Below are 989,767 nucleotides of genomic sequence, written 5' to 3' on the forward strand. Positions count from 1 at the left end.
TCTGCCTTAGTTTCCCTTTGAAATTAGAGATGAATTCTTCATTTAAATTAAAACAACATTTTAAAGTAAATCTTGACATATCAAGCCTACTACAAGTGGTGGACTATTCTCATTGATATTTTGCGCTCCTAGGTTCAGTTCTTCTCCACTGGTGACCATTAATTGTCATTAATTAATTGTGTTTCAGCTCAAATGCTGCCTGAGAAATGTCCTTTCAAGCCTTGATCAAACTTTCATGGCTTATGTATCTGAAATTATTTTCCCAGGTGAGCAAGTATTTTCACAGTTGTCTCAGCTGTAGGTCTTACATTGCACTAGAACAGTGGTGAATCTCTGAAAACTTGGGATCAGGCGTCTGAGAATGAGCAGTTCAATATTCAGTGCTTTATGGGCTGAACACAACAGCTGGTCACTGAGTGAACCTTTTAGATGAAAGTGTTTCAGGAAAGTCTTGTGTTGTGATGGGAGAACTGTCCAGTCTGTCCTGTGATGCTTGTCCTGCCAATGCCTTTTGTCCTATCTTTAGTCTTTTGGGAGTCTGATCAGTGATTCTTGATGATTGCTTCAGGATCCAGTTCAAAACAACTGCATGTCCCCTCAGTCTGTCCCAAAGCAATGGAGTGCAAAATGCATACCATTTTTCAGACCCATTTTCCACTCTGCCTGACTGTCACACACACAGCCCATGTAACTGGAGAACCTAGTTTTGCACTGAGTCGAAGATACGGTCTGCTCCCTACCTGATTCTTCTGCAGTCCCTTCATCTCTTTTTGTCTTTTTTTTTTTTTTCCTAACAATTATTTTAATTTTCCCCTCTTAAGCACTGTGGAGTAAAAACCAGACAAATCTTTAGAGCCATGAAAGGCAAGGGAAATCAGTTAAGAAGGCTGATGATGATTTTGATATTTGGGGATGTTCAGAAAGGAGGGGGGAGGAGCTAATTTTACTTTCCACACTAAATACTACACCAGATCATTGAAAAAGAACTCAGCTTTGTATTAGTGTATAGATTTGCCATTAAATCGTTAAGAGGATCGTTAGACTGATTCAAATTCAGTGTTGGATTTTCCAGATGGGCTTTCTTGATATTAGTGGCGCTTGTCTATTCAGAGGGAATTGCAGGAAGCGTCCAACAACTGTCAGAGTAGCTGCTGCTGAAACCTCTGCTTGGCTCAACTTAGAATTTATTGTCATTTAGTGAAAATATCGGTGAGAACATAACCTTTTGTAATGTTTAATGTTTTATTGGCTATAAAGGATAAAATATAGAGTAAAGGGAAGTAAAATAGTATTTTGTTAGGTCAGGAGCTAGATTTATGCTTCTACTTACTGATAGAATAATCAGTGGGTCATAAAGATCAGACCGCCTGCCTCCTATCTCTTCCTTTTTTATGTGTGTATTCAACAATCCTTTCTTTGTGATAGTTAGACCCATGGGAGCTTACCAAAACACCAGGCCCCTTTTGTCCAAGGGTATTAAATTAGCTGTTTAGATCAAGAAGAATGTAGCGGATGCTTCTGTTTCAGACATTAAGCAGTTGGGATAGGACTAAATAGACTAGGATGCTTGACATGTGCAAATGGATCACTTGCTCACAAGGGACACTCAGCTGTGTTGTGAGCTAATTCAGCACACAAAAACTAGCATTAAATAAATTCTGCATTAACATTTGGTGGGAAGTAATAAGCAAATAGATCTCAACTCTTCAGATTAAAAAAGAGTGACAATGTGTATCTCACCATGTTTCACAATATATCTAGTGCGCTCTTACTCAAATAGATTAAGAGTGGAAATACCATGTTGGGAGGCTCCTCTGAAAAATGGAAATTGATATTGTAGTTGAAATTGATATTGTAGTCATCTTGTTAGATAATCCAGATGCTGTTGATGAAATTGATAAGTTCTCACAACTGGTCTCAGAGGAAATGAAGACTGCATGTCACCATCAGAGAATTCCCCTTGGTGAAGCAGGGCACTGTGGGAGAGGACTGAGGGCAGCATCTGTCATGGTGTGATTGCCCAGTAGAGGTACAGAGAATTTTATACACTCCAGAAATTGCAGGGGTGGCTTTTGGCTTGTTTGTTTTCATAAGTAACAGACTGAGGTGGACTTGGAGCTATGAGTTATTGTAAGAACTTTGGTAACTCCATCGGTGACTTTTGGAAGGAGCTGCTCAGGACAGCTTTTGTTGCATTAAGACTTCGTTTCCAATTGTACTGCTAAAGCAACTTTCTCAGAAGGTAGAATTCATCCCAAAGACTTATTCCAGGTAGCTTAATTTGGTAAATCCTGCAAGAAAATGCCTAGTGTAGACAGTGCTTGGTATGAGTGCTATAAATCTTGTTTTATTAATTACATGAACTTCTCATAAACCATGAACTTGCTTTTCCTCTTGAAACAGGAGGTTCAGTTTTGCCTCTGGTCACTTTCCCCTTTTCCCCTGCATCCTTTCTCTACTTATCCCCCTTAGTGGGTAAAACAAACATTTTTTTTTATTATTTTTTCCACCCACTGCAAAACCTTGTTGTACAAGAAATCGCAATCTGAAATTCAAAACATGAAGTAAGAAAACCTGGAACATGCATGTCATTCTTACAATATGTGTATATGGTGATCTGTTCTTACATTTCTAGGAATGCAGAAAGAGATTTTTGATTCAAGTTTTATACTCTGGCTTACCTGCACTGAAATAATCTCTTCAAGAAAAAACAGCAGAAACCTTAGACTAACGGGACAATACTGGCTATGCACATTTCACTAAATCCTTTATCCTCTGAAGGAAAGTCTGAGTTCTCAGCCACTAATGTGAACAGTGACACAAATTCAGAATTACGCTTGATCTGGGCTGTGAAATGTGCCTGTTTTTCAGGGCTTTCCTTTAAAAATCAAGGAATGTCCTGCTCACAACACTGACAGTATGGGGAAAATACATGAAAAACAGTACTTTACATTTCTATTCCAGCAGTTATCCCAAGAGATCCCAGAGAGCTTCAATAACTACAGTGGAACCTGCTTTTAATGAAGAGGAGTGACAGACCTCAATTGTTTCAGCACATTTCCTTGATTTTTTTCCCCTTACAATGATTCATTTTTCTGTCTCTAATGGCTGGGTGGGGGGAAGATAGCTGTATTTGAGGAGTTTTATGTCTTTGCAAATCTGCTGGTATCCCAGGAGACAGAAATAAAGAAGTTTTGGTCTGTAGCTTAGGGATAGTAGCACACAAGAAACATTCTCGCTTTGGCTGTGCTGTTCTGAAAGGACTTTCTCTGCAAAAAAAAATCCTTGCTTCTGCAGGAGTGATATGACCTGCTACTGCTCTTAGAATGAGGTTTATTTGCTCCTGTTGTAGTGAATTGTGCATGCGGACATACACTGCTGAAATTCAATCATCAGCTTAGTGGAACAAAGCACCCTATGCATCATGGTGAAAGGGGTAAAATGAGGTTCTCTTTATGCAGGTGGTTTGATGGGGCAGGCAACTTAAATGGCCATCTCTCCCTGTCACTACTTACCACCTGTCCATTTGCTTCTAAGGAAAATAAAATGAAATTTCTCTCTAATAGTCTTCTTATGTTAGGTCAGTTACGGGTATGCAGCACTAGCTCGTTAGCTTCTGGAGCATCTTGACTAATCTACTTACAGACTGAACTGTTTAAATGAGAACTTGGGTCACAGGAGAGGAAAGAGATCTTACAGCTGAACCACACAAGGGCTGCTCTATTTGGCTCTCAACAGTTCCAGTTCCTGCTGAGGAGCCCAAGATCTTTTTTAAAGCCCAGTTCCACTAATGAAATATGACGCTTTTATTAAATATGTAAAACCGCCCAATTGTCAAGTACATACAACATACAGACAAGACAGCTGAGCAATACTACTTGGCTGCAGGCAGGGATTTGCAAAATCTGAAGGAAAAAAAAAAATCCCGCAAGGAATGACGACAGTCTGCATTGCAGTACACCAACTCCTGCAAAAGTGCACTGTACTTTTCATCTTCCTTCATTGTACCTTACATGAAAGGATCATCTGGAGGGGCAGCTGTTGGCCTCACACCAATTCTAAATAATGGATGGTACCAGCTTTTGTATTCTTCTTTTGTGGAGCCAGTTTGTGTGTCATTTTACGGGCTCCTAGAGCCCAAGGAAATATGATTTGGAGCCAATTCTGGTTCCATGGCTCTGGTTTGCCTAGCTCAGGAAAACACCCAGGCTGTTTCAGATAGGCCATCTGGCTCTCTTGAATGGGTTTATTAGTAACAGGGGAGGTGGGTCTATTAGCTTGGGACAGGAACTCAGAAACAGATGCTTTGTTTATGTGTAAAATATGGCTTCGAGCCAAATCGCTAATCATGATTGCCTCTGAAGTGGTTCTAATCATCTGTATGAGACTGTATCAGCTCTTGTGTTGTTTATACAAGCTGGTAGTTTAGAGGTGTTGTGTACCAGATATTTGTAGTCATAATTTCTCCAAACAGGTTAAGGCAAACATTAAGAGAATCAGCATATTAATGTGCTCTGTTTCAAATTAGAATTATAAACACACTTTCCTCATTGGAGGCCTAATCTGCTAGGAAGAAGCCAGATGTTTACTGATGGCACCATTATTTAGAAGGACCTATCAAACTAAAACAAATTATTGTTGTTTAACTGGAGGAAAGCCTAGTTTTATATATCAACCTAGTAAAACAGCTCTGTGCTGATACCGACTGAAGTTATTTTTGTTTTTCAGGCATCAGGCCAAACATGAATTCCACCAGATTTGCAGGTTCCTCTTACTGGCTTTAAGAAAGCAAAGGGAAGCGTGCTTACATTTGAATAACCTGTATGAAATAAATGAATAGAAAAAAAACACAAGAATGAATGGCAGAAGGGTTTTGGCTTATTTTTACCACAAAATGATTCTTAGATTGAGCAACAAACTGAATTACCTTTTAAGATTTCAGTGAACATTAAAGTAAGATTAAAATACAGCTAGACATTTTTGTGAAAAATGGAACATTTGAACATATTCTGTGTAATTCTCTTCTTTATTTTTTATTTTTTTTTCCAGTTGTTCTAAAGTGTTTCTGAGGAGTGGAAATTATAACTGGCTAATGTATGTGAATGGTAAAAATCATGCTTTTATTTATTAATTCTTTGGAGTGTTTTGAAATGATATTTTGAGACAAGAATGTGACAATTGCAGCCAGAAACCCTACTGAGGGTTTCTTTCCCAAATGTCTGATTCTGTACCTGCTTTCCTAACAGAAATTTGTGATAAAGGCCACTATCTGAATCTGTCTCACGATCTTCAGGAAATCTGTCTTCAGTTAGTCTCGCAACAGAAAATATTCTCATTTTACACAGCTTTGCATCAAAGTAGCTTTGTTTACTTTCATTAGTCTTTCCTGTTTTGGTAAGCTGAAAAACTGACAATGTGCTTTAGTATTGTATGTAAGACCAGATTCTAAAAATTATTTAAAGACATGCTTATAATACCAAGCTTTTATATTATCATCAAGTTATGGTTTTTGCTGAAGAGGTTGAGCTTTAGAATATGCTTAAAACTTCAGCCAGAATGTTGCTGTGCCAAACACAAGCCTTTGCTCAATATGAGGAAAGAAAGTAATGTAACATATGGATTGTTTCATCATTCTAGTCATCTACAGATGAGCTGGAATATACAAGATAGGTACCACACTGGTATAATTTATATCATGCTGTGTGTTGATATGTAAATTGATACTTTTGGTGTATTTTGATGGACTTGCAGAACTAGCAAATGAAGATAACCTTTATTGGAACCTGTGGGCATGTTAGTGTGACTGAATTATCAATCTACAAAATGGGTTATTCATAATACTATGAAATACAGAATTAAAATTAGTTTACAGAATCAAAAGTAGTCAGGGAGTAGGTATTTCCTGAAGCAAACTGTGTGATAGAGATAATCCCAAACATTACTGTTATTTGTGTGTAGTAGAGAGTCAAACAGTGCCTTTGATTTCCAAAAAGAAAAAAACAGTAACCTGAAATCTGTGTTTTAACTGTAGATAGTAAAACAGTGTTGTAGCTTCTTAGGATTCTAGGTGACTTGGAGGAGAAAATAGTAAGTATGCAGTGAAATGAAATGTGGCACCATTTGGCTGTATCTGTTGACAGGAGAGTATTGTAGAACTGAGCACTCTCAGTTCTCCCACTGAAATCTTGTTAGAAGTTTGGACTTGCAGGAAAGCATGATAAGCTCTAAGCAAAGCAATATGAGCAATACTGCTCGTAATGCAGCCCTTTTGTGGCTAGCCACTGCAGCCCATGATCTGTGCAAAAATAACTCATGGTTCAAAAACACCTCTACCCACCCAGAGTGTAGAAGCTTAATTGGTAGAAATCCCTGCTGTACCTATCACTCTCCTATCTCTAATCTTACTGGGCACAGTTCTAAAAGCATAGAGACAAAATGAGAAGTTATTTAATTTCTCTTCTGTGCTTCAGAACTTCCTGAGTGTGCATAGGACCATAAAATAAATAGTAATTCATCTTTTAATTAGCCTGTTCCTCATTTTTGCAGCTACTTTCTTTGACAAGTGCATCATCAATTTCCCTTGATTTTCCAACTGAGGACAATGATACAACTCTATCAAAGTGAGGATCTTTTGCGTTCATGAAGAAGCTGCTTTAGTGTTCCTGGCATTGTCTAGACTGTGAGTGCTGTGATTTGTGTGAAAAGTTATTAATAGCAATGTGGAGTTCTTTATATGTTGGGTATATTAATGGCTGCACTGAGTTCTCCATGTGTTCAGTTCATAAGGAGTTCAATGACATTTATAGCTTCATAATGAAATGAGGGTGTAAACTATTCCTTTGATTAGCAATAGCATCAGGCAGAAAATAGTTGAAAAGTAAAAATATAACTGAGGTCTTTATTAAGACTATTTCAAAACTTTGCTTTCTTAATTAGCATGTCCTCTTTAATTAGATCTTTGGTTAGGTGGTATATCTTTTGTTCAAGAGTCAAGAGAGTATCAGGAAGTAACTGTGAGGCCAAATTCAATGGTCCTGCCCAGAGAAAAGCTCACACTGACCCATGTTCAATAGACACCACAGAATTTGTCCAAGAAGGAAGGAATTTTACCTTCATAGACTGGAAATGTCTAATTAAGAGCCCAAGTGGGTGTTCTTTGAAGTCAGTTGGGGCTACTCATGGAGAGAACAACCATTCAGCATAAGTAAAGGTGTCTGGCCCGCAAAAATTTTTAACATATGTCGTACTGTGTTAAAATAATATGAGAATTAAACACAGAACAAATGCAGTGTTTCAGTTAATGAGTCTATTATGCCTTATTTCCCTTGGAAACTTGTAATTATAATTAATTACCTCAAATCTGCTGCTAATCCATTTGAGCTTAGAAAAGACATGAATTTTAAAAAGTTAATTTTCTGCTGCTATGTTATTATATTTGAATATTGAAATATTCAACTGAGTGACTGAAAACAACTGAATGACTTTGTGCATATATCTTCAAACTCATGTCAAGCTCTCACTGTGCTACATTCAGTTGCTGTTGAGCAAAAAATTTGTTTAAAAAAAAAAGTAAAAATACATCAGGCAGTGAATAGGGAGACTTCATATTTGCATTGGCTTGAAAATAATACTCTAAGATGTATTTCCAAATTGCATTAAGCAGTGATGAAGTTCCTCCTTTTCTGTATACTAAAAGAGCATATGGAAGTGAAAATTGTACCATTTCACCAATTCTCAAACAAAATGTTTTTGACTGAACTTTAGAACCTCCAGTTGTCATGTCAGTTTCCAAAGAATAAAAGAATGTCCTGAGTTGGAAGGGACCCCTGAGGATCAAGTCCAATTCCTGGCTCCACACAAGTCAACCTGAAATTTAAACTTTATTTCTAAGAGTGTTGTCCAAGTGCTTCTTGAACACTGGCAGGCTTGGGGCCATGACCACTTCCCTGGGGAGCCTGTTCCAGTGCCTGACCCCTCAGTGTAGAACCCTTTCCTGATATCCAGTCTGAATTTTCCCCAACACATCTTTAAGCCATTTCTATCCAACTTCTTGCTTGCTGGTCTAGGTGAGACTATGTTTTTAAGAGTACTTGACAAGAAAGGAAATATTCTAGCAAGCAAATGATTATACTAAATCCAGGATGGGTGTAAATCTGTGTGACTACAGACCATTTACATTAGCTGAACAAATATCCTTATGGTATAACAACATGGACCAGTTATTTCACCTCCATTCATTCAGAATGCTAGTACTTAGTTTGGGAGCTCAGTAGTTTTAAAAAGTATCACAGAATTGAACAGTCCTAGCAATTACAAGCTGTACAGAAAGAAATCTATTTCATAATGAAATCACAGGGAAAATAATTAAGTGATGCTGGCCTGAGAGTTGTCATAAGACTTTACCCTGTCTAATGCATATGTGAGTGTAGCTCTAGCAACTTTTTCAAAAGGTTCTTTAATTGTTTAGCAGCTGTAATTCCATTTTTACAATGGCTGTGAAGAAGAAGAATTAGTATTTAGGAAGGTATGCCCTGTGACATAACTGGCTGCAGTTTTCAAAGAAGAGTTAAACTTAACAGCGCATTGTTTTCTTGAAGCTGCTAAGCCACTGTTTCCCTTAATTGCTGCAGGTTGGCCCTGTCCTGGAAGGTGAATAACTTCCTTGAAGGAGTGTCAGGAAAAGTTGCAAGAATGACACCATAGCAAACTGTGTCTAGTATTGCCTGTATGTAGTCTTTCAGGATCTGTGTTCTCCTGCAGCTATTCCTCCAGGTCCAGCACAGAAGATGTCCTGGAAAGGAAGCAATCCACTGATAAAGGTCTGGGCTGTATAATTGTTGTGGTTTAACCCGGCTGGCAGCTAAACACCACACAGCCGTTCGCTCACCCTCCCCCCTCCCTCTCTGGGATGGGGGAGAGAAACGGGAAAGTGAAGCCTGTGAGTTGAGATAAAGACAGTTTATTAAGACAGGAATATAATAATAACAATAATAATAATAGTGATAATGATAATAGTATTAATAATAATAATGTGTAAGAAACAAGTGATGCACAATGCAATTGCTCACCACCCGCTGACCAATGCCCAGCCTATCCCCGAGCAGCCGGCCCCCCCACCCCGGCCAGCCACCCCTATATACTGTTTAGCATGACGTCAGATGGTATGGAATCCCCCTTTGGCCAGTTTGGGTCAGCTGTCCTGGGTCTGTCCCCTCCCAGCTCCTGCTGCACCCCCAGCCTGCTCGCTGGCAGGACAGAGCGAGAAGCCGAAAAGTCCTTGGCCTGGTGTAAACACTGCTCTGCAACAATTAAAACATCAGCATGTTATCAGTGCTCTTCTCATCCTAATCCAAAACATAGCACCCTACCAGCTACTATGAGGAAAAATTAACTCTGTCCTAACTGGAACCAGGACAGATATCCACCCCTTATTCCATACCATTTATGTCATGCTCAGGTTACACTCTTTCCAATACCTTGTAATTAATCACCATTTTCATCTATGATACATATAGCAATCATGGTAGTGATGACATACAGTATTATATAATAGTTAACATACTACAATTCAACTCATGGGCTATTCTCACCCAGTATTAAATCCCCTTGAGGTACACACCGGACCTCCCCATTCTTTTTTGTTTTGATGGTTGTTTTGATGTTCTTCAGTAGCCCGATTCTTGGGCACATGAGCATCTACATGGCGTACCTTTACAACCAGGTTCTCTACCCGGGCAGCAATATCTTGCCACAATGCCGCAGCCCAGATGGGTTTGCCCCTGCGCTGCCAGTTGTTCTGCTTCCATTGCTGTAACCACCCCCACAGGGCATTTGCTACCATCCATGAATCAGTATAGAGATAGAGAACTGGCCACTTTTCTCGTTCAGCAATATCTAAAGCCAGCTGAATGGCTTTCACTTCTGCAAACTGACTCGATTCACCCTCTCCCTAAGCAGCTGCTGCAACTCGTCGTGTAGGACTCCATACAGCAGCTTTCCATCTCCGATGCTTTCCCACAATACGACAGGACCCGTCAGTGAACAAGGCATATTTCTTCTCATTTTCTGGTAGCTTGTTGTACAGTGGGGCTTCTTCAGCACGGACCACCTCCTCCTCTGATGATATCCCAAAGTATTTGCCTTCTGGCCAGTCCATAATCACTTCCAAGATTCCTGGGCGACTGGGGTTTCCTATTCGAGCCTGCTGAGTAATCAGTGCAACCCACTTGCTCCATGTAGCATCAGTTGCATGATGTGTAGAGGGGACCCTTCCTTTGAACATCCAGCCTAGTACCGGCAGTCGGGGTGCCAGGAGGAGCTGCGCTTCAGTACCGACCACTTCCGAAGCAGATCGAACTCCTTCATATGCTGCCAATATCTCCTTTTCAGTTGGAGTATAGCGGGCCTCAGATCCTCTGTATCCCCGACTCCAAAACCCCAGGGGTCGACCTCGAGTTTCCCCAGGTTCTTTCTGCCAGAGGCTCCAGGTGGGACCATTCTCCCCGGCTGCGGTGTAGAGCACATTCTTTACATCTGGTCCTGTTCGGACTGGCCCAAGGGCTACTGCATGAACTATTTCCTGCTTAATTTGTTCAAAGGCTTGTCGTTGCTCAGGGCCCCATTCAAAAGCATTCTTCTTACGGGTTACTTGGTAGAGCGGGTTTACAATCAGACTGTAATTTGGAATATGCATTCTCCAAAACCCCACGACACCTAGGAAAGTTTGTGTTTCTTTTTTGCTAGTTGGTGGAGACATAGCTGTTATTTTGTTGATCACATGCACTGGGATTTGATGACGTCCATCTTGCCATTTTATTCCTAAAAACTGGATCTCTTATGCAGGTCCTTTAACTTTATTTTGTTTTATGGCAAAACCGGCCTTCAGAAGGATTTGGACTATTTTCTTCCCTTTCTCAAAAACTTCTTCTGCAGTGTCACCCCACACAATGATGTCATCGATGTACTGCAGGTGTTCAGGAGCTTCCCCCTGCTCCAGCGCAGACTGGACCAGTCCATGGCAAATGGTAGGGCTATGTTTCCACCCCTGGGGCAGCCGATTCCAAGTATATTGGACTCCCCTTCAAGTGAAAGCAAACTGTGGCCTGCACTGTGCTGCTAGAGGGATGGAGAAAAATGCATTAGCGATATCAATTGTGGCATACCACTTGGCTGCCTTTGATTCCAGTTCATACTGGAGTTCTAGCATGTCCGGCACTGCAGCACTCAGTGGTGGCATGACTTCGTTCAGGCCACAATAGTCCACTGTTAGTCTCCACTCACCATTAGACTTTCGCACTGGCCATATGGGACTATTAAAAGGTGAATGAGTCTTGCTGATCACTCCTTGGCTCTCCAGTTGACGAATTAGCTTACGGATGGGAATCAGGGAGTCTCGGTTGGTGCGATATTGCCGCCGGTGCACAGTTGTGGTAGCGATCGGCACTTGCTGTTCTTCAGCCCTCAGCAACCCCACAACAGAAGGGTCCTCTGAGAGACCAGGCAAGGTAGACAACTGTTTAATGTCCTCTGTCTCTAAGGCAGCTATGCCAAAAGCCCAGCGGAACCCTTTTGGGTCCTTGAAATATCCTCTTCTAAGATAGTCTATGCCAAGGATGCACGGAGCATCTGGGCCAGTCACAATACGGTGCTTTCGCCACTCATTACCGGTTAGACTCACTTCAGCCTCCAATACAGTTAACTGCTGGGATCCCCCCGTCACACCATAAATACAGATGGGCTCTGGCCCTTTATAGCTTGATGGCATTAGAGTACATTGTGCACCGGTGTCTACTAAAGCCTTATACTTCTGTGCGTCTGACGTGCCAGGCCATCGAATCCACACAGTCCAATAAACTCGATTGTCCCTTTCCTCCCCCTGGCTGGAGGCAGGGCCCCTCTAGTCCTGGTCAGAATCTTCGTTTCTGTGTTTAAAGGACTGCCTGCTGGAAGTTGGAGCAGCAAACTTTTCAGAGAACCCCTTTTTCCCAATTGTTTTCTTTTGCAATTCACGTACCCGTGCCTCTAGGGTCGCAGTAGATTTTCTATCCCATTTTCTCATGTCCTCTCCATGGTCACGCAGGTAAAACCACAGGGTGGTGCGGGGTGTGTGCCCACCATATTGTCTTCCTTGCATAGATGAACGTTTACCCCTAATAGCTGAGACACTGGTTTGTACAGGTGGGGAGGAAAATAATCTCTCTTCAAGTTGGTGGATCTTTTCAGAAAGTTTCTCCAAAGTATTCTCTTTTAGCTGGTGGACACTGGTTCGTTCAGGTGAAGATAAATTCTCTTTAAGTTGGTGGACCTCTTCAGAAAGTTTCTCCAAAGTATTCTCTTTTAGCTGGTGGAACTCTTCAGAGAGTTTCTCCACAGCCGAGACACAGGCCTGTAGGGAAGAGGAGAGATTTCCTTCGTACTGCCGGAGTATTTTAGCCACTTCATTCACTGTGGGTTCCTCATCCTCTTTCCAGGTTAGTATTGCCAATGAGCTGGCATATGATGATGGTGCACTCCGTACAAACTTCTGCCACATGGGTCGTGTACACTGGACTTCATCTGGATCTGTGGATGTTTGTGCGTCGTCTAGGTCCTTATAAATTACTTCCCATATGGCTAATTCCCTCAGGTACTGAATTCCCTTCTCCATGGTGGTCCATTTGCCTGGTAGACATACAAGTTCTTCCTTGAAGGGATACCTTTCCTGCACAGCTGACAGGAGACGCCTCCAGAGGCTGCGAGATCGTGCTCCATCTCCAATTGCTTTGTCAATACGTGCGTCCCTAGCAAGGGATCCCAGCCGCCTGGCTTCCTTGCCCTCTAATTCCACACAATTGGCTCCAGTGTCCCAGCACCGGAGCAGCCAGGTGACAAGCTGCTCACCTATACAGCGACCAAAATCTTTTCGCACATCTCGTAGCTCACGCTGGTATAGGGTTCGGGTAGTTACTGTTGATTTTTCGACATCCTCATCTTCATCCTCCTGCACCTTTGATGGCCCAGCCTCGTCTTCTCTATGCCCAGACTTAGCAGAAGACTGTCTGCGTTCTAAACGACCTGAGCCTCTATACCATTTTTTCACCTTGTCTACAGGGGCAACTTGCACTGCTACAGCTCGTTTCTCTGACCCAGCCACAGGGTCTGCCACAGGGGTTGGAATACCCTCTGCGGGGTCAACTTGCACTGCTACAGCTCGTTTCTCTGACCCAGACACAGGGTCTGCCACAGGGGTTGGAATACCCTCTGCGGGGTCAACTTGCACTGCTACAGCTCGTTTCTCTGACCCAGACACAGGAGTGGAAGCAGCTGCAGGAGCTGGAGCTGCTGCAGGGGCTGGAGTGGCTGCGGGAGCTGGAGCTGGAGCGGCTGCAGGAGCTGGAACTGGAGCGGCTGCAGGGTCTGTCGCTAGGTTGCTAGTAGCATCAATTGCAGCTCGATAGGCACAAGCCAGACCCCAGCACGCTACAGTGATTTGTGTCACTTTGGAACTGCCAGAGTCATGACACCTTTTTTTTAAGCATTCTGCCAGCTTTTTAGGATTTTGCAGTTGTTCAGGGGTGAATGTCCAAAACACTGGAGGTGATCACTGCTCTAGAAACCTGCCCATATCCTCCCACACTCCCTGCCACTCGCAACTATCCCGCCTCAAGACAGATCTCCGGATGAGATTCCTAAGTAGTTGTTTAACCCTCAACAAAACCTGAAGCGCATTCAGGAGACATAACAACAAGAACATGCTGGTCTGAGTATCCCAAGGATATTCAACATCTCGGAGAACCACCGTAACTAGCTCGGGGGATAAGAGGGTGGTGTAGGAGAAAGGGAGAGTGAACAGGTAGGGAAACATGTCTTCCCCTGTCCCCTTCACAGATTGGCTCCCTAACGAAAAAAGGCAATAGGTGTAATTGCTAATAGTTTCCGAGATATGGTTTCCAAAGTATAGAGTCGACGTCAGTGCTGAATACAAATACCAGGTTAGAGTCGTGACCAGATATTTCATCATTTCATAAGCCATTGTTACACCGCACAGTACCATAACAATCTTAAACCAGGGCCCGGAAAGGATAAACAGTGCAACAGGGAGCACATACAGAAAGTAACGCGCTATAAAACTCAATTTGGAAAACAGGCACAGCAGACTGGAGATTAAGGCAATCAACATCATGACTAGCAACTATTAAGCAGGTCCAATACTTATACCAATTTTAGTTTAACACACTCAGGTCAAATCTGTCGATATCTCAACCCTTCGAGCCCCACACTGGGCGCCAAAAGGACTGTTGTGGTTTAACCCGGCCGGCAGCTAAACACCACACAGCCGTTCGCTCACCCTCCCCCCTCCCTCTCTGGGATGGGGGAGAGAAACGGGAAAGTGAAGCCGGTGAGTTGAGATAAAGACAGTTTATTAAGACAGGAATATAATAATAACAATAATAGTGATAATGATAATAGTATTAATAATAATAATGTGTAAGAAACAAGTGATGCACAATGCAATTGCTCACCACCCGCTGACCGATGCCCAGTCTATCCCCGAGCAGCCGCCCCCCACCCCGGCCAGCCACCCCTATATATTGTTTAGCATGACGTCAGATGGTATGGAATACCCCTTTGGCCAGTTTGGGTCAGCTGTCCTGGGTCTGTCCCCTCCCAGCTCCTGCTGCACCCCCAGCCTGCTCGCTGGCAGGACAGAGCGAGAAGCCGAAAAGTCCTTGGCCTGGTGTAAACACTGCTCTGCAACAATTAAAACATCAGCATGTTATCAGCGCTCTTCTCATCCTAATCCAAAACATAGCACCCTACCAGCTACTATGAGGAGAATTAACTCTGTCCTAACTGGAACCAGAACAATAATCAACTGCTTGGAAAGTTAACCATGGTGAATGAAGACAAAAACAGTGGCATCCAACTATTACACCTACAAACTCTAGTTTATTTTAATTCACAGCAAGGTCTGTGCTACCTACAACTGAGCCAAATTGCCTCTAAATACTGTTTTGTGACAGTGTACTTCCGTGACTGTGGCCTGTGGTGCGTAATTTTACCATCTGGCACTGTGATCTATTCTTTATCCTAAATAAATGCTAAATATTTGTGGAGCAAATGTTATAAACACAAATATATGCTCTTTGCTTCTATTTATTGCTGTAGAATAGCCTGATTTGAGTCTTGAGAGGTCTTGTCAAAGACTCACTGTTGAGTTTATATTCTCTGCTGTTTAAAAGCTAAAAAGTCATCATACTTATGAAATGGATGCAGTGAGAATAGAGCTTAGACAGTTCCCTCTTGACCTAGAAGATAGTTTGGAGTTATTTCATAGGTTTTAAAAACCAGTTATGATAATGATATGAGTCTTAGCTTTGCTGCTCTTGAATGCATTGTAGGATTGCAAAGTAGTGCCCTCATTAGGTTTTAATTTCTACCCTGACTTCCAGCTAGCTGCAGGAGCTGCCAGCTATGTACTGCATTTCTAGCAACTACTGTCCTGAAGACAGGAAATAGATTAGGGGAATCCAGTCCGGGTACCCAGGGAGAAATCTCACTTCATTCACACCAGCTGTGTGGAGCTTCTAAGACAGTACAGGCTGATTTTGGTACTGTATTAATCATTGGTCTGCCACATGGGAAATGTTATTATGGGAAGAAATGTGTTATTATATAGACAGGTGAGGAAAAGCTTGAGCTGGTCTAAGTTTCTGTGCTGTTCTGCTGCTGTTTCTTGTTGTCTCACACACATTCATCTGTCAGCCTTTAACTCTTTGTGGCAACAGGCAGAGGAAATGTCAGAGATGGTAGCTCTGTGGCCTTCACTTACTACTAGCCAGTGTCTCACATGGCAAAACTCTCATCTAATGTTGACATGAATATTTGTTACAGTACTTTATCTCTGAATATAGGAAACCATGGGAATAGTGTGCCAGACTGTGAATGCTTAGAACTTTTGTTTGCATGGATCTCCAAGTATTTGCTTGTGCTTTTCTCCAACTTCTTTCCCATGCAGATGGGAAATTTTGTGAGGCACATGGGGTTTTGTTTTATTTTGTCTTTTATTGTTTGTAATTATTTTTAATGCCCTCCTTCAGAACTCCGAACTACTTCAGAACAAGTCCAAAAGTAGCTCTCTATTAGGTTAAGAGCGGGATGATGGTGGGAGAGTAGGTTATACTGTAGGAGAAAAGATTAGCAGTTAATCAGCTGCTAATCCTTAGTAGTAAGTGAAAGTTCTTGATGTATACAGCATCTCCTCCATAACATAGTGCAGGTCATATACATACTCCCAGTAAAAGGTTAACTTTAACTTAAATATAGTTGTATTAATTGTGATTTTCCTCAAAGCACTTCTGCAAGTAATTTCTCTAATCACTATGTTGACATTATATGTTCAGTTAATTCCAGTATGATATTTGTAGGAAGACAAGTATTGTGGTTAGGGATTGACTGCACTGGAATCTCATCTCCCACCAGTGATGTTTCTCCAGTATTTCCAAATAGTAGATAGTGATGGTAGAGTTGATGTATTTTGTACCTCTCATAGTGGCTTTACATCTGTGCATTTGGATTTTATTTATTTATTTATTTTTCAATAAATAAACTGTAGTTAAGGTACAAGACTGCCAGGAAAGTAACCCACCCTGTTTTGCAGACTGACTACTCCAGCATTCTTGATTCCTGTGTGCAGAGACGTACTGTTGTATTAAGATATAGACAGAAACAGCATGGATGCCAATCTGAAGTTCTTGTGCCAAGTTGCTGTCCATGAAGTTTCTTTAATAAGGATATTTGGAAATTCCACTATGTATAAAATGTCTTTTTTCAAGGAAGAAATTCTTGAATGAGAGTTCTTACCCCTCCACAAACTTTTGTGATATTTTTTAGTAGTTACTTGGATCTTTTTCGGAGTTTCCTTATTTTGCTTTGCTCCCTGATGTGTTCTTGTGGAAAAATCAGACTCCAAATGCCTTCTCTGCCTCGGGTGGCCTTGGATATGCAAATCTGTCTTGAATAGCAGAGGAGTTGATAACTCTGGCCTACAGCTCTCACACAAAGGAGACAGATTTGTCTTCTTTACCCCCTGTTTGTCTCCTCAGGAACTCTGTTCTTGGTTGACAATATAAAGCAAAATGAAGAGAAAAACAAAAAGCCTGCTCTAAGCAAAAGCAAGAGAAAGGGGAGTAGGGAAAGAAAAAGCACTGCTTGTGTCTCGACCATATAAATTGCTTACTGCAATTTTTTGATATGTGTTTCTCTTACTGTTTTACTCTCATTAGTGAAAGTGAGGAGTAAAGTATTTGTCAGATTCTCCACGTTTCCCCATTGTCATTGGATTTGTCACAATATGTCACTGCAGAACAAATGTTTCAGAAGGGTCCTGAACAACTTTTACTGAAAAAGGTATGAAGTGTGTTATCTCCAGTATGCTAATATGCTAGAGAAAAGGGAAACACTATTGTGGACGTATCTGGAAGAAATGGAGACTATTGTAGACATATAGAAGAAAAACAAACCCATCTTGATTAGCAGATATGTTTAATCGATGGCAGCCTTTTCTTAGTCAATTAGTTTGCTATTTAAAGCTTTAAATGTTCAATTAGTGGGTTAATCCTTCTTGTAGGTTTTTACCCTTCATTAGCTGGCAATTGACGTATTTGTTTATCTTGATTTTCTTAAAGTATGTGGTTAAAAGAAATGGGTATTAATTTTTTGAATAGTAATCAAAGATCAAAGCTTTTCATAGTGAATTGCCAGAAAAGGTGCTATAATACATATTTCACAGCAATGCACCTAGTAAAAATTTCTAAGCTAGTTACTGACCAGCTATTCCACATCTTTTATGTATCCCTGGGTAAATGCAGTAGCTAGTAGAAACAGTACTACCACCAGCTGTAAATTACTACTATTTTTTTAACTGATCCATTTTATAGTATAAATGAGAACTGCAATACCATAATTAGGAAACTGAAACTGGAAAGGACTGTTGCTTGTGTAACGCAAAAACCTCTACAAAAGTTCAGCAGAGAGAATTTTTGATGTAGCAGGAGTGTTAACAGCTGCACTAAATTAGAAGCTGCCTATGGAATCCATAATAAAACAGACAGTGAGGCTTCAAACAGAATTTCCATGACTGAGTATGCCTACGTTCCAGAGCCATCTCTGTTTTTTGCTTTATAACCTTCATTCTTTCCAATTTCCTTTTTCTAAGTTTGTGTTTTAATAAACAATAATGCAATAAAAGGGTTCTCTGATGTTAATGATGTATATGCATTGCTCAACAACAAGGGCTTTTTAAAATTAATTAATAGCTTAGTATGAAAAATGAATTAATTGCTGCAGCAGGAGGCCAGTGAGTCTGTAGGAGTTTTAGACTTACCCAGAAAATTGATGATTTGTGAGCAGCAGAAATAGGAGTTTCATTATGCTGCCCTACATAGGTGCTTCAGATGTGATTCTAGGGAGCGTCCACTGGACAAAATGTACCTCATTTCATTCCAGTTGCTCTTTTGTATCTAAAAAGCAGTTCTCTGAGCTTAAAGAAAAAGTTCAGAGCGAAGTTTTTGTTTTGTTTGTGCGTTAGTTTGTTATTTCTTATTTGTATAGAGGCGTTTTCACCAGCGTCCTTCCACTCCATTTTCAGACTCTTTTTGTGCTTGTTTTGGTGTTCTTTGCTAGACTCCTGTCAACAATTTGTCAGAAGTCTTTGATCCTGGTCAGATGTGGCTTGAGTGTTATTTTTACGTCTGTAAAACGTATCCCTAGAGACTGCAATTTTCTTCACTGAACGTTGTTTCCCTTTCTCCTTAACTCACTGGTGTGTACCTTTTCAAGGCCTGAAAGTTCCTTGTTGATGCATATATAAGGATGTATACACAAATTCCTGTTTCCATCCAGAGTTACTTTTTCTGAAAGCCTCAACTCAGCTGCTATCAATTGCACAGCCAGTTTTTCCTTGCTGCCTCCTTCATAGTTTCAGGCTGTCCATAGGGTAGGACTGTACTAGGGCAGTTCTTCGGGAGAGGGAGTCTAATTCCCTACTCCTCCCCCCCCCTTTTTTTTTTAAGGCAATCTTTATATTAAATAGAATCAGACAAGACCAGGAACAGCAACAGAAGCACAGCCCTGCTACACATGGAAAGCTGTTGCCTAGGAGTCTGCCTGCTCTGGAGGATGGAATATGGTAGAGCGAGCCCTCCTCTGTGCTATAGAGTCAGGAGCAACACATCTGTGAAGGGTGTTGTGCTGTTATCAAACAAACGAGGCTTTAGGAAGGATTTCTTGAAAGGCTCAAAATTTCTTGAAAAATTCTTGAATCTTTTCAAGAAACATTTGCTATTCAAAGGTTTGGTGCTGTGACTTCAGGAATAGGGAAAACAGCATTGGTCAGAAAAATTGAGGCAAGTAGGAGCTGTAATTGTCTTCAACATGTATTTCAGTTAGATTTAATAGGATGTGTATTTTATGTTAGCTGAATGCTAATTTTTAGATAAACATTTATTGCTGTTTAACAACTTTGTAATAGATGTGAATATATAGCAGAGATGTGTTACATTTCTTTTATTTCTTAATAAATATATTTTAGATAATCAATGAGAACTTAATGTGCAATTACTGTCTTATTAAATCTAAATTGAATGTGTGGTTTAGAAAACAGAGAGCTGTGGCTCCAGCAGTCACATATGTCTGCCTGCTTTGCTGCAGATGCTATAAACCTGATTTTATCAACAGTGACGACATGAAATTCATGATTTTTAAAAAGCTGCCTCATTTCCCTGCTGAAGCTAGTTGTGAGTTTATTGTTCTGTCCTTAGCTACTAGTGAGGGTTTGATTAAGTTTTCTATGTAGTCAGCTGCAAAGAAGTGCTTTTGTCTTGGTAGAGAATGAAATTCAAGCTTGTGATGGTTAATGAGTGGTCTTGCAAAAGTGTCTGCTTTGCTGGAAAGTTGAAGGTAGGTAGTTGCTCCTGACAGCTGGGACAAACTGCTTTACAAGCAGAAAAGTTATATACTTTTTTTGTGGGGGAAGTTTTATTGTAAGATTCTTCCTTCCTTCCCTCTCTTCCCTGTTTCTTTAGGGCATAGTGTTTTTACAAGGGAGACTATGTACTAAAGAGAGAGATTGAACAGGATTTGTTTATGGAAATAATTCAGTGCCAAGTCATTATAATAGTGTTACTTATTTTAAGTCTCTTGTCCTATGAGATGCATCATTGAACATAGTGAATAAGGCCATAAGCCACAAATGAGTTTGTTTCACAAGTTCTAGAACTACCCGGAAAAGACAGACTGAAGATCCCATGAAGATTTCATAGAACAGGTGAACTTCCTCTGTGTGTCCTCAGTGAGCTGCAAACTCACCAATGTGAGTATGTATGTATAGACTGGCATATAGACATAATCCTGTCTGTATTCAAGCTTTAGATAGGGTTGAATCCAAACAGCTGGGGATAGATACAAAGCTACTACTGAAAAGCTGTTTTTGAATAGGAATGACTATCTATTCAAATACAAACCATCTGGGAAAGCAGCTGACAAATATTCAGCAAAGGTAGTTCCTGCTTTCATTGGGTAGTGTCTTATTAAGAAGTGCCTGAATAAAGACAGTGGAAAGTTGTAAAAAGGCAAGAGATCTCTAACTTCATTTAGTAAACAGAAGTTGGGGTTGTGAATTCTTCTAGGGAGAAGCAACCTAGAGTGAAGGGTCACTTCCAGGAAACAGTTTTTGTACAGGTTTATTTCTTACAGCTAAAAACTAGGGCAAGGATGTGGTGCCTACATCAACTATGAGTCTCCTAAAAAGCTCATTTGTAAACCAAAAACTCATGGTTGAGGTTTTGTGAGCTATGGAAAGAGCCCAAAGACTCAAGTCATGGGATCTGGGCTGCGAGTTCATACAGTGCTGCAGAAGACAGGAGATCTGCACTACAGCAGGGGGGCCCAGAACCTGAAAAGAGCGTTAGTGCCTTTTTCTCGGTCTCGGCTATAGAGACGGAAGATGGTGAGTAGACTCAGAGAGCAGCCAGCAAGTGACTAGTGGGATGTACTATTAAATTTGCAGATATAGCTGTTTAATCAGTGTGCAGTATAGTACAATGGCTAGAAAGGTAAGGTTGACCTGTCCTGAGATATATGACTTTTTTGGTTAATTACTTCTTTCTGTATTGTGCTTATCTTCTTGTTCTGTACCATCTCCCTATTAATTCTGGTTTCATAATTAGGTCATCACCTATTCTTATATGTTCAGATTAAAGCTCTCATGTAGTGTAGGATCATTCTTGACCTTTTAAATAACCTCTTTTAATAATTTGGCAGTGAATGAGTAAACAGTAATGAGTTTACCGTGCCTCTTTCTTTGCACTCAACTTCATTTGATACACTGAGGCTTAGTGAAGAAGGCCAATTATTTTTGAAGTCATACTAATTAGTAAAAAGGCCATGCCCCCATGGTTAGTGATCTGAATCAGGTATTATTCTCCATCTCCTTTGCCACTCCAAGAGGCACTGCTCTCTTGCTTAAACTGGGAGAAACGTATCATGAATTCTGAACTAAAGGCATCCCTGGTAGAAGCACATCACAATTGCTAGAACAGCAGTAGAGATGAATATGTCCCTTTATGTTGCCAAATGACCAAGGTGTATGGATAAATCTGAGTAGAGGTAACTCTTCTGGAGGGTGGTAATAGTGTAAACACATGCACATCGTGGAGTAATGACACAGCCATTTAGCTAGCTAGATGAAGGTCCATACCTCCTGCAGGAACTAGATGTGGCATACCCTTGTAATTCAAGAAAGACGTTGAAAAGATAGCACAACTGGGAACTTCTGAAATGGGGACATTTTGGTCCTTAAACAGAAATATTTTAATTTGGAATATGTACAGTTGAGATGTTTAACCAGTTTCTAAGCTCTGTCAACTTCTCAATGCTTAAGCTACTTCTGCAGCCACCTGTTGTTTAGATCAGGTTAGTACAGATGTGATAGAAAAAGGATCTCATTGAAAATTAACTGCTAGTTTTCATCTTCCACTGTGTGCAGGTGGAGTCAGCAGGGAGAATTTGAAAGGCTGAAATTAGACAGCTATAACATTTCAGAGGCATAAAGTTTTCACGTATGTTAGAGATGAAACCAATTTGTTTCTGACATACTTTCAAACAATGAATTGAATGAGCCAAATGTAAAAGGAAGTATCTGTTTGACTTTACTGCAAGGCTGACACGTATCTAGATAAGAGTATATGCCCTCTGTGGCTAAAACAACCACAGCAGTATCCTTCTTGTATGATTTACAATAAATCAAAGCAGCACAACACCGGTGTTAAGACAAAACTGATGAGTCTCAGAGACAGTGCTATGACCTCCTGTCATCTGGGATGGGATAACCTGGGCTATAAGAATAACAGAATACTTAGTCTAGGCTAAGGTAATGTGAAATTTTACCCATATTTTCTCCTTCCAGAAAAAGACACACAAGGGTGTATATGCTTATTGGTAAAATCAGTTGCAACAGGCCTGGCCTATCCTTTAATAGCATAAGGGAAAAGTGACTGCAGTCCCACTAAGAAGGTGGGTCCTTTTTGTGTAAGATTTTGGTTGCCTTGTATGCTGAACTAGCTATGCTAATTTGTCTCACTGCTTTTTTAAACAGTTGTCTTGTGCATGTGTGATTTAAAAAGAAATGCTTATAAAGGTAGTGGATTTGCTACTCTTAACAGTTGTTTTAAAATTTTATCAGTATATTTTTCTACTTCCTTGTTTCCATTTTGCTCACATTACAGATAGAGTTTTGAAAGCCTCTTGAAAATGTTATCCTGCTGATGTTAAAAAATAGTTTGTTCTCAACATCCATGGCTATTCTAGTTTATGAAAGTGAGGCAAAAATAAGTCCATTTTTCTTAAAGATGGAATCAAATATATGTCATTCCTTCTCATTATTTACAGGTCTGTTTTTCTTAGCAGCTGCAATAAGAGAGATGGGAGAAGTGTAGTCCACTGGCTTCACTTTCAAGGGATGCATTTTCTCAGACGTTGATGACTTGTGGCCCTGGTGCCGAGGTGTGTCTGTCAGCAGCTCTGACGTGTCCATGTTGGCAGCTTGTGACCTCTGAGCCCTGAAAGGATTCTATCATGGAAATAAATGTCAGTGAACTTCACAGACAGGATCCCATAGCAATTCCTCTGATCTAGAAAGTCCATCTTGATCAAACTCTACACTGGAAGATTCTGTGCTTTGGTATTACTGTCTCAAAGTGCCCCTGTAGCTTTTGAGAGAGACAGTATTTGTCATGATTGCTTCCTGCCTTAAGAAGCTTGCAGTGTGCAGTCAAACAGCTTCATGATTCTTGTTGAAATGTGGTAGCTTAGATTCCTGTAGCTCTTTTGACAGGACAGGGCTTTCAAAATGGGGGGCAAGACTGTCAGCCTCAAGAAAGGACCAGAACAGAGAAACTATGAGGAGGCTTATCTTTTTCCATCTAGCTAGCTGCTTGTACTTGTGTGGACTCCATCCTCTTGTCTTCTTTCCTACCCATGTGCTTGTATGGGGCAGGTGAACCCCTGTCCTTTTCAGCAATGAGTCATAATGTAAGCAGGGCAGAGCAGAGGGACAAAGAAGACCTTGTTCTCTTTTACTCCCCTGTGTGATTAAGAAAAATATGTGACAGTCTAGCCACAAGCCTCTATTGTTTGTTGAGTACTCAGAGATGCATAGAAGCTCTCCAGCAGGTAAATCCAGCTTGCGATCCTATTGTAAGCCCAGTTTCCTGTTTGTTTGAAGGCATTTCCCATATTTATGTACATTTTGAATACCAATAAAGACCCCAAAGTGAAACTGTAAGCCAGCATCATTAGCTGGGTCAATCTTATTCCTTGTTCTAGATTCCTCCTGAGTTGAAGTTCAATGAATTAGTAGTTATATTGCTCATGACTGCTTACCATTCCAGCTCCAAAATGTGATTTAAGTTTTGTGGTGTATCTTACACCTTGATGCAGCAGTCAAGAGATAAAACAGATGCTTCCTAGGCCATGCTGAAATGTAAATGAACAGGAATGTGTGTGGGGGATCTAAGTTCTTGCCTCTTTAAATTTTTATTATTTCCCATCCAAGCTTACTGTTTTTGTTTAATCTTGCCATTCCTTTTCTTCTTCATTGTGTGCTCTTGTTCTTAGGGATATGCAAACTTTATTAGTCAGCTCAGCTTTCAAGCTCTGTGCGTTTTTGTGTTTGAGAATTGGGAATCAGGTACTTTTACAGTTAGCCTACGGGGAGAGCTGGGCAGGAGGAGCCTTTATGAATAATCAGGGTTGACATCTCCAACGTTGTTCCTTCATTATAAATATTGTTAAAGGAGCTGTGACCACCATGGGCTCAAACAGAACAGAGCATGGAGTGGAAGAAAAAGACAGCCTTTGATATCTGCTCTCTACTAGTTATCACTCCATTGATGACACTGGCATTGACAGGTCTCTTAGATTTGGCTGCCTTTTTTCAGAAAGTTTTTTCTTCTATTAGCATAATTATTCTGTCTGTTGAAGGCTGAGCTCATTGTACGCACTGTAAAAGCTGAAAACACCAGTTAATATTAGTGCTTGTAAATTTTCTTAAATGCTGTATGCCTAATAGATGGGTAGAGTTTTCTGATTGCATCAACTGTTTTTTGCTGCCTTCCTTAACTGAATTTACTGAATGTCCCAAGCATTAATGAATCTCTGTCTCTCTCTCCCTGTAATCTAAATGATTGTTTTGCTCCCTTCCTGCAAGTTTACATTTTTGACTAATACAGAAGTATGCAACACTGTTTATTTAAATAGAACCTTGCTCTAAGCTTTTTCCTCTATCTTCCTAATTTAATTGTATAGGAAAATAGTTGCTCAAGCCTGGACTTCTTTGTTTCCTCTTTTAGAAAACTAAAATATATTTTTGCTGTCACAATCAAGCTCTCTACTGCATAAAATATTACTTAGAGGGAAAGGATTCTATTTAGTGGGATGATTAGTTCTCTAAAGGGTTAGCACTGTTTCATGGGACATGTAGTGTAAATTTTCTATTCATAAAATACTTTGAAGTTTTAAAAGATATAAAAGTTTTAAATAAAATCAAATTATATATTCAGAATGACCTTGCTTTTGGAATAGAATACAAAATGTTTGCTAGTATGAGCATGATAATTGCTTTTACAGGTTCCTTAGTTCTGGCACTTATGTTTTTCCTTCTTAAATCATTGACAGTTGGAATACTTGCTGTGGTATCCGCAGTGCTCTGGGCACTTGTGCAGAAGAGGGTTTTTTCCTACTCTACTCAGATCCTCCTCTGGCCTGGTGTCTTCCTGGTAAAATGTCTAAAAAATTATTTCTGTAGATGAACTGAGAATTTTCTTCAATGCTCAGCATTGCTGCCAGAGCATAAGCAGAGGAGATGATGAGAGAATGCTGAGAAGACACTGTGTTTTTCAACAGAGCTGAGGAAGAGGTGAGAAGAGATGCTGAGATAGCCTCAAGCTTGCTTTTTTTTTTTTTTTCTTTATCAGAACACTCTTCCAGATTGGAATATGAGTGTCTTGGGGGTTAGGTTGGAGAGGGAAAGTAAGTACGCTGCCTCCTTCCCAAATATGTTTTCAGTTGGACAATTACAGAGAAAATGGTGAAGAACTGTTCATAGTTTGCAATGTGTGTTTTCTACACTTCTTTGAGTCCATGGATTTGCCTCTAAATAGGCTCCGAAAGTAACCCAGAGAATCAAGTCTATAATGAGAAAACATGAATTCTGTTTATATTGGTATATATTTACATATTTAATTATGTTTATAATTTCTTACTATGAAAAAAGTTTGGGGATCTGTATATTAGAAAAGAATGAGACATGGACTTGTGTGTGCCTTCTATTTTAATTCAAGTGACTTTGCTTTACTTCCTGATTCAGTGATTTCTGCATAAGGGGAGAAACCTTGGGCCTTGTCGCGGTGGTGATGGGGTGCTGTGCACTGCTTGGGACAATATTTGCTGGTACCTTCCTGCAGAATTCTTTTTTTTTTTTTTTTTTCCTTCAGCCTTTCTATAACAATTCTGTTCAACTGGTAGATAAAACTGGACACAAGATCGAGCTTAAGGCATATTATAGAAAGTGTATGTTAGATATTACAGCAAGAGCTTATGTAACACTGATAATGTGTGGCAAAAGAATGGGGTGTATATGTAGGCTGGAAAATATTTAGAGTCGAATGGATAGGAATTTGTTATCATTAATTAGATTATTGTAATATGTAATTACCTCTTTCTGTGACCCAAGGAACAGATAAGGTGTCTCTGCAAACCTCTCCCATCCCAAAGAAAGATGAAATGGCAGAGCACCTTCATTGGAAATCAGCAATAAATGTGCTTACATTTCTTTAATCTTCAACTGTACTTTTGCATATGACTGAGAAGTTGCCACTCATTTGTAAACCAACACTCATATTTTCGTGTAAATGGGTACAGCTCCAGTGAAGTATTGCACCACGTTGATTCTTGTCAAATGTAGCTTGGGACCCTAAGCACTGCAACTGTCACTAATTGACACACGTTACAGTGTTCTAAGTGTCATTAAACAAGTTTGACCGCAGTAAGTGCAAAATCACTTATGTTTCTTTCATAAGATTTTTGGCACATACTGGAAAGTGTTTTCCCATTAAAGAAAACAGAACATCAGTTTGGGCTTTTTTTTTGCAAAATTTTGTTTTACAACATTCAGCACTGGCTTTTTATTGATGAAAACGTGAAAACAAGAGAGAACTTAATATGAAGCAAAACTGTAAGTTAAGCAAATTTACTAAATAAATCTGGGGAATCTGGCTATCTGTGTAAACCGGTAGAATATGTATACATATATAGATTTTCTCCCAGAATGGTGTGCGTGCAATTTCAGCAGTATTACTGACTGGTAATTACTGCTGGTTTTTGAAATACTGTCCAAAATTCAAACATCACACTTTCAAGTTCTTCATTTTCATTTTTCTTTAGCCTTTGCCCTGCCACAAGCAATCTGATCTTCAGTAACTGCACTGCTCTTTTATTTATTTTTATTCATGTTGGATTCTGTCCTGCAGATTCCTGCAAGAAGGATTTTTTTAAAAAACTACTTTGAGGCATCTAGTACGTTCTAAAAGAAATATAGCTGGTGGAAAGTATTAGATGTTTTCATTCTCTTTTTTTTTTTTTAATAATAGAATAGTGCTCTTGAATTGATCAGTAGCTCTGCTTTAATAATACTTTCAGGGAAGAGCTAGTATGCATTTGCTTTTAATATAAATGAATCATGTAAATACAATTATTTTACCAGATTATGGATAATTTTAATACCTTTTTTTTCTTTTAAGTGGGTAAAAATCAAAGTTGTGGTGGTGCATGCAGAGGAATAATGGGATATTTGCAAAAAGCTACATATTTGCTTTTCTTCAAGTAAATCACTGAAGGCCCCAGGACACAGTTAGGTGTGTTTAAAGCTTGCTACACGGTTTTACCTTTCTTTAGTTCCTGAGTTTTTGCTTGAAAACAGTCCAAACATGGATCATGAGCTTGAAGTAGCATTTTATCTGGTTATCTGATGAGTAGTCCTGAATATGACTATCGTCTTTTTTTTCTTGGTGCAGTTGGAGAGACATAAACCCACTACTGGCCTGGCAATTCATTTTGTATGAGCAAACAGTTTTAGAAGAGGGATCTTAGAGACTGTAGTACCTCTTGCATAAATATTTGTATCCTCTCTATCCTCAATTTTAAAGTTACAGACAAGCACCCCACTGAATTTTACAGTTATTTTTCATTTATGAGACTAAGGGGTTGAATAATTTCATAATTTTCCTATTGGATGAAGATAAATGAATGTAAATGTAGGAGGTTGGGTTTGCTAAACTGTAACAAATCATTTTGGAGTTTTAGGTTCTGTTTTATCTGGAGCAAGGGTACCTGCAAGATAAGATTCCTTGAAATTGTAGCATTTGAAGTGCTAGGTTGTCTTGGGCTCTTTACAGGGAAAGTCTCTGGTACAATTTCTGAGGGACTTAGGGGTTGGATTTTCACAGACGTTTGTTCGTTAATTAGTATATTTGCACCTGTGTTTCTTAGGCTAGTATATTGTTAAATGGATAAGAGGGAAATCCCTTCCTTCAAGACTTTTAAAAATATTATTCTTGCTTTATGAGCTGTGATTTCCAGCTTGCATTTTCTAACGTCAGTATATTATTCACTGTGCTAAGATTCTATAAAAACAGTTCCAAACATAGGCATTTTGCCTTACTGTCAGGTTTTCTTTCCTGGCTTGAAGTGTTTGTCTTATCCTCCTTTATAAAACAGGGAGCTGTGACTAAGGGACTAGTTATATCGTAGCTTGATAAACCTTTGTAAAGCAACGTGCTGTTGAGAGTAATGGCCTCCATTCATTATTAGCCCAGTTGATTTTCATTTACACTTGGCTCTAACAATTAGCTTGAGCAGGTGTGAAGGTGATGGAGGGCCAGGGACGCACAGAGGTCAGCCACTGCTCTGTGTGATAAATTAACCATTATTATCTGCAGTGAAAGTGGCTCTTTACGCTTGTCAGCAGCAAACAAAGGGACAACATATCTCACATAAAGTGGAATCAGGGCCACTACTGCAAATGTGATGTGTCTGTAATTTTGTCTGGCAAATCCTTTTGAAGTCACACCTGTGTGTTTCACTTCAACGATGTAAAATTATCCCATCTCAGAGGTGTATACACACGCATATATGTAAATGTATGGATATTGAGATGCAATGTTGTTGTAGATCACATTGTATATGAACGCATTCTAATCTGCATTAGAAATTAAGCAGAAAACTGTTAGTTTAGGATTTGAAACATGGATTTTCTCAGCAGCTTGTAATAAGGAAATGATTTGAGAAGACTGGATCTAAATTCCTGTGTTTCTGTGCGCTATTTAAAATAAAAAACACCCATAATTTGTCTATGTTACATTGTTTTTTCTCTGACACTTACCTATGTTTATCTTTCAAATGAATTATAATCTCTCCCAAATCTAAAAGATGCCCTTTTCTAAAACATGTGGGACTGGAGGTTGCTCATGTATGCTACTGATATGATCTTGATGGGATGCAAATGCAGCAGTGCTGCTTGATCTTGGACAACTGCATATGTAGCACTGCTGCTCTACTTTTGTGAACTATTTGGTCAGCTGAATTGCAAATGTTTTACTTTTCATAAATATGTTATGAAAGTTTTGCTGGCCTGGACCCTGTGTGGAACTGAAAGTATAAAAAGCAGAATGTGAACCCTTTCCTTCCCAGTAAAAGTAGTTGATACATTGGATTTGAATGCCTAAGTTGTCTGTGTTCACCCTGAAAGGAAAGGCCTTATAGGATGAATGCCGAACCTACATTTTCATTCTTTTGCTAGCAAAATAGCCCACCAATTCGCAATGTTTACAATGTGGCATTTCCCCACAGTCCGTAGTACAAATCAATAGGAAGAATACATGGTGGTGTTTATTTTGTGTGTTTTTGCTTTTTTGTTGTTACTTAAAGTTGTAGCCATGTAGTCCTATAATGGCCGTGATTTTCAAAGAAACTGAAACCTGTGTTACAGTGCTATCTTTGATTATCTGCGATGGGAACAGACGTTCCCTTCTTTAATGTGGAGGTCAAAAGAGTTTTACCACAGCACTCTTCTTAGTATTGATTGCTCATGGTATCTGCATTGTTAGCTCAAGTACCAGCCCATGAGCTTGATCACAGCGGGCCATACTGTTGTACTTTGAAACAGAATTTAATTTGCTATCAAGATTCTTTTGATTATGGCTAAAATGATGCTGGGATTTCTTGAAAAGCCATTATTTCCAAACATGGAATGTTTGCACAGCTCATTTGCACTATATAGTTATTTATCCAGATGCCGCTGACCTACCAGTCAAATGGCTGTTTGAACTGATCATCATCTTTGCTGCAAGAAGTTGAAGAATTAGTAACTAAACTTATGGAAACTTGAACTGAAATCAACAAAAGCATACAGGGAAGTGAGTAAGAAGTTCTGCCCTGAACTTTTCATTGTATTTCTTAGGCATGAACCTCTGAGGCTGCCTTTACTACCTGCTATCTGTGGCATGGAATCTGCAGAGATGGCTAGGTAAGGTAAGGCCTTTCAAAGGCAATGCTTTCTTCTGTGTTACGGTTTTAATACAAATATGATAATTTCTTTGCTTTCCCTGTGTGTATTTAGGGATGCCTTCATAACTTCCTTACAAACTGTCTATCTGCTGCCACGCAGAAGTTACATTGCTGAATGAAAGGTAATGCTCTCCCCTTAGGAAGACAAATGTTGTCTGTTTAGAGCTGCTTATCAGAGCATAAGTGAAAGGGGGAAAGGGAAATGGACATTCATTTGTTTTAGAAAAAAAGCTGTGTGTTTATAATATAATAGAAAGCAAAGTTCTTGCAAATAAATGGCAGCAGTTCTGTGTTGCGTAGTCTTGTTAGAAGTAAAGTATGTGTTTAATTGTTGGATTTGTCAAAAGGGAGGGTTGAACTCATGGGAATAAATATAATACACACGGGTTTAATTACCATGAATGGGTAGGCAAAAACAAAGTATGCAAAACAGCACATCTACTGTTCACATATGTCTGTATACATATGTAATTAGAGCTGTGCACAAAATACAGTTTTTCCTGCCACCCACACTTTGCCTTTTTTTATCAAAATAAATATTTTGAAAGGAAAGCATGCACAAACTCTACCATATATAGGTATTGCTTGTCACAGATGAGGGTAAAAAAATCTTTAAACTCAGAGCAAAGCAGCCTAATTTTACTCATTAGAAATACATGATACCTTAATTGGGAAGAGCAAAGAAAGGAATGCAAACATTTGCCTCATCTATATGGTAGAGAAATAAATGTACTTTAGACAAATATATCTCTTGAGTTCTGCTCAGTGGTTTATAGCACATCTTCAACACACACAGGGATCAGTGTGATACAAAGATACTTTCCATTGATTCATCCAAGACTGTGGATGAATCAATGACACAGTGGACAATAATTTTAGGCTTCTTCTCTTATAGAAGCTAGAAAATGGTATTTCCATCTGTAATGTGTCCCATAAAATGTGCTTTTTGTTTATTTGAGCAACTCATGAAGATTAAATAAAAGCATAATTTTTGTCTGAGATATAAATGAACAGGAATGATGCTGCACATTCAAGGAAATTAACAAACCTAGTTTGCAATTTCCTTAGAAATGGGAACAAAAATGTGATGTGGATGTTAGATGCATTCATTCTCTTGAGAGGATGTTCAGATAGCAAAAGGTCAATAAAAAACTTTTAAAATATACTTGTGTCTCTTTGATCTGTACTTATAAGAACCATTTTTTTCAGTTAACACACACAGGTTCATTGGATTAAAACAGCCTGCTAAGGCAGAAGATTTATCCTCTTCCCAATATCTTTGCACAGGGAAGCATTAGTTTAGGAAGTTTATGATTTGGAGAAGATATATAAGTTAGACTGGGCGTGATGCCAAACTTGGTCTGCTGCAGATTCATCACAAGCTGAGAATGTAAAGAAGATACAGATTGCTAACGCTCAGTGATGTGCAGACACCGAGAAGTTCATCTCAGGTGTGGGTTCCTGTAGCTTGAAGCCATTTTTAAGTCTCTGACTCTCTAGTCAGATGATCTTGTGATGTGGTGTTTTTTTGTTTGTTTAGTTTAGTTTAGGTTAGGTTTTGTTGTTGTTTGGAGCTTTTAATTGTGTGTTTTTTTTTTCTTCCTGCTGAAGATCATAAATGAAGAAAACAATTGGTAAGAAAAAGGATTGAGTCAGGTGGGTTTGTTTATTGCTTTTGTTTGCTCTAATTTGTCATTCTGATGTGAATTTTACTGAGTGGATTTTACTCAGTGTAAAACTTCAGAAGTTACTCTGCTTAACATGACAGGACAAATATTTGCTTCTAAAACAATTTCTGACAAGATCTGTAATATTTTTTCACTTGAAGAACACTATTTGCACTTAAAGCTGTATGTGTGAAGCATGGAATTGTACATGCTAACACAGTGTACTTTTTCTGGAGGAAGCAAACATATTGGTGGTGAGGTATATCACATCTCTCTTAATATTCAGAATATGACTTCAACTCTGGGTGCTTTTTAGCATGTTATCTCCAGTCAACTGAAAGAACAAATTTTTGATTGTGAGTCACCAAAAGCCTCACATGCTTGTTTGGAGTCAGTGAAACTCAAAACATAAGTCTAAATTTAGTATACATTCAAGTCTTCTGTTGAAACCCTGCCTAAAGACAGGGGTGCGTATACACAATAACAGTCACTAAAGCATCCCAAAATTTTGTCAAATGGTTCCCAGATTTGACTAACTGTTTTTTGTTTGTTTGTTTATAGTAGATGTGATACAAGATGACAAAAGTTTGAATTATTTTCTGTGAAGTTTATGTAGTGCATTGAAAGTGTTATTGTATGCAACTATTGCAAGCAACTATTGTATGCTATTGAGAAGTAGTATTTACTCAATTTAAAATATAAACAAATAAATAGGCATCCCCCATTTCCCAAACCTGTAATCAGCTAGTTATGTAATGCTGGTGTGAAATAATATTCTTAATGGCTGACATTTCAGAAAGTGGCACAAAAATGCATTATATGTTCTTTATACAGTGCTGTAGAATAAAAGTACAGAAATACTAATGTTGTAGATGAAAGCTGGTGCATGTTCTCCCCTAGAAAACAAAGAAAAATTCTACCTTGGTTTGGAACATAAACTTGAAGAGGAAATGCATATGCACTTGATGGTGTTAGTTATTCTAAAACCACCTGTTAAAGAAATTATATGGCATTTAAAGTACTCAAAAACTTTATTGTTCTGAAAAGAGAGAATTTCAATTTTTCTGAAATTATTAGATTTGATAATTCTCATGTGTGCTGAATTGATTTTTTGTTTATTTTTTGGCCTTTTTCCATTTTCATCTAAGTTTTGAGCTATTTAATCATGTCTCCTTTTCAGGAATGTATTAGGGCAAATGTGTAGTTTTATATACATGACAAGTATCAGCTGGTGATTACCTGCATCTTTCAAGTCAGCCACTTGCTGAAATTCTGTAGTGGATTGCACCATTGCACCAACATAGAAGAAATTCCTTGTCTGCCTTTTCTTCAGGTATGCAAATATTCTAGTTCAAGGCCTGGTACCTTAAAATTTCTAGCAATTGTTCTGAAAAATGCAAACTGCTTTTAAATTGCTTCAATGGTTTATGCACTCTCTAATTATATGTAGTTCATAATACGTTTATATTTATATACTGAAAACTGTTATATATGCTGTGTATATGAATTATGCATATGAACTAATGTTTTTAGACCAAATTTAGGTTGTAAAGCTGAGTCTCTGAAAGCTTATTTTTAAAGTGATTTTTTTTTCATTTTTCTCACTTAAGCAGAATTCCATTGCTGTAAAGTAATTGTATGAGTGAGTGCCCCTGTTTAAGTGAACAGTTTATGGTTACTATATTAAAGTGAACATTTCAACTTGGCTAACACAACCACTGAATAAACACATATTGATATTATAGAACAAAATAATATATTAGTGCATTGCTCATTTGTGCTCTGATAGTCACCCTGATACTATTAGTCATGCGGGGAGTGACAAACACAATTACACTCGAGTGCTAATAGAGTGGAAGGGCAAAACTGCCTGACCTCGGCATCCTGGGTCGATTTAAATGTTTGATGTCTCATTGAATTAGTATCACAGTGTGAAAGACAAAGCTCAAACTAATGGAAATGAGCCTGGACATGCAATACTGCTGATTGGGCTGACATAATTAGAATAATATTCTTCACACAGCTAATAACAAGCAGAAGAAATAAATAACCAAGAGATAACTTAATGACTGCATGCTAAAATGCTCCTTTGAATATGCTAAGGTTAGCATTTTCTATTTACTTATGGAGCACTGGGGGAATTTTTTTCTCTGTGTAATCATCAGCAGTGGTGATGAGCTCCATACTGGTTACAAAGACCATATGAAACTATGCAGGTTGACCTAAATTTTTGCCCCTCAGCATCATTATTTAACCCTTAGGGCATTCTTACAAATACCTGCCTCTCTAGAAGGCAATCAATCCCAATCCCTCACAAAAAAAAAAAAAAAGCTGACACATGACACAAGACAGATTCATAAATATACAGTCTTGCATATTATACTCATGCCCTTGAAGTCTAAGGAACAAAGTCATGGAAATGTAAGTAAACGTACAGGAAGTTTGAAGATTGTACATTTCTGTGGGCATGAAGTGAGATTTTCATAATCTGATACAGGACAGTTCTTACTGTATTCTTACAAAATACTTTTTACAGTAACTTATCTTACAAATTGATCTTTGGCAATTTCTTTTTCTCAGCATGAAGTGAGGTGATGCCAATACAGACCTGAAAAAGATGTAACTGAGACAGGAACATAAAAAAAAATACTTGGCATTACTCATCAGTTACATTTAGACCTTGTACTTCATTAGTTGTGCAACATAATGATATATGCACCAGAAATCCAATTGAACAGCACATTTGATTAGCTTTAGGTGGTCAAGTCTTTGCCATCAATGGGATGACTCATCTGTTCAACCATAAACATGTACTTTTAGGATTTAGTAGGAGACAGACCTTTGATTCTTAGCAGAATTTACTAAAATCAAAGCCAAAGTCATTTGCAGCCTAGATATCAAGGAGTATAAATCGGAGACTCCCCCCCAAAAAAAGTCATTCTATGTTTTGAGTTGAAGAAGAGCTTTTTTTTTTTTTCTTTCCTTGTTATAGAAGTTCATAGATTCTATTTCAAGATTTTCCTTCTTATGTGGATAATACCTTGGACTGAAAAATGAGAAAGCAACAGCTTCTTGGAGAGGCTGAGGATTCTTTTTTCCAGCTAACGTTAGTGATGTGTCCTTGGGAAGTATCAGAGAAAAAATTGTTATTAACTTTACTCTTTATGTGGTAACTGTCTTAAAATTTGCTGTGTGTTAAAATTTGTGATGTGTTTTGGGCCAAGTCTTCAGGAGAGCAGATCTTCATCAGGTTTTGTTCAAATCAGGAGATTTTGTAGTGCCTTTGAAAACTAGTCCAGGAAAATATCAAGTTTCTTAATGCAGGATCTGGAAGTGACCTTCACTGTAGTTCTGGAACTGTGACTTCATTCACAAGAGGATATCACTGTATCAAAAAATTGCTAATAAGATCTGATTCATTTATGTTGTGCTTGTTAGTGATAACTACATTTTTCCTGTCTTAAAACACCTAAAACAGCATACATGTTTTTTTTATGCCATGTTGGTCCATAAATTTATATAATGACAAACCTTCTATCATAAATGCACTAAAGTGCAAACCATGGTCTTAAAAGAGTAAGATGTTACATGTTGCAAACTTGCAGGTAGAGGATTCCCAACAGAGCATTTTAGCTTTGATCCGTGCAAGGCAGTGAAATGCTGTTCATCTCTTATATTCATAGACTAACCTACATCTGTTATTTCTTTTTAAATAATAATAAAAAGAAGGCCAAGCATTTTCAGCAAATCACATTATTTCACTTCATTAAGGGTTAAGGGTTTTATGGTAGTCTATTACCAGTTCAGACTGAGTTAGCACTGCTGAGCCAGCAGATGCCACAGTATCAAGGGCTGGTACAGAGGTGGATCTCTTGTGGGCTCTCAGTTCAATTGCCCTCAGTACAGTGGAATCTGTTCAAACGAAGGCTTAGTTTATATTGTAAACTGCTGTCATTAGTAAGCTCAGTTGGCATGCAGGTAGTATGAAATGTTTCTGGTTCTCAGAGGAAGGGACCTAAGTGGTGCCCTCCTCATCCAAAGAAACCCTGCCTATGAGTACGAGATCATTCACCTTTGTCTGCTCTTCATACCCTGTAGAAATGCCCGTGTAAATCTTGCACTTGCCTGCTCTGGGCCATTCCTGCATCTGTATGGTAGAAGTTCTTGCTCCCTTTAGTAACAAATTCAATCTCCCTACATAATGTGGAGAAGACAAAAACAATAAATATAATAAGCTGGTATAATAATTATTATAATTAATTTGTATTCTCTGTGATTATGCAGAGCCATTGCCTGTATGCCAGTAAGTGGGCTAATTCTCCTTTTACCTGGATCGTCCTCTTTTGTCTAGAATCCTAAACCAGTGGGATTAACTACAGAATAACAGGTTGTAGTTGGTTTATGAGGTTGTTTGAATTTAAAGGTGAGGGATTATTTTCTCTCTTATAAGTTCATTTGAATTTATGCTGCTGAGCTATGTAACTCCTCCATTTGATCCCTTTAAATAACCTCCCAGAGCTTCTGTGCAAAATGAGTGCTCTAAAATAGGAAATAGAGATACCAGTGGCTACTAAAACCAAAAGATGAACATACAATCTGACGAAAGATGCTATTGTTCTTGCAGGGAGCTTTCTTTAAGCAAATCCTTTGGCTTTTTCTCAGCCTAGATACTCATTTTTGGTAATTTAACTAGTCATTTTGAGGTTGGCATCTGAGGCTTGCAAGTATTTACTGCAGTAGAGCTGATAGTGTTAATGTTAACAATAGCTCGAGTGGTTCTGGTGGCAGGCACTAACAGAACAGGAATCCTCCCCACAAAATAAATAGAGTATTTTCAAAGCTGAACATACTGAGTAACTTGGAGCAGTTTCCCAATGATAAATGGTGGGGAATGCGCTGTCATTCACAGTTTTATGCGTTTCCTGTGTTTATCATATTGATGGTGTTAAGGTTTTGGTAATAGAAATATTTTCCCAACACATATAGGTAGTTCTGTTAACATGCATACAGTTCTTAGCTTGTAGAAGAATGTGTCCGCAAAGTTTCCAAATACAAATCTCGATACTATGGCTTGGCATAACTTGCACATCATTTGGCTTATTAGAACTGGCTATATATATGTGTGTGTGTATATATATATATATATATAAAATATGTAATACATATATTATATAATATATATATATAATTCTGTTTTTAATAGAACTGGGGAAAAAAATAAAAACAGCAGTGTTTGTTCTGCATTTTCTGCACCTCCTATGGTAGTTAATGTTCTGGTGAGGTCTGAATTATGAAATTCTCCTTATTATTTGGTTTTATCTTAGTGATATAGCAAAAGTTGAAAGACTTTTTCCTTTTAAAAATAAGTCTCAAGCAATGACAAGATATCAGCTGTTGTGAAGGTATCACACTAATGACTGATAGGTCAAATATTAACAGTTTCAGGCTGAACATTGTGTTTCATCAGTATCTGTCAAATCAGAATCGTGAATCCCAATTCTTCTGTATGCCCTTTTGCAATTAGTGCCTGTTGGTATTTCAGTCCCCAAACAGCATATTTAGGTATGTTCCCAAGCAGCTTTTCATACATATTTTATTAATATATTCTATTTTCTGTTTCCTTCATTCTCTTTACAGAAAAATACATATTGTTTGATTTAGTTTTGTCCCAAAAATACTGGAATAAAATATTGGAATATTGGGATAATATATTTCAATCTTGTCTAGGCCCTGCTTTTGTCATACATGATAGGCTGGTCTAGATGACCTCTGAGGTTCCTTCCAATTTGGGCTTTTCTGTAACTTCTGTAATTTTCATGAATATGAATGTAAAGAATAATTATGTGATTAGCTAAACCTTTCTTTAGAAAGGATTCCATTGTTATAACAAGTTCAGCTTAATTAGTTAAAAGTAAAACTCCTCTTTGGCACCCACTAGTTGGTCATATCCCATGCCCCGTATGCTCTTAAGGTCATTTTCGTCTGGTGGAAAAAAGATAGAAAATGTCACTGTTTATTTCTGTTCTAATCCTCAACCAGTCAGATTTCTCTGTGCTCTAATTTTCTAAAGCATTCTCATCCTGTGATCTTGAAGGATCCAAATCAAGGCCATTTAAGTAAACTGAAATCTTTTGATTAAATTTAAAGGCTTTTGAATTTGAACCAGAATGTTCTTAGTAAGCAAATGTGTATCAGTTGGTCAGTTATTAAGGAAAGAAAAAGAAAGTAAGGATGCTTTTCACTAATTTTTGTTGTTCATAGACAAGTTAACGCCTTGAACTTGGAGATCTTTCTTTTTTTCTTTTTTTTTTCCCCTCCAGTGGCTGCAGTCCTGGTGATAGCTTGTGACCGTTCCAGACTAGTAGTGTGTATTTTCAAAGCAATAATTCTCTAATGGAAGAAGATTGCTTCACTCACAGTACTATGCATCTATTTTGAAAAGCAAACGCAAATATTGTCAGGATGAGTATCACTGGTGTTAGTTACTATTAACACAAAAGCTGGCATTTGAAGTAGTGCACTCCAGGTATTTTTATATAAGCACTGTCCATTTTTCTGGACAGAACTGTAGGTAGCTTTTGCACCTCATTCAGAAAGGACAGGAACTTGAATAGTAATTTGAAATAAAGCCCCTTGTATGTTCATCTCTCCTGGTATAAACCCTCCACTAGCAAGGAATGCACTTGAAGTGGTATTCCAGTCATAGATGAACAAAAACAGCCTTCAGCAATCTGATCTAATAAGAAAGAAGAATACTTCCAGACCAAAAAATAAAATAATAATAATAATAAAAAATGTATTGAGCTAATGTAGAAATATGCATAGCTGCAGACTTGATTTACTTTCATGCCGTTTCACAATCTGATAATTTTTACAAAGATGTGCTTAAAATGTTGTTTCATGCAAAGTTCACTTTTTTCCTTGTTTAAAAAACACATTTTTAATTTGCAAGGCCATGTATTAATTTTGCTGAGAGCACCGTTTATTTCCCTTCCTTCGACTTTAACAGTCAGTTGTTGACAACTCTCAGGCGTGTCAAACTCTCACCACTAATAATTGCTTAAGGTTCCTTAAGTTCCATAAATGTTGGTTCCAGCTAAAAACCCCATGCTGTAGCCCTGTTTGAGGGAAGGAAAAAAAAAGGGGGGGGAGGGCGGGAAGGGGTGGGGAAAAAAAAGGGAAAAAACCTGAGAACTTCTTCTGATGAATTTTTGATTTTCCTTCTTAACAAAGAAATGTCTGTGATTCAAAGAAATAGCTTAAAGTAATATTATAAAATAGAATATGGAGTGCACTGTTCTGAATGACTCTTTGCTTTTAATGTAAGGCTGAAAAATTGTCAGTGCCTTTTTTGATTAGATGAGATTTTTTTTTTGTTCTTGATCTAAGAATTGAGGAGAAAAACATGCTACTTGCATTTGAATATGGTATGAGCTAGATGTAATGTGTTGAAGATAAAGCAATACCAGTACTGCCTCAAGGCGGCACCTGTATCTGTGGGTCAATGCCATTTCTCTTTAGATCGCTGCTGAGCCCCTCACTTGGCTGCTGCTTTATTAGGCCTAATTAGGCAGGCTGTCACTTTTATTGGTGATGGAAAAGGAAGATAAGTAGATTACTTGTGTCATCTATCTCTATCCGGACGTGTCTAAAAAGTCTAAAGTGATTGCTGTGGGCCACAAATATATTTCACAAGAGGGAGAAAAAGGAAAAAAAATCAGAAATGTATTAAACCCCTAGAAATGACTTACCTTTGGCACTACTGTGTGTAATTTCAAACCCACAGAGAAAAGAGTTACAGTACATACATAAAGTCCTTTTGTTCAGAGGGAGAAGGTTGTATGTAATGGTTTTTATGATATCAAAAAAAAAATCTGTTTTCTACTTAAAATTCTGTAAGTAGTTATATATATTTTTTAAAAGTTAATCCTAGTTATAATAAGAGAACAGCATCTGTGGCTGGTGAAGGAGTGGGGGTTATTTTGATGACAGGCTTGTTGACACGTTCCTCTGATAGGCTTACTCTTTGGATCATTGCTCAGGGCATCTCCAGTTTATGTAGCATGTGTATATTTTTAATGATTGTTTATAGGAATAATTAGTTATTTTTTAAATAACACAACATATCTTAAATTAGATTAATTATTGACCACTTTATCAACAGCAAATCAACATTGCAATTCTTTCATTTCTGAGATATCATCCACTTTGGAAGATGATATTCCCCAGAATGTTCCTCAGGAGAAAGAGCTTATTAGCTGTAGCATCGTGGTAGGAAAACAGAACTACCTCTGTATGGACTCTCTTAGGAACACGATATATGATCTTCATTTAGAGGTATTGCCAGGGTCGGATACTAATCTTTAGGAAACTTTAAGATCAAGGATAAATCCAAGTAGATTTTATATTTTAAAAAAATTCTGAAAGCTACCAAATCACAATCAGCCATGATAAAATGCTTTTAGAAATTTAGATCCTTTCTTTTAGATATGTGATCTTATTTCATCTATTGGTGCATGTGGTCATGTGGGATACAAATATTGATCATTCAAAATCTGATTGCAGCCACACTGCAAGTTAGTTGGGTGTCATCATAGGCACTTATCATGAATATTCCAAAGATATCTGGGTGATGGTTCTTAAAATCTAATGAGCTAGTGTCTTTGACTGTTAGCTAAAAGAATAAATTTATGGGTATCAGTAAAAACTACTTGTAGACTTAAAACTAAACTCAGTCATATCGCGAGGGCAAGAGTAGAAGCTTTTCCTGCTTTTTTTTTTTGTTTGTTTGGTTGGTTTTCCACTAGAGTTAGATGAAGGAGCATTAGTATCACTGTTTCGTAATAACAGCTGGCTGCCTTGCTAGGGCCCTCTGTAGCAGTCCTTACCCCCAGAAAACTTCTATTGGTTTGAGCAATATAATTTCAGAAGACCCTTTTTGTGTATAATGAATGCCGTGTAAGGTCTTTAAATGATAGATTCCAACTGGTATACCAATGGCATTTTAATTCAAGATTCTGCTTTCCATAGGCAGTCAGCCAGTCTGTTTGCTTGGAAGCTTCAAAACTTCTCATTCATTATTCAATTCAGGCTGTTTAGTGTTTATTTTCTTTGCCTTAAAGACCCTTCTTCACAGATGCTGCCTAATGGTATCCATACATATTGAGATAGCTGTAAGTACAGTCTCATGGAAATCCACCGTTAAGATAGACGGTTTCGTAGCTAGCTGTACCAGACTTTTTTGTGTAGGCAGGAGTTAGTGTTTTTTTTTGGTTGGTTGGTTTTTGTTGTTGTTGTTGTTTTTTGATTTGTTTTTTTTTTTTTTTTGAGGTGTATGTTGCTAGAAAAATATCAAACACAAAACAGAGAGGCAACTAGTGCCAGGAACTTTTAGATGAACTTGCTTCAGACCACCATTAAACTGAAGAAATTCAGAAAGTCAGTGCTGGTACAACATTCAGCTCCATATACAATCCTTGATTATTTGTATTAATTACGTTATCTGCTCAGAGTGGAAATCTTTCAAGCTCAAAACAGGAGGTGTCAAGGTCTCTAATTTATAAAGAAAATATTTTGGTGTCTGGTCAGAGTTTGTCTTCCAAAACTGAAAGGTTTGATCTACTCCATAATATGCCACAGTCAACCCTAGTGTATAAGAAAAGTGTGTCTAGTTATCTGGACAGTAGAATCTCCCTTTGGAAACTGAGTGCTGCTGTTGGTCAGGGGTCTGCGAGCAGTCTTGTAGGAAGTGATCTTGTCAAGATCTAGGTGTAGTTTTTGAGGACCCCAGTGAATTGTCTGAGAAACAAAACCTTATTACTTTAAAGCAATGCTGCAGTGTGGCTCCAGTTCATTTAATCATAATGGGTAGCTGTTTGTATCAACATTCTCCCTGATTAAACTGTAATAAGCACTGGAGCAGTCACTTCGCAGTGGGTTGCCAATAGCAGCAAAATCTATCGTTGCTGTTTGGCTGAACACTGATCCACAGGACATGACACTCCTTTCCTAAACTTTGGCTTGTGGTCTAATTCTTTTTTCTGGTTGTGGACATGTCTTCTGGTTTTAGACCTCAGCTTTAGTCATGAGGCAGGACTATTCATGCCTACTAACTTATAAGCAGACTTATGCAAGGACAGCAACAGAGTAGAGCTACTGATCGTAGCAGTTCATCACATGGACAACCATACCTCAGCCTGCCAAATGTAGCTGATAGCTAGAAGGTCACAGGTGGGCAGAACTGAGACCTAAACTCAGCAAAGCATGATAGTTATTCATTGTTGTCATTGTGTCTCCTACTAGGAAAGGGCAAAGGTCTGATCTGAGAGATGGTTGTCCCTGTTAGTTTCCAAGTTTCCCTTAGTAAGCTTTGAAAGAAACTGTATTTACGTAGATGTTTTTGCCACCAGGTTGTGTTCTGGGTATGTTCCTGTGCTGAAGTTTCTTGCTGATGTTCAGGGCTTTAATGTCACGGCAGACATAGTGTTCTGAGTGATAAAAATTGAGTTCCTAAAATAGTTCTGCATCTTTTTAATGGTTTTGAAATATTTTGAAAAACAGATTATCAACAGCAATGCAGTTTTGTGCTTTCAATATTAGTGTATCTGATTCAATGAATTCCTGGCAGCATCTGAAGTTTACTGGCTCTTGGCTCATCCAACTCAAACTACTCTTTTAAATGGGAAACTAGAACCCTTACTTGAAAGATACAGAAACACCATTCTTGCTTGGGGGTGTGGGGGGGGAACCTTTCCTTTTCTTCTTTTCCCCCCTTCTCCAGAAGTATGCAAACTCTCTACTCATCCATTCTCATGCAATGAGAATAACCTGTGAATAATTCAGATTGTTGTATTTCTAAGACTAGGAGCAAAGATGGCATCCTGATTTCAAAAACACCATCTCTGAGATTATCTCAGGAAAGCTACTGTTGCATGCCTTTTCAAGCTTTAAAAGCTCCCCAGGTTGAATAGTGCTTATTAAAGTAAGAATGTTTTCAAAATATACAGTTATAGTTAGATTTTTGGTGATATAAACAGACATGTAAAATTCTCCATGAGAAATATGGGAAGGTATTTCCTGGAAATACAAAATATATACTTCTATTAATGGTTGTCTTTTGGTTTGTTTTGTTTTTCAGCAGGTGCTCTTTCTCTGCATTGCATGACACTTGCTTGTTTCATGGATATATCAGAGTAAAAGCCTTTTGGAACATTTTTAGTTCCAATTTGCTTTCTCATCAGTTAGGGCTTGCATATTGATATGACCCCAGGGTTATATAATCACATGCTACTGCAGGGAAAGCATCAGTGTATACTGAGCAGTAGAAGAACCAATCAGTAATGTCCTGTACAGACTTTCCCCTTTTTCTGTGTCTGCAATGTTGCAGTTAATGCATGTGGGTTTTTTGCATTTCATGTGAGTTTATCTAAGCAAGACTGATCCTGTAATTATTGCAACCTTTTAAATTAATAAATGTAGCCCAGTTAGGCTCCTGTAGCTCAAAAGCACTGGACTAGCTAGCTGGATCCAGCTCACTTTTATGGGATATTCAAGATTAAAAGAGGTTCTTGATTTCAAAGGATGGCTCGCTCTTCTCTAATCATGTTTGTTCCTTCTCTGCAGGTATCAAACCAATTAGACACTGAGAAGTACAGTCTAAAAAGCTAGAGTTCAGTCCATGAAATTCTTACAGAGCTAGCTGAGATCAGTTTTAAAGATTCTTAAACATTTTTAATGAAAAGCATCACATTTTCCTATTACTGTATTTTTTACAAAGCCAAAGCCACACTCTCTACTAGCCACACTAGGCTTTGGCAGAACAGTTAGCTTCCATATTTGTTTCTGATGACTTCATATTTGTCTTTTGATATTAACGTGCATTTTCTCTTTTATTGCAATCTGGAGACAACTAAGGTGTGTTGGCAGTGTAGGGGTATTTGTGAGCAGTCAGGTGACAAAGCTGATTTTACCAAATAGCTGCAGCTGCATACCAGTTTTGTTGATGTGGCCTTTGCACACTGGCATTGATTGGGCAGGAGTAGTTAGGATTTTCCAGTATTTTGCATAGCACTTTCTTACACAGCATTTTAACACATGTTCAACTTTGCAAAACCATCTGGCAAAGTCTGGCACAGAATACGATGCATACATGGAGCCCCATTGTGGCAGCACCATGAAGGACACTGTCTAATCCTAGCTGCATGAATGTTTTTCCTTATTTCTATGTGATCTCATTAGCATTAGTTTTTTGCTTTTAGGATATAAAAGTGAATATTAAAGTGCACAAATACTATTGTTCTGTATTAATGACTTCTATATCCAATTAGTGAAGATCATTATTGCAATATGTTATAACTTGCATTGCACACAAGAGGCAATAAACAAGATTCCCAAGAAGCAGTTTTATAGTTTCTCTGTAGCATTCTTGGACTACAGGAAGTCCTTTGGTCTGCGTTTTGCCATACAGCAAACCTAGCTGAATGGCACTAGGCACAAGCATTTGTCACAGAGCGAAGATTTTTCTGAGTAAGAACAGAGCGCAGGAGGTACTGGTTTTCCATGCTACCTATCTAGGGTTCTTGTAGGATAAGAGTATTGCAGTTTTATGACTGAAATAATTCACATTTCATTGCAGGTGATATAACTTGTTTGTTAAGCAGATTTTAAAGAGATATTCTGAGTTGTAATGGCCATTTAGTAGCTGGCTATCAACAGTCTGAGCTCCCTGCCTGGGGACAGCATGCAAGGTTTATTAAATATTAAGAAGCTGTTCATTACTTTGTGGAACTATGACAACAGAACATCTGCATATTTAGGAAACAGTAAGTTAACATTCTTTAGACTAGCTGCTTCGGTTAGGGGAGAGGACTAATGTTTATCTGGCTAAAGATGCATAAATATGTGTTGTCTTCTTTGAAGTTTGCTCTTTGCTTTTGGTACTGGAGAATGTTGAAACATACATATGCTACTTAATTTAGAACACAAATGAAAGCACTGTCTCCTAGAGAAGGTAGAAAATTGGGCATGTCAGGTAAACACTATTTGTCATGTCTTTAAAAATCCCAATAATGTAAAAAAAAAAAAACAAATAAAAAATCCACAGGCATATATTCTTTAGAGGTTTATCTGTTGCCAGTAACTTGGAGAGGAGATATTTAGCCCTGCATACAACCTACAGATATAATCCAAATTTCATTGCAAAGCTCAAGGAAAAAGATTATGTGTTATGTAATGGACTGTACCTTGCTGACAAAAAGTCAGCAAACTTCTTGGAAAAACTTTCTTCACTTCAACCAGAGTTAAAAGCAAAGTGGTATAACTCTTGGTATATTGGCTGTTTAAATTACTGAAAGGCTCTCCATCACTGATGAAGCCAAGTACATACTGTGAGTTTTTGTGACCATTCTTGCTTATATGGGACGATCAGAGGAGTCAGGAGGAAAAAGAAAAAGAAAAAAAAAAAGAAAAAGAAAACCCAGCAACCTCTCTTTGGGCCTGATCTTGCCAACTGTGCTGAGTGAGCACAATCTTGTTTCCATGTGGAGCAGTTTGCAGCAGAAATCCCTTAGTGATTACTGTGGAGCAGAAGATCTTTTTAAGTGGATCCCTTGTGAAGTATAAAAGGACAGGCAGCAGAATTATTTAGCATTAGGCATGATTTTATCTTGAATGTACAGAGTTCCAAGGATCCCAAATGTATTACTACTCAGTGATATGCTATTAATGTTTTTAAAGAGTCGAGGGTAAGAAAACAAAACAAAAACAACAACCAAAAACCTCTTAGTCTCCTGCGGACTGTAAAGGTGTTTTGCCAGGCTTTAGCGTGTGGAACTAGCAGACCTATTTGTATGTTTTTCCCAGTTCAGCACTAAAAATACTGACAAAGAAAAAGAATATTAGCTGGCAATAAACTTCTAACAGCAACCAATGTCTGCAAATTATTCTGCATTGGTCCTTAGTGAGATACTGGGCCAGGTATTGTGCAAGAACAGGAGGTGAGGATGGACTGAGGTAGCCTTAAGTCATCTTTTTGTCTGGTATGCTAAGCCAGATCCTGAGTCTGTATGTATTTTTGTTTGTGTTACCGTTGCAGCAGATAAACAGGGCAGTGTGTAAAGCCTGAAGTGGGATGCACAGTGACTAACCAATTTAAACTGGAAGACCAGACCAGAATATATGTATGTGGAGAATAAGACCTTTTAGGAGACTATAGGAGTATTTTGTCACAGATGACACTACAGGTTGAAGAATGGTTTGCAAAACAGTGAATATCATCATCCAGAGTACCTTTGTTCTTGAATCACTAGAAAGCAGCAAACAGTATGATTTCGTCTGCTTTGTAATGATGTTCAAAAATGGCATTATGAAGACCCAAGATAGTGTTTTTTCAATGATATGATGCAGGACAGGAGGACCATTTTAAAATGAATTTCCTCTAACATGCCTAACCTCTCGATTAAAAGGCCAATTTCTGTTCAGCTCTCAGTTGCTATCAGTACTACCTACAGTTCTATTGATTAAATTAGAGGTTCCAGTTAAGCAAGGGTAATTTTATTAGCTTCAGTACCTACTCTTCTGGCTATTTAAACACTCTTCTCATTTGTATTGACTGTTCTTTTTATTTTTCAAAACTTGACTACTTTTTTTCTTTTACCTATGTCCCCTTACTCCTCCTGTAAGAACACCTTTTCTTTGTTCCTTTTCAGATCTCTCTCTGGCCTTCCATGTTCTGTTTGATTCCAACCCTTGTTTATGCAGCGTATACGAGAATGTTGCAGGTGAAGTTGACATGGCTGTAAGGTTTTATAATATGATATTTAAGTTGCTGTTTCTTTAACACTACTTTGTCAAAATCATAAATAAACAGGTAGAAAGCAAGGCATGCATCTTCCCTTTTTTATTTTAAAGAAAGGTCTCTAGGAATCCCTATTTTCTCAGTGTGAATAGTACTTGGCAATTTCTTGTCCATTTTGAGTTACTATCTTTTTTTTTTCTTTTTCTTCTTTCTCCCTTCCCCAGAAACTCTTCCCTTTGGTATTTAAGGAACAGGTGGAATTCAACACCAGTAAATCTTAGCATTTAAATTGAAAATCCATTCTGATTTAAACATGAGCAAACCTGCTTGGGAGGAAAAGAAAAACCCTCTATATGTCTCATTCATTAAAGTTTGTTCATGAGGTTCCTCTCTGTAGGAATAGGAGCTTTCTGCCAGTCCTGAAGAAGCCTGATTTTGAACTACGGTGAAATCTTTCCAAGAGATTACAGTGCAGTTTATTAATGACGTTCAATTACGACCCCCTCACTTGCAATTATTTGTATTATGGCAGAGCCTAGATGACTTGATTTGATTGATGAAGAGTAACTGAACTAGACACTTGACAAATACTGTATGAGAGAGCCTCTACTTGAAGAGACCACCATCTCTGGTTCACTTCCAGTAAATGGCAGCATCAGCAGTGGCTGCTGTTAGTCCTTCTGGTACAACTCTGTTTAACATGAAATTATACCTCCCTTACTGCAAACTAGTGTTACCAAAGCTCAGGTGGTGGTTTATAGAGAAATTTATGCTGTTTAACATTGTATGGCAAAGCCAGGAGCTGAAGTTGAGGTATCTGATGTGCATCTCACTGCTGTAACATGAGGACAGTTCATTTCATTACTTCCTTCTGGGTGATTATGCTGCTCTTTCATTACTATTCCTGTTCTTGTTTTTCACTTGAACTGGGACTATGAGCTTGTGTCTCTTGCTCAGCATGGTCATGCAGATGTCTGCTTCCAATGGATTTGCACCTGTGCTTTCTCTGTGGTCTTTCTGTTCTCCTGTTTCTCAGATCTGTTTGTTTTCTTCTCCTCCAGACATTTCTCTTCCCTCACTCTGCCAGTAACTTGAATTGTTCTTGTCCTGTGCATCTTCCTGGACGGCTCTTTGCAACCTTTCACTGACCTCTGTATTCAGCTTCATCTGACTACCAACCCCTCTTTGTCTCCCTGAGCTCCCTCACTCTTCATCTCTTTCTTCTGACTGCATACTTCTGTTTCCCTGGCTCTGTGGAGGATTAGAGCTCTCTGTGCCTTCCCTTCATCAGGGCACGGTGAGGACCAAGCCCAGAGCACAAAATAGGAGTGAGTGTGTATGAACTCACTGTTGTCTTACTAATTGGTTGCTTCACTGCCAGCACGTGAAGACCATGCACACAAAAATTTGAATGAGTATTGGCTCCACTAACAGATTTCCATGGTTTGTTAATGGGAAAATATAAGAGCTGCTCTTAGAGGGATTTGTGGCAACTCTGAATTCTTTGTATTTGGCACTTCCATCAACAGGTTGCAAGCCTTTTAAGTTAAGGAAAGAAGAAATAAGTCTACCCAATCAGCCAGAAAAAGCAAGGGAAGGCTATTTAACTTCTTTCACTTGCTGTATTTAATGAAGAAACTGGTATGTGTGTGTTGTAAGGGAATGGAATAGAAAAGGGGGCGGAAAACCTCTGTGGGGAGCTAGATTTCTCATGAAATCCTTGAAGATTAACTTGGGGGGGGGGGGGGGGGGGGGACCCTAGGAACTTTGCAAAAAGGAAGACCTACATTGGTGCAAACTGAGGCAAATGTCTGCTTTTCAAGTCTCCTTGAACTCAGTTTTTTCTCATCTGTGTGTGAACTGAAGTTTAGAGCATTTTCTTTTTTTCTGATCCTGCTTTCTACTAAGTTTGCAAGTCTCCAACTTCTCTCTGAGCCTTTGCAGTGTTCTTCTCTAGTGGGAACCATCCCTTGAGTTCCTCCCCCACAAACAGCTCTTTGGTCGATAAAGGAAGTGGTTTTATTTTGTTTTTGTTGCCACCATCCAAGATTGACAAATGGGTTTAGTCCCAGGCTCTTCCTTCAATTATTAATGAAAAATATTGTATTACCTGAGGCTAACCCAACGTTGCGTTCCATTTCCAAGCCTTTGGCAACCAGCAATCTCATTGCTGTCTGAAATGCAGAGAAAATGTTTTTCCTGCTCTTTTTTTCTCCTCTCCTTCTGTCTCCCCTCCCTTCATAAGAAATACTTTAATGTGTGAATTGCAGGATGACTCCAATGAGTTAGCTAATAAAGCATTGTCATAAATAAAAGTGAATGTGGCATGCAGCCTGATTGTCACTTGCTTAGGATTTAAAGTATCAGTTCCTGAACATTACAGAGATTTAGGCATGGGTTAATTAAACATTTACATACATGTGTAGAACAATATATTGTATGGTGCAATAATATGCACTTTAATCAGAGTCTGTGGGTGTTGTGTGTTTGCTTGTTCCATGTTAATTGGTATCGTGCTGGCTTCTAGCTTAGGTCTTTGACTAGATGGAACAGAATAGACATGGTGTTTTAAATATTTTAATTAGGACCAGCAGTTCCCGGCTCACTCATTTCTCATTGGATTGTTTTTCATGCATGAATAAATTAGCTAGCATGGAAGTACTTTGGAGAAAGTAGTTGCCCTCTAGCCATAAAATGAGTCCTGTTCATTAATACTTTAATGAAATTAGCTGTGAGCAAAATATCGTTCCTTTTAACTGTGTTCTAATTTCTTAATTTTAATTAGGCACATAATTGTAGTGTGCTGAAATTATCTTAATGTACAGCAAGGAAAGTTCTGTCACTGTGGGCCTGTGGCTGAAACTTGAGCGTACTTGCACCATATTCCAGCTTGCAATTTTTCTCTTCAACTTTTCCTAGCTCTACTCAAAATCTTTTCCTTAAATGGTGTTATTGCAACTTGGTGACAGGAACTGATCAATGCTTTTAAATACTTGGAAAATTAAGAGTCAGTGATGCTAAGTTTTGTTGTTGGCAGCATCCATTTGACAACCCCAATTTTAGGATGCAACATAACTGAGGACTGAGCATTTCTAGCAAATGCTGAAGACAGAATGCATTTGGTATTTTTTTTTCCCCTGAGATTTCCCATGTTTTGCTAGCTACGAGTTGCTACATTTACTTTATAATTTTACAAACTGAGATGCGAAGCAGTGAGGATGTGTGAAAACTTAGAAATTTAAGTTTTGGCAGCTATAGCATAAGTTGTCTTTAGTATGAAGTTTAACTAGTATAAATTAGTCTAGGTTGCTTTACACATGCAACTTGTTTCCACTTTCGCAGATACTGTTCTGCTGGATGCAGTTTCTTTGTTTACTGGAAAGACAAGTGTACTCTAGCAAAAGCGTTGCTTATTCTGTCTGACAGTTAGTTTGACACGGATATTCAGAGTGAATGGCCTTACCCTGGTAGAGAACTGTGGGTGGAAACACTGAAGCAGATCATCTTTTTAGGAGAGCTAAGCATCTTCAATCCACATTTATGTCAGTGGTGATGTAAGCATCAGCCTTTACCACTTTGCTCAAGACTGCAGAGAACTGGGCTTAGAAGTCAGAAATGAATCTTGAAAGTTTTAAAATACTGAAAAAGGGCGTGTGGATATTCAGCCATAGAGTTTTCACATCCACAACTATGTTACAAATTTACTATATTCTTAAGAGAATTTCAAACAGTATTAACTGAGCAGATAGGAAATGCAGGTCTTTACCCAAACCATTTTGAAATGAAGTAACAGTATACTGGCATCTTGAAATGAGTGGCTTTGTGTAGGGATTTCTTTCTCCTGTACAGAACTATACAAACCTATTCTGCAAAATTCTGCAGTTTAGTCTTTGAAATGTCTCTCCTGAACACCTGTAAGACCCATATTTCAAAATGCAGGTGAGCTCCAAATTAGCCTCCCTTCCCCCATGAAGGTGATGTGCAGTAGTGCTGCTTGCCATTTTACCAGAGTGACAGGGACCTTTGTCTTTGCTGAAATTGAATTTCTAATTGAGATCCTTTTTTGGTGGCATATTTCACTGCCTGCCATAATTGGCACCTGCTCTAAATAATATTGATATTTCTTATTTAAATAATATATTATGGCTAATTGTAATACTTCATTATGCCCACAGTTAAGTGAACTGAGGTTAGTTTACAATTAATACTAATACTAGTTGATGTGTAATTTGAATGTAATTTGCTGCTGTTAGCAGATTGCCAGTGGAAAGAAGAAAGCTAAGGGATTTCTTGTTTCCAGTGGCAATCTTGTTTTCCTAGATAAACAATTTTAAATAAAACGTGAGTTACATTCAGATAACTAATAAAGTAATTAGACTAAACATTCTGTTTTCATTTCTGATCAATCATTGTCATTCTTCTGTTGGTAAACACACACTCAAGCCATCCCTTTGGAGACCTAATTCCAATTATAATCTATTAAAGATTAGTAAAATTAATGCAGCGCATCTTTAGTTGTTTCATGTTAGGGAAGACACAGTGTAAGTTCAGAAAAATCAGGCTTCACATAAGGCAGTTTTTGGTATGATGCATTTGTATCAGTGTTTATCCTATATTTGATTACAGGTTGCTCTAATAGTGGTAACAGGGGCTCTAGGAAAAAAAAAAGCGGTCTAGAAGGGTGGTGTGAAACTCCAACTACAAATGAAAAATGCTACAGATAGTGATTATCCTGAAGAAAAAGGAAATCCCAAGGTATTCCCTTCTTGAAATAAAATCTGTTCACATATAAGTATTCAGTGGCTTCCAAACCACCTGTACCTTGAAAAAATATTTGCTACTGAGGCAAATGACCAAGGCAGATTGAGAATTGTTGTTTTGGTCTACTTCATTGGTCAAAATTCTTCTGGTCTTTGAGCATCAGAAAGGGTCCATAATATGTGTCTGAGCAGCAAATTCAAAGTGCATCATCATCATTCTTAGTTTGCTAACTTGAAACAATCATATTAGAAAAATGACTTATCTACACTTCTTACAGACTCCTCTGTATAAGACGTAAAGAAAAGCAAAATTTAAAATTGCTTCAGTCTTTTGATGGAGTCAAGACACCTTTGAAACAGAGCTGAACTCATGTTATGTAAACTCAGCAATGTCCACCAATCGAAAAACTTCATGGAGGTGGAATTGAGGGGGGGAACAGAATAAGTCCTAAAGGAATTTGAGTAATTAATGACATAAAAGGGTGGCTCAAATCCTTTTGCAACATTCAAGCACTCGTACAGATGTAATTGAGGTTCTTTGCTTGTTTCTGTGACAGTACAATTACAATGCATTTCGAATTAAGGTTTTAGAGATGAACACTGTATTCAGCTACCAGGAAGGGAATTTAGGCAGTTGGGAATTTAGGCAAGTGGGAATTAAATTACTTATTTCGGGAACAGTATAGGGAAGAATAAATACGTAAAAGAGGCACAAAGTTCCCTGCAACAATATGATATGCTGCCTGCATTACAAACATTCTTGTAGAACTATTAAAATGTGTGCTTCTGTGAGACCATTTCCCATGTCCATGGTCTGAATCAAAACCAGCCTAGGATGTAAGGAGGGAGAATGATGTTCAGTGTCCCTTAGAAACAGGACATGGGATGGAATTGGCACAACAGAACGTGCATGTGATCTTAGGATTTTTTTTCAAAACTGGTGTTCTCTCCCACTTTTTCAAAATAACAACTAGATGGGTAAGGTTTTGCTTCCCTGTTAGTTTACAGAGGACTTGTGTTTGGAGCAAGCAGAGTCTCTTAGTTACACTTGTTTTGAAGTTTGGTTGCTGATATCTGCTTAAACATGGAATCTAGACCTACAAAGGGTCCAAACTAAATAATAATAATAAATGAATAAATGATTTCCTTGAAAGTTTGCACTACAATGTTGCTATTTTTAGTGAACTTACCAACACGTAATTCTTGTCTATTTTTTTTGTTTGCTTGTTTGTTTTTGTTTTTAAAGAAAGCTACAGCTTTCTGAAAGGTCATCTGAGTAAATCACTACCCATTTTAAAATAATAAAAAAATAAAAAGTAATTACCTGGAATGAGGAGAAATGTTGGGCATTGCAAAAGCCCAACTTAATCAGGACTGGTTAAAAAAAAAAAAAGAAGAAGCCTCCCCCACCATTTTTATCTTAGTCTCATCAGTCAGAAGCTACCCGGGATGTATGTGTTTCTGTTTCTAGAGAACCAAAAGCTACTTTGAGAGTAACTTCCTTTACCAGGAATTTCATGGGATATTGATAAAACACATGGTTGCAGTGATTTGAAAAGAAAGGTAGACAAAACATTTTAACTATGAAAATCCTTTACTGTCTTATTTTTCTTTCATTCATGAGATTTGTTAGACAAAGAATTGGGAGATTCTGTGCCAAAATACTCCACCCCAACCTTGCCTATATGTATCTTTCTAAGTAATTGTATATCATAGGATCTAATTGTAACATTAGCATTAAAAATCCTTTTAGATCCCCTGTTGTTACTCCAAGAATTCCATTTTTAAGGCACCAATCACTCTCTTCAGATTGCGCCTGCCTTCGATTAGTGGTGCAACTGATTTCACTATAATTATGTTATCATTTAGATTAATCAGCATTTTGTGGTTTCAGTTGATTAGAAAATTACAAGTTGAACACTGTATTCCTAATAAAAATACAAACTAGATGGTAAGTAGAAGAATGCTGGAGAACAGTGGGTGTTTAAAAGTCTGTCTCTAATTTTTATGTCTGAGAATTCCTGCTTGCTTTGCCACTACTTAGAAAAATCCTTGATAATGGTACAAATATCAACGTGCCAGAAGCTAAAAATATATTACCTTTTTGAGAATGGATGCTCTTCATTTATACAGTTATGGAAAAATTCCCTTTACACCTGTTTTAGAAAACATGTTAAGAAATCCTAGCTCCACCAGTGAACCAGGAGCTTTGAAATTGTCTGTTCTCAACGTAGCTTTTTTTTTTTTTTTCGTGGCCAGCTGTCTACTCCTGATGACTAGTATTTCAGAAAGTACTGAATACCTTTTCAGTCTGCCAGTAATGGAATTCCTTAATAGTATCAGAGAAGTATGTTGCGGTGAGTCATGTGGCAGCGGATCAAAGATGTTAACAGCTCCTCACCATTCCTTCTTTGACGTTGGTGTATAAGATGCTCTACAGATGAGAAGTATTTAATGTATGTGGTGAGCATAATTAGGTAATCCTAAGGGTATGGTTCAAAATGGATCATACTGCCAATGGGGCTGTTCCATCTGTGGTCAAAGTGGTTATCTCCGTCTCCAAAAAAAGCTCTGTGGGATTTTTCTACTAATTTCTGCTTTCAGAATGCTTTCTGCAATCGTTCATGAAGAGTCACTATGTTTTCTGGAAAAAGAGGGTATCAGTCATACTTTTTTCTATGGCCTTCTCCTTTAGCTCCATCCAAGCACATAAATAGTCATGTGCTAGAATGCCAAAGTGCTGACTGTGGTAATTGACATCAACTGCTTGGAAAGGAAATGTAGCTTATAGATAACTTTCTGAGAACTTAACTTGGTTCAAGTAAATACAACTAGGATATAGTGCTCAGAACTTAATGAAATTTAATAAAACCTGAGAATATTTTTTCTGTTTTGTATTTTTGCCAGAATGCAAAAGATGGCAGTAGACATCAGGGAAAGGTATTTGACAATTTGCATCCCCAGATATAGCTTTCCTTTTAAATATCTTGAGTTTTAGATGGTGTTGCTTTTTTATGGGAAAAAACATTGTCTTCTTTAGTAGCTTTTCTATAGGTTAGTATTCTGTTGCAGAGTATAAATTACAAAAAATCAACACAGTTTGTGGTTCTGGAGGGAAGATGAATGTGAGTTTCTATTGGTCTTGAATGTCCAGCCTTATAAATTATTTGTAAAAGGGTAATGTCTTTGTTACTGCTTTCTGAGAGTTAAGTATGTTTCTCCTGTAATCGTAAACGTATTCAGTTGTGCTTGCAGAGCCCCAAAAAATAATAATTAAAAAAAAATACAACCCTGTTAGTAGTTTTTCCAGCAAATATTGTCAGACTTCAAAAGAGAGAGTGGCATGAATGTGCGACCACAATACCGCTGTATTAATAAAGTACTCATTAAATTTATGCAGATGGTATTTTTCCTGAGAAAGATATATGGATGTTTACCATTATGAATATGAAATTTTAATTGTGGATTTTGAAACTTCAGGAGGCATTCTGAGTGTGCAATTTATCTTATGACAAAATTTATCCTAATAGAGTTGTGTCAAGCTTTCAGAATGACAAAAACAGCAGGGCAGTCAGGCACACTGTCCCTGGAGAAAAAAAAAAAAAAAAAAACACTGTTTTGACATCTGTCTGAATACAGCATTTCCCCTGATTTTCCTCTGTCTGGTAGTAAAGATGCTTTGTTTGGAGCTATTAAGGGCATCAAGCTGCAAGCTGGTGACTGTATGGGGGCTCCAGATCCATGAAGAACATAAGCTGTGTGTTCTAAAAATAAGATATTATTATTATTACTATTAATTTAGAAGTGTAGAGATTCCTGATGTCTGAGATACCCTAAGGAGGCCTAATTTGAAGGGCTAATATTTTGCAGCTCAGTTTTCCCAAGTAAGGTGGGTACGTGCTCAGGTGTGAGTGTTGTGCTCATGCCCTAATGTCCCAGCTGGCAGAAGGAACAGTGGTGTAAGCCTCCTGAGGAAGATCCACACAGTCACCTTTTCTGCAGGGATGGTTGACTGTTGCCCCTCTGCTGTGAAAAGAGTGGGGTTTTGGCCACAAATGAACTGGTGTCTCCATGGGGATTTCGGTGTTGTTTGATCTGTCTCTTGGAGAGGTCTGTCTTGTGTCTTCCTGATCTGCCTTTCCAAAGTGACTTAAAAAAGAAAAAGTGACATGCTAACATGTCTTTTTTTATTTTATTTTTTTTTCCCCAAACAAACCAAAAACAAAGACCATATACCTTGATACCTTGTTTTCTCTGGACAAAATCTACTATGGTTCAAGAAAGAGAGAAACAGTTGTGAAGCAATGACTTGATGTAGAAGGGAAGATTGGGCTGATGAGAGAAAGAGTGGAAGGTTGTATTTTGGTGGAGGAATATATAGTTAAAATTAGAGGGAGATCTTGTCTGGAGAAAGACTTTTGGCGGGCAGGGAAAGACTGTTCAAAGTACAGAACATTACAAGGAGATGGAAACTCTGATTCCCAAGGTTCCTAGGGGTGCAGCTGTGTTCATAACAGGGCAATAAACAGGTATTTTTGAACACCTGAATAGAATTAATCCTATCTTTTGTAAAATTAGTGGATGCAAACGGCTAACTTCACTGCTTCAAAGCTCTAGTCAGAGGAAAACAGAAAAATTCCAGCTGTGTTAACTCGGTTGTGTACAGAATTTCATTTATCTTTCCTTTTATGCTTGATTGTTTACCTCTTTAAGATTGTCCCCGGTATTCTGGGGACTTGAGATTTAGATTCATTTTAGTTTGTTTTATATTTGATATAAATTTTAAACTTTCCATTACAACTTTTTAATCTGAGATATTTTGTCTACTTTTTTTTAAAAAAAAAAATCTTAATTTATGATTTTGGAAGAAAAGGGCAAAATGTAACTTTTTGAGTACCGGATGGAAGACATTTTGTCATTATGTCAAAGATCACCAGGTGGTGCTGTTACACGTAGGCTTCCGAATTATTTTTCGACTGTGCGAGCTGATGTTCAGTTACAGGAAGATGCTTCACGTTTTTAAATTTTTGCTATGAAATCCGTGAAACCGAGCAACAGAAGTCTGCACGGAGCCTTATTCTTGGAGTTGAGCTAATTTTTTAGCAGGGCTGCTCAGTGTGAACAGGCACTACTAATGAACACAAAAAAAAAATCTATCCATGCACCCACCTGTATTGTATAGATAAAACTATATAAAGAAAACGTGGGGTGTTGCAGCTCCTGTCCTAGCTTATCAAAATGCTACATGTGATTTTGTTGTTGTTGTTGTTCCCTAAATAGGGTTCTTAAAATTTTCCTCTGTTTTTACCAAGAGCTAGATGACTTAGTGTGTGTCACACTATTTTGGACTGAAATGGTTGAAGTGTTCCTGTGTATTTATTTTTTTGGAAAAGTTCCTAAGAGATCCATTTAGTTTCTGCACTCATAGGAGTAAGACCAGACATTTATTGAGAGTGGGGTTTTTTTTCCTGCTTTATGTGGCAGGTTTTTTTAAAATTTTTAATCAATTTATTGGAAGAGAGAGTAAATTAAGCCAAAATAAGTAACACACACCTGCTTAATAGGGTAGTTAACCATAAAGTCTGTAACTCAGTCTTTCCTAAGGAGCATAGAAAAAGTCAGCATTGGACATACTTAAACACAATATATAGTTTCTGTTGAATGAAGGTTGATAATATCCATGACTCAGGAGCTGACCTAGCTTCTCTGCACAAGTGACTGAGAAGAGCATGCAGTGCATGCTCATTTCTCCAGCTTTCTCATTGAAATTGCTGGCGGAAGCCTGGGGATTGCTATTTCACTGTCGCATCCTGCTCCCTTTTCCACATGCATGTCGTTAGCACATGAAGACCCACATTGTGCTTGGCCCTTCTGTGTAGGTGCTAAATAGAAGAATGGCACAGAGAGAGTCCTATCTTCTCTTCCATAGAAAGCTAGGCAGAAACTAGGTTCACACAGACTCTGAGAGCATTTTAGTTTAAAATTAAGATCTTTTTTCTATGAACAGCATTTTGTGGCAGATAATTCTCTTAATAAGAATCAATTACCTGTTTCTTTTTTTCTTTTCTTTGAGAATCCAGTTACATGGAACAAGTCTCAAGGGAAGTGTAAGATTATGTTTTTAAACCATTAATTTCTTCTGATTATCATACTGCTTTCCTCATGCTAATTGCAAAACCCTATGGGATCTCACTAACATGAGATACAGCTGGGAACAGACAACAAAATCAGAAGTCAGCAGAGGTGGTAATTTTAAAACCCGCTCCTAGGTTTGTGGTGTAGCACTTAGAAAAGACTAGTCCATCTCTCTTCCAGCTCAGTATTGTCCCCACAGCACGTTGTGAATGTGTTTCGTCTCCCATGTTTTATGCATTTCAGATGGAGTAGGGAGCTTCCATGCACTTCCCTAAAGAGATGGTTCCGTAAACTTGTGCAATTTATTGTGAGAGGCTTTGCTAATACCCTCCCTCCATTTCCTGATTACTTAGATGTAATTATCAGTAATGTAATTATAAATACTGCAAGGAATTTCTCTTTTCTTTGTGGTATTTACACCTTCTTTTAGATGCCTAACTATGTTTCTTTCCAACCTTTTTCAGCTATTACCTGCACTGATAGTGTATTCTTTAAATGGCTCAGTACTATTCAACAATTAATGAATCACAGTAACAAGTGAGTTGATTTGAATGAAAAGCTTACAGCTGGCCAAAATCTTGCCTCCAAAATTTTTTTATTTTTTTATTTTTAAAGTGCTCTGAAAATGGCTTGCTTTCCCCCAGATTATCAGTTTTTGGCTGTTCTTGGAGAATGGGAAATCCCCAGATTACTGAAAGGGCAATAATAAGTATACCTATGTACCTAGTATTGCTTCTTTTTTTTTTTTTTTAATATTTACAAGTGCTCATTGTTAGGTGTTAGAGATACTGTATTATGCAAGTAAAAATGCAAATTTAGAAGGACTGCAATTCACTTGCTGCTGTTAGGGTTGACACTCTGAATCTTCTTTGAAGATATGGATAGCGTTAGGTCCCTAACTTGGATGCTGTGCATCTCTCTTTTGTCTCTGCTCTCCTGCCCCTGTCTGTAATAGTATATGTGTTTGTTTATAGTACTAGCTTTTAAAGCTCTTTTTACTTTATTAATGGGAAACTTGCTCCATTCTTTTGTGGAGGTCACCATGTGATTATCTACCAAAAAGCAACTGAGAAAACAAGTTTCCCTACAACTTGGAGTGTTCTAAGTAAATTTGGTGTAAAGTGCTGCAGGCTTGATATAATGAAAGAGAGAGTATTCCTGCAGGATTTGTTTGTCAGGGAATGGAACTCAGTGTCTGTTGCCAAGAAGCTGTCATACTTGCCTTAATTATGATTAACAACATACACAAGTACCTGAAAAGGTTTTTTTTTTTTTTCATCACTGACTTTTGTAGAATGTCCATGTCATTGCTAAGTATTATTTCACTGGCATCTGCTATTGTAGTTTTCACGATAAGAGCTGGTCTCTGGTGCATCATCCTTCTATTCAGAAAAATTATTTGCAGTGCCTGCATCTATTGCCAGTTTCAAACATCTTTCTCAGCAGATTTCTTTTTCAGGTAGTACCAAATTGCATTTATTTGTGTAGCTCTGGGCAGTTGTATAGTCTAATCCTGCTCAAGAAATAAAAATTGCTTTGAACAGTGAAGAATAATGCAGTTGTTGTTCATGATCAAGGTATTTACCAGCTCTATTTAGCTACAGGCTCTCAGGCTGATCTTAGTAGTTCATAATCTGTACAGATGAACTGTTCAGAGTTGCAGTGAATCCATCAAGTTTTAATTGTACATTTTATTATTCTGCTTTTTCTCCAGCTTGTTTATTGTTGGAGGAATATCAATAATGTTTAATACATGTTATTAAAGAAAAAATGCAGTCATCTCCATATATTGTTTTCTTACATGGATGCTTCCATGCACTTGCATAGCAGGGTCGTGACTTTGTTGGATTATGTTCATAACAAAAATGACTGGATAGATGTTACAGGTTCTTACTTCACAGGTACTTTGGATTCTAGAAGTGACTGTATTTTCTAGGAGAAATCAGTGGAAATAAACAGAAATCAGTAGAAACAAGAGACATCATGTTCTAGGAGAAGCTATATATTGAGAAATAAGCCTGGAGTATCTAAACCCATGCAGTATTTGTACATATATTTTGTTGGTATCCAGACAATTTCTTCACTCATCTAATTTTCACTTTCTCCCTCTCATCATCTAATTGTGTTGTACAGGTAGAGTTAATGGTCATAGTCCTCCAAAGTCAACAGTGGAGAACTCTATTTCTTGTTAATTAGACATTTAAGCTCTAATTGGCAGCAGTTAAGACAATCAGTTAGTGAGCATATATAGCATTTACTCATGGGGAATTGCAAAGGCCATTGATCTATCTAATCAATGGTTTGTACACCAGGAGCAATTTACCTATTTACAGCTGAGTGGCTCTGATACCAAAGGACAACTGGTTTAGGTATTCACAGTTAGCTGGGAAGGTGCAAAAGGGCATGGCTTCTATTTGGGCATCTTGCTGGTCTACAGTGGGAAATACGTAGATGGGCATACGTGATTTATAGTGTATATCAAGCATTCTCAATGGAAATAGCTTTGTAAATTGATCTCAGTGCATGAGGAAAATTAAAGAGGTGTTTCACTGAGAGTGCCAAGCCAAGTCCTAGGAAACCTGTTAGCTAATACCTCTGTTTGCAGTGGAGTGAGTGGGAATGTTTAACAGAGAGATAAAAAGAGGGGACAGAACCTAGAGTAGGTTATTTTGGGAAAAATAAGATAGCGAGAGAGAAATTCTGCAAATCTTTTCTCTTTAGAATTACTGTGAATCTGTTCTTCCTTCAGTAGTCCTTACCATATTTCTGCCTTTTGCACTAAGGGGTTTGGAAGCTAGGCTTGCACACCATTTATCCGTCACTGTGAATTACCTGAGAGCTAGTACAATGTCTGTAGAATATTTTGCAATCTATTGACTTCTCCTGCATATACATTCTGTGTTAATAGCATTGTCAAATAGAAGTGCAATGGCATCTTGGCAGTGAGGCACAAGTGTAGGAAGGTATGTTGCATATATTCTTCCTGGTTGGTGCTTGGTGCCTGTGTTGTGGAATGGTTGAGCTGTTTTGACTGTCATCACTTTCCCTGTTGGTGTGCTACAGGTTTTTCTCATCTGAGTGATAATTCTAAGGCATTTTGCTCACTGAAAGTATAATTTGATTTCTAGTTGCTATGGGTTGGTATACCTAAAGATGAGTCTACTCAATGCACCTGATCATATCATTGCAGTGAGGCAGATGCAGCTGAGTGAGCTTCACTCTACAAACCACAGACAGCACCTGGCCTGCAGCTACAGTAGGGAGCCCAGTCCCTTGGGGATGCTACTGCCTGCACCTAAATGTAGACCAACCTGGCTCTGCTTCTCTCCCCTGAACCACTGACCCAGCCTCCTCGTGAGCAACTGGGGAGGAAATGAAACTCTTAGCTGCTCTGTGGATTCTCCAGTTTCTTCGGGGGCGTGGGTTGAGGGAAAGGCTGTGGATGTGGTCTACCTTGACTTCAGTAAGGCTTTTGACACCGTTTCCCACAGCATTCTCCTCGAGAAACTGGCTGCTCTTGGCTTGGACTGGCGTACGCTTCGTTGGGTTAGAAACTGGCTGGATGGCCGGGCCCAGAGAGTTGTGGTGAATGGAGTCAAATCCAGTTGGAGGCTGGTCACTAGTGGCGTCCCCCAGGGCTTAGTACTGGGGCCAGTCCCCTTCAGTATCTTTATCGATGATCTGGATGAGGGGATCGAGTGCATCCTCAGTAAGTTTGCAGACGACACCAAGCTAAGTGCGTGTGTCGATCTGCTCGAGGGAAGGAAGGCTCTGCAGGAGGATCTGGATAGGCTGGAGCGATGGGCTGAGGTCAACTGCATGAAGTTCAACAAGGCCAAGTGCCGGGTCCTGCACCTGGGGCGCAACAACCCCAAGCAGAGCTACAGGCTGGGAGATGAGTGGTTAGAAAGCTGCCTGGCCGAGAAGGACCTGGGAGTGTTGGTTGATAGTCAGCTGAATGTGAGCCAGCAGTGTGCTCAGGTGGCCAAGAAGGCCAACAGCATCCTGGCCTGTATAAGAAGCAGTGTGGCCAGCAGGGCTAGGGAAGTGATTGTCCCCCTGTACTCGGCTCTGGTGAGGCCGCACCTCGAGTACTGTGTTCAGTTTTGGGCCCCTCGCTACAAGAAGGACATTGAGGTGCTTGAGCAAGTCCAGAGAAGGGCAACGAAGCTGGTGAGGGGTCTGGAGAACAAGTCTTACGAGGAGCGGCTGAGGGAGCTGGGATTGTTCAGCCTGGAGGAGGCTCAGGGGCGACCTTATTACTCTCTACAGGTACCTGAAAGGAGGCTGTAGCGAGGTGGGGCTTGGTCTATTCTCCCACGTGCCTGGTGACAGGACGAGGGGGAATGAGCTAAAATTGTGCCAGGGGAGGTTTAGGTTGGATGTTAGGAAGAACTTCTTTACTGAAAGGGTTGTTAGGCACTGGAATGGGCTGCCCAGGGAAGTGGCTGAGTCACCACCCCTGGAGGTCTTTAAGAGACGTTTAGATGTAGAGCTTAGTGATATGGTTTAGTGGAGGACTTGCTAGTGTTAGGTCAGAGGTTGGACTGGATGATCTTGGAAGTCTCTTCCAACCTAGATGATTCTGTGATTCTTAGCATGCTTGGCAAGTGTATTTTGATTCCTTCATTGTAATCATGAATGCTTACTACTTCTGTATATATTTAAAGAAAAAAAAAAAGGATCCTCTGTGCTGAATTGGTTGTTAGTTTATTTCAGCAGTGTTGCTCTTACGTGCTTTGTTGCAAGTACCCATTGAAAAGCTCATTGAGTGCTTCAGGTAGTGGGCTTTGCAAGCTGAATGAGAATCCTGAACAGTGGGTGAAAATTGGAATGTAGAGTTACGGTGATTTTTTTAAAAACTAGTTCACACACAGTTAGTGCTAAACCAGCCCAATAGAGCTAGTTTATGTCAATTTAAGAGCTAACAATATAAAGTTTGTCAGGTAATGCTAGTTCAGATGGAATCTCTTGAAACTAGACTATTTAACTGCACATCAAACATAAGTTGCATAGCAGTGTAAAAATTCTATGAGATAAACCACAAATAGACTTGCTGGGGCATGTTTGCTCTCATACTAGCAGTGCTAGCACTGTTAAACTGGTAGGAAATCAATCAGTTGGTATGATTTAGATGAGGCCAGATCAGTGACATAAATCCCATTGATTTCAGCAGGAAAAGAGATGGCACGTGAGCAGGGCAGAGAAAAATGACTGCGTAATGCTGAACGTTTGCTTCAATCTATGTTATATTTGTTGTATTAGACTGTAAACATGCTTGTTTGAGTTTTGTGGCAACTGAAGTGCTACAAGTGAGCTTTCCATTAACCCACCTAGATTTGTGCTAAGAACAAACCAGAAAAATGAATACTACTCACAGGGAAAAAAGTGTGCCTCATCTTTGGCTAAAATTATATAGTAACCGAAGTCCTACAGCTTTTATATGTAACGTTTTCTTGCAGGCTTCTATCTGTTCATTTAACTGCTTAATTCAAAGTTCTTTTTTCTTTTCTTTTGTTTCGTCTCGATAATTACAATGCTAAGTATTAATTCTGCTGGTAAATCCCCAAAGTGCTAAAAAGCTACTAAAGATACATAATCTCTCAAAGACTCTGCAGTCAGCAAGTAAAAACTTAGAGAAGAGAGAATACAAGGGGATAAAACAATGTAACCAAGAACTATTTACTCTAGGTAACAAGTTCTTTGGTGAGTTTAGCACCTCTCTTTAGAAGAGTTTAGCACTTCTCTGTCAGTGTACACTTTATTTTGTTAGGATTTCTTTTTTGAGTTGTGTTTCACCCTTAGAATGATTGACAATTTGTGTTTAAAGTTGCAGGGACAAATTCTAAGCATTTGTGACAGCATGTTTGCTCTCTGCAGGGTGACTGTATTTCCACACAGTTTGCACCCATTTAACCGCACTGCCATACATGCTGTCCTTGGAAGCAGCATGGCTTATGTTGGTAGCCAGACCTGGGCATAGATGTCTGCAAAATCAGTTCTCAGAGGTGGTGGTTGTGGTTGCCAAGCAAGTCCTGGGATATGATGGTGTTTTCCTAATTGGAGGTGTCCAAATGACTGCAGCAGAGAATGTCCTGGAAAGGAATTTTTACATTTTTCAGCTGTGAACGTTTATGCTAGCTTTCCAACGGTTAAGCTCTGTTTTAGGGACTAGAGCTGCAAAACTCATTCGTTTTGTGTATTTAAAATTCAAGTAAAAGACACGATTTATCTTTTTCAAAGAAAAGCAAATTTTGCTGTGCATCTTTCATAATCTCAGTTGCTTGTATTAAGAAAGTAACAACACATACTGTAGAGAAAGTGTTTGTTGTACATACATGGCTGTTCTCACATCTGTCACCACAATCCCTTCCAGTAAGCCACCCATTTCTATTATCACCATCCTGAAAATGAGTCTGACAGTCCTGCACAATGTTCTGTCCAAGCTTTACTTTATACTACTGTTAGCATTTAACAGTAGCTTCTGTTCTGAAAGGTTCTGGTGATTTGAGATGTACTTGCTATGCTTAGACTTGGGAATCTGTTACTCTGCCCTGGAATGTGACACTGAATGGCAACAAGTGCAAGTAGTTCATCGTGTTCAGTGATAGGGAGCCATTTCTGTTTGTATATATAGACTATATTTTCTTTAATACCCACTCAAAACAATGTAATTTTTTTCTGTAATTTACCCATATTACTTTTGTAGTAGTTCTAAAGAATTAGGTTCCGACCCTGCAAAAGTTCACAAAGTTGCATAGTGTAGGCAAGTTATGGCTCTGCAAAGACCTGCATATATTTCACTATGTGAGTGTATGCACTTTTTTTTCGTATAGTGATCGCTGAAGTAGTTGTCTGAGCTTCAAGCCATTCAATTGCAAATAATTTCAGCCATGCTTCTTAAGTAGCAGCTCAAGTGACCTTACATGTTTTTTTGGTAAGACAGTAACATGCAGCTACCATTTTTGTCCAAGCTGTCTTTTTTGAAAGAAGACTGCTTGTGGACATATCATTGGCATTAGCCCCCATGTCCCTGACCCAAAGCCTTTTTTAAAGCTAATCTTGAGAGAAACCCATGCTACATTTAACTTGGGTATCTCTCCTGTGGGTCTCAAATCTAACCAGACGCGGCCGATCTGAATATTTTCTGCATGTTAAACAGACCATTGTAAGCCTTTTCCTCCAGGCTAGATTGTTATAAATGCTGTTTATGATCCTGCTATGACAACTGTGAAGGACATGGCAAAAAATTTATCACAGGATTATTCATCCACCATCAGAATACCTAATAAGATTCTAAATGACCCAAGATGATAATAAGATCTAGCTTGTAGCAATAAGGTATTAATAAACTGCTTTTTTCAATAAGGAATTGTCCTGGCATCATTACCCTGACATATTTGTTTTCCTTATATTTTGCTGGCAAAGTAGCTCTGGTGCTTTATACAGCAAATTTATAAAAATCCATGATGTATGAAAAATACACTACATATGAAGTGGAACCCATAGGTTAAAGTCAAGAGCATTCTGTTTGCCTATGCCATAAGAGAACTACACTCTTAAGTCATAGATTCTAATTTTTCCATGCTGTTTCTCTTTGTATTTAAAAATTATATGTAGAATAATACATGGCCTAGTGCTGAATACAAGGCCATAATTCAAATGAAAGGATTTTGTCAAAATCATAAACCCAGAAAGTACAACTCAAGTGATTAATGACTGATATTGGAACCCTGAAGTCATACGGAGCTGGAATTTCACCTGCAATCCATATTTGCGTTGTCTCAAACTAAAACTATTATCCTCCTGGGGAAAAAAAAGAAATTATGCAGTGGCACAAAAAGCTCTCATATCTGTTGCTGTGAAAACATGGATTAAAAAAATAAAAAAAATGTGCAAGTGGTCTGATCAGACAAATAGTTGAGGGTCTTCCTTGAAAATCTGACGTCTGTGGAACCTGTGGCTCTGTGCAGCTGGCCCTCTGCTCCCTGGTCCCTTGGAAGTGTCGTGCCTGGGGACTTGCACATTCATCACCCCCACTGGCCCCCCAGGAAAAGCTCTTAATGAGAAGAAAGGCCTGCACGATGTGGAGCCACTGAAGAGGTGGGAGTCCCCAGTCTAGAAAAGAATGGACTTGCAAAACCAGTGTTTGTACGTGAAACCTTCTGAACTGGTAATAATAAATAGCTCAGTTAGCCCTCAAATGCAGAGCTGTCACAGGTTTTTTTAAAGGTAAGTTTGCACTGGATTATCTCAGTTTCTTACAAGTTATTCCCCCCTGCATTTCTAGTAAGGGGAAGTATGAAACAGGTGAATCGACTTAATTCAGAGCTGTGACCCGATGCAGTGACAGGATTTTTAACTTCCCCACCAGTCTATGTGGGGTCCAAGGTAGTTTCCTTTGAAAAGCCAAAAATTGGTTTATATCATTTTTATTTAAATTTTATAAAAAGTTCTGTCAAGCTGGAGAGAGATGAGATTTAGTGCAGAGAGCCATGAAGTCTAAGGCACAGAGAGATCTAGACTATTTCAGGTTTTTGTTTTTCCTTATGTTGCTGGTTGGAGAAGTGGCTGGTTGCATTTACATTCAAATGACCTGATTGCTTTGAAGGGTTGGTCCATGATAAAGCAAGCCAGCATGGGACACAAGACTCTGGTCTCCGTTTCTTCTCCTTTACAAACTGCCTTGGTGAACATAGGAAGATTGCGCTGTCTTGCTTCTTCATCTGCAAGAAAAATAAACATTTTCCCTACCTTTTGGGAAGGTTGTGAGGTCAGCTACCAAGTACTATGGTAATGGAAGTGCTCAGGTATTACTGGGATGGAGGCCCCATGGAAGCCTAATGTATATAAGGCCCAGCAATCAATACTATATATTTCACTTTGCTTTCTGGTGCAGCAGGAATATCACTTACCCACCTATTTTCCAAGTGGAAAATGAAGGTAACGTGTTCCTGAGAACACTGTGGGTTCAAAGCAAATATGTGCTGAAGTGTGCAAATGAGAAATTAAAGCATGGGTCAGGACAGATAGTTGTAAATAAATAAATAAAATAAACGAAAGAGTGAGATCAAATACTCGATCATATTTCTTCATCTTCTAGCTAGCCTCTGACATTTCTTTAAGAAGTTATTCACTGAAACAGTTTGTTTCTGCTTTTTAACCCTCTTTATAAACAGGTCGTTAAAATAGATTGGGAAATAAGTGTACAAAAATACTGTGACCCGCTGTGGTTCATTTTCATCCAGTCTGATGGAATATGATTTGGCTCTATGTGGAGTTTTAATGATGGCACTAAAATAAATGCTCTTAGTGGTAGTCATATTTGCTACTGACGTTACTTTGCTGACATCAGTTATTTACTTCAACAGACTTACCAATACCTTTAAAACAACACATCTTTAGAATCTTCCCGTGATTTGTATAAACTTTAACACTGTAATATGCAGAGATTGGCACAATTCTAGAGTGGCACTTGGGGCAGTTCTGCTGAGCCATGGAAACAAGAAATATAAAACTCCCTTTGTTCTGACAACTCTTGTATGTCACCCCAACATAACCTCCTCCTCCTGCCAGCCTGCTCCTACCCCTTGCAGCCACTCATATGTCTACAAAAAATTTAAGGAGCAAGATAAGGGAGACAACAGACTGAAGAGCAGCTGTGTTAAGCTGTGTTAAGGGTTAAAATCAAGTATTATTGCCCATTAAGCAGAGCAAAGCTCTCATCACCCTGGGGACTGGCACTACTGTGAATTGCTTGAGAAAGTCTTTCTTTTTTTCTTTTTTTTTTTTTCTGGTATGGATGACTTCCTGGAAAAAGTGAGTAGTTATCATAGTGCAGTCTGGTAAAATACCTTCCTGGGTTTGGTGCCTGCTTATTGGATCATCCTTAACATGTTTTTGGAAAGGGGATGTTTTGTGAAAGCAAATTGTGAGCATGGCGGGTGATCCTCAGTTTTTAGGAAGTAGAAGTGTTTTTCTTTTTTAAATAGAAATGAGTGTTACAAGAAGGCTGCAGGGAGAGAAAAAGCAAATGCTACAGAAGAAAGTGATGAGTTGTGAGGAGTAAGTTTGGACCAGCACCTTGCAGTGGGCCCTCGGTAAGAAAGAGCATTGTGTCCAGGTGAATAACACAATTCATTTTTCCCTTTCCTTTATGGAGACATGAGCTGTAGAAGGAAAAAAGCTAAGGCCATTGGTATTGCAGTCTATCAGATGAACGCTTCTGTTCCACTTTGTGTTGTGTAGAGAGCTGAAGCATCTTTTCTAGTGCTACAGCTATAGGGCCCCACAGTTCCTCTGCACAACAGATCAGAGAAATGACCTTCAGGCAGGGCCAGGGGGCACGTGGCTATGGAGGTGATGAGCTCAGAGGTAAAAACCTAGTTAGAAATACTTGAAATGGAGATGTTGAGCCTTGATTGTGGAAGGGGCAGGTCTACAAGCACGTTCACCTATGCTGCTTCATGCAATAATCAGTTATGTGTAGCCTGAAGGTTTTACAGGATTGTGATAAACCACAATTTTATATGCTAGAACAGAGAAGTATTCCAGTTGCCAGAGCCTTTCATTATGGACTGTTTAGACTGGTTTTCTGCTACTGTGTCTGTAAGGGCTCTTCAAGAAATATCATGATCAATTTTCTCAGACACTGGGTGTCTTGCTCTTAATGATGCCATAGAAGAATAATAGGGAAAAAAAGGTTAAGAAAGAAGGTGTGTTGATTTTTCTCCTTTAAGTCCTCAAAATAAATTATGGAGAAATATTTATTGCTACAGTATTTGAAATCCACTGTATTGCTCCATCTGTCTGCTTTCTCTGTAGTGTCATATTTAGCTCAAGTAAGTCATAAGCACATAGAGGGCAAATAGTGGGTACAAATCTGACAGAAAGCTAATGAGCTCTCTTGTGATTATCAGTAAGGACTATGACTCATTAAATCTCATTTCCTGAGAAAGTCCACATAGGGAAAAGAAATTATCTGGAATAAAGGCCTGAAAACCTAATTCGAACAGATTTATAGGTGTTCATGTAGATGCTACATAATAATCAGTGAAAACAGAGAAACCTTTTAATGAGATCTTTTGAAATGGTTAATGTTTCGGTGGGGGGCTGCTTCACTTCCATTTCAAATGCAGACAAAATAGCTGCCCCTTTCTCCCAAACTTAACAGGCTGGAAAACTGTTTTGTTTATTTTAGATGTGTGACTACAGCTGATACAACAAATAAATGCTTGTGCACAATAGGATTTTCATTCAAAACTATGCTTAAAAATAAACCTAGCTTGTCTGGGTTTGTATAGGTTGGTTGCATTGATGCAGTGTTTTCTACTTGTGATTGATGTCTTTTTCATGGTATGTTTTTCATAGATTATCTAGAGAGGAATTGTCTCTTCCTAGTTGCAGTGAGAAAGGAAGACTTCTGATTTAAATGAGCTTTGGCTTGCCCTGTAATAAAACAGCACTGCAAAACCTTTTCCTTCTTTGCAATCTTGTCTTTGTAGAGATGAGTGGTGACAACCTCACGTTATGTTGTGTAATAACAGTATTTGAATGGCGACAGAGAAAGAGTTAGTGTGGTCTCACAGTGCAATGGAGGTCCATCTCTGCCTGATCTGAATGTAGTGATTGTCAGACAGCTGAGGAATGTGGGACAGTTCTTCACATTCGTAACTCTGAGTGTGAGCTGAGGACTTCAGCAACTGAGCTGGCTTGCCTTGGTAACCAAGCGCTTCTTGCTAAGGGGAAGCTGCTACATGCTCTCATTTCTGAACTGTTTAAAATATGGACATGTGTCTTGATTTGGGCCAAGTTAGAAGCACTGAGTTGTTTATTTCTGTTTTATAATTCCAGCTTGTTCCAGCATTTCCTTTGCACTCTGTTTGTGAGCTTACTCTTCTTTTCATTCACCACAAGGCCATGATAATAGCTGGTGACATTAATGAGGACTTAGGTGGGCATTGCAGGATGGTAGGAGTAAAGTAACGTACTGATACTTCCTCCTACTCTTCCTGCAAGTGAGGGATATGTGGGGTGGCTCACATGCAGCTTGGCAGTTGCTCTTGTCTTTTTGCGATCATCTAAATTTACTGAGGATTTCAGCTTGAAATGTCTCCATGGTAGGATGTAAAACAGCAGTTTGTCATCTATATTGTTTTTTCTTGGTGTTTGGGTTGTTTTCTTTTCTTCTTCTTCTTCTTTTTTTTTTGTAAGTATGGGGGGGTGGCTTTTTTTTTTCCCCTAAGTGTTTCTAAACCTTCTAGATCAGTGAGAAACTGTTAATAAATTGGAGAAAACTTTCCTGACTTTAAGCATATACTAGGTGAAGTGGGATGGGATCTTTGAAATATGTAGAACTTCATTAAACATAAAAGCATATTAAATACTTATGCATTCACCAAGACCCTCTAGATATGCTTTTGGTCAGGATATAAGAATATTTCAAAGGATCAGCTTTTGAATGAATACGACATGGCATCAAGGAAAAGAAGGACTGCAAAAACTGAATAGCTCTCAGACATCATAATTTGCAAAAGCAGTTCACTTCAGATAAATAACCTATGGTAGACCATATTTTGTGCTCTGTATGAAAAGAAATAATTTCTAAAAATTGGATTAGCATATATTAACTTTCTGTGGTACGATGGTGTCGTGATATGGTTGATCCTGCTGGCACTAAATTATCTTGGAACAGGAAGATGAAAGTAATATGACTACTAAAATAGCAAACAGGGATGTATTAGTTCAGTTTGATCTCACAAGCTTGGATAAGAAATGAGCCCAGGTTCAGCATCTGGGGAGGAAGAACATGGGTGTTTTTCTGAACACCTTAGAATTTCTTTCAGTGTTTTGATCTGAGCTTTTAGGTATATAAAGTTATTTACACAAATCCAATCTATTCTTCCTTGTATGAAAAGGAGGAGTGTTGATTAGAAGGAGTTATTGATGTTTCGAGGGGTTGGACTAGACAGTCTTTAAAGGTCCCATCCCACTCCAACCATTCTATGTTTTATCCAGGTAGAGTTTGAAGTACATGGGATAAAAATAAATGTAGGACATACTTGTCATGTGGACACATTAGCAACTGTATGTTTCCAGTAATGTTTGGCCCCAAAGCACTTAAGGATCTAAAGATTCTATGAACTTACTAGTTGTTGTGGTTTAACCCGGCCGGCAGCTAAACACCACACAGCCGTTTGCTCACCCTCCCACCTCCCTTTCTGGGATGGGTGAGAGAAACGGGAAAGTGAAGCCGGTGAGTTGAGATAAAGACAGTTTATTAAGACAGGAATATAATAATAACAATAATAGTGATAATGATAATAGTATTAATAATAATAATGTGTACGAAACAAGTGATGCACAATGCAATTGCTCACCACCCGCTGACCGATGCCCAGCCTATCCCCGAGCAGCCGGCCCCCCACCCCGGCCAGCCACCCCTATATACTGTTTAGCATGACGCCAGATGGTATGGAATCCCCCTTTGGCCAGTTTGGGTCAGCTGTCCTGGGTCTGTCCCCTCCCAGCTCCTGCTGCACCCCCAGCCTGCTCGCTGGCAGGACAGAGCGAGAAGCCGAAAAGTCCTTGGCCTGGTGTAAACACTGCTCTGCAACAATTAAAACATCAGCATGTTATCAGCGCTCTTCTCATCCTAATCCAAAACATAGCACCCTACCAGCTACTATGAGGAAAAATTAACTCTGTCCTAACTGGAACCAGGACACTAGTGAGTGAAAAACCGATCTCAGAACATCGACATCAAGGCAAATAAACTTCTCAGTGACAGTTGTTGCTTTCCTTTGATCCTACGTGTTTGTCCAGACTCATCAGCTACAGAAGAGCCAGCTGGGGCTGTGTGGGTGTCTCCCCTCTGTCCTGGCAGGGCCATGTTCCAGCAGCAGCCCCTCGCTCAGGGCTTGCCCTGCCTTTAGCTGGGGAGCATCAGCCTGAGGAGGGGCCCTGGAGAAAGTCTCTTTGATATGGGCAGCGTGCCATGCCTGAACGGCTGCACCCTGCCTCCTCTGAGTGTAAGGCTGTAAGGTCTGTCAGTGGGTTGGAGCAGGCCTCTTTTCTGCCATTTATTCTACACTCTTCAAGAAAAAATTCCAGAGAGTTTGGTGTTTCTTGAAGGTGTGTTTACAGGACCTTCACCCAAGCTGTTGCTCAGTTCCAAGTAGCATGTTACCTGTGGTGTTTGTTAGTCCTGAATTCAACAAAAGCTGAACTCGAAAAAGCATTTATTAATGTGACTATGTGAGGAAGAAGTTAGGGAGTTTATGTGGTGAGAATCAAGCTTTTCTGCTTAGGAAAGGAAGGACTTAGCAACACCTAAAGGGACAGGGAGTAAGTTTCCTTATCTAGTGCATCTGAAAGCTGGCAGCATTGTGTTGTATTTTCAAGTAAAAATAAGTGAAGGATGGAAAACTTAGAAAACAGTCTAGGGGTTTTTATTGTTGGGGTTTTTGCTTTTTACATTTGAGATTGAAGCTTGGTATCTGAACAAGACTAAAATAATAAAGCTATACAAAGAAATAACATTGCGTTGTTTGGGAAGTGCTGCAGTGCCACCACCGTACTGCTGCCTGAAGGGACAGACTCCGTAAAACTCTGGTGTCAGTGTTTATGGCAAAGGGTCTCTTCCCTAAACTGACCTTTAGTTTATTTCTGGTAAGTAAGTGTGTTAACATTCAGGCTGTTGTATTAATTTGTCACTTGCCCCAAATTTTATGGCAGTAGGTAAAAGTAAAATGAAACTATAATTGTTCTGTTACAGCCTTCCCCATCTGAAATTAATTACAAAGTCATTATAATGTCAACAAATTATATTTTTTGTAAAGAGAAAGCCACAATCATGGCTTTGATTTCATATATGCGGTGTAGAAATTGCCTGATCGTTCCTCTGTGTTAAAAGTACGTTCTGTAACTCAACTAGTGCAAAGGGCTGGGAGCAGAGTTTTCTATAAAACGCATTACTGGGTGTATTTCAGGTACACTGCTGCAGGTGAAGAGTGGGTGTGTGCTGAGCTGGATTAAGCTACTGTTATGAATCCACCCAGATGTTCTCTTCCCTTTAAATTAAATTCCTCTAAAATTTATGTCAAACAGTTAACAAATCCTTGTGTAAAGAATTTGTTGAAGGGGAACAATTGTAATTAATACAAGACTATAAAGTGGCTTTTCAAGGCAGTTTGTGACAAATTAAGCCCCTCCAAGTTTGTCCAGGCTGATGCAATACTTATGGAGGCAAAGAGAAGCTCTGTCTCTGGCTTTTGAGGGTGGAGAATGTGGTGGGAGGAGTTAGTGCCAGTAATGAGCACCAGAGGAAGAAAGAAGAGAAGCAGACAGGAGGGCAGAGCTGTAGAGGTGGGCTGAGGACTATATAGATGAAATCTCTGGGGCTTGAGACTCCATGTAAGTGCAGCTCAGTGGAAAATGAGAAAATTCCATTTTTACTTCTGTGAATGCAACTTTGGACAGGTATAGTCAATGCTGTATAGATCACTCTGGGATTGTGGCAAGGAGTGTGTTAAAAGAAGCAAACAAATTCTGTCTTTGTTTTTAAAAACCTATCCATATTTTAGTATCATCTCTTTTGAGCTGTGTAAGGAATTTCAATTTCTCTGTCTTACCGGTAATACAACAAAGTTCAAAGTAATACAGTAATTCAAAGTTCAAGTAATACAACAAAGTTCAAGAACCTTGAAGAAGATATTGGTAGTACTTGGAGGATGGAAGGGGAGCTATATAACCTAGTATCTACATAATCTAGTGTCAGCAAATAAAAGGTTCTTACGGGTCTGTTCTCTCTGGTGATCCTCTGAAGGCCTCTGCTGGCTTGTTTTGGAGTGCTTGGAAACCACAGTGGTGAGAGCTCTATTAATGCCTAGATGAACTGATTAGTTGTGTGACATGCAAAACTCCATTTAATGCACGTGTCAAACTGAGACTAGACCCCTTAAGGCTAATTCACTGCCTCATTAGAAGCCAGTGAAATTTCTTCAGCATCAAGTAATGTGTTTAGATGTGCTGGCTTTGGCAGGCTCTCTTAAGTCTGTGCAAAATGTAGCGTTTTAAGGCTTGCCTGACTTGTCAGCCATGTGGACGCATGGTATTGGTCAAAGGCTTGAAGAACATGTGATGAAGGCAAAGGAGCTTTGATATATTTATAATATTCCATCATAATCAATTCTTACACTATCTGCAATTTACATAGTCATAGATAAGCCTGAAAGCCATCAGATTAACATGTCAAAGGAACGTGCTGTATGTTTATTCCACCTAAGCCTAACTGGTTGTTCAGACTCTCCTGAAGGGATAAGTCAAGAGCAAATTAACCACATTAGATTACTCAATTTAGTACTTCAAAACTATTCTTAAGCTAAAAGTGGGACATCTTAGACATCATTTGGTCTGTCTGCCTGTCCTTCCTTCACCCTATCACTGTACAAGAGAGCTGGCTTTTTGGCAAAGTGATAATAAAATTAACTATGTCCAATTTTTTCAATCAAAGGCAAGAACTCTGCTTTGGGGCTCCATTTTCTAAGACTCTAATGAGGAGGGACAGGCAATTACTATTATTTATTTCACTAATTAGCTGGATAATCATTCATTGTGAAACTCTTCAGTGTTAGAAATATGTTCCTTGTACACTTTGCTTAACACAGCTTCCTTTTGATCAGACTGAACCATTGTGTGACATCTTTTATTAGCTGGGCAATAGGGGGGCACTTAAAAAAAAAAAAAAAGGCAGGATAATTTCTGAGCTGTGAAGATAATGCAACAAGAAGCAACAGTCCATAAAAACATCACCTTTCAGTCTCGGAAGACATAATGCTTTATGATAACCATAAAACATTTTAGTGCAAAATAAATTGCTGTCCTATTCAAATCCTTAAATGTACTACAGTGGATGTCACTGAAGACATACAGCTATTTTTTCCAATACTGAGATATATTTTATCATAATTTGTGGTGTAGGTGACAACCTTGTACACATGATTGCCTTTTCTTGCTTAGTTAGTTTGCCAAGGTCAGAGTCCTTTGGCCTTTTATGGATGTAGGACTATTAGAACATAAACAGGATAACCAAGTATCATCGAAAGAAAACTCGTTTCCTTGACTTGTTAGTTATATACCCTTTAAAGATTTCATAGTATTCTGAGTATGTACTTACTGAAAATGACCTCAATAAATGCTTTAGCAAATTCTTAGCACTTGTAAAACATGTAGGTGATTCTTCTTTTCTTTTTTTCTCTCTTTCTTCTAAATTTAATTCTTTTTTTTTTTTTTTTTTAGGTAACATCATATTTGTTTCAGAGCTCCTGTGAGGAGAATGACTAATGTCAATTGAAGGAAAATGCTGCAGTTACAATTCAGAAGTCTTGATCCACGTAAGTGCTTCAATTTCTCCATAGTTGAACTCTTTAGATGTCATTTCATGTTGTGTCATTGGTGAGCTCCTTGGGGCAGGCATTCTCAAGGATTTTGTGTAATTTGATGCAGAAAGCAAGCACGAGAACATTGGAGAAGAGGTTTTATTCTAAAGTGTTATGTTCCTTCTTCTGCTGATCATCATTAATCAGTGTAGGGCAGCATGAAAAGAATATAGGAAAATGCTAATAATAGTGACTTGGTGACGTTATTTAGGGTTCCTCCCTCCTCACAAATACAAGTGTTTTCCTTGGATGATTTAATTTTGATATACAATGTTAACTCTCATTGAATGGAACAATAAAATAATTTTTTTTAAAAGTGTTGATAAAGTCTATATGGAACCATAGAAATGTGGTGAGTTGCTGACATTTGTATAAATAATGTATGTGTGAAGGAAAATAAATTTTAAATGCATTTTAAATGTTTGCTTTTAAAACGCACTGAAATTTTTGAAATGGAAAATCAGCCACAATTAAACTTTACCACCTGTCTTGAGTTGTTGGGAGGAAACCGTATGTAAGCCTCAAAGGAAACCAGTGTTTCTTCAAGTGTAATTAAAAATTTAGCCTTGAGCATTCTTTTGTATGTTGATTGGTATTGATCCTGTATTTAAAAATGAAGAAATTTTCCACTTTGGTACTGAAGACCCTTTATTCCTTAGTCAGTGAGCAAAGGTTGCTAGCATTCAGTGTGTTGCCAAATATCCTTTAAAAGATGTATGGAAAATTGCCCAGCAGTTCACTTCAAATAAACTTTTCCCGATTTGAGATGCTCAGTGATCAGAAATCACTACTGATTTCGGGATTTAAAGGAACAATGTTTCTGTAGAGCTGTGCATTTGCATGATCCAGCTCCCGTGAAACTCATCTTCTTTCCCTTAAAAGGAGCTTATAAAAGGTTTTAAATTATTAACCATGTTACCAATATGTTAAAGGATTGTGCATTTGAAATCAGGGATGTTAGCCTATAACTGATGAATAAGAGGGTTATAAGAAACCTTTTACCCTGTTGGACTTGAAACCATTTATCGCAGCATCTGTAATGTATAGACCCCTTATTGAACTATTTAGAAATGTACAATTAATATAACGTGACTTTCTTGATGTCTTCATCATAGGTCTGATAACCTATATCGTGTAAGAAAACAGTTCCCCTGGGAGACAGGGAAATTGTGGCTTTAGTCTCTCATATTTAATGTTTTCCTGGTTGTTGCTCATTGGTTCCTGGCAGTTTATTTTAGATTTTACAAATAATAAAAGCAGCAGCAGTAGTAGTGTTTGGCTTTTGGATTCAACAGACATATACATTTTAATCTAAATGACAATATTTAGCAACAAAATTGCTTCATTTTAACTTCGCTGCATTTCTTAATCTGTGAGAACTATAATTTAAAAATAATGAATGCAACAGGGTGAATATATGGCTTCCATTAATTCTAAATACTGCTTATTTCCAGCACTTTTTAATTATTTGAATATACTTCTCAATATATTTAACTGGAGTGGAAAAATCATTCAAATCTCAGACCATTTACGATTACCAGCGTATCTGTAACTTTACATTCAAATTACTGAACTTCAGAGTAATATTTCATTCTGAGCATGTTTTTCCTGTGTGTTAGAAAACACTGAAATGGTCAATAAAAATGTTTTGGAAGATGCAGGTTTCATAAACCATGTTACCATAGAACACACATTATTAAATTACAAGTCCTGTGTGGAAGAGCCTACTTGAATCCCAAGACATTAAGTATTGTAACTGAGAATCTGTGCTGAGTCTTGCATCCTTCTACTGCATTAAAATGGCACTTTCTCTGAGTGGCAGCAGTCCACGGGCTGTGAGGATTTCTTCATAACCCACAACCATTGGCTTTCGTGTCTTCCTTGTGCGGCATATATGCAGGCACAGCAAGAACTATATGGCAAGGTACTCACGTTCTGTGAATTGTTGTTATCTGCTTTGTGGATCTGAAGTGAAATTGTCTTCTCATGGAATGTTGTGGGGTTTTTCTTTTCAGATTGCTAAGACTAAACACAGAGTTCCTTTCTTGTTTTCAACATAGCAACTGACAAAGTTTTATATTAGCATGGACTGGTGGCAGACATCAAATGCCTGTTTAAATCATAAGTCTTACAGATGCTGGACACAGAAACAGCATGTAGCAGAAAATATAATCTTTCTCACCTTTTCCTGGCAGTACCCATAACCTATTAATAAATAGCTGCATATGTCCCAAAGCTGTATTTTGTTCTGGTGGTGCTTTTTAGAGTGCAAGATCTGTATCCTGTGATAGGACTTTCCCTGCCTTTTGATGACCTGAAACTGGGTGTGAAGATTGACAACTAGAAAGAAAAAAAAAAAAAAAAAAAAAGGACAAATATATCAAGTTTCCTTTTTTTTGGTATTCATGTGCACGTATTTATGCCCAAATAGACCTGGTCCATTCATGAAGAATTAGTTCAAATATCACAGTGTTTTGGATAATTAGCATTTGTGCCAGGAACCAAAACTTCCGTTGCTGTTTTAAAAAAATATATAAAATCCCTAGGTGATTCTTTCTGTTTCTGGTCAGTAGCGGAGTTTGCAACAAGATTATGGGCTATCTGTTCTCTTTCATAAGACCAAAATTAATGAACTTAGAGGGTTCAGGGCAAACTGATACTGACTGGGGCAGGGCAGTACATATCCATATTCAGTTAGCTCACATTTTTTGCCTGCCACCATTGCAGTTAGTGAGAGAAAGTAAGCAAGCCCTGGGCCAACGTCTTTGTGCTTTCACCTGAGGAGGCAATGTGGTGTTTTTTCTTCTTTCTGTGCCATCTGAGTGAATTTGGTCAGCTTGGGAAGGGTTGGGGAAAGAGAAATTACCTTTTGAGATAGTTTCAAGAGCCTGTACCATATAACTGACAGCTCTTCACTGTTGAATTCCTTCACTGACTCCAAGGTTAGTTTTCTCATCTTTTTCTTCAAGGTGCTGTGCACTCTGCCTTCTTTTGCATTTGTAAACATACTCTGACTTCTCTCTCTTCATGTCTCTTAAGCTGCCACACCAACTCTTATCATCTTTATGCTGACTTATTTATATCTGTGATTTTTTTTTTTTTATCCTGTGTACCAAATCACTGAAGGCTCTCCAGTATAGGAATCCTCTTTTGCATGGATACTCAGAGCTAATCGCTCAGAAGAACTGTACTCTGAGAAGAGTGTCTGTTTGTGATGGAGCTTTCTCTAATTCCCAGTTATCTGGTATTTTATTTCACATCTATGTTGTCCTCAGGTTGCAACTCTATGATTCACCTCTATGAGAGTGCTATCTGTTGCTGACAGTAGTCAGTAAGGGGCTGAGGGATGACAGTGGGTCAAGTACTAAGATCTTTGCTCAGTTTCCATTCCATGTATTATGAATATTCCTAATTAAAAATTTTAAAAGGCAAATAAAGCACTAAGGAACTGGCACATGTACGTAAGAAGCACTTCACAGTAGGGACTGGCTCACCCAGAGAATATCTTACCAAAGTAACCTCTCAGAGAGAGAGAGTACTCACCAATCACCTTTTATCTCTTGTAGGCCTCAGTTTTTCATTTTGTGTTCCCCATGCTCCATTTACTGGCAACTGGTAAGAAGGATACTTGGTGTGACTCTCCTTTCTGAGAGACATCAAGACTTTCAAGTTCATAGGAAGTATGCAACAGTTCAAAGTGGCACATAGCCATGCTCAAAACGTTCAGCTTGTGTTCAGTTGAAACAGTCAGGATCCCAAATGATTTACCCAGGTTGTCTTAACTGCATACATAGCAATGACTCCAGCTGAAGATTATAAATGTAAAATAAAAGCACTGGCATTGTCAGGAGTTTACGTGGGTATAAGAATTTTTCATTTGTATGACAATTAAGGGTTAAAAAATAAGGGTTGCTAAAAATTTCAGGCCAGTTACAAAGATTTTGCCTTCTATGTCTTTGACATATTCTTGTCAATTTACAGGTAAACATGGGGTTACTTGCAGGATCAGGGCCACAAAGCTGAGGAACTCGACAAATAAGAAATGCAAATAACTGTAAATACAGCACCTTTACGTAATCATTTCCTTCTATCCCAACTGTTTCCAAAGAACAAAGTTTCAGGCAAAAATGCCGTGTGTCACGTTTCATCTCTGTTCACATATTTCTGACTGAATTACTACCTCCCGCTGCCCCTCCCCATGGGAGTTCATAGAAGTGCAGCAAGACCTTATTATCCTGTTCATGATAGGAGATTTTATTCTAGTACTATGCAGTCCATAGTAAATCCATCCACAGAATTAATTCTGGGGTTGTGAGAGAGGTATACAAGTAAAAGCTGTAATGATTTACAGTTTGAAGACACAGCTGATATGAAAATAAACATTGAATCAGTTTCTCCTATATGTCTTGTTTCCATTAGAATAATGACAGTAGGTGACATTTTTCACATTTTAATTGGTGTTTTGCTGATTTTATCAGAATTTCTGCTGATCAAAGCAAATTGGCTATTTATTTATTTTGCAGTGATGCTAACTATTCAGTGCAAGTTTAATGTACTGTAATGAATTTTAAATATCCTCCTAGTCATTGCAAGTATGTGAATCTAGACTCTCTTTCTCGTAAGAGTTTAAATAATTAATTGAGTAGCAGAAAAAGGTAACATTTAATATAATAACATTTTCTTTGAAATACGTCGGTGCATGTTTTATAGTACTATCTCAAATGAGTATAGGATAATGCTGTCCCATGCACCATATGCACATGGCTCACTTAACCCAGTCCTGACTGCATTGTTTTAGACTGATAGTAAAGACCTTAATTATTAGTTTATTTCAGTAGCTTGCTGAATGATAAGTTTTTATATTATTTATACTTCAGTGACTTTGGCTTAATTGGTTTCTTTTATGTTATTTATCCATACAGATATATCGCACAGGTTTTTTAAATATTAATGATGCATTTTATTTCACAGTATTGTTTCCTACCCATAATGGCATGCCATAAATCGACCTTATAAGTATGAAAGAACTAAGAAAGTTCAAAAAGAAAAAAATATTACAGCATAATTGAAATAGTTGGTTAACTCTATGATACAATTCTTCATGTATTTTCTGATTCAGGAAAGAACTCAAGCATGCATTTAAATGTTTAGGAGTAGGACTTATGGCCTGAATTAGAGCGTTAGCCTTTGAGGACATAATGCCAAGTTGTGACGAATTTGACATCAGTTTATTTTTAATGCACATGGTAGTGGGTACTGGTACGTTTTTAGACACTATATTGTAGTCTTTCATGCTTTGCTCTGAACTAGGATTGGTTCAAATATATTGGCAACTGCACATAAAATGTGAGATTAATGCCTGGGATTTAATGTAGTTTATTTCTAGACACTAGTAAAACACACATTCTTCTAATGGTGGTAAGAGTTGGTCCAGTTCTGGGCTCAAAATAGGCATATTCAGTTCCCAGAAAGCCAGTGGTTCTGAAGAGACTAGATGTAATTGTAGCTGCAATACATGCATACGTTCTTGTTCTAATATGATCATTATTTTTTTTCAATGCACTTTTTCAGTGAAACCTACAAAATGATCCTCAACAGATCATATGGAGTTAATTCTTTAAACTTGGGAGGGATTATGTTTTATGCAGGTACAAGGAATGTACTGTGGTAGCAGTCAATAGTGAGAAGCTGTTCTGCACTGTGATTACAAGAGAGGAAACAGTCTGAGGTATCTTTAAGAGAGAAGAGAGTTTAAGAGAGTTTGGGTGATTATAAAATGGGAGGAACAATAGGAGATATGTGTTGCTCAGAAAAGGTACGTTATCAAAAACTCTTCAAAACGCCATAAATGTTGTGTCTACATAACTTGATCAGATAATGTAGATCCTGCATGTATATACAAGAGAGGTTTTTTTAATGGCAATTTTTATCAATCTGTGTGTCCAAATGAGAGATTTTAATATGTCTCGAGAGCATCAAAATTTGAAATTGCCAAGTGCAAAGGTGTGTAACTTTGGTTTGGAGATGGGGTCTCCATCTTTGACCATCCTAAAGATCTTTAGGCAGGCATGGCTGGTCTTCAGAGGAGCCTGGAATTGGATCCATGGATATGTGGAGAGAGTCCAAGCACTGGCTGACAGCACATGGCAAGCTCCGCAGCAACTTGGGTGGTGTTTAGTCTGGTTCTGGTGAATGCTAAATTCCCTTTGACTTACTCAGCCATTTCACAAGCTGGCAACCCGTTACTTTTCAAATAACCTCCTGAGCTTGACTTGGACAGCCGTTTGGAAATCCCTGAGATGGTCTTGTTTCAGAAATCACCAAGTGTCCAATCTTTTGGAAGAAAAAAAGAGAAGAGCATGCAATCTGAATGGGTTTCTCATCTTTAGAGTAAACAGTCAACCTGAACACTGCTGAGAAGACAAGTGTTTTTCCTGCAGTTGCTGTGATGAAGTTAGGAAGACAGCAGAGCTTTTTCTGTTATAAAAGATAATGAACTGGAGAATAAGTGAAAGATATTTTCATTATTATTTATCTCCAGAATATGTTGTTTTACCTTTGCTGCTACAGCAAAATTGATATAATATACCCAAAATAACACTAATAGGAACCTTTCTTGAAGGCATTATACAAAAACACATTTAAAAATATGAAAGGAAGAAAGCTGATATATTCTGGCTTTATTTGTTGTTCTGTTGCTTCTTGTCCTTCATTTAACATGTGAAGAAGAGCTATAACTTGTTCAAGAAGCATGATTTTGTACCAAACATTTTCCCATACTTAGCAGTAGCTATGCTGGAATCTGTCTGGTCTGCTGGGGTTTGGTAGCTTGAGGAATTAATGAATATTCATTCCTTTTCCCTGGGTACAAAGTAAAATAACTAGTAATTAGTATAATATTTAATACTCCTATTCAAAATAAATAAATCTTTTGTGAAAAAAATGTAATTATTATAATGTAGCAACTTCTGTGTGTGTAACTGAAATTGGATGTGCTGTTTTGAAAATGCTTTTAAGCCCTCATTTACATGTTTCCAGATCAGTTAATTATTCCCCTTGTATGCATAAAACAGAACTCTGGATTGTACTTGCATATATTATTCATTTTGCTATCTATCTTCTAAGTTTAGCTGATTCTAATATTTTAATTTTACATTATTATTATACCAGTAATATTTGTCTTCTGATACAAAAGTTATTCTTGTCTGCAGTTAGTTTTATGCTCATTTTTAAATCAAATGGCTTACACAGTAGTAAGTGCTACTGTTATAACTTCAGGCTTGTATTTTGCGTATTGTACTAAATTAGTCACATCTTGTGTTTCTGCAAAGGCAGAGCTTCTCAGGTGGGGACCTTGGCTTTTGCGCTGGTAAGGTCATGAGCCTGAGAAGAACTCAAACGATAAAATGATGAAGGCAGGAGCCTTGGAACTGGTCACCAGGGTCAGAGCTTGGGAGTTGCTCTAATAAGGCCTTAGCCAAAGCTTGCTGAAAGCTGCAGAAGGATTTGTGGTCAATTTCAGCAAGACCTTTGATGTTTATCTCAACATCAGTTGCTGAATTTAGTATTTTTCTGGTACCCATTAGGTCATCGTTGACTCAGTCACTAGATCCAGTTCATTCTTCCTATCTTCGTAGACGTAAATGGGGAGATGTCTGACAGCAGTGAGCCCTGCTGCACTTGTGCTATTCCCTTCCCAGTCTCGTTGTTTACCACTAGCACCAGGGTCGCTCTGTCCTGCCTGTAGATTGCAGAGAGATGAAGTGGAATTGCAGAACTCTATTTATTAGCATTCGTGGGAGTTCGTGTGGGGTAGTCATATAAATAAATACCTTGGAAGTCGTTGTTACCTCTTACACACCATGTTAGCCAGTTTCTATCTCATTTTGTATCAGTGATACCCATTTCAGCCTGCTGGCAATAGCAGGGGAAACTGTTCTTGGGAGCAAAGTTGGTTGTTTACAGGGAACAGCTGGAGATGGAATATGAGCTGCATTGACACCCTGTGTACCCTGACTGTTGCCATTGTGGGTGCCTGTTGGTATGACAGGTGGAAGTGAAGACAGAAAACAAGGGAGCTTTCTCTCACCCATTTAATGAGCTTGAAAAGGTAATAAATGGAGTTAGTCTCTCACTAATTTTATCTTTTTCCTGGTTTATTTTATGTCTCTTCTGTATCAGAAAGAAACCTAGGCAAAACTTTGTACCCACTAAGGGTTTTGCTGACTGTATCATGTCATCTGTTCTTTTCCTTTGTTGTAGATTAGGTTTTTCAGTAACCTTTGGATAAGTGGTAGGGCTTTGGCTAGAGCTGTCAGTCATGGAGTATGAGGAAGGTAGTGCTCCTGCTGCCTAGATGCTCAAGGTTACGGGTACCAGAAAAGCAGACATGAAATGTATGCAGAGGATTCAGGAAGAACTGTATAATGCAAAGAGTAATAAATGCTAGCGAGGAGTAAAGAACCAAAATCAGATAAGGAACTGTTTTAAATGAAACTGAGATACCAGAGCGTTTTGTGGACACACACACAGAGGAAGGGTTTAAAGGATGCTGACTGAACTAAATAGACAGGGAAGAAATAGTTTTGTCACACCAGATGATCTCTTCCTGTTGTGTAAGCCATTATTCTTTTTTCTAAGCTACTTCTGAGAATACAGAAGGAGAATTGGTAGAACGGTGTGATTAGCAAGGTGTGGGTTTTTGATTTGTTTGGATCTGCGTACAGAAAGCAACATTAATACCCATGACCAAGTTTGCTAATTCGAACCCCGAATGCTGACTTTCCTTGCCTTTATGGTAGCTAGTACTAGCTTTATTTTTGTGACAGTGTTATGATAGTATTTATTTTTCCACAAGATCCTGGCCCAAAATATATAGTGCCTACATTTTAGTAGCTTATTTTCCTTATTCAGATATGACACATTTATTTAGTACGTGCTTTTAAAACTTTGCTTTGGAGAGCAAACGACTAATTCACCCTGGGGGCTATTCAGCTTTTCAAACATTAATGAAATTGCTTTTACCTTTATGAAGTGAATGAATAGGATTATTCCCATTATAGAGATTACCAGTTGAGGTACAGAGTGTTAAAAAGTAATCTTTAAGTTTGCATGAACAATTCAAAATGCAAAGGCCTTATTTTTTATCCTATTTAGCATTAAATATCATGTTTGTATTCAGACACAACTCCCGTTGATTTGGGGCACAAATGAAGATTTCAACAAATAAGATTTTGACGTCTCAGATGGTGAATTTGTAAATGAAGAATGTGCGATGAGAAAGGGTCTTGGCAAAGTCTGATTTTATTTGTTAAGGAACATGGTGGTTGGGAATAGAATCCAGTTTTCCAAAGCAAATTCAGATTCATGAATCAATCATCATTCACTTAATGTTTTCCAATAGCCTGTTTTCAATATTGTTTCCACTTCAGCAAGAAATTAAGTTGTAACTTCTATAGCTAGTCTAGTGAACAAGAATTCTGTCAAAAAAAATGTTTTTAAGGAAGAGAAATATAGATCATATAGTTAAAAAAAAAAAATCAAATGCACATGCATAGAGGAATTAATGAGTTCTGCATGGGCAGTCTTCATCCTAGTGCTTTACAGCCTCAGAAAGCTTTGTTTTGTAAGCCAGAAACATTTCACCAGCTCCTCTTTCTGTGTGTTGTGTCTTCCTGATAGATATGTCATGTCATCTCTGTTTTTTCTACTTCTATTTTCTAAAGGCATCCTAAGAAAATCAAAGTTCTTTAAGCCTATTTCACCCACGGTCAATCTGCAATCTACTTGTCACATTTATATCCCTCACACAGGCCTCTGCTGCGTGTTAACACAGTAACTGATGGCAATAGTAAGCTCTTTCTCTGCTGCAGGTGAGCGGGAGACACTTTTGCCGCATAAGCGTGAAGCAGAGGAGCGGTAATGTGTGAGGAATCTTTGGTTCCATGGGAGGCCCACAAAGTGGTGGGCACTCTAGAAATTTCTTTTGCCTGCTTCCTGTGAATCTCTGCCTCTTTTCTGACCTCTCCAATCTGTTCCTATCTCATATCACTGCTTCCTTAGCTCTTTTACCCTAGTTTCCTTCTCTTTGTCTATCCTAACCCAACATTTCCTCCTCAGCTTTCTCCTGCAAGGCAAATTCCACCCATGTACATACCAGTCAGGTGAGTTAACTGCACACTGGCAGCATGCTTACATTTACTCTAGTTCTCCTATGGAATTTTCTCTGATGTCGATCTTTGTCTTCCTTGTTTTCATGGTCAACAAAGCTGGCATTAATGCATCATCATGGAGTACTGAGATAGCACCCTTAGAAACAGGCTGTAGAGCCTCTCGGAGCTCTACACTCCTCTCAGATCTATTTGCTAGGCTTTGCCAAATGCTGGCAGATCTCCCCATATTTGTGCTTGGCTCTTGTTTTCAAGGCTGTCACAGCAACTGTCATGACTTTGTTTCTAGATGAAATAGTCAGTTGTAAAGAACAAGGAGCTAGCATGAAAGATGTGCCAGCCTGTTGTTTTTTATGTGCTGATCCTGAGTCCTGCCTGTATACAAGGAGCTACAGGCTGAGGGGCAAGCAGGGCTTATTCATAACAGTGCGTTTGAGAAGCCCTATTTCTTTCTTTTCAATAATAAGATGACAGAATGATGTTTCTCTGTGTGGATGGTTTGAAACTCTTTTAGTTGTATTGCACTGTAGATTTTGCTCCAGGTGCTGTGAACTTTTATGTCAGTAAGTTATAACTAAACTAAAGGTAATAACGCTTTTGATATTCTTTGAAAACTGAGGATTTTGGGATGCCATTGTTAGAACAAACCAGTCTCCTAGTCTTATTTAGGGTCTGTAAGTAGGTGTTTCTTGTTCATTTGTTTAGCTTTGTTTGGTTTTGACCTCTCCATTTAAAAAATCTGCATTAAAGTATATTAGTATAATACGTATAAAGATTAAAATAACTAACACAAGCTCTTGAGGCAGAAACTTGCCTTATCAGTTTGGTAAACCTTTGTGCATATTTATGATGATGCATACAGAATTATGGATGGTAATACCATAAATTGTTTCCTAATAAATTGCTGTGTGTTAGAAAGGTTGGAGAGAGGCACAACAAAGATGAAGAGGCTCAGAAGATGATGTTATAAAACCCTGCTACAAATCACTTAAGAAAGTGGAAAGTAAGAGAATTTACTGTGCTTCTCCTAGATAGGATGGAATTAATATTTAGGGATAAACAAGTTGTGACCTCCAGCATTTAAGTTCATCCTGTTGTCCTTCACCTTAAGTCTGTCCCTGCCCATGCTCTTTCACAGGTATTGTGGTAAATTAAAAAGGAGTGATTCAGCTTAGAGGTTCATTTCCTCTAAGAAGTGAATGGACACTTCATTGCTCAAGTCAGAGGTGGGTGCTAACATTTAAAAAATGTTAGCAGACAAAATGAGGCCCATTACAGACTCTTGTTTTTCACTCTCACTCTGTAAAGGGAAGGAAGCTAAAATCTAAATATGTGGGATAAGACGGTTTTGGAAAGGTTCTGTGTCTTCTCCAGCCTTTCAAGGGAAGATAGATATGAGGAAGAGTGTGGAAGCTCTGCAATGCAAACTGTCAAGCATTCCTTGGACATCCAGTATGTCAGAAGGCTCCTCTGTAAACAGGAACTACTTGCCATTTACACTGCAGGTCAAAAGACGGTTTTGGTGTATTTTACTGCTCCTGCTCACAATATAATTTTACTGTTTTGTCTGTTTCCTAATGAGACCAAGGGCACATGAGATACCTGACTTTGTTTTGAAGTAGCCAGCTCTTTGAAAAATCAGTTTGCAGTGAGTGCCTTCACATCTCCAGAGAATTTCAGTAGAACTAAAGCTGCACTTTAGTTGATGTGGTTAGGGTTGTATATTAAATTAGTTTGAAATTCATGTCCTATTGGAATGTGCAAGCTATTAGGTCATGTGCAAATGCTTGAAAATCAGTGAGCCATATTTTTCTGACTTGTGCTTTTATGCACCCAAACCTTTCCCACCAGGGAGTTGCCAAAACTGTCTGAGTTTGTTCCATAACAACAGTTCAGGTGCTCAACAATGTAGAGAACAAAAGCCTCTGGGAATCATTTTGCTGCTGGGCATGATTGCAAGCCTTTTTCTTCTCCTCCCAAACACCCCCTAGTCGAGTAACTGAGATGTGCTATTATTGATCTGCAGATGTACCACTGGGCTAGTCAGTTGTCATACAAAATGTGTCAAAATTTGCACATCAATTGCAGCAGTTACTTCAAAAATCATCCTTGTCTATGAAAATAAAACAGAAAATCACATGCCACTTAAACACCTCAGCAATAATTCTGTTGCTTCAGGCACTTGAGCTGTAATAACTGTTGGCATTTTCATTCCAAACCTATATTTTTTTAATGTTTTAAAAAGCACTGTCAATTCATACCATTTTGAAACAAGCAAAGAATGCATGAATGGGACAGAAAGCTGGCCATTAGGCCAGTCAGCTGACCATTGCTTGCCTTCTGCTTAGACTTGTCTTCTTGCTTCCTTTTACTGCTCTATTAAACTATTTCTGCAAGGTACAGTGTGGTTTTTTTAATCAGCTGCATACATGAAATGTGTTTTAGAAATGTGCCTTGGAATAAATATATTGTCTCCCATTACATGCCCAAATCCAAACCAAGACATGAATTTTTCATGTGATTTGAAGATGTAGCATTGATTTTTCTTTTATTGGCTTTGCTGATCGTCACTTTTCAGCTATGCAAGTCTCAGGCTGAACTCAATCTGCTATCCTTTCTTCTTTTAGTCTGGCCTTCTAAGGAAGCAAGGATTATTTGGTCTAATAATGTGTTTTTCTCTCCTTGTCTGACAATGTATTCATCTTTCCTTGCAAACTTTGAGTCCGTGTGTCAGTGACCGTCAGGTCTGAAGTGTTCCCAAAGATATTGAGGTCCTGTAAGCTTTCTGAAAACTTGTGTTTATATGAAGTAAGGAAACCCTAATACCACTTTCACTAAGAAATAGGCTGTGGAGTGTGCTCCAAACAGCATTAGACAGTAGTGAATCCAGAGGGATGCTCAGTTCTTGAGAGAGATTCATTCTTGGGCAAGTTTTGTTGGCTCTGCTGCTCACAGAACTGTTTGCTTCACTCTGCTCTTCGCATCTTCTGCCCTCAGCCATGTGCTGTGCCTCACTGAACAGCTGCAGTAACAGCATTCTGTTCATCTGTTTCTTCCCCACCCCCTTCTGCCCCCAAGTTGTCTTTGAATCTTTTCTTCCTCTACAAAAGAAACTAGCAAAGACTAGCCAGGTATGGCCTGCCCATTCACATTTCATGCTCTTGAACTTCTGCAATGAAGCACTTTAGTGATGGTTGGAGGAAGTAACAGGAAAACAGGAGGCCCAAATACTCAAAATGGCATGCACGGACCTAACTGTAAGAGTAAATTACCTGTGTGGAACTGTGGTCATTTCTTAAGAAGTTGTCCACTGAACAGTTTTCAAAATTTGGGTCTTTACCAAGCAATTCATATGGTAAATCTTTTTATGCTTTCACCTTAATATATTTAGCCAGTTTAATGTTTAAACAGTGCGAATCCTAGGTGAAAAAAAATCTCATCAGGTCATGCAAGTTTACAGTGTGTGCTTTCCGAATGCTCCAAGTGTCAGCAGGAATTCCCCTATGAGGGTTTGAATCAAGGGATCAGGGACTGACTGGAAAGGAGAGTACAGATTATTGCCATGTTGCTTCTCACAGAATACTTTCATACAGTAGTTTTGTGCCACAGTTCAATATCATCCTTTATTTGTCCAGTTTACTATGGTCAGTTTTTCTACTACCTTGAAAACGCGTTTTCTCTTTAGCTGTGGCTGTCCTGCTGTCTTGGCACTGAGAAATTCCCCTTTTAGTGCATCTGTGCCAAAACCCCAGCTGAATGTCCTGTATTAAAATACAGATATGAGAAGGAAAGACTCTTTTATCAACTGCAAAGAGATAAGACTTATGCTAGCATTAACTCTATTTATTAATAGACTTGCACTGCCTGGGAACACACATCCAGATTTTCTGCTAAAGCGTGTGTTAAATCTTAGTCATTTGTTTTTCTGAGTGACAGCTTTTACTGACTGATCCAAACTGCATTACAATAAAGTTCTCAATTTAGTAGTCATAGTCCTTTGTCTAGCAACTAACAGCAAAATGTTATGAAACTGTTTCTCGTGACTTGCTACAGTGCCATGTTCATACAGCTCTCTGTCTGAACTGGCTGTATATTTGAGAGAGAACTCAAATATCAAGATCCCATGCTGGTGAAGGATGAGTTTGTTATGGAAATGATGCAATTACAGTACTTGCTGGGGAGGGGGGTGATTGCTACTTTGTTCACAGAGTGCCCCAGGTTGGCTGATTAAACCACAAACGAAGTGCAGCATTGACAAGCCCATATTGCATGACACACTGTGAGAATCACAGAAGTGAATTGCTGTGGGTTAGTTGTGTGCCATTACCGACTTTATTAGGAGATTGGGTTCCAGTTGTGCCCTTCTCTGGCTTTGTTATCGACTGCACTCTAAATCTGAATTATCAGGCCCTGGTGTGCTTGTAAGAACTTGATCTTCTCAACATCTTTTTTCACTCTTTTGGTTGCTTGACTGACCTTGTTTTTATGTTAGTAGGGTTATTGATGGGAGTAGCCAATGAAATGGGTAGTGAACATGGGAAGCATTTTCAGAATGGATTATTAAACTCCTGCCAGAGCTTGCATCTATTATAATTATCGCAAAACTTTTATGTGGCCCCATAAACTTACATGGTGATTTATAAATGTAGGCTTAAATTTTGCTAATGCATAAGTGTGAGTTTTTTACTTGTAGAAAGGAAGTTACACCTCTGTTTACTATAAGCAGGGGTGCAATCCTTATGCCAAGGTATTCAGAAGGTACTCATTTAGACTGCTATCGCGGCACTGGGTATAAAACCCAAACATGATTAGTTACATTTCTGAATTCTTCATAAAGTTTGCTTGTGAAAACGGTAGTGGTCTAATTCTCTGAGGATCTGAATGCTTTGAATGCTTTTTAATACCAGTGGGAAAACAAGATAGTTGTCATCACGCACAGTGGAGTCTAAAGCAAAAAATACAGAACTGGGCTTTACAGAAATCTTCTTCCCAATTTTCTTAGCATATGATATTTAGGAACAATAGCAACAGGAGGTCTTTACCTTTCAGTGGCAGATAGTTGGATGCCACCAATCTCTACATTGTGTAAAATTCTTGCAGCTTTTGCAGCTTCTGGAGTTCAACTAGAAGAGTTCTTAGTAGCTCGATTTGATTACATTAGATTTTCTTAGACACAATTTGGCTAATTTAGATGTGATGTTCTCAACCTAAAGCCATGAGTTTCCTCTGTTTGCTCAAGGCCAGGCCTCTGCTGGAGGTGGAGGAGGCTGGGTGACCGGTTATCAGGTGCCTGAGCTGCCTGGGCCCAGCTGAAAGTCTTAACGCAGAGGGGGTAGGGGGCTGAGAGGGAGCGAAGGGGGATTACTGCCTCATTAGTTGCACTCCTCCCTCCTTGAAGCACACACGCTCCTGGTTTGGGCAAATGTAGGAATCACAATTGCAAAGTGTGTTACTGGGCACTGCTTGTTTGTGTATTAACAATTCAACAGAGTTCAGTGAAAATAATATTCTAAGAACCATTTTAGAGCCAATGTCCTGGCTGCACCCATCACCAAAAAGTGTCTCGGGTATGACGGTTTTTTATGTGCTTAAAACATTGACAAATCTGGATTAAATGTCCATGTATTCAGACATCAAAATGACAATCATATGTAAAATACTTTCCAAAAGAGTGAAAGCAGAGCAATACAAGAGGAGACCATTTTAGGTTATGGGTTTGAATAACGTGACCTGAACAAACTTCAGTTTTATCATAAGCACACTTTAAACTTCAGGGATAGGCATGAGCACATGTATATTTTCTAGATAAGGATAAATGTGAAATCATCATTAATACACTTGGTTTCACAGATTATTACAGTTTTAGGAACACAGTAAATTGTCTAGAACTGTTTTGACTATGCCATGCCAAAATAATTTGTGCCTTCTGAAAATGATATGATTTTACTCGTTATGTTTCTAAATCTTCTTGGAAAGATTGTATGTATTTATGAGGGGCTCCGCTTAAGTCATACAAAGGGAATTTTCAAGAAAATAGCTCCATAAATCTTAGGAAATGCAAAACTAACAGACATATGAAGGATTTGTATTTAGAAAAGGATCTCCCAGTGGGTTGCTCTCAGCAGAAAATGAAAAGGTCTTCTTTGCATTCAGTTGAACTATTAGTGCATTTTTTGCTGATATAAGCAGCCGTACAGGTATGGCCCCTGTCACAGTCCCAGATCTCAGTGCTGCAAATTAGCAAGGTTTTAACTTTGCTCCAAATATCATGCTAGCTCATTTTCATTATGGAAAAGGTGGGGGGGAGGAGAATGGGACAAAACACCTATTCGCAAAGCACATTATAATTGTTTAAGCAGGCCCCACAAGTCATGCATTTCAATTATTTGTTCAAAGCTGCCTGCAATTAAGAGTTGCAAACAAGGTTTTTGAATGCAAAGTCAGACAATTAAAATGTTTCATGAGTGCCTTAGAGAGAGAAGTTCTGAATTAGCACTTTGAATACACAAGACCTCCTGTTTTCTAATCTCCTTTCCCTTTTACTGTGAAAGAGAGAGGAGATGTATATTTTTCCCAGAATTTTTCTTTTCTTTAAGCTGGGCTGATCCTAGGGAAGATTAAATCATCCTAATCTTTGACTTGTACATTTGAATGTCTTCTGCTCCTTGAGGGATCATCCTTCTTGCTTCATAATGGTCCAGGTGCAAAAAAAAACTTCGTCCACGTCTGGCTTGTTCTCGAAGGGGGGTCGTAAATCACTTTAAGCATCTCTCCTCCCTCTTGTGCACTCTCCTTCTCCCCCCCCCCCCCCCCCCCCATCTTCTTCCTTCCCCTTTGAAGAGGCAGGACTATTTTAGCCGGTGATTTGTGGCACTCAGGCGCTCAGAGTGCAACCCCTGTGCTCAGTAAGCTAACAGACAAGATGTGGGAAGCAGTGATGCATTGGCTTGTTAATGGGAGTTCTGTGGATGTTGGTATTATAACTGTTGGTGGTGATCAGATCACAGCTGCTCCCAGGGGAAGGCCTAACTTTCTTCTCTTTAACCATACAAAACAGACTTAACTTCCCTACTCCTTTCAGGAGAGCAGTGCTACTCAGAGTTTTTTTGGGTGTGGGTAGTTTTAGGTTTGTTTGCTATGTTGGGGGATTTTTTGTTTGTTTATCTTGTTTGATTTTTTTTTCCTTTCTAATGCCATTTAAATACTGATTGTTTGCATTTAGAATTGGCAGTTTGTGATTTTTTAACGTTTATTTTTTCCTTTATTTGCTCAGAAGTCCACTGCTTGAGAGTATTGGACAGTTTTTTCCCCTTTACTTCTCTTAATTTTTGTCATAAACTCATTTTAATCTTAATCGTCTTGATGCAAAGCAGTGCAAGCTGCTGCATCCTATTAGATGCATTTTGTTTTGTGTAGGTAAAGTAGAGAACCTGTATCACTTTAATTTAAAAAGATCTGTGGAGTAAACTGCAAGAGAAAACATCACATTAACTCATGACTTCGTAAAATAAATAAATGAAACTGTGAAATGATACACTGATTTTATTGTCATTGAACTTTCTTGGGATTTACTGGTTTGCTTGAAGCCTTAATCCCCTTTTAAAAAAAAAAAAAAAAGTGTGTGTGTGGGTCATACCACATGTGTTACTGAAAGCAAAACACTTCACTAGTTAATGAAATAATCGATTTTTTGCTGCAAGGCCAGTGGTACTTTAAGGACCTTCTATCTCAGTGAGTAAACTAAGCTGTAGTTTGTGGAGTTTCTTTCTAAATGCAGCATGGTATGAGGGTCAGAGGCTGTGCTGACTTGTTTGGAGTCTTTCTGCTTGTGGGGTTGAGCATTCATGGATAGTTCTCAAAGGCAGGGATTAGTGAGCTGCAGCATGAGGACGCAAACTGTGTGCGCCTCGAGTCTGTCCCTCGGCAGCTCAGTTCATGTGGGCTGCGTGGTCTGCCCTCATGGGCCTCCGCGTACGACATGACCCTAAGTATGCTGCGGTTAGCCAAAGCACCTTCTGGCAGCCGGGTCAGGGTCTGAGAGGAGACGGGGTGGGACCTCAGTGGCAGGATAGATTATTATTCCATATCTCCCCATTGTGAGATTTCCTGCTCCTTGCTGTAAGGCTGCTGTGGTTGGCCTGTCCACCCTGCTCTGACAGCTGTGAGGTCCTAGGAGCTGTCAGTTGGTGACCGACACATCGCTTGTGAGCCTCCAAGCGCAATGTTTCTCCATAGGGTTTTAACCGTCTAAGCTTCATTCAAGCAAAATTTTGGGTGCTGTGAAATAAGTTTCTCCTGACTCTGAGAAATATAGGAATGGGATGTCACTTATATCTGAATGCCACTCAGGAAGGACTAAAGTATACTAATATAAATTTTGTATTTTTTCCAAAAATGTTGTGGAAATATATTTAAAGACCCTGATTTGCACATCAGCACTCTGTTTACGTATGTATGTCAGTTCAGAGTGAATTTCACAGATGTATGTTTATGAGGAGAAGTATCTATTGGTATTAAATGTCTTTAGTTTGCTTGTATAAACAGAACATTCTCATATCTTTAAAGTAGAACCTATATACATACAAGGTTTTACACTAGAGCACATTGTGAATTAAAAGGGACACATATGCATGCCCCATGCTGTGACACTTGACGCATGAAGAGTGTATATGTGTAAAACCTCCTAAAACACATTTGATAACATTACAGTAGGAGCAAGCTGGCTGTCCTCTAGGTATGACTATGCCTGTCCCCTGTTCCTCACCAACACCACTTAAAATGGTTATGGTGCAACAAGAGTTGCATTTTGAAGTACCAGCCTAGTAAAAATCAGTTTGGACACCTCCCTGGGCTGTTGGGAGGTCTGGCTGAGTCTTGGGATGTGTCTGTAAGTACAACAGCTCAATTCACAGTATTTCATGAAATCATTTGTGAGCTTTTCTTTATTTTTTCATTTTTGTAGATATATGTTACTTCTTTTCTTACCTTCATTTCAGCATTTTCCCAATAGTTTATCCTTTTCCAGAAATAGGTTCAAGACCTTTCAGTTAAAAGGCTACAGACATGGTAGCTCTGACCTAAGTTCATGTATGAAATCCTAGGCCAGATTCAAAATAATACAAAAGGAAGAAACAATTTTAAAAATTGTTATGTAGTTAGTAGACTATTGAGAATGCTGGTCTGAAAGGTAAGGGTCTGGAACAAGACTTGAGATTTGCAAGTCAGCTGGGGAGTGGGCTGAGCAGGGAAGAAAAGGAAGAGGACCGTGGAAGGCATTGGGACCAATGTTCTCATAAAAATTCAGGCTCTGTACTCTAAAATGCAATCCGATCATTTCTGGCAAGGGATGGTAGGAGACTGTGGGAGACAGGAAATTTACAGCACAAAATCTTGTTTCAATTTCATTCGCATTGAAACAGGTGGAACTTTTTATTGTTTTAACAATAATAGTATTGTGTTTAGCATTTAATTCCTGGTAATGAAAATCACTCTGAAGTGGACATGGTGTTTATAAATGGGTTGATAGGCTAAGATACAGAAATATATGCTCAGTAGTTTAGTATTATACTGAGAAAAATTATTTACTTTAATGGCTAAAATAGGTTTTAAGAAGTCTAGACTGCAGTTCTAGTGTGTGTGTGTGTATACACTACTATATAGTATATATACTATAGACACACTATATACACACACACACACACACACAGAGTCAGATAACTCTGATTTCTGTGGCATTACCGTCTGTGTTCTGTACTGCTGGAGTAGAAGCTGAGACTACACGTCGAGGCAGTTTATCACTGCAGTTATCAGTTGCAAAGATTATTCTGCTTCTTAGGGTTCAGTTATAGAGAAGGGGGGGGGAACAGTAAGGCAGAGCAGGGTTAAAATGGGTTGCCCAAGCAGAGTTGAGGCTGATATGGCAGTCATCTATGAGCCTTCCTTTGCTTCAGGTATCGGGGTGTCTGTCCTACTATGTCAGTTTTGGCTCGGGTATGGAGTTAGGCTATCAAGAAAGAGCAGTCTGAGGCATACAGTGAGACAGGGACTCAAAATGGTTTCTGAGGGAAGCTGGGGGATTTCTCACCTCATTATTCCTTATCCTGCGGATGTGGCTGTGTTCCTTACCTAGGTTTGTGTTTGGTTTCTTTTTTTTTTTTCCCATCTTTTCCTGCAGAGTTAAATAAACTGTTTCTACATTAATGAATCAGGGATGCTTGCTATCCAAAGATTAAGGGGCCAAGTCACTGTGTCTTGCTTAGTGTGGCTATCCAGCAAGTATTCAAATTTCTAGAATACTGCTGACAACAGCAGCTATTTCTTCCCACATGGTATGTATTTTAAGCACAGGTAGAAGTCGTGGAGGGAAACTGAGGTTAGCCATTATCTGTGATGCAGGCAATTGGTTATTGTTACTGGAATACTTGTACTCAACTTCGTTCACCGCTGTCCATCACTTTGTATTTTCTCTAATGCCAGAGATTTCTTGGGTCTCTTAAAGTACAATTGCTTTTTCTTTATTTAGTAAACTGTGAAATGGGAAATTTGTGACTGAGTTCTGAGAGAGAATGGCTGCAGACACAGCTGGCCGGTGATAAGCTGTGACCTAAAATACCAGGTCCTACCAACTTGCAGAGCACGCATTTTTCAGATATTCTTTTTGTTCAACAGCAATATCAAACATCAGAGTCATCATCGGTTGTAGCGAAGTTTGGTCCCTTAAAGATGGTGTGTTATCTTGGGATTGTCACCGTGGCAGGCAGGAGTTCCCCAGGAGGTGGCAAGGTGCCTCTCCATGAAGTCCAGCATTTTTTCTGGTGGGGTAGAGTACTGTAAGTTAAATGCTGGCAATCCTTACTGGAGTTTCAAGCAAATGAAATAGTATTTTCTTCTTTGGTGCATCAAAAGCAACTGTAGAAATTAAGAGAATTGGCAGAAAATTTAAATCCTGGCCTGCATATCAAGTTCCTAGCAAAATTTTCACTGGCCTCAAAGTTACTTGGATATTGTTTCTACTGTGACTCTGGTGCCAGGAAGAAAGTTTGTCCCTAAATGAAGACAGCATGAGCTGCTTCGACTGCCCAGGCCAAAGAAACATCTAGGGGACACCAGCTAATTTTGCCACTGATGTCTTAATAGCTTCAAATAAAATAACGAAGCCATAGCATGGACAATAATAGTGTGAAGGGCTGGTTTCCAGAGCAAGGAGCTTAGCAAATGCTACTTGTGCTGAACCTGCCATCCAGTATTTCAGTGAGAATCCATCAATAATCTTACCACATATAATATTTTTGCTAGGCATATTTGTCTGCCAGGGCTACAAATCTAGTGACCCTGAATTTCTCTCAGTGTGGAGAACTGAAGCAAGCACAGCTTCTCCAGTCCATCCCAGAGAGGACTGAAGTTCAGTCAGAAGGCAATTATGCATGAATCTGGAACGAAAAACATGGTTAGTTGATTGGCCATCCACAGGGGGGTATTTTCAGTTCTCTGCCTGCACCTCCCCATTTCCGCACTGGGTCTCTGTTCCTCTGCTAGAGAGCCTTATTGCTGCTGGACAGTAGGGCCAGAAAAAAGACGTTTGCTCTATACCCTCACACCTTGCCATGGCAATGCTGCGTTCACTTTTGATACAGTAATTACAAGTAATTCTGGTCAACAGCTGTGATCAGGTGCGGCTCTTATATCTTCATTACACTGTGCAAACATTAACTAAATAATCCAGACGGGACGGAAGGGTAGGTGGGAGTCTTAACTGTCAGCAAGGGAGTACTTCTTAGGCACTGCTCTCTGTCAACAGCTACTGCCCCGGCCCATGCTGTCTGGGTGGCTAATCAGGCAGAGTGCTGGTGTCCAGGAGAGTTAATCACCTGGGACAGCTGCCTTCTTTCCCTACCACCCCTTTGTTGCTCCAGTATAATGGAATTATTCGAGTACTATTTTCAGATGTATGGGACTGTGAATTTCCAGTGTGCCTAGAACGATTGTCTCAAAATTGGTAGGCTTTTGGCTGAAAGGCAGGCAGTATAAATCTGGCCTTATTTTTGTGCACAGCCCCTGCTCTCCTACCTTCAGCTAAGGGGTTCGGCCCGACTTAGCAACGTCAAAGCAAATGCATGTGCTACTTATGCAGTGCTGCAGAGCAGGTACCGCTGCGAGAGTCCCAAGGAGCTTTCCAGTTGTCCACATGCGTATGTCAGTTAAAGCCGGCTGCTCTGCGGGGCTTGCATTTTATTTTTCTTCAGGAAGCCAAGCACAGGCTGTTTGTTGCTTTGTTATTTCTTCTTGGTTTTTGCTTTACATATCATTGTGTTCATAGCAAAGCATCAGCTCCTTGGTGAGCATTGATAGGGTATTGAGAGAGCTTTCAAAGCTCTGTTAGTGCTGTGAGTTTTTGCACTTGAGTGAGTAAGGCTTCCTTCACATTGTAAAAGGGAAGTAGCACATTCAGTGGTGAACTTTGCAAATAGCAGGGCCAAATGCTGAGCAGCAGCTGCACCTTTAGGTGCCTTTGTCCTGTTAGCAGACCCAGAGGAGAAAACCATGAAAGTCTCACTTATCTGTTTATCTAGCTTGCAGCAGTCTGATGCCTTCTGCCACCTTTACTGATAATGGTCCCTTTGAAGTTGAGTGCAAGTGTGAATTTATGGTTTTGTAAAGACTGGATTCCAGAACAGGTCATAAATTACCTTGTTAGACAAAGGCTTCTGGGGAAACAATATTGCCTTACAATCCCTCACTGTGTCATTATCCTGATGCATTTCTAGCATGGCAAATAATTGACCACAATGATACGCTGGCCACTTCTCCAATCAAGCTTTAAAATTGTTTGCGTAAACTCTTCTAGCAGGAAGAGCATGTTATGTAGCTATAGTACGTTCTCATCATCGCTCTTAAAACGAATCTTGAAATAAGTGTAGGTGATTGTTTATGCCTAATATTCTGAAGCCAAAGACAATTAGGACCTTTATTTGCTTGAAACAACATTTGTTTAATTTACGATTCTTTCCTTTTAAAAAGAAAAGCGTTTAGAAATAAGATCCATTTCAGGTTTTCTCAGGAGGTGAGTAAAGAGCAAAATAATGCAGGAGAATGAGAGACTGTATGAGCTATGGATGAATGGGCCAGATCCTGATGATTACCTGCTTTATGGAGAGAAGTGGCCTGATCTGCTGCTCAGATAAGCTCTAAGCCAAGCTGTGTGGTATTATACAACCAAGAGGTCTATATTGGAAATTCATGGCTATCTTTGATACTCTGTTGTTTTCCTGGACTTGAGCAAAAAGTGAGTTTGCATTTGGCTGGACAGCAGGTATTTTTTTGTTCTTTTGTTTGTTTGCAAGAAGGAGGCATGCTTAAAATAGTTTATGGTATATGTTCGGTTGTCGTACTGAAGTTTCTGTAGCAACAAAGTTATTGCTTTCCTTTTGAAATGGTGGATTTTGTATTTTTTTTTTTTTTTTTAGGTTTTCTGGTTTTAGTGAGGGTGACAGGAAACCAGAAGCATAGTCATGATGTGCATGGGATTTGTAGCCTATCTGCCACAAAACAGTCTGGACTGTTAGCCAGGTTCCTCAGAAAGGCCTCATCCCAGTGATTTACCACAGGGGGACTCCTGGGAGACGCTGGGGGGGTTGCATTGGCCATACAGTAAGGAAGATGCTCTGTTGATTTTTAAAGTTGCTGGGTATATAGGCATTTTTGAAAGTCCATTAGTTGTATAACTAACTTTTTATCACCTAAATACCTTTAAAAAAATCTCACTCACGGCTTCTTTATTAAAGACTTCTACGGTTCCAAACCAGACACAGAGACCTCTGCCCTTTCGAATATTTGTATTTAATACTTGCTCTATCACTGTCCCTCATGATCTGAGCTCCCCAGGGCAGTTGTGGTTCAAAATTAAATTGTTAAATATCTTTAGATATACTTGTCTGTAACATAACACAAAGTGATTCTTCAAGAGAAAATGAAACTGCATTATTTCATAATCATGGTGTTTTTATTTCAGGTTATATTGCTTTAGTTTACATTCATGTATCTAACTCTGTAAACATTTATAGTTATATGTCTAAAGAAATCGATTCATTTATGTTTCCCTTTTAGTCCAAAATAGAGTCTGGGACCATCTTCCAGCTCAGGAGGGGTTTGGAGCTTTCTTTGTTTTCTGAAGTGTACAGTCTCACTCTGTCAAAGAGCTAAAGAGTAGGCATGGTGGAATCCTTTGCTTAGAAAGTGCTAGAGAAGATTTTGTATGAGGATTTTCGACTGCCTTGTAACTCTGTGTTGGTCTGTTTCTGCTCCGTTCCTGCTCTGTTCCCTCTCTCCCTCGAGTCCTCAGTGCTGGCAGGTTTCTCTTGTCATCTGTTACCGAAGTGGCAAAAAATTGGCTGGAAATTACTTCTAGTTCATCTGTGATAAAGCACAAACTCATTTTTATTATTCCATTTTCCTTCCCAGTTCTGTTGCTTTATGGACTAAGCCCACTGGAATGGTGACTGCACTGTGCTGAGGGCTGCTAGGCTCCATTTCTGGCTCCTGTCTCTGTGAGCTATTAATAAGTAAATAAAAAGAAATGTCTGTGCCTGTTCTTACTGAGGGTTGAAAAGGAACTGTAGTGTGAAAGGAAAAGCAAATAGACAAATAATGGAATAATAACTGCTACAGACATACCAGGACATCTGTGAAAACACTGTGTATATCTGTTCCAGTAAATTTCTATTGAATTATTCACTGGATAATAGGTGGCTGTCCGGCATAAAAAGCTTTTAAAGTCTTTCTGAGGCTTCAGAAATTGAACATTTCAGTTGACATTGAAATGCTCCTGTGTGCCAGCATTGTGTGATATCCCAGAACAAGATACGTCTTGATGTATGTGACACACACAGTAAGAAATTAGAAAATAAGAGATTAGATCAATTCCCTTTGACAGTTTGATTTCTGTCCAATCCATGCTTTTGTCAGATAATTAGCAGGTCAGGTACGGTACATTTGAGGTGCAAAGGCTCTTACAACCTGTAGACAGTTATTTTGTCATGGAAGGCAAAATACACTGTTAAAAGAATCTGCAGAAAGTTAGGTTGCTAGGACTTTGACACTTCTAAAGAGAGATCATAGAAAAGGTTTGAATTGGCTTTAAGGCAGGACCTAACAAATGGTTGTGCAGTTGTACAGTATGGGGGATGAAGTAGTAACCTTGTTATTTTATCTAAGAAAAGGCTTGCTATGCTGAAATAGCACCGGAGACTGTTATTAGAGCTATCAGAATAGGTGACACACGTGAAATGCAAAGATACTACTAAGCCACATACTGAAATCTTTGTTTCCTTCTGTGAAAGCTCAAAAGATCCTTAAATGCTGGAACTCTGGAATCATTTGCTATTAGTTTTTAACTTGGATGCACTTTCTTAATCCTAGCATTTAATTGTCTGATACCGAGGTTGTAATGAATGGTATGCAAAATGCAGATCACAAACTGAGTATTTGATGCATGCTGTAAGTTGGTTTATAATTCTCGAATCAGCAAGGCTTCTGTCTCTAGAGTCGCTCTCTAGTGTTAGATAAGAAGATGAAAACCATTGCTGACCAAGAGGTAGTTATGATACTGTCATCTAGAGGAATCTGCAGGGTCACTTTTCAGCTCTGCAGGACTTTCAGCATTTTATCCTCCTGTAATGTGAGAATTAGACTGTTAGGGATGTAAGCGGTTTTATTTTTCCTCATGTTCTTTCTGTTTTCAAAGGAAGGCCTAGGTTCACGAAGTAGACTGCCCTGTTAACACCATTAGTTAGAAGAACATAGTAGACACTGATTTGTATTATGATGGGAGGAGAAATGGTGCCATATTTTCAGTGAAAGACTTCTAGAAATAACCTCGGTCTTCTAGGATGACCTTAAATATAAAATGCAATTGTGCCAAATCTAGACTCAAATTTTGCAAATCATTATGATAGTAAAGTGTGACCTCTCCCTGTCCCTCTCCCTCTCCTTTTCCCTCTCCTCCTTTGAAAGAACAATGTGGTTTTGTTTGTTTGTTTTTCCCCAGTAAATACACATGGACTCTAGTAATTATCAGTCTGATTAAGGATTTTTAAATTTGACCTACTTTACAACCATTCACTACAATTTAAGCAAAACTGATGACTTTTGCCTCTACTCCGTGTGCTGCAAGTCCACAGAACTGTTTCACAAGCACAGACAGGGAAATTACTAGAAGAAAAGGAAAGAATAAAATTACCGAGACTGTATATGCCAAGCAAAGCAAGAGATTGTGAGGCTTCTTTAATTGGGAAACAGCATTGCTGATTAGTTAGAACAGAGGAGAACCAGATCTCTGAGCTAATATTGAGCTCAATTAAGTTCAAACCCTAGACAGACGTATCTAGAAAATGGCCCCAATAACTGTGACATACCTCAAGGGAAGGGAGGCAGGCTTAACTGATGGTCAGAAGGCACTTGAAAGGCTTCATCAAGAGAGCTTCAATGTTGTGTTAGTGTCAATGAATAGTTAAGGTTTTTACCCTAAAATTATTGTTCTTCAAATTTACTGTGTGCTAATGACAGGCTTAATTTTTTTCCTAAGTGCTGCTGCGTTGTTTGAGCTTGCAGATCACTGCAGGTATTAGGAAGGTAAAACTGAGGTCAAGTCAAGTGTTATTACTGTTTGACAATATTTTTGCTAGAAAGTTAGCGAACTTCTAGTATGCCATCCAGACTTTGTATGATAAATGTTAGTAATAATGAAACTGAACAACTGAAGCCATGCAGCCTTGTCAATTCACGCCAGATACATATCGTTTGGTTTATTACAGATACAGTCTTTGATCTTTCTTATGTTTGAAGACTTGATTAGGCCCATCTTGTTAAAGACATAGCACATGAAAGTTGGGAATTGGTTCCTTTAATAGCAAAACTCTAGAGAAAGAGTTCCTCAAATTAAAGAGTAGAAAATGCTTCCTAAGGGCTGTGCAAACCTTCCCACGTTCAGTATGAAATGTGTTTGCAGATGTTTCTGTGCCAGAATGGTCTGTCTTTGCTGTTTCTGAGTGGTGCTCAGAATTCTGGATTTGGCTTTGGAAGAGTTGCTTTCTGAGCCAACATAAACAGATCTCTCTGTGTACCGAAGCATAAGGTGATTGTGCATACTCTGCATGCTCGTACAGGGAAAGGATGCATGCAGGCTTATTAAACTAGGCCATGAGTCCAAATAGCTGCAGTGAAAAATATTGTTGTACATACTTGTCCCTTAAGTCTCTATTAGTGTGTGTGTGTGATTTGAATTCAGAACTTGTCAGTGCTCCGTCATGGTTATCTGCGTGAGCGAGAAAAATGGAGCTCCAGGTTTTTCACCTCTTTACGCGTAAGACACTGCAGGCTGGCAAACACAGCAGGAGTGTTAGGGCCAGGGATCCTCCTACCTGCATCCCTTGCGTGCGTGAGATTTTGTGGGTGAATGCTGAACACATTCAGATGTGGTATGATGCTGCTCCCAGCTATTTCATTTATTTAATGTTAACTGTATTTCCTTCTTTGGTCCAGGCTTTTCCAGTGTTAGACAGAAATGAATTTATACATGGAAAGGAAATAATGATTAGCCTGAAAATATCATTTCCATATCAAAACCCAGAAAGGCTTGATTACCACACTTGTGTGTTGTTACTCTTCCTGTTACTTGGTTATAGGGTCATACGAAAACTACATTCTGAAGAGAATGCAAGTTCTTTACCAGCTGCTGCTCCTATTCCTAAATCAGCAACTAAAATCTCACCTCCAGATTTCCTTTATGCTTTACGTTCCATAAGTAGAAAGGAAAAAAAATATTTTGTGCTCCCTACTCTGCCAAAAAAGTAGGCTCAAGATAATGGCCAACCTTGCCCAAAGCAGTCCTTACACGTCCTCTTGGATAAACATTTTCTAACCAGCTGCTAGAGAAATACAGTTTTAGAAAGGCTTTCGATGGAACTGAGAGCTTTCTTGCCTGATTGTCCTCAGAGTCTTATTTTGCTTCATTTCAGTGTTGTAGTAGTTGTTGCAGTGTTGTTGTAGTTGTGGCAGTGTTTAATTACCCTCATCCTCGCTAAGATGTTCTAAAATCTAAGTTGTTAATGTGTGCTGGACAGATCAATTTTACAAGCTTGACATAACCTTATGAAATGTTATTGGGCTACTGAAATAATTGGACTAATTTTTCAAAAGAAATAAAGTTCTGTAAAAGCTATGTAAAAACATTCTTTTAGGGAGTGAAATGACACTATGGGTTTTACACAGAAGGCATTGAAATGCTGCCATTATTATCAGCATAGATAACTATCCATAGATAGATAGAGCACCTGTGTTATGCTCCAAATATAAAAGTCAAGTCATTAATGACCCACATACATATTCTGGTGGAAGAGAGCAAGGGAATTCAGATGAACATGAGATGGCACATATTTCCTGCACAGCACTGTTTTTCTTTCCTAATAAAATACACAGAGGTAGTAACACGCATGAAGAAAAGATAATCAAGGAGAAGAAATAAAGTAAGAATATTAAAATTATATTCTAATACATTATTTTTTATATAATTTCATACACATTATTACATATGTACAGTATAGTGGCTGACCAGTAAAACTGTGTGAAGTATCCACTGAAAAAACTTAAAGTATTTAACCTTTGCTGGAGTTTTAAGTTTTCTTGGCGATGGAGGGAATCCTGTTCAAAATCTTGTGGTTATGAAAACTTAATTTGGACAGAGCAATTTGTCCATAGCAAAATACTCAGTATAAAACTTCAGTATACTCTCTTTTGTAAATTCAGTTAGTCTGCACCTTCCTTGGATCTCTGGGGATTTCATTTCAGCTTGCATTCCTTGGGTCAATGTGATTTGGGATGTTCAGTTGCTTGTAGGATTCTTTACTGATCATGTTGATTCTTCATGAAAGTCTCTCAGATGCTGTAGTTTTAAAGTTCATAAGGCAGTACTTTTCTCTGGCCATAGGAATGGGGAGATTAGTTTTCAATGTACTTTCAGAATGGATATTTGCAGCATTAGAACTCACTAACTGCATTGCATTTGAACTCCTGTGTTAGACAAGAATTGCTGTGTTGTAGGCTTTTATTTGTAGATTTGCATTGCAGATAATCTGTTTGCCAAGGACATTGATATGGTGGAAGATAACTCAGTATGTTCTACTGAGTAGCATTTTGCTATGGTAATTCTATGGTTGGTGGGGAATTTCTATCTTCCTTTTAGTGTCAGCAGCCAGGGATGTAGTAAAATGGAAAATCAAAGAAAAGCGTGCTTAATGTGAGCTGTGTTGGAGTAGATGTTTGCCCGTAGGAGCACAAATATTTCTTACTTTTCCAGTGTAGCCTGTTTTTATATTAAGAACACATTGTCTTCTTGCATCATTAGTTTTGCATCTATTTACAAATGTTAAAAATCTTTGTTTAAAAGAAAGTTTGTGACAGTGAATTTTAAATATCATGTAATTCTTTTCAATAAGCAACAATCTGAAAGCTCCTGAAGTAAGGCTCTGTAATAACTCCCTAATTACGATGGAGGGGTTGCCCTTCTGAGCACCCTCCAGCCTGCGTAGGACCAGATTCCAGAACCTGGCCAACTATTCCTTTGGGAAAGGCATGCAAAGTATTAGGTATGTAATTTCGTCAGTTTGGATTGCTAGCCTAGGGTTGTTTAAGAGCAGGTGCTAAGAATAGGTGCATCAGTTCAATGCTTTGTGATGAAGGTGATTTATGATGGGAGGTTTAAGGAGAAAAAGAAAATTATTGCAAGTCAGATGAACAAAAGGTGACTGTAATTAAGCATATATTAAGCATCAGCATTACAGACTCTTCAGCCTCTGACTTTTTGTTTGCTGTCCTTTCCTGATACTGTTCTGCTCTGGCTAGTTGTATTAAATTCATACAAAGGAGCATATTCTGTGTTCCTAGCTAGCTTTTTATAGTGATCAAGCTGGAATGACCTTTAAAAAGCCAGATAATATTTTATTTACCTTTTTTCTCCCATTTACAGCTAAATGTTAATGAAGGTAAGAGATTCAAATCCTTGCAAATAAAACATTTTAATTGACTTCAGTGTAACCATAACAGTAAATTGGCTACTTTATATGGAAAAGCTTTTCAGTATTGTTGAAACATACTTGTACAGTCCTTTCTTCTGTCCATAGACTCAGATATTAGTAGCAACCATTTCATTTGTTTCCAGTGACGGAGGGTTTGAGAATGTTTTGTGGATGGATTTCACCAGGACTGGTTGCTGTAATCTGGTGCTGCCCAAATGTTCCCCTGAGACACTTCCACTCAGGCAGTCGCTGATTAGTGTCCAACATGAACCTAATGGCAGTTACAGCGTCCAAGGCTTTCACTCGCTTTTCGAACTACCTGTTCATATATGGCAAACTTAAATCTTGTCTCTTGTCTAGAGATGTCAATAAGTTTGGCCTGGTATTTTAGCTAGTCTGAACTTAATTTCATCAGTGCTTTAAGGTCAAATTATCATTTTATTGCTGAATTCCTGGTCTGTGGAAGTAGTTGAAAACCCCTTTTTGACTTCCTAGGAAATGTCGTCCAAGCAGCTAGGGTGTCAAAGTTCCTGTTGCTCTGTGTGGGCTTGGGAAATCTCCTACAGCTGCGGTAAGCCATTTGGTTTGTATGTTAGGAGGATGGAGGGGGATGTGTGGAGGAGTTGAGTCTAATCTTGCCTACTAAACCAACCTGCTTGACTGCAGTGGTGCCAAGAAGCATTCTCTGCTCTGCAAGCTGTCTGCAGCCTTGACCGAGCTTGTTTAAAGTGCAGCGATCTGGGTGCTGGTGAGGCCTTGCATGTGTTACAGCATGGGGGCAGAGCTGCTGCCACAGCCAGAGCACCAGGCAGCCTTTCCAGGTGAACAATGAGACCCGCAGCTTAGCTTTTGCTCTTTGGGATCCTAAGGCTGTATCAGAGCTGGTGTGTTAGAAGGAACAAGCTGCTTGGAATGAACCTCTAGAGGTTTTTACATATGAATATTTCTCATTCTTTCTTCGTGTTCTGGTTTGGGGGGGTGATACTATATATGTTATTGCTGAGATCAACTTGGAATAATACAGTGCAGTCTCCCACTTAAAGCCTGCATGAATTGCTATCTCAGTATGCAACTACCTACACTTAGGTGTTCAGAGTAGCAACCTGCTGACCTCAAGAAAGGAAAGACCAAATAAATTTGTAACTCTGGACCAATTTGGAGCCATTTTAGTTTTGTTTTAACCAAAAGAAAAGCATCTGCTGGTAAAAGCAGAATCAAGTCCTTAGGTTGCTGTATAATATGAAATGAAGTATACTTTTGGGAGCTCAATAAGAGCTGATGTGCATCAGGGCTGCTGTCAGGACCATATGCTTCTTATCAAACAAACAAAAAAAAATACATAAAAGTTGGCTGAGTCTCTACTTTTGCATTAAACACGTTATCTTGTCTACCACTAGAAACAAGTTTGCTTTTTGTAAAAAATATCAGATATAGGATTTGGGCAGTGGCTGAAACTGATTGAATAGCAAGTAATATGTTTAGTGAATAAAATTCATCGTGTCCTTTTTTCTCAGAAGTTTTGAAAAAGTGTCCATTCAGACTTATTTCCTCTTACCTTAAAATGCCAAAACAGCAAAAACTACAGGAGAGGAAAATAATAGTTGAGCATGTTCAGATGTGGCTTAAAGAAATGAAGTATTTTGCCTAGAAAAAGTATATTTTTTAACTGAGTAATGTTTATTCCACATTGGGGTGATTAATTCAAAACATGAGAAACAATTTTTATCCAACATTTATAGCTTCACATGGCATCTCCATGGTATAATCCCCTCCTCTGCCAGTCGAGAAGTCCCTCTGTTCCTGCAGCTCAGGGAACATGTGATGAGAGTCCTACCCCTCCCAGCATTCCTCTGCAAATAAATCACCTGCCTTCTCTGCAGTATGTTTCACGGCTTAGTGCAGAATGAGTCCTTCCCTTCTATTGTTCAAGTTACTCTCTAACACAGCATCTAGAAAGATGGAAACGTGAAATTTAGAGTAAACACAATGTTTAAAATAACAGGATTCAGGAATGAGGCTGGAGCAGAGCCTGCCACTTCGTGCATTAGAAACTGTTATCAAGTAGATTGTATGTGTACACATGTGCACATGTATCTTTACATACTCTGGTCCAAGACTAAAAGAGTTGTCTGGTGAGACAACTCTTAGATGCAAACTTCCCAGCAGAAGGATGTTCTGGTCGAAAACGTGACAGTGATAAATAAGTAAGCGGATAATTTTTTTCTAAAATTGCATGGAATAATGTAGTTAACCAAGGAAAACTATTTTGTCCTAACTTATTTTGAGCTAAAGGTATAGGTAATTTATTCATAAATTATTGCTGTCCTGATGTAACTCATAGCAATCTCCTCTGGTAACTATGATTTACAACTTATTACTGTACAGGAATGGACATAAAGAGGTAGGATCCTATGTTGTCTCTCTGTCAGACAGTCCAAGGAGGCTTGGGGGCAGCAAAATCCAGCCTGGTGTTTCACACTGCTTACACAGCTCCAGGTAATACAAGAATTTTCCAGTCCCTTGGAAGAATTTACTTTGCTGCCAGCCTTTAAGACTTTTGCGTGTACTGGATGCAACTTTATCAGCTGAATCTGTGTTCAATCATATATACTCTTTCTGTGGAGAGTGCTCTACTTGCTATGTTGAGGTGACTGCTGGGAATGCCATGGAAGCTTAGCTATACATGTGCTTTCCTGTTTGCTCTTCAGAATTAATGTCGCAAAAATAACACAGCATATGGTGGGTGGTAGAAGTTGGTTGGTTGGTTAGTTAGGAAGTTTTTTGGAGGACACGAGCTGGATATTCTAATTTCAGCATTTGTACAGAGCTGCTCTGACCAGAATGAGGGGTTCCTTATGTAGAAGCCACATCTTTTTAAACTTATTTTCCAGGCAACATGATCATTCTTCAAGGATGAAAATAAGTCAGTTCTTCATTCAGGGGCTGAATTTTATTATTGTTGATAAGTTATTGGATCATTTTGAGGTTGATAATTAGATATTTGTATTAAAATAAAGAATGATCTATGAGTTTATTTTATTTAAAGGTCAGATCCAACCTATTAATTTAAATTCAGCTACAAGCTGATTGTTTAAGGAACTTCATTTTTACAGTCTTCAGAACTGTAATGTACCCAGCTATGCTTCTCAGAGATAGATTTCCAAAATCTTTACTGACTTGTATATCTTTGATTTAGAAATCTAGCAACTTACTTGGTTTAGGAGTTGATTTACCAAAATGATCCTAAACCTTATTATCCTTTTTTTTTTCCTATCCATTATTATGCAGCACTGCCTTCCAGTGGAAGGACTTATCCATATTTTCTTTAAAGAATGCTGAATCAGAATACTGAATCCTCTGGTTGTTACACCCTTTTCTCGTTTGACTTGCCTAATTAACTTGCAACCTCTTCAGGGCAGAGACCAGCTCTGATTTATGCCTTTTCATAAAATAAATATCCTATGCACCTACCTGCTAGGTGTTATCCAACTAAGAAGCATATAATCTTCAATAGCTTTTAGCAACAACGCCTAAAATGTTTCTATGTGAGCTCAACTTACCCCGTTGCATTCAGAGGAACTTTGTGCATATTTAGAGCTGGTATTGATTTGTGTGTACTGGGCTGAAGTCTGCAAAGGTGTCTGGGGAGTTTAGTCCCCTGAGCAGGTCACCATCCGACCACCTGGCACTCAGAAGCTCTGGTAACAATCTCATTCAACTGAACCTTGGCAGCATTTCAGAAGAAGGTTCTCTGTACAATGTTTTCATCCTCATGTAAAATCCTATCAAAATATTTTAACTGCAAATCTCTTTGTAGAAAAAAAAAAAAACTTTTGAAATTAATAAAAAATTGAAACTGCAGGGATTTACAAACTTGGCTAGGCTTGTTTGCTGCATGTGACTGAACTGTGGTTAATCCACTCAAAACCATTCTAGTCTCCAGAGACTCACGTTGCCTGTATATTGTGAGCAGCAACCAGAACAGTACAGAATTCACTAACATCTTGTAAGAAAATCACTTTACAAGTTTGGGAAATTTGTTTTGTAGAAAATAGCATTAATGATCCCGTGAGTGATGTGTTTGGTGAAAGCTTTGAGGTCTCTGTGGACCCTTTGAACGTGGCAGTAAGCTGAAATATCACTGACCACAATTCAGAAAAGCTTTGAGGATTCTAAGTTTTCTGCGTACTGCATGCAGCTATTAGAAAATAAAATTTGGCAAAAGATTGGATTTCTCAGGATTGTTCTGCAAATCAAACCAAAATCAGATTGAATCCTTAGAACAAAGGCAGATATATTTTGCATTTGAATATAAAACCTATCAAGTGGGTGGTGGGGAGAGAATGGGTAAATAAATACAAAACCTCTTAAGGGTTTCTTTCTGGGTTGGTTTCAAGAATGTCCCACAAAACAGGTTTTCATGGTTGTATGGGGCAATGTGATGCCATTCAACTTTCTTCCCTTTCTTTAGAATTTCTGAAGTAACTGTTGAAAACAGCTTCTGGGCTTTTACTAAAATAGTTTCCAGAGATGAGGAAAATGAGAGAATGCATATACAATCTTAGACAAACGATCTGCTCATATATTGAAGCCTGGATTGTAAAATGACTGCTGTGCCTTCCAATGAATGAATATTCAGTGCTTCCCTGCTGGGTTGGCTTTTCCTATTTGAACCAGCTACTGTTCTGCACTGTGATTCACTTGTTACCAAATTAAACTCTTTACACACATGGGAGATCCAACTTTATAAAGTCACATTTTTGAAGTGCTTTCTGGTCGGCCACTGTGCCTGTCACAATCTTCATAACGCACTGAATTAAGTTTAAAATATCATCCATGTGTGTTGTTTTCTCTTGGCTGTTCAGCAGCCCTTCTGTACATCACGCATTTTTCTGTTGACACTACGTATCGCTTAGCAACCCAGTGAAAGGCCCTATATGCATTGATTGCACACAATTGTCTTTATGGGGTGGAAGTGTTAAGTGAATAAACCCCCACGGGTGACCAGACGGTCATTCCTCTCATGTTGATAATCTGTTTACATCAAAATATTGTTTACTCAGCTCTCTGATCTTCAGGAATTTACATGAAGCTGAAAGAATACAGTTAACTCCCCACACCGACACACAAGTATGAGCTGTATTTGCGTTCTCAAAGATGGATAGATTAAGAAGAGGAGGATTGTTTTGTTTTTAACTTAGCTCTCCCAAATAAAGCATTAAAATGCATTTGACAGTTAACCACAGATGATAATGCAATCTTTATGCTGTGATTCTCATCATAATGGAGAAGTTACAAGGCTGTCACTACACCATAAAGAAAGAATCTTTCCTGCAGTCTTAGTGCTCTTTTCTGCTTTCCTCTTTGTAAGCAGAGTTACCAAATTACCTTCTGAGAAGTTTGATGGTTTATGCTTATTTTTGTGTACAGAGTGAATAGCTGAGCTTTTACTGCCCATTTTTCCTGACCATAAAGTAGTCCAGATAGACAAATTATTTTAAATTCTTCATTTTTTAGTTTAGTTTTGCTTATTATATTTTTGGTAATTACTGCTTAGGGAAAAAAAAAAAAAAGAGAGAGAAGAAAGATATTTTCTTTGGTTTTTGTTTTTTGAAAAGTAACTTTTTACACAAACAGAATTTTTGTGAGGGCTTTGGAAAGTCAGTAGAAGAGTTCAATAGCTTATATTGCCAAGAAAAAAAGAGAAAAAGAGAAGCAATTTTGAATATTTTTTGCCTATTTGGACAATTCTGAAAGATTTGGATGGAAAATCCTTCTCTTTGAAAAGAATCCAAAAGCACATACCCTGAAGGAGGTGAAGTAGCAGGAAAATTGCAATCTGTTACTGTGAATTTTTCCATTTTTTTTATTATTATTTGTAAAGGTCATATTGTAGCATCTGTCTCAATAAGTTAAATAAGTTTAGTTGTATTCAGGGAGCCAGTTATATTTGCATTTTCTGTCTTTTGTTTTCTAAGTAGTAAAATATTGCAGTCTAAATCTTTACATACTTCTTTCACGTAATATTTTAAAAGATTGCTTACCGGAGTAGCCTGGTAAGAACTTTAACAGGACTTTGGAAATCATTGACATACCATGGAGTAGCTATACTGGCAGCACAGCTTAAGTATTTTGAGCTTGTGAAATGGGAGCTGGGCCACACGCATGTACGTGTCTTATTACAATGTGTGTTTTCTGAAGTCAATTTAAATCAATCTTTGCAAAGTCTGAAGAATAAATGATCTGGATTTCTCATTATGTTCCCCATCTTGCTCCCATTGAAGTCTGTGCATCCAATCCTAGTCTACTGAAGAGAATAGTCCTATTGAATCAAATTGATCCTTGGTGAAGTCAATGGAGTTATGCCAGTGATTAATTTGGCTCATTAACTTCAATGAAATTTCTCAAGTGAGTAGGGCAGTTAGAATTTGACTTGATGATGAAATTCTTGTTGCCTTCCCTGAGAGTAAGGCTGAACCTGACAATGTGATCACTAACAGTGACTAAACAAAACGAGCAAGGATTTAGCCAAACTTACAGGTGTGTGACGACCTGGGAATATGTATAGCCTGGGTCGGTGGGCAGAGGAGGTGGCTACAGGCTGCTTCCCTCTTAATGGCTCTCAGATAAAGCTAGTTTTTATATGCTGCAAGATAAAGTTGATAAATCAGTTTTTAGCGGAATCATCTAAAAACTCTGTCTTTCTGAGCATTAACTATGAAGCTGATAGCTGTAGCCTAGTTCTACAACTAAATGAATGGCCGCTTCTATAAACATTTCACTGTTACAAGTTGGATTTTTCACAGCATTAACTTTAACAACATGGGTGTTTGCTGTGGAATAAAACTTTAAATTGATGTTTTGCTATTTTGCTAGTTAAAATGGGAGAAAATAAAATGAAACTAGAAGTATAATGGATTCTGTGGTAAAATTGTCATGTGATACATAGGGGCATATTGAGAATTAATTGGGAAAGCCAGAAGAAAATAACCAGTATGGTTTCTTAGGATATCTTTTCCATGTTGTTGGCATGTTGTGTTTTGTGTATTTATTGTTTTATTCATTCCGTAGTAGAAACAGGTACTCTTAAGTATCGTGTATGGGTTTCAAATATGTTTTCTTCTAAAATCTAATTTACACAAAATACCGAATTCACATCTCAAAAACTGTTGATCTCATGGGAATGAACTTGAAAATGCTAGGAACACCCTTGAAAACCTTTTTTTTCTTTGTCTTTTAAAAGCTAATTTGTATTTCTTTTTAATTGAAAAGAAGCCAGATTTAGTTCCTTGTTTTCACGTATTTAAAAGTTTGATAGCTCAAGCCAAACATTTCTAAGGCTTTCTTTGTAAAAAATTAATTAGTAAATGGCACTTTTCCTTCCCTTAAGATGCAGTTTTCAATATACTATAGGTGATGATGTTTGCCACATTTCTTTGTATTCTGTTGCCATTTAAAAAAAAAAAATCATTAAATATGAAAGGAGGTGGGGGCAGGTTGACAAAATTTAAGGACTCTGAACGGTGTGTAGTGAAGGTATGCATTAAGGAGCTGTAGTGAAGTTGCTGAACCTTTGTTTGGATTGTGCTGCCTTCTGCTTTATTGTAAACCTGCTCTAAACCTCTAATATCTTTGTTTGCCTCCGTATTTTTTCCATTCTGACAAAATTCTTGGCCTTCTAGATCTAATGATGTTGACATATTAAAATGGTAGGGAGAAGAGTGTGAACTGAGCCCCTCCTCTTAGCTAAATGTTATCTGCTTAGACTAATATTGCAATTGCCACCCACTGACATAATTTGTTTCACAGTCACAGCCTGGCAGCATGAATCAAATGTTGACATTCTAATTTCATGCACACATGGGTGTTTGGCTGAGCAGGCCTCAGCCTCTGAGCCATTCACGCCATACCTGTGTAAATCAGGGAGACAAGGCCTTTTCACAGCAGCCCAAGGGGAAGTTGCTACCTTCTCGCAAAGTGCAGGGGCTGGTGAAAGCTGTACAGCCCTTTTTTTCCCCAGGAGCTGATAACTTCTGCAAGTAACGGTACTGGCAGGCTTGACAGGGATGTTTACAGAAGAGTTGTGCTTAACATAAAATAAAACTAGTCAGTGTCTGTAATAGATTTTTTTCTCATAATTCCTGTGTGGAATAGATGGTTTCATTCTCAAAACTGTTTAAATGTTTTTAACTGTTTCTATACAATTGGCTTAAATGCAAAAGCTGTTATGGCTTTGTTCCTGGAGACCAAAGCATGTTAATGATTGTTTTTGAAGATGTTTCACTCAAGTGCTTCAGTTCTGACTCCAAGCAGCCACCACCTGGGCTAAAAACTCCAAGCAGCCACCACCTGGGCTAAAATAGCATTCAGCCTCACTGTGCACCTAATCCCTGAGCACTCTGGGCAGAGAGAAACTGCAGCCCGCATCTGACACCCACCTGCCAGAAACCAGCAGAGGTCATAAGGCTTAACTGCTCTTCTGCTTTGTCCTTCTGCTCTCATGAGCACTGTCCCTGGCAGCAGTGCAAGGCTTGTTCTGGAGAAGAAGGGAGGATGTGACCTGGCTGGTGTTCAGTCGCCTTTGCTCTGGGAAGGGAGAAAGGTACGGCTGGCACTGAGAGCTCAAGGTGAGCTGGGCAGGGGGCAGAGGCAGCTGCAGGATGTGGCAGGGACCGCTGCCTCCTGTGGCCTCTTGGTCTGTCGCAGCAGAAAGCCTGGCTTTCCAGGGTTCTCGCCAAAGTGGGCTGCCTCAGTTGGAGACTTCCCTAGCTGCCTGCTGTGCCAAGGAATGGCTGGCTTTCCCTGCAGCTCAGTCCGGAGAGACTTGCTTCCCGCTTTGGAAAGTATCAGGTACAATTCTGAGCCTTTCTTGGGATAATCATGGCAAAGTCAGCCTCAGAAATGTAGCTTTTCACTACAAATATAGTTAAAATCTTGGAAGCATCAAAACCATGGATTTTTCTGTCTCTGTTTTGTAGTTTTCTTCCATTTCCATGAAAAGAACAGTTTTTTGTGGTGAAGGAGGAGATTTATTTTGCTTTAGAGAATGTCTTTTGTTTTTCCTGAAAGGCACCCAAAAGTCATGGCAAAGCCAAAAGAATGGCTTTGAATAGTTATTCACAGATCTAGAGGCACTCCACAATGCTGCATCTCAGAAACGTTCCCAGAGCTTCGTGGTGGAGTCACCGAGAATGATGCCAAAGCAGTTGCAGTGGGGCTTGGTGGCACCTAATTACTGGACAGAGCAAACTGTCAAATAGCAAGAACACCTGTTTGCTGCTTTCCCACTTCTGTGTCTGTTTGGAAGCTCTGAAAGGTGTGGGTTGTTACTGAGTCCTGATGAGAATAACAGGTAGGCTGAGCCACGTGCCACTCCTCAGTTTCAGTTCAGAGCGGTCCACGACAGTCTGTGGCTGGGGTCCAGTGCTTCAGCTTCAGCATCCCTGGATCAGTGAAGGGTGCTTAGCTGTGGACCAGACAGGAGTGCCATGAACTGGGCTGTGTAAGGATAGCAACGTGTGTTTACAGGTCTCCTATCCTCTGGAAAGCTTCCAGACATTTTTCTTCAGCCTGTATATGTACAGCCTGCTGAAATGCTGTCCACACTGGCCTGGAAGGCGGGATCTAGCTGGCATATACAGTACTGCAGAAGTGGAAAGGGAACAGATTTTAATCAAGACGCTTGGCCAAGTCCTCGTGTCTGAGATGTGCCAGATCTTTAAAGCTCATTCAGAGTAAAAAGGAACTTGTTTTTTAGTCCAAAAATAATGACAGTCAGTAAATTGTGCAGAAGTGAATTTTTCTCCCTCAGAAGGATGGAGCGCTGAGTAAAGCCTACTGGTATCAGATGTGCTGCGTCAGGGACGTGCACAGATTTCAAACGAAGCTTAGTGTGCAGGGCCGTTCTGAGCACAGCTCCCGCTCAGCCAGCGGCCTTGCCAGAAGCCCTGGCTTTGCTTTCTCCATTGTTGTAGCTGTTCACAGGAGTGTTTTCCTTAGAATGATGAATGTTGTTTGCATGCCCAGAGCTCCTGTTTTGGTCCAGCCTCAGCTGGGGATTTTTCCCTTCCATCACTGGAAATTCAGTACAAGGCACCAAATACAGACCTTTTTTGGGGGGGAGGAGCAGCTTCCCCAAGTCACATTCCTATGGATCACATGGCTCAGTCTGAGATTTATCGATAACTGCATGATCTTAGTTGTGCTTGTTGGCAAAAAAGTCTTTGTATATAAAAAAAAAAAAGACTAAATATCCAAGACAAAATGTTATTTCTTTCTTAACATGCTTGCCAACCTATCCCCTTTCACTACAATGTAATCAGCATGCAGGGCATCTGAGAGTTTGTTTTTAAGTTTAGACAGTGATGCAGTTTCTGCACAGCTGGGGTTACCTGAACTGGGCTCAATTCCACGTTTTGTGTCACTGGGAAGTTAACAAGTCAGGAAGTAATATATGGGGTATTATCCAGCTTCTGCAGCACTTAAAGCACTGAGCAGAGCCTGTTCTGAATGAGCTTCAACAGTATGGCAATATTTAGTATCAGCAATTAGAAAAAAATCAGCATTTGACAGGAAGAGGGAACCAACTGGATGTGGCTGGTGCAGTGGGTCAGGCTGATGAATTATGATATTCTTTGACAGCTCACAGTCATTGTATTTCAGACTCTGGTCATACTGGAATGTTTTTGTGGCAACCTACAACTTCCCAACCTCCCCATAGTCGTGCATTTAGCATGGATGGAAAAATCAGGTTTATATTTATTGATACCTGTGTGTCAGCATTTATATTTCTCCCAAGAGGCTTTAATGGTTTGGTTTTTTTTGGACTCCCTGTGGGCTCTGAATCAGCCCTGTGGCTTCCCCCCAGGGCTTTCTTGTCCCAGATAAAGAAACAACCTATGGAAGGGACCCATTCCTCTTCCCCACGTCCCGGCACAGCCACAGGCAAGACTCCTGGAGTTCAGGTCTGCTGCTGGCAGGCTGCAATCCTGCCTAACCTTGCTTAGCTGGCCTTAGCGTCGCAGGAGATTTTGACAACATTTTACGACGTAAAAACTAATCAGGATTTATTTTGGTTTCTTTTTGTTTTCTTTCTCACTGTTTTGTTTCTTTGGTTGGTTTTGGCCATATGGTTAGGCCAGAAGAAGGCTGGAAGAGAGGAAGTTTTGGTTTGGATATTTTTGAATAATAAGAACCTGGCAGAGGAGCTGTGTGAGCATCTGACAGAGAAGAAGCCTTATCAGCTGGCAACGTGCTGGCTAGTTCCTGGTGCAGGCTGGTGTCTTACCAAACTACAACCAGAATCATGAAGAAGGAGGTTTAGCTACTGAACTTAAAAAGGAAAATTCTTTCAGAAAACCAAGCTGCAACCATTTCTGCATGTTTAAGTCAGGCAAACAGGGACTGAAGGGTTCAAATGCTATGCTGTGTAGTCGCGCTGCTGGGTGGGCACAAGCAGGCAGCTCCCCAGGCACTGCTGGGGTGAAGAAGCGTGCAGGGGTTGCAGTGCTGTGGGGCACATCATGTGCCTGAGTGTATGCCCTGGGAGCAGGGCTAGGGCCAGTGAAACCTGAGAGCTGATGGAAGCATCAGAAATCCCTTCAAAGATTTTTTTAATTTTTTTTTATTCCATTGGTCAAACATACGGTGTCTGGATTAGAGAATATTGTCAGTGGGCCAACCTCCTGAATCAGTTAGGACTTGAAGGACTTGGTAACTCATTTGGAGGGACTTACTGGTAAATTCTGTCTCGTTATTTCCATTGCAGTGTCAGTAGGTAGTGCGAGAGAGGCAGAAATGGTCTCTGTGAAACAGAGGAGGAGAAAAGCAGCAGGAAGCACTGAAAAGGAGCATTGAGAAAATAGTTAAAATACACACCTGAGAATAAAAAGATATGTCTATGCTATTTGTTCATCTTTCACAAAAGCCTATGTCACTGGGAGCTGCCTAAATGATACTGTTTTGCCTCAGTTTCTTTAGAATTCAGATAAGGTTATAATCACCTCCCTCAGCGGATTGCTGGGTGTCAAAGTGCTGCTGTCTGGAAAGGCTGTGCCACGACTGAAGTGAAAAATCAGTGCTATCCCTAAGGAAGGCTCTATGCAACTGTGGGCCTCCTATGTTTGTTAACCAAACCAGACCTTGTTTGCAGGAACATTGCACATGTTTACGAAGTGGTAAGCTGCTAAGGACAAGTTTACAGTGATGGAAAGTGATAAAAGCCCTTGGCAGGCTTGTTGGCTTGCCAGCATCAACACTGCTGTACCGTTTCTGGACTTCAGCTGAGTCATGTGCAGCCAGCCTGCATGTGTCTCGACTCATCCCCCAGAACCGCTGGCTCAGGCTCGGCGCTGTCAGGATCCTCTCCAGTGGCTATAGCCCAAATCCAGCAAGCTGACCATTTTCTAATGCTGATACATCTCTTAGAAAAAGGGACACACAGCATGACAAAGATACAGACAGAGATGTTATGAACATGAAGATGTCAGAAGGTTTGAAACAGTAATGTCTGGTATCAGGATGATGGGTGTGTTGTTTACAGTAGAGAAGGAGCAGGTGTGTGACAGAGGGGCATATTGGGCACTGTCCTGTGTGACAGCACGGTCGCACATTCTTTTAAGCACGGCCACCTTGAGCATCTGCTGGTTTATGAAAGGGGTTGTGTGTCCCAGATACCTGGGGGTGAACTCGCTACACCCTTTCTAATCCTTTATTCTTAAGTACGTAGGACTGCTGAAGACCTACCTGTGCATTAAGATAGGCTAAGTCATCAGTTCCTTTCCAAGTGGTGTGGAAGACAGAAAAAAAAAAAAAATCAGACAGAAATGCAATGCTTGTGTAGTTAGAGTATGCATGCAAATGTTTCTGGGAGTTGTTTCCCGAGGTTTGAGCAAATTTGCACACCTTTGATAGTGGCAATATATGTCCTTAAAGAACCAGGTTACTGTGACCCTCTGATCATGTCTTTCTCAACTTGACCTTTATTCTTCTTGTAAGGATAACTTGTAGCAGTCTCAAAAGCTTTTAAGAACTGTAGTGTGGCATCTTTTCCCCCTCCCTGCTCCCGCCAAATAAATCTGTATGTTTAAAGATAAAAAATCTTAAGGCAAAAAAATCCCTTTGTACCCTTTCTTTTATGTAGTTGCTTGTCTGGAGAATATATTTAATTTTTGTGTGCTTTCAATGTAGTACCTTTAAATTTAAGATGATGAACAAAAATTTGAAGCCATGGGTTAAAAAAACACACTAGTTCTGTATTCTATCCATTTGTCTTCCCTTTGTCCTTAATCTTGATTTGCCCTGTAGGTTAGTCTTATCATAAAGACAGTATGAATGACTGTCTCAGCGCCTTTCCTCATTAATGCTGCAGGAAATTGATGAGTAGATCTCTGGTACTGTGGATTTTTTTGGCAAGAATTATAGCCCCTATTTATTTTGGAGGGACCCATGTGGCTTTCTAAGTAAATATATGTAAAAATTTTCCCAAAAAATAAACAGTACAAGTAATTGCTTGATATATGAAGTTGACATTTTGGCTTTGTGGTTTGCTATGATATGTAAAAATCTAATTTCCTCTTTGGAAAGATGCTACTGCAAAATTGTAAGTAAATTAAAGTCAGTGGTTTATTCAGAAGGTGAGTAATAGACTCTGTTTTAATATATCAGTATTTATTCTGCAGCTTCTCAGGTCTGCCCAGACATGTGCCATGTAATGCTAAATGTATGCTTGACTGTGGTATTACCTTTGTTTGTGATTGGAATGGATAAAGATTGATGTAAATGTCTTGCATATTCACCCTGAATGGGATTCATAAACAACATTGCTGTGGGTTCAAAAGAGCAGACAGGAGTTTCGCTCTGAGCGTTGTGCTCACTCGGCCTGCCCACTGCTTTGGTGCTGCGCGCTCTGGTAGGTGTTCTGCGATTCTGATGTTCGGATGAAGTGTAATGCTCTAAGTGCAATGAAGCTGTAGCTGCTATTACATCTTTCTCTCAAAGGAATCTGGTGGGAAGTGCTGTATTTATAGTGGCTTCTATTTGCGCATCTTTTTTTAATTGAACTTCAAAATAGAGTTCAGGAAAGAAAAATATCTGGCTTAATACAGCCAGAAGCCTTTGACACACCAAGGTGCCCAGTGAAGTGACACTGATAAAGCTCTGGACACACGCCACGTTATTAGAAGTAATGGGAGTGAACTAGATGGCAGTGTTGTGGGGAGGAGGGATGGCTGATGCTGAAGGAAGCTGTGTGCTCTTTAAGGGCATAGAAACCTCCCAAAAAATGTTCTGGCAAGAAATAGGATAAGAATAGGGAAAGAGCTAGATTAATGGAATTATGCAGATTTTTCAGGAGTAAATGTAGCTGCCTATCTAGAAACAATTTAAAAAGCCTTAATAATAAAATTAACAAGGTCTGTCATGGTATTACATCTTAGAGTTTGTAATAAGGTTGAAAAAGCTTCAACAGTATAACTATGAAATCCATGATGATTAATTTATAGAGAACCTATTGCTCTGTTTTTGTTCTTCAGTTGAATAATTTTGTTGACTAGTTTAGTTGCTTTTCCAGAGTTTGGGACAGTCTGATCATTCGGCTTTGAGCCACACTCATACTGTAAACTCTGAATTTTAGGTATTACCATGTAATAGATTATCCAAATGTTTTTAATTTATTATTGTTATATGGAAATAAGAGATGATTTATTTAAATTTACCAGTAGTTTTAATAGCATTTTATGAAATTGTAGGAGATTGGAGCAGCTGTGGTTTGTACATTAGCTGAAGGGAAATGAATTTCTCTCTGTAATGCAGTGATCTTTTTGTATGTTTTGGTGGAGCAGGACTCCAGGTTAACAGCAGAAGACTAGATTCTGCTTTATAAAGCTTGCTTGCTCTCTGACTCTTTTCTTTGTTGAGAAAAGTTTTCAGAAATATGCTTGTTCAAATCCATTTAAGAATTTTTATATTTTGGAAAGAGAAATGTAGTTTAATTATTCTAAGATATTTGTGTCAGCTGTTCATTGCGTAGTATCAGAAATGTGAGTTGTGTTAAATGTTTGTAGTTGCTCTTACATGTTGGACACTTCTGATGCTTCTGTATCTTGCTTGAGTGGCAAAAGTTCATACAGATGAATCTATGCAAGCATGTGCACGTGACTGAAAATTATTTTCATCCATCATTTTTACTTCATTCAGATTTAGTCTGAGTTATCTGAATGCTTACGGAAAAGAGAAAAAAAGCTCAGAAACGTGTAGCACAAATAACACATTTGTTTTTAAATTTGCTGTCCTTGTATGGCTGGCATTCTTCTATTGCTGTGTATTCCAGAAGGCTCGGCCAAATCTTGATACCCGCAGAGTTCTACAGGCTGCCTTTTTGGCAGTTCTGGGAGTGAGCCTTAGCTGAGCAGTACCAGCTGAAGCTGGAGGATTCCCGTGTGAACGGAGCTTTCTTATCTAAAGGAAGGTAGATTTTTGTTGGCGCTAGTGAATTCATTTCAATCAACATAGATCCAATTTCCTTAAAAGCAAAATACAGCCTGTCTTTTGCCAGCTCTTTCAGTAAGATTGAATCCTGGCCTTCCATACTTCATCAATTAGTTCTACAGGATGAATCCTATTAATTCATCTCCTTCCTACTGTCAATGTGGTAGTGGGGGATGTTTAAGCCAACACCTAGATTGTCATTTAAAGCTGTGCAGTAGGTTCCCTAAATAATAGTTATCCCTTAGAGAAAGTTTGCTTATTGGTTATTCCACAAATAAATGCAATAGAAAGCAGCCAAGGGCTCTTCGGTGATGCATCTTGGTGCAGACTTCATCTGATTTATATGAAGTATAATCCATGTATTCCAGGGTGAAAATCCTGAAATTACTGCAGATAATACTTCAGAATGACTTTGTTCTGCAACTTAAAAAATAAAAAAAAAAAGGCATAAAAATCATACAGAGATAATTACATGGTCTCTTATATTTCAGATCTAAGAAGTCTCACAGGTCTGTTTAGGAAAGAAGTTGGCGTGGGCATAGGTCAGTGCACAAAGACCTGCCTTCACTTCCAGCTGCAGATTCCCTGTGTTACCTCAGACAAATGCCTTTAGTTTTTATGCTGTTGCTGGAACATGAAGTATTAACAGGCAGAAGAAATCAAATGTAAGTTCAAAGGAAAGATAAAAACCCATTCAGCATCCTGCATTAGGTCTAATCCAATTCCCATGCACTTCAAGGAGTTGCCCCACTCAGGCAACAGTGTAGAAATGACCAAATCAATCACAGCTATATTTTTTTAAAGACTGGAAGTATGAGGATCTCTTAGTGTAGGTGTGGACTAGGGGGAAATGTGAACAGGGCAGAGAGGGCTGAGGAAAATGACCTACCTGTGTAGCAGGCAGTGAGGTACGGAGTAAGGGAACCCCCCTTCCATCGAAGTGAGATTTGTCCTTCAGGCTGGCTGAATTGGCCGGGCTTTGACTATGATGTACATCTCTGATTTTTTTTGTGATGAATAGGCCACAGCCAACCCATTTGCCCTGCTGTTAGAAGAAAATTTTCAGGGAAGAAAAAGTAACACAACTCTTTTGAAAGCTTTGGACTTCAAACCTCTCAGAGCCCTACAGCTTTACTTTTGCTTCCTCTTGCTCCACAAGATTTTCCCACTCTCACCAACCCACTATGTATCTTAAAACTGAACTTGTCCTGCAACTCAATGCAGATGTGAACATGGCTCCTGTGCAGTAGCTCTCCCACCCCACTTCACATGTTAATAACTACCTGCCTGTGTTCTGCAGGTTTTCTTAAGTATTCTTAACTGGCTGTTGTCTGAAAGAAGATCTGGAGCAAAACAGACCTTAGGTTTGACCTGTCTCCTTGCTCTTACCAGAAGGCTTCAGGGAAGACTTCTAACACTGAAATTGTCAATTTCTCTGCGAGAGTAACAAATCCTTTCTAAGACATCTGACTCTGTCTGGTCTGCTTTATATCTCTGTCCCCAGATGCTGAGACCCTGTTAATACAAATCTGCCTAATATCCCTGTGCATTTTCACAGGATCTATAAGTCATAGGACTGGCTTTCACATACTCATATAAGAGCAGAACTTTGTCACAAGGATGCTTGGAGGCTTAGGGAGGTGTTTCTCATGAAAGAGCATAGTAGTGTAGCTGTGGTTTAATAATTTGTATATAAAGGAGATCGTTCCCTTTGCTTTGGAACAGATGCTCAGTGCTCAATGGGTTGTAACAAGGTTAGTAAAGTGTTCTGTAGTGATTGCAGCTCAAGGCACCATTGATCCTTTTATGGACACCCTCAGTAACGCTGGGATGATGGCATACATAGGCACACTGTGAACTGAATCCTACTGACAATCAAAATAAAATGTATTGTGTTTTGTTTTTCTTGGCCACTTCAGTTTCCTGGTTTGATTTGCAGTGAGGCAACTGAAGAGATCCAGAGAGAAAGGCAGGAGCTGGAAGAGAAGGTAGGAAGGGCAATAGGTCAGGGTGCCATGGAAGACAGTGACTTTGGATTACAAAGCCGTACCTTTGAGAGTTGTTGTTTTGGAGTTGTTTTGCTTGTTACCTGGTGAAAATGTTCAGGGAAACCTTCTTTCAAGTCAAATCCTTGCTGCAAACTGCACATACCTCATCATAGACTTCACGTTCTGGTAACTGATGAGGACGAGATATTTGCTTGCATCCTTCCTTAAGAAAAGAAGAAAAAAAAACAACTTTCATCTCACTGGGTAGGCAGCATTTTATGAAGAAAATTGAAGAAATTAATTAACTATAACAGAATTTCACCTCTTTAACCTTAGCTCTTGAGCAAACCTGAGCTAAATAAACATCTGACCATTCAATCTCTTCCACTTAAGGTTAACTTGAGTTTATTATTCAGGCTACTGCCCTTGTGTATTAGGCAAAGCATAAATTATGTATACTAATTACCTTGGATGGGGCACGACTTTAATGAATTCTTTTAATTAAACTGCAACACAGTGGTTTTGTAGAGGATGGTCTATATTTCATCCTTAAACTATGTAACCTTCATCTTTGTCTGGAGAGATCACACATTTGAGTTGGTTTAATTCATTTAAGTAGCATATACAAAGAACAACCTACCCTCGCTATCACTGGGAAATTTGAAAAATGTTTGCATTCTGTTGCACTGCTAAGAAATCAGCTTCCTCAATGAAAAGTTGGGAAATTGGCAGGAAGGCAAGAGTCAACATACAGGAAAAGAAAGGGAGTCATGAAGGAATCAAGTTAAAGAATGGTGTAATATAGGTAATTTTCAAAACAAACATAAGTACATCATTTCACGACATCCCTCTTACTCAGTGTTTTATGTTAGTGGTAAACCAGCAAAATTATTTGGGTCCCTAATATGTTCTTTGCCTTCTTAAAAATGATCAGGTCATAACAACTCAACATAAGAGTTATTCTATTACCTGAAAGGAATTTGTTCATGTTGACAGCACCAATAACTTGCTAGCAGGAACAGCAGCAGAAGCTAAGTGATTAATTTTATTCTGATTCTTAAAAGCAAAGCATCATAATTTGGCAGAGGTGATTGCCGAACCACTCTCTATCATCTTTGAAAGGTTCTGGAGAACAGGAGAGGTGCCTGAAGATTGGAGGATAGCTAATGTCACTCTGGTCTTCAAGAAGGGCAAGAAGGAGGATCCGGGAAACTACAGGCCAATCAGTCTCACCTCTGTCCCTGGAAAGGTGTTGGAACAGCTCGTTCTGGATGTCATCTCCAAGCAATTGGAAGAGAAGAATGTTATGAGGAGTAGTCAGCATGGATTTACCAAGGGGAAGTCGTGCTCGACCAGCCTCGTTGCCTTCTGTGATGATATCACCAGTTGGGTAGATGGGGGCAGATCAGTGGATGTCATCTACCTTGACTTTAGCAAGGCTTTCAATACTGTCTCCCATGACATCCTGATAGCAAAGCTGAGAAAGTGTGGGATGGAGGAGTGGACAGTTAGGTGGGTTGAGAACTGGCTGACTGGCCGAGCTCAGAGGGTGGTTATCGGTGGTGCAGAGTCCGGCTGGAGACCTGTGACTAGCGGCGTTCCCCAGGGGTCGGTGATGGGTCCGGTTTTGTTCAACATCTTCATCGACGACCTTGATGAGGGAATAGTGTCTGCCCTCAGCAAGTACGCCGATGACACAAAGCTGGGAGGAGTGGCTGACACGCCAGAAGGTTGTGCCGCCACTCAGCGAGACCTGGACCAGCTGGAGAGATGAGCAGGAATAAACCAAATGGGGTTTAATAAGAGCAAGTGTAGAGTCCTGCACCTGGGAAGGAACAACCGGATGTATCAGTACAGGCTGGGGGACGACCTGCTGGGGAGGAGCTCTGAGGAGAAGGACCTGGGGGTCCTGGTGGATGACAGGTTGACCATGAGCCGACAGTGTGCCCTTGTGGCCAAGAGGGCCAATGGGATCCTGGTGTGCATTAAAAGGAGTGTGGCCAGCAGGTCAAGGGAGGTGATCCTCCCCTTCTACTCCGCCCTGGTCAGGCCTCACCTGGCGTACTGTGTCCAGTTCTGGGCTCCCTGGTACAAAAAAGGCAGGGATCTCCTGGGAAGAGTCCAGCAGAGGGCCACAAAGATGATACAGGGCCTGGAGCATCTTCCCTATGAGGAAAGGCTGCGAGACCTGGGTCTGTTCAGCCTGGAGAAGAGAAGACTGAGAGGGGATCTTATCAGTGTGTATAAATACCTGAGGTGTGGGAGACAGAGGGATTTGGCCAACCTCTTCTCAGTGGTTTGTGGGGATAGGACAAGGGGCAATGGCCACAAGATAGAGCACAGGAAGTTCCGCACCAGCATGCGAAAGAACTTCTTCACGGTGAGGGTGACGGAGCAGTGGAACAGGCTGCCCAGGGAGGTTGTGGAGTCTCCCTCTCTGGAGATACTCAAGGCCTGTCTGGACGCCTACCTGGGCAGCCTGCTCTAAGGAGCCTGCTTTGGCAGGGGGGTTGGACCCGATGATCTTTTGAGGTCCCTTCCAACCCCTTCGATTCTGTGATTCTGTGATAATTGCCCTCTCTGTTATTTTATTCTTGGGCCCACATAGGAAATCCAGAAATTTAGGTGTCCTTTCTTCTTTGTCTTCTGCTGGAGTTAATTATTTTGTTCTTGTTATTTACCTGTTTTTGGCAATTTGGAAACTTTTGTGGCTTCCCAGGGTCCCAGGAATAAAAATGGTCAGTGGATATCCATCAGCTGACAGACAAGCTCAGTTAAAAAGAAGCATGGTGGCTGTTGATAGTCTATTTATGAAGGAGAGGAGCAAAGGTTGCCTGTCTTGACATCTGTTCTGTCCATCCAGGTCACCTGCTTCTAGGGTCCGCATAAAACATAATGGTAAGGTGTGTTCCTGGTCAGTCATGTAGACACATTTGTGCCCTCTGTCCCCATAGGTCTAATATGGGATTGTGTCATTTCCTTCAGGGTCTCACAGTTTGGTGATTTGTTGCTTACACACCAGCCAAGGTGTAAGTCCACGGAAGTAAATGGACATTTTCAATTTTAGGTTCACTGTTTGCAAATAGTTTCATCCCTCTCATGCTCGTCCTTTGCTCCCATAAGCACTCTTTATTCAGTATTGTATCTTCATTGTAGCTTCCTGTTGAAGGAACTTGTGCCACATAGAGCTATTCATGTAGTTACCTCCTAACAGAGCACACTCGTAGTGACACGTAGGGCAAGCTACCTGGTGAGAGGCCGCACAAGAAGGGAGTAAACACGTCCCTGTGCATTCAGCGCATCAAAACCATTTTTAAGTGCTTACATAATATTTAATTGGAGGTATGATATGAAGAGAAATGGTCCATATGCCAAATATGTGGTGTCATCTAACTAAATTTGTTGAAATATTTAGGGCTGGACTCTGTTCTTAGGACTTTTCTCTGAGGAATTCTGCTAGCAACAACTGAATTTAACATTTAGTAAGCAAAAGCAAAGTTTGTTCAGTCACTGGAAGGAGTTAAAATGCTTGTGCTTATAATATGTGATCAGTATCACTCTGTGTAGACAGAGCCAGATTTTAGAAAGTTGAAAAATATTTGCAGTTATGCAAATGTTGCATCTTTCTCTGACTCTTATTTGTGGAATTAATTTTAATATGTGCTTTCAAACAGATTTAATCTCATCTGCACTTTCTTGGGAAAAACCCTAAATCCGCAGTTTAGGGTTTGCTCTTAGTTGCAATGATTCCTGTGTGATTTCAGTCATTCCTTGATGCCATTTGCCATAGGCTTGTCTTCTTCATGGTGCCTGCAGGCTGTGCTCTTATATAACATATGTTTTGACAAACCATCTGGTTTTAATAGGTTTCCCAAGTGTCTGCTGTCTTACAACCTGTCTTTTTGGCAGCCACCAGTGCCCACAAACACGCTGTCTGGCTTTCTCCATGGGTCAGAGATTCTTATTTTGGCATGGAGTATTAACACGTGGTAAAGAATGAAGCAGTTTATGGAACCAGTGGGACATTATTGGTGTAGGGAAGGGATTGAGACTGAAGGAGTCAGCACAGTTCCTCTGAGTGCCCGTGTCTGACACACAGGTGAATGGAACGGACTCAGCGTGCCTTCTGACTAGGCACAGTGCCACACTAACATAAGGTTCTCGGCACAGTTAACCCAGAACCCCTATTCAGCATGTGTGTCAAGGGTATTTGAAGACAGCTTTGCTCCAAGGGACTAACCCAACTGCTCTGTTTCTTACACTCTGTTTCTTACACTTACACTCCGTTTCTTCCCTGCACATCTAATAGTCAGAGGAGTTGGTCATGACTCCTGCAGCTTTTTTAAGCCCCAGGAAAAAACAGTTAGCAGAATGAAGAAGATTGCAACCAAAATGTTTCCCATTCCTCAGGCTGTCGTGGAGAATCAGCTAAGAGGTTGTACTGCTGGGTGACAAAACAGGTACTAACCAAATCCAAAGATCAGAGTCTGTAAGCAGAAATAAACGAACAAACAAACAAAAAGATTTTTATATACTAAGTTTGTTATTGCTAATAAAAAACTAATTTCAGTGTTTTTTGCACATCTTCATCAGTTTAGATGGGAGAATAGTACCAGAGTAATTCTTCTCTCTGCTTTCTCCACCACAACATTATGAAACTTCCCTGCTCCTGGTACTCATGTGAGTTAGTGGAAAGCTAGCGTAGAAGTACAACATGTAGAAACAACCACGCCTCCCGTTTTAGCATATTGCAAAACCGTGTTGTAGTTTGGATCCTATGTACCTGACTGCATTTGGGCATATCATCTGGGTAAGAGAGGTGCGGGTGCATTTTTTCTTCTTAAAACTTCTGAATTTCTAAAACTCTACTTACTAGAAATCAGTTGCCCTGTCATTGACTTGCAATGATGCAGTAAGAAAATATATGTGAATCTGAGACCAATTGCCGTATCAAACAAGTGATTTCTTGTTCTTCCAGATCCACAGCAGAAAGGCAGTGCCTGTGTTAGCCTCAGTAGTTACTCCAGCTTCATTCAAGGAACACAGAAAATACCATAGCCGAAACTGATGCTTTGGCTTCTAGATTGATTATCTTTTACTTCTGTGAGGCTGGAGAGCAGCTCTTTGCAGTCTCTTAATGGGCTTTCCAGCTCTGGGAACAGTTGTGCTTAGTAATTTTAAAATAAGCCTCAAAAATCTAATTGGGAGTCAAAGGAGCTGTCTATTCATTTGGTTCTAAACTTCAGCTGTAAAAGTGTACTCTAGTTACAGCGGTAACTGGGAGATAGACAAAGCCTGTAGCAGAATAACTTTTTTGGAGAGAATCTGAGAACTGGAGGTAAGAATTACCTAGGAATTGAAAGCAGATGCTAAAACTTTAGAATTATCTTTGAAATTATGGTTGAAGCATTGCTTAATAGTTAGGTGTCTGTATAAAAATAATTCATTGTATTCTTTCAGTTAATATGAATTTGACAGCTTCAATCTACCAGGATGTATTGGTAGCAGCTTTATGTCTCTATTTTGAGACAATGAGCTCCCTGAAAAAAACTGGCACATTGGAAGCTTTAAAACACAGCTTGTCCAGGTGTCAGAGTCCCAAGGTGATGTATTATCTGCTGTGGAAAGCTTAGTCCCAGATTCCTACAGAAAATGTTTCTTTCTTGGTTGCTTTTTTGACAGTAATTCATCAGTAGCAAAATTCAAGATTAGTTTGGCTACCATCACTTCAAACTAGGCAGTTTGCTATGATCTTACCACTTGGGGTTCAGATTGTAAATCAAAGAGTTCCTCTTTTGGAAACTTTAGTCTCAAAGGATAAAAGAGTTATTTTAAGAATTCTCTATAAATGACCTTGTATGCATAAAAGTAAAGAGATTGTATACTCTATATGCTTGTAAATTGTTTCTCTCAACTTTGTCATCGGTACCAAACACAAACTAAAATCTGTAGCTTGCCTTCTAGCAAGTCTGGATCTTCAAAAACAGTTATCCCCAACCTTCTGAAATTGGCAAAATTATATATATGCATGATGGGCACCTGCAATCCCCCAAATAATTACACTTTTCCTTTTGCATCTCGTATTGATGCTGAAAATAAAATGTGACAGTGAAGTGGTTTCCTAATTACAGGACTGATTTAACAAAACGCTTACACACTTGTTCGAATGGGGACTAAATTATTCTCAAATTCATCTGGATTCTTTATTGAAAGGTCAAGAATTGCTATTGAAGGACACCACAAATGAGATAATGTAATGCTTTTGAATGTACTGCACCTCTTCTTGCATAAAAAGTAATACTTACAGGATAGGCTAAATCTGGTTATTCAGATATGATGAGCTGAGCAGAAGTTAGTAATCTATTATTAGGACAGTCCATTTTTCCCGTCTAGAGGTAGGTTAAAGGAGGACCTCAGCCAAGTTTATAGAGACAAAGGGTAGTGAATATCAACAGCTGAATAATTTGCAGGTAACTCCACTTGAGATTAATTTGGGATAAACAGAAGTAGTAGATGATAATAACCCCATCAATCACTTGGTGCTTCTCAAGCAATGCCATTAAATTCTTTTTGAAGACATATAACAACTTTTCCAGAGCCCCAGCTCCAAGTTAGGTAACCCCCCAAGGCAAGTTAGTTCATTCTTTTCTGATTACTACTGTAGAAGAGTGTCAAGAATACACAAAGTAGCTGTGAAATATCTTGGAAGAACTGAATTTAATTGCTAAATTTCAGTGATTATTGTTTTCTCACTCCAACCAAAAATAGGTTATGGAAAAGAAAAACCCACTGATGTTTTATTGAAATCTACAGAAAATGAATGTTTTAAAAAATGAAGTGCTCGACAACGGGGAGCATGTATACAGTCGGTGGTCTTAACAAAGACTGTAGTGCTCTGTGACGCTGTATGCTTTGTTCAGGTTGTACTAGCCTGCCGAATTTGTTAGCAGCTTTCCGAACAGAAAGGAGCATACGGAGCATGCCTGATTTTAAAAAAGTTAGGAGCCTGTAAGTTATTGCACATGTTCAAATGCCCATAGCAGCAAGGAGGTTGATTTCACTGGGGATCTGCAAAGGCACGGGGGTCACTTCATTTGGTATTACTTGAAGGTGCAGGGAATGCTTACTATTATAACTTAATGCTTACTTAATGCTCACTATAATTTTATTCAGGTTATAAATTCTACAATAATTTATTAGCAAAACAAAACACTAGAAGCTAAATTTTCTATCTCTGCATATAAATGAACAGGAAAACTCTGAATTGCATTGCAATACGTAAGTATTCATACAGATTCATTTCCTGAAATCCTTACTGTCTTGTGTAGGTTTTTGGCTATTCCAAGTCAGCTATCACAACAAAGCCAGTGTGTGTAATGACTGGTATGTGGATGCTAAATTACAATCATTTTAACCATGCACGTGTAGCTAGGGGGAATAACTTGAAAGTTTTATTGCTTTCATTCAGGCCTGTCCCACTGCAGGCAAAAGAGTGTTTATGGCAAGGTGGCTAAAAGCAGTGTGTGTGGCAACAATTTCCCATCTAACTTTGTTTTAGTTTGGCTGTTCTTCCTGGATAATACATTTCTTGTATTAAGTTTTCTTTCCATGCCTTTTTTTCCCTCAAAATATGATTTTTTTTGATTAAGTTATAATTAATACAATTAAAATTAAAAAAAAAATAAAATTTGCAGCAAAATATGGAGATCCTATAGGGGCATATGGAAACTAGGAGATATATTCTCCTTTCCTGCCTCACTTAAGGGATCCTTGTCTGGTTTTAACAACTTTGCAATCATTGTAGCTTGGACATTGAGAGCTGATGCATTTCCTTCTGTGAGGAAAAATGTGTGTGTGACTTGATAAATACAGATCTTGATTTGACTTGCTGTCCAAGTGAGAAGCCAGAGGTGATTGCTAGAGCTGCTGGAGGTTGGCATCCAGCGCCTGTTGGGGACCACTCAGAGCCAAGGAGCGTGAGGCGCGGGGGTCTGTGGGGTACTGAGTTCTCTGCTCGCAGAGCGGGAACTGCATGCAGCTGTGGGAAGCCCTATTATCCAAGCACGCTAGCTGTGGTGTGATTTTTATTTTTTTTTTAGTAAAATCCCAGACTTAAAAAGAGCTCCAAGTGCACAGAGCTTCTGCTGTAATCAGTTCAGTTTGAATAATGGAACTCAGGCCCCGTGGAGCTGAAAGCAGCATTGAGACACTAAACTTGGGGGGGGTGGGGGGCATGCAGTCAAGGAACGGGCAAACAGTATGACAAAAGTGGGTGGCTAATACACTGAGAGAGTTAACGTATTGAGAACCAGTAGGAACAGTGAGATGCTCAAAGTGAGCCGTGTACTCGAGTGTTTCGCTAGACCAAGGAGCAAAATCACTGGGCAGTACTGTTGCTGTTCGCCGTGATGTGACCTACACTAAAGAGATGTGAGCCTGACTAAGGGAGTTGCGCTTCAATAGGCCCACTGATGTGCTTGGAAAAAACAGGAGTTTGAAGGTTAGAATTGGGTGCGTAATTTTAATAAATTAATTGGTCTTACAGCTGCATATTAATTACCACATTCAGGTTTTTTTACTCTGTGTGTCAAGGTTTTTTCCACTTTGGAACGTAAAAACTTAGGTTGGAATGCACTTTGTTACTTTATTCTCTTTAAATCTTTATTCTTACTTGAAGTAAATAAACCAACACAGTAAAGAGAGCTGATAGCTACTCCATCTGTATTATGGCACACAATGATGGCTGGAAGTTAAAGGTTTGATATATAGATCTATTTTTTTATTGCCAGCCCCTGCCCCTGAAGAAAGTATTAAAATTTCCAGATGAGTAACCAAACAATAAATAGATGAGACAGTTGCTGTGAATATCTGATTTTTTGCATAATAATGAGATATTGCTGGATAATACACTTTGCAGTCCACAGTTTGTCTACATTATCATTTTGATTGGACAAATGCATAAGAAAGATATACAAGTAAAGCCACGCCAAGTCTTTTAGTTTAAATTGATTCAGTGTGAGAGTTCAGTTAAATTTCCAGGACATTTTAAAAACAAAACAAAATCCTGGAATATCCCTACATACATACACCCATGGGCATTCACTCACACACGATATATTGCCAATACCTGGTTCCGCAATTACTTAGGCACAGCAGAAACATCATCTGCAAACTGCAAGCTCTTTTTTATGCTGGTTAGGGTAGAATTAGGGTCATATTCAGTCAGTGTCACCTTCCTTGCCACGCAGAAAGCTCACAGAAACACATGCAAGGGAGTCTTTCACCTCCTAGCCAGGCCTTGTCACGTAGCAGGACAGGGCTACACAGCAGAGGAGGCTCCTGGGCTCAGGCACGAATGGGATCATGAGTGGGTGAGCTCTCACTGCAGTCATAGGGGAAAGGAACAGAAAGGACAGAAAGGTCTGTAAGTCTAAGCTTCAAAGTCAGTTTCTTCTGATATACAAGGATTCACTTCCCTTTGTTGATATGGTTTAATTCAAAGCCCTCTAAATCCTGCAGTTATGTCATCTTGCTCTTGCTTCTGCTATGTTCTTACATCTCTTTGTCCCAAGTCTTCCCACAGACAGTTTCTTCCGCTGTGTTTTGGGAGGGGGAGGGAATTGTGTTCCCTGGGCTCCTGGTAAATGCAATAGGAGTTCCTGTTGTGCAAATGAATTAAAAAAAAAAACAAAAGCATAGAGCCCAGTTGCAGACCTACTAAGCACTAGAAACTCAACTGGAAGCAACCAAATACAGCATCTGCTGCCTAAACTGAGGGAGCTGACTTATCACTGCTTTACTGTTTACAGAGCAAACTCATGTTAGTGAAAAATACTGCAGGATTTTCCATGAGTTTAAAATACCTATCAGCGTTTCCATCTTGACCAACAAAATAAGAAGTACTCTCATGATGCACAACCACCAGTGTTGTACTCAGAAGCCATTTAACCACAGAAAAATAAATGGGACCAGATTTTGGCCTAGTTATTCACCTACTGGTGGAAGGTCCCGCACTGAGAAGTGGCATCTGGGCTGTGTTCCGGTTCAGTTCTTCATAATCCATCAAGGCACAGCAGATAAGCAGGCATTTTGTGTTCTTCTTCCTCAGTAATGCAGGTCCAGGCCACATTTATGAAGCATAGAGTCAAATTCAAGCTTTAAAGTACAGACTGTTTTCATCTAGCAGCTGGCATTCCCTGCTCTGGTGAAATTACAGCTTACTGCATTTGACTTCAGAAACGAGATGCGTTTTGCTCGTACTGTGATGCTAGAATTATGTATCTGGCCAATTAATTACAGTTTGAAGATGAGAAGACAGATAATGAGTAGCATGATCTTGTGAAGTCATCAGGCCAAGTGTAGTGCAGGTGCGACATCTTACCAGAATTTGTTTCATTCACAAAATGATTTTTCTGTCCAAAACAACTGTCGTGCTTCCTTTGTCCGTGGATAATTAAATAAGCTTTCCGATTTATTCGTGTATTCTAATTTACATAGGGTACCAACCCCCCAAAAACCTCTGCTCACCCAGACAAAAGACATAAAATACACAGAAAGATAAATCTAAATGTCAGCCAAAGCACAGAAGGAACAATACTGGCTGCTGAGGGCACTGGTGCTGTAGCTTGGAGGCTAGCACTGGGTGGTCTCCTATAAGCTCTGGTGGTAGGGGCTGAGCCAAAGTAAATAGTTCGCTGAGTTTTCTCATATTCCCTTTTTCTGAGGTCATGCTATAGAACTATGGGTCTGAGGAGCTGAAGCTGTCTGTTCAGGGCTTTTATCTTCTCTTCAGTCCCAGCTTCTTGAGCTCAGCTTTCTGGGGTTCTACTGATCAGGCACTCAAACCGTGGATCAGGTACTCAAAGCAAGTCTGGCCTCTTACTGGACTTCTTTCAGACACTTGTCTTTGTGTAGGTCCTCTGTGGTAAACTAATCCCATCCAAAGCTGATCAGCTCTCTGTCATTATTCTATTCTGCAGGCTGCTTTCAACTGAGCTTCGCATATACTAGAGGTTATTTTCACAGTTTTAGATACTCCTGTGATTCCTCCTACTGTAGGATTTGAATTCATCGCAAGCATTTGTGCACTGATTTGCACAATATCACTCGGGGTTTAGGAAGTGGTGTCAGTTCCTTTAGAGGGAGCAGGCACAAAGGGCCTCCATATGTACTTTTGGCAGCAAAGAATGTGTAAGTCTTGTCTCAGGGTTACTGGCTGTAAAGATACTTAGATGCTGGAGCATGTGATGTAGGTGGTTGTGAAACCCTCTGCAAGTTTAGCAAAGAGGGTATACATATACAAACTCTTTGAAGACAGTTGAGGCCTATGTCATACAGTCTGGGTACAGGAAAATGGCTGTTTCATCTCCTTGGGTTCCAGCTGCCTTTTTCATAAGATCCTGTGGATGCTTTGAGAGTCAGTGAATGAGCTGGAAAATTAACCTCATTTTTCTAAGCTGTAGGCAAGCACACCAATGTTTGGACTATCCCGTCTCATAACCACAGGTGTCAGAAGTACAGGACCACAGGGCAGACTTAACCTTAACCATCCCACCAGCAAGGCTAGGGCAGGAGCTCCCGAGCTGCTGGTCCCACTCAGGCTCTGTGCCTACGCAGGGCACGCAGGGCTGTGTCCGCAGCTGGGGCAGAGCTCCAGCTGGTGACAGGGGCATTTGCGTGTGGACTGATTTATGGTTCTCAAGTGTGCTGTGTAGGAGCTCTTTTTTTCCCAGACAGGGCAATTCAGCTTCAAACATCTCTCTCTTATTTGTAAGCGGTTTAAACTTTACACTCAAGTTATCTTCTTCTCTTTCCCCAAGCTTGTAATTTATAGGGAAAAGCATCAAAAATAAGTACTAAACTTGTATACAAACCTTTAACAAACTAGCTGAACCTTCAGTCTCTACTTTTCTTTTATGGTATTTTGTTTTATTAATAAGGCTGGCTCTATATTCATGAGAAAATAAGAAAGCTGTTTCCGATGAAACAGACGAGTCTTCGTTAGACATCAAATATAACTAATATTTAATGTCATAAATATTAATGACTTACATGTCTTTAGATACTTTATAATCAATTCCAAACATTTTCGTTTTGATTCTCTTTTATTTATTATTTCATATTGAAGTAGTGAAAGGAATTTTTCCCCATTTGTCTGTGAAAAAAATCTATCAAGTTCTGGAGGCCTGATATCATCTTGTGAAATCTCTTTTCACACTGTTTGAAGTAAGATGTTGTTCAGTGTATTTTACATGGCTAAATCTGTACTCCCAAGCAAAATTAGCAATTAGCATCACATGACAGAAATGCGTATATGACAGCCGCCAGTTTGGCTGTCCCTTAGGACTGGTGCTGGGATTCCCTGATAGAGCAGAAGTGACTAGAACAGGCCAGACCGCGATGTCAGTGGGCACAGCACGCAGTGTAACCTGTCACTTGCCATCCGATGTCTTGGCCAGTTCTGTGCAGGTACTGAACAGTATTTGCTCCCTCCTAATATGAGTGGCCTCAGTAACTGTACATTAGTATTCGGTGTTCCTTAGAATCAGGAAATTCCTCTTTCTGAGCTGAATAGTTCCATACCTTCTCTTGACTGTATAGACTCATGTTTGGACCGCAAACTTTCAATGTCCTGTAAACAACTGATTAATGTTATCAGGTGAATGACTCTTGATGCAGACAGAGGGGTCTCCCAGAAATTAAATATCTGAACTTGTTTTTTTTAATAATGATTCAGATCCAAGTTAAAATACCTATCCACATACTGAGGAGGGGGTATTCTTTGTCTGTGGAGGGTTAAATATGGATAGGGAATGTGCCAATGGGAGGGAAACAATTATTCCTCCAAGAGTTACAAGTTGCTCCATGTATTTGTGCATGTTTGGTTCTAGCAGATTTCTTTCTTACATGTAACTAATGTTTTATACTAAGATTATAGAAAAAAAATCTACAAAACTGACATTGTGTTCTACCTTTGCCTTAGAGTCTTTATTCTTAATAATCCCAGTAATAACTTGCTGACTATTGCAGCAGTAAAATACGGTGACCGTATTGCAGTCTCCACTGGTGACATGTTTCAGTTCTTTTTCTAAGACATGTTTAGAAGAGATCAAACACAAACACGGTGTGATACTGATGCAGTTTCTATAACCCAATCCTTCCTGTTGCTCCTGTAGCGGGCTGCTGTGCTCTTTGTGGAGTACTCAGGCTTCTGATGACTAGGTGCAGTAACCCTACCTTCTTTCTGATAGAGATCCAGGTTGTCTTTGTGGTCTCCTACTAAAGCTTTTATTTCCCTGGCAGCGCTCCCTCTTTACGCCATTGGCCATTCCTGTCATTGAGGGATGCAGCAGATCAGTAAACAAAAGTAACCACAAAGCCCATGTCCCCCAGATAGCCAGTCTACTTTGGACAGCAATCAATGTGTTGCTCTGCCTAGATAGAAACATTTTTCAGTACTCAGTTTGACAGAGTGGAGGCAGCTCTGGGGCTAAAAGACTCTGCCCCGCAGTAATTTGCCTTCAAGTGAGCTGTAGTCAAAGAACAGGACAAGGCTAGGGTCTGCATTTGCCAATCCATTGACTTTGCAGAATTTGCCCTAAAACTGAACATGCAGTGGAAATATAAGGCCAGAGACAATGATGTGATATCCAGAAGGTTAGCTTTCTGTTAACCGAGTCGCCATTAGAAAAGTAATTCCTATAGAAGCTGTTCTTTTGTCACAAGATAAATCTTGAAAGGGTCAGTATGTATTCTGATGAAAGGATAAAAAATAGATCTAAGCCTGTGATGGGAAATGTAGGAAAACAGTATATTAAAAAATAATAATAATACCTTTAAAAAAAATCTGAATACTTTCAGAGTATAAAGGAAAGAAATCCCACATTTTTTCCAAGTGTGTGGAACATCATAGCTGTTGTAAATAGGCCAGTCCCAAAGAGATCACACATCTTCCAAATGGGAGGAGATTATTTGCTGCATCATTTTAGCATGTTTGATTTATCAGTAACTAATGGAAAGTTGACAGGGGCTTTGAACAAAGTAATTCCATGTGTCATAAGCTCAAGATTTGGCATCAAAAATGTTTTACTTATGCTATATTCACATGGTGAGAACGTAGCCAAGTTGTTAGTATTAATGAAATCCATCCTAATTCCTCTTTGTAAGATGCATTATTAATATGCTGTTATTAAACACAGAGTTTAAAGCAGTTAGGACAAAGTGTGGGACAAGAAGACAAAACGCATTTGAAAATTGCACCATTCAGAACAAGAACATAGAAGCTGAACAGAACTGCTTCATGTCAGGGATGAGACTGATAATACACGGTCGCTCAGGTTTTTTGATAATTTTGGGGGTAGAGAATATTGTTTAGGCGGTCCTAGTAACTAGCTGTTTTTTTGTTGTATTTACTAAGCTTGGAAGTTTTAATACTGGCTTGCTGATGAAGTGGGGCCTATGAGACCAAGTTTTCTGCCTGTGTTCTCAGTCACCCCACGCTATGCTGAACATTTTGGCCAGCTTCAGTGAAAATGAGAGCAGTAAAAGCCCTCTTTCTACTAACCGAGTGCCTTATTTCTTGTAATGTATTCTTAAATATTTTTTTTAAATGTTGCTTGGGTAGAAAAGTGAGGCTCAAACTAGTCCATTCTTGAGGGAAAGATGGTCTGAACTGAACCACTGTTCTTTTTGTCTGGCAGCAGTGAACCAGTCGGTCAGTGGGTGCATCTGCTGACAAGTCAGCAAGCAGCTCGTTACTTCACCTGCTCTTGTCTGGTAGGCTGTCATAGGGGAAATAGGAAGGGAGGGCTGTTAAAGCACGTATGATTTAGGGAACAAAGGACATTACCTGTAGGGAACCAGGTAAATTTATTCCGGTGCTTACACTACAATACGCTTTTCAATAATGTTCTGTGTTCAACATCCCCACTGAGATCAACAGGAGCTGTATTGTGGGCTGAAAAGATAACAGCATAAGGACAGTGATGTACAATCTTGAAAAGCTTCTGTGTCCAGAGAGAGCTCCCTGAATGTTGACACTAATGGCTTCTTACAGGACTTACAGAATGAAATCCTAGTACTGCTCCCACCAAGGTCATGGAGAGGGCTTAAGAGGACAGATTGAAGTCTTCATTGTGTCAGGCTCTGGACGCTGCAGTATTTGAGAAAACACTTCATGGCAATATTTTGGCAGATCTTTTTCCGCCTGTTGATTTTTTCCAGTGTTTTTGTGTGTTAATTACACAGTTTCAGCAACTAAATGATGAAATAGAAATATCCAAAAATAGTCTGAGTCATTTGTTCTACAGAGATGAATATGTTGCTTTGCATTGCCAATAGCTTGTTGACTTCCAGGGAATTAGATGGCACCTTATTGACTAGAGTTTTGAGTTGTCCATGGAAACTCAGAAATGTGATTTTATTTTGAAAAAAAAAAAAAAGTCACATTTTCATGCCCATTTGCTTGAGCCTAAAGTGCATGATGCTTTCTCTGCACATAGTAGATATTTGTATATATAATTTAGCAGCGTAGGAACTTTCTGTACAAACTTGTATTTGACAGTCTTGCTCTGTGCGAGTAAAATGAGAAGGCTTCCTCCTCCTTCCTCCTTCCCTCTCCTCCTTCCAGGTAGTAAGGCTTTTGCCATTGCTAGGCTGAGAGGTAAGAGGAATTCTGCCTCATGTCAGGGTATTCCAAGGGTCCAGGCTTATGGAAAGATGCTTGATGGTTTTCAGTTCCCAGCCTTCCTAAGAGGTGTTTCTAGAGCTAAAGTGGATGAATACTGACAGCTTCTGCATTGTACACTCAAAAGCTGAAGGAGAAGACAATGCTGAAAATAGTACTTAACTCTGTGCTGTTGACCTCCTACCCAACTGTGCCACATCCACATTCACAGAACCATAACCTCCCTGACTCACATTGAGAAATAAGGAAAGCATTGTTAATGACCCAGATTCATCCCATTCAGTTTCTTTGCGATGGCATTTGACCCCAAAACTATCCTTTTAAGCAGTATCTCTTTACTTAGAAAGAAAAAGAAAATCACCCAGAGCTTGATCATGGAGAAACAGTTTGGGTTTTTTGGTTGCTTTATTTATTAGGAATTAACAATGGAGAATGATCAGGAAAAAAGAAAAATTTTGAGGGACTTCCAGTATTATAAGTAAAAGAAAAAGTGACACTTAGATGTGTATGCTGCCCTTGCTGCAAAGGGAGGGCTAATGAATGGTCAGGAGTGCTAGATGTCTCATGTATTTTCTTCTTTTGTAATGTTCTGGGTGGCTGTGTGATCTGATGTCTGTCAGAGACTCTGTGGTCTGGCAAAGCTTTAGAATTCCATTGTGTTTTATAATTCATGCCTGTGACTGGCTGGGCAAAAAAGCATTGTTTCTGATACACAGCTCAGACATATCAACTGCAGGTAGAGAAAGCTGACCAGATTGAGACTTTGAGTGCTGTGGGCAGAACTGGGTTTATTTTTATTGTAGACAATGGAGTTTACTGTTAGTTGTCCCTCACTGAGTTCACGCAAAGAACGAAGTAGAGAATAAGGTGATTTCCAGAGTAGTCGCCCCTTGCATGATCCCAGCTGCTGGTGTGCCCCCTCTCCAGGCTGTGCAGACAGCTCTGGCTGTGTGGGCAGAGTAGGACTTTTGGCCCTCTTGTGCTCTGCCACTCTTTTCTGGACGTGCTGTCTGTCCTGTGGGGACATAACCAGTCAATTAGCTCCAATTTAGCCAAATCCTCACTGTGTCAACCGGGGCTGCAGGCATCCATGAGTGAGCACCTGCACCAGCACCAGGGCAGCAGCTGGAAAAATGTGGCTGTGTATATGTCCTCCATGGCAGCTAGGCCAGCGAGACTCACCCTACTGAAACAGATTGTACTGAGAAAATGTGCTTCCACTGGTATGACTTAACGGTGTAAGTTCCCCATGAGAACACAAACAGCTTTAACACCAGTGTAACTGCTTACTAGGGAGTTTGCCAGTATTGAAACCTTACAGAAAATGAACAAATCCTTCACCCCTTTACATCAAAATTAACAAACATTTCTACCAACATCTGCCACCAAGTCTTTTAGTGCTGATTTCAGAAGAAAGACCAAAGAAGAAGTAGCTCTCATGGTTCTATCACAAGTCTTACTGTGCCTGAAACTTAACAATCCTAGAGAAATGAATACTGGAGAATCTCAAATGTTTGTTTTGTTGTTTGAAAAGGAGGGAGGATGCACATTTGAGGTCTTACTGATATGTGCAAAAAACAGTTAACATGGTTTTAAAGCAGAATGAATTGATAAATTCATCAATCGCTCATAATTGAGAATACAGAGCTGAAGCACAGAAAAGATAGAATTTCTGAAAATTTTTTGGTTTTATCTCTATTTAGGGCTGTGATTTTAACATTCAGATTGCCTAGTCCACAGCCTGAAATTTACCCTGACAATCTTGAAAGGGGATTTTCAGCTGCCCTTCCTTCCTCCAAGCTCTCGAAAAACAGAGATGCACTTTGTGAAAAGAAGAGAGAAACATAGAACCCAGTATTCGCAGTTTGGTCCTTCCTTTGCCACTACTGTTGGTGTAGGCTCTAGATGTGGCTAAGAACAAAAAAGCATTTCTGGTTTATGGTCTGAAAGCACCAGACTAACATGGTAGGAAAAAAAGTGAGATAACATACATATTTTGTAGTTTGCTGTCTCCTGTAACCATGCAGCATTTTGGATCCTGTGTCTGTGCTCTGTGACCTACCCCACCCACTGGCTGATTGTGACCCCCAGCCAAGAGAAGGGAAGAGGGTTTGCTTACTTAGAAAACCTTCAGAATGTTCTGAGAACAGCTGAGTGTGAAATCCTTGCTCCATTTAAATCACTTGGAAGTTTCTGTTGACTTTAATGGAATTAAATTTTTACCCTGAATTCCACAGTTAATGTATAAAGTGTTCACAAGCATGGCTCAGGCAGCCGTGCTGTGACTAGGGGACAGAACGAGTGATCAGGTGAGAAAACTCAGCAGTGCAGGGCAAGCAACAAGGCATGAGCTCTTCCTCCCTATAGAGCTGTTTGTTACGAGAGCGGCATGTCTTCCCCTGAAATACGCTGTAGCTATCTTTTTGCAGGAGAAAGCCCTGGCACCTGTCTTGCAAATAATGAATGGTTGACAATGACTTGCTTGAAAACTGTCTTTGGCTAGCAGGGGAAGCACCTCAGTGGTGTGCAGCTTGTCCCCACGTACTTTCAGGAACATATCTGCTTCTCAGAGCCTCCAGATGCAGCTGATCCTTCTACATCTGTGAAAGGTGAGGAGGGAGGGAGGTGGTATCTCAATAAATAAGTGAACAGGACTGTTATCTGTCAGAGTGTCTCATTAGAATGGTCTCTATTAGAATCCGTTAGAACGTTCTCGTTGCCACTAACGAAACATAAATTTGGAGCCCATTTACATGTAATAGGGATCAATCTCCTCTTGATTCTCTTTCCTATCCTCCAGAGAAGTTCCTTAACCTAGAAATTAGAAGGGTTAATTATGAAATTATCTTCAGCCATGGCTCAAGTACATCAAGCACAAATCAAGAGGAAACACGAATTATTTGTGTTTGTGGGCTCCTTCAGCAGGTTCACACAGCCAAATCCCATCCTTGCGCTCGGTGTGAGCAGTCTGATAACCCCTGCCAGACACGAAGGGGAGCTGAGAGCAGGGGGTGATGTGAGTCATGTTCCTGCAGCCCAGCCTGCTGGGGGAGCGAGGCACTGCCCACCCCAGCAGCACCCAGCAAGACAACTCTGCAGAACACAAGCAGTAGTATCGCGTAACAGCCCCGGGGTGCTGCCTGCACCATTCAGCCCCTCAGCACTCTGCTGCCGGGAGCTTGCATTGTGAAGCTGAGGGATTGCAAGTGAGTTTCCACCAGGTCCACAAAGCCTACAGCAGGAGAGAAATACAGGAGGAGGTGGGAGAGGCTCAGTTGCAGACATTGCTCTGCTTGCTAGAAAAATGCAAATCAGTGCTGTGAAAAAACTGGACTTGTGATTGTCTGAAAAGATGGTTGCCATCTGCAGCTGGCAGTGGAGCATTGCTTTCCCTGTTCCCAGATGGGTGCTTCATCCACCTCGATATCCCGCAGCACACTGTAGGCATGCAGGGTCTGCAGGCTTTTCCATCCATCCTAGCATTGACCTAACATTTCCAGCACTTGTTTTTGGCCAGAGCTGGATGACGTGCTGCGCGCTGATGTTCAGGAATTTCTAAACAGAGGCGATGGTGCCTTTTTGGGTATTTCCGCCGAGTTTGTATTGTTTCACATTCGGTTGGAGATGTGGCAGCACTGCTGATGGTAGGAACAAAACTGTGCTGTAATGAATAGGCTAGGCTGTTAAGACATGGAGCTAACGGGTGGGCCTGCTTGGGGAGCAGTCCTGGGAGCAGGAGCTCCTGGATGTTGCGGCAGGCGCTAAGGCCAGTGGTGCTTCGGAGAGGCCGGGAAGGCAGCTTCACCACGGTCAGCCTGAGGCCCTTAGAGCCAGTGGGGGGGGCGAAGCCGCAGCCCCCCGAGGTGCTCTCGTTTCATCACCAGGAAAAATGCATCTAAGTTAATATTGACAAATAAGCCTGGTAAGTGGGGTGGTTTGCACTGGCTGTGCCATGCTAGCTGGGGGAGTGGGAAAGCAGAGGCTTCTCCTGTGCTGCAAGACGATTTGTGGCTGTACCCGTCTCTCTGCAGAGCTGCTCTAATTAATGCAAAATACTCCGGTTACTACTTAATAAACGCCGAGGCCCTTCTTGGCAGCACAAAACCAAGAGCCCTTGTTTGGCAGCACCTACCGAGGAGGCACGCCTTGGCATGCTCCGTGCCTGCAGCAGCAGCCGTGCGGCTCGGCCTCCGCCCGGCCCACAGCAGCGGGGCTGGGCTGTGCAGGGCTGTGCACAGCTGGCAGCAGGGGTAAGGTGCTCCACAGGCTGTTCTCTGCGGCCTCTCCGCGGGGAGCATGGCCATGCCTGGCATGGGGCTGCCACGCAGAGCCCTGCACCACGCTGCCCACGGAGGGGCTGCATGGGCTGCTGGCCGGTGTTCTCGCCTGTCCCCTTTCTAGCTCCTAAATAAAAACGTTATCTCCCGAACCGCACCGTGGCTCGGCGTGGTAAATCTGGAGCCTGCGGTTTTTGTTGTGTGGCATTGTATTCTTTGCAAACAAGGGTGCTGGTGCAGCCTGCGCTGTAGCGCAAATGGACCCAGAAAGAGAGAGGAAGATAAAATGAATTTAAATTCCAAAGGGGTTTCAGTGCTGGTTTCCTAGTCCCCGAGTCAGCAATGTGTTTGTGAAAATTCAGCCTTTTTGTCTCTTAGAAAAAAAGGGCTAAATCTACATCGGTGGCCCAGTCTAGGTTTGCTATTCTTTGCATTTTCTATTCAAGTGAATGAGAGTGAATGAAGTGGCCTGGGACCCTTTATTTGATCTACTCAATTGCATAAAGTGACAGAATTCTAATATATTTGTTTAATGCTCTTCAATGGGGCTTTCACTTTCTAGCTTGCAAATGAAGCCTCGATCTGCAAAGTTTTGTCCTTTTTTTTCTTTCCACCTTTTTTTTTCCTGGCAGAGAGACCATATTTCATAACTTGGGCCACAGTTTGAAGTGATTTCGAGAGGAGTTTTAGACTCGAAAAGTGGGAAATAAAGAAACAGATGTGAAGTTATTGTAAATTCTTATAGTGGGCTCTGGGGCTATTGTAAACCCACTGCAGGCGGTCCAAAGCCTCTCTTTTTCATGCTGTAATTGAAACATATTAATTAGATAATTTGTTGTTAGTTTAAAAGAAACAAATACAGCCCCTCCGCGGCTTCACAGCCTTTTTTTTTCTTTTTTTTTTCTTTTTTTTTTTGTTACTAAAAAGAAAACGAAAACAAAAAAAAAAAGCCCCCCAGAGTGACATTTATATTAAGCCGCAGCGCTGAGCCGCACGGAGGCTGCCGCGGCGCTTGGCGCTGCCCCTCCCGAGGAGCGCGGCCGGCTCCGGGCTCCCGGCTCCGGGCTCTTGGGTCCCGGGTCCCGGCGCGGGGCAGCCCCGGCCCGGGGCTCCCGGAGCGGCGGCGGGGCCGGCTGCTGGCCGCCTGCCAGCTGGGAGCCGCTCCTGCGGGTGGCGGCCTGTCGCACGTCGAGGAGAGGGGAGGGAAAAAAAAAAAAAAAGCAGGGGGGAGGAAAGGGGCTGCCCCGGCGAGGATGGGTGCGCAGCCCGTGCTCTGGCATGAAGCAGAAGCCCGAGTCGCTAAGCGCTACCCGCTGGGAGCGCTTACCTCGCGCGCCCGGGCTCAAGCGCATCCTCGGAAGGAAAACAGCCTTTGGGTAGTGCCTCTTTGCATCGGCCGCGCTTAGCTTATCGTGTCTCGTTGGCAAATAACACAAAAGAGAAATAAGTGCCTCCCCCCCCCTCCTACCCTAACCTGGTGCCGAGCTCGGCCGCGGCTGATCCCTCGCACCCCTTCGCCCCTTCCTTCCCTCCCCGCCGTTGTCTCTCGCTGCTCTGCTTCAGATCTGTGTTTATTGACATTGGACTTGAGCCATTGGGGAGATTTACCAAGTCGGAGCAGTAAATTCAGGCGACGCGCCGAGCTGCGCACTTGTTGGAAGCGAGCGGCCGGCGGGCGCGGAGGGGCGCGGAGCGGGGCGGGCGCTGTGCCCGCTGCAGCCGGGGCAGCAGCTCGGCAGGTCGGGCTCTCCGCCGCTGACTGGGTAGTCTAAAAAGACCCTGAAAGTGCAGCTTCTTCTTCTTTTTCTATTTTTTCTTCTTCTTCTTAGCTGAGGTCGGCTTTCGTCTTTGAGGATTTGTTCTGAGTGCTAGACCCTAAAAGAAAAAAAAAAAAAAAAGAGAAAAGGAGAGTCCTCGTCGTTTAAAAATGTAGGTCATCGCTTGTTTAGGAAAAGTTTGTCGAGTTATGTGTCCATTGATCTGGTGATAAGTTTTGAATGCTTTCTTTAGCTGATCGTGTTGATATAATCGTGGGTTGGACTTGATGAATGAGTTCAGTTGTCCCCCATCTGACAAGCTTTAGCAGCTTCATGCATTTTAATCAGCCCAATGATTCATGTATTTTCCACCTTTTTTCTGTGTGTGGGATCCGTTCTCTTTTCAAAAATGGTCGCGACTGGATTAATTACCCTCTACATTAAGCTTAAAACTTTCGCAAGTACCTCGCTGTAGGTACTCAGGAAACGGGGATGTCCCTTGTGCTGTTCATGGTCCAGAAATTCAGAGATCAGGCAGGGACAGATCTCTGTAAAATCGGGAACGTAGAATCAGTGAATCCCGTCGGCTCATTAGAATACAATGTCGGTCGCTTTCTAATAAGCGTTTAAGTATTCAGTTGTCCCGTAACCGTGTTCCTGGCCGCTCGTCCCGAGACACCTCTTTGCTAATTTCACTAGGCTGCATGTGGCGTTTTCAGCAATTGCAGAATCCTTGCAAAATCCCTACAAGAACTGCAGAACACCCCCGGAAGGTGCTCGGCATCCCGTTTTCAGTGTGCCTCGCTGGCCTTCCTGGTTAGAAGGGACCGTGCATTGGCTGACGGAAAAGCGGATAAATCCTAAGTGTTACGGTTGGCGACTTAGCGGGTTTTGTTTGTTTGCTCGCTTTTTGTTTTTCTTCTGAAAAAGCGTGATTAGTAGAGAGGGGGAATTACTAGCAGCAGCTGAAGCAAGGGCAATGCTTCGGGAAGTTAACGAGAAGAAAGCTGCAAGATTCCTCTTCTACTCGGAAAAGATTTTTATATATTTTTGTATAAGATTTTATATATGCCCTTCGTAAGAAACACCGCAACTGCTGAAATTCAGTGTTCTGCGCCTTAAAAACTAATTAATCTTTTAAAGATTTTTTCTCTTTTATGTTCACTCTGTGTTGTAGAAGTTCACTATTTTTTCTACTTTTTAGAGAAAAATTAACTGGAAGTATGCAGATACACATGAGCATAAATTAGTACATGTTTCTGTCTCAGTACAGGAGATGGACGCCTCGATGTGTGTGCATGAGCATATAGGTGTGTGTATAGACAGATACATGAAATACACAGAACATGTTTTGTGTAATGTCTGCGGGAAAGTGGCGGTAATGACGATTTTATCGAACATGTTCTGCTGTGTTACTAGCTGCATTTATAGTAACCTCCCGTGCAAATGCTCTTTAGATTATCTCAATATTGGAATAAGGTCGTTCCTTTTTTGTGAACTAATGCTTTACCTTTCTAGTGTAAACTCTTCAAAAAGACAAATAAGAAACTGTATCTGCATTTACATATTTTAATGAGAAAATATTATTTGGACGACTAGGTTCATAATTTAACGTAGACACTTTTCTTTACCTTTGTTTTAAAACACACATGCTGGGAACAAGAACGTCAATACTTAAAATGTCATGCTCATTCTGTACAGGAAGAAAAAAGTTAAAAAGAAATTTCTTTACAGTTTCAATAGACGCTAACGCTGCTTGTGGCTTTTTTCGTTTTTCTTTTCCTTAACTTAAGCAGTTCACGACAGAACAGTTCAGTTTCCAGCAAACTACCTAAAACTAGAAAGTATTTCAAACAAAAGTGCATTTTACACGTTTTATAATCATTCCTATTGACAAACATGTACAGCTTCCCTAGCCCCCTCTCTCCCACCTGCAAGGCTCCAGCAGAAGCAAGGGTTACCTCCGCAGTCCGTCCCTCGCCGTGCTGCTGCAGGGACTGCAGCAGCTTTCCTTAAGCTACGCGGGGTGGTGTGCTTGTGACAGGTTTATTTTTATTGGTATTGTTGGTTTGTAAGCTATGGAACGAACAGCTGCAGAATTAGCAAAGAAAGAACCCTCCAGCTCCCCCAACCTTCAAATGAATCAGAAGTTAACAGACAAATCACCTTCACCTTCTCTTCCACCTGCAAACTATGGCAAACACCCACGTTACAACAGGTACTGCGAAGGGGACCTCGTGTGACTTACAGTACAGATGCAAGCCCAGTATTTACATGGGAGCGGGCGCTTTGAACACCGCTGCCCCTTGCACGGCGCCTGCCCTGCACCGGCTGCGCTCCTGCTCCTCTGCGGGGCAGCCCCGCAGCCGGTCCCGCAGCCGCACAAGGGGCCCGAGCGCCTGCCGGGGTCGCGGGGTCCGCGGGTTTCCTACTCGGAGGCTGGAGAAGCGTCGCTGCTCTCGGGCAGGGGTCCGCAGCCGTGCCACGCCGGTCGTGGATTTTAGGATCGGTCCTGTCTAAGCCCCTGCCCGTCCGCAGACAAAGGAAGGGCAGGAGGCAGCGCCGGGCCAGGCTTGCCCAGCGTCCTGCCCGGCCAAGGTGCCCGCAGCCCCCTCGGGCCGCCGGCGGGCAGCTTCGCTTCGCTTTGCCTCCGGGGAGCCGAGGCCAAAGTTAGGGTAGGGCAGCGGCGCCGAAGCAGCCCACGTAGCCGCCGCCCTCGGCCTGCCGCAGGGAGGTTCCCGGCTTGCGAGGAAGGGAGGAGAGCGGAGCGGAGCGGAGCAGGGGAGAGGCGGCGAGAGGGGCGCGGGGAGAGGCGGGCGGCGCGGGTCAGTGCACGGCCACCGAGTGCAGGGCGGGCGCCGGGCTGGTCAGAGTCTCGCTGGGGGTGGCCGGGCTGCTCTGGCTGGTGGCCGTCTGCGAGGACGTGGGGCTGAGGGAGGGCGGCGAGTTCGAGAGGATGGTGGGGATGGGCGCGGGCAGGGCGGGCAGGGCCGGCACCGCGGCGGGGGTCGGCTTGATGGGGACGGGGATGGCCGGCAAAGTCTGCCCCCCGTGGCAGAGCGGCTTGATGGGCACGCCGTAGGCGCCGTACTCGCCGCTGGCCATGGAGATGGGGGTGGCGGTGTCGATCATGCCGGAGCCGTACATGTGGGGCCAGCCCGTGCCGATGGAGCTGCCCACCGTAGTCAACTGGTTGGGGAGCGGGTAGGCGGCCGGCATGGGCTGCATGGTGGAAAAGGCGAGCCCCCCGGGCATCTTGTACTCTCGGGCGATGATGTTCTCGATGGCGAAGGGGTGCTTGAAGCTGGACGGCTGCGACACGCCGAGGTTGTAGGTGGACATCTGGGGCAGGTGGGTGCCCGTGGCGGCCAGGGCGCTGAGCCGCAGCTTCGCCTGCTGCTGCAGGTACTGCGCCGCGTCGGCCGGCTTGCTGGGGGCCAGGTGGTCTGACTTGACCACCTTGAAGCGCTTGCGGCGCCGCAGGAAGCTGCCGTTCTCGAACATGTCCCCGCAGCTGGGGTGCAGCGCCCAGAAGCTGCCTTTGCCCGGCTGGTCGGGGCGGCGCGGGATCTTGATGAAGCAGTCGTTGAAGGAGAGGTTGTGGCGCAGGGAGTTCTGCCAGCGCTGCGTGTTCTCCCGGTAGTAGGGGAACCGGTCCATGATGAACTTGTAGATCTCGCTCAGGGGCAGCATCTTCTCCGGGGAGCTCTGGATCGCCATGGCGGTCAGGGAGATGTAGGAGTAGGGAGGCTTCTGGTCGCTGTACGTGTTTCTGCCCGGGCGAGGCATCTTCGCTAGGGGAGCCGCGGGGATCTGCGGAAGGGCAGCGACAGGGAGGGGGGCGGAGGGTGAGCGCGACGGGCTCGCACCGGCTCCCGGCCGGCCGTGGGGAAAGCGGGGCAGGGGCAGGGGCGCGGGGAAGGGGCCTCGTCCCTCCGGGGCGGAGCGGGGCCGCGCAGGGCCGGCGGGGGAACGGCGCCGTGCCCCGCTCCGCGCCCCGGGCCTCCCCGCCCGCCGGCTGGCCCTGGAGGTCGTTCTGCCGCCCGGCCTCAGCGACGAGAGGGGACCCACTCGCATCGCCTCCCCTCCCCTCCCCTCCCGCCCCGTCCCGCACCGCTCCGCGCCAGCCCCGCGTACGCGCACCTTAAAGTTGCTGGAAGTTGACAGTCCGCATCCGGGACGCGGCTGGGACGCGGGGCTCCTTCCCAGCCCGGTCCTCCGGCGCCTCTCTCGCCCCCTTCCCGGCCGCTCGGTCCCGCGGTAGCCCCGGGCAGGCAGCGAGCTGGCTCGGCGCGGCTGGGGGAATCCTCCGGCGCACCCCTCCCTGCTCCTCCGCGGACTGAATCAGCTGCTTTTACACCACCGGCAGCTGGGCTGGAGCGGAGGCTCCTTCGCTTCTCCGCAGCCGAGATGAGCTAAGTAGTTGCCTCCATGTCCTTCCTCTAACCATCTGATAGTTTTATGTGGTGACATGAGCAGAAAAGACCCCTGTAGAGGCGCTTCATTAATGTGCCACTTCTTTGCTATCATATGACAATCGCCTTGGGAGGAGGGGGAGGGCAGCGGGAGGAGGGGGCTGAGAGAAAGGCATAATCTGGTTTCATTTACACCTATTTACATGGACACCTTGGGCCAATAGGAATCATTTCCATTTGAAGACAAGGCGAGGGGTGAAAAGGCTCCGCCAGCGGAATTGCAGTGTGATGGTACCCAGTAACTGGGGTGGGGGTGAAGGTATGCACTAACCTTTCTGTGGACTTTGCAGGAAGCTTAGTCTGCAATTCACACTTACAAATGGAGCTACTGAGCAGTGGGATGTTTGACATGGAAATTGCTCGGCTGTGGTATTCTGTTTGTTCTGCATTGTTATCTGATTTGTGGCGTTGGCTAACTCGAGGCGAGCCTTTTTCCCCGTAAGGAGAGACTTGCTCTGTGCCAAACCCGGGCGCGCCCGGCCTCGCTCGCGAAGGCTTCTTGCGGGGAGAGAGCCGGGGGGGGCTCCTCGACGCCCGGCCTGGGAAGGCGCCTTCCTCCTCCCCCGGCACCGCCTTGCTCCAGCTCCGCGACCCCCTCGGGCCGAGACCGGGGGGGCTGGGGGCAGGCGCGGGGCCGCGGCCGGGGGCGTCCCGCGGGGCTGCTCGGGGACGGCCGGTGCGGGACGTGCGGGCGGCCTCGGCCCGGAGGTGCTCGGCGTGCCTCGGGCGGGGCGTGCAGCCACGTGTGTGCGTGTGCCCGTCTGTCTGGGTGCGTGTGTCCGTCTGTCTGTCTGTCTGGGTGTGTGCGTGTGCGAGCGGCAACGGCCGGGCTGCGGCTACCTCCGCCCCGCCGCCCTCCCGCCGGGCAGCGCGGCCCGATCCCAGACGAGCAGCTCCGCTGCCGGCCGCGCGGCCCGCGGGCAGGACCCGGCCCCAACGCGCCGGGCTGGCAGGGGAGGGCGGCTGGCACCCGAGCCAGGAGGGAAGGAGCGGCTCGGGGGCAGCAAGCCCCGGAGGGAAGGACCCTTTGTGGTGAGCGCACGTCCCCTCCAGCAACGGTATTTTCGGAGCCGGGCAGTAACTCACCAAAACGTAACTTAAACACGACGAATTTAGGAGATTAAACAATTTCATTAATATTGAAACGGCCGCTGAGGCTGAGCGCGCCCGCTTGAAATGCAAGCGCACGTTTTTCAATATTAACAGAAGCACTTGAAGAAAAGAATAATGTCACCTTCTTAATTCAGCAAAAATAAGGGCGGCGGGGGAGGGAGCGCCCGGCCGACTGCCTGCCCGAGCGGCTCCTCCGGCCGGGCCCGCGTTGGCTCGGAGCCGGGGGGGGCAGCCTCGTGGGAGGGCAGCCCCGGCCGGGGGGCGCCGGGCCCTCGGCGGCTGGAGCCGGACCCCTTGCGCCGCCCCCGGTGCCGTCTAATCCTCCTCGCGCCACGACGTCCTTTAGAGAGTAACGGGGCAAATAAGGGCGGCTCTGGGAAGGCGAGGAGCCGAGCCCGGCCCCGCGGCCCTCCGGCAGGAGCCCTGCAGCACGGCCCCCCCGCACAGAGCGGCCCGGGCGGCGCTGAGCCGGAGGGCGCTTGTCAGAGGGCAGCAAAGGCAGCGCTCTGCGGAGGGGACGGATTCCTCCCGGCGTCCCCTAGGACACCGGGCAGAAGGCTGCTGGCTTTGAAATAGAGCCCCCCAGACGTGGGTCTAACGGGCCCCGCCGACCCCCCCGTTCAGCCCCGGCGCTCCTGAGCGTCCCCGCTCCGCGCGTGTCGCCCAGCCCACGTTCGTCCTGTCAACGAGAGAGCTCAGGAGCAGCACGGGAGTCAATAAAAGTCCCGGGCTGACAAATTCTTTCCTCATTCTTTTTGCCGGAACCTTTTATTCTCGAAGAAAGGGGGGGGGGGACGGAACCACGCTGGCGCAACTGGGACCCCGCAAGCCGTAAAGTTAAAAAGAAGTGGACTTGTGTCGTCGTTCGGTGCTCCGAGTGCAGATGAGGGCTGCCTGGGAGCGGCCTGGGTCCTGCAGCAGTGTGCGGGGAGCCCCACGCCTCGGCCCCGTGCAGCACAGCCAGCGGCGCGGCCGGGCGGTGCGGGGCTGCGGCGAAGCCCTGTGCTCGGCGAGAGAGCCCCCGGCCGGGAGGGAGGAGGGGAGGGGGCAAGTACGAGTGCTAGCAAAATGAAGCCAAATCCATTGTGCGGCAAACCAAAACAAATAGCCGTTTTTCTGAAGCCTAATTCAAATAAGGAGCTCAGGGGAAGTGTTGGGAAAACTGTATAAAATACACATAAGTCAATTATATCAATGTGCGGACCCAATGGAAATGTATTTCGTGCAGCAGCCATTCAGCCCTTGCATGGAGCCCATCACGGACCACCTTTCTGCATGGAAGGTTCGCAATAGCCCCCTTTCCCACAAGCAAGACCACACACGTTTACAGATTTGGTAATAATTTATGCTAATTTTCCTCCATAAATCCACAATTCGCTTCAGTGGCAAGCGGGGCTGTTGAGAGAGGAAAAGGAGACAGAAAAGTGACAAATACAATATTGATTTTGAATCCTTGTGGCTGCAGGCAGGTGTGTTGCTTTGCAGAGGGGAGGAGTGCGAGAGGGGCTGCGGGGGGAAGCCAAGAAGTTTTCCGAGGATAAAAAGAAAAAAAAAAAAAGGAAAAAAATCCACTCTGTGTGAGAGAATAGCTCACACAACCTTGTTAATATTTACAAACCGGTTGGGAGAAAAGAGAAGGGAGGGGGGAAGTACCAGCTTCTTAGGGTTTCCTAGGCTGCGGAACACAATGCCAGGCTCTGAGCAAGCTTTCCGCGTTTTGGAAAGTCAACTGCGGGCTGCGGGCTGCGGCTGCATTTCGGCTAAGCCTCGCTTTTTTTCTCCCCTTTTTTTTGTAATAGATCTGCTTCTCACCGCTGCTCGGGGGCCGGGAGGGAGAAGGAAGCGGAGGGCTTTGGGTCCCCCGCCTTTCTGCGGGCTCTCCTGCCCGGCCAGGCGTCCGGAGCGCTGCGGCCGACGGAGGGAGCGCGGCGGGGCTTTGTCCCACCGCACATTCTTTACCAAATCCGCCACTTTGGCGTGAAACTACTTAGCGCCCTTTCAAAAGGATTTTGTTCCGTTCGCCTCGAGCGCTAAACAAACTCCCCCTGCCTGTCAGCGCTGAGCGGAGAGCGGCTCCCCGACCCCGTGTCCCGATCGCCACCGAGCTGCTGGCGACCGGCACCGCGCCGGTGCTGCTGCCCGGCCGCTGGGCTCCGACGGCACGGCACGGCACGGCACGGCACGGCACGGCCCGGCCCGGCCCGGCCCAGCCCTGCCTTCCCGCGGCTCCTGTTGCCGTGCCCACCCGCTGACGGTTCCGAGCAGCGGCTGCCCGAGCACCGTGGCCCCGCTGAGCTGCTGCCGGCGGGGGGTCGGAGGGCCGTCGGTGCCCCGGGACAGACGGGCTCGGGCGTCCCCGCCCGTTCAGTACCCGTGCTCGGGCCGCCTGGCCGGGGGCAGCCGGGCCCGGGGCAAGCGTGAACCCGGCGCGGGGGCTGCCAAAACTCAGAACCCCCGGCGGCTGCTGCGGGGCCGCGCTCCGGTCGCTCTCCTTTTGCCCGGGCGCACCCTGGCCCCGGGTCCCGTCCTTCGGCCGCCCTCAGCGCTCCCGTAGCCCCGGAGCAGGCCTCCGGGCCCGCTGCCGGGCCTGGCCCAGGGCACCCAGCCCCTGGCCGGAGCCGCTTGCCCGGGGAGTACTTCTACTTCTGCGCTCCGCCTGCCTCAGGGCAGATCCCCGGACGGGGAAGCGCAGCGCCGCAGCCCCCCCAGCCCGCCGGGACTTTTCCTGGGACGGCTCCGAGGGATGCGGGGCTCACGGGGGGGCCGACACCGCGAGTGCTTGAGCCCGGGCCTCTGCAGGGCCCCCGGAGCAGCTGTCTGCCCCTGCGGGGGTGCGCCCCTTCCCTTCCCTTCCCTTCCCTTCCCTTCCCTTCCCTTCCCTTCCCTTCCCTTCCCTTCCCTTCCCTTCCCTTCCCTTCCCTTCCCTTCCCTTCCCTTCCCTTCCCTTCCCTTCCCTTCCCTTCCCTTCCCTTCCCTTCCCTTCCCTTCCCTTCCCTTCCCTTCCCTTCCCTTCCCTTCCCTTCCCTTCCCTTCCCTTCCCTTCCCTTCCCGGAGGCACTGGAGTATTTCTCTACACGTTTTAGACTTGTTGGTTTGTTTGTTAATTTATTTGGAGAAGTATCAGGCGAGGCTTCGCAAACTTTTTCTTTTTAATCTTCTCTTTTAAATAAATGTCGCATTTCAAGCTGCCCTCTCTTCTCTTTTTCGCATTGTAGGAAATATTGAAAATGCCACCTTAGTATTGAAGGGATTAACTTGCTTTTCTCCCAGCCCCTAACTCTGGTGTAAAGGGAGCAGTAGATCAACTGTATAATGTGTGCACTGTTTGGTCATTTGTACAAGCAGAACAAAGGTTGAGCTAAGCCAAATTGCATTGCACTTGTGAACCGAGTCCCAATTTGAAGTATCTTTTACAGCAGGGGGAATGAGAACAATTTCGTGTATGTCTAAAAGGGAATAACAAAGCCACTTTCTAGAGCATCTCAAAGTGAAGTAGTGAGGCGTGACATTCCCAGGGTGAGGAGGGACAAAGGCAGGGTCAGAGGGATGAAAAAGGGAATCAAACAGCCACTTTCACATGTCTGCCCTCAACTGCTGCACCTCTCCATAATAGGAAACAACTGTTGTAAAAAGGGGGATTGCTCCCATTCATTCAAAATAGCAAATGATAGCTAAACAACATTGTCAAAACTGAATCAACTTCTGTGCAGTACCACCCAGAAAAAGGTATTGTGTTTTGGTTAATAGCTGGGTGGAGCAAACTTGATTTTCCTTTCTCTTTCCTTCTTTTTAGTTTTTCTATTTTTATTTTATTTTTTGTACGCGCCCTTCTCTCCAGAGCAGCCCGCTCCATCCCCTTATTCAGCTGCTCAGCCCCCGCCGCCCCGGCCCGCCGCCAGCAGCAGCAGGGGCGCAGCTCCCGCGCTCGCTGCGGGGCACGATCGGCCCCGGGCTGCGGTCCCGCGCCGCCGGGCTGAGCCCCCGTTAAATTACGGAGTTATTACTTGGCCAAACATTGGGAAATGGTTTTTATGACAACTGACGATGACTTTAAATCGCACAGCCACAAGAATAATGGCTCGCACGTTACGGTTATTTCCCCTCTTTAACGCCGAGGGCAATAACCGTTTGCAGAGCTCAGACCCACGCAAGCTTTAAGAGCAGCATTTCCCGGCGTCGTGTGAAGTCTACAACGAGCCGAGATTTCATTAGGGTCCGAGCCTGCACTGCCCGGCTGCTCCCCGCCGCCGGGGACGGGTTTGCAAAGCGCAGCCGCACGGCGCGGCTGAGAGCGCGGGGCTGCGGCCGGGCCCGGCTGGATGCGGGTAGGCTGCGGGTGGGCTACGGCTGCGGTGCGGTGCGGGTGCGATGCGGGTGCGGTGCGGCCCCCGCCCGGCCCCTCGCCGCCGGAGCGCCCCCGCCCCTCCCGCCCTGCCCACGCCACCGCCCCCGGCCGCCACCCACCGAGCTGCAGGGGGGGCAAGCGGGTCCGCCGCCAGGGGCCCCCTCCTTCCTTCCCTCTTCTTCCTCGCCTCCTCCTCCCCCCCCTCCTCCCCTACCTCCTCCTCCCCTACCTCCTCCTCCCACCCCCGCCGGCCCCGCTGCGGGGCAGCACCGCCCGCCGGGGCTCCCCGGCCCTTGGTCCCCTGCGGGCGGAGCTCGGGCTCCCAGCCGGCCGCAGCCCGGGCCCGACAGGGGAGAGCTCGGGGAGTGCGGGAGGGGAGGGGAAGGGAAGAAGGGGGCGTCGGCAGGGCCAGCCCGGCCGTCCCGCCGAGCACTTCCCGAGGCCCGCGGGCAGCCTCCCGCCTGCCTCCGCCGTGCAGCTACGGGAGGCGGCCCCTTCCCTTCCCTTCCCTTCCCTTCCCTTCCCTTCCCTTCCCTTCCCTTCCCTTCCCTTCCCTTCCCTTCCCTTCCCTTCCCTTCCCTTCCCTTCCCTTCCCTTCCCTTCCCTTCCCTTCCCTTCCCTTCCCTTCCCTTCCCTTCCCTTCCCTTCCCTTCCCTTCCCTTCCCTTCCCTTCCCTTCCCTTCCTCGAAGGGATCTTTGGGGCCGGGCTCAGCAAGGCTTCCCCGCAGCGATTTCTTCCCCCGTATTTCTTGCTGTGTCTTTCTTCCTGGGCGATACGGCATTTAATCAGCCACAGAGGAAAGAATTTGTACTTTTTCTTTTGGCGAGCAAAGGCTTTCCGTGGCAATGAAAGGCCAAAAGACCTCGCGAGTGGCGGGGCTCGGGGCCGGGGGAGCCGCCGCACAGGGGAGCGCCCCGGGTCCCGCGCCGTCGGCCGCCGCTCGGGCCGTGCCCGCTTGTCCCCCCCTGGTCCCCGGCTGTGCCCCGGCCCCCGGCTGTCCCCCCCCGGTCCCCGGCTGCCCCCCGACCCCCGGTTGTCCCTCCCAGCCCCCGGGGCTGGTGGCGGGGCGAGGCACTCGCGCCTTCCGCGCTGCCTCCCCGCTGGCTGCGGGCAATGTAGATTTTCTAAAGATCTAATGAATAAACAACCAGCAAGTGCTGGCGGTGGAATTTACATTGTTAATGCCTACATGTGTATAATAAATATGCATTTGTATCTCTTCGGATAAACTCTTTGGAGTTTCTAACCTGTGGTGCTTTTCACCAGCCGCCGTCTCCGGGAAGCCGCCTCTCCCCTCGCCCCCCCAGCCGGCGGGGCCGAGCGGGGCGCGGCGGGGGGGACACGGCGGTGGCCCCGGCCCCCCCAGGCCCAGGAGGCGGCAGGCGTAGGCCACGGCAGGCAGTGGCGGCGCAAGTCGCCGCACTGCGAGCAGCGGAACGGTTTGGATGTCCAGTGTTAGCTCTGGGTATTAGTGTGGAGGTGCGGAGAACGATCCGTTCCGAGAGCCGCCTTCAAAGGCACCGGAAAGGAAAAAGGCACCTGCAGGAAAAGTTTACGGACGCGGCTGCTCCCCCTGCATCCCGCCTGCCCGCCGCCCTCCTCCTCCGCTCCTCCTCTCCCCGCACGGCCCCGCACAGCGCCGCCCGCCCTCGCCCGGTGCCCGCCCGCTCCCCGCACAGCCCGGCCGGGCCCCGCGGGCCCCCCAGCGGCCCCCGCAGCCCTGAGCCGGGCGCTGCTGGGCCGGGGAGGACGCGGGGACGCGGGGGGGCGCCGGCATCTCGCAGCCCTGCCGGCTGCACCCGCGAGGGATAACGGTTTCCTTCTCGTTTTTTGCTGCAGACCAGGTGCCACTTCCTTACCCCGCTTGATGGCAAATGTCTCATCTTCAGAGGGCTGGAGCTGGCATACATTATTTTAATTAAGTCTATGGCGATTTACTTTCCTCTGAGATCCATTCCACGGTGCAATTAGGAACGTATTGGTGCTAGCACATATGAATATTCAGGAGAGTGTCAATTAATTAGCAGACAGAGGAATCTCATTATGGTGCTCAAAACCCTTTTAGTGCTAAGCAGAATTAAGGGGGCATTTGCCAATGTGCCGGATTAGTGAATATTTTACTGCGCGCTCATTTAACTTCATTATCATAGCACTTACACTACTCTCTGATTTTATTAATTAAATCGTTCATTAATTTATCCAGGAGAGGGATAAAAGTTTTATGACGCCACAGCGCTTGCGTAGGCGCCCTGAAAGGGCCGCTCGCCGCCGCTGCGCCCGCCCGGAGCCTCGCGGCACCTCGGCGGCCGTGGGCCGGGCACCGCCCATGCGGCCTCGGCCCCGGCCCGGTTCCTCCCGGCAGCGGGGGGGCCGGGGCCGTGCGATCGCCTCCAGGCCCCGCACGCGGTTCCCGAGGCGGAGCCTCTCCGGCCGAAGCCGAGCGCCGTGTCCCTTCGGTGGGACGTGCCGGGGGCTCTCGACACCCCCGGTCTCCGGTTAAGGGCTCGCCGTGATTTTCCCACGGAGCGTTGTGTCGCGAGCAGCTACTTAAAAAAAAAAATGTCCGTGGGATATTGTGCTTTGCGAAGAACAAACAAAAATTCCCTCGGAAATGTTTAGTATTAAATATTAATCGGATTTAAATTGAATAGCCGCATCCCGCGCCGGCTGCGGGTGCTCGGGAAGGTCCGCTCGGCCCCAGCCCCCCGGCGCCGGGAGCGCGCCTCTGCCCGCGGGGGCGAGCGGCGGGAGCGTGCTCGGGTCAGCGCCGCTCCGGCGCCGGGCGCCCGCAAAGGTTGGAAAGACAAATATTAAATTTGCCTTCACAAAGGGAGCCGCTAAATAGATCCGAAATTAATATGCATGTAAAATTAATTAGCTGCATTTCGTGACATCAAAATAAGTACCTGGGAAACAAGAACACCTTCTGGGCATTTGGAACCATATGCTAGAATTATAGCTAATTGACTAATTACATAAATTAGGCGTTAATTTCACGACACATCGAGTACAAAAGATATCTCAATTACTTAGGCGCGGGGCGGAAGGTTAAAGGGGAGGCAGCGGGGGCGGCTCCGGCCGAGGCCCGCCGCCACTGGGCACGGCCCCGCACGGCACGGCCCGAGGTGGAGCGCGCTCCGTCAGCCTTGAGCCCTGCCCGCTCCCTGCGGGGCCTGTTCAAGGCTTCAAGGGCTGGCTCCCTCGGCGGTACAGGGCATATTATGGGATACCTGTCAGCTTTCCCCCTGCGGCTTCCCTGGGCGGGCAGGCCCGGCTCCCGGCTGCCTCCGGAGCCCGTTCGGTGCCGAGCAGCGGGGCCCCGCGGAGCTGGGACGGCCCGGCCCGGCCCGGCCCGGCTCGGCTCCGGAGCGCCCCGGCCCCTCCGAGCAGGTGTCGGGCCGCCGGGAGCTGGCCGCGGCCGGCCGTGGGGGCAGCGGGGCTGCCGAGCTTCGGGTGGGAGGGTTCAAACAGCAAGGGAGCTCCGGGGGCTGGAGGAAGCCCAGGCCGCAGCCCGAGGAGCGGGAGGAGAGCTCCTGCTGGACCGGCAGCGTTTGGGGAGGGCCCGGCAGGTGGCTGCCGCTTGCACCGCAGCTGCGCCTCGCAAGGGACGAGAGCGCCGCCTGAGCCCGGCACCTTAGCCCTGGCAAGGCGGGTGCTGCGGGCCCGTGGCAGAGCTGGGGGGCTCCCCGGAGCCTGCACCCCCCTGCGGCTTCTGCCCGGGCAGCACCTGCCCTCCGCAGCCGTGAATGGGAGGAGACGTGCCGGGTGGCGGTCCTTCCCCTGTGACAAAGTGTGCGTTTTGATGTAGCGGGGCTGTGGCGTTGCCAGATGCTGAAGGTACTTGAGGGAGATGTTGACAAGTGGATAATTGTCAGCAGAACTAAAACAGACACTTTGTTTACAGTTGAGCGTGATTAATGGCGAGTAAATAAACCGGCTCCGTCCGGAACTCTCAGCAGCTCCCATTCAAAGGCAGGCGGCCCAGGCCGGGAAGGGGGGCAACGATCCCCGGACACCTCGGGGCAAGGACCCGGCACTGAGGGCACAGTGTGGGACTCCTGCCGCAAGGCTTCAGGGCCCATGGCTTCCTGCTTGCTCATTCTGCTGGTTTCTTTTTCCTTTCGTTTTGGCGCACGTGGATGGATCACAAAGAGTTGGGGATCACAAATGAATTTAAACGGAAAAGTCGGACAGCTGAATGCTGGAAACAGTCCGTGCAGTCAGGTAAAATTGGCGGGGAAAGCGATCTAAGTTACTTTATCAACAGTAAAATACAGAGGGATGTAGTAATCCTCCTTCCCCATTGTAATTTACCCTTGTTAATGTCTCTGTCATGCTTTGTAACAGCGGTGAGCAGCACAGAGTAGTGCTGACGGTCAGTTAACCCCAGGCACACCCTGCAGGGTTTTTTCCATCCCAGATAAGTTTCTGTTTGTGCCTGCTGTAGCAGGGTCTGTTTAGCCAGAGTTGGGCAGAAGGTGGCCTGGTTAGTGTCTGAGGCTGCTCGGGCTAGACAGATACCGCAGCTCGACCCGGGGGTGGGGGGGAAGCAGTGCTTACCTATCCTGAATTGCCCAAATGTGGTATTTGTGTGGATCTTCCTCCAACTGATGATTTCCCCTGTCTCTGGAGTGCTTTGATCCATTCTGAAGCCACTTCCTGCACATTATTCTTCCTTTAACGATGGAAGCCCTACTAAGAGACAGCTGTAGCAGCCTGCTTAGCCTCCCCCATGCATAGCACGCTTCTCAGCCAAGCTACCAGCCTGTTAATCTCTCCTCAGACTTTCTGCCCTGTCCTTGGGTAGTTCCTAGTTTAAGAATAGTGTGTCCATGAGTATGCCCCTTTCTAGTGGGCATTCAAATGACTGCAAGGGGACTGCAGCTGCTGACAGCCTGCTAATGAGACCCACGCTGGTGCTGGCACCACTGGATGAGCTTCCTTATTGGTGACTCCTGTGTGTTTCTTAGGGGGTTGGTATACTGCAGTATGCAGGTTTAGTATTATTATTTTTTTGGCTGGTTGGTTCTGTGCCAACTCTAATCTACTCTCATTGGCTTTGATGGAAAAGGGCATCTTGATAGCAGCTTGTGCCAGCTTCCAAGGAAGAACCTGTGTAAGAGTATCTTTCAGTCTCAGGCCCGCAGTTTGAAGACGTGATTCCTGGTGGCTGTTACAAGGGATCGTTGAAGAGCGGCTGGGTACTGCTCATCTCCCACTGCCATATCTGCTTCGAGAGAAGGAAAAGCTGGCAGGAATTTGTGGGAGGCTGCATGGTGATGTGCACTTATCTGTCTTTTCAACATCCAAGGAACGTTCAGTTACTATTTTGCACTCTGCGGGCCTGTCATGCCACCAGCCTCCCATGCAAGGACACCATTGGCATCAAGGGTGCTGCTGTTAGAGCATGTGCAGTGACTGAGGCAGCGACTTGTGTAGGTGTGTGGAGGGGGGAATAAGATACGGCATGCGCGGTGGGAGCAGGCACACCCTGGGTGTAGTGAGGCTCCATCAGCTGTGTGCGACAGGCCTGGTGTTTCTGGCTGCTCGCTGGCTGCTGGGCTCCTGTCTGAGTGGGACCCTGGGACTCAGAGCCATGCCTTGTGATATTTATTCTAATTGGTCAATAGCTTATCAATAGGATTACTAAATAACTTGCACTTGGATAGTTTATGCTATCACAGCCAACAGGACTGTTTCTGTTTACTTTGAAGCCTTCTGTGTCCTTAGTGTTCCTTCAGTTCCTTCCAAAACCTTTCCCCTTCGCTTTATCTGCAGTCGTGACTTTGCTGTGCCCATCCCTCATCTGGAACATGTCTCTTCCGCTGGAGCACATGCTTGTCTAAGCTGCAGCAGTTGTTGCTTGTCTTTGCAGCTCAGAAGTGCCCCAGGCCACTCGCCAAAGGCTGCAGCACTTCAAAGCAGATGCTGCAGGCTCATAGCAGCCAGAAAACAGGCGCTTGGGGTCCTCTAGGCCCCGAAGGTGGCTGCTGGCATGGATGTAAGAGGAAAAGCTCCTTTCAAGGAGCAGCTTTGGAGTTTCCTTCTGTAGGGCAGCACTGGGCACTTCAGGGACAAGGCAGCAAACCAGGAGCCTCCGTACAGGTTGTGAAGATCTTCCCAGAAGCTAGAGCAGCTGTGTGGGAAACTCCTGGGTGAGTCAAAGCACCAAGGAAGGAAAAAAAAAATCCCCTGACAGAGAGATAAGAGCATTGCCTGTTCTGCAGCTGGTAAATTTTCCAACCCCCTAGTTTATGCTGTCTTGTACTGCCCTCAGGTCTACTGGGTTACTTGTATAGATGGTGGTAGGTGTCAGCTCTCCAAGCAGACAGCCATGCTTAGGGAAATAGTGTTTTGCAAGCTTATGTCTCCTTTGTGGATGGAAAAGACTTCTGAGATAAAATCCCTTTGAAATCCTTGTGCCACACCCATGAGATCTACCACTTAAAAGGCTGAAAGACAGAAGGTTCTAATGCTGTCGATGTCAGTGGAACTGGTAGGTCTTACAAGTGGTAGTGATCTCCCTCATTAACAGAGGAATTGCATGGGACCTCTGAGTGAATATATGTTCAGATCTTTGTGACCCAGGGACAATAGCTGTGCTCCTCAGACCTACAGGCATGTCTGTCAAAAATTGTTGTATAAACTTCATCTTTGTAGTCTATAGCAGATCCCACGAAGTCTGAACATCTGTGTGAAACACTGCAGTAATGCCAAAAGGTCCAAGCGAAGCCTCACTGGAGTAGATGAGGTGATCTCGTGCCCCTCTACTTCTTAAAGCACTTTTCAGCTCCTGTGACTCAGCAGCTGTGCTGGATGGAACAGGCGGCCTCAACTGTCTGCTTCAGGCTGAGCCATGCCTGGCTTGTTTGCTGCCCTGTTGATGAAAAGCCCCAGAGAATGGAGGGCACACGGGTGTAGTATATCCTTTCCCTGTGCTGGTGGAAGGCAGTCCCCCTCTGGGCACAGGTCTCGAGGCAACCCGCCATTTGCTGCCTGGTTGTCTTCAGAGGCCTTGCGGTGGAGTCAGGATTGAAAGAATGAGCCGGGCTCACGAAGGTGAATGTGTTTGCAGCTGACAAATGGGGACACCTACTGATAACTATCTGCTGGGATTCACTGTAGGGAGCTGTGGAAGTACCTTTGCACATATAGACTGTGAGTGCTATATGCATGGTCTACTTTATATGCATATGGTCTCCAATTAAATAGGTATCCAGGTATTAAAATTGGTTTTAGTGGCATTTATCTTGCTGTGTAGTCTTTGTGGGAAGAGACTGTCTTATTATCTTTTAGATAATTCCTTCCACAAAAATGAATAGCCAGCTCTTTTAAGAGGCATCTGTACATGCAAATCCCGAGAGAGAGCAGTTTTCCTCCTGCACTCTGTGTATGTCAAGTTTGTAGGTATTTGCAAAGTAGAACTTTGTTTAACTTAGTTGTCATTAATGGTCAGAGATGCCGTGCCACTAGTACTTTGCAAGTCAATTATACATAAAACATTGTAACAGGATTATTAGAAAGTACTAAATGTTTGAGAATATATGTGATACAGGAAGAGGCACCAAATTGCTGTGTACTTAGCGTGTATAATGCAGCTTGCTCAATTTGTTCCTGGCTATTCATAGGAGAGTACATTTTCTCTTTTTAATTGCACAAGATGACAAGACCTTTTAATTAAGGTGGCATCTATAGTATTCATATACTGCAAAACCCACAAATGACTAAAACTTAATAGCGTCATAAAAACTATGGTTAGGGCTTTTACCAACACTGCCATCACAGCAAAAGGCTTTAAATCAGCAATGTCAGAAGTGAACATATGCCTGCACAGAGAGGAAGCAAAGCTACTGCCTCTGAGAGCAGCAACCAACTTCTTTCCTACAGAAATAGTCCATGTGGTTTTTGTGACTGTAGTAATGAAGCTGGCAAAGGGCTCTTCAGTCTCTCTCTCTGCAGGTGTTGCTGCCCTCCCTCGTCAAATTTCTGCAACTTCTGTGACATCCTGTGTTTCCAGTTATCAGGTGCTTTTGGGGAGAGAGGGTAAAACTACTCTTCATCTCTCCAAGTGTCCTGCAGGCTTCAGTGGGCCAGAAGGGCAGAGAATGGGAGCTTGGTGTGCAGACAGGGTGCAGAAGGAGGCAGGTGGTGCTGTATGCTGTAGGAACAGGGCAGGAAGCCTCAGTTTCTCTCTGCTTTGGCAGGGACTCACCCTCTCACCTGACATCAACCACCCCACCTGCTTTTGGGACCCCCTGATTGACGGGGGGTCACTGCTGTAGCCTATTAACAATTTGTAAGCACTGTCCTTTGGCAAGTATACACAGGCAGATTTTTTTTGTTTCTTCTCTTTCCCTTACAGTGACAGTGTTACATTTGTTTGGCTATATTTATGGTGCAGATGCTCCTTTACCACCCCCTGCTCTATAGGATGCTGTACCGCAGCAACTCTAGGAGGTGCGCTCTGCTAGTGATATGGGATGTGTGCCAGCGGAACGCTCCCAGCTTTTGCCTTGGCGACTGTGGTAAAAATGGGAATACTTCTTGGTGGTTTTGTGAGGGGTTAGTGGGTTTCTTTGTGTGTGTGTGTGTTTTTTTTGTTGGTTGGTTTTTGTTTTGTTTTAGGAATGTAAAGGAATATTATGCAGACGCTCTTAAACTGTACACATGGTCTTATTTTTAAGAAGAGCTTTTATATTTTTTTCATCACAGTCTATGGGAAAAGCACCTTCGTGTATATGTAACAGTTACTGCAGAAGGCTTTTGTAGGCATTTTTTTACTGTAGAATTAGATTTGTAGATTTAACAGTTTGTTTTTAATCATCATGTAATGATGCACGGAGTTCCTCAAGCACTGCTTGTTATCAATTAAAAAATCAACCAGACTGTATGTTTCAGCATTTCCCTTGGGAACAGTTCAGAAAGCGACACAATTTTTACCTTATCATTAAAAATACTGCATTGTTTACCAGATGAGTATTTAAATAATTTAAAGATGCTGTTCTAAAGAGAGACCTTGTTAGAGTGAAAAGTGCTTTTCCATGAGAACCTCTTACAAAAGAGAAAAGGAGCAAGTAAATAGGGAAAGAAGGGACCTTGGGATGTATTAACATTTAGCAGCACTAAAATGAATTTTGTTAATCATGTCTGGTTTGATATTAATGAATTATGCTAGTTGAGTGCATTTTCTCCGCTGTCAGATTTTGAGTACTGTGATTTTTCACTTGTGGGTGGGGAAGCAGTCCTTTGAGGATTGCGCTAGGCAAGGCTTTGAGGCCACTGGGTTTGTTCAGGAAGGCAGAACTCTTGAATCTTCAGTCCCCTTTACGTGGCTAGAGCAGTCCCAAGGGCCCTGAGTGGCAGGAGCCGACTAACTGAGTCAGCTGAAGGGGCTGCAGTCTTCCTGCTGGCATTGTCTAGCCCTGCATGTGTGGCCCAGGTTTCACGGCGCGTTAAAAGCCGCCTGTCCTCCTCTTCCAGCCTTTACCCCAGCTGCCCGTGTTCAGTTCCTGTTGCACAGAGAGCTGCGAGGGCTGGCTCAGGCATCAAGGAGGCTGGAGGGGGCCACCAGTGTGTGCTGACAGAATGTAACGTAGCCCTAAGTAGCCAAGGGACTGGAAGTAGAAAAAAGCCATTTAAAGCCATTTTCAGCAAGCCTTTTCTGGAGCCCAAAGGATCATCTGTTCATGAAGTGGAGTACAGAGGCTATTCAGTCTGGTGTTATAGCAATACTTGAGAATACAGACAAAATGTCTAGGTTACGATGAAGCCTGTGCATCAGTGCTCATCAAAGAATCTGCACTGTGCTCTGGGAACACAAGGTAGAGCTAGTCTGACACGTTTTGGGAAGGATCTCCAGGGCGTCTTACAGCTTGAACAGGTTCGGTTGTTTTGCAGACCCTGTGCATAAAGGTCTTTACCTTGGCACTTGTCAGGCTGTCACATGCAGGTCACCCCTCTTCACAGGAGCGGTTATCCAAACTGGACATTGCAAGAGAGGGATGGAAGTATGGAAACAGGTTTTCACAGAGTGACTGTTGGAGTCCTGAGTCATGAAAGCAACTTGACTTGTGCTTAATCAGTTCATCTGTTAAATGGCTTGCAAGAATGTGCTTAAATTTAATCCCAGAGATGAAAACATTTGGCAAGCCTTGTCTTAAATGGAGCTATGGTCTCAAATGGCCTTTGTGCGTTTGCAATTTGTTTAGGAGTTTCCCTTCTTTTGCGCTAAGGCAGGGAAAAAAAAAAAGTAAAATGAGAAACAGAAGTTTGGTGGTGATCTGAGGGCTGTGGCAAGACAAGATCTGTGAGCAGGGATTGTAACTTCATCGGACTACCTGGTGTGAAGGGACAAATCAGACAAGCTTACACCCACAAGAATTCCTCCATACACGGTGTGTCCTTTTAATGTGATATTTCTTTACTCAGTATGTTAACAAAGCTTGTTCTTGCCCAAGCGTTAGCGTTGATAGAAAATAATATTTTTCACGTTACAGGAACTTCAAAGAGTCTTTATACTGGTGAAGAGTCAGTTCCTCTCAAACTGTTCACTGTTCCAAAGAGTCTGAGAACAGGAGAAAATCGGTATTGCTTCCTCACTCAAGTTGATCCAAGTCAGGCTTGGTAGATGTTTGTTACCCTGTAGGATTCAGTGACTCTCCCTGTGTAGTTTGCGATTGGATTTTGTGCCTAGGTTTGCCTGGGTCAGGAAACAGTTTGGCTCTTGCTGCTTTCAGATGGCAGAGCAGCAGGCAGCGCAGCTGACTGTCGCGCCTCTTACTGAGAGGAGACTGGGGACAAGATGATTGCAGTCAGGACATGGATGCTTGGCTCTGGGACTCATTCCCTATCTGTCGTATGGAGCTTAGAGTTAACATCAGGGCATGTTTCAAGGCGTTACTTATGCTCAGGGACAGGTCTGACAGCAGCACTACATGCAGCACTCCTGTGGACTTCAAGGAGAGCCCCTCACAGAAGGCAAAGGTAGCACAGCCCTTCAAGTATGTGGCACGGACAGTGGCTTTGGGAAATGGGCACGTTTTGTGCTTTGGGTGTTGTTTGAATGAACATGCTGCCAGTCTAGCTGTGTTTGGGGCCCTGATGTTGCTGGGCAGATTTAATAGATACATGCATGTTGTTGAATATGGCACAGTGAACATGAACCTATGGGAATTTTATAAGCAAACTTAATGTATATAGTGACTGTGATAGGCATTTTTTTTACAGGCTGCAAAGAAGGGGGGGGGGGGGGAAAGCATGTAATGCCTATTAAAATTTTCCTGGGTTCCGTTATGCTTACTACAGATGTTACTGTTTTGAAACTTTCACTTAATAGAAAGAGAAGAAAGCTTGAAATGTCAGTGTTCAGTAATATCAGCATCTTTCTCAAGCTGTCACTTAGGTTTGCCAGCAAACAAATCTTTAAGTGTGAATATTTTTCATTGTGGGGTAGATTGTTTTGTTTGTGGTTCTGTTTCTTTTTTTTTTTTAAAGGAGGGTCGTAAGAGAGCAGAGATGGATCCAATAAAAATATTATTTCAGAATATTTCTTGTGGACTTCTGATGGAGTGAAGGGGGGTGAGCCGCTGTATAGGAAAAGTATGAAAATGAAAAGAAATCCAAAGTCTGATCTTGGGGTGGGGACTTGGTCTGTACTTCTGAAAGCAAGTAAACTCATGGTACACATGTTCAGCTCCAAGGGACAACAGCCTAGATGCTCCAGCTAGGCTACTCTTCTGCTCGGGTTAAAAGCTAATGATAAAGTGCCATGTTACACATGTACTCGTTTGCACTGCTTTGCTCTGGGAAAGCTTTCTGCAGTCCTGGAAGCGGGATTGCGTCCCTCCTCTGCCAGAATCCTGCCCGTAATGACTCTGCAGCACTGAAAAATGTCTCTTACATAACGGCTGTGAAATGCTGCTACAGAACTGTATCACAAAAACATCCTGGTGCTTTATTTTCAAAAGAGGGTCACCTTAAACTTGACAAACTTTCACAGCCTGAACAAGCAGGAGGACCATGTGGAGAAAAATGTCTCTGGGGATGTAGTTTCAGAGAGAAAGTTCACTTGAGGCATGAGTCTTGGGTAGTGTGATTTGATTCCATTTACTAATGCAAAATTTAACAACAGTAAAAACTCCTTCACTGTTTAATCTTCCACTAGAGAAAAAAAATCAAAATACTTTTTTCTTTCCCAGAATAGCTAGCTGGCAGAAAAGTTGAAAAATGTGAATCCCCTTCTTGATACCAAGTCACTTTGTTGACGAACAGTGCTCCCAGCAAAACTGGGAATGATACCAGACAAAGGATGCCTGGCATCATTATCTGCATTATATATCAATAGTTGTGCTTCCTTGCCTGTCAAGTGTATAACCTTGTGTGTCCTTAAAGTGTAAAAACAAAACACCTACCACCCTAAGGACACCTGGGATAGCACTTCTAAGGAGCCAAGAGAAATAAAAAGATTTTATTAAAATATTATGAATTATTGTTAACATATATTTACATATTTTAATTCATCCTAGGAAACATCTAAAAGAATCAAATATTATATACCTATAGTCATGAAGCCAGCCTTTAATTTCATTGTTTCTGTGCTACAATCCATTGGTACAGCACGGGAGTATTTGCATTCTTTATGTAATAACAAGCCAAGTTACATTTCCAAAGGAGAGGCAGCTGGGTAGGACACTTGTCTGTCTCTGTTAGGAAAAGAGAAGGTCTCTGGCAGGTCCATCTTGGAGTGAATACTTTAAAATGTTATGGTTGGTGGGCTGAGCAGACTGGGTCAGTGGTGGTACTCGAAGCTGATCAGTGTGCTACTGAGTCATGTTTGGGGCTTTGGTATTTCTGTTGTGAGCTTCTTTTTTGGGAAGTGCTTAACTTGGAATTGATTTTGTTAGGCTGAATGCCTTTATGATAAGAAAATTGAGGTTTCTTGGTGCTTCTCGTGTATAGGACTGGTATCTGCTGAAGGCCTTGTTTCTGAAATCTGTTGCTTTCTTAGTTTGAGCCAGATCTGCAGCACGTTTGTAATTAGCAGCTATCAATTCAATAAGGACTTCTGACAGTCGTTGTTTGTTTGCACGATCACTATTTGAAATAAAAACCCGCTAAGAGTCTGATTGCACTGATGGAAGTGGGAAGGAAAACAAGGCTGACAGTGTTAGCAATGCCACCTAGATAAACTAACGTATCACAGAGCCCACTGCTAGAAATGAAGTCTTGGAGAATCCTGAGATGCACCAGAAGCTATAAGAATTAGTGCCTCGTGTGTGCCCTGTACACTAGCAAGGGCTCTGGTAACATCTCCGTGTGTGGTCACAGGATAGTTTTACTCACAAGACCAACCAAGTAAACAAAGCCTTCTGCTCCAGACCCACTAAAAAAAGGCGGGGGGGGGGGGGGGGGGGGGAATGACACAACACATGACAGTTATGTTGCTGCCAAACAAATCTGCTTGGCGTACATTGAAAGGGCATTATGCTAGTGATGGGGAAACACACTGCGGAGTCCTGAAAATTATTTGTCAGGAAGCATAGCACTGCTGGGGTGACCAGATGCTTGTGAACCGCAGGTGTATTATTTCAACTTCTTGTGGTTTTAATCTTTGGGTTTGAAATTGAGGAACACCTGCATTTCCTGATCACATCTGTTGGCTGCTTTGCCATCTCTATTTTCCCCTCTGTCAGCAGTTGGCTACCAGATGAGCTTTAGATGAATAGCATTCACCTTACCTGATAGTTGTTTTATGATGCTGGTTAGATGAAATAGTTCCAGCAGATACTCTCAATAAGCAGGGTCCTGTACTCTCTGCAGTTCATTGAACCCATATGGATGAGAACAGCTGGAAAGATGGGTTTGCTACCTGAGGCCAATGTTTGTGTTGCCAACCGCGACTCCAGCTTGCTGACCCTTGTATAATTCATTGCAGTTGAGGAAATGTTGCTCACACTATTCCATTTTTTGATGAATGGCATTACTTAAAACTGATCGTCTTGTAAAGCAGTGGTGACTTCCCATGTCTGACAGATGTGAACAAAGAATACAGTCAATAAATATTGCCCTGTTCTAAAGGAAGATTCACTGCCTACAGTTGATGGGGAGAAATTTCATTGCAAACAGAAAACAGGTGGAGAAGAAGCTGGTTTAAAATTACAATGTAAAGGTTATGCTTATAGATGGACTTTGTGGGGATTCATGCATCAAGGGTCTCTGAATTGTTCAGGTGTAGTGCTGCAGGTGCAGATTTCAATCTAGCATTGTGGGACCATTACTGCATCGCTGACCCTCTTAGTGTAGCCAGGCAAATCCTCCCAGTGACCTTGCGGAGCCTATTTATGGAATTCTGCCAGAAGAGGAAGGATGCCTCAGGAAGGCCTGATTAGGATAATAATGTTTCTAACTTGGTGCTAATGCTTTTGGGAATGTTCTTCATTTCCTGAATGTTCCGACATTTCCTGCCAGCTTTTTCAGAACCGAGGTTGGGTGTTTGTCTATTTGTGTGAAGGACCATCTGACCTACTGACCACTTCCTCCAAGCTCCACGAGGGGTCCTTGGCAGACTGCTACAGGCATTGCAGGCAGCAGCCAAAAGTACCCAATGCCCTGCTCAGAGACAGAGGGATGATTAGGGCGAGATGAGTATATTCATAAAAAGACAAAAAGGCAGCTTCTTCGAAAGGTCAGGGATATCCTTGAGAAGCCATTAAGAGAAGGGAAAGAATTGAGAAGAGAAACAAAAAGGAATTTTAGCAAGTGTCCGTGAGAGACCCCAGTAGAAATTATCGTGGTCTGAGATGTGAGGATGGGAGGGGAGGTGGAGTCAAGTAGGTCTCTGCGAGGGTCGGAGACAGGCTTTGATGATGAATAAAGTGAAGAGAGTGATGGAAACACAGGATGAAAAGGGAGCTGGATTCCTCCAGTATATAAACACCTCTTTGTGCTGCAGGTGTCCTTTTGCTATTAAGGTATAAAAGTAAAAATAACATAATAGATCGTATTTCTATAAGAATATGCAGGGCACACAATGACTTGGTATTTGTCTACGTTGATTCTGCAGTAGGTTTGTAATTGTTTCAGCCTCCTGCTTCATTCCTTGTCACTCTGTGTGGCTATAAGGAAATTAGGTAATATGTCAATAGAATTACATGAGTATCAGACTGATCCCAAGTCCTTTTGAAGCTAAGAGGTATGGATTGGTATTTGTCTCCTGTTTTATAATGCACTGGTTGTGATAAGGATATTTCCCCGGGAATGTTTCATGTGATTAAACTGTAGCCTTTATTCAAGAGGCAACATTATTGTTATTCTCCGTGGTCTCCATTCAAAAAACATGTAAAATCCCTTCACTAAAAAGCTCATGAGAAGGTGCTTAGGGTTAAGTCCACAGAGTCAAGTAACAAGACAAATTGAAGTATCTTTTGGATGTGGCTGAAATGAGACCAACCTTTTTGGTTTGATTTGGTGCCATTATGACATGAAAAAATGTTAAGAAATGAATATACTTTGTTTTCATCCTCAGTAGCTGAAGCTTGCTACACTACTGAAATCAGTCCATGAAAGCATGTGCCATTACCTCACGCTTGAGTGATGTTCTTGCTCGTGACAGAAAGAAGATCAAGGCTTCTCACTACAGGCTGCAAGTGCTCCAGCAGTCTGGCCCTCTGCACAGTTCTGAGGACGTGCTGTTCCTCACGCCTGCCTTGGCCCCAGGTAGGCCAGCAGGGATGCTCCTGAAGTTGTAGATCAAATTTAAGCCCTGACAAAGTAGATATTTGTGGGTGCAGACAGTATGCTTGGTGTTAGGTTGAGAAAAGGCAACTCATTTGATTTTTGTTTTGCTTTGTTGTCACTGATGTTACATCTACTGAAATCAAAGTTTCAGAATTGAAATACAGTTGTGATTTCTGCAGTTCTCTTGTTCCTTTACATCACAGTGCATAGCCACAAGGTGCTAGGTTTTCTGTGCTTAACTTTGTAATTAAGTTGTTTTAAAGATTTTTTCAAGTATTTCCCAATTAAAAATATGAACAAATAAGCCAAAATAGAAAGTGAAATCATGTGAGACTAAGCGGATACTCATTTGGGTAGTAATAGTTCTCTTACATTTAGTATATAGATGTGCACACCTTGAATTTTCGGACTAGCAAAACAATGGTTGTCTTTGTCTTACATGTGAGCCAGACAGTAGAATAGAAAGAAGAGACACCTTTATAATTATTGCTGTCCCTGGATTTCACAATTGTTTGCAGCAAAGCAACATGGAGACTGAGGACTCATGATGTTAACTGCTTGCAGACACTGTGCAGAGGTGTCCTCCAAAGACTACAGGCCCTTGCGCTTGTGCTGGTATGCCTCTGGATTTTCCTGGATGTATTTTCTGCTTGCACATTTTCCCAAGGTGGCCTTTTGATTTGTCTGTGCTTTCTTGAGCTGACAGCCTACTTAAAATTATTGCACAATAAATCTGGAAACAGTCTGGAAACCTTGGTCTTTTCCCTGAGAGCATGAGATGAGCGTGGGGCTTAACAGAGCTTCACTTCCTTTGGTGTCTCCGCTAACAAGCTGAGATGCAGCAAACTATTCCTCCAGTGTGCTGCTGGGCCTGGAGATGAGGAAGGATGAAAGGAGACAGAAGAATTCAAAGATGGAAAGGAACAGTGTATGACAGTGGAAGAGGAGTGATGGATGCTTAGGGAGGCAAGGTGATGAAACCACGGTTTCTTTGGTTGCCTTCTTCCCTCTTTCCACAATAGGAGGATTCTACTGCCCTGTGTGCTACCTTGAGTAGAGGAGCAGTAGTTGCTACAAGTCAGTGCTGTATTGAGGGAATAGGGCATGCTGGTTTCTTTCCTCTTTTTGTGGCTCAGGGGTATATTTAGTGCAGTATCAGCCGCTGCAGTTCCTTTGGTGGTGATAAGAAGCCTGTGTTGGGAGCTTCAGGGGCTTGGGCAAGCTGACAGACTGCTTTTGCAGAAGCAAGTGAGAGGGGGGAAACTGTGGTACTGCACTTTATATCTCTGCCAAATCTGAATGGAATTGCAGGAGACAAAGAAAAGGCACTCCGCCACCTGGAGGGCTGCATATCAAACACCTGCATGAAGAGGTGTGGGAACTTCTAAAAGGAGAGGTCACAAGCATTCTTTAAAATTGAAAGTATTGGGCGACCTAGATAGGAAAGTCATTTTTCAGATCCTGTGGTAATTTTCATGTATGTGCATATGTGTGTGTACAGGTGTGTACATGTATCTGTCTGTACAAATATAATACTGTATCTGAAATAGAATTACATGGAGTGATTGGTGTTGCATCAAATAAATGTTGTACCCCTACACCATGGTTATTTAGGTGGAAACAGCAGCAGGAATGGATATAGGAACAAGACCAATATAATGCTTTTAAGATGACTCAAAAAATCTCGTATTTGTATCCTGCATTTTGCACTTCACTTCCTCCTTCTGTTTTTTTTTTTCATTTTGTCATGTCTCTGTTCGGATGCCAAAGTCCTGAGGGAGGGCTGCATTTTCTTGGCTGTGTGACATAGCGCACTTTTGAAAGTTAATGACTGCTATGAGAAATGAATATTCAGAGAAACAGCATCTTCATGGTTACAGGATCTATTACCAGCGATACCCATCATGAAGTGCAAGTCCTAGGACTCAGGATGTAGTCTCACAGGCATTGGAAATGAACGCACTGAGCCTGTGGGAAGGCCCTGATTCTGCAAGTAGTCAGTCATGGAAACAAAATGAGGGGAATCTTCAGGGATGCGCATCCATTTCTTGTCATGATCTTATGTGTACAGACTTCACACCTCAGTAGAGTCTTAGACCTTACCAATGTTTTACAAATCTCTTTGAGCTATTTCGTATAGTTAAGTCCATTTACAGTAATAGTTATCACCTGGAGACTGCTGTATTCGTATCATGTTTCCAGTGACTGTTCTTGGCGTCTGATATTGAAACGTTAAGTATAGACACTCTGAATTTATTAGACAGCAACAGATACAGACGTACTGGTTTATTTGCTGCAAAATGGATATCATTACCAAGTTCTCTGCAACAAAGCAGTATCTGGCAGTGCTGTTATCTAACACTAACTAAAATCAAGAATCTGTCAGTAATTGTAAGAAACAATTTTTTTGGGAAAATTTAAAATTATACTGGATACTTAGCATAGATCCTCTGCAGCTGTGCAATGGGATTTTACTACGTGAGTAAGTAATATACTTTTAATTCATTTGGAGTGCAATCTTTTTGTGTTGGCATATGATTTATCATTGTGCTGTTGATACTGATAGAATACCTTAGTGTTTAATGGCCATGGACCATAGAGTGTCATTTAAAATCATTCTTAGATCACTCTTCTATGGGCTTTTAGTTTTGTGGGTGAAGTTTAAAAACAGCAGAAATATAAACAGTCCCTACAGACAATTACTGGACCTTCTGTGACTCCTGGGCGCAATTTTAATGGAGGCAAGCAACTTCGCATGTCATGCATTGATAGTTTCTGGACTTGTTGATTACTTATTGAATTGGTTGAAAAGGCTATTTTTTTTTCCCTATAAGCTTTGCAATACTTGGATTATTTTGCTTGGACTTTTTTTTTTTTTTTCAGGAGAACAGTATTTCAGTTTTGTCCAATGTTGGGTTCAGGTACAATCCGTGAAATGGTAGAATAATATGGGAGTGGTAAGGATAATACCCCAGTGGTGCTGTGACTGTGACCACTACACATGCCATGCTTTGTTGGACTCTGCTATGCATTGTGTGGGAAAATCAAGTCTGACACAACATGCAAGAGATATAAAGAAGAATTGATGCATATTCCTTGTGAGTTAGAGGAGTTTTAATGTTTTTCCTACTGAACCTGACTGAAGAGATTCTATGCCCCTATACGTTTGTGAAAGATTGATGCTGCAGTAATGGTGTTGGGCTTTCATGGATTGGCTTTAAAGTTGCTATGATATATACAGACTCTTTAAGAGGTCTCAAATATGTACTCTGTAGGCCAACTTTTACACAGAAAACTCTCCTTTAACATCTTTTGTCAAGCGTTACAAGAGTATGTTCACTCCAGCTCAAACGTGGGTCACTGGAACTGACAGATGCTTTAAAGTACATGTTTATTAATCATCATGATTGTCCGTCAAGATCTAAGACAAGGTCTGTACTTTGAAATATCTTCATGTGTTTGACAGTGTTGCTGTTTGGGGTGTGCCTGCCATGCAAAGATCTGGCATGGCACTATGAACAGAAGAATATCTCTGAAGAAATGAGAGTTGACAAGACAAGAGGAGTCTGGGCTGAAAGTAAGACACAACTTTGCTGGCATTCAGAGAAATCCTTAAATAAGTCACACTGGTAGCTTTTCAGTTGAGAAGTAGAACTAGTAATTAAGGCTTTCCTGCACTTGAGAAATGATTCTCCGTGCAGAAGTTTTCAACAGTCAGAAATGTGGGTGCATTTCCTATAGACCAGATATTGTTCAAGTTTACTTGGCTGTGATTTCTCATCCTCCTCTGCCCTGCATCCGCTAGGAGACCAAAGCCCTGTTTTCCAAAAGCAGCTGTACGTCTCCGAAAGAGTGTGAATTCAGGCAATTCTGTTCACACTGTTAGTTGCATCAGGAGCTTTTGATTTCATGTGTTAATCTCCAGAGCAATGTACTGACTCATGGTAGTTTCTGTGCTAATCTCAGTGTATTTCTGTTTTTGACATCAAATCAGTATTCTCGATTTTTCTGTCTGATATTCTTGCAGTGAGAAACTGAAGGGATTTGAGGAATAAGCAGCTTCAACATATTTTTTTAAATATCAGTGAAAATCTCCTGGAGTATTTAGAGACTCTGAAGACATCAAAATGACACATCTTAAGGAAAGTACAATTAATCCCACAAGAGCAGAATTAGTTTTGGAATACTTTGAGTTTGGTTATTGGACATTTAAATGTAGCAAATGCTGTGCCTGTGTAGAGTGTACCCTGACATCCTTGGGCTTCTCAGGCTACTGGTTTTTGGTGCTAACTAATCAGTAAAGCCAGTATCACTGTTATTCCCCTCATTTAGCTGGTATTCAGTACTGGTGCTATACTATACAAGCATGATCATTGGATTAGATACAGTATCTCAAGCTTTCAGGTTTTAGTGGGTGAACCAAGCCTTCCACCATGGATATTTTTTAGTACCTGGGATTTAATGCTAATAAAATATCAATACTTCTGAGGTATGTATGCATTCATTTCCTCTTGATGGTTATTTGTAAATTTGTTATGTACATGAAATCTGACAAAGCTTTTTGATTTCTCTAAGAAGAAGCTTGTTCTTGGGAAGTGGACACTTAAGCAAAAGTTTTTTGTGAGAAAGCCATTTTCAAAACAAAAATAAAGCTACTGACAGAAATATCCAAACATCTTTTCAGGCACTGTTCACAGAGCAGTTTTTGCATTTTATGGACCACAGTTAAGGCTCACTGATGCTTTCCTTTCCTTTTCCTTTGAGTATCCCCAGACTGAAAAAAGAAAACAGTAGGTATCACGAGTGCATACCAGACTCAGGTGTTTTGTTGTTCCCATTTGGTATCTGTTTAACACATCTGTGTTTCAGAGAGACTGATTGAGATGGGCTGTTCTTCCCTAGGATTCAGCACGTGTCATGGCGTAAATCCTAGCCTTGGGTTGGGGTTCATGGGATGAGAGACCTGAAATGCACGGGAAGGGCCACTGTTAGCCTTCTCCTGTGAGACGTATGGGGGCTCAGCGCAGCCATTAGGAGTTAGGCAGGGGTGCCTCAAGGGCAGGGGTGCCTCAAGCAGTGGGGCCTTGAGGTCCGTCCTCAGCAGAACTCCCAAAGGGTCTCATTCGGAGACTTGCTTCCCTCCCGCAGTGAGCAGGCGCAGTGCGTGTGTTAGCACTGCGCATGGTGCCTCATCAGGGCAGGGCAGGAAGCAAAGCCAGACCAGAAGGTGTGCTGCACCTGCAGGGGGGTCCTCACCGGGGCTACAGAGCATTATCTGCCACTGCAAAAATAAGTTTAAAAAAAAAAAAAAATCCCTTGTTCCAACATGTCTACTGTTTCATGTGTTAAGTAGTCTGTACCCCAACGTAGATGGAGTGTACATGAAGATGAGTTCCCTGTCTCTGTCGATGTGTCATAAAAATGTATGAGTGGACACCTACACATGCATGCAAATGATTAATCTCATCATGGTTTAAAAAGCAGCTGATAGCTGAGAATAATCTAAGCAAGTAAGGTTAGGGGAAAGGTATTGATTTTATGTCACACGAATGTAGGTAGAACATCTAAGCATTAAATAATGTTCCCAGGGCACTTTTCAGCGTGACCAGCTGAAACAGAAGCGCACAACATATTTAATGATCTGTAGAACACAGCTTCCTTGAGGTCAATAATGTGTGCTTAACCTTTAGGCTTTCCATGTTGTCTGCTTGTCCAGTTGGTTTATGAAGTGTATGTTAACATGATTGGGGATTTAAGGCAGTGATAACTTGATCTCTCAAACATGCACTGCTGTTGCACGTAAACCTTGAACAAATCCATTGTGAATACTGCCTAGGCTTTGCCAGTACAGCCTGCAGTGACTGCTGTTCCTCATGTACAGCCAGGCTGCTCTGAATGCAAGTCAATTGTATGTATAATGTGAACAGTAAAATCTCGTTAATTCTAGTTTTACTTTATCTCCCTTAAAATGGATATTAAAATCAAAATAACCTGTTTAGGCCTTCAGCCTGATCTATTTACCTTAATGTATACCTAATTTGTCAGTGGACTTCTGTTGTCTTTGATGGCTCAAATAATGATTAATAAGTTTTAAAGAAAAAATCAGGAATGAAGACAGAACTTCACTTAGGAGCAAACAAACCCCTCATCCAAGAGACTAAAGATTTTTATGAAACTATCCACAATACATGTTGAAGTCTAAATTATATTTTTCATTGGCCATTGTAAGTAGCCTTTCTTGCACTATTTCTTGTGCTAGAGTTGAAATCAGACCTTTACTTGGCTTTGGTATACAGTTGGGGAATTTGTGTCCTGTTGCAAAGAATGACTGTCGCTCTGAGGCAGACTGAAGAAGTTTAATCTGATTTTATCCAGAAAGATTATGTTTGTCCTTGTGAAAGAGTCATGAATTGAGATACCTCAGTGCATCAGCAGTACCTGTGGAAATAAATTTAGGTTATGCCCTGACTTTTTGCCTGTTGCTGGCATTCTGTTGTGAATTCCTACTTGTCTTCAGAAGCTAAATATGTGAAGTACAATAGTCTAAAATGAAATTCTTCAAAGCTGATCTTATTTCAGGTTTTTCTTCAGAAGAGGAGACTCGTCGGACAAAATTGTCCTCCCTCTTGAAATTACAGGAGTTCAAGTGTGGTAGAATTTAGAGCTCGCATCCCCTATGGCACAACAGCAAGTAGGGGATGTCCTCCACACTCATCCTTCCCTTTCCTCCACAGTGCCACATGTGGGCTCTCTGCTTTGGGACTGAAGGCCCTAGATCAGCTCCAAAGTTTCGTAAGCAACATTTCAGCTGTTGGGCTGAGGTAACTAATTTTTCATGCTTCTGTTCTGTTACCAATGCAAGGTAAAACTTGTTTGCTTAAATATTAATTTATACTCCCATGACAGATCTTACATCGCTGTCACCATAGGCTAAGAACACAAACATGCAATTACCCAAGGTCTTTCAGCTGTACTAAACCCATGTAGTGCTGAAGCCTTTGCCTAAGAACTGTAACTTCTGAGTACTCCTCTTACAATCCTTCGAGTTCCTTCAGAACTTCATAGGAACTTATCCTCGGCCTTTAACTGTCTTGTTTGCAAATAGCGGAGGCAGAAGGAAATGGAGCCAGTTAGCTAGAGTAGGTGTGAGGGTGCTGTCTGTTTTTCTCAGTACAGAACTTTATGCACATGTATAAAAGCATACATACGTCTGGAATCTTTGTGTCAGTTTCCAGGTTGCTACTTCTAAAGTTAGCGTACTTCACTGTCACCCATCATCACAGACAGAGGAGTTATTCCTTCCATGCTTTGACACAAACATGCTACAAAACAAACAAAAAAAAAAAGCAAATAAACGATTACATCTGGAGTATAGCATCCTCTATTTATAAATCAGAGGCTTTAGAAAAGAAATGGACAAGCCTACAGTCCACTTTAAACTTGACTCAAGTTTTTCAATTTTGAGACCTCTCAGTTGGATGTGTGGAGTGTTCCTGTCCAGCAGCTCTGTTCCTACTGAGGGAAGACCTGGACAGAAGTGGGGAAAAATGTGTCAATATATCTGTCAATGTATCAATGTGTTCTGCCTCAGAGAAGCAGAAGGTGGATGTCTAATATGCTGGTCCTTTTTCAGCTGATGCAGGTTCTGAAGAAGAGCCCATCTAGCTAGTATAAATAAATGATGGTCTTGGGGTAACTTTATGTAACCTGAAGCTGAGTTGGACCACGGTTCTCTCTGTGACCCTATTTGTTCTCTCACTCGTTCTGAGCTGAGCAAAGCTTGCTGGAAGTTTAGCCATCTGAGTCTGGTGTCTTCTCAGTTTCAACTCTTTATTGCACCTGTTTGGAGGTGGCTGTCCATAGGCATTATATCATTTTATTTGTGCTATTGAAATCTGGTGAAATTACCATGTGGTAATGGCTGGCTGTATGAAGTGCCCTACAAACTCATAATGAGAGAGGCCTCTTGAAGAGTCAAAACCAGACAACAAACAGAACTTACAAAGTAGAGCAAAGGAAGAATGAGGTGGATGGAAGCATAGTATGAAATGAGTTGGTCACTTGACCAGCAAGAGAAATCAGAGCACGGACTGACAAATGTATTTCAGGAGAACAGCAGTTATTCCGGCATTCAGAAGGCAGTGTGGTTCTGAGCCTAACTTGTTAGACTGATAGTCCATCCCTTATGTGTGGCCTTTGCAGCTGGTCTATAGCATGATCTAGGCCATGTTCTGCACCTTTGCTCTCCTGCTTGTGCTGCAAGCAATGCAAGACACATAAAACTTTTAATGCTGTGCTAAGCTCTAGCCTATCCATCCTGCTCTGTATGTTGTGTTTATTGTGCTGCAGTAGCCAAACTGAATTTGCTGTGCTTAGCAGAGAATAAACATCATAATTCTGTAGATGCTTATTTCTCTGAAAAGCTTCAGGTCTTATTTACACAAGAGACAGAGTTGAAGTATAGAGCTGGTAGCCAGTAGACTGTGAGTTCTGTGTCCAGCTGCAACAGGGCTGCTATGGGGCAAAAGCTTCAAGCTCAGCAGAGCACTTGAGCATTGGCCTTCACTTAATAGTAATTTTGTATTTACAGCAAAGTGTCTTCTTTGCCCAACTCCAGATGGGGGTGGTGGGAAGCACGAAGAAAACTGCAAACAATATTAGTGAAAAGTAGTCTGGTATATAAAGGCTTTATGGAAGTGTTGTGATTTAGAAAAAAAGATCTTAGACTTTTCTATATCAGAACACTGCCTCTGTCTTATTTTCTGGACGGTTGGGATGGAAGTCAAATCCAAAGTCTTAGAGCATTTCAAAACACAAGCCAATATAGTATGGCTGATATTTTACCATTCAATTTCCTTTCTTTTTTCATTCTCTTCTTTATATTTTTATTCAAGCCAGCTATTATTTATGTTGAATAGTAGCTGACTATTAGATTTTCAAACAGAATTTGCCATGTGATTTGAGTGATTGATAACTTGTTAGAACTGAGAGTGTGATCCTGTGAAAACTTTTGCCTGGAGAAATGACTGTTTTCATGTGAGTAGTTCTATTGATTTACTCCTATATACAAGCGCTTGAAAGATGGAGCCATAAAGTTATATTGTATGGACATGATGCTGAGCCTTTCAGGGGAATTTCTCTGACAGAAGGAGACATCTTTCCCTCAGTGCCCTTTCCCCCTAGAAGTAATCTGTCACTGTATAATTAAATGAGAAAGTAAATAATGTTATTATTTCTGAGCATGGACACTGCACACAGTAACAAATCAGATTCAAAAAATAGCTGATGAGAGGATTTGTAGAGATCCTTGATGCAAAGTTTTAAGTACAGTACAACCATATACCTGCTCTAAATTGGCTACTGCTGTAATTAAAAGTATAAATGTTTCAAGCTGAATACATCCTATTAGTAAGATTTTAGGAAACAAAAATTTAATTTATTCACATTCGATATGGTCTGTAAATGCCACCATTATATGCCTTCCACTGGCCTTTGATTAGCTATGGATTAATAAAACTTTTATACCTTCTTTGTCAGCCTCATTTTGAACTCTGTTTTTGCATACTGTTACTATTAAATAAATGAATTAGTGTCCAGAAATGTGTCATGCATATTACCTAGCAGCAGGAAGCATAATACAGTGGTCAGCTCCCCAGGAGCATTATAAATCCTAACACGCTCAGTAACCTGCTCATGTGGACCTATTAAAAGCTTGATGATTTAGTGAAGCAGTATTTGTGCTTAACAATGGAATTTTAGTTAATTCAAAACAAAGTAAATCATCTCCAATTACAGTATTTGAATATTCACAGTAGCTATACAAGGATGTGTAATGTTGCTAGAAAAAAAAAAAGAGAGAAAAAAGGAAGAAAAGGCATTATAAAGGTTGGCTGGAGTTTAGCATTTGGAGTGGTTGGGGTACCTCAGCATTAAATGAACACCAGTTTTTGTAAAACATGTTTATTTGACATAGTTGCTTCACTAGGGAGATTAAGGAGCCAGAGCCTAGAGCAGGCAAACTATTTCCAGAGCCTGTGAAGACTTCTGTGGTCAGGAAGGCTCTTGCGGGTTGAGCAGCAGCAAAACCATAATAGTCACCAAGCCAAGGGATGACGAAGGTTTTGCTGCTCTGTGTGCAAATGGGGCATCAGTGATGTGCCATCAGTTTCATGGTGTTTGTGCTGCCCGGGCTGACCACGCACTCCACAGCAGGGCTCACAGGCTGCTGGAGGCAGGGAGCACCAGCATCTGCTGAGTTACCCTGGGGCTCTGCTGCAAGGCGATGAAGGATCGATGGGGAGGGCCAAGGTCCGTGAGCAGTCTTGCAACTTCTTTCATGGGTAACCGCTGTACTGTGTGTATATATTTGTGTGTCTTATGTGGAAGATCATCAGGTTGTCCCTTCCAAAACAAGCTAATGTTTTCCAAGTCTGTATACTATGTTTTCAGTCCAGGTTTTTAGAGCCATAACTATGCTTCAAAGCATTCATAAGCTTCAAGAAAGGTTTTTTAGTGCACCGTGCCCGGTGCCTTTGATTTTGCTAGGAGTTAGTGTCTCAATTGCTTTCCTTAAATTCCACTTCGGTGCTTATTTGCAATGATGAATTACTCTGTCTGCATGTCTGCAAGGTTAGTACCTGCAGCCTCATTCTATCCTGCAGGATTTGAGATACTTGAGTCAATTCTGAAAGCAGGACTCAGGCTTCTAAGATCCGTAGGGCGGTTTAAAGAAAAGCTGAGACACCCAGTGCAGGTCTCACCTCAGTGCAGTGAACACAGTGAAGCTGCTAATTGCAAATGTGTGTCAACTGCTTAAGTATCTGCAGTGATGTTTTAAAAATGCTGCTGGGTCCCAGTGTATAAACCATAATGCTGTTTGTTAAAGTTTTTATTGTGGATTAATCCCTTGATTCTAAACAGGTACAGAAACAGAGTAGTGCTGTATGCATTTTAGCTTCCTTTTGCTCAGGCAGTCACATTAAATGGTCAGATTCCAGTATTCTTGCAAGGGGGGTAAGGGAACTCACAAAGTGGAAATAGAGTCTGGGGGGTTATGGTTAATTATAATAATAATTGCTTAATTTTAGAGGAACTTAGCAAAATCACATGGAGGAGTAGGCAAAGTACTAACCTCCAAGTAGCTTTTATGTCTTCATTTATTCTTACTACTTTTTACAAATTTATTCTCTCAGAGTTTTCCTTCACAGTTGACATTTACTATATTCGCATACAGTTACATAAACCTGTTGCTGTTAACAGGGATTGCATTATTCCTACAAGTGTCTGTCAGACTTCAACAATTTGCAGGCCTTGATTCCATTAATAATCTTGAAATACCAGTTCTTGCTTCTTGTGGTTTATTGGTATCAGCAGAATGATCTCCAGCTGAAGGTCATGACAATCGTATGATATTACGTAGTTATTAAACAAATCCTGAGGGGAGAGATACAGGAATAAATTTATCATTAAAACTTGTATTTTTGCTCCAAACTGTAATACAAAGCCTTATACAATGTCCTCACAAGTGTTTCTTTGTTAATTTTGGCTGTTGTGTTACCCAGTGTAGCCACATGCTGTACATGGAATTAACAGTCTTACAGCCACAGAAATGGGTCAGTGAAAGATGAGACAATATATAAGGAATAAATCAGGACAATAAGGTATGACTATAGGAATGCTATAGACCTTAAAAGTCAGGTGATGTACACTTGTTAGAAATCTGTTTAAATGCCAAGGAAAAGTTCTGTGTTGGTTCCTGCTGTGTCCTCAGTGTGTCAAACACAAGGAGTGGCACCTGGTGCTCAGGTACCCCAGGGGATACCCCTGCAGAGGGCTGCTGCCTGCAGGTGCAAATAACGCCAGCATCTGTGAAAAGTGCTCTTAATTAGCAGTCATTCCAAAACATTTTGGGGCTTAGCAGACTTTGATATTACTTTCTCTTCACTATTCTTCTTCACATCTTTTTTTTTTTTTTTTTTTAATTTCTTATTTTTTCTAGACCCTGGAGTCATCCACTTAACCAGTATAGGGACTTAGAGCGGTTATCTGTTTAGTGATGGTGATTGGGAGGGGGAGGGGGGCATGGTCTTAATGTGTAACCACCTTTGTGATTACTACAGCTGAGGGGAGACTTCCAGGGTTTGTGTGGCGGCTGTGTCAGTGTGCTCTGAAGTCACTGCAGGAACAGGAGTTTGTGAGCTTCCTGGAGGAAGCCTCCATGAGAGCAACAGAAAGTGTGCGGTTTAGGAGTAAAAGAAACTAGGCTTATGAGGGAAGCTAGCTTTTACAAGGAAATGATTTCCATGGAGAGTCTTCTTAATGCGAGAACTTTGTGAGCCCTTGCTCAGAAGCAGAGGGTTAGTCACTTCCCTTTGGATTTAATGCGACTGAGACCAGCGTGCGCATCTGAGAGTAAGGCTCTGCCTGTGGCAGCATTACTGTGGTTTTAGTGGTCATACACAATTGTATGTGGCCAGGTTGTGCCTGAAGGGGCTTAAATTCTGGTGGCACTGCCTGAATGTATGTGAGGTAACTGTCTTTATGCTTTTATTCCTTTATATGCGTGGCCTATAATGCTGTATGTTTTCTGTAATTTGTTCTTGTCATATGCCTTGATCATATGCCACATGCTACATGGAGAGGGGTGAAAAAGAGCAACCCGTGTCTAAGAAGAAAAAAATCTTTGCCGTGACTTTAACAATAGTTACTTACTAAGTTTAGCTCTGATTTCCTGTGCAAGTGCACCCTTTTAAAATCCTATTATGTTTATGGATTAATTTCAAGCAGTTTTCAGAGCATTCATGAGTAGAGATGCATCGTGTGAGCTGCTGTGATTGTCTGTTAAAGTCAGGTAAGCTTTGAAGCTTCTCTGGAGTCATGTTTGCTCCCTCAAAACAGAAAATGATCTGGTCTAAAAGCTGTGTGAGAATTTGTAGTACACTTTGCAGGAATACATACAAATCTTCATTTTGGTGAAACTTTCCTCATATATGGTTGAAAGAAACAAAATAGGTTAACCGCAGCCAAACGCATTAAATCAAATATAGTAAGTGTGATCATTATCCATTTGTTGTTGTTTCAGAGTTATTCTTGATTGCCTAAGAGATCTTACAAATAAGGAAATGAATTATCCATCAGTCTCTAACAAAACATGAATTGGAGTAATATACATAAATACTGAATACTGAACATATTTCAGTCCCTTGTTTTCTTGTTCTCATGAGAACAAAGCTAATGGGTCTTCCTATTAAATAAAATTTAAATTAAATTTCAGGTTAGCTAAAATATGGCTGCTGTATACATTTTTTTGGGCCACAGTTCAATGATACAATAAGTGCTCTTTTAGGGCTTCTAATTCCAAGCAAAAACTCTGCTTCTACGTAATACCTATCGCTAATCCAACATCAACTCATTCTACTGGTTTGAATTTATTAAAAATATCAGTGATACACTTTGTACTAGCAACAGTTATTCTGGATCAAATATAATGCATCCACAGCATTCCAGGTTTATGCAGGTTCCTTGCATAAATAGTATAAAGTTAAGAGCATGACCCTGGCACAAACCTTTTCTTGTAGGCTCTGCTGTCTTCCACAGAAATGTGGTGATGAAGCCCCTCAGGACATGCAAATGCGGAGATCCATTCCTGGTGATCTTGGAGCTGGATTTCTGAAATTAAAGGGAGGCTGCCAGTCTCTCAACTTTCAGAAGCACTTTATTATGTGAGTGTAAACTAAAAACCCTTTTAAAGGTCTTAACAGTCATTGCTAATCAGCTGTACTGCCTGCAGAGATCTGTGGCGTCAAGACACCTGTGCAAGCTGGAGTTTTTGTCATTCAGCACATACATCTTTGTGCATCTGGGGCACTTTTCACTCCTCAGAAACGTGCTGTAACTTTTACATGAAATGGCTTCAGGATCACTGGAATTTTCCCAGTGTTCCTATTTTTATTTCAGGTCTGTTTCAAAGCCATACAAAACAAATGTACAAATTGTAATTTATTTGTAAAACTGGTTAATATGTTGCTTACATATACTGACAAAGCTGATCATTTGCATTTGGTTTAACTTACCATCTGCATTTCTAAGCCCATGTACAAGATGCGGTATGTTTTTTTAATCTCTGACTTGTGTTTAAGAAAAAACGGAGGCTTCCATTGCATTAAGGTGCACATGCTTGGTACTCTGCAAACTGGTTTTATTTAAGCTTGTTTTCACCTAGCTATATAAACATTTTATTTTATTTTATTTTATTTTATTTTATTTTATTTTATTTTATTTTATTTTATTTTTTTTTTTACTTCGTGGTACCTTATGTCTAGCTGTGTATGTCTTTGTGTATATGAATGAGCAATTTGTTCCCAATAGTATAAGAAACATCTGTGAAAAGGACATATTTCATTGACAGTGGCAATGTGCCAGAAGTATACCCCGACCACTGCTCGCAAGTATGTGTGCTTGTGCCTCAGCTCAGAGCCAGTGTGAAGGGAAATCTAGCCACAGTTTAATGCATATTCACAAGATATCCAACTCTCTCCAGTGCAATGTAATGAGTACCCAACGTGCAGTTTGTTTCATTGGTAAAGGAGCACTAGTGGAAACGCCAAACAAATGTGTCAGAATACTGTAATCTATTCCACAGGGCACTGTTCTTCAAGGGCTTGGTGGTTGGAGTTGAATAAATAATGTTTTTATCCAGCAAATGTTATTTATTCATGTGTGTGTCCTGCAGAGAGACCGAGGGACTGGGGCAGGGTGTGCTGTGGCTGGGGGGGGCCGCACACCTTGTGAGAGGAGGGAGCCGGGCTGCGGCACTAACCTGGGGTACCACTTCTGCCTTCGTACTGTAGCTGTGGTTTTGTTCATGTGCATAAATACATCTTCTGCAGAGGGGCAGGCTTAGCTTAGCCATTTGGATTGATAATTAGGACTGACAAAGAACAGATCAATGCAAATCAGAAGGACAAAAACATCTGGGACTGTTTAAGGAGAATACCCCAAATTCTCCTTGGTGGTAACTGCGCTGCAGGTACAAAACAGAATTCAGTTATTTTTGCAAATGCACAAGTTAACACATCAGAAGATATGAATAATACAGGTTTTAAAATGATACCAAAGAACTGGTGCAGATGTTGCCATTCCTTTTCCTTCCCAGTTTAGATGGTGCAAGCTTTCATAGTCGTTCAGCAGTGGAACACAGACTGAGCAGTGGTGGGGTGGCTACAGCAGAGGCAGGCACTGAGCCTGCAAGCAAGCTGCTGCCCTGCAGCTCTCTGGGCTGGCCTTGTCCACAGTATGTGCGAATGAGAAGGGCATGTTCTTCTAAAGCTTGAAAGGCTCAGACGAGTTGCTATTTTTTCCAGATTTATTTTGTTAGTTTGTTTTCCAAGTGGGTAATCAAAAAAAAAATAAATTCCATGAAGTACTTCAAACAAAATATTGGACAGGAAGTTGTAAGTATTTTGTGAAAGAGAAAATCAAACCAGAACGAACTGAAGCTTGATTTCACTTGTTGAAATATTTGAAAAACAATCTTTTATTGCTTCTCCTCCATTTCTTACAGTGAATGCAACTGAATAAACAATTGTTGAATTTATCATTTTTTCTTTCTTCTCTGAAATGTTAATACCTCTGCAGTGACGAAAAAGTCCTGCTATCAGGAAATAATTTTTCAGACAATGAAGGAAGTCTCGGAGTGTTTGAGTGTGGTGATTAAATAACTTCACTTTGAAATGGCTTTGCAGTATTGCAGCTGGAAAAAGAGGATGGGGGAAAACAGGAGAAAAATGGAGGACAAGTTGTATTCAAACTTCTGTATTCAGGGACAAGAGGAAGACAGACAGGAAACAGGGCAAAACTATTTAAAAAATAAAAGCAACATTATTTAAAGCCACTGAAATAGAACACATTACATTGAGAGTAATAGGAAACATTTTTGTACAGAGAAAAATAATCTGAGAACTTTCTGATGTTTTGTCAGTTGAATCATATTTTTCAGTAGAAAGGTGGTGGGTTTTTCCCCCTTCTTTGTGATGGTTTGATGCAATTTATTTATGAGATAGAAACAAACCTTATTTACATTCCCAGTTAGAACCACGATTCAGAAAATCTAAATGACCTGATCATGACTCAAAGGCAGCCCAGCAGAGCTGAGAACAGATCCCTTATTTACATCCCAGACTTGCGCTTTCACTAAATTTGCAGAAAAGTATTTTCCCTACAGTATCGGACACTTCTTATTATCTAAGCTCTTACTGTCTGTCTTGTTAATATGGTGGAACCCAGGCATTTCCTTTAGCTGAATGCTATTCATTGGAAGGTTGGTCTCAGTTTGCCAGTTTTTCTGGAACTGTAGGTATCTGCTAGCCTGCCTACCAGGCAGGCATTTGCATTGTTCTGAACAATGCTCTGCGTCTGCTGGCATAACTTTAAAGAGCTTACTGTGTACATAGTGAATCTGGGTATTGGTCATGAGATACCTAGCTTTTTTTTTTTTTTTTGGAGTATCACGTGTACTTCTGTGTTGACTAGAATCAATAACTGGTGGAGCCAGGAAAAAAAAAATGGGCTAGAATATTGCACCTTTTGATTCTAGTGCCATTCCAAATTTTGTTCAGCTTGTAATTTCAAGGCATTATTTCTGTTTACACATCATCTCTGTCTTGCATATTACTGCCAAGATTTCTAGCTTCACTTGCTTTTGTTCCTGTGCCTTGTAAAGCAATGTTAGTATAGGAGCTACCAGAGCTCTCCGTACCAGAGCTTTCCTTTGGTCTAGCTCATTAATAAATACCTGTTAGCCTCATTTGAAGCAAAAGCTAAATAATGTAGAAAGATATTTGCTCTTAATCTAGAGAAAGGAAAACCACTGTTCCAGTGTCAGTTTTCACAGTAGAAAAATCATTAATCAAGAATAAAACTGAGAGGCAATATCCTTAGTTATGTCACTAGTATAAAAAAAATAGCATTATCTATAAAAGTGTAAATTTGTGTCTTGCAGACTTAGAACCGCTGGATACTGCAACAAAATCATGTGTGTTGGTTTTATTATTAACTCTAGCTTTGAATTAGAATTCCCTATATTACAGCTTGGAGCTAAACTCTGTTTACAAAACAGTATTTACACTTGACTAATTTTGCAGATCAAACTAATTAAATCAATTAAACTGGTGATTAACCAAATGAAGGCTGATTGCAAAAATTAGTGGGTTTATTTTGGAGGACTGGAAGTAAGCTAATTACTGCAGTGATTACTTGAACCTGGAGTACTCTAAATGTGGTATAAATTGAAACCTCATAGTGAATTAGACTGGGAATTCATTACAGTTTAAAGCACTGTTAATACTATTCAGGCTGCTACTCCTGTGGGAAAATTTCATTCAGTATTTTGTATACTGATAAACAGTCATTTAGTCTTGTCCTTTCAAATAACAGCAAGCAATTTCACACAGTATTTTTTTCTTGTATCCTATCTTCTTATCTATCTTATCTTGATTCTATCTTGTCAGAAAAAGGTAGTTACTAAAACTGTCAATCAGGTTCCTGCACATGCATGATGGGAAATGTAGTCCAACTAAACCTTCCTCCATCATAACAGAAGCATTTGAATTTCAATGGTTACTACAGTGCTTTCTGCACTGACGTCTTACTCTGTGTTTGCTATCTCTGCTAGCATGGTGCACAGAAAAAAGGGAGGTTTGGTTATTTGCCTTGCATGCTGCTTAGCTGTTAGCATAGCACAGTGTGTTTTGTACCAATTCTTATGTGTTAGTTCGTGCTCATGCTTGGAAATGTGGTTCTGTCGACAGATTTTAGAAAAGGAAGCTGATGTGCTAGATTACTTGCTTATTTTGGTTGCTGATGCAAGCTATTCCATGTAGTGTCGATCCTAAGCTGTTTCATTCCTCCTTACACCACCAATTAACAACGGAATATAAATGCCTACTAAAAATGACCTATACTATTGACTTCCTTAAAGCATGTTGGCTTGTAAGGGAGTTAATGAGATTGCACAGAATTAAAACAGGAAAATCTCAGAGAGCTAGAATATGATGCAGTTTGTCACTATTTCCCTTTACGTGTATGAATATTGTAAACACTCCTTGCTTTTAGCTGGTTTTGTAGGATCGTTCGTTACACACCTCACTCAACAAGAGGGTCCATTTTGGCCCTCGTTGCTCTGATGAAGGCAGCCACTTGAGATTTACATTACATAACTGGCCTCTACTCTGCACGTTTTCACTCTATTTTTTTCAAACACATGAGCATAGCTCCCATTTGTTTAAAACTAAATTTCAGTGTACCAAAAATTCAGAACCTGGTTATTTCATGGTGCTATCAACAAAGCATATTTAACACTGACTAAAGGCATGAGATAGGCCTCTTGCAGCATCACTTTGCTGAAACAGTTTGTTGGTGGTAAGGAAACAGCCACATAAATATATGTATTTAATTATTTTAAAGCATACTGTTTACTTCTGTACTTGCTGATCTGGGACTTGCTTGTTTTATTTTTTCCATTGCTATGTGTATTTTATCTAGAAGATCTTCAGATCTACATGAAAAGAATGTAATGGTGGAGAGTAACACTGAATGCATTTTGCTGGGTAAAATAGATCAGATCATAACCACTGGGGAAAACAATCCAAAATAAGAGATTTGCTGAAGAGAAGGCAGAGGAGAAAGTGATGGGCAGCCGTGGGTAGGTGATGGGACAGGAGACCTGGTAGGCCCCCGCAGAGACTTGGCTGAGCTACTGGACTGAAGTCAGTAGCAGGATTCCAGCTGCTTCTTGGGCATTAGGAGGCCGATGTTGCTGTCTGCCAGAGGCAGCTTCTCCACATCAAGGCTGGATCTGGCTGTACACAGAGCGTGGTGCTGGGCACTTTCATACCACACCAGCGTGCGGTGAGAAAACACTCAAGGGAGACACAAGTCAGAGGTGTGGGAACAGCAATATACTTTGAACCAGTATGTATCCTTAGTTTAAAGAGAAAATTAAATTCTTTTGCAGCATATTCATTTCTTGAGCACGTTTCTATTCCCAATAGGAATCACCTTCTCCAAAAACATAGGTAGATTTTTAAGTCTGTATGTGAAAATCAAGTGCAAAACGTATGACGTCTGATTTTTTTTGTTGTTTTCATTATTATTTTTAGTGAATGTCTTCCCTTAACTGACTTTGCAAGATAGGGATTTTCTTTCTTATAAAGAGAGAGTTTTGTTAGGTTGTTTGTAGTGGAAATGAAAGATGTAGTTTAAATGATCTTATAGTGTCACAAACGCTTTATTTTTAGTACAGTGTTCAAACAAAACTGGCATTTCCTTGTACTTCCATGCTACAGTTTTCTCCCTTAAAAATGCAGATTATTAGCTGAATGCTTTAAAGTTCCTTATTTAAAGCTGATTAAAATAGAGCAAACTATATGGTAACTTGTTCTTACAAAATACATTAATACATGTCAATATCTGAATATATTGAAGTGACTTTGAAATTTCATTTTGTCTGATGCATTTTTCTTGAAAGTTAAACTCTGTAGAATAAATCTGAAGCAAGTTCACCAGACTTGAGTAGGTTCAACTGAAATTAGTTTGTTCCACGATGTCCATTTTCAACCATACTCCATTGCTTAATGTTACAGCAGAAACATAATATCATCCTGGCAGTTTCAAATGGTGGTTATTCATTTACATGGTGTTACCACCCAGAGTGCTCATCTAGATGGTGTATACGTGGGATTTCCACAAGAGCTTAGAAGACAAGTATCCAAAAAGACAGGAAGCTGAAGCAAAGCACTCATTAACCAATACAACAGAGGCCTACAGAATAGTTCCAGTAACCCTGCCTAGAGTAAAATTGGTTAAGAAAGAAGTGTGCACACTCTTAATAAATCCATCATGTAAAAATGCATTATTTTTCTCAAGGAGATAGCAATATTATTCAAAACGTGCTAAAGTGGGTAGGATATCCCAAGAGTAATTGTGAATTATTAGGTCATAGGGACCTCATTGCAAACTATTTGCAAAACTTAATTGGTGTAATAAATAAAATATACATGCAAATTAGACTACTTTCTGAATTAAAGGAATCTGTTATCCAGCATTGCAAAGATTCATTCTAATTTAATACTGGCTTTGTATACAGTTTGAGATAGCCATGCATTATGTTTATTCTGAAAAAAGCATCTGGTATTTAACTAAACCCCCACCAGCCAAGTAGTGGCATCTGGTAACTGTCAGTCTGTGGCACGGGATGCCACTGGCAGGGTGACACTGAATTCCAGCAAGTGCGTAATGGTACCATATTTAGTTTAGCGTGTAGCAGAAAGTGGTTAAGCAAGGTGACAAAATGAGCAGTCCTATTTGCTCTATTCTGCCTAAAATGCTAAACATATTAGTAGCTTTGAAAGATCTATTGCAAGCCTGGTTATTTGCTGATTTATTTGCTATTCATCTTAGAATTCTAGCAATGGAAGAGCACTAATGAGGGTAGCTGATTTCATTACCCTAGATATAAAATGAGGATTATGTAGTCATGTAAGACTTTGTATCCTAAAGCAAAATCTGGAAGAATCAAAGTGAAGAGTCTCTTAGAATAAATATAAATAGATAGATATGAAGCAATAGTTAACATTCTCTGTCTAGTGTTGTTGCTCGACTCAATAACACTGTCTCGTCATCAAGCTCAAATCAAGTATTACATCTGCTTTTTTAAAGCAGTTGATTGAATGAATACAAATGTCTTGCTGTTGTCACTTGGGATAGCACTTGATATATCCCATTTTCTAGACTCTAATTATTCCATTTGTAGACATGAATGCCATTTAGATGTAAGCTAATTCAGCATGGTAACTCAATTAGATTTGTACTGACTAGGATTTATGAAACATCAATGGATTCTTGGTGAGACCAATGGGACTCTGGTTATTTATCCCTAAGTCTTACTGATACTGCCTCTCAGGAGCTCAATTAAACATGCCAGTGATGAGAATGTTTTGTAACAGTAGTCTTTCACAATTAGACTAAGATTTTTTGTAAAGCATATCACATGTAAAGCAGGGCATCATGTATTATGCAATACAAAGTTCTCATCTGAGTAGCTCACGATGTTGAAGGGTAAAAGAAATTCCCATTATTACTCTGTTAGTGTAATTATAAAAAAAAAAAGATAATTCTGCTTTACAGATGTAAAAGTCAAACAATATTAGGAAAATGATATATTAGTATCTACATCTTGCAAGCTAAAACCAAGTTACTGTACTGATGTAGAACCCCTTGGAAACCAGGAGTTCCTTGTGTGAATTTAGAGGTCTCGTTGCACTTGTCCCTGGGATCTTTTGTGTCGTCCCCCCCCCCCCCCTTTTTTTTTTGGAAAATATGTAGCAGGAATACTCACCAGAATTACAGATTTTAAATAGTGGTGGGGGACTATGTGAATAAATCTGCATTTATTGTCATCAGGTGTTTCACCTTAACAGGTGGTGGAGGCTTGCCTCCACCTGATCTTAAATTTATAGAGTAACTAAAACATCCAGTCAAAATGGCTTGAATTTCCAGTGTTCTGTTGAAGCCTGACAACAAGCCTTCTATAGTTTAGTGAGATGCATGTTGCACTTAATTTGCTGAACTACTTTTATATTCAAACTCAAGCCTAACGAGATTTAAAAGTGCCCTTTTTACCCTTTGATATCACTGAAAATATAGGATGACTTTACAGTAACTCTGATTTATTTTTGTTCTTTTTAGTTCACCTCAAATATCTCTGTAACCTGTTTTTGAATGGCTCATTGTAGATGAGATTGAGTATTAGATATGGTACACAACCACTGGCGCTAGCCTGTGTCTGCTCTGTCTTCCCACCATTTGGGAAGATACGTCTTCAGTTTTTTTCTTGAGAAGGCAATGAAATCTCCTAGTTTTAGAAAAGCTAATGGAATCTGGTGTAAGCAACTTTCTAAGTAGGTCACTTGTAGTAATTCCATGCCTAAATTTGGATAATTAAGGTTTCCCCATATAGGGAAATTATAGCACAATTTGAACAACCGGTGAGGACTTTGGCATCACTGGAGATGGAGTAATAGGAAATGGTGGCTCTAAAATGCTGCAAAGTTATTTCTCCTTCCTAGTAATTTTTTAGCTATGAAGCAATATAAATAGTGGTTTTCAGACTACTTTGTGTCCATGTTAAATTTGAGTCTGTATATTCCTAAAAAATATATAAATAAATAAAGCTGTGAACAAGTCTTGAGTTGTGGTTCTTCCCCTGTGTCTTCTCATGCTTTTTATGTCACTATCAAAATTGAGAAGCTTTAGAAGGGAAGTGTATTAGGAGTCGCTCAGATTAAAATTGATTTCTTGTTCCAGGCACTCTTGTGCTCACTGACTTGGAGCCCTCGATTCCAGCCTGGCCAGACTGCTTTAACTGCCAATTGTTAGCAAAGTGCCTACTGCTGTTACTGGGAATTATTGACAGCTTGCAGGAGGGAGCACCAATATAGCTTAACTGACATGGCAGTTCCTGAAAAATGAAGATATAAAGAAGTTTTTTAACATGGAATTATTGCACGGAAAGATGGTATTTGGAGGGATTGATTGCTGAAGTTATTATAGCTGAGTGGCATTATTTGGGTGCTGATTTTCTGTGGTGTGCCACTGTCAGATTTATAATAATGTGATCATCCCATTCTGTCACTCCTCAATTTGTTTTTCTGACTACCGTTAACACCTCAGCTGTGCACCTCAGTGCTAGTAGGCATCTATATTTAATGATTTCTATGAAAGCTAGGCAGATTTGTGCATAAAAACAGCTGGTTAGAGGTTATTTTCCAAATTAAAAACCCCAGCCTGCTACTAAAATACTTTCGACCTATCATTCTTACTAAAACACTGTTTAAAAGAAATACAACAAAATAAGTATTCACTTGCCAAAGAGGTTGTTCAAGGATCGTATCTACTGGCTTGATTCTTGCTCTTGTTTTTCAGACAGGATCAGGCCATTGTCTTCCCAAGCTGGGAGGACTTGCCATGGCTCCACATCTAAGTATGAATTCATTATGCAATTAAAAAAGATTTTGGTTACAGTATTCTTTTTGTGCAAAATAAAGAATTACTGATCTCAGTATAAGGAAATAGAAAACTTCTGGTAAATATTCCATTTGTTGAAAAATATTTTTGTGTAAACTTAAATGTTTTCTCTAAACTTGTGTTCTTTTTAATGAAGGTATGCTTGGGGGAAAAGAGCTCTAATTACAAAAAAAAAAAAAAAGTCCAAATGGATTATTAAAATTTTCTCATCTGGGAATATTTCCTTTCATGCAAACAAAATATAAGCTGGAGAATGATGTGTTAGTTGAAACATTTTTTAGATGATTTAAGCAAATCATTTTGAGCAAAATGGTTTTCTAAAAACAATAATTTCATAAGAATATTTGAAAACAAATGTTTTGTTCCTATCAGGAATGAGTGTATACTTCAAAATTTGTACAGTAGTCCCAAACTAGAAATGGCAGTTTTCTCCTTTTTATTAGTTTGAATAATTGCAATTCTGAACTCCAAGTGTAGATTCTAAGTCTCACGTGGACCCAGCTGTATGTGTTGATGCATTTTGCAAACCAGTGCCAACAATTGAGTTTAGTTCACCTCTCACTGCTTTTGCCACAGTAGACCAAGTAAGAACTGAAGTACATGTTGTCAGGAACTGTGGCTCCTCGTTAATTGGCTCAGGGCAGTCAAATGGTGCGGAGATGTTATCTTATTCCCTGGGGGGTGGGGGGGGGGAAGCTGGTAACTCTCAGCTATACCATCTCATTCACCAAGTCTGTTGGCAAACTCAGCAAAGAGGCAGGACTCAAGGCTTGGAAATTTGAGCTATCGTGCGTAGTGCAAGACAGTGTTTAAAGATGCGTCTCTGCCTGTGCAGTAATGCAGAAAAGCAGAGGGAGCACCGAGCCATGGAGGCCTAGGCCTGAGCTTCAGGAGTGTGAGATCAGCGCTTCCTGGAATTTTACTCCTTTCTCTTCAACTCAATAAAAGATGCACTTTCTGAAGGGAAACTTTTTTCTTTCTCCAGTAAGAAAACAGGAGTAGAGAAATAGGCTCTCCTTGCTTCCTGTTCACAAGGAAAATTTCACTTCCTAGTCACTTCTTTCAATTCCAGTTCACATCCTTTTCACTTCCAGGTCTAACAGGGATGACCTGCACTCTTACTCTGCACCTGTAACTTGCTCTTCTTAAAGAGCATCATCCAAATGTTATAATTATTTTGAGTCTCAAAAACTTACCTTGAGTTTGAACTAAGTTATTTAGTCACACTGGTTCTTTTGTACATGTGATATACATGCATGTGCATAAAGCTGAATTCATTCCAGAATCAGGACTGGAAGAAACCCAGCAAACCCAACAGCTGGTTGTCTGGTCCGTCTTCTCTCCCAGATCAGGATCAGCTATCCAAAAGCGGTGGTTTGTTTGTTTATTTTTACAAAAGTGATTTTTGCCTATACCTTGATGATGAAGATGCCACAACCTATTCCAGTACTAATGCTAACACTTGAAAATAGTCTTTCCTACTGAAGTATGTTACTACTTTTTCCTCTTGCCATCATCACAGACGTTGAGAAAAGTTAATTTCCTTAGTAGCAGTCTTTATTTCTGTCCTATTGGAAACTTCTATAGAACAACCAGCCCCAGTTTCTTCAGTTTTCCCTTGTGGGGTTCACTTGCTGATGTTCTGTTCGCTCTGGTTGTCTTCCCCTGGACTTATCTCCATTTAGTCTGTATTTTATTTATCTGGCAAGATTACTTTGGATTCTGTTCTTGGTTTTGAGAATATTTGTAAGCCTTCCCACCTTGTAATAGTTTTATAGGCTTACCTTCTTCTACCCTTCAGGTCAGTAGTGAAAGTACAGATCCATACTAATGTGTGACAGAACCATATAGGAATTCAGTGTGACAACTTCCCAGTTTGACGGTGGAATACTAGTAATTGCTCTCTAGAGTGGTTTTCTACCCATTTTTGAGTTTACACTCTAAGGGATTTTTTTTTTCCTTTTCACTGATGAGATTGGCAAAGATTTTTTACATCATCTCTGAAGAGCAAAGTCAGGGCTTAAGACATCCACTGTCTTTTCTCTATCCACAAGACATGAAAATCCTGTTGCAGAACGATGCTGGATTTCTGAAATGGAAATCATCTCAAATTGCTATTAGCCATTACTATCTGTTATCATCTGGTGCTTGTATGTTGAAGTATTGCTTAAGCAGTAAGCCTGTGCTCGATGGTTTGTAATTCCCTGGCCCTTCCTTTTTAATACATGGACTGTATGTGCTCACCCCTTCCACTGTATCATAACTTCAAACTTCAGGGTAGTTTTTAATGTTCTGTTAACCTTTTTTAAATGATGTTTGCATTTGAAGATGAGCATACCAATAAAATTCAGCAGTTGTGCCAGCTGTCATGGAAGAATGGAACCTAGCGTTATGAAATGGGTATAGCCATATAGCCAAAAGATCTGTCAGGAAATTTTCCAAACTGAAAATAAACATTATGTGGGCAGTGTTAGAGATAATAAGAAGTCATGCACATGGAAACTAATGGTATGTTGTGGCAATGTAATTTTCAGAGCAAGCAAAGTGAAAACATGCATAAAATGGCAATACATCTGGGAGAAAACATAAGGTAATTTAACCTTTCAATAAGTTTGGTTTTAGTTTAATTCAATTGGTATTATTTAATACAGCTGGCATATGGCCAGGTTTTCCCAGACAAACCCCATTTTTCTTCTTGGAAGACTTGTGCTATTAGAATGGAATAGATGATCTTAGAGGTCTTTTCGAACCTGAATGACTCTGTGATTCTATGAATGTAAGGCATGTGAACATTCCATTCTGTTTTTTGGCATCTTATTAATCACCAAGGACAACAGGTTAGGTTCAGAGATGTCCTGGACAGGACATCCAGCAGGTATGCGTACGTCTGTTTTGTCAACTGCATCAGATCCACAATACAAGAGTTGCTCTATGCATGTCCTGTATACCATCTGCAGTGGAGGATTCACCATATCTTACTGATCATCTAAGTGGACAAGTAGGTCTGATGTGTTTTGCAAGACAGGGGTATCCAATTATCTGATTTTGCATGTATACTCACAGAAGATAAGCACTCATGCACCTGCCTGAAAATTTCCTGGGCAAAATGCTGGAGACCTAATATCTCCAGTCATATACTGCACTGTGGTAACTTGAGGGAAGAGTCCCACTTGGGTAGTCATCCATGGTCCCTGTAACAACCTCCTGTATTTCCAATGTTTATTTCCTTTTTTTTTTTTAATCTCCCCTTTTGAAATCCTGACTAGAACAAGGTCTGTGTAGCTGGTGGAAATGTGGTGAAGAATCAAAGCCTCTGTTCTGTTGCTACAGCTACCCTGTGTGTGCGTGTAACTGCTGGTGAGGTGCAGAGTAGCACAGCTGGAGCTGTGTTTGTCTGACAGCTAGCATCGAATCCTGGTTCAGCATCCACTGAACTTCAGCAAGATGTGTAACTATGGGACCTATCTCTTTGGTCCTTAAACTCATGCTTTGGCCCTTAAACCGAGAGCACTTCAGGTGCCGTCTGTCCTGTATCCCAGATACTGTACTCTAGGCAGCAACAGTAGAGCAATGAAGAAATCTTATAGAAGCAGGGAGGAGAGAAGAAAGAGAGAAGGTCTCACCTGCTGTATGCAATGACACCAAGTGATCTGAAATGTTTCTTCCGTTGGTCCCTGCAAGCCAGGCCCACCCTTGCATTGCAGCACTCCGGCAGTTTCAGGTGATTGTTGCTCCAATGAGGTGTTTCACGCCTGGAATTATTTCTTTGATGGAAGAAATGGAGAGCAGGCCCAGGAACAGATGGCTGATAACGACATCTTAATTCTAGAGAGAACGAAAGTGGTATTTCATTATGGAGTGGTATATTTAAATTGCCTTCAGGTGTTAGTTTAAGAGAGTAGAGAAAAAAGAAAAGTTAAAAAGATTTTTAAGATTTAGTAAAAGGGATGGAGTGGTACAAATCAGACCTAGTAATAATGCCCTACAAACCTGTCAGATTGTAGTAATGTGACAAGCGGTAGCTAAAGGGAATCATTGCCCCATGTATGGTGATGGACTTGTTTCACTTTGATGAAGCAACTGGTTTGAATTATTAGAAAAATGAACTGTTTGCCCTGGTTCAGAATTTCCAAATGCCCCTTCAGGATAAAAAGGACGTGTATTATGTCTTTTTTAATAATTTGAGAATCAATTTTATGCTATGCAAAATGCTCTCTCTTTAAAGCACTAACATAAATTTTAAAACAAATTTGTGGTGCAACTGACTTTAGTGACTAATAGGCTTCATTTAAATAATTTCTTTCCTCTTGCTAAACTTTCCTACAAATGCTGAGCTTCCTTTAATAAACATGCAATCCTAAAGGTTTATTATGACACTTCCAGTACGCAGAATTCTGGCTGATAAAAAATGTTGATATAAATTAGGATTAATCAAGCTAATTCCTCGGTGAATTTATGGTATTTATGTACAAGAGATTGGAAAACTATCATTTTGAAGACCTGTGTCATATACAAAGCCACAAATGGACATCTTTTGCACAAGCTGTCATTGCAATGCTATTAGTTTTGCTATGTATGTAATCTAAATTGTGTAAAAGATGAATAGGGATCTGTGCAGAAACACTTTCAATCTGTTTGTACGCATTTGAGGAAAAGCTCTCATAGATTTCTTAAAAACACACAAATTAATATTGCTTACTTTTCAGCAGGGGTAAATTAGGGTCTCGGAGACCTTCTTAGAATAGTCTGGAGTTAAATAATATTGCATGTTTTTCATTTTACCATGATGAATGCAAAGCTATTAAACAACCTTTTAAAGAGTTGGTGTAATTATCTGTAAACAGTAATGTTACAAAAAAAGGTCAAGTTGTCCTGCCATTAGAAGTTTATGGATATAAACTGGATTTATGTTCCCATAAAATGGGCACTGGCTAACTAGATTAATTTTACACAACTAAACCAACTGTAGTAATATTTAGAAACAATAAAATGATACCAATTAAAACAATTTTATTTTTTGTGTCATATTGATTAATGGTGCACTAAAATTAACCAAAGACCTTAAAATCAGAATGGTTGCAAGAAGGCATCCGCATCTCAGCATTATTATCAACAAGAAGAGCAGTTAAGGGAGATGGCCCTGCAATAGTATGAATATTTAATTAATAATTAGTCATGTAATTTCTCCTCAGGAATTATTATCCCTCAAACTGGTTTGTGAATTTAATTATTAGCAGCCTTTTTGTTTCCATGTCCCCTCATTACTGTCAGGATTGATGTAACATAAACTTCATTAAAAATTAAAGCAAGAGTCTTAATTACAAGGCTACCCTGACTGAAGTCAGAATTAGCCAAGTCAGTGATGTGCAAATGAGTGCATTATTTAAGAAACATGCTGGAAGTAGTTATGCTAATGTGGAAGGTTCACAGTAGCAGACCTTTTCACTTGCAGTTGCATATTCATTAAATGCACTATGCAAATTTAATGTAGCAGCCTTAGTAATGCGTTGTTAATTTATTCAGATTTATTGAGTACGACTTATAAAAAAAAAGTACAAATTTAATTACTCTATCTGCTAGAATGATATTAGGAGAAATAGTGGAGGTTTAAAATGTGTTGATCTGGATTACTGCAGTTTGATGGAGGATGTAGTATCAAAGGACACAATTTTGATAACTAGGCTTGAAAGAATATTTGATTTACTTATGGAATGATCTAAGAAATCACTAAAATTGCACATGCTACTTCCCAATAGGAAAGTTTAAAAAAAAAAAGTCTCAGTTGTATTAACTTAAGAGCGAAAGCAGTGCTGAGTCCACAGTCTAATGGATGTAATGATCCTACTGAGACCAGTAAAGGTTATGTATGGAGATCTATGGGAAGGAAACTGTCTTTGTGGAAAGTTCACTGGTTATTGCATGTTCCTTTGCAAAGCTGCTGATCATCAAGTTTAACAACAGGAATCCTGTCTCTTTGTAACATTATCAGCAAGCACAAGGCAATTTGCTAGATCTGGCTGATGTGGAGTTTAAAGTTCCGCTTTTCTTTTTACTTTATAGTTTCCAAACAAAACAACAAGAACACTGTAAATTTACTGTAGTGAAAGAATTCTTAACTGGTATGTTTTTCCCTATGAAGGCTATATGTATAGGGGAAAAACAATCCGATTGGATTGTGGTGTTGACTTTGAAACCTATTCAAAAAAATTTGGACCATTATGGAGAGGCTCGTGCCAGCAAGTCATGAGTCCTCGCTGTCATGAGGAATAGAAAACCTGAGCTGGAACAATTCATTTCTAAATGTCTTTGCTTCTCTCCTTTGTGACGGTTCCTGTTTTTTTGTTTCCCACCTCAGGTACATCTTCAGAAGACTAATTACTGCACATCTTGTGCTTATTCAGTCATCAGCTTCATTGCTAGGTATCCGTAAAAGTTTAGACAATATGTAGACATTTATAAGGGCAAAAGCCTGATCTGCTTAGCTGGACAATAAAAGCACAAAGGGACCCAGTTCTTCCTGATGGGGTTAATCCTTCCTCATTCTCTCCTGTGTAGGATCATATGTTTTACTCACTACTGGATTGTCTAAGCACCATCAGGCTGTACCTTAGGCTATGCAAGCTTGACACTTGCTAAGGGACTTTTATCACCTTGAAAATGTGTTTTCCAACATCCACTGCATGAGAACAGCAAACCGTCTGCATCTCATTTTAAACTTTAACAAGTTTTTCTAATCCCAGGTACCTAAGTCTTCAGGTTTTAGTCTGTGGTAGCACAGGTCCTTTTTCATTACCAGTCCTCTGGCAAAGCTAATTGGAGAGGTTCTTGCTTTCTTACTCTTGCCTCTTGTTTCTGCGATGTTGGTGAGGCTACCATCTCCCCCGTCCTCTGACCCACACTGAAGGAATGACCTAGACTGTTCGCTTTTCTTTTAAATCACTTAAAATTAACTGCTGTTTATGATGATTATGTTTCTTAAATTGTGTGGCCACAGCTTATAAGCAGTGGAATGGACAAAGAGTCCATAATTGGATGTGCATTCATGAATTTGTCTTATAAAAACAAGAAGCCAAACCAAAACAATTTCCCAAACCTTCCTCGTTCTCACACCTTCCCTGTGCTTTACTAGTTCTTACTGCTATAGGCATTACTGTAGAAAATGTCAGGGACCTTGTTTTTCTGAATGGGGGAGTTATTTTCAGCCAAACCTTCTCCTCATCCATCCACCTGACAAACTCTTATGCTGAGGCATCATAGCTGGCAGATCTAACGTTGAAACCACTGGATGAGGAAGACAAGGGGGTACTTGTTCTGGCACACTGCCACCTTCAGCGTGTGCCATAGTGTAGTCTAAGAGGACAGCATCCATGGGCACAAGGAATGGAAAGGAGAGGTTGGAGACAGAATCAGCAGGCTCCTTTCATCATGACTATACTATTGAACATGGAAGTGTGCACCTACAGCTTCTCTGTCTGTATCTTCAGTGCCTTTCATTGCTAAATAGTGAAACTGACTCTTTGTTCAGTTCTCAATCTGAGCTAGGATCCATCCCATTTTTGCCAGATGGTTTGAAGAATCTGCAGAAATCTGCCAGTCTCTTTCCCCCTGCCCTTCTTGTAAGCAACTGCATCTGTCAGGTATGAGTAGAAGGCCAACTGCCTCACCTATCTTTTTTTTTTTCTTCCCCATCTCTCCTTAAGGCAGAAAATCCTTTCTGGTAAACTCTTCTGCTCTAAAAAGTAACCGTCTTAAGATCGCCACACAAAAAGTACATAACAGAAGTATTTGCCTCCTCTTATGTCAGGCATCTCACTTTGAACATCAAGGAGTCTGTCTAGCATGCAGGTGGGTTCATCTTGTAGATCTTTGAATTGCTGTCTCTAGGGAAATCTGTTTTCCTATTTCTGTTAGCCTGGTTGGATATCTGAAGTTAGAAAAATTCAGGCCTCTCTACCCACACACATTTATATCCCATAATCTAAATTTGTTAATAAACTGGGCCACATCCTCACATGTTTATTTGCAGCTGTTTATACACAAACATGAACGTATAGCCAAGGTGTTCTTAAAATGTTCTGGGTACAATTACCCCCTTTGCCTAAAGGAGGATTGCTTGATATCCTATACATTACAGGAGTGTAGTTTGAAAGGCATACGTGGTGTTAGAAAGTCTTTAATAGTGTAGCCTCTTGAATGGTCTCTGAATGTGAGAAAAAGCAAGAGGTGTGGGTGTGCTGCAAGGCTCTTTCCTGCTCCTTACCAAGATTTCTATTTCACACATACTTCACTGGAAACAGCTCTCTATAAATTCACATTCATTCTTATTTCACTTGCATATCCAGTCGTAAGAGAAAAACTTCTGTTTAAAGCATAGGCTGGCTTATCTGACAGTTTGATCGGAGTGAAGTCTTAGGAAAACTGTGCCTTCGTCATGTGGGTGGTGAGATTAAATGATATGCAGTGTATGCTCAGAGTAGTTGAATGATTAGGCACTTACATCTGTTTAATTAAAGAATGAGCTTCAACCTCTGTTTAATTAAGGACTAGCTCATTTCAGTTGTGATAGCATGCTGGGAGTTTGTGATTCAAATCTAAGGATAGCAGAGAAAAAGGTTGGTCTCCTTTCTATCCTTAATAGCCAGTGGTACACAGCACAAAGATTTGGGTCCATGTGCAGAATAGGAAACCATACATGTTGGTGATGGGATGAAGACTAACAAATATCATTTATCAGCTAGCAGTATATGTATTCTAGCTTTACCCCTGGAAGGTCTTACTGCTTTAGCTTGGTCTTGTAAGTGCTTTACTGCTATTAATAAGCCTGAGCACCTTGCAGAAGCCAACCCCACTACCAAAAAAAAAAAAAAAGCTGTTTGTGTTTTAAGGAGAAAAGAAGGAGGTGCAGCACAGAGACTGGAGCTTAGATTTTGATAATCTTGCTGTATCCAATTTATCAGAAGTTATGAAAGAGTCTGGGATAGATCTGAGATTCCCATGCCCTGAGGTCGTATTCCAACTAGTGGGCTGTCCTTTCACTGTCTTCACTGTGAATTTGAGGCAAACTTTGTTGCAGAATGAAGCTCAAACCAACATTAATGGGAAAAAAAGTAGTAGATAAAGGGGGTGCTGTATCATGTTCTTTTCCTGCAACATTTAAAGGTAAATAAGAAGTTAGAAAGAAAAAACATGAGTTCTTATAAATCTGCTGAGGGGGGACTGTTGAAAAGCAATTGTCATGATCAGACTTACAGATCTATGTACCTAGTTCAGGCTGTCTGTGAATTCCGGCTACTTTGTGACACGTTACTTGGCTGTCCCTTAGGAAGAAGTACATAGGGAAGATTGGTGAGTAAACATGCCTGTTTCCACATTAAGAGATAGCATGAGCCCATGCTAAGGACTCATAGTGGAGTATTTAAGGAAACTGGATTAACTTTCAAACTGAAGTGTGGAGTTTGTTCATCGTATATTTATCCTGTATGTGTCTGAAGTCCCAATGTACCCACGAAATAATCATCCTCCACATGTGCAATATGAGTAAAGCCAGAATTACACCACACTTAGTACTTATTCTATCCTGTGACTAGTCAGATTGGAGAAACCCCTTAACAGATAAAGTAAGTCCCAGCCTGGATGCCTCAGGTTTCTAGGGGTTGTTGAGTCTCCAAGCTGAGACATGAGGCAGACAGATCATTAAAAGCCTGTGTATGCCTGTGGCACAGCAGCTGCAATATAGCTTACGCAAAGCCAGCCTGTTCCCTCTGCTGTCAAGTGTAATCTCATGGTGGTGCTTGTGTGCTTCTGGCCTGAAGACAAGGCAGAATTTGGGGGATGCTGGAGTGACACAGCCTTGTCACATACGTGACAACATTTAGGCTTACGGTAGCAACAGTCATAAGTTTAGATGCAACAATACTTCTGCTGTCCAGTTCTGAGTCCAGGTACCTTTGATGTCTGTATCAACTCTGAAACTTGTTCAGAAGGAAGTAGGTATGTAGTTTTTTTGAAAAAAATCTGATTATATATCACTTTCATTTTTCACAACTATTTGCTAGTATAATGAAATTAAAATTTGAAATAAACAATTAGTTTAAAAGTAGCTCATTTTTCACTAAAATAAGTTAGTATTTGAAAATATTTTCATAACAAACAATTTCATGCGTATAGACTTAATTTTGGTAGATACTATGCTTTCATTTGAAATTAATCTGACTGGCGTTTTCTGACTAGTTGTAAGGATTATGAATTTTGGAAGAGGTGATCTCATGCTTCACTGTGTGTGATGACTGTAACTAATACAATAAGATGAAATATTGCTCTATGAATAGGCTTCTTTTCCCATATCTACTGTTTGTTCAGTCTTCCTCAGTGTCTGTTGATGCATGGCATCAGCTCTTAGAGACAAGGCATGGGATTGTTGCTTTTTTGCAGGATGGTGCTTTCTGTATTTCTTGTATGTAGTAGCTAGTAAGAGAAGCAATTCAGTCAACACACACATGCATAACCTGCCAGACTAGATGCAGTTACAGCCATTTCTAGATCATCCCTATGGTTTTATAAAGACCATGTATGAAGAAAATCACAGTTGTTAGTTTGTGACAGGAGCACGTTCCTGCACTGTACTTTTTAAAAAGACAATTTGTCTTTAATTTGAGGAAAAAAAATGTAGTTTTATTGTTGAAGTTGTGTTTTAGTTTCTTCTCAGGACTTTAAATAGGCTAGGATACTCTGAACACTGGGCAAGCAGAGCAGCTGAAGCCATCCTTGGTGAAAGTATCATATCCCAGTGAATAATTTCTCTGCTATTATGGGTCTTATTCTTTTATTCATGAAATAAACTGGTTTAATCAAGTTTAGGCAGCCTCTCATCTTCCTGCCTCCCCAGTCCTCCACCTACCATATTAACTGGAGGACAAGTTTATGATCCCATTAGTTCTGCATATTAGTTCACTTAGGACAAATGTAAGCTTAAAAATGTCACTCAACTTTGACCTGTTATGAAAACATTTAACCCACCAAAGACTACTCAGGTGTTTCTGAGCCATTTGACAACTCCAGTGTCTGACTTCCTGTAAAAGCTAGATTAAAAAAAAAACAAACAAAAAAACAAAACCAACACGCAACTTTGAACAGATGCCTTTGTTCACCAGAATCACTGCAGATCCAGAACTGGGCTTCCAGAAGCATTTTCTTTGCTGTGCCAAGTCTTGCTCGCAGCTTGTTCAGACACACTTCTGTGCAAAAGAAAAATTGATTATAGCGGGCTGGCAATTGCATGAAGTGGGGGCACCTTCTTTCTTGATTGGCTTATGACCTGCTGATGCAAAGGAGACTGGTTCTTCTTGTTGTTCACTCCGTTGTGTCACACTGCATTGTGCTTTGTCGCACTGCATCTGCATTGTCAGTCCACACTTGAATCTTGTTGAGGTCGCCACCTGAATTCTTGCTGCAGGGAGTTTGAGGGTTTAACTGTATCATGTGTCAGTCTTGGTGATACCTCCCTGACTAATCAGAGATTAATCTCCTGATGCAGTTCCCAGCAGCTCTAACAGGCTGTGATGTTCTGGGATAATGCTGTAGCTCATACTTCCTGCTGCTTGAAGCAATTATTTTTCATGTAAGGTATGTTGGTCCTATATAGCGATTTTTACAGGTGTCTTTGTATCCCATGACAAAGATTTGAGGCCTGGCACTACTTTTTCTATGTTATTATTGTAATTCCAAGCTATATAAGCTATTCTGGGTGCCCCTTCTCTGTCAGGTATTTGGAATTTACAGTCTGTCTCCCTTGCCCTCTTTGTCAGACACGAAGGCTCTCTTGCCTTAACTGAAGATGATTTGCCATATGGTAAAATGGGTTTGCTCTCTATTAAATGTTTTTAATTGCGGTGTGTTTACAAAGAGCTCTGTAAATACTTACATATCTGATGCTGCTAGAAATTAGTTTTATACTAGGTTTTCCTGGGCCTATTCCAAATGGTGCTGTTCAGAGAAGTTAAATTACATTTGCTGCCATTCAGAGCTTAATGACGGCATGCCCAGCATGAGGCTGTATGGCATCGTGCTTCTCACGCGCCCATAAATAAGACTTCAAAAGGATTACTTCAAATGATATAGGTGAGTAAGCTCACAGTGAGGTCTGGCAGGAATGCCTGCTCTAGTAGCACTGGTGAAATTACTTGTATGATTTAAAGCCAGAGACTCAGCAAGTGTAATTAATCTTAAACTCTGTTGTTTGCACTAGAATTTTACATTGATTTTTTTTTTAGTTACCCCACATAAACAGAGTCTGATCCTGTCAACACTTTTTCAAAAGGCTCCTTACTGCTTTCCATGACAAGTTTAATTTGAAAGAGAATGTTCTTTGCTCTTGAAGAAGGCTGAAATACAAGCATCAGACTTGCGGAAATAAGTGTTTCTGTAAGAACCTCAGCCACTGTAATATGTGAAATTTCAGTGTAACTAGTGTGTAAAAGCCTACTACATACTTAAATATGTTACAGATGTGAGGTGTGTGTATGCTAAGTTGGCACAAAGCATTCCAGACAGGAACCGTGGCACAAAGCAGCCCTGTCCAGGCAGCTGTGGTAAAATTCAGAGAATTCTCAGCTGAGTGGAATAAGACATGGGCTAAATGTTTTGTTGGGCTACATCGTGCAATCATACAGTTATCAAAATATTTATTAATAATATATGAATCTTCTAAACACCTTCTTGAAATATTCTTGGAGGAAACGTGCAAAACAAGTTATCCAGGGCAAGTTAATCTCTAACAAACAATATTTTGAATGCTATGTGGGTACCAGATAAATGTTTAGAGGAAATGATTTTGGAAAGCATTTTTGGAATGTTTCTATGAGCATTCTGCTTTACATCTACTCTCATAATAAACAATGGCTCTGCGAAAGGGGAACTCTTGGTTGGATGCTTCTGATGCCATTAATAAGCATTGGGGAAAAATAAGTAGAAAATAACTGAGGCTAGGGACTCAGTTATAACTAAGATACCCCAGTCTCCACTGAAATTCAGGCTCTTGGGCAATGCTGTCCTTGGGTTTAGCTAGCCAGTGCTAGCCTTTCAGTCATCCCAAGCTTCCACATGAATATTTTCCTGACATTGCAGACATGAAAGATGTGGTGGGCCTGTTTCATGTTTCCTGAGGCCCGCTAGGTATCTTGCTAGTTGCTGCTCTGCTCTGTAACACCAGTGTGGGAAGGGCTATAAGCAGGTGTATAAAAGCTCTGCTGGAACAGGGTTCAACCTGCCTTGTTACACAGCTACGAGTATTGGTATGATGAAACAGGAAAAAGTGTGAGGAACATCCACTGTGCTTTTTGGAGCCATTTTGTGTTGCGTCTTTCACAGAAACAGAACTAAGGGCACTGAAGCTTCTGCAGACTGATTTTAACTATTTATTGGCAAATGGGGTGTGCTTTCCCCATCATCATCTTATTTTTCTTGGACATGACGCATATACATAGTATTTAATTTATTGAAATCTTTGTTTACGGTGTCCCTGTAGCTTGAACAGGTCATAGCAATGATGAATGGTTTAGGAATAAGGGTAAGCTTTAGGGTAAGATTTCATAGCTACCATATGTATTGGGTATAAGTGGCTTAGGTAGAGTAGGAAGGGCATGCAGGGGTACCTGTGTGGGAGGAGACTGAACTGCGACACCATGGCTACACAGCAGCACCTTACTGAGGAAATGCAAGAGGAAAAAGTTTAGAGAGAAGAATATTCAGAGCCAAATACTCTTCTGGTATAAGTTACTTTAGCTGCACTGGTTTTGGGAGAGCTGAGAAGACCTGTGCGATTTGAGGATGTGCATTTGTATCACCAGAGAATTTCTTCTCCTGGGCTTTCTGACTCTGAAACATTAGAGCTCTAATACACCTTGATTCTCCAGCCTCCTTTAAGTTTTAAATGTCTGTCTTTTGGGTATGGTCTTAATAGACTAGGGCTTTAGGACCAGCTTCTCTGAGAAGCCGGTACTGCTCAAGAAGGGCCCTTGACACCATTCTGACTTAATGCTAGACACATCTGCAGCTACTTGGACAAAATTGACATTGTCTAGAGAGCAAAGCAATCACCTAGTGTAGCATTACAGAGCATTTACACTTGAGCCATGTTACCAGGCAGTAGATCTTGACCTTTAGGAGTTCAGAGATTAGATTTCTTTGCTACAAGCGCTCAAGATATTGTTAGGCATTTGTTGCTATTCTAAGCAGATTTCAGGGGTTACCTTTGGGTTTAAATCATAGCATCAATCATTTTTGGAAGGTTGTTTTAAAGCTGAGATAGCTTCAGATAGAAAGTAGGATTACTTTTACATTTATTGTTAGTAGTTGGCGAGAAGCAAAAAAGGGGGGGGGGGGGCAGAGGAGGCAGAAGACTGCTGTAACTGAGTGGGTTTTTTTTTTGCCCTGTACAGTTATTTTACAGCATTTGGAGGGATAGAAATCATTTTCCATTCTATGAACTAAGGCACTTATTCCAGTGAGTTAATAAACTAAAAAAGACTTAAAAATAGGTCTGAAGAAAGGCATGATTTGAAACAAACACGTTTTAATTAAAAAATAAATAAATAAATAAAATTTTAATTTAAAAAAAAAAAAAAATTCAAATTCCTGCTGATCTATAAATAGACATAGTATTCATCATCTGTTAATACTGATAAATGCTCAAAAGTAACTTGTGTTTTATAGTTGTGTTCAAATCCAGCCCTTCAGAAAGAGAGGTCAGTAAGATGTCAAACTAGGCCAAAGAGCCTCTGCTACAGTTAGCAATCCCTCCTTTCCAGATGGAAAACCACTGATGATCAAATGCAGAGAGGCGCACGTAGCATCTAACTGGGAATCTCATCTACTTTTTCTCTGAGATAGATGAATCAACACTCTTTAAGATGTTACTTTCTTTTTCCTGCCTCTTTGTCCAAACCATTGGAGTAGGTCTCAGACCCATATTTCTGTCTTTTTACCTCAAGCTTATTCTTCCTAAATAGAGTTACAGCCATGAAAAAAGACTAGGTTTTCATCCAAAGTTTATATTCATATACACATGCACACAGATGTACATCTTGTAATTGCTAGCAAATGCGTGTTCCACATGGTGCTGCAGTTAGAATTTGGTAATTCTGGAATGCTTTCAGAAGAAAATCAGCAAAAGAGTAAGGGATTTTTGCTCCTTACCCAGGCCAGTGTTCCAGCATGGGAACACACTCTAACCCCTTGAGCATTGCATTAGAGAAGGGCTGGAGAGCACTTGGAGAATACAGAAAAGGAAACTTTTATTGAGAAAAGAGAAGAACGATTAAAGTGATTAACTACCATGAAGCTGTTCATTACGGAGTCCTTTAAAGTCTAAGTCTCTCAGCCCCTAGGGTTTTACTTTCTTGCCTTCTTTAATCCTGTGAAGTAAAAGAATAGGGATTTTCCTCTGAAGAAAGGAAGGGAAAGCTTGACAAGTGGGAGGAGCTCAGAAGGGGGTAAACCTTTGTTTTATTGCTATTTGAAATCTGTAATTGATATTATAAAACTTCATGATGAAATAAGCTCTTCCAGCCCTTCAGAGACCACAGCCTCCAAAGTTATTTTGCTAACATTTGCTCCTAGGCAAACCCCATAAATGTACAATACAACAATGTGCTAGAACTGCCTGGACGACCTTCAGCTGAGCAGTTCCACTCCCTGTGCAGGTGATCAGCACCATCCTCACAAGTCCTGGGTCTTATTGCTGGTCTCTTTACAGCAACCAATTCTGAAATAACGAGACACTGAAAGCAGCAGGTGGATATTTGACTAGCTTTCTAGAATTGTCTAAGTTTCTTTGAACACTTTTGGGATATCTTGCAAAGTATTAGAGTTTGGCCTTTAACGCTTGGTCCTGCAGCCTTTGAAACCCTGGCCAGTGAAAACACCTATTTGAGCGTATTTGGAGGTAATGACAAAACTCCTAGTGAGATCCGTAGGAGCAAAAAGGCATCTGTCTTGGGAGATGATGGCTAAGGTAGCTGAAAGCAACAGAGCTATTACCAGTTTATCTCTTCTTCTGTTTCTCATGTGAGTGAAGATGTCAGACCTGTATCTGAACTCCCTCTGGTCTTCATTTTGCACAGCTCTTCTGACTTACTATCCATGGTTCTGCATCACTATCTACTATGGTGTTGTGTGATTCCTCTGCTCTGACCATCTAAGCATGTCACAGACTATAGTGTGTTCGCAGTAAAGTAGTTAAGACAGTGCCATTTCTGTTTTTATGGATGAGAAGTTGTGTTACATTTTCTCTGGTTGGGTCCTCTCAGGTACTGGGACTCAGGTACGTAAATGTCTTTTGAGCTTCTAGGTTAAAATGGGAGTTATGTAGGAGCTCTGACACAGAGAAGAAAGAACAAAAAAGAACTAAAAATCAGGTTCCTCAAGTCATAAGCCAGCAGCCTAGTTTGCCTTTACATCCTAAGTGAAATCAGAAGTGAGGCCTTCAGACTGAGGTACGTGAAGTGCTGTTTTAAGTCAAAGCACCAAAGGGCTTTGGCATAAAGCCTTGTGAAATGTTGATATGCTTTGTTGTACTTAAATTCTGAAATGTTTGCTGCTTGTTTGAAACAGCATACATAGTATAGAAAACATGTCCTTTTGATTAAAATAAAATAAAAGGCAGGAAAGCATAATCTAATTATGACTGGCTATCTGAACCTCCATAGAAGTTTTTGGTTTGACTTGTTTCCCTCCTACTTCCTCCCCCAAGAAGACACACAGTTGTTCCTACTAGCAAAAGCATGGTGTGCAGTGGTTGCTATGGTAATTATTTCTTGTAATGAGTTAGAGTTATAAATGGCTAGGATTTAATGAAGAGTTCCCTCAGGAATATCTTGATCAGTACAGATTGCCTTCTTTGAGCTATGCATCCCTGTGAGAAACACCAGGGTGCCAGGCATTCATACACTGCAGCAGCAGCGGGATGGTTACGGTGTTTCATCACTTCTGAAATCTCCCACACTTTTTGCAAGCTAATTCTGTAGAAAACACAAGTAAATGATGCAGAGTTTACTAATGAATCAGGCTGGGAATCTGCACTGCTCTGTGTCCCTGTACTGAGGAAGGTACTCTTGTTGGCCGTGTCCAACACACAGTAGAAATTTGGAGTGGCAATAATGATTTTCAGGTTTACAGAAGCTGAAAGAATACTAATGGGTTCTGTTTAAAATAAAATGATCACCCTCTTTCATGTATATGACTGCTTTGTACCATTCTAAAGGGTCCATATACCTTTCAGAGGCAAATGATGTGTTAATGTGGGCAATGTGCAAACCTCAAACCAGATTTAAGACGTGTGCTTTTCATCAAAACTTTCTATCTTAGATCTTTGTAGAAACGCGGTAGAATGTTATTAAAGTAGTTATCTTTTACAGTTTGAGTCTCTAAAAATTCTTAATTTCATTTTGAGATTATGAAGGAAATAGATAACTTGGTTCAGTAGTCCATAAGGTATTCCAGAGACTTAAATGAATCACAGAACTGTAGGGGTTGGAAGGGACCTCCAGAGGTCATCAGGTCTAGCCCCTCTGCCAAAGCAGGTTCCCTAGAGCAGGCCGCCCAGGTAGGCGTCCAGACATGCCTTGGATATCTCCAGAGAAGGAGACTCCACAACCTCCCTGGGCAGCCTGTTCCAGTGCTCCGTCACCCTCACCGTGAAGGAGTTCTTTCGCATGTTGGTGCGGAACTTCCTGTGCTCCATCTTGTGGTCATTGCCCCTCGTCCTGTCCCCACAGACCATTGAAAAGAGGTTGGCCACATCCCTTTGTCTCCCGCACTTAAGGTATTTATAAACATTGATAAGATCCCCTCTCAGTCTTCTTTTCTCAAGGCTGAACAGACTCAGGTCTTTCAGCCTTTCCTCATAGGGGAGATGCTCCAGGCCCTGTATCATCTTTGTGGCCCTCTGCTGGACTCTTCCCAGGAGTTCCCTGTCTTTTTTGTGCTTGAAGGCTGTCAAACAGAGGTAATGCTGCTACCAGATGTGCTAGGAACCAGTATACACGTGATTGTTACAGTTAGCTCCTGTCAAGTGTACAAATCAAGGTTCGAGGACTGGTTCTCTTACAAGGCCACAAACAGTTTCTCCCTGCAGTTTGGCTATACAGCAAATGGTTTCATTTGTTTAGCAGTGGGGATGCAATGTGGTGTTTATTTTTGGAAAATGGCGGACATGAGAACTGAAAAAAATAATTTACGGAGTTTAATATATCAAATACAGATCTATCTTTCATACATGTTCTTTGGGGCAGTCTCTGAAAAGGTACCTTGTAAGGCCAAGATAGGTCCATATTGGTCTGAACAGATGCTTCTCTCTGAGCCTTCAGAGAGAAGGGTTCTAGGCTGATTCCTAGGGGGGTGACCTGGGTTGAATGACTCTCACTAGCTGCTGATTTCTGTGGACTTCCTGATCAGGAGCGGGGACCAGATGCAGCTGCATGTTGGGAGGTGGCATGAGGCAATGAATAACTTCAGCACAGGTTACAAAACTGCTCCAAACTTTGAGAGTTTTTTGGGGGGAACAATAGCGTGTGGGGGATGTTCAATGTGTTGTATGTTAATTTACCTGAAATAAAAATATCAGGGTTATAATTGATGCACTTTTGGTTACTCCACGTGCCAATTTAATACTTGAGCTGGCTAATTAGGAAAAGTTTTTTTTCTGAGATGTACAAAACCTCTTCAGAAGTGATTTATTTTATAGAGAGATTGTTTTAAAATTGACTTTCGTCTGAACAGAGACATTTACATTTCAAGTATTTAAAAGTGACTCTGTCAGAATCTCTCACATTCTTCGTCCATCTCGTTCAGCTAATCTCTGTGCTGTTCCCCTTTTACCAGACATAGCAAGGGTTCTTTTGTCAAGAGCATTGTTTTTCAGACTGTGCTAATGCATCTTTAATCATTTGTCTTCCTCTTTCTTATGCATTCGCTGTATAGTTCTGGGTGGAATTGCCTCTTCAGATTTTTTCTGTCTTGCAGTGGCACATTCAGACTCAAATTGTTGTGCTCAGTAGTGCTATTGTCACATTATAACAGGAAAGATGCTTCATCATGTGTCGTAAAATGAGCTGAAATCTTCAGTGAGGAGCTGAGGGATCATGCTTTAGAAAAATATTCATTTTTATGCACCAAGCCATTACACTGGAAGAGGAGACTTTCAAGCTGTCCGAGTATTTTCAATCTGTAATATCACTGTATTATGTTAACAAACTGTGGTTCATGAGGTTTTCAGTATTCTGGATTATAAATGTATAAAACTTAAAGATTTTTGTAAATGGCCAGTTTGGTTTTAGATTGTAAATTTGGTAGTCACTAACAGCAAACTTTGGTTTCAAAATATTAGTAAATTAGGTAATAGTATTTGTCTAATCTAATTAATACAGTCCAGTAAGACACTTCCTCTTTTACTGTTGCTATTTTATAATTACGGTCTTAGAACTGCCTACATGTTCAGGTAATTCTGTGAAAGGTGGCAAAGGCATACAGATCATGTCATTGTTAAACAACAGCTCAGTAATTATGGTTATTTATAGAAAGGTATTTAAGTGGAAGATGGTGATGAAAACCAATACATATTATCCAGGAACAGAAAGACCATATAGAGGCAGAAAAAGAAAGAAGGTATCACAGTTCAGCAAGCTAAAAGTTGGTTTAACGAAATTGTACAGTTTGAATGAAAAAGCTGCATTAAATTTGTGAAAATACTTAAGTCAATCTTACCATACTTGTTATGGGAAACAATTTTGAAATCATCACAATATATCTTCTGTGTCTCTGTGAGAACTTGTGTATGCAGGAAAGTATAAAATCTGCTGCTTAAATCATTTTTGTGGAGTTGTAAATGTATGGCTGCGACTTTGCTTTTTGATCAGTGAGATTATGGTGTTTGTGCTCCTTGTGGTCTAGTGCTCTGTGGCTGTTGGTGGTTTACAGTTGCCTGTAACTTGGGTTACTGGGATCAGTTTCCAAAAGAGAGGCCTTTTGGGGTGAGTGTGATTGACTTCTTGGAGTCTTGTGCTTTCATACTGTTTGTGTGGATTTTTTTTTCTTTATTTCTGTTTTTGTTTTTTGTGTTATAAAGTAGCAATGGCAACAAGAATTGCTGACACCATGCAGAAAAAGAGAAATAAGGGCTGTCACCTTCTTACTGCTGTTAGCAGTGCTAATAACACATTGGAAATCACCTGCCAGCTTATCTGCCAATTTAACTGTAATAAAGTAATAAGAAAATATGTTCTGATTAAGGGCAAGATTTTGAGAGTTTTTTATGAGCCAAAAAAATGGATTGAAAACAACATTTTTACCTGTTTGAAAATTCACCTAATTCCAAGAATGGCTCTTACATTGTCAGGAGAACTTTAAACTGCTGCTCTTCCTCACCAGTTCCTTACTGGATATCAGAGAGATCTTTGGTTCTCTTCTAAGTTGTTTTTTTTTTTTTTTTTTTTCTCCCCTCAAACTCTTCTCTCAACCCAGCGATTTTTGACTCCTCACCTGACAGAATGAGGCTACTTGGACTGTAGATCCTCCTGTTGCCTCGCTTGGGATTTTAGTTTGAGTTGTAGGCTTAAACCAATGGGAATGGAATCAACAATTTTAAGTCCTAAGCAGGAAGGTGAAAACTGTTCTTGTATTTAAACCTTGAGACTTTTCTAACTTGCCCACTTTGTTGAACTGCAGTTGAAATTTGCCAAGACTTTGCAATGAAAAGCTGAACCAAGAAGAGAGTTCTGGAAAGAAAAAGGAAGTTTTTCCTTAAGCTCTAAAGGTAACATCCTGAGGGGTATATTCAACCAATGTTAAAGGATGCAGAGTGCCTCTGAGAAGGAGCACTGTAGCTTGGAAAGGAACATGTAGTCACTAGACTAAGAAATGGAGAATGGCTGCTTTTTTGTTTTGGTTTGGCTTTGTTGTTAATATTTGTTTGGTTGTTGTTGTTAATATTCAGGCAATATTGATGCAGTATTTTCTGTGTATCTAAATCAACTGATTGCAAGTGGCATCTGATACCTGCAATCAGTTGATTTAGATACATAGAAAATGTATATAAAGGAGTGTAATATAAATGTAAAGTAGTGGGGTTGTGTGCCTGCGTATTATAGGTAATAACAAGGGACTGGGATTAGGACTTTTTTACATGCCATATAAGTTCTTCAATGGTAAAAGTAAATACCAGAGCTTGTAAATATTTTTCATGTTTCAACATGATCTCATATGATCAACAATGATCTCATATTCTTTTCTGCTACAATAATCATTTAGAAGCCAGTAAAGCAGTTCTGTGATGCCTCATAGTTTTGAATGTGTAGCACAAGGAACATTTTTTAGCAGGTAGACTATTACAGTCTTCATTTGAGATCAGGTAGTAACTGAGAATGAGCTTTTTGATTTGTCCCTTTACTTTTTTTTCTTATACAGAAAAATAATCCTAGGCAGAATTTCATATGTTTATTCAGCAAACTAAGGAAAAAGTGCTCGTGTATACAGACATGCAAAATTTTAATAGACAGAAGAATGCCTTCAGTTGTGCCATATGCTTTTTCCATATCTGGCTCATCAGTTGCTGATACTGTGCTTGACACCTTCTTTGTAATATATATGAAGCCATGACCATGCAATCACATAACTGATATAATATGAACTCAGACACCATATGTAATTGGTAACTGAAGAACATTAATTTGAAAACTGAGGTATTTCCATCTGAACTACAATGTTGAAGTGCTTCTGCACAGGACACCAACCTAACCTTTGATAGGTGAAAAAGACAAAAGAAACAATTTCTAGGGTGAGATACAGAGAAAAGGCAGACTTCCTGCTGAGAGACTGGATTCTAGAAAATCTTCCCAGCTGGTTAGAAAGAATTGAAATGAACAGGGAGTAGGGCACTGGAACAGAAAGCTTATGGTATTTGTAGTTGTGATATCAGAAAAGGAGAGAGAAGACTTCCTGGCGAGGAATGAATAGGCCTTTCCTTTGTACATGCCCTCATGCTTTTTCAGGGGACAGACGAGTAGAAAGAAGACCAGAATAAGGAGAATAAGTAAAGGAAGAGATCTAGGGTCGCAAGGAATACTCTTAGTGCTAGGAGGTTAGAGAGAATTGCCTGAGGAAAGGATCAGGTATTGATGCCAGTAGCTACAACTCACTCCAGTTTGCTCACTCAATATGTGAGGAACAAATGAGAAAGATTAGAAGCAGCGAGATGAATGTGTTTGGTATTATGGATTAAATAACTGGAGGATCAAATGGCAGTGAATCTATACAGTAGAAAGTAGGCAGGAAAAAATAGGAATTCTTATGGTGTTCTGAGAACCTGAGCTGGAAGAATGGGAAGGGCAAAGAGTTTTCTTTTTTTTTAAGCTTCTGTCTGGAAAACACATGTGGTGATATATGTATGATTAATTGCCTAAATGTACCAGAAAGCATCCCACCCTCATACACTTATCTTCCAAGTAAAACTAAGTGCTCTAGAGAATGTAGTACTGATGCTTGAGACCAGGAAATGTGCTGCTGAGCAGTGACTCTCAAAGGACCCTTTTTTCAGAAGAGAATTAGAGTCTACAGACTATTTGCTACTTTTCTCTTTCCCAGAGTGTACCCCTTCTGTATGAGACATGTCAGAAGAAATCTGTCAGCCAGCAAAGAATCCTCCTTGATAGCAAACTAGATCATAAATAATGCCCTCTACACAGCACAGAAAATTCACAAACTGAGGAGAAAAAAACAATACAGAATTATTAATTGCCTCTTTAAGAATATAAAACCACTCTGCTGCTTGGAGCAATGCAGCTCTTTAGGATCTTTATCTGCTAATGACCAGTGGATTCTGAGGGGCTAGGGTTGTCTTCCCAATTATTTAAGAACCTGAAGCAGTCTTTGAGTGACGATTATTAAAAAGGAAAATCAAAGCAATCTGCTATACTGTGCATTAAAATGATTGTTTTATGGTACCGTGTTTTTATGTAATTTAACATTTAGAAAACTAAAGACAGATTAAACTTAAAAAATCTGTTTTCTGCTATTTCCAAGGTTTTCTTTCGAAGTCAAGAATATTTTGGTTATTTTGAAAAAATCTTTAAGGAGATTTCTCTCAGAAGTGGGGAATATACTATTCCTTTATTTCTCTTTGGGCTATACAGATTTTAAGAAGCGTGGCCTCCTATGGAGAAAAAGCAGTGCTGAAGGACTGTGCTTCTGTTTGTACAGAAATTCAAGCTGAGCAGGACCACTGTTGTTCCTGCTCTTCCTCCATTGCATGCTAGCTGTGTGCTGATCGAATTGTAGCTGGTTGTCGAAAAGTTACCTTGCCTGGACTGTGGGATTTCTGCTCCGGTCCACCTGTACCCCAGGCAGTTAGCGCTGGGGGGTGGAAGGGGCTTGTGACCTTCAGCTGACAGGCTCATTTATACCCAGGCCTCAAGAAAAGACTGATGCACCTCCCTTAATTTCAATACCTCCAATAAAAGCAAAAGACTGCAGATTAGTTTGTATTGAGAGGAACCTTTAGAAGCAGGGTTGATTTCAGAGCTTGATCAAGTTTGCTCATGGCCTTGTCAAGTCTAGTGTTGAATATCTCTACAGCTGGAGATTCCACAGTCCCTCTCTGGCACAGATGGGAGCGAAAGAGAAGATTCCTTGTTTTGTGGCAATGATGTTGAGGGAAGAGAATCCTCTTCCACCGCAATTGGATGGATCGGTGATTTTTCCAACAGCACCAGTTAAATGTTTACTGATTGTTTTCCAACAGAATCTGTCAAATGGGGAAACTTGTGCTCTTTCTCTTATATAAGCAGTCACTTCAGAGTCTGGTTTCAGTATTGTATCCGCTAGAATTTAAAGATTTGGAAAAGCAAATCTTTCCCTAAAGATCGGTAGCAACCACCACCTCTCAGAAATGTGAGCAGCATTCCCCATAAATACTTCTGTGGCTAGACTGACCTTTAGTTGGGTGTGTGTATAACAACTCCCAATTCATCTGGACGGTTGCAAATTAGAAATTAGTAGCTGAGACAAGCACTCTCCACGCTAAAACATAGCTATATACTTTTGCCCTGGCTGAAGGCTGAGAAACATTTGCTTGGTATTTGCCTGGGTGGACAGAGGTAAAGCACTTAATGAAGACACAGCTTGTAGTAGAGAAGCAGTCTGAGCTCATCATCAGACCACGGAAACAACTTGGACTGGTTTTAGCATGCTGTCTCAAGAAGGGCCTAGAAAGGAATTTTTGTCTGAGAGAGTTTTGAAGATAGGAAGAAAGGCACTGTCTTGGGATCTTTGTGCTCATAAAACTGAACTTCCCACATTTTTGTGCCTTAGCAGAGTTGCACCAAAAAGCCTGAATCCATGGAGTGTTTACTGTCTGTTCATCACCAATAAGCATTCGTGATCTGCACCCACCAGTGATTTAGAAAGAGAAATGACAAAATAAAGCACGTTACTTAGACATCTGGCTCATATTTGTAGACATAAAGGTTATTCTGAAAGTTTGGGAATAGGGTACGTTTGGAAAATGTTGATCCAGAAAAATACCGAGCACTGAAATGTTGCTGAATGTAAACAGGTTGAAAGAAGTCAGCAACGTTCAACTGTAAAATGAATTGCCAAGGATTTGATTTTAACCATGTGGCCAGGCTGTTTCATTGTAATACAAATTGTAAATAGCATGGGATTTCATCTTTTTATCAAGCTGGAGAATGGGAGAACAGCAACTCCCCTGCTTTGTGAAACACCAGCTAGAATAAAAGTGGCCAGTGTTGCACCTGATGGAGCATTGGTAATCTCCCCACATCCAAACGAATAATTAGCTGAAATAATTACCAGCCTTGAGATGAATTCTCACACTTTTTTGCCTGTGACAGTACCAAGGATAACAGGTGTTGAGAGTGCCTTGAAGGGACAAAGATTAAAGATTATTTCATTATCTGGATTCCTTTAGGCAGAGAAGTCTTGCGTTTTATCCTGTCATGCACAGAAAGGTCTAAGCAGCATCTCGTTCTCCTCATGCTTTGGCAGTTTTGAAGCTAAGCTTTTGACAGAGAGTGAATATTGTTTAATCTGGGAGAATGGTCTGTCCTTGAGAATTCAATAATCTCTCTGTCGCTGCACAGGCTGATTCCTGCTCAGAGGCCCAAGGAAAACTGCAAGTAAGGATGCTGCAAGGATAATAAAAGGAAGACTTCTGCATGCTGAGATTTAGATTACTTAGAAAAGAAAGTATTTTATCAATTACTTTAATTGGAGACTGGCTGATGAAATATTGTGTATGTTTCAAGCTCATTGTTTCAATACTTGCAAACTAGCATGGTGAGGAATGCTAATAGGATTTCTTTCTGTTCTGCCATTTCCGTGTACATGTATCTAGGTAAGATTTGTTTTGGTGGTTATGCTCAGAGGCCAGACTGCATCAGGGCAAGCATCTATAGGGTGTGTGCACTAGGAAATATCACCTTTTACTTCTTCACTGGAAGGCTATGTCAGAAACTGTAAACTTTAGTATGAACTGTCCTCAGCTGGATATTCTGCTATTCCAAATACTCTGGAATTATTGTAATAATTTCCAAACTCTTTTCCATTTCACAGCAGTGACCTGCAGGAATAATGTGTCTCAACTCTGTACTGGAGTTTGCTATATTCTTATTACAGTCCGCAAGGCACACCTGCGTTATATTCATGACAGAATGGTGCAAGTTACTTTTGAATCCCAAGATGATGTGGTGGACAGTGAGGAAGAATGGGATGGATGGAATTGATGGAAACTGGCTATTGCAAAAGCTTGTGTTCATAAACATTTCTGCATTTGAGTTTGACTTTTTTCCTCTTCATATTTTCTCCCCTAACTCCATTATAATTTGAAGGAGATTTTTGCCCAGTTGGTGCATATTTGATTAATGATCCTTCTTTACACTTTCTTTACCAGTGTTACCACATAAAGAAATATCTTTCCTTTTGTTGTATTTCAGTTCTGAGAGCTGTCTGCTTTTTCTTTGAGACTTTATGAAAACCCTTATATGTTTGATTATACTTTTTTAAGCTAGCAGCCAGCCCCTTTCCTCCCTTTGACATTCACCTATGACTCCCTTTGTATTCAAGAACGGTTATGTGTGCCTGTCTACAGGCATGGAATAGCAGCAAATAGAAAAAGCAACACAGATTACAGGTGTAAAGTTGGATGAAGGACTTAATGTGTCTCAAAGAAAATCACCTCACTTATTTCTGCCTTTTGCCGAGGTGGCCACAGAGGCCCATGGCAAGTGAATACTGGTCAGACATTTGTGAGTAGGTCATGTTTGAAAAAGTTCAGGCTGGCTTTTCTTTTCCATGCAGAGCAGTTTTCTCAGTTCTAGTTATGCTTCTCTGCATTTCATGTAGTGATGTAGTATTGCTCGTATACTTGAGAAGATACTTTTTTTTCTCCCTATGGTTACTTAAGAAAACCCTTGGCTAATTAATTCAGGCCATAAATATTCATCATTAATTAATTTTTTCAGTATGGATATGTAGTACACTTGCTGAGAAAAGCTAGCTACAATTAAAGAAATAATAATAAAAGCAAAGGATAAAATGACTATGCAGAATCCCTGGATTTTGGCTGGATGTGACTTAAGTGCAAACAGATGCGATTCCAGTATCCACTGTTCTTCATTAGGTGGAAAGTACTAAGTATTTTCCATGCTCAAGGAACCAGGCTTTAATGAAAAATTTCTGATACTCGTGCAAAAAAATCGAAGACTTGCAAGACTTCAGCTGAAAAGATCAAAGTCTTGTTTGAATAAATGTTGTTGTATTTTGCCTTTTGGGGACTAAACCGATCTGTCTTTCCAGAGATGATTGCACCAGCTCTCATTGGACTCTCCCTATGTGTTCCTGGGTCATGCTTCTAGAGCATCAAGTGTCTCTCCTCTGAGTGTGCGGTCTGATGGCATTAATGTCATATTACAGAAAGAAAGGTCATGCTCTGCCATTGTTTTTTCCAAATGGTTTTAACAGTCCCAGTGACTTTGAATAAGCTGCTTGTTCAGGAGTTTGTAAAAATTAATTCTAAGTTTTAACTGCTGTTTATAGTCAGAGAATTACGCTGTCCTGAGCTAGGTCAACACAACAGGAAAAGAATAAACCTTTATAGCATACCTTTCCTGAATAGCTAGGAAAAGGGGGTAACCTGTGGGAACTATGCCAGTGCTTAAGGAAAGCACAGGGAAAGACACTATATTTAAAACAACCTATGGTAATGCCTCATTCTACTTGCTTACAGAGGCTCCTATGAGATAATGGAGATTGTTAATATGTATGTGGGGTTAACCTGGATATTATTGAAAGACTGTAATGCAGTTTGTAAGTCAAATGGTTTAATATTGCTGGAGAATTTAGAGATAATTCCTAAAAGGTACAAAAGATGTCCAACTCCCCAGAGGATCTGGGTACTTCAGGGTACTCTGCACAGTGCAGTTTTCATGTCTGCATGCCCTGAGGGAGAGTGGAAAGATTTGTCTGCTCTCATTGTAGAAGGTAGTTATATGTGAATCAGAAAGTCTCAAACCCTCTTGATGACCTTCCCAAAATTCTTTACTTAAGGAATGCACCCATAAAACAGATGGCTGTACTGAGGTCCAGAGCCAGACTCACAAGGGTGTCTATATAGGGAAGCAGAGTAATGGCATCATGGTGAAATCTATTTTTGTTGAGCGCTGAAGAACTTGAGACATTCCTGTTGGTTCCTGCATGGAACCCCACTTCTGCTTGCCAAGGCAATTCTCAGCAGACAGGATGTTCCCGGGAGCTAACTTGATGGGCTCTGTGCTGCATTTCAGGTCTAACACCTGCTTGGTAATTCATTTCAAAACCACACAATACAGATATCTTTTAAGAAGGAAGTTGAACATGCAAAGAATTAAGGTAGCGCATTGATGAGACTGAAGCTATTTTGAATAAGAACAAACACCCCTAGGCTTTCGGGATTTTAGTACAGAATTTTGAAAAAACATCAAAGGAGGAAAAAAAATAAATACTGGTTTTGCAGCTATTGATATTTCAAATTTCATTTAACAACAGCAATATCATTTGGATATTTCACACCCTGTGATTTCCTTAGCAAGATATGCATTTACTCTTCAATGTAGATACTTCTTACATTGAATTGCAGAAAATGTAGGAAAGTTGGTCTTGTTTCAGTTGCAGTAACTATAGTTCCAGAGCATTTGCCTTTACTGTGCCTGATATGTGAAACATATGAGCAAGGAACTCAAGACAATGCAATAATTAGCTGGTAAATTGACTTAGGATGTGAGTGCTTTATGCTTTTTGTGAAGTTTTTTTTTTCCTTGCTTCTACATTTCTTTGCAAGTACAATGTAACAAATGAAACTTTAGCCACCTGTGATTTATGTGTTTACCTTTTAAAAATATGCAGATTTTTATGGTAAATATGATCAACTATTTTTCATTCTCAACACTAATAAAAGATTTACGTGTCTACTAACAGAATCTGACGAGGTTAATAATTTAGGGTTGTTGACAGGTTTTCAATGAAGAAAGCATTTTCCTTAGGTAAGTGCCCTATTTGAGTCTTCGTGAGTTTATCTCTTGTCACTTCCTTCAATGTATGAATGCTTCCGCTGAAGGACATAGGTTGATTTTTTCACCATATTAGAAAATGCAGTACACAGACAGATGGTATTTTGTCTAATAGTGTGTGTAGAACATTAATATAACAGAATCACAAAGACGGGGTTTCATATGACTGCAATACATCTACAGAATTTACCAGCTCTGTAAGGAATCCATGTTGTTATTTTTAAGACTTGACTCAGATATTGTAGTTTCATTTGATGTCTAGTAGTTATGATGTCACACGTAGTATAAAGTCTTAACTATAAGGTTTCTGGATATGTGATTTGTGTATTTTTTAATGTTCTTCAAGGTGCCTTGAACTGCCTTTCAACTTTAAGATGGTTAATCCTAGGGGTTAGGGAATCAAAATGAGAAAGGGGAGAAGATGGAACCCATCAAGATTGCTGCTTCTCCATACCTCTGGGCCGAGCATTATTAGTTTGAGCTTGAGTAACAAGAAGAAAAGGAAGAAGAAAACCTGTCCACCCTGCTTTTAGTGTAGCTGGGTTAGTGCCCAGGAGAACTAAGCTCTCTGGAGGAAAGCTTGGTAGGTACTTCAGGAAATGGCTGTGGTTTGAACAGTTACTTTGACAAAGCAGATCTAATGGCATAGGGCATAGTCATGGCCACAGTATTCATGGTATGCTAAAACCAAGTCTGTAAAAAGTACATGCATGTATATATGCAGGCTGTCTGACGTAAACACACAAAATCTCTGAAGGCACAGGCAGGAAAGAGTAACCTTTTTAAAACCAGGAATTTTTCCTCCGTCAGTGTTGGACATCTTACTATAAAAATAAGATTGCCACAAATGAATAAAAGAAGATTTCAGCAATATCCTGAGGTCCCATGATGTCAGTGGAACATTTGTCTGTTTGTAAATTCTTCATTGACCTGGGACCAGTTAGAAAAAATCTTCAAGCTCAATAATGTTCCAGAAACAGAACAGTTTATAATTGTGTAGCTTATGCTGGAAGATAAGCATGATGGGAAATAAAACCAAAGATACTTTGGGAGAAATTAGGATACAACTGCCCTGTGACTTTCTTCTTACTCATTTCGATGGCTGCTGAATAGTATCAGGAACCACCACAGTCCTGTACATCTTCCATTTCCATGTATACTAGATTCATAGAAACAGAATCTAGATTGGCATCATTTTAGGACTTGCTGCTTTGTGTTACACTTATCATCTTTTCCATCATAGCTCATTTAGAGCTATGCAAGTAAAAAAAAAAAAAGTATAATCCACTCTTTCTTTTACCAACATGAAAGCTGTTATTTGTTGATGCCATTGCAGAACATATTATCAAAGCAAAAAAAAATTTGAGGGAGGGAGAGCTAACTGGCATTCTGAGACCAGAAACACAAGTTTCTGATTTTTTTTTTTCAGGGGGCAGTGGGATTCTAGTCACCCAAAACTTAGTATTTCATGGAAGAAATGGTTCTTCTTTCTCAGCAGATGAGGAAAGTAGCAGAAGAACTGAACTGACTACATAAGAATAGAGATGTTAAGAGGTGACTAGTATTTTCAAATTGCACAAGTCTTCTATTAAAATTCCCTTACTCAAGGTCCCATTTTCTTTCCTTATAAAGCCTCAAACACTTTATACCAAGCTCTTAAAATATGGGAACTAATTGTAAAGAAAAGTGTCTTTGTTCTGAAGTTCTTTCTAATATACATTACATTTTAAAGTAGGTAGCGAAGTTATTAACTAATGTTGTTTCTCTCACCTAGTCATTATATAGCTCTCAAAGCAGATGCAGGTAAACAGGTTGCCATTAGCAAGGGTTTTCATCCCAGTTTTCCAGAATAGATGACTAAGTTTGGTGTAGTTTCTCAAGGAACATAATTTTCCTTTGCGTGTTGCAGATGTTTAGTTTAAATAGGTATTAAGAGACGAAAGTTGCAAAATGCAACTGTTTAGTTTAATGTCTCCAGTATGGTCCTAGTTACAGTATCTTCTAGTCATCTGAAGATTATCTAGCCAAGGAGGGGTTCTGTCTGTATGCAAACTGAGCTGTGTCATGTATGGGTCGACTGGCTAAACAGACACCCTTAGTGAACCTATAGAAGAAAGCTGCTGGAGGGAGATTTGTCCTCTTCTCTCCTTTGTTAGGTGATCTGATTAGCAGTGGTAGATTTCAGACCTAAACCCTACACAAAATAAAACTGAGATGCTCAAAAATGAAAATTCCCGTCTCATAGGGACTTCTGGTTCTTGCACACCTGTCCCCCTCACTGGAGTGAAAAGACTAGGTACATGTTAGCAGTAGCATTAGTAGATTACAGAGCAAAGGCTGGCAGTTTTCTATTTGCAGTGGGGAAAACCACAATTCATTTCACTCTCCCAAGTAAAATTCCCTCAACTTACACAAAAATAATTAACATGTACATTTTAGTAAGTCCCTTTTTTTTTTTAAGAGATTGATTCTTTATCATTTTTTCTCTCTCCCTTGTACCACTGCATTCATTCTTCCTACACAAATCACTGTTTCTCCAGCATCTAGAACTATTGCTCAGCATCCCCAAAAATGGTGATGTTGCTGCGTAGTTCTATTAATGTTAAAATTTTAACTATCAACTATGATGTGTTTTGGAGAAGCAAACCACCAAAGATTTCCAGAACTCTATGGTGTAGTTTGTGAAATGCTTTAAGCAGTCAGTGCCACCAAGTAATTCAGCGTTAAAGGATGACAGCTTTTTAGACTTAAGCCCAGGATCTTGGGAGGCCCATTGTGATAATTATCCTGTATGAATACCCTGACCTGGTCAGTGTGCTTCTTTCGTCTCTGTTTTTACATACATTTTATAATACTATTATTTGTATTGTAATATAATACTATTATTTCATAATAAAGCACCTGCTTTTATTGTTGAAAGGGCCTATGGAAAAGCTAAACGGAGTTGGTGTAAATATTTTTAAATACAATAAAATCTAGGGATTAGTTAAAAGTTAAGTTGTGCAAAGCTTGGACATTTTAAAGAGAGGTATGATTCTTTTGATGAATAGGAAATGTGTTAAGAAATTCTGATTAATTATTAATCTATTGAAAAAGGAGCTAGAAATATTAATATTTTATACTGGAGATATTTTTATAAAATCATCTTGTAGTTGGTTAGTTAGCTGGTTAGAGTACAGCTTCAAACAATCTATAGAAACAAGCGAATCCTCCTTTATCTCAAATATAATTAGCCATTTAAATGTCTTGGGTCAATTTATTAACACTTTATTCATCGGGGTGTAACTTTTATTAGGCTTTATTGCTATCAGAAATTATATCCTACACAAATACAATAGAGATTTAAATGTTCTGTAGAATGAGCCAATGCTTCCTGACTTTATTGCATAGTATTGTAATGAACCTTGACCAGCTGTAGATTTGATAAGTGTAAAATATTACTGCTTGCTGCTAATTTTGTTCCTTTTTAATGACTGATAATCCATGTCGATTTAGTGTGATAGTCACAATCCAATACTGTTTTCCTGCTATAAATGTGATTGTAACAGGAGCTATTAAGTGTGTCTGCATAATAAAATTAGTCAGGGAAGCTCTGTATATTGTTTCCAGGTCTTTGGATTTTCATTATAGTAGTGGAACTTGTTAGACTGTAAAGCTTGATGGTTGCCAGCTCAGACAGGAGGCTCTTTGCTACTTCCCTGCCAAGCGAGGGGGTAATGATGCTGCACTAAGAAGTCTGTTTTCACTGTTCTGGAAAATTCTTCGTATATAAACATACGGTATAATTCTGGGGAGACTCTGGAAGGTGTCACAGGTGAAGAAAGGGAGGAAACTCATCTAGGCAACCAAGTATTGCAACTGCGTAAGTTTAGAGAGAAACTTGGCAGCTGAATGTCTGTGTTGGGAAAAGGCAGTCATAGCAGCTCTTGGTAATCCTGCAACACTGATGAGTCAAATGTTCACATTTGTCATGATGCCGAGGTGCATGCATTAAGGGATCCTAGGGAGGAAACCTAGGCAGCACTGTCTCTTTTCCTTTATTGCTCTGTCCAGCAGTGCACTGCACCTTTAGAAAATGAGCTGTTATGTCAGACAAATTCTAAGAAACTCTTCCTTATAGGCTTGCTTTTGGTCTCATTTGATCTTGCCTAATTTGGAGGCTTCTATTTCATTTTTCCTTGGCCTCTAGGTTTGAAGTGGAGATATTTTTTATAGGAATAAATGAAATTCCAACTGTGAGAATGATCAAAAAGCATTTTCTGTAACTTAAAAAAAAAAAAACTCCAGAAAATTACATTTTTTTTAGAGTGAATAGCTATGTGATCTCTCCCGATACCTTGGCAGAATAAGTAACTAAGACCTGTACTCACATCTGGGTAGTATCTCAAAAGAAACCATCCTGCACTAACACCTTAATGCCTGAAATCCTCTTAATTATCTTACTAAAAAGGTAACAGGGAATTCTGTCATTGTGATCAGTGTAGGCAAGATTTTGCCGACAGTAGTTTTGGCTGGCAAGCCACCGCTGCCTTGGTGTGATAGCTTTGCTATGTCCCCTTCAACTAACTGCCCAGGAAGGCCCAGCTGTACTGAGTGCTGGGGAAGGACAAGAGCTACTTTCACCGTAAAAGAACTCTTTTCACTGGTACTGTTGGCTGAAGACAGGCTTCTATTTAATTAGCAGTTCATAGGAGCAGTTTGTAACTTTTCACTGGCTGGCAAAACAGTTGTTCATAGCTCTTGATAAAAGGCAGGAATAAACCTAAGTCTTCACAGCCTTCTACATTATTTCCAAAATTACCTCCAACACTTGGAAAATCTCCTCCAGGAGGAAGTGGGGGGGGGGAAAAAAAGCAGAAAGCAAAATGACGTGTGCAAAGTTAACTCCTTTAGCCTAAGGTTTACTGTAGCATGTCCGTGGTTTGGTGGCTCTGTGATAGAAACTGTGGGGCCTTTCTGAGTTTCTGCATACAGGGACGTTTCTGCATTATTCAGTCCTGCTATAGTAGGGAGCACACAGATGTTCTCCTGTAACCCTGCAATGAATGCTTCCAATGCTTAGTGTGACATAACAAATGATACTGTAAAATTTTAGTAATGGCTTTTCCGTAGAGATCTTCAGGACACCAATTATGGCTGATACATACTCCTTTTGGAGGGCTTCCACAAGCATTTCTAGGAGTCAAAGCGCTATTTGCTGTGCTGGCTCAGTCTTCTACCCACCACTACTTGAATCATGCTCTGTGCAACAGTTTGGGGAAATGCTGGCTGCTACAGGGCTGTTTCTTGCTAGAGGACAAAATGCTGAGAGACTAGTTGATGTGCACTGTGTATCTGAAAACTGGCTGACATCAGTGGGAGGTGGAGAGGCTAGTCAGTGCACCTGCAAATTAGTGCTTCTGTGTGTAATTGGGGCTGTTTCATCAGTGTTCCTAGGGACTTTGTGGGGAAAAAATCCAGTAACTGGCTCCTTTATGCCTCTAGAGCAAAATATCTTTTGGGTGGGGAGAAGACGTTCCCTGGGCTCAAAGACATAAAGAAAGGGGACCTATTCACCAATTTATTATAAATCAAGTTATTTCAATAAGTTTCTAATGATCCATTCAATTTTTTGCTGGTTGAAGATGTCCCATATAGATTTAACTCTGCTCTTTTGCTCTAGCTCAGCAAGAACACTAATACAAAAGGCATTCCTTGCAAATAAACACTGCACAGATACAAAGAAATACTGTGCAAAACCTAAGCCACGCAATGAGCTTCAGAAAGATCAGATCCACAGATGTGCTGACTGAAGTTTAAGAGGCAACGTAACAGATGTACAAAGCTGTAGATCAGAGGGGATATAAAACAGTTAAACTTGCTTAAAGGCACAATGTGTCACAATCTAACGATTACATGCATCCTAAGCCCGACAGAAGAGGGAACATACGCTCAGCTATGTGCTCTTGGCTGTAGGCATGCCAGGAAGATTATAAAAATGCCATGCTGTGATATGTTGCCCTCCTGCCTGAAAGGCTACCATTAAGCTGCTTATTTACTGCACCTATTCAGGCAGCAGTGCGGTTCAGAGTGCTACCTGTCTTCTTGTTGGATAAATTAGTTGTGGATATCACAGGATTATTGCTGCCTATTGTTCAGTCTGGTGAAGGTGGGAAGAGATGAAAGACGCTGATCTGACCTTGTAATGTTTTGTGTAAAATAAGAGATGCTTTTTCTTCATAGTGCATGTCAGAGCTGATCTTGGTAGGACTGATTGTGTTTGTTAGTTTGGAGTTAAATTAAAAGGATAACGTAATAACAAAGGCAAAATCTTTATCATTCATATGCATATATAAATGAGATAAATATATGAATGAGATAAAATTTATACATATATATAACGGGAGAAAGATGCAGGGGGAAAATATATGGAGGTGTGGAGAAAAGTCCATGTTACTAGAGCTTTGTAGTCTTTTTCTGGCTTTGTAAATCTGCACTGCTTGAAATGAAATCTTCAGGAGTACACACAGGAAAACTTAGCCAACCCTTCAACTCTAAATGGTTTATTGTTTTTGTATAAATTGTTTTGTCCTCATATTTTATCATACATGTAGCTGTGAACTTTAAATTAGTGATAACAGAAATTGACAAGTATAGCATTAAAAAATAAACCATACAGCCCTACAGGCTTAATTATGAAGTGAGCAGGAAGATAGACACAGAAAATCCTGTTATAAAAATTTACCTCACATAATATAAATAAAAGATTGTCTTCCACTGATAGTCTATAGATCAAAAGGATAATATGACTACTCTGATATTTATTTTTCCTTTATTATGTGTATAAACTATACATTTCTCATTTGTTATGTCTTCTACGTACACACAGTTAGAGACAAATATATATATAAAATGAGGGCTACATGGATATATATGACTATCTGTAAGCACCTCTGTTTTCATGTCATCATTAGAGATGTTTTTTCATTGTCAAAATGTAAAAACAATATTTAAAGTATTCCAATAATATGGCAAGTTGAATGTAAATTGGATAAATAAAAACTAATTATTAATGTAAATTTAGTTTAGAAATTTTGATTCTGAAGATTAGGGATGTTTTAGATAATCACTAAATATCAGACCCTAATTATGGCAGTATATATTGCATCTAAAATATAATATAAATGCATTATATTTGGGGGGGTTCTTTTTCCAGGTGAACCTTTGCTATCTCGAACAATTTTAAATGGCTTTGGTGTAGCACATTAATGGCCAAAAGTTGAATTTTAATGTCAATAATCAGTAAGTATGATTTCCTTGATGGTTACACAAAAACAGGCCTGAAGTCTGCGTCAGTCCATTTGAAGTGAAGATCTGAAATGTTCTGAATTTCCAGCTAAACATTTTTTTTTTATTACTGGCAAAGAAAAGAAGAGGAAAGAGTCTAAGAGAAAGAGGTGCAACTCTCTCCTTCCTTCCTTGAGCTACTTATTTGATCATTTTTGAATGCCATTATAAAAACTGTCAGAATAGCAATCAATGTTCAGCCAGTAAAATTTTCACACATTAAAAGTAGCTATCTTGTGACAGGAAATCAGGCTTCAAGGACAAGATAAGAAATAATAGCACCTTTTTAATAAGGGCTTACTAAAAATAAACCTCAGTATTTTTCCTGGTTACATCTCAGAATACATGGTGCCCTCAGCGATGGGATCAACAGAAAAGTATCAGGCTGTAAAGCATAGGATTGTGCTAACGAGGTAATTCCCCATTTCCTTATTTGTTTGCTCATGATTTAAGACCATTCCATGCAAAACCTGCGCTGTGGCAGTCTCCCTGTTAACATCAGTTGGGATGATAGCTCAAGCTGAGCATTACTGATGTTGGCTTACAGCACTGAACCCTCTTGGAGTGGTATTTTAACTGGCAATTATTGTATTTGATTATGATCAATCATGAAGGAAACTGACTTGACTCCTGAAAGTCTATATCTCTTAATATCACTATTAGCCAAGCATTTCTTTCCTTGTTCCTTCCTCTCACTCCACCTCCACCACATGCATTTGCTGAATAAAGATAGTGCTTTGCAAAAATTAGAACTATTAGCACTAAGACATATTCCTTTAAATTGTATTTAGAATAGAAGACGTGATAAAAACATAATATTGTTTTAATTTATTTTCCATTATGTTTGGAGTAAAGAGTCTGCTATATTACAGCAGATCTCTGATTTGTATTTGTCTCTACAGTAATAAGATTCCCCAGCCAAGCTATTATTTCCCTAAAACAGGTGCTGTACACTTTATCTGCTTAGCATGGGCTGAAATGTTGATATACCTGTGAAGTCAGCTAATGCTACTATTTTAGCTGCTCCAGATAAAAGGCATCTAAGCAGCATACTTCTCTAATGCAGTTTGGAAATCTCTATGATCTCTTTATTTCATGACAAGGTGTCAAAGCCCAGGAGGTATCACCTGTGTTGCCAGTCCAAACAGTACATCTCTAGAATCCATAGGACTTGACTGCAGTAGCACAGATGTGTCTTGAGACACTATGGTTTATGTTAGCTTCTATTTGAAACTAAGAATTCAGGGAGGTCATCTGGCTTCAGTAAAAAGGAAAAAACTAATGAAGAATGAGCCATATGTACTCATGCTAACTCTGATGGAAGGACTGCTAAATCACTGCAGTTGCAATTAGTGGTAATCACTGGCAAATCTGCCTTAAATGTATAATTAATCCAAAGCATGTAAGTAGTCTGACTGATGTGAATGGAACTCTTAACACACTCATGTACTCACATGCACAAAATTAGTCAGGCACTTGGCTTCTCCAGGAGGGCTGCGTGGAAATGCAAACCTCTTCTAAGTCGCCATGGGCTCAAGAGAATCGTGCAGTTTAATTATTTTCAACCAGGGTTAAAGAGGGATGGAAATATCCTTTTGTGCCAGAGAAATTCGTCCAGATGTCATCTGTAATGGCAGGAACAGTCAGCTCAAGGGAGCAAGTGCAGGTGAGGTTTTGGTGCACGATGGTTACTTGGGAAGCCAAACTACTTTAAGATGTTAATGCAGGACCAGGGTAATCAATCTAGGATAAGGTTGAGATTGTTCATTCAAATTTAGAGAGGTGTTTCTGTTGGAAAGAGTTGAAGAGAAAATTAACTAGGTGATGTAAATGAGACATAGCAATCATTTGGGGAGACTTCGAGTACAGCGGTACTACTAGCTAAGATTTAAGTAGATTTCCCATTTTTCATGTGTACCAATCAGCTCCTGAAGCAGCAGCCAACTGCACATCCCCAGAACAGTGGGGTGGTGGAAACGGCAGCAGATGGGAAGGGTCTCAGAGCTGTATAGACTAGAACTAGATCCTGTGAAAAATTGAGAATAATAGGTGAGCAGTAGGGTTAAAAACAGCATGGCTAGAAGTTTGACACCGCTGAGTAACAAAGTTGCTTTAACCTAAACCTGCTAATGAGTTGCAAGAGCACATACAGGTGCCAACAATTTTCACTCATTTTAACTGACTGAGAAAACAACTTTCAGAAAGAAGAATGTAATTGTTAAGAACCTGGATGGGTGGGGGAGTATTGGTCAGAAAATTAAAATCTGATTAAGGAAATTGGAATTCAGAGTGGGTTTGGTGTGTGCTAATCCTACAAAAATGTGTGCCTCATTGTGCCAGCACTAACACAGCTAATTAAAACAGAAATGTATTGCATTGTCACTGTATTTGACAGGTAAACCTAGAGAATGTTTGTGTTAATTATATACTGTAATAGCCTTTATTTTCTATATCTCTTATATGATTTCTTCCATATCTTTTGTGATGTGAAAATATAACTACTTGCTGATCTCAGCAGTTATGGCTTCAAAAAGCATGTTATTCTGCTTAAACAGTCAGCTCTGATGAGGGACAAAACCACTGCAATTTAACGTACACTTGAAAAATAAGCAAAAAATGCTGTGATACTGAGCTGAATATTATTTACAGATTAAGATCCCTTTGGGAGAGAAGCTGTATGAGGCTTTGCTTCTTCATCTTCTTCATCCTTCTTCATCCTTCTTCAAAACATAGCAGATGATGTATAAACAGCGCTTTTTTTTCGTTTATCATCAGTGTATTTTCAGAGAATGATGAGTTCATGAGACCTCAACAAAGGACATTCAGGATACTTAAATTCTACAAAATCCTGGAGATAATTGCAGTTGTTTAAGATGGCTGTATTTTTAGACAGTTTGTGTTAACAATGACTTGGCATTCAGTCCTGGGCAATAAAGAATTTTTGATTCTTTGGAACTTTGATAAAGCAAATATTTTTGTTCAGAAATTTTGCAAAGCTTGTAAAGTTTCATGGTTCCTCCCACAATGCCCAACAGAAGGCAAATAGTGCAAGGGAGTGCTTGGGTAATCAACATCTTGTGCAGCTCTAGTCCAAATCCACAGAAGTGCAAAAAGATACCAGGAAAATATCTGACTTTCACAGCCTTTCTAGCACCTGAAAAAAGCACGGCTGCCAGAGTGTTACTGGGTTGGTGGCCTCTGGAAAAAGTCCATTAGGTTTGCAATCAAGACTGCAAAGAAATACATGGAAGTTGTGCTCCCAGGTGCTGCAGTGTACTGTATGTTCACTGATGTTGCCGTTCCAAGACAGCACAAGTCAGAAAACCAGTAGGACTTAGCTGCAGATTGGAGCATAGGCCATCAGGGAGTAGCAAAGGCTGCTCTGCGAGGGCAGATGAGCCAGCAGTCCAAGCGGGCAGCAGGGCAGGCAGGGGCCGTGTCCTCTCCTTACCTTCCAGGGACATAGACCCATGCTGCTGAGTGGGACTGGTGCCAGTAACCCCAGCCAGCCATGCTGCAGCGGTGGTGGGACTTTGGGCCAGCCACAGTGGCGGGATATGGTCAAGCCAGGAAGCCAAGCCAAGGAATTTTTTAGAAAATTGCATTCTCACCTGAACTAGATCTGCACTTGAACCCTTCTTGCATAGAGTGCTGAGTGTTTTGACCACCTCTGGGGGCCTGTGGAAGCTCAGCAAGTTTGGCTCTTGAGTAGCAATTGTAAGCCATTTGCAAACGGCATGGGGAGTGCTACTGAATGTACTGGAACAAATGCCTTTTGAATCCTGAATTGCGTGGCCAATGCAAAAGCAGCTAAAATGGTAGTATTGATGCTTGGTAGCCAGTGGGACATGTTAGAAATTGTTAGAGCATAAATGGAATCTGAGCTGTAAAAGTTTCTGCTTTCTTACCAGTCCAATGGGTGCCAATCCTGTAAAGGTGGCTCCTAGCTTTCTGCCTTAGCAGGAGGATGGCTTAGGCTTTCAGCATGTTTATCTCCTGCTACTGCTAAGACACCTCAGCTCCTGCCAAAATCATAATCTCTACAAAACCAAATGGCATCGAGCCAGAATCACTTGCAATTGTGTGTGGTCCTGATTTGCATAAGAACCTAGAAATTCTTCAACTAACGTGAAGAAGCTTAGTTTAAAAATATTTCTTAAAATCTTTTAAAATATAAGTCTTAAAAACAGTCTCATTTTAAGTAACTTTTCTGTTATAATCCAGTCAGTGCAAGTCTGATCTGCTAAGGTACTCTGAGAGCTTTGTCTTTGCGAACACTGCATAACTGGGCACGCAGTTACTCAGAGTAGTACCCTGCAATGTAACTGTCCAGAAAGAAAAATGGTGATATGAGGTCAGCTTGGATCCAGCCTTGTGACGCTTTGTCAATATTGTATTGGAAATTCAGTTACTATAATAAACAAGGACATTATGTAGCTGTGAGGAGTTAGAAAATAGATTGTTTATTATGTTATATGCCATCAATCAGTTTAGTGAGTAAACTTAAGCTCTGGATGATTGATGTAATTTCTCTCAGAAGCCTCAGTTGGCTCTCTTGCTTAGTATTTTAAATATGTTTTAGATAAAATTAACAGCAAAATATAACTATTGGATTTTTTTTTCCATAAAAGCATTCAGTAGAATACTGAAACACTTTTAAAATTCACATTGTTGTAATTCTAATTATAGTATTAAATTGACACTGATTAAAAAGATCAATATATAGACAAGTCAGTTCAGGAAAGCTGTATACAATGAATGTGTATAGATTTTGAATTTAACTCAGATTGGAGACGATTAGTATAATTTAAGATAACTACTTGGAGGTATTTGTCAACAATAACACTACAGATGAAGTTTAATTTATAAAGGATAGCTTTAGCTTGAAATATTCTCTTTGTGTTTACAGTCCATCTGCAAACACTATATTTTATTTTATTCTATTCAGCATTCTACAATACTGGACCAAGTCTTTTACATCTTTGGTATTTTCTTTGCTATGTAAATTCAATGTTTGGAAAGAGAAATGTGCTTTCTAGGACATCTCTATAATAAAAGGGATAATTTTATATAACTTATATAATTTTATAACAAGCATCCCCACTCTCCAATAATAATTCTTTCTGATCAGCTGTGTAACTTAAATATTTAAGATGAGAAATTTAACGTTCAAACTAGAAAGAAAACAGTACTGTCTTAGGACTTATAAAACGTCCTTTGAAAGTTCATTATGTTGAATGACCTTAGTTAAGTGACATCCTCCATTTAGACAACAGAACAATTGCATCATATATCAAGTGTATGCACTGAAAAACAGAATATTTTAAGACAGGACCAAGGATCAGATCAACACATCCGTGCAAGAAGAAAAAACAAGGCCTACAGGAGTGGAACAAATTTGAAGTCTTTCCTTTCCCTGTTTCTCCTGTAATCAGTCATGTTATATTTCTTACAGGCTAAGAGGTTTGATCCTAGCCATTGGCTAATTCAAGGTTTAGTGAAGTTGCTCAGGTGCCTATAACTGGAAAATAAAATTAAAAGGAAAAAAAAAAAAAAAGAAAAGCTGAGAAGCTGAAAACTGGTAAGCATTCAGAAGTTGTTCTTTAAAAGATTACTAAATAAATAGAAACTAAATACTCTGCCTCCAATTAAGCAATTTAGGGATAGAATATCCTGGCTTACTTTTATATGCTTGCATGCTACTGTCATTTCCAACAGATATGAGCACAGCTACCTCAGGTAGCTTTAAAAATGTGTCCAAATATTGAAGGAGTTCTTACCTTGTATAGGTAAGTACACAGGGAAACTTTATGGTGCCTTTTGGTATTCTGCATGTTGGACTGCAAAAGTCAGTTTGTAAAGAGTTTTTTAGACAAGTTAGTGTATCCAAAGCAAGCAAACCTCCACAAGTTAGAGCTTAGAGCTGGGCTTTTGTGCTTGTCTAGCAAACTGGGTGGAAACTAGAGCCTTATGTATTTCTATGTGGTGTAGCTGCCTGTTGCATACACCACATTCATCAGCTAGTCAGCATTATTCCCCTATCAGATCACTTCATTTTTAGCTCTAAGAATATGATAAAAAAAAAAAAAAAAAAAAAGAAAAAAACTTGACTATTTTTTTGCGTAATCTTCTGTAGCTTGTATTTTCTTTTAGGATTTGATGGAAGTTGGCCAAATGAGGTCTAAGAAATGGACTCACAAATACTGATGCTGCTCTTCTGAGTTTTAGCTGCAGGGGAATGAACTTAATAGAAAATTTGCTGTGAGGGTCAGGGAAACCTCTCCAAGTAAGCTCCTGTGGGTCAGGGCTCTGAATATCCAGTTATCTTTGGGGCTGGTACATTTGATTCATACCAGGCTTACAACCACTGGCCAGTGTAATCTTCCTCTTCATTTTAATTCCTTTGTGCTAAGTCATGACCTGTCCTTTAAAGTCTACCTAGCCTAATTCCTCTCTGTGGTTAGATAACAGGCATGCAGATTTATTTTATTTTTTATTTTATTTTATTTTATTTTTGGTGAAACTGTGTCTCTGAGCATAGGCAACAACTGTCTATTGTGTGTTTAGCTCTGTTCACAAGTGCTCTTCAAACTACTCAGCATGAATGCTGATATGAAAACTCCCTTCTGAGTGGAGAGGCAAGTGTTCCCATGCTCTAAAGCTGTGAATGTATCCCTAATTGGTATTCAATCTTAAAAAAAATGTCTTTCATTAAAAATATAATTTGACGAACTGGGTAATTGACTTGCATTTGATTAAGGCAGATTCTATTGGATTAACATGATTAATAGGTAAAATTATAATCAAACAGAAAGCAGTACAAAAGGTGACTTAAGTCATGGATCAGATTAAGACACTAAATATAAAAAAGACTGATACTGTAGGAATATATATTTCACAATTGGTATTGTGCTGTTCCTCTTGGACAGTGATGTAATTCAAATGAGTTTTGTGGTCAGAATCAAAGCTTGTTCTAAAGGACTTTGAAGCTGATGAGAGTTGTCTTGACAGAGAAGTGTGTTCTTGATAAAACTTTGTGTCTACAATGTAAATATTTGCTGCTCCTGTATCAATAGCAGCAAAATATTTTATTACAATTGGAAGAACTAGTTCCAAACTCCCAGAATAATAGCTTAATGGTCTTACAATGAGAAAAAGATACCCAAAGAACATCTGTCTTCTAAGACTTCCTGTAATGTAGCACTGGAATTCAGTGTAACATTTCATTGTACATATCTGTTGTGAAAACAACTTAAAATTTGGTGTGAAATTTGATATACCAATATAGGACAAAAAGGAGTCTCAGAAAAGCTTACCTAGATAAAAATCTCAGTATTAAAAAATAGAGTTTTCCTTCTAAAGAGAAGTAAAGATCATGGACAGCATCTTCATCTTAGGACAGCTGTAAAGAGGCAGGTACCACTGAAGTTACAGTGTTGAAAACTATTGTATGTAAGTGGTTTGTACTTTACTTTGAAACAGTGAGATTAATTAATTAATGTTTCTCTAGCACCTAAAGTACTCCTTCGTTTTAGTTAAAAATTCTCCTTCCTTGCCAACCCCAGCAAGTAAATTGGATTGGTTTCTTTTTAGGTGTGACAAGCTGATACAGTGGTCCACATGTGGTACACAGGAGTAATCATGAGCTGGGATGCATAATATGGTCCACTAGATGGCTTATCTAGGCAAATAGCTAAATGCTGATATTAGATTCTGATCTGAAGATTTAAAAAAAAAAAACACGTTTTCTGTTAGCATGTGTTGTTTTTCAAAAGTAGTACAGTGGAAATAACTGAAACTACAGTTAAATAACCTTCCTGGATAGGCAGCTTGTCACTTAATAATTAGATGAGATTAGTTAGTAATTAGGATAGCACTTTGTCAGCTAGTAAAGTTAGTGTATGTTGCATCCACTAAGGTCTTTGAAACAAAAAATTGATAACCAAATTGAAGATGCTGGTACAATGTATATAGTAAATTGTCACTGTGGAATGACAGACTATCAACTGTTTCAAACTTAATTTGCAGTAGAGATGTTTTCAGGGAGGTGTCTGTAAGATAAGAACTAGGTGAATTAATGACATTATCAAGCATTGATCTGAAGAAGATGTAAAACGTTAAGACACCTTCAGCATTATTTCATGATTCACTGAAATAGAATCTAAGAGTCTGTTAAAACAGACTAAGCACCTCAACATGTTCTATGTACCCTGGGAGAATGGGTAGTTTCAAATCTTTAAAACAGAGGAACATAGCTGGAATCTAAATGTTTATGGAATCTTTTTGGTGAGCTTCTATGTGTTCTAAATTGTGATTATTTCAGACTACTGAAATGGGGAATGATAATTGCTAAGCAATGTGAGAGAGCTGTCATTACAAGATAGCTTTTTATTGGTTGGCTCACAGTATCCCAAGTGGATAGACAAATTAGAATATGTTTGCTTCCTAAAGGATAAGTTCTTACACTTTAATTTCTCATGCTCTAATAAAAGGTCAAAAAGACCACCAAATAATTTCTTGATGTTTTTTTCTAGTAGATGCCAAATGACTTAGTACTGAAAAATGTCTGTATTTAACATCCTGCAGACTGTGCCACAAGGAAAGAAGTTATTGTACCAGTGACAAAACATACCAGAAAATCTGCAGTCGGTTAGAAGTGACCATTATAACTCTGCAGAGATGACTTGGTTAAACAGCACGGGTCCCACTGCAAGAGATAGCCTTCCCCCCAACTGTAGAACTTGAATATTCAATTCAAGTTCTGAGAAGATCAGGACTTGCTTATTTTTCTTAACTGAAGCCATTTAGTGACTGCTCTCTAATAGACTGGATTTATAAATTTGGGAAGATTGGAAAAGTGGCATTTCAGAAATAGCATGAATATTGCTCCGTTCCTTCAGTGCAACTTCTACTGACAACTGTGCCTACTTCAAGCATATTGAGATGTAGAGTTTAAAAGTTATACCAAGAGGAAAATAGTTACTATTGTTTGGGTCATTCTTGTTCAACTTTAAAAAGTTTGGCTCAGTCACATATTTAATAACTGGCTATTAAAAGAAAAAAAAAATCTTATTTCATTTCCAAGCTTACTTTTGAAACCTTCTCTTGAACTGATGTAGGTTCACAATATATTTATTTCAGTGACAAAGGTAATGGATTGTGTGGTCCCTCTGGTATGTCTGTGAATCGCTTTAGCACTGAAGACAGACTCTGTACTAGAATTATCAGTTCATAAAACTGAAGAAATTAATAAAATTCAGCAGGTCTATTATTTAGTCAGTTCACTTTTCTTTTCTGGAAACCCTGAATCTCAGTACGTGTTGTCTCTGTGAGGCAGTCTTCATTGACTAAGCAGAAGACTTGTCAAGACAAACACCAATTTAAAAGGTATGCACAAATCCAGCTTTAATGTAAAATGGAAGAAAACATAAGAAAGAAGGAAGAGTATCCTATGTTCAATGTCATTTAACTTAGGACAATTTACTTAACTCTAAACTGTTGATACGGAACCACTTCATTAACTTACTGCAGTAACAGTATTCTGTTTCCAGTGAACTTAGCAGTGATGGACTAGAAATCACTGTAAATGGATTTTCTATTTTATTCAAGAATCAAGTCATATTTAGATGGATAGATGAATTTGGAAAAATGTTGCTTCATCTTTATATCTAATTGAGATACCACCGTGGATTGTAAGGCTCTGGAGTATAATGATTTGTCAGCGCAGGACAGAGTGGACCAATTTAATAGTTGCTGGAGGGGTTAGGATTCCAACAGCCTTTGATCAAATCTTTTTTAGGTCAGTAACGTTTAGAGATTAGAAAAAAAAAATCAAGTAATTGGAGAGAAACCAGATGGTTTGTGGCTAATTTGGAAAAGTACAGATTATATTGTTGTGAAGCACCTTATTAAATAAAAAGGCCTTAAGATTTTATGAGGGATAGATTAATATTGATATCATGTTATTCACACAGTTTAGTGTGCAAACATCAGCCATCTTTTTATTTTTCTGCACATGCCCAGTGCTATCCCTAAAACCACTGTATGAGGAAATATTGTGATGAGTTAGCAGATGAAAGCATATGTACATTCTCTTTTATGTTTTCCACTGCTGAAGAAATATTTGCATGTGTATAAAACCTCAGTTCAAATATTAAAGTAGCCAAATTTATGCATATCATGGAAGTAACTTGGGTGAGTGAAGCATCATAAACATAAGCTGATCTTTCTGCATTCTGTACCGTTTATCATAGCATTTTACTTAAATTGCACGAGTTCCTACTCATTACACTTACACCTATTAAATCTATGTTCTTATTAAACTTTCTTTGTTGCTACATTCTGAGTACACACGTATGCACTAGATAAGAATTAAGCTGTGCGTTTACTTTAAGGAGATAAAGGTAAAATACTGCAGATCTAACTGGGTAAATATTATTCATGTTTATTACAGAAGTGCCCAGAGGCTATGAATGAAACTGCTGAACATTTCACAGATACTGCAAGGGGCAATTTCTGCCCCATGCAGTTTACAGCAAAAAATAAGCAAGACAGCCAAAAGGTAAGAGTGGATGGAGGCTGGGAAGTGACTTTGTAAGAAGTCGCTTTGTAAGAGAGGGGTGGAACACAGAGTAGTGGCACATCTGCTGCCTGAGACTTTAGATCATGCTATGTCACACAAGGAAGAGCTACACATCCCAGCACTTTATTGATGTGCCATACGATATGTTTAGAATATGTTTAATACATTAAAATGTACATTTAAAATATATTTTATATGTATGTGTATAATTACAGATATTTCAAGATGTCATGATTATTTGTTCCTAGCACACTGCAACTAGAATAGGGTTTTTATTGGCTCCTGTTAGTTTATTTAGTGTTCCTAATGTCTTAACCTCCTGTTAAGGGATGGAGAATTTTAAACTTTCCAGCGTCTTGCTGTCACTTGCTGGCATACTCGAGAATATTGTCTGAGATTTTTGGGGAATCCCTTCCATTTGGCAGAGATGTTTGGATACACTTGTTAGGAACTGAACGCTACAAAATAGACGGTCAGCTCTGGAGGGTATCCTTCAACGAGGGAATAGCTTAACGAAAGCACTGCCAAACAAGCAATGATTTGCTGAGAGGTTTTCAGAATAACATTCTTGACTTAGAGCCCATTATCTAACAGATGTGTATTGATTTAATAAGCCTCCCTACTGTTTCACAGTAAGCACTGAGTTATCTCGTCTTCAGTGCAGTATGTGGAGCAGGAAACTATTAATAAAAAGTCTGTAATTCCAGCAAAACATGTTGGTGTCCATATTTGCCAAGGACAGGTAAGGATTTCAAAGCTAGCTAAAGCTTCTTTTTTTTTTTTTTTTTTTGATTGGGATGCTGCTGGCAACTCCCTCAGCTATATATCCCTCAGATATACAAATTGCTATGCTTTTGCTCGACTATAGAATAACATTACAAACTATTTCATCTACTCCATTTTTTTCCCTGGTATGCCTCAAAATAATCTTACATAGTAACATCTTTTTGTGGCTGCAGAAGTAGGGAATTGACACCTTGCTACTGTCAAGCCTTTACTTCATTCTTGTTTCTTTCTCTAGGTGATGTATTTACTTAACTGTACAGGGCTCTGCACTTCCCTTATGTTATTTTTAATACCAAAGGCTTCATTTGCCATCTAACAAGGTTTAATAACTGTAATGTTCTGGTGAAAACCAAAGCATGAACTAGGAAGGCATATCCCTCTGCATTTGCAGAATAAACAACAGGACATAATGACATCAGTGTGTGAGCACAAAGTCTGTGTCTTTCCTAGGCTTTAGTTGTACTTTCTCTGACACCGAGACTGTCTGTAGGCTCTGCCTAGATAGACATAAAAACTCATATGCAGATAGATGATAGTAGAGCTCAATATAGTCAGTTCACAACCTGAGGCATCCAGTATTCCAGACCTGTAAGATGTGACAACTGCTTGCCTCTGCTCTGTCTCTGAAGGTGGTTTCCTCAGGAAGAAAGCAAAAACTCAGCCAGTTTCCCTGCCTTTCCCCTTTTATTTCTTACTATAGCAGGAGGCAATAACCAAGGGAGGGATTTGGCATGAAATCTGCTGCAAGAACATGCAAGTGTGGGAAGCAACAGAGAGCTCTGCTGCTGCAGATTTCTGTCAGGGTTAGCGAATACTGCTGTGTTGGAGTGCAGCTGTGAGGAGTGGAGCCGGCTGCCACAGAACTGGGCATGGTAAGTCATGGTCAGCACATAGAGCTTTCTCAACAGTTTTGAGTTGTACACAAAGTGAGTCATCTTCTGGCTACATGCACCCATGTTGAAAATGAAGGTTATTACAATAAGATGAGACCATATATAAAATGAGCATACCTATGATAATACTCAGATTTTAAAAGCCATATACATTATGAATTAAGCCGTGAGTTTACTGTGATATTTTGTGTATTTGTTCATTGCTATCAAGATGTTCAGATGAAAAAAGATCAGCTATGTGTTGAAAAGCAACTAATAATTTTACTGTGCAGTTTTGTGCTGCTAAGCTCCAAGTATTTTAGAAGAGTCTGCAAGTTTTGGAAAACTGATTGCTTCTCTCTCTTCAGCCTCTTGATGTTTCAATGTGAACGTCACAAAAAAGACCAACAAGTAACTTTTGAAAATCTTAGCTTTCAAATGTTAGTCTTATAGCTTAAAAAAAAACAACAAACAACCTAACAAAAAAAAGCTGTGTATCTCTGTAGTGCACATGTTGTAAAACTGCATAATCCCAACACAGAAAGCATCCTACACAATGCATCTTTGCATCTTTTTTAAGGTACGAAATGCTTGTGTGAGGAGTTCAGCAAGATTTCTGTATGCAGGACCTCTTCTTTCATGATCTACTACTACTTTGTGCAAAGTTTCAAGTAATTTGCTTTTCTGAATCAAGCTATAAAGCTTTTAACTATAAAATTGATCTCCCCATAAAGTACATGTTGTGTTCTAATACCGTAATTACCTAAGGCCTGATCTTCCAACCTTTGATGGCATAAGTAATCTTTATTCATCTGTCTAATCTTACTGATTGAATATAGGAGTCAAGTGACAAGCCTATCTGCTAGTGTAGCCTGATACTCAACTTTCCTAAATCGCAATTTGTTTTCACATGGATAAGTGATTTAAGTGAATGGTTAACACTGTTCTGTCTCTCTTCATTTAAGATTTGGAAGACAATTATAATTCAAAATGCTTCTCCTAGTTGAGACTCCTTAGGAAAAACATATACATAGCCTAGAGCGAGAAGTCCAACTTTGCTTTTAAATGCAAATATTTTAAAAAGTATAACACACAGTAGCATGAACTATCAATTATTCCTACTAGGCATATGTAAAACATCTTGTTTATCACAAAGAGACCAAATTAGGCTAAAAATGTAAAATAAAAATTTGTAATTGAAGTGTTGCCTGTTCTCCTTTGAAACTGCCCATTGTTCTTATCAGCAGTAGCCTTCAGGTTGCCTTGATGCATCTGAATGGATCTTTCAATAAGAAAAGTTAGCAACTGCCAGTAGTGGCCCTCTGTGGCATTTGTCATGCAATAACATCTGTCATGCAATGACTTTTTATTGAGAATGGTGTTAGAACAGTGTGCTGTTTATAAACACTAGCCTGTCAGATAAAAGTAAAGAAATTAGTTTCCCCTTACTTTCATTCTCTAAATGTCTTATTGGTAAGTACAGAATGACAATGGGAAACATTTCAAGAAAGGTAGAGTGGATTTCCTAGCTTACCTACAGACAGAAGCATATAGCCAAAAGTCCATGTAATTTTTTTAGGAAGTTGTAACTTCAGTGTTTGTTTTATTTTATTTTATTCCAGCTTCAATTGCATTAGGCTGAAGGCAGATCAACTACAAGTTTCAACAAATGTTGTTCTTAATTTTCAGTAAGCTATTAATTCAGCCTAAATCAAGTCAGACTCCACTGCTTACCTCCATGTCCCCAGAAAATTCTGTTCTGAGACAGTATATTCTCTGCCTCCACCCAGATATTTCACAGCTACAGCTGGACTAAGTCCTCAGGGTGATTTTGTTGCATTATTTTGCAGACATGATGGCTGTTTTACTAACACTTTTTCTCAAGGGAAAGTTGATAGTTTTGGACCAGGAAATAATTGTCTTAATCATACCCACTGTCTCTTCTTCAGGTTTCAAAAGTGTGTATTCACATGCCCAGGATTAATATGAATGTTAAGTATCTGTATGGCACAGTCCCGTGACTCATATGCTCTGAAAACATGCCCTGATCATCCAGTTATCTTTGGAAACTTTCAGTGAGGTTAACATTGCATCAGAGCAGCCCGTGTTGTTTGTTTTAATGTGTTGGTTTTTTTTTTTTTTTTTCTAATATGTCCTCTAAGTTCTTTTGTACCTTGAAGTCTTCAATCCCTGGCACTTAGTGGCATGTTCTGTTTTGTTCCTTTTTAACTTTAATCTTGATGGTGTGGAGTGACTTTCAAGTGCTCTGCAATCTTGGTCACCACTAGGGTTTTGTATATCACCCTAACCCCATTGATTTGCTTTGGTTGTTATTTCTAGAAGTCTGACGGTTACATTGTAACCTTGGAATTTACAGTGTTTCATAATTTAATGTATTTGATGTTGACTGGATTGATAGAGACTGTCGTTTAATACAAATTATGTCCAAGTACTATTATTTAAAGATCTATTGTCTATAATTTTTCATAATTTCATTTCTCTGTCCTCTTACTGATTGCTTCTATGCTTTTTACAGCTCTGAGGTTTTAGGTGTCAGAACACAAATTTCTTCCACAGTTTTTAGCAATATGGTTTGAAATGAGAGGAAGCCTACCTCTACATGAGGTTTGGTCTCAAAAAGTTAGAAAATCTTACTTTTTTAAACATGTGTTCCCCCTGCTATTACCTAGTTCTAATTTCTCTAACAGCATACAATTAGGTAGACTTGACTTAGCTGTAGAGACACTTTCATTTCAACTCATTAAGTGCATGAGAGCTCCAGTAGTGCTTACTTCTCTTAAAATAACAGGTCCTCTTCTAGGTGCTATCTTTATATATTTTGCTGTTAAAAGACTGGATGCTTTGTCATGGAACCACTCATTCCAAGACAGCAGAACATGTTGATTCTGTTGTTTTCTGACTGATACTGTTATATCTAAGCAAGACCATCAATGGTGTCATTGTGTGATAGACTGAAATTTTGAGATACACTGATGAAAATTCATGGAAATGAAGTAATTGGCAGTTTTTCCTTGTATTAGTTATTAATGTTAAATATTAAATATGGTTTATTTCACTTGTCTTCCAGCATTTTCAAGTTATGAGAGGTTTTAGTGTTGGCCACATATACTACCTTATAGTAGTTGTCACTGGACAGTATGGAACTTGGCTGTTCAGGTGTTATTTGGGAAATGAGTCATTTTTGGCATAAGCACAAAAGCTGAAGTACTTATTGGGAGAATCAGCAGTGATATAGGTAAGAGCTGATGCATCTTACAATGAAATTTATCCCTTCTCTCTTAAAGCGGTTTGCTTTTATCAGGTCAGAGTACTGATGTGACTGAAAATTCAAAATGCTGGCACTACACAATAGGAAGGCTTTCACTGCAGAAATGTGTTTCTTTTTTAAATGAAAATTGAGATGTTCTAGTATAGGCCAGATTTATGACTGGACTTGGAAAGAACTGTGGTCTTTCCTTGACATGGTACAGAGCTGCAGAAACAGTCCTACCAACATGTATTTTGTGTTAGACTCATATTGTGGTCCTTAAATTCACAGTTTTCCCTGTTTGGCTTGCTGACTCCCAAATCTTATCTTTCTGTATTCCATTTCAAAAAAAAAAAAGGGGGGGGGGGGGGAGGGGAGAGAGAAAGGAAGAATTAAAGCAAGTCCCATGCATTAAATATATACAGCTTAGGTTGTCAGACAGGAGTTGTTGTCTATAAAATAATAAAAAATAATAAAATAAAATTACCAGGGCACATTAGCTGTTCAATCAAAACAGTCACATTACCAGTTCAATCGAAAGGTTGATATTATAAATACCGCTTTTTTCTTTAAAGAAACATGCAAATTATTTTTTATTCAGGGATCCTCTATTTAAGTGCAGCAGTGATATGATTCAACTTGCTCCAAGTTTATCCCTGCTTAGTATTGGAGAAGTGGTGGGTAATGTATGTGGGTGCACCTTGCTGAATTGCCAGAGGTTTTAAGTACAAGCAATGCTTAAAATACAACATTGGAACAGTGTGATAGCAAACTGGCGTCTTTACTGGGTTGAATAATGGCCATTGCACCATAAACAGAGAAAATTCATGCTCTGACTTTTATGTAGCTTAACCATGTAATCACCGCAGCATAACACTGCTACAAAACAAAAATGTTACTTCTCTAGACATCCCATCTTTATTTCAGGCTGGTTCTTTAAATGACCAGAACTTCAAAAACCCTCTTGGACGAGAGGTTAAATGATGCCATGAGGAATACTGGCCAGCATATGGTCTTTCTAAAAACTCTCCTTTCTTTAGCTGTGAACCTGCTTGCTTTGTAGCTTTGTGTTCACATTTAGTGTCTGATTTAGCAGTTAGTCAAGTCCAACAGGAGAACTCGGACTATATCCTTTGTGTTACTCCTACTTCAAAAGGACATAAAATAGCCTTCATATCTCCATCTCTCTACCAAAATCTCTCCTACATTTTGTTTTGTTTGTTTGTGTGTGTGTGTTGGAAAGGAAGGAGTGTACCTGAAGCAGACGGTTGTTTCTTCTCTTTATATTGTTTGATGCGTGATGAGCTTGGCTATCAGATCTCATTGTGTTACTGAATATGGCTTCATTATCTACAAAAAGTGCTATCTACAAGGAAACAAATATGCCCTCTGCTGACTTCATCTGTGGCTAGAATTTTAAAAGCTGCTGTCAGAGAGTACCATGATGGTACCACGCTTGTTTGCAAATAAAGCAAATTAAAATAAACATCTTTTATCATAAGAAAGCAATTAGTGTTGATTCGCAGCTTCACTTGGTTTTTCTTTCCTGACCTTGACTATATCGTGATGGTTTTGTGCTTCCTCGGACAGCTTCTACTTGCATCTGCATCGATTAAACCTTGATCTCATTTATTATCTCAGGAAATGGTCTCAAGGTCACAGGGCTGGAAATTTAATTATGGTGGCAGTATATTAAGTGGCACATTTAAAGATGCTGAATCGCAGTAATTAATTTTTTGGATGGTGGTCTCTAGGGAACAGGTTTTCTCCACACTGGGTGTTTAGACATCCATCATGGCCATTCAGCTTGGCAGCTGTCTTTTAGCTTTAAACTGCATCATTATTCATCTTTTACGACTGACTTTAAAAACACTAGACAACTATATTCTTTTTTATTGTAATATATGTCAGATGCTTGTATTAAGCTATACTTCACCTTTGCTATAAAACATTAACAGAGGTTGCTAGTAGCTACCTGGGCTGGCCTCTAAATTGAGACAACAATTACCCTTCGCTGACATCTAGTGTCAAGGCATGAGATATAGCTGGAGTGCTGAATCCATTGGCCTGGAAATCTTGCACTTCCCCAGTGATTCAGGCTCACCCAAGAAGATGCAGCACTGGACATAATTAGTGGACACGAGGGATTAACTTGGCACTCAGTGTTGACTTTGTAGCAGCACTAGGTTATTGAATGAAATGCAGCTCTGCCAAGGTCTTAAAAATCTTGTAATGTTTAATGAAGGAATGGTCATTAAACTTGCTGGATCAAATATTAGGCAAGATGGAACTGGGAGGTATTTAATAAGGAGGTGTGAAAATATGAACTAAATCACATACACTCGTTTAAAAAGCTGGCAAAAGACCAGCCTCTTTCAAAATTTTCACTGCTGGTTTAAGGTAGATGCTATTGAACTAGGGAATGACAACATTAGGCAGGTTTTAGCTATCTATGTAACTTCACAGCAAGTTTTTCTACTATAGAATTATTTTTTTCTTAAATGAAACAATTTAAAATTCATACACTGATGAGATTGCAAATAAATGTTCTCCAGCAAGTTCTCATGGTGAGCAATATTCACACATTTAAGTGAGGTTTTTCATACCCTTTGTCAAGCTGAATCTTAAGGTCTCAGAGTGCCCTGTTCTACTCATATGTTATTAAAATTGGATAAATTGTGTGTATTATATGGCTGTACCTGTAGCCAGGCAAAGCAGAAGAAATCAGGGCTAGCTACACCTTCAAGAACAAAATAGTCAAAACGGTTAATTTTTTCCCTTGAGTTTTGTAAGAAACCCCTTTATTCAGAATTCATTGGATTTTGTGAAGAAAGAAGTATACCACAATATAAGAAACAAGACTGAAATGCAGCATTTGAGGGATGTTTATAGCAAATACAAAAAAAAAAAAAAGTAAAGAAGGTGTGTGGATATTTGGATTTTTTTTATCAAGTTTGTTTCCTTATTTCTTGTACCCCATTCTAAATACAAACAGATGGTTGTGTTGTTATTCTCCATGATATTGCTGGATTCAAAATTTAGTTAAACATATCTGCATGTAAATATTGACATCATTATGCATGTATTCAGAATGGAATGGGTAGTAGCCATATAGAAAGTTTAAATTTTGGAACATGAAGGGAAGAGAGAACATCAGTATAGCTTACATTACAACTGTCTGAAGAGTGACATATATAACAAATAATATATCAGTTAAGGTAAGTTTATTCTAAAGATTAGGTGAGCAGCTGTGCACAAGTAAGTAGAGGAACAGAAAAGAAAAATCATTAATGCTAATTTCAGAAGAGGCTAATGGTACCATACTAAGTATTCCTGATGAAATGCTTCTTCAGCTATAGTCATGATATACATTCTATCCATATTATCTCACTGTTGGATTAAGTCAGTGCCATTTTTGTTGAAACCAGGATAGCAAATATTCCTGCAATTCAGGTGGAAGGATGTACTGTATGGATGGAAAAAACAGGCTGTTTCATGTCTTTTTGTCAACAAGTTCAATCAAAAACCCTTATGGTTCATGTCTGGAGGCTATTTTATCTAAAATGCTACAGTAGAAGGGCAGCAGTGATAGAAAACGGTTGTACTTGACTTCCTTTTCGTGACAGACTTGCATATGCTTGGTCTTTCAGAATTTATTCTACTGAAAGTTTGAATTTATAAAACCAAGTATGAGAGGTTTGGATCCAAGTTCTACTTCATCAGCACCTTCAAATGATTTATCAGAGGATTTTTCCCCTTTTGAACATCTCTTACTAGCATTAAACACCCTGTCTTTCTTGTAATGACTTCTTCCAAATCTCATTTGAGCATAAATTTTCTAAAAACATTTCCAATTGTTATTCAGTGTGTTTGCTTCACTTTTTCCCTAGTTCTGAATGCCACAGTGTTAGTTTATATTTTTCACCTTTTCATATGTGGTGTGCAATAATTGGTTTTCTGCACATGAGAACTAGCTTTCAAAACTCACATGACTGATATCCTCATAACCATCCACCCTGAACTACTCTCAACTTTCCTAAATGAGATTTTATTGGAACTGATTATGATGAGATAAATGGGTGACTTCACTAATGTGTAATACACTTTTCAATTATAGAGTACGTATGATAATTTACATTTCTTGTTTGATAGCATGATATTTATGTGACATTCTGGATGAGATCTGCTCCTGTTCATATAATGGGCTTCTCCTAAATCCACTTTCAAATGCTTTCAACATCCTTTAATTTTTTTGGATAAACAAAGATGTTACAAATCCACCTTAATCTGTCCTTCAGTGGAATGAAACCTACCAGTGGATAAATTCTAGTCCTGGAATTTGTTGCCTAAGAAGCCAGATTATGTCATCAGCCTAACAGGTGCAAATAATGTGGATTGGAATAGGAAAAGTTAACAGGCTTATGATTTCTGTCTGAACAATCATTGAGTCAGATGATCATAGGATAACTCAGGCAGGAATGACCCTCTGGAGGTCTGTAGTATAGTCCTTTGATCAAAATAGGATCACTTGTGAGATCAGACCAGGTTACTCTGGGCTTTATCCAGATTTGTCTTGAAAACCTGTAAGGAATTACCTGAATCATCTTCTCCACTAAAGTAACTTCTTTTCTAGCCTGATTTTGACTCTATAAGTACTCCCAGGGAGTAGCCAAAAAGAAATCTCCTTCCAATTAAAATTATTGTATCCAGTTATGATCATGCAAACAACCAGTCAGGATTTATTGAACCTTCAGCCAGCTGCTTAACCAAGTTGAAATTATTGATAGCCCACGAGTAGTGATCAAGATGGATAGGCTAAATGAAGAGGTGGCTTTTCTTCTTCTCCCCCCACTCCTGTTGTTTTGTGGTTTTTGGTTTTGTTTTATTTTAAATAATAGAACCATTGAGCTGGTAAGAAGTCTTGAAATGCCATGTCAGCTCAGCTAGCATGGTCAAGGAGATCAGCTGTAGAATGGAAATAAAACTGTTAAGTTGCGGCTGCCCTCCAATCAGTCACGGGGGTAATGATGTTTGGCTTTAGTCAGGTTATATGTCAGTAAATATACATCTCTCAGACAGCCTTTAAGACAGCCTTAAGCTTATGCTTATTGTTTTATATAGATAGGGGTCGGATGCTGATATATGGTGGTCATAGGCCACTGGAATAAATTTAACAATGTTCAGCAGGTAAAGTTAATCTCAATAGAACAGAGTGTGACTGCAGTTTTGATAGAATATGCGTTCCATTGACAGCAATGGGGTATTTTTTCTCTTTCAAGTTAATCTAAGTTAAGATGATCTTTTTCCCCTGCCTTGATTCTAAATTTATCACTACCTGAAGTAACCAATTACTTCCAGTCTTTAATGTAGGGCCTTGGCAAGCTCAAAATTCAAAATTCCAGCTTATAACACCACCGATGAGCTGTATTCTTCTCACCTGCCCTGTTCACAGGAACATGAGTCAAATACAAAGGTAATGAGACCTTAGAATTTCAAATTCCTGCAAGTACTGGAAAACACAAATGTCATCTCTTTTACGTGTAGAGTGATTGTGTAAACTCTGTCTTAAGAGTTAAGGACTGAGACAAGACAAGACAACACCAATACAGACATTCTAGACTTACATAAATGAAAACATTACTTAAAAACCTTACTATAGACTTAGAAGAACATTACCATGTTTTTCTGATTATTTAAATTTCTCCTTGAGATTACTGTTAAATAATTTGTATCTGTTTGCAAGTACTGGGGTCATGCCTTCTATTACTATAGATTGACATTAGTTACTAAAATCCACTAAGTCCCTCTTGTGAGAGTTCAGCTGCACCACTCAAGTTTTTTTAATGACATACAATTAGGTGTTATAAAACGCAGAAGGTCCCATTATGCCAGCCTCTACTCTTACTAGTATCCATTATTACCATTCCACAGACTAAGAAAACATAGAAATACAGTCTATAGGCATATAATTACATGCCTGTTTGCATTTCATGTACCATCAATGCAATGAGACTAGAATTTGATAAAGCCATTTATGGTATTCCGTAAGTAAAACTTGCTTTTAGACTTAGTATGTAATTAGTGTTCGCTTTTAGGTTAGCAAAAATGTCTGTAAATGCAGGGTTAAACTAGAGCACCAGGCTGCCATATAGTATAGCAACAGCCATTAATCCAGATCTCCTTGGAACAGAATAACAAGACTGGTTTAGTTTACTAGGATTTATACAGAGCGATGACTTAATCCTAAAGTTTTATTTTGTGTTTTAATTGTCAAATATCCATTGAATTCATGGAGAATTTTCCTGGATAAAGTGCAAGACTGGAAAAACAACAGGTAACATCCAGGACTGCCAACAGAAATTGTTTACAAGAAGTTGAATGAATATGATGCTTTAAATGTTAAGCTTTGCTGGTGTTGTTTTGCTCTTTTAAGTTCTTGTAGTCTTTAGCACAGTAACTTCTTTGTAAGACTTTAGGCTACACACTCATGTGAAATAATTAAAGAATTCTGATTATTACCATATATATATGTGCTTATTTGATCAACAATAGAAAATAGCACAAAGAATGATTGCAAACTCCATCCTCAGCTGAATTCTACCCAAAGCATATAGCTTAGCCTTTAAACATGCAAGCCTGCTCAATAGACTGTATTTATACTAGCTATCCAGAGCTGATACAGGCTGTACTAAAAAATCACTAATAAACCCAGAACTGATAAAGTGCTTATCTATCTGATGTTCCCACTCTCTGCCCCCCATTATTAAGAGGCTTTTCAAAGGTAGACAACTACAGTATATGGACGATACCAATTTGTAAAACCAAGACTGAATTTGCTTCATATTTCAGGGCATGGATAATGTGCAAACAAATAAAACTTACCTGGACTACAGCCAATTTGTTTTTGACAAAATACGTTGCAGATTATTTAATGTATATTGTATAGCATTTTATATGTTTATATTTTCTATAGCATTCTATAGCTACCATTTTTGTTAAATGCTGATCCTGGTCCTAAATGAAAATGATCCTATCATCAATATAAACATAACAGACTTTACCTTTGAAACCCGCCAGGATAATTTTTATGGGACTTTTAAATGTTCGGGAAGTTTTTGGTGGTGGTGGTTGGTTGTTTTTTAAGTTAGATGGTATTAACTAGTCTGTTCACTACAAGACAATTTTTAATTTTATTTTCCAATAACTACTTTCCATTCAAAGATGGTCTGGGCTTGTATAGCACTTTTAAAACAGGTTTTCTAAGACTTCACGTGTAATGAATGACGCTTCATTAGCTTTTTTATGCAAATATCACGATGTGAAAAAAATCCTACCTGTTACCAGGAAACCCATAGTTAAACAGACTCCTATATATGTGAAAATTGAGTAAAAACTGAGAGTTTGTGTCTGTCTGAACTACAAATAGCATGAAATTTTTCGGATGCTATCCGTATGATCATCATATGTTAACTTTCACCTAGTAAGGCCCATTTCAGGAAAACACTTAGGCAGGTATTTGAAGCTATTGACTTCTGTAAGCATGTGATTAAGGGCTTTCCAGAAGAGCGACCCTAATTATCATTCTTATGACTTAAATAAGGTCGGCTATATCGGCACACCTTCTCAATGCAGGGAACAAAGATTCAGCTTCAAAATTAACATCTTAAAGGTTTGTATTTTCCTCATGTAATACATTAAGTTCCTTCTGTTTGAGAATGAGAAATATTTTAAACTATTTTTGAACAGTTTATCAGGGACATTTGGCTTTTTCCTCCTCTTTCCCCTCTGGCCAGGCTTAAAAAGTATTAAGTTATAGGTCTCTGAATTTTCTATTCAAGCATAAGGTTTACTACCAGCCAGTTCTGACTGTTCCTCTGTTTAATATTTGATCAGTGTGTGGAAAGGCTTTCGTCTGAAGGGAACATAAGATCAGTAATGACTTTTTGTCTTGCTGAAAGTTAGTTGTCTCCTAGCAGTGCTTTTAAGACTATGATACTGTTTCTGTGTTTTACACTGGTGTACATTGTATTCAGTCTTAAAAGCTTTAGATCCATGCAAGGCATTCTTAATGTCAATATTTCCTTATTTTTTTTTTATCCTTTCATAATTACCCTTATGTTATCACCCAGTATTATTAGTAGTCACTGTCAAAACTCACTTTTCAGATTTTTTAAAAAATTGCGTACCTATTTTTTCTGTTTTCTTATGAAAAATAATTATAACAATTTCAATGTGTAAAAAGTTCTTATTTAAGGCATGTCTCTATCTTAAAAAAAAAAATTTGCTACTTTATAATGAATTAATGGAAAGAATTAAAAAAAAAAATCCCTTCATGTGGCTATGCTTCTATATGAATTTTTTTACACTGATAAAGCTTATTCCTGTAAAGAAGTCTTTTTAAGACTTCAAAAGTACCTTTTAAAGTGATGTACCTTCACGTATGTCAAGATTTTTGCTAGCATGATAGCGTCAGAAAAAACAAGTCATATCCTTTTCTGTAATTACATTGGTGTGATTGATTGTTCAGTATTGATTATTATTTCTGTGCTGGTATAGATTCTTCTTTGCTACTTAATGATCTAAAGAAAATCACTGAAATAATTATTTGCATTGTGTCTTTAAGATTATTTTAAAGAAGAAAGCAAAACTTTTCCAGCTATTTTTCTTAAAGTAGATTCCATTCCAACACAAAAATGTTTTCAAGAGCTACTAACACAAGTAATAGTTCAGTGTTTCGTAATAGGCTGCCCAAGAAGTATGTTGATGTCCAGAAAATGCAAGGCAAGTAATCAAGTAGTAAATTTCTAAGTTTACATAAATGATCTGAGAGTACAGTTCAAGTCTATGCAAAAATGTTTAATTCAGCATTTTACTGAGGCTGATAAATGAAATCTTAGCAATATCTTTGTATGGGGTTTTTGGATTAAGCTTTATCTACTTGCACCATATCTTCACTGAACAGATTTTTAACCCTTACAAGTGAAAGTATTTTTTTCTTATTTTTCTTACTGGCACTTAAAAACCTGCCCTCTACAACTTATTCCGATTTCAAGAAAAAACATTAAAATATCAAGAAAAAAACAGGAAAAAAGTTCATTAATACATATCCAGAATTCAGACACCGTTTAAAATGTCAATGTTTTTTTTTTATGTTCACACAACAAAGGCAAGCTTGATCACAGGTTTGTAACAGAACATTTTAACTCTTTGTAGTATATATTTCTAAATACTTAGCAGAAAGCAATTTATTAACTAATTAACATAGAAGTTAAGCAAATTAGACCTGGATAGAGCCAGGACAGATATGCTAACTTTTTTTTTTTTTTTACCACCTCTCCATTTCAAGTGCAGTTAATTGACGTACAAAGTTATCTTAGGACTATGAAGATGGTAAGCTTTAGCATTAGAAGGAGGTATTTTACTGTACAAGTGTAATGGGACTGGTTTTAATATCAAATATTCACTGCAGTGAATACTCTTGCCCAGTTACTGCTGAAGAATACAGTACAGTAACTGATGATTCTTCTCACTGTCTTTGCAACACAAGAGACTACAAGTACAGCGTGTTTCAAAATGCAATTTATACTTTTACTTTTTATGCCTAGTGCCCTTATATTACAGGGTCCAGTGGTGATTGGCACATTCGGCTTTGAGAAAACACTATTTAAGACTTTAAAACTAAGATCTCATATAGTATTGAAAAACACATCTAGAGATAAAGTATGGTCTTTAATCACATGAGCATCAGTGTACAAGCAGGTGAGTTTTTGGAATGCAGTGGAATACTCATGAATAAAGGTTTCTGGAACTGACCTGTGTTTTTCTTGCACTTGGTTGCTGAAACACAGAGGTATTTTTATTAATTAAGATGAATTATTCTGTTATTTTCCACAGGCAGTTTCTGAAAGCAACTATAACGTTATTTTCTGAGATATTTGTCTTGCCTTATAGGTGGTGTTTCATCACTGTCAGAAGAGCTCCCTGTGTAGTTTCCAATGAAGCCTCACAAACATGCAAATCCCATTAGTAACTCCCCTACTGGAGGGGAAGTTGATTTAACTGGAAGTCGAGACAATTGTAAACCTCACTCCAAAATAATAATAATAAAAAAATCCACAACTCTTTTTTCTTTTTTTTTTTAATCAGCTCTGGACCTGAGTATGATTAGCAGGAAGATCTGTCTACAGCACTACAAGGAATAATTAAGCTGTAAATTTCATCTTTGTTTGCCAAATGGGAAACAATATTTTTTACCACGGGCTCCCCCTGCCCCAACTTTGTCTGTCTAGACAAACATAATTAAGTAATGGCTGATGGTTTGTTAGCATTTTATTACATGTGTTTGCAAGGGCATTAAGAATAATCATAAAATGAACAACAAATGTTATAGGTATTGAGATTTTCAGCAGTGGAAAACGTGACTTTTTCAAATCAGATGGGCTGGAAACATATTCCTACAAATTAACTGTTCCTCTATGCAGAACAGCAATTGAGATACTTCTGTCTTAGTTGATTTACATACACTAATTGCTAGTGCCAATTGCTAGTTCCTATTAAGCACTGAGTTCACCTGCTCAATAAAATTCATAAATTAATACTTTCAGATGGCAGGTATTGACAAATAGCAGGAAACAGTAAATTTGCAATGGATTATCCTTTCATTTAGGAACCTGTTTGTTGCTTTTGTATTCATACAAATCTAGCGAAGCAGTCAAAATTTGCGAGCTTTTGTATATTATGTAAATGTATGTCTATGTATATATTTATATAATGGTAGAAGTTGCATGCAGACAGGGATGGAAATATTTTATTTTTTTGCACTTCGACTAAGTCATGTGATCAAGATGTCTCTACTAAAGTGACTCATTTATCTGGCTGGGAAATAATTATGTTTATATTTTGCTGCTGAACCTTTAAAGCAGATTGAATTCTCCATATACAGGACCTACAGGAATAATCCATATTTATGGCTAATGCAGTTCAAAGGAAAATCTGAGCTGGCATTTGTAAAAATTCTTTGCAGCTGAATTTCCCCCCAAAAAAACATTTAACAGCTTAGTTCACTACCATATGGCTCATTTGTATCTTAATCAATGCACAGCTGACAACACAGAGGACAGTATTATAGGCACGATCTGCCTTGCCAGCCGGTGGCAAAGGGAAGCCACAGACTTCACAAGTGATGCTCAGCTATAGTACAATTGACGTAACCTGTACAGACTTCACAGCAAAATGCATATTCATAATATATTTGTAGATATATATACACACACTCATATATATATGTAAGTTCTGCAACACAGTAACTTATAGATGTTCTGACTCACCTTTTTTTTTTTTTCTCTTAGGTTTAGTAAAGACTTCAAGGCCAGAACTGACATCCCTGGAGTTCTGAGTACAGCTTCTAGTGTTATGTCCCCCTCATAGTATATGAAGAGGATGCTCAGAGATAAGAGGGTCTCCATGCTCTTGCTGGAGGTATGAATGTATAAAGTATGATGAAAAGAAGCATGCCGTGCAAGGGTGAAAAATACAGATGTTAGAAAATGTTTACGAAGAGAAGCATTATTTCTGTTATGCCAAGACACTTGCTCAACTGAAGAGGAACAAAATTGCCACTGCTGGAATTTCAAGTGAAACCTCAACGCTGTTTATTCTTAGAAGTTAGTGAATTTTAGGGTGTCACCTGTGACCAAATGGCCTGAATTCTGTTCCTCTTGTATTTATATTGACTTCACAAAGAAGAGACTGGAGCCCAAGAAGCCATAATTAAGTAGGAAAGAAGTATGAATGAGCCAACGAAGAAGACTCCGAATTTAGGATTTTACTGTAGAGTATTTCTGCACAGTTTTGAAGATAAAACTTGCCCTGCATGAAGTTTAAATACTGATAGTAATAACACAATCGCATGGATGTAATTAGTTATCTCTCTGCCTGGTGTGCATGTGGGTTTGTAACAAATGTTGTTACTTGTTTGGTACTGTGATACTTCTGATGTTAATTATTAGTAATTAGTAATAATTAGTAATTATTAGTAATTAGCACTTTACTACAGAAAGGAACAGAGAGGTGTGGATCCAGTATTAAGCTGGATTGCATTGATGCAAAGATTCAGAATTTCTTCCCTCTTTCATGGGAGAATAAAGTTTCCAAGGTTTTAAATGACTTCAACTTAATAGGTGAAGACATCGCTCAATACTGGATTGTCCTTTTGTGACACAAAATCACTTTTTTTGACGCTATCTTTACTGTTGTGTGAAATGTTTACAGTATGAGCAATGCAAATGTCAAAGAGAAATTCCACTTTGAGCCATTGAAGACAAGTTCATGGTTCTGGCTGAAAATAGGTGAGATTTGATTCTGTTAAAGGTTCATTTTGAATTTGTTAGAGCCCAACTATCTAAGCAAAAATTATAGTGACAAAATTTATAAAGGGCAAGAACTAAAATAAATGTTCATTAGTAGTATCTGTAATTTACGTATCTTTTTATTTCTGAATAAGTGTCTGAACTTATAAGTGTCTGAACTCCAGCAATTATAGCAGCTGATTCTCAGTACCTTTAATTAGATAGTTATGACTTGTGTTTTGTATCTCCAGTTCTGAAAGTACTTTGAGATGTATTTCTGGGGCTAGTGAAGATGAGCACTATTGTTCAGTATAAATTAGATACTCTATAGACCTAAAATTCAGGCTTTATGTGTCTTAGTGGCACATCTAAGCTTAGGACTGCTAAAATTAGTAGCCCCCTAAAACAAAACAAACAAACAAAAAAAAAACCTGTAGATGTGTCACATAAGGTACTATGGCTTAAGATCAGAAAATAATAAGAAGAATTAAGGTGCTTGTCTCTGATTTGCATAGACATTCAGATCATGTTTTCAATTTTTATCTTTTTGAAATTCACATGCAGTATAAAGGTTATAAATCATGCTTGTGAGCCAGAATATCTGCTTTCACTGTTAGAAGGCACGTTAACAGTATTAAAACTTATCTGAAACTTGAATGCTTTCCATGTTCATTTTTTTAAATAAGAACTGTAAATAACAGGCCATTTTGGAGTATAATAAATGATCCCTTACAAAGCCTAATAATAACTTAGTTTAGTTATAGCCCTTCTTCTAGCAATAGAAAGCTTACAAAAAATATTCCTACAGCATACACATAATTTTAGAGATCTGGAATAAGGTTTTGGAGCAAGTCCATTCATCTGTTTAGTGCAAGTATGACAATTACTAGGAATATCTTTAACCTAATTCTCATCTTAGGAAGCTCCCTTATCTTTTGGGGTTTCAGTTTGCCAATATGACTCTCTTTGCAGGTATTTCCCTTCAACTCAGACTACTGCTTATCCTCATTGATCAAATCTCATCAATCAGATACTAAAGATTTATAAAGTAGGTTTAAAAATAATAATTTAAAAATTAATGAAGTCTGCATGCCTCTGAATTTGGAGTCTCTGAAGAATCATATTTTCCAGATTTTATTGGAAACCTCAAGAGTAATATTTAAAGTTTTTTAAATTAATTAAAGCACCGACTCCTACTTAACCACACAGCTTTGGAAGTTGCAAATTAAAAAAGATAACAAGATCTGAGAGATAGCTGAGAGGCCAAAATAATGCAGCCATATTATGAGCACTAACGGTAACATTATAGTGTTCTTTACCTATGATCTGAGCACATACCCATTTTAAAGCAAAATAATGTTTAATTGTCTTGAGGAAAAAAAAAATAAAAATGAAGTCCCCTTCAGAGAAATATATGCACGTTTTTGCTTCTAATGATGTTCTCATTCTGCGTTCAGCCCAGGACATGGAAAGAAGTATAAAAAATACAACACACATTAATGTGCTGTTTATCATGAAAATAAGTAATTAGATGACCTTCAGTTTGAAACAAAACAACAAAAAAAATCTGTCTTGGAAAAAAACAGGTGCTCTTTTAGTATGTTTTGCCTGCTTGTTGGTCCTGTTCTTTGTGTAATTGTAATACTGTCCCATTGCCACAACACGTGAGCATGTTATATATAAACTACAGACATGCAAAAACTCTGAAGATAGAGTTGTGTCTGAGAAGAAAAATTAATAATGAAAATTACTTATTCTTAGTGGGCATTTTTTTTCCTTCTAATTTTATGATGCAGTCAGATTTGTTCTTGAAGAGAAAGGTACCACATTCTTGGCTCCCAGCTTCGTGTTACAGGCTAACCATCAATTGGCACAGCCCATATTGTCCTTTTTACACCACTATGTTTTTTTACACAGTCCAACTTTTCATGATAGTTGAAAAGATTAAAAGCTATTTAAGGAATAAATAGCAACAAAAGCTAGCCAACTCTAGTACTGCATAATGGAGTTTTAATGTATTCTTCCTGTCGGCATAGTGTATTTCTGTGATAATTTTATGTGACAGCATAATTAAACTGGAAAACAATTCCCATTTCCTATGTATTTTATCTATTTATCATCATTTATTTCTTTACTTTTTTACTCTGCTATAAATAGTATTGTAAGGAGAGTTAAATAAGTTAAACCAATGCAATTACTTTTACAGATTGAAATTAACTTCATATATCAATTTATACTAGCTTGCATACAGCACCTACTATTTGCCCTGTGCAAATAAATGCATTTGTTGCAGTATATTTATAGTGTCACTATGGTTTCCGTGTTTGCACTCCTTTTGAGTAATGTTCTGTATGTTAAAACTTGACATTTTAACAGTATTTTCAAACAATTTCATTCATTATCAAATAACCATTTATTACACTGTGGCAATTTCAAACCATTTACTGGACCCTCTAGACATTGCTGAACAATGATTTATCAGGGAATGTGCAAATTTTAATGCTTATCACAGCAAATACAAAAAGTAATATTAAATAGTGACTTGACAACAGCTCTAACTAAATTATCTTTTTTAATCTTGATGAGTCATTTTTAGTAATAGCTAGTTCAACAATTTGTAAATGTGCTGGAAATTGAGGGCACCATTATAGAAGATTCTTTCTCGTTTTATCAGTTATCTTGCATGCTTGGGGTATAAATTAAAGACTGTGGAACACATGAGAAACATCTCTTATTGCCTTTAATTTTCTTATGGTGCCTATGATGCCCCAACACTGTCATGCCTCAAGTGCATTTCACTTTTTATTTGAACATGTATCTAACAAACTTCACCTCTAGCCAAAGCTGTACTGAATTTTGCTTACCTAGAGAGAATAACAGAAATGCAAGTGATTTTCAGTTTTGTAATCAGGAAAATCTCTTTTCCAGTGTTCTAGCCAACAAATAGAACTGATTTAATTTCAGATGTGACCACTAAGCTGCAAAATGCTGTGCTTGTATTTCCATTCCTTATCTTCCCTATTTCTATCAAACTTGAGATCCACATTATGTCAGTTAGAGAACAAGACTGTTACCCACAAATGACAGTTAAGTTTCTGGAAGCACTGAGGTACAAACTTTACAAGACAGTATTTGAGGGAGGCCCCCCCCCCCCCCCTTCTCAGAGATCGTTGCAGGGCTTGCACATTCAGCTCAACATTAACTAAATTGAAAGGCTTAAATATTATAGAGCATATTCTTAGGAGTTTCAGTGACTTGGAAGTACTTCTTATTTCTGAGGTTCGTGTGTGGAGTATAGCTGATCACGTATTAGCAATAAATTCAAGTGATCCCTGAATCAATCATTTAGTATTGCTGATTTTGATTAAAGTAACATTAAGAAGCTCCAGATAAAGCCAAGGTCTCTCTGTACAAAACTAGCAGCTTAACATCCTTCTTGCTCAGAAGAACTTAAGAGTCTACACAGTTTACTAAATGAATAGGGGTAATAGGGATCCACACCTTTTATTGTGATCTTCCTTGGCCCAGGTCACGAAAAGAATAGTACCAGAAGTTACACACAGATCTTCTATATTTCAATCTTAATTTCAAAAGCATCCCAAAGGTTTTGATTCATTATCTCCTATTCAGGAGTAGTCATCAGGCCCACTTGTTCTGTTACACCTTCCAAGGTAGAGACAGCAAAAAAGAGCTTTTACTCATTAACCTAATAATCATTTAGTTTAAATTGCTACAGCTTTCAATTTGTGCTGGTAAGCCAGACTGTAAATTGAAGGAGAAAGCAAGCAGGCAACTTGTTTTTTTGCTGCCTGCATCAGAGCATGGCATCATTCTCTGCCAGAAAGATGCAGCTAGGCCTGCTAAGTTCAACAGCCAGTGGAGCAACAGCTGAGATGCATCATAAATTGGGGCCCTTGTACATGCAGAAAGGTAAATCCTGTTTGCTTGCTGATGGTTTCACTACCCCTGCTTTAAGGCCTTCTGTTCATTACTTTTACCCATGCATATATTCTGTGTTTAATCCTAGATTCTCAAAGTGTCTGTGTTTACTTGTGATGACAGCAGTGGTTTTTAGGAGTCTGGGGCTTGTTTGTTTGTTTGTTTTGTCATCAGCTCTAATAGTATTCTGTGATAATTTTCTTAAACTAGTAGGATGTGACCAAGCCCAAAGCATTTGTTATGTCATGGGTTTGAAAATTTCCTTTCATCGCTTTGGTACATTCAGAGAGTATATAAAGAAAGCTCATCCAGAATCAGTAAACAATGACTAAATAATTTTAATTTTATCCCAGCAAAAACACAATAGAACTGCTTACCTGTCTTCTCTAACGTCAGAGATCATTTTTAGAAGTTGTTCCTGTATCCCTGCATCACAGGAATAATTCACACGCTACTACCTAAAGTAAAACTGTCACTGAATTCAGGGAGGCCAGATCAGGCATACACAGAAGCTTTGGATTATACCAATCACTTAATTTTAAGAGATGCCATATGATGCGAGAATAAATTAACAATTATAGCCATGTCCATCCTTATCTGAAAAACAAACAAATGACCGATTATAGCCTAGCCATGTCCTTCCTTATTTAAAAAACAAACAAAAAGTTGCTTTAGAAAATGAAAATGTTTTAAGACCCAGTGCAGACAAGAATAAGCAAGACCAAGCATCCAAGAGAGTCAAGCTGAGTTCAACCACAGGTTGGAGCTGGAGGTCTATCCAGAGCCAGGTACCTTCAAAGTATTTTTTACACAGGTATGTCTGTAAGGAAACACAGAAATGAGTACAATATAAGTAACACTGCGTTTGTCTCCTTTTATTTTTAACCAGTCTAAATGATGAAGTCTGAAGTTACTGAGGTATGTCCAGGTCAGTTCTTGTTGATCCATAAGTGATCCTAAGGTGACTCCTCTTGTTACCCAAGCCCAATCTCTCCAGCCTGCCTGCTGGAAATTACCATTCCCTGATTTACATTGGTTGACCAAAACATTTGGCTACTTTTTCACCTCTCTCTATGAAATCAAAGTTTTAATATATAAATACATATATATATATATATTTGTATGTGGCAGATTTTGTATGTTATGACCTACAGAGGTTTATCAACAATCAGCTAGCAAGTGCCAGAGCTAATGCCTGAAATGGGGAAAAAAAAAAAGTGTGTGTAATATAGTTAAGGTTAACAACACACTGTCAGAAATCAGAAATGTAAAAAGAGACTTTGTTTTTCCCATAATCAAATATAGTATTTCTATGTGGCCAGAAGCCTGAGGTGGGGGTGGGGGGAGTCAGCAAGGTGAGCTTTTTACTCATTTGAGGAGATATTATACAAAACATTAAACCCAATGAGGATATCTGTCAAAATCTAAGATCTCTGCCATTATCTACCTTCCATTATGGATTAATTTGACACTAATTGCAAAAATGATATAATTTAGCTAATCTTCAAAAACTATCTGAACGTTAAAATTAATGGCTAGGATAACATCTAAGTATTCTGACTGAAAAAAAGCTTAGAGAGGAGGGGCCATGGGCTGAAAGAGAAAGCTTAGATGAGAATTACCTCAAAAAATCACATTTAATACATAAAGCAACAGGGAACTAAAAGTGAATTTCAAGAAAACATGGCAGGTACCAGTGGAGGACATTTCAAATAAATTGTGTACTGACAGAGATGAGTGGAAAAAACAAAGGACTTTAGGATTGTATTTTGTTAAATCTTAAAATAATAATAATAATAATAATAATAATTTTCCCCCAAGTTTTATCCAACTAGAGGGACCCAGAAAATCAAGTATTTGTTGACTGTGCATTGGACAATCTGGAGAATGTGATTTTGGAAGTTGCCAGCCTCTCCATGTGAGGTTTGTAGTGCAAAAGTGAAATTTGCACTGTCAAACTGATCATAGCTTTGTGATATTCTTCCAGGTCCCTATTTCTGATAAAGACACTGTAATGTGATAGACTCTCATCTATACCAGATGGTACAAGTCCCTGATGAATCATATGCCAGCTGCAGCCAGAACACAACACTCCAACTATGCTGCGTCTTTCCTCTCTCCGCGCACCCAGCACAGCAAGGCTATTTCAATACTCAGGCTTACGAGCACTCAAAGCAGCAGAAATGTGTCGGAGGCTCTGTATAGTTGTCCATAGTAGGCATAAGAAAAATGACAGCTTCCAGAGACACACACTTTGTGCTCTTCCTACTAGTTTCTTCAGGCGAAAAGAAAACACAAAGACAGGTTCCTTAGTCTATTGCCTGTGTTTGGTCCGAGAAGCTGGAAGGGCAATTTTCTCCATCACACAAATGGTCCATTGCTGTTTTCCCTTCTTGTTATTTTTGCATTAAATTTAAGGGTGCCATTTCAACATCAGCCCAGTGTCACCAGAGACTTGCTTTGCTCTGCAGTACAGTGGGACTCCTAAGTGCCCCACCACAGCACTAACGTCTGTGCTCATGTGCCTACATAATGTAATTAGCAATATGTACAGCTTGCAAGGGAGAATAAGGTTGATGCTAACACATGGTTAATTAAGATATTACAGTTAGCTATTTGCTAGGCTGGCTCAGGGGAGTGGTAATAGGAGATGGAGTCTGTCACTTTAAGTTCAGCAGTTTTTACCCCCAAATTCCCAGGCAGTGATCAGTAATTCCTCATTAACCCTGGCACAAAATGAATCTGACTCCACTCAGGCATGTGGATGACTTTTAAGCACGTCTGTCAACAAGGAGAGTCACTGTCTCTGACAATTAAATTTCAAAATGAAGACCCCCAATGCTGTGAGTGAATAGGAGAAGTTGATGCTTCCCTGGAGAATCATTTTAGCTTTTTCTTTTTTGTCGTGAGACTCAACAAGCTATCATGGTATCAGCAGATAAAGATTTCGATTCTGAAGACTACACGTTGAATGGTGCCGCTGAAAGACAAACAGCTAATACTACTACAATCATAAAAGCTGGAAAAAACATAATTAAAAAACAAAACAAAAACACCAACCACACCTTATTTATAATGAATCTGCAAGAGGACCCTAAATTCACAGTCCTACTTGCACTGCCAAGAATGTAAAGAATCATTGCTTCTTGACATCATTCTTTTGCTGAAGGGCAATAACCTCCTCTGTATGCATTGCCTTAATCATGTCAAGTTGTGTCCCATAAATTTGCATGTCTCCCAAGGAAGCACAGTGCATTGCCAGCAGCCTGATAGGCCAGATCAAAACAATTTCCTAATGTATGTTTACATCAGTTTTGGCTCCTGAGCTGCTCTTGTTCTAGTTGTTCCCCAAAACAGAGCCAATTCCCTCTCTTCAAACTCCGTTGCACAGGGCACAGGAGGTGGAATAGGCAGAACGTGCATGGATACATTGTCCTTGCCAAAAGTGGGCAATGTTTTCTAGATTAATGAACTGCAAATCAGACACACAAATGAAACCACATGCTAGATATAAACCCAGTCCTCTGAGATGTGCTTGCTGTCACAGTCGGAGAGGGAGAGGGAGAAGGAAGGTGGGGGAGTGGGGGTGGGGAGAGAGAGCACATGCATGTGTGTGATGGGGGTGTAATGAATGCCAGCTACCCTCTCAACTCTCTGGGATACACGGGGATGACAAACTCTCTGAGGAACAATTCCTTTGACAGTTTCGTTGAGGAAAGGAAACTTGTCATGCTGCCAAGAATAAAACTGCTTCTGGGCTTAGTTTTGAATTTTATAAAGTGAATAAGTGAAAAACGTATACACATTCACTTCAGACCCAAGTCATGAATAATTAAAAGAATATATAATTGTACCCAGTTTTCCCCTCAAGCTCAACCAGCGAAGATATCTTCTGTCCATGTAACAGGGTACTTCATATTTTTTTCAGAAACTGAAAGAAGTGATCTTAACCAAGTATCACTGAATTCACACCACATGCAAGTATGAATAACAGCCTGACCATCAGAAAAATGATCGAAAAACTCAACAGTTTTAAATGAAGGAAGTTGCAGATTTTTGATTATACATGTTTTCCTCATGTGGCTCATCCACATTCGATATTGGATTCTGACCATAATATTATAAAGATATACTATTAACATGGCTTTATGGCAGACTTCAGGTTGATACTGCAAAATGGCAAAGATCACTTTTTTTTTTACAAAGCACAACAATATAATGTATACCATGGCAAAAATCATTATGCACAAAATAAACTCAGAAAACAGAAGTTACCTGTATCTATTTGTAGCTTCTTTTTTTTTTTTTTTCTGAGACAGAAAGAAGTTCCAGTACAGATAAAGAAACGTAAGTTAACAGTAAACAGCCACATCTTTTCCTGCACTTATACTGGTGCACTGTAATTGTCAAGTGGTATTTATATGGAAAAGGCAGATCCAAGAGATCTCCTGCTTTTATTCTTCCACATTATTCCCATAGTTTATAGGTCCCTCAGTTTTCAACTGAAGTGAAACTTGGAATTAATAACTATTTTTCTTGAGGACACAGTAGTTAGCAAATATGGTATTAATAGTAATGTATTTGGTACTGTCCACCTGCAGACGCAGAAAGCTTATTTAAATGCTAATGAAGAATATCAGTAACTTCTGTGAACAACATAACCATTATCCTCTCCCACAGATGCAGATATTAAAATTCTCATGGCTAGTAAGTTGCATCTTGCTTTGTCTCACAGTGTTGTTACTATTTGTATCCAACAAACTGTGATGCTCTCTGATAAGAAAAATGTATTAAAAAAAATGAAACACAAACAGATAAACAGACTCTTCTGAGTGGAGGTAATAGCTGTATCCTTGAAATGGCAAAGGTCTGAGGTTTGGTTTGACTTATTAAAGGTGCACATTCTTTATGTTTTCGTACTTTCCTAGCTGAATTCCAAACCCAAGATCTTCACTTCAACCCGGTTTCTATCTTAACTGCTTATTAACAACAACATATTTGTTGAGAGACGGAAAAAGGCAAAATGAGAGGAAGGACATCCAGTGCTTGGAGACATGTGCAGTGCAATCCTGATTATGAGGGACGAGTCCACTACAGCATCGTGGTTTCTACCTGAAGTAGCTCTAGGAGGTTTGGGATAAAATTCACTGGACATAGAAGGACCATGATGAGGGTCACTTTCTGCTCAACAGTTTACTCCATGATATACAAAGAGGATGCAGCTACCAATCACATTTAGCTAGTTACATCAGCGTGACAACTGATTACAGTATTATACATGACTTAAAAAAGATGGTAATGATGCACCCTACAGGAATATCAAAGGAATCTCAAAATATTACACACTACCTAGTTCCCGTCCACATATCTGAAAGTTATTACTATATAATACATTGCTCTTGTCACAGTGTATCACAGGTGTCTAAGACAGGAGCCAAATTATGTGCATAGACTACAGAAGCACAGGTGAACTGCAGCTCAAAGCCCTTATTATCAAAAAAGGTCAAAAAAAAAAAAAAGTTGAAAAAGAATTTTTTTCATACTCTCTCTACAGGTAAAACAGCCAGGAGGAATTATATACAAATGCAGTCTATGTGTCCAGATCCATGCGAGAAGGATTTTCAAATGTATGTTTTTGAATTCCAACGTTTCTGAGCTGTTGCTTGAACCACCTGAAAGGGGGCATTTTTTTAACCTGTTTGTTTAATATTACTGAATATTTTTATAAAAAAAAAAATAATAGGAAAGGACCAGGAAAATGTGAAGATTTTTGTATTTTGTACCTTTTGATGGCTATTTTCTATTTAAAGATTAATTGTGAACTATTCCAGACCTGAAGCTGTGTAACAGCTGATTTTTCCCATGTACAAGACAAAATTCATGTGACAGAGCATTATTCTCACAAGCCTGTTCTCTTTGATAAAGCTTTCATGTAAGAATCTGCTTATATTTGCAATTGTCTGATGTTTAAAAATAGAATTATTCAACATCCCCTAGTAGTTGTCTCTGACCCCTTGTTTGCTTGTTTTCTAGGTTACGCCTGAACACCCGATAGATTTCCAGCTATACTGTGCCACCCCGTGTAAGAAATAAGAAATTGCACAACTCTGCTGACCATCATGACACAAGTTTGGAATTGTCCTGCAGACGATCACCCTCTGTGCAGTTTGAAGACAGTTTTGAGTTTATCAGCAATTGCATCACATTTAGAAAAGCACGCAGAGATCTAGTATGAAACATTTTTTCTTAAAACTTCATTTGCTGGAAGACTTTAAACCTTTTGACTTAATAAATAATAGCGGCCCTTTATATATTACTGGTCTGATGAAGGACTAGGAAGATTGTCACAGATACCCTTGATCTTCAGAGCTCAGTTAAACCCAGCTCAGGTTGGAATAATTCCAACTGTTCACAAACAGTCCGATTCAGCAGACTGAGATCTCAGTCTTAAATACATTGTCTTAAATACAAACTGTTCATGAAATGCCTGTGCTAGTAAAAACCAGGATGATATGGCCATGGGATATTCTAAAGTAGGTACACTAGTAATAATAAGTTTGCAGCCAGGAACAGACAGAAAAATGTAACATCCGTAAGCACTGAATAATGCTGCTTGGTCATCTTCTGTGGCAGTTACTTCCATAAATGCAAAAAAGGGACATAACAGAGGTGGAATAATAAAATATTGTTTACTTTTTGCTGGTTCCCATTACTGTTTTACTGGATTTCTCATACCAGTAGTTATATACTCCTTCTTTATATTTAAGCTAGCTCTTGCTTTATATTTATAACTATTAGCTGATAAGTTTATGTTACAATAATGCCTACATGCCTCTGGCTGTTTGCTGTGAATTATACTAAGTCCTTAAAAATATTCTAACCAATTTACTTTAATTGCTTTATTTCCTGTTATCCTTAGATTTTATCTTTGCTGGGGGGAAGGGAGGGTCCTCTGCTTTCTATTCTTCTTTAGAAATATTTTCCTTTCTCATCTTTTTCTTCATTTTTTGCATGCACCCTTATATCACATTTTTACTCTTCTCCACGTCGCATTTATTCAAAGTTCCTTCCGTACCCTACAATAAAACAAACACTGTTGCTATTGTTACTTCTTTCACCATTGGGCAAGGCATTAGCTGTGAGGGACAAACATTGAGTTAGCAGCCCTCTCTGACTGTAGCGATGTGTTAGTGGCAAGTCGCCAGTTGTGTGTGTAGCTGGATGATTGCGTAGGTGCTAGAAATGTGTGTATTCATGTTCTAGCAACTGTACAGTTGTAGAAATCAACTGGCGTTCATCCTGATTAAAACTAGGAAATTTCACCCTAAACTTCTTAAAGTCCGCTTGATACAAACGTTCTGCTTTCTTGCTGATGCGTCCCAAACACACACTCACCGGTGGGGTGAAACATCCTATTTTTCAGATTGCATTCTAAGGCAAAACCTTCCTTCCATCTCGACCTCCACCTTCTGGTGACATTGACCAAAAATACTCTCTATCGTTACCATTATTAGGTGAATGAAAATTACGAGTTTTGCCTAGCTCCCTGTGCTCCTGTTGTGTACACGCAGCGTCACACGATTCCACGGTTTCATGACGGACTGGATGTTGCGTGCCCCTGCAGCCGCGTTCAAGCAGCTGGCCGTACTTTCACGCGCTGCTGCGATTCGGGGGTTTTGCTCAACAGCCCTGCGCCTGGCTCTCCCCCCACGTCTGGGGGTGCCCACGGCGGCACGCGGTGCCCAGCACGCACGGCTCACTCCTCGCACTAATTTCTGTTCCGCTCCCCGCCTTGTGGCCCCGGACCGCACCCGCGCACAGCATCCCCGTGACCAGGCGGCTCCGGGGCCGGGCAGGCGGCGGCGCCACGAGTTACCTCGGCCCGCAGCCGGCAGGGGGCGGCCCCGGGCACCGGAGGGAAGGGGCAGACCGCGGCGGGGCCACCGCCCTCACAGGAGCCCTCCCTCCCAAGAGCCGCCCGCCTCAGCCGGCCCCGCCCCCTCCCGCGCGCCGCCAACGGCCGCCTGCCTGGCCCCGCCCTGCACCGCCCCGCCTCCCGAGCGCGCACGCGCCAAGTGCCGGAGGGCGGACTTGTTCTGTACGCATGTGCGGCAGTGGTCACGTGAGCCGGGCGCTGGGGGCGCTTCCGGGGCCGCGCGGGGCGGCGCGCAGCGCAGCGGGACCTCAGCGCGGCGGCCCCGGCCCGGCCCGGCCCGGCTCGGCCCAGCCCGCCAGGTGCGGCCGCGGGGCGGGAGGGCGGGAGTCTCCGGCTGAGCCGTGCCTGGGGGTCCGGGACCGGGACCGGGACTTTCCCTTCCCCTCCGGTCGATAGGGCCCGAGGGCAGCCGGAGCTGTGGGCGCGGCTCCCCGGAGCCGCCCGGTGCCGGGCCCCCTCGCCTCGGTCGGGTCGCGGGACGCGCTGTGCGGCGGTGGGTGGGCGGGCGGCGCGCTGCCTCCCTGCGGGGCCTGTGCACCCGGCGTGCCTGACACAGCCCTGCTCGCCCGGAAACGCGCCGCGGTGCCTCCCGAACCGCAGCTCGGTGCTGTGCTGGGTGCTTGCGGCGTGAGTCTGAAACTTTCCTGCTCAGCTGGCTCATTTCTGTGCCCTTGGGTGGTGCTGGTGGCAGGGAGTAAATGCAGATGAACTGCTGGCTTGCTGTCAGTGAAGGTCTTTGCATCCCCTCGTCACGCAAGCTTGCGAGTTATAAGGCTTGGATGTCTGTCTTTGCATCTGGGAAATGGGGCTTAGGTTTGTGGTGAGTATGGCTGCGTTCTGAAAGCCAGTGGGATTATGGAAATATGTAGAAATTACAGGGTTCTGCACAACCTGACTGCGTGCAAAAATATGTTACATACGTATCACCGTAGTTGTCTTGCAGAGTAAACTTTGTATTAATCCTACTTAAAATGCTATTGTGCTAACCAAGGAGTGGATATGGGTCTCAGTGTTGGATAAGTAGATGTGACTATATTAATGCTTATCTACTATTTGTATATTTTCCTGTGAATTCAAAGGTGAAGACTTTTTAAAAAAAAACAAACAAAAAAACTTGTAGAAGGTCTTAATCAAAAATGAATCTATGCATTCTGTTATTTCTCTTACTCTTAAGTACCAGGGACTGATCAGAGTGTCTGTTAACCTGCCACTGTCTGATTTGGTTTGCAGTTCAGTAGTCTTCTCGCCACTGTTACACCTGGTATTTACACCTACACTAGCTGAGCCACATCAGTGTTAGCGACAGTTCTGGGAGCTAAGTCCTCTTCCAGGGGAAAAGATGAGAACACAGCTTGGCTTCCGCTGTGAGCAGTAATACACCTCAATGGAAAATTACATAGGTTTAATCTGCTTGTCTGGCAATGAAAATCCTTTCGTTAGCTGTAGCAGAGGAGAAATGACTTTAGTGTTGTGTTCCCCTGTGGTAATGTTGTATGTTGTGGTCCCATGTGTAACATTGTAGCTTACCTGGTGAGATGCTTGCAAGTATAAAAGGCGTTGGTGATCACCGAAGTCCAGTGGCTTCAGGAAAGGAGCAGAGCCGCATGGCAATCCTGCCTCCAGATGTTCTTTGTTGAAGTTTCTGACCTTTAGATATCTCCCAATCTTCTGATTTCTTCCAGTTCTATAAGTTAAGTGGAGAGTAGTGAGCAATGGAGAGTAAAATGACAAGTTTGCTGTTGAGGAACTGTGGCATTGAATTAGCTGGGAAGGCTTCTAGGACCAGGCAGAAATTAACTCATTTTCTTCTACGTGACTAATGGAGACTTGCGTTATTAGCATTGCACTTCTCAAATTTAACCTTCAGATTAAAAATGAGAAGTCAGTACTACCACAGCAGCTATAGGAATACTGTTTTAAACTCTGCTTTACTTTGGATGAGCAGAAATAGAACTTTCCTGCTTTGTAAGCATTGATATTATGTTAAAAAGTAATTTAATAGCCAACTAGAAAGTCAGCACTTCTCTAACTTTCCTGAAACCGAAGACTACCTTTCCTCCTTAATTTCTTGTTCTTCTGGTTGACAAGTGCTTTTGTGGTCAAGTTTTTAAGCCAAAACTTCCAAACTAGCTACTTAGTCTGCCTGTTAAGTAGGACATGGAATTGAAATAGCTTAATCTTCTGCTTTTCTGATGTAGGGCTTGGAACTCAGCTGGTAAGTTGTTTGCAGTTATGCTATGCAGCATTCAGTGGATGATTGCTTTAAATCTACCTCTAAAGAATTCTCATTACCAGTTTCTTGTCACGTGGGAAGCATTTTCTAAAAGTATCTTAAAAATTGATGGTAGTCTAAGTAACTTCTAAACCTTGTGCCTTAGTATATCAAGCTTAACTCAATGTAATGAAATAGATGCAGGTAGGAATTGTTTCCGCACTGAAATGTGGTACATCTGAAATGAGTAGATATTACTTGGTGTTCAGCATGAATCAAAAGTGTAGTGATAAAACTTCAGGTCTTAGGGAAAAACTCTTTTTAAACTCCTGGAGGAACTGTATAGTCTGAATGCAGCGCAGGCAAGCTCCAAAGTAGCATCTTACAGCCACCAGCACAGTGACAGGGTTGGTTTCTTCTTTCTGTCAGTTTTCTTTTCCATCTGCCCTTTAAGAGTGAAGTAATCAGCTGAGACTTTATTTTAGGTTTAGAGTCTCATTTCAGTGAACTGTGTTAGCCTCAGACGGTCTATTCCATGCTGATTGTAACCACTGCATTCTCTTAATTTGACCGCATGGGATATCTTGTGAAACTTCTCGTACTTCATCTCAGTGTCCCAAAACAAATGTATGGAGAGCTACTTACCAATTCCATGTTCCTACTAATCAAAATATGATTTTATCTCCAAGCAAATACTTAAAATTCATTTTTGCAAACACTCAGCAGGTTAGTACTCAGGAGAAATTATTCAGAGAGTGTTGACATCTTAATGAAAGAGGACATATTTTGTGAGGAAAGTGGCATGACTCAAGCAGCAGGAAAGTCTTCCCAAAAGCGTATTATTCAAAAAGGACAAATAAAAAGAGGAAGAGCTGGGAGTACAGTTACTGAGAACAACTTCTTGGAGAGTATGTGTGAAGGCACATCCTGCCAGCAGCTGGGCTGCACAGGGGCTGAGCAACTCAAACAACGAAAGGTTTCTGGATAAGGAGAACTGGGTTACAACCTTCCAGATGTTGTATTCTGGTTTCCTGGGTGGGGGAAGGAAGGAAGCTTCAGTAAAATAAGATGATTTTTTGGCATTAGTGTTTTATTTGTCTCTGGTAATGTAATTAAAAAAAAAGTATTCTAAAATTTTATTAAGCAGCTTGTGTTAAGCATTGCAAGTCTTAAACTTAGTCTGTGGTTGTAATCAGGTCAGGAGAAGAGAAATTCAGATTTTGCATAATAAACAGTTCTACAGAAGAGTAGGTTCAACTTATTTCTTTTTACCTGTGTGAAAAATAAACTTTCTCTAGCTTAATTCACATAGTGATTGTATTCCAGCTTTGTACTTACTGGTGTCCTGTGTCGATTGCGCCTTTGCATTTAAAATTGCATTTGGTTTCTTGTTTTTGTTAGTGTTTTTCTTACCATTTTTCTTATTTTCTTATCATTGATAAGTTTACCTGTTCCTGTCAATCTTTAGAGCCAAGACAGCCACGATTTTCAACTGTATTGGACTTGTGTGTTAGCAGAATGGTTTATTTTGTTCCATTATTGGAGATTCCTTATTGCTGGTGATGGGTGAGCCTGAAAAAACACAGCTTGACTTGCACATCCCAGGGTGAGTTCTCTTATAAACAAAACACTATTTCAGGAAGTGTTTATCTTTCAAGTCTTTTTTTTTTTAAAAAAAGAACTTAATTGTATTTTAGATCTGACCATCTGATTTTTCTTAAAATATATATTGATTCAATGTCTCCCATAGAATCTAGAGTTGTCAGGTTTCTCACAGTTCGAAGTGAACTGGTGTAATTCCAAATGAAAGATGAGGTTGCTCGGGGGCTGGTTGTAACTTAAAGGTTGATTCTGCTTGAGCAGGATGATGGATTAGATGACCTTAAGAAAACCCTTCCAACCTAAATTATTATGATACTAGTCCATAAGCAGTTTTTTATTTAAAAAAAGCAAACTGTAAACTGTTCTCTTGTGGCTTTTTTCACATAATATCTCAACTTGGTGATTAAATGAAAATGTGTTGTAAATACTGGAGTTGCAATAGTACTGAACTATGTTACGTTCCTGCAGGTGTTCTTTAGCCCACTCTCCTGAAGACAAGAGGTTCTGGCTGATCAGGACTACCTATTAGTGATTTAAGTTGGCTGGAGAATGGAAGGTGTTGAGTTTAAGGAAGAATGGCAAGATGAAGATTTTCCAAGGTTTTTTAATTTAAGTTCAGATCAAATGCATAACATCCAAAATAAGCTGTCTCTATCTTCCTGATAAAAGAATACTCAGTCTTGCAGTGTTTTCCTCTAACGTAGTGGTCTTGTGAGTGTTTTGTGGTATTTTTTGTTTTGTCTGGCAAGGGATAGCTTTATGTTAATTTTTAGTACAAGAATTCCACTGTTGAACTTTCCAGTGTTACTGAAGTGAAAATGCAAGTTTGACTTTGTTTTTATTTTCATGTAGTAGCTTTTTGCAAATGTTGTTTGCTTATTGTCACCCTGAATATTTCACTAAGCAATGCTTCTGAGCAGAATTCCAACTTTTAAGAGTACTAGTGATGCTTAGATCTAAAAAGAAACCAAAAAATCTGACTTCTAAGACATCCTATGAGTACTACTTCTGTGATGTATGTAATGTCAGAGTTTCTCAAGCAAGAATACAGCAAGTTATCTTAAAGATGACACCCGTAGCAATCAGTATTTTGACACTGCTCATGTGAGCAGTTGGTAATTTGAATGATATAAAAGAGGTTTCTGCTGCTTTGGTGCTTAGTTTACTGCCAGTAAGTATATTTTAATTCAGTGCTATCCCACAGCGGGTTTTTAGCAGTGCATTGGCCTAGGTTTTTGGTGTTTAGCTGATTATAAAAAAAAAAAAGTATTAAAAAACTTTATTCTGTGTACTAGGCCCCTGCCAGAGGATGATCCTGTTGACTCAGATGTGTTGGCTGCAGCTGGAACAGAAGGTGAAGCTGGTAAGAATACTTCACTGCAGTAAAGCTTATGTCTTCCTATATAAATGGCTGTTTTGGAGCTCCATTTTATTTTTTGAGTGAGACTTGAAGGAACAGCATTCTAAATGACAGGTTTATCTGCGAACAGAGCTATCCAGGTAATATTGGACAAAAATGAATTACTGCACTCAGTTTGTGACTGACTTTAAAATCTTTGTTCATTATTTAGCTACTTTTCATCAGATAGGGCCTACCTGAGTCTTGCTCCAAATTTCAGGCCTTTGTGATCTCTTAATATTGTTGGCAGTCCGAAAAGTCAGAGGGGAAATAATCCCAATGCTCTTCTTATGTTCTTAAATTTTTTTGATCTTGTCTGTCTGCTTTAGCTTTGGCATTTCCAGTGCTGGATCAGGCTGTTTATTTTGTTTCCTGCTTTCAACTGCTGTCTAAATCAAGCAAGTATTTGCCTTGTCTAAAAGCATGCTGTGTGTTATTTAACTAACATTTTCTTTTAATCTTCTGCCCTTAGTGTTGTCTGTTGGCCTCACTTTTTTTCTCTTTGCACCTTGTATATTACTTATTTCAAATATGGTTATGATGTTACCAATACCTAAAAAAAAAAAAAGTGCTAGAACATGAATCTATTGCACTGTCTGCAGCACTTGGGATAATGTCTAGAGCAGCTTTGGTGGAGCTTTGATACAGCTGTCATAGGTAACAGTCACTTAAGTGGTGGCAGCACTTCAGATTTTTCTTCTGCTGGTAGTATGGCGGTCTTCCTCTGTGATTGTAGCGTGTATGCAGTTGGTTAAACTTAAGGTGTTAAGAACTTGAACTTAAGTCTCTGAAGCTTTGTTTTTCACCCTTTGTTTATTTTAATTCCTGTTCTAAATATATATTTTTGATGTGGTGGGCATTAATTTATTGTGCACTTTGGGGAAGCGCTGTGCTGTTCTGTCTTGTTAATTTACTTGTCTAAACTTGCTTGGCTTTGAAAATAATTGATTTGCTTTTTTCAAATGCAGAGGTTAATGGTTTCAAAGTGAGGAAGAAACTAGTGGCACCAGATATCAGTTTAACTTTAGATCGCAGTGAGGAATCTGTTTTGTCTGACTTGGATGAGAGTGGAGAGATTGATTTGGATGACTTAGATACTCCTTCAGAGAATAGCAATGAGTTTGAATGGGAAGGTAAGTGTTTTGTTGCTTTTATCTAGTGCCATAAAGTATTTATCTTTTTTTATGTACAGGTCTACGGTTCTTCAGATGGTAAATAACTGCCTCGGTTTTTACTCTTGTAATGGTAATGGGAGTGATTAGATTGGAAATGGGGACAAAGAATTTTTCAAGAGCAAATCAGAATATGACTAGTAAACAACAGACAAACATAATAACCGTAACTCCAAATAAACTTACATGACTATCATTGAACACTTTTTAAACTCAGTTATGGAGAATCCTGCTCTATTGTAATATGTTTTTAAGAACCAAATTGTGACAAAATATATACATGTTTTACGTTTATTATAGATCTATTTTAAATGGAGGTAAATGATTTAGAGGGATACAGATTATAGACTAGCTAATCCGAAATTTGTCAATTGCAAGCGTTTGTATTTAAAGAGGTCTGTTTTTAAAAATGACTAACACCTCTGAGCTCATTTTACTGTAATAAAAATGTGGGAAGGTCAGAAGCTTTTAGAGTTTGCATGCTTTCTGTATTGACTAGAAGTGGTAGAAAATTTATTTTGTGTCAGGGAATTTTGAAATGACTCTGAAGTTACTTTAGCTGTAGGCATGCTAGAGGTGTTAAGTGAATGATCTTAATTTTAAGGAATGAGTAGACCCTTCATCTGGTCTTTACAGGCAAAACCTGGTGACTCAAATTTTACTTGAGATAACTCTTGGGTAGGAGTTGAAGCACAACTGCAAAAACTACAAACTACACTAAACTAAAAACTACAAACCTGCAGTTTAACTATGTTTTGGGCCCTTCTATGTAAGCTAAGAACTACTGCTTTAGTCAAACAGTTGGAGTCTAACTTCTATAAACATTATGACTTAGTGTCTCTAAAATGATATGTAAACACGTAACATCAATTATTTTATGCTGTGAATACAATAAATTCCTGAGTAAACAGGAAGCTCTGTATTAAGAATGAAAAATGTTCTTCATTCCAAGGTAGCTTATAAATAGAGGAAAAAAAATATTAAAAATGCGTACTTTAAAGAACTAAGATGTTGCAGGAGAAGTTCTCAGACTGTGGGTTTACCTGTATAAAAGAATTTTCGTTTTAGTACATTAGTAGAGTTAGTACATTAGAAGAGTTGGTACTTAAGATTAAGTTTGCAGTGCTGCTAAGGAAATGTTCCAGATAATTGTGCTTTGTTTTTAAAAATGGCTGAAAAGGGTTTCTGTCTTTTCTTCCTTTAATGCTGCTGCCCTCATTTTCCTGGAAGGATAGTTTCAGTTAACAGCTTTGTCTTGGGAACAGACAACTAACTTGCAGTAGGTTTTTCTCGCTTTGGGTAAGGTCTATGCAACAAAGTCAAGAATCATAAGTTAATTGGAGCAAATTCTTTTCACAGATTGCTGTCAGCATAAATTTCATATATTGATTGCACACATATGAATTAGATTTAATTTCTAATATATCTGCCTGCATGTCTGCTTGCAAGATAGTGTCAATGTCTAAAATTACGCTTTTATGTAAATTTGTGATCTAGTAACCTGTATAATTATCACTGAGTTAACCACTTTGTCTATTGTGGTGTAATTCATTAAGGTTGGTGTTCTGAAAGCTGACAATTAAGCAGGCTTCCCATGTGACCAGAAGCTTGCCATTCAATTTTAAAGAAAAAAATGCTGTTTATGGAAAACAGAACTAACAGTGTTTTGATTAAATTTGATATCAGTGAGATCCTATTTTGTAATGACTGAAGGAACTATTATTTTTCAGCCAAACACATCAGCTGACTTAAAATAGATTAGATAGCAAAGTGGTTAACCTGTGTTGTTATTTACTGCCACTGTATGTGGTATTCATAATGGATTTTGAACGTGTTTTAACTTTGGCAGATGACCTTCCAAAACCGAAAACTACTGATGTAATTAGAAAAGGATCACTTACTGAATACACAGCAGCGGAGGAGAAAGATGATGGTCGACGCTGGCGTATGTTTAGGATTGGAGAACAGGACCATAGGGTGGACATGAAGGCAATTGAACCATACAAAAAAGTTATCAGTCACGGTGGTAAGGATTAGTGTTATGCTGAGGAGAACTGTTGAAACTGCTACTTTCGGCTGATTTGCAGTGGCATGGGAAGAACTTTGAGTGTAAAGACTCATGTGGTTATTCACTTGTAGTATTAAGTCATATGGTTGTTTTGAGGTATTTTTTTCCAAAATAAACTAAGGTTCCAAAATGTACCCGTGTTCAGATGAGGCTACTAACACAAGCATACATAATAACAGGCTAGCTGTTCATTATAGTGTTTTGTTTTTAAGAGTGTTGAAAGCATTATCTTTACGTCTACTAAGGAAAAGATCAATTTACTGATTCTTCAGACAGTCTATGCAGTTTAGGTAGGAAGAAAAGTTGGCTATCTGAAACATTATTAAACATGCTGAGTAAAAGTAGATGAACCTGAAAAAAATCACCTTGAGGTTTTCTGTAATTATAAGCAAGATCCTGTGCCCTTTTTAAAAATTCGTTGGAAACAAAAGTGCTGAGGTACTAAAAGGATTAATCCTGTTCTTACCCATGCCATCAAAGTCATTCCAAAGGATGTTAATCATTACGGTGATAGGTGCTTTATATATATAATGTGTCTATATAGAATGCGTGTTTGTAAAGCTCTTTAAGATAAATAATGAAAAAGCTTACTGTGTGTTCTTGACTTCTTTGAGTAAATGTGGTCAAGGTATAGTCACCTTAGTCACTACTGCTGCTTTTTTCTTTGTAGGTTATTATGGTGATGGGTTAAATGCCATTGTTGTGTTTGCTGTTTGCTTTATGCCTGAAAGCAGTCAGCCTAACTACAGATACCTAATGGACAATCTATTTAAGTAAGTCATATGCCTCTGAAGAGGATCTTACTTTCACATTGTAAAACTGGGTATTTTTAAGTTCTGTTATCTTTGAAGCTTTTTGTTTCATATGAGGGGAAGGTAACAAATAGTGAAGCAACTGTCTGCTTCCTGAGGAAGGAAAAAAAAATGTTGCTCAATGCTGACAACTTTTTTTTAATATTTGAGCAGTACTAGAAACTACTTTAAAATCCAAAAATCTTCATTTGAAGGTTTTCTTTCCTTGTGTTTACAGGTATGTAATTGGCACTTTAGAGCTACTAGTAGCGGAGAACTATATGATAGTTTATCTGAACGGTGCAACAACACGGAGAAAAATGCCAAGCTTAGGCTGGCTTAGGAAATGTTACCAGCAAATTGACAGGAGGTAAGAAGTTGTGGAATGTTTTGTCACAATATTCATGTTTAGTGATATATGTTTAGGAAAACATGCTGTTTAATGTGCTCTGGTACTTGCTGGTTAAGATTAATTGTTAAGCAAATTGTTTAGTGTATCAAAAAGCTCTTCCAAAACAGTGTGGAATAATAGTGCAGGCGTGCTTTTTTAGTGAAAGTAGTAATGTTAGAATGGTGAATACTGTTACTATCTAGAATTTAATTGAACATTCATAGACTACTGTAGTAAGATAAGGTGGGTTCCTTCTTAACCACTTCATTACGGACATGTAAAAAGATACCAAGAAACTTCTTTATAATGTTATTTCATTGTTTTCAAACTGATTTAACTTTCTGATTTCAGCTGTGCATTTCTCTGGTATTTTCTTCTGGTGGACAGTAATTTCTAATAATAGAAAGTCAATGCTAGATTTATGGATACAGTTTTAACTGCAAAAGCACCCTTTGTTTAAAAAACAAGAACTTTGTCATGCTACCTTTATTGTTCTAGTAATTATGTCTAATGTTTGAATTCTTCAGGTTAAGGAAAAATCTGAAATCATTAATCATAGTTCATCCTTCTTGGTTCATCAGAACACTTCTGGCCATCACAAAACCCTTCATTAGGTAATACTATGAATACTATGGAAGCTGTTTCTTAAAAGTTTAAATGTCAAACCGTTAAATACTTAGTGAACACTTTAAGTTGTAACTGTACCCTACGTTTGTTCTTCCACAGCTCAAAATTCAGCCAAAAAATTAGGTATGTCTTTACCCTGGCAGAGCTAGCTGAACTCATCCCCATGGAATACGTTGGCATCCCAGAATGCATAAAACAGTACGTTCTTTATTCAAACATGTTCTATGTTGACCATGTTTTGGAACTGGTATATAATATATTCAGTGGTTGGTTTGAACACAATACTCTGTATTTAATAAAATTTAACTTAAACCATTGCTATCTCTAGGAGCAATTGATGAGCTACATTTTTAATATGTAATAGCAGTTAGAATGCTAACGTATAGGGATTTTCGTATACAGTGTCCTATGTGATTACCAAATTATGGTGTGTGTTAGTCTTCTGGAGACAAGATCTCACTGCAGTTGTTCTACCCATTGTATGCTAAGTGGTCTTGAGTGAGAAATTCTGTATGTTAATGATGTTATGTATGGTATCTTCAGTGTTCATGATAAAATGCAGAACAGCTCAAGGAGTAAAATATCACTTGGGTTGGGATTTAATTTAAATGAAGAGCTGTGGTGGAAAAATGCTGAATCCCTACCCACGGTACTTCTAAAACTACTTTGGCAGGGAGGGGAAGGCAGCATCAATGTCCTTGGTCTTTTCTTTTCCTACTACTCTTCCTTCTTTCCAGATCTTTGCCATATAGTATCCATTTTAATGTCAGCACAACTGATATCAGGTATGATGATGACACATCAACAAAATTTGTGGATGCAGTAATAGAGAAATCGTCAAACTTAGATCCTGAAAGAGTTAGATAGCAATACTAATAATTCTATCAAATTATTGGAAGCTGTAACATGCAACCTATGGAGTATGTATCACAGTAAGGGATCATAAATGTGATGGAAACTGGGAACTCTATAAGGAAAGATGGTGTTAGTATCACTAGACAGAGTGGCACATAAATGTTGGAAAAAGGCACATAGATGTTGGGGAAAAAAATACTGCTGCTTGCTGGAGTAAACCATCAGCTTGTTTTTGGCTGTAGAATTTTTGTATCCCATAGAGCAGATGCAGTTTTTTTCTTGGGGAAGAAAGACATGACAAGGCCTTGTGCTACTTTTAGAATGTTGTATGGGATTTTTAAGGATGAGTTATGGAAATTCAGGCTGTCATTCCAAGTCGTGCAAGACTATTTTCTGTTCTAAGGAACTATTAAGTCTTAAGTCAGCCCAAGTTCAGCCTTTACAGGAGTTAATTCTTAGACTTCTCTGGTGAATGTCAGGCTTTAAACTGTTAGGAATACAGGCTTTCAATTTTAGTGATGGGTAAATACTGTATAGGAAGTTGTGTTGGGTTAATATGTTATGTCATGGTAATTAATTCTCAACTTAAAGATGTTGGAGGTACAAAATGTTTTCTTACTTCAAAACCTGGTATGTTTCCACAAACTATATTGATACTAATGCTAGTTTACAGCTTCTGTTGAATTTGGTCTCCATATCTTATATTTACTGAAATCAAACTTTTCCTCACCAAGGTATGAAGAAGAAAAGTTTAGAAAGAAACAAAAAAGGTATATTTGTATTTTGATTAGGGTTGCATCTAGATAAGATCACTTGCACTGCAACTAACTCCCAGTTGATTGGCTTGTGTAAAGGAATAAGCATTTGTAAATATAAACATGCACTAGTGACCTAATTTTTATGCATGGAAGTAATGTAACATCTGAAACCTCACCCTGGATGTTTTAAGTATATTTGTAGATAGTCTCTAGTATTAAATGAGATTCCTGGTTTAAGTGAGTATGTGGATTTTCAGCCACATCTTCAAGAGGAAAAAGCATGCTTCTGTACAAAGTGATTTAATCATTTTTGCTTTTTCTAACAAGTGATGTCTGAAGAGCTGTTTTCAGGTGCTAAGCTATAGTTAAACTAGTCAGCAGAGATGCAACTATGGAGCAAGTTCTAATGCTGTATTTTTGTTTGATATTCACTTTAGTTATTAACTTGCACAGATGCAATTTAATATTTTTAGTGCTGTTTGTATTTGCAGTGCCTACATTCCTTGCTAATAAGCACTGGGTTTTGATTTTAACTTTCAGTCTCCTGCTAACCATTCAAGTTACCCCAGCAGCTGTGATAATTTTTTTTGAATTGCTGTTACTTTTTTCAGTGTCTAACAAATGTACTACAAGTTTTTGCTATTAACTTTACCTTGACAACTCTTGCTGTGTATGTGCATAACTGTTGAGGGAGGCTTATTGTCAAAATTGGATAATAAACACAGGAATACTGATATTAAAAATAAAAGGAATTTAAATTCTGTGAAAGCTAGCACCTAAAGCTACTGAGCTAGGAATTACTCCAATTAAGTGATGATCTTGCAGTGTTGTAACCTTAAGTTCTAAGACGTTGATACATAAGAAACCCTTTCAGTACATATTCAGAACAAGAGTTTTGTTTTTTTCTCCAGTGTGCATCATTTGGCCCAATTGTATTGCAAGGCCCATTTACGTCAGGCTGTAAAACTGAAACATTCGAACAGTAATGTGTAAAAGTGTTTGTTATACTGGAAATTTTTAAATACACTATCAATATTGCCACTTCCAAAGTAAAAACTTACTTGTAGAGGCAAGATCACAGGCACTAAGTGGTTGTGAGTCGTTAATCAGGTTGAAAGCAACTGTAGGGAAAGGGAAGTGTGTTGAAGAACGGTTACTAAACTTGTTGAGGATGGCAGTAGAAATTCTTCAGCTATATATATATATTTGAGTCTCTTTGGAAGCTATAGTATGATGTTCTTCTGTGGATTTATTTTGTGAGCTATAAGGTCTATGCATAGCCTGTTCACATTAGCTTACAGGTTCATACACTTCCTATAATCAGTCTTACAAGTCACGTCAAAATGTTTTCCTTAAGATACTGCAATGAGGACAGGGTGAGTTGTAGCTTCATACTGTGGAGGTAAACACAGTACAACACTGCTCCAGATTTGTTGGATCTGTATCTACTAGGTACAGTTCTTAAAACTGTGGAAAATAGAATATTTGCTGCTCCTTTTTATGGGTTTGGATTAGAACCGTCATTGTTTTTAATGTTTTGGAGAAACTGGCTCGTTATAGTTTAAGGGACTAAACAGGTAGATTAGACAACGTGGTTGTTAGAAGACAAACTCATCCTGAGCCTCCTGTTTTGGAACTGCTGTTGATTCTAAAATTATTTCCATGCACAACTTCTTTTCCAGAAGATATGGTTAAAATTGTAGCTTTTTCTTACAATAAAGATGGAAAGTACATATCAGAGGAATGTGAACCATCCCTTGGTTTCTGCAAAGCTACTTTGTCTTTGTTTGCCAGTCCGAAGGCAGATATCAAAAAAAAAAAAAAAGCTTTAGTGGTATGATGGTGAATTTTTCTTGGAGTTTCCTGGAACTTTTCCATAAGAGTCTTAGAACTTAATAGAAGTGTTGCAGTTTAAGGAGCCACCTGGTTTTTTTGATTCAACTTATGCTCTTACTTTCTTGGCTTAATTGCTATAACATTAAAGACAATTTTGTGCTAATACTGCTGTGTATGAATTCATTAAAGTAGAAGTGCTTGATGATATTGTGTTACCTGTAAACTTGTATTCCTGCTTGCATTCATTAATAAGAGCACAAAACTTGCTTATTTTCCTTGCTGTGCAGTCAAATTTCACTTGCACCTTTCAAATGCTATCCTTATTTAAATGGTTTCTTAATTTTAATCCATTTCTAGGGGGAAGTAAATATTTTAAAGCCTTGTTGTGACTGCATTCAATAAAAATCTTAACATTTCAGTATTTATTTACTAAAACTTTTTCCATGTAAGAGCTTTCAGCATTTTATTGTTAAGATTAATAGTTTTGCTTAATATGAGCTAACAGACTCAATTTGTTCTTAAGATAGGTTTAATTTTATTGCTTTCTTTACTAAGCAGAGTTGACCAAGAGTTGAATGGAAAGCAAGAGCAGAAAAGTGAACAATAAGTTTTGGAGTCCAAACAAGACTGAAGAATACACAGATGGAACGATGCTTTTTTTCTTCATTTGCGATGTGTGTGTGTATATACTATGTAACTTGTTGCAAGAGGTGCTTAACTTCTTTGGACTAGCACACAATGGACTGTTCACTGCTGTATTGTTTTGTCTTGACTTTAGTAGTTACCTTTATGTAATCCTTTTATACTGCCAAATGTCAAAGAACCTTGTGTTTAGAGGATATTCTTGCAATTGTTTACTTAAATGATGCATGTTCTTCAGTAAAATATTTATGTATCTAAATGCTAAAGGAAAGATAATATATATTTTTATGACTTTGAGCAATATATTGTGTACCTGCTGAAGGAATTCACTTGCAGGTAGGCAAGGCCATAAATTACTTTTTTATTGTATAAAGTGCATGATCTGTTGCTGTAAATGGTCAAGTGCATTTCTTGGTTGTCATAGAAACCTTAATATTCAAACAAATTAACAGTCACAATGTAGTCTCTCATGTGTGCAGATCCTTATTTCTGTTCACATCTCATACAAGCAGTACCCATTTAGCTTGTTAGAGTGAGCTTGAGCTTTGTCTTAATCTACTTCTCAAAATACACATCTGGAGTTCTCTGAATTTGTTGGACAAAGGGTTTAAGCCTCTGCCACAATGGAAACTGAACTGTTTGAATAACTAATAGGATGCTGGACCTACTACTCAGACCTTTGTAAACTTAAGTTGCGAGTTTAGATTGCTTCAGTAAATCAAGGACAGTTCAGCTGCCGTGACAAAACGAGTTCATTCTAGTTCCTCTTCTTCCTGGATGAGTATCAGCTATCACCAATAGAAACTCTAGTTATTTTCAGTAGAGCTTGGGCATTGCTTAGATATCTTATATATCTTAGCCATAGTATCAGTTGTTTGCAGAGGTAGGGGGAGTCTTAGAATAACTGTCGTCCTTACAGAAGAAGTACCCCTTTCTAAAGCTCTTGGTTTGGCACCAGATACAGCACTAACTTCAGATATTAGCACTAACTTCACTTACAAAGGCAGCAATAAAAAGGGTTGCTGCTCCACCCATGCCCCACAATGGTATTACCACAATGGTATTAAAATCCTCTGTAAGAGGTATTGGATCCATAACTGAAGTTTATAGGCTTATCAGGGTAGCAATTATGCACTGGTTGGTAGGCTGTAAAAGTTTGTCATGTATCTGGTAGCTCTCTCCCTAGAAGGGCGGATACATGCAAATTAATCCATTCAGGAGCTGAGCAACTTAATACTGTAGCAAATATTAAATCTTTCTTCACTTCCGTTTTTAGTATGCTCGTAATTTTGTCTTAACAGCAAAAATACCTGTTCTTAATGTTAGTGTTATACAGTTTTCTTAGGAATAAAAGTGTTCAACTAGATTACTACCTGTCACTGATTTGTATCAGTCGAGAGCTAATTCCATGATCAAGATTTATTACTAATGACCACTTAATGTAGTATCTTTAATGATACACATAATAAACTGAGAGGAGATTCATGTCAGATGAGGACAAATTGCCTGTGTCTCTGAGAGTTTGCATGCAATTCAGAGACTTTCATCTCAAGATCTAGGCACTTTTGTTATGCTAGCTTCTGTGTGATGATTTCAAAGAGATTAATATATAGGATGTTCTTATTCAACAGGCAATGTTAATTTCAAGTTGCCTTACATCTGCTTTCAAAGGATCCAAATAGAACACTTGAACAATTTCTTTAGGGCTGTCTTATCTCCTGTTTCAATTTTGATATCGACCTAGTTTAAAGTTAGTAAATCGGACACTTCCGTAACCTGTTAATTTTAATACTAATACTTCTACAATGCAGTGCAAACCTGGAAATCTTCCTGATTTTTGCGGATTCAGTGTGGGTTCTAAGGTATATGTTAAGCATCCCAGTAATCTTGTTTCAAATTCTTCCTAGTTCTAAAAAAGTATCCTTCTCAGTAAAATCACATTCTTAGTGGGAGGATTGCCCTTCTGTGTGTCCTTTTCCTCCTTATGTATATAGTGCAGTATAAAGTGCCCTGCATAGGCTGTAATCTCAAATTATGGGATTATTAGCTTTGTTTTTCATGGTGGCTGGCTGGTTCAATGGTTTCATGTTGCAGTAGTTCTGTTTCTTTTGGAAATGTATGTATGCTCACCTAATAGTTTCTTTAGTATAAGTTTTTGTAAATGAATATACAACGCAATAGTTCTGTCCCTGAAAGATACACAGCATGAGAAATTTGTGTACTAAAGAGCGATGCCCCTCTGACCTTTTCCAGCTCATCATTTAATGGTGAGGGGGATGTTTACAAAAAGCAGAGGTCCCAAAGTTATCTTGAACACAAATTAACTTCTTGCAAAACTTAAGTTATTCTATATACTTCAAAAACTATAATATATTTTAATATTTAAAAACATTAAAGAGTCAGAATGTCATACTAATAAAGTTATTTCAGAACCTGAATCACTTTGTGGTAAGTTACAGTATTATAGGGAGTTCACCTTTGGCACTTCTTCCTAGAGGTAAAACTTGTGTTGCTAGAATACAGTTTGAGCTCTGTCAAGATAAGTTTGAGTCACTAATTCACCTTCAATTTGGAGATTTTAATGAGTTTGTGTGTGAGAATATATATATATTTATATGCTAATAAGTAATTTTTGGTATTATGGGGTGACACAAATGGAGTTGTTTAGCATAGCAGCCTCTGTATGCGCAGATGTGAGGTTGTATGTGCAACAGGAGAAACGTTCAGAAGTGGTAAAAGTATTTTGGAGAAAGTAATTAAAAATGGTGTGAATAGACTCTAGATTATCTGAATGTTCTTGATGGTTTTATGTAGTATGGCAAAGCCATGTTCTGTTAGAAAGTAATGAAGAGGGATGTATAAGGATTTAGTTCTGAAGCATATGGGAGTCTTTGAAGTTCTGGAATTTAAAATACACACTTTTTGGTTCCAAAAGCTTAGAACTAGTTAGAATAATCTGTAACCTTGTTCATAAATTTTTGCAGCTTAGTGTATTGTTCACTGAAAGTAAAGAACAGTACTTATTGCTGTGAGGAGCTGTGTAGTGAAAAACAGTAGTTAGATCCTAAATTGCACACAACTAGTATATAGCCTGGTATGTGTTAGCATGTTTTGGCAAGTCTCATACACTTAAATGCTGTACACATCATACACTTAAATGCTGCAATGATATATTAGAACCTTTCAATGGTAAATTTGCCAGACTTCAAAGTTAGATTAAACGGTGGTGGTGATGGAATCTTTTATGAAATTACCTCACTGTCTCATAAGGAGGAGAGGGCACCAGTGCCTAGTCATGTGTTACAGCCTCACTGTCATCCACTGAAAAGACTGTAGGATCTTAAAAAAATAAAAAAAAAATATACAGTGAATAGGTTGAATAGGACTGAATCTGTCATAGAGCATTAAGCTTCTTGCTGAAAGGTGTGTTTCTTTCAGTGTCCACCTTCTATGTATTCTACAGACTTGTACAGTATTTATGTAGAAAGATGGCTTATGCACAGCTCTTAGCACAAGCTGCTGTCTTTGGAGGTGACACTTACTTGAATCATTCCAGTCTCCCTCAGAAATTTCATATGAAGAACAGGGAGAGGGTGAATAGCTTGCATGCTTTTTTTTTTTTTTTTAAACTGCGGAAGTTTTGTAAGGGTTTGGGGAAGATTCTTACTCAGTCCTCATGGATGCTGGTCATTCTCTAGAGGATTTATTTCACAGCCTGGCTGTTGGAGGTATTTGAAGAAGTGTGCTTTAATGATGCTTTTCAAGGATACCTGATTTTAGTCAGTACCATTCTGAAAAATAAGGAATACTTATTTGTTGAAGGACAAATCTTGCAGGTTTCCTAACTTCAGAATTAAGTTGAACAATACTTTCTTCTGTCACCTGTTGTTCCCTGTATTGAGCTAACAGGAAAAAAGTGCGAGCCCCTGCTCAGGGCTAGCTGTTTTTTGACATGAAGGTTCAGAGTCACTGGTTCCAAAATGTGCTGATGGAAGATGGATGCCTAATTTCCCCATGGCTCTGTAGTTACTCTGTCATCTCCAGGCATTTTTTTTAGTGAAATAAAATGCCCTAGTGTAGGAGGGCACTCTACCAGTTGAATGGTAAATAGAAGGGCTGAAATGCTGTCTGTTAATAAACTCCAATCTGTATGCAACGGGAAAGTTGTGGTTTTTAACAAAATGAACCTGCAGCAGTCATGTGAAAACAGTTTATAAATAAAACAGTTTATGAACCATAGATGTTGTAAGTGGCTTAAATAACTGACCATATGTACTCTTTGAAGCTTTGATGGTATTTTCCTTTGCCCCTTGAATATAAAACCACCCAAGTACAGGGCTCTTCACCTACCTCTTAATGTATTATAACTCCCTTTTAAATTAACGTCTCTTTTCTGCTCCCATGGTGTCACGGAGTACTGCGATAAACACGTCTGAACGTGCTAGCTGCTAGCCCTCATTGCGAACGTTACGTGGGGAAACCTAAACGCAATAAATGCTTTTGAAAGAGGTCTGGATGTCTTCTCTCAGGGCTTGGGCCGCTACCAACCCGTAGGCCGTTGAACGCCCCCTTTCCCCTCCCCAAGCCCCTGGGGGCCGAGCTCCTCCCTCGGCCTTCCGCTTCCGGGCCGCGCCGCTCCTCGTCCGGCCGCTCGGGGCGGGTGAGGCCGGGGGGCACGGGGGGCGCGGGGGGCCCTGAGGGGTCCCACGGGGAGCCGAGCGCGGCCCTGGCGGCGCGGTGCCGGGCTCCCTCCCTCGTCGGTGGGTGCTCGGCGCCGTGCAGTGCAGTGAGGGCCGCGCTGTGTTTTCCAGGTCCGCTTCCTCTCGTTTTTTTGATGAGAGCGAGGACGCAGCAGGCGCCCGGAGCCGTGGCTGAGCAGGAGGGTGGCCGGCCCGCCGCAGTGAAGCATGGCGTACCAGCTGTACAGGAACACCACGCTGGGGAACAGCCTGCAGGAGAGCCTGGACGAGCTCATACAGGTGCGGGCGAGCCGGGCCGCGGGGGCTGCGCGCTGGGCTGGAGAGGGAGGGCTAGGGCAGCTCAGACGGCCCAGCGGTGGTGCTGTGGGTGCTCATGGGCCGTGTTGGAAAGCTTACCGGCCGAAGTCAGCCGCTGTTAGCGCTCTGTTCACGTGGGAAGGCTTCAGCTTAACGTTCCAGACAAAGGAAAGTGTGTGTTTTTAAAGCGGCATTTTTCCCTGTCGCTCCGCCCAGTAAATGGACAGCCAGATGAATCCAGAACACTGCCGTCGGTTTCCTGCTCTTATGCTTGTTTCCAATGATTGTTTCTCAGTCGAAATCTTTGTATAGCACAAATAATTCTCTTAGCACATTGCTTCCTCTCCCAAAGTTAAAACGGGAAAAATAAAATAAATACAAGAACATAATATTTCTGTAAAGCATTCTTCTAGAGAACTGCTTCGTGTAAACTTTGTAGTAATGTTTTTAACTTTTAGTGCATTTTTTGAGTTAACTTGTTTTTTTTAAACCACTTCAGTCGCAGCAGATCACTCCTCAGCTGGCCCTTCAGGTGCTACTTCAGTTTGATAAAGCTATCAATTCAGCACTGGCACAACGAGTCCGGAACAGAGTCAATTTCAGGGTAAGATAACTTCACATCAAAGTTCTGGTGAGCTACAGCAATTGCATGTTAATGCAGAATGTCGGTAAAAACTGTGCTGTAAGTGGAAACTTACGAAGGTTCTTTTTTACTCTGAGATATGACTACCTACACGCATGTTGTATGTGTGATCGTAAAGCTTATTCTCTTACTATTAAACCAGAAAATTTTTGGAGGAACGCAAAAATCAAAACCAGAGATTTGGTCAGATGAAAACAGAGGAAGGAGAAGAGGGAAATGCTTTGATGGGTAGCATTTGCCATCCTCGGTGTCTTGTAAATGGAGAGACTTTTGCTTTTCTCAGTTGTACCTTGCAGAAGTGAGATAAAGCCAGATTTTCATCTGCAGCTCTGATATGAAAAGAGTTGTAGATTTACCCTTATGCAAATCACTGAATGATTTTGCATCTATATTCTGTAAATATCACAGAAAAATAAGTTTTTCTTTTTTTTTCATCCACCCACCCTAATTAATGTCAGATAGCCAGCAAATTATGTCAATTTGATTGCAATTTTGAGAAAATACTGTTGTCCTAATACTTCTGCAGTCTATGCAGAATATAGTTAACAAAGTGTGCTTTTAGGATTTTAAATTATTTTTCCATATAGACATGTTAGAGATTTTTTTTTCCTTGTATACATAATGTGGTGTAGAAAAGTGTTAAGGATGCGTTAAGTAGAGAACTAAAAATTTTATGTGGAACTTAAGTTCCAAGAGAATCAATTTAAAATAGGGGAAGATGAAGGCCAGAAGGTGTGCATATCAACATATTCAGTAATTTATGAAATGTAGGGGGATACCCCTTTATGCCACATATCTATGTTTTGTCATTAATTTTTTATTCACACTGTTGCAGAATTTGCATGTTGTTATGATCACTGCTGTTACTGATTTTTTTTTTATATCCCATATTTTAAAAAATGTTTTCTAATACTGAAGTAAGTTATACAGATCCTTTATACACATTAGAAAAGGTACAAGCTGCCTTAGCATGCTTATGAAGCTTCCCTTTGCGTAGGTGTAACATCACAATGTGGTCTTGAAAACTTCGGCCACTGGAGGGCATTTAAACTACAGTTTTCTTCAATTGCTTGTTTGCTATGTTTGCATGTATTCATGTTGACAGTTGGCTTTATGGTTAACTGATTTATAGCTCTAGAAGGTATGTAGTTCTGTAAACAGTAAACATCATATTTTCGGTATGCTTCCTATAGAAAATGTCTCTTGTCTTTTTAAAGGGGTCTCTGAATACATACAGGTTCTGTGACAACGTGTGGACATTTGTACTGAATGATGTTGAGTTTAGGGAGGTCACTGAACTTGTGAAAGTGGATAAAGTGAAAATTGTAGCATGTGATGGAAAAAGTAAGTATGGACTGTGATATAATTAAGCTGAGACACAAGACTTGATCGTTTATAGAAAGATTTGACCAAATGCCCAATTAAGGCAAGACTGATTGCATTTTCAGACAAGAAGTAGGGCTCTTAACTCCATTTTACATATAATGAGAAATGAAACAAAAGCAAGCTGAATGCTTCTCTTATTGCCAAACACTGAAACAGGAATGTGTGAGACTGCTGGACATCTGTTGTTGAACTACTACCACTACAGCAATTACAAAGTCAAAAGTAATCTGGTTTGAATTCCTGTGTGGTGATTTCTGTAGTATTAACCTGTTTGTTAGAACAGCACCATATTTTATCTGAACCAGACTGCTTCATGAGTCTGTGCAAGCAATTGTCTGAGAAAACAGTTGAAGCGATTGGGTGCTGGATTTGATAGTAGGGGACCCAAGCACATGAAAAGCTTATGCTGGCAGTGCAGATCATACTATGTAACATGTATTGCTCAACAGGCCCACTGTATGTACACTGCTTATAGGAGTTTGTTCCATACCTGCTTGACAACATTACTTTTTGTCGATGTTGCTTGAAATTCTTTACTGGAAAAAAATCATTTAGTGACTTTTGTGGCAAGCTGCCTTATAACTTTTAACTATCAGTGTGGCAGAATGTCATTAATGATGTGTGAAGAGGTGCCAGTTTCACGGGGAGGAGCGAAGGGATGCTAAAAGGAAGATATGAGAATGGAAAGTTAAGCATATCCTAGACTTCTGACACAAGTTCCTCATGGCTTCTTGGATCCTGGCATGATTACATTGGTCGTGTCCAGTTGTAGTTCTAAACAGCTGACAGAATTTATTGTTTTCTCAACTTCTGGTATTAGGCAAGCATACAATCATACTCTGTTTATTTTTGTGTGCTCACTTTAGCTAGTAGAGGAAACCTTATTTTCAATTTGTTAATAATGTTCACACTCGCTGAAGGATGCAGATAAGGTGTAAAGAACTGGGTGATTTAAAGTTGCTATTACAATTTCAGCCATTTTTACACAAAGAGTTGACTTGCTAAAGAAACATTGTAGTAGACATTGACTTGTCTTTCCCTATACCCAAAGATAAGTATTCTTTTTGCTATAGCACTAAGAACAAGAAAGCAGTACTGGTAGTAATACCAGAAATGGCGTTGGTGTCAGTTGGTGCTTCTGACAAAAGTTCAGAACAGAGAATTGCTCTCAGTTGTTTTAATGAAGGTCGTATTGATTCTCACATTTAAAAATGCCTAAGACATATACAGTAGCACACACTCTATAGGAGCTTATGTTATAGGATGTGCTAAAAGTTTTCTCTTCAATAGATCATGTGACTTAGCAAGATGTGCTTGTGACTGCAGTAAAGTGTATATCACTGAGTTACAGCAAAGCTTCGTGGATTTTTGGTGCCATAATAGCAAATGATGTGTGTGCACAACCTTGAAGTTTTGCACTGGCCCTTTTCAGTGTTGCTAAACGAAGTGAAAGAGCACAAGCAGTTCATGCCTCACATTGATAACAGTGGAAGGAACTACTTAGGTACAGAATATGTTCTGTTCTAAAATGCTTGGGGGATGCTGTTGAGTTTGGGGAAGGTATTAGAGAAGGTATTAGGTACTGGTTCTTTTTAGCTTAACTCTATAGTGTGGGTATGTATAACTCACGCTTTCTTTTTTCATTTCCAGACACTGGTTCCAATACTGCCGAATGAATAGAACTGTGGTTTGCCTGCAATATTTTCTGTTAATATGCAGCACTTTCTGGAGAGAAGCATGGAAAGGGACTGTATTCATACTTGATTCTTGTGATGCAAATGTGAGTTAATCCATACTAAGAAAGCATCACAGAACAACAGTGGAAGAAATACCTGTAGCATTTCTTCAGTTCACCACATGGGGCATGAAGAACACGATGTTACTTTTTTAAAAAAAAAAATTACAACAGATACTGTTGCCTTTTTTTGTTCAAAATAATTTCTCTAATAAACTTTTATTTAAAAACTTGTGAATGAATGAGTGATCATTGGAAAACTTTGTGTAGGAACAGACAGTAATATGTTCTCCCAATATTGTCTGAATGTGTTTTGAGTAATGTTGCAAATGTAAAAGGCTTTCAGTTCCAGGGTTCTGATCTGAATATGGTTGCATTGAATAGGACCGCAAGAAATGGCTGTTTAAAAATAATGTTAGAGAACATCAACAAAAACTTAGCAGCTCATGCTGGTCATTATACTTGTCTGTTTGTTACTGCATCTTTCTATCCATAAATAGATAATAGCTATCTGCATATATCTTACATCTATCTATTATTAGATAGATAATAGGTATCTGTAAATATCATGGTACACTATGCTAATAATACACTAACCTGAATATTAAAATATTATTGCACAGCTCATGAGTCAAAGACTGTTAAGACTGCACTACGTTCTCAACAGATGTTAGTGCTGCTTATTTTCATGTTTATCTAATAGATTTTTATGTGGAATTCATTTAATTGAGCACCTGGCAATCAGGATCTCAACAAGAGTTGAGCTATGAAATTAGAGATTTCAAATGGATAACTGTGTTCTTTAGATTTAAATATACCACTAAGTAACTCTAATCAAGAGACCCTTAAAATAGTTACTGCACTATAAGTACGAATGTAACATACAGCTTCTATGTCTGACTTAACAGCATGTCCCAGTGTGGTTGTAGGAATGCTAGCTGTTTTGGCTGTGTAAATTCATTTATTTTTGACAGTAAACTACTTACAGATTATTAGAAACTGGGAATTATACAAAAAAAAAATTCATGGAGTAATTATTTTTTTTAAATCAGTCTAAATCTTTGTGCCAAAACTGAAGCATAATTTGTATGTTGAAATATTCTTCCATATGTTAGTGGTTGAGTCTGTTAATTAAACTAATAAAGTTTTAGTATTTCCTTTAACATTTTTCCAGTCTATTATAGATCTCTAAATCCTGTCTTCGGTCATCAAAGGATGTATGTTTGGGGGAGGGGGGCTGGGATAATGTCTGCCTCCCTCTTTTAACATGTTCTGAACATATTAAAACTGCCTAGTAGCTCACCTGCCTTATCATGGCATTAAGTGAAAACATTAAATTCTCTCTTATTATTTCTATTAGCAGAAATGAGAAGCAAACATTTGACTGAAAGCTGCCTTCCCTGACTCATTTTTCCGAGGTACAGCCAAAACAATCTAGGCTAGTTTTGAAACCGTTGCCTCTGTGGCAACCTCTGCCTTACCCCACTGTGACCTGGAAATGACATTTAGAAGGTGTTTAAAACATGAAATTTAGTGCTCTTGATCAAAAGTGCTGATCGTTGAGGGAAAACAAGGATCCTTCCATGCTCCAGACCTGGAGTCTCTTCTATAGGCAAGAGATTTTTCTTGTTAAGTGAGAAAAGACTTCACAGACTTACGTAGTAGACTGCTCCAAGTATTACATTTATGACTAATTTTTTGTCTTATAGCTCTGCTAAATGTCTTCTGTGAGCTGCAGATCGGTATGTAACTGATTTTGAAACCAAAAGAACAGACTATTGCTCTTATTTGAGCAGTACAGTATGTGCTGAGGTTATCATCTCAAAGGATGCAGAGGTATGGCTTTCTGTTTTTTTCTCCATCATACTCAATCTTCTAGGTTTAACTGGTTTGTTTGTTCGTTTGCTTGTCTTCCCCCCTCTAATAATCATCTAGAAAATGAATTTCATCCCTCTTGAATGTGTTTGCTGTTCCTACCTTCAACCCTGCAGTCTTCCTGTCTCTGGACAGAAACTTCTCAACCTCCAAGACTTGGTAGCCTCCCTCCTAGTACAAATAAATATACATCAGCTTTTGTTCCAATTAAGTCTGCATTAGCATACTTACTAGTCTTTTTTCCATTAAAAACAGATTTAATAGAGAAGCAGCATTACACTGATGTGATTTTTTTTGTATGGAATACATTTGTTTGCATTTCCTTCATACTACTCCGTCTGATTTCTCTTGCCTTTCAACACTTGAATACTGCTCTGTGAGCGCTCCCATGCTTAGTCCTACTTCAGCTGCTAGTTGAAAGGAAATATGTAACTGAGAAAGCAAATTGTGTAATGTGTATATATGCTATGAAAAATGGCAGACAAAAAAGGAGAAATAATTTTGATGGCAAAGATGTCTGCTACTTAGTAACTGTTGACATTCAAATCAATGTGAGCAGGACCAGAAATGATAAAGTTCAAAAATTCAAGACAATTTTACTGACTTTTTTAAAAACAGGAAACAAGAAGCAAGAGTTTCACAAGAGATCTAGACCTGGTTCTTTGGAGAAGGATACAATGATTTAGTATCCTCTGTAGTGATACATAACAGTAAGACTCTTAACAGTATACTCTACTTACCTGGTGGTTCCCATTCGCTTGAATACTGAGATCTGAATGTTGCCTTGCCTTTGAAAGCATGGAAGCATTTGAAAAGGAGATGGGCATTCTGAAATGAATTTAAATGCACTATACTTAAAGCACTCAAGTTTTTCTGTAGTGGAAAAATGTGCAAATGCTTAAGTGTGACTGATGTTCTTAATTAGCCTGGTGTTTGGCCTGAGTTAAGTGAGTGGCAAAAAACAACACGGATTAAAAATATGTTGTTACAGATGCTTCTGAACTGAGATTTTTCTTTTGCTAATAGTAATGTAGTTTTAAAAGAAACGTACAACAGACTTGAAAGATTTTGGAGGAACTGGAATGACTGGGGACAAGAATCTGTTTCTGGCACAGTGATAAAGAAGGGACTGTGCACTGCGAGAATCTGTGTTATCTGTGTGAAAAGATAGAAAGCATAGACAAATTGGGAGCAAGGGAACATTTTAGATGAAACAGCATACAAATGAGTGGAAACAAATGGACAAACAAGCATGTGCTTCTATAACCTAAGACACTCCTTTCATCTCTGCAGCTGGAAGTCCGAAGGCCCATTCGTACAGAACACCAGGAAAAGAGAAGTTACAGGCAAAAACTGAAGGAAGGAAAGGCAAACGTACCTTGATGTTTATAGTTTTGCTGCCTGGGCAGTTATCAGTGGTATTAGAAGTTTTCTTTGACATTTGGATTCTGTTTTAGTATCTCTGTGTAAAATTGTCTGATGACATAGGATAGTTCTGGTTACTGTAAATGCATCAAGCTGTTGTTCTGAAAACCACTTGTTTTCCACTCTCATGGTGGAATCCTTGTTTTCCAAGTATTCTGAATTTAGCTTGCAAAAATAGTTTGTTTTAAGCTCGACTACTTACTGTTCCTAAAATTAACTTGCATAATCCTCATATTTTTGCTTCATGACAGTGCACCGTTAGGCAATGCAGGTATCTGATGTTCTTGCATCTGCGGGACATTTCTGTGACATAGATCAAATCTGGATGCATACAGACTATGAATACTTCAGCTTTTTGTAATCAATCCTGTAGTTCACTCTTGCGGTCTGTTTTTCTTGAGAGCCAAAAGGCAATCTGCATATGCAGTGGAGAAGTATTTGGCACCCTTGTTCCTTGCATGGTTATGTTACAGTGCAAGAGCTCCCGCTGCCACTCTTTGATGTCTGTCTGTTCAGCGAATATACTTTTGAAAGCTGCAGATGTTAGTGTTGATTTTGTGTATATGAAGAAAGAACATGCATAAGGGTATACACCTCCCACCCCCCTTTTTGTAGGCTATCTAATTTTCTTGAACTCCCCAAGCAGCATAAGCTGTTTACCCTGTTAACTCTGCTATCTCTTTAGAAAACACTTGAGGCATACTGAAGCATAAATAATTATTGGAAATAACCTTTTTGATTTCCTCAATTGCTCCAGGAATGCCTTAAAGAGTACCTGCCTGTGGCATGAAGACTGCTGCCTGCTCACTGCAGAAGAGAAGTTTGCCTATGCCTCTGGAGGAGTTAATTCCTGCTAAACCTCACAGCTGCCAAGACAAGCTCTGACACTGGCTTGGCAGCACAGTTCTCAGCTCTAACCACATTTCTGGGATGGTGTTTGTCCAGGCCCCTGATCTACTGTTTCTGTGGAGGCTATTTCAGTTCACTGATGGAGAGTGGGACAAAGAGAAGGTAAAGGGTTTTGGTGCCAGTATTCTTCCTGCTTTTTATTACTGTACTCTCCTTCATACCTTTCTGGCCGTTTGCTGTTTCCTGTGTTTGAATTTCTGCTAATCCCTCCATGTTCATATGATTGACGTGCTTTGTGATCTCAGGAGATTGGTTGAACTTTTACCTTAAAGTATTAACTGAACATTTGTTGTACTAAGCTATCTTAATGTCCAGCAGAAGACAAACTATCTCACTCGCTACAGCATCAGTTTGCTTGCTGCTACGTGTTCAGTTCTTCCTATTGTTACGGATTTGTTTGCTTATTTGTTGTTTTTTTGTCAATTTATTTTATAAAGGTCACAGTGACTTCCACCTAGTGGAAAAAAAGCAAAAGATACCTTTGCATCTTGAACTTGAGCTGGAGTGGATGTTTTTATTTAGAAAGAAACTTAAGGAAAAAAAAAGTGAGAAAAAGGAAATAAATCCGTAAAAGTGGCTATGGGTCACTGCCTGTGTAAACACAGCTTCTATGAGGAAAAGGGATTATGTTAATTTCTAAAGTGCATAAAACCGGATGTTAGCTAAAGCAAGCTGTTTACTTAGTCAGGGATGTGAATATCTCACTTCAAATGTTATGAAAGACAAATCAAGGAAGAACAGCAAGTACAGAGCAGGAAAGATTTATGACAAATTTCCAGAAGACAAGTTTAGTCAGGGTCATTTTGTAATGTGACACAATGACTATTAGGTACAATGAAGTAGATAAGAGGTACTGGCAATACATGGATATTTGCTTTTGAGGATCCTCAGTGGCACAGGAAGTAGTATTTCAGTTAAAGTACTAGTGACTTGGTTTTGGTTTTCAGTGCTCTAAAAGTTCCTGGGGGAAATGTTCGGGGAAAAAAAAAAAAAGACAAGTAGGAGCGTGGTAAAGAACATGTTAACTTCAGTAAGACAGTACTGGGAAATCTGGACTTCAGCCTCAATGATTTAGAGGGAATCCTTCATTAGGAAAATAGCTTTGCTCAGAGACAAATTTACTGTATAAATTAAACATATTATGGTATAGTAATCAATGGCTGAATCAACTTTATTTATAACAGAAAATATTTTACCAATATTTTGTTTCTATAGGTCGTGTTTGCTTCTATTTTTTTCAGAATTTAATACCTGTTTTACTCTGAATTTATTTCCATTGACCCATTTCTTTATTATAGAATGCTTCAGAGAAGACCATATAAAATATGAAAGAAATGCAAAGCAAGAAGGAAGTAGACCCTCCTGAATATAGTTAAGAAGAGCTGTTTACGGACCTTCTGTTTAAATATATATTATGCCAGTTTCAGCTCACATTAGGTTGTTCTTGTAAAAAGAAAGTGAAAAAAAACTTGAATTAATACCAGGTGAGTATAAAAAGAATACATCTGTTACTAGACATCAGAATTACAGTTTCACCTTCCTCCTGTGAGTATCTTGAAAGGCAAATGGCAATTTGCAACGTACTTCCTCCTTAAACAACTGGTGGTTTATTTAAAAATCAGGTTGTTAACAACAGACTGTGGACAGAAGCACCGTAAGCAGATGTTTCATACTCTCACTAGACCAAGTTAACTCTACTATTTCTGATATGATTATATTTCTAATTTAGATAGCCAAGGATTTTATTGATTAAGTTCATATGGTGTTTAACCTATTTTTTAAAGACGGACCTGTATTCTGGTTATGCCAATACTACTTTGGGCTAGGGTTTGTCCTACTCTATTTCAAGTTTATTCTTTTTTCAGTTCTGCAACTAACCTTGCCAAGATGCATCATTTCTTTGTGCACCATCACTGATTTTCCAAGATGCTATTTATTTTATTTCTGAGATACTTCGAGATCTCTGGAATACATAGTTCTATATGGGCGTTGAGTGATATTTTTTATTGTCATTTGTAATGATAAGGAGACATATAAATAATTTTTCTTCCTGTATCACTGCTTTGACATATGACTGAACTCATAAATATGACATTTCTAATGTCTTTGGAAGAGGAAATGCTGTGAACATTCCTCTGTCAGAATCTTATTATCTTAGTTCACATTCTCAATTTGGGAGTAGCCTCATGTTCTTCCAGAAGAAATTAGGTCACTACTGAAAGGAGAAGGGTGAGTTGAAAATAAATTTGCACAAGATATGCCTTTGTTTTTGGAACCAAATTATCTGAGATAAATTGTGAGTAATCCAAAATTCTGAATGATGTTGGTGATGGTAAAATAGTATAATCATGTTGGAAAAGTAAATATTTTGTCAGAGACTCCATACAGCCCATGAGGTGTCAAATGAGAGTCCAGCTACTCACTGACTGTTTCCACCCGTTTCTGTCTAACTGACCAAACACACCGAAGACAGTCAACTGCCTCAAAACATTATGGTATAAGCCATATATAAAGGCTTGGGAGCAAAGCCTCGCAATAGAAATAGGAAAGAGTGAGTTAGAAATTCCTGAGAACCAACTTTTCAAACTAGACATGTTTAAATAAAAACCAAACTTTTTGGTGGGTTGGGCAGATGGACTGTATTTAAAGGCTAAATATACTTTAAAACCCTTTTGATGTAATTACCTTTCATTCATTTTTGTTACGCTGTAAGGCATTGCTTTTATGATGTAATAGGTGTATGTTTACAGCACAAAAATACTTTGTGTATGTGGTTTGACTAGCTCCCTGAGAAGAGGTAAAACTTTTGTATATATGCTGGTTCCACTGAGGCCTTCATATTTAATAGACAAGCTCTTTCAGCTGTGGACAAATGTTAAATTATCTGTTTCCAGTTCTAATCAGGAAGAGCATAGATTGTAATAACATTAAAAGAAAAGTTATTGTGACTCTGCCAAGAGTCTTACTGTGGAACTGATCTGAAGTGGCTTATTTTGTATTTTTCAGAGCTAGGTACTTGTTGCTCTCTTTCCATCTGAAATTTTTTTTTTGGTCAGGGCAGTCTCTGTCTATAGATAAAACATCTACTGTTATTTAGTCTGTACAAGCAATACTTCGTATTTCTGAGAGAAGAAAACCAAAGAAGTTATACATATTTACAGACTGACAGGGATAAAAATTACTATAACAAATCTGTAAGTAACCTGTGAGTATAAATCTTTCTTTGCAAAATACTTTGGAGATCCCTTCTTTGGGAATCTGTCACTGTTTCAGGCTGAGGTCCCTCCTACCCCAAGCACCCTTTCACTCTTTGTAGGTGCTCAGAAGGTTCTTGGAGAAATACATATAGTTTTTCTTAGAGACGTTTGTTTGATGGATGGGATTGGTTTTGATAAAATTCCTTAGAATAGACAAGTGAGCTGTCTTTTTTTGTTTTTTGTTTCTTCTCCATGACTATGGATGTATGTTTTCTATTTTCCAAGGGAAAAAGACAACGTACAGACCACCTTCACATAATTACAAACACATTGACCCCGCTGTGCCTGATTTAGTCTAGAAATGTGAATGTATCCCAATCCCACCAGTGAGCCAATGGGAATAGTTAACCACTTTGGGTAAATACATATTAATCTACAGTAAAAGAAAGAGCTCCAACTGTCAAAATCAAAATAGGCAGCTATGGCTTGGTTGCAGTCATGCAGTTCATGTTGGGAAACTTGAGTTTGTGCCCTGAGTTAGCATGGAAGTTCTGTTCTGAATGAATGTACTGCAAAGGTGAATATTTGTTATTTAATGCTGAATTGGCTGCTGAAACAATTTTAAGTTTTGTATGCTATTAACAGATTAGCATAAAGCTTAAATCTCTATTGCAGCTGATTTCTATTTACAGTACTTGGAAAAAGCTTCCTAGTGGAGCCAGGATTCTATAGGATTCTATTACTTTATTCAGTCTTTTTGGGTAAATAAATGCCCAATGATAGGTTAGGTATTTGTTTAATTGGCAGCTTGTCTTGCTGATAGTTGTTATTGTTGTTGTTGTTTTGCCTTTAACAATTGCTGTGAAATCAGTGTTGTTTTAAAAATCAGCATTTACAATGAAATTTGTTTTAGAATGTCCAGCAAAACTGCGGTGGCACACCTTCTCAAGTCAGTTATTTAATCTCATCCTATTTAAATCAATGTTTTAAAGAACTGCGTAGTTCATAATTGTAGCAAGCTGTGGAACTGCTTCAGATGTTCTTTGGATAATGGTTGTTCTCCACAGGAGACTTTGAATTTATAAAGGTAAGAGTGCTTACTGATAAGAAAATTACTAGGGAAAAGTTGTTGATTGTTTAAAGGCAACTGAATTAAATCCTCACCATCTTAGGTAGTGAAGCACTGTTGGCTCCACAGGAAGTAGCCGGCTTTAATGTGAGGTGGTTAAAGTACACATAGGTGAAATACAGTTCACAGATCTTTCAGCTTAAAGAAACTTTAGGAAAAAATGAATGTCAGATGTTTTGTTCATCTAAAAGGCCCAGCACACTACTGGATGTGGCAATTACATTACCGAGAACACTCCTTATAATATTTTCTTTTCTGGGGGGAGGGATAGAGAGGAAGATGTTAGAAAATGTAGGTTAGCACACAGTTAACTACTTAAGCATCCCTTCACGTGTATTACAGATGGAGAAGTGGGGTGCAGATGGATGAAATAATTTAATGGTCTGCCTGGGAGCAGTTAGTTCTCCGCAGGTGACTACAGCACACAGAATACCAAGAAGCCACCAATTTCGGTGTGTTTGATTTTATTGGCAAACCTTTTTTTACGGCCAGCAGCTATTGACACCAGTTAAACAACCATAAAGTGCCTGAAACAAAAGCAAACCGACGCTAAGCCGAGCAGCGCGGCAGGTGCTAGGTGCTTTACAAAAAAACAATCAATTGTATAGTTTCACCTGTGCTCGTACCAGGACGCGGAGTCACTCTGGCTTGCGACCTGGCCGTGCTTTTCTAAAACAAAAAGGAGCTCTGGCGTCGCTTTTGCGAACAGTCAGTAGATGGAGAATGGGAAAAACACCGGCCCCGCTTCTTTAGGGCGGCCGGGGGGGAGCCGCCGGGGATGCGCGCCCTGTCTGAGGAGATGCCCGCGGGCAGAGGAGGGAGAGAAGGGGGGGAGCTGCGCCCTCCCACCCCAGCACCCCCGTTTCCCCCACCGAGCCCGGTGCCCCCCCGGCCTCCGCTTACCCCGGGGCTCCGCCGTTTCTCCTCAGCGACCGCGGAAGGAGCCCCCAGTCCGTGAGGTGCCCTGCGGTTCCTCCCCCGCCGTCCCTCAGGCGCCGCCGCGGCGGGCTGTGCCCCGGCTCCCCTCAGAGCCCCGCGCCGAGCAGAGCCCTGTGGCGCAGGTGCTCCTCGAGGCACTGGATGGCGGCATCGTCCACCTGGGGGTCGAACTTGTTGGCCAAGAGGTGGTGCTGCCGGAGCATCCAGGACACGTCTCCGACCCCGTAGATGCAGACGGCGCGCTGGTACCGGCCGGTGCAGGGCGGGTAGGGCGCTCCCTTGCTGGTGTCGCCCTCCAGGTACTGCCATTTGACCAGGCGGGGCAGGGCGTTCATGTCCGAGAGCTCGAACTTGTCGTTGTGGGGCATGGCGCCCGGCACGCCAGGCACACGGGTGAGGGTAGCCCAGACGTGCTCGTCGGGGCTGTAGGTGTCCTTGGCCCATTCCAGAAACTGCAGCACTGTGGGGTCCTCGAAGATGTGCTGCACGAAGGCCCGCGTCACCGCAATGTACGCGCTGCCCGTGAACATGGGCGAGCTGAGCGGTGACGGCAGCTTCTCGGTGGATGTCTTGGAGATGGCATCCCCCACTTCGTGGTGGTACTTCCACCGCAGCTGCTTGTAGGACGATGGCTTCTCCGACTCCATGCTGTTCTGCCCCTGCAGCATCTGGAGGGCGCGGACCATCTCCGCATTGGTTTTGATGGGGAAGTCGGTGCCGCAGGTGTTGAGGACGTAGTGCCACGGCACGGGGCTCTGCAGCAGGTCCTGCATGCAGTTGAGGTCTGCCTGCAGGCGTGACCAGGAGGCATAGACCACGTTCTCCAGGCGGCTGGCCACAAAGACGTTGGGGAAGCAGGCGGCGATGGCCCTCACGGCCTCCTGGAAGGCAGCTGGGGACTTGCTGTCCATGTGGACACAGTAGACATTCTGTGGCACGTAGACAGACCGCAGGAGCCGCTCGAACATCTCGATTTTGTTGTGGATGACTATGGAGTAGGCAATGGGAAACTCGGCCTCCTCCTTGCTCAGTGGGAACTCAATGAAGCGCCGGGTCTCCTTGAAGCTGCTGCAGTCCTTCGTCATGTTAAGGTACGCTTCGGGTGTCAGGGGTGCCCTTTTGTTTCTAGTCTCCAGGTTGCTGAGGAGTGCCTGCTGGATCGCCTGCTCGTCCCCGCTGACAACCCCCGAGCAGTTGATCCTTCGGCTGGAGGGTAGCTCCAGAGCCTGGCGGAGGTGGTCACGGCAGCGGGGGTGGGCATCATGGCAGGGCCGGGTCACACTGCGCAGTGCCAGGGCAATGACCAGCAGCAGGGAGCCGAGCAGCAGCATGCAGCGCCGCCGTGCTGCTGGGGGCTTCCCCTCGCACAGCCGCATGCCCCCGCCACTCCAACACGTGTGGCTCAGGGGCAGCGCGCTGCACGGCCACAGCCACCAGCCTGTGCCTCACCTTGCCTCGCCTGGGCCGACCTCCTGCATGGACTTGCTGGAGGGTGCAGTTGTTCAGTCAGCGCCGCCTGTGCAGAGTAACCTGACAGCTTCGGTGCCAGGTTCCTGGGAAGGGTGAAACAGTGGCTGGGCGTTCTCAGCGTAACCACAGGTGAATAAAAGGAAGTCACCTCCCTCCTTGTTGCGTAGCTGTTTGGGTTTTATCAGTACAGGAGGTTCTTGTCTATCTTTTATGTCGGTATATAAAAAAAATATTTTATCTTACCCCTGTCCAGTGTACAAAGCAAGGAAAATCCCTCTAGAATGCAATCCTGTGCAACACACTTAAAAAAAAAAAAAAAAAAAAAAAAGACATTACTAGATGAGTTTGGATCTATACTGCTTTTCCAGCATTTACATCATACAAATTTACAGGTCAAGGGAGTGAGAGCAACAGCACTGTAGTCTGGAAGCCCAGCTGCAGCATGCTTTCTGCTGGTCTGGAGCATTTAGGACTTTAGTGAAGGATTCCACAGTGGAAGCAGAGGGTGAAGAAAGAGGGCCCAGTTTATAAATAATGGGCCACAAAGTGTGCACTTTAATGAAGGAGTGATAGAATATTGGTCGATTTGCATAGGTGAGCGGAGGAAGACAATTTTTCTAAAATACAAATAAAAGTTTGTCTTTATCTGTCTGTTTATTTAGGTCCAGATATGTCAAGAAATCAAACACAGAACTTGTAGCAGGACTGACAACCATTATGTAAGTGTAATTCTGCACAGGTTTTAGAAAACAGTAGGTATTACTTCCCCAATTTAAACACTGAGTCTATTGGTTGAATTACTTGTTTAGCTAATTCAGGAAGTACTCTTAGATGTCTGCAGTCCAGAAATTCTGGTAGGCATTATGAAATGCACTAATGTGATGCGTAAATTACTTGCCATATGTCAGTTTTCTTGTGCTAAGTACCAAAGTCGATGTCCTTGGGAGAAAAGGTGTGGGAAATGTAAACAAGACACACTATGGGCGAATTGCTTTCTCAGGGCACAGAAAAAGCCAGTCCCATTTTATATGTGTTCCTTGATCCTGCAATTTGATTCTAAGTTATCTTCAGCTTGCAGTAGAGAGTTAGTTCACCTGAACAAAGTACTTTCCAATAGGGCAATAATAATTCTCTCAGTGCAGCTTTTGCATTTCTATGCAGCTCTTCCAATTTAGGTCATCTCTGCTAGGCTGTATCCCTGCAGCCTTGTGTAGGAGAATGGCAAGTCCTTGTAGACTTGGGGTTTTCTTTATCTAAAGCAATGTTTTTCTATTGATTCTATATTCTGATTTCAGTGTGCGAACATCCTCTTTCATACGGCCACAGCTGGTGGACTAGGAAAACAAGAGCATATTGCAAAACACCATAAACAGTCTCTCCTGGTTTAATGTTCTAGCTGATCTATATGCATTGTACCTTTTAATGGCATAGTGTTGGGGTCAAAATCCTCCAATTCTTACTCCCATGGGAAATGCCGGAAAAGTGATGACTCCACATAAGAGTTCTTAAATGGGTTTTTGTAGTTAATTCCTGTAGTGCATTTTTTTTTTTTTTTTAATTATGGTCTTGCGATTCAGAAATGAGGTGCTGTTTTTTCAGAAATTTGGAAAGATTCTTCAATCACATTTTTACATGAAAACAGCCATCCCTTGTTAAAAGTCAACAACCGGTAAGTCTATTCTGAGGCTTGAAAAATGTGTTTTCAGTCTTCTTAGCTATAATCTTAAAGCCAATAGTGTCTTTGGTCTCCAAACAGTGTCAAAGGCTTAATAAATAAATAAATCCCAAAACTTAAAGAAACATGAAAAGTGAATTAAATAAAACTTAATTAACATCATGCTTTCTGCAAAGCTGCTTTTTTTTTTCCCATGGGAGAAATGGTAGCCTACACAAAATAATATTTTGTAGGTAAAGTCCAAGATATAAGAACTTGTTTTCATCCTAAATAGCTATTAAAACCTATTAATATTAATTTAATATTTAAAGTCTGTTGATACTTATGCTCTCAGGTTTAACTAGAACTTCTAAACTGTGGGCTAAACAAAATAAAAAAAATTAAACAAAGCTTTGGCTTTGTTTTGTGACGATGTACATCTCCTTCTGAGTACAAAAGTGACTGTTTAAAAGTGAGTGTAAAACAACTGTTGTATGATAAAGATACTATAATACAATAGTATAGTAAGAATACTATGCTATGGTACAAGTAATGTCTACAGGGTAACCTGCAGCCACATGATTATTTACATAAAGAGAACAATAGCCTGGAGATAGGAGGGTAGCTTACAGTGTAAGAAAATGATGATTTAACGGTATTGATATTCCATTAGATCTTTCACAGCACTATCTGTGAGAAGTTACATAACCTAAGATTCTTGTGGTATGCTTTTTGCAGAAATACACTGCAGGCCTGAAGTTGCTTGTACTTGAAATAGTGAAGGAATAGCATAGAAGGGAGTTGAAGTGTTTGGCAGTGGTATCTGTGGCTTAAAGGTCACTGTGTTGTCATAAAACAGTGGTATGTCTATTTATTTCCAGAATTCCTCTGCTGATATAAAAGAGCAAGGCTTTCTTCATAACGGTGAAGACTCTGAGATAAAAGAGTTCCGGTAAGTCTAGGTGCCACATCTGTGTAGTGCCTTCTAATACCTGCTTCCATTTTAATAACAAATATCAAGTCAGAAGTTAGTGCTTTTCTAACTTTCCTGTTATGGTGTACAAAAATCATCACAAGGTGACCTGTTACCTTTCTAATTATATAATTTTGAGGGTTTGGTACAGATAAGCGCATTGGAGCGTGAAGAAGAAATAAGTATTCTGCTTGCTTCTCCAAGGGAAGAAAAAAAAAATAAATTATGTGATTGTTTGCTGATTGTGCCACACCTGGTGAAGGACATGGTGGAATTTTAGATAGTGATGACAAGGCTCATTGTCACAATGGGTTCGCCTGCACACATCTTGTAAAAGGATATAGGGTTTTCCCTGGGAAAGCAGAATTAATGAAGAGAGAAACATGGAACTGGCTTGGAACTTGGAGGAATTAGCCTGAAGCGATGGCTACTAAAGTATATAATGAAAGAATTTTTATGCATGTAGATTAGCGTGAGCTGCTTTTATATGACTTTTAAGAAATATGTAGGAGAAGTAAATCCTGATAACATAATAAAGAGGTCATCTGAGGCCAAGAGTGTAAATACTATAAAAAAATCTTGTGTGTTACACTCCATTGCTTGTGTGCACTGAGAGTTTTGGTTTTAGCTTCTTGGTCACAAAAGGTATGAGTTTTTTGTTTTTTTTGTTTTTTTTTTAAGTTAGAATCTGTTCAGTCTGTAACAGACTAGGTTGCAGAGATTTTGAAGGACTCCACCTCTAAGCTGTAATGTCACTTTTAAACTATCTGGGCATTGTTGTCTTTATCATTCTGCTGGTTTAGTACTTTTTATCCTTTCAGTTTACAGGAGACAGCCTTGTTTGCTGCTGATTAATTCGGAGGTGTAGTGTGCATTGTGGTGTGGTTTCTCTGTGATGGATAACTGCGTCATAGGCATTACTAGTTCATGGGTAACTTCTGTGCTCTCCGGCACCTTTGTGTCAGTAGGAGGAATCTGATATTCACAGCACAATGACTCTCATCTAACCTCTGTGTCTGACAGGTGTGGTAGGGTTTTGTGTGTCAGCTAGATAGTGAAGAGCTAAATGGAAGGAAGTGCCTGCACAAAGTATAATTGTAAGCAGAAAGCAACACATCTTAAAAAGTAAGAGTTTAAAGTGTGTAAAATATCAATGAAAGGCACCACTAAACGATTGTTTCTGTATGTTCCAGTCCTTTGTCAAAGAAGCAGGAGATGTCATTTCCTTTTTTTTTAATCTTGCTTGAATCTGTCAAGCAAGGACAGAGGCTATCTGTAGAGGTGGTCCTTCTTCCGAAGTGCCATTTCTTTGCAGGGCCACACTTCTAGCCTGAAAGAAGTGGGCACCCAGCTGGTTTCCACATCATTTTACATTGTGCTCTGTCTTCCAGTGCAGCTTATCAAGTTGCTGTCCACTGAGACCGAGGGAAGTTTTGTGTGCGGGCCTCTCTGGCTGACTGCTACCCCCTCCCCGCCCCTTCCCCCCCCCCCCCCCCCTTTTTTTTTCGCCTCATCCTTGTGGTACTTTGAGTGGTGTCCTGCTCACTGATCCCTAGGCTCCTCTGGCTCTGAATTAACTAACTCAGGTGTTCAAAACTAACTTAGATACTTGCAGAAAAGTAGTTATGAGTAATTAAAGCTTTTTTTGAAATTATTTTGTCAGAATGTGTGTATTTAGCAGCTATGTACAATACTGAAGTTGTCGAAGTTAGAAAAATCAAAGATTCTTCTTTTCATATAATCCACAGAAATTAATCCATAGTCAGAACCAGTATTGTCCACAGAATGACCTACATTGCTGAGACAGATTCAGTACTTCCTTTTGGCTGGAAAAGTTGCTACCTCCTATGAAGAAAGTCTACAAATTCACTCAGTGTTGACAACCTGGACAATTTTATTCACTTTTGGTTTTCTTTTTCAGTCAGATCATTTGAGAAGGCTGCAGTGAGAATGCTCAGTGCTTCTGGCTGACTGGAGGTCTTTGAAAGCTAATAGTGGACAGGGCTACAGAACAAGTATTTGATTGGAGGACAAAAAGACCACCAAACTGTTTTTTGTGTAAGGCTGTCATTCCTTGGTTTTGATTGTTCTTGGCAGCAGAAGATGATCAGGGCCTTCATCCTGCAGAAATACCTGACTGGTATCTAAATAGGGATGGATGGACGGACTGTTAGAAGTTAAAAGTTTTTCTGGAGCTCAGAAGGATGAATTAGTCATTGCAAGTGAAAGTGCACCAAGGGATACCAGGAAGTTAGCTTTGTGCCCTTGAGTTGCAGCCTGGCTTCCAGCTGCACTCCCACTCCCCTTCCTCAAAAGGATGGAGGGAGAAAATAAGATGGAAAAGATTGTGGGTCGAGACAAAGATGAGGAGCTCTTACAACTTACAATTAGAGGCTGAACAAACTTGAAAATTCATTTAGCTTATTGCTATTTAAAATAGATTTGAATGTAGAGAAAAGACTAAAACACCTTCCCCCCACCCCACCCACTTTTTTCCAGGCTCAACTTCACTCCTCAGCTCAACTTCTGTCAGAGTTTAAGAAGCGTTTGGACTGTGCACTTAGTCACATGGGTCTGACTTCTTGGGTAGACCTGTGTGGTGCCAGGAGTTGGACGTGATGATCCTTGTGGGTCCCTTCCAACTTCGGATATTCTATGATTCACTCCTTCATTCACAAATCTATCTCCTTAGGGAGAGTGCTGGGTCTTTCTCCCCAGGCTGCAGCTTCATTCAGAGGATACCCATGGGCTCGGTGAGCAGTTCTCCGTGGGCTGCAGTGAAATGCCTGCTCTGCTGCCTGGAGCAACTCTCCTCCCTCCTTCACTGGCCTTGATGTCCACAGGATTGTTTCTCACACTTCACTCCAAGCCCCTATTCCTCTCTCACGCACTACTGAGCGGCTTTTTTTTTCTTCATTTTTTCCCCTCTTTTTTCCCTTTTTTCTTCACTTTTTTTTTTTCTTTCTTTTCCTCTTCACAGAGGCACCACTGTTTTCACTGACTGGCTCAGCTTTTTCTACCTGGCATGGGACAGCCCTGGGTATGTTACGTAGGCCCCATCTGCCTCCCTTCCAAAACATTGCCACCTAAAACCAATAGATTAACCTTTGTTTGTAAATTGATCCTCTTTTACTAATGGCTGGGAGGGAGCTAGGGAGAGGGCAGAGATCAGTGATAAAGGTATGACTTATATAAGGAAAAGGTTATGTATAATTTTTCTTGTTCTTGTCTTCCCCTTATTCCTCTTCCCACCCTCAGCTGACTATGTATTTGCAAAGAGAGGCTGATGGCTCTTGTTATCTTGGTGTCCAATGGTGTATTTCACAGCTGTAAGATGATTTATGACATAGGTAACTTGTCAAAGACAAGTAAGTATGTGATTATCCATACTGACACATAGCACACCACCTAAAACATAAAGATCAGTGTGCTGTTTCTCTCCAAGGTTGTATGGATTAATTATGTGACAAATGTCTACCTGCATGAGGCCTGAAAAATGGTTTTGCAGACCCACCTAAAAATACTTAAGGCTGGTTCTGATGTTGCAGTAACTTTAGTTAGGTAATGAAGTGCCACTAAACAAAATTAGTGATATTCCCACTGACTGAGCAAAATTGTTCCTAAATGTACTCTATGGGTAATTTGCTGTTAAGTTTTCCATGTGTTAAAATACAGTAGTCATTCTGTTGTGAAGTGCTGCATTCCACTTTCTTTGTGTGTTGGCCTAAGTGAATTTGTTTATTTGTGTCAACTAGAAATTGAAATTTCCTAAAAGGACTGTTCTTTTATTTAATCAATGCTTCCTTTGAACAATGCTAATAAGAAATTAGATTGCTATTTTATTGAGTGTTCAGACCTTTTTTTTTTCTACTCACTGCGCTGTTGTGATATTTTATCTACAAAATGATAGAATCATACTTCAATATTTAAAGTTTTAAAATGACTGACAAGCTTTTGGAAAACCTTATGATAACCTTCCCAGTGTGTGTGTTCAGAGGGCAAAAGTTTGGTGTTCTTTTTCTCTGGATTCTGGCACATCTTGCTTTTTTTCTGTGAGTGAGAGAAAAAGTGAACAAGGAAGTCCTATGGTATAAAAGTAAATCTAGTAAAGCTTATGTAAATATGTAAGTATTATATGCGTATGCTTTCCTATGTAGTAGACTTTAACATGATGACATTTGGATAGTCTTATGCAGGTTTTGCTTTTTGAAATTCAAACCTGTCATTACAGATCTTAGCTTGTGTTTTCTTTTTGTTTAATCTTGACTGAATTACGTGGTGCAGTCCTCTACTCTCTAACAAGCCCACCTGTATCTTCATTAGCTACTAATACTGTATCTGCAGTAGCATCATCTTTGGTTGTTTTGATGACTAATTAACAATTAAGTCAGTGTTTGAGGAAACTGTTAAAAATTATTTTTTTTTAGTTTTACTTCACTGAAGGTTTGTGACACGTAGCATGAATGCATATGCAATACTGACTCAACCACTACATGGATGTAAGTCATGAGCATGAAAAAGCAGCATAAACTAAGTGAAAATCAAAACGCAGCCATCTTCATAATATGCCTAGTGGTTTCTGTTTTGTAACTGAGCACTGCAGATGTTTATCACCTTACTGTTACAGGCTCCATGCTCCATTATTTTTGGACCTCTGTGAAAGTCTTACTGGAGGGGAAGAATTTTGGCTTTCATCCAAGGCAACATGGCTGGACTGTATGGAATAACAGTGAGTATGGCTTTGAAGTAAGATTAAGCAGGTAGTCATAATCAACATATAATCAGCAGAATTTTTCCTATTAGCTTAAGCTTTAACCAAAAACTGAACTGTCATGATAAGGTATAATCCTAAATCACATTGTGTATAATACAGCAAAATAGGGGGGTAAGTCATTACTCACCATATGCAGATTGCTGAAGAGACAGGAAAATAGCGGGAAGATGCTGATAAAAGTGTTTAAAAGTAAATCCTTTAAACAACTTTTAAAACCGACACTATTTCTTCTGACTGTGGTGTCTAACACTGGAAACTGGTCCTGTGGGGGGAAAAAAAGAACCTGTTTTTTTCCTGAAGGGTATAACACAAGGAAAACACAGTGATACTGGGAATAATAAGTACATTAGCTCATGCCTCATTGTTTTTAGAAAAGGATTGCTTCATACAGTGTAGGAAATATAAACAAAACAACAAACAAAACTCTCTTAGACAGAAGATAAAGGCATTCAGAGACATAGGAATAAAGAATCAAAAAGAAGGAAAATAATTTTGTACATTTCTCACAATGAAGAAATCATGACAACTAACCTATTGAAGAGACTATTTCTTAAAGGATAAAGAAGTTCCTGAAAAAGATGGAAGTGTTACTGAGAGAGTTTGTATCTTAACAAAAAATAATCATAGAATCATGGTAACGTTGTTCTTTGCTTTGTTGGCAGCTAAATATTACTTTGAACTTTTTCTGTGATAAAACTGCACGATGTCATAAACATCATGGTATCGATGTACAGAGTGAGGGTTAATACACGGATTGTGCCCAAAGTTTTTGTTAATGTAATACGTTTTCTTTATATCTATGTGGCTGTCCAGAAACACATCCGAATATGTTTAGAGCTACACTGGGAGTTTGTCCAGTTGTTGAATAGGGTCATGTGTCTTGGGCTTAGTTAGTTCAGTAAATTTTACTTGAATGTCTAGAATTGATGCGGAGCAGTTCTTACATTCGCACTCAGGAAATGCAGTATAAGTAAAGCTGCAAGAGAAATCTGCAAGGGAAAGGTGATTGTTACGCTAGGACTATTGTGGGCTATTCCCTTGCAACACAGGTTACTGCAGCGTGCTGTACTTAGACCGCTATTCTGCAAAGAGACACAGACATTTCATAGGAACTTGAGTGCCCCTGCCTCCTGCTACACTGGAACTGTGAACCATAAAATTGATATGTAGTGGGGGGAAAGCAATTGTAGGAGAGTGTTGTGCTACGTTTTCCTTATTTCAGGTGATCTATTTGCTTCCTGTAAAGCTCTTTTATCCCCACACCTTTAAAAAATTTCCTGTATATTTGGTGTACTTGTTTCCTCTCTGTTCAGTGGTGATAGTGTTAGAGACCAATACACAAAGCAGTACCAATAAATCTGAGCTAAGGTACATGAATCTAAGAACTCTTTTTAACTGAAGACAGGCGGTGGAGGGCAGAGGATGAATGGAGAAATTGGTTTGCATTTTACTTTAAACAGAGATAAATTCACTAGCTTAAGCCTGAACCTCTTAGTTCCAGCTTGCTCAGTCATTAATTAGTTAAAAAACGTGTGGTGTCCTGACTCTGCTTGTTGAAATAGTTCATGTATATGAGTGAGAGTTTCAGTGCTTAGGCGTTTCTGCTGGTTTTTGGATCATTTTAATATGTCTAGTGTGAGCAATGAATAGTATTTCCAGGTCATTTCACTCATCTGTTTCAAACAATTGTGCTGTTGTCATGATTAGCAATTAATCACTTTCTCTCTGGACTGCATCCTGGTCACTGAAAGTCCTACCGTAGAGCCAAGATCTTTAAGGTTTTGAAATAAAAATATTTATTCCAATAAATATCTGCAGCTCTAGTTATTAGTTAGCTTGCTGAAAAGTGAGATAAATAGTGTAAGATTTATTTTTCAGTAAAAAATTGATTCATATGAGTTAACTGAGCTAGCTGATTAACGTCTCTGTCACAAGTGAGATGAAACTTTGCAGGTTGTTTCAGAAAAGAGCTGCTAAAATAGACTTTAAAGCCATACTCCCCACGCCCTGCTTTTTTCCCCAAAATGATTCCTGAGGAATATATTAAAAACAAACAAACAAACAAAAAAAACTTTAGGTTTGAAAGAAGCATTTTGCAGTATGTAAGCACATAAAAGATGTGAATGTTTGGGACTCTTTATGACTAATCATACAGCAATTCTTGGGCAATGAAGGCTGAGTTCATCCAAGGTGTTGAGTTTGAATTTTTTTTTTTGGTGGTTAGTCCAAAAACAACAAAGAACCACCACCCTTTGCAAGGGTATGTTTTAGCAAACAGTAGATTACGTACTGAAAGAACATGTTCAGTAAGAGTACTAATGTTCCTTTATTTCAGGAAGGTTATGGTTCATGATCTAGTGACTGCTTGAAAATAGTGTAGCAAAAAGGGCAGCAGTGTTCTGCACTTAAAATGGTGAGATCCTTGCGCTGATGTGTAAATACTGACTGATGCTATGACTTGATGCCCTCTGCCATGCCACTGCAGAACAGAATTGCTAAAATATTGATATCCGTGTCCATGTGCAGCTGACACAGTATTAGCCACTGGAAAAGCTAGTGGACAAGAGGGAAGGGAGAATGTCTGTTGTCAGTACCCTTTTTTTTGATATGCTTCAGGTCCTGAAGGATGTCTCAACCACAAGCCCCTTTCCAGGAGATAAGAAGTAAATGCTTTCCATGACTAGAAGGAATGTCACAGGCGTGTATTAGAGATTCTGTTCTTGAGAGAGACATCCTCTGAAGGTAGGACTTCTTCACTAGAAAAATTTTTCCTCCTGTAGTGTTTAAAACCCGATGACCTTTCAGTAGAAGGAGCAATGAATTCCCATGGGGATGTGTGTGAGGATACAAGTCTAGCTGTCCCAGTCTCTTGGCTGTGACGTTAACAGGTGTTTAGAGGAGCATAATGCATGTATTGTGGTGGTTCTGTGGCATGCTCTCCTAGTTTTCAGTTCAGGGAGTTTCTGAGATGGAGATGGCATTCCTGTGTTTCCTGTGTAATCTCACAAGTTGTACTTTGCTTGAAACAATTTAGCTCTGAAAGTGCCAAACCCCCAAGGCACTAAACAGAGTCAGAAATCTATGGAGCTTTCTCAGTAAGTCTGAGCATGAGATTTTCGTAAGCAGAATTCCATTTTCCTTTCTTTCCTTCATACAGGGATCATTGTAAATTGGTTGTCCAAATGCTTAGGGATTACCTGAACATCATCAGTGTTCTGTATGCTACTGATTTTAAAACTGCAGATGTGCTCACAAGACTTTTAGGTGGAGTAACAAGTTGCAAATGTGTTTACAAAAAATACCTGCAAAGTGTGTTTTTCCTATTTTACAACTCTTCAGCTTTTTTTTTTTAAGTGCAAGAAATAGTGAAAAATCTTAAAATAGTGCAAATCTTTTAAAAAAAGTTTTCAGATGTTCCAAGAAGATACTCCTGAAGCATATCACACTTGTTTGCAACTTCTAGATATTTCTGAGTAATTCCAGCATTATTTGCTTTTCCTTTCAACATCAGGATCCACGGAAGATCGGTGGTGTGGGTGGATTTCTCTGCAACCCTCAACACCAAGTGGATGGGCTGAAGGCTGAGACTAACTTTGACAAAGACCGCTTTAAACTAGATGTTGCATTTCCTATTTTAGCTTTATCATCATGCGTTCTGTCTGGTAGCAGAGTTAGGGAATCTGGCAGATCAAGTACATACTGCAGGATCTACTGCTAATACATTTCCGCTCCTAACTCATATTTCTAATTAAACCGAAGTTAATTTATAGCTCAGGGAACTGGCTACCTTCCCTTAACTAGCCCTGTTTTTCAGCTGTAGGCAAAGAGTTCAACTGTAGCTGAAATTATTTTATTGTTTCTGGTAGATGGTTCAAATAATGAGCATGAGGCATTCTGCCAGTTGCTAATTCTGAACTTCAGTAAAATAATTTATTTTGTGTACATATAAATATACTTAACATAAAGGTAATAGGCCTCTTCAGAGCAGTGTCAGATGTAATAGTCAATAATATTACACTCTGTCATGGTGAAAAAGCTGTGTGTGTCTGATTAGTTTATATAAATGTAACCTAGTTATTTGCTACATTCCTTTGTAACCTGTAAAGGTTTTCCAATATGCTGTTGAATAGCATGAGCACAAAAGTATTATGAGAGAGAACTTGCAACTATAATCAACAAATCCTGTTCTGTCTCTCAATAAATATTTTATCTTAGACACTGCCTCGAACATAGAAGTACTGTACAGCGTATTGTCTGTTACCTTTTGGCACTGCCTGTGGATATCCTAGGTACTACTTTTTCTCTATACGTACACTCCCATCTCTCCAAATCTCTATCCTACTGAGACACAGGACTCTAGCTTGCTTTTAGTGCAGAGCAATTTCTGAGTTTAGGAGTTACATCTACTGAAAACAAAACGAAAACCAAGTTCTTAGTTTCAAGAGAAAAAAGAAGAAACTATCCCTAACTAAAATAATCACTAAGATCAGCACTGCTGGCTAGAGAGGAAGAACAACTTTGTGTCAAAACTCTTCCGAAATGCTGCGGATTCTGGGTGGATTATTTGCTTTGGGCAGCACCATTTTTGACACAAATACAACATTTGAAGCAAATTACAAAAGATATGACTATGGTTTTTTTTTTTTTTCAAATTTAAAAACTATTGTTGGCTGTAAACATGTGGGTCAGGTAAAAGGTGTATTTTCTCTTCTACAGATTTCTGATTCATTGTCTGAAATGAGTGAGCAGAAAAAGTTTTTTTTTTTTTTTTTGTCACTGTGCAGAATCATAAATTATTGCTGAACAAGTTTTTTTTGTTTTAAAATATGCGAATATCATGTTCTAGGGAAAGTGCCTGCTTGGCAATGATACAATAACTTGGTGGTCTCCCTTTTCAAACCCTCCAGCGTAAACATGATTTTGCCAGTATAACAGCTGTGTGATTAAATCAGCCCTGCTTATGGGACTTAAGGAGGTGGCATAATAGTTCTTTTCAGGATAAACTGCTTCTCGGTACAGGGGTTGGCCAGCAGCTATTTGATTTAGTGATACAGGCCATTCTTTATATAATAGTGGTGACATAGATCACTTGCTATGCTAGAAAAAGGCCTTGTAGTGTAGATGTGCCCTCAATTAATATTTATTTGCATTGTTTTCTGATCATCCTTAAATGAAAAGGAGATTCTTTTCTACTTCCAATGGAATAGTATGAATGAAAAGAGGCTGCAGCTATTTCTCAGCTTTATACAGTGAAATAATACAGTATCTGTATAGCTGCATTACTCCATTGTATAAATAATTTATGTTGTATACGAAAATGGAATTGGCTCTAACTGAATGATTCCATGCAAGATTTTGATAAATAGGATCTTCCCATTCGCTTAGAAATTAACCAGATGAACGGCTAGTTCAAACCAATTCCGAAGGAGTCACCCCAGATTTTGTTTATGATGGAATAACAACTAGATTCATTGACACTGTTTCCCATAAATGTTCTTTTGGTCAGATTGTATTGAAACCAAGACTTTTGATGGTAATATTATTCTGGTGTTAGCTTGGAATGCAGATATAATTCAACCTCAGGTCCCTGAGGTACATCTTCCTCCATGAATATTCAAGCTGCTTGATTACTGTTGGTCTTTCGTTCTATAGCATAGCAGCTGTATTTGTGTCTGCTATTGACGTTTTTATTAGACACTTCTGCTTAGTGCAGTGCAGAGGAAAGGGCACACTTGTGATCCCTTTTGGGCAGTTCAATTCCTGGTAAATCCTGTGTTACCTTTCTGAGGTGGCCAGTTCTGTATTCCTCTGTCAGTCTGGCAAAGAGTTCTAGGCTTTACTGAGTTTTAGAAGCAGAATAAATGTGTTCAGAGTAGTAAAAGGCTTAACAGGTAAATGCACCTTGTATATCCAGAGAATGTTCTTTTCTGTGGTGGAGGTCACAGGCCTGAATCTCTTGCATCCCATGTGAGCCCCCTGATGATACTTCGAGACATTTTTTAGCTTGGCTTAGGGGAGGCCCTGTCATCTCCTGGAGGAATTTGATCCCATAATGCATGCAGAGTGGTAAGGGTCTTAGTTGTCTTGGTTTTCAGGTCGTAGGTCAATGCATTAGGCACAGTCTCCTTTCTTTTGAAACCTGTTTTCTAACCTATTGTTCTTCCTCCCAGTTGAATGTACTCTAGGGGTTTTCTTATAGTTCCTGTAGCAGTTCCTGGTCTTTTTCATTCAAGTGTGTTACTCAACATCTTTTTCTAATGTTCATGCGGAGGGTAGCTATGGCTGGGTGGAGGCTTCTCCTCTGTGAAATGAAGGTGTGTGCTTTCTGTGTGTTATCTCAAATACCCGATTAATTAAATAGTCTGTTTGACGTCTACCAGCTGATAGAAAATTTACCTTGTCTACACAACTTATTTTCAATGTTACCTATCCAACACTTTCCTTTTTCATGTAGGCTTAAATCCACATTACTCATAACTTTGGTTATGATCTGTTTACTGATGATCATTAAAAAAAAAGTGTTTTGCAGTAAGATACACTTCAGGCTTCTGGTTCTGTTGGTTGTGAGCAAAATAAGCTCAGAACTTCCTCAGCTGTTCATTTAGCTCTGGGGAAGATTTGTTCTTTTATTTATCAGTTTACTTAATTTGTAATAAGTGGTTCCTGGAACTCTTGATAAATATTAAAACATAACAACAGAAATAAAAATCCAGCCATGTTTTACCACCAGGATAGGCATAACTAATGAATGAGAACTGTAGCTGCATAGTAATTATTGTGGTTTAACCCAGCAGGCAGCTAAGCACCACACAGCCATTGGTTCACTCCCTGCCCACCAGCAGGACAGGAGAGAGAATAGGGGGAACAACAAATAAAACTTGTGGGTTGAGATAAAGACAGTTTAATAGGAAAGAAAGGAAATAGAAGAGGAGGAAAAAAATGCACAAAGCAGGTGATGCACAACGTGATTGCTCACCGCCTGATGCCCAGCCTGTCCCTGAGCAGTGCCAACTCCCCCCGTTGTATTGCAGAGCAGGACACCGCATGGCATGGGCCATCCCTTTGGGCAGCCTGGGTCAGCTGTCCTGGGTCTGTCCCCCCCAGCTGCTGGGGCACCCCCAGGCCCCTCGCTGGCAGGGCAGCACCAGGAGCAGGAAAGGCCTTGGCTCTGTGCAAGCGCTGCTCAGCAACAGCTGGTGTGCTATCAGCATTGTTCTTATCCTGAATCCAAAACACAGCACCACACCAGCCCCTAGGAAGAAAATTAACTCTATCCCAGCCAAAACCAGGACTGTAATACATCTGTCCCACCAGGCTTTCATCAAAATACTTCAGGGGGATGAAATATGAGGCCATAAAAGAAGAGGTGGGCACACAGTAGAAGCATCTTATGAGTCTGATCTCTTGCAGTAGCAGGTAAAACACTTGTGGAAGTCGTCATAGTTCTTTCTAAAACTAAGCAAAATGAATCTTTTTAAGGTACTAGAGGCTGGGGAAAGTGAACGCCAAAGCTGTTATTTGCCTCTCAGAGCAATATACAATACACTAAAATACTTCACAGTTCAGGAATATGACATAACTTTTAAATATACTTGTCTTTCCAGCATCCATATGAGGTTGTAAGTACTAACAACTATAATTTTGCTTCCAGACAAGAAATGAGGTGCAGTGATGTTAAGAAACTTGCATTTGGGTTGCTGAGTTGGTCTGCCTAGCAGAAGAGGGAGCTGAATTTGGGTTTCAGAAGTCCACGACTGGTGTTTTGGACACCCTGATCTGCAGTGCCCAGTCACTTCCTCGTGTAGCTCTCAGTCATACAGAGCTGTAGCAAGTCAGAGAAATTTCATTGTTCCCTCCTGTGTAAAACAAATTATGATGTTGAAGGGAATGGTAGCTTTGACAATGCTATTTTGACAAATCCTAATTACAGGAGATAAGCTTGCTTTCCAGGTTTGTGTTGTCCTCCCGATGTCTCTGAGTGCACTTGATTGGAGGCAGGGAAGGGGAAGACTCAAGGGGAAGAAAGGGGCTCAGAGAGGTGATGTAGATTTACAAATTGCTGAAGTTGTTTCACCATCTAGTGGTGGCTTTAAAAAAAAACAGTCCAATCCTATAACAATATATTGGCAAATAATCTATTTAACTTTCTCTTTCAAACAAGTAGCTATCTTAAGGAGAATGTAAAAGCATTATCTTGCCCTTAAGGAAGACTGATGTTATATTCCTGCTTTGTATGCATTTACACCTCTCTTGCAGGTAACATAGCTCTTAGTTATATCTTCTCACACAGTGTGCTCATAGTTGCAGAGGAGTTAGCTTTTCAGGGAAAAAATAATAATTTTGTGCATGAAAAATAGTGCATGAAATAATGTTCCTTCGTAGGTCAAAAGGTGAAGCATTCTCTTTAGAAGTACGGCTTTTAAGAGAAGCTGGATTAACATTCTGAAGTGTAAGAATATTTGCTGGACAAAAAGAGTAGTGAAGTAATGTTGCATATTTCTTCCGTGTAAAATGGCTGATGTGTCTCCATCTGCTCAGGTGACATTCTAATGGACAGTCAGTTATGAGGAGTAAATGCGCTGTCTGGCTCCTGCTGCTCAAGGAATCAGCTTAGAAATAATGAGTTATTAATTAATTTAAACCAAACACAAAAATGATCCACCCTGATTTTTTTTTTTTTCAGCCTGTAGGGTGTGCTTTTTTCCCACTTGCAAATTTCAGATTCAAGGGGGTGGAAATCTTTTAATATTAATACTAAGACTCATAGGCATGATTCCAGCAGTAGAGACTTTAAGAAAAGCACTAAAAATAGTAAGATTCATGTTAAAATTGTGAGAGCAGGAAATGTTGCCCTTGAGAGGAGTGGGGAGGAATCTCAATTTGTATGCATTCATTAACTTGGCTTCTGTAGTTAGGCTTCTTCTTTTACGGTGCTGCTTCTTTCATTGCTGACGGAATTATAGAAACGATTCACAAACCAACTGCTAGCTGAATGTTAAGAGGCGATTTATAACCATAACAATAATTTGCTATTTACAATTTATTACTGCAGTTCTAATATGTAATTCAGATTATTAATACTTTCCTGGATGACTTTGTTTTTGCAGGTAGCTTGAAACTTTTTGCATGGTTATTTGTTTGGTAAAATGCTAATCTCTTAGTGGTAACAATCTGGAGCATGTTGGAAAGACATCTGCATGCTAGGCACTATGATGATACTGGAATTAATGATTGTGCTGCTTTGTTGCAATTCCTGCGGTTTAAGAGGATGGTAATAGGACTTCTGTGTAGAGAATATTGGGTTTGTATCTTGCAAGCAGGTTCTACTTACATGCAGCAAAGTGTACGTCTACTTGTTTTATAGAATTATAAAACCTTTGATCACTGCCAGGTGTTAGGCAAATGAAATGCCTTTAAAGCTCACTTTGAGGATAGCAGGACATGGGCATTCTCAAAAATCTACAAAACAACGTGAAAGAAGATTTGGAAATAAATTTGGTCAGCAACTTGTAGATTTGAGCATTTCTTCCACCTAAGGGATGTCAGCTGTGTAAGGCTGAGGACAGAGCCAAGTCCTTTTTACTTGAGAGGGAAACGTTTTGTTATGATACTTTCTCAGGTTAACAGCGTGTGTGAATCGATTGCACCTTATAAAGGAAATACCCTTGAAAAGGGGAAATGGCTGCTTCAAAGATTATGATACTTTGTATTGCAACAAGAACAGCGGATCTGCTTTGCCATTAGTGACAGATGTTCAGTAACCACAAAGAAATTTTTCAGACTGTAATGCATGGAAACTTCTGCTCCACATTTAAAAAACAAACAAACAAAAAAACAGGCTAGTCATAATAGCAATATGTATATATCTATATCTGCATTAAAATTTAAGTTTTTGAAGACTTTTTTTGGTGGTGTCTTCAGTGAGAGAAGATTCCTTAAAGTATACATTTATTGTTAAAGAAGAAGGCGTACTTACCTCAGTCCAATGTAATGCATGACCTTTCACGTTTGTATTTCACTGTATTATGGGAGGAAGATGGTTCACATCGATACTTCTGTGTTTGTTTGTTTTTTTATTATTAAGTTCATTAACTTGTCACAGTTTTTCTTTTATTCCCTCATTTTGTTCAAATATTTCAAGGAATTTAAGGCTTTTCCTGCAGGTGTGTTCTTGTGTTAATAAGCTGAGAAATTTGGAAGTAAGTAATAATCACAGGCCTTCCTTCACATCAGAATTAGTCTCATGGAAATCCTCTTTTGTGTGTTACTAAATTGACTGGTTATAGCTTTTATTTTCCTACATGCACAAGAGTGAGAAACAAGCAAGATTAAAATGGAATCTAACCAATCACTTTTTTAAACCTTAAAGTAACCCACAAGTGTAATAGCATAATTATTTTCAGAGTTCTTGAATTATGATTATTTCACCAGCTGATGGAATATTATCTATGGTTATATATTTGTTCCCTCTTTGTGTGAATTTAGAATTTGAAATGTTACTGGCCTGAGTGCTTAAGCAGATGAAAATTCTGTTGCTATTTGGAAAATTTCTAGCTGTTAGACTTTTAAAACAATCCCTGGTACCAGGACAATGCCTCTCTCTTAGTATAATCTCCATTTTTAGTGAAGTTCAGCTCCTAAGACAAGTAGTATGTATCATAAACATCTTTGTAGACCTATTTAAACTTATTTGGATGAATTAGAATGCTCCTACATCCTGTATAACTTTTAAAATTATTATTACTCCATACTAGCTTTTTAAAATAACATTAAAAAACATTAGCTGGCTAGTGGTATTCATGCTCCTGAAATAGCATGACAAGCTATTTTCTGTAGGGTCCCAGCTACCTAAATGATTTGGTGAAGTAACACAAATTGTGCATTCACTTTCACAGGGATTTCAAGGGAAAGGAACAAAGAAGTTAGGAGTGCAAATACTCCTAAAATTCAGCAAGAATTGGGTAGCAGGATGCAGTTTCTGTTTAGTTCTCAGGAATTGAACCAACCCTAACAGTAAAATTATGTTACTGAATGAATGGAGCAAACTAAGATTTAATATAGGTGTGGGTTTGCTTCAAGAAATGCCGAACAATAAATCTGGTTTTCTTGTCCTTTATTGCTGCCACTTTCAGAGTCAAATGTGTGTTTCACAGTTTTCCCTTCTCACATTTATTTGGATCAATGAGAAGAGAGCTGGGTTCATGTTACAACTCTAGACTTGCATGTTTGTAGGTGTAAGTCCCCAAATGGCAATAAAATATCAACAAGCATGAGAGTAAATTTTAGGTCCCACCATCTCTCAAAACTGTAACTCCGCATAATAATTGATTTAGCACTGTTAGTCCTGAAAGAATTACCAGAATTTCTAGGATTTTTTTTTTATTTTTTTAAAGACTAGCTATATGGGAGGCCTGTCTGCATGCTGGAGTTCATATGTCTATGTTCAAGTACCCCAAACCAGCCTGAGGCAGATGCAAATGTTTATGAAAATGTTTTTTCTCTGTTCAGGTTGAGTTCCAGTCTACTAAAACACATGACAAGATAAATGGGTCTGACCCTTAAATAACTTGATTTAAACACATTAATGAGAAAACACACCGGTATGGTTATCTTTATGCTTTCTTGAGCATCCTTAATCATGGCCACATTAAGTGTAATCATTGTGTTTGAGCAGGAAGCTCAAAAACCACAGTGTCAAGTATTCGAGTAGTAGATCTGAATTTCTGTTTTAATTCTGCTTAATGCAGCTTAAAATGAAGAAAGTGCCTATTCCCCTTCAGTTTCCACAGACTTCAGCATTCTAGGGAAGGATGTAGGAGAAAAGAAGAAACCAGATACATCCTTCTTAAATCTTACTACCCTGTGGCAAGCAGAGTGGTATTACTCAGAATTGTTCCTGTCTCTGTGTTCCTTTTGCTTAAACTCTTGAGAAACTAGATTTTTAAAGCTTGCTATCACAAAGCACAAATGTTGCTAGTGACAGCCAGTGTGGGCTTCTCCCACTTGTCCTGTGTGGTCTTAGGTATGTGAGAGAGGCAAAGCAGCAGGCTGTAATGAAAGTACAAAACTTCAGGTCCTCAACATGAAAGGAAAGTAGACTAAAATGAATTAAGATGTGAATCATCAAATTAGCATGCAGTATGGATGCATGGATGGAGCAGTCAGTATTAGTCAGTGGTAGGGTTTTCTGTAGGAAAACCTATGGTATTTTTAGCTATTGCTGTCCAATGTCTGTCAGAAAAGTTGGACTGAGCAAAATGAGATAAAATAACATTTTAGTAACTTCCTTTGGATGATGATCTCTCTTCCATCTATTTTTCTTCAAATGCAATTGTTCTAGCCAATTGTTTGTTGTTCTCTTGCAAAATGTGCTTAAGAAACTAGCCTGCTATCCAAATGCATGTCTATATTGGGTCACAGAGGTCCCCTCTTTTCCAAGGAAGGCAGATCGGATGTTTGTTTACTTCACCAAATGCTGTGCATGTGAAGTGGAGCACAAGGTCTTCTATTGAAATATCTGCAAACGTGGAGGTCTGAAGTAAGTCTGTTGGCTGGGAAGGGCGTTTGGTTCCTCAGATATAGCACATAGAGCACCTGGCAGGTCCTGAGCCAGCTCACATCGACACTGGCTGAAATCTTTTGGTTCTGAAAAAATGCAGGAATGAAAATCCTTCACTGGGAGAACACTCACAAGCCGTGTATGTTTTAAAATATTCCTGTTCAATAACAATAGCTCTTTTGTTTCTTACTTGCTAATAATAACTTCCCTCCTAGTGTTTTCAGTTGAACCATCCTTAGAGATGACACAGGAGTCTCCCCCACAGATGAATACACAGTTATTGGCTCGTTACAGAACAGCATGTCCCTGAAGCAGTCCTAACTGGCAGAACACTCTTCTACTTCTTACTCTGCTTCTTTCTGCTTCATGGAAGTCTTTCCTGGCAGATCCTGGCAGAGAGTTGCAGTTCTTATCACCCATGTTCAAAGTGCTGGTTGTTTCCCTCGGTGAGCATGAAACTTCCTAGACATCCCTGTATCCTGGACAAAGACAACCTGGGTAGCAGTCAGTCTATGTGAACTGCCTTCTCAGTTAAATAACTTCTCTTCCTTTCCTCAGCTGTAATGTTGTTGACTGCTTAACAAATACTGCTTTTGACTTGAGAGGTGTTTGCATGTGGTACTGTGAACACAGGGGTAGGTGTGAAGTGATGGTTCCCCTCCAGTTGTCTGTATGTGAATGGTTTTATTCCTAAACTTTTTTTCTCTTGCTGGGTAATGCCTTCTTTGTATTATCCTGTGCAAGATACCAGCAGCTTCAAAAACTGTTGGGAAACATATTTCAAGCTAGAATAATGTATATGCTGAGGGACTGCAGGCACATCACTGCACAGAAATGATTGAGTGGAGACTTAGAGCAATCTGTATTATTTCCTTTACTTTTTAACTCTTAAATAAATTTACAGGAAAGTAAATTAAAATGAGCCAAAGAATAATGCAAAGTGTTTTGGACAGAAAAAAAAAATCACGTGAGAAAACAGTGGATTAACAAAGTAAAATAAACTAGTAAGAACTAAAGTTCTTATGGCTAACTTCAGGTGGCTGAAGCTTAGACCAGTTAATAATGAAAGAAAGAATACAATTGGAGTAGAAGAAATAGGGATAGTCATGTCTTTCTAATGATCATATATATATATATATATATATCGTACTTATCACCTGCTTTAAAACTCACGCCTCACTTTGGTAAAGTAACTTCATGATTTGTTCTATTATCTCTGGTGTCAACACCAAGAGATGGCCAGCCTTGATGATACTGTGGAATAGGCTAAATGTGTTCTGAGTTGGTGTTTCTTCCTTTACTAAATTTTCAAGATCACTGATTCATATCAATATATATCCAAAGTATTGTTTTTTCAATTGCTATTGAGCTTCTGTACAACTCTAGAAATCATTATCCTTGGTTTTGCAGTAGGTTTACTGTATACTGTGTATGTAGATCAGCGAGGTTTATTTTCTCTTTGAATCTCCACTATAGTCAAAAAGAAAAAGACCTGCAGTGTACAAAAGCCTAATGTTTATTTTGATATGTTTCAGCAGTCTGCAGATTGCAGAGGCCTGCTGAAGTACATGTTTGGCTTACCACAGTTGGAATGTCTCATTAGGAAGTTGTTTAAAAATATATAGAAATACTGTAAATGCTGCAATAAGTTCATTATTAGGATCTGTTTCAGGTTGGCATAGTAATGAAAATATGTATTATTTTCATTAAATAATTAATTAAATAGAAGTAAAAAGTTTTAGACCTTCATAATTAACCACAGAGAACAAACTCCCTTCACAGCTTAACACTGCTTCTAGTTTATGGGGATGATGCAGAGAGAATGAAAGTGTTCTACAGGAAGCTCACAGGGGATCAGATAATTACTGCATCTGTTCTCTTCCCAAGTACGTCTGTAGTGATTTGGTGATGGTTCTATTTTGCTTGGTAATTTTGAGGTAGGTTATTTATTAATGGCAGGTTCAATCTTTCTCATTCAGAAAGGTAAACTCATGTTACGTAGAGAAGTGTAATGTGGATAGTTGGCAACAGATTGTTATAAAATGTTATTGCTTCCTAATGCTCTGCTTTCAATGAAAGCTTATAAAATGAATGAGATGGAGCTAGTGATGATGATCCCTGTGAGAGTAGAGGGTGGCTTTTGAGAAACAGTGCAGCTGGCATACCCAGGAGGTTGCATTTTTTGAGATGTTGAGCTGTAATAAGTAAATACTGTTTAATTGACACCTAAAAAGCCTCATATAATGAGTCAGAACTCATTCTGTGCAAGTGTGATTTCTCTCTCACTCTTAGTAACTGTTAGGGGAAAGAAGGCAACACTTGATAAAACATCACTGTAGTCTTTTGCTTTGAGATTTCAGATGAGTTACATAATACCCATGAAAACTGATAGTGAATTGTATGGTTTTGACCTTTATAATTGCCTTGTAAGTGTTCTACAGTCATTCCAATTTTCTCCTCAGTATCAGTAAATTGCAGGGGACTCAGGATAGCCTTTTAAGTTTTATTCATGTAGATAATGCATCTATACATAAACTACGCTTGTAATGTAGTTTTTGAGGAACTTCCCATGTGGTGATATTGCATTCCCCATCAGGATGGAGAAAGCTTGTAGCTGTATTTCTTTTCCCAAAGAATATGCTCTGTAAGCCCCTCTTCCTTTACAGGGTGTCCCCTTGGATGCCTGTCTCAAAGTACTCCTCCTTCAAGTACCTCCTGGTTTCGATTCTTTCTTGATCATGGTGTTCATGGCATCCTTGAAAGTGAGTGGGGTTTCCTTTGAAGGTCTTCATTGCCAGCTGGTTTCAAAGAAAACAACCTGGAGACCTGTTAGCAATATTCTATTCATTTACTTCTTTGCACCTTTTTGACAGGAGGCAAAGGGTAGAGGTAAAATCAAGCACTTGGAGCTCATTCTCAGCTAGACTGATTTCTAGCATCTTAAGCCAAGAAAAGCAAGGTGCAACATCTGACCCAACCAAGGCCAAAATGCTCTAAGTCAATGGTAAAGTTGGATGTGCAGAGTTTCCACTCTTATTGTTGGCTGGAGACCAAGATGGCATCAAGTCAGAACCCATGGCTATCATCAGGGAATGTTTTAGGTCAGGAGGGAAGGGAGGAGTATATAAGCCCTTTCCCCACCCCTGAATTTGCGTTATAAACTTCCGTAGGAATTACTCCCAAGGAAGACATCTCACTTCATGGTTTTGCTCAAGAAATGAAAAACGTGGCTATTGGCATGTGCTTCAATTGCCTTAAGGTCTCTGGTAACTCTAGCATAAAACAAAGCTATCATATGGTAACTTCAAAGTTAGACTTGCTTTCATTAGCAAACTGGACTAGAGACCCTCTTTCCAATGAAAAGTTTTCAGTTATTCTGTGATTTCTGGAACATTATTTGTGAAATGGCATGTGTAAAATGGACTAAGGATGACAGAAGAAGTTATCTGTATTTATGCCTGGACAGGTTTTAATTTTGGTGTCACAGAGAAGTGTAGCATTCAGCAAAGATGGCTGTTGTGAAACTGCTTTAGAAGGGCCAGTGATTATCAGAACCTTTGGGTCGCTTCTGGAAGATACGCCCACTTCTCCTTAAGAAAACTCAAATCAAAAACAGGAGTGAAAAAATAAATAAAGAGAGACTACTTTATTTAGCCATCAGTTTTTGCCTTACTGAATGGTCTGGACTTCACAGTGGAGGCCTGAGAAGTGTCTAGAAGGATCTTCTTTAACTTACCACAGGCTAAAAGCATATGGTCAAATACAGATTTGGCTACTACTGGCACACAGTTTTTAACCCATTCCAAAAAGAAATAGGAGGGCTGTACACATCTGCCTTTGATATTACAACATTCGTAAATGTAGAAGCAAATTAGCGTAGTTTTGAATGGTACTTTTTCCGTTCTTCTCTCTATGTATGTATTTATTTACAGTAAAGTACCATGTGAGAAATCTGGGTTCTGTAGTGTTGTCAGATACTGTATTGTGAAAGTACTGCTTATATTTAGGGCTAGTGTGGGAAAGGAGAAATGGATGGTTGAGTTTTGTTTTGTTTTAAAATAGATTTTTTTTTCCTCTAAAGACGCTTGCAATTTATTTTGCCACCTGTTCAGGCATTGTAGTTTAATTTTGAAGGGTGTGAACATAACACAGAACTTAGCAACAAAGCAACAGCTCACAGAATACATCTTAATGTGCCATACTCCATGCAAAGTTGATTTACTCTGTACACAGACTGCCTGGCAAAGCTGGTAGATCATTACAAGCTAGACTGAAATAATGTCAGATTTAGCTTCTCCATTTATCTTGGGAGATCCAGTTGAGATGGCTGGTTAAGCAGTTAAATTGTAAAGCCAAACTAACAAAAACCTTCACCTGGATCTCCCCACACACCCAGCCTGTGACCCATTGTATTAGAATATTGCGTAAAGTGTGTTTGATTTGTTTCTCCTGTGCCAGGTGTTTCATGCTCTTCAGGCTATGAACAATGTGCTAATAATTCTCAGAGGAGTACGGATAGCGATCCTAGAGCCAGAAAAGCCAACTTCAGGAAAAGCAAAGTACATGGTAAGTTAATTTCTTTCCATTCTTTTGTATGGTAACTTGTAGCAGAATGAAGATCTCAGAAAATAATTGTGTCCAAGTGGAGAGCTATGACCTGCATCTCCAGGTCTGTGTACATGACAGTGATATATTTGGAACACATGTGCAGCATTGTCACCATGAACCATTGTCACCATTGTTATACTTGGTTAGTGTTGTGTCATATGTGTTCTGGGTTCTTGTGATCTCGTCTTGTGAGAAACTTACTGTAAGGCGGTAGAATTTTAGGGTCTGGGATGGAACCTTTTAAACATCTGCAACTTACCTCTCATAGAATCACTCTAGAAATCTGGACGCGTGCATGTGGAAGAAGGAGTCTTACCCCAATAAAACTGGGACGCGTAACCTTAGCCCCACCAACCTGTACTGCACTCAGAACTGCAGCCACCTCCGACAGTGAGCATGCACTCAGTGCCATTCCATGTGGCAGAGCTAAGGTTGATGGTGTGCTTTGCCTGAAGTTAGCGGGATAGCCAGCAGATGGCTGTAACGGTAGGTAAGTGTTGGCACGTGAGGAAGGCAGGGCCAAGACAATACATTTGTAATGTGAAATGTTTAGCATTTGCTGGCATAATTCCTCCCTATTGAAAGTGGTGAAAATGAGTCTTGCTTTTGTATTTATTGTGGACTGAATTAAGTAATGGAGTGGGCAAACAAAGCTACTTTTGGCTTACTTCCAGAATAAGCAGAAGGTAAGGTTATGTGGACAATCACACTGCATGAAATAGATAACTGGGGACTGTGTGCACCACAGGTGATGACAGAGCAAGTTGGCTTAATCTTGTTTTATTTTGGATTATATAATTTCATGTGAAAATATAAAATGTCTGATGGTACCCAAACTCGTTTTGAGGACACTCAACTGCAGAATCCAGCATCATGGAGGATCAGTGTAGAGCTCTTGAGTACACAGACTTTTTTTTCTGCCTCTTTTCAGCTATTTATGTGATCTTTTATATAAAACTTTTAACTGAAGAAAACAATTTTGTTATTGAGAGAACTTTCTTCCTATGTTATGCACATATTGGAACACACTGTACTTTTTGCATTACCGTAATGCAATCCAGGAAAAGAGTGCTATCATTGCCCCTCCACAGATGTCTAAATGCTGTATCAAAACGTGGATTATAGTCCTGTTAAATGAATATATATGCAAAATGTACCATTCATGGTGAAATGATGGTCCATTCCTTTTGCATATCTTTTCCGTGTCTGTTCATTCATAATATTCACCAATAGTGTGTTCCTCAAGTTTAACAGAGGCAGTTCAAGCATTTGATGATCCAAATAGTATTGCCATTTTGGATGGGAAAAAGAGCTGTTGTGACTGACAGTGAAAATTAAATCTCATCTAGTCAATATCACCTCTTATCATTCTTTAGCAAAATTTCTATACTTTAGTAGGCAGTAGGAATCCAAAAGGATAACCAGGCAATTTTCATAGAAAAATCAAAGCTGGTATCGCTGTTCTCCCTAGTCAAGCTAGACAGAATTGAACCAGGGATTTTCTCCTCTTGTGACAAGATAAGACAAAGTTATTTAATGGGGGAAGTTGCATTAAAAATATATATTTTATAATCACTTTTTATTTTTTTATAGTTAATATAAAAGTCACTACTGCTTACGTGACACAAGACTGTAGTATTTTGTCACTGTTGAAGGCATATGAGTTAGTAACTCTCAGTCACTAGAGTTATCTGAGATCCACATAGGACAAGCTCCAGGTGTCCCCTCTTCCTCAGCTGTTCCTTGGATGGTTCTTTCAGAAGTACTTTCCTTTTTGTTGCTCCACTGACCCACTCATATTACATACAGTGTGTGGTATTGGGTTCTTCCCTGCCCCGCTTCTGCCATGTGACTGCAGTGCTTCTAAATGGTCACATTCTGCCCATGTTAAAGATCTGTCAGATGTGCCAGGAAGGCAGAATGCATGTGCGTGTCTTTTGGCATTCAGTCCTTCAGACATACCTATCTCAGAGCTTGCTTTAACTCTTTGCTACAAAATCTTATGGTGAGAAATCTCTGCAGGCGCCTGTTCCAGTGCCTCACCACTGTTAGAATAAAGAATTTCTTCCTTATATCTATTCTAAATCTACCCTCTTTCAGTTTAAAGCCATTACTCTGCTCATCCCTATGGCCCTCCTCTGGGCTTGTTCTACGAGGTCCATGTCCTTCTTATACGTGGGGGCCCCAGAGCTGAACACATTAAATACATAAATACATTTGCTCTACTAATCTGAAAGCAACTCAAATGTCAGCCAAAAGTATGGTCACAGTCAAAAAAGCAAAAAGCTTTTCCTTTAGGAATCCTGTTTATTTATAAATGAGGAACATTTACTGTGTCCCTCGGGTATAATGCTGATGATTCTGTTAAAATTATTTTTTTTAATTGGAAAATCATGTCCCCTCTGTCTGTCACTAACAACTTCCAGACCCTCTGTACATGCCGTAGTGATTTAGAAGTGAGATATTTTTTTGCTTCTCTTTTGCTTCTCTTTACAGCTCTCTAAGTAGAGAGCTATTGAGCATGTGCAACTGTCTTAGTAACACTGCCTGGTTATACATCTGGGCTCTTCACCAGTAGGGTATAGATTTGCAATATTCTGTAATGCCTAACCTCAATAATTTTGTTAAGCGTAGCTGTAGTAACATCCTAGTGAAGTGTCCTAAATTAGATATGCTGAGAGATATTCGAAGTCATCCTATTTCTCTCCAGTAAGTGGCAAAACCATTGCAGATTTTCTGTACATTTCAGTACAGAAGTTTCATGCCATAGTGATTCTGTTCTTTACTGTAAAATTAACTGCAAAACATCTGTAGAACAAATCTTCTTGCACACTGTGTTTAGAGGGAAAAAAAAAGTATTGCTAATTGTGTGGGTGGCATTTCTCAGTCTGCTTCAGAGTGCTAGGAACCATATTGTATTATTTTTAAAGCCTCTGAAGGCTGATAACAATCTGTCTGTAACTGTAAAATAATAATCTGATGTAATGACAGGAGAAATAAACTTCCTGGCTGTCTTGATAGAAAAATATGTGCTTGTAACAATTAATAAAAGCAGTTGGCTGGCAAGAAACAGTGCTAATTTCAGTGATGTCTAATAGTAAGAATAATCTTTAAAGCTGAATTAGCTAGGAAACAAGCAACCTCTTTAGGGTCCCAGTGTCACAGGTCAGCAGGAGGAGAGGTAAGCAGACTGACTTCCTTCCCTCTGCCCCACTGTTCTGGCCTGTCTTTCAGTGTATGCACTTCAAGCAGCATAGAATTTAGCAGGAACTCTTAATTTTAAGCACTATTAGCTACAATTACTCAAGAATGGATTTTTTTTTTTTAATGTGATTTCCTCTCTTTATAGTTTGCGTTAAATTTTCCAGGGTATTTATAACTCAAGTATGTCCTTTGTGCCTTTTCAACTGGCATCTCTTGTGTGGTTTTATTCGTTTTATTTATTAATTGTGAGTATGACTTTATTTAAGTTTTCACTTACATCTAGAGTTAGAGGATTTTCCAAAGTCTTTGAGGAAATCTTCTGTGGATTCTAGATGTTAAACTGTTGTGTCCACATGGAATAAACAAAAGAGATTTTTCATTAGAAACACTTCCAGGTTCTACAAAGCTATCACCAAAATGTCATTAGGAGCTATTGCTTGTGTAGCAAACTTTCAAGATGACTCTGAGTTTTTTCTTCTTAGGGATAACTTACTATATGTTCACTTACTTTACTAGACAAAGCTAGTTCCTTAAGAACTTCCTGTTGATCTATAAGCATAAGCATCTCCTTACGTTTGTATGCAAAATGGAACTCTGTTTTATCTGGCCATTCGTATCATATCTAGTCTCTGTAATGATCTGTCAGACTGATACTAGCTGTAATAAGAACACTAAAAGTTGGGATTACCATTTAGATTCGAGATGGATCATAATTAAGTTAGCTTTTTCTAAATGACATTTTTTAGAAGGAATCTAATTCATATTTCCATTGCATATAGTTTAAGTTGTGGTATGTAACTTGCCTTTAATATCTTTGCCCCCACTTCCATGTTTTCTGTAGTGGGAATGTAAAGGGAATGTTTCATTATATTGAAGACAAAAGACATATAAACAAACTTTATTTCTACTCTAAAGATGAGATATCTATCATAGACCAATAGATCCTTTTAGATTCCCCATTCCACAGTTTTTGTCATGTATATCTTGTTAGGTTCAGGACGACAGTGACCTCATAAGGAACTATCTGCAATCAGTGAGGTGTAGAAAGGTAGATAATCTGAAGGAATAAGTGTGGTGGATGAAGGAAACACAAGATTTGTTCAATGAGATGTACATACAGCAAATGTTGTGCAGGAAAGCTGTCATGTTAAGAATTCAAATGATTTTAATTTTTCAGTTCATTTAGTCCACTGAATTGCATGAATTCTGTGTTTCGGTCATTCTCTACAAAATATTTGGAAGTATGTTCTTTGGGACAGATTTATGTGATCAGATGTGAAATAGAACTGTGTGTTATTCTGCACATAGCACCAATATAGAGAAATTGGAGAAAATATTAGAAAAAATGATTGGGTATGTGGTGGAGTTTCATTAGAAAGTTTAACGTACAGCCTTTTATTCTGTAATCTATTGTTAGCTCTTCATACAATTACAGTGAAGATGAGAGGCTTGGGAGTTTGTTAGAGTTTGGTATATTATTTCTTTAGCTGCTAATTAAATTTAACTGCTTCAAGTTCTTGTGCCCTTCATAAACTTCTCAAGGATGGCTTGGACTGCAGATTGGCTTGTAGAATTTATCTGCTATTTAAATGTACTTGTCTCCTACAAGCTTTCTCTCATAGAACTTTGAAGATTAAACTGAGAGTACTTCTGAAGTTTGAAACTTTAGATATCTTTATAAAGTCATAGATGTCACATTATACTTCTATGAATCTATTCATCAAAGCATTTAAAAAACAAAAAACAAAAACAGCAAAGATTAAGGACAGCCACTGTATATGGAGTCTCACAGAAGATAATTTTCTGCTCATTGACTGTAAAGGAGAGAGGAATGATTAGAGTTTCATCTGCCAAAGTTGTTTATCCAGAATTCTTTTAAAAGGTCCAGAAGGATAAAAGTTTTGTGTTCTTATATTTTTGGGAATAAAACTGCAAGTTTATCTTCACTTTTCTGAGTTTTCTGTCCAGAACTCACATCATGCTCCTCCTGGAATCTATGTAACTTGTTGCAAGCTCAAAATGGAGAGAGTAAATAGAAGAATATCCCAAGTTGGAAGGGACCCACAAGGATCATCGAGTCCAACTCATTGTTGAACTGAAATTAAAGACGATAGTATACATTGTATATGGCTATCATATGTGTTGGTTTCTCATGATAAATACCTTTGTGCTGTAGGAAGGCAGTGAGAGATAGTAGCAGAGAAGAAAGAAGGACATGAGAAGGCTGAGAAATCCACCAAAAGGCTGGGGGTCTGGGTGAGACTTGATGGATTTATGCAGCTAATGTTTATAATGGATATAGGTAGTAAGTGACTGAAGCAGTGGTTGATCCCTTACTGACTTTTTTTTGTTTGTTTGTTTGTTTTATTTTTTAAACTCTGGACAGATTGCACTAACTCTGACAGAGATCTTTTTGTCTGTCAGTACCAGCAGCAAAATGTGTTAGAGGTCATGATAATGCACTTGAGTCTTTGTCCTTATTTCAACTGCCTGAAATGTTTATAGTAGATAATGGTATTGACATATGTACATTTAAATATGAAGCTTAAAGGTAAAACCTTCTTAAGAATCAGGAGCAGGACTGCACTTAAATTCCATGTTGTCTTTACACAGCCTGGTAATGAATTTCTTCTTGTTCAAATTATTTAACCTCTGTGTAATTGCTGCACTTATAAAATGGGAATTACAGGGCTCTGTGGGATACAGTCTGCATACATATGGTTGCTGTTACTTTTGCAGTACTGTGGGAAAGTGAAGTGCTGCACTATATAAAAGTCCTGCTGAGAAAAAGCAACCTGGAGACTCATTCAGCTTCATCCTACAAGGAGAAACAAGTATCTCTTCTTTTCTCTGAAACTCTCTGTATTTTGAGACCCGAAGATATGTAGGCAGGATGAAACTACTGTACCTTGAAGCAGAGAACAAAGCAAGGTAAGAAAACTACACAAAATGAGTGTTTTTTTTAGCACAGCATTTAAGTAACGTTGTATGGATATTGCTCTTCCACTGTGGCTTCCTGTGTTAGCCAGATTAAAGCTAATTTATGTGTGTCTGCATATGCTGAAGTCAAACTCTTAATGGTGACTTCAGTATACCTCAAACCCTATGAATGTGTTTTGTGACTGTCAGGCTCATACTGACAATTACTTTCTGCTTGCTATAAGAGAGTTATAACATCAAGAGAAGTGATTTTTTTTGTTGCTTTGGATGTTTACTTCTGTGCAAAGTTTTCATTTTTGTAGTACTTTGTTACCAACTTGAAAAAGTTATAATAATGCCAATCATACCTGACCATGTCTTTGTGTTTGGATTACGAAGTTCAGCATTCACAGATTTTGATTTCTGCTTAGATTCAACTAACCCAATCACAGTACTCTTGTTGTTATCTCTGTCTTGGATTAGCCAAGCACTCAATTTTAGTATATAACTAGAAAGTTCAATGCTCTTTCCGAGGTTATGTAGACTCAAATCAGCTTTATGTGTATATTTTAGTAGCATACATTTTGTAGATCTTTATTTGGGTTTGTCTTGTATGTGTCGTGGTCCGCCTGCCCAGGCATAACAGCTTAAACTGTTGGAATTCAAACCATGCTGTAGAATGCTTATTCAATTACTATTGCAGCATGCTTTCTTTTGACAATATTTTTATAAAAATCCGTATTATTAGTAATACAATTTCTTAGCTTGAAGCACAAATGTTACTATGCCCAGTTAGAATGCAAAAGGTTTCTTTGTTCTCTTCAAATCTGGTAAGTTTGCAAACTCCCTTCAATGCGTATATGTTTCATGGATAAGATGAACCCTTGGCCCACAGGTTTGTTTTCCCTCCCTACACAAAACAGAAGAAGGAAGTGAGGAGCCAGACTTCTTTCATGCTTTCTTACTTTTAACTGGAAAAAAATTATCAGTTTTAAGTGAGCAGAAGAATTGCCACCATACTTGCAGGGATGTTCTGCTTCTGTTTTTACCTACCTACAAAGACAAGGAGATACCTGCTTCCATCCTTAGAAGGCAGGAACACCTATGCCAGTATTTTGGTTTGGTAGTAGTCAAGAAATGAGCTTTATCTTGCCAGAATATTTTTAAGCTCAGAGTAATTTGCTTAGTTTATGATCAGTTCTGCCTTTGACCCAGAGCAATATAAGACAGGTGATGAGATACAATACAGTGGCAATGCTTTATGTGAACAGACAGGGAGAAGTCTGATCATTTTCACCATGACAGGAACCTGTCTACTTACACAGTCATGTTACGCTGACAGCCACTCAGCTGCCAGGATTAATGAATAGTGTAGAACACTTCAGTTGTGAAGATACTTTCTTTCCTTTTTTTTTTTTTTTTTTTGGTGGGGTAGGTTGTTTGTTGTTGTGTTTTTTTTTTTTTTCCAAACCCTGCATCCATGTGTGGTCACAGAAGTGATGCAATAGATAATAGATTTTGCAGGGAATGTCAGTCCTACACATGCTTGCCTTCTCTAAAAGCCTAGAAATTTAAGATCTCTGAATGACCTTGCTGAGTGGTTGGTCTTTGTGGACTACTGCATACCTACTCGCTCGTTCTGAGAGGAGGAAGATGTTCAGATGGGAGACCACAGTATTCATGGACTAAAGAATTTTGGTTCTTAAATCTGTTACGACAGCTGTTAGTGGAGATACTGCCATTTCTGCTGAGGTTGAACATTACGTCCCCAAAGTATGTGAACACTTCACCTAGATCCAGCCTCTCTGCATTTTCACACTTCATGTGGGACTTTGACTGTTACAAACATATTTGCATTCCCATAATGGTGATATAAATAAAATTTTGCTAGTGGCAAGGAAAGACAATGAGAAAACTTGAAGTCTCAATAGGAAAGCCTCTCCCTGCATCTCTTCAGGCACCCTTTCCTTTGCTGAAGTCAAGCAAATCCCTTCAGACTTTTGCTGTGATTATATCTGTCTTTGCCTGAAAGAAAGAATTGACTGCTTTTTCACAGCAGTTATCTCAATGAATCTCTGACTCCGTGTTACCAGTTGGCCAACTTAGAATCTTCAGATAAAACCCCACTTTGCTTCAGTATCTTTCTGTAACTGTCTTTTTGCCTCTGTTGTCCACATATTTCACACTTTTTCTTTGCTGCACTTAAAGAACGCTAGGCTTTACATTGGTGAAGAAACCAAGAAACTGTTCTGCTCAGGACTGTTTTGCTTTTGGAAGGAACTTGAGAGCACAGCAGAGAACTCTGCTCACCTAGAAATCCTCAATGATGAGTGTAAAGAATTCCTCTAAGGTGAATAGTGGAGGGAAGGGCAAATAATGGGAGTTTACTTAATGGAGGCCTGAAGTTGTATTGGAGAGAACTGTTATACTGTTTTTTTTTGTTTGTTTTGTTTTGTTGCCTGTCACGGGTTGTATGACAAAAGCTAGTATCTCACTGCATTTGCAGCAAAAGGTTAGATGTAAGACCAGCTGGGAAGTTTTCCTAACGTTTTCTTTTCTGACCTTCTCCTCAGCTACAAAAGGAAATGGTTTCAAAAGTAAGGGGGAATTTCTTTGGGGAGTTTTCAACAGTATTCTCAATTGATGTTGGGGTTCTAGTAGAGAATTAGAACATAAGTAACTCTTTTTATTCCCTAACCATCAAACCTCATTAGCTTATGACTGAAAATGCTTTCTTCACACACAGCACATCTGGGGAGGTACATCTGGTGACGTGTCAGCGCAAAACATTTGATGGTGTTTCATTTATATCTTGTGACTCCTTGAAGATTTAGTGCTGCTCTATCTGTCACTGATTTGTTCGACAACTCTAGGAGGCTAATCACGGTCGGGAATTCTTGGTGCTTCTAAACAAGGAGGCTTCTCTTGACAGTTGCGCACTGGTGATTTTTCCCTTCTATCCCACATGTTCTGCCCGAGTCCACGCTCTTGCAGGCTTCTGGTTTTCTTTGTGATGGGAAGTGGGAAAGGGCAGTGCTCGGGTGAGTCTAGTGACGGCCCTTAACCCGTTTCCTTTTCAACTCCGGTGGAAGAGTGGAAGTGCAAGACCGCTTTGGTGCGGGGCAGGTAGCTTTAGCAGAATGAGGTAGAATACACCTGCGGACACGGGAGGAGGAGGAACCAGGCTATCGGAGAAGTTACCGCAGGCTGAAGGTGCCATCCCTCGAGCAAACGCGCGAAGCATCGCGGCAGAAGGCACGGGAGAGCAGCCGCCGGGCCGAACGCAGCCTGTGTGCAGGCGGCCCCGGGGGGCAGGCGGCAGCCCGGGGCCCCTCCTTCCCCCTTCCCCGGGCCGGGGCGGGCGGCGCCGGCGGCCCAGTGCCGCGGCGAGGCCGCAACGCTGTGCTGGGGCGGGCCGGGGCGGGCCCTGCGGCCCGGCACTGCATGGGAGGAGGCGGCTCCGGCGGCCCGCCCCCCGCCTCCCTCCCGCCTCACTGCAGGCCGGCCGAGGGGCGGCCGCTCCGCCGGGCAGCGCGGGCGGGGGGACAGCGGTGACGGAAAGCAGCAGCTGGGGGACGGCAGCGGCTGGGAGATTCCCCCCCCCCCCCCCCTCCCGCCCCCGCCCCGGCCGGAGGAAGATGGAGCTGGGTTAGTGAGGGCTTGCGGGAGGAGCAGCGGCGGCAGGTAAGGGCTGCTTCTCCCTCCTCGTCCTCCTCGTCCTCCTCCTCCGCTCCCCGGTGCCGTGCAGCGGCAGGTGGCCCAGGTGTGCCCGGCCCGGCCCGCAGCGCTGCCCTTGCCCGCGGGCTGCCCTTGCCTCGCCCCGGCCGCAGGAGATCCCGCTGCGTGCCCTCGGCCGTGCCGCTAAGGGCAAAGCCGGGCGCTGGGGCCCCCTCCCCGTGCCGCTGGGGCGGGGAGGTGGGCAGGTTTGCCGCCCCTGCCCCCGCCCCGGCCCCCCCAGCTCGCTGCTCAGCTCCGGGAAGGGTTTCTGCATTGCAGGCTCTCGCCCCGGCTCCGCTTCTGCATTCGCGGCTTTATCTCAGCACAGGAGCCCGCGCCCTGGCCGGCTGGGCCGGTCCTGCTCGGGCAGGAGGCCGCTTTGGGCAGGTGGCATCGCCTCCTGTGCCTCCCCAGCCCTGTCAGGGCTTTTGGGGTATCGGCCTCCGGCAGGGAGGTGTTAGATGCACGAATGGTATGTGTTCTGCCTCTGGAAGGTACAGCTACGGAGGGGAAGCTGTCAGGATCTGGGCGAATAACGGTCATTCGGAGTTTGCGGGGTGTGACACGGTGCAGTGAGATAGAATGTGCATATAAAACATAATGCAGTAAGGCACACGACCTTACATAAGCTAAATTTTAAAAGCTGTCTACCCCTACGCTCACCCTGGAGGTTGTAGGAATATGCCTGTTCTAAGCTCTTTCTGGAGCTCGTTATTATCCATCTGAAATAACGGTGCAGAACCCCTCGTGAGCCAGTACTGAAGATAAAAGAATAAATTGTTGACTACTTCTGTTGTAGTTCTGTTACAGTAAGTTCCTCGCTGCTGGTTGCTACCATGCACACACCACAGTGCTCTTGGGTACACGGATGTACACAGATCCACGCTGCAAGAGGGAAATGATATCTTCTGTTGTCCCTGAAATGTACCTTTACATTGGCCGATGCTAATGGTGTTGTATTTTAACGAACTCTTGAGGTTTCTCTCCTCAGGCCTGGTCAGTGTTACAATGTCTAGCATGTAGAAACAAATTTATATGTGAACAGAAAGAAACCTTTCACACTTTTAGTTTGACCTTCACCATATCAGACAAATTCTTGAAACTGATGGTCAGGGCAAGTATTTTGCACTGGAATGGTTGAAAATATGCTGCTGGACACAACATACACAGCTCAAATCACACACAGGATGAAACAGTGTTTTAAACTCTGTATCCAAAGGAAACTAATGTCTGATAAATTTGGCCCACATTTTATTCTAACTCAGTCCTTACGGATGACATTGACTTTAGGAAAGGTTACTACGGCACAGATTTAAAGGAAATTATATTGAGCTTCTGGAATTGAAAGTACACTTGGTAGGAAAAATACTGTTTTGTTATTTATAATCTGTTGTTATAATGAGTGTGATAGCAGTTGAGGCTGGATCCGTCTCCATTTCCTGCTGTTGATGTGAATTGTCTAAATGGACTCCCTTCTCCTGTGGATGAAGGCCAGATTTTGTCCAGGTGTGTATGTGCTGCTCTCACAGGGGCATGCTGGAGTTTCCCCACTTGAGCGTGAAGTATAGCTGAATATCGATGCCTGCCTTGCTTTGGGATGCCTTCCGTTATATCCTATAACCCATATCCTTTTGATAAGGCTGTAACATCAGTTGTGGTGTGGAGTATAGCACCCAAATGAGAATGCACAGATTAGCAATGATGATATGACGTGGAATAGAAGTGGTTTTTTTGTGCATCTTATTCTTTTGTGACATTATATTTTTATGTTTCTAGTTTACAAGAAGCTCAGTCATTCTCAGGACAGCTTAATTCATGTATAAAATAATAAATATTTAGCGTTTGAGGCTGTTTAAGGATCACTTATAATAGACTAGTAACTTCATTTATATATATGTGTGTATGTGTATATATACTTAAAATATGATTAATCATAATGTAGTATCAATTTTTGAAAAAGGTAATTTTTTTTTGCAGATGGGATCTGGAAGACTTTGGTCTTGGTTTACCTGTATAAATTCAAATAAGGGTGAAAACGACTGATATTGTAGACTTCAAGTAAGCATGGAATGAGCAGGTGGGGAAGGTACTTAGTAAGCCTGTCTCTGCATCTTTTCTTGCCCCTGGCAGATGTCCTGTGTAGTCATGCTGGCAGATTCAGAAAAAGGCCAGGGACTGAAGAGTCTTCCAGTGGATGGGTCTCTAGGTCAGGATTTTTGCAGAGCTGTATGTGGGCAGGTGTATGAATGTTGACTCAGATCTTACCAATGCAACCATTGCGCTAATCATTGCCCTGCGTGTTACTTGCTAGAAAAAATAGAGAATCTATGTTTTATTTAGCCAAAAGACTATACGTAGACTATCAAATTATAGTTTAAAACTTTATGTTTTAAATCTAATAACTGTGATGTCTTCATGTTTAAGTGTCTTGTATGAGTCCTTTGACTTCATGTCTGTGTTTGGGAAAATAAATAATATTTTACTATATTTTAAATTCTGTTTTCATCATAGACACATAAGAATTTTAAAATAGGTATATCATTATTGCCTTAAGAGACACTAACTTCTGTAGCCTTTGGAGGAAGAAAACAGCTCTGGCAAGATAGTCCCGCATAGTTAAGTATTGCTGGAGAGGAAAGTTGGAGTTGGAAGAGGGAAAGGACTAACAGAATTTGCAGAATATTTATCACCAGGTAATCTAGACCTCAGATCTTACTGTATTCAATGAAGTCTCCTTCAGCTTAATATATTCTACATTCCCAAAACCATCATGAAATCTGAATTTTCTTTTGACTTGAATTTTATAAAATATCTTTGGACTCATATTAAGCAAAAAAATAAACAAAATTTTAATTAAGGAAGTGGTAAGCCCTTAAGATGTCAAGTGCAACTGCCGTTAAATTGAAGACTGAAAAAAATAGAAAAGGCTTTTTCTTGAATATTTTTTAGTCTACTAGTTCATTTATAGTTGCTATGTCCCCAGTATGCGCTGCACAGGCACACAAATGCATTCATGGACATTTGTACCAAAGCATAGAGGTAAATGGTATGCAGACCTTCTGAACAAATTAATCAGCGTTTCCCAATGGACAAAAATTTGAGATTAACCTGGCTGGCTAGGTGATCTGAAAATTCAGCAGTAGAGTCTTGTATGTAAGAGCAGAAGTTTACCCATTGAAGCGGGATATAAAGTTGCATGGATGTTCCACTGCGCGTTTTTGTATTTCTTTATCATTGGTTTGCTAAGACAGTGCGTGGCACAACTGAGGAAGCCAAGTGTCCCCAGTTAAGATGGCAGCACTGTTTGCAGTTCTTTGCTAGTAATTAAATTTTTATTATAAAGGCAGATTAATTAGTATGTGCGTGTAAGTGTACCAATACTTCACCATCAGATATTTTCTGTTTCATAGTTTCTTTTTATTTTGCTGTCCTTTCCCAAATACTGACTCAAGGGAATAAAACGGGAAAGTTGATGATCATGGAGAGGCTGGAGATACAGGAGATTTGAAGTACAGTTAGTTCTGTTTTCCATTGTTCTCAAAGCACGATTGAATGTGTAACGAGTATTTTTGATTAGGTAGTTTGAAGAGACAAAGCTAATTGTGATTAATTTCAAGTCTTTTTCTCAGTTTACTTCAGAGTTTTGCTCTTCCTTTATTTGAGGTCAATGCTGTCTATTTTAGGACGTGTTTATACCACTGATTTTTAGTCATAGTTCTGTGCTGTATTGTTTTGCTGCAAAACATTATTGACATTACTGTACTTACCTTATTAAATATCTCTTGAATGGACTCTTGGGAAAGCTTTAGGCTTGAAGTAGAGAGATTGTTGAATATTTAATTCAGTTTATAAACTTTGTAGACCCCGGTTTTATGTCTAAATAGTGTCAATTCAGTCTTTTCAATTGTTCTAAAAACAAGGTCTATTTTTGAAGTCAATGACATAATTTTTTGTTGGATATGCTTGTTAGCTTTAATTAAAGGGTTTATAAATTCATTTAATGTTTTGGAGTTTCTCAGCATTTTGAAATACATTTTAGTTTGAAAAAGAATCAGAAACCTCAGGACAAGAATATAACTTTAAGATAGTTTTAAAATTTCTTATATAAATTATAGAAGAAGTGGTGGGTTGTTATTTGTTTCATAAAGGACAATTTTATTTTCCAGCCTTAGCTGGCAGAATATTCAGTCTCCTTATGCGAATTCCTGTACATCTATGTGAATAATTGAAGTGCCAAATATCAACTCTGCACATGTCATTTAATTCTGGTGAAATTAGGAAAGGGTCACTTGGCTTTTTATCCTCAAACTATTTTTTTCTCCCTGTTTGGCCCAACCCTGTATTTTAGACAGCTTATTGTCCTGTTTAGTATTTATTATAGTTTAGTATTTAGTGCTGAGGTTTGCTTTCAACCTACATTGTCGAGTACAGCATTAAATGTTAATGTAAATTTGCTTTCCTTTAGCTTGTACTTCACAAGAGTCAAGTCTTTCTGCATTATATCTTGGTTTTAGAATTAGTTATTTTTAAATGTAATGTCTTTGGCTCAGACCTGTTAGATACAGTAAGCTTTCAGAACAAGATTACATATATGAACATAGCTTATTCTTGCTGCTTTACAGATTATGTACAAGGATGTCCATTCCTCTTTCTTAGTTTAAATTGTTTGACAGTTTGAAGGGGATTCCTAAAATCATTACTCACTGTTGTTGTCCTGTACTTGTAAGAAACTGTTGAAAAGTTGCATTAAAATGTTGAAGTGCAGCACTGATTATTTAAGGTAGAAAATGTAAGAATTCGGTTGGTGAAAGTATTTTTGAATGCTTCCTCTCCCCCCCCCCCCCCCAAATGATTATATCTGCCAAATACTAATTTTACTGAATATATCATTAATTAAATTTCACATCGTATGTTTAGAGTTTCATCAATTAGAACACTGAGTTATGCTCTTGGATCATGATTTCAATCTTGTATGCAGTGATTTGATACCATTTTAATACCATCTAACCTGTATGAAGAACAGCATATTTTTTTTTGTTTGTTTTTTAATGCAAGAGTAAAGTAGCTGTTTTTATCTGTCGGTATTTTGCATTTACTCAGTGCTCTGTGGTGAATTTTTTTTGCTTGCACATTCTCTTGGGATCTACTGAGTAATCATGTGTATTGACTAGTTAATCAAAGAAAGGACAAAGCCCATGTAGAAAGTGAGCTAGCTGAGAAAGAATTAATTTTGATTCTCATTTCTGTCACAATGGTTATACTTTCTAATTCTAAAAACAATATTGGAAGAGGAACACTGAGAACTTGTTCGTTATTAGATGCTTGAAATATCACATTTCTAATCCTGATGACTGCTGATGCCTTTAGTGACCTCTGTCATATGGAAATTCACTAAGTTGTTGCTGCTGCATATGGCCAGGAGATGCAATATATTTCTAAGCCATTGCTATGATGTTATCAGAAACATGTTCTAATGCCTTTGATTAAAATGGCTAGCTGCCATGGTGATAGTACCATAGAAACTGGTAAAATAATCATTGCCTATTAGGAAGTCTGAATGAAAAAAATCTCCATTTTTCTGCCTTTTATTTTTCAGCATCTTCACAGGAATTCTGCTGGTGTTTATATTCCCGATGAGCAAATTATTGAATGAATTCCTTTGCTCTGTGTTACATGGCAAACCAGGCTAAGGTTATTGTATTGGTCCTGTCTAAATATTGAATGCATGAGTGACTGACAATTCAGTCATTCCACCATCTCCTCCTAGTCTCAGGAACAAGGACATTGGAGTAGAAGCCTTTCTTGCAGTACTGATTTTTAAGTCACTGTACTCTCTTTTACTGTAATTACTTTCTAAAGAGTACAGTAAGTATCATTTTCTTCAAAAACACTCTTTCAGCAAAGAATGGTAGCGTTCTAAGTAGAGTAACGACAGAGCTTTAATTTGGGAACGTGACATTGTAAAGGGGTTTTTCTCTCTTGAACTATATAAAGCATGAACTGAATCTTATTTCAGGATGTCATAGGAAGCTACTCTGGAAGGCCCAGAACTTAGAAATTGCCTTTATTAGCATACATCAAGGCCCAAGACTACAGAAACTTTGTCTGTCTTTCAGAACTGCTTAACAAGGCAGGGAGGTTGCTGGTAAGTGCTAATTTTGAGTTGCCACTTGCCAAAAGATGCTGCTGTGTAAAATCTCAATCTTTCAGTGAGATAATTTCTAAAATGTAAGACATATCATTTGCTTTAAGTCACATACATGGTAAGAAAATTAGAGGTGAATGATTAGCCACTTCTTAATTATAGATGTAGTTTGGAAGCCTCATCCAGCTATCAATTAATAACATGTTTACTGTATGTTTATCTTTGTATTAAATACAAGAATGCTAAGTAAGAACATAGAGTGGACAATATCTTTATTTGACCATCTTTTTCCTTCTCTTTTGAGATCTATTACAACAAGAAACAATGTACCAGAAGCAGTCCCTGGCTTGGGTTGTTCTGTCTCTTGGTTGGAATGAGTCATTTCTCTCTTACCCGTGAGTGACTATATCAGGTGCTTATATGCTGTTGGAAGTTTCTAAGCAAGGACAGAAGGCAGTGATGCCAGATATATATCTAGAGAGACATTCTCATTAAGCTTCTGTGAAAACGCTTATATTGCCTTCAGAGTTTCTAAGGTACTGCCAAGGAGCTTCTGTCATGTGTTAAATAGTTTTCCCTGTCAGCACTGAGATCAGTTTAGAGGATACTTGATGGTGGTAAACTCAAGCTGATTAGTTAGATTCAGTCTGTAGTAAGTGGCAAGCTGTAGAAGGAAATGCAGGCTATCAAATCCTGCGCTTAGATACAGGTAAGACAGCACATGCGCTCTAATCAGAATAACATGCTTATGTGAGAGCAGAATCCAGACTGAAGTGTTGGAAGTAGATAGGTCAGGAATACTTACTGTCAGATTTACCACTGCTTACCAGAAACTTGGCTGTCTCTCACCTGAGAGTATTTAATAATCCAATAGTTTCTGTATTAGGTCTTGGAGCTGTTACATTGTCAATATGTGGGAAAAGGAGGGCATAAAGATGTATTAAATAACACTGTGGTAATAGGAGGAGAAGATTTTGCTGTAAAGAGAGCATTGATTTGGCAAACTGTAATTAAGCATAAAACAATGAAATCACCTCCCGTATCTCTCTAAATAACTCATTCCATCTTTGTCTCAGGAAAAGTACAGATGAATTAAAGGAAGGATAGAGTATACGGGAAAGGCAGATGTATGTAATTCCAACACGGTTAATGTCAGAGTATGCAACATGTAGGTAAAGTTAACATGTGGAAAAGATTCAGGCAAAATTGTGCACTCATCAGTTCTACAAGTACAGCTGAGTAAAGAACTGGACAGGGACTTCCCTTCAGCACAAATTAAGAGAAGTAATATATAACATAGTGGTCCTTCAGCAGAGGCCATGAGGATAATGTTAAATAAATGCGCGTGGATAAAGTATATGCAGTTTGATAAGTTGATGCTTTAAAAAAAAAAAAAAGACATTGAAAAGTTGCAAGCTTTTCATGAATCATGAGTACTGGGATGCCCAATCATTTACCAGCTGAGTCTTAATTTCACCGATTGTGAGGTTAACTAGAAAATGGGGAATTTAAATAAATAACAGCTGAGATGCTTTATCATTTCTGATTTTTCTCTATAAATGTTTCATTTTTGACTTTTCAATAATTTTAAAAAGCAAGACTTCAAACAAAATGATGGGAGATTACACCAATGCCAAGTCATTTAGAGGAAGCTCAATGTCTGAGTGACAGTGTGCCACAAGGATTCCAAGTCCTATGAGTTATTCTCACAGCCCCTTATGTAAAATTTTGATGTTCCTGGAGGGGGAAGGGGGAAGTCAGATATTCTGATACGTTGCTTTATATGATGTCTGTTTTGTATTGAAAGAGCAGTATGAATGAATGAATTTTTGGGCCATGTTTTTGTGGATGACTTTTACTGAATGAGGAACACTTGAAATGATAGGTCCTTTAGAAGCTGTGTGTTCCTGAGCAATTCACAGTTTGTTCCTCTGGGCTTCAGTATATGGATGCAATATGCTAGTACCTCAGCTATGCAAACTTCACGTCTCTGTTCATAATTGAAGTTCTCATGCATGCTTGTGCTATGCTAGAGTTTCTCTTTTCTGTTCATTGCTAAATATTTGGAGGCAGAGTTTGAAATAAGCTAGGAAAAGTTGTTTGGTCTTACATAAATAATATCCTCTTAATCTGGGAGGCTCCAGACATGCTTTACTGATTGTCTTTTTCTGTCTTGTTCTTCTATGTTTAATCATGTTTGCATCTCTGCCCTGAGATGCCAAACTGAGTATAAGGATTGAGGCAGGAAATACAAAGATAGATAGACATCAGTGCATAGGCATAAATGCTCAAAGCAGAATTTAGTCAGGATTAATAGAAGGATGCCTATTTTTGGCAAGAATAAGGAACAAGTTAAGGGCTGGGAAAAAAAGCATGTTCTATGAAATTTAAACTGTTCTTCCTTGTTTTTCAGTAAGGGAAGTTCTCTTGAAACCATGTGTAGAGGTCTGTAATACTTCCTGGGCAACGCAATTTACAGTTTTCTCATTCTGCATTGTTCAGGATTTCTTCTGACACATACATAAAAGCATGTGCAGAAGACAGAGTAACACCATAAAGCCTAGAGCCATGTTTGAAACAAGAAGCATTATTATGTTGTCTCTCTCTGGGCTACATCATCTTTGTAAAGGGAGATAGCCTTTTTCTATTGCTTAATCCATCCCCAAGTACTTTGCTCAGTTTCTTTAACCTTCCAAGGGAGAATATGTGTAATTGGCAAAGGAGGAGGGGTCAACCAGAGGCTAGTAGTGGTTTGGGAATTGCACCTCAGGACTTACGACTGGGAGAACTGACAATAGTTTTGCAACGGGGTCCAAGTCTGTTTGAACTTGCTTTGTCTGTGATTATAAACACATGGCACAAACTGTTCCTTACTCACTGCACATGGAGGAATCTTCTTTAAAGCAAGCTGTCCTTGTGTTTTCTGAAGGCAGTGAGTTACTGGCACGTGTGCCTTGCTGATATGATGTATTGCTTATCTGCAGGCCTGGTAGCCCTGTGACCGCAAAAAGATGATATGCTCATTTCAGCAGATAAGCAATATGTAGTCATACTGGGAAGCCTGATGAATGTGCATCCAGCTGAAGATTGCTAGCTTGGCTGCCCTCCCTCAGTGCTAGAGCAGATCAGGTGGTTGAGATAAGTTATTATGAGCACAATATGTTGGAACTAGTGAAGTCTAGACCTCAATTAACATGGAAATATAAATCATTGGCTTTTGCTACCAAGGGAATGAATCCTTGTGCCTGAGCATCTCAGTTGTAAGTATCTGTAGCTGATGAGATGATTGTATCTAGCTGATAATCTCTTCACTTTCTTTGATACAGAATTTGAGAACAAAGCCATTAGCATTTCCCTTTTTCTAGTTTTGTCTCTTAAACTATACTTTACATGCAAATGGGAGAAATGGTTCCTTCAGCTGTTAGCTTTCAGTCTGCATGTCTCTCACTTAATATACAATACTCTCCTATCCATTACAGACAGAGGGATATGTTCTTATGAGAGAAGATGTCTGTGAAGCCAGTTGGTTGTCATGAAATGTACATCTACAGACTCTGAAGGAAGAGAGGGAATACTCTTTGGATTTCATAATGAGATTTCCCTCCCTTAGAAGATGCTTTATTTCTGTGAGGAAAAGTTTTGAAGAGCGCACAATTTTATTTTGTGCACTGTATGTCATGGCCAGTGGGAATGACCCTATGGCTGTTTTTACGCCAATTATTTTTATGTAGAGGTTATATTAACATACAAAACAGCATGAAGATTCTGTTTACATATGTTCTGTGAGCTGTTTTCCTGTATAAATCTGAAATTTACTGGTGAAGGCGAAAAAGATTCTGTCTAAGACTTAAATAACTTGGGGTTGTAGCTGGTCACTGAGAGTCAAGCTGCCAGAGTCCTTGGGGACAGGTGAAAGAAAGGTCTGGAGCTTTAAAATAAGGAAACAAACAACCTGCCTCCCCCAGACCTTTTGTAGTATAATAATGTCAGAAAATAACCTTTCAGTTGTGGAGTGCTGAGTCTGGCAGAAGGTGACCTCAGAGGGAACAGTTGTGCCAGGAAAACACATTCTGAGCTGAAATGCTGAAGCAGCGAATGGCCAACAAGTGGATTTAGTTCACTACTGGTACCATTACTCTGTTTGCATCTAGCAGAAAAAAAAAAAAAAATCTTTTCCTGTCAGGAAGCTTCAGATTAAGTCCTGGATGTTTTAAGACACTTGCCATGAGTGATGTGTATAGAGAAAAGATCTATTTTGCACTGCTTGAAACAATGCTATGTCAGTGTACTCACTTTTAAAGTAGGACAAAATAGAATTGTGGTTTGCCTTATAGATGTGATTTACTGGGGTTGTGTTATCCCCAAACCATACCTTTGTTGGGTACGTCTATGGAACGTATATTTAGTGTGAGGAAAAAAATGAACAGTTTCTTTAGAAACTGTACCCTACCAGTACTGTACAGTATATTCCAGAGTCTTAGGAGGTTATTTTGCAGCTGGTTCAGTGTTGTACAGTAAAATCTGGAGATCTAGGAGAAAAATTCTCTAATAAGTGAAACTCTAATTTTGGTAGCTTGTGGTTATGTTATTTGTTTTTTATCATCGTACCATGAAAAATTTAATGTGGTGTTAATTATAATTGTATAAATTGAGATATTGAGCACCCTACACCATCTGTTCCATTTTCTCTTTAAATACAGCAGTGAGAATGAGGTTTGCTATGAAGGTAAAACACCAAAGCAGATCTTAACTTTCTATACAGATGTTTATGCAAAATATGACCTTTATGTGATCTTCCAGCTTAAGTTACAAAGCCAATGAAATGCAAAGCTGTATATATGGAACTGTGTACATGTATATAGGTATAAGGGGCTTCTTGCCTTTTTGATAGAAAGGAAAGAGGTTGTTGAAAAAGTAGCTGAAGATTTACAGGCATATGCTCTGAAAGAATGAGTTACTGATGAATAGCAAAAATACTTATTTGAAAACCTTTAGAAGATTTTAAACCTCGTACATTTTTTTTTAACATAGGGATGGTCTATTTGTTGGTCATGTGAACCCTCTCCTGTGATAGAAAAAATACTCATAAAACTTTTTTTTTGGCTCAGGCCATTTTCAAAACATTGTTTGAGGAAGCTTTTTGAAACCCCTTTTGCTAATCCTGCAGTAGTTTGCCAGAAATATATTGTGTTGTTGTTGTTGTTGTTTGATTGTTTTTTTTGTTGTTGTTGTTGTGTTCTGGCTGCACAGGAATTAAAAGCCTATCATCTGTTTAATAAAATAACTGGATGCAGAGAGCTGCTAATAAGATGCACTGTTCCTTCTGTGTTGCTTCTACATGTTCCGCGTTTGTTTGGCTGGAATGAAGTGATGTTATATATTTGTAGATCTAACAGCTCTTCTTTTCTTCAAGCGTTGCACTGTTAAATTGGGTCACTGCATATAATGCATGTTAAATAAGATGAAGGTTTCTTGTATTTACAGAAGTTAGTAGCAGGATTTCACAGTTTTATAGGAAACATATTATAGTTAATAATAAGCACATTTCTTTTAAATATATTACTCGTAGTTCACAAATGAATTCTTCATGAGTGTATCTTCCTACATATGCACATATCACAGGATTTGATAAAGTTGACCAAATGTAACAAAGACTGGAGCTTTAAGTGTACAGTGGTTCGTATATCTTTGATTAGTGTTTTTGCAGCAGAACATTTAAGTCTTGTGTGGCAATACTTGAAATGATTCTAGTGGTGTTTATTTTTGGGGTGGGGGGAGGGAGAAAGACTACAATGAATTATTTTTAATATCAGTAGTCCATGCAGAGAGAGAGATTTCAAAAACCACATAACTTCTTAGAATGGGATTTAGGCTTCAAGGTCATGTGAAGGGATTTCTAAAAGTTTTTTTTTCTCATTCTGATGATTAAACCACCATGTAAAATTGTAACTTCATTAATAGTTAAGCTGTGAAACCCCAATCCAAAAACTGGTCCTATACTTGAAAAAAAAGTGAATCTGAAGCTCAGCACTAGACCCTCGTCCTCTGTGTTCTTCCTTACTTTGTGAAAATAAGCAGTTTCCTAGCCCTTAGACATGTCTATTTAAAACCAAACTTGCAGTTTTATAGTCCTTCCTAAGCCATGGCAAATACATTTCATAATGTCATGTCTCTGAGGTGTTCCTTCTGCTTTTTTTTTTCCTGTACCAATAGCAATTGTATATGTGAGAAAAGTTTGTTGATTTTAGAGCATTTGAGCAAACACTGCTGTTAAGAAATACAATATTTTTGGAGACAGTTCATAAGTGCAAGGCAGTGCTTCTTGCCACCTGAGATGGTAACCTGAAGAGCAGGCAATTTTATCTTTTTTGTTTTTTTAAACTGGATTAGAATGAAACATGGTCATGATAAATTGAGCGTATAACGTAAAATAAACACTATGTGATTCAATAATAATTACTCTTCAATAAGAATGATCAAAATTTACGAATACTGGTCAGTTGGCTAGGTTCCTATTCTGAGAGGGCTAGTTGGTCATATGTGATTCTGTGGTGTTTCTGCTTTTAATTTTGTGCAGAAGAAAATCTAATGAAAGGAAACTACCATTCATGCTGTATTTTCGTCCATGGTTGACTAAGAGTCCTGTGTACTCAGAAATATTGAATGCCTTTCTTTTCCGTGTGCACGCTTTTATGGGTTTAAAATTTTGTTTTAGTAACACGTATCTTGCTTTGTACATTTGTTTCCAACTTCCCTTCTGTACTAAAGCAATGCCTTTTACAATTACTTATTTTCCTCAAAATCATTGCAGAACACATACTTGATTGGCAACCAATTACACTTCATTCTTGCTGCTGTGGATCTAAATACTGTAGAACAATTATCAATGTATGTTGGCTGATGAACACTATTCTTGCTTGTCACCACAGGGTTACATTTATTTGTGAATAACTATCAGGCATCAAACAAAAAAAAAATCTGAAATATTTGTTTCATACCTCTCAATATGAAATGAAGTTGCCCAAAGAATAATAAAATGTGTGTTAGTGTTCACAGGAGTAGCAGGAGTAGGGCTGAATGTTCTTAAAACATTTTTTTTTTAATTCCAGAATATAGCTTCTAGGTACTAATGGATAAATTCTTCAGAGACTTTGCATCTGTTATTGGCTGCAGTGGAGTTTTATTTTTTTGACGAATGGATGCTTAGGCTGTAAGTCCATAGCTGTAGAATTTGGTGGTGGAGATGCTGCTTAAAAACCCTCTAGGTCTAGTTGAACTATAACATCCTCTTTCAGCAATATACTTGATCCTGATTTGTAGATTCTTAATTCATTACTTAGATGAATATCATGGATGAATACAAAGTAGCAGCTTTGTACAGGTTGCATCTTTGTGGTTTAAAGAAGCTCTCTGTTTTATTCCCTTTTTTATGACTAAGTGAGGCTGAATGAATGGCACGTGTTTGAAACTTGGTCAAAAGAATTGTTTTTATATGATAGCTGTGCTCAGGACATCTCAACAGATAAGTATATGCAGGTTTTAGAATTTATGAAAAGCTGTAGCAGTAAAGAATTCGTACTCTATATGTAAACTTGATAATAGCATGAGAAATTTGTAAGTATCTGCGTGCTTATTTTGACAGATATATGTCATAAATTTATCATATGAAAGAAAGCTTCTGTTGGCTTCTTCTAACTAATGAGACCATAGGTAGCTTCAGAGGCCTGCACATCTGATTACAGAATGAAGGCCAGGATGAGGAAGCTGCTAATGCTAATTGTACAACTTGGCGTTTAAACTATTTTGTGTGTCTAGAATTACCTCCAGTGTTGAGTGTAGCAAGTATTTGGAAAAAAGCCATCTTTCTTAGCATCGTAAGATAAGACAGTTGTTAAATTTCATGCTTGGCTTCAGAGTTTATATGTAATCACTAAAGATGAGTATCTGCCTTAAATAAAGGAGTAGGTCATTAATCTTCTGAGAGTTGCTCATGCAATCTTTGCAAATACAAAGGCCTCGAGGATAACATAATTTAAATAGCATAGCCTGCTATCTCTTGCTGTGTCAGTATGTTGTTAATGAGAAAAGAGCATTAGCGTATTAATAAACATGCATGCTTCCAAGCTGAATTATCACCAATCTGTTTAAAAGAGTTGCCTTTCTCAGATCTTTACTGTTATTTGTTATATATTTGTTATATATATATATATATATACATACATATATTTGTTATATGTTAATTTACTTCTAAGATTTCGTGTATCTGAAAAGATGCAGTAACAGTGTCAGAAACTAAATTAATATGCCATGGGAGCTTTCCTAATGAAATTAATATGGCATTTATAACCTTTTTAGGGAGGCTTTTCACCAATTACAGCATAAAATGAACTCCCAAGAGACTAAGATGCTCTTTTTTGCCCAACCTTTTATACTTCTGCCTGCTTCCTTTCATGATACATAAAATGGGAATTATGAAATAAAATAATAATCTTTGATACCCTTCCATGGATTCATAACCTTTTTTTGTTGTTATGAACTTCGACTGTAGATTAGTGTTTCATTTTCAACGTGAGTTGACTGCATTTTTCCATGAGGTAGCAGCTAGCAGGATGAAATGATTTTTTTTTTCTTAAAGAATCTTTTTTGTTTTCTAGTAAAACATTTTTATGATTGTAACCTTAGTTATTTGAGACCTGCAGTTATAAAGGAAGTTCAATTGTATAGATGTTTTCTAGTTCTTTGAGGTGTGATTTCTTTTTTTTCTTCTTATGTTTTTATGTTGTAAATAGTGAATAAAGTGTGCTTAAACTTTGTAAATTGGCAGTACTCTTCGTAAGGTAGATTACAGCATGTGAAGGAGAACAAAAAAGAAATTAATACAGCTGTCACAGGTGAAACAGCAAAAAATGGCCTCTAGTGGAACTATATCCTGAGGTTTATTTAAGAACCAAGAAGGCTTGAGCTTTTACCATACTTGATTCATTTTGCATACTCACTGAGCCGCTCTGCTGCCAGCTCTATGTTCTTGACTTCTGTTCCCACCAGAGAGATCACTGCAGCTTCAGGAAGGGTAGAAAGTCATGTTGCTTTGTGTTCTGCAGCTCCTCGTATTTACCAGTCTTGGCATCATGGCCTGGGCGTCCCCTGGCACTCACTGACCTCCATGCATCTATGATATGATAGCCAGGATTTTCCCTTGCTTTCAGGGCCTCCTCTCCAGCCAGGATCTTCACCTTCTTCTCTCCTAGCAGCTCTCCCCTCCCCCCCACCCCCCTTTTTTTTTTTTCAGTTTCTACTTTTTACAAACACTTCTTTTTGGCATCCAAACTCCTATTTTTCCTAATCTGAATAGCGTGCAGAAACATAAGGTGTGATCAGTCTTTTAATTGCAGATTCTGACTCTGCGTTGATTGAAGGACTTGTAAAGTGCCAATTCTGTTTATTCCAGGTACTTTCAAAATTTACAGCCAACCTCTACGGATTGCAGCAAGTACCAGGCTTCTGGCTGAGAGTTCGAAAGTTCACTTTTGGACATTCAGCCACAGATGAAAGCACACACCCAGTTATCTGCTGCTGGCTAGCAATTGCAGTTTAAGCTATTCATTTGTCTATGACAACTAACGTACTTATGCTGAAAGCTGGTTTTGGTGTCATTAGGAAAACCTTTATTTACCTTGTACTCTCTGATCTTCAGTAACACAGATATCTATCTTCTTTGGCTTTCTTAAAGGAACTGAATTTATAAGATTACTCTATAGGGGAGGAATCTAAATATGTGATGGTGTTGAAATGGGAGGGACGGCGTTTGACTGCCAGTTTACATCTCGTGACAATTTCAGGGTTTACACTATCTGGAGGTCTTATATAATGTGAGAACTTTCACAAACTGCCATACTGCACACACACAAAAAATCATGCCTGTACAGCCCTTTAGTCAATAAGGGAGTCTTTTGTGTGATTATTTGTGTATTAACATACAGATGAAATTTTTAAAAGGAGGGTGGACTAATATTAGCAAGAAAACGTGTTTGTTTTCATTATGAATATTGATTTATTTTATTTTAAGCATTTTGTCTAACTTCTTGTTGATGACCATTTCTTTGGTGCTTTCTAGGTGGTTAATATGAGGGTGTCCCATTGCTGCACTGGGGAAGGGTCAACAGCTGGCTGTTGCTTCACGTCTGGAGCTAACTGACTACAGAAACAGAAGGCATTACTCTAACTGGGGGTTCAAGGTCCAAAAGCATTCGTCACACATCTCTCTGTTAGCACTCAAAGGCTTTTTTCTATCGTTAAAATGCTTGCATATTTGAAGTAAATATTAATGGACTTTATTAACTTAGCAGAAGCAAAACATTGCTTTCTCTGGTTATTATTTCTGCAGTTCAGGGTATGTAGAGGAGAAAAGATTTTGAATATGAGTAACAGCTTCAGAGATGAGGAAACTTCTTCATTTTCTCATGCCATAGGCTCTTCAAGGAGCAGATATTCATCTCTTGATCCTTCCTTGCACTGTTTGGCAGCTTTTGTTTCTTCTGATTTATTTGAATGAGTGATTTTGTCTACCTCTAGTGTTCCCAAGAGACAACAGTATGGAGTGTGGCTGTTTCTTCTGTTGGGTTAGCATCCTTTCTGCTTCTGACTATCAAATTTTATTGAGAACTTTTCAAGTAACTTCAAGAACCGTGCTGCTGGCTGAAACAAAAGCAATAGTCACATGTGTGCTTACCACAGTACTGATCAAAACCGCCTCCACCATCTGATCTGAAAGGAAATTCAGGAAGGTATGTCTCCTAGTATAGAATAGTATGCTCTATTTCTGTGGTAGGACCAAAAGATATGTCCTAATATCTTGTTATTTTTAATTTAATCAATTAGAGAAAAGGGGACAGGAACCCTTAGAGAAGTGGAATATCACCCTTTATGCAAAGATTAAACACTTATTCCAGACAATAAGCCTTTTCTTGTGGCAGAGGGGGATGTTGGCTACAAAATGGTTATACACTTCTAGGAGAGGAAAAAAAGAAACAAAACACATGCAAGTGTGTTTATATGTACAAGTGCCTACCTGCGTGAGTGTATGTACATAAAGAACAGGATAACTTGCTGCCCCTGTTGTAGTGTCAGGTTTTCCATAGGCCCTTGTTTGTCGTCCAGCTGTCTGTCCTGCCCCAAGCTGGCAGCAGGGAATGTGGCGATGCAGCGCATGGTGAGGGCCTTCTTGTGGCCCTGCTGACTTCCTGGCAGGGAAGATCGAGGAGGCGAGGTGGTGTTAGGGACTGATTGATGCAGGGCTTCTTAAGCCCTTCACCATGGGCTTGGATTTCATTTGGTTTTGTTCTGATATTATACCATCAGTGTTTCATTTCTGTTGTGGTTTGTTTGCACAGAAGCGTAACGTATGCATAGAACCGCTTGCAGTATTCTGGTGTCTGAGTGCAATAATCACCTTCTAGTTTCTCCCCAAAATCTCAAGCCATTTTTTATGTGGGATATTTTCAGTGTGGATTACTAGTCAGCCAAGCAACCAACAGACCATTTATTGTTCTAAATAAACATTTTCGTTACTATTAGCAAGATGCAACTTGAGCGGCTATTGTACGTAGCGAATCTTGGTTGTTGTGAAGCATCTAAATGCTAGGGTTTTCTATAAGTTCTTTGGTGCTAATGACATTTTGCCTAAGATTCACGTATGGTCTTAGAAATAAATAAAGTCAGCATCCAGCTGAAAGTGAGAGCTGTAACAAAACGTTTTATTGATTTGCTGTTCAATCATGGGAAATCTGAAAACTGTGGCATATTGTAATAGCTTGTCTAGACTACTTCCGTAAAATGAGAGAATATATTTGCAGTAGCTACTCACCAATAGTGAGATGAATGTGTTCAAGACTTTTTTTTTTTTTCGTAATTTAGAGCATTACAAAAATCCCTAATGAAAAGCAAGCCCTGTAATTTTACATTTTCAACAAAAGCTTCTTTCTGTCATTGTGGAAAGGCAAAGAAAGTAACTGCGGTGTAACTACACACCTTGTAAAACCTCTTGCTTTTTCTGTAAAGTGATGAGGAAGGGCCTCTGCATAATACAAACACAGGGTGCTGAGGTTGCTTTTATAGGAGAAGGGCTCTTGCTCTCGTTTTATTTTTCTGGGAGGGAAAGAAATTCCTTGAGAAGCAAGAAGGCGATGTTACAGAATGTTTGTTCATACAGAGGTGAAGTTTGCATTCTTTTAGATAGGAAAACATGCTGGTTAATAAGAAGACCATTAACAACAAGGAATGACAATTCAGATGACAGAACTCTCATTTTTGTTTATGTGTTCATTTGTTTTGTTTCATGGGATGAAAAAAACAAACCCTAACAGCTGCAAGAAGTGATTGAACTGCCACAGATAGTCGTTGTTTCTACAAGACAAAGAATGTCGTATACAAAACTGTGATGTTTCTTGTGGGGAAAGGGGAATTTGGGGTTCCTGATGAGTTGCTATGTGGTTACTGGCTTATCTAAGAGCTCTTATTATTAAAACATTTCCTTCCTCATAAAGAATATCTGTAAAATGATATTATTCTAATCACCTTCTTAACTGATACATCAGGTGCTGAAGTGTGAGCATGTAATGCTAACAGCCCATCTCTCCTCAGCTTGAGCTGAAGAGTCAGATGCTGTAGCCAGGATAAGTAGGAACTCCACAGCTTCTATAGGCAGGTAGGACAGAAGTGGGCCAGTGGATTGTGTTTGCAAGTGTGGAGCAAAATGGCAAAATGGCAATAGAAATGAAGTCCCCAAAAGATTTCTCACCTAATCATGGATGGCATCTATGTAATCTGTCTCTGAGGCTGTTGCATTCTCTCTGGCTAAAGGCAGGTTAAAGCGCTCTATTTTGTGGTTCTATTAAAGATTTTTCATAAGACTGACAGGAGGGTAAAAAAAAAAAAAATAGTGCTGCTTTATAATTGAATACTTTTCAACCATTTGGAAATGGATGTTTTGTAGATGTCCACATCCTATTAATCCATCTTTTATTGTCCAGCAGTGGCAATTCTACAACTTCCAATCATTCTCAACTGTCGTTTACTGAATGTTTGGAAGATTAACAGTGACTCAAAGTTCTACCTTATTCTTTACTTGATAGAGAACTTAAAGGGGGAGTGAAGGAATGGATAGGAGATATTTGTCAAATTAATTTTTTTGTTTGTTATAAAAACTGTAAGGGAAGAGCTGCTTAATGTGTTGATCAGTTCTGTTATTGCCCAAGATAAAGATTCAAACTTGAATAGCCTGAATAAACATGCCCAGTTATTTCTGAAAGAAAGTTTTTGATGGTAAGAATATTATGAACAAAGGGAGCTTTGTCTCTGAGGCCAAGTTTTCAACTTTGGGGAAAACTGATGAAGGTCAGGAAATGACTGTATGGTAAACCTGTGCCCTTAAAACTGGGACGTGAGTTCTATATGTAAACTACTAGTGATCTGCTTTTTTCATACAACGGAGTAACCATGCTGTATCTTAAATTAACTGGAAGATACAGAAGGTCGACCCCTTAGATAGTTGGTCCGTTTTAATTTTAGACACCTAAATTTAGACTTTGGACTCTCATTAGAGCATTCTGTTTGAAAGATTTGGACTGGAACCAAAGAGCTTTACTCTGTCCCTACTTACATTATTGTCATGTCTCTAAGCATACCACCCACTGAAATTAATAGCACTTCTCTCTGTGTTGAGGCCTTCTCTAAATGCTTTATTCATTTTTCACTACTTTTGCTTCAGAAAGTGCCTATGTTGCAGTCTCAGTAATTAAAACTAAAAACTGAATCAGATAAGGAAAGGAGAGATTTCCCTCTCTAATAATCAGAAATTTACAACTGGCTGCTGAAGGTGAAACTAATTGTGTTTGCCAGTTTTTTCAGTCATAGAATGGATTGTTAGATAAAGCTTATAGGGGAAGTGGGAAATGGAAAACGTGACTGTGATGTTTTAAGTATACCTGATAGTCCACTAGAATTCTTTCTTTTTAGTTCTGAGAAATTTTTTTAAAAAGTTTTATTATGATTATTTTAATTTGAAAAAGTTACTCTCCCAAATAAAATGTTCTTTCAAGTCAGAAAATCGTGAATACTTTGTGTGTCAAAATGAGTCATTCAGATGGTTTTGGAACTTGTTTATGAAATCTAAGTCATGACTGACATTTATTGTGTGATGACCATTGCCCAGCACTAGAAGTAAATTGGTCAATGTTCTGCAACAGGTTCTGAGGAGACACTACGTGAGGTCCATTAAAGTCACGGAACAACGAAGCTGTAAAACTGAACTGCTAAATCTCTTTCGATGAAGCAGTGTACTAGCTATGTATCAAGCTGGATGTTACTGAAGGGACTTTGAGGCAGAAGCCTGAGCAGTGTCTGACAGAAGTAATGTGTAAGGATTTTTGTATCAAAACTAACATGGCTGATGAAAACTAGAAATATAATATGTGTGTTACTGCTGATACAAAATTTTGAAATTACACAAGGAAGGGTTACTCATTGGCTTTGGTTTGCAGTTAACATAGATTCCCATAGTTGCTTGGATTATGAAGGAAAAGGTGCAGTATGTAGTAAATCTTTTAGATTTCATGATCAAGAAAACATCTTTGAATAAAAGGAGGAGTTACTGCATCTGTCCAGAGGAAGGAGACTGACAGACAGACGTGTGTGTTTTGGAAGGGAAAATAGTGTTTGATACACTGAATTTTACCTGTTAGGTCAGCACAATTGCATATTCAACCTGTTAATGCAATTCAGCATTGGAAATCAGATCCAGCATGTCCTGTGCTGGACAGTATTAAAATCAGATGAATGCAGCTTTATATGAAACCGGTAATCTTTAACTATCATAGACTGATGTCACTCACTACAGTCTACCAGCCAGATTTCTGGGTTGGGGTATATCACAGCCATATACTGAAATTCCGAAATACGTTAGGATGCAAATCTATGATATTGTTCCTCATACATGACAAAAATAGTGTTTGAAGTGGCACTGTATTCCTTTAATCACCATCTTTTATTCTCAGCAGCTCAGTGGAATTAAGCTTTGGACCAGACAGTGATGGCTAAAAACAATTTATATAAGCTTTGCATAAAGCAGCTATCATGAAGCGTTCTTTTATGTTTAATTTGGGAAGAGAGTAGAGTTATTTTCCAATACTGTGAAGAAAGCAACATACATTTCATGAACCATTTCTGTTTCACATTTCAATGCTATCCAAGAGTAAATGTCAGCAAAATCTGTCATCCCCCACCTCCCTGAAGCTATAAAAAAGCAGCTCAGGAGTCCCAGTTCTCTCAGAAATTTCTGTTACTAATACAGTCTTTTTTATTGTACATGTCAAAGACCATACAACAACTCTGCATAGTCATTAAGGCAAGAAATACAGAGATAAAAGTAAGAGAAGTTTCATCAGCCTTCTCCTGGGCAAAGGCCCCCAAAACGAAGCAGTAGTCTTGTATGGGAAATATGAAAGCTAAGTAAGAACGTGCCTATGGGCCTGTAGGCATGTTCTGATGAACACCAGTACTATGCGTTTCCCAAATCCTGAGAGAAGTAGCACAGTGAAAAACAAGATTAAAATTCATGAGGAATAAAAGCTTTTTTTCCCCCCAATCAGTGGTATAATTTTCATTTCTTCTGGAGTATGAGAAGCAGTAGAGTTGTTGACAGTTTCAGCTTGTGCTTTCACAAAATTTTTAGTTTATCATAATTCTGATTAATATTTTCTTTTTAACTGGCAGAAATAATTCACTTTTCTACCTTTAAGAAAGTCCGAAGGAGGCTGAACTGCATGGTTTGGATTTAGCCGTTTATTTAAGGAGTACGTACTTCGTCTGATTAGAAATACCACACATGGCTACAACTGCTAGGTGGCAGAGGGAATATCCTGTTTGTGTTGTAGTCCAGATAACAGAATAAATAGATTATGTAGCTAGCTGATTAGGACTAGATCAACTAAAGGTCACTATGTATGTTTGTTATTAATTTCATATTTTGGGCGGATACATCAAGACTAGACTTGAGTAGTTCATTTTTTTTCTTTTTCAGTAGGCCTGATTGTATAATCTAAAAGAATTTCAAATACTGAGAACGTTTAAGATTTTGAATTGCTTGTGTGTTTTTACTTTAGGAAGAACTGTTGAGTTCGAGGTGTCTTTCTGGAAAAATAGTCAACTTTGATATAGGAGATTGCACGTAATGGGGGATGAAATCTGGTAGTTCAGGCTCACAGTTGAAAATTCTGTAGGCTAGAGTGAGAATTGAATTCAATAGGTGTCTAAGTGGAAAAATCGCTTAAAGCAAATACAAAACAATGAACCCAACTAAGATATTTTGTATTGGAGCTTTCTGAAAGTTTGCCATACAACAACAATAGTAAAATGTATTCGTAGTAATGGGAGATGGATACTTCTAATCTGGACATGTAAATGTATGACAGAAAAGGAGATGGTAAATTATTCAGTCTCATAGGTTTTAAAAGTAAGTGCTTGCTTGCTATGTTATCTAGTTCATCTTTAAATGAATTTTGTTATTCAAATGAACAATATTGTAACATGACAGTTAAGGCTAGGATTTTGAGACTGAAAGTTCAGTAAATTCTGTGCGGTATCCGTACAGCAATCCATGTAGCTGGGTAGTTAAATCAAAAGACAGTATACAAGTCTGATAATTGTAAAGGATTTACTTTGCTAAAAAGACTGCTCATCTGTCAGATTTTTTTTTTCTTGGTAGATATATACGTTTTGCCTAGTGTTTGGGGGTGGTTTTGCTGTGGGTGTCTGAGAATATGTTTGTGATTGATGAGCTAGGATGTTTTTTTCTGATACTGAGGCAAATAACTATTGATGCAACGCTCTAGAAATTGCTGTTCCTGAAGAGAGAGGGGGAGAGATTCTGCTCCCACAGTGTGTTCCTGCTGACAGTAAGGTTTGCTTTTGGTCAGGATCTATTGTTGAAATAATGCATGCAGCTTTCCACTGCTGGATCTGCACTTGCAGTTGTCGCTCTCCAGAAGCTGAACTACAGCTGTGGTCAGCGGATGATGTACCTAATACAAAAGCAAAACTTCTGAGCTTTGGAAACTTAAAAATGCAATCCTTCAGTGGGGAAAGGAATTTAGCAGCTTACTGCCTAGTGAAATATGTTACAGCAGTAGCTATTAATTTGTTTTATTAAATCGATTTAGTAGCAGTTGTGTTGCAAGACGTTTTTCTATTTATTTCTCTTTCCAGGATTTGGGTGGAGGTTTTCCAGGATATAATAGTGTTATTTCTTATGTCATGTAACTTGGCACTTTCTTCTCCACTTTTCTGTTGTTTTCTATATCTTGGGAAGATTATCTGTCTCCTTTATAATTTGCTGGATTGACCAAAGGTTAAGAGGCTTTTAGGACTGTATGTAGGTAACTTGCTTTGCCAGCTTATCTTCCAGTAATATTTTACTCCTCTGACTGGCAATATAGTTCTCACTGGTTCTATATAAATTACTTGGTTCACCAAGGCAGCAACTTAATTTTTGTTTCTCTAGTTATTTTAGTGTTAATTTTAGAATTTTATTTTTTTTTAGTGTTCTCTTAGACCTTCAAGCTCAAAACATATTTTGGCAGCTAATCTCTCTAAATGAGGGGGGAAAAAAAAAAACCTTAGGACATGGCAAAGAAAATTGCTGTAGCACAGTGCAGTGCTTTGTGGAATATCAAAGTTAAACAGCTTTTTGATGTGTTTGCTTCCTGAGATTGAGTTAAAAGCGGCTTCTGTTGAGGGTTGAAATAACTAGTGATGTATATTTCCAAGGTTTTGAACAACAGATCAGTTTAGGTATTGGAATAGCTAGAAGTCTCCTTATTAATTCCCTTTCTACCATTGTATGTGTACATCTACACAGCCTTCTTGCTGTACAGGCCACTTATTCTTAGTGGGGAGAGGAACCTTATATTTGTGCAAGGTTTATCAGATGTAAAGACCTCACATTTTTCCTCACAATCATTAACATATTCATATTTGGGGAATATTTAGCACATGGTACAGTTCTCATTTAAAGGAAAATAATTTAAATTATGCCTTCTGTGTACTGTGATCATTAAATTTAACCTGTGTTTTAGGATTTCAGATTTTCCTCCAAGATCTTGACAGATCCTGAAAATCAGTGGGATAGCTAAAATGTTGAAATATGGCTTCCAGAAGTTACTTGAGGGTATAAAGACTTCCAGCATAATACCAGGTGCAGTGTTCTAGCTGCTGAAGAGCCACCAAAGCTGGCTGGTTGGGTGCATTTGGGTGATACTGAGCAGAGCTGAATTAGTTAGGCTGTGATAGGGACTCCTGGCTGGATGTATATACAGCACCAACTTTTTCAGTGAGTGAAATTCTCCTTGTGTACTTGTCATTTGTCAGTTTTTGTAAGCATAGTAATATGCCGAACCATGCTTTCTTACACCTTCTGTATGCCAAAGCCGTTCTTTGCAAGACCAGGTTTACAGCAATAGTGCAGTCATGCAAAGACGTTTGCTTCTGACAGCAAAGCACCTCTTCTGATGAGCTCTCAAATTGTTCAGAGAAGTAGCCAGGAGATGCTAGATTCTGTAGAAAGAATTGTTGGCTCTCTTCTCCTTTGCAGAAAATGGTGGACAAAATACCTAGGTTAATTTTGTGGGATGTGAGCATGCCTGCTATGATAGGACTACAGCAACAGCTGGAGCAAAACAGGGTTTTATTGTTGCATTTTGACTTCAGGGAGTGAAAACCATACTATGATCCATTTCATTCTTTGCTGCATGCCACACCAATGAACATATACATCCTTTTTGGCTTTAAAATCTATGAACTGCAGTCCACCATTGGGTTACCTGTTATACATGCCGTTCTAAATAAGGGTCTACTAGGGGCTTGGTAGAATCCATTTTGAGGACTGAACATCAAGATACTGGTTTTCATGAAGTTTTGTTGTTTGTTATTGCAATAGCATGATGAAAAATAGTTAATTTAGTTTCAAAGCATAATTGATAATGAAAATTGGTTTTACATTTCTATGTTGGTCTACTTTGAAAAACTGCTGCTTGCTGTCACCAAAATTTTATAACGAGCCTGTATTATGAAACACTGCAAATTCTTTGAAGAATGAAAAATGAAGACACTAGGCAGGTGCCTGCACAGCTAAAAATCAATGCAGACCAAACTAAGTTCACTCAGTTTTTTCCGTAGTTCTACCGGAATTCCTTTCGTAAATGCTTCCAGTTTTACTGAAAGTAAATCGTTATGAATACGTATCTCCCCTCCTAAAATAAGTGTGTTGTATTCTGCTTACCTCCACATTTAAGGAAGTGCTTTGTTACGAGATATGTAGAGGTAACTTCAACCACAGATGCAGAGCAGCCAGTTCATGATGTGCTGTTGCATGGATATAAGAACATGGAATAAAGCTTGTGAAGAGTTTGTCGTAGAAAATGACTAAAAGCCATTAGCTTAATGAACCTGCACAGCCAACTTAAAGAGCTAATTTTATTTTATGTCAGTGATTAGTATCATGGAACAGCCTTGACCCCCTTACAGAATCATGTTGAAGCACGTCTATAGTACTAACTTAAAATGTTTCTTCCTGAAATGAATGCCCTTCCTTGGCGAAGGCTGTCTGAGCTGTTTCAACTCTGTGTAGCCTTCAAAAGTAGGTGATGGCACCAGAAGGTGGTGAGGCTGTATGTCATAAAAGTTTCCTTCCTATCTTTACGTAATATTTTCTATGAGCATCTGCTTTAAAAATTAAAAATTAAAAAAATAATCTTTGTGTAATCAGCAAACTCATTCTCTTACAGACATGGGGTTTTGACTTACCAATGGATTATTATTTTTTAAAATTTCTTAAAAACAATCCACATTTTTTGTGCATTATGTGCTTTTAAATACTAGGTTCCTTTTTGCCAAGGGGAATATTTGAAGGGAGTGAGAAATTATAATTCTGACTGATGAAACTAATGCATATAGTATTAATTTTGTGCTTAAAGTTTGCCAGGTTCGTTCTTTGGTGGTTTTAAATAAATTCAAAGTGAAATTGTTTAAATAGTTCTAAATTGTGAATACACTGGGAAATATTTAGGCTTTATATCAAACTTGATACCTTGTTTTTGATAGCATATGCTGTATTGATAGAAGTTTATAATTTTGATCACTGGATGCTGATGCTCCAGACCCTTTACAAGCCGTTCAAGTATGAGGAATAATACTGCATAGTTGGACAGGTCCATATTTATAACTAAAATGTTTTCACATCTGCCTCAGGTTACCTGCTACGAACGAGAAAGGAATTATGCCTTCCTCTCACATGGATCAATTACTTCCTGATGAACCAAATGTCTTAAAATAAAAACCTGTTACCATGCCTGACAGTCCACAGGTTAAGTCAGGCCAAGTGAACATACAACTCCATTTAATGGTGTCTTCAGCTGTCAGTGTGTGAACTGCCATTGAACGCATCAGAAGGAAAAAGAAATGGGAGTGATTGTCAGGTGTGACTACCAGGGTCATCGTTCTGAGTGCCTAGATTTTCTGTACCATCAGCCATAATCCTGCTGGCTGCTTGCAGCCCAGGTATGACTGTAGCAGGCTGTAAAAGCTTATTTTGAAAATGTAATAGCATATCTTTTATTATTTATTTTTTAGAGCAGGTTTTCAGTGCTGTAGGAGCAGTGATCTACATGTGTGTGAGGTAAGAGAAGAAACAATGAGATTCTGTAATCTACTCTTACAAGACAAGCTTTCCAAAGCTCAAAATAATCTGTTTTATGCAAAAGAAGGATAAGAGGAGATATAATTAAAGTCTACAATTGTCAGAACAGAGAAAAAGGCTTCTGATAGTAGGAGTACATGGTTATGTCTAGCACAAGACTGTATTATGAGGCCTAAGACTTGGAAGTTGGAGCTAGATAAAGCAAACTGGAAGTGAGTTCCCCAGATTTCCAGTGGCAGGTCTACTTAGCTATCTGGAATCTGATGGGTTTTCCATCAGTGCAGATGGTCTTCCTAAAATTAATTACATAGCTCATCTGAAAGTCATAGACTTGTTGCAGAGATGAACTTCTTTGGCTTGAGTTATGCAGGAGCTGGGTGATTGTTTGCACTGTTGTCTTCTGACCTACTTCTATGATTGATTTAAATATTATTCTGAAATCTATAGGTGGATAAAATTGCAATTTCAATAATGATAGTGTAGTTAGGACAAATTTAACTGGCTGAAACTCTGTCTTTAAAATTGCCTAGTTTAATTTTTCCCCTTCAGTCTTACGAAATCGATGAAGAAGCCTCTATTAATAAATTTCCTTTTTGGAAACTTTGTAAATTTCTGAATGAATTGAAATAGAATGAAAACTTGTTTTTGCTTGTCCAAAAAAATAACAGAAATGACTCAGTTGTTGCAAGAAAAATACAGAAAAATAGGAGGAGGAAAAAAAAAGGAAGTCAGAGGAAGTTTTGCAGTGTCAATTTATACATGTTATGAATCATAAGGTACTGTCCTTCCAAGCAGTCCGTCTGAATAGAGACCTACAAGCACTGCAAGCCTATTACAGGACGAATGGCTTTTGTTCTGTGCATCTCAGGTTATTCTTGACCTTTTCCCTTTTTTCTTCATTTTGCTTAGCATGTTATAAATATGTTTGACTACCTATGTTTTTCCTCTTTCCTTTTTCAACATGGCCAGTTATGGCTGTAATTGAAAAAAGTCTAAAGAAGAAAAATACCTTTTTCCTTTATACGTTTATATACACATACACACATATATAAGGTATATGGGAATATACTGATATATATTTGCTTTGTATATGCATGCTTGTGTATATATATTCTTCGTAAGAGCTCATGGTCCTAGAATAATGATGTGGCTGATACTAAATTCTTGACATAAATCCGGATACCATGGAAAAATATCCAAGTTCCCTCTCATGCAACTGATCTATATCCATTACGTATTTTGCACCTTGCTACCATCTGTCTGCTGGCGTAGTGCATAGATACGATAATAGGGGAAAATTCCAGTATGCTAGGAAACGGCATACAGTAGATGACAGCTATTCTGATCCACAGAAACCTTCACATGCTGCTAGCGTCATTGCATCAGACTTGCTGAAAATCTTTTGACCCTTTTCTCACTTGATTTATACTAGCTTTTTAAATCTGTTGCAATAACTAAACATTGTTTTAAAGAGAACGTAAGTAATTTGGAGATTCTAGAAAACCTGGAAAGATAATTTGAGAAATTATCATAAAAATGTATAAATATGTTTTACTTATATATAAACTAGATAATTGGCATAACATAGATCTTTTAAAAAGAGTTCAAGGATTCGGCTGAGATGATCACTGAAAACTCTACTCCAGCAGGACTCTTCCATATGAAATTTGATATGCTTTCAAGCAGTCTGCACAACTTAACATTACCTGACTTCACTATCCATTTAGATGAAACTCCATTCTTTTTTTTGTTTGTTTTCACGTGGTACAGTAAGCCAACAGAAGGAAGGAAATGTAGGCTTGAGGTAAATTCCATTCTGATTTTTTTTGTTCTTTTCTGCTTAAATGTTCAGCATGGCTTGTTGCAATATATACATTTCTTTAACAGCAGCTTTATCTTAACAGCATAGTAATTAATCAGCAATTTTTACTAGACGACATGTCCAAGGCGGGTAGCACTGCAGTAGTTTCAGGTATGAGAGCTTACAGCCTCAGCTGGATCTGAAATGTGCGTGCAAGGTCAAGAGAAGCATTGCTCCAGGTAGTTCTGAGTCTGCAAGCTGTTCCACTTGGCTCCAATTATCTGTGCATTTGGAATAGTCCATGGGGGACAGGATTACAAATGGACTAAGTTCTGGCCTTTTCCAAGTACGAATATCTATGTTGTTAAGTATTTGCTATCTGGATTTGTTATCTTAAGAGCAAATGTCTTGATCCAGCTGCCAGACAGTTCTCTGCTGTTTCTTATTTGGAAATCATAAAAAAACTAGTTGTTAGGACAGCAAACTGAGAACTGTTTGTAAATGCTAAAGGTATATATGCTAGGGTGGATTGTCAGAGTCTTCACTTAGACAGCTTCTCAATTGAAAACCTGTAAGAACTTACTGAAATGTGAGCTTCAGTCCTGACTTTTTATTTTTAAAGTAAATAGTAACAGCTGAGCCTACTGAACCGTATTTATCTGTAATGAAGCCTGGGTGACCTCAGCAGGCTATGTCAAAGATGAATTTGGCCAACTGCACATTAATTTCTTTTAAAAAGTACTCTGATACGGAACACTAACTCACCAACTTATCTGGAACAGTGTATTCTGTTTCAAAGTAAATTGCTGATAATAAAATTATTACTTTATTGTTATTATTATTGTACTCTAATGCTTTGTATTCTGGTCTTTAAAAATATATTTGTTTTTTTGCAGCAAAAGTTCAAAACTGGGTACTTCTAAACTCCAAGTGTGTTGGAGTTCTGTTAGCCATATTCTGCTGGTTAGCAATATGTTAGTCTGATGCTCTTTACACCTGTCTTGTTGAGCTCTGAACCTGGTTTGTATACAGACCTAGGGTTTTAAAAATAATTCCAGCTACGTAACATCTAGAAAATAGTCATATGAAGGATAGAGATTTTCCAGTGGCTTTGATTTGGTATATTTTTGTAAGTTTGTTCTCTGTACGGCTAGCATTGGACTTGAATATAAGAATCTTTTTTTGATACTGAGAATTAAAAGCCCATAAAAGTATTTTCTTTCTGAAGACAGAATGCTTAATAATCCTTACGATGGGGAGAGCAGCGACATGAACATAGGAATACTGTCTCTACAGTGTCACAGGGTGTATGACCGCGTAACTGATTGACATCACCAGTCCTCTGCTTTATGTCTGCTCTTAAGCTGCTGCTTTTAGTGATGGACTCAAATGAAAAGCTTCACAACAAAATAAAGAGCATCGTTACATATTCATAGTCAAATATTCTGTGATTAATCTGCTTCGAATGCCACTTTTCAAAGGAAAGCATAAAAGGTAATGAGAACACTTGGAAAAGCCATGGCACTGGAAGTAAAAGCCTAGAGCATACTAATGCACTTCAGCAGGAATTGTGCTAAGCCTGATCTGGGCTTTAAGAAATTACTGCCTAGCAAAAATCTTGTTTCGGGTTAGATATTTAAAGTTTTGTTCTGCTTACCTGCAAACGTGCAGATATTCTAGGAAAGAACTGTTGGTAGTTTTGTAAAAATTCTCCTGAAACATCTCTTCAGTGTTGGTAAGATAGGACCCTTGCTCTGTTCAGGTTTATAACAGAGAGCTCGTGGCTTGGTGTCTTTGCTTGTCTAATATGATTCATTATATTTTTGCCCCCTATAAAAAGGTAATGGAATGGGATTTGTGTGTTCTTTTTGATGTCTCGGGTGTAACACAGAGTTAGTCTTCTTTTTACTGTGACATTAACAGTATTTGTAAAGCCCGTGTTAGACAGATGTATGCAAAACCCTAAAGCTCGTCTATACAAGACTTTTCTCATGAAAGATGGAGATTTTTTTTCTCCTTCTCCAGGAAGAAGTGACTTAATGTAAGAAATGTTCTTGTAAGATAGAGACAATCTGAACAAGGAGCTCATTCTTTCTGGGTACACGTTGGTTAATATCTGCTTCAGCAACAGAAAACATTTGTCTAGAGTGAGAATTTCCTAAGGGTCAGGTTATGTATTGACTGCCTGACATTTTCTGACGATGATACTACGCAGGATGAGTCTCTTTATTTTCTGTTCATTGGTAAGCACACAAAAGCTTTAAAGTTTCAAGTAAATTAAAACCCAATAAAAGCAACATTTAATTTATCGATTTTTGTCATATGTGCTCCAGAGATTTTAAAGTCCCTGCAGAGAGACCCTATTTCATTCTCCACGTGTACAAGTGTTTGTGTGTTCCTCTGACAAAAAAGCAGATGTTATACCTAAAAAAGGCTACTATGCTTTCTGTCCTGTTTCAGTGATTTGTTCTTCATGATACTGTGTTTTTTTGTTTTGTTTTGTTTTATTTTGTCTGCTGCTTGCGTGAAAGCTGGGCAAGCTGCTCTGGGTGCCCTGCTTGCGCAGGGGTTGGGCCAGAGGGACCCGGAGGTCCCTGCCAACCTCAGCCAGTCCATGATGCTGTAACTCTGTGAACATACTCGATTTTGAGCCCTTCCCCAAAGCCACCCTAAAGTTCTTTGTAAACAGCTCATAATCCATCAGTCTCCAACTGTTTTGCTTCCACTATGAATTTCAGACAAAGGATAAACAAAACAAAATCTTTAGCAAACTGAAATTCAGAAGGTTCGATGCTCATCTTTAAAGTTAATGCTTACTTACATTTTAGTTGCATCTTCTTAGTGTTTTTGAATCACTTTGGTCTGAATGACTGGTTCACCTGGTGGTAGTTACCCAGGTTTTGAGTGCAGCTGGCAAAAGGAGCAAAGCTGTATGGGATCAAGTTCAAGACCCTGGGCAGAGCGCGTTACCTTCCTCCATGCTGCCAGGGGAACATCTGGTAGATTCATCTGAACTGCTATGAAGAGCTGGGAAAGGTGTGACTTCATGTAAGAAATTCTTGCCTTTTGTCATCTCCACCTCTGTCATGGTATGCTTTGTCTTTAAATAATTGTGTGTGTTTGTGTGTATATACATAAAATCATTAATAATTTCTCAAGGTCTTGCAGGTTAAATAAAGCCATGAAAGTCAGTGGTGCCGGAAGGCTTTTGAAATGAAATTGAACGTAATTACGTTGCAATATATTTGATGGTTCATTGTAATTTTTTTTAAGTTGCATTTTTATTATATACTGCTTAATGCATGTGACATAAAACTAGAAGGAACTGCATGTCTTCTCTTGTAATTGGACTTCTTTTTGCCAGGGACTCTAAATCAGAGAAAAATCGTTAAGTTTAGGGAAAAATGGCGTGGGAGATAATATGGAATGACCTTAGAAAACTTAATTCTTAGTAGTTTCTGAAGCAATATGGTACCTTTTAAAAAAAAAAAAAAACTAATGAGAATTTTGCTTTTTAAATTAATGTATCTTATTTTCTTGTAGAAATTAATGAAACAAGGGCCATTTCTAGTAAAGAAGTTTCCCATGCCCTACCCTAAAATTATGGAACCTTTTTCCTCTTTTGGCGGAACAGTTGGGACTGAATGGAGCAAGTTTATGGATAAGTTGATTAAAATGTTACGTTTCTGCATTTTCAGATGCCTGTGAACTCTGCTAGTAAGAAGAATTTTAGTAAATAAATTCTGTTGTCTCTAACTGCATGGCTTACAGTAGGGTTAATGACAGTGATGTGTATCGAGTTTTATATTTTAAATTGGCAGCTTATCCCAAATGGAAAAAAAATAACCCAGCAATGTTAACAATATTAGGTAAAATACCTGTGCTATTTATAGATAAATACATGTGTAGGTATGTCTATATAAATATACAGACAATATAAAGGCATATAGGTAATATATAGATATAATACACATATTACATCTAGATCATAGACATATATATATGCATTTTAACATGTACATAACCTTTCTGTCCTTAAAAACACGTATGTCTATTTTTGAGATTTATAGTACGTTTTTGTTGATGCATTTGACTTGTAATTGATGTTTGTTCATTTATTTGCATGTTAGTTTGTTGGTGGCTCAAAAATGCTAGCAAATGTGGAGTGTGGGATTGTACAGTTTCTTATTAATGGAAGGGACAGCTGGCAAATATAAGTCATCCGTTTCAGGAATTTAAGTAGGTAAATCAGCTGTATAGAACCATATTTTTCTTACTGACTACATTTTAACAAAAATTTTATTTACCTAGCTGAAGAATAAGTGAGACAAAAACCAAAAGATATTTGCAATAATCTTATGTACATAACCATCTAGCATGACGTTTCATTTTTTCCGGTCTATGACAAGGTACTTTTAGTGTAGATTAGATGCTTTGTAACATCTTCCTTAAGCCTTGCAAAAGATCTAATTTGGTGAAGAAGGCAAAAAAAATCTAGAAATAGCAGAATCTAGCATACTACTATTTTCTCTTTATTAATTTATACCAGTAGTTACAGAATGAAGGGAAAAAATAGAGGGGTGTGGAGGGGGGTTCTTCAGTTAATAGCATGGCTTGTTTGGTGGATTTTTTTGATGGATATTGATACAACTAATGTACAGATATATGTTTGTGCTTAACAGCAGGGCAGATTTGAGAAACTTCCTACTAGGAAAACTTCTTACAACAAATACTGTGTGTATACTGGTGGGTCTCGGTAATAGATTAGATTTGTCAGTGAGGTTTATGGTATTTCCCGTGTGTAAATACATCTTTAATATTTTCTGTTGAAGTGTGTTTCTTTGTGATAAGGCTGTGGAAGAGCTCAATTTGTGGAAAAAATGTTTTTCCAATGACAGCAGAATATGAAAGTCACTTGCAAATGATGCTCCACTGTACTAATGAGTACTAAAAAAAAAAAAAAAAAAAAAACCTAAAAAACCAACTTTTTAGAGGCAGTAGAGTATGTTTGTGCTTGTTAGTGTAAAGGAACTCAGTGCAGAGTATAGATCTCATGTACATCCTGTGTTGCAGATAAGAGGATGAAACACGCAAGATTTCATTGGGAGGAATTCCAGGGCTGGGTTACGTGTACAGAAAGTGATCCAACTTCTCTTCAGTCCATGTCTGCATTTTTTATGAACCTTAGTGTCGCTACTCCCGTTTTACAGGTGGGAAACAGACACAGAAGAGTGAAGTTACGTACATAATTTTTTAGGAGCCTTATGAAGTAGATACATGGGCTGATGCAGAATAGAAAGCTAAGAGATTTGAGCTTGTAATTCAACTGCAGTGTGCCCCTCTATGGGGCTGGAGTCCCAGTGAAGTACCTCCCCATGGCACTGGGCAGACACCTTCAGTAATAATCATTCCAGGTCAGCTCTGTGTATGGATAAATATCTGCTACACTACACTTAAAATACAGCTGTTCTTTGAACAGTGTGCAAATTTATGACCCACTTCTCAGTGTTTAGATGTGCCTTTTTCAATTCGCAGGATTTCTCCTCCCCTTCCTTTCCACTTTCGTAAGTTTTGATTTTGCCTGCAATAGCTGGGACCATTGAGAGAAGGAGGGGGGTGAAGGGGGAAGAGAGGGGGAGAGAGATATGAGGCAAGTGTTGCTTCGTGTCCCACTGGAATGCAGGCTGAATCCTAATGTGTCAGGATGTACAAGCAAAAGGAAAAGAACACAAAAGCGTGTGATCTGAGGTGAAGAACTGTCATTGCCCTCCACTGCCAAGTAGTCAGAGATGCTCAGGTTGATTACATCAGTCCATAAAACAGTAGGCTTTGCTTTCCTCTCTGTGCTACCAGCTTTGATGCAAAAGCTGATGTAATACAAGCTCACTTAATAAAAGTGCAAAACAACCCCCTTCCTTATATATATGTGTATATATTTGTATATATATATTTTTTCTTCAGAGTGAATTCTTTGTTATTGAAGCCAGCGGTGATTTTGCCACTTGTTTCAGTAAGCTTATTTTAATAACAGTTGACAAGGTAACATTCAGCTGAATGGGCAGAGACACACTTCCGTCTTTTGATGCTGCTTTTAACGCAGTCCATAGTTGAAATTTGAAACTTCACTTCTTCATCCTCTTTTACATATGCACAGGAACTTGGTTAGAGAAGAATGGAAGTCCTACATTATTTTAATGTGTTGAAATGTGCATCTATGTTTCCTTTTTGTTGTTGTTGGACTTTCCTGCTTATTCTGTCAGTTTCTATGAGAATTTGAATGGGTCTCACTAAGAATGCTTGGTGGAGCAGGGTTCTCAGCTAGCTCTAGTGAGGGGGTTTGGCTCAGTTAGGATACCTACACTGGCTGGTACTGAAACACCTGCAACTTATCTTTTATGACTTGTTTCAGGAACCTGGTTTAAAAAAAAAAAAAAGTGCACTCATACAGAGCTATTCACAAAATGAGAGCTTTGATCTGTTTTGATGTAGGTTAATTACACGTGGATATGTATTATCTTGGGCTCTACTAAATGCTTATTTGTGTTGCAAAAAATTTAGCTTCCATTTAACAGAGGTAAAGGTTGGCTATCCTGTACATTAAATGTGAATTTCATACCCCACGAGCTTAGCTTGGGAAATGTTCAGAGTGGGGTTTGACAAGCACTGAGGAGGTCTGTACTGAGTAATGCTTCCAACAGAAGTGAACCAGTAAGGATATTGTGAAGCAAGTACGCATCTAGCACGTGAATAATGGCGATGACTATTCTTCATCACTGTAAGCAGTTTGTTTAGTATAAGGGCTGGGGGGGAGGAGGAACTTGGCATTATGGACAAGTGAGTGCAAGCTCCGGTTATTTTGCCTCCAAAAGGGTTTAACCATGTAAGCATTAAAGATGGGTCTGTGTCACATCTCATCTGTACTGCTCCTTTAAAGCTGTCTTGGTGGCTTTTGAAAAAGTGGTGTTAGGTGTTTTGCATTTTTATTTCTTATGCTATAAAAACAGGCAAGAACCTTATGTTAATATCCTACTGAAATCATCAGACAGATATGTTGTTTCCGATAGGAAATGATTTTGTGCTGTGGTTCATTCTCAAATTAGGAAACAACAGCTGCTGATGGAAGACAGTTGGGGACAGAAATATATTTGCCCAAAGTATATAGGAAAGGTATATGAAAATAAAAGGAGGTTGGGGGTGGAAGAAGCAGGCACTCCAGTTTCCAGGGAAGCTCTGCATTTATGTAAAGTACTGCAGCTGCACTGCAAAACTCCCCTCTGCGGATGACCTCAGTCCTGAACAAGACAGACTGTTCCGGGTGCAGGTGTGGCTTCTGAATTATTTGGTCTGTTTCAGTGTCAGTCAGTGACAGCGAGGTACTCTGGGTAAAATTTGTGTCCACTGAATGAAGTGAATCGGTATATTTGGTATTCCAGAGTTCGCTATGTGCCTTCCTGCTATTGCAGAAATAGTTTATTTTATTCCGCTGAATGACATTAGTTAAAGAGGACGGGCAAGAGGAAGTGGCTCCAGCAACAACCTTTGAATACATCAGGCAGGCAGACGCTGAGGCAGGACTGCACTGGGGATGGTGCAGAACAGAAAAGATAGTTTTGATAGCTGACTTGTGATCTTTTTTGAAGAGGTTTGTGTATGCTGCTTGAATTGTGAATATTAAGTTACTGCTGTATGCTTCACAAGAAATAGAGCTGTGAAAAATGTTCACTTCTAACACATGTATATACAGTCAGCTTTGGGTTGAATTTGACTAGTCCTGGAGCCTGTCAGAGGTTAGCCAAGCTACTTTAGATCAACTTGGTATTTGCCAGGTGTTGATTGCTATTTATCTTCGCACTTTTTATCTCTTAACAGTTTATAAAGTTTTATAGGTAATTTTTATTGTTTCATTTGTGTGCGGTGTAGACTGCCAGAGAGTAGGATTAGTGTATTGAATATGGTTACTTGACTTACACTGGGGTCTGAACGAACAAGTCCAGTTCAGACCTCCCTGTGGGGAAGCCAGGTGCTCTAACACCTGACTCTTCTCCACCTGTGTGGGATGTAGGATATTTACAGTGTCTTGGAAGAATCAAGATAGATCTAGAACCCACAAAAGCAGATCGTTCTAGAAAGATGACTGTAGTTTTCTTCAAATAATTCATAAGAAATTCCATGTCTGATTTGGCAACCATTAAGGAGAGAACTATTTATTCACGGTAAGATGTATGACTTCAGCAGCAAAGTTCACCTAATACCGTTAGGAGGTTCTCACTTTTATCAACTAAAGTGCAGTAGAGGGAATATAGCCTCCCAAATGAGTTGTAACCCCTTAAGGGTTACTGACTATGGTGGCAACAGTATTATTTCTGCGTTTGAAATCTCAATCTTTTATGGATCCTCTATCTTCTTGCTTCTGTGAGAACATGTCGGGTGACTGTTGGCTTCATAGGAGGCAGAGCACTGGTGTAGAAATGGTTGTGAAATTGATAAAATGGGTTTTAAAATGGAAAAGAAGTAATAGTAAGATTTCTATGCCAATATCAACATACTCCTAAACATTGTTTGTGATGGTAAATGAGCATGCCCTTACACAGCGTGCTTTAGATTTGTAGTAAGAAAGAAATATATGAAAAATGGAAGGTAGTTTGCTGAGACTGGCTAATTTTAAAGCCTGGTTCTTGTTTCTGATCCACTGCAATTCATTAAAATCATCTGACGCTAACTGAGAACATACGTGGATATATTTCAGATATCTCTGAGGATTTAAGAAGGGTTTTAGGTGACTCAGGAATGATAAACTAGCTTGTTTGTCCGCTACAATTCAAATGAATATGTGATACAGTGTACTTGTGATATAACATGATTCTCTTGAGTGTAAGAATTGTCTGCTAGCTACTGTTCTTTTAAACCATCTGAAGCAGACAAATCTGCTTTATGAAATTGGTTACGCGTGAACTGGTCAGTGTGTTTTCGTGGTAGGGTTTGGAAACCCATTAACATTTGTAATGGTGGGATGTAACTGAAGAGGGATTTGGCAGGGTCAAGGACAGCTCAGATGCCACCCACTGCTGTGGGTACTGAGAGCAGGGAGGCTGTAGTAAGCAGCTGGTATTTCTCTGAGTCATTCATTCCGCTGCTCGCCCCTTGCTGCTCTGTCTAGGCTGCGTGGGTGGCCAGGTGTGATTCTAGATGGGAAGTCATTGACATTGATGTCACAGATCAGTCATGTTACTGGGGAGAGGGGATGTGGTTGAATCCCTCTCTTACCCTATAGAGCCTTTGTTCATTCATCTACGGGATGAGTAGTGTAGATGAGTGAAAAAACATATAGACGGCCGCTTAGTGCGCCTCACAAGGTGACAAATAGCTGGTATCCTTCGTCCCACCTTTCTTCTGAAGGTTATATAGCTTGTGCTTAAATATCTTCTGCCTCCTGTTAAGAAAAATGGGACACAGTAATATAGCATCCAGCCTGTCTCTTGGAGCTTGATGAAGGGGTTTATCACAAATGCAGTTAGCTTAAAGTTTATGTGCTGACTATTCTGCATTAGTAGCTTGTGTGCGTGTTCTTAACATTGATGCTGGACATTCTGCTTCAGAAAACTGGGGGAAAAGTCGCTACCTTAGTAAGAAGTTACAGAAACCTGAAATAATGCTCTGTATTTGTGTTCTTTTCTTAGACTGTATAAGGTAGAGCAGAGAATCATTGTGCTCATTTTAATAACAAAATCTGACACCTCTGAAACCATGCTGGCCAGCTTGAAAAAAGTGTTGAAATACCTCAGTAGGAGGGGTAGTGCCATTCGCACAAGTTGTACGTAACTAGAGATAAATAAGAATCATTTCTTTATGATTTTTGAATGTGAGTCTTTTTCATAATTTTGTTCATTGATTTAGGACTGTGAAGTTTTAACTGCTTTGGGGGAAATGGGTCTGGAAAGAAAGCAATCTCTGGCAAGTGAGTGTCAGGTAATAGTGGCACTGGGGGAGCTTCTTCAGTTTTAAGACATTTATCTGAACTGCTCTTGATGGGCTAAGCTACACCTGAATTTGGAGTTAAAGATTCAGAGGAAGGAAGTGCTTTTCATGTCTTAAGCTCTTTCTGAAAGCGGAAGACGGTTGCTTTTCTTTTTTGCATAAAGTGCTGTTGCTTTTGATATGCAAATGGTGAACTGTACCGTATAACCTCAGTCTTCTAGAGCAAAAGGAAGGGCAGAGAAAAATGTATGTGGTGCAGGAATTCAAATGATAGGGAAACAGGGTTCCTATTCTCTTTGACAATTCAATCTGAAATTCCAATAAAGCAAAAAGAGAGCAAATCAGGTTGGACTGTGAGGGCAGGGATTGCCCTGTGTGATAAGGGACATCTGAGAACTTCTGCATGTTATGAATATAAAAGGTAGCTGAGCTGACTGAATGTTTAAGCAGCTGGAGTGAGCAATAATAGAACAGAGTGGGTTGTAGCTGAGCGACAGCTCATCATATAATCATCATGTTTTCCTCTTAGAACGTCTCTGAAAAACAAGAAAGATGGTTTAATTCTTTTTTTGTCTTCATCTAACAAGCAGATTTTGAGTAATTATTTTTTGGAAAATGTTCAATGACATCTAAGCTATAGTTACACATACATATTTTGAGTGATGAGAGTTATTGTCTGTGGTTCAAAATATGTTCTCTCTCCCTCCCCCACCTCATTAAGTCATACGGAGTATTTCCCCTAGTCATTTTTCCTTTTCCTTAATCATCATCTCTTGTGCAGAGGTCAGATCTGCTCGGCTGGCATTTCACGATGCAGAAGGATTTGGTTAGCAAGGCGCAGGCTTCTGCAGCTTTCAGTTCCTTTGCTGCTCTCCGTTCCTTTTGCCACCCACCCCTCACCCTGGAAGCTGCTGGTAAGAAGCACAGATGGGCAAAACTCACGGAGCTTTGCCGAATGCAGTCAGTTGAAATTACCCTGGCTCAGCCATACTGTGTTGATGAGCCAGACCGTCGGCCTCCTTTCTTCTGTCTAAATGCTCAGTTCGAAGAATCTGACTGCGGAGAAACGGTGCTTCTGTGGTTATCTAAAGCAGTAGCAGGTTCCCAGTTGGTACAGAAGCTTTCACAAACCTCTGAGTCTTTTACCATGCATTATTGGGAGAGTGGCAACTAGAAAACTGCTTTATTTGGTAGGATAAGGAAGATTTAAAGAAATATAGGTCTCATGAGATGAAACTAAATCAGCAAGGCTTTATGCTGTGCGTCTTCAGGCAGCAGTACCTAGTGCGTGCTCTAGCTCCATGTTGCACTTTGCTCATCCAGTAGTGACCAGAAAAGTCCTGTCACACCCGAACAGGTACTTTGAAATACAGTGTAGTAGCTGTACATTGGAGCTTGCCAGGTACCTAGAGGTGTGTGGTATTGTGAACAAAATACAACCCTTTTAAAAGTGAAATTGCATTATTTGTAACAGTGGAGCTGTCCGTGTGAAATTGAAGTATTGAAGTCTAGAAGGGTAACGCGGTGGCTGTGTTTTTCCTGTAAAGTCAGCAAACTGGGTGGTGGTTGCAGGGTGCAAAAGAATAACTTGAATAGCTTGTGTTTTGTATTTTTTTGGAAGAGAGAGCAGCTCAGTTTGTAATTAAAATGTATTCTGTTTATTTGCTAAACTTTGTATGGCTCTCTAGCAACAACTTTTCCTAATGTACTCTATCGCTACAGTGTCTATGTGTTTTTAAATTGCTTTGCTGATAGCTTTCAGAGAAAGTTAATAATACAGCTTTGTTAAGCCACTGTTGTGATCTTTTTGCAAGTGTACATAATTTATAAGCAACTTTCTCACAGAAACTTATTGCAGGTAATGAAAAATAGTTGGAAATTAAGATGCATTTCATCTTCTATCAACTAGAAATGAATGAAGGAAGTTATTTAAGACAGTAGAAGGCAACATATTGTATGCCCACAACATGTTTGCCCCCATGTCAAAAAGAATTGTGAATAGGAACATTGATTAGTCAAATAACAGGTGATTTGGCACCAGCTCAAGATCGACCTTCTTGTACCAAAGTCTGAGAGGCTCATGGGAAAAAATAATGAAGAACAAGTGAGGTAGATTTTTATATATGTGTGCACACATGCATGAGCATATATAAATAGATACTTAAAATTTAAACGCATTATAATATCAATAATGTTTCCTAACCACAACAAAATAAGAATCTACAGGTAAAAGTCAGTTAATTTTAGCATTGATTAAAGGTGAGAGGTATTGTTTGATCTTCGCCTGAGATTTTTGCTTGCTTATTAACAGAGGTCATGGTATTTAAAGGATATTTAGAGATGAAGTTCATAGAAAATCTCTGACCCTAATGAAGTTAGGATTTCTTCCTCTGTGTTCTAAAAGATCTCAGAAACACTGCCACACTGGTGACGAGGTGCTGCTTGCTTTTGTGTGAACTGTGTAATGGAGGCAGTAAAAGCAATCACGTGAGTAGATATGTATCGGTTTAAACTCTTAACTTCTTGATAAATGAAAACTTGATTTTTTTTAATGATAATTGTTTTGAAACCTATATTGATACATTTGGTTACTTTGTATTATTGAGAAAGAAAATTTTAATGTTTTATGTTAATAGTAATGTGAGGGAGGAAAAAATAGGTTATAGTTTAACATTTGTGGTTTAGGGTACAGTGCAATTATTGAGTCTTTGTAAGAAAAATGTTAATTCACATGCTGACAAAACCATGGCAAATCACATTTAATCTGTTGGTATTTTTCACAAATTCTTATTTTAGTTCACAAGTAATCTTTACTTGAGCAGTGTATGTAGTTCTTGTTTAATTTTTCTTAGCATAAGAAGTCAAAATGAATTTTTCAGAAAGTAAATTGGAAGCCCTACGATTGGCTTACCGAGGGAAAAATGAATAAAATTGGAATTGTCTTGGCGTTTTTGTAGGTGTGGCTATGTGGCATCGTTTTTATTTCCCAAAGCTGACTCTTTTAATGAAAGCAAGGCTACAGAATGAGTTTTTATTGAGCTAATAACTGAAATCAGACAACTTTGTGTTTAAAACACGTTCTTCATGAAGTTGGACAGGAGTTGTTTGTGATTATCAAGCTAGGCTCTCTGAATATAAAATGTAGCCCTATTTTTCCATTCGTTTTTCCACATATTGGAGGTCCTGTGGTTCCTATTTTGTATGGTATTTTAACACAAGTGTATAATTATGTTACATAGTCAAGATCTACTTTTGGAGTTCAGTTCAGTTCCGTGCTATTGTCACCTTCCAAGACAATCCTTAGAACCAATTTGAGAATTTTGACTTTGCAATGGCAAGAGAGAAAAAAGTTACTTATTTAATGGTGGGGTTGGTGTTGGTTGGTTGGTTGGTTGAAGTATGTACACAATAAAGTGTAGGTGTTCACAGTGTTGGGGGAAAAAAACAAAACAAGCTTTATGATCCTGTGTTTCTCAGTCCTGTTTACGGAGACATGATACAAGTAGCTGGCAGCATTTCTGACAACACAAGAGTCAGATTAATGATGTGTGGCTATGCAGTCAAATGATTTTCTTTTCCTTACTCTTGGTAAAACATTCCTTGGCTAGTAATGAAAAGGGAGATGTTTGAATCCACTGTTGTTGCAGCAGTTTTCTAGGACAGGTAGGATTGTTGCTATTTCCACAGCATTTGTATGGTTGCTAAGAAATGTGCAGATGTGCATTTAAAAATTTCTTTGAAGCACAAGCCGTGTACAGCATGCAGATAAGGCCCTTGGACCTAAGCCCCAACTTACTTTTGTACTGTTAAAGGTCAAGAGTGGTTTTTCAGCTGTCACCACATCTGAACGTAGCTGCCTGCTCCCCAGGGCCAGCAGGGCACCAGCTCTGCAGAGCAGCCTTGCTTTTTGCCCTTGGCGCAATTGCAGTGGGCTGCCCTGTAGCTAGCTGCATTGGAGCACGCTCAAGCTGTGGATCTACAAAAGACAAGAGCTAATCCTAAAGGTCACTGGCACTGAAGAGAAGAGATTCTTCACCCCGCTTGCTTCGTGCTGCCTACTTTGTACTGCCTGTGGTGTTTTTTGCAGACATTTTGGTGATTTGATTCAGTCCAGCACAAAAGTCTTCCATACAAAAGAAAAGTAGAAGGACTTTTTTGTTGGCTGAGTGAGCCAGTGGCTCTCAAACCACTTAGACGAGCATCAGTGTGAGTGGAAAGGCGTGAATGGCACTAAGTAGCCCAAAGCAGAGCAACAGAGAAGAAAGAAGAATCCAGCCTTTTAAAGCTACTGGATTTTAGCATAATTCTTGAGACAGTACAGACTAGTTTGGCTAGGAATTTTTTTCTTCCTTGCTTTCAGCCACATCTTCAGCTGTTTCACAAGCTGTCAAATACCTACATAGGTGGTAGTATTTAATTAAATGACATGACTATGGCTTTTAAAGGAATGTTAGCGTGTTTTCTAGTCTCTCCCTGCTGCACATACCCTTTCTGTCACTACAACTGGTTCTAGCTGTGCAATGCCTAACTCTTCTCACTTAGGTGCAAATCTGTTAATGTAGCAACTAGTTAAACAAAGTAGGGGGAAAGCCCATATGTTTGTGTTACACGTTTCACAAAGTCAAATTTGAAAGGCATTTGGAAATGACTAGCAGCACTTGCTGTAACTTTGCTATCATCTTGCAATGGTTAATTTCAAGTAACAGAAGCACACACATGCAGGACATGAAGGTGTAGAAGATTTTCCCGTGCACTCTAGGGGGAAGTTGTGTTTTCTGTGACTTCTGATTGCTTGTGCTGTCACTGCAGATGCTAAAAGCAAGCAGTGATGTCCATAGTGGAGATGTTTTGTCAGCCTTAAATTAGAACTTTATACAAGGAGGCAAACTGCCACCCCAAATTGACACATGCTTCTGAGAGCGTAAACTGTAAATATGCAGTAAATCGGAGCTTAAACAGTGATATAACCAATGTATTGATATTAGGGGTCATATCAAGTGCAAGAACATACAATACTTACTTGACTGTAATCACTTCAAGGTATTACTACATTGAAACCTTTTTTAATCGTTAGGAGAGATTTTAACATCTTGGTTATGGCATAAATAAGACATGTAATTTTGAAATCATTCATTACCTTTATAGGAACTTCCTGGAAATGTTTGATGTTCTTTCCATAAAGACTTTCTAGTGATTTCTTCAGTTTGAATCTAGTGTCATTTGTTTTTCTCGCATTATATGTGTATAATTTGGACAGGTTCATTAAGTAATTGAGTGTAGAATTGAATACTGAGGTCAAATTTATCGCTTGTATTGGCAATTACAACTTCATTAGAATCTGTAGTTCACAATCAGAGATAACTATGGCTTTTGCTGTTTCCTGTGCATTGAAGGAAGAGTTTTGTGACTGCTTATCTATCGTTTGTGCTGTTGCATTAGTTTTGCCCGATGAACACGAGACCAGTGCATTTCCTCTCGTTTCCCCATCCCATCTTACATCCAGTGGATACATGGAAGTGTCCAGGGATGGTTTTAGGAGGAGGGAAACATATCAGAAGAGATTTTTTTCTCACAATCTCTTACGTATTCCTTTTTTTTTTTTTTTTTTAAGCTCATGTTTTTGCTATGTAGAGGGAGCTTTCTTCTGGCTATATTTGAAGTGCAATTTAACCAGCTGTTTTTAATGGCCCTTGAGAGGAACAAATGGGCACTTTCATGGGCAGAACTCAGAACTATAACTAGTACTTCCACATGTGCTCTTTCTAGAAGTGTTAACTGAGTTTTTTGAGTGTCAAGCAGTTTGGCAGGATGTGAGGGCATCCAAGCAGTGCAGTGGGCTTGGGCTCTCATTGTTTCTGCTGACGGCATTACTGACACACCACTGGTTCTCAATGAGTCGTGTGTGTGACGGTAATGTGTGTTGTGAATGAAATGTTGCTGGTGGAAAGGAATCGGACGAACTTCAGGATCTGGAGCACCATTCTTCAGCTAGGAGAATTTTAGCATAAGTGTGTGTACTTGTACGAACTGCACATAACAGATGTAAACACTACAGTGAAATTGGAGTCTGGGGAGTCATATCTAGAGGTCTGGAACAAAGGCCTCAGCAAGAGTGAAAGAGCTATCTGGACTATCTCTTAAAAACCTAATGAATTTGGCATTTTTGATTGGTTTTGTACTGCTGGGAATCAAAGATGCAATATCTTAGTCAGAATGTCGATACAGTTTTTCTATGGACTTCAGCAGGCATTTGTAAAAGTGCACATGTAAGGGCCTATCTGCGTGGAGTTGCACATTCATTTTACACTCCTAAATGTCAGATTGCGTGAGCGCTACTACTTCCCAATACTCTAAGAACATGGAGGTTGCTTACCTCCTCCTGGTCAAGTTACCAAAGGTGTTTTCCCATATCTGTGGATTTTAATGGAAACTTGGACTTTGATAGTCCCTGAAGTGTGTTAGGTGGTTGACACATGCAAACTGGTTAAAAACTCTACTGAACCTGGAAAACAGGCAGAGTCTTATGGCTTTAAAATAACCAGTGAAGGTGTGCTATATTGAAATAAATTTGTGGGGCAATGTATACACCAGGAAAAGAATAGCAGAGAGAGTAGAGAAGGAAAAATAATTCGTTAGTCTCATTTTTAATAAAGAAATTTATGTAACAAATGTGTATTCGCTTCTATAAATATGAGTAAATATATATACATATATGGAGTTAAGAAAAATGTATATAGAGAAGAAAGTGTCATATGTTTTAACTAGGAGGAGGAATAAAATATTCAAAGAATTGGGAGAAAGCAAATATAAGAACGATAGCCATAAAAACTTAACAAGATGTAATGTTTTAAGACCTTGTTTAGTGGTACCTAATAGAGAAGCCAGGGATCAGAAATAATTGTATTTGGGCAGAGTACTGCTAAACATCATTTTCATTATCTTTAAATGGTAAACCAGATAAAATGTGTGATAAAGTGCAGTGTGCTTACATATGCGTTCAGGAATCAAAAGATTATCATATAGTGTTTTGAACCACTCCAGTCTATAATTCATAGTTAGTTTAATATTGCGGATCATTTCAGACCAATCTTCAACTGCTCTGTTATTCGTTTATTTTAAACCATAAAATATTTTGAACAAAATCAGTAAATCTCAATCTGCAGGTTAGTATTTCGTGAGTAGAAAGGGTCTAAACGTACTGGATCAGCTGTTGTAATTCATTCAGCTCTGTCATCAACATGGAACCTATAGTCAAAATGGAGGAAAATTAGATGTCTAAGCTAGATTTGGAGGTATAGTGTCTTTGGTTCTCTGAACCAGACAGTAAAGGGGACTGCATTCCTAACAAGTTGTCATATGATATACATATCTCTGCAATGGTAAAGCAATCTGAAACTTACAACATACCATTTGGGTTTGTCAAGTTATCTTTTAAGATCCTTGCATCCATTTCCTTCCAGAAAGCTTCCTTTCTGTGTTTCTATTTGCTAATGAAAGTTTAATTTAATCTAAATTGGATTGGGCTATGGCTGAAGTTCTTGATGGACAAACTGTTGTGATCTTAACAGTGGCATAGTGCAGGGCTTCTCACTATCCTGGGAATGGTCAAAGCTGGAAGAAAGAAAGAAAGTCTTTCTCCATAATAGTGGTACAGATTGAGATTTTGGGGTGAGTAGTGGGGATAATAAATGGATGCAGAATAGTACTTTACAGTGTTACTTTTGAAGTCAGTAAAACATGTTCTGGTCTTTTCTCACAGGCACGTGACACTCCAGAGCTTCAAAATCAGAAGTAAAATCAGCTGGACAGTTGCCTCCTGCCTTACTAAATAGGTAAACATACTAAAAACAGAAACAGAGGCTTGTCTACCTCATTCCTGTGAGTAGCTGTAAACATCCCTCCCACCCCCTAAATTAGCATCTGGCATTTAGTTGTTTTGAAATACTGAACATAAGGGCCTTGCAAAGAAAAAAAGAATTTAATTTGTCTCGTAATTGACAACAATTAGAGTCATAGAATAATCTAGGTTGGAAAAGACCTTCAAGATCAAGTCTGGCCGTAAACCTGACCTATCAAGCTACAACATTAAACAATATCCCTTGGTGCCATGTCCACGTATCTATTGAATACCTCCAGGCATGGGGATTCCATCACTTCCCTGGACAGCCTGTTCTAATGCTTGGCCACCGTGTCTGTGAAGAAGTTCTTCCTAATGTCCAATCTAAAAATCTTATGGTTCAACTTGACTTTCCTTGTGTCGTATCACTTTTCACATGAGAAAAGATACCGACACCCTCTTTGCTGCAACTTCTTTTCAGGCAGTTATAGAGAGCAATGAAGTCTCCCCTCGGCATCTTTTTCTCCTGACTAAACAACCCATTTTCCTTCATCAGTTTATCATGTCTTATTTTCTAGTCCCTTCATCAGCTTTGTTGGTCTTTTGTCCACACATTTGACCATCTCGAGATTCTCCTTGTAATGAGGGGCCCAAAACTGAATGCAGTGCTTGAGGTGTGCTCCCACCAGTGCCATATACAAGGGGACAATTACTTCCCTAGTCCTGCTGGTCACACTATTTTTGAGTCAGGCCTGCCTAACTTGGTATTGTCGGTGAAATTAGTGAGGATACACTCAATCCCCTCATCAATATCATTGATTAAAAGGTTGAACAAAATTGGCCCAGTACTGAGCCTTGGGGAATGCTACTGGTGACCCACTACAAGCTGGATTCAACTCCATTTACTATGACTCTTTGCGCACTGCCATCCAGCCAGTTCTTCACCCAATTAAGTGTAGCCAACCAAAGAAACCAGCTAAAATTATTAATAAGCTAACAGCATGCCTATCGCGTGTGGCAACATAGAGCTGACAGATGATGTAGTAGTACTCATTAAATTTATCTGTGCTTTGTAAAGCTTGGATGCTAATTAAGTTCCTAAACCATCCTTATCATTGTCATGTTAAACTACTGCAGGATTTGACCTGTCACTGTGGAAGCTCTGTTTTGGGCTTAGTTTTTTGCTTTTATATTTCATAGCAGTTCATTTTGTAGTACCAGAATGGTGCAATCCATTTTAAGACTATAGTGGAAGACTCCTATTGCAAGAACCTTGTTAAGAACAGGGAAGTGAACAATACATTTGTTAAATAAGTATTATTTATCTGATTATCAGCTGCTGTAAATTGCCATTTGTTTGCTGACTTCTTTGTACTTTCTTTAGGAAGAAAGTGGGAATACTGGTGTGGTTAACTGCATCATTTGCTTGACCAAAATGAGATAGGGCATGCGGGAGAGAAGGATATTTTGGCAAGTAGAAGCTACCATGGTGAGTTGGATTTTATCCTTGATTATGCTGCAGAGTTTCTCAGTGATGCTAAATATATTATTTAAACCAAAATTCATACGAATGTTTCTACTTCTCTGAAATTGTGTTGCACATAATATTTCCTTGGCAGCAGCGCTGACTTGAGTTCTTTCCTACTGCTGCTTCCTCCCCTGCCATTTTGGGTCCACAGAACTGCTTGAGGGGACCATCAATAACAAAAGCAGCAAAATAAATGGAGCTGAAAATAGTTCCTTGCTACCATGCACACAGAAAAATATGTGAAACTATGGCATGTATTCTTGATTTGACACCACAGTGTCTGTCTTGAACATGATGCTGAAAATTGATTACATGGTAACATGATTTTTTTAAGTTTTTAGGTGCTAAATACCCTCTAAAACTGTAATAATCTGCAGGAACTCAAAACTAATTGATAATATTTAAAGCTAATATGTATTCGTCAGCTCCACCTTTAAAATAGTAGTAGTTGCACACTATGCATGTGTATTCTTAACTAAGCTCATTAATATTTTTTGAGACATGTACGTACTGTACAGATGACCACTGAAGGAAGAAAAAAATCTTGAGCCTCCATTCAAGCGGTTCAAAAGTACAATAAGTCAGATTCCTGGGGCCACACTTGTATGGTAGTGTCCAAAGGAGCCTTTGAAAAATGGCTCATTAGGTGACCCCTGCCCATTCTGAAAATTTGTAAAGCAGGATATTGAGGATATAATCAAATGTTGTATAACATTGCTTCAGTGCAAGAGAACTGAATAAAAATTCTGCATTCTTGCATTTACTAAATTTGACTACAGGAAGTTACAGCAAGCGTATTCTTCCAGTGCCTTTCAGCATATATACTGTTGGGGGAACCATGTCTTCTAAGCCATACAGAGTTTAAATGTTAAATCTGTCTACTTTTTCTTCGCTAAAATGAACAAGATTTTATAGTATTCTCATATAAATATAGAAGACTTCTGTGCGTATTTGTGACTTAGGAGGCTTTTCCTTTTAAATGGTTTGTTACTGTATTTGACATGTAGTGTTCCATAACATTTTCATAAAGTGCACCAGTAATCATATTGTGAGATTTTTTTTTTCTTGGGGATTGGGAGTGGGTGGGTCTTGTTTTTTGACTACTATCAATCCTGATGATTTTTGGATCATAAAAATAAAATTTTTTAAGGATCTTTTAAGGATTTAAGGATGTCAGTATAACAAAATACTTGGGAGAGGTCGATTTTGCATTGCTGCAAACCGTGTATTTCCTGCCATTGTTCACTGTGGTTGTCAAGAAGTCTGTACAGAACAAAGATTCATAGCACTGCAGCGTGGAAAATGTAACTGTGTTGCTGTAATTTTGTCTTTGTCAAATTTTTAAGTCTAACCTTGGGTTTGAAATTCACTGTAAATAACATTTTCCATGGCAAGGGGAACTACCGAAGCCTATAAGTACATTGTCCCCAGTTTTGAGTTCATTTGGGATTCATTTAAACAAAAGTAAATACTAATTTGCTTCTTTTACTAATTACTAATAATCTTGTTTTATGAATATTGTTGTAAATTGTAGGATGGATTCTTGGAACTTTAAGGCAGTATTCTTCTTAACCTCTGTCAGTGTGAAATTTGATACCTTTATTATGACCAACTTCCATGAAATATGCCAACTATCTCTATAGTAGACTACAGCACTTTTAAAGGTAATTCAGTATTTAAGACTTAGTAATTGCATTGGATCTATTGCAAAACCATCAGATTTGGTATTTGTGAGCTATCACCTTCACAAGAGGTGTTCATATAAGCAATGGTTTGATTGTATTTTGACCCAAGCATTCCTTGAGCTAGAGAAATTACAAAAGCTGTATTTAATATCGAGTGGACTCGAGCATGTTTCTTAGAGCATATGGAGCATATAGATTCTTCAGGTGCTTCTCCATTTCAGAAGTAGGACTTGATGTGCCAAACTATGTTAAGGCTCCTGAGCTACCGCTAAGCTCAACACAAAGTTTTTCTGAACTCCACCCTCTCCTGTGGAAACTCAGTTTTTTATTCAAGTTGTTGAGGGTTAAGAATTGTTTTAGTAAACCTTTGAGATTCTTGCTGAGAATTTCATAAATATCCAGTTCAGTCGTGGAGAAAATGCTGTGTGCAAGTGTTGCCTATAGAACCTTCCATCTGGAACTCTTGTCACCCCAAAAGTCCTTGTGGGCTTGGGCACTGCACCCAGCATCCAGCGGTCTCGGTCTTTCTCCTTGGTTGTCAGACTAATTTTATTTGCCCTTGCCAGATCACCAGCACTGAACAGATTGCATTGCTGAGGCAAAGTCCATCCATGTTAATGGCTTCTTTAATCTTTTAAAAGTAATTATTTTATTTGGGGCAGTGACTCCAGAAAATTCTAAAATCTTGTTAGTGATAGTGGTCAAATAGAGATCAGCAGGGCCTGCATAAAACGAGTGAGTCTCTACTCTGACTGCTTTGATGTTCATCCTCTGCAAAGAATTGGAAGTTCTGATAGCTTTTAATTTGTTTTACGCATCTGCCCCAGCAGTCTTCTGTCTCCTGAGGGGCTGGTGATGGTGTCATCCAAAGCATAACGAACTACCATGTGTAGGCTGTAAAGAAACTGCGTTCTTTGGGGGTTTAAGAAATGTCCCAGAACTTTCTGGTAATGAGAAAGTGGCTATCAGAAAACAAATCTGATTTTTAATTTTCCGATGGAGTTTGATACAGCTTGTAGTGCAAAAGAGATGCATGTTATTCCATTTTATTTAAATTTCTTGGCTCCTGTTAAAGTATGTTTAGAGAAGTATTTTGTTTCACTACATTCTATTTGGTTTTGCAGTTAACTGAACACATTACCTGTCACAACAGGCAGCTTACTCTTGAATTCATCATTTGGCAGTTACTATTAATTTTAGGCTAACTCAAAACTACGTACCATTTGATTGTCCATTTTAATTTCAATATTGAATTTGTCATAGGAATCCTCATTAAGATACAATTAATAAAGACTAAGTGCTCTGTGAGGATACTCAGGCTGCTCTGCCTAATGTGGGTGGAAGTAGAAGCCTGTTTTAATTACAGGCCATGCTCTGTTATTTTGAGATTTAATTGCTATTTGGATTGGTTATTTCCATAACTATCTATTCTGAGACAATTTTGTTACGTAACAACAACAATATTGTTATTGTATGAGGTACATATTGTCAGTGTAAACGTGTCGCTTTGCTTTTTCTGATGTAGAAAACAAGCATTTTAGTTCATGATCTTTACCTCTGGTATATGCCTTTACAAGCTGTGTTATTTATTTCATCAGTGTGAGCTAGGCTCATTTACTTAACCCTCATGAAAATAAAATACTTCTAATTACTAGCAGTAGAGTAAAATATACCTTACTCCGTAGCGAGAAATGTGACAAGCTACTGTTGCAAATTAAACTCCAAGACAACAAATCTTCCTAAAGTATGTGTAGTTTTCTTCAAATATGACTTCCTGAGTTGGTTTACCTTGGAATCGGATAAGCATCAATGCCAGTGCAAGGTAGGGAAGGGAGCACATGCAGTGTGGATGATGGGAGCATGGCCTTTTATTATTATTTTTTATTATTATTTAAATAACTACATCTTTGTAGTCAGTGTGAAACTGCACTTCAGACAGTGAAGGAAGGATCAGAAGAAGTTAAAACTGCCAGTTAGCACATGTAATAACGTTATAATGTAGGAAATGGTGATGAAAATACGGTCTTTGTCTTTCTACAAGCATTACAATTTCATATAAGGCAATTAGAAACTCCAAGTTTCTAATTTATTAAACCTTTAAAATGAGAACAGTTCAAAATAAAAATGTCATCTGTTATAGATGCTACAGGGCACTGTAATAAATTCTTAGCAATGCAGAACCTGAATATAACCCAGGCTATGTTGAAGTTCAGTCAGATTCAACTACTTATAAATTAATACACTTTTTGAACTACTACTTTTGTGAGGACAAAAAGAATTTCGGTTAAATTGGACAAAAATTATTCATACCTGGTCTCCGTTTCATTAACGTGTGGGGACAGAGGGTGTATGGATTGATAAGTTGGTACTGTTTATATAGCTAGAAGAAGCAGCTGACTGATACATTGAAAGAGAAGGCAGAGAGTAACTTTTTTTGTTGAGTAAATCATCTCCTTTCACATTTCCTCCTGAATTACCTCCATGGATTTCAAGCAGCAAAGGCAGATGCGGTTGGTTTCTCATAGATGTTAGAAATCTCTGCGTACATTATTCAGAGAATAAAATCCTTCTGAGTAACAAAAATAAGTTTCAGTGTAAATTAGGCCAGTGACATTCTAAAAAAATCTCTCTATGGAACAGTTAATTCTTTGCAGAGGAGTAGAGGAGCTTTAACGCTCTTACAGGCTGAAATGATGTTTGGCAAGTAGTAGGCTTCAAGACTGAAAAGGGTCAAACACTGCAATTAAGTTCCAGACATCTATTTCCTGATCACGTTTTGCTAAGCTTGGAACTGAGTCAACATCCTTTGCAAAATGTGTACTGCATGTAATTATGTTCCATATATCGTTTCACTGGAGGCTGGGAGATGTGATTGTTCCATTTGTGTTCTTAAGTTATTTACTGTTGCTGTTTCATAAAAACGAATTGCATGCTGGTGATTTAATAAACTAGCAAATGCCTTATTTATGTTATTAAACAGACAAGGATTAAAAGAATGTTTTATTGGAATAGCTTGCTTGAAAAGTTGCGTAAGACATTCGATATTTTTTATGGTGGTGTATTTTATTTTGTGAGGGGAATGATCTTTCTTTTTATACGGAAAATAAAAATAATTTGCACTCTTTTTCAATAATTGTAGTTAACAGAGACTTTAATTTGTACAATGAAATCATTTCAATCAATTTTCATTGCTTTTTAAAGCTTCTGCTAGAATTGCTTGATATTATGATGGTACAAGACAATGCAGATACCACCCAAGAGGAAGCCAATTGTCTCTTCTCTTTATCTCTTACTGGGTGAAGCTCTGCTAGTTGTTGCAGCTGGTTATCAAGAACAGATTTTGCAGTAGGCAATGACAGAACTGTAAAATACCGAGGGACACTCGTGTGTTCTTGAATGCGACTTGACTTACCTACAGTACTTCTGGTGAAACAGGAATGCTCTGGAAGTTAATGAAGGTTGGAAGCACATGTGAGGGCAGTAAGACTCAGTAAAAATCAAGTAGATGGCTGTCTGTTTACTTTATGTCTTATATCAAGTTGTTTACAGTATAGGAAGGACAAGCACTGGGGGAATTCCCAATATGCCTCTATATGAATTGTATTTGAAAGCTGGAGCCAAGCAAAGCTGTATGCAAAATAGCTTTCTTCTTTAAAAGTTCAGCTTCTAAAAAAGCAGGAATAAAAACTGGGATTATAATTGATTAATTGGTTTAGTAAACTGTGCTATGGTGAAAAGAGATTCACTGTACCTGTTCGTTTCCATGCCATGTATTTGAGCCAGTGAGTCAAGTTCTCCAATTTGTCTTGCAGTTGCTGATAAATAGGGCTAACAGCTGGCTTCTTAAGGGGACACAAAGTAATAAAATAACTTCCACACAGAAAAACAAGCCCCCCCAAAATGATATCCTTGTTTTGCGGTATAAGGACACACTAAAATTTGTATATTTAGTATTGAATTGTTGTTATAGATATTTAAATTCTATGCTGTCATTTCTGGAATGTCTATGAATTGATCCAACATGTTATAAAATTGATTGCATTTCTTAGGCAATATGTATAACAGAATATTTGTACAACGCGACTTTAACCATCTTCTGTAACCTAGGCTCCCGAAATAGCTAATGCAGACTCCAGAGGGCAACTGGAGCACCTTGTCTACATCTGTGAATTTCGCACCTCCACTTGTGTGTTGATTTGTCTGGCAGAGGCTAGGGGCTCTGAAATTCTTGCAGTGTCTTTTTCCATCACTTGATAAGAAAGGGTAAACCTTCAACTGTGCCCTTAGGATCTGCAAATCAGGATTATGCTCAGCTGGAAATTAAGTTTTGAACTCAGACATCATTGGAGAGTGTCATGTCAGCAAACTCACAAGCATGTAGCCTTGAACTGGTATGAAGTGTCATGAAAGGGGTAAAGCATTTTTAGCCTCCATTAGTAACACATGAGACGTTGCCCATCTGTCCATGCGTCGTTCCCAGTTCTCCTGAAACCATGTGCAATTTGAAAAATAGTTAGAATTGTGTAAGCTAATAAAATACTTACAAATTTGTGAAAGTCTGTGGCTGCTGGAGAAGAAAGACGGAAATTATTTCTGCACTCTTTGACAGCAGTTGTCTGGCTGGTCTAATGTACACGTGGTTCTGGACTGCCTCTGTATAAAGGACAGATTTAAAAAAAAAAAAAAAAAGGCAGGCTTCCTTCTTTTTGCTACTCACAGGAAAAACTTCCTGTGAAGCTGATAGGGTTTTACAAGTAAGTTTCACACATGTCAAATTGATTCTGTGAATTCACATTAGCTGTGCCTCAAAGTGTGCATGTATCTGTGTGGTGTTATTAACTGAAGGTATATAGATGGGTCCAGACAAAACTGAAGAGATCCTCACCTGCAGTGTTAAGAACTGGTTCTTGTTTCTGAAAAAAGTTAGAGCCGTTTGTAAACCCAGAAGATCACTGACTTCGTGCTGCTTATCACACTTGTGCCTGTTAGTGCAGCTTCTGGGGTGCTTTCAGAATGAACTTGTTTTAGCTTCCACAATCAACAAGTTGTGTTTTTTTTTTTTTCTTTTTTAAAGTGTCCTTTTGCAAGAATGCTGGACATTATTTCTTCACAGAAGCAGCAATTTGCAAATGATGTTTGAAGCTAGGTCTTTGTCTTCACTATCTCTCTTCAGAGCAAATAATTCACGTTGTGCTGTTTGATACACGTCAGCTTAGTCATGACCAGGTGAAAGTTGTAAAGCCTAGAGGTGAGAGCAAAAGTGCTGTAAAAACTAAAAAACAAATTTCATCTTTACTTCTTTGTGCTATTTCTTCAGACGGTTTGAAATACAGATAGAGGAGGAAAAGAAGAGCGACTGCAGTTCCTAGCTGCTCTTCCTTACCCCCATTAGCACTCTCCAGAGCAATACATGCTCTGCGTTCTCTCTGTTCAGCCAAGGCAGGGTGAAAGTCTATTGACCTACTTGCTATCCTTTCATTATGAACATTACTTTACTACTTACTTTTCATGACAGGAAGGCCAAGTGTTGTATTATTCTAGTAGTTCAGGTGCTTTCCTCAGTCAGGTTTCTTGACTAAGAATCTTAATTTTTTGTCTCCATATGGAAAATGAAGCCCTTACCAAAGATGTTGCTTGCACAAATGCATCTGTCTTCATCTCAATAGTGTTTAGTGGATAGATGTGTTCACAGAAAGGACAGAGAAAAATGTGAGGAACTCCATCACTTGGTGAATTCTTGAAGTGGTTTGGAACAGGTCTGGTCGGTCAGGAAGACTTCCCTGGTCAGTTTTCAGTGGTGACGTTCTAACAGGGTCTGGCCTCCAGGAGGTAAGGTGTTATGTGAAAGGTGACTGCTTTGCTGTAAGTAGCAATGGCAGTTGTAGTAGAAATTCTCTGAATGTCATTCTGTTTGAGGGCATCCTTCTCAGAGCTTTCCGTTCTACCATTTGAATTACAGAGAAAATAGAGCCAGATTTTCAGTTCCTCTGCTGGAGGTTGTTTATGTAATTTTGGGCCTTTTGGCTATGGCTTTACTTTAGGAGACTGACAGTCTAATTTAATCAAACAGATGTCAGTATATGCAGACTATTCAATCACATAGGCTGTGTAAAAATAAAAAAAATCTCAGGTCAGAGTCAGGGCTGTTGGAAGTTGCCAGGGAAGCTTTTTGCAGCTCAGTCTCTTTTGGATCAAATCTCTTTGTGAAGGTGATATTTTTAGTTCACAATATTGGAAGGATCTTGTCTTTAGAGTTCCTAATCATAGAAAACATTGCTGTTGCATGTAAGAAAATATTACCCGGTGTGCATTATGTTGCATATAACTAGATACATCTCTGCATTACTTAAAAGCCAAGTACTGGAGGTGTGAGCTTAATTCAGATCCAAGCTTAAACATGTGACTAGTTGAAGGTAGTGACATCCTTATTTTCCTGACAGTACCATTTCTCCTTTGATGCTAGTGCTTGAAAAAACAAATTATTACCAACTAAATAAAATTCAGCCTGTACCTTTTACATTTTAAAGCCTTATGAACTATAGGTTTGCTTTTCTGTCTACTGACTGCAGCTCCAAGAAATCAGCTTGTTCTGTCTGTCATGAAATGGAGAACACTTGCAGTTAAGTGACTGGTTCAGCAGAGTGAAAATCAAAAGATTTTTTTCCAAAGCATTTGTAAATAAGAGAACAGCTGACTCTGATGAGGAAATATTGCACGTGGTCACTGTCTGGCAAACTGACTGATTTAGTAGAAAGTTTACTGACATAAACAGCAAAAACATTTTTTTCCAAACAGGTTTTTGCAAAATGAAGCAGATGAACGAGTTATCCCCTTTCTCTGCTTCTCGCCCTCTGATCAGTCACTCATTCAGCCACCATTTTGATCAGCCCAATTAGTTGCTCTTTTTGCAGACGATGGAAGAGCATGGTTTATAGCAAAATCTTGTTTTTCCTCTTCTATGTGATCCACAGTCTTGCCTGTTTGAGCATTTGCTGTAACAAACACTACTGCTGTATTGTGGGACCAGCTCCCCACCTCGTGTAATAGCTTTCCTCTTCCCCCCTACTGGCCCCTTCTCAGCTGTTTGTACTTTGTTTGACTTGCAACTGTAATTATAGATAATCTTTGAAATCATCCCTCTTCCACCTCCACATCTTTTTATTAGGAATCAGGAGTCACGGAATTCTTCCTTGTTTTTCTGCCGAATAAGCAGTCCTGCTAGTCGGGAAGAAGAATTTTGTGCCATGCTTCTTCGAAGAATTTCTATTGAAATGACAGTGTATATCATCCAAAGTGACAATACCTTTTTTTCTAAAAATAAACAGCAACAACCCTCAAACTCCCAGTCAGCTTTGCTATGCATTTAGTTTCAGATCAGCAGCTAAGCACACGTTTTGATCCATGTCTTTAAAGAATAATAAATCTTGTGAAAGAGAATGTCACTTTGGATAGCTTCAATGATTTGATTTTTTTTTTAAGGCATGATGATCTATTCCAGTTTCTTTTCTAGGGCTTTTTTAATGTAAAAAGGAGCCAAATGTTTAAGATAGGTTTTTAATATATATATATATATATATATAAAAATAATTCATTTTGCAGTAGATTGAACTGAAAGATATTTGTGTGCTGAAGCTTGCAGTAAGCTATGCAGAACAAGTTCTAATTCCTTAGTGACGTTGTCATCAGGTTTGATAACTAGGCTCAAGGGGAATACAAATTCTTTTGTATTTTCCCCTCCTTTTTTGTCTAGTAGTCTATGATGAGCATTTTTTTTCGTGGGAGACTGTTCTTTAAGTTTACAGGCACTGTTTTTATATGTGAGCTTGGTACATATGTTAAAAACAACAACAACAACAAAACAGGCACCTTTATTATGTGCTTTGACTGTTGCCCGTAGACATTAATATTCAGTGTGGTGGAGGGTTTTTGTTCCCCACCTCCAGGCTTATTTTGCAATCAATAGCAATTTCCATTTTTTTCTGGCTTCCTAAATTTCCTGTTTCACACACTAATATTTAACTCCAACTGTGTCCTGCTTTTCATAGCACATAATAATAGGTGGTGATGACAATGACAATTAGAACTAATGGTCTACTTCTTAGAGACACTGAATATCCACTAATCTGTTGAAGTTATTCAGAAATACTCAACAGCTCTCAAAAATTAGGCTGCACCTCTTTTAAATCAAATTTGACCATCTGTTAGTTGCCAATGCTGTTGTTGTTGTTGTTAGTTACTGTTTTGTGTTTCCTTGTAACACTTTCCTTGATGCATCAGCTTCCAGTTTTTCTTGGTGAGCCTGAATGTCCTGTTAATTGATTATTATTACTTTTTAAATTGTCTGAATTACAGTAAAAATTCAAAAGGCAGAGGTTGACAATTGTTATGACTGCAGAGGTAGCTACATCTTACTTGCAGTGAGAGAAAACTTAGAATGTTACCAAATTGATTTGACTAAATGAAAGAAAGATTTTCTTGCTGTTTAGAGCATTTTATGTATTCTTAAAATGTTGATGAAGAGCCATTTTCAACACTAGATAGTTTCACAATGGCTATGTTACTAGGTTTTTGCATGATAATGAAGTGTAATTTATAGTTCGCTAATACGTATAGGCCTAAGTCTGAAGAAGTTGCAACATGAAGAAACAGTGTGAAAGAAAACAGAATTATAATAGTACAGAACTTCTTTTGCCTTTAAAAAAAAAAAAGAAAAAGAAGAAAAAAAACAACACATTTTGTGTCGTTACTTGACAAAAAAAAATGAAATCGTTAATAACATGACAAAATGACAAGTGACCAAGCTTGCTGTTTTGGTACTTCAGTGAAGAAAGTTTTCACCTCTTCCCATTGTCCCAGTCGAGATATCTCTAACTAGAGAGTGAGAGGTCTCTGACAAGGTTCAAAAATATATATTTAGCACGTCTTCTCCAGTAATTTCTATACTAATATTTCACAGCTGTATAAAACTTTCATATGCTCTTCTTATGAACTGGACTAACACTGCTAGCATCCTCAGAGGCTACTAAACACCAGCTGGAAGTTTCAGTCAGTTTTAGAGCAGATCATACTGAAACCAGAGGCACAGAAGTTAACCCAGATGTGCTGCCTGACACCTGTCAGTGGCAGACTCCATTGCCTCCTCCTGTCAAGGCTGGTTCCTCAACAGCATTTTTAGCTGAAGAAATAGCCAGAGTCAAGACAATCTGAAGCTTTGCCTCTGCTGGAAACAGTTCATCGTCAGAGATGGCACTGCAAATCCACCTTCTGTAGGTACTTCTGTAAGTCAACTCTGGTACAGCTTTGTCAGTTCTAGCAGTCCTTCAAACAAATTAATTTAAACTGTCAGGGACATTTTTTTTATCCGGTGCAACTGTGGCTGCATGTGATTGTTGGTCACAAGCTAGACTAATCAGTTCTTTGAAACTTGTCATTTCTATTTAAGAAAGACCTGAGTAGTGATAGTGACTATCTGTACTGTAAACAGATCTTTCTTCAGAGGGTCTGTTACCAGTCACACTTCTTAAATATTACTGCTTCATTATTTTTAGGCATTATGTATCCTTCATATGTTGTTTGAACTAAATTCCATCCTTGCAAAGAACTGCTAATCAATGTAACTGTAGGTAAGCCTTGTTCTGAATATAGAACTTATGCTGAATGAGCCTAGCCTTACTAGAACTAAGAACCAAGTTGATGTAGCTTTTGTATTCTCCTTAAATTACTTCAAATTCCATGCTTGAAACAAAAGTAATGGAAGGGACCGCACACTTGAGTCTTTGTGGAGAACTGCTAATCCAGGTGCAACACAGTGTTAGTGGAAAAGGTTTTCAGAACTGTGCTGCTGGTCCTAAGCTACAGAGAAGATGGTAGGAAGTGTTTTGGTCCTGTTTCAGAAGAATTGAATAATTAGGTCCTTTTTGAGTTTAGGGCAAAGATTACATGTGAGTCTTAGAGAACTGAGGCGGAGTGGAGGAAGCTTCTTCAGCACCTTGGCTGTGATTACATCCAAATATCAGACAAAAATAGAGAAAAAATGAGAAAATTATTGTGAGCATTCATTCTTAATGAAGAACACGGTTATCTGGCCTCGGTTGATTTTTGAAATACTTACGTAACATCCTTAATCTGTGTTTCCTTGTTTTCTTTGCTAACTTCCCATGGAAGTTATTGCAGGGACCAAGCAAATGTAGAAAGATGAATTAAATTTGTCCCCATAAAAATAATTGCAGCTGAGGTTACTCTACAGCCTGAACCTTTTCATGGATAATAATTTTATGCTGTATACTTAAATTTCCATATATTTCTCATGGACCAAATTGTGGTCATATGGGGAACATTCTTCAGTTTATTGGATCACTATGCAGAAAAATACAACAGACAAGAAGAAAAAAAGTTACAAAATTGTATTTGATGAATCTTAATAAAATAAACTGAGGATTTTTTAAGTGAGAAATACCATTTTCATGTAGGGTAGCCATTAGGATATTTTTCTACATTCATAACTCATACTTTTCTTCATTTTCTGAGTTGTGCCCAAGTAATCTGTTTAATGCAAACTATTGCACACAGTAATTTATCTGCATTGATAGTAGTGTATCCATTAGGCTATTGGTGTCAAAGGTGAGGTTGGTTCTTGACAATGATAGATACCATTCAAACAGTGCAGAATAAATGCAATGATTAATATATTCTCTTTTTTTTTTCTTCCAGATTTCTCAGGGGACACAATTTTGCTTATTCATACCTTCTACTGTGGCAAAAATGGATTATTTTCCTCACCAAAAACCAGCAGCATAACACCCATCCAACACTTGCCTCAAGGAAATCTTATTTAAAGTCTTTTCAAAGTAAGTCAAATGAAAAACTTGCTTAAAGGTAGCTCTAATCTGCTGTGTATCTATTTATGGCTCAAGAACAAGCAGCCGTAACAAGAGAACTAATCTTAGCAGTCTGGCTTTTCAGCAGCAGCTGTTTGTTCTTAAATGAAAGTATTGGAGGAAATAACTTGCTGTAAAGCAGAGGTTGAGGTTGAGCTACTTCCTGACCACTGCATGCCAGTGCGTCATACCTGTGTAGTCTGTTCCTCTCCCTGCAGCCCCCAGTAGAAGTTTACTGCAGTACATAGCAAATCAGACGATATGGGGTTATGCATGAATAACACAATCGAAAAGATTATCTGCATTGTAAATGAAGACTCAGATTCATGTTGCTATGACAATTTTAGAATTCACAATGTAGAAATAGTGGGCTATTTAACTCAAAATGTAAGAAACAGCAAGTGTTTATGCTGTTTTTCATTGTGTTGATTTTTGAGCTGCTTGCATTTCATGGTGCCTACAGGCCTAAGTGTTGCATTTTTAATGCAATGTGAACTTAAAAAATAAAAAAATTAAAGAAACTGCATGCTATATCCAATAATGGTTATTTGGGTATCTTGCTCTTTTTTTTTTTTTTTTTTTTTTTTACATAATGAAGTAAATTGTATGCATGCAGAGTATTTGCAGAGTGTGTAGTATGTATATGTTAGAGAAAATGGTGCATTTAGAGCTTTGGCCAGGATACCTTCTTTATCTGAAAGAAGGATGAAATCTGGAGGAATAAGTTAAGTATTTGAAAACAATTTTTTTTTTTTGTAGCCACATCAGGTAAAATATGTGAGACAAAAATAAATGAAAAATTCAAAATGAGGAGAAAATCTACCACGTTCAAATTCCTTATATTCTGTAGAGATGCGTTCTAGTAGAAGAGATATAGGTTACTTAATGAAATTGTGCATTTAATAAGACGCCTCAAATTGTATTTCTAGTATGGTGCAATGTGCTGCCTACTTCTTTATCATTCTCCCATATAAAAGAATAATTGATACTTGAATTTGACTTAAAATGGAGCTTTGTTTAAGGAACTTTCCATTTTTATCAGTGGCATTACGTTTATCTCTTGCACTGCTGCCTTCTGCCAGAATACAATTAGAACACCGTGAAGACTTGTGAGTAAAGTAAGGGAGATGCCGTAACTGTCTTATGTTCAGGCACTTTATCTGTTTATCTGTATGAATACAAAAACATCACAGCAATGAAGTTGTTTTATCCTGAAAAAATATTGATGGGGGGATGTGGAGGATCCTTACCCGGAAAGGTTCTGTCTCCTGCTTGTTGGTTTATTTCAGGTCTAGACCTGTTTCCATGAATTTCTCATTTATGTATGATGGTTTTTCCCTCTGAGAATATAATCCTTTATAACACCATAGTGTTACGAAATGCTTCTGAGGTTCTGTGAAAAAACTGTAAAAGTGTTCCTGCAGAACGGTGTGGCAGGAACACTGCCTGACCAGGTGAATTAATACCGCTGCGCGCGCATCTGGCGTGGGGCTGGTGCTGTGCTTTTGGCCAGGCTGTCAGCAGTGGCACGGTGCAGGTAAAGCATCTCTCGGGGCCCTTGCTGTCAGTGACTGGAGGTGGTTTGAGGGGACTCTGGTACTTTAATGTATTGAGTGTTCCTAGCTTTCGATGTTGTTTCTTCAGTGGGAGTGTGACAGCTTTTAAGCACAGCATGATCTTTTCAGTCTTTCTTTTCTACATTTTTTTTATCTTAGCCTAAAATATAAGGTCCTAACCTCTAATTCTTAAATAATTCTCAAATGATGATTTAGTGGAGTCCTTTATCAATAGTTGTAGCTTCAAAGAATTCAAATAAACAAACGAGTAGTAGATGTTTTAAATAGTATTTCTGAAAGTGAACAGTCTTTCTCTTCTCTTGGATAATAGTACTTTGCTGGTTCCCACGGGGGGGTCATTGTGTTGACTGAGGATTCTTGAGCACAGCTTCCCGCATTGTCTATTTTTCCACTTCTGTGTCAAATATATTGGTTCAGGGCTCATCTACACAATATACCAAGGAGAATTGATGCAAGTAAACTAAATGTCGGAATGTAAAGAGGACAGCTTAAATCCCACCAAGTGTCTGTGTGCACTCTCCCATTCGTTATTTAAGTGGCCTCTAGTGAATTTAGTTTAATCCACTTCAAAGGCAAGATGAGCCAAACCAAATTAAGGCCACATTTTTATTCCCAGATGGAAGTGTTTGCAAAGAAATTTAATGGACTTGGACAAATCCAGTTAAATTAATTTGGGTTGATTTTCCTGTGTCTCATTGCGTAGACAAAACCTTAGTAGTAATGCCTGATTGGAGCTTTTTTTAGTCATTCTTTTTCACCTTTTATTCCTGTAACGCTGGTATTTTAAGAAAGAAAGTGGCCAATAATTGTCTTAGTCACTAAATGTTGTCTTGTCATCTTACATGTTTTGGGAATAAATGTTTTGTAACTAATTTATAAAGATCTGACTTTGCTGTCAAGTCTAATGCATATTACTGTATGTTAGGTAGTTGTTACCATTTTGGCTATTCCAGCTAATGCCGTTTAACTCATCGCTGTAGCTACATCCTCTGTTAGGCTCTCAACCATCCAGCAACGTTTTAAAGCTTTTTTTTTTTTATTAGATTTTGCAGAACTGAGTGGTTCTTATAGTATTTAAGTGTTGACCATACATCCCCTTTATAATGCAATTACACATTGTCTCTTAGTGGAGTGATTTGCCATTCTGACAGCAGAACGCAGTAAGGTGCAGCTAATTTGAATGAAAGTCTTTGTGACTTGAAGCATCTTATGATAAGAACATATAAATAATATTAATGAAAAGTAGTTTTTCAACATACACATGCACACGTCTATACGCACAGTTTATATATGTGTGTGTATATATATATATATGTTTGTAACAGGTTTAGTTTCTTCTACCATGTCTACTGGTGAGGAGCTGGTTCTCCAAGCTCAGTACAGAGGCCTTCAGGAACATTTTGGAGAAATATTCAATAGCTTAAATGGTAGTCAAATAGTAGTTTGTGCAAAGGCATTTCCTGAACACCATCTTTCACTGGAGTTCTGTGAGCAGAACAGGTCCAATCATACTAAACAGACTGCAAACTTTGTAACTACTTCACCTCCAATAAAAGAGAAGTGTGTGTATGTAAATACATGCACATTTAATTCTTTAGGATATGTTCTAACTGTAAGCTTAAAAACTGCATTTAATCTTTGTGGTAAAACTGGAGGCTCTGTGAAGGTAAAAGTGGAGCAGCAGATGAAACCCAGAAGTTACTGTGTGATATGTAGAGTAGCACTAGCTACCTACCTTCACATGTCTGAATTGATTTCTGTGTGTTTTATTAGACTGTGATGTTAGGGTTTTCCTCTGCCACCTTCTCTTTGACACAGATTTTGCCCAAACTCCATGTACTTATTTTCCTCCTTCCAGTTATTGGATGGTCATAAATAAATAAAAGAAAAAAAAAATACAGATTTGTACACCTTTCTTCATATAGCTAGATATGCTGTTGAGTAACATTTCAGATAATTTCTCCTTTTATATTTCGGGAATTGCAGTATGTTGTGCTCAGCTGTCACCAGTCAGGCTGGAAATCTATAAGACTTTACATTATCTAGCTTCTGCTTTGGAATTTCTCTGAAGTTGAGTTCTTCCTTCTGGTAATTTTCTAGTTGGTTTAAAAAAAAAAATCATGCTTCCTGATTGAGTGTATTTTATTCTACATGTTTGTACTTACAACTCTTAGTCTTTTAGACAAATATATGCAAAAAATATACACTTTTAAAGATTTTTTTTTTTTTCTGGGAAAGTAGTTACTGCTGAAGTTTCCTCCTGAGAAATCAGTATTGTGGTGTTTTGAATTAATATTGTGAGTTTTGAATTAATATAATCAGTATGGTAGATTCTTCCAAGGATATATTTTATAGAAATAATAATACATAAATATCGATAATCACTCTAGTGCATTGGTTAGGTAATACACTCATCTGCAGATGACACATGGCTTGTGACAGTCTGAATACTAGATTCTTACTGACAGGTAAAAACCCCTTTGAAATCCCAGCTAACAGCAGATTCCTGTTAAATGTAGTTGTCAAATTGCTGACCCATTTGAATTCAAAGGACCAAGAAAAATAACTTGTTCTTTCTGCAAGCATTAAAATTAATATAACCGTAAGTATACATATACATGGAGAAGAACTAAGGGGCCTGTTGTGAATTTATGAAGGGCTTTCATACAGAGGTATTCATCCACTACTATTTAAACAAATATAGATCTTACAGTGCCAAATTCAAACCTTCCAGATTAAATAAACAAGAAAAAAACAATGGAGCAATTGTCAAATGTGAGACTAATTCAAAGTCATTAACTTTTTCAGAAACAGAAGTTTTCAGATGAATAGTGTGATCATTTCAATAACGAGATTATTCTAGTAGATTCTGTTTAACTCATAACAGTGTCCTGAATAGAAGACCAAGGTAAGTGCTAAATACTAATTAACCAAAGGGGAAAGGGAAAAAAAAAGGCAAAGCATATGGTTCTGTGGTTTTTTGAAACACTACTACAGTGATTTGCATAGATGAATGTGACTCAGGCTATGTTTTCAGTTTATACCATATTGTTACAGTTTTATAAAACTGAGTTTTTATCATTGCATGCACTTTGCTTAGCTCCTGGGGAATTCTGCAGTTTTCCTTCAGTGACGGGTTTCTTGAACCAATATTTCTATTAAAATTCTAGAGTCTAATGTTTTAGCAGTTATTCTTATCCCTGGAAAATGTATTCATTCTTCATTTCTTATAAGAAAATAATAGCAATCTTGTTGACAAGGAAGAAAACAAGACACCTATTCTGGAAAATAAGGTTGACTTGCCTTAAGGTCCTCTTAAAGGTAGACATAGAGAATAATGTTGCTGTTATGTCAGCTGTTAACTCTGAGACCTCTATACATTTGCCATGCTTGTTTCATACCAAAAAACTAATGGGGTTACAATTTAGCTTTGTGGTTATGTACTGATATTTATAAATATACACGTGTGTGTATAAATATAGTCGCAGTCATCATGGTAAAGATGTCTGAATTCATACAGGTAGTGCTTACATATTTTACTACAGGCATGTTTTTTAAAAAAAGGGACAATAAATTTTTTACAGAGGGAAAAAAACAGCCTGTCAACTAAGTTGAAGTTGTTTAAGTGATCACACATCTTTTTATTGATAGGTTGTATTATATACTCTACTTTAATCATACAAAACAAACAGTTACAATATAGTCCATATTTTAATATAAACTACACATTTGCTAGTTAGAAAAAGAGAAACTAGGGAGGAGAAGACTTTTTTCTTACACCAGTTCTTCATGTGTAATCATTGCCCCCTTTGACAAAAGGATATAAAATACTGCTGTAAATTTAAGGTATTGTTTTGCACCAGTGTAAATGAGTATATAAACTCATTTTCAGGAAGAATCGTGCTTGTAATCTTATATTCTCTTTGTATATATACACCTATATCTGTTCTGTATGTATGTAATCTACTGCAGAAGTAAGCAAATTCCTACATGGGAGCAACTTGCTTATATAATTTTTCAGGTGGAAATTATCCAGAGCAAGGGAAAAGGTTCAATACAGACTTTTCTCATTTGGAAATTGTTTTAATGTTGGAATGTAGACCATCTTAATCCATGGTCCTGTGAGAATAACCCCTAAAAGGGTTACCTAGAAACTCAGCTTATTCAGAAATGTCAAAAAAAAAAAAAAAAAATAGGCCACAGGATTGCACAAAAACTGCCCAGTTCTTCAGACTGGTTTCATATTACTTCAGAATGTTATGTTGTACTTTATGTGCACTTCTGTAGCCCTATTTTTACAAAATAATTCAATATTTTTTTCCCAGTACTTCTGTCACTGGGAGCCCTGCCTTTATTTCTGGACAGTATTTTCCTGTGGTTTGATGCATTTATGAGGAACAGTTACCCAGTTCTCTACCGTGGTTTCTTAGGCTCTGCAAGCCAGGCTCTTTGGGTCACTTGTCCTAAGATGAAATGCTTAACTTCTGATGCTCTGCAGCCTTTCATTTCATCTGTTTCAGTTTGAAGTGATTTCTGAGTTACTGAACTTGCTCTCAGTGTTCCAGAAGAGGCTTATGCCAATATCTGTCTTTTGTTTTTACCTTTTAGTTCTATTTTGGATACTGCAAAATGGAAGCATGCTTGTATGTATAATTCTCTTTTTTTTAAGTACATCTTGGATGCAGACCTGACTATATCATGTGTATATATGTATATGTGTATAGCTGGGGACATTTATCTCTGCCTATGTGTATATCTGTATACACACAGTGTGCTTAGAGATAAATGTCCCCAGCTATTCAGGAAACACTGGAAAAAAAAAAAGTGATTGAAGTGTTATGCTGCTGACAAGAAGTTTACTGAATTGAAGTCAGTCTGTGTAAAATAGTGTTGAAGTTAACCCACGTAAAGGATGGGGAGCTGTTTCATGTTTGGGATGTGGCAGTGTTCCTGTAGGCATACTGCACTATTCGTTACTTTAAAAATTGTGTCTTGATTGCTGAAAAAAAAAATAAATAAAATCAGTGTAATTCCTTTCAGCTGCTCTTGGCAGATTTTTTCTTTCTATATTTCAAACAGGTCCTGTATCTTTATAGTTAATCACTTTTTACTTGGTTGACAAACACTTTGAACAATTTATTTTCACATATAAATGCTATTCATACCAGACAATCTTAAGAGCTGTATTTTTACATTAAATACCAGTCATCTTAAAGCTGGTGTTCTGCTTCTAAACAAATATGTAATGGATTTGGTTAATTACAGTTTTTTGCTCAATAATTTTTATTTCATATATGAACGTTTGGCAAAATGTTACCTAATGAAAAGTGGAGCAGCTTTAGAAATGTAATAACCTAATAAATATCTTTGGCTTACTAAAAAAAAAAAAAAATGAAGTCTATGTGAAACTGTAAGTAGATACATTTTACATGCAGAAAAGAATGAAAAATAGCACAACCTTAATTCAAAGAATTTAGATGTTTCACTAATAAAAATTACCTCATTTGGTGCATTGGTTCAATTTAATGATATTGTCAAGGTGGTAGAATTATGACATTCTACATCAAATATGTATGTCAGGAAGAATTACTTGCAAAGTCTGGAGCTGTGCGCAAATGGGGTCTTTCTGACTTAACTACTGAAAAATCAAAGGAGCATGAACATTCAACACAAGGGGTCTGCACTTAGCCTGTGTGTTGCCAGACCAGCTGAGAGGAGTGAGTATGTTAATGGGGTATTTAGCTCCGTCGCACTGGAGGGAAATAAAAATGGGGGGAAAAAAGGAGAGGGAGGTGGGGATGGGGACAGACAGAATGGGCTTAAAGCAGTCTGTGTATTTCCACTGGCTTCCTACAGATTTGAGTTCAGGCGTATTGCTGGAGATGCTTGTTTTGCCCTTTGAAGATTTAAGTTGCAGCTTAGTGATTTTCTTTCTGAACGTTTGTCCATTCTTGAACTGTTTCCTTTCGCTTCTTCGCCTCTGTGTCAACAGCTATCTGTATTCCTTAGGCGTGGGTTTTGTTTCAACATACTTGATTTTGTTTCATTAGTTAGCCGTATTTCTTTGCACCTGTTTGGAAAAAAGAAAAGGATTTTTATATTGTGTACCTGTATAAAGCGCTTTGATTTTGAAGAGGTCAAAGTTAGATTCAGATGAAGGCTGAACTTCCAAGAGTGGGAGTGGCTGTTTTAAGAGACAGGTACTTCAAGGGGAAGAAAAGATCAGGTATGTATGGGACTCTATTAACTTGATTTCAGGTCCTATTCACCCATTTTAACATTTAGAACCTACCTGTCCCTCTTCTTTAAAGCCTTTCAAAATGCTCTTTCTTACAGTATGCAACAAATGTTTCCCCTTCATTACTTCTTGTATTTGCATTGTATAAATACAGAATTATTTAGGGCCGAAATTTGGCTACAGAGTGAGAGAAAGCCAAGGTCTCCATTGTGCTTTGAGGGTCAAATAGTTTCCATCTCTATTCAGTACAAAGTGCTCTTCATTTATCATATGTGACTCATGTGAAAGGAAAACAGCAAACATAGATGTATGCCGATACCTTTACCATGAGAGGAGTGCTGCTTGTTGACAGGTGGTGTAATATGGAAGTGTGTTAGATCTGCTCCAAGGGTGTGTTGGATTTCAAGTGTAAGTTGCATTGATGCTTCGACTAGCCACCAGCAGCAAAGGTGGTGGTGGTGCTTTTGCAGGTGAGAGGTGGTGCATGTGGTGAGAACAGTGAGTCTGGTCGCCATCTGGTCCTGAGCTCCCAGCTCACACTGAGTCACTGCCTGCCTGCTTCCTCAGAATTTCTTTCCTTTTCTTGCTTAGCAGTCTATTCCATCTGGATGTGTTTTCACAGCTAATAGTTTTCTGGCAAAGAGAATAATTGTTGAAAGACTTCCCCCCCCCCCCCCCCCCCCCCCCCGCCTTTAAATCCCAGAGAGCTAAGAAAACAGCTCTTCCCGGGGGGAAAAAAAATAAAAATAGGGCTAGTTCAAACTTATAAAGGGAGGAACATACCAACTCTGAAGGTTGTTTTCAGTGTAGAGCATGCATAGTTGGGATTTTTGTAAAAGTTTTTTTTCATGGTGTGGTAGTTCAAGTAACAGCCAGATCACCTGCCTCTGTGCTAATTGTGACTTGAAATGGTAACATCTGCTGAATGAAATAAAAAACAGAAGCAGTTTGTATAGTTAGTACAGCAAAATATTGCTGTATTTAGGAGACCTAGTATTTGACCTTTAGAGACTTCATTTTAATTAATTTTATTTTTAATAAAGCTGTTTATTTTTATGGGTTTAGTAGTACTGCATCCCGTTTATAATGTTGTAAAGACTTTGGGAGGCATTGCCCATGTGCGAGGAATGAGCTTCCACAGCAGATTGCTCCTCAGTTGCACGTGTAGCAGAGATTTTAGTTGTCTCTTATGTGCTTAATTCAGCATTGCTGAAATTTTGAATTTGCCAGGAAACTGTGCAGGAGTCCAGTTCTGCTCAGCACAGCCCTGCATGTCTTATTTCATCTTTAAGTAGCCCAAACCGATGAGCCAGTGTTAACTTCAGGTAATCAGCAGTGGGTCAGTTCTAAGTTTTCGGCATTCATTAACATGTTTCTGCATTCACCCTTCCATCTTATAGACAAATCTGTCTGAATAAACACTATTAAATCGGGTTGTGCTGTTAATTTAGGTTTGATGAGTAGCAGGGAAAATTAAATAGCATAGATATTTTTGTGCAGGTGCTCTAAGCACAGCTGGAGGACTCAGAGCCTAGAGATGTGTAGTGTTAGTGCACATGGACTCAGAGCCTAGAGACATGGTATAGTGTTAGTGCACAGGAGTGTTCAGCTAGAAACTTTGTTCCTCAGCACTGTCATGGATTTGAGAGGTCTCCATCGGGTGTGGTTCCTTAGCACCTAACACAAGGTAGATCTTTTCTAACCGTAAAGCTATTTATCATTGTATCATAGTACCTGGATAATATTTCATTTTTTATTGTTGTTTCTCAGTAAAACAGCAAGTGCTGTCTCTGGCTTTGTTACACACAATCTCATCAGCTGTCAATGCACAGATATAACCAGTTTTCTATATACACATTAGCAGAAGGAGCTTCATCTGTACAAAAGATCTTCACAGGCAGCTTACATAACCTTTGCTGGGATGGGTGAAGAGTAACATGCTTCTGTCAGCCTGGTTACTGACTGGGTTCTGGCGAGCATGTAATCATGAGGCAATTTTGAGGTGTTGGCTGATGTCATAGATGCATGGGGCTCAGTCCTCTTTTCAGCTGCTAAAGGGATGTCTTTTCAATTCTAACGTTAAAAATATTGAAATAAAAGCGATATTGAGGCAACTCATGAACTGACTTCTTTGGACTGATAGGCACTTCAGTTTTCAAACTTTATGAGCAGTCTGGCCTCCACGCATTGGGACTGTCCTTGAGTGCCCAGCTGGTGCATTTTAAATCAATAGTCATTATACTACTGAGCCACTTCTGATTAGTATCTGAAATTAACTAATGCTTTATATCATTCACCTGTAGCAGGTTCTTTTTAGCTTGATCCATATGTTTCCATCATGCTGGTTACGATTTATCTCATAGTTGGGAAGGAAATTCATTGGATCACATTTCTTGTGGTCTTTTTGCATGGATGTTAGGTTCTGTTTAGTATAGTGGATCTGTGCATGAGTCTGTATATCAAATAATAGCAGCATTATTGTCCTGCAGTTGTATTGAAACAGAGAAAAGGCTTCAGTTGCTACAAAGCTTTGGTGCCAAATTTGGCCATGATCCACTAAGGTAATACTCTCTGTTCAAGTGCCAGCATTGTGTTTTGAGTAGCCTTTTCCGTATTTCTAGACTTCCTTCTGTTACTGCCTTGTCTTTGTTAACTATTAGAAATGTTTCTCTTGTCTCATGGTGATCCAGATGTGTAGTTTGTTCACTGGACTTGCTACAGTCTGTCCATGTCTTTCCTGTATTGGGGAGCCAGAAATTGAAACTGCACTCCAGATGCTTCTCACCAGGGCTGAATAGAGGGAAAGGGTCACCTTCCCTGCTATTCCTATTGCAGCCCCAATGTAATGATATGGTGGTATAATTAGTATAAAAGTATAAATTACATAAATGTAGAAGTGCGAAGTAGAAGTATAAAACATACAGGGGTACCAATGTAAGGGCCAGCCGTGAAGTGGGTAGAGTTGACAGCAGTATAATCTGATTTACTAATGAAAAACATAACCATATCCTTGACATGTTGAATTAGTTGGACTTCACAGTCCTCATGGCTGAGGACAGTGAGGACCCCTTCCTCCTGAGATGGAAGGATATTTTTCTGGGTGCGTACTTGCAGAAAGAAGCAATTGCTAAGGGATCCAGTCTCTAAGGTTGACTATAATCAGGTAATTAACTTGTCTGAATAAGTTAACAACCATCAGCTGGGACACTGGCTAGTATGCCAGCTGTCAGCCTGATCAAAGTGAGGAATCACAGGACTTAGTCATGTTTTACCTGTCAGTTTGTAAGATCCTCCAGGTTAGTATTCTCATGGCAACTATATCCCCCTCATCGCAGTACTTTAAGGAAGTCTATTGGACTGATATGATGTACTTTAAACAAGTCCTGTTACTTGCTGGTTTCGAGCTATGTCACCAAAATCAAACATCAGAGGAGTCTGGTTTTGCATGTGCGTGCATTGGGGGGCATGCAGACTTCAGTACAACATCGGCGATGTCTGCAAGGGACCAAAGCATAGAGTGGCAATCGGGAAGCCATTCCGGGATCCCTCGTGCTGTTTCATTACAGCACGGGATGGGGGAACAGCTTTGGTAGGGAGGTGCTCTCTGCAGAGTTGTACATCCCCTCATGTTCATATGGAGGGTAAGAAATGGACTAGGAAAGGACTGCATTACTTCTGGGGAACAGCGAAATCAACTGTTTACCTTTTTTTTCTCCCACAGTTTATTTCTCTGTAGCTGTGTTACAAGCAAGAGCCAGTATCATCTGTTCCTGGTAGGAAACCTCCATGCTCATCCTTACCATTGGCACCTGGCAAAGTTGCAGCTGAGCCTGTGAGGAGGAATTAACAGAAAAGATCTAATTCATGTTTAAAGGTAAACTTTGACCAATAATGAATTAGAAGCTTGGAAGTAAGACCCGTGCTTTTGCCTAAGTATGTATCATTTAACTTGATCCTGTGTGCTTTGCTTTGCATTATTTCCACAGCAATGCAGGCAGAGTAGAAGTACAGAGATACCTTTAGCATAACTCGGTTTTGAACGTCAGCTGTCTTACTAGCATGTCTAGCACCAGCTGCTCTTGAAGCACCTGCTTTAATTTTTATTTGTTATTCAGAGAGAACATTGCCTAGAAAGCTAGAGTTCACTTTTTTCAGGAAAAAAAGAAAAAAGGCAAGTACAAGCTCCAATAGGATAGATGTTTCTGTTAGCCCTGGATTTGGCAACAAAGCCTCCCATGCCAACATTGTGTTATGCTTCACTTGAGGCAAGAAATTATCTGCTTCCTGATGGGTGTGAAGGTGGTTCTGAGCACCCTGGTAAGTAAGATTGCCCCTGCCAGACTGTTTAAAAACACAGGAGAGAAAATTGCACGGTAACTACAGTATTGGTTGTCAATAAAGCAAAGCTGCTAAGTTACAGTAACATCACCTCGTTCTCTCTCCTCTTCCTTCCAAAACCAACCTTCTAACTGGATGTAAAGCGGGACCATTTGCAGACAGGCACCACGGCGTGGCTGCCGGGCTTGGCTGTGCCCTGCCCTGGGTTGCTGCTGTGCTGGCCCCAGCTGGCTGTGTGTGGCCCAGGGCAGCCCCCCTCTCCTCACAGAGCCCCTGCAGCCCCCTGGCACGGTGATGCACTGGTGCCATGTTGGTTTTTGCAGCAAGATGCTGAAACAGAGCATCGCTTAGCCTTGGGACTTGTCGCTTGGACAAGGAAGTGGGAAAATGTTTGTGTTTTTTTTTTCTTGTGATTGAGCTGGTATTACACAGCAACTGCTTCAGAACTTCAGAAAGCCCTGGATAGATGGGTGGGTTGGGGCTGGCATTAGGTAGAAATATTGAGTAAAAGCAGTAAAGACCTTTGTGTACACTAACTGCATTAACTAGTGCTCTAATTGCATCGGTCAGGAGAAGAAGAGTGAAATCCTGCCAGGCCTTTCCTTTCTGCGTCTCCCAGCCAGGCCTCAGTTGGACCAAGAGTTTATAGTGCTTTTATTTGTTGCTGATTCGCATTGTGGAGATGACTTCTCCATTGAAGATTGAGCTATAGAAATACTACACTAGAGGAGGTTAGATGTAGACCTGATCCTCAGCTGCGGTGTTTGTTGTACTCTGTAGAACTGGGACTTCATTTACTGGAGGAAGGCTGCTTACCTGTGATTGACTCTATGTATGACAATCAAATAGTTTATACTCGGCACCTTTATACACTTAAGCTTTTCTTTTTAAAAAGCAATGTACGGCATATTCCACGACAGTTACTTTGTGGGAGTCTTGCTGAGATTTACTGGGGCCGGGGGGGAATCCAGCACAAAAGTGAAAAGGTACTGAAAGGTCATGGTTTGTACAGGCTGGGTCTTAGCCTGGTGCAGAGTTGATTATGATGCTTCAGGAGTTCTGCAAAAAGTCATGCTGTCATTTTTCCCAGAAAGTGATGGGAGCTCAGTCTCATAATATCTCTGGAGAGGGCTTCGAGCTGTCAGTCTGGGCAGAACCATTTGACTTGCACTGGTGAACAGGAGTATAGCCATTGGATTGGGAGCAGCTTTCTCTTAGTGTGGTTGTCATTAGATTATATGGAAAAGGCACTGCTGCTGCGCTTTCTAAGAGAGGTTTTTAAGAAGTGCTCTGAAATGAAAGCTGCTGCAGAAGCTGAAAAATGTTGTTTTCTGATGCCATGTGAGACAGAGAGCATTATTTCGGAAGGAACAGGAGAAAATGTGAATTCCTTATCCAAAAGTACAAAGTGTGTGGTGGGTTGACCCAGCCAGCAGCTAAGCACTAACTAAACAATTCAGGTTAGTTTGTGTGGTTTCTCACAGTACGACAGGATCCACTGGTTATGAGCATGCTGTTTCTTTTTTTCTGACAATTTATTGTACAGTGAGGCCTCTTCAGCATGAGTCACCTCTTCGGGTGGTGCTCCAAAATCTCTGCCTTCTGGCTGCGGATAGGTGCAGGCCCACAGGGTCAGGGAGGAAGACATTCTTTTTGACTGCTGGCAGTGGCAGGCCAGTCTAGCCACGGGTGGAACCTTGGTGTCTGTCCGTTAGCACTTGGGGCTGGCCTATGGTGTCGGCGTGTTCCATACAAACTTCTGTGACACGGACTTCCTATGGATCTTTGGAGGACTGGTTGTTGCCCAGGTTGCTGTAAAGCATCTCCACCACTGCCAGTTGCCTCAGACGCTGGATATCTTCCTCCGCTGTGGTCCACTTGCCTTGCTAGTTGGCAAGGTCTTCCTAGAGAGGAGACTTTGCCTTCACACTCACCAGGAGCTGTCTGCAGAGATTGAGGATTGTTGTCCCTTTTCTGGTCCCTCTGCTGATTCCCCAGCCCTTGGATAGGATAATGCTGGCTGCTAATGACCCTGTCATTCGTGATTGGGCCTCAGTACCCCAGTGTGAGAGCAGCCAGGTGATAATTCCCTCACCTGTATGACAACTGTAACGTTTCTGCATAGTATGAGCATTCTGGTTACAGAGGGAAGTCTGAGAAACTGGAGGGCCATCGCAACAAGGCAGGAAACCCTGGAGGAGAAGGGGGAGTTGCCATTCTCAGCTTCCCCACAAACTGGCTCGTGGAGAAGAGCAGAAAGGTGTAATTGTTAGTTGTCTCTGTGAGATGGTTCCCTGAGTACTGGGATGGCAGCAATACAAGGGCCAAATACCAGATTAGACTTGAGGCCATTGCTTTTATTATAAGTCTCCCAGGTAAGGAAAAGAATACAGCAAAGAGGAGAAGCAGGAAGCAGACATTAAGAAGCCCTGGAGTTTGCTTATCCTGGCCAGCAACTAAGCACCCACCAGCTGCTCAGTCCCTAACCCCACAGCAGGATGGGGGAGAAAATTGGAAGAGCAAAAGTGAGGAAGAAGTCATGGATCAAGATAAAGGCAATTTAATTAAAATGAAGGAAAGAGGAGGTGGGGGGGAAGGCAAGTAATGCAAAGACATTCACTCACTGCCTCCCACGAGCAGACCGATGCCTAGCCAGTCTCCAAGCAACAGCTACTTTGGAAAGAGTCTCCTCCACTTCTATCGCTGAGCGTGACATTTACGGGGTATGGAATATCCCTTTGGTGAGCTGGGGGCACCTGTCCTGGCTGTGAACCCCCAGCCTCTAGGTGGGCAGGGTGGGAAACAGAGAAGGCTGTGATGCCGTGTAAGCGCTGTTTAGCAATGCCCAGAACATTGATGTGCTATCAGCACCATGTTAGTCACAAATTTGGAAGTTAGTAAAGAAAATTAACTGCATCCAAGCCAGACACGGTGCAATGGGGAAACTATAAATTATGGAAGTGATATTGACAAGACAAATAAAAGAACAGATGATAAACTCTGTTGTATGTATGTTACTAAGTAAGGCAAAAAAGAGCTGTAGACTAGTCAAACATTTAAATACTTGCTAAACTTCAGTGTATGAACAGTTCTGTCCTTACAGTCAATGATATGATCTCTGTGTTTTGAATGAACCATGCCTATGCTTTGCTGGATTGGAGTCTTTGAGTTGCAGAATTACTTAGAAGCTGCACATAAGAAAAAATAAAAATATGAAATGTTAAGAAACAGAAAAACATGCAGACAGTGCAAGTGATCAAGAGCTCCTAGGCTAAGGCAGAGATGAATGACAAATACTGTTTATTTTAATGTAGTAACTTGAATGTTTTAGCATTTTTATTAGTTTTGTTTGGTGCAGAGGAGAAAAATGTCATTTACAACAATTTGGCATATATTCCCAAATTCTGTTTCCTTTTCTCCTTGGCAGATGGATGCCTTCTAGCCAACCGGCGAGTCCTGCTGCTGCTGCGTGCCTGGCAGCATCTCTGGATGATCACATGACGCTTGATATGGATGCAGTCCTGTCAGACTTTGTTCGGTCCACAGGGGCAGAACCAGGTCTGGCAAGAGACTTACTGGAAGGTAAGCTTTCAGGACGCAAATATTTCCTATCTTCACAGCTTTCTTAAAGCAAGAACCGGTAATAAAAAGAGAACTTGAGCCTCTAGAAACAGACGTTTCTTAGTATTTTGGTTAGTTAAGCCAACTCTCCTAATAAGTTGACTATAGATTTTATCAGAGTAGGCGTTTTCAGCAATAGCCTTAAAAAAAAAAATAAATTCTTAGTGTTAGACTGCAGAATTTAAAATTATTAACGGTAATGTGTTAAACATAGATATCCTACCCAGGGGATGGGGCTGTAGCTTAATTTTGTCATTTCCAGCTGCCTAGAAGCAGCTGTAAATGTTTGGCTCACTGGGCAAAGCAGCTAAGTTGAGTCTGAGATGGTCTTACTGTAGAGTGAGAGAGGAACCAGAAATGTTTTTGAGGCCCAGATTAATATGCATGCCTGTTTGGAACCGGTGTGGGAGTCAAGTGGCTAGGTTGGAAAACATCTAAGAAGCTGTATCAGAAAAATAACTGAGTGTTCTTAGTAATGTTATTGTAGTTGGTGTAAGTTTATAAGCCTAAAAGTGGAAAAATAGCTTTGATTTTGGAGGCATTTTTAATGGTATTTTTTTTCTTTTTTCCATTTCTTTTGATGTGAGCTAGCCAAAAGTGTGAGGATGAAAGTTAGAAATGACTCGGTGGTATCTATGTCAATTGCCATGCAGTTCTGTGGGCTAGGTATATGCACATTGGACTTTTTCCCTGAAAGATTTTTAATTTAGTATATTTCAAGAAATTTTATGCTAAATCAAAGTAATTACTGAACAACTACAGCAGACTTCGGGGGTAAATATTGGGGTATATATTTACTTTTTGCAAAAGCAGTTTCACTTCATAGTATTTATGCTAGAAGTTCTTTGTGGGGAATACCATGAAGTTTTTCTCAGCACTATCAGGACACATTGTCGGTTATTGGGCTGATAGAAAATTGCCAAAATTTGAAAAGTGTTTCTGTATATTAGAGGTGATTCGGAAGTGTTACTTCTTTTCCTTGCTATAGAGGATAATGCGTCCAAATAAATACAGAGTAGTATTTTTCTGTGTTGTACTTTTAATTTGTGGAGATGAATAAATTCATACCATACATATTAACAAAGAAATGGGGAATGAGCAATTTAATTTTCTGAACAGGCTAATAGGCATATGCGTTTAGTGCCAATTATTTCCTCCTACACAGGAATATATCAAGGTAAAATGCTTTGCTGCTAGTTCTGGACAAGAATGTGAACATTTCCTCACATGTAGTTATGGATGCATTTGGTGTAACAGCTGTTAACACTGGCTATGTCTCATTCTGTGGGTCAATAATTTATCCAGTGGTTTCTCACTTGTCTAAAAAGGACACGAAAGAGACTGCCATGCTGACACCACTGTTACTGTCCCAAGTAGCTGTCACAGTGCGCAGATGTTGCAGTGTGGAGTTAACAGGCTCTTGCTGACGGGCTGCTGTAATGTGGCTACTATCATATCATTAGAATCATAGAATCATATATTTCACTAGAATCATACATTTCCCCCAGATAAAATGCAGATAATGTCACAACCTTGTTTAGCTCAGTTTGTAGAGTGCTCACTGGGCTGTTAGGTTTGCATCTGATCTGGGGTCAGGAGGACTTCAAAGGAATTTCCCAGCAATGTTGTAGACCTTTCTTCCTGAACTCTGAAATGCACACCTGTGTTCTCCGTGCTCTGGACTCTCTGAGCAGTGCTGAAAGCCATGAGATAACTTCGTAAAGATGAAAAATATTCAGGAGGGCAATCTCCCACGTGATGGTGCACAAAGCTATTGCAAATGTCCTACACCTGGTCTTGGAATGATGATGTCAGAAAACTAACTTCAGTTAAGAATTTGAAAACAGGTGTACGCATTTTGAGAAGTTTCAAGATTTGCCTGTAATTTGTATTCCTCAAACATCTGTAATAGAGAATTTTGAGTCAAACAAGATTATTTGTATAGACCTTCATTTCCATATAATCACAAGTTTTAGTTCTTATAGGAACTCATAGCCCTTCTCTCTTCCTGATCTGCTCACAAATTCTCTTCTTACTACATGCTCAGACTGAAATGTTCAAATTGTGCTTCTTATGGAAGGTTCACTTCTTTTTCAGAGCCATTTCTAATAACATTTCCTTTCTTTGACTTTTGTGGAGATTTTTTTGAATTCCACTCTTGTGTAGACAATCTGGTACGATCCCTGCAGTTTATTTCTGTTGAGCTTTGTATTGAGCAGAGTTTGTTGTCTGACCAAAACATTCTGCTTGTTGTATTTGACACACCTTCCATGAAGTGTCCATTCTTAATTTGAAATGAAGATACAGAGAGATGAAAAAGGTATTTTCACTCCTTTCATATTTTTATAAACTTTAACTTGGTTCTAATTTGTGTCTAGCTCTTTTTGCCAGCTATTAGTATCATAAAATAATAATAAAGGTGTAATTCAGTTTCTTTTCTATCTAATTTTGATAAGCTAAATATGGATTTCCACTTTGTTTCTGTATTTTCTCTGTCATTCAAAGCAATGTAGAAAGAAATGCTTTGGCTTTGTGGGTATATACCTTTCTAGTGTTACACAGAGAGCAAAGATTGCCTTTTTGCAATTACATTACATACGCTGCTGTTTGTATCCTTGGCTAAGTTTGCCTTGGTATTGCACGGGGAGCTTGTGGTCAGTCTGTGCCCACTTTGACATTCCAAAGTTAGCAATTCTAGAATTCTGTGTACTTGCTTAACTTTTATGGAGTTTGCATTTCACAGACTCAAAATCAAAGCATGAGAACTTTGCCATGTGCATCTGAAAATAGATATAAATGCTTTAAAAAGCTGCATTAAAATTAAAAAATTGGTTTTTTTTCGTAGTTCTACCTAAGAAACTCTAATAGGTCACAGATGTTATTATTAATTCAGCGATTTTTTAAATTCAACTGTGTATAAATATTGAAAACAATAAGGCCTTTTTCCAAGTTCAGTATAACAGTGGCAAGGTTTATGACTTGATTCATTTGTAAATGTTGTAGCTTGACTATTCCAAAACACTTTGGTTTTCTAAGACTTTCTTGCAAACCGGTGAATCCTGCAGAAAGGGAACAGTGAAAGGTCATTAGACATGGCTGTCACCTGCAAACCAGAAATCTGTAGGAACCTCACAGCATACTGGTTAAAAATAAGGAAATTGGCCTGGCAAGTACTTTCTGAGACTTTCCCAGGTCTGCATTAACTAGTTGTCCTTATGCCTCAGGAACTTTTACATCAAGCACTCTAGATCTGCATTGCTGCCATTCTTTTCAGTGGGTAGGGCTTACAACTAGAGAAGGTGTGTTTTCTGGACCAGCCAGGTTACTTTCATCATTCTTTTCAGTTACAAGAATAGCTTTTTATCAACACTGATAAAATTCTTAGCTACTATTATGGCTGAGTTATTAAAATTGGAAGCACTATTCTGTCAGCTTGGTTATGATTACAAGACTTTTTGTTTAGGACTCCAGGGAGGATGCTTGCTTGATAGCAATTTGTACCTTCTTCTCTAGTCTTACAGAGACTTTGAAGTAAACACCCAGTGGGAAATACCTTTTGAGAGCCTGGCCATCTACAGATAAGTGTCTTCAAATTCATGGCATTTCCGAGACATCATTAATCCTGATGTTTTTATGTTAATAATTAAGAGACAAGTAAAGGATAATTAATGTATCCCTATGGAAATAAAAGGACACCAAAAAATGTTTGCTGACTGTACCAGATAATAAATAACTGTGCCTTGAGGAGAATATATGAGCACCACATATGTCAGCAAATTACAGAGTAGGTAGAATGACTGTGACAGTTGCTCGGCTCTCTGAGTAGCATTTGACTCTGAGGACATGGAAACTGGATCTGATATTACATATTGAGATGGTTCAGGAATCAGTTAGGCTTGAAGCAGATCACTCTGTATCAAAAACATCTCCTAGAGACCTGAGATTTTGTCTCTATGCTTTCAAAGACTATAGGAGTTGGGGGGGATGTCACAAACAAAAACAGATTTATTCAGCCAACCTGCCTGAAAATGTTCTGTGTAATTAAGACCTACACTGTCTTCATATGATTAGCCTTGTCTGTGGAAATTAGAAATCTAGAAAAGCACCATATTCTATTATGTTCACTTACATGTATAGTGTTGTAGCAAAACGCTGCATCAGAACGAAGTAATCTGTCCCCTCTATCTTCAGTACTTGGGAACTCTGCCTCTGTTGCTGTTTGATTGTACAGGTCACCAATACCACGATTTCAGGTCTCTGGTTTTGGTGCTAACTTGCCTTTCTGCCACTGTATTTTTCAGTGCTTAGTGCTTGATCACCGAAAGCATGTCCTGAGCCTTTAATTTCATTCAGAGGTACACTCCTCATGCACTGATGTACATCAGCGTAAATGACTCTGCTTAAGCACTAGTAGTTGCATTCTATGAGAATAATGATGCTCACTACTGACTTTAATAGCCAGCTTTTCCTCTTAACGTGTCTGCTGCAGCATAGGGATGATCTATGAGGCGATTTACCTTAGATATAAGAATGGATTTTTAAGAACGTAAGAAGTCTGTGGAAAAAATTTATTGTACTTCCTGTTTTCCTTTCTGATTCTAGTTGAAAAGAAGAGAAATCAATGATCTGAAATAGTCTTTTACTTCCATTGTGCCGGGAGCATGCACTTGCCTTGTGCTGCTACATGTATGAAAACAAAAATAATTGGAGAAGTTTTCATGGCTGTCTGGTCTAAAACTCTAATGTTGACCTTCTGTATTGACAGACCTTCTGTGTAGGTGTGGAGGAACTAGAAGATCACAAATAAATCAGTTATCATATTGTTAGCTTTCCAGAAGCAGCAGGTGAATAGCAACGATCACTTGGTTAATACGGAGGACTCTTTAAGGGATAAGGGAAAAGGCATAGGTTGAAATATGTTAAAATGTCAACAGTATAGACAACTATCAGGAACTGAGAGATTTGTGAAATTCAGTGGCAATAATAACACAAATATAAAATAAGAAAGATACCAAACTGCATCAAAAATAGTATATTTAGCTAAAAAGCTGTGCTTTTACTTGTATAAATGGTTTCATTCATTTATATAAATGATAACTTTCAGCATTTATTTGTATAAATGATGATACCTTTGTTTTTCTGCTTGACTGTTTAATGGTGAAGTATAACAGAGATATATAAAAGTAATTGGGGTTTATTTCCAGCTTCATGTAGAGCTTAATTGAAGTAATAAATGTGGAGTTCAGCTAACAGGAATCAGGAGATTGACTTCCTAGTCAAGAAATGTCTGTGGTAAAGGTTACTGACCCCATGGAAGTTGAGAGATGCAGTAGATAGATGGTCTCCCTCTGAGAATAGTGTATATAAGCAGAATTCAAAGAAAAGCATGTAATTAATGGAGAGAGAAATTTACAGTACTGTCATGGGGTTGTACAAAACCAACTCCCCCAAAATAGCCTCCTATTCTCTCCCTCAGACGGTTCCTTTTATAAGTCTCTTGTGGAAGGCTTGGGAAAGGGAAGAAGAAGCTGAGCAGCTATCAATGTCTTGTTACACAGAGATCAAAACGGTTATTTGCAGCTGTCTGCTCTGCTTTGAGTGAGTTTGCATTCTAGCCAAAAAAGAGAAAATGTTAACAGAATGTCCTTGCTGCATTATTTTATTTGATAACCAAACCTAAATTTCATTTTAAATCCTACGGTCTAATATTAACCTAGTTTTGCATATAAGCTTTTCAGAAGGAATACAGCTGATCTAAAATTCCTCTTGCTGTGTGCCTGTTAGTATTTCTGTTAATCTGCATCATGCCAAATAGGAAGAAATGATGGGATTTTACCTGACCTCGTGGGTTGCTTTATTAGCAGAACAGACTTCCTTACAGGGGAAAGAAGGCGATGGTGGACTTCATGTCTTAAATGGCTGTCAAGTTGGGGGAAGTTTCTATCATTGTCCATTGGTGTAGTGGCACAAAATGAAGATCATTTTATGTTAATGAAAACGAACAATCAGTTAATAGTCTGGAAGGAGAGAAGTTGGTTACTATTTCTCCGAGCCTTTCTAGCCTATCCATCTTTCTCTTTTGACTTGTAGGTTTAATAAATAATTGTTGTTATCCAGTAAAAGAGCTCCTAGGAGCTAGGAATAACTGAAGAGGTAAAAAGCTTTTGCAGTTGAAAGGTGTATTAGTGTATTCTGTAGCCACTTCTTGTTTCCTGGAATTACGTTTTATTTGTTTTTACATTACTTATAACTTTGCCTTGTACCTGTAATCCAAATTCTAAATATCTGGAGAGAGTCCTATGAAAAAACTTCCTATAAAATTGTGAGGGTAAAATGCCAGAACTCCTCTAGTTCAGAACAGTTCTTGTAACTTCACCAGCACATACACCTGGAAACATATGCTGCATTAAAAAGATGGAAGTTGGTCATGGTTCAGCTGAGACATTTAAGGGCTCCCACGTGTAGATTTGGTCAAGGTATTAGAATGATTGAACAGTGTTGCCTGTTGTATAAAGGTAATAATTTTGCCTTTTGGTCCTAAATAAGATTGAAGATCTCATAATTATTGGCAATTATGAATCCTGTCTCCCAGCAGCATCTCACAAAACACCCAGGTATACAAGTACTCAGGGAGAAGTCCTGTCTGTGGCAAAATACACTAGCAGTGCTCAGCTTTTAATTCCCATTGTGTCAAAGGTGAACATGTTCCATTTCCTTAAAAATACAGGGTATTACAAGCACAGAAATTAACATCAAACCTAGACAGGACAAAGTTGAGACAGATAGGGAAAGGAAGAATTTTAAAGTGTTTTCTGTGTTTTAGAGAGCTAAGTCAGTTCACAGCCTTCAAGCCTTTTTGAATTCTCTTGTGAAATTGAATACCCATGTAACTCAAGGAGCAAAAACTGTTCTCTTGCTGCAGTTGACCACATATTGGTCCATCTTGGGCATATCGTTGTTCATGAGGTGTTCTTAATGTAGAATTCTCACATTTCTCCTCTCAGCCTTGCAGCCAGCACTTTCAGCTAAGTGAAATTTTCCTAATTTTCCTGCATTCTTGAAAGGAGGACAATGACGTAGAAATTAATAGTTTTACTTTTTACCATGCTTAAATGCTCAAAGTCTAAGCTGAAGGATGGCACAGAACACTGATGGAGTAAGAGCCTTGATTTTGTACTTAAAACTACTTTATACAGTCTGCCAAATACTGGATTTATGTCTGGTTATTTGTGAACATCTCAGACTGTATCTCTGTGCAGGTCATTTGTGTCCCCATAAGGGGAAGGACAGCATGAATCACGCATTCCTGCTGAAAGCTCACGTGCCTGTTAATTGGTTTGTTACCAAGCCACAGTACAGTCTCATGTGAAATGCTGGTTGAGAATCATGGCATGGGCTAAAAGAGATGCTGTTGCTCCCACCTCACAGCTGATACTTCCCATTTGTGGGACAGCTGCTGTTGCAAGAACACCTCTGCATACCATGGTATGGGATATTTGGGATTATGAGAGTCACAAAGTAGTGACTCTGCAGTAGTTTTTGAAATGATCGGGATGCCATTGAAAACAGGATTTGTCTGCCAGCAAGGCAGTTCACAGCCTTCAACCCTGTTTTGTAGGCAGGGAGGCTTTGTTTGATTATTGTTGTTATTATTTTTATTAATAGGGAGTTGGTTCAGTGGGAGCTTTGCATTAGTGTTAGTAATACTGGGATTGTGATTTTTTTCAACTTCATGAGTAAATTATATGCACAGTGACAGTAAAACGTTTAAGAAATGCTGGCAAAAATGTTACATTTTTGGTACCATTTCTCCAGTCATCGTCATCTTGTTTTCTAAATGCTGTTGCATTTACATGTGATTTTTCATTAACTACAACAAAAAACTGGCATTGAATGTAAAGTAGATGGGCAAATACTGTATTTGATTAGAATGGTTATAAATCCCAGAAGGTGTGATCACTTCAGTTTTACTGCCATTTTGCTAAAATACTAATTTTGCTTTCTTATATTTGTTATTTTGAAAAACAATGCTCTCTCTTCCTCATAGCTTAGTTCAGCATCGTCTTTTTGTGCTTCTACAGACCTCATTTTTATTTTCGTAAATACAACATCTGTAATTTTTTTCAAGTCACTTTCTCTCTGAGCTGTGTAGCAATTTGGCTTCTTTTTTATTGTTTTGTGAAAGTTTCACATTCATTCTTACTGGATGTTTTTATTGCTTTTGCTTCTTAGATATAGGCACTAGCAGTTCTTGAGCTGTCAACACAGGCTGCATCACAATTTGTTTAACTATCTCTAACCTCTCCCTTCCCCTTCCGCATCCTTTTTCTTATATGTTTTTGGTCCTGATAGGGACTTAGACTGCGTTTCCTGCCCTTTTTAAAATTTCCTTTGTGAAGTCCTGCATGTGTGTTGTTGCAGGTTGGCCTTCACTGTGGTCCTTCCTATTTAGATCTTCCCTTCTCAGATTGCATCCTTTCTGGCGTGTTGTTTATCATTATACCAAGAATTGCTGGTGACCTTTCAAATGTTCTTTTTAACATATTGGAGTAGGAGGATATTTGAAAGCTGTGGGTGTGGCTTTGTAATTGCATGCTTGCTATTCCTACTAATTAATGATGAGTGTCCTCTCCTTCTCTGATGACTGTTTTTAAGAATTGAAAGAAAACGAATTTATTAACTGTTGCAATGCCACTAAGTGATGCCATTTTAGCAAAAATAAAAAAAAAAAAAAAAAAAAAAACAAACCCAAAGCCTGAGTAACAGCACATCACTCAGGTCTTGCCACCTGAATTTTATTACCTGAAAAACATCAAATCTAGTAACAGTGCAACTAGTGTTGGCTGCTGAACGGGTGCCTGATCTTTGTTAGTAAAGCCTGTCAGGTGTGATCTGACAAAGCATGTGCTTAACTCGGAGCAAGCAAGGATTACTCATGTAAAGCATTAAGAGGTCTCTTTGTCCTCACAGCACAACGGAGCTGAAGACTTGACTGGAGAAAGACTACGTAAAAAAAAGAAATAGATAATGGACACTTTTTCTCCATTCATGATTTCTGGGCCAGTTTTAATTGTGGAAAAATAAGGGTGAATAAAGATGTCTAAACACTGTGAACACTATCACAAAGCCTGAGTGATGCTAGTTCTATTAACTTTATGAAGGAGAATTCTAAAAAAATCAGTAGGTAATATTGTTGAGCCAATGCAATAGAAAACTCCAAGGTTTCTAGTGCTTTTCTTTCAGATTTCAGTTTTCAAGCTGATCAGATTATTGAAATGTAGGGTGAGATGGAAATAAATTTACTAATAGAAAGAAATCAGGACTTTGTCAGGAAGTCACTCAAACTTTTCCAAGGAGCTTTGAAATTAAAAACAAACAAAAAACCTCACCAACCTCTGTTATTCAGTTGGATTGTTTTATCAAAAATCTGTGCAAAAAGTAATGTTTAAAATCCTACTTAATTAAATTTCTAAGTTGTCTGTACACAATTCACTCTCTTCCACACAGGTTTTATTAGTTTGTTCAGTGATTTAGACAAAAATCTATTTTCGAATGTGAAATTTTTAATAACAGTAAAGAATGTAAAAGGAGGTGACACAACTGAGAGACAGTCAGTATGTCTGAGTGTGGTCAGTGCGCTAGAGAAAAGCGTAAGGTCATATCAGCCCCTGAAAATGGAAATGCTGAAGCATTGCAAAAAATACAAGCAAACGTACAGCAGTGGATGGGTGCAGAAGGCTGCAGGTTCTGTAGAAGTAAATAATAAAAACAAAACAAGAACACATTCAAAAAAAAAAGAAATAAGATAAAAGAAAAATAAAATAGAAAAAAACGTTCACATCTTTGCCCATTTGCTCTGTACTTTCAAGGTGTTTATCAACTGCATTTTTGTTTGGGGAGGAGCAGCTGTAAAATGTTTTATCCAAGGAAACCTCTCTTTCCCTGCTGATGCTCTAAGTGGGAATGATTTCTCGTTGAAGTTGATGTTTTACGCGCACGGGGAGATGTTTCCAGGTTCCAAGCCTGGTGACATACAGACATGAGCAGAATGTCTTTTTGCTGTTTGGCAGGCAAAAACTGGGACCTGACAGCCGCTTTGAGTGACTATGAGCAGCTCCGGCAGGTGCACACCGCCAACCTGCCGCAGGTGTTTAACGAGGGCAAGCACTGCAAGCAGCCAGAGCCAGAGCAGCCCCCTCAGGTGACAAAGGCTGAGCGGCCCTGCCTGCAGAGGCAGGATGACATTGCTCAAGGTAAGAGCTCTTCTTGGGGGCTTCTGTGGGCAAGCAGCTTTCTAGCTTGTCTGCTGGTGAGTTGTGCTTGTCTGCGGGGAGCTGGAAGTCATCGTCCTTCAGGCTGTGAGCTGTGTTACTGTGATGGGCTTTGCAGTGCTGCTGCTGGACCCTGTGTTCCACATTTCACTTGTCATGAACTTCTCCTCAGCTCTGCAAATTACGTTTTTAATGAGCGATTCAAGTACAAAAATGCATTGTTCCTAAGCAGTCCTATGGTATGCATAAAGAGAGTTAATAAGAGGGTGTCAAAGACCGCTACTGTATGTAGTTTTCTGTGCTTCATGAGACCAAAAAAGGTTAATAATAATAATAAATTTTTAAATTGGCATTTCAACCTTTGCATTCTTTTTCACAGTATGTGAGTAGTGTGTATGAAATCTATGAATTTCAGCTCTAAAATCTTGTTCTTTTATGGTTTTCCAGAAGAAAGAACAGCCCTACTCAAGTCCCACCAAATAGAAATTTAAACCTTAAGAAGAAAAATGAGCCAGCTACCTCTAGCAGTTGATTTCCAGTACAGCATGATAAGCATTAGAATTTACTTTCTTGCATGCAGTTCTTTTATAGGTTTTATTGCAGACCCCTATTTTGCTCAGACTGTTGGAATGCATTTCTTTTTCATACTAATTTATCAAGGAACTGTAGTTTGCACTAAAGTAAATCTAAAGGCCTGACAGCTTCTCATGTAGGGACGTAATAGCACTACCTTGGTGCTTTCAGTAGGGCTTTCTATGCAGTCGTTAGAAGGAAGAGAAAGTCTTCCCTTTTTCTCCCAGCTCTTGCCTTCTATTAAACAAGAAATGGCATCAGTTATTACAAGTACCAGCGAAGCTTTATTTTAAATAGAAAACTTCCACCAGTAGAAAAGGAACTGCAGTGCTTCTTATGACTCCTAAAAGTGTGAGTTAATACAGATAAAGGGAGGAAGAGTAGCACGCTGTAGTTGATAAAGCTGTTTGCTTCCGTCTTCATTAGGATCTAACTCACTCAAAAAACCCATATTATTAAACTGTCAAGTCTTACACAGAAATGTCTATTTGATATTTTTGTCTATAGTAGGCAGCGTGGTGTAAGTCTGGCTTTAAACATCTGGACTGACAGTAAATTTGCTACCACCTTGATGCGTAACTGAAGTCCTTCATGACTTCTTCATGATCTTTGAGCCATCTCTGACTAAAGCTCCGAAACTGGAGTGAGGAGAATGTTCTGGGAGGAGCAGTGAAGGGAAAGGAGGATCTTGTGATGGACCAGTTTAGGTAAATCTCCACTGTTAAGGATGGATAGAGTGAGTACAAGTTGTTGGCAGGCCTAAGGTCAGTCTCTTTGAAGCACAGAAAGACAACAGGACTATGGTTCTAAGGAGTGCCACTCCTCAGGTGCAGAAAGAAACTTTATGCTCAATGTTAAACTTCTGAGAGAGAAGACCAGTAGCATTTGATGAACATAAATCCCAAGCGGGTACAAAATGTTCATTTCAGTTTTAAAATATATAAACAGGAGTACGGGCCAGAAACTAAACAGAGGGAAACTTCCTCTGAGCATCTGAGGAAATGCTCTAGCAGTGGTTTCTGCATCACTGTGAAATGATACCCCAGAACAACTGGGTGGAGTTTTTGTGTGATGAAGGAAATGTGCTGGCATAAGGACAGCACATGGACTCAATGAACAGAAACGTTTCAGTCCCTGCAGAGAACACAGAGTAATATAAATATCCTTTAATTAGGCTACTTCACGGTGTTGGCCAAAACACGTAGCAAAAGAAGGAAAAGGCTTGCATCTTGCAGCTTATAAGCCACTTTTATTGTAACTTTTAAATAAACTTCTTAATCCAAAAGTTAGCTCTAATTCCGTGGAAGCAGTTTGTTCCATGGAAGCTTTACAGTACAAAAGGAAAAAAGGCAACTATTCCTCCTTAATGAATTGTCATCAGTTTATGCTTATCAGCTAACAGAAGCAGATGTTAGCTGAAGGCATTACCCCACGCACAACAAAAAAAGTTGTTGCTATCAGGTACCAATTTAATGTTTTGCAAAATATGATGCTTTCACTTGATTGCAGAATTGGAAATACTCTTTTTCGTAGATGAATATTCTACACATTACAGTTAATCTTGTTGTTTTATAAAATAAGAATTAAATTACCGATTCAAATCAAACCATAATCTCGTTCACCCCCCACTTGTAGTAGGCAGTTTGTCAGACAAAAACCGAGCAATGTTACAATTTGTCTATTTAAAAAATGAAATTGCTCTCTGAAGTTTAACTAATTCCCTTTAAAATTGCTATCTGAAACCTTTTACTTGTTGTAATAGTTCTAATCCCTTTGTATTACTAAACCGTACAGTGTGTCTGTAGTTTGTTACAAGTTTTATAGTTTTCCCATGTTCAAAAATATTTGTCAGTTTTAACTGAATGATTTGTAGTTTAAACACTTGCAGAGTGTTAATGTAGTACGTGAGTTTTTCTGTTACCCATTTGGTGGTACCAGAACTGAGGACATGCAGTAAACTAAAATTACACAATAGTAGTATTTTGTCCCTTTAACATTACAATGCTTATTTTGCTTTATCAACCCATTATTGGCTGTTCCATATATGGCATATGTCAGCAAAGAAGTTCAGTAAATCACAAGACATTAGATCAGTTGTTTTAGATAAAATATTCTTTTATACTAGACTTGCTATTTTCATTGTTCTTCTTGAACTGTGTATTGTTCCTTGGATCAGGATTGCAAAAAAACAAACAAAAAAAACCACAAACCGCATGCCTAAAAACTGAGTTTGTCTTAAGTTCAGCATAATGATGAAAAATTTGTGTTCAGATAGACTGTCCTGAGATTAAAACAGCGTGGCACTTGATATGAAGTGATTGTAGGGTGCTGTATTTTACATTCACAAGTCAATCAGTTAATGCTTTGAACTCTCAAATTATCATCCATCTGCCAGTAAATGTTTCTTCTGATACATCTTTGGAAACATAAAAAAACTTTCCAGCTTTTTTTTAATAGAAGTGGTCATCTTTCATGTCCTTACTGTTTGTCTATTTTGCTAGAAGAGTAAAGTTCATCTATGACTTGCCATAGGGATTTGTAGTAATAACTAAGTAATCCTTTGCCATAGTGAAATAACCCCAAAAAAGAAACAAACAAGAAGCAGAATACATTCCTAAGTAAAATGAATAGGCATTCACCAGACTTTTGATGCTGAATGGTTTTCAGTGTAGTCTCACAGGCTATATCATCCTTCTGGTTTCTTTACAGAGAAGCGGCTTTCCAGAGGCATTTCTCACGCCAGCTCAGCCATAGTCTCTCTTGCTCGATCACATGTAGCAAACGAGTGCGGCAATGAACAGTTCCCTTTGGAGATGCCCATCTACACATTCCAGCTACCAGACCTTAGCGTGTACAGTGAAGATTTCAGAAGCTTCATTGAACGTGACTTAATTGAGCAGGCTACAATGGTTGCTTTGGAGCAAGCAGGTGGGTAAGGACTTCAGATGTCAGCAGCTGGGCAATCTGACATTTGCTTTGATGTTCTTAATGATGCCTCATTTCTGGAGTTCGTGCGTTCCGCATGGGAAAATAAATGTCAGAGACTAAAAGAAATCAGTCTGCTCTGCAAAATGACAAGTACCCTGATCCTCTATTTCTCTTAAAGCTTTATAAAGAAAACTGTCAAATCAGCTTAATAAAACAAAGATGGTGTGGGAGGAAGGAAAGGAGGGACTGATAGGGAGGTCGGGCAGTAGAAAAAGGCGAGTGGTCAAGGGGGCTCGTGCTTCTAGTGCTCATGAGGAAATCACATTGCAGTGACTAACAAAGGAAACATCTTCAAGTTCTATTGTAGCTTGAGAAACATTTTTCAGTATACATCTTATATATTATTGGTTCTGTAAGAGGGAACTGAAGATCGTGAAAGTAATATTTCATTATTGCCATGAAAAAAGTGAAATTCTGATTTTAATTCAGATTTATTAGTAAAGTTTTAAGTCATTTTGAAAGATATAAAGAAAATGTATTTAAAATTAATATTATCTGTGCCCCAGGAAATAGAAAATTTATTTTCGAACCATGGAATGAACATATCTATATGGTGAACGTTCAGTGTATTCACTGAAATATTGACTCTGTTTTTAAAATGGTGTAACTAAATGTGTCTAAGCCTGCAAGAGTGAAACTTGCAGAGAGACCACAGATCAGAGGATGGAGATGTGTGATATAATTTAGGGACTGGATGATACAGGGACAGATGCATTGGTCCAAAAAATCTCATGTGGACAGGTGTGGTAGGACTGAGATCCTGGGAGGGGTAGCTTGCATGCTAGGAGATGGGAGGATGGACAAACTTGACAAATACAGAACAAAAGGAGATAGAAAGGAGAGGGTTAGGTTTTTGGTCTGCAGCCAGTAGTCAGTGCTGGTTTTTGTCTCAGAACATCAGACTCTGAAATGCAGCTGTCCAGGATTTGCTTCATAAGCAGATCAGGCATTTAATGTAGAAAAGACAGGTAAGGAAGTGGGGAGCAGCAGTCTTATCTCCTAATCTTGTGTCTGAAACCACTGCAACAGGTGAAAAGCAGGAACATTTATAAGATTACACCACTGAAAACTACTGAGAATTTCCTGCCTCTGGGCATTCCTCTCAAATCTCTCTGACAATTAGAATGAATTATTAATTTCTTCACATTACTTTAATTGGGGCAGTACTATGATTCACACTAGAGAAGTCCTTCTGTTGACTATTTATAAAATATTATGAAAGTGGGAAAAATCAGCAACTGTTTTGCTCCTGACACTGGTTAGTGCACTGAGTGAAGCCTGCGAGTCCCCCCATTATTATTTGTTTTGTGAAGGTGGCTTCTTCCGAGAGCCTCTGGAAAGCTGAAGAGGAGGCTGTTTTGACCGTTGTGCTTGCAGTTTTGATCACAGGTATTCTTGTAACCTCTGTGGACTTAATTTACTTGTGTGAGCATTTCATTCAAGTAAATTAGAACTTCTGGGAAACAGTTCTTCAGTTCAAGTTAGTTAAACAGAAACTGAATATTAAAAAAAAAAAAGTTTAAGACTACATGTAAACAACTGACTTGTCTCTATTTAAGACATGCAAATATTTTTTCCTTTTATTTCATGCCTATTATAGACATACTATCTGAAATGAAGAACATGAATTAATAAGAGACGTTCAGCATGAGACATTTTGTCTCCTACCAACAGAGGGCCCAGTTTGACTATGCTTTGGTCATTTACATCAAAATATTTGTGGATAAGGTGCATTCCCAGCAAAGGGCCAAAATCTATTAAAAAAAAAAAAAAAGAAAAAAAAGAAAAAAGAGAGATGAAGAAGATGAAGAAAACAGGACTTGAAGCTCTTGAAACTTTAGTAGCTAAGGCTGGAGATACTGTTAAAGGAAAAGAGATGTGTGTGCTTCTGTTCTGGTTTAAGAGCATGAATTTCAATAGGAGGAAAAAAAAGTTGATTAGGCAAGAGAAGGAGGAGCTTTGTTAGGAACACAGAGTAGCTTACTATTCACAAACATAGCAAAGGTACTATTAATAGACTAGCACATTTTGTCTGAAGTGCCCAAATGAGCTGGGTGTCTATAAAAAAAAAAAAAAAAAAAGAAAAATTAAATTCTCTTTTTAGATGCCCAGGCTCTTGCTGCCATTGTATCTATATGTAAAAGGATGTTCAGGTTACTTCCTACCTGTACAGAAACTGAGCAAAACTCCTGTTCTGCTCTGTAACGCTGTGTCAGATTAGCAAGGAAAGATCCAGTAAAGGCAGAAAGAATGCTTTACCTACTCTCTGCTGCTGCAGTGTATGCTTTACTATTTACAGGATTGCTTTCTGATTTTTTTTCTCTTAGACATCAGGATTCACAGTGCACTCGTAAGACTATTTGGGGCTTTTGTGCATCATATAAACTCAGTTGGTCATTATTGCCTGGAATGAGGCCAGGCTGCAGGGTGTATGCAGGCTGATCTGGATGCTCTTGCAGCAGTCAGGGTAGTTCTTTCATGGAGGATGGCTTGGGTGGTGATAATCTTAAATGAGGTCTGTGTGAAAGGAATTAGATAATTCCAAATATTTTGCTGCAGGAAGTTGATTTCCTTTACACACACGTGTTCCCCGTGTGCAGTTAATGTGTAGCCTGACAGATTATGAAAACTGCTTGGCTGGATGGGAGGTACTGATAAAGCACAAAACTGTTGTACTGATAAGTTCAGAAATCCATAACGTAGGCAGCGGGATGGCTACAATAAGTGGTCTAACACAGGGTTTGTTCTGAACAGAAAAAAGTTCTATTGCTCTGCTGAAATGTAACTATAAATATTAAACTATATGAACTTGAAAACTAATTTTTACGAAGTATGTAATATAGCTGTGGTCAAAATAAACAGTAATATATTGCCTGGGTTTTACTTTCCCAGAAACAAATACCTCAAATTTCTGGAACTGCTAAATTTCAAACTGTTAAAAATTAAGCGTTGATTTAAAAAAAGAAAAAAAGAAGAAAAAAAAATGGTGTATTTTCAGGCTGAAAAAATATTTGTCTGTCCCAGAATTTTTAGCAGATTTTCACACAGTCTATGCAGGGTGCTAGAATAGTAACCACTATAATTACAAGAAAACTGTATTCATTTCCTTCTTTCTAGGCTTGAAATACACACTTATGTAATTCAGTTCTCATATGAATGACAAATATTGTATCACAGAGTAGGATGAAATGCAGTAATGTCACAGAAAAACAGATGAAGAAAGCTAGTAAGACTGGACCAGAGTATCAGTATCCGTAGCTGGTTACACTTACTTACATATTTCTGTGCCATCAGATTTTATGACTTGATTCCCCTTCTGGTCAGCAGCTTCTGTGTTGCTTGCACATCAGCAAAAGCGAAGCATTTACTTAGTTGCCCAGTTTTACTTCTGTGAAATTTCTACTTTATTTCTGTAGAAATACAGTTTATTTCTACATGCACAACTCAACATCACATTTCAGGAACATCAGTGTATACAAATAGCCTTGCAGATATTTCTGGGAAGCTGATTTCATCAGCTATAGTAAAGGAGGGAGCTTCAACAAGTCCTTTCTTTGAAGGACAGAAAACGTATTGGTAAATACTTCAGTTTTTCACTTACTGTGAAGTTAGCAGTTACTGAATTATTTCTATAAGGCCATGTAGAAAACGTATTCTTGTCATTTTCTTTATTTCTAAAAATTAAGTAAACGTTTGTATGGAAGGACTAAATCTCAAAATTAGGAAAGTCTCTTAGCTAGTCACGTAAGAAGCACATAACAAGCAGAAGCAGCTCTACTGCAGTCTGGATTAGAGATTCCTGCGCCCATTGCAGATTGTCTGACTCCGAATGGGCTGCGTGGCCCTCTGATGGCTTAGGCAGCCAGCGCTGGGCAGACCAGAGCAGGTATTGCTGTTGAATTAGAGGGGAGTTGGTGAGTGCCTAGGGTGAACCGTTGCTTTTGAGGGTATTTGGGATGTCCACTATTATATTTGAAGTTGAAAATATTATTTTGTGACTTGTTTACCTAGGGGTGGATTTCTGGAAATATGATCTCCTGGAGAAATGAAAGAAAGTCTCTTTTTAGCCCCCTTTTGTAAGGAAACTGAGTTTATGTCAGCAAGCTCTTAAGATGTCATTGTACCACTGTTTACTTTTTTAATTTAACTCTTTCAGTTTCAAAGTGGTTTATCAGAATAAGTTTCTAAAAATGTCACGAAAAATAAGAAGCCATCTTAATGGCAGGCCCCTGAATATCATTTCCACGGAAGAAAAACTTGCAGTACGAATAACATTTATTAAACACTACAGAATCCACATGGGAAAAGACCACCAGAATGCCCAGTCATACAGAGCTTGAGAGAGGGCTCATTGTTTGTCAGATCTCCTTTTCCTGTGCAAGAGAGATTTATTAAATTGCTGTTTACTAAGTCCTTGCAACTTTTTGGTTGTTAATTCTACAAAAAAAAAAAAAAGAGTCTGTAAAGACATTTAGTTGACTAGTAGCTTTTTAAGAATACGGACTGGAGAAAATGAAGAGGGAGCAAAGGATTTCTGCAGAGTTTCTATAGAGGTTTTCAGTGTTAAGCTAATGTTTGTTTTGAACTTGTTTTTTTGTGTGTTCCTACAACCTTGTGCATGTCTGGGGCAATGAATACTTTTAATTGGCCTTAGTAGATGGGAAAGGAGCACAGTATGAGCATTTTTATGGGATAATCAAAAAGCAGAATAACTTCTGTTGCATATTTTTATTTTCTTGCTTACACTGTTAATGGAGTTTTGCTTAGAGGACGTCATGCATTCTTACCTTATGCCAGTATGTAAGGCATCAGGGGCTGATATTAAAAGCAAGCCTGGCCCTTATTAGCACTTGACATGCATTCGCTGTTCTCCACTGTCTTCTTTTTGAGCCATTCACATCATATAACTGCCTAGAATCTTTTTTGGTGCTTTTCTTCCTGTAAATGCTGGAACAAGAAGCAATATACCTGTGACTTGTAATAAAATATGGAGGCTTATGGAAATAACACTTAAAACCTTCTAGTGTCTATTAATAATACTCCAGCATGGAGCATCATGGGCAAAAGTTGTGTTTTAAAATAGCTGGCAGAGAAATATTTCTTATTTCTTTTTCTTCTAGTTACAGCTCTTTCAACCTGTCAAAAAAGCTAGTTCATATTCATGACTACAGATGTAGTGGGTTTGCGATAGGGCAGCTTTTGATGTTTGCAACTTGTCCTGGAGGTCATCAGATCATAGATTTAAGGTAGCGATTTTTTTCCAGAGCTTTAAAAACTTTCTCTGAGGTACAGCTTACCTTCTTTGCATAGAATACATGTTGTGTAGCTGCTTCTGTATCAGAATTTTTGATTCTTGTTGGGCCCTGCAAATAAGGGAGCGGTGCTCTTCCTCTCCAGGGAGAGCCAATACATGCTTTGCATTATGTGAAGTGTGATGTATAATACATAGTGCAGGACTAGGATAATATCACAATACAAGTTGGCAATCTTTTTGGCCATAGGGATACTAGATTCTGTTGGTATTTCTTTTGAATTTACGCTTGAAGTCTTAAGTGCCTTGCAAAGAAAGGGCAATATTGTGATTTTGTGTGTCTCCAATTGTTTATTGCTAGGTAATAAACCTGGAGAGGACTTTTAATCTTGCGTTAAAATTAAGATCAAATTTTGATGTGCTACAGAATGTGGCTGTATTAATTCTCACGGTGTTTTTACTGTAAAGTAAGAGATGTTTCTTGAAACTGTGTTTTTTAAGTATAGTAGCTTTTGTGAACAAGTAAGAAGCAAAATCAAGTAGGAGACCAACAAGGGAGGGAGAGTGAGAAATCATCTATTGATACTGTCTTATCAGAGCATAGAGAAATAAGCCTGAGGCACCACTGTTTCCAGTTTTGATTTAAGCTCCACATTCTTGTTGTTTCCCTAAAGGGATCTACTGTGACCACTAGGTTTGAAAAAATGAAAATGCACCACCTTTTTGTTATAATCCAATGTATTTCTGGTGTTTTTTTTAGCCAGCCATCAGCTTCTTGATATTAAACAAGCCCACAAATTTGTTCTGTGTCATCTGCTTGAAATCAGAAAACTTTTATAGAAACCTCCTCAGCTATTAAAATCATGTGTAAACATGAGGCTATATCATTTATTACCAATAGCTGCTAGTTAATCTCCAAAGAAATGCCACTTATTATTCCCCTAACTCCTCAGGTCTGTCTGTTTTAGGTCTTGTAACAATACTTTAAGCAGCACCTTGGTTTAACTTAATACTGAATATATCACGAAAACATTCTGCAAGAAACAGGAGGTAAGTTGTTATTGCACAGCCCACAGACACAGGAGTTGCTAAAAATGATAACTTGTTATTTCAGATTTATCTTCCCCAAAGGCTGTCCAATAGCACTTTAAATTAAGCTTCTTTAAGGCATATTTAATTTAGAATTTAATAAGCCTAGTTTGAGATGTCAGGCATTTACAAACTAGCTGCTGAAGTCATATGAGGATTATCAAATGTGCTTAGTTACTGATCTGCTATGCATTTTTACCTTTTTGGCGTAGTAACTCTCAACCTATACTGACTAATTGAAATTTAATGACATAGTTCTTGCTTGGTACCCAGAACGAGTACTTTAGAGGCACATATTAAAATATAATCAGGCTATTTTTTTTTTTCAGAATATGTATTACCTCCTGTAACAAATAAACTTAGGTATAATTTTGTAATGAAAATACATTAACAGAGGAAACTTTTCTTCTTTCTTTGTACTTAAAATTTCTATTTTGGGGGTTTAACCTTAAAAGCAAGACTTACTGTACAAATATATCTATTCTGATCTTCCAAGGAAATGAACTGGGGAGGGACAAGTCTGCAAAGAGTATTAGCAAAGAAATTGAGTCACCACGGGCTGCCTATTGCATTATTCATTGTATCAATTGCACATTACCTATAGCCTTTCCTAAAGTCTTATGAAATATACCAGCTATGCTAATCATTGTTAATAGTCTGTTCCTCCTTATCCCCAAAGCTGCCATATAGTTAGTCAAATTCTCTTTATGTTAAAAACATTCACGTGAGCATTTCACCCAGACTTAATACCCCAATAAACTACCACACGGCAATCTGTGTGCCAAGAATGATGGACTTCTAGTTTTGGCTTTGACATTGATATTCTCCATGGCTTGATTTGCTTAATCTAGATACATCAAATATCTATCCTCAGTCCGTCTGTTTCATAATATTTTATAATCTGTGAAGCTTGCTACGTACAGCAATGATCCGTAAGGGGTTCTCTAAATGTTCTCAAAGGGAAAAGCTACATGTTCTCCTAAACATTAGGTTATGGATTTGGTTTCATTTTAATATTCTGGTAATGTGTAGCTGTTGATTGTAGGCCTAATCATGATTTACTCGATGGCAAATAAGAAGGAGAATCATCTGTTTGAACAATTCACCTGATTGAAACAATCTACTTAATACACTTACCTAACAGCAATGTTTTTTTTGATTAGCACATACATACTACTTTTGTCTTTTGAGACGTTATTACAGCAATACAGCCTATATATAGGATGCCAATGTTTATTACTTCTGGGAAATAAGGGTATTTAGGCAATGAACTTAGAAGTCCACCTGTGAATGCAGCGTATGGGAACAGAAGATGCAAATTAATTAAAGGTGTTCTCTTCTTATTCCAAGTACATTTAAATAATAGTTATGGTTCAGGTGCCTCTTTATTTCTAATCTTTCAATTTGTACTTCTAACGTTAGATTTAAGTTTACTTGGCAGAAAGGCTGTTCATAGTTAACCTTCAACATTACACATCATCACTGTATGCCTGTACACATCCTGGTTTAGTACCCACTACACCATTTTAACAGATGCTTTCTTTTCAGGGCGATTGAATTGGTGGTCCACAGTGTGTACAAGCTGCAAACGTCTTCTTCCCTTGGCGACAACAGGTGATGGAAACTGCCTCTTGCATGCTGCCTCTTTAGGTAAGGGAAAGTCTGCACATGGAACATCCTGCCAAAAAATATTTACCATTTTTCTCTATCCCCAGCAAGAGCTCCAAAACAAATGGAATGTAAAGACTTTAATTAAAAGCTTGGTTTTCGAGCAAAATTTCAAATTTTCAAATGTTGCTTACAGAATCGTTTGTTGTAGGCATGGCTGAGGGATGGAGGTATGAATTTCGTGAGGTAATATCAGAAGTATAATTGGAACATTATCAAAAACATGTTATCATAAACACTAGTGATATGCATTTTCCTTACATAGCACAACCTAACAGCACTGAAACAGACAAAATCCAGGTGCTTAAGCAGGGTTGTCCTCCTTGTGGGCAAGGAATTGCATTTGTTCTCCTTTGACTTTGTTAAACTGTTGTTTTGCTACCTTCAAGAATGCAATATCTAGTTATCCCTGTTCATTCCTTGGAGATCTTAACTCTGTGGAAAACAGTTTGAAGTGAATTAAAAATAATTTCCAGTTGATTAATGAAATATTAATACAAGATCTTTGAAGCCCTTCTTCAAATTTTATCAAATAAATAGAAACCTGTGAAGCCAAGAGCCTTTGATGTGCCTTCCATATCGTATCTATTATGAGGAAAAGTTTTTTGTTGCAGTTGCTAAAATCTTGTGCCAGCAGAACTCCAAAAGGTGACTTTTTCAAAAACACCGGGATTTTTAATCATTTGAAGAGACTGTTCTTTTGGAAAGTAGTAGTAGGAAAGTAGCTTTTGTTGTTTCCAGGGATCCTTTTATCTTTGCCCACTCCATTTTTTAGCTAGGAGGAATTGCATACTATTTACAGCAAATGTTAGGAGTGTTTTGACTTGCAAAGTTTGAAATAAGCATATTCAATGCCAGCAGCTGATAATACGGTAATTGAAACATGGCTGTCTATGGGCACATGTTTTGGTGAGAGCTCTGCTACTCAGTCATGATTACTACTCTCAACTATGTGAAGATACGTGAACTATCTTAAAACAAGATTGAAAGCCTGTGGCCTATTTTATTTTTAGACTTCCAATCATCTTGAATGTTTGCCTCTTTATTTGGATGTTGAAGCCAAAGGAAATTTGCCATCATGCTGTGTAAGAGTGGATGCCTGTGGGTGTCACGATCATCATCTGAGATGCACAAAAGTGCCTGTAGTTGTCATTAGCATTCTTGTGTCTGCAAGCTCTGTGGGCAACTACAGCTAGAACGATCCAGTGTGTTGAATATTCCATTCCTTGCAGCAAAGTTTAAGTTGCATGTAAGCATATATTGAAACAACTCAAATCCTTCGTCATTCCTTAAGCAAAGTTTAAACTTTGTTAGAATTTTCTCTTATTGTTCCGTGTATTATCTATATTGACTGGTTTGTTAAGGAAACTTTAATGAATTATTTGCTAAGGAGAATTTTAAATAATGTATAAGCTCTGCTGCTTTTGTGTATAGGGCAATATTAACTGTATTAGTACTTACTATTTCTGTTTCACTATAGCTCGTTTAAAACTGAGTGCCTTCTTGTGCTGCTTTAGGGATGTGGGGATTTCATGACCGAGACCTTGTTTTACGGAAAGCACTCTACACTATGATGAGAAGTGGAGCTGAAAGGGAAGCACTGAAAAGGAGATGGAGATGGCAACAGACCCAGCAAAATAAGGAGGTCTGTACAGTTCGAAATCAAACTTGTTAACATAATTTACTATTAAAAAAAAAAAAAAAGTGAAATTTGGTGTGAAAGTTTCAGTTGCCATCAAATTCCTTGCATTTCTATTTTGCATGGGGGAAGAGAGATGTATTTGTATTTAGAAATTTGAGCATCAGAATGCAAATGTATTTGTAGGTTTGTGGGCATAAATATGCACCGTTTGGTTCCTACAAAAGTCTAGGACGTGTTTGGAACCTGTAGAAAATTTTAGTCTGTAAAATACAATGTATAAATTAGCTATCACAAGCTTTATAAAATGAGTGGGTGAAATCTGCGAAAGAAAGAAAAAGAAAACCTCATTTAAGAAGATTTCCTCAGAGTGATGAGCTAGCATTCCTAGAGCTGTGACCAACTATTTTGTGTGTGTGTGTATATATATATAAAACAATAATAAAATCATCTGTAGATTTGGCTTCACTGTTGATTAAAAGCTGTACTTCACCATGTATTTTTTTGGGAACTGCTTTTTTGGTTAAGGTTTTTGTTTAAGGTTAAAGAGAAAGTTGTTATGCATTTGTTTTTGTTTTATATGCGATGTTAATGGAGAGCTACTGGGCTGCTTTGCTCTCTGGAAAGCAGAGAGGAGGACCACCATATGTTTTCAGTGAAGCTTATACAAAATAATTAATACATTCTGTGGAAATATGAATAACGGCATCTCTGAATACAGCAGCAGTGGCTCTCCACAACCCTCACTGGTTGGTTGTGACTTGTTTGTAACCTGCTTTTTGTGGGCAGCAGTCAATGAGAATAGAGCTATGCTGTCATTGACTCAGCTACTTCAGGCTATGTGAAAACAAAGGGCACAGAAGCACTTCCTGGTCTGCCAAGGAGGGCTTTCCTAGCAGTGCCATGTATCGGGGAAGAAAGCGAAGCTCCAGAAATGGGCAGTAAAGCATGTTAACTGTGGTCATGGGTACAAGTAACCGCATCTCAAATAGTGAATCGTCAGCAGTGTGTTAGCTAGATCAGATCCACATCTTGGAATGTAATCCAGTATACAGTTAGTGTCTTAGATATTTTTTTAGTAAGTTAATATTCTTTCTGCCTGAATAGAAATGTTGAACAGTTAATGGCCCAAGATAATAAATTGTATCATGTATGAAGCTTGAAAAAGTTGGTTGCAAATGCTACTACAGAATTCTGCTTAGATTTTGTACCAGCATAACAGTAAAATGGTGTTTCGTTCTCTCCCATAGTCAGGTTTAGTGTATACAGAAGAAGAATGGGAACGGGAGTGGAATGAACTGCTTAAGCTGGCATCAAGTGAGCCTCGCACACATTTAAGCAAAAATGGAGGCACTGGTGGTGGGTAAGTTTGGAGTATGACAAAATCTTTTCATTCTTGTCCTCAGTAGGAGAAAAGTACAAATGAACGATGCTTATAGGAGCATCAAACCACGTTTTCAACTGGTTGGGGCTCTTTTGGCATGGTAGAATGCCCTTATTGAAACTTTCCATTGTAATATTTTGGAATTTGATTCAGTTTTCTCATATAGTTACCGTGCTAATGTGAGGGTAATTCTCATCCAGAAATCCTTTTTTTGCTTTGTGGTTCAAACATAGAAAATCTTTAGAGATCTTTTTCAGGGGCAAGTTACCAAGTAACTCTTCACACTTCTACTTTCAACATGCTCTTAACCCTGAAACATACAGAAAGAAAAGCAAGTATTTTTGGTATTAAAACTAAAGGTTAAATGTTAGGATGCATTATGTTTTTATAGAGGAAGTAGAATGCTTCAGATAGAATTGGGATTGCTCAGTCTTTTCTTTTTCTTAAATATTGTGTACTTTATCAAATTCTTTTAGCAGGTAATTACTCCTTTTGGCTTCCTTGGAAATTTAGGACTATTTATGCTGGTTTGGACACAAAACACCGTATTGTCAGTTAAGAAATATTACCAGTTAATACTCTTATCTTGGAGAACTAGATGTGGAAAGGCGTTTCCATATTTTTGCCATGTAAAAACTTTGCCATATGTAAAAACTTTGAAAAGAAAAACAACAAAGGTGGAAGACTCTTCAAGTGCTCAAATTGTCCTCATTAGATATTATGACAATTTTTTAATTCCTTCCAAGAATAGCACTTTTTCTCTTTGTTTTAAATCGCTTGCTTGCTGTGAAGCTGCTTGAGTATTAATACTGTTTAGACCCTTGTAATACTACTGAGTAAGCCATTTATTTTAATCTACAAATGAAACACTACCTCTCTGCTTTCTGAAGTACTCTGCATCTGCGCCAGCTAGATTAAGAGAATGGAAAGACTCATTAATTTCAGAGGTAGTTGGATCAGACCCATTAGAAGGCAAACTTAAAGAAAAAAATAAGGGTTCTCTGTAGTGCTGTCTTAACTGTTTGACTTTCATGCCCTGCAGTCCTGCCATATAAGATACTTGTGAGTTTTCAGAAATACAAAGCGCCACTGGCAAAACCACCTGGCCTTGTCTCACTTCACTACATGCTGATCTAGATTCCTTCTGTATTCTGTAAAGAAAAATGAAAATTTTCATCTCATCCTCGGGCAAATGCTTAAGTGGAAGGAACGATCCTACTTCCAGATGTGCTTATCTTCTTAAATTATTTATAGAGGTATTCAAGGTGAAATGCTTAGACTTCTCATTTCAGATGCCTAAAGGTAGGTGTAATTCATCCCATTGGGAAGGCTGACAGCAAAATGAATCTCCAGCTATTTAGACAGGTAACCTTCTCCATCTTACAAACAAACAAACAAACTACATTTTGCTAATAATATAAAGGAAAAAAGTTCTGCTCACAACTTTCTAAGTTACATTCTTCCTACTCAGGTTGACATCAGTATTTCTTACATTGCCAAGATAACACACCTGTATTTTGTTTAGAGGAACTAGAAAAACAGTTATTTTCCCATTTTAGAGTCTCTCTGCCAAGGGTGTCACAAGAAATGATGTTGGTTTTTTTTGTGGTGGAAATAGCTTTACACCAGGAGTTTGACTAAGAATTACCTTTTTTTTGTTATTCCTGCTGGGCTACCAAACAATATCAGAAGATAATGAATTTTGATGAAACTACTTGATGAAACTACTAAACTCGTATGGAGTCTGCAAGTGAAAACATTATCTCTGTTGCTATTATTCTATTTCCAAAAATATATTTTACTTTTCCAATTTCTTCTGTTACCTGTTTCAGTAATTGGAATGTGTGCTTCAGAAGAGTAGGAATATAAATGACAAGGCAGAGGAAATAGCTGTTCCAGTGTGTTGGTTCACTAACATTTCAATTCTGTGTCTTCCAGAGTTGATAACTCAGAAGATCCAGTGTATGAGAGCTTAGAAGAGTTCCACGTTTTTGTCTTAGCCCATATTTTAAGAAGACCTATTGTTGTAGTTGCAGACACAATGTTACGAGACTCGGGGGGAGAAGGTAAGAGTTTTTCATTGGAACTTTATATACCTATGTAAATTAAAGCAGTCATAAGCTTTCACACACAAAAAAGGACCTAGATGTAACATATCTGAGTATTTATATGGTAGCTGCTGCCTTTTTCTGAAAGAGCAAAATGGTATTTGACCTACTTCTGTTAGATCAAAGTAGAAAATACAAGATAATTATATAAGTCTCACAGAAAATCTGTTTATCCTAGTTACTTCCTGTTAACATAATAACCAAGGAATTACAGAACACAATACATTTCTTACTGGGCTAGGCTAACAAGGTTCTAATTTTGCTGTGTTATTTTGGTTCCACATAAAACTCTGCATAAATTAATATAATTTGATATAGAAAAATTGAATTTTGAATGTGTATATCTTGTTGTTGTTTTTTTTTACTAACTTCTTTGCCAGTCTCTCATTCAAAAGTTTCAGAATGTTTTATTCAGTTTACACATGAGAGCATTCAAATGTTAGATTCATATGTGGAGCCACTTGGTCAGCTGTCTGAGCAGAGCAGCAATGATTAATCTCTCACTTTTTACCATGAACTAATTGATGATAGTATGTTGCCTAAGTAAAAGGGAATTATAAACACATGATTGAGTTTACAGAAATTTACTTGTACAGAAAAATGCTGAGTAATCCCAGATTCCTTCAAATTTTGAACTGCAAGTAATGGTTGTATGATTGCTATCTGCTGTAACAGAGTCAATCACTATTACTTAACTTTCTCATAATTTTTCTTATCCCAGTTTTCTCCACTCGCTCAGTTTTTTCTACTTGACCCAATCTGATTTTCACAATAATCCCAATGTTCTTCTCATTGCTGGCCTCATGGACCAGATGATCAAATTATCCCAGTTTAACTGTTGTATGTATAAAGTATAGGTTTTCAAAAAGACTAATAACCTCGTCAAATTTGGACAGACTCACTCAAATGTAGACTTCTACCTCAGAGACAATACTATTCACCGTCCCAAAGTCTGAACACAGCAGACCTGTTCAAAGAAAAAGTCTCTAGAAAAACCAGTGTGTTGTTTGCATACATTTTTTCCTTATGCTCACTTTGGAAATGCTTCAGCAATATGGGTTCATATTTTCACAGCAAAAGGAAAAATAATTGGTTAGAAACAAGCATGTTGAGAGAATTTTTCTGCCCAAATGTGCTGTTTCTTCCCATAATTATATAAAACCAAGTGTGGAATCTTTCAAAGGAGAGAGCTTTGCCCTTAGAGATGCAGCAAACACTTAAGAATCAAGATTTTGTTAAAAGACCTTAATATCTTTCCTAATGAACAATTGCATTAAGGAAAATATATGTGAGGGTGCAATAGTTTCATTATTGTTCTTAGTGTATTTCCAGACAGTTTTATCATGAAAATTTACCTGTTGTTATGACTGTTTCCCAAATTGATTTCTCCACTTCTCTGCTGTTCTCCTGGAGCTCTGAAAATGATGTAGCACAACTGTTACACAATAGAATTAACATAAGTGTTTGTTCTTTGACATAGTTTAAAATAATAATCTAATTTTTCTTTGCAGCATTTGCACCTATACCATTTGGAGGAATTTATTTGCCACTTGAAGTTCTACCCAACAGATGTCATTGCTCACCTCTTGTTCTAGCCTACGATCAGGCACATTTCTCTGCTCTTGTTTCCATGGAACAAAAAGATCAACAGAGAGAACAAGGTATGCTTATAAACACAGCAACTCAAAAGTATGTATTGAACACAATGCACAAAGTACTTTCATCTACCTGTAAGTGTATTTGTCTATCAGAGAGGAAGCAATGTCCACTAAATTTTATTGACACATTCTTAGAAGTCTAAACCTAAGTGGTTTAAACCGGGAGCCAAGAACCCTTCACTTATAATCCTTGAACTATCACTGTCTACAAGGAAGTCCACAGGAAAGTAGACCTACAGTAAATTTGGGCCATATTAATGGCTTTCCTAGTCAGAGCGTTTGGTCATTGAATGCTGCTGCCAGGTGTTGTCAGTGAAGGCCTGATGTAGGTTCAAAGTAAGAAGAAATGTCCTTGTTTAAAAAAGAAACAACAAAGGAAAAAACTCATCTCTGCCAGGGTTTGTGGAACATTATGGTCATGCTATAGTTATTTCAATTACTGCCTATTTATGCTTTCACAGATTGCTTTAATGTTCTAATGGCTTTTTTTTTTATTGTTAGCATGCAGGCTATTTAGGTTAGGGCTAACTTAGGTGTGCTTACTCAAACTGTTGTCATCGTTGTACATAAGCAGGGGCTTGTTCTCTCAGAGACATCATTGTGCTTACCTTTTTTGTGTTCTTCAAATACACGTTAAATTATTTTTCTCAAGCTTGTATACCATAATAATCTTTATCAGCAGTAAGATTTCTTTTAGCTAGGTACACCTTAGGAAAACTACATATAAATTATTAGCATAATAGTAATTATACTATAAATAATACAGTAATTATACTATAAAACTCTGTTTTGGTAACCTTCTGTCATTGTGGCATCTTCTAAGTGATGTGATTGACAAAAGACAGTGAAGAAGGCTACTGCTCAGTGCATTCAGCAGTAAATCTAGTATTACAAGCCACATATTCCTGTTAATGATACACAATAAGATCTTTGGTAACAAGGTCACGTATTTGATTTCTCCCACAAATACTAGCAGTAAATATTGTAAATACTATTAAATATTCTTCTTGTGGTTAGAAACTTTCTATGTGCGTTTCCTGCACTCGTAGTCATAAAGGAAAGGTGCTAGAAGAGAAAAAGCTACCAAATATCCAGTACAGCATCAGTAACATCAAGTATTGGCTTTGTTTATATATAAGTTCATTGTGGTTAATTACAAGGTCTGTTGAATCAAAATATATTTGCTTTGTATGATCAGATTTTACACATTTTTACTTCAGGGCCTTGAATGCACAGGCTTCAATTCTGTGGAGCAGCAAAGCACTTGGTATTAAATCTGGGATGAAGGGAATGCTTTAGCTTTCAGCTGCAAAGCTTGTTGCTGTTAGAGACTGCTAACAGCTAACACAGCATTACTGTTGTTCTTCAAATGCTCTGACAGGAAATAGATTGGCACAAGGATGCTCTAATAATGCCCATTTCCTGTGTCTTGCCAACACAGAGATTTTGGCAGCTCTGGCATAGAGGAAGGGAGAGCCACAACAGTAGGGGTCAGAATAGGATGGCACAGGTGCCACAGTACATGGCCAGATTTTGACCTGCCAGAATGCAGCTGAGAGTGTAGAGCTATGACTTCTTGAAAGGAAGTAAGTCTCTGACAACCTGGTCATTCATAACTTAGGGTCATAATATTTATACTCTTAACATCCAATCAAAAACCTGTAAATACTTTTATATTCATATTCAGGCTGTTTGTACAGGTGTTTTATAGCTTTGATTATGGAAGATAAAGACTGGTTCTTAGCTTCCCCTAAGACTGCTTCATTGAAGGTAGAGCCTCCCACACTCCCACCCTTTGTCAGCCCGCCAGCAGTGAAACAGCTCCCCACTGCCAGGTTGCAATAACAAGTGTGAGAGTCCTGACAGTGGTTTTTAACAGCAGTACGTCATCATCTGCATCAGCATTTTGCTTTACTAGGGTTTTGAGAAATGCTTAGTGTTCTTTTTTTAAAGAAGAAGAAGAATGCCATTTTCATGCCAATGAAAATGAGTGCTAGGAAACCCTGTGACTTCACAGCATGGAAAGCAACGCACCAAACTTACGAATGGCATGGAAGTCCTCAGTGTGTGTCTTAAAACTGACGTGGGCGAAATCATCATTGTTACTTTTGACATATCCCATCTGTTAGCACTAGGACTTTAAAATTTTAAATTTTGGAATTTTAAAACTCCAGCATTACTTTAGAAGATACCTTTTGCAGGAAGACGATAGTGTGTCATACCAACCTCGAACTACCCATAAGAATGAGTACTGTGACTTTAAAATTTTAAATTTTGGAATTTTAAAACTCCAACATTACTTTAGAAGATACCTTTTGCAGGAAGACGATAGTGTGTCATACCAACCTCGAACTACCCATAAGAATGAGTATATGGCTTCTATTCAACTCAGAGTTTGAGAAATTTAGTTAACATAAATTCCTGTGCAAAGATGGAGACTGTGGTGTCATAACATGTAAATAAGATAAGTGACACTTTATAGGCAATCACATCTAAGCTTTGTTTTGTACTTAGAAATTAAGGTTTTAATAAAATTTATTATCAGTAAGCATTTTAAAAAGTGTATTTTTTGCATCATTTAGCTATTAGAAACAGCTAGCTTTAAAAAGGATTCCTTTAAAATTTGTTTATGCAAATTATTAATTGTTGAACTACATGAAAACTAATTAGTATTATGCTGTCAGAAAAGAAAATCAAATTGACTTTCAAAGGTTTTCATTTCAAAGAGGCAATTACACTCTGTGGCAGTTCGTAGGTCCAAGCTTGCCCCACAACCTGCCCCAGGATCACGCTCCTGGTTCTCTACCAGGCTGTACCCATGTGGCCAGGTGCTACCAGAAGGGCCCTGCCAGGCTGTAAGCTTACCATGCAGCGCTTTCCTTAGTTGCCTTCTTCCTTTAGGTTGTTGATACATTGCATTGTGAGGTCATTGGTAAATCCAGTCAGTACCTTCTCTCTGTATAATTAAGTTAATTGGCAGAATATCCGATTCCCTTTAGAAACACCATCAGTTAATTGTGTTCTCAGTTATTCTGTCCCTTTTTGCTGCAAAAACTCCACTGAATGCAGTAGGGTAAGCCCTAAGATTTACACCAATAAGTGTTAATAAAAATGATTCAATTCCCACCCCTGCTCTACCTTTATGTTCTTGTGCTTCGATGGCGAGCTTTACAGTGTATTTTGCACTGTATAGAGTTGGACTCTGTTATTCCCATTGAGTTTCCTTTGGAGCTAAATTGCCTTACAGTATTCACTTCTGTGCTTGCATTTTAAAGGAATACGGGCAGCTATAGTTGATGAATCTCCAGCTGTTCTATACTGTATTTGCAGTTAGTTAATAGGGGGAAAATATTTCAGAAATTACTTACTATAAGCAGTAGGGGGCAACGTTTCCCTGACACTTGTAGAGTTTTGACTTCGTTATCCAAGCTGCAGAGAAGATGAAAAACAAGCATATTTTCTGCAGTTGTTGTGAAGCTGCCTGAATCTAATACTGACTTCACCATGTTAATCAAAAATGCAGATTATATTTCCTGCATGTTGCTAGGGGAGGAGCAATACTTAACCAAAAATACTGTGCCTTTGTTTTTGACAACATATATTTTCTGAAATGCAGGAAATACTGTAAGCAACATATAACCAGTAAGTGCAGTAAACTTTCAGTAATCACTGCCATGCTGTTGGGTGATTTCTCCCTGTTTCTTTGCTGCTTGGCTTGGCTGGAATGACTACCCAGGCAAAGTCCTTAAGGCCTGTGGTATAGAAAATTAAATTCCTTCATTGGTTGTCAGAGGAACAGCAGTGACCTGCATCGTGCTGAGGATCCGCCCCAGTCCCTCAACAGCTTTAAGTGTGTTTTCTAATGAAATGGAAGCAAATTGCTGGCTTTAATTAAAGCTGACAATGCTTTTCTCTTAGTTTATTGGTGATGAATGATAGACACTCTGTAAAACCAGCCTGCAGTCCCTGCATGCTGAGTATAAAGCAGAGTCATTAAGATATGTCAAAAGGCAGAGAGCTATAGCAGAGGCAAGAGAACAGAACCGCTAAAACACCCAGACAGTAATGCTGGGATATAACAGCGGTAATGGTCCTAACACCACACGCAAGACAGGTCTTAAACTGACCTCTTAGCCTATCTATATGCTGATCTTTGCTCTTCAATTACACTAATTCACAGTTTGAGTCCAAAAGCCCTGTAACTACTTTTTGCTTTGTCACATAATGCTGCTATCTTTATTTCTTTGACAGTGGAAAACCAAACGGTACTAACTTGAAAGGCAAAATAATTAACATGTGTGTGCATTTGTGTGAGAGGCAGGCCAGGCAGAATATTTCAACATTTTATTGCTTTGTACTGTTCTAATGTTTTGTCTCCAGGAAATGTTTATTGTGCATTACAAAATGGCAATGTTGTTCTCCCAGAGGTCTCCCCTCCTCCACTGGTGACTATCCTTCATGCCAGCAGCGATCAGTGTATTACGCCCTCCCTCCTCTCTTTATCACGCAAGCATCTAAATACAGATGAGACAATTCTGCAGCACATTTGATTTCTGGCCTTTTTCTTTACCCTTCTTATTTGTAAGTGCTTTTCACAGCTAAGTCTTTTGTTTGTTCCTTCCCCTCCAATATTTGTTTCTTCTCTACTTCAGCGGTGATCCCCCTGACTGACTCTGAACACAAGCTACTGCCTTTGCACTTTGCGGTCGATCCTGGGAAAGACTGGGAGTGGGGAAAAGATGACAATGATAACACCAGACTGGCCAAGTAAGACCTTTCTGTAACTTCAGTATTAAGCAGTAAAATGTCTTGAGCCATACCTGATCTAAGTATTGAGAGAACTGCTAACAGAGAGGGCTTTGTTCACGTCTTCTGGTTGCGTGGGAGGCCGCTGTTACGCTGAGCAGTGTGGCCTCTCCCTGTGAAGAAGTATTGCTTTCTCTTTTGGGGTGTTTTTGACTGTTTGTTCCCTTCTGTTTTCATCTGTAGTTTGATTCTGTCTCTTGAGGCAAAGCTTAATCTTCTGCACAGCTATATGAATGTAACATGGATACGCATACCATCTGAGACACGGGTAAGGTAAACTTTTCCTTAATTTAAACCAAATAAGTGATAACGAGACACAATAGGGTGTTGTGTGGAGTAGGCTGCATGGACTGGCCAGCTGCCTAGAACCACCTAGTGTCCTAGCAGCGGAGACAAGTCACTTGTGGCATGCTGTCACTGCCATCTGGCTTGCAGCTTTTCTAGGTTTTTGTTTCTAAAACAGTTACTTGCACATTTTTGCAACTCGTATTTCTGTTCTGAAGTGTATTCTCTAGCTTTATCTTTCTTTTATTTATTTCAGTATTTCAGAAGAACCTTAAAACAGACCTTCTCTCAGCAGATTTCTCAGAACTTTGGCTTGCTCTCCTGGTGCCACTGTTAGGTCACCAGTCCCTTGTCCTTTCTGTTTTTGAGAACAGATTTGGACCCCTGGACAGCTCCCAGTTTAGAGTGGCTGACAAAGGGCCACAGACTGGCACTGAACTAGAGCCTGGTTCTTTCAGAAAACTGCTTTAGAACTGTGCCCAGCTGGCACCTTGTCAGCTGCAAATTTCTCTGCAAATTATATTGAATAGATTGAGGGGTTAGTCTAGAGGCAAAAGGTTGCTAGGAGAGGATGGAGGTGATTTAGACAGCCTACACAGATGGTATTTGAAAGGAGGAACACAACACAAAAGGAGACAGGATTTAACAAGCTGCAGGAAGGGAAAAAATCCATTTTTCTACAGTTTCTACCACATGAGAAAAAGGAGAGGCAAAATGGTCCTGTAATTGTAAGCTGTGAACCTGAAACCTGTGGGACCTGGGTTACCTCTCCCTGCTTCAGATTTGCCACGTGAGCATGGGCAAGTCACTTCAGCATTCATTTCCTCCTTTGCCAAGTGACAGCTCTGCTCCCAGCTGGTTGATGAGGTGCTCAGGGATTCTAAAGAAACGACATGTAAGCACTCAGGGACAAGAAACAGGTGTGCATTTCTGTAGTGGAAATAAATACATCTCCAGAGCTATTGTACATCATTATGTTTTGTATGCATGTTTTGAATTTAACTTCAGCAGATTATAGCTTCATAATGTTTGAATGCAAGACTAAGTTTTGCAGACTAAATAAATGCAGCCAAATTTTAAAGTTCTTAGGATCCTTGTAACTGCATTTTCAAGAAAGATGCTCTATCACCTTACCTAAAATGTAACTTGGAACTCACACTCCTTGCATCAGTTTTATCTGCATTGTATTTCCAGTAAGAACAAATAGTAGATATAGAACAAGCAGACATTTCATTGTATTCTTCAGTGCATTTGCTTAAGTTTAATAGTTAACATGTCAGGCAAGTTGTTTAGCTCTGAGGCATTGTAACTTCAATTTTCATGCACAGGAACCTGAACGTTAATTTAAATAAGTTGTTTTGTGAACACTGTGAATTTTGAAATGTTACTGCAGACAGGTTTGTGAGCTGCATCCCCCTTGCAGCTTTCGGCAGAACCTCACTTCCTTCCCATCACAGTGGTATCAGTTTCTTTCTAGGCTGTCTCCCACCTGGCTGAGAGGCAGCAAGTATTGAGGATGCTTCCAGTGCAGTGGCTGGGCCCTGTACACTGGCCAGCCGCTCAGCTAGTCAATGCAACCAGGGAAGCTGAGCTGCAGACCCCTTGACAGGAGTACTAACTTGCCTCTCTCCATTATTCAGACGCTGATTTTCACAGAACGTCTGGCTGACTGACCTCTACTCTACAAATGTGCTTCAAATGAGCCAGGATTGTAGGATCAAGCAAGATAGATAGCACAGCCAAATAAGTGAAGAAACCAGTCTGAAATGTCAGTGTGTAAATTAAAAAGTAGGCTTTTAAAATCAATGTCAAACTCAATATTAGATTTGTCTTTTTTGCACCAAGTCCCTATATGAAACTGATTTTGCTGTATCTAATTATAGTTAATTTTCCATAGCAGGCCCCTTTGGCTCAACCAGAATCCCCTACAGCTTCAGCTGGGGAAGATGTTCAGTCTCTGGCTGACTCAATGGACTCGGACCGAGATTCCATCTGTAGTAATTCCAATGGCAATAATGGCAAAAACAGTAAAGAAAAAGAAAAGGACAAACAGAGGAAGGATAAAGACAAAAACAGGACGGATTCAGTCGCCAATAAAATAGGAAGCCTCAGTAAAAGTCTGGGAATTAAACTGAAAAAGAATATGGGTGGTCTTGGAGGCCTGGTGCATGGCAAAATGAGCAGGGCAAATTCAGGGAATGGGAAAAATGGTGACACCGTAGAGAAAGTAAAAGAGAAGAAGTCTAAGTCTCGAAAAGGGAGCAAAGAGGAATCTGGACAGTCTGCAAGCACTTCTCCATCTGAAAAGACTACTCCATCTCCTACTGACAGAGCTAGCAACTCGCCCATTGAAAAGATGAACACTAAATCTTTCTCCGACAAGCAGTCTGACCCATGGAAGTACAGCACTGATGTGAAACTCAGCCTCAATATTTTGAGAGCTGCCATGCAGGGTGAACGGAAGTTTATTTTTGCTGGCCTTCTTTTGACCAGCCATAGGCATCAGTTCCACGAGGAGATGATAGGTTATTACCTGACCAGCGCACAGGAGCGTTTCAATGCAGAGCAGGAACAGAAAAGAAAGGATGCTGAGAAAAAGGCTGCACTGAATGGGTCATCTAACAAGAAACTGGAGCCAGAAGCGTATTCAAAAGAGAAGTTAGAAGCATCTCCTCAGGATAGGGCATCGCCTGTCTTGCCTCAAAGCCATACAACTCAACTGGTTTTAAAATTTAAAGATCGCACTAGTCCCACTCCTGGGTCATTTTCTTCACCTAGTAATGGTGCTAAGAGAAGCGGCCCCATCCCAGTCTCTGCCCACTATAGCCATACACCACCTGTTCAAAGGCAAAGTGTCATCCATTTGCATGATGTCAACTCCAAGCCATCGAGCTTCCAAGATGATACCTACAAGCCAGTTGTTGGCACCTTAAAAACCTGTGCCACGTACCCCCAGCAGAACAGATCCCTGTCTTCTCAAAGCTACAGCCCAGCCCGGATATCTGGAATCCGTACGGTGAACACAGTGGAATCACTGAGCTATGCCATGCCTACTGAACACAAGTCTCAGACATACACAAATGGATTCAATACCGGCGATATTAGAGACTGCTTAGAATATGCTGATGAGGATGCTCCTCAGACCTGGTTGAACAATGATAAAAATCAAGGCAGAAGCACAGTTTGCCCAATATATCCCATCCAGCAGAACCGCTGTAAGAAGGATAACTGTTCCTTTTATGGTCGTCCTGAGACTGAAAATTACTGTTCATACTGCTACAAAGAAGAGTTGAAGCGCAGGGAGAGAGAAAGCAAGGGACACAGGCATTGAGGATTCTTCTGTGACTATTTAGTTTTATCATTTTCTTACTTACAAAGTAAACAGTGTTGAATTGCAGTAAAAGGAATCCTTACAAAAAGAATAAAGGATTGATGAGTAAATTAGTGTCTAGCTTTTCGCTTTTCCGGGGCAATGAGGAAATAATAGGATTAATTTATCATAAAAAAATATATATATATTATTTTCCATTTTGTCAGTGTCTTTTTTACATATAAATGGTAAGCTGAAGGGTTGTTTACTTCTTTGTCAGTGCTGTGTATATGTTTGGTCAAAAATTTACTAATGGTGCCTGAATTTACACTGACATCACTCAGGTAGTAGTATGATAGGGGAAAGTCATAATACTGGAGATGTGGTGTTGCAATAGGGTAGTATCTGCCTTGTAAACATTTGAAATTCTATAGCGATTATGAGAGTATTTTTTTCCTCAGTAAAAGGTAAATTTTTAATAGCTTTTTTTTTTCAGGAGGATAGTGGTTTTTGCATAATGCACATTTTTAATATGGCAGCATATTGCATTAATACTAAGGTTTGTACTTTAGTCTGAAATTTTAGTCTGGAACGATTCTAGGAAACTGGAAGTGAAAGCTCTGAATTCATGAAGGCTGTAGCTTTTCCTAATTTTAAGTTCTTACCAGTTATTTCTATGTTTCCATGAAAAAGTAGATTTGAGCCATTTTTATTTCTACTGATATTTTAACCAAGTTTTGTAAAAAATACATTATGACCTGCAAGACTTCACTTCCTAAAAAAAAACAAAACAAAAAAACCCTACACATAGGATGGTTTCGGGCACTGGAATCTCAGTACTATTTTCATTGTTGTTAAAATTGGAAGAAATATTAAAATAAAAAAACTGAGATTTGAAAAATTTGATGGCTAGCTAGGAAATTTAGGATTAGTTTAGTGCTGAATGAACTGCTTGTCCAAACAAATGTATCGCATCAGTGGATTCCCTTAACCATTATATGAGTTTAATCATTATTTATTCCTTTTCCAACATCGTTGTTTGTTAGTCATTGCAGACATTACTTCTGAGCATTTGTTGACGACACATGACTCTACCTGTTGTTTTAGTCTTCTCCTGCAGTGAGTTCTTCATCTGCCAGGAGGTTCCAAGATGGCTATAAAGTACCTCCAAGTATGATCCTCCTAGTGCAGATTTGCACAAATCTGAAATCCAAATATTTATGTAAGTTTTTGGAGTACCTTTGAAAATAAAACTTTGTTCATAGAAACATTTCTGTAAAACGCACCAGAAATAATGTTAAAGTAGATGTATGAAATTAGCAAGTCTTCCTGATAATAGCATATGCAGTTTTTATACCCCTCTACTGCCTACTGGCAGAATGTAATAAGAAGATACACTTGAAAGCAACGGTTCATCTACTGTCTACCTATGTTTTTTTGAGAAAGATCTCATATTCCACAAATAAGTGAAGTGTTGCCTTCAAGACTGCTTGCTCTGCCAACTAAAGGTGCAGAACATGAGTTTTACCTTACGTATTATGGAATAGCACTTCTCTGGCCTGCACAAAAGAGATTCTTTCCCAGGAATCATTTCTCATTCTTTTCTGCTAATTTTTATTCTTGGCATGGGTGATACCATTTGACTTGTGTCCAGTTATTGTTAGTTAGTCTTGAAGCTAGGTGTGAAGTAGTCTGTGAAACATGATGCACAATCTAATATTGATGCTTACTTGCTTTCAGGAAAAGCACATAGGTGTTTGGTAATGTCCCACAGAAATATGTGAACCTGATCATATGCTTAAAATTGACCACATGTTTAGGTTTTCTGCTGGATGGGAGATTTAAAGAATGCTTTCAAAATAAGTCTGCTAGCCACTTCTAAAAAGTCCTAAAAGCTGTACCATGAATCCAGACCTGTACTTCATATTTCTTGTAGTATAGCAAGCATACACTGGATGTCACTGAATTTGCAGTCATTCATAAAAGGGCAATTTTGGTGAGCTTAATGAAAAGTTAAAACTCCATGTGACTTCTTTGCTTAAGGTAAGCATATTCTAAATCCCATGTCTCTGGTTGTAAACACTGGTAAGCAGTGTCCTTTTTTGGTTAACTGTTGTGATTACATGCAAAATCTCATTGCCAAAGAAATCTGTGATTTCAGATTATGTTAAAGCAAGTCAGATTATGTTAAATCAAACATCATATTTGATTGTGTTTGCTGCTGAGATGGATAAAATTGACAGGATAAAACTTCATCAAATGAAGAAATATTCAGGTATTTAGGAATTCTTAGATCATCAGAGTAGCAGTAGCATTTGATACTCGGAGAAATGCTTCTATGTGAAGTTGTGCTTAAGAAGTATTACATTAGCAGCAAACTCCACCAGCCCGTGTATCTGAGTCAGTTGTATCCCTTTCTGAATGAGGAGAAAAATAACAGCACATATGTAAAACCAAGAAATTACCATGAGAATTTGCTGGTTCCCATTTGTCAAAGGGTTGTTTCTATAGTATGTTTTAAAGATGTACTATTCCCAAAACAAATAAGTATGCAGAAGGCTAATATTTAGATTATGACTCGCTTCTAAATTACTGAATAGAGATTGTGACTGTATGTTAGATTACTTTGAGAAACTAATTGGTCCTCTGAATAACAATAGGCTTTTCTATAAAGGATAGTGTTTACTCTCATCCTTAGTCACTCAAGTATTTCCATAAGTATTAACCACTACTGTTTGCTCATTTAAAAAAATATTTACGTGATGTAATGATAGAACACTTTTTAGTTGTGCCAGTTTTCTCAGAGTCCTTTTCTTGATAACTCTTTATAAAAAAAATTGCTTAATATTCCTGCTTGCTTTGAGAACTCTTTTCAAATATCCCACAATTTTCTTGTCTTATAACATCTGCTGCGGGCCTAACAGGCAATTTTTTCAGTTAAAATCTTACCTGTCTTTTCCTCAATTGTTTCCCTCCCCCCCCCCCCCCCCCCCCGAGTTATTGTGATGATTATGATGATGATGATTATTATTTTAAATTCTGAGCAGATGCATCTCTATTTGTGTCAGTTTTCTAACAGGCACACCATATTAGGAATTAAATAGTCCAGATATGCAGAAACAGTTTCCTTCTGAAGGAAGTGAGTGTCCCATTAAAAGCAGACTATAGTTATAAAAGGTGTATTTTCTACCTGTTTTTTTTTCAGAGATAATTCCCAACTTTGTGAGTTGTATTCACCAGCCTTGAAAGAAATCGTGCCATTCCTTATCTGGCTGTGAGAAAGCATAATCTTCAAATGTATTTTTGCTCTTGCACTACATAGCTAACCTTTGACTGCTCTTCTGTGTCAATTTTTCTTATGTTGAAAACGTATCAGTGAGTCCATCTCCATGCCTGATCTACCCCCTGTACCTTTAGAGTTACCAATTTGCCCAAGCTGTACAGAAGTCACTTTTAGTTTTGGAGACCCTGTTCATGTCTTCTGTTAGCTCAAGTGGCTGCAATGCACATGCTTATTTTTGCAATTGTGTGTGCTTTTTTTTTTTCCTCCTTGATAGTCATTCAGCACTATCACTGTTACCAGATTCCAAATAACAGACTAAATCCTGGGTATGCTATGCCTTCCCAGAATAGATACAAAATCACTAGGAGATATTTAGGTTGGAGGAAGCTAGAATTTTTCAAATGTGTGTGCATGCAATTTTTCTACTTTAAAAAATCTTTAAACCTATTATGCAAACTTTTTTTTCATGCAAACTTTTTTTTTTACTTTGTTCTTGAACTTGACTGCAAAGGTCTGCTCATAACAGAGGAGGCTTCTAATACATAATGTGTTTCAGTCACACTGTATATTAAAGTTTCATTTAAAATGCTTTATAAAGAGTTAATAAATCCATTGCCAGACTTTACAAGTATTTTTTCAGATGTGGGTATCACTTGTAAGTGGCTAACAAGCAGCTCATTCAGAAGAAGGTGGCATAGATTATCAAAAACAACTTAAGATGTTTTGGATTTTAAAATGATTGATTAACCTTTTGCTAATATAGTTCTTTAGGCTTTATAAATGCAATGGAATATAGTGTGTGACCCAGCTTTCTTTTAGCACTTGGTCCTTTCTTCCTAAGTCAAAGATAGCATAAGAAGAATCAGTTAAAGAAAGATGCTATATTTGGAAGGTTTTGTGTTGATTATTTCTTAATAAGTCTAAATAGGCCAAGTGAAGTCTTCAGAGTCGTCTTTTCTAAAACTGCAAAACTCATGAGATGAGCAGTAGTACTTGATACAGAAAGCATTGAGGAGAGATGCTTAACGTGGATTTGTGCACCATTTGACTGCAGATCAAAGCAGTCTGCTGAGGCAATATCCGTCCTTGTACATACAGGCATATTCAGGGTAATCTACTTCTCTTGTGATGATGAATGTGTAGATATCAAAAAATGCACAGCACAGATCTGACAAAATACTGCCCTCCAACTCTCTGATTTTGCAAGCAATTACACTGGTGCTCAACTTCACCAATATGAATAGTCTTCCTGATATCAAGGAGACTGCATATTTTCAGAAACTTAACATAACTGTTAAGAAACTTACCATAAACGTTTGTGGGATCAAGGCCTGAGCCCTTTAGCCAGTGTTTGTTCCCCTCAGGCTGCCAGTTGTTTCTCTTCCAGTGAGAGAATCGATGAGAATTTTGCCTGAGGTGTAGGGGGATGCTTTAGGCCTCATGGACGAAATCTGCTGTCCTCTGAAATCTGTGAACAGAATGCTGTCAGCAGTGGGGGCCTTAAACCAGGTGCTTCACAGACGCACAGCTTGCAAGCTGGATGTGAGAATAGAGTATGAGCTAGTACGGGAGTAAGGTCTTCATAACACTGGGAATGTTTTTGCACAGTTAGAAACCCGTATGTTGATAGAAACCATAATAATCTCAAATAAATGTAGGTCCAGAAAAGCAAAATAACTGATGCTGATTGTAGATGGCTTTTCAGCTTAGTGTATTTTAAGTCTCTGTCAGTGTATTTGAAGCGTATTTCTTTTAAGGTATGGCAGCTTACATAGAGGATCACCAAATCGTATACAGCATAGAATTTAAATTATTTTAATAACAGGCACTAATATAGATTTTAATTTGCACATTAATTTCCAGTGTATATGACTAAAAATACTATATTGTTATAAATGAGAGGAAAAAAACACAAAGGTGTTTCTAAGTATGTTCTGTTTGTAGACTTAAGGCTGTATTATGTTGGAATTTTACAAGCCAAGTTTAAATTGTAATATAGAAATTATTTTTATATTATTTTCAAAATATGCTACAGAGCAATATTTTGCGCCTTTATTATAAACAGGGTCATCATTTTAGTAGGTTACCTTCCAAAGTGCTGGTAGAAATTAACCATGAAAAGAAAGCTTTGTAAAAATGTACTTGTTTCTAACTGCTCTGTCTGTTGTGCACATCTATGTCTAATGAGAGTTGAATATACAATTTTTTTTTAATTGAAAAGCTTTAATTTTTTCTTCATATATTTTGGTACAACACTATTGCTCCCTGTCTTCTTCCACTCTTCCTTCCAGTCCCTACAAGTAGCCACTTTTATAAGCAGCTTCTGAATAAACATTCATCTGGGAAGTTTTCTTACCAAATGAAACATTTCTGCGCAGATATTAATTGACTTGGGACGTTCATAACACACCCTGAATCCACTGAAGTAGGATTATTTTCCTTTTCTGAAAAAAAGAATGGTGGATTTATTACACCTTCCAAATCAAAATCGAGAATTAATAATCAGTGCAATCATCTAGCATGTGTGGGAAGAAAATCACTCTAGATCATATACATATCATCCTCTAATTGGCAGATACATCGTGTCTTGATATATATCAAATGTGTTTCCTCCCTGCAGATTAAAGTGTTCAGATTTCATTCCTTCATATTTTTTTTGTACTGTACATATCGATTACTGGTGAAGTGTGCAAAAAAAGACTTTGCAAACTAATGTATATGTTAAGTTGGGAGTCGGTATAGCTTTTAAAATTCCATAACTTTTGTGATTTAATTTGTTGGGGGTGGGTGGGTGGGGTGTTGTTTGTTCGTTTTAAGAATTTCCTGTTAAGGTATGTACTGCAACCAAAAATGTCAAATCTGGATGCCTAGTTTTAGGATTCTGCATCTAGGTTTTTCCTAATGAATAGACATACAAGTTTTAATATTACTGAACAGCAGTTTCTGTGGGAGCACAAGCTCTTTCTTGGTTTTAGAAAATCAAGTGGGCATCACTCCAACACATATTCAGGGCTTTTCTTTAATATTCTACCCTTCCATTCACTCAATGGAAATTACATTTCATCTTCAGCAATTTTCCATGTATGAACAAATAATTGGGCTTGTTCTTAAGGTGATTGCTTGAATATGGAGAGACTTGCTTTCTACCAAAACACCATATTTAACTACTGCATTCATAACAGGGCTAGTGTATTCCGCTGATTTTGGGGGGGATATAAAACCTTTTTTTTCTTGGATATCATGATCGCTTTTTTTTTCTTCTGAAGTAGATACGCTATTCTGATTGCTGTTTTATCTTCCATTACCTGAATGCATGTACTGTACCAAGAGAATTGAAATGGCTGATGCACGTTTTGCACTGTGGAAAACACGATATGGGTAAAAGCCACTGGGTTCCAAACAGCCTTAAAATTATGACTCTCTGGGGACTGAGAGTCACTTAACTGGATGCAGCCTCTGTCCCACTTCTTCATTTAGCCAAGAGAGTAAAACCCTTTAGCCTGCTGTAGTCTGCGTAAGGGTCTGCATACTCATCCAAATAACCTGTCATTTTTGAAGACATTTTTATTTAAAAAACTTAGAATTTGTTGATAACCGTCAGTGTGTCAGAAAACCTTGGTCAAAAAAAGCAACAAGGGTAAAAATAATCGAATGGTGGGTAGCGTAGTAACCATGGCACCAAAGTACTAAACAAGGGAAAATAGTTGTTTTATCAAAAACTATTTCCTGTGAAGACTGGAAGCTATGTACATCTTCCTGTATTCTGGGAAAGCACAGAAATGTGTTGCTGTTCATCTCTGCATCTACTCTAGCCTCTTACTTTGATGCAGAGGCTCACTACTGGGGAGCAATGGAGAGAACAATGGCAGGTTTGCTTCCCTTCTCTCACTAAGTGAATGCTATTGTAATGGCAGGAGCATCTGAAATTGCAAAAGTGTGATCCAGTGTTAGAACTAGACAGTGCCTAAGATGCTCTTCTGTGAGAGCTGTGTATTTAATTTTTCCTTTAACCTTTTCAAATGTTCTTTTTTTTTTAAGCAGGAAATTAAAAAAAAAAGGCAAAAAAAAAAACTTGTTGCTTGTATGATAATGACCCAGTTCTTTGTTTGTGTGTAAAATCAATGTAAACATGAAAATGGAGTTATACGGGAGTTGCATTTTCCTTCTCAGACAACTGAGAGGTAAAAGGCACCTTTTGAGGTAAATCCCATGAAAGTGCTTTGCCACAGAATAAAATTAGAATCTTTTGGCATAGAAATTTTGCCCCCTGACAGTGTGTCAGGAGCCTGAGAGCCACGGCCAGCCTAGCTGAAACAGATAGTTTCTTCTGGCTGGTGGTGTCTAAACAGTAGCTCTGCACTACAGATGGAGTGAACACTGCCTTGTTGTCATTTGCCTCCACGTTTGAGTAACACAAAGCCTCTTCCCCATGCTTTTGGTTAAAATAATGCAGGAGATGTTGCAGCAAACCGTGGCATCTCAGGCTAAAAGTGTGCCCTATGTCTCCTTTCAATGGGCTTGCAATCAAGTATGAACTGAAACACAGCCATGTGGGCGTAATAGAAGCGCTCATCTCTCAACTTTGCAAACTGTATGCACTTATGTTTTAATACTAACAAAAATGAAGGAATGATTTTGGTTTGGTTGCTCAAGATTCTGAGTACTGTAAATACAGCCTTTGTATAATCCACAGAGTGCATGTACAGTACGGAAAATGCTGTTCCCTTGGAGCATCTCAAGGAGCTTTGCATGTACATGATACCAATCTCAGTTCATTCATCATAAGCCAAGGAGAACAAGCAAGATTTAAGCCCAGATTAAATAATGAATGGAATTAGACACTCAAACCTAAACACTGAGGAGTTCCCAGCCACAGCTGGGACCATAGGCCAGCTTTGAGTTTTGTAGAAAACTCTGTCCAAATCATGTAGATTAGGTCTGTGCTCTTTCCCGGGGAGGAGCAGTTACTTCCATGTATTTTTCAAGCCCATTGTTCTTACCCTGGTAACTCCATATTGCGTTTGTAATGTGCCAGCCTTACCATGATTCAGCTGTGATGCAATTTTTCAGAACTGTATGGCTCTTGTGTTCCTGTTGGAATCAATCTAGAGCTTTATTGTTCAATGTCAAGTAGTAAGTTACTGTTATAAACTTTTTGTGACATCTTGAAGTTAACTGTTGCATGGCTGAAAGACTTTGTTCTCCTTGGAAGGCCTTGTTCCTCCTCATTGATTCTTGTGACTGACATTTTTGTATGGCAACAGTTGAATGAAACATTAAAAAGATCAATGCAATTCACATGTATTTCTGACATTCAGTATACTTTTTTATGTGTGCATCCTACACAGTCCAGTGTTGTTAAAACCCAGTGCTTCTCAGATAAGGGCAAATTTTGTAGGACAATCCAAATTACTATACACAAAAGGTATACAAAAGGGATGAGTAGTGATTTGATCACAACTTTACTACTATATAATGTGCCCTCCCCAAATTGTTTATGTTATTTTGCTACTTGCTAATATTTTTCCTTTCGTGTTCTACTTCCCTAGCCAAGTCCTAAAGCTCTTTGTTCTCATTTGTGCAGGATATTTTTTAAGCCTCTGGCAGATTTTCCTTCTATGTTTAGTTTGCATATGGAGTGACTTGTCTGCACAAAGAAGATTTGAAATAGCCTAGATGTCACACTCTTAGTTTATAGAGGTTAATTTACTCATTAACAGAAGGTCTCTGTTCAATTATAACCAAAGCTAATTAATTATAAAAATGAGAACAGATAATGTGACTCTTTCTAATAACCTAGCAAAGTCAGCATTTTTAAAACCGAAGAAATGTATGATAAATGTATTTGTAACTTCAGTCCATGTTTCAAAGAAAGATAGTTGGCTCTCACCAAGGCCTAGGTAATGTTAATAAGGAATAAAGCAAGACTCACTGTTTTTTGTTGGCTAAGAATTCAACTTTTTGGTAGGCACACCATCTTTCTTATTTTTCAGAGCTTGAGTTTCTTACTGTCTTCTATACATTTATACTATTTTAGCGAAGATTGATTTCGGATTTAAAAAATAGTATGTATATCAGAAATTTATTTAAAGCTGAAGTGACTTTACAGGTTTCTCCATATTTGACTATTTTCATGCAAAACTTTTATCGTATATGAAAGAAGTGAATTTATCTTTTTCCATGGCCTTCCCTATTGATAATTTAAAGATGCGATTGGTTGCAGTCACTTTTGTCTGCAAAGAAAACGCTTGATCATTATTAAGCTGCCACATGTTTAAATCCATTTTTCAAATGAAGCGAGCGTTAAACAATGTTAAAGGATAATTAATATTTTTTGTTGTGAAAATGTGAGTTCTTGAGAACCTTTTCTACATACAGTTTTCATTCTAATTCAATTTAAATGTCATTTTTAATCTGATCCATACTTTGACAAAGATGATGTGTAAGAGCTGTTTTTAGCAGTTGGGATTGTTACTTTGTAAAGTATTAAGCACTAAACCAATTTTTGCAATAGCTAGTAAAACTTGCTTATGTTTTGAAAATCTTCCGGTTATAACTGTCGCACTTTTTATAGCAGAACTGTATTTAATTTCTTTCTTTTATGAAAGATTACTCCAAGTAACTGATAGCTCTGTAATCTGTGTGAGTTGGCTTCTCCATTATTTGAAACGGAGAGAAGCTATAATGCCTATTCAATAAAATTAACTTATTTCTAAAGTATCCGTTTGCTTGCGTTCTTATTTGTGCTTTTTGTGCATTCTCCTCAGCGTTATGCTGGGAAACGCTGAAGCCTGGAAGAGAAGCGTGCAGGGGGCATGCTGCAAACCAGTGGGGTTTTAATTGGCTCATCACAAGCTTCCATTCTGTTGCCATAAAGTCACTCAGTAATTTGCATAAACTAGGTAATTGGCAAAAGCCAGAAATCAGGCACTGTCAGGCCTGTTCAGCTTTAGTTTTTATGGAGTATTCTGAGCTCCTAGGCTCTAAAGGCACAAGGCCTTCCCATGCAAGGAGTGCTGCAACACCTCGTGCTGTTGTAGTACACACTGGGCTGTGATAGTTGTTACTCTCCTCAGGAAATTCAGGCCTAGAAATGACCATTTATTAATTAACCATTTCTTTAAGAACTTTTGTTTCTAACACAAATTTGCATAGCAAGCTTCTGCCTTTGGATCTCATTTCACTCCTGAGTAGTTTGTTGCCCTTGAAGTGCTTGTACCCTGTGACGGGGCAATCCCTTGACCATCTCTGTGTCAAGTTAAATAGACTGAGCTTTCCAAGGGTGTTGTAAAGGTGTATCTCCGGTTCTACAATCTCTCCCATGCCTGTGCTTTGACTCTCCTCCGGCTTTTTAGCATCTCCCTTGATCTGTAGGTATCTGAATTAGACTGAAAGCTTTTTTCTAAAATACATTCCAGATTGAACAAGAGTTAATTCAGACAGATCCTGCTGCAGGCTGTGGGAGGAGATGAGTCAATCATCGCAGCCTCTCTTCTGAACTAGTCTCTCACTCTGTGTAAGAAGTGATAGTTTTTAAGTTTCAGTACCAGCTTCCCTAACTGAATATATTGTATATTTATTCTTAAAGATGTTTTTAGTCATTTTGGGTATACGATGTGCAAAGAACTCTCATTCAGCTGCTCTTTGACCTAGTCTTTTTCAGATTTCTTACTTCCTGAGCTAAAGACCTCCATCTGGTGAGTAGCTAAGGGTGTGCATTTATTTTTCCTAAATGTCTGACTTAATCTTTATTGTATCAAACCCATGTGGTTTGTTTGTTTTTTGATTTTTACTGAGCAATCTGTACTAGCACCCTATCATGTAATCTCTTGATAGTAATTCTTTTAAGTACTTTTCCCGTGTGATTGATAAAATTATTTGATAGTGTAGGGCTGGCCCTCCTTTGAGACATCGGATTGGTGGCAAAATGTTTGATCGGTTAAACACCTAATCTTTTCAGGTAAGCTAAAAAGCTTTGAAAGGGCCTATTTTCTCTAACACAATACAGTGTGTTTTTTTTATTTCACCCTTCTGTCATTCTTTATTAAAATTCCATCTTAACCACTTCATTATTTTGCCTGTGTTTACAGTACACTATTACCTCCAGTAGTTGTTGTTTGACAACCTCTTTGAATTGGGGATAAATCAATAATAAAATAATTTCCAAAACGAAGATCAAAATCCTTGAATGCATCTACCTGTTCTGCAGTTCTCAAAGGTTCCATCTGTTTCCATCTACTAATGTGCCAGCCCGCCGTTAGGATTTCGTTTATTCCTCATGCAAATGTACTGGACCTAATACAAGAGAAGCTAAGGATCAGCAGGGGTGATGGAGCTGCTCAGATCTATGCATTTACTGAAGAGTCTTGTTGACTGATATGACCAGACTAACTGTGCTGAGTATTACAGAAGGAATGGCTTAGAAGAGCACTAATGCTGCTCAGAGATTATTGATCTTACCAAAAACAAATAGTAGAAATGTTCAAAGAAAAAGTTCTCTGAGGCTTAATAGCTTTACATCTATCTCCATCTTCTGACCAGCAGTCAGGGAAACACTGCTACCAGATAGGGGAGAAGGTTTAGGGCTGTCACAAGAAAAAAATCAATGTGCAACTTGGAGAACTGCAAACTGAGAGCGCTTCCCCATGTAGGAGAGTTTCCTCTATGTCAGACAGTGTATTGCCTACAAAACAGTATTTTTTGTGATATTTTTCTATTGACTTGACTTCTTAAACCAGCTCATTGCGGGGTAATGTGAATTCCAGCACTGGCACAAAGGAAGCATTTGCAGTTCAGAAGAAGGGGAGGAGAGTTGCAGGACCGCCTCCCATGTCAGCAAGCCACAGGATCATGTGGTCCAGCCACATCATAAAACATATCCTTCTGATGGGGGAGAAGATGGAGTAATAGCCAGAGAAGGAAGGGTACAAGGGTAGAAAATTATCCTTCTATCTGCTAGCCCAAGCACAAGCTGAAAGTAAGTACCTAAACTTGCTTAAAAATAAAATGAAATGAAAAATTAAGCCCTCCAACAGTAGCGACTAAAAATCTTGGTCTGCATATGGTATGTCTAAAGCACTTTATAAATCTGTTTCTTAAGCAAAATACATTGCCATTTGAACCAGAAATATTTTGAAATACAAACCCTTAGAGTATTTAGTAGAGCTATTTGTGGACATAGTTTTAAATGCTAGTTTTTAGGAATATGGGTCTTACATATAAGGACATTGTAATATTAAACTTCTCTGCCTGGCTGATTGATGCTGGGATTGTGTTACCTTTATTGCAGTGGTACACAAAATAATTCATCTGTCTTCTTTTTGTATCGATTTAGAGGCTACAATCATGCAATTTGTTCAGTATGATCAGATTTCTGCATCCTTCTAGAGCTATATCAACTCCAACAGTTTCAGGAAAAACCAAGGCAGATTAGTTTGCAGAACTGGAATTTACACTCAAGAAACACTTCAGGACTTCCCTGGGGAAGGGACAGTAAAGCAATTTAAGGCATTATGTGTTGAAATCTAGCATTGGTTGTCCTTCCTGATTAGCATCCTAACCAATATCCAAACACTCGGATTCCCTCAGCTTGTGCTAGTATATGTTTCCTTTTTACTCAGAAATACTCTGGAGGAATACTCAGTCAATACAGAAGTTTTGAAAATAGCATTGTAATTTATGCTGCTTGTCTCTAATCTCTTCTGTAAGAAGGTTTAAACAGGAAAAATGTTGTTAGTAAATAATGGCTTCTTTGGGGTCATATTGTAAAATGGCTGGGCTTTGGGTGAACCTCCTTCATGGGTGGTTTGCTTGCTGCATAACCACAGAGTCCCCCCGGACAACTGTTACCAGTTACCATCCGCTGATCTCCTGCTGTGGGGATGCAGGAAGCACCGCTGGTATTACATACCACTTGCTGCACAGAAAACTAGTGATGGATGCTCATTCTAATGGCATAGAGTGAAAGTCTGATTTGTTAATGAAAGAAGAGGAACTAGCCCACGTCTGCAGAGTGCTGATAAAAAGGAATTCTCCTTAGCCTGTCGGCATTGTCGCAAGTGATTCAATTTTTCTTCTGTGGAATTGTTTTCCTCACTGACTAACTAGCATTTATAGTTTTGTTTTGTTTTGTTTTTTTCTGGTAACTTTAGATCCTATTAAAAAAAAAAGTACATTAATTTACTAGCAATGTTGTTTAAATGTAGAATCTTTGCTACAGGAAAGCTTTTTTATTTCTCTTTTATTTTTCATTCATTTGCATTTTACACAGATGGCTCAGTCAAACTGTATGAGTAACTGGAAAACATTTCTAAAAAGGAACTTTTTTTTTTTTGGGTTCCCATGAGTCAGATTTCTAAACCTTGCGATTTGAGATTGATAAATTGCAGGAAAGATTACTCATCAGGTAAGCTTTGCCCCTAGCACTAGAGGGCAGCTCTGTAGCCAGAACAGTTAAACAGCATATAATATACTGCTTGTCTAACTGGATTTTAATACTGCAAATGCTTCAGTAAATAACTAGCCTGAAAACAACGACAACAAAAAAGGATTTTTACAACATTAAATGCAAGTGCAAACTTGATTTTACTTGATATAGACTTACGTTTAAAAAAGCACAGCTTTCTTCATAACATGTGGCTATACTTTGCAGCTGAACCCTTCTCCAATGAAGCAGTTACTGACTGTTCAGCCTCACTGGAGGTGTTCTCACCTCTCACTGTTCTTACCCTTTATTATTTGCTCTTAATTCTTTCCTAATCATTTCTGAGTTGTTCGTCATTGCAAATAGTTCTGGTCTTCAGTTTTTACATCTGCCCTGTACTTCCACGGGCTTTTCCTCATGTTCTGCTTCCCATGGTCTCTTTGATCAACTCTGTGTATCACTGAGTTGTCACCACATTTGAAAGACTCCCTCTACTTATTATACTGTTGCAACATTTTTCTTCATTGCAACATTTCTAAGAAAAGGAAGTGATTCGGAATGCATTTTAAAGGAATAATTTGGGAACCTTTTCTCCAGTCTCCACCTTACTTAGATGCTAGGCACAGATAAAGCTGGTAATAGTGCTAAAGGAAACAAAATGGACATAGTGCAGGCAACCTAACATAGCTAACACAGGTCTAGAGTAAGTACCAGTCATGTGGGGAAAATGTTTTTTCCTCCCTGTTGTAGGGGTTGAGTCTCCCTTGTCTTATTTCAGTGTAAAGACGATTGGTGACAATGGGACTGCACCGCTGAAAGCACCTGCATCACAACTGCCAGGTGGGAAGTATGAGCCGCAGCTCAGGGGCGTACCATAAATGGGGAGTACGTTGCAGTTTGCCCTTCGAGGTCAATAATCTAAAAAAAAGATAAAAGCCAGAGATGGAGAAGTCAGAGGGACAGAAGGATCCCAAAACAAAAGCAGAAACTATGGCTGTTGTGCCAGGTGTGTATCTCTGGGAGAGACAATGAAGGCTTCGGGGAGAATTGACCGACCTTACAGGGCTATGCCTGGAACTAACAGTAATGTTTAACAAGACTTGCCAAAGGGCTGATCTAAGCTCAGAAGGTGCTGTGAATCTAAGACAAGAAATGAACAAAAATAAGTTATTACCTCAAGCTATTGTTATTACCTCGAGTGTAGCATTTGCCCAAATGTCTACCTATATGTAGTGTAAGACCTGAGAGAAACCTGACTGGTAAAGCAAAGGCCGTGATGGCTATCTGAGCTCCTGGGCTTGGAGAGATCCCTACATGATTCCTGGCCTCCCTCCCCCTGCCCCATTTTACACTTGTAAGATGAAAACACTGCCTGTGTGGGAGAATGTTAAGTCACTCTGTTCATTCAGGGAGATCACAGAACCACATGAATAGAAAAAACGTGTCTCGGTGCTGTGCAGAATAATAGCGAATTCAATTTCTTCATTCTACAGCAAATCATCCTCGGAATTATGCAAAGGTTGGAAACTGTTGGAGTGACTGGAATGAAAGCAAAGGAGACCTAACAAACTGTACCTCTTATGCAAGGTTCAACAGCATGTAAGTTATGGCATGTCCAAGTTCTTTTGAAATGCAGAATCTCACACATTAGACTTCACCTGCCAATTATAACAAAAACCCTGATAAATTAATTGAAGTAAGTAGGAAGGAGATGGCCAAATGGCAGTGGCTAGTGTAGGACCCAGTTACTAATAGGTGTAAATTAGTAAGTGAATATATTTACTGCAGGTAGACCAGAGAGAACTGCCTGCGTATGGCCCTGCCAATGCAGGATGTGTAGGAACAGCAAGTAAGCTCTTTGGTATGGTTAAGGAGAGAACAAGCACCCAGTCTGGCCCCATGAAACCTTCTGCTAAACTTCACAGGTGATGCTGTCCCTTTCCTTACTTCCACAAGTCAGTGTCCACACTGTTTGAAATTACATTAGCTTGAACCATGCTCCTCCTGAGGCAGATGCTGCCGTCAGCTCAGTGCCTGTCACCTGCTCTGTCCCTGCTGGCTGTTTGGTTGTGAGCTGCCCCGATGGCCACCAGGCGCTCCGGCCCCAGATTGAATGCTGATGGCCCAGGAAGCTCGATCTTCATGATTGTAACTTATATGCACTTTCTGTTGCTTGTACGTACCCCCAGCACGCTAATTTTGGCATGTGGATAAACATAATACAGAAGAGTCCAGTTAGATTTGAAGTCCAGTTTCTCGTCCAGGCCATCAGGATACGTTGTGTCTCTGCTCTAGAACAGAACCTGAAGGCAAGTACACAACACTGGAGTTAAGAAATGACAGGGATGTAACTGCAGGGGAAAATTCCTGTGTCTCTCTCTGCAGTGCTGATAGGTAACATTCTCCAATTAACAGTTATGTGAACAGAAGGAGAATCATGAATTTAATGTGGTATCGGTTGGTTGCAAAACCTGTTATTGATTTCATGTCTTCTGCACAGTATTCCAGGAAAACAGAAAATTGGCACATGTGCTATCTAGGGGATTTTAAATGTTGGCAGGAGGTTTGTTTAAAAAATAATGCTTTCCTTCTTTAAAGAAAGCTTTTAACTTGGGAAATTATGAAGAAAAGGAAAGCTGTTTCCAGACAACGCTCCATGTGTGTGTCTGTGGGGTAGCCATGGGTGTCAGCGGCAGTGACTCACTAAGTAATCACCACCTGAGAGCTGGGTGAACTCCTTGAGCTTATTTCCTGTGTGGCAATGACAGCTATTGCTCTCGGATTGCCTTTTCAGTATTTGCTGTATATGGGGATTAGATTTGGACAGCTAGGCGGTGACTATGTATCTTACTGCTGATTAAACCTGTACCACAGCCAGTCCGCTTTGCTTTCAGCTGCTGCTGTTCATACAGTGACCTGTTTTTTTGAGGAAATTATCAGAGAAGCCAGAAGCTCATTAGCTCTATCATAAATATCTTATGAATCTGGGCTTCTGAGATTTCTAGACAATACTGCTCTAACATTTCATTATCAAAAGTAATTGGACACATACGAAATATAAATGCGTCAGCTTAACTTTTACTGTATAGTGCTTCATATAATTTAAATGTGGCTAGCAGTGAGTAGTTCAAACTCTCGTTACAGTCTCATTCACATCTGCAAACCACTTGGAAATTAGGAACAGTATTCATTACAGAAGACGCTCTGTAGTACATCATTATTCTCCCAATTGGTTTGTAACTCCTCAGAGCTGACCTCTGTCTCCCTGACTTAGAAATAAACAGATCCTCCGCCAGTGGGTTTGCAAAGAGGTTCTGTCTAATTAGAGGCACAGGGGCAAGTGTTTATTAGGCAGGACAGGTATGATTAGGAAATAGTATTAATTCCCAGGGATTTTTCCTAGCTCCAGCCCTTCCCAGCCCTCAGTCATGCTTAGAGGAAATGGCAGTTCTAAGTTGAAAAGAGAAATTTGTGTGTGATGCTTCCCGAAGTGAAGAGCCAACTCTTTTTAGAGGCACCTAAAAGGGAGGTACTGTTTCAGGTATTGTTTGACTGCTGCCCCCTGCCATGTTCTGCTGCTGTTAGATATTTCACACAAATGTTCCCTGTGGCGTCAGGAATTTACAAGCTGGGCTCGGTCTAAAAGGAGGTGACCCCTACAGTAGAAAAAATCGTGTCTAACGGTGAATGTGGGTTGTGGTTGGGTAGTAAGGAGCCGGTGTTTCTCCTTGGAGGAGGGTGACGATGCCACTTGGGTCTGTACTGACTGCAAGGTGCCTTGCAGATGCTGAGCAGGCAGGCAAGGAGGCCCTGCTCTGAAGTAGTTGCTGTTTGGAAAGAGATGAGAATTGAAGATGGAGATAAAGAAGAGTGAGGGAAAACTCAGATTTTTTCTTCTGCAGGCAATGGTGACATTAATACCGATTCAAGTCTGTGTTGTAAGGCTGAGGGACGTGAATCTAAACCACTGTTATCAGTAAAATAATAGCTGAATTTTAAAAGCATTGCACATGTTGTTCCGTCGTGTTTCAGGCAGGTTATTTTAAGGACCTGCTTTTTCATGTCAGAAAATATTTCCATGTTTCATAGAATAATACAGCCACGCTGGGATGGGTGTTACATGTGGCTCACGGGGTTTTCTAGCAGATGGCGAGGGTGTTAAGCAACTTGACTTACTGACTTCATGCAGAGAGCTGGGCAGAGCCCGTGCCAGTTGTTCTCAAGGTCACAGCCAGCCCCTCCCCAAGCGGGATCACAACATGCTGAGGTGCCAGCAGTCTCTGCACAGCTGACAGCTCTACAAAAACATGGCCAGGGTACAGCTGTGTTTTAAAGCTGGGCATTCACTCCTCTTTAATAGCAGTTAAGTGGTGAAATGCTGTCTTCCAGAAATGCTTCCTGTCTCTTAGCAAACACCATGTAACATACAATTTTTACAGTGATTTGTAGCATATTTTTACACATGAAATATAACCCTTCCTTTCCTTTTTACTCCTCCTTAATCACAGTGGACAATTTTGTGGAGAATACAATTTTTTCCATTCTTGGACTTGAAGCTTGATATTTTCCTTCCTTATTTCCTTCTGCATTAATTATCCCTCCTAAAAATAGAGAGCTGGAGTCCAAAAATATCCAGTGGAGCCTTAATGGAAGGTTCCTTGCAGGGAAGCCAGCAGCCAGCCCCGATTTATTCACCCGATCCTGTTGTTTGGGCGGTCCCACCCTCACAGGGTTCCTTGGGCTCGCCTCTGTTTCCTCACCCGGGTGATTCAGTCCAGCTGCGTGCGAGGGCGCATTAAGGGGAAACCGTCCCTTAGCCGGTCTTCAGGGAAGGTGCAGAAGCCAGGCCGTGCTGTGGCTGCTCGGAGCCCTCTGCCCGAGGGTGGCTGCCCTCCGGGGGCCGTGGGCAGAGGCTGTCCTGCAGGGGTCTGCCTGTCCCCGCAGCTGGCCCTCACAGGATGCCCAGCGCCGGGCCCGCTGCAGAGGTGGAGAGGAGGGAGTGCCAATCCCAAACTAAATTTTCTTCTGCCGCCTTCTTGACGAACCATCTTATTCTTTCCAGTGGGCTGAAAACTGCAGTTTGAACAGCAGCCCAATAGTGGGAAAGTTTGGAGTTGTTTTTGACTAATTCCAGAGTCAACCAAATGGCCACGTTTTAAACCAAACCTCTGTGACACTGTCGGGCTTTATTGTCTTGTAATATCACAGGGCATGAGATAGTTCTCAGCACAGGTTAAAGAGACAGAGAAGATTCCCTTCGCTCGATCAGCGCTGATTCTGCCTTTTGGTATAGGAAGTCTTGGCACAGCCTGGGCTGGGGGCCAGCCACTTGAGGGGGTGCCCATTTACTTACTCCCCTCCAGGGAGATCACGGTTTTGATGCTGACTTTTAGAAGTGTAGTAGGGGAGTTAAGCTGCAGTCTGTGAGCTTCCCAACGTGGCATTTTGAGAGTCCCAATCTGCCATTGTTTTTGCAGAGGGTGGGGCACAAAGCTTAAGAGAAAAATTGCGCGGTCTTTGAAGTGAAAAGCATTGAAGTTAAAAAGCTAGCGAATTCCTGCTGCAGTTCACTCTCTGTGGAAACGCCATTTAACTGAAGAGACTGGATACAATATTTAAAAGTACCAGACTGGAGGATTGCAGTTGCAGCTTTCATGTTTTCAGCTGTTCGTGCAATGACAGAGAAGGTGACCTTGATTCAAAACACGTGCACCAAGCAGCGCCATCAGCCTGCTCCTTGTTTCTCTTCCGCTTGGAGGCTTTGAGTGTGCTCAGATGGCTGGTGTTAAACGCGTGTGGTGAACGGGGAGGGAGGAATTTCTCTCTTCCCGTTGCTATTGTTTTGTTATGTTTTGTGCCTGTTCCGTTTGTCTCCAGGATCAGAGAAATGGCTCAGTAAGTTATCTCAGCAATAGGAGAGCATGGGAAAATACAAACATCGGGCTCTTAAAGATACACCGTCCTAGTTACTATGTGTTGGCATATCTCAGCGTCCAGTCTGTTGGAAATGCCACTGCAGGAGCTATCGTGCTCCTTCCCCCAGACCTCCTTTTGGATTTTGCACCTTAGCCCTTTCTTTTTCTCTATGTAAAAGGATGTAAAATTGCCCTACCCTATACTCCTTTCTCCTTTTTCTACACCAATCTTCCTCCTTTTAACCTCACTTTCCCCATTTATTGCACTATTGGTCTGTTTCCCACATTTTTTCATCTCATTCCTCCTATTACACTGTCACACACCTGAAGCTCTCTGCCTGGCCAGCACATCTCCCTCTTGGCCTTCAGCTGGCCCTTCTTTCTCATTGGTGTCCTCTTGTCCACCCTCTGGGCATCCTGCACCTTCCCCTTGGGCTGTGTCCAGATCGTACAGGGTAGGCCTTGGGAAGGATCCTTGGGTTAGCTCAGAACCAGCCGGCTTGGGCAGCGTAACCACAACTGCGTTAAAATGATGCTCTGCCCAATGAGCTGAGGGCTATTTGTCAGTCCAAGCAGTGTGAATCACCTCCAGAGTTAGCTTGGACATCTTGACATGTTAGATACAACCTGAATCTAACTCAGCTCACGACAAGCAGGGAAGGTAAATCTTTATCTGTATTTGCAAAGCCTTGCTTAAGTTGGTGACAACAAGCTTTAAGAGACAAATCCTAGAATGGTAGCACCTCAGGATACCTGTTTAACTCTTCAGCAGCCTTTTCCTCCTGCAGTCTGGGGAACATGGAAAATAGGGGTCCGGTTCAGTTTTCACTTCCAACTGACTTCTGGGGGCTTCTTGCCAACACAGGTGAGTCAGGAGGGCAGGCTCCAAGCCTTTACTACTCATAGAAAGTACAATATTGGCCTTCTGATGTATTTCTGTGCCCACTACTACTGACTTGCTATGGTATTTGTGATGGGGGTGACAGGGTGGTAAAGGTGTGACGTGTGAGCTCGGGGACAGTATGACTTGAATGTCATGTCTACAGACAGCACCGTGGTTGCACAAACAGCCCCACAGAAAGGGTGGTGCCTGGATTTAGTCCCTGCGAGGGAAGTGGTAGCAAGCACTGTGGTCTGAGGCAGAGGATGTGCTGCAAGCATGGCTCTGTTTGCACGAGCCTCCAGAGCGCACCTCCCAGCACCAGCTCAGCAGGCTCAGACGTGCTGCGGTGTGCTCCGGCAGCGCGGTTAGGCACTGACGCAGAAAACAACCGTCAGCTCGGCAGAGGCCTGCCAGCAACAGCACCTCAGAGCCTCTCGTAGCCCAGCCCCTGATGCCAACCCCTCTTTGCTTGTTGAACATTCGTTCCTGCCAGCGGGAGCCAAAGATTAAAACTAATTCCTGCCGGTGCCAGTCAGGTTGGGCAGGTTGGTCCTTTATTTACAATTATGATGAGGCACCAATTATGCTGTAGAGCTGCGTGCTATCGGTGAGGCAGAGTTATTACGAAGATGTAAGTGTTTAGGTTTTGTTCACAGTGTTCATAGACCTTCGAGGCCTGTTCCTGCATAAAACCTCACTCAGGTTTTCTCAGATCTCTCTTCTTCATTCTTTTTTATCTCCATGTTTGTTTAATGTACTCTTGTTCTCTGCACTGCCCAGAGCACAAAGCTGACTGCCAAAGCCAGTGTTCATTCACGCTTCCCTTTCCCTCTCTTGCTGCCCAGATGTCTGGGCATCCAGACTCCTCACCCTAGTCTTGTGTATGGATTGAGAAGACTATTAAAAAAATCTCGTTAAACTCTTAGCCGTGCCAGCAATGCACTGTAGCAAGCTAGACATGTGCTTGCCCGCTTGAATTACTCTTTGATGTAGGACCCTTTTCTACTGCTCACAGAAAAGATGATGTGGTCCTCAGTATTTGGAGATGCTGCCCAGCCTGGTCACCCTGGAGTTCTTTAGGAAGCCCCACATGTATTCTGGTGCCATGTGAGCCTTTTTGGTCAGCTGCTAGGAACACTTGGCTTGTCTCATTTTCCTCATCCTTTTTTTTTTTTCTTTTTTCAACCTGTATTCTCTTTCTTCTCTATCTTTCTGTTGATAGTATATCTATATTTCTGTCACTTTAATCTCTTGCAGTCAAACAGCAAGGCACATCATGGCTGTGTTTCCTTGAAAAGCTGGGGCAAAGAACCTTGAGGTGAACTGCTTTGGAGACGGCAATCGTACACGGATAAATGTGAATATAAAAATCCCATCCTAATTCTAACAGCATTATCTCTTTTCTTCTGAACTGATGGACTGCTGCCAAGCCTATGAACATCTGGTGACGAGCGCTGAGTCACAGGCAAGACAGAAACCCATATATTTAGCAACCCGAGAGGAGCAGTTTCTTTTGTGGATGAGAATGTGTTACATGTTTCAGTGTGGGTGTCTGTGTGGGGATGTACATAACATTACGGAACCAGGGCAACAACTCCATGCTCAGACTGAAAAGGCATATCCTTTCAGAAGGATTTGTTTCTCTTTTCTTTCTTCCAGAAAGTTCAGAAAATGATCTTTTTCTGCTCCTCTGTTATCAAACATGAGGTGGAGCCTTCATGTAGGAAGGCTACACAAGTGCTATTTTTCAGAATCTATTTTCACAAATACACAGCTCTTTAAAGGCACTGTTTAACCTGTATTTTCAAAAATGTTCAGACCCATTCTTTAATAGAGAAGAGGAGCAGGAGACTATTATCAACTTCTTCCAGCAACAGTGAAAAAATGCACCTCTCCACCTTTCCATCTAGTGCAAACAGTGAATTCAGATGGAGCAAGTGGCCAAAAACTGGGTAGGGGTAGTAGTCAGAAATGTCCCTATCCATAGGAACCAAGTAGCAGGAAAGCAATTAGTCTTCTAAATCAGCTACGTAGCCTACCTGTTAAGGGGTAAAAATGGAACTAAGAAATGTGAATGCTGTGAGAGGACAGCCAAGGATGCAAACTCAAGGGGAGGACTGCCAGGAGCAGGGTGAGGTTAATTACTTCAGTTGATCTGAAACTGAAGAAATTCAACAGTCAGACTGATGGACAATGAAGTACGCACACTTTGGTATTAGTTTACTAGAATTTTTGCCTAAGGACTCTCATAACATGAAATTTCCCATTTATACCAAAGACATTGAGAATAAGCAGATAGAAGTCACATCATGCCAATGTATGTAGAGAAGAATGAAACAAGCCTGTGGTTTTCTGCTGGACACAGGCATTTTATCTTCTGTTCCAGCGAGGTTCACTAATAGAGTCAAAGCTATACACTGCCTGCCCAAAGAGTATGGTGTTCCCAGATAAAGATCCCATAAATACTGCATTAACGTATTCAAGCATTTATGTGATTTAGCTAGTTCCTTTGTGTAAATTATAGAACAACAGTTGCTTGTAGATACATTGAGATGTACAAGCTAACTGGCGCGTGGTCAGAGATAATGAATAGCAGTGACAGTTCAACACAGCAATAAACACATGGGGAAGCTGCTGTTAAAGATAACGCCTCTCCAAGTTACTTGCTCTGAACAGTTTTCATCACCCCCACACAAGAAAATGTATTGATTTTAAAGTAATTTCCACAGTTGTCCCTGGCTTGGTGAGGATATTTTAGCTTTCATCTTTCACTAGTAGTCTACTCTTTCAAATTATTTTCGCAATCAGATATAATGTTCCATAGACAATTAATCACTATAGCACACAAAATTGTTTTCCTGTGGATGTGGTGTTAATTCCAAAGGAGGACAAAGACGCATACCTGCAATAGCCTCACATCTTTGAGGAAGTCACTCAATCACTTGTGCTTCGATTTCATCATCTCTAAAATGAGGTAAGAAAACATCTCAGGGCACTGTGAGATTAAATTACAACTGGTTTGATAGGACATTGCCATTTGTGGAGATGGTATCAGAAATTTGCAAAGAACTAGGCTTTGAAAGAAAGGATGGTTGCCTCTGAGCTTCAATTTGTGTGTATTAATCCTGTAACTATCTCGTAAAGAAAAACAAAGTATATGTCAGCCTTGAGAAAGGAATTTCACTATGCAGCTCTAAAATATGTATTGAAGGAGAATACAAAACAAACATCACACAAACTTTCTCAATGGTTTTTAAAAAAATCCCATTTTAAACAGTAGCGCTGATTGAAATTTAAACAAAGACATCAAACAACATATCAAACCTCAAACTAACAGCAGAAATACTACCTAGTTGATGCTTTTTAACTGATACAGAAAATGAAATTATAGATAAGGCAACACTTCATATTATAAGTTTTATTTTGGAAAATGTAAACGTCACTAACCATGCATACATGTTAAGACGATGCTTTACAGCTGTTAATTTTCTTCCTTTTTCCTTTTTTTCCTTTTTACTGTTGTTTTATAGGCATTATCACAATATATAATCTATGCAGTACAAAATACATAAAAAGTTACAGCAGAGCAAGAATAGATGAGCATATAACTGTACAACTATAATACTTCAATGTAGTGATTTATAGAGTTGAAAAGTGACCATGGAAGCATTCGTGTGCTGTTGATAAAACTGTCCAAGAGAAGATGACACCAGTAACATTACAGTTCACCAAAGCTGAAAGTATGTACGTAAACGTGCACATTTGCACAAATATTGTCACTCACAGAGGCATACACATGTGAATAAGCACATGTGCGCGCGCGCGCACACACACACACGTCCCCCAGAATGCATATATACACAAGTAACTACAGCTGTAACCAGAGATGAAACTAAACCACAAATCTCAAAAAACAGATTCAAACTTTCTAAAGGCAATGGTGTTTGGATCCAGGATTGTGGTTCAGACCCATCTCTAGCTATAATGAAACGGATACCTAGTTTTGCTCTGTAGACATCCCTTTGTTATTCTGTGTGTAGTATATGCACACTGCTGTATATTTATGTATACACACACACATACTATACAATATACACATATACACATATTTTTATATATATGTGCATATGCTTATATAAATCCATATATGTATAAAACCTATACCAGTGCATGGGTTTTTGCATTCTGTATTCTGGTTTATGGGGTAAACAAGAATAACAGTTATTTTCTACTGCCTAAGGCTACAGCTTTATCCCCCAAAACGTTAAAAATACAGACGCTCATCATACCATTCACTGACATAGACTGTGTGTTAGCACCCAATGGACAAAAAGATGGTGTGAAGGAGTAAAAGAGCACCTGAAAGTCAGTTTGTAGGCATCACCTGGTGGAATTAGTAAATCAAATGGCAAGGGATAGGCAAGCTTTAATATGTAGAGTTCATTTTCCTTAATCTTTCCTCAGAAATCATGTTCCTCAAAACAATAATGCATTTCACACTAAAATTCCTAGAACTCATGGCAAAGAACTGCAGATAACCAGTTTGAATGTGAATAGCTAGAAACAGGTAAGCTCCTCAGACAGTCTTTTCCTGTCTGGATGCAAGAAACAAGAAAAGCACTGAACTTCTGGACAGAAGGTAATGAGGTTTTAAAGACGTACAGAGGGCTCACAGAGCTCAAAGTTATTGCAAATATCAATGCAGTACAGAGGGTAGGATACGCACAGGAATTAGGTGTTACCATCAAACAGGCTTCTGATGTTTTGTTATAAATATATACCTTTGCATTTATGTAATTTAATGTAAACAAATACCATGCATATATTACAAAAGCAAGGAACAAGTAATCTGCAGATACAAACAATTCTCACAATAAAATCTAGCTGCCTAGATTTCAGGACTGCTTTCTAAGAAGGAGGAATTCATGTGGCCATTAATGCACTTCAGGCCTTTGTGCAGGATGAGGTTAATGGAAGGGGTGAATGAGTTTATATCAGTAAAAAATTGATTAGCACTCTGGAGGACACTAATACCTTTCATTTCTGCCTGTGTTCACGTACTACAATTAACAACTTGACCCAATGCAAAGATCTGAGTTGACAGTTTGGAGAGAGTTTGAGCATCTATAGTTTCAATTGAATGATAGTAGCAAGGCGATGACTGTAATTTGCACCCTTTTTCTATAGCAAGGTAGTTCAGCTCGACTCTGAGAGGAAGCTAGAATCATGGCTTGAAAAAAGCAAACTTTCAGAGCTTTCTTAATATTAATAAACCTGCTACTGTGCTCTGAAATCAAAAGGAAAAAAAAATAAAGCAAGTTTGTAGTTTGTGGGGACCCACCTCAACAGATTACATGGGGAAATTAGGAGGCCTGTGAAAAGATTTGCACCTTGCCAGAGCAATTATTTCCTGCAGATGTCATGTCTGCTGCTACACCAGAAGATTGGACTAGGTCACACAGCTGGGCGAAACAACAAAAGGGTAAAAATCTAATGTTAGTTTGGGTAAGTAACCAGATTTCAAAATATAATCTGAGCTGTTCAGACTTCTCATAACTGCAAAACTTAGGAGAAGCAATCATGTGAATAGTCTTATGACCTTACTGCTGTTTCTGCTTCCCAGAAGATGCTAGAAACCCCCAAACTCTAGTTTACCGTATCAGAATGCTGAGAGAAGTTTTTTTCACATTCAGTCATGAAAACTACTAGTGGTTTGGACTTCATCTTTGCATCATAGAGCTATCATTTATTTAACATTTAATGGAGATATCTGAAGCTTTAGCTAGGATTCTAAAACTTGATAATTTGACTGTCAGCCTAACAGACTCTGAGGTGCCTACAGCTGAGATGGCAAAAAAAAAAAAAAAAAGGCAAATTTCAGAGAATTTCCTGAAAGCATAGCTATGTTGGCTTATATATAGTCTCCTAGCCTTCTTATTAGATGAACTGGCTGAACTGGAAATTCAGCTTTGACCCAATCGTTTTTGCCCCACAAACCCTTGGAGAATCATTAGTAATCTCTATGAGGAAAATGCATAAAATGCTTTAGTTTACTGCTTGAGTTAAAGATTAACTAGTTCTTGTCTCGGAATAGCTTATTGCATAATCTTTATGTCCCCATAATCCTAGTACTAATAAAAAATGGTGGGAATATTCTTTCTCTAGGCTTTAAAAAAAAAAAAAAAAGTAATATATCTACTGTTTCGTGGTGAATATTATGCTCTAAATGGATGGACTGGAGTGGTTCTTCCCTTGCTACAGATTAAATGATGGTCTTGCTTGAGAAGGTGATTTTACAACAAACTGAGGACAAAACACAAAACCTATGATTGCTGCTGATATTAGTGTCCCCTCCACCCCCTTATCCCTCTGTTAAGGTGTAATGATAATGATAAATGTGCTTATAACTTGAAGTATGTGCACAAGGTACAGCTGACCTGTAAAATTCCTTTAGCTGGGTATCTTAATTGCCTCTTTCCTAACTACAGCACAAGAACACTTTTATCAGTCACAGAAATGATTGGAATGTGAATTCCTCTTACCTGAATAGCATAAAGTTGTCACCATTTTTTATCTCAGTAGATGAGATTTTAAAAAAGAAAATAAACCTATGGAAGTAAACATATCTGGCTTTCCCCTACTATACAGTGGTTAGGCAACTTGCCACACAAATTCAGCAATGCTCGTCTTCTTGCAGCAAAAAACAAAACTGCAATGTTACTTCATTTTTTGTAAATGTGGCAGTAGAATTGTGCCTAGCACGACTTCCAATTCAGAAGGGGAAAATGTGATTTTCTAGAGGTGGAATCTGAAGCAAATGAACATGAGAAAATACTGAAATATCTGCACTTCAACCGTCTGCAAGTATTGATGCATACAACTATATAATTAGGAATAATGTAAATATTATGGAAGTACCCATGAAACAACTCAGGAATCTATATTAGCCTCTCACAGTTAATATACAGTACAAAAAAACTTGCAAAATTGTATCAATGCAAAGCAGCAATTATGATACAAGTTCATTTGGAATGCGGATGCATTAATTTGATATCAAATGGCACGTTTGGCATATAGAGTTCGCTTTCACCATGCTACACTTAACTGAATTTAGACTTTACAGTAAAAACAAGACCCCCCCCCAAATTCCAGAATCAAAAGGACCTGAATCTATACTATGCACCATCAGAGCCAGCCATAACAAGGAAAGCATATGTGCTGCTAGTGAAGTCTCTAGTACATCACAATGCTCTGGTCTTTCGCTGTTTTTTACCATATAAAACATAAAGATCTACTTTCTAGTGCTTTATCTTATGCCCAATATTTGAAAATTATTGAAAAACAGCCAAGATTCCCTTTCTGTTTTTAGGCAGTTATTCAGAAATGAGAGATCCTTTCTTTATGCTGGTATGTGTCCTTTTGAGAAACTTGAAGGACTGCTGAGCTAAAATGCCATTTTTTTGTAACACTTAAAAATGCATATTTGTTTTTCTAGTCAGAAGATACCTTGTGATTTTCGCTTCCTTTTATCAGACCATGTCTGTGATGCAACAGGATACAGAGACTATCTTAAGCAATTTGTCTTGCTAACATACAGCTGTACAGTAGGTAAGTACCTCAATAAAAATTTTGATGGGCATTGGTTCAGTTGTGCTATTTCCATAGTTCATTAAAAAAAAAAAGGAAAGGATAAAGAAAATTGTTCAAGTCAATGTGGTTTGGTTTGAGTATTCTGTTGGTCCCATACTGAGCAGGCAGCGCAGAGAGCTTAATGACTTGGAGAGAGAGAGAGGACAGAATGCCTCTGAGATTCCATGCCACTTTGCAATACAATGTTACCCAGTGTAAATGTGTTTCCTCATGATTTAGGTTATTTACTTAAGGCATCGCGTTTAGAATTTTTTCTCAGAATTTTATCTGGTATAAAACAAAAAGTAGTAGTTTATCAACTTCACAAAGGTTTTTGGAATAGTTGGTTTTGGAGCATCTTCAGCATGAAGCAAAAAGGTGACTTGCTACCAAAAGCAGAGGGCAGTTTGAAGAAAAAAAACTCCTGTTTGGGTGCTCCCACATGTAGATGTATAACCAGGAAAACAAACAATTGGAGAGTCTGGTACTATATTCCAGTACTGGTTTGGTTTTTATATTGTTTGTTTTTTATTTTTTCCCCAGTGTGTGAAAGAACCTAACAAAAAGCTTCTGAGTGCAAATATATTTACATAATAAGGCTGCGGTTAGGGTGTGTCTTCATTGTAGTTATTGTGTAACATAAATATCCATCCCTGAGAAAGGAGAAGGGGGACACAAACTAACACAGTTGATTTCTAAGTGTATGTACGCTCACGTTGTGCAATCTGGTCTTACAAAACTACTTTGACACCTGAGGTGAATTTTTTTTTTCTTTTTTAGATTTTCTCATTTTCTTATAAAGAATAATCATGAGGATATGTTATGGTTGTAAAATGTATGGGATATTGAGACAGCAGGAGTCACTAAGTAGAACATGTAAATCCATCTGTCCATGAGGTTAGAATGGCCAGTCGTGTGGTTGGGTAAAGAAAATCTGACTGAAAATTGCAGTGGGAGGCAGCTATTTACTGATTAAAAAAAAAAAGAGGTGAGGGGGCAGGGACAAATTGAGGAGGGGAAGTGACAGAGTTTTTAAAACATGTGCAACACAAACAAAACTCCACATTAAGTATTAGAAGCAAAGTGCTGACATCCAGTGCAGGTAGGTCTATGGGGAACTGGCAGGGCTAATTGTAGGACTCGAGGCATCTGAGCGGCTGTAGTCACTGACAGACCCTGTTCTTGAATTGCTTCCACTTCGCCTCTTGAGCATGCTTGGGTGGAAATTGGCATGGCGACGGGCATGCTTTGTCAGATGGTCACTGCGCATGAAGCGTTTCTCACAGAGAGGGCAACTGAACTTCTTTTCTCCAGTGTGAGTGCGGTAATGGCGGGCCAGCTCGTCAGAGCGAGCAAACTTCTTGTTGCATTCTTGCCAGCTGCATTCAAAAGGCCGCTCACCTGCAGGGATTGAACATGGCATAATTAGAAGAGACAGACAGCAATGTTATCCATGTTTTTCATATGCAGAAGTTAGAACAAAAAGGTTGGGTGTGAGGCAGATGCTACTTAGCACTAAATGGATGGAGGTGGTGGCATTCTCCACCACAGAGGGAGGCCACTGTGATGTTCCAACATTTTAAAAAGTGCTGGAGATCAAATGATTGATACCTTGTTTAATTACTGGATCTTCAGAGACTCTGATCCTTTCAGGGACGTCACATTCCGTATCTCTGGTAGTCTGCTGGATTTTACTTCTGGACTTTGACTGTACCTGTACTGAGCTCTCTAGGATATTCACTTCCGAGCTGTCCCTATGCCTGTCTGACTCACTGTAGAAATTCAGAAGGTGTGATGAAGCCTTTCTCTACAGCTACTTAAAAACAATTACAGTGAAAATACAGGACAGCAATTTTGAGGCACTGAATGTGAGGCTCTCACCGTGTATCCTCCTGTGTTTTCTGTATTTGCTGCAAGGTACAATAGTTTTTCTCGTTCACTGCCTTAGGTCTCATTTAGGTGGGAGGCAGGTAGCACATTATTTCTACTAGGTAAATGTGCTACTTTGAAGGGAGCAACCTGCTGTCAATAGCTATCCTAAAAACCATGACCTGTGATGCTTAGAGTAGGAACGGTGACCCAGTGAGCTCAAATAAATATCAGTCGGGTGACCTGATGCACTTCTCAGCAGATCTCAGGCCCTGGAAACATCTCTCACAGGACCAAGTGCCCATGCACAGCAGTGCTGGAGGTCTGCAGCTGGGCACTGTAGTAGCTGTGCAGCCTGAGAAGAAGAAAAAGGCAGCTAAGATGAACAGGACTGCTTGCAGTTTGCTTCCCTTGAACTAAAGTTTAAAAACCTAGGTCCCCACAAACATTATGGAGAATAAAAACTCCACCAACTGGTTTAATGGACATAGTTTTGTTGCTTAAAAAAACATGTAAATCCATTCAGTGTCCTCCTGAGCCTTCTCCTGCAAACTGTCAAGGACTCCTCTCTTGTTCTGCTGATGGAAATGTGGAACATGGGAAGCAAATATATTTTGGCTGTTTGTCATGTATCTAGTCATCCGCTGGATATGCACCTGCCTATGGTGGGACGTGTTAGTCTGTAGCGCCACCAGATACATCAGTCTTCTCCCTGTGTTTTGGTCATAAAACAGATACACTTCTATGACAGTGGGAGGACTTTGGGATCCTTGGCAAGAAGGGCAATGAGACATAGTCTGACTGCTGGATCTGGCCTGCAGGTTTGAAGTTTCTCATCCCTGAGCAATGGCATCTTTTTTGGTAAGGCAATGGTCTTTGGACGTTTTTGTTGCCTAAGTTAATTTTCTCTGTGTTTTCATTGCAAACGAAATCAGCAAACATCCTTCACTAGAAGGACTGCCCTACGCGATGTCTGCTTTCAGACAAGGAGGCAAGGATTAAGATGCAATGTTTTGCTTCTGCTGTTCACAATACCATGAAGCACAAAAAAGTCCCTTTGTGCTGATCAGCTGGCATGTTATCGGTGTTCTTAAAAACGTCTATCATTTGGTAGCCAGAAATAGGCCTAACAGTTCAGTTCCTAATGAGGGAAGAGGTTCTGGAGCAGGATTATGTAATAACTGTGTTATCCAGCACTAACAGGGAGTTGATAAAGATATTGCACAATCCATCTCCCCCTCTCCTCACTGCTCATCAGATCTGGCTGGGAACATTCAGGTTCATACTCATCTGTCTGATTTGATATTTGTGATGGTGGTGGTGATGATTTGGGTTCCGAGCCAAAGACAAGGAGGCACTGTGCCTTTCTTACACTAGTTTTCTACTCTTTTCTGTTCTCCTCCCTCCTAGGAAATATTTTTCCCCCTCAGCTCTCTCTAGTCTATATCTTCTTGGAGTTGCCTTTATATTTCTTGGCCAAGCAACTTTCCCTTCACTACACTGTCTGACAGCTGGCATCACAAATGTGGTGGCAGTGAGTTCTCTAGAGTGCTTCCCACCTTCGGTGAGGTTTAGCAACAGCTCCTCAAAGAAAAGCTGTGTTGTCAGGAAATGCTGAATATCTTGTGTGAATATGTGACAGTCATTATTGTTCATAAAAAATGAGCACACGGTCTGGAACGAACTTGCTGCGGGGTATTAATTAAGAGAAGACCTAGCTACTGCTCTAAAACCACGTGTGGAAATTCACAGCCTGTCATCAGTCTCTTCTCTCTAACAGAAGGGATGTGGTTTTCTGTGCAGGTAAGTTATATAAATGTCCTTTTACTGGCAGTAAAGCAATCAACAGAATGAGAGATTGTAAGAATCGATTGCCTAATCTCATTAGGGAACACGCAGCCAGAGTACAACTTTCTTGCATAAGCACTAACTCATGGACATGTTGTACTCAGAACTTTGCCATTCTAGAATGACTACAGAATTTGATCCTATAAATTACTGTCAAAATGTTAAATAAATGGATCTTAAATACTGCTGTAAACATGTCAAGTGTGACAATGTGTATATTGAGATTCTTAATGCTATGTCCTGGCCACAGAATATTTTTAAGCTTTTTGAGTATTAGTAGCAGTTCTCAAAGAGGTAAGTCTTCAAGAGATAAACTGTTATGCTTGAAAATAAAGGGAGCAAAAAGAAACTCAGGCTTCTCTACTCTTCAGAGACTGACAAGAGATGCCTTTCAAAGATAATGAATATTCTAATAAATATTCTTATTTTTCACAATTTTAAATAGCTTTGGATTTCCATGTTCTAAATCCCCATGAACTGCAACCTTTCCAGATCCTCTGCCAGAGCACATGACATCATGTATGTTGTGTTTAGTTATACAACCTAATGGAAAAACATCACACTTGAGAATCAAAATCCACTGATCTTAACTGAAAATTACACAAGCAAGAACATTTTTGGCTTCTTCCTGAACTCCACCCAGTTCAAAAGAAAAAATGTGCACAGAACTGCATTAAGAAACTCGAAGTGCTCACTGAGTAAGACTAAGTGAGATCTGCAGGTGCACCGAGTCCTGAATTCGTTTCAGTGGCACAGCCCTAGGTGCTCCTGCTGATCACGTCGTCTGCCAGAGCCGAGTGCCAGAGGAACTGCAGAGTTACCCAGACTGTAGAAGCAGCATTTAAAAATGCCTCTCTTCTCTCTTGCTGGAAAGAATTCAGAAACCAGCAGGGCCAATCTGTTCTTACAATGTTATATAAAGGTCCTCTGTATTATTCTGTATTTGTTAACTCTTATTTATATTGAGACAACTATATGTAGTTATGGGAAAGATGGTGGAACTACAGAGATGGTGGAACCAGATCTGATGTGTTCTGAGCTTGATTCGCACTGTACTCTGATCCACATACTGTTTTGAGGCCTCCTTTCCTGTACAGTGACACTCCTATACAGTCCCTGGAGTAATGTGCTTTCTGTTTCACTAGCTCATCTGCGTGATATCCAGCATTTGAACGACAACTAAAAATGATACTACGTACTGTGTAGGTCTAAGCATGCTTAAAAAATAACCTACAAATCACTGAAATACCAAAACAGGTTGTGAGACTTGGGATACAAACCAGTTTCAGAATTACAGTGTGAAGATTAGGAAATAATATCGGAACAATTGGAAATGTGGTATCTGCTGCCCTACAGAATAAAATATTATTAAGTCTAACCACTTACTGGTGGCTATCTTTTCAATTTATTTTATGTAGTAGCTCTGCACATTACGTTAGCATCTTTAAGCATATGCCAAGGCCATGAAGTAACAAAGAAATTCTTTGTATCCTGGGACTTCTACGAGTGACTGCAAAACCAGAAACAGTAAGCCAGAAACAAATTGCTCTGTGATCTTTCTATGTTCTGCTGCTTCACGGAACAGAATTGTATGTTGTCGTGAAAACAGACTAGAAAACTGCACATGCCACTGTGTGCTATTCTTACATTTCTACATTTTTATATACACAATTAAGGGTATATTTGGAAACACTGACCAGGCTGGGTGGGGAGGATGAAGAGCAGACAGTTAAATAGATGTGCAACTGAAGCACTCTTCCTCCAAGAAAGGAAATGCTATCCTGGGAAAAAAAAACATTCAGCCAAGCAGTCTGTGTTCCTTAAGAATGGCTGTTATTAAAAAAAAAAAAAAAAAAGTAATCCTTCAATAGCACTGACGTATTTATGAATATTTTCATTTATGTTATTCTCTTGCTTATAAACAAGCACTTTTGGATATCTGAAAAACAAGCCTTTAACCTTCTGAGTGCAAGAAAGAGAATAACATAGCTTTGATGTTAGACAAACGGTGGTTTCTTAATCAACTATTGAAAACGGAAACAAAAAAAATCAGAAGTCTCAGATTTCTGAATTCCTATAAACTAAAATGAAGCAGTTTTAAATTCATGATTCTGGCGGAGACTTATTTCATAACCACGCAAGCCAAATGCAATCATGTTTTTTGCATCTGCTTTTGTGTTTCTGTCCAACGGCTTTTAAATGTCTCTGCTAACTTCAACCAAATCTGACAGAAGTAGCAAATTCAGCAGTATTAAGCTCTACTAATTCCACAAAAATGAGGAGGTTCAAGTACTGTTCTCAGTGAAAACATTACTTCTTTTACAGGGTGAATTTGACTGTCATTAGATACCAGAAGCCCAATATGGAGGAATGTTACAAATGCCCAATTTCACAAAAAGCTTTGAAGTTGACACGTTACTAGGCACTGGGACATACGGCTTGCCCCAGGCCTAGGAGACAGAGCACCAAAGAGCTAGGTTGCATGACAGAAGTGTGTATGTCCCTGCTATTTCTATCATCGGTGGTGTGATGTGGTTTTTTTTTAGGAACTGGAATTCTCAGGTTTCTAGCAGGCATGTACCCAGGCATCTAGTACAAAGTCACTTTATGGTGTGGGCATCTTTATTTTAATCTTAAAAAACGCAGTCATTAAATCAGTAGGTTACTGGCTCTTTGTATTTTGAGTGCATGTGGAACTGCTGCTACTGGGCAGGAGCAGCATCAGCTACCGTACCATCATTTAAATCCTTGATTTATTTTCTGTGTCATAACATTTTCATTGAGTTGTTTAGATATACGTGAATATTTCTTGAAAGGAGAATTTCATAGCAGCAAATTTACATTTTAAGTTAACGTCTGTTACTGCTTGCTCTTGAAGTGCTCGTGTAATTCCATCCAAGAGCACAGATTACACCATGTGACTTACCTTTATCACCATAGCTAACTAGAACAACCCAAAACAAAATGATGAGCACGCGTTCAGATACTACAATGGTAATGGCTACAAGGACAGAGAAATGTTAGTAGTGCAAAATTCTTATCCTAACCTCAACCACAGTCAGATCCATCCAAGAACCAAAATAACTGATGTTCCATGCAGCTACCTGATCCTTCTTTAAAATATCACCAGTTACACTTCTAACCATAATGGAAAACATCTTTTTTTTTTGATTACATATTACATTCTATTCAGAATGTAACTAAGTATAACTAACTATAGAATGTAACTAAATGTAACTAACTGTATTCTATACAGTTGCATTCCATGCCTTTATTTCAAGCTTGCTCAATAATGTCAGCCAGATCTTAAATCTCAGTTCATAATAATTTTAGCTATTTTACTGTACTGTATGTTCATCAGCCACATTTGCATTCTCTTTTGTTAAGGCAGAATAACCCTAGCCTTTTTAGGCTTTTCTTTTCCAGGAAATGCCATCAAACTCTTTCTGTTTTCTAAAATATGCATTGCTTGTATTGGATCCCTCTTCAAGATGGATGCCCAAGATGGACTGCACTGTCTGAGTTTCTGAATACTTAGCACTTTTAAAATAATTACTTTTTAAAAAAATTACTTTGTTCCTGCATTTTGTTTGAATTAAGAATATGAATTTGAACTTCTCCTTAAGAAGTCATTTTCTGCCTAACATGGTAACTTCTGTTTAAATTCTGTTTAGTTCTCACTTTGTATCTGCTGAAGTGCATCACTCTATGGTCAGTACATGAAGCTCTCTGTTCCACTTCCAGCTACAGCCTAATTCCAGACCACTTCATGCACACAATCAGTAAGTAGCTGCAAGTTAAAGTCCAACATCTGGAAAATAAATCCTAAAGCAAAATGCTTTTAAAAATAAAATGACCACAAATTATATATATATGTATATATATATATTGCTACATCTTTTGCTAAGGTTTTGAATGAAAGAGTGAAAAAAAGACTAGGGCTATGTGGAAAAGTTATTTTCTAATTCACTGTCTCAGTTGGAAAAAAATAAAGACTGAGCTGCAGAAAAGCTCAGCAACCAAGAATTCCAGAGTAATTTTATTTTTGGTTAACCAAATTGTTTTATTTCTTTTGAGGATTATTTTTTGATAACACTATTTTAATTCCTTTAAGCTTTGGGGATAATTTTCAGCACAATGACAGTGTTAATCTGAAATGAATCAATGAAACATTAATATCACAGCTTTTCTTAAATAAAACAATCAGCCTAAACTATTTGCTGACTTTACCAGCAAATAATTGTCTTTCATAAAAGATTACTTGTTAGTGAAGAACTGTTCACCAAAAATATAGATTCTGTAGTACTAGCTAAAAATAAATGTGAAGTTATTAATATATTGTTTCTTGGCAGCTTTCCTTCCATGAAGATTAAATGTTTGACATTTTTATTGTCAGATATTTTATCTCCATTGCCCAACTGGAGATCTGAATATCTATATTAAAAGGGAACAATTTCATTTGTGTTTTCAACTTCCACTGGGCTCCCTGTATTTATAAGCACAAGGGATTCTTCAAGACAGCCAGCCAGGGCAGGCTAACAACTTAAGTGTAAGAACAATGAAATCTATCCTCACCTTCACAAAGAAGTCTTGGAGTGGATTTTAGATCTATGCTGAGAATGTGGCTGAGAATATGCCCTCTGGCACTGCAGTGTGGTCCGTGAGTCTTAGGTGATTCCCCACACTGTAAGTACATAACACTTATTTTCCAGCATCATGATAAGCTTCTTTGGTTTCTTTGTGTATTTGTGTTGGTGAGCTGTTTTGGAAAATGTTGGTTAGTGATGTTAGCGCTACAAAATAATACCTTTGCACATCTACAGCAGGACTTTCCTCCAGGATTTGTGTACTTGAAAAAAAAAAAAATCAGCACTTGCATCACAGAATCACAGAATGGTTGAGGTTGGAAGGAACCTCTGGAGATCATCTGGTCCAATCCTCTTGCCAAGCAGAGTCACCTAGAGCGTGTTGCACAGGATCACATCCAGGTGGGTTTTGAATATCTCCAAAGAAGGAGACTCCACAACCTCTCTGGGCAACCTGTGCCAGTGCTTTGTCACCCACACAGTAAAGAAATGTTTCCTCATATTCAGCCAGAACTTCCTGTGTTTTGGTTTGTGCCCACTGCTTTTTGTCTTGTCGCTGAGCACCACTGAAAAGAGTCCAGCCCCATCCTCTTGACACCCTCCCTTCGGATATTTGTATACGTTGATCAGATCCCCTCTCAGTCTTCTCTTCTCCAAGCTAAATAGGCCCAGCTCTCTCTCAGCCTCTCCTTGTATAAGAGATGCTGCAGTCCCCTATAATGTCTGGGGACATGAGGTCCTAAAACTTCTGATCTCCCCCTTGCCTTCTAAAGTGTGCCCTACGGAGTCTCACTATGTGGCTGCAAACAAACATTCCCCTCCCACACAGTAAATGAACTGAGAACAGAGGCAATATGTGATATAAAATATAGTTAAGTAGCCTCAGTCTCTTTCTCTCTCTCTGCTAGAGAGTACTCAAAAAATTGGGAAATCCTGTTGGGTAATTGAGAAGTTCAATTCTTTCCCATATAAAGGTCATCAAAACCCCTTCTGGAATTCCATAGTTAGAAATTCACATCTACGTCTGCAGACTTGGGTACTGAGAGTCTGATGTTATAGGTTTTACTGCACCTTTGTACCAAGACACCTAATACTTGTTATCTCTAGTATTAGGCTTTCTCCTCTGCAGTTTCTCAGTTCCTGGTTTCTGAAGAGTTCACACTTTCTCTCTCACACAACCCCTCCCTACCTTGTATCTTCCTTCCACTTTTGAAGTACAGAAAAAATTAGTTGCACTATGCTAGTGGCTTGTGAAGCTCTGAATTCAATTACACACAGTATGTCAAAACTGGGACTGTGTAAACATAGTTACATTTGTTCTGTTAAATTTATTAAAGAGTTTTTCTCTTGCAATACAAGAGCAAAATTGCTAAGGTGAGTTCAGCATTCAAGAAAAGTGTTTTAATGATGGGGTCTAGATACGTAAACAATCCTTGAAATGCATCCTATTAGGAGTAGCAGGCGTGTTATACGCTACTTCAGCAAAAAGGCTGGATAAGATGAATAAAGCATTGAACCAAAGGTGCTTTTATAACTTTCTGAATAATTCATGTACTCTGTCATATGGTCACTGCTTAGATAAGAATGTATGCATCTGCCAACTCAATTTGTTGCATCAGTAGAACCTAGTGGGACAGAAAAGCCTGCAGAAAGACAACTCAAACTAAAAGCTGAGAAAAGGAAAGTGAGGGATGGATATATGTCTAATTTTTGACACACTCCTATGGTTTAGAGATTCTTCAGCATTCTTCTAACTAAGGGTCACAGGCTACCTTCAACTACCAGCAAAATGAATGGAGTTCATTTAGTGAAGGGTGATGAGAGCATCCTTGTCTTTGCTGTCTTTCCCAGCTTCCCATCGTAAAACTGCTAGCAGCCACAACAAGAAGGTAAAGAAACAATATTCTTGTTGGTATCTAAAGGGCTAAAATTTAGCAAGACAGCTTTAAATAATCTCTTTACATGTATACTGCTGTGTTTCCATGAAAATATTTAATGCATCATACCTGATTCTCTCCTTTCTCTTTGTAACTGCTAACAGTAAGACACAGGTAATACCTTTGAATATTCTGATCAGCTGTCAAAGAGCAAGGTTGTAATGTCAGCATCGTTTATCTATTTAAACAATATATATTATGTGACCTATTCAGCTCATCCACATCAGCACTCTGCATGACATGGTTTCACAGGAAGGCTATGCTGTTCTGTGTCAGTCTTGCTTGCCTAAAATGCCAAGCTGTTTCTTTTAAATACAATGAGGTTATATTCTTGACTCTCCAAGCAACTAATGATTCTATAATCCATATCTTCATTTGCATTGTGCCTAAGCTTGTAGAGAACACTCTTGTTTATAAAATAGTGATTTACGTATTGCTTTTCTTTAGTCTCAGCTGTGTTGTGTCTGAGGCTATAAATAATAAGTTGCAAACCAGAGAAAAATAGATGACAGTAAAAGATGGTGTCAGAGAAATGTCACCATTCCAGTCATCTTTTTCCTCCCTAGGCTGAAATGTGGGATGGTTAAAAGGTATGCGAAAGTAACAGAAAAGCGTGAAAGAGACAAAAGGAAAGGGCTTGCAGGTGAAATTTTGTGGCCTTATAGTGAAATCAGAGTAGGTGGTTGCAAAGTATGCCCCTGGCCTCCTCTACAAGAACTATGTTTTTAGTACATGCTGATTTGCTGCTAATAATGCCACCTGGCTTCACAACACTTCCTAGAGAGATGGAAGGACGAATCCTTTCCAGCCTAGGTCAGTGACCAAAATTAGCTTCCATCACTTCCATTCCCCAATCCTGGGTAGGGCTGTACTTTGTACACTTAAAGGCCAGGATGTATTTTCCTCTCCATCTTTACTCTTTCTGATGTTCTTAGCAAAGTGTTTCTGGGGGAGTTCCTGATCATATCCAGATGTAGTGAGACCAGTTCTTCTTGGATATTAGTTTGGTTATCAATAGCTTGAGTGTTAATAGTGCTATGGTTAGCCACAGCAGGTATGAAAGAGACACACATGTATGTTTTCTCCTCACAGGATATAATGATTGATGTTCCAGGTAAGGCTCCCTACTGATGGCCAGCAAAAATAATGCACAACTTAGCTGTGGCAACTGTGATACTGCTTTACTCTATACCTAGATGGTCTTGTCAAAATCTATATGCATAATACTTCTCTCAACTCTTTTCTGGCATACTTGCTGTGATCTTTCGATGTGATTGCACTGATAGCATACACGCATTAAATGCACTGCACTTTAAGTGTACTTCACTACCTCTTAGTCTATACAACTGTGACTTATCAAAACTTCAGCTACCTCTTAGAAGGGTGATAATCCAACAGCCAGAGGAAACAAACATACTAGTAATGATAATGTTACATGATTATGAGATGGTGTTTACAATGCATGCAATTTCAAAGATAAGCTATAAATATTCTTACAGTTCTATATGGATTCAAGCTTTACATTCACCATCTCACTCTCTTTCCCCAAAGTTCTGATATGCAAGCAAAATGGAGACCCCCCACCTAAGAAAAGAAGGATATCAGAGCCATTCGGATACCTATGAGGAAGGAAACTTCTTATCCTACCTAGCAGGGTGAACTTCCACATGTACAGGTAAGCATGCAGACCAGAACAGACCTCCTCTGCCCACAGGAATAGCTGCTATCAGTCGTGTTTCCTTTAAGCTCCATGGCTTTGTTTACATGGACTTCTGCAGCACCCTATTATAAAAGCAGGTTTTTATCCCTCTGCTGCTGGAATCTGGGTAACAGTGCTCTTGACGGAGTGCCAATGACAGGGCTAACTCTCAGAAAATGAAAGGCAACAGCCTCAATGCCAAAGAGCTTATATTCTAAAACAATGTGAACTACTGAACATTGCTTTTTCTCTCAAAGTTAGGTTCCTGTAATTGCTGTATGCAATTTCTGTTCAGTAAGCCTAAAACTCTTACTATCTCCTTATCTCTGAGGCATCAAATCCTTGACCAGTTCTCAGTGAAACAGCTGAAATGTCACTAACTTAAAAGCGCAGCAACTTCCACTTGATTTTCTCTCTCCTGTGGTTTGTTCCAAGGATGAAGATCAATAGCTGACCCTTTGACTTTGCACTTAAATGCAGGATAATTAAACTGTGTTACACTGAAATGATGAAGTGATGAATACTAGGGGGATAGGAAGATGCGTCTTTGCTATGTCATTTCCAAACCAGTCTCAGTCTCCTCGCAAAACAGGAGCCTCTTGGGACTGGTAGAGCAGCCCTTTAACTGCTATATTCTTCTGATTTGTTGTTCTACTCCATTCTATGAATGTAAGAATGTCAAGTGAATATTAAATCCTCTATTGCGAATAGAAAATAATAAGAAGCACTGTAAGCAGAGGTTTTAAACACATCTGGCTATTACTGAATGACAAAACTAAAAGATGGGGATTTTTTTTTTCCTTTTCTAATGGTCAATTATACTTTTTAATAAATATAATTCAAAAGAATACTGGGGCTGCAAAACCAAAAACTGTAAGTGCTAATCAGCAAATCTGACCTGCCGCATCACCCTGGCAAAGGAATTTCAGCCTAGAATCCCTGCCTCGAGCCAACAACTTGTTGAGCAAGGGGCTCTCTTCATTCCTTAGGTAAAAAAGCTTGTGACTTCAGCATAGGTCAGAGAAATCTGGCCTCTTACAGTGTAACAGGGATAAACATCAATAAAGGTATGTGGGATTTTTTTTTTGTCTCTTTTTCAGACACGATGAGCCAATTCAAGCCTCTTAAAGTGACAAGGCACTGGAGGAGGGCTCTCCAAGTATATGTAATACTCAACACTGTTTTTATCAAATGAATCCAGGTAAAATCTGAAAACTGAAGTATTAATATGGACCCTGGTGAAAGTATATGCTGGACTGAGATCTTGTTTATTCATTTACAGTCCATGTTTCTTTTGTCTCAGCGTGCCAGCGTGCTGCGTTGTTGTATGCTACAAGCTGATGATTTCAGCTGCTACGATTCGTTAGAGCAAATAAGGTGATTAATGGAATTGTTATGCAGACAGCAACTGAAGCCAAAAAGGAAACTCCCCAGCCTTGATTCTCCCTCCTCCAGGAAGGGGAAAAAAAATCAGACCCACAGCTGACACAACTGAACCAAATGTGTCTACAGGGAATGTATATAATTAAGGTACCAACAGAAACACAAGGTTTCCATTACAAATGGCTGTCTGGATCTTTCCTCTTCTACCTCAGAATTGCTCAGTCATTACCAGTCCACTCTGCAAACTCCAGACAGCTCCAGACATCTGACTGTTAGCAGTTCCATGGGAGCTCTTATGATTATTACGGTCCTTGGCACCGTCTCTCTCTCCAGCTCACTCTTAGAGTGGGGGAAAAAAAAAAAAAAAAAGATCCTGTGCTCACTACAGAAGGGCACTTCCCTACTTTCTTCCAATCTGTGCTACTTCCTTTTGGAAGGCAGGATTATGTACCAACAGAGCAGACAGGATAGCTGTCAAGCCCTTCATTCTCAACTGCATAGTCTGTCATGCAGAGAAATTACACATGTAGCAGAATTAACCAGTAAGTAGTCACGGGTAAAATGGCAAACACCAAAAAAGCAGTGTAGTCACTTCTAAATGTATCAGCTGCTTCTTTGGAGATTCTCTTGCCAGAGTATCTCAGAAGATAATCGTGCTCTTCTTCTGATCAATGGATGGCCTGGCTTTCCCCAGCCATCAGTGTGGGATGTAGGTTATTCCTTGCTCTTCTAAAAATCGAAAGTTCTTCTGATAGCTTAATTAGATGGTCTTAAATTTTAATGTATCTGAGTTCTGATCACTGTGGAAAGTAGGAACTGAAAAGTCTGACCAAACCTCAAGCCTCAAGCATGAAAAAGCTTGTATTGCAAGAACATTTGAAATCAAACTGAAATGTCACAAACCATCCCTATCTATACCATGAACACAAAGCTACCTCTGTAGTGGTTTAAATAATGCTTTAAATGAAAGTTTACTTCACAGATATTTTTGTGGTGCATTTCAAAATGTCCACGGTAATGTTTCTGATCCCTAATACAGGAACTTAAATGTTTTAACTGGTATGAACTGTGGGTGAATTCATGCTGAAATTGTGAAACTTTGGCTCCCTGAGCTGTTACCCAGCACTTGCCTTAATAACTGTAAAGAATCATATGACCCCATGAATCAGTCTTTTCTCTGTTGACACATAAATGATTTTTTATTATTCTATTCTACTAAAAACAGGAAAGTGCTTGTAAAAGCAAAGCTTAACAAATTAATGCAAGGTTGTCCTGCTATGCAAAATAACAGACTAAAGGATTATTCTTCTAAACTGAGACCTGTGCTTTATTTATCTGAATTCTGGAAGATGTTGAATGTGATCTGCCTCCAACTGAAGTCTTTGGCATGAATAGACACCGAGGGTGAGTTATGACATATTACATGCACAGCACTTCCCAGGACTTGGGGACAGAATGAAATCTTATTTTGCTAGAAGCCAAGCAAACAAAAGTTAGTGAGGCTGTCTTTGGTTCTAACTGCGAAATGTCTCTTCGTGAACTTTCAAATTGTTTAATCAACAACCTCACAGTAACACAGCATACATGAAATGTGACACTTCAGAGTTTATAAACACAGCTTTACAGCTGAGTGAAATGACCTGATACTCAAAGTTTATTCCAACTGTATGGAGGAGAAAGGGAGTGGGAATTTTATTTTTATTCTGACTCTGGATAGATTGTTGTGCCAGAGCGCAAGGCAGTGCTGAACGCAAGGCAGTTTATGAGCAGCATCAGCCAATGACCATACAGAGCATCTAGCTTCAGGAAACAGGCCCCTCTGGGAACTAGTTTTATGGGCTGATAATCAAACAGTAGGTCTGTTGCCTGGCATCAGGTAGCTGTCATTCAAAGTATGCACAAGTCTGTTGCATGTACCTCAGAAGATGATCTTCCCAGACTGTAAAGCTGCACTTCCCATTTAAGCCCAGATTCTGGTTTTTAATAAATGAATCAGATTCTACGAAAACAGTAGTTGTACTCATGTTCTGATGTGCTCACTTTTACAGCAGGTCAACCTTTTAGAAAAGACAAGCAGTTCAACAATCAACTCTTGCAAGTCTCATTTATATATGCTATTTCCTGTTTATTTTCCATCTTCCCATCTGATAGTTGCCTTTAACTACAGCTGTACTAAAAGAAAAAAAAGAGCAAGTTACTTGCTCCTTTCTACTTTCATCTTGCTTTTTACTCTTCTCTATGTGTTATTTCTTTAAAAGTACAAGTATGTGTGTAAACACCTAGGCCTCATTTTCATACATAGGCAGAAAATAACTAAGAGAAGATTTTCAACAATCATCTGTTATTTTGTTGTCTTTTAATTTTGGCTGTATTTATTCATTTATTATCAGTAGAACAAACTTGTAGGTATATATACTCAGGCTTCTGAAAATCAGGCTCCTATGCAATGCCTCAAGCTGCTTCCAAAAGCGTATGTTACCACCTTGGTCATATTTATGCAAAATAGAAATGAATGGTTATTAATGAGATGTTCCAATGAGATTTCCTTAGGATTCCTCCTTAGATGGGCCTGCAAAGCAGCTTCACCCAGCATCTACGAGATGTCAGGTATCAACAGTTAACATGGTGGGGGCAGATCATACGACAGAGGAGAGGCTGTGGTAGACGAGCATCACCACTAGAGTGCTGTTCCTGAACATTAACACCCACGGTATAACACGCCTAGGTGCAGCTCGGGTCCTGAATCTCTCCATGTTATATTTATTTATATTTATATTTCTGATCATTTTGCTGGACAGCTGGCTGTAAGGTCATATGCTGGCCTCACCAGCTGAGTCTGATATGGGATCAGGGTGTAGGAGAGAGGCCATGGTGTGTGCTGGAAATGAATGAATGATGTGTTTGTGGAGGAGTGCAAGTTAGGAGCCAATGATCTGAGTGTGACGTGACATAACTGAAATGCTAAGATTTTACACAGAACACACGCATTTCAAAGACAGCTTTGTCAAGGGCATCTTGGTATACATAACTCTGAAAACTTCTCTACTTTTGAAGGAACCATCTAATCATATACTTTCATACAGGAATCAACTAGATTCCTTTTTTCAAAGTAGTACGGAAAGAAACATCTTTACTATTTTGAAATTTATCCAGTTATATACAAACATAGTTCCTTTACCAAATATAAATACTTTTTCTTGCATGCTTTGTTCATGTCTTCGTTGCTTGCCTGTACAGAACAGCCTAGCATTAAAACCAGTGATCTCTCAATAAAGAATGGGGCTTATATATAGGAAGCATGCTAGAAGGGCTTGTCCAGCAGCCAGTGCTTTCTCTATAAGGACTATAAAAGCCTCTTGGATGTTTTTAGCTCACCATTTTACTCTGAGAGTGACCACTTAGCAGAGGTTCTGAGCTCTGCAGGTCACACATATCACAGAGATGCAGATGCTCTATAGGCATACACATTGTAGTAGAAGTCCCCTATTACATCCTAAAACATAAATGACAAGTGCCTCCGGTACATTTATTCATGCTCTGCTATGCTTCTTCATTTAAGACACTAGCAGGCCTACTTCTCTAACAGTCCTGCTAATTTGGGTGTGGAGAAGGAAGCCGCCTGGCTTCTTGCGATGGTACACCTTTCTGTGTGCAACAAATTAGTTGAATACACTTTGCTTGCCCAAAGCAGGGGGGCTAATGAAATACTCTGCAAAATAAACAGGTTTACTATTGCCAGAGATTTTCAGGAGAAGCTTTCTGGATGGAAAAGTTGTGTGAAATATAATAGTAAATACAGATTATTTTAAGCTATTATTGTGACATTCTACCAGGCTATCCCTGACATACAAGCCCATAGACTAGCTCCAAAACCCTATTTTGAGGATGTAATTTTTACTTTGAAAAGATTATAGAAGTCCCCATTTGCTCTTATTTCTGTTTGGACTCTTGTTCAATCTAGTTTTAAGACTGGGAACTACACAATGATTTGAACCTGACTCCCTGTCCATTTTCCTACCTCCTACTGAGCACAACTCAGGCAGCTGTGAGGGATCTTGGACTAGGATTCAGGAATTGCCATGTGCAGAGCTGCAAGGTTCATAAACTTGAGTAATCAAGAGGTTCTATTACAACAGGCTGACTGTAAATAAAACCAAAGAAAACAGGAATTGCAACTGCACGAGCTATGCTGTACCCTGAGTTGGCTTTGGGAAATTCAGATGATCCGACTATTGCTGTTGCAGCTTGACAGTGCCAAACAGGATGGTTTATTATTCCTACAAATGATGTGTTGTACACAATACTTTGATCTTGAATTTCAGTTAATTTTTTGAAACTTGGTTATACTTTCTTTTGAAAAGAAAACTTCTAACAACTCAAATTTAAGATTGTTACTTTGTGAATAATAGACACAAAAGAAAATCTTACTGTGAAAAATAAGAAAAATTCTTACTGTTTTTGTCCTTGAAATGGCAATGACTGCACTCAGATGGAAAGCATGCTAGCATAATCACTTCTTCATAAAGTGAATACCACAAAACTTGCAGAACACCCAGGAGAATGCTACAGCCTCTCTACAACTACTTAGCTGAGAAAACAGTTAAATGATAACTTCCAAATGAGAGTACAGCTCACTTCCTCCAAAGCATGCAACAAAGAAAAACTATGTGCATCCTCATCTTTCTGCAAGAAATTCATCTCAGCATCTTTGAAAGCACATCTTTGAAAGCAATTCTTATACTAACACTGGAAAAATGTAGCGTATACCAAACATTTGAGTCCCTTACTGACATACAGGATCTGCTACAAGCAACACTGATCACATCCACTTTACAATATATATGTCGAATATAGAAGTGTATAGCGTAGTCTGGACATGTCTGTGAGGACACCGTACATGAGACCAGAGCTTTCTCACAGAGAAAAACTTTACGCAAGCATAAACACTTGAGTTCCGCACAGGTGTCATATGCTAGTAACACTTCTCCAAAATAATTAGGCTGCAATTCACCAACAAATGCTAACCTTAGCAGCACAAGGCAGGGTACTGATTATGTATCCTCAGAAAGCGTAGCTGCTTTACTATGTGTTCATTACAAAAACAAATCATTATCTAGGTGGCATTCTCTTGGACCTTTTTTGTTATCTACGAGATTTTTAATGGCAAATAATAACTTTAAAAGTTCAATGATTTGTACATTCAAAGTGAAGGAGTCTACTACATACAAAAATTGAATTATGTTCCTATAAATAGTCTGTAAGAACATCAGTCAAGATAAGGATGAACAAAGAGAAGGAAAAGGACTCTTTCACTGCAAAGTTTCACGTCAGACTTGAGAGAGGGGAGACTACCCAAATCCTTATTATGTTATCCTATCAAGCATAGTGAAAGAGCTGAGCTATGACCTTTATTTTCTATTTTATAGAGCCCTAAAGCTTCGAAGAATTAACAGCAGCCATAAACAAGTTCACTTTAAATGATGGGGCAGAGAAAAGGAAGTACCAAGTCCAAGATGTAGGTTTAAAATAGCTTATCATTATACAATACTTTTGCTTTGATAAGGTCAGTGATAATTGTCTTCTGCAGAGGAAGCACTGCTCAAAACATTCATGTACAGAAATGCACAAAAAACAGGTGAGTTCTACATGGGTTTCACCAATAAACAATGTTAGCAATACAGTCTAAAAATGTATAGCTGTTCACCCTCTCGTATCTTGTAGTATGAGTCAGGCGAGAGTTTACACTTGCAGTGAAACAGCATGTTTGCTTAGTCCAAGCTGCTTATCAGAAATGTTGGTCAATTCCATAAACTGAAACTACTTTGATAAACAGAATAACAAAATGTTCTTCACTCTATTGAAAAAAAAAAGAAACAAAAAACAAAAACAGTAACAACAACAAAGCCACCCTTTGGAGACCTCCTGAAACTTTGCTTCTTTCCTTAGAAGCTGCTGCTGAACATCTGTGCTCTGAAAAGCAGTGTTTAGAAGCTATTTCTCAATCCAGTTTTGTCTCTGCATTATGTAATGAGGCCTTCATAAATTATCGCCTTAATAAGGTGTCTGATAATCACGTTCCTAAACACATGTCATCTGTATGTTTCCCAACTGTATAGGTCTGGGACAGCGTTCATGGTAAATCAGTTGCGCCAACCATTGTACAATCTTTGCTTATTTCAAGTGAGCACAGCGAGGATAACACTGATGGGATGCTCGGCCATCCCATCCTCTGGAAGTCATCAGTGAGACCTGTTAATTAAAACAGCTCCCCAGAAGTTAGACTGCTGCTGCCTCTAAACTCCAAGCTCCAAAAGACACAGGCTTAAATCATGGCTGATTTGGTCAATGAGATGATGCCATTAACAGTATTGTCCCACAGCCTGTAAGGAGATCCCAGCACAACAAAATTGACTGAAGCTGGAAGGAAAACGTAGAAAAATTGCAAACGATTCCTTCAGCATATATGAAGTAATTATTGATCTTGTATGATATCTGAACATGCAGATAAGCTGCTAAGAAAATTGTGGAATGTAACCACAGTGGAATGAATCTTGAGTGGCATTATGTTCCCACAATATTCAGCTGTGCTCCCGGTAGTATGCCTGTGCTTCTGCACGTCTTTTGTAAGTCACGTTAAGCGAGAAGAATTCAATTATTTCCAAGAATGATGAAAGCTGGGGGATATCACAGAATCATAAAACGGCTTGGGTTGGAAGGGACCTTAAATATCATCTACTTCCAACCCACCCCCCCGCCATGGCCAGGGCTGCTACCCACTAGATAAGGTTGCCCAGGGCCTCGTCCAATCTGGTCTTGAACACCTCCAGGGATGGGAAATGGAAGGCTGTACATCTCTGCACAAATGGAAATAAATCTAACTGGGTGAACCCTGGCAGATAAGTAATTCTTTGGGGATATCTAAGATACTCGGTTTTGTTTTGGCCATGTACTATTTTAAAAAGTATACTCTGCAAACACCCCCTTTTTTTTATACACTAAGACTAGCCATCTGCCAGCAGCCCATCGGAACTGCTCATATGGACATAGATGTGCTGGACAGACATTTCCATTGACTTAGAGGGGCTTTCAGTCCTCTGCTAGTTTCACACGTGTGCATTAGAAAGCTGTATACAATTCACATTAGTCTTCCAAAATATATCACCAAAACAAACAAGAACTTTTTCTTTTAATGCTGGCATTAAAAGAAAGTGCAAGTTTAAATTCATTAAGCCCCCACAATACACAAGAGGAATTAGACAGTGGTTCAGTAATATTTTAGCAGCATCCCTGTTTGTATTTGTTATAGGAGAATCCTACACTATGAGGTCAGGAATTCAGGAAAGCCCCATATACACCACAAGGTTTGCAAGAATCTATAAAGCCCCAGTTTATTGTGTAAATTTGTACCAATGTAATTTCATTTATTTAACCCAAATTTCTCAACAAATATTTCTCTGATTTATTAACGAATAGTTCACCATTTCAGCAATTTTTTTTCAGGAAACATCTTAAGACAGACTAGGCTGCCATGTTCTAACCCTTCTCAGCTGGCTCCATTGTAAATTCCCCTTGTGGAACTACTTCCAGCTGGTTAGCTGAAGAAGCTCGATGCCTCCTTTTTGGCTGCTATACCTCAGGTGATCTTACTCAAGTGGAATCAAGTGGTTAACGTTTCTGTCCTTGAGCAGTTTTAAAACTACTGTCAAAGACAGTAAAGGTTACATGCCTATGTGCCCATTCTGCTCATGTATTTGCTGCCCAGGGTTACTCTAGCTTGCTGCAGGACCAAAGCAGACAGAAAGCTGCAAAGTGCACAGCAGTAACAAAGCTCTTCAGGTGCCTCTATTCCAAAAGTCACGTAACTGAATAGTAGAGAGCAGTCTGGTGGGCACATTGTGTGCAGTAAGTGTAAGATAGCTTATTGAAGACAGCTGGACACAAATATTTTGCCTATAATTCTTGAGAACACTACAAAAATGCTGTAACTGATTACAGAAAATCCTTCCCTTGCATGAGAGGTTATTTAAGGATACGCTCACTTCAATACCATTTGATTTGTGCCAAGTTCCTGGTAAGTAAATGGTTTTTTATGTTAAGACTGCAAAAAAAGCTTCTGAAGTAGTTTTTCCACCAGTAGCTACAAAGATGGCACTTTAAAAAACTTTTCTTCTATATTAAGTGGAGGCCATGTAAGATCTTGCTGAATCTGCATGACATGAAAAATACAGGATATGTGTGTCTGACTTCAGTGCTTACACATAAAAAGGCATATTGTACAGCTATTGTTAAACTATGCACAGCAAGATAATGATCTCACTGCCCATGTGAATCTACCTAATAAAAGCCTAGCGGGTAACAAAGGAAAAAAAATATATGTACCTCTAGAAATACTGCAGAAAGACCCTTCAAAGGCTACTTTGCATTTAAAGACTGTTCTGCAAGAGTAGAATATTTTTGTCTCTGTCACTACTGACTTCCAAACAGCTGATCCAAGTTTGGAAGGACGGGGAAAAAAATGGAACATGCTTAAGTTATAAAACAGAACGAGAAACCACAAATCCAACATAAACAAGTTCCAGGTTTCTGCTCTTGGACGTGCCATAACCATGTTCAACTAGACAATAACACAGTGCAATGCTTGTGTTTTAAATAGTTAAAGGCACCTTCTTTTCAGATGAAATCTGACTGAGTTTATTTCATAAAGAACTCCAGTTTAGTGAAAGATCTGTTTATGCACAACTCATGTCACACAGACATACTTTCCAGCATCCTGCAGAGAAGCATTGTATGTGCTACTGCACAAAAATCATCTACAGGTCATTCAGAACACATTTTCTATAAGGCTGAGATTAATTTCTAATACAAACACACCTATCCCATGCAACTGTCCGTCATTAAGAGACCGTTTGCTGGTATACTCTGGACTATATGTAAGACAGAACTTGCTACTGAGAAGGAAAGTGCCAGCTACAGGTTTCTAGGATGAGGAGAGCAGCAGGATGGTGATCCATCCTTACCACTTTCAATATTAATAGGTGTTATTGTGTTAGACCAGACCATCACCTCTGTGCTAAAAGGAAGATGGTTTGTGGAAAGAGAGTTCTGTGAAATTTCTGCATGTTCTTCCATTAGATATCCGAGGTTTGTGCCCTGTAGAAAAGGTGTCCCTGACCACTGTATTCTGTGAATGAGGTTGACTGGAACAGCCAAACCATAGCTGGGATTTATTTATTTTTTTGTTGTTAATTACCTTCTGCTCTCCTAACATATGATCACAGGTTACGCACATTAGCAACTCACTGCCAGAGCAAAACCTGTCTCAGCAAAACGTAATTTCCAAAGAATTGCAAAAGTTAAAAATTGATTTTATTTCTGTGGATTTTCTTTCCCAGTTTGATCATGTTTCAGCACAACATAACCCAGCCATGTGTCCCTCAGATTCAAAGCAATGCTCCTTTGTCTTTTACACAGATTGTCATCTTCCTCTTCAGCTCACTCAGCAAAAGCAAAGGAAGAATTTGGAAAAATTACAGAGAGAGAGAGAGAGAATATTTAGCTATGCTGATTATGCCTGTTCCAAAGATGGTGGTGAAGAGGGAAAAACAAGAGAGGATTTTCCTAGGAGATCCTCTCTCCATCAGTTACAATAATGAAATGTAGAGTTTTGCTTTAAAGGCTTGTAGGCTCCAATACCTAAACTCCGTCAGTTATTATCAACAGCTTTATTTCTGTAACAAGGTTGGCAGAGAAATCTTCCCTTCTGATCCAGATTTCTGAAATACTTGCTCAATTCGTTTTTTGTTCTTCAGTGATGCAAAATTGTCACTGACTTCCACAATGATGAGTAAATTCTTAGTAAAACCTGATCTTCAGTGGATGTATGACTATAATGGTAGGACACAGTGTTTTTCAATTCCATGAATTTATATCTTTTTTCCCATTGCAAAATAGAGTAATACACAGTTTTTGATTTTTTAGGTATGTGCTGTATTATACACTGGGTTGTGGTAACCAGATAAGTAAAAATTCATTCTCAATGATTCTTCTAAACTATCCAAAACATACATATCTCATAGATAAGAGAACAGCTTTCAGGCCTGTCCTGTGATTAATCATTCAGACACTACTGAATGATTAATATTTCATTAAAGACGGGGGGGGGGGGGGGGGGGGGGGGGGGGTGCGGGTAGAAGGATAGAAGTCTTTCACAGAAAACCTGCGTAACAGTCAGGAGGTTTAGGGCTTTTTTGTAGCTAATATTACTCAAGTGTGCAGTAAATACAGCTGTCAGCTAATTGGATTCCCCACAGAATCAGTTTAACCCTAACTCTTTTGCAGCTGAATTAATTGAACTTTATTATTCAATCCTGAACCAGTCAGGTAAACGGAGAGAGCAGCAGCAGCAACAATTTTGCCTTTCTGACTTCAGTCATCTTGAAAAATGTAAGTTTTAAAACCTGCTTGTTCCTTCCTGAGCTTTATGCCCTGTACTTATTATTTCAGTAATTTCTAAGACTAAAATATTTAGAGCATATATACTATTTGTTATCTTCAATGAATGCAAACTGTCTGTATCCTAGCTTAGAATCAATACTCTTAACTAGCAACTTTATTCTTGGAAATTGAGTGTTAGGCTGAGGGCTTTGGCAGCACTGTTTTAAAAGTTGTTTTATGTTTTCAACTATGCTTTTTTGGTGTGTTTAAACATTCTTAGGAAAACTTCTGAAAAAAGAAAACTGAGAATGCTTCTCAGTAGTTGCAGAGCTCTTTCAGAGAAAACAAAAACAGTGCTTTGTAGTTCCGTGTTGTTCTTAAAACTGTGGGCTTATTCAGACACTTAAGAACATCAGCTTTCAAAAAGGTGCAGAAACAGGCGCTGAACTACTTCTCACTGAGAGAGAGTGCTTATGGGTCAGGCTGCAAAGACGATTATTTCACAAGGCTAGCATTTGAAACTGTCCTGAACCTACTACTTGTTCTAGTCTGAAAGAAAAACCTATAAGAGGTGTTTTTGTCATGCTCAGTAAGGAGAAGAGGTGGAGGGTAGTAGAAGAGCATTATAGGGCACCATGGCCTTAGAAGTACCCTAGAGCTTTTTGATAAACTGGCTGTATGCTAATGCCAGTGAGTTAGGCATCCAATGCTAGCCAGCCAGCTGTTTCTAACTTTTAATCCAAGTCAAAAACAGCAGGCCCAGCCACTAGAACTGAGACTGGAGGGTGATGTGGGGAGGACCACATTAACTTAGCCAGTCCTCCTGCCCGTGGGAAACCACTATTGGGGAAAGACCCTTCCAGTTTCTTCTCGTGTCATGTTCAGAGAGTGGGCAGTTTCATGCTTGGTCCTGGCATCCAGAGCAGCTCAGCTGCCAGCTTAGAGGATGGACTGAACCAGTGCTACCCACACGTTTCCTGCTGTTACACCCAAGCATAACCTGCAGCCCTGTTTTCTGCTGGTCTTGCATGGCACAGGAGGCATTAGATCAAGTTTCTCTTCTCGCAGCCTTCTCTTGTAAAGGTCTGGTTCCTCACTAACACTGCCTGCCTGCCTGCCACCCATGTGCATACACCCTGTCTGGAGTCACTGTGTGCCTACAGGCAAGCTAGAAGGAAACCTAGGCCACATTTTGAGCTAACCAGCTAAGCTTCTGGTAATTGCCAGGTGCTAAAATGTAAGATAAATTTTATTTCACTGACATGTGAACTTGCTTCTCCTTATACTTGTCAATCAGTTTCTTTACATTCGCTTAGGTGGCACCTTGATTCGGACCAAATTCAAAGAAGTTGTGCTTTGCTGCCGTGCTTTAAACTTTAAACTTTAACTTTTAAACTTTAATGTAGTCAGAACAAAGCAGATTTGCTAGAACTGAAAGGGAAAACTATCCTTCTTTTTAAAACCTTACCAACCTAAACACAGGTCAAATACTTTATTTTGTTTAGCCTAGTTGTTATGCTGTTGTTACACTTGTGAGAACGAGGTCTGACTGCTTTGTATTTCAGAAGATTGCTTTCAAATACCAAATATATTATGAGTTTCCCCATTTTCATATACCCCTGTTACTAATTCATTAGAAAAATTCTGCTTAGGGAAATGACATAGTAACTGAGAAGAAAGGGTGCTTAAGTTAAATTTTTTTTCACGTGGGTTCCTCAGTGTTGCCCTTAAAATTGTGATTACAGAGATTTAAGATAATCAAGCGAGTGAATGGAAGTCAATTTCTTCTACTTATTCAAATTCAGTTAATACTTAATGAATCAAAGTTAGACTAAAAATAATAGATACCTAATAACGCATCCTTCTTCAATCTAGTTACCTGAATTGGTGCCTCTAGCAGATCAGGCTACACTTAGCGCTGGACTACTGCAAGGTTAAGCAGGCTTAATTAAAATGTCACTGCCCAAAGTCAGTCTGCCAGCTAGAGACCAACAAAGGCCTTGATCACTTTCTTCTCAACAAGTCCTAATCTGACATCTGTGAGCAAGAATAATGCGTCCAGGGTGGCCGCCTCCTCTTCCTACGCCTGGGCAGCCAGCTATGACAGTTAAGCAACAGCACAAAGGAGCCACTGTGAAGTCACCTGGCCCACAGGTTTGTTTCACTGCCAGACTCTCCCAGTAATACTTCAGACTGCGACTGGTGGCCACATCTTTAGCATATGCTAATTAGCCCAAACACATTTAGTTCTAATAATTGGAAACTTGCTCTTGCATTATGGTGTAGTGGACAGTGAGCAGAATTAGTAAGTTCAGAAAGAAATCTCACTAGAATTAAAAGCTTTATTTTGTGCTTTCTCTGCGTGTAATGCAGATTGCTAAAAGCTCTTAGAGGTCACAGTGACTTTGGGGAGGGTTGCAATATACAGGATTCTTCAGATCCCTGCCCAAAATGTAGTCTTTTTTCCTATGTGTTTGTATGTAGTATAATTCAGTAAGTTGGTGCCCTCTGTAGCCTCCCAGAACACAGCAGGCCCTGACAATGCTCGGTGAGGTCCTGGCCTGAGATAGCTATTAGACTCTGCACCATCTGTTTCTTCCCACTGGTATATCAGAGACAAACTGGTTTCCAGTGACTCCAGAGAATTTCCAAACCTTTTTAGTGAGCCCACATTGAAAATCAGCTTAAGAGGAAGGAGAACTTTGTCATGTAAATGGTTTGTCTGATTTTCTGAAAGTTCTTTCTATTTATGAGTTTTCTCAGCAGGGGATTTTTTTTAAACTGGTAAGCCAGTGGAATTTTTGCCTCAATGGGATCACTATACCTTGGGACAGAGTGCTGCATTTGTGGATCATAACACAGCCTCTGAGGTTCACGGGAACCTCAGTGGAAAAGAATCTGGACTTGACATTACCCATTGACACTAAATATAACCTTCTGGTAAACATTAAAACTTCAAGGGCTTTGTGGCTGATGATCATGTTAAACTCCAGGACATCCAGTGAGAGGGTGGGGTGGAAAATATAAACATGAAAAGAAACCTAGGGGGAGGGGAAGGGTTTGTAGGCTGGGGGGAGAACTGCAGAGACTTTGGTGACTACTATTTTCTGCCTTGTTCAAGGTTGTCTTGAGTTAATAAAGAAGAAGCATTCCAAAGGTTGAGCTAGCTTAACTTGCTAGTGTACAAGACACTACAGTTTGTTCTAGCACATACAGATCTAATAGGGAACTTCAATCTAAAACACTGTACTCTGAGCGATGGCCTAAGGACAAAAGGCAGATAATGCCTTCTTGGCTGTTCCACCTTGTTTCTTCAGCTTGAAATAGGATAATAAGCATCCTGTAGACTACTGTGTTTGTTTGGCACATTTGAGCATTAAAATCGGGCTAAAACAATCAAAGATTTTACATGGACCACCAAACAGTCAGAAAACACTGCCAGCTTTCAGTCCCTACTAATGTGGACTGGATTTAACTGAGTAATACTTGAAAGGTTAGGTATCCCTCTGCCACACTATAACCTCAATAATAAAGTCTGCCCTTGCTCTGAACATGAAGAGCAAAATCTTTAATTTGTGAGCACAGTAGCAGACAAAGACAAGCAAGTCATAAACTGCACCATCCAAATACCTCCAGCACTATCATCAGTATCTTCTAGCCTGCAGTACTGTTCTTAGCCTTCAGTTTGCCCCTACCTACCAGCTGGGGTAGTCATACAGCACATGAAAAAAGTTTTAATCCATGGCAGAAGTTTTTGATTGGTTCTTAGTAACTGGGTTTGGGAGTCACTCTGGCAGCTTACCTTAAAGGTTTAAAGTACCATTCATGTGCTCCTGGAGTACTTTCGCTGGTGAGGTGGACAGCCATTATCCTACCCATCTGGCAGGCTGATGCGTACGTGTTACCCAAGTAAGTTTATGGGCATTGGAAAGCAGGGGAGACCCAAGACCCTTGTTCTAATCCAGTAAAAGCCATTATGTGTTTTGTAGTTAAAACAAACAAAACTGTCTGGAAGTCACTGCATGTTCTGTTAGCTTTTCCAAGTGTCATATTAACTTTTTTCAAGCCTGTCACAACTTCTTTAAAAAACAATAACAACAAAAAAGCACAAACACCCTAGAAAGCATTCTGCAACATGAGTAAGAGGCATTTAAGCCTGTTTAGAACAGAATCCAAACAGAGAAAGACCTGTTGCCAGCGAGGAGGAAAACTTGGCAGCTTTGTTTAAAGCTTCCCACACAGACACTGGAGACACGAGAAAACAAAGAAGCTCTAGTCCCCGAGGGTCCTGCCACTCCCAGGGCAAAACCAGTCCCTTCCCCACTTTTTCTCTAGCTCTCACACACATGGTTCTCTTCCTCTGTGCCATTAGCTACAGCAAGAATGAATTAAGCCCTGCAGATTTGGAAAAAATACAGGAAGTGAAGAGTTAAAAAAAAAAAAAAAAAAGAAAGAAAACAACTGAGAGAACCTGGAGGCAAGCCAGTGTCCTCGAATGACTCCACTCAGCGGCAGCCCAGAGCACGACTCCCCCCGCTCCTCTCCCTGCAGGGCGGACGTGGCCCAGCCCTTCTCTCTTTGTCGGGGAGAGGAGTTCCCTGTCTTGGTTTCCAGTTGGTTTGGGAGCCCAGAAACACGGCTAAGTTTATCTTTTGCTTCTAGGACAATGGCAAAGGCCAGAAATAAGTGCAAAAGAACTGAAAATCAATGGAGAAAATTCCCTGAGAGCTGAGTGTAAGCACCTTTTCTCATGAACTCCAAACAGGCAAGAAACAGTCGCACAGCGCAAAGCGGGGCAAGCTGCCTAGGGTGCCAGGAACATGCTGTTCCTTTGGCCGCGCTGCATAGGGAATTGTCAGTCTATATGCTTAAACTTGACGGGGCTTTCTTCTCTGCCACAGAAAGCAAACATCCTCAGTTTAGAACAGCTCTTCCTTCATCCTAGGAAGGCAGCAGGAAAAGCTAGGTACGCTTGAAGAGGTTTGTTTGGTGTGGGTGAGGCTGCCACTTCTGAGCTAAGATGGTTCAGGAGTTATTTGTCAGGTGTAGTTCTGAGGATCTTTTCCTTAACGTTCTTTATAAGCAAACTGATCACGGATTTTAGTAAACTAATTTGTTGTCTGAAATAACTCAGTTGAACAGCTTGCCTAAGTTTGTTCTCATCTGCATGGTGCTTTGTCATAGACACTATGACCAGTGTCTCCAGCAGAGATCAGTCTCCTCGGTTTTTGGAGCTCCCTGTGCAACTGTAGGCCATCCTGTTCCCCAACACAAGGCAGAGGCATCAAGTATGGCACGTCACGGGGCCTTTTTCAATATAGTACTCCTAACTATTTCAGTAACTTCCATGGTGCTTGCAAGACTTCAACTTTTTTTAGGTGTGTATGTCTTGTAAGTTATGATAGCAACAAAGAAGCAGTCAGATGAGACCACCAACAAGTGAACGCTGATCAGGAAAAGTTAGTGTTTACATTCAAATGTGCTTTTTTTTTGTTGTCGTTGAAATCAGTTTTACTCAGCTGCTAAAAGCTTTTTCAGAAGCTGCCCATGTCCCTTTACATTTATGTTCAGTATCTCCTTGTGACTCATATTCTGCCTCTCAACTGCCTTCCTGCCTGCTCTAGCTTCACAAAAATGCCTTCTAAAGAAAGAAACAGAAACACGGTCATTCGGGTGCCTCTAGAACATTTAATTTTAAACTATTAAGAGTACTGATGCTTGTATTGGAAGTGATAAGCAGGTATAAAGGTACTGACAGGAGCACAGTGTTGGAAAAAGTAGATGGGGGAAGGTAAGAAGCCTTGTAAAGGGTAAGTCGAAGATACACCAAACAAGAATAACAACTAAAAATTACAGTGTGGTAGGATCCACACAGATGACCCACGCTCCATTCCCTGTGATATTAAGTAATAAAAGGCAACATTAGCTTTGAATCTATGCCCAGTAAGGGTTTATTCCCGGCGGGCTTTTTTTTGTTTTTCTCTGAGCTTGAGTTCTGAAAGATGAAACCGTAATGGTGGCCAAATACAAGTTTGTTTTTGTGTTTTGTTTTTTTTTTTTCCAACATTCATTTTAATTACCAAGCTGTAACAAATAAATCTTTGGCTGGATTGCAACTAACCTGTGTGGGTCCTTAGATGAGCTTTAAGATGGGAAGATTTGCCATAAACTTTTTCACACCCCACATAGTGGCATTTGTGCTTTTTCTGGGGTGATCCGGGGTCAGTCCAGCTTCTCCCGCGTTTGTTCTTTTGTCTGGGGCTTGGCTCAGTTACTGCAGCCAGGCTAGTAGGTGTGGCTGCTTTTCCTCCTCCACGCTTACCAGCCGAAGACACGCTTTCTTCCCCAAACTCCTTAGGAGCGATAGAAATGTGTATTTGTTCTGTGATATCAAAGGTCTCTGTTTTTTCCATTTTGAGAGCGGGTGAGTTTGGGACGTGCTGGTTCAGATCTGCTAAAATGCTAGCTACCACAAGTAATGACGATCCATTGTCTTTCCCGGTCTCTCTGACCTCCCACTTATCTTCTCCATTTGACGAAGGAGGTATTGCTGCATCAGGTTGGGGATCAGGCTCCCCTTTGGGACTATGGATAATAGCACGACTGGACATAGAAACAAGGCACTCTGCTGCAAAATGATCCACGTACGCTGCTGTTGCCATTTTTCATAAGTTTTAAAAGAAATCCAAACCGGAAAAAAGCACTTCTTTTTTTTTTTTTTTAAGAGATTAGGCAAGCAGACCTTCCCCTCTATTTCTTAAGCTCTCTCAGCAGAAGTGAAGTCTGATCTAGCAGCCATCAAAAACCGCACTCCGCGACGATCACGCCCAGCCCGTCCCTAAATCCAAAAAAGCGCCCAAGTCCAGTGGGAGAGGAAAAAGGCGAGCGGACGGCTCCCGGCAGCGGCAGCTTGTTGCTGGCAGGGTGAATTACCGGCGGCGTTTCGTCGCGGGCGCGAGAGGAGAGCGGCTGTGCCGGCCCGGGCCGCGCATGGCGCGCTGACAGCCGCCCGCCTCCCGCTGCCGCTCCTCGCCGGGGGCGTGCCCACGGCCCACATCTGGCCGTGACGTCACAACTAGACCCCCCCCCCCGCAAGTGAAAGGAAGCGTCCCATTGGCTGCCGGGCGCGCCGCGTGCCGCGGGAGCGCGCCCCGGGGCCGCGCTGTGCGGAGCCCTCCGCCGGCAGCTCAGGGCGTGCTGCGCGAGAGCGTCGCCTGCAGGGACGGCTTAACCGGCGCCGGGCTGTTAAAACGTAGAGATCTAAAAACGGTGCGGTGTTGGGGCTGATACAAGTGATGGGAAAAAGGAGGGAGAGTACACCAGTTGGTCTGCAGCTGCACGGATGGAGTTCGTGTGAGGATTTTAATAAATTGTGACACGTTTAGTTGACTCCCAGAGAATAATAAGCTGTTGAAATCACCATCCTCTCTGTCAAAGCACTCTACTGTCTCTCAAGTATTTAAAAGTACAAATGGAAATCACTTTTTATTATTATTATTATTCTCATTTATCAAGAGATAATAGCTCAGCCAGTTTGTAGAGATTAATGCCTGAATGAATAAATGGGTTGTGCGTGGCCAGCTTACCAAAACAGAAAGAAATGCATCTGATTTCAGGTCTGAACACTGTTATTCTGTGGTGCTTCTTACCTTTGGTTGGATCATGTTCTTTCTTTAGACTAATTCTTGTGAAATTCCCGTCATTAGTGCAGATGGACCTTTCCTCAGTGGCAGAGCTGGTCAGAAACCAGGAGGGCTTCTTTGGAAGCCTTCCTGGACGGAAAGTTTTGGAGTTTGAGGGAGCGTGGAAGGAAGCGAACATCTCTTGCAGAAACTCAAATAGTTTTGGTGTTGAGTAAAAAGTTGGTTTCATTCATGTGAAAATGCCTTATTCAGGAGCAACATATGCCAGTGCTACCGCTGCACTTTATAGGTGCTGTGCTTTGGGTTCTCATGCACCGCTTCCCCTCTAGGTCAGACCTGTTGGCAACCTGTGTCTACCGCAGCCCTCTTGTCTGTTCTGTTATCCTGTGGCACTCTGCGGCACTTCAGTCCTTGCAGCCACGGGAGGAGTAAGGCACACCACCAGCACAGGAAGATGTGGTTTTACGCTGCAATGCGCTACATCATTTTGATACAGACATGTCGTACCATTTGTTCTGCTGAGCATGGCTACAGGAAACGTTCACACGTTTCCAAATAAAGATCGAGTTTCAGTCTCCCCTATTTATTCCTAAAGGAAATAAACCCAGGGACAACCTTTTCATGAGGAGATGGTAGCTGAAGGTGGCTGCAGCAGACCTACCTGGCAGCTCCTCACGAGGAACCCTGCAGCAGTGACCCCTCCGCTCTCCCACCTCGAGGAGAAACAGCGGCCGTGGTGAGGGGGTGAGGAGAGGGCAGGGCTCGGGCCCACGTTCTCAAGGAGAAGCGGGGCAGGAGAAGGGAGGCGTGGATGGCCCAGGCCCCCACCGGGGTTCTGCTTCGCCCCGTCCCACCCCTCAGCCCTGCCGGGCCCCTCTCCTACCACCTCGGCGCCGCCGCCTCGTCCCGCGCTGCCCGGGGCCCATCCTGGCCGCGCTGCCTGCCCCTGTTCGGGGCAGCAGGTGCCGCAGAGCCGCTGCCTCTGGACGAGAAGTGCCAGTGTAGCCTGGGCACGCGCGGCCCGCGGCGTCGTCCTGTCGCCATTTCCCGCCGCTCGCCCGCCCTGAGGAGAAATCCCTCGAGGTGAACCGGGAGGTGTGATTGGCTGCCATGCTTGGGCGGGCTCCAGAAGGTGGTAGAGCAGCCAATCAGAGAAGACCTTGCATGCTGCGTGTGACTCCCCACAGTGGAGGAGGCCCTGGGTGCCATGTTGTGTTGGGGGCCTCTCGAGGGCCGGGGGCTTCCCTTGGGGACCGTGCGGTGCTCCTATGGCTTGGTTCGGGGCGTGAGCAGGTGGGACACAGCCCACCACGTCCCGGGAGCCTTTGGCCAAGAGGGAGAAGATGCCATGTCACAGGACGTCTGGGCCCGTGGGCAGCAGAAGGATGGTGAGGAGTTAGTGGCCAGCCATAGCTGATGATAAGACAGGGTCTTAACCTTTATTTTTATTTTTAACAGGTCTTTAGCTTAAAGTCTTGTCCTGGTAGCTGTTCCTGTTATATAGGAGTGCCTCTCATGTGCAATTAAGTCATAACCAAGTCCCCAGTGGACTGCGTGAACTCTCTAGTACTTCTGCAATTCTGTGGTTGAGAACTTGTTTTGCTCTTTGTGTGGGGGCTGGCTCCGTGCCTGCCTGGTAACGGCGGGCAGAGGAGGATGGGGTCTGTTTTCCTGAGAAGTTGCTGCTTTTTTTGGTTGGGTGAACCCTTTGGGCGTGCCTTCCTCATTTGGGAAAGAGCAGTGTTGTGGTTGCTTGTACCAGAAAGGCTTTTTAATGTGAAAGAAAGCTTAGTCATATTCAGAAGATGTGTGTAGCCAGGTTAGGGGGTGTTGTTACTGCCTTGTTAAAAAGCAGGACTAAGGATAAAAATGTGTCTCTGCCTTGATAATAGCTGACCAGATGACAAAAACAGTCCCTTCTGGAGCACTTAACCTGAAGAAGTTGCTATCTCATTTATAGGTACAGGAGCAGGGTGTGGTGTGTTTGTCATCTGGATGTGAAAATTCCAGCTGCCCAATGGACTCGTCTGTGGGTTTTAGTGCAGGATTGCAAACATGAAATGTTTCTGTGTGAAATAATAGCCTCACTGCAAACGGCAGTGGTGATGCTCTTTTGTAACACATTTCAGTCATGAGGTCAGTGGTGCAAAAAGATCTTACAGAAATTTACCTAAACTTTTTTTTTGTAATGATAATGTATTTACCTGACTATATGTCTGTTGTTGTTATTTGTTGTGCATTTAATTTCTCAGAACAAGTGGAAAAGTGAATTTCTCCAAGTATACGATAAACGGTAAATACACCTCTGCTGAATATCCTGCAACTGTTGACTTGTCAACCAAATGAGCTGAATTTTAGATCAGTGAAAAATTAATAAAAATATACTCTAATCCCTCTTCAGTTTTCTTTATTGGATTGTTGTTGATGTGTTCACAGCTGCAGGCATTTGTCCCATAGACAGGTGGGAATTCTTCTGTCTGTTAGGGCACTATTTTTTCATCTACTCAAATAATTCAGCCTGGGCTCTGTCAGTCTTTTGCTTGTTTTGTTTTGCTTTAGTGTTTTCTTAATAAATAGTTTAGAGTCTTGTTTAGCTACAAATGCATAGCAGCAGAATAATTTTAAATCAAATCCACCCTGTTCTGCACCTCCCAAAATAGCTCATTGTTTTAAATTACGGGAATGAGAAGCTCCGAAATACTTTGTGAAGTTAAACTAGTTTTATGAATTCTGTTAACCAGAACTTTAAACAAAATAGAACAAAGTCCTGATACAGATGCTTCAAATCAGCTCATATCTAGTTTTGCATGGCCAAAAAAGGGAAAAAGAAATTGAGCAATAGCAAGATTTATTTATTTTTTTTTATAATGGTATAAAACCTATTACAAGGATGCTGGAGTATCACATCTTTATAAAGTAAATGGTAGTGGAAGTCTGCAACACGCAAAATTAATACATGGACAGTCTGAAGCAGGAATTTTGTGAGTGGGAAAGATGATAATTTTTCACCAAGGAAAAATTTCCTATTCCCGAGAACATGAGTCCTAAACATTCAGTTTTATATTACAGGCATTTCATCAGTACTCTTGCTGCATGAATTTGCTCAAAAATTTCTTCTGTTTTCATATACTTCTGCTTTGGATCCTGTGAGTCACTTGCAAAAAGTGTAAAGTGCTCAAGTTGTATGGACTTAAGTGAATTTATTTTGCTTTACGTCATCTCAAGAAGCTGTTCAGGAGAATGGAAAAAGTGAAAGGCCATGTAGGCCCTCTCCCCATTCCATTCCTACACAGTAGCTGTAAGATGAAAACACCTTAGTGCAAGTCTTAGTGAGTCTGTCCACATTATCATCACAGCCCCTGTGTGCACAAATTATGCCCGTAGAACCAATCAGGACTTGCCTCTGACTTTGCTGGACAAATCTATGAAGCCAGCATGTGGACATCTCTGGCTTCTCTCCTCATAGCACATTTCTCCTCTCTCCTGCACGTAGGGGCTGTCAAAACTTAAGAATATTGGGAAATGTAACTTTTGTGCCATAAATATTTCATAGAACTTTACATGTTGAAATCTAGTGCCTGTATCTGAGGAATCAGTTGGTTTTTTTTTTAAGTAACTTCTCTTAAATGAAAACATCAAGTCAAATAATGCTCACCCAAGGAAAAGAGGCTGTTCAGGTAAAGAAAACATGGGAAGGTGAAACATAAAATCCTGAATTTTCAGTCTCTGTAACAGGAGTCTGAGACTTGGGTAAGATTTTGCCATCAATAAAACGCAAAGTGATGAAGTAGTAGTCATGCCTTGAAAATAATCGCTTCCACTGGGTTTGGTCCACAGAGTCATTCTTTTCAGCTGTGTTTAACTGATTTCAATACTGATTTGGTCTCTTATGATTTACCCATTTATTATTTCTAATTCTTCGCTTATGTGTGCTTTTTACGTGGGTTGAATACTGCATGTTCCCACTTTGGTAAGCATTTTTTCATTCAAAACCACAGAAAATACTGACAAATGTCACCAGGAAGCTCTCAAATGAGTGAATTGACCTAGCAGTTTATTCAACAAATGTTGTGTAACTTTTATTCATGTTTATGCTTGCAAGCCAGCAATGAATTGCAGGTGCAAATACTATTGCAAAATATTCAGCTGAATGTTTTTACAATATACTGTTTGAGGCTGATCGCTAATATGTTGGGCGTATTGAAATGGTCAATGGTCAAAAAGTTGGTGTTTTGTATTTATGAAAGCATTATGAAGAGATCTGATGTTTTGTACAATGGACGTAATGCTTGCTAGCTGGCATTTGGTATGAATGGCTGTGTTAAAATGAAAACTAAATCTGGACTGGGGGGTTCTCTTGTGTGTTTTCTGATGTCTCCAAATTGGGCCCCTGCAATGAAGAAAAATCTTTTACATTGCGTAATGAGATGGTAAAATGCTGATAGCTGTGCATCCCAGTGGAGTACGCATAGGTGGAAAATGGCTGTTCTCCATGACAAACCATTACTTGTAGTCTGAACCTGGACATGAAGGCGAGGGTGTAATGGAGATTTAAGAGGAGTGATCACTTGAGGAAGCTGAGTAGGGAATTGTTTGTTTACACACCCTTCAGTGTAAGTCAACCTAAATCAGCTCCCTGATTTTTGTGTAAAAAATAAAAGAAGTAAATGTATGCCTTGCTGATTCATTGAAGCAGAAGGAAGCCCCCTAGCCATGGGTTCCCCTCCTCTTGAATCAGTTACTCAGTGCAGCTGAGGGCTGAGCGTCCTGGGGGTAGCGGCTGTTCGCAGGATCACTCTGTTCTGACAGTCTGCAGGTGGGTCCCTGTGCTGGGTCTGGCTGGGGTGGGGTTAATTTTCTTCATAGCAGCATCTATGGTGCTGTGATTTGGATTTGTGCCCAAAATGGTGGTGACAATACGTTTCTGCTTCAGCTATTGCTAAACAGTGCTTGCATAGTGTCAAGACTCTCTCAGTTTCTCACTCTGCCCCTTCCCAGTGATGGGCAAGAGGCTGGGAGGGGGCACAGCCGGACAGCTGACCCTGGCTGATCAAAGGGATGGTACATACCATGTAACATCATGCTCTGCAATAAAACTGTGGGGGAGTTTTCCAGGGGTTGCTGTTGGTCAGCTGGTGGTGAGCAATTGCTGTTACACCCCCTTTTCTTTCTCTTTTTTTTGTTTTGTATTTGGTTTTCCCTTTTCTTGCCCCCCCCCCTTTTTTTTTTTTAATTTGGTTTTCCCTTTTCTTAGTAACTGTCTTACCCCATTGACATCTGCTGTGATATGGATTTCTTGGTGGCAGTGGGAGATCTGCTTGAATTGAGATTTTTTTTTTCACCTTTGGCACCATTATCAGTTCTTCTGCAGCCAAGAACTTTTATTGCCACTTCTGCAAAGGAGATTTATCCAGCAGATAGTCCCGCTCCCTGAAAGTGGGCCTGAGAAGCTAAGCCAACCTTTCTTTCCCATCCGTGAATGTGTGTTTCTTCACTGCCTTGTGTTACTGTAAATTCTGTGATTCATTGCGTCTCCTATGTATTTAGCACATGCACTAGCTTAAATGCAGCATTTGTATGATTTCATATAAACAGAAGCCATTTATGAATCTGTGTTCTGCTTTTCTCTCCCTTTCTGATTATTTGTTGCCCATGTTGCTTTGAATCCAGACTATCAGTACAAGACCTGCATCTGGTCCCTGTCTCCTGCTCCTCAGCTGCTATGCTGGCATCTCTCAGTTGCATGACAGTGTTAGGACTTCTCATATTCACAATAACCTTGATACCTACATCCTGAAGCCTGAATATCAGTCCTGGAGCTGCCTAAAACATGGATTATTTTGACTGAGATAGGGTGTTAACCCACAGCAATTCACAAATGCCCGAACTTAATCCATGTGGCAAGCTAACATTAACTAGAAGCCCAGCCAAGCAAAGTAATTGTTCTAGGATGAGAACTGTGATGCCCTTCTGTATTACTGGGAAGTCTGATCTGTACATTTGCAGAAATGCCCAGGCACAGGGTACAGGTTTTGCTGGCACCTGAAAAGCCAAGAGTTTGTGCCATTAAATGGAGCAATCTAAACACACGGATTAAATGCGATACGTAGACAGATTTCAAAGGAGTTCTTTTTCAGTGACACTGGATGAAAACAACATTACTTAAAATGACAAAATTCTTTCCTGAGTCAGTTCCTTATGCAGAACATGTACCGTATCTCTAAAGCAGAGAAGGGCAACTGCAGAAATGTGTAATCAAACTACCAGAAGGCTCAGTTTGTACTGTGAAGTACAGATATGATCAATCTCACGAAGCATTCTGCAGAAACTTAGAGATACTTCCAAGAAGCCCAAGCAGTGGGGGATAGTTATACATTTCACATGACAGAGGAGCCTGAGCTATACCGGTTGGCCCTAATGGAGCTGGACCACAAGTTTCCAAATCTCCCAGTACGTCCCTGTGTAGTCATTTCAGTGCTATCCATTTCTTAGAGCCCTTGGGCACACAGACATTTTGATAACCGGGTTGCTTGTTTAGGTACTTTCTATGTAGTTTTGGAGACCTAAACCACTCCTTTTGTAAATTCCTGGCTGTGATTTCTTCCTTTTAAACTACCAGTTTAACTTGTTCTAAAGAAGGGATGTGTGCTACGAGCTGTAAGACAGAAATTTGTTTTGGGAGTACTAGAATTGTTTATCTCCCTGGAATGAATGTACTGAGAGAAGCTTTCCTTGCATACCTACTGGTCTGCATGCTGTAAACATCTGAAATCACGTAATATCCTTAAGGAAAGGCTTACCACTTACAATGATTATCTCAGTGGCTCAGGCTTAAATAGGCTTTGCCAGGATCAGGGACTGACTTTTCACAGTAATGGTTTGCCCTAGGAGTTACACTGCATGTTTCCACATTTGTCATTCAAGCTGATCGTTCCACCCTTAAGGAACAGCATGTGCCATCTGTAAAACAGAGTTAACAAATAGCTTCGTGGTGCAAACGGAACTGTACATAAGGGGTGAATCATTAAACCTCTTCCTCTGTCCTTAAATGATTAGTGTGATTGTTGATGTAGTTCTTGTAACCCTTTAGTGTTTTTTTGTGTACCATCATGTTTCTAATTCAGCTGAAATCAAAGGCATCTGGCCCATAAGACTTCAGAGATTTCATCAAGTATATGAGGACAGACATGTCATTGAGCAGAAAGAAGGAAGATCTAGACCTCATTAGAAGACAGGAACCAATGCAGTCACCATACAAGTTTTGCTCAAGGAAAAAGAGTAAAAATCCAGAGCCTGGTCTTTCTTTTATTTTTATTTATTTATTTTTTTTTTTTCTGTGGAACCCAGACTTACTCAGTTGTTTCGTGGCTGTTTCCTACTTAATAGGTTTTGAGCTTTTTCTGTGAGTTCAACCAAATTCAACAATGCAATTTAAAAGCAACTAGCTGCAAAGATGTCCCTTGGAAACAGGTGAGTATCTGGAGGACAGGTCCTTCTCTGGGCTGATGGGAAGCTGCAACAGTTTTTCCCAATTTGGGTATCAGTGACTACACACAGAAGTCCCTAGGAAATTGTTTTTCTGTAATTCAGGTGCTCACTGAGCTGTCTGCTTATTTTTGAGCTGCCAGTGGATATATTACAAGACATGGTTTGTCGTTTAACACTATTCACACACTGAACTAGGGAATTACTCTTGGTGTGCAAATTGCTTATAGACAGGTAATTGTGAAAATTTGCAATTTGTTTTATTGGTTAGTTTATTAATTCATGCAATAGTTTCAATTTCCTGACTCTAACTGCCATCGGAAAGCACCAGCAACATGGAGTTCCAGTGCCCACTTTGCATTGTTGCAGATTAGTTGTGTAATATGGAATTTATTTTGAGTATATATTGAAGTTCACATTTCTTGGTTTGTCTAAGTTAGCTCTTCAGAGCTTTACCATTCATCTGAATCAAATATGTTCACTCAGGTATTCAAGGAAACCAACCGTAAGAGGGCTTAAACAGAACTGACTGAAGAATGTATTTAGAATATAACTACAGATAGTTTTCTAAGTGCGTTAGTTGATTTACTCTTAACCTGGCTGTATTTTGCATTTATATTTTCTTCAGGAATAAAAACATAGTGGTAAATGTGGTCCAGGTAGATCAGCAAGGTAGTTGGTTTGTGTTCTCTGCAGGTAGGTGGTTGAATACATTCAGTGTTGGGGACATTCATTACCTGTCTGAGAAGCTTGATTTCCTATGGTGGTTTGTGTATTAAAAAATGGAAGACCTTGTTCGGTAAGAAGATGAGTTCAGTGACAATCAGCATACAACATGCTGATAGCCACCTGCATTTAGGGTGAAGGCTTATCTGCAGATTCCCAGTGGACAATTTGGGATCCCTGCTGGAACCAGAAGGGGTGAAAGGTTTAATGGGCTATGTAATAGCAACCACGTTTTGCTTTTGGGTGCGTTCTGTGAGTAGCTCTTCTCCAAACTCTTATCTTACCATCTCCTGCCAAATGTCTGCAGTGGAACCCCACCTGCAGTGTCTGTGGAGCTAGTTCTGTCTGTACCTGCTAGGAAGGATAGATTTTTGCCTTCATAAAACTTACATTAATTTTCTGCTTTTTAGTGTGCTTTACTAAATAATACCTAGGCGTTGCAACAGTTGTTTGTCTAATTCTCTCCAACATGGTTCTTCTGTTTTTAGCCTTCTCACTTACCAGAGGATAGTTTTACGTCATGAGCGAGGGCTGCATGGCAGGTGCTAGTTAATTGCATGCGTTGGTCTCACAGCTGCCAGTGTTCTTCTGCCCAGCTGAGCACATCAGGGTTCATTCGAACCATGACTCTGGTCATCAACAGCACAGAACAAGGGCGTGCTTGTCCCACTGTGGTGACAGCAAAGCGCCACGGGGCAGTTCTGGCTGGTTAACAGTTCATCGTTCTGTGTAACGCAAATGTTGAACAAAGCACAGTGAGGGGATGACATGATGTAATGCGTTTTCCAAGAATTGTATGGAAAAGAAAATCCTAATAAATCTCATCAGTGAGTGGGATGTTCTTTGGGGAACTAAGTGGGCTATACTCTGCAGCCTCCAACAGCAAGGGTGCCACCTTTCTGATCACAACATAGTTATTCTGTAGTGCTGAACTGCTACATTGCACCTCAAAATAAGGGAAACAACATCACTAACGAAGCGTGTTAAGTCACCAAAGTCCCCTAACAGTCTAGTTTTTCAGTTACTCTATAAAGGTTGATGCTTGCAACACAAATCTTGTACAGGCAAAGTGAGGATGCAAGTTTAGTTACTTGTTGTGTTAATTAGTACACTGCCATGACAGCACTTGTTTGTAATTAGATGCCCACATTTAATAACTAAGTTAAATTTTTTTTTCCTAGTGTGTGTTTTGAATGTTGTAACCTGCAGTACCTTTCAGAAATAACACTGTACAGGCAGCTCAGCTTAGAGTGTGGTGATACTTAACACATGGAAATGCTTTAGTGAAAATATTAAATATGACAATGCAATTGTTTGGGTGAAAGATTTTAGTGCATATATTATAACTCAGAGTATGCACGCTCTGTCTAGAACTCACAGCACCCCCAGAAGTGGAGACGGTGCCTTTGTATTTCAAAGCAACTGCATAAAGAGAGGGTTGACACCCTAGCTCATCTTTGAACAACAGATTTTCTTCGGGCTAGGGGATTTCCCAGGTGAGAAATCCATCAGATCAGGGAACAGCAAGCATCGTGATGCGGAGGCAGTTAACGACAACATACCCTCAGTGAAAGAGCAGGTGAGCTGTGGTTTTCTCCATGCAGGAGGGAGCCCGGGATCAGTGTCTAACAGCTTATTGTCAAAAAACAGGATGCAGATGCCTTCAGAGTAGGAAAAGAGCCAGAATGCACCCCTGAATTTCTCTTTCAATGGGAATTGTGCCAGTTGGCAGAAACAACCTGTTAGGAACAGGGGTTCTTAACAGGGAATCAAAAAGAAAAAGATCAGGGTTTCTCTCCTTTCTTCCTTCCTGTTTATCCTTTTTCCATTAGGTGCTTGTCCTAAATGAGCCAATGGCATGAGTATGCATTGCCCGCTTACAGCTCAGATAGCAAGCGCTATGTACATGCAGAGAGCTGTTAGTGAGCATCCAGAGAATAAAAATGTTTAAAGAAAAACTGAAGGAAATAAAAGGAAACAATGGGGGTAGGGAGAGGCTAAATATGTCAAAAATAATAAAGATTTGCTCAGTTAATCACCATTCTGAGTCTGGAGAGCCCTCTTCTATTCCATATCTCTGAGTTTCCCAAAGCTGGCTTTAGGGGATACATCATACATGTTACAGGCTCTACTCTCTTTTATGGAGAAGACTGGAAAGACTTTCTGCAAGCAGTGAATGGCGCACAAACAATGAGCATTTTTAATACATCTCAGAGGCTGATGTGAACCATGGGGCAAGGATACAGGATTGTAATGGGGCCCTCTCCTCCAACCCTCGAGCTCACTGCTCGTAACCCAAAGAATACTTCTAATGTACAAAGTCCCTATTGTATTCTGCACACATACTGTTCATGTATATTTCAAGAGATGTAATGTACTGTAGTAAGTCAATGGCACAATTACAGACAAATCCTATGGAATATGTTTCGGAGAGGATTTGGGCAATAAAACATTACACTGTTAACTAGCATGTTCCATGTAAACAAAAATGCTTTACACTCCGGAAATGGAAGGGCTTGAAAATTTGACTGTAAATTTTGCGTAAGCGAATATTGCAGTTTACCTCATAGGAATATTTCCTGTTCATAGTTTATGCAGTGTGGGGAATAGGGAAGTTCTACAGTTCTGCATTCAGTGGGAAAACTGTTACAAGAGTCGTCTTTATTACTTCCTGCCATCCTGGAGTAGGATCACCACGTCACTTTTCCTTAACTCTCCTATTCATTTTTATCTGCATGCCCCTGCCCTTTCTGCCTTAAATCTGTTTAGTTAAGGCCCGATAAATATTTGCAGAGGTGCATCTTTCCAGCAAGCTACTGCAAAAGCCAAGGCTCTAGGTCAGAGACAGAAGAGGAGCTCTTAGTACAATGGAGTTCGTCATTCTGTTGTGTCTGGTGGTATATAGGATCTCCACAAATAACCCAGTGACACAATAAGATTGCCTATTTAATTCTCCGATTACGATGATGGGAAACCTTTTTAATAACATTTGTCTAAGACCCATTTAACACTCCTGAATATTTCCTTTCTCCACTACAGTATCTATAGTTTGGTGTTCCTAGGTCTTCACAACCATGAGTTAACATTTGCCCTGTGTTTAGGTCTTCATCAGCTTATTCAAGTTACACTGCTGTACAGTAGTATAATATATTTCAAGAAATTTGCTTTTTTTTTTTTAGCTGCATTTAGTTAATATATTTCTGCCTAATAGAAGTAACCAATTTATTACTGTCTTTTTACGTTATTGTTCTGCTTGATGCATTGCTCGGCTTTTCTGGACAGGCTTCAGACTCTTCGCAGGGAACTGAGGTTCTGCAAGGGCTGCTTCCACCAGGAAGCATGGCACTTCTGGGGCTGGAAGCAGTGCAGTGCTGACAGTCTCTGGGGGCTGCGGGAAAATCCCTCTTGCTACAGATCTTGCTATTAAAATGAGCAGGAGACACAGGGTTTTCCCAGTTCAGCAGGTGCTAAGGCACAGGCTGAGAGACAGGAGAGAAGGCAGTGGAAAACATTTGTCTTGTGAGCAGCTGGCGTGATCGTGATGGCAGAGGAGGAGGAGGAAGGGCTAGGAGACTTGCTGCCTTTAGAACTGGGCTTTTGGTGAAGAGAGGAAGGAGAGCATCCGGTGCTTTGCTTGTCTACAGTGGGGGGGAAGGGAGGAATTGTCAAGGGCTCAGAAAGGCTGAACAAACGTCTTTGATTTCATTAACTTTCTGGGAGTTGCACTTCACCTAATTTAGCTGGTAAGCTGTCTCAGCGAGAGGAAAATGGTCATTTCTGAGGGCAACGGAAGGGGAAGTCACTTTGTTGTGAGTTGTTATTTGCGTCCCCCAAAGTATTTTAGGAAACAACCATTCAAATGTTGAAAAGAATAAAGAACTGAGTAGTAAAGGGCAAAACTTAACCATCCTTATGTACGTTTGCCGTTTCTCTACTACACTACTGTGTAGTCTTGAGTTGGTTTTGAATATATTTTCTAGAAATTACCATTCAGTAATGACAGCCCATTTGGCTCTTGCAACAGATGAGTGTTAATGAAGAGCCTTAGGGTATGGGGTCCTATGGGTGTTCCTTTGCCCTCAGTCAAATGTGTAACAGTCCCTGTGGATAGTAACTATAGATTAAAGCAAGAACTGTTGCTGAGGCAAGCAGGTAGAGGTAAGACCGCTATGATTTATGTAGTTCTGAGTATTTTTCCCAAGGCAAGGAAATACCCCTTCAAGTGATCACTGTCAGGATGGTAAATGGTAAGCATTTGTAGAGTTAGCCTTGGGATGAGATGTTGAAATGAACCAGTTTAGCTGGAAGACTGACCAGCATCTTTACTTCTCCACATCATACTGCTGTAATTGATGCACTTCACTATAAAGCATAATCTTACTCAGTATTTTGTGGATGTCTGTACAGGTCCTGCATTCTGTGCCCTTGAGGAAGCCTGGGAGCATGAGGCCTATGTAATTGGGCCTATTTATATAGAGGGTAAGGGTTTCAAAAATACCAAAGTAACTTGGTATTTACTTTTCCTTTTCAAAAGTGACAAGTTCCTGGGATTTCCACTGTCATATAGTTGTTTTAGCACTTCTCACAAACTTGAACACTCAAGTTGCTAGTTATTTTCAGAAAGAGTTTCTATTCTAGAGTAATTTACATGAGGGTTAGTAAGGAATTATATTTTTGTTGCATGTTACTTTCTTTGTTTGAGCAAAAAGGACTTGGCCACAGTTGGTACCAAATGTAAAGGAAAAATTTCTGGTAACTGAACTTATGTACAGCATTTCTGGTAATATCAGGGCAGTGGTGCTGTGTAGCGTAATACCTTTGCTTTTCTTCCTAAGGTACTGTTCTGCCCAAATACTCTACATATTATGTCTATAATATAGGAAAAAAAAAAAACCACTAGAAAATCTCCATGAGCCAGCAACTTGAGGTGGAGGATTTTCTCACTTTTTTTTCTCTTCTACCCACACCAGATCTCAACCAAGGATGACAGAAAGGGCAGGTCTTTATTTTATGGAAGGGCTACAGTCTTACAAAATGTGGTTATTCTCTCTGGTTTTAGGACCCTGGAGGAAGCTGAGGAGCTATTATGCTTGACTGTACCTGGCATCTGGACATGTGGGTCTCTAATTTCATTTCAGATGAATCTCTTTATTTGAAGGAGGGGAGTGGAGGGGAGATGGGGAGCAAAAAATTGAGCCTGTCACCTTAGGACAGGATTTGTGCTTTAACTTTCCTCTTATCTTCTCTCCTTTACAATCTGGTAATTCCATTTTTGCCCAGGTTTGTGGGGAGTGCCTAGGCAGTCCTTAGGCAAAGAATGCTTACAGTTAGCTATTTGTCTAAGGAAGGAAAACTGTCCTTTCTAGGATTCAGAAACTTCACAGAAACAGTAAAACCAAGAACGGTTATCTCTGTGTATTTTCTTTCCCACAGGTGATGCATTTTATTTCCATTGTTATGAAGTGAATGAAAATAAGTAATCCTTATCAGTACACGGCAAGTGGCATGTGCAGCAGGAAGAGGAAGTAGGAAGAGATGTTGGGAGGGGTCTGTCAGTCAGGCCAGTACAGCACCTTTGTGCAAAGCATTTCATGCCACCCAGTCACAAAGAGCTGTGCTTCCATCACCTGAGGCATGCTTCACTTGCAGTAGGTTTGGCTCTTGAACTCACTATGGCAATGATGGATTTGCCAGGTTGCTGTTTGGAGAAGTTTTTTTTGGGAGAGGAAGCTAACTGAATAAAAGAAAAGGTAAATGAAGAACTGAGAGTACATGTAGCAGCAAAGGCAAGAGAGAAGGAGTAGGAAATATCGCACATGTCTTTATGAGCAAAGTGAGGGATTTTGGAGATTACTGGTTGAGTTTTGCCATATTAACAGGATATATTGTCCTTTCTTTTTCATTCTGTCCCCCAGTAGGATATCACTAGGTGACAAACATCTATAGTAGCAAATATCTAATAGGGGTGTAAAATAAGGAAAACAGGTATTCAATCCTTAGTTTTGAGTTTGTAAGTGAATCAGATGTTCTAATGCATCACCCTGACTCTGCCACCCTGGATTCATTCTGTCAAGCATCCGCATTCTTCCCTCCCATCTCCTACTTCTACTCCCAGCACAATCTAATTTAGGAAATTGTGAAATCCTATGTGAAATCCTCTTGTGTAACACTGCCCAGAAAGGCTATAGCAACAGCGTATCAAGTAAGATTCAGGATCTCAAATAAGTAAAACTATACACTAATGTTTACATCAGTTTTGAAGGCCAGCGGAAAGTAGTATTTAGGCTCACCTCTAGTAACTGGAAGGTGGATTAGATTGTGCAGTGGATATCCACTATTGCCAGTACCTGTACAGGCCTTTTCCCACTACATGCGTTACGGCTCAGCCAGGGACTGGAGAATGAAAACCCACGGGTGCTGCAAAGCCCAGCTTAAAGGAGTGCTATCTTCTATAGTGTGTGTTACTGGGGGGGTGAGACCTGGAGCTGAGGCTTCTTTAAGGAGCAGCTAAAGACTTAGGCCAAAATCCTGGCATTTTGCTACAACGGTGCTCAGCTGGCATCGCTGTGCCAGGCAGGGCAGCCAGCCTGTCCACAGCCAAGGCAGCACGCTGTTGCAGAGGCCCAGGACAGCTGCTGGAGGCACACGAGGGGTATTGCTGGGAAGCACAGTCTGCTTGAAAAGCACCAGCAGTATCTGGAGGAGGGCCAGTGTCTACAGAAATAGGTGAATAAAGTAGCAAGTCCAGCTTACATTCAGTCCTGGCTGAGGACTGCACTTGTGAAGGCCTTAAGTATGGAAATACCCCAGCACACATCAAAGGGTTTTATGTGTTTTCCCTCTGTTTACTACGCTATGCCTTTAGTCTGATACTGGCCTTGGAGAGCCATGGCAGGCATTCTGGGCTGTTTGAATGCTGTGGAAGTAAGTGGTATCCATGGCATGGGGAGGGGGTGCTCTTCAGTCTCTGCCAGGTTTCTTTGTTTCCTCATGGGTCAGAAGCAGCGGTATTGAATCTCATCCCCATGCAAGGCAAGCACTGGTTTTCCAAGAGTACTGGTCTACACATCCCTACCGCTTCTGACTCAGGGCAATGAAATTGTATACCGAGTGCATTGTCTAATTGTTTATCCACTCCTTCTTTCTGAAGCTGAGACACTGAATAGAGGCAATTCTTTTAGCTCTGGCTTCATGCCTCATGGCAAGTATATAATTCCTGCCATTTGCTTCAATTTTATTCTTGGTTGAAACTGGCACGGTTTCTTTTTTACATTTCTTTTTCTCCCATGGGCCAGTCTCCTTAGGTAGGATTATACCCCCCTTGGATTGACATCACGTAATTTTTTGGTGTGCTGAATTTTGGAAGCATGCTAGTCAGTTGCACTCAGGATGCTTACATCTTGCATATGTATGAGCTACGCAATGGAAATTCATTAACTATTAATAAAAGGTAAGTTGCCAGCTTGGGGCTGCTGCTGTTGTATGAGGCATTTTAAGAGTAGAGGGGCATAGGAAATGTTCACAAATGTTGTTTCAGACTCTAGAAACTCTGTTCTTCTGTTCTAGCCACTACAGTACACGGTGGTTTTAGTGAATCCAACCACTGTAAAAGATTTTTGAGGGGGACGTGTTCATAGATGTTTGTTTTTTTTTCTTGGCCAGAAGGTGGTTGGGATTTAAATTGTGGGCAGTATTTCGGAGGTGGTTCTTTTACCCAGACAGCAATATAGAGTATAAATGAAAGAGCTTCTCAGCCCGTGACATGTTTTCACTTCCTTTTTTTTTTATTGTTAAAAGCTAGATCTGGTGGTGAATCTTGTTCCTACCATTTTATTGTATGGCTTGAGGGAAAGAAAATCTCTTCTCTGAAGAGCTTCTATAATATTCAGGTGGAAGCGAGTTCCTGGGAGACTCTTTTGTTATATTTACTATTTATTCTCAGGAATTTCAAACAGATTTTGTTCTCAAGCAGTGTCACACATGTGCCATGAGTCCAATGTATTCTGTAAATCCTCATATGTGGTTCATGGATCATCCATCTACATATGGCAGATTTGATCCTTGCAGGATGCCTCATGCTGACCTGTGGTCTTCCCAAAGAAGGTGATTCTTACGAGATGATTCACCAAGTTGAAAAGTCAAACTGACCCCAATGCTTGAATCAGAGCAACGAGAAAGGTGTCTGTTGATTTCTGTACCCCCATCCCTGCAAGCCAACATGTGTTAACTAGCAGAAGACATGGTGGTTTTCTCTGAAAAAACATTTTCAGAATTCCGTGACCTTCATCTGAGTTTTCCAAATTGATTCCAGATGCCATCCATTTCCAGCCATGCCTTTGTGTCTACCAGGCTCCTGAACCCAAATACTAGAATAGGCAGTCATATCTCCTTGGCTCTGGCGAGCTGTTACCCACATTTTGAGACTGCTTGGGTTAGACTAACTTTCTGACCCAACTGAATAAATATCAGAGTGGTTTGGTCAGTGGTCAATTTGTGACCGTAAATACAGACTGCATAAGGAGCTCTGCGATTAGCATGGCGGTAGCAAACCGTAATGGAGAAGTGAGTTAAACTAACCTGTTTCTTTGAAGAGTTAATTAACCCACAAGATTGGATGCAGCTTCATTGGTGAAGGGGGCTAGGCAGCAGCAGCAGCATAGTAATTCAACCTCTCCCATGTGTATGTCCTACTGCTTGATGTGAACGTGTGCATAAGGAGGAAGGCTCTCTTTCATTAGGTTTCCTCCTCTTCTTACTTGCCCAAAATGTCCAAAATATTACTCCTTTGGGGGAGAGTAAGTTACTCTAATGTTGTCCCTAGTGTTCCCATCAGCCATCTCATGGCTAAACTTGTTGAGCCTAACATGTAAATGCATCTAGCAGAAAGCTTTTGAGAGAGAGTGTATTTTGTTTTGCCACTAGCCAGACTTTTCGGAGGGGTGGAGGGTAGTGGAGTGGAAGTTGTTACTAGATGTTTGAGCTGCAAGCTTTATATAGCTTGAAGAAAGTTACTTGAATACCAGCTGGATCCTCAGGTGACTTTTAATCTTTTTATTTCTGTAATCAGAGACTAGGGCTGTGGGAGGAAGAAGCCAGCTGCAGAAACACTTGTTTTTCTGTTCTTGCGGTTACTCCTCAGGGTTAGGCAATGTTTCATTTCCCAGCATAACTGCTCAACAGCCCTCCTTTCAGAAGTGTCAACACATGCAAATATGTGTTTGAGGAATTGCTACTACTGTATATAATGATTACACTTTTTTTTTCCTTTTTAAGTTCAGGCACTTGTGTGTTGCAGTTTAAAGAGCCTGCAAAACTTCCGTGTGAGGTGTATGAAAACTCGGCTGTGCCATTAGGCTTGTCCTTTGTGTCTGAGCATGCATTGGTACTACCTTAGCCCTTGAAAGTCTGCTGCGGTGTTGCATTAAGATTAAAGGTTTGTCAATGAATGATTTCCATGGTTTGAAGCCCAGTAAAGCTTCATCCAGTTTTTACTTCCCTTAAAAACACAATTACGGGGAGTGTTCGTATCCCTGCAGAACAAAGGCATATCAGAATACTTTATTTAAGAGATTCCAGACTTCATTGCGGAAAGGCAGACATGAAGCCAGTCTGTGTCTTTCAAGGGCCACCATGCTCTGTACTCCACATTAACAATGGCGTATGTGTCACTGTCACTACCTCCCACTACACTGGCTTTTCATTCATGTGGAAATGAAATCCAAGCCTGATCTCAGGATGAAGTACTGGCTCAGTAAAAGGGCATTGGTAAAAGCCACATTGACTTCAGTGGGGCAGAGGAGTTCATGTGCTTTTTTAAAAGCTCTCCACGGGCTTGTTGCAGCTTGTCTTAGACCTCTTCCTGTGTCTTTGCCGCCTGGATTCCTCATCTATTTTTAAGTCTCATGCTCTTTCCTGAACCTATTTTAACTCTGTTACTGTACTGTTTAACCCCTGTGGGACGTGGAGTTTGTGGGAAAGAAGCTGTGTATTACAGAAAATAAGTTGGGTAGTCTACATGCTCTTCCAAGGGTTTCGTAGCACAGGACACGTAGAAACCCTAATGAGGTTCACATCTAGGTTTTATGCAGCTGTAATATCACGGAATATGGAGCTTTACGAAAGTTGAGAAATATTGAGTAAGTGTGTCAACTTGTGTCTGTGTAACCTCTACCTGTATAAAGCCTGGCCAAAATACAGAATCTGAGTCAGTGCCCGTGATTGAGGGTTTGCCTGCAATTTGGAGGTGTTTTCCTCACAGTACAGGTACCAGTTTGGGCTTGTTGAAGGGAATTCTTTTTGACAGCTTTTCCTCAGTAGTATCAGTGTGCGCAGTGCCCCTGCGCAGTGCAAAAGTAAACAGTGTTCAGGCCTTGAATCCCTTAAGTATGTCTTCTGCTACCGATTCCCCAGGGATGCCTATGAACTAAGCTGCTTGAAGTATGTTACCTTCTGTTTCACCTTGATTCACCTTGTCCCAAATCCCAAACAAGGGTTGTTAGTAAAACAAAGAGAAGTAATGAATAAGTCATGTGAGACTTTTGAAGTACAAGACTGGAAGCAAAAGAGTTGCAAGTAAAACAAAGCAATCCAATTATATTTTAAATTTAGCAGCTAGATAGCTCTCCAGTGTCTTAACCTCTGCTGTGCAGAATCCTAATGATGTATCTCATCTGTGGGAGCTGGGAATTAGCCTTCAGAGCAAAAATGTCTTCCAAATACTTTCAGTAGCTCCAAGTAACATCTTACTTTTTTCTGAAATTAAGTTTTGGGGTGCAAGTGTGAATCTTGCTGATGATGTGGGGTTTCCTGTGTTGTAAACCGTGATTTCTTCCTAACCTGTTCCTACTCAGCCAGGCAGAGCCCTACAGTGACAGGTTTGTTCGTAAGTTTTTCTGCCTACGTGCTTCTGTGAGGATGTGTTCAGGTTCCAGCTGGTGGTTGGTGGCGGTTTGGAGGTGCACACCCTCACTGCAGGCTCTAACAGCAGTCTGCCTGCAGTATTGTTTGCTTTCTACTTTGGTTTATGTAGAAGAAAAAGGCCAGTCCTCTGTGAGGTGTGAAAGCTGTGACAGTGTTGTGGGAATGGTAATAAAATTGCTATTTTGGGTTTGGATGTCAAATTCCCCTTTTAAATGGCCTTTATGCAGGAAGAGTAGCAGACTGCTTTGGTCCAAACATGCAGATGTTAAAAATTGTGAGAACCTTACATTCAGCAGTATGTACTTACGGTGCATCGTGTATAATATTTTCAGAATGGAGACAATTTCTCCATCTTAAATATTTTTCAAAGCATATCAGTTAAAAAAAATTATTTGCATTCATCTCTTTAGTCACAGACGTATCTTGTCTGTGATGTTACTTGAATATATGAAATATGCCATGGAAATAATAAGATTGCACTGCAGAGTATACCTGCCATATACCTTACTTTCTGAGTAAGGTGGTAGTAAAGCCAGGAGATCCCAAGTCTCCTGCGTGGCCTTGGCAAGTCATTCAGCTCAGTTTTTCAGATTATATCCATTAATTTTGGACTTTATTATGGGTGCCCAGTGGGAGGCTGCAAAATCAAGAACAAAACTTGTACGGTTTCCATCTAAACCTGGTGAGGTCTGTAAATCCAATGTTCACTGTTCCTCAAATTGTGCAATCTAAAACTAAAGAGCACTCTGTGGAGCAGTAGACTGTTCTTCCCTGCCTCCATGGCCTGGCCCACAATGGGACAGTAGCATCACCAGTTCTAACTACGCTGCTGTGTAACACCATCAGTGATAGGTACCGGCAAACTTGTTTCTGCATATCAATAACCAGGAGAACAAAGATTGCTGTGCACATTCCTGAATGCTAGAAGTCCCACTTTGTTCAAAACAACTCTTGTAGAAATGCTAAATGCTTTTTGTCGATCACAGCACCTGCTGGCCTGGCCTGTAGTTTGGTGGAGTTCGTCTTGAATAATACAGTCTCTTAGCTAGGTTTTTACCCATGATAACTCCCTTTTACAGGTATGGAACTTGATGTGTTCATCTTTCTTCATCTTTGAGAATAAAATATACTTAGGTGTTTTTCTCTTAGCATAACTAGAACTTGTTCTTTTACTCTCACTCGAATCAGTGGAAGTTATGTATTGAGGAGGACTCAAAGGCCCGCCTTACTACAAATCTTGCTAGATAAGAGCCTTTTTTTCACTGTTGCTGTCTAACCTCTGAGTATGTTACTGTATGTTTTAGTGCAATTGTCAGAACAGCCACACATTGACGAATTTTAATTTTCAGTAAGTGCAACTGTGAGCTAAGATTCCTTCTGTAGCACTTAAGCTGTGGTTTTATATCTTGTTTGTTGATGTGTGAGATTTGATTTTGACGTGTTTTGGAAAATGTCACACAGTTAAATAGATTGCGGACTGTTACCTCAGACACCTGTTGATGGTGTTGGTCTTAGAAGTGACCCACTACGGACAAAAGAAGCGTGGTGTGTAAACATCCTCCATACACAAAAGCATGAATTTAAGTGAAAATAAGACTCTAAAGAACTTAGAATTTAGCCCTTTACCTTTTTGTTCCTGGTTAAGGACTCTCCCTCCTTTTCTGTTAGCCCTTCCCATTCATACGTATAAGTTTAGTATGCAAAAGTATCACATCATCCCCTAGGTGGGAGGTTTGTTTCTCTCTCAGCTTGTTTGAACTAAGTTGCTTATATTGTTTTCTCTTGCTTCTGACTTCCTGTCTCAGTAGTCTGCCTGCTCACTGCTGTGTTTCACCAGGAATACGTAATTCATCTGCATCTAACTTTTCACACTGAACTTTAGTGCATTATTTTCAGCATGCATGTTGGAAATTAAATTTCAGTGATGCATCTGAAAAGCATGTACACAAGTGATTTAAAAAATGAAAGAGTTCTGTTAATTGAATTAGATGTTCTTCTTGAAACATCTTTGAAAACAAGGGTGGTCTGTGCCTGGAAAGAATAACAGCCTAGCCTTTATGGCATATGTTTACATGCTTTGCACAATAGTGCATTTTGATGAAGCATTGTTCATAACTTGGCAAAGACCTCTTAAAAGGAATCTTGGCCAGAAGAAATGGATTTTTACCATTACAGGAGAAACAACAGTTTGGGATACTTTCAAATGATACGTGCGTGGCTCCAAACAAACCCTACTGCCTCACCTTTCTTCTTGGTAGGGGCCTGTACAGACCATTTCCTGTATTTCTGCTTGTTTTTAGTGACCCTCTGGTGAAACTGATGCTGAGCTGTGAACGGGAAGAGGCACACTAGAGGTGTCCTGGTTCCTTGCTGTGGTAGGTGGCAGCTGGAGAAGGTATTCAGCTGTTAACTAGGATCTTAATGGCATTGAGATCTTTCTGCCTAGGAGAGTTTCAGCTTGGTTAAAGCGTGTGTTTTGTTCTGTGCTCCGAAGATAGGCAGTGATGGCTTTCTGGTTTTAGCAGAAACCAAGAGGCTTGAACGCACGCTTAAGGCTTTGAAGGCCTTTATTTGTGTGGTGTATCCTAGTGCTCTCAATTAGAGTGGTGATGCGAGGCAGGGTAAGCTCTCTCCGGCTCTGCGCCCGAGAACGCGTGCGGGGGGGGGGAGGCCCCGAAGCAGTTACCCCCGCCGGGCAGCCTGGGGCCGAGGCGCCGGTGGGCCCCCCCGGCCGGCGGCAGGCGCGGGGGGCGCGACCCGGGCAGAGCCTCGAGGCGGCGGGAGGGGGCTCGGCTTCGCTCTGCCCGGTTGGGAGGGCGAGTGCGGGCGGCGGCGCCGTTGCCCCTTTAAGGCGGCGCCGCCGCTGTCCTCGCGTGCCCCGCGCGCCTCGCCCGCGGCCGCCAGCGCGCTATTAATAGCGGCGCGGGGCGGGGCGCCCCCGGGCACGCGCTGCGCGGCCTCGCCGCCGCCTCCTGCTCCGCTCCCTCTGCCGGCGGGGCCGGGGCACGGCCCGACACCCGGCCCCTGCCTGGGGGTGCGACCTTCCCCAGCGGGGCTGCGGGACGCGGCCCCCTCCCCACCGCCTGGCCGCGGACACTCGTGCAGCTCCGGCTGGTGAAGGAGATTACAAAAATCTGTGCCGTGCTGCGCAGCACGCGGGGCAGGTCTCGGTCCTGGCCCTGGCCCTTGTCTCCCGTGGGGAGAACGCTCCCTCCCCCTGCGGCTCTCCTCCCACGGGTTGGAGGAGAGGCAGTGAATCGCCACCTGCTCCGATTGCAGAGGCAAGGCTTTCCCTTCCTTCTGGTAAATGGGAGACATACAAGGAAAACGCCAACGTGTGTTCTCGCAGCAGTCCACCCACGCTCTGATCTGAGGAGAAAGGAATGGAGCGCTTTCCTTCCACCACAGAGGGGTATCATTTACTACACACAGACTGTACTTTGTAAAAGCAGTGAAGAGCCTTTGTCTTAGTGGAAAGGCAGTATAACAGTATAATGTGTTTGTGTGTCCCTGTAATCACAGAGAAAAGAGAGGCTGTGCTGCGTGAGCAATAGGGATTGCCATACCAGATTAGAACCACCTACTTGAGTATCGTATGTGAACCTAGCCAGAAAAAGACATTAGAGAGGAAGGGAATGTGTATCTCCCCTTTTCCTTTACTTCCATAAGATCAGAAGCATTGCAGTGTCTGCTTCAGTTGTTAGCTTATACCCTGGAACTTCGATGTCTGTATCCTTTTTGTTTCTGTACAATGAGGAGTACTCCTGTTATTAAAGTTATGTCATTAAAAAATGCTGTTCTTATTTTAATTCAAGTCTGTTGGAGTGTGACAACAGCCCTGATTCCCCCAAGTTACTTGCACATTGTATCTGTCATTCATAAAGGGTTTGGGGGGGAGAGGGTGTCCACTTCTGATGCTTTCAATTTTCTCTACTACAGTTTTCATCTGAAAAGCAGCAGGTTGTTTCCACTGCATCGGATGGCTTCCCTACTCCAGCATGAGTACTGGAGCACGATTGCGTGCACTCTGCCACCCAACTGCTCTTGGCACTAGTGGTATCTCTCTGATCAGCAACTGCCCGAGTAGTGACGTGCGTTGAAAACAAGGCCAGTTGGTTTGTTGCCTATGCCAGCAAAGCCAAATGAGCATGAATCATTGAATTTGAGACATTCATTTTAGAGCTTTCCTGGGTATTAGGGGATTTTCTTGCTTTACAGAACAAATGCTGTGTACACCCCTATGCCCTTTGCCATTATATTCCAGCTCCTTCAGATCAGCCAGTGGCAGAGAGAGTTTACCTTGGGGGTGTCTGAGGTGAAGGGAGCAAAAGTAATCTCTTATGTGCAGGAACGCCCTCAGCACTTTAAACCACAGTGTTAGGAGTCTCAAGTGTGCATTTGTAATGCTTTTGCCCTTTGCTCTGTGGAGGGGTGAATTGCTCTACGAATACGTTATGAACCTCCTGAGACTGTGGCACCATGTTATTCCTCAAAAGTGACTGCTAGTAAATTCCCATCGCATTACAACATGGACTTCTGTCACAACATGTTAAAAAGTCATAGACAAATGGTATCTCATGACAGGATTTGTTCTGATAAACAAAGGTCTCTAGAGCCATACCAAAACCAACAACAACAAAAAACACAGTTCTGAGACTCAATGTAAAGATCAATGTTGCTTGGAAATGGTAAGAGAGTTGAGCGCCTAATACGTCCTTAAAAAAAAAAAAAGACAAAATGAGGAAGTCATGAAAGGGCAGCCTTGTTTGTATATACGTGTTCTGGAGCGTCATCTTTTCTTTGAGTTAACAAATTGAACACAGCAGAACCAAATAAAATCTAGTGCTACATATCCACAGACCTTCATTTTGCTGGGCAGTATCGGTCACTGGACTGAGACTTGTCATCTCAGGAGGCTTCCGGAGAGGAATTTCCTGATGAAGTTTGTTCCGAGGCATGGAGAATTTGGGTCTGGAGTTTGTGGTCTGTCTGTTGTAGAACTGAAATACAAACTTGTAGTTCTGAGTGTGGAAAGATCTTAGCTGCGTAGTTCAGCCTTAGGTGGCAATAAGAACACCTTTGCTGCAGGACTGTTAGTTCTGCCAGCTCTTTGCATACCCACATTCTGCCTTTGGGTTTAGCAAAATGACAGTGTCTTTTACTTAGGCTCCCTAGAAATCATACTGTGGGAGGCTACTAAAAAAGACACATTTTCCCTTGCCTTTTGCTAAGCATTTACAGCACGTTCTTTTTTAGGGCTTATCCCAGCTGTCTGTTGGTGCCGCACTGAGAGAGAGATCTGGGGTACTTCCTGCTTTTGGCTGATAGACAGGAAGTTTGGCCTCTTTATGGTGACAAAGCCTCTTGTGAAGACTAGTCTGTTAGTGGTGGCAGCTCTGTGTGGATCATCACCCAGATACAGACTTGCTTTGCTACATGATGTGAATTAGAAGGAAGCCTCCTGCCATCCCAACAAAACGCTGAATTGAAGTGCTCGGTGAACTAACAGTGCAAACAGTAAAACAGATTGTGACTACTCAAAGGAGATATATTTTTTTCAGAATCTGCTTTCAAACATGGAAGCTTTCACTTTTTGTTCTTGAGCTCATTTTGTATTCTTTGATTTTGGACTATTTGATTTATTATTATTTTGCATACTGTGAAGAATATTTAAACGTCACCTAGACAAGTTTCACACATCACATAGCAGACAATCTAAACACATCATCACTCAAAACTTTGTGTTCTGCTGGTCCTTGCTTAACCATGTGGTCCCACTGAATTTGATGGGAGTTCACACAAATTCATTGGTGTTGATCAGATGTTAAATACATTTTTCACTCCATATATATACTCTTCATTTTATGTTGCACTTGAGGGCCTGCAAAAATTCTTCAGTCATGCCAAAAAATATCTAATGGAAAAATCAACACAAAGAGAAAATAATAGTTGAGAGAAAACAACTTCTGAGGGTAAAAGGGGCTACATGTCCTTTCGCTTTTAATCCCAGCCTGGGGATAATTTAAGATCTGCCTTAGACTGCTTTTTCAAACATGTTTATTACCACTGAAGAAGGGGATACGTTTTAACACTCTATGGCAGCATTTAGCCTGTTTTGTATAGGCGAAACAAATAATGGTAGATAGTAAAATTTTCTCATACACTTTTTCTTTTATAAAACTAATTACACAAGTTTGGAAAGCTTGGCTTCAAACTGTGGGTTGTTTTTGTTTTTACTACAGCTGAGATGGGAATTGGGTTGGGACACCCTGTGAACAAGTGGTTTGCAACCATATAATCTTACCTTGATGAGAAGTGTGCTATTTCATCTTGTGGGCTGTTTAATTTTCTCTTTGCTGCTGTAATTAAATGAACTGGATGTTACATGCATTTAAATACTGGTGAGAAACAGAGTAATAGAATGTTATCAATTATGCTGGCTTAAAAAAATAATAGACGTGCCTGGCATTCATCAGTGTATTGAATAATACAGCTATAAGACATGCTGATAATAGGTATAGATGTGACTGTTGGTAAAGCTTGGTGAAATTTCTGTTCTTAATTTAGGTCAAATTGTAATCTCTATTCTTTCACTTTTGTTATTGTAAATCAGGACTATTTTTTCTTAAACTGAGGTGTTATATTCTTTCAAGGGTCTGATCCAAAGCAGCTAAAAAAGCTTCTGTTTTCAGTAAGTAATGAACAGCTAATCAGGTAATGAGAAAGTAGAGAATCAGCCTTGCAAATTGTAACAAAAAGGATTTCCCAGGTATGAGTTTTATAGTTTAAGGCTCACAGGAATTTAATAGATAGCTTGTTAAATATCACATTTAAGAAAAGGTTTTTTGAAACCATTAAGAAAAGTAACTGATGAAAGTGAGTATGTACGCTGCAAAATATCTGCCTACATACACTTCAGATTGCCTGTCAAATGTTTTCAGTTCTTGAAGATGTGATAATTTAGTTCACTCTGTCCACTTGCATGTTCAAAACTCTGTAGAAAACAAATAATCTTTGAAAAATACCTTACAGGAAATTATGGTATATACTATTGACTAATTTAAAAGGCAAATTATGATGGAGAAGTAAAATGATTTTACCAAAGTCTCAAACGGCTAAGTAGCAGTAGTGAGGTTGAAAGTTAGCATGTGTTAGACAGGTGATCATTTTTAATACTTACCCCATTCCTGACTTTTTTTTTTTTTAAAGGTCTGAGTGGAAACATGGTCAAACAGAACTTGGGTGAATTTTATGGACACAAAGGTCACATCGCTTCACTTTCTCTTTTTCAATGAAACAAGTTGCTTTTCTCCATGCTATGTGGCGGAAACTAGCAGGCTGCCACAATAACTGAGGTCAGAACTATTAAATATTAACTTTCCGTGTAATAGGGTAGGCTTATTTGTGTTTGGAAATGTAGGCTTGGGAACCATTCTTTGGAAGTGACTCAGGCAGTGTTCTGTTGGCACTAGGAAGTCATAGATGCAGGGAATCCTGTACTTTTCTAGGCTGACTGGCGTTTAGCCTGCAGAAAAGAATTCACACTGATCTCTGTATTCAGAGAGGAAGAACAGAAGTAGTCCGAATTTTAAGAGTTTTTTCTTCCTGATCTTTCCCAACAGTATAGTAATTTAACAACAGTTATGTAGAGGATAGATTATTTTTAACCTAGATTACTAAATCAGTGAGACCTAATGCAACCTTACTGTTGTTTGTCTACAGCGGATTCCCCTAGCTAATTTTGGCTAACATTAGCAGTGAGGCAGTGTCTGAAAATAGGCTAAATAGGGTAAGAGGATGGGACAGACCCAGTAGCTGCCTGAGTGGGAGACTGTATTGTGAGTTTGTGTAGTGTTATGCAACAGTGAGGCCGTAATATATAAATCCATAGAAAACAGCCTTCATTAGTGCCTGTGCTCATGGAATTGGTTGATCGATTGGTTTAGAAGTTTTTTGATGGCAGTCACGTGGAGCCCAGTGCTCTCAAACTTGCTCAGTGCTGCAAGAACTAGGAAGCTCTTCTGATGTGGAAAACAGGGATTTTCTTGTAGAACACAGAGAGTCCTTCAACTGCTCATAGAAAAGCAGCATTTTGCATTAAGTTAAAAATTAAACCTGACTGTTGGCCTAATTGCTCTCAGTGAGTCCAACAGAAACTTCAGTTAGTGACTAATGACTCGCACCAGTTAGTGACAAGGCAAATGGGCAGAACTCTGTGTGGCCAGCCCTTGCTAACTGGACGCTATTTGTAGTCTTTGGAAAATTATTTGTAGGAGGGGGTTGTCCTGTGGCATTGTGGGGCTTTCAGTAACATAATTTTTGACGGAGCCTGCGAGGAGTAGCTCTTTGTTACATACATCTGGCGCCGTATTGTAATCTGCTATATCTATCTTGCATGTGGGAGTTGCATTCTAGCCTCCGAGTTTTAACAGTAATTTGTAAAATGGCATGTGCAGCCTTTAAGACTGTGATCAGGATGAGATTCTGTACTCACCACATCAAAAGGCCTCCATATCTCATGGCTCCCAATGGAGTTGGTGAAATCCTCTTCTCATCCCTGCAGAGGATGAATGTCACACAAGTGGATCTTTTCAATGCTGTTTAAGCTCCTAGAAATTCAGATAATGTTTAGTGAGATTTTCAGTTGCAAATCTCACCTGCAGCAAAGCAAATGGGAATTAGGTACACAGTGACATTTTCTGAAGTATAGTCTGCATTTTAAGGCATCTGTTGAAAAAATACTTTAATAAATCCAGCTCCAAGTCTCAATTTATACTCGTCTTGGAAGTTCGACATTGACTGTGGTGTTTGACATTGGCATTGGTGGGAATGGGCTGTAAAGATTCAGTAATTGGCATCCAACTTCATTATCACACAATGTTGTTTTGTGTTTTATTGTATAGTTACCCTCAATAAGTGGCCTGCATAGCTTGTTTATTTGTTATTAGGAAATACACATGTCATTCTGGTGAAGAGATGTTTGTCCCCTTTGCAGGCCTTCCTCGTGTTTGGTATTCAGATTACATTTTCTGAGAAGATACCATGGAAGAAAACTCGCCTCTCCGTTCTGCTCCTTCTCTTCAGTCCTTTGAAAGGGTATTGCATTGTTTATGAAATGTAAGTGCTTTAGGTAACGACTGCAATCAACGGTATGATAGATGATGAATATTAACAGTTGCGTTTCAGAGCATAAGCCAAATTCTAAGCATTTGAAAGAGAAATGAGAGCTTTGCCAGGTCTCATGCTTGTCCCACTGCTGACCGCTAAAGATTTGTTAAGGCGTCTTTGGTATGATTTTTGAGAAGCTTTTGGTGAAGTCTGGGTATGAACTAAACCTCAGGATGATCCTGTACAGCAGTTCCCTCCTAGTCCCAGCATGGACCTTCAGATGTCTCTTGCTCCTGAGTGAAATAGCTTCTGTTTCAGCTGAGGCACCAGGGCTGAAGAGTGGAGATTTGGGTGTCACTGTGTTTATGTACCAAGATGGCTGAGAAGCCAAGCAGGAATGCAGCTATGAGCCTATAAGCAGCATGGCATGGAAAAATAAAGCACAAAGTTTGTGTGTGCACGAGGGGAATGTACCCAGTGTTTTGTGCATTCCAGGAGAGGCCTCAGTAAAGACTGGAATTTTAATTCTCATCTGACAACATTCCACAAAGACAACTTGCATTCCCTTCCAGCCTCCCCCTCCTAAGAGATTCCTTTCAAAAAATTATTTTGGCTTATTATCATTATTCTGCCTTGGCTATCAAATAACTGTTGGAGTGCCAACAGTCAGAAGAGATTAGGTGCTTTTTGTTTAGTTCCTAGTTTGGATTCCCTGGGATTCATTAGTATTATCTATTTTTCCCTCTTACAGACATTATTAGTGATGTAACTTCTTAGGTGTTATTCTAAATCAGGATTGGAAACATCACCAGGTACACTGATATCTCTGCAGGGACTCTTAAGTTTCCCTCTACTACACCCATGGTCCCTTCAAACACACCCCTGTTTGTACAGTACAAGGCCGTTAGGCAGGAAAGAGGAGAGGCAGTGAGTCATGTTAACTTCTGAACAGCACAATTAAAATACAAACCCCACCTATTCCAGTAGGAACACCAATCTTGATCTGCACAACACCTGCTGTACTGTGTTTCAGTGTTCTTTTCAGATTTTTAGTTCTTAATATAAATATGGAAAGTAGGCCACTTTTAAGGAATTTGAATGAAGAAAATGTTGCTTCTGGACCTGAGATCAGGAGAACCAGACTTCGCACACAGTAATACGTTCATTTCTGGGTTACAAGCTCTATGCAAAGAGGTGCAGAAGTCTGTTTCCTTTATGTGTGTGGGCATGCCAGCATTGGTAACGTCCCATTTAAGCTACAGCTGATGGTTGTGTATCTAAAATCATAGAACAGAATAGCTGCTTCAAATGAGGCTGCTTTTATCTCTCTCATTCTAATATTAGTAATTCCAATAACAGTCACGGTAGAACTTTTTATTACAATAGCTACAGTTTAGCACTGTTGAACAAAGGTGTCAGCTTGGGAATCCAACTGCCAGTATTTTCTTTCTTTCTCTATTATAAGAATCAACCTGCCTTTTAATTGATAGTCATGCTTTTTAGAATGTCAGTTTTGGTCATTCAGTGATGTAGCCGTAAGAAGCAGAGCACAAGACTCACAACCTAGCAAGGGGGAAGACGACTTGGCTGACTTGCGGTCATTGGTCCCAGCCAACATGGGTTCATGAGGGGTAGGTCCTGCCTAACAAATTTGATTTCTTTTTATGAGAAGATCACCCATCTAGTCGATCAAGGGAAACCAGCTGATGTGATCTTTTTGGACTTCAGCAAAGCTTTTGACATGGTTTCCCGTAGGATCCTATTGGACAAAATGCCCAGCGTACAGCTGAACAAAAACATCATCCGATGGGTGAGCAATTGGCTGATGGGCAGGGCTCAAAGGGTTGTGGTAAATGGGGCCACATCTGGCTGGCGGATGGTCACTAGTGGGGTCCCTCAAGGCTCCATTTTAGGGCTAGTCCTCTTCAGTGTTTTTATAAATGATTTGTATGTAGGACTAGAAGGTGTTTTGAGCAAATTTGCCAGCAACACCAAACTTGGAGGAGTTGTGGACTTGGATGAGGGTGGAAAGGCCTTGCAGAGAGATCTGGACAGATTGGAGAGATGGGCGATCACCAACCACATGAAGTTTAACAAAGGCAAGTGCCAGGTCCTGCACCTAGGACGGGGCAACCCTGGCTATACGTACAGACTGGGCGACGAGACGCTGGGGAGCAGCCCCACAGAGAGGGACCTGGGGGTTGTGGTTGACAGCAAGTTGAATATGGGCCATCAGTGTGCCCTGGCAGCCAGGAAGGCCAACCGTATGCTGGGGTGCATCAAACACGGCATCGCTAGTCGGTCGAGGGAAGTGATTGTCCCGCTCTACTCTGCGCTGGTGCGGCCTCGCCCCGAGTACTGTGTGCAGTTCTGGGCACCACAGTACAAAAAGGACATTAAACTGTTGGAGAGTGTCCAGAGGAGGGCGATGAAGATGGTGAAGGGCCTAGAGGGGAAGACATATGAGGTCACTTGGCCTGTTCAGCCTGGAGAAGAGGAGGCTGAGGGGGGACCTCATCGCGGTCTACAACTTCCTCGCGAGGGGGAGTGAAGAGGCAGGTGGCCTATTCTCCGTTATCACCAGTGACAGGACCCGCGGGAACGGTGTTAAGCTGAGGCAGGGGAAGTTTAGGCTGGACATCAGGAAGAGGTTCTTCACTGAGAGGGTGGTTGCACACTGGAACAGGCTCCCCAGTGAAGTAGTCGCTGCACCAAGCCTGTCTGAATTTAAGAAGAGATTGGACTGTGCACTTAGTCACATGGTCTGAACTTTTGGGCAGACCTGTGCGGTGCCAGGAGTTGGACTTGATGATCCTTACGGGTCCCTTCCAACTCGGGATATTCTATGATTCTGCGACTTTCTTATTTTAATGATTCTAAACAGCTTCAGCATCTAGGAAGTTTTATAGCATGTATACAGTATCTCATGTCTGACATAGGTCAGCAGCATTGTGCCCTGTAGTCCTGTTCCTGGCACACCTCTTAGACATGAACTGTCACTAAGGTCCTGAGAAACTGCCAGCATATTGCTTTCACGCTGACTTCAGGCTTCTCAGGTCCCTCTACCATGAGTAAATGGCCTAAGGTATGGGTGAGAATCCTTGCTCATAACTTTAATTAGTTCCTAACATAGATTAAACCATCCAGAAATGTCAAAATAGATGCTCTGTGGAGATCTGAAGGCTAATTAATGTGTGGGAGTCAGAGCTATTTTTTTCTCTCTGCTTTATTCTCTTACTATTGAGCTCAGTCATGAAGTGTCGACTAGAGGGAACGAGGATAAGCACTGCCTCGTACATCCTATGTGACTTACCTACGTCGCTGAACTCTGCTCGGGATGGAAGGTAAAGTTGCCCTGCAACAGTGCCATACAGGGTGGTTGCGAAGGATCCTCCCAGGAGGAAACAGAGCAAACAAAGCCTGTGCTGTTTCCCTGTTCCTTGTGTCACCCATTTTAGATGGTATAGCTGCCTCGCTGCAGTAGGGGCCACACTGTCAATATTCAAATTCAGTGTCAAATGACTTTCTAAGCTTTTTGAAAAATGCCACATTCGTTTCTGAGGTCCCCCAAAAGCCTTAAAGACATATCAGAACCCTCACCTCACCCCATTTTCAGAAAAAATGTCAGCGTATTTGAAAGTCCCTGAGATGAGCTTTCCTTTGACCCACAGTCCCTCTGTGCCATGTTGACAACACAAAAGGATAGGCAGGTGGAATCTGTCCCTTAGGAAGACCCTTTCCAGAAGGACTGCTTGTATTTTCCTCTGTCTGATTGTTCCTTAGACCCTCTTAAAAAACATGATGGCTGTGTGCCAGCGTATCTGCCAGACTGGGCTGTAACATGGGCCACAGTGGAGGTGTTAGGAGCGCTACGTGCTCTGACTGCCTTCTGCTTGGAACACCGAGAACCAGCGCAGACAGCAGAAGGGTCTATTTACAGCAGATAGGAGCCAAACTGTTCCTGCATGTGAGGAATGCGGTGACTTAAAAATTTGTCTTCCCTGTACAAGCTTAAGAATAAAAACACGGAGAAATACAGCTGGTATGTGGGCTAGCTGAGTAAAAGGTAGACCTGGGTTTCAGAAAGAAGGTCTTGTGGTTATGCCACTAAGGTTTGCTCTAGAGGTGTACTTGGCTTAGGAATCGCCTGTTTCCTTCTCAGTCTGCGTCCAAATGAAATGAGGTACCTGCTTTCCCTTCTGGTAAGGAGGAATAGCTGGGGGGAGTTTGGTGGTATAGGTTGGGGACTGGAACATTCTGAATGCCTTACTGGGAATTGACAGATACTCTGGGAGAAGTCTGAGGACCTGGGGATATTTAATCTATTGAATTACCTTTTTGTCCAGCATCCCCAGCAGTGCCTGGACATTGCCTGAATATTTGAACACTAACTGAAACCAAAAAATGAGCTTTTTTTTTTTTATTGAGTTCGTTAAAAACAGAGCCTCAGTCAAAATCTTTAAATCCTTAACTTAGTTCTATTTCAACATTATGTAATGCCCATTTTGGATACTTCTTACATTAGCAGTGAAGCAGTCACCACTTAGAGTAGCTATAAATATCCTTATGTATTTTCCAGAATATAATGTAATAATATTAATAATTTTAAGAGTTTCTTACTACCAGCTGTAAGTTTAATTTTCTAACAAGATACTGCTAATGGTATTTTTCTGGCTTCAGCAGTTTTCTTTGTCTCAGGGCCCCCCTTAGGGGGACAGTGGGTTCCTAGCCAGAATATTTGTTTTGATCCTGTAAAATGAAGTTTTGTTGGAACAGTGGCTTGTTCTCCATAGCATTTACCTGCTTTCTTCATTTATTATAGTCTAGATTTTGCTACATCAATTCCTCTTACGTTGCTGAGAGCCTAACAGCATACAGCTCAAGCAGATGAGTATCCAAAAGCTATGTCTCTGCTGATCAGAACTACATTATTCTTGCTTCAGTTAGTCCAGTGCTTCTTCCACCAACTGATAAAATTTTGATTGTATTAAAAACACAATTTCTAAAACATTATATGTGAAAATTATTCTTAAAAAAATCTCCAGAAGTTTCTTTCACTATGTGCTTCAGTGAAAAATAAACTTATGTGTCAGGATCAGTCACTATCTGTATGTAGTCATAAGAATTACGGAGGCAAGTCATGTATAGTCAGTTGACCATGCAGTCAGTGCATATTCTTGCTCTGGGTCTTCCAGCCTTTGTTAGTATAGTTGCACTTTGGTAGATGCTGTCTAGAGGTGTGGCTGAATAGGTCAAAAGGGGGAGTAAGATTCAACAGTGTGAAGAGCAGGGCTATAGTCAGCTCTGTATAGGGAGATGGAAATACATCTGTTTGGATTGCATTATCTATATGAACCTATTACACAGTCTCAACCCTACTTGAGTTAGGTAGAGGGAAGTAATATTTTTGAATGCTTGTAACTCAATCTGTAGAGACTCACTTTAAAGGTCAATGATGAGCAGGATTTTATATTTTTTTTAAAACTGTATGATCTTTAATAAAGGCTCTGTGGAAGACCAGTGTAGATGATATTACCATTGCTTTGGAACACAGTGTACTGTTAGCCAGCATTCTAAGAAAGTGATTAATGTAGCAGTGGATACAGCCAGGGAACAAGAACGTGCAGAAAACATGCTACTTCTTTAGCGATGGAAGCTTTGTCTCATTCTGCAGTGGGCAGATCAGGATTCCCTGCAAGTTCAGTTTGTTAATCCTCTTCTCCTCTTATAATTTTAATCTCGTCTTTGAGTCTTCTTCTGGGTTGCCAACAAGATGTGCTTTGACTTTGAAGGTCTGTTTCTTTTTAAGTTGCTGTCAGATTGGTCTAAATGAAATGCATAATTTCTTTTTCCTTTCAGTTGAAGATAGATCCATGTTTTTGCAGTTTGACATCTGGGACTGGTAACTGCTTAAGCAGGGAATTTGTGACCCTGGTAAACTGTGACTTTAGTCAGGAAAATAAAAAAATGCCTGAAGTACTGAGCCACCTTGCGTTTTCCTTGTCTGCCACTGTCTTCCATGCTTCTGTGAAAAAGGAATAGGCTAAATAATGAGATAGAATCAATGATCTAAAGTGGGAGAGTTGAGAAGAGACTGCTTTTTATCCTGCTCTGGGAAGAACAAATGGTGGAGGGATATTTGATTTGCACAAGATAAGCTATTACCAGCTAGTTTCTCAGAACTGTTAAGTAAAAAGTGTGGTCTAGTCTAATAACTCATTAAAATGCTGTTTCTTTCCCATGTCCGTGCCAAACAAGTGTATTGCTAGCTCCATCTGCTGGACCCTGATGAAGTGAACAATGTAGTGAAGCTTGGCTGGACACACAGGGAAGAAATGTGCCGAAAACTGAAGCACTCCGTGCGTGTCATGGAGACAGTGAGGAACCAGATGGGGATAGCCATCTCCAGAATGTGTAAATGTAAAGACTAATTAAAGTTTTTTTTTCTGGTTGCATTCATTATGACTTTTGTAGTTACTTTAGGGCACAGAGAACAACCAAAACCACATAAGTTTAGAAGAACAGTATACAAATCTGTATTATGTTGGCTTTTACTTCGGCATATGCTACTGCAGAAGAAAAGCGACTGAAGATAGTTTATCTGAGTCTGATAAATACGAAGTTGATGAGTTATGCATAAAACTCATAAGTGGTTTCCCAGATATGGAAACGAAAGGATTGCTTCGTAAGTAGCAGACCAGAGAGTAATTTCAGACTTAGAGTAAGTATGTTGTTCTGTACGTTTCAGACAACAACTCAATGGCTACTGACAGTGTCACACCTGATGGGCTTCAAGGACTTTTCCTACAACTGTGTTGCCACCTTTGTGAAAATTCATCTGTCCATTAATTTAATCTTTGTCTCACAAAAAGGCAAAAGAAAAGGCTTATGAGGCCGCTTCTTATCTGGCACTCTGTCCAGCACAGATTTCTTTGTTTAAGTAATCACATATCTACAGTTAGGAATACGATGTTTTGGCTCAGGTGCTCGGTATGTTTAATAAAGTCCTTGTTTTTAACCAAATCCTTGAGAGACATTGTTAGGGGGAGAAAGAAGCAAAAAAGGTAACTGTAGTTCATAGTTCATAGTAATGGTGGTACATTCCACAGAAAAGGGCCTTTACTGCTGTTATGACACAGAGGTCTCCATATCTGAGAGCTCTTCAGTGTTCTGAAACACCGGAAGGAGGAATTGAAAAGCCATGGGAAGAGCGATTAAGATGAGAACAGATTTTTTTCCCTTTATTTCTTTTGCCATGGTTTAGAATTAGAATCTTTTGCCAAGATTCTTGCTTGGAATAATTGGAAGAAAACTTTTAAAAAATGTCACTATGATTCCAGGTTTTTCTGCAACATGAGTGTATTCTCTAATGGAACCAGAAGGAATTCAAATATTGGGGAATATCTCAAGGTTAACATCAGTACACAGAATTGCTGCACAATCTAGTAGTTATGACTTTGGAAAGTAAATAGTTGAATGCTGTGGACTAACTGAAGGTGGTTAATTGTGAGTTACAGGTTTTGCTGTAGGGTATCTCATAATCTAATTTTCTGGAAGATGTTGGAACACCAGACTTACTGAAATTAAGAAGTGTTTCCTATGTGGAATTCTTTGTCTGCAGCCTGTGATGCAATTATGTCCATTTGCAATATATTAATTATTATTTCATTTTCTAATCAGATATTAGCCAAAAGTATCAGAGAGGGACCAAGGTCTTATTAAATGCAAAAGACAATCTACCTGCACTGTATACCAGAAAATGGAATTAGAAACTGATCAGTCTACTGTAAAGGGATGAGGGCAAAAGACCAGAGAACTGTTAAGTCCTGGACTACCTGGCAGCATTATCATCCTCTATTAGCTTAATACCCTAACAAGCTATTAGAATTTGAACTTAAGCAGGAGTGTAAAGGTGTAAAGCCCTGTAAACAGGCAGTTCAAGAAATCATTTTTTTAGGATCTCAAAGTTGAAGTAGTGAAGTCTGTCATGGACTGAAAAGCTTTATATGTGCCTGCTCTCCAGAGCTGGCTTCATGGAGAACTCAAGTCACACTGTGGTTTTGTGACTTCTAGAAGGCATCCTATAAATTCAGACAGATGAGAAACTATATTATGTGAGATGCTTAGCACAGGCCACCAAGGAGAATACGCAGATAGGCAGCCAGCTGCAACTCCTGTGATGAAATGGGGCAGTTCAAGTGAGCACGTATTAGTCAACCTTATCTGATGCCAGATGCCTCAGTATAGTTTGTTTAAATAACATGCTTCAGTATGGTACAGGTACCCCTAAACAAAAAATGCCTCATGTAGATGTTTGTCAAAATTTGTGTAAAATACCTAACTACCCTTGCAGAAACGCCAACAACTTGTGACAGAGAAATCCATTAAACTCAATGTCTGTGTTCACCTGTGCCTTGGAAAATGTGTTACTGAATAATGTCATTTGCAGCTGTTTCATCAGAGTTTATTGTGATTACAGCTATGTTGCTAGTTATTTGTTTCTTTTTAAACTAGCAAGGAACATCAAACAAAATGTCTCCAACCAGTACCATTGTTCTTGTTCCGGCTGCAAATGGAAGTTACAGGTGTTAACCCCTCTAAGGATTTGTTCTATTGTTTGGTAAGTAGCCGGGTTCTAAGTTAAATGGTTAGAAAAGATTTATTGGCTTACACCCAAAATCTAAAAACAAGTGTAAGCACTCTCCCTTTTCTGACATGGCTTGACCTTCTTCTCTTTTTATAATTGCTACCATATGGGGCATAGTATCAGCCTGCTCCAATCTGCTGCTGTTGATTCTTCGAATGACAGGTTGTGACACATAAATGGAAAGGCAATATGATGTTATTGCATGTTAGCTGGTATTAGAAAAGTAAAGCACTACTATCTGTTTGTTAATTTAGTCTTAAAAAGCTACATACGTGCGTAATCATTTAATATTTTTACTCAAAGCTAGAGTTTTAGAACCCCTTTGCCATATCACTTTCATGATTACCTGTGACACAGCACTGTCACCTTGGGCAACCAGTAAGTCTCTAATAAGAATAAAGCCACTAGTAGTCCATAGCAGCAAGCAGGCTTAGTAGAGGGAATTAGGAATTAGCCTTTTCTAATACCCTGAGTAGACGTTTGCACATCCTCTAGCAGAGCTAAAAGAACCTCTGCATGCTAAGGGCTATGGAGAACACTTTGATTTTAAACTAAACGTTATGTTGCTATGTTAACTAACGTCCCAAGGATATGGTGCTTTCACGATGTCTGACAAGGTAGGTGCTTCTCACTTTTCTATTTTAAGCAAAACTGTAAGATAAAATGAACAGATTGTATGCAACTGAGAAAAGAAATGTATTCTTTTTTACCATTGTTTCACTGGCCATTTGCTTGTGTCAAAGGTCTTTTGCAAAGCAGGATGCTAAAATGGCTCATTTTATGGCTCTGCATTTAAGTGAGATGAGAACTGCTTTTTTTTTTTTTTTCCAAGTGGTATAGTGCTAGCTGCAATTCTTCAGTCTTCTGAAACTTGAACTTGAATTAATCTTAAGTAGTTTAAATCTGAGCTTTTAATGCAGTAGCATCTTACATACCTGGAATTTGTTAACTAAATAAAGACATTCTCTTTCTTTCTTAAATTTTTTGGCAGAAGAGAGAGATTTTTTTCATGGCTTCAAAATGAATAATGAAAGTAAATTTTTAGCCATCTGAAATGTGCTTGAGGAAAGAGTACAGACATACATATCTTTTGATATGTACTTGCTAAACGCTACATCAAAGTTCAGGTTTCTTTAGTACCAACTGTATTGTAGACTAAACATTGCTTGTAAGCAGGACAGTGAAAGAAAGAGATGATGAATAAAAAACGACTAATGTTTTATAAGCAGAATGCAAGGCAAAGATTTGAAATGAACTAACTGGTGTTCTTTTTGTTGTACTGTCATGATGATATCTTCGGTCTTCCTTGACCTGAACAAAAGGGATAGATTTCTGAACATTTTGCAGTTCATCTCACTTTACCAACCACACTGGGAATCTATAGTCAAATAATTTTGGAAAGGAGAAGAACTCTGCAGTTCTCTAGTGTGTTTGTTATGGAAAATGGGAATTAATAGACAGTCTTGTGACAGTTTGTGCTTGAAAGTGTCCCAGCAGAGCAGATTTGGGGGGTCATACAAATTTGCTGAAGGCAATATAGATCACCTTGCTGCCCATCTCCAAAACTCTCAAGCTATTAAGTTCTAAAAGTTTCATCTAAAAATTGTTACTTTTCTAGTATCTTGCGGTAGGTATGGATTTAAACACCACTCAGCTGCTTAAAATGTTGTATTGCAAAATAGCTTTCACTAAAAATGCAAACTTTCTCTATTCTGGCAATTTAGAAACAAAGAATGTTAGCAATGATCCTACTAACTCATCACTGGAAGTTCTAAGGTGAATTACCCATCCCTAAATGAACAAGAAAGAAAGGTCAGCCATACCTTTGTAAGTTATGGTGTGTTAGTTGTACTGTTCTGAGGAACAGATTGTCATGCTGTTTTTAAGATGAATTCATAACAGAAAATCAAATCACATCAACGCAGTAGTTTTCCTTATTGATTAGGTGACTGCTGAAATGGAGCTCGGCAGCGGGCTCCACCACCAGCCAGGCCTTGAGTGGCTCTGGGACAAGAAACTGCCTACACCTTGCTGTTACTGCTACAGAGGTGAGAGCTTGGAAGTTTTGCATAACTCACAAAACACAGCAGTCAGGAAGCAAATATGGCCCCACCAGCTGCCTACTTATCAGCGTGCATAGAAACCAAACACCTCAGTGGCAGCGATAAAACCTTAGTCTACCATGGGTACATCTGTTTCAGTTGTGAGGACTCTTGCTGAGTATTAATGCAACCATGTATGTCATGACTAACACAGCTCAGACATCCTCTCTGTGGCCCTAGCTACCAGTTTCAGGGGTGTTAAAGGGAAATTCTTCAAATGGTCTTTCTACTTGAAACTTCATGTTAATTTTGTTGCAGAAATGTTGCTTGATTTACAGTTTTCTGCTAATAACACAAGTTTGAAGGTTATCAAGATGTGCAGTCATCCTTTCCTCAGACAGCACAAGTTTGGAAATTAAAATTCAAAAGTAAGTTGTGGGCAAACATTGTTCTTGTGAGAATCCATTTAACATAGATATTTGGGATAAAATGTGGGTTAAGCAAAGGAAGAAAGAGTCACTCATCTTCAGGATGAGTATCTGCAAATGGAGTCAGTCAGGGATGTAATCATTAGGAGTAATTCCATATGTACACGTTCAAAGCTACAAATGGCTGCTTTCAGTCTTGTTCCTATTTCAGTCTGGTAGTCAGGCTTCCATCACAGCTAGTTTAAAACCCTCTACATCAAGTTAAGACCACGTTTTAATTGCAAAAATGCTGATGGTTAAGGTTCCTGTATCACTGAGTTTCTGTTTGGGATATTTTATTTTTTTCTTCAGTTACAACTAGATAGGTCTTGATAAAATAAGCCTTTGGTGTTCAGTTTCCTGAATCTTATTAGGGAAACTTGACTCTTGTTCATGGATTGAAAAATACGCTTACTGTTGTAAATGTTTTCTCCTTTTAATATGAGTACTTTTTTAGTAGAATCTTGTGGGAAGTCAGATGGCAATGTACACTTTCTAAATTGATTTAGTCTAAAAAAAAATCAACACGTGGTGTTTCTGATTTAATAATTTTTGACAAGATCCGAGAAAGCTAAGGCATGGACCCTGTTGAGCTAGGTACTATACATACACGGTACAAAGATGATCTTTGTAAGTGCGTGCAAAGAGCTAAATGGAGTCATTTGACTGGATCTGCATCACAGGTATGCAACCATGTTATATTTTCATTATTTTGTCCTTTTGTCCATGTTAGTTCTCATTTAAAATGTCTATGTGCTGAGAATTCCTTAGCTGTAATGAATCGCTGTAACAACAGTTTCTAATTTAACAGTGGGCCCAATCCTCGCAATCCTGGAAAAGCCTAGTTCAGACCAACTTCATTAAAGGTGGAATTCAGCCTAATGCGGAGGACTGGCATAATGCCAGTCTATGCTTAACTCTCCTCTAAGTCCTAAAATATGCACTACTTTTGTTTCTGAACTATGGTAAATTTTACTTGGGAAATTCCACCCTTGTAAGGTATGTAGGATTGGGCCCAGAAGGCTGTTGGTAGTTGCTAAGGAAAAAAGAAAAAAAGCAACATGTTCTCTTGCACAGCACAGAACACACTGCTTCTTGGCGAACTACAACTTCTCTGGTATTCAAGATGTTTTCTTCATCTTCTGTCCAATTTATCTTGGACTTCATTATTTATGAATGTGCTCTCGAGATACCTTCTAGTCATAGAACATGGAAGACTTTCTTTTGTTGCACTTCTGTTGCCCTGTAGCATGTGAAGATGAAGTTCCTTGAGGACAGGTGGGAAAAGTTGTTTTTTTGAGTAGACTAGAAAGCAGGAATTTATTGACTGGATATGTGTATGTATACAAACACTGACTGGGTGCGTTCACTTTCTCACTTTATCTCTGAATCAGGAGCTGTTTAAGAATTGGATGTTAAAGTAGACCAGCTGTGTAGGTTAAGCAGGCAGCAGTAGGGTGGTGGTGCCACAAAGGCAGTTGGTTACTCTCCCATGCAGGGACCTGGTCTGGTGCTTCTGCGGGGGTGACTGTCCAGAGGTTTGCACAATCTTGTTTTGCTCCCACTTAGAGTATATCTTCAGTAAAACGGTATCTCTGATGTCAGATCAGCATCTTGGTTAGTGTGTTTTCACAGGCACAACTCTGCTAGCCCTATTATGTGGAGGCATTGGGCTGTGATCATTTCTACGAGTAGGAAACCACAGGCATGTGAGGAAATACTGCCCCCCCCCCCCCCCCCAAAAAAAAAAAAAAAGAATCTGCTTTCTGTCTTAATTTCCCCGTGCCCACTTTCAATCGGATGTTGATGTTTTGATGAGAATTCAAAATAAAGATCCTGGAAAATATTTTAATTAACAGAGGTGAAGGAGAAAAGGAAGTATTCAAAAGGACTGTAAGCAGCCTGGACTGAGATGGTAGAATGGACAGCTCCCAAAGATGTGTAGAGACTTCTGGAGAAGCAGTGCGATGCATGCACTAAAAAAGGCATTCCTATGAGGAAGAGGATGCTCCCAGAGGTACCTTATTCCCCAGATGCACAAAAGCCATTACTCTTACTGACTGGGAAAGAAGTAGTTTGATGACACCGAGCAGGGAACAAACACCCATTTTGTAGTGTGGTGCTCTGGTGATCTCTGTGCGAAGGGACTAATGGCAGGAGAGGAGTGGGCTAGTACATCTGCAGTTAAGCAGAGCCATCAGCTGCTGTATTCATGGGCAGAGAAGCACAGTGGGTATACTGTTCCTTCTCATAGCCGCCCCAGTTCAGAGCTTCCTGTTGCTTGCAGTCTGAATGGAATATTTCTCTGCCAGCCAAAGGGAAGATGTTCCACTGCCTGCAAGACATCTTTGTGTTGATGGACAGAATTGCTTGCTTCGCTCAGAAAGAAAGTTTTGACTGCCCAAATGCGAATTCATGGAGTCTGTAAGAGCCTTCAGTATAACAGTGCTCTGCTGACTTGTATATGCTTTTTCCGTGAATGCACACAATGTAGTTTAACAACTGTTTAAAGAGATCTTGCTTTCTGAAGCCACTTTAAGGTCAGTTCAGTGGTGCAGCAGTAAGTGCACTAATCGTTGATGTAGGCACAGTCTAGATGGTCTATTCCAACAGATATGCTTTTTGCACTTGTGAGTTTTTCCCAGCTTAGCGAGTAAACATACAGTCTTAGCTGACTGGGGAAAGATTAGTTTACTTCAGTGGGCTTAATCTATGACATAGACTAATCCTGATGTGATCCTATTACTGCAAGGTCAGGTTGGATTTTGTTTTTGATTTTCTAGGTTTGCTCATTTGACTCTAGCACATGTCTTTTGGAGCAGTTTTTGTCTTTGTCTGTCTCTGAGGCTTTGTAGTCAGGAGAAAAAGAGATGACTAACTCGTGATCCCAACCACAAAAATGTTAGGAGATTGACAATGAAAGAGGAAGATAAAAAAGAGAAGTCCCCTCTCCGTTATATATTCTCTTGTAAATGTAACATTGAAATTCAGGAAGTAGCAATGAAAATCCACCATCTTCTGTCAGATTTCTGGAGATACCTGTGACATGAGTTGTTCAGATGGAATATATTACTGTGATAAGTGTTCCTAGTAGAAACAGAGTACATGAAACTGAAGGAGCTGTTAAAGGTGGGAACTCTGTAATTGCTGCTGGACAGAGAGACAGGTAATGGATCTGTCACACCTAACTTTCATTTGTCTCTCACCATAAGAGGGCGTAGCAGGCTGGTGGCTGTTAGGTCCAGATGCTGCTGGTAGTGATTGGTTGCTGTCCAGAAGTTTTTTGTTTCCAGTGATTAGCCTGGCACCTCTCACCGTGGAGAAGGAACGGGATCTAATGTCCTAATCAGCAGATAAAAGGGATGAGGTGCCTGTGAGAATGCCTGATACTGTCTTCCTCCAGCATTCGCATTACACTGACAACTGTTGCCTATCCCAGGAAATCAGGAAAAACCTTATGGATTTTGCCCTATTATTCTCCACAGATTGACAGCAAAAAGCACGGTCACATTTATTATCTAGTGCTTGGCGGGCAGATGAGAGCAATGGATTTTTTTCTGCATAGCTTTGTGCAATCTCCCTTCACTTTATTAGATTCCACTCCTTTGAAGCACGTTTCTTTTCCTAACAAATTTCTGTCAGCAGAAGGTAAAACACCACAATCAGAAAATGCCCAGTGTAAAGCTACAGCTTGGTAGCTTTGAGGCCAATGTCACAGGCCTCAGTGAGTTAAGCAATGAGAATAAATGAGGATCAGCAATAAATGAGAGGTGCTAAGCTCTGCCAGACAAGACTGTCTAGGAGATGCTGATTCATTGCTCACTGACGTGTGAGAGATTACAGAGCTGTGCTACCTAACTGTATCATCTGTAAATTTAGCAGGAGTAGAGACCTTTAAGCGCTAGAGTTAGAACGCAGAGGTAGGATCGATTCTGTTGTATTTGTATTCATCTTCTGTTGTTGTTCTTACCCTTGGTGATACATGAATTCTGAAATGAAATGTTTGGTTTGTGTAGACTACTGCTGACCCTCTTAAGTGAGCACCCTTGACAATTCAACTGAGGTTCCCTACCACCACTTTTTTTTTCCTTTCAGTAAGTCTCATTAATGTTGGCTAGGTACTTCTGATAAAATTTATCAACATTTTAAAACTCATTACTGTGAAGAACTGTGGACTTGTCAATATAGTTGAGAATGTTCTTGTGAAAGTGTAGGGACTGTTTGCTCAAGGATTTTGCATACACTAATCATACTTTTATCTATCCAAGAACTCTTTGATTTTACACATATCATGGAGTTAAGAGCGTTTGCATAGATTTATATGATTGCTTCTTTTATTCAGATGGAGAAACTGGGGCATCGGTCCCGTAGAAGATCAGTGCCAGGGCCAGGAAGAGAGGAACTGAGAATCAGATAACTTCTAAAGCTATTCTGTATTTTATGTTTGCTTCTATCATGCAGCTAATCTCTATTTCATATTCTCATTATTTTTATATCAAAATGTTTTGAATATCCACATTACAGGTCTTCTCTAGATTAGTATCCATTGTTATTTAGTCCAAATATATTTTATGTATTCCGTTTATTTTTCTCATTTGAAAAGCAATTTTCACAATCACAGCCAACCTCATTATGTATAATACCAGTGCATTGTGGTTTCTAATTAAATTCCTTTTCTTACAGTGTTACATCAAATAAAGATGGAAGTTTCAGAAGATCTGTGACTTTTTTCCCATGCTAATATAACGTAAAATTAATTAAATATTAGACATTTTAATGCTTATATTTCCAAAGGGAGGAAAAACAAAGTATCAGAAAATGCTATGCTTTCCGTTCAAGAAAATATATTCTGCAGAATACCCACCAGATGGAGCTGGTGATAACTTTAAAAAAAAAAAAAAAAAAAGTGTTGCTTGCCAGTGAGACCCAAGTGTTGCCAGTGATGGAGCTCTAAGAAATATTTACAATTAAAGGTACCAAATGGATGTGGCACTTTTAAATATTTCTTTGGCATTCCACAGTGAATGCCAAGTGCAAATGAGAGAACATTAGCATCTAGTGAAAGTCTGTCTTTTCCTCTTTGTAGAACTGATGGCATTGCTGTCTTCATCTCAGGAATGATGGAGCACATTAGAAAGCCTTGTTTCATCACGTAGTATGTTGCAGATGAGCAGATTTCCAGCTTGCCTGCTGTGCAGACCCTCCTTGCTTACCTGGGCAAGGAGTGGGCTTTTGTCACCAGTTGTAGGTATCGTCTTGAGGTGGGAAGCAGAAGTACGCTACTTCCTTCCTGAGTTACAGGCTTATGTGTTCAGTCCTCGGATCAGTGGAGTTTTGTGGGCTAATACCTAGTGATGCAGGTTCAAGGCTTCAAAGCTTACTTGTATTTAATTTCCTTAGTTTTATGGTTTAATTTCTTCATTTCCCTCCTTCACTATCTTTTTGAGTGCTCCATTATTAGGTGAGTAAGAGAAAATCTCTCATTCAGCCTTTACTTTAGTTGCTGGTGGACAATGAAACGTTGTGGATTTATGTAGCTAGCTTTCTTTGAGACCACAGTATAGCGTTGAAGAAGGTGGTGTACTAGATAGAGAAGTATTGTATGTAAGTGCACTTTTTTATTTTTATTTTTTTCCACAGAAAGAGCTTCCATATTTGTTGAAACCTCTTTTTCGAAACAGTCCTATTTTCCTCACAAAAGTTGAACCCTGTAGTTTTACCAGAAATGTTGCTGTTATTGAAACTTTTATGGAATTTATTTTGTGTTCATATTTTTTCCCTATCAGAATATTTGCCTATTGCATCATAAATCTGTTTTTTTGGGGGGTAGGTGAGTTGGAACTAGATGGTCTTTGAGGTTCCCTCCAACCCAAACCATTCTATGATTCTATGAGTCAGTGCCCAAGGGTGGCATGACAAAGAGAACTGGTAGGTTTCTGCGGGCTTTACTCCCTAGGCAGATTATGGAAGTGAGGTTACTGAAATACATTTGGTTGTTTAGATGGTCTGTTCTTAGGCTATTTCTAATCTGTGAGCAATAGGGTGGTAATGCAGGCACCATGTTACAGGCTCACTGGCACAAGAAGAGGTTGTCTCTTTACCTTTCCTCCACATGTCCCATGATCTCCTTAATTTCACCTTAAACATGGTTTCTTCTTGCAAGAGGAGGAGGATGGAGTTGATAAATAACAAGGACTCTTGGAATGGGTAATTAGACAATGCTGAAGGAAGAATGCTACAAAAGTAGCTCACAGTCTTCCTCTGAGCTTTTGAAGTATGGAAATGACTGAATGGAACTTCTGTGCTATGTATGTCACATGTCAGTTATATGCTGTCTGAATTTTATTGTGTAATTTAAATCCAAATATGTTTTTGCCTAGGTTACTACAGCATTGCTATGAGGAGATGTAGTTCACAGAAAAAGACGTTGAATTTTCTTCACCCAACAGAAAACAGTCCCCAGGAACCTACAGTGTGCTCATTCTCATGGTATGTAACCAGTGCTGAACAATAATACTCTGTCTGTACTTCATTTCAGGGATAGAAACGAAAGCATCAAGAGCAGTAATCAAGTGCATAACAGATAAGACCTATAAATGAGATAAAATAATAAGGTACCTCAGTATATAACTGGAGTGGAAACTGTCAAAGGGAATCAAAGACTATGTGCTCCCACTATGATTTATGTTGTGCACAGAAAGTTTTACAGAGTTCTGTAAAAAATTATAAAAACAAATTAAAAACCATGTATAATTATCTATATGCTCCTCATTATTTGAGTTGGAGTTACTCTGATCTAAGAAAGATGTCAAGCTCTGTTTTGCAAAATTATGATTGTTTTTGTTGTAAATAAGAAATGCACTTTGCCTAGAAAAAATATCGTACTTCCAAGCAAAAACATCATAATTTCATGAATTGTTGAAGTTTCTTCAGAACTTGAAAATGTAGAACTTCTGTATTTTGTCCCTTATCTTTAGAAATGTACATGTGTGGAATTTTTTGTTTTTGTCTCTCATCATCTGGACTTCAATATATTTCTATTTAGCTTGGTATTAAGTTATTGTACCCTACTATGCAGTGTTACCGCTGCCTGTTCTGCATTTATGTTGGACAATGCTGCATTTATGGTCATTAGATTCTGTGTTTCTCAAAAGAAGAAGAAATAAAATTTTAAAAGCAAATTCTTTAGTTTTTAATGAAGAGAAGGAGGAAAGCTATAAAAAATCTCAGGAGAAGAAAATGTGTTTTTTCTAAAAGCAGTCAATTTTATAATGGACCATGATGTAGTGGGATATGTTTTTTCTTTTGGCTAATAATGAGACCTAGAAGTTGTTTCACAGCTTTCCCTTCATGACATAAAAGTAATGTACTACTACTTTGGTCTATGTGATTCCCACCCAGCCAGTGCATCTGAATGTGTATGTGTGGGTGGTGGAAAGTAAAGCGATGTGGTCTCAGTAGTAGTCCACTGAGAAGCCTGTGTAACTAAACAATAATCGTTTTTCAAATTTTAAACATTTTGTTACTGTTTGAAGTATGCAAGGCTCCAGAACAAGGTGTGTTTATTACTTACAGTTTTGTTTTCATGTTTGTCCTTCAAAAGTGAATCTACTGTGGCAAAGTTGTCTGATTTGGAAAGCAAAGTGATTCATTAGTAGCCAAGAAACTTCTTGCTTCTTTCCTTTAGCTCGTCTATAGAGTATTTTCCACTTTCATTCTGCTCAGCTCTTCTCAAATGGGCCCTCCATCACCTGCTTTGGAGTTCATTGTGCAAAACTATGAGAAGCTAGTCTGATTTCTATGCAGCTTTTTATATGTACTACAGTGAGGGGGGGGTGGGGGAGGGGAACACACAACAACAGATTGGAAGAGGCTGAATTTTTGAAAGTCAAAAATATGTTAAATGACTGAACTGTCTCTCTGAAGCCAGCCAATTTGCAGGGAATATATAAATGGATTAACAGGATTAAATCATCTTGAAGAGTAATTTTGACCTTTCCATTTGTTTTCAGATTGGGAGAGTAGCACGTTTATCTTCCTTATAAAAGAATAACAGGTGGGCTTCTGAGACCCTGAAAGGCTTCAAAATAATAACAGGTAGCTTGCAGCACCACAGTGATTTCAGACAATCCTGGCATATGCTCATGTCCTTCTGCAGGAAAACTCCTGTTGAAGTAGAAAATGGATTTGCTTGTAGGGACACGTCTGGAGATTTTGGTAGAAAAACATAACTAATTATGACTATCCTGGAGTAAGCACTTTTGGAACAGCATTTATGCAGCAATGAGCATAATACCGGCAGCTGTTGTTCTTAGCCCAATTACTGAACATCCTTAATGGAATATAGGTTTTGTTTTTGTTTTTTAGTTCAAGATGACTGTTTGAATTTTCTCATTGTATTAGTTATGTCAAAGGATACCAATACCTTTTTTTTTTTTCTTTTCAGAGAATACTCTTAAGATTTCACATGCCAAAAAAAAAGTAGGTGTCCTTTTAGGTTTTGTTTTAGAATCCATGGGCTGTGGAAGAAGCTTATGTTTACTTTAATACTCGTATTAAATACAAAATCAAGGCCTAATTCTATTAGTCCTTTTACATTTAAGTCTTGATACAGATATAAGCCTATCTTACCCCAGTCTGTTTATGTAAATAACATTCATCGGATTATGCAGTACTGCTTTCCGTATTAAGAGTTGGACTACCAAAGTCAGTGGAAACATTTCAGCTGATATGGTAGACTATAGGTCAAAGCTTTAAATCTATCACATTTCTTTAAACCATCTCTCTGATGTGATGTCATAGATGAGCTCTGACTGGGAACATTTTAGTCCCTTACGGATTTTCTGTAGGCTGAGACAATTGCAGCTCTCTTTAACCAAACCATTCACATTTTTAAAAACACATGGTGATAGGGAATTTGATGGATGGATCTTGATCCATGAGTACACAGGTTAAATTTCCATGGTGTGGTATCTATAGGATATATAAGTACATATGTCTTACATAGAGTGTTACTTTTGTGTACTTGGAGTGGACGCATACTACTCTTTCCATGGAGCAGGCTGACAAGGACCTTGAAGGTGAAGGATCTTGCAAATTGTGAGAGTCTGCACTCCATTTTTTCTCTTATGACAACATATGATTTAGAATTTTTCATAATCTTTTTACCATTTTTTTTCAAAAGACAGATTGATGGCAACAGACAAATGCGTGCTTCCATGTTATGGATTGTTCAGATACAGAGAAAGTTTAAGGGTCTTTCACTTCCCCACTGTGCCAGATTCTCATTCATTGCCAGCCACATCCTGTTGCAAGAGATTAACACTCTTTCCTCCCCCGGTGCTAATTTAAACCAGATCATTACACAGATCTGATTTAGACTATGCAAACCATTAAATCAGCTCAACTGATAAAGTGGAAAACTCCAAGGAGAAGCAGGAACCTTTGGTAACAGTGTTTAGCAGGATCCCTAATGTGCGACTGCCTTCCTAAAGCCACGAGCTGTTTTGGAAAATCAGTTAAACTTGTGCTTCTAAAATATGGGAGTTGATGAAAATGCCAGCATGGTGCATTTCTCTTCCCTTAGTATAGTGGGATCAGCCCCCAAAGAGTTATATAAGCACAGCAGGGACAAGAACATCAGCAGAACTTAGTTGCCTGATTTTTCAGCTGGGGTTAGTATTCAGCAGCTTGCGTTGCATTGATTGTTGGTAGGCTTTCACCAGGCTCTTTGGAGGTCTCCTGGGTACTGATAACGTGAAAATCCAGTGTGATCCTTAAAATAAACCAAAAACAGTATACAGGGAGCTCAGACAAAAGTCTTAGAATCACAGATCCAATACAACCAAATGAATGAATTAATTCTCTATTTTCATTCTACATTGTATCTGGGAGAACAAGATCGTATTCTGATTTTCTGCTTTCTGAAAAGTGTGTGAGAAAATGGAAGAACATTAAGAAACTAAGTAGAAGGGTTACAAATTATTTTGACACTGATGATGTCTACTTATAGCTAAAAATATCCTGTGAATTTTGACTTCCAGCACTTAGGGACTTCTTGAAATGGAATGCAATTACATTAAGCTCATGAAAATAAGACAGAATGAGAAGAGGCTGAGAAATTTAAAAAAAACCAACACAACACTTCTGAGATTTCTGAGTATAAAAAAGATTGTTTGAGAACTAGTAGCTCCCTGAAATGCATTTTCAGTAGGATTTGAAGGTAATGTTTGTACACAATCAAGCTTGTATACCCAGTAACTTGTAGAACTCAGTCTGAAATTAATTGCTCCAACAACTTCATATCCTGCTTTTCCAAGTGAGAAAGACAAAACGGAGCACTGTCCTTGTGCTACAGCAGTGGGGTCATGTTCCTGTGTATGACAGATGTTGCCTATCCCAGGACAGACCTTTTTGCTATTTGTAAGCAAATACTATTTTTTTTTGTGTTCCATGACACCATTCATGATGGAATTGTTTAAACTACAGTTCAAAATAAAAATGTTCTCCCTACCATGACTTCAAGCATGAGCTATTATCTGTTTGTCTTTCAGTTTTGTTTATAATTATCGAATAAGATGCTAGATCCAGGAGGGGCATATTGTCAGCTCATGAAACCTGTCAGATCTGATAGAACTTACGGTAATTGCAATGCTTTGCTGCTAACTGACCAGATATAATGGAGAGACCATTTTGGAGAGCAGGTGTACATGGAGTTTACAAGGCATTATTTTGTAAAGTAGCTTCTCTGATCACTACTTCCTCTAAGGTTCTTTGGTCTACGCTCTGTCAGTTTACTGTCCTCACCAGATTTTTATATTTCATGTGCCAGCTTCTACGCCTGTCTTGTTTGCTTAAGCCAAGCTGTGTCTTAAAACAATGACATGTACAAGCTGCTGACAAAAGTCTTGTTGAAAATGCTCATTTTACCTTCCTTGTTTTTGCGTAAGTTTAAAGAATTGTTAAAAAGGAAGACCTTTTTTGTTATCCTTTAGCATCATGCCTTCCACTCAACGTTCCACCAGTCTGATCCCCCAAACTATTTGCACTAATGTAATCTACGTGCAAAGAATGGAACTTTCACTCTCCCATTTCCCAACACAGCTTTAAGTATATGATAAGTAGCCAGCTACTTTTCTTTTCTGGCCTGGGACATCCCATTTCAGTTTCCTGATTATGGCAGAGCTGACAAGAACAGGAAAAATTGATGCATCTCAGTCCATCATCCTCTTCCAGTTTTACTTAGTTTTGGTTTAGGTTTTCAACACAATTTTCTTTGTCTCCTCTAACCAGCTGGAGGCATTCTCTGGTACCCATTTCATCTTTATAGAGAGACAAAGGACTTGAACCTAGAAAAACAGAATAACTAACTAGTGTAACTGTGTGACTAACTCCTGTAGGTTATTGATATTTCCTACTTAGTTCACAGACAAAACTGCCAGATCAGCAGTCCTTGTGTATGTTTCTGAAATGTCTCTCTTGTTGCTCTGTGCTCTCATCTATCTTTCCTAAACCATACTCTCTAACAGTTTCCTCACTCATGTCTGAGAAGGCAAGTCTTTCTGGAGCTGGCTAGGTATTTCCTAGTCAATAAGAATTTCACTGGTCTTTTAAAGTACCTTGTCCCATCCTTGTTTCTTCTTTAATCTTTCCTAATTGCCTCCTTTTGCTTTCACTTTGCATATTTAGGCTGAATAGTACAAAATAGGTGAACTGAGATATCCATAGGCATTTATGAAAATAATACATGCCACACCTAGTTTGTTACAACCGATATGCCCTAATTAATTAGAATCTAACTTGTGTTCTGATGGGTGGCTTGCTTTTAAAACCTTGCCTCTTTCATCCTTAGGTCTACTGTAGGCACATTCTCCATCAGCAGTTACCTTTTAGAGTTCCACCAAGCCTCTAACCCATAGTCTGCTGAGGACCATCTGCTCTTCTCATGTGCCTTTCTACTGATACCAAAATAATTTCCATCTGACTGCCCTGTGCTTTGCATGAATAAAAACCTTTCGGGCTGCCGCTTCTAAAGTAGATTTACCTTCAATCACCATTTATTAAATCTCTGTCCATTAAAAACCATAGCTTGCAGAAGCTGTGTGCATTAAGCCTGATTATAGAGTCGGTAGAGAGGAGAGGGAGGGGGACAGCAGTTTGTATCAGTGCATTGCCTTGTTTTTCTACTTGTCTCACTGGCTGGTAACTCTTGTGAAAGGGTGCATATCAGAACAGGGGTCTCATTACTTGGCTTTGAATTTGTTTTATGCATCTGTGAGACTTTATTTAAGCTGTACTTCAATGATTGTTGGTTTCAGGCTCAGACTGTATGACTAAAATCAGAGTTTTCTTTGGTGGCGGGGTGCTAGGTTCCTTATGGAGGGTAAGGGCCAGGGGACTATGAAAGGAAGAGGAGGAAAGTTCGCAGGTTCCGTACGGAGGATGAGCGGCTCCTTCAAACGCACTTCATTTAAGGGCTCTGCATCTGGATCACAAAAGGTAAGTCTGCAGTTACCCAAATAACACAACGTGAAGGAAGCAGATGGAGACTGTTTGCCCTTTGTATTTTTAATAGCTGGTACCAATTTAAATGAGAGTGATTCTGTTTCCTTCTGTGCTCTTTTAAATCCTGGAGGTATTGGCTGTGTTCATTGCACTGGTTCCGACAATGAATCTTATCCCTTTTTGGGGAGTTCTTTCACATGCACGCTGTCTTTGGATAAATATCACCAAACAGGGCTAGACTGTAATCCTGTACATAGTTAAAATCATATTTTGATGACCGTTGATACTTAGCGTTCATGTGAAATTCAGATGCAATCAATGAGAAGACTGATAGGATCTATAAAAGGTTCTGACATGATTCACTGAACATCTGCTGCAGACACATTTTATGAGAAATACACTTTGTGGTTAGTTCATGTGCTGTGCAATATACGAATGAAAAAGTAAGCGAGGGAGAAAGAAGACGGGAGATTGCTTTCTAACGTGTAAACTCACTCTGTTGTCACAAGCTCGCAAGTTGTAGATATGTGTTAAGGCTTTTTAGTAACCAATGAACTATTAGATTTTAAATGTGAAATAATTTTGAATATATCTTTTGTCCATGGATTGTCCATTTGGAACAATATACAGACTTAACTTCAACTCAGGATTATGTAAATTTTATCTCCACTGACCGTTCTCAAACTGACTCCATTCAAATAATGAGAAATAGATTTCTCTTCTATTCTTACCCCTCCAGCCCTCTTACCTCTAATTTCTTCTGGTATTCATAATGTTAAAGTGTCAGATTATAATAAAAGTAAGTCTGAAAGAACAAAATTGAGAGAAAAAAACATCTGGCAGCATCATGGAGGAAATTATTTATTGATACAGAGGCAACTAGAATCTATTAAAATGTTTCCTTCTTAAAAAATAATTTGTTCTGTATGATATGAAATATTGGCGATGGTCATCTGTGAAAGCAAGAATGACTGTGTCTAGTTTTGGGGGACTTTTTCAACAGAAATTGATGGTCATGGGCATCACCAGATGAATAGTAAGCGCTGTGTAGGGATAAAGTCATTTACAGCAGTGTCTTTTATAAAGTAACTAGGGAACCTGGCTCCTTTGTCTGTTAAAGAGATTGTCATCAAGTTACATGTGATGCCATAGTATAAGCCATATTACAAATGTTGAGTGCTAGAAGAAAAAATGTGCGTATTTCAGCTATAATGGCCATGTTCCCAGACCCCTGGAACAGTCAGAACAAGAAAATGCTCTAACCATTTATAACGGGCTCAGCTTTTTTCTCTGCTGAGAGGCGTAAGAGCATAGTGGCATATCAGAATGTCAGCTAATACCTAGTAACAGAGTCACTTTGTGTTACATTTCCCATTACTGGCACAGTTAATTCTTAAAATACCTCATGGCTGTGTGCAAAGAGTGTGGAAAAACAGGCTGTCCTCCAAGACACTCCCATTCTCACAAACAGCTGCTTATTGCTTGCATTGCCAGCCAGATAACTTCAGATGTCAGCAGTCGTTTCTTGGACTGGTAATGTTAACTTTATTGACAAATACAAAGAAATAGCGATAAAGGAATGTCAGGATTTCGCCTTCAATATGTTGTTTTCTATATTCAGCATCACTTGAATATGACAGGTCAGAATAGGAAGTCTGTAACACGTGTAGTGCCCCAGGTGCAGTCAGCTTTTTTTTTCTGTCCACAGTCCTATCTTGATACTGCAAGAAGATAGAATTTTACCTCCTGAATGGAGTAAGTCAGAGTGAAGTACCTGATTAAAATTGTTTAATCTTTTCCCATCATTCACATAGGAAAGGCAAGACAAGGAAGGTGGAAGAACACAATGCAGATTTTGTTTTTCATAATGAGGTTTGATTTGTGATTTTTTAAAAAAGAAATGTTTAAAAAGCTGCAAAATCTTCATGTCTTACTTGCTATAGTCTTCCTAAATCTTTTTGTGTCTGTGTGCTTTAGAGCTCATTTTAGGAATAAAAAATAACTTTTGTGAGAAGAATATTTTGTGTGTATGTAGTAGGCTGGGAGTGGTACTTCTGAGAAATGATGGATGTTGCCTCTGAGATTAACAGTATGCTATCAGCATAAAGGCGAGTGAAAGTCGTCATCTTCAGGAGTTGACACCTTGAAGGAAATTTTAATGATTTTCTGCTTTGGGGAGGGTGTTTTGCATTGAGTAAACTTTTGCTAATGGTATAGCTGAAAAGAGGGACTGAAAATAGTCTTGAATGTGTGTGTTTTGCAGGGATGTAGTACTTTGTTAAAGTATATGTTTTGTGTGCTTGTTATAGTAATAGTAAACTTCCAACAGGAAAAAAAAAAAAAAAAAAGGATTAGTGGGATGAATTTTTCTGCTCCTAAACTGTTTACCAAGAAACTGTTATTTCCTTCAAACTACCATACCTTTTGACAGTTCTTTTTTTTTTTAAAAAAAAAAAAAAGCATCATGGATTTATTTGGAACAGTGATGTACAACTGTTTAATTTGACAGTTCTGATTAGACAGACCTCCTGGTAAGGGTGGAATTGGTTTCATTTGCACTCCTTTAGAGTATTTCAAACCTCTATTTTCTTCCCCCAAAATTTCTGCTCTAAGAAACGCTCTTTCCACAAACATTCTGGCCAGTGTCTCAGTGACTCAGGAAGTAACTGCTGTGCTTTTTTTTTAAGTCTGGGGAGTCAGATGAGTGAGGGAAGTAAGAAAATGTTTAGGTATAATAATTTATTTCAGGTAGACTTTTATGGCCCTAGAGAAAAATAGAGGCAGGCTCGTGTATGTAGAATCGGCCATCAGTTGCCCCTTTTCAAAGAATCCAAATGTGTACTTAGCCGTACGTGATCTCTGGTGCAGACTCCTGAACTTAGAGGCAGCAGCACAGCCTGTACTCTTCAGTCTCATGAAAGAAGGAAATGTAAAATTAGAATAATCTACAACTATCACAGTATCAATACTGTATCTGCATTCTTAGAAGAAACTAAAAAAATGCAGTGTTTGATTCTGTGAAATTTTTGATTCATTCTTATGCTGTTTTACAGAGGGGAATCTGCTGGCTCTTTTACTGAACTGCCTTGCTGAACCAGCACTGAATCAATTTAGAGTTGATTTGTTGTCTTAATGTTCTTCACCAAATTGGATGAGAGTATTGTAAAAAATAGTCTGTAATAGAGTATGTGTTAGAGATGTGAGATCAGTACCAGCTCATCTCAACAAGAGTTGGAAAGAAATCCTTTAACCCTCTAAGCAGGATGCACAGTTGGCCAAGGGAATTATAAGGCTTTTGTTTCGCTATGACCCACAGTCCAATGGACGAGTATCACTAGAGAAGAGGATTTATGCAGTTTGAAATACAGGACTAAAGGGTTCCTCTAGGAATGTTTCCTGATGTCCTGTACATTTCTTCTCAAGACCAATATTGTAAGGTACAGTTTTTAGAAGTCTCTCTTATTTGTTGTCAGGAATTGTTCGTAAGGAGGTGAATCTGTGCTCTGCAGGTCTGAGTCACAGCATGGCTAGGCATGCAGCATTGCGGTAAGCCCCTTCTCTACAAGTCAGTACAGTGCAGACATCCAGCAGGAGCAGATGGTGTGTGCATACGGTAAGTAATGTGTGATCCGTAGCATGAAGGAAAGGTTACCACAAAGGCATGGCAGCTTACTGTTTTACTGTTCAGGATAGGGTGCCAGCATGGAATCAGAGACAGCAGTTCTTGCCCTGCATTAGCTGTTAAAGCTTTGTGCGCCTCTGCCCACAACCATGCCGATGCACAACCATCGTGTCATTATGACTTCCAGCAGTGAAAACGCCGTGGGTTTTGCTGGAGGTTTTTGGCAGTCTTCGGTGTGTTTGAGCCTAAAGGTTTGGCACATTTTAAAAACTGACGCTAGCTGTTACTTGAGAAATGTGTGTGTCTCAAAACACCGGTATGTCTGGCCAAATACTGTGTGAACCCCACAATTTATGGCAAACACAGACTGTCCAGCAGAACAAGTACATGTATTGTGAATTGCAAGTGTCATGGTAGGCTTGGCCTGGTGTCTAGCACCTAAGAATTGTGTTCATACCTAACACCTTTCACCCTCTTTTTACATTTAAACAGTATACAAATTACGTGTACAGAGGAGCTACTCTAAAACACGGTATCTTAATAACCTGTTGCAGGAGGCTAGGGCCAGAAGAGAGAGGGTTTTTTTTAGATAAGATACAATTGCTGAGCCAGTGTAGGTTGGCAGATTTTAATTGCAGAAGTATTGGAAACATTTCTGGACTCTCTTTTGCTAGCCATGTCAATGAAAGCATGGATTTAGTACCAAGATTCTGCAGTGTTAGAAAAACACATGAAGCTGACAAGGAAACAGAGGGAGAACTGCCCTTTTTCATATTGCACATGAACAAAGTCTTCAGTTTTAAGGGGTGGCATGTTTGAAATGTTCATTAATGTTTGACTTGAACTTACGGCAATGATGAAAATAAGAGTGGCACTTCAGTAGAAGTGGAGAGAACAAAATCATTCCCCAGAAGTCACGTTGTGTACTGAATGTCAGAATCTCCTCGTCACTTACAGAGTAATGTTGTTTGCTTTTTAGCAATTTGATGCTATTCTGACCAGCTGTTTATATACAGTCCTGGCAACTGCAGGATTCACATGCATCTGTCTCTCATAAATGTGCTTCACTGACAGTTTCCCAGCAGCAATCACTCCTACTCTGTTTTAAAATAATAACCCTGCCATGGATGTTTGATTCACACTACGCTTCTTGACAGTCCTAGCTTACCAGCATCTCCAGCTGAAACAGGTCAGGTTGCCCAAACGGAGTGCGGGCAGACTGTGGAGAAGGAAGCCACTGAAAAACTTGTGAATTTGGGGAAAGTGAAAAGGCAGCGGCTGCTGAAAAGATACGTGAATTGCAAGGAAGAGTGGGAGAACAGTGAATCATGCAACCCTGGACTAACGAGCTTCTTCCTCACCATTTAGGCTGTAAAATTAGTGCATATATAATCTCTAAAGTTTAAATGTTGTCCAAATGAGTAAAAAACCAAAGGTATCCTGATGAACAGTTGCAACATGATTAGAGATGAACCTGAATTAACATCACATTTAGCACTGCAGGTACAGAGAATGTAGGTATTTTTTTTTTGTAACTATGACGACTGATTTCCTTAGTGCATCCAGAGTCTCATCCAAAACTTAAGAAACTGATCAGAAGCTTATTTTTAATGGTAATTTCATAATCTCTAATGGATAACGGTGGCTTTTTCTTAGAGTAATCTTACTATTTCTGAACAGGGTGATACTTTCTGTGATTTTAATAGCATTCCTCTGACATGTGATCCAACAGGACTTTCTCTAGAGCCTGCAGTTGTAGTTGGCTATGAAATATGTGCAACAGGGAAAACAAGTGTTCTCTAAATTCCTGGCTCACTTAATGGGGTTTTTATACTGCACTGGCAAATATTATGTTCAGTGTTGATTCTAGTTTGTTAAAATGCTGTTACAATCCTAAAAATTCCTCGCTTGCACTCCATCAATTAGATCATATTAGCTGTTTTTAACGGGGTTCAATCTCTGCTGCAAGAGGTAAGAAATTACATGGCCTACACCCAGTACCACTAAGAGAATGTCCTTTTTCTTTTGAAGTAAACAGCAAGCTATAAAAGCATTTTTATAGTCATAATAAAAATTAACTAATCATCTGACTACCTTAATAGACAGTGTCACTTCTTAATGTAAGTGCCTCAGATTTGAAGGATGAAGATGAATGTAATTTCACCATTATATCCAGCTTTCTTCTACCTCTTTATGCAGATGTGTTGTGAAACAGTATCAGCTTGTATGATGTCCTCTTGGAAATTACATGAAAAGGCAGCCTTGTGGTATAAAGATTAATCTCTAATAATAGCACAGTAAAAGATGTAACAGCTGGTATGGATTAATATTCCTTAATATCTGCTTTGATGTGATTAATAGCTGTATGGCTTAAGCCTCTATCAGTGGAAAGCAAACAGTGGTTACTAAGCTCTACTAAATGTACCGTTTGCGATTTTTTTTAACAGAACAGACATTTAAAAGTTATGTGTGTTTTTGTTTCCAGAGTTCCTAGGTGTTTTTTATTTCCCCCTTCCCAATTTTTCTGTCACAAGTCACGTATAACAAATATTTATTTGTCCAAGGGTTCGTCCTCTCATTTCTGATACACAGTACCCAAAACTGTTGGTTCATTTATTAAGTCTTTATACAGAGATTGATGGGTGAACAGGAATGCATTGGGTTTCTTTCTTGATGTTCACGTTAAGTTGTAAATATCTTCTTCCACTGCTGCATTTTTGGTAGTGATTTTTATATTTGTTTTATATTATGTTGTACAAAAGCAAAAACTTTGTCAGTTTGAAACTGAAGAGCAGAAGTTAAATTCCAAAGCTTTTTAAAAGATTGGATCAGCATGTGATTAGCTGGATCAGTGCTCATGGTGCAGCGTGTGCTGTTTTGAAATTACATACGAATCACTATTTGACTTAAGTTCTATCACAGTTCGATTCCCCCCCATATATTTTCCTACTATGGAGATGAATTTGCTCCTAAAACTGAAGATCAACAATACAGGTGGGAATCAAGAATACTGCTTGCAAGCTGATAAGCCTTTTCTACTTAATGCGCTGTTAAATCCAGAGGTAAAGTATGAGATGTAAGAGCAGCTGTACCAGCTGGGTCAGACCAGAAAGCTGGGTTGCCCACTGCAGGAAGAGCGCAGTCTAGGGAGTGCTGTAAGCAGAGGAGGAGTATGTAGTAGTTACTCTCCAACAGCGTGTTCCTTGTGCCAGTGATCTTTAAGGTAGGGATTGCCTAGACCGGAGGTGATACTGTGAAATGAAGTTGCTGCCTTTCAGTATCCACAGTACCTTGCACCAGTGGTTCTGCAGCTTATCTGCAAGTTGTATGGCAGCCAGCTTGAGCTCATTCGTTCCAGAAAACAGTCTTTGGTGTTTGGATAAGCGTTCTTCAACCTGATAACTAGCATCCAAGGTTGAGAATCTTTTAATTTTACCATTTAATTTTGTTCTCATTTTGGTATTTGGTTCTCATTTCACTTAAACATTTTTGTTGAGCCTTCTTTAAAAAAATCCTTTTTCTCCTGGTTCCCAGAACTGCATGAGACATATTTGCGTATTTGTCAGGCCCAGGTTTGAACAGAGGGATTAAATGGTGGAAGGTTAGTTTGTTTTCCTGTTACTAGCTCTGAGTGTCAAAACACTGTCATTATGGCATGACTTCACCAAACAATAACAAGTCTGTCTCTTTAGGAGAGTTTCTCATCATAGAGAATCCCAAACTCTTTTATCAGCTTTCTGTCTTCAAAATAGTTATTTTTCCTGAAAAACGCCTCTACCATCTCAGAATGATCTTGCCATCAAGTAACAGTACTTTTTATTCAGTTTTAAAAGTGGTGTTGCAATTAACTAGTTTCTGCTTGTAGATCTTCTTCTAGTAAATCAAAAGAATGGGAGGAGGAAAGCCCTGTAGCATGACCCAGGGGTGGCCAGGCTCTGTAATCTTATCTGAAAGTATTTTTGTTGTTGTTTTCCTGCATGCGCACACAGCCATGGTTCCGGAGGCCCAGAATGCCTTAGCTTATGTATGTCCAGATACCTTGTCTTTCCTCTTGTTATCTGCCTGAGTGGGGGTTGTGAGCTGCTGAGGGGCTTTCTGAATGGAGATTGAGCCTTAAGTGTACATGGGACCTGGTCCACTTGGGCATTTGGAAACACGAACCCATGGCGAGAGGCAACATGGGGAGTAGGGCAGGGGAGTGGCTGTCTTTAGGAGCTCTGGGTCAGTGTTGCAGTTGCAAGGCATCTTCTAGTGCAGGGAAATAAATGACTGTGTTAGAAGTGGCTAGTTCACTACAGTAGTCATTAGTGCCCAACTCCACTCTGTGGCCTAATTAATTCTGATTATTAGTTGCCTTCCCCAAATAAATCCTGTGGTATTGACACTTTGCTGGTGGTAAGACTTCAGTAGCTGGAAAAAGCAAAAACCCTAATGCAGTCCCTGACCTGTCTGACATTTGCCCACCTGTGTCATTTAGTAGCATTTTAAAATATTTTAAATTTTCAGTTATAATGTTCTGAAGGGTGTTTTGTTTTTTTTCCTAGCACTGAAGAAGAGCTATGTTGTCTCTGTTTTCTGTAACTGAGTCTTTTCCTCTAAGAAAGCAGTATTAGCAGGAACACACAAGGACACAAATAAGGTACCTGAACTTAACCGGTTGGTGCCATTTCCAGGCCCATCTGGTCTCTAGCTCCAGAGAAGGTCTTCTGTAGAGCCTGGGGAATGTTAGGCTTGAGGGTTGCTAGTCCTGGGAGGATGTCTTTGATACACCATGCACTTGAATTGGTGCCAGATTCTTGTGTTCAGGCACCTGACTTCATTTTAAATATCATTGGGCATTTAGAAAACTGAGTGGTTTCATACCTTATTCAGTAGAAAACAATGTGAAATGATCCATAGTAGCCTCTGTTAGTCATATGGGCCTAGTTCATTAACAAACTATGCTTGCATCAAGAACAAAGGCAAGTCAGTAGAGGTAGCTGTCATCATGAATTTCTTCTCTGAAAGCAGAACAGAAGCCGTGAAATTTTCATGGCATGAGAATTGGGAGGAGGAGCTGGTTTGCATGGTCAAATCATTTTACTTTGGATATCAGATAATTTTCATGCTAAGGTAAAATGTTCTATTAACATATTTCGTTAGTTTAAACGTGTCAGTATGAAACTGTTCATTACTGCCCTTCAAAGTGTTAAAAAAGGGAGGTGCTTTTGTTTTTCTATATGCAGGCACACAAAAACATCAATGCGTTTTACTGATTTACTAGAATACAAGATAAACTAGAGCAGTTTTAAGTATTTTATGACGAAAACATAAGTAGTAAAAGTTTTCTGTATCATCTATGTAATTGTTACAGAAATGCAAGAGAAAACAGGAGTTGAAAAGGACAGGAAAATTGGGCTGTAAACCTGTTTTGTTCTTTTGCACAAAACAGCAAAGTTCAAGTTGCTTTCTGGAACAATATGTACTGATGGAGCTTGAATGAGAGGGACTGTTTGTGTTTGAAGCTTTCAGTGATCAGAGTGACCTGATCTCAGTGCCAGGAGTCTTAACAGGCCCCCTATTCATGTGCCCTAATTGTGCTAAAGGAGAGGTGGTTTCCAGGCTTTCGAGAAAAAAGTTATATAACATTCAAACCTAATTTCCTAGAAGCATTCTGTTGGCCTAACCTTAAGCTGTCTTTAAAATTACACATTATGTTTTGGTGTTGGCCATATGCAGCAGGCAGGTTTTTTCACCAGTTGCGTTGCTTCTGTGTTGTTCTTTTAATTTTACTATCCTGAGATGTGTAGCAAGATTGTTATAGTTTAATTTACACTGTGTTACTTATACAGGTATTTACCAAAATTGTCATTTATTAGAGCATTAATCAAGTAACTTCTATCTGAATGTCCTTTGTTTCATTAAGCCTCTCTTGAATAAAGGGCCGCAATAAGCTTGGGAGAAATGCACGCACAAAAACCATACTTTTGTGGAGCTTTTGGGATTACCAGCAAAAACTAGTGACCTTTCCCTGTGCTGATGAAATCCATTGCTCAGTTATGTGGGCCAGAATTTACCAGCTCTCCCCTGCTATGTTCCATAAGAAGCTGACAGAGATCAGAATCTCCTATATCCCCTAGATGGAGGATGGGATTAGGAAAAAATGGAGCAGCCATTTGTATTTTTTTGAATCAGGTTTCGAAGGTTCATGGTGTTTGGGGATTCAGCATGCCAGGTTGATCTGTTAAGTCTTCTGCACCGAGGCATTTCTCCCATAGCACGTCTCCTGCAGAGCACTGAGCATACAGAGTGGTACCCAGCTTAGTACTATGACGAAAGACTGAATTAATCCCATGGTATGCTTGGAGATCATCCTGCTTCCAAAATAATCAAGGCAGTACTTCTAGCATTCAGGGCACTGTTTCTGTTCCCCAGCCTCAGCACTGCATGGTTAGCTGCAAGCCTTTCTGTCTCCTACAGTGGTTGAAGTGTCAGGGAGAAGCTTCCCAGCCACATACTCCTCATAGCTCAAATGCACCCACAATAATTCTAACAACTTTAGATACCCGTTGGGGGGGAAAAGCATATATATATATTAAACATGGGAGCTGCCCAGCTTACTTTGATGGGATTAGCTGTCACACTAATACATAGGTATCCTCGAATAAGGATTGGGACCCCTGGTTTGTTCCTACAAATTATATTGGGGAAAAAAGTGCTTATTGCAAGGAGAATTATCTGTGGAATCACATTCATCCATGTATGTAAAGGTAGGATTTAATTGGTAATACAACCTTTCCTGGTGTATTTCCAAACTTACGCAAGGTGAATGACAGTATGTACATCAGAAAATGTGTCACCTTCCTAAGGCTTTGTTGGTTTTCATCAAACTCATGATTTAGTTTTCTCTAAACCGTCAGATGCACTTGGATTAATCAACCACTAGATAGAGCTATGCTAAATAGAAAGGACCTTGCTATATAGTTTTATGCTGAAATTGATGTTTTCCCTAGTCCTAAGCCAAAGTAAGGACCAGTTATTGCACAAGACAGGTATGATGAGGAAGAGTTTTCTCCAAGATATTATAAAATCTCACCCCCTTTTAATAATACATCAGAAATCATGGATCTTTTTGAGTATACCTTAAAGAAAGTCTTCAGTGAATAGTCCAATATAATTCCTATACATTAATTATTAAATTAGCTGTATTTTTAAATTACCACACCAGTTAATTTTTAATCAAGCAGTCATCATAGAGCTACTTTATCATCATTGTAGATGGGAACCTCGAAAGCAAAAGTTGTATTACCTTTTGTGTTCTCTTTTTTTCGTCGTTCTGGTGCTGAACAGTGCTCACATATTGTTAGTATCTAACATACCTCTGTACCAACACAAGATTGTTCTATTTAATGATTTCTGGATTATTTTTTTTTACAGCTCATCTCATTTATAGCAGTAAAGTTACTTTTGACTTAGAGCTAGAGAGGTTTATTATAAAATCTCACTAGTAAAACAGCTAATGATAGGATCTTTTGACTGTCTAGGATTTTGTTTGCAAGAGTTGTACTGAGCTGGTACAAAAGCTACACTAAATCCATGATGCTGCAGAATACAGTGTAATTCAGACGAAGATGTGCAGAAGTTATAGGAGGGTGGAAAATGTGTGGATCTGGCAGTAAATCCTACTGCAGGAAAAGGACAAAAACACTACTGCCCTACCCTATCCCACTCCACCTCACGCCCCAGAAAATTCCCCCAAGTGGCTATCAGTGATATCCTGTAGCTTTCAGCAGGTACAGGCATGGCACAGACAGTGACAGTATGGATTATTCCATTCTGGCAATGAACAGAAACAAATACTTCTGGATGTTTCTTAGTGACATGTTCAGTTCTTAGCTCTCATAGAAACAGTTCCAGTGTGCAGTACTTGAGTCCAGTACAGTGGGCGTGTGTCTCACAGAAATAAGGCCATAGTAATGAAATATTTTTCTAGAAAATTCCTACGTTTAGTTTTTCTGTTTTCACTTTTTCATTTTCTGTGAGTGAGTTGAAATATGTATTAAGACTTTTGTTTTATCAGATCCAAGCAAACTTTTAAATAGCCAGTATTATGAGTATTTATTTGATTCCATTTTGTTCTTGATTCTTGCCACTAAAATGGCACTCAGCCTCTCGGTTGAGTGAATTTAAGATTCTCTCTAAGAATCAGCTATGGATTAGTGAGGTACAGCTGGTATGTTCTTCATGCCAAGTGGTTTTGGCACTTTTTATTTTTTTTTTCATTTTTGATGTCCTCTAAATAAATCCTTCTTTTTCTCCCCTTTTTCTGGGAATTTGTTCTTGTTCAGTAGCGAACTTCATCTTTCACCAGATTTTGTTAATGAGTCTGAGCAAACAAGCATAGTTCAAATGGCTCTTTACCAAAAATAAAAGGAAATTTAAAGAAATGTTCTTAGTTTTCCAAATTACAGCTTGTTCATGTTTAAGGAGTCCAACTCACTAGAGAGTGAAGTTGGTTTTTAAGCTATCAGTGAAATGCTCCTGATCTTTGCACTAGCAGGTTGTTGAAATGCAGGTAACCATAAAGTTTACAGTATACAGCATATAACTATATGGCTAGATCGTGCTTTTAATGATTCAGAAATTTTAACGCCTACAATTTACAAAACGGGTTCTTGCATCTGAGCTTTTAAATCCCTGTGGAGAAGCCTATTAAAAAAACTTGTTTTTAGAAGGTGCAAATCCTTCAGCTCTCTCACAGAGCAGGGAGTGACTGTTAGTTTGAAAGGTTCTGCAGGTCTGGAAACTGGGGCATTTTTATTCAGATACTTGCACACAACTTCTATCAAAAAGCATGTCTCCTCAGACATGTTACTTCATTGTCAGGCTAGATACCAGTCTGTGGCTGTGTTTTAACTGCGCAGGGAATCTGAGAGAGAAAAGATTCTCTTAGGGAGAATTCCACTAGATCGGTTGTCTTTAGTGGCCTCAGCGCTTGTCTCTGGGGCAGCGAACTAATCTGTCTGTCTGAAGACATTTGAGATAGTGCTCAGCAAAGGTTAGATGATCCCTGGTATAAGTAGGTCTTGAGCTATTTGGGATTATGTGCAAATTGATCTGATATTTATTTAGATAAGCACTGGCAGCTACTGTGAATTTTGGAGAACATTCAACACATATATCCCACCTTCTTTAGGGAAGCATGTTAGCTATTTTATTGATCCTTCAACAACAACAACAAAAACTTTATTATTTTTATATTTTTGCTGTTAATATGGGATAGGATCATTGATGTTTGGTTTGCAGGATACCAGCTACTGTCTCAGTTCTTGATTTGAAGCTTAAATGGGCTGGTACCTAAAGAAGAGGAATGTAAAACCTGTCAGAAGAAACTCATTTCTTCAGGAAAAAAGTCAGCTAAAAATTGACAAGGGGAGTGATACAAAGAGGATTGCATGAGGAAGAGTTGAACCCTTGAGCTACTGAGTCCTACAGTGTCGATCGGACCAAAATATGAGAGGCTGGCAAATAACTGGAAAGCTTTGTAAACTCTCCTGGACACAGTAGGTGAAAAGCTGTCAAGGCAGCATGATTATCGCCTGCTTAGTTATTCCATTTTCATGTCCCATATTGCAGCTCAGCATGCACAATGAAATGTCTTTCCTTGCAGTTAACACTTGATTCCCTTGCTTTTCAGTCTTTGAATCTACAAGGAAATACTGTATTGTAAGCTATAGTTTATAACTTATGTATCCTTGTATTAGAAATCACTTAAAAGTGGTGTTTTGCTGAAAGGAGATTGACATCATCAGTTTCCAAAGCAAAAACTCAGAACAGCAATACTTAGTTGTATGATTTACTTTACACTGGTTTGAGTATTTTTGCTCTGTCACAAAAATTTAGATTTCTTGAAAGGTTTGCTTGGAAATGCTTAAAAATGCAATAATTTGAGCCAATAGGCAGATAACTTATTACAGTATGTTGCTCATTTTGGTACTCTGATTTTATCTGTCAATTTTCCCTGTAGGAAGCCTACACTCCAATAGTGGATCTTGTATCCGATTCAACTGATTGTTCATTCCACAGATAACTTGTATTCCTCGTGACATCTGCAGCAATACAGACCAGTAACTCTGGCAGTCTTGAAGGCAAACAACATGCCACAGCTTAGACAGTAATGCTATTCACAGGCCAAGACTGAAAAGAAACATTACAAGTCCCACCTTTCAGCCTTGGAAAAGTGAAGGAGGTGTCTGATCTCTATAATTTAGCTGTTTATCAGAGTATGTTGAATTACAGTGCACTTTCATCAACTCTTGCTTGTAGCTTTGCATCTGCTTTTGTTTTATAAGGTTTTTAAGGTCTTGCATTTCAGTGCTTGGAAACATTGTTCTTACTCCACTTCTTTTTGAAGAACTCACCTAAACTGCAGCAGGTAACTAAATCAAGCATATCTTGTTTTCCTGTTTAAAAAAAAAAAAGGATAAAAAAGAAAAAAAAAAGTCGTGAATGTTTCATGGTCTTTTCCTTGTCAAAACAAACCCACGCTGTTGTGCACAAGTTTGTTCACTGGTAGGCCTGAAATAGCATTGTGATAAAATAAAAGGAAGATTACTGGCAGTGTTTTAAATAACGTGCACCTATTTTCTATATTGCATTTGTTTCAGAATACTGTTTTCTTTCCCCTGTGTCCTTCTCAAGTGACTGCTGAGGGGTAGAAATGTAAAATCTCATGCTAATGCTTTATGCCAGTGAGCTGTAATTCTCTAGTAATCAGAGCTTCGTGGAACTGCACATTCAGCAAAGTTGAACAGTGCTGAGAATGTATCCTGAGAGCGTCCAGCTTAGCTTGAGCTTTTCAGCTAAAAGGCAAACCATTTTGCCTAATCGCTCATGGGAATGTCCAGCATTCAAAGCCAATCAATTGCATATACTGATGCTTTCTAATGAGAAGGGTTTTTCTTTTTTTTTCCCTTTGGCATAGTTTAAAGTGTGTAACTATATAATTTTATATTGATGTCTCTCTCATAAGTGTGAACAAAATAGTACATAGAGCAAAGAGAGGTACACAACACGAGGAAGAATCTGAATCTGTGTGGTAAATAGTGTCTTTATGAACTAAAACAGTAGGCAAGGCACTCTGCAGAGCAGATGAGAAGATGTGATGAAGGAAGAGCATGTGTTGATTGATGGTTGCAACAGAATGCTTGTAATATCTATAAATGGGGTTTTGTTTTCTCTGTATTTAAATACTTAGCCATGAGTGTCTTTCCTTTACAGTAAAATAATTACATAAATAAAAACTTAAGTTACTGCAAATAATGCTGATAAGGAATGCCTATATTGTATCTAACCATGGATTTGCTGATGATGGCTCTGCTATATGCACTAAGGTTTGACAGTATCACAATGCCTTCATTTACACTGACTTTTGTTAAACTCTGCAGTGTGTGGAGAGATGCACAAACTCTGCATGTCCCTCCATGATTTAGTATTCTCTTGGCCCTGTTCAGCAACCCATTCAGGAAGAAAAGGAGTGTATCCTTTCATGATTTTTCAGAACTATGATAGGTAGTTCAGGGCTAGAAGAGGATTCAAGACAAGAAAGGACATGAGCCTGTGTCTCCCAAGCCACTGTCTTAATGCCAGACAAGGTAGGAAAACAGTGGCAGGCTCTTTCGAGGACACTGAGGTAAATACAGCAGGATGTATAGAAGTATACTTAAAATCCTTTTTGTTTCTTGTAGCTCCAAGCTAAGACAGCTTTTGCTGAAGCCTACCTGCATGTATCGAGTCTAGCAAGAACCTGATGTACAGAACTGCTGCATGACTTTCAGTAAAAGATGACCAATGTCATGCTCTTTCAAAGAAGAGACCAGAGTTCTAAGCAGGCTCAGATACCAGAAAGTTTAGATCAGTATTAGGCTTTTCCTCATTTCTTTTTTAAAGAAAAGAGAGTGAAAAAGTAACAAATAGCAGGAATGCTACAAATCTTCACTATATGAACAAGTACCACAGCGGTTAATATAACTACATTAACAAGAACTGGTCCAAGTGGAGTGCACCCATAAGCTCCCAAATGAAAGAGAAAGAAGCAGGAAAGACATTTAGCAGACTTTTCCATGAGTTCTAGCCAAAGAATGTAGTTACATGAGAGAAATGTTCTCCAAATAAATTGATTAATCAGAGCACTGCAATTCTGTAAGTGTAACTTGTTGTGATGTAACTTCGGTGAAATATGAGTAACATTCACTCTCATAAGGCAGACTAAGAAGGTCAATACATACTGTACATTCCAGCAGGATTATTACAGAACAGGTCTTGGAAAGGAGGTAATGCCCCAGCTTTCAGTCTACCCCATGAAAGCAGCATAGTAGTGATTGCTACAGTTAGATTAGCAGAGGATTTTTAATGTTATTAAAAGATGTGTATAATATATTGCACGTGCACTTTAATTCATATAGATATATACATATATATATATGGTCCATATTTATGCTTCGTGTTTTACAAACAGAAAAAAAAATAAATCTCTGCCTCAGCAAGCTCTCAGACCAGGTCCCTGGAAGCGTGGACCAGTGGTTTTTAGCATGTATTTTGTGCTTCCACATCTTCAGTGTTCGTGTCCTCACACTGGATCCAGGAGGGTACTAGACTTTTTTTTTGAGGGGCTCTGAATCCCTTACAGTATCTGTATCCATTACAGATGAGATTATAAGGGCCAACATAGAAATAGGCACGGAGATATGGTCAAGTCTCTGTATAATGCCTGCGACAGACCTATTATTAGTAACTCTGTTTACTACTTTTAAATTCATTTTACATTTCAACTTTAATTTTACAGCTTTATTCTAAAGCAGTATTCTATGTTTAACGAACTTCTTCACATGCTACACAAGTCAGAAAAGCATAGTCCTGTGATGGCTATGTCAGTAGCAATAAGACAATAAATGGAAAAAATCAGTTCTTTGAAGTTACTAAGATCTTCTCTGACATTAGAGAGAGAGAGGCTTTATGACATGAGGTCTATACCCTGGCTGTGAAGCAGTTGAGTTTCTGAATTGCTGTTGTTGTTGTTCCAGTTCCAATTTTGATTTGTACCTGTTAAGAAAATAACTGTTGCACTGTGCCTGAATAGTAGGTAAATCTCTTAGTAGCTGCTGTAATGTCACACAACTGTCAAAGCAGAAATGTAAATGTAACCTTCAGTTTGTATCCTAAGAGTGTTAGTGAGGTGAGGGATATCTTCCAACAAACCTCAGGTGCTTTGACCCTATCCTTTGTAAATAATCCACAGCTGAACACGTGCTGATTTTCTGCAGACCACAAAAGGGTTACTTGGAAAACTTTGCCATTATTCTCAGATGCTGCTGCTTAATTACTAGGTTTTGAATTTTCCCTCCTGAAGAATCTGTATAAAGGCTGACGTGGTTGGCTGTACACGTGTCCCATCACGAATGTGAAAGAAATGGAGGTGATCGCTTTTTATTGACATTGCTGCTTCTGACAGATGCTTTGTAGAACACAGTTCTGTTGCATTTTGTGCCAAAACCAGTACCAGACCTGTTTGAAAGAGCCTGCTGTTTGTGTGCCTGACCCTGAAGGTCTCAGTAATGACTGCATGTTATGCTCTGTTACAACAGGACCTCCTACCCCAACCCTTTCCATGCTTTCTCCACACTCACAGTCACACAAAGACTTCACTGTCACTGCTGGAATGAGACGTGGCTTTCTCATTTGGAGGTGGAGGTGATAACAAATGAACACGTCGATACGTTCTCTCTCCTCTGTCCTGCTCCTAACTGGAGTCTCACTGTGTAGGTTCCCATGCCACAGAGGCTGTCTGACACCGCATTCTCAGTGCCTTCTCCTGAAGCAGCTTGGAGCTTATGCTGCTGCTCTGTTTGCCACCAAACTACAGTTCATTTTCAGCCACTTTTGTGATGTTGCATGGGGCTGTATGTTTCTTCTGCACAGTTCTGTGGCAGACTGGTAGTGAAGGTTAAGCTCAGAGTATTATTATGTGCTTAGACTGTTGATAACGGTTAAGCTTGGGTTGTTACTCTGTGTTTTTGATGGTGTACAGAATCACCAAATACATTAAGTTTCCCCAGTCTTTCCAAAAAGAAGTAATGAATAAAACTTGGGGCCATATTTGAGCCATATTCAAAACATGAACTTCCCTCTTTGATAGAGAACTTTACAAGAATGTCTTGAATAGAAAAATAGAAGGTCCCCTATATAAATTTTCATAATGACTTTCTATCTCTACAACTTTTCAAGGTGAAATAATGACATTATAACCCCTGTGTATCTTTTATCTAAGTGTTAGGAGGTGGTTAGAAGTGCAAGTTTAAAGGATGAATTATTCACGTCTCATGAAATATAATAAAATATAACATTCATTAAGAAATGCTTGTTTCTTCAGTCACTACCATGCTGTTGTTAGCGTAGAAAATATTTGCATAAAACTTTAAATATACTGGGGAGAAAATTCCTAAACTGTATTTTAGCAGTTGTGCAGCTGAAGATTACTGAAAGTAAATACGATGTGGAGTTGTTTTTTTCCCCAGTAATTCTTAGAATTATTAACATCAGAATCTCTCTAACATGTATTTACTGCTTGCTTGCATTTCTGTTTTAATTAGTGGGAGGAACATAATGAGTTTGACAAAGCTGAAAGCTGCAGTGCCTCATACTGTTTCAGCAACTTACTGTGCTTTTAATTTCTTCTAACCCCTGGATTGATCAGCAGGACCCACATTTATGACAGTAGATTTCCATCCAGCGAACGCATACAAGCTGCTTGGCTTGGGAGTAATACTGACTTCACAAAACTTTTTATGAGCAGGTAAAATAGTTGTTTGCTGTGTAAGATTAAATGGGACTGAAATGTAAGTCTTATTAACTATAAGACTAATCTGTGTCTGTGTATTAAACTATTCAGACAAACACTGCTAGAGAAACACAGAGTAATCACTCTGTTTATTGTAGAAGACACTGTTTTACACCATTTTAAAACTTGGTTGTGTGCTAAGTGTGCACGCTGAGTTTCAGTCCCGTTGACTTTTTGAACAGCTTTGTGTGGATGCTGCTGTTTCATGGCAGTCAGTGGGGCTGTTCATCTCTATAAACTTAAGCATGTGCCTAAGCGGTTGCAGAATCAGGAGTTAAGCAGACTTCTTCATGGTAAAACCTGGGTGTGAGTAGTCCAGGTAGGAGAGGAATTCAGGAGCTCAGTACCTTGCAGCAGGGCTGGCATGGAGCTGGTGCTGGTACGTTGCTGCTTCCAGCGATCAGCACTTTTTTCTTCATTGTTACAGCTCGCCTTTGATGTCAGTTGTGCTTCAGTAAAACACACGGGTCATTGCTGGTTTTGGTGTACAAAGCCCCTTCGAACATACACACACAAAGGAGGGAAAGAGAACTGTGCAACGTACATGATTGCCACTGTTGCCATGCAAAATCTAAAAGTGTTTCCACGAGGGAGGAGTTGTACTTATGGCACTTGACTGAATTACAAAAACACTTATCAGTGAAATCTTGCCAAAAATAACTCGTTTTCCTCACGCTTCTCACAGGATGCAGCAGATGTGGCATTAGCGTCAGATAAAAGAAGCTGTGTCAGTTTTCCTGTGTTCTGCTTTAAAAATACTCTTAAATTCTAACCACTTGACAAGCTCTAGAGGGATGCTACAGATGAGTTCAGAGACGAACCTGGGCAGTAAAGCAGGCTATTATCTGAGTTATGCACGTGTGTCATCCAGAAAGTGCAGTGGTAATATGCCAAAGTTGAAAGAAGCTATCAAATAGATTTTACAGTCCTGTCCATATAAAAGCATTCATTCTCTAGCAATGTATTCTTTGAAAAGGAGCGCTCTGTTTTCAGTGAAATGCAGATTGGGAATTTCTACAAAGGAGGGAGTTAAGGGGAACATTTTTTACTGCTCTACTGCATGCTTTCATCAGATCCTACTCAAGGTTATAATAAATTTTGCTGGGGTTAATAGGCTGTTATGCACGCTAGGAAGATAACTCCATTGTACATCCAGACCTAGTTTGTGCAGGGATTATTGCATTTCAAAACCTGTAGCTTGCTTTATAGGAATTAGGCTGAGAACTAAGCCATTCCCCATCGCTACTGTTCCTGGGCTAATTGATTGTAAATTACCTTTCGAGTTGTTTGTATTCGCTGTTCAACACCACAATACCTGGGTAATTCTTCCCTGGTATCGAGAGGATTTCTGGTTGCTTTGTTGTCATGCCATTTCTTTCCTTTTTTTTTTTGGGGGGGGGTGGGGGGGGTGGGGAGGGTGTTGTTTTTTGCTTATACGAACTCAGGTGTTATTGGAGCTCTAGAGGCTATGGTCAGTGCTTTGCTTTAGCCCAGTGCCAGCCCTGCCTTCTGTGTGCCATGTGCCACCTCACCAGCATGTTCCCTATTGCAGTGAGGCCATGGGCTCAAAAGAGGGAGGGAGCCAAGTGTTACTCTGGAGCTCTTCTCCTCGGTACACAAAAATTGTTGTTGCTTTTGGTGAGAATGGTGTTCTGTCTTGGGGGTTTTGTCACTGACTTCAGTTGTTTATTTGAGCTTATCAGGTCATGTCATTTATGCCTTTCAGTTGTGCCAGGTAGTATATATCTGGACCAAATGCTACCCACTGCCTCCAAGAAAAAATAAATAGAATCAAGGCTACTTTGAATCTAGTTCACCCCTTCAGTCCTGCACAGTGCTCTGAGGCCAAGACACTAAGATCCGCTGCTCTTCCTGTTTGTTTTGCCAGGAGGGTCAAATAGTCCACTTAGTTGCAGATTTGATAGTGGCATCAGGTGGTATCTGTTGGATCAGAGTCTCTTGGGAAATACACTTTTTAAAAATGATTACATTTTTGAATAAGTAAGAGACCTCCAGTTCCAGGGTCAATTTTTGTCTTTTCATATGTTTTTTTTCATATCTATGCTTCGCAGGATGAGTTTTATGTGGCCAATCGAAGCCTTGCAGTGAGTGGTCATGAATTTTGCGGCTGCAGAACAGAATTATTAGGCAGGTTATAAAAAAATAACCCTATTCTGTTTTCATGTGAACAAGCTTGTCATGAGTAATCCGTCCTTTCTTCTTTGTCCATTCCTGACTGAGTCTCAGTGAGCTTATGTTTCCTCGCGGGCAGATTGCTATCATGTCATTTCTCATCTGTGCTGACATCTGTATCTGTGATATTTGTATTAATGCTCATCCCAAGTTTCAGTGGTTCAATAGTGTCACATCCTGTGAAATATTAGTCATTGGTTCAGGATTTAATTCAGCTGTGAAAATACAGGCTTCTCTGGGACGCAGTTTGTCTAGGTTATGATAACAGGCTAGGTTGGTAAATAGCATTTGGTTCCTCTCAAAGCTCAAAATTCAGGTCCTAAGGAGATTTTAATATTGCTTTTCTTTATTCCTTCAAAGTTTTCTTAGTTATGTTACATTGTAATTGTTGTTCATTCCTTTATGACTTTAATGTTTATAGTTTACTGGAACTTTTCAAAGTTGTATTTGGTCTGCCAGACTGTGAGGAAGATTATAATCTTCAGGCATTTTGCCTGTAGTTTTGTTCAGTTCCTGTCCATGTACCCCTTTATATTATAGTTTTGTGGAAAAAATCTGAAATGTTACATCATTTTACAATGCATTTTGGCATTTCTAAGTCCAGTTCCCACATTTCCTATCTGTAAATTTAATTTTGATATATAAATGCACTAGTCACTACCTGAAACTTTTTTAAAATCTGTTAGAGCTTACAGAATGCTTCCAAGAAATACAGAAGAAGAAAACAAGGGGAAAAATATTTCTCTTGTACTAGACGTATTAATTTGCTTTTATTAGAGGAGTATTTCAAGACCAATAAGCATCTGATAAGAAATGCAGTCAGTGAAACTTGTTATGTTGTCCATCTGCCTGTTGATTCCACTGATATAGATGCCTTTGGGAGTTACCAGCAGGTACATCAGATCTGAGAAAAGGGTAATGTATGTTATTTTTTATCTTTTTGTAAGAAAATGCTTTTAGCTACATTCAGTAAATGAGCAATTAATTATGCCAGCCTAAGTTTATCACTGAGAAAAATGGTTATTTTTACTGTGGTCTCAATTATTCATGCATAAATGTAACTGATTACCCTGATAGATCTAGATTTACATCAGTTGAAATAAAACCGTAAGAACTCGTTGCTATTTGAAGATAAATAAGTTGTTTGCTATCAGTGAAGCAAGTATATTTTGTTTTGGGGGTGGTAATAAGAACATATGTTGACAGTGAAGGATGTAAATCAAACTGTTTTTTTGGCATGGACTAATGTCTCTGCATATGCATAATGCATATGTGAAGATACCGTTTAAAAGGATAAAAACAAATTGATCTGTTTGACATTCCTACTTATTCTCTGCAAGCATGTGGTTACCCAGTACCACTGGAAACTAAGGGTACTTTTTTCTGAGATAGTCACAGTGAGGGCAGCAGAGAGATGCATATCTTTATCCCTTTCCTTCACAGTGCATTTATATCAAGCCATGCCACAAAACAAACTCCAAGGGCTGTGAGCCTTCCCATAGTATGAGTGCAGGCATCCATGAAAATGATCTTTTGTGTAGTGGCATTTTCTCTGAGAATGTCATTTTTTCACTCGTGTGTTATTCCTTTGAAATCTGAATGAACACTTTGGCTGAAGTTGACAGTATTATATATTAGAAATTAAATGCCCGTGAGTTCTTCCTCTTACCATGCAGAATGTGCTCGTAGGCCTTTGAGACAGGAAGCACAGCAAACGGTAGGCTGTTTGCTCTTCACACTGGAAGTGCACTTTTATTAGATTTTAGCAGACTTGGTGCTTTATTTTACACACACTGTGTACAAGTTCCTTTGCTTTTACATGGCAGTTTCCCACGCATACACACATGCAACACATTAGTTAATTCCTATTATATAATTATTATAATATTATTGTACTATATGTGTGTATATATATAATCACATCTTGTGTTACCTGAAATACTGTTCAGAACATTTTCATTAGATGGTAGGCATCCTGTCAAGCTTTGGCTTTGCTTAAAAGATCCAATCTGAAATTTGTGCTTCAAAATTTACATAAATTGTTATCTCTTTGCAATAGCAAGCGAGGAAAATATTCTTACCGCCCTTAGAAGGTGTCCTTGATTTCAGCCACCTTAATCTGAGCACACTAACAGCTGTAGTTTTTTTCTTTTGTCTCAATGGACATGGCTTGCTTACTTTTTTTCATCAGTCTCATTACTTAAACTGTGGTGCCGGAGCAGTTACGGTGTTGTAAAACTATTGAATTTGCGAATATGTGAAGATTCAGTGAACGTTGTATTTTGATTTTTAAAAATACTGTACTTTCTCAGGTGTACATTTCTGTCATTTCTGCTTGAGCTAACAAGTGGAAGAACAGAAGGCACAGGCGTGATGTCTTGAATATTAACTCTTAACCGCATTTTGAAGATAAAACATTTTATGTAGATATAACTCACATTTTTACATAATGGCTTTCTAAGGAGAACTCGTTCATTAGCAAAAAGGAATTTGTTCCTTTTTATCCTTCATCGCTATAGAGAACCCAGGCAGAGAAACTTACCATGCTGCGTGTCTGAATTCCACTTCTAGAAGGGAGTTCAAGTGCCCAAATAATGTTTTTAATATGTTTTCTGACTTATTTTTGATAATAAATATTTCTTGCTTTTTGTCCAGTAGGTCAACTTTTTCTGTCTCATGGAGGACAATGTGCTCCAGATAGAAGAGTCATCCATAAAGCCAGTATGTCTGAAATATGGTTTTCACTGAAAGAACATCTGTTGACTTAAACATATATCCTCCATTTCTGTGCTCAGCTTTTAAGAATGGTGGGCAATGGCTTTGAGCCCCTCCTTTGCTTGAACAGGATACCAGACAGCTTCTGGAACAACAGGAATTTAAGCTCGATGTGATTTCAGAGATCAGAGCTAGCAATTTCAACTTGATTTTGAAACTGTAGAAAAGGAAACTTATGTAGCTGTGGAGTATAGCTGTGATATGCCCTGTTTTGGTGCCTGTTGAATAACACTGACAGAGTCTGATCCAGTCTTCTGGATGAAGGCTTTAAGTAGGAAATTCCCTAACTAAAGGAATAATCGGTACTTCCATTATTTGTGGAGTGATTTTGCATTGTAGTTTTCCAGAGGTTTGTCTAACTCTTCTGTACTGACATTGTTGTCCCTCATGAAGTCAGGAATTTTGTCTCATTAGGAAGAGCAGGATCTGGTTCTAAAATAAAGCTGTTACAGCTGCGTGCTTTGGTGCTTGGGGCAGGACAGAAGTTGAAGTTATATCTCTAAAATAATTGTTTGTCAGTCACAAAGGGATATATGGTTAATGCGTTGGTGATCAGATGTAGGAACAGTGAAGTAAGATCAGTCTAGCAGACTTACTGGCTGCACAATGCAGTGCAGCAGAACAAGGAGTTAAACTGCATTTAGGTCTAAATAGTGTAATTCTTATATGCGGTCCTAGATGCAGTGCTCATCTATTTGCAGTGTTGGCACTCTGCACAGCAAGGTAGATATTTGAAAGTTAGAGCAGAATAACTACCTGCAATGCATTATGTCCTTTGCCATTGATAGTTTTAAAGTAGAAGAAGTTGCAGAAGTCCTTCGCAGCAAAGGAATTAATTAAATTGACAAAAGCAACAGAGTATGAAAATGCATGTGATATGTAAAGTTACAAAATGAATGGGTTATTTACAACTTCAGCTGGTGTAGTACAACATTTTTCCTAACTTCAAATTGTTCTAAAAAGGATTAGATATAATTAACGCTGTATGACCTCCTTTTTTCTTTTTTCAAAGAATGTAGAGCTGTACATCTAATGAGGACCCCTGAAAGGGCTATTATGTCCAATTGTCTCAATTATGCAAATAACATTGATATTTTAGCAGAAGGGAGGGGATACTTCAAATTAAAAGTTTCGGCTCCTGCTTTAGCCTTTCTGCAGTGCTGGCATTTTTACAGTGAGTATATCCAATGTTTGAAGAGAGGAAAGGAGGTTTAACAAATTGGAGATTTGGGCACTATCAAAGTAGATTTGTTGTGCCTTGTTCCACCATGAGATGAAAATACCCTCTGGGCAGGGAGATGGGTCATGAGACTTCTAAAGGATTACCTTCAAAGGGAGTCATGAGATTGGTTTGAACAAAGAAGCTGCTCACATGCTTATCATATGAGATTCTCTTCTTAAAGTGGTGGAAACCCATCTCCTTGGGAATTCTCATGAACTTCAGAGAGACTGGAAGTCCTACAGTAAGATGAGTGAGGAGTCTGAACAATAAACGGAAAGATGGGACATGCTCAGAGTTAAATGCAATTTATTTATTCTAGATGTAAATCATCTTTCCAAACTCTGAAACACTTCAGTGACAAGCAGGTAGGACATAATTTAAAATGTTTTTTTGTTTCATTCCTGATCATTTTCTGCCTTGCTACCTTTTTAGCATCAATATGCATAATTTAAATTTGCGCTGAAGAACTGTATATAGCAAGCTGTGATTGATTGGAGAAAGATAATTCAGTTGAAATAATAGTACTCTGACTAGACTACTTTGTAGATTTCTCATTGTTTTGAAAGACATGGAAGCTGAACTACTAATTGCAGGAAGGCAAAATGAGTTTTCAGATTCAAAGAAAGGTGTTTCATAACATTTTAAAAGTAGGAAATTTCTTTGGTGTGACTGTAACAAGAAGTAGAAATGCCGGAAAAGAGAGATTAGGTGAAAACATCTTACGTATTTTGGTGCCTTAGAGCTACCTCTGCAGCAAATGGGATGGAGTTCTGGTTTACTTGTTTTGTAGGTTGAGTCTTTGATTTGTTTTTGAGTTGTTTTTCAGATATCAAAATTTGCCAGTAATGCTCTTTGGAGCTCACAGTTGGCAACAAGCCTTCTGATATGCCTTTTTCTGTGTGTGTTTGTTTCTATTTTGATTTATCAGGGGCTGATGTTAGGTCAGGTATTACAGAAGTCTTAGAACAGAAGAGGGAATGATTTTTGGTGTTTTTTCTTACACCAGTAAGGGCCCCCAGTGAAAAGTATTTACCATACATTTATCAGCAGCAACATCACGTTTGTATCGACAATGCTGCTGTTTTCATTTGAAGTAAGGCTTTTTGGCTGTAAAGCATGTAAAGCAGAAGTCTCAGAACTTCCTCACCAAGATCCAACCTACATGCTCTCCCTGGCTATTCACATCCCAATTGTTCAAATGATTGAGGAGCCTAAGAAGTTTTGGCCCTTGTAAGCTTAGCTCTTCAAATCACAATTCTGAAGAATGCTGCTCCCACCTGCTCTTCTGGCATTCCAGCCCTTTTGCTGGAGTGCACTTGGGTGCTTGAGGAGGGACCTCTCAGGGTAGCGGTAGCTCCAAGAAGATGTATCCTCCTATTCCCCTGTGGAGCCAGAAGCAGCTATGAACAGAGGTCCTGGCCTGTTTGAGTCTCCTTTAACGCACCAAATTCAGGCTTTACAATTCTTGTACATTCACATGATGTGGACTTGGCTTGTCTCTTTACCTCAGAAGCAGAGAGTCAAATTTAACCTTGCATAGAGAGGAATCTTTACCCTGTGTGTTTTGTATCACCCAAGCTAAGAAACCACTGTCTGGCTTATTTCTTGACACCACTCAAAATCTGTTTGTGATGTAAGGACATGTAGGTGCATATGTTTATCAATTTCTCCCAGAGAAAATTTGAAATGTAGGAGTCCTTTTAGAAGTTTTAGGCATGAACTACAAAATTTTAAGATGTATTTCTGGAAGAAAATAAATCCATTTATTATCATGTTTGAAATTTAATGGTAATAGTTTGAGATTAATTCAAATGGTACATTCCAGTGAACGCTTTAAAGACATACATTGCTGAGTTACACATAATATTTGATATCCATAAATGATACTGTGTATCAGTAAAGGCAGAGTATCTCCCGTGTTTCCTGGATTGTATCTGTTGAAGTATGGTCTCCTCTCTCTTTAGAGAAAAACCCTGTGTTACATACCGTACAAAACCATCAAGGAGCATCACTGGAGATACTGCTTTCTGGTTCTGTCGTACCACTGAATTCTTTTCACTCCCAGGTTTGTTGGTTTTACATGGTATAAGGACTGGACAGAAAGTTGACCCTATTTTCAGAAAACTGTTCTTATCTATAAACAGCTACAAACTCATTTGAAATCTCCTTTTGCTCTCTTGCCCTTTGTGATTTTTTCAGTCCTAGAGTACTCAAGTTTTCAGAAAGTTCCCAGTGAACGTTGGCAACTCTCAGGTGTATATAATACAACAAGTGTTTGAAACATACGTATTTATCCTCTCTAGGAAGTAATTTAACCTTTGAGTTCCAGTTTTTCCATAATGATTTCTAAAAGATTACAAAGAATAATTCTGTACAAATCCTGCAGCCCAAGAGTTACAGTAGTTGGAAATACTTTCTTTTTGAAAATTACAGAAAGCAACAGGGTGCAAAATGTGGCTGATTGCTCTGTGGCATATTCTGTTAAAGCTTACATGTTAGCCAGTGCCTGGAAAGTAATTGCTTTACTGAGTGTAAAATTGCCCACAGCAAGTTGAAAATTTTCAACAGTTCAAACTATTTAACAGATTCCTACCTGTGGAATCTTGCTTTCAGGAAAGCGTTATGTGCTGCAAAATGGTATTCATTTCCTAATGGAGAGACTGATTTTTATTCTATTACATATATAGGAGCATGCATATTCACAGAAAGCAAAAGGTAGAGGTAAATATTTGTTACCAGCATCTCCAGATTTTAGGGACATCTGGGATATGCATATATTGTGCTATATTATGATTATAGAAATTTTACTTAGTAGTAATTTTAAAGTATTTTATTAACATGCTTAGCAGTATGCCTTAAACAATGGCTTTATTTTACCACATCTGAAAAATGTTAATATAATAAAGTCTCCAAGTCTACACGTTTAGTGCACTGTGCATTGAAGTAGCGCTGATTAGAACTGTGCACTTAGAACACACTCTTCAGAGATACGCAGTATCTCACACATCATGAAGTCATTCTCTTGAAAATATTTTTTCTTCTCATGGTTTCCGGTGTTTCATTGAGAACAATAATAAGATTTCAAACCATACCATTACATCATGTGTGAAAAACCAGCACTATGAACTGGTTTATCAGAAATTTTATAGAAGTTATCTCTGAATTAGTAACTTGTAAACTCTTACAGCAAAGGAATAATTGTATTTTTAACCTCTTTACCATGTCCCACATACATATTATTTGTGTGTCCTAACTTCCTTTAAAAACATACCTAGCAAAGAGTCTTTATGTTAGGGCAGGTAATTACTACTGTACAAAAGCAATTCCTGAGCCTCCTCAAATCTAAATACCAGGTTGTCTTTTATCTGCAAACAAGAATTACTAAAGAATTATAGTGGAAAATAGTTATTGCCAGGCTACTTTGGCTAGCATAATGTCAGAGGCTGCTTGCCCTCTCTCCTTACTTATCCACTGAGCTATATGGGGCCTCTTGAGAATGTTTGCTTGTAGGCAGGGCTGACTCCTCTACCCCCAGACTAGCATCTTGGTTTGTGTTCCTTACAGTTCTGCCACACGTTAGGTGCTTGGAGTAAAACTGGAGTGTCTGCCTCAGACTGAAGGTTTTTTGGGAAAAGAAAAATCTAAAACAGATCTCAGAAAGGAAGTTAAGTACAGGTACAAGTGTTCCTCATCTCCCCAGCATCTAGAACAGGAGCTAAATGCACCTGGAGGACTTCACAAGTTAGTAAAGGAACTGCAGTAGGTAACAAATTGAGTCTATACATTATTGTTACCATTTCCTAGAAAATCTTGTCCTTGAAATGTGGCACAGTACAGGGTAGGACAGAACTGTTGCAGGAATTCTTTTGCTGTCTTACAATGTGGTAGGTATGGTGTGTAACCTGGTCACTGAGACTTTTGTTGCATTTGGCAAAGGAAATTTTAAAAAAAACCTATACAAGTGTGGTGGTTTTACTCGGGTGGGCAGCCGAGCTCCACCACAACCGCTCTCTCACACCCCCTCCTCCTTCTTCACTGACCTTGGCACCTGCAAGGCTGTTCCTCACTCCTCTCACGCTCCCAGCTGCTGTGTGTCACAGCATTTTTTTCCCTGTCTTAAATACGCTCTCACAGAGGCGCAAAACAACATCACTTACTGGCTCAGCTCTGGTCAGCAGTGGGGCCCTTACTAAACATGGGGCAGCTTCTAGATCCTTCTCACAGAAACCACCCCTATGGCCCCCTGCTACCAAAACCTTGCCATGTAAACCCACTACAAAGGTATGTTCTCTGCAGGCAAGCACTGAGCTGAGCCTTCCAGCTTTGTTCTACAAGTGGTTGTTTGGTCGCTTGGTGCTAGCTGTGCGGTTATGTGCCTAAGCAGCTGCGTCTGTCTCGCAGTAGGGCACCAGTGCTCAGCCAGCACACTTTTCTAATGTGCCTCTGTGGACGTTGTGCCAGAGTTGGGTATATCCAGCCATGTCAGAGCAACCCAGGTCTGCGGTGATGTTGAGGCTGTAGTCGTTACTCATTTCAAGCCTCTAGGAAAGAGCTGCATCTCTAGGAGACGTGGCAGAATTGTGTAACTTTGGGAAAAGAGAGCTTGTTAATTCCTTTCATAGTCTGTATCCCTAAGCTAATCCAAGTGGGGAGAAAATGATTGCTCTTGTTCCAGCAAAGTTTGCTGCCTGCCTCACCAGCAGGTCAGGACCACAAAGCATAATGAAGACATGAAGCACTGTTTACTGGTTTCCACATCAGCAGCAGGAGTGATTTCTGGCATGAGTTTGAAATACCATATTGCTAAGTGGCTCTGCCATCCTGCCTGTGCTGTGTTTGTCTCATCCACAGAGCAAACGGTTCCCTGACAAGGTTGCTGGAAGAGCATGGGTTCAATTTGAACCATATGAAAAGTGCAGTGGGATGAGAATAAGAATTGTCTCGAGGAAATAGTCTATCCTTTGAAAGAATCTTAAAACTCTCATAACTCCTTTTTTAATGCTATGCTTATTAGCAAACAAGATAGGGAATCCTCTTTGTTGCAGATATTGTTTGGTACTTCACATTCTCGTAATTGCTAAAACTCTGGTTTGTTGTATATATCACTGCTTTTGATATAATTCATGCAAAGCAGGGTTTTGGAAACTTAGCTTTGTTTCTCAGGCTGTAACTGTTTTATAGTTGGGCATGTTATTTATGTCTGGTTCCCTAGTGACATAAGACAAATTAAAAACATTATTGTGGTTTTATGTCCTGTCTTTTCTCAGCAATGATCAACTTTTCAGTAAAGTTTTATCAGTCTGTGTGTGTCTACAACATTGGCTATTAGCATTCATCACATAATTTGGAGTGTATTTCTCCAAGCAAGAACACTGTTATTGGAAAGACAGTTCTTCTGGGTAGGGCTGCATTTATTTCGCACTTTTCCTAGAACAGAAAGGGCATCTCCCATAACATTTTTATTTCCCTCATTTCTGATTGGAGTCCAGTTCCAGAATATGATTCCATCGCATGTTTTTAACAGTTTTTGGCCCACCAGTAACATCCTAATGAGCACTGTAGAGATATGGTAAGAAGTGAAACTGACCCCAACAGCCTTGGAGAGCAGAGTCTGATGCAAATTTGTCAGGATCCTGTGCAAACGGGATGCATAGAAGAGTCCTCACAGATTTCTGTGATGGATCTGAAATGGAAGGATGGTTTGTAGGCTTTGGAAATACACCACATATATACCCACTTGAAGATTTCTTCAGCTACAAAGAAATCAAGATGTTTATTTGTGGAAAAAGGGAGAACTAGAGAAGAATCAATCAAGGGGTAATGCATCAATACATGTAAATGAGAACAAATGCAAGTATTGCTGGCCAGGCATGAGTCAAGTACGCCTTGGAAGCTGAGAAGCTGCATATACATGGCACTGCATATTAGCTAGTGAAGGGCTGGTGCTTTCAGAATTCCCATTTATGACCCTCTGAAAAGGACCTGTCTCCCCCAAAGAGTGGAGCTGCCATGACAGGATAATCAGATCACCTTAAAGGGTGACTAGTTGGGTACTTGGGAACAGTATCCCTTCAAAGGGAAAAAAAATGATGGATAGCATAATTAAGATGTTGCAGTTTACAGAAGCTTAAAGTAGAAACCTGTCTAGTATCAATTTCTAAGGCCGAGGTAACAGAGTCTCTGCTGATACAATGGTTTATTTTCCTTTTTCTCCTAATTGTTTATTTGGGGGAGTTCTCATTTGTGTTTTTTTTGTTCTCAGGTAAAGGCAACTGAATGTGATTACCTGAATGGCATTTACAAAAGGACTTGTTTCCACCATGAATGGAATTGTGCTTACATATGCTCACAGTATGAATTTCATTCCACCTCCAGTTATTTCTTTCTCTCACTCTCTCATCAACACAAACATCTCTGCTGAAATCCAGCGTGAATATTCCGGTTTAATTCTGTAGGTCATTCTAGTTAAATAATTGGGCAACAGAGTTGAGATTTGACTTCCCTGGTGGTGCCACCTTTTGCAGCATACTGCAAGCTGGATTACCAAAAAATGTTGGTAAGGTGATGTGAAAAGGGCTACAGCTGTATGTTTCTTATAACTGACAGTCATCAGTCCACATCGTAACAAAACGTTGGTGAAAATAATTCGTATTACTGCAACAGATGTGAGTGCTGCTGCCCAGCCAGCTCTAGTTTTGTATTATTCTGTGCTTGATTTAGCCTGCCCTATATTATGCATAACACATTTGGTCCCCTGCCTACTCCCCCATTGCATCTGTGCCCGTGGCGCTGCGCAGCAAGCACTGCTGTCTGCATGCCTCCTTGTCTGCTGCCCAGCTGTGCCTGGTACAGGCAAAGCCTCTCTGGTGTGCAGCAGCTGGGGAGCGTGTGCTCTTTAATAGGGCCCCAGGTGCCAAAGAGCTTTCCTACAAGTGCTCTCTAATGGCCTGTTTCACCCCATTCTGTGAGCAGTAATTCAAGCGTGCCAGCCTGTCCAGCAAGGGCATGTCCCTGTTGCAAGGAGCTTTGCTTTTTGGGGAACATGACAGATGAGAGGTCTGACCAGTTAGGTTTTAGGTCTGGTTGGGTTTAGGCTTTGGATGTGCTCCAGCGACACTACAGCTCTCATCCCTGACCCCATTCCGCTCCACAAATTCTTTCACTTCCTGTGGTAATAATTTTATCGTTACGATTATGCAGAGACACTAAATACTTCTGCTATCCTGCAGGTTTATGTGGCAAATGAGCTTCACAGGTTCTGGTGTCACAATGGAGCATACATTTGTCTCACACCATTTCCAGTGAGTTTGCTCTCCTGTATTAATTCCCACCCTGCATTTTTTTCCAAAGGTGCATTGGTCCAGAACCCACCCTGCTGCTCTTGCACGAAGCTGCAGTGAAACAGAGCCTGCAGCTCTGCTTCAGTATAGCCTGAAATTCAGACCCACTACTGATTCATTGAATGGTTGCTTATGTACGAAGCCAAATACATACAATTCCGTGTTACTTCAGCAGCAAACTGGAGTTGTCTGTATGTGGTGGTGAGAGATTATTTTCCTCAATTCAGTTACTGTGTGTCTGCAGCCTTACATATGCATGTTTCTCACCAAATAACGTAGTTTGTTTGTGGTATTCCCAGGACAGCTGGTCTTAATGGAACTAATTATTTTGTTTATTAATGGCAGTGCTTGAAAGGAGATTGATTGTTTAGGGTCTTGATTTTTGTTAATTCATTTGTTAACTTATTTACAAACTAACAACACTGATTTCTGGTCTCTTCTACAGGAGACAAATACCCTTTTTTAATGCTAAGAGGACCAAAAAAATCCATGAAAGGGGTAATAAAACACAGTATTATTTAATACTGTTTCCTGGCAATATATTGATCTCTAGGCTGAAGACCAAGAGTTAGCAGTGGTTTGTTTTTTGTTTTAGGAGACCTGTTGTCAGTTTTTGTAAAGGAGAACAAATATGCTACTGAGCATCTGAAGTAGGCATTTTTTCAAGATCAGGTACCCTGATAAATACATTCAGGATTTTCAGTAATAAGCAGGTTTGAACTTCACTACTATCAGCAACTTGGGATCTTGCTTTTTTTGTGTTTCTTAGAGGTCAGTGGAAAATGCACAGTATTTTTGGTACCATTATCTTGCTGGTAGCACCCATTTGTCTGTCATCCTAATACTCCCACTGGCTCCTGGTCTGAAAACTGTAGCTGATCTGCCGTAGTCCTTTCAGAATTCATCCCTTCCAAGGCTGTTAAAAAAAAAATGCTCTAGTTTATTCAAACTCACAAGAGACAGTATGTGTAATTACACTTTCCCTCAAACAAACAAACAAATTTCATTCCAGAGAAAGAAAAGTACAGAATCTATGTCAAACAAGTGGGGAAATTGCCCATTTTCTGACGCTGAATGTCTGCTCAAGTATTTGCATCGGATTATAATCAAGCTTTGGTTAAGCAGATTAAACAGACAAAGGCAGTGAAACTTCAAAGGCTGACCGAATGTGCTGAGTTTTTATTTCCCCTGATCTGTAATGCCTGCTTTTGCCTACTTCTCATTAGCACTGAAAAAATAAGCCAGTGGAGCATAATGTAATGTCCAACTGTAGAGCCTATAGTGACTGAGCTTTAACGGGGTTTTTAGGTGTGAGAATAAAATGTGTGGTTTTTTGTGGTTTTTTTTTTTTCAGTGTAGCCGTAGATAATAGACTTCCTGTGACAGGCTTTTTAATAATGAATGCACAGCTGAGAGCTCAGCTGTACTGTAGAGCTCATTTTTGATACCAAGATGCAAAAGCTCCTTTCCAAACACATATTAAGTCTGTGATTTAATCCATTGGCTAATGAATTGTTTTTACATGAAACACATGAAATAGGAAAGTTTGTTCGTTGACAAGCTGTGAGGTAAAGCAGTAATCAATGACGTGGTGTAAAAATCCAAGTTGTTTTGATATTTCTAGATTACATTTTCCAGTATTCTGCACAGACCGGTTAAATGTGCAGAATCTGTTACCAGTGGTATACTGAAGAGTGCTTTTCACAATGTGGGATTGATTTGGGCATTTGTGTCCCTCAGTCAAGGAGTTAATAAAGACCATACAGAAGTCTAAAATTTTATTCAGTCAAAAAATTAGTATATTTAACAAGGCAAAAAAAGGGGGATAAATGATTTGACCTCTGTAACAGGATCCTGTTAAGCTCATTTTATAACGTTGAAGACCATAAGCTAGTACAGTGTGCGTAAGCACATGTAACATCGTTGGGCATAGTTGTAAAATGGCAGTGAATTTGGATACTGTATGGTTTGGGATCCATTTTAAAAAACTAATGTAATTCCTGTCATACAAAGTGGTTTGGGCTGTCTGAACATTTTGAATTGCCCGAATGCCTGTGAATTAGCCAAATCTGGTTCCAAAGAGGAAAACTGCAAGTGTTTGCTCTAGCCATCCACCTCCTGCTATCACAGAGCCTCATGGATCTCCCTGTCTTGGGTGTCTACTTCTCTACCTTGCTAGAACTGCGCCCTGATAACTAGACTCTAATGCTATAAAATTAAAATGTTTTCTGAGCTGTTTCTAATAATATTATCACTAAAATTTGTCATCTTGTACGAACCTATCCAGAAAGTGTGTAAAAAGAACCTTTGAAATCTTTTTGGGAACAAAGGCTTTTTAGGTTCATTTGAAGAGAGATTGTATTGACTCAAGACAGCTGACCATGTCATGCTGCCTTTAGATACTAAATTTAATATCCTCTTGGCTTCAAAATTTGCTTATGATCAAGCTCTTTATGCTAAATGCCTGAAATTTATGCCTCGTCATTTAGGAAACAAGTAACATGGTAAGCTACATATTTTTATTTTTTTTTTCTAATGAGTTCTTAACTCTTCCCTCTCAGGTGAACAATTCCCTTTCAAATGAAATGAGGCAGTTCTGTCTTGGTAAATCAGTAACTATTTCGAGTGGAGAGCAGAAGTGCAAGATCTCCTAGACCACTGGCTGTCGAGGCATTCAGGCTGAGAGGCACCTGAAAGAGGCAAATATTTGCTTACCTGGACAGATTATGGGCAGCTTTTTCATGGAGCAGAAGCTTTTATGAGCAAACATGGAATTGGGTTTGCAACTTACTTAAAGTGAGGGAACTTCAAGTAATCTATTATTTCAGACATAATGGAGGAAATGAAGAGGCCTGACAGGACCCAACAAGTCAACGAACAAAGGAACTTCAGAGACAGCCTCAGACAAGAAAAAATGAGAAACTACCACACCCTCTATTCATTCATGCTGTATGTAGTCTGTGCAGCAGTTAGTCCAGGGATGGAGTAGCCCCCTATTACCAGACAGCCTGATGGGGTTTTCTGCTGACAGAAATCTGCAGATGACTTTAGTCAGGAAATCAGTAAGGTTTTCAGTTCTTTCTCTAAGAAAGTTCAATTTTTTTTGTTGAAGGAGCCTTGAAAGTTTACATGGCATTTTAAGCTTTTGCCTCTGGAAAAGTTTCATTTCACTTTCATAGAGGAAACTAAAGCAATGCACTTGGCATTTGCTTGCTCCTTGAAAAATGAATTAAGACTCTAATTCCCTAATCCAAACTTAGAAGAAGCAACTTTCATCATCAAGGCAAAGTTATCCATGCCATCAAATTGTGAGTGTGCTTTAACATTTTTTATTCCTTTAAAATGTAAGGGGGGCTGCTTTTGAGTTTACTTTTTCAAATTCACTACTAAATACTGTTTAGTATTGCCATCATGATGATACTTTGCCTTGTTGATGATTGCAAGGACAAGCCCTAGAGTTTGCAATTAAGAAAGTATGGGAAACTTTGGCCTGTAGCCATTTCTGAACTCACTCCCTTCAGCATTCCCAGGCCTAACTGGGCTGCACTTTCGGAATAAGCTTTCTAACAGCATTGCAGATCCGTGGTTCTGTTCTAGTTTGCCTACAGCTTTTTTTTTTAAATGGTTGTGAGCTTGGTCTAATTAAATCTGGTTTGCAGACCCAGATAACACGATTCTGTTTTGTCTTCGAGGTCATTTTCCTGTTTCACAGGTAACACCATGCCTGAAGAGTTTGTCCTTTTTCTGTCAAATGTTCTTTCACTTTTCTCCTCTAGACATGCCTTTGGAATGATTGGAACTTGATTTAAAACAGGAGAAAATGAGTTTGAGAAGATATTTCATCAAACTGGGAAAGTTCTTTAGGAAGTAATTTCTTTATACAAAGAACAGTATTAAAGTGTTGTTTGGATGAAATACTGTTAATCTATTTATGTCACAACTTATGCTGTTTTTCTGTACTACTTGGAGTTCACTTGCTATTTGCTAAAATAAGAAGAAGCAAGTGCATTTTTGGTAGAGCTTCAGATAAGCATTGTACTTGCAAGACCAGCATGTTTGTACATAAAGGTTTTTACATATATTCTAGCTTTGATTTTTATCCAAGTCATAGAAAATTCACATCACCTAATTGCTTTGTGGGTAGATGTATATGGTGTTTTAAGGTGATTTATTGAATTAAATGCTTGTATTTAAAAATAGGATGAAAATATTACTATATCTGCCCCAGAACTGTTTCATTATGTTTCTTATTTTTTTCCCTTTAAGGGTCAAAAGGCTTGGATAGAGAAAACCTTTTCAAAAAGAGAATGCATCTATGTAATTGCCAACAGCAAAGACATTAGCAGGTAACCTTTGAAATTTTTGCAGCAGCAAACAGAGAAGTTAATACTAAGGAAACTGGGCTCTATTTGGGTTTATACAGGTGAAAGTGAGACCAAGTTTACTCGTTGCCCTTAAGGACACGTTAAAGGGCAACAGAAGTGCAAGATGTGATTGCATTCCAGTCAGTACAGAGCTATGCGAAGTACTATACAGAGACGATAAGGCTGTGCAGTAAGGAGAGGCAGTGAGTTGTTAGTTCCTAGCGTTGAAGATATGACCTAGACCTGTTTCTATGATTCAAGTAGTGCAAGGCATGATAAACTGAAAATCTCATTTCTGATTTATTTGTTTTTTAGTCACGAACCAATAGTGTGGATACTGTGTTCAAATTTGCTTCAAATTTTAACTTTCAGGTGCTGCTGTGGACAGCTAATTAACCAGCATATTCCACCTCCTCCAAGTATAACAGCTAATAAAAATGGGGAAGAAACAAAGCAAGTGGAGGCTCAACCAGAGAAATGGTCTGTCAGCAAACACACCCATACATACCCAACTGATGCCTATGGAAACCTTGAATTCCAGGGAGGAGGACATTCAAATAAGGCCATGGTAAGGAGCATAGGCTACTCTAAGATACTCATTTCATATGCTAGCTTAATAAGATTCCAGCTCACATAGTACATAATTCGTTGAAAACAGAGGGAGTCTCTATTGCCTAAGAAAGGTGTGGAGAGGATGCTCAAAAAATGAAAAAGAGAAGAGGAAAGAAAAAATAATATTGTTCTAGAAAGCACCTTTTAATGCCTTGGGGAAACACTTTCATTGAAGTTACTGTCAGTAAATATCAGCTGAGGACGCACCTTAGTGCCCAAGGTTCTAACTGTTTGTATTAGATTTGTTAGCTTGTGGGCCAAATAACCCAGAATGGATATAGATGTTGTTTTAAGGTTTGAGGTCTAATAAAATTAGAAGTTAATCTAGCTTTCCTGAAAGACAGAGGCTTCATGGAGCTGGAAAATGGACTTTTCAGTTTCCTTAGCAATGGGTAACAGCAATTCAAGCTTTTACAAAAAGTCTCTTTCTGTTTTGCATCTCAGATCCAAACCTGGATTTGTTCCTTTGCCTATTTGCTTTCTTATCTCTCTACTGAGCCTGCCGGTTGAAACAGTCACACCGCAAAAGCTTGTCTAAAATATATGGGAGAGCTTGGTGATTTTTGTTAGTAGTTGTTTGTTTTTAAAGCAGAAATAAGCCCAAGTCTGTTTCATAGCTTTGTTTCATAGAGCAGTAGTTTGAAAAGAAATCAGAAAAGCAGAACTAAACTGAGAATAAAAATCATTGCTGCAGACATGGAAATGTATGTCAACAGTGAATGGGATAAATGTAGCATAGGCTTCCTATTTCTTATGAAGATCATTGCTTCTCTTTGGCAGGCAAACCAAGATTTTAGGAATGACACCTTCCAGTCATTTTAAATTGGTAGCTTCCAACAGTGCAGATTTGTAGTAAGAGCTTAGGTTCACTCACTTGCAGTCAGTTTTGAAGGGAGGGAGAGGAAAGTGGTGCTTTAAAATTCATGAAGCGAATGGTAAATTCTGAATAGCAAAATGAAATTTTTCAACCTATTTCTTTTAATCATAAGCAGTAGGTACGTTTAAGGTGTTGCTTAATAGTTCTAAAACTCTTCCTTCAAGATGGGTGGCTTAATGTAACCATTCTGTGCTTAGTCAATGGACAATTTACAGGGCTGACAGAGGGATAATATTATGTGTTGGTCTTTGCAGTATATCCGTGTGTCATATGACACCAAACCAGATTCTCTGCTGCATCTCATGGTGAAAGACTGGCAACTAGAATTGCCCAAACTCTTAATCTCTGTCCATGGGGGCCTCCAGAACTTTGAAATGCAACCGAAACTGAAGCAAGTGTTCGGAAAAGGTCTGATAAAGGCTGCCATGACCACCGGAGCCTGGATTTTCACTGGAGGTGTTAGTACAGGTAAGCTGTTCCCGGAACTTTTAGTTTACTTAAGAATTCATTCATTTTCAGCTACTATTCTTTCCCAAAGGCAGAAGATTTAAGTCTACATGAATGAGTTATTAGCCACTAGACCAAAAAAGGAACGCTGTAGCAAGGAATCTATGACTAGATGTGATATATTGTCAATTGTCCTCATACTTAAGAAATCTCCTACTTTGAATTGGCCTAGTTCTAACTTTCACTGTTGTTTTTTGTTTTTTTTTTTTTAATTATTATTATTATTTTTACATAGCTCTTTTTCTTACTAGAAGTCTATTTCCTGAGCCTGTTTTTATACACAGTGCTTTTATCAAACTACACAGGCTGAGTTCCTTAAGACTGTCACATTTTTCCAGTCCTTCAGTCTTTATCACACCTCTGCCTTGAACTCTCTTTTTATTTATTTATTTATTTAACAGTTTTCTTGAATTTTAAATGCTGCAATTTTTGGTACAGTGCTTGATGAAGCTTTTAATCTCTGGAGTGAAACATGCTTAACATCCTGTCTTCTTCCATTTGACGCTTCCTTGTTCATGCAGCCAAGGACTGAGCCATTAGGCTGTGTGATCTGTCTGAGAGTTAGTGATCAGCTGATTGTCCATCTTAAACGCCATGTCCCTGAGTCACTGTCTCCCCGGATCACTTATCGCTATGAATACCCACACTCTGTCTTGTAATTATATAACGTAGTTATTCTTAAAGGAATTACTGTAAATTAACGATCTTGAAACAGAAAGCTGTAAGTTGGGTGTAAATGATGCTACAGTAGTTGGAGACATTGTGATCTCCTGTTTGCGTTTTCCTCCAGTCTTCAGGCCACCTGAAAAAGTTTTGTGTGTCTTTGTTTCCTTTTTGACCATATCTAAAACATCATGTGTAGAGTAGCTCCAGATAACGCCACCAGGAGGTTTTTAGTATTTTTCATGGATTCTCTCAAAAACGTGGTGTTGATTTGATGTCCAGAACTTGAAAGATGTGTTGAAAGATAGCTGCTCTGATGACTCATTATGTACTGTTACGTTTGGAAACCAGTTGGTTTCTAATTCATTTTTCTTTAATATGGATTGTAAGTGATCTTCAAAGAACAGTCAGGTGCAGATTTTCATTATAATATTTCTAGGCCACTATCCTCATGAAATAAATCTTTGTATTATTTCTCAGAAAACTATGCAAGATAAAAGTGAGCTCCTTTGACTTTACTTTTACGAGAAAGATATAATATCTTTAAGGGAAGGTGATGATTGTTGTTCAGAATAATTTTGGAGTGGAAAAACATTTATTAGATAACCCTCGTGCTTTTTTGCTTGCTTAGACCCCAAGTTTGTAAAGTGATAGCATTCCATATGTGTTCAGCATTGTGTACAATGAATGGTGTAATTCCATTTACTGGTACAGATTACGCTGTGGTAAGTTAAGTAACTGGAAAAGTTTTTCAAATGCTTGAGTGAATTCAGAACAAGGATGTGAAAAAAAATAAGATTTACACAAAATATAAGCATGTGTTTGTCTGCATTGCATGTTTTATTATAAAGAACAGATATCAGTTTAGGTAGCTAAAGTAATGCAGGAAAGTAGGGAGCTCAGTGAGAAGCAAGAAGAAAATTCTGTTACTTGGTAATCTCTTAAAAGTGCCAAGAATTAGTTCAATGAATTGTATCTATAGGTGTCATTCGTCATGTGGGAGATGCCTTGAAAGATCATTCTTCAAAATCCAGAGGACGAATCTGTGCAGTAGGAATTGCACCATGGGGCATTGTAGAAAACAAGGAAGATCTGATAGGAAAAGATGTAAGTGTTTTAAGGAAATTCCTTTGTAATTAGCAATGTCAGCTCTGTAGCAAAATACACAGTTCATCTATTTGTAGTATTAGTATTTTCACTGTTTCTAAAGCATTGCCTAAGAGCTTAAATCAGACAATTTATTAAAGAAAGGCTGTTGTTTAAATATATATGACAGGATGTCATGTATGACCACAGAGTGCGTAAGGAGCTAGGGAGGTTTCCATTACTTTCACTAGTAGAGATCTCTCTGGTGTAAGTTGGTCTTAGGTTCTACCTTCAGTGTGGTAATGCCAAGTTGTATAAATCATGAGTGCGTTTATGTGTCTAGGACTTTATTGTAGGTGGGTACTCAGCAGTGGCTTATTAGCTACTAGTGACTCCAAGTGAGAACGTATTTCCTAATGCAGCAATACCAGTATGTAAGACAGTATGTGATCAAGGAGAGCACATCAGTGAGCATAGGTGAACATGCAGGAGAATGCATAGATGTGACTCATTCTCCAGTGAAAACACTGCTGTGAAGAGTTCAAGTTTTGAGTGTAAATGCTAGCTCCTTTTCTAATTCTCCTCTATTTTCAGTTATAAACATCTGGTTGATTTGTTTCCTCATAAAGTGTGTGCTTCTGTTGAATGTTGTGGAGGATTTTCATGTTTATTTGGTATCTCTAATCTAGGCGCACCTCTCCTTTTGACAGGTAACACGTGTTTACCAAACAATGTCAAACCCTCTAAGTAAGCTCTCTGTGCTCAACAGTTCCCATACACATTTCATTCTGGCAGACAATGGTACACTAGGTAAATATGGAGCTGAAGTAAAGCTACGACGTCAGTTGGAAAAACATATTTCCCTCCAGAAAATTAATACACGTAAGTACAGTGGGGCAAACTGTAAAAATAATGTGTTAAAGAAGGGAGGGTAGAGGGAAATACTTGAAATACTTCAAGGTATTGAAATTAAATGTTTCTTCCAACTCTTCCTAGCAGGAATTTGATCAGGACTATGTGACTAAACTAGATGAAAGAGCCCACATCTAACATCGTAGAAAACACAGAAAAGTAAGGATCACATAAAGAAATGAAGAAAAGTTGAAAAATAAGTGAGGTGAAGGCTGAAAGCTGTAAGAATTTAAGGAAAAGAATATGCAAAGTAGTTTTGCATTTCTAGCAAGAATTTTTAAGCATCCATAAATACACAGAATGGGGTGATGTTATACTAACTTTATGTTTATACTAACTTTTTTTCTCTTTTATATGAATTTGTTTCTTTTAAAATATCACACTCAAAAGTCTGTGATCTAGATAAACTCAGTTTGAATTTTGATTTTTATTGAAGCAATTATTGAGATAATTTCTCATCAGTGCCTCTATATTTAGAGTTCTGTGCAGTTTTAAAATTTTTGCTAGTTACATCCTCTCTAAAGCAACTTTCTAGATTTGTTTTTGTCATTATTTAGAAAAAAAATAGATATTTTAAAAGACATTTTTCATTAAAACTTCTGTGGAAAAAATACTTTTTTAAAAATATTAAATAAATAAGAAATGCTAGTAGCTGTGGCTTTCCAGCAAGTTAAACAAATAATTAGAAACAGTCAAAAAATATATTAGTCTTGGATTCTGGACTTTAATTAAAAAGTGCAGGAAAATAGACATCAGTTCTGCCAGCTGACTTTCTGACTTCTGAGAGATGTCCTTAGAAACTGTGTGTGCCTATAAAAGTAAGAAAAACAAAACATTCAGAATGCCAATTGCATTTGGACTGTATAAAAGTCACTAATAGGGTTTAAGTGCTCTTTACGGTAGAGCAGAAAAGTGAAGTAGAGAGCTGGTTAAAGACTAAAGATGCATTTAGAGATCTGCCAAAAGATATCTAAGCATTCTGGAAAGTCTTCAAATACTGCTTGTTGCTTACAGTTAGCTTAAGAAACTAAACTCACTAAAATAATGCCTGTTGCCTTTGAGCATGGAGACAGTGTCACGCACTGTTGCCCATGGACAGACATTTGAAATGGCTAACATAGCTTTGCTTTTTTCATCTTTGTCATCTGCAGAAATGCTGGGAGAGTTGTAACATTATAAAAGAGAGCACTGGCTTGGAAGATAAGGAAGTCAGGGCCCAGAGGCAAGATATTCTGTATAATTTCTTTTAATACCACTTGGGGCTGGGAATATTGGTTCTCATTTAAGTAGTGTTTGGTGATTCTCGTTGCAAAAGGTGCTTAGCTGGGAATACGTGTAGAAATTTTGAGTTCTATGAAGCTTTGCAGTACACTTACCAGTAACAACATATAGGGAGTTGTTTTGTTTCTTTTTAGTCGCTTCAAGCACAGGCACCTCTTCTGGAAATCTCAGCAGGAATCACTAAGGATTTCATGGACACAGAGGCCGGCCCAGGCTCTGTGACTCCTCCTTATCAGAGCTGGGGTATACTGACAGGAGGATGTCAGGAAGCTTCTGCTGTTACTGTCCATGATGTTCCTGTTCTTCAGAAAGGAATGAAGGCTAAAAATGCGAATTCAGCTGTACAGAAAAGTACATCTTTACGAAACACTGGTCATTTTACAGATTAAGAACTGAATTCAAATGCTTATAATAGTGGGATTAGTCAGCCTTCAGGTAATGTTTTGTCCCTCATTTCCCCAAGTGATCTCGTGACCAAGGCTACTGAGACCCTGTGACCTGTGGGCTTCCCTTTGTCATCCTATGCCTGGAGATCACAGTGAGGCAGGGACAGCAAAGGGATGCTCAGCTGTCGTCTCTTCCATCGGCCAGCCATTTCAGCTTCATGATAAAGAGACTAAATTCCTATTTTTTTTGTTAAGAGAAAGCATAGGTGTATGTCACCTTACTGAAGAATTCGTGTAGGTAACCAATGAAGACTTAAAGCATCAAAGGCACAGTGGTTTAGGAGCCATCTAAGTCACAGTGAAGATAATGAAGTAATAGCAGAATCATGTTTAGCTGTTTTATCTCTGCATGGTGTCTACTGAAAGAGATTACAAACATTTTGCCATCACTGAGTGAACAAATAAACAGTATGAACCTGACGGAAAAGCAAGGTGTCCTGTGTCATCTGGGATAGAGTTAATTTTCTTCATAGTTGCTGGTATGGTTCCATGTTTTGGATTTAGGAAGAAAATAATGTTGATAACGCAATGATGTTTCAGACACTAAGTCAAGGACTTTTCAGCTTCTCATACTGCCCTGCCAGCAAGGAGGCTGGGGGTTCGCAAGGAGGTGGGAGGGGACAGAACCAGGACAGCTGACCCAAGTTGTCCAAAGGGATTCTCCATACCATATGATGTTATGTTCAACCATAAAACTGGGGGAGTTGGCCAGAGGAGCTGCTGTTGTTTGGGGACTGGCTGGTGGTGAGCAACTGTGTTGTCCATCACTTGTTTTTTGTATTTTTTTTTCTATTTTCATTCCTATTAAATTGTCTTTATCTCAACTCATGAGTTTTACTTTTTTCCCCCTCAGTTCTCTCCACCATGCCACTGGCAGGAAGTGAGCAAATGGCTACATGGTACTTAGCTGCCTGCCAGGTTAAACTACAAGGGCAAAGAGATACCTTACACTTTTCTGTTTGGGGTTATGAAACAGTGTACGGACATCTTTCTGTAAAGATCTCTCCAAATCACATCCCTTCATAACATATCAACCTCTTAAATTTGGTTTTATTGACATTTCTTTTTTGTTTCTGTTCTGTTTTTACAGGGCTGGGACAAGGTGTTCCTGTAGTTGGACTTATCGTGGAAGGTGGTCCTAATGTTATCTCCATTGTCCTGGAGTGTCTACGAGAAGAACCTCCTCTTCCTGTTGTGATATGTGATGGTAGTGGACGAGCATCTGATATTCTGTCATTTGCACACAAGTATTCAGAAGAAGGAGGGTAAGATTGTGAGATCTTCACCAAAGCTACATCTTGCTCAGAAAAGCAAGGCATTGTGCACCCTAAAAGCTGCGTAAAAACAAAGCTCAGTGACAAAATGCTTCTAACAGAAGCTGCTGTTAGTCAGCTTTTGATGCCTGTTTGTTCTTAGCCCTGGTGTTAATGAGTGGAAGTTGTTAGCACTTGGATGTATTTGATGGTCCATTAAAATAAGCTTGGTCTCAGTGCAGTACACTGTCATACAAGCTCCATCAAAGTTTGCTGCGCTATACTTGCTGCTGGGTTGGGTGCTTAAAAAGTGAGAAACAAGCGGTTCCCAAGAATTATTCCTTTTCTCAGGCCGGGACTGTGATTAATTAGTTCACATATTTTCAAAATGTGTACTGCCTGCGCCTAGTGTGTTGTATGAATGACATTGATGCTCCAAGATTGCCGGACCAACTGAACAGATGTTGGGCTTTCTTCCTTTCTGTTTCTTGCTTCTTTGACAGTTGCTCATGGCAGTTAGTGCTGCTTGGTGCCACAGAGCGGAGGATGTTGTCTGGAACATTCTGCTTCACGGCCCTCCTATCTGCTGTAACAGTTGCTTCTAATGCAGTGTTTTCTGGAATCTGTAATTTTTATGATTGGCTGTCTGTCCTTTTGGTTGGTAGAATACAGTCTGTTTAAAGAAGATTCGAAACCTGTATTTGCAGCAGAAAGCTCATTGCATTGCAGAGTAAAAGATCTCTCCTGACAAATACTCCAAGCGGAAGCAGAGTATTGCATTTTTTTTACTTCAGTATTGCTTCTCCCAGTCAAACGAACATGTTCCCCATTTCCACTGTTGCTACTGAAGATAGAATCCTGATATTAAGATTCAGGCAAAAATGTAATGTATTTTCTTCAGTAGGGTACAGCACACCCTCCTTACACTGAAGAAACAGTCTCTGTTTCTTTGACAGAGACATACTTTCAGTTTTTTAACTGAAACTTGGATTGGATGAAATATTAAGCAGACAACTATTACTGTCGAGCAGTGCAGATGTCATGCGCTGAATAGGAAAAACAGCTCTGCTGGATGTACACATATAGTACAGCTTTAATCCTACCAGCTATTTATGATTCAGCACTTTTCTCTCTGTTGAACAAGCCTCCTTAGCTTAGATCAAATTTGCCTTTTTTTTTTTTTTTTATTTCTCATCCATCCTTCCCATCAGCTCACAGGTAATTAAAAGAGCTTATTAGGATCAATCTGTACAAGATCTGCTCACTGCATGACTTTCTTTCCCAGTACACGTGATGCGGTGTCCAGTTTTCCTTTCCAATAATGATGATGAGACAAATGTATTCATAAATGTGTCACATTACAAAGAATCATTTTTTAACAATGAACTTTGAATTTTACTGCACTTGGCAGTCTCAGCTGTGTCATTGCTTTGAATGCCTTCTGGTGTTGTTTGCTATCATCTGAAAATACATGTGTTTTATTAGGAAATGACTGAGGTTGAAGGGCTCTATTTCAGACTGTTTTGTGAGATCAAACATTTCTGACCTTTTCTGGAATGTTTTCAATCTATCTTTTTTAATCACATTTGGTTTATATGTTTCTGAATTGATATTACAAGGTTTCACATACTCTAGCAAATAAATTCTATGTTTAAGAAGTAAAGAATGACCAAGGTGACATACCAGTAGTGTGAAATAGTTCGGGTTTTCTGGCTATACTCAAAGGGCCTTGCAGTGTTTAGAGGTAAAGGTAGGGGTCCAGTTAAGCGTACTGCTGAAATTCTGAAGGACAAACTTCTTAACAAAAGTGTATATATACATAAACAGGAAGAATAAGAGCTACCTTATAATACAAATACAATATTCAAGGGCAAAATGATAGTTCAAGTTCCCTGCTGATTTTTAAATCAATATTGAGGTGCTGAGATACATAAGTGCCAGTCTGGGTATAAATCTCCTGATTACTGTTAATTTTTCATGAAATCCTCAGCTTTAGCCATACTGAATGCAGAGATTCTGTGTGTTTTCATTTATTTTCAAAATGAAGTCACTGTACTGGTGCATGAAAAAATATTTCTCAAGCAGTAGACCTTCCTAACATATGTTAATTCTGGCAATGTTTTATGTCTCCTTTTTCATTTAGGGTAATAAGTGAATCCCTCAGGGACCAGCTACTAGTTACAATCCAGAAAACCTTCAACTACAGCAGGAATCAAGCTCATCAGCTGTTCATCATTCTTATGGAATGCATGAAAAAAAAGGAACTTGTAAGTGTTATAAAAGTAGTTCACAAAGATAATTTCCTTGACCAATCTTTGTAAAGTACTTTCAAGTGTCATTCTCACAGGGCTACAATTTAACCTTTTTTTCCTTCATATAGGCTCATAAATATACACAATCACTCATTCATAAACCTAGACACCTGGACTTAGAAAGGGATTTCGTCTTCTGGAAAGCCTCTGAAACCAATTTCAGATTCTTCTCCTGTGTGAGGTGATAGGAGTTGTTTTCTATGAGACCAAGTATAGACTTCCAAAAGGCAGACTAAGACACTTAGATAAATGCATTAAAAAAGCATCAACTTCAGAAAGTAGAGGAAAGATCATTGAAAAAAGGATTCCTAGGAGCAATAAGCATTCAGGGTACATCAGCACAGCTTTGGTCCTCTACTGTAGTTACTTTTTAAAAGCATTTCATGACAATAAAATGGGCTATTCGAGTCTTTAAAAGCAATTGAAACATGAAGTGTTCCGGAAGATCCCAGCTGTGCTTGATCCTGGTTTGCTGCAGGCCTGTTCTATGTACTGTACCACTCAGACTCCTGCCAGTAACCCAGCTGCGGAAAAAAAGTGCACTCAGGAAAAGAAAATCTTCAGTGTTCGTATCTGTCGTCTGTGAACAGTGCCTTGAAATAGTGTTCACTGTGCCTGTGCCTTTACAGGTGAAGTGAGTCTTTGAGTGTTTTCCTTTGACTAATTGATGAACAAATGTCAATATGACCTCTCCCTTGAGTCCTGGTAGAATTCCATTTCATGCCTTTATACAAACCTTAAGCAAGTGCTTTAAGCACGTGAATAGTATAATGGATTTTTTTTTTTATTACAACTGGAACTGGTATAGCTGGTATTTTTATCTTTTTTTCCTTTTTTTTTAAAAAAAAGTTGCATATTTCTATGAATAGAAACAGGAGAGAATTACCACAGCCTTCTCAGATTCAGATGTTTCAGGAATCAGACAAATAACCTGCTATTGAATTTAAGCATGAAATGTGGGGCAGTTTTATTCTTTGAGATGCCTAATTCTGTCACTGAGGAGTGATGCCTATAGCACAAGCAACTATAAAGAAAATATTAGAATTAATTAATATAACTTTTCTCACGAAGCTGAGAAAATAGAGATTTTTCCAACTTCTTTGTGAAATGGTATTTCATGCTCCCTTATATCTAAGTAGGTTTTCCTTCCACAGAGCCCATGCTTTCTATCTCTGGTCAGCTCAGAGACAAACCATTAACTCATGTCTTTCCAAGTTTAATACTGTCCCTAAAGATAATGTGAATTTTTTTCTTTACGATTTTCAATAAATCAGTAAAATGAATGCAGCATTCCTTATAGTTCATACTCTTTTCAGTGGGGTGTCTGTTAGCTGAGTCAAGAAACACATGAAAAAAACACGATCAGGTTCTCTCAGGATTAATCTACAAAGCCATTCTTGACCCCTTTCAGGAAGCTGTTCTATGACAACTGAAATGACATAGGATTGGGGTGGGAATTTGTATCAAGCAATCACCAGGTTCTTTGCAGGCTTTCTACTGGTTTCATGTTCTCCGCTCTCTTCATAAAGTTGTCATTTCTCACGAGATTATGCTTGGTATTGTCTCATGCTCTCCAGCTTTTCTTTGTAATGTTCACTTCAGCTGCCAAGGGATACTTGCTTAGATATCTATACATTTCAAGGTAACAAAACTCTTAAATGTCAACAAGTGATTTCCCACATCCTGTACAGTATCATAGCAGTCTGTTCTAATTGTGCTTCCCTTCTTCCCCCATTCTCCCCAATGCTTCTCTCGCCAAGGTTCATTACATCTGATGCTGTATTCTCTTCAGCATGGGGGGAATTTTTGCAAGAAGGGAAGGTCCATTTGAGTTTTATCTCTGTTCCTTGATTTTGATCATATTTTGATACTACTTAATTCTTGGGTTCATAAAAGCCAGATCATGCAATTTTGCAGGATACATTTAAATACCTTTGTAAAAGCTAAATTCTCTAAGGATTAATCCAGCTGCAAATGCCACTTGGAATAGAATATGACAAATACCATATTTTCTAGTAATGTAACTCTATACTACAATAAAATAGATGCCCATCTGTTCATATTTTACTTAAGCATTCAGAAGTTTGATTAGTATTGATTAGCTCAGCTGATTATTATATAAAGTCTTTCTTAAGGGCTCCAAATATGAAGTCTTTAGATTGTCTGAGTAATGTAAATATACTATTGATATATTTATATTTATATGGTGCCAAGATTGCTTCCCTACTTATGCCTTCATCAGAAGTCACGTTGGTAGTAAGCATTATTATGCTAAGTTGACTGTAAGAGTCAGCCTTCTTAGAAGAGTTGATTGAGAAAGGAGAGCCAATAGCTGCCTTAGCCAAACTGCTTCAAATTTTAAAATGTTCATCAGAGCAGGCCTGGTCTACTCAGCAAAATTCAGACACCGACTGAAGCAGGCTTATGATTTACCTTTGATAATATTGTCTGCTTTTTTGTTCATTAACATAGCTTTCCTTTAGTTCTTTTCTCTCCTGATGTCACTGTGGCAAACATTTATCTTCATGTGCGTGCCAAATCTATTCAAGCTTTCAAGAAGATTGCCATTCCCAGTATTTAATACTGGCATCTACTATGAACCAATGTTTTCTGAAAATGAAGGATATTTTACTTTTTGCCTGTATTTAGAATTAATTTAATTAACATAGAATATTAGGTTATTCTTCTGTATTTATGATCGTTTAATATTTAGTGATTGGCTAAGTTTTATATGAATTACTGTTTTTAAAGGCAGTGAACTGTAATGGACTCAACTAAGCAAACATGACTAGAAATAATTGCTTTTTCTTATTAGTTGTTTCTGGATTTTTGTTTGTCAATGTGCAGCATATAACAGAACTCAGAAATACTTGAGTATTATAGTCAATAAAATTAATGCTATGATAGTTTTCTCAGGTAAGTAGTGTTCCCATTTCCAAGCTGGCATTTCCAGTACTACTGGAAAGTAGTAGAACTTTCAGAAAATGATCAGTTCAGTATGACAGTTTTGTCTCCACTTGTGAAAATTCAGGGATTTGGTGAAGAATTTCATCATGCTTGCCACATTTACCAATATAAGGATTTTTTTACAATAACTTTATTGAAAAAGTTGAATTCGCTGTTTCTGTAAAATTGCAATTTCAAAGAAAAAATGAGTGGAACTGTATATTTTGAAAATTTTCAAGACTTAGAAAATAATAAAGCTTCAGCATTCTGCTCTTTTTTTGTATTTACATGTTTAGCGTCTCTCTTCCATGTGTTGTAATTCTGCGTGTTTGGTTTAATGCTGTCCTTTAGATCACTGTGTTCCGTATGGGGTCTGAAGGGCAACAGGACATTGAGATGTCTATCTTAACTGCTCTCCTCAAAGGTGGGTTTTGTAAGGAAGGATGCACAATTTGATCCCCTAAAGACAGTCCTATACACTGCCTGAGGTTCACTCTTAATATTGAAGTCTGATTTATTTGCTTGGGCTCAAAGTACTAACTTGAAAATCCTTGACTTAAAATTCAGATTAGCTCAAAGTATAAAGTCTAGATAGAAATTTTTGTGTGGCTTCCCTCACCTGAAGGCCTGGAATGGGAATGCTGCAACAGCTGTATTGATATTTCAACACATCTTATTGCAATTCTGGCATAGATTAATAAAGCTAGAAGAAATGGTGGGAAGATTAAAAGACAGTGTGGATTTTTTCAGATCTCAGATTGTGCTCTTTAAGCCTTAGGGCAAATTTAGGATTAGCTCCCAATTTATTTTGAGCCTGTTATGTTTGCAGAAACATCATCTGTTTTCTGTCTGCATATTTATAGTAGTTGATAACAGTCTCAATATGGGAACACTGCTGTCCCTAATGCTAAGTAAAAGATAAAAGAGAGGAATTATTTTACTCATATATACAGCATCAGCCAGTGGAGCTGAGAGGAGGAGTCTATTAGAAGAGTTTAATGTCTATCTTTAGCAACAAAATATAAAGTCAAAATGGGAGCTGTAAGGGAAACAGGGAGATGGTCTGGTTAATCCTTTTGAAATTAGGATTATGGGGTCAAATGGAAGATGTTATAAATTGGTTTGATGCATCTACTACTTTCTAGTAGAATCATTCTTACGGTAGTAGGCTACGGAGTCAGGCCTGTCGTTTTCTAATTCTTGGGGAAGTGAATTGCAGAATGTTATCCAACCTAGTTTCATTGTGCATGAAATACCAAATATTGGTGTGTGTTTCTCTTTAGGTACCAATGCATCTGCTCCAGACCAGCTTAGCTTGGCTTTGGCCTGGAATCGTGTTGACATTGCACGCAGCCAAATCTTCGTCTTCGGACACCACTGGCCAGTAAGACAAAGTTTTCCTCACCATATTATTTATCATAAAATCATAGAATCATTTAGGTTGGAAAAGACCTCTAAGATCATCAAGTCCAACCATTAACCTTATTTGCTAACAATTGAAAATAAGTGGCCACATATTCACTCCCTGGATTTTATTGGCAGGAAGAAGAGTATTGAATTCTGGTTTATGACAAGCTGATGCTGATGTAAGATATCTCATTCATTCAGAATCACCTGTTTGTTTTGAAACTTACTTGCATTGCCACTTGAATAAAATAGAAATAATTTAAACTCTGTGAAAAAAAGAAATTACAATTTCCTAACAAGCAGAAGAATAACCTTAAGCTAGATTCCATGTGAGATTTGAAAGAAAAGAAAAAAAAAAAGCATTTTCTGGACTTCAGACTGTCTCAACGATATGTGCTAGCAGTTTAACGTTAGAGTCCCCAACTAACTGTTAGAGTATGCAGCAAAGCTGAAATTCATGGAGCTGCTTAGAAGGAATTGTGTGTCTCACTTCATTAACAGCTGTGAAAATCTCAATTTGGATTAATGCTGATGACCAAACGAAATCATTGCTGAAAACAGGCCTCTGGTAGGCAGTGCTGTGCCAAATGAACTAAGAAGCAGATCCTTAGTAAAACTTTAGGTCGTGAAATGGAATTTTCTCTCTCAAAATATTAGAACTGGTGCTGCACTGGTTGAAGTCAATGGTGAAATCAGTGCAGTGCCTTTGTTTATTGGTGTAACTAAAATTCTCTATTCAAGCCACTTTTATGTTGCACTGTATTGATGCTTTTACTCTACTGCTTGAACCATCTTTTATTGAATTACTATAAAGTGTCATGAGGAAACTAGCATGAAAGAGAGAGACAGAGTGAAGTACAAGGTGGTTTGTTTGTTAATTAGATGTTTTTCCGGAAACTATACAATAAAATGGTTCTCAAAGGAACGCTATTCATGTGGATGCTATATATAATGTTGACATTTATTTAATTTAGAAGCCTGTATCATTAAAGTTCTAACTGTACATGCTGTTTTATTCCTTTACTTATGGTAATGTGTTGTTTCTAGTGTTCAAGGTTCATTAAAATGCTTATTTTAGAAGAGAAGATTTAATGATTCTAAATATTATAAAGTGTTATTACTATAAAACATTTTTTGGAGGGAATGTCCCAATCTCCCAATTATTGCAATTTAGATTCAGAAATACCGTCTAGGAACTGAATCCAGTTATTGTTTGTCCTATTTCATAATCATACTGTGCAACAATTTGTGGAAACTGTTAGCCAATTTTGATGCATTGTAATTTCTAATTCATGAAGATTGCTTTCAGTCATGAAGATTCAGCTTTCGTATGCTGTGAGGTGGCAGATGCAATTTTATCCATGCTCACAAATGGTTTCATGGTAGCCAGGCAGAGAAGATTTTTTAAGATGAACAAAAACACAGGAAACAAGCCTTGTTAAAAAGCAACAGCAACAAAAAAATAGGCTTTGTTTTCTAGTTTTCTCTGCACAGCACAGATGTTTTACTCTGGTTTTCATGTACATGGAGGTTATGTGACCTAAGCATTAGCTGGAGCAATTTAAGCCTCCAAGTCACAGACAAGTAGTGTCAAAATACTTGCACGTGTCCCTCCCTGTCTTGGGTAGGTAGGTTAGAAAGAGGAAGGCATTAGCAGAGAGTAGATACGTCTGAAAAGGCATAAGCATAAATATTGTTTGCAGAACATAAATTAACTAGTTAGGGACTTTCTTTCATCCCCTTTTCAGCCTCTGCAGTATGGATACTTTCTGGCATTATGCAACATCTTTGTTGTCTTTCTATCCAGCTCTTACTCTGCTTGCTGCTATTTATTTCAAAAACTAAAACTTTACACGAGAGCAAAGAAGCCGAAGCGTCCCCTGATTGAGTACTGTCTATTCCCAGTCCCCTCACATTGATTTTGTTTTGAGAGAGAAATCTTCTATGTTAGATCCCACCACAGGCTATCTACTTCACTACTTTGACTTGCAGTGTTATTCACTGCATTAGAGATAATAGTTTTTAATAAAAAAGGTAAAGCAAAAAGTTCTTTGTAGTTAAGGAAATAATTTTAAGTTGACTGCATAGGAAAAAGAGGTGACTGGCAAGCGAGTTCAATAGGAGTGTATTCAGTGACATAATCACTGTACGATCAATTAGATTTCTAATAATTGTGCATTATTAAATACAGCCTTTAGGAAGCCTTACAGCTACTGAGGGTACAGCCCCTGAGAAGGAAAAGAAATCTCCAGCAGCTCAGACTAAAGCAGCCAGGGGGAAAGGAAAAGGGAAGAAAAAAGGAGGAAAAGCAAAAGAAGAGCCAGAAGAAGAAACAGATCCAAGAAAGCTTGAACTCCTGAACTGGGTGAGGTGAAAGTATTTGTATTAAAACTGTTCAAGAGTTGTTTTTTTTTTTTTTTACCTCTTTGTATGCCTTTCTATTATTGTATGCAGGTGGGACTTACCCTTTTGTAAAACTGTATGAGAGACTGAATAATCCAAACTACCAGTTTTTAAAGTGCTTAAGCCATTCTCAGGAACAAAGAGAGAGGGCAAAGAAACATTTTTATTCTACAGAACACTCATTTGCACGTTTCTGTAGGATTAGCAATAAAATTGTGCAGGGGTGCTGTTCAGTCTTGGAGACGGGAACATTTCTCATCCAGTGTGCACTACATGCAGCCACACCGCAACAGTACAAGTCAGTGCCTGTCTGCTGAATCTTCTTCCCTGCACTTGTCAGAAGGAAATGAGGACATAAGTGAACATCTTCATCCTCCTTTGTATATATTATTTATCAAATGAAGGCAGCTTAAGCATTGACTTTTCTAAGTGCTTCATTTTCCATTTGCAGTAGGTTAAAGCGTTTTGTTGTCTAAATTCAAGTTCATGTGTCTAAAGGATTGCTGCTCAAGGGCTTTTCCCCTCTCCCAGTGGGTTCTAAGCCTTTAGACCATACTAAGGGAAGATCCATTAGACTTTCTGACCATTTTCCAAAGCCAAAAGTTGAGTTGCTGAAGGAAAAGGAAATACTTCTTCCTGAATGATTTGAGCCTCTCAGGCATTATATGTTGCCTTTTCTCTGTGAGTGACAGTGAGCAGATGATACATAAGTGAGTTACCAGGTAAATTATGTCAACCTCTTATTAAATGTATATAGTATCATTTTATTTTTTTATTTTAACTTCTTCCTACCATGTTAAGCAATTAAATCTGTCTTTCCCATAACATATCCAGTATGGCAAGCCTGGTTTAGATAAAAATACTAAATTAGATGACTGGAAAGCTATAGTCTTTGGTTAGTCTAAAGGTTTATTTCACTATAGTCTATAATCTAGTCTATAGTCTATAGACCGTATAGTCTAAAGGTTTGTTTCACTGCTCTCTTGTCTCTCAAAAAGTCACCTATAAGCTATACCATCTGTATTGACTTGCACAAGGGTAAAATGTCATTTTCTAAATTCCTTCTCACTTAGAGATTAATCGGTGTATTTGGGAACTTGGGGATCTCCTAAGTAATGAAAATGTTTGTGGTTGTTGGCCAACCACATCATCTGTGCTTGTGTAGTCACATGTTCTCCATTCTGCAATTCAGGTAAATTCTCTGGAGCAGGCTATGCTGGATGCACTGGTTCTGGATCGAGTGGACTTCGTGAAACTTCTCATTGAGAATGGAGTTAACATGCAACACTTCCTCACTATTCCTCGACTGGAAGAACTTTATAATACTGTGAGTGAGCAGAAGTAACAAAATGCCATGTGATATCTTTGCTACTGTATAGGGATGTCCTTTTTCCTCTTCTCCTTCTGATATATGCTTCAAAAATTGGTCTCTAAAAAGCTGAGCCGCAGCAATACAGAGAAGTTGGATAGCAGTAGAGGGAGCCATTGCTATTACACAGTGTCCTGATGTTTCCCTACATATGCACATTCCTGATGACTGAGCTTGTAGCAGCTTTTAGAAGCTGTTATACTTTGTTATGTAATGACGTGTTTAAAATGCATGTTAAGAACATTTAAAGAACCAATAAGTCAGTATCATTTTTCTTTGTGGCCCAGAAAAACAAAACGTTTTTCCCCAAACTGTAGGACATCCTGCTTCTTTATTTATATTCTCCCCTGCCCAAACCACAGCAAATTCTTCAAGAACATGACTACTTCTAGAGTGTTTTCTCGCTGTCGTTTAAGTGGCAGGTAGTCCAGGGCAGCAGTCATACAACATATAACTTAAGTCTAGTCCTCTAATCCTTTATGGCTCCTGCTGGAAAGCATAAGTTCAGACAGTACCAAAAACTGCTGTGACTTGAATCAAGATCATTGAACTACTGCGTAAAGCATTGTAAGAAAGGGACTATACAACTCTTGATTAATACTGTGTTTGTCACTGTAGCCCAGTTCCTTCTTTTCACCCCTGTTAAATGTGATGGCACATACTTTCCTGAAGTTCTTCGTACAGGGCTATTTGTGTTTGTGAAAAATATGAATTATTGAAGCTCTAATGGACAGTGAGTAATTTTTGTTTCAGAGATTGGGCCCTCCAAATACGCTGCATTTGCTAGTTAGAGATGTGAAAAAGGTAAGCCTAACAGCTGCACTACGTTTGCATGATTACATTAACAATATGAGTCAACTGTAAAAGCAAGCACAGCATGGAGGAAAACAGACATTTAAAATTGAGATGGTAGCTGTTAAGGAAAGTCATATAATTTCTTGGGGCAAATAATGGTGTCAGTCTAATTTGGATATGGCTGTATTGCATTACTAGTAATTTAAAAACAATGGATAGGAAAGTATAGCTTCTAATATTGTATCATTTTCGATTTTGGTACTGTTTCTTCTCCACAAGAAGCTCCCAATGCAGTGTTACAAAGGAGGAGTGAAAGGAAAGGCTTGCTAAGTTTACTGGAAGCCCCACTTCCCAGAACATAATTTCTTCCCTTTTGTTTGTTTCCCTGTATGTTATTCAGTTACTTTTCTCCCAGGTAGTCCTTGGGAGAACATCTGTTCTAAGTGCTAGCAGTCCTAAATATGTTAATTGTTTCCATTACATATGAATTAGTTCATTAACAGGGTAATTATAAAATCTGTTGTTACATATTTACTGTCTTTGAGATTTTGGAGTTTTTATTCAGTAAAATGTAACTACAATGAATGGTCTTCCTTTTTGGAAGGAAAACTCCCATTTATCCTGGGGAGGCTTGAGTGTGGGAATTATGCAGTACTGGCTTAATGTGTAATTTGTAGTGATCTACTTCATAGTTTACTTTATCTCATTCAGTGTTTGTCTTTTTGAGTGTCACTAATGCTCTTCTGCATTCTGCTTTCTGTCTGTCTCTCCTCATTGCATTTTCATGGCTCGCTCATTCAGCGACAGTCTCGGGGATTCAGTTGGGTTAACATGGAGGTGATGTGTTTGCTTAGGTTATAGTTCTTTCATTGTAGCAGCTACTCAGTGGTCTTGTAGAAGCATTTAATGTTGTAGGATGTAGTTTGAGCAACTAAGTAAAGTTTTCAGCTCATGGTTCTAGGAGAATTAATACAACTATACAGTTCTTAAGTGTGATGGTGGAAATTATAGTCTTTTTCTTTGATTCTGGGCTACATATTAATCGAAATCATTCTGCATTGTAGTCAACTCTGTAGATAATATTACTTCAAAATACAAGTTTCTATAAAATACAGTGTGTACCTGATATTCACTATGAAAATAAGTGAGTCATGCTTTTATACTGGATTAATAATGATCAGTACAAAGTTATTTAAATTCACCAGTTTAACTCTTGCAAACAACTTGTGCTTATATGGACACTGACATGTTGTACAAGTAAATCACAAATGAAAATTTGTCCTCAACTATAAATACTGCCAGAAAAAAAAAAATCTGGCTCCCAAAATTTTCATGATGTGAATTGGTTATCACTAATTTTGTACAAATATTGAGAGGTTGAGACCAGTGGCTATAAATATTACCACTGTACCAGTATAAACATGAAACAATATATCTAGTCAGGCAATTTAATGTACATTATCTTTTCTTATCCCAAGTCCTTATTTTGTTTTGTTTTTTATTTTGCTTGTTTTTGGTAGGGAAATCTTCCACCAGATTATCATATCAGCCTAATAGATATTGGTCTTGTACTTGAATATCTCATGGGTGGAGCTTATCGCTGCAACTATACTCGAAAAAGTTTTCGGACTCTTTATAATAATTTATTTGGACCAAAAAGGGTAAGAATGAGTTAATTCTGGATGTGGCCATCATGCTGATGGTAAAAATAGGTAGTACTTTGTTCCTTTATCGTTGTGAAACGTTGCATGTCCAATGCTAAAGAAATGCTGTAAGACTGATGTTGAAACTCTGATAGTGAAGCTATATAAGGATCCTGTAACACATCCATGTTGAAGGATAGGAAGGCCCAAAAGGTGGTAAATACATTGACCTGAAGGTAAATTTCCTCTTATTTTAGTAGTTTACAATCCAAGGATTTCTATCTGTCCTGTCTGCATGTGTACTTATTCCTACTTTAAGCTGTAGCTTGACCTTTTAGCTTGAACTGTAAACTGTATAAAATAAACTTTCAGGTCTATTTGCCAAGTAATTAAATGAGTCCTCTAAGGAACTGCTCTGAGCATAAATCTTACCCTGCAGAAACCACTATAGTCTCAGTAAAGCATTTTGTAGTTATGGATCAATTTTGAGAATATCAAGCACAGGCCTTGCTTTGTTAAAAATTCTGTTCTGAGCAAGTAGAATAATTCTTTTTGTTACCTTACTTGTTTGTTTGGTTCAGGTTTGAAGATCAAGTGAAGCTTCCTAACGTAATTACAAAAAGCAATTGCTTCAGATGGTCAGAAGGCCACTCATACCCCAAGTAAACTATTCCGTAGCCAAGATATAGTGTATATATATATTGTGTAGTACTATCTGATGGAACTTACAAATAAACCTTTTACAGAAAATGTAAAGCAGAGATTTCATAATACAACAGAGGGAATATTTTTATGGGAAAATATGAGAGGTTTGAAGACCTGTTTTTTTTTTTTTTTTACTGTTTCCTGTCAGTTCATTACACTTTGCTTAGACTCATTTTTTTTTTTGTGAACATGAACATATTATGATTTTAATTCTCAAAGTAGTCAGTTATTGAATTATATTTAACTATTTTGTCTGAATCAAAAGATTTCACTTGGGTGCAGGATGGAAAACATTTTCTAATCCATTGCATTCCTGCAAATACAATTAAGTGGGAGATTAATTAATTGCACCATTATTGATACAATTATTTAGAAGAGTAATTCTAATGAAAATGTGTTTTTCCTTGGTATTTTTTGGTCTTTGAATTTTGCCTCCCATCTAACTAACTTTCTTTTCTATTTTAATATTCAGCCGAAAGCTCTTAAACTACTAGGGATGGAGGTAAGTTGGATTTATTGTAAAATACTGGTTTTAGCAGTGCATTTCTTGGTACAAATCTGCTCTTGCTCTTAGCTTTTTCACTATTATTGTGGCTTAAAGTAAATTGTAACTAGAGAGGATCTTGCGTTTTGCAAACAGCCTCTGAAATACTTCTGACTTTTTTATGGGTAGGGTCTTAAGAGCTGCTTAAAGCTTTGCATGGTAATCCACAGGCAGTTTTCAGCATTATTATGTAATAACACGTTTCATGCGGGAATGTACTGTAGATTAAATCATTCAGATGTGAACACCGATGATGTTGAAGAGAGAGTGTAGTCCAACAGTGCTGCTTATAGTCAAATCTCTTTAAACCATGAAGTAACAATTAAAGCACAAATGAGGTTTTATCATAGACAAAGCATTTAAGCGGATGGAGAAAACAAGGTGTTATGGCATGTTAAGTGCAGTCTTCCACTATAAAAGATCCTTGCTACCATTGATGACACCATGCTTTGTAAATATGAGATGGAACTGAACCAGAATTTCAGTCCAAAACCTGCCTCAATTACCTGTCAGTCTGCAGAAATTTTGAGTTGATCAGGATCAAGTCTGGGATGATGCCTAAATGCGCACCCTGTTCTGGAGGCAGTTGCTTTTGTTTCTGAAAAATGTATTTATACATAGCAGGAGAGCATTTACCTAAAGAGGCTAAGGACATTTCTCTATGACGTATGCCTTTATTAGTGCTGTGATAGTATTTGAACACTATATATGTACATTTTGCTAGTGTTATATTTGATGTGAACTCTACCCGCACACGAAAGCCTCTGTTTCCCCCAGCAGATAAGCAGCTTTCTTCTCCACAAAGAAAAGTTCAAGTTGAATTTAATTTCTGTGCTCAACTTCATATTTTCTGATGGATCAAAGCCAAAAGCTCAGCCACTCAGAGGTGCAGCCTTGTTTGATCAGTTTTGATCACATGTAGGTTACTTAATGCTTCTCCAAATGCAAATTTTGATTTTTCCTCTTTCAGTGGGAAGTGGTTTATGTGGCACAAACTGAAGTGTTCTCAGCACTTGATAGTGGGTGTAGCTCACTCCCTCTTTCTAAAAGAAAATGTTGAAATGAAAAATGAACTTTTCTTTTACTGAAGTGGTCAGTAATTTCATGCATCTCCAATTTTTATTTTCACTTCCAGTGTTAGCAGCTTTAAAACAAGAAGTTTAGGCTCCTTGGCACTTTCTTTCCTACCCAGGGTTTTGTTTTAATTTGCCTTTCAGAGCGTGAGGAGTACCTGATTTTTGTTCCTCCATTTGAGATTTTATGCTTTGTGCTTCAAAGATGCTCTACAATTTATTCATGTGCAATTTATTCATGCAGTTAAGGACCCCTAAATTTTCTGTAAGACACCAAGGTCACCACTCGCAGTTTTTAGAACCGCTGAAAGAGAAATGCATGCTTAATTGTTGAACTGAAGAGGGTTTTTTGGAAACCTGGGGTGTAAGGCTGGACCCTGAATTTGGGTTTAAGTTTATAATTGTCATAAAGTAGTGCTTTAGGCTGAGACCGCTTATATGAACAGAAATTGATTCTGTAGGATGGTAATTGCTTTTACTTGCAATCCTATTCTGAGATTGGAATCAAGGCCTACAATGGTGATAATCTCTGTCTACACCTATAAATGCAATGTTCTTCCTACATTATTTAAACCTTAATTTACCCAATCATGGCTTTTCTCCCTTCAGGATCCTGCTTCATTGTCAGTACTTCCCTTCAGTTACTTCCATGTTGGTTCCTGTAGTAATGGCCTATCCTCTCTATCCCTTTAAGAAACGGGATACTTAAACCTTCCGTTTGCCCAGCATACATAAGAGGAGATTGCTTATTCAAAGGTGAACACTCCCTTTAGTATCTTGCTGTTCTGAAGGACACTATCTGCCTGTCTTTTCTGTTTGCATGTTAACCACTCTCTCCACCTGTATGTCGATCTGCAGACTGCTTTGATATCTGTAAGATATGCAGCACTGTTCTTCCGGAATAGATATAGACATATCAAATAAAAACTTAGAGTGGAACGTTCACAGTGAATTCAGGTTTGCTAAAGCTCCATTTACACTGCAGTAGAATGTATTAAATATTAATTCACTGCAAATCAACTGGTGCAACTACACATGTGGTAGAGATCCACTTACAATGCAGTGCAAAGTGATGGCTTCAGAACAATAGGATTCTACTGTACTTATCCAAAATGGTGACTTGTAGTTAAGCATGCAAGAAATGGTTCTCTGAATAAAACATTAACGTGTGTGCTAGCCCAGTGCATGCTCTTTCACATGTTCTTCGTAGTTTTTTTTTTATCATTTGCTTCAGCAAAAAGAAAAAGAGAGTAATATATCCTCTCAATATGCGTCCTGTGCATGGTGCCATTGTCAGATTAGCTGTTAAAGATTGATAGGAAGAATTTCTCTTCTTTTCTTCTCAGGATGATGAGCCTCCCACAAAAGGAAAGAAGAAGAAGAAGAAAAAGGAGGAAGAGATCGATATTGATGTGGATGACCCAGAAGTCAGCCGCTTTCAGTATCCATTTCATGAACTTATGATATGGGCTGTGCTGATGAAACGGCAAAAGATGGCACTCTTCCTTTGGCAACGAGGAGAGGAAACCATGGCCAAGGCACTTGTTGCCTGTAAGCTTTACAAATCTATGGCCCATGAGTCTTCTGAGAGTGAACTAGTGGATGACATCTCTCAGGATCTGGACAACAACTCAAAGTTAGTAGACCTGGTGCAAAGTATGCCTCTACCTGATAAAAGGGGGTTGTTGGACCTGCTGAAAAGCTAGATTTTTAGTAGAGTACAGTTAATTTCTAGACTGTAGGTTCATTGAATGTGACTTGGAGCCTAGTTATCAACAGTAAACAAGCCAAAATTTGTTCTGAGAGTCCGAAGGCAGTGCTAGCAAGGAGAAGACTTGCATTTTTTCTGATGGCACACATTCTTTCTTCAGCTTCTTTCTCTGTAAATCAGCTAGTTTTTTTTCACAATGTTATTTTCAAGATATGATCGCATAAATTAAGGGGTATCTGATGATATAGTTAAACTGGTCTAAAGATGTTATTGGTATAAGCTTATACCAATAGTCTGCAGACACTAAAAATTTAATTGGAATTTTTGTAGACTGTCCCAAATCAAGTTCGAGACTCGGTTGTTCTTGTCTTTGTGTATGGGAAGATGTAACCCTATATGAATAGAATGAAAATCCCAAATGCAAGCAAATGCTGATTGCTAAATCAAACTTCACTAGACATACCTTGCATCTTCCAGAGATTTTGGCCAGCTGGCAGTTGAGCTCTTGGATCAGTCCTACAAACATGATGAGCAGATTGCCATGAAACTACTGACCTATGAACTGAAAAATTGGAGTAATTCTACCTGCCTGAAACTGGCTGTGGCAGCTAAACACAGGGACTTCATTGCTCACACATGCAGTCAGATGCTTTTAACAGATATGTGGATGGGGCGACTACGTATGCGGAAAAACCCAGGACTTAAGGTATTTCTGTTCTGCATTTACTTTCAAAGATATGGTTGCAAATAATACTACATTATATATAGTGTATACACAGAACAAATTAGATTACTAATTAAAGATGGTTTCAGAACATACCTGTTTGGAATATCCTATTTTTTGTTTCTAAACTCAGGAAGTCTAAGGAACATTATCCCGTGACAAAGGAAAATGACATGACAGTGACCTATAGAAGGCTTAATGTGGTTGGAACCTGAGAGCAAAGTTGTGGCTTTCAATAAATATTGAGATCTGTTCATCTAAAACATGAATCCCAAATTAAAAATTAGTTGGATAAAAGCAAAAAGATCTCTAGGGGGCCACACAATGAAGACGGAGAGAAAAGGAACCAGACTTGAACAGATTCTTATTAGTGTTGTACCAGAAGACACAGAGTCAAGATTGAAATCTGTGCAATTGTATTGTGTGAAATCATGTGATCTTTTTTCCTTTCTTCTACGATTTGATGATTGTATCCTTTGTACTGATTTTTATATTTCCTGATTATTGGGTTTGGGAAAAAAAAAAAAAGTAGTAATGTGAGGAAGCTGCCACAAAGAGAAACATGAGTGAGCCAATATTAAGGAAATAGAGCAGTGTTTGTGTTGGTTTTTTTTGTGCATTTTTAGGTGAATATAATCTTTTCTTCATGATATAATGCAGATGCTGTCCTCCACTTGAAGGCCCATCATGATGATGTCGTCTTCAGTCTCACCTCCTTATTTTCTTAATCCCCCCCTGTCAGAGTGCCTTGCCACCCTTCCCAGGTCATGCTCCTGAGGTCACTCACACGCATGTTGCACTCCCTCTGTCATTTTCAACTTCTTTCCACTTTCCCCCATCTGCCACTTAAAGCCATTTAAAATCTTCAGGTCTGTGTCTGCCTTTCAGTTTTCATCATGGTGATTTCTAAATCTGTTCTTTGATTTCCCTTCTTTTCTCCAAAGCATTAATCAACCTGCTAATGTTCTAATTTTGTTACCTGCATTCCTCTCTTCTTTTACTCTTTTTCTGCACTTTGGCAACTCATGCCTGTGTTTCCGTATCTCTGCATTCTCGTACAGTAAAAGAATTCTCCAGGTACTATCTACAAAATTTCCTTTACCTTTCACAAGTTTTTTAACTACTAAAAACTAATTACAGTGGTTGAATAAAGTAACTATAAAGTTCAATAAGAAATCTAAAGCCCTCCTCCCGCTGCTACCATATCATTCCATGGAATTTCTCTGCTCAACTCTAATTCTGAAGCACAGATATTTTTTTTTACATGCTGTATATTCATAGAGATGGAAAGTGTTCCAGTGTCGTCATTTCATACAATAGCTTATTGACAATATTTAAGTGCTACACATTTATTACTTTTGTAGGCCTAAGGATAGCAGAGCATCTTGAATACTATGCAAAAGAAAAGATTTTTTATGGGATTAGCCTTTTTTATGAAAACTATTAGTTTAAACAAGTATTGCAGTCTGAGTTGAATTCTTTCTTGTTGTTGTACAGGTTATAATGGGGATTCTCTTCCCTCCTACCATCCTTTTCCTAGAGTTTCGCAGTTACGATGATTATTCTTACCAGACATCAAGAGAAAATGAAGAAGGCAAAGAAAAAGAGGACGAAAATGTGGTCAGTACTGGAGCTTATCAGGAAGTTCTAAGAGTGCTCAGTATTCTAAGTTCTCTGTGCTGTAGGTCACTGAGGTTAAAATCACAACTGCCTCTGTGAAGAATCAGTGAAGGGTTTTGGAAGTATATAGGCTGTATTCTCAGGGCATGTAAATTATCTGTATAGTTGTATAGATTTACTATAGCTGAGAGATTTTGTATTTTAAGAAAAGACAACTGGAGGTCTGTTGCTCAGAGGAGGAGTTTTGAAGCTAACAGTTGGCTGGGATTATAAATGAGAAAAGCTACTATTTTTAATGTATCAGTGAAAACTGACAACCTCATTTTTTTCAGGATGCAAATGTGGATACAGGCTCCCGAAAAGGAGATGAAGAGAATGGAAATAAAAAGCAGAACAGCCTTCCAATTGGAACAAAGATCTATGAGTTCTATAATGCACCTATTGTCAAATTTTGGTTCTACACAGTAAGTCATGGTGATTAAGCTGACAGTGATCGTTTTTCTCATGCCTATGAAACTTAAAGGATTGCAATGTAAAAATAATAACCACATAATATGTACGTAATAGTGATTTTCATGGAATCTGATGAGTAAAGCACTCTTTTTATTCAGAGAAAAATGCTTAGACAGTGAAACAGAATGAGTAACTGTAGCTTATGCTGTCACCCTCTAAAGCTCCTACACACTTTGAAGGAGGCTCTGGCTAGCTAAACATAAGCCAGACCATGCGAGCTGCATAGTCCAGTCACTCAGTCCACGCTAGACTGGATTCCCTTGCTTTTTAAAGCCCTCTGGATCCTGTTCTGCTTTGAAATGCACTTTAATACCCAACAAGAAATGCTGCAGTATGAGTGCTTGCCATTCACTGTGTCAAGTTAGGCTCAGGTGAGTGCAACCTCAACAGAAGCACAGGTCCCTAAGACTTAATAGATGCTTTTTTCCTTTTTAAATAATTAAAAGCAATCTAAACTACAACCATCTCATTTTCTCTTTAGTGCATCAAGAATTGTCTGGTGCCAAACTCTAATAAAACAGAAAGAAATATTCATCCTGCTGCTGATGAATTTCATGTGTGCCCTGCATGAAAGATACTGGTTTCTTTTTTATTCTAAGTTAGGACTTCTGATATCTAGTATGCTATAATATTATGTAGGTTTTTAGTTTCAGCGCATCATCCCAAAGCACTACACTGATCTTTCTGCTGCCTGTAATAATAATTTAAAAGGAAAATTCCCATTTAATTTCAAATATAAGTATTCAACATGGTTTCATAGTGTAAAGGAATTACACTGTTGTAGATTTAAAAAGCCACAGGCATAAAGGGCCTGATTTAAAATGCTTTGGCATTGTCCTGCTTATTTCAACAAATGAGATAATTCAGCTGTCTGGATCATATCCATCTGCTGGAGGCCCATGGCCTCTGCCACTGTGCGTGACAGCTCTGGTAGCAAGAGCATTGTAGCAAGCACACTTCCTTCACGAAAGATAAGCTTTTTCCTTGCACAAGTAAGTCTTCAGCACCTCAATCTGTCACACACAGCCTCAAAATATGTGTTCATATGTGTTAATATCAATGTCACAAAAGTCTATAAAGGATTTCCTTTTTGTAGATATCATACCTGGGTTACTTGATGCTATTTAATTATATCATCTTGGTGCGGATGGAACGGTGGCCGTCAGTCCAGGAATGGATTGTCATCTCTTACATTGTGACACTGGCTTTAGAGAAAGTAAGAGAGGTAAAGTCTGATGATACTAACATCACATAATCTTCAAAACAAAGCTCTTTTGTAGAGGTAATAATGGCATTGACTTATGCAGAATGTGAGAAGCCGTGCATGAGAGAAGATTGTCTTATCCACAGAGTCCCAAAATGCCAATCACTGGAGAGAGTTTCATTTATGACCCATTCCCATATCCTAAAACTTTCCCTTACTGGGTAAGTCTTCTGGTTTGAATGTTATTGATAAATTCCAACAACAACAACAAAGGCTTAATTAAGCCAAAATAGAAAGAAAGATTAAAAGAAAATGTTGCAGCTAGGCACTTAAAATATTGCTGCTTAAGACAAATTGTGCTGCCAATGGGAGGGGGTCCCAGCCACATATTAAATGTGAAAAGGTTGTTCTTTTTTCATGACAGTTACTTCAGAAATGTAGCTTGGCATTTCTCCTAATCATGTCTCTGTTAATTTTTTATTTTAGATTCTGATGTCAGAGCCAGGAAAGCTGAGCCAAAAAGTGAAAGTTTGGCTCCAGGAATACTGGAATATTACTGACCTGGTGGCTATTTCAGTATTTATGATAGGAGCAATTCTTCGCCTACAGAACCAGCCTTACATGGGTTATGGAAGAGTGATTTACTGTGTCGATATAATTTTCTGGTACATTAGAGTACTAGATATCTTTGGTGTGAACAAGTATCTGGGACCTTATGTCATGATGATTGGAAAGATGGTTAGTAAGTTATGTATTTCAGAACTTTGTAGGAAACAAAATTCAGTTCTGATTTTAAATAACAATCCTGAAGAAGTTTTTCCATCTGTGTAGGACTCTGAATAAGGGCTGTGAAAAAAAATTCCTTGTAAATTTTGCACACATGTGAGATTGAATACTCTTGCTAATAATTGCTTGATTCAAGAGGGAGGTACTTTTTGAATATTTCTGAACCAATTTCAAAGCTTGTTCACTTTGCCTGCCTTCTGCCTCCCAAAGCCATAGCAATAACAGATTGCTGATACATAGGAATCATCCACAAAACCATCAGTTGTGGACAAATGATACAACAATGATTGTCATCTCTTTGCAACCACAGAAAAACTCTGTGTTGGAAGCACAGCATAATAATGCTGTGATACATGATACAAAAGAGAATAGGAATAACAAACCTTTTACTGTTTTAAGTCTTTTTTTAAAATATAAATTCACAGACTTTTTCCTGTATTTTTATTTGTGTTCAGTTCATGAGGAGTAGTTAAAGTCAAAGAATAATATCAGGAAGATTATCTAGGAAAATGTGTGAGACTTGATCATTTTACTGCATGTTGGCAAACAGACATGCCGATGCCACTGTACTAGCTTGTGATGATAAGAACCCCTCTGTATGGTCTCTCTGCAGATGATTGACATGCTCTACTTCGTGGTGATCATGCTTGTTGTTCTAATGAGTTTTGGAGTAGCCCGTCAAGCTATCCTGCATCCAGATGAAGAGCCTTCTTGGAGACTAGCTCGCAACATCTTCTATATGCCCTATTGGATGATCTATGGAGAGGTGTTCGCAGACCAGATAGACCGTAAGAGTAGAATTCATAGTAAGATTCTGTTTCCTGTTTATGAGGCAGATGATCAGATCCAAATTAATTTATTTTTTTTTTTAATTTGGAATTAGAGTGGTTTTGTCGGTATGATTAATTATTCTTGTCTTGAGGGTTTTCTTGTGACAAACTCAGGAGACTGAGAACTTTCTGTTCCCTGCCTGCATGTCCTGTCTCTCATTGTATGTCCCAATTCAGTTAACAGTGAGAGCGATCTGGAATACTTACCTATCAGAGAGTATAACAGTATTAAATGTTCTGTTTACTTCCAGGAATCAACAGAGATCATTCTTAAACTTCTCTTTGAACCAATGTTTTACTAACAGACAATTCCAACAGAATAAGAAAAAACTAAATACCTTATACAGGAGACAAAACTATACATACCTTTTTATCTCCAGCTCACAGCACAAACAATGAGCTAATACATTCTTACTAACATCTATCTACTTTCCAGAAATCTTTCAGTTTCATAAATCACTCATGTTCTTCTTTTCTACATCTTTGGAAAAACAAAACAATAAAGCTGCTTGATTAGCTTTGGCTGTGGAAATAGCATTTCTTACACAAAAGCTGCACAGATTAAAATAAAATGTGTCTTAGAGGAGATGGACGCTGTCATGTTACTGATAGTTTTTTGTTAATATTCAAAATTTGTACAGATGGTTAAACATGGAGCTGGCGTCCTTTAGTATGTATTAGAAGAGTTTGGCTGTCTTCTTTACTCCCCACCACTGTTGGGTGTAATCTCACCTTGGTAAGATCTCTCCTGAGCCTTCTCTTCTCCAGACTAAATTGTCCCAGTTCCCAGCCTTGCCTCATTTGTCAGGTGCTCCAGTCATCTTAAACATTTCTGTGGCCCTTTGCTGGATACTTTCCAGTACTGGGGAGCCTGGAACTTGACACACCAGTCCAGATGTGCTTTCACCAGGGCTGAATAGAGGAGAACAACTACCTTCCTCAACTTGCTGGTAACTTTTCCTAATGCAGCCCAGGAAGCTTTTCAGTCTAGTTCACTCCATTTAGAAGATGCCCATGGGCAAGAGAACAGTGGTATTCAACAGCAACATATTCTTTAGCAATAGGGAAGACTGGCTGAGTTTCTTTCAATAGTGTGATTTTTCTTACGCTCACCATTTAGGGGTTGGCGAGCAAGTATCCGTACTGCCATTAAAATGGGCTTTAATGATATTGTACTTTAATAACAGCAGTGTCATGGCTATTAATGGAAACAGAGCTATTCAACAGAAACAGCTGGCAGACTCAAAGTCAGAGTGATTCTTAAAATAATAATAAAAAATCAGGAGGAAATATTCCATAATAGCTGAAAGAATGATCTAGTGTGGTAACTTTGAGTTGTTTTGTGTTTGTGGTGACCGCCAGTTTTGTTAGTTGCCTGAAATATCTTGTAAGTTTACATGATCATCTGCCATCAGCATTTTGTGATTTATTTTAATATCATGAATTTGCTGCCTTGTGTAACATTTGGAGAACACAATGTGAAAAGGAAATGGCAGAATGCCGTGCAGTTCTAACTAATGCATTGTTTCTAACCATATGTCTCCACTGTTACGACATTTAAGTTGCTTATCTTTTCATGGTGACAAAACTGTATTTTCAATCATCTTTCTTGGTTTCTGTTTTCCTTATATTATTCTATTGTTTTCTTTCCTTCTCTCCCTGCCTCCTTTCTTATTTTGTTCCTTTGGAATGCCATTCAGTCTATGCCATGGAAATCAATCGTAAGTCTCTGTGGAGAGCTGATTATCTCATTTAGCTGAATACATTCATTTATCTTTTTCTTCACTAGATCCTAGGTATTCAGTAGATATCATAATTATAGGGCTTACCCAATATTCACATGTGAATTGTTTTTCTCCTGAAATAGTTTCATTTGAAAACAAGCAGAGGAAAAACATCTTAATATATGTTGCAGATCAGAAGTTTTGGCCAAGCTTTTGTAATTAATATCATGTTATAAATAATTACCTTTGATTACCTATATAGTAGTGTTTCTTTAGCAGCACTTTCATTGATCCATGTGAGTAATACTATGATTCATTTGACCTCCCTTTTTATACTTTCCTTGTGATAAACAGGAAAAATGTAGGTCTGATCTTTGAAAAGCAAGTAAAATATGTTGGGATTAATCGTAGACTAAATATCTATTTTCTTCCACAGTAAGTAAGAATAAAATGTTGTCTAATATTTGAAAGTATTTTTCAGGGGACGTTGGATTTTTTTTTTTCACTTTCAGAAAGCTTCAATAAGCTGTTTTTGCCTAGTCACATAAATTAAAAGTGTAATGAACTTATTGTCAGACTTAGTATTCATTAAGGGATTTCAGCAAAGGAACCTGTGGTTGATAAACGCTCTACCTAATACAAAATGGTTCCATAAAAGAGCTTAGCCTTGCATTTGAAATTAGATAGGCTGCCTCCGCACTTACAGACAGAACAAACATGCTGCATTTACCCAAACTCCAAAAAAAGTCCTTACTCCAGAGAGTCTATGTATTTTGTGAGGGGAAAAAAAAAATCCATTTGGAAAGGAAGCTACATTACACAGTAAACTCGAGGTCACTTTCATGTTCACTATTACAGGAAATTATTTTTGCATGGTGTAGTTAGAAGCAGACTTTGGAATAGAAATTATACATACTTTCTACTGGAAATAAATTGGCAAAATTTATTTAGTTTGGTAAATTTTATGTGTGTGTCATTATTAAATAAATGTGAATTCTTTTCTCAATTGTCAGGCAATTTAAATACCTTTCCTGTTTTTAATTCAGCTCCTTGTGGAGACAATCTTTACGATGAGGATGGTAAACGCCTCCCTCCATGCATACCAGGGGCCTGGCTCACTCCAGCTATTATGGCCTGTTACCTCTTGGTGGCAAATATCCTCCTGGTAAACCTGCTGATTGCTGTCTTCAAGTATGTAAATGATCATGTACTATCTTTACTTTCTTATTGCCAAGATAAAATTTCTGTGGGAGTCCTTCAACTGATTTTGCAAGGGTTTGCATTTGCACTCAGAATCTAATTGCTCTATGAACATGACTGGCAAATGTTTGGAATGGTTCATACAAAGAAAGAGCATAGGACAGGTTACTACAAATTTGCCAGCAATTGCAGTAGTGTGTATGCAAGAATCTGGCTATCGTCAATCACCGCCTAATGGAATATGTCAGGCCTCAAGATTGCTTAGTAAAGATGATAACTGAATCCATGAAACCTGCTACATAAGTGATGGAAGCCCATACAACCATTAGCAAACATGATTCTACTATAGTTCTGCAGAATGAAAATACAAGCATCAAAAGCAGAAGGCATTTCTACTATCACTGCATCATCTGGCTTCTTTTTTCTTCTTGCTTTGCTTTTAATTTAGGATTAAAAAGAAGAGAGGGTTTTGTAGAGTTCTTACACCACCCATGACAGGAGTGTATATTGCCTTGAACCAAGAGAAAGGATGGCTACACATCATCAAGATCTGTGGCTACATGTGTGGCCAGTACAGGCAACATGCAACTGTGCAAATTCTTAATGTTATTCCATAAACCCATAAAATCCATACTCCAGAATTTGCTGGAGTAAAACTAAATGCATTTCTACAGCCTGTGCTTTCTGCCAACAGTTATGTTGCATGCTTTTCCTATCATCATCTAGGGATTAAAAAAAAATAGGAACAATTGAAACATGTACTTGCTACTAACATTTTCCCATAACACCAACTGAGAAAAGCAGGTGATTCCATTTGGATGTCCGTAAATATGCAATGTTGCAGGGCTTGCTGGCATAGGTGATGGGTATCACAACCACAAAAATAGTTCATTTTGTGCTCAGAAATCTACAGCTCACAAAGCCTGTCTTTCATTTGATGTATGTAGCTTAAAAGGTCACGAATTTTAAAGTGCTCAAATGCCAGTCACATTGCTAGGGGAAAGGGGAAGTATCTTACAATGGTAGCTATTATTGGCTGAAGAGACCAGGGAATCAGCAGTTTGGGAAGTAGGTCATGCTGTTAACTCCTGCCATCCTAGCATGGTTACAGGGGGGTGAGACCTAGCTGGGGAATTCCTGCTATGCTGGAGACACAGAATGAAGTCAGATTGTCAATTACCAGTGTAAGTAATCTCATGTATGCTTAGCCAAAAGAAACTAGGAGCTATGTGTACTCAAGAATTCTCTGTTTTTGAAGAGATTTTTTAACTGTTTTTGTGATGGTAAATTTTCTAAAGCACAGAAAGAAAAGAATTGGATGAAAAAGTAAAAAGACGAGTGCCAATATCATCCTTACAGAAGTGAACTGTCCTAGTATATTTTAAAATAGCTTGAAAAGCTTCATCTAAGACACAGAACACCCAAATCTTCTCTCATAGTTGGCATTTTATAACCTTGAATGTTGTCGTCTCTGGATTGAACAGTGTCCACTTTCTACTCCTTCATATCCCCTGAATTACAAAACAGAATGTCTTTATAACACACCCCGTTTTGGTGTAGAAATGATGAAGCCATAGCTTCCAAGGACAACGTGTTTTAAAAGAGTATGCACAGTGTTTTCAAATCAGAAGTCTGAATGAACAAAGTTTGAATTTAGAACATTTTGTGAAAACTTGAGAAGTGTTTTATGTAGGTCAAGCTGATTAGCATGTTAAAAGAAAACTGTGATTCTTCTGGGTTTAGCATACAAAATACCTTTCATGGATTTAATACTTTGTATAATATCAAATACTGGAATGTGTTAATAGAAATACTTACTTTATAACTAAGCCCCAAAAGACCAATTATATGATTCATAAATTGTGTAAGTTTCTTTTCACTGACAGATAAAGCACTTTATACAGTAGAAGCAAATAGTCTAAGATGATGACTATTTTGAGTGGTGCATAAGAGATACAGAGCACCTTCTGTTCTGCTACCTTCCAAAGGAGTAATAATATCATGAGTTCAGGTTCATCATTAGTTCAGCAAGTTCAGTTGCATCAACTAAGAAGTGAACCAAGCAAGTCATGTGGCTTCATGTTGTTATTTATATATTTATTTATTTTCTACTGTTATTCTTGCTTAATGATAAGTAAACTTAGGGGCCTAATAGAAACTGTACCTATGTTCCCTTTCAGCAATACCTTCTTTGAGGTAAAATCAATATCCAACCAAGTCTGGAAGTTCCAGCGGTACCAGCTGATTATGACATTCCATGACAGACCTGTCCTCCCACCGCCGATGATTATCTTCAGCCACCTGTACATAATCATCAAGAGAGTCTGCTGTCGCTGCAAGAAGCGTGAAGGAGACCAGGATGAGCGTGACAGAGGACTGAGTACGCAAGGAATCTTCTCTAAATTTAGCTCTTTGCACCATATTAGCAGAAAGCAGTAGCTTTTCCAGTGGTGAACTATTAATTTTGTTCGCATTGACTGTCCAGTGTATTTGCAAAGGACAGTATGGGACAAAATTGATGTGAAGTTAACAGCCGTTGAGTTCCTTGGGCTCTTAAGATTACGAGATGCAATGCTGCTTAATGAATGCTTTCTTTAACATACTTCAGCATACGTGGCATCCACTTAATCTGGTTTTACCAAGTTCTAGTAAAGTTCATACAATGGAAAGGGGATATAGGAAACTGAGAGGAAGGGATTACAGTTCCAAATGTCATCTGTAGTGTCAACTTTGTGATTGTGAGCAATGTGTCCAAGAGCATACCCACTTTCTCCATGTTACACACCTGCTATTTCACAGGAGAACAGTGAGGATTCTTCTACTAACACACTCTGCAATTAAGTAATTATCTTTTGCACAGTATGCTTTTGATTTAAAAAAAGGAAATAAGGGCAGAAAAAAAGAGGAAATGTAACAGTCGCTACAGATAAAAGGAGACAAATCTGAATAAAGGATAAAATGTTCCCACGAGCTTATGTTTCCATTGGATTTTCCTACATGATTTTAAGTTTTTGAAGCTCTTATCCGAAGAATGTCTGGAAAACAATGTTATATCATGTTACCTGTTGCCTTTAACTGTCATTCTTTATGGATGATACTTGAATTAAGGAACAATCAAACTGGCAGAGATTGCTCTAGTCTCAGCCTGTAAAATCTGTTGACTTTGTTCAACATGTAGCACTATTATTAGAAAGGGTAAAGGTCGCTAAGAAAATACAGCCCTTAGTGGATGGTTGTAGAAGCAGATAATAGTCATAATGCCTTCAGGGCTATAGCCATCTTTGGCGAAGTGCTCATTCCCTGTTTACAAAATCATCTGTTCTGTTAGTGCAGACATAGAATCTGCAGTATCCATATGTCCAAAATAATCTGTTAAATTGGATTTAAATTGACAGAAGTTTAGGAAAAGGAAACACATTTCCTTCTTCTGTTTTATGCAGAGTTATTTCTGAATGATGAAGAGCTAAAAAAACTGTATGAGTTTGAAGAGCAGTGCGTAGAAGAATACTTCCAGGAAAAAGAGGATGAGCAGCAGTCATCTAATGATGAACGCATCAGAGTTACCTCTGAAAGGTACCTATTAAGAAAAGAAACCAAACCACTTACCTGGAACAGTGTATTGCTTTTTGTGTCCTCGTTATAACTGAAGTTTAGATAAAGTAGACTTATGATCTCGGAGAAACCCCCACCATATCAGAAGGTGATCTGAATCCTAGGTAAATGTCAATGCAGATGCATCTCTCACAAGAACAAGTTTTTTGTTGTTCTGATGGCATGTCACTAAGGCTGCTGGTTTGGTTAGCTTCATTGTAAGAACGTTTTTATTCAAGGTGGTTTTTTCCCTCTCACCCATCTGAAGATCACAGTTACACCTCAGATTCCACTTGAGAAAATCAGTACTTGTTAAACTTTTTAAGCTACATTCCCTGACAATGAGAACCTTCTCCTGCTTTCCTGTAGGCCCTCCTTAGGTACTGGAAGGCTGTGATGAGGTTTCCCTGGAGTCTTCTCTTCTCCAGGCTGAACATCCCCAGCTCTCTCAGCCTGTCTTCATAGGAGAGGAGCTCCAGCCTTTGATCATCGTTGTGGTCTCCCTTTGGACTTGTTCTAATACGTTCATGTCCTTCTTGTGCTGGGGGCCCCAGAGCTGAATGCAGTACTCTGAGTGTGTCTCACGAGAGCAGAGTCGAGAGGCAGAATCACCTCCCTCAACCTGCTGTCCATGCTTCCTTCGATTTCTTACGAAGTTGCTCTCTGAGCTGTTTAATTCCCTAACGGATAAATATCTTTCTGTTGAAGGGAGGCAATTTACATCTTGCAATATTATTTGTGAAGTTTGAGAATAGAGAAGTAAATGAAATCTGCTAAGTGTTACCAAGTCATTTCTATTGCACTATTTCTCCATGGCAATTTGTCAAAATCCTAGGTATTGTACCAGAGAATAAAGCGTGGTTGCTAAGCCTCACTGATTCACTATGGTCTATAGTCACAAAGCAGATTTGCATATTTCTCATGGCTTCCTGCTCCAGATGCTTCATCATTTTTTGTGTGTAAGAGCGAAAGAATGTTAATTTCATTTCCACAGTTGATTTACTAGTATATGATCTCTAAGTCACATTCTAACACCTGGCTTTTTTATTCATTCTTCTGGTACCATAATTCCCGTTATGATATAAATGATAAAAGAAAATGGAAAAAAAAGTGTTTTTTTAATTGAATTTTTTAAATTGAACTAAGTAATTCTACTCCCTTCTGCTCTGATACGTAATTGAAAGGTATTTCAAGAGAGAAAGTAATCCCATAAACACTAGTGCGTGTTCCCTCTTCCACAGCCACAAAACCTGTTCTGCAACATACCTTGATGCTATTTTAAGTCATCCTGTGAACATGTCATTAGAAGGTATTTTTGATATAATTAATTGATGCATTCACAACTGAATGTGAAGAGGGTGGCACACTCAAAGAGGAATGTAATGGTAGTTTCTCCCAAAAGGGCTGCAACTCTTGTACTTTCCTGGCATGTAAATAAGGGCAAAATTCAAATAGCCCTCTAATATGGTATAAGGAAAGCATGGATAAAAAGAAAATGAACAAGTACTATGCTACACAAAGGAAAAAATAATGATGTATAATGATACATAGCACAAAATTCTGTCTTTAGAAGAAATCAGTAGCTGGGGGCATATAACAGGTTACTGCACCATCCCACCCTTTCTGTTTTATGCCTCCTCTTTTGTACCCAACAGAGTTGAAAATATGTCTATGAGGCTAGAAGAAGTGAATGAAAGAGAACACTTTATGAAAGCCTCTCTCCAAACAGTTGACCTTCGACTCTCTCAGTTGGAAGAACTCTCTGGTCGGATGGTGAATGCTCTTGAGAAGCTGGCAGGTATTGACAAGTCTGAGCTGACATATACGCGTTCACGGGCTTCATCTGAGTGTGATGCTGCGTATCTCCTGAGGCAAAGCAGTGTCAACAGCTCTGATGGCTACAGCATGTATAGATACCACGTTGGTGGTGATGAGTTAACATATGATGACAGTACCACTCCTATGTCACCAGCCATAGGATTGTGTAAAAAAGCCCATTCTGTTGGTACAAAACAAGATGGAGCAGACCCAAGGATGCTGGTTCGAGAGAACCAGACCAGTCTCCATTATACCTCTAACGCTAATGCAGTCAACCCATCAGATTACAGTAGATCTACATTAGAAATTGAACAAAATGTTTCCAGATGCCACTCTGGTTCGGGTATTTTGGGGGATGAAAACCAAGGGATTTTCAAGAATGATGAAACGGTTCCTCGAAGTATAAACCAGATGGATGTTGTTATCAGCAGACAGTCAGTACCCAAACCAGATTTTCAGAACACTCAGTTAAAAGTAGAACGGACTAAGTTAGAAGCAACGATCTCTTATCCCTTGGACAAATCAAAAGCAATGCGCTATTTTCCTCCTGAAACATTCAGTGCTTGTCAAACCACTATGATGAAGTCGAGGAGCTTTATATTTGCAAGAGGCGGAAAGCTGGTTGGAGGAGTTAACAACTGGACTACTGAGTATAGTACCATCATGGATCAGGTATGCCCTTCTACAATTGAGCAGTGGGCCACAGAGTGGAAATACGAAGTTGAGCAGCAGCTTTCTCAAGAACATCCTCCAGAGTACCCTGGTTTTGTCTCTGAAGCAGAAAGGCACGCAGAGCAGAAACAGTTACAGATGGACACAGATGATGACAGCGATGTTGGTGAAGCAGGTATTAGTGCCTCTTACACGTCTGCACCTGCCACTGTCAAGGCTCAGAAGGAGAACTTACTATCAGTAAAGGCAGACAGGACTTCTGGGTTCCCATCAGTACGGTCCAAGAGTTTGCACAGCCATTCTCGGAAAGCCAAGTCTGTAAAGGACAAATTAAACAGACCAGGACACGCCAGTAGTGTAACTAACTTAGTGGTCGCATTTGGCAGTGCAATGGAAGAACAGAAAGCTAGGCAAGAAAATGCATCCACAGAAACTGAGTGTTGAAATGGTTTATGGCCCCTGTTTTATCAACAGTCAAAAAAGGAGCATGGCTAATTGAACAAATTATGGAATTTTTAATGAATTTCTACAGAAGAATTTTGCATATGTTTGTTTCTTTTCATTTTAGACCTGCTAGATACATGTTCTGTTCTTAAATAAGTGCAGTGGGTCAGGTGAAGGGGAGATACATACTCTCTCAGGGGCAGATGTAAAAGTAGGCACAGTCCACAGATGCTGAGAGCTTAGATCTTCCTTTGTTCTATTTCCACTTCCCTCGTAAGCTTACTTACTGATAGACTTTATATAAAAGCTCTTGAAAGGACAATACAATCATGAAATAATTTAGAAAATATTTTTTCTTCTTTATCAGAAGACTTCTTAAATTGCACAAATTTTTAACCAGCCTTAGTTTTTATCCTGATTTATGCAGCTGGTTTCTTTCTGGCCATTATGTTTTCCAGATCAAAACAAAATTGTTGACTGCATGGAAATATTGTGCAGTTCCCTTTCACTTCTGATTTCTTGCATGCTTCTTAGCAACTCTTTCAGAAAGGCAGAACATAGCAGTTTCTATCCAATAAAATAGAGCTGAATGGAAAAACACAGTTGTGTTTTGAAAAACCTGACCTGGAAAGCTATGTGTAAACATATTCTTGACCCATCTTTGAACTTCAGTTACCATGGTCTGCTTTCAGGATCATATCTGTCCCTGCCCCAAAGCATGCTGGCAGCCTTAAACCGTTGAAAAACAGTGATTATTGTTTCAAAATGCTTTGGGAGATTATAAGTATATAAAGTGTAGGGAGATTTTAATAATGTGAATCCAAGATCTACATTAGTGTTTTGTATAAGAAGGGATTACAATGGAATCCCATGTAGAGAAAAAAAATGGCGTTGTTAAAATGCCTGCACTGGAGAAAAAAACAGAAAAGGTAGTCTGATTAGGTGAGATCAAAATGTAGCCAATCTGTGTTGGAAGCAAATCTACTGTGACAAATTAGTTATTTAATTTTGCAAATTCAATATGACAGCGCACAAGGAGCAAGAGTTCCTAGGAGTCAGTCTAAACAAAAAATAAATTCTACAGTTGAGAATTTCTATATATTTTCTTGAGTCAATTTCAAAAAGAAAGTTCAAAGAAAATAACTCTCTCTACAGAGCATTTTCTATCCCTCAACAACTAAGAGTGGAAATCCACATCTGTAGTTACAGTTTCCTAGCACGCTTGTCTCAACAGTAGGTTGAAAAACCTACATACTAGGTTTTGATAGTTTTCTTCATAATAGTATGATTTTTTATTTGCCTCATTCTTCTCTGTTACCTTTTAGGAATTTCATTTTCCCAAATACTCAGCACCTCTTTCTGCAGGAAAGGCTTGCCAATGAACAGACAGGACAGAAAATGAGTTAAAGCTATGTTACTTGTTCACAGAATATTAGTCCAAAGTTTATGCTTAATTCATTAACAGTTAGTACTTACACATACACTATTTTGAAAAAACAGAATTTCTTTTTGTCCCCCACTATCAGCTCCTCAGTATGTATGTCTCTGTCTGTTCTTTGGTAATGCTTTTCTGTTTTGAAACACAGAGATTGATGGAAGACTTTAGAATGCATTGATGGCATCATTTTTTTAATATTTGTATTATATTTTCATACTCTACAATTACACTGTGAAGTATTGTTACCATACTGCATGATCATGGTAACTGCATAGACACTTCTGAAGGTTCAGTCATCATTTACTATAGCTTTTTGCCAGCTTGGTCTTATGAGCATGTTTACTGGTTTCACTGTTGCAGAACAGTGTTGACATTTTGCTTTTCATGAGGGCTTCTTTTTTATTCAACTTTAGGGAACATGACATTCTGTAAAAACAGAATGACATTTGAAATTGTTTCACTTCCTTGTTTACTTCTGTGTTACCTTTCTATGCAACTACACAGCCATTTTGTATGCGTGGTTCAGATATCCTGCAATTTGCCAATGCCTTTTATTGTTTGCCTGCACACTCGCCAGGAACTGATTTATCATCAAACAAAGGGATGCAGCTTTTCAGCACTTTGCTAAACAAGCAGTATGCATTGTGGAACACAGTACAGTGTGTTGCATGTCTCTTGTTACATTGTGTTTATAAAATTTGAGTTAAATCACGCTTTGTTTGACCAGTCTTTTTTTATCATTTGCATTACAAAGTTATTAGGTGACATGTAGTTTTCAAACAAAAACATTTTACCTTTGTATTTATTTTCGTACTTTGTGTAAATCATTTATAAAGAAATCTTATGAAAAAGATGTGAAATGAATTCAGTATACCAAAGTGGCCATGGTAAGGATATCAACTCTTTATTTACCTGTTTCTTCTTATGCAGTGAGTGGGCTGAACATTTTCTAAGTGAAGTTTCTTTTTTAACATTTGTCAGTAATTTTCCATGAAGTTCTGTATCCGTTTATGACTTCATAAGGCTTTGATGCTTTCTGTGCTCTTGGATAGCATGAACTGAAATGATAACCCCTCTGCCATTAAATGTGATGTAACTACACTGACCTTTGGCAGAGTTATTTTAGACGTATGGCCATTTTAATAAGATTTAAATATGGCTCTGTATGTACATAAAAGACTGATACTAGATCTGGAGCACACTAAATAGAATAATGATCAACACACCTGCATGCCTGCCTTCCTTCTTTCTTGAATACTGGGTGAAAGGATGAAAGTGCAGAACTGGTATTTCTGAAGATACATGCTTAATGCTGCTATTTAAGAAGATGCATCCCTCCCGTTACTAAGGATGTGGTGACTCCACAGCAGTGTCATAGTGAATTCTGCTTACTGTTTTTTTTATTATGTACTTGACCTGTACTGAACCAGGTCAAGTCCTAAAGTGTGTGCAGTCTAAGGCTATGTCTTATGCAGAGGCATTACACTGAGGTAATTGGGGTGAATTCACCTTCTAGTATCTTGCAATACAGACATTTCCCTCTTCCCTCAAGGCACGTATTTCAAACACGGTGACCAATTGTTATATTAATGTAAGCAGGTTCTTAACTATACTGGCTGATTCCAATTCCTCCATTTTACATTGCATCATTCTGGGACTAGCCTGACTTTACTCTTGCAAGCCCTATCCTATTGCAGCAACGCATCACCATTTCCATTTGAAATGTTGGATTTAGATACCAGAGAACCAAGAAAATCAAATGTCCATAATATTAAGTAGTGAATTCAAATAACTACTCAATCCTTTCAGGCATGGTCTCTCCATACTGCTTCTTTGGACCCTTTTCTAGGTTCTGGTCTTGACTGTCATATTTGGCAAGATGCATATCTATCTGTCTTTCTAAATAAAAATTAAAAGAATAAGGATCTGCAAAGCCTTTTCAGAAAACAGGAAAGCAAGGAGGGCATGTGACCAAGGATGTCAACAGGACTGTTTCATTAGATCCGCATGATCCCCAGGACTGTGCGCTGTAATGGGTGCTCTGGACAGTTAATCCACTGACACAAAGCCAGTTTGCTGCTGAGCAATTGTCATGGGAGAGGTGAGTTTTCAGAGGGTAACAACAGCACTTGGACACGTTGCAGGGGTCTCACTTGCTAACATCATTGTCAGCTTATTACTTCTGTACCATTGGTCACTCTAGTTGGACTCATGTTACACTCAAAAAGTTGTTATAAGCAAAAAGGAGATTTACCTTATATAAAAAGTCATGAATTTATTGTTAGTATAACAGAAGTACTAACAGTCTAATATATGAATTATTATTAGTCTAGATGTAATTATTACTAAGGAGAGAAAAAAATGAGAGGAGAGAAAATACTACTACGCTACTACAGGGAAAAAATAAGGTAAAATTGATATATACGCACTTCCTAGTATCCACCCCTTTTTCTCAGATGTTATGCTCACAATTGCACTGATCCTCTGGGTCAGTGGCTTCAGGCTGCAATGAGGGCAGGGAGGAAACATTGCCAGGTGTCGGGCTCCCAGGTCCTTTGCTAGGATGAGCATGATGTTGATGGTGTCTTTTTGTTTACTGTTTGCTTGCTTGGAGGCATTTTTATGTTTGCTAAAAAGCTTAACATCTTTGTTTTTCTTCACTGGCCTACTACTCTGTATTACACCTGAGTTTTCTAGTCACCGTAAGAATTGCTTTCTCAGATAAACAAACAAGCCAAGGCACAGCTCCGGGCAGGTTGAGACAAGTTCTGACAAAGCAGTCCTGACAAGCCTCAGTCCTGAGGCCTTGCAAAGTCAGCATAAAGCCTGTGGCCTGTTACTAGCAGTGACAATACTTTCTAGAAACTGCAGCTGAGGCTAGAAACTGGGCTGTGAGACAACTCTAGTCCAGGAGGTGCTTTCCTCTCCCTACAGACATTGCAGATAAACGTTTCACTGAATGAAGTGGTCACCTCAGCTGGTTATATCGGCCTGTTGTGGATTTTGATAAACCAATGGGATCCAGCATCAAACAGAAAAGCAAAACAGGTATAAGGACCAGGTAGGCTGACTGGGCTATTTAATGCCCATTTCATCTGGTGCCAGGGACAGAGTGGTTGGGCAGTCAAAAACCAGTAGGCAGCAGTAGGCAGCAGTACTTTGCATTGCAGGCTGACTAAACGCGGACCTTAGGAGAAATGAGAGACAAACTACAAATTCTTTTAAAACTGCAGTCTTCTTTGGCTTCTTTCAACTTTGAGCCTAATCAGGAGAAACAAAATTTGATATGGTGAAGTGGTACTTTATGGTTGATGCCCTGTATCTTCACAATGGATGTAAGGTAAGTCTTCAAAACAGGCTATAAGTACAGTCATGTTTGCAGTTCTTCAGCCAAAATAATTAATCGTCCATATCCACCATTTGCTTGGTGTGAAATTTAATGAAAAAGGAATTGCATAATTTCATCTGCCTGCTCCGCTCCTCATTTGTCTCTACAACATTAAAACCCCTCTGAAACTGCAGTGCATCATCCTGCATGATTCTAGATGCCAGCATCTCCCTTCTCTTGCACTAACTGGATGGACTCACTATTATCTGATCAGACCAGCAGACTTCAAAAATGACCAAGGAGAAAAGGCTGGCTTCTAGTTTAGAAGCACTGGTAATCTGAGAGTCATTATCACATTACCTATGTAAAATAGCGCAAGCCAAGGTGGAACATTGTAGCAAAGAATAGCTCCAAATAACTCTAGGCAAGTAATACCTACGTAATGATTAACAAGGAAAGTACCTTTATGTAACAGCAAAATTCAGCATCATTAAATTCACACATTAAGAATACTATCCCTACTTTGCAGATGTGCTTTTAAAAGGAGTTGCTTTTTTTTTTTTTCCTGGGGTACTTAAAAAATCTAAAACCTTCACATAGTTTTTATGTATTTTGCATATCTTAGCCAAGACTATCAACGTGGCTGTTTTGTGTAAATAATCACATTTATATTCTTCTGCTGGATCTTTGTCAATGATACTGAGGAAAGAGTTTTTATTTCAACTGCTTAAAAAAATTAAATTAAGGTGTAATGGTGATCTTCCACAAGAGTTAATACAGACCTGTAGGGCTGGCTTCCTCACAAGCCCCCAGCAGAAGTACCGCACTTCTACATGCAGACTATGGCAGCTTGGGTGTGCAAACTATTGAGTGCACAGGTCCAGGTTGAAGTAACAAACCATAATGTGTTCAATGAAAAATAGACTAAACTTTGATCAGTGAATCCCTGACTTAGCAGACTTATTTGTGGTAGCTCTGACCATGTAGCTAAGCTGTGAAATCACACAACACACATCTTTGTGTCCTGGAGTTCAAACCAATAATTGAAGCATTCTTCATAAAGCTATGAAAACACATAAGCTGCCATAGAAATACAGGCCTGGAAGAGAGAGATCATTAACAGTAAAGTGAGTTCAGCAGTGATGATAGCATCAGTGGCAGATGGTAGTCTAACCTGTTGTTGAATGTGTCTAATGAAAGCCATTCTCTAATCTGCTGAGATCAAAAGGGATCATTATGAAAATCTGTTCTGATTTAATCCTAGACCTCCAGCACTGCACAAGCCAAAGTACTTCCCCAACCACAGAGCTGTCTTGTTGAGGTTCTACCAGAACTTTAAGGAAGATACCTAATCTGACGTGCTGTTAATACAGCAGGTTATGCACCATAGCCATAGGTAAGCAGATAAGTATCTCACTGTTAGAAACAATTTACATTGTGAGATAAGAAGCCTCAGGAAACTGCCACTCAGCATGTGGGGTCTGATAACCACCAGGAGAGCTGGCTAGGCAGGTCTGGGAGGGCCAGGATGCTGGACGAGTGTAAGGGTACTGGTCAGTCTACCCCACAGGAGATATCTGTGGATATCTTAATGTTTAAGCAATGAAAATAACTGCACTGAGTCAGAAACAACTTTTTTTTTTTTTTTTAAATCATGAGAATAAAGAAGGGCTGTTGTTTCATTTTTAGTTACGCTGGCTTCCCACTTTTCTTTTTGGGTTGTTTATATAAAACAAAGGCATTTTCAGAAACCACTGGCTTAGTAGAACTGCTTGAAAATAGCGAGCAAGTGAGTCAAGCTGGGATGGTTGGAGATAAGCAGGCACTTTAATGCATTGCCAAACAGCGGGATTCAGGGGTCTTCCCTCCTGTCCTGCTTGCCCTACCCTCCCTGACCACTTCATTTGCCTGCCTTGCACTGCCAGCCCAGCCTGCCCTACCTGCTTTGCCTGTCTGCCCTGTTTGGCTCTGCCTGCCTTGCCCTGTCCTGCCTGCTTCTATTGTGCTGCAAGTTGTGACAGAATTAACTTGCTCCTCCGAAATACTCACTTTTGTGAAATGAACTTTCTCCTCCCACTGGCATAAAACTCTCCCATTGGCAACTTGTGACTGTTTCCAACAAACACCCTCACAAATCTTGTGACCCTATGTTCACTGAGTTTTTGTTTGTTCATTTTCAGAACAGCACTGCAATTTGAATGTCAGTCCAGTCTTAATGGAAATTCGTGCTATCCTTTGGTCATTCCCTCAAGATTCAGATTGCATTTGCAGCCACTTCTCAGAAGGCTCTGTGCTGATGCAGAATCACTCTTGTAATTCTGATGTGATATAGTCATTTTTAATGAGACAGGCAAATTTGGTATATGTAATTTCAAGCCTAGCTGATTTGTACTGATTCTGCCTCCCCCCACCCCCACCCTTGCTTTCTCCTACCCCTTTTCTGATTTTAATTTTCTTTGAACGATGTTCTGAATATGAACAAAAAACATTCAAGAAGAGTAAAGATGAGGGCAAGTCCCTGCAGTATTTCTCACTTATCAAACATTCAAGGGATTTACCTTGTGAAAGGGGATCAGTCACCATCAGGAGGAGAGCTGTGGCTTGCACTCACAGCACTGTCAGGCACTCAGCATTATACCACCAGCAGCTTCTGCAGCACAGCACGTTCTCTGAAATGGAAAGGCGCTGAGCCCAAAACCATGCAGCTGAACAATGCCGGTTAGACAATGTTTTTTTTTCAGCCTAAAATATAAATCCTATATGTAAAAGTACAGGATAAAGTGAAGGGAACTGCCTGGTGACACCGAATAGATGGGACCCTTGTGCATGGAGGTACCCTTGTTCTAAAAAATACTGGATGGGATTGTTTGAATCTTCTGTGCCTGAAAGTCCAAGCATAGTGGATGGTTATGGAGGTTCTTGCAGATGTTCTCCCCTGGGCTGTTGAATAGCTTTAAATGTGCACGCAGCCTTCTTCTTCAACCTCGGCAGGTGCCAGTGAATCATTTCCCTCCTCACTGTTCAAGCAAACCTCCCTGCACGTGGCATCAATGGGGCATCATATGTCAGGGAATCTGGATGGTGCCCTGAAGTCTGGTCTTTCATTGAATACCCACCTCCTAACCTCACTAAAAGTTCACAGGGTCTGCAGTGCTGTGTGTTTCCCAGTAGCTGGTGCTAGGTGCTGTACGTACCATTTTGTGTCATTTTATAAGTCATTTTGAAACTTGGTTTCCTGCTTATCAAAAGAAATAGCAGTGCAATGTTTTGGAGTTTAGGTGGGCAACTGCATTGCTTTCACATTCCGGAGAAGTTAAAGCGAGCAATCTGGGAATGCCTTGAAAACCTAAGTGAAGGGAATTCCATGGCTGTAGACCAGCATCTGCTTTCTCCAGTTGTTTGCACGTCTACAGCAGTGAGCAAGAGGGTGGCTGTGGCAGCAGCCTGGGAGTTTCACCAGTATGTCCTTACAATATTCCATAGCCATAATGTGATGATACACCTCATGTAAAAGGTGACAATAAGAACTTGGTAACAGTAGCTGATTCATGCTGGAGCTGGATTCTAACACCAATTACCTGAGACAACCCCGGATTACAATAAAACCTCCCTTTGCAGGCCTCAGGCAGAGGTTTCACAAGTGGCTCAGAGGCCAAATCGTGGAAATCCTCTGCTTTAGTCTACATTTTAATGTTGTGCTCCCCAAACCCTGTCTTTTGTAACTGCTTTTCTCTGGCGAAAGCCTCTTGGCCCTTGCCCAGAGGCAGTGCTGAGCTGGAGCACCAGCCCTGAGGTCCCCTGTGCCCTTGGGAGGCTTTGGGAGCAAATTCCCCTTCCCTCACCTGGAAACAAGGAATGGTGGGTGAGGGAGGTCTCTGAGGAAATCAGAAAGATGTTATAACCTAAAACTACTTTCCCTCTGGTCAAAAATAACAACATTGATGTGAAGTGCTGTTGCAGGAAGTGGGTAACAGTACCTTTGCTATTTCTGCCTGCCCCACATTGCTGCATTACACTGTTTGAAGCTGTTTACGGCTGAATGTAAATGTTTACCCTTTCCTAGCCCATGGCAGCCAATTCTTGCCATCTGTAATTTTGCACGCATTTCTATTACAGACTATGAGAGCTGTGAGAGAGTGTCATGCTTTTTCTCATTCAAATTCCTGATTATTCACTGAGGAGTACAAAAAAGTGATTCAGCCATTATTACAACTATTTTACCTGTTACTAGAGCTGGCAGATCAACAGGTGAGCACACCAGTCTACCTCTTTTATTTTTTACCAGAGTTAGTGATTTAATCTTGCAGAGGGCAATGTCAGATTCCGGGCGGTGCCGGAGGGACTTTGGCTGCTCCCTCGGTGCAGATCAGACGGCAGATGCTGGTTTTGGGACATCTCTTCCACAGCCCAGCCCTCAGCGGCACCTCAGACTGAGCGCTGTGTGCGCACCGCACCACATCACACGGCCTCTAGCAAGCATTTTGTCCTGCTCCGCGATGAAATTTCATTGCCTTAAAAGCAGACAAAACACGATTAATGAATTTCAGGAGTTTAATGAGTGAAGGGCTGTACAGTCCTTCGAAAACGCATTATGAATGCTATGTAGAAGATGCAGTTTGTGATCCTTGTGGTTGCACAAAGCAAACGGCAGCGGTGTACTTCAACGTATTGCAACCCGTAACGCTGAAAAATATTTTTAAGTGGTTATTACTGAGGTGATGGGGAAGAATGGCTCCAGTCACTTCGCTCGGGGCCGCCTCCCGCCCACCGGCCGCGGCCCCCTCCCCTCAGCGGCCGCTTGGCCCCTGCGCGCCGCCGTACGAGGGCCGCTGCCCCCGCCCAACATGGCCGCCCCGGCCCGGCCCGCCTCGACCCGCCCCAGCCCGCCGGGGCCGCCGCCGCCCGCCCGCCGCCGGCCGTAGGGAGCCGCCGGGCCGGGAGGCGGCGCCGCGGGGCGGGGGGGGGGGGGGGGAGCCGCGGGGGGGGCTCCATGAGGGCTTGGGGCAGCCGCGGGCCGCTGGCTCCTCCCTCGGGGAAGGGGGTGCGCGGGGCCGCCCACGCCGTGTGACTGACTGGGAGCGCCCGGCCCGGGTGGCTGCGGGGCGCCGGGCCTGAGCCGCCGGCTGTCGGCCCCCGGCCTCGCCCTGCCGGGCTCCCCGGCGGCAGCGACCATGTTCTCCCTCAAGCCGCCGAAGCCCACCTTCAAGTCGTACCTCCTGCCGCTGCCTCAGGTAACGGCGCGGCCCTTTGTTCCCCTGGGGCTCCCGAGCTCGCCGGCCGCGGGGGGCGCAGCGGCACCTGCGCCTCTGCTGCCGGCCCGGGGCGGCCTCGGGGCCCGGCGGGTCTCCGCTGCGCCGGGAGCGGGGCCTGCGGTGGGGCAGCGCCGGGCGTGCGGCACAGCCCGCCCAGGGGAGGTGGTTCGGGGAGGCTGGGGCTCTGGGAAGGTGGGCGCTTCAGGTGGCGGCGGCTCCCTCCCGTCCTCCCTCTTGTGCCGGGAGGGAGCGGCACCGTCCCCTTCGCACCAGGGAACGCTTCGGCAGAGAGCCGCTGGGCTCGTTACGCAGGGGATTAAGCTCACCGTAGCCATTGTTTCGCTTTTAATGCTCGCCTGCTGGCACGAATAACAAAATCAAGGGTAGTAGTGCAACTGCCAGGATTTTGTGTGTCATCTGACTGTGCACTTTTTACACTTGACAGGACGTGATTTATTTAATTATTTGTACTTTCAGGCTGGCACAGCAGGGCCTGTTACAGCAACACATTTGGCAGGTTGACTCACTTTGCTCTTTCAGAATAACTTGGTAAAAGTGAAATGTCAACGCAATGCAGTTCCGGGTATTCTTAGTCCTGTGAGTGCGGGATCTGTAAGCACTCAGCGTATTTCACTGATAGTGGCAATCTTTTTTGTGGAAGGGTTTTTATTTTTAAAGTTTGGAATTAAAAAGCAAGTGGGTGTGCATGTGTCCTGTGCCTTGGTTTTAGGAAACTTTTCCTATGCTTGGAAAGTTGTTCGTGTTAAATACCAGCAGAGTTTTGTGCAAACCTGATGGTCTGTATCTGTGTAAAGCTTGTAGAACTCAAGCCGTTGTGAAGTGCCAAGCCTAATTGTTTTTCATTCATCCAGTGACTTGTTATATCCTAGATTACACAACTAGTTAAATGTTAGCAATTAAAATATTATACTGCTCTTCTGGTACAAAACTAAATATCCACAGCCATATTTACAGAAAGCTGTTGCTATGATTAGATCCTGCCTCATTAAAATCAACTTGTTAAAAGAACAACTTTCTCCTTTGCCCCAACAGATCAGACTTGTGTCTGATTGTCGGTTTGTGTCTTTTTAAGCAAATTCCTTTTTTTCTTTCCTTCCCCCAGTCTGAAGACCATATAACTGCAGAACCCAGGATTAAAAAACTGGAACCAATACTTTTGCCAGGTAGGTGTAAGCCAGAAATTTGGCAGATAAAAAATATGTATTTAAAACTTCTGTTTATTTTAGTAGGAGTGGTAATATGTAAATTGTTTTCCCTGTTTTTCTGTGTTTATTGATTTCAGTATATTTTAATCTTAGCATGCTCTTTGAGAGTGAAACTTCTAACCAAGCAGGAAAATCTAGTGACATGCTAGTCTGTAGAGTGCTGTTCTAACCTGTTTACCTAAACCTGAAATGCTAAATAAATACGTAAGCAGTTTTGCCTGTGTGATCATTTACTACGTGTAGAATAATGTTTTTATTCTATTGTGAGTACTTGAAATGGAACTACTGCAAATTTTGCAGCTTTTGTGGTATTTCTAGGAAGACTGCGTTAGTAATTACATTTTTCTCAGGCAGCCAGACCTTTACAGGTGGGTTGAACTCACTGCTATAGCATGTGTTGTGGTCTTCCTTTATTTTAAAGGAAAGTATGTGTAGAACTTCCACCAAGTAGTTACGATTGACTCGTGTATTAGAAGACTTCTAATGCTGTCTGTGTTCACGTGCTCTTATTGAATACGTAGCTGTTAGGTTATTTTGGAACCTGTCTGTAAACCTGTGCAGACTACTCTTTTTAATGTGTGGATGAGAAAAGCAATGTTCTTCTTATTGTTCATAATTACATAGGTATACAGTTCTAAGCTGTTCATGACTTCATTTACCAAAGACTATGTCTTATTTTAAATATGAAAACATGTTTTCCAGTGAGCATTTCCAAAAGCCTTTTTCAGATACTAAAGGAACAGTCTACTGTTTTCAAGATTACTTTAATTGCAGACTACATCACAGCCATAAATTTGGCACGCTCCAAAGCTTGCTGTTCTTAAGGGTAATTTCTAAGTTTAAAACAGAACTTCATAATGTATTTTTTTTCTTAGCATTTAGAGTGTATATATTACCAAATATAAACTTACACACACAGTAATATAGGAAGCTTTTGCTATCGCATTGTCAAAGTTGATAAAGCCTGCTAACTTTCAAAGTGATCAGTAGAATAAAAAAGTTAATCTTCAGAATTATCTCTCTCACTTCTTCACATGGAACTGTTGTTAATTCAGCTATGCTAATTAATATATGGTATGGTCCAGTGAGGTACCTTAAGAGGCTGGAATCTTGTGGAAGAGATTCAGCTGAAAGATTAAATACCAGCTGACTGAACCTTTTTCATGAAGTAAAAGTATACAGATTTTGCATGGGGTGTGAATACTCTGAGATGCATTGCTAAGAGCGCTCAGTATTGGACATATTTTTACGCTTGCTAAACTTCTGCTTAACAGTTGGAATCTTCTTGGTTATGTTGCAGTTGTAATTCATCCAAGGTCTTTGACTCACAAGGAAGTGACTGCATGTTCTTCCCCGAGACATTCCACAGTAAACGCAAGGCAGTACGAGATTGCTCTTCTCAAAATGTAACACATCTTGCATTTACTGTGGGGCATGTGCATGAGCAGTTACAGAAAACAACCCACGTGCAGTAACGTTTTGCTGCGTGGTTAATTCTTCCTTTGTGAAACTCCAAAGTGCACTTGAAATGGTGCTGACTGGGTTTGTTTTTCCTCAACTGGCTTATATTTATCCCAGATTTGCATCTTTTCTCATTTCCCTTGTTTGTGCTGTTTCTGAAATCAACATTTCATGGCTTTGGGGACACTTGTAGTTAAGTTGCTCTCGGTAATATAGAAAGTGATTGAAAGAATGGGACTCAGAGCACAGAATTAAAACTGCTATTAAACTTTCTGTCTTCAAATCATTCCGAGATGCTATTTTGAATTATTCTGTGATAAAATTCACTGCTGTGTACAGCTACAGAACAGTTGTGACAAAATCTTTTTGTGAGCATCAGTCTGTATGAGGGCGGGGTAAAGTTTAGAAGTGACTTATTTTAAATGACTTAACCTTAAACAGGAAGAGTTTCATTTAAGCCTAAGTGCCTTTTTTTTTCTGGTCATCAGCTAGTGCAGTAGAAAACCGCATAAACAAATACACATTGTACTGTTGGGTAGATGGGCTTTTGGATTTGTCATAACCTAAGTTTCTGGCCAAATTCCAACTTATTTAATTACATTAAAGCTGACTTGTACTCCCCTGCAAATACAATTTGAGTATGGTATTTCTAACATCCTGACCTTAATAGTAGCGTGAAGTTGCTTTTGCTCTTGGAAACAGAGTCAAACCTGAGCGGCTGAATGTTGATTATTATCTTTTAATTAGTGGATTTTTTAAGGAGTTATTCTGGAACTAAAATATATTAGCACAAACAGTTAATTTAGCAATCATCAAAAACTGCAAATAGCTATATTAAGTATGAAATTCCTAACGTAATCATTTTGAGGGGGTAGTTTACTAAAAATTGAATTCTAAAGTAGGACACTAGTTAAACACCCTGCTGCCAAACTGGTATTTTTATGCAGTGGAGGTTAGGAAAGGGAGTTCCAGACATGGAAATGATATGAGTCAGGTTACAAAATTATGAGGTTTTTATTAAAAAATAAAGTCCTTGGAATTTACATTAGCATGAACTTTGATCTTATAGAGTTTCTTTACAAAGTTTCCCCTGGTGTCCAGACGAATAGAGATGCATCTCTTCAGCTTTTGGAACAAAAGCCTATAATTCCCATGGAACTGTGTACCTTGACCAAGGTGTGGCTTTAAGAAGAGCAACAGACATCATTTAAAGCAAGTAAAAAAAATAAAAATAAAATGGTTGTTAGTGGCAACAATGATACTGCTATAGTGAAAAGCAAATATTTTTTATAGAATTTGGATTAATTTCCTTCAAAAAAACGTGGTAAAGTTTTAAGATGGAATTAGAGAAATGTTTTCTTTTTTCTGTAATTCCATTTTCCTAGTCTATACTCCTGATCAAGCATTTTTGCTGATTTAGTTGAAGAGTTGGCCTGTGCAATGGTTTCACTTTTATTTGTTTGTTTGTATAGCTTGGTTTATAAGTATATCCAAGAGGAAAACAGAGGAATGGCAAGTAGTCTGCTAGACAGTCTATTAAAGCAACTTGTCTGGCTAGTAAGTAATTAGCTTGTGTACTTTAGGGGAGAATGAAGTTAAAGTTGTGCTTCGTTTAACATTATTGATGATACTAAACTAAATCATGAAGGTGTGCTTTGTTCTGGTAATAAATTGTAGCACATTTTCCACATCAGTGTCTAGCATTTTTGAGACATCAACCAAAGCTTTCAAAGAAAATTGTACAACATAGCTGGAATATAATGCAGTGTATGCTTTTATGATCTTATTGGAAAAACAAAGCACAGAGAGGAGCTATACATGGATGGATGAAGAACTAGTCCAGTGTCTGTACTGTGAGCAGTGCTCTTCTGGGGTGTGGGCATGATCAGGCAGAAAAGTCCTGCCAGTTGCTCACACCAGCTGTTCTGCAGAGATCGTGTAACTTCTGGGACATCCGGTGAAGCGTGAGGAAAGGATCGTTCCTCCCGAATCGTGGTACTCGCTTGCACTGATTATTTTAGTGTTGCTTTGTATACTAATCTGCTAATTGCTTAACTTAATTTGCTATTTGTAAGATTTTTACAAACTGGCTAGAAGTAGTTGAGTCGCTTTTATTTTTAAAAGTTTACACAGTAAAATCATAGCAGTGAACTGAGTTAGAATAGTATTTTTATCATTAACACCTGCTCACATTAAGGGAACATTGGTGGCAAACTGCTGTTGCAAAACAGTTATTTGTAGTCTTCTTGTGTCTGCACCACGTTTTGGGGCCAGATCACAGGAGGCAACTGCAGACCTGTTCACGAGCAGGTCCGAGTACAGCCGGGCTGGGTCGGATGCTGCCTCCCACTGACAGTGGCCAGCAGCAGGTGCCCTGGAAGGGGAGAGCAAGGCCAGCAGAGCACCCAGCTGCCTTTTCTGCCCTCTCTGCTTCCCTCAATGTGTGGCACAGGGACTTTCATTTCAGACTAACATAATGGGGAGCTCCAAGTGAGGCGTCGCAGAGCATCATAGGGGTGGTGCTTTCATATTTAATTCCTCTGGCTGCATGTTTCTTGCAGGAATCGATCTGATTGCTTTCTTAAAGCCATGTAAACTTCTGCCACCCACAGCTTCCTCTGGTTAGGAGTTTGGCAATTTAATTATGTGCTGTTACAGACTACCTTTGTTGGTTTGTTCGCAGCCTAGCACCATCTAGTTTCTTTGGATACGTCCTAGTTCTTCCCTCACACAGCAAACATCAAACTCTACTCCTCTAATCCATGTGACTCATGATTTTCAGACTTAATTGTCACATATCTGATGTTTCTCTGTCTTTAGCACAGTCGTCTTAGTTGGTCCTAACAAGGAATCTTTGCTTATCTCTCATCGTCCTTTTGATTACCTCTGAACATTCTCCAGTTGTGCTGTCTTCTTGATGAGTTGTAACTGCATATTGTGTTCAAGATTTTCACTAATGGATATATATTTTTTTTTGTTTAATAATGTCTATTGGATTGGCTTTACCACCTGCTTTTTGGTTTTGGATTTTTTTTTTTGGATACTGTGCCCTTTGATAGGCAACTGATTGTAGAAATTTAATTGTGGGAACTTTTAAGACAGTATCAATAAGTGTCTGATTCTCTCTTAAGATAGCTTCCAGATAGCTTTCTCTTTTTTTTTTTTTTTTTTGCTTTGCAAATCTTTAGAACATTGACTCATGTGTTCCACAGCAGCTGCAATGCATCGTGTGATAGGAGGAGGAGAGTACACTTTTTGGTGAGACACCATCGCACGTAGTACCCCAGATATGTTCTCTGTCTGCTTTGAACCCCTGTGCCTCTTGGCATTTTCATTTGGTTTCTGATATCCCAGCTCTGGAGAAGAGAGGTCAGGGTGTTGGAGTGTGAGTGCCAGCCCTGTGACAGTGGGGTGAGAAGCAGAGACTAAGTTAGTGAGCTGAATGTGTAACCCTAGAGAGTTGTCAGGTCTGCTTTTCTTGTATACTGGGTGTAATCTCTTGGTTTAGCACCTCAAATTGGAAACTGGGGTTGTTTAATTGCTTGGTACAAGTAATAATGTTGTTACTGTCAGTGCCCTTTCCCATGTATAATTGTGGAATGAGTTGCTGATACTCAGACAGGTATTGCGTTACTCATCTGTTGATGGTGAATAGTGATGGCCTATCAGTGCTGGTAACTACATTGAACTTGTATGAAGTCAGGTACTGGTCATTTCCAAAGCATACTTGACTGTTGATTCTCATTTCCAGCATTGTGGTTTGCTAACTGAGGCTCTCTTACTCATTGTGTAGCTGATTAAGACATCGTATTGCAGGGCTAGGGGCTTTTTCCTTTTTCCTTCAGGTTTTTTATTTGAAATTTAAATGTTAATGTAAAAGTTTTCTATTTTTTTTATTATTATTGAAGTTGGTGTGTGATATTAGATGAGTGAAATACCTTTGTAATTTCACCGTGTTTGAGGAATGAGTGCCATATGTGAGCATGAAATTATTTTCAACATTTCAGAATAGCTAAATTAGAGAAACCAGAATGACTATTTGGAAAATGATACATTCCCATAACACTTTTCTGATGTAGGGTTTTTTAGTTTATGCTAAGCAGTTTGCCAAAAGTTTTATTTAATTAAATTCTAGATTTGAAAACTGAAACAGCAGCTTTCTGCAAACTCATCTTTCATACTGTCAGAAGTTTAGAAAAGAACCAGGCATTTTAGTTATATTTAGAATAATTGAGGCATCACTTACTGTAAGTATATAGTAAGTGCTCTTTACTATTATAGCTTTTTTATTTGTTTGTTTGACTCAGTAAATCTTCAGGCATGCTTTGGGTTCAGTTAACTGCTTGTTTTGTTTTTGTTTTTCCTTTTTTTAATTTTTTTTTTTAAGGCATGGCATCATACAAGTACTACCAAAGCAGTCTGCATGCAAGGTCTAAGTTCCAGATACTGTCTTACAAATGGATTTTACTGGGTGGAGTCAGTTCTGCTTTCTTTGTTATGAATACATAACATGTATTTGTTACGGTTCCTGACTAGTAATATGTTTTAAGTATTTGTACAGAAGTTACTTCCCATTTGCAGCAGCTTATCTGTAGTGCAATACAGAAATCATTCCTTAAAGGTGGAAGTCCAAACGCACTTTACAATTAAATATTTTAATGTTTCACCATGCACATTCTGCAAAGAAGTTCCATTAATGCCACATGTCATAAAGACCAGAAGGGGAATAAAATGTTAGTGAAGATTGTGAATGGTCAGCTCACCAACTGCATTTTTTTTTTGTCTCATGGCAGTTATATTCATTTCCAATGAAATAAGTTTTCAGCAAACTAATTTCTAAGGAATGTATATTTCTGTATTGACTGACTGAGGGTTGGCTTAAAATTAAGTATTTTACAAGTTCAGAACAGCATCTGTAACTTGTGTTGACAACATAGTTATAAAACCCTGAGAAGCAGTCATCTCAGATTGTTACTGATTATACTGTTTAAACTAAGTTAGGATTTGGGAATTTGTTGTTCATGTAGCCAAACTGAAAAGAACCAAAACACTCTCCCTCCTCGCTGGCTTCTCTGCTGCTCATGTTACAGAACTGTGACCAAATCATTGCTAAACTTTTTTTTGGTGATAGGATTGTTGTAATTCAGCCTAAAAATCCATAGTGATGCCAAGAAGGACAGTTCATTCTTTCATTTTCATCATTACAGATGTGTTCTCCTATTAACAACTTTGTGCTGACACTTGTGTTTGGGTAACTGTAGCACAAGCCAGATCAGACCTAATTCAATTCATATCAGGGCTGACAAGAAAAAAAGGAGGGGAAATACGTCAGAATAATTTTTCAACTGAGTTGTTTCTCTGTCATGACTAACAAAGTCTTTCTCAAATGGTAGTGCTGTGCAAGGGCTGAGATGGGAATGAACGTGGACTGTTTGCATTTTAGTAGTAATACAGATTTGCGCTGGATTAAAGCAATTCTTTAAGTGTGATCAAGAATTGTAATCTGCTGTAATAGTTTGCTTTGGATCTGGTTGCTAATGAGAGCCTGCCTTGTAATGGATGGACGATCTCTTCTCACCGCATGAACTCCCTTTGGCTGGCTGCTTCATGTTCTTGCATCCTTCACTTTCCACTGGGGCGTGGGGACGTGAAGATTTTGTGGAGCATCCCATGCTAGTTAAGAAAAGCGGCGTGTTTTCAGATCTCTCCTATGGTCAATTTCTTTTTTGCAAGACTCACAGCTGTTATCTATTACTGGACAAATGCCCATTTAAATCTTGTAATTACAAACAGTAAACGAATAGTTCTTTGAAGACTTTGACCAAAAAGTCTGGTTTTGCTATGTTTTTCCTTGCTATTTCTGAAATTTAACTAAGTCAGTCATGATGTTTCTTTGTTTGTTAGCACACTAGAAGAACTGTGTAATATTCTTACATGATACTTTAATAACAAATTTTCTAATCACGTCGACAAAGCAAGCTTTTTTGGTGCTGTGCATTTAAAACAGACCAAACAGTGGTGAGCATAGATTTTGGACAGAAATGCAAGGTTCTCCTGTTCAAAACTAATGCAAATGGAATATGTCCAAATTGGGTTTTATTCCCGATTAATCACAGCATTGAGCTGTCCTTTTGGAAAAACGCTTTTACTTTGTTTTGCATTCTGCAGATGTACGGAAACTTAAGCATAGATTATACTGGAAAAGGAGGGGGGGAGATGGGTGATATCTATTATATTGTGCAGCTCTTTGGCCTTTATAATACCTTCATCCCTAAATACTTTGTAAGAGCTCAAGAAAATTAGAAAAGATTTTTTTTCATGAGCTTACAGCTACTTTTTCTTAAGTTTGGTAGTGGTTGAGCACACTGAACAGAAGATTCCTTGTACAAATGGATTAGCGACATTTACATCTAAATGCCTAGAGCATGCTAATAAACCTGTACAATTTTTGTAATCTAACCACAAGAAAAAGTGCGGCTAAATGAGTGAAGATGCTGTGAATTTCAGCTACTTACACTGTTTTTGAAAACTTACTCAGCAGCAATTTATAAAAGGTAATTGTTCATTAACCATTTTGGAACAGTTTTAGGCTTACATCTTTCTAAATACAAGTGAATTCATTAATGCATGTTTTTAATTGTTAAATGACAGCTTGAGATAACTTTTTTTATTGAGAACTTTATAGAGTGTGTCTCTTGCACAAACAAGCTGTATTTCTGTTTTCTTAATTGGGTATAATCACTTGCAACATTAGGGAACGAGGATGCTAGACCAGGCTCACTTTTAGCCAGACTCCAATGTGGAGGAACAAAAAAGTGCAGAATGTGCACAACAGCTGCCACGTGCATTGATGACTGATTCTGCTGATGATCACTGAATTCAGCTTTTTTAGTTTTGCCTCTGCTGCCTCCTGTTCCCGTGCATGCTTGCTGTGCTTTCTGAATTGCGTATGCGTTGTCAAGTGTTATGGATTGTGGAGGATTAGATACGTAACATGGCACAGATTCTCTTAATGTCTAAAATATGGACAAGTCAAGTTACATGTACTTTTGGGAAGTTTAGCGGAATTTGTCTGAAATTTAGCAGTTTCTGAAGCTGTATTTTCCATGGAAGGTGTGTGTTGGGTAAATCCTGTAGTCTCTCCTGTTATTTTTGTGATTCATGTATTCGGTGTAGAAATATTTTTATAATCACGATTAGGCTTTATATTTAAGGGTGGCAACCTGTAATTTTTCTTCTGGTTTCCTGTCAGAGTTTAAACAAACTGCTCTTGTCTCCTGAGATCATTCTTTGACTGTTCAAGTCACATGGAAGTGTTGACTGCTGTTCCGTGTCTGGAACAGCTTGTGACTGTTTACTGGAAAAAGCAGCAGCTACATTGTAAAAATGTGCAGTGTAATATCTCTGAATAGCTCTGTTGTTGACACTTGTATAGAAAAATCACCTACTGAACTACAACTACAGTAAGGTTTCATTGTATAAAACCGGCTTGTTACTACTTCTGTTTAGCAACTTTACTAAAGTTGTGTTAAGTTTGGAAGGCTTACACTTTTTTCTGTTTCTCACTATAGACATCCAAATGAGGGTCAATATAAAATTCCACACCTGTTATTTACAAATTCAGTTTGAGGCTTTTGAAAACTGCATCTACTTTGCATTTGCATTGCAAACTTTCTCGTGCTTCAGTTGCAAATATGTTTAAACCCTTCAGTTGAAATCACTATGCATGTTCTCTGTCTTGCCCTGTTATAATACTCACCTTCAAAACTGACAGTTCTCTGTTAGGGATGTAAACTTCTGCAAAGCGGAAGATCCAAGTGAGGCCAAAAAATCTATAATGTATTCGTGTTGGAAGAAATGCGAATAAAGTTGCACTAAAACAGGATTAGTATTAGCATGTTGTAGCTACACAATTATGAGGAACAGAGGAAAGAAATAAAAAGGACTGGCTTTACTAAAGAGAACAATGTGTCAGGCATATTTTAAACTGTAGTTGATCCAAATGGAATGATTTTGCATGAGAACAGTAATGGATCTCTTATTTCCCTACTGTTTTATAGCATCAGAGATGCAAAGTACAGGAATAGTTTGGTAATAGTAATTTGCTTTTAGCAAGAGTGTGTGGTAGTAAAAGAATATTCCACTTGATAACAGATAAGAGGATGTTATATGGAAAATACCTGCCTTTGACACTTCCATTTTATGGTATATTTGGAACTCCATATCTTTTTATTAGAAATGCAATGATGTACCAGCGCACTTGAGAGAGGCAAGACTATAAACTACTTAGGTTTGGAAGAAATGACTTGTGGAGGGAGGAAGTTTGGCAGGCAGAATGTGACTGAGAACTCAGTAATGAATAGTTGAAGATTAACACCAACTGTGAGAAGAAATTACTTAAATACACAGTTTGTGCTTTTGCAGTTATTGAGGCAAATAGTTTATTAGAAAAAACACTGGACATCAAGAGGCTTCAGGCCAGACTCCACTAAAAGAAATGAAACTATTTCAATACAATGTTTAACAGAAGTAGGTCCTGTCCTTTTCATGTACCCTATTAATGAGACATTGTCTTCAGTTGCTGTGCACTTGGCTGAACTTTAACTATTTGTACTGAAGCTGTTGGAATCTGTTTTTTTCTTTTCTTTTTCCTCAAATTCAAAGGCTTATTTAACCATAGTTTAGTGATGTTTGAGAAAAACAGTTTTAAGCTCCAGCATGTCTGCTTGTCCCCGGAGCACCTTCCCAACTCTTCTCACTTCTGTTAATGTACCTAATAACCATAGGTCAGTGAAAGTCATCCCCTTATGTCTCCTAACTCTGAAAGGACCCCACAACCCTGCAGAATACTCACTGTAATTTTGCCAGCTCAAGACCACAGTTAATCCAGTAGATTTTTGTTTATGACAGCTGAACTAAAAGGAGGGACTCTGCTGCAGGTTTTGGTGACTTGCAGGCTAATGCCCAGTCATGTTAGGGGCAAGAGAGCTAACGCAGCAGCGTGACTAAGTAGCTTAGGGTGAGGAGCATGCACAGAGACTGGAACTCGAGAGTAGCAAAATGTGCGTTCCCAGAGTCAGGTGCCCCAGTGCTTGGAATGCTAAGGAGAGGTCTTTGAATATATGGTTCCTTGGGTGCTATAACCTCCTCTGTATCAGTAGAGCGATGGTAGATTCATTCAAAGCTATATACATACTTGTTGGGGTACAGATAACTGATTACTGCCATTAGTATAGTTGCTCAAAGAACAGACCGTTTTCTTGCAAAGCGTAGGACATTGAGATGACATTTTAGGGACTAGGTATGGCCTGCAAATTAGTCTTTAGCAACCTTTAGTCCTTAGTCTTTAAGAAACAAACAAAAAAACAACAGCTGAAATAAAATTACACTTTTCTTGAACACGCTTCCATTACCACACTATTTACAGCAGACAGCAGCAGAAGGAAGTGGTTTATCTGATGACAGAAGTGATAGCCCTATATAGGAGTAAATTAAACGACTATTTTCTTCATGAAGAATTAAATTACCATTTAGCTTCCAGAAACTTCTGTTGTGAGACTAAAAAGCAGCCCTAAATACAGGGATTTACCCTTTTCTTTCCTTTTTATTTAAATAGTCCTCATTTACATCTGCCTATATGCTTTTTTATTTCATAGCTCATCTCAGATAACTTAATGGCTTTTTAATTATTTGGGTCTTCTGTTTTGCAAACTGACATGGTTGGTCTCTTTCATCAGATGGTCACAGTAGAAACTGTGTAGGAACTTGTGAAACTCTGCAAGGAATGTGTAATGTGTTTGTCTTCGAGTTTTGCTTTTCTGGAATCACCTGAACATCAGTTTAAAAGTGCAAGCTAATTGTACACTAATCTTCTGAATTCAAGAAGTTCATAATAGTCTCTAAAGTATTTAACTATAGCTAGCTAATTTCAGTTTTTAAATTAAATACTATCTGGAGTACGTTAACATATGCCTTTGGTTTGAACTACACTGTACTTTAAACAATGAATTTTTAATAGTGGAGAACTGCAGATTTTAATCTCTGGGTATAGAGAAGGAGTAGTTCTTTGCTTTTAACTGCTTAGCAATATTGCTAATAATAAGCAGTTAAAAGCAAAGCAATGCCTATTTCGGAAAGGTAGTGGTTTTTTTTCATGTGTATGTTTTTTTTTTAATCATTTTCTTCCTCTCTCTGGAGTGGTGTTAATTAAACACAGGGTTTACCCGGAAGCTGCATATAACTTGAAATGGGATAAAGAGGGTGTTCTTGGTACCACAGACTTATGATTGGTGTACCTTTGAGATTTATATAGTCTATTCTTTTCCCCCTCCCCTTTTTCTGTTTTAGGTGAAATTGTGGTAAATGAAGTCAATTTTGTGAGAAAATGCATTGCAACAGATACGAGTCAATATGACCTGTGGGGCAAATTGGTTTGCACTAACTTCAAGATTTCCTTTATTACAGATGACCCAATGCCACTACAGGTTTGTTATTGCTCACATTACTACAACGTGACAACAGATGCGATAGATAGAATGTTTGTATTCTCATTAAATCCTTATCTCAAACTGATATAGCTCTGATGCCTTCTAAAACAAAGAAAGCTAAATGATGAGGGTAAACAGTCCTGTACTGAATGTGTTGTTGTTCTATTCCTTCACCGAGAATATGAGAACAGAGTGAGTTTGGGGTGGAAGTACAGCCAGCTCTAGTTACCTCTGATTATGCAGGCTTCATTGGGAAGTTAATGGGAAAAGGCAAAGCAGGAATTGTATAAAAACGAGTTCCTCCTTAAGGAGGAGAATTTCAAGTGTTCCTTTTCTTACACAAGTGTCAAATCAGCAAAGCCTTTAATGTGTCCAGGTTTCTTCGGCATTACTGACAGAGGACAAAGTAACTGTGAAATGAGCTTTCATCATAGATGAGGTGATGACAAAAGGGAAGGAAGAAATCAAGCCTTTGTCAAAGCAGAACATCTGAAATTCAAAGCCTTAACCAGTTTTCTTTGAACAGCACAGCCCACAGTACTGTTTGGAAATCAAAATTGTGAGCTTTGTTATTTTCAGTAGTACAGTTGTTCTGCCTTCATTTTGGGCTTTTCAAAGAAATACTCTATTAAGTAGGCAAGCTCTGAAAGTAGATATACTTTTTCAATAACAGTTAGTATGCTTGACAAAATCTACTTCAAAAAATGAAATCTTCATGACAAGAAGTTTTCCTTGTCATGAAGGAGTTGTCAAAACTTATTTATCAAATTTGGCTACATATCCCTGCCTTTGTTCTAATAAGCCAAAGTAGAAGATTTTGAAAGCTTGTTCCTCTGAAAGCAATGTGTCAATGGCTGTTGATTTAAGTGCATGTTAAAGTTAAGTACATGCAGGGTTGTTATTGTTCGGTTGTATTTTCCTTCTCTAATCTTTACTGACTGGAATTGAGATTGTTACTGCTTTTGTTTTATGTGAAACTGATAAGTGACCACCTGCAGCATACTATAATCAAGATGGATTCAGAACACTCAGTTGTCTGGACAGAAAAATCTGTACTAGCACTGAGGAATAATTCTTCGTATTTAATCTGTTTAATTCTGTTCGATAGTATGAAAAGAAAGCTTCGGGTTTGTCCTCATGAAAGTCAAGTTCATATTTTTTTCTTTCTTATGATTACAGTAATAGAGTTAATAGTAGATGACTACAGTAATAGTTTTTATATATATATATATATATATATAAATTTACACTTCAGATCGTTGAATATCTACCAGCAATTTTTGAGGCTAGTAAATTCAATGCAAATAGTGAAGCTTTTTTTTTTTTATATTCCACAGGGGTTTGCAAACTCTTTGGTGTGCTTTCACCAACACAAGAAAGCAGGTTTCAGTACTTCTAATTGCCTGTGAATAGGCAAGGGTGGTACATGTCAGAAAAGTCTAGGCATGCCTGATTTTTATCATTGTTTCTTCAAAGATGTACTGTGTGTCATTTGGTTGAGAACCACAGAACTGCAATTAATAGCTATGAGTTCATGTGTTTCAGAAATTCCATTATAAAAACCTCCTCCTTGGTGAACATGATGTCCCACTAACATGCATTGAGCAGATTGTCACAGGTATGTCAAAAACAGTTAATCAGGATGACAGATGTTAAGCTTAACTCATTTAAAGCTATTAACTGCTTGTTAGGTTGTGCAGAATTGTTGACACTCAAGCGGGTCTTTAGTTGGGTCTTTGTATTGGTTTTAAATGTAGTTGCAGTACTGAATCAGCAGGTGTTCTAGGATAGACACCTGTTAGAGCAGTACACATTTTGTTAGCAACTTTTCTGTCTTCCAAACATCTGAATCTCTTCCATTTAAATACACTGGACTGCAAAAAGTGCATCACACTTACACAATTTACACATAGCTGGGATATCCCACAACATAAATGCTTGGGTTTTCAATCTTGTCTAACGCTTAGGCAGGTTAGTAGCCAGTGGTCCTCAAAACCTACAGATTTTGAGGTAATACACTATGAATCTGAAGAAGTAACTAAACATAATTTGAAAAACCTGTTTTTGATTTGTTGCATACTCTAGGCTAACTAGTTTGCTAAAGATAATGTTCTTTGTCTTTTAACTAAAGAATTTAATATAGCTAATACATTTTCAAATCTTGATTACAGTAAGAGCTGTTAAATACTTGGTTTTCTAATTGCACTTAATTTACACTTAATGTAAATCATTACTTACCTATAAGTTTTCAGTACCTGAAGTCATCCAGTAATCCGTTTCCACTCTGGAAGTTGGTTTTAATTGCAGTGAAAAGATTAATATATGTCTGAGGAAGAACACTAAGAAGAAATGTGGTCTGTTTGTTCTTTTTTTTTAAGAAGAGGTGCTATTGACCTGTTACGTGGTCTTTCCCCGGCCCACATTTATTGCCCTTTTTCAAAATCACCAGGTAGCTGTGACAAAACAGTGCAAATCTGTTAATGAGAGTTTTGTATGGAGAGAAATTTATAAACGTGCTGTTGCAGTCTTCTCATTTAACATCTAATACAAACTCCCATATAATAAATTCCCCTAAATAAGGGGGAAAAAGCTAATCAACTTTGAATGATTTTCTAATAATTCTGTCTTCTCTCATGTGCCGTGTGTTGTTCTTGAATGGGAGGGCTTTAGAGGTAGCACTCAAGTTTCAAAATAAAAGCTGATGGATTCTAGGTTACTCTTTTCTGCACGTTTCAATAGATTAAACATTCAAATAGCCTGAGTGTTTGCAGTTTCATTAGAAGAATGTTAGAAGTTATCTAGGACCCCTTTCTGTTTAGCTTTTCTGTTAAAGTTTGAAGTTCTTTAGAGCAAGATGGCAGTATTTCCTGCCACATACCTGAGGAAATTAGTCTTTGTTCTTCTATTATTCTATTGTTCTTCTGCAGTCTTACACTAAATTTAGTGAAGCATAAGCTTTTACTAACAGGAATTGAGAGAGTTTTCACCAATACTGCAGAGGAGGTTGCTTGATGGTTGTTACATTCAAGGTGAATAGCTGAAGGTGTATTGATTTTATATAAACAAACACCCACAGGCCAGGTAGGAGCTGTTTCTTTCAGTTGTGCTCCTTGCCCTTTGAGTCTGTGGTCCAGATTTTAACCCAGCAGTTAGAAAGTGCAAGATCCAGCTGAAAGCATAAGGAGCATGAAAGGTGCTAGAGGTGTTTCTGAAAAGAACTGTTAGTCCATCTGAAATGCCTGAAGAAACTGCACTATAGAAAAAGTAAGCTATAGATAACACTGTTTAGTATTTATAGTGGTTGTTGGCTCCTTTTCTAGCCATAAACCCTCCACCCTTTTCCCAGGAGATGAAAGAGCTTAGTGCATAAATGTTTAATTTCCATCCTGTCCTAAAATGTTTGTCTTCTGTTTCATGGAAGTACTTCAGCTTAACCCAGAAGATGCCATAGCTGGCTGGTTGCAGGTAATTCATCATTCAGCAGCTATGTGCCCCAATTTTCCCATTTACCACACACAAAATCTCTGTGGCTTTTCTGGTGTTTAGTTTTATAAAGTTTCATTTTCTCCATTTGAAAAGGAGTTACACAGGCCAAGAGACACAGCCTGTCTGTGCAGGCCTAGGCCACCTGGCAATTTACTAACATTATTGAGTTTTAAGTAAGAAATGTAATTAGTCTTAACTTGAACACTTATTTATACATCCAAGTGACAAAAACAAACCAAAAAACCAAGAGCATTTCTGTCAGTTACTGTACATCAGAAGGGCATTGCAGCATATATAATGATGTGTCTGGGAGCACAAATTACTCTTCGAAATACTGAACGTTAATTACTTGTTTATGAAGTTGTCGTTGATGCATATAAATAATCCAGACGTATGGGAAACAGTAATTCAGCCACTTGTTTGAAAGGAGGCTGATCAACAGGAGGACCTATACAAGTTCTTACTTAAACTGAATAGTTGAAACATACTATTAAATGAGAAACTGCTGATAGCAACACCGCCGTATCTGTGTTTGAGTCAGTCTTGTGTTGTATACTTACAAAGCACAGTCCAATAACTGTCTTTTCTTTACAGTGAATGACACCAAGAGGAAACAGAAGGTTCTTGGTCCCAACCAAAAACTTAAATTTAATCCAACTGAATTAATCATTTATTGCAAAGACTTCCGTATCGTCAGATTTCGTTTTGATGAAGCAGGTCCTGAAAGTGCAAAAAAGGTATTATATCGTTTTATGAAGTCTTTCCTTGTAGTCATTACTTGTAGCAACAGGTATGCTAATAATGTTTTGTGTTGTAATAGTGGTGTAGGGGATGGATTTGAAAATTAATTGCATTATATTGCAGGAGAGTATCTAGATTTTAGAGTGAAAATGATTAGATTTTTAAAAAAATCTAAGATGATATGTTAACTCTTTTCTTGTAAGATAAACCAACATTTCTTGTAAGATAAACCTACATTTCTTGTAATATGTTATACTTTTTAAAATTACTAATTTAAGAAAAGTTTTTTTTAATATTGGAATCAAAATACTATGTAGCAGCTGTATAACAGCGTTTATATTCCAATATGGAAATTGTTTGATACTTTGACACGTTTTCAGCAAGCAATAACCTTAGTTTAGCCAAGTGTACTATCTTATGTATACTTATGATAGACATTGCACAGCAAGTTCTTTGATAACCTTTTGAAACCACCAATTTGTCTAATCTACATAAAAATGTGCTTTCCCCATGTTGTCTTAGAGTTGCATGCCTTTTGAGGAGTTACCTCTTTCTGTACACTACTAGAAATTTCATTCCTTCCCCAATTTTAACACTTGTTGCCATAAGTTCCAACAAAGTCTTACAATGTTGTTTAACCTGGTAAAATTCAGGTAAGTTTCTGCTGATCAGAGGTGGTTAGGCTACATAAAACTAGCTCACCAGCTTCCTGGCTCTGGAATGCTGGGGTATGTTGTTTGAGTTACAGGTCCTCTGACTTCCATGGCACCACATTGTGGCCAAGCACGGCACAGCAATCTTTTCGTAAGGAGTGACCCAATTTGCTTATAGAGGTTGAGTTCCCCTTTCAGTAGGATCAAATTAGAGCTTAACCATGTAAATCCTAAGCACCATCTGCCCAGACATAGGTCTGTTTGCAGTTATCAACTGAATGATGTCCAATTCATCACTTTTTCACCTTCTGCTCTCTTACAGAGATCCAGAAGCAGAAACCCAGTTATGAAGCCCACTGTTCTTTCCTTGTTATTTTCTGCATTCCTTCCTTCCTGCCTGCTGGCTTTGTTTGTAACCTTTCAAGTTTGGCAATCCTTCAGCTGTCAATTCCCCTTTTACAGCTTCTCTGAAGTCACCCTGGAGCAGTCTATCTGCAATATCTGTATAGCAACTGTTTCTAATTGCTTGTCAGAGCTAAGAAGAGTGATTAGCCTGTAGGAGGGAGGAAGAGAGTGCAAACTCAGCATCTCATTAACACTTTTTGTGCTGCACTTCCTCATGCAAGAGCAAAAAGTGAAACCTTTTTACAAAGATGCTTGCTTTATGCATTTATAATTACGTGGGCTAATGTGATAACTGATAGGAAGAAGAGTTTTAGAGATCCAGAAGGATCTGAATCTGCATAGTTATGAAAATGGCAATGGTGGTGACCAAAAGCATAACAATTCCCATTTACAAATATCAGAAAGTGATCATGAGGAATAGAAGAAAACTTGTATAATTTTTAATATCAATTGTATGGCTAACACCACAGTTTTGATGTGTTCAGTAGGTTACTGCGTCTTTGATGTTTGAGTGTATTATGGAAGCATACTGTTACTGAGGGGAGATAGTTAACATATACTAGTATTTCCATAACAACATTATTCTGTTAACATTAAAATACAGTTACCTAAAGCCTTGAGGTCCTTGGATCGGTTTGTCTGTCAGGATTTTGCCTCTATTATTTTGGTGAACACAAGTAGAATGGTCTTATGTAGCCTATTTATTGGAATTGGTTTGTTCTTTTTGGCATATAAAGGGCTTGCTAGCACCACACTCTTGAAAGATTATCTCATTCTGTTCCTGACCTTCAAGTAGCATATATTAGCAAGGTTGTCCTGAAGTTTAAAAACAGACAGGAAGGTGGTCAGACCTCCTTATAATATTATAGGGCCTTTTTAATATATGTTTACATCCAGCTATTCATGCTTGAAAATTTTGATAGCTGTGTACATGGAAATAGCAGTATGTGCATGACTTATGTTAGAAGGACCAACACTTAACATGAAAGTACAACTGAGTTGTGATGAGAGTCAGTTCTTCCAGTTCTCCTTGGCTGCATGTGCTAGTGATACCTTCCAACCTGGAAAGCACCGTAGTAAAGAACTGGCCTTGCAGTCAGAGGTGCTGGATTGGAAGGGCCTCTGGAGGTGGGCCTCTAGTCAGCCTTCCTCTGCAGAGCTGTCAGCGTTAGATCAGGTTAGCTGCAGGTTTGCCTGGTTGTGTCTTGAAAGCCACTGAAGATGGAGAATCAGCGTCCGTGGGTAACCTGTTCCAGTGCTGCATGTTTCTACAGATGTCCAGCTCAAACTACCCAAGATACAGTGTCTAGCTGCTGCCCGTTTTGTCATCTGGCAAGACTGGGAAGAGTCTGTAACTACCTTCCTGGTAGCTGTAGGCAGCTGGTAGGTCACACTGCAGTGTCATTGTTGCACAGCTGAATGAGCACAGTTTTTTCAGGCACTCTTCGGAAGCTGTTTTTTAGGACCGTGATCATCTTGGTAGCTGACCATTGGGCCCTCTGCAGCTTTTCCTCACCCCTCTTGTTCGGGGGCACAATCTCCAGTCAACTCATGTAGAAAAAATAGTTGTCAGCTCTGTTCTTTTCCTCAAAAAAAAAAAAAAGATTATGCTCATTTTGGAGCTAGGTATGAAAACCTTCTGAGTGGAAAAAATGAACTGGATAGAATTATGCTTAAACATTATATGAAGGTTTTCTAGGGTGTTCAGTGTTGAGAAACTGCAGAGCTCAGCATTTCTGTTGTGATCAAAGAGTTGTGCAGGCTGTAATTTAACTATAATCATGTCTGAAGTAGTTCTGACTCTCAAGGTTTTCAAATAAGAGTCTTTTTCACTTGTTAGCTTTAAAATGAAGGGAAAGTGAAGTTAACAGTTAGTATTACAATCTGTGTTCAGTAAAGCAAGAGACCTTTAGCCTGCACGTTAGTCCTCTATGAATCATAAATAGCTTCCTTAGTCAAACCTTGCATAAATACTGTCAGGTGTACAAATCAGAACAGGGAGATTTCTCTCTACCTAGATGTAATCCTGGTAATACAAAGGAGTGTCATTCTATAAATGAAACGCACTTGGGTCAAAGTGAAATATCTACCTACTACAATATACACTTCAAACTATGGGAGTATTTGTGCATCTAACTTATTCAGTATGAGAGGCTAGCAAGTGTTCTGTTTAGAGCCATAGTTTTAAAAAAAAAAAAGGAAAAAAAAGTGCAAAACATTATTATTTTTAAAATGAGCTTTAAATATGTGGAAGAATCACAAGGAGAACAAAGATACTAACTTCACACGATCAAGTAATTTGTTTCGAGCACAGTTGCTTGAATATAATGGAAATACTCATCAGTATTCAGTTACATAAGTTGGTGTTGGCAAAGAGAATGTAATCTGTTTCTAAGGAAGTAACTGGGTTTGCAGAACAGGGCCAAAGGGAGAATAACCCCTACTAATTAGGCTGCCTTACTAGAACAGAGAGTATTCCCGTTTTGGTAGTAAGTGAAACTATGAATCCAAGTTTAAAAGCAGTCAGACTTCAGATGTGGACAATCTATTTTATTTGATTACATAAATATATACATGACGTGTGGGTAATATTGATAGAATGTTCATTTTTTTTGCCACGTTAAAGCAGAAATGAAGTGGAAAAACACATCAGATTTTGAGGTGAATTTATTTGGGGGTAAGCTATGAAGATGTGTAAAAATCAGTTCTATTAGAAACATACCTTCAACATTAGCTGCAGACTGTACATGCTAAAAAACACTCCCAACATTAATCAGTCAAGTAAATATTTCCTCTCTTGTTTTTAATGGATATTTGGGAAACAGGAGTTAAGGAATACTAATGGGGATGGAAACTCACATTCCTTATCATTTAGCAGTTGGATTCCATTTTGTCTCAAAAATAAAGCTGTAGAGCCTCCAAAGGAAGGAAAGCTAGATGGGTGTGGGAGGAAGTGGAGGATGAGGAAGCACGGGTAAGCAAGTTGGGGAAGTCTTAAGTTAGACAATATGAAAGAAGAAGCATTTCACCGTCCTTAAAGGAAAAGGAATAACTTTGTTCCAAAAAGCACAACAAACAGGTCAAACTGAAAAATCCTGCTGACTTCTAGCCACTGCAATACTTGACGTTAAACTAAGAAATTAAAATGTATGAATAGGTGAAGCTTTAGATCTTATGACTGTTAAGTGATGGAAAGTGTGCTGCCTTACCAGGCAAATGAGTCTTGGCAGTGTACCAGAATGGCACACACCCTATAATCTCCTGTTTCATAAATATATCTCTATTTTTGCAGTCCCTTTCTCTTCTAGAACTCCCTCAACTCTTTTCCTTCAGGAAACTTTTTAAAATGAGTATGAGATCTGTTTCAGAAACACATGCTTAATCAAAACACAAGGAAAATTATCTCAAATCTTGTTTCCTGTGCAATCAATTCTAGTCTTCTAACACGTCATAACACTTGGGATGGAGTGGAACATTTTTTTCCTAACTGTTACAAGGAATAATATAAAACTGAGAGTTTTGAACAAATGGTCCTGACCCTTTCTAATATGTTCTTTATTACTCCCCAAAACTTCTATATTACCCTGTTCTGATTGTTTGTATTGATCTCAGAATGTAATATCTCAAGACACTGGGAATGTATGAGAAAATATTATATTTTTATGGTCTTTGGAGAGGGATAAAGAAAGCTCTTTTTATTTTTTACAACTAAGCTCATTTAATGGTATTTAAAAAGCAGCTAATAATAATTCTCCTAGCTAATAGCTAGGAGAATGTTCATGATAGCTAGGGCTGAAAGTCTTGTTATCTGAAAGCTTATTGTTCCAAGACGACTTGCTACCTGGGAAGATTAAAAATTCTGTCCACGGGACTTGATCTGGTCTTGGTTGCATAAATTCAGAATAGGAATTGCAGTAGTGAGGAAGAATAGTATGCTTCCAGCAAGTTCATAACGCAGTCTGTTGCAGGGAAGATGAAATGCAGGGTTCAGCTAATTTAGCACATCTTAAATACGAGTGCTCAAAATGATTTTTTCCAAAGAGCGCTAGCAATATTTTGAAGTTCTTGTCCTTGGTAAAATTCCTGTTGAAAAAGAGAAGAGCTTGCCCTGCAAGTATCATCTGTGTTCTGCAGAAAGGCATTGTGCAGGGAACACTGACATAGGGAAATGGCCTTTGTACTATGAAATAGTTAAACCCATTGTGTTTACTGTTTTTTATAAATGAACTTTCCAACAAGCAGCCTATTCTCCTGGTGCCTGAGCCTAGATATCTTCAGCTTTACATGATTGTAAATTGGCAAAAATACCAAACATTTTTCAGTTTGATATGAGAACATTTCCTGTAAAACATGTTTGTTTTCCTATTTAAAAGCTTCTGCTTATGGTGATAATCTGCTGAGATCTGGGGAATTTGCTTGTCTTTTGATACTTGCTGACAATAAAACTACTATATGAATTTAGTGAGGAATAAAAGGAAAATCAGTATGTCTTTAATGTTGTTTAGTATATATTACCAGAATTTTTCCAAAGTGTGAAATGAAGACAGCAGTATAAGTACTATTTTTTTTTTAATAATAGAAACTGGGGTCCTGAACCTGTACTGTAATCTTCAGGTGGACTTCTTCACCCATGTGGCACTGGTACTTTGAGCTATATCTGTTCTGTGGAACACCCAGAAACACTTCTTGGCATCTGGGTTCAAGAGCACTGCTATGGTCTCGTGTTGTGAACCAGATCCTAATGCATACCATTTCCCAAACAATTTTACCCCTCTTAACATGCCACACATGCACATTCTCAAGTAAATGAAAGAGATTTTAGATGCTGCCTTTAAAAATAGTTTTACTGTATTTCCATTGTACTATTTGGCAGCACAATGGCATCCTTCAATGTCTTGCAGTTCATCCTCAAGCCTTGAGACTTGATTAGCATAGCAAAAGGCTTTCATCCTTCATGCCCATAAATGTAGATCGGGAGTAGCTCTATTAACATCAATTACTCTAATGAAAAGTTAATGAGAAAAATGGAAGTCAAAATGTGTATGTATGCAGATTTGCATTTTGCTTCACTGCCACTGACAGACAAAAGCAGTCTGTTAGAAAATGACAAGTATTATGGAATAGCTGTTATCCTATTATGGTTCTTCAGCTTTTCAAACCTCAAGATGTGTTAAAATTTGTGTGGCTTTTAGTTACTTCATGATAGTTACAACCAGTTTTTACCAAATTGAGGAAATCAGCTTATAAATGTTCATTTGAAAAGTCATGCTCATCCATTTCCCTGTAACACTTTTACTGTTTCTTTCTCAGGAGTACCTTGTCTTCTATATTGTATTGCAGTTCCATGGTAGCACTGAAAGAAAAGTCAAAGCAACTGTTCTTCTAAGACTTGATGGGAATTTGTTGTTGGGAACTTTGTGAAAAAACGTTTTCAGCTCAAGTTAGTCTGTAGTCATTACTGGTTTTATAAATAGCAGAAAATGTCCCCCTCAAAAGTCAGAGTAAATAAAATTCAGTGAAGGTTCCATAATGCTACATACGTGTTACATACATGCTAGGAAAAATGCAGTGGATTTCTCCATGCAGGACTTAGCATGAATGCACTCTAAGTTTTTTCCGTGGCTAAGAGTTTCCTAAGACTATTGCAAAGAATGTGAAGTTTAGACAAGACTCTTCCTGATGCCCCGGGTTAATCTCTACTGTTCTGAGGATGCATCTTTTATTTGAAATCTCTGCTGAAATTCTCTTTCCTGGGCAGGGCTTGTGACTCAGCCTAGTCGAACCTGATGACTGCATCGGATTGCCAGAGACAGTGCTGGAGCTTGCTAAACCCGCAGGCATCTAGAAGTGATGGGTGGATTTCTTTTGTGAATGAAAGTGATTCATCTGAGACTGAACCTATATGGGCTAGGCCAAAACTTATTAAAACAGACATCTTGGTGATGTTTCAGTTAGCTATTTCAGTTCTCAAGATCAGCTGGGGAAGGGAGTGATTGCTGGCATGTTTAATTAGCGGTAGAGTCCCCACACTTGATAAATGGGCCTACTGTAAAAATTCAGGTTCTATTGAAAATGGAGATTGATGGAGAATCTTCAGCCTTTCACTCAGCTGACAAACTGCAAGCAGCTAACATCAAGAAAATATCTCCCACTATTTGCAAGTAGCTTAGGGAAGAAGCTGCTTTTAATTACCAAACAATTTGCTTTTTACTTACATTCATCAATGCCTTTCATAATTTGGGAATACAACTTAATGAGATGCAGGACTGACATAGGTCCTGGAAGTCTCCAGCATGCAACCTCTGTTTTTCCTTTCAAATCAAATATGGAAATTGAACATTAGAAACTGTTTTTAGCTTTTGCTCTGCAAAGTTAATACTGCCATAATCATGAGCAATAAATGTTATGTATATAAATAATACTAATAAACGTTTCTTTCCTAGGTGTGCCTTGCAATAGCTCATTATTCTCAGCCAACTGATCTTCAGCTTCTCTTTGCATTTGAGTATGTTGGAGAAATATATCACAATCCAGGTAAGTATGAAAATACCTTATTTTCTTCTATTCCACAATGTGTAAGTTTAGTAAGTCTTCTATCCAGAAACAATAGCAAAAAGCTTTTTAGGCTTTCTCTGGGGGCAAGTAAATTGGCTTGTCCTGCAGCCAACCTCTTACTTTTGGACTTAAGTCAGTTGTTGTGATACACTTTAAAGACCAAAATCAAAAGCAGTATCTCTACTCTGAAACAAAACTGCCAATGTCAGCATGAGTACTCATATTTCTCCATTCACACTTTGATCCTCCTATCGGTGTATTGGTCTGTAGCGGTACTGTAGGTACCTAGCTAATCTCCCATCAAGCAGGCTTGTTTACCTGCCCTTCTTTTGGGAATAAGTTTCTCTTCTGGTGGTATTGCAGGAGCATTTGTGCAGCTTGGGACTCCATACCTCCTTTCCTAGAGGCTTACTAGGCAGTTCTTCCCACTCAAAACCTCCACCACCCCTGCTGAGTTGGAGCACACCCTCTCTGCTCAAGGCCAATCTCCAACTGAACCCTGTCAGTTAGGTAAGCCTGAAAAAGATGCCTTTGGAACTTGATTTCTAGTGTAATGCTGTGCGGTCACTGCTTAGTGTTCCCCAGCCAATACACAGCTGAAAACCGTCAGTTTTAGCATTACAAGCCTCCAAATAGCAGAAGTGCCATTGATGTAGATCTGTGGTACAGAAATATTTACTCAGGAGCTGGCATTAGAAATCATGGTTACAAAATTTGAATGTTGTGGAATTATGAGCTCAGACATTCAAATTTGTACAAAAATGTACATTTCTCATGCAGATGCCTACATGACTGCCTTATGCATGCACGAGAATAATGGTGCATGTGATTATGTTGCATACATAATTACACGTATAATATCTTACCTGGTAAGTCTTGGGTGGTAATTAAGGTCCATGTATGTTAGTGTTACAAAGTACTAAGGAGGAAGCCAATTTGCAGATAAAATAGCCATAAAGTGGTAAAGTAGAGTGTGAACAAAATGTTGGTCTGTCACGAAGTTGCCTTTACTATGTCCTTAAAATACTATTTGATATACGGAAAAAAAAATCTAGTGGAAGAATTATGCAAGGTGGGTAAAAAACGTTGTTCTTCTGGAGCTGCAGGTCAGAATGGTAAAAGCTGGTTGTTCTGCTAGGCTGTAGTTGCTGGAGGAAAGAGCTTGAAATACTTTGGTGGTGGTTGTTACTGTTTTTAATTTAAGTTTCCACATAGTAAAGTTGAACCATGGTGTTTGTTGCATGGATCTCTGGCTTTGCCCTTACAGTTCCAGCACTGTGTTTTATAACTCTCTATTCCTGGTAGTCCTGATAAAGTAGAAGTTGAAGTACTGTCATTGTGCTTCTTGGGGAATGTAATCAGCCTGCATTGCTCTGGTGTGTATGGACATTGTTTTTTCCCAGGATATGTTTGGTAATTATATATCCTGCCATTAAACAGTAAAATTCTAACACTATCTTCTAGTAATGATATTTCTCTGGATACTAGGTACTTCAGTCTGAGTTCAGTATAGCTTTCTTCTGAAAAATATAGAAAGTAGTCTGAGTACTGAAGTTGGTAGATATTAGAAAGTAGAAAATACACAGTCACTGAGATGACAGTAGAGCCCTAACCCTCTGTTCTGCTCTGTCTGGACAGAATTTACATCTTTACTTACATCTTTACAACTCTTCCTAAAGATAGGAGCTTTCCTGGTGGAGATTACTGGGTTGAGTCCCAGTTTATTTCACCTTCATCTAAACGCTTACTCCAAGTATCAAGAAACAAAATGCAATGTCCTTTGACACAGCTGACTGCCTCCTTGGCACCTAAAGAATGATCAACAAAGGGGATCTTCTGTATTACTGACAGAGCTTGTAATCTTCTTGGTCCCTAGCCACAAAATGGTAGGCCATTTTTTTTCCTGGATATAAATATGCATGTGTACACAGACACACACACACACACAGGTCATCAGTTATTTTCCTTTCTGTTAATACAGCAGTAATTTATAAGGAAAAGCTGTTGAAATTACGTACCATTTGTTTTACTTTACTCAGAAAATAGTTAATTAAAGGGTAGCGTATAAAGGTTAGATGTTTTTAAAACACTGGTAAGGGGTATGTTGAAGAGAGAAGTCCTGTGACTGAAGATAACACTTGTTCCTGAGCGTTAGTATGTCCTGCTTTCTACAAAGCAGCACAACATACCAGCTTTACATTGCTTCTCTGTTGAAATTGCAGGAAAAAAGTACATTTGCATCTTCATGTATTGCCAAGCTGTCATTAAACCACAGATCTGTTTTAATACAAACATAGGCAATGTCAGTCCTGATGCTAATGGCTCGCTCTTGTAATTAGGAATATTTTTCTTTCTTTTTCTTTTTTTAATGTGCATTGATGAATTTTCTTTTCCTAGCAAAGAAGGTGAACGGAGTAGACCCAGGAGGTGGTGGTGGTGGCAGCATCGGCAGTGCCAGTGGTCAGCAGACACCTTTGTTTGAAACTTACTCTGATTGGGATAGAGAAATCAAAAGGACAGGTGCATCAGAGTGGAGAGTTTGTTCAGTCAACGAAGGTTACATGATATCTACTTGGTAAGTTTCTGCTATCATGCAAGTAAGCATAGAAGAAAACAAGACAATTTAACTGTCTTTTCCTGTCTTTTCTAACAAAGTCTCCATACTATCTGACTGCACACTTTAACTTCTAAATGTGCCACTCTCTGGTGAGGCCCCCGGTTGGAAGATCTTGCAAGTGTTGTCTCTAGAGGAAATGTCATATTTTGTGAATGTATGGCCCCTGTTGCTTCCTGTATTCCAGCATTTGTTGCTTTCATGCTTTTGTACTTCCCTCTGAAACATGCACGTTTGTAAACAAATACATTTGAGCTGTACAGATGACATGTAAGAGATGTACAGGACAACCAGTTAGCACTGTGGTATTAGGGTTTGGTGCATTATAGTTTAACAGAGCTGGTAAGACAGCATTGCAACAAGAGAAAAGCTGATAAAATACTTAGGGAAAAGTAACCTTTTCTACTGTATTTTTTCCCCAAGTCTCCCAGAATATTTTGTGGTCCCATCTTCCTTAGCAGACCAAGACCTTAAGCTATACTCCTACTCTTTTATTGGGAGACGAATGCCAGTAAGTATAGTTTTTATTCTGTTGCTGTTCGTAATCATTATACCATATTAATATTAAAGATATGTATGCCAATTAACACAGCTTTATGTGCAGTGTTAAGGAAAAAAAAAAAGAATAACGCAAACCTGCTTTTTTTGTTGTTGTTTTATGTTTTTCCCATATTAGGTATGGTCCTGGAATCATCCTAATGGGAGTGCCCTTGTAAGAATGGCCAACATTAAAGATGTATTGCAGCAAAGAAAAATTGATCAAAGGTAAACAGTTGAAGCTATTCTTTTATCAGACATGGTATAGAGTAAGTGGTGATTATATGCAATATACAGCAGCATTTTGTAACTGAAAGGGTAGTTAATGTTGCAGTGCAATACCTTTTGAGAAACTGTCCTCTGATTACAGTTGTAGCACAATTTCTGTTCGAAGGTCCACTTCAGTTGGAATACTGAATAATTTTTCAAGTTTTAAGTGATGTTTATTATTTAGGTAGCTAGTCTTTCAGGTGACAGAATTTATTGATAAAAGGATTGGATGAGTATTGATGATACTGTGTTAAAACTTATGTTCGTGGGGAATTCCTTACCTGCTTCAGAGAAACACAGGAAAATTATTTCTTTATGGCATTTACAGTTTTATAGATTTAGTGCCACAATACACACAGAGTCTTTTTGTAGACCTTGCATTGTGTGTGTTAGGCTGGTGCTAGAAGTTTTATTTGAAACCCTGTCAGATTTCCTGGCTTTATATACTGCATATATGCTCTGTTTATTTAGCCCAGACAAATCTTTCTAAAAATTGTGGAAAATTAAAAATTGAACCGAGCTGTTTAACCTGTAACTCTGCCTGAGGTTTTCATTTCCCAGAAGCGTTCTGATGGTCCAGCCTTTCCATTTTTTGTTTTGTAACTTGCAGATACCAAAAATGTTTGAGCCACTAGCATTGCAGCAGGAGCAGTATTATCTTCTTAATGCTTTTATTTTTTTATTTTTTTGGAATGAAGGTGCATGTTCTATGTGTTTTTAGTGTTTTGCAGTTACAGACTTTGCAATGATTTGTGAAAGGCTCTTTCCCCTCTCCAAAAATAGTGACTTTTTTTTTAATTATTTTTAACAACATAGGATTTGTAATGCAATAACTCGAAGCCATCCTCTGAGAAGTGATGTTTTCAAATCTGATCTGGACAAGTGTCTTCCCAGCATCCAGGAAATCCAGGCGGCACATATCAAACTCAAACAGCTGTGTGTTAATGGTACGCTGAACTGTCCTTTCACGGTGGTTATTTTCTTGGAATACAACAATTCTAATGGATCTGGCTAACAGGCATAATTATTTGAAGTCATTTTGCAATGTTACTGCTTTCCTTGTTGCAGAGCCCTTTGAAGAAACAGAAGAGAAGTGGCTATCCTCACTGGAAAATACTCACTGGTTAGAGTATATCAGGTTTGTACCATTGGTAGAGTGATGGTTCATGAGATGTGAAAAACTTCCACTGGTGTAAGTAAGCAGTGAATCAGTTGAATGATTTGGTATTTTAATTAATGAACTAGGTAAATATAGCTATGACTAATTTTTTTCTTCTATAGCATGAAGCTATAATATTAATTGTTGTATCACTTTCTATTCCCATCCAGATCATTTCTTAAACATTCTGCTGAGCTTGTATATATGATGGAGTGTAAGCATGTTTCTGTAGTTCTACAAGGTAATACAACCATATAGCATGCAATAATTCTTTGCATTAATGACATAATGTAGATGAATAAATTTAGATAAAATCAACTGTAATTTCTATACATAACACCCATCCATTCTAAATATCTTAAGCATTTGAACAACTGAAAAAAAGATAATTTTATTATGTGTCTTGGCTGTAGTATCATACCATAGCATCAAAGGACTGTTTTCACTTCGAGTCTTTTTGTTTCTTTCTCTAGTAATGATACGATAGAGTCCAAACTTCAGGGTGAACTTTTGTACTGTCACGATTAGGCTAATATTCCTTGCATAAGCAATATCAGTTTTATTCAGAGATCCCATGTAGTAGCTGGTAGCATTTCACTAACATTGTTTACTGTTGTATAAGAACAAACATGTTAAAAAAAAAATACACTGAAAAACTTGCTGATACCTAGATCAGAAATTCTGTAATTTCTGTAATTTCAGCTCATATATGACACTTTCCCCATATTGGCTCACTAGCTTGCCAAAAACTGCTTCAGGGAAGAAAACATGTTAAAACTTTCCCAGCAACATGATCGCCCTCCTTCTTAGCATATCTTATAAATACCAGGTTTTCCAGTGAGTATTTTAGTTCTTTTATCAATGCATTGCTGTGCTAGATACTGCAGCAGGAATCTTTACTATAGAATGAGTCTTGGTTGGTTGTTTTTTTTTGTATTTTTATCTACCTTTTTGTGAGAACAATTACAGCAATGAAAAACACGTTATAAAAGAAATTCAATTATATATTTGTTTAATTTTAAATTGTTTAAAAGGAATTCAAAACTAAATGCAGTTGCCACTTTTTGTTGAGATTCTGTATCGTGTGTGTGTGTGTATATATATAAATATACTGTATATATGTACATACATTTCTGTATGTTATTCACAGAGGAAGAGGGACGGGACCTGAGCTGTCTTGCTGCTTCTCTCATTCAAGTCATGCTGGATCCCTATTTTCGAACAATTGTTGGATTTCAAAGCTTGATACAGAAGGAATGGGTCATGGCAGGATACCAATTTTTGGATAGGTGTAACCACTTAAAAAGATCTGACAAAGAGGTAAAGTTAATGGTAATTGTATGTGATAAGAGTATCTGGTCAATATCATCCTGAACATTTGTTCACACAGAAATCTTAAATTACAAATATTTTTCATACTTTCAAATCTCTGGAAGCTTATGTTAGAGAAAATGATTCTTTGTCCAGGGTAAAGATAAATATTATTTATCCGTTGTAGCCATGTGAGAATCAATGACAACACACCAAGTGAAATCGGATATTGCTGGGATTTTACGTTGCTGCAGTGTTACACATGAAAAGGTCAAACTGTTGAAAATGTTAGCACACCCCATAGTTTAAATTAAAATTCAAGGCGCTTAGGCGTGTATTGGAAGGGGGCTATTTGTCGTTGTTGTTTTCTTTTCCAAGGGTATGTTTTCATCCCTGTTTTTTTGGAATGCCAAGTCATAGCAATATGCAGTATTTTTCAAAGTATTGAGCTGATAGAGAAGCACTGGAGCTTTATGAATTACGATGCACGGCTGCCAAACAGATTAATAGAGGGCAGCACAGTACTTGATTTTCAGTATTTTCAGGTAATTTTACGGTTATTTGGGCTCTTCATTACAAAGGAGAGGCTTTTAATTGCAGTTGAAAAAATAGAGGGACCAAGGTTAGCAGTCTTTTTCAGGGACAAAGCCCGGGAGTAACAGAAAAACTATATCTCCAGAGAGTGGAGCCAACAGATGAACTGAGAACACTGAGTGGTAAGCAGGAAAAAGAAACAAAAGAAACTGAAGTATCAAGGGGGAAATAATGAGAAAGCAGACACCTTGACTCTAGGAAAAGGATATACAGAAGAATGAAACTGGCAAGAGGAAGTATTTTTAAAGTTTTGTATAAATTATAGTTTATACTTTTGCCATTCATGGGCCACCATGGAAATAGCAAGAAAGTGTATTGAGTAGTTAATGTGGCTGAATCATAAGCTCCAAGTATTTCTAACAAGAAGGAAGTATAGACATTGTGAAAATAAGGCCAAGTAGTAAGGAAGGTTCATACAAGGACTAATCTGGAAATTATGAGGGACATGCAAGATAACAGAAAGCATTTTTGCAGCTTTGTGAGTAAGAAAGAGAGCCCAGGAAAGAATTGATTGACTTCTTAAAGAGAAGAGGAAGCTGTGGAAAATTAACATTGAGAAAGTCAATTGACATAGTTGCTTGTGGAAGTGGCTGAATAGGAATACAGAAGATTATAGCTGCATAAAATCATAAAAAATACAGTCCTCCAAACAGTCCACCCTGCTGAGGAATGTACCAGAGATATGGCTAAATACCCTGAGGGGAGCACTAACTGCAAAGAAAACGGCATGACTTGGGAAAGGCTTTTACTAAATCTAATTCCCTGTTTCTTTTTCCAGTCCCCTTTGTTCTTGATGTTTCTTGACTGTGTTTGGCAGCTGCTAGAACAATACCCAGCAGCCTTTGAGTTTTCTGAAATGTACTTGACCATATTGTACGACAGTGCACGTATCTCATTGTTTGGCACTTTCCTCTTCAATTGTCCACACCAACGAGTAAAGGAAAGCACTGTGAGTATCAAGTGTAACATCTACTTTTCAATTAAGAGACTTCAGCTTGCTGTTCTGGAAACAACATCATCTAAACTAAATGGCATTCCTTTGTGTTTTTCAAAATGTATTTCAAAATACTCAGCTCCCCAGATTAATATGATCAGAACGTCCTTTCAGGTGAGCTTTGCATGCACAGTAACAGGATGTTCAAGAAAGCAGTCCATTGAATCTTTGTTTTTATTTTTTTCTAAAAAGCTTTGTTATTGTGCATTATTATTTGTACTCTAAGAAACAGATTTTTGTCTGGAATTGATAAAGCAGAATGATGTGCAGTAAACAGAATTTCACATCTCAGGCAAACTTTGAAGTCTCTTGACAGAATTGTTTAAACAGTTGAAAAAGCTGGAAAAGAACGTGTAAAGTCCAAACAGTAATGCACAATGAAAGCTTATATCAAAATATTTAGTAAACTAACATCTGAATATATTTTTGAAAACGAGAGTTGATTACAACTCTGTGTAGAAAACTTTTAGTGGCCGATACAAGTACAAATGAGCAAATTTTGTTAAGCAGCTTCCCATTAAAGTTGTAGGTAGCAACCTTACAAAGAAGCAGAGCACAGAGACCATTAGTGTATTCTCAAAATAAAGAGTTTAGGGGTTTTAGAGTAAACAAACCAACAATTTAATATAATTGAAAAGTATTTTTGCTAAGTCAGCATTAGTCCCGTGTCTCCATTGCACTAATAAAAAGCAGGGTACAGCCATTTTCTCCAGCAGCAGACTGTCTTGCTGCCTTGTTGCTTTCATCTGTAACCCCCTTAGATTATGTCTCTGCTCTTCCTCACCTGATAATTATTCACTGTTTTATAGCTTAAATTTATGAATAAGCTTATTTTGTTTGATTTGTATTATACTTGAGCGTTACTTCTTGCAGGAATTTGCCATAAGCAAAAACATACAGCTGGGTGATGAGAAGGGCCTCAGATTTCCTTGTGTTTGGGACTGGTCTCTTCAGTTTACAAGCAGGGATCGCCTGCTCTTTCACAACCCCTTGTATATTGGGAAGAGCGCACCATGTGTACAAAATGGAGCAGTGAAAACCTTTAAACGCTCAAAGGTAACTATGGTGTTATCTGTCTGTGAATGGACTGTTTCTGCTTAAATATATGATGTTAATGCTTAAAAACGTAGAGTTATGTGGTGTTTTACACCCTTGCTTTAGCGATAGGAGTGTTCTCTTACCTTCACAGCCTAAAGAAAAATTACTAAAATGGATTTCTATAGATGCAAAGACTGCAATTGTTGAACCTTGCATTCCAGGGCATTCTTGGATATGCCTGAGCTTGCTGCCGACAGCTCCGTTATTTCACCTGTGTTAAAGTGGTGACATGCCCCTTTCTCTTCCTTAGAGCTGTCAAAATTGTCAGTGAATACTGATTAATTCAATCATTCATTGCTCTAGAAAGTCTAGAAAACATAGGTATTTCTTTTTAAAGGCCTTAAGTAGCCACATTGTTTGCTCTGTGAGCCATGCAGTGGTGACTCATGAGTGTACAACTGTTTAAATGTCACATCATTATCTGGATGAGGCACCACAGAAGCTTAAGGAAATCTGCTGTTGAAATGAGCATAAAGTTACCTGTATTTATTTTCTGCAGAAAAACTACAGCTCAACTTTGCGAGGTGTCCCCCCTGCATTAAAAAATGGAATCATCAGTGACCAGGAGTTCCTTCCAAGAAGAAACTCTCTGATACTAAAACTGAAACCAGACTTTCTACAGCAAACAGAGAGTCAGAGTAACAGTATGGAACAGTACTTCAGAGACTGGTTTACGAAGCCTGTTGATTTGCACAGTGTAATTTTACCCCATATCTCTGGAACACAAATAAAACTCTGGAAACTGTGCTACTTCCGCTGGGTTCCTGAGGCCCAGATTAATCATGGTGGCTTCATCACTGCTTTTCATAAAGTTTCTTTGCTGGCAGATGAAGTGGACATGTTAAACCGGAACCTCCGACAGTACAAAAGCAACTCTTCTTTGCAAGGTAACTGCTCAGAACTGGATCACAGCAGAATGTACTTCAGAGCAAATGGTTTAAACGACACCACTGGGGCCCCAGACTTTCTCTCCTCTTCTTTCCCGTTTTCACCTGTAGGGAACCTGTGCAGACGGAGCATTCTGGGAACACCTTTAAGTAAATTTTTAAGTGGTGCCAAAATCTGGCTATCCACTGAGACTCTTGCAAACGAAGACTAAGATGATGTGATGATTTAAAGGCTTGGGGAGAACATAGCGTATAATTTTGTCTTTTCTAATTTAACACTGCTAAATGCAGCATTGAAAGCTGTAATAATTTTATATACAACAATTTCGTAAGTTTTGCACAAATATTTAAAAGCAAAGCGAGTCGTGCTTCAAATCGCACAATTTTGTCTTCAGTAGTTCTCATCTACGTGTCTTGTTTGGTTTCTGGTTCCTAATTCATTCTATATTTTGGGGGTTTGGCTCACTATATACGATTGAGCATTTGTAATGAATGCTAATGCTAATTGAAAGGCTTGGTGTAGTCCATTATTGAGGGTTGTTTGAAATACCTGTTGTCCCAGATAGTGACTGAAGTGACTTTGTGTCAAACAGACTGACAAATCAAAGTAGTTAGATGCAGCGGACACAAACTGACAACTTAAATCTGGGAACAAACTACTTCATCACATTTCCTTTTCAGGAAGAATATGTACAAACATACATGTGTACTAATGTTCTGTGACCTGATCACCCTACATACGTGCATCCGTGGGGGGAGTGTTCCCTTTTCTTTCTCTCCCCAAAACACATCCATTAACAACCAGTCAGATTTGTGCTCTTTGTCATGAGCTTGACTTTAGGCTATAGGAATCAACTTCAGGACAATGCACTGTTAACCTTAAAACATTTACTGTACATATGGTATCATAGTAGCTTTAGAAGTGCCTTTAATCGGGAGGAAACAGTAGCAGGATTTACTCTGATGCAGCTACCCACCCATCCACCCCTGGCCTTTCTAGTCGACTGTTCCGCTAAGTTCTGGTTCCATCTTCTGCCTTTCCCTCCCCATTTCTGGAATAACAGACGGCTGGCTTAGGAGACGGTAGTTTTTTTTTCCTCTCAAAGTTTAAGCTCATTTTTAAGTTTCAGAAGAGCCTCATTTTTTTCTTTAAGCACCGGAAATACTCACCATTATATCCCTGCACAGGTCTGGATCCCCGCCAAGCCCTCTCATCGCTCTGTTTCAGGATGAAGTAGCTTTCAGCAGAATTCATACTTAAGCCCTGCAGGGTTCCAGAAATGAGGCTGTGCTCTTAGTGGCTAAATCAACAAGGGGTGCTGTTGCTGTTGTCACTTATAAACAGGGCTGGAAGAAGAGTGGTTAGCAGTGCCTTCTTTTTTATGTACTCCTAGCACATGCGGACAGTGCAATGGACAAGCACAGCTTGAGGGAATTAAATCCAACAGCCTCCCTCTGCCTAATGCAGCAGCTTCCTCACTGCTCTTAAACCTTTTAAATGCCACTCACTGTCAGATGCTGTGTGAAAAAACCCTCAAGTTTCTTAGGGAGAAAAATGAGTGTGAAGTGCCCTGGGGCGGAGGGGGATAGTGGTGTGTCATTCTCACAGGTTAAGGCATTGGTGGAGAACAAGAGAATGCTTCTGTTGAGTACCTTCTTTTAACAGTGAGTCTTCCTTTTATACTAACTGATTTCTGTGTAAAATGCAAAAGCTGTTAAACTGATGCCGAGCCTCTCTTCAGGCACAAACTCGCAAGTTAAGGCTCTGAAGGCCTTGTATGAAGCTATTCTCAGTTATGGAAAAAAAAGGGTTATGATGTTCGTACCCAGTATATTGTAGTGAAAAAAAAAAAGGCAGGGGAATAGGATTTGGAGCTGTTCATTTGTCTGTAAAACCAAACACTGGTCCTCAGCGCAGCCTGTATCACAATAATAAGGGTTTTGGATGTCTAAGATTGCTCATGTATTACAAGTGCCAACTTTGTGCTAGAAAGTCTGGTGCATACAGGACCGTATTTTCTGCAGGCTGAAAATTATCCAAACTGCAAAGCTGTTGAACACTGGGTATGCTGCGTTCTCACACTGTGTTTGGTCTGGTGGGGATAGGTGGGCAGTTTCATTTTAAAGGTTAGCTGATACGAGAGGAGAAAGAAAAGACTTCCTTTTTTTAACTAACCAAACCCCCCAAAACCTGTTGTTATGCAAAGAAGCGGTGTGTGTGTGTGCACGCGTGTGCACACATGCATGTTATGACATAATGCCAGATTGTTTCTGGTCAACTGGTTGTGAGGAAAAAACGTGTATTCACCTCAATTGCCTAATTATGCTGCAAGATGGTTTGAGCATGTTATATGGTCCACAAACTAGTTCTGTTTATTTACGAGCTTGTTGGAGCAGTCAACTAACCTGTTCAATTCATTATTCAAATGTTTGTATTAGTTTGCTTTTGTATTTTTTTTAAACTAGCTTACTGCTTTCCCTGGCCTGATACTTGACATAAAAGACTTCAACCTGTGTGCTTAGTGTATTTTGGTACCAGTTCTTCCTCTCTATTAAATTACAGTTTAAAATATGCTTTTTTTTTTCCTTAAAGGTAAAACTTTGTTTGGTTTAAAGGTACCAAAAATGTGTAAATAAATCACTCCACACAGGCAGCTGGTGGAATAAAAAAAAAATAACGTTAAGCTAGTACCCTTTAGGGAAAAATGGGTACTATATTTAAACAGGATTGACTTCTTTGTAAGGAGATTTCAGAAATTTTTACATTTCAGTTCTAAGATGTGTACAGATGCTGCAGATGGTTTTTGTACTTTATATTATATATATATATATAGTGTGGGGGGGAGCATTAAAAATAATATGCCTTTAAAATAAAACCTTTCTAAATGCCTATTTGCCAAACAGACTTGAAAAGTAATTTCATGAAGTTCAAAAAGGGGAGTTAGGCAGACGAAGGCTGGGATGGTGATAAGCATGGGGAAGGAGCGGTGGGGACTCCCTTAATACATGGCTAAGGGGGCGCAGGGAGGAAGGCGGCCTATCCATGTGTCCCAAAAAATACAGACAAGGTTCTGCTTCCTTGCGTTTGCATGGGCCTTGCCCATGAACAAACTACTGTGTGTGTGTGCGCGCATGCATGCCTCTGAATGCTGTTTCTTCCCCTTAAGTTAAACAGATTTTTTGTTTTACTTTTTAAACACAGGTACTAGAAGTTAATTTTAAAATATTTCCCACTCTACACAGTTGCCTTATTGTCAGTAGGGACTGCTCTAAATGTCTTTAATAGCTTTCAGAAGCATTTTTGGGGTGTGAGTACTTATCTTTAACTTCTGTGTACAAAATACTGACATACAAGTGTATATATGTGTGTGTATATATGTACACGTTTTCAAATTATAATTCTGTTCACCGTTTCAACATACTAAACTGTTAATGCCATTTTGATGCTACCAGAATTGAAAAACTACCAAGAAGCTCATCTTTTCTGTCTGTTTCTAAAAAAAAATATGTGCACTATTTTGGCTGTTACTGGCTGTTATAATCATGATTTTTTTTTTTGTAACTACACTGTAAACCATGCAGGGGGAAAATACAAAATGCTGGTTGATATGGTTAACGTGTACCTCCAGTGTACCTCCAGTATCACTAATTACTGCTAGGTAGAGATTACTGTAGATTTAGTAATCATGGTGGTACAACTTTATTCCCCATTTACTGCCATGTATCAAAGAAATTCCTTTCATTCCTGTAATGCATTGAAAAGTGTGTGTTTGTGTGTATACAGATACCCAGGCCTGCACATGTGTTTAATGTGCACCTGCCTGCAATACCACTTTGCTATTAACTGCCTTGTATTTTTAATGAAGATGTAGCAAGTGGGGCAAAGGTTTTGGCTTACGCTCAGACAGAAAGAAACATTAAAACCAAAAAATTTCTAACCAACAGTTAAGCAAAGGATGAGATCTTAAATTTGCCTCCACCATAAGAGACAGAAATCTGTACCTCAAATTGCTCTAGGCAGTAGGTTTCTAATACTGTTGCTGTGATGGCTTAGAGTTCACTATTTCAACTGAAACTAAAACCTTTGTGCCTGATAATGATTTACTGAGTAAAATAGCAGTGCCAGGAAGATAATAAAATCCTGATGCTGAATTGTGAATGTGAAGTAAATTAGACTAAATAAAAGTTCATACCTTTCCACAGTGAACTTCAGGTGGCTTTCTTTCACTTCCTCTAATGAAACAAAAACGTGTGTTTGTTTTTTTTCCCCCAGGAAAAGCAGGGACACTGTGCTGTAAGAAAGATGATTAAGAAAAAAAAAAAAGTGCAGCTGATCTTAATTTCTCACTACATTCTATTAAGGTGTCTGCTATTTGTATGATAGACAGAATATCTGTTATCAGACAAACTTGGTCTGAGAATGAAGACTCCAGAGACAAGATGTTGGCTACATGTTAAAATTGAGACAGACCCACTGAATTTTTCATGTCTTAAAAAAATGACTTGGCTTTTGGTTCCATTTCAATTGACTCACTTATTTGTGAAGGAGCATACATGTCCATTTATGTAGGGCAAAACTCACTATAATGAGTGATGTGCAAATGAGTGCTGCAAGCTTGGCACATACCAACTCCTATCTACTACCAGAAACACTTCCCCTTTTTGCAGACAACGCATTGCAGATAACACATGTGTGAGGCACAAGGAACGATTAAGCAAGCTGTCCTTTCAGTTATAGCAGCAAATTAAAATAGCATTAAAAAAAAAACCTATACCTTACTCTATGCCATCATTTTGACCATTTTTTTATATTAAAATGAGAAATTGAAATACAGAATACAAAGTAGGGACAAATGGAGACCCTTGCTGGTCCTGACATCCTGGAGAGGACGTGAGCATGAAGCCTGCACAACATAATGAATGAACTCAGGCTACCAAGACAAAACGATCAGACCTTGATGCCCCACATTTTTTATTGTAGAGAGTGTTCTCATTGGTACAAATGTGACTGTAGCTGTTTGTTTGTCTTCACTGGGCAAAGATTACCTTCCACAGATTAAATTATGAATTGTGTATACAAGAGAGAGGCTATGTTCTTCTGAACACAAGTGACGTACATTAAATCATGAAGTTTTTTCAAACTATTTAGAATGTTTTGTGCTCCAAGAAGCCAGAGTTTAGAAGACAATATTTTAAATAAGCAGCAGCCAATAGTGTGTGTGTTGTGCCATTTCCTTTAAAACACCCAAGTTACCCGTGTGAGCAAGACATCTCTTGTCAACTGAGGCGTTTACTCTTAGCTCCAACTGCTTGCACATGACAAACTTCTACTGTGGCACCCAGCTTCTTCAGTTCACTCAGCCAGATTATCTGCTTGTGGGACAGGCGATCGTTGGGACCTTTCACTTCCACCAGCTAGAAAGAAATGATTGATTAACAGTGTGTCTTATGTGGAGGAACTGAAAAATCATTCATTCCAACAGACTAATGGAAGAATTACTTTATGGCTGTTATTTGCAACATAAGTAATACAGATTTACACGACATATGACCAGTGGGCACTAAATGATTAACCCAGGTCCCTAACTGTAAGAATGAAATTTTATGTAGTAATCACCCACCAAAACACAGCCAGAGGAACTGGTGAATGAAGGGACCACATATTCAAAGCCCAATCATCTACAACCTTATCTGTCATTCACGTCTGGTAACACAGTGCCAGCTTATACTGACAACAACTGAAAATACATTACCTCAGCTGTTTTAGTGAACTGATTTCTGCTGTTCAGCTGTGGTTTATAAATGCATAACAAGATGCTCCAACAGCTATGTGCAATAGTCTTCTAGCAACTATTTCACTATGATGCAAGACACAAACCATGACTGTTTACTCAATTTTTGTAGTAGAGAGTTCTGTAGTTAGCTCATATATTCAAGTTTTTGTGTAAGTAAGCGGTGACTTTAGCACTCCTTTCCAACAACAGTCTGAATTCTGTATGGCTGCTTGAGTGCTTGCTAAACAATTGCCTTACAGTAAATTTAACCAAAAAGATCTATTCTATAACAATACCTAGCCACCTCTTGCTGGTTCTTACACCATTAAGACCACACCAAAATAAGTGATAAAATAACGGAAAAGCAATCAACCACTATTTGCTGCACACAATACCTTATAGTGATTACTGTGAGTACTCCACACAACCAGGTCAGGCAGTCCCCCTCTGCAATGGCGCAGATCTTTGGAAAGTCGCCTAAAAACACCACTCAGAAACATTCCTCCAAGGCAAGAGACAAGGCTCTGGAAGAGAAATTTAGGCAGTTGACCTTTTTAATTTCTTGCACAGGCATTTCTCAATCCTCATAAGAATATTCCATGGCCAGTCTCAGTGTCTTATTTAGTCACAAGCAATGAGCAATTTAGATGTTATCTGCAGCAATTTCCCCTCTGTGTTCCCAACTACTGTTGCAGGAGAAGTGGCCATATCAGAAAAGGGTAACAGCACATGGGACTAGCGAGAAGTGTGCTGAAGTCCCCATGTAATTCCTCCCTCCCAGTGAGTCTGGACTCAGTGCCTCAGCACAAACTGTGAGCACACCATGACCCTGTGTGTGAGTTAACAGTGAGCCTGATGAAGCGGCGCACCCGCTCTGGACAGCAGTTATTTACCTGAACTTGCTGGAGGGAAACAAAACGTCCCCAGCTAACCAGTGCTGCTGCTTTTCCCTCCTGAGTAGTCCAGATGTCAGCAATCAACTTTGCCAGAGTCTCTGAGGAAGATGCATGAAGCTGCTGGAGTCTGGCCTCAATGACATCCCTCCTGTTCTCATAGAAGCTGTCAGTGTATAAATCCAGGGGGAATGTCTGTATGACAAGGTAAATACAGCTCTGAGGACCTGCCAGCAAAGCAGCGATTCCAAGAATGACAATGCCCTACTTTGTACTTTTCTTCATCTGAGCTACCAAGTCACTCAGACTGAGACAACTGAATGTAAACATATCCATTACATAAGCCCCTATTAAACAGGAAAAGAGCTGCATATATTTTAACAATTGATGTCAGTGCAGCAAACGCTGGCCACATCTTAGCCCATGCTGGGTTTTTTTGAACTCTGGTCAGAGGTTCCTTTAATTAGCAGAAAACAAAATAGTGCTCTCTAATGTGCCAAGCAGTAATGAGTTAGAATTTGTTATCAGGATCAAGACTGCTCAGCTACGGTGAAACAGTATAGGGGCAGGGGGAACAAAGCAGTGGTAAAACTGGGGAATATTAATCAAGCCGCCTAAAAGCGAAGAGACTTACGGAGATCTCTGAACCCATCACAGTATAAAAAGTCCTTATAGCTATTATTTGATTTTGAACATGGGTAAAAATGGCAGGCAAGTAGATGAGTGCCATTCTAGCTTTTCAAGATCAGATGCAGAGCACTTAGAGAATATCAAATTTCAGCCCTCCTTACACAAACTGCTGCCACAGCTAATTCCGGGAAATGCAGCGTAGGACTGTCTGTGTGAGCCTTCAGCTTTCATGCCTAAGGCTTACGATATCTTTGCTCTGTGTTAATAAGTAAAATCTCGCTAACAACAACAACTAATAAGCAAATGAGCTACAAATGTGCTTGTAATGAGCAAGCTCAAGAGCACATGCAAGGTGTGTTGTGTTTTTTTTAAAGAAAATAAAAAGAAATAATAATAAAGAAAGCCCTGCATGCCACACCTTTAAAATACAAGGAAATTTCTGCCTAAGGTAACTTATACTGATATCAATCTGTAACGTCATACAGTACAAATAATACATCTGCTTAGGGAGGAGGACCACACCAGCTGTTCTACCTCTTGGATAGGGTTCCAATTAGAAGCAACGATTAAGGTAGAAGAAAGATGTTGTAGGACTGTAAAAAGCCCAACATTTTTCTTCTTCTGAGATTATAGCTCTTTAGAGTTTTCTTAGCAAATGTCACTACATGATCAAGTTTTCTAGCTGGAATTATTAAAAGTGTTTGTAATTTGTAGTCTGTAAAGCATCTATATAAAAGCCACAAATTCACCTTTAATCATTAAGCTTCATGACAGAGCTGTTGGGGATGGAGGGTGTATTGTTGTTTGCTTGTTTATTAAAAAAAAAAAAAAGGATTAGCCCAAAACATGAACATGTTCGGGCTGAGTGGATGGGGGTGGGGTGTAAACGAACTTGAGCTTTACAATGTGATTTCCCTTTAAAGGCTACTGAAAAGAAATTGGCTCTTTTTAACAGAGTGTGTCAGCTTCAAATGATGTGAACTATATACTATGAACTATGATGTGACCTATATACTATGGAATAGCAGTATTCCTACCCTTAAATGACCCTTCAACCAGTGAGTTCAGATATTGGACATCTGCATTTAACCAGCTGAATCCTACCCTACCTGACAGTCAATCCAGTCTTACATGGTTATTAGTTACTGAGGAGCCCATTAGCAACAAGCCCCATGTAACAGCATAAAATAAGCAATGCCAAAACCTTTCTGAAAAGTCCCTCAGAATAAAATGTGAATCCAATCCGGAATAAGATTGTTAACACAGCTACAAATCCTAGAGCAATATGGGTAAAGAAATTAACAAAAAAAAAAACTTTTAAAAGTACCTGATAGGAATTTCTGAAGACATCAGGTATGTCATCCATGTAAACAATATCCCACATTAGAATGCCATACAGTGTGATAAATGTTGACCCTTCGCCATGAATACCTTAAGAGCAAATACAAATATTTCAGTCATAAAAATGGAAACATCGTTGATTTCTACAGCAACTGCATATGAAGAGCTACTAAATCAGCATGATCCAAACCAGGAACATGCTATGTCTGGTTTATACGCAGCTGAAATTAGTATATATTAACATTGCAGCAAAAAGTTATAAATATGTTTTATTATTCAAACGGTTTGCTAATGCCTTCCATTCCAGGCTAGTTGCCTTCATTTACAGGATAAGATTAAATTACCATGCCCTGTTACAATAAGGCTTACTTTTCTAACGTTAACAATTTTTTAATACACTTTTTATAGGAACCCCATGCAGCAGGATAGGCCTAGGGAAGAGTGGCTGGAAACCTGCCTGGCAGAAAAGGACCTGGGGGTGCTGGTCGACAGCCAGATGAACATGAGCCAGTGGTGTGGCTGGGAAGGCCGGTGACATCCTGGCTTGCATCAAAAATAGTGTGGCCAGGAGGACTAGGGAATTGAAGTGATTGTTCCCTTGTATGTGGCACTGGTGAGACCACACCTGAAGTACTGCATTCAGTTTTGGGCCCCTCAATACACAAAAGATACTGAGTTGCTGGAATGCATTCAGAGAAGAGCAACGAAGCTGGTGAGGGACTAGAAGGCAGGATTTATGAGGAGCAGCCACGGGAACTGGGGCTGCTTGGTCTGGAGAACAGGAGGCTGAGGAGAGGCCTCATCACTCTACAACTACCTGAAAGGAGGCTGCAGCCCATCTTTCTCATGCGACAAGTGTTAGGATGTGAGGAAATGGCCACAAGGTGCACCGGGGAGGTTTTAGGTTGGCTATCAGGAAGAATTTCTTCATGGAAAGAATGGTGGTTAGGCACTGAACAGGCTGCCCAGGATAGTGGTGGAGTCCCCATCCTTGGAGGTCCTTAAGAGATGTGTGGTTGTGGCACTTACGGACATGGTTCAGTGGTGGGCTTGGTAGTGTTATGTAATGGTTGGACTCAATCTTAAGTGTTTTTCTCCAACCTAAATGAGTCTATGATCACTTACATATAAAAATGTATGTATGTGGGTTGGCCCTGGCTTGTAGATATATATAGGATAGCAGGAAGGGGGAGAGAATCGAAGGGGAAAAGTGAGTGGGGAAAAAAAAAGAAAAACCTCATGGGCAGAGAAAAAGACAACTTTGTGTGACAGGGAAAACAAACATGATGCAAAAGCAATCAGGTACCACCAGCAGACTAGGGCCCTGCCAGTCTCCAAGTAACGACCTTTTAGACTGTGTTAGCACTATTCAGCAATAGCTAAAATATTTGTGTATCATCATCAACACTGTTCTGGTCACCAATCTAAATCACAGCACCATATGAGCAGCAATGAAGAACTCCAGCCAGCTCCAATCACATCTAAAGGCCATCTGTGTGTGTGTGTGTGTGTACACATGTGCATGTGTTTGAATATATATGTATATGTATATATACATAAAAAAAAATTAAATTTATTTTATATTACGTTATATAATGACATCTATTAATAAGGTATATAATACGTAATATAGCACAGTATGATGTAATAATAGACTACTTAAATAATTCTTATATATAACTACATTTTTACATATTTATTATATATAATTTCTGTATGCGTATGAATTAATATTTTATAAACGCTATACTATTTTACCATTTATTATATATCTATAAAATATGTGTACTACATATACATTGTATAACTTAGTTAACACGGATTATATATCACATATATTATGTGTTAAGCAATATCTTTTTTAGTATAATATTAATACCGCAGTATGGTAAAATAGAATGTATTATAGTATTTAGTATATAATATATATTATGTGATATTATATTTATTATATATGATTATATGTTGTATAGTGCAACATTTGTGTTATTATATATTATGTATAATATATGTATCATTTAAATGCATACTGTGAATATACCTACATATGTATATCTTGTCATATATGTATACATACAACATATATAATTTTAGATGTCATTTATATGAACATGTATATATATATGCTGAGTAAAAAAAGCTTTCATTATGTTCATATGTATGAACAAGCATTTTCAAAAGCAGTTGTTGAGTGTCTTGCTATGGTACATACTGTTCTCATGTTCATCTAGTACCAAAAATCACTGGACATCTATTTACCTTTCCTGTAAAGTAGGTATCTTCCTTAATGACACTCTCTTGAATGTCAGTGCTAGCATTTTGCCCCTAACAAATATATAGCTGTTCACTGATAAGAAAGCCAAAATAAGCATTTTTCTAAGGAGTGAAAGAAGAAACACTTTTTTTTTCTTAATACATTTCAAAACTGCCTTTCGTACATGAAGGCAGCAAATAATTAAAGGCCAGGAAGAAGGTCAGCTGGAAAATACATATTAGAGCATTTTGCAAAAGGAAATAGAATCAGACTGAAAACTGGTCTATTTAATTAACTAAACTGCTTAGTAAACTGGTTATTTACTCCAATAGTTATCTTACTTTATTAAAAAAAAAGTTAACGTTACCCTGATCAAAACCATTCTGCCTGTAATGAGTTAAGGCAAGCTCCTCAACTGAGCACATGACTGTGGATACACTGAAGTCTTCGCCTCTTTCTTCGTCACCAACATCCTCCATTAGAAACACAGATTTTCCCAGTCCCGTTTGAGGACACATCTTTCCTTTGATTGTAACCTGAACACATTAAAACATCTAGTTACTTCCTAGTATCTCATTTAAAAAAAACTTTAGCCTAGATATCCAAAGCCCTCCTAAAAATACAGATCTTCTTTTCAGTTTTCTTAAACCAAAACCTGACTGCTTCCAAAAATCAAGTGAGTAAAATTTAGCTGGCAATTCCCTTGAAACCATCCTGTTAAAAGATTAATTTCTCAATGGCAAATCAGCTTTTCTAAACTGGCAAATTTTTCAGAAAAAAAAAAAATCTCATAAAAATGCTGAGCAGAATGGAATGTTAGTATTTCCATATACAAGACCAAGATGAAAGAATACAGACAACTGAACAGACAGATTCTGGCCTGAAAAAAGAAGGGCTGTAGGGAGGTATGCAGTGACAGGGCTGAGGGAGAACAAGGCTCTGCTCTGACTTTGCCCACATACAAATCTTTTTGTTGCAGGGAAAAGAATGTTTTTTTTTTTTTTAAAAAAAAAAAAGGCATTCCAATATGATGCAAGTGCACTATATTGCATAGTTTCACAGGGTATATTTAGAGTGCATAACTCCAAAAGATTGTAAAAGAAACCCTTGCATTTTCTTGTGCCATTAGTCTAATGCTCACATCATCCTACTACTTTTTCTTACACACAGAATGCCTGAAGACATCAGAGGCAATGCACAGACTTGCTCAGGCTCTTCTGACAGAAAAGTTCTGAGGGTGTTACTGGTATTAATTAATGGGGTTTAGATATAAACAGATTTGCACAAAAGGAGTTTGTACATGAGGTTTTTGTTGTAGAAACACATTTGTCTTCACTTTCTTAGAGCAGAAGTAAGACAGAGTTTGGTGAATAGCACATACTGACAGTTTCCCAGATTACTTCTTCTTGTCAAAATGATAAAGACTTCATGAGATTGTATATCTCAGAAGCTCCCGGCATCTTTACTTACATGAGTCACATCCTCCACAGTTATGACGGGCAGATCATGCAACAGGCATCTGAACTGCCTGCAGCTTGGTGAGTCTCTGATGCGAAGGGCCCGCTGGTAGAGAGAAAGACGATGCCCAGTGCGTACAAATGGGTCTGCCAGTCCATTTCTAATGCAGTCAATGGCCTAGCAAAGATCAAGATAACGAGCAGTGATTTAGAAAGACCTATGCAAATCTTTGTATTCTTACCAGGACTAACATATTTAAGGAGCACAAAAATGTGAATGCGAAAAGCCAGCACATAAACAGGGCTGCCTTCCTTATATGTGTAATGAAGTTCTAGCTATTATTTTGCATTGGAAGTCTTCTGGATTAAAATTTTGATTGCACTGGTACATTAAAAAGGAATTACTATCCATTCGTACTGATCAATATAAGACTGAGTGTAAAATCTACGTAAGTGACTAGAAAAAAGTTAGCTGTAAGGTAAATAAGCTTAATACTTTTAAGCCTGTTTCTTAATACTTAAATGGAAACAGAAGGACTACATCATTTGTACAAGAATGCACATGCAGAGCAACTTTTAGACCGATGCATGACTGCACTGAAGAAGATCCAGGGCTAATTGTAGAATTAAAAAAATAATAATTCAAATTACAGTTGTGATGTACTGTCTTTCTGTGACTTGGAACGGCATTTTGTCCTAATTTATAAATGACTGAGACTCTTCCTTTGTACAACTTCCAATTCAAAATCTAGAAATAGCCTTATGTCAAGCTACAAGATGCAGAAGAGACACTGCAGACACTAGACAGCCTATGGTATTATTTCCTATTAACAGAGTTACAGAATTAAATACAACAGAAAGTACAAGCATTTAATCCCAATTCTCAATAGCCTTGCTGAGGCAAGTAAGCAACAGCAAGAAAAAAAAAAGTTATTCTCAGCTAATTTTAAGTAACTCTACAACTGGTACTGTTCCTGGACTTAAATCATTTTTTTTCACCTCAATTTTTCTCAATTCACCTCACTGCCAAATTAGTCATATATCTCAGGTGTGTTTAATTATATTGGCTTTCTTTAATTATTAGATAAAAGTTGATTTTCAGTCTCCTTGTCCCACTTTGCTGTGACATAAATTGTCCTACAGTTTCATTTTCAGTCACTAACATTATTTCTGCTTTGTGTGTAACAGACAAGAAAAATGGACATAATCTTCCTGTATTTACAAATCCTCAGACAAACAGCTGATACAACTACCACCTCCTGTTTTGTTTCTTTATTCCAGATATGGCCTCTTCATGACTTGGGTTCAGAAGCATAAGCATTTACTGCACGTAACTTCTCTGCTTCTCAGATATCAGGCATATTTATAAGGAAGAACAGAAGAGGATGCTGCTGATTGGTAACTCTATACAATCCCTCAAGCCTCTTCTACACAACAAAAAAAGCAGGTCAACCAAGGACGAAGGTACACTCAATATGCAGAAATTATTATATTTCTTAGGAGAAAGTGGTTCCCCGACCTTGGGATTTCTACCAACATATGCATTTTTAGAAGAGCCTACCTAGATGTTCTTTTCATGAAATAATATGTATTTAAAAAAATGTTTTCAGACAATGCCTGCAGTGTTTCCAGCCATACAGCATGCAAATGTGATGATAGATACCTTCTTAGTGTTTTTCAAGTGCTGATGTAAATTCAGAGCGAGACGGTCCCACCACCGCCCTCTGCTGTCAGTACAATACACATCCTGAGACAAAAGAGTCTGCAGCTCCTTCACCGCTTCCTGTAGTGACAGGGATGTATCTTTATTAACTGAGTTAGAAAACAAAGTTTAAGTTCCATTATATAAATTGCTTATAATTTTCCCTTCTAATTGCTGGTACCGTAAAAACTTTGCACAATTCAAACCCCATTTTTACTCCAGCACCATAAGTATTCAGTTGTCTGTGTATGTCTTAGGAACTCGAAGATAATAAGAGATAATTTTATGTAAGCTTAAAGCTTAGCTATAAAAATAAAATATTTTTGTCCTTTTTGTCTTCCTTGTTGTATATGAAAAAGGCCTGATTTTTACTTGTTCCTTTTCTGCAGAGGCAGTCTTTCTCAGAATAATATGTCTTTATCTAACATAAAAGTCAGAGGACTTTGGAGATCTTAGCTCCTCAGCTGAAGAGACAGGAGATTTCACAAAGGACTTTTCTTCCAAGATTTCCACTTTTAAAGGCAAAAACCAAACTTGTGAAACAAAGATACCTTCAAATAATGATAGAGTCTCGTTAACAATATTATGGCATATTACACATGGCAAAGCATAAGCATAAATCAACACAATCTAAAAAAATGGGGTTTCCTTTAAAACCTTCTAAAACATACAGAAAAAAAAAAGACACTTTATACTTAAAAGTAATCTCTTAAGAGAACTGTAGCAAGTCATGGCAAACATCACCATTTTCCAGCCAGGTCAGAAATAAAAATGATACATAAAGCTACATTAAAAATGTTTTTCTGTTCACCTTACCACCTCACCTTACCTTGTACATGTGAAGTCTCTGCAAAATTTCAACACCTTGAGAAAGTATTCTTGTATATACCCAGCCAACTGTGAAACGTCGCAGGTACTCAGGTAGAACTCTGTGATAGCTGAAAGGTAAGAGCAGCTCAGGAGATTCATTTAATGATGGCAATTTAAATCCTTAAAAATTCTCTTACTAAGAATACTTAGAATCAAAGCATTTAAAACATGCAATGCCTTATATATGAATTGGGTTCTGCAAGGCAAGAACCCAAAGATAACCATATAGCTGAGGTAGCAATTGTAAGCTGCATTTGTGCAACATTATTTGGTTTCAAGAAATTGGTTGAAAGAAGATATTCAAGATATTGGTTTTCAAGAAAAGAATTAGGTTCTGCATCAGATGCAAAGCAGTAAATTACTACATCGTGTTTCCTTATTGCTAACTTGTTCTCATAAGTCAAACTTCAGAAACTCAGCTGAACAGAAGGAGAAGGCTGGAACAAGCATTTCCTGCCCTAAACGAAGATTAATGCCTTTGGGGTAGGCACCTCTATGTTTCAAAAAATTACTGAAATTTAAATAGGTTTTTTCCACTGCCTTCAGTGTGAAATGGACTAGAACTCCATGCAACCCTCCATGAACATTACTTTAAATCAGTTGCCATGACAATGAATATAATGCCAAACTTAACACTTTAACTTTCAGTGCATCATTAAACCAGAGAACAAAATAATTAACACAAAAAACAGTGAAGGATGCTTCAAAAACTGTACACATTACTTCAGTTCTCAGATCTTCAGTGGTGTTTCCTGAATGACACACAATTGGAATTTTCAACAGATGAATAACCCACTATGTTTTCCCATAACCTTTGCAACATTCTTTTGTTCCCAGTGAATTTTAAATTCTGCTGATTGCTATTTGTCTAAAAGCCATAAAAACAAACTATGATGAGGGAAAAATAAGGCTCTTGTTCTCCTGCATTGGCATGTAGAACAGAAGTGTTTTAGTGCTTTATTCATGCCTACCAATTCATTCCCAAGGCTTTAGAAAAAAGGCTTTTTCACAGATACCACTTAAAAGCTAAACAAACAACCAGGAAGTTCAAAGCTTTCAAGAACATTAAAGTTTCTAAATTTATCAGGCTTGAATAATATCACAAGTCTATAAGCCTCTCTCAAAAGGAACAGTACCAAAAGTAAGACAATGCACTTATGAACACTGTGCTCGTTTCCAGTTTACTACCTCAAAGAGGGGTGATTTTTCAGTTCATTCCACGTTTCTTTCGCACATGTATAGAGATGATTAGCTTCTTCCAAGTTCCCATTTACCACTGCAGTGGCTATATCATTTGACAGATGAGCAGCAGTTGCATACCTATGGGAAAAACACGTAATCACTGCTTTAGGATCAAGAAGCATTTATAGTTAAAAGAAATCAATTCCTCCATACAGTACTTTCTAAAAACTCCCTTCCAGTCTCCAAAGACATAGAACCGTGCAGTCAACTTTATTCTTAATCTTGTAGGATCAGCAAAGTTTATACTAGCAGGATATATTGCATTTAAAAGCATTTATAAACTGGAGAACATATTTTTGCTTTTGTTAGGTTCCACTCTAATAATCACAGCAATGTAAGAAGCAACTTTCATCAGCAGATGACCATCAAGCAAACAAATATGCTATTTTAGTTCAAAATAGAAGCCACTGTGAGTTACAAATCTTACTTGGACAAAACACTGCATCTTAAATCACTGCAAAAGTGCACTTCTACCTATTCACATCTGTAGTTCTACATGATGAATATCTTATTTGCCTATACAAGTACTGTAGTAAAGCTTTTCTAGAAGAAAATAGATTTCCAAACTGCCAAAGCTTCCCGTACCTGATAAGATCTTCTCTGTCCTGGAAGATTTGTATTTTCCTATTTACAGTGTAACTGGGGAATACCATACGCCCCATGTTTACCATAAGGACTGTGGAGAGCTGACTTTGACCAGCACTACCAGCTTCTTCATCCTCTATTGACTCAGAAAGTGAAAATAGCAGCAGGATTCGAGAAAAGACAGCCCGAGGGCCTTTACAGACCCTGACAGATCTTCCAGCTAGATCCTTCACCCTGTAAGGACAAATAAAATGATTATAAAATTATTTTTCCCATCAGTTATAAAATTCAAATATCATGAATGAAGTATGAGAATTTTTTCATTTTCACACCATTTGCTGCATAAACTTAATTTTCATAGAGTCATAGAACATCCCAAGTTGGAAGGGACCCACACGGATCATCAAGTCCAACTCCTGGCTCCACACAGGACCACCCAAAAATCACACTATAGGTCTGACAGCTGTGTCCAAACACTTCTTGAATTTTGGCAGGCTTGGTGCTATGATCACTTCCCTGGGGAGCCTATTCCAGTGCCCAGCCACTCTCTCAGATTTTCCCTGAAAGAAGCAGCTTGAGAAACCACATAATGCACATAATCTATCGTGAAAAGCCAAAGGATCGCATTAACTAACAAAAAGTGTAAGGACCATCCACAAGCAGAATAAATTGGAACTAACTGCCCTTTGGGTGCAACCACTCCTGTTGCTATGCCAGACAGGACTAACATGAAACAAGATGTAGTTAGCTGGTGGGGCAATATTTACAGATCACAGTTTGAAATCCTAGGTTTTGGGACTTCATCAAGCCCTTTCATACAAGACAAGATTTTTGCTACTTCTCCACAGAGCAGCAAAGATTTAAACAAGATATTCTCTGATCTTAGGGGGCAACTAATATTTCAGCTGTCAACTACAGAAAAGAGCAGTACGTTCCCGAAGTTTATATGGCTAATCAACTTTTTATACTTTAATTTACTAAATGCATTCCTCTCTTCTAAAGGCATGTTGAGTCTTTCAAAGCATAACTTACATTCACCTGCAAAACGTAACTATAGATTTAAACAGCTTAAGAGGTACCTTTTTAAAATCACTGTCCCAATACCAGCCTGACTCCTGCTGAAGACTGAACGTTGTTTTGCCAATCTCTGAAAATCATCCACAAGTTGCTGTTTCTGACTGTTCGGGTTTGGCAAGTGAAAGATCTTTGCTAATGTTTTTAGCTCAGGGGCTGAAAGCAAATCCAGCCCTTCACATAGGTCTTCCAGTTCAGATTCTAGAAGTAAAATAATCCACATACATTCATTATGTGCTATACGTACACATTCAATCAACAGTTCAAAGTATAGTACATTCATATAACCTAGTACTAATCTAATGATTTGGATTCTTCCAAGTATATTATTGATGCTAGCTGGTCCAGCTTGAAATTCATTATCTTCAAAGGTCCAGTCTGAAGGAATGGAATAATAAGAAGTAATCCCTTTGTAGCTTCAAAGAAAAAGCAAATACAGAGAAATTTTGCTGAGTTACGAGAACAGCTGCTCAAGAAAAACTTCTCTCTTCCTGATGACTGAAACTTCCCAAGGCAAAAAAAATGTACTGCCAGGGAGCAGCAAGAGTGGGGGCTGCTCCACAGGGGGAAAATGAGCCAGGAGTCACATGTGAGCACAGCACAGGCAGTGTCTTCACCATCCTTATATACAGTCCCACTGTAAACAAAGAGAACAGGCAGATCAAAAGTCCTGATAACAGAGCCTACTGGCAGCCCTAGAAAAGGCAAGATGGTGAATCAGGTCCAGGGTCCATTTAAGAGATGAGCCAGACCTAGAGACAAGCCTACAGTTTAGGTCTGAGACCCATCCACAGTACATGGCCAGAGGCAAGATTGGAAACAACTGGCAGCTTTGGTTGGAGGTCCGTCTCCCAAACCATGCCAGGGACAGAGCTGAAGACAGGTTCACCTGGCAAGACAGCTCACAGGTCACGGCCTGAGATGGGGCTGATGAGGGCAAGTAAGGCTGACTGGTGCATCAGTGGCACTGACATTTATTCTGTTCTCCCTGTAACATACTTTGCTCCAACTGCTTCTGTTATTAATGTAACATAACACAGGACTCATCGACCCGAAGCCTGGAGTTATTCTGCTCCTCTAATTCTCTTCTCAATGTACAGACAAGAACGTAGTATATTAAATGCTAACATGCCCCAATACGTTTTATTTATAATACTTTTAATACTTATTAATGCTGGCCATACCTGTCTGCAGAAATCTGGCTTCAACCAGTTCTTCAATTATTGGTGACAAATCCAAACTTATCTCTCCGTACTCTATTTTGTTCACTTTTAACCAGTTCAGCTTGCGTTGAAAAAGTCTCACATATAACTTCTGCCCACCAACTGCAAATTTTATTTAAAACAATGAAAGAAAACAAAAACATTAAATTCTAAAACACGGTACTATGCATACTCACTACCTTACCTACAAAAATTACTGTGATGCAGATATCCTGTAAAACACATTTTAAATCTGCTTGTGTTCTATAGACAGACTTGGTAAAACAACAGAACCTACCTTTCAAAGTAATCATTACTCATTAGAATCCTTAAGTTTTGTAGGTAATAGAAGCTATTACCATGGATTTTGTAGGTAACAAACATTGCTGAAATTTTCTTTGGACACACCCTTTAAGAAATATTTTCTAGGTAATGACAACTTTATTTTATTTATAACTCTGCATAGTGTGACTTTAAATAGGTCTTTCTGCTTTCTTTAATACTTGAGCAATAAGCATTTGATGCTGAGGAAACAAAAGAAGCTGTAGTTTGGTGGAATGATTTCAGAATCACAGAACACTTCTCAGTGTACTAGTCTTTGGATTCTGATTTTTACCAAAGATATAAAAACCTAATTTTAATAATATATTTATTGAAGACAAGAATAAAGCTCCTGTTGATTTGATTTTTGTCAGGGAAGACATCACTTAAAGTAACTTTAAAAAACACTTTTAAAATACTAGCAATGCTGCAATTTGACCAAATAATAACTTATTAAATCTTAGCTGAAATTTGCCTAGCTATTCTTACTACATTCAGCACCCTTCTGAATAACTATCTCACCCCTCATTAACTTCAAATTTATTTATCTGTTTGGTGATTGGCAATGCTCTCCATCCACTTTTTGCTGCTCACCCACTTTTGAGAAAACTAGGCAGGAAGGAAGGACTACTTCCAATTTAATTCTTTTTAAAATATCATTCCTTTCTTAATACATAACTCATGGAAGAATCGCAGACTTTTATCAGAAAATAATGAAATACTGGAGAATACCTATGCTCAAGCTATTTACTTTATAGCATTAAGCATGTACTTTTTCTTGTTATAACTGAGAGGCAATACTTGCTTAGGTAGAAACTACTAATGTGGAATAGATATCTTATCTACCTGAACTTTTAAAGTATTCTGTCCAAGATTTCTTGAAGGTAAAGACATCCATCACTTGTCCAGAACTCGTTATCTATTGACTTAATACTATACGACCACATCTCGTAGCTGAATCATTGTTTTTCCTACCCTGCAAAGAGAGAGTGTTTTATTTGTGACTGTAGCAGTCAGTGCAGACATGGATTTGTCAGCTCTACTCTGCAATAACTTTTTTTCTGTATTCTGAACTCCTGTGAGAGAGGAACCCTGAATTCATTGAAAGAGAAACAAGTGTACAAGTACTGATCAAGAGAAGGGGGTGTAGAAATAAGAAAGCTGTATCCTGATTTTTTCTTCTAGTATTGGTTGAAGTAGCTAAAGCCCACATCCACTAGCTACCTAACTGTAAGCTTATTCTCAGATCTCCTTTGAATGTAAATGAGCCAATAAAAACTTTTGTTGCTTTTATTGTTCTTTCTTTACATACGCCGATTTTAACTACCCTAACATAAGCAATGTATTATCAAGCTTTATGTCACTGTATATGCATTTAGGTGGAGAAGGCTAACTAATATTCTTACGGCTCTGAGTGCACCAAACGGCTCTACCAGGCAGACTGCAGGGAAGGGCTGTGGGAAGCATGACCAGGGCGTCCCCACCCACTCGGAGCCGTGCTGCTGCTCAGGCTGTTGGCCTGGGCTCTTGCCTGAGCCATGCACTGGTGTGCCGGCATCCAGCAGGCACCTCACTGGCTTGGCTTCCTGGCTTGACCATGTGCCTGCCCTGCTGTTGTGGGCTGGCCCCAAGTCCCGCCACTGCTGCAGCACAGCTGGCCGGTGTGACACCGGTCCCACTCAGCAGCGTGGGTCTGCGCCCCCAGGTGAGGAGGGGACACAGCACCTTGCCTGCCCCGCTGCCCGCTCAGGCTGCTGGCTCATCTTCCCTTGCAGAGCAGCTGCCCCCTGACAAATACAGACCTATGTTACAATCTTGTCTTACTTATGATAGACTCATAACTTGTATTAGCATTAGTTTTTGTATTTAGTGTTAGTGCATGTAATTAGTACAATATAATCTGTAAGACTTTAATTGTGATCACTGCAGAAAATGCCTAAGTTTAGAACTTAGGTTTCAGAACTATTATTTTGAGATCTATGTGTATAGCACAGGCCTCTTTATAACCCCATTCTGCAGAATTTCCATATGTATTAACCATAAAAAGTTTGGTATTAACTGATGGTCTTTTTTTGTGGATTGATGTTTAAACACAGAAGCAAGTTGATTTGAGATTCTAAAAAAAAAATTATTTTTCTAGTTAAGCTACAGAAATAACCACAATCGTATATTTTTAATTCTCTCCTTATTTCATGCAATCTCTACTATTTATTATTACTTTCCCTTAAAGCAGCATTAGGAAAATTTACCTACAAGAAGCTACTGGAGGGATACACCTCCTGAGAAAAAGGAGTTTCTTCCATGAAGCAGTTTAACAAGCTGAACTGCCCACTGGTATAGTACTCTTCACTTAAAACTCTGTAAGTTCTCTCTACAAGAGACAGCATGAGAATGTAAAAATAGAAGGGTACCTGATAATTGGCAGAACTTAGTAATAATGTTCATATCTTGATCATCAAATAGTCTCACATCATCTTCATTCTCCAAGACTGCTCGCAACACCACTAAAAAATTCTGGAGGTAATATGGTTGACCAGGAGTGTTGGGAACAGAGATAACCTCATTTATTTTGTCTAAAATGTCACCAATGGAATTTTGAAACTCCACCTTTTGCACAGTTTCTGAAAAATTATGATTAATGTCATCCTTAAAGTGTTCATGAACTTCCACAGGAAGTACCTGTACATCACCCTTTTCAAAGCAATTTTGTGTACCACAGTTCACTTCCATTTTGGAAGACAGACTAAGTTGAGCGTGAAGCTGAGTCTTTACCTCCAAACTACTGATCGGCTCTGCTGAAGTATAAATGGCTAAATGTGTTTCAAAATTATCAGGATTAAGCATTACACCTTCAGATCTACTTTCTGTTTTGGTGTTCCTTGTACCAAATGGTAATCTCTTGCTGTTAACAGCTGGTAGTGATACCTGAACAACATCCATAAGGTCTTCCCTACTACATTTGTTTATTTCTTCTTGAAATTCAGATTCCTTTCTTGAAGGATTTTGTTCCTCATGCTCTCCCTGAGCAAGCTCATTTTCTTTCTGAGAACTATGCCCAGAAAAAATCTCAGCATCAGCATCATCCAGTGTTGCAGCACTTTTGCACATCTTGTGAACAGCTGGAGGTGACGAGTCGATCTCTTTATATACTACCTGTTTTCCTCCCTGGACGCAACGTCTTCTGGACAGTTTAGATGACAAGCTTCCCAAAGAGACAATTTTAACTGTTTGATCCCTTGGTTCACTGTGAACGCTACAGTCTGAACTACTGTTGCTAAAATAAGGGCTAATATGTTGCGCCGCACTCCCTTCTGTTTTCAATGAACTGCTTTTGGAAGGACTTGGTCTTAGATTTGAGAGGTTTTTTGAGAAGTATGGGCTGGAATTATTGTCCACATTTGCACCCAGAGGACCTTCACCCTTTCCAGAGCTCAGTGTTGAATCAACACCACCCAGCTCACCGTGGCTGCTTGGACACACAGCATCCATGTGCTCATTTATTCCATATCTTGGTACCATTTGCCCACACATGGGACAGGTAATTTTTGCAGGGGGAACATTGTTAAAAAATGAAATAATAGAGGAGGATTCTGAATGCAGAGATGGTGTTCCTTTAATTTCCACTTTCTTTGCTGTTTCTTTTTTTTTCTTCTTTTTACTCAGTGACAAACTTACTCGGGATCTTTTACTTTCTGAAGACCTAGCTTCTGACATTATGGAACTTCAGAGCATTTACATGGCACGGGCAACTTCAGTCAGGTCATACTTCCTTATCCTGCAGTACTTAAAAGGAAAAAGAGACTTCTCTCGGCTTTGCATTATCCATCTGCAATCCTCTGACATCCCTTTAAGACGAAAATAAACAAAAAGTTGCACGAAAGACTTTCTAAGATACGAAACGCAATGAAAATGAAAGGTAAAGGGAAAAAACCTGAACGCAAGCCCGTAGCCCAGTCAGCTCACGCCCCCCGTCCCTCAGCTGCCCGTAGGCCCGGTACTCCCGGTGCTGAGCTCCCCTCGCAGGCGCCACGCGGTGCCCACGCGTGTCAGACCGCGCCGCCCGCCCGGGCCCTTCTCCTCACGGCGCCGAGGCACGGCCCCCGCCGCCGCATCTCCCGGGCCCGCTCTGCCCTGCGGGCACGGCCCCGCCGCCCCCAGCCCCCCATCCGCTCCCCCGGCTTCCCTCACGTACCGGCACCGTCGCCGAGCCACCCCCGCCGCGCCCCGCCCGGCCCGGGAGCGCTGAGGGGCGCTGAGGGAGGCGGGCGCTAGGGCCCGGGGCCGCCCCGTGCAGGCCGCGCAGCGCAGCGCCGATGGCGGCGGCAGGCCTGGGGAGCCGAGCGCGGAGTCACGCCCAGCGGCCCCGTCCAAAGACAAAGCGGGTGGTAAAAGCAGACCTCTAACGGCGTAATTTAAAGGTTTCACAGCTCTGTTCAGTCACCAAAGAGGGGCATATACTTAAGTGCTTCTACCCTGAGAATAAAGCTCTAAGTTAAACAGCTCCTGCTTACTGAGTTACTGCTGGCTTACAGGCTGCTCTGCGCTCCCTGCGTTACGGCCCTCAGCTTTTCCCTGCTCTGAGGAACCTGTTCCTGGAGGAGTCCCACCGTGACACAGCCGAGGCAATGTTAAAAAAGGCAAGAAAATACGTTAAAGAAAGTAGATGTCTATCGAAGATGTATACCAACGCTAATTTAGGAAATATTAATCACTTCTTTGCTCTGTTTTTAAAGGGATGTCATCTTTCCAAGGCTGACGGAAGTTATAGTCAAGCTGTTCATGAAATCTCTTTACATCCCAAATAAAAGGGTTTAAGTTTGTAATCTTAGAACAAAAGCGTATTAAACTGTGTCCTTACACGAGAATTTGGAAATTTAAGTTTTAGTAAACGCATACTCCTGTGCTATATAAACAACTACGTAAAGAAGCTATGGGCTATAGTTTGAAGAACATACAGCCACATCGCACATTGCTTTATATACATGCGCTATGTCAAAAAAATGATCTTTTTAGAATGAGACAATCAAGGAATTCAATAGTAGGAAGAAAAAAATAAAATAGGGAATAACACCTGTATATCACCATAGAGGTTCACAGAACATTTTAATGATGTATAAAACCCAGCATTTATTCCACTGCAGCATTAAAATAGAAACATTTTACTATACACAAGACAGAGCATGTATTAAAACAAATTACAATTTAAGTTTATGGACAGAGACTTCTTTCTGCTTCTTTTGTTTCTTCTTTAATTTGTTTGCATCTTTGACTTGCATTTTCACTTGGTCTTGTAACTGAGAAAAGAAGGCTTGGGATGATTTCAAGGCCTTGTCTTTTCCTTCATCCTGTCAATGGAACCAATATTTGTTATAACACCAAGAAACATATAGACAGTACCACTATATTATGTATCATTTCTTTTAGAAGTCAAATATCATATGTAAAATACTAATTAATTTTCAGAGAGTTATCTCTTTTTAGCAGATTCTTATGCCATTCTGGCTAAAGATTATGCTTCCTTTCTAATTCTGATTTGGCATAGTAGGGAACTAAGGCATGTGAGCTTCAACTACAACTGCATATTAAGCTACAATTACTGAGCTTACATTTTGTATTTTGTTTTTCTTTTGAAAAGGTAAACAGAAGTGGTTTAGAAGTAATGAAGTTATTTTCCTATTTATTTCCAATACACCAGAATTTCAGTCATTTAAAAAAAATTAGTTTATAAGGCATCACAGGTGGAATATAAATTTACTTTTTTATAGCATGCAAAGCACAAGATCAATCTGATGGGATTATAAAGAAAGCTCCACAAAACGTAAAAAAAGCCAACAGGCACATTATAGTTTGAAGTAAGTTCAGTTACTCAGAGCTTACAGAGACCTAAGTAGAAACCTCATCTTCAGTTATGCATGCAAGTAGTCAGTCCCATTTAGTCAAGTGGGACAGTCCAAACACAGGAAATAAGAGACTGAATATACTTCCAGTATTTGCAGGAACATCACCTTCTGAACTTTGAAATAAAAAAGTAGTACCTAACACAAACAATCATTTGTTTTGTGAGTGTACTACGATACAAAGTAATTGTATCATACAGTTCATGTTTTTCCTTATCTAAAGATTATCTACACATCCAAAATTAATATTCTCATTTAGTATATCTCACCCTGAATAAGTTTCTGAAGGTTCCAACAACCAATTAGGCATGATTTATTCATTATAATTCAAGTAATAACATCTACATGAATATGCATTATAAAAAGGAGGTCACTACAGAGCACAACTCAGAGCTATGTTTTTTCAGGCTGCTCTCCTGACATCACATTCACAGGGTAATCAGCAAAATCAGGAGTAAAAAAAGACGTTCAACACTACTTTGCATTCAGTTCCATGCACAGATTAGACTGGTACTTCCAAAATTACAGCTCAAAAGAATGCAAGGAAAAAAAAGGGGGAGGAAAAAAAAAAAGTACATCCTTTCCATGTCTACTTCCTACCTCTTCCTTTCCAGCAGTTGTATTTACCTTTTATATTTACTCAAACATAAATAAGGTATCAAGGTTTGTGTAGGCAAGCAGATACACTACTTGGTACAAGAATTTCTGAGGGGATGGTAGGAGGTGTAGTTATGCCTAGAGGGATAGGAGAGAAGCAAATCCTTTCCTCTAACTGTGTTAAACATTATCTACCCCTGGGATTTTAGAGCTCATCAGCTAAAGAAAATTAAGTTACACAAGACTACTCAAGACAGCATTACCTTGAGCAGAGTTGCTTTGCCTTCTTTTGTAAGTTTTTTCAATTTCGCTGCAGCAGCTTTTTTGCTGAGTTTTATGCCTTGCTCCGGTTTCGTCTTTTCAAGAAGCTTTTGACGTTTCTCTTTTTCCCTTAGCTTTATACGTTTACGAAGCTTTTTCTTTCTTCGCTCTCGTTTTTTGTCTGTGGAAGTCTTTTCTGCATCTGTTTTTACATCACCAGCTTTGTTCTTTTCCTAAAGAGAAAAAAAATATAAGCACGCAGAAGAAAACTCACTTTACAGTATTCAAGGTTGTCGTAGTGTTTCCATTATTTCAGGTGTCTGACACGTTAAGGCATAGACTGAAAATGGTCAGAGGCTGGTTAGTAGTGTTTGTACAATTGACAGTCTATTGCTGTTTAACTTCCCCTTCCACCCAGCTATATATTGGCAAAAACAATTACCATCACAAGTCAAGAATAAAAACCATCCGTAAGTTAGTATCATGACCTAGCATGGTCTGATAAACTCTTCCCACTCCTTCCAGCTATTTAAGAGTTTTTAAAATGCTAGGCAAGGAGGTTCATGAGGTAAGTAACCTTGAGTGGATGGGGGAGCAGAATTCTCCTCCCACTGATCTGGCATCCAGTACACCCTTCTGTTATGAATATAGATCCTTGCTTTTTCTGTTTGTTTGTGTGTTACTTGGTTGGGTTTTGGTTTTTGTTTTTGTTTTTTGTTTTTTTTTTTACCTTGATCTCCTCTGGTGCTAAGAGAGCAGCATCACTAACAGCAACAGGTGCTACTTCTTCCATAGTGATAGCTGGCAGGTTTGAAACTATTTTCACTTCTGGCACAGGCTAGAAATAAAGAAATATTCAGGACTAAGTACACCATCTCAAAGGAATGGAGTTTACATGTAACTGAACACATTAAATATTTGGTTATATTTAGAGGCAGTTATAGCGCATTTAATACAAAAAAGTACAAGCTCAATGTTTACTCAAAATATACTAGGGAAATTGAAAGTCTCCAGTTTCAAAGAAAATAAAGAAAAAGAGTAACTTTGAAACTGAACTACTTACTGGTTTGGGTGTGAAGTGGAAATTACAAAGCGCATCCAGTTGCAGGAAGAGCGAATCCATCATTTCCTGAATTTCTTTGTGTTCAGGATTTTCTTCCTCTTCAGTTTTTTGCTGCATTAATAATGTAATGTTAGTGCAACACCACTCATAAAGCAATTTCACTTTAGCAAGACTGGTAACACAGTATGCAATTCAGAGCCATTCCACATGGCACATGAACACTCAGAGAAGTCTGAAGTACTTCCATAAAGCTTAAAGCAGTTAGTAGCATACAAGTTAATATATATGCTTATGTGATGCAAACTTCAAGGCATTGTTTGTGTTACCTGGTGAAGTTTCAAGTATTCTTGCTCATAGATCTCAGCAAGACTCAGTTTACTTTTTTCATGGTCCAAAGTGATACGCTTCTTGTATTCAAAGGCATCCTCTTTTGGTTTTTCTTTCGGTTCTACATCGTCCCATGCCTGAGAAAGTCATAAATTAACAACCAAATACAACTACAGACTAATATGTGTTAGTTGTTACAGCTTATTTAGAACATTACTTATCTGACATGTTAACTAACTAACGCGTGTGGCTTCCCCAGGAACTCAGGAAGTTCACACTTTAATTTGAAGAAGTAATAGAAGACACATAGCTCAAGCTTCTGTGCTTATTTTCAGTGAATCAGGGCAAAAATAGTATAATCAATTACAAATGTGTAATTTCCTTAAATACTCTTCCAATATGTAATTTTATTTATTTATTTATTTAGCAAACAGTAAGCCTCAACAAATTGTGGGATACAAATCTTTTATCAGTGGCTTTTAAGAAAAATAAAGCACACGTGAGCTTTGGTTAGTATTTAGAATGCATAAAGAACTACGCAACTAGGATAACAGAAAAAAAGTGAGACTGGCATTATATTCCAGAGGAACTCCTTATAGTTTTATCTGTAAATAATCTTTAGTTTGACAAGCATCAAAACCTAGCTTATAACACACACTTAAAAAAAAAATATATATGAATCTAAAGCCCCATTCATTAAGGCAAAATGAAACAGCCGGTTGCAGAAAACAATCAAGAAAACCTTATATCTCATATGTTAAGAGCTTAAACATTCTTAGAATGTGCCCTGTGAATAAAGTCAATGAACAAAACGGAGAAGAAGAAGCAAGATATTAACCTCATCCAATATTCTCTGTTTAATGATATCTTCAAGCTGAAAAGTAGTTTCTTCTGTGATCACAGGAGCTGAAAAGAAGAAGAAAAGATTAACGTTTCTCCAGCAAGAAACACTTTTTGCTCCGAGGAATCAAAAAGAAAGAAAAAAAAGAAAAACAAAGTAAAGCCTCAACAAATATGTAGTAGTTGAAAATTTTTCTTGAACTAGAGATTGATGAAGTCAAGCAAATAATGTTTTCTTCCACTACCTTGGAGAGAGATAAAAATGGGAAAGAGAATGATGCTACATATGGCTTGTAAGTGACTAAAACTGCTACTGGATTAATGAACTTGCAGGTAAGTTAAAATTGAACCAAGAAGACTATAGCTTCCTGTAATTTCCACAATGAAAACGCACAGCCTCAAAGACGTGCTGAGAAGTTTAACTAGTGTTTTTGTTACCATACCCTGAAGTCATGGGTGTTGTCATCATGCTCACAGGCAAAACAATCCAACTTGGTACGGGAATATTACTCTCAAGAAAGCCCTCCCTCAATACTTACCCATTCGGACTGCATGATCAAAGAGTATTGTTTCCTCCAAAAGGCTATTTTCCGGTCGCTTTTGTCCAGTCACTTCTCCTTTAAGCTGCCAAGGTTTCTCTTCTAACAACTCTTCTTCTAAACTTTTTATTTTTTCACTCATCTGAAAAAAAACAATTTCCTAAGAAGTTTAAAACCGTTCACAAGTAAACTCAAGGCAAGAAATGCATAGCCATTTCAGGTACTTCCAAATCCTCCCCATATAATGTGAAGATACGTAATTGCATACACACATCTGATAAACTACTTTATTTTTTATTAAGTAGTCTCTTCACATATGCCATGTACACAATTATTAAAAAACATTGGTCACTGTTTAAAAGTATTAGCAAAATGATAAAACAATTACCTTTTCCTGTCTCTTTTCAAAAGATGACTTTATTTCACCGGGATCAATGCCCTTCTCTAATTGCATGTCAGTACCATCTTCAGTTTCACTGTTGTCTGGCAATCTAAAAGTAACTTTTGAAGAGGCCTTTTTACCTCTCACATTTTCCATCATCTCATTAATATCCTCCACCCTGTAAAATTAAAATACAATTTAAAATGAAGTAAAGGTTAAAAAGCCACTAACATTTGTGCATGAAGATATTTCAGCCATTACAACTTCACCTGTTACAACTAACCCATAGTTAAGGACTGCAATAGACTTTCATTGAAGCCTAAAGGCAAAGACACTATGGAAACTTCTATACGTCAAAAAATAACCTTCAAAAGCTGAAGTTATGGCTATTAAATCATTTACTGAAATAAATCCAAATAAATGACACTAAGAAGGGAAGTAAATAAACTACTTTTTGACTACGATAACAATGCAATCCATGAACATACAACAGATAACAGAAAATGACAAACCGTGACTCAAGTGAACCTAGAATTCACAATTTATTTTCTACTTGAACAGTGCCACTCTTCAGTGTAAAATTATAAAGACATTTAACTGCAAATAATGCCAATACTTACTCAGACATGCTTTCTTCATTCTCCTTTTCAATAGCACTGTCTGCTTCCTCTTCCTGATCATCTTCAACACCATTAGCTACTAAGTCATCATTGTCATCAACAGGATCAAAGAAGTCTTTGTATGTCAGGTCTCTAGAACTTTTAATTGACTAAGAAGGTGATAGAGAAAACAAAAACCAAAAAAGCAGTTAGGATGACAGAAGTCTAAGAGCAGCCTGCCTCTGAAAGGCTAACATCTGGGGAATAGCATGACTTGTGTAATAGTAGTTCAGTTTACTGAAGCATTAACCTAGGGCAGAGCATCTCTGTAAAATTAACCTCTTTTACAAGTACTCAAGACATTCTGCCACTTAAATTCATTTCTAACTTCAACACGTACTAAAGTCAGAGAGCAATGAATTTTTCTGATTATTCACTGGTATGTGTACATGCTTCCTTATACCCTGGGCACAGTTCTTGCAAGCAAGAATCTCTGGCAACCTTAAATAAGAAAAGATTAATTTTTGAAACAAGTACTCAGCAACTTGCGAAATTTGAGTTACAAAGCCCTGTCCCTGGAAAAAGAAGTTGCCAAGCCCCCATTGCGCTGCATCAGTCACCTTAGTGATCCCTAATCATGAGACATCAATGTTGAGCAACACAGCTTTCTTGTTAAGCTGGGTCACATATTCTGCAAGGTCACCTATTTCTTACAACATGACTACCAAGTCCTTAATTCATACAGAAACCTAAAATCCATCTAAACAGAGACTGGAATAGGAAGACAGTATGTACTTGTGCATTGGTGCATTTTGCTACCAGATACTTAATATCAAATATTAACAGCAATCATTAGTTTTCCAATCATTTTAACTTGGCAGTTTCTCCTGTGAGCTCAACAATTTATAGTAAACCTAAAAGGTATCAGATCTTGATTTAAAGAAAAAAGGAATTCAGATAGTTAGTTTACTGATCTTCTTACTTTGACTTTGGTTTCTTCGGGTTCCTCTTCCTCATCATCCGAGATGATGTCTTCAAAGTAATTGATATCATCTTCCTCCTCCTCCTCCCTCTCCCTATTTTCCTTCTCTGCGTGTTCTAAAAAAGCTTCCATCTCAGCCAGCTTGAAAAACTTGTCATCCACTACAGATTTTCTTCCTTTTTTTTTCAACGTTGTTTCCTTTGCTATTTTAGTTTGTTCTTCTAGTGCATCAATATCAAAGTCAACATCAGAATCCTCATCACTGTATTTCTGCGTTACAGTTTCTTTGGGTTTACTTTGCTTTTCTTTAGCTTTAGTTTCTTGTTTTGTAGAAACATTCTCCTGTTCAGTTTCTGCTTCCATTACGTCTTCCAATTCATTATCACTGCTAGCCTCTGCATCAGAGCCATCATCTTCCTGGTCTGAGACAAGGCAAAGATCTTTATCGTTGGCATCCCTTGCAATGGATTTCTTGAAGAAATCAAGAATTGCATTATTCTGGAGCTCTAGTTGTTGCCAAATCTGTTCTTCATCAAAATTTTCTATCACCAGCTCTTTTAGAGGACTCCCACGAACTATATTGCTTCCCAGAGCTTTATTTAAATCGTATAGAGTCTTTGTTAACGCTCTGAACTCAGCAGCCAGCCCATCTTGTACACTAGGAGGAGAAAAAAGTTAAACCTTTAAAAAGCACAACAGTCTTTTTTTCAGTTGGCTAGCTTTCATTCATTCACAGCTTCTACTAATGTAACCGCATGGTCACACTGTAGCTCTCTATCTGCTTAGTTATTTTGGTGCTACAGCGTAGCACCTTCCTAGCACCTTTCAACAATTACAGCTTTTGCCTAACTTTCCACGTGCTTCAGTACTGCTACCGAACATTCCTAGAAGCAGAAGCATTACAATTTTTAAGCCTTTCAGCTTCACTACACTCACACATCCGAGATACCTAAACAATTATCTTCCTCAGCATTCACGCTTGGGTGTTCCCTCCAGCTGTGCCCCGGTCACCGGCCCCACAGCGCAGCCGGTACGCACGCAGACCCCGCTTTCCCAGCTCCCGAGGGCAGGCAGGCCTGCCGCCCACACCGCCCGCAGGAGGGCTCCGCGGCGCCGGTGGCCGGCCGGCAAGAGGCCCCCTGCCCTCCTCCCCTCCCGCAGCGCGGAGGCTGCCGGCGGTACCTCAGGAACTGCTCGGGCCGCGCGGCGGCAGCGCCCGCCACCCTCAGCGCGGCCTCCAGCCCGCTGCGCGCCGCCATCTTGCCCCGGCCGCGGCGCGTGCGGCCGCCAGCCCCGCCCCGAGGCCCGCGGCGGAGCGCTCCGGACAGCTCCCGCGGCGCGGCCCCGGCGTTCCGCGCACGGAGCGCTCCGCCCGCCCCAAGCAAAGGCCCGGCCGCGGCGCCTCGCGCCCCCACCTTCACGTCGCCGCCGCCATTTCCTCGCGGGCCGCTTGGTGGGGTGGGCTGGGGTGAGGTGAAGCTCGGCACCGCGTCCCGGTGCCGTGCCGCAGCCCCAGGCCGCCCCGGGCCGCCCCGCTCCGTGAGGGCGTTCCCCGCGGCCAGGCCCCGCCCGCCTGCGGCCGGGCGGCGGCGAGCGGCGAGATGGCGGCCTGCGGGCGGCGGGCGGCGGCCGGTAACGCGCGGCCGGGCGGGGGGTGCGGGACGGGGGGCGGCCCCGGGGCCCGGCGCTCCCGCTTCACGCCTAGGGTGCGGGGACAGCAGCGCGGGGCAGCCTGTCTGAACGCAGGGGTCAAACGCAGAGTGACCGCCCGGGCACCGCAGTCACCGGCGGCGCTGCGCCCTCTCCTAGCGGCGAGGGCACACCGAGCTCGCCGTGCCGAACCGCGCTGGCTGCAGGGACAGGTGACCGGGCGGCTCGGTGCTGTGCGGTTCTCAGTGGGATACGGGATGAAAACACCCCCGTGTAATTTCACTTTGAGGGAATAAACAGCTGCAACAAAAATGTGCCTCAGTTCTACAAACCAGAGCCCTTCTGATTCCCAAAAGCCAACTCCAGCACAAGTGAGAACAGGATGACCTGAGCCTTTTTGGCTGGCAAAGTTTCCAAGATGCTACCACCACCTTGAAGTTCCTGGGATTTGAGAACACACACACTATGCCCTTTTTCTCTTTGCTCCAGAGAGCTAATACGCAGCCCCTCTATGCCTCACTCCTTTTGCTGAGAACGCTGTCTCCATACTTGGGAGTTTTCTCAGCTTCAAACCAACCAGAGCAGTGACGAGGTTCTTCTCATTGTAACCCACAGCTCTACAACCCCTCCACTGAGAACATGACTGAATCCAGTAGGGTTTGGGCGCATTTATTTACCTAGATGTGTAAGTCAACAAACACTGCCTCACTGCAGCAACCAGCCTATGAATAAACATTAGGAGGGTGCCATTTTATTGGGTAAGTCAGACTTCATGGTCATAACCTGCCCTGTAATAGAACGTAAGCCTCTACTGAGAGCTGTACGTGTTTAAACGCTGATGTGCACAATACCAGTGCTGAGTCAATTACCAACAGAATAAAAAACAAGTAGATACCATAAAATATTCTTCAAATGAAGCTGAAGATGGTGATGTACATTCAGCAGTAACACTAAGGCTAGAAAGACAGCAATCATATATGAGAACAAGGTCTGATGAATCTTCTCTAAAGGACAAAATACCTAGAAAAATTCTGACTTGGTTGTCAGTGTGTGAAAAATTAGGTCTTTACAAAAACAAAACAACAAAAACAGTAGGGGCAAATGATGTATGTATACTAGGACTAGAAAAACTGCATGTGTGACTTTGGGCAGCATATGAAAGTTTTTCAAACAGGACAGATACTTGGACAGATAACTTCAGTCACAGTGTCCATTGGCTTCAAAAGAAAAAGAGAAGGTCTATTTTTTAGCATTGGAGAAAGTTCAGAATTATTTGAGTAATTCTGTAAGTTACTGGATGAATGTTTTTGTGATTAAAGAGTGTAACCACAACATTTACCTGAACAAAGGACTAGTTTTGTGATATATGCATAACTTGCAGTGTTTCTTTCCTGAAACATAAGCTTCAAGCATGAGCTTCAAACATGAGCTTCAATGTTTCAAGCTTGAAGCTGCTAAAAAGCTTTCTTTTTCATTTCAGGGTCATCTTTTGATTATTGAGTGTGCTACTTCTTAGCACAAAAATGAGACCAGAAACATGAAGATGAGTAAAGATTAGAATTACATTAATAGAATTAGAATTACAGTAACTATATAGTTACTAATCTATATAATGCCAGAAAAAAAACAAGTGTTTTTTGTTTATTCTCAGCCAATTCATACTGATATTTGTGTGTTTAAAATTAAAGCTCGATATGCATATGACTAGAGCTAGGATAAATTCACAAGTCTTCATAGATAAAAGTTTAAAAAAAAAAAACAAACTCTGTAGAGTTCTCTGTCCCTACATAATCACCAGAAAAATACAGAGTCCTACCACCTTCGGAGGAATAAATGGATAGAGACATAAAAAATACTGCCATATGAATATCTTTGACTTTACAAGAATCTTAGGATTATTCTTTACTTCTTCCCTCTTATCTTTCCTGGAAACACTGCCAAAAATCAAGTGTTTCTTGAGCAGAGCCCAACAGAATTAACTTTTTCTATTTCTTTTGCTATTGCTTCAGTAATAGCCAAGTGACAATCTATCTAATTTCTGTCAAATGTCAATTTACTTGAAAATAGACAAAATACAGAATAAATTATAATTACCATGTAATCTTTTGCCCTCTGTGAGGTACAGCAAGAATTACAGATGATTACAGGAGATATAAAGATGATTGAGAAAAATTTTGCCCATTCCCATCTGTAAAGATTGCTTGAAAATCTACATTACTAGCATTTCCACTCAATCACAGGATGTTAATATTTGGAAGCAGGGACAAAACAACAAAAGTGCTATAGAAAACATCAAAAATGTACGTGTAGTAAGCGCTCCTTTCAAAGTATTTTTCTCTTCTGGAAAATACTGACTTTCTCTAAGTGAAAGAGTTTCTCTTGCTTCTCCAAGAATTGGATCAGGCCTTAAGTATTAATGCCAGGAAACAGCTACTGATCTTGGGTAGATGGAAAAAAAATTCGACTTTTATTTTTTTAAATGCATTATTTACTCTGGTGATCTGGTCAAACTCTAGTTATTTATCCATACCTCTAATTATGCCAACTAGATACTGCATGTTTCTTGTTTTGTACATTATAGAGCATTGCAAAGTATTGCTTCCTCAGGCAACTGCTTTGTTCACCCGTGACACAGTTCCATTTAAATAGCAAGTGTATCTACTGAATAGATTCAGCAGAGACATTGGAAAAACAAGAATTTTTCTGCTGTGAAGTTGCTAGTGGATTTTTTTTTAATATGTAAAAAGCTTTGAAATACTCAGTTGCAATACTGTCACTATTACAGCCTAAAGGTAACAACAGTGAAAAAGAATTTTCCAGAACTTCTGGCTGTGATGAAAGTGATGACAGGATGTACTGTGTGAAAGGCTGGCAAGAAATACACCAGAGCAGTTACTTGGAGAAGTGAGCAGGTTTATGGAAGCACTTAATGTAGGCTGTTGATTTAATATTATCAAAAGATTTTGAGTACACTTACTTTCTTGGTACTATTCAAAATTATGTGAATTTCATGTTGTAATTTTAAAGCTTACACATAAACACATGCATGTACATCTATCAGTACTGTATCATTCTTTGTGAAGAAAAATAAACTGACAGCTGTAGCCTTCCAGTTAAATGGTAGTTCCGTTTCCTACAGTCAAACCAGATGATTAATTACAGCTACTGCTAACCTTACAGGTATTACTAACTTTCCAGAGTACAAAGAGCCTGAAAAATGTAAGTGAAGTTATCCTAAGTGTGTTGGAAAGCATCCAAAATTTCAGTGCCTCCCTGGCACAATTGCTTAGCAAAATGGCACATTTGTGAATTTAAAGCTAAGAATGCATCAAAGACTTCCAGAATGCTGAGATGCCTCTAGCTTGGCCTTGAGGCATTGGGAACTCCGACATGGCCTAAAGCAAATCAGCATGAAATTCAAATGCTGCCTTTATCAATATACCCTTTCATTTAATTCTAACTGTGGTGCGAGACACAATTGATAAGACCGCAGTTCCCCCCCCCCATCTTTCCAAATTGTACTACTTAGATAGATTCATTTTTATTTGTAATTATCCTAATTTTACTTTTTTTTCCTGACTTTTTAAAAATCAAGCAACTTTAGAACTATCTGTGAGCAGTGCAGAAACATGACAGATAGTGAGATAGTGCAAAGGTCAGAACCGTCTTGTCAGAGCAGTCTGTGAAGAGTTCAATAGACATCTAAGCAGTTTTTTATGGCCCCAAGTTTCTCCAAGACTTTTCCATCTTTTGTCAACATCTAGATGTTAGCCCTTGCCTTTGTGTCATATTGTCATCCAGTATTTTTTTCATTATCTTTTCATTTATGATGAGACAAATCGTAATCTTTCTCTTTTGTAAGTCAGGCTGAAGTCAGTGGCACTAGTTGCATTAAAAAAGGAAATACAATTTTAACCTTCTAAGGATAAGCTTCTAAAGTGTTATTGGTCAGTAGAATGTGGTATTATTCACAGTACTTAAAACTGAAATATTTCTAAGCATCTTGAAACAGACCAGTGAAACTAAGTATAAGACCTGTACAGCACATAAAAAATAAGAGAGGCTAAAGACTTAATTCTTCAGAGAAAAAATCAGAAATCAGTATTTAGCATCCCTTAAGCCTCAAACACAACATGACATTTCTTTCCTTGCTGTAGTTCTGACAGCTAAGAGTTCAAGTCTTTTATCTTTCTCTTGGATCCTGCAATATCAGTTACTTCTGTCCTTGGTTTTGTTTGTTTGTTATAATTTCTATATGTATAGACATGTCCTTGTTTCTTTCTCTATTTTATAAGAAGCTTTGAAAAATTCTGAAGTAACATTTAAGTACGTTATGCAGTTGACTGTTATGTTTGGCCATGTATTCCAATTTTTAACAGACAGATATAAGCATTTACAACACTTTTTTTTACCTTCAGCTTTCCACACTAGTGTGCTTATGACACAGGAGTTACATAGGCCTCATTAAAAGGGGAAAGAGCAGATACTGATAATTTCTCAAAAGCATTATATCAGTGCTATTCATTTTTTTTCAGGGCTTCTTACCAGATTGCAGACTTCAACTCTTATGATACGAAATTTAGCATCATCGCATTCTTTTTCTCAAAACATTCCAAGCTCTTTGTGGAAACTGGGCCGACTTAATCATGTAGCAATTGCAGTGCCTGATTTGGAAAAAGCTCAGTCCTTGTATAAAGATGTGTTAGGAGCACAGGTGAGCGAGACTGTAGCTCTGCCTGAACATGGTGTCTACACTGTTTTTGTGGAGCTGGGAAATACAAAGCTGGAACTTCTACACCCCTTAGGAGAGAAAAGTCCCATTACAAGTTTTCTGCAAAAGAACAAGACTGGAGGAATGCATCATATCTGCATTGAGGTATTTTAATACAATGTATCGTATAACAAGACAATGGATATTAAATTAATTTTTTTTTCATAGGATTGACCTGTGTAAAAAACATATATATATAAGACTGTCATATCTGCGAAAGTTTCTCTTGTATAATAGGATTATACCCATGTTTTAGTGTAGATTTTAGATGCAAAATTCCACATTGCTGCCTATGATAAATGTTTTCAATGTTTTCCATATTTGAGTCTTGCAAACTTTATTATTTCATACAAAGAGTTACAAATAAAAAGTAATGGGATTACTGATGTGAGTGAAATTGTTTTCAGATTTCATCTATCAAGACCAGTGTTTGCGTTTGCGTGCTTTCATTGAAAATTGAGAAATTTTGCATAGGCACAGGCATTGCAATTTTTCCTACATTAAGTTTGAGTATGTGCAGGTGTTCAAGAATAGAAAATTAATTCTGTTTAAATTGACCCCAAATAGAATTGGTAGGCTGCTGTTACAGAAATGGGAAACTGAACGTCGGAAATGGGGAGTGTAGAATAAAAAAGTGATTTACAGGAAAACCAAAAAAAGTCCTCAAGCCTTCTGTAAGACCAGTGGTACTTAGTTAGACATACAAGATTAGGAAGATGTAGGTACTTCTCAGCAAAAAGAGTTCAAAGCTCCCAAAAGTTTCAAGAATATGTAATCCCTTTAAATAATTTTCAAGAAATATCTGTTACCAGCTGAAGCTGTTCTATGTAGACCTGTTTTGTATGAGATACAATCTTTCTTGTTGCAGACAAACCACAGATGACAGTCAAGTTAAGCCATACTGTTAATTACGAAAACAGAAGAATGGGACATGCTAATGATCCCATGTTGGACAACTGTGTGCAATAAGCCAAGTATACAATAAGGCCAAGTAAGCCAGGAGTCATAATCTAGCAGATAATTTTGATTAAACCTGTGAGCTAGTGCTACCTGCAGCCAGATTTTCCTAAGTGAAGGCCTGGGACTATTAGATTCTCTAAGCAAAATAAATATAAGTTCAGAAAAAAGATTGTCCTAAGTCAACTATGTTAGTGGTCTCCATGTAAATTCAAATGGAAGGTTACCAAACAATTCACATGGAAAGAAAACCTTATGTTGTTGAGCTGCTGTTTATGTGGTACTGAAAACTGATTTGGTCGCTACCATAGTCAATCAAAGAGAAGTTAACGCCTCCTCCCCCAGTTTCCCATTCCCCTCAGAATGGAAAACCCTACCATTTCTAGGTAAGTCCTCCTCTGAAGTTGAGCAAAAATAGTTTTCAGAAAAACTGTAAAAAAAAATCAGTCTCAATTGATTGTTCATTTGAAATTTAAAAATATTTTGTAGAAATACCTTTCCATGAACAATTTTATTGCAAAAAGATTAATTTTAAAAATACTTTTCCATACTGTGGAAGAAGTCTGATGAGTTTATTAAAATACCTTTCTGTTCTTCCTTCTGTCTTATTATTCAAAGGAAAAATTTACAAAGGTGTGTTGATAGGGAATTTGCTTTGGACAAAATAAGCGTTTTTAGAAGAAATTAAATAATTCCAGACAAGCTATAACTGAGTCAGTATCTGTGAAGAAAAGCATGGTGGAGAACTGATAGGGTAAGAGAGAAATCCAAGCCTGGTAGTCTCTTAATATGGATACAACCACAGACTTCCCACAGTTCGCTCTCACTTCTTCCCTGGGGATACAGTTCATTCCATCTGAGCCCAGACAGTTTCTCTTCTGGCCATCTCTGCAGGACAGGAGCAGCAGCTGTAGTAGCTTTTCTGCTTGGGGAAGCAACCTGGAGGGAGGCATGGCACACTTCTGACACTTTACTGTCTTCTTTTAGATAATGCTTGACAGTCATTTGGTTTTACTTTTTTTTTTGCTGGCTGGTAGTTGTGTGCAGGAAGAACCGTAGTGAGTTCTGAATTCTCATGAACAAAACTGCAGCAAATCAGTAGGAATTAACTGAAGTTTGTTCCTCCAAGTTAAGGCTAGGTATCTTCCATAAAATACATTATGTATGTTTATTCACTGAGCTATGTCCAGACACCTCAGTCTGGAATAACAGCAATGCAATTATTTTAATTCTAGGTCTTTTTAGGTTATTGACTATTGGCTTTGCTAAACTGAGTGCTAATTTCATTATTTCAAAGGATGGATGCATTCAAGGTTTGTATCCAAAGCATCTGATGACATGACATGAGACTTAAGATCATACAATACAGCAAAGACAGTTTTTGTTAATTATGTTTTACTGCAGGAAACTCTACTGAAATTTAATGTTAAATGCTATTATTATAATTAAGTTCAATAAGAAAACTAGGTCATAGTCTGGGGATGTTTCTGGTAATTCCAAGGTTTTTGTCAGGAAACATGATAAAGTTTAACTTACTCAGAAGTAGTATATATCAATCTAGTAGGCATTTTCTTTTTACCTTCTGCTCATTGCCCTCCCTCTTCACCACCATCTAATGAGTCAGTGTTCTGTCATCAATTAGACAGAGAGGCATTCTTCTTTAGTTAATGATACTTTGAAAGTGATACAATCTTATTAATAGCAATGCAGAGTTTGATTATTTATAGAGCCCTTATAAAGTAACAATATAAATCAATGGACTTAGTGCATGATGAAATTTAATCTAATAAATTCTTAAATATATACTAGAATTTACTGAAACGGTACTTTATAAAATCTTCAAATAACAAACGCAAACTTCTGTAGGATTTTTATTGTTAAGACTAGATTTTAAAAACGATTTTAGAATTTAATTGATTTTCACAATTATATTAGAATTTAGAAATAACAATTTAGTAAGGATTTGTATTATTGCTCCCAAATGTAGAATGTGCATAATACGATTTAATGTGTCAGTTTGTGTAAACTGTATTTTTCTTTCATAAGGTTGATGACATAAAAGCAGCTATGGCAGAACTGAAGAAAAAAAAGATTCGAATACTGAGTGAAGAGCCAAAAATAGGTGCACATGGCAAACCCGTGATTTTTCTTCACCCTAAAGATTGCCATGGAGTCCTTGTGGAACTTGAACAAGCCTGAGCTGTAATATTCATATATAAGACAATAAATGAGTTGTGAAGTTACTGAGCTGGTGCTGGGAATATTGATGTACTGTTCAATCTTTACAGATTCACTGCAGTTCCTGTGGATTAAGTACAGCTTTTGAGCGCTGAAATAGTGCTGAAGATTTTTTGTTGTTGTTGATCTGATTTTCAGAATGAATGTGTTGACATTTCTTGAATTCTCTGTGATTCTAAAGATGAATGCATGAGCTAAGTTGCATATGTAACAGTTATTTTGTTCTATTGCCTCATGCTTGCAGCATGGTTTTACCTCTGTAACCACAGAAACTGTACAGTTTCTAGGTCATGCCACATTATTTTGTTCTACATTTCAGAGCAGAGACCCACTTCTCAGTGACAACAATATCGCTTAGATATTCTCTTTAGAATTAAAAGGAAAAGGAACATCGCACTTTCTGTTTTCACCATTCACCGCCTGTGCTTCACACTGATTGGTTCATGCAATAAACAAATTTGTATCTTATTGTATGGGCATCTGCAATCATTAAATAACTTTTCCTTGGCATAACAATCACTGCTTAGGAAGTTACCATGCATAAATCATCAGTTAGTTTTTTAATGAACTCTGTGCATATGCAGGTGATGGGAAGAAAAGCGTCTGAAAAATTATTTGACTGAAATATGTTTCAGACTATAAGATGCTTGTTGCATTTTTTATTTTTTTGTGGTCAGGTATTGAATACTTGTTTTTCAAGCTTTATCTGTTGGAAGATATTTGGGAGAGACCTGAACAAATAGTGAGAAATCTTTTCACTTGCTTTATAAATATTGGTTTTCTATGCAACAATATTTATAAATATTGTTTTCCTATTTTCTTACAAAATCACTGGAAAGCACAAGACACGTAAGTCTTGCTTATGTACACTGTCCTCACTTCAGAGAACAGCATGCCAACGTACTTATGTTTCTGATAGACTGCAGTTACAGTTTGTTGACTTGGACAGACTTCACTTTATTTGTGTATGTTAAGCAAGCAGTGTTTGTCCTGATAGTTTCTTTTATAAGCTTGCTTTGATAATGTCAGATGTAGAAATTGAAGATTTGCTTTTTCTCTCATTATTTTTCATAATCCTTAAAAATCATTATTTTTACTGGCTAAACCACAATCCGAATTTTATACTTTCTTGCATCCTTGCACATACTGTGAATAGTTTTGGCTTGATCTGAAACAAGTTCGTTTTAGTCTAGGAGATTTTTTTCTTTATGGAAATGGAATTATTTGTGTTGTGTCCTGTTTGCTGTAACAAACCACAAGTATAATGTTGACATGAGATTTTAAAGGGCTTTCAAGATATTGATGCTTCCTTATGAATTTTTCTTCTGAAACAAACTCTGCAAAGTTAGGGATATTTTTTTTTTGTACTCAAAACAAATACTTCCTCTGCCATGTTGTAAGGAAAATGTAGTCTTCTGCATGGTTCTCGTACTTGAACAAATCACTGTTTAAAGGATAGTTTATGATATTAATTGTAAATTGTTAGAATTTAGAAATCCTAAGGCTCATGATGGAAAAGAAGGATGATTTTATATTCCTGAAATACGATTCTACCATTCTAGGAGACATTCTATTACCAAAACCACTTTTGTCTTTACATTCTTTCAGACACAGTGAGGCATCTTTTCTGCAATACTAGCAGAGGAAGTTGGGAAGCATCACTGGTTACATGTCGAGATAATTGAACAGAAGTCTGTAAACCTAACACTGTTTGGTGATACAGAAAACAGGGTGGTCCTCCCTAGGTTAATGTTCCATTTCTTTGTCCAACTGAAGGAGATGGAATTTTGTGTATGATATATTAAAAGTACTACTTAAGAGTAGTAGCTTGATGCAGTGCTAGGGAATGGGAGATTCTAGTGAACAATACTTACTCTACTTGTTTCATTTTGCTCCCCATCTCATTAGCAGACAGAGACTTGTCATGCTTTTAGCTAGTTACCAGCAATTTCCTGACTGACTGCATTGGCGTTGCCTAGCACTAAGTCAGCTGATGCATTTTGTTCATCATAACTAAGACATGTTCCTATCTCACTCATAGTTTATATATTTCATCTTACTCTTCCTAAGGTGGAACTCAAGATAATAACAAAGAAATAATAAAAATATTTTAAAAAAGAGTTTAGGTCTGTAAAATTAATCATACCCCTAATTGGGGCGTATTTGTTACAAGCTCTTTGTTAGGATCAGAACCCTTACTTGTCTGGGAATGGGCTATAGGGTACCAGGATTTCCATCTCTGGAGCTGTAGACTTGTAAGGAACAGCCAAGAGAACTGGACAGATGAAGAAGCTGAAGACAGTTAAGATACACTGAGACAAGTCTCCTCTTCATAGGCCTAACTCTGGTAAACTTCAGCAGAAACAGGATCGATGCCTATACTTATATCAAACTAGTCCTTTGCTTTAAACAAGAGAGCCTTCACAAGCCATTCTTTGAAATGTATCACTGTGCTGACTTCTAAGGGTTGGTGTGGGCAGGGGAATGATTAGATACATGGGCCTACAGGCCTTCTTTATTACTGCCATGATTATAAAAGGAGATTAATGTCACAAAAAAGGGGAAAATTCAGGGATGCAAACTGGAGCTATAGAGAACTGTGATTTTTTTTTTTTTCCTTCAGTAGAGGAGCACTTAATGATATACCTCTGTTGCACAAGTATACAACTTCTGGAACGAACAACAGTGACTGCGATAACAGGAGGTTGATTAGCTTGTAAGGTTTTGACAATGTTTTGTTTTATTTTACAAAATGAAAAGCAAAACCTAATAATGCCAAGCTTTTTAGAAGATGAAGTGTTAATATTTTGTCAGTAAATTTCGTAGGCTTGTGTCATTTGTCAAGTGCAAGTTCCCTATTCCAGTTTCTCCATGTGTCTTTTTTCCTCTCTGAACTCAAGCGTGTTCTTATTTTATGCTGCCTAAGGCAGACAAGACACCTTTTTCTAGACTCCATCAACATTACTCAGGCAGCTAAAGGGCTCATAATTAAATAATGCAAAATATCTTTTTTGACTTCCCTTATGCAACCCTCAAGTCTCTGCTAGCTGTGAGGAAAAGAACAGTCTGTAGAATGAAGCCCATTCTGTGTGAGACAAACCTAGAAGCAAACTCAAAAACCAGGGAAAAGAACTACATGCCTTTTAAAAGCTTACGGTTTTGCAAGTCCACAAAAACTCTGTTGCTGTCAAGCTTTTACTGCAATTAATCCAACCACATTTAAGAAATCTTAGTATTTCTTTCTGGATTCATGTTCAATATTACCATATTTACCCAATTTGTCCTAAGTTTTGGAAGAACTTACTCTATCATGATACCACAGCTGCAGTGTTTAACACAGTTGTGAGCCTGACAATTTGGAAAGCTCTGAATGAATTAAAAGAGGAATGGAAGATGACTGTTGCTTCTGCAGACCACTTCCTAGATGCACAGTACTTCTACGTTTAGTGCTGAGAATAGAGTTTACTTTCTTTATGCATGTGCAGAAGCATTGCTGCCTATCAAGGTCAGTCCTTGGCTTTGGACTTTATTGCTAAGACAGATGAATGGAAATTGGTGTGACCAAGGAGGTCTTAAAGAGAGACCACAGAATGTGTGGATGTTTACAATATCAAATTGAGGTACTTACAGTAAGTGCTCTGAATCATTTCATTGGAGTTTCAGTTGTTTCTCTCCTTATATCTTCCTATAGTGACCTGACTTGGGTTTGCTGGACTCAAGAACCCTTAATTAAAAGAAAAACGTAAGAGTTAATTGTTTCAGTAAACACTTGATTATTAACAATGTAGTTGTCTTGGCCAAATTATCAGACTGTGAAATAAAAACAATTCCTAAAACGGTAGCCCTATTACTTCTCATAATGTGGTACTAGAAACAGTAAGGTAACTGGTAGTTTAAACATGGAATACTGAATCATTTAAGATTAATATGGAAATGGTAACTGACAACAATGTATAAAGGAATTGGCCCAATGCTGACATTTTAAAATGGAAGACTTCATCTTCTTAGGAACACAAATTTTATCACCTTTGATAAACAATTTCAGAGCAGATTGAACATTTTATGAAATGTAAGTTTATCTTATTGTGAAGTGGGAAGGTCTGCCCCTTTGGATGGTACCATCCTTAAATATCTATAAAATTATGTCATCTATAGAGTTTCATGTTCATTTGCACTGTCTTGCATATTCTTAACAGCATTGTTAACTGCAAAGTTCACAGCATAGATTCATAAGTGGGAAAGAGTTTTCCCAAACACTTTAAGTAGATATATTTCAAAGAACTTCATGACATTTTTAGATGTAATATAAAGTGATCTTTAACTGTTACGCTTTGTTAACATAAAAATAGTACACAGATACTAAGATCTTCTATAAAATAGACTTTTAATGAATGTTTTTACTCCTTTTTAACACTGCATTTTTTCCAGTAATAAAGATAGGTTTAAGCCATGACTTAAAACAAATAAAAAGTTCTGAATTAACTAGTACCTTTGAGTACTCTGAAGGCGTATGTGACCATGCACAGAAATCCTATCAACTACACACAAAAAAAACCCACAAAAACATGAGAATAAACAAACAAACTATTGTTTCCATGAAAGGTCTTCACATGTACATGGATTTTGACTTGGTGCTAAGCAACTGGTATAGCTATCCCGGGACAAACAAAAGCACACCAAGTTGGACACGCAGCTATTACAGTGAACTCTGAGATCTAGCTGACTGGAATGCAATACAATTACATTAAGATGGCTTTTCACCTTTGCTGTCATGAGAAACGTTACTTTTTACATTCATTTCTAAGAATAGCTACAAGTCTGAAATATTCATACTTATGAGGAAGTCTTGTCATAATTGGCCTAATGGCACTTGATTTCACATATTCTCCTTTATATATAATCACTATCACTGAACTGCCATAGAAAGATCTAGTAGTTTCTGATAAAATGCCTGAGAAACCAACTATGTTTGTCATTCACCATAAGAAATGTTGTCCTTGGATAAATCCATTTCAGTGAGCTTTTAAGTATTATAAATTTTACCATTTTTAATTCTTATATGGAGGATTTATGTATTATCAGCACAAGGGCATAAATATTGTTATTTTACCTCATAAATCTGTCCCTATGGTGGAATGTGACTGTTAGGAGTCAAGCGCTGTCCCCTACCGTAAAGTTCAAACTTTTGTTTTTTAATTTGATTTTGAGCACCTCAAGAAGCGGGGAAACCTGAGGTGATTTATGGCAGGATGGCATTCGGGCCGCCGTTACCTGAGTGCCCGGGGAGGGGAGCGCGACGCGCGGGTTGAGGCGAGGCGGGGCGGGCTGAGGGGGACTGAGGTGAGGCGGGAGCCCCCCCGGCCCCCCCTGAGGCGCCGCAGCAGCCGCGCTATGCGCCATGCAGGTTCCCGGGCGGCCGCTGGTATTCTCGCACGCAGCTTCCCGGGCGCAGCAGCCGTCTCGGTGTGTGGCGCCGAGGCAGGCACACAAAAGAGCGGTTGCGGCTGCCCCCCGGGTCCGGCGCCGCGGGGCGGGGAGCGGCCCCGCCGCTGTCAGCACGGTAAGGAGCGGGGCAGGGGCACGGAGCGGGGTGTGGCGGCGGCGGCAGCCCCGAGGGGAGCGGGGATGCCCGGCGGCACGGAGCGGAGCCGCGCCGCCGCCTCCTGCCCGCCGTGGGGCCGGCGCTCGCCCCCCCCGGCCCCGCTGCCCCCAGCCTCGGCGGAGCGGGGCCATGGCGGGGCGCTGCGGGCATTGGGGAGCGGGGCCGGGCGGTGCGGCACGGCTCGGCTCGGCTCGGCACCGCACGGCACGGCACGGCTCGGCACACCCGCGATGTCCACGGGAGCACGACGGGCCGCCCGGGGAGCGGGCTCGGAGAGAGGCGAGGGGAGCCCTCGTGCCATGCAGCACCGTCGAGAGTTTGTGTCTGATTTCGTGCCTCCGGTGTGGCAAAGGGACCACACATTTGGATCCGCTTTCTTTTTTCTTTTTTTCTCCCCCCTTCCCTTTCATCTGTCTGGGGGGAAAAAGCGGCTCAATTGGGAATTCTTCATCTTTCTCGGGATGAACAGCATGAGGCATGATAGCGTGCTCCGTTTTCCCCTTTTCTGGGCAGCTCTCGGTTTTTTCTCCTTCGTATTGCCGTAACAAAAGGGCTGGGGGAGGAGGGGAGTGCTGCGTTTCAGCCGCATCTCGGGAAGGCGAGGACTGCTCGGTCTGTCCCTGCTTCCAGGCTGCGTGCTTGGCATCCTCGGGGCCGCCTGGCTGGCTGCTGCAGGGTGGCCAGGGCAGAAAGGATAATTAAACAAAACCACAAGAGGTTCTTATACACTGCTTGTAGTTCGGAGATAATGTGCATTGCACCGAGGTATAAGAAAAGTGTTGAATTACTATGGCCTGTTCGGTGAGAAATGCAGATGTTTCAGTTACATTACCTTGTCAAGGCCACCCTATAATCTTCCTGGAGGGGGTTGGGTGCCTGCAGAAAAGGTATTCCATGTATTTTGCCTCTTACCCAAGAATTCCTCATTATTTTACCAGTAGAAATGAAAAACTGAAGCAACTATCATAGTTTTATATGGTTATGTGTAAGCAATAGTATTTCTGCATAAGGTGATCCTAAAAGGATTGTTATGTAACTGTTTATTGATACTTGAAAGTAAAAATACAGTATATGCTGGTTATCTGTATGTCAAAAAGCATAAGATTTAAGCTTATGTTAAAGCACAAGATGTAAATTTATCACTGTATTGTCCAGATTCTCCTCTCTATGGGACAGATGAGGAGGACAGAGCTTTTCTTTCTGTACTGTTGTGCTATGGGTACTAACCTGCTAGAGGGGAAGCCACTGTACTTGCTCCTCTATGGGCTCACAGGGTTTTGGGCTGCAAACTTGTCCTTGTGAAACCTTGATTGTCAGGCTTCCTAAGCCTAAATTCTCTGATAGTTCAGCCCTTATCTGGCACTTGGAAATATCTAAAGCTATTTTTACAAATGCAGTGTTGCCTCTAATCAGCAGTCGCATTATTACTTCGCCTTGATCCTCTGATCATAAAGAAAAAGTGTTCTTGAAAAGGCCGTGGCTGCTCATCTACTTGGTCAGTCTTGTGATTCTAAGGAAACATCTCGAAAAGCATTTTTTGTGCAGTTACTTGGTTAATGCCAGTTCAGGTTGGAGACTGGAGATGAATTTAAACAAGAACTAGGTCCTTAAGAAGTGACTTTTGCTCAAGGTTGTAAACATGAGGAGCCACTCAAGAAACATAATTGTACCATCTCTCCAGCTGTTCCGATAAGAACATTTGCTAAGAAATAATTTCTGAAAATACCGTCATTTAAACCTCTTCCAGGTTATACTCCTGTGCTGAAGGTGGAGAAATCTAGCAAGAAGTGACCTGTTGCTCACCCAACTCACAGAGGAAAATAAAAAATAAACTCATCTTGTTGTACAGAATGAAATGCTGGTTATAGCCTTTGAACCCAACGGAGTTTGAGAAGCCTAGAGTTAATGTTCTGATAGGCAGGCTTTGGTTACTTTTGCATGGCCCTAGACTTGTTATATCCATTTCCCATTTCATCCGTGCTTCAATAAACAAGGCCATGCTTTAAGGCATTGCAACAACAGAGGCTGCTGAGATGGTCCTGGGGGGAATCAAGCTGCACGTGAACCAGGCGTGTGCCTTGGCAGCAGGGATGGCCAGCAGCATCCTGGTCTGCATGGAATTCAGCCACTAGATCAAGGGAAGCAATTATCCCCCTCTACTCAGCACTCATTAGACTGCATCTATAATGCAGTTAAAGGCTGGACTAGATGATCTTAGAGGTCTTTTCCAACCTGAATGATTCTGTGATCTCGGCAAAGACAGAGTGTAATATTGGTATGATACACTGGCCAACTACTGTTACCTATGTTGATAAAGTTATACTTCACTATAAGCCTCCTGAGAAAGAGAGATTTGCTTGATATATTTATATTTTAATGTAAGTATAAACAAAAGGAAGAACATGCTTTCTAAGTAGTGTCTTTTCTGGCACTCCTGTGAGGCAATTAAAGTCTTGGAACATTGCAAGAGACATAATGATGGTTCTTATAGATGGAGAAAATAATGCATTGATGCAGTCACATGGATTTCACAAGTTAAGAGGAAGAGGTGAAAGCAGAGTCAGAATTCACTAGTTTTTAGACACTCCACAGAACAAGCAATTGCTGAGCAAAATGTTCATTATAAGTACTTTGGATACTTGCAAATGCTTTTAGTCTACTGGAGAGAGCATTAATATGTGAGGATTATTTATTTATTTTCCTGAGGACGCATTTACCCTCGAGGGCTGTGTGAAAAGCAGCTCAAGAAAGCATCGTGCTTGAAGCGTTGAATTCTTTAGCCTTATCCTGCCCACAGAAGACAAACATGCAGCACTTATACTTTATCATGGCATTTGTGAGGAGAGGGCTTTCTTTCGAAGTTTGAATTTTGTTTAAACTTCAGTCTCATCTCAGCTAATGGTACTGTTTTCCAGAAGAAAGATCTTATATAAGTGATAGAAACAGATACAGAATGTTTATTTCTGATGCTCATAGGTAAATGCACTGTCACTTGAGTACATGACGTTACTTTCCTTTTTTTTTTGTTGCAGTACTTACTGCCTTCACCTTCTGCAGCAGAGATGGATGACTTGCACTTGAAGAGGAGTAAGTTAGAGTAGAGCAGAGCTGCTTTGGAAAACTGTAGGATTAACAGGTACTTCCACCTAGGCAAAGGGGGGAGAACTAGAAGCCTTGTAGGTGGGGATGAGGAGGAAGTGTCGTCATTCCCAGATGATAAGGTTGTGTGATGTATTGCTGGAGATGCATACTCTAATGTATAATCATGCATGAAGGGATCATTTGCTTTTGAAATAGAGGTAGATAAAGAGGAAAGGAAAGTTGGCAAAAGGTATATTAAAAATAAAAAATGCTTGGATAGTAGAAGTATGACAACTATAAGCAATGTGAGGTTTGGAGTCTAGATAAGAATTTTTCAAATAGCAGCAATTCTGTAGTGCTGATATGTACCTGGACTCCCACTGGGAGCTGCAGGAAGGATTATCTTGGGATAGTTGTCTGTTTTGAACTATTAAAGATGAAGCTTCCCTCAGAGAATAGCCCTTCTAGTTACAGACTTTACTAATCAAGATTCATCCGCATAAGAATAACTTGCTTTATTTCTTAGAAGACAGGTTGATTATTTCCATTCTGTTAATTAAGTAGTTTTTGAACTTCATTTTGTAAATCGATGTAAGGAATATTTGTGAACGCGTCACTAGCTAGCATTATTTCCAGATTTCTGTCTTTCCTTTTACATCTGGAAAGATGCCCCTCACAGACCCTTATCATCTGCAACCTTAGTGAAAGTTCCTCTCCCATCATCTATTGTACATAGATGTTCATTTTCAAAGAGTGAAATCTGCTGGTTTTTCTTTCCTAACCATTCCTACAAGAGAGAGGCCTGACCTTGTAAGTTTTTCTTTCTATACGTACTCTACCTTTGTGTATTAAGGGTTCACAAGATCTGATTGAAAAATCAGTGAAATTCCTTCACCTGCGTACAGTAGTTAGATTTAGCTAAGACTTAATAAAGTGGTCATAGCAGATGAGTTTCTTCTCACTGTCATGAGTATAGCAACATCTTAAAACTAAAACAACAAAAAAAAACACAGCTCACAACTCAATGTAATGGTTTTGTAACACTACCCGTGGGAGTTCTGGTAGGTATGCAGATCCAGTTGCTTGAGCACCGTAGTTCAGAATGCCAAGTAACTTCGAGCTTTTGGGGCTCACTTCCTTTTTCCCCAGTAAGGTATCCTTTCTATGGTGACTATCGAGAGTCACCTCTGCTTTCCAGTTGCTCTAATTTGGATTTGTTGTGAATGACAGCCAAGTGCTTATCTTAGCATGACGCTACAGGGTTCTCTGAGGATTTAGTGAGATAGTAATTCTAGCAAAAATTGAACAGAAAATTCATATTTTAGCAGATAAACAGAGATGGAGAATGTGTGTTCTCATGTATAGACTTTCATCTTTACGTCTCACTGTGTTAAGAGCCTAAGTCCACAGGAGGAACTTCAGGCAGTTGGGGTTTTAGGAACGACATTGGAATAAGCCCCTGAGATCACTATGTGGTCTGCTTCTCTGGGTAAGCTGCTGAAAAGAGAAGCATAGGAATAAATGGAGAAGACCTTTCATATCTGAGGTTTGTAACAGTTGATGTAAACCTTAGTTGCACTAACAAAAGCAACAGACAGTAATGACAATGTCACCTCAATTTTCCACAAACATTACTGTGCCCATTGTTTGGAGAATCACATGGACAGATCCCTTGAGGACCTCTGGAATGAACTCCGTAGGTTTCCTGCCATGCAGAAGACCACTGGTCTCATACAAAGTGACCCTGTAGCACTGGGAAGTCCTCAGTCATGGGGAATATCAAGGCATTACAGCATTTCCTGCGAAGGAAGAAATAAAGCACATCAAAAGTCAGGGGGAACCAACTCTGTCATGAAGCATTTGCAACAGGGCAGAAACTTTTGAAGTGATTTTTGGTAATAAAAGTTGGAGAAAGCTCACCTATGTAAGTAAGCACTGAAAGGTCTATAGGTCTGTCCCTTTAGGAGCTCTAAACTGATTAGAGAAATATTATTAGCATATCACAAAGGAAGAGAACATGGGAGGAAAGAAGGGGGGGGCAAGATAACATCTATGTTGGTGGTGATGGTGGTGATAATCTTTATGTGAAAATTCCCTGAGGAGGAGGAGGAAGTGATGAATTTTTGAAGTGTGCTCCAAAAGAGTGAATATTTAGGCAGAAGTAGGGAGTCTGGCTGAGACATTAGCTGCAGTTCCAAAATCAAGGTGATATTTGCCTCAAATCAGATGAAACACAAGATTATAAAGTCATTGGTGTGTTGCATGCGTTAAGCCAGGATGAACAGCTACCAAGGAACAATAAAATCGGGCTCTGTGCCTCTTTTTTTTTTTTTTTTTTTGTACTCAAGTATTCCCAAACTATTTAGTTAAGTATTTCTAAGCAGCTTTTTCCCCCCACCACCACTATACATGCTGTAATACAGGGTGAGAAGCCCAAGTTCCACGGGAACAGCGCCTATCTAAGCAATATTATAATAACCTCCCGGAAGGAGTAGCTCTGTTTGGCATTCAGTGCTCAGGTTCAGTGAAATAGCTGATCTTTATGCAAGAGAACGAATAATAAAGAAAATAAGATTCCCCCACAGCCTGCCATGTATTCGCTACCTTCATGCATGAGACAAACGAGGGATATTTGGGTAGACTTTGTCTCCCACTGTGCCCTTCAAAACCAAGATCCTCTGCTGTACTTCCCTGTTTCGCCCGCCTTTCTAGGGAGTTTCAGAAGTACTTGTTAACTTTGCCTTTCCCTGCCCCAGCAAAATGGTCACAGATTCCTAACTGAGCGCCTGGTTACTGAAGCGACTGGAGCAATGAAAAAGAATGACTGCTGCACAGATCAGATTCTGTTCTAGAATGACATAGGAGTCTTGGCTGGTTGATCGCTTTCAACAAGCGTGAAATGCTACCAAGCAGTTGCCATTACTGTCTAGGGTCACTGATACCAGCCACCACAAAAATAACATTTCAGTGCAAGGGAAAATGCACCCATTTGGTTTAGTCAAATCTTAGAATAGGCCTCAAAACTCATTCTCCAAATGCCCAGAGGGATGCATTTTCAACAACACATCAGAGCAAGTGCATGGAAATGAGATTGCTTGCTTCTTGTTCATAAGCAACATTTCTTTAGAGCTACCATGCTCTTCAAATATACACCAAATCTCTCCTGGGAGTGAGGATTTTTTTTTATTTTTTTTTCCTGAGCTGTAGGCTTTCTATTAAGGATGGCCACCCTGACTGCGATTTCTTGGGCAAGAGGGGTTTTTGGAGGTTTGTTACTACCTGCTACCAGGTTGCATGATTGCTGTGCTGTCTTGAGTGAGGGTGCAAGTTCTCTCCCAGTATTTAATGCTCATATTGTTTCAAAGTCCGTTACAACTACTAATGTAGGAATAGTCACAAAGGCAGGCTCACAAAGAAAACAAATATTTCTACTCTTATAAACTGATCCAGGATGGGAGCGAAGCAAAGGCTTGCCTTGGCTCCAAACTCTTACTATGCAGCATAGCATGTTGTTGCCATGCTACCAGAATTGCTTGCCTTGATATTTAAATTTACCCTTAACAAATTTGCATTTAAAAAGAATGAACTGTTAACAGTACATTAAAATATAAAATTACCTGACAAGCCATAAACCTTGCCACCAATTTGTTCATATATTTCTGACTTCTACAGATCTTTTTTTTATTCCCCAAGTTAACCCTGCCACAACAACAGAAATCCCAGAGACGAATGAACCGACAAAATCTGGAAAGGCACTGTTGGTAGTGCAATAAAGGTTTATGTCAAGAGAGGAATATAAATGATAGTTTCCATACTTAACGAAAATGTGCATTTTGCCTACCTCAGTAAGTGCCTCTTGCCATCCTTCGTAGTCTCTGATTTAGCATTACAAAGGAAAATCAGAGTGTAATGATATTTTCGTTATTGCTGAGCTGTGGAGGAAAAAGAATGTTATATATGTATACATACACACGCACACACTATTCTTTAGATGCAAAAGCTTTTGTTACTGGAACATAACTCTTGATTAGAGATATGGCAGCTTTAAAAAGAAACTTGTCCCGGCGATATTCTTAGCCAGTCAATCAGTGTGGCTTTAATTATGTAGAAGTATTTGACATATTATGGCCCAGGAGATAAGAGCCGTGGCATGCTGGATGATAGGCAGAAAGAGGAGTCCTGTTGGTGATTAGAAATTTCATGCTTAGTACTGCATCAGTGGTATGAACTGAGCAATGGAGAGGAACGCTCCTAGTTAATGCTGAGTGGCATTGCATTTCTGATGTTAATAATATGAAGGTTTTTGGTGGCATAATTCTTCATTCCTGGTAAATATCTGCCTGCTTTCTTGATGAAAGGCTTGCCCTGGAAATACCTGTGTAGTAGCAGTAGCGTGCCTTTAAGTCAAATGTTGTTTTTTAAATGTAATAAAGTGTTTTTCTTTGGGTTGTCAATAATGAGTGGAAATCTTCCTCTATTCTTCTAAAAGTGAAAGACACAGAAGGTGTTATATATACATTATTTTATATATATACATTTTTATATATTATATATATGTAACACTTACTGTTTTCAGTACATGGAAAGAGATCACCCAAGGGTTTTTAGCAGCTCTATTCCACACTTATGCAATAATAATAAATTATCATTACAGCATGCGTTTCCACTGATATTTGCCTGTGTTGATTATTCAACACATACACATCATAACTGGACTCCTCAACTAGCTGCTGATCTAATTAGGAATAATGATTTAAACAAAAAAGTGCTGTTAAGATTATAATACACAAGGGAAAAATAACCTCACATCAGTTTTATTGCAGCAAAAGATGTATACATTGGTACTGGGAGTCTGTTGTAGTATTATACTAGGTGAGATTTAGCTTTTGAATGTTGTATCAGAAAGTATCAAAGCAAAGGAAGTAAATTCGATAGCCCTGTTTTACAGATAGGGAGACACTAAAATGACTTGGCTATAATAATTCTCCCTGCTGGGTGACTGAACCAGGAGTAGCACTGAGGTATATGCAGTAGTTGCCTACTGGTTTACCCGTGTTACCATCCTGCTCTTGTTCCTGCTCTGTACAATAGCAATAACACAAAGAACAAACTGTCAGCTGATGAGTTTTCTATCATCCAGACATCCTGCTCACATTTTCACGTACCAATGCTTTGCTTCATGAGAAGGTATTTTGTACAAAACATGATAAAGACCCATGATCATCTATGGTTTGCTTCCTAAAGATTGGAATGAGGGAAAACTGAGTGTGTTTATTTATATTTTCCCCTTGATATTTGCAAAACTACTAGCCCTCTGTGGCAATATTTTTCTTTTCTGTGCACATATGTTTTCATTTTGGATTTTTTTTAATCACAGTTTAGTAAAATCTTAGGCTTATTCTTGAGACAGCATTGAGTTAATTGGGATTTGTTAACACTTCTTAATATTGTGATTCTTGTGATTTTCATGCTTTAGCTACTGCTCCAGCTGCTGGTGTGTGAGAATCTCAGCTTCAAGTGTCTACTCACACTGGCTCCAAGAATGGAGAAACTGTGAATATGTACTTTAAATGTCTAAGGACAATATGACATCTTTAAATAATTTTGGAATACTTGTGATTGGCAATGCTATAGCAGTTGTGGTTGGAAATAAGTTGCTTAATATTAACAGGAGTCTGTTTATATCTGAATGATATAAACTCAAGTTACTGTTTGTCTTTCTGATGGTAGTTAACATTTTTATAACAGCGCTCAATAAAAAATAAGCCAGCCAAATGCCACCTAAAGTTTCTGAACTAGCTGTTTTATCACTAAGTACTTCATGGTGTTACATAGTTCCATCTACGTAATGATAATCCTAATGAAATTAATCTAGTAATTAAGGTAATATAGCAAGCTAATACGGTATTGGTAAATAAATAACATCACAAGGCTGGGAAACATTTGCCTGTACTGGTAGTCCTAACTTTCCCAGCCTTCCCATTTTCTGGCACAATGGATTGTGCCTTTTGACAGGATGAAGTCCATGTTGCCTTTAAGGTTGTCTCCCTCTCAACATTGGAGGAGCCTGTGACCCTAACTGGGGCTGAGGACTGATGGGCTGACGTTGTGTCCCATTGGCACGCTGACTGCTGCCTCTTCAGACTGGCCTGGTAGTGCTCCTCCTTCCTCCTGCTCGCCTCCTCAGGCCACCCATGGGAAGCATGCCCAAGTCAATGGGGACCCTCACGTATCATAAAGACAACTAACGGGGGAAATTCAAACAGGAGTCTTCAAACAGTAAGGTTTGAAGTGTTTTTCCCTCGTTGCAAGTTTACCATAAACATGGAACTAAACTAACCAACACAGTGGCATCCTGAATAAAATGGAGCTGCTCAAAAAAAAAAAAAGTCTTTATTGTGGCAGAGCCTATGAGCCAACCAGGAGCACAGCATCGCTTTGTGGTAGACGTTTAGAAAGACAGACGTAGACTGTCCTTGCTCATAAGACTGACCTAACTAAATAGACCTGACGGTTTGGTATCTTCTGTTTACATTTGTCTGACAGAGGAAGAGACTGTTGCAGGAGTGTAAAAATGTGGTGCAGCCAATATAATCTCATATTGGGGTAGAGATAGGGTGTGAAACACTGGATTTAATCACTAACAGACAAAACGTTTGCTGAAAACTTGGAATAATAGGTATGTCCGTAATTATCAGGTAAAAGAGCCTAAATGTACTTAACTAGAAAATCTTCATTTCATTTTACTACTTACTTGAATGTTGCTCTTAACCTTCTTGCTGGCTTAAACTATGAAGATGAAAATAGCTACCTTCATAAATGAACGCATTAAAAGATTTGCCTATGTAAGTATGAAGAACATGGGAACCCACACAAATTGGAAAAAGGTTCTCTGCTGTGGAGATTATAAAGGGGTGGCTTTGCAGGTATTACACTGATTGCAGTGTTATTTGTCCTTGACCACTGCTGCGTCAATGTGTGGGGTGTGTTGGTTTGGTTTTGAACGAACTCCTCCAAGCCTGCTTCATTCACCTGTCACCTGTAGACTTACTTACAGATTTTTAAGTGTTTTTTTTTTTTTTTTTTTTTTTTTTGTGGCAGGAAAGTCTGTATAATATTCAACACGAAGAAATCCTGGTTAATAGGCTTTTCTGCAACAGACTTAATTTAGGGTTTATTTGCCCCCAGCTGACTGTTGTTACTGTAGCAAATAAAAGATGCAGAATTAAGTGGAAAGGAAAATACTATGTGACTGTTCAGGGCTTAAATCTGATAAAGAGGTGTCAAATGGCACAGAAGTTGATTACAGCCCTTCAATGTAGGCTACAAATGATGGTACAAAATTGTATCCTATTGGGAAACCTTCCAAGTGCCTGCCAAAATCCACCAAGAAAGCCCAGAGAAGGTCTGCACAGTGCTAGGTTGTTGTTTTACAATTGGAGGCAAGTTCTGTTACTAAGGGACAGTGACATGTCTTTGCAATTCAAGTGGCTGCAGGCTAGCCTTTGATTTGAGCTGGATGCAGCTCAACAGCTTTTCATGACAAAATTTTTGCTATTTCTACAAACTTCCCTGAAGCCCTCTGCCCCCTGAGTGTCCCACCTGCCCTAGCAGGGCTGTAACGGTGCGACCTCTTATGACATGGGACTTCTCGCTGGGAGGATCAGGCTGCCATGGGGTAGTTGTTCAAACCATAATAATTAAACTTACAAAAATGAAGTCTAGTTGACTTAATGATAGAAAAATAGGAATTTGTCCTGTTGTTAGAGGAATTAGTCTACGTTTGACTTTCCCAATGAGCACAATTATATATGTATTCCTTAAAGATCATATTCTGCCAGCTATCGTACTTCGTGCTATACATAAATGTAACCGTAGGCAAGACATTATTTTTTCTAAACCTGATACCAGAATTTATACACTTACTGTCCAGAGCATCAATTGAAGAAAAACCATTCTATTTATGACCACATAATCAAAACACTGAAGAATAAATATTAGCAAGACTCATATTGCCATTTACATTCTTGCTTAGTAGCTGCTTACTGTGTGCTTAGTGATGAGAGATACAGAATACTGAATTGGAAAATGCACAGATAAATAGAAAATAGGCTGTGATCCACAGTGTATCAATGTGCTGTCTCAGGTAAGATATTCCAGTGATTTGTTAATTCATTTTGAAAGAAAAAGCATTAATTCCTGAAAGTGTTATCAAAATAGCTACATTTACTGAGAGCCTAGGAAATGTACTGATCATTCAAGCAAATTAAACAGAAAGGTATTGTCCTACCAGAAATGAAATAAATTGTACGGGAAAATCTTGTTTTCATATAAGCTTGTACCTATATCTCTAAAGCTTCATTAATATTCCTCAAAATACATTCTAATCCTTTGATAAGCCAGTGTGACACAAATAGGGTAATAAACAGATACGGAGCATGAGGCTTCCTTCATGTAGCTGTCTTCCATACTTGGGCCCAGCTTTAATAACCCTGCGCGGAGGTACAGGAGCCTTACACTGCAGGATTTATCTGACAGGTCTGTTATGTATGGCTTTTTTCCATCTGATACCATCATTTTACATGCTGCAGTCAGGCAAGCTGCATTCCTCAACAAATCTCATGGTTAGGCCAATCGTTGATTCAATTAACCCTGACACTGCATCTTCTTCAACCACAGTGTATGTTTAATGAGGAGAACAGCTAAAGCTGCATTTATACTTCTTGGAATATTGCATAACAGCAAATTTTCAGCTTTCTTCTTGTTCTGTACTGCATTGGTGCCTAATTAGTCGATTACTGATAGGGAAGGTCTGTCTACATGTGTGAACTTCCATATCTTCAGTTACAGACAGACTCATTCCAGCTTCAGATGCAGAAGACCAAATAAATAAAAAAAAACTCACAAAAGAACAATAAAACCAGTAACGATTGAAAACAGGCTGAACATTTCTGAATAGTTAGGATTTTGCTTGATCACTAGAATTCTCAATGTTCCCATCTACAGCAGAGCACAGGATGGCAGTGAATACAAAGTAGAGAGAACCAGCTGTTGTCTCCTGTACTTTGCTGAAGCAGTTAGGACATACATATGTACAAAGACTACTTAAGAGGTGTAGCCTAAAAAGAGTTAAGGTGCATAGTATGAACTGCCAAAGGCTTATGCTGATCTGATCTAGGATTTCTGCTCTAATATTTGTGTTTATTTTCATAATGACAGCTTTATCACATGGTAGAGGGCAGGGTCTACAGTCTCCGGTGTTTGAAATGTTTTTTCTTCCTATAATGACTTGGGAAAAGTGAGATAAACATTCACCATCCTTATGAAGGTCTAAAGGGAAATGAATGGTTCCTCGGATTTTGAACAGACTGATGTTAGAAGGGGAGCGATGCTCAGAAGTGCTTCATCTACTGGGGTTTCATCTCTCAGCAGTTGACTTGTTTTATTTTCCCTTGAGTCATCAGGATTCCATTGTGTTGCTACAGAAAGCACACAAGATCAAGATGCCTTTTTGCAAAGACAGTCAGAGATTTTAATAAATATTCAGTCCCTTCCTCTCCTTCCCAGAACAATCCAAGATCAGGAGAAAATAGCACTTTGTTGCCCTACTTTTTCTGAGGAAGTTTAGTTCTTTCATATGTTCAACAACAACTCCAGGTAGACAAGATCCACATGGCTCTGTTCTGCTTAACAAGCCATTAGGATCTGATGGGATAAGATGACCTGTGCATCAGAGCCCAGGCAGCTAATGGCATCTGACTTCCTGGCTTCAAGTAGAGCCTTTTAAACAACAGAGTTAATACTTACACTTGAAGCACAGAAAGTCTGTTCAGTCAAGGATTTAACTTGAACTTTGCCTGCGGATTTCTAGAAAGGGATTTTGCCACCTTTACTGAAAACCTTTTTCAAGCTAGAGTGGGCAGTCTAGATAGCCACAATTTTTAAAGAATTTTTTAATGGCTGGCTAATTGCATATTTTGTTTTATCCAGATACCTCATATACGTCAAGTTTGAAGGTACCATTCTCTTATATCCCAAAGGATGAACAATCCTTTCACAAGATTATGCTTCACCCCTTGATGTTATTTCATACTCTTCATTTTGAACCACTTATGACGGTATTTCATTATTTTCCAAGCAGCAGAGTAGTCTTTTATAGCAATCGCTACAATTTGCAGAGCACTTGAGTGATGAATTGTCTCTCTCAAACCTCAAGACTTTCTTAAAACTGGTTCTTGGAGCTGACCCTGCCTTCTAGCCAAAGACAAATGTCAGAATCTATAGAGTTCCAACAGTTGTTCCTCTCTCCTTCCAGTTGGTTCCACAGCTTCCCAAAGAGAAACAGTGGCATGTTTTGGAAGTTAGGCTTAATCACTGAAAGATGAATGTTGCTTGTTCTCTATGTAGCACCAGAAAAGAAAAAAGACTTTAAAATCTTATGTTCAATAAAGATATTGAGAAAAACTACAGTATAACATACCTCCATCCTCCAAAATAAAACTTAAAAAGAATCCCTATCTTTAGTATTGCAATTTCATGGGTAGAAATCTGGATAGAGTAGTCATCACTTGGTGAGAAGACATTCTTTGCATTGGTTATACAATAGCAAAAACAGTTTACGTCTTAGAAAACTCAGTCAGGATTGACGCAATTTCTCTCACTCGATACCACAATAACATTTCAAAACAGGTGCTTCAGTAGAATTGAAAATAAGCTTTCTCTAACTCTTCACCTTACTAATTACTTACTCCTGTTAGAGATAAAAGATCCTGATTCTTCAATGTACAGAGAGTCTACCGCTCTCATGGAAGATTTAAACATTTGTATAAATGGCTAGTATTTTTCTGGAAGGTCTGTCTGCAGGACATAAAAACTAAGCCACAGAGAACCAGAGTTCAAAGAAACTAACATCCTAAATTCAAAACTCCACCTACCCTAATTTGGGATAAAAGATGGTATCACTCACCATTGTGGTTGGTGGGGATGATCTGCATAAAATATTATGCTGAAATTTGCCTTGTAAGCTGTAGGGTGGTGGGCTATTTTCCTTTACAGCTAAATCAAGTTAATTCTAACGAAGGTCCTCGGTGTCCAGCAACCCAATAGCAAACAGCATTTTGCTTACCCTGTTTCTCAGCCTTTGTTTGCTTAGTTAAATTGTTTTGTATTGAGCATAAGGGACAGATATTTTTGTAAATTCAAAGTAAATGCAGTTAGGTTTCACAGATGCAGGTTTAAGGAGATTATTTATGCAATAGGATTTAATATCTGCCAACACGCTGTTCATTTGCTTGATACCACCAGGGACTAGTTCTTTCATTTGCAATTTATAAATCCTCATCTTCAGACATTCAAGTTTTCAAATATCTGAATGTTTGAAGCATCCCGCAGTTATTAGTATCACGAATTCCATCTCAAATGAACTATTAGGGTTTATTCAGCCAAAATGATACATGCTTTATATATGATTGGCCCAGTTTTCTTGTTTGTTTCTATTCAAATGGAACAGATTATGCTAACCCAGTGGCTGTTGAGGAGCGACCTGGGGAGCTGCCCCTTCCCTTTATGCACATTTGAAGAAGAGTGCTGCTTTTTTGTGCCCTCTGCTGATAAATTCGGGGATAAGCCTTCCTGAGGGACATCAGCTGGAGCTCAGAAGCAGATATCTAATGCTTCTTCCTTCCAAAAACCTTGCAACTAGTAATGAAGAAGCCAGACTTGTGCACTGTGTGCCTGATAAGACCCCAGGCCTTGGCAGGCATTGTAAATACAGGTGCAACTGGGTTTTTCGTCAAAGCCTCATGATGCCTAAGTGACTGTAAATGGTTTTCAGTAGCTTATGAGGTCATACACTCTGTACGAAGAAGATATTTGTATTTCTGTAGCAGCTCTGTACAGTACATTGCAATATGCAAGTACTTTATTCTGTATAGTAGTTGAGGTGTAAGCTGTCAAATGATTCCACCCCTTCCCTTCTGGGCAATATTCCTCAGTTGTCTAGGTCTAGCAGTAGTGCTGGTAGCTGCTTTCCCCTGTCCCCAGTCATCGCTGGCTTCTCATCTGCTCAGCTCTGCCGTATCTGACTGTACCACAGACAGAACCGGCAGGTCCGAGGAGAACAGGAGCTCTCTCAGACTTCCCATGCAATAAGCAATAACCTTCTCATAAAGCAGGATGCTTAAAACATTAAAATGCAAGAACAGAAGGTGAAATTAAAATGTGAGTCTTGCTTGAAATGTCTGAGTTAGCTGCATCTTTATGCTGTTTTCAAAGTAGATTGCCTATTCTTTTATAATTAAAGCTTGAAATTATTTTATGTATGCTGCAGTGATTGATTTCAGAATAAGAAAGAATTCTAAGAATTCCTATGAGAGAATGCTTTATAATAATTAGTAATACCCTTTTAGAAATTTGAAAATAACCCCGTTTCTTTCTCAGTGGTTTTCATCCTATTATTCTTGGCAAACATTCTCCTATGCTGTATTTCTAGTGCTGTGAAAGCCATTCTGGACTGTTGATAGGCTCAAAACTCTTAACAGTTTGTAGTCAAATGGCCAGATGCCTTGATCATTCTGTGCTGGAATGCTGTGAGCTACCAAAATACAGACTAGCATTTTGTAAAGAGGCTGCAGTTCCCTATGGTCTAACCAAGAGCTCATGTTGTATTCAGCTTTCTTTGTACTATGAAAAACTGATAAAGGACAGAATTTCCCCTTCCAAGATTTATTATGTTTTCAGTGCTACTAAATCAGAAATATGTATTCTGTTATATTGTAATTTTGCAATATAATGCATCTTAAGCATATTTTGCTACTGCCAAGTGCCACGAGGTTATTAATATTTTATGAAGCTTCCTCCTATATTAAAAAATAATACTTTCTCTGTCTTGTCTGACATTCAAAAGCCAGAAAGATGCAGAGAAACAAGAAAGAAAACTATGGAAGAGGAGGACAGTTGAATATCATTTCTGCACCTGTGCAAAGGTTGTTTTCATGCACTAGAAAGCTGAGAGATGCTGCAAGATGAAGCCTGCAGCATATATGGAATAGAGAAGCAGGCAAGGCTGGAGGCAGAACCTCTGTATCCATCTGCTGTCCTCACTTGAGTAGTGGGATGCTTCAGTAGGTACTGCAGAGCAACTAGAAAAAAATAACTTCCCTTCTAGAACTGGCAAATATCCCTATTACACAACACACATACAGTGGCATGCTCAGAGAGCATAATTCAACCTTCAAAGTCAAAATGTTTTTCACAAGCCTCCAGATAATACCACCTGTGTACAAAAAAAAAAAAAAAGCTTATTTTTGTGCATTTAAAAGAGGAATTCATTCTTTCATATGATGTCTAAATTTTAGTTCTTATGTATCTCAGTGCTGCTTCCTAAAATTGCTGATGTGGGTATCTTTGGTTTTAATATAGCTGCAGCTGATCCCAACTAGATTTGGTTTGTTTTGTTTCATAGTTCTACTAAAGCTTTGAATCAGATCTGTTCGTGAGGCATCTTGTACTACATACAGAAGTACCCCTAGGGCATTGTATAAATTAATATTCCATCCATGATTGTAGCTAGTTGTTAATTTATCATTTGGCAGCGAGAAACAAGAGCCTAGATTACTGATTAATTATAATCAAGCTTTATAGAATGCTCACGTGTATGCTGAAGTGGCAGTATTAATGTTCTGGTGACAGCCTTTTGCAATCTGCAATCTATTTTAGTGATGGTAAATCTAGCAGTTTAAGAAAACCGTAAGAAGTGGTAAACAGTGCCAGTAATTTTAGTTTAGCTAATTAAAATTTTATGACTGGCACAGAGGATTTAAATTTGTGGTGTCTTCAAGTTTGGCTTGGGAAATAAGGGAATTCTCAAGAGTTGACTTTTGCTGTAACCTGTCATATCTTATTATGCTGCTTCCAACTCTCTCTGATTTAAAACAGAACAAACTTCTATTTGTTCTTCATAAAAAAGGAGAGGAAGCATAGCCCAGTAACTGCAACCAACAAGTACATCTGAAATACTACCATGATTTCTATCAGTGACTGTTCTAAGAAACTGCATCCCATGATCATCCTAAGAATAATTAGGACTTGCTACCTGGGAAGAAACTTCAATAAAATACCATAAGGAGATATACATGAATTTTGATAGTCATCTGATATATATTTATCAAATGAAATCCAGACAAACACAATAATATGTCCTCTTAAGCATACATGGCTAAAGTGAACAAACAAATGTCTTCTACTTATGTGGATACATGGAAGAGAGATGCTCTTCTTCATCTGGGCTCAAAACAGCTGCGCTCCACGTATAACTCTAGTTATTTGAGTTTTTGAAATCATGCCTGCTCTGCATTACAAGTTCGGGGGCTTCGGATTTTATTTTAAAACAATAATCATTTAAGAAGAAAAGCATTAGACTTTTCAGGCTTTCTAATGAATTCTCGTGTTCAGTCTTCCTAATGAGTTCTTGTGCAGTGTCACAGGACCAGATATAGCCTGATGTGAAACATGTCATCCTTAATTTATCTCTGCAGCCAAGACATACAGTTGTGTTAAGGACAGAACTGACTGGGGTTGGCTGCTAGCTTCAGGATGAGGCAGGGGCAGGGCCAGTAATGAGTTCTAAAAACCTCTATCTGTCAGATGTTGTGGCTAGAAAATGGCAGAAAAATCTGACAGCTTTTCACCTGGTCCTGTAATCCAGTTTCACTGCCACCATCTTTAGGCAAGGCTATTCTTGTAGTCTTCCAGATGTGGGAGAAATGCTATCAAGGACAGTGATAATAAACAGTACAGCACAGCTGGTTTAGGAACACTGACGTGAAATCCTGTCCGGGTGAGCGGTACTTGGAAAAGGGAGAGGCCCCGGGCCTGCTCCTTGGAGGAAGGGCTAAAACGCTGTTGTGGGTGCTGGTTTCAAGTGCAAAGAGTCCTCTCATTCTTTCAGAGAAGCCAGAGGAGGGTTGTGGAATCTCCCACATGGTTTTGCCTCTCCATTTACCCTAAAGAAACGGCTCCTATTGCTTTGAATGGAAACATTTGGTTGTCCTTAGCCTTTGAAAGTGGACATGAGTGACCATAGTTCTATTCCCACTCCTCTAACTTGTTCATTTACTGCATTTTCGTTTAGAAGACACTGCTAATTATGAATTTCCTCAGTGCACAGTTTGATTTCACAGTAAGAGAGGTGTTAGGTGCCTGCAACGTGTGGTGCTGTGACTGTTGGAATATATCCTTTTCATGTGGTTTGCACATCGGTGCTCTATACTGCTGCTTATTGCCTTGTATTTATCATTTAGTGTGTCCTATAATTTTCTCATTAGTCACCCTTGTTTCCTAATTCCACAAAGTGTTCATTTCTTAGTTGATCTGTTTGAAATACGTTTTAGAGATATACAGCTATCTGTTTTGCTCATTCCTGATATGCTTCATTTCTTATCCATATGCTCCCTTTTTGACTCTCTAGTCAGTTGCTGTAAGCCTGTTTTCCTAACTACCCAAACCTCAGCGCTCCTCGCAGTTGCAAAAAATAGCAGTCATGCTAAAAAGGGCCTTTACTGAGATATTCAGCTAATTCCTCTGCATCACGTCGGGATTTCAGTGATAAACAAATTTCAGGAAAGGGCTTAAATTCACTTGAGCTTAAAGGTGAAAAAGTACAGGAAAAAATCTGTTAGATCTGTCTCGTCCTGAACAAACAAGATATGCTGCAGTTTTGCAATAGTATACTTGTACTAGTTCATGCTGGCCAAGAACTGGAAAGAGCATTCTCATTTGTTGTGCAGTATAATCAAGTGCGATGCAGATTTGCAGACCTGCACAACAGCGATAAGACATCAACACTTATTTTTATGCTGCATCAAGCGTAAACAGGAGCAGGTTGGGGTATAATGTAGTGGATTTTTGCCAGTGTTTCATTTATTGTCTGTAGCCAGTGACATGTAGGCATTTTCTATGCAGAGCAGCAGCTTTTTTTTTTTTTTTTTTGAAATAGTTGCTATAATTGTGGTTTTGAATGCAAAGATAATCTTTCTAGATTAGAAAACACTGGGTTTAAGACTTTAGGCCATAGGTAGGTAGCTAATCCTCAACCCCTTGAGCAATTTTAGAGCCTTCAGTTTTACTGGTTGTACTGTAAAGGTGACACTATTCATACAGTTAGGGATTTGCAGGATTGGCCTTTTTCGTTGCTGAAGCACTAACATTTATTTTTAATAAGATGCTCTAGTCCTTCCATGCAGACCTGTGAAATGGTTGCTGCTTCACAGATTACGGTGATGTTTTGGGGCTGCAGTTAGAGCAGAAAAGGGAAATAATTAGTAAGAATAGATAGCTCGTGTCATTATGGTTTGGCGTCAAACCGATCAAAACTGAATTATCTTTGCCTAGCTGCATAAAATCTGCAGTGACTACAGTGATTTGGAGTAGAGGCAAATAGGAACATTTTTAAGTGGATTTTGAGACATTTCATAATAATTGTAATAGGCTACAAAGCAACTGATGATATCATAGAATATCCTGAGTTGGAAGGGACCCATAAGAATCATCAAGTCTAACTCCTATATTTATAGCTACTTAGAACTGATAGAAGAGAATTACCTATATGTGATTTTTTATAGTTTAATATATTTTCCTTCACATAAGGTATGTAGGCATGTATTTACTTACTCTCGCATGACATATAGTAGTTTTTTTTTCTTAATTCAGTTCATTTCTAAGGTCCTTCTGTGTTACTTCACATCTGTCCTTTTCAACTAAAATTCAAATCCATGCCTCTAGCACTATTTATGAAATAATTGATTTCTGGAAAGTAATAAGCAGGCTAATTATTTTAAAATTTCATTTAAGTTCAATTATGTATTGACTTTAAGTATCCTTATATATATAATAGTGTCTTTGTACGTTTTTCAGGAAATCTAGTTGTTATAAAACCAATGGTAATGGGTAGATTGTACAAATTGCCCTAGGAAAAATAGAACTGGAGGTCTCTGGTACAGACCAGACTCTTTGTACTACACTACAGGGAAGTGGAGTCCATGATAGCATAAGAAAGATACTATGGCATTTAGAAAAGTGGCAATAAAGCAGGCTGTAAACTGTAGTAAGTGTCACTAGCTAGCTAAATGTGATTCCTAAAGAATTTGAAATATACTTAAAGTTCCAATTATGTTGGTATGAAATTAAAGTTTTGTGATTATAAGATTAGACATGTTCAAGTGAGACTAGATTACTGCAAAGTATGTACTCTTAAGTGTTATTATGCTGGTGGTATTTTTATGAATCTTCTTTAAGAGAATATAGCTGTCACTATAAAAGCAGGACGTTCTTGACAGTTTCCAGGCATTTTCTAAATGACGAGTGTATTGGGAAATAGCAGTTTAATGAGGAAGTACACTTTTCTACTAGATGTGTTCTCCTGTAGTGTAACTTAAATATCCAGCTGTAGAAATCAGAGAGCTTAATAGATCAATCAGGATTTGTTTACAGTTAAAATTTACATTACTTTAGTATTTAGAGTGGATGTAAGCCAAATTGCACAGTGCTTTTCCTAACAACAAGAATGTAGGTTATCATCACCAGCATGTATTCTGGTAGATGCAGTCAGTGTCAGTATTCTAAGTTAACTTTTGTTTCCTTTGTTCATACATGCCCCTTGCTTGGCGATACATGTTTTATGACAGAGTCCCTGCTGAAATGTATCTTAAAAAATTTCAGTGAAATTAAGAAAAACCTACAATTGGGAACTTCACGAATGAGCCATATACTCAGTATAAATTCAAATGAAGTCTAGTAATTTCACTAATAACTTGGAGAAAGTTAGGTCTAATCACCCAGGGCCAGCGGTGGAATAAGGATAAACTGTTCTTAGGAATTGTCATGTATCTGCAGGTTTTTTTAATTTTTTTTTTGTAGGGGGTCTTACTTGACTTTTCAGAATTTAATGTTTTCTTTGCTGAAGTCCTAAACCCTTAGATGCTGTACAGTCTATTGATTTTGTTCTCCATGCTGCAGCTAACAAAATGGATGAAAGCATATGGTGATGAAAATACTAGGGGTTCTTCATCTTCACGACACTGTACAGATACTGGATAATTAATCACCCCAGCACTGCTGCAGAATGGGTAAATACCATCCTCATTTTCACCTATTATTTGAAATGTTTTGTTCCCTTTTTTTTTGAAGAAAAAAAAAAAAATAATTTTGCAGAACCAAAATTTTGATGTTCTGTTTTATTTAGCACCTGGGACCTCAGAGTGCAGTACTTAAATGAAATCATCATATATTAGCATATAAATAAAGCCAGCCTGGTATTCTGAATTTCTGCAGACACTTTTTTCAGAAATGAAAAAAACAAGTTCTTCCTGCTGGCACAAGCATGAAGAAGTCTGTTCATGTACCAAGTATAAGTAACAGAACGAAGTCTGTCTCGTTTTACATACAGGAACTGAACACAGCTTTAAGGTGATAATTAGAGGTCTTGATCTTTTCCTTTAAGAAAAAAACTTTAGAATTTAAGGTGGTATAAAATGTATCTTGTACGTCAAGTAAAAGTTAATAAACTGTCACTGTCTCACTTCTCTTTTTACATAAACTGAATGAAAAAATAATTTGGATTTTAGTTTATACATAGATGGACAGGTAATATACTGACATGTAGGTGTAGTGGTTCATAAAGAAGTGCTAAGGGAGGCTTCAGCTGGTGCCAAAGATACAGAGCATTGTAAGGGAGAGTAATTTATGTGCAATCTATAATCTGTTTTGGAATTTGATGGAAACATATTTAAAATTCTGTAAATGGACAGAGAGATAAAGGCTGTCTTCACATTACATTTTGTGCATTTTTTTCCCCCAAAAATATGAGTAGAACGTGCTTATTATGTTAAGAAGAGTACATGTTTGTGTTTATCATGGACATTATTAAATACTTGATGCTTACTTAAGGTACTTAGCACCTTACATGATCAATGTAATTTCTGTAGCACCAGGAATAACACCTTCAGGAGAAATGTTAGTTAGTTCTCTTGATAATTCTTGGGAGTAAAGTCTGCATACTGCCCCAAAACAGGCAAGATCCTCATGAAAACATGTAAATATTTTACAATGAATTGAAATAGAAAAACAGATACGTTTATTTATTTGGGAAGGGCCTGGAAATATTCATGGAATTGCCTCGGGACTTGTGTAATTCAGAAGATGTTAAAAGTATATATTTTTGTCCTGATCTATGTTTCACTCAGATGGAGTAGCTGATCAGAGGTAGAATGTCTGTCTGTTCTTTCCATTGCATAACCCAGAGACAATTTGTCTCCTTGTACCCTTCTGCTCCCCAAATTACTTGTAATAATAGACTCAATTTATTACTTATATTCAACTTGAGTTATTTATTTGTTGTATGAGTTCTAGGTTATTCAGAACAGCTGTAGAAAGCTCTGAAGAAAGATTATTGTTTGAAAAAAATCTTACAAACTCATTCTTACTGTTTATTCACTAGGCATAGTTGTTTTGAGCCTTTTTGGAGAATTATGTCCTTTGTGCAATATCTTTGCATAGTAGCCTCTGTTTGCCCTCTAAAGCAGAAGCATTAGTCCTCTGTTTTGATGATTCCTTTCTAATTTTGTGCCTCAACATGAGAATGAACAGATCTGCTCTGCCATGACAGTAGGGTACAGCACCAATCTTTCCTATTCCAGAAAGTTAAAGTTATCCCCTCCTTGACCTTTTAAAAAAACATAATTGCTAGAGCTTTGTTTAACTGAAATCCATGGGGTTCATCAGGTCAGATTTGCTAGGAAACCTAGCAGCATTTCTGTAACTGCTAAGTTGGGATGCTATTTATTCATTCAGAGTGCATACGTGGTTCTGTGGGTTAGACGTAGAAAATTGCTGCAGTATGGTGCAGTGGTACATCAGCTCGCTGCCACCTTTTGGCACTGATCCCAAAGGTTGAATCTTATCACAGCCAAGTTTTACAGTACTTGTAAGCCCTACTGTGTAAAGGAGTGGAGAAAATTAACTGATCTCTAATGGTAGATCTCAAGGACATTATAATAAGACAATGTAGTAATATAATAACACACAATGCAGTATAAATGGCAGATTGTATAATTGTATTTTACAAGAAACATCCCAGTAAGTGGAGAGGATGTGTTTAGAATGCTGTAGAACCAAGTTATTACAGCAAGATCAATTAAATGGGATTGACCTCAGAGGCCTATTTAAATGGCTTTGGTAGGAAGCATTAATATCTTGGGTACAGTTTCTAGGAAATGTACCATCTTAGCTGTAACTTTGTTTCCCAGACTTTTAATATGTGAATAGAAACTTAGTGACTTTGTTATGTAAGATTGCATAGCTTTCAATTAGAGTACTAACTTCAAAGGCATTTTAGTTTTGGAAACCACTAGAAATTGAGTCTAAAAACAAACCCCTTCCTCTAAAATTTCACAAGACTTATTGTTTCTGCTTAAAATGTCATACTTGCATGACTGCAGCAACTGTTTTAGAAGACCAATGGTGCAAAAGTTGCAGATGGAAAAGCCAGGCATACTGAAATACAGAGGAGAACTTTCCTTTTGATGATTACTTCCTGTTGCGATAATTTTAGGTAGTTTCATTATAGAAAGTTAAGAATTAATTTCTCAGGTTATCTTTAACGGTAATGTATGATAAAAGACAGAAGTAGCAATTTTTTTAACATACATGTAGATGTCCTATTAACATCTCTGTAGTCTAGCTTCATTAGTTTTTTGTGAACTATCTATTTGCAAGCCTAGTGAGGGGATAAAAGCCTACAGAGCTGAACAGTTCAAGAGCTGCAAAACTGCTGGAGAAGTTTTCTTGTCCTTGGTAAGAATTTCCATCTCATCTTCATCTAAAAGCGCCAAAGTGTTCCTGCACCTCTATCCCTCCAGTACCTCTGTAGCACAGGAGGCACAGAAGTAGCTTGGCAAACTGGGTTTCTGAGAACCCTATGCAACGATGCTATTAAACAATTCATCTGGTATTATGTACTTGAATATTCAAAAAGCATTTGGAATATTAAATACATCACTTACTGTAGGTGAAATTTCTTCATAATCTTATCCAGCTTCTGCAGAAACATCATCTATGTTCTCCTGAACTGCACTGCTTCAAGTATTCTTTTACAGAGATAATCTTCGAAAGTCTGGTCTACATCCTGTGAGAAAAAAAAAAAAAGAGGAAAGAAAAAAACATAGAACGTAATTCTTAATACAGAATACTCAACTGCTATCCAAAAAAAGGGAATTATACATGGAAAACTTAGGTTAAAAGTAGCATTTCAGATAAATATACCTAATTTAATCTGCCAAACCACTTAACATCAGTTTATATTTTGTTTCACAATTATATTCTTGTTAGAGTGATGAGGATATTTAGCAGTATACAATGTATACTTTCTATGCCTCATACATATATGTATTACTTTACCTAATCTTAATCCATTTAATTATGTATATACTGGAATGAGCACATGGATTTAACTGAGAAAGATATGAGATCATGCATAGCTTTACCATTAAGATTTTGAATTGAATGAATTGGTAAGATAGAAGTTCAGCTGTCATTAACCTAGTGGGTAAAAAACCTTTTTATAGGTCATTTTGATCCTTATTCAAACTCTAACTAACACATCAAGGTGACCTCTTCTCTCATCTGAGAACGGATTCCGTACTGAGAAATGCAATGTATTAAGTAGAGATCACAGTAACTTAAAATGACTGCGTGCCTGTTCATTTAACAAAGTGATTTTTTAAAAATTTCTTTTAATACTTGTGTGGATAGGAAAATACTAACACATACTTTGTGGAAGAAATTAGATGATACCGCAACAGCACATTGTACATGTTGAAAATGTATATAAAAACTTAAGGATGTAGAAATGTCCCCCCCAGCCCTCTGTTCCTCTCTCATCTTTGAGACCAAACCGCACTCCTCATATGGCACTGCTGTAGAGCTGCTTTCTGTTTTAAGACTTCTCATTGTGGTAGTCAAAGATCAGAACCATTGCTCTGTTCTCAACTACCTTCGACATTGCCAGCATGTTTTTCTTCTTGAAATTTTTCCTTCTCCTGTCACTCTTTCATGGCTCTATCCATTTCTGTTCCCTAAATGTTTTTTTTTTCCAAGATGTTCTCCTAAGGAATCTTAGTTTTCCTGTAGAAGTCCATACAGCTCTGTCCATTCTTCTTTATTTTTCTCCATGCCTTTAGCATCAGTAAATCTCAAACACAAATTCAGTTGCACCCTCTAGACAGAGAATTAATACTTCTATTCCAGGCTTACTGTCTTCTAATTTTTAGCTGTTCTCTTAATATTCCTTAAAACACAAATATCCTTTTAACGCATCTCTAAAACAGACTTTCTATTTTTCCTCATACTCCTGTTGCTTCCTTCCTTAATCATTGTAGACAATGCTTTTTTACTTATCATTCAAGCCTGCAGACAGCATCTCTCTTTTTATGTGCCTTCTTAAATGTAGCATATGCTTTCAGTATCACATCCATGTACATAAACTTCTTTTACAAATTCTAATTAAGTCATGTCTGATTTCCATAACATTTCCTCTGACCTTGGTGAATGAAATTTTTTTCGTGTGTATAATCAGTACTACCACTACAAAGATCATTTTCTTACACTTCCTGATGTGACTACATTGCCTTCTCTCGTCAGCACTGCTTCCTTTTGCATTATAATACTACTACTACTAATGATTAAAAATGTCTGGCTGTTCAAGTGAAAACTTTTAAAGTCCTTATTTCCGGTTCATCAGCCAACTGAAGAGATGGGACTTTATTAACACACTTATTTTTTAATAATGAATTTTGTGCCTGTTCCAATGCTGGCTTTTGCATCTAGGAGATGGTGCTATGGAACACTTGGAAAGACATATCTATATCCTGCAAATTAATTATTAAAACTTTATTTTGCTATACTATCCACCTACCAAAAAAAACCACCAAAAAAAAACCAAAAAGCAAGCAACTGAAGTGCTAGTGCTTACTGAGATTGACCTGGTATTACTGTCTTTGTATTCTCTTTTGCGGGATTTACTTTGTAGCTGAATCATGCATTTCTGAGAATATGGAAAATCTTACTGTTCTGTGTTTGACCAACCACTGCAAATATTATGTCTAAGTACTTTGGAGTATGAATAGTAAAACATAATAGACTCAATTAGTTTCCTCTGACTCAGTGAACTGCCAGCACAAGGAAGAAGAATATGTAGTTCTCCTACCCTTCACAGGAGGAAGGAGAGAAATAAATATGAGATAGCTCTTTACCAAATCTACTTCAGCTCATTCTTCTCAAGTATTATACTAATAATTTCCTTTGTCCAGTAGGATAAAATGTAGTTTAAACTTAAGTTTTATCTTCTCCAATAAGAATTAGTTTAAAATGTTTATGGAGTGTAGGGCATGATCACAGTTTCTCTAGAAGAAGGCACAAATGAATTCTTTTTAGATAACACAATGGATAAGATATAAAATATATATATAAAATGTAAAGTTGGATTCTGTTGTGAATTTTCAGCATCTTTATGCATGTTATGTCCATTGCCGTAACCTATTTAAAATGACTTTGAAGGTCCGACTATATGGTCTCTGGAGAGATGAAGGAGAACTTCAGTCCTCAGAAGTTAGTCAAGTCTTTTATTAGAAATGGGGAAAAGAAATAAGTTGAGAACAGAGAGTGCCTGTGTTTCTGGAGAAGTTGTTCTGGAGAAGAGGTGAGGTGATCTGAAATTTAAAACTCCCAAATGATGCTGGTAAAATTCTTCCTTCTCATTTCTTTCCCCATTAAGAGTTCAAATTTCCCCCCACATATTACTCCAAAAGTATTCATGACATCTACCTTGTTTATAGGCCTAGGTGATTTCCCGCCCTTGTTCTGAAAGGTATATTTCTGCTTCCACATCATTTCAGTCTATGGAGTATTCACCAGTGGTACAGCTATGTCAGAAGTGAGCAATTTATTATCAGAGAACTTTATACTGCTTGTTCTTGAACAGATGGTACCCTTACTCATTTTGTAAGCATAAATTACTACTAAGCTTAGAATAATTTATTCACTCCTTAGAAGCGTAGCCAGTAGCTTACTAGCTAGCTGCATGAGTTTTTACATCCATCAGCTCAATCAGTGATCCAAAAGCAAAACCCTGCTTTTGGCACATCATGTTCCTTTTGTGACACTCCAGGGAGGACTTTAGGCCCCTGAATCAATAGATGAATCGGGATTTCTTTCACCTCTGAAATAATGCTATGGAGGATCATCTTACTAGAAAACCTCCAGGCATGATTCAATACACATTACCAACATAGCTTAAAACAAAGATATGCTCGTGGAAAAAAGCAATACAATAGAAATTGCTTAAGGACACTTCCTATACGTATTGTAAAGAATGTGCTGCTGGTTTATAGTTTTTTGGAATGTTAGAGTTCCTGTGAAGCTGAGGAGACATTTGAAGGAAATTACTGTGTGCTTTAATTTTTCCTGTTCTTGAGTAGATTTTGGGCTCAGCTGTTTGGATGAGTTTCAGCCAAGATCTGAAAACACAGCTGAAGAATGAGAAAACACTGTTGAAGAATGACCATAAAATAATACTAAAATTTTTAAAATCTTGCAGGTACAGGATTTGATAAGCGTATAGAAATAGTGGTGCCCTAAGGCAAATGCTTAGACAACAGACCCCTTAGAATCAAAGGCTACTAATTCTACAAACCCTGTTTAAAAAACAAACAAAACAACAAAACAAAACAAAACAAACAGCAAACTGCATGTTGATTTCCTCATGCACCCTCTCTCCCTTGTGTACACTGGCTCATCCTAATGTGCACATTTTCTTCTCTACTATGATTTTGCTGTCATTGCTTTGATTCCTTAGGTCTGTTTGTTAAAGCATGCTTGTCAAGTAGAGGAGAATTGCATCCAACCGGGTCACTCCCTGCACTGTATGTAGGGTTCTCACTTGTAGCATGTAGGCTGATGGTAAGTCTGGACTGGTTGTGTCTTACTAGTAAGAAACTCCTGCAGCAGATGTAGTCTGAATTCTCTGTGAACTGCTGTGAAATGGACTCATGTTCTTTTTACTGTTGTGGTTTAAAGGAGAGAACAAGTTTTTTTGTTTTTAAATGACCATCTATGAAGCCTTACTTTCATTAAAATGGAGAGATGCCAGGTTTTTGGATACGTGTTTATCACACGAGGGCCAAAAGCAGATTGAGTCACATTATACTAGGAACTGTAAAACAATAACTGGTATAGCTGTTAATACAGAAAGATGTTTTCTTTATTTATTTTAACTCATGGATGCTTCCGATTTTGGGTGGGTTTCTCACCTTGGAGTAGGCAAGCGATACTAAGCAGATAGCATGTAATCTAAAATTTTTACAAATTAAGAATCACTTAATTTGATGGAATTCTTTCAATTCAGGAGAAAGATTCTGACATTCCTTTTTGACCATCAGGCATTTTATCTGTTCACGTTGAACTTTATTTACATTCTTTCAGACGCAAGAAAGATCACATCAGACTATGTTAATTATTAATAACAGTGTAAAAAGATGTTTGTGTGGCTGTTTTCCCTGGATAATAGGTGGGTGTCAGTATATTTTGAGGTGTTTTGGACTTACGTTTCAGCTCAATATGTTCCATTGAAATAAATTAGGAATATATATTGGGTATATAATATGGGTATATACAAATCTATTTAAGAAAATACAATAAAGCAGGGTCAGACAGGGAGCTAGAGACCAAGATTTCCAACAACTTCTGAAAGGAGATCCTCTATGACTCAATTTTTCCACATGCAAATTGTGAACATTTTCCTCCTTAACATATTCCGATGATTAACCAACTAACGTAACTCAACATGATGATCAATATGAGTTGTTTTCCTCACAGAGGAGACACTTCTCAGAGAGAGTCCTGAATAAGCGGTATGATCAGAACTGGCTTAGAATGGAGAAAGCAGCCATTGGGATGCCTTTAGTTTCCACTCCTGCAGATCAGCCTGAAGCTTTCTAAAGCATCCCGTCAAGTAGAAGCTCTTTACAAGTATGTATTGCAGAATTTGGCAGTTCAAAAAACAAAGTTTCCCTTATTATATCTAGAAATAGGAATTTCTGTAGCAATTGATCATTTCAGGTCTATGAGCCTGAAAGATGACTAATTTGTTCCCAACTCCGTCTGCCTAATGAAGTTTTCTCTCGTAGGAAACTTTAAATAATGTTTCCTCTCTATGTAGACATGAAGCAGCAGTCTCTAAGGTTGCTTTACACAGCCAGAACAATGGCTACTCTTGTGATCCTAATGCTCTGAGTCAAAGGAGACCTTCACGTTTTGTTTTGTGGAAAGAAAACAATTTCTTAAAGTAGGGGAGATCAGATGGTAACCTGCTGGGAATGAAAACGTGCGACAGTAAGCAGTAGACAGGGAATTCTATACAACTGTGCTGATTAGTTGTAACAATAACGTAAGTAATAGGTGCTGGAAAAGCTAACAGTACAGAATAGTAATATTACTGTCCTTGAACTGTCTAGGATAAAATGCTTTACCAGATTCCTAATTTGTTCTAGGTCAATCCAAGTCGTGTTTACTGTGCTTTTGTAACATTTTTTCTTATATAGTCTGTAACTTTTTGCCCATTAATCTCCCCATCATAAGGTCTAAGAAACTCTGGCCTGTAAGTGAATTGACATATGGGCTACACACACTGGACAGACACTACAGGTCTGCACAGAATGCCCTATGTGTACAGGGCTGTGGTCTGATGGCAGAGCATGAACCTGGTGCTACTGTTGTACCCCTAACATCTGATTCAGAGATAAGAGCACAGAGCATTCTAGCTGCTCTCTAAGAGTCAGTATAATTTCTGTACTGTGGCATTTTTATAGTTTTCTATCACTTTAACTATGCCTGCAGGACTGGTGCAGCAGTGCTGTATACCAGAACAACCACTGCTTCTGTGTGTTTGGAGTTACCACTTTAACAGCTTGTGCCCGCCAGCCCCAAATACAGCGCTGACATCCCAGAGTGAGATTAGTCAAAAATCTGGCATGGATGTTTATTTTTAGTCTTGGAAATGTACGGTGTGTCATGGTTTTACTCCACTGAACAGCTAGTGGGCAGGTGTTCTAAAGATACTACAGTATATAAATGATAATTTAGGACAACTTAGAGTGATCTTACCTCTGGGCTTTGCAAGTGTAAGCCTAAGGATGAGAACAGAAGAATACTTTGGCATAGTCTTGGATCACCTGACACACCGTAAAATTCATCTCCTAGGCCTCCTGTCATTAGTTTCAACAGCGCGTTCCTTAATGGTGACATTCCTGTCTATGCTGCATGGGTGGGTTTTCTCATCAGTATCTGTCTCTATCCTTTGTCTAGCTGCTGATCCTTTCACAGCATTTTCCTTTTGCTCTGCTCCCTTTCCCATTTTCCTTTTATTCTCATTTGTCAAGTGCCACATTCTGAGGACATCCCCTGCCACCTATCTGCACATAACTGCAAGTCCTCTTAAAGAAGTCTTTTAAGTTTAGAAGCTGTCTTATAAGCCTTCAAATGTTGCCATTCATTCTTCACTGATGTCTTTGAAATAGACAAGTTAATGCAATAGAAAATAAGGATGATAACATTTCTAAAATACATTAATATTCCACTTCTCAGATATTGTAGGATTCTTAGAGGCCTGCAGCTCATGCGTTCCTAGAATCATGCAGTTCAGGAAGTGTCAGATTTCCTGAACCAGGTTTCCCTTCACCAAGCAAATCAATAGTAGATTAAGGTGTAGTGTACTTTATCATTTCTTGAGACATAGAAGAAAAAGATTTACTTGCTTCTAAATAACTTTATTTTTCATTTATCATTTTTACCTACTTCAGAATTTCAGCTTTTTAATGAAGATTATGTTTCACCTTCATGTATTTATTAAAATACACATACTTTTACTGAAATTACCAGATGTGGAAAACCATATTGAACATCACTATAGCTATTTTGAAGGATTCAGATCCTGTTTGGATAGATGTCTGAGTTCATTCACTTGTGTCTCTCCTAAAGCATCTCTTGTTGCTTTCATCTAAAACATAATTACTATATAACAGAAGTAGTTAGGGACACTCATCTGTTAATAAGTTGATGGGGAAGAGGAGGTATATTTGGTTTAATAGATGCTGCTTTATGAAACCTGCTGAGGTGAAAATATACGTGTACTAATTGGCTTGCTTTGTGAGGTCATGTTTTTCCCTAGTTAAGGGAAGTAATAGTTTCCCAGCTGCAGTGACTTCCCAGGGATACCAAACTGATGTGAATTATACCAAGTTTTTTAATAATGACCAGAAATGTTTGCATAGTGTAATAATGCAGCCTAAAACCAAAGCAAAAGCAACAGGAGTGCTGTGGTCTCTAGCTATGAAATTCTTCCTGTATTCAGTTTAAGATTACAATTCAGATTTATTTGTGCAGAACCTTCCACAGAAGGAGTAATTTGGATAAGTACCTTCATCTGTGCATGATCCTAGATGGGTACTCAGGACCTGAAGGCATTTTAAACTCTAGGGTAAGATATAGCAGAAACACAATTCTGGCTTCCCGTGGATCAACTTCCTCTTTAAAGAGAGTTAAATGTGCAGTACTTCTGCCTTGACTTCTCTGCTACAGTTTTCCAGCAAGTTGTATAAAAAAATAATGGGCCTATCAAAGAGATAGTAAATTTTATCAAGATCCAGCTTCCTGCACAATTCCATGTGATTTGTGTAAAGTTGCTTGCCCTTTTTGTGAAAACTGAAGCTCTACCTCTGTATATATAAAGGATATTAATGGCTACGAGCTAAGAGTTGCTCAAGAGTGTTAAGGAAGTCAGGGATAGAGACAAACTGAGCCTCTTTCTCTTTGGCATCTAAGACAGAACTCTTAATTGCTAAACTATTTTAACTCTGAAATAACTCCAGAAGATGTACAGACTCTTAGTTTGTGGCTGTGCAGAGCAAATGGACTACATCCCCTCTTCTTGACCTCTTACAGATACCGTGCCCTCATTTTCCTATCTGGGTTTCCCAGAATTGGCAGTAGGTTAAATTTGAGTTTGCCACCTCCTAGCAAAAGTTGTGCCTATTTACCCATTGTCCCCCTACTGAAGAAGTGACTTTATATGGAAATTGTAATTAGCCTTAACTAAGAGATGTAAAAAAAAAATTGAAATATTTTAGTTTTTCTTAGTTATTTTTTTTCCAGATAACAGAGAAACCTCTTAAGAGTTCATTCTTCTGTGATGGCACTACTTCTTGTATGACACAAACTATGTATAGTGCAGAAAAGTGTTGTAGCTCATAGCAACCAAACAGCTGCTTTTGAGGACTTGATTCCAACCTCAGTTATTAATTCCTACACTTCTATTGGTGCAGTGTCTGTGGAAATGTAACACTTGATTTTTTTTCTTTTCTGTTCTTTTTATTCAGGAGTGTTTATTTTGTTCCTTTTGAACGTATATCTGACTATACTATGTCATTTTTGAATTTGTAATAATTTAATGTAGGAAGCTATAGTCTATATTTCAGTATATCTTCTATTTAGTGTAGAATGTTAATGTGACGTGTATAGAATTATTTTCCCTAGTTGATTCTCCTGGGAAAGATTATTTTAGGTTGTAGTTGCCACTGATGGCTATTAATACAGGCAGTGAGCTAATCTGCATTTCACACAGCGGAACCCTTTATCAGACACAGCACAGGCATGCAAAGAGATAAGAGTAGCAGCAGGTCTCCAGGCAATGGAAAAAGGGTACAGATGGCAAAGACTGAAGGAAGATTTTCAGAGACACAAATGACAGTTGACACCTGACTTCATTCATGAATTTGAAGTGTACCAAATCTCTAAATCTCAAAAATGATTCCTGTTTATATTACACATTTAAAGGAAAACTGCAGATATTTAGATATTTTTCAGTAATGTGACAGGGTTGGGGCCAGGCCAAAGAACAGTGTTAATGACTGTCCTCCAGTGAAGCTATGCTGATTTGTGACTTTCACATTCTTGCTCTATTTTAAAAAGTGCATCCTAATCTGTGACTGTCCTTATTTCTTCACTAAAGTGTTCTCCCGGAAATGAATAATAGGTCAAACATAGAGGCAACATCTCTCCTCTCACTACCTCTTCTTCCCCCATTTAGTACAGGTGCAGTAGAAAGGGATGCACTGCAGCTTCACCATCTGTGGATCCCACTGCTCAGGGGAGTGCTGAGCTCAGCAATTAAGCTGCCTTCCCAGTTGCCTTGAACCAGGCTACAGACTGGCTCAGGTTTCAAAGTGATTTTCAGTCCCTACTGATTTCTTTGCAGAATAATTTATCTCATATCCTAAAAATGCTCTGAGTATGTTGTCTCTGAATATAGACTAAGCCACTTGCCACCGCATATTCTAAAATTATTTTGATTTTATGTCAGAATGTAAAATACTACAATACTCTAAACAATACATAAAATACTATATTTATTTTAATGTTTTTAACAAATAAATGTTTTTTTCATGTTATTTCATGTCTTACAAATACTTGCCAAGACATTTGATTGAAGTCAGACTAAATTTTTCTCCAATACAGCATGTTTAAAGAAAAGTACGTAATGAAACAGGAGATTCTCTTTCGGTTTTTAGATTTTAGATGTTTTTCTTTAATGCTCTGGAATTAAGAGTTTTAATACAGTTTTTATGGGTACATCTGAAGTACCTCTGAAGTCTCTGATGTTACTGGGCAGCATGAATTAAGTTTATCACATTATCGGCAATAGGATGGAGTTACAGCTATTAGTTCAGTCTAGGGAGTACTTCTGATAGGAGAAGTCCATCGTGGAGGGGAGAAGAGCCAAGGCCTAGGCTCCAGGAAGCTTTGAATGCAGCCCCAACTCCCTGTCTCGGTAAACGGTCTGTCACAAACGCCTGAGCATCACGTCTTCCTACACTGAATTCTTCCACTGGAACTTCAGTGAAGGAGGTGGAACACTTCTGCCATCAGTTCCCATAACCAGAGTTTGAATTATAATCCAATTGATGCACACCACCCGAATAGTGGTGTGCTATTTCATTTCTTCTGCTTGGGCTCTATCACCATGTTTGCCTGTCGATTTCAAATCGCAGCAATTGCATGTCCGCATAAACCAAGCCATGAAGTTTCCTCGCAGACAACCATCAGCGCTACGTACTCTGCTGGCAGTTGTTATCCTGCGGAGAGATGCAGGGAATGCCATGCCTTTCTTCAAAAGAGAAGACTTCTATGAATGCGTCCTGAGGAGAAGCTCGACATGAAGCAGTGGGGCACTCCTAGCTATTGAGCCAGCTGATTAACTGCTTGTGGGAGCACAGTAAAAATAAAATGCCTGTCTTTTGGTCTGTGACAAAAAGCTACAAACAACAGTAACAATAGTTCTTCCTACCAACAGTTAATGCCTGCATGAATCATAACATCTACACGCTGTACTTCAGAGATGCAATTCAGCAGTACATGTAACAGACCTTTGGTTTTGCTGATCATTTAAGAAGGAAACAAAGAAACACACGTTGTTACTGAGGCTTTTACACACTGAAAGTGTAAGAGTAAGGGGAATACAACTAGGCTTTCCTTTGGTGAAGAAAAAGATTGCTGGGGAGGGAGGAGACAAATCAGACTTCTCCCTTTTGAAAGTGTTGTCAGTCTTGGACAGAATTCCCCATCGCTAACCTTCACGTTCCTTTTTTTCCTGCTGTAGTTGCACTGCAAGATACCCTCCAGCATATGCACAGGAGCTACTTCAAAGAGAACCAAAAAATCAACCTGAAATAGCCAACCCAATCAAAGTTTTTATAGACTAAAAAACACTGGCAGCATAATTTATTTTAATGGACATATTAAGCTTTCACCATCTGTTCTGCCCCTAATTATAAATGCCAAAAGAACATATTTCACAGTTACATCAGTAAGAAGATATTATTCATGCACTTATATGTTACTTCTACACTAACACTTCTGCAGTGTTCTCAGACTGCCTACGCAATTCAGAGCAAGCTGCTCACATCTGAAATCGAGCTTCTTGGTATAAAGCATTTTTCAGTAACAATGTTTCAGTGGGAGAGGCTTTAATGTAAAATGGATTTTTAAAGAAAAAAGTAGGAGAACGAAAACCTTTTGTTTAGCCTCTTGGAGGCATGTATTTTTATTCCCTATAAATCCCAAACATATATATACTTTATGTACATTTGTCTCATTTTTCATATGGTTGTCAGAATTAAAATTAAGCACAATTACTGAAGTGCTCAATGTTTTAAAAAAATCATTTAAGAATTGATTACTCATTTTGGTCACAGGGTAAAGAAAATTTTTGAATAATTTCATAGCTTCTTAAAATATATTTTCTCTTAATGCACAAAAGTATCTACTAGATATTTTGCTTCTAATCTTGTAGTGAATGTGTGCTCTATTTATATAGAGCTTCATCACTTCAGGGAAAGTATAAAATTAAATACAAGAACAAATTAAAAATTACTTAAAAATTTGTGTGAAGTACTCTCAAATACTTCACTAAATAGGAAGTGACCACATACAAGCCTCTAGCTTGCAGTGGAGGAATAAAGGTGGTGATGGATTAAGATCTAGACCCTGATTTGCTTCTTATTTTATACATATGACTTTAGAGAAGAACAGAAAAGAGACACCAAGTGATGTAATGACTTGCTGAAGATTGAGCAAATTTTGGACAAGACCTTTCCTCTTTCTTGCCTTTTGTTCCCCGTGTCTGTGCAGATGGTGTGTGTGTGTGCAGTGCCTACTGCAGCAGCTGCTTTCGGCGGTGCTGTAATGCAGCCGCTCCCACCCCACTCCAAAGCACACAGATGATCCCCGCTGGGGAAGGTGAAGGAGCACATCTATTTAACAGAGAAAATAGAGCGATTTGCAATGCTCACGTGATCATGTCAAAGACCGTCTAAAACACCAGCAACAAAACCCCTGCAAGTAAAGCTTATTAGTGATTATGTGAGAGAAGCAAATGACTTTGAAAACGATTGATCCTAGCTTAGAATTTCATCTCGTAGATGCATTGAGTGCATGATACAGGAGCAGGTTCTCCCTGAACAAGACATCTCTGCTGCTGGGCTCTGCTTACTGGAACTGTGTTTGACACAAGATGAAGTGTTAGCACTACGCTAACTGGTATGGGATTACACACTATGTGACATTTGGTGTTGCAGATTGTGCCAGTTCTGCACTTAAGGAAAATAGAATAGAAAAATAAATCTTCCCTTTTAGTCTTGATAAAGCATGATTGGTTTTGCTTTAGCAATTTAGCCCCAATGCTTGCTTGACCTTGAAAGTGGTACGCGTGGCAGTTGTATGATGAAGAAGAATCCTAGTCAGAAAAAAAGGACTGCTCAGTGTTAAGATTTGTGGTAAAGGAGTGCAGCTATCAAAAAAAAATCTATAGTAACAGCATATAGAAAACGGGAAAATTAATTAGAGAAAATTATTACATGACTTACTGATGCTGAAGAGTAAGAATAGAAAGAAGCTTGTCAGAGCAATGAAATCTGAGGAAGACGGATCTGAATTTCTCTGCTGGAATACAGTTTATGTTCCTTAATTGGGGGGGGGGGGGGGGGGGGGGGGCGGGGCACCCCTTCTCAATAGCTTGATTCCTTTGCAACAAATCAGATACAGGCATCTTTTTTTATACTCTAGCATCTAGACCCCATATTAGCAGCCACAAAATAATTTTCTGTAACCACAAAGTCTGTACAACAAAATAATCAAAAGATATAGATTATAAAGCGCTGAGAAGAGATCAGGAGTAATGAAAGGCATTGCCAGCATCCTAGGGAATTCTCTAAATGAAAGGAGCAAGACGGTGCCAGAATAAAGGATTCAGTCCTATGAGAACAGAAAGGGAACAAAAATGAATTGTCATTCTAACCTGGGAAAAAATATTTCTTTACACACAAAGACATATAAATAAAATGCACAAAAAGCCTGTGAAAATATCAGCTTGACAGAAAACATCAGGAGATTTCCTTAAGAATAATTTTGATTTGAAATAAACTTAATATGCTTGCATTTCTGAAATGGCTAGAATTTGGTCCTACATACAGTCCGACATGACATCCTAACCTAGTTAAATCCAGAAGGATTTTCATTCTTGAATTCCAATTTCTATCCTTAAAGGCTTTTTATATTGCAGAAAAATAGTCTTTGAGCTTGTTGAACGTGGTTTTTCGTTCAGCTGAATCCTGAACTATCCTGAAGGCGAAGCTTTGTATTCATTGTCAACAGCTACGTAATATTTGTCCACTATCTAAAAAGTGAAAAAAGGATAGTTTTTCAGTTTCATGGACACATGTATAGGACTATGTCTATCTTACTACAAGCATTCAACAAACTATCCAAAAGGACTCCTATGCATCTGAGTACATCGGACAGAAAAAGGTATGACTTAGAAGGAACTGAGTGTCAGTCGAAGGCGATGGAATAACATTCCCTGGTATCAACAGGGGTTGAAGTAAGACTGCAGTAAATACTTAGCTGAACCAACACACATACAGCTGTTTCCTTCTCTCCCCAGAATTTTACACACAAACACTTTTTTGGGGAGGACCACTGACAGCCAGTACTTTGGAGGCAGAAGTCTAGGTTACTCTTAAGTCTACAGAAAGCAACCACTCCCACTTTTTGGTATATAATTTCGGGGTAATTTTCAGGTTTATGTGAAACTATACCTTAGGAGAAAATTGTTCAGTGTGCTCTTCAGACATTCTATGAAATATTTTTTGCTTCTGTCCTCCAAAATTTAAAAGGCTAGCTAATGCATGTAATTGGAAAACATTATGTATTTTTTCATATGGATGCAGGCAGAACCACCTGGTCACAGAGACCAAGACTATCCATTACCATCAGTTTTCCTTTCTTTTCTATGCTATTGGATTTTTTCATTTTAACCAAAGACAGGATTTAAATGAGAATTAAAAATTAAGCAGTAGAAATTACTTTTCTATCCTAATTGTTCCTACGTAAAAAAATATTCAATTTTTTTACATGGCAATTTTGAATCTCCTTGTTTCACAGGAAGGATTACTGTATTTTTTCCTGTTAGACAGGAAAAAGGAGTTTAGTAGACAGATGTGGAATGGGAAATTTAAAGATTAAATTTGAATGCACAGGCTAGGTTTTGGTATAGAAACTGTGTGCATGTGCAAAAGTGTTCTAGCATTGCTGAAATAAAATACATATAAACTTTGAGAAACAAGGGATGGAAAGTCTTGTATTCTCTAAGTAAAGTACTTTTCTAAAGTAATCTTGTGCATTTATACTGCCAAGTACAAAATTGTACAAATGAGACCTGCAATGTAGAAGCTTTATTTCTGGGGACGGTGCATGTTTAAATACAATAAAATCCAGTTTGAATCAAGTATGAAGCAAAGTCTCCACTACAATGGGACAATTCTTGGACTATCTTTAATTTCCAACTTTTCATTCTCCTCAGTGATCCAGATTTCCGTTAAGTCTCTTGCAGACACTAGGCAATATTCTTTTTTTGTTACGGACTCTCCTTTTCTTCTAGTGGCCATTTTAATTCAAGTAAGCTGTCAGTGTGCTGTATTACCAGGTCAGTTTGCTAGCCTGATAGTATTAAACTGATTTGTTCAAAGATAACCTAATTTACCTTGTATGCTTTTGTTCCCAGCCTCAGTTCATAATATTGTAGGTATCTGATGCAAAATATTAGCAAAGAAAAGTTAGAAGTTTTTAGGAGAAAGATTGTTTATGCTTTTGTTATCTTGAAATAACTAGCAGTGGCAGATTTTTTCCTTGGTGTATTTTTATATGGATTCTCTGGAGTCAATGATACGTTCTCAAATACCACCTAAAGACACAGCTGAGATTTTCAAGCAGAAGGAGATCTGGAGATGCTGTTTGCTGCTCTTTAGGTTATTCAAGACAGCCTGTTACTAACAGCATATCTGTAGTCATTTTAAGCCTGCATCGCTTGTGTTCAGCATTGATTACCGTAGCATGTTCAGCTTTGCTGCGTCAGCATGAAAAAATTCTTTTGATGTGGAAAAAAATAGAAGTAGAAGGCATTCAGTATGCATTTAGCACCATTTGTGACTATAAACTTTTAAAGTGATACCATGGCAGCCTGTAAATGCAGTAGATGTTCTCTCCTCAGAAGAGGATTTCCTCAGTAGGACTACGTGAAATTTACAGATGACTGCAATAAATTGAAAAAAAGAATAGCTTTACAGTTTTTATAAAAAGATTCTCATTTAACAAGTTCGTGATTATCAGCATGCATTTTTCTGTAGGTGGTACTAACTAGCCTTACAGCTGCAAGTTCACGAGCTGAAGGAAAGCAAGCTCTCTCTCCTGCCTCCTGCAATAGGAGCATACTTCCAGTTCTTTTCTTCTTGCACGTGTTTTCAAGTAGCCCTTGAAAATAACAAGAATTATGAAAAATGGAAAATAAGGGTCTACTCTCAGAAGTACCTCTGGCTACTTTTGACCTGTGCAACACCAAGGACCATGACTAAAGCTAATTAAAATTGGCCAGGAAGAATGTCAGAACCAAACATCGATTGGTAAAGTGCCTCTTGTCCTGATTGTCCCTGTTGCCTCCTGGTTCATATTACAGCAGTAAGACTCAATTAAAACCCTCACTAGCTGTAAGCAATAACAAAGCTTTTAAGGATTGTTATACATATATTCTGCATGAACTTAAAAAAAAAAAAAAAGAGGCTAATAAAATGTATTTGCTATGGAAATGTATGAAATAATTACAGGATATTAAAAAATGCTTTTATCTCTTAACACTGAAGGAAAGTTCTATTTCATTTGATTTGTAGACGGCATTCAAATTAAAAGCATTTTTATTTGCATGTTTGCATCAGTAAAATGAATTATTAATGACAACCTAACTAAATATTAAAGCTGAGTTAATGCAGAGGCATAGTACATTATCCTCCCCATTTAAGATGCTGGAAATGCTTTTAAAAATGCACGTCAACATCCAGGGAGGGTTTGGAAGCAAAATAATCAGGACTCCTTTTAAATGTATAGCTTACAGGCAAAGCATAGGTCCTCTTTGTTAGGTGACATTATATTTTAGATATTGTTTCAACCTACTGGCTACTTCATTATGCAGGTAGTTTTATATTATTTTAACAATAACTTAATAACAGTATTAGCTGTTAGTTGGAGACAGATGCATCTGTTAGGTTCAGAATTGTTTACGTGACAGTACGCTGTCCCATCCTCGTGGCCCTTACCAGAAGCAAAAGCCCCAACCCCTATAGGTTCCACATTGCTTGACAGATGGGGGAAAAGACTCCATAAGAACTTCCTTCCACTTGTTACTGGAATGGTTACACAAGCTGGGTTAAGTGACCTGATAGCTAGGTGCTGCTGCCTATTTATGAAGTTTAGTTTACTCCCCCGACCAACGTGCACTTGCTCTCTAAAATTTAACTGAATGAAATATAACAAGGTTTTCTATGTGTATTTTTGTTGTTATTGTTTTGGTTTTGAGTATTGACCATTTATGATGAACTTCTTAGATGAATTGTTTAGGACAGCTGATTCTTAAAAGTATTCTGGGCTGTTCTTTCAATTTAGGCTACAAACACACATTAAAATGTCATATATGGACAACTAATCAATTCTGTATTCGTGCACGTTAATTCCTGACAATTTTCTGACTCTGCTTTACAGATAACTAAAGCCAGGAGGTGCAGAAGTGGCTTAGCAGAGCTTGCACACCTTGTGCTGTGGGTGTGAACTGCCACAGCAGAAAGCTTATGCTTGAGCTACACTTAAACTACCCTGGGTGTCTCCAGCTTATTGTATCGTGCACATGTGCATAGGCACCATGACTATTAAAGTAGGATTTGGATAAATATAAATTGGGAAACAAATTGGCAGTTAGTTTTCTCACCAGTCCTTTCAGTGCTGGTGAGGAAGGTCACAGTAGTAGTATGTGTTTATGGATATGCTATCAATCCTCATCAAGGTCTGTGTACATAGAAATTTGCTTCTGTGGCTAAGATATGAATACATATTTCAGATTGCATTTTTATTTATTTTTAGTTATGGCTTCTTTAGGTGCATGTGTGAATTTCATTCAGATGTACGTGCTCTGAGCATTTCCATGTGTCTCATTTAGGCAGTGAAATTCTGATCTTGCTTCAGCAGCGTCTAAGGCAAGTCTTTGTGACTAAGCAGCACCGACGTTCTGAGCAAGATTACCAGAGACAGCAGGTAGAGAAAAAATAGGGTATGTTTGGAAGATACTTGGAAACACTAAAAGGAAAGAAGCTTGATAGCTAATTAAAGGCATTAAAGGCAGCTTAAAGTAATTGAGGTGATTCTTATTTCTCTCTGCCAACTTTGTTTTTTGAACATACAGATCTTTTCCAGTGATAATCTCTTAAATGTATGAAAAGCCAAGCAGAAATTGGATATTCTTTGGAAATAATTAAATTGAACAGACCCAAAGCTGTAAAGAAACTATACGCACTGGAGAAACAATTTTTGCTAATCTTTTGGTTACAATATTCTTAAAGGGTAGCAGTTATAGTGACTGTAGATAAATTTAATATTTTAAATTGAAATCCATCTAAGTAACATGATAAAAAAAATAAACACAGCTCTTGTGGAAACAGTTGTAACATTCTTTTCAGGAATTCCCATCTCTTCTCATCAGGCAGCCTACCCGTAACACATTTTGTACTTTGCCACCGAAGATAAACGGAGTAAACACATTTTCTAAGTGAGTCAAGAGAAAATTTTATCTATAGGAAAACATCCTCTGAATTTATAGATGCATTATAGATGATTGGCTTTGATCTCTACACTAAGCACCAGGCACAAGATACTCAAGATGTGCAAGAGCTCTGATTTACTTTGAGCTAACAAGTTTCATTATCCCTATGTTTCCAAATGTTAAATGATTGGCTTAAGGCCTGTTTGAACAGCATGCCCAGCTTAATCATGTGAAAAAAGATGGTTTTTATTTTGGAGAATTTTATTTTGAAACACCAACTAACTAGCATTTCAGACAACTGTTAAAGGAATAAGAAACTGAAGTGCAGAAGAGGAAGATGTGTGATAGAACAAGGTGTGGAAATCTAAAATCTGTGAAATGTGAAACCATCTAAGTCCATGGCACAGATTACCAGCCCAGCATGGTGTATTAAACACTCTGAGTTCCATTATTTCTTACATGGAGCCACTTGTATGGCTCAATAGTGAATTTGCTAATGACAGGAATGGAATGAAGGAAGGGAGGGAGAAGTGTAAAAGTATGGTAGTAAAAATAAATTTTAGACACTGCAATTTGTACTGTATCATTACAGTGTGGAACAAACATGTATGCTTCCCTTTTCAAAGTCAAACTTAGAGAAAGTGAACAGGAAGAAAATTGCACTGAGGTTGTTTAGATTCATGTGTCATCTATTGCTAGGAAGGAAATATAGTGCTTTTGAAAGGCTCTTGGTGCAGGAGACTGGAGACTGAAATCCTCTAAACATCTAGAACAGATTTAGTGCAAGCACCTAAAATAAATGTGTTTTTTTTTAAACTGCAGTCTTCACACATGCAGCTGAGTGTTTTAAGATGTAAGATTACTATTAGCTTGCCATTAGCAGCTATGCAGTCTTTGGCTTTTCTCAGAAAATGTCTTCAAAGGTTTCTAAGTACTCTTACACCCTGGTGAGATTAATTCAGACATGAATTTGGGTTCCTGTAAGCTAGCAAAGGGCACAGCTATGAAATTATTAAAAACAAACCTTTCAACAAAGAGTTAAGCCTGATTGTTTTAAGGTTATTTAGTTACGGTTTATAAGAAAAAGGTGGTTTGCCTGTAACTGTGGCAGTAGATGCAGGACTTCTCTCTGAGAAGCGTTTTATTTTTATTATTTTATTTATTTTTCCTTGGTAGAATGTTTCTTGGAGAGAAGGCATGCTAAGGAAACACTGTTTATGAAAGACAACATGAAATCCTGAATCAGTATAAAGATCTCATCTGCCTTGTGCTTTCCTGAGCAATAGCAAAGAACTGCTGTAGCTGACACTAACTTTTGTAGTGCCTTAATGCTTGATAGCCAAATTCCCCAGTACTCTGCAATTGAGGTGTTACACTGTATTCAATCTGGTTCTCATAAGGTATTAATATGTTGTAGAAAACACTCTTCGTATCTGCTTTGAGAAGTAAAACATTTGCATTTCAGAAAGATTGTTTTCAGCAGCTTGGCTGTAAACAGTATTACATCTCTTCAGAAATGCAAGAGTTTTGTGGAGCACTTTCTTGCTCAGAAGTGCCGCAGGTTAATCATTTTGTCTCTGATTACTAGTTTTCCCCCCAAAATAATTTGACCTGCTGATACATGAAGTGATTTTGTACAGTTACTTTGTCTGGTGTGTCCTAATAATAACATTGATGGCTTTTGTATTCAACATTTTTGATTTTTAATTAATGTTTCAAGTGATAATTACCTGTCTTCTCTGGAGAAAGTTATTTCATTTAAATTGTGGCTCTCTGCAGATTAGAGATCAGATTCTCTGTAGTACAGATGAAAAGAACCAATCGACCTAAAAGTTCGGAAAACTGATGCATGCTAACTTTAATTCAATAGTCTATCAATTATTTATATACATTTGTTTTGATCAATATTTCTTTTTTAATAGTCCTAGCAATAATTTGTGAATTTGTTACAACTACTCAAAGGCAGAGTTTGACTTTGGTAATGTAAAAGCAGCTGTGCTGGCTTAGAAGAAAGATCAGGCCCAGCATCCTGTCTCCCCAGTGGCCAACAGCAGATACTTACAGGAGATAAGGACATAATATCTAAGACAGCATAATATCCAGTGACTGCTCCCCAGAACAGTCTCCCTGTTTACAGGAATTTGGGGCTCCATTTTTTTGTTATCACTTTAAAATTGATTTTTTCTTGGGATGTCATTTTTTTTGGGAGGACAGACAGGATTACCATCTAATTCTTCATTTTTTAAAGAAATTTTAAATTAGTCTTACAAATAAGTGAGACTTCCACTGTAAAAGAAAAGTAGAAGTTTATTCTGCTTTGCCTAACAGACTTTTCAAGGTAGGTCTTGTTCACTGAGTGTCAGGCTCCAACAAGGTTTGGTCAGGTCTTCATATACAGAAGTTATATCTTAATTATGTATTTCCCTGTTTATTGCTTGTAATCTAATAGAAAGATGTGTTGTGGCTATGGTGCTTATTTGGGAACCAAGCTACAAAGGACCACCTCATGTAGTTCAGCCTGGATCTTAAAAGAGCAGTAGGTGTGCATTCGTGAAATTGAACAGGCAGCTCCATGCTCTAAGGATGTGGGTCTTAGGTGATGAATTACTCCTGTTCTCAGAATGAAACGACTAAGTACTTTGCTGTGCAAAGGACAAAATAGGCATTTGCATAAACTATGCAGTTCACACAGATATGAGATTTGCTTCTGCCAGACACAGTGAGGTCCAGTGCACATGCTGCTTCTTGGGCCTCCTTGAAAGTATGAGCGTGGTATTCAATATCCCAGCCTTAACGGGGGCTGCTGGACCTGCTGTGCCTTAGTGGAAATGAATTCAAGTACAGATACTGAAGTCTCATTTGTTTTCCCTTTATACAGCACATTCCTAGTCCCTGTAGCTATAGGAAATGGGGAGCTGACAACAGAAGGTAAGAATAATTCATTTGTCTCTATCCATTTAAGCTAGTCTTCTTAGGTTAAAGCCACACCTCCTTCATGTGCTCATATAGCATCTAGCACAGGGTTGTGTGTGTCAGGCCACTGCTTATCTTTAATTCTAATACCAAAATATAGTTTAAAGCACATCATTATGGTTGGTGCTTTGTTTTCAGTAACTGTGAGAACCTACTGAGCTATATGGCAGTATTACTCAGAGCTTCTAAATAATTTCACATTCAAAATCCTTATTTGAGAGGAAAGCTCTCACTTGCATGAAACGTTCATAGACAATTTTTCTGCTGGCATTGGATGGGAAAGCTGGTGGTATAAAGGTTTCAAGCTATCTCAAGTATCTACTAAAGTGATTGACAGAGTATTTATCTTCTAACCAGTTTTACAAATTGAAGAGAATTTTACTGATGTGCAATATATGCCTTAGACAGGGAAAAATCTAATCTTGCTTTTCAAATGAAGTGATCATCTGCTATGGAGCAGTGTGCCTGGAACATAACCAGCTGCAGGCTACAGATATTTTTTCAAAGCTTGCAAATGTAAAATCTCATGACATAATTCACTGCTAACAAAATCTGATCATCTTCATTATTTACTATTCTCATTAAATCTAAAATTTGTAAAATGTCTCACAATTTAACCTTGCTGATTCTGCTTAACAAAGGCAGAATATTTTATCTTGAAAAGGATTAACACAATAGTCTACTTCTGATTATTTCAGTGGATTTTTTTATTTACTAAATCTGCCAGCAGCTCAAGTATTTGCATTTGAAAGAGACAATATTGTGCTAACAGGAGAAAAATGGAACCTAATCCTTTTACGCTAATTGGATGGGGAGGGTGCTAATGGCTTTCAGCAAGGTTTTTAGAGGTTTCATCAGTAGGAAGAACTCTATGCGATTTCAAAAACTGTAAAATCTGTTCTGTATTTATACTGCAAATAGTACTCAGTGGTATATCTGTTCTTGACTGTATTTGCACCTGGAAACTAGTCTGAATCCAGTAAACTCCTTAAAGGATTTCCTGCATTTTATTTTTAAATGATACTTAAGCACCTATGTGTGCTGAATAAATGGCCATATAATAAATCCTTTTATACTCTTTGGAGTACAGTTATACTCTTATACTCTTAAGGACTACAGTTAGCAATACATTTTTGAATGACTAAAGCTACCTGTTTATGCCTTATGATAATCACAGGAAGATACTAAAATGTATATCTACTTTGAAATAAATCTAAGTTGAAGCCTCTGCATAGCTATCAATGGAGCCTTTCTGTACAGATAAAACAAGGAATACTTTATCATGTTGTAAGACTGGGGGGGTTCTTGGAGCAGGGCAAACAGTGCGTAGAATCTCCTTGCTGTAGTTTTGGAAGCTTATCACCTTTCTTTCGAGTAAGAACTCTTTGCTTCTGTTCTTCTACCAGTTTATAATATCTGACAATGATGATTTATTTTTTGTTCGTTTTTGTATAGCAGGCATAACACTGCAAAACTGATACTGATCTTAAAAAAAATCTTTACTCAAGCAACTATATGGATTTGACACTATAGGCTCAGTATTCATCTTTGTTGAGCTGTGGACTAAAACCCTAAAGAATGATTAAACAACATCAACAATAAATGATAATTAAATTTGTTAAAGCATATTTTTATTACCTCAGCAAAAAATAGCTAATCTTCTTAATTATGAAAACTACATTTTGTTGGAATATACATTCAAGAATATAGGTCTACATCATATTTTTGCAATGCCATAGGATTTTACACCGTCTTTAGCATAGCTTTATCTCTGTTCTTTTAATTTCTGTTGGTAGGTTCTAATTATAGAGAACTTCTAGAATGCAATTTACAAGTTAATTAACTCATTTTAAATGCTTATTAGATTAAACCAAAGAGAGCAAATATTATACAGCATGAAGAGGAAACCAAGAACACAGTTCAGAATGCAGAATATCAAAAATAAGAATAATAAATTCATGTCTGAAACTACTTATAGCATCTGGTGAATAGTATGAAAGGAAGGGTCAGTGTTTTGCAGGGCTTTCTGACCTACAGAAAAGTAATTGTAAAGATTTCACTTTCATGTGAGGCAACGAAACATTTCAATTGTACTGGAGGATCATGTTTATTTTAATAGGAGCAAAAGACATTTTGTTGCAAATTACCTACCCTTTCTCCTGGGTTTTGGGGTGAGAAGGTGGCATGCTTTAGATGACTGGTCAATATCTGCTACTTATTTCTCCAGGATATGCATGCTCATTTCATATTCTACTCAAAATGCAGTTTACTGGCTGATAAACTTATTTTTGTTATTAGTAAGATAGTAACTCAGGACTGCTTCCTCCTTTTTAACATTGCTGCCTGTGGGTAGAAGGATGTGCATTGTGGAAGTCTCAGACTGTTGAGATACCTCATAAACTGCAGCTGTTGTAGCTTCAGCCATAATCTCTCAGTTTGCAGCTGAAACAATATATATAAATATTCGTTTGTTATCTCTGAACTTTAACAGCTGATGGTAGAGAGACATGAATAAGATAAACATGATGACAAGAAATAATGGGTATATAATTTTCTTCCTTGTTTTCCTGTTTAGTTCCCCCCCCCCCCCCCCAAATTACACCTTTTGTGACTATCTGAGGTTCACCTCAACCACAGTTGAGCCTAGCCAGTGAATTATAAGAAATGGGTTGTGGGGTGGTTTATTTATTTATTTATTGCATTAGCTCCACACAAAGACCCTAGCAACTGCTCTCGAGAATAACTGGCCAGTCATATTTCCTATTTTAATGTCATCTACTCTCAGATGCTGCTCATCCCCCCCCCCCCCCCCCCCAAACTTTCTTTTCTTTAAAAAAGATTTTGTCTGTGCTTCCTATGCAAATGTCTCTCGCTGGTTTCTGTTTCTACTAGGGTAAGCATGTCAAAATAATATATAGATGATAAATTGAAGCTCTGAAACACTAAGTAGCACCAAATTTTTAGTTGCTTTTAGCTGGTTTTCCTCCTGGACTATCCCAGCTGTGCTTTGAACAAAGCAGAAGGCAGGTGGTTTAAGTTAGCGTCATAAAATTAAAGACTATGTATGCACACTGTGTGTGTGACGAGTTAAGGTTAAAAAGAAAATTGTGAATTTGGATCTTCACCTGTTACTGCTTTATTTTACAAATCTTTTTTAATTTGTAACTTGCCTTTTTTTTGTCCTTGCAGAAGGCCAGGGAAGGTGTACAACTGAACACCTGGCCTTTGCTGCCTGAACCCCAAGTGCTCTCCACACTGGCACCCAGCCTCTACAGTCAAGTTACCAAACTGCATTGGCTGACAGCTAAAAGAGGCTGTTAGTGCCAGAAAGAGGGGTGGTTATTGTGTGAGATAAGGCACTTGGGAGCAGAGATCGGCTCTTCTCTTCAGGAAGAGATGTGCTTGGTGAGTTTCTGGCTAGTGTATTTGGAGGGTGTAGAGTACTTTGCTTCAGACTTGAGTGAGCCCCAGCACCTGCCTAGCAGGGGGATGGGAAACAGTCTTGATAGAAGAGGCTAAGAAAAAACAATGGAAAACATCTAGCTATAGTGTTGATTTTGTAAGATATATATATATATATTTTTTTTAACACTGACAATATTTTTTAAAAGGCATCCCTGGAGAAGAAACAGTCCAATTAAAACAGGAGAATTTTGAGTGGAATTTCACAGGACACAAGGAAATATTTTAAAGCCTAAGAGTGTTCTGCTTGCTGCAAACAACAGTGCTTTAAAATATATTTTCTTATTAGAAGTTTACTGGATTTTGTTTTAAATGAAGAAAAAATATGGGAAATCTAAATAGCAAGTTGCTATTAATTCTACCAGCATCTTATATTTGCAACTCTTTATTAGACCAGTCTCTGGAAATTAAGTATATGAGGGTAGAAATATCTTAAAATAAGTAGTAAAAATGCTCATTTAAGTCTTGTTTTGTGTTAGCCCTCTCATTCCTATTATGGGTTGGGAAGAAAATTCCCTTGGACGGTCAAAAAATAGAAAGGATGGTTTAGGGCATTTAACAAGAGCTGAAATAAACTGGAAATTTGCATCCAGTTTAGCTTTAAGCATACTGGAAGTGTTCTGATTCTCAATAGTACTGACAAAATACTTGAGATTTATTTGCATATACTATCTATTTATTGAAGTTTATTTTCTAAATGACTTCTGACTATTTTCAGTCAATTTTTTCTGAGATTGCCTGATTTTTAATAGTATCAATAGCATTGTTGTGGTTGCGTTCTACAAGGTTGCATTTACGTGGCTTAAACACTTGTTTTTTTAAAAGATTTTTATTAAAATATGTAGGAAACTTTCTGAGAGGCTGGCCAGAATTCAGGGAAGAGGCAAAGTGGAATTCACAAGACCAACTGAACTGCTGATTTAGGCTGCCATTGCTCAGATTGGAGTTCTATACACAAATGCTAGACCTCAGGTTTATTTCCAATCTCGTTTCGTAGTAAAAAAAACAGATCTAAACTGCTAAAAATTCATAATTTCAGCATCCAGACACTTCCTTACTTCAAAGCATTCTTTACGATATATTTTCAAATGGGTGAATCAGGCCATCTCATTGGTTTAAAAAATAACCATCCAACCTCAAGTGAAACCTCAAGTCACTGGAACTATAGCTGAGGACTACCACATCTGGATTTCTTGGGTATGTTTGGTGGAAGATTTTCTGCCTCCAAACATTTTCCTTGGGGGCAGGGGTAAGCTGAGGATATTGTCCATCTCTTAGACTTACAGGTATCCAGTTAAAACAGCACCGATGAACCATCTACAGCCAGAAAAAAAAAACATAACAGGTATTTTGGGTTATGCTGGACCTGCTAAGCATGGGTAACACAAGAGGCATGCATACATATTTGACTGTATTCACATGTGCTTGCTCAACATGCAGGTCTAACATCCTGATCATAAGAAGTAGCAGTTCTGCTTATGCCCTAATAAAGAATTGAAGCTTCTGTCCAAGGCCTTTTCCATGCTGTAAATAATGGGTTATGGTTTTGTAGTTTTCATTTGTGCAAAGGCTTTAGAGAAGAGGGCTAGACATTTTTAACAGATCCAGTTAATAATTAATGTCAGGCTATGCCAGCCTTGCTCAGAGAAAGACATTGCAATTTTCTTAAAATTGAGATGCTACTCAGGATGAAGAATGGCACAACAGGGCCCTAATTCAGTTACATCTTGGTAGTTCTGATTGTAGGACATGTTCTAACTGCTTCCATATACACTGCTTGAAGATCAGCCTTGCACACAGGCTCACTATATGCCCCCCTACATTTCTTTTGTGTCCCTAGTGCCCCTTCGGAGATCAGTGTCTATCTACACGCTCAGCCTCCTCTGAGTTGCACAGGAGGACCATGGTTCCCATGGAAGTAAGAATCCTATTTATACCCGCTCTTAGAAAAGTTGGCAGGTTATCCTGCACTTGGGTTCTGTAGCTCTGCATGATTTCTCATGGTCTATAGTCAGATTGACTGAAAAGTGAGCATGAAGTTAATGTCATTTGGCCTTGGGGAAATCAAATGACTGCAGAATCTGACAAAATCATGGCAGGCTCATGTTCTGTTCTGCTCATTAAAAATTCTGGTTCCCAGTCTAGGATCAGTCACGATTCATCTTGGCTTACTTAGCTGATGGGAGTCTATTAAGTATTCTGTAATGAAAGTCTACTGAGAAATACCATTAGCATGATACTAAAATTCTTTTGAAGAAATTGAACTTAGACTTTTTTCCCTGCTTGAACTTATCTGCTTATTGAAAATAGAATTGTATAATTAGTATAAAGTCCTGGAATCAGGAATTTTCTGATGTAGTTCTATTGAAAAATACTGTTGTTATCTGAGTTAAAAATTGAACTGAATAATTTACTGAATATAGCAACTGTAAGCATGTGAAGTCGTATATTTGTGTATGTAAAAGGGTCAGAGTTTCTTGGCAGCATTTTTTAATTATGCACATACAGAACATATATGGAATAGCTTCTGTCCACTGTGCTTTGAAAACACTGCTCAGCTGTAGAGAAGCAAGCCCCTAGACCAGGTGCTGCAATCTTGTCTGATGGTAAAGTGTGTTGCAATGCTTATGGTCCACTTGTAGCTGGATTAATAGCAACTCAATTGTACTGGATAGATAGGGAAAAGAGATATTGAACAGTTCCAAGGAACCAAAACTTGCATGAGAATTTTGTCAAAGACTGAGGAAGGATACAGGTATTTGAAGAAGCATGGGAGAAAGACTGAGGATTAGGTGAAGAAAGGAACCCAAGAAGAAGGAAGCCTTGCAAAATGAAGCAAGGTTATCAGAGTGAGGCCAGTAAAACTCTTCCATTCACCTCTAGGTTACCAAAGCAGAGCTGAAGAGATCATTTAGCTGTAGAGAAGCCTGCAGTAGTACAATATTTGTTGATAGAAGCAGCAACCAATCCCTGCCAAACCACACAACCCCCACAGATCCCTATGTGTGTTAAAGGTAGAACTGTCAGAGAGCTTGTTTTACTTCTGAGAACACTGTTCTTCTTGTGAATCAAGTACATATGTAAAGCAGTTCTTTAATCACAGCCAGGACTGTTGTACTGGGTATTTTGCTTATCGCTGTGTTTACAATTGTGTACCATTTCCCATTTTTAATGCTCATTTAATTGGTCTCTCGCCATAGGAGGAGTAGTGAAGGTATCTTTCTACACAGGTGAAGAGATGTAGAAGTGCTAACAGTTCCATAACCCGCCTCTGCAGCTGTCGGGGATTAGGTGCAAGGAATTCAGGAGAAAGCTAATGACTCTACTGAGCATTGATTAGAATCAATCCCAGCTGTAAAGCAGCAGCCCTGTTTCTAGGAGCAGAAGAGAGTGGTTCCCCTATGCATACTCATGTAGAAATACAGCACATGTTTTCTGGAGGTTGGTTTCCTTTTCTCCCTCAGCATTTGGAGCTGAGGGGATGAAACTAAGAGGAAAAAAAATAACGTCAAGAGCAAAACATTTGAGATCCCTATGTAACTTAGCCATTTAATCAGACTTAACACTGATGAAGCTTATAGTGTTGCACTATGCAACACAAAGCATTTGCTTGTCCCTTCAAGACAAAAAAGGCTGAATTGTGAGAGGAGTGAAGGATATAGAACTGACCTTCATGTTCTCAGTGACACTGCGTATCAGAAGTTGAAAACTGTACTTTGAATGGTACAGAGATTGGACCTAACTCCACTGTGAAGGAGGGAACTGGGATAGGAGGGAATCTTACACCAAGCAGAGCAAGTGACCTGTTGACTCAACTGGAGCCTCTATTCCTGAAGTTCCTCTGCGTCCAGCAAACTATCATTACAACTTCAGAAGACATTGGAATAGATAGAAATCCAGTATTTTCTCCTGCGAGAAGAACAATCTTGGTAACTGATAAGTGAATATTACATAATACTACATAACCTTCTAACACCATAGGCTTCTTTAGAAAAAGAAAAGTATTAACCTCTGCAGTAGGGGGATTCAAAAGGCTTCTGCACTGTAGACTGAAAAAGCAGAATGCTTGGTAAAAGTTTGGTATCTAGTGTATTTCTTCACAAAAAATCCAAATTTCTTTATTTACACTGAGTTCAGTTAGCTGTCATCCACAGATAAACTAACATCTCAGCCTGTAGGGGAGAATACAGTTTGGACCTGGGGCCCTCAGGACCCAGGACTGTGTGACATGAGGCAACTTAGAAAAAGCCTAGAGTAGCATTAGATGTTAAAGGATTCAGATTATGCTAAACCTAATGTAATACTTAAGTATTTTTCTAGGAAGCCTGAGAGGTATTTTGAAACAGTGGAAGAAAACTAGACTACTTTGGCTGCTCTAATATTTGAGTTAAAGTACAGCTGTCCCCTTGACAAAATACATGTGGAGTGCCTTGCCGAAAGAGCAATTCTTCTCTCCAAGAGCAATCCTCATACAGACTTGGGTTTGAAAACTTTACTAGCCCAGATGCATCAGTATAGCTGTGGAAGCTACATTTCTTGTAGGTTAGGATGGTATAATCAGTGCACATTGTCGGCAATTCAGAAGCACAGAAAAATAGATTCTGCTTTTATTTTTAAATGTGGTCAGTACTTGGTTTCTTAAACATAGTGTGCCTGGCTTGGAAGGTGGCAAAGGTAAAGAGGCCATCTAGAACTGTAATTGTTGCACATAGATAGCCTTGCAAGTTCAGTTTCTATGCCACTAAGGTCAACCTTGCCTCGTATTGAAAGAGATCAGACTTTACCTTGATTGGGAACATGTGCCTCAATTTCAACATACTGGGGTAGAGCACTGTCTTCAGCCATGGCCTTAGACAGACTGAATTAACTGCACAGCCAGATTGCTATGGCTTTCTGGTATGGCAGTGCTGAAGACATTTGAGGGGAATTCCTTTCTCTATTTCTTGTTATCATCTGTGCTCTAAAAATATATCCAGTGTGCCATTATTTGAAGTTTCCATGCTCCCGCCCCTAGTGCATATGCTGCACTTTTGCATGCTGCTGCTGGGGGAGAGCTGCAGCTGCAGTCACTAGCTCTGCCCAGAAAAACATTTTCTTCCAGCCCTCTGAGCCCCTAACCTGGTCATTTCCCACAGCTGTTGTAGCTGCCACTTACCAGCCAACGCTCTCTTTCCAGCCTCATGCCCTAACAGCTGGCTTTTGGCTCTGAGCACAAATGGCTTCCTGTGATGTGCACTGGTGTACAACTGTTAGCATGCAGCTTTTCTTGCAGGTAACATTTATGAACATTTAGTTACTGGAATTTGTAAGATATCACTGCAGTGATACCACTAAAGTATCAAGCCCTGAAACTGCCTGAGTGAAGGTTCTTAGGTGTAGTTAGAAAAACTCCATTACATTATCTAGAAAGGGTCCTCATCTCTGTATGCTTTGGAAATACCTGAGTCGTGAGTTTCAGACAATCACTGTGCTGGTGTTACTTTCTTTGTGCTTCGTTATCTTCAGTGACACTAACTCTATATGTGCAGAGTCTATTGCAGCATAACTCACCATGTATTATTTGATAAGGAGAACATTTATTCCCCTAAGAAATACTGAGTAGTGCTGTTCTTGACTAGAAGTAACTTTCAAATAAGACAACTGAGGTGTGTGTAGTCTTCTTGGATTGTTATTCAGAAATACCTATTTTGTTGCACTGTATTGTGTTTTAGAAATGTATCGTGCTTACCAGTACTTGATCTGGTCACACAAGCTATGCCCAGGGAGTTTTTCTTGCTTGTGGGCTGCTTTTTCGCAGCCTGTAGAGAGCTTTGCAGTGTTGTGGGTTGATTGCTGCTTCAATCCAAAGTAAGGTAAGTTTTCTTTATACTGCAGACACAGTATAGAAGCTTCCTTAGTTTACAGTAGTTAGAGTTCACTAAATCAGAAGCAACACTAGTGGACAGATGGCCTGGTGTTCCGATTCTGAGTTGCTTATTATTGACTCCTAAGAAAGAACCGATAGTGAGTTTATTAGAGGGATAATTGTGGGTATACAGATCATATTGAGAAAGCCTTATAAGTCTACTAGCTCTTTTAATAGTGAGAAGGCTCAAGTAATCACAGGGGAAGTTTTACCTCCTCCTTTCTCTGATTTGTTTTTCATTTAAAGCTTCCCTTCTGCTATACCATGTACTCTACCAGCTTCCCTTCTGCTATACACACACCCCATCTTTTCCTGTGACCTGGACGCCTCTCATCTGGATTCCCTGTTTTAGGGACAGCTCAGATTTGCCATGTGCCACTCAACCACAGATGCATCAGCTTTCTAGACTTGTCAGAAACCAATGTTTGGGGTGTTCCTTGTGATATGTGAAATTCTGCAGGGGTATCTATGAGGTTTTAAGTCATAACGATAAGCTGTTTTTGATAACTTCCTCATGTCTAGGAAATTCATCTCTATATAGCCACTCTTTCCTTGCCATTTTTATTGCTCTGTGCACCCAAGGCCTGTGATTAAGGTCATCATGTGGTTGGCTGACATGCATTTGTTGTATGCATATAGTAAAAAATGCTGTTATTGTGTGGTATGTGTCAAGCATGTTTGTGAGCTCAGCTCATCCTGTTTAAGTGACTATAGGTCAAGCTGATAAGTATACAGCAATAAAATATAGAAAAACACACCGAAAATGTTTCCCACATCCAAATCAAACACACAGCAGATTACAGTTGTCAAGCTTGCATAGAATTGACTGTTTTCTTTAGATTATGTGAACTGTATCAGGAAAGACTGAACTATTTGGAAACCAGTATTTAGACAAAAATATGTAATTTAAGGCAACACGTGTTTAGTGTCAACAATTGAGCTTTTATTGTAAATGTCTTTTTTCCTGGAGTACAAGTTAAATAGTTTGAAAACCTATATTTGGTTTAACAATGGAAGATACGTAATGACATCCAGCTAATAAGAGCTGATAAACCAGTGAATGATTCATTTTTTAATAATATAATAGGAGCATATTATACTTGAATGTCTATTAATTTGGCTGTCGGTTATGGCATTTTTTTCTGTAGTTTTGGTAAGAGAGGGTCAGATTCTAAGTGTGTTTTGTCAGTACATGTTAAAGACATGCCTAAGCTGAAAATTGAAAATGGCTACTGTTTACTGTATAGTGATCAAAGTGTGACCCCTTACTGGCAAAAAAAGGAATGGAAAACTAATTTCTAGGTTCAAGATTAATTTTCTGTCAAATTGACAAAAGAGACCCTACACTAGAATATGCTTAGAATAAGTGCGGAACCTTCTCATTATCTCTTTCTTTCAGTGTGCAAGTTATTACTTTGATTTCACAGTTCCATAACATGAGCATTTTAGGAGTTAGGTGTTTGTGAATCTGATATAAATATCTACAAATACATCCTTCTTACCATTTTAATCCATGACTTGCTGTTTCCCGTTATCACTGATCTCTGCTGATGACCTTTTCCTGAACATATTTTTCCATCTTCCCTACAGTAATCACACAGAAATGATTGTCGTATAAGGAGTTGGCTATGGCAAACAGGAAACGTCAAAGCACTACAGCCAGCATGCTGGATCACAGAGTGAGAGCTTGCCCTACTTCATCTCACAACAGGGAGCCTGAAAGTGAGGAAAGTGATCTTCCTATTGAAGATTATGCAGCAAAGGAGGCAGAACTAGCAACTGTCAGACAAGGTAGTCCTACACCTGTGGAACATGAGTGCAACGATCATAGTGGAGATGGTGACTCCAGCTCTGACTATGTGAATAACACCTCTGAGGAGGAGGACTATGATGAAGGCTTACCAGAGGAAGAAGAGGGGATTACATACTACATTAGATACTGTCCAGAGGATGACAGTTACCTGGAAGGAATGGACTGCAATGGAGAAGAATATGTTCCACATGAGGAACACACTGTTGAAACAGATGAATGTCAGGAAGCTGTAGAAGAGTGGTCTGAAGGTAAAATTCAGCACCAAGATGAAAGTGAGGTGACAGACAGGCAAGAGTGGCAGGAAGGTCAAGACAACGGCATTCAGGTTTTGGAGGATGAAGCATCATCTTTGGAGATACAAGACCAAGAAGAGAACATACAGTATTGTCAAAGTGAAGGTGGCTATCCGGACTATTACCCAGCAGAGGCTAATGGAAACTCACAGGGTATATCACCATACCATTCTAGAAAAGAGGATGCAGAGCTAGAAGAGCAAGAAGAGGACATTGACCAGATTGTAGCAGAAATCAAAATGAGTATGAGCATGAGCAGCATTAACAGTACAACCGAAATGAGTCCAGAGCACACTGGGACTGAAAACATGGCACATGACTATAAAGAGACTTGTTCAAAGGGAGAAGCTGTTCACAGTGCTAACAGGCATGAGGGGAGGCCAAAATCACTGAATATCCCATCTGCCTCTAAGCACAGTGGAGATGTGCCTAGAGGTTTTAAAGCCAAGTCAAGAACCCCAGAGGACAGACCGAAGTGGCCACAAGAGCAGGTATGAGGTTCTCTTTTTATCCAGATTGTCAGAGGCATTATGCAACTGTTATGTCAGTTATCTATTCCAAACAGAACTAGAGAATGGTATGTTTTGCTTTTTACTCTATATTGCATTCAAACTACATAAGTACATTGCATGCTTAGAAAAATTTGCTAAGTGTAGTCAACTGAGGTAAAGAACCCAAAAAGATGTTTTGCACAGAAATAGAGAACTAAGTAAAACAAGATATCCTAGATCCATGGGACAAAATTCTTTATTGACACTGTTTTGTAATTGTCATTTTATTCTGTAGTGACATATTGGATGTGCACTTAAAACTGAGGGTCAGCACTGAAATAGTTGAGATTTCCCCCCTTCCATTAAGGGCTCCTCTTCCACTACCTTAGTGACCAATTACCCTTAATTTCTTTTGTTTTCAATAGAACAAACCATATATAAACCATATATTAAAACCAACTGCAAGAAATGCCTGCATACTGCTGTGTTTTTGTACTGCCTGGCAATACCTTGACAAGAAACTTCTTGTACCGAAAATGCTGTTAAACAGTTTTAACACAATGGTGTAGATGTTGATTAAACCATGCATGCACTTTTCTTGTTCTACTGTTGAGTCCCAGAAAATGAATTTGGGAATGGAGCTCAAGCTTTTATAGAGCAGAGGTGTGAGGTTTTCTTTCTTTTAAAAAAGTCAAATTGAAGATACTTCTTTATAGAAAGACAAAATTCTGCTTGAAAAAGCTTGAAGCTTTGGCTTTTCACCCCTCTGACTACATGTAAGTCCAGTTACTCTGAAGTTAAATGCAGCTGAATACTATTTACTGTACTGAAGAGAAATCTGCCTAAGAGAGGTAAAACATTACAAGTCTGTCATCTAAATATGTATTAAGATAAGTGGGTTATTTTGCCTTATCTTTAATTAAAAGACTTCATTAAGCTTCAGAGGTATAAATTTAATGCTTCAGCTTCATTGAAGTTATCACTACAGAAAATCATAATATTGTCAGTGCCTCATGGTTCATGAAACGCTTTATCCTAGACTATTCCATAAAAACAGACATTAAAATATGTCAGTTCATCTAAAAAACAGAAAAAGGAAATCAAATGTGTAAATATGCGCTGATGAAACAGGTCAGCCTTTATTATAACGAACAAAAACCTTAAGGGGGGGGTATTTTCACAGATTTCCTACATCTACAGCAAGTTTTTAAGTATTCCCTTCTGTGTTCTATTTTCAAAGTATAATTAGAACCAAACTGCATAACTTAAAATACTCAGTGGCGTACTGCCATCATTAAAGTGCTAGCTTGCTTGATTAAGGGTTGATGATCTTGATTTGCTTGAGTCATTCCTGTTTATTGACTATGAACAGAGAAGTCCAGTTAGCCTTTTTGGGATTAGTGAACCAGCTTTCTGACACAGCACACCACTAGCTGCCACAGGGACCATTCCTGCTTGTAAGTTGCCAGTTTGTAAGAAGAGCTATTCTTGAGTAAGGGACTTAAGTAGTGAATTCTTCTATGTGGTTGCAAAGGAATATTATTTTTTTATCCGCAATAATTGCCAGTTCAAAACAGAATTCAAAACAGGCTTTCATTTCAACATCTTTTTGCACGCTTTCAGAGATTACTTTGCAGAGGTTGAGCTGAACTGAACTGTACCTTTATTATTCTTGTCAGTCTTTAACAACTGGTGGTTTTGCAGCACCAGCATATTGATATAACTGCCAAGGCTGTGAAAATAAACAAAGCAACCCAAGTATTACTGAGCTGCCTGTCTGAGGTCTAAGTGTTATTTCCAGTCAGTCATGGGCCAATGCCTTAATCTTTTTTAATAAAGGAGAAAGTGCTGTTGCAATTGGTACACACTGGCACGTAGCCATTGGATTTCTACAGTCTTCATAGAAACCACAAACTATTGTCTAATGGATAGGGCATTAAGCAATACACAGTATTTCACTTTTCTTCAAATACAAGAAAAAGGAAAGTAGTTTCTCATGCAGAGAGATGGCAGTATGGGTATCCATTTAGCTCAGCATGAAGGGATAGACAAGCTGGGTGACCAGACCTCCTTTTAATTTGCACTAAAGGAGACAGCTCACAGCTGCTGTCCTCACTGCTGAGAGGGACACATAGGCCTGCAAGTCATGAAGGTGTGAAGCAGCATTTCTTAAGGACATACAGAGACTCACAAATGGAAAAAGCGAGGGGACTTTCCCCTGGCCCCTTCCCACGTCCCCAGGAATATAAAGCAAAGATTTAAAAGCAAGTTAATCTTTGGCAATTATTACGTGAATGTGTTTGTCATAAGACTGGCCTTGTTCTACTTTACTACGTTCTGTTCAAGTGCTTCAGGTTGCTCATCCTCAGCTTTATCTAAAAGTCTGGCTAGTTGTGAGGCCATTAAAGCACAGAACCCATTTCATCCAAGATGAGTTTTGTACTTAATAGTTCATTAGGTGTCCTTACCACGAGAATTTGCTGGGCCTTTAGCACAGGTATCAGACCTCACAGAATTTAAAGTACAGACTTTTCTGTTTTTCTTCTGGGGAATTCAATTCTTTCAATATTTGCTATTAAATGTGTAAGGGATGGATGTATTTAGTGTACTTCCTAGATGAAAGTCTCATTTGTGAAAGCAATACAGTAATAATCTTAATTACAATAATTAAAGTTCATACAGAGTAGAAGGAGAAAAACCTCAAAGCCATTGTCAGTAGATTTGCATGCCAATCTTGTTAGCAGAGAATTTGCCTAGATGATCTTGGTTTCCTTGTCTTATTCAAATGTATACGTTCTTATAAGTGTGTATCACAAAATATAATAGCAAGGGGTATGACACAGAAGCCTATGTACTGTACATGGAATGCTAGTGCCCCAACCCTCTAAGTGTAGATTTGGATGCTATTGATTTAAACCAAAATGCTATGTGAATGTCAGAGTGTATATAATCAATAAGCAAGCAGAAATATGAATTTTGTGCTGTTATGCACGTATTGCAGTACCCTTAGCTTTAAGGTTTCTGCTCCTGTCTTTTCCTTTCCTGGTATATTCTCCCACAGTAGGTAATACTGGTGTATAAAATTTTAGGTTAGGTTCAGTTCTGTATCAGTTACTGTTGCTGGAAAATGATTTTTTTTTTATAGCATACCTTCAAGAAATATGTAGTTATTAATTCATAGTCCAGGATAAGTGCTAATAGTCTTGCATATCAAACGCTAAATAACCAGTTGAAAAATGCTATTTTAAATGTTCTAGTAGGTAAGTTTGCTTTCAGCAACTAATCACCAGGGGAATTCCAAAAAAGAGCCAGCAATCTAGAAACTTGAAAAGAAATATCTAAGCATTTTATTTACTGTATGTGTCCTATTTACTATATGAAAACTTCGGGGATATGTGAGCTTTTAAATATAATAAGCCTTTGTTTGTAAATACTTCCAAGAAAGTGCAGAAGAGGATCTGCACTAGAGAAGCCAGAGGGGAAACCCAGGATAGATTTAGAGTGTATTTTTGCTCTTACTGCTTAGTACAACTTTTATTTCTTGCAGGTTTCCAATGTTTACAGTCAAAGGCATTATATTCATGACCTTGAAACTAAGTATTTTAAGCATTTGTCTGACTAACCTCAAACTTAACTTGCTCAAGCCAGGAAGTTCCCCCTTCCCCTCAGCATTTGACATCTTAATCACCTCAGACTGACCCAATTGTTAATATACCTGACACTCAAAAGTTCTTTTTGATTATAATTTCATTTTGTGCTTTACTTCACACACAGAAGTTGAGTATAGTCAGGCACCCTACTGACACAGATTTCTCCTGAAGTGAGTCTTTACAAGAAAAAACATTACTTAATTGACTTAGGTGTATCTTTGGTGGGGGAAGAAGGAAAAGGAAATAAGTGGCTCATTCAGCTGATTCTAGGATGCAGCATGACCTGAAGTTTTAAACTGATGCACTGTTTCTGGGCAAAAGTAGTTGCTGTGAACTTGGAAGGTTTTTTTTCCCCCTCCTGTTTTGAATACTATTCTATTTGTGGAGCTTCAAGTTTAACTAGAATATTGTTGTTTTGGCACACCAATAATCAACAGGAACAGGTTTACTTGGGGGAACATGGGTAGTCTCTGATAACAGAAGAGTGCTTGTAAAGTGCAAAATACAAGAGCCTGGCCTAAACCAAAGCTTGGACCATGAGAAGCTCATCGCCAGATCATTTCACTTTAAGTTGTCCTGGCCAGCTTCCTTCCCAGGACATACTGTGGTGTGGGGCAGTCATCCAAGCCCATCCTCTGCTCCCAGACAGTAGTTGGATCTAACGCAGCTGTAAGACATCTGTACAGAACAATGGCATTGCCTGCTATTTTACTAACACTAAATACACTTCAGCTTCCCTTTAATACTACCTCTTTACACTCAGCATAATTAAAGAATGGTAGAAGTAGTCAAGACAGAGGTTAGCAAAACATTGGACAGCAGCAGATAATCCTGATGGAAGATGTCTCTTGCACTAATGGAACTCAAATAATTAACCCTATTAGAACCTCATATGTGGCAGATTTTACTCTGTTCATCCCAGCTACAGTCACGCTTATAAATACTGGCATTGGCATGGCCTGAGAGCTACTTCTGATGAGCAGGAACTGAAGGTGACTATGGGACTCCAACACTTGAATGTTAACCATCTAATCAGCCTTTCATTTTTCATTTCTCAGCTTCATTTTCGAACTGCAGACTCCTGAGTAGGCTTACTCTCTCCTACAATAATCAAACATATCTAATTCCCTCAACATAAAAGACAATAAACCAACAGCACCAACACCCTACTTTTACTTATACCCTTTTGCAAAAACAGGAATTTGCTATTATCACCTTTAATGAGTGCCCTAAAGGGAAGTCCACTTTTTAGCTAAGCAGCCTGTGACACATGAATTCTATTGCTTTTGATTTCTCATTCTTTACTTTCAGTTAACAAGCAAACATTTGAGAACCTAACAAATGCTCATAACCTTTTTTTGCCTGTGATCAAAACCAGAAATCCTTCAGATAGCCAAGAACTGCCTCATTCAGATTCAATCTCTGTGAAAGTATCATGCTGGGTCAAATTGCTCCTACCAGTAACAATGCCTTTCTGATGATATGTTAACTAAAATAGCAGCTCAGTAAAGGTAAACCATTCCCACTAAACACCAGTATCTACTAAGTGAATTTACTTCAGTCGTGGTTTCATAGGAATAGTAGCACCATAGTAGCCTTATGACTAGGTTAGCCCCTCTTGATTCAAAAGGATATTTTAGTTGCACATTGGTGACTTTCTATAGACATAGTAGCATTTAAGCTTCAGGAGAAAACAAAACCCAATGATAAATTGTCTTCAGGAACCAACACCAGAAGTCATAAAGTTGACATTAGAAGCTGAAATCTTGTCTTTAAGTGACATACATAATAATACCCATCTGCTTCACCTTTGTTCCAGAGAGACAACAAATCAGATGAAAACCTTAGTTAGGTCTGTTGGTTTGCTCACGCAATAGACACCGTAACAAACAAGACACCCATTGGAACCTACCACAACACATTTCTTTTTTGAGAAGCAAATTAGTCTCCAGGATGAGTTTCAACATACATAAGCACATAGATCAGTTTCTGCACACATTACTTGATGCAGTGTTTGACCAGCATTGCTAGGGAAGAGATTGGCCGATGTCTCACAAGCCTAATTACTCAAAGGGTTACAACACAGTAATAAAGCCTTACCGTGCCTCTGTGCCACACTCTTTGCTTGCTTATCAGCTCTTTACCAAGAGTTTTATCAGTTTTTAAAAAAGCTAATCATTTGCTCCTCTCTCAGACAAATTATTCCTCTAAATAAGTTAACAAAGAGAGACAAACCTGCTGGTTTCCAGCAGAGCAAGTCATCCAGCAGGCAGGTGCTTCATCAGTGCTGAGCACCACCACAGCCTTTGGGGTCCCAGGTTGCAGCTTTAAGGCAGGCTGTGTTGCTGAGGTGAGCTTTTAACTGAACACCCAAACAGCGTGCGGTGCAGTAAGCAACTGGGGTGTTCAGGGCCAGCAGCACTTGCCCACCACCAGCCCCAGAGCCAGGGGAAGCTGCCCTCTGGGAGGGCCACCTATAAAGGGCCCGGCCGGCAGGAGGGGCCCTGCAGGTGGCTGACGAGGGAGGCCCAGGCCTGGCCATCAGCCAGGAACCAACTGCAGGCTGTTTTCTGCACCACGTGCTTCTGTGCTTCAGTGACCTCCAATAAGTGGAGTCTGGTTTTCCTCTTAGCCTAAAGGTGGCATTTTTGGCTGCCTCACGTTCTGTCACATGATGCTGGACATTGGTTCGGTACCTGCCCCCAGGCAAAGCTGTTAAGAACACTACACCATTAACGTTTTGGTAGTGCTTGGGCATCTCCTATTCAGACTGTGTGTGGTGGTTACTGACAATGAAAGGGGAAAAACAGTATCTCACCGGTTTTTTGGAACAGATCTTGCTCAAGGATAGCATGCAGTGTTATAGTTTGAGGGTTTGAGAGTGAAGATACCATGTATATTTCCACAAGCAAAGCAACTCTGTATAGGGAAAATTCCTAGAGCTCCTTATCTACAAATGCCAAATAGAAGCACCTTGCTTATATTGGTAGTGAGTGTACTCTCATAGAAGTGTATGCTTTCATGTCTACAGTACAATATCACTGTGTACATGTGTATGAAAACACAGGACGTTGCATGGTGTAAAATCATCCAGTACTCAAATGATTTGAACAGTAACAGCAGAAAAGTTAGGTGAGGTAAGTCTAAAGCTACATTTGGTGCTAAACAAGTTGTACAGAGGAGGTGAGATATTTATTAGCTCTGAAGTAAACCATTACATCCAGCTAAAAATGCATGACTTTCTAGACTAAAACAGACTGCCATGACCGGGAGACTGGTCATCTGTCTGCAAAGTGCATGGGCTCACGTTTGAGGGAGTTTATCATTGAACAGCAGGAGGTGAAGAGTGGTTCCTGGGACAAACTCCTGGAGCTTCCTGTGATGGATTGACCTTGGCCACCTGCATAGTGTCCCCCCAGCCGCTTTCTTAAATACTTTTTCACAGAAGTGCCCCTGTCTTGGCTGCTTGGCTCAGCTGTGTCCTGCCGTGGGTCACTGGGAAGCTAGCATGGGGCAGCCCAGACCTCGTCCCACAGAGGCCACCCCTGCAGCCCCACTACCAAAACCTGGCCGTGGACATCCAGTACAACATGCTTTCATTTTTAGATTGTTTTGTGTGCAGAAATGTTTAAAACATAGACTGAATTCTAGAAGAATTCTCTGCTCTAGCTCTCTCAACACGATGTCTGCATATGCCAACATTTTGGTACTGAAAATAATCATCTTCACAGTCAGAATCTCAAACTATGTTGAAGACAAACGGGAATATTTATTTAAAACATCTGCATACATAAAAGAATCCCAAATCTTTCCTTTGCAGAATCTGTCCACTTGTAGGATAAGACTCTTAACATGGCTTTATCTATGTGTTAGGGTGCAGTAGATCCCGGATTTCTAGTTTAGCTTTAGGTCCTATTCTAAACTGTAAATCAGGGGATAAGTATTTATAAAACCTTACAACTATTTCCCTCAAATGTGCTTTTCAAGCTATTGTAACATTTAACAATATTAACTGGCAATTCTGTAAGAAACCTGAAGAAAGCAAGTATCGATTATGGTAATTTATTTGACAGTGGTCAGATCACCTGGGAGCATGAACCAGCTTCCAGCCCACAGTAGATACCAGAATTGATGCTTTCTAAAAATGATTCCATAAAGAAGCTCTAAGATTCCTTCATCCTTGGCCTAGAAGCAGTTCATTCTGTACAAAGACTGCATGCTTTGTACCTGTGTATGGGAGATACAAACATGCCTACCCTGCGTTGTTCTCTCCTTTGACACAGAAGTCATCAAACACTGTGCGTGTTATGGAGAGAAAGGGAAGCCCTGCTCCCTGTAATTTTTCCTCCCCTTTCCTTTCAGAATACCATGTAAACAAACATTTCTTTAGAATGAAAATCTCAACCCTCAGTTTATAAAGGCTCATTGTAACAGCTCACGTATTTGAAGGAATATGTTAAGCACAGAAAGTCTCAGACAGGCTCCCAGTACTGACTACTCGGTGTTTCATGCCACTGATGCAGAGAGCCCAACAATCCAGCGCTGAGAGGGTCTCAAGACTGTGGTAGGACACTCAGCTTTTTTTTGAGGAAGTGCTCTCAGTGACACCCCGCCCCACCAGAACACTGTTAGAGAACAAAGTCCTAATAGATGAGCTGCAGACATAATGTATTGGGTGCATAGATGTGCCTAAAAGGAACAGACGAATTGTTTGTACCTGAAGTTCTGCCTAATTAGTCTGGGGTTCCTAAGCACGTAGAAGAAACAGTGGGAAAAAAGATGGCCTTCATATACAAACACCAAATAGTAAGAAACATTTATTATGTTCTGTGTAGAGGTGATGTGATGGATCCCAGCTCATCATGGATTCTGCACAGCCTTTTCTTTGGAGCCCAACTAACATACAGTGACAACATGTACGCTGCGCATGTGACTGGGAAACAGTCAACAAGAAGGGCTTATTTATATTCCTAAAAGCTTTAAAATAGGAATTCAAAAATGAAATGTCATCCGTGTATTTCTTGCTATTTCACATTAAGATTATATGGAACTATATTTGCAACTATTATCAAAGAGCGTAATTGTCATTATGGTTCCCAGGGCTGAATAAGTCTGTCTCCATTTAAGATTTCTGACAGACATGTTTCAATAATGTTGTTTTACAGCATCCATGGTATGTTGCTAAACCAGCCAACCAATTCTTTCTTGATCTGCAGGTGCACTGTCAGTTCAGTCAAGTGTGTGGTAATCAGAACTGACAGAGCTTTAAAAGTATTAAAATTCTGTTGTGCATACTGGAGTTAATTTATTTGCTGTCACTCTCTTTGCAGTTTAATGTATCTTCATTATGGCCATGTCATGTTCTCTGCTTAAAGCATACTTGATCTAATCCCAGTATTTTAGGGAATAATGTGTGATTATTACACTTTTATTATGAAAGCCCTTTGGGTATTTGTTTACCCGTATTAATTAATGCATTCTACTGCACAGCAACACATATTGCTCCATATTAGTTTAGCCATGCAATATAATTAGGTTTGTCTTGTCTCAAACAGAACAGCATTTATACGCACGCAGGGATACAGTAAGTTTTCTAGCTACTACAGTTCTCTAGACAGGGCACTAGCCCTGTTCCCCACATCTTGGTGCTCAGGTATTCTCAGTCTGTCTTGGGTATTATTCTCTTTCCTAAAATTGTGCTTACTGCTTGGGTGGATTTTTGCCTTGTGTATATTGTCTTACCTGAGCATTAGCATTACTGAACTAATAGCTCTAATATGCCAGCTTCAGTAGCACCATTTTTTCAGCTGACTAAACATAGCTCATAGGGAATAATTTGTCTAGAGATGAACACGGAGACTTTCTTTGATCTACAGCTACATATTACATTTGAAAGTCAGAAGACAAGGAATTATATTCATGGGTAACTTTCATGCTGACCCTTTGAAATAATTCTGGCTCAGTGTTTCCCATTTACATAATTGTTGATACAGATTTTTATATGTGGGGCTTTACAGCGACGGTGGTATTCAGGCACTCTTATACATAATGGGGAAATTGAGAATAAAGGAAAGTGACGTCCTAAACCATAAAAGAATGTGTCCACAAATCTGCTTGGCTTTCAAGATTTCTAACGGTGAAATTTTGTCCAGTACTGAGCATAAACACATTTTAAAATTCTGACTTTGGTTTGTAAACAATTTGAACATTTCAGTATTTGGTTTAATTTTGCATGAAATATTTGCATTGAAATAAATTCATTGTGTTAATTTAAATCAGTAGTGTCACTGCTGCTTAATGATAATTGAAATGCATTATTTACATCCAACTAGATCCTTTATTATAATTAAAGAGCCTAATATTTTGATGGGAATCTCCTATTTGTTACATTTAAATAGGAAATTTCAACTACTGTATCATGTTATGGTACTTCAGTATCAATAATGAATATTGATTGCATATAAATAACTACACAGACCAGCTTCATGACAAATGACTGCTTTTCATAAAATAATAGAGAAAATGCTAAATACAGTTTCATATGTTAAAGCTTTATGGATTTTATTATTTTTTTCTGAATGTAATTTAATCTTTCCAGAACAGAACTTTTGGTTGAAATCTGAATATACATTTTTTTGAATTTATTCAGTTGAAATAGCATTTTCTGGTGAAAATTTTTCTGACTATCCTTGCACCATTCACTTCCACTGAACTCTCTTCATTTTCAAGCTTTTCAGAAGAAAAAAGGCTTTGAAACCCTTTCTCTCTTTTCTTACAGATGTGCAATGGTTCAGAGCAGCCAAGGAAACAACAGCGTTCTGACCTCAATGGCCCAGTTGATAATAATAATACACCCGAGGTAGGTGCCTTAGGCCATTCTGCCACCTATCTTCCTGTCCTCAGGCTACCGTGAGGGACAGCAGGGACTGAGTTGTCAGCTTTCTCCCTCTCATGCACATGTATCTAGAGTCTGTTTCTAGAGCCTGTTTCTTTTCCTGAACTGATGATAAATTCCTTGACTGTGTATTCTGCATAGTCTTTGAACCATAGCCATGAATCAGTTGCTGCCATATTCATCCTGTGTAACTGTCCACAGTGTGTACTCAAGCCTAAAATTTTCTGATAAAGAAGATGGAGAACACTTCAGAAATTCTATTTTTGGATTATTGAAGAGCAAAAAAGCAGCATCAAAAAGAAATTGGCTTCTACTTGTTTTCTTTCTCTCCAAAATGTCAGTCTTTGAAACCAAAGGACTGGTTAATTGTCACGGTTCTCTTTAAATAATCCCTAATATCAAGCACCTCATTCAGTGCCGAGAGCTCAAATGATTCACAGCTTTTTGAATGCCCTCTGTGGTAAGATGTGTCCCTGCTCAGTCAGCTGTGAAAAAGACGCAGTGATAGGCAGACCTGCTCTTGTCACTGAAAACTGGAGCACAGACGACATCTAAGAATGCAGAATGAGGTTATGCTCGAGGTTAGACACAATGAAATGAAATTTAGACTTAAAAGCAGAAGTCTGTTATCTCACAAACATACAACAAATTTAGCCTGTTGCCTGTTCCGTTAATGAGGAGGCACATTTCTGAAGCCTTTTGCCATAATGGAGAAATCAGCCCCTTTCCTGGGAACAGCAATGCCTGAGGAGGCTGGCATAAGGCAAGCAAATGGAAGGACTCAATCTGTTTATTGAGAGTACAGACAGCAGCATGAGATGAGGTGCAGTGCAATCAGGGACAGTTCTTTCTATTCACAAACCAAGAGTCTTGCTTTCTAAATACTGTTAGATATTCCAATTGTAAGTTTGGGATATCATTAATAGGCAGTGTGATCTGGTGGTAATCTGTGTGGTTTCTATTACTCATTTGGCAACTGATTTGCTGGCTCATTTTCATTTCCTGCACACACAACCCTTATTTGTTTTGTGTGGTGTGACATGCCTTAAGTGCTTTGAGATTCCAGGTAACCAGCACTATGAAACAGTTAGGTTGGGTAACTTACTGTGATGTAATGTGTTTCACTGTGATAAATAATGGCTATGCAGAAGTTATGCAGAGAATATTTATTTATTTATTTATTTATTTATTTATTTAAACAGTGGTCAGCTATTTATGATGTGAATTGACTTCAGTTTGTGAAAATGACTTAGTCGCATTTATACCACATATTGCTTTTATTTCTCAACAGACAAAGAAAGTGTCTTCATTTCCAAGTTTTGTTGATGGTAAGTTTTACATCATCCACAATTAAGGTAATACAAAAAGGAAGCAAATGCTTTAATTTATTTTAAAGATGAAAATTCTAAAAAAAGTCAAACCAAACAGAATGCAACTCAGTTTAATAAATAAGCAACTAAAGCCTATTTCTGTTCAGAGTACACTATATGTGGAAGTATTTAACATTTTTATCCCTACCTGTGGCAATGGGAGCCTGGATTTATGATGATAAAAAGGAGGTGAAGATGGAGATAGCTACAAACCTGGAAGGAGGTAAAAAGGTGGAAACAGTGGGTCTCAACAGGGTAGAGATTTATGGAGGTAGAGGACCCTGTTCTTCATTGCCTTGTACAAAGCAAGGAGACATGCAAGTGTTCAGAGCTGCTCCTATATCACTGTGCATTGATACCTGTATTGCACCCTGGGAATCTCAGCTGTAGGGAACAAATGGAGGGGATCTCCTGATCTGAGAAAAAAATGGTAATCCCAAATGAAGAAAACAAGGAACATACTTTCCTCTGCTTAGGAGAACCACAATTTCACTCCTTTCTTCAATTGTCTGTCAGTCAAAGAATGATAATGTTCAGCACAATCCCATTTTATCTGTCCACTTTCTTGTTTTAATAAACTGACATTTTTCTCCAAACAGAAAATAAATAATAGCAGTGCAGGGGAGATTGAAGAGTTTTTGTACAGGAAAAATACACACAGCTCTTTCTACAGAGGAAGTGTGTACACCAGAATGTAAGCAAAGGCAATAGGAAGCTTCTAAGGTTCTGACTTCTTAGATCTTAGACACACACATTTCCCTGCAACGTGAATCATAAGTGAAGGTTAAAAATTGACTTCTTACGCCACTCCCAACTCAAGGAAAACTTACTGTGATTTAGACTAATATTAGAACATTCAACACATTTTTCCCCTATTCCCTGATCTCATCACCTTGACGAGCACCTTCTGGTTTTAGTCGTTTCCTTGATGAGCTACAGCAAATGGGAAGTTCAAAGATTGCCTCTTTTACACAATTCACATCTGACAGAAACTACATGTAACACTTGGCATGTACTGGCTAACAGGCCCTAAGTAAAGGTAAATTAAATGCATTCCCTAAAGGCAGAGGAGACAAGAAAGCAAGCTGATCCTCCGTAATAAGCATCTACTGATTGTGTAAGTGGACATCTATAACAGGAGGGCAGCGTGAGCGGAGCTTTTAAAAAAAGGAAAAAATAGAAAATTTATCTGTCACAGTGCTTGCAGCTACAATGGCACTTTTTTTTTTTATTGGGATAAAAAGGTTACGTCTTTTTATTTTTTAACCAATCAGCTCACTACTACTCTTGTTGGAAAGAGGTCAGGATACCTTTAGATAACAGTTTGGTTTTTTTGGTTCAGTCATTCTGCTTTTTCTGTTTTTTTTTTGTTTTTTTTTTTCTTCAATAGCACAGCATGAGAGGATAAGCTATCTATTAGGCCTTTTTCTATTGCAGGTATTATATATATGGCATTGTCTAACAACAATAAAGATGTAGCTCACTAGGAGCTTATGATAGGTCAATGTATGCTTTCTGAATCAAAAAAAAAACCACTTTTTTTTTTTATTAATTTGTATGTAGAGTCCCCAAAACAATAGGACCCCACTGCACACAAGAAAAGATTCTGCCAGCTAATGCTCTCTGCCCTTTCCTGAACTTTGTTGAGGATGCCACAACCACATTCTGGTCACCATTCAGCTGTTCAGACACTTAACTTTCAGCATGACACCTTAACTGCAGTAGCTATGTCTATATCCCTATGCATATGAAATATTTTTGCATATGAAGTATGAACATAAAAACAAACTAGCTGTCACCAAAAAAAAAATAAGAAAAGTGTCTCTTTGCTATTGTAGTTGTGCCACTATATGCTTTTAGTGGTAATGCAGGGGTTCTTCTTTTTTTTCTACTGTATATTTGTCCTGTCACCATAACTATCATTTGCCTTGCGCAGTCACAACCATGATGAAATTGAGGAATCAGCCAAAATATGGAACTTACAGGTAGGCATTCTGCAAGGTGATATATGCCCTGTGGCCACTTATTCCTTAGCGAAAGTCTTTCTGCTGCGCTGCCATGCACCCTAGGGTCTGAGTGACTTCAAGGAGTACAATGCTTCTCAGCAGGCAGTTGAAGTGGCTTCAGGGCTCTAAGCACAATCCCTAAATACTCTCTGAATCATGAATTGGTTTCCATGTGGTACTAGATAAATATAAAAAAGTGTTCCTAAGAGGTTATTAAATTCAGTTATGCTGCTTTATTGAATGAGTGTTCCTCTTATTATTTTATGAATACAAAAGGTGTTCATTTAAAAATCTTTAGAGTCTGTTTTGGTTTAATGAAATGTTTAATATACTCATTGCATTAATGCAGCAGAAAATGGAGTAGTCTTTAGTACACTGATAAGATGCAGAAACTTATGATTATTTTTTTTTCAGAAAAAAATGTTATCTAACTTTTAAATATCAATCCCCAACATGAAGTTCCAGCTTGTTCATGCCAAACTAATCTTCAACTTTCAGATCTATTTCTTTCTTCTTCCCTTGCTCATTGGTACACCTTACACACACTTACAGTCAAGGGCATGCTTAAGTGGTTTGATGAGTTGGGACCTCTGCCAAAGCTGCCTTTTTTATAATCTTTAAACCAGTCACAGACAAGGAAAGAAAACGCAGGTAACCTAGGTTGACCCTGGCAATTTTCAAAACCATTCCTTACATCCTTCCAGCAGATGTCTTATCCTATCTGACAGTTGCTTCCATTGCCCTCATGATGGGAAATATATGCTGGAAATGTTTTCTGCCCAGCATGATTCTTGTTTTTTCTTTTTTTTCTTTTTTTTATACTAGCTATTGCTATAAGCATTTTATACATGCTGTTATTATATACATGATGTTGCAGGATTTGCTGCTAGTATACTAATTCTGCAAAAAGCACAATCTAATGCTCTGAAGAGATGAGGAGACCATATCCAACAAAAAGAGAGAAATCCTTAATCAAAATAAATAAAACTTGGATAATAAAACTGATTAAAACCCTAGGATTTTTACATTTTCAAGACTTTTCAAATCAGTTAGAAACACTATTGCTGTCACTGAACTGCCAAGACATGAGAAGTTGTTGTTTCTTTTGGGAAATTAACGCACATTAATTTCACAGTCCCATAAGGAACCATGAGTACTGTTGTTTCATGCTCTGAACATATATACATACACACAGACCTCTAAACTCAGCTTTGACAGGCCTCTGACATAGTCTACCAATTACCTGGTAATCAAGACAAAAATGTCTTGCTCAAAGATGTACAAAGAACAGATGTAACCAGAAATGGGCAAATTCTACAATCTTGTAAACAACTGGAGAGAACACAAGCTTTCCCAAATTTACCCAGAGCTTTTGGGATGGTAAAAAAGTAGATTAAGGGACTGACAGATTTTAAATAACCAGCATAATTTTTAAATTTTTTGTTGACAAGTTCCGCAACCTGATAGAATTTTGGCCTTTGCTTGCTACAGTAATGCCTGTATTGGAATTTGTTGGACGCATTCCAGTTTTCTCTTCACACACAAAATATTTCAAGAAAACTAGAAAGAAAAAAAAATTTTTCAAGAAAAAAATATTTCAAGAAAGGAGGTTAGTTAAACTGATTTAAACATTATGTGGTAAGCGTATTTCAGAGTTAAAGCAACCTTGATTCAATTTAGCCTGATTTACTTAGCCTGAAGTGAATGAAGGTAAACCAAATTAAGGCCACTTTAATTTATAAGAGTGTTTATGCAGGTATCTAATGAAGTTTTTGTTAACCAACATTAAATTCACACCTTTAATTGATTTCTGTCTTTTCTATCCTTGAAACAAGGTATCAATGTGATGCAATATCAGTGTTTTGTTGCATGCTGAAAGCAGTACAGAGGTATGAAACTAAGTTTTAGGCCTGAAAAAAAAAGTGAATGACGTTGTCAAAAGCAGTACTATATAAAACACATCATCCACCTACTGAAAAGTGAAATGGTGCAAAGACATAAGCAAACATAAGCAAATAGGACCAGATATATAGTAAATGGAGTTCTTGTGGAATTTTCTTTTATTATTTCATTCAATGAATTAGCAATACAGGAACAAGGATTTCTTTTAAAAAAATAATTATCTATTTATTTATTTATTGAGGTATTGAAAGACTTGGCTTTCATGAAGAGTTTCAGTGACTTAATTAATTAGTAGATTCTCAATGACTCTGTTAAGGTTTTTCGCACTTTCAGTGGAGATTGTCATATTTTTTTAATTCCTTCCCAATATGTTGGGAATTTTAAATTCCACAGAATTCTGTTCTGGTTCTAATGAAGACCCAGACCATTACTGGATTTCTTGCTGGATCTTTGCTGAAGCAAAGTACACCTTTGTGCCCATTGCACATCAGTCCTTTTGCCAGAGGCACTGTCTGGCTACTGTGTACTTCTTCAAACATCTCGAAAAATGTGGAAAACATGCATCTATTTGATGCACTGTAACAATCATAAATATTAAGACAGTTACAACAAAGAAACCTATGAGCATTCAGGAAACTCACAAATAATTTCAATGTGTTTATCCATGCAGCACAGCAAGTCTTCCCGTGATTTTTCCGTTAGAACTTCACAATCAAAACATCATGCAATACTTTATATTCGGTTCATATTGGGGGGATGGAGGGATAATTATAGGGAATACATTGTTTACTTTCCTGGATTTCTTGTTTCATATTAGAAAAGGTGTTAAAATGGTTGCTCAAGCCTTAATGTTCTTTATTCAATTTGTCTTCTCTCTACCCTCTTCTGAGAGGCAGTAACTGTATACATGTCATGTCAGTTCCAGGACCTTGTGAACCTGAAGACCTCATTGATGGAATCATCTTTGCAGCCAATTACCTGGGCTCTACGCAGCTGCTGTCCGAGCGCAACCCTTCCAAAAACATAAGAATGATGCAGGCCCAAGAGGCAGTGAGCCGTGTTAAGGTAGGGGATTGTTGTGATTTATAGAATACTCTCTGGTCCTTTGACAACTGGTCTCTGAACACTACAGGATCTGCAGCTTCAAACCTATTCTGAAGTGCCCTTATGTGAGTATAGATCTAGTACTATAAATACCATTAGTTTCCAGTACTGATTATGAACATACATACAGCATCGCCAAGGAACAAAATATAAATTATTTCAAAGTCTATTCAAAGTTGTTTGAAAGCTGTATGAAGAATTAAAGACAAATTGCAGATTATAATTAGGAAATACTCCGATAACAAAGCACGAGATATTTGACTGTTTTTCCTTTTGTGTCATTAATCCTTTTATTACAAAATGTGAAAATTACTCTCAATGTATTAAATTATTTTGAATTTCCAAACATTTAAATTTCTGTTTAGTCTTTTGTGATGCCTCAAGCAATAAGTTACTTCTAATTGCAATTAACCTTCTAAAAACAGTTTTGTTTATTAATAACAATCCTAATCTGTCAGGGATACTCGATTACTTTAGATAGTCATCGAAGGGAGTTTGAATTATGTTTTGTTCAACAATTACATATAGACATATGACTCATATGGCTAGAACATTAATAGAAAAACTTGAGTTTAAAATAGTGCATGTACTGTCATTTTAGACTGCTGTATTTTCAGCAGGATAAATGTTATGAGCAGCTGATAACAGACAACACTCTTTGGTATTTTTTTGTAGTCAATCAACAACATGCATAATGCCATTAAATCCAATTATGCTCCAGTAAGAACTTTCTCTCACACATCCTTCTCCCACTGCCCCCAGATTTTTAATTTTTAATCTGGATTCATAGTCAAAAGGTTTCCCTGACTTCACACACTGTCTTTTCTCTTTCTTTGTGTGTACATCTGTCTGCATTCTTTTTTTATGCTACTCTTCAGAGGATGCAAAAGGCGGCTAAAATCAAGAAAAAAGCGGTGTGTAGACTGTTTTTCTTGAATGCTAATATTTACTTACATTTTTGTTGTACTTGTTCCCCACGGAGCATTGTGTCTTTCATTATGGGTCCTCATCAAGTTGTCATTTTGGTTTCTTCTTTGTTTAGTAGTAGAACACTGGATGGAATAAAATTAACTCATTTTCTTCATTGTTCACTTGCTAGAGTGCCTGTCTGCTGCTGCTCTTCTTCTGTTTAATATCTCTGACTTGTTTAGTAGAGATATAAAGTCAGTGTTTTCCAGGAGATTTTTTTTAATTGTAATGCTTATTAACCAAAGCAGTTAGATTCACTCCTATGCCTGCGACTTATGTATATTTATTAAATTATTTTAGATATTTAAAAACAAATGAAATACATTTACCAAGTAGTAGCTGGAACAATTGAGGAGACATTGCACCCAATTAAAAATATACATTAGTTCACTAACTACATTTAACAAAAATGTCACTAAAATTAATCTTGTTCTTTATGATGGCCGTGGATAAAAAGCACCGCAAGTAATCTCTGCCAAAGTATGTGCTTCTTGGTATTCTGCTGAACTAGTGTTAATTAAAATAAAAGTAATATGGAATAAATAAGACATTTGAGCTACAGAAAAGAGCAGCAAATACATCATTCTTCCTTGCTGTCACATCAAAGAACCACAGGTGTAACCTAGAGACTAGTGCCTGCCTTTAGCATAAGGTAATAGAGTCTGTAGCCTTTTTATCCTGAGGCTGCTAACATGGGTGCTGGTAAACACCAGTTAAAATCGTGCACTGTGGACAAGTGGCCTGGAGGAATAAACAGGTTCCTGCTGGGACTCAGAGTATTAGGTGAGTTCTTATATGATGCTCTCGTGAGAGGTAGAAGCTGCTTTGCCACTTTCTCTCCTGTTTTCTCACCTGGGCAAAGCCAGGCCTCGCACTTAGAAAACACACAGCATTATATTGCAGCCCCTCTTGCTGTGACCTTGATTCCTGATGGCACATGGAACGTTTTCCCTAGTAAGCAGTGTTCAGAAGTTGAGGTCTCCAGCCATCCACCCAATGTCTTTCTGCGCAATGAGAGATATTAGTTCAGCTCTCAATTCTTTATTTTCTTTAAAACAAACAAACAAAACTAAAAACAAACAAACAAACAAAAACCAGGAAATAAACCCACCACAGTATTGAGCGCCAACATGAACTTTTGCTGGTGAGCTCACTGAAGACAGCAAGGGCTAAGCAGCTGATGTAAGTCAGTTTCTCAGTTTCCCTGCTTTCTCAGTTCCAGCGCCTCAAGAGCTAATGTGCATCAGTGACAGTGGGGAAGAAGCAGCCATACTCTTTTTCCTGTTCAAGCTATAAAAAGAGAATTTTAGTACCTGAGCAGTCACTCCCACGGGCTCTGAAAACTCACTCTTACCCACAAAACAGGAGTATGCTTCACTCTTTCTACGCAATAAATGTGTTTTTTTGCATGTATTTGGAAACACTTTTCAATAGTTGTCTCTGTAATGGTTTAACGTGATTGCCTCACATCACATTACGCTTGAATCAGAGAAATTATCATCCTAATAGAGAGAATTAAAATTGCCCTCGTAACAAAGCATGTATCTTCTAGACTTCGGAGGGAGATTCCCAGGCCTTGACCGAAGTGGATCTGTTCATCTCCACACAGAGAATCAAAGTTTTAAATGCAGACACACAGGTAAGTTATGATTAAAACTATTCAAAAATAATGTTGATTGTTTCACAGTTCTCTTTTGTTAGACTGTACTCCTATACAAACTCCTATGGGAAACTTCACTACATTTGGATAAATTCGCTGAGGTGAGATTATTCAGAAAGAGCACTCTTGAATCTTTGAAATGTTGTTGTTGTAACACTTGCCATTTGCCAGTGTACTAATAATGACACTGATTTTGCTTGTTTGATGTGTTAGAAAATGTCTTGATTATTGATATGATTATTGATTTGATTATTGATATCTATAATTCAATTGAGAAAAAGATTCGAGGTTCATTTTGAATGCAAGTACCCCTTCTCTCTGTAAGTTCCAGCACCCAAATTTATGAGAAGTCATTTGCTGCTTTAAAACATTCATATCTTGTCATTTTTAAGATTTAACCTACAACTTTTCCATAGATTACATCTGAACTACCATCTTCTTTGCCTAAGCTAAATTATTAATTATTCATATTAACACAGCATCTGAAGACTGCAGCAGTGATCAGCTTCATCTTTTAGGAATTACATACATATTCAATAATAGGTGATCTTCATAAGAAGGACAGTTTTCTCAAGGAATTTTAAATTATTAACATACGCTTTATACATATATTCCAATATTAAGTATAATTAACTCACAAGATCTCTTAGACTACAATCATGCTTAAATACATGTTAATTTTCATTCTTGTGAGAGATTTCCTTCTTATGAAAGGAAATGTTTACTAACATTTTTTCTTCAGTTTTCACTAAAAGTCTCCACTGTACAGAGCTAACAACAGCTGACAATGACAAGTCCTCCAGTTACAATACAGAAAGACCCATTTAGACAGTGGTTAGAAAGTTAAGGTAGATATATCCACATTAGAGTAACCCAAGAAATTCCATCTTGTACTATTTGGGAAAATGGTTGGAGCACTTCTATGACATCCTTTCAGTGATATTTTTCCCAAACTTATGGAGGTAATATTTAGTTGGTTGTTTTTTTTGGTTTTTTTTTTTTTTTTAGTAGTAGCGGAACACACCAGGGATTATGGATTTTTAACTGTTAGAAATATATCAAAACAAACAAACCCTTTGTAAGCAGTTTGTGAGTGGAGAAAAGCAAGAGTCAGCACAGATTTGTCAGAAGTAAATCGTGTCAAATCAGTAATTTTCTTTTGTGACAAGTGAATAGATTTGTCCACGGCAGAGAAACAGAAGACATCACCTACTGACTTTTAAGTAAGGCTTTTAAGTAGTCTCATATAACATTTTCTAGATTATATGATTTAGATACAAGAAGGCCAAAAATTCTTCTGTGTACTTAGTTCTGATGTGTTGCCATACAGTTGACAATATAAAGAGCAGAGGGAGACTCGTAAGCATGTTTCTTTAATGCAGTAGTTTTCAATATTTTCATGAACAACTTAGAAGATGGAAATAGAAGATGGTTATTGAACTTGTAGCTTGATGTATAAGATCAGAGTTCAGAAATACCGTGGCTAACTGAAGAAAAGATCTAGAACAATAGGAGATACTTCAGTAAAGTCAAATGTAGCATTCTACATTTAGGATTTTGAGTTGTTTTCGATTACTGCGTTATTTGTTTTTCTTGCAAGGTAAACTATGAGGCAACAAATTCTTCATGAAATTTAAGATAGAGTTATCATCTGTTATTGTGTGGGTAGCGGGTAGTGATAATATCTTCAGTAAACGTATTATTATTCTTTCGTCGTAAGCAGATGTCTTTAACATGCTATTAGAATTCCCAAGGGATGGTACCAGATGCAGAATAGAATAACCCATCTAACATGGGCAGCAGTATTTACAATCTCCCACCTCTAATCAGTCTGAGCACTGTATTTCATCTGTAATGACCAATACCACTACTTGTTAGGCGCCAGCCATTTTTTTGACCTCATGGTAAACATGCATCATCCTAGAGTATATTATCAAAGCTTATGACTACTTTTTGCATTTGTGTAAAATAGTATTCTAATAATTATCAGTGTAAAGATGACTAAAGACAATTATTGCTAAATTAACGGCTACAGTCGATAATTGAAAAGTATGGCAGGAAATAAATTCTCTATGTTAAGTAAGGATTACTCTTAGTGCAGTTCACACTTTCCCTTCTTTAAATACTTCAGCATTTCAGCTGAATGCTGATCCTTTTAAAAATTAAAAAAAGAAAGTCCTTTGAGGCAGTCCATAAACACTTTTCAAAGTAACTATTATCTTATTCTCCTGATTACCCTGAGATTTCTAGTGCTATAAGATGCTATACATCATTAGGCGTAGTACGATCTGTTCAACTAGATAAAAACAATACCGGGGATTACTATAATTACAAGCTGTCTAGAGTTTGTTGTTTTTTTCCTTATTTTTTTTATACAGTGCGTCTTTCAGAGGGCTCTAAGAAACTTACTCCCCTGACATTTTAGCACTGCTGTTGGCATGCTTTGCTTTTTTGGCTTGGTAATATTTTTCAGAGCTAGTGAAGTTTCTTGACTGGTGTAATTACCATACGTCTATTTCAGCTGGTGTGGCAGCTGGCAGAGGCAATCTGTTATTTCGTGGCTTTATCAATTATATAAAACCTGTATCTGCAGTGTGCCATCTATGTTTTGATCCATCTGTAGTACTGCATAGCTCACATGAGGTAGCAGCTGATTTAAAATGTAAAATTCCCAGTTAAGACATGACATGCAGCAGGGTTGAAAATGATGAGTAGCACCAGTAAGGCGTATTGCCATGTCAAAACAAAGCCAGCTCTGGTGATTGTTGCCATCAGCAACACTTGAAAATGGCGCTCCTGCCACTTTTTTAGTCGTTTGTGCATTTAGTTACTGAATATATTCAGCCCAAGGTGACCACCACTTGCATGGTAGAAGCAATCCTGTGTTTGTACGAGAATATTTCTTCCCTGACTGCCGTGGCTTTACATGCACAAAAGCAGAAGAAATATCATAGCAGCCTTTCCCATCTTCTTCTTTGTTCAGTGGAAAGAAGTTGGGAGTGAAGCAATTGGGAAAGCTAGCAGAGAAAAAGACATGGAGCAGTGCAACTGTGTATGCACTGAGTCCCAACTAGATTATTGGTTCTATAAAATTTTCTGACTTCATAAATTGACTCACACTAGCACAAGCCTGTTTAACTTTGAAAGCTAAGAAGAACGCTTAGGCTTTCCTTCCTCAGGTGTCTTTTGATCTTCAAGAAGGACAGCAACAAGGGATTCTAGGGGAGTTCCATGGAAGGGAAGGGAGATTTTAAGGAAGGGGAAAGGGGACAGGAGAAAACAGAATAGAGGTTTTGAGAAAGAGACAGAGAGGACAAATTTCTAAGGACAAATAAAAGTATAGCAAGGATGGAGCAGCTGAAACTAGACTAGGGATGAGAGAAAGAATAGAGAAGCAAGTGGGCAGAGATGGAGGTATTCATGGGAAAGTTAAAAAAAAAAAAAGTGGAAATGAGATAAAGGTAGATTGGAATGGAATGTGAATGTGGAGTGAAAGGAAGAAGTTAAGACTAATACACATTTACAGTCACAATATATTATTTGTCTTATTCCTAAGTGTGATTGCATTAGACAACAAAAATACGTGAGAGAATGGGGGAAATTACTGCTTTCACCCATACAAGGGGAAAACTAAAAGAAAACCTTTGAGTAACTTCTGTATGATAAAGACAGAAAGACTTTCTTGGTAGGTGCGATTAAATGCATTCATTTTCCCAGGTTCATGCACTCTTGTGAACACTGCATGTATGATTACAGCCTTCTGGAACACTGCAGACTAGTGCAGACTAGTGCAGACTGCTGAAAAGCAATTATCTCTGCAGAGCTCCCAAGATCCTGCTGAGAGATGTCCATTATCAAGCATTTTTCCATACTGAGAGAAGTGCTATAAATCCTAATGAGCCCCTGCAAACCTTAGAGACCCCCCCCAATCATCTCTTCTCGTGTTGTAGGTATAAGTACAGAACATTTTGTTTCAAGACTGAGAAGAAATCATTTTATGGGTAGAGATTCTCTTCACTGAGACAGGTGGTTCTAAGAAACAATTGGTATTTTCCTCTGTCAAGTTAAATTGTACTGAAATTCTTAATTATTCATCAGCTTGACACTTCTTCAGTTAGGCCTTAGGGATTTGTTCAAATAATAGCAAACTAAAACCTAGCTGTTTATATAAATGATGATGATGTTTACATAAATGATGAAAATTGTGTATTATCTCATATCCCATTAAGGTTTTTAATGGAAGATCAGATATCAAGAGAAACCCTGCCACTACTGACAAAGCAAAGAGGGTACCTAAGCCATCTAATGTGACTGAGCTATGTAAAAACTGACCTCATGCAGCTCAGTGGGATATTCAGAAACGCATTGTGAGTCAATAGCAAATAAAAAAAAGAAAAAAAGCCTTCTTGAAAACAGGAAAGCAGCAGCCTGCAAGCAATTGGGCTGCACAGCAGAGGAACTTAAACAAAAAAAACACACACAAAAACCCACAAAAAACTAACGAGCCTGTAGTGAATTTTTCTGTTTCTTCATATTAGAAATATCTGCACATATATCCAAGCAGCTGCCAAAAGCAGAAAAGACAACCTCAGTCTTAGCCAAGAACCAAAGATATTTTGGACAACAAAATACTTGGAAAACAATGTACTGACATAAAAGTAAAGCAAAACAAATTGATTCAATAAGTACTTTTTTATTCCAATTCATGTAGAATTTGGTGCATGTTTTAGCCGTTCATTGGAGGACAAACATCCTCAGTGGGTGTGACCAATAAAACTATTATGGCTTTGGTTGTTTCCAGTTTGAGCAATAAATAAAAAGCTGGAAAATACTCCAAACTGACCAATGACCCCCAGCAAGAAGGAATTTTCAAATGGTGCACTTTATTTCTTAAAGAAAACAGTTCATCAGTACAATAACAAAATATGTAAACAAATTATAGAAAACTAACCTAACAAAGAATGATGTGGAGGCACCAAACTCAAAACGGTAGCTTAGAAATCAGATTCTTGATATTTATTTCAATAAAAAACATGATCTTAAAATATGTACTTAGCGTAAGGTTTTAAAGTAGGCAGCATTCAGTTTAAGAAATACACAAACTCAGGTTTGAAATGCCCCGTAAGAATAGGATTTGGATTATTTTTGCTCTAAAACAAGGATATGCAACCAACAACAACAAACTGGATTCAGTACAGCACACCAACCACATCTGAAAGTGTAATTAATTAGCCTGGTAGCCTACTATTGAAATTATATCTTGTGAGCCTCCTGTAGCCTCCTCTTTGTCACACAAATAGGAATGTGCACGTCACTCGATCACTGCAACAGGACACAGGCATTCTGCTCACACAATGGCAGAGAATCTGGCTTTGTTCGAAACTGAGAAGGAGCAAAGGCTACCTCTGTAAGTACAGAGGACAGGCACCTCAAGCAAGATGGTGATACGTGGGCAGCAGGCAGTGAGGAGGAACAGCATGGTCACACAGTGAAGGACAACATAAGTCCTTGAATTTCTCCTCAAGGAAAAAAAACGTATGTCATCACTGACTTAAAATACCATTTTATGGTTTCTGTGTGACTTTATAGCTATAAGGCTTTTCCTAATACTTTCTCTAATTTGTCTAAATATCTGCCAGAGAAGCAGCACTAACATAAGTTAAATTACCTTGTCTTAAGAATTTCTCCTCCACCTTAATTTCACAGAGACTTGTATGTAGTAATAGTTACATTTTCAAGGGACTTAAAGAAGTACAGTCAATCAGATTACTTGGTTGCATGAGCTTTCCTAAAGCTCTCATTTTAAACATAAAAGGTTCTTCACATTATGGAACGTATTCCGTAGCAACACACCCTTCCAAGAATTTAAAAGAATTTGTGGCTTTTTATTTAAAACAAACAAACATACAAAAAAACAAAAACAAAAAAAACACAGGGAAATCAGGTTGCTTATACAGTATCCTGAATAAGACTTGTATAAAGGTATAAATAATTGGCTAAACATTAGTGCAAACAAGTGTATCCTTTTTTTTTTATCTTTGCAGTCCTAAATATATCAAAATCCTTTCAAATTATCCTGTAGCAGTCACATACATTGTTTTGTTAATATTATTTCACATCTAGAAGCCTTTTAATTAACATGAGACCACTAGCTGTTAAGCCACTTTTATTATTTCTGAGCTCAGCATTGACTATGAATAAATCAAACTTACTACAAGTTCATACTTAATGGTACATAGAAACCGTGATGCATAGAAAATAGTAGGCTAGGATTTCTCTGCTAATATCAGAAGGTAAAATAAGAGTTAAAAAAGCTAAAGTAATTAGAAGGATGCAGGGTTCAGGGATATGACGCAGAGGTAGGAAATTTCAAGATATATCTAGTACTGGTGAGGTGTTCACATAAGAAATGTACAGGATGAAGCTTGGACAGGTTTCCACTTGTAACCAATCTCAGGCAAAGACTCTTCTGAGATGTGTTCTCCCAGCATAATTGAATTGGCAACCTAGGGACATTGACTGGAGGAAAATTTTGAATATGAGCCCAGATAGTAGACCAAATCCATCCAAACTGATTTGAGATATGTAGATAGACTTTAAAATTCTACCTAAAGAAAAGGTAAAATACTGAGTTTGTAAGGATTCACAAAGAAAGAAAGCGTACTTTTCCTGTATATGAGAAAATGTTATCTTAGATGTTATTGCTATTGTAGGACATAACAAAAAAGAGAATCAGGAAATTACAACATTATCTCATATACAGCTGACTGCCGAACTGTCACTGTGAAATGCATCTGCTTCGTGTAGCAGAACCAACACAAGTGAAATGTAATTTTCCAGCAGCATGAAATTGTTTGTTAGTATAGATCTTACTGCTTAAGATCTTACAACCATGTTGTACCTGCGCAGGTAACACTTCCACCGAAGTCAATTTCATGAACCATGACTTCAATCACAGTTCATGCCCATGGACTGTGTAGGGAATGTCAGATATGGGCCCATAGAAAATGTGTTGTTTTTGTCATTCTCAAGCAATAGGTCATCAAAGAGAGAGAAGATGCATCATTTGTAGAGTAATAGCAGACATGAAGAATGTCCTTATTTCTCTTTGCTTTATGTAGGAAACCATGATGGATCATGCGCTGCGCACAATCTCATATATTGCTGATATTGGTAACATCGTGGTTTTAATGGCACGGCGCCGCATGCCAAGATCAGCTTCTCAAGATTGTATTGAAACAACACCTGGTGCCCAGGAAGGAAAGAAGCAGTACAAAATGATATGCCATGTCTTTGAATCAGAGGATGTAAGTAAATTGCATTAAATTTTTTTTGAACATATGTCACTCAGAGAATAGAATCTCTGAAGCTACATCTAATTTCTTGAATGAATTTTTGTTGACATTTTTTTTTTCTGACTGAAGCTGCAGATATTCTGTGGAAACACTGTCCATATTCATGTGTTTTCTGACTCTGCAAAGTCATGTCTCTTCAGTCCAAAAATACGCACTTTGCCTTAACAAATGATCTTTGAATCATTTCTTTTCTTTCAGCAATGCTGTTCCAAATGCCTTAGTACTTAGTTATATGGAGTTGTCTGAAATTCTATGGCCATCCATGGCCGAAATGAATTTATGAATTTGATCATCCTGGATTGGATTCCTCTAGTCCAGCAGATTAGCACATAATGATACATGCAAGCCTCCAAGATGGGTGGCAAGGGAGTGGAACCATTCTGGTCCTCTTTCAAACTGAAGCCAAGTTGATGAGAACATCTTCTACCAACAGTCATGGTACAAGGTCACCCTCTACCCAGTCATTATTCCCTTATGGCTTACTTACCTGTGGTCAGTTGATGTACTCCTTCTCAAAGATGCAATTTGATCCCTTAATGTTTAAGAACACATCAGCTGTTTATTCTATCTGTTCTCTTTATTTTTTCATCCCCCAAAAAATTATGAATTAGAATGTTTTGCATAAATGCAATAGAGCTAAGAAAGCTTAGTTCTCTGTATTTATAAAAAAAAAAAAAAAAGACCAAAAGGGTTTAGCAATTCTTCAGTAAAAGGGTAGAATATGCAAGAACTCCTCTCACTATTCTTTCAGAACATCTGTACAACAGAAAGCATAATTTAAGCCATTTCGTGCCATAACATACTCTGAGATTCAGTTCTGTAGTAGCCATAAAACACTTTTTGGTAAAATTCCATTTAAAAAAAAAAGGAGTGACCACATTTCTGATGCAAGTGAAAATTAGATGAATGTACATACAACCAATCTTAAAATAGGACTGCAGAAGTAGTGGTTGCAAAAGAATTCTGTACATGCCTGTTTCAGTCTTGTGAAAATTGCTGTCATGCTATATTCTTATCTCTTGTGGCAGAGGAAGATAACCTTGCTTTGCTGCTATTGTCTGTTCAGATTTGGTTTTGTAGCTAAATAGAAGATATTTGTGTCTAAAGCAGCAGACCTGAGGACTTCAACATCTATGGAAAATAATACCCAGCTAGTAAAACAGAAGAGAGAAAGTTTGTTGTGTTTCTAACTTGACAGTTGAAATACAGGTGTGAGTAATAGGCAGAACAAACCATTTCCGACCACTGTTGTATAGGAACAGCTTTAAATACAATTTGTCATACCAGTAAAAAAAAAAAAGCATCCGGTTCTTTAGTTCAAGTGTAACTCCCAGGTTTCATAGTTTGTGAGTGAAAGCAATCATTTTCTTTATTTTAAAGCATTTAAGCCTATGAAGGAGAAAAGGCGTTGTCTAAAGGTTAGAGCACTAGACTGAGATTGTTTTCAGACCTATTTCTAAGCTTTGCCACTGCTTTGCTAGGGTGACCTTTTCAAGCAAATTAATTATATTATCTCTAAGCTGTACATAATGCTGAAGGTTTTAAAAAATCATGCATAAGAACTTGGAGATACAGATGAAATTAAGATGTGAGAACTGGCTATTACAGGCAGTAACAGAATAGGACATCTAGGCAAGTTGGTTTTGAGAATATAAAATGGAGAGGAAAGCAAAGGACAGGACAAACTACAGAGAAAGCACTACAGTAGCATTGGATTTAGGAAACAGAAGTCAGTAAGTACTGGTGATAAACTAATAATGGAATGAGACAAGTGTTCTTGATGGCTTCTGTACTACTACAAACATCTTGGTATCGATTATTACAATTTGACAAGAGTTGAGATATTGTTTTAAAATATGAAGAAATAGTATGTGATTGGCTAGGCTAATCATATCTCTAATTTTCTAAAATATTTTTCCAGTCATGCGGATTGGTGCTTTTGTGTATTTAAACACAACTGAAGTAAGGAAGCCACCTTTCAGCATCACAGAAAATACTGTGTATCTGATCAGTAGATTGTGAAAGACTTAGATTTACAATGTTATCCAGAAAAAAACCTGTGCATTCATAATGTGCTTAGCATGGGCCTACTGTCTAAGAAATTGTGTTGCATTCCCAGAATAGTTTTATAGTTTTGATTACTAGTATTTTTAGGGAGTTATGTTGTAAGATGCAATTAACTCCTTTTCAGATCTTTAGGAGTTACTCATATTCCCTGATGACAGAATACAGTTCCTGAAAACCAAAAATACACAAAACCCAGCTTGGCGTTCTCCTGTGAGCTACAGTAGACTCGGAGTAGGAAAAAAAAAAAATCAGGTGAAAAAAAGAGATGTCTATAAATTCCTTTTACTTACCTCTGCTCTGTTTTTCTGTGTTCCAGTGCCATCTAGTGGAACAAGAAAGTAAATTTTATGACAGTTCAATAGTTCCTTAGTTTAGTTGACTACTGCAGTATGGTGAATGTGCAAAGTAATTAGTTACCATCAATTTCTGTCGATTTCTTTCTAATGCATTTGTATTTCTGACGCATCTAAATACTGGTAACTACAATGTTAGATTGATTATACATGCTATATAGCCCACTGTAACGTGAAGTCATCTCATATTACATACTGTTGTGAAATGCATGCCCAGATAAACGCTCCAAAAATCAATGAACACACAGGGGATTTGAAGAGTTGTACTTAACGTGAGAAAGATATAGTTATGGCTCTGGCTGTGGTCTTGAAATCACCCCTAACATTGCCCTTCAAAAGGCGGTAATGGGAGTAGCTATTGTAGACGTCCAGTCTCTAAAGAAGGGCTATTACTGGTTTGCTGGCAATGTGAGACAGGTATCATGGCAGTAATGAGAGAGGAGATGGTTTTATTAAAACATTGTTTGGTAATTGGGGTAATTGCCACAAGATAGAGCACAGGAAATTCTGCACCAACATGAGAAAGAACTTCTTCACAGTGAGGGTGACGGAGCACTGGAACAGGCTGCCCAGGGAGGTTGTGGAGTCTCCTTCTCTGGAGATATTCAAGGCCCGTCTGGACACCTACCTGGGCGGCCTGCTCTAAGGAACCTGCTTTGGCAGGGGGGTTGGACCCGATGATCTTTCGAGGTCCCTTCCAACCCCTTCAATTCTGTGATTCTGTGTTTGCAGTCATATAAAACCAAGGTGGAGAAGCATCAGGGGACACTGCAACCAAAATCATTGGTGCATACATGTCTGTGAAAGCATGTGCAAGCTTAGCAACAGCTCTTATCACTCTTGCAAATACACGGTGGTCAGAAGCACAGTCTGTGACAATCTCTTCTGTAAGCTCTTCCGTGTTGGTACAAAGCCAGTACTCTCCAGTGTTCGTTGGAACAAGTACATAAATAGCATATGGCTGCTCGCTACTGCAATGTACTGATGAAAGGAAATCAGCACATTTTTTTAAATGGAGTTTGCATTTGATTTTGGATAAAAGGGATATTTTCTGTACAACTGACCTTAAAGTGACTTTATATACGTACTAACATAGCAAGTATATAGAGTATTTCATTTTGACTTTGTCTTCAAATCCAGTCTCTCTGTTTCTTATGGTTTCAGGTGTAAACTGTATCAGACCTTTCTCTCAGCTGTGTTTTGTTCTACATTATAGGCACAGCTGATAGCTCAGTCAATCGGTCAGGCTTTCAGCGTGGCTTACCAAGAATTTTTGAGAGCAAATGGAATTAACCCAGAGGATCTCAGTCAAAAAGAATACAGTGACATCATCAATACCCAAGAGATGTACAATGATGACCTCATACACTTTTCCAATTCAGAAAACTGCAAAGAGGTAAACTAGTTTGGAAATTTTCATTTTCAAATTGATCCATCTCTTTCAGAGGAAAGTAGTTCTCATAGAAATATCTTTTGAAATTTTAAGGATGGTTTGACATCTCAAGATGCATTGTTTCATCAATACTCTGCTACTAAAATCAGCTTTGTGAGCTTTTAGATTTTTTTTCCCTGGTTCCTTCTGCTTCCTTTCATCCAACCAGTAATAAAGTACATTTACATCTAACATAAATAAGCTCTGTGCTTACACTAGTTGCAGTACACAGTGTAAGGCATTTTTATTTTTAAAAAAAGTATTGATACAGAAAGAGAGATGGCAATCCATTTTTATGCCCACTGTAAGTGATTTCTTGCTTAAAAGATACAAGAACCATGTGTCCAGGATGCTGAGGCACTGAGCAAGCTAATTTCTCTTCCCCTAGTAGAACACCAGCAAAAATGCCCCTTGAAATGGAGTTTCACACTTATAATGTGTGAAAAGGCAAGAATTTCTTTTAAGTACCCCTAAATTACCTAAGTGTAAGTCTTAACACGTATGAAATAGCCATATATTTCACATTTCATACATAAGGCACTGTAATACTGAGCATTCTAAACCAGAACATGGTAGGTGCAGCTGTGCCCAGATTCTGCTGTCGTCTTACACTGCTACAGTGTGATGGGGATTTGGCCCATGTTCCAAAGGCAGAGTGTTTCCATGCTGGAAACGCCTAAAAACTTCCTAAAGCAATCTTATTTTAAGATGAATTGCATTTGCTTACTCCTTCAGTCACAACTTTCCTAGTTATACTCATTTTTTCTAACATTACAGATTCTCATGCAGAATGTGTGTTCTTGGGAAGAGAGCATTTTTAATCCATACTTGCAGATAGGAAAGTTGGGATTTGATGTGTACTTTAATATGACTGCAGTCACTAGCTATCAATAAAGTGCGTTCCTGTACATATAAACATGACAAAGTATTTCTCTTGTAGCAAACAAGGTAAAATTCAATTGGACAAATCTTGGTTTAACTAAAAATCAGAACAAAAAATATATAACATTTCAAAGTGATTCAAATCTGTTGGGGTTTTTTTGGTATTTTTTTTTAAGTGTTAATCAGGAACAAATGAGATGCTGTTGCTCAAATTCAGATGAATCAAAGCAAAAACTTTTTTTTTTTTTCCTTCTCTTTTAATTGCAGCTCCAGCTAGAAAAACAGAAGGGAGAAATTCTTGGAGTAGTGATTGTGGAATCTGGATGGGGATCCATTCTACCCACCGTTATCCTGGCTAACATGATGAATGGAGGCCCTGCTGCCCGTTCAGGAAAATTAAGCATTGGAGACCAAATTATGTCTATTAATGGGACCAGTTTAGTTGGTCTACCTCTTGCAACATGTCAAGGGATTATAAAGGTACCCCAAACTTACAACTATATGTTGTAGATTGTAAGCCATTAGAGATGTGATATTCTGGCAAGCAACCCTGTAGATGTCCAGCAGATATGGTTTTTCGTATTGCTATGAAAAATAAGTAAGCCACGACTAATAAGAAGCAGGCTTAGAAAGAGAGATTTGGGGGTGCTAATGTACAGAAAATTAAGACTGGAAAATTTGGCTACAGCTCTGTTACTGGACCAGCAAACAAGGCCAGGTCTGAAATACCTTCCCAGCATAAGTTACTTAACTGTCTTCAAAGTTTCAGGCTTCCCCACATACTCCAAATTAAAATCTGAGGATTAAAATCAGTCATAGAATGGCTTGGGTTGGAAGGAACCTTCACAATCATCTAGTGCCATCCACCCTGCCATGGGCTGGGATGCCACCCACTAGATCACGTTGCCCAGGGCCTCGTCCAACCTGGTCTTGAAAAAAAATATCTACTATGCTTCTCTTGGGCTTCATGGAGTTGAATTGATGGGAGGCTGAATGGGGAGCTGGTAGACTGCAGGACAGTTCAAGTGAGTGTGTGAAGATTCCCCAGACACAATTGAATCTCAGAATGGATTATCTTTAATTGCTGAGGCTAAATTGCTCTTCAGACACGTCAAGATCAGCAGCAGGACATTAATTAGCCAGAGGCTGGTAAAGGGCAGGCATTAGTCAATTTTAGTCATTCTTGAATTGAAAGATTTTTTAGTAATTAAAGCTAAGGCTTTGATACATTTTGTTGGGCCAAATAGCTTAGGAAATACAGTATGGTTAATGAAGTAGAGACACATATCTCAAAGTTAACAACAGATTTCTATTAATTCTAGCTGTTGTTTCCCAACTACATTCTGGGAACACTCTCATTACACTCTTGTAATTAGAAAAACACTAATGAAAGAAAAAATTATGATCTCTTCCAGAAATACTAACTTTTGGGATATCTTACAGGGTCTCAAGAATCAGACGCAAGTCAAACTGAACATTGTCAGTTGTCCTCCTGTCACTACTGTCCTCATAAAACGGCCAGACTTAAAATACCAGCTGGGCTTCAGCGTACAGAATGGAATTGTAAGTTTCCGTGTTCACTGATTTTATTTTTGAGTAAGAAACACACCGAAATACTGAAAAAAATCCTTGCATGTGTTTGTCCGTGCATTTTGAGAACTTATTCTTCCTGGTTAAGGTATAAGCTTGCAAACACTTGCTGGGCCTGCTATAGTAGACCTTTATGTTACATCCATACATCAAGGAGATGTATACAGCATAAATATATGGGCATAAACCTTTTTGCTGACAAAGATTTCTTCATTTGTTAGCTTTTGGAGGTTGGATATGTCAGTGTTTGCCAACTGTCTCCAGCAGCTACTGCCTTTACAGCCATTCATCTCTACCTGGAGCTTCTATACAGACCATAACATTTGTTATTTTATTCTGTGCTTTTATTTAATTAACTGGGAGTTCAGTTCACATTGATATACATCCACATTCTAAGACCTTAGTATTTATACTCTGATCCCTTAATTAATCAAAACCTTAGAATCAAGTCTTTGAGTAATGTATCGGAAATGGACAATGCCAGAAAAACAAGTACTGCCATTCTTGAGGAATTCTCCTACATAATAGTTAAAAGATTGTAGTCCAGATTGCTTGGTGCAATACCTGGATCAGTTTGTACATGTGTAACTCTCTCATTAGCATGCCAGATTTGCAAGGAAAGCAGTTATGCAGAAATAGAGTTTTGCAATCATAATTTAGCTCTTATCCTATTACTTTTTTTCTCCCTTGCTAAAACTTTAATTGTTCTTCTGGTATGCAGAATTTATTTGGATCACATGAACGTAGGCAGCATCCTAAAAAGCAAGCAAAGAAATGTAATTGTGACAAGCTAAAAAGAGGATTGTGGCCTAGGTATCTCTTCTCTGCATGTGGCTGTTTCCCCGTAACAGCAGCATATAGCAGGATGAATGTGACAGATAACACTCACCTAGTGCAGCTCAGAAGCCTTCTCTCGTAGTTCTTCGTTCACAAGCCATTCTCTGGTACCTTTCCAAATCAAACTTCCAGGACACCACTAGCTCAGTAGCCACCCAGCCTTATTGAGAGCTGATATTAGCATTAAGGACTGCCTGTAGTGCAGGACCATCATCATCTCCTCTTCCTCCAGTCTACAAAAGAAAATAATCAGGCTACCTGCACAGAAAACCACATTACAAAGGACTGTGGGCTCTGGTCCCCTGTTCTGTCAAACCCATCCATTGAGTTTACCAGCTTTCTGTTTGCCACCCATATAAGAGCAGCATGTATCTCTAAAGGCTATCTTTTTTGTCTTACTGCACTTTGGGAAACAAGTGGCTCCTTACTGGATTCTCAGCTATGGTAGCTATCTCTAAGTAATTACTGTACCTGTTTTAATTGTTCCTACCTAAGATCATATATCATGGTGTAGTCACAGCAGAGATTGGTATGAGGAACACTGCTACATGCCTTTGTCCAGCTGGAAGCACTCTGAAGTGATACCTCCCCCAGGCTGACATCCTTTAGAAGCACAGGCTTAAAGCATTTGTCATGTTTGGGATTAATGCTTTGACACTTGAGTAGACAGAGGTCTGTAAAAAACAAAACAAAACAAAACAAACAAAAATCAAAAGTGTATGGTATTTCTGTCCTTTGCCTTTCCTTAATCCCCTTTTCACCTATGTATATGTTTAGTGGGTTATTGCTGGTAGTGCACTCAGTGTTAGCAAATCCCAAGTGCTGGGATAAAAAGGATGATTAGGATGGGATCTGGTTTTACAGGACATCACAAAGGATGCTGAGAACTGCATATAACAGTGTGAGAGGCAGAGATTTATTTCCTAATTGCTACCCTTTAGGAACCTAGTATATACAGCTGGTGCTATGATACAAAGAGAAAACATATTTAAGGAACAATGAGCAATATTATGGTCTGTTTATCCGCTATTTTGGGAGCACAGCATTACCAGGGGTTGGGGTCGGGGCTGCAAGAAACAATCAGGCCAAAGTGGATTAAAAGAAGCGTATTGCATGTCCTCACATGGACAGAGGCAGTACCAGTCTGTGAGACAATCGAGTCATCTTGCCCCAGCTAATTATCTGCCATGTACTTGGAGCCCCAGTTTAGTTATTTCTGCAGACCATGGCCATCTCCTTTACTTGGACAGAACACACCAGGACTGGTCATTTGTCATATTCACCACTGCGGATGGTCACAGTTCATTGTGGTTACATTAGCAACATTTAGGTGACATCCAATGTAAAGTTTTACCAAATTCAGCATAAAAATCCTTCACAGAAAACAAAGAAACCCTTGTAATACATTCCATTTATGAAGAGTCTGTTTGAATATAAAAACCAATGAACAAGAAGGAGAGATTAAACACCTTGTGTTAGGCTACTATGTAGATGAGTTTTTGGTCCTTTAATTCCTTCCTCAGATACAATCTCCTGTACTTCACTTAACGTTTTAAAATACAACTGCAAAGTATATCTCTTTAGTAGCTTGACACCAAACTTTTAAAAAGCAGTTTTCTAACTGCTGGCAATTGTTATAAATGTTGATGGGAAATAATATCCTTATTCTTTTTTTGGCGCAGCATTAGCACAGTGAAGAAATAAATAGCTTGCCAGATAGGGTGTAATTAAATGCCTCATTTTGTTACGATATTACCTCATTATGCATGCATCTGGTACTTATTTCTGTTCCTCTTCTGATAACAGTTTTGTGGTGGTTCCTTTTCACCCTGCCTATCTCCTCTCTGCAGGGTGTACGGCTATTGTATTTGTGAATAGCCCATCTGAGCTGGGTTTTGTCTTCATAGGTTATCAGGAAGATGCAGAGACAGTAGAGCAGATGACTGCTTTGGTTTGTGTGTTCTGTATAGTCTAATTAATGCAAAGCCTGAAGTTGTGTTTCGGGGAGCGCTCGTGGAGCCAGCTTTGGGAAGTTTTAGTTAGGGGACAGCACAACTGCATAAACCACTGTTACGTTTGCAAAATTTCTCTTGCAGTAATAACACAGGTTTTCTACACAGCTCTTGAAAGTTACTTCTGTAGCTTCATTGCACATTTATAAAAGGAAATTGAAATTTCAAGTCTAAAGCATTAAGAAGAAAGTAAAGTACTGTGCGTGTATATGAAACAAGCAGCAGAAATGTATGATGGGAAGGTGAATGGAAGACAATCAGTCATCTTATGAGAATTATTAAATCAAATTTCCTTTAAAATTGGTTATTTAAATGCAAATTATCCTCTCATATCACATCATTTTCTTGTTTTCTAGATTATGAAAGATGTGTACCACCAGTTGTGTTTTTACTGCCGGTAATCTACCACTTCTCAGTCAAGATCTGACTGCTCAAAACACTTCCTCCGAGAAATATATCTACCCATCCCTAACCCAACAAAATTCTATCTAAAAATACAGTAATACTAGGTAAAATTTAACAGAACAGATAGTTAGCTTATTCTGTCTTCCTTGCCTTCGTTTACATTTGTTTAAACTGTCTGGGGCAAAAAAAAAAAAAAAAAGGGCTTAAATAGAGTAACATAGGAGTGAGACAAGGAGAAACCTGGTTAAATAGGTTGTATTTAGGTATTTACTCAGAATAAATTAATTTGTTGATTTGTTCAGTTAATTTGCCTTGTACTGATCTATACTTAAGGTTCCGATATAAAGTGGGCAGTTGCATTAAAACTGATTGAAGCTACTGAAGTTTCACAGGTGATTCACTGCAGCTTGTATACAACATTGCAGAATATCTAACAGCTGAATGGATTACTAGTATGGTTTACTTTTTTTTTTTTTTTGCTTTCTGTTTACACAGTAAATAGAGCATAGGCTCTTGCTTACACAAGATCCAGATCAGTCATGCTTTATTTAATAATCATCTAGCTGATACCATAATTCAACAAGTATAATAGCAAGCTAAACAATCCTGGCTAAGAAGAATCTCATCTACCACTTGTACTTAGTGGTACTGCTCATCTTAAACTTGCCAGCCTAATCTGTCTCATCTCCAGGAGCTGGAGACAGAAGTCATAAGGCTGCTTTCAGTCAGTCACTTGCAAATACAGGAGTCACATGAGTCTGTGCTGTAAGTACAGTATATTTCTTTACATCTGCACTGTATCTAGCTTAACATGATCTGTGAAGCTAAGCAGAGCCACTTGTGATCTGCATCTGTTTCTCTTTTTACCTCATTAAAATACTTAACACTTACAAAAAGGAAGCTGAATCCCTTCCCTGGAGAGAGATCACATTCTTGAATGAGGGTAAGAGACCGCTTCCTATATCTGAGCCTGTTAAAAAGACTAAATTTACTGATAGTATTAAAAGTGCTTTGAGTGCAACTGAACAAAAAGTACTCTGGATGGATTCGCGAGCCATTATCTTTTCCTTTATGCCAGTGGAGTTAAAGGTAACATTTCCATTTGCTCTGAAAGCTTTTATTTCATCTGGTTGTATGATCTCTGTATTTTATTTTATACGGTGTAAAGTTTATTTATAGCGTTTCTTTTGGCACAGTCCGCTTTTGTCCTGTCAGATGACTGACTGTATTGTATGACAATCCCCAACATCAAGGAGCAAACTTTCAAGTGAGTTAAATAGTTACAGCAGAAAGTACATATAAAGAGTCAGGTGAAGATCTACGTAACACAGCTTGTCTTGTTACCTGTACAATTAAAAGGTAGACTACCTGCAAAGCAATACACTGAAAATCAAGCTGTAGTTCTGTGAAGACTCCTGTTGGTTCCTCTAACCCTTATAGTCCATCTGAAGAATGGTTTATGAACCACAGTAGGTAGAACTCAATCACTTATTTTAGACTGGATGCTGGAAGATAAGTCTTACTGCAGGATAAACTTTGTTTTCTGAATGCTAAAGAAGGTTGTGTGGTTTTGTTTATTTTTAATTCCAAAAAATATACATATATTTCCCCTCCCTGTATCAGACAGCATGACCTTTGACTAAGAAAGAATTTCATTTTTCCTAGCACTGTTAACTGTGAAGAAGAATTTAAAGGAAACTGCTAGTGTAATACAGGAAGATATTGCTCATCCACAGACATAACGTGCTTATCCACATTGTTTTCACCTCCATTGTATTCTAGCTTGGTCATCTCCCCACATACTATGTTAGGTACAGAATTAGATTATAAACTCACTGGGACATGAGCCACATCTTATCATACTTATATTCAGCTTTGAGCAAACTATCAGATCTCAGCAAATAATAATTCTTGGCATATGATTATAACCAATGACAGTTACTGCAGAAACAGCTGTCATCGTGTGATATTCCTCTAGTAGTCGTTTTTTTTCCTCCAAGAACAGGTTTTCCTCAGTAAACAAAACATAAATCTCAGCAGTGCTAAGCTCTGCTCAGAGATTCAGACTATACATTATCTGCTTTATTTTGAAGGACTTAAGCTCATGCAACACATTTCAGCAATAATTTCTATCCAATACACATCTATCTTGTCTGTCAGGGGCCCTGTTGTAGGACAGATGTTGCTGAGAAAACAATTTTTTAATGAAGATCTCCATGCGGCATTGAGCTTTCTTCCTTCTATACACCATGCATGTTGTAACTTAAGAGAATTTTAAATATCAGCGTCTGCTAGGACTGTGCCTCATAAATGCAATTTCTGTAGAATTATTCCTCTGTTGTAGCGGGGCATAAAAGTCAAAACCTGTGGTTATTTCTCTACTGCTACCTGTGGCTGCCAGTTGAAACAGCAGCCTGATCTGCCTTCTTCGTCCTAAGCTCTCTCTAGTCAGCAGCACTATAAAATGTGAAGAAAAGCAGTGGCTCTGGAGAGCAGAGTTTCCTCTTCCAACCTGCAGAGGTACAGGAAAGAAGCTGTCACACTACACTATTCAATTAGCTTGCTGAGGACAGCCTGTAAAAAGAATTAGAATGTTCACACTTGAGACCCTGCTGTCAGCTGACTGCCTTTCAATGCGCACTGTCTGTATGGAATCATCCTTTCCTTCAGACTAAACCAGTGTTTCTGCAGAATTAAGGATTATGGATTAAGCTTTATGTCATTTTTTTCCACATACATGAAAAATTTGCTGTTATAGATGAATTTTTACTCTAGTACTTTTTTTACTTGCCATTATTCAGAAAGAACAATGTGTTAGTTTGCAGAAAGAGTCCAGATGGAACAGCCAGAAATATTTAAATCACTTTCTTCTCCTATCCCAACAGTATGTAAAGACTTAACTCTTCCCACAACTCCATTTTTGCATGGCTGCTAGCTGTATCACTGTACTAGGTAATCGCATGTTACCAAGTCATAAGAAAGAAAGTAAAAATTGTAATTTCCAGAAATTTTGAAAAACAACAAACCATTTAAAACCTCACAGTACTGCTTATTACCTTTCAGTACTATCTTCTGGAGCCACCGTGATATCACCTCTCAATATTATGCATTAAATCCTAGTAACTGCTACATTCCGACATTTCTAAACTTTAATAACCTTGACTTTTTCTTGGCAGATTTGCAGCTTGATGCGAGGTGGAATAGCTGAGAGGGGAGGGGTAAGGGTAGGTCATCGTATTATTGAGATCAATGGACAAAGTGTTGTTGCAACTGCTCATGAGAAGATAGTACAAGCACTGTCTAATTCAGTGGGAGAGGTAAGAAAACTATTAAATACTTATCAAAGATTTAAAACTGTTGAAAGAATATATATTTCAGTTGGGAAAAATAGACAACATACTATTAATACCACCACCTCAGTAGATTGGAGTTGAGCATTAATAACAATTAACAAAACATCTTTGAACAATTACATATATATTTAGTATGTTTTTACACCTGTTTTCAAAAGTTCATGGCATGATTCTGAACCTCAGCGTACTGTTTGAATTAAACTAGTCAGTTAAAGGAAGAAATCACTTAAGCACATTAACTATGAAAATGTCTCTTAGCTAACAACTACAGCATCTGCCATAAAAATAAATTAATATTCAAAGACCTGAGATTAAAATTTATATGTATTTTAATCCTTTCACTTCTACTGAACATTTCCAACTTACCTTAGAAATAATTTAAGACATCTCTCTCCAGCACTTTTAGAGAAGTCAGCGATGGATGAACAAGATCCTCTAGTTTATCAAAATCCCTACTGATTTTAGTGGTAGGATCATACACAACCCTGGCCAGATCTTCCACTAGGCTCCTTTGCCATAAATCAGAGGTAACTTGTTTTCCTGTGGAAAATGATACTTGAAAAAGAATACAGAATACATGCATGTTGGCAGGAACAAAGCTATATAGGTTTCAACAGAACCTACATGCCTTTGTGATACCTGTTCGTTGCACATTTCACTAAACATATGAGGACATCATGCAACTTGTTTTTTGCAGCATGAAGAAACCAAGCTATCAAGGCAGCATGTGTCTGGTGAGGTTCTATAGGTACTTAAAGCTGTTAGTAAGTTTCTGACAACTCCGATTACCTGATGTCCTATTTATCCGTAAAATCCCTCTGATGCTCATCACAATACTCTCTGCAAAAAGAACTTAAATATGCTAGTCATGAGAGAACCTGTTTCACCAAACCCTTAACTGACGTTTAAGTGTTGGGTGATAAAGATCAAGTTGTGTGTTCAAATGTTCATCAACAAGGAGAAAACACACATAAAATTACCCTCCCACAGGGGAGGAAAGTACAAGAAAATCCAGGTTCAGTTAATATCAGAACAGCAGAATCAGTTTTCAAGGAGGTTTGTGCTGCTTCATTAGAAATGGCAGTAATCAGAGTAGAGTATAACAGTGGACAGTGTTTTATTAATTATCTTTTCAGCTGTAGAATGTTACTTCCTGGCAGTTGTCATTGGAAAAAAAATAATCCAACAGAACAGCTCATCGGAACCAGAGAACTTTTAACTAGAAACGTTGGTAACATTCACATCTCTAGGAACCAGTGGGAGAATCAGGTTGGGACTTATGAATTACTTTAATAAGTTAGCAATTCTGTTAATTTCTGTGTAAATCAATCAACAGATTCATATGAAGACTATGCCAGCTGCCATGTTCAGGCTTCTAACTGGGCAAGAGACACCCCTATACATCTAGCTTGTGACTCTCTTGCAGCAACATAAATAAATGATTCCATCAGAGCTGAAGCCCTCATAGCTGAAGAGAACTTTGTATTTTGTATGAATGAAAGGCTTTGAAGCTGACCTGAGGACTCTGACACAAGGAACAGACAGGTGTCTGCCTTTTCTCCTTCCTTTTTATTTCTTTGCCAAAAAGTAATGAGAAGGATGGTCAAAGACAATAACCACCAACACAAAATCTTTGTAAAACACTTAAGTATTTTGCAACATCTTCTAAACTCTTTTCTCATAAAACTTAAAACATATTTATTTGTAACCTTTATGTGGAGTGACGTATGTATGTCTGTCCTGTTTGATAACATGGTGAATGTGAAAACTTGATGAATGAGACTGCAGAAAATGGCAAAGATAAGCAATTAGACAAAGCTATGGCTGCCTCAAGCTAAGAAAAAATCCCAGTACCATAAACCATAAAGCGGTCCACTACTGATGGCATGGTGTGATTTTAAAACTGGTGCCGAATAGATGGTATTTCGGTGGAAAGGAATGTGTGCAGTTAAAACTTTTAGATTCTAATGTAAAGAGAACCACTGTAGTACTTGGTATTGTTATGACAAGTGTAACCTGTTTGGCAAGGTGTGAACATAAATATGTAACAAGTGTTTCATATGCTAAATAAAGAATAATTGCCACAAGATAAAAATCAAAATATTTATTTAGATACATATTTATTTTTAATGCTTGTGATTTTTATGATTTAACAGAGTGATTTCATGGATAACTTATTGCACAGTTTTGTGTAATGTATGTGTTGGGCTGTTTTTTTTGTTTTGTTTTGTTTTTTAACTTTTGCATATTACTTTTTTGTTTATATTAGCTCTAAACGGGAAAGCCATGCTTACCTGTTTTCTGTTTTTTTATAAAGCATTCTTATTCCTGAGGCAATGTGTTTTGAATGTGAATTGTTTTGACAAATAACCTAGCACCATCAGCAGTATTAGATTGTGTGTAGATTAAAAAAAAAAAAGTAGTAAAGTTGTATTCCTTATTACATAAATGTTAATTGGTGTAACTTTTTGTCTAGGTTTTTTTTTGGGGGGGGGGAGGGGCAAAGCCTTGAAGAAAATACACTGTGACTTAAGAAGCCTTACCATGCAGTAACTAAAGAGCTTTAGATGACTGTACTTCAAGGAGTAGTGTGTTGCATGCAACTGACCTTAGGAAAGAATTAACCTACTATCACTAATAAATCTGAAAAAATAAATAAAGCTTGCTTATTTTGTTTGTTGTGTAAGTTTACATAGTAAAAAAACAACTAGAATATCATTTAATTCTTCAACTAAGTGCAGTTGCAAAGGTCACAGTTTTTTTTTTTTAAAGGGAATTCATCTCTTGAATTAACAGTTCATATATTAGTATTATCATCTTTAGAGTAGATGTTTTCAAATAGCATACCTGGTTGCCACTGGATGTCACTGTAACTTCACATCAGTACAGAATCATGCTATACTTAAAATACGTTAAAATGGATTATTCTGTAAAACTTAAACTACCCATCTTCAGCTACATTCATTTGTGACCTTTTCACAGGATGTCTGCCCAGCTCAGAATGACACAAATGAACCCAGTATATGATTAAACCTCAAATGGAAACTGTAACACTACTGACAAGCACTGCTGCAAAAAAAATTTAAACCCTGAAACGTCAACATGTGGTAGGTTCTTTATGAGAACCTTTTCTTTAAGGCCTTTTCCAATTTCCTCTGAGAGAGGCAGATGAAGCTTGCACTGGAAGACATTGCTGGTAGACCTGTGTTTATGCTGGTAATCAAATTAGCATCAAGAATACTACTTTTTTTTTTTAAAAAAAAAGATAATTTTAAATTAATCAAAAATGCAGCAGAGCCACAAGGAAATGTTTTAGTAATACAGTTATCCAAACTACTAATTGGAATAACAGTTCTTTTTTCAAAAAAAAAAAAAAGTTTGTGGCTCTGCTAGATAAAAATTCACTTAGTTTCCTATCACTTGGCATTTGTAAGTACATAAAATCTTTTCGGAAATGCAGGATTTCAGAGACTTCTTCCCTAATGCACCTTTTGGACACAATTCACAGAATACTTAAAACATCAGTTTTCAATAGCACATACTACTCCAACTAATAAACTCTGGAGCATTCAGAACAAAGTAAAAACAATTCACACTGCAACCTTTAGTATAATATAAAAAGGCAACATCTTGAGGGTGGGGAGGGATGGGCAGGGAGAAGGCAGAATAATAAGAATTTAAATACAACCAATCAGTTAGCCTGGCATGAAAGATGCTGGAAAAATGAATTAGAAGCAGCACTGTATGCGCATATGAATCACCTTTACATTTCTATCCAAATCAGTTGTTGAAAAACCAAAGTCCAGAAATACTTTTTATTAAAACACTGATCATAGTTAAAACACTTTGAGGTACATTAAATAAATACAACTTTTAAGTTGTACAGCCAGTCTATGGTGGTTTTGCAATGGTTTTCAAGAAATGCTAGACATCATCAACAGCATTTCTCTAAGTACACTGGAATATATGCATCTCTGGTTGAGAAAACATTTGTTACGAGTTGACTAATAAATCAGTTAAAATTTTTCAAAATGCAGGGCTGAAATTTACATTCAGAAAATCAGGTGTTCTCTTCCTGCTGTTGGAAAAAAGTAGAATTCCAAAGGAAGACACTTTTTCCATTTTAAGCCATCCACTACTTGTATTTCTCCCAGTCCTGGTTTCTTCCTTAATCCTCTCTGCTGGAATCACATACCTGTGAATATTATCAAAGGATGGTTTCCCGGGAAACTCCAATTAAACTGTGAGGCCTGTCCCGCTCTAACCTGCGAGTGATATGGGACCTGTGTAAGAAGGCAACTGGAGAGCTCAGAGCACCACAACTCTGAAGATGAAGATCTTCTTGGAGCCGCTTTCTGGAGGTATTCGCACTCTGCTGGGAACTTGTAATAACCTGTTCATCAAAAGGGCAGAAACGGAGGAGGGAAAAAACGTGGAAAACAGTGAAAACTGATTTCATTTAAAAGGCTCAGCTTCTGAATATTACGTCCTTCAAGTTACCTAGTGATGGAACTCCCACAAAGGAGTTGTGTCTTCATGCAGCCACCCAGAGTCTAGCCCACTTGTGTTTTTACAGCCGGTCACAGCTGAGTAAGGCCTACTGGCAAGCAAAGTCAGGCTTGAAAGGCGTCAGGCCTCGCACCAGTACTGTAGTATTATATCAGCAAAGGGGCGAATAAGTATTTGTTCCTCTATATGTGAATGAAAAGGACCAGTGAAAAAGGCAGCAGTTCTCCCTTAAAAAAGATACATGTAAGTTTGGAGCAAATTAAACTATTTCTTTAGGAGACAGAGATGTTTTACTAGCTTTGGTGAAGGTGGGAGACAACTAAAACCTTGCAAGCCTGACAAACGAGCGTTCTGTTAACAGAAGTATCAAGCTGCTTCACAAATCTGAATTACACAACCATTTCACCAAAATGCTGTGACTTCCTGAGTAGATTGCTGGGATAGCCTTGACTTTTACTGATAAATAACTTCACTAGAATTTTTGCTTTATTGTGAAAAATTCTATGTCCCCTCCGATCTAAGAAACCTGAACAGGGTAAATATTGAGCCACGGGTTTCTAGTTTTATGAGCTACATAAGCCCTCAAAATTCTTTCATACTGCTTTGTTTTGGGAGAAACTTTTTTAAATTTAAATAAATTGTTTTCAGCTTTCTAACCTTGCAGATTTAACGACCTGCAAATCCAGTAAAGCAATAAAAATGTTAAAAGTTAATTCCACACTGACTCTCTATTAAGTATGTTATAATAGTACTGCTTGCCTAACGACTTGACTGTAAGGTTAACTGATACAGTGATGCTTCTTTGTTCTACTTCATAGTTAGCAAAAGACAATCTTGCAACAAGCTTTTTTAAATGCTGTATGTTTCCTGCTACATCAAACTATCTCACAATAAAAGTAAACACCCTGCAATTTACGCATTACTATATCCTGTTTTAATACTTAGCAAATTTCCCTCACTTAGGGATCATCAGACTAATGCCACAAATACTAAGTAACTCATAATGGAGAAACAGCCCCACGCATGCATCCTTAATCATCTGTCCAGCTCTGAAAACTCTACCATCAACCTGAACATGGTTAGTCAGTGTTAAGACCATTCTGCTTTTTGAATCTGACAGCGTAAATGGAACTTCACTTTTATAGCTATCATTCTGGAAACAATACTAGCAAGAGGTGATTCATCACCTTCCTTCCTGGAAAAAAAAATTAAAATAAATAGACATATTATTAAACATGCATTAGATTATAAGAGTTGCTACCACTACTAATTCTTTTTTTTTTTTTTTTGTATATATATGATTCCTACCAAGCCTTGCATTTGTTTTATTCTCTCTCAAAAGCATAAAGTGTCAATTATTTTTCTTAAAAATAACAAGGGTCATTGTCGTTCTTCTTGTCAGGAGTAAGGGTGACTGCAGTGTTCTATTTTGATAGATTGTGGCCCTGCTTGTTTATCTACCCTTTCTTTTCAGTTAGTAGCTAATGCTGTACAAATACATCTGCCTTAAAAAAAAAAAAAAAAAGAACAAAAAGAACACAACAGATCCAAGTCAGTGCTTGAATCCGTGCTATCTCCATGTATCAACACAAATTTAGGTAGGGAATACTACAACTCAGGTTTAAAAAGCCTTTGGAAATAAGAGGTATTGCTGACTACCAATGTGTAAAATCAGTTCCCTAAAGATCTCTTAGGATTTTACCAGTACTGTCTCCAGCTGAAGATTTTAAAATGCATTTATGACTGCCTCAGTGTAAAATGCATTACTGCTTGATAAATATAAATTATTTCCTACTAAAGCCATGTTACTGCAAGATATCCTTTGTAATTCTCTGAACTATTCAAAACTATAAAAACATTTTGATAAGGCACGTGTCTCATCAAAGTTGAACAAATCTTTAGAACATTAATGACCTACCTGGTCTATAATATTGGCACTGAAGATGGCTTCTTCCATGTGTCTTTCATCAGATTTTATTACTGATCGTATGCTGTTCACTACGTGACGTACTTCTGGAGGGAGATTACAGTTTGAATGTTCCAAAAATTTGGCAACTAAAATTTTTGTGTCTTTATATGCCTTAAGGTCCACTAAAGAGCGTGGTCGCTCTTTTGAGGCTGTTCGCAAAGCCTTTGGCTTTAAGTGGAAATCAATTTTCCTTGTATCCTTCTGTTTTCCAGTTGGTAGGAAACTGCTCAAAGAATGCTGACAAGCAGAGGCAGCCATATGAGAATCAGAAACAGGAACTAAAAGAAGGGGGGGAAGAATATCTTTAAAGTAAATGTTGTTTTTTTAAAACAAACAAAACACAAACCAGAACAACAAATAAAAACCACGAAAAAAAAAGCACCAAAAAAAATACAACAAGGCAAGTCAAGTATCCTCACAAAAGGTTTTGTCATAAATTGTCTGTTTTCTCCAGAGATAACAAAATAATGTCATCGAGGAAACCTTTTAACCAAAGGCCAAGGTACAATTCATTCTCATGACCAAGAAGGACTGTATTTAAGAAGAGTGTGGACATAATTAAAGTACTTCATAAATCAGGCATTTTTGTTACCTCTACTTTCAGCGATTTCAGTAAACATTAATGGTAAGGGGAAACGCCAGCTACTCAGTGTTACATATGTAACTTGGAATGTTTTAGCTTGCTTGGCTTTAAGGATAAAGTTCCCCTTGCTTCTATAGTTAGGCCCCAAAAATGATAAGCGGAGAATCATATATGAGAGATTGTTGAGAAATACAGAGAAAGCAAAAAAAAAAAATAAAGAGTCTTTAATCGCAGCATTTGTGATTTGTGATCAAAGGCGGCTTCCAAAATAAATAAATAAATAAATAAAGCAATATAACCGAATGAGAAAGTTCTGCCTCCACACCTCATGCTTGCATGTGGAGAGAATCCATTTTTGCTCTTCACAGCATGCTGGGAGACAAAGAAACCCAATCCACTATATTTAGTGCAAGAACCAGGAATCTGGCAAGAGGTGGGCTCGGTGAACATGTGTAAGTATCGTTCTGTCGGAACTGTACATCATGCACCTATGCTGTTACTGAGCAATTTTTACTCCAAACTTTCTTGATCATATTTCTCTATCAGAAGCTTATTTTAATTTTTAAACCAAAATAAGGAAATCTACACAATCCTGCTTTAGAAAACAGATCCTCACCTGTTTCTAATGTTGCTGGAGATAATCCTGCATCTTGATGCCGTCTACATGTAGGAGGAGTCCAGGCACAATGATCACCTTTAACCAAAGACAGACAGACAGAAACAGCACAATCAAGCCCTGTTATCCTGTGCGGAAAGCAAGGAAAAATACATTTGGATCATTTGGATCTTTTGTCATCTCCTTTACAGAATGAATCTACTCAGCTGAAATACTACTTGCAAGATATCCACTCACAAAGAGAAACTACTATACTCAGAAACGTCCTTCAAGCTGTTAAAGAAACGCAGACAGAAAGATAGTTCCTTGCTTGGTTTCCTCTTATACAGCTATCAAATCCTAAATACTTCAGGCCTAAGCACTTAAGTTACAGAAGGCTCAATGCATTCTAAGGGCAGACCTCAGACCATCCTGTATTTCCTTGGCAGACAGAGTTTGTCTTTTTAAAAAAAAAAAAAAAGGAAAAGGAAAAGAGGGAGAGGGAGAGAAAAAAGAAAAGAAAAACAGGGAAGATGAAGCTCTCTTATTTCTATAAGAACGGTATTTTGTTCAATACTTCTACCTCTTTTTTCCTCCTTTTTAAAAAAAAAGAAAAGAATTCATTCTTTGCAGGAGAAATGTTATTAGATTAACGGGTAGGTGACCACTATGGTTACTGGTGATCCAATTAATAACAAATGTTTGCAGAGCTTCTGCAAACAGCTCTGGACATAGGTGCCTTCTAATGACAGTGTTTCGGGGATGCCAGCACAAGCGTCAATGATCATAAGATCACACTATGCCGTAATTGACAGTGCACTCTTTTTGATCTCAAGCTTCTGACAGGCAAGATGGAATAAGCCCTTCCATTTCTGCTGTGCATGTTTGTGTCTGTTTTCAGAACTGAAAACTATTTTAAACTTCTTGGTAGATTAGTAGAGGTTTTCTTCCATATCTTTAGGGAAGGTTTGTAATGAAAATAATTAAATGAAGTCAAACAAACATAAGATGCTACACAGAAAAGTAAGAAAAGAGACAGCCACTGTTCTGTCTTGAATTTTCCTCATTGTGCTGACGTACTGCAACACATGAATCACAGCATGCTTAATGAGAGAAGACACTCGAGAAGTTCCATCTTCCCATCCTTTATTACCCTGCTTAACACATCTGTGCCAGAGACAAAACTACAGTACTGGCCACCATCCTGAATCACCTGGAACACAGGCACTACCATAATCACCCTGGAGTATCCCAGGACAATCAGCTGACAGAGCCACGTGGTCTATCACATTTCCGTATAGATTAAGTTTACTGAAACAAAGATCAGTGCTCAAAGTTGATTCTGTCCTCCTTTGCTATGACAAACTTTATGGAGAAAAGACAGGAAAATGTGCAAACCTCTCATTTGTAAGGTTTCCCCCCCACCTCCTCCATTTTTTTAAGTGGTAAAAACTTCTTAGAGAGATTTTATGTGAATGCACAAGACTTAAATTGTCAGGGACTACACAGTGATTATAAAGGCAGCTATTACACTGAACTTTCATCTACTTTCTATACTAGAAATGACAGATATTTTAAAACAAATAAACAAGCTCACTTTCAGCGTTAAATGATAAATGGGGGAATTACTGAGTCCATCCTGCCAAGATGTGCTTGAAGCACATGAATTGTGTGTTATCAGTCTAAAAGCCTACCCAGTTGTATGCCTGATTCCCAGATCACTAATATATTAGATCTCACACCTGTTGTGTCACAACCCTGTTGCACTCATGCAACATTCCTGTGCCAAATAAATTATGCTCCAAACTAGGTGCAGTGCAATCACAGTAACATTCAAGACCAATTTCAAAAATAAAAAAAAGCTGTACACAGTTAACTTTGAGGTTGCACTTCTAAACCTGTTACCATTGACTTCTATGGGCACGTTAATCAGCAGGTGAGTTATTTTTCTTAAAGCAAAAAGACAGGATCCTAGGACAAAACTAAACCCACTTACTGATCTGACCATTACATTTTCCCATTTGTGAAAATGCCTGAAGCTCCCCCAACCCTCATTTCCCCAAAATCTGTAGCGTGTCTCTTGCATGACTTATTAGTCTCAACAATATGCAGTTAGACCAGTAGTCAAGATCAAATGCTTCTTTAAGTGAGCTGAGTATAAAGAACTTCAGCTGTGTGTCACAGCTTAGGAAAAGTGTGCTTAAGGGCTGCTACAAGCAGCCTGTACATGTTAACATAATTGTGCCACTTCTGATTTCCAAATAAAGGTCATCAACAAGTAGAGCGAGGAAGGTGAGTGAAATGAAGTAGTGAAAACCTTCACAGAGTAAAATTTTGCAAATTCTAGTTTGCCAAAAATATAAATGAAATAAATGTGCAGATCTAAACTCAAGTGCTTCTCTTGAACATTCAGTTTTAAAGAATCTTCTGTACACAGCATAACGGCGAACTAGGCCAGCACAAATACATTCCCTCTGAGTTACCCCATCTCATGCTCCCCCTCTGCCATGTGTATATCAGTAACTCTAGAACTCTCTCTGCTTCATTATTCATTATTACAATTTTTGCTAAGACCAGTTAAATCTCAGTAATGTTTAACCCCTGTTCTCCACCAGGGAACTTGGAAATTAGTCAAAGTAATTCCTATAACTATAATAAATTAGATAATGCCACTCCTCCAGAAAAGATGATGGATGTATTTAGGACGTGTTAAGAATGACGGCAGAGCATCTGTTATGGCAGATGTCCCAGCAGTCAGCTAGAGCACATAGACATGGCTGCCTACATTAATATCTCTGTCAAACACTACTCAAAGAGCATATGGAGCCCAATATGGAAAACGCACACAATGCAATCCAGAAGAGAAAGGGCTGTTCTTCTCATGTTTGGCACAGCGTAAAGGATTCAGAAATTCCTACTTACTGTCTGCACAGCAGCTTCATAGCACCTACATATCCTAGCCGAGTAAATTTCATAAAATAAGTGCAGACTTCTAGATTAAAGATTCACATTTCCTCGACAGCATGCTGAAGCCAGATTTTTAAAGGCAGAAGACATTCAATTACTGAACTAGGTATGAGGTCTCTGAAATTCATAGGAACAGAATAACAATGCAAAACACATAATAGAACCAACACTTCATCTTCCTAAATGAAACCAGTCATTTCAACATTTTGTCTACTTTTGTTCTGAGCTAGTCATGATTTTTTTTCTTTAGAAGCCTTAGAAAGCCCGGTGAATGCATATGTATCAGGATCATCTGTCTGACAACTCACAAAGCTTTCATCTTTACTTTCAAACCACTTCTCCAAGGTACCCCTTCGAATCTCTCCAGTTTACATCGTTTTGTAAAACCTGTACTTTTCAAACGTTTTAAATCTACATTCCTGCTGTTATTTGACCAAGCCACTCCCTCCTAAATCAAACATTTATTTTCCACCAATAAGCTGATTTTTATGAAGATACAGTGTTCAGCTAACAGCTCCTCTCCTCTTCTTCCCAACTTGTCTAAAAGGAGATTCATAGCAGAAGATGCTTATCCTCAGCAGTCAAAAGCTTTCCTTTTCATTCATCAACTTGTCATGTGCCTCATCTTTCATTTATTTTTCTTTAAAACTTGTCACTGTACAGTCCAATACAGTTACAGTTGTGACTGCCTCTGAAATGAACCAGTCCTGTCAATGTCAGTGTCACCTTCAGGAAACACAACCTGCTGTATTATAAGCATGACAGCTCAATTAATCATTTCCCACATAGAACCCAGCTATTGTTCAACCTTGTAGTTCAGTTTCTCAATATAACAGTAAAAGAGGGGTGAAAGCATCTACTCAGGAGATGGTTTTCTGATCAGCGCAGAAAGGCTGGTATAATTCAGAAAATCCAAAATTAATTTCACTGCCATTTTTACCACTTTCACTTAAAAAAAATTAAATCTAGATGGTGTGCACAGAATTAAAGTCTTCACATGTCAGTCAACCCTCACTGAAAGGTTTCACAATGTACAGCAGCACTACATGCATAAAACCAACATCACTCCATGCTCCATCAGCCTCGTTACACTACACCTACCTTCTGGATAAGATGAACACGATACAGGATCACTCGATGATCGGACTATATTTGAATTTCGGTATTTTGTCACATGGTGCTGCTGGACAGTACTCTCAGGGCTGCTCACATATGATGCAGTATTTGGAGGTCCAAAACAGGGAGCAGTCTGGGAAGGGACAGCATGCTGGCTAGAGACCATAGAGCAGATCTTCTTTTCTTTCAAATGTGCCGTGACATTGCTTTCTTGAGCAGAACTCTGCAATTCTCTTTCTGAGGGGCTGAAATTCTCTGAGGAACAGTCTGAGGATCTGCCGTGGGCACAGTTCTCATTTTCCTGTCCTTGTGACTGGTCCATAGATGCTCTGCTGTGCAAACTGTCATCCTCATCAGGAAAACCCTCTGAGCAAGTTCTGTGGAACCTGCAGTGGATGCTGTAATCCAGACTGCTGCAGCTCTGGCCTGTAGCCCCTTTGCGGCTTGTACAGCAGGGAGAAAAATCTGCCGAATGGAGAGACCCCTGAACTTCCAGCGAACAAAGATCTTCGGAGGAGCAGCTGTGGTCTGGGACATCAGCAGCCTCAGAGACCATCAATGAGGTGCTCTCACCAGAAACTGCAAAACAGGAGATCCAGAGAAAAAGGAAGACTTCTTGCACCACCACCACCCTGCGCTTTCAACATACTGATTTAAATTTAGGAATTGTCAAGTAGGTCAATAACGATTCAAAACCTTTCAGGTGACAGAATGCCAAAGCAGTAACATAATTTACTTGTTTTTAGTGTCTTTCAGCGAAGGTAATTTGTGTTGTCAACTACTTTCATCAGCTAATAAGCATTTTTGAGCACTGAAGCCAAAGTTCCATCTGAAACCACATTTGGATAGCAGCAGATCTTCCACTGCTGGTTCCTCTGGTAAGCAGCGAGAGATTGCACGTGGTGGTAGGCAAAGTAATACTTCACAGAAATGCTGGAAAAACAAGCCTCTGATTGCTTCCAAACCTATCGCTACCGTAAATATGAGCTTCCTAACCAGGCATAATTTCCTTCAAACATGTATCTAAGATCTTTACAAATGAAAACTCTTGACAACACATCTCTGGCACACAACCTAAGAAATCACACACTCACGCTTCAGATAAAAGCTAAACATTCTGTGCAGGGCCACATCATCTTGGAAGCCCTCTGTATTACAAATTGACATCGTTAACACTTCCTCTGTCGTGTGTTCATATAGACGTTATGGATGAAAATGACTCCTTGTATGAAGGAAAGTATTTGGCTCTGCATTATTCCCAAATTTGTGACAGAAACGGAAGAAATAGAACTAGATCACATCATCTCCCAGTCTCCAGTAATATAAGCAACATTTTTCCCAGATCTGACTGCAATTCCTGAGAAGGTCCTACATCCAAAATCAAAACATTTACAAAACACAAATCACATTATTCTATTCAGCTCAGCATCCTCTGATGCCCTTTTCTGCATAACAGCTGTCACTAACCATACTCATGAGACAAACGTATTGTAACTTTTGTGTTCACAGGAACAGAAAAATAGGATCTTGCAGTGAATAAGACAATGCTTATAAGCACCCCCAAATTTTGGTGTCTAGGAAGCAGAAAGCTTTTCACAGTAGGCAGAAATTAACTATTAAAATGAAAAACAAGTATTCATGAAATTAGATTTTATGAAAGACATTTTTTCCTTACATAAAATGGATCAAGCCAACTATTTTCTTTTGGGGCTCCTAGGAAATAGATTTGTAATACTTACAACGCAATCACAAGATTGCCAAAAAGGACATTATAATCACTTACTGAAATACATCTGTGCAGCTACATTATGTTAAAAATGCATAATATGCACTGCTCAAACTGCAGTAGTTTATTGGACCACTTATATATGTGATGGGTCCCCAAACATTTTTTACCTAATGAGATGATTCTTTTCAACATATTCTTTTAAATGAAGCTTTGAAACATCTATAAAGTTATATGGATAACTGGATAAATGAAAGTATGAAGTTTGTGCCTGTCTTCAGAGCAAAACTCTTCACTGTCTTAACTCTGGTTTGGTTGGATTTAACTGAGAGCTAGACTGGGGCTGTTTGTACCATTTTCCACCTCAGGGGCCTTACGCCGTATTTCCACCACTCAAGGGCTTTACACTGTATTTACAGCTTCATACTGTGCTACTCTTCCATGGGCACTTTTTTTTTTTTCCCCGAGTACTATACAAAGCAGGAGAAGGGGGTTGAAGAAGATGAGAAGGGATCACTGCTCAGAAGGCAGGGAATGGTGACATCTGATTGATTTCACACAACCAGAGGACCTTCCTGGTTCCCCTTCATGTGTGCACATCACAGTATGTAACATCAAAACCATGGCTTTAGAGCTTGTCCACTGCTTCCAAGTAGTCAAAAGTCTTGCACTGGCAAGACCTGCTCTTAAAATTTAGTTTCATATGTGGATGTGAAGTCCAAACGTACTTTTGTATTTTGCTACCTAGCTGTGCAAACCAAGTCCTTGTTAATAACAGAAATTAAAGGCCAGTCACCTTCAGTTATCATACTCCATTGCAGTTGTCAAACATCAGCTTGTTTGTTTTAATATTTAGCAGTAGTTAAAGGTGACAGCTGATGGCTCTGGAAATTGAAGTCCTTCAATTATATGCAGAACAGACACCGTGTTTAAGACCAGATTCTGCTTGCTAGGCTGCTCTTCTCTGCCTATAAGTGTACTAACTGAGAACACTTACCAGTCTGTTCATTATACGAAATTATATGAAAAGTATTGGAAGTTTTACTACAGTAATTTTACTACAGTAATTATTTAATGCAAACTACCCAGCATCTCTCAATCTGCATAGCTGAAACCACTGAGTTTAAAAGGCCCTCCACAGCAACAGACACATTAAAGAGGCCTCTGTTAGTAACTTTTTTACTTAAAACAAACATGCTCTGAGATGTTACTCATATGCTACTCTCATTCACATCTGTGCTTTGGGAAGCACATTTTTTGTCTGGGCTGCTGGAAGCCATGCAGGGTAACTACAACATGCAGAGGGGGCATGTGCACTATCATACAGGCGCTCATGTTTGCTGACAATGAGAAACAAACTGCCTGTTATACGCAGAACTCTTCAAAGAGAAATGACAGTTGCCGCATCTGCCTCAAAGGGCTTTAATCACAATGAGTACGCTTCCAGGGGAGCTACAGAGCATGCTTTGTTAAACAGAATTCCCTTCTCAATTCCGCTGTGCTTCCAGCCACATCTTTTATGGCTGTGAAAAGGTTCTTGCCATGAACAATTTGGAAGCAAATCCTTCTTTCTATATTGGCAAAGGCAGAAAAGAAGTAAAAGCCCACCCAAAAATATCTCTGCCAAGTAGACGACAATAACACTATGATCAATCACCTTGTGTGCTGAAGCCCGGGGTCATGTTCCTCTCACCCAAGCTTGATTCAGATACTTGCTGATCAGTACCAGTGACCTAAATGAAAATTGTTTAATGAAACAGTACATTAGTAGGCAGTTTACCAAAACAAAGTATAGCACTGATGATCTGAACAATACAGAGCTGGCAACATGAAATAACTATCTGCTGCTATTCAGTCTGAAAACTAATTGCAATATTTTACAATGTTTTTGGGTCAGGAAAAATGCAGTGCAAAGCCACATGCTTAAAGCATTTGTTAGTTTGTTTTTCTAGAATCTACGAGCTAAATTCATCTTGAATACACAGCAGCTGGGGCTGCATGGCCACATTACAAAACTTGCATGTCTACAGTGCTTCAAACTTATTAAAAACAGTCTCTTTTTCAATATTTTATATTTTTCGTATTACGTTTCACATTATGTTTCACATTATATCACCCTAAAAAGGATGGAGAAAAAAAATAACCACAAAAACAATCATAAGAGCAGTATTTTCCTCTATGTATTTGCCAAGATGTTAATACCTGCTGTATTTCTAAGCCCTATAACATCACTGCCACACTGAGGGGCAGGGTGTTCTTCACCCTATCGGAGATTGCTGAAGGGAGATAATACTAGTGACTTTTTTCTGAAAGAGTAGATCTAAGTGGGTAACTTCCCTTCACTTTTGAAAATCGTGACAACAAAATATAGAATCAGTCCTGCTGGAAAAACTTCATACATAAACAACGGAAATTTGGAAATTTTTCTTTCTACTGATTTTAATAGACTTTGTGTTGAACCTTTTTGCCAGTCTCATTAAATTTTCAGCAGATCTTTGGGATTATGATTATTGTGTGTATATTTCATAAAAAGGTTCCAATAAATAGCTCATAAGAATACATGTGAAAAATATAGAAAGACAGGTCAAAGGGAATAAGATGAATACTATCCTTAGTAGAAAGAATCAAATCTACTACTGTAGGGCCACAATTAACTAGTAAAAGCTCATTACAGTTGGTGACAGACTTTAGAAATAACCATCATTCACCTCTTTGAAAACCTTTTTGTCAAGAGATTAATTTGTATCTGGCCTTCTAAAAAATTAAATGTGACGCTATTACTCTGAACTTATTAAGAAAAGAGCTTTCAATGCATATGCCAGTGTAGATTAACGCATACATATATACACATAGCTTACTGCACCCACTCATTTCTAAAACATCTATCCATAGCTTACTCTCACCAAGTGATCAAAAAACATTTTTCGGACACAATTTTTAAAGTGACTCTAAGCCTAAGGGTTTGTGAATATAACCCCCCAAAATAAAAAAGAACCAGAAACATTTTAACTCAGCAATACATGAATAAGGGATTGGAAAACAAAGAAAAGGCAAAAGCAGTCATATTTTTAGAAATATACTTGAAAATTTCTTAAGAGATCTTTTTTCTTTGAAGAAAACTATCATATCTGTGGTAAGAAAAAGATCAGTGATGTCATTGTAAGTTGCAGATGACTCCCGGGAACTCACTGTGGAAGTGCTTCCTCTTCTGCTTCAATCTAGCACAACACATTCATGTCTTTAGTACATGTTTTATTCACTACATCAGCATTTTAGAAATATTCTACTGCTTATGCTGAAATAATAGCCTTCATCAGCTAGGAGATTTATATTTTCCAACCTGAACACCTACTACCAAACTGCAAAAAGTTTACTTTTGAAAATGGAAATTGTAGTTTTATTTTCAAATAGGTAATGCAAGAGCAACTTTATGGAAGCAAGTATAAGCTTGTAAAAAGGATGTAAAGTTTTGTCCAAAGCAGGAAGTGTCCTCAAGTGCTTTTTGTTGCTGCAGAAAGTTGGATCAGAAAATGATTATTTTCTTTAACTAGACTTCTGAAGAAATAACGTTTTAAAGGTGTTTGCTGTTTGTGTTTTAAAATCTAAAGGTTCTACTAAAATTTGTCGTTTCACAAATTCTTAACCATGACAAAAGAATATCTGCTGAATACTTGTGCTGTTTATTGGCCTTGTACATTCTCCCAGTCACCTGACAGATGTAGTAGCATTGTCTAGTACCTATAAAATGGTCTAGCGCCTATAAAATCAGTTACATGCAAGGTTGAGGTTTTGGCAAATCTCCACTACTGAAAAAGAACCATCTGTAGCTTCGATCTAGTAAATCTAAAATAATTCCTGAATTTACTTTATATGCATTTGTAATTGATTAATCTTCCTGCCGGGGGAGGGGGGGGGGGGGGGGGGGGGGCGCGGGGGGGTGGAAGGAGAATCATGGTTTTAGTTGTAGGAGACAACAGTGACAAGATTTAGTTAGATCAGCCGTGTACAGCTGGCACGTGGGCTTACACAGCTTCCTGCATTGCCTAGTGTAACAAACCTTACTGACTTGTACGTTCTTCAACATAAAGGCTGGCAAACACAGTCACTAAGTTATCAATAGAAAAAGGTAAGAAAAAACATGCTTTTAACAAGTCTGAACACACTACAAGTTAGTAAAACACAAAATAGTCACTGGTATAATTCACCCAAATCCTTGATATGCTTGTTCTTTTCTACATCCTAGTCAATACCTCCCACGGAAAATAGTGTGGAAAACTTTTTCTTCCATGGTCATAAAACCAGAATTCCTAATCAGTACAGATGACAACAGCAATTTTTGTTTAGATTCAACCAGTTAAATTAGCGCTGACATTTGTTGTGTATGAAATGCATGAATACCGAATCTAATTTGATACAATTTAATAAAACTCTAAGGAGCTCAATCCATCTAAACCCAAACACAATCTATTGCTTGATGCTCAGTAAGAGATTAATAATTACTGTCACATAATAGTTCCCAGAAGCACTTCTGTAGCTAAAGCTCTGCCGTGATTTCCATTGCAAAGTGAGGGCTTCAGTTCACACTGTCCTGTAGCTTGATGTGTATTAAATGGGAACATTTGCACCACATAAAAATTTAGGAGTCCATTTGTTTCCTATTAAAGACCTAAAACTGTCTTGGACTTTGTCTCTATTCCTCCATTTACAGACTGATTGTGACACTGACTGCAAAAAATAGGCTAGGGCTTTTGCCATGAAAAGCAGCATACAAAGTTGCTGTGTAGGCTTTAGTTAGCATTGCCTATATACTTCACTTCTGATATGGAGCACCTGTTATTATTTTGCTCCTACAAGCTCTCCTAATCAGCAGCTATCAGGCAGATGTAAACTCGCTATGCAATTACCACCACTTAGTAATTTAAAATCACCACTCCTTTTCACTATGTGACCAACACTTCTGGAACCCATCTGTCCTGAGATGGGCATGCAAGGTACTGACACTGACCCCAGATACCAAAGTTTAGCAGTTAATACATCTATAAATTAAAGCTCATGGTCTCCTTGAAAGAGCATGACTTTGCTACTTTAAATTATGGCTTGTTAAATTATATTTTTGTTATATGCTAGGTGCTGTTATGCTGTTGGATACTGATGTACATGCAAAGTGTAATCCCAATTACAAAAGTGCCCAAATTGATTTTGTGCTTAACAATAAACAGACCTTCTAAACCTTACTTAGTACTACATAAAAAAAAATCTTATCACAGATATGATCAATCTTTTCCCCCCAAACAATGTATAATTCATATTACTTTTGTCTTTTTAAAAAAAAAAAATTACTGAAAAAAAAATCAACTCCTTCAGGGCTTGCAGGTTCCTCTGACTCAAAGTACAATTAACTCCTAAATTATTTTAGATCATTAAAATAATCTAAAAGTGTTTCACATCACGAACATTTGGAGACTACGTAAAGAATTTCCTTTGACTTTTCTTACCTGACTGGCAGGTGTCTCTCCAATCACTGCCTCGTAGGGAGGGGGCAGCTCAGTTGGATACAATATTCCTGGGCTGTTAATGGTGACTTCATATAAAGCACTGAACGAGGAATGAGCAAAGTCCAAATGGAGTCCTCTACTTAAAAACACAAACAAGGCAAATTAACTCTTAGGAAATTACATTAGATTTATTTGGCAGACTATTATCTATGCCACAGTGATGTACAGCTTGCTTTGTATCAAAAGCAAATACACTACAAATAATTTCATTCAAGAAATGCAGAGAGCCAAAATGAAGCCCTCATTCATAGCGTAGCTTTAAAAAACTGCATTTCATTTTGGATACCAGCCATCTGTACTAGCCCATTTCAATCACTCATGTCCTTCACTACTCCACAACAATGCACATACACAGCAATCATTCCCTTAGAAAATTAAATCTCACATTCAACTTCAAGTGCACAACGTTAACCATAAAAGGATTATCTATAAGCTCAGTTCTGCTTTAAGTTCAGGTATTGTTATCCCTGCCTTTAGTTAAGTTCAATCACTTCTCTATCACAACAGTGCTTTAATATAAATATTTCCGCATGAGTTCTAACAAGTTTGCAGAATAGATATGTAATCTCCCTGGAGAAGAAGCACCTAATGTAAGCAGAAGACATTGCTTTGTATTCTTTGAAAGAGTTTCATAGTCTGTAGCTCAGAGCTATGCAGTAACTAACAACAGGGAAGAAGAATCACCTCTGTGCCTCTACCACAGGTGTGCAGGTGTACTCTGGTGGGTAGTAGGGTGGAGGTGGTATTGGTGGTATGAACTCATCGAAATCCAAGGTTTGATGCAGGATAGTCCCGTGCGGAGTCATGCAGTCCGGATTGGCGGAATGTGGCCGCTGTGGCAGAAACTGAAAATGAATAGGTTAAGTTCCTTCAGATGGTAGAAACAAAACCATTACCGATAACATGAATTGTAACAAAGGTCAGTTTTAGCAATTCTGATCACTACATGATTTTATGAATACCCATACTGAAATGGAAGAGACACTTCTGGAAGCATAAGAATATGTGAGATCAGCAAGGAGTGAGAATTAAATTGCTAAAATATAAAACAATGTTTTACTAAAGGCAGAGGGATCTGTGCCTCAAAGCACTTACCCTTAGGGTGGAGAACAGGCATTTCAAATTAAACAACATTTCAAGAAACAATTCTACCTCACAATACAAATTTATTATAGCACTACTTCATCATCCGCACTTTAATAATTGAGTAACAATAGATACAACAACTAAAATAACAAAATACTTGCATGTTTTTGCTTCCAATTTGAAATGCCTTGTGCTTAAAACAAAACTGAACAACCCCCAAATAAAACAAACTAGAAATCAGTTGCCATATAGTCATTACATTTTGACTAAGGATGCTATATTTTTCACTTAAGCAACAACAAAAAAAGCACCATTTAAAATTATTCTTAATAAACATTTATCATTTGGTGATACAGATAGAGCACATGTATACATTGTATAAAGGTTTTAAATGCTGGTATGAATGTAAGACACATATTTATTCCATATAAACATCTCACAACCAAAAAGAAAATAACCACAATAAATAATAAAAACTAATAATTCTGCAAAGCACTGCCAATATTTGTGTCAAGAACCTAATCAACTTCTAGCACAGCAGTGATATCAAGAAGCCATTCTGATACTTTTGGTGTCAGGTAAAAAGCCTTCTAAGCAAAGGCTTAAACTGCTTCAGGGTTAAATATGGACATTCTGCAGATCACAAGGAATCCAGATGCCTCGGCCTGGCTCCCACAAAAGAAAGGGAATCAACAGACAATCAAAAAGGACTGAAATGTTTCCTTCTTCAGCAAGCTTCTGCTGTCATACCACTTTTTTAGATCTTTAGGTAAGCTGCTCTTTAGCTCTTGCCATTTACAACAAGTGAGCTAAGAAAATTTACCAAAGGCACATTTCTCTTTTACATTGGAATAAGGGAAGATGTGTGTACTGTCATCTCATTATATCATTACTATTTTTAAAAAACACGATAAAGACTGAAAAAGCAATTAAAAAATGAAAACATTTATACTCAGGAAATCCAATAAATAGAAAGTAACCGACTTTCATTTTTCTTGTCAGTTTTATATTTTTCACTACTTCAGAAAAATGTGCCTTGGCACAGTTATTCTGACTTTAGATCACTGCACAAGTGTTATTGGTCTTTGGTATTTAGAAGCTTGAGTTACATCTTAATTCTACCAAACACACTACGTATGTTGTATTAAACTTTCACTTTTGAAGCAACACAACATAGGGCCAGGGAGGACTGATTTCAGCTGTTTGGGAAAATGAACCAGTAGTTCCTTACTAGCTGTATCTCTAGAGATACTTTCACAATTATTAAATATAGAACCTTCACTTCAGAATACTTTATTTTATAACCTATAACCAATGACTTTCAGATGTTTTTTCATGTCTACTAATGGTACAGGAATAAGAGGTTTAATCCTCATTACATAGAATGTCTGATGCTGTTACCCTGAGTACAATCAGGCATTTCTACAGGTTTCTCTTACAGAATAAAACACCTAAGACGTTTAGATGTAGAGCTTAGTGATATGGTTTAGCGGAGGACTTGTTAGCGTTAGGTCAGAGGTTGGACTAGGTGATCTTGGAGGTCTCTTCCAACCTAGATGATTCTGTGATTACATTAACTACTGTTAATTGCTAAACAGCAAGCCTTTGCCTTAAGTGATACATACGACCATCAGTCCGTTATCTTCCCAAACCCATTGAAGAATATTTTAGAAAAACAGAAAGCAACTAAAGGTAAAGATGAAATATCAATCTAGTGCCAGTAAAAACAAAAAAAGGGTCTCTTCCAGAAATTAAACCAAACTTAACTAAATGACCTTAATCTGTAGAAAAAAATATCATAATGAAAGCATATCTGTGCACTCAGCTCACATTTTGTACCCTAGTTGATTCCAACAGACTCTGGACAATTCTCCTTTTCCTAGAAGAGGTAATGATTTGGGTCATCTTTACGGTCTTGACACTGAGCACTTCTCTTTTACAACTTTACGTTCCCCCAGGCTATTTACACATACTGCCAGGGAACCCAGCAGTTGGTTTCCTCCACCAGAGAAGAGGTAGCTTTATCTCTTTCTCAAGCTTCCCAGAGCTTGTTTCATTTGGACATATATAACAGGCAATAGTCTTAATACTTTTCAGAACAAGGCAATTAACAGAGAGCAATTCTACAGTGAATGAAGCATCAGCATATATTTTGTGGGATGTAAGCGACAGAAGGGAAAGGTTTTGCACAGGAGAGAGTAGGCTGTGATTCAAGAAGGAACAGACCTAATGTTTAGATGCAGTTCAGCTTAACAGCAGAATCATTTGCATCCCTTTCAAAAAACTTTACTGTGAATACAAGTCATGGCAATGAACTGTGTGACCAGTGCTGAAAATGAGTGGCAAAATGGACATGAAAGAAACACATATTTGGAGGGGTGTTTATAAATGACAGTTTACCTGCGTGATATCATCCTGACGGAAGGCACAGAAATTAAATTGAAAGAGGCTGTAAGAGGGAGACTAGCAGAAAATGAAACAACTGCAAATATAAGGGATTATCAGAAAGAACAGACATCCTTGAGAAAACAGCGGGAAAGCTACTAAGCAGGAATTAAATGATACGTTATTCCATACTTCCCTATCTCCTCTTCTCTACCAGCCTGCAAAGGTTTATTCTTCCTACAATAAAATGTATTTTAAAAATCTTGAAGAGAGTCTCAAATGCTGAAGGCTGGCAGGAACCCAGCAAAGACGTAAAGCGAAGTCTCCAAGGGAGACAACTAGAAAAAGAAACAGCAAGAAAACGCAAGCAGCAGACAGAGCTGGACTAGGTGGAGGAACACTGACAAACACTTACAAGGAAGCACACTTTTCTTTGTATTACAAAGCAGTTGTTAGTGAGTAATCAGTCTCAAAATAGTTGATGGCAATTGAATAGCAGCAAGAACTGTGAAACCAAAAATTGGTATGACCTGCTTGGTCACAAGTACAGACAAGGTCAAGCTACATTCAAGTGTCATTTCAAAAACTATAGCTCACACTAAGAAACAACTCGGTGTGTCTCCTAGCCAGGCTTTTGGGATTAAACCAGTGATGACTGCAGAAGCAATGGATAGAAAATTGTCACGGACGAGGACAAATGGTAAACAGCACCACTGTTAAATACAATAAATAGTCAACACTGTTAAAAACTTCGCATAACTTTACACTTATTAATAGCTACTGTGAATACATTTACTAGGCATAACTTGGTAACCCTGTCTCTGGAAATCCCAAATGCTCGGCCATTTCTCTTGACCACCTGGAGCTGCTGGGAACTTTCAGAAATCCAACAGACAATGAAACACAGATCTAGAATTCATGCTGTTTGTCCTGGTTTCAGTTAGGACAGGAGTTAATTTTCCTCCTAGTCGCTGGTAGGGTGCTATGTTTTGGATTAGGATGAGAAGAGCGCTGATAACATGCTGATGTTTTAATTGTTGCAGAGCAGTGTTTACACCAGGCCAAGGACTTTTCGGCTTCTCGCTCTGTCCTGCCAGCGAGCAGGCTGGGGGTGCAGCAGGAGCTGGGAGGGGACAGACCCAGGACAGCTGACCCAAACTGGCCAAAGGGGGATTCCATACCATCTGACGTCATGCTAAACAATATATAGGGGTGGCTGGCCGGGGTGGGGGGCCGGCTGCTCGGGGATAGGCTGGGCATCGGTCAGCGGGTGGTGAGCAATTGCATTGTGCATCACTTGTTTCGTACACATTATTATTATTAATACTATTATCATTATCACTATTATTATTGTTATTATTATTTTCCTGTCTTAATAAACTGTCTTTATCTCAACTCACTGGCTTCACTTTCCCGTTTCTCTCCCCCATCCCAGAGAGGGAGGGGGGAGGGTGAGCGAACGGCTGTGTGGTGTTTAGCTGCCAGCCGGGTTAAACCACAACACTGTTCTTTTAGGAAATACCTCATGTTATGTTTGAAGCTTGGCAGTCAAAATATTACATCCATGCAGGTTTTTTCCCATCCTTGGACTAAAGATGGCCTTGCTTTTGTGTATGCAATGTCTGATACATAATAGATATAGAAGGCAACACAGTGCACACACTGCATGTAGAAACGTGTATGTTGAATTGGACATGCCTAACTTTGATAGAGCAGGCTCTCTCATTCAAACAGCCCTCATTTCATACTGAGGACAACTTCATTTGTTACTTGGTTTGCAGTTATGAGGGAAGACAAAAACACGCTATCCCGCTGTGGCAGGGTAAACCCAGAAGTTGTACAATGCTGCATTTTCATACCCATTTCAGAGCCTGAATGCAACACAGAAGTTAGCTCTCGCACTAGTAGCAAGTTGTTATCAAGAAGAGAATCAGAAACACAAGTGTTAGGAACACATCACTTCCAGCAGACCAGAAGTAAAAGTTTTTTGAAAATTCATTTATGTTCAGGGGTACATATGCCATGGTAAGGAGAACTCCACACAGCCAGTGACATGGGACTGAATGTCAGTCACCTTCCAGCAAGCTCATAACCTGCAGCAAGACATACATGCTGTCATTTCCAAGTGAAGAAGGCAGTGCTTCATGGAAAGGTTATTCTTCACAGTTTTTAGTTCTTCGAGGTGAAACAAACACCACTAGATAGGTAAGAAATAAGTCTATTAAATGTATTCTCTTTTTTCATTGTCAGACCAAATTTCCAGTTCTTCACTCATAGTTCTATAAGATGGCCACTGGAGTCACCAGAATGGTTGTCATTTACTATCTATATTTAGAATATTTTGAGTATATTCAGGTAAAAGCCGACAGAGAACTATCATTACTGAATTGACAAAACAGCAGACAGATGTAATACAATGATGTAATACAACGTGCTAAGTCCTTCTACCCCAGATCCGTAAGACTAAGAACTCCTCATCTGTATTTCAGGTATGGTTCATCCCCACCAAACCAGAACAAAGACATCCTCCATTCTGTGTACTCTGCAGCTGATCAGCACTGTTGACTCCACGTGAACAACAGTGATTTACTGCTCAGCAACCCATGACATCTCTAAAACAGTAACTGCCATACATGAGTATGCCACTAGTGCTGTAGAGCAACCTTTTTATCGAGACTACTTCCCATACCTGCATGTAATTAACTCTGCCTTCCATATCACATTTAATACATTTACACTGTAACTTTGGAATAATTCCTTTGGAGATTCCAGTACTCATTATCCTCATTTCACTCTCTCTGACATTTCTAAAAACTTGCCAATTCCTGGGGATAGGAAAAAAAATAATTGCATGTAATTAAATATTGGCATGTTATCTATAATAAAAGCTCTTTGTAAGAATACTTGTCTTCAATTAACTGTTGTCCGCCTCCTGGACAGGTTGCTTTTCTCCTTTTTTAAAATTGTGGAGTTAGTATTTCCTGGAGAGAAAGGTAGATACTAATTGTCTGCAAGAACAGAAGGATCAAGCCAGGCTTACAGGCTGCCCTGAGCACAAAGGGAAATTGCAATAGAAGGTAAGGATAAGGAAAACACATTCAAAATGTTGTACTCCATTGTTTCCAGTTGCTGTTTCTATAATCACCACAAGCCATTAGCTCTGGAGCCCCACAGAGACTGGTCTGTGGCAATACAGCTTTCCTGAAGCACTGACTCTGTATTTTAAATATTCTTAAACATTGCATATTCTTATTCTACCCATAGAATTTGGAATAGAGAATGGTACATTTTCTAAGATTGTTATAAGTTTTTCTACACCAAAGGTTCCCATTGTGCTTTTTTCTTTATTTTTGGTGGGAGCAAGGGGAACAGTTATCTGACTATATTTACACTCAGGATGTTTCTATGGACATATGTTACCTGCAGTGCATGATATTTCTAAAAGCACCGTCTACTGGGCTTCACAGCACTGCTAAATGATGTTTGTGAGAAGAAAAAAAAAAACAGAAAATTTAGGTTTTGATACAATTAAAGTATTAAGTATTTAGTAACTTAAGATCAACTCTCAATTAATTTGAAGCTTCTGCTAGAAGTTTTTTTTTTTTAAATTATTATTACTATTTCAGCATGGTACACCAAGATAAAAGGTTAGACAATGCTAGCAAGATCTTGTTCTCACACTGAGCTGCTTTACTTAAGGTATTTGAGTGATATATTAGAAATATTAACTAAAAAAAGAAACCAATACAATAGAACTATTCTTTAGAGTAACTTTTATAAATATATATATATAGCAACATATAAATTCAAAAAGTTCTGAATTGTTCTGAGATTAATTAATTTGAGATATAAACCAGGAAAAATGTTTGGACTTCTATTTTTTTTTCTTGCACTTTTTTTCTTCCTCATTTATAAGAGATTTTATTTTAAAAATGAAATTTATGTGAAAGGAAATGGTAGTGATTTATAGTGAAAATCTGTCACCATACGTAATAAGTGTTCCTAAACTACAGCACAAACTATACGTGGTTTTTAGTAATTGCTCTGCCTTCCAGCTATGAATGGGGGACCAGAGGAAATAGTTAAGCATTCTAATGTCCTGTGCAATGGAACTCAAGATAAGCTTTTTTAGATTTATCTTTAGATTTAGATTTTTAAAGCTTATATTTATCTCAAATAAGCTTTAAATCTTTCTCAAGATAAGCTTATTAAAAAAACCTCTCATTTACAAAACACAAATTTACATGTGTTAGTTCAACATGTTAGACATGATGCTAGTTTTGCCAACAGCGTTGTGCAGTTCCAAATAATCAGCAGGAGAAGTGCAGCATAAACAGCAGAATTCTGTCTTTGATATCACCATAGCTACCACTGAATCTGGATTCTAGGTGGTCTCTCTCCTGTCTTGGAACAAAAGTATTTCAAAATAGACAGAGATTGTCTCATTTTTAGCTATCAATGCAAAAAGATTCACCATAGAGAGAAAGTACAATTGAAGAATTCCAGCTGATCTGTTTCCTTCAGAAGATAGATGTCAGAAAGCTTTGAGCTTCACATAAAGGCCCATGCTACTACACAATGCTAACACACACAACTTGTCTGTACATATTCTGACATCTATATAGTTTGAATATACTTGCTACACTGATTTTTCTATGCTATCATACAAATTTGAGCCAACAAAAATTTCACTTGTTCAATGAATAGAATACAGCAATAGAGATGATCTATCCTGCTTAAATACAAAAGATCTCAGTAGACCGCTTTTTATCCCCATTCCTTATTAAATTCCAATTTCTTCTTAGATGAAAAACTTCTGCTATCACTAACATAGATATAACTACTGGAAAAACTAATGACTGAATGAAATTTTATTTAAGAAACAGTAACTCACAGCAAAAGCTAGTAATGTATTTTTCTAAAAACCAACAACCCTAAAAAGAGTAACGTAAATTTAAAAGTTGACACACTGCTACAACCCTCACATTAAACTGCAAAAGATTATTTCAATTACAAATAAGTACAGAAAAAGAACATTTAGAGTTGAGATAATTAATCTATCCTATTGTCCTTTCAGTTTTCACATGTTCAAAACCCAGCCAAGAAAATACATTGTTTTATTTCAGAAACAAATTCAATTGATACTCACAATAAATTTGCAATCTAACCAGTAGGAATGGAACTACCTTCTGTTGCATAAGAAAGTTTTAAGTAGCAAAGCATTATAATAGAGTATAAATTTCAACAAATCCAATGAATTAAAGAGCTAATGCTTAGAAGAGAAAAAGCTTTAAGCGTCCATGAAAAGAAAAAGAAAGGCCTGGGCAGCAACTTGAGAGCTCCGTGTAATGTTTGCAATGCTAGTACATATCGACATATGAATGATCAACACCAAAACAAAACAAAGAAAAAAAATAGTGAGAGAATGTACAGAATCAGAATAAAATAATAAATGTAAGAAATGAAAAAGAGCTGTTTGACATTAGCTTTACTGCTGTTTCACCTCCCCTCAGAACATTTATTGTTTGACTTGTCTAATTACTTATATTTTACTCTTAATATCCTCAAATTACATGAAAATTTTGTTTAAAAATGTATAAGTCCTTCTTTTAGAAGTTTTTCAACATCCTGAGTTACTATAATAACCTTATTCTCTTTCCATATAGTGATATATAGCAATATAGATATATAGAGAGGTACAGACCTCTCTAAGAAAAGCAAAGCAGCGTCTTACATCCAAATTGGTGGGAGCTTTTTCTCTGATCACTAAGTACAAGTTGACCGCCATGTAGTGTGACTGCACTGCACAACTTACATTCAACTGCATGCAAATGATTTATAAATTATTTTTCTGTATTAATTTCAGTATTGCATACAGCTTAAACTATTAATGACACACTGAATTATTATTATGACTGAATGGAAACAGTAAGTTACAGCTTGCATGTGCTGTAGCGCAGCATGAGCTGCGTCATCACCTTGTTTCCTTTATAAAATAACAGATTGTTTTAGATATCACATAGTATGATGAACAGTTAGTAGTGGTGGTGGTAACACCAGAACACACTGAATGGTATCAGTACCTGTACTTCTAGGATAAGTACCGTACAAACATTTTTGGAGTGGAAGAAAGAACAGAGTAGGTGTACCTCAGGCTTTAACTTGGCCACACCAGGCACAATTTCTTGTATTTCTTTACCTAGCTGAAGCAATTTCTCCTTCTGGAGAAAATACTGTGAATTTTTGCAGTTGCCATTCATCTGACAAGATGCAAAGTGAAACTGCCTTAAAGCAACAAATGAAATATCCTGGAAGTGGCAGCTTGGTTATTAAGGAATGTTTCTTCGCATTTCAGAACACTGACATAATTTGATGTGATTCACGTTATCTGCTGGAGGAGTGTGTATGCAGAAAGAACAGCTCTGGGAAGCCCTGAAATGGAGTGCAGTCTTAAACTGTCCCAAGTAGCAAAACATGTAACAAAGGAAATTTGCACCTGTGAGAAAGGGTAAAGAGGGGTGAAATTTTTGAATTAGTACTTCTTGAATTAGTCAACTCAAAGAAGGAACAACCTAGGAAAATAAGATTTTGTGTCCTGTAATAAAAGCTCAAACCCACAATGGTTCACCTAGTCCTGTGCTATATGCTACACCTGAAATATTCCAGAAACTGAACTGCACGTATTAAAACAAAAAGAACAAACAAAAACCAACCAAACAAAACCAACCAACCAAGTAAACTTATTTTCTTATCCTTTTTTATCCTTTCCTCTTTTCAGCTTTTTTTCCTTCCAGGGTAAGATCTTGCTGCTTGCAGGATAAGATCTTACCACCAGAATTTATATTTCAACACTTCAAATCAAAGACATCGTTCCCTTTCTCAAACTCACATGAAATGCTACTTGTGAAAAATTCAGCAAAATTTTATTCATGAAAACAAATTCTATAAAACACACTAACAAAGAGGAGCAGTTGCTGAAAGAAGTTGTTATATTTCTTTTTATTACTGGTGACTAGTAAGTACTTAGAGATTTATTTTGGTTTCTGATGCACAGCAGATTTCAGCTTGGTTTCTGACAACACTTTCAACATTTCTACTTTTATGAATTCAAAAGTAAAAACTAAAGGAAACTAAAATGTAAAGCAGTAAAAGTAGTCTGCGATATTTCCAGGAGACATGTGATTGAGAAAACATACTTTTACCAGACCTGAAAAAAGAGACTCTCACCAAAGCTGCCTGCTCTATAATTCCTCTTCCTGGCATTATCATCCCCTTATTAGTTATGCAATGTCACTTATTTTTAAGAAATCATAACTGATATATTATGAAGTAATAAGAGACCAGCAGTTGAGCGTTCTGAACAAAGAACACCTGCCAAGTTATATTGACATGAAGAGCCTGAGGCGGGGCTGTGGGGGTTCCGAAACTTCAAATAACACCCATGTATTAACATAGAGTGTGACAATAACAGAATCAGAAGATAATGAAGAGATTCAAGCCCTAAACAACGGTCTCATTTATACCACTATCCAAAGAATCTGGAATCACACTGCTGATATCCAAAAGTGCTATGTCATCTTCAGTCTTGTAATTACACTAAAATTTCCACAGTCTGCTCAGTGTCATTCACAGGCATTTTGATATTTAGTATTCACCCAGCAGATGGGCTTTTTAGTGAGTCTTTACTCACGTGTACATGAATAATTTTGAAGTGGCAACAGATCAAATTTCAGAGATATACCTGAGGTCTCCCATGCAAGAGGTGAATATCTCTGCCCGTTAAACTCTGTCAGCATTTAGATACATTTCTGCTGGCATTCTGTTTGCCACCTCCCAAACTGGCTCACACATTTTAATGGCAGTACACTTCTCAGACACGTCCTACAAGAACCAAAATGGATGCTGGGTGCTTGAGCCCCAGTGCTTGCTTTTCAGGACTGCCAGGTAGAATGCTTTCTCATTTACTGTGGTGACAATTAGTAATACATGCTGATCATATCAGATGAAAGAGAGCTTTTATGAAATTCAGACACAGCAACAGAAGTAACACACCATAGTGAACAGAGGATAAAAACAGAAAAGCATGCTTATATCCGGCTGTCCTTGGATCAGCTGGATCAGAGATTCAACTTCTATTTAGGACACCTACACATATACATGACTGCAAATCCTGTTCTTATCTGATTCTTAGACCAAGTCCTCAGGTTAGGTTTCAGATAAAACATATCGATTTAGGTAAGCATGAGTCGTACCACATGAATTTGCGTGGTTCTTCGCATGTCCTGAAAATGGGAGCAGTTACGTTTTTCTAATGTATTCCTTCTACTTCATATGTAAAGTAGTAAATCTAGCGTTAAAATTGGCAAATAACCAATAAAATATGCTATGATTAGATAACTTTTAGATTTTGTTACACTAAATAAAATAAAGTCATATAAAAAATAGCTGAGTTGTAGCAGGCTACATATCCAGTGCCTTGCATGGTTGTTATGATATTAAGCAAAACAATCACTTAATTGAAATACTATATAGCTTTTCTCCACTGAAACAAAAAAACTATAATAATAGATTTCTTCCAAAATGTGTCTTAAAAAAAAAAAGTCATCAGGCACAGAAGCTAATTATATTCAAAAAACAGAAGTATCTCTTAAATTTTATGGTAATTTGGCAGAGGTCAGTTCCCTTTTTCTAATCCAGAAGACAGACAACTTTGAAAACTGAGTCAACAAAGCGCTAAATAATCATCAACACAGCACCAGCAGCAAATAATCCAGGTCCCACTGAATCTTACTCTAGTCAGTGCCCGCATATCTATTTTAACAAAAGGATAATTTACACCCTAAACTTCCTGAATGCTGTTCAAAATGAGAACAGGTAACAAAAACTGTGCATTAAGAAAACGGAATTAAGAAAGAAAGCGTTCTTACTTGTTAAATTTAGGACCTATAAAGCTTAAATATCATTGGTGCCATTATAAAACATGTACTGAAGCACTTTTTTTTTCTACCCAGGAACTATCACTAACAGAAGAGTAGGATTGGCATAAATCTATGAATTATTGCATACATTAGGTCAATGTAAACATGAGTTTAATAACATTTAAAAGAACATCCACCAAAAATGGCAGATATCTTTGTATTAGAACAAATACAAAGAAAAAGATGGGAAATACTGACAGCTTACAGAAAACGAATCAAGTACAGTTATTATGGCTTATAATGTATCGTAGGGTATAATTATTTTTGCCAAGGCATTTGACTTTCTATATTCATTCTCTCTATTTCTTTGATCCCTCACTTGAGGCTTGAACTTTATCTTCAAAGTAATTAAAGCAGGTTAGGATATGTGTGATAGTTCACATGGTTAAGAAAGTTCAGGGGAAAAAAAAGGGACTGAAATGAAGCAGTCCTTTTAAGGATTGTTAATGATTCTTTTCTGCTCATTCTGCTTAATTCCTGTGAGCCTAACACCTCTAGGTACAGCATTTAATCTGTGCGTACTATTGGATAGCTTTTGTTTATAGCTTTCATGACATTTTTACTAATAGATCAGCACATCAAAAGGTAGCAGTTTCCAATAAAATACTGCCAGTTTTTTTGTGCGAATCAGATACTCATTGTTTGCAAAAGTTACACAAGGAGGCAGATACTCACGAAACACTGCTGCAGATTTTCGTGAAACTGTATTACATACGAGCTGAATGTTGCTAGGAAATAAAATACCTGAAGCACACAGAATAGCCTTGTACCAGAGAAAAACTAGACATGATTTCAGGATTGAGTAACTTGCAGAAATTCACCATTCTAACTGGTTAATTTCTGAGATGAATGCTAACACAGCACATGAGCCACAGCGAGTGGCAAGCTAATGACAGCAAGTTTAAAGGCTATGTAACCTAATGATGTCTGAGGAGGATTTTCCATACTTAATAATGCTGTTGTTGGGTAGAACTTGTATTTTTATAGCTCCTCTTCCTAGAAAAGAGCCAATGCAGCTCTTGAATACAGTAAGAACAGAGTAAAAGAATGAATATAATACATAAAACCATGTCTTCTGAAAGGGATGGTATCTCAGTGCTGCAATCTTAAACTTCCAGTGGGACAGAACCCTGGTAAGAGAAGATGGATACCTTGGTGGAAAGTAAAAGAAAAAATATGCATCAAGGATTTACGACCAAGAAAAAAGGAAGTAAATCAGATTTCTGGGTGTAGCAAAAGGGGACCAAACATCACGGGACAATAGACTGAAAATAGCCGAAGAAAAAAGAAATCTTCAGGTCAAAGATCAGGTGGTCTAAGTCAGCGTAGCCCCAGGGAAGTTACGCTCACTTAGGCCTGGTTAGAATCTGGCTCAGCAACTTGAAAAAAAGAAAGGGAAAAGCTTAAGGATAAACAAGGGGCTGAGCATAAAGAAATACGTAGTTCCCTTCTTCTGTGGAGAGGGAAGAAAATTCTTATTAAGAGAGCTGAAAGGCTGGGGGAACAGACAACTAAGCAAGAGGACAAAAAGCCAGAAGCACAAAGCACGGGAAGTAAAAAGAAACTGATTTAATGGTAGCATGGCCACATCGTAAAGAAACACTTCTATGGAAGAAGTGAAGAAAGAAGTGGTGCAGAGAAAAATTGTGTGCTTTTAATGTATTCCTATTGAGGTTACTACATCTTGTGCATGCCTGTCTGATGTACTTTAGTATCATTCTTGGTTCATTGTCATCTGTACATTCTTCTTCTTCTTAACACAAAATAAAGTCTAGGTTAAGGTTCTCTGAACACACGATTCCACTCCCGGATCACTGCAACCCTTGTTACGTTAGACAGACAGAACTTTGCAGGTGTGGTGATCAGTCTGTCTCCCTGTCATCACTGCAAAGTTATTTTGTGAGCAAGATCTTTATTCAGGGGAATCCTGCAGCAAATATCATGGGGGTTGGGGAGTACATGAAAAGAAAGAATAACTACAATGGATAAAAATCCTTTAAGATTTAAAGTGCAATGTGTCCTGAGCTGAAATGATTAATTTTGTCAATGCTGTTTGACATCCACTACGTCCATAAGCACTGTTTTTAAGTGGCTACAAGTGCACACAATATGAACGCAGAGTGATACAAGAAAAGATGCATTTATGTAACATTATTTTATTTTGTCTGACTTGTATTATAACACATGAAGTAATTCCTTCATGTCACAGACTGAGGATGTATTTTAACTAAGTTAAACACAAGTGCTGCTCTGAAGCCAAACATGTTTTCCTTATGGGAAATATTATCATTGGCACAGTGCTGTGAAAAGTTCCACTTCTGAACTCGTAGTTCTCACACTACATAGTTCTCATACTAGAAAAGTAGTATCTCAAAGCTAAGTAATTGCTCTGGATAGTGTGCAAACTGAAGATAATATACACACAATGACAGAAAATGGAATGTGCACATATAAACTGAACCTTGTTTATAATCCTGGTAACAAAGCTAATTTACTCCCAATTGCAAAATCCTGAATATAACTCTCTAAAATAATATGTAAACACCTCTAATGCAGCAGCTATTCATGTTGCATACATCTGTATGCTGTATTTATACAGATGTACACAGATAAAACACACGCCCATGTACATGCATTCTAACACTACACAAAGACACACAGGCCTAAGTTTACAAGCAAGGAGTAGGTACAAATGAGCATACATAAATTAGGAAAATATGTTATGTTGGACAACATCCTGTGTTGTCACTGAAACATACTCACCATTTGCAGAAGATCAGAAGAAACCATCTGCATGCAACACATCGCTGTTGCCAAAGCACAGACAATGGTGGAGATGATATTGAGAGCGCATACACTGAACAACAGATCCTGTGAAAAGACATGCATCAGAATATCATCTCTTATGTCAGGGACACAAAGGACAGGAAATATTTTTAGCAATTTGATAATAATCACCGTCACTTGCTATCAATTTCATATGGTCTCAATTAGCTGTGTAGAACTCATTCAGCATGTAATACTGTCTTTTAAACCAGCAGCAAACAATCCAGAGACAAACATCTTAAATCAGAGACAAACATCTTTAGGGACGTGGTTTAGTACTGCACTTCCTAGTGGTATGATGGCTGTACTTGACCTCACGGGTCCTTTCCGACACAAATGACACTACGATCTTCCCTTCCCCACCTATCAAACTACATTTGGTATTAGGGATTTCGTCATAAATATTAATACTTCAAGTTTTCCAGCTACTTTGCAAAAGACAAATTGCTGCTTTCATAGTAGACCCCGAGCTACAGCTCTCACTACCAAAATACTAAGAAATGCACTTCTGGTTAAAAACAAAGCAAAACAAAAACACAAAGAAATTTCATTGCCTTCAATATTTGAAATCTACCTATTAGGGTTATGTGATAAAAAAAATCAATGGAAAATGTAGCATGAAATCTAGAAATTTACCCTATATCAGATATTCTATGCATCTGAAACATTAGAAAGAAACATACATATTTTTAGGTATGAGAAAAAAGCACTGACTGCATCTGCGTGTTTCACCTTGTGCTGACAAAGGAAGTGCATACTGCCACATTGGTTTTGTTTTTAATACATTTTCAAACAGAACAAGTATTTCTACTTACTAAGTAGAATGAGAGAAACATTTTAATTATAGGTATAATTAAAAACAAAAAAGAAAGTTATAATTAAAAAAAAGCATCCATTTCTTCCAATGACTGGATTTTTATTTTTCTTACAAGTAAAGAAAAGGAACAGCGGTTCATCCAACATGCTGGTAATGTTCCAAAACCACTACAGTCCTTCTACAGCAACTGCCTACCTGCCGTCGTACTTGTGACAACGATGTTGCTCAGTTAGTATTCAGAATAGCCAGTAAAAGTATTTCACAGAGAACAGATGAGAAACAATCCCCAAATTGTTAATATACCACAAGTAAAAACACTCTCTGCATAAAAAGCCTTCTAAAGGATCTAAGTTACAAACTACAGGCCTTTAGAACCAAAAGTTTTAGCTAATCCAGAGGTATAACTTGATACCATCTATGCTCAATAATACACTCTGGATCCTAATTTACAACTTTGATATAAAGTGTCCCTAAGGCCCTCGTACTGCTTCTGTACCTCAGGACAGATGTTTCTTTCATCTGTTCCTAAAGATCCCACAGCTCGCTCCATCCCGCAATTCCGACGTTTAACCACCTGCAATTACCATGAAAATGTTTTCCTTATGTCCAGCCTACAGTAAACAACCACTGCTCTTTTTCTTCCACAGCTTTTGAGAACAGGCCGTTACCACAGTGCTTTACATTTTTAGACTCAGTCATCACGCTTAAAGTCTTTCCTCCTTTATTGCAGAACGTTAACCCAACTTCTTGAAATCCTTGACCAAGACCAATTTTCTAGGCCTCTGATTATTTTCTTCGATTTCCTCTGGTTCACCTTCAAGCTTCTCCACATTTTTCCTCAAATGCAGAATTCTAAATGGGGCATAACTGAGGTCTTGCAAATGTTGACTCTAAGCGTCAGGATTATCATTTGTCCTTTATAAACTATACTCGTCCTTACACATCCTGCGGTGATAACTGAGGGGTTTTGCAACAGTAATTTACTGACTTATCTTCTGTCCACAGAGCTCCAGATCTTTCCCTGTAGAACTACTATCCTCTTTGTCCTGCTCCTGGGTAAGGACAGAAGCAAAACCACAAAGACAAAACTATTTTTATTTGAGAAATGCTACAGAGCAAACCTCATTCTTACTTATACTTACCTGAGTTTAAGATTTTTGAAAGAGGCTATGCTAGCTCTCTGCTAAATCTATGCTAAGTAAAGCTCATTATAGACATGAAAAGGAATAAAACAGCAAACAAAAAAGAACCTGTACGATTACTTCATAATTACAGAAAAGCAGACTGCAAGATAAACTGAAAAGCACCAGATGAGAGAAACTATAAAAGCCTGAAACTTCAAAAACACTCAGGAGCGGGGCTTTTAAGGTGATATTGTGGTATTTTACTTCACATCTATTTTTTTATTACTGTTATTAAATTTAAGTTATCACCTAACATACCTGGTGCGTCAAGCAATATAGACAAAGCATTAATATTAGATATCAGTCTAGCTAATCTGAAAACTGTTTCTGTAGAAAATTATCAAGTGGCTAGCATAAAAATGGTATGAGGTCCCCTACTAGCACTCCTCCACTCCTGAAACAAAAGACAAACACTAGACTATTTCCCATCGAAAGAAAGGCAGTTACTTTTTAAAGGATTTTAAGCCCTTTAAACCACAAAATAGGTGTATATTGGTGGTTAGTGAAAGTTCATCTGAAATATCAAACAGCAACTATAATAGTAGGAATCAGTAACACTGTATTTATAGTCATTTATAAAAATAGGGAATACACGAAACCCATTTAACATTACATGAATAGAGAAAAAGAATTATTTTTTTTTCCCCAAAAATTCATTTCTCCCTTACCCTAAATCAAAGAGTAAAGCCAAACGATGCATTTCATTTTCTGTTTAGTTATTTTATCCTTCTCTGCCAGTTCTTCTGGAAAAATGTTTCCAGACAGCATCAGACTAAATGTTTTATTTTTTATGCATTGCTAACTACTGTGAAACAACAGACAAAGTAAGTTGAGTCTGCAAGTAGCCTGGGCTTCAGTACTGTCCCAGACTGAACACTCACATTGATCACAACTCTGCTGTGGTTTGAGATTTGTCCCTTGCCATGGGTAGCTGAACTCAGTCTGCCTTTCAGCATTGTGTTTATAAGGTAGGGCAGGGATTACTGCCCACCGAAACAATGGCCCTTTTCCCACAGACTCCTTTCCCAGGTCAAGCAGACAACAGCTAGAGCACTGTTCCCACTGCAATCTTTCTGGTCACTAAAGATGCAATAAGAATGTTTCAAATGTAGCGATGCAAAATTTTTATGTATTTCATGAAGTTCTAGAAAGAGAAGATATCAGCCAAAAATGTATCAAGACAGCAAAGCTAAACAAATTCAGAAAAGATTTAAATTTTTAACAGTGAAAGCAATAACAGAGCAATGACTGTGGTATCCTCACTATCACTAGGCATTTCTTAAATCAAGACTACTACCTCATTTGATTTTTTTTTTCAAAAGTATGTTTTAATTCAGAAAGGATTCAACCCACAAACCAACAAGTAACACTTCCACTGCACCCTCAAACCCAATCCAACCCCCAAACACACATTATTCAGCATCAGGCTATTTACCATCTTCAGGGAATTTCTTCCGTATCCTGTTGAACAGGTAATTAGGTAATCCATAGCACACTCATTTAGTGCACTATAATAGCGAGTGGGCAAGTAGTAGCTTTTCAAAATCTAAAACCCTCTATGGCCAAACATGCTACCCAGAAAGACAGTGTTGGTGCTTATGCAGGTTCCAGCTGGAACATGATGACAATTAAGATGTCCTTTAGGAAACGTCTCTGAAAAGGCAGTAACCACAACAGGGACTAACCTCATTCTCCGCAGCACCTGCCACAGATGACTACATTTATAGCTGTCTCAAGGAGGAGGAAATCTATGTCCAGTACAAGAACCAGGAGATTTAGTGACAGATCTTTGATTTCTGCAATACCTACACTGATCAGAGAACACAACGTTGTCTCACTGTCAATGTTTCTCAGATGGGAAACATAACACAACATCGTTTTCAGATATGCACAATGGCAGCAAACTTGGGTAGCTGTTAAATTCACTGAAGCAACTTTTATTAAACAGATTCTGACAAGCCAAAATTGTAAGGAGTGTTGGGTATAGCCTTCTCACCTCACTGAACTGAGAAGCAGTGTCTGCCCAAGAAAAGGAGGTGTGTTGTCCAGGTTAAATGGTGTTATGTGCTGACTGGCTTTTTGCCTTCCATTAGTAGGATTCTTATGAAATATGCTGTTACTGAAGAGACAGGCTGAACCTTTAAAATGTGGAGGAATCATTGAGATATTTGGAGAAATAAAGGATATAAATGAAAGAAAAAAGACAATAATTAACAAATAATTTGGACAAATTAGCATGAAGTGCAGAAATTCTTCACTCAGAGGGTGGTGAGGCCCTGGCACAGGCTGCCCAGGGAAGCTGTCCCATCCCCAGCAGTGCCCAAGGCCCGGCTGGATGAGGCTTTGGGCAGTCTGGGCTGGTGGGAGGTGTCCCTGCCCATGGCAGGGGATTGGATCTGGGTGGTCTTTAAGGCCCCTTCCAACCCAAACCATTCTGTGATTTTAAGTGCTATCTAAAACAAAAGGCAGAAATTTTCTTTGAACCACGTCTCGGAATAAACATGGTTTAACTACAGAATTCCATGAAATGTTAGAGAAAGAACTCAATGACATCAACAGAGGCCAAAAAATCACTGTAAGAGCACTATAACCCTAAAAAGCGAGTTAAACAAACCTATTTATCACCAACTAAGGTGTTCAGACTGATCTGACAGATTCTTTTACATATTTAATCAACTGGCTTTGAAAAACTAATTCTGTGTGCATGCTCTTTTCTTCTACTGTGTTTTCTTCAGCACAATAGCTAAAAACTATCTAGTTAAAACTAACTGCTAATTAATAATACCATAATGTGAGTATAGAATAGCCTGTTTTGATTCCATCTTACATGCCAAAAAGAAGCAAAGCTTTCAAACCTTTACTTGAGAAGAACTTGAACATTCCTCCAATGTGAAATAGTTAGGTCTATTAATAGAGCTAGCAGAAGTATTTCAGCCAAAAATGCCATTTTGACATTGCACATATATTTCACTTCATTTTGGCAAGAAACCAAGCTGGAGCTCTCCACCAGACCTAATACGTAGCAATATATCATAGAAGTATTTACGTTTGGGAAGGCTGAACAGAAATGGAAGAGATTCCTCCTGTCCTCCCTCTTGCATACATGCATTAATTCTAATTAAGCTGAAATACCTCCCCTTTGGCGTTACGTCTACTTGTTAAACTGGAAGAGCTTGTGGAATATATTGCTAGTAGTTTGCAGAAAAGCTGAATTTTCTAAACTGGCTGTAAGAAAGTTACTCTGTTCCAAAATTTAACCAACATCAGCATTGTTTTCCCCATGCCACCACAGAATATTTATACCCACCAAGCAGCTTAGGTACAAGAAAAGCCTATGTGCATCAAAAGCAATGAGAAGTTAGGTTTTCTGGTGCTTTCAGGTACACAAGCAGGCATTGCTGGCTATGCAAATAGAATATGTCTATCTACAGTATGTGTCTTTCATTCTTTGCACGTTTCCAGAATTATGAATAGGTAAAATGACTCAGGTGACAGGCTCTGTGAGCTGCAAATGAAAAATCCTGACGTTCTTTCTATCTGGAAGCCCTGAGTATCTGAGCAGGTGGAAGCCACAGTTTGTATTGCTGCGTTCCCTCGAGCGCTGCCAACAGTTATGCAAAATCCAACCACACCATAACAAACAAAATGACAGACCAATATTTTGCAGTGTCATTCTTTTAAAATCCTTAACCATGGCCCTGGAAAGGGATCCCCGATGCCTTTTTTTTGGACATTTTACATGCTATTTGAGCATTCAAAACATGTTTTCTTCAATGCAATCGCTTTTAGACATTAGCTGATGAATGTAAGCTGCCTAAACTATAATCTTTGCAATTATGTGTAATCTACAGACTATGTTAGTGACTACATTGCCCCACCAAGGAATACAGAAAATAACGTTGCTATCTCATCAACCTTCAAAAACTCTTAAGTTTTGAGAAAATACACTCAAAGTCGACTTTAAAAAATGCTTTTTCTTTTACACTCTATATAATCATCTCTAATAAATTTGCTCATATCTCTTGAAAAGAGAGCTAATGAACTGTCAGGCATCCAAAACAGGTACCCACCATATTCCCCCCAAAAGGCTGCACAACTCCTTTTGTCTGGGCCCAACATGAAATTTACCAATTAGGACAAATTTTTATAGGCATTAACACTGAAAATAAATACAATATATTGCAATCTTGTGTCAAGGCCTTCCAGGTTTCATTTGGCATCTAAAAGAGCAGGTGAGTTTTCTGCTATCTCAGTCCAACATATGGGTCATGTTATCTCACGTTCACTGCTGGAAGGGAAATGAACAACCTATTTTCACACTGATGCTGCCAAGGTCTGAGCTAAAAATGGCATCAGCAGTCACTCACATACATGATTTGTTAGACATTATATGCCTACTTACAGCTATCTTTAGGCATTTAAGAAAAGAATTCACATTGGTACATTTCACAGAGTATGTTTTCTCTCCTTAATCATACAGAGTACACCTAAATTTTCTCCCACTGTGGATTACAAAGTAGAGAAAGCTACTTCCCTTCAGTGGGAGACAAGTACAAGTACTTTTGTTCACAGAAATTATACCATCCAAAAAAACACACAAAAAAGAAAAGAAAACAAACAAACAAAAAAAAAACAACAAAAAAGTGTTAAAGTTCTAAGAATTTGACTAGTCACAGACTGCTTGGCAACAACAGCAAGCAGTGACGTTTATGAACGTAATCTCAGAAAGCAATTGCTGATCGTTCTGACACTACATTCCAGTATCCCAAAGGCAGTTCCAGAGGAAACAAAACACCCAAACAGAACAACAACAACAAAAACAATACAGCATCACCTTACTATCATTTATTATAAAGAATTTAGACTTAAAATTCTCATTACTGAACACCTAGGAAGCAGATGATTCCTCTTAAAAACATCTCTATCAAAAAATGAAATGAGGAGGGAACTGATTTGAATGTTGATGCATAGCATTTTGGTGTGGTTAATATCCACCATACATAATTCAGTTGATGCAACAGAAAAGAATCCAATATCATAGCTTTGCTAACAATATTACAGGGCAAAAGCCAGGCTACAATAAGAAACAAACACAGAAAAAGTTCTGTAATTTTTAAAGTAAGAGTCCTTTTAGAGTTGGTAATCTCCTACTGTGATCAACATTGGAGAAGGCTTTAAATTCTACAGATTGAATGACCAAATGCAAAAAGCATTCTGAACTAAGGCTGACTCAGAGAAGTTTACTGAAATCCTTTCAACTATATCTGTGTGCTGAGGATTCCTAAGTGGTCTCCATAACAGGGAATCAGTGAGATCAGACCACACAAAAAACAGTTATGAAACTTCAGTGCCTTACACTGTTAAGCCTCTTCCCCTTTCCTTTAACCACCTCTAGGCACGCAAAATCTTTAGTCTTCTTTGCCACGTCTTTGCCTTTTTCCCATATTCCCTTCCATCACCAGTTTGCAAGTGACTGCTGAGATAAGAAAATGGCAGGGATTTTTTGTGCTTCGTGCGTGACTGAAGGCAAAGGAGGAGACACTGGCAAAAGTGATTGCCTATCAAATTTTATCAAAATGAAGATTAACAGTAGGTAATGATTCAGATAAACTAAAAAAAAAAAAAACACAAGAAAAGCAAACTACACTCAGCAGTGCCACAAGATATCTATTTCCTTTTTTGCTGTAGTCCTAGGAAGAAAACCTACATTTTCAAGTCTACTATTTTTCAGAAAAATTACTACACAAAAATGCACGTTCTCTAAATCTTAGACTTTGCATAAAGCCTATGGAATACATCAGAATAGGAGTTGTATTCCAATACCTGAGTATATTTTTAGATCTGAACTTTGATTTGAAATATTTTTTAATATTTTCTAGTCCAAAAATATCATTGCAGGACTTAATTCAATGAGAACATCATACAAAAAAGAATATACAGTAACACAATGAGAAAGCAATTTGCCCTAAGAACTCATTTTCTTTGTTTTCTATTTAACTGCTGGATGATAAGTCAGTCAGATAATATTAAACTGGAACAGGGAAAAAAAATGGTGATTGATTTATCGCTTTGATAACTCAACTGTAGAAACAATCATTTTACAAAGCAATTTAGAACAGCTGTTAACACACACAATTACCCAACAGAAGCAAAGAAAATCTCTTGCTTGAGATAGAATCCAAAACGGAAGAAAAATGGCAATGACATGAGCCCCACATTACTGGTGGGAGAGGTGGGGGAACTGAGTCATTTATAATCAAAGAACACTCACAGCAAGTGTATTGTTGAAACAGCTGAAATGTTTCCCTTTAAAAAGTAATTTGTACCTCCTATCACAACAAATACAAAGTAAAACTGAAATGCAACCAATTTTGCTCCAATGGTGAATTACATCCATATCTTAGAAAACAAAGGTATAACTGAATTTCTCCCTACTAACTACTGGTTGCCTTCCAGAATCAGATGTAGAGAAGCCATTTTAATCAATCAAGCTGCAATCAGGTTGTAATACGTGTAATAGTACAGGTATTCAAAATTAAGAACAAAACATCAATGCAATTTTTTAGGGCTGGAAGGGAAATACCACTTGACTGACAGCAATCTGCATACAAATCTGGTCAGTAAGTTAAATTTCTAAATAACTTTGCTTCCATACATACAATATGTCCAAACTCATAGCAAGAAAAAAGCAGTAAGATGCACTAACCTTTTGAATGAGTGTTCCACCTTGGCTGTGTATACTTTATTCATCAAATGCATAACACAGCAAGTCGTAAGAGAAAAAGTTTCACTGAAACTCCCTTTTGATATGCAACTATCTAGCACAAACCACTGTTTTTAGGGGCTTGTCAAGAAGATGTTGATCACACCAAAGGACTATAGTGTAAACTCAATATAATTATATACTTCAGCATAATTTAATTGTTATTTGGGAAAATAACCAATTGCCTTGCTTAATCCATCTCATTTTAACGAACTATTGCAGGAGCTCCGTAATTCCTCTTATATACCCATTAAATACAGAATAAATATCAAGTAAACCCAAACAAGAACCTCTGGATGCCTTCACAACTCAACTCAGCTGCAGACTTTGGTAAATATTATATCAATCCCTTGCCTCTTCATCATATCATAGCAATGAACTGTACTTTCAGTTATGTACATGAATACCAAACCAGGGAATTTAACATTCAAAATGCAAATATATCACACAGACAAAGCAATATTACCACAAGTACTTGTTTTTTCTGTCAAATATTATATGGGAAGTTATCCAGCTGTGCTGCTTACAGATAATTAAGAACTTGTATTTAAATCTACCTAGCTGTAGAAGGAAACAAAGAACAGCTTTTTGTACCCACTTAACTTCTTTCTCTCCATGTTTATTTACAACATTTTAAATAGTACTATTCTTTGTGAACTGAGTTACTCACGCCCACATTACAAAAAATAAGTCATATAGCACAAAGCCAGTACTGGTTAAGTGTTCTAACCTGTACAACAGTATTGAACTGGCAACTTTCTATTGAACTTTACAAAACACTCCCATTTTGCTGGCCCAAAAGATCATTTTCCTGTGGAAATAAAAGGTTCGTAGTTTTGGAGGCTCTTAAGTCCCATGAACTTTTGAGAGCTTGGTCAATAAACAATACAAGGAGTGAAAACAGCTTGCCAATGTGTAAGAAGTACACTTTGTAATCAGTGGTCCTGAACACATGGATCTTAACACCTACACTGATCAAAGGCTAAAACCAGCTTCACTTCTGCAATTCTTTGAAGATGATTTCTTTTCTCCTTGATTGACTTCAATTATGGTGCTACATTTCTTCTACCACTATAACCTGAAAAGAGATAATGAGCAGGAAAGCTTCTTCACCCATGAAATTAGTCTGTGTGTACCTCTCTTATTTGTAAATTCGAGGACAACAATTCCTCTAACTCAAACCATAACTTCAGTTGTTCTAGCTGGATATGTTTGAAAAACAGTAGGAAAAATAGCTGCTCTAAGACTAGAAAGACAGTCTTTACTTACAAAGAATCAATTCAGAACCATGAATGAAAATCATTCACATGCACATTAAACTATAAATGAAGAAATGGCCAATGCTTCATGAAATAGATGTATGGTATTAAGGTATCATATTGTTACTACTTTGCATGAGTCTAAAGTATTTACTATATTTTTAGAAAACAGTGCACAGCTACTTAAAAATAAACTCAAAAATGTCTGTGCTGCTTGGCAAGGAGTTTGCATAACCTTCATCAACTCAGGTATCTACGTTAAAGGCAGTACTGGTGATTTATTAGGGAGATACTACTGAAAGACTAAGGTTCCATAAATTAATCAAACAAGCAAACAATAAACAGATTTCAGCAATTCAAAAAAGGCAGCTTTTCAGCTGTGAGAGAAGTTCACAACATATTCACTCATTTTCTAAGCTAGGAACAGAAATATGCATGAAGGAAAAATAGGAGTAGACTGTCTGTTACACAATTGTTATTTACAACTTGTGAATACTTGTTGCTCCACTATTCAACATACAAAGCAAACACTGAATTGTTCTATTTTTGATGTATTTTTATACCTACTATTAACTATTACTACACCCTGAGCATACTGAGTATTTTCATTTACCTGTTAAAGAACTTGAAACAATTCCAGCATTTAAAAAAATCTTGTCTTAGAGGAAATTATTTATTCTTCACTAAGCTTTACCCAATTTCAAATAGATTAGAAAGTCTTTTAGGGAAGTCATTTTGCTTCAGTTCAGCAAAATTAAATAGCTTGCATTTGGTCATAAAGAGAATCAGAGGAGCATCAGAGAGGATAAGCCTGTTCTCCTAACTCAAAAGAATATTTTAGGAGTCATCCTCCTCTGTCATGGAAGTGAAAGCATGCTGTTCTGAATGGCAAAAAATTAAACATATGGTTAGGCTTGGTCAGCAGAAAAAGCAGTAAAAATAAATTTAGATTCAAAGATGATGAAACATTCACACAGAAAACTGCAAGAATCCTAAATTATACAAATCCCTAATAACGATGCTAATGAATGCAATCAGTACCCTTAAAAAGACTTTTACTATTTATATTGCACTTGAATTTCAGCAGTTCTGAAACAAGTATTTGTGCTGAAAATAGAGGTGGAAACAGCTTACCCCTAGCCTGCATAGTCAAAACCCCATGCTATAGATGTACTTAAGTAAAATAGAAAGTAAATATTTATATATAATCATAATTTAGCATATACGACTGCATGTATTCTGGGCTGTGTAAGCTGTTAAAGTAATTAAAAATACCCTACTAAATCATTACAACATCAAAGCCGCATAACATTCTGCTCTTACATGCAAATATCATGCAGTAATAATACATTACAATGATTCCATCTTCTATGTCTACCTTCATCATCTCAAAGCAAAAGTTTAAGAAGATAAGCTTTGTTGCTTGCATGCTTTTAATAAGTCCAAGATATTTTCAGTTTAAAAGGAAGGAATAATTTCCACAGATGAAGGCTTGCAGGAAAATTCAGTCTCATACTGAAAGCTTGCACCTAGTTTTAGCTCATTCTAATTTAAAATTCAGAATTATGTGATTGTTCTTTGGTAAAATAATATTCAACAGGATAATACCGTGTAATTAATGTTACAAGAAAAACTCAGTTCCCCAAAATTCTGCTTACAAACCAACAGATGGTCAATACAGACTAACACGCCAGCATTTTATCCTATTCAGTGGTAACACTTAATAAAAAAAAAAAGATATCATTCGTACCTGTTTCATCTTGAAACATATTTAGGACTTAGGACTTTGCCTGAGGTACAATCAGCAATGTAATCCAGAGATGCTACCAGTTTTATAACTAGGTCAGCGTGCTCTTGCTCACATGCAGGCAAGCACATGTCTATCTACAGATTTACTCTCCTGCATTTTTTCTGGTTTTACTTGAATAAAAGCCAGTTTGCACAAATATCAGATATATAGGATAACAGAGAGACATTCAAGAAAGTCTAGAGAGACTAACAGGGAACAAGATCAGACATCCAATATGTGTGCAACTGTTCTGTTCACACTGGAGCTCCTATAGTTGCCAGCACCAAAAAAAAAAAAGAGATTACTTCATGGAAATGAGATATCCCCCAGACTTAATAAAGAGGAAGAGAATAAAACTTACATAGCATTATATACAGAGGTGTATACTCTTAATTCTGGTATTCTACCCTTTCTCTTCCCCAGCACCCCAAACAATAACCACAATTGACCTTTTGGTTCAAAAATGTGTTCTCTCAAAAATCACATAGTAGTCGTTAATTGCAATTAAATTAAGCAAGCTTTATCATTGTCAGTTTTCTACTGAATTAGCTGTTTGTTTTTTTTTGTTGGTTTTGTTTTCCTCCTTATGTGCATAGTAGGATGTTGTTCTTAAATTTGCCAGGAATACAGAGCTCTCAAATCCAAACAGAAAACAAATGCAGAATTAAAACTGAAAAAGATTTAAGAAACATTATGAGAGAAGTTATTTTCATAATTATCCTCTTAACTGAAAAATTCTGAACATAATTAATGCTGCACTAAGATTATACTCATAGGAACTCCTGGTTTTAATTCAGTCCTTCTGCTAGTGCAAGCAGATGTCACCAGTTCCTTTTTACAAATTCATTCCTTTTAGAAACTTTACTCTTATTTCCAGCATATGTAATTTCTACCCACTTCATATGCTGACAATGTCCTCTAAGATAAACAGTTGTTTTCTCTATTATTAAAGTTGACTCTGCAGACATATGTACAGCTAGTAAACATATGCTCTATCAATTTTTGTTTTTATAGGATCAACAAGTGAGCTTTTTCTGTAAGATAACTTCAATGTTTAATAGTTGCAAAAATGTGAAGACTGATCATCTTTCTTGTAAAAGTCAAGGTACTACCTTTAACTTTTCTTTAGAATTGCATCACTGAATACAGTCCTGCATTTAGCATTCCAAATGGTAGTAAATTATTATTATTCTTTGACCAGCAACATTAAGTTTTTGCTTCTTTGTCGATTACTAAATGAAATGAAAGTAAATGCTACCCAAATGGTTTTTGCCCTCCCGTCATCTTCATTAAAACCTGAGGCAGAGTTCTTACTGAATTTTGGTGCCATACCAAATTATTTTTAACTCCTACCTGATCTTTACTACTTGCTAAATCTTTTTCTTGTCTCTTTTTCTTAATATAGCTGAAAAACATTTAGCTGCTTATTATTACACTTTTTGCAGGACTTATACCTGTCCTGAACTAAAATACAGCTTCTAATATCAATATAACTTTGAATTTTCAGGCCTCATTCTTTAGTCTAAATCCCTAAGCTCCTTATTACACTGAGTTTCACCACTTTATTCCACTGTATTCTACTAACTTCATTAAAATTTATAATTTGAAATTGAGAGCCACAGATGCAGACTTAGTTCTGTTGACCATTAAATTACACCTAAAATGAATCAACATCTGTACCTCGGTTTAGGGTTCTTTTCTCTGACCAATTCTTTCATAGATTACTTACTGTTTTCCAAACCAATGTAACACCATGTCTTGCTTGTTTGGTTACAATGCATGAAGAAATATGTATGCAATTACATTGTGATATAATTGAATCATAAAATATTATTATTATTTCCTGTCCATTCTTAAACTGGGTAGTTTTAAGACAAAACATTAGAGGATTTAAACTACTATCAACATTACACAGCAGTTTATAAGCATGCTTCCAGCACCATCTCAAATGAACACTTACCATTCTCTCCCAGCTAGAAAAGATTCTAGCTTTCTTGAACAGTAACAAGAAAGATAACTGTCCTTGTACCTCCTAATATCAATCATAACAAATAATAGCCTGTTTCTTAAGTAAGCTCTAACAAAATCATTGTGCATACAAATACAGATACAGACAGTGTAACATAAAATGTAAACCACAAAACACAGAAGTACTACATTCTGTTGGATGAAGTTTAATTTTTTTTTTTTCACCTAAGAGCATACAAACACCAGGAACGCCACCAGCTACTCCTTTTACCACCCACTTTTGTCTTCCTACATACTTACTATTTAAAATTAAAATATACTGTTAATTCTTCTCATAACGCACCTTTAGGGTCAACCTCACAACATTACATTCCTGTAGAGGGTTCAGTTTCAGTGTTTCTCCAAGGTTACTACAACCTGATGTTTGATGTTGCATTTCACAGCAAACACAGACGCCATCACTGTCAAATTTAATCTGGGGAGGAAAAAAAAAAATATAGCAAGCATAAGTAAACAAAAAACACTTTCAAACAATTATATTTACACTGATTGTGACAATAATAACTACTAAATACCAATTGCTATTCCTTCGCTTATTTTATGATAATTCCTCCGAAAGAGAATGCCTTCCATTGGCTAATAGAACCTATAAGAACAGGTAAAATACAAAGAGTATACAACACTGAACAAGAGCGAGTGTTATCTTTTTCAAGAGTCAAAGTGAGACATAAATGTTTGCTTTACAGAGGCAGATGAAAGCAGTGTAACTCAACTGAATAAACATGAAATCATACCCAATGGGGAAAGACAAAAAACAAGCAAAAACAAAGTAAGAAAAGTACATGACATGGTCATGGTCACACATATAACATGTACTTACACGTACATACAGAAATAATTACGCTAGAAAACATGACATACACTTGAGAAGTGAGAAAACAACATTAAGAAATAGTGGAGAAAATAAGCAGTAATATCTAATCTCATGTACTTTTACTTTGGTAAAGGTTTGCTCTCTATTTTCCTAATTTTCGTTTGTTTTGAATGCAGTAAGCTTTCAAAGACTTTACATTTTAAAAAGCACTAGGCTTTTTGCTCTTTATAGACTTTCATTAGAGCAGACCTTGTTAAGAATATGGAACCCGATCATTCTTAAAGAATATATATAAACTTAAAAATACTGTGATTTTAAAATAATTCCATTCTGCTCAATAAGAACTAATTCTGATTTCCACACTTAAAAAAAAGACAAAGAAAGAACAGCATCTATTTTTCTGCTTCCTTCCAACAAAGAGTTTTAAGCCAAAATTTAACTTCATAAATGTTTTTTTCCTAGCCTGCTAACATGAACTGCTATTGCCTTAATTTTCTCAATTCAGTATTTCTACGCTTTCTCCATTCCCATTTTTGCAGCTTATTTAAAGGAGATAGCGGGACATACCCTACTTCTCCAGGTCATTAGTTGCAATTCTGTCTAGGTTAGTACTGAGAAAAGGAACTCATATCACACGGGAGTTCCTTGACCTATGAGTTTGGCAGATCCCAGGTTTCCATACTCCAATAATCAGTAGTAGTAAGAATGACCCCCATGAGAAATTTCCATGGCTCTCCATGTAAAGAATAATAGACTCAAGGTGGCATTCAGTCATCCTGAATCACTCCTGTATTCCTCCAAATAAAGATGGAAGCACAATAGCTGGGTGCTAAGAGATCTGAACCACCATACTACTTACTCTCTTGCAAGGCAAATGTATTTTAAAATTTCCAGACACAAATCCTGCAAAAAAAAAATCCTAATGAAAACATGCATTTATTGTTCTTAATTCAGATCATTCTTTATGGTGTTGTCAATTTTTTGAACAAAGAAAATCCAATATAAGCTTTCCCCGTACCTCATATAGACTTGTATGTAGAATCATTTCTACACAAGTTTTTCTTGCTGCTCAAGAACTTGAAGAATATTAAAATTGTTCATATACTCTTAATAGCTACCTACATAAACATTTAATTTTTATTGCCATCCCTATCAGACTTATTTAGTACTCTGTTTTGATGACCAGCACAGCGGTTGGAAGAACAGAGTCCATTAAAAATGAGCAAGCTTTACCAGATGAGATGCAGATGACTTAATGCTTGCCACATAGAGTAATGAAGCCATGTTCAGAGCAGAAAGTTGGCTTCAAGTCCTGAGAGTCCTGACTGCCCTCCAGCCAGTATAATTATTAAAAAGGATTTTAAAAAATCTGGGTACATAAATTAGACCATTCCCCACATATTTGAAAGCAGCACTAGAAATATTTCTCTATGGCAACTCACACTGACTGGTCACACCCTGACACACAGACTTTGTAAAACAAATACAGAAGAACATATAGTTTGAGTACCTTCATAAAAGTTGTGCTGTTTATTTCCAATCAGCATACAATTTAATTCAGAAAGCTGCTTTAAAAATTTCAGACATTTTTTTTTCCTCTTCAATTCCTGACAGTTGTTAATACTCTCTTAAAATACTTTTTAAAAATCAAAAGACAAGAATAAAACCGAACTATGGTTTATAATCAGACAACCTCAGCTCCTCAAATCAATGGAAAATACAAAATATGAAATGCCACTGGGGAGGTCTTGCTCTTGAACCCCTCAGGGATTGTTAGAAATGGTGCCAACTGTTAGATAATTGCTACAACAGAAGTTTGAAACTTGCACCTTTAATTTAGAGCTGCATCAAAGTGAGCAGTCAGAATGCTACAGCATACCTGCTCCATCAGCACCAGGTACACAGCAAATGAATATAGTCTTCAGCTGCTAAAAAAAGTTTTTATAACAAGGAAAAGGAACTTCAGACAAAGCTACCTACTGCTACAACATTTATTGCTCTGATCCACGCCGTCCCTGTTCAAGGAAAGATAGTCACTGGCTTAAGGTGAAATACATTTGATATTTCTGATATGAAATTCAGATCGTAGGTCTACTTTTTAACTCATGTAACGAACTGGCATCACATAAAAGAAGGCTAAAACCAGAAATAGCTGCTTGGTTAAAATCCCTTACCTCTGAGAGATTCTCAATTAACTCGAAAGATGTTCTGTAACTTTATACTGCCTGGAAACTCTCCCTTTAATTCAGTTCTTAAACAGAGTTAAGTTTATTGTTTACATGAAAGCTCTTGCAAAACATCAGGAAGTCTTCTTGAAAAACATAGCATAGTCAAAATACTTTGATTTGCAACCAGACTGCAAAACAAAATCCTCTTTCAATACACATACATTTTGGAGAGCTTTTAACAATTTGTCCTACTGTACACCTTTTCCTTCAAGTATGTTTGAGGTGACATCTTTGCTAACTTTTGTCCTGTAATGGGGAGCAGTACTGAAGGCTGAGCATGCCATCACATTTGTGCTTAAAGCACTGCAGCAGCCAAAAGCAGTCTTGAGCCCTCTTGCTCCAGATTGCTCATCCCTGCCCTACTGCTGCGTTCACACTTGTGTAGACAGGACCAGGAATTCATACAGCTATCCTGTGATCTAAACATTGTCAGAACTTTTCTTTTTTGCGAGGGAGTGGCTTATTCTTAGTCCAAGCTAGACCTCCAATCCCATCCAGTGTATGGGTTCAGAAATCCATAGAAGCACAAACAATAGCACTACATCAGTACAGGGAGGAGAGTTGGGATTCCCTCTTCCAGCTGCAAGGCTGCTGTTTCCTAGCCTCAGACACAACTACATTAGCAACTATCAGCAGTGCCTCCAAACCTGTGTTCTTACCCCTCTCTTTGCTGTGTTTAAATCCTTTTTCTTTTTTGGCTGGCAGAGACCAAGAATATAGCACCATTCACTCCACCCTGCGTACACAGCCCCCACCAGTTATCCTCCATACGTTTGTAGTCCATTTCCCAATCCTTACTTGTGTTAGCAAGCATAATGTCAGTAATCTCAGTGTATTTTGTGTTCTTTCATGCTTGGGACAGTTGCACAGTACACCCTCATCCAAACCATATGCAAAATTTCAAACATCAGCCTGAGCTGCCGACATACAGGAATTGTCTTTTAAGTTTATTTAATCTTGCCAAAAATCAGTACAGCTACTTTGAAAGTGACCAAAACCATTAAAATCTGATTTTTACATTGAAGAGGATCAGAAAAAAAAAAAGAGGATCCTCCAGCAATGTAGAGAACTTCAGACTTATTGAGTACACACACTGGTGAGCGTGTGCACACAAAATCCCCTATACCACAATAATATAAAAAAATGTGCATAGACAAGACTTTTTTTCATCTGTATCAATTCATCGAATTCTGTCTACGTATTAAAGGTGTCTTAACAAAGAAATTCTGAGTGCACGTGCACTCAGAAGTAAGGCAAAAAGAGAGAGTTAGGGATGAAGTAATGGCATCACTTTGCATTGTAGCCTTCCTCTAGCACAAATGTAAACCTTCTGGTAAAGGTAGGAGATTTCACCTTCTCTCCAAAGCATACTTTTTTTTTTTTTTTTTGGGGTGGTAGTGGTGGTGTCCTAAGAACAGCATGACAAAAATTCAAAACAAAATATAAAAGTTCAAAGTTGAAAACACCACAGTAAACTGCAAGAAAGCCATGCTGGTATGATTATGGGAAGGAACTTTTCATCTTTGTAGCAGCTTATGCAAAGAGAAAAAGGATTCATTATGGGAGAAAATAAAGAGGTAGGGAAATATCAAAAGAAAAATCTGACAGGTGCCTAAGAATGAAAAACCCACAACCACCAGTATATATTTGGATGGGTTTTTAAAAACTATTTTTCAATATGCACAGATTTGAACATAGCTACAGCACAAAATGAAATACAAAGAAACCTCAGTTCTGGAACTGGCTTACGCCATTCATCTTACATCAAGTTGTGCTTCCTTTGTTTTTCCGTTCTCCATTTATTCCAATTAAACATAATTCAGGGGAAAAGGAGCCTTCCTGTCTATGTTTCTAGAACCACAAGCCAATTTCAGCGTGTATAACTGAAAAATACATTATAAGCAACCTCTCCATAAAAAGATAGGCACTATCACTACTTTTCTGAATTATAAGCAGATGTGAGTTTGATTAAAACTAGAACGTTTATTTTTTAAATGACTAAGTGACTTACAATACAGCAGGTACAGCAAATAAAGACAAATAAAGACTAAGAAATAAAACCAGCAAAATTCTCTTGTGCCACTGTAGATCATAAATTAAAATATACAAACTGCTATACCCTATTATACTGAACATAATTTTTAGAGATTAAGTATTTGAAAGAGAATTTCGTAGGACAGAAATGTTGTTTCTCATACACACTTTAATGAACACCTTGAGTGTGTAACTGCTCTGTACACATCCTGCTTCCACTGACTTACAGCAGCAGCTTGAGATTTTGGCTGTAGTATTTACAGCTAATCATGGATCAAAAAGTCCAGTTAAGTTTTTGTAACAAGACATTGAAGCTACATGTATTTTTTTGTCCCTCGGTGTTGAATGTTGATGAGCTGCAGGATAAAGATCACAAATACTAAATTCACAGATTTTACATTCAAAATGCTAACATAACTGTGAGCACATTTTTCATCTTCACACAAAACTATGCATTATGGAACCTACAAAAAATCCCCAATGTTTAAAGCAAAACAAGACCCTTCTCTCATTCTTTGTCTTCATAAAACTACTCTACATGTGAAATGCGTCTGAATTTAAACACCTCGATACAGGAGATTGTATTATCATGTTTTTAAAGCTATACACACATTCCCCCAAATGTGACAAAAAATTCCTTTTGAAAAAAATGAGCATAAATGGGTTTGACAGAAACATTAAAGTTAACACAGAAAGAAGAGCAACTATTTGTCTCATGCACTGAAACTGCAGTACTTGCCAGTACATTTTCCTGACAAGGACAAAATTTATTTTACTGCTTTGTTACTTCCTCGTTGGTTGTCTTTTAGGGTATTGATTCTGAATTTTACTTTTGTAGCGTACTGTGCTTGGAAATTCATTCACTTATTTCTGTCGGGTACATTTTACAAAGGACGTTAACTTCATCTCAAAAAACACATCTACAAAAGCTGAATTTCGTCTCAGAGAGCTGCGTCACTCTAAATTTGTATCCTAGAAGGCAGCCACAGGATTCAGAGTTATGGTAATGTACACCCAGTCACACAGTGCAGGAATTAACATGAAATACAAGCTTAGGACAAGCTGCTAAAAATGGTATTTTTCCTTTTTGAGTGACAAACATTAATAACTATACATGCTCAACACAAAACATTACCAAATTCTAAGTCAAATTCTGCCTTTAATCATAAAGCAGTGGTGTTCATTAGTGTCTCCCTGGGGGTGGTCTTTAAGAAGAGAACACCAGAATTTCTTACATATGAGCATTTCAACATTGTGATTCAATTCACGTGCAAGTCCACAATCTGATTGAAATATGACTTTTGTTAAGGAAAATCTAAGAAGTAAGGCATGGGCAGAAGAAACTCTCCATATTGAAACAACTGCGATATGATAAACAGTCACAGTGAAATTAGCTGCCCTTATCAGCAACTAGACCATACGGTGCAAAGCTAGTTAGCATTTCATCATGCTCTCAACTTTGAAACGTGCAGTTTCAACATTTGTTTTATCTTCTTTTGCCAGCTCAGCATTCCACCAGTCCAGAGGAAAACCTATAGCAGGAATGAAAAGCTGAGGGAAGTACAAATAAAAAGTAACCGTTCCATTTTTAATTCAGTAGCTGAGTGCACCAGCTTTGGAAAAAATGGACTATTTGCAAAATGCTTGCTTGAGTGATAATATTCCATTAGCCTGGAGAAAGAAGCAAAGGTTTCCCTTGAATTCTTCCACAAGGGTACACATGGGGCCTTCTGATGAAGTCCTTACGTGCCCACCCACTACACCTCCTAATCCCAGAATCCCTACCCAAAGGCAAAGCCTACTTCCATCCACTTTCCAACTGTCTCTCTGCCTACCCACTGAAAGCACTTGTTTGATACCACTCCGTTCCCTGACTGCTTATTAGCACAGGACAAGGGAAGGCAAAACAAATGAGGGAAGAGAGAGGAAAACACACAGAAAATTCCAAGGCTACTTGAAAATTCAGATCAAATAATGAAAATCACTGAATCTAGAATGTTTTGAAATCGCATTAAATTCCAAAGTGGAAATCATCACGTATAACTAGAACACAATTCTTTCAAAAAGGTTGAAAAAAGAAAAGAAAATCAACCTTATCTGAAATAAATTTAGTCATTTTTGTTTTTATCAATAATCCAAGAATTCAGCTGTTTGCAGAACTCAGTCACTGCTTACTTCTACAGCAGCAGACTTCACATAGAGGCTGTGATCCTGACCAAATTTGAATCAGAGACACAGGGTTCATAATCAGAACAGAGAGCACTGAAGAGAACATTTAATACTAAAGACTTCCTATTGACTCTGGTATTTTTTTTTCTCGGTTGTAAGCATTTACCCACTGGTTGGAGCTAGTGCCTTCTTTGTCTACAGATGTGCTAATTAAGCAGAACTTATTTCAATTTTCTGTCCTTGCAATGCCGCCTTTTTGATTCTCATTAACCCAATTTTATTCCATAAAGGATGTTGACAAATACTACACATTGCAAATGCCTGCTCATCTCAAAAAAATAGCAAGTAACTCTCTCTCTGTATATATATAAACTTTCTTCCCCTCCTCTGCCAAATTGTTAAACAACAGTTTCTTCTATTTCAGAATAAAGCAAGAGAAAAAAAAAGTATTAAGCATAAAAGCTGTATATTTCTAAATACTCTCAAAGTCACCAGAAAACTTGGGTTAAACCCCTGTTCCAAGATTACACACTCCATCATCTTGGATCTCCTGTGCTGTATCTTGAATTAAAACATGTCAAGTAAGAGCATAAAGTTTTGACATGTATGCCCTATAAAACAATCGTGCACTAAAGAGATGAAATAGCACAACAGCGTCTCCTTCAAGCTGGTAATAAACAAATACTTCATACATTCTCTTTACGTACAATAAACTCTCCCACTGATCTGAACGGTAGCTATCCTATGGTTAAGTGTACTCCCCTTAAACACTTGGACAGAAAATGACTGTCACTGGAAGCCTCTTAAAGAAACAAACTGGAATGAGCAGAAGCCTGTTCTTCAGGCATTAGCAATAGAAGTAACAACATTCAAATTCAGCACAGAGAAGGACTAATCAATTTTTCATAATAAAGGAAGTAATTATCACAGCATTTTGCTACTTTTCCCCAAACACTCACCTGTACTTGAATACTTCTGAAGTGCTATAATTAAAATATAATTTAGAAATTAAATGGTGATAAGCTTGGAATCATCACTGAACACCACCTTATCACTGAGCACCAGTGAATACATTCCAACCCGCTTTGTTTTGAAGACCTGTGCATTTAACTGGTTAGCTGGTGTGCATGGTCAGTGCATTGCCGCAGCTGGAACAACCAGCAGTCCAAGAGAGTCAGAGTCATGCCTAGCCCTGTTTGTAGACAGCTGCCTAAAAGAACTAGAAAAGCAGGCATATGCAATGAGCAGGACCCGTGCTTGCATGCACTAAGCCACAGCAGCACAAACAGCACTCTCCTTGATACGTGAATTCCTCTCCATCTGGTATGGAATTTGCTCTTTGAAGTCTATTCACACAACTTACTGGACATCTGTCAAACCCATGTCGGCTTGGAGTTGAACGATTCTACGCAAGTTCAGATGGACCCCTTCAGCCAAAAAAAAATTGTTATATATATATATGTGTGTGTGTGTGTGCATATGTGTGTATATATATATGGGCTGTACCCATCTGGTTCTGCAAAGCCTTTCTTTACCCTAATCACAGCTGGAAATCACAAACACCATAGAAAGCTTCGCTCATTTATGGAGTTGCAGACATACCCTTTCGAAACAGGATGGGTGATAGGAACACAGGCTTAAAAACTGACTAAACAAGATGAAGGCATGTGACAGGTTACACCCAAATGATTTTCTGTTCTGCCTTTTTCATATGCCTTTCTAAATATTTGCTGAAATTGTATTATTTTTACTTATTTTTATTGAATACATTGTGTTCAAATGGATGCCTGAAGGATTTTATTAGACAGAAAGAAAGGGGAAAACAATGGCTGAAAAAAAAAAAAAAGAGGTGCAGAAGCATTTTGTGGTGATATTAGAGGTGAAAATTACTTTTCTCTTTATCATTCAAATCAACTTTTTGGGGCGTGCCCAAAGGACACAAGCCAATACAGGCAAATGCTCATGTATCCCTAATACTTAACGAATTCTGTGAATGCGGACTCATGCAGTTTAGATACTGCGATTGATCTACTGTCAGCTAGATTACACTAAAAAGAGCACTGATGCATGTCCATAAACATTCTTGAGCCCATTTGTCATTCTTACAACTTAATATCATTTGTCTCCTCAATTTATGACAAAGAAAGTAATCATTGTTTTACTATTCACTTTATATTAGAGATTTTCAGCAGGAGTTTAGTTCTATAGACTTGTTTGTTAGTTGAAATCAGAAACTATTTTAGAGTTCAGCATATATGCACACTCCTCCCAAAATAAAAACATAAAGAACTTAGGTATACCATACCTTTTTAACAATTCAGAGCATGCCATATCATTGTAAATTTTTGTTTTAATTCTGTATTTTATTTAACATACATTTGCATTAGAAATTATAAAAGAATTGCTTTAGGTTGGCCAAAAAAATGTACGCATACTAAAACATTACTATCAGCACGTCTATGAAATACATTGGCTGTGGAAGTAGACACTGGATGAAATCCTGACACTGCTAACATCAAATGGTAATCACTGCACTGCTTTGGTGTGGTCTGTATTTCACCTATTCTGTTTCCAACATAATGCTAAGAAGCAAGTCTTTTAAGTGACACGATATTGTAAATATGCTAGCACTCTAATTCTCAAACTTTTCCCAACACGATTTATCACGTAAGGGCTATAGATGGCTCTATGAAATGCGTACTGTTTGGAAATTGAAGCAATGTGTGTATAAAATGCAAACAAATGAAAAAATCTATTGCCCTTTTTTAGTAGAGACTTGTTTTTTATTACTCACCAACTGACATCCTTCCAGGGACTTTACCAGCTGAGCATTCTGACACGAGAGAATGGAACCAGCCAAGTTCAGCATTACGCACACTGCAGACAGCAGCATGAAAAAGGTTATCTGGAAGAAAATAAAACAAAACAAAAAACAACAAAAAAAAAAGCCTATTGATTATTCACTGCAGGAGGGAAGCAGAAAAAAATAATTATTTATACGTTCAAGAACTTCCATCCTAGCATACAATTACATGGATGATTACATGGATTTTATATAATCTGAAGAAGAAAGTAGAATATTATTTAATCTTAAAACATCCTGATTTTCATACTATAAGAAGCAGCAAAAGTAGATTTGACTATCATTTATTTCCCTTCAGCCACTTCAAAATAATCCATTTATCTCCTACATTTGTCACATATCATGAAAATTTATTTTTATTAATTAGCATGATTTGCAAAAATTATTTTTATAATCAAAAGTAGTCTTAAAACAATTTAATTCCTTTTTGATGAGAAAATGAATATCTTAAAGAGGAAAAGGATCTGTGAATATCATAAATCATGAGTTTGTGAAAACTGGAAAAAAGTGAATAAGATTCTCAATATGTAAGTACTTGTTTTTTAAACAACTGCAATTCAAACAACATCTACCATATCAACTACCCATTGTGTTAATGACTCCTTCCCCCTCTTTTCAAAATATGTAAAAACAATCATTAACTTGATTGCACCAGCTTAACTATCATTTTATTGCTTTAAACACAAAAAACACTAGCCCAGTATGAGCAGACATAAACCTCAGTATGTGGGGAACTCAATATGCAGGGAAATTGAAAGGCACAAGCAGGAAGGGTACAAGAACAAATGTACTCAGTACGGGGCCTTCTTAAATATTCAGTGCTCACATTGCCATGTAACACTTAGACTCCTATTCAGTTATCTGAAATTAGTAAAAATAAATGTTAGGAATTTTTTTTTCCCCTGTGCACAAATCCATAGTTGCACAAGCTTTCTGATCACTGTTCTCACAAGATGTTAGTTTCCAACAAATGCATATGCTACTAATACTTTTGGCAGTCTTTGACCCAAAAATGGTTGGATTTTTTTCCGTGTTTTTCAAGTGAAGAACAAGAACTCAAATCATTGCCCTCTTCAGCAACCTAAGCCCTACTTAACAGGATAATTCACAATTAATGCACTTAAGGGTTGATGAAGTTATATCTTCATTGCCTATTTTGAATGAAAACAAGATTTACTTCAAGTATTTTATTTTTACAATCGAGTACTCTTATACTGTGCGTATGAAGAAGAATCTGTGTCAAATCACTGTCAAAGACAAAGCTTCTAGAATACAATACATATTGCTACCATATAATAACAGGCAACTAGATAACATCCGTCTCTGTTTATACACTGTGACATACACAGAGAAACAGTCATCCCACATTAGTAGCATAAAATTTGCAGTAGCGAATACCTTGAAGACTCAAAATTTGATATATCATCTTATTTTATAATTTTTGTATTTTTAATCATTGTAACCCATTAGTTTTATTCACTTTTGCTACTACAGGCAAGAAAATAATATCCATGATAGGGTGACAGTTTTAAAAATATTTAGCTTACAAACACACCAAACACGATTCTTCACTCATCTCAGTTCTCCTGTTTTAGGGGCTGTTATCCTAACAGAAATCCAGCTTTCTAAATGATGTTCACTGCAAGAACTATGTTCTTTCTCTTTAACCCAAATACAAAAGTACTACCAGTGCTCATTTTTCAAAATTAAACAAAAAGAATGTATCATTAATACAGCGCTTTGTACATCTCAAGTTTAGTAAAAGGTGGTATTCTCAACATAGTAATTTAAAAACTAGTTTAAAACTGACTTCTCTCCTTTGTCTGCTGATGTACAACTCCATGGATTCTGTTTTCTGTACTATATGCATTCATATTGATTTTTCTGTTCAGGTTAATTTGTACTGCTTTACAGCATCTCTCTAGGATAAAGTACCATTTTATCTAGACTATCCTTTAAAAGTATCTTGATTTTTGATTTCCATTCTGACTTTTTTCTTCTTATACTTGGTCACACAATGGTAACCACAGGAAGTAAATATGAAACTAGACTAGAACCTTCAATTAGATACTTGATCATTTATATCTGAGCAATAGGTAAAGCTAATCTAGATCACAGAAAATAGCCCTTAATAATGAATAAGTACTTGTTATTACTATGTGCCCTGCTATGACACATACATGAATAGCAAAATGACTTATTAAGTTCCTTTAATATAAGCATTTCTAATATTTAATCATCTTTCAGATTGAAAGCAAACAGCTATGATTTAGAGTACTGTAAATCTGGACTTAACTCAAAGGCTTTAGTTTCTGATAATACTGATCAGCTGGTATTGCAAAGCTATTAGGCACCAAGAACATTTTGGCAAAATAAAATAATATATAGGCTTAGTTTCACCTGTGCTACTAATCTTCTCTGTTATTTGTTAGTAAAATAGAAGAAAAGAGATAATAACAACAAACTATTAATGGCAAACTTCTAGATCCTTGTGATAAGCTTTTAACTGCTATTCACGTGCTTTTGAAATAAATACATATTTGTGTCTCCTAGAAGTATTCCCCTAAAATCTGTTTTCTGAATATTCAGCTTATTTATTTAAATACACAGGGTACTTGGTCTAGGCCCTTAACTGCAAATTGCTTTGAACAGTTCATGAAACTTTTAATAACAACAGGATATATATATCTTTTTTATATTATTTTTTATGTTGCCAGTATTTCAGATGCTAGCCTCATACTACAAATTCTCCTGGAAAAAAAAAAATCAACATTATTGATTACATCATATTCCTCTTATAAACTATACACAAGTTCCTGAAAATTGACATCTTTGAAGAAGTCCTGATTGCCTTTCAGGAAACAGTGGCCAGGTGTGCAAATAGACATTTCTATAATTAAAAAAAAAAAAAAAAAGAGAAAGTACAAAAAGAAAACTTCAGATACCTTTGCTCTGAGAAGTGCAGTTCAGATAAAGCTTTTGCATTTCATCAACCAGCAAAGTAACAAAAGGTGAACATCCTGTAATTTTATATTGATTGACTCGGGTAGGATCACAGGAAAATGAAAAACACATGGTGTGAGGCTAAGGCTGATGAAATCCAGTCCTTTTGCTACACATATAAATTCCAGATAAAGTCATCAGGATTGTGTATAATTCCCCCCCAAAAGACTCTAATCTCTACACTATTATTTGAAGGACACAAGTCGTGTTACCAATTTTTGTTGCCAGCTGTGTATTCTTCCAAGCATCACAGCTGATAGAACAAGGTTCATAACCTGCATCAGGTTTTCCTGGAGTATTTTTGCCGTATCAGCATTCATTAACAATGAAAACTCTACTGGCATTTCCAACGTGACCTCATCCTCTTGTCACATGCGAAGATGAGAGGAGGATCCAGAACTCAGCCAAAACCATGCAACAAGCTCTTCTCCTTTCTGCTCTTCACTGCAACTCTCCCATCGTGTACAGAAGTTGCATTAGACCACGACAGTCACTGATGACATAGTCACATACCGAACACCGGAACCCTCTCTCACACCAGTCTTCCCTGTTTTGCAGTTTCATGCCTTGCTTCTCAATATCCCAGACAAGGCATTACCACAGCTGGGCTGGCCATACAGTTAGAAGAGAAAACTCTGACATCCTGACATGCTATTATCACAGCTTTTGAGGTGAAGTTCACAGCCACGCTGGAAGCCACGAGAGAGAAAAGGAGGCATAAAAATATTGATTACCACCTTAACAGGCATCAAAAAGTACAGTGTGCTCAATGTTTTTATCACGAATCATTCTTTTCTGATATTAGCACAAGTACAGCAGTAAAGACAAAAATACCTGCAACCCCTTGAAGGAACAGTTGTCATGAATTATGACGGAAAGTCAACACTATGTTACGAAACACTTGAGATGAAGTTAGATATGCATTTTTCATTAAATTAAAATTCATGTGTCTAGTTTCCACATTTAAATTTTCCAAAGTTAAACCAAAATGTGAAATAGCTGGGATTAATTTGAACTTTATTAGACTAAATTTACTCAGTTTCTGCTGATGTGTGTGTATATATATATATATTTTTTTAGCTATTATCCTCCACTACTGCAAAAATGAAAAAAATACAGTTCAACGTTTAATGGAAAATAATCGGATTAAATACCTTATCAAACATTATTCAGAAGAACTATGGGAGAAGTGACTAAAATGCTACAGAATAGACCTAATCATGCTATCCTAACAGGCTACTATTTAATTTTGGACTTCACTGATAAGGGAATTGCTGTAACAACGTTCACGTGAGCTTCAGTATTACCCATGTAGCAACTTGGTGAATAAACAAAAACCAGAGAGAGAATTTTGTAACAGAACTCTTTCCAGATTCATTAAACTTTCCTTCTTATCTAAGAAATATATAACAAGATTACACAAAATGCATTTGATTTATCTTTATAATGTTTCAATAAATCAAAAAGAAAAAAAACCAAGACAGTTCTAACACACCTGCAACAAAACCAATATTAAATCAAACCAAAACTCCTTTAAGACGTTGCCTCTATTAACACCACATAAATACACTAATAACAGAGTACACCTAATGAGTGGGAAGAAGAGAAAATGCATTTTAGTACTTTTTCAGATCCTGAAAATACAAATCTGTCTTCACAAATTAAAGCCTATAAAAAATGTCACCTTGAACGCTGAATACAGACAGCACTGTCCCCTTCCACCCTTCTTCAGCAGCCTGGATATGAAAGACCATGTCAGTCTGCCCTCCCCCCCCTTTTTTCTTTAAACTTGCCAAACTTGTGTGTGAACCTGGAGAACGTATCAATTAATCTATAATAAATATATGCATTTCTCTGTAAACTCGCTTTTAACACTACCTTCTCAGTAAACAACTAGGATTACTAGATAAGATGAGCCCAATCAGAAGAAGAAAAACGTTTAATTACCACAGGTACTCTGATAAGCCTTAATTGTTTCTGCATTACCAACCTGATGAAAAGTGTTTCACTAAACACTGTAAGGGATACTCTAAGATAGGCATTAGCTAAAGAAAGCAATTTAAAATTTGGCATAGAATTATCCCACTTAATTATTCCAGAAATATTATGTTTCTGAAAACTGCTTAAAATACAAATATGCCCAGTGTATCAAGAATGAGCTTTTAAGCACTGCAGTTCTAACATGCACATTTAATTAAATACTCCACTGTACATGTCTGCAGAGAACGAAAATTCAGTTCCCACTGTGCCTTCTCAAGGGATAGCCTATAATGTGTTAAGACCACAACAACTTCCATATTGAAAGAATAAAACATTTTTAATCCCTAACATTAACAGGTCATATTAGCTTTCCACTATAAAGCAAGTTATTTGAAGTCCTATTGTTAGTAAAAACTGTAAAGGCATCACCAACTGCAAATAAATAAGTAACATGGAAATCATGAAGACTAAGAGAGCCCAGGCATACCGAAAATGTTCAAAAATATAGCATGGTTATCACTTATTTTTCCTATTCTGATCACTCATTCCATTTTCATGTTTCTAAATGCTATTTTTGATAACTGATGAAAAATAATATAAAGTGTAATTTTGAAAACTTATTCACTGGATTATACTAAAAATTAGGAAACAACTTTTGCCAACATCCCTTTCCAGTCACATCGCAGCAGCAGAATTTTCTGTAATGCTGTCAACGTTCTTAATAGAACACAAGTCTAAGAATGCACGTTAATTTAACAGTGGAAACGTATTTATTTACATAACTTTTTTACAAACTGCACATGCCATTAGAACATTTATCCTATCACTACCTGCATTCTACCTTCTATTTTACATTCACAACTAGGATCAGTAGGTTCAACTTCCTCCCAGACTGCGTCACTGGAAACAGGAGTACTGACAGAGTTTTTGACACCTATTTACATTTGTTAGTTTGAACAACAACAAAACATGAAAAATTAGTCTGAAAGACAGTTATATTTTCCCCAAACTAACACAATTGTGACACTAACGCACAGCTTAAATTGGCTTCAAATTGGTTGTCAATCATAATGCAAAAAAACAAGCGCTGAAGATTATATTATGCTTTAGAACAGTATTTAATACTCAGGCCAATCTCTTTCAACAATATTCTAAACATGTTACAAGTAGCATGTTGCTTTAAATTCTTATTCTTCGCATAATTAGCAAGAATGTATGTCAGCCGATGTGATTGAAAAGCATATATATGACATTTGAAGAAGTCTTACATGCTGCAAGTTTATTTAATCATGATACAACTTTATAAAAGATGATACAATTCTGATTCAGAACAAATCTCCAGAGGCTTTATTAACTAGTGAAGCATTACAAAAGTTGAATGAAAAAAATGTGAATAATGAAAAATCAGCCGCTGTCTTGAAATACATGGTGCTGATTCTGTTATCCAAGTAATAATATACAGAAAAATTTCCAGCACTAATACTATTAGTTAGTTAGACAATTTGGTAAAACAGACAAATGCCCCACAAAAAGATCTAAAGTGCAACTTAGAAATTTGCACTGCATTAACATTTTATAGATAAAAATGCAAACATTTATATTCCTGGTGTCTTGACTATTTCAGAAATGATTCATGCATTTCATCAATGGAAGTGAACTTCATAACGTAATACCAAAAACCATGGATGCATAAGATGGTCATACTTCTATTTACTTACTCTATGAAATGCATGTATGAATATGACAGAAAACATTTTAAAAACAATACATTGCCTCACAGCCTGGAGTTGCATGCAACCTCCATCTACACTGGTGTCTGTATTCTTCTGAGAAATGGGCTAATTCCCACGCAGGTAAAGAGTAATGTTTTCCTGATAACCAATGCACGAAGTGATGCTTTAAAACTGTAGGCATGATGCTTAGACACAAAAATGGTTAAACAAGCTTCCTTACAATAGGTTCTACGACTTTATTATGTGCTGTCTTAAAATATACTTCCTTTGTTCTAAATGTGCCATTTCATTGGTGCCACTTTGTGCCAAGAAAAGTTACGAACAATTATTCCCTATTGACCTTTTCAAGGCCAGTAATGTCGTCTGTAAAATTGGATGTCTTATCCAAGACAAAGAGTCATCATACCTATCACTATTCCTGTCACCTTTTTCTTATGCTTTTTCAATGAGATAATTGGAACTGCACTCGGCACTCAATATATGGATTTAAGCTGTGACATATATAACAAGATATTATGGCTTGTTCTGAATCTCTTTCCTAATAACACCTAGCATTTTATGTGTATTACTGAAAGGCAAGTACTGAACTTGGTAGTTGGAGGAAACTACTCACAACCTCTTCCTGACTTATAAGAGTCAACGTAGAATGTTTTTACATGTCTGCCTGCTTTAAGCCATTTCCTCACGCATCCCTCTGAGCTCAGGGCAACTGCAACCAAACAGAAGGTTTCTCATCTATCATAAAGTCCACATTCTGACTGCCTTACTATATCATATGCAAGATATTTAAGTGATATCTATTTTCATACTACGTTATTTTACATCCCTTAATCAAAGTACAACAATAATGAACTAAATGAACAAAAACACAGGTAAAGGTGATCATGAGCAGAAGACTTTAAAACTTCTCTCCATCATCCAACGTTTATCATAATTCACCGTTTAAGTCATACTCGGCAGCACATTTCCCCCAATAGCAGTAAGTCATGCACAGGATATCTGCTACATATATTTTTGATAAAGCAGCAGTCCTGTACAAAATAACATTGGAAGGAAGTGACACCAGATTTCACAGGGTAGTAATCCTCTCTCTTAACTCTGCCTCTGCCATTGAGCTGTTTGGCCTCAGGCAAGATACTTCAACTGAACACCTTTTCCATAGATGTGAAGTGAGAACTTTCAGACTCTGTAACTTCATAATACTGTCATGAAGCTCATCATATTAACTGTTTACAAAATGTGTGAAGCAAGAACTTATGTACCAGAATACATACGTCAAGAGCTCCTTCAGTTTTCTGCAGGTCCATCCTGGTGAACTTGACCTTGGTGAGCTTCAGGTTTCTTTTAACCATCTGTTGAATCTTACTGCACTGCTTTTTTACGGGCAAATATCCATTTGTTTTGTAGACTGAAGCACATATGCAACATTTTCCTTAGAGCAGATGAAGAAAGTTTTGGGGGAGAATAAGCCATTCCAGAATGAGCCATTTTTGCTGGAGTAGTTTGCACTTTCACTTTGAACTGTCAAAATATGACACAGCCTCACATCAGTTGTAACTCTGTGAAAGTTGACTCACTAGGAGCTTTAGCCAAAAGCAAATATACCAGTTAGGTAGCATTCCTCCATTTTCAGAACCTGATAATTCCACCTTCACTTCTTTTTTGGGGCTACACATACCTTTATGACGACTACACGCAAAAAAAACCAGGTAAACGTGTAAAGCAAAAGAACTACTATATATGGACAAATATTTTTGTTAATCACAGGAGCACAGTAAAAAGGAACAGCATACATTACATATGGTATGAAAAATGACTTAATAATACAGAGAAGAAGCCTGTCTCTGCAATATAATTGAAGTCCTCCAAACATAAATGTTGTATCAGATAAAACCTTATTTGCAAAACGAGCTTTTATTTCATTCTCACTTTCATTTTGGAGAAGCAGAACAGGATTTTGTTTTAATTGCTGGCATTTCAACCACTTCTTCTGATCATGGTTTTCAGTGGCTTGATAGTCATGACATGCCTAGAAAATGTGAATTTGTTGATGAAACATTACTCAACACTACTGTGTAGTCTAACTTAAGGAAAAAAAGAAAGGAATTTTGCAAACCTGCCTATCCTCCATACCTGGAATACTGTGCCTATGAACTTTGTCCTGTTAATTCCTGTCCTGAATTTTTCTGACAATTAGTCTTTCTTGAACGAACATTTTTGTACGTATTTTGAATTTTTTTTGTAGAAAGTAAGAAGTTTTTGGAACACTGTATTTTTACATTAGACACAATAGACTTTTTCAACCCCAGTAAATATGTTTATAATTAATGTAGTTTAAAAAAAATATATTTTTAATACACACATATATGATTTGTGAAGCACCTAGAATAGCCAGAGGCAAAAGTGCTTGTCTCTGTAAAATACTGCGTATGGAGATTAACAACGTGCGGCAGAGTATTTTGCTCACAAAGCTTTGACACATATGGGCTACATGAAGTAACATTACATTTTGTTTATTCTACAGAATTTACAGTTTCCACCCTGATAGAGACACGAGACACAACCAGAAGTTAAAATGAAAACTGATGAGCACCAAGCATTACAAAGCCACGATATCAGTAACCGCCATTACTAAGTTAATGCAAAATTATCTGAAGGGAGTATAGATACAAGCTACCTGTTGGATCAGCCAGGTGCTGAACTTAGTAGGAAGATTTCTGGCTTCCCACAATGGCCACGCATGCATTCTCTTTCCAATGCAGACAAGCAGCTCATCATATTTCATTAAAGGAAAAATAACTTAAGTCTAATATAGCATGCTCATGGGAAATCTTTAGGTAGCGGAAGCACTGCAAATTCATACCTTACCTTATTTCAGACTAACATTTGTTCTTGCCTATTTCCCTAAATAATCATTCCCCTAACAATACATATCATGTATTTTTAAGGTGTGTTACACTGAGTAACAGATAATAGTCTATGTACCCTCAGCCAATGGTTCCTTTGAAGGCTTTGCAAAACCTCAAAAACCTACCAACATGGAGTTTTAGTACGGGGTTACTTCACATTAAATCAAGTACTAATAGTTGAATTTTGTTATTATATTATTATAATTAGATCTTTAAGATAAAATTGTATTTAAAAACATCTCTTGGTTCACAGAATCCAAAGACTGAAAAAGACTGCGATGGGCAATGTCTCTTCTGTTCCCCACCGTGCAATGGAAACAAAGAAGCACCTATGTGCATTAAGAAGCTGCACCTACGTGGAGCCTGGAAGGAGGGACAAATGACATTCCTCCAGAGAAGCAACTCGGCTTACTCAGGGCAGGGAGGATTCCTGAGGCTGCAAGACGTGGGCAGGAGAGTCTTGGTGTGGAGCACAGCTCAAGGAGCAAGCAGCAAAAGCCAGGGCACAGAGCACAGAAGGACCCATACTAGGGATGTGGCAGGGGAAGGGAGCGGCACGCTGCCCCTTGGAAAATCACTGAGGCAAGCAAACTAGCAGGGACTCCCCATAAAGATACCTTCAGATTCTGAGAAGTATATAAAAAACCTTTAATCCTGCCTTCTCTAGTTGTCGTTATAAAAGGTAACTATTAGAGTTTATTTTCCAAGAAAACTTGTCAGTAAAAGCTTATTGGTCCTGCCATGAGCAAAACCAAAGTGCATCTCAAACTAAGTAGAAAGAAGCATTGTCAGTTAATGATGGTGGGAAGCCAGAATTAGGCAAATTCAGATTGAAGTCTTGATTTTTAATAAGTCTCCTTAACTATCAGAATACTATATGCTATATAGAATACTATATGCTATATCAGCATGGTGGAATGTCCATCACAAAGGCAACAACAGATGGCATTTCTGGAAATATTTTCAACTACCTGACATGACTTTGAAAGTAGTCTTGCTGTTCATGATCGAGGTTCTTTGGGCTGTTATTTTAAAATGTCATATCATATGATTTTACTGATCCCTTCTGGCCTTACAATTTATTCAGCTATGAGGTATACAACACAAGAATGTCAGCAGATAAAACTCAAGCTTGATTTAATTACAATTTATGTAATTAAATACATAAGCGACATCATTCTAAAATGAAACCATGTTGAAAACTTACTGCACAGAAATGGCAATCACACTAACGCTGTTGTCTAATGGTTTGCAAGTGCACAGGGAGAAGCAAAATTTAGCTTCCCATTATTTCCTTCATAATAGATTCTTTTGTTTCATGATTCAATTATATCACTTTCAAAATTATTTCTCAACATGTGCCAAGAAGAGACTGATAATGAAAAAGTGTTGGCATTTCAGATCTGTTTAATTGAGCATTCCGTGTCCTTTGCCCAAATTAAAATAAAGGTTTGAGCAAAAACATTCTCTATAGCTCTAAAGCAACAGTCCGTATAACAGGCAGAAATATGGCCTGCTCTGCAGCACAGCATCATGGTAAAGATTTAATGCTTTTATGTGAAGAACCATAAATTATATTGCTTTATCCTGAAATATATATAACCATTCAATTCCAGTCATTACTAAATCAAATTACTTTCCTCCAAATAAAATTCATTTGACTGGGTCTAATGAGGCCATTTGACTTTTTAAGAGAAAGCTGAAACCATGTTATAAACATTAAATGACATGCAACTGTTCGTAATTCCAAAGCTAAATACTTCAGTCGAGGACTTGAAAATTAAATTCAGAATACACTATTTTAATCGACCATGTTAAGGTTCTGTTGACTTCTTTTCATCCATATAGACTTTTAGTTTAATTAATTCATTACTAGTCGCCTGCCAGTATCATTTCTATATTTTTCTATAGTTTTATTTTTTGTGGAAAGTAACATATACTATTAGATAAAAAATTATGCTATATAAGCAATATGCTATATTTATAAATATATACTATATATGCTAATATATGCTATATTTATAAATATATGCTACATTTTATGCTATAAAAATTATGCTATATATAATATATATTGAGGTTATAACAACTGCTACTGTCTTTACAAAAAAAAAAAAGTATGCCTCTCTTCTACTCAGTTTTACTTATTGCTAGAGTGGCATTCAGGTTTGACCAAGAGCCAGTACATTCATCTTCACAATAATCACCTGAAAGCTGTTGACAAGAGTACAGTGCATGGCAGAAAGGGACACTGTGCATTTCCAGCACTATTTGCATCATGAAGAACAAAATCTGCTTAAGGACCAAAACATGTAGCTTAGTTTCCTCTTGTGTCACTGTGTAGTAAATGACAATAATAAACATAGGGATTTGGTATTTGCTTCCCAAACTCTTGAAGAACCCTGGAATCCAAAAACGTGCTAATATTCTTCATATAACACTATGTGTTTGTTACTTCTGTGATGCTGTAATTACAGCAGTACCAACTTACAGTTTGTTTTTATATATATATATATATATATATATATATTTATTTTTTTTTTTAGAGAAGTTGAACAGTAGGCCTGAATTAGTAATAAAGCTCTGGTACTATCAGCTCACAAACATTAATTAAATAGAAATTTGTCAAACCTATTATTTGCTGTTCTGATTCTAAATAACATTTTTAACATCCACACCTTTCTGAAGTGTGCTAGAAGGAATATAGTGTAATTGTAGGAAGCTTGGGAACCAAGACATTTTCCATCTAATGCATAAAACCAAAGCTACTACCCAGAATCTTCCAGCTCACGTACTTGAGCTGTGTATTGAGAATGAAGCACTGGATAACTTCCAGTTGTATTTGAAAATGATAACTTAGTTCAAATGGATAATTTTGACAGTTGCTCTGCTGGTTATTTCGCCTCCCTATCATTTCCAGGAGTGCAAAAAACACTTGCGTGTATATCTTTAGTAATTTGTTTTTGTTACCTAGAAAAGTTTTTGGCCTTTGTCAAAACCTTTTCGTATCCCCATAAGTCTACTCCTCTCTTGTCCCCGTGCCTTCCCCACCTCAGTGAGCAGCAACAGGAGTTAACGTGCGGGTTTTGGGTATTTGCTTCCACGCATCCATTCCTTGCCAAGGCACTGACTGTAGCAACTGCTGAAAAACTTCTAACAAAGCAAAAAATAACAGGATTTTACAGCAGCACCATGACAGGATACTTTGCAAGCAGGAACCTTATCCACGCTGCCTGGACATCCACTGGCCATGGGGGTGGATGAACACACATCAAGCAACGTCAGTAATGCCGCTTTATGCGAATTCATATTAAAAGCGTTACTTTTTGCTTTCAAGACCTACGCACCAAAGATTCCTGAAACGGACAGATTTTGTGTTTGCTAAAAACCTTGAGCCTAAGGTACTTGATTGTGCCAGTCTGTTCAACAAGTGACAAACACGTCCCTTTGCCCTCCCCACTGACATGTACGTGATAAAACTGGTTCCTTCAAATTCCCTTTAAGATTTCTATCTTGCTACAAATTCTCCTAAATTTAGGGGTTTCCAGTAAAGATACAAATACATAAGATCATATAAACATAAAATAAACTATAACATATACGTTATGTAATTACATCTATACACCAGTGCTTCTCTGAATAAAAATATCCATACACATGAAATCTAACCTAAAATAACATTTTGAAAGCAGAAGAAAGTGAACAGCAGACCTATTTTAATGCCACTCAAAATAGCTGTAAATCTGAAATCCTTCAAAACTGACTCCTGCAGCTCTACAGTCAGCCAGAAAAACAGTGTTTATATCCACTGTGATCAAAACCACTTCAAACATAACTGCTTCTTGAACAGAATTTCGACCATATCAGACAGAATTAAAACTTAAAACTATTTCAGACATATCTGAGTTCAATTCTCCTTTCAACATATTCACTGAGGAAGAAAAAATATCATATATTACCTAATAGGATACTATTTTATCAAAAAATTTCCATGACAATGTCAGAACATGGTTAGGTTAGAAAATAAGAATTTTTTCTAAATTAGTTTCGTACATAAGAAAACAATATATATTTAAATGGAAGAGCCAGCTAGATCTGTAATCTGAAATTAATAGATTAAAAACAATGTGTTAGTACTCTAGTAATTTTACAGAAAATCTACATGAGTGAATTTCTGCTTCCATAGCAACTGTATTAATGGGTTCCTCCATATATACAGTACATTACTTCTGCAAGCGTCATGTTGCTGCAACAATTCACCTCCAGAACAAATGCAAGTCCCAGAGAAATGCTGCACCGTGTAAATTAACCTTCCATAACATCTGTAGCAGAATACCCTGAAGAAATAAAAGCTCACGCTGTCTTGCTGACAAGGACAGGCATCAGAAAGCTATGCAAGCAGCCCCTCCTGACAGCAGCATAATTAGAAAGAGGCAGGTTGGAAAGGTCAGACACACAGATATTTTGCATGTCTTCCCCAAAATATTAATAGCTATTGCTTATTAATGTTTTCATTTTTGATCATCCTTCTGTACCATTGTTGTGTGTTTTGAGTTAGAATTGTTTTATTCTTAAACCCGCTTTCTTTGAAGTATCCTTCACAATTTTGAAGCAATCTATACAAGAACATTTTCATTTCCAGAACACACTACCTGTGCCACATGGTATTTCAGGGGAATGACAGAAACCTACTCCTGTTAAGCTCAGAGGCTAACAGCTAGCTAGAGATGCTATTCCTTAACTGCCTACCACTTAGATAAATTTTTGTAAGGGAAAGACTAGACAGATCTGGGATGAAATAGCAAAATACATATTACTTTGCAATAAGAATATCCCCAATATCACTATACATCAGAAAGCAAAACATACAGAACAAATTTCACAACAACCTCAGATCTCTCTATAGGCTTCAGAATTACAGACCAATCTACAAAAAAACGAAGAGGTCAAGGAAAATTGTTTTACCTGGGAAATTTTAAGCCTCATCATAAGTAAGCCCTCTCAGTAGATATTGCTTGAGTTCACTATGATAGGCAGCAGGTTAAAATTTTAATCAGCACTTACACACAATGCAAACCTTCAAGAACTTCCTACAACAACAGCTTCCAAAACTAAGAAAATGATAATTGTATAAATCTGCTTTAATTCACTCATTTCCTTCAGTACAAATTTTTGTGCAGATAAAGCTCTTTCCATTCAAAGTACTTAAATAAATTATATCCATTCAAATCCCTCAACATTATGATCTTCCAGAATTGATGAAATTGCCTGACAAAGAACATTACACGAAAACGCTCGTATAATAAGTGCATTCTTTTTTCTTAGCTTCCTAGCAGAGGAATTTACCAAGCAGAGCTCAAAAAAAGTATGAGGACCAGTAGGCACTGCTGCCCCAAAGACATCTCCTAAAACAAGAAACACAGTGCTTGAAAAAGAGGGGATGAAGACACAAGAGTAACAGTGTAATACGGTAGGAGTGTACAGGGAAAAAAAGGAATGTTGCCACAAAGCGCCTTTGACAAAGATGCATTCCAACATGGGGAAAAAAGTAAGGCTGAGAAAAAGAAATTTCAGAAAGTTCTCAAACCATTCTTAAAAAAATAAATTATACATAAGCTCCTGCCATAAGACAAAAGGAGATCAAGGGATGAATGAGAGGCGGAACCATGTTTTAAGACAGCAGCAAGTGAAGGTAGTAAACAAGACTGGGTGGCATAAGAAAACAGAACTGGGGATTATTGGGAAGGATGCAGGACGATTTTAAAGATGAACAGAAAGGTGTAGGTAAGGAAATAAAGGTGAGGCTGCATACTAAAGGTCCTCTTTCCTTCATACAAACCTCTGGGTAAGTACCAGACTCCAAGACATTTTGTTGAGTGAGCCAACTGAGGAGCTGAGACTTCTTTCAACTTTCTTCTTAAGTGTTAGGTATTTTTGTATCAGCCTGACATGCGGGAGACAAAAAGGAAGAAATGTTCCCTATGTCTCCAAGTCCTCACTGCTGCACTTTGTGCATGCACTGGTATGCAAAACCTTTTAATAGACCTTAAACCCCAACAATGAAACATTTGTTTGATCAAAGTTCTTGTGCCCTGAAATAAGTAATCCATGATCATCCCATTACCAGGATTTTCCAGTAATGAGGGCTAACATCCTTCTGCCACAGACACTGGTTAAAGCCAGCTGTAGATATGACAGTCTCCCTATTAACTTCAGTGAGGCTTAAATCACGAAATGCCCGAACAAGTACTTCGACTTCTTCAGAGCATATTTGCTCTGTTTTTCTTTGTCAAGAACACAGTACTTAAAATCCCTCTGTTCTAGTATCAGTCTATGTTCTATTACATGGTAGTAAAACTTGACTATTATATATTTTCTTCAAATACCTGACTCCTCTTTTGGTCAATCGAAGGACTTAGGAATCTTTCAGGACAACAAGACATGAACAAATGCTCACCGATATGCTAGATATTTCCCATGACCAGAGCGGAATAGTTCTAGGTACCTCTCAACCTTCCACAAATAACTCAATTCAATTAGGTGTAATCACTCAAGATTCATCTTCTGCTTTTTCTTACCTGCTTACATTTGCCAGCAAGAATATTCCTAATCCAGTAAATTAATATAAATGGAAATTATATAATGCACTTTAAGAAAATTTTAGTCTTCCATTCCCTAACACATATATTCCAACTTTCTACTTTACTTACTGTTTTTTCCACAGCTGGCCTTTTTGTTTTGGCTTGGAATGACAGCTTAAGACAAAAAGCCAAGTCTTGATTTTTATCAGACACCTAATTCGTGAGCAAATACTAGCTATGCAGTATTTATGGATAGCACTTCGGTACTGCCATGTAATTTTTCAAAGAAGCCTCACAGGATTTCATCAAACAAACAAACAAAGTTACATAAACTGAAAATTAAGTTCAAGGGCTAAAAGAACAGGCATTTATAGAAGGACTTCAGACTTTGAAAAAAAAATTATGCATCTTAAAAGCCTTGGAGTATTTGAAGGGAAGACTCTGGACGCCAGATAACAATCAGCAAATTATTTATCAGAGTAACCTTAAATAGCTTGGCTCGTTCCCCTTCTTAATCAACAAACAAAATCACAGCACAAATCTGAGCTCTACAGATAGGTATTCCAGATTAGCAGTAAGTTAAAAAGCTTGATATGCATAGGAGCACCTCATATCCACACGAGTGATAAAAAGAATGAATGTTTTCTGAGGCATTAGAGAAAAGAAATTGAGACGATTTAGCAGTTTGCATTTATACCTCGTATCTGTTCCTTCTAGGGAATTGTGCTATTCTGTGGCAAAACCTTCAGGAACCTCTCATGACTTAAACCCAATCCTTTGTGATGTAAGCGCTCCATGCAGATTACAAAGTTTTCACAGGGATCTATTTGAAACAAATCTCAAATGATCAAAAAAAATCTAATTTGTTAAAATTGGCAAGTATATATTAAATCCATGTATAATAAAACAAACGTTCTATAAAAGAAACAAACTATGTTTCCACAGCAATAAATGTGATTAAATTTGTATCAGGACTGGGGGCGTTGAGTACTGTCAAAGCATTTTACATATTCACTTTTCTTCTGAATTATATTTCTTTCATTTTAAGAAGCTAAGACACCTGAGCAAGAAAAAACCTGAAGTACATATACAGAAAGCAACGTTAAATAGAATTTCAAGGACATGTTGTTGTCCTTTCTTCATTATCATAAAAGACTCACTCCAAAACTTGATAGATAAGCACTTGAGTTTTTTTCTAATGTACAAAGCAACATTTTAATCTTAAACCAAACTTTCAGTTTTAAAGGCTTTTAATGATAATAAATATCTCTTAAGCATCTTCACTATTACAATGCAATGTACTGCCATAAGAACTCATACAGACAAATAACTGCAGACAGTAGTTTGTAGCTGAGAAGCCTATTTTCAAGACAAGAAGCTAGACTGCAAAGTTCACTCTACGATTATTCAGGCACAAAACAAGCCTCGCAGTCTTGGTGCCCTCTGTAAGTGCAGATGTTTTCCCATGCATTTGTCTATATAATAAGAAGGATTCAGTAGATGACCGCACTACATCAGTGCAACAATTCTCTGCCTTTATAAAAGATGCAACTTTGGAGGCAAAACCTGTGGTTTATTCTGGAAGGAAACTACTGTTCACAGTGACATGGACCAAGGTTCAACCAACTCGAGAGTCTTGCAAACTGATGTCTTTGAAAAAGTGAGGATATCAAAACAGATTTAATATTCATATTGCCTTATTCTCTTCCAACTATTTTTCTGAGTCCTTTGTGCTACGTGTTTTTTTTTTTTTTTGGTGGGGGAGTGGGATGGGGTGGGGGGCGTTCTGTGGCAGAACACTACCATTTTCCACCCAAATTTAGAACAAGAACCCAAAGGCACTACACTGAACACCACAGAAACCACTGCCCACTGATATACTCACTGGGTTTGTCAGCTTCATACTAACATTGGTGCAGTAAGGCCATCCTTGCTAATGCTGCACTGAAGCCATATTATCAGTTTTGGTTGTAGCTCTGCCCCAAAAGCCCCAACAACTTTTACAGCATATAAGGAAGGGGGCAAAATCTGTCCCAAATCCCAGAATCCATTTTTTTACTGCCGTCTGTGTTTTAAGGAGACTCAGAAGTCAACTAGAGCACCCAAGGAGGATCCTGCAATCAAAAAGATGGCATTTGGGACAACCCACCAACTTCTGACTTAGCACAGGAGCATAACGCCTCCAGGATCTAGACATCTAATTCCATCCCAAAGACTAAACACACCCTAAAACCTGTCAAGTAGCAATCCAAACCGATTCTAATTGGAAAATGCACCTATTGCCTTCAGTAAGAATTCTGCATTTGTTTGAGACTTTATCTATAGATGTTGCTCAACTGCTTCATATTTTAAGTGCACGACTTCATTCTCTTCCCAATAAGACGACTTCCAAAGAAGGAATTAATGAAAATTTCAGGGAGAGAATAGGGGAGTTAGAATAAAAGAGGGACTAGGAAAGGAGGAAAGGAAGAAAGGAAGAATATAGTTTTGGGAGTATCTGTTCAAAATTATGTCAGGTATTTCCCTGAGAAATGTCTATTTATGCCTGAAAATCTCTCATCAATTAATAAAATATTTAATCAAAATCTGCAGAAGTATATTGGTCATCTGTCATGTACATGTGACAATTCAACATTACAAGATCTGACTATTAGTTTAAGCATATGCCAAAAAGAACATACACTAGTACAACAGATAAAAACTTCTCAATTAAAATGCAAATAGGTATTTGCTTCCAACACTACTTTAATATTAAAATGCTACATGATTCTGAAAAAAGACAGGTACTTTTTTCATGTATATATTTCAACACATGAATATTTTCATGTGTTTTGTTGTGTGTTTTTTTTTCCACTTCTTGCTTTCTATTTTCTTGTTCTCTTACTGCTTTCCAGTACTAAAACTATCCTGATAAACAGTCCTTAAAAATCAGTCTTTATTTAAATGCCCCAAGAACGAAAGAATAACTCTAAAATGATTTTGATTACCAATCTCTACAAGTAATTAATCCTAACTGCTGTGCCTCAAATGGAAAACAAGAAACCTTGTTGTAGCTCCACGCAGTTTCACCAATACTTTCCATGCTGCCCAGCTAAACAGCTCCAGTGATACCATAGAAACATTGCTTTATTCCTTTTATCCAAATTAGAGGATGAACAACACGCAGTCACTAGTTTTGCCTTTATATGCATGGATGAAACAAACATCAAATTAGTTTTCTGTTCCTAGGTTAGTATCAGAAATTAAATTTTTTACATTACTATTGCATAAACTGATGGAAGAAAATGCTGCAGTGATTCTTACTCGAGCAGTCAATTTAAACGGGCCCAAAAATTTCATTCAAACTATTGCCTACCCTCTCCCTGGCCATAGCAGAAAAAAGCCTGAAGCGCTATTGTGAACAGCCTTGGTGAATGCACATGGGGCGTGACATGACCAACCTATTTCCATTCACCAGTTGTGGAGAACAGTTCAATTCATCGCTGCTGCCCAGGACGGAAGGGCCGTTCAGCGGGACTGTTTGCACACAGAATAGCTGCAGAGCAGTACCACATCGCTGGCTATCACTCCCAGGCTTCCTTTCCTGCCTGGCTCGCAGCAGGTACAGGACCATTTCTCACTTCCCTCTGGCAAGGACTGCTTCTATTCTCCAGACCCTAGGCAGGCCCTGCTCAACACGGGTTTTTCTCACCTTGCCAAGGTAAGCTCTAAGCAACATACTCAGCTCTCCAGGCCCTAAAGGAGAGAAGCTGCTCTAGCAGTGATTACAGGACAACTGTTTGCTACTGGCAGCGGTGCCCTGCAGTTGCTCACTGGGCCCTATTAACAAAAATTCAGTCCTCCTCTTCCCTCCCTCACCGTCCCGACAGTATCATGCGCTGTAGACATGCTTGTGTATCTCTATGGGAGTGTCTGCATATGTATACATAGAAATACACACATTTACAGATAGTTATTTCTCCACCTCTCCACATGAGAAAGTTTCTGCTCCTCCATTCTGTCCATGTCTAAGTGGAAATTGATCAGAAGGGGGAGGAGAGGCTCTTACACCTTTCCTGTATATCCAGCTTTTCCAGTACTACATGGGAAAGCATGAACATTTTCCTACCAATTCCTGATAGCTGTCACTCATTTATTAAAAAGCAAAACACTAGATACATAAAAACACTGATACAACTATACAAATTACACAATAAACGCAAAACAAGCATATAGAATATCTTTATATATATATTTAATTGTAGTAGTAGATATTAAAGCTTTTTTTGAAAACCATATGGCAAAACAAGTTGGGGGGGAGGAGGGAGGGAGATGGGGGCAAGCAGTAACTTCCTGATGCATTTACCTCTGCATGTAGAAGTATACTCAAAAAACACGTATATGCTGTGGTCACTGTGCTGTAGTACTCTAAACAACAGGTCTCCGCAAACAGAATAAAGCTACTGAACTACTCCGATGGGCTCAATTTTCAATAAAAATGCCAGCTAACGCATTCTCCCAATTCATCTTCAACTCAAATGGAAACATAAAGATGTAACAGATACATTTTTTCAATTCTACTGCTCTACAAGAACAAATACGACAACACTATTAATGAACATACTAGGCTGATGGCCAAACATATCACCTGAAAAGGGATCAAAATAAACCAAAAGACTACTGCTTTTTCCCTTAATCAGCTTTCCAGTACTCATTTTTTAGCCTTTTAACATTTCCACACCTGTATCTAGTCTATGAAATAACCCAAACTTTCTTGTGTTGATACAGCTAAAACAAGCACTTTTTATGTGTCTTTTGAAATACATTTAATCATAGTCATGCCTAAAAGACTCAGTTATAGTGGACTCTTAGGGTTTAAGAGTAGTTAATGCTTTCCTTACGACTGCATGGTAAGAAGCGACATGCAGTAAAATTAAGAACAGAAAAGGAAGTAATATATCTAAAATGCGGAAAAATTACTGAAAGGAAAGTTACTTAAGAAGCAAAGGTAAATATTGTGACATTTCTAATTTATAAACAAAAAGCAAACATTAAAGGAGGCTGCAAACTTCTAGTGAATGAACTGAGAACTTTACTGAAAGACAGATGAGACATCCTAATAATAATAATAGTAGTAATAATAATAATAATAATAATAATATAGCTCCTTCCATGCTTACAAAGGAAGTGAGGCAGATGTCAGAAGCAGAGATTAATTTCCCAAGGAGGAAGAAGAAATACTGAAGGAAATAAGATTCACGCCAAGAAAGAGTTCAAGGAATTAAAATGTGCAGAGGCTGCCAAAACTTCAGGACCAGATGGGATGCAGCCTGTATTTCTAAAAGAAGGAGCAAAGGAGATGGAAGAATCATTAGCAGATATATTTAGAGAGCTTGTGAGAACAGGGGAATTACTGATGGACTGTAGAGAGGCAAATGTAACACCCATACCGTACCCTTCGTTTAAGCAGCAGCAATGATTCTGGAGCTGTGACAGTCCCCGATCGCAGGGCACTGTGCTAGCATTAACTGCTGCCATGGCAGCATGACACAGTGGGAGCAGAAGGGCCTGCTTAAGGGTAATTAAGATGTGCTTGTTTAGAACAGTCAAGTGTTATGCCCCAGCAGGCTCTCCAGGCAAAGCTGTTTGGGGTCTTTTAAAATTTTACCACCAGGGGTAGCTAATTAGCAGATGGATGCTCAGAGCCCAGATTCTGACAGGGATGACAGCTGGTGGCAGCTGGGCCCACGAACAGCCCCTGTAGAAGAGGTATGACAAACCCAGACAGACAGACCCATGCAAGAAAGAGCTGTATGAAGTGGTAAGCAGTGAAAGGGGACACGGAATGAGCATTCTAAATAGATGCTTCACTTTGACACCTTTTCTCCTCCCCTTTATAAAGGCATCTTTGATTCACTTCCTCTGTTTTCATCTAAATTTTTGTTTCTTTCTCTCCCAGCCCACAGTTTTACTGGGTCATTTTCCATTGCTGTCATTCTTCCTCTTCTGTAATATTCAAAGAAAATGGCTCTGGGACCAGTTTATTCTCTCAGTTGCTTCCATCTAGTAGAGAAGGAGAAATTTCCAGGCTTAGGAGGGGGAAAAAAAAAAAAAAAAACAAAAAAACAGTAAGGGGTGAGACAACACAGTTAAAGATCTAAATATTCATGTTAATCTACATGCAAAAAGCAATTTGGGACATGAATGTAACCACTTTATACACACACTACTTGCAAACTTTGATGACTGCATTTACCAGAGTCCCTTTCTCTGTTCTCCAAGAAGCACTGATTTGCAGCCTAGAAAAGCTGTTCATGAACTAGGGACGCACAAAGAACTCATCTCCCAGGAAGGAGAGGGAGGTGGAAATGTCAGTCAATCTGTGTCTTCCCCACTTCATACACATGTGCACACACATGCAAAACCTCTTCTTTTTGGCAACTTACGGTTGCATTTAAGTGTGATTTTTATACTTGCTAACAGACAGGAAGACAGGAGCAATGCAAGACTGGGAAAAAGGGTTCGTCTAAAAGCAAAACAAAACCCTGAAATGCCTCAGATGTAACACAGTCACCTTTCGAGAAAATCTGATCACAATTTGACAAACTATGTTTTGTTATTCCCTGTCTAGAAGAATCTCCCAGTTTATGATCCCTGCACGGAAACAGCAAGGCCATGGTACAGCCCAAAATTGCATACACAAGATTTAGCACTTTAACTTAAGAATAAAATTAAGCTCAATAGTACTATTAATATTTTTAAAGTTTTAGGGAAAACACCATTTATCTATTGCTTTAATGCACAGGAAATAAAACACTATGTTACCAATATCCACAGACTGATTACCAATAGCAATGTTAAAGTTGGATTGTGCAAGTGTGGTTGATCAGGTAACCGTGTTACTATGGCACATGTCGGGGCATGTGCATATCTAAAATTACACACATCTAGCATCTTTTACAAATACCTTTGAAACCTACTTTCTGAGAAATGCCCTATTAAAATCTGATCCCTTGAATCTTCCAAGTGGAAAACAAACAAACAAAAAAACTACTGATAGAGAGACAAAAACAATGTGCCACTAATTCAAAGAAATGATGCTGAAGAGCTATTAGAAGTGGCAAGAGCTGCACAAATTTTAACTTGAAAAAACTAGTACTTCTAGGAAAGCATACAATTGTTGCATACATGAACTGGAGAACAGGTTTTTCTTGGAGATTTCTTAGTATTTAACTTCAATAGTCATCAATCATTACAATGTCTTCATAGGGTTCACTTTATAGCTCTAAAAGTTACAATGGTTTTCCAGTGACGGGTGGAGGGAGGGAGTCAAACATGAAAAAGTTGCTTTCAGAGCACAATTTTTAGTTTTCACTAGGTGTAGGTTACAACATTGTCAAATAATCCCCTCTAAGCACTAATTGCAGTACTTCATTTAACATCTGTATGAGTACTTAGACATCTAGGACAAAAGGTACATGACGTCCACAGGAAAACGTGTCTGAAGACACTGATCCACTTTCTGTGTTGTTCTTGCAGAATCTTGTTAGCAGTTCTCAAGACTGCCAAAGAAAACTTAAATAAAAGGGATTTCTAGTAAGTGAATATACAAACACAAAGACTACATCTCCTCTTATCTAAGCCCACAGGAATAAAGAAACAGACATAAGAAACTGATACTTATAAGCATGCAATAGTCAGTATTCAACCCTATCCCAGTGTGTCAGAACTTCTCAAAACTCTGTAACTTAAGATGTAGGGTTTTTACACAATGTTTTGTTAACCTTTAAACTAATACTTCAGTCTCAAAGAGGAGCGTTTGTCTAATAGCAGGGCTCCTAACAAACATGCTGACTAACAAACCCAAAAAATATACATGCCAAAATTATATTGCGGAGAGTGATCAAGGGATAAGCAGAGTGATATTCTCCATCTCATCTCAACATTACACAAGCTATCAATGGCAACAATGGCATACAAGGTGACGGATGCCTATAGGCTCTGCAACTCTCCCAAGTGTGTGCATTTATGTTTACTTGTTTTTAATCCTACAGTCCTGATCCATTTATGCTAAAAATTGTCTCTTCACTACACAGATCATCTATTTATTATTATTCCAGCTGCCAAAACCAAGTCTCTGCTTGAGAAAAAAAATGAAATTCTAAAATTCCAGTCAGATCTGATCACGATTCCTAGTTCAGGAGTTTTGTTGTTACTGTTGTTTTAAATAACCATTTTTATTTTTATATTTTTTATTCTGCCTCTTAGCATATCAGGAGGTCCCTTCATTCAGATAATGGACCCCTTTCCTCTCCAGCACAGAGTTTAGCATCACATTTTCCTTCCTCAAGCATGAGAATTGACAGTGCTCCATTTCAGCTTTCTGAAGTCACGTAGAAAAATCACAGATATATGAAAACAACTTTCCACAGTCCAACAGGAATCAAATAGTCATAAGTCAGTAAGTCATGTTTCAAATGTTAATTATGTATGAAAGTAGGTACCTGGTACCAAAATTAATTTTGAACACATATAAGCAATGCAAAAAGTAGTTTAAAAAAATAATCTTGACACCTTTAAGCACTATGCTTGAAAATTAGCAGGTAGTTTTTCCCCGTATTCACCTAATTTAAAAGTTTAAAAGGTAAAAATAAGATTTGAAATGAAATTGTTGTTGGAATGATATCCCAATAAGAATCCAAATATTTGGCTGGCTAAGGCACAAGTATCTCAAACTACAGTCCGAAGAAGGACTGACAGAACGCCCTATAAAAGAGATTCCTTCTGGATAATAAAGACAGATCAATTGCAAGGAATATATATATATGCAACTTCACTGTTAGGGAACAGGTTGTTTCACTTGTGAGGAAGATCAAACACTAAAAAACTAACAGAAAACCATAATGATTTAGGTAACTAAAGAATCCACAAAACACTGACATATGTCTTGGCCAATTTTGTTTTTTAAATAACCTGCTTTTACACTTTTACATTTCAACCTTTATTTTTCCTGTTTTTACGTTTCAACCTCAATATGCATTTCTACTCTCAGAAGTATGCGTGTATAATTCTGTATGCAAATTTGATTTAAATATACTGAAGAAATAAAATCAGGCAAATGGACAAAATCTCTTATGGCAAAAAAAGGGAGATATGATCATGAAAACACGGATTCATTCAACTTTGATAATGGAAATATTTTTGGAAGAACAGAAGGATATGGAAATAGAATTTTCAAGTAAATTGATATAGAACATGAAATATAAATTTGGGTTTTCAGTTTGAACACTCAATTCAGTGCTGAAAACACACCAGAAAATAGCAACACAAGAGAAGATTAGACATACACCTGCCTGCTTCTAAAATACAGAGGATATGTAACTGCTTATTACTATATAACAGACATTTTCAGCAACTGCTTTGACATTTATTACATGGCAATTAGTGATAACAAAATTTGCAACAATTATTTCATCTACTGCCCAGTAAGAACAAATAATTGATTTTTCTTTGTTTTTATTAGTCACCAAAGCAAGAATGATCTTTTATCCTAAATGTAGAGCAAATGAAACATCTTTTCAGTCTTTGGTCCTCTTGTTTCTCTGAAGAAATATCTGAAAATAAATAGGAAACCTATGTAAATTGTTATTTACTTCCAATCTTCATCACAGTCTCCTTTTTACTATATAGAAGACCAGTAAAAAATGAAGAGTCTAATATTTTATATCACTTTGAACACTTAGATATCAATTTCTGTATTTTTATAGACAATTCAGTGAAATAAAACAGCTGATCAAGTTACAGAAAGATAAATTATTCCCGCCATCCATGTGTATGTTCAGCTGGCGTAAAGCAAGCCTTATAAGCTGATTCCACAAGTAACTGTGAAATTGCGCATTAAAACGTCAAAAACTAAATAAGTAGCAAAAGCATATGACTTTTCACAAGCAAATCACAGAAGCAATCTTTTGTCTACATTTTCAAACATTAACCAAAAATAAAGCTACATCCATTGCTGTGGAAAGACAAGCAGAAGACAACAGTGGTGAAAACCTGCCTTATAAGAGCGCTATATAATTCCTAAAAACTTCTTTATTGGCACTAAAGGAAAGGATCAGTAATTAAATGATTAAAGAAGAATCAATGATAACCACTGAAAAATGAATGGCTTCTCTTGGAGATCTGATACATAAATATAGTTCAGTGCCTACAGAGCACTGCAGTGCAGTTTAGATTGGCATGCCAAATGAATTTAACAAGCAATAATTTTACTAGATGACAGACTTTTTTCTTTGGCTATAATTTATAAATAGGAATTCTCCACAGCCTAACTTTATATTTCTTCATTTTTTAAATAGCCCTTTTTTTTCCTGCAACTGTCTTCCATGTGTTAATTATACTTCACACCAAACTTCATTCTAAACATTTCCCTGACATCTGTCTGTGCAGATGTTGACAGTGGATTAAAAAAGGAAAAACATACCCAGGAAAACATTCGTATTCACTATTCACTTTTTTTAGTTGTAGTATAAGATACTAACTTAATCACCATTTCTTCAATAGTTCTCCAGGTCCAGAACTTCGGTTCATGTAACAACTTAAATGAAATCCAGTATGGGAACTGAAATGTACATATCCATAAAAAATTATTTTCAAAGAAAGCAGAGGCCATACTCTTCTCACGAGTCTCTCAGAAGTCTATTGTGCCAGAGGGCAAAAGTCAAATCACTACCATCACTTATCAGAGCCAATACACAAAATATGCACCTCTCAAATAAGAAACAGAAGAGGAAAAGGCAGTAAACATCAGTAGATGTTTGAAGAATTTTTGTTCAGTGAAATCTTTTAAGAGATTTGAATACTAAGAAATTTGATGAAAAAAATAAGCAAGACGTGGTTCCAATGTCATCATGTAATCAATGTGCAGTCATTACACTCCAACAGTAAATAATCTATTAAGAAATTTTAAAATCTGAATCTGTATGTCATGTACTCCTCCAATAGAAGTGTAGCAACTGAAATAACTCAAACTAACCAGACTCATGAGATCAACACCACTAAATGAAACAGTATATTGCCTTTTAGTCACTGTTTCTTCCTCTTGCTAATTGTAATTGACACTCATAAGTTTCTCATATTAGGAAACAGCATAATAACAACTAGTAAAGAGTAATGGTAGGCTCAGACAAAATTCTACCAGTCTATCAAAAAGAAAGAAAAATATTTACAGATTGCAGTAAATTTTAAACCATTTTAAATGCACGTTGCTTGTCATGTTTAAAGGGGTTAACTCATTGATCTGGACACACTGTCAAGATTTTTAAGGAAAAATGCAGAAAGGAAAAGAATATCTGAAACATGTTGCTATACTGCATATACACACTTTTTCAAAGGCAATATTTACCTGCCAATACTAATACATCCTTATTAACACAGTCATCTCACCACTTTAATAACATTGATTTGAATCTAATATTACTTTGTGCTAATAGATTAATTGAAGCTCCATTAGCATGCATATACGAAGCACAAATTACTTTTCATTATTAAGTGACTACATGAATCTCACAGCAGAATACATAATGCAGCTGAAAAGTGTTTTGCAGACAAAGAACAGCAGCTAGTAATTTGTAATATGCTTTTTTTTCCCCTCCATGCACATAATTGGTTAAAAAGAATTCTCTGCAGTGTAATTTTAGGCATGTCACTTAAGTACAAGGAGAAACATAGACCCATACTCTGTCTAGAAAAATAGGGAAAAACTAAGCACTTCTACATTCACTATTTTTTCATTTTTTAAAAAAAATACATCAATAAATTACTGAAAAATATAGCATATTTCATGAGTACCTATTAATTCAAATCATACTGCAGTTTTCAGCGTATCTGCTAAGCAACAATACTTTTCAGAAATTTAAGATTTCACACCATCATCTGCAGTATGATCGTTATCTTTATTCAAACACACATTCATCAACATTTATGATTCATTAGTTCTTCCATTTAAATTGCTAAACCATATGCTATCACTTTCTAAAAGATAGAGACAATTGTAAAAATGGCTAAGAAGGCACAGTAGATATCTGTATTCTTCTACACATAATGAATACTGCAGTTCTCCAAGACTAAGTGCAGGTAGAAGAAAAATATCATCTAGATAGTTTATGTAATGCAACCTTAAAGGCACAAAATTTTTCTACTGTTTATAAATATCAGGATACATAACAGCACTGGTAAATCATCCCTAAAGTTGGTGCAAGCACATTACTATTTACATTACTAACAGAACGCCATTACCAAAAGCGCTATACTCAAATATTAACCTGCTTCTGCTGTTGCCCATAATTTGGCAGTGCTCTAAGGATATACTCCAGCATGAAAATGGTACAACTTTGAAGGGCTGCGTCTGCCTTTTGTTAAACACAAATATGCAATTGTGTTTACATTCATATTCTTTTACTTCCTCCTGCTTTGGGCAGTGCTCTAATGTCTCTGCCGTTTAAAAAGTTTGTGTTAGTAAAATAAAACTTGAAAAAGTTTTTGTTGGTAAAATATATTAGACCATTTTTACTATTGTGAAATTATTACCTTTGTGACTTCAAATAAAATAAATGTAATTTAAATAATGTGTTTTTCAAACTATTTCACAATTAAAATAGAATTGTTCTAAACTTCTGTCTTAAATATTATACGGATTTCACTCTTTATACTTTAAGTATGATCTTCATGTGGCCCACCGTAAGAGGGGGGTTATGAAGTGCCTCTCTTCGAGCAATGAATGAAAAAAAAGGCATGACCCTTGTATCTAGCAGGTGTTTACATGGGTAAGTCAACACCCTGAATTTATTGAGTCCCTCAAGCAGATTTATAATGAACTTCTTAATAAATTATGGATTCAAATGCTTTAATGTCTATTACATCAACCTTTCACAGGTTTTTCTCATTATATACTCTGGCATTACAAAATACTCAGAAGCATCGCCAAAATAAAACACTTTTTCAGAGGAACCATAACAATAAAGATTTACTGATAGGAACACAAATCATGCCACTATAGCATGTGTGTTTGAATAAGAAGAATAAAATGGAAAAGAACAAAGTTTATGTTCAGCTACAAATCATTTCAAGAAATATTCTTGTCAACACAGATGAAAAACAACATAACATATAGATAACATGACTTGAGAATTAACTCAAAAAAAAGTCTGCATACTTGAATGAGTAGGAACTGACAGCGGGGAACTAAAAAAAAACCACTTGCTAAAATATTACAAGTTCCTTCTTCTCTTTCAATTGCAGTCCTATACTGTACTAAGAGAAAATGGAATCCGTGCTCAAAACAGGAAGTACTACTCTTCTGTGTGTTGAATGAAAATCTATTTTGTAAACCTAAATTGCACCCAAATCACGCTGATAGTTTTTTCCATTTATAAATGTATACTGCAAGTTTTTAAAAGTTTATTTCTGCATGAATTATGCACATTAAGTGCTAAAAAGAAGTTTTCAATCACGTTCTACATCCATGTAGCTTATCAGCTACACTAGCCATTACTTACCAGAGTAATGCAATAATATGACCCCTAAAATAAGGCTTATATACACAAGTGCTTGTGAAAGTGACATCTACAAAGCAAATTCATGCATTGACACACAGGACAACTCATGTGGTAACAGACATAAAAATACATGAAAAGAAGTGCTAACCCTTAGTTTTGGGATAGAAAGTCGTCTACAGAGAAATCCTCAAGATGTCTGATTATTAAACAGAAGCCCACAGATTCAGCACAGCACATGCATAATCTTTACATCGTAAATGCACACCCAGTTACTTTAGTATAATCACATTCACATATTATGCTGCTCATGGCACTCAAATGGTATACATACAGTGAAAAAAGATACAGTTTTGATGTATTTCAACTTAATAATTTAAATACCTAAATATATAATGAGGAAGCACCAAATTTTATTTCTTTTTTTTTTTTTAATAACAGGGAAGGTCTCTTAATGAGACCTTTAAATTAAACTCGTTAACTTATGCGTTAGCACTTAACTATATCAAATCATTTGGTGCATTTTAATCAATGTTTGATTTTAAGACCTTATAAGCATGTGAAATACTCTAAGTGGCAATCAATTACAGGTCTATTAATAGCAGTATTAATTATAAACAGAACATGTACTATTCCTGCTGAAAATTAACCAAAACAGTACCACCTTTTATTTGCTCCAAGTGTTCCAGTTTCTGTAATGTGTATTAGAAATACATAGAATGTCACCAATGTATGCAATGTGTATCTAATTATCACAGATGTATTTTGGATTTTTAGCACTGTCTTGTCTTCTAGAATCAAGTACACCCAAAATCTTGTTTTACTCACTCTTAGCAAATAAAATTATTTTCCCAAATTAATCTCTACATCCCCTTAAGGGACAGGCCACACATATATCATTTCACTTTCTCTGAGAAAGCATCTGTACTTGAGGAGAAGTCTACTGGACAAATTGAAACATAATTAATTACTCCGCTCAGACTGCTGTCTACTTCAGATTAAGGAAAGACCACGAAATATTTCTCTAATGCAACAACACTGAGGCTTTGTTCAATTACTTCCTAAATCGCACATGCAAAATTAATACCATTCCATACAGTTTAGATACATCCCTGTTCGAACTCCATGCTGCACATAAGAATAACTGACTCCATGTGTTATCTTTACAAGATGAAATAAAGGTTGTCATTAACAAATACAATCTACCAACTAATTGGAAACATTTCAAAACCAATAATATTTTAAAACCTTCCTTTCTTCAGTTATAATGTTTTGTAAGCACATATAATGCTACATTACACTAGCACATACACCAACTGCAGTAGCATATAGGAATTCAATCTAGTTTACTGGTTTGGAATTGATCGTCAGCCAGTAATATAATGGAAAGCCACAAGGTCCATAGTAAAGCTTTGAAAGACTTACTCAAGTCAATTTGTAACATTTCAAAAGCAAGAAAATATCAACATTTAAAAGTACAAAGTCAATAGGCAGAGGTCTACCTATAGACAAAACCACTAGAGTTACATCTACAGAAACCTTTAGTCACTTATATAGTCTGTAAAACATGATTGATTAAAGCCACACAGGCACTCACCACAAGTGAAAGGGGCCTCTTCCATGAAACAACACCAATCAGTCCTGACAACAGCACCTGAAACAAAGAAAGCAGAGTCACCCTGGCCTTGGGTTTATACCAGCATCATTACAAAATAGTAGACAATTCTAATTGTAATAATGGAGCATTAAGTTCAGTTATAATGTTTGTTTCCATCACTGTGGTAATACACTGCTAAAACAGATATTGTTTTCATTTTATTCTGAATATGAATTAAACAGAAGTACCGTTAATCTGTTTTTAAAACAAATTTTAATCCATCCAACAGACCAATTAGTTCTGATCAGATTGCAACAGGTCTTCAAACATGTTCTCTCCAAGTCCCAAGTGTCATCAGTACTAACAGAAAAAATGTTTAGGGTAAACTTTCTTGTGGTGTCTTAGCATCATTGAAAATTAGGTCAGAGAAGCACACAAGAAGGGGAGTCAAGATGGGGCAGTTGCTAATTTCATTGGTATTCAATCATTCCTTAGGAATAGTGCAGCAGTTTACTCACAAGCAGCAGATCAATTGACGTTGTTTACTTGATACTGATTTAAAATATTATGCAATTTTTCACAAAGCCTCCTGTTGTGACAGAAGTATGCCCCCAAAATGCTATCCGAATTATTCAAGTGATTGACAGTTCCTAAGCAGTGGCCTAACAAAGCTTAAGAATTGCTTTAAAATTACTTCTAGTATCACTAGAGAAAACCCCATCCCTCCCTGTATCACGCACAGGCACCTTCAGGAAGGTATAATTTAGAAATCAATTTAAATGCCTTTTTGATGTAAATAATTCCAAACATTCTGGTAAAATCAGCGAGGGTATCCTGCTAAATCAGCAAAAGATTGTTGTTTTTTTCTACACAACAACAGTATTTCACCTTATTTTTGAAGCAAACAAACAAAAATGACAAAACCCACCCAGAAACATTAACTTAAAACATGTATTTAACATACAGATATACCACCCCCAATTTTTTGATTTTTTTTGAGAAAGACTACTGTAACAAATGGCATGGCAATTTCTCAGATTTTCAAGACCTACTTATTCCATGTGAGCTTTCTTTAGTTTCTAAGTAAAAACATATCCCTCCACTACAAGTCAAAAGCAAGCTAAATTCATACCATGTGTAACCCAAGCTTATCTCAGGTACTCAAAATAATACCTAAGTTACAGCTTGGACGTCATAAACTTCACAGACCGTTAAATGTCAAGAGCATAAAATACAGAAACTGGAGCAATGGGGTGAGGAATACTGACTCCAGAGGAGAAAAAAGGTAGCGAAGGGAGTCTTTTCATTAGAACATTTAATCAAAAAAAAAATAATAAACCAGAATGTAGATAAAATGCAAAGAAAACAACACATCATGTATTTATTTCATGATTCAAAACTGCATCTGTATCTAGCATCTAGAAAAGCAATGCACATGGTGCTGGTGACCAGGCTGGAAACAGGCTGCCTACTGGTGCTTGGTGCAAGTGTGGAAGAAAGAGCTGGTGGAGCATGGAGAGCTAGGTGGTAGAGTACCTGGGTTAAGCGCTCACTCTGCCCGGTCTGTAGACGTTCATACTGCAACATATTTCACACTACCTGATAAAATCCACAGCTGCTGCAGCTGAAAATATTATTCAGGAAGATGTGTTGGGAGATGCAACCTTTGTTATTTTCTTTAGCACCTATGCCATACAAAAACCTCAGATAAGGTTTCATAGTAAAACTACAACGTTGGATTAAAAACTAAGTACAAACGCAACAGGTGAGAAGCCATGAAAGCACAATAACAATGGTTCCAAAATCAGGATATGGAATCCTAACGACTGCAAATAATCCCTAGAGAGAAACGGAAGCAGCTTGTATTCTACAGCATTTCCTATAGCATGCAAATTCCATACCAGCTACATACTTCAGATGTTGGCCAAGGCAGGAAAAAGCAGAGTTCCTTTTTTTGCAGTTAATTAAATTTGCTCACACAGCTGTGTTAGCTTATTATCATTGTATGATAACTGTCTCTGGGCTTATAATCATGTAACATGAAACTGCACTCAAGAAGGTAAAATGACAGGGTTAGCTATCTTTACTTGAGGCTAGACAGCAACACGCTCTCAATTAAATAAAAAGGGATGGCTGAAATTGTGAGGTTATTAAAGAAAATCCCTCAAGTAAAACAAAAAATTTGCCTTCCAAAACAGCGTATGTATTGATAAATAAAATACTCATGCATAAGCTAGTACTTCTCAGTCATCAAGTCGTGCTGAGAGTCAAAGTGTTTTAGTGTACTACTTATGACCAGCGAATCCTTTCTTTCATTTGCTGTGCAGCCTCCCTTCTGCGAGGTACAACTCTCTCTCCTGCCCAACATACTTGTGGCATTGTGCATTGCTGAAGAAGCAAGGGAGCCGATCCTTTTTGTTCAGCTGAACTACAGCTGGTTTTGACCTTTATGAGTGCCTTGCAAAATGAGAGTTACATATGTTTCTGTTAGAAAAAACCTCCCTGGCGCCCACCCTACTGGTAACCATGAAAAAGGTCAAGTGCAGTACATTGGTAAATTCTTAATATTCACTGATGGTAGACACTAAAACACTGTCCTCCATCTGTGTCATGAATATTGTCATTACAAGAGTTCACATAAACAACAGTGTAATTTTCTAAATCCCATTAGTCCCCAATATCACTGCGGTTACCCAAAAGCTTGTTTTGCCTTGACATGTACTTATCTACAGAAGCAAGCACCTTTAACACTTTAAGCCACTGTCTACACAATTGTATAATTAAAAAAAGCACAATGAGAACATTACACACCCACTTTTGTTAGAATATACCAAGTGACTCTTAAAACAGTAGTCTAAAGATGATTTCTCATGGTGTGCAGAAGACCAAGAAAAAAAACCACATCATTGTTTTCTCCTCATTTTTTACTTTTTATAAATACAATGTCAATATTGGATAAAGTAAACAAAGCCAGACTAGTTTTATATACAAAAGCGTGAGTTATTTGAAGTTGTATGTAATTCGCAGACCCAAGAAACCTTACAGTAGTCACCCACAGTATCCGGTGCTTCCATCAGCGAAAACAGCATGTGTAACATGTTCTTCATTTCACCAGATTAAGGGCCATGAAGCACAGCACAAGGTAAGCTGTTTTTATGCAAGCATCTAAAACAATGGCATTTCCTAAATACAGATTGCAAGGCTGAGCTGTATATATGTCTTTTAATGTTTTCTAAAAATCACTAGATCACATATATACTTAGCAGAGGTTTCTTTCTTTCTTAAACAAAAACTAAACTGGAGTTTTGATGTTTTTTAACAACTTGCCTATTAAACCTATGCAATGTGATTTGATTTCATAGCCTGCATATAATCTTGGGCCTAACTTCTATCTGCTGAACTACAATGAAAATGCCCAATGACATAATAATCAAATAAAACAAAGCTACTAAAAATGTTTTCAAAACCAGATTTGCCACCTTCCTTAGCAGGTACGTACAGCTGTAGGAATTCTGTTCAAATCTAACAGTGGTGTTGATTTAGAGAGCAAAAATAAACAGAATACATCAGTGCTGACTTCTGCAGCATTAGAAATGCAATATTACATTAGGTATGAATGCCTTTCAACACGCATATAAAAACTCCATTATCATTAATGCAAGCTGTGCTCATGCATGGAGCAGATGCATTTATTTTAATATGCACACACTGAGGCAGGACAAAAACAGAAGGTGAAATTACTTTCCGGTACAGGGATTGCAAACAAAGAATTTAATACAAACAAAAAAAAAGCCCCTGCTAATGTCTTTTCCAGCATTTTCAATTGTCTGACCTCAAGCCTCTAGAAATTCAGAGTGCTGATTTTGAATATGGTACAGATCAGATGATGCAGTCTCTTGATATATCTTACACCATCAGCTTTCCAAGGCTTCAACTCCAAAATGGTTTTGTATATAATACATTTTCCAGTATCCTCCCTTTAAACAAGTTTTCCAAACTACAAAAAATGTACATTTATATGAACATGAATTAAATTAAAACCACACTGAATACAGTGAAAGACTATCAAGGTAAATTAATTGCTGGAACCGTAAAATTGCTTATGTTTCAGTATTAATTTGTTTAGTAAAACAAATTCTTTTTTCTCAGTACAATTTGAGATCTTGCAATGCTTTTCAAATACACAGCACAATAGCTACAGAACACTCAAAGTTCTATTGCCTATTCTTATTCCTAGTTTCTTGTTGAGGATTATACACCATATGTCAAGTCATCTGCTCCTGTTCTGCAAATTTAAGAGTTCCTCACTTTTTCAGTTTGTAAACACTGAACAAATTCTCCAGTCAATGGATTCAGTTACCATTAAAATAAGCACACATACTGTTCCCATTAATTGCACCAAACTCCTCCTTAGCCTTCTTCTAAGATACTAAACACAGCAAATAATGCAAACTGTGGTTATCCTTAGCTCCTACGTTACCTGAATGAACAGAATCAACAGAATAGCAGTGTATGCATCTGCATTTCCTTCCAGTCAAAGCATATAACACGTGTCAATTCAAGCATACTGAAATAAACTATTTTTGAGGAAAAAAAAAGGTGAAATATTATAACGTGTTATTTAGAGGGGTTAACTGTGCTACTGAAAGTATTGATTATTCCTGCAAGGAGGGGTGGAAAAGCCAATCCCAACTGCGTAATGAGCTCTACTAATACCTGCATTCAAAAATAAAATGGAAACTCTTGTCTAACAAGCTAGGTATTATTGATAAAGCAGTATCAATAACGTAATTTTAGAGAATAATAGATGACCTCATACCATGAGTAAATGTAAGTGCTTCCAAGTGACTTAGAACAGACAATGGAGCAATAAACCAAAGTAAATTAGGGCATAACTAAATAAGCAGGGCTTAACTGAGTTTCAAAGGGACTAGGGTCCCAGCTAAGGGACAGAGAAAATGCAACAGCTGAGGAAACACCAGACTTTTTAGTGTGATTTTTCTCAGTTCAAAGTGCTGATAAAAAGCTTTACTCATAAACAGAACGGTATTCTCAAAACATTAGGCCAAAATTGCATGTGGCATTACATTGGGCATAAAGAAAAAATTGGGGGCAATCTAATTATAATGATATAAATATCCACACACAAATTTGTGAACACATTTAATCAAGCTTTTAAAATTAAAGGCCAGACAACTAATTTGAGAAACGTGATATGGAAACTTAACATGATTTTATACTGAATAATGCACCTCGAGTACTGCATTCAGTTTTGGCCCCTCACTACACGGAAGATACTGAGTTGCTGGAATGCATTCAGAGACAAGCAACGAAGCTGGTGAGGGACTGTAAAGCTGGGCTTCTGAGGAGCAGGCAAGGGAACTGGGGCTGCTTGGTCTGGAGAACAGGAGGCTGAGGCGAGGCCTCATCACTCTACAACTACCTGGAAGGAGGCTGCAGCAAGGAGGGTGCCCGGCTCTTCTCTCATGTGACAGGTGTTAAAATGTGAAGAAGTGTCCTTAAGGTGCACCAGGAGAGGTTAAGGTTGGCTCTCAGGAAGAATTTCTTCATGGAAAGGGCGGTGGTTAGGCAGTGAACAGGCTGGGAAGTGGTGGAGTTACCATCCTTGGAGTTACTTAAGAGATGTGTGGATGTGGTGCTTAGGGACATGGTTCAGTGACTTGGTAGCATTAGGCTGATGGTCCGACTTGATGATCTTAAGGGTCTTTTCCAACCTAAATGATTCTATGATTCTAACATCTTTGGTTATATTGAACAAAGAACAGAAGAGAATATCATGAGAATATGTATGAATATGATTCCCAATAAATGTAAGACTTATGATCACAGAAGTACCAGCAAACTTTATACAAATTTAGTTCTTATAGGTAATATGTTTATAGATGTATACGCACATCCTTTAAAAAAATGTACGTTTTGTGAACCTACATGTGAATGCATGTAGATAGCCTACAAGCCCAATGCTATCTGCACATCTGCTCCAGGACCTACCGATACACCATCACTGTCCATATGGGAATTTTTTCCCTGTATACCCAGTTTGAAACTCTCATGTTTCAATGTATGCCCTTACTAAAAGAGTCTTCAACTTTCATCTCAATCTAGATTAAAATACTAGGCTGCAAAAATAGTACTTGTCATGCTTTCTTAAGAAAGGCTTTTTTTTTTCCCCCATATTTCATAGAAACAGATTTGTCAAGCTGGTATGCAGAACAGTAACAAAAAAGGTAACAAATTGGGTGCCAAAGAAGGGAATACTCCTACAAATGAGGAAAAACATATACAGCTGTTAGTCATCTTTAACTGATCATAATAACAGGAGCTCAGATGCAGTTCAGAAACCCTAAGTCACCCCTCTTCACAATTTCAGGACTTAGCGCTTTCTGAAGTTCAGATTTCATCTTCTCTTTTTCTCCTAAGACACTAAGGACATCAAATGTCAGTACAAAAATTCTTCAGCAAATCCAAGGGTATGTTAACATTTTGTTATTGTATTTAATGTGCTGTATTGTAAGTGGGGCGAAGAACAAACATTATATGTTGGTGTAGGCCTCTGTATCATCTTCTAACGTTTTTCTAATACATGCTCAAATTTTTCTATTTTCTATGTATTTTCTCTGGAAAATGATAAGCCTTGCTTAGGAGGTCTTAAGGATAAAATATAGTTTTGACAGGGATGTTTTATGCAAAATAAATACCTATACTTTAAACTGTCATTTTTTTATTGTTTTACAGACACCCTCAATTCTGTAGATATCTTTATAAAAATATGCCTGTGAGAAGAGGTTGAAGCAAGCTGGTTTCGAGATAGGGAAGACTGAGATAGAATCAAACAGCAGTTTTAAAAAATGTACAAGATGGTTAAAAAGAGGACAATGATCAACTATTCTTCAAGTTCATTAAGTGCTGAACAAGAAATAACTGATTTACATTTGTGCTAATGGAGATTTAGGCTGGACACCAAGAATTTTCTAATTCTCAAGAAATTTCAACCTTGACAGAAGGGATAATAACAGAAATGCCATCACCAGAATTTGTTAACAAGACATTACACAAACACCCGTCAAGGTGGGCCAGGCAGAACCAGGCATAGCACAAGCAGCCAGATGTACTAGGCAGCCAAACGGAGAGGGCATAGCAGTAAAACTGCCTATTTTACTGCCTGTCCCTAAGGAGGCAAATACAAGCTCTTCCAGCACTAGTATCATTCAGTGCTTTCTGCCTGCATAGCACTACAGCAACTGGTTCTCTTCAGAAGCATTTGCAACCCCTGACACACCTCCCAGAGCTCTCCTCCACAGGCGCAGATCACTGAGAGGTTTAATTTTGCCAACTCAAACGTTCCTAGAAGAGTGAAGTTCAATTGTACTCGAACAATTAGGAAGTCTTGATATCCCCAAATATATTTTGGTCTACGTGCACCTCGGAGAGAGAGAATCAACAGCTGAAGTATCTTCAAGGATGACGTTTCTATAAAACCACAATAGCCCTGGTAATTGGTAGGCAACTGCTTAAGAAAATGCAAGTATTAAATGTTGTGTGAGTAATATCACAAATATCGCATACTCAGAGCCTTCGGAAGTGTGACACATTACTGTTAAGAGTACAAAGTGTTATAATAATAATATTCATTGCAGCTCCTGCAATCTATTACTGGAAAATTATGGTTAGTGAAATACAAGCTACAGGGGGAAAAAAAAGCGACAGCACGGGAATTAGCTAAAAGGGGATTTTCTTAGTAAAATAATCTACCAAAAACATTACTCTCAACTTCAATTCCTGGAAAAAAACAAGGAGGGTGAAAAAATTTCTTGGGATGAGGGCAGTGAAAATGTATTAACAAGTCTCAGAAGAAAAAAATTCTACATGTTTCTATACGTGCACGCACATGCAAAATTGCGGAACAAATGACAGAAGAGCAGTGTGATTTTGGAATGGACTTTCAAAAAATCATCCTAAATGGTGGGTGCTGATAAAAATCACACCATGCTACCACATATGAAAAACACAGGGAAAAATATCAGTCATAGGCTAAAGATTTTTTTTTTTTTTTAAACAGCCCATATAGCTATTTATGTGCAGTTATGTGAACTCACTCACTCTTCTACATGCAGTTATTCACCAGAATCCAGGCACAGCTCTGGTTTAAGGATTACAGTACAAGGAACACAAAGAGCACAAGTACCACCAGATGGCCTACCCACAAGCAAAAGACCTGTGCACTGCAAGATAACTACAAGTAAAACAAGAACAACCAAAAAAGCAACAACTTGAGCTCAGATCTGAGCTAATTTCTAAAAAGACTCAATATGTTCCAGACTAACAAACACCACATTATAGCTTAGTCTCGTTTCCCCACTCCAAGCCTAAAACCAATCTAATTCTAATTACCGTGGAAACGGGAGCAGAGAAACAAAATTCCTTGGTAGCCCATATGAACAGGACAGTAAGATTACCTGTATGTTTACTCAGCTACCTGAATGCATTAAGAGCATGCAATTTTGTTCTCACTTTAAGTTACAGGGTGGGCTTTATCCTTTCATTTTTGTTTTCCCGGGAAATATATTCTATACCCACATTAATGCTTCACATCTGTAGTTTATTTATGTGTCTGACAAACAATGATCATAAAACTGCAGCATGCACTCTGAGTATTTTTGTAGAATAAGGATTTATCCAGGAAGATATTTTTTCCTTCTGCATACAGAGATAAACAAGGACTGGCAGCACGCAGATACATTCTGCAGTATTTATTTATTTTTTGTTGCATTTATGAACAAAATATGTTCTGTATTTATTACTCTTCTAAGTGGTTCAGATCCGTTATGCTCAACTTCACTACAAGATGCAAGCTGTATTACAAAGCTATGGATAGAGATTTAGAAAAGATATTAAGTACAGAGCTGATATCTCAATGACTCACAATACAGTCTTAATTCTGATCTGATTTTTATTAAACATCCGCTGAACACACTGTGACATTATTTTACGTCCTATAACATAAACAATGAGTATTAGTATGACAGACAACAACTGGCATAAGAATATTTAAAAGAAAGGAAACTAAGTAGTATGCAATCAACCTTTTATGTTTTCAAGTTAATTATGTCTTCTTTGGACAAAGTTGAAATAAACAGAGGACTGAAGTCTTAGTTCAATAAACTCCGTTTCACAGCTGAAAAGCTTGAACTCAGAATAAGATCCATTGGGATATTGTAAACGAGTGCATTAGAAGCTTTTGAGACAATATCAATTCTGGACAATTCTTTAAAAAATAAAATGAGGATCCCCACAGACCTTGAACAATCTCTTTCCTCTAGAACGGACTATGAAAGAATCGAAGAGCACTATTACCTTTGAGTAACAGCACCACCAACACTACTGCATAACCAGTCACTGTATGCATCGTAATGTTCAAAATGAAAGAGAAAACAACTAATTCTTTTAAAAATAATTTAGTTAGGAAAAAGAAAAATGAAGAAACATGTCTATACATTCCCTACCATAGCTCAAATTAACTTTGGATGGCTTATCGATCCTTTGAAGAAGGGGGGTTTACTGAGGTAGCAAGCCAAAGCTTAATTAAAACGCAGTGAACCAAAGAAATCAGTGAAATTAGAAACAGTTTGTCCAATATCTGTATATATGTATTGTACAACGTTTTCTTGACCTTTTTGTGCAGTCCATACAATAGATTACAATGATTTCTACGAGAATAAAACCCTCCAAAAAAAAATAATTTACTGAATATACTTTCTAAATATACTGGTAGGTTTTAAATTCCTTGTAATTGCATTGTAGTTAAATTTTTTCAAGATCTGAGAATGTGAACACCACTCCAGTAACAAAAGATTCTGTGTTTTTTTTCCATTACACGGGCAACAGTATTACCCAGCTACGAGGGCTTCACTTCCCAAATTTTCATTTTAGGTCTCAGTTACCAAACACAACTATGACATCCACTATGTTGCTGTGTTGAAGAAAAATATTGTGATAAATTTCTTTAGACATTTTCCTAATCTGTTTTCACACCAATCTTGACTTGTATCATTGACTCAATACAGAATATTATTCTAGAAATGTTGTTTTCCCGTAGCATTAGGAAATCACTAATCACATTTTTGCTGCTGGGCTCTTCCAATAATTATAAAAATGAAGACTGAGATTGCTTTAGATAAGTGAAATGAGACGATGGCTCTTTCAATTACTGACACAATTCCTCAAGGGATGAAACCTGTGGTGCATTGTAAAGCGATCTAAACATCAAGAATAACAGTATTTTCTTTGCCTCAAACCCCGAAAAGCCGCCAAACACAGACAAAAGTGCTTCTGCATATCTCTAGTACACAGTAATCTCCAGTGCTCCGGTTCTGTAGATCATGTGGACCTATATTCCTAACTACATTGCCACAAGGGTGCACAGAGAAAGGTTATTCAAAAAGTAATAAGCCTTGCACTCTAATAAGCGTGATTAGCCACAGGGCCACACTTCCAGAGATAACAACAACAAGTTAAGGATGCATAGAATCAAATTAGAGATAGAAAAGGACAGAGCAAATATTAAATGGTCATAATGGATACACACCATCTCCATCCCGAGCCTACACACTTGTCACATTCTCAATGAAAACTGTATACACTACAGCAGCTATCACCTTTCCTAAAACACCCTTCCAAGGCACCCATACCCGTGACACTGGTAGTTACCACATCCAAAAATGTATCACATCAAATAAAACAACCAAACAAAAAAAAAAAACAAAACAAGAGAGAATGAATGGATGCATTAGTACAAGCACAAGTTTATTATCATGATGGATAGATGCCTTCCAAACACCTTGACATCCCAAGGGCTGTAAAGACAGATTTCATGTCTCTGACATTATATGACTACCTGGTAAATTTTCCAGTTATTTGTCTCAAAGGATATCACAATTCTAGAAAGTATAATCAAGTTAATTTATTACTGTTAATTTGGAAGGTGAGTATATCTGAAGTCTAATGTTGCCTCTCACTTGGATTTAAAGTTTGTTTTAAAAAGAAGAATTATAATTGCTACTTAATAAAATTATGTATTAACAATAGGAAGTCTTTTTGAGTATCAAAAACTCATAACATGCACTTCAAGGTTAAGCTGTTAAACAAAATACAGCAAGGCAAAGAAATGCTTTAAATGGCAGCCAGCAAGGACACATTTACATCTTCTTCCCTGGCAAGACAACAGAGAATCAATTGCAACATGGGAGGATTTAAAGATACAAATTCACATAGTTTCCCTGAAGCCAGGTAAAAATCTTTTTTTTTTTTTTTTTTTTTAAGAGTATGACCAACCTCGCTGCATTTCACACGTCTATTCACAAGCTAACTACACAAACTGAACAGCTAGCACGAACCACCAGTCAACTCATCTCTCACCTTGAGAAGAACTCTGTTCCATTAAAAAAAGTGCTACTATATATATATATGTATGTATATATACACACACACACGTATATTTTGCTCTGGATCTACAGTGCAGTAAGTACCTGAGGACAGAAGTAATACATCCCCTTATATTCATTATGTTTCTGTTACAAGTAGTTGTATTTTTTACAGATTAATTCAAAGCTCACAGAACATGTCAAACCAATAGTTTTGGAGCCTTTTGCTTAATATTTACTAACAGTTCACAGGAAGCAGCTCTCACATCAAAATGCCACTTAACGTGCCTCAATTGGCTAAAAACAGTAATTAAAAACCCTACACCCATCTACCCCTGGCCTAAAAGCCTAGGTGTTTCTCATTTGTGTCAATTGCTACCTTGGATTGTTTGTAAAAAACCTGGCCACCTCCCTGCTCCAAACTGAACTTCATGCATTTTACAAAAGCTACAGCAAATTTCACAGGGGCAGGGAATCAAGTAACTGCAGATCTCAACCAATGCACCAGTGTTGCATATTCCTACTACAAACACACACTCCCATGGCAGGAAAATGTTTGTGAGAAAGGCTTTATTATTTCTCTCTTGCTTTCTAGAGCAGTTTTTGGAAATGCAGTAAAACTGCCCTCATCTCAAGCTCAAACCCTAACTCTTCTTGCAATCCAGTCCCACCTCAAACCACTCGGTAAGCTGCCGAGCCCCTCCTCTATTTGGCACCCCACACAAGTGTCTCCTGAAACACACCGACTCCAACCTGCAGGTTTATTACATCTTCCTCTTCAAAGAGGCCTCACTGAAAACAGTTTTTCTTTTTCCTCTTCTATTTTTATTCCTCCCTCCTCTGTATATGCACATATACAAATATGTGGACAGGAACACAACATACTCCGCGTATTACATTGATATTCCCTCCTTTACAGTGTTATAATGACCTATGTATTTCAGATACGCAAACCCATTTACATGTTTATAATATATGCACATATACATGTAAACCACAATTTTTATTGATAACCTTTAAATAAGAGATTTATTAATAAAAGCTTTATCTCTAAGAGAGTCATACATACATTCTCAGGCACAATTGCACAGATAACTTGATTGTTTCTTCCAAATCTACTGAACAAGAAGAGGCAAATTTAGCTACTCTTTACATGAGACATTTACATTTAAACCAGTTGAGTGCAACTGGTCAGTAGTTTAGGCTTCCTGTTTTTCTGTACACCTCCCGCCCGATTACTGTAATGAAGGCTTCTCCTGAGCACAGGGCATGCCACACGCCAGGGTGTGTGGTGAATTCATGCTGCAGACTTGCCACAGCAATGCTGAGGTAAAGACCACAAAAAGCTTCTGACAGATTGAACAGAGACTTGCACAGGTGACAGCGTAATTCAGAGACTTGCACCGGTGACAGTATAATTCATTTTAGAAATTATCATAAAAAAATCAGCTAAAGGTTTTGTGTCATTTGAAGCCCTCATCTCTTATGAAGCAGTACAGCAAAATAAATACTACACTTAGTGTTTTAGCTCAAACATCAATCCACAGAATCTCTCATTTTTTTCCTGAAGGCACAGCAAACGCAGTTTCAATTCAAATTGCATCAAACCTGCTCCCAAACCAGACCCTATTTCAACCAACTTTCTCCTCAGACAGGGTGAGGATACACTTCAACCACCTAGTCCTCCCCATCCTGGATGCCACAGAGCAGAAATTCAGGTGTACCTGCCAGCAGAAACATACACTGCAGTCAGCCCCCTAGTCAGAGGCCAGACAGCAGGACATACCGCAGCACCTCCTGACACACAGACACAGCCCGTCAATGGCAAATGGTGCACAAAAACATGCTGACAGACAGGCAGACTGGGGAAGAATGTAATGCATTTAGAACTAATGCTCTATATTATTCTATTCTTAATTATAATATAAATAATTGTTTAAGATGTAAAATACATGATTTCAGACATGCTGGATACAACAAAGCACAAGATGTGTACTGTGTCACAACCCTTGTGACTGAATTTTTTTAAAAGCTATTTCAAATTTTCTCGGAAAGAAGCAACAATGGATTTGGAAGCAGCGAACAGCGTAACACTCCAACAGCACACACAAACCACCAGTGAAGATCTACAGGGCAACCACAAGACAAGAGAGCTTTCAGTGACACTCCATTTTGTAACGAAAGCCACACAGGCCACAGAAGAGACATTACTGGAAAGATCTCGCTGACAGAGAGGAGCTGTTTCAGCACTGTGCTTTTTGGTGGCATGCTGACAGTGACTTGGAGCTCAAAACTCCAGAACTACGTGGCAAAAGTTTTGTTGGTTACTGGTGAAACCTGACACATGACATGCCCCCCAAACTCAAACCAAATGTTAAGCAAGAATTAGAAAACCACCAGCAACAAGATATAAACCCTCTAATCAAGGTCCAGCTCTGATATGTAGGCTTCTTAGATGTCAGCCAGCAACATGTTTCAGCAACGTGCAATATACTATTTCAGTGATTATCATTAAACGGATTACTTGGGCAATACTAGCCCAAGCACTGAACAAAGCATACCCCTACTTCCAAAATCAAAACCCAGAGCCATTTTATATACATGTCGGGGGTGGGAGTGGGGCAAGGGGGAATCCCAAAAATACAGAGCTACTAAAACAATAGCTACTTTTATTCTGTAACAGATTCAGATAGATTACTGATGCGCAGCACCACACTCATTTGAACAGCAATTTGTGATTAATCATTAACAATGTCAAAAGACTTGGTCTCTGAATCATTATGGACAGAAATTCTTCTCGCACATCAGTGGCGATGAAGCCAAGCCAGATCAAGTTCAAACTCCTTTTCTACCTTGATTTTGGAAATAAAGCAGGGATTAAACACCAAGCTTCATAACAGACCTCACCTCATGCAGTCCCATTCACCAGATCGTGGTCTGCCCTCTAGCATTATTTAATCTCCCATAAGCTTATGCTATTTTATGCTTCACAGCCTTCCAAAAAGAGAACCGAATGAAAAGGTTCTCAAGTGCATCCCTGGTTTAGAAAAAAAAAAAAAGAGTCTAAAGTAACTCAAAACTAGATGCAAATTCTAAGCCTGCTCAACTTTTCATTACATTTTCACAGCTTTGCACAGCCACCTGCATGGCACCACTCTTCTCAAAGTACGTTGGTTTTGATACCCTGGCAAACTCCTGACTACTGAGATTTATGTTGCAAGTGTCCATTCAGCTGCAACTCCCTCTTGCTTACTTTATGAAACTCTTTCTCCACTGAAAAATTAAGTCCTGGGAGTCCAAATGCTTATTCAAACCTGACTTTAGGGGCAGGATTTATATTTAATATAATGCTAAGATTAAGAGGGAAAACATCCTCTAGTCTTAAACAAGTAATCATACATTTTTACATTACCTCTAGACTCAAACGTTTCCTTCCGAGTATTTGTTCCCAGGAGTTAGAGAATCATTCTACATTGGAAGGAAACTCAGACCTGCAGAAACTGCAGCTCCTTACTGCATTATTAATGGACAAATAAAAGCTATACTATACAAGTTACATCTGTATTGCCATTGATGGAGGAAGCAAAAACCCAGAAAAAGTGAATCATATTACAACGGTAAGCACGCTTTCTTAATAAGGATTACAGATAAACTAGCATTTTGCATGGCCTTTAGTGGTGGATCTACCACTGGGACCAAAAATTGCAGTTTAAATGAATTTCACACAGTACAGCCATTCACGTATCATGGACATTAGGCTGATTACCATTACATGCTCGCTGAAATAAAAATAAAAAATATAAACTACTTGAATTCAATTATTTAAGCAATGCAAATGAATTCTTGTGCATCTTATTCAGAAGGGCAATCAGTTCTTCTGAGGGAAGAAAATTCTTACTGTGTATGCACCATAATCACAATGAAATCAAGAGCCCCTACAATTCCGTCCCGTCCCCAACCCTCGCGTACCTTCGTGAAGCAGCATCTGAACCACCATGCTAGTGATTCAGAGAACTGATTTAAGTCAGGCCTAGATTAAGATGCCTCCATTACAATTTTTTTTCAGTTCCCTGTTCTAGCAATGCAACTTGTTTTACTCTGTTGAGAACTCAGTGACATATTTCAAAACACCTTCTTATGTATCTCCTGAAAAATTACAATAACTTCATATAACACTAAATGGATTAATGTAAAATGTGACCATCTTCCAAATTCATCGCACACTATCCAATGCCTTCATTCTAACAAATTTCACAGGACAAGTAGTAAACAAAAGAATGAGGATGCAGTACACTGAACTCAATGATATTACAAGGACTGGCAGAGCCTGTTTAGTTTGTTCTATCTGCCTCTGATTCCCTGCAAAAATAAATCACAAAACAGCTTTGAAATTACCATTCCAGTATGATTCCCACACTCTCGATGCTTGTGTTACTGCAGCCTCGCTGACCACAGACTCAACAAAAGAGTAATGCACCAACTTTCAAAAAAGAAATATGTCCCTACTTCAGTTGTCTTGAAATATTTGTATTCATTAAGACAGGCTAAAATGAAAACAATACAGGCTGACTAACACTTGTGTGCAAACATTTTAGCACAATCAAATTGTACACAAATAGCATACAAAAAGAATCAGCCAAGGCATGAACATAAAATCCCTGGATTTTCAACAAGACTCAGAGAACCTTAACTTACACTTCAAAGTAACTAAGGCATTTAGACTCTTCCTAAAGTAGGTGCTTTTGAAAATCAGCTCTCCAAAACTGAAATGTAATGGGATGGCATTCCAGGAGACAGTGTGGTGACTTGGCATGTAACATCTGTCTCTAAAAGCATCTTCCAACACCACAGAGGAAACATGAACTATCCGCACTAACTATGTGGATTAACTATGTTACCACCTGAGAAGTGAACATTTTACTTTCAAGCTGCACAATGTCATCAGAGATAGACCTCTTCACGTGCTGCTGTGGGCAGCAGCTTTTCGTTGTATGCGGTGATAAAGGTGACAGGAAAGCACTGACAACAATGGTCTGACAAAGTCAGGAAGTATCAATAGCACAGAACAGATAAAACCAGCCTTTCCAGCAGTATCAAACAGACTGAGGACCATACTGAAACTGGCTGTTTAACCAATAAATGAAATTTAGGTGATGAGCTAATCTCAATCTCCTTGCTGGCAGCTAATATGAAGAACATCAGCCTTAGTACCCCAGGTGCTGTTAATGAAGCACTGGGGTACTAAGGCTCCCGAGTTATTGCTATTGATTTTTAGGAATATGACCTTTGTGTAGCATTTCAAGGAGAACTCAGATGGGGGGTATATCAGATAATGATATCTTAACTAGGAAAAGATTCTCTGCAAGATAATTTGTAACACACATTACACCCTATATTGTATTTCAGAAAATATAACAGGGCAAAAGCAGAACTGTGGCAATCATCCAGACACAAAACTAGCAGAAAGATTGGGGTTTTGTCTGTCTGTTCTAAAAAAAATAAAGAGAAAATCAATGTAAGTATCAAGCAAGCTGGTAGAAAGGACAAGACTAGAGAGAGAAAATACTACAGTGACAAACACAGTAATCAGAAAATCAAAATGATATTGAAAAACGTAAAAGCCACACGAATAGAGACTACAATGTTTTCAGGTCTATTCTATTTCTCTTCCACTCCTAGATTTTGGAAAATAAGACATGGCTAAAAAGCATCTAAACCACTACTAATTCTCATAGACAAAAAGACAAAGCAAACATTCCAAGCTTACTAGGTAGAATGCAGATTTCCTATCACTTTCACAGCTTACATTGCAGTAAGCTTTTCCATACATAGGTAGCTATCAGATTCCAGCTCAAAACAGGCTTTATACACCTAAGATAACACACACACAAATTAGATTTGAAATCTAGAGTTAATACTTTCCTTCTCTCTCACATGCTCTAGCAAAATCTAACATTGGCCCATGTCTACAACCCATATGCAGTGACATGCATGTACACGTGTCAGGTTCCCTACTGCCCCAGATGTTTTTACCTGCTGTGACACAACAGTGACTCTGGGAAGTAGACATGAAAACATACCGGACTTCAGATGAACAAACCCACAGGAACTGGATGGCAAAGAAGCAATCACAGTGCTGTTCAAATACTTGACTGCAAGGTAAGTTTAACAGCATTCCACACAGAAATGAAAAACCTATACGGGCTTTTGTTACTTAAAGGGAAGGTTAGAGTGAGCTGGGCATTATGGCTACTGGCAAAATCTAGAAGTAAAGACAAACATTAAATTTCAAAGTCCAACTGTCAACAAAGCCTACACTGTACTCTTGTGGGCATACTTCTATACCAGCTGTGATAGAGTCTGTACTTACATACTCCATTTTTAAATCTAATTAATTCAGGTAGGCATTGAATGGATTTCACTAATTTTCCCAATTTTTAAGAGGACAAACAATGAAACAATTTAGCATCCAAAAAGATTTTTAAAAAGTCTTTTTACTAAAAAAAGACTACAGAATTCAACAACTATAGAACTCAAATACTCCTAAGAAATCTGTTGTGAAACAAGATAGTAGAACAGCAGAAAAATAGATATTAATTCTTAATTTTATGTATTTTTTTACTTCAAAGTTGTACACGCTATTACAAAATACAAATTGACAGATTCACAGTCATGAAAACAGTCGAATATTGACCTTTTTCATGTCACTGCGCTTATAAAAACAATCAGAAGACATTATTAATGCCAATATTACTTCTAAATGTTCCAATACATCCTGTAATTTGACATAGCTTCTTTAACATTGGTAACTTTGCTACATTAGTATTTTGCTAAATTTTGAGAACATCATTTCTTTATGACAAAGTAAGTTTGAATACTCGCTATTGATATTTTGCCAGTAATGGTGACAGTATACTACTACTTTTAGAAAGTCTTTCTAAACCTGCAAATACAAAACCAAGATTATTTACTTGGGTAATGGATAACCACAACAACTCACTTTGGATATCGGTTTGTTTAATTTCATAATTCAATTTTAAAATCTAGCCAAAGGTAAGAACTGAGTTTTTCTCTAGGGAAAACTCATCTTAACTTTCCCCAAGACCAAATTCAAGAGTGTTTTATCTTACTTACATACTTCTGCAACAGCTACTAGTATGAATAAGTTTTCCACGCTGTCAGTCTGACTTTCAATTTGAAAAGACCTTGCTGCACTGCCACCAAGGATGGAATAAAATGAGCGTGCCCAGGATGTACAGAACAATGCTCATCTTTCCATTTTCCTTGCAATCATTCCTTAACTGCCTTCTCTCTTATGCTGCTATGAAATAAAACCATAAATATTTCTCCCTTGAACTAAGTGAAGTATGAATTGATTTGAAGTTGCAAATAACTCTACACAAATACACAAACAAATGAGGCTTCTGTTTTATGTCAGCACCTTTCTCGCTTCAAGAATATAGAAGGAAAATTTCAGTGATGTCTTCAATGTGAATAAAACTATCAAAATGTTATCTCACAAAGGGATAAGGGATGATAATTAAAAAAAAGGATAGTTTCCTTTACTTTAGATAATTTCCTTCAAATTATTCACACGTCAAAAGGAAAAGAGTGGGCCACAGCTGAATAAGCCTTAATGTATAGAAGTTTAGATTACTCAAGTACCAATGAATAACAGATACAGTTATAACTATACCATTCTAACTAAAGGAAAAGATTCCAAAACCATTACACCATAGAATATTTTATTACAATTCCCTTTTGTATATTAATTTGATATTCCATAATGGATATTAATTAATACTTGTTCAATAATTCTGAGAAGACTTCCTTAAAAAAGCAAAGGGAATCCTTTAAGAGAATCCAGCAATTTAGAAATATTGATCACTAGTATCCCTCAAATCCACATCAGCTGGAGTCCTAATTCCCCAACATGTCCCAAGAATCTCTATATTTCATTCTCATTTTCAGTAAGAACTAGCAATATCATTACATTTGAATCAGAAATTTCTCAGTTATAATATCCAACTACACAAAGTCCCGAAGACATCTGAGATTTCAATGTAACATTACAAGAAAATTAAGTGAACTTGCAAGTCATCAATATATTTAAGAAACATTATCGCTTGTAAATCACAGCTGCTTGAAATCGTCTTAAAAACGTTTGCAAAAAAAACATATCCCAGCTATCACATTAAGAAAAATAAGGCTTTTATATATTTTATGCAACCTCTAAGAAAGGAAAAAGTAATCTTTTGTTAGACTGTTATTAGGGTCACTTGGTATTCTCAACAGAATGAATCCTTCACAAGTCTTTTTCTCTAGGGAACACAAATAGCAGCAGCAGGTTGAATGAGAACTCATCCACAACAACATTCTTTTCATAATGAGGACAAACACCAAAACAAAGAACCTAACTAATGCCTCTAAGGAAAATATGTCTGCACCAAATAGATGAATAAATAAATCAGAATCAAATCTACAAATAGAAGAATTCAGAAGTGGGAACAAATTCTGAACACAGAAGTAGATTAAGAAGAATTTCAAACATACAAAATATATCACCTAGATGTTTCTCTGGCTATGTAGTTTTCTGTTTGGAGTTTAATTTTAAAGTAAAATCCAGTGCATGTGTTAACGTAAGTGTCAATACAGAGGAGAAGCACACAAGACCACTGCAGATAGAGGACACTGTACATTTAGGTACACTTCACTAAAACAAATTTTTTCATCTCATCAAAAAGTTGTCACTTAATTTATGCCAAGTTATATGTAACTACTTTTATAGTTCTTTCTGAGTAAAAAGAAAACTGTAGAAAGGAGAGCAGAGATCCCAACTGAAACAGGAACTTGCTAAAATCTGAGAGACAGAAAACTAGTAGCTTGTCCAATGTACTTATCAGAGAGATTTTTCCTGTAAACCTCATCTTTATTTAGGCAGCATAACGACTAGGTCACAGGGAAATTATCTCGGTGCAGACATAATGAAATGTAACAACTGTTGAACAATCTGTACATCAAGTTTTTTAAAAAAATTCCTCCAGCTCTTATCTTTAAAAGAGTATAAAAATGAGGCTACCAGCAACTCCAATAAATGAGCATCGACACAGCACACTGGTGCGTGTGCATACTTGGGCATCTGTATTAAGTCTTAGGTAAACACATTTTGCAAAGCTGACAAGTGTTAAATTGGTCTGAATGTAAGACAGTTGTGGTGAACAAATAACCAAAAAACAAGTAAGATTGTGTCAAGGCACTGGACCTGGGAGAGGTCAGTCTTGATGAAGCACCTGACCGAGTGCTGGTGAACCATTAAGAAATTTAACACACCTCAACAGTGCACAACCACTCTAAAAACTCCATCCATTGCCCGGCCACTCACACCAGTTGCAGGTGGTTGAGCTGCTGCTGCAGAGCTTCTCAGATTTGGGGATGGACAGCACCTGTTTGGCCTGAAAGCCCTGCTACCCTGAGCCAGCCAAGCAAACACCGTATTTATCAGTCACTTGCTGCAAGATGAGCCCAGATAACGAGAACAGGGTGTGTCAATGACCACACAAAATACACTTTTGCCAAAAAGATTTTGGAGAGAGATTTTTATAAGGAGAGCTGGGATACACGGAAACAGGGAATTGTAACTGAAATTCAATTTGATCTCTAAGATGGCATAGACACCTTCAGTTAATTACAGCTTCTATTTCATCAAACACTCCTTACAGAAGCAGCAGAAACTGAAAATTATAAATATCACAGGGCTGTTGGGAACAGAAGACAATGATACCCAGTATTCAGTCACTACTAATATCAGTCGGGGGGAGGGGAGAATGGGAAGAACCTTTTTAGTTTTAGCAACTCTCAGTAAATTCTAGTAAAAAAAAAACTCTCCTAAAACAACACTATTTTTGTTTCCCAAGGTAGAAAAACATATTCTCAGCCATTTTTCAATTTTAGCATTCAAAGGAACTTTCATCTGTGTCTTCTCATCGCACTTTCTTCACAATTTTCTTTCTGCTCTCTGCAAAAGCGTTCTCAGACAGTAGAGATACTCCATAACAACACACAGTATGAAACCTTGGTAAGGCTTTGCACTGGCAAAAACAGTGTCACATACTATAATGCTATACACCTTTCTACATAGGGTTAAAGCAGTGAGACAATTAATAACTAAAGGCATCACTTAAACTACTGGATGGTCTAATGACATGAAGGAAAGATGAGACAGTATCAAAGGGAGAAAATATAAAGGAAAAAATGTAAAAGACTTATTTTTTCCCCAATTAGTAGGCTTCCCCCTTCTGAAAAGCAAAAACCTTTGTCACTGAACTAGGTCACCTCACCTTCCCATGCTTCAGGCTCTCTGCAAATTAAGACAGTTCTCTGCTAAGTCACTGTAATGCTGCAAAATTTAATGAACTTGTAATACCTTTTAAAGTGCTTTGAGTACCTAACACCAAATGTCAATCTACTTTTACTATGTAGTAATAAACAAGTTATACTGTATTTCTGAAACAGCTTTAAAAAAAAAAAGGATACCTTTATAGATTAATAAGTGATCCCAACAATAGTTATCTAGAACTGTTCCTAATCCGTATCCTGACATCCCTCCATAAAGACTGGAAAAAAAAATCTGCTGGTATCAGAAGAACCCTCACTCATGTTCAAATGGGTTTTCGGTACCTTCCCACAATGCAAATAATTGCTAAGAATGACAGAAACCTTATTTAGCTCTACTAAACAGAGCCACTCATTGTTTTCCAGAGTACCAAAAACTGCAAGATAAACTTCAGTGGTTCCAGCCACATGCAAAGAAGTGTTACACTATATTGGACTCAGGAACCTGGAAGAAGTTTGCTCTGTGGCTGCCCTAGTCTAATTCAAACCTACACAGATCCCGGTTATTGAAGTAGAATGGGAGGTAAAGACATTCCCTAAGAAGCACCCATCAGAAAAAAAGACCACAGTCACCTAAGAATTTACCTTAGAAGTATAAGAGTTCCCATACTCTATCAAACTGGTATTCTGTCTTTGAAAGGCACGCCTTGGGGCTTAACTTAAGGGCTTAACACACTTAACTTTCTTGTAAGAAACAAGAGAGTGGTTGCAGTGATACTTTTCTCAACAATTTTTTTCCAGTAATCTACAGTATAAACTTATATTCACATCCTACTGTTTAATGCTTCTTTTCACCTTATCTGTAGACATAAACAACTGCTACATTGACTAGTAATACTTCATGCAAGTTACTTGAGCTGTGCATGACTGTCAATGTCTCAAAAGTAGTTGCATCATCGTACACCCCAGAAACACTTGTAATTCAACCAAGGATGTCAGCAATGCAGCGCAAGAAATACCTTTGTTGGGCATGAAATGTATTTACTGAGCTTTGACACACTCCCCTCTTACAAAGTCAAATGAGTTCATAATTCAGGACTCCTCTTTGCTTTACCTTGTACAGCTCAGTGGGACAGGAACAACCTTTTTGACACAGATTATGCGAATCTTACTGACCGTCAGCTCTGCATGCAGGGTCACAACTATTGTCGCCCATCCTGGCCAAGAAGCGCCAGCCACTCTCCGTCAGGCTGCCTGCCTGCCAGCCCCTGGCACGAATGCCCAGCAAGGGCTGGGAAGGACCTGGAGGCAGCAACCCGTCTGCAGGACCACTCCCCAGCCCAGCCTTTCAGAGCTGTGCATCACAACGTGGCATAACAAGTTCAAGAGCACTGACATCAATTATGTAAAACCCAACAGTATGGGGACAAACAACACTCTTCATAAATCTGGAGCTGAAAAGACTAGTGACACTTCACAATTTGTTCCAGTTGCTCTCCTTTCATGCAAATTATTAATTATACGTCACACAGTGGCATACAATATACAGAACTGGGCCATTGACACCAGAAATAGTTCTTTTTCCATTATGCAACCTTTTTTTACTCGAGATTGCTTTTTTTTATTATTTATATGTCTATTCTAGAAGCGATTTTCTTCCCCCTCTCCCCCCCCCTTTTTTTTCAGTAAAATCTGAGGTTAACTGAACAACATGTGAGAAGAAGAGAAACATTTTATCTTTTCAGCCTGTTTTACTGCAACACCTCAAAAACAACTTACTCTGCAAATTCCAAGACAGCTTTATTAGAAATAGTACTACCGAATATTATATTGTTATTAATCATTTGATAAGTTCCTTACATCTGGAACATGGTAAGAATCAAAATTGTTCCTTGTGTTCATAGCAAGAAGAAAGAGGCAGCACTCTCCTGTCTCTTCCCTCTGACCCACCAGACTTCCAATCATATTTCCTACCTTAAGGGACACAGAAATCAGTAACAGTAGCAAAACAAAGCAGGTATCAGGACAGGAAGCATACAGCATTGTCAATCAACAGTGATGTGTTTCTGTTTGTTATCCCCAAATACAAAAGAGTAAAAGTACCAAACTGCTTAAACAAGGAGCTCTGCAGTAGACAGCGACTCGGAAATGGGGCATGAAAAACATTGGGGCAATAGTGGTAAAGGCAGAAAACCTATGAGCCTGGCACATACAGTTGTCCTAAATATCCAATTCTGCAAGTTGAGTGAGAATGACTCATTAATCTAGACTTGCAGAATTGCACAGACTTTAAAAGAAATGTCATTAAACATTGTGACCCAATTTTTAAAAGATCATTAAAAGTAAAAGCAACATCATAACTATTAAAATTAGAAAAGAAAAAAAAAAAACAAAAACAGTCCCATCACGGTGTGTTGGTTTTCTTTTGGTGCAAATACTGCAAAGCTGACTTACTTTACTGTCTTCAGCATTAAGCAACTTCAAAATGTGCCTACTCCACTTTTCAGAAAAGTTGGATTTCTTGTTTTCAGCAAATCACAAAAACTTTACTAGTCAATTTGGTATCAAATCCTATTCAAATTGTCAAAGATTGCGTAATTGACTCAAGACCTTGGTGACATACAACCTGGTTCAGAATCTGCTGCCTAGGCTTCAAGTTTGGAAAGCAGCAGACAAGCTTAATCATTCTGAATCATACACATTAAATGCACAAAGCACTATTTTCCTACCCAACACACATTTACTAAAGCAAATAATGTTCAAATTGTGGTTCTCTCTCAAACCAGGGTAAATCGAAGCTGCAAGCTGACGTGTATGAATCATTTCTGCTTTACAGCACCGTAAGTCTGAGCCAAATAATTCAAAAGAGCTTGTTGAAAAATATAACTTAATTAGACAGTAAACTTTCAAGGTTGCACGCATCTCAGTATCAGATTAGATGAGTTCTAACAAATTCATTTGTTTTGCTTTACTTGCTAGTTTATAAAAAAGCATATTCTGGAAATAAAATTTATTTAAAATAAATACTGGAAATGTCAAAATTCAGCTAAACTGTAGAAAGAATACTAACATATGTGTTACCTCAATTTTAGTGAATCCCTTAGTTTTTCATTCTGGATGACTGTAGTTTTAATTTTAAGGGCGAATCTGAAGAGTTTAGATATACATTTTTGGAAAAACAACGTAAACTACCAGTAGTCAATACTCAGTACTCAATAACTGGAAGCACATGTTGTATTTGAACTTTGTTTCAATGTTATTGCTAGTAATAATACTTCAAGCATTATTAATATAGCCAGATAAGAAGGGCAGTCTCCTAAAGCTACTTAAGCATTTCCTTAATTATAATGAAATGCTGTAAGCTGCAAGCTAGGCTATCTGCTGCATATTCTAAGGGTCATAGGTTCACCAATTATATTAGCAACACAGAAACTCATGAGACACTAGGAGCTAACCTCCCTTTTGAAAGGTTCGTAACAACACATACCAGAAATCAAAAGTAGACTAAGAGACTATATTTTCCGTATCTCAAGTTTTCTGAATGGCCCACTGTGAAACACAAAAACCATCAACACCACCGCAAGGTGGTGGAGCAGGGATCAATTGTGCTAATATGGAAAAGATATAAATGCCAGGTATTTTCAAAATACTATTGCATTCACTATTTTCACTAAGTAATCCAAAACTAATACAAAATGACAAAGTCAAAGAAGTTCTAAAACATATCCTACTTTCATTCTTAATCTTTCACAGAAGTTAAACTAAATATGTTGTTCATGTTTCACGTAAACTCATACCCTCTTCTCATACCTGGTCTTTACATTTGCTTCTCTGTCATTTATTTAATGCTCAGGAAACCAAACCATTAACTTGCAACTATATTGTTCAGTTGCATATTAGAGCTCACATCTCTATGGAAATTTATATTTTCATGAGCACATATTATTTTAACAGACATAGAGAGTCTGTTCACATGAGGAGGTGTTGCTCGGAACCACAGGAATCTTTCCCTGAACAGCAATTCTGTACAAATCAAAGCTGTAATTATTAAACAGAGCCTTTCATTCCTAAAGTTTAAAAGAAGGCAGAGTAATTTGTTATAAGAAGGATAAGTAAAATTCAACACAATTTGTGAACAGCACCGAGACACCAATAAAATAAATTCAAGCTTGACTTAGAGCATACTGTCTTTTAATTGGAATGCGTGATGTTGTATTTGTAAGACCTAGAGAATACTGTCCGTCACAAAGTAAAATCCAAAAATACCCATTTCCAACATTCCCCTTGAACTGTGCAAATAGTTCTGAAACCACTGACAACAGTTTGTGTTCTGCCCCCCTCAGTCCTGGATGCCCATTACAAGCTGGCTTTTAAAGTTCTGGATTTCAGGAACAGAGATGGCATCAGCAGGCTGTGGAACATCATCTTGACCCAGTCCAAGGTTTTCTGTTTTTCAAGAAATCCTACGAATGTTATCTACAATCTCCTGAAGAATGTTAAAATGGCTACCTCATCTTAAACTCAAATTTTAGAGCACCGTCACTGGGGACAAAATCTCAGCTCAGAAATAGAACTTTATAATTTTCTGATTCATTCATTGCTAATACATTAGTAATGCAGCAGAACAGCTCCTTCTGCTCAGTCATATGCCAAAGCACTCTTCTCACCACAGGTACCAGCATGTAACGCTCAGGCAGCCAGAACAATTAACATATAACTTCATAGGCTGCAGTTTAATTTTCTAACTTTATTTCAAATATAAAAAGCAAATGTCAAAAATAATCATCAGCCATGGCAGTTATGACTTTTCTCACATCACTAATCCTCTTGCCAAAAAGCGCCACGTAGCTGGGGAAAGCAAAGTTCCAAAAGGCAGGCTTTTTGCTAAACAGAGTGTGCCTCTTGAGTCCCTTTGGTTTACTCCTACCAGAAGAAAAATAAATATATATATATTAAAAAACAACAACAAAAAAAAAGCCAGGTGGGAGGGCAGAGCTAGCCAGCTGCCATTCCCAATGAGAAGGCTTCACCCGAGCAGACTGTCAACGGTCAGAGAAGACAACAGGAAAAAGTGGGGAAAATTGCTGCAGAGCAGTTTAGTAGTCTGAAGCAGAAGAGAGTTTAGAAGTATGATCCTCTTGGTTTGTGCAAAGAGGAAGGAGGAGCAAGAGATTTAAGTGAAACTGAGCTGAGATGGGGGGACAGAAGTTTGAGTACGTAGGGCTATAGGTAACTGGAGATAGAAGATGCTACTGGAAGACAAGTTCTCTGAGAGCTAGAACATCAGGAGATGCTGACTGAGGGACAGAAAATCCCGACACTTTGGATACCTGCAGGCTCTGGGTATCAGGGACAGCTAGGTCAGGAGATGGAGACCATCACTGTTTGTCCCCCACCCTAAGGAAGATCCTAAAGGACTGGCTACCTTGTCTCTTCCTCCCTCCTACCTACAGCTGCTTCAAAGTTACCTCTTGGGCCATTCCGCAATGTCCTTGCCCCCGCTGTCAGGGGCATCGTAGGCTCAGAGTACTAGATGGGGAGCCGGTGGGTCTCATAGTGATACTTCAACACCTACAGGACATTCTACAAGTACCCAACAACTAGAACAACTTCAAAAATTATTTAGATGGGAGGCTTAACGTTGTACGATCTCGCTTTGTACATAAAATGTTTCATTCTCATTTGGCTGGGGGAAGGGAACTGTTAAATAGCTTTGTCTTCCAAGCTTCTTAGGACAGTTTGTTAAAAAAAATAAAATAAAAATCCTTCAAATATGCCACAGGCTCAAGTACCCTATTCATACTCCAAAAACATCTTAAAATACTATTAAAAATAGTATTATTAATCAGCAACTGTACAAATTTTTATAACTACTTCTGCAAGGTATGGTTTTTAACATGTTTTGTGTTGAAAAGGACACTGACAAGAAATGAAAGAGAACATCTCCAATATTAAGTCAAAAAGCAAACATTAACCTTTCCATATTTGCTACCTGAACCACGCCATCCTCAAGAAGTCCCTCTGACCCCAGAATAATCATCTTCAATCTTCAAGTAGCCCTGAGTGCCCAGCGCAGCTCCTACAATACCTCTACCCCTGCAGCAACCTTCCCTTTCACTTATGTGTCCCTTACTGCAGCTTAAAAGCTCTAGGGATCTGAGTACTAATTCTTACAACATTAATTTTCCTGTTTACACCATACACATCATGCCTGAGCAGTAACTACTACTTTCATCGCATTTGGTGTTCTTTTTAAACTGTTAAAATACTGAAGCCTACTCCACATTTTAAGGTAAAAATTGCTATCATTGACATTCACTTGCAATACCAGCTACACCTATGTGTACACAAACATGGGCAGCACTGGTGGGCCATGCAGAAACGTGTACAGTCACTGACGAGTGAGACAACAGCCCCTCACTCTCTTCTTGCAACACCCAAACACTGCAAAAATAGACAATTTTCTCCTCAGATACAATCAAAAAATCAGTTCATAAAACAAAATAAACACATTTAAGGTTCAGAAGCAGGACAGTGCACAAACTGTAGCTACTATTTTCTCTGACAAAAAGATGGTATGCCTGCTTGGATGACCTCACATATTTTCCTTCTAGCTTACAAACTTACCTGAAAAATACAGGCAAAAATAATATACTTTTTTAAAGTATTGATCTAACTATAATACAATATATATTTTTGTGTGGCACAATTCTCCAAAACACCATATGTAAACACTCAATTCTGACCTTTTGCTATATTTTTCATTTCAAGTTTTACTATGGTGACCTCTGTTTTGAAGATCTTACTTTCTACATAGAAAATGAGATATTGTAGAAGTACCAAAATATAAAAAAAACAGAGTAGCTGAATCCTCAATCACACAATAAATTATAATTACAATCACAGGATATTTAAATTTCAGGTAAGATAATCAGCAACACTCCTGTTATTTGCTGGCACTCGTGTCCTCTCTGCTTCCACCTAGGAGAACTCAGGGTGATCGTGCAAAGCCAGAGACTGCTTGCAGGAATCTGCTATGTAACCAACAGACTAAGTTAGCTGCAGTTTTTATCTTACTCATAATATTTTTTAAAGTTTTTTTTTTTTCTTCTGAAAGGATACACAAACACACAAAGAGAATAGTGAGTAGTACAGTTACTGATTTAAAACAAATCTTTCAGGGGTGATCTCTCCTGTAATGTCAGAATCCTGTTACATTTTCTGTTAGTATGCAGATTACACATTGCACTACAAAGAATTTGATCTTCTTGGGACAGATTCTACAGAAATTTTAGGTGCGGGAGAAGATTTTTTTTTTTTTTTTTATTAAGTTCACCAAGCTAACAAGAACAGTGAATGAAGAGATGTGAAAAAGTGACCTGGACACATAGCAACAGCAGGCCTCTCAGTCTGACTTGGGAAGCACAACGCAGGCTGCTGCTTTATAAAGGAAATGTTTCTGTTCCTGTATTTAGCTGAGCCACCCAGCAGAGGAGCTGATACACAATTGTATTTATGCTGAAATCAACTCAGAAAGACATTCTTACATCCTTGCTTCCTCAGGAAATGAAAATCATGTCTCATTACATAAAAAATGAGGTTGCACTGATTGACTCAGAAGTATTTCCTACAAGATGCATTGAGGCAACATCACTCCTATCAATGCACGCAGATTAATAAACACTCCAAAGTTCTTTTTGTTTTTCAGATAACTCACAAGATGAAAGCTTTGTTTTCATAAACCAATTATTCAGCAGATAAAAGACAGAAAATTAGAAAGAGTTTTATTTCCTCTCCACAAGTTACCTTATAAAGACCAAATATTAACTGCCTTACAGCAAACACGTTACTTGTACAAAGTCAGTCTCTGCTTTTGAGCTTCATGATCTACGATCTTACCAGTCTTTGCAGACCAAAGAGATTGCATTGGGAAATGTTGCTTAGAACGTTCTATATAGTAAACTGTGTTTTTACTGCATGGTGTTTCCCACAGAATCAATGGCAGAACTCCACAGAAATAGGGAATGTGTCTTCAGAACACTGGTGTCAGTTTACATCTAAATCAAAAGCAAAACAACATACGACTGTAAAACTTAGGTGTCACAGACTAAGTCTAGTTGACAGGCCACTAGCCAAGCTCCTGTAAAGGACTTCACTGTCACTTGACTGTTTTAAACAGACTTGGTATTTTACTCCTGATCTCAATTGCTTCATGTGGTATTCCAAGGACCTGACAAATCGCTGCTAAATTCCGTTGTAAAGTCTTTACACTCCGGCACCAGATGAATAGTATGGTGTTTGTAAAGCATTTCAGAAAGCTCAAAATATCACATTAATGATGGCATATTAAAACAATCCCTGAGTGACAGTAGCAAAATATTAATTTAATGAAAGGAACAGAAGCCTTCATTTCTGTGATCTGCTACCCCTAGGCTGGATTTACAAACTATTCTTTTTTTTTTTTTTTTTGGCATGACAATATTCAACTCCATCTGTCAAAAAAACCACCAAGCCCACTCACAAGGTGCCACACCAGTTTCAGCGGGGCACAGGCACCAGAGACGTGTTTTAAAAAGCGACATCTTCCAACAAAAAAATTATTCTGCTGGCACATGGTGCTAAACCAGGCCCCCATGTTTCAGTATGCGATGCACTGTGCTCCAGGATCCATGATTTCTTGTTATCCCACTGATCGTAAACTCACATAAAAAGTTAATTGCTTTAAAATGTCTTGCTGAAAAATGGCAGAGACAGTTAAAAGCCAGTATCTGGTACTGCCTGTGCACAAGAAATCCATCCTCACTTAATTTCGTGTTCCCATATCAGAGTTGCTTTCCTCTCTGCTTAAGTTAGTCTTGCTTCCTGAAAGAAAGATTATAAATACTCAGACAATCAATCTTTGTGATAAAGAACTGTGACACCGCAGCTACCACATGCATTGTACAGCTTCTAAACCCTACAACCTTCTGCACTGCTAGTTTGACATGCACAAGATTTTGAATTTGGTAGTTGGGCTGGCAGATACTCAAAGGAAAAGCAGCTTGCAATATTCTTAAATATTTTCTCATCTATCCACCAGTTCTGTAGGAAGTAACAGAACGACTTGAGCCAGGACTGAAAAGCTCAGTTACTTGATTTACAACTTGGGTAAGCCAAAGAAACGCAGTCTTTTTCTACCTCATGATCTCCAAGAGTCCGTCAGTGAGGGAAGCTCTATTCCTCAAATGAGACAGTTAAAAAGCATCCATCTAAAAAGCTACTAATGCCCTGCTACAACTCTTTCTTTCAACAAACGTTCTCTTACAGATAGGTTACCTACCAACATTATTGCACTCTTTTGTCATTTCACTGGCAAAAGCAGCCTCCATATAGACATCCTTGAGACCTAAGCAGCATGCATTTAAAGCACCAGTAATTGTGAAAAACCTCTAGGATTTTGTCTTTCAATGTCACTGTCACTCTTTAATACTTTCAGCTCTCCCTACACAGAAGAAAGTCACTTACATGATTTAATGTTCCCCAAACATACAACCTCTCAATACCCATTTTTTTCTAATTGATCACCAATCCTTACTTCTTTGCAGTGTGTAGGAAGCACTTTTATACTTTTAACAGTAAAGAAAGCCTGAGCTATAGCTAAGCCTTCGTACTGAGCGTTTTAATGAGTCAGTCTGTGCAGGACATCACATTTAGTGCTTTATTAGAATTCAGTGTCAATATTTGAAAACTAAAAACACGTTTTTTTTTCCCATGCATTTAGTCATCCTTCAGAGAGGCAAGTGAACTGTCTTTCTGTATGCTGTTATGGTTTGTCAGTTTTTAAGCAACCAAGCCCACCTCCAGCTTCCAAAGGAAAAACTACTAACTTTTCAAATTTTGACTTTAGTTGCAATTTACTCCTAAGTCTAGTGTTTTTTCAAGCAGATGAAGAAAATAAGATTGAACAATGAAAGGAGATCACATAATTAATTCTCCTATTTTGAAATCTCAACCTGCATTTTTCTGTATCCTGAAAATCACAAACTATGAGTGTGTATGCAAATATATATGTATACACACATTTGTAACACTGCTTATCCTTTAGCAAAAGGCTGTAGTTTATTCTATACTGCACACCAAATACCGTTAACATGAAAGCAAAGGGCTTTTGACTAGAAAAATATTAAATAAAGTCATTTTCTGCTACAGGTTAAGTCACATGAGTTGAGTTGCACAGTTCCAGCTTCAAATTCATGAAGTTATTTAGAAGTATTATACAAACAGGAGAGAAAGAGTCCTTTTCTCCAAGCACAGGTATAGTAATTACTCATAGGAACAACAGAAAAAACAGAACCAGAACACATACAAGTATTCATAACTAGCAAATCTACAGCCACAAAGCATCCCACCTACCTGTTATCAGAAGTCCTTCCGATGACAGCTGTTACACGTTTTACTGAGGGCAGTTCTAATGAGCTGCAGACAGCAAAACTCCTAGAGGGCTGGGAGAGGCTCACGTACGGACTGAATCAGAAATACAAAAACTGGCTAAAACTAAAAAGGGACATGAAAGGTTTGTTCTAGAGAAAATACTAGTCCATTAGATAACAGGGAAGTTCCTTCCACGAAAGCTCACTAGCCTTTTTTTTTTTTAATTAAAAACATCTTGGCTTTTTCCATATATGAGGTATGACCAGATATTTAATACAATTAACAAATCCAGGGTAGGAATGTGAATCAGAATACAGCAAGAATACTGAGGTGAGTCATTCGAAGCAGGGCCCACGGGAACTCACAGAACACAAAGAGGTGGCACAAACAACATCCAAATGACTACCTACCAGCTAAAGGTTTTAAAAAAAAAAAAAAGACAAGCAAACCTATGTGAGATCAGTATAGTACAGCTTGCTAAAACACAATACTCATAAGAACGATGTTTACACTGACAAGTAGCGTGGGCCAACAGGACCAGAGCAACCAGGTGCTGCTGAGAAGCACCTCAGAGCAAAGAATTTCTTCCTAATATCTAATCTAAATCTCCCCTCGTTTAGTTTAAAGCTGTTACCCTTTGTCCTATCACTACACCCCCTGACACAGAGTCCCTCCCCAGCTTTCCTGCAGCCCCCTTTAGGTACTGAAGGCCACTATAAGGTCTCCCTGGAGCCTTCTCTTCTCCAGGCTGAATGGCCCCGACTCCCTCAGCCTGTCTTCAGAGCAGAGGGACTCCAGCCCCTTGATCATTCTGAAGTCTCAGCAAAAAAAAAAACCAAAAACTCCCCCATCAGATCCATCTGATTGTATTAAATATGCCCAGCTACTATAGAGAAAATCCAGGTTCCAGTCCAAAGGTGGCATAACACCTAGAAAATATGATTTATAAGTAACGCTAGACAGATGGTTTTGTTTACATCAGGTTAAAGGCTAGTGGATGTTTTCTTGTAGGTTCTAAAAAAACAAAAATTGCTTGCTTTGTGTCCACCAAGGTTGAGTCAAAAGATCAGGCTTAACTTGCAGCTAAGATCTAAACTAGGATATACATAGGTACCATATGAGATTGCTATTAGCACAGAAATAGGTAAGCTCTTTCAGCAGTTCACTAACAGTTTACAAAGTTTGCTTTATTCCACAAATTTAGGAATACCTAAACTGAACTCATGAGGTATGCTGCAGATACAGACAGATCTCACAGTAAAGACAGAATACATGAGCTGTTAAAGTGCATTTCAGGTCTACATTTCTACAACTTTATGCTTTCTGTCATAAAAATGTATTCAATTCTTGGTGTTTTACTTACATATACAGAATGTGCATCTGTATTTGTAATATTAAATTTCCTTTCAAAATTGTTTATTTCAAGAATACACACAGATTTTTCAGACACTATTACTAAGAAATTATGCTTAGAAAACCTTGCCATTCTCAGAATGCAATTTACTGCTCCTTTAGTACCTGTAAGCAGTTCTGCTTGTGCACTTACAGTGAATACGTCACAAGGAAGGTTTCTCTGTACTCCCTATCTCCAAGTACCACAAGTATTTGCTTAGGGATTTATGCTTATAACACCCCTTTCTAGATCCTATGTCTTACATTGATGCCTACTGTTAAAGGCTTCTGGTCTCCCCAGTTTCTTTACCAACTAATTTGAAGGTAAAACCCAACCTAAGCCTAGAAGTCAAAATGTGCCTATCAATGAATCTCTAAATATAGAAAGACTATTGAAGGACCAGCTGGCATTTAAAAACGATGAAAGCCAAGACTGTTCTTTGGCATCAGCACTAGCTGGTGTTGCTAAGCTACTGCTGCTGCCCAGACAGTTATACACCATCAGGTTAATTCGCGCAGGCCAGTGGTCTGAAGACAGGAGGAAAAACAAAACAAAAAAAACACTCAAAATGCCTTTTATACCAGTAAATCTCAAATTTCACCATCTGCAACTATGAAGGGTAATACAGCTTGTGTCCATGACCAAACAACATACACATCATGAAAAAACTAGCTTTTACTGTTCTTTTAGAGTTCATATTATTTTCACTTGTGCTGTTAATTTACATATGTTTGGGTTTGGTGTAACGTAATTTTAATGTTGATAAGATGTTTAATGCTATCTACATGTACTTTTTCCCCATCCTTGATGCATGAATTTAGATTTTTATCAAATGACAACTTTGATAAAAACAAGGAGATTCTGCTTCTGTGGGCCAATTGAGGCTAGCAACTGGAAAAAAATCTATCAGCAAATTTGTATTTATATTTTTTGGACAGTTAAAGTTACAGCCTATGAGAATAATGTTATTTAGTATGCAATCGCTCTTCTACAATTCTCTTATGAGCTTCTGGCAGTTTCTATGATATTATATTAGCAGTCCTTTCATCACTGACAACACTTGTGATTTGTAGCTTCCAAATGTGAGCCTGCATTTACACTTTAAAAAGTAACCTCGCTAGCCCACGTAGCACTAGTATACTCTTGAACAAACAAGTTGTTTAAAACTTGGAGAAGAGAGTGCCAAAAAATTTTGGTTATCGCAAGCATCTTCTCTATACTGCTTTTTCACTGGCTTGATTTCATTTTTATTTAGGACAACATTTTTATGCCCTTAGAAAAGTGTGCCACTTGCACATCAGCCTTTTATCTCTGCTGACACATAGACAAAGCTATTGGTAAAAGACGATTCTGATATCTAAAGAATCCCATTCTTCTTGTCACCACTCACTGGCAGAATAAACTTCATGACTAACGTTTCTTGCCTTTCTCATATAACTAAGCTAGAATCCTTGTAAAGATCAACCACAAGGTTAATGCTTTGGGGATTTGTTTTTCTTTGTGTTGAGTATACAACTGGTAAAAAACTATGCATGAAACATATTTGACTATTTGATAGCAAGCAATGGTTAAGAATTATCATGTAAAATTCTACAGAGATTTTTCTTTGATCAACATTTTCAGTAAAGGAGCTAAATGATGAAAAGAAGAGCAATGGAAAGGATCAGAGATCTACATAAAATGATAAAAAGACTGCAGGTGTTTAATTTACTGACAGAAGGGACACTCAGTAGCTGCCTTCAAGTATACAGGAAGTTGTTGTGAAATAATAAACCATATTCCAATGTCCACTGAGAACAGAAGACAAAATAATGGGGTTTAATGGTACAAAGGGATGCTTCAAGAAATAAGTAAATGGTTTTCAAAACAGGGATAGTTAACAACTGGAACAGACTATCAACAACAAATAATAATTTAAAAAAAAAGTACCTGCCCAGACTGGTCAGAACGTATGTGATGCTAATCTGAGGAAGAGTAACATAACAGATCAAAAAGTCAACAACCACAGGCAAAGATACCAAAGATGACTTCAAAAGGCATATGCACAGGACAAGAGCTAAAAGCTCAGGCAACCCGAGAAAAGCAGCAATGCATTGCTCCTGGCTTCTCAACACAGGGACTGGGGACCGCTACAGTCATTGACAAGAAAGCCAAAAAATGGGATATTCTTCCATAATGAAGAAAAAGCATTTTCCAGCTCCCACTAACCTTTTTGCCTGAAAAATTAACCTCGAATTTGTAGAGAAAAATACCATGAGCAGTCCACTCTTAAAAGATCAGCTGTTAGCTTACGTAGTTTTAGCAACCTCCAATAAATAAATGACTGTGCAGAAATTATTTTTAAATTTAAGAAGGTTACTTCTATATACTTATAATTCCCCACAGGATTATAAACGGCAAAACTATACATCTACTAATGCTATGATTATAATCCTAGGTTTGAATGATAATATTCCTTGCATTAGCGGTTAACACTTTCCCCAAGCTTTACTATAGATCACTGAAATCAATAAATTCAGTGTCTCTGTAACATCTTAGTTATTTTTAAAACATACGGAGAGGTTAGACTAGAAAAAGTTTTCCTGTATCAGACAAAGAAGGTCAAGAACTCATGACTATTATGATTATTACAGCTCCCTCAGCACATCTGTACAACTTTGTTATCCAACGGTACAGCCTATTTATGGCTTTGTAAAACAAATCACCACTTGTCAGATGTTGAAATACAGAAGGAGCAGATTACAGAAGGAGAACGTTTCTTCAGGAAGTACTTTTGAAACTAAGGAGGTGTGATCCTGTCTGAGAAGGTACATATTCTCATCTTCCCACTCCTGAGGCATTTCAAATAGCAGCTGGGGGAGCAAATATTTCTCCCAGGTAACTGACATAAGCATCCTTTCACAGACACCAAATATACTGATTTTAATACTAAAAATACATTGGATGATTTTGCACTGAAATTATCAAGAAGTTCATGACTGCTTCTGAGAAATCCACTTTCTAAAACAGCTACATCAGGTATCTTTTTCTGCTAGAGACCCTCCCTCTTTTCTAGTATACAAGCCTACCTTTTCTTTTTCAGCCTATTTCTTGGTAGTTTAATTAGAAAATCATGGCACCCTTTTTTCAAAGCTAGATTTGTAAAATTAGAAATTCACTATCCATCTTCTTCAGGAAAAAAAATAATTCAAAATTACTTCATACAAAGCATTATTTTACGTATTTATACCACCAAACCTCTTATTTCCACAAGAGCCTACTGATTATATTAATAATTGTGCGTTATTGTTAAGCTGTAGGCTCCTCGTGGGCATCTAACAAATATAATTACAGTGACTGTTGAATTTTCTGCTTCCTGGAAGCAGAACACTTCACAAAGGATCATATTATTTTTTCACTGTAAGACTTTCACATCTTATTCACCTTTAGCACTTTCTTTGACATGTGTGATGGTAGTCAGAACTTCACATCCATCTGCTTCCGTTTCTTGTAGGATTGCCTATAAAGTAGGAGTTGATATAACTCTTATAACACAGAACCGGTGTCTGGTTGCTCTTAAATCATACAAGGGAAACAAGATGCATGGTTGAACCTCTGCTTTCTAACAGGTAAGAACTCACGTTTACTGCACCTGGTGACTTTGTTAGATGCTGCTGGTATTTCTGACAGCTTTTGTCAGCTGACTGCTTGCTTAAGAGTTAACTTACTGGCCAAATGATTTCAACAGTTTCAGTGTTTCTATACCATTTCACCCAAAATTCTTTTGCAAAAAAACATGCTCTTAATATTGGCCCAATCTACCTTCTTAAAACTCTGAAGAAGGATTACATCAACAACAGCCCAAAAAACTTTTGTCTGAAATACTTAATTCTGAAGCACTTATAGTACAGGCAAAGGAGACATTCTTTGTTTTAAATTCTTTAATGTTATACCGTTAACATGCTGAAGCAAGACACCAGAAGTATTCCCAGATGTCCCTAAATTATGGAAATATAACTTAAAAATCTGTCTCAAATTAAAAAAAAATAAATCTCAAATTTCTACTGAAATGCAGTAATGGGCTAGAGCCCAAATTCTCAAAAAAATGGCCTAAATGGGCTGATTTTTTTTAGAATTCGGACTATAGCCCATTACGGCATTTTAGTATAGCATTCAATTTCACATCAGATTCTTTTTTCTGATTACAGTACAGTGGGTGCAAAGAAATACATTCTTTAGGGACTCTCATACAGTTCCTAACTATAAACAAACAAAAAAAAAAATCAAAGTAATTCCTATTTTCCAGGACCTCTAGATTTAACCAGATGTAGACATTTTTAGATGGGAAAACTCCATTCTTCACAGACCTGTCTATTTTCATGGATGTTATATAAATTATAACAGTTGTGGATGAAGGGAAGAAATTGTCAGAACACCAAAAAAAATAACCACCACCCCCAAAATAAGAATATCGTTTCTTACAGGAATATAAGAGATTGAAAAGTAACTGCCTTTCTCAGTCTGACTCCTCTTTTGCCCATTACTACTTATCTTTGATTTTCAAAATTGGTTAATTAACCAGACAGTTAAAGATAATTACTTGTGTACTTTTGTAACCAAAACAGCTGATCCAGAGAAAATGTCAAGTTAACCTCAAACAATTCATTCTGTAAGGGAAGCTTTTAAACTGTCAGGACACGAGAGGGAACTGTCAAGTGGAAGGACGTCTACAGTGCATCTAGTGCTGAATACTAGTTCCGTAAGCAAAAACGTACTGCTTCTAAGGTTCAACATTAGAAAATGGTTTTGCTCCCCTGTTCCAATTACCTTACATTCACAAACAAATGAAGGATATGCTGGAAAACTATAGACAACCCTCATCTAGAACTGACAGGCATTATCACTGGGGATTTCTTTTCCTAATAGCTGTATTGATATTTAGGCTTTCAGACATTTTCTTCACAGTAAGTTAGGTGAAGGAAGATAAGCGCACAATGTAGGTTAAGAAACATGAGAACGCGGTCTTCGATAGACATCAAAATGGCATTTTGATGTTGATTTTACTTATCTGTATAAACTTTTATTGTTTGTACTGTCACTACTGCTTTTACAGTAAAGGTTCCTTTCCATTCAAAGGACAATTATTACATACTAACAGGAGTTAGTCTGTCAAATCACAGTGAGTTCTTTAAGAGCTCAAAGGAAAAACTGCACTGACTATTTATACTACTTAGGTAGCCAAGAACTTATTTACTGAATAAGCATGAACTTCAGAAATAGATACTAATACTTTTAATATCATTGCTAGTTACTGCATACTGTAATGATATTTCACGGGAACCCAAAATACTGTCTGATGGTGAAGCTTCATTTCAAATCTATGACTTCCCTGATTTCATGAGGACGGTGGAAAAAATTTAAGGAAATGAATAGACCCAGATTAATCCCTGTTATACAAACTGAAATAAGGCAAGAGGTACGGCTTTCAAGTACTCTTCTAAAAGGCTAAACTCTCTTCTGCCAAAACAAACATGAAGGGCTGGGCATATGAAGGACTTCAGCCTGTACATTCAATCTTAATCCTACCTCCCACAGCAACATTACTAATGTCCTTCTGAAAGGACAGCCATTCCTGGTACACTTCCAACCTTCCTGATTAAGAAGCAACATGGAAAAGATGTCAACACTTTAACCAACCTGCACAATGTTATCTGGGAAAGGAAGTGCACCAGCCATCCCATCTGTCCTCTCCTCCAGTTCCCACTATTCTCTCCAGGTACCACGCAGCAGGCTCTCTGGTAGCAGTGTCGTAGACATGTCAGAGGCACCATGTGATACAGCTTTAAGAAAACTCCTACATCCACACAGTGATAACGTGGACTCATGGGCATGAGCTTGTTATTTTATAGGCATTTCTTCATTTTTGTTGTGCTTTCTAGCTTGTTCTACTTTTAAAATGTTATTTTAAGCATGAAATTTATACCATTCAGATGCATTTAAATAACCACGCAACCCCCAAAACAACTTTCTTCAAGCATCCTTTATAACCAAATATTTGTGGCTACAACTCTGAGAAATACTCTTCTTTGACGCCCCCTTTTGTTCTTGACTTGTAATTAAAATGTATTTCACATGAAAGAGTATCTATTAAAAACTACTGTAAAACCAAAAAAAAAAAAAAATCAAATCTAACACATTTTGAGTTAATATTGCTCTTTCAGAAAGTAATTGTGAAGGCAGAAAGGAGTACAAACGCATCCATTTGGGTTAAGAGAGAAGCTGACCAATGCATATTCCTGATTCTTATCATTTACAGGATACAACCTTTCAGAAACTAAATACCTTCTCAGCTGCCAGCACTTCTGTAGAAGCAACCAAGTGGAAACAGTCAGTTTTCATGTGGGGATCCCATATTTGCATTAGGAGTTTACTAAATACATTTTGGCTTTACGATAACAAACATCAAAATCGAAGCTTCACACTGAATATTTAAGTGGCCTTTCACCATGGGGAAAAACGCAAAGAGTTCAGGCAGTAGCTTGGCAGTCAGGCTCACCTGAGAAGTGTGAGTCAGGTTCAGTTCCCTTCACACAGACACAAACACAGGACTTGAGCCTTTGCTTCCTTCACCCCTCACATCCCATAAACACTACTCACCTAGCTATATAGCTGCATTCAATTTTTATAATCTCATTTTTCACGGATTTCCAAAAGGTATTGGAATTAGCCCCTGGAAAGATGAAGAGATGAAGTTTGTTTGAACCACTGCTACTTTCAGTATACAATAAAACCACTTTCTACCAGCATTATTTTCAGAATGACAAAGCAGCCAGCATGCTGCCCAGATGTTCAAAGCACTAGTTTAAAGAGTGTGTCTCAGAATGTTCTTGATGGTTGTTTACAGAGTCAGAACCTGAAAACCTCCTACTTTAGTAATTGACCAACAAATGCTTTCACTGCTGTAACAGAAGAAAACCATTCAATTTAACTTTTATGCTAGAACAACAATCAGTGCAATGTGTAATGGGGACATAAAGTACATAAGTACTTGTGTTTACCATTGATAAAGTTACTCTGACCATTGGCTGTGTATTATCAATGCCAAAATAATACCTTTAAGTTTGATTTTTCTTTTAACTAAAAGGTATTCTTTTTATAGGAGGCCACGTACAAAAATCTTTTTTAAAAATGTAAAAATCATGAATACAGATAAGTAAATACAAGTTTCTTCTGTGAAGAGTGAATGTGACGTTGAAGCTACACATTCGTTATCCCTCAGCATCTCTGGATAAAACACATTCAATTTAAAAGCACCTGTTTTTTACCTCACCCAACAACGAAGGCTTCTCTGAAATCCTCAGACTAAGCAACGCTCCTTTCTGCTACAAACAGTAGCAAAACCAATCTCGTAAACAAATTATATCCTCACATTAATATCATTTTGTTGATACAGACTCTCGATAGGTGACAGGATTAACAGAATGGTACAATGAGGATAACTACTTGTTTACTAACTACTTGCTTACTATGTTACACATGATGATGGCATTAGAAAGGATGAAAGTTGATACTCAAAACAGAAGGCAAACTTGTATGCTTTTATTTTATAGATTAGACATTAAGTTCAAGCTTGTAGCTATAGCTTCATCTATGTGTTTAAATCAAAGTGTCGTAAAAATCAGAACTCTGAAAGTTACCATTCTGTTTACTTCCTCCAAGCAAAAAAATACATGTGCCTGGAAGCACTTACAATAAAAAAGTTTCTAATTTTTCTCTAGATACAATAAAAATCAACCCTGAATTTGTTAAAATATTGTAATTTTTTTAAATCAGTCCATCTAAAAACTTCTCATAACAAGTGATGTTCCAGTAATTCAGAGCAGTGTTTCTAATTTACCACAATTTAGTTCTGCAATATATCACATTTTTTAAAACTCAAAACCATCACACAGACTAAAGAAATGTGATTAACCTTTTTTCTATATGCAAATGCCACTCACACACAAGAACAAGTTTAACCCATTGATGCACTGTATAGCAACTCCAACAACTTCAGGGCTCTTTGTTTAAGAAGTATATTTATATAGAGTTAAGTTGGAAAAAAAGGAAGCTTTGGGAGAGGGAGAGAGAGGCAGGTGCAAATAGAATTCTCCACTTTATTTTTATATAAATACACTACTGAAATTGTTATCCCTATTTTCAGACAGCTCGTCCTTTATGGAGCCCTATTATCTCTTTTGTCCTTTGATTCCAAAAGGCACAGGAGCAAGCAGAAAAATGAATTGAGAAAGAATAGCCAATTAAGCATGATAATTCACAACTCATTTCTTCAATAACTTGCAACATACAACTAAAATAGAGATGCACTAAGTTCAGCAGCTACGAATAACTGGATAATTGACCTTGAAAATTCCCACTTCAACTAAGCTACTTATCTCTTCCAAATTTTCATAGTAAACTCTAACTGTTCCACACAGCTACACAACATACTCAGAAGCAACAAAAGCTGATTTGCCTCCTGAAACAAACATTGCTGGCTTCTGTGGATCTGCTGTTTTCCAGTGCACTGAAGATGAGAAATCTCAAGGTTTGTCCTGGCCCAAGAGTCCCCAGGAGCTTACCAGTAGCCATTTTACTGTGAATAGTCCAAAAATCAGAGAAAGAAACAATTAACAAGAAGGCAAGAGTTTCTCTTTTCAGCTGTCCAATGTGCTATTGTTTCCATTTGTATATGGAACAACATTTTCATCCAGGAACGTACTGTTTCAAAGCCCTGCCTCGCCATGAACTCCAGAGAGCGTACACAGAATGTAGCCCAAGTTTCTTATTCCTTGTGATTAACGATGCTCATCATCTCCTCTCATGTGCCAACACCACAGGTTTAACAGGAACTTAGCAACAGGTTTTAACAGTATCATTAAATCTTTTTTTTCCCCCATCATATATTATTGTTGTGATATACAAATCAAGAACACCAAGACAAATTAATAATGATCAATAACCTATAGAAAACACCTTGCAGTTTTTGAGACTATTATGAAGGCAAGTCCATGCAAGCCCAACACAGGCATTTATCAAGCCCATGTTGCCCACCCAACAGCAGGATGTACATTTCTAATGAGTAAAAACAACAGTGTGTCACACAAACCACCAGAAAGAGTTTAAGATTGCTACTTGACCATCAAACAACTCAATTATTTGTTTCTAATGGGAAAAATAAAAGCAGTTTGATGGGAGTGAACATTTATGCCTGGCAACAGGAAAAGGACTCTTTATATTAGTATTTACTGCTCTCTCAAGTTGCTTACCTCATCCTTCGTTATTCCTCTAGTTGTATTTTCCAGAGGGTACCTTAACACCTTCACTCTTCCACAGTGATATTCTTCATTGGTGAGCAACCACAGTTAATTTTTGTTGAACTCACTAAATACCTCAGAAGGCTTTTAGAAAACACTATGTAAATGAATAAGCCTCCAAAAGTTCTTTGGGGCACACCACATTTTAAAACAACTGTATTATTACCTTATTTCTTAGGAGTGAGAGAAAAACGTGGTTAGGACAAAAGTATTGCTCTTCTCACTATCTAATAATTTAATCTGTAAGGCAGAATTGTATATAAAAATGGTAAGTTTTCAATTAAGGAAATAAAGCTTTCCAGCAGTCTTCCACTACTTCCCCTTGCTTTTTGTGCCTTCCACCAATTCCCACCACATGCATCCACCAATCATGGCTTTCTTCTCTATTGTTTTTGCTGAGCAAACAACAATCATGAAGTCAAATTGGAAAACATACTTTTCTATGGTTTATATAGCAAAGAGAAAAGCAGAAAGTATCCAAAATTGCAAGATGAGGAACAGCGTACCTCACAGCATACTGATAACCCCCAGAAGTCTCTTTCCATAAAGATTACGCGATCAAGGGAAAATAAACTTATTGAATAAGCTGTGCTTGCTGGAACACACAATCAGTTGTGTACATTCTGGCTTGGTCTGTCAAGATAAGAAGCCAAATCTACCTCAGCTCTGCTGTTTTCTTAGCATATTAACATGTAAGAATCAGATCGTTAATTCACATCTCATCATGACGAATCTTGCAAAAAAACCCAACTCATAAGAACGCAGTTACTACAATATCAAGGCTACTAGTAAAAACTGATGTTTCTTCTCAAGTTTACAGAAAATCATAGAGAAACTGAGAAAAATATCTAAACAATTAATCCAGAACTACTCTTCTGTTTTGAAATACCTGAAAAAAATAAGTAACGTGCTGTATCTGAACACATTAAGCAGAGATTTCTGAAATTGCACCATTTCTGCCACACACTTCGAAGCGCATAACCCAAATCACTTATCTAACACTTCGGCTTTCTAACGAGCGCTCACAAAACTGAAAACACTCCAGTCTGTTAAAAGAACTGAAAAAACACACTTGAAATGAATTAAGCGTTTACGTTACATTATATCAGGTAACCCTTCACCAGAAGCTCGCGAAGTTGGTTACCTGCCCCCTCACAAAACGCCTGTGTTTTGGCAACCCCTTTGTGACAGGAACTTTCCCCGAGCAGAGTCCCGCCGGCACCCCGCACCTGTCGGCACGGCCGGGCTACCCGGGGCCGGGGCGCTGTCAGGGCCCGACGGCTCCCGCCCTCAGCGCGGCCCGGGGGCAGCCGGCAGCGGGCTCCTCCGTGCCGCCAAGGCAGCTCCCGCCGAGCCCCCCCCCCCCCCCCCGCCTCACAGCTGCGACAATTTCGGAAGCGCCGGTGCCGGGGTAGGGGGAAGGCGCCTCGCCCTCCGGAGGGCTCGCAGCCCTCCCTCAGCGCTGCCGCTGGGCCCGGTGCTCGCCCCCCTCACCTCACCTCACCTCGGCCACACCTCACCGCCCCTCACGACTCACCGAGAAGCCGGCCCAGAAGGGGCAGGAGTGGCGGACGCGGGCCGAGGTGGTGAGCGCCAGGGCAGCGAAGCTGACGGCCACGATGAGGCAGCCGAGCGCCATCTGCGTGACCCCCAAGGCCAGCATGGCCCGCGAGCGGGCGCGGTGCTGCCGCAGGCGGGACAGGCTGCGGGACAGCGCGGCGGGGCTCAGCGAGCGCGACCCGCCGGGGGGCCCCGCCGCCGGCCCCCCGCCGCCTCCGCCGCCGCCCAGCGGCATCCTCCGGGGGGCCCCTCACGGCGAGGCCGGCCGGCGCCGCCTCCCGCCGCCCCCCGCCGGGCAGCCGCGACTCATGGAGGAGGAGCTGCCCCGGGCACCGGGGCGACCCCCGCGGGCACGGTCCGGCCCGGCCCGGCCCGGCCGGAGAGGGGCGGCTGCCACCTTCTCCTCTCCCCGCTGCCCGGGCGGGGGCGGCTCGCCTGCGGGCCCGGCGCCCACACACGCCGAGGAGGGGGAGCCCGAGCCCCGCGCTCCGTCCCGCTCCGCCCGCCTCGCCCGGGGAGGGGAAGCGAAGGGAGGGGAAGGGAGGCGAGGCCGGGGAGGCAGGGGGAGGGCTGCCAGCCGCCAATGGCAGCGGGAGGCGGCGGGCGGGGGGCGAGGCCCAGGCCCCCCGTGCCCGGCGGAGCGGCGGCGAAAGGCAGAGCCGGGCAGAGTGGGAAGCGCTGCAGCCGTTTTTGTTTGGCTGCAGCTTACACCTAAGCCTCAGCCTGCAGCACGGGTGGCACCAGAAACACAGGGGCTGCCGCACCTGGCCGCGGTCGGTCCGAACGTCCCTGCCCTGCCCCTGCCCCTGCCCAGCCCCGCCGGCTGCTCCCATCACCTCAGGCACGTTTAGAGGCGGCCTGCTGCAGGAGGGAAGGCTGTTCAGCGCTCAGGAGGGGAGGCCGGGAGTAACCTGGGGGCAGTTCAGATCTAGGCCTAGCTCTGAAAATAAATAAATAAATAAAAAACCACCACCACGGTACCACTATACATGGGGTAGTAAAACTAGCCCAAGGTAGATGCCACTGTAGCACCCTAATCAGCTTACAGTATTATTGTTGTGCACAGCAGTTAGTACCCCTAGCCTGCATACCTATAATACTATTGTATTCAGACAAAAAATTGCAAACACCACGTATAAATGAGGCTTACGTGTTTGTTCATGATGTCCTTTCTCTCGTCTTTCAAGAAGTGTTCGTTGCATGAAGTATCTTGTTTCTTGAAAAGGTAGCTGGGAAGTGCACTTTGACAAAAGCTTCAAAGGTTAATTCCCCTCTTTTATTATAACATTCAAATATTTTGCTGTAACAGAAAACCAAAGCTTGCTGCTTTTAAGTTAAATCACTCCCTGTGCCACAAAACCAGCAGATAGAGCAGATAATATTGCTAGCATCCCAAATGGGGGTAGAATGCTGCTCCAGCACATGTGGAAGTAGCATTTTAATCAGTTCCTAAAAGCACCTGACGAAACTCCACATGGAAGACAGGTGTTTTGCTACAACTTCTTATTCTAATGCAGAATAGTACTAAATTAATACTACTTATGTAATCAGAAGAAGAGTTAGCATAGAATGTCTTAGTTTCTCAGTCTGGGCATGAGAAGAATGGGATGTGGTGGGAAACAAACGAACAAACATTTCTGCCCCATCAGTATACCTGACTTGACTGCAGACTCTCAGGTGGGAGCACTACATTACACCTGAACATTCAGGTGGAACATATAATATAAAGAGAGAGAAAGATGATGTTGATAGATCACACTGAATTTTGGTTTGTACCAACTCACACTAATTAAAAAAACAGTACACAATTAGAGCTGTTTTCTGTCCAACATTGGAAACACTATTTCAAAATATGCATTTCAAAGTAGAGGAAGACTGTGTTGTAATATTCTGCCAAAGCGAAAACGGCTATCAAAACCAAACCAAACCCCAGAACTAAATTGAACCTGTGCAGTCATCATTCCCCCAACCAGCCAAAAATGCTTAAGGCTATTTCAACAGAAGGACAATTAGAAGCTTATAAAGAATAAATGCATTTAAACCTCTATGTGGGTGCTCTCATTCAGGAGTAAAATGGCTCTAGGGTTTGGGGAAATTAGGACACATTACACTAGGGTGTGAATTTACATCTCACTAACTCCCTGTGCTGATACTGTTGTATGCATTAAGTATAGAGCAATTTACTTTAATCTCCAAGGACTTTAACTAGCATACACAAAAGACTCCACATTTGTGATAGCACCAGAGGAGGATCTGCTATTGCAAGTCTGCAAGTCAACTGCTCATCTGATGTCTGTGAACTACACCTGTGGGTAAATGTAGGTAATCACTGTATATTGCTTCCAATATGGCAAACTAAAGCTATCAGACAACTACAACTATTTTCGCTTCCAGTAGGAGGCCACAGGAGTTTGAAATATTGAACTTCTTTATGCTAGCTTCACATCTTGTTCACTTCAGTTTTTCCTGAGCATTCAGGTGTAGATAGATATTGTCCAAGGTGTGAGTTAGCTCTGGATACACTTATTGGGTTTCTCTGAAGGCTCTCAGTTACTGGATTTAATTCCAAATGATTTGAGAGTAAGGTGGAAAGCATTATCGTCCCCATATTTCAATGGTATTATTTTGCTGAAGATTTTTTTTTTTGATACTTTCATAGAAATTTTCATTTCTGTATCCTTGATTGTAATTGAAAGCAGGATGCAGTACTAAAAATTCCTTTCAGAACTATAGATAAATAAAAATAATAAAAGATTTGTGGTAGCCATGTTTACATTTAAACATTATACTTTTTTTTTTTTAATTAAAAAGATCATTTTCTGAAGGCACGCATAAGGGCACTACCTATCAAATGTTTTTATTAGCTGATTAAAAAATATCAAAACTCAGGGGCCAGCATGATAATTATCCTATTTCTATGATTTGCCTCATTACTGTCAGTCTTTACTAGTCCTAGCCAGGTTCAAGCCTTGTACTAGGACTACGTTCATGGATTTAAGTTTGTATTTATTCTGCTTCACTTTCAATGCTAGTGAATTTCACGCATCTTTGTCTCTGCAATTTTTATTTGAAGTCCTTTAAGTGTATGCTATTTTCAAGTATGACAAAAATGGAAACCAGTAAAAAAAGAATGAATTCATAGTTATAATAAGCTTTGCTTACCAATTAACATACATAATAAGGGAACTTAACATAGTGTCCTACAGGGTGTAGATGATGGAAGTTTGTCCAGGGGCCATGCTACTATCACTTACACGTAGCAGGTCTCAAATTTGCATATTCACATGATATGTTTAGCAGCTCCTCTCGCTCTGTCTTCATATATAGCTTTAAGGAATTAATAAGCACTAAGGACTCAAGTTGTCCCACACAGTGTATACCTAAAGATGTAGCAGAAATTGGTCACATGAGGTGGTACCATATGAAAAATACAACATATACTTTATATATAGACACACAATTAAAAAAAAGATTCCTCCTTCTACAGACAAGCTTTGTAAGGAGTCTTGAGATCTTGAGTTTAAAGAAGAGTGTTTTTATTATTCTAATATCTAGCAAATAATTTCAGGGTCATTCAGAAGTTGTGTCCTAACAACGCCAGCAGTAATAATTCTGCTTCCTTGGTCTACACTTGTTCATCTTTCAGAAGGAATCAGATAAAGACTACAACACCTAGGATGAAGTCAAACGAAGTATACCATTATTTCTTGGCAAGCATCTTAAAATAAGTTATCCTTTTCCATGTCTACACATTGACTTGTTTTGAAAATAACTTGTAAGACATTCCAACACACTTTATCTCAGATTACCAGGAACAATTTATAGAAGAAAATATTCAGTTTTTACACAAGTACTGGAATTAGACTTATGGATACAAGAACCTACGTAAGAAGTCTTCATCATCTGCGGGAATGAAGAGCAGCATATTCTCGCAAGCAAACTTGTAAGCATATAACAGCATTCAATTTTAAATGTAATGGAAGCTGGTATTCCAGTAACATTTTATTTTATTTTATTTTATTTTTTTTAAGACATTTGCATTTCCTCATATATGGCAATAAAACTTTATCCTCCAAGAAGTTGTGCAGGGCAGGGAGAGAGAAGGACAAGAGAGCCAGTAGTAAAGATTGCCTTATCAGTGTACAACATTCTATGGTAATCAGACTCTTGCAGAAAATAACCTGCTTTCTTACCATCTTTCTTATTTGAAAATTAATTAAAAAGAATTGTTAGCAGATACTAAAGTGTGTTGAAGACAACGAGACAGTACATGAAAACACCCACCAGTATAGGAAAGGATAATAGGCTTGGGACTGTAGACTCTTTAATCCTTGCACTGGCACTGTTGTCTCTGCTGTTATTTTCCTTCCTGATGAATCAGAAACATTTTTCTTCAAATCTATCTCTGACCGACTAGTAGCTAAGCAGTGAACCTCTATTAAAAACAAACCATTCTCACTCCTCCCTCTTCATTCTAATAAAATGTCCATTGTGTTTTTATAAACAAGTTTTCACTTTGCAAGTCATATGTACAGTGTCATTACCAGTCCCATCTTTTACATCTTTTTTCTGTGGAAGTGAATGAAATGATGAGTTCACCAAGTACACGTTCAGTGGGTAGAAATGTTATGAATAAAAGCATGCAGAGAATACTGCAGAGATCAGTAGATTTTCATTGAATCCCAATTTCCTGCTTGAAACACTATTTAGGTGCACATATATGTATTTTAAAGTATGTATTAACAGCATCTACCTAGCACTCATCAAGAGCCCTGTAACAAACCTATACCCAATGTCTGTTTCTAAGAGGTTACACAAAGGTGACCATCACATCTCCACTCAGAACAGATGCAGAACTTTTGGTGGTGGGTGATTGTACACAGCACACAGGAAATATGCTCTCACTTGTGTAAGGACTTGGAGTTACATATGGATCCCTGAACTTTTCAGCTATTTTTTATACCATCCAATACCCACATATTGGCTTGTTACCCTAACCAGACAATAGATGTGAAGAAGACGAAACTAAGTAATTGCAGTTACTTTACTTGTTAGTGTTTCATTTCCTCCTGTTTTTACACAGAGGATAAACACAGATTAGTTCGTTTTACAAGAATACTATCCTTTAGCAACATAATTTAAGTGTATATCAAACCGTAGGATTTACTTCCATATGTAAGCCAAAGGATTTTTAATCAGGAAAGCTTTATAGATGAAAAGAGAAGTCAATTTCCATGCTTTAATCTGAAAATAATCTGTCACTTTTTCAGAAATACCTACTTAGGAATCACTTCCTCCATGTGATTGGCTGCCCTGATGAATGTCCTGGAGTGCTAAAGACACCACTGAAATCAAAATAATTGCCTTGCACTTTATGACTGCTTGAAAGTTGAAATTGGGTATGTGTCGTGGGACTGAAATAGCTTTTTTTTTTTCCCCTCCAGGACATGAACCAGAACTCAATTTTAAATGAGATGTTTCTTTCCCAGGCATGGCACAAAATGTAATTTCTCTGCCCAAAAAAGGACATTACATACAAAGAAATATCTGCTATTTGCTGTTCAAACATCAGCAAAAGTTAGCAAAATAATTCCTAATCAGGAGTTTGGTCTAAAAAAATGAAAACAGAAAAATATATTTCCAACATTATGTGAAAGGCTTTGGACATCAGTTTGTTTGGTACTTAACCCATAACACTTCTCTTTTGTTAAACTTTAAAATGTGCAATACTTCTGCACATACATAACCAGCAGTAGTGACCAGATTTCTCACTGATACCAAGTTGCCAAGAGAAAAAAAAAGCATTAATGTAGAATCAACTACTTCATACTGCATTTTAAAATTATTTGGCAGGGCCAGAATCTAAAAAAATATATGCTTCTGTAGAACTTAAGTAGGTAAAAGTCCAAAATACAATGTAACATGATCATTTTATACAAAATTTCATTAAAATACATTTGGGTTTTAGTGGCTTAACTGAAGAATAATTTTATGCATTTGCAACTAGGATTTTATTTCCCTTACTAAAGGAAAACTGAAAGCTAGACTTGTGATTGAACGGAAATCAAGATCTTTTGGTTTTCTGTGATAAACATATCTCAAACCTTGGAGGAATTCTCATTTTGGTTGAAGAAATGAAACTACTAAGAAAGTCATTTAAAGGATTTACAGGTAAGAGAACTGGAGTTGTTAGAAAGAAAAAAAAATCAATAATCCCTCCCTTGAGTCTCTTGATGAGATTCTAGATTTTATGGTAAAGGACATGGAATCAGAAATGAATCTGGGACATCTACCTATTCTTCTTTGATGCGTACATGTTACTAAAAAGATAAAGGGAAAAACATAACATTTCCAACTGCTATCAAGTTATCAAAATATTAGAAAAAATCCAAATCTTGTCTGTATTGATTTTTCCTCTTACACAGGGTTTTCTGCTGATAGAAAGGTAGATTTATTGGTTCCACTGAAATTATTTGTTAATGGGATCTACCAAAAAATAAAGCAGTAATTCTGACATGTAGTTTACCAATCAACCTGTAAGTATGGTACAAAAAGTTAAATACCAATTTAAATGCTTATGTAGTTTCATGGATTCATTTTCAATGAAGTAGCTTTTTAAAAGCAGACAGTCTTTCTAGTTGTCATCTCTAGGTGAGTAAAGTTTTAAACACAGGGCAAAAGGATCTTTCTTGGAGAACTGGAAATTAGTGTTAGATGCCTGAGACATTCCAGTTATTCAGAGGGATGGGGTACATGATCTAAACAGGTTAAAGGCCAGCAGAGCTGCTCGTAGCAATTAGTTAAAACACACACTAGATAAACACAGCTTTTTCTAATATAGATACTTGAATTAATTAAAAAGGCTGTTCAGCATAAAATGTTCTTTCTAGCCTAGAAACTCAAGTGAGCTGAAGTTAAGCATTATTAAAATATTTTTTCTTACATGAAATGATAATTCATATGGGACATCATTTCATATGAAGTTGGTATTGAGATTTATTAAGTCAGTCTCTAACAGGATATTACTTTTTTTTATTCTTTTCCTATGAACTGCCAAATTTCTTCCTCTTTTCCCTTTATTGCATTTGTGATTTCTGTTGTACAGTTTCAGTCAACTCCAGTTGACTTCCAAAGAAACAGACATAAGTTGTGCCACACATATCCTGCAAGTAAATTATAGCAAAGTTTCAAGAATCCAAAAAAAATTGCCTAAGTAACTTTAAATCCATTTACGTGGCATTCTTGATATGTTCTCCCAAGTATTCTCACTCCTTTCAATAAAAAAAAACTCCAGTCTACTCCAAAGCAACACATAAAACGGAGTCAATGGGTAAAACCAGAGCCAGAGCTAATTTCTTTAAATCCACTCAACACCATCCATCAACTTTCAAGTAAAATTGACATCAACTGATCTAAACAATGTTTACAAATGTGTGGGATATGCCAAAAGTACTCAGCAACACCAGGAACGTATATGCATGTACGAATATGTATACCTGATTACTCTGTAGCCTGATACTTTTGTGGTGAAAATAGGATCATTCTCCTAAGAGGAAGTCTTTGCACATGTACACATAAAATTCCAAAACGCTTGTCCAGTTCACAGTAGTACTGAATCCAGTTTTGCTTTAGGTACACCTTGCCCCATGAAGTTACTCACAGCTTTCCCTGTAGTTAAACATGCTGTGCTTTGAGGACCAGAGCCTCACCTTGTTTTGTTAACCCTTTAAAACCAAATGAGAATTTCACATAGAGCATTATATGTAACTGGAGACACTTGAAATGGAAAAAAAATAATGAAAAGCAAAACCAAAAAAAACTCGCATAAGTATTTCTGATCATACCTTAGGATATATTGTCTGCTTCAGCATGCTCGCAGCTAAAAAAAAAAAAGTATTTTTCCATACATACACTACCTTGACATGTTTCTGAAGACCTGTAAAAATACATCTACTTGATTTACAAGTTAGTTTTTCAATTTCCAATGCAAAGAAAGGTTTAATACTGCAGCTATTTCATTTTAATGTATCTAAGATCATGAACAAGAACAGGTCTTCTTCAGAAAAAATGCAAACTTTGTAGGTACAAAGACCTTCAATTTACAGCATTGAAAGCATTAACAGCATTACTTGTTTAAAAAAAGAGTATGTATATATAAATATGTATATTTAGACATCTCCAAGGTTAAATTTTCCTCCCTCCTTCTCTATATGTTGCTCTATCTTTTTCTCTATTGTAAGGTTTAGAAGCTCTCGGGCCACTTAATTTATCCAAAGTTATTTGAAACATAACTTTGTTCTTTCCACTACAAGCATGAAGCTAGATCATATAATTTAAACTCTGAAGATGTTGGATCATTTAAGATTCTTCTTTTTGAAACGTAGCTGAAAAACAGAAAGCAAAATTGGCTTTCTGTATGTATATGAAACAAATTAATTGGAAGCCATAGTTCAGTACTTTAAGCAGTGACTGAAAATACATGATCATACACATGCATGATAGCAGTTTTTGCCAGGTGTGGAAGGTTTAAGCTGAATACTTATTTACAAAAATTAATTGTAGAAAGAAAAAACTCAGAAAAGTCACAGTTTTGTCCCATTTGTAGAAAACTTGCATGTGTAAGTCAGACCAGCCCTCAGGCAACTTTAAACTTCTGCAGCTGGCAATTACACAGCAAGTTACTCACTGACCTTGGCAATGCTCTACAGGTTAGACTACAGCATACGCGTTTTCTGTAATGCTATCTCAAATCTATTTGCCACAAGAAGTCTTCCTTCATAACACAGGGCTTCAAATTTCATTTCTAAAGCAGGGAAACTTGCTTGACAGCATTACCCACCCACCCCTATCTAACAGAGCCACACCGTAGCTGCAGTTGTTAAAAGGGTTTTTCAAACTTATCCCCCTCTTCTTTGGAGACTGAACTGCCCAGAGGAAAAGTAACCTTCTGCTGATAATCAAGACCCTACCACTTCTCTCCCTTGGCCCAGATAGAGAAACCAGTTCTAGACTGCAACCAGGATCCTGTACATACTGAAATCATACCATTTTACTTCATACACTCCTGTCCAGTCTAGTATTTTCCACCAGCATAGATATACTTCTACAAAGCCTTGCGTACTTGTCTTTCATGTCTTTCCTATTTCATATCTCCCACGATCTTCCTCATTTCTCTAATGTTAAATACCTCTGTCCTTCCCTAAATAACTCTAAATAAATAAGTGTTCTATATTAGGTTTTCAGAATAAAAAAAATGCTCTATATTAGGCTTTTCAGAATAAAAGTGAGGAAAATGACATTGATTCGTGCAAATCTCTACTTGCAGAGCACTCAAAGTTTAATTAGGTTAATATAACTTGCTTTGTCATGCCCGTTTATAAGCAGAGGACTTGAGAAAGCGTCTTGCTGCCATTTGTTTATGTGGTAGCAGACCTAACAGGGCCCAAACACTCATTTGAGCATCGTGCAATATTATAGCACAAATTTGTTGCAACCACTGCTGAAATATGGGATGTATTTCGGGCCAAACATGTGAGAAAGCTTCCCCCACAAAACCACCTTTACTCTTTTAAACTACAGAACCTTTGCAGGTCATACAAACATTGCGAATAATGTTCTTGCTCCAGGGAGTTGATGATAAAACTAGTTGTCCAGAAACCCAGGTAAATAGTACTTGGCTTCCATTTACATTTTTTTTTTTTTTTTAAATAAACTCACATTTGGTCATGTTTTCAATATTTACTTGTCTTATTTGATATTTTTACTTCTGATCCAACAGATCAACAGCTCTGCTGTAGCAATAAACACACCATTTTCATATTCATTACAGTCAGCACCCTTAAATCTTGATTAAATTGAAGAACAATTACATACATTGGAAATCATTAGACTACATTTTTTTTAAATGAACATATTCAGCATTGAAGGCTGCACTGGCATAAAATGACCGTTTTACTCCAATTTAATCTAACCCATGCAACTATTAGGAGGTCTCTCATAGTTTATAATTGGATGAATATTTCTATCTGAACCTACAAATAAGAAAACTTGAAGAGCATCATCTTCTCGTGCACTCTGGCCTCGGGTTTTGTGTATGTCATAGTTTAGGACAAAAAGCAGGGGAAGCAACAGTTAGCATAAACCCTAGTTACCATCACAGCAGGGAAGACTATAGCTATCCAGGACATTTCTGAATTCTTTGGGCATTACTATGCACAGAGGAATTAAATTGCAGAGCAAGTGATGTTTTATACAGGCATCTGTCATAGACAATACACAGCTTTCTCCATTTAGATGCATCTGAGTTTGTTGCATGTAATCTGTGCCAGTATTGAGGTTATTTTAATAAAATGAGAACAGTTGAAAGGTAGCTACAGCTTATTTTTTGTCTGGTGACCTTCTCAGGGAGCAGAGAGGTGGCTGACAAGAAGTTCAAAGGATGATAAAAAAATATTTCTGATGCAGAGGCTGAAATATCTAGTTCTAAGTGCTTATTAGCCCAGGCTCATTTAACTACCTTTAATAAGCTTTCACTCGACCCAAGAAACTCAGTAGTTGATGCAGCAGCTTTTTTTCTTTTTTTTTTTCCCTGTAATACCTTTTAGTCTGGAAGAATAATCTTTTGCACATTCATAGCACATTTATAACAACTTCAAGAAAGACTGATTTGCAACCTAATACTACCTACACAACAAACATATAATGCAGAATTAAAGATCAAAATACATGTCATGTGAAAGCACCTGTATAAGGTCAAACAACGGACAAGATCTGTCACACCACTAATATTCAATATAGGGTCTCATTGATGAGACTGAAATAAAAGCCTTTCTCATTTTAGATGGCATAAATTTATGATTAATGTCTAAAGCTTTAGGAGGAATTAGAGCAAAATAACATTACTGAAAGCTATTTTTAAGAGTGCCCTAGAGAATTAGGTTTCCTACTTTGGAAGTAAGAAAACACATTTCTCAAGCTTTCTTTGTACTTCTATCTACTCCTCATCTAAGGGTGATATTTTATAAGCACCTCCCTGCTGGATGAGAGCCTGAAGCAATACTTCTCCCACTTTCAGTCATACAATTTCTATGCCAGGTTAGAAGAAAAGTGGTTGCAAGAGAAGAGCTTTAGTAATCGATCAGTTAAATTTAACAGCTGGATAAAGTGGCAAAGACAGTACTTCAGCCATTCTTTCCAGAACTCCAAGGTTACACAGTCTGCACTTTGACAAGGATTAAAAAATCACCTGTCACATTTGAGATACCGTCAAGGAAATCACTTCTTTCTCTGTTCAGAATATTGTATTGTTCTGACATCAGGAAAGGTACCAACTGCTTTAGCATAATTATATCATTCGCTTGCAACTATACCCAGTACAGACTTGGTTTTTTTATGACTCATCAGAATTCATGTTTTTATACTGGAAGGTACAAACAAGATCATGGGACTGTGTGGTGACTGCACTTAGTAAACTTCCTAGAATGCTGTTTCCTCAGAAGAAAACTAATTCTTAAACCCAACTTTCTGCTGTGTTTAACCCTGGCAGGCAGCTCAACACCATGCAGCCGCTCCCTCACTCTCCCCAGGTGAGTGAGGTGGGGGAGAGAATCAGAAAGGTGGAAGTGTAACAACTTGTGGATTGAGATAAAGACAGCTTAGTCAGTCAAGCAAAAACGTGCAAGTGCAAAGCAAAACACAGAATTCCTTCGCTACTTCCCATTGGCAGGCTGTCCTGGGTCTGTCCCCTCCTGGCCGCTGGGGCACCCCAGGCCCCTCGCTGGCAGGGCAGCACCAGGAGCAGGAAAGGCCTTGGCACTGTGCAAGCGCTGCTCAGCGACTGAAATGGGGTGTTATCCGCACTACTCTCATCCTGAATCCAAAACACAGCACCACACCGAATACTAGGAAGAAAATTAACTATCCCAGCCAAACCATGGCACTTTCAATCCAGCGTTTCTTCTGAAAGACTTAAATAATTCTCAATAGTTCTCTGCTTACACACGATAGCATGAGAAGGGTCATTAAAAAACAGTGATTTTAATGTAATACTCTAAAAAGTACTATATTTCCAAAATGAACTCACTGTTGTGTGGCTGCAAGGGGGAAAATTGGCATGGAATACCAGTGCATGACAAGCAGCGTACTTGGCCATCACTGTCTTGGGAACACCGCTGGCAACATCCCTACCCACAGTGGCCTGGGGTGTGCAGAGACAGCAGGTGGAATTGAAGTCTCTCTTCAGTTTTGGCAGTGCTAATACAAGACTTAGTTAATATGCCAGAGAATTCTAATCTGATCATCGACCTCTGCTTTCCATTTATTTCTTTATCTCAAGTATCAAAATGGAAGAATTTGTTATAAATATAAAAAAAGCAACTTACATATCTTTCCTGAGTTGTGATGGTTGTCAGAGAATAGTACACAGAAATCTGGCAAGAACTGTATAGACAGACTGTAAGCCAAGGCTACAAAATGATTTGGCAAAGACAAATTCCCTGGAGGGTTTATAATAAAAACAATAATATGAAAACATTAAACAGAGAGGTGTGTGGAAAAAGCAATTACCCTAACAGAGTATTAGTTACTATGACGAGCTATTAAAAAGCAGAGTTACCTTAACTGCCAAAAATAATTGAGCAGATTGTCTTGCTGCCCATCATACCAAGAAATCTGTGAGAAATTTCATTAGGGCTTTGTGCTTTTTTTTTCCCCTCCAAGAACTAGCAAAATTAACAAGGTCAGCCTGAGTACAGCTAGGATTGCCCCTCATCCAGTATTTTAGTGCAATTCTTAATACCTTTTTTTTTTTAAAAAAAAATCTGACTCTTCCAGCATTTCTTCCCAAAGGGCCTTTTTACAGTTTGTCAGATTGTTCAGTGCCCTCTGTTTCACCCCGCAGCAATCAGCATTCCTCCTGCTGGCACCATCAGAGAGGGCCAAGTTTCCCCCTCCCTAAAGCTGGTAAGGCTCTCTATACATCATTAGCATTATACTGATGTAACTGAAAGGAAACCGGGGCCTGAGATACCAAGAGCAATTTCAGAATGTTCCATTATGGAAAATAGGAGGCTGAGGTTGATTCCTATTTCAACTTTCTCTGAGTACTCTGACTCCCTGGGTAGGAAGGCATGCTGTAACGTGGAAACGCATAATTCTGCGGGGAGTCCCTTAAGCGAACAGCTGTTGGGAAAAACTCTTGAGGGAAAAAAAACAAGTTTCATAAAGGCCTTTTAGTTTTTGTTCACTAAAAGCCTATTTTTCCCTCAGTTTGGAAGATTTCATTTAAAGTTAAGGACCACTAATACCCGCTGCTACCCCTCAGACTACTGCCTGAGCAGTTTGTGGTGCACTAGAGCTCTTTGAGCTGTCTTGGGGGCTGAGGCTGCACACATTGGTGCAGACTTGTTAGCATTTTTCTCTGGCTTCTGCATGTGGGCTTTTTGTTCGTATGTTTGTTGTTTTATATAGATCTATGTCTTGCAGGGACAAAAGATCTCTTACAGTGAAGGAACAAAGGTAACCAAAGTCAGAAAGAAGTCAGCACATAGATCTCTGTTGGCCATGCAGATAACAGTAATAAAATAGTTTAGCGAACTATTCAAAAATAGTGCGTTTGCTATTTGTGGGTAAGGTGCCTTTTAAACAGGTTCTCTAAACACTGCTAAAGGCTTACTCCAAGTCAGAATATAATCTCAAATAAGTTACAGCTACTATAAAATAAAGTAATACAACACCTTATGGAGCTTCTTAAATGATATGGACAGAACTTTTATTCCAGAACCTGGAATGGAATGACAGCAGTGAAGATGAGGCATACTTGCCAATGGCAGAGTTATCTAAGACAACTTACCTATGATCAAAGACCAAATTCTGTTCTGTTTTCACAGATAAGAACACACCTGCGATAAGTGTGAAACATCAGCAGCAGTGTAACAAGTTTCTTGGAATCTCACAAATCTTTTATTTGTGCAAGGTAGATTTTAGAGCTTGATGAAAAACATCAGGAAAAAATTTCTTCTGCAGTGCAATGTCATTTCATTGTGAATCCACTTATATGCATTCTCAGAAGATAAAACATGACCGTCATTTTCTAGGTGAGAAAGTTGGTCCTTGTATACATCACTGTGTACAGCTTATCCTGTCAGTACTGTATTTTTGTGGCTTTTTGGAGACCATTTTAAAAATTCGGCAAAAAATCAGTCTACCCTTATATGAATACCATTTAATATAATGAAACCTAAAAAAATTAAAAATGAATGGATTTGAGATGTAGATATTGTGAAGTCACTAATGTTCTAGAAAAGTCACTGCCTAAGTAATAATTGTTATTATGGGACAACACAAATTGCTCACACAGGTGAGCTTTTTCTAATCCATTTGGGCACAAACATGCATCGTTAGCGACTAGTTCATTAGCCTTAGCACATCAGCCTTCTGACTATTCGGGTCTACTTAATTACTGCCTTAGACAAGCCTGTGTTAGGCACACTTCACCAGAAAGGGTTATGTTATCTGTCCTAAAAACAACAGCAATCTACTCAAACAACATAGGCAGTACTAGGGTTAATTAACAATTTTAAGCAAAAGAAAGGAATATTTGGGTAATTTATAAAAATTACATCACATGTAATAACTTACTTTCTCGAGCCTTTAGAGAATATTGGGGAAGGGTGGGTGTGTCAGCACTAACTGACGTGGGTTTGTTTTGATGTCCAGCGATGCTAACTGCCATGATTAGAAGTGACTAGATGTGGGGTAAACAGCATTCAGATGTAACCATTCTCTGCTATAAATACTAGACAAAACATTTCTAGAAAACTGTTTTAACATCAAGCCAAATGACTACCATCCTGCCATTAGTTAGTTTCATTTCTGAAATCAGACACATGGAAACATCACCATGGGTCCTGCCTTCCTGCCTTTCTTTAATTTTTAAGAACAGTGTTTACTGTAAGCATTCTGCTGCAATTAAAAATAAGGGACTTTTTACTTCAGATGTAGAGATAGAAGCAGATAAAACAGCATATTATGTTGTTCACATAAGACAACTGAAATAAACCCACTGAAATCATTGAATAATTCTTTCCAACATTATCTGTGAAACTACAGGAGCATTAGTCTTCCATTTCTTCTCCCAGATAAAGCTATTGGAGCAATACATCATTTTTTAATGAGATTTTATATCATTCTGTTATTCAGTTTATCTTCATTGTATTACCAGCTGTTTTGTTTCCTGTTATAACTGTATGTGTGAATATATAGAGATAATTATTTTTTTTATATTTATATTACCAGTCAATTGTCAATAAATAAGTATAAAATTAGCATGTAGCATGGACTTCTGTGGAAATGGCTTACAAAGCACAGGTGCTATCCTGGAAGAGAAAGATCTAAATTAAATTCAAATCTACACCGGAATTACAAAATTTATCCAAAATAGATATGTATGTAATTCAGGACATGGGTAAGCCTCGTAGTCTATTCCCTATGATTATCAGACTGCAGAGGGAAGGATATCTGTGAGGGTGGCTCTCAAAGAACCCAGCACGTAAAATATTTTTTGATAGGAACCCATTAGAGATCATGGTTTGGAGCAAAATCTAGGAGAACATTTCCAATTTGTTCTTTAAAATGCTAGAGCTTACGAATTGGAGAATTGTGACTGAACAAGTTTTCTACTATTTTAGTTTAAAAAGCGCTTCACCTTGCCATCATTTCCTGAACTGTGCATGGCAAGCTTTGCCTGGAAAACCAGAGCAGAAGGTACACTGCAAATATGACAAAAAGAATCCAAGTGGAAGTAGCACTGCTAGAAATGCTTGTTAACCACTTTTCTTCCTGGAACGCCTAAATGAAGTTCAAGCAACATTTCTTTCAACTGCCATTCAAGTTGAGATAGCTGAGCAAAGCACGGAATTACAACAGGAACGCACAAGGAGAAAAGCAGCAGACAGCATGCTTTTTGATACAGCAGGTATTGAGGCTACAGTACAGCTAACAGCACTGCAGTGGTTGTTCCACCAGCACAAACGCTAAAGCTCCATTCCACGGATTTTTATTTTAGACAGTTCACAGACATGTTTCCATATACCTTCACAGGAGACTTACTTCTGATCCGAGACTTACTTCTGATCTGTTCCAAGACATACAAATATAACAGTCAGGGCTCCGAGAAATTATAATTTTGGATGTATTTAGTTATGACAGGAAAACCCAATGCTTCAACAGTCCTATTCTTCCTCCTCTCTCTAATATTTTCACTCCCATTCCTTTCTGTACTCCCACATGTGATAATTTTGGAAGGTGCAGCAAAAAAGGCAGAATTATTTGGCCTTCTTCCTTCCATAATAAAAATCTGATAAGGTCAATAGCATAAAGAACTGTCCTTAACAAGGAAGAACAAACAAGAAATAGGATAGGGAAAAAAACAAACACAAAAGCATTCAATAGCACTTCACATTTAAAAGCAACGGAAAACATACCACCCCTACTACATGCGCACTGATGTACGATTATGTATCAGATAAAAATCTCTCATACAAGTATTTTTCTGCTACCCCTTTCTTGATTTAAATATTTTATTCAGTTTTCAAGCATATTTTCAGTTTGTTTTTCTAACCATGTATTTCTTTTAATATTATGCTTTTTTTTTTTTTGCCAAGAAGTTGAATTTATTTGACAAGGTATTTTAGTTCTTATTTTCCCTTATTTCATATCCCTGTTGCAAAACCATTTCCCTTCTGAAACTACAAAAGAACATTATGGAAGATCATTTTCCTCAGTAGAAGATAGTTGAAGCAAATTGTGCTTCAAAAGCTTGGTTCTGACTTCATCTTCCTGACATGGCTAACTGTCTTCCTCCCCCTTTTGTAAGCACACCATTTAGCTCGAGGAACTTCTCCCAACAGACAAGTCAAATCCAACAGGTTTTTGGTTATGTCAGTAGGGCTCACGTTTCTCATCCCAATCCAACAGCTCAAACATTTGGGCCAAGAAACCATATTTTTTAATCAGTTGGCCTACATGAGCCCTAGTGCCTTTGATTACCAGCACTTAGTTAAGGTTTCTGGTTAGCATGTTAGAGCTGTTATGGTTCTATGACTTCACACCAAGTCCCCAACAGATGACTGCCTACAGAGCAATAGGAACTCTGTATCACAGTAAGCCAGCCACACTGTCATTTGCATCAAGAGCTTTGCATCAAGGGTTGAGCTGCAGCCACTACCCTTAAACCTCAGCGGAAACTGGTGATTTGCATACAAGGACCAAAAACCTTTACAGTATACCCAAATATCTCAATTCCATTTTAACTCTGCCGACAGTTCCTGAGGTAGCAGCCCACTCATTTGGTGCAGGCTTTGTTATATACATGGAAAGCTAACAAACACTCAGGTATGGAAACAAGTTCTCAGCAAGTCAAAATTAACTTCATTTGAAGTAATTTTTAATAGAAATTTAGACTAAAGTGTTCAAGTCCAAGTTGTCCTGAAGAGACAATCTCTGAATTCAGTAATATTTTAAAAAATTCTTCCTCTATCTGGAAAAATGCCAGCGTTCAAACAAGGCAACCAGCCCAGGACAAGAGAGACATTTTAGGACATGAGTTATTCTCATTCTGAGCAGCAGCTGGTTTTGTATAACCTCTTCTGTAGAAGGAGAACCCTATCTTTTTCCACTAAATATTAGGAAAAAAAGGAACAGAACACTTACTGCTGAATTAGGAAAAAAATTAGCCAATACACTTGTCTCACCTACAAATGTTTTTTGAAGATCTAAGGTCAATTGCTGCCTCTTTAATTGAAAAGGATTACTAACCCTGATTTAGGCAATTCAGTACCATTTTCCTCTGTGAAAATTATTCTAATGTCATTCTTTCTTCTCTGTTCCTTACCAGCTGAATGATAAATAGGCTTAATAGTCCTTGAAGATCACAAACAGGTGGCATAATGATGGACTTTGCATTAGCACAATGTGGTTTTGGAATTTCAAGAGGAAGCTACATAGAGCTATTATGGACTATTTCAATAAATCACATAGCATTTTATTTAATTAAGTCCCTTTTAATAGGGAGATTAAAGATATGAATGTAAGTGTCATTAGTATGAAAAGATTTCACATACTATACAATGTTTTTTTTTATTGTTCTTTCTATCCCATCTAAATAAAAATAAGTTCTTAATCTGACAAAAATAGGACTTGATCCTCTGTTTCACAACAAACTTCTATGACTGGTAAGTAGTATTATACACTACTGGGCCCACTGTAGTATACAGAAGCTAGAGTTCACCAAAACACATAAGCTGTTTTAACAAATCCTCTTGGACAGCATGAGAGAGTAATCTTATTTCAGTACAGCACAGCCATTCCAGTCCTTTTCAACCCAAGTTCAGGACCTCTTGTGAACTCTTCTTCACAGATGGGAAGACTTCCAGCAAGGAAAGCAGTCTTTTGATCTCCTTCTGCAAAGGAAAAGGAAGAGATACTCTTCCTAACAGGGGACTTAAAACCAAATCAGTCACTATTGTAAACATACCACAGCAGATTTTCTGTATTGCTTGAGGTCGGTTTCTCTATCTACCCTTTGGAGACAGAGTGCATGGAGGTGACAGGTTTGCAGTGCTAATGGATTCTACACAGACTACCGGATATTAGACTCCCTTGATGGTTTAATCCATTTTTCAGTTTTAACATTTGCTAATGAAATATATGATCTTTTTGAGAATGAATTGCTGACATTCCTATACAGTGGCACTTCAGAAAACAGAAGTCCATATCCTGCAAGTTGCAGGAATTGCTATCTTTACCATTCCCGATGGAAGGACAGATGTGCTAGCTGGGTCTCAAACACCACAAACCCCTTTTGATTTGATGGTCTAAAAACCACCAGAAGTGCCTATCCAGAGGTGTACATGAGAAAAGATTTTCAAGTGTCTACAGGATCCTACAGCTCTTGCTCTTCCTGCCCCATGGTATCGTATAGAGAACAGCTTAAGTTTTAAATGTAACTTGCTCATTCCCACAAAACTCAGCAGCTAGCAGCCAGTTGCAGAGCAATGCAGAGTGCAGGACCTGGCAGATGAGGCCGGCAGAGCACTGGAGAACTGCCGTGAGGTGGGGCCATGCACAGCCACTGCTGGGCGCAATTCTCAGCCTGACACTGCCCGCAGTTCCACAGGAATGCTTCACCAATTGTATGGACCCGTAGACAATGATTTATTTATAATCATCCGTCACTGCTCTCATATACAATCTCTATCCAGGCATAACTACTGATTACATAGCTCTTGATATACACAGCTATAACAAGGGATTTTAGAATTGCTTAGTTTATACAGATACTTCAAGACAAAAAAGAAAGAAAAAAAAGGAAAATCAAGGCTGGCAGGGTCTCCCATTTACCCAGAACTAGCAATTAATCAATATATCTTTTCACCTAAGTCTGGCATTTTAAGGTCTGATGTCTTTCACTGTCCTTGTTTTTAACTCCTCTGGTGACAGGGGCAGCAGTAGGTTCTGTTTCCCCATGTGCAATAAGGTCAGAAAATCTTCTAACAAGGCTAGCAAGATGGAGCAAGTGATCCCAAAGTCAGTGGAGGCCAACAAAAGCACAGATGTTGCCGTGCTGTCTGAACTACACAGCTATTTCACAGGAGGGCTTGAAAAGACGAAGGGGAACTCTGAGATAAGATCAGAGTTCATTTTAAATGGTACAAAATAATGCAGTCTGCCTGATACTGTAGAAAGTTAGTGTGGCTCATTCTAGACATCTCCAAGCAGTCTGTATTTAAAGTACTCCAAATTTCAATGACCACAATGGCAAATTAAAGATAGATTTTACAAAATTTAAGTAGAGGCCAAACAAATGAAAAGTTCTTAACTGCAGGTGACATGGCTCCTGTTTCACCTGTTCCTAACGTATATATTCCAAGTCCACAGTAGGCTTTGTTCTCTTAATACGTGGTCTTTGGTGTCAGCTGTAGGCTTTGGGCTCCTATTAGAAACCTGAGGTTGGGATACAGAAACCATAAATGATATTTTTTTTCCTTGTCCCGCTAGTAGGGCACTATTCTGAGTTAACTATTATGTTGACTTTACTATTTACTTCTGCTCAGTACTGTATTTGCTCTTTATAGCATCCTAGTTTCTGGATTATGTTGATCATAGGAGGGCCTTGTTATGATTCTCATTCTCAGAAAAAAATCCATAGCCTGATTCTGCCCTCTTTTACTGAAGTTTATGACTTCTAGCACATCATGTTAAGAGTGGTGTAAATTCCATATAAATACACAACAGTTGGAGTGAGAATATGCACATGCACATACACATTTCAGATTGCTAGCTTCAGCAGAGGAACACCTTCACAATTACTCGAGTCAAACAGTAGGCAGCCTGTTATATATTAGAAAGGAGTTGCAAGTTAAATGGCCTAATGAGTCTATGATAGCTAGATACACATGTCGCTGACATGTATTAGCTCTAATGTGGCAAACAGCTTCCCTCCTAAGTGCAGCAGCAACACTTAAAATGAAAATGCAATTCATTTACCAAATCAGAACAAAAACTTTCTTAAAGAGCTGCCAATAAAATCCAGCTTCAGTCATCACTTGAAGCCAAACAGTCCACAATTATGATCCCACACAAAGCAACTGAAAAGGTGAGGTGAATCTTAACTGTGTACAATTGACGAAAGTTTCTCCTCTAGAGGCCAACGAACAAAGAGGCTGCGTTAGCATCGTTCAATCTGCTCATTTTTGCTCTTGTGACAGAGTGGGAATAACATCCCTGCTAGGGACATCATAAGTTTTTTTTTTTTTTTTTTTCAAAGTGTGGATTGCAATATCATGAAAGCTAAAAACACTTTCTTTTTTCTGTTCCTGTGCTGAACCTTAAAAGTACTACAGTGAAAAACTCTTAATAAGTCTCAATTCTTCAATCTTGTTTCTGTTGAATTCTCCCTTAAACATTACATATGTACAACCTACACTAACCAAGGCACCAATTTTGAGAAAAAATGCTCTAGTTTTGATTCATAAAGATGCTCAGTCATGACGTTACTCAGTTACCCCCAAACTAGTTGTAATTATCTACAAGGTGAGCAAGCACAGGTACTGGGTCAGTATTTGAATCCCTCACTTTTTTTTTTAATTATTAAGTGTAAATGCATTTTTTTTCTTCTTATAATACTTAGAAGCTCTCAAAAAGAATCTCTTTACTGCAGAACGGTTCTTCTACTTACTGTACATTATCCTACTTACATTTAAGGTGACCTATGGGAAAACAGACCTTGCATATACTTATTGGGGCCTACAGAATGAAAAAAAGAATTAAGATGCCTTCTTTTGGATCTCTTTTTTCCACTTCCTCATTGGCCACAAAATGACTGTTCTTAATGCAAAGTAAACATATGGACAAAACTACTTAGAGCTAACACTATACCCATATACAAATAGGGGAATACAATTCTAGAATTCTGCACAAACTGTAAGAAAATATTATTTTCCATAGTTATATGTATCCTTACATAACATTGCACCAGAACCTTATAATCCTTCTCAAATTATTTTTAGAACTTAGCATTCACAAAGATAGCTAAGAAAACTGGAGCTAAGAATATAATGATGCACAGATGGATCCCTTAATCTCCTGAATTTTACTGCCTAACTACATGCTTCAAAAAGCATCAGTTTGTTCTAGTCAAGAGAAGAAACATTTTGGGGGATGCTAATTTTTCACTTAACAGGAGGAAAGATGATTCTCACGCAAGCTGTGATTGCTGCAAGAAATATTACTTGATTCTGTCACTCAAGGTTAGTACATTTGGGCAGAACATTTGTTACTAAAGATAATGTAATTTAAATCTGATCTTCCTGGATTAAGACAGGAATTAAAACATTAAATCTCCAGAAAAAGGTCATTATCAAGTTTTTTAAAATTAGGTATAGATTTTTTCAACACTTATGTGGCTACATGAAGGCATTTGTAAAACATTCAAGATTTAATTTCTGTTTTTAATAGATGTGTTTTACTTATACACCAAAGCATTAAAGGCAATTAAAGAGTTAAAAAGAGCTTAATAATGATCAATTAAAATGCTGGAGTTCCAATGCTGAAGCCCTTTAAAAATATTTTTTTCTTAACCTTCTATTCCTAAGCAATTACCCAATATAGTCTGAACAAGGGTACTTGTAAGTGATGTTCCAGGTAGCTGAAATTACATTCAAACTATTCCTCTGAAAATCCTACCTGATCATAGTGCTACAGTGAGGACCTTCTAGAGCACTTCTTTATAAAGCACATCTTTATTTCTGCAAAGCAAAATAAATCAGTTTCCAGAACATATTCTGTTGGCACGAAGCTCAAGATCTTCCCCCCAGCCCAGCCAAAGGGGAAGTTTTGCAAAACAAACACTCCTCCTGATTTAGAAGTTGTTCCATATTACACCTTTTGGATTACAGAACTCTATTGCCATGCAGATGTATTGTTCTGAAAATACATGGTCTCTGATACAGTCAAAACCTAACAGTACAGTTAGTATTGCCTGATCTTCAGAAAGTTACTCTAATAGACTGAATTTTTTCCTAAGGCTCATTTCCAATTTTCTTATGAAGAGATAACAGCTCATGGAAAGAGAACATGAAAACTGAGTTAGCTGCAGACTACAGATATCTATACAAGTTCATAATCTCTTTTTGGACAAATTATATTAAAGCATGCTTCAGGCATTTCCCTATTTATTTTATCCATCCATAAGGAAAATGCACAATCCTGGATAAATGACAAAGGAAGAAAACACTGTGCAAAAGCTGAGTGAGATGGCAGAAGCCCAATTCTACCACAGTGAATGTTACATTCCCATTTCACCATATTTTCCTTTGCTTTCATAGCTGACTAGCTAAGAACATCTGGTTGGTAACCTCAGAAGCAGTCTTCAAGCAAATTGACTCTCAGCAACTGCTGTTTTCTGAAAGAGGAGGCAAGTCTCAGAAAATTAGACCAACTCCCCTTTATGGAAGAAACATGATAAAGGACCGCATCTACCTGTGCAACTCTTCTTTGCCACTAGAATGAAAAGAGACGACCTAGGCTCCAGTTTTACAAGCTGCTCCAGGCTCTCTGTTAGTGCACAATCAAAGACCAAGTTAAGCTTTTTGACAATAGGAGTGGATACTGTCAAGATCTTCCTCCTAGCTATCTTTTATGATATTGTGTTTCTTGCTTAGGCACTATGACATGAGCTTTAACTCACAGTGAAGACATTTGAAGTTCTGTATTTACCTCATTACACAAACACAAAAGCGGCAATTTGGAGCTCAGCGCCCTGAAGGATGAATTGATGTCTAAGTCTGTGCAAAGCACTACTTCCCTGCAGATGCTAGCTTTAGGAACAGGGATCTCCAGGGACTTGCAGTGTGGTGCACACACAGGTGGACGTGCACATGTACAGTGTGCGTACGGCACCGGCACAACCGCAGCAGCACCGGGCAGTTGGCTGTGCAGGCGAGTCCCAGGCTCCGTTGGTCAGGGCTTGACACCAGGCCCGAGACCCAACCCTACACCAGGCTCCTGAGGCTCAGAGCACAAACATTTGGGAACGACTGCACTCATCTTGTGACAGCCAGATACATTTGAAGAAACTACCTACACAATGCGCTGTCTGTTGTTACGTTTGAATATTTATTCAACACTGTTACAGTCTGATGTGAAAAACCCTGGAGAACGAATAGAAAAGGAAAGAACACAATGCTTAAAGAGCATCCTTTGCAACTCAATATAAACACGCTGCCTTTCCTGACATCTTGCCCACTCTAGAGCAGCCTGCTGTTTGCAAGGTGAGACTCACCCCTAGTGGCCATACGGAATTTCACATGCACAAGCTCATGGAGAGACCACGGCAGAAAACAAATTCCGTAACACCAGTAGAAAGTCTTACGAATCAAAAGGATTCCCAGGAGGCTGTCAGAAGTCAACTCACTGTGTTACGTACACACTGCAGAGGGTTTCTGCTGGAGAGCTCCCATTGCAGTGCAGGGCAAGTCTTTTCTTTGTCTGACAACATAAAGGGAATCTAAAGCAGAACTTGTCTATCTGAATTACTCATTTTAATCAAAAGATTAATTACATATTTTCTTTCATAGTAAGAACATCTGTTGCAGAGGTGTGCTTGTTTTATTTCTGTAGGAGGTGATTATCTTCATTTTTCTGTTTTACCAGTAGTAGTCCAATTACACACAGATTTTTATGATTTGATAAAAAGTGTCAGAACCCTGTGGTAAAGCTATTCCTATTTATTTTTTTTTTTTTTTTTTTTTTTACAAAAATCCACTAAAAGATCAAAGCTTACCAGCTTGTGCAGATCAGCAGTGTGACCATATCATACTGTCCAATGGATCCCACAGGCATTAGAGATGATAAATTTCACGTCAGAGTCTGCCTCTGTTGCTATTGACAAAGTTTAGACTTCATGGTGGTGCCAAGTGCGCATGTGTATACACACACAAAACCAGCCTTACAGGATACACCAGATAAGTACGGGCCTTTGCTAGGCATGTGAAGCCTAGGAAAGGACTGTATCTATCCGGTGTATCCTGTGTATCCATCAGAAGATTAAGCCAGTAAGCTTCACTCAAGGAAACAGCAAATGCTTGTTGATGTGAGGGGGTTTCGGAGTGGTCCTCACTCATAGCTACTACTACGGTAAACTATTTGCCCATGACAGAAGAAGCGCTTTTTCCTCTTAATATTGAAATGGAGCACCAACTCACGAGAAGAATTGCTCTGCTTTTCCCATTCCTGTCTCATTTTGAGCCAAACACAATACTACGCAGGTATTTTTGCATCATATATATGGTATGTGCTTTGTATGTGAAAGAAGTTAGAGCTAGTTGCTTAGTGTTTTACGTCTTACAAAATTTGAGGATTATAGCTGGAAAGTGACTACCAATTAATTCCTTCAGAATTGTTAAGTGTTTTGAAAGCCATACACACAAAGCAGTGCAAAGTATGTTGGCCTCAACTCACTAACTTCCACTGATAAACTTTAAAAAGAATCCTCCTTCCTACAGACCGGAATAGCAAAATTAACAGCAAACTCTAAGTATCCAGTCAAAACAAAGGAGGAACAGAAAACATGTCCAAAGTTACAGTTAAGTGCTCATTATTCGTTTTTTAAAAATGTAATAAAGTGTGAAGTCATACCTTGGTGCTTGCTTGTCACCTATTCTCACACTTCAGAGGCAAAGTCCAAATTCCTTGTTCAAAGATTGATGCTAGTCTCCCCTAGATTCTCCGGGAACTAGAAGATTTTACATCCTGTACAGAAATCGGTCAAAACCCACAGAATCAGAGTTGTACTGGGGTTTTTGTTTGTTTTTAAATAGAACACTGCAGCAGAATCTGCTGTATTTATAGCCTCTTGGAAAACCCTTGTTTTCTGCTATATGATGTATTTCAGCTTACATTGTGGGGAAAAAAATTCTCCCCACTTACTGGTATGGTTTAAATCTAGGCAGCTGTGACTGTCATGGGTCACAGCTCCATGCTATCCTCACTCATTAAGCAATGGAGTTACATTTAGAAGCTGTAAAGCCAGAAATCTGTTGCTTTCAACAGTCTAGAAGAAATAATAAACATAGGCTTATTTACTAGCAAGTACCACTTAAGGATGTAGGACTGGGGAGACCAGACTAGAGAGCAACTAAGCTTCCTTATTTTGAGGAGACTGACATAACTGGGTAGATATTACTGCAACAATATGTCTCCAAATTACCTTTCCAAGATACCTATAACCATGAAAATGAAAGTATTTTTTGAAACTGAAAGCTGTGTATAAAAGTTCTGAAAGACACATAAGCCCACTCAGCACTCCTGTGTTCTCATCAAACATCTGAACCACTATAAATAACTTCAGTGTGTTGCTGGGGGAAATTTTAAAAAAGTAGTGCTAACACTGGCAACATCAGTGGGACTGCCAGCTATTTTCAGGGAAAGGGCTGCAACTCTTCCTTCTGGCACAGGCTGTGACTGTTCTACAGTCAGGGGCAGCAGGTTATCAAGTAGGTAGCTAATTTCACGGGCTTAAATACCATCTGGTAAGAAATACCACATAGTAAGGTTTGCATCTACATACATCTTGCCCTTCCACAGCTGTTAGGCAAGACAAGTTAGACACAGTGCAAACCTAAATTTTAATCTCTTGGTGAGTAACCTGACTTCCCTGATGTACTACTTTACCAACATGCTACTTCAGTATTCAAATATGTAAATAACTTTATTGCCAACTGGGTTAAATCTACCTTGCCTTTTTATTCTCTAATGTGAGGAACTTGGAATATTTGTCATTAAGGACAGAAGTAAATGTAATTAGGAGGGAAATCACTGCATCCAGATTCACTGTTACATGGTCTATATCAGTCCTCTATCAAGCTCTGTACTATAAATGCTCCTTCTAGCAGGAAAGTTCCTTGATCTCTTCTTTCTGCAAAGAAGAATTTCCAATGCCAGGTTTCCACTCTGACAAGACTACCTCATCACAATGATTCAAGTTTGGTAAGCCTTTTAAATGCATGTAGACTTAGTTTTAAGTGCATGCTATAGGTTTGATTAAATATCACCATCGATAATCCAAAGCCAAGATATAAAACCACCCAGTAAATTGAATGCCAAATCTCATTTTTGTTAAACTCTAAAGCCTGCTTCTCTCTTAAATCTTTCACCCCAAAACCCTAAGCCCCTAACTTTAAAAAAAAAAAAGGGAAAGGGTAGAAGAAAGACCATTTCTCTGGGAAGAAACAGCTTACTTTCAAGTAAAATTCAGAAAGATTTAAAAGAACCAATACATTAGCCAATGTAGTTTAAACCTGCAGTCACATCTTCACAGATTGTTATTTATACGTAGCATTTTCACTTATCATATCTACTGTGCTCAGCAACTTTTGTTGAGAAATGGACAAGTGTCACAGCATGCTGTAAGACTACATTAGCTGAATATTTAAACTGTTTTTCTCTTCAATTACTTTTAAAAAGCATTTAACATGCACCCAGCCCCTAAAAGAGATAGCATCTGTAACGAATAACAGATTACAGTTTATTTCCTTAGGAATCCACTTGGTCAGTTGTCTAGTAGTTCTGTAATTTCTATTATAGCCAGTAGAAAAGTCCCTTAAAACATGGCAGTTACTGGCATTAGGATAACAATTAGAGACTTCCATGTTTTTCGTTAGAAGTATTTGCTGTAGCACATACATTATATACAACAGAGGTATATGGTGTTTAACCATATTGGAGAGAAGTTATTTTCAGGATTTATGCAAGTCTATCCAAGTGACTTGAGTAAAGCTAGAGCAATGCCCCTGGTTTGCGTATCTGCCCAACATCCCCCTCCCTGGCCTTTCCTTATCATGGGAACTTACGCCTGCCATCAAATCCCTGTATTAGCTTCCAAGTAGCAACAATGCTCAACAAATTTTTGACACACTGAAAAAAGTAACAGACTCCTGAATACAGAGAACTGCTGTAGCATTCATGGTTTGCAGTAATTGTGAAACCTGAGGCTCTCCCCACTATGAATTTCTTTTATTTCACTTGTCCATTTCACATTTGCTCCCTTCCAGGAGAGCCAAAGTTTGAGGGATGTCAGTTACAGGAACTGGCATTTCCCCTTCCCCACCCAGAGATGTACTTGGAACAGACATTCAGGACTTCAGGTCAGAGATGTGGGGGAAGCACACAAAGCAGAGCAAGCTGCTGCAGACAACACAGCATATGACACTCCCAGTTAGAGTGGTACCAGTCTGTAGTTGTACCAAACATTGGCATTTATAACCAAAAAATCAATTAAACTACTGGAGGCTTTAAAGTATTACTGGCTTCCAAGTCCTTTGCAGACAGTAAGCCACAAAGCAAAAAAAAAAAAAACCAAACAAGCCATACACACATACACAAACCACAAGCAGAGCACCTGATTTCCTCACAGAAAAGTGAGACCTTTTACCACTTCCAGAAGGTGCACAGAATGAATCACCCAGTGAGGTCCAATTAGAGAACACAAACCCTAAGTTTTGATTGACTCCTGTCAGCTATCAGCAACAGGGACAGCTACCTGCCATGCCCCTCAGGGCTGAAGGAACAGCGTGAGGTTTTGCCCTGGTGTTCACTCTGCTACTGTCTCATCTTGCCACTGCCAGAGATGAGGACCAACAGGCAGTTCCTGCTGCACAGTAAGCTTCAAAAGGAAACTTTAAAAACATTGCCACAGGGTTAATTACAGCAATTTCAAAACTAGCATTAGTGAATTAACTGTCAAAGTTACCTTTACATTTGTTTTTAACCAAGTTACCTTTACATTTATTTATTTATTGGTCATTCTAAGCATGAGCTGTACTTTCTGCCCTCTTCCCCAAGTTAATGCAGCCTCATTCTAGCCCTAGAGCAGCATGCAAACCTGTAACAGTTTTTTTCCTCACTTTTAGTTTCCTTTATCATTTCTTCAGTAACAAAATATGACAATTGTGCGTGTAGATATTCAGATTCTGTTTTGGACCTCTTCTCTGCATCTTACACAGGAAGAACAGTTACTTAGTCACTGATGGACAGCTGTATGTGCTAAAACCCTGTTTCACAGGGATTTGAAATGATCTGCAAGTGTTTCAAGCTTAAACTAACTAGAACAGCGCCACTGCTTTCCAGCAAACCAAACATATTTTCATCTTAGTCAAAGCTGAGTTTCAAGACAGATTCTGTGATAGGATTCTTCAGTGTCACTGCAACAGAAACTGTTTGCCATAGAGCTAAGTAGTCCACAGCATTCAAACTAATAGAAAAGTTTAGGAAAAAATATTTGCGTGTGTGCGCACTCAGCTTCATATACTTTCTGTAATACTAAGCATATTTATTCTCCAATACTTGCTGCTCACAGGGTCATAATGAACCATTCATTTGAATATACTAAAAAATCATTTTACACATTCACCTGACATTGCCAAAAGATTGTCATAGAAGTATCTAATGACTTAGATACTAAGAAAGCATTTCTTTTGGATGTGCTTAACATCTTTTATTCTGGTCCAGGTTACATTACAGCAGAGAATCTCCAACCAGACCCTAGCCCTTGCTGATCTGCTTCATGGAATCCAGGTTGGCAGGAAAAGAAAAAGGACAATTACAACTGTTTATGTATAGACAAATACTCATTATTACTTTCCTATATATACACACGCATATATATACACACGCTTTTTATTTTTTAAATCAAGAACCTAAGCCAGAGATAAGAACAGTGGCACTGTATCCATAGAGCACCTGTGTTGTCATCAGTGAAGAAGTGGGCACACGACTTGAAATTCACAGTATTTAAAGCTTCTATACAATCTGCAGGGCTGACGCTTCTTGGTACATAGCTGAGACATGTAGAAAGAGTCAGGAGACAGTTAAGTTCATGTTAAATAGTATACAAAGAACTACAGTAAATTGTAAATGTCCCACAAGAACTTACTCCTGCACAGCCTAGCCTATGTAAAATACATAAAGAATATCATCTCTTGCAAGATTTCAAAAACAGTGTATTAAAACAAAGTGCTTTAGGAAATGGATTTATAATGGCCATGCTTTAACCTCAAAGCATTAGGTTTTAAAGTCAAGGAAAACGTGTACGTGGTTTACGTTAGCTACTTACATAAATGTTCCTACTCATCGGTCAGTAAGTGGCAAAGACAATGACAATTCAATTGAAAAGAAGCTTAGTAGTAGAGAATTGCCATGTTTTAGAACAGCAAGCTTTCTCATTTTATTTATGAAAGGACAGCAGAGGAAAGCCTGTCACCATTTTTTTCGTTCATTTTGGTAGACAGACGTGGACCTACACTTTCAAATGAAGAACAGAAAGATTATCTCGATAATTACAGTAAAAGCGACTCTGGATGGTTATACCTCAGAGCATGCTAGACTCATGTTGAAACACCAAGTATCACCGTTCTGAACAGTCCATACAGCATAACTTCAGTGTTCCTAACATCCTCTGGCTGACTCCTTTTGTAGTGTTTCACTTACTTCTTTTATTAAGCTCTGAACTAGAAAAGAACACTGAAAGCTGAAAGTTTAGCATCAGAATTTTCTCCAAGATCCTTTGCATGCCATTTTGGAAACTTTTTTTCTGTGGCTTCAGGAAATGATACCGCAACATATCATTAAGACAACTGAAATATGTTATCTTAACATGAACAGGTTATGTGCTATTCAAGTTTTTTCTCTGTTCTGAAGAGTTGAGATATAAGCTATCAGTAGTAGTAGCAGCAGTGAATGCCTCTTGAATACGTCACACCTGAGACACAAAACTCACTACCTGGTCAGTATAAGTACAGAACAAACAGT

General features: G+C 38.8%; 13 protein-coding genes and 8 long non-coding RNA genes across 81 annotated transcripts; 10 read left to right on the forward strand and 11 right to left on the reverse strand.

Moving 5' to 3' along the window:
- The first annotated feature begins 105,673 nt into the window (after positions 1 to 105,673).
- LOC106033739 (uncharacterized) lies at positions 105,674 to 256,865 on the forward strand. The gene is made up of 4 exons (XR_010834266.1): positions 105,674 to 105,759; positions 239,522 to 239,629; positions 241,137 to 241,308; positions 255,925 to 256,865. It is a non-coding gene; the product is annotated as an uncharacterized lncRNA (long non-coding RNA).
- Positions 145,955 to 148,905, reverse strand: FOXB1 (forkhead box B1). The gene is made up of 2 exons (XM_048060254.2): positions 148,525 to 148,905; positions 145,955 to 148,194 (listed from the first exon to the last, which is right to left on the reverse strand). The coding sequence occupies exon 2, from the start codon at positions 148,168 to 148,170 to the stop codon at positions 147,208 to 147,210; it is 963 nt and encodes a 320-aa protein (XP_047916211.1). The 5' UTR covers positions 148,171 to 148,194; positions 148,525 to 148,905; the 3' UTR covers positions 145,955 to 147,207.
- Positions 256,866 to 261,528: 4,663 nt separating the features above from the next.
- Positions 261,529 to 302,985, reverse strand: GCNT3 (glucosaminyl (N-acetyl) transferase 3, mucin type). 8 transcript variants are annotated; one of them, XM_048060240.2, is made up of 5 exons: positions 301,351 to 302,985; positions 293,890 to 293,958; positions 270,326 to 270,482; positions 267,752 to 267,938; positions 261,529 to 261,682 (listed from the first exon to the last, which is right to left on the reverse strand). In XM_048060240.2, exon 1 carries the CDS (start codon positions 302,760 to 302,762, stop codon positions 301,473 to 301,475), a length of 1,290 nt encoding a protein of 429 aa, XP_047916197.2. In that variant the 5' UTR covers positions 302,763 to 302,985; the 3' UTR covers positions 261,529 to 261,682; positions 267,752 to 267,938; positions 270,326 to 270,482; positions 293,890 to 293,958; positions 301,351 to 301,472. The 8 variants fall into 8 exon arrangements, 3 of the variants coding, with proteins under 3 accessions (XP_047916197.2, XP_047916196.2, XP_047916199.2); XR_007161910.2 differs by lacking the exons at positions 261,529 to 261,682; positions 293,890 to 293,958; positions 301,351 to 302,985 and adding exons at positions 281,735 to 281,794; positions 286,406 to 286,490; positions 287,502 to 287,638 and having other exon boundaries at positions 267,341 to 267,938; XM_048060239.2 differs by lacking the exon at positions 267,752 to 267,938.
- On the forward strand, positions 268,949 to 283,621 carry BNIP2 (BCL2 interacting protein 2). Of its 10 annotated transcripts, none has more exons than XM_048060243.2 (13): positions 268,949 to 269,097; positions 272,479 to 272,616; positions 273,081 to 273,211; positions 273,908 to 273,975; positions 274,341 to 274,409; positions 274,980 to 275,144; positions 277,033 to 277,209; positions 277,922 to 278,024; positions 278,281 to 278,412; positions 278,961 to 279,047; positions 279,160 to 279,258; positions 280,650 to 280,685; positions 283,065 to 283,621. In XM_048060243.2, exons 3-13 carry the CDS (start codon positions 273,162 to 273,164, stop codon positions 283,114 to 283,116), a joined length of 1,038 nt encoding a protein of 345 aa, XP_047916200.1. In that variant the 5' UTR covers positions 268,949 to 269,097; positions 272,479 to 272,616; positions 273,081 to 273,161; the 3' UTR covers positions 283,117 to 283,621. The 10 variants fall into 10 exon arrangements, with proteins under 10 accessions (XP_047916200.1, XP_047916203.1, XP_047916204.1 ...); XM_048060246.2 differs by having other exon boundaries at positions 283,068 to 283,621; XM_048060245.2 differs by lacking the exon at positions 268,949 to 269,097 and adding an exon at positions 269,283 to 269,425.
- On the forward strand, positions 287,695 to 292,150 carry GTF2A2 (general transcription factor IIA subunit 2). 2 transcript variants are annotated; one of them, XM_048060255.2, is made up of 5 exons: positions 287,695 to 287,811; positions 287,963 to 288,130; positions 288,648 to 288,752; positions 290,009 to 290,135; positions 291,828 to 292,150. In XM_048060255.2, exons 2-5 carry the CDS (start codon positions 288,059 to 288,061, stop codon positions 291,851 to 291,853), a joined length of 330 nt encoding a protein of 109 aa, XP_047916212.1. In that variant the 5' UTR covers positions 287,695 to 287,811; positions 287,963 to 288,058; the 3' UTR covers positions 291,854 to 292,150. The 2 variants fall into 2 exon arrangements, with proteins under 2 accessions (XP_047916212.1, XP_013032909.1); XM_013177455.3 differs by lacking the exon at positions 287,695 to 287,811 and having other exon boundaries at positions 287,848 to 288,130.
- Positions 302,986 to 333,513: 30,528 nt separating the features above from the next.
- OTUD7A (OTU deubiquitinase 7A) lies at positions 333,514 to 450,793 on the forward strand. 10 transcript variants are annotated; one of them, XM_067003927.1, is made up of 17 exons: positions 337,076 to 337,231; positions 383,691 to 383,763; positions 385,153 to 385,257; positions 386,831 to 386,960; positions 397,692 to 397,828; positions 409,395 to 409,547; positions 413,439 to 413,593; positions 423,703 to 423,885; positions 427,186 to 427,404; positions 435,353 to 435,454; positions 436,990 to 437,117; positions 438,362 to 438,474; positions 440,434 to 440,561; positions 442,115 to 442,264; positions 446,914 to 447,028; positions 447,251 to 447,335; positions 449,250 to 450,793. In XM_067003927.1, exons 7-17 carry the CDS (start codon positions 413,443 to 413,445, stop codon positions 450,681 to 450,683), a joined length of 2,808 nt encoding a protein of 935 aa, XP_066860028.1. In that variant the 5' UTR covers positions 337,076 to 337,231; positions 383,691 to 383,763; positions 385,153 to 385,257; positions 386,831 to 386,960; positions 397,692 to 397,828; positions 409,395 to 409,547; positions 413,439 to 413,442; the 3' UTR covers positions 450,684 to 450,793. The 10 variants fall into 10 exon arrangements, with proteins under 10 accessions (XP_047916188.1, XP_066860028.1, XP_047916187.1 ...); XM_048060231.2 differs by lacking the exons at positions 337,076 to 337,231; positions 386,831 to 386,960 and adding an exon at positions 333,514 to 333,559; XM_048060230.2 differs by lacking the exon at positions 386,831 to 386,960.
- On the reverse strand, positions 405,039 to 407,547 carry LOC106033741 (uncharacterized). The gene is made up of 3 exons (XR_001205524.3): positions 407,408 to 407,547; positions 406,457 to 406,594; positions 405,039 to 405,505 (listed from the first exon to the last, which is right to left on the reverse strand). It is a non-coding gene; the product is annotated as an uncharacterized lncRNA (long non-coding RNA).
- On the reverse strand, positions 435,171 to 440,231 carry LOC125182353 (uncharacterized). Its single transcript, XR_007161915.2, has 2 exons — positions 438,666 to 440,231; positions 435,171 to 435,482 (listed from the first exon to the last, which is right to left on the reverse strand). It is a non-coding gene; the product is annotated as an uncharacterized lncRNA (long non-coding RNA).
- A 10,328-nt stretch (positions 450,794 to 461,121) lies between the features above and the next one.
- Positions 461,122 to 477,380, forward strand: LOC106033728 (uncharacterized). The gene is made up of 3 exons (XR_007161865.2): positions 461,122 to 462,922; positions 465,862 to 465,967; positions 472,424 to 477,380. It is a non-coding gene; the product is annotated as an uncharacterized lncRNA (long non-coding RNA).
- On the reverse strand, positions 474,406 to 509,617 carry KLF13 (KLF transcription factor 13). The gene is made up of 2 exons (XM_013177433.3): positions 508,673 to 509,617; positions 474,406 to 480,196 (listed from the first exon to the last, which is right to left on the reverse strand). Exons 1-2 carry the CDS (start codon positions 509,211 to 509,213, stop codon positions 479,904 to 479,906), a joined length of 834 nt encoding a protein of 277 aa, XP_013032887.1. The 5' UTR covers positions 509,214 to 509,617; the 3' UTR covers positions 474,406 to 479,903.
- On the forward strand, positions 487,095 to 495,670 carry LOC136791715 (uncharacterized). The gene is made up of 3 exons (XR_010834275.1): positions 487,095 to 487,500; positions 490,587 to 490,710; positions 491,835 to 495,670. It is a non-coding gene; the product is annotated as an uncharacterized lncRNA (long non-coding RNA).
- Positions 502,320 to 640,408, forward strand: TRPM1 (transient receptor potential cation channel subfamily M member 1). 7 transcript variants are annotated; one of them, XM_048060046.2, is made up of 29 exons: positions 502,320 to 502,560; positions 538,321 to 538,442; positions 546,948 to 547,053; positions 555,970 to 556,078; positions 598,387 to 598,466; positions 598,857 to 599,052; positions 600,228 to 600,441; positions 602,126 to 602,250; positions 602,940 to 603,111; positions 605,959 to 606,133; positions 608,265 to 608,388; positions 611,731 to 611,803; positions 612,663 to 612,763; positions 614,978 to 615,151; positions 616,382 to 616,516; positions 617,312 to 617,362; positions 618,874 to 619,014; positions 620,174 to 620,203; positions 622,665 to 622,954; positions 623,507 to 623,735; positions 625,251 to 625,373; positions 625,706 to 625,837; positions 626,983 to 627,111; positions 627,577 to 627,828; positions 628,490 to 628,682; positions 631,477 to 631,621; positions 633,811 to 634,010; positions 635,071 to 635,203; positions 636,877 to 640,408. In XM_048060046.2, the coding sequence occupies exons 4-29, from the start codon at positions 556,076 to 556,078 to the stop codon at positions 638,153 to 638,155; spliced, it is 4,899 nt and encodes a 1,632-aa protein (XP_047916003.2). In that variant the 5' UTR covers positions 502,320 to 502,560; positions 538,321 to 538,442; positions 546,948 to 547,053; positions 555,970 to 556,075; the 3' UTR covers positions 638,156 to 640,408. The 7 variants fall into 7 exon arrangements, with proteins under 7 accessions (XP_047916003.2, XP_047916010.2, XP_047916011.2 ...); XM_048060053.2 differs by lacking the exon at positions 546,948 to 547,053; XM_048060054.2 differs by lacking the exons at positions 538,321 to 538,442; positions 546,948 to 547,053.
- A 992-nt stretch (positions 640,409 to 641,400) lies between these two features.
- Positions 641,401 to 648,752, reverse strand: LOC125182341 (uncharacterized). 2 transcript variants are annotated; one of them, XR_007161868.2, is made up of 4 exons: positions 648,135 to 648,752; positions 647,143 to 647,432; positions 645,480 to 645,590; positions 641,634 to 642,854 (listed from the first exon to the last, which is right to left on the reverse strand). It is a non-coding gene; the product is annotated as an uncharacterized lncRNA (long non-coding RNA). The 2 variants fall into 2 exon arrangements; XR_007161867.2 differs by having other exon boundaries at positions 641,401 to 642,854; positions 645,480 to 647,432.
- Positions 647,915 to 686,858, forward strand: MTMR10 (myotubularin related protein 10). The gene is made up of 16 exons (XM_048060059.2): positions 647,915 to 648,152; positions 649,297 to 649,357; positions 661,208 to 661,344; positions 662,893 to 662,965; positions 665,428 to 665,570; positions 673,076 to 673,166; positions 675,585 to 675,762; positions 676,225 to 676,312; positions 676,478 to 676,566; positions 677,425 to 677,555; positions 677,677 to 677,746; positions 677,938 to 678,008; positions 678,918 to 679,087; positions 680,451 to 680,621; positions 681,540 to 681,722; positions 682,264 to 686,858. Exons 1-16 carry the CDS (start codon positions 648,093 to 648,095, stop codon positions 682,861 to 682,863), a joined length of 2,316 nt encoding a protein of 771 aa, XP_047916016.2. The 5' UTR covers positions 647,915 to 648,092; the 3' UTR covers positions 682,864 to 686,858.
- Positions 686,859 to 687,606: 748 nt separating this feature from the next.
- Positions 687,607 to 706,316, reverse strand: FAN1 (FANCD2 and FANCI associated nuclease 1). Of its 3 annotated transcripts, none has more exons than XM_048060058.2 (14): positions 706,189 to 706,316; positions 704,408 to 705,841; positions 701,658 to 701,798; positions 700,479 to 700,674; positions 699,400 to 699,633; positions 698,761 to 698,892; positions 697,532 to 697,640; positions 696,664 to 696,783; positions 695,014 to 695,178; positions 693,911 to 694,079; positions 691,276 to 691,379; positions 689,319 to 689,513; positions 688,821 to 688,949; positions 687,607 to 688,066 (listed from the first exon to the last, which is right to left on the reverse strand). In XM_048060058.2, the coding sequence occupies exons 2-14, from the start codon at positions 705,708 to 705,710 to the stop codon at positions 687,929 to 687,931; spliced, it is 3,135 nt and encodes a 1,044-aa protein (XP_047916015.2). In that variant the 5' UTR covers positions 705,711 to 705,841; positions 706,189 to 706,316; the 3' UTR covers positions 687,607 to 687,928. The 3 variants fall into 3 exon arrangements, with proteins under 3 accessions (XP_047916015.2, XP_066860043.1, XP_066860044.1); XM_067003942.1 differs by lacking the exon at positions 706,189 to 706,316 and adding an exon at positions 705,928 to 705,947; XM_067003943.1 differs by lacking the exon at positions 701,658 to 701,798.
- Positions 706,317 to 707,082: 766 nt separating this feature from the next.
- MPHOSPH10 (M-phase phosphoprotein 10) lies at positions 707,083 to 715,022 on the reverse strand. Of its 2 annotated transcripts, none has more exons than XM_067003964.1 (11): positions 714,899 to 715,022; positions 713,484 to 714,141; positions 712,523 to 712,671; positions 711,909 to 712,080; positions 711,521 to 711,662; positions 710,980 to 711,047; positions 710,141 to 710,278; positions 709,815 to 709,925; positions 709,482 to 709,589; positions 708,754 to 708,984; positions 707,083 to 707,341 (listed from the first exon to the last, which is right to left on the reverse strand). In XM_067003964.1, exons 2-11 carry the CDS (start codon positions 713,844 to 713,846, stop codon positions 707,192 to 707,194), a joined length of 1,632 nt encoding a protein of 543 aa, XP_066860065.1. In that variant the 5' UTR covers positions 713,847 to 714,141; positions 714,899 to 715,022; the 3' UTR covers positions 707,083 to 707,191. The 2 variants fall into 2 exon arrangements, with proteins under 2 accessions (XP_066860065.1, XP_047916037.1); XM_048060080.2 differs by lacking the exon at positions 714,899 to 715,022 and adding an exon at positions 714,666 to 714,800.
- A 4-nt stretch (positions 715,023 to 715,026) lies between these two features.
- MCEE (methylmalonyl-CoA epimerase) lies at positions 715,027 to 723,104 on the forward strand. 2 transcript variants are annotated; one of them, XM_067003968.1, is made up of 4 exons: positions 715,075 to 715,115; positions 715,749 to 715,891; positions 719,669 to 720,009; positions 722,908 to 723,104. In XM_067003968.1, the coding sequence occupies exons 3-4, from the start codon at positions 719,701 to 719,703 to the stop codon at positions 723,058 to 723,060; spliced, it is 462 nt and encodes a 153-aa protein (XP_066860069.1). In that variant the 5' UTR covers positions 715,075 to 715,115; positions 715,749 to 715,891; positions 719,669 to 719,700; the 3' UTR covers positions 723,061 to 723,104. The 2 variants fall into 2 exon arrangements, with proteins under 2 accessions (XP_066860068.1, XP_066860069.1); XM_067003967.1 differs by lacking the exon at positions 715,749 to 715,891 and having other exon boundaries at positions 715,027 to 715,115.
- Positions 721,332 to 728,349, reverse strand: LOC136791714 (uncharacterized). 2 transcript variants are annotated; one of them, XR_010834273.1, is made up of 3 exons: positions 728,210 to 728,349; positions 726,728 to 726,823; positions 721,332 to 721,800 (listed from the first exon to the last, which is right to left on the reverse strand). It is a non-coding gene; the product is annotated as an uncharacterized lncRNA (long non-coding RNA). The 2 variants fall into 2 exon arrangements; XR_010834274.1 differs by having other exon boundaries at positions 721,332 to 721,946.
- Positions 728,350 to 728,470: 121 nt separating this feature from the next.
- APBA2 (amyloid beta precursor protein binding family A member 2) lies at positions 728,471 to 827,819 on the forward strand. 10 transcript variants are annotated; one of them, XM_067003958.1, is made up of 15 exons: positions 728,475 to 728,659; positions 749,795 to 749,904; positions 773,455 to 773,504; positions 784,507 to 785,513; positions 795,942 to 796,022; positions 797,350 to 797,386; positions 802,256 to 802,401; positions 803,319 to 803,354; positions 804,962 to 805,048; positions 812,191 to 812,376; positions 816,061 to 816,240; positions 817,426 to 817,638; positions 818,602 to 818,721; positions 825,179 to 825,319; positions 826,692 to 827,819. In XM_067003958.1, exons 4-15 carry the CDS (start codon positions 784,545 to 784,547, stop codon positions 826,761 to 826,763), a joined length of 2,268 nt encoding a protein of 755 aa, XP_066860059.1. In that variant the 5' UTR covers positions 728,475 to 728,659; positions 749,795 to 749,904; positions 773,455 to 773,504; positions 784,507 to 784,544; the 3' UTR covers positions 826,764 to 827,819. The 10 variants fall into 10 exon arrangements, with proteins under 10 accessions (XP_066860064.1, XP_066860059.1, XP_013032863.1 ...); XM_013177409.3 differs by lacking the exons at positions 749,795 to 749,904; positions 773,455 to 773,504 and adding an exon at positions 731,734 to 731,837; XM_067003961.1 differs by lacking the exons at positions 749,795 to 749,904; positions 773,455 to 773,504 and adding an exon at positions 731,734 to 731,788.
- Positions 735,631 to 791,495, reverse strand: LOC106033724 (uncharacterized). Its single transcript, XR_001205509.3, has 3 exons — positions 791,399 to 791,495; positions 752,839 to 752,960; positions 735,631 to 735,714 (listed from the first exon to the last, which is right to left on the reverse strand). It is a non-coding gene; the product is annotated as an uncharacterized lncRNA (long non-coding RNA).
- ENTREP2 (endosomal transmembrane epsin interactor 2) lies at positions 803,351 to 960,962 on the reverse strand. 14 transcript variants are annotated; one of them, XR_010834270.1, is made up of 18 exons: positions 959,382 to 960,338; positions 914,934 to 914,990; positions 883,530 to 883,640; positions 875,164 to 875,207; positions 873,774 to 873,905; positions 859,588 to 859,695; positions 845,060 to 845,220; positions 844,316 to 844,454; positions 840,478 to 840,553; positions 837,080 to 837,673; positions 833,033 to 833,110; positions 831,783 to 832,111; positions 829,551 to 829,748; positions 825,722 to 825,895; positions 820,076 to 820,259; positions 819,638 to 819,818; positions 814,782 to 814,813; positions 803,351 to 804,699 (listed from the first exon to the last, which is right to left on the reverse strand). XR_010834270.1 is itself a non-coding variant. In XM_067003954.1 (14 exons), the coding sequence occupies exons 3-14, from the start codon at positions 914,956 to 914,958 to the stop codon at positions 829,563 to 829,565; spliced, it is 1,983 nt and encodes a 660-aa protein (XP_066860055.1). In that variant the 5' UTR covers positions 914,959 to 914,990; positions 955,146 to 955,218; positions 959,382 to 959,512; the 3' UTR covers positions 827,445 to 829,562. The 14 variants fall into 14 exon arrangements, 12 of the variants coding, with proteins under 12 accessions (XP_066860055.1, XP_066860054.1, XP_066860051.1 ...); XR_010834269.1 differs by having other exon boundaries at positions 825,722 to 825,910; XM_067003954.1 differs by lacking the exons at positions 803,351 to 804,699; positions 814,782 to 814,813; positions 819,638 to 819,818; positions 820,076 to 820,259; positions 825,722 to 825,895 and adding an exon at positions 955,146 to 955,218 and having other exon boundaries at positions 827,445 to 829,748; positions 959,382 to 959,512.
- Positions 960,963 to 989,767: the final 28,805 nt, after the last annotated feature.

This window comes from Anser cygnoides, chromosome 11 (assembly GCF_040182565.1).
Source record: "Anser cygnoides isolate HZ-2024a breed goose chromosome 11, Taihu_goose_T2T_genome, whole genome shotgun sequence".
Lineage (NCBI taxonomy): Eukaryota > Metazoa > Chordata > Aves > Anseriformes > Anatidae > Anser > Anser cygnoides.

Coding starts and splice junctions, on each gene's coding strand:
- ENTREP2 (XM_067003944.1), bottom strand. CDS start 960,237: ATGGGAGCAGCCGGCGGGGCTGGGCAGGGGCAGGGGCAGGGCAGGGAC. Junction 845,221..859,587: donor CTTCTGATCTTCTGCAAATG/GTGAGTATGTTT, acceptor ATTCATTTTCAG/TTTCTGCCACAGCGGCCACA. Junction 832,112..833,032: donor TCCAGCAACATTAGAAACAG/GTGAGGATCTGT, acceptor CCCTTCTTTTAG/TTCCTGTTTCTGATTCTCAT.
- OTUD7A (XM_013177435.3), top strand. CDS start 412,038: ATGACCCTGTCATTCGTGATTGGGCCTCAGTACCCCAGTGTGAGAGCA. Junction 413,594..423,702: donor GGCAAGAGACTTACTGGAAG/GTAAGCTTTCAG, acceptor GCTGTTTGGCAG/GCAAAAACTGGGACCTGACA. Junction 423,886..427,185: donor GCAGGATGACATTGCTCAAG/GTAAGAGCTCTT, acceptor GTTTCTTTACAG/AGAAGCGGCTTTCCAGAGGC.
- GTF2A2 (XM_048060255.2), top strand. CDS start 288,059: ATGGCGTACCAGCTGTACAGGAACACCACGCTGGGGAACAGCCTGCAG. Junction 288,131..288,647: donor GCCTGGACGAGCTCATACAG/GTGCGGGCGAGC, acceptor AAACCACTTCAG/TCGCAGCAGATCACTCCTCA. Junction 288,753..290,008: donor GGAACAGAGTCAATTTCAGG/GTAAGATAACTT, acceptor GTCTTTTTAAAG/GGGTCTCTGAATACATACAG.
- APBA2 (XM_013177409.3), top strand. CDS start 784,545: ATGGCAAACAGGAAACGTCAAAGCACTACAGCCAGCATGCTGGATCAC. Junction 817,639..818,601: donor CATGTCAAGGGATTATAAAG/GTACCCCAAACT, acceptor GATATCTTACAG/GGTCTCAAGAATCAGACGCA. Junction 825,320..826,691: donor TGTCTAATTCAGTGGGAGAG/GTAAGAAAACTA, acceptor ATCAATCAACAG/ATTCATATGAAGACTATGCC.
- TRPM1 (XM_067003936.1), top strand. CDS start 561,965: ATGGAGGGTAAGGGCCAGGGGACTATGAAAGGAAGAGGAGGAAAGTTC. Junction 608,389..611,730: donor GCATGAAAAAAAAGGAACTT/GTAAGTGTTATA, acceptor GCTGTCCTTTAG/ATCACTGTGTTCCGTATGGG. Junction 619,015..620,173: donor ATTTATTTGGACCAAAAAGG/GTAAGAATGAGT, acceptor TTTAATATTCAG/CCGAAAGCTCTTAAACTACT.
- FAN1 (XM_048060058.2), bottom strand. CDS start 705,710: ATGTCAGAAGCTAGGTCTTCAGAAAGTAAAAGATCCCGAGTAAGTTTG. Junction 698,893..699,399: donor GACAGAGAAGATCTTATCAG/GTACGGGAAGCT, acceptor TTTTTCCCATAG/GTATGCAACTGCTGCTCATC. Junction 688,067..688,820: donor CTCACAGTAATCACTATAAG/GTATTGTGTGCA, acceptor ATTTCTTTCTAG/CTGGTGGAAGTGAAAGGTCC.
- MCEE (XM_067003967.1), top strand. CDS start 715,085: ATGGCGGCCTGCGGGCGGCGGGCGGCGGCCG. Junction 715,116..719,668: donor CGGGCGGCGGGCGGCGGCCG/GTAACGCGCGGC, acceptor ATTTTTTTTCAG/GGCTTCTTACCAGATTGCAG. Junction 720,010..722,907: donor TGCATCATATCTGCATTGAG/GTATTTTAATAC, acceptor TTCTTTCATAAG/GTTGATGACATAAAAGCAGC.
- FOXB1 (XM_048060254.2), bottom strand. CDS start 148,170: ATGCCTCGCCCGGGCAGAAACACGTACAGCGACCAGAAGCCTCCCTAC.
- GCNT3 (XM_048060239.2), bottom strand. CDS start 302,762: ATGCGGCTGTGCGAGGGGAAGCCCCCAGCAGCACGGCGGCGCTGCATG.
- MTMR10 (XM_048060059.2), top strand. CDS start 648,093: ATGTTCTCCCTCAAGCCGCCGAAGCCCACCTTCAAGTCGTACCTCCTG. Junction 662,966..665,427: donor CATTGAGCAGATTGTCACAG/GTATGTCAAAAA, acceptor TTTTCTTTACAG/TGAATGACACCAAGAGGAAA. Junction 673,167..675,584: donor AGAAATATATCACAATCCAG/GTAAGTATGAAA, acceptor TTCTTTTCCTAG/CAAAGAAGGTGAACGGAGTA.
- MPHOSPH10 (XM_048060080.2), bottom strand. CDS start 714,742: ATGGCGGCGCGCAGCGGGCTGGAGGCCGCGCTGAGGGTGGCGGGCGCT. Junction 712,081..712,522: donor AATGAAGAAAGCATGTCTGA/GTAAGTATTGGC, acceptor TTAATTTTACAG/GGTGGAGGATATTAATGAGA. Junction 709,590..709,814: donor TCCACTTCACACCCAAACCA/GTAAGTAGTTCA, acceptor CTTTATTTCTAG/CCTGTGCCAGAAGTGAAAAT.
- BNIP2 (XM_048060243.2), top strand. CDS start 273,162: ATGGAAGGTGTTGAGTTTAAGGAAGAATGGCAAGATGAAGATTTTCCA. Junction 273,976..274,340: donor TGGAACAGAAGGTGAAGCTG/GTAAGAATACTT, acceptor TGTCTGCTTTAG/CTTTGGCATTTCCAGTGCTG. Junction 274,410..274,979: donor TCAACTGCTGTCTAAATCAA/GCAAGTATTTGC, acceptor TTTCAAATGCAG/AGGTTAATGGTTTCAAAGTG.
- KLF13 (XM_013177433.3), bottom strand. CDS start 509,213: ATGGCAACAGCAGCGTACGTGGATCATTTTGCAGCAGAGTGCCTTGTT. Junction 480,197..508,672: donor TCATCTAAGGACCCACACAG/GTTAGTTGCAAT, acceptor CAATCCCTGCAG/GTGAGCGGCCTTTTGAATGC.